The 1,110,934-nt window shown below is 36.1% G+C and overlaps 67 protein-coding genes and 16 long non-coding RNA genes across 133 annotated transcripts in view; 46 read left to right on the forward strand and 37 right to left on the reverse strand.

The window, feature by feature from the left end:
- Positions 1-15,805: 15,805 nt before the first annotated feature.
- LOC138128683 (glutamate receptor ionotropic, kainate 2-like) lies at positions 15,806-245,461 on the reverse strand. 3 transcript variants are annotated; one of them, XM_069044893.1, is made up of 16 exons: positions 245,317-245,461; positions 207,816-208,365; positions 82,747-82,908; positions 56,050-56,301; positions 55,089-55,264; positions 50,494-50,547; positions 43,219-43,383; positions 43,000-43,155; positions 42,082-42,285; positions 38,721-38,924; positions 38,557-38,661; positions 31,249-31,506; positions 27,554-27,751; positions 24,143-24,533; positions 20,681-20,934; positions 15,806-18,665 (listed from the first exon to the last, which is right to left on the reverse strand). In XM_069044893.1, the coding sequence occupies exons 2-16, from the start codon at positions 207,889-207,891 to the stop codon at positions 18,561-18,563; spliced, it is 2,760 nt and encodes a 919-aa protein (XP_068900994.1). In that variant the 5' UTR covers positions 207,892-208,365; positions 245,317-245,461; the 3' UTR covers positions 15,806-18,560. The 3 variants fall into 3 exon arrangements, with proteins under 3 accessions (XP_068900994.1, XP_068900998.1, XP_068901002.1); XM_069044897.1 differs by lacking the exon at positions 245,317-245,461 and having other exon boundaries at positions 15,806-18,637; positions 207,816-214,956; XM_069044901.1 differs by lacking the exons at positions 15,806-18,665; positions 20,681-20,934; positions 245,317-245,461 and adding an exon at positions 21,060-21,355 and having other exon boundaries at positions 207,816-214,956.
- Positions 226,700-229,604, reverse strand: LOC138139726 (uncharacterized). Its single transcript, XM_069060209.1, has 2 exons — positions 229,463-229,604; positions 226,700-229,413 (listed from the first exon to the last, which is right to left on the reverse strand). The coding sequence occupies exon 2, from the start codon at positions 228,005-228,007 to the stop codon at positions 226,700-226,702; it is 1,308 nt and encodes a 435-aa protein (XP_068916310.1). The 5' UTR covers positions 228,008-229,413; positions 229,463-229,604.
- LOC138139796 (uncharacterized) lies at positions 229,856-230,761 on the forward strand. The gene is made up of 2 exons (XR_011162382.1): positions 229,856-229,981; positions 230,039-230,761. It is a non-coding gene; the product is annotated as an uncharacterized lncRNA (long non-coding RNA).
- A 21,219-nt stretch (positions 245,462-266,680) lies between the features above and the next one.
- LOC138141419 (uncharacterized) lies at positions 266,681-268,271 on the reverse strand. Its single transcript, XR_011163148.1, has 3 exons — positions 268,151-268,271; positions 267,293-268,103; positions 266,681-267,039 (listed from the first exon to the last, which is right to left on the reverse strand). It is a non-coding gene; the product is annotated as an uncharacterized lncRNA (long non-coding RNA).
- Positions 268,272-291,197: 22,926 nt separating this feature from the next.
- On the forward strand, positions 291,198-388,049 carry LOC138128118 (glutamate receptor ionotropic, kainate 2-like). 5 transcript variants are annotated; one of them, XM_069044317.1, is made up of 16 exons: positions 291,198-291,354; positions 305,926-306,076; positions 327,557-327,718; positions 343,606-343,857; positions 345,726-345,901; positions 345,983-346,204; positions 354,209-354,361; positions 362,506-362,709; positions 368,184-368,387; positions 368,504-368,707; positions 376,551-376,655; positions 380,004-380,258; positions 382,985-383,182; positions 383,272-383,763; positions 387,073-387,315; positions 387,608-388,049. In XM_069044317.1, exons 2-16 carry the CDS (start codon positions 305,992-305,994, stop codon positions 387,686-387,688), a joined length of 3,036 nt encoding a protein of 1,011 aa, XP_068900418.1. In that variant the 5' UTR covers positions 291,198-291,354; positions 305,926-305,991; the 3' UTR covers positions 387,689-388,049. The 5 variants fall into 5 exon arrangements, with proteins under 5 accessions (XP_068900418.1, XP_068900417.1, XP_068900429.1 ...); XM_069044316.1 differs by lacking the exon at positions 380,004-380,258 and adding an exon at positions 380,447-380,704; XM_069044328.1 differs by lacking the exon at positions 380,004-380,258.
- Positions 388,050-388,534: 485 nt separating this feature from the next.
- Hgsnat (Heparan-alpha-glucosaminide N-acetyltransferase) lies at positions 388,535-395,830 on the forward strand. 3 transcript variants are annotated; one of them, XM_069044430.1, is made up of 10 exons: positions 388,535-388,768; positions 393,430-393,594; positions 393,647-393,899; positions 394,134-394,287; positions 394,337-394,541; positions 394,593-394,751; positions 394,803-394,924; positions 394,973-395,142; positions 395,189-395,375; positions 395,428-395,830. In XM_069044430.1, exons 2-10 carry the CDS (start codon positions 393,439-393,441, stop codon positions 395,729-395,731), a joined length of 1,710 nt encoding a protein of 569 aa, XP_068900531.1. In that variant the 5' UTR covers positions 388,535-388,768; positions 393,430-393,438; the 3' UTR covers positions 395,732-395,830. The 3 variants fall into 3 exon arrangements, with proteins under 3 accessions (XP_068900531.1, XP_068900526.1, XP_068900537.1); XM_069044425.1 differs by having other exon boundaries at positions 388,536-388,768; positions 393,426-393,594; XM_069044436.1 differs by lacking the exon at positions 388,535-388,768 and having other exon boundaries at positions 393,452-393,594; positions 393,699-393,899.
- A 1,323-nt stretch (positions 395,831-397,153) lies between these two features.
- LOC138128495 (uncharacterized) lies at positions 397,154-397,637 on the forward strand. Its single transcript, XR_011158721.1, has 2 exons — positions 397,154-397,232; positions 397,287-397,637. It is a non-coding gene; the product is annotated as an uncharacterized lncRNA (long non-coding RNA).
- Positions 397,638-401,071: 3,434 nt separating this feature from the next.
- Positions 401,072-415,288, reverse strand: Nup358 (Nucleoporin 358kD). The gene is made up of 9 exons (XM_069044285.1): positions 415,077-415,288; positions 414,167-414,392; positions 408,336-414,099; positions 408,055-408,284; positions 402,919-404,448; positions 402,564-402,869; positions 402,034-402,508; positions 401,529-401,712; positions 401,072-401,477 (listed from the first exon to the last, which is right to left on the reverse strand). Exons 1-9 carry the CDS (start codon positions 415,149-415,151, stop codon positions 401,268-401,270), a joined length of 9,000 nt encoding a protein of 2,999 aa, XP_068900386.1. The 5' UTR covers positions 415,152-415,288; the 3' UTR covers positions 401,072-401,267.
- Positions 415,289-415,626: 338 nt separating this feature from the next.
- Ars2 (arsenic resistance protein 2) lies at positions 415,627-420,656 on the forward strand. Of its 6 annotated transcripts, none has more exons than XM_069044375.1 (11): positions 415,627-415,881; positions 416,006-416,130; positions 416,201-416,338; positions 417,127-417,330; positions 418,175-418,241; positions 418,298-418,460; positions 418,565-418,891; positions 418,946-419,832; positions 419,884-420,097; positions 420,150-420,411; positions 420,452-420,656. In XM_069044375.1, the coding sequence occupies exons 2-11, from the start codon at positions 416,009-416,011 to the stop codon at positions 420,558-420,560; spliced, it is 2,493 nt and encodes an 830-aa protein (XP_068900476.1). In that variant the 5' UTR covers positions 415,627-415,881; positions 416,006-416,008; the 3' UTR covers positions 420,561-420,656. The 6 variants fall into 6 exon arrangements, with proteins under 6 accessions (XP_068900476.1, XP_068900472.1, XP_068900465.1 ...); XM_069044371.1 differs by having other exon boundaries at positions 415,628-415,881; positions 416,180-416,338; positions 417,145-417,330; XM_069044364.1 differs by having other exon boundaries at positions 415,629-415,881; positions 416,180-416,338.
- Positions 420,657-420,936: 280 nt separating this feature from the next.
- On the forward strand, positions 420,937-422,232 carry LOC138128415 (uncharacterized). Its single transcript, XM_069044625.1, has 4 exons — positions 420,937-421,331; positions 421,384-421,590; positions 421,645-421,794; positions 421,847-422,232. The coding sequence occupies exons 1-4, from the start codon at positions 421,239-421,241 to the stop codon at positions 421,979-421,981; spliced, it is 585 nt and encodes a 194-aa protein (XP_068900726.1). The 5' UTR covers positions 420,937-421,238; the 3' UTR covers positions 421,982-422,232.
- A 44-nt stretch (positions 422,233-422,276) lies between these two features.
- Positions 422,277-423,297, reverse strand: LOC138128456 (uncharacterized). The gene is made up of 3 exons (XR_011158675.1): positions 423,138-423,297; positions 422,999-423,082; positions 422,277-422,591 (listed from the first exon to the last, which is right to left on the reverse strand). It is a non-coding gene; the product is annotated as an uncharacterized lncRNA (long non-coding RNA).
- An 8,283-nt stretch (positions 423,298-431,580) lies between these two features.
- On the forward strand, positions 431,581-433,985 carry Gk1 (Glycerol kinase 1). 2 transcript variants are annotated; one of them, XM_069044449.1, is made up of 5 exons: positions 431,581-431,860; positions 431,930-432,853; positions 432,989-433,305; positions 433,356-433,491; positions 433,538-433,985. In XM_069044449.1, the coding sequence occupies exons 2-5, from the start codon at positions 432,029-432,031 to the stop codon at positions 433,805-433,807; spliced, it is 1,548 nt and encodes a 515-aa protein (XP_068900550.1). In that variant the 5' UTR covers positions 431,581-431,860; positions 431,930-432,028; the 3' UTR covers positions 433,808-433,985. The 2 variants fall into 2 exon arrangements, with proteins under 2 accessions (XP_068900550.1, XP_068900543.1); XM_069044442.1 differs by having other exon boundaries at positions 431,582-432,853.
- A 35-nt stretch (positions 433,986-434,020) lies between these two features.
- On the forward strand, positions 434,021-435,160 carry Tsen34 (tRNA splicing endonuclease subunit 34). Its single transcript, XM_069044584.1, has 5 exons — positions 434,021-434,197; positions 434,260-434,328; positions 434,379-434,711; positions 434,765-434,905; positions 434,955-435,160. Exons 1-5 carry the CDS (start codon positions 434,077-434,079, stop codon positions 435,140-435,142), a joined length of 852 nt encoding a protein of 283 aa, XP_068900685.1. The 5' UTR covers positions 434,021-434,076; the 3' UTR covers positions 435,143-435,160.
- On the reverse strand, positions 435,132-435,816 carry mRpL27 (mitochondrial ribosomal protein L27). Its single transcript, XM_069044676.1, has 3 exons — positions 435,656-435,816; positions 435,441-435,604; positions 435,132-435,389 (listed from the first exon to the last, which is right to left on the reverse strand). The coding sequence occupies exons 1-3, from the start codon at positions 435,714-435,716 to the stop codon at positions 435,186-435,188; spliced, it is 429 nt and encodes a 142-aa protein (XP_068900777.1). The 5' UTR covers positions 435,717-435,816; the 3' UTR covers positions 435,132-435,185.
- Positions 435,817-435,959: 143 nt separating this feature from the next.
- On the reverse strand, positions 435,960-442,991 carry asp (abnormal spindle). The gene is made up of 6 exons (XM_069044296.1): positions 442,835-442,991; positions 442,587-442,772; positions 442,032-442,238; positions 436,846-441,975; positions 436,601-436,793; positions 435,960-436,545 (listed from the first exon to the last, which is right to left on the reverse strand). The coding sequence occupies exons 1-6, from the start codon at positions 442,844-442,846 to the stop codon at positions 436,007-436,009; spliced, it is 6,267 nt and encodes a 2,088-aa protein (XP_068900397.1). The 5' UTR covers positions 442,847-442,991; the 3' UTR covers positions 435,960-436,006.
- A 276-nt stretch (positions 442,992-443,267) lies between these two features.
- LOC138128422 (nucleolar protein 16) lies at positions 443,268-444,081 on the forward strand. The gene is made up of 2 exons (XM_069044635.1): positions 443,268-443,487; positions 443,541-444,081. The coding sequence occupies exons 1-2, from the start codon at positions 443,387-443,389 to the stop codon at positions 444,022-444,024; spliced, it is 585 nt and encodes a 194-aa protein (XP_068900736.1). The 5' UTR covers positions 443,268-443,386; the 3' UTR covers positions 444,025-444,081.
- Positions 444,082-446,233: 2,152 nt separating this feature from the next.
- parvin (beta-parvin) lies at positions 446,234-449,240 on the reverse strand. The gene is made up of 7 exons (XM_069044516.1): positions 448,867-449,240; positions 447,754-447,933; positions 447,555-447,644; positions 447,229-447,500; positions 446,875-447,177; positions 446,584-446,827; positions 446,234-446,528 (listed from the first exon to the last, which is right to left on the reverse strand). The coding sequence occupies exons 1-7, from the start codon at positions 449,153-449,155 to the stop codon at positions 446,452-446,454; spliced, it is 1,455 nt and encodes a 484-aa protein (XP_068900617.1). The 5' UTR covers positions 449,156-449,240; the 3' UTR covers positions 446,234-446,451.
- EMC3 (ER membrane protein complex subunit 3) lies at positions 447,925-448,898 on the forward strand. Its single transcript, XM_069044605.1, has one exon. It carries the CDS (start codon positions 447,970-447,972, stop codon positions 448,705-448,707), a length of 738 nt encoding a protein of 245 aa, XP_068900706.1. The 5' UTR covers positions 447,925-447,969; the 3' UTR covers positions 448,708-448,898.
- A 321-nt stretch (positions 449,241-449,561) lies between the features above and the next one.
- On the forward strand, positions 449,562-451,044 carry tex (THO complex 3 homolog tex). The gene is made up of 3 exons (XM_069044569.1): positions 449,562-449,993; positions 450,043-450,566; positions 450,643-451,044. The coding sequence occupies exons 1-3, from the start codon at positions 449,814-449,816 to the stop codon at positions 450,899-450,901; spliced, it is 963 nt and encodes a 320-aa protein (XP_068900670.1). The 5' UTR covers positions 449,562-449,813; the 3' UTR covers positions 450,902-451,044.
- On the reverse strand, positions 450,924-456,431 carry glu (structural maintenance of chromosomes 4-like protein gluon). Its single transcript, XM_069044309.1, has 16 exons — positions 456,024-456,431; positions 455,782-455,973; positions 455,549-455,725; positions 455,395-455,499; positions 455,150-455,337; positions 454,958-455,098; positions 454,714-454,903; positions 454,478-454,660; positions 454,063-454,425; positions 453,804-454,006; positions 452,808-453,545; positions 452,579-452,757; positions 452,057-452,196; positions 451,849-452,010; positions 451,546-451,793; positions 450,924-451,495 (listed from the first exon to the last, which is right to left on the reverse strand). Exons 1-16 carry the CDS (start codon positions 456,285-456,287, stop codon positions 451,042-451,044), a joined length of 3,927 nt encoding a protein of 1,308 aa, XP_068900410.1. The 5' UTR covers positions 456,288-456,431; the 3' UTR covers positions 450,924-451,041.
- A 163-nt stretch (positions 456,432-456,594) lies between these two features.
- Positions 456,595-457,263, forward strand: Pfdn6 (prefoldin 6). The gene is made up of 2 exons (XM_069044689.1): positions 456,595-456,795; positions 456,842-457,263. The coding sequence occupies exons 1-2, from the start codon at positions 456,732-456,734 to the stop codon at positions 457,156-457,158; spliced, it is 381 nt and encodes a 126-aa protein (XP_068900790.1). The 5' UTR covers positions 456,595-456,731; the 3' UTR covers positions 457,159-457,263.
- Positions 457,264-457,292: 29 nt separating this feature from the next.
- Positions 457,293-484,045, reverse strand: Dhc1 (Dynein heavy chain 1). Its single transcript, XM_069044698.1, has 44 exons — positions 483,918-484,045; positions 483,710-483,847; positions 483,370-483,660; positions 483,134-483,323; positions 482,527-483,083; positions 482,153-482,477; positions 481,884-482,107; positions 481,692-481,839; positions 481,461-481,642; positions 481,200-481,406; positions 480,964-481,152; positions 480,394-480,916; positions 480,179-480,345; positions 479,248-479,535; positions 478,957-479,198; positions 478,722-478,908; positions 478,387-478,668; positions 477,857-478,336; positions 477,605-477,804; positions 476,871-477,558; positions 476,594-476,818; positions 476,005-476,544; positions 475,764-475,958; positions 475,416-475,712; positions 475,250-475,368; positions 475,072-475,199; positions 473,913-475,024; positions 473,464-473,865; positions 473,205-473,413; positions 472,917-473,155; positions 472,461-472,864; positions 472,180-472,406; positions 471,707-472,128; positions 471,514-471,659; positions 461,534-461,782; positions 460,165-461,484; positions 459,865-460,113; positions 459,647-459,815; positions 459,445-459,597; positions 458,791-459,392; positions 458,239-458,649; positions 458,072-458,191; positions 457,867-458,019; positions 457,293-457,814 (listed from the first exon to the last, which is right to left on the reverse strand). Exons 1-44 carry the CDS (start codon positions 483,999-484,001, stop codon positions 457,428-457,430), a joined length of 14,070 nt encoding a protein of 4,689 aa, XP_068900799.1. The 5' UTR covers positions 484,002-484,045; the 3' UTR covers positions 457,293-457,427.
- Positions 462,361-464,148, forward strand: LOC138128503 (uncharacterized). The gene is made up of 3 exons (XR_011158725.1): positions 462,361-463,268; positions 463,331-463,736; positions 463,788-464,148. It is a non-coding gene; the product is annotated as an uncharacterized lncRNA (long non-coding RNA).
- Positions 467,302-471,495, forward strand: LOC138128167 (chaoptin-like). Of its 2 annotated transcripts, none has more exons than XM_069044358.1 (3): positions 467,302-467,986; positions 468,237-468,348; positions 468,586-471,495. In XM_069044358.1, the coding sequence occupies exon 3, from the start codon at positions 468,595-468,597 to the stop codon at positions 471,379-471,381; it is 2,787 nt and encodes a 928-aa protein (XP_068900459.1). In that variant the 5' UTR covers positions 467,302-467,986; positions 468,237-468,348; positions 468,586-468,594; the 3' UTR covers positions 471,382-471,495. The 2 variants fall into 2 exon arrangements, with proteins under 2 accessions (XP_068900459.1, XP_068900453.1); XM_069044352.1 differs by having other exon boundaries at positions 468,249-468,348.
- Positions 484,046-487,520: 3,475 nt separating the features above from the next.
- On the reverse strand, positions 487,521-489,108 carry LOC138133182 (uncharacterized). The gene is made up of 2 exons (XR_011160271.1): positions 488,934-489,108; positions 487,521-488,879 (listed from the first exon to the last, which is right to left on the reverse strand). It is a non-coding gene; the product is annotated as an uncharacterized lncRNA (long non-coding RNA).
- Positions 489,109-495,301: 6,193 nt separating this feature from the next.
- On the forward strand, positions 495,302-495,878 carry LOC138141631 (uncharacterized). Its single transcript, XR_011163224.1, has 3 exons — positions 495,302-495,372; positions 495,436-495,576; positions 495,637-495,878. It is a non-coding gene; the product is annotated as an uncharacterized lncRNA (long non-coding RNA).
- Positions 495,879-501,134: 5,256 nt separating this feature from the next.
- On the forward strand, positions 501,135-502,430 carry LOC138128427 (vesicle transport protein GOT1B). 2 transcript variants are annotated; one of them, XM_069044655.1, is made up of 5 exons: positions 501,135-501,478; positions 501,532-501,623; positions 501,755-501,933; positions 502,032-502,113; positions 502,171-502,430. In XM_069044655.1, exons 1-5 carry the CDS (start codon positions 501,454-501,456, stop codon positions 502,219-502,221), a joined length of 429 nt encoding a protein of 142 aa, XP_068900756.1. In that variant the 5' UTR covers positions 501,135-501,453; the 3' UTR covers positions 502,222-502,430. The 2 variants fall into 2 exon arrangements, with proteins under 2 accessions (XP_068900756.1, XP_068900763.1); XM_069044662.1 differs by having other exon boundaries at positions 501,145-501,478; positions 502,167-502,430.
- Positions 502,431-502,570: 140 nt separating this feature from the next.
- On the forward strand, positions 502,571-506,897 carry LOC138128308 (uncharacterized). Of its 2 annotated transcripts, none has more exons than XR_011158597.1 (9): positions 502,571-502,677; positions 503,676-503,927; positions 503,990-504,215; positions 505,029-505,180; positions 505,473-505,601; positions 505,649-505,742; positions 505,806-506,046; positions 506,109-506,208; positions 506,699-506,897. XR_011158597.1 is itself a non-coding variant. In XM_069044524.1 (9 exons), the coding sequence occupies exons 1-9, from the start codon at positions 502,639-502,641 to the stop codon at positions 506,796-506,798; spliced, it is 1,344 nt and encodes a 447-aa protein (XP_068900625.1). In that variant the 5' UTR covers positions 502,575-502,638; the 3' UTR covers positions 506,799-506,897. The 2 variants fall into 2 exon arrangements, 1 of the variants encoding a protein (XP_068900625.1); XM_069044524.1 differs by having other exon boundaries at positions 502,575-502,677; positions 506,098-506,208.
- On the reverse strand, positions 505,212-505,856 carry LOC138128489 (uncharacterized). Its single transcript, XR_011158708.1, has 2 exons — positions 505,727-505,856; positions 505,212-505,676 (listed from the first exon to the last, which is right to left on the reverse strand). It is a non-coding gene; the product is annotated as an uncharacterized lncRNA (long non-coding RNA).
- A 1,342-nt stretch (positions 506,898-508,239) lies between the features above and the next one.
- On the forward strand, positions 508,240-566,803 carry fax (failed axon connections). 2 transcript variants are annotated; one of them, XM_069044537.1, is made up of 5 exons: positions 508,240-508,636; positions 560,082-560,420; positions 565,384-565,521; positions 565,587-565,880; positions 565,944-566,803. In XM_069044537.1, the coding sequence occupies exons 1-5, from the start codon at positions 508,349-508,351 to the stop codon at positions 566,013-566,015; spliced, it is 1,131 nt and encodes a 376-aa protein (XP_068900638.1). In that variant the 5' UTR covers positions 508,240-508,348; the 3' UTR covers positions 566,016-566,803. The 2 variants fall into 2 exon arrangements, with proteins under 2 accessions (XP_068900638.1, XP_068900634.1); XM_069044533.1 differs by having other exon boundaries at positions 508,244-508,636; positions 565,375-565,521.
- On the reverse strand, positions 551,626-606,046 carry LOC138128475 (uncharacterized). Of its 2 annotated transcripts, none has more exons than XR_011158705.1 (4): positions 605,907-606,046; positions 601,266-601,358; positions 578,660-578,780; positions 551,626-552,608 (listed from the first exon to the last, which is right to left on the reverse strand). It is a non-coding gene; the product is annotated as an uncharacterized lncRNA (long non-coding RNA). The 2 variants fall into 2 exon arrangements; XR_011158699.1 differs by having other exon boundaries at positions 578,660-578,783.
- LOC138128388 (N(G),N(G)-dimethylarginine dimethylaminohydrolase 1) lies at positions 577,376-601,112 on the forward strand. The gene is made up of 5 exons (XM_069044598.1): positions 577,376-577,711; positions 596,044-596,146; positions 596,202-596,299; positions 599,616-599,840; positions 599,888-601,112. Exons 1-5 carry the CDS (start codon positions 577,454-577,456, stop codon positions 600,011-600,013), a joined length of 810 nt encoding a protein of 269 aa, XP_068900699.1. The 5' UTR covers positions 577,376-577,453; the 3' UTR covers positions 600,014-601,112.
- LOC138128370 (ADP,ATP carrier protein 2) lies at positions 606,016-609,827 on the forward strand. The gene is made up of 4 exons (XM_069044574.1): positions 606,016-606,262; positions 607,045-607,306; positions 608,811-609,045; positions 609,099-609,827. Exons 1-4 carry the CDS (start codon positions 606,103-606,105, stop codon positions 609,339-609,341), a joined length of 900 nt encoding a protein of 299 aa, XP_068900675.1. The 5' UTR covers positions 606,016-606,102; the 3' UTR covers positions 609,342-609,827.
- Positions 609,753-614,716, reverse strand: LOC138128153 (cohesin subunit SA-2-like). Of its 2 annotated transcripts, XM_069044334.1 has the most exons (19): positions 614,510-614,716; positions 614,215-614,459; positions 614,026-614,156; positions 613,782-613,973; positions 613,518-613,725; positions 613,314-613,464; positions 613,125-613,263; positions 612,894-613,075; positions 612,663-612,840; positions 612,376-612,577; positions 612,160-612,326; positions 611,918-612,106; positions 611,729-611,869; positions 611,491-611,676; positions 611,281-611,434; positions 610,521-610,627; positions 610,303-610,470; positions 610,086-610,255; positions 609,753-610,037 (listed from the first exon to the last, which is right to left on the reverse strand). In XM_069044334.1, exons 2-19 carry the CDS (start codon positions 614,435-614,437, stop codon positions 609,947-609,949), a joined length of 2,979 nt encoding a protein of 992 aa, XP_068900435.1. In that variant the 5' UTR covers positions 614,438-614,459; positions 614,510-614,716; the 3' UTR covers positions 609,753-609,946. The 2 variants fall into 2 exon arrangements, with proteins under 2 accessions (XP_068900435.1, XP_068900441.1); XM_069044340.1 differs by having other exon boundaries at positions 614,026-614,153; positions 614,215-614,695.
- Positions 614,717-614,815: 99 nt separating this feature from the next.
- Prosbeta6 (proteasome beta6 subunit) lies at positions 614,816-615,716 on the forward strand. Its single transcript, XM_069044615.1, has 2 exons — positions 614,816-614,996; positions 615,049-615,716. The coding sequence occupies exons 1-2, from the start codon at positions 614,902-614,904 to the stop codon at positions 615,659-615,661; spliced, it is 708 nt and encodes a 235-aa protein (XP_068900716.1). The 5' UTR covers positions 614,816-614,901; the 3' UTR covers positions 615,662-615,716.
- A 1,078-nt stretch (positions 615,717-616,794) lies between these two features.
- Positions 616,795-617,604, reverse strand: mbf1 (multiprotein bridging factor 1). Its single transcript, XM_069044648.1, has 2 exons — positions 617,325-617,604; positions 616,795-617,272 (listed from the first exon to the last, which is right to left on the reverse strand). Exons 1-2 carry the CDS (start codon positions 617,446-617,448, stop codon positions 616,956-616,958), a joined length of 441 nt encoding a protein of 146 aa, XP_068900749.1. The 5' UTR covers positions 617,449-617,604; the 3' UTR covers positions 616,795-616,955.
- Positions 617,605-617,996: 392 nt separating this feature from the next.
- On the forward strand, positions 617,997-621,500 carry LOC138128209 (zinc finger protein on ecdysone puffs-like). 3 transcript variants are annotated; one of them, XM_069044415.1, is made up of 10 exons: positions 617,997-618,151; positions 618,285-618,645; positions 619,232-619,364; positions 619,434-619,661; positions 619,716-619,938; positions 620,030-620,187; positions 620,241-620,476; positions 620,533-620,719; positions 620,773-621,002; positions 621,231-621,500. In XM_069044415.1, exons 2-10 carry the CDS (start codon positions 618,298-618,300, stop codon positions 621,372-621,374), a joined length of 1,887 nt encoding a protein of 628 aa, XP_068900516.1. In that variant the 5' UTR covers positions 617,997-618,151; positions 618,285-618,297; the 3' UTR covers positions 621,375-621,500. The 3 variants fall into 3 exon arrangements, with proteins under 3 accessions (XP_068900516.1, XP_068900501.1, XP_068900508.1); XM_069044407.1 differs by having other exon boundaries at positions 617,998-618,151; positions 619,431-619,661; XM_069044400.1 differs by having other exon boundaries at positions 619,232-619,661.
- A 548-nt stretch (positions 621,501-622,048) lies between these two features.
- On the reverse strand, positions 622,049-766,661 carry LOC138128267 (serine/threonine-protein phosphatase 2B catalytic subunit 2-like). Of its 9 annotated transcripts, XM_069044503.1 has the most exons (15): positions 766,587-766,604; positions 732,191-732,394; positions 712,582-712,630; positions 678,321-678,445; positions 670,226-670,337; positions 660,651-660,796; positions 649,078-649,217; positions 648,901-648,978; positions 637,815-637,908; positions 632,091-632,298; positions 630,575-630,607; positions 628,747-628,825; positions 628,597-628,694; positions 628,345-628,546; positions 622,049-625,101 (listed from the first exon to the last, which is right to left on the reverse strand). In XM_069044503.1, the coding sequence occupies exons 4-14, from the start codon at positions 678,408-678,410 to the stop codon at positions 628,383-628,385; spliced, it is 1,242 nt and encodes a 413-aa protein (XP_068900604.1). In that variant the 5' UTR covers positions 678,411-678,445; positions 712,582-712,630; positions 732,191-732,394; positions 766,587-766,604; the 3' UTR covers positions 622,049-625,101; positions 628,345-628,382. The 9 variants fall into 9 exon arrangements, with proteins under 9 accessions (XP_068900604.1, XP_068900569.1, XP_068900558.1 ...); XM_069044468.1 differs by lacking the exon at positions 712,582-712,630 and having other exon boundaries at positions 628,747-628,822; positions 766,470-766,661; XM_069044457.1 differs by lacking the exon at positions 712,582-712,630 and having other exon boundaries at positions 766,470-766,661.
- Positions 766,662-769,453: 2,792 nt separating this feature from the next.
- On the reverse strand, positions 769,454-774,550 carry LOC138126912 (uncharacterized). The gene is made up of 2 exons (XR_011158005.1): positions 772,714-774,550; positions 769,454-769,748 (listed from the first exon to the last, which is right to left on the reverse strand). It is a non-coding gene; the product is annotated as an uncharacterized lncRNA (long non-coding RNA).
- Positions 774,551-776,701: 2,151 nt separating this feature from the next.
- Positions 776,702-781,320, forward strand: LOC138128343 (caspase-6-like). The gene is made up of 6 exons (XM_069044550.1): positions 776,702-776,829; positions 777,984-778,135; positions 779,940-780,206; positions 780,259-780,431; positions 780,483-780,612; positions 780,928-781,320. Exons 2-6 carry the CDS (start codon positions 778,024-778,026, stop codon positions 781,266-781,268), a joined length of 1,023 nt encoding a protein of 340 aa, XP_068900651.1. The 5' UTR covers positions 776,702-776,829; positions 777,984-778,023; the 3' UTR covers positions 781,269-781,320.
- Positions 779,207-779,940, reverse strand: LOC138128465 (uncharacterized). Its single transcript, XR_011158687.1, has 2 exons — positions 779,543-779,940; positions 779,207-779,471 (listed from the first exon to the last, which is right to left on the reverse strand). It is a non-coding gene; the product is annotated as an uncharacterized lncRNA (long non-coding RNA).
- A 16,439-nt stretch (positions 781,321-797,759) lies between the features above and the next one.
- LOC138128352 (caspase-6-like) lies at positions 797,760-801,248 on the forward strand. Its single transcript, XM_069044559.1, has 6 exons — positions 797,760-797,865; positions 799,447-799,592; positions 799,854-800,120; positions 800,169-800,341; positions 800,393-800,522; positions 800,856-801,248. The coding sequence occupies exons 2-6, from the start codon at positions 799,487-799,489 to the stop codon at positions 801,194-801,196; spliced, it is 1,017 nt and encodes a 338-aa protein (XP_068900660.1). The 5' UTR covers positions 797,760-797,865; positions 799,447-799,486; the 3' UTR covers positions 801,197-801,248.
- A 1,085-nt stretch (positions 801,249-802,333) lies between these two features.
- LOC138128332 (uncharacterized) lies at positions 802,334-803,968 on the reverse strand. Its single transcript, XM_069044542.1, has 4 exons — positions 803,586-803,968; positions 803,321-803,514; positions 803,141-803,264; positions 802,334-803,090 (listed from the first exon to the last, which is right to left on the reverse strand). Exons 1-4 carry the CDS (start codon positions 803,869-803,871, stop codon positions 802,576-802,578), a joined length of 1,119 nt encoding a protein of 372 aa, XP_068900643.1. The 5' UTR covers positions 803,872-803,968; the 3' UTR covers positions 802,334-802,575.
- A 2,555-nt stretch (positions 803,969-806,523) lies between these two features.
- Positions 806,524-808,169, reverse strand: LOC138141526 (uncharacterized). The gene is made up of 4 exons (XM_069062260.1): positions 807,778-808,169; positions 807,516-807,709; positions 807,340-807,463; positions 806,524-807,289 (listed from the first exon to the last, which is right to left on the reverse strand). The coding sequence occupies exons 1-4, from the start codon at positions 808,061-808,063 to the stop codon at positions 806,775-806,777; spliced, it is 1,119 nt and encodes a 372-aa protein (XP_068918361.1). The 5' UTR covers positions 808,064-808,169; the 3' UTR covers positions 806,524-806,774.
- Positions 808,170-808,834: 665 nt separating this feature from the next.
- On the forward strand, positions 808,835-809,495 carry LOC138141538 (mitochondrial import inner membrane translocase subunit Tim13). The gene is made up of 3 exons (XM_069062276.1): positions 808,835-809,055; positions 809,113-809,181; positions 809,236-809,495. The coding sequence occupies exons 1-3, from the start codon at positions 808,954-808,956 to the stop codon at positions 809,332-809,334; spliced, it is 270 nt and encodes an 89-aa protein (XP_068918377.1). The 5' UTR covers positions 808,835-808,953; the 3' UTR covers positions 809,335-809,495.
- Positions 809,496-809,546: 51 nt separating this feature from the next.
- Positions 809,547-812,426, reverse strand: LOC138141521 (centrosomal protein 43-like). 2 transcript variants are annotated; one of them, XM_069062256.1, is made up of 5 exons: positions 812,249-812,426; positions 812,030-812,195; positions 811,123-811,956; positions 811,020-811,067; positions 809,547-810,960 (listed from the first exon to the last, which is right to left on the reverse strand). In XM_069062256.1, the coding sequence occupies exons 3-5, from the start codon at positions 811,201-811,203 to the stop codon at positions 809,770-809,772; spliced, it is 1,320 nt and encodes a 439-aa protein (XP_068918357.1). In that variant the 5' UTR covers positions 811,204-811,956; positions 812,030-812,195; positions 812,249-812,426; the 3' UTR covers positions 809,547-809,769. The 2 variants fall into 2 exon arrangements, with proteins under 2 accessions (XP_068918357.1, XP_068918356.1); XM_069062255.1 differs by having other exon boundaries at positions 812,030-812,426.
- Positions 812,427-812,555: 129 nt separating this feature from the next.
- Tim23 (translocase of inner mitochondrial membrane 23) lies at positions 812,556-813,983 on the forward strand. 3 transcript variants are annotated; one of them, XM_069062269.1, is made up of 6 exons: positions 812,556-812,749; positions 812,809-813,049; positions 813,101-813,270; positions 813,323-813,434; positions 813,838-813,891; positions 813,944-813,983. In XM_069062269.1, exons 1-5 carry the CDS (start codon positions 812,686-812,688, stop codon positions 813,842-813,844), a joined length of 594 nt encoding a protein of 197 aa, XP_068918370.1. In that variant the 5' UTR covers positions 812,556-812,685; the 3' UTR covers positions 813,845-813,891; positions 813,944-813,983. The 3 variants fall into 3 exon arrangements, with proteins under 3 accessions (XP_068918370.1, XP_068918369.1, XP_068918371.1); XM_069062268.1 differs by having other exon boundaries at positions 813,838-813,983; XM_069062270.1 differs by lacking the exons at positions 813,838-813,891; positions 813,944-813,983 and adding an exon at positions 813,484-813,762 and having other exon boundaries at positions 812,558-812,749.
- A 273-nt stretch (positions 813,984-814,256) lies between these two features.
- LOC138141529 (uncharacterized) lies at positions 814,257-816,648 on the forward strand. The gene is made up of 4 exons (XM_069062264.1): positions 814,257-814,424; positions 815,478-815,677; positions 815,730-815,874; positions 815,977-816,648. The coding sequence occupies exons 1-4, from the start codon at positions 814,420-814,422 to the stop codon at positions 816,389-816,391; spliced, it is 765 nt and encodes a 254-aa protein (XP_068918365.1). The 5' UTR covers positions 814,257-814,419; the 3' UTR covers positions 816,392-816,648.
- On the reverse strand, positions 816,492-829,069 carry LOC138141512 (AP2-associated protein kinase 1-like). The gene is made up of 10 exons (XM_069062236.1): positions 828,725-829,069; positions 828,538-828,656; positions 828,236-828,481; positions 827,980-828,183; positions 827,795-827,927; positions 827,620-827,723; positions 826,317-827,020; positions 822,172-822,461; positions 821,989-822,117; positions 816,492-819,307 (listed from the first exon to the last, which is right to left on the reverse strand). The coding sequence occupies exons 1-10, from the start codon at positions 828,849-828,851 to the stop codon at positions 817,545-817,547; spliced, it is 3,819 nt and encodes a 1,272-aa protein (XP_068918337.1). The 5' UTR covers positions 828,852-829,069; the 3' UTR covers positions 816,492-817,544.
- A 221-nt stretch (positions 829,070-829,290) lies between these two features.
- LOC138141515 (ecto-NOX disulfide-thiol exchanger 2) lies at positions 829,291-848,728 on the forward strand. Its single transcript, XM_069062240.1, has 8 exons — positions 829,291-829,445; positions 829,497-829,835; positions 830,870-831,339; positions 831,391-831,582; positions 831,634-831,817; positions 845,784-845,890; positions 847,849-848,031; positions 848,084-848,728. Exons 1-8 carry the CDS (start codon positions 829,415-829,417, stop codon positions 848,603-848,605), a joined length of 2,028 nt encoding a protein of 675 aa, XP_068918341.1. The 5' UTR covers positions 829,291-829,414; the 3' UTR covers positions 848,606-848,728.
- Positions 848,729-849,068: 340 nt separating this feature from the next.
- LOC138141537 (membrane protein BRI3-like) lies at positions 849,069-850,499 on the reverse strand. Its single transcript, XM_069062274.1, has 2 exons — positions 850,298-850,499; positions 849,069-850,234 (listed from the first exon to the last, which is right to left on the reverse strand). The coding sequence occupies exons 1-2, from the start codon at positions 850,344-850,346 to the stop codon at positions 849,948-849,950; spliced, it is 336 nt and encodes a 111-aa protein (XP_068918375.1). The 5' UTR covers positions 850,347-850,499; the 3' UTR covers positions 849,069-849,947.
- Positions 850,500-850,613: 114 nt separating this feature from the next.
- Dnai2 (dynein, axonemal, intermediate chain 2) lies at positions 850,614-853,213 on the reverse strand. The gene is made up of 7 exons (XM_069062241.1): positions 852,814-853,213; positions 852,554-852,767; positions 852,238-852,499; positions 851,918-852,179; positions 851,474-851,860; positions 851,185-851,422; positions 850,614-851,134 (listed from the first exon to the last, which is right to left on the reverse strand). Exons 1-7 carry the CDS (start codon positions 852,942-852,944, stop codon positions 850,727-850,729), a joined length of 1,902 nt encoding a protein of 633 aa, XP_068918342.1. The 5' UTR covers positions 852,945-853,213; the 3' UTR covers positions 850,614-850,726.
- Positions 853,214-853,350: 137 nt separating this feature from the next.
- Positions 853,351-854,878, forward strand: Arpc1 (Actin-related protein 2/3 complex, subunit 1A). Its single transcript, XM_069062259.1, has 3 exons — positions 853,351-853,503; positions 853,560-853,632; positions 853,683-854,878. Exons 2-3 carry the CDS (start codon positions 853,560-853,562, stop codon positions 854,735-854,737), a joined length of 1,128 nt encoding a protein of 375 aa, XP_068918360.1. The 5' UTR covers positions 853,351-853,503; the 3' UTR covers positions 854,738-854,878.
- Positions 853,373-859,264, reverse strand: LOC138141528 (caspase-1-like). Its single transcript, XM_069062262.1, has 4 exons — positions 858,958-859,264; positions 858,697-858,890; positions 858,522-858,645; positions 853,373-858,467 (listed from the first exon to the last, which is right to left on the reverse strand). The coding sequence occupies exons 1-4, from the start codon at positions 859,241-859,243 to the stop codon at positions 858,064-858,066; spliced, it is 1,008 nt and encodes a 335-aa protein (XP_068918363.1). The 5' UTR covers positions 859,244-859,264; the 3' UTR covers positions 853,373-858,063.
- Dph1 (diphthamide biosynthesis 1) lies at positions 854,923-856,378 on the forward strand. The gene is made up of 2 exons (XM_069062257.1): positions 854,923-855,071; positions 855,124-856,378. Exon 2 carries the CDS (start codon positions 855,124-855,126, stop codon positions 856,336-856,338), a length of 1,215 nt encoding a protein of 404 aa, XP_068918358.1. The 5' UTR covers positions 854,923-855,071; the 3' UTR covers positions 856,339-856,378.
- Positions 859,265-861,952: 2,688 nt separating the features above from the next.
- Positions 861,953-875,144, forward strand: LOC138141517 (F-box/LRR-repeat protein 16). 3 transcript variants are annotated; one of them, XM_069062244.1, is made up of 6 exons: positions 861,953-862,615; positions 862,681-863,415; positions 873,840-874,131; positions 874,192-874,387; positions 874,553-874,701; positions 874,764-875,144. In XM_069062244.1, the coding sequence occupies exons 2-6, from the start codon at positions 862,765-862,767 to the stop codon at positions 874,910-874,912; spliced, it is 1,437 nt and encodes a 478-aa protein (XP_068918345.1). In that variant the 5' UTR covers positions 861,953-862,615; positions 862,681-862,764; the 3' UTR covers positions 874,913-875,144. The 3 variants fall into 3 exon arrangements, with proteins under 3 accessions (XP_068918345.1, XP_068918343.1, XP_068918344.1); XM_069062242.1 differs by having other exon boundaries at positions 862,731-863,415; XM_069062243.1 differs by having other exon boundaries at positions 861,954-862,615; positions 862,678-863,415.
- Positions 875,145-875,248: 104 nt separating this feature from the next.
- Polr3H (RNA polymerase III subunit H) lies at positions 875,249-876,284 on the reverse strand. Its single transcript, XM_069062267.1, has 4 exons — positions 876,082-876,284; positions 875,846-876,029; positions 875,542-875,795; positions 875,249-875,487 (listed from the first exon to the last, which is right to left on the reverse strand). Exons 1-4 carry the CDS (start codon positions 876,190-876,192, stop codon positions 875,437-875,439), a joined length of 600 nt encoding a protein of 199 aa, XP_068918368.1. The 5' UTR covers positions 876,193-876,284; the 3' UTR covers positions 875,249-875,436.
- Positions 876,285-876,527: 243 nt separating this feature from the next.
- Positions 876,528-881,282, forward strand: LOC138141513 (putative ATP-dependent RNA helicase TDRD12). Its single transcript, XM_069062238.1, has 13 exons — positions 876,528-876,719; positions 876,779-877,167; positions 877,217-877,601; positions 877,652-878,021; positions 878,074-878,262; positions 878,312-878,466; positions 878,520-878,645; positions 878,698-879,190; positions 879,241-879,709; positions 879,777-880,390; positions 880,447-880,493; positions 880,544-880,800; positions 880,850-881,282. Exons 2-13 carry the CDS (start codon positions 876,800-876,802, stop codon positions 881,178-881,180), a joined length of 3,804 nt encoding a protein of 1,267 aa, XP_068918339.1. The 5' UTR covers positions 876,528-876,719; positions 876,779-876,799; the 3' UTR covers positions 881,181-881,282.
- A 291-nt stretch (positions 881,283-881,573) lies between these two features.
- On the forward strand, positions 881,574-882,660 carry LOC138141535 (uncharacterized). Of its 2 annotated transcripts, none has more exons than XM_069062272.1 (4): positions 881,574-881,748; positions 881,831-882,049; positions 882,102-882,301; positions 882,354-882,660. In XM_069062272.1, exons 2-4 carry the CDS (start codon positions 881,862-881,864, stop codon positions 882,539-882,541), a joined length of 576 nt encoding a protein of 191 aa, XP_068918373.1. In that variant the 5' UTR covers positions 881,574-881,748; positions 881,831-881,861; the 3' UTR covers positions 882,542-882,660. The 2 variants fall into 2 exon arrangements, with proteins under 2 accessions (XP_068918373.1, XP_068918372.1); XM_069062271.1 differs by having other exon boundaries at positions 881,575-881,748; positions 881,843-882,049.
- A 247-nt stretch (positions 882,661-882,907) lies between these two features.
- On the forward strand, positions 882,908-888,126 carry LOC138141530 (pyrimidodiazepine synthase-like). The gene is made up of 4 exons (XM_069062265.1): positions 882,908-883,123; positions 883,180-883,350; positions 886,971-887,275; positions 887,330-888,126. Exons 1-4 carry the CDS (start codon positions 883,099-883,101, stop codon positions 887,552-887,554), a joined length of 726 nt encoding a protein of 241 aa, XP_068918366.1. The 5' UTR covers positions 882,908-883,098; the 3' UTR covers positions 887,555-888,126.
- A 1,069-nt stretch (positions 888,127-889,195) lies between these two features.
- On the reverse strand, positions 889,196-889,659 carry LOC138141540 (uncharacterized). The gene is made up of 2 exons (XR_011163181.1): positions 889,518-889,659; positions 889,196-889,458 (listed from the first exon to the last, which is right to left on the reverse strand). It is a non-coding gene; the product is annotated as an uncharacterized lncRNA (long non-coding RNA).
- An 87-nt stretch (positions 889,660-889,746) lies between these two features.
- crc (bZIP transcription factor crc) lies at positions 889,747-910,909 on the forward strand. Its single transcript, XM_069062261.1, has 3 exons — positions 889,747-889,901; positions 891,412-891,747; positions 909,760-910,909. Exons 2-3 carry the CDS (start codon positions 891,519-891,521, stop codon positions 910,593-910,595), a joined length of 1,065 nt encoding a protein of 354 aa, XP_068918362.1. The 5' UTR covers positions 889,747-889,901; positions 891,412-891,518; the 3' UTR covers positions 910,596-910,909.
- Positions 892,464-895,679, reverse strand: LOC138141539 (uncharacterized). Its single transcript, XR_011163180.1, has 2 exons — positions 893,600-895,679; positions 892,464-893,543 (listed from the first exon to the last, which is right to left on the reverse strand). It is a non-coding gene; the product is annotated as an uncharacterized lncRNA (long non-coding RNA).
- On the reverse strand, positions 909,759-913,772 carry Mnat9 (microtubule-associated Nat9). Its single transcript, XM_069062266.1, has 4 exons — positions 913,610-913,772; positions 913,448-913,557; positions 913,339-913,395; positions 909,759-913,289 (listed from the first exon to the last, which is right to left on the reverse strand). Exons 1-4 carry the CDS (start codon positions 913,684-913,686, stop codon positions 912,925-912,927), a joined length of 609 nt encoding a protein of 202 aa, XP_068918367.1. The 5' UTR covers positions 913,687-913,772; the 3' UTR covers positions 909,759-912,924.
- A 231-nt stretch (positions 913,773-914,003) lies between these two features.
- LOC138141520 (WW domain-binding protein 11) lies at positions 914,004-915,892 on the forward strand. Its single transcript, XM_069062254.1, has 5 exons — positions 914,004-914,181; positions 914,245-914,370; positions 914,431-914,528; positions 914,585-914,833; positions 914,891-915,892. Exons 1-5 carry the CDS (start codon positions 914,118-914,120, stop codon positions 915,761-915,763), a joined length of 1,410 nt encoding a protein of 469 aa, XP_068918355.1. The 5' UTR covers positions 914,004-914,117; the 3' UTR covers positions 915,764-915,892.
- A 74-nt stretch (positions 915,893-915,966) lies between these two features.
- Positions 915,967-931,472, reverse strand: LOC138141523 (arf-GAP with dual PH domain-containing protein 1-like). Its single transcript, XM_069062258.1, has 5 exons — positions 931,313-931,472; positions 923,152-923,377; positions 922,513-923,099; positions 916,938-917,129; positions 915,967-916,877 (listed from the first exon to the last, which is right to left on the reverse strand). Exons 1-5 carry the CDS (start codon positions 931,392-931,394, stop codon positions 916,813-916,815), a joined length of 1,152 nt encoding a protein of 383 aa, XP_068918359.1. The 5' UTR covers positions 931,395-931,472; the 3' UTR covers positions 915,967-916,812.
- Positions 923,479-974,933, forward strand: LOC138141518 (facilitated trehalose transporter Tret1-like). 8 transcript variants are annotated; one of them, XM_069062253.1, is made up of 4 exons: positions 935,856-936,112; positions 949,895-950,046; positions 973,332-974,441; positions 974,576-974,933. In XM_069062253.1, the coding sequence occupies exons 3-4, from the start codon at positions 973,438-973,440 to the stop codon at positions 974,853-974,855; spliced, it is 1,284 nt and encodes a 427-aa protein (XP_068918354.1). In that variant the 5' UTR covers positions 935,856-936,112; positions 949,895-950,046; positions 973,332-973,437; the 3' UTR covers positions 974,856-974,933. The 8 variants fall into 8 exon arrangements, with proteins under 8 accessions (XP_068918353.1, XP_068918354.1, XP_068918346.1 ...); XM_069062252.1 differs by lacking the exon at positions 935,856-936,112 and adding an exon at positions 923,479-923,667 and having other exon boundaries at positions 973,332-974,933; XM_069062245.1 differs by having other exon boundaries at positions 935,931-936,112; positions 973,332-974,933.
- Positions 931,557-932,536, forward strand: LOC138141536 (thioredoxin, mitochondrial-like). Its single transcript, XM_069062273.1, has 3 exons — positions 931,557-932,009; positions 932,075-932,198; positions 932,248-932,536. Exons 1-3 carry the CDS (start codon positions 931,825-931,827, stop codon positions 932,365-932,367), a joined length of 429 nt encoding a protein of 142 aa, XP_068918374.1. The 5' UTR covers positions 931,557-931,824; the 3' UTR covers positions 932,368-932,536.
- On the forward strand, positions 932,902-935,675 carry LOC138141514 (G patch domain-containing protein 1 homolog). The gene is made up of 3 exons (XM_069062239.1): positions 932,902-933,110; positions 933,164-934,550; positions 934,610-935,675. Exons 1-3 carry the CDS (start codon positions 933,047-933,049, stop codon positions 935,358-935,360), a joined length of 2,202 nt encoding a protein of 733 aa, XP_068918340.1. The 5' UTR covers positions 932,902-933,046; the 3' UTR covers positions 935,361-935,675.
- On the reverse strand, positions 950,940-952,659 carry LOC138141541 (uncharacterized). Its single transcript, XR_011163182.1, has 2 exons — positions 951,124-952,659; positions 950,940-951,048 (listed from the first exon to the last, which is right to left on the reverse strand). It is a non-coding gene; the product is annotated as an uncharacterized lncRNA (long non-coding RNA).
- Positions 974,934-999,651: 24,718 nt separating the features above from the next.
- Positions 999,652-1,019,798, forward strand: LOC138129176 (N-myc protein-like). 3 transcript variants are annotated; one of them, XM_069045447.1, is made up of 4 exons: positions 999,652-1,000,237; positions 1,002,803-1,003,226; positions 1,003,326-1,003,659; positions 1,017,286-1,019,798. In XM_069045447.1, exons 2-4 carry the CDS (start codon positions 1,002,912-1,002,914, stop codon positions 1,017,858-1,017,860), a joined length of 1,224 nt encoding a protein of 407 aa, XP_068901548.1. In that variant the 5' UTR covers positions 999,652-1,000,237; positions 1,002,803-1,002,911; the 3' UTR covers positions 1,017,861-1,019,798. The 3 variants fall into 3 exon arrangements, with proteins under 3 accessions (XP_068901548.1, XP_068901535.1, XP_068901540.1); XM_069045434.1 differs by having other exon boundaries at positions 999,765-1,000,237; positions 1,002,803-1,003,659; XM_069045439.1 differs by having other exon boundaries at positions 999,766-1,000,237; positions 1,002,806-1,003,659.
- Positions 1,019,799-1,019,844: 46 nt separating this feature from the next.
- Positions 1,019,845-1,033,817, reverse strand: LOC138129196 (tRNA dimethylallyltransferase). 2 transcript variants are annotated; one of them, XM_069045453.1, is made up of 8 exons: positions 1,033,659-1,033,817; positions 1,033,176-1,033,364; positions 1,022,280-1,022,417; positions 1,020,867-1,021,105; positions 1,020,676-1,020,814; positions 1,020,512-1,020,627; positions 1,020,247-1,020,457; positions 1,019,845-1,020,161 (listed from the first exon to the last, which is right to left on the reverse strand). In XM_069045453.1, the coding sequence occupies exons 2-8, from the start codon at positions 1,033,293-1,033,295 to the stop codon at positions 1,019,859-1,019,861; spliced, it is 1,266 nt and encodes a 421-aa protein (XP_068901554.1). In that variant the 5' UTR covers positions 1,033,296-1,033,364; positions 1,033,659-1,033,817; the 3' UTR covers positions 1,019,845-1,019,858. The 2 variants fall into 2 exon arrangements, with proteins under 2 accessions (XP_068901554.1, XP_068901561.1); XM_069045460.1 differs by lacking the exons at positions 1,020,676-1,020,814; positions 1,020,867-1,021,105; positions 1,022,280-1,022,417.
- A 217-nt stretch (positions 1,033,818-1,034,034) lies between these two features.
- Strump (WASH complex subunit strump) lies at positions 1,034,035-1,057,086 on the forward strand. Of its 2 annotated transcripts, XR_011159102.1 has the most exons (13): positions 1,034,035-1,034,290; positions 1,034,343-1,034,445; positions 1,035,275-1,035,466; positions 1,035,522-1,035,733; positions 1,035,788-1,037,205; positions 1,037,259-1,037,479; positions 1,037,761-1,037,990; positions 1,038,039-1,038,485; positions 1,038,535-1,038,740; positions 1,038,796-1,038,949; positions 1,038,999-1,039,156; positions 1,056,556-1,056,805; positions 1,056,859-1,057,086. XR_011159102.1 is itself a non-coding variant. In XM_069045389.1 (12 exons), the coding sequence occupies exons 1-11, from the start codon at positions 1,034,169-1,034,171 to the stop codon at positions 1,039,153-1,039,155; spliced, it is 3,462 nt and encodes a 1,153-aa protein (XP_068901490.1). In that variant the 5' UTR covers positions 1,034,036-1,034,168; the 3' UTR covers position 1,039,156; positions 1,056,859-1,057,086. The 2 variants fall into 2 exon arrangements, 1 of the variants encoding a protein (XP_068901490.1); XM_069045389.1 differs by lacking the exon at positions 1,056,556-1,056,805 and having other exon boundaries at positions 1,034,036-1,034,290.
- Positions 1,039,208-1,056,552, reverse strand: Dhc16F (Dynein heavy chain at 16F). 2 transcript variants are annotated; one of them, XM_069045383.1, is made up of 53 exons: positions 1,056,060-1,056,552; positions 1,055,774-1,055,978; positions 1,055,337-1,055,721; positions 1,055,145-1,055,283; positions 1,054,998-1,055,091; positions 1,054,763-1,054,943; positions 1,054,548-1,054,714; positions 1,054,274-1,054,500; positions 1,054,046-1,054,220; positions 1,053,617-1,053,998; positions 1,053,440-1,053,568; positions 1,053,135-1,053,392; positions 1,052,878-1,053,087; positions 1,052,618-1,052,830; positions 1,052,423-1,052,569; positions 1,052,200-1,052,376; positions 1,051,561-1,052,153; positions 1,051,318-1,051,508; positions 1,051,003-1,051,264; positions 1,050,806-1,050,951; positions 1,050,487-1,050,758; positions 1,050,226-1,050,438; positions 1,049,988-1,050,173; positions 1,049,552-1,049,935; positions 1,049,278-1,049,501; positions 1,049,019-1,049,230; positions 1,048,711-1,048,966; positions 1,047,730-1,047,922; positions 1,047,203-1,047,682; positions 1,046,957-1,047,147; positions 1,046,735-1,046,907; positions 1,046,505-1,046,688; positions 1,046,290-1,046,455; positions 1,046,081-1,046,242; positions 1,045,852-1,046,028; positions 1,045,609-1,045,805; positions 1,045,316-1,045,561; positions 1,045,031-1,045,268; positions 1,044,818-1,044,978; positions 1,044,442-1,044,769; positions 1,044,221-1,044,393; positions 1,043,993-1,044,173; positions 1,043,757-1,043,936; positions 1,041,631-1,042,202; positions 1,041,379-1,041,580; positions 1,041,088-1,041,328; positions 1,040,837-1,041,037; positions 1,040,375-1,040,787; positions 1,040,146-1,040,325; positions 1,039,983-1,040,075; positions 1,039,732-1,039,932; positions 1,039,562-1,039,679; positions 1,039,208-1,039,510 (listed from the first exon to the last, which is right to left on the reverse strand). In XM_069045383.1, the coding sequence occupies exons 2-53, from the start codon at positions 1,055,884-1,055,886 to the stop codon at positions 1,039,281-1,039,283; spliced, it is 11,817 nt and encodes a 3,938-aa protein (XP_068901484.1). In that variant the 5' UTR covers positions 1,055,887-1,055,978; positions 1,056,060-1,056,552; the 3' UTR covers positions 1,039,208-1,039,280. The 2 variants fall into 2 exon arrangements, with proteins under 2 accessions (XP_068901484.1, XP_068901474.1); XM_069045373.1 differs by having other exon boundaries at positions 1,054,548-1,054,943.
- A 137-nt stretch (positions 1,057,087-1,057,223) lies between the features above and the next one.
- Positions 1,057,224-1,059,897, reverse strand: LOC138129216 (opsin, ultraviolet-sensitive-like). 2 transcript variants are annotated; one of them, XM_069045464.1, is made up of 6 exons: positions 1,058,799-1,059,897; positions 1,058,549-1,058,749; positions 1,058,153-1,058,499; positions 1,057,877-1,058,049; positions 1,057,566-1,057,828; positions 1,057,224-1,057,515 (listed from the first exon to the last, which is right to left on the reverse strand). In XM_069045464.1, the coding sequence occupies exons 1-6, from the start codon at positions 1,058,879-1,058,881 to the stop codon at positions 1,057,404-1,057,406; spliced, it is 1,179 nt and encodes a 392-aa protein (XP_068901565.1). In that variant the 5' UTR covers positions 1,058,882-1,059,897; the 3' UTR covers positions 1,057,224-1,057,403. The 2 variants fall into 2 exon arrangements, with proteins under 2 accessions (XP_068901565.1, XP_068901576.1); XM_069045475.1 differs by having other exon boundaries at positions 1,058,549-1,059,897.
- A 2,954-nt stretch (positions 1,059,898-1,062,851) lies between these two features.
- On the forward strand, positions 1,062,852-1,066,783 carry LOC138129131 (inner centromere protein-like). The gene is made up of 4 exons (XM_069045401.1): positions 1,062,852-1,063,228; positions 1,063,283-1,063,412; positions 1,064,229-1,065,184; positions 1,065,253-1,066,783. Exons 1-4 carry the CDS (start codon positions 1,063,136-1,063,138, stop codon positions 1,066,297-1,066,299), a joined length of 2,226 nt encoding a protein of 741 aa, XP_068901502.1. The 5' UTR covers positions 1,062,852-1,063,135; the 3' UTR covers positions 1,066,300-1,066,783.
- A 6,699-nt stretch (positions 1,066,784-1,073,482) lies between these two features.
- Positions 1,073,483-1,073,993, forward strand: LOC138129231 (uncharacterized). The gene is made up of 2 exons (XR_011159164.1): positions 1,073,483-1,073,804; positions 1,073,862-1,073,993. It is a non-coding gene; the product is annotated as an uncharacterized lncRNA (long non-coding RNA).
- A 1,232-nt stretch (positions 1,073,994-1,075,225) lies between these two features.
- Positions 1,075,226-1,076,825, reverse strand: LOC138129223 (glucose-fructose oxidoreductase domain-containing protein 2). The gene has a single exon (XM_069045490.1). It carries the CDS (start codon positions 1,076,637-1,076,639, stop codon positions 1,075,473-1,075,475), a length of 1,167 nt encoding a protein of 388 aa, XP_068901591.1. The 5' UTR covers positions 1,076,640-1,076,825; the 3' UTR covers positions 1,075,226-1,075,472.
- A 383-nt stretch (positions 1,076,826-1,077,208) lies between these two features.
- On the reverse strand, positions 1,077,209-1,081,870 carry LOC138129167 (FAD synthase-like). Its single transcript, XM_069045422.1, has 3 exons — positions 1,080,962-1,081,870; positions 1,077,709-1,078,059; positions 1,077,209-1,077,658 (listed from the first exon to the last, which is right to left on the reverse strand). The coding sequence occupies exons 1-3, from the start codon at positions 1,081,718-1,081,720 to the stop codon at positions 1,077,386-1,077,388; spliced, it is 1,383 nt and encodes a 460-aa protein (XP_068901523.1). The 5' UTR covers positions 1,081,721-1,081,870; the 3' UTR covers positions 1,077,209-1,077,385.
- Positions 1,081,871-1,082,270: 400 nt separating this feature from the next.
- On the forward strand, positions 1,082,271-1,084,158 carry ldbr (lariat debranching enzyme). Its single transcript, XM_069045414.1, has 4 exons — positions 1,082,271-1,082,609; positions 1,082,658-1,082,809; positions 1,082,860-1,083,100; positions 1,083,150-1,084,158. The coding sequence occupies exons 1-4, from the start codon at positions 1,082,413-1,082,415 to the stop codon at positions 1,084,042-1,084,044; spliced, it is 1,485 nt and encodes a 494-aa protein (XP_068901515.1). The 5' UTR covers positions 1,082,271-1,082,412; the 3' UTR covers positions 1,084,045-1,084,158.
- A 219-nt stretch (positions 1,084,159-1,084,377) lies between these two features.
- Positions 1,084,378-1,088,432, forward strand: Usp10 (ubiquitin specific protease 10). Its single transcript, XM_069045407.1, has 8 exons — positions 1,084,378-1,084,575; positions 1,084,679-1,084,811; positions 1,085,304-1,086,041; positions 1,086,092-1,086,293; positions 1,087,224-1,087,464; positions 1,087,520-1,087,768; positions 1,087,824-1,088,052; positions 1,088,114-1,088,432. Exons 1-8 carry the CDS (start codon positions 1,084,558-1,084,560, stop codon positions 1,088,365-1,088,367), a joined length of 2,064 nt encoding a protein of 687 aa, XP_068901508.1. The 5' UTR covers positions 1,084,378-1,084,557; the 3' UTR covers positions 1,088,368-1,088,432.
- A 1,532-nt stretch (positions 1,088,433-1,089,964) lies between these two features.
- The window catches only part of LOC138129245 (uncharacterized), a 25,591-nt gene continuing 4,621 nt past the window's right edge, over positions 1,089,965-1,110,934 (reverse strand). The window contains exon 3 of the long non-coding RNA XR_011159165.1: positions 1,089,965-1,090,142. This is a non-coding gene — a long non-coding RNA (uncharacterized lncRNA). The remainder of the gene's footprint in view (positions 1,090,143-1,110,934) is intronic.
- On the forward strand, positions 1,093,657-1,107,467 carry LOC138129235 (putative fatty acyl-CoA reductase CG5065). Of its 2 annotated transcripts, XM_069045512.1 has the most exons (8): positions 1,093,657-1,093,813; positions 1,098,963-1,099,171; positions 1,100,678-1,100,986; positions 1,105,856-1,106,051; positions 1,106,107-1,106,305; positions 1,106,354-1,106,593; positions 1,106,647-1,106,904; positions 1,106,961-1,107,467. In XM_069045512.1, exons 2-8 carry the CDS (start codon positions 1,098,968-1,098,970, stop codon positions 1,107,112-1,107,114), a joined length of 1,560 nt encoding a protein of 519 aa, XP_068901613.1. In that variant the 5' UTR covers positions 1,093,657-1,093,813; positions 1,098,963-1,098,967; the 3' UTR covers positions 1,107,115-1,107,467. The 2 variants fall into 2 exon arrangements, with proteins under 2 accessions (XP_068901613.1, XP_068901622.1); XM_069045521.1 differs by lacking the exons at positions 1,093,657-1,093,813; positions 1,098,963-1,099,171 and adding an exon at positions 1,100,449-1,100,484.

Consider the following 1,110,934-nt stretch of genomic DNA (forward strand, 5'->3'; position numbering starts at 1 on the left):
AGGGTCGTTTGCGTTGAAAATCTATTATTTTCGTAAACTTCCTATCCTACGCAACATTCTTCAATCTGCTTTAAGCCGGCATTCCCGACAAAATAAATTACTGCCGTGTGCAACATTTTCAACTATAAAACTCCTATAAATTCTCTGCTTAACAATCAACATTAATACACGGTGCAAAAGTTTGAAATCTGCGTAAAGCTGAAGGCATTTGTTAGCTGGATTATGCGGATAAAGTGTGGCAAAAGCGGAAATGCATCAAAACGTTTTTTTCAAAATGATCGAGAGCCACAAGAAAATGTAAACAGAGTTGGTGGTTCCAAGCTTGCAAAGCTCCAACGTGAATGACACTGCAGTTATTCAACAGATGACTGTCTAAAGTTTTTATTTAATTAGTTAAACAATTTACCTATTTTTGACGTTTTCTTGCTCCACGAATTCAAATCTTTAAGTTATCTGCATTTGCTACTAGTGTTGCAAATTTCTTTTGTTTTACGTGTTGAAAGAAAAATCAATTGGATGAAATCTGGCGGCTTGGCTGGAGGTTCCTGGATATTTTTTCTATTTCACTGCACTGTAAGTTGTTTTTCCATTCGTTTTCTGGTCAAATGATTTCGAGAATATTTTCATAATCTTTAGGAGGCCCAGTTGGGGAGAAAAATATTACATCAGGACGGTATTATCAGATGCTCCCAACTAAGCATTTAACGTGGATTTTAAACTGCCCTCCGTTCTCGTCCTTTATGATTCCTGCGATATTAAACCCGGAGTTTTGATAGAAAAATCCGGCATATGTTCACGACCAGAAAAACATTTCCCCGGTTTCAATAATTCCCGTCGTAGATTTATTTAACGTCTGAAAAATGGAAAATCCTCTGTTCTGAAACTAGCTGATTATTGAGGACAGCCCAGCGTGATTCTTCAACGTCTTGGTCGGCGAGTTTCGATTCGTGTTCCAAGACACAATCCTTTTTCGGATTATTTTAAAGAGCGATCGAGTTTATTTGTACTGTTTGAGCAAACGACCGGAGCAATAGTTATTTCCTCTGATAAATAAATGTTGTTTACGAATTAGGGCACAAAACGGAAAAGACGGAAAAATTATCTTGAGTAAGGAATAAAGTTTTATTTACACATCATTTCACAAGGTTTTTCACTGCGCGACAAATACCCACCATATTTGGCTTGTTTTCCCCCGGTTTGGTTTTATTGCTTTTGGTAAATAGTTAATTTGTGTTCGCAGCGATAATAGTTTAATTTTTTTGTGCGAAAGCTGCATCGGCAAATCTGTTAATTTTCGCAACGCGATTAAAATGTATGAAGCGCATATTATTTTTTAGAGGAAACTACAACGCTGGCTAGCGACTTAATTTACATAATTTAATAATATAATACAATCTGTCAGGCGTAGGCTGCTACTACCGCATAATATGCAAATAACGAAAAATAACAAAACAGAGTTTTTATTACACTCGCCAAATCTTTCTTCGGAGGAAATGTGAAATAAGCCCCGGGATGACAACGACATTTTTATGTTGTTATGTGTGCGTTGCATTGCGAAAATGAGTCCGACTCTGATAATTGTTTCCAGTTTTCTCAAAGAAAATTGGGTCGGGACGCCGCCCTAAACTCGCCCTGATAATCTCCAAGTTAAAAGAAAATCATCTCTTGATAGAAACGACGAAAAAATTTCCAGATGAAATGTAAATATGGAAATGTAATGAAAACGAGACTTTAAATGGATGGGGCGATCCATCTGAAGAGATTTTGTTGCCTTTAACCGCGTACGGTGGGCTGCAAAAAATATTCTTGATCGGTTAGAAGCTTAGTACTAATCGAACATCCATTTAATGGAATACGGTCATTTAGAATTCTTCGAACAAATGTACGTTTGCTTAAAATAATCTAATCAAGTACCATTCGAGCTTTGTTTACGATTAATTTATTCAAACTTCCAGCAGAGCGATTTAAATCGATTCAAATTTGGCCATATTTCTTTAACACTTGTCACATTTGATACTTTTAGTCCCCATATAACATGTTATCATAAATTAATTGATAAACTCAAGGTGCTTTGTTATTGTTAGAAAATGTCACTCCCACAAAACTGATATACTTATTTATTTCACTATACAGAGTATTTCACGAGTGATAATGAGCCCGACGGAATTGAAAATGCAACCCACAATACATTTGCAAAGAAAACCTGGATAAGGACGCGGAGAATATCCAGGTTTGCTTTGCAAATGTATTGTGGGTTGCGTTTTCAATTCCGTCGGGCTCATTATCACTCATGAAATACACTGTATGTTCCATAAAATATTGACTTGAAAATATTGAAAATATTTTTGCAGAAAGAAAACCTTTTCTTGTTGAAATAATGTCTAGTACATTTATTCAAGCTCAATACAGAGTGATGGATGAGAAATAAAGTTTACTAAACCGCCGAAGGTTAGGGAAGGTAAGAAAGAAGACTGACTTCGACTTAGTCCAATATCTGATAAAGAGGGTTCGAACAAAACTGCCAACAATTGGGAAAGTTTAACAGTTTTATAGTGATTTTTATAGAACTTTTAAGTTTGGTTTTATGTTCAATGTGATTTTATCGAATTATAAATTCTTATTATTTTAAACCCATCCGTTATAAGAGTGTTGAATAATAACAAGACAATGTTTTCATCTCAGTCAGGACTTATGTTATGACAAATACCAAACAATTTCTTAATCATTTATGACAAATGACATACATAATTCAATTTTTAGAGCTGCTATTGTACTTGTTTTTTTAATACATAGATGATAGAGTGTTTTATTTTGTACTACGGGGTTTTCGATTCCTGATTACATGATCTTCTAACATATAACAGCAATTCCAAAAAAATAAAAATAAATAGTTGTATTCCTATCCCCCACCCTTTTCCTTCTCTGTTCTTTCCCTTCCCCTCGCTTCCTCAAAGCTATTTTGAGATGGTCCGACTCTACTCACTCTCCTATTTTGAATTCTTCTACTCTTTCCCATGCTTCTTCTTTCACTATTCCGTAATCTATCACTGTTTCCCTCCTGTTACCTATATAGGTCCATTCCTCTTCTTCGTCCCCTTGTTTGCTCCCCTTCAATAGTTCCCATCCATTTTCTTCGATCCATTCATCAGTCACTTCCCCTCTGCATTTTCCACCTTATCTGTGGATTTTCTTTTCCCATCCCCCCTCTCCTCTTCCCAATTTCATGCTTCTCTTTCTCCTGTGCTGCCATTGAAGTCCCCTCTCAAGAGTATACGATCTTCCCTGTTTTCTTTCATTGCATCTTCGACACGTCTTCTTGTTGTCTTCATCTCTTTACTGTATATTGTCATTATTTTTTCTTTCCATGCATCCTTCTTCTTCTCCCTTTTCTTGTCGCTTTTCTTTAATCCCTAATTTCACCCCTGTTATTATTCCCCCGGTAGCTCTTCTCCTTTCCTCTTCTCTTTTTGTCCCTTGACCTTCCCATTTGTACTCTTTCGGTAGCAATTTTCCCCTTTGTGTTTCTTTTCCGTTTTCTTTGTCCATTTACATTTTTATTCACCTTCTTTTACACCTTTTCTCGCCGATTAATCTTCTCTTCTTCTCTCCTTTTTCTAAAAATGTTTCTTCAGTTTCTCCCCTCTTTCCTCCCATATAAACCATTCCCCGTTTATCTGTATCTTCCTGTATCCTATTTTCACCCTTTTTCCTCTAGCTCTGTCTTTTATAGCCACCTCACTTCTTTTATGTTTTTTTCTTTCTTTCAAATTACTCTTATTTAGCATAATGTTCTTCTGCTCTCAACTTTCTATATTTGCCAGCATCATCTTATCTTTATTTATTTTAAATGTTTCCTTCGTTCACTTTCACGCCTATCTCCCTTTCTAACTATTCTTCCACCTCCCTCTCTATATTTCTTCTTATTCTCCCTATTCCGATTATTATAACATTATTCTTCCTCTTTGTTCCAGATTTTCCTCTATCATTTTCATCCTTTTCATCCATCTGCCGCCTCCGCTTGCCATTTTTCTTTTCTTCCTCTCATATCCACTCTCACTGCCGCTAATTCTTTTCTTAGCTCCACCTTCTCCTCTCTCACTGCCGCCAATTCCTTTCTTAGTACTTTGTTCTCCTCTCTTGTTCCCGCGGTAACCTCTGTTATCTATCTAATCATGGTTTTCATTTTCTTATCTATTTCCTTGCTTTTATTTCCTTCTTCGCTGGGGATCTTCCCGTTCTGGAGCTCTTTCTGAATGAGTTCGTGCCTTCTTCAGATGTCCTACCCTCTTCTCTTTCTCTCTTGCTGCTTTCTTTCCTTACTTTCGGCGATTTCGGCATGCCCTCTCTTTCTTAACCGCTGCCTTCTGCTTATCACCTCTCACTCACTCGTCGTTGTTTGCGTTAGTAATCTCTGCACTTTTTCTAAACACGCGTGCTCACTATCGTTGCCAGATCAGGAATTTTGTTGTTTTTTTCATAACTGCATGGAGAAAATTTATAAAATAAAGAAGAGCAACATTTTACATTCGTAAGAATGCGTAATTTATCAGCTTTATTGCCAAACGCGACGCCGCTGGTAAGCAGATTTTTCGATCAAATGTCAAACAAACGTCAATTTTAAAGCAACGGTGTTATCGTTAACCTTGAAAATAGTTTATGATTTCGGCAAAGTTTACGAACGTTGGCTGTAATTGTAAGCAACAATTATCTCAGAATAAGTAGTAAAATGAGTTTTATCATTGAAGATAAAGCATTAATTATTAATAATTAATTAATTAATTAATAACAGATTTTTTGAGAGATAGACAACCAATAAAATGACTGTGTAGAGTAAGTATACATATGCGTACGATTAAGCTAAGAGAGACGTCTCGAAAAACAAAAGATGAGGTAGCATTCTTGGTTTGTTTTCTTGTTGATCACTCTGCATTATGATTATAAATTTTATTAACCTTGTCAGATCTGCTTTCCTTAAAATACCTAATATATCGTTTTTATTTTACAAATCTTGTATCTACATTATTTGGGCGAGGAGTCGTTTTTATATGTTTATCTCCGCGCCTCAGATTGCACAAATCTTCTTAATTTCGTGTGTTTTATTTCGGATTGTGGCCGCTGTGGTTTTATCAGCAGCGAACAGCCAAACACTTTTACTTTTATAACATCTTTGTCCGTTTATCCAATTTTCTTATACCTATATTTTACATTTCCCACTTCTAACGCATGGTCCCGACCGACGATCTCATTACACCACACTCAAACCTCCCCGATAAATTAATAAAATTTTAATTTCGTCTCATCTTTTCCTTTCTTCGTTCTCTCATTACCTTCTCCGGTCCAGAGCGGTCTATTTTTATTGTGGCATAAATTCCGACAACACTTCAATGTATTATCGCGACGCGAAAACAGAACGCTTCTTCATCAGGGCGAGTTATTAATTTTTCTTCTTTGTCCGGACGTAATTTTTGCTTAAAGGGATTAACTTCTGTCATGTTTTGGGGTTGGTAATTACGTGGGGAATTGTCGTCGAGGCGGGTAGTTGCCCGTTGAGGTGGGCATTATATTCTATAAACGATTTGCGAGATCAAGTGTAAAGATAGGTCATTTCGGCCCAACAGATGATTGGCTGGGGTGAAATAACTCGGTAATGTGCGAAAGGGCTGCAAATTACTACCAAAATTTGCAGAAGGCTTTCAAGTATGAGTTAGTGTCAAGATAAAAAAGTTAAACGTGTCAAGATTAGGTTTTTGGAATGTGTTTGCATTTTTTTTTAATTTCGACGTGAAATTCACTTGGGGTGGATGTTAGATTAGTATCGTGCACGGATCAAGTCAAAATTGCAACTATAAAAAATCCCATTTCAACTTTACGATTATATAAATTCTAGGAAAGGTTATTTAATCAGGAGTGAAGATGCGCCCCTAACCTGTGATATCACAATAAATGTCAAATTAAAAAAACATATTTCAACTTATTCATCCTTTTGATAAAATTTTGAAAATTAGATTTTTATCTGAATGTGGCTGATGTTTTATCGATGAGCGCACATTAACCTTAAATGAAGCGACAATTTTTCGTGATTTACTGGTGCGAAAATTGGTAAAATTATTAATTTTTGAAATATTGCAGGCGCAGTGATTATTTGATATTTTCGTGTCGTTAATAATAATTTAAATAATGTCGTCTGTGCCAGCGTATCATGGAAGTAATGCCTGAAGCGTATTGATTATTTAATGGCGAATGCGGACTAAAATTTGTCCACTCGTAATTGACAAAAATTGATAGATTCTGCATCTATAGGAACTGCATTTCCATTAAAACCAAAATTGATGAAAATAATGCATCAAAATTATTATTATAACGTGCGATCAAAGAAGCCTTTGAGATTTTGGACGTATTTTCAAATCTAGACGTTCAGATGCTCTGGAATCCATGGAAGTATTTTTGGTTGCATATTTGTACCTGTTTCAATTTAAATTTGCAAATTTTTGCCGAAACTCGGCCAAACAGGCAAAAGCGCTGTATGTCCATTCTCCGTTATTGAAAACACTATTACGAAAGTATTCAATGATGGATTTTTGATGTTCTGAAGTAAAAACCATTTTTTTCTACTGGAGTTTGGAAAACTTTAACATTGTAATACTAATTTGAGTTAGGAAAAGTGAAAAATTTCCTACTAAGGGCGGAATAGCTATTTATGTAACCAGTTAGGAAATGCGTTATTTTGTGTAACGAGTGGAATATTTGCGGGATGAGCGCAGCGAGATCCCGCAAAATCACACGAGTTACACAAAATTGCATTTCCAAACGTGTTACATACAAGATTTTTTCTAATTTTGACAAAAAAAAAGTTTTTTCAAACGTTAAACGAAGTAATGAATTTCATTAATAATAAATTATTATTGTGTTAAAATATCAAGTAGGTAAGTAAGCACAGTTATTTTGCTTAAAATCAAAAAATATGACAGTGTCAACTGGTGATACAATAAATTTTTCCTAACCAGTTAGGTAGGAAAGATTTTACTTTTCGTAACCAGTTACGAAAAGTGTGACGTTTCCAAACGTCAATTAATTTTGAAAAGTGTCACTTTATATGTCAAAATTAGAAAAATAATATTTCAACATTAAAAGTTCAATTTTGGTCGTTTCCTGGGATACGTAACGTAAACAGTGGTATTTAATTGAGAGAAAAGCTTAAACGCCTTCACAATTTTTCATTAATAAATTGTTTCTCTATGGTAACGAAAGCAGAACAATTTTGATTTCGCTTTTTAATTTAGAAATAATTGATAGAATATTAAAAATATCCAAATTTTATGTATTTTCCAAACTCCAGTAGAAAAAATCATGTGTGCAATACGTAGGAAATCCATTTTTTCCGTACACGGCATGTTTTTGATCTCGACTATCGTCTCGATCAAAAATCTTATGCCTAATACGGAAAAACATTACATTTCCTAATTTATTGCACAAATAGCTATTGTATGAAAATTTAATTATGTAATAGGGACAGTTTAACATTTATTAGCTGAGCAAAGATACGAAAAATCTGAGATTGTCGAAGTCACAGCCGCCCCATCTCTAAGAAATTGTTGATCGCACGGTATAAACGTGCTCCGTACCATTGCCATCTATTGTCACGAGGGGAAGACCAAACGTCAAAATTTGTTTACATTTTCAGAAAGTATCAAAGCTGGTGTTTTATCATTCTTATCGAAAACTGAAAATTCTGAGATAAACAAAAGCTTGGTGGCAAGTGTATATAAGAATTTCAGTTGCTAGGAGCGTATTTAATTTACTCTCCATCGAACAATTCGAACGTCGCAGAAGACGTTGAAGTTGAAACCTGGTAAGTAACTATTTTTATATCCTATCAATAAGCATTTGTTGTGATTTGGTGTTATTTAAATGATTCACAAAGTAAAAATTACGGGAAAACAATAAATACACAAACATAACCTCACTTGTAAATAACAATTTTCGCGTCATTAATGGCATTTTACTCCACGAGGCAGTAATTGTAAAGCCTAAATACGTCGTTCTACTAAAAAAAAGAGTGCTAACCAAAAATCTTACTATTTTTATTAAATTCGGGAGGTTTAATTCATTTTTCGAAGAAGCCTTTTCTGTGACGTCACGATAAAAAACAATTCTGTGACGTCACGATAAAAAACAATTGCTGCCTTAAGGCTTTGTGTTATAAATGGCAATGGCTGTACACATTGCAAGCCTATTAATGAAATAATTTTTAAGTGTAATTACAAATCAGAAAAAAATTACAATACTTAATTACTATTTCTGACTCTTAATTACAGCTACAGATGATATACAGTGGCGGCCAAAATAAAGTAGGACAATGTTTTTTCGCTAATGTAAATTTGCTTGCCCTTTCTATGGTTACTATGAAAATATTTATTTATTAAAAAAAAAAAAAAAAAAATTTTGTTACACAGTCTAGGACTGGTTTACAAATCTATGAGGGGCATGATGACCAACTCAGTAGACCGGGACCAATGGCTTAACGTGACTTCCGAATCACGAGATAGAATATAGCCTTTTTTTTTTTTTTTTTATTATTTTAAATTTCGCCCTGGGTCGGAATCGAACCCGCGACCCTCGCGTCCCTGAGCCGAAACGGACTCCCTTAGGCTATATTCTGCCTAACCCCGGTTTACCCAACTCAATTTTGGCTAAATTTCTTAATAAGACTTGTCCTACTTTATTTTGGCCGCCACTGTAACTCAGATTCTTATTCAGAATGCTAAATTAAATATTTTAATATTTTTAAATCTTCTAATTTTTCCTTTTGCTCTTTTAAATTTGCGCAGTATATTTAGCTGGATGGAACCGTACGTTTAAACCGGAATATCAAAAGCGAAATTAATGTTTCATTAGGTTTGGGGATTTCCAGAGCTTCGTACGGTCTCCCATTCTTTTTGTAGGGTAGGGGACAAACTTTTTGCGTCCTTAAAAATGTAAACATTCATACTTCTACAGCAATATTAAACAGCAACTTCAGATATTAAAAACTACTTAAAACCACGACAGGAATAGACAAAAACAATGTAGATAAAAAGTACATATTGGAACGAATGATTTGTTTTTTATTTTGAATTATTGAGAATTTAAAGCAAAATAATAATCACTTGAATTCTTGTAGTACCCTCTTGCGTAAGTCCTAATCACGTTTCTGTCATTGCAAATAATTTCCGGTATAACAGTCCTATTTCAAAATTTGCTTTAGGAGACCAAAACCAGAAAATAACCAATCGGCTCTGTTTGTATTAGCGACGCAGAAAACTGAAAACTTTAAATCTCATAACAAATATATTGATGATCTCCCCGTTGATTTATATTTGTGCTACAAATCATATTTCTGTCGCTGTACTAAAATTTATTTTAGCAGTTTCTTTTCTGAACCTTGCTGCGAAATGAGCATAGGGTCGGCATGCAGGTCACGCGGTCTTCATATAATCAGCCCCAGAACAGCCGTGTTCCAGACGACGGTCTTCATATCAACACATACCTACTACATACATGACATTCGACAAATAGAAAAAATCACCCGGAATTTCATCCCGGACTCGGAGTCGAAGGCTTTTAAATAATATCTAATGGCACCATTGAATTTTACGTCTTTTTCACCGCGAACCCTGACCTGAATATCGATTTCTCACCCTATGTCACACAATCAAAAATGAAGTAGGTAGCACCAAACAAGTCTGCGCAATTAGGAATGCACGTCTTTGCTAGAGTCGCCCGCGCCCACTCTTCCGAGTGATTAATTCGTTTTTTTGGGGTTTGAAGATCAACGTAAAAATTATTGTGTCTGGGAAGAATGATAATTTTTTGGGTCTCAGTGGAAAAGCTTTGGCAATATTATTAGCATTCATGTATGATAAGCAACATATCCATCAGGGGAATACGTGGCCGGAAACCCGATCGAAACTAATATTATTATAATGCAGGTTAAAGCTTCGACGCTTATGGATTTTTCCTCAGTTTCTGGACTAATCAAACAATTTTTTCCGGCCGGCCACTCCACAATAAAGGGGCGATAACAAAAAGTAATGAAGCTGTAAAACGCCGGTCCGGTGCCGTGCTAAATTCCGCCGATTTTAATGAAGCAATAGCTGTAATAAATTCGGTAGTGTGATGTGAACTCGATCTGAAAGCTCGTATTTTAGGAGATTAAAGAGAATTTATTGGCCGATGTTACGACAAAAATACAAAAAGTAAACCGAGGGAAGAATTCATCTAAACTCATTTGCTTTCTATTTTATCTTACGAAACACGTACATCCTCAAATCCTTCTCAAAAAGGAACTATGGCTGACTCACAGGATTTAAGGAAGATAAGTGGCAAGATTTACATGTCATATTCCTATTTAAAAGCGGTATTTATTACGGAAATCTCTTAAGGTTGCATCAAAAGCTGTCCGGTTTCGAAAATTTGTCTAGCAAACTGTTGTGTGTTGCCGTTTGTGAATACAAAGTGTGCGACTGTTGAATTAATCCGAGCTGGTGCAAGAGGCGAGACACTTTTACTCGAGTGAGCAGCTAAGGCTTTTAGTTTTCAGATTCGTTTGCAAAGAAAACATTAAAAATGATCGGTGAAAATGTCATATCTAGTTTGAATCGTTTTAATTAAAATTAAAATATGTACAATGAAAATGTAGTTTCGTTTGTGAATACAGCTCCTACAATTAATGCAGGAGTACATTTCTATGCCTTTTATGTAAATTAATGTAATTAATTTTTGTTATTACAGTTTTATTTAATTAATATTTTGAAATATTTCGTGCCGTAAGCTTTAATTAAAAAAAATCATAGATTTCACATTTTTAGAGTTTTTAAAACACCACATTTTGTTTATTGTTGACTTAGAGAAAATTTTAACTGAAGAGTAAAAATCCTGTCTTTAAGAGGACTCGAGAAGAATCTTTAAGAGAGAAGAGCCTTTAATTGGTTTAGTGTTAAATTTAACCAGTTAAATAGGTTAACCGGTTAATTTTTTTGACTCGTTTCGCTGTTTAGCTATTTAACCAAGTTAACATCTTTAAGAGCTTAAACCAGTTAAACCTACGATAATAATTACAGGGTTATTATAAATGATTGTAGTCCAAGTAGGCGTAAAAACTAAATGTAAAATTTATGGTTGCCGCTGCATATAAAAAAATTGGTGCAAAACAACTCAATATTTTTAGAATTGGTTGCATAAAACAACTCAATATTTTTGGATTCAATCATTAATTTAAAAAAAATAAATAAAACCCCCATCACCGCACTTTTCACATAAAAAATGACAATGACAGTTCACATAAAAGCGGCAAAAATTTCATAACATGGGCATGGCCTGCTTCGATTACAATTATTTATAATAATCCTTTACAATAAAGCACAAACAAGTTTCTGACAATTTTAAAATTCTATTTTCTCATTTATCAAATGATTATTTATAGCTTCCTCGTTACCGTTCTAATTATTACCTACTTTATATTTAGCAGTTTTGTTTACTCTTACTTATGAGTCGTTAACAATATTTTCCTGCTTTGAGCCTTTTTATACCAATTAGGTATAACATTACATTAGGTACTTCTATTTTGATTTTTTATTTTTCTATTTTTAGACTTCCTCGTAGTGAATTGATTTTTACTACCACCCATTCACATTTATTTTTATTCTTAATTCCTATTCTTCCTTACCTTTCTTTTTCCTGTTTTCTCATAATTATGTAGTTGTTTTTTATTATTATGTTCACCATTGAATTTAAATTATTATTCTATTTTATTTAATTCTTATTTAATTAATATACAAGATGATCCACGAGTAATAATGAACTTAACAAAATTTGTAATGCAACCAACAATATATCTCCCCTATAATTTTTTAGTTTGCGTTTTTATTGATTATTCTACATAATGATTTTGATTACATTCGACAAATGTCATGTCGGGCATGTTGACTATGTTTTATAAAATTAAAATATTTTTATTTTCAAATCCACATAATCGGTGCAAATGTAATGTTGGCTGCATCACAAATTTCGTTAGGCTCATTATTACTCGTGAATCACCCTGTATATATATTATTATATTCATTTTATTATTTATTCTTCTGAAATAATAAATAAATGGAAAATGTTTCTTTAATCTCTTGTACTACTATTTTCATTACTTGCTGTTTTTCTATTATTTTCCCTTTCTGCAGGTAGGTACGTCGTATTACTTAATAATTATTACAACTTATGGCCTTCTCGATTATTTTCTTTTATTTTTACCAAAGTAATCTGTTTTCTATCTATCTGTTTCAATCTTAAAATTCCCTTGTATTATCATTATTTTATTTCGATTTACTTTTTACTATTTTCTCTCAAATTTTGCTGTTTTCTTTCCTGTACAGATAGTTGCGAATAAAATGGGAAAAGAAAATTTTCCTAATGTAAATTTGGTTTTGTCCATTTGTCAATTAATTGTCTAATTAACAATACCTATCAAATGATTTCTAAAAATGTCATTGAATTTTGACAATACATATGTACTGTCGCGAGCAAAACATTTTGGTCGTCAATGTCATTTCAAAATTTGGTTAGGTTGTCACAAATTTAAAAAATTTCCCTGCCTGATTATGCCCAAGTCAACAAAGTGTCAAAAAAATGAGAACAAAATGACAATTAATGTCAAACAACATGATGATAGGTTGTGACATTTACGACTGTTTTACAATGGAGCATTTTCGATTGCGTCAAAGAATGACCTTGACGACCAAAATTTATTGCTCGCGACTGTAATTCTAACCTATATCTCGTAAGAAGGTTTCACACTATGAAAAAATTGAAAAATGTGTCAGTTTTATTCTGACAGTTCCCGTTTTTTGTGCAACCAACTGTATTAGCATCAATTTGGTCTTTGTCTTTTATCGATATCTTTCCTATTTCGCTAGGATTTTTATTACATATTTTTTTCTTGCTTATACATTTTTCTTTACTGCTATGCAACTTCTGTTTTTATTTAAATTGTTGTTATACAACTCAAGACGTACTTTATTGGTATTTTTATTTTTATTTTATTATTGTTCTAACCATATTCCTTCCTCTCTTTTGAGATTCATTTTTCAATTTTATCACTTCATATTGCTTTTTTTATTTTTTATATTTTATTCTGTACTTTCCTTCTCAATTCCGCAGTATTTTATAATTTTCGACATTTTTACCCATTTTGACTTTTTCAACACTTTCTTCCTCCCATCCCCCCCAAATTAAAATAATGAACAAAACGCCCAAGAATTTCTGGAACACACAAATATTTTTACTGAAACCGTCTACTCCACTTTTATCAAACACGTTTCTTATTCATTACCGACAATTAAATGCACCCAAGTCGCCGACCTGCTAGTAAATTTATTATAAAAAATTATTGTTGCGTTCCCATTTATTTTCGCAAGAAAGGAGAAAATACATTTGCGTGGACGGTGAGTCTTGCATTCAAACGAGCTAATTCTTTTCACCTGCGCCATTACGGCCGTCTAAATGTTAAAGAACAGTAGATAAGGTACTTTTAATGATGTATTCATTCAGACATTTTAAATGTAAAAACTCCGACGCTCTTAATAAGAACATTTTTGCGCCACCTACAAAAAACTACCCTTCATAATAATTATTGCAAATGTAATCAAAATAATTCAACACTTTATTTTTCAACCAGCATTAGGATTAGTGTTTAGTTAATAATTTAATCACCAGAGTTGTACGGAAAAGCCGCTGAAATTTAAATTAAGCTTATTCCAACTGTTTTTACTATCAGGCGTCAACAGGATTACGAAATTGTGCTTTTACGATTCCCGTTTCCCGTTTTGTTGTGCCAATATCTATTTTGATGTATCCTGTTATTTTTACACAATTTCGCACAATACAAACATTTTATCATCAAAAACCTTCTTACAGCTGAACTCAAACCGATTATCATCATCATATATTTTTTGTGCAACCGTACGCGAAACGAGCACCTAAAACATCCTCGAGATTGTCCTGCTCGGTCGCAAGTGGCCTCGGCGACAATTTTTCTCTCGGTACGTTAAAGAATGATTTCGCGGCCTTGATATACAACAAATAACTATTTTGGTCTTCTATTCTCTCATTCGTCCTTGCTGGACAAAATAATGGAAACTATTAAAAACTGATGAGATGACCCATTGTTATATCCCGTTTAGTAGCAAATAAAAATCATGGCCGATTTATGGCCTCTTAAATAAAATACGATAGATTAAACTTACCTTTGATGGGTATTTTGCGAGCTGCCCCCACTCCACAGAATAGTCGAAGAGAAAACTAAAAAATAAGAACCCTGCGGGGTGGTGTTCCACAAAAGGACTCGATTGTTCCTGAAAACAAGGAATTACCCGGAAGTTTAAAAACCGTTGTTGTTGTCTCGTCGTGATCCTTGACCAGGACGAAAACAGCGTCTAGATCGATCCTCGACGAAATCAGCAACATAATTAGGATATTCACATTGTGTTGATGCGAATTCAGTCGGAACGAGTTGATGGCTGAATTTTATCTGGTAAACAGCCCCCTTGGGCAATTTCCCGGCACGCGCCCCTGGATCACAGACTTGCTAACTCAATCTAGGACATCGTTTGTCTGCGTCCGTCCAACACTTGATTACATCTCAACATGTGAGTGTTTTGTGCCTTACCTAAGGACTAAAAGGACATTTGTCCACCAACATTACGCTGAAATCTATTTAGCGTCGCTATTAGCACCGGAAAAACGGCATTGTTGTTCGGGGGCCATCAGCGAAAATAATTTTTCAGGACTCGACGCTTATTGTGCAACTCGGAGTTGGTGTCTCTCCGGTGAACCCGATGGAGCTGTCGCGCACTGCTTACTCGGCCGGATCCTGTGATATCTCACAATGAGCCTTTAAATTGGGGCCTGGATTTTTATTTGCGGAGATCGCGTGGGCGGAATTGCGGGTCGTTGAAATGTTGCCAAGAAAATAGTTTTCAGTGTCAATACAACTCTTCTGTATTGAAAACGGGATCGATAGTGCGAGGGCGTCCTCGATTGGGTTACGAATTAAGCCGGTTACGTCGGGGGTCAGCAAACAATAAAAACTTTCAAGATCAAACGGTTCACCAGTTTGCATCTGATTCCGCATGCGGAACTCCACAACTCAAACAATGGGAATAACATTTGTCTTCTTCGCGGATGAGTTTAATGTGGCAGAAGCGAATTCCTGTTGGCTCACTCGCTAGAACTTATTTAAGCTCTTAACTTGACGAAACACATTAATGACGAGCAAAGCGTTTAATATTTTAATAGCGTTGAATTCGAACAATACAGTTCCAGTTCCGTTTCGTCCCGTCTTTCATGTCGGAGGCGTTGTTTATTTTCATCCGACTCCAGACTTAATAATTCACGACTAGGCATTGTGGGCTTAGTGCGTGCCTAGTCCTCGAGGATCCCCAGATTTGCCTAACGACCAATCACGACACAATCAACCCTCAAACTGACAATTTTTACTACAACACACCAACAACATTTTATCATCCCTCATAAATTAATTCATTTAACATCCTGCAGACCCAGAGAGATGCTAAGTTGGATTCTCTCATGGGCTGTGACCTTGGAAATATCTGCGCGAGGGCGGATGACGATGCTTTCCGGTCGGTTTGTAGCGCGTACTTGAGGCCATATTCGTTGTTTGCGCAGATATGACTCATAGCCCATGAGAAAATCCAAGACCTCTACCCTTAGAGGAAAAGGGATTCCACATGCGACACAATGAAAAAGCTCTAACAATAAGTATTTTCAAAATTTATTCAAGTACTAATCAATTTCAATAAACAATTCTTAGATTACAATAAAATAGATAAGTTACAACTTTAACGAAATTTGTTAAATGACAAATGTCTTAATAATATTAGAGTCGTAAGAATACATGAGTAACAATTCTTAAAATAATAAATACGATGTAACAGTTTCCATTTTGATATTTAACACAAATTTAACATTTCGTTAACATTGATAAGTGTTTGTTTGAATAAAAGTTTTAACAAGAATTTTGATTGTTACATTAAACGTTAATAAAGATTTATCAATTGTGACTAATGAGAAATCAACAACAACAACAACGTGAAAATATAATGGACGGAAATTATTTAAATTAATGAACTGTGTTAAAGTGAATTTGCAATTTTGACGGATAAGGATACAGAACAAATTGTAATGACTTCGTTAGTGTTAGAGAATGACAGATCACGTGATTTAATAATTTTTATTTTGCTTATGGCGATTATGCCGTTAGAGGCGCCACGGTTGACAGATATCACCTGATTGAAAGTCATACTCGCGCTCGACCCTGCTTAGGTTTGTTTTTTAAAATAAGTTATTGGCTTTAAGTGGTTTTAGGGTTTTTGTGATCGCTACACAAAATTTTAACTTATTTAGGCAACACCAGAAAGCAGATGTGTTGTGGAAGTCGAAGAAGTGTTGCGTGCGAAGTTGTTAATTTCATTGTGATATTTCACACATTTTATGTTATGTTTTTGTATTTTCTACAGACCCTCATATAATTAGATGAAGGTTTTCCCATTAATAAAGCACCTTCTCATGGTTTCCTTCTTTCTACCTGATCTTTAGAACCAAAAACATTTTCGATAAAAATATTTTGCTTTTACGCCACAACGTGTAAATAAAAGGAAACATGTTTCTGGTTCTTTTTTTCCCCACGTGTTACAGCCAAAAACATAACAATTTGTTTTGTTTTAAAAACACAAACCGCTGAAATAGCCACCGACTTGCGTATGACTTTGCCCAGTTCACAAAATTCTCACCAGATGTCTCACTGATAAATGGATTCGCGAGTTGCTCGTTTCGTCAGTTGAAAGCAGCGAGCTTTGAAAATTTTAAAGAGCAATAAAATGTCGCAGTGACGTATAAATTTTAATCAAGTGCACCAAAGAGAGGAAAAATATTTTAATTTCGTGTTGAAATATCTGCAGTAAAAGCATTGGGTGTTTATTTATTTTATTTTTTGGGAAAAGCTGGATTGGCTGGCTCATTTTCGTGAAATATTTCCGGGCTTAAACTGCAAATGAAGTTTGAGCAGTCTCTGGGGAAATAAAATCTTACATCGTCCACAATTTAGGAGGCTCGACCCGGCCGGATATGTAATTAATTACTGGTCTAACCGGAGCCGCCGGAGTATAAAATAAATCAATTAAATAAAATATTTACCGAAAAACATGTGTCGGCCCGGAATCCCGGATCCGCTCGGCGATATTTTCCTATTAAATAATGTGTCCCCGACGGCGAGCTTCGTTTTGCAAACGTAACAACTCCGGCCGTCCATAAAAAGCTCTTTAAGATACTTTATGGGCGAACAATTTGTAAGTTAGTGTGAAGTTTTAAGAATAGATGACACATAAAAAATTAAAGCTTTGCCAAAAAATCTTTATAGACCATTTACTCCGATGCCGGAACACCAACGAATTTGGTTATACGTGACTTGTGTTGTCAAGATGTGGGGCAATTTTGGGCTAGGAGGGTCGATGTTAAAAATACCATTTATGCAAAAGGGGAGGAAAGAGAGCAAATCATGCTGTCGCCGGCATAGATTGGATTTTTCCTTGCAAATGTAATTTCAATTTTAATGTGTTTCAGGAGGCTGGTCTAGTTCAATTTGCTTTTCGCGAACGGCTGAAATGGCCTTTCGGGGCACCATTCAGTCTCTAGAAAAATTCCAATTTGGAAAATAATCCTGTAAAAGCCTAAAAATAAATAAATCCTTCAGAACGATTCAACTCGAAAAATAATCGTGTCGAATACCGCACGTACACATAAAACATTGAATTTCTTTTTAAAGCCCAAGTTTGAAACTGTTGTATTTAAAATCTTAAAAAGGAAATTTGTAGTTTAGTACTTTTAAATTTTTTGTTAAAAGATGAAACCACACGATTTAAAAATTCGCGCGGTTTAAACCAGTTTTTAAAACATCGGCGATTTTAAACTGCTTCGACAGCAAACCGTACAAACGTCAAGATCGCGTCCTTATTTTAGTCGCCCTAGTGACGTCACTGTCGGTGGGTTGGTATGATCTGTCAGTCTGTAACAGTAACATTTTGTTTCGCTAGAACGGAACGTCAATCGATAAAAATCCCTAACAATTTTTTAAATTGGTACAAACATCAGTCCATTTATTTGATTTAATTTACAAATTTCTACCTATATATCACAAAGTGGTGGTCCTACTTACGATGGCGTCTGGCAGTGTCCTCGTCACTACGTCTGGGTTGTTCGGACTACCAATATCACAATCGAACTTCCACAGTATTTTATCGGGGACGTCCTGATGGAGCCCGCTTTGAACAACGTCACAAGCATCGCGACAAAATCCGGAGTTCCGGCCCAGAGTGGCGCTCTTCTTGGCCAAGTCGGGGCACTGCGGCGTGGCCCGGTAGTTGAGTGTGGCCGCCTTCTGGGGCCTGGAGTTGGAGGGGCCCCCGCAGCAGTCCCTGATGGCGCTGGAGGTGCACGTGAAGGTCGACGTACCCCCAGCGTTAAGTCGCCGCTAAGTGTCCACGTCGTAGGTGATCGGCGACTTCTTCATGTCCATCATGGGCAGGATGACGCCCTCCTGAAAGCAGCCGACCCTGTAGGCGGTCCTGAATTTAAATCGAAAAACGGTTTTTGACATCGAAGGGCTGGAGAGGGGGAACCCGATTTTCTGATTAATCGGGGGGCTTATGACAGACACTCCATCTGAAATTTTTAATATGAAAAGCTCGCCGGATCCTTCCTGTCCGGGAAATTACAACTAAGTTGGCAATTTTTTAAAACCTTATTAAAATTCAAGGTGGAATATGTTCCTTAATGAAGCGCCTAATCGTCTCTGCTCACAAAAAGTTCCTTGACGAGCTTCAAATTATTACATGAAGCTTTCAAGAAAAATTCGCGAACTTTCGCAAAGATTCTAACGGAAATCTATTGCACAACGTAAGTCAATAAACTGGCATGAGATATGGTAATTGCACAACGCAACTACAAGCTCCAAATTTATGCTAAAGCTCCTACTTTTTCAACACTTGTACAGTTTGTAAACGTCCTTTTAACTTAACCTACTTAGCAAAGGGCGAAGCAAGTAATGGGCTAGCCGAGTTTCTATGTTTTGTTATTCTTTGGAGATTTCTTTTTGAGCTTTTCCCTAAAGAGTTTTTCTTTATTTTCTCTACTTTCCAAGAAGACAACCAGAATTTGTTACAGCCACAACGGTCTCGTTCTTTTTCTTGTGCGTTTGATAATTCATCCACATGTTAAATCGTCGCAACAATAATAGTAACAATAATAATAATAATTTAGTCATTTCCACTTGCATTAGGTTTCTGTTAAATTTTATTATCGCATGATTTTAACAGATGGCAAATTAATCCGGCCTGAATACTGTGTCACTGGGTGCGATAAGAGCGAATGGAAATGATAATTTTACAACACGATCAAACGGAATTGTCAAAGTATTTTTTTAAAATATGAACAAACAAGTTTCTCGCAGTGTGCAAGAGAAGGAAGAGCTCTTTTTGGAGTTGACGGAGCGAGTGGCGTCTCTACAAACAAGTCCACCGCAAGACAAGTAACATCAGATGTTTCTAATGTTCAAGGCTTTGTTTGACATAAATGTAACAGAAGCGAACGCTATCAAAGCGCTGCTCACGTTTAATTTAAAGAAAGAGAAAGACGATAATATTTTAAAAAAGAACAAAATTAAAACGCAAAAGAGTGAGTGTAAAATCGTGGAATAAAAGTATTTGGACATGAGTGACAAAAAGCGACTCGTAGCTTGACTCATACATGTCTCAACAATGTGTAGGTATACATTTTTTGTTATGATAGGTTAGGACAATTCTGATCAGGTGATACGACGTCTCCAGCTCCACTCGCGGTTGTAATTAAAAACAACATGACCTTGAAGCTGTGTATAGACGCATAGGAAGCGTATGCATTAAGTAACGAGTCGATTTTTATTTTTCATAGCCAATTAGTCTCGTACGCTTTTTGTGGATTAAAGTAACAGCCTCGGCTTAAAGTAAAGATTTTGTGTGGCGATTCGTTGGGAAAATGTGTCGGCTTCTAACCAACAATGGGCATTAGCCGAACGCTCGGCTGTCAGTTTCTTGCCCCCGATTCTAATTCCAATCCGCTAAGTAATTAATGTAGCACAAAAATTTTTTCTTGTAAAAACGGGGGCCGGAGCTAGCTGTTTAACGCCGCCGATATGATTGTGTTGAAAGCAGCAGTCAATTTACGATCAAATCAATACTCGGTGCAAAAAGTGTGGCTTTAGATAATGCAAGGGAGAACGGCATGCAAGGAAGAGAACGAAACAAATTCGTAGATGGGCTGAACTCGCCCCGAAAAAACCCGAATAATTCCAAACTGCCAAATCTATTCTTGTTCAGGTTCGGCGTCAATATAATTTATGGCGGGAGTGACACGCGATTCAAGAACAGATTACGGCGAAGATTAATTTTTTCAGATCCATTCATGCATTTTGACGCAGATATCTGTAACTCGCACTTGACGCTGATGACGGATGGAAATGTATTTGACGCTGTCAAATAAATTCCCCCAGTGGGGTCAGCGCCGCCAACACTACGAAGCGAGAGGGTTCAGATTTGACATTTACCCCGTTGATGTGAGGGAGGTCCAGCGCCGCCGGGACGTACGTCGTGGCTGGACTGCACCTCGTACAAGATCTTCTTAGCGCCGGTCGCTGTCTTGAACCGTGACAACGAACAGCGAATCTCAGCTCCTCCGCCATCTCCGAACAGAGGGACTGTCGGTCTGTTTGAGCATTTTTCTTGCTGTTCCAGCAAAACTCGAGGATTGCGACCAGAATTGCCAGAGCCAGGCCGCAGAGCAACACCACGAACACTCCTCCTGGAACAGATTCAGCCCCTTTTACATTTGCCTAATTGCGCCCCGAGACACGAAAATCGATGGTAGATTAGTTCAGACCAATCTACGACTGGACACTAGTTTCACCACGGACTAGAAATTAATCAAGAATCGTAACAGTCGACCTTGAACCCTCCGGAACAGCAGGCAGCAGCTTTTTCTGCTCCGGGATGCACCGGACGTCCCCTGAAATAATAATTGAATTCTACATTTCCTCAGTTAAATAATAAAAAGCAAAGCGCTTGATGAATTTCCCTGCAAATATTTATTTTTTCCATTTCGTCCTGGATTTTCCGGTGAAAAGTCCTGCGTCTGAAAAATGGTCGGATCGATTTTGCGGCAAATCATCTCCCCCACGTATTCCGTTTTATTCAAATAGTGTCTGAGTTTACTCCGGGTAGTTCTGGAAATAAAGATGATGGGATGATGAGGCCGATCCATTTTTAAACAAAGCATAATCATGTCCTTTGGCGAAATTGACAGCGTCACATGAATAAAGCATTCGAATCGGAACAAAATATTTGACAGGATTCCGGACTAATGCCCGAAAATGGCTTATAAAATCCAACAAAAGAAATTTGTTTTGACCTATCTGACAAACAGAATTACGCCACTGCGATGTAAAATACATCCCGGCGATATTTGGCCATGATAAAAAAAAACAGCAAACAATTTGGGGAATCTGTTTTCAGTAAAATGGTTTATGCTCTCCTCTCCGTCGATTCCCATGTTGTGTTGTTGATGACTTTTTATAACAACAAACGTAATTATTGTTATGGATTTGGACGAAAAACAATTTTTTCCATGATCATTGAATTTCAGTGGTTTTTGCCCACTCAAAATAGTGAGAAAAGATGGCAATTGAATCACTAGTGAGGAAAAAATATTTTCCACTAGTGAGCAAAGTAAATGTTTTGCGAGTTTGTCGATAGAGGGCCCCAAATATGTTGTACTGAAGGTTTTTTAATCTGTTTTTAAAATACTTACTTTCTGAATATCAATAACTAAAGCTTAAATTTACTTAAATTTTTAACTTGTTATTTAGATTTCAACTGACGAAAACACGTGAAATTGCTTTGGGTAAACTCCTGGAAAACTTCATGCTAAATGCATTACGTGTTGGTACTACTGATTAAACTAAAATTAGTAAACCAATCAAAAACACGCAACGCCTAACAAACAACATAACCTCTTTTGTTTGGAATTTTGTTGATCCACATTTTGTTGTGAAAAACTGTTGGGCTAATTTTGTAGAAGTTACTGTTTCAGTGATTTTAACAATTATGAAAAATAGTGATGCAGATAAATAATGATGTATGTAGAGTTTACGTTAATATAACCTCATTTTTTACTCTTGCCATGTTTTTGTCATTTTGATTAATTTACATTAAAAAATAGTAATTTGCGGCATACACTTACTGCAATTAACTCAAAATTCAAAAAGTGACAAAAAAATGTTGCCCGAAAATTCAATTCCGCGACTCTATTTTATGACCATGGAAAAAATCAGATTCAACACGCATGAGCAAATGTGCTTTTAATCACTCGCCTACGGCTCGGACGCCCAACTTTCGTCCTCGTGATTAAATGCACTACTTTGCTTACTTGTATTGAAAATAGCTATTTTCAAACTCCAAAGTCATATCTAATGCAACAGTGGGCGTTTATTTACATATTTCTTGTCAGTGACGGTGTTACGACAACACAAAGACTTGTCATTTATCGTAAAATGTTTTTCCATCGATACGAACTGAATATGCACGAAGGAAATTATTTTATTCATATTCCAGAACAAACGTTTATGATGAGGTTCTTGTAACGACTTCAGGAAAATAATAAAATTCCTGCAATGTTTCGAATTTCGCAGCGGAGTAATTCAATTATGCTTCTAAAATTATTTTGTAATTTATAGTTTTAAATACGAAGTAGAAAAATATGTTGTACCGCTGGGAAAATTAGAAAATGTGTTCATCAGTCTGGTGTCCAGTGTTGTGTTGCAACTGTGCAGAATTAGTTTATCAGCTTTGGCTGTGGATTTTATGAAATTATTTAAATTTTGCCGTATATTAAAGAAATCTTTTTATTTTTTCAAATGGACAAAGAATAAATCGACGAATTCTTGAAAACAGTAGATAGGAGGATTAATTAATTATGTATTAGTCTCCAAGCAAAACAAATTTTAAAAAACAAAAGCTGATTTTATTTTGGTTGTTAATGTGGGGATTCTTTGTTTTGTTTCAATTAAAAAATATTAATGATTTTTCAAATATATAATAGCATTGCGTGATTCAAAATGATTGTGGATAAGTATGGCAACTATGTACGAAAATCTATGTGGCAACTGTGTGGATAGGATAGAGTTGACATTTCTTTGACAGTTCATAGTCGCGCAATTTTTAAAATTGAAAAGTCAACGTGCAATGATATAAAGAAAATCAAATGCACGCTTATGAAATGTCATACAAATCTCAAGTGTACCCCACCCACACACTTGCCACATACATTTTCGTACATAGTTGCCATACATATCCACAATCATTTTGAATCACCCAATGGATTATATGTAGAAGTGAGTCTTTTTGTGCTAAGCCCAGAGATTGAAGACCGAGACGAAGTCGAGGTCGCAACTGGGCGACCTTCTTCTCAATTTCTTCATTAAACAAGATTGTCTTCAAATTCCATTTTATTTTATATCAAGATTGAAGAATTGAATGATCATACATTTCTATTTTTAAGAAAGTGTGAATTTCTTTAAGAACTGATTTTTTTTTTCATATAATTATAATTTTTTAAAAGAGAGACTTTTTAACTTTGTCTGATTTTAAAACACAATTGGTGATTAAATAACAGAACTGTGATAAATAAGTCCATATAGTACCAAAATGCCTGAATATTTTCCCAGGCTCACGAATGTCTTTGTTGTTTGAAACTAAGCACGAGTCGCAGCCGAAATTTTCTTTAGGTACCACGGTCCGTTATGTTAATGTGACTGCCGCTCGTGTTTAATTTGTCTTCGTCGATTCGTGTTGGTCCCCGATGTCCGCAAAAACCCAACAATAACTAAAGTGGCCGAGCAAAAACCGAAAACATCCCAGCGGTTTGGCAAAAAACCCTGACACGGAAAAGATGTAAAAGCAAATAGCGGCAGATCGAGCCGTCGATATATCTGGAAATATTTTTTTAAACTCACCGATATTTTCAACCCCGAGGGCGTTGGCTTTGGATTCTTTACTTTTATCATCTCGATTACAAACATCTCCAGTATTTTTCCACCACTTGTCGTATAGTATTTGTATCACTCCTTTCTCTTGAAGTTCGAGGATCGCCAGCGATATTTTGTCTCTCCACGGACTGCCTTTCGGCGTCGCTATTCCGTAACCTTTTGAGTCCAACAGTCCTCCAATTTGCGTTAAATTGCAATCTCTTTGAACGGCGTAGTCCAGCATAGTAGATTCCATTAGGAAAGCGTAATTCCCTTCCAGCACTCGCTGCACACCTTCCTCGTACATCTTCACGAACACCGGGGGCTTTCGGCTCTCCATAAACCGCCACATCTTTTGATAGATTCCGATCTTCGAATCCTGCACAGATTTAAAAAAAAATCTCTATAGGTACAAAAAATTAATGTTTTCACACCATTGTAATGAAATAATTACTTACGCAACATGCACCACTTTTTTAGAGCAAATAAAAAGTAGTTTAATTTTGAAATATTTTCTCTCTGGGTCCTCATCAATAAGCATAAGCACCCTGCCATAGATTAACCAACTTATCGTAAATGTTCGGTGTAAGTAGTTTAGTTATACTAATAGCAGGTGATACGGCAGTCAAAGTGGATTATTATTTTAACTATCACCCACAGCTAAAGCTCGTGTTTACCACACTTTAATGACTTTTAGAGAGGCATATTAGATCACTATCAAGTTCGGTGGAGTTTCTGGAGCTCTGGTTCACTGCGGTAATAACTTTTAAATAATTCACGACGAATAATAAATTAGCACGGCAGAAATGCATTTGTGCCGAAAGTTCTTAAGCGAATGTTGGCCAAAGAGCCTCATATTCCTGTGAGATTTGTCCTTGGTTGGAAGGACTATAATTAATATCCCTTAAGACAACTCTTCATTTTTCTGGGATAAGTTGTGACAGTTTGACGTATTGGGTGTATAGAAAATTTTGTGGATGATTTAATGAAAAATGATGAAATTATGCACTGCAATTCTGTTTTTCTGTTGTTTGCGAGGATGCTGTAATCGAATAAGCGACCACGCAAATTTATTCAACAAGGCCGAATGAAATGTTGCTTAAATAACGCGAACTAAGTTATTACAAAATTCGAAACATGAAAATTATTACGTAGATGGGTTATTAAGAATACTTGGTAATGAAATTTTTTTGTAGAAATATTTTGAAACATTTGTATAAAAGACATTTTTGTGCAACCATACGCGAAACGAGTACTTCGCGTACCTAAAACAAGCCGCAAAATCCAATTTCGCGGCCGTTGCTTTTAACGACGGCCGTTAAAGTAAATTTCATTTTAATATTTTGCACAAAAAATGTCTTGTACACCTTCGAAAGTCTCGAATTGTCCAGCGTCGGCCGCAAGCGGCCTCCGTGACAATTTTTCTCTCGGTACGATAAAAAATGATTCGCGGCCTTGATATACAAATAACTATAAAAAAATTTTTTTCGTCTTCATTTTTTTCATAATTTTAGAAGTGTTCCATTAAAAACATTTTTTTCTGTATTTTGGTTTTTGTATTTATTATAGAAATTTAGTATTTTCATTGGAAGTTAGAGCAATAAATAATATAAACAGGGTGTTATTCAAATGCGTGACCAAATTTTAACCACGAGCTACTGGCTTCATGTAGAACTCGGAAAAAATATTTAAAAAATTCTATGTCAAAAAATAAAATGACATTTATTTTTTGGGCTATAATTTTTTTAAATTGCTTTTAGTCTTTTACGTTGTCCCACAACCTCGTAGGTAAAATTTCGGCACATTTTAAAAATACACCATGTATATCATATTTTATAAAATGTACGCCAATGCGAAGTAACCTCTAGGAAATATGCTTTAAAACAAGGAAACCGCATTGGTGTACGTTTTATAAAATATGATAAACAGGGTGTATTTTTAAAATGTGCGGAAATTTTACCTACGAGAGTTGTGGGAAAACGTAGAAGACTAAAAGCAATTAAAAAAAAATTGTATAAAAAAAAATGTCATTTTAATTTTTGACATAGAATTTTTAAAATATTTTCTACATATTCTACATGAAGCCAGTAGTTCGTGGTTAAAATTTGGTCACGCATTTCAATAACACCCTGTATAGTAAAAAAAAACGTTTCAAAAAATTACGATTTATTGATGATGTAATTTTTCACTTTATGCATTTTTTGAGAAACTGTTACCACATTGAAATGCAATAAATTTCGATTGATTTCTCTTTCCTCCTCTTTATTTTTCCATTGTGGATTTATTTTCACACACGGTCTCATTGAAACGTTGTGAATCACGAAATAAATGCATTTTAAATTTTCATCCTTCCATCGCGACTTCTTTCAAAGCAACACATGACAGCGAAAACGACATCCTAGATATGCATGCACTTCTTGATGCACCATGTGTGATGCATTATCGTATTGTTATTCAAGCCGCACATTCCCCCAAACCAGTTCTTTATTGTATTTCTTTCAGCTCCATGAAAACCATATTTCCATGCTTTAACCTCAACCTCGGAGAGATCTCTTTCGGTCTACTGTTCTCTCCTTCATTATAAATAATTAATGTTCGATTTCTTTTTCAACAATAAAATTTACGGTCTTCCCCGCAATTTATGACACTTACTATGTGTACGCGACTTGAATTACATCGTTAAAATCGTAACTCGTGTAATGCAATTGCAATAAAGTTTTTCTGTTGTTATTATCATTCCCAGCAGAGTCGGGCCGACTTTTATTCCTCTCTAAAACTGTCACACGGTTACCTTGATTTGATAGAATTTATACGTTGGAAGGCGGCGCTAATAAAACTTAAACGCTAAGATCAGCTGCTGTAAAGACATAAATAAATCATAATACCTCGAATTTGTATTCCTGAAGCGGACACGTTTTACACCCTGTCCCATTTAATCCCTGCCTCCTAATGATTTCACTTTATCTCCACAAAACGCATCGTCCTCTCGTTTACACAAAATTTAACCAACTACTAAATATTTTTGCAATCTTAATTTGTCGTTAGGTAAAATCGTTTTATCTACGAACGTGCGATTTATCCCTTTTATCCCACATATTTTAGGTAACGAGTGGCTCCGTGCGGTAATAAATGTTTTACGGCACGCAGTGCAGTAAAGTAAATTAAAAAAAAATCACATTATGTGAATAATGTTAGCAGATATTGAATGTTTTGATAACTGTTAGTCGTTAAATAAGTTTTTGTGAGCACCTGTACCGTCCCTTTTCGATCTTTGGCTTTGTTGGCTGCAGAAAAGTGGAACGTTTTCTGAACTACCAACCCCTCTTGTGAATGTATAAAAAGGTCCTCGTTTTGTTAACGAGGCAGTGATTCAGTCTAGATTAAATAAACGAGACTCACCCTAAAAAACGTCATAGTGCTGCCTCCCTCCAGAGTTCCATAAGATATATCAGTCTGATCGGCCAGGTCCTGGGCACTCTCAATGGGGGTAATCATGCGTTCCACCGTTAGGAAGGCGGCCAAATTTGCGGTGTAAGAAGAGATTATTATGAGAGTAAAAAACCACCAGATTCCGCCTACAATCCTTGTAGACGTTGCCTAAAACCAATTTTATTACGAGGATATATTCGGTCTTGTGCGTGCGACGGGATGTTTGCTTATCTGTAACACAGCTACACTATAAGAGGATGAATTATAAACAGTCTCCGAAATATTGCTACAGCCAAGCAATTATAGCGTCAGTAAATCATTGAGTTTTAGTTATAGTTTAGCAAGTTTGAATTAACCGACTGAGTCTCGTACAAAGCGTTCATCAAGCGGCCAGCTTATTATCTAAGAAGATACAATACTTGTTTCTTGTGGACGCCGGGGTGGTGTGTTAGGGTTGCCAGGGATAACCAGCTCGGTTCGTCCAATAAACTTGCTTAAAATCTGAACCAACAAACATGTAATGAGCCCAACAAAATTTGTGATGCAACCAACAATACATGTTTTTAGTTTTAGTTAGTTTTAAATCCACATAATCGGTGCAAATGTAATGTTGGCTGCATCACAAATTTCTAGCTGCAAAGAAACAGCCAAAAATGAATGAATTTCTTTTAGATTTTAGTTGCAATTTTTTAAGTAAGATTTTGATTAGCAAGAAATATATTTGAATAATTAAAAATTTTTGTAAATTCCAGTGGTTTAGATCGGGCGAAACTGCACTCATCTCATGAAATATGAAATTGAATTTCATGTAGTGTAGGCACAATTTCACGAGCGGTTCTCCCCCCGGAGTTCTAGCTTATAAACTTGTCGAGTTGGGATTAATGCGGGAAACAAATATTATACCTTCGGGTTGAGATCTGATCCTTGCTGCATCAAACTGCCGATGGCGAACCAGAAGCTGTTGCCTATCGTGAATCCGTTCTCGAGTATTTCTAATGTTCTTCCGGCGGCGTGTTCGTGACTTAGGCACGGATCATTAACGGATTCGATTACTTCGTCAATAAGTTTGTCGTCGTTAGAAAGTGAATCGTCATTCTCGCTACCGATTCCGGATGATCCCCCGCCCGGAGAAACACTCGCTCCGTCGTCCGACAAGATCGAGTATTTTTGCAAGAGACACTCCTCGCACAGCTCCGGCTCCCTCCACTCCCGAGGCGAAAACCGAGCCACTATCCAGATTGTTATGGATACCAGGACGTACGCCCCTGCCATGTAGAACCATATGTTCATCGCCAAAGGGTTGAGAAAGGAAAATAGCCGACTCGGCTGTCTTTTCGACGACTGTTCGTGTAAATAACGCACAAAAAAACAAAGATATAGCTTTCATCGGCGACATATGGATCGTGTTTACTACCAGATCAAGCTCTACGACCATAATACCTCCGATTCCCACGAATTTTATTCGGGGACGGGATCGAGTTGATAAATCCATAACCGATTGAGACGCGGATCCAAACAGAACCTGGTTTGCATGTTTGAGCGCTGAAGAAGCTTCGAAGCTTTCACCATTACAAGTAAAATTACTCTAATTAATATTTTCACTATTTGACCCTAAGTAATTAGTGATTGGAATTTCCGTAAAATGCATGTTTTTGTTTTCATTTTTATTTTTACTTTCAGCGGTAGAAAATGCAACCCACAATACATTTCCATACTACGTCCACTGATAGAATGCCGTTTTTTAAATATCCTTAGATAACAAAATCCCCAAACCACAACATTAAAATATTAACAAAGTCAAAGTATCAAATCAAAAGTATCTAAATATTTATTAATTTTTGTGTCATATGTCTGTGTTATATTGTGTGAATTGGAACAGCTATATCTAAAAAATATGCTTGCTTTTGCTGTTTATTTAAAATAATAATGTCTGGTATGTTATGCTGAATATGAATGTCAGTTAAAACTGTACGATCAAAATATAATTTGTAATTGTTTTTCCAAACAACTTTCTGGTTTATAAATATAATGTGGTTGTGTATCCTTTAATAAGTTAAATTTAACTGCTAAATTCATGTGTATAATTTTAGCGAATGACGACGTTTCTTATATTCACTTTGAGCCAAAACTGTGTAAGAAGAAATGATATGTTCAATAGTTTCCCCTTTAGTTCCGCAAATCCTACATTTATCAATGATCGATTGCAAACCGCATATGCGTTTTTTATAATTTCTTGTATTTATAACACGATCTTGTATTGCAAATATAAAACCCTCAGTCTTAGGGTGAATATTTGATTTTTTAAGCCATGCATGAGAAGCCTGAATATTAATTTCTGGTTGTTCCAGTTCTTTAAAATATCTCCCATGTAAAGACTTCTGTTTTATATTTGCTATAGTGTCAGGTATATTTGGCTCAACAATATCTTGTTGAGAATAACATTCCCTTTATTATTTACCTCGAAAATGTTCTGTTTAACTTGTGGTGAATCTTTTCATAGTAACCTGTCTAGCTTCACATCTGACTTTGCCAACAAAGTTTACATCTCACATGTGTCCATTCATGTGTGATGTCTCGGGCTATTGGTAATTAAACTCCGTAAATGTAGTTATAACTCCTAGTTTCACAGAGGGCCAGCTGGGCAGCTCGAGCAAAACCGTCTCTCCAAGTGACAGATTTTAGCAACAGATAAATTAACGTAAACCCTATTACTTCATGAACTCTAATTTATGGCACAAAAGCACGTTGGGTCTTTACAATTGCCAAATGTTTTCTTGTAAGTCTCTTCAAGCTCCATTGAGAACGTGATATGTAGTTGGATCTGATAGCAGCGAAAAAAAAAATGAAAACAATAATGGGTTCCAGGACTGGGATAAATTTCAATACAGGACTCTCCACATAAAAACGAAACAAATTAGGAACGAGAAAGACGCAAAAACCTACAATGCAACCTTAAGTAAATGTGCTTGTAAAGTAAAACAAAACATCTGTCAATCTGTCGAGGCAGCAAACAAGGAAGCTTTCGCTTAATGATTAATAATCAGGACGGAGTTGGGAGACGGACGGTTAGCAAAGGGTTAGTTTTTCAAGGATGCGCCCTTTTCCAACGAAACTCGATTATAACGGCGTGTTAGTCGGTGGAATCTGAAAAAAGGACGAAGCCGGAGAAGTGCCTAATGTAATTTGTGGCGCAAAAATAGAAATTTGAGTAAAAATGAAATAATTTGGTGACAAAGGAAAGAATTTACGCGAGAGTAGTCTGGTGAAACGGGGCAAAAAGTGGAGTGAATAATATGATCGTTGCAGCAAAAACCGCAGCAGGGTAAGAAATAGGAAATCAGACTTGGCAGTTTTTCAGCGAATCGAAAAAGCGAAGAAGAACGCTAATGGAACGGAACTACAAAGGTAGATATTTTATTTATGAGCTTATGTTGGAAGAATGTAGAAATCGGTTTTTTATTTGGATGTGGCAAAAAGCGGAGGTCATTATTTAGTGGACGGGCGCGGATCTGCCGCCGTCCGATAACCCGAGAGATCGCCGCCGCCGCCGTAAAAATATATAGCGCATTCAAAGGTGCCCACCCTTGACAGTGGTCGATGCAGCAAGTTCAAATTTCACAAGACATCGAACAAATTTCTAGGTATATAAAAGCTTGCACTCGAACCTTAGGATTTAAACCGGATCCTTGTCGTAAAAATGTTCCAGTTATAAACCAAAAACTATTGGAGACCGAAAATTGGTTCTCGACAATGTCAGACTCCTGATGGCAGGGATGAGGGTTGTTCCACTCGTACGGCGAGAATCTCGCCATCACGAACAATGTAAACGACACCAACATGTACGCCGCCAAAACGTAAAGCCAAATTTCCACCGCTAAGGGGTTCATAAAACTGAACAGTCGCGTGGGTTGGCTTGTTGGTACCTAAAAATTTTAACGCCGCCTGAATAATAGAAAATTCCAGCTTTTACAAACGGACTAAGCACATAAATTAAAATTTAAAGGGTACTTTCGGCGGGGATGTTTCGCGTATTTTTCGAGGGAGGGGTGCGGACGCACCGCAATCAAAGCTCTCGTTCGGGCCCGCGTAATTATTCATGCGTGTTGTGTGCGGTCAGGGAGCCAGATGATGTCGCCCCTAACCTGTTGCGCAAGTCTCAAGATTTATACTGAGCCCCACCGGACAAATATATTTCGAGTTAATTCGTCTTTGATCCCGGACAAGTCGGTTTTAATAAATAATCGCATAAAGGGGCCGAGAAAGTTGAAAGAATAGCACGAGTAGCTGATGTTCACGTGTGGTCTTCGAGTACAGAGTAAACTCGAGTTTAATTTGTATACAGTGAATCAGAAAAATATTGAAATGATTTGAAAACATAAAAATTAATAACAAAAAAAGGTTTACGAGCAGACACATTTTAATGTAACAACATATTTTTTTTAAACAATTTAGAGAGGAGGCTGTTTTCAAATAAATATTTGAAAACAGCCTCCTCTCTAAATGTGTAAAATAAGAAGAATAACTGTGAACGTATTAGCAACAGAAGACATTAATTGTTAACACACCAAAAACATGGTTTTTTTTCGAATTTCAAATTGGACACATGAATATGCAGGGTTTACCGAGAAGATCGCATCACACATTTTTTATTCGTTGATGTGGTGAAAGTGTACTACAGCAATCGTCGCTGGTTGTCTGAAAACTAAATATACGATTGGAAAAAAATGAAAAAGAGATTATAGCAAGAAGTTGATTGCAATGAAACCGTATGTGCAAATTTTCAGAACAAAATTCCAAATTTGGTTGATTGATTCAAAACAGAACAAAAATTATTACTAGTTTAGAATGCTCAAAGCTCAGATTTTATTTTTCATAAACTTTCTACTCGGTTGAAATTCTATTTCGAAATTTTGATTTTTTTTAATAGGCGAATTATTTTTTTTACAAAATTTACACAAAGACATAAAATCTCATTAGAACCAACTATTTCCTATGACATTTTTTGACATATTCAAGACAAATCCCATGTACAGATTTTTTAAAACTTGAATTTAACGCATATTTTTCTTCGTCTTTTTTTTTGTCTTTGCACAAGCGACGATTGTCGTAATACATTTTTCCACAATCAATTATATCGGGTGTTTTTTTTAAATTTCACGTCATAGTAGGCATTGAAGAGTCGATTGTGAACGCACTAGACAGGTTACGGATCAAGGATCAGCTGTTTACAGTGTTTTTCTTTTGGTTTTCCTCTTTTCTCAATTATTGTATTTCACTATTTCTCAAAAGATATTTCATAGTTACGTCACTTTGGCATTTAATAGAGACAGGAAATAGTTTTGAGAAATAGTGAAATACAATTGACAAAAGAGGAAAACCAAAAGAAAAACAGTGTAAAATGGCCGGTTTCTGAAACGGCCCAATAACTAACTGTCCGGTTAAGTAACCAATCACATTATTTATTAATTTATCGGAGAGTTAACTAACTGGCCGTTTCAATTTGTTTCCAGAAACCGACCCTTTATCTTACGTTTTACACGAGTGGTGCGTTCACAATCGACTCTTCAGCGCCTACTACGAGGTGAAATTAAAAGAAACACCCGATACAAATGTTAATGGTTTTCAAGAGAATCAAAGGAATCAGTTTGTTTGGGAATCGCGGAAAAATTTCAAATTTCGCGGGCAGTTTTAACTTACGACCAACCTAATTTTTGATTTGATTTTTATCGTTAAATTTTTTTGAATTTCATCACGAATCTTTGATAAAATTTGTAAAATAGTGGGTGGAACTTATTTAGAATACAACAAAGGCTTAAACAAGAAAGTAAAAAGACTGTAACATAAAATGAAACATCAAAGAAGTTGCTCAAAATGCCTGCCATCGTTTGCAATGCAAGCTTCAGCACGACGTATCCAAGAAAGCCGAACTAGATTCAAAATGTCTAACTAGATTCAGAATTCCTGAACAGCGTTTTAAACTGGCAGCCAAACTACAAACTGAGAAACTCCCAGGTGATTTGCAAGACTCCGAGTAAAGTACGACCAGAAATAAGTGCGAATATGGCTTTGACTCCTTGAGTACTTTATAACAGCCCTACCGCAAACCCCAATAAAAGTAATCCCAATCAGATGTTGAGAATGGTTACTGGAGATGCAGTTCTTTGCAAGGGGTCTAGCAGGTAAATCATTTTACAGGCTGTTGGGGTTGAGTGTCGTAAAAACTGGGAAAAGCTAATCGGGCAATTAAGCCATATTCGCAATATATTTCTGGTCGTACTTTACTTGTTCGTGGCTGGTTTTCAATTTCGTGAAGAACTAAATGCGATCTTTTCGTTGGCAGCCAAGACAACACTTATTCATTTTGAAAAGCCCAAAATCGCGAAGATGCTGCACAACGTTTACAAAGGTTCGTGTGCATTGCGAAGTATCCTTCGAGGAATTTAATTTTTAATTAAATGACAACAAAAAAGTCTCCTATGATTTTTTTGACCCATTTTTTCATAAAATTCAGTGGCTCCCAAACTTTTTTTGAAAAACTTTTAGTTCCTTTTTCTCGAAAAATATCATAATTTGTATTGGCTGGAATTTGTTTTCTTCATCTGTAAGATCTTCACCGATTATTTTGTTAATTGTATCAGAATTTCCATTTAAATCTTTTCCTTCTCCCTCAGTTTTATGTCTTTATTAGTTTGATTTTTGCTGGGACTTTTTTGTCACTGTCTACATAATTTTTATGTTCTAAATCTTTACTTTCTTTTCTTTTTTTATTCCTCTTTCCATGTTTTCGGCCCTTGTTGTTTCTTATCTGCATTATTTGCGTCTTGGATTACATATTAGTTAACTTTTAACTTTTCTCCCAGAATTTCCATTTGCCTTCTTCGTAATAATTTTTCATAACTTATAATAATTAGTTCTCAGTTAATTTTATTTTTCTTTTCTAAATCTCAGATTCCCCTTTTTCCTAGTTTCATTGTCTTGAAGAACATTTTGTTGTTGTTGCAACAAGTTGTCATGTCTTTTCTTCTACAAGTAGTAAATCTGCCAATCATTCTGATGTCTTTGTAGTCGCTTTCTTAATTACTAGCTAAGGATATCTTCCAACTATTCAACACTTAGATGAATTATTGGGAAAAGTAATAGATTTCATCAAGTACCTACCAATTTAATCTCCAATAATATCAATTTTAAAATTAAACTATACTAGAGACATTCTAAATCTTTCTAGCCTCCGTTTTAATTTATATCAAGTGTTAGGTATTTAGTTTTAAATAAAAGATTAATCTAAAAGGCCTTCAATCGCGTAGATTCAATTTATTTATCCTACGACAACTTTCTTTTCTTCCAAGTGTTCAAATAATCATTATCTTTACTCTAGGCTAAAACTTGTTTTTTTATTCAAATAAATATTTGATTTTGGTTGAAGACCATTTCGTCGTTAATATTTCTGTAGCGGTCGTGAAAAAGTAGGTAAGTCAAATAATTTCAAAAATGAGTTAACGATGTTTACACCTTAATAATAAATCATGGAGTTAAATAATTCAGATTTTCACAGTTTAAAATTTACTTATATTGAAAGCAAGTACAGATAGAAAGAAGTTTCTATTTAATTACAGGATTTTAGGAATGATGTGGAATTTTGAATCGTTGCCCTGAAAAATTAACATTTTCGACTTACCTACTTTTTCACGACCGCCACAGATTTAGTTTCTCTTTTAAATATTCGTCATTTTTTCTTGTCAGTTTTTTAGGAGATTCTTTTTTGGATAGAGTTTGCTTGTTATTATCTACATATGCATTATATTATTCAGCTTCTTATCTGTTCGCCAACTTTACACTTTTGTTATTTTTCACATTTTTTGCTTTCCTCTGTGATTTTCCGCTTACAAATTTATTCTGGACAACTTCTTTCTTCACATCCAGCACTCGAATTATAAATTTTTTTCACTTGCAGAAAGTTGCCTTGTTCTTCCACCTTCTATCTTATCTTTTCGTTCATTGTTTCGTGAAGTTCGTTCTTCTTTTTTCACTTACATATTTCATAACTTTCTTATACATTTAGGCCTTCAAGTAAATAACAAAATAATGGAAAGGCTTTCAGGACCATAATTATTTTGAATTTTCGAAAACTTGGATTATTAAATTAAATTCGAAGAGAAACTGTTTCGATGATGTTTTTCATTTTTCTAGTTTTATGTTTTTTCCTTTTTATTTTTGTGCAGCACGAGATAAATGTTATCAATTTTTTCTTATTTTAAATACAATCTTTGTGAAAAATTACCCAATCGGATTGAAAAATTTCGTTCTATTCCATTCTATTTTCCCAAGCTCTTTTTATATCATACTTTATGAATTATGGTGCAATTTAGTACAATCTCTACATCTTTAGATCGTTGCTAATCCCTCAAAGAACAACGAAATTCTTAATGCAAAAGTAAAATACTAATCATCCTGATTGTGCTGTAATTAATGCGGTGCTTTTCTCTATTTTAAAACGTCTTTAAATTTGTATTTTCCTCCATTTGTCCTTAATTCTAACTCCGTCGTTGCGTGTACCTGTCTCTTGAATAAATCAGATGCAATTCCTCAAATTCCGAAATAAGTTTTACTGCAAACGTAATAAAATCTGTTGTGCTTCGGCTGAGCACAACGTCAATTTAAATAAATTAAGCTTTCAGAGGGACCATGCAATAAATTTAACAACTGCTCTGGGATTAAGGAAGGCATAGCTATGGCATAACGTCTTCGGAGATTCCAAATAACCTCAATAATTTTCAGTGAATACAAAATTAACGCTAAGAAGACGCTGTACATTTTAATTAACGATCGCCTAAACTACTCCCATTACGCAACCTTCTGATTTACGTTTTAATTATCGAAATTTTAACCGGATTTTCGCAAATGCCCCGAAAAAACGAGATTTTAATCGAGTTTTTTCCCCGTGTCCGTTTTGTACTTTTAATAACGGATGCCTTACGATATATGTGACGGAGGAAGAGGAAATGAAACGTTACACTTCAGCCTGATTTAATTAGTTTGAAAATATTTTTCATACGCGGCTTTTAATTTCCTGACTTGTTGTCATTTTGCGTGGTCGTTTTTCAGGCCGAAAGGTGGGAATACTTCCGGGAAATGCAACGAACAATGTTATGGAAGATCCGGTCGTCACATTGCATAATAAACGTGCACCATGCTGTGCATACTCGGTATTCAGAGCGTGTGGCATGTGAATTTTTATAATTTCAGGACGTTTAGCTGAAATGTGGGCGACGCCGCCGACTGAAATTCATGATCAAAATAGTGGCACAGCAGGAGGTAGTGCTGACAAATGTTGGGGTTTTAATTTTGGTAAAAAATGGCGACCGTACAGTGTCCCAGTGGATGCAATTTAACGTGAAAGAGTGTACCTACGTGTGATTTTTTTTCAGGAAAATTTTCAGGCGCTGGCGAACAAATGTCATATTTTATGACACAATATGGGGATGAATAATATGAATTGGACGGAAGTGTAGAGAGATGCTTCTGTTTTATTTCATCTTGTTTATAAATTGTTAAGTTGTTTTTAATGTTTTTGGGTTTTGGTGAATTAGGAAAGGAATTTTTAAAAGTAAAATATTGCATCTTATTATCAGGTAGGGAGCTTTCAAATAACCCTCGTAGCTAAATATAAAATTTAATTCAATGTTGTTTTTTATTGGCTTTTTACATTTCCTCTGCGTTTGTAATGGATTACTCAATAAAGTTTTAATTGCGTTTTGGACTTTACTCTAGATAATTCGCATTTTACAATTTAATTTTTAAATTTTCATTCAAAAAGCTAATCACAGGTGGCTCCAGTAAATAATAAATACCCCAATATACAGGGTGTCTTAAAATTATCGTATTCCGAGTTCGGGGCTTAGTAGGGGACATCCTGTTGATCAAGTAAAAATGTTTAAAAAAAATTGCTGTCACTGAAAAAAATGTCAAAGTTGCCAATATTTGTTCAAAAGTACCTGATTAATATTCTAGCTCTGTTGTACTTCCCTTTTGAACAAAAATTGGAAAAATAAAACTTTTATTTTTTCGAGATAAAGCTGTTTTTTCAAGAAATGTCTTTTCATTTATATTTTAATATTTTACATAATCATCCTACCAATATTTCAAAATGAATGTCAACCATTTATATTTTTTATTTGAAGAAAACATGATGAAAAATTTGAACCTTCAGACCCATATATCTTTGTAAAGACCCCCCCCCCCCCTATATTTTTTATTTTATTTTTTCGAGAGTCCTTAGATTTTTCCCTACAAGACCCCCGACTTGAAATACGTTAATTTTGCAACACCCTGTATATTACAACATTGCCATTGATTGAATTTTGTATGTTACAGCAGGCTTATTTTATTGTAATTTGATACATCTCATAGAATTTCAATCAGCTCGTCTTGGATATCAAATTTGGTGGAGGCGCCGGGAACGTTCTCCATAATATATTTTTCTTTCTCCCCCTTTCCTTGTTTTAATTGATTTTGAGTTTCGTATGTTTATTAGGTAAACAAACCCGAGCAACGTGAGCACCCAATCTGAATCGGAAAAATTAATCAAGATCTATTACGCAACGTGACGACGCGCTTTCCGCACAGCGATTCTTCTGGAGATTTTGTTTTTTAACGACTCAATTAATTAAACAATCTTGCATTGGTGGGATGATTTGTGAATTGTTGATGTAAATGAGGCTGGATGACGATTGGTGTGATCGAACAGCGATCGGCCGCCATATAAATATGTAATGCGAATGTCGGTAAACTGTTCAGCGAGAGGGTAAATTACCCCCGGATTGAGTGACGGACGGGCGCAATTTGCATGAATAGTTAATCAATGTTAAAATAATGAAAATGTCATCGAGACACGGCGTGCGTCAGAGGTGCGGATATCGAGCGGGAAAGAGTCGTTTGATTTATTCTTCTCTCGCAGAGCACCGCGGATACCTTACCTTGAATAGGATTCCTATGCCGAGGTTCATAAACGGCTTAGTAAAGTCGATTACGCTCTCTCGTGCATAATTTATTGTCATGGAGGCCACAGCGAGGTCCGCCCTCTGCAAGAAGAAAGAGGAAACAACACGTGAGGCGCACCAAACCTCCGCCTCTTACTCACTTTCTCCATGAGTTCGCGGACGATCCCGTTCCACTCCTTCGTATCTGGATCGTAGACGCCGTACATGTGATCTGGAACCAGCCGGATCGAGTACTGGAAGCCGACTTGGCCTGCTATACATTTCAATAGATCTATGCAGAAGCCTTCGTATCTGGCGTTTCCGGTTAAATTTTTTTCTTCTTTCACCATCACGTACGGCCGCTCCTACAAGAACGGAATAATTCCATGAGATAAAATATAATGCGATCCCCAAGAAACCACGTCGTTTATCACAAATTAAACGTCCGAAAGAGGTCCACATGTTGGGAGTCGTGACGGATCGGCCCTGCTGGCGGATCGATGGCGACTTTGAAGGGATTAATTGGATTAGCGAACTGCAGTTTGGGTGAGAGAGCAAAGGGAGGAGCATAATTGAGCTAGTTTTGCTCAATAATTGTGCAGCCAGAGATTTTTTGTGGAGCATTTGATGCGCTCCTACAACAGAATCTTTTCGCATAAATAGTGATAATATGTAGTGATAAAGTAATGATAGGAATGACAGCGCCGATAACCTTGAACGGCTCGACGCTGTCAACCTACACTACGAAATACACTATTTGCTACTTTCAATTTCTGATTCCAATTTGACAACACTTTGACAGCTGACTTAAAAAAAAATAATAAAATATTAATAATGAAGAACACAACGTCTTTGTCAAATTTAGGAAACTTATTTAGCTACGATTTAAAAAATATATCATAGTTCTGTTTAATTAAAACCTCTTAATCGTAATTATGGTGAACAACATAGAGATCATTTAATTGATTTGTTAAAAATTAATTATCCAATTTAATTAGGACAATTCACACAATAACCTGAATAATATATTATACAGGGTGTTTCTGAAATAAGTGCGTTAATTTTAACTGGTAATAGAACTCATCAAAAGGAACAACTTTTCTCTCTGCGATTTTGGCGAAAAACGTTGCGTAATGGCTTAAAAAACTAGAAAAATTTTCCTAAAACCGTTCATATCTCCAAAACTAAGCTACCTAAAAACGTGAAACAACCAGATTATTACGAAGTAGATTTTTTGCTACACGGGTAGATTTATTTGAATTTCGATTTCGACGTTAAAACACGTTTTTTGGATGAAAATGGATGTTTTTTTCATATTAGTGCTGATCTCAATTAGCCATTGCAGTATTTAGTGGCGTAGGGCTATTTTAGTGAAAAATCTCTTCAATTTTTTTTTTTAGAATTAAACATCGTTTTTCGGCAAAATGGTAGATAGAAAATTTGTTCCTTTTGACGAGTTCTATTACCAGTTAAACTTAACACACGTATTTCAGAAACACGCTGTATATATATTTATTTTATTTATACAGGGTATTTCACGAGACATGAGTCCGTCGGAATTGAAAATGCAACCCACAATACACTACTTAATATTGTTGAATTAAATCCAAACCAACCAGTTGAGAGAATTATTATTGGTTTGAAAATGGTTATTCGTTGTTAAAAATGTTTCAGTAACATTTCTGATACCTGAGAAGAGTTGAGATACATAACTCTACCAATCATAAAAGATATCGTGAATGTTGTAAACACTGCAAGTCTTTGAAACATTGTTGTTCCCAAGTATTCGCCCCCATAATTTATTGTACCGTTTTCATACAATTTCAAAATGTCAGGAATCATTTCAACGTTACCAATTGGGCCTTTCAGTGCCATAAAATCTTTTGGTATCGCTTTTGAAGTTCCCTTTTCGCTTTGTTTTTAAAACGCGGAAACAAAATGCCATTATAAAATTCTCGTAATTATACGGCTAGCTCTTTGACGATGACGTTGATAATAAATATCTTGGATTACTCGAGTAAATACAAAATCGAGAGGGAATTTATCAGATTAAACGGGAAACACAGTATCATAATTATTGCTTTTCTTTGTGCTGAGTCGTCAAGATGTCTCTCTGTGAGTCTCTGATCCGTGACCTGATCCTAAGAATTATTGAAAAAATAATTAATCTGAGTTATTCCGCGAAGTAAACCCGTCACAAATAATTAGGTTTTCGCAATGATCTGATTTATTATTCTATTTTTACCCCTGGGCTTCAAGCGTATAAATTACTTCCCTGATACTTAATAACTTTTTTACAATCACTCAGTTTACACCGTGTTGACACGTTGATTTACAAGCTTGTGCACATTCGGGTCACGTCCTGGCCACGGAAAAATATGTACAAATTACCATAATACGTAATAAATGCCTTACATTATACCAGTGTATTATTATTCCGTTGTCATCCGTGAATATGAGCCCTTTTGTCTTTTTGATTTACGAACAATAATTCCTGACAGGCCTTTTTAATTAACACCGAGTATTCATGAACACACTGTATTTTTAGTTATCTCGTTGCAATTACCTAGAGCTGCCTGTTTCGCGAATCCTTCGTGGATTAATAAATTTCACGGTGGGGTTGGCCTCCCTTCCACCAAGTCTACTTGCTCAAAACAATCGAAATGTTTTTATGACGGCAAAGACGGGACTGAACTCAGTTTATGTCAGTGGACTAATGAAAAATATAATTAAAAATGAGTGCCTCAAGAGTCAGGCAAGGTTTATCGCGGAGATAATTTATCACAGTCGTCCTGGCTACATTTCAACGTGTCTTCTTACATTGTGATAAAGTACAATCTACTAACGACATAACTGTAATTTCTCTATTATATCTGTTAAATCTGGTAAAAGATAGATTTGTCATTTATAAATGCCTCCAAAATCATTAAAAATTTCGCAAAATGGGTAGGCAACCAGATATACAAACGACTGTAAAATGAATCTCCATGATGCAACACTTGGGTATTACATTTACAGGCAAAATAATAATAATAATAATAATGGTGTGCCTGTGTAGAATATAGAAGATTTATTAGAATGTTGCCAGATCGGAAACATTTATGATGTAATATTTGTGAGTGTGCTGTAGTTGTTTTTAGGAAAGTGTAATAATATTTCTCTGCGGAACTAGAAGCTCATTATTGGTTGTGGTGGTATTATTTCTTGAGCTAAGAAGGCTTTAGGTTGCCACGCTCCTCTTTTATCTCCCCCGAAAACACAGTTTTTCCATTTAATCCCGTCAATGACCAGCGTCGGAGGAATCAAGAGGGCGCCCCCGTTCGCAATTAAAACATTAAGACCCCTCTTGGAGAAAGGCAGCTAATGTTGGAGCATTCCCACGCAAGAAAAATCCAAAACGGATGCAAGAACAGTCTCAAAGGTAGCGTGGAAGAGTTGTAAAACATGCATCAGGATGATTTAGGGAGGGTGTAAGTTGGCGCGATATTTCCAACAAGAGCGATGGTTAACTAAATGACTTACCTCCCTAGTCATGACGACAAGGGTTATGTTCGGCGCGTGACTTTCGTAGAAAGCGTTGGGGTCAGTGATGTTAACGCCCCCAGCCGGAGTCCACTGTCCCACTTTGCGGATCTCCTCTTTCTTCAGCTTGAGCAGGTCCAGCTTGAAGTTCGACCTCTTGCCACCGTTAAATTCTATATTCCCAGTCAAGCTGTGGAGCTTCCTCTGAAATGAGACACGAAAGTTTCCCTCATGATCGCGTGTCATCTAAAATATTTACATCGACGAGGGCCACGCTAACTCACATACTTATAAGAGGAAAAAACTTTGTTCTGATGTGTTTTGTTCGGTTGTAGTTGTGAAAGGAACTGGAAAAGGATTTCCAACTTTCTCGCGTGCATTCCGCATTTTAAGCATTCGCCCGAAAATGTTACGTAAATTGCAGACGGTACACTGTGGCGCTGAATAAATGTCACCAGAACCGTACCCGGCTCGTATTAGCGGTCGGATAATTCTAAATAATGCCGGAGTCTGATGCAATTCTCCGCCGGAGAAGAGAATTTAAAATTTGTTTACAACTGTTTCGGAATTGCACCGCAGATAATTTAACTTCCGGAAAGATTTCCCTCTGACCCCACAAGTCTTGCTAACCATTCACATCTTATTATGGTATTGAATTTGCCTTGCATCAACTGTGCACATGTGGAATTGTGCCTTGCAGAATGGGAGTAGCATTTAGAGATGACAATCCGAGGCATGTGACACATCAAACACGAATCCCACAAGCGGAAACATGTAAATTTAATCTGTCATAATTTATTTCTGCGTTATTTCCAATTGGATTGGTCTGCGGTGGTGTGATGCGGTTTTCTATTTTTTATCTGTCAGGATATCGCCGCGAGGACGAGGAGGCGGCTTTAAAAAAATATATCGACTTACCACAGAGTCCAAATAATTGTACAGGGACAATCCATCATCCCAGGGTTTCTCGACGTCGCAAGATAAGTTCATTGGCTTTATGGAATAGTTATAATTCATGTCGGAGAGCCCTTTAGCGAAAACATACACCGAATCATACATGAGCGCAGGCTCGGCCTGGAATCAGTCTCCTTTTAATATAAATATTGACGAGGCGCCTCACAAAGAGAGAATCATTACCTGAATAATTCCGCTTTTATTAAGGATTGCATGACCAATCGGCTGGAATTTTTCCATAACTTCAAGGATTTCTTTTACTTTCGGATGATCCACGTCAACAATTCTGAATGCCGTAATATTTACAGAATTGTATTTGAAATCTTCCAGATCGAATGTCTCTAAATCCTGAAATAAAAAACCGAATATCAAAATCTCGTACAACAAACAGCAAGGTTTTTCTTGTAAACTTTACAGTCTTCATTGGAGACGCACGACGTAACGCACAACATAACAACCAATTAGTTTCTTAATTTTGAGTTAGACGAGAGGAGGGCGCTTTGCGTGAAATTTGATAGGAATGAGAACTTCATAAAAAATCCACTTAAAGTTGTTAATTCTCTATTCAATATTTATTTAAGATGCAGGCGTCTACTTGATGAAATCCTCTTTCGGTAAATTTCAAAACTTATCAAAGTCTACACAATTTATAAGACGTTTTTGTCTCAGCTGCAAGAAAAATGCAGCTTTCAAGCACCGCTCTTATTTGTACAGGAATAAAGGAATCTTTTTAGCTTAAAATGATCTCTCTTAGAAATATAAATGTCATTGTTTTACTATGTACAAAGTGGGAGATAAAAGATTTAGATACGAGAGCGTGAAGAAGGAAAAATAAACTTTGTCTTGAACATTAATATCTCCTCGATTTTATTTTTTTCTTGGATTAGTTGCTCCAATTCATTCAATGGAGAAATACTTAATAAGTTTTTCGAAATAGTATATTATGTTATGAGGAGCAAAAATGAAGTTTTATGTGCTGCGGCAGACAAACCAGCCAAAGCACATAAAACCATTTTTGCTCCAAATAACATATACTATTTTTTCTTCAAACCTTCATAACAAATTATTTAAGACATGTTAAGAAACCAGGTAGGAATTTTAAATGATTTAGCTAGTTTACTTTACAGCCGCTCATCAGCGGAGATAATAACTTCACGGACGCCCTCAGCGGAGATAATAACTTCACGGACGCTCCTCAACGGAGATAATAACTTCACGGACGCTGGTCAGCTCGTTAGATGCCATGACAATGAACTGACACTTTAGCATTATCAATGCAGCAGTGCAATGTCATATTTTACGGACGTTTGAGAAAAAAGATTTTTGCATTATTTGCCATAGTGAGATATTTTCCAGGTTAGAATAGAAGTAACGTGAATTTCTTGCGTTTAGTAAACTTTTTACATTAAAGTTGTGAAATGTCTGTTCTAGGATATAAATAAAATTACAAAATATATTTTATACTGTGAATGAAAAGAATTTATGACTCTTGTACAATTCAGCTTTTATGATTGTATATTGCAAAAAATACAAAATCGGTTTAAAATATACTAAATTCGGAGATACAGTGGTAATAACTAGTTTTACGATGGTAACTTTTAAATTATCTTTTTAAATTAAGTTTTAGTTTTATTTATGCTATACTAAAACGAGGAAGACATAATCTGTGTAGTACTGTCATTTTCTAGTTAAATTTAATGTTTTTAAACAATACAAGTTTTATTAAAATTTCGTCAACTTTTTCTCTCTTCTAAAACAGATAAAAACTAATGTTTTGATTTTATGTCATGAAAGCATGAAAGGTATCAAATTGAAAAATGTATCCTGTTTAATTAAAAAAAAAATCCCTGACATAATCATTTTTACCAATAAAACTTTTTTAGTTTTTGTCTTAATGATTTTTCAAATAGATGAATTAAACATTTTTGGCTCACTACCGGTATGATTTTTAAAGCAAGAACGGAATTTTAATAGTAGAGAGTAGAAGTGAGCATTTTTGTGCTAAGCCCAGAGATTGAAGACCGAGACGAAGTCGAGGTCGCCATCTGGGCGAAGCGCAAAAAGACTTTCTACTCTACTCAACTCAGTTACTAAACTTTAATTTATGCTAACTGAAAGTAACAAAAATAACTTACGTGTTAACTACACTGACTGGTAATTCACAATTGGCTTTTTAATTAATTTCTGGTACTGCAGAGTAGACTCTTACCGTGTTGTTTTGAAACGTAATTGACGACTTCAAAAAGCAGAGAAAATGTCTCAAATACAATCAGGACTAATCAAATTCGGGCTATTTGATGAAGAACCCTTGACGAAATTTAATTATAAAACCGAAGAAAATCAATTCTGTCAGCTTGGAACATAATTTGATAAGATGTGTAAGACCTGTATAATATTTTAAATGGCTGTCTGAATATCCCCGGGGTCATATTTTATTCATCAACTTTATTAAAACGATATCCTGACACACGGAAGTTAAAAAGTATATTCATTTATTTCAGACTGCATTAACATAACTTCAAGCTACGTTCATCAAGACCAACACACGAAATCTGAAATACGAGTATCATGCACGCTCTATCCACAGTGGGATTCTTATATTTATTATCGAGACACGGTGTATGTTTTACTAATGAATTAATGTGTGTCGGGTCAGGTTATCTAATATTATACGTCGTGCGGTAAAACATTTATTACGTACGGCGTGCTGTAAAGTAACCATTACCGCCTTGAAATACGTGGGATAAAAATAGAATACATATATTGCACGGTTGTAAGAAAATGTCCTCTTTAGACGCATTGTTGACTAAGAAACCAAAATGTTTTTTGACGGTGATGCAAATATAGTATATTACCCTACAAGGTTGGTAAGTGCAACCTAACGGTTTGAAAAACGCAACGCAATCGACTTTTTCACTTCGCGTGACCGAATTTATGTGCAAAGAACCAAAAAATATCTAATTTTGAGACATTATTACTTATTAAATGCTTGTTTTTGTTGTACATAACAGCATAAGTACTATATTGATCTTTTTTGTTTTTAGTGGAAAGACGACTCTAAAAAAATATTTTACGAATTCCAAATAAGTAATTAATCAAAATTAAATTACATCTTCCCGGATTTTGACAAAATTAGCAACAACAATTCCGGGGTAAATTTAGTCGGTATCACATGCAGCCCCGCGTGAAAGATTTCCTGTACGCATTTGGCGTGTGCAAATTAGTTTGGCCACGTGCCCAACAACGTTTATATTATTTCGGTGTCAGATGTCAACCGGTTCGCTGGTCGTAAATCTCACTTTAGTTATCGTTTAAAGCGTTTAATATAAAACATAATTGCAGAGAGCATCATTGTGGCGGATTAGGATTTTAATTACGCCGGACGAATTTAGATTAAATTCTTGGCAGTGGTCGATACGTCGCGTCCATCATGATGTCCGGGATCGTGTTTCAGGTAGCGGATCGGAGTTGACCGGAGAATGGAATAATTATGATGACCACCCTGTAAATAGCCTGGGGAGGCGTGCTGGTAATTTTACATTTTGTAATTCCCCGGAGAAATTATAAGGCAATTTTACCTCCTACGAACGGACTCTGCTAATAACGGATGCGGACAACCATAAACACGGGAGTTTTCCTCAAAATTATTCCCCAGTCGTGAAAAACACGCGTTTTTCTTGATGACGAATTAAAACTGTGGACTCGGTGCTGAACAAAAAAATGTTTAAAAAATTCGTTTTTAATCAGCTGACGTTCCAGAGGAATTTGTAACTTTTCTACAGCATGGAATTGTTGGAATGCATTCTTATAATTTCAAATTAAATGAGTGGTTTTCCAACAAAGATTAAGAGAAGATGCAAAAAGAAAAGACATATTTATTTAAGGAATTTTTTGCACTTCCGGGACTAAACAGGAACTAAGGCATTTCTTTTAGTCCCTAGTGACATTTCATCCCTAGGGACATGGAGTAAAAAATTAAAATTTATAAATCTTTATTAATTGAATTAACAGTAACAGAGTGATATTTACATTATAATTAAACTAAATGGACGATTATTTGTACTTACAGATTTGATGATAAGTTAACATTAGAGGAAAGTAAAGAGATGTCATGTCCTTTTTCTTTTTATTTCTTTTTCTTTTCAACACTTAAAAAAATTAGACTACATTGAAACATTATGTTGACACCGTTGCTATGACGTTACCTACCGCGTAATCCAAATAGCACCATGTTCATATAACAAACTCATCAAAATCATTATTGTTTAAATTTATATTACTGGGAAGTGCGATCGCACTGTATTCACAATTATTTTATTACATTATTGTTTTTGTAGCTTACTTGTCACTATCTGTCTTTTGAATGGTTATTTTTGATGTACTGTCGCGAGCAATAAATTTTGGTCGTCAAGGTCATTCTCTGACGCAACGGAAAGTGCTCTAATGTGAAACGGTCATAACTTTAAAAAAATTCTATTTGTCTTGTCTTGTCAAGATCTTGTCAACTTTTTGTAAATCCCAACTAACCCTAACTTTCTGACACATCCGTCTCTATCAGCGAAATAATTTTTACTCTGTTTAAATACGATATTGGGGCTATAATTTTGAATGTTTAGAATAAAACTTTGACAATTTTTTTTTGATTGACGTTTTATTGACATTAGCCCTAATTAAGCAGGGAACATTTTTAATTTGTGACAGTAGCGGGAAATTTCAAAATGACCTTGACGACTAGGATTTAATGCTCGCGACTGTAGATTAAAATACAACAAACACACAGATTTCTTCTATTACCGTGACTTTTGTAAAACCCAATATTAATATTTCATTTATCGTCTATGGAACTTTATAACAGACAATACAATATTTTTAACAGATTGTTTAAAAAATAACCTATACTTTATTTTAGGTGTACTCTGACAGATTAATGATTGTGGTTATGTTATTTGTTGTTTCGTAGTTACCACTATGTGTTTGTAATTAATATCAGAAATAGAATTGTGTTGTTTGTCAATCATCAAAGATATGAAAATGTTTGTTTTCAGTTATTTCGCGGTGGATTTAGTATTTTTCCGGTTTGACAATTCCAATTTTTATGGTCCGAATTGCAGACAGAAAAATGCAATTTGATCCATTCATTTTTCCTGACAAATATTTACAAAACGGAAATGTCAGGTTTTATACGGGTTATCAAACGATATACGGTGCCTTCAAATAAATTCCGAATTAGAGTAGGTTGTGATTTATATATTTTCTCTATTAACGGTTGGTAATAGACGTTTAAACACGTGTATTGTGCTGTCCGAGGTTACTGCTGTGCCTTTAAAAATTCCATATTACCAACTTCATAATAAAATCAAAGCCTACTCTAATTCCGAATTTATTTGAAGGCACGGTACACTCAAATACTCCTTTTCAGTTCTAGAATGTTCCATTCTTGTAATGTACAAATTTGTAATTAATTCTATTCATTTGTTATAAACATATTTTTTTTTAAATCAATATTATTACTGTAATATTTACAAAAGTTCATTTCACAATAAACATGTAAAAAGTTCCCTGGCGCATCCACCATTTATCAATTTACAAATTACGCTTTATTAAATTTATGTTAAAAACATTTTGATCAATGATATTTTTTTAACATGATTTTCAGCTGTGATTTAAAGAGGACCACATCCTAATTCGTTTCATCAATTAGCGTTTGTTACATTTAACATTTTTGGAAAAATAAATTTTGTGTAAAATTTGCACCATTCATCTGGGGATAGAAATGTGAAGCTTTTTGATCAGTGCATGATAAAATCTGGTTTGATAAACTTATTAGAGAAATTTAAAAAATGTACTGCATTTCTACCCGACACACCTTATCATCTTCTCAATTCAAAAATTATATTTGTTTTACAAATAGAACGGCATTTTACTGCAGACATTAGTACCATGTCGTTGTAAGTTTTATCTATTGAGTGATTCAAAATGATTGTGGATAAGTATGGCAACTATGTACGAAAATTTATGTGGCAACTCTGTGAGGGGTACAGTTGACATTTGTATGACATGTCATAAGCGTGCTTTTAATATTTTTATTGCCCAACTATGAACTGTCAAAGAAATGCGTGCTCGACAGACTCTGTCGTAAAAGTTTAGTGCATTATGACGTCACGAGTAACTTTTTCGGGGGGAAATATTCAAACTATTGTTTTAAATTGGAACGAGGCAACCTCCTAAATGCATATCAGTTCTACCAACCTTGCGTCTAATAAGGTACTATATCTTTAGAAGGTAGCGCCATTCCGCTCCACAATTTTTCGCCTCGAAATTAAAAGTGATGGCATTATCGATAAATCCCGTGAGTGTGACAAAGATAGAAGTATACACAATTTTACGGGATGTTTGTATCGAGTCAAACAGATTCTATCTTTGTCACACTCACAGGATTTATCGATAATTCCATCTCTTTTAATTTCGAGGCGAAAAATTGTGGAGCGGAATGGCGCTACCTTCTAAAGATATAGTACCTTAGCGTCTAAAGTGTGATAGCGCCATCTTGTGGTGTAAATCGTAAGTATGTATATCGTATAATAGATAACTTACTACCATTTCGTTAATCAAATGTCAGGCTTTGAGAGGTTTTGCAAAATTATTGGTTACAAAAAATTTCAAATTTGAGAAAACGAGTAATGGGTCGTCGGCCAAAAGATTAATACATTACTAATGCGGTAGGCATTTTACATCGCTCGGTTTTTGTTAAAACATTCCCGCTTCGCGGTCGTGTTTCAATCTAAAAACCTCGCGCTGTAAAATGTAGCCTACCGCATTTGTAATGTAAATAACTATTCTTATGGTTTGTTGTACATATTATAATAAACGTAATTTCAATCTGTGTTTCTTAATCAATATATACATTTTTAGAACATTATTTAACTATGAAATTAGAGAAATGTTGTTTAAAAAATTCCCGGCGCCTCTACCATTTTTAAAAACTGCAACTTTAAAAAATAGAGGATAAATTCCTATGTTAGTTTCTTAAAATCTCTATTTTAGTTAAAAAATATGTTAATGAATTAAATTAAATAATTTAATTGTTAGCATAGAGGTTAAAGAAGAAAATGAAAACATTCTATTTAAGAATTAGGGTTTTGTGTTTTGAACTAATTCCGAATAAGGAAGTTTTACGAAATAAAAATGTTTGCTTGAACGAGAACCACAATTTTCTAAATGAAGTAGTATGTATTAATAGCAAGACCAAATAAGTAGAGAACCTGTTTGGCCTTGTTGGGCTCCGTCACTGCTTAAACTAATCAGCTTTCATCCACGACTCCATACAAGATAGATTCGGGAGAAGTCCGCTTCTTTGAATAAATAAAGATCAAAGAAGAGCAATGTCAGAAATGATAAACCGAAGGGAAAATATTTCAAAGTGATTTTGAATAATTAAAGTTGAAAGGGTGTACTTACGAACGTCGTGAACATGTAGTGGTAGCGGTAATCGTTCATCTGCAGCTGCAAGATCTGTAAAACAGAGAGGGATCATTCAATAGAAGCTAATTGATGCGGAAGGATTTAAGCTGGGCCATGACTAATGTAATTGGATTGTTGGGAAAACAAAATAAATGCCAATTGAGAAACAAAGCATAGTTCGTTTGAACAAACTAAGTTAGAAATAACGTTTTGTGTTCGTTGACACAGCAAAGCGCCTTAGCAGGTTTAGCTTCGATTCGCCGTCACCAGCAGATCAAAGCGTGCTCTGGATTTCTGTAAACCTGAAGCTGCCATCAAATTGGCGGTCTTTGTAGGCTGTGGGATCAGCGCTAACAACATGTGGGGTTCCCAATTTAACTGTGCGGTATTTATAGGTATAAAATGCGAAAAGGAAAAAATCTCTTCTCTAAATATTGGAATAAAAAGCGAAATTTATGGATGAGCGCTTCGGAAATGCACAAACATCGAATTGCAAAATTAATATTTCGACGGTGAAATGCCGGTACGCCGTTATTGTCGCGCCGAAGAAAGCTCGCTTATTCGATTCGAACCGCACAATACAATATTTCCCTAATGAAAAACATGTTTGACCTATATTACGAATATTTTCGCGAATTCCGGGGCTCGGGTTCGATGGGGATTAGCGAAAATATTTTTATCATTGGATTTCGATAGAATTCGGCCGTGAATAAGAGTAATTTGAGAATGTCAGGTTAAGGCCGGGCAAAATCGAGTGGGGATAATGCTGCACGAGAACTCTTATTGAAAACAATCCCGGAGCTGTACGAGCACGTTTACATTTTTTCAGGCCCCCGAATTGGGATCAAAATTATTCGACGATAGGTGTTTGGTGCTTTGATCGTATCAAATTTTAATAATCTGGGATAAATTCGAATTTGGAATGATTGAAGTGGGGAAGTTTCAGGTGCAGGGGCGTTCCAAGTTTACTCAGAAAGAATAATTAATAATTAAAGTTTTATGAATTTAAAATATGGTTTTTTCAAGTCAAATCGATACGGAAACTTTTACATAATTAACTTTAAATATGTCGAAAAACTTTTCATATAAATTTTGATTACCGACAGATTAATTTTTCTTTATTAACTACCTATGTAAGGTACCAAACAACTACACAGTCATAAATTTTTATAATAATACAGTTTCTCATTTTCTGTTGAGAATTATTATACTTCAACTAGCGATGCAGTCTTTTATTATAAATAAATTTTATCCAAGAATATCTACCATTTTGCGCCTTCACTGTTCAATATATGGTCAAATAGTCTTTTACCTTGATTTTGCCATAGGAAAGTGTATAAATCCTGATTTTTATATTTCATCGAATTCGCCTGACATCAAATATATTGAATTTTTATTTTAGCTTTTCCCGGCGCATCCACCATTTCCGCAATTTGAAGATTTCTGCATCAGAGATGGAAATGTGCAATTTTCTTTGTTAACTTTGACGTACTCGTAATACAATTTAAAAAAACTCTTTTCAAATTTCGTATTACTCGTCGAATGATATTAATATGCAATATACTGAAATTTCTCGTTACGGATATTCTCCTGTGTCTGATAACGTAGTACTGACAATTTACAAGAATTATTATGTGAGGGATGAATATAAATAAAATGCTCCTAGTGGAATCGTCTGTAATATGAACGCGATAATTAAATTCTTTTAAATTCTCGGATTTTTATCTTTATTACGGTCAATTCGTACACGTTCCGAAATCAAGGCAAATTCTACATAAGATAATTAAAATAAAATTTCTATTGTTAAACAATAATCTCACAATAAGCTTAATGAAGACCTAGAAGAAATATGTGATCGTTGAATCTAGAAGAAGCTTAATTAATTAAAATTTAAATAACTGAAATATGATTAGAATATTACTTATTTAAATAGTAAATAAATACTTGAATCTATTTTGACTATTACTGTATTCGTTGAAGCATGATTCGAAAACGTAATTAAATATCCTAAAATAAGCAAGAAGCGTGTAAGGAAAATGATCGCAAGTTTACACTTTCTGATACACATATGGTTAATTTTAAAAAATAATTTTGTAAACACAAAAATAAAACGAGTTGGAGGTTTTTGAAATTTGCAAGCTGTGAAGATTATATTAGAGTGGTGCACAAAAATTCGATCCAAAAGCAATTTCGCCTGGGAATCAGTGTTATAAGAGAAGCAACAAAGAATTGCCACATAATACAAAGTAAATAAATTCAAGCTTGCAATGTTGTATTCCAGAAATTGGTGACATAAAAATTATGTAGTGCAGTTTATAATGGTGGAGTTGCGATTTTATTCGGATTACCGAAGGAGTATCTGCAGCGTAAACTATATTTCTTTGAATGTTTGTGCATCTCTGCAGCCATAACTAATAAATCAATTTTGACCGAACTTTCACTGGTGGGTAGTCCATTTATCCAGGAGTGACATAGCATGTTATCTTATCTTATCAGCATGCCGACCAGTAGAGAGAGACATTTAAAAGTATAGTTCTCGCACAAAATTTTATGTAAGTGGTGCAAAATATTTTGTTTCATTTGTTAAGGCATAAATATTTGTTTCATAAATATCTCTAATGCACTAAGAAACTGGCTGTGTCAATTTATATAGTTAAACAACAAAAATAGAAATATATTTTATTTTCAGTTTTTCCGGAGCATCCACCATCTTTTGTACAGGGTTATTCTAAATTATTGTAGTTCAAGTAGGCGTAAAAACTGAATGTAAAATTTATGGTTGCCGCTCCGTATAAAAACATCAAAACGATGTGAATAAGTGAGTACACACCGTTCACACACAGGAGTTAAACTGGGTGCAAAACAACTCAATATTTTTAGAATTGGTTGCAAAACAACTCAATATTTTTGGATTCAATCGTTAATTGAAAAATAATAAATAAAATTCTCACCACCGCACTTTTCACCTAAAAAATGACAGTGACAGCGACAAAAATTGACAGTTCACATGAAAGCGGCAAAAATCAATCATTTAGAATGACCCTGTAGCAACAAACGTAGTTTTGCTTTTACCATTACGACAAATATTTTTTATTTGTAGTGTTCCAAAATGATTGTGGTATCGCTTGGATCGGAAAAAATAGTTTGCCACCTTTCGACGATAAGGGCCCGCACTACACTACGCCAAACATAACCTCCAGGCCGCTGGCACGTGTCAAGTAACATTTCTGTCGTTCATTGCCTATTGTCAATGTTCAAAAATTCACAAGAAAGTAAAATGATGTCTCGGGTTTACACAACAAAAACTAGTCAAAACATTTTATTTTTCTAAGGAGTTGTAATTAATTTAAAATCATTACAAACTGATTTAGTCAATATTGTTGGGTTGGTAAACCTAACCTTTTTTATACCTGTCACTTTGACGGTTCTTGATAGTTGGTATCACTTTTCTACTATGCGTCGAAATTCAAAACACTCAAATTGTCAAAATCCACTACGATACCACAATAGTTTGCGTGCATTAATTTTATAGAATTAATTTTTTTTAGTATGTGCTTTTTCAGTTTTTATAAGATTTCTTTTACGTACAGTTACGGCCAGGGAATTTCGTTAGTTATTTTACTGCCAATTCGAAAAAACTTGTGTAGCCTAAGCTTTATTGTCATTATGACTGACATTCAAAATTTTTGTGAGAGAAATTCTGTCACGCACGTTTATTAAAACGAATTTACTATAGTTAGTTTTTAATTCTTTTTTATTAGATAGAATTATTTTAACAAAACTTTTTATTTTACAAGACGTTGTTTGTGGTTTTGTACATTTTCAATAAATTAAACTCTTTATTAATCGTAAAACAATAAAACAATTAATTTTTTTAATTATTTTATGGCATGTCCACCCATTTGTAGTTTTCTTTTATTGAAATTGGCGTCGTGAATTTTTGTTCGATATGATTTTTTTATGAAGACTTTTTAAACGTTAATTTAGAAATTTTGATTATGTATCAAATTACAAAAATGTTATGTAAACTGATCGAAAAAAGTTAGGGATATTGATATTATAATTTATAACGTATCCCAAGAAGAGTGTGAAAACGTTTATTAAAAAAACATTTCAATAATTCTCGTTAAAAAAACTTACTGATGCATTTTGATAAAGTTAACTTAAATATTTAGCAATATTCCTAACTTTTTTCGATCAGTTTAATTACATAAATCATCGAATCGCATTCTCACGAGGTGGATCCACCATTTTCCACCTATAAATTGTATCCATAAACAGTATTTTGTGTTGCAGTGGAATTTATCAAATTTACACAATATTAGTTTACCGAATTATAGAGAGATCGAATTATTTGTAATTTTTTGTAACTAGTGTTGAAATGTCCTGCGTAGGAAAATCCTGCATTGCAGTTATTGGCCCCAACAACGGATTTAGGTCTCGAGATAAGTGAGGGAGCGAAACGTCAACATTTCGGAATTTATGGCAGCTTCGGCGAGATGAAAGCTCGCCATACTGGCCCTAATGACGTCAACAACACAAAACAGATTTTGGAGAAAATCATGCGAAATAAAAAGTGTGGATGCGCTTACCGCCCTGAAAAACTTTTGAATGTTTCTGGGATTGGTGTCCACGATGAGCTTGTAAATTTCCTTTTGCCTCACTTCCCTCAACACTTGTCGATACGAAGTGGGACCGGCTTGGCGAATATACATTTCAGTCCTTGCGGCAGCCGGCGCCTTCACCAATTCTTGCAGCTTGAACAATCCTGAAAATATACTTTACCAAATGGAAACGGAAGAAAAACCGCACAAACACAAACTACGAACATTAAATTTCCATTGAAAGAAGTTTCTTGTAAAATCATGCAGCTGAGTGTGAACAATTTTTAATTGAAAGTATGATGAGGCAGCTCTTTCGTCCATTTACATAGGCGATGGTCCAAGGGGTGATTGGTTGAGATCCAAGGGATTTAATCATAGCAGAACGAATGCGTTAAAGAACATGCTATGTTGGTGAGGGTATTGTATAGAGTAAAATATTGCGTGCTTGTGATCCTCTTACTATAGAAAATTAATCCACACTCTGAAACCCTAGGAACAAGAATTTCGTTGCAGAGTTGCAAAAATTGGATCGTTATTTTTTCCGTGATGAAATTTAAACGAACCGAACGGATCAAGTGTTCCCGTTCTGGCAACGGTCATGCAAGTTGGAAGTTTGCGCGAAGCTTTAAAGCTCTCACTAAAGATCTAATGCGCTTTACTAATATTAAGCTTAAAAGTTGCACAGCTGCTGACCTTTTCCCCCAACAAGTGGAACTAAAGAAAAATAAGATTTTCTAACTCAACGCTTCTTTTCACATCGTTTCGCGTTTCAAAGACTTATGAATAATACTCGCAAGGAAAATTCTCTCGACCAGGTGACATCTAACCCAGCTTAAAAGCTCTCATTATCTCCCGATAAGTAGACGCTTTGTGAGTATTAAACACGTTTCCGCGACAAAGTTGTGACATTTTGCGTTTAATTTCAATTGGATAAAGCAAACTAACTGACCGTAGTCTTCCTCGTATATAATGGCGACTTTGGTCCAATTCAGGAAAGTCATCAGGTCTTTGAAAGCCTTGTTCATGTGTTCTTGACTCGGGTGTAAATTGATTGAGAACTCTTTGGAGAGGGGCTCGAAGTCTATTCGTGCTTCTAGGTGGGGCACATCCAGGGCTTCGCAAATACTTTGGATGTGTGCTCCTAATATCGGATCGGAGGGTCCGAAGATCGCCTGGACGCCGAATTCCATCTGCCGACAAACTGAAAATAATTCCATTAATTAATACCTTCAAGAGTAGAAAATATATTTTTTGTACGCGAAAATTTTTGTGTACACCTTGGCAGCGAAATCCTTTAACATCCTCAAGATTGTTCTGCCTCTGCCGCAAACGACCTCGGCGACAATACTTCTCTCGGTACCTTAAAGAATGATTTCGCTGCTTTAATATATAAATAACTATTTTGCAATAAAATAAGATTGAAAAACTTAAAAAAAAAATAAAATTTTAATTTAGTTTTTTCTTTTGAGCTTCCTCTTTCAGTTTTTGAAAATTTTTTACAACAACAAAATCAAGCAAAATGTATTTCTCTAATTGAATCTTTTTCGAAAGAGGTCTAAATAGTGAATAAATACTTATTTTTTAATTTTACCTTTGTTAACCATTTATTGCTATTTTTATTAATAAATAAAATTAGACAGAAGGCTTTTCAAGTCGACATCTGGATGTCTTTAATTTTTTTCAATAGATCGTCGACGCTGTTGAAGTGAATGATGAAGGTTTGTAACTTTGGGATCATTATTCAAGTGTCCAAAGGAAACTTTTGGCCAGATATGTCGAGACTGTATTGAAATGATCAATGTCCACGGCAGTGTCAAAACTTTAGTAGGATGTAGCAACATGTCTCCGGTGAGATTCCACTACTTTGGCACTATGAACTTATTAATTAAAAGTGTGACGAGTTTCTGCTTCTACATTTATGTGGTGTTTCACTCAGAATTAATGTTTTAAATGGACTTAGTTGTTAACAAAAAATTCTAGTAATTAAGAATGAAAGATCTGAAGTGAGGTTTTTGCCAGTGGAAGGAATTAGTTCTTGTTATATTTTTTAGAGAGGTTGATTTTGTCTGGAGAGTAAATATGTGTGTAAATAAAACGGAGGGCCTTACGAGTTTTCAGCAAATAGCATTAATTAAATGGAATTAGCAAAAGTGAAAGCAGAAGACAAATAACAAATGTTTGGTAGACAGTCGTAGGTTTTTATCCAATAAACAGGAGACGAAAAGGTTGATTGAGACATAATAAAGATAGAAAGGACTCGAAAATAATGGGCTTTTATGAGACTGTTAATCTTGAGTAGCAGTTAAAATTTTATGACGTCTGCGAATTGTAAGACGGGCTTCTTGTTTTTCAAAGAAAGCAGTTCATTAAATTAAGCGCTTCACGATTACATATTAATATTTATCTTAAAATAGGGTATTGTTGTACAAAGTGATCAAATAGAAGACAAATCAGAGCAGACGTTGCAAATTATCGGTCATGTCGTAGCGGAATTCTATGCAAATAAGCGTTCAACGCATGGGCGTAGACAATTTGTGGTCTCAAACGGTACCTCATGAATTTTAGACATGGGAATAACATTTTACATTTGTAAGAATGGGTAATTTACCAGCTTTATTGCCAAACGCGACGCCACTGGTAAGCGAATTGTCAAATAAACGTCAATTTTAAAGCAACGGTGTTGTCGTTAACCTTGAAAAAAGTTTTCGATTTCAGCAAAGTTGACGGACGTTTCCTGTAATTGTAAGCAACAATTATCCCGGAACAAGTGGTAAAATGAGTTTTACCATTCAAGGAAAATAATTAATTATTAATAATTAATTAATTAATTAATTAATAATAGATTTTTGGAGAGGTAGGCAACCAATTAAACGACTGTATAGCAAGTATACATATGCGTACGATTAAGCTGAGAGACGTTTCGATAAAACAAAAGATAAGGTGGCCATCTTGATTTGTTTTCTTTTCGATCACCTTGTATAATTACAGTTAATTCTAAATTAGACAAGATTTTAACTAATGTATATGAAACATACTAAGAATAAGCAATAAGAGCAACTTTTTATATTTTAAGTTCATTAAGAAATCTCACATTTTTTTTATTTTTGTCTAAATTCTCCCACTCTTGCTCTATTTCGTGACCCAACCCGCTCGACCTTTCCTCTGACCGGCCCCGACCCCACATACGAATAATTTCACTGGGTGAATTTTATTTGGGTAAAATTGCTAGCGATCATCGTTCCCACGACGTCTTTGAAGCGTCTCTTTCACCACCCACACCTCCGGCGCTTTCTTCTCCACATCGCCACCCCGGTCGGCGTCCGCAGCCCTCCTCCAAGTGTGATCTTACGTGATTTGTTGCGAAGATTCGTTATGGCACCGGTAATAGTGAACGATCTCGTTAATCGGTTGTTAAGAGGGGTAGCTGGTATGCAACATGTGCGCGATGGGAATTACGGTAACCGCGTTACCGCTCGTCCCTAATTTCCGGGGCGGTTCGCAGGTGCTTACCCCCGTCGGTTCTTGTTATCCTGTATGGCCTGCTCGTACGTTCCATCTCTTTCAACACTTCCATTTATGTATTCATATTCAGCATGCAAATAACAAGCCGGCAATCATTTTCCCATTCTTACGTCTGAATATTGCATAACCTGCTGGGGCGTCCTTAATACGGAGGTCTGCTCCTCAACTTTTCGGCAGACCCGAGGAATATGTTCTTATTATGCATATCAATGCATTTTTTTACATAAATCAACGCGACAGCCAAGTTCTCAATCTTTTATATTAAATCCTCAAAGACAAAACATATTTTTTATTTTGTAAAATTGAGACACATCTAAAAGAATTTCTGTCTGAAACTAAAACATTGTAATAGCCTGAATAGGTTGGCTAAATTAAGAAAAAAAGGATTTCTTTTCAAAATCTTTCATTTCATTTGTTTTAAATTCAGTATTGCCAAGCATTCATTATTCGTTCCTTGGAGTTCTGGTAGTTGGGGACGTTCCGCCACTGTCCATCGTACTATAGTAGCTGTGATCTGGCGCGGAGCACAAAATGCAGCCACGCCACCCTTAATGAGTAGTTCAATCGTTTCATTTAAAAACTCTTCTAACTAACTGTGCGGTCCCTCGTAGAATTAAATAAAAATAAGTAACACAATTAAAACTTTTTGTTTCGTATAATTTGCAAAATGGCATCTGAGGAAAAACCTGCAAACCTTACACTATTAAGAAAAAACCTAAATGCATTGTGCTGTGAAATTTGGCTTAAGCTAAAAGCGTTGCAAGACTGTACAGTGCAGTTTTTAACTTAATTTTTTAGTCCATTTCACGGATTAACGCCTCGACGGTGGTCATTTCGTGGCAAATAAAAAATTATTTGTTTTTTTAAAACACGTGTAACTACCGAAATTGGATTTATGGTACAAATATTTGCGTAATTCTCGGGCAAACATTATTCTTTTATGTAAATATGACGTTTGGGAATGCAGATAAATGCGTTAAATCTGTTTGTTTTTCGTTTCATGGGAGTGTATAGCTCGTTGATTCTCGCTGTTTGCTAATTGCTTAAGTTTGTCTTAATAATATTACTTCAGTTATTTAGCTTGAGCAAGCACCTTCTCGTAATTAGAGAGATTTTCCCGATAAAATAGCACTAAAAAAGACACATTTTCTTTAAAAAGAAACCACTTGTGGTATCTTAATTTGAATTATATCATCATGTAATTTGCAACTAGGATCAGTGAGTTGTTGATTGAAAAATTAACAGCAAAGATATTTATATGGAAAAAAAGTGAGTAAATTTTGAAAAATATTTTTGTGAACAAAAACTGTGATTTCTGCTGAAAGATATTTTTTTAAATACATTCAGATCTCTCGCTCCAACTAATCAGGTACTCGGCTTTGTCTCGTGCCTGAAACCTAGTTATCGTGCAGTAAAATACACCTACCGCACTCAATGTAAATTACTATTAATTGTTATATAACTGTCAAGACAAAAACCTTTTAAATATGTGTCAAGGTATAATTTCAATTTAATTATTAACAAATGATTTTCCAACTTTGTTTAAAAGTTTTCCATTCATGTTGCCGTGGCTGTCAAATTTATTACATTTTTACGTGCAAGGCTAATAAGAGCTTCCTTCCAAACGATCATATCTGTGAGCCTAATCATTGTACAGACTTCCAGAAGGTCTCATTCAGAGCTTTGGAGACTTAGTTTTACGACCTCTATGTATAGGGTAAAATCACTAAAGTATTACAAGCGGCTGACTTCGTAAACATAAAAAGGTCGTTATTGTAAATGGAGTTAAAGGTCATCTCCTTTTCCACTTTCTAACAATTCCCAAACGCAGAAGTATCTAGTTAATTAAACTCCTAATTTAATCAAGTTATGAATTAATCCACCAATCAGTTTTTGTTTTTGAAAAATAATTGTTAAAAAGTAGGGTAGACTACTTGAAGCGTTGAATTACAATTGTGGAGTTTCCTCGAACGTAAGAGTTTCAAGAACGACAACAGAGTGAACAAATTAAATTCAACTTATATCCAAGCTTCTTTAATACAAGCGGACGAAATAAACGTTGAGCGTTTCAGTACTTTTAATTTTTATTGGAGGGTCCCGTCCGTTTTATCGCAAGTCATACCGTCCAATGCACTGGAGTTGAAAAATTATTTTCTAATCACTTTTCAAAGACATCAAAGCGTTGCCTCCGATCAAAGATTCAATTATTTCGCTTTGAAATGTGAAGTCCCTCGGAGATTTAAATTTGGTTTACACTTGTTTATCCAATCAGACAGCAACATTTCTCTTGTTATTATAACCCGACCCTAGAGAAAAATCTGTCTCTGGTAAAGACAAAGCTCCGTAAAAATTTAATTTACGGTGACCTCGTCACCAAGACAAACACTCCACCCTTCAATAGTTTAATAACTTCCAGAACATGAACTATATTAAAACAGCGTTCGTAACAATAACTAATAAAGCACGGAAACAACTACACAGCTGCCATCATAAATGTATTTTATTTTGCGGATTTATAGCTTTCAACTACACTTCATACAATTGCGTTTAAAATTTTACAACTCGCACTATCTAGAATCGTAATGGTGTATTAATGACACATTAAAACGTGCTAAATCGAACGAATTATGGCACATTTGGGTTATGGCCTCACTCCATTGGAGCAAACGTCACGTTTAATGATTCTGATAAGTCGCTTCCAATAAACGTAATCAATCAGAAGCTTAACAAGATATGCATCACATCGTCGAATTAATTTCCTGAAATTCTGTCATTTGTCTGGAAACGTGTTCAATTTTGACAGCTCCGCCAGATATGTCAGTTCGTTTGCAATTCAGCCGCTTAGAGCGCTGTTTAGTTGTGAAATGGTCATTAGGTGTGGTTGTCTTGTCTGTGCAGCTGGTTTGTGAAATGGTCACCGGAGGCGCGCTGTCGAGCATAACCTCTAAATAAAATGTGACAGGAATGTGTAGAACAAACTCTTCTATATTTCATGACGTGAAATAAGAGGGATAAGTTTTGAAATATTTTATCAACTGATATATTTTAACGCTTATCCCTGCAATGTATCGTCATAAATAAATCGCCGGCTCAGTCATAAAACCAGTGCAGCTTAGGGGACGTTGCAGTTTATTGCGACTTTATTGCGTGCAGTGCGCACCATTTTTCTGATGCCTTTTATCTAAATCCAAATTACAAGAACAGAAGCTACTTCACACCATTAAAGAGGTTTTATTGGAAAGCGGTTTGTCCGGCCATGCATGCCAACCGAGCGAGTGTAACACCCCAGCTGACAGCAGTTTTCGTTGATTGAGTTAATAAACGGAACACGGTTAGCCCAATTAAAGCCCAAACTTTTACACTTTTAACAATTTGTTAAATCCCACCTTACAACGTCCGACGGAATTGCGCCACATACAAAACTTCGGGCGAGAACATTAATGGCCGGGAACGTGACAGGTTTATTGAATTGATTCGAGTGATGGTTTTACAATAATTCCGTCGACGATTTATCACGTCGGAGACGCTAATAGTTTTACGCAGTCGGTGTAATTATTTCGGTAAGTTTGTAAGATTACACTGCGTAACTAAGCCTATATAAAAGGGATGCTGCAAACGAGCGAGGGTCACGTATCCGGAATAATTAGATTCTTTAGGTATGGTAATGAACTAATGCAGTCCAGAAGAAACTCGAGATATAAACCCAACCGCTTGAAACACGAAACTTGGCAAAATTTTAACGTCGCTCGAGCCCATGATTTGACCGAAGAGGTGGCAAATTGCAGATACAGAGTGACTTTGAAAGTTGTGCAGATATTTTAATATCTATAACAATAATATAATAGCTATTTACAGTACGAGTGAGGAAGGCAAAGCTTTCGTTCACGCGATAAAATTCAAGGGAACGAAAGCGGCCTTACTCTCGAGCGATACCTTGTTTAGTAATTATTTTCAATATAGAAATTCTTTTCATAAAATCGAATTTCAATTATGCGTGAATGAAAACCAGTGAGCGAAAGACAGTGAGCAAAAACCGGTGAGCGAAAGTGGAGTGAACGAAAAAGAAACCTTCACTCACTGGTAACTATGGATACAGACTCACTTTCTAGGGAGGAATCGAACAAATAACTATTTTATGATTATTAAACAGAACGTTCCAGATGTATTTTTCACGATTAAGCATGAATTTATGAATGTTTTTAATTAATCACATACATAAAACCGTGAAATAACATTCTAAGGCATCAAGCAAGCGAACAACCGGTGCTGCTGTGTAATGTTTAGTCTCGTAGATAAAACTGAAGCACATGTCGATGTTTGTGCTGAAACATTATGTAATTTGCAGAGAAGACTGCCTGGATAGTGCAAAATGTTGCTAATTTAGCGAACGGAAGTCGGCTTCGGTAAGGTAAAGAGCTGTGTAATTAGTCTAGTTTGTAGAACAAAGAGGCGAAAATTCAGCACCCCAGTTTTCTTACCCTCGAGCTAGATATGAATAAGAAAGTGACAAGTCGACGATCGATTTACAACGGGAATAACAGTAACAGTGAAAATTGTGAAGCCCTCGCAGTCTAGGAGTGTTTATTTCAGAGACAATTTGTTGACTTTTGTCATTTGTGAATCCATTATATGGAGGCGAGACAAGTGTTAGTAAATCTCGCAGAACCAAACACGTTTCGAGAAATTGCACAAACGCTTTACTACACGATTTATTTTATTTTTTACTGTGTCGATGGCGGCTGTTGAAACGAACGTGATTCAATCTGGGCGGCGGAATTTCTAAATTACATTTTGAAATCCGATACCGCAACTTGAATTAAATTAAGGCCCCGCCAGTATTTTTCCTTTTGGTGGATTGTTCGCATTACAATTGGTTGACACCGACACGTATGTCACTTCCTGCGAGGATTAGCAGGAGAGACGCGTTTCTCAGCCGCCAGGAAAATTTTTCAGATTGAAATACGCCGGGGAGCATAATTTATAAATGAGGAAGAATCGGATGACTGATGAGTGTACCTTTGATTAATTTCGTATTCAAGATGATCAAAAGTGACTCCTCGCTTCTTTCTTTACATTTATCCGGATTGTGCTTGTCCTGGAAAGCTCAAGTTAGAATTTGACCACGTTGGTAATTAAGAGGCACTCGACGATCCATCTCGATTTTCGTCCGCCAGCCACTTTTTTAAATGTTCTGTTCTTTGCTTAATTGGGATTTACAAGTTACGAGAGAAAAGTACTCGACGATAAATGAAATTCTACCTCGGAGATACGAACAAAGAAGTCGGAGACGGAGAAAATTCTATCAAGTGGGGTCACAATTAAAATGTCCAGGTAATGCGTCTAGACACCGTCAAATTTCCGCTCTTTTATTTGATACGATTATTACATACTCGGAGAACGTAATTCTCACTTGAGTCGTAGGAACTAAATGATGGATATTATGTTCTTTCTGTTGGATAAGAGGGTAGAGAGAAGTTGTCTCCCTTTTCATTCTGGTGCAATACAGTTTCTTCGTCAGAAGAAAATTAATGAACGCGATAGAAGACAGAAGTAAAAGGACCAAATCGTAGTTCGAAGAAGTTGAAAGAAGAGCTTTATTCAAGCTGACAATGTATTAGGTTCCAAAAGTTTGACTGAAAAAATGCTATAAACAGTGAATCACGTCGTTCTGTTGTTGGTTTCTTTATTAATTCTTTCTAAAGCTAAAAAACGTTTAATTGAAATCTGTTGACATTATTTAAAATGAAATATCAACCAGTTATTATTATATCAAGCAATTGCTTAAATAATTCCTACAATTAAAAATTATTACAGGAAAAACGTACATTTCTTGAAAGGAACGAACTATTGGAAGACAGAAGTCCAACGAATTAGCAGCAAAACATGTTATAACGTCTTTTTATAAAAACAAGAATAATTAATTTTAATATAATTTTCTACAACCAACTTTGTTTGAGCCGCGAGTTGCCTCATTTTATCCGAACCGACTCTGTTTGGAAAACAACTCTTGGAGTTCCACGAGCTCCTTGGATGATTCTTCTCGAGATCACCTCCGTTCCCAACACAGGTGCGGATTTTGGACAGTTCCATGCGCATGTCGACTATTTCAAGGTTTTTACGATATTAATTAAAAAACTATACTAGTGTCAATTTTTCCTTGACATTTTGGATCCAATTGAGATGTTGGATGGACCATTTGTTCTGGAGTGGGTATTAAGAGAAAGATATTTTTGGATCAATGCTATAGTTACTTACAATCAAAGAAATAGGTCTTTTTGTAGTGATCTTTATTCAGAAGCAGAATAAATGAAATTGCGTCATTCGGGTTTATTTTTTTACTACAGCAAAATGACAATTAAAAAAAATACGATTTTGCAGTTAGAAAAATGTTATACTGTAAAAAGTGGCATCAAAAGATGTCTAAATTGAATCTACAGATTATTATTTTGGATTCTGAAAAAAGTTCTGTCAGATCGATGAAGTACAGTGGAACAGCTGAGGTATTTTGATTGTTTTCAGAAGAGTATGCTACAGGAAGATTAAAATTTTATTTTTTCAACGTCTGTCAAAAGAAGTGCATGTTTTTTCATTCGTTAGCGTTCATAAAATATGTGATTTTTGAATCGGTCAAGAAGTGTTAAAAAAAGTGCCGTAGCGTGTTATTTTTTAACGCAATTATAAAATTTTTCATTCATAATTACATAGTAGGTTATTTAACGAGTTCATATGTAAATTGGGATTTTTTTGGCACGAGTGAGCCAATTTAAAACGCGAGTAAAATGAGCGTTTTAAAGGTCCACAGGAGAAAATTTTCAAATTTTGAGTGTCGAAATAGTAGTTTATTTAATGAGTTCGTGCGTAAATTGGGCCTTTTTTGGCTCGTTTCACTCGCGTTTTAAAGGCCCACGAGTGCCAAAAAAGGCCTAATTTACACACGAACGAGTTGAATACAACGTTTTTTTCTTCGACGAGGCCCTTAAAGGCTCCAAATCGCTTAAAATCTTTAAAATTATCTTGACGTTTCGTTTTGACAAGTTGTGACATTTATCAAAATCCGTTCACACAGGAGAAAGTTCTCAAATTTTGACAGTGTCGAAAAAAATTTTTTTTTATCTATGCTTACGGGCGCCAAAAATTTTTTGTATGCAACTCGTTAGTAAAGTATCTTTTTTTTACTCGGCGGATTTGCGAACTCGCTGCGCTCGTGCGGCAAATTTTCCTTCCTTCTCTTAAAAAAAAGTATTACTTTACTCACTTGTTGCATAATAGTTATTTTTATATTAAGTGCGCGAAGAGAGTGTTTTTTGTGCATGAAAAGGTCTTTTACGCCGAGACGAAGGTCGAGGCAGTATAAGCCTTTGAATGCACAAAAACATCTTCGCGCACGAAATATAAACAATATTTTTTCTATAATTGATTCAAAAAATTGAAATTAAAAATTCAAATTTTTGAAGGAACTCTGAAGTTTCAATGCAGTGACCATGTTGCTAGGTAACTAATAAAAAACAGTTTTGTATGGTTTCTATGGTTTCGATCTTACTAACAATGTAAAAAAAAAAGACACCTAAGAAAATGACCCACTTCATGCACAGATAACTATGCGTGAATTTCAATTTTTTGAATCAATTATAGAAAAATAACTGTTATTTTCTTAAAATTTTATTTTATTTTATTATTTATTTTATTAAAAATAAAAGCTTCCTTTATTAAATTAAGATGAGACCGATAGTATTTAAACCTTCCTATAGAGAGGAAAAAACTGAAAAAACTATCCTCAAAGTTGACGGTGAAGGGTCGATTGTGAATGCACCAAGTGGTGCTGCAGTGTAAAAACACTTAAAAACAAACAAAGCAAAAAGTGAGGTTAGATTTAAACAGCTGATCCGTGGTGTGTTCACAATCGACTGTTCAACGCCTACTTTGAGGATAAATTTAAATGAGCATTCGATACAACGTAAGCAAAAAAAAAATACAAATTTTAACAAATCTTGTATTTGTTCAGTGTGTATTAATTTCTAAGTAAAATAAATAGCGAAATTGTACATTGTTTGTGTTTAGTTTATTTCATTAATATTTATTTAAATAAATAAGCAATAATATGTAATAAGAAAATAACTCAATGATAATTTTCAAATAAACTTGCTACCTAATAATTAACAATTAATTCTAAATGTTTACCATCTCAAAACTCTCTTATTTAAACTTTTATAAATAAATAATATTCCGCAAAGTGTAAGATGAGTTGCTTCTCTCTTCTATATTTGAACAATTTAATTAAACGTCAAAATGCATTTTAATTTAACGTTTAGTTTTGCAAGTTCCACATATTTATTCAAATCTTTCGAAATAAAATTGTTAGTTTATTACTACAGAAGCTGCCAAGAACTCCATTTTTTTTGTGACACAATGCTCACGAAAAATTTTGAAACTCAGTTGGGATTATGTTGAAAAACTTTTTTTTATAGTTATTTATGCAACAAGTGAAAATTGTCCCAAGAGCCGCAGGCGAGTGGGACAACACGTCACGTGCAATAACACTTTTTGCACGTGTTGCATACAACATTTTTTCTACGATCGAACAAAAAAACGTTGTATTCAACTCGTTCCTGTGTAAATTGGGCTTTTTTTGGCACTTGTGGGCCTTTAAAACGCTCGTTTCACTCGCGTTTTAAACTGGCCCACTATTTTTTTCACTATTACACTGAAGGAGAGGAAGAGCTTCGCTACTTATTACTGCTTCAACTAAGATAGCACTCACTTTTTGCAGGATCGTAGACAGACTGTTGACCGATGCGTGCAATAAAGATTTTATTGCACTAGTGCAATTAAGAGGCACTTTTTCCATTGAAAACATTGCAGTGAACTCTCACGTTTTGCACGATGGTAGAAAAAATTATTTAAAAAAATCCATTCAACACCACTACATACAGCTAATAAATCAAATCATCTCACTACTTACAATAACCGAGGATTTTTTTTTTAAATTCTGTTGTATGTAAGATTATTATCATCATTAAGAAAATGGTGTTAGTGGAGGTTTCCGGTAGCTTTGATTTATGCTACAATATTCTCCTTTAAGACTTTGTAAAGTTATGTAGTGTTTTGCAATGCTTTGAAGTCTCATGGAGAGTTCTGAAACACTCGAAGAGCAAAACAAGAATTACGGAAGTGGTGGCAAGAGAATTGCACTTAGGTAAATATGATAAATTAAGTGTCAGATGTAATTCTTAAAAAGGAAAAAAATTGAAGCGACATGTTGCAAGTGAGGGTTTTCTTTTCCACCGAAACCTGACAGTGTATCTCTATATCTAAAAAAAATCTGGTCAAGGACCCATTTATAAAATTTTTGTTTTTGTCACGTATGTCGTAACTTACAGAGGATCAGGCAACTTAATTTCAATTTTATGTTTGCGTAAGTACTATGGCACCTTAAGTCCTCTTTACTCTCGGAATAATTTGGTGTGTGGGTCATTAGTGACAGGAGACTAATTGGACCAATTTTCCTTAAAAAAAATCGAGAAAATGAAATTAGATTGGTAATAAGTTGGTTGGTATAAGGACGAAATTATACAACTATTTTATAAAGAATTGGTGGACGATGAGCTGCAAGGGGGATATTTTCAGGAACAGAGTTGCTGGATCATTGAATTCGAGACACTTTGAATGCACTAAGATAATTTTTAAAACCCCACGTACAGTCGCGAGCAATACATTTTGGTCGTCAAGATCATTCTTTGACACAATAGAAAGTGCTCTAATGTGAAACAGGCTTAACCTCTAATCAATTCTGTGTCTTGTCTTGTCAAGATCTTGTCAACTTTTTGAAGTTCCAACTGGGTTGCCAACCTAGCTTCTGACACATCCGTCTCTATCAGCCAAATAATTTTTACTCTGTTAAAATAAAAATTTTGAATGTTTAGAATAAGACTTTGACAATTTTTTTTTTGACGTTTTATTGACATAGGCCCTAATGAAGCAGGCAAAATTTTTAATTTGTGATAGTGGCGGGAAATTCCAAAATGACCGTGACGACCATGATTTAATGCTCGCGACTGTACCATTTATTCTACGCAAGTTAATAATTTTAATGATTTAAGACAACGAACGGTAAATTGATAAGCGTAGGTAAATTTATTCTACATCCACGATATTGGAAATGTATTGTGGGTTGCATTTTCAATTCCGTCGGGCTCATTTTCACTCGTCAAATTACCCTGTATTTGATGTCCTTAATTTTATTGCACTTTATTGTACTTCAAAATGTTATAAATGGAAGAAAAAGGAGAATCAGAATATGCCATGAAGGAGGTGGTGGACGATTTCAACACATTTTATAACACTATAACTAAACTCACGTCTTGTTTCATTTCTTTATCTTAAGTGAGGTTATATTTAGCTTTGACACATTTTAATATGAACTGAGTTTTATTTTTAAACACCCGTTATTAATTTATTAAAACAGCGTAAAATCGTATTTGCATTACAATTAAAATATTAACAGCAAAATACATTTTTCGTGATTTGCAGTGAGGTGTAGGCTAATGTTCTTCAAAGCTGCATCAGAATGCATTTATTGCATTATTCTAGTCAATAAAATTTTAACTAAAACTGTTACACAGCACAGACTGCATTATTTATGCATCAGATAATCGGAAAAAATCGACCGTGCAGCGCATTATTCAATTAAAAGCGCTCGTAAAAATGTCGATCGTCAGTACAACATTTACATTAACTGATGGAAACTGAAAAATTAATAAACACTCAAACGATAAAATTTTGTCGAGGGGCCAAAACAAATATTTTTGGCAGGTCGGCAGCGATGGTGGGGGCGGCAGCTCTCCTGTAACGTTGTAAATTAGCAGATTGTCACGCTCATAATTCAGTCTTTGTTTAATGCATAAACAAATCGGTGTATGCAGGCGGATTGTTAGACGCACTCAAGTGAAAATTATTGTGACGGCAGTTACTAACTTAGTTACAGTTGCAACTTAACAATACACTCCGAGATTAAATTACAATTGTTGAAACAGTTGCATAATTGTATAATTTAATTTGGAACCGCCGTGAAATGTTACATTAGATAATATAATGTCGCTCCCTTGGATGTTGTTTGAACAAACGCTTAGATCTTAACAATCCTTGCGCGTCAAATTAATGAAGGAAAATCTGATTCTCCATTTCGATGGTTCGGTGGATTCGTTGGACACGAGGGTGTGTGTTGAAGGGGTTGCACGCATGAGACCCTGGCGCCCTCTGTGCTACGCCCGGGATCCGTCGTTACGTCCTTTTGATGATGGCCAAGAAAGATACACGTGTATCTCTGATGTTGCTCAAAGCCAACTTATCATGTTATTGTTTATTGGATGATTAATCATGACATGGTCCCCCGGGAGGCATTTATGATTCTATCTCCCTTTATTACTTGAACTTTGTGCCGAGCAAGGGCTGTTAATCAGGGCTGCTCCGACTGGTGTTGAGTCTAAATTTTTTTTATGTGCCTTGCTATTAATTATGATCGGGTTGCTTCCAGGTATCTGATTGGGGGAGCTAAGGAGCTTACACGACGCTTCAAAAAGGAAGATGGGAAGCTTGTGGTAAAATGAATGTTTTATCAAACATTTTTCTCGAGTATATTGTGTTGTGCTTAAAATGAGAACGACAGGATTTGTCCACTCGCGAATACTGAATGTTATGAATAAGGTACTAGTGGTTTGCACTAACAATAAAATGGTCGCAAACGATGTTTACTACGTTTTCATCCTCTTTACATGAGCTGTTCCAGACGAGAAATTTATTTTTCGTATAAAAATAGAATTGTAAAGAGATTCGGACAATAAATATTTTAGCAACCAACGACAGATTTAAGTGAATTTAGTTTTCAGCCATTCTAAAATTTGCTCCAGTTGATACTGATGATTTAACAAAAGATTTTTTATATTAGAAACTAGCACCCAGTAGCACCCAGGTTTTTAATAGAGAAAAAATTGTCTTTCTACAAAAGGCTAGGCTTCAAAGCATATTATTTGTTACAATAGTTTAAATGATTATTACAGATTAATTCCCACGTACATCAAACGTTCGTGTTCAGCCAATTAGAGCGCTTGCTTTCATCCAATCAAAAACGTACTCTGTCATCTGTCAAAAGTGATTAAAATTGTATGCTACTCCTTGTTTTTATTAATTGTGTTTTTAATAACTGTGTTATAAATAAATAATTATCTAACGTTAAAGTTTGTATTCTGGAATTAATCTTGCCCAAAATAACAGGGCAATTTTTTATATCTCATAAATTTTCCAATTTTCACTTAAACATTTTTGGTTTAGACAATTTTACTCGTTGATATTTGGACATTTTTATTCAAAGGTTAAACCCTCGAGCTAAAGCTCTCGGGCCTAACCGGAATAAAAATGCCCAAATTCAACTCGTAAAATTGTCAAAGCAAAAGATTTTCGTAAAATTGAAAAATTTATCGGATAAAAAATTAGGTCTTGTTATTTTACCTTCGAATAATTTTTGTCAACAAATGTAGAGGAAATATGAGTATGTTTGCGATCTCATAAATTTGGGATTATTAAAGAAAACATTTGATAAAAATAAGTATTTGCAGGGAATCACAAATACAAACCAAAATTAAAAAAAAAAAATTGTTTTGGATTTGATATTTAGTTCTATGGAACTGAATTATCATTACGCAATCCTTTAATTTATTCATTCATTTAAAGATTCATCACCGCTTGACTTACGTTGGTTAAACAATAATAATATCCCTATGACTCCATCTGGTAACTCAAGTTGGCACAACTGAAACGACAGTTTTGTTTTGCCAAATTGACGGCCGTCCTTGTGGAAAAATTTAAATTTAATATAAAGCCGTAAAAATAAATAAATTTGCTTTATAAAACAATAAAAATTGCCATAATACTCTCAGTGGAAGAATAAAAAAAATATAACGTAACTTTTCATTTCCTCCTAAAGTTATCAGCGTTGCCATGTACATTTGAAATAGATTGCGGTGTTGGAGGATCTTTGATATGTGAACAAGGTATGTGTAAGGATAATATCTTGCACAACAATAAATTAGGGTTTCATAAGTTTAATTCTGCTGATTATGAGGAACTTAATAATTTTTAATTAAAATCAACTGGTGTCCCATATTAAGCTGTGTTAATGTTGTTGCGGGTTTTGATACATTTTATTCATGTTTATTTGCGGCAGATAAATTTATTCCCATTAACCACAAATTTGATTTTGACCATCTACTATAATGGTAAATTGTAATAAACTAAATTAAAGCACAAAACACTTTCACAAATGTTATGAGATAGCAGATAGGTAATCCAAGTGGAGATTACTAAAGGTTTTGCAAACATAAAGCAACAATTTCAAAAAAAATAAAAAATAAACGGTTTTATTCCTATCCACCACCCCTTTCCTTCTCTGTTCTTTCCCTCTCCTTCGCTTCCTCAAAGCTATTTCGAGATGGTCCGAGTCTACTCTCTCTCCTACTCTGAATTGTTCTACTCTTTCTCATGCTTCTGCGTTCACTATTCCGTAATCTAACACTGTTTCCCGCCTGTTACCTATCTAGGTCCATTCCCCTTCTTCCTTCATTCCATCAGTCTCTTTCCCTCTGCATTTTCCACCTTGTCTTTGGATTTTCTTTTCTCATCCCCCCTCTCCTCTTCCCAATTTCTTGCTCCTCATTCTCCTATTCTCCGGTTGAAGTCCCCTCCCTGTTTTCTTTCATTGAGTCTTCGATACGTCTTCTTGTGGTCTTCATCTCTTTACTGTACAGCATGTCCCCGGATTGAGTTTACAAGAGGAAAAAAAATTGATTTTTGATTTTACGTAAAAACTTCAGAGGAATAACATTTTTTTCTGCATTTGAAACCCCCATTTCCGTTATTAAAATCCCTTATTGATATACTGTATTCTTAAATTACCAATTTTTGTTAAAATTTGGACTTATAATTAATTTTTATGTTATAAATTTTATTACAAGTGGCCCTGTTTTTTGACAAACAACTTATTGCTGTTTCAAAATGTTGTCTTTAGAACAAAGAATTTATTTAATCCAGTGTTGGACCGGTTTTTATCACATAATTACAAAATTTAATGAACAATTTCCCAACACTTACACATAATTACAAAATTTAATGAAAAATTTCCCAACACTTACAGGGTGTCCCAAAGTTGCGAAAAAGCTCCATAACTTATTTGTTATTAAAGATATCAACTTTTTCTTTTTTCTAGATGATAGCCACGCTTCTACTGCATATTCGGAAAATATTGCGGTATATATACAGAGTGTCCCAATATTATAAAAACACTAAAGTTATGTTTTTTTAAATGGAAACTACCCAGTTTGATTTTATTTTTGAACTCTATGCTAAATTATGAATCAAATTTATACAGGTCGTTTTTATTTATCTGCCATCGTTTTTGATCAGTGGCGCTTTTTTTACCAGAATTTCGAATTGCAGGGGTCCCTTCGAAAATTCGTACCTTCCAAATCGTTGCACATAAATTAAAATGATTAACGCTGTTTGATTTCTGAATGTTTGCTGCATCTGCTGAGTGTTTACTTAAGAACCTGCTTAGTCGCATATGCCTACTGCGATTTTTTAAACATAACGAATTATAAATGTCAAAAACTCATTTTTTTCAAATGGCACCCCGTATTTATTATTGCACTGGTCGAAAGCTTTTTTGACAAGCTTTTGAACAATATAAGGTTTGTATAGTCGAATCTGAAAATCTAGGGTGCTATCCTAAAATCGCTAAATTTGATGCAATTTTTCCGTTAAAAAGACAATACAAAAATCTAGTAGGCCTAACAAAAGATAATCACACAATATGGTCACTCCATAAAGATGAATAAACCAACAAAACAGTGTTTAACAATTAAACATTTCATTATTTTAGTGATTTTAAGATAGCACCCTAAATAGTGCAGGGGTCCTTTCGAAAATTCGTACCAACCAAATCGTTGCACATAAATATAAAATAATTGACACTGTTTGATTCCTGAATGTTTGCCGCATCTGCTAAGTGTTTACTCAATAACGTGCTTGGTCGCATATGCCTACTGCGATTTTTTAAATATAACAAACTAAAAATGTCAAAAACTAATTTTTTTCAAATGGCATCCTGCATTTATTATTGCACTGGTCGAAAGCTTTTTTGACAAGCTTTCCAACTGTATATGGTTTGTATAGCCGAATGTGAAAATCTAGGGTGCTATCTTAAAAACACTAAAAATCACTAAAATAATTAAATGTTTAATTGTTAAACACTGTTTTGTTGGTTGATTCATCTTTATGGAGTGACCTTGTTGTGTGGTTATCTTTTGTTAGGCCTACTAGATTTTTGTATTGTCTTTTTAACGGAAAAATTGCACCAAATTTAGCGACTTTAGGATAGCACCCTAGATTTTCAAATTCGACTATACAAACCTTATATTGTTCAAAAGCTTGTTAAAAAAACTTTCCACCAGTGCAAAAATAAATACGGGGTGCCATTTGAAAAAAATGAGTTTTTGACATTTTTAGTTCGTTATGTTTAAAAAATCGCAGTAGGCATATGCGACTAAGCAGGTTGTTGAGTAAACACTCAGCAGATGCAGCAAACATTCAGAAATCAAACAGAGTCAATCATTTTAATTTGTGTGCAACGATTTGGAAGGTACGAATTTTCGAAGGAACCCCTGCAATTCGAAATTCTGGTAAAAAAAGCGCCACTGATCAAAAGCGATGGCAGATAAGTAAAAACGACCTGTATAAATTTGATTCATAATTTAACATAGAGTTCAAAAATAAAATCAAACTGGGTAGTTTCCATTTAAAAAAACATAACTTTAGTGTTTTTATAATATTGGGACACTCTGTATATATACCGCAATATTTTCCGAATATGCAGTAGAAGCGTAGCTATCATCTAGAATAAAGAAAAAGTTGATATCTTTAATAACAAACAAGTTATGGAGCTTTTTCGCAACTCTGGGACACCTGTATGTATCACGCATAGGTGTTCATAACCTTAAACTACGATATAGGGTTGAATTATGTACAGAAAACGGCGCAGAGTTAATAGAATAGTTTTATATTCAATTATAGTTTGATTTTTTCAAAAAAAAAGGAAAATATTTTTTCTGCATTTTCTTTTATTTTAATGTTAAGTCTTCCTCTGCGTTGAAAAAGACTTTTTAGTAACAGAAATGGGGGTTTCAGATGAAGCAAAAAATGTTATTCCTCTGAAGTTTTTGCAAATAATCAAGAATAAAAAAATTTTCCCTCTTGTAAACTCAATCCGGGGATATACTGTATATTGTCATTGTTTTCCACTATTTGTTGCCTATCTGAACTTTTCTTTCAGTGCATCCTTTTTCTTCTCCCTTTTCATGTCGCTTTTCTTTAACCCCAATTTCCCCCCTGTTACTATTGTCTTTTCTCTTTTTGTCCCTTGACCTTCCCATTTGTACTCTTTCAGTAGCGACTTTCATTTTTGTGCTTCCTTTCGGGTTTCCGTTTTCTTTGTCTAACAACCTTTTTTATTCACCTTCTCTTGATACTTTTTCTCGCCGGTCCGTCTTCTCTTCTTCTCTCCTTCTTCTAAATTTTTTTCTTCATTTTCTCTTCTCTCGCATCCCACATAAACTATTCCCCGTTTATCTGTATGTTCCTGTATCCTATTTTCACCCTTTTTCCTCTATCTCTCTCTTCTCTAGCCACCTCTCTAAAGTTCTTTTGTGTTTTCCTTCCTTCGTTTGTCAGATCATCATCTATACATTTACATCCTATTACCTTTTCTTTCTTTCAACTTACTCTTATTTAGCATAATGTTCTTCTTCTACTCCCAAGTTTCTATTTTTGCCAGCATCATCTTATTTTTATTTATTTTAAATGGTTCCTTTACGTTCACTTTCACCCCTATCTACCTTTTTAACCATTCTTCCATCCTCCTCTCTATATTTCCTCTTATTCCCCCTATTCCGGTTACTATAACATTATTCTTCCTCTCCTCCTTTTCTCTTTGTTCCATCTTTTCCTCTATCATTGTCATCCTTTTCATCCAACCTGCTTTCTCCGCCTGCCATTTTTCTTCTCTTCCTCTCATCTCCTCTCTCATAGCCGCTAATTCTTTCCTTAACTCCCCCTTCTCCTCTCTCACTGCTGCTAATTTCTTTCTTAATCCTCCTCTCTTATTCCCGCCGTATCCTCTCTTATCTCTGGAACTCTTTCTGAATTGGTTCGTGCCTTCTTCACACGTCCTACCCACTTCTCTTTCTCTTTTTCTGCTTTCTTTCCTTACTTTTCTCTCTTTCCTGCCCGCTGCCTTCTGCTTATCACCTCTCACTCACTCCTCGCTGTTTACGTTAGTAATCTCTGCACTTTTTGACAGAACACGTCTGTTCACTATCGCTGCCAGACCAGGTGGTCTCAAACGCTACTGTATAATAAATCATACCTTTTGAATTTTAGACTTTGGAATTATAATTGTGCATTTTATTATTATTACATATCTGATAATGGAGAAAATTTGTAAAATAAACGAAACAGCATTTTACATTCGTAACAATGGGTAATTTACCAGCTTTATTGCCAAACGCGACGCCACTGGTAAGCAGATTTTGCGGTGAACCGTCAAACAAACGTCAATTTTAAAGCAACGGTGTCGTTAACCTTGAAAAAGTTTTCGATTTCGTCAAAGTTTACGGACGTTTTCTGTACTTGTAAACAACAATTATCCCAGAATAAGTGGCAAGATGTGTTTTACCGTTGAAGATAAAGCATTAATTATTATTCAAAATAGATTTTTCCAGAGATACGCAAACAATAAAGCGACTGTGAATTACAAGTATACATATGTGTACGATTAAGCTAAGAAAGACGTTTCGATAAAACAAAAGATCAGGTAGCAGTCTTGATTTGTTTTCTTGTTAATCATCTTGTAATAAAGGTTTGTAAAATTTCTGTTTAAACAACAATTATTTATTATTGGCAAGTAAAAAATGCTCGAAAAAGTTTTCTTCTTAAAACATGCATAATGGTTGTTCAATAAACTTTAAAAAGCTTTCAAAATCTAATATTCACTAAATTTAGATCTTTTACAACAACATTCTGAAATGTCCTAGAAACGCTTTTCCTTTTTCATTCAATTTTATTTTTAACAATTTATAGTTTCCATTTTTCATTCGCCGACACTAACAACTAATCGTCTTTATAAGCGCACATAAGTCGCCTTTATCGACTTTTAAATCGCCTTGTAGAACGACCGAAAGTCCCTCAGTTAAATTTTAAACAGCTCCTTGCCAGTTGACTTTCCTTGGCCGAGCCCCTGAGGCAGTCCTTTAATTCGACGAACACGCCGAGCCTCTATTTACTCACTTTTACGTTTAATTCCTCGGAATTAATTAATGATTCAGTGAAATATTAAATAAAGACCGGATGAATTATGTTTATTGCGTCGAGAGTCAGGGAGGCGTAATCCATTCATGAAGATGCAGTTCAGCGCCCCAGATTTCAGATAGATAGTCGTCTATTGTTCTTGAACTAGACAAGTTTCAGGAGTTTTCTTCGCACGAGGCCAGACCTAGCTAAGAATGCAAAGCAGCTTATAGCAAACTATCAACAGACGAGAACCGCAATGTGTCTTTGTCTGTGAGGTTTTGAATAATCTTTGCAACAAGGCAATGGGGTTTCACACCTAATAAATCCCCTTGTAAGGGGATTTCGAAACTATTTCAGTATATAGTTGGTGCACATCTACCGCTTCTGTTTTGAGTTAATTATGTGATTATGCAGATGCGCAAGTCGCCTTTTTGCTCCGGGACGCAACGTTTTCCCTTAATAACCGGAACTTGGCCATGCATGTCTACGAGGGGCAGCGATATTAGTCGTTTTTAGCAATTTATTGCGTGTAGTTTATTTTTATTTCCGCCGACAAACTCAACTGTCTCAAACTTTCCGGAACTTTTGCTTCCTGCACAAATTCATACGAGAAGAAAGCCAAGAACCTAATCAAATAAAAACGAATAACGTCGAGATTTTATATAAACATCGGACCCGGGTTAATGTAATGCAAACAAATACGACGAGGGGCGGCGTGCTCGAATTTTAGCGAATATAAACAATAATTAGTCGACGTTTTTAGCGTCGTAAAGCTCTCCATCACAACAGGAAATTACGTTTTGTCCGTCTTCTATTGTGGAAATCGGGTTATCTCGAAAATTGTTAACAGGAGGTCGAGTAAATTTTACGAGCGTCAGTTGTAGTGTTCGGAAAACAAAGATTTGTGAAATTTAATAGAAACATTGAGGATCCGTATAATCCCGGTATCTGAACTGGCGCTGATAACAGGAAGAACAAATTGAGTTCTATATCCAGGGAGCGCTGCCATAAACTAATGTCCGAGACGTTTATTATCCACCGTTCGTTTAATGTTTTAGACTTTGACGCTACAAAAAGCTGTGATAAGTGCAAAATCAGCCATTTGTGATTTTACGACGTCCTCGCGACCAGTTTATTAGTGGGACAAATCGAAAATGTTCCTTTTGTCCGAATTTTCTTTTATTTATTATAGATATTAGTTTGACAGTTGTTTTTCGGTTGGTTTGAATTTATAAACTTTCAAACATTATCTGAATCACGTTAAGTACGATGAATTTTTAATCAGTTCGCAAACTTGGTAGAAATGAAAATTTAATCTCGCAAGGGGAGTAAGTTTCACAGCAAATTAAAAGTGGAACGTAGCTCTTATACGTTGTAATTTAAATATAAAGATATGAATGTAACTCGTATGGTTTAAATGTGAATAGCGCATTTGAAAAAGAATCCTATGGTATTATTCTCGAAAATTTTCAGACAGAGTGGCTTTGTTAATAAAGTACAAACAGTTACTTTGTAAATTGTTTCGGAATTGAATGATAAAAAACAAGTTGACATTGTATTTGAACATGGTTTAACAAAGGCTATCGATGCTGCATGGCATGACCTGTTCATAAAAGCGTTCGTGGTAAAGCTGAAAGCAGAATCTATTTTTAAAAATAATGCACTTTCAATGCTACAAAGGTATAGGAAAGTGTGTATTGCTCTTTGTATGTAGTAATAGTAGTTTATTTAACGAGTTCGTGTGTAAATTGGGCAAACTTTGCATACATACATATATGTATAGTGAAAATCGTAGGTGCCATACAGCAACCTTGCATAATTCCCTTGGTTGTTCACCTTATATAATTCGTGTCTAAGAGCAGCGTACTACCCTAGGCGCTGGAAGGAGGGCTGCCTAAAAATCCTAATGAAGGACCCTGCTGGAGACCCGAGTGACAGGAAGAATTATCGACCAATAACGTTGCTCACGGAGTATGGGAAAATATTCGAAAGGCTCATCAGGAGGCGACTCTTCGCGACGACGGAGGACTTTCACTCCCGGAGGCAGTATGGCTTCATCTCGGGTCGCTCCGCTGTAAGTGCCCTTCTCAAATATAAAGAGACCATCGAGGAAACGACGGACAAATATGCGGCGACTATATTCATCGATATCAGTGGAGCGTTTGACAACGTTTGGTGGCCAGCGGTCATTAGGAGCCTGCGGCAGAAGGGGGTCCCTGGGTACCTGTTGGCGACGCTGAAGAGCTACCTGACAGACAGGACGGTCACCTACAGAGACGGGTCTGTAGAGGTCTCCAAGGCCTGCACGAAGGGCTGCCCTCAGGGCTCTGTCCTGGGGCCCACCCTTTGGAACTCGGTGCTGGACATGTACCTCGACTCGGAACTGTTGCCCAATACAGAAACCATCGCATACGCAGATGACATTGCGATAGTTGTAAGAGCAAGAACCAGACAAGAACTAAGAGACCACATCAGGGAGAGCGTTGAGCGGGTGATGAAGTGGGCCTTGAGATAGAAGCTAACAATTTCAGGCACGAAGACGAAGATTATGATAAACAAGTCCCCTCCCCGTGTGCATCACCGGGACATCAGGGTGAGGCTGGGCGACTCCAAGGTCGGCATCGTCAGCGAAATGAAATACCTGGGCGTAATTGTAGACAGAAAGCTAAATTTTCACACGCACGTGCGTGCAGTCTGCGAGCGGGCGAGGAAGATCGTGCTAGCCCTAAGGAGGAAGGTTCATGTCACATGGGATGTTCCGGTGGGGAGGTCGCTACACGCGATCTACAAGTGTGGTATTCTCCCCATTGTCGCCTACGCATCTGAGGTCTGGGCGCATCGGCTTAGGGTGTCGAGAGTTCGACGGATGCTGCTGTCGTTGGGTGGTGCCGTGGGGAGGATGATCTGCGGGGGGTACAACTCGGTCTCCAATGAGGCAGCGGGGGTGCTCTCGGGCATCCCCCCCCCTGGACCTGACCATGGCGGAGAATAACTGCGTAAAAATGCTTCGAAGAACGGAGACGGCGGCCTACCTGGACATGATGGTCCACAGGGAGGAATTCGAAAGCTTAAGACACCTGAGAGAGAGTATCTTCACATTATGACGCTGGATCGGTGGCAGAGCAGATGGGACGACTCTCGAGGAGCCCCGGTCACCCACTCGTTTTTTCTAAACGTTCCTGAGGCTCCTAGAACGGAGTTCACGAGACTCAGCACCCAGGTCCTCTCCGGTCATGGACCGTTCGTCACACACTTGCACCGAATAGGCAAATCTAACACAGGAGACTGTCCAACTTGCGGCACTCTAGATGACCCCATCCATCGCATTCTGGAGTGTTCTACCTTTGACGCGGAAAGGGATGAGCTTCGGGTGGCCCTGGGTGGCATTCCAGACCTTGAGCGGATCCCACACATCCCACTAGAACTTCTTCACGGCTTCGCGCGGGAGCCGTGAGCGTCGCCTCCCAGAATCACCCAAGATGAAGACCCAATCGACAACAGGCAGATTAGAGGCGGACTAGCACATCAGTAGCGAACTACCAAATCGAGTCCAGAACACCGTGGAATGAAATGATTCCGAGTGTGAACTAAGAGAATAGTCCGTAAATTGCGTCGTGCTTGTGAAGCAGTGTAAAATAATAATGGCCCAATCCGCAAATTTTCACACCTGTTAATATAGTTAAGCAGGCAGGTACTGTCTCCAACGTGAGTTATATCTTGAAATGTTTCGAAATTGTCGACATTTATTGATTGTACCCAGCGCCCAATTTAGCGCTTTGTCTGAATAAAGAGCCCTCGGGCTCCTCATTTTTTTTTTTGGTTGTTCACGTCTTCAGAAACAATTCTAATAAACATGAAATGTGGAATAGATTTCTATTTGTTGCTCTGCAGCTTATAAAGCAATCAAATGTTGACTTAGTCTTGACATTTGCGAACAAATTTCTATTAAACGAGTTCGAGAATGCGGGAGTAAAATGTTTGTCAGTCTCTGTGGTACCATATACAGGATGATTCACGTACCCCGTTCGTTAGAAACTTTCTGATTTATTAATATGAAAGTTGGTGTTTTTAAAATGGCGACACTTCTAGAAATACCGGAAATCGACGGCATCTTTGTTTTTTAAATAGAACGGCGTCATTTTGATTTCATATTTGGATTCTACATTAAATTTTGAGTTTATAACGTCCTTTTCTCAACGCTTAATTAAAAAATTTATAACTCCTGAACCATCGGAAATAAATAATTGTTTTTTTTAATTGAATTTCTAAAGGTTTTGCCGATTTTCCGCGCCGTTAGTGACATTTATTTTGTTTCATACGCCTACTGCAATTTTTCAAAATTGATAATCAAAAAAGGTCGAAAACTTAATTTTTTTAAATGGCAATTTTATTAACATTGTGTATGCCTATTTCCACTCGTTTTGGCGTAACTTCTATTTTTTGAATAAATTATTTTTTTTTTATCAAGCAATTTTTGTTCAAAAATCGCATTGCAATAAATAGTAGATAACAACAAAATAATAAAAAATAAGCAAATTAACAAAACAACAAATTGAGCATTTGCATTTAAGCATTTTTTTCAAGGTTAACATCAACACCGTTGCTTTAAAACTGACGTTTCTTTGACATTTCAACGAAAAATCTACTTACCAATGGCGTTGCGTTTGGCAATAATCCCGGTAAATTATCCATTCTTACGAATGTATAATGTTGCTCTAGCTTATTTTACAAATTTTCTCCATTATTAGATGATAATAAGAATATGCACAATTATAATTCCAACGTCTAAAATTGATTTATTATAAAGTAATGTTTGACACCACAAATTGTCTACGCCCATGCACGCTTTTTTTCCACAGGATTCCGCTACGACGTGACCGATAATTTGCAACACCTGCTCTGATTTGTTTCCTTTTTGATCACTTTGTACATATTTCTCTAACATGTGTTCAGTTGAAAAGGTCATCGAATTGAGATCTTTGTCGCTATCTTTGTCTAACCAGCTTAATTTACGATGTTGTTGTCTCTTAAAATATAAAGTCAAGGCCAACTCGATGAACTTTTCAATTGAACACATGTTATATTGTTGATCAGTTTTGTTTTGTCGGTTTTGATATTTATGCTGTTTGAACAGTGAAATCTAGTTTCCTTATTATGATTTATTTGAACGTATTGCAAATACCTAATTTCCTGATGTATTTTCGATTTTCATAACTGATTGTTCTGGAAAACTTTTGTTCGATCGATGTGACATTCTGTCATTTGCAAACCAACTTATGCGAAAATTACACAGTGAAAAGGCCCTATTTCCTTATTTAAGAAGAAAAGAGGCCTTTCTCTATTGAGAACATAATTATAATTGTTTATTGTTGCAAATGTGAAATCTGTCTGTGTCTACGTACTGTAAACTGTAGACAACACGAATATGTGCATGACTGTTTATTCTAGTAAACCAAATTGCCTGGCGTAATAAAATATGAAACACAATTTCGTGATTTGGCCAATGAATTTATTAACTCAACCGAAATTAATCGTTTGCTTTGTTCAGTCATAATCTACATACAGTTTGCAAATGCCGCCTTAGTTTTGTACTTCCCCCTGAAACTATCATTAGCTATTATCTTTAATGCCTCTTGTAGCAGCGCTTTTCCACTTTAATTAATCGAGCAAGTCAGATTTTTTCTTTGTCGCTAACACTTCATAGAAATTTGCCTTAATTACACACAACACTCACCTTTTTTCGACGTTCGAAAACTATCATCTCTTGGCACGTACTGTATATCGTAGACCAGTGTGGTATTGGGGAACAACTCCCTGTCTTTGTTGATCTTGTAGACTGCATATTTGAACGCTAATTCCACGCTGCTGTCTTTCTGGTCTTCTGTGAAAATTGCACCTGCAGGAAAACGACACTGAATTAATTAATTAATTAATTGGTAGCAGCCGAACTAGTTCGAATTATATCGGTAAAATGAATGCATTACAAGTTCCTGGTGCGTGGAGGTAAGTGATAATAATGGAATCAAATTAATTAGTTTTAATGTTCCAATAAATTCGCTTTGACTGATTAGTGATTTCACAATGTGTAGTTTTGTTCTTCTGTTATCAATTGATATGTATTAATAAAAGTTTTATAGCTTTTTTTGTCAAAATATAATTTTTTGCCTGAAGCAACTTCTGGACTTCTAATTATCGTTCTAATAATTTTATATTTATTATATGTATTCTATAAAATGTAAATAATTAAATAATAATACATAATTGATTGAGAATTCAAGAAATCTATATTAATAACATAATTACATAAACATTTTTTTTATAATACAAAAATTTCCGATGATATTGCGGAATCTGGAATTAGAAAGAGAATTTTATTATTTAAGCAATAAAAATATTATAGAAGAAACCACCCTGTTGGTTTTTGACCAATAATATTAATCTTTGATGACGATAATTTACAATTTCACCCATGTATTCACAAGAAGTTTTCTCCCCCGAAGTGTAAATTCTCTTCTAACAGCATGTTTGTTTTTTCTGACATATGTTAAAGCCGGTTATCTTTAAAAAGTGTAAATCCTTAGAGAATCCTTACGCTCCGGTAGAGGTAACATTTACGACTTGTTACAATCCATGCACCATATAAGAAATTATTACTCATAGTCTGTATTTTATGTGTTTACAATATAATTTATTACATCGGTGTTCATTTAAATTTATCTTCAAAGTTGGCGTTAAAGAGTCGACTGTGAACGCACCTCTCGTCAGTCTGCAGAGTAAAAACACAAACAATGCAAAAAGTGAGGTTAGATTTAAGTAACTGATCCGTGATTTGTAATCCGTGATGCGTTCATAATCGACTCTTCAACGCCTACTTTGAGGATAAATTTAAATGAACACGCGATATCATTATTACATTATCTCTGTTGTATTTAATAATATCGCGCGTTCAAATGAAATCCTGGACTGCGAAGGCGTTGGAATCCGTCAGTTGTTGTGCTTTTTTAAAGCGTAGATTAATTGGAGCATGTTGACAGCTAACCTAAAATTTAGAGCCAAAAAAATCTTTCTTTGCAATGTTTTACATTAAAAAGAGAATAATTTAACGATTCCTATTCTCGAATCAAATATCTAAGGGCACCCTTTGCTGAAAACAAACATGTTCAATTATGTCCCGATTAAACATAAACAAATGTCATTCGTCTCAAACGGCGGGAAATTCAAACTTTACACTGTTTTAAACGGTTTAATTTTTCCAACGCCAACTCAGCCCAGGATTTCATTTGAACGCGCGAATTATTTTTAACGTCAAATACGCTTAAAACATCCTTTATTTATTTGTTAGAGCGCTTTGTTAGTTTTACTTCATACATAATATTAATGTAGTGCGGTAATTTAACATTATAAACTACTACTCATTGTACTTCAAATTTGTTTCATATGCAAAAGAGCTCTCGCAGCACTCCTAAGAGCAAAACAGATCTAGATTAAAATCCAAACAGAGACCGACCTTTCGTCCGCACCATAAAACATTATCATCCTAATTAAGATAGCAGGAATATGTATTTTGAGCTCGTAACATAGTGAAACACTTAAGCCAAAGTACGAGACTTGGCGGTTAGAATATCACTAGGTCCATAGTTTGTGCGTAATATCCGGAACACGCACTACACCTGCCATAATTTTCAACAGTTTAATTTCAAAGCCAAAACTGTAACATAACACACTTTCAGCTGGAATTTATTCGTCGTAATCAAAATTGTGCCGTGCAAATATTTATTTTGGGATTAAGCGCGTACTTCCAGCGCACATCCTGTTAATTAAGCGACATGCGTTGCCAACACATCCCGACAAAGACGAGCTTCGTAAGAAAACATGACAGTGTCAAAAGCAAAGAGTCGGAAGTGGGCCAACCAACCTACTTCTGAATCATTGAAATTCTCGATTCTTGCACGACGTCTCTAAAAAGACAATTTATATGTTAACTTCGTTTTCGCCTGGATGTCGGCGTGGTTTTGTTGGTGTCATTTAAAACACACTTGCACATTCTCGTATCATATTAAGGTATCTCGAAATAAATTTGTGTTGCACGAGCTGCGTTTGTTATTACTGCGGAGATAAGGGGGCGTTATGACATACATTTGCTGGGGAATTTCCTTAAAAAATGTCTCGACGGTGAGCGCGAGACGAGGAGTTTGATTGTCTTAACAAGGAAAGTTTGCCGGAAAAGTACTAATTGGATCTTTATAAAGTACTATATGAACGAGGGGATCTCGTTCGCTTTCATAATGAAAAAAGGAGAGTTGATACTGAACAAGGGGAAGAATTAAACGACCAACTTTTCCACCAATGAGAAAAGACGCGAAAGACCACTATAAATAGTGGTGGCTGATGATAGCAAAATGGAAGGGAAATGTGAATGCTCGAAAAGGAAAATGCAAATTATAGCAGAGAAATAGAACACCGAATATCGTGTGCAGTTTAAAAGGAATTAATATTGAAAGTTTACTAAATTACAATGATTTCTATTTTTGTAGCGAATAATAAGAAGCAAATTAAACAATTTAAAATTAAAAACATTTTACTTGCAGGATAACTATCGTGTGTTCATTTAAATTTATCCTCAAAGTAGGCGTTGAAGAGGGGATTATGAACGCATCACGGATTACAGGTCATGGATCAGCTGTTTAAATGTAACCTCACTTTTTGCGTTGGTTTTTTTTACTATGCATACTGACGAATGGTGCGTTCACAATCGACTCTTCAACGCCAACATTAAGGATACATTTAAATGAACACCCGATATAATTGTTTAACAAAATATTTAAAGAAACATTAATATTTTTAATGTAAGTTTATTGAATGTGTTGGTAGAAGTGAAATCATAAATGGAAGTTAAAGTTAATATTAAATGGAGAAATAATACAGAGAAACCTTGAAACGAAGAAATTCAACACTGGCAGATAATAACGTAAACCAGCAAAAGAGGAGAAGATGCAATATAATTCAAAGGAATTTATACAGGGTTATTCACAACAGACTTCCGATGAAAATGTCGTTATATGCAATCGCAACTACAATTTCCAATAGTTTCTAGCCTCCTAAATTTATAAACAGTAATACTTAAATCAACGATCGCTGGGCCTTCAAGACATTTTCATAATGCACACAAAAGATGAAAAGACGGATATGTTCTCATATATGGAGAATGTAAAAAAAAGGTGTGCAAGCTGCATTTGTTTACAGACGGCGATTCCCAAATAGGTAACATCCATGTTTGTTGTGAAAACTTTTGCTCATAACCTCAATAAAGAGAAAGTGTTATGATTAATCTTATTCGCCAAGCTACTTGGATTGCTAATTAATTTCGAATTAAACAAAATATCAAGTTCTAGGGGTTTCTTGTATTTTGGGTTGCATATAAAAAATGTTCATTGGAAGTCTCTCGTGAATAACTCTGTATATTTTAGTCTACTCATATAACGTCAGTACAGGTATGAACATATTTGCTTATTTATAATATTTGTATTTCAGATAGGTAATGACTTACTTTACTGTATGCTGTGGGGTAAAGTAAATTAAGGAAAAAATAAAGAATATTAAACAAAAACTGAAATGACGATTGACAATGCTATTTCTATGTTTGAAGAAATATCATCGTCTCTCTTTGCAAACTTTCATCAAAACGAAAATCTAAATTTTGCTATTTATGTAGTTGCTATGATTTTGATAACAATCAACGCTTATTTGTTATTTGAGTTTCAATTTTCTCTGTCCATAATATCTTTATTAGTTTCCAGTGTATTTACTATTTTTGCGGTGTTATGTATAAATTGAAAATTGTATGTATTAAATCCCCCGGCGCATCCACCATTTCTACACGTTAATGTATAAATTGGATATTTTGTTTGGTTAACGTTAGCGTTACAGAAATTAAGTCTTCTCTACTCGTCACGACATAAGAAAAATTATAGAAGATAGATTTTATTTTGTTGTACCTAGCATTTCCGATAATAAAAAGAAAAATATTTATTACGTACATTTTTAGGTGTACAGTCACGGTCACGGAATTTCGTCAGGCGTTGTCGTTGAACTGACATTAGCTGTAAAACAGGCTTTATATATTTCTAACCCCACATTGGAATTTTTGACATAGATGTCAGTTTGTCGATCATTTTTATTGTGCGTGACAGAATTTCTGTCACAAAAATTTTGAATGTTTGTCATAATGACAATAAAGCTTAAGTTACATAATTTTTTTCGAATTAACAGTAAAATAACTGACGAAATTCCGTGGCCGTAACTGTACCTACCATATTCCTAAAATAATGTCTAAAGTAACTACTTGTCTTGTTCACTTTTTCACGTGCCATTTTACCACGTATTTTTTGAAAGCATTTGTTAAATAATATTCAAAATAAGAATTTGCAATTTTCACCACAAAAAAAAAATAATTATAGAGGTGTCCCAGAACTGCCTCCCCAGAGAGAGAAGGGAGTATTTGGGTAAAATGTGATAATCTGAATGTTAAAGAAAAAAGTCCTATCTTAAGCGGTAATCGAGAAAAGGCATCCTAAACTTGACCAATCAGAGTTGAGCACCATCAATGTAGGAGGATTGCAATTTTGCGTTGCTGAGATTTCGAAGTTCTCCATCTAATTATTAAAATCTCCATAACTTTTCGCTAATTGTTGCGATATCAATAATTATTTTTGCTGTCTAGGAACCTGTCCCATTTTTTAGGAATACCTGAGAACGAGCTTCTGGGATTAGTAAAATTGAAAACTTTATGTGGGCTACATGATAATTTATTTTAGTCATTTTGGAGTATCTTTATCTGAATGCACATGCCTGTTTTTTATAGGGAGACAGTTCTGGGACAGGCTATATAACACGTCTTTTATTTTACATTTTCCCTTTGATATTTCCTAAGGCATCTTTCATTTCTGAAGGTTAATCCATAATTTGAATTTTTTTGTTGTTAATATTTAGGACTTGCATTCTTCACTTAATTACAAAGTCTACAAAATGTACGTTTCGCGCTTTACCTAACATATTAGACAACAGAAAATAATATATTTCCTACCGCAATTTTCCAGGCGCATCCACCATTTTCATTAAAGGTGAAGTTATTTTCGTAGCCGGTATGTAAATTAATGTCTAGCATTTTTTAGTTTCATTTGGTCCAATGCAAATTATAAGAGATTTTTTCTACATCTTTCTTGTATCTTGTAGTTTCCTTTGTTTTCTTTGTAATAATGGAATTTGTTATGCATTATTAAAAATTGTTTAGTAAAGAAAAGTGATATCGATATAATAGAAAAAAATACATAATTATTATTTACTGGCAGATTTCCACATCTAAAACAACTTTTCTAAAACAGAGTTCTCTTATTTCATTTATCCTTGAAATTTGATTTAACAGTTAATAATCATTAGAGTGGCGACAGTACCTAGAGATCAAGCGATTTTTTTAAATTTTTATATAATAAATAATGTATAGGCTGAGAATCATTCTTGCCTCCATATCACGTTTTAGAATAAAGTTCGCAAGTAAGACTTCCTATTGACACATTTTATTCATTTTGCTTAAATCTGCATTTAACTCTAAAAGTTGTTAAAAACTCCATTACCATGATTTCAGAGAAGTCCATTGTAATCTGAGTTCTAATTTAATTCTAGTTAGTTTAGAGTTAAGAGTAACTTCAATTGTTTTAGTTACACATTTAAGTAAGTTACAATGTTCCCTAAGACGTTCACAATTTAAAGTTTACATTTTTTTTAAATGTTCCCTTTAAAATTAGTTCTACGCTTAACATAAATGTATTTAAACTGAAACCTCTTTCACATATTTACTTATTCTTTTTTATGACTAATTTAATTACATAATTCTCTTTGGCTTTCTATCGGATGTATAATTTTAGCGTCTTCGATTCTGATGTAAAATAAATTATTACAGAGAAGCAATTTATAAGTAATTTGATTAAAGTCAGACACCCTTTTAATTGTTACTAAATTCACATATGTATACTCGTACATACAGGTGTCCCAGAGTTGCGAAAAAGTTCCATAACTTGTTTGTTATTAAAGATATCAAGTTTTACTTTTTTCTAGATGATAGCTACGCTTCTACTGCACATTCGGAAAATATTGCGGTATATATACAGTGTGTCTCAATATTATAAAAACACTAAAGTTATGTTTTTTTAAACGGAACCTACCCAGTTTGATTTTATTTTTGAATTCTATGCTAAATTATGAATCAAATTTATACAGGTCGTTTTACTTATCTGCCATCTTTTTTGATCAGTGGCGCTTTTTTTACCAGAATTTCGAATTGCAGGGGTTCCTTCGAAAATTCATACCTTCCAAACCGTTGCACATAAATTAAAATGATTGACGCTGTTTGATTTTTGAATGTTTGCCGCATCTGCTGAGTGTTTACTCATCGACCTGCCCTGTCGCATATGCCTACTGCGATTTTTTAAACATAACGAACTAAAAATGTCAAAAATTCATTTTTTTCAAATGGCACCCCGTATTTATTATTGCACTGGTCAAAAGCTTTTTTGACAAGCTTTTGAATAATATAAGGTTTGTATAGTCGAATCTGAAAATCTATGGTGCTATCCTAAAATCACTAAATTTGGTGCAATTTTTCCATTAAAAAGACAATACAAAAATCTAGTAGGCCTAACAAAAGATAATCACACAATATGGTCACTCCATAACGATGAATCAACCAACAAAACAATGTTTAACAATTAAACATTTAATTATTTTAGTGATTTTTAGTGATTTTAAGATAACACCCTAGATTTTCACATTCGACTATACGAACCCCATACCGTTGGAAAGCTTGTCAAAAAAGCTTTCGACCAGTGCAATAATAAATGCGGGGTGCCATTTGAAAAAAATTAGTTTTTGACATTTTTAGTTTGTTATATTTAAAAAATCGCAGTGGGCATATGCGACTAAGCACATTATTGAGTAAACATTTAGCAGATGCGGCAAATATTCAGGAATCAAACAGCGTCAATTATTTTAATTTATGTGCAACTATTTGGAAGGTACGAATTTTCGAAGGGACCCCTGCAATTCGGAATTCTGATAAAAAAAGCGCCACTGATCAAAAACGATGGGAGATAAGTACAAACATCCTGTGTAGATTTGATTCACAATTTAGCATAGAATCCAAAAATGAAATCAAACTCGGGAGGTTCCATTTTAAAAAAACATAACTTTAGTGTTTTTATAATATTGGGACACTCTGTATATATACCGCAATATTTTCCGAATATGCAGTAGAAACGTAGCTATCATCTAGAAAAAAGAAGTTGATATATTTAATAACAAACAAGTTATGGAGCTTTTTCGCAACTCTGGGACACCTGTATGTACAAATTTACAATAACTATCATTAAATTCATCTTTGGTACAAATACAAAGTGAACCAAACAATTAATAGACAAAATAAATTTTACTTCTTATTTTCAATTTTTAATAAGCTCTATTACGCTGAAAATAACTTTCCGAGTATTTCTCTTTTGCATTAATCTACTCTTACTATTACGCTTTTATCTCCTTTATTTTTACTTTATCCGCTTATATTTACATTATTAAATTTTATTCTCCTGGTTTTAGGTTTGTTTAATATTTAATTTTTCTTACTTGCCAATTTAATTATACGAGAGATTTCTTGGGCGCTATTCGTATTGTTTTCCATTACAATTTTTTCTACATCACATTAAATTATTAAGTGTAATTACAACTTAAATTAAATTCCCCAAAACTCTAATCTTATTTCGGAGAAAACATTCTTTTTATTGGTCTTTTTTGAAGTAGAAATAAATTTACAATTTTTACACAGCTGTTAAAATGTAATAAGCGTAAAAAATGTCGAGTTCTCCAGAAACTTTTTGAATGCTGGAGGGAAGCTCATCAATGGTAATATTCGTGTGTCAGTGCGCTCCTGCAATATTAAACTTTACGAGCGTATTATGTGCGATAAAGGAATTATTAGCAATACAAAAATCATAAGAATGTGCTACTGCCGCAATAAAAGAAAATGTACTTAGTTATTAGCTTTTCCGTTTTACGAGGAGTACACCGCAAACCCCATAGTTAAGCGCGGCTTTAAATGCCACCCACATTAATCCCGCTCGAAATCGTTGTAAATTCCATCCCCCCATTCGGCGAATTATTTAATGTATCGGACGAGTAAAACGAATTTTAATTACAAATGGAAATTGTTTTAGTCGAGCGAACAAGGCTAATTGTTGCTAACGACGTTATCAGCTAAGTAATAGCGGTTTCGGGGAGTACGGTAATTTGAGGAACTAAAACGTGGAACTAAAAATTAATTTCAAATCCTGTCCCACTTATTTCACTTTACAAAGTTGATCAAGCCGGAATGCTGATAAGTCGGGGACAATTCCAACTTTGGTCCATTAAGTGTTTTTGTTGCGCCAGTGTTAATTCTTGGAAGATTTTCCGCGAAATAAAAATTAAGTATTAAGGGCGCCATCAAAGTTATAATGCGGGAAGGGTTGCGGTCCAGATGCAATAATTATTTATGGCGGGAAAAATTCGCCGAAATTGCGCTGTCGGCGGCGCACAGAGGCCTCCACTATAAATAATAAAACGTCCTAATTTAGTAGCAAATTTCCTTCGAATGTAAGCCCATTAAGGCGGTAATATGCGGTCAGCAGCCCCTAACCTTATACACCGCTACACAGTGTATAATAAATACCCCACAGTTAAATTAACACGAGTTTTCCCTTATCTTATCAGGCCCATGTAAATGAACTCAACTCGACTGCACAGTTTGTGTATCCGCGGGGAAGCATCATAAAGCGCCTTCGCAAATTCCGTGTAAAATATTGGCCAAGTTTGCATTTTTGCACGATTACAGAGACGAACCTGCCGAATGAGTGCGCCCAAAAAGTAAACAAAACTTGTCGGCCAACTTTTATAATTCACGCCGCCGGAAAGCCGAATCGATAGGAGGGCGCAATAAATTTGCGTCGATTCCGCCTTAAGCACTTCTTATTTCCAAAACACTCCTCAACAAGCTTTCATAAAAGCTCCATCGATCCGGACCGACATGCACATGCGATGTCGTTTCGACACTTATTTCTTTACATCATTTACGCGATGAAGCTCGCCGAGCTTTGCGGCTCAAAATATCCAAGACATTGAGCAATGTGACGCGTGTCTTTTAATTTTTTCGGGGTCTTGAAGCGCCAACGATTGTTTACAGTGTGGAAGGATTTTAATCTTGCAGATTATTCTTTAATCAAGTCCATAACTGATGACAGCTATGCGATAAAAGTGTTCCGTTCTCTCAAATTAATTTTTCTTTGTAGTCGGGTTTTTTGTTGGGGTTTATTATGGCGGTGTTTCTATACAAAGCTTCCCGTTCGGGTCTTAGCAACTCTAATATATCATACATAAAAGATGGGCTTCTTGAAAGGAATTACATTTGAAATATAAGTAAATTAATAAAGTGCTTTGATGTTGGCTTTAACGGATAACGACAGGTTTTTGAGGGAACAAAAACGGGATTACGTGGGGTTAATTAAAACTAGAAGCTTTCTAAAAATTGTTACTTAAACTCTACGCATGGAGATTCTCAAAAATTGCGAATGAAATGCACGTTAATTTCCTTCGTAGGAGAATGAAAATGAAACTGAATGTAAATTAAATAATAGTTACTTAGATAACAGGGTTCATTATCCACGGCCTGTTGTGGTGAATAATAATTTCAAAACTCACGGCAAATATCATAGCAACTAGTTTAGGAAGTTCAATCTCAAATTTTAATACAATTGTATGAAATATGCAAAGTAATAATTGTAAAATGTGAGTTTCAAACGTCAGTTTCAGTTTATCTAATAACGAAATTTATTTATCAATTTCTCTTAACAGGCGTAGAAAAAGTATAGTATTTTATTCGTGAGTAATGACTATTACTTACTCGGATGAATTACGGCACTCGCCTTCGGCTCGTTACTCAAAATCATCCTCATGAGTAATAGCGATCATTAACCGCTCGTTGAATAATATACTATTACATATCTACAACTGATCAGAATTTGTTAAATCTTTTTCGTTGAAATAATATTTAATTTCACTGTATTACTTTTGCAAATAGCAAATCGTCTAATAATTTAAATTTAAAGTCAAGGAACAAGATAAATCTGATGTGTTCCATACTATGGCAACCAACTAATTGTGTTAAAAAGAAAGTTAAAATTTTTGTTGATAATTTGTAATAGTTACTTTTTGTCGCATATAGAAATTGCAAATATATAAAACACCTTGTTGGAATAAATACTTTTGGGAAGATGTCGAAGAATATTGCTTATTTCTGGAGATCATCTAAGTCATTGGTTGCAGACTCAAAAGAGGACCTTTTGTCTGTAAACTGTCATCTTTACTGGAGTTCCAATATAGTTGCTGAAAGACCTCATGTGAAAAGACCAAAATAATAGCTTATAGAATTTTGAGAGAAAAAGAAAATATGGAAGCTCCCACAAGTCCTATTACAGTCAAAAATTGGAAATGATTAGCAAACATTTGTCAGAGGTGATCTCAGAGGTTTGCATTATTTGTGTAAATAAAATGAGCTCATTATCTCACAAGTGTGACAGTGAATTTCATTATCTAACGCATATTAATGACATAATAAGACTTTATCCAAGCAGCGCATCATAAACAAGTAATTACTAATTACTTACTCTATTTTATTGCAGTGTATAAAATCCTGATAATTTCTTACCCTCCATTTTCATTAAAATAATGATTTTGCAAAACAAATTAATTTGGTAGGTTAAAGTAAACTAGGCAAAAATGAATAGGAAATTTTTCCTTTTTTGAATTTTTTATAAATACCGTTTAAAATTTGTAATAAAATGTGTTACAAATATATTAATCTACACATTAAATGTAATGTTTCAAGTACTTGTAACATTTTAAATTTATCTTGTGTTTAAGAATTGGGGTAATTATTTTGCTTTCCAAGAAAAATTGTGGAATTCCCTATTCATTTTTGCCTAGTTTAATTTACCAAAGATCTTTGTTGATACTAGATATGTCTTCAGAGTTATGGTAATTTTTTCGTTTTATCTTAAATTATTCTGAAACAGTTTTTTGTCAGAACAATTTGTATTAATTTCTCAAGAGAAATGTAAATATCAAAGACAAAATACACAATTTGTTTAATTCAAGACCAATAGCTCTACGAATTGTGGCATTGTTAACATTATTTTTCTTTAATGAACTGAGAAACAATTTAAAATGCTAGTTATTTTTTTCAAACATAAATTGTCAACACTAATACGGGTCAATAGGACAGAATTGATAACACAGAGAAAATTAGACAAAATCTTTTAAGGAAAGTAAATCGTTAGTTTTTTGTAATATTCCTTTTCGAATCAACTGATAAATATATAATTCTCAAATTTGATTTGATGAATTTAGTTTGTCTTTAGCATACTTGCAGCTTACCGTAAGATTGATAAAAAATGTTTTTCTTCAAACATCAGTAAAATATGACATTATACTGCTGGATTGATAATGCTAAAGTGTTACTTCATTGCCATGGCGGCTGACGAGCTGACGAGCGGCAGATAAAGTTATTATCTCCGCTGACCAGCGGCAGATAAAGTAAACTAGCTAAATTATTTGAAATTTATAACTCTAATTTTAACAAATTCGTTTCTGAAGCTGACATACATATTGAAAACTGAATTTTTATACTAGTCATAGTCATAGTAACGCTTTCCAAAACGAGCTACATAATTATATTGTCAGTCTACCCAATCTTCTACCTTAAACAAATTCCTGGTTTTTTAACATTTCTTAAATAATAATTTGTTATGAACGTTTGAAGAAATAATAGTATATGTTATTCGGAGCAAAAATGGTTTATGTGCTTTGGCTGCCCCAGCACATAGACATAATACTTAATTTTTACTCCTAGTAACATAATATATCGGGTGTTCATTTAATATTCTGGTAGCATTACCTATGAAAATATTTTGTTTTTGTTAAGGCATGTCGTCGTTTGAACTTCCGGTTGGTAAAATTAGAGTAGAACTGTCATATTTTGACATTTGCGTTCAGAGAGGTTTACTGTTTGCTGGTGTTCACGTTGTAGCAGAAAACGTTTTTAATTGAAAGTTATTTTCGCAATGGTTTGAAAGTGAATGGTTCATGGATTTACTCCGTACAAAACTGCTTAGAAGAGTTTATCGCCGAATTTCTCAATGTTATTGTTGACCGGAAAAAAGACAACCTGAGCAGGTGTGTAAAGTTGTTTCGTGAAACTGGAGGTGTTTACCGAAGAAAAACCACAGGTCAGCCGCTAAAATGCACTGGTGCAGTTATCGAAACTGCAAGAAAAATAATGCAAAATGCTCCCCACATTTTTATACGTCAGTTATCGCAACGCAACAGACTGAACCTTGTTACGAAAAGAAGAAGGTAGACATTTCCAGCACCTCATTTAATGAATTCATTAATTTGTGCATTTTATTATAATTCGTGTCATGCTGTTATTTTATAATGAGGTTATGTCATATTTTAACACTGCGACATCCGTTTTTCAAAATAAAAGATTTCCATAGGTGATGCTACCAGAATATTAAATGAACACCCGTTACATATTATGATTGTATTAATAAATTTTTTCGAGAATCCTTTTTCGAGAAGGTCGAAATGTGATCGATCGTTATAACTTAAATGTGAGGTGAGATCAGGTCAGGTTAGTTAGGTGATTTCTTTTGAAATCTTCTTTGTAATTGCATAGATTTACAAAAATATTTTTTACTGAACCTCAGACTTATCAGAAAAGTAAAAGATCATCGTCTGATCATGATTCTACTTTTTAGTGATAAATAAGGAGAGACCTACGAATAGATAACTGGTTTCGTAGCATGTTTATAACAACTCTTGATGGATGAAATGTGTGCTCTCAGCGAACGTGAAACGTGCGACCTCATTCTTGCATCCAGCTGGACGTAAACATCAAATATTCTATGAAAAATAGTCCTTATCAAAAGATAAGTGAGCTACATAAGTATGTGTATTATGTATCTTATCAATATCATTTAAAACTTTAATATTACGTCACAAAGTTGGTAAGTTCGGTACAACACAATTTGAGATAAACATTTATATTATGCTTGCTTAGTCCTTAAAGAAATCATTTTAAGAATAAAACGTGGACATGAAATATAAGCGAATTTTAAAAACGCAACGAAAAACCCCCTCTTCCACCCAAATATGTGGCTCATAAATTATGTTCGAAGAGGTCGTTGCTTCGGGGAGTGACGCTTAGCTTATGACACGGCTGGGCACATCCTGTCGGGATGGCCGGTGGTGGCAGCCAAATGTTTGATAAAAGGTTGTGAAGTTATCCCGGTTCCCAGGTACTAAGGTGACATTAGTAACGTATGGACGGGAGCTATCGTGCTCCACGGTGGCATTGGCGGTCTCCTTCTGGGGTGCTACCAGAACATGCAACGCAACCCCGGAATGTAGCGCTTTGAAGACGACGCCCGTGGTTGGAGCCTCTCGTCATGATCGAGTTAGGGAACAAGAAACCCCCTGGTGAGTCACTGCAGCTGAGATTGTCTATATTGTCAAGTATTGAGTGGATAAGGCCCTTGGGCAAAAACCAAGTCTTACAATACAAAGAATATAAAACAATATGACAGGAGAAATGTGGAAAATAAACAAAAGAGACGAACTGAGGAGGTTAGTTTGTGATTAAAAATAAACGAAACGCTTCTTCGTTTTACAAATTAACTTCTTCTGAACTTATGACTAGTACAATAAAGTCTGAAACAAATTTCAGTTTTCAGATACTCTCCTGAAGCAAAAACATCCACCGGGATAGTATTTCAGCGTCTGCGTCTGCAAGTTCCGTCGATAGTTAATTCCGAAATAAAGAATGGCATTGTACTGTCTTCATGACAAATTCGTTTGTCATTTATGACGACGTGCCGAACAGTTTAACTCTGATTGCATTACGGCGAATGTGCCCTGGGGGTGTTATGGATGAACGTCGCGCTACTACAACGTCTCCGTCGTCCCGTCAACATGTCGATACCATATTTTGTGAAAAACAAGCTGAAATTGTAATTTTCCAGCAATTTTCCAGGCAACGCTGCAAGAACATCAACCAGGACTTGCAGGATTTATAGACTTATCGGCGTCAGGACACGTGTGGAATATTGCCGCAAGATTGCGAATCTCAAACTTGTCTAGCAACAAAGCCTGAAATTATCATCATTCGTTGTTAAACTATTCCTGAGTAACTCCCAGCCCCAAGCTAGTTTTAGTTATTTTCTTTGAAATTTTCCGCGGCGAGCTTTGCACTGCCAAGTTTTAATCTCTAAAGTGCACATGACTGTAAGAATTTGAATAACACAATATTCCACGTTTTCTTGAGCAAAAGTTACCAGTTGCGATAAGAGCCGGAATTGTGCAGGGTCTGGATTATATGAGGATTGATCAGGATCCTGCGAAATCCTGACAAGGACGATACGGTTATCGGGGTGCATGTTGTACACGTTTTACCACTCCGAAGCGACCACGAGAAAATAACACGGAACATGCAACTACAACACCCGAACAAATTAAACTTTCTATTTGCACCACGCAATCAAAATATTTTTGTATCTCTCGAGGCGGATGAGACTGGAAGAAATCGTTGCGATCTTGGAGAGGTGGAGACATTTTTCCAGCTGGCAGGGTTTCAGAATTTGGGTATTTCCAGGCGCTATTAACTGGCACCGGCTTCAATGTAAATAATAAACCACACTAGTCTGACTTAACGTTGTTAGTGGATATGTAGGGCAGCGGGGTTAGCGGTTATTGTTCGCAGGATTGGTTTCGTCCTTTTGTGAGCTTAGGGCCGCCGCAAAATTTGAACGGCGAGGTCGAACCAGACGCCGTGTCAAGGATAAAAGTTTCGTGAAACGAATGAATCATTAACGAGCTGGTTCGCGATAATTTCCACTTCATCTCCATAATTAAGTTTAATATCAAGTTCAATATATACCTTTAATAAAATATGTTCAAGTTTGAAAACTTGCTTTAATTTAGCACCTAATGAAGTCGTAACCGTTAAGCTCGAGGTTTTGAAGTCAACCCAAGGGATTCCTGAAATTGAAACTTCAATTCACGAATTAAGCTGCGAGTTTACTTTCGCTTATTAATTCTCGCTAAAAGCAAAACCAAGAGGCTTTATGGAAGTTTAGGTATCTAAACTTTCACTTTAATATAGGGATGAATAGAAAAATCGGGAGGAATGAATGCTCCGGTTAATAAACTAAATTAATTAGTTGCTTTATGTAAGGGATTCATCGTCAATACGGTATCTAAATGAAAATCAAACAGCGGAATTGCGAGTCGATTTTGTGAAAATTCGCGATTCGACGATGAAATGGAATATGAAATGAAATTTTAAAGCGGCGGTTTTGTACCACGCCAATCGAGTTTCTGCTGAATGTTTAAATATCATAATTTTATAGGTTCCACTCGATAGTCGTGAAAGCGGACGCAGTAAAATATAAAAATTATATGCAAATGGGGTCTACTCAAGCTTGTTCAGATTTGTGAGATTAAAAGATGGAAAAAGTGGAGCACTCAGGATGGATTTGCTCTTAGGGTTTTGTCGTCTTTATTAGAGGCAAATAATGGAATTCCGCAGTGGTCGTTGGAAAATTAAATATAAAAATTGCCAAGATTTGAAGGAATAAAAATTTGCAGAACCTGGAACAAAATTAAGGAAAAGATGACACGATTTTTTTTCGTAAAAGATTTCGCGAAAGTATATTTTAAATTAAAGTTCCGGAGGAAACACCATTTACATTAAAAGTTGTAAGTGATGAAAACAAGTAAAATGTGTGGAGGAAATGTTTGAGAGGAAAAGATCAACAAGACTCAAAAGCATGAAAGTTTTACGAAAGATTTTGATAATATTGAAAGAATGTGATATTAATGTTAAAATTCTTAGAGAATCACTTTAATACGGTCTAACTACATTTTGAGACAATTCGAGGAAGAAAATAACAAAAGAGGCTTTTTGTAGCATGCTTCCGATATTTTGAAAAATAAAAAAAAATTAATAGCAGAATGAGATAAAATATACAAATATTAGTCATACAAAAAAATAGAGTAATAGTAAAATTAAGTAATTTTTATAAATAAATTAAACAGGAACCATAAAAGTGTATGGTAATTTTCAAATGAAATTAACCGGTGCTTTTAGAGGAAGTGTAATATTTAAAAAATATCTTTTACATATATAATTTTTCCAGTAAATGTTTTTTATTGACTAATAAATAATCATAATCATAATAGGGAAAATACAACCTATCGGGTTGGCAGCTCTACATCGCAAAATAAAACATTTGGTCAGCCGAAAAGTCTAATACAAATGTCGTACGGTAGGTATTTTTAAAGCGCTCTAACTAATCAGGCGAGATAAAGCCTCAAACCTAGTTGTGGCGGTGTAAAATACACCTACCGCACTCTAATGTAAATAACTATTTCTTCAGAAATTTAACTGATCTTGAGTCTACCCAGGCTTAACTACAACAGCAGGAATTTGTGAGAACATCAGTGCCTGATTTAATTTGCGAAAAAAATTAATTAAAAAAAAATCTGATCTATAGTTGAATTTTTTTAATAAACAATTGTCAAAACGTTGTCTTGTTGGTATGAGCCAAACTGTGATTTTCATGATAATACGATTGGTCACATTGAGTGTCAACATTTTTTTATGTAACTGAGCCTGCGCCCCAACGAGCGAGAGTTTATTTCAAATTCGAAAAGGTTTCTCCTGATTTCTCATTAAATTTGTTTTGAAAATGAATTCACGGAAGAAAGGTACGGGAAGTGAAGTGAACATAACTTTAACCAGGATTTGGTGTCAAATTGTTATACAGCTGGTCCATATGTCCAAATTTTAGGGTGGTACAGTATGGTTTTTTACTTCATTTTGACACTGACAATTGTTTATTAAAAAAATTTCACTATAAGTACGTAATTAATAAGTTTCAGTTTTTGCATGTAGAGATTTTGTAAACAAAAATTTTTACAACGCAAGGATTTCAAAGGTTTATTATATTTTAGATAAATGTATTATATTATTTTAAATATAAAACACTGAGGGCCGGTTTCACCAACGTTAGATAAAGTTAACTGTAGGTTAAAGTGCTTCGTTACTTTGGTTACCTATTGTTACAACAATGTTTTCGTACATTTTAATCTGTAGTTAAATTTAACTCACGTTGGTGAAACCGGCTCTTACACTACTAGGAAATCACAATAATAGTCTTTCGGCCTTTGGGGTCATTCTCTTCTCGGATGTTATTTTTCCGAAAAGAAAGCGAAACAAAAATGTTTAAGAAAAGAATGACCAAATGATCCTACGTTCTGTGCAACTTCTTGTATGGTTGTTTAATTTAATTAATAAAAGTTATTTAAATGAAACAATTAAACTCACTTCGCTTAAATGTTATTTAACCAGAAAACGTGTTTGGTGGCGTTTGGTCCAAACAAAACTAATTAATAAATAAGTGAAATTAGTAAATGAATTTTTGTGGACTTTTGATTTAAGTTTACATTTAAAGAGAATTTTTATATGTTGGCCAATAAATTGAAATTCATTAATAGATTAGTAAAATAAATAAATACATTTACAAAACAAAAAACAATTAAATTTTGAGATGCAAATCATGTGATTTTATAAACATTTGAACTGTCTTCAATGTTAAATTTACTCCTTCGTGAATATCCCAATGGAATAACCCAGTCTACTTTAGAAGAGGTTGGGACGCTATTGTTGTTGGTGTCACCTGGGTCCACCTTAATTTGACGATGGCTTTGTGTGCTCTACGTCGGGGTCTCTAGCTAATTGAGTACGACAGATTCTGGACAGTCTCCCTGGGCAGCAGGAGTTCCAAAGGAGCAGGCAATGAACAAGAAAATCCTTTTAGTACTATCTTTGGCAAGATCGCGTTGACGAGAACAATTTCCTTAATTGTTTAATGCAAAAAGATCACATATTTCGGTATAAATTAAATATATTTTTTAATGAATTCGTAAAGGAAATGATTTTGCTGTGATGGAAGAATGGAATTAATTCTTGAATGCAAAGAAAAATTAAAGATCAGAAAAATAATTTATCTTGGAGGTTTGTAATAAGAAAAGAAAATAAATAAGTGAGTTCATGTTGAAGACAAAGTAGTATGTATATATCATTCAGAGTAGAAGGTCTTTTTGTGCTTCGCCCAGTTGTGACCTCGACTTCCTCTCGGTCTTCAATCTCTGGGCTTAGCACAAAAAGACTCACTTCTACTCTTAATGATATAATCTACTATTATTCAACCACCCTTCAACTCTATGGTGTTAAAAAAAACTTAAAAAATGTTACATTTTAGGAGGACAAGAAGCAACATATTGTGACGTTTTGGACCCCCGGGGGCGGCGTGTAGCCATGTATTTTAATGTTGGAGGCATTTCGTGCAAAAAAAGATTACAAAATAAAACGTTCGAACACTGTCTACTTAAACTTGACTTAATAGAAAATTGTTTTTGAATGGAGTGTAATCCAAACAAATATAAAGAAAATGAAAAATGCTTTCTGGTGGATTTCAATATAAATTTTGGTTAAGCTAAGCGTATCGGAAATTTTTCGTTGTTCGATTGACTTTAAATTAAAAAGCAAATATTTACTCTTCACAAACATTCTGCGGAAATCTCATTCTGGCCTCAACCAACACAGTAAACGGAAGAAACATAGCAGAAAGCCGGAGTGGTTTATTAGCGTGCTCCTCTGACCTTCAACAAAAAATCATAAATACTGGGGAGAAACCAAAATGAGCTTACAATAAGAGAAAAAAATTAAATTTTAAACGTGTTGATTTTTTCTAAACACGAACCAAAGTAGTAAAGATTTTTTATTTTGTTTAATGTGTTTTCAACAACGATGATCTCTTAAAGAAAACTGTCTCCTATTGTATTAATTTCACAGACTTAACAAAAAATCAGATTTTTTTAAAGATATTGTGAAAGTATACTTTAAATAAAAGTTCAGGACCAGTCCTGATACAAAAATTGGCTTACCAGTATGCCAATTTTTGTGGTGAACTGTCAAAGAAACGTCAATTTTAAAGTAAGAGTTGTCGCGGAAAAAAAAATCGATTTCGGCAAAGTTTACGGACGTTTCTTGTAATTGTAAGCAATAATTATTCCAGAATAAGTGGTAAAATGGGTTTTACCATTGAAGATAGAACATTAATTATTATTATCAATAATTAATTAATTAATAATAGAATTTTCTAGGGGTAGGCAACTAATTAAACGACAGTGTATAGCAAGTATACATATGTGTACCATCAAGCTAAGACAGACCTTTCGATAAAACAAAAGATGAGGTAGCACTCTTGATTTGTTTTCCTGTTGGTCACCTTGTATCTTCATTTAATAATACCTTTAATTTTCGTATCAAAAATTTCTCGGCGTTCATAATTTACAAAAATTAAATTTTAGTACTTTTCTATTTCAACGGAACTTTGTAGTCTGCGGACTTTTAACGTACTAGCTTATTACACTATTGTGTTTATAGTAAAGTTTAGAGCTTTTGTTAGATTACATGCAGGTAAAGTCTTATTTGTTGTAGCAAATCGTTGTACAAAACAAGTAAAAAGAATCTTTTGGAGCTAATTAATACTTTAAAGCTGAAAGATAATTTCGCTTGGGCACACATCCCGTTGACCAATTCTGCGCTGGCAAACAAGAATTACCCGCTCCAAGAACCCAATTTATGAAATATTTATCTCATTGTAATTTCCAGGAGCGTTTCCGTCGCATTATAAATTTCTTTTATGCCCACAAATTCCGCCGTCCTGACACCGTAAAAACGTTAAACGTATTCCCTTTCATAACTCCACAGTATATCTTTTGGCGAAGTTACTTTGATTATAAAACTTTCCAGTCGGCACCTCTCCCAAATCACAAGAATTAAATCGGTCCGCGATCCCCTCTTCCCGGTTTATCAACTTTCGACTTGATGTAATGTAATCTGATGGTGCACGACATAAATAAAACATAAAGTTTTCAAGTGTGGATGCAATTTCATAAAAAAATTCCCGTGAAAGGGCCTCCCGAGCGTTCCACGTCCTTGGAGTATCGTTCGGCTAAACGAGCTTTTCAGAAACAGAAAGACAGGTCGAGCGACGGGACGTCAGCTGGCCAAACGATCCGATGGAGATGTCAACGGAATTAGAATCATCCCGTGGGCAACGATACTACAGCGTAACTTCGTGTCGTCACGTTTGTGCATGACATGCCGGCAAAAAAGGATGCGTCGGCCATCGTTAATAATCTGTTGTTCAATCAATCCTGCAGCGGAAAATTCAGGTCGACGCTGACTGATAAACTAATTGACGACGTGGGATGCGCTGTGTCGAGTGTGGCCAGGATGGACACGAAGTCTGCTCTTTGCATAAATTTCCAATCAGCACCCCGTTTTTTCTTATTGTTTTAGTATTATGATTGATGGTCGAGAATCCTTGAAACTTGTCTCTCTTGTCGAACAAGATAAAATCAAATAATCTCAAAATAGTGATATTGATTTCATTCATTAGTAGATCATGCTAAGAAGATATAATTTGTCAAAATACTGAAATAACAATTTCACTAATTTATTTTGGGAGAAACGAGACTTTTTGTTGATACAGTTGGTCTTCTGAAGACTTTTTTTAACAAGGACTTTATCTTCTGTTAAACCTTTAGATTTATAATAGGTACTTTGCATCAATAAATCAAATATAAAATCAAATGAAATTAATATTTTGTTTAAAAGAAAAATTGTGATAGTTATTTACGAACCAAGTGCGGGAAGACGATGTTCCCACATGAGGGCATTTTTTAAAGCACGAGCGACGAAGGAGCGAGTGTCTTTAATTAATGGGCGAATAAGCGGAAGATGTCTTCACGCAAATGGTTCTAACTTTATTATTTTCATTTTATTCATTAAAACATCTAAAAATAAAATGTGTGTGTGTTGTATAAAATCAATTAATTTAATTTAAATATGACATGTTGTTGACTGCCGTTTGGTACATAAAAGCGAAAAATTGAACAAAAGCTGCCAAGCACTTCCATTATATCTGCTTATAATAAATCGTCATATGTTTGTGACGCATAAATCTGCTACCTACACGCCACAAAATGTAACGTTATACGCAGATAACGTCGCACAAAAATATCTCAAATAATAATTAACACACAATGCATTCATTAATTTAAAAAGAAAAATAATTGGCTGGATCTAAATTAACTGCTGTATTAAAACAATCGCTGACCGTGTAGGATGCAGTGTGAAAACGGTTTTACGATGGTCTCAAGAAGGGCTTCACTGTAGAACTTGAGATCATGAAGAACGCTTTCTTAGAACTTTGGCCCAAGAGACAGATTACTATCCATAACACAAGCCATAGCAAATGAACGGAGGGAAGATGTAGGACCCCAATCTAGATGTCATCCGTGTATCGTCGAATAACGTCCTTTGGACTACGTTTCTGTCATCTGCCTTTTCTAATCCAGATTTATCTCACTCAAGTTACTTAGCCAATCTGCTACAGCCTTCGTCCTTATTTTCGGGGGTATAAAACAGTTCCTGCATGAAGCTAAGTTTGACATGGCCTGCTCGATCTCCAGATTTGCCCCCAATCGAACACATCTGGGATTTGATGGAAAGATAATTTAGTAATTTGCGTCACCCTCGAAAAAACTCAAACGATCTTCGACATCGACTATAGAAAGCATTGGATGAGCTACCTCAAGACACAATTATGATTATGTGATTCAAAGCATGCCTCGATGATTAATTTTGCTTTTATTTAGTCAATTGTATTTTTCAAATATTTACAGTATATCATGTTTGAAGAAAACTTGCTTTTCAGTAGATGAAACACCACAGGTCTGTTGTAGATCAGATTTTATCGAAAGTTTCACAATAATTCGTTCGCAATTTGTTCTAGGAGTTAGCAGAAACATGAACTCTATATCATTTGCGACACAATTTCTCAATATTTGCCGATCACGTAGCAGACGCTTACCCTCAATAAAAGCTCAAAAATAAGTTCAATATAGTCAAGTGCAGAAGTTGATTTACTAAGTAGAACTGTATTACCTTTTCAAACATTTGCCTTACATTATAAAACAAGTGTCTCCCTAAACCAAAACGTCTAACGAATCTCGTTAAGAACTTTGAGGCATCTTTAAGTTAGGAACTTTGAGGCATCTTCTAGTTGCGAGTATTTCATTATTATTGTTTCTCAAATCAAGTCTATGCTTCAGTTATTAAATATTTAACTAAATCTTACAAAGTTACACGCAGACGTTTTGCAAGTTTTGCCACACTAATTGGGTGACAGTGTCTGAAGTTCTCAGGGAAGCTTTTAATCGACAACCTGTCTCGCGTGCACTTCGGATCATTTTACTTTTATTCTAGTCGACTAATAATACATCAGGCTGAGGTCTTGTTCTTCTTTTAGCTTGTTTTGTCTTTGAAAGCTGTACTTGTCTGGAAACTGCAAGAGAACTCGTTAGTGCCATTTAAATAACAAAGTGTATCAATGAAGCTTTAAGCATTCAACGGAATTCTAAAATAAATCTCTTTTGTAGACGTTGTATTTATTTTTAGCTCATTGAACATGTTGAAGAACTGAAAATGATATTTTTAGGCACCCTTAATGAAAACGATAATTTTATGTTTTGTGTACTCGCAAGCGGACGAAAAGTAACTATTTTTCGGACGCTGACCGTGGCGCCATCTGTTGGTGTGTTTAGTAAGTTAGCAATGAAACGGACAAAGCCGATAATTGTCCTGCACCATAAATTATACAGTGTGGAAATTACTTACTTATGGAATAAATTCAGTAATTTCAAAACTGATGATATTTGCCGAAAACGCTGAAACAGGTCAATTTTTGTTTTTAATAATGCTTATTCTAAGTTACTTCACTTGTTCATGACGTCATCCATTTTTGAGCTATGACGTCATCACCAATTTTTTTAAATGACTACCCCCACTTTTTTCTTCCCTTTCTGATAGACCTTCCTACTACCTAAACGATGACTGAAAAAAATTGGTACCTTACATGACAATTTTTTTGAGAAAATAACAAATTTTATTTCAAAAATTTAATTTAATTTTTAATGTACTTATTTTTTTTTATATGTGGTTATTTAAAATCGAGGGTTTACTTTAATAGACCAAACAATTTAGAAGATTTATGAAAGAGAATTCGCGCTGAAATGGAACAAATCAGCCCTGACATTATTGAGCGCGGTGTACAGTGCGAAAAGTTGGCGGGGGGTAATTTCAACATTTGCGTTACATTTTATTGTCAACCTTAGATGTTTGTTTGTTTCTGTTTAAGGTCGATTAAAATTTTTACATTAAAAATTAAATTAAATTTTTGAAGTAAAATTTGTCATTTTCTCAAAAAAATTGTTATCTAAGGTACCAATTTTTTTCATTAATCGTTTAGGCAGTAGTAAGGTCTATCAGAAAAAGAAGAAATAAGTTAGTGCTGTCATTTAAAAAAAATGGTGATGACGTCATAGCTCAAAAATGGATGGCGTCATGAACAAGTGAAGCAACTTAAAATAAGCATCATGAGAAATAAAAATCGACCTGTTTCAGCGTTTTTGACAAATGTCATTAGTTTTGAAATTACTGAATTTATTCCATAAGTGGTTTCCACACTGTATAAATAAGTAATTGTATGGCAAGCTGATTACAAATATTATAAAAAAAAATTGTTAATATGTATTAATAAATTTATATATTTGAGCAATGTTTGTAGTTCGTGCGGTCGCCGAAAAAAATGTGTACCTCTGCCAAAAAGTGCTTTTGTTGTTGCCTGTTTGAGCCTCGGCTGCGCCTCGGCCAGAAAACCTGACTCGGACGCGCCTCGGCCAGAAAACTCTGACTCGGACGAAAAACATGCACTATTTGGCCTTGATACACAAATAACTAGGTATTATTTGTAGAATGTTTAAATTTCTTACGTATCTTATACGTCCTATAATTTATTTTAAATTTTTTAAGACTTCCCAAAGGCAGATAAAAAAGTAATTAGAAAATATTGTAATTTAAAGTGACGAAAAGAAAATTAATTTTTGTTTAAATAATTTTTAAAGTAATTGTTAGTCTGCAAAAAGCAGTAAAAATAAAATGAACAAATGAAAAATGAGCTGAAAAGCAGGTTTCAGGCAAAGAAATAAATACAGCACAGAGGGCAATAAAATGAGAAAAAGGAATAACAACAACGGGGATGGTTTTGGAGTAACTAGAACATTTTATTGATTGAATTTAAAAGGACAAAACATGTCTCTCAAGGATTCGAGGTTTTAGAGACTCTTTACCGATGGTAGAGTGGATTTACCATTTGTAAAGCACAATAAATTAATTACCAATTTAATTTAATTTTAAGTTACTACGATAATGATGCGAAGAGTTTGTTTTATGTGAGTTAAAATTATTGTTGGAGGAACAAATCTGTTCGTGTGATTTTGACCGAAAATTCCTTCACCTCAACCCCCACCTAGAAACCTGAACGCACATAATTTGCCCTGACGCTTCCATTTTATTCCTCGGGAGTAAAATTCAAATCATGTCCCGAAATAAAAAGATACCTCGAGAAGTGTATCGACCGCCGTCCCCGGATTAAAAACTTACCCATTACACCCCGAATGTTAATTCTGCACCCTTCCCACCAATAAACCGCGCAAGCAACAATTCGTCCTCGGTCTATTAAATTTCAATGAAGATTGATGCGCCCAATAATTCACATCATAGCCCACCGCCGAATCCAAAGTCTGCAGCATTAATTTTTAGTCGGGGGCGGCAACACGCTTTAGTCGGATCAGCTATCATATCCGAAGCATGAGACACTAAGCCGCCAAAATCAATAAAATCTTGTCACAGTAAATTGTGCCCGGGAGACGCAAAAAACTAAATGAACGTTCTTGCACACGAAAACTGCGAGCTCCGCGATAAAAGAGTCGGATTTTAATTTAAAATCTCGTAATTATTGTGCGTTGCGAGGACGTTTTTGAAAAATACCTTCGCAACGCTAATTTAAACGTCGCTGTTGCGGAGTGGTCAGGTTGCGCGAAAGGATGTCAGCAACAGGGAAGAAAGTAAAAATAACGCACTCCCGTTATTACCTAACGCTCCTCCCGGAAAGGATCTGTCTGGAAATACATTGAAAAAATGCTGTCAGCATCGAGTTACGCACTGTGACAGGATCCATACACGCAATCCTCTGCTCAAATGTTCGCCACCAGCTGATGTGGCGATGAAGGAAACACATCGAATGGCACAAAAGCGAAATAAACAGACGCGGGATGGGATTTTTCGCACGATGCGGGGGCGCCGAATGAAATTGGCTTCGAGGAACCTAATTTGCTTCTTTTCATAGTCATCATCGTGTTATTTATTCCATAAAGTAAATTTCCATATAATTTTTTAGCTCCGAGTTCAAGTAGCTCAAACACAGTTTAAAAGTTTGCCAAGAGCCGGAAAAAAGGCGCAAGACGCGATCCGGTCCCGTACACTCGATATTCAATTACCGAGGAAAAAGTTTGCCAGATTCGAACTGCACTTCAACGAAATTAAGTTTTTTATGAACGCCTGTATATGTACATTTTAGGATGGCGAGTTGGAAGAAGTTTCCGGGTTTTACGGGATTTTAATGCCGCCAAATAGCTCAATAATATTCAAAATGGGAGATTTTCATATATTTACATTTTAAAATTAATGTCTTCTATATTTTTCAGTTTATGACGGTATTAAGGGTTAATGTACTCAAAACATTTTCAAAAATTTGCCAACAACAGCATTTCAGTTAAAACCACAAAATAAATCATCTGGCAAATAAATTCTATAATTTAAAGTATACAGGGTGATTTTGAAAGTTGTGGAGATATTTTAATCACGAGCTACTGGCTTCATGTAGAACTCGGAAAAAATGTTTAAAAAATTCTATGACAAAAAATAAAATGACATTTATGTTTTCAGCTACAATTTTTTTTAATTGCTTTTAGTCTTCTACGTTGTCAAACAACCTCGTAGGTAAAATTTCGGCACATTTTAAAAATACACCCTGTATATCATATTTTGTAAAATTTTATGTGCTCGAAGTGAGTCTTTTTGTGCTTCGCCCAGTTGCGACGCTAAGCCCAGAGATTGAAGACCGAGACGAAGTCGAGGTCGGCAACTGGGCGAAGCACAAAAAGATTCACTTCTACTCTTAATGATATAATCAACTATTATTTGATTAATTGCAGTTTTAATTGTGAAACTCGGTGCAATGAGCCTCCCAATTCGTAACATTCGAGAAAGAAACCAGAGCCAGCAGTTGAAACACAGCTAGTTATATGAAATCCTCTCCTATTTTTACTTGTTCCGATTTGATTATCAAGCGAACTGAACGAGTCAATATTGAATATTGAAAGAGTCTTTGTAAAAGAAACGAGACTGTTTGAGATGTTCATAGTTAATTTGATTTTAAAATCCCGAGTTCCAAATTCAGTTTGAAATATCTTTTTTCTTTTTATGCAAGATAGAAGTTATTTTATCAGATGTACCTCTAAGACGGAATAATGCAGGCTCCCAGAATTCCTCAGCTACCTCCCGGACTCTCGAAACCGCTGTATATTTAAGCCGTGTCCTCTCTGTCAATTTAAACTTCCGGAAAATTATTCATTTTTATTTTCTCCCTCAGTCAAATTCTCGTTTTCAAGCGGGCAAATTGACAATTTCCAGCTCCTTTAGGAGCAGAAAGGATCCCGGGGACCTTTTCAATTTCATGATGACCTGTTTGCATGTCTCGAAATCGAGTGCAAAGAACCACTCGCAGATAAATCCTATTAGATGGCTGCATCTGTGTTACTCCCTACGTTGCACATTTCTCATAATACCTTCACCAATATTTATTCGATCCTTCCACAACACGACCACCAAAATCGCATAATACGGAAATGCACCGCGGTGCAAGAGTATTACGACGAGAAGAGATCAAAAGGATGGTGCGATAGCTGGATGAGCGATAAAGAGAACTCTATGGGATTGTTAAAACGCCGACGGAAAACTTTACGTTTGAATATATTACGCAAATTTTACGCATCTTCTTCGAGTGAGCCATAAAAGACATCAAATATTTTGTAAATTAAGAGGAGCCACTTTTTCGCTTCGCAAGCTGTACAAGGAGGATGTATAGGTGAAAGCGTAAAATCGTATGACGGTGTTATGCCTTCAAGAGCGTATAGTCTTCCTAATTTAATTTTAGTCGGGTCGGGTGCTCTCGAAGGCGGCACACTACATCTTAATTGATGAGCTGCTCAGACGAAGCTTCAATGTGCGCTTGTCTGTTCTTGTGGCAGAGTCTATAATTCGTTGTGTAAACTGATGGCTCATCAGGGTGAGTCGTTGATTGCTTCCTTTCTGCAATATGTGTAAAATCGAAATTTATTTTTGGAAAAAAAAATCTTGTCTTAAATAATACATTGTGGACAGCCTTCTCTCGCAGACAATATCTATGGACAATTTTATTTGATATTCCAGATGTAATAAAAATATTCAAATACAGACATTTTGTGGTACTGAAACATCTTTTATTAATCATTAAGGAATTACTGGAATGAGAGAGACTCAATTTGGACAATTAGTGACCGTGTAACGATTCTACGATGTTGGTCCAGATGGTCTTAAGAAGGGGTTATTAAGCGCCGCTATCCACCTGGAGCCCAACGTAGAATGTCAGATCATGAAGAACGCTTTGTTGAAGCTTTAGTCCAAGAGACAGGTTATTCACAATAATTTTGGAAATGAATGGACGGAAAATTTCCTTAAGGAATATGGAAGGAAAATTACCACTGGGTTTGACTTATCAAAAATTCTCAAAACATTTTTGTCTAGGGCAGTTGATCCAAGAAAAAGCAAAAGAAGTTGTAAGAGTATTAAGTCGGCGAGTGTCGGCAATGAAACTGTGCTAAGATGGATTTAAAATATTCCAGACATAAAAAATTACACGCCTCATTAATAGTATATTATGTTATGAGGAGCAAAAATGAAGTTTTATGTGCTGCAGCTGGTAGATTGGCTGCGGAACGCAGTGAGGCAGACAAACCAGCCAAAGCACATAAAACCATTTTTGCTCCGAATAACATTATACAATTTTTTCTTCAAACCTTCATAACAAATTATTTAAGACATGTTAAGAAACCAGGTAGAAATTTCAAATTATTTAGCTAGTTTACTTTACAGCCGCTCATCAGCGGAGATAATAACTTCACGGACGCCCTCAGCGGAGATAATAATTTTATCTGCCACTCGTCAGCTCGTTAGATGCCTTGACAATGAAGTGACACTTTAGCATTATCAATGCAGCAGGATAATGTCATAATTTACGGACGTTTGAAGAAAAAATGTGTTTTTCATCGTGCCTTAACAAAAAACAGCATGTCCTTAAGATCAGCAAACAGTAGTGGTGGCGATAAAAATTGACAGTAATGTTCTTGGATAAAAACAAAATCCTGTCGTAATTGACAAGGAGGAATGATCTTAATATTAGAGTGAAACATGAGAAAAGAAAAATATACAGTGTGCCTATTTTATCGGTTCCCGCCTTAAAACTACAAAATAGGCAACACAATTTACTTTTCGGAGATTGCTATGTTTAAAAAAAATGTTTTTGAAAATTTTCAAAAGGTTGCATTGAATATTACCGTCATGGATGACATCAGTCATCAAATTTTTCAAAAATTTGGAAATAGAGGAACTCTATAGTATTGCCGTTATAACTTTTTATCTGCTCCGCCCACTAAAATTGACCAATCAGAATCAAAGCCAGATTTAATCTGTACAACTTTTCATCACATTTGCCACGTAAAAAAGTTAAGGTTAGAATTTTGCTGTCAAGTCCACAATTATTGTTTTAGGTTCTAAGAAATAAAATGTCATTAAGACAATTCGAATGTCAGAAATGTTTACTGTGTAAATCAGATCGTCTTAACAACCTATTTGATTGGTAACTAAGAAAATGAAATGGGCGGGGCAGATAAAATGTTACGTTGTCCTTAGTATAGTTTAAACTATTAGGTTATGCGTTATGTCACTTTGTGGCATATTAAATGTTTCACTTTGGCTAACTATGTTTCTTATTTTAAAAAATAAATAATTTCCACCAAGATATCTGTGCAATGTATTATGTGTTGGCTATTGCTAAACCGTAAGGCGGGAAGAGATAGAATGGGCACCCTGTATTTATGGACAACGCAAAGGGAAAATATAGAGGTCTTACTTGTTTTGCAAAACGTTTTGTTAGCCTCGTGGTTCTTTACAATCTTAATCAGTTTGTGTTATGACATTTAATTTCATAGAGTTGATCAAGGATAAAAATCCATTGTAAAAAATTGATATCCTGAATACAATAATCTGAATGTTGAAAGTGGGGCAAGAGGTTTCTTCAAATTGTTTCCAAAAATCAGGAAGATGTTGGGGAAAACTTGAATTTAATTTCATTAAAACGTCTGTAGTGTCGTTAGTTCTTCCGTTTCAGTTGACAAGATCGTTGTAGAAGCAGACACATAAAAGCAGTAATTGACGATCATCGCGACAATAGCTTGAGGAACAGGAATTGTATATAAATAAGAAGTTGAAAGAGTTATTTTGAAAAGGTTTGTGTTACTTCAAGGGGGTGTAGACATCGAAGGATGTAATCTGCGTCATTATTAAAATAGAATTGCGGATTTTGAAAAACTCAAAACGACTGAGAATAACAACTTCCTACTCGTTTTCCAGAGAAAAACTTGAACGAAACTAGATTCATCATTACCATCCAGAAGTAAAAATAACATTCAAAGAACTGGAAAGCTTTTGATTTTGTCCGCTCAAAGAGTTTCCCGTTTTCTCTTCTTCATTTTTAATTACGGTTCGCCAAAAGGCTGGGAAGGCCGGAATGCTTTTTAAAGCTGAGTTTTCTTCCAGAAACACCACCTGCCCACAGATTTAATGTTAGATTGTAAAAAATTATTACATCATTATTTGCCAGATGTGGCACCAATTTTAAACATGTTAATATGTGTTGGGTAAGAGTGTTTTCAAGGTGTGTTTCTTAAAATGATGATTCATGGCGGGCTACTAAGTGTATAAAGTTAAAAGGAGATTATGTTGAATAAATAAAAGTTTGTTTGGGAATGCAGCAATTTTCATCAAAACGTAATCGAATCTATTAAAATTTAAATGTCTCGTTAAAATTTGAGAGTTTAAAAGAGAAAATAATTTCAGACCAAGGGAAATCTTTAAGTTTATCTAATCTTAAAACCTCGGCAGGAGAATAAAAACTTGATTTGTGCAAAAATCGTTTGCAATCCAAAAGTCTGGAAACTGAAAAATTTGTCAGAAATATTAAAATAAAAATGATAAAGATACATTTTCATTGATACAGGAAGGAAATTCGATGACCGGAGATTATTAGTGTTCCTTGTTAACAAATCTTTGACCAAAATTGTCGAAACACGTCGTGGAAGTCTTTCTAAATGTGCGTTGCTTTTGCAAGACAAATTCAATGAAATCGTTTTTAAGTTGCCGACGATCCAGCATATTCTCCTGACTTGCCCCATCGAATCATCACTCATTTTCAAAATGTAAGAAAGTCTTAGAAGGATGAATATCTGTGTTAAAAATGGTGATCGATGCTTCAGAGACCTAGTTTGCAGACCAAGTAAACATTTTTTTTTCTAATGGGTTAGAGTTATGCACGATGTTGTTAAGTGCACCAAATTGATGGATGATTGTGTTGAATAAAATAATTTTTTAGGCGCCCTTAATGAAAACGGTAATTTTACGTTTTCAAAAGCAGACGAAAAGTAATTCTTTCTCGGACGCTGAACGGTGGCGCCATCTGTTGGTCTGTTTAGTTGACAACGAAAACGACAAAACCGATTGTCCTGTCACCATAAATTATGTAAATAAGTAATTCTATTGCACATAGTAAATTTCGAGTTTTGTTGGCAAGCTGATAACAAATACTATAAAAAAAAAATTGACAACATTATTTAATAAATTTATCTATTTGAAAAAGGTACATGCGAAATAAATTTGTAATTTTTCCAATAATGTCTTTTGCTTCGTAGTTTGTGTGGCCGCCTAAAGCATTTAATGTGCACCTCTGCCAAAAAGCGCCTTTTGTCCTTGCCTGTTAAGCATCGGCTGCGCCTCGGCCTAAAAAAACAGACTCGGACGAAAAAGATGCACTTTTTGGCCTTGATACACAAATAACAATAATTTCAAAAACGCATAAATGACTGAAACGTTACGTAACTGTAAAATTTAACCGCGATTAGAATCGGTGTCTTCTGACTACAAAATCCGTCATGTCCAGACTTTAACACACGACTTGACTCAACTCCACTATTCATCCTTTTAACTCTACGAACCTCGTTAATTTCACGATGCATAAACACCAATTGACTCTTGTAGAATTGTTGTTTTGCGCTCGATTGTCTTTGTAAAACAGAAGCTTCCGCTCGTTTATTTATCGACAGTGTATTCGAAAAAAAAAAAGAAATACATTTCTCTCTCGTACGACTTGTCCACAATGCGAATAATCAACCGCGGCGTGCGCGACGTCATAATCCCATATCTGGGATTTGCCAAACATTTAACAGGCTGATATTCGAGCTTTTTTCCCCCAAATCCCCCGATAAATAAAATAACCGAAACGGTTCTTTTCAGAGAATAATCCGAGTTTGAGCACGTCGGCGTGTACTAAATTTCGCCGGGCTGTTATTACCGTTGGAAATAAATCATTATTATTAAATAAATTTCCAAGGAGAAGGGCATTTTTTGATCTACACAATATCCTTTATTATGAAGTCTGGGCGAGGGTTGTTTGTTTGAGAGATGGTCGAAAAAGAGAAATTCACTGTACCGCAACGTGGAATTTCCGGGCAATGAATGTCTTTGTCGCAGCTTGCGTGAACAACCAAGATAGAGGAAGGAACACGATTGGGTTGTTCGTAAAGAAACCGTTCCCTTCAACGAGTCCTGAAGGGATGACCTAAGTGCAAACGCTTATATTGTCTGTTTTATTAAAGCTTTGTGTATTTGTTCTAATGGGGTAAACACGCCGTATTAGCGATTACGTCAATTATGATAATGCGGTTGTGGCTCCTAAACACTAATGTATTGAAACTACTTAAAAAGCAACAACCTTCACTGATTCCGTGCAAGAAAAGATGTTTGTACAGACTGAAGGTACAATCTTTTCTCAAGAAAATCTCATTCGCTTTTATTATCAAAAGGAAAAGAGTTATTTTCGGATGAAAAATATTTTTGCCGAATGACTGCAGATTTATGAGCTTTGTATCTGCCTCCTATTATGATTGTAAACATTTCTCGCTCAAAACAATTTTTAAACGAACAAAAAAATTCAAATATCTTACTTCTGCAACATTTCTACCGAAATCAATAGAGATTGCCGTAAAAATATTGTTCAAATTTTTTTCCTTTTTCTGTTCCAAATACATCGAAGATTTTATTTTTATTGCTTCCTTTTATTTTATTGGTTTTAAAAAATGCAAACACGAAAAACAATAATAATAATGATACATAAATATTCGATAAGTAAAGTTAAGCAACATCAGGTGTGGTCATTATTTGGATGGGCGGCCGCCATGGAAACCTCGCTCAATATTTCATAGCTTCACAGTTGTATAGAAATATCGGTGATGATAAATAAATGCGGCCTCGATGCCGTATCCGTATGAAAACAATTTCTCTTCACATTGATAATTTTTATGAGCAATATCTCTGTTCCATAAAGTTTAATCAATAAGCGCTCAAAATTTATTGCATAGAAGCTTTCTCCGGAGTCTCTATGAAGCCTCTACTGCATACCAGGTTTTACGAGGTTCATTTGTAACAAGTAATAGGATATTTTGTGTCGCGTTTTCCAGCTTATTAGTCTTATTTTCACATCTAGCACATTGTAAATGAAGGAGTTTCGTAGTTTTGGTCTATTTATTCGCTTCCTTTAGAGGCATTTTAAACAACGTTTTAAGAAAGATTATCAATCTGTAATGCTTGCTAATTGCTTAGAATAGTCTTCTCCTAACTTCTTAGATGTATTTCTTGCTGTCTGCCACTCCTTGATAATTTGTTCGAGGCAGTTAAATTTGACAGAAAAAAACGACACAAAAAGAAGCGTCATTGCATGTTTCTAGTTTCTTGCAACTTGGGTGTAGTCTCTTTTTTCGAAGAATTCGTTACTGTTAATTAGGCTCTACTGGAAGATTAATGCGTCTGCAACTAAATAATTGTTCTAGTTGCTAAACGCGATAGGTTCATAACTAGTCTTTCAACAGTTGTCTACAATTGAATTCCTTCACAATGAAGCGACACAAATTTTTTGAAATATTGATTCGATTTATCTCTGTAACAATTTGATTGTTGCTGAGGGATTGCAGGTTATGAACCGGTATTAGAAGGGATCCAGGCACCGCAGTATTGCAGCTCCGTGCATCTCTAATAATAATTTATTAACACATAACATTGCAAAGCTGGGATTCTCGATGGTAACTGGAAACTTTGAAGTAATAAACCGTTGTCCCACAGGAAAGATTCAATATTCTGCTGCACATCCCAGCTATCGATTCTAGACAGACGACTAGATAAGGAGCCTGGATTTAAGACCATTAAAACCAAAAAGTTCAAAGCCGCTCTTGAACCTCAAACTATCCAGATTTATTTTAAAACAGCGCATCCAACACATTTTCCATCGTAATCACGTTGATCAAATTATCTTCAACGGTTCAATACCACGGGTCATTGATTACCGATTTAATCGAAATTTTATTGGTCGCTGTAGACTACACTCATTAAAATTTCTTATTACGTTCTTTGATAACGTCACAGTGCGTCGACGTGTCATTGGCGCCCCGCCACATTCGTGTAACTATCAAAGAGATACGTTGGGAGCGGGACGCCTACTTGATAAGAAATTTAAATGAGGGGTGGCTTCTCCAGTACAAATTTTTGGTGCAGACAGTTTATGGCTTCCTCTGAAACAAATATAAATTCCTAAGTTTCCAAAAACTGTGCAATAAAATGTTGATGGATGGATAGTAAACCCTGGCGATTCAATCCCGCGTAATGCAAGGGGGATCGTATTATCTGGGCCTAGATTCTTGCAAAGTTTATTGAAGTGTTTGGTCGTTGCAATTTAGCTTGTTCAGATGAGGATTGTAAAAAACGTTGTTGTCATTTTTGACATATATGTATATAAAATTGGAATGTTTGTTATTTCGATATTTAAACAAATTTACGAAACTTTGCCGTTACTCACGCGCTTTAGAAAACATTTTGACAACAGAACTTTTGTCTGCTTGTTTGAATCCACTTAAATCAAAAACTAATAGATCGATTTCCTTGAAATAAATTTTACAAGAAGCGGAAAATTCTTCACTGTGTTCTGCACTTTGTTACTTTTTTACCTTACAATCCCACACACCACCAGTTAATTTTCATTTTAATTCCTATTTTAATTTCTTTATGGTCTGAGGCTAGTAACAAACAATCTTAATTCATCTTATCTTGAAGGAGTTCTGTCTTGCTGATTTGTATTCTAGGATGTCTAAAACATCGAGAAAAGTGATAGGAAGTAAGGGTAAGATTCGGTCAGCCCCGAGTAAATAAATTATCTGTAAATTTATCCCAGATAAAAGCCTTTATCCTGATCTTTTTATCGAGATAACGTGTGGCTCTTGTACGTCTTGTTTTCATCTAAATTTTCGCCCTCCCTTAAAATTATTGTTGTCTGACGGGTGCAGGATCAAAGAACAAAACCTTACACCGCACGAGAGTGCATCTCCTGCATAACACGGTGCAAATTCAGCATTCCACTCTTCGGAATCTTGCGGGTTGAAGCATTTTAGATGGATTTTTCCCCATTTAGACGTAGTAAATTGGAGTCGTTTATGGCCCCCGATTTAAAATACAACCGGGGGCGGTGTTAAGCATTTTACTAAGCATGCTGAGTTAGCGAGTTATTGTTAGAACAAGCCGCCGACTGGGTTGTATGGAGGATCAGAGGCGGTTATGAAATATTCATAGTGAGTTCTCTGGTGTGCGCTGCGGCTGCCTTTATTTAAGCTCCATCTGACTTACTGCACGTCTCTGTGAACTTGTGAGCTATTATACGATACACAAGTTATATTTTCATCCGCATTTCTTTATGGAAGATTTTAGAGTGGGTATTGGTTTTATGGGAAATGATATATTTCTAATACTTCTCGGGGATAAATCACATTTATGCGGGTTGAGCCGTTATCCTAACCAATAAAATCAAATAACCTTCTTTACGGGGCCGAATTATATGAAAAAAATATTAGAAAGGAGCTGGCCAAGAATAAACCGACAATGGAATTAACAGGGAGGTGCAAAGAAAGCTTTAACTGGAGTTGGTAGTGCCGGTTTCATTTCCACACAACAAGACATAATGGGAGGACATGTTTATTTTTTTAACGTTGGACACACTGTTTGATTTCAGTCACTAAAGTACCTAACAGGCGGACCTATCACAATGAACATAACACGTTGCTGAATTTCCGACGATGTCTGAGTTTTCTTCTATGACAAACTAGAAAAACTGACAACAATGCACTAGACATTGACGCTATTAATAACCTCAAACTAAAAAAACATAACCTAATTCAACAGACAGATTACTACCAAATTAAATGCAAAATTTCCATGGCCTCCCATTATGTCAAAACAAGGTGAATGCATATTATGTCTAAAGGCCATTGGAACGTTAAACATTAAAAGAAAATGTACCTATGTTGCTGTTTCTAATATTAATAAGAAATATATCAATTTAAAAGATATAAAAGGGGTGGATGTGCCGGGCGAATTTTGTTAAATTATTTGGTATACTTTTATACGTGAAAATAAAATTTAACAGTTTTTTTTATGGATTTGATCTTCACCTTAAATATATGATAAGAAAATTACATATTTTGTTCGCAAAAAATTAAGGATGAGGTAAAAGATGGCTGGCAAAAATATTATTGTTTGACAATAAAAGTAATATCCCGCGTTCAAAAGAAATCCTGGACTGGGAATGCGTTGGAAACCGTCAATTATTGTGCTTTTTTAAAGCGTAGATTAATTGGAGCATCTTGACAGCTAACCTAAAATTTAGAGCCAAAAATGTTTTCTTTCTTTGCAATGTTTTACATCAAAAGTAGAATAACGTAACTATTCCTATTATCCAAGCAAATATCTAAGGGCACCCTTTGCTGAAAACAAACATGTTCAATTATGTCCCGATTAAACATAAACAAATGTCATTCGAGTCAAACGGCGGGAAATTCAAAACGGTTTAATTTTTCCAACGCCTACTCAGCCCAGGATTTCATTTGAACGCCCGATATTAAAAACAGCGCTCCATGAACATTTTCATAAAGAAATTATTAAATTGGCAAAAAGTATTATTTTATATATTTATGTAGGTATGTAGTTTGTATGAATTCAATCACTGCTACAAAATGCTACTAAATGTTAAACAAAAATTAAAAACTATTTAATAAAGACATTAGAATCTTGAAGATAAAAGAATACACAAATCAATTATGAAGAGTAAATTTAAATTTGAAAAATGGTGGATGCGCCGGGAAATATTTTAGAATTTTTTCCTTATTTACTTGACGCCGTAGGTGAGATACAAAAACACTGTTGTATCTGGGATGTTGTGATGAAACTAACAAAAAGTTGTGGCTTTATGCCGGGTTCGGCGAAGAAATATTTCAAAACTTTTTCGTAGTATGAGAGCAAATCTAAATTTTTTACTAAATCTATAAATAAATAGTTTTTTTTTGCATAAACTAATCTTCGACATCTTTTCCATTATTTAAAAGTAATTTGATAACACTATATAAAATTGTTGCTTTACTGCCTCATATTATAATTTAGATGAAATGCGACACACCGTATATTTTCTGAATTTTAGCAAAAATCATATTTCAAATGAAAAGCAAAGAAATGAATGATAATCTCAATTCTGGAACGTATTACAATTTCGCAGCAACTTTTGTGATAGACATGTACATTATAACATTTTTTCACTTGATTTATGAATTTCGCAAGCGGAAAAGCGCTAAAGGTGTCCCTGCTGTACGATACTGATTACATCGGATTTGATAGGCTTTTGCAGGAGAGAGCTTTTACCGAACAGGCATCAACACGTAAAATTCAAACAAAAGTAATTTGTTAAATTAATTGATTTATTGTTTATTGAATGTGAAAAATTGCCGGATTATCCTGTCAGGAGCGTGGCGTCGACACAAAAACATCACTAGCAACCAACCTATAATAATCAATATTCTAGTCTAGCAAGCTAATTATAAGCCAAGAACTTTCTGTGTTAAATTTGTTGCTACAAAGTACGAATTTTTGATAAAGCTGGTCTTAGCAAAAGCACAAAACACAAAAACTAATTAAAATCCCTTTCATTACCTGAAGCTGCATAAATTATTTTGTCACATTTCAAAAATGAGCAACTAAACTAATGACACCGGAACAGTAATTAGCAAAAAATGGTAGAATTTTAAAATAATTTGAAGTTGTTAGAAAGCTGCTCTACTAAAACTGGTTTTGTAAATTGTAAGCATGAACCCAAATGGTGATTCTGGTGTCTATGAGCGGCGCTTTTAGTTAAGTTCGTTTCTGGAGAGAGAGTTTTTGTTAGTTATTTAATAGGAAATCTCATTGCACTAAATTACAGCCTGGATGTTACAAGGTTGGTGCGCTGCTATTCAGGTTTAAAAAATAAAATATAAACTTTGAACAAGTTTAATGTCAGAACTTTAATTAATAACACAGTCTTTGAGGTTTTAATCATTCCGCTGCATCTGCAGAGAATCATTCGCCCCTGTCGAATTTTCAGCAGCCAATCAATGATATTCGGTGAGATGCATTTTGCACAAAGCCTCGCAAATATTATTGCAATGGAGCGAAAATATCACTCCTCCCGTAGTGACTCTCTCCATTTGAAATTTATTTATCAGAGGGCGCCTCAGGGGTTTTCACCGAAGTCAATAATATTTATTGTCGTTTCGAATATTGCTTCCTTAAGCGATGCATTTCGATAAATTTCGCTACATTTAATAAGCAATGAAGCGGTCCTATTTGCGCGATTTTTTGACGCGTTTCGTGCGAAGTGCATATTCGTGTTTCAAATTATAACTGTTCATTCAATTTTATGTATGCACACATTTATCATCGTAAAGAGAAAAATATGGGTGATAAAAATAGATAAAATTCCAATATGGTGTTTATGTGAAAAAAGTTGCACGGCATAAATCAGAACTACGAAAGTTTAGGGAAACAATACTTTACAGCCAATTTCGGTGGAACAGTGATAAATTTGTCCTTGGGGCAGAGGGATGGACGCGAAATTTTAAAATGTACTCTACATTTTTTTCTGTTCATATTTAACAAGCTTTAAACAATGTTTTAGTACCTAATGATTTGTTGAAAGATTTCCAGAAAAATAATTTAGCTGTTCACATTTTTAATAACTTTTAATTAATTTTATTAATAAATAATTAATAATAATTATCTTTAAGGTACTGTTTTACGCCTGGTGTTGCAACACACGCTGCCCTCGTATGTGTAAATTTCCCACTTATTTATTTTATTTATATTATTTAATTAGAATTTACCTAAGCACGACATCCAAAAATTGATCATTGTTTCAATATTTATGGGAATACGGGTCCAGTTTATAAATTATTCCTACACCCTTTTGTATTCATAGATAATGCGAATACAATTTATTTTGTTGAACGATTTACACATAACATATCGGTTATGGATTTGCATAAACATTATGCAACATTTAACCAGCTTTACACAAACTTACAGTTGGCTTTGATCGCATGAAGCATAATGCTGCGTGGTCATTGGTAAATATGCAACATCAACAATCACTAAATCATCGAACTACCGCAAAATGTTTGTACAATGAAGTTGCAAACACCACTGGATGTATCATTGGCGCCCTCAGCCAGTTCCAGCACAAATTAGAAATCTCTTCGGTCACAACTCGCATAATTCACATCGGCCGGAAGCGCCCCTATTCGTAGATAAAATAAAATTCGGAAAAGTGTTTGCGTCCAGAATCGCATAGACATATAAAAAGCGGAGTTATATTCAAGCAGACTAAAACGGCAATAATTTCAGGCTTGTCCCTATCTGCTTTATAAGAGTAATTCGCAGCTTGGATTCGGGGCCACTTTCGCCACAATGACGCCATGAATTACATTCGTGTTCTGCGCTAGCTAGACAACTTTTCGACGAATTATCGTCGAGGCGAGGGCAAGGACTCATATTTTTATCGACTATTGTTATGTTGATTAGGGTGAAGTACTTGTTTGTTTCGATGCGGCTAGAGATTAATCTTTAACTCGAATGAAAATAACAAAAATAACAAAACGTTTAGCATGAGTTTCCAGGATTGTACGAAAAGAGGAAAAGTTGAGCAAAACACTTAGACTTATGATTTTATTTTATTTTTAAGTGCTTCAAACACGTTTGAATCACTTTTTATTTTACGTTCTCCTTAAATTATTTTTTTGTTCCACACTGTCAGAATTTGAGAAATTTCGCCTGTGTGAACGGATTTTGATAAATTTGACAACTTGTGAAAACGAAACGTCAAGCCAATTTTAAAGATTTTTAGCGATTTGGAGCCTTTAAGGGGCTCGTCGAACTAAAAACCGTTGTATGCAACTCGTTCTTGTGTAATTTGGGCTTTTTTGGCACTCGTGGACCTTTAAAACTCGAGTAAAGCGAAGCCAAAAAAAGCCAAAATTACACACGAACTCGTTAAATAAATAACTATTTCAAACATCATGTATCATAGAATATTTATTCCTACACTAGGTGGAATAAGATATGAACTTGCAAACAATTTGCAAATTTACAAGAGGAATCAAGAAGTGCTCGCACGTGATATGACGTGCTAATCTGTTTTTGGAAAAGCCACTTACAATTTAATTTTTGGAGATTCTCCGGGTGTTTCATAAATGATAATGAGCCCGACGGAACTGAAAATGCAACACACAATACACTTTACGATCCGAATGTATTGTGGATTGCATTTTCTATTCCGTCGAGCTCATTGTCACTCGTGAAATGCCCTATATTTTGAAAATACAGCTTTTTGTGCATGTTGTACAGTCTTCCAGAATTATTGTGGTATTATAGTAGGTTTTGACAATTTTAGTGTTTTGAATTTTGACGCATACTAGAAAAGTGACACCAACTATCAAGAACCGTCAAAATGACAGCTCTAAGATAGGATAGGTTTATCAATAAATAGTTATTTACGTGACAAGTCCGGAAAATTAGATTTCACTGGATGAGTAAGCAAATACCAGGACGAGTCCTGGTAGCTTACGAGGCCAGTAAAAGCATTTTCCGGACGTGGTGCCTACAACATTTTTTTTGCAATCGTCAATTTTTCACATTTATCTAAAGAATGTATCGTTTTAAAACTGCGGTGGCTTTGAAGTAATAATGTTGCCCGTTACCTTAGCAACCAATCAACAAACATTTTTCAATTTGTAAAAACAACGTTCGTGTTTGCAATTTTTCGTGAATTTCGGATTGAAAATGAATGATGATAGTAATTTTGACTGTGAAAATAACATTAACGAGGCCGCTAGAGCGTATTATGACAATTTGCTACCTTCTGTGTCGCGGGAAAGGTATGAAAAAGTTTTCCGGAAATTTGAAGCATGGTCATTGCTTTCGGCGTAATTCCACAACATTTTTAGCAGATGCTGATGCCAATTTATCTAACGTAAAAAGACACGGAGGGTGGAAGTCTACATCAGTGGCGGAGGGATACATAGAAAATTCCATTCAGAATAAAATTAACATCGCGAAAAAAATACAGAACCAGGAAGAGAATACTACTACATTACGTCCGGAAGCGGGAAACTCGTTATCCTAGAAGAAGCGACTCATGTAAATAATTTTACTTTCTTGTGAATTTTTGAACAAGCAATGAATGACAGAAATGAAATTCGACACTTGCTAATGGCTTGGAAGTTATATTTGGTGTAGTGTAGTGCGGCACCTTATCGTCGAAAGGTGGCAAGCTATTTTTCCGATCCAAGCACTCTACGATACCACAATAATTTTGGAACACTTTGCGCATGTCCACTTTGTTGTAAGTAATAAATTAAATTCAGAAAACGCAATATTTCAACATTTTTTCGTCGACTAAAGAGAAAGCTACATAAAAATATTTTCCGGCGCATCCGCCATTCTGACAAGATTTTATTGTGAGTAACTGAAATCACAAAGGGCAGAGGGATTTTAGAGCAAGGTGTTGAAAGTTCAACAAGCTCACAAAGCTGTCAAATTGTCTAAGCCGACAAGCAAAATTAAGGGTAATAAAGTGGCCATAAATAGATAATGGGATGTTGAGGTGAGAATTTAATGTCTGACGGAGGTGATGACGGAGGCAACAGTTAACATTTAACAACAGTTAATAATTAATTAAAATAGCTTTGATAAGTTTTTGTTGGGTGTTATATTGTTCCGAAGATCTGGACAACCGAAATAAGACATTTTTATTTTGAAGGATATTGCTTTTATACTTTCTTAAATTGCTGGAGGCGTTGTAAATCTTCAAAGGAAGGTGAAGTGATAATAACACTACCCGACATGATTTTTCTAACTGACCCAACTATGAGAATTTCTTATACCTTTCATTTATTAGAACTATATGACACCCGATTTCCATATTCCATCACGTCACGTTTGCCAACTAGACACCTATGAACATTTTTTATGTACTCGTGTATAATAATATATTCATTGTAAATTAATTTCTCTTACAAGCATGAAGAGTACACTGGAAGGTGCAAAATTAAGTAGGCTTAAGTTGTGTTTGGCATATGTACCAGGGGATATGCTATCCTGCTATGATGGGTGATTTTTGTTGGGTTCTTCAAAAGGAAGATGATAGCCCGCATAAAAGGAAAAAAAAATGTTTTGTATTGGATTGTACTGGTACTTAATCGTTCTTAGTTTGTTAACAATTTGCAATACAATTATCATTGGTTTTTAAGTTTTTTTACTGTTTTAATAAAAATAACATTAATGCATATGGGTTGTCACATGTTATTCCTAACTCGGAATCTAGACGTGCTAGAATAAATCTGTTGACGTTTATAGAATCAACAGACCCTAATTACCCCAGATTAGGTGTTTTCACTGCAGTTATAAAAAAAAAGTTCAAAAATGTCGGGTAGTGTAATTATCAGTCAAACTGAAATTTGTTGACCTTTTGAAGAGGAAGTTTACCATCTCAAAATCCAAAGCAGATCTAGAGATAATGATGTAAATGAAGTAAATGTTCTTGGAGAAGTGTGTTTGAAAATTTAAATGGACTACTTTAAATAGGTGTATATTGGTATTGGTTGATTTTTTTTTTAAATCTCACCTCAAAGTAGGCGTTGAAGCATCGATGTGAACGCACCACGGATTAGATCACGGATCAGTTGTTTAAAGCTAACCTCACTTTTCGCGTTTTTTGTGTTTTTACTGTGCAGACTGACGAGTTGTGCGTTCACAATCGACTATTCAACGCCTACTTTGAAGATAAATGAACACCCGATATTAAAGGCAGAAAGTTGTGGAAGCAGCAAGAATCAAACGAAAATGAGTCAAAGAGCAAATTTAAATTTATTTCCTAGCGCATCCACCATTTAAAAAATATTTACGGAACAGTTGGTTTGTTTGATAACATTAATGTACTCATCTAATTTACATAGTTTTCATTGAAAAAAGAATGAAATATAAGTGTTGTAGACTAATGGCTCGCTGGTCAATGATCAAATAGGTATATACATATTTTAAAATCTGAAGGTATAAGATAGCAGAATTGCAAAAGCATATCGTAGAAGACATCAAAAAATAGGAAAATGTATAGTTGTTGAAGCACACATTTCACCATAATTTCGTTATAAATTAATTTCCGCCGCTTAGAATTCTTTCGTGATCGAGTTCAGTTGCGCAATTTATCATTTGTGAATTGCGGAAAAATGTTCCGGAGCCTAATGGTCTCGTTTAGCAGACAGCCAACAGTTTAGCAGTTTCATCAGTGAAACATGACATCTTAACAATTAATTGAGATACATTTCCGACGAGACCTCACTTTTCCACAGCCGAACTGTTTACAGTAAACAGTATAAAGGGGAAACGTCATTAGTTGCGACAAACGCGCTGCAACGACGAACCACTGCAAGAAAACGTCTTCATTAAGAATTTCCGCGGTTTTAATTATACGTGACATAAATTGGAATCTCTTTGATCCCCAAATGGAGATACTAAATATTTAAATTCCGCAATTAAATAAAATTAAATTAGGCAGGCAACCTGTCGTGTTCCAGATATGGGAAGATGTTGCCCCGGTTGACAAGGAAAATAATTATTATGTAAATTGCGGATACAATTTGCTCTAAGTAGTTGAGTAATGAGGTTCTACTGAAAGAGGCTACCGTGTGCTTGATTCTTTACTACCAAACGAGCACAATCGTTCAAAAACATTCAGGTATCATTCATATTCTGAAAAATTCTGTCATTTTATTTCTTTTTGAAGAAAAGCTTTATATAGATTCTTATCATTAAAGACATTTTTTATTAAAGAGAAATGTTAGTCGTAGAGATCTGAGAAGTTTCTCTTTTTTAATCAAATGTAGAGATTGATATATTTGTATACTTATACAGAGTGTATCTGAAATACGTGTGTTAATTTTAACCAGTCGAAGAACTCGTCAATTTATGAAACTTTTCTCTGTAACATTTTGCAAAATTCGCAAAAGTTTTCCAAGATTTTTTGCCACCCAATTTTTACCAAACGAATCGTTTTTGTGATTAACTAGTCTCTATTTTTTGTAACCATGAGAATTTTAATTTTGATTATTTATTACAAAAAATTGTAGCCCAAAAAATAAATGGCATTTTATTTTTTGACATAGAATTTTGTAAATATTTTTTCCGAGTTCTACATGAAACCAGTAGCTTGTGATTAAAATTTAGTCATGCATTTCAATAACACCCTGTATATTAAACTTATGTAAATAGAATTTTTTCAACATTATTGACATCCTGTATTACGAATACTTATTACTTTAGGCAACAAAAAACCGAAAAATAAGTAAAATAAAACGATTTAAGGCACTTATATGTAATTTTATGTTTTTTTTGAAAATTGCCCAATAATTAGGCCATTAGGCCTTAGTGAATTAGCGTGTTTAACTTTGACCGTCATCAAATTATTCTTTAAGAACCTTGAAACGAGCTCGTAGCGATTATTTTCGTCAATAAAGGTCTTATGGCACCGTTAAAATTAAGAAATAAAATTGTTGACTCATTTTGACCCGAAACGAGGAACTTTATTTGCAAATGAGAAACATACACTGGTAAAATAAATTTTGTAAATACAGACAGATTTACTGTAAATGATGTCGCATTTGAATAATCTTCATTTAATTAAATTAGTTAAACCGGCGAGGATAATATTTCTGAATATAATAAATGTTCTAAATTTTGTGTCATTTTAAATTTCTCCTGGTTTATCCCTGAGCTACAATTACCATTTTCTTAGTAAAACATCGCAGCGTCTCCAATTCCTTTACTAATCTCGCAGTTTTATTTTAAAAGTAAACGACAAAATGTAATTTAAAAACACAGAAAAGCTCCTGGAAAAAATTAATATCATTTGATTAAACAGCTTTGAAATAAGAGTAATTGGACGGTTGCTAAAAAACTGCAGATAAGAAATTCAAGAGTTTCTCGGAAGCTTTAATAAAGGCTTCTTAAACGATAATGTCTTTCATTAGAAAGCTCTAATCAGTCAGTGTTGTCAGAAACTGAACATAAATCTTTAAAGTGTAATTGAGGAAAGGAATCGATCAAAGGAAGCTGGCGGTAGACAAATGTACAGAGAAGGACAGAATCCTTTCTTAATGTGGATATTGGCAGGTGCGATCATTAGTTATAATTATATGGCGATCACAGGTGCAATTTGACAAATTTATGTAGAGCATTGAATCCGAACAAATAACTCGCAGATTTGATTTATGTCACCGGAGAAGAGCACTTTCACTCGGGATTTATCCGGGATGTTGTGAAAAATCGACACGACCGATCTAGCACCTGCCTGAATGCAGTGCCCGTCGGCGCCGCCGCCAATTATCGGTCCGGTGCTCTAGCACATAATTGGAATTTATTAGGGCGTCGTATTTTTATATTTGGACTGAGTCCGCGTAAAAGTTCCGGTCGGAAATGCGTTTTAAATATTAATGGGAGTAAATTAAATGTTAGATTAAAATGGCTTTTGCATATTCGTGAATAATGCAACACGATATACCTTTCTATGGGCATTAGCCGGAGCGGCGGCAAAACGAAGAAAAAGCGGTGTCTTATCAAGGTGCCCTAACGGAAAATTATGACCACCCTTAATGTACGTCTGTGCGACTGCGTGACTGCATGACACACTGTGAAGAAGTGCACTATTTTATGTTAACATCGCAACAGAGCAATTTGTTACTTCTCCGTTATTAAGGCGGGAGTTGATGGTGCGACACGATCATGACTCCACCTTAATGACCCTACATCTCCGCTTTCCAGGCCGAACACTGAAGTAATCACACACTTTTCAGCTTATTATGACGGGAATTTGCATTTAGTGCCTCTCTGCACTTTCTTAAATAAAATTATTTTATATCTCGGCGGGGGTGCACCAATCAGATTTCAAAGGGACACGTTTGGGGATGGTACATTTGCATTTTGTGTTTCACGGACAGAGGGAAAAGGATCAAATTAAAACGCCGAATTTACGCCAACGTGACAACGAAAAGACTACTTTTATGACATATACACACGGGGTATTGCACGAGTGATAATGAGCCCGGCGGAATTGAAAATGCAACCCACAATACATTTCCAAAGCGAACGTGGCTGGTTTAAATATTGTATTGTTGATGGGTTTGCTTCCAATAATTTTATTTGTCACAAATGACCTTACAAAAAAGTTAAAATTCGACGATTAAAATGTTTTCGAACGATGTCATGATCCTGATTTATGTCGAAGGTAATAAAAATGCTTCCGCCGTTGCGCGTTTATCCAGACAATAAACATTTTCCCAAAAACTCTTCAGTTAACCAAGTGAATAAAAAAAGAAATATCCACGTTAACTTTGCAAATGTATTGGGGGTTGCATTTTCAATTCCGTCGGGCTCATTATTACTCGTGAAATACCCTCTATATCTCGTGGCAAGGTCATTTTCCCTCAAAGAGTGAACGAATGAATTGTGCACAGAGAAATATAATTTTTAAAAATTAAATAAACAAAATTTTCTTCAAAAATATTCTATAAATGAAGGAAAATCGATTAGTTCTTTATAAATAAAATTACAATCAATGTTTTTGGAAAACTGAAACTGTAAATATGTTCTCCGAGAACTGATTAAATTTATAATAAGCTTTAATAACCGAGAACTGAAAAGAGCTTATATTAATAACATAATTACATAACATTTTTGTTTTATAATACAAACATTTCCGATAATATTGGGGAATCTGGAAAAGTGCCCCGAATGCTTGCAGCGTTTCCACGTTGAAGGGCAAAGGAAATCCTCTCGAATTTATTTTAATTAAATTTATTTAATTTTTTTAATTTTTTAATTTATTTAATTTTTGAGAAATTATTTCAGTTGAGTCTTATTTGATTTCAATGAAAAATCATGAAAATACCTCTTTTTACTCTAGGTAATGGCAAAATCATATTGAATGAAAATGATAAAATTATAATTAAAATTATAATTAATCAACTTAAGTAGATAACATTTTTAATAAGTAAATACGTTATCTTGACGTATCTAACAATAAGTACTTTGTATTTAAAACTGAAGTAAACATTATTATATTCTGGTCTACCACACATCCGGTGACACGGTGTTCAGGCCGGATTAATTTTTTTTTAATATTACTGTCAAGTATTGATTACATTTGTTTAGAAAATTGAGTGTAAAATCTACCTCTATGTTATTCTTATTACTATTATTATTATTTTTAAGCACATCTGTAAACTTCCGTTACCAGTATAATACAGGGTCATTAGTATAAATGATTGTCCCATAGCAGTTGGCGTTGAAAACCCACACAAATTTGGGATTAGTAGACAAATTTACACTACCGCCAGCAGAGCTACCTATCGGCAATGCTAGTTTCACTCATGTTATAAAGCTTGCGGCACATTCAACTACGTCACCAACGCCTACTGCGATGAGACAATAATTTATAATGACCCCTAATTTTATCTTTAGTAGGAGATACTTTGCAGATTTTGGATATTCTGCTTTATGGGTTGGATTTTTCTGTTAGACAGTTATCTTTAATGTTGTAAAACTTCTTTGCTAAATTCTTTGTTTTTTAAATGAACTTATAGCCTATCCTATTGCTACCAATTTTTTATCCTTAATGTTTTAAAAAAGTCAAAGATATACTTGTTTCTATCATTTACTGAAGATATAGTTATTTTTCTACAAAACAGAGTAAAATGGAAGCGGCATATAGTGTAATCTCTATTTTCTTACAACAAATGAAACATAAAAACTAGACAGCTAACAATGTTTTACCATGCATTATTTAATTATGACATTTTCTATATCGTTACATAGTATTTTAGTTGACAACTACAGAGTGGAGAGTCTGGCTATTTTACTTGTGGTTGCATTGAGTAGCAGAAAGAGGTCAAAGGGAGCAAAATAATTCGTGAAGTTATATCGGGTGTTTCTTTAAATTTCACCTCATAGTAGGCACTGAAGAGTCTATTGTGAACGCACTATGCAGGTCAGATCAGCTGTTTAAATCATACGTTTTACATGAGTGGTGCGTTCACAATCGACTCTTCAACGCTTACTACGAGGTGAAATTTAAAGAAAAACACCCTGTATAATGGTCATTATAAATGATTGTCCCATCGCAGTAGGCGTTGGTGACGTAGTTGAATGTGCCGCAAGCCTCATAACATGAGTGAGGCTAGTATCGTCGATTGGTGGTGTCTCAGATTATGGCAAACCAGTGTAAAGTAAGCGACAATAGTTTGGAATATTGGAAACATTTTCAGATTATTTTTATTGTTCTGTACAATGACGTCATCGTCATGTTTTTAATGGTTAGCCGATATTTTTTTGCAAATTTTAATGAACATGTAAAGCAAAAACATCTTTCATTATGAAAACAGAAATAAACAAAAAAATTTCTTTAATTTAATTATTAATTGATTATACAGTGTGGAATAAAATGATTTATGTACATCTAGTTACCTTTGGAATTTTTGCACATGTAAATTTTCCAGTACCGCTCTACTTTTTTTCGAAGCGCCGAACTATTAGTTCTGTCAATAAATGTCATCAATCGAATTGACAATTGTTACAATTTACTAAATTGAATTAACAAACGTTGGTGGCCACTTTCAACACTAGCAAGTCATTGCTTTTGTTAACTCCTTTTTAATTTCAATCTCAACTTTACATTCATATCATCCCTTCGCCATAAATCACATTTGGAATTTGGATATATATTTTGAGGTTAGGCTTTCTTTTTTTGTAGAGCGGCATTTCGTATTTTTACAAGGGTAATGCAAAGGTAACTAGATGTAAATCATTTTATTCCACACTGTAGATTGTAGATAATCTTCCATTAAATTTTTAACGCTTCTTGAATTTATTGTTCATTATGTTTTGAACTTTTCTCAAATGAAAACATTATTTGAAAGAAATCAAGTCCTGACAAGGTCGAAAAAGTGTTATCCTCACATAAGATTTAAAATATTGAAAAAGGTGTAACTTTGTCGATTTTACTTTCTCCCTTTACCTCAAACTTTCACATCATAAATCTTCTCTAGTTTTTATTCAACCTGAAGGGTCTCTGCTCTTCCAAGTGGAGGTGTCTGATAATGCTGATAATACTTGCTGGATTTATATTTAAAAAACATTTATTTTACAATTAGATAACTCATAAAACATTGATTTACTCAAATAACACAACCGTAAATATGAAACTATCTGAAGATATAACTCGAGTCGATTTAATTTAACAAACCCACTACCATTTTCTACTATACACAAAAGGCAATGGATTTCGATGTTCAAAGAAATCCAAAGACAATATTATCGTAGCCGGTACGTTCTATCACGAACTTGCATCAGAAAATATTTTTCTATTTAAAAAGTTGCCAACATTTGTGGAGAGCACAAGCAAATCTATTCACAAGTTAAAACTTGAACCTGTTTAGCAATTTCAATTTAATTGTAGTCCTTCAAGAAATTATCGACAAAATTCAATTTCAATGATACATTCGTGATGTGAAATGCGCTACACTGAATATTTAGCACAGTTCTTCTGCTTAAGACATCGTAATTAGTGTACGTAACGCAGTTAGAGTTTCAGCGTTGCAACTATGGTCAGGCTTGCATATACTCTCGTTGCTTGGGATTACTGAAAGACTTTACCATAATCCTTTCAAGCAGCATTAATGCACGAATGCTGTTGCAGACAAAGATAATGCAATACCTGTAAAGAAGATTTAAGGTATCATCTAGTAATACCCACTCCGACCCAGCAACTAATTAAAACCAAAACCAGAAGCAAGTTTTAATTTCGCTGCAGAATTAACAATTTAGGTAATGTATTCCTGTTGTCGGCTCGCTATGCTGGACCAAAATAATTTCATAAAATACTATTTTTCGACGGACATTACACTTTTACACATTAAATTTTATAATTTCATAGCTGCCCTATTCAAACGGAGCTGACACAACTTTTTCAGTTCGCCGTAAAACCCGAAGCTGCACAAGGCAAATTCTTTTTGTTCGATACCTCCCTAGAAAGTGAGTCTGTATCGATAGTTACCAGTAGATGAAGGTTTCTCTTTCGTTCACTTCACTTTCGCTCACCGTTTTTCACTTTGAAGCTTTGCCTTCCTCACACTTACTGTAAATAACTATTAATTTTGGGACAGTTGTTTCTGTTGAAAATTTCACGGCGTTTCATTTATGTAAATGAAGAACTCGATTGTAGTTGTATTTATTTATTTACTTAATCGATTAGTTGGAAAAAACATTTCTTTTTATAGAAGTATTTCAAAATAGTGTGTCGCGTGTTCCGCCAAATAAATAAGTAATGTTTGGTGTAGTGGAAGAAACATGTCATAGCCGGCGATAAACTGTGTTTCCAAATCATATGGCATCAAATTGAACAGGACTGATGTGTGAAAAGAATTTAAAAAGTCTTGTTGCGAAGGTGAAAATTGAAAGAGACTTCAAAATAAATTGAGCAGCTTAATAAAATCTATTTATAAATTGGATATCTACTTGTTTATTATTATTACAATTTACAAAAAGCTTCAAGGCTCACTTTGCATCGGGCAATCCTTGATTCCTATTTTTACAGACTTGTGTTTGATTCAACGTATTTATTATTTAAGACAACACAATAGTATATTTCAAACCAAGGTAAGAAAGTGCTTTCTTGCAGACCGCAGGCAAAGATTATGAACCGAGCCGTAGGCGAGGTTTGTATGTGCCAAAGGTCTGCAAGGGCACTTTCTTAACAAGGTTTGAATACTATTTTTTTCCCTACCGGCACAACTTCGTTGAAAAAAGTCAAAAAAAGATGGTTATATTTCTGATTAAAATGAAAATTTTGAGAATTGAATAGTAGGCTGTGTTATTTGTTTAATTAACTTGAAGATTTGACGTTTGTTCGAAAATTTGATATAAACAGGCTAAAGTAATCTACCTACCTAGCTTATCTGTTTATTTTCCAGATTATATGATTGATCTACCTACTTGCTTTATTGAATTGGCTTTCATTTATCAATAACTTATTTCACTTTTGACACTTTTGACATTTGTATTTTGGTACAGTTTTACCATAAACATTTCATGATTAACTTTCTTACCTTAGCGAGAAAGTTGAATTTTCTCACCTCAAATGAGGTATCCACAGCCTACATTTCTAACCGGTAGGGAAAAAAAATTCTTTTGTCCTAAATCACCTAACTCGTTTTATTAATATATTATTAATATGTACATACAAAGTTCGGCATGTCTAAGATATTTATAGAATATAAGAAATCTACAATTTTCAAGTGCTAATTAAATTATATTTTATTATAACCTGCGTTCAAAAACTAAGTCGTTTGATCATTCTTAAACGTATGTCTGTTTAAGACGTAGTTGACGTTTAGTGCATATTCGTAGCCTAATTTTAGGTTATGTAGGTTAAGTAATGACAAGCGTGTTCAAAACCGCAGCCAACTTCACATATTCTAATTTTTGAACACCCGTTACAGTGTGTCTGATTACATTTTAGCTTAATCCGTCTTTATGCAAGTTAATAACCGAATCGTAGCGTTAAATGAAATAATTGTTTTAAGTGTCTACGTAGAGATACAATTTTTTTTAACCCTCATGTACCAGATATTTTCTTCCATTTTTCGTGCTTCTTTAGTAAATATGATAAAAAGATGCGGCGGTGAATGTTAACACCATTCTAAACGACAATGCCTAGAATGGAAAGGTTAAAGCGTAATATCAGTGCTTCCTTGAGTTGAGAATGAGTTAAAACGTGATATCACAAGCTGCATGCATGATTACCTACCCCACGTCAAGGAAAAAAAGGAAATTATAGGTGTGGGGTAGAAATAAAACGACGTTATCTAAATTTACAAGATGCTGACGATTTATACATTAAACGCCGCCTCTGAAAGAATCATGAATTTTGTTATTGGCTCTGAGAGTTCGGAAAACCTGAAGTAAAAAATAATTTCCTGGCGAAATTGTAGAAGTGTAAGGAATGAGATTTTGCTCTCTTCGAACAAATTCCATCATAAATGTCTCTAGACGGAGTTGTCGTTTTTATAGTTGAATTTTGTTTGTAGTTATGGATGGAATTAACACTGATTTAGCCTTGTTGACAATTCAGCAACTCGTGTAAAATATTGTGTTATGTCGGAGCAATTTATTTCATCACCCTTCAGCTCGGTGTAAATTGTGTAAAGCAACTTAGCGAGTTTATTTGCTTTTATTGGAAAGTCGCTAATTATCGTTGGAGTGTATTCCCGCCATTCGGAATTGTAAATTTATTGAAATAGTTACGTTACGCCGCATCCGGAGAATTTATGATGTTTTGCCTATTAATAATTAAAATTACAAATTGTAAGTGTAACAAATTTCGAACCATAAATCATGTTCTCGGGCGAAATTATGGAAGAAATATTTTTCGCCGGCGATGTACTTCAATTGTCAAACTTCGGCAAACTTCTTGTGAAAGCTCCCCGGCACCGAGTAACGACTTAATGAGTTTTGTTTTATGACGTCCTTGTTGATGATATTCTGTTAATTCCCGGAGCATCGATCGGCCGCATTAAAAATGCCGGTTTCTCCACGTATGGCGTAAATCAGTACCTCACTTGCGAATCGAACCAATTCTTCTCACTTGAATAGCATTACCTTAAATAGAACCGTCAGATGCTATCGGCATTTGCTAATGTGATCAATTTTGTGATTCGAAATCCTTAGAAGTCGTAAACTGACTTTTATGTTCATGACTTCTCTGTAATAGATGGTTGATATTAGAGAGCGTTTGACAACTAGGGCGTATTTCTTATTGCCTTCAAACTCCACCAGATGGCGTTTTTCAACACATTTACTCAAAGCTCGCGAACGCGAACTACATCAACACTATTTTCAATAAAAATACGAACATTTTTAAGCTACTGCAGTTGTGGAGAAATATGTTTTGGCAATTTTTAGATAAGTTTGAGATAAAAATCACTTCTGATAATCAGATAACATTGTATAAAATAATTTTCGATTATAAAATAGTTATTTATGAAACACGTGTGTAAAATACTATTTTTTTTACAAGTGAGAAATTTACACGTAGCGAGTACTGAAGTGTGAAATAAACTTTTCCAAACTGTAAAATAATAGTAATTAACGCAACAAGTGTATAAAACAGTACTTTTTTTTACGAAGATCTAGTTTTACAGCACTGGCTCGTGCAGCAATCCCGTGAGTGTTTTTCTTGTTGTCTAAATCACTTAAATTATTTCACATAATAAAAATGAGATAAAAAGATTGAATATTTCACCACAGGGGAAATTTTGCAAAATTCGCAACTTGTTGACACCCGCTCCAGAATGAGGGAGTTTGTGTCGGCAACCTGTTAAATTCGATCTGCATCTGAAATTCTGGAAAAAGTCGCAAAGTTCCTTGATGACATTATTGACAGCGCTTCCTCAACTTAATAATTTCACGCCGAAGTTATCTAAGCGCCGGAGAAAAACAAACTTGGAGAGCGTCCCGACGCCGACTTTATCCGCCGACGATTGTACTGTAATATTTAACATGTAGAGAAACGTCGATGCCAGAAGATTGTCGCTTCTCGTCACACATGAAAAGCCGAGATGCGAGGGAGGAAAGGCAATAAAATTCCTGAGGCGATGTCGTAGAAAGATTCAGCAAGACGGGATAACGTGTTGCTTTAAAGTTTTTTTTTTAAGTCTTGTCTCTGCAGGACCTGGTGATCTTGTTGAGGGTGAGACTGTTAAGGACTGGGAATATCTCGTCCGTCTTTAGGGCTGATTAAGAATTTATGAATATAAAGTGGAGTACTTTGTGTGCGACGTTGGGGATGAACATGTACAAGAGATGAATGTCGTGATTGTTAGAAGAATCTCCAGTTGCGTTCTTACGTATCACAGGTAAATATTTCAAGTGAAAAATAAGGTTTCTAGATCTGTGGTTACAGCGGTTTTTAGCATTCGGTACATATTATTTCCATTGATTCAGGATTCACCGTGATAGGATGTATTTTTTGTGCACCGTACGCGAAACAACCATTTCACGTACCTAAAACAGGCCGCGAAATTCAATGAAAACCAGTGAGTGAAAGACGGTGAGCGAAAGTGAAGTGAACGAAAGAGAAATTCAATTTCGCGGCCGTTGCTTTTAACGACAACTGTTAAAGTAAACGTCATTTTAATATTTGATACAAATCAGTTTCCATGTAAGACTGGCGTTTAGATTTTTTTTAGTCGCGAAATCTTTTAACATCCTCGAGATTGTGCTGCCTCGCGTGCAAGCGGCCTCAGCGACAATTTTTTTCTCGGTACATTAAAGAATGATTTCGCGGCCTTGATATACAAATAACTATGAAATTCTTCAACAGGGTTGTGATGTGGTGTGTGGTTTTAACCCAGTTAAAATACCAACAAATATATTGTGAAATTTTTGTGTAGTTTAATTAGGTAAATTGGGACTTGTTAATTTCTACAGTTATTCATGAAATTTTGATATTTATTAGGTTACATTTGTTACAAAAAATAAATACATATGATATTTTGAATGAATTAGCTAATAATTGTATAAAAAATGAATTAGCTTTGTTTCGAGTAATTCAAAGCCTTCATTTAAATTTGTGTATACAATTTTGTTGGTGAAAACTGGAGTAATAAAATTGTCTTCGCTGGCCACATGCACAAACGCAAAAACCGCCAAAAAGCGGCAAAGAAAAAAATTTGTCATGCATTTTAAAACGCACCGAACAATATCCCACCAAACATCCAAATTTTAATATTCATATACGCTCGCAATTTTTTCCATGAATTTAAATAAGAGTTAATTTGGAATTTGTACGTGCCACTGAGCGACACGTGTTATTCTTTTTGTCTACGCAACAATGGCCGCTAATGCGCAAAATTAAAACCGGATCGATAAATTTTTTTATTATAAATATTTCCGATGGGCTGGCAGGATGGCACATGATGAAATTTTGTCGACTATTGAAGTCGGCACGGCTCCCGGAATTGCAGATATGCCAATGCAATATGAGATTGGTAGGCTGCCGTCAGCATCATCCCTCCACTCAGGATCGCTCATATAAAATGTGTTGAATAAAAGAACACACAAATATAGCCACCCCATTCTCGAATAAAACTGTAAATTACATATCATTTTTTCCGAAGGGCGATTTCGTGTTTGCGAGGTCTGTTCGCGAAGGGCGTGGGCGTTTTAATCATTTCTAATAAGCGCCGCGGGGGTTGGAGTGTCTGCCACCCTTAACTGAACATATATTCACCGGCAAAACTCAAACTTATCAGCAAAGTGGAAAACTGTGAAAGCTTTATTCTTCGATCAGTGGAATTAAGCAATGGCGGGTGCAGTAATTGTTTGGATGGGTGGCCGTCGAGAAACCCGCGTTCTATTGTAATTCATAGCTTCACTATTTGATTTCAACATTGTCTGCAATCGATACTGAAGTGTGAACACATTTTTATCATTAGTTGACAGAAATATGGGTGAAGATAAATAAATCTGGCCTCGATGCCCCCTTTTTAGGAAAATTATTTTTCTTAATTTCAATTCTTTACTGTAATAAGTACATTTTAGTCATTGGAAAAATTAAATCATAGAAAAGTTTACTTAGTCTTCCGCAAGAAATAGGAACATAATTAATTATTATTATTATTATTTTATACTTCACATAAGGAAATAGTATATTAGTATACGAGTTTCATAAGAAGCTTTATTATCACATGAGTGTGTTTAAAATACGACGAACGTAGCGAGTTTTCGGTTTCCAAATACTCGAATGTCCGATCTCTTATCCGTAACGAGCGGCGGCGACAGAATCAAATTTAGCTGTGGTGGCAAAGTGCAAAATGCTGCAATTACTGCTCTGTTGATTTGGTGAATATTATAATTTTATCCCTGGACCTGTTAAATTACATGAAAATACTATAGCAGCAACACTAAGTTAGTGGACTGACTGTTAGCTGACACAAGGAGAAGGTCATTTTAACGCATTTAAGCTCTCTGCTAATGCAGATTTAAACTGAGAGTGTTTCCACTGGAATTTTCACGGAAGAATAGGATCACATCTTTCTACTTCACAATTAGAATTATGTGCCAAAGAGTAGAATATCATTTAGATGAGAACTTGGGGGAAAAGTCACCGGATGTTGCTTATTATTTTATTTTTTTATCTGATTTTTTGTTCCAAATTGAATCAGAACAATTTTTTTATTAAACATAATTCAAACAAAGTGTGTCAGTCGATTTTTTATAATTATAACACTTTCGCCGGTAACATCTCTCATAAAATTTCTATTTCTTTTCCCGCAAAGCACCTCCTTCCAACGTGTTAATTTAATTAAGTAATACAATTTAATTCAAGAAATATTAAATCTCAAATTAGTTTTAAGATCTCCCATTCTGTATTTTAAAATTTAGTTTGCGTCACATGCATGGGAAAATTAAAATTTCTTTGTGTTGTAGTTGCTGTCATAGCTATTGTAGATCCTGGAAACAGAAATCTAAAATCTTGATAAAATGCTTTCCGCTGTATTGATCCATTTGCGCTAACTACCAAGTTCCATAGTAAATTGGAGAAAAAAGTAGCTTTGGTGAATAAGAAGGTATTTATTAATATGTAATAATTTTATAAACATTTTGTTCGTTTTTATTATCGAAAATAATCTCAAAGAGTATCAAATATTCTTTGTTCGATACCTCCCTAGAAAGTGAGTCTGTATTCATAGTTACCAGTGGATGAAGGTTTTACTTTAGCTCATTCTCTTTCCCTCATGCACTTTCGCTCATTGAAATTCGATTTTATACAATTTACAAAAATTGTCAATATTTCGCCCCCTGTTCAATGTACTGATAACCCCATAAAATCTAAGGAATTCAGATCGTAATTGTTTTTACGTTTTTGTTGATTATCTCGCAAACTAAGCGTTTTTGACCCCACATGTATCTAGAGTTTTCAGTTTATTTTTGATCGTAGAATCTGCCCTGAAAGTTTGTCGGTCGAATTCGGATACACCCTGTATAAATTAAAATAAAAAGCTTGTCACAAATTTCGTTTATTTAATCGATAAAAATGTAATTGAAAAATGACAAAAATTTACACAGACCAAAAAAATAACGACTGTTCTCAAAGACAATCTTGTTAATGATGTTTGTTCGTTGCCTGAAATCCTGAACACCTTCTTCAGATGCTGAATGCCTTTGAGTTGATTGTTCTTTCTTCTACTTCGAACATAATGTATTGATTACACATCTAATGTGGGCCACCAAAGACGTTTTCTGGATTTGAATAGCGGGATATTTCATAAGAAATCCATTTCATTCTTGTACGTCGACACTGAATAACTCCATCCATTATTGTTGAATATTCCATTTCGATAATAGGACATTACAATAAATGTATCCTGTTCCAGGAAATAAAACCATTTTTATTGTTACTGAAGCAGGAGGATGTTTATGTTTAGAAGTAAAAGAATTTTACTTCTCATTACAACAACTAATATCTTGAAAAAAATCTTTTGTTGTCTTAACTAATTTAGAACACCGCAATTACCACTTCGCAAACTGACAAACAATCAGAACTGCAAGATAACAAGTGTGTGCTGTCAAATGTCAGATTTACAAATCCAGAAGAGGCGGCAAATCTATACATTGTATATCATAAATCACAGGCAACTGCGATGTAACAAACATTAATTATAACAGCCCTGTATTATTTGCTGTCATCGCTTGTTGGCGTGATTTAGCTCCGTCTGATTGTCAAATCTCAAAAGCATATTTTCTGTACACGATTCTCATCAGATAAAGAACTCAAAGCTGCAGTTTCATTTTGATAATTTTAGGGTAAGTGCAGTAAAGACTCACCTTATAATGTAAATTTTGTTGAAAAATAAAGGTAATGATGCATAGAGAATCGCAACTTCCTGAACTTCTCAAATGACTCTTGTATGAAAGAAATTCATTCAGCATAATACAAAACTAGGAACAAAAGATTATTATTATTATTTTATATTTAATATAACTTGGAGTAATAAAGTTTTGTTTAACTTAGAAAGTAAATAAAATTGTTGCGGTCTCTCAGTAGTCCTCTGAATGCTGTTTTGAGGTGTACGAGTACGTGTACTGCTTGAAAATACAAGGTGATCATTGATCAAAAAGAAACAGAGCAGGCGTTGCAAATTATCGGTCATCTCGTAGCGGAATTCTATAGAAATAAGCCTTCAATGCATGGGCGTGGTCTCAAACGGTACTTTGTATATAAATCATACCTCATGAATTTTAGACGTTGGAATTATAATTATTATCATATGATAATGGAGAAAATTTTTATTCGTAAAAATGGGTAATTTACCTTCTTTATTGCCAAATCCGACGCCACTGCTACGAAGATTTTTCGTCGAAATGTCAAACAAACGTCAATTTTAAAGCAACTGTGTTGTCGTTAACCTTGAAAAAAGTATTCGACTCTGGCAAAGTTTACGGGCGTTTCCTGTAATTGTAAGCAACAATTATCCCAGAATAATTGGTAAAATAGGATAAAGCATTAAATTATTATTAACAATTAATTAATAATAAATTTTTCGAGAGATAGGCAACCAATAAAATTACTGTGTATTGCAAGTATACATATGTGTACGATCAAGCTAAGAAAAACGTTTCGATAAAACAAAAGATGAGGTAACACTCTTGATTTACTTTCTTGTTGATCACCTTGTATCTGTTCAAAACATGATGGTGACAAGTTACGACGCAAGTTTTTTTGTTTAATGTTCTTCATTAATGTAATCTTTCGTCGGAAACAGACAAACCTCGCTTCGCCATTAAACAAGCTAAAACTCGTATTCACTCTTCATCTATTTGGAAAAATGTAAATTTCAGAATTTGCATCTTAATGCTCTTAATGGCAAAGCACAAATTGGAAACTAGTCGTTCGAGCATTGAATTTTATTTATGCAGAGTTTCCGCTAAAAATGCATGTCCAAAAAATAATAAACGATTTTATTCGTCGATCATGAATGTACTCCCAGGCAGCTTCATCGAATCTCGTTTAACGCTGAAGTAACCGTCGGAAGTGAGGTCAGCTAGAAATTGTAGATTTTTGCCAGACAAACCGACGCAAGCTTTTAAAAAGTAAATATTTTAATGAAATTTTTTGCTTTCCGGTCGATCATTGCAAACGAGTGTATCTTTTATTTATCTGCCTCAGGTAGCTAAAATGGAAATGGTTCGCCTGGGGGTTCCTAATTCCCTTGTCTCATTCTACTCTACAATAATTTACTCTCATTTCCTATCCTTTAGGATTTGATTAACGCTGGAGTTGGCCTAAAAGCACCACTAATCGTGAACTTCCAAATAGACTGTCTACGGTTCGTAATATCAAGACGTCTCGCGCAATCGCGATTTTAAATGAAATTCTCTTTTTTGAACAAATAAAACACTTACCCGCTTTGCGCCTCCATCGCGAAATCCTCAAAAGCAAAACCAAATTCTAATTGTTGAATATGACTGTTTCATTTTTCAAAGCTCCCACCGCTGTTGCCGTTTATCCAAAGCCAGATCCTTCCGGCCGATATTCCGATGAAATTTTTAGAGCGCGAATATGCGCCAACGGCACTTAACCGCACCCCCGCTATTTATCACCCTCTCGAAAATATTTCATTGCGGCGAGTACTTAATTTTTGTAGATTTCCGTCGGTATAACAGTGCTCTATATTTGACGACGACATCGTAAATTTGGAGGGTACGTGAGCGGGACGCGGTTTCACATTTCGCCTCTGGCTGGGTAGCTCCCGTTATCTGCGTAGGTGATTTACTTGGGTTATGGTACTCTAATGCGATAAATTAAAGTGTATTAAGAGGCTAACTGCTGTTTATGCTTTAGCTGCGGGACTAGTGGAGACCCTAGCGTGATTCCGCCTCCTAATGTCAATTTGCTATCGCACTTGATCACAACTTATAGGGCTCCACTCATGCCTCGGTGCCTCAAAATTGTTTCGCAACGAATGGCTTCGCAAAGTGGCACAAGAGGCACATTCATACGACATGCAACAAAATTTTGCAATTCAATTTGCAAAACATGATTTCTGACTGAAAAATGTAAAGGTTTCAGGGGTTTGGAAAGATTGCATTTTTGCAAGTCTAAAAACAATCAATTTATTTTATGAAATCACTTCAATTTTATATCTTTCAGTGTTAAAAATGGAAAATGATTTGAAACTACTTCTAAGTAACATTAAAATTATCCATCTAGGCTTATATCAATTTTTTTAGAATACATATTTAGATATCATTTTGATTTTTTTCTACTGTTAATTTGGTGCGAACAGACAAATCTATAGGTCACGCAAAATTGGACATTTCGCGGTGCCCTTTTAAGTTTTTGACATTTTAATAGTTATTTACAGTAAGAGTGAGGAAGGCAAAGCTTTCGTTCACGCGAATTGCTTGTTCGTCGACGAAGCGGAGCTGATTGGACGATGTAATTCAAGTGAACGAAAGCGGCCTCACTTTCGAGTGCTGTATTTAGTTTTATTCGATACTTCTTTAGAAAATGAGTCTGTAACTTTGTATTCAAAATCACATTTTTAGCTGTGGAAAATACAAAACACAAAATAGACAAAGTTCTGTAACGTCAATAAAATGGTTGTGTGCACGTTTTGGAAATTGTGAAAATGCTCGATGATGAATTATATGTTTCTGATGTCTGGAAGAGGCAAGTGCCGCGAGGTACCAAGTGCTGCCTAAAAAATCAAAATTACGTTATCACAAAGAATTGGAAAAATTTACGAGTGAATAAAAACCAGTGAGTGAAAGACAGTGAGCGAAAGTGAAGTGAACGAAAGACCAACCTACACCTACTAGTAACTATGGATATAGACTCACTTTCTAGGGAGGTATCGAACAAAGAATATTTGATACTGAATATATTTATTCGTTCTTTGAAGCATGTTTTTTCTTATCTTTGAGATTATTTTCAATAATAAAAACCAGTCCAGGAATAAAGATTCGACTTAGCAAACGAATGTGCAACAAAAGTTCCAACAGCTTATCTCTGTTCCTCATTTCTCTAAAATATATTTAGGCCAATAGATTCAGTTAGCAGACATTAACAAAGCCATAACAATCTTGTTGCGAATTTGTGAGGAACATTATATTGCCGGAAAAGGAGAACGAGCCGTTTTCACACTTAGGTGATTAAAACCGGCCGTACTTAACTTTTTAACATGAATGATAATAGAGCAAGCGTTACTCGCTACTTCTTCATGAATTCCTAAAACTTTCTTAAAGCATTAATGGGGTAAGCAAAACTTGAACGAACTTAGAGAAAACAAGCAGACATGTAATCCACACCATCAAAGTTTACGAAACTTTTCAAAACAGTCTCGATAATATTGTTTAGAGATATTTTCTTCTATTTATCTCAGCCAGACGCATCGTGGCGAGATGTTGTCACCTCTTGGTGATAAATAACACAAAAAATAATTACCATGCAAAACTGGCTGGCAAAACTTGGAAAAATGTAATCGAGGTGTAAATTTGCTCGCACCGATTCCACCTTAACAAAGTCAATAAACTTTTACAGCCAGGGGAAACCGTACAAAATTTTCTCCATTATATTTGGCGTTAAGAATGTAACAGATTACTCCGGCAATTCTGAACTTTAACTCCTCACTTTTTCAATTATGCTGTAAACATTAAACCTTGTACAAACTTTCCGGAACTTCCACTTCTTACTGACGATGTTGTAAGCAGGTTCAATATTAATACATCTTCTTTCACAAATTTCTCTCTTGGAGTGATTCGTCCAGGTCTCGAGGCGCTTTTAACACACTGTATATTTGCATTTTTATGCGGATATCAACGTCCCAAATTATTTCTTCTTTTGGAAGTGGGTTATCTGAATTACTGAATGCGTAACGCTCGGGGCTTATGTTTATTGATACATTTGCATGAAACGATCTCCATTAGGAGAAGGTAGGAATGCATGTTAACGAGGTAAGAGTATGAGCATTGAACGGCGGTTTCTAAGCACTTGATTTTAGTGATTGTGAATCACAGGTGAAATCGCTTTAATTAAGATGTCCTTACCGAAGCGCAGGGATTAATTAACCGACGCTGTTTAATAGATATCGAGGGCTTAAACCCACACAGGTCAAATTCTGTAAACCTATAGATTGCAATATGTAGTAAACCAACAACTGCAACTATTCACAAATATTTTATGGGAGCATGTAAATTCTGTAACAGGTAATACATTCCAATAGAACAATAGAACTGTTGTGCAAAATAGAATTTTGGTTCCAGAGGAAATTTTTATAAAATCGGAAAAAAGTTGCGCCAGTATTTACAAAAATTTGTTGTAAATGCTGTAATGAAGTGAAAAATTATCCACTACATCTCGTTTAAATTGTATTTATTAATATTTTCTTTTTTGGTACCCATTCAAGAAAAATATTCGTAATTATTTTGATTTAATAATTTTTTTCTTTTTCAAAACTGTAGAGGTGTTGGATTTTCTCATGGTCTATGAGTCATACCTGCGCAAACGATGAATATCGGTCTCAAGTAGGCGCTACAAACCGACCAGAATACATCGTCATTCGTTACGTTAGTTTAGTTTCTCTCACGGCTATTTGTATCGCGCGTTGAAATGAAATCCTGGCCTGGGAAGGCGTTGGAAACCGTCAATTGTTGTGCTTTTTTAAAGCGTAGATTAATTGGAGCATGTTGACAGTTAACCTAAAATTTAGAGCCGAAAAAATCTTTCTTTTTTCTTTCGTTGCAATGTTTTACATTCAAAATAGAATTACTTAACAATTCCTATTCTCGAAGAAAATATCTTTGCGGAAAACAAACATGTTCAGTTATGTCTTGATTAAATATAAACAAATGTCATCGTGTCAAACGGCGGGAAATTCAAACTTTACACTGTTCTAAACGGTTTACTTTTTCCAAGGCCTAGTCAGCCCACGATTTCATTTAAACGCGCAATATGTAAAGTAGTCGACGTTTTCAGTTTTCATTTACCGATTTTTCACTGGTTTATCGCGCCGCCTTGGCGCAGATATTTCCAAGGTCACAGCCCATGAGAGAATCCAATTAATAAATGTTTTACTCGACTTGCTTAATCGTACCACGCGTAGCAGATATCTTGATTTGTCGCAAATAATCTGACTATTGTTAAATACAGCCAGCGGAATTGGCGTAGATCCCTGATAGAATCTCTTTGCATAGCTACAAATTACACACCTGAGATGTGTTGTAAGGCAACTTGCTGCTTCTGTAACTTGTCCTTTGCGTTTGCACATCTGAATGTACGTTTTGCTCATTAATTTGCGTAATTGTTGCAACGTCGCCACAATATTTTGATAACTTGAGGAAGTTTTGAGTAATTACAACAAATATTTAGCGCGAGAATATTCCCGGAATATCTAATTTCATTAAAGTTGGAAACACAAATGTAAATTCTAGATTAATGCATTAGCACGGAGACGTTCAACAATTCCAGTCTAACGAGTATTTTTAAAACCGCGGCAAATTTATTCGTTGTTGTTTTTCGTTCCGTCATTTACCGACTTTAAATTAAAAATACTTTATGCATAAATCAAACTTATACTCACTTTTTGCCAAAAGATAAAATAAAAAGCGATTAGCTCACGGGAGGCAAACAAAACTTTTAATTTCGTGAAATATTGCGTTTACTTTGCACATTTTTAATTTCACAACTTTTGTTTATTTGTAGTTCAGTTTTCATTTTATAATAAATAACAACCCCCGAGCTGTAATTTCGACTGTATCGATATTAAATAATATTTCAAAAGTGCGATACTTTATCGTCGCCCAACCAATACACTTATCTAAATGTACGAGTGTTTCTCGTGCCACTTTGTCGGATAACATAATGGTGGAGGCGCCGGGTCATATTGCGATTAAATTGTCGCCAGTCATAGAGAAAATTCGCTCCTCCTCTTGGAATCCCCACTAAATCGATTACAAATATTGTAATTTACTACAACTAGTGTTACATAAGTTCTTGAATTTTATTGTAAGATCCCGCCAATTAAATTGTGATTATTTCAGTACGCTGAGCTGAAACTGGCGCCACTTTCTTCGTCGTGCAACAAAAAGCAAATTAATTTTTTCGCTTTTTGATTAAAGTTTGAATGGATCCACAATTTGCATAAATTTAAATATAATTTTTATAGAATTAAAAGTTTGATGAAGTTATACCTGTCAGATAATTTGTGTGGAACCTACTCTTCAAATAAAGTTTTGCTGGGCATACAAAAAGACCTGACAAAAAATAAACCTTCAAACACAATTATTTGTTCGTCGCCGGCCACCCATCCAAACACTAACCACGCCCAACGTTGCTTAACTTCGCTGATCAAATGAAATAGTGCTTTCCCAGTAGTGGGGCCGGCGTGTTATTTGTTTAATAAAATTAATATAATTATATATGTTATGTGATAACATTTTATAAGTTCTTTATTGATAAAGAATACAAAACTTCTTGTTTTGCCCTGGTAAGGAGTTACGCACAGGATTAGTCCTAATTTCTTCTTACTTCTGTTGTCTTATAAATTCCTTGAGTTGCATTTAAAGTAGAGAACAAAGTTGCTGCAAAATAACTCTTCCAATTTTACCCTTTTATCTGCTGCAAGTTTTATAGTTGCAAAAAATAAAGCTATTACATTTCAAATAAAATTTCAATCTGGGTTGCCTCGTTTGTTTCCGCGCTAGATTGGATAACTGATAAATGTACTCCTCCACCCTTAACGGTCAAAGGCCAGGTAGAAGGACACGATTCCTGGCTGTCAAATAAACCACAAACTGTAATGATTCCGTCTTGTGTCTTATTGACCGCACCTTTCCTGTGTAAATTAATTAACTTAGTTACACTCGATCCTGAAACAGTAACATGAGTCGACAAAAAAAAATCAGGATGATAAATGCCGTCCAGGACCATTTATCAAAATCGATAAATGTAACGGGTTAATGCATGTCCATTAATTACCAGCAGCAGTGCATAAAAGAGTACTTCTGGCAGCGCAACAGTTGTCCGTTTTGTGCATTACGCAGTAATGAACTGTTAATAATCGAAATGTGTGAATTTGGGAAGGAAAAATAGAGGGAACAGGTATTCGACGGCGGACAAGAAGACGTTTCAATTAGCAGAAAGGTAACTCCCTTTCGGTGTAGCAATTCGTTCCAGATGCTGGAGTAAGATGTGTCTGTGCTCCTCCGCATGTCCTGCAGCGCCTGAAGCGAATAGTTCGAGATCTTTTATAATGGCTTTAAAGAGAGTAAACAACAAAGGAATCCCGTAATGCAGTCTAGACCACAAAGGAGCTTAGCAGCCATGAAAAATTGAAACTGTGCGTTCTTCCACGCCACGAAATTGAAAACACTCCTCACATTATCGCCGGGGAAGTGCAGGTTGGATTTAATAAAATCTCCCATTTCGGAATGTAATTTTATTCCAGTTGCACCGGCGACTTTGTGTAAGTGAGAAAGTAAAAAAGAAAATTTTTGACGATCATTGCAACACGAGCCGTAGGCGAGTGGTGAAATCGTCCGAGTGAATAATAGCCATTATACGCTAGTTGAAGATTATGACTATACCAAGAAAAAACAATCTTTGAAAATTGAATTAAACTTGATTTTTAATAATATTTGACAATAGATTTTGATTATGTACAGATTTCCGATTTCCCCGCCACAAGTGTTAAATAAATTGACATTTGGCGCGAGACAAGGTGGACGAAAGCTCGTCGAGAAGGATTAATACCTCGTAGAGAGTTGGGTCAGGGGATGGTCAACCCCCGTGACATATCGGAGGCCGTCGCATTCAACTTTAAGAAAGTGGTTAAATCTCACGCGACATTTGAGTCGTTTTCTACAAGATTTGGTCAGAATGTGTCGCACTTAGCCTTTATTTATTTCCAGGAGAGAACCGCCCAAATCACTTATCCTTTTTCTAATCCATTTACCGCCGAGTCGGAGAAGGACGGAGCCACCTGCAGGACTACATTTACATGAGTCGTTAGATGAGAAGTCGCCGGTCGGGAATTACAGCTTTTAAAACTTTATTCTGTCGAACGAGCATTTTTCTGCTATATGCGCTGCTTATGGAATGCCGCCAAATTACATCTGAAAGCTCTCGAATATAAAGTGTTTCAATTAGAATTCGTTTTTATTAGAGTCGCGTTTCTATTAAAAGGGATCCATTCGTTTAACACTCTCGGTGAAGAGATTGCCAGGATTAATTTTCACGTCATAACCGGAGCCACCGGAGCGTGTCAATATCCGGGTGCGGATTTTTCAAAACTTCTCCACCATATGAATTCGACGATCTCATTGTTACTGTTCATTTCTTTTGGGATTCGCGAGGCCTAACAACGGCTGAAAAATTTATGAAAATTTTCCCATGCAAAGAAAAGAATTTTACAATTTACGCGGGATTTAAATATTGAAGAAAATAGCGAGGCCCAGATGCAAAAGGTCAAACAGCTTGATTTGAATACTTTTGAATAATACATCTGCAACCCTTTTGTGTAAGCCAGCACAATTTTATTCAAATATGTGTATAACGAGGTTAAGAAAATTGTTTAGTTACGCAATATTTGCTTCAATTCAAATTTGGATTTGAGTAAATTTTAATTAAATCATTGCGAACCGCAACTATGAGCTGATAAATGAAAAAACAGACACAGCGGTTTTAAAAAGAGTCAGTTAAATCGTTCAGGCAATGACGTTTTAATTGTTTCAGAACTCTGCTAGTTATAATCTGCGCCGTATAGAAAATAATTGTGGAGGTTTATCAAAAAAGGGTTGCGCGATGTGCATACGAAACAATGGAGGTTTTAATGTTTTGTTCTCTTGGAAATAATTTACGTTTTAGTTAAACATAAATGTGTACCGTTGTGTTATGCAGTTACCGTTAGCAAATTTGTGTATCTCCATAGAAACGGTTGAAGTGACACTTTTTTTGTGAGCGGAGTAGAAATGCTTCAAGTCCTAGGAGGAGAAGTGTCCACAGGCGACTCGACGGAGTCAAATGTAAGGTCATTTGAAGCATTTGTCACGATTTATTTATCAATCACACGAAATATTTAATAATTTTTGTTGTATTTAGCGAATCACTGAAGCATGTCTGATGCTATTGAAGACGAAAAAGTGTATGATTTCTGCAGAATGATCCTGATAAAAAATATCTGGCTGCAAAGGTAAAATTTCTTAGAATTTATTAAAATACTTCTTTCATACCTGAATAAATGAAAACACGAGCCGTAACAAGAGTCTCAACAGGATTTAGTAACCAACTAGTCAATAGAGAGTCTAAAGACGAACGTCCCAGCTTACCTTGCTACTTAGGTATGAATATTTAATTAAAATATGAAGTGAAATTACCTAAGACAGTGCTTAAACCGGATTAACTCTTAACTACAAGAGAAAACACCTGTTAATAAAGTTTCTCTTCTCGAATGTACGATGGAAATTTTTAATAACACAAATGGAGACAAACTGGTGTACTATTTCCAGGAAAACAACATCTTTAAACATTTTTATCCTAACACACCCAGTTTTCACAGCAGTAAAAATATTTGTGTGCGCTTCCGCCCCACCGTTCCAAAATTTACGAACTTAGAAATTGTGCAACAAAAGCTCCTCGCTTACAAGCCCCAAATTGCTAAATGCTTACTTTATCGCAGCCCTAACGTCAACTTACACTCGAAACGTTGTCAACTGACTCGACAGAAATTCGTATTTATAAGTCCAACGCTGTTGCGTCTTCTCCATAAAGATAATTGCGCAACGTCCGTCTAAATCTCGATTCTTTACGTAACATCCACGCAAACAAATCGAGTTGGCGGTTGCATAACTTTCAGCGACCCCGCTGACCACAGGCTTTTCAAGAAATTGATGCTTAAGTCTTCCAATTTAGGTCGCAGGTAAGTTACGAGACGTTTTTAAATTGGGCGGTTGAAAAATCTTTATCCACTGTGGGGGGATTGTAACACCGGTAAACTTTCAAACAAGATAGGGCCAGAAAAACTCGCCAGAAAACAAGTTAGTTCGCGGGAAAACAACTTCCGCTTTAATTGAATAGCAATAGGGAATTATTTACCTGAATCTGGTTTTACGTAAGCGCACGTTGGCAAACACATCAGTTTTGAGCTGTTTGTGTTTAATAAGTTCACAGGTACGAGGTCTGCACTACCGAAGTTAATCCATCCGGGATTTTTTATCTGTGCAACTCCGAGCAAAAATTTTCTTCCGATTTTCCGGGGAGATAACCGGAGAACAGCATCAGCCGAGTCAATATTATTGAACTTCAAAGTTTGTAGGTTAATTAATTTTCAACAATATGTTTTATGCATCACCGACTTAATTATTCCGGGGGAAATAGAATCCAACCAATCGATTACACGTTAGAATACATTTTACATGAATTGAGCAGCTTGTTTCAAGTCCGATGAGAACGGCGCTATCAATATTTTATTTTAAGAATGTTATTGTTTCCCTAACTGCTGAATTTCAGCACGTCCATTTGGGTTTACTCTATTTATTCAGAATCCCAGTCTAAAATACACACGATGGTATCGTTTAAGCGCTAGAACTAGAACTCCCACCTAGGAAGTTGAAATTTATTTTTCAGAAAACTTTTCTGCGCTATTATGCATTTAAATGAGAGACAATTACGGAAGAGATTTCTCTATTAACTAGGTATACAGCTGGATACGACAAAAACACTATTGTGTAGCTTTGTCTACAGGTTTTATCTTTGCTGAAAGCTCCGGCAAATAGCGACTACTCAAAATGCAAAGTACGTACAAATTAATTAAAACAATTATTAGAAGAGACTCAAACTTACTAAAGTTTAGTGTTGCGGTTACGAGTGTATTGTTTTTGCTTTGGAATTAATTTTCGTAAGAGAAATTGAATAACAAGATGTTTTGCGTAATATAGTATGTGTAAGGTAGTAACAGTTCTGAAAGAAATTTTTTTACAACTCTGTTGAATTTAATTGAAAACGTTGTGAGAAGTACATTTTGTTGTGGCAGCTCAACGTTTCAATGCAAGCAAAATTACTGCAGGATTTGTCCTTGCAATCCGGAAGCATAAAGATGCAGATAAGTAAGATTCCACGTTTAAAGGAGTCGTAATAAGGAATCGAAGTCGCCTATTCGCCATAATTGCCAATTCTGTTTTCTCTTCAGTTCTGATAACAAGATAAATTCATTCTTGAAGCGAGCTCTGGGAGAACATGCAAAATACAATTTTTCTTTGGTAATTTCCGGAATAATAAATCCATTCGAATTTCTGAACGAGAAATTACATTATTTTGAACAAGGGGATAATCGAAGTTTTGTACCGAAAGTTTGCATTTATTTAACTGAATAAAAAGTTACCGGAATAAATGCGCTCGGATGATTTTAGTAATGATGGAGAATTTAAATAAAAAATATAAAAACCAGGAATGGTTTGGTGAATGGTTGACAGTAGTGAGAATAATTAATAATTATTATATTCGTTAGTGCAACAGAATATTTTCTATTTAATTACATATTTCTAAAAGAGTAAATTGTTCTGGTGGCTATTGGTGATTAAATTATTTTTTCGGTACATAATAGCAGAAACTAAGATCGATTTATATTTTTTTAAATCAAGTAAATGTGGAAGAAAACATACAAAACATAAATGAAAGAAAAAGAAAAGGCCGAAGAAAATTTCTAATATGGACAAATACAGAATATACAAATAAAGTTTTTACTGGATCCTTCAGGAAGTTATACTAATGATGGGCATATTCGGTGACTGTTGTATATAAAATGATGAATTGTTATAATTCTTTTCATAAAGTCGAATTATGCGTAAATAAAAACCAGTGAGCGAAAGATTGTGAGCGAAATACGATGAGCGAAAATTAAGTGAACGAAAGAGAAACTTTCAGTCACTGGTAATTATGGACACAGACTCACTTTCGAGGGAGGTATCGAACAAAAGTAAAGTTGAAAATAAGAAATATTTACTTTTAAAGATAAAATGTTTAAGAATTTATAATGAAATGAAGACAAATTGACATACCTACATAGATAATATTTTTGAAGTTTTTATTTTATATCAATTTTTCATTAACGACGATAACAAAAATTATTCTTGATACATTAATTACAGAAATAACAAAAATATTTAGAGGTTAAGACTATTTAATATTTTTATTTTTTGGGATGAAATTTCCTTCGATAATTGTTTTGATTTTTAAATTTTTCTACATTTGTTTTTTAACCCTATCTAGAGCACTCCCGAACTATTTAAGGGTTGGAATCACTCTCTAAACGTCGAAGCTTTTTTCTGATTTCCTTTGTAATTTGAAAACTAAAATCATCCTTTTTAGTGCTTACAGCATCTTATTTATTTTCACTTATAATATCCCAAGTGCATTGATTATTTCCGGAAATTTTTGCGAATGCATTTCCGGTAAGAAAATGGCAACGACATGGATATTATACTTTTTAAATTATAAAATTCTGACAAAAAAAATCAAGTTGTACAACAGAATTATCCTTGACAACGGAAACAAATTTGAGATCTTTAATAAACGATTTTGATTGGCTGAAAAAATTTTCAGTTATCAATTTCATGTTGGGTTAACTAGGTGCAAAAAATTTCCAGGAAATCTCTATATTGTTATAGAAACGACACCGAATTCTGTCTTTCTATTGGCTATTTTTAAGTTTCGTGCGATTGTTACATATTATTATCCCAAGTGCAAAATTTTTTATCGGAAATTTTTTTGCTAATGAACGAAAACATCCATAAATGAGGTCAGAAATTGTATCGGGTTATTTTTTGTTTTCTCGTTTTGATTGGTCAATATTTGTCACGCAATTGGTTGATAAACATATGAAGGAAATAATCATACAAATAATTTTTTTGCTCTATCTTTCGTTTGCATATTCTTGTAGATTATGAGAGGACTAAAATTATGTTAACAGAATTTTTTTTCGGTATTTCTTTTAGTTTTAGAAATATAGGAGAAAAGCTAAAAGGGTGACCTTGACCTCTATCTTTTTAAACAATATTTTATGAGAATTTGTACTTTCCTTGTCAGTATAAGAATTTTTGTCGTCACACGTTACAAATCTCCAAACAAAAATTTTTCAAATAATCTTGGAATAGAAACAAATCATACATTAAGATAATAAGTTGTTGTACCCAGTTCTGTAATCTGTGAAAGCGGTCCGTTCTTATTTGAGCAGATATTTGCCCTTTCCGAAGAATTCATCGCAATAAATCATCCTTATCGTTTCCTTAATAAACAGTTCCGTGAGATTTTTGAATTTGCTTTAGCGTTTAGCGAGCTCGTATTTGCCCAATCTAAGCTTTATTGTTTATTATGTAAGCTCAGCTTCCTTTTATATCCATTATCCTGACTAAATGGTTAAGTCAACAAAGTTGCTCCTGTCATTTGATTGCCGAGCCAATTGGACGCAGGTCTTCGACCCTACTGTTTATGTTGGTGTATATGTGAAAGTCTTCGGGGGCCGGATTAGGAGACGACGTCGTTCCGTCTAGAATTGCTTATATACAGAAGCTTTTGGGACCAAGCCAACTGCACTTAGCCCACTTGAGATCCCAGTCTCTACCCACAAACATGATACATTCATTAGGACCTACCAGCCTTGCTTTAAATTTCATTTACTTAATTACCTTCGACATAATTTATATATGATTCCGGAATCTTATTTTGTTTATAAGCGCGATTCGCAACGGGCCAACGGTGTTTTATGTTTCATTTAATTTCACCGCCGTGCATAATCCGATTTGCTCTGGAATAATGCCACAACTTTGCAACTGATAAAGAGATAAATTTAAATTGCTCTACGTACAAATCCTACAAGTCAAATTGCCCAGAAAAATCCTAAAGCGTCTTAAATTTATCTACAGAACCTTAAATTACCTAAGCAATTCAAATATCTCTACGCCAAATAGCAACGAAGAAGTTATATCAGATCATACAATTATTGTCGCGAGTTTGCTCACGAAATAGCGTCCTAATTAAAGGCTCCCCAGGAGGAGGAAGGATTGCACGAATACGCGTCCTCGGTGACGCAAAGGTTTGAAACTTGGCGTAAAAATGAAAGATAAATAACTAGCAAAACAAATGAACTCCCACAAACTCAATACAGTTTAATTGTTTTATCCAACACTTGTTTATTATGAAGTCATAATCATGCCGATTTTGAATATATTATGAGGTCTATAAAACACTAGTGGACTTATGACGACATAATTAAACTGTTTTTATAATTAATGAGTTTAGAGAGAATTGAACAGCTTATTGAACATCAAAAAGAATAAGAACTGTTACAGAAGGAGGTGTTGGATAAAACTATGTACTCGTATTACACTCTTGCCTTAACAGCAAATAAGTCACTTGTATAGCTATTATTTTCCACAATATAGATAGATAATGCTTTATTTGCTCTCCGGGCTTTCCGATTCCTGTTTACAGTTATATCTAAAAATAAAAATAACAAATCCAAAAAAAAAAACGTTTTTCTTTCTATCCCCACTCGTTTCTTTTTCCATTCTGTCCCTCCTTTCCCATATCTTTTTCAATAGCCATCCTAACTCCCTTCCGTCTTCATTGAGTATTTCTCCCCGATCCTTTCTTTGCCTCTCTCTCATTTCGTTACATCCACATGTGCTCGATTGTCTCTCTCTCCTCATTGCACATTCTGCACCTTCTTTCCTCTCCTTCCGTCCATTATAATAATATTAATTGCCCCATCATTCTTCTTTCTTTGACACTCTCTCTCCCCAGATACTCCAGAATTTCCTCTTACTTGCTTGTCTTCGTCCCTTTCACTCAGCTCTACATTCATCCATCTTCCTTTTGCTCTTAATCTTTCCACTTTATCACTGGCATACTAGTTTCTCTGGTAGTAATTTTCTCCCTCCCTCTTTTCCGTGTTTTTTCCTTTCTCTCCAGCATTTCGTTAGTATCCTGCACTCTTCCCTTCCATCCATTTTGTCTTCAAACTTTGCTGCTCTCTTTCCCGCTGTCACTTTCAGCTTATTCATCTTGTACTTTTCCCTCACTATGTAACCTGGTCTTTCTCTCTCCACTCCTAGCACCCCTCTTAAATATTTTTCCTGCACTTTCTCTACTTCTTCTTGTTCCTTCCATCCCCAGATCTCTGCCCCGTACATCAATATACAGGTGTCCCTGAAATGCGCGGCAAAATTTTAACCATGAGCTACTAGGGCTTCATGTAGAACTCGGAAAAATATTTAAAAAACTCTATGTCAAAAAATTAAATTACATTTAATTTTTGAGCTACAGTTTTTTTTAATTGCTTTTAGTCTTTACACCAATGCGGTTTCCTTGTTTTAAAGCATATTTCCTAGAGGTTACTTCGCATTGGCGTACATTTTATAAAATATGATATACAAGGGTGTATTTTTAAAATGTGCCGAAATTTTACCTACGAGGTTGTGGGACAACGTAGAAGACCAAAAGCAATTAAAAAAAATTGTAGCTCAAAAATTAAATGTCATTTTATTTTTTGTGATAGAATTTTTTAAATATTTTTTCCAAGTTCTACATGAAGCCTAGTAGCTCGTGGTTAAAATTTTGCCGCACATTTCAGGGACACCTATATTCTCTATCATGCTTTCAAACATCATCATTCTCCTCCTGAAATCACCTCCCCACTTTATCTCTCCTATTCGCCAAACACATCCCACTACCATGCATATTTGGCTTAAAATAAATCGAAAGAGTAAAAAACAAACGGTTAGCTTATTTTTTGTTTGAAAAAAAAATATTTATCTACTTTTTATATTAAGCGAGAATACACCAAACAAATGAAATAAACAAAATTCTTAAACAAAAAATAAAATTGAGTAACACCAAACACGTTTTTATTGTTCATAACAATGAACCAATTATTATTTGTCAGATATTTTTGTATATTTTGATCTTGTTAGATACATAAAATAAATTGTTATCAGATTTTAGAAAACCGAAAATAATACAATACAAACAACAATATAATAGTTATTTGTATATCAAGGATGCGAAATCGTACTTTGACGAACCGAGAGAAAAATTGTCGTCAAGGCTGCTTTGCGGCCGAGACAAGACAATCTCGAGTTCGTCAAAGGATTTCGTGGCCAAGGTCTACACAATATATTGTGTGCAATCCGAAAATTTGTAATTATAAAATGAACAAGTAAAATTTCCTTCACTGTCAATAAAAATAAAGTCGGCCTACATGTCGCCATGTCGCTGTAGAAACGACATAAATAAAACAATTCACTTTGAGAAAAATTGCAAAAATGTCCGAAGAAAATTGCGATGTTTCAGTTCCGTGTACTCATCCAGAGTTAAAAAAATATTATAAATTGTGCAGTGTCGCATTTAAAACCTGAAAAATCGAAACGGCAATATGAAAAATGTTACAGTGACTTTGAGACTGATGTAACAAGAAGAATGTGAAAACCGTGTCGGATAATGTACTGGCTTACCTATTTATTGGAATTTATTTATTGTGGAAGGTAAATGTTAAGTTCTGTTATGCTACGTTGTATCATCTGCTCCTTTTTAGGTTATTTTAATTGTGGAAATATCAGGAGCCATGCAAAGACACAAATAAACCAAAATGTCTGTTGATGACATTCAGGAAATGTTACGAGATATTTCTCTTTTTGATCGGTGAAAAATTAACCAAAATTAACCTAATTCACATGTGTATGTTTGATATAGATGATAGATCGATAATAGGGATCTTTCTTATCGACTCCTCAACCTCATGCGGCTGTCTCATTTGAAATTGGCGGAAATTTCAAACCGGATGAAAATTTTGTTGTAATAGTGGCCGTTCCTGACACAAAATTAAACTTTAACTGCAACCAATCCAGATATTGTAAGATTACACCGGAAATATGCAGATAAAAATGACTTTTACTTTTACGGCCGTCGTCCAGGCAACGGCTGCGAAATTCAATTTCGCGGCCTGTTGTACGCACGCGAAGTGCTCATTTCGCGTACGGTTGCATACAAAATTAATTATTTATTATCCAGTTTTTGCAAAGAACAAAACTTAACAAATAAGATTGTGTGTCAAACTAAAAACTAAAATAAAATGCAACATTTTTTTGCGAACATAAAATTATAGCAAATTTGTTAATCGGAAAATGATTACTTCTCAGTAATTTTTTTAATGTTCTCAATTCTACAAAATGGTTTCTATTTTTGTCATAGGATGTCTATTTAGCGCTAATTAGTGAGGTGGTTGTTAGCTACTCTGCATCAAATCTCCTCAATCATGAATAGTAGGTAATTCGGAAATGGGACGGGATGATTTTTTTTATTAAACTGCACCAAGTAAATCTTCCTAATAATTACACTGAGTCGTTACTTTGCATTTTCAAAATTTAATTTTTATTTTTTTTACAATGTTATCTTGTCGAACACATTTTGATTGATCGGTTTGTTACTGCTTTCAAAACTTGATCATTTTACAACATTATTTGATTCAATTTATGTTTTTCATTTGTCGAGTTAAAGAAATCCCTCACAATAAAATAAAATCACAGCAGAGCAGTGAAACAGCACAAAAACAATTTTTTTATTTTGCAGAGTAAACAAGATATTGAGTAAACACTTTTACATTTATTAACTTTCTTGTTTGTTGTATATGTATAAAAATGTACAATATAAATCCCTAAAATAAAATTTGAAATTTAAGCATTTCTGGGCAGTCTTAAGCGTTAATTGTTTTGAAACTAGATATAGTTCCAAATTTACTAAGAACTGCAGTAATGCAATTTTCACTTTTTTTTCATTTTCCTCTCATTATTCTTTAAAAAAGTGTTTAAGGATAATATTGAGCATTTTATTCAATCTATCTGTGATGTAATTGACAAATAATAAATCAACACAACTAACACTAAGAAAAAAGAAAAAATATAAATGTTTTTCACCGTTGTTGAATTTCTAAAATATGGAAATTATAGTTTAATTACTTTTGTTACGTTTGTACGACTAAATTAAAATGGGTGGAACTATTTTATCCTGAACAATGGGACATGAATAATAATTATAAAACCAAAATGACGAATAATACAAAAACCTGTGGATTATAATGTGTTGAATAATGGATAATACTTTAAAGATTAAATAGGTTTAAATAGATTGAATTTCGAATCGTATGATCGTATGCTAAAAATTAAATTAAAAGTTATGAAGGGATTATAAAAAAAAAAAAAAAATCAAAGCAAATGAAAAAAAGGGAAATACATGAAATATGTAATGAAAATAGCAGCGGAAAGCTTCAATCTGTAATAAAATAGCAAACAATAATTATTTCGATTGTTAAAATTTCAAATGGTGTCAAATAACTTGTAACGCACTAAAATTCAAATGTTTAATTAACTCCATATATTTTGCAACAGATACGAAAATAAATGCTTTCATTTCTGGCTAAATTATAGCAATAAAAATCCAAATAAAATCCAAATTGTTTCCACCGTTTTAATTATGTAAAATTTTTCACATTTTTTTATTTATCGGCGCATGGTTTAATTTAAATTTCTAAATGGGAACATGGTCTATTATACAGCGTGATCAACAATTACTGAGTCTGTTGACAATGAAAAATATTGGTATTTTTTGTCTCGTAGTTGGTAGTGACCGGATGTTTTAACTTGACACGACATTAATTTTTTTTTAAGTTATATAGGTTATGTTTATGCTATAACAAAAACGAACCTTTGATGGTAAATTTTAAATTTGCCTGTCAAAGCTGATAACCGGAAATGCGTTTAGATTACAGTGATACCAAAATCTTTCAAATGTTCATTGTTACCAACAGATTCATTCTTAATCATGCCGTAGTTAGTAATAAAGTCCATTCAAAAGTCAAAAAACCACCAACGTCGTATTTTCCTCGATAATTAGTATCGGCAACGCTGTTTAGTGTAAAATTTGGTGAGAATTGTAATTTTGAGGTTAAGTGTTTATCAAATGTCTTGTTTTTCTGGGCATGTTTAAGTAAAAATAATAAGAATCAATAAATAAATGAAACGCGCTGCTAATAAAACAATATGAATGGAACTCAAAGCAATTGAATTTTATTTTGAATCAAATAAATGTCATAATTTATACTTACCAACATAGTATGAAAAAATATCTACCTAGGTTTTCTTAAATTTTACCAACCTAAAGCAACAGGTGGTGGTTTTGATTTTTGAATGGACTTTACATCTCTCTGGCTAAACAATTATTTTCTCAAAAGTTTGAAGAGCGTGTTCCCAGTTCTTCTCATGTGGGTACAAAAACTACACTTCTAACTTTCGCAATCTCTAAATTATGAATAGCTACAACAGAACTAAGAACTCTCAAAATGTAATTTTTCAGATATCGTAACGTTAACTCTGATTTAACGAAACTTCAAATCAAATCATTTTTAACTTCTCGCTGCAGCAAATTAAACTGGAATTCGCACTCTTGCACTAACTCTTCTTAATCATCGCCTTCACTCGCCAATAACTCCAGAAACTACGCGCATCGCCTTCTTTATCTCGACGCCGGCCCTGCCTCGAACATTCCAGGTAGGCCTCAGCGCTTCGAGGTGAACCACGAGACATCGTCGAATCCGACATCACCTAGGGACACTTCTCGCCTCACAGCATTAAATAGTGTCTACACGAAAAAAATGTCCGAGATCTTGTGATTGGATCTGCAAGTCTTATAAGTTGATCTGACAAAAAGCGAACAAACTCGCGAACTAACTTTGCGAAACCTACATCTTTTATTCTTGTTAGTTTTGGCTAAGTTATTGGACGAGAGCACTAAGAATGGAGTCGATGTCGTTAAAATTTTATAGTCTGCTGGACACCCAAAAACGTCTTTTATGGACCAATCGCAGATTTGTCCAATCAGACGAACTCCCTTCTTATTCTTAACCGCTGTTTATTAGTTACCAAACATAAAATTTTACTGCCAGTAAAAACAACGTATTCACATTTTACATTATTTTATATTTTAAACGAAGATTGACGGGCCTAAATTTTATAAGAAACGTGACACAAAGGCCGAAGCTTTGCCACTTTCCCAAGGAACCATAAATTTGATGGAGCAACCTCGCTACAGTGGTTAAAAAATTGGGTGGGATCCAAAGGGGGTGAAGAACACAATTAGCACGGTGTGGAATCTATTCTCGCTGTGATTTCACCTCAAAGTCTTGAACACTTTCACGCTCAAAGCGCATTCATGGTCTACTCATAAAAGAGTCACAAACACCAATTCCACATAAAATGGGGCGCTTATTTAAAAATTATTTACCTACACTGTTCATTAAATCTGAAATGGCCGCTTTGACACGAAATTGGGGCCCACAAGTGCCAATAGCAAGCCCTGAGCTGTTCACAATTCAGGGCGCAGGGCTTCATAATACACCAGAAAATTCCCGAAGAAATTAGGAACATTAGCAACCCCGAGATTAATTAAAGACCCCTTCTCGTCCGATTTGAACGATTGCGGTGGTGTTCCATTATAAATTGGATTAATGAAGAGATGTGGCGCACTTTTCGCATTGTGGTGGGGGAATTTATTAAACGAGTGCCGAGCTTTCGTCGCATTTTTCTAGTTGCACTCTTGAATTTGGAATTGTTCCAAATTGCACATTGTTAATTTATTCGCACGATCCAACTGCGATTTGCTGCTTCGAAAAGTTGTGTGTGGTGAAAAGTTATAAAAGCACGAATTCTAAAGCAAATTAATAACGAACGAGCTTTCAGGAGTTGAGGCTGACGTGGGGCGTTTGTTAAACTTGGTTATTATTGAAAAATTGTAATTCAATCTCGGCAAAATGGCGAAAACTACCATTTGCAGTAAAAATGCGTCATAATTGATGTGAAGTGTTCAGTGTATATGATCAAAGTCGTGTATTCTGTTAACATCTGTTATTTATGTTCCCCGGAAGTTTATTCCACAGACAATATTCGCTCTAATTTGTGTTTGTTAGATATCTCTCGTAGTTTATGTAAATTATTATCTAAACAAGCAACAAAATCGAATACTGTGAAAATTATGCCAACACTAGAAATTTAATCTCTGATGAAAATAATATGGTAAGTAGAGTCATAGTAAACAAGATGCAACAGAATTTTATTGAAAACGCAGCAGCTGTGTTTGTTGCTAAAATTTTTCTAGCTGAATTTCTTCCAAGAGCTGGAAGCGCCGTGAAAGATAATTAATTGAAACTGACACCGACACTACAAGGATTTAAATCTTTCATCACCACTTAATGATCTAGGCTTGTAGAGTGTGTAGGCAATCGGCCTCATTTATCTTTAGGGTCTTCGGTATAATTGCCACCTACCAGCTAACTTCAGGAAAAGCTAGTGGTGGGTATAAGACGCATCTTTGTAATTAAATTCTCAGTAGATAATTCACTCACAAGAAACACGAGAGCTTTTTTCAGCCCTCCTTTGCCTGAATTTATGGAAGTTTTGCTAGTGTTAACCGAAACGTCACTTCGTTAACAAAGCGATAAAATGTCACTCTCTGAAATATGAAGCTCGACTCTTGACGCAACTGAACAAAACGAAATTAATAAGAGAAATTCATTATTTTCTGAATTGTCAAAGCTAGTTTCATTCTCACATAGAAGACTAGAATTATATTAGTGACAAATATATTTTATAAATACACTTACCTACCATCCGTACATAATGTCACACTTTACGGCATTTATTTGAATATCATAAAGACACACTTTACCTCACTAGTGAGGTAAAGCGACACATTTGAATCAAAACACTATTTTGATTCAGATGTGACAAATATATTTCAATTAATTTTATGAGGAATGATGAGATGATGTCTTTGGCAGCTTAATAAAATTTTTATTAGCTCGGAATACAATGTGAACTGTAAAGAGCAACTTTGTTGTGATTTGAATAAAAATAAAAATCGAAATTACATTTTTATTGCGAAGTTTGTCGACTACTTTTTTGAACTTTTTCGTGAATCCAATCCAGTCTAGAAACGAGATTAATGTCTGTACTATTTTTTAACGTGAATAAATTGCATCAAGAATCAACGTACAATTATTTAGGAAGCATAAGATTTTATTCTAGTGTTTGCACAGATCGTCGTGCGAGTTTGGCTGGTAAGATAAAAATGGTCATTTCTCAATAAAGAAGATAAACACTCGCTACAAACTGCCTTTGCACAGAAATGAAACATCCAGAAGCGATTGCTCGGCGACCTGAGTATGTTCCTGTGGCAATATTTTCAGTCGTTATGGAGCGAAAAATTTGAGAAGCGCAGCTTCTCCATGACGACTCAATACTGTAAGAATTCCAGATGCCTGCATTGTGACCAAGTCATGCTGAAATCCGAAAGGAAAATAGTCTGTGGTACGTAGAGATAATTGGATTGGTCCACAGATGACCGCATTTCGCTAAATTAGAGGTAAATCGGTCGAGATTAATCGTGTGCGTGAGTAGCGATTAAATTTAACCGCGCTCTAAATCATAATAATGGCCCATTATCAAACAATTATCTCAGATGGGTACGCTGGGCTAGGTGTACTGGGCCCGTGACGATTGGCGGTCAGTTTGAGCCCTTTGTACTTCGGCAAATATTGGCTTGAGTTGCGGTTTGTCGCGTATTGCTCGTCCGACCGGTGAGGCCATTGTATTGTCACCAGTAAGCCACTTAGCTCCCAATTGGTTTTGCACTCGCTCTATAATTTAATGCTCTGAGAATTAAGTCCTGTTAAGCCGGTTGTAATTACTAGCGTCGTTACCAGACGTCAAGGTGTCCTCATCGAAAGGCGACGTCGACACAACACTCCGAAAGGATTGAGCTGCTTCAGCAACGGAGAAATATTTTTAAATCACACGACTTGGTAGTAGTAATGAGACCAAACAAATTATACAGGGTTATTCACGAGAGAATTTCTTTTTGCCGCAACCCATTATACACATTGCAACAAGTCCTTCATTTCAAATTTTGAAAATAATTATAACTGAATCTACGATGGCTCTTAGTTTTGTATATTTGACATTAAAGCCAAAGATCTGTGTCTATTCGAAAAATGAATTTTTACAATAACGACGAAAAGACTGACATGATCCTCATTTATGGAGAGTGTGGAAAGACACTTTTTTTTGCAATTGTACTGTAATGAACACTTTACTTTAATAATTTTCCACCTGGAAAGTTTCATTTTACCGAACTAGTCCGCTGGGTGTGTTTTTACCGGACTAGTCCTGTAGAACAATATATATGCCGTTATAAATGCACATTTAGGTATTACATTATTTTCAACATTAATTACATGAGTCGCTTCTTCCAAGTGAACGAGTTTCCCGCTTCCGGACGTAGTAGTATTCTCTTCCTGGTTCTGTATTTTTTTCGCGATGTTAATTTTATTCTGGCTTCCACCCTCCGATGTACACTAGCACTACTTCTTCAGTTACCTGTTTCACTTTTTTCCTGTTACACCATGCTTCAAATTCCTAGAAAACTTTTTCATATCTTTCCCGCGACACAGAAGGTAGCAAATTGTCACAATACGTTCTAGCGGCCACGTTAATGTTATTTTCACAGTCAAAATTACTATCATCACTCATTTTCAATTCGAAATTCACGAAAAATGCAAACACGAACGTTGTTTTTACAAACTGAAAAATGTTTGTTGACTGGTTGCTAAGGTAACACACGGGCAATATTATTACTTCAAAGCCACCGCAGTTTTAAAACGATACATTCTTTATATAAAAGTGAAAAATTCACGATTGCAAAAATAGTATATTTCAAACCAAGGTAAGAAAGTGGTTTCTTGCAGACCGCAGGCAAAGATTATAAACCGAGTCGTAGACGAGGTTTGTAAGTGCCTAAGGTCTGCAAGGACACTTTCTTAACAAGGTTTGAATACAATTTTTTTCCCTACCGGCACAACTTTGTTGAAAAAAGTCAAAAAAGATGGTTATATTCGTGATTAAAACGAAAATTTTGAGAATTGAATAGTAGGCTGTGTTATTTGTTTAATTAACTTGTCATCGCATTTGAAGATTTGAGGTTTGTTCGAAAATTTGATATAAACAGGGTAAAGTAATCTACCTACCTAGCTTATCTGTTTATTTTCCAGATTATATGATTGACCTACCAACTTACTTCATTGAATTGGCTTTCATTTATCAATAACTTATTTCAATTTTGACACTTTTGACATTTGTATTTTGGTACGGTTTTACCATAAACATTTCATGATTAACTTTCTTACCTTAGCGAGAAAGTTGAATTTTCTCACCTCAAATGAGGTATCCACAGCCTACATTTCTAACCGGTAGGGTAAGCTACCAGGACTCGTCTACGACTCGTCCTGGTATTTGCTTACTCATCCAGTAAAATCTAACTTTCCGGACTTGTCACGTAAATAACTATTTAGATTAACTTAATTTGTTAATTTATTTGTTCAATCTTGACTAAATATAGCTTATCTGTCAATCTGACATTTCTAACAAATCTATCCAACTTAGGTACTTTGATTTCAAATTTAAATAAGTACCTAATATATTTGATTCAGTATTTAGTGCCATTGGTATTGTTGGTTGTGGCAAAAAAAAATCAGAAGTACCTATCTCGTGAATAGCCTGTAAGCCCTGTATACAGAGTATTTCACGAGTGATAACTGATAAATGATCCCGACAGAATTGAAAATGCAACCCTCAATACACCGTGACATACTGGGCACATATTTATCGTTACTGCTCAGCCCTCTGACATCGTATCGTGATGAAATAAACAAATAAAGTGCAGAACAGAATCAGAAATGTTTCTTTTCCAACAAATTTTGTGTGGAAGAAATTGAAACATTAGTTTTTAAGTCAAGTCGATTCAAACAGAAATCTACAGATGTCGCGTAGTAATCTAAAAAGTTCGAAAAATCATTTCAATATTGAAATAACAAACAAACACTCTAATATTATTTTAAGAGTCGTGGTAAGATATTTCCCTTGAACTTCTATCAATGGAGAGACAACTTTTTTCTTTTTAACAGTGCGGGTTAAAATTTCGTTGGTGCAGACCAACAGTTGCACGTGCCATCTTCATAATTAAATTAATTATATCTCGCTGTATATTTCGGTAATAATAGCTTTGTCTCGTTTAAAATCTATATTCAGTCTGTAATTGGAAAGATGAACTGAATCAGACAACTCCTCGATAACCGTTTTGTCTATCTGACATTTTCGTAAATTTTATTTGCACATATAGATTTTATCAGCTTAGAATTTAATGTCGCTACGTTGATAAATAAACTTTGATTGAATTTAAACTTGTTCCTTTTCATTCAATTTATAGAAACTCGCACGAAACTTTTACGACTTCTCCACGAGCAACGTTACAAAAGTGAAAAAAAAACTGAAGGCTGAAATTTACCAATTTCACTTAAACGCGAATAACTTTATAGCTTTAATGGAGTTTAGAGCTTCAAAAGTACTTAAACATCAACAGTGAAAGTGTTGAGGAGAGAAGGTCATAATTTTATTGAACCAAAAAGAATTTCTTATTGATCCGAACGTGAGCAACGAAATACACGAAAATAACAAGGATTTGGCATTTTGAAATTTTTGTGGCAGCATTATATTTTTAAGAAGAGTTGACAAGAACGAAATGAAATGAAAATGTAAGTAGTAAATGAAATATTTTAAGAAAACAACCGCAAGGAAATATTTACAACACAAATGTACCAACTCCTGAGCTTTTGCAGCGCGCTTTTTAACAAAAAATTTAAGAGAACAAAGCGTCCCTCGAAGACGCAGTAGTGAGTCATAATTGAATTACCGCCAAAAAAGTAATGGAATGAAAACAGCGAACGTGGCTTGTGATGTCTTCAGTAGGTTTGCTTCGAGCTCTTTTACCTTTGAGTAATTAGAAGCTGTTGAAGCAAGCGACAAAAAATTCCTTACAAAAGAGAACGCGGAATGTAGAAATTGCGATTACCGCAAATACCGCCCTCCGCACTAAAAAATGCAAATGGACTGTTATCAAGTGCAAGTGGCAGAATTGAAGCCGAATGTGGTAATTAAAGAATTCCAACTTTTAATTGTCCCTATAAAGTTTTACGGTCCTGATGCGGTCAGAAGGACTGCAGGGTCGAAAATGATGAGGGTGTGTTTTCATTTGAACGAGTTTCAAGAGATTTTTCTGCAGCGATAACGATCTCGCACGGCTATTAAAAAATATTTGAATTTAATTGTCCGCGAACGGAGCTGGAATTGGAGATGTTGCAATTCTCTGAGAATAATTCGATCGAAGTAAGTTTGTTTAAGTTTTCCAAGAGAGAGCTCTAACGCGTTTTAGTCTTCTTGCAGGGCCGCCCCTTCAACCAAAAAGTGCCTACGGAATGGGAAATGAGGCCGGTGACCCTCTCTCTCTTTTCCACCATTTAAATTATTAACAAGTGCAATTTTGCCTGAATTTCAGACTGACAGAAATAGGCGCAAATTAAATTAGGCCTCCTCACGTCTGCGCCTAATGATATTATTAAATATGAAATGCTGGGATTTATTAAAATTTATTCGATATTACACGCGATTTTCGCACTCGCACACAATACGTTATGATTGCGAGCGAATTTATTGGCTTGGATATTTTTCGGCGGAGCTCCGGGGAAAGTTACCTAATTCGAAGTGGTCGCTCTAATTTGGGGTTGATCATGATAATGGTGATTGTCGGTAGGGAGGTCTGGGAAAAGTAGCTTTAGCACTTAAATACATTGTGTGTACATCCCATTGTTGGGGCAGAGCCGCTGGATTTCGTATTATTAAGGTGCCTCAACGCGAAATTGGATTCTCTATTTAAAGCTAATGCGAAATTATTCTTGCATCCCTAATATGAGGAGCACTCGCGCGAGAATGCGCTGAAAAAATTGTGATCGGGAGAGGTGATGATACGAATAGTTGCGGTTTTCAATCAAATTCTCTCTCGAGAAGCTTTTGCACTTCCAGTCGTGTAGGGTAGAGTAGAAAATTGATTGATTCGTACCGTCTTCTTTTGAATATTTTACATACTTTACAGTTGTTTATGTTACTAAAAAATGTTTCATTCAAAACTGCTGAAAGAAATGTTCAACACATTTTCAAAGAGTTAACCTTACTCATTACTCACTCATTTAATTGCATTATTAAATGTTATGTACACCACGGCTGCGAAATCCTTTAATATCCTCGAGATTGTCATGCCTCGGCCGCAAGCGGCCTGTGCGACAATTTTTATCTCGGTACATTAAAGAATGAATTCGCGACCTTGATATACCGGGGTGATCAAGAAGGACTGTTTAAGTTTTGGCAATACAATTAAGAACATTTTTTTATTCGGCTGTTTACAACACTGCAGCGGATATGTTTTGTGGGTTTATTTGACAGATATCTGACGTAGCATTAATAACGACAAAATGGTAGGTTATGAGAGTAAAAATTAACGGCAAAAAGAAATCAAAGTTGGAATTCGGAATAATAATCTAAAAATTAACTAAACGAAATTCTCGAAGTGCTCCCCATTTTGCTCTAAATATAAATTAACTCTTCTCTCGAACAATTCACTAGCATGTTTAATTTAATTTGAAATGTCAAATTTGACTTGTCAGTGATGCGGCTGTCAGTGTGAAGCCGTCAACAACCGGAAGTTACTCCAGTTGTACCATTTAAAAATCAAATTCAGCATTACTAACTTAAACAGTCCTTCTTGATCACCCCGTACAAATAACTATTGCGCGTTGAAATGAAATCCTGGGCTGAGTAGGCGTTGGAAAAATTAAACCGTTTAGAACAGTGTAAAGTTTGAATTTCCCGCCGTTTAACACGAATGACATTTGTTTATGTTTAATCGGGACATAATTGAACATGTTTGTTTTTAGCAAAGAGTGGTTTTAGATATTTGTTGCAAGAATAGGAATCGTTAAGTTATTCTATTTTTAATGTAAAACATTGCAAAGAAAAAAAAAGGAATGATTTTTTGGCTCTAAATTTTAGGTTAGCTGTCAACAGGCTCCAATTAATCTACGCTTTAAAAAAGCACAACAATTGACGACATTTATGCATGGCTCATCCGTTTTTGTTAAAAAAATAATAAACAAACCGGAAAAACTGAATACAAAGTGAGAGTTTCTTTCGTATATAGCACAAATTAACTAATTGCATTTTATGAAGACTCTCTCGCTGGAGGTGGTAACATCTGACATTCTCTATGCACGCGACAACATAGTTTGTCACACACCCCAGCGATGATTAAATTGATGGATCTCTGATCAAACAGCTTTCGCCTCACTTGTCTATTATTCACGATTAATTAGCGTACATTCATCATTGTCTTCTCGCTTTGGTTGCAGAGGTTAAGTGGTTTGACATTCTTTTTTTCATTTCGATAAATCAAAGTTCCCGCGCAAATTTATGTCTCAACTTAAAAACTGAAGCAACGTAACAGAATTCAAGAATTTGACATTTCGCCTGAAACAAACTCAATCAAACTTGCTTTCGCAACAAAATTCAATTACTCTTGACGCTCATACATCTGCAACGTCATAATTCTCAACATCAGGCATAATGTAATTCCATCTTTATGGCCCGTTTAAGCTTCGTGTTGTTTAAATTGCCAAGCTTTTTCTTTTATTTTACTCGAAATTGCTGTAATTCCGCCCTGATTGCATCAATTCAGTTTGCATTAAACTTAATATCGGATTTAATAGCGCAGATTTAACAATTGTCACTGTCTCATAATGTTCACTCGTCGATCAGCTTTTTGCCCACACCTCAACTTCCCTTCTGATTTTAATCAAGTGTTGCAGGCGCCAAACCGATCGAGCAACCCCTCTTCCGCAACCCTTTGCCTGTCGCACCTTGTACTTTCGGCTCGATGTCACTTCGAAGTATTTTTAACACTTTTATCGCCCGGCAAGTACATTTTCTCTCCGTTTTGGTGTTTCCCGAGCACGCCCTAATACCTTTGGAAAATTTGGCTACGTCCCGTCGCTGCCTCCGGCTTCACACACTCATTGTTATAAATAACGGAGGAATCGACTCACGACTCTCTACCTGCAAACTCGTTTAGTCAAATGAAGCGACTTAATTAACTTTTTATTGATTCCGAAACACTTACGAAGTGGTAACAAGGTTAAAAGTTCGACAACTAATTTCGAGATCCGAAGATTTCCTCCGATCTTTAATGAGATTATCCTTTTGCCGTTAAGTCGTTGTAAACTGAATAAGAAATAATTTATGGCCAATTTCTTTCAATGGAAAAGCGTTCGAGGCATTTAAGTCGGATAGTTGAGATTCTGAAAGCGATCCACAGCGAAAATCATCCCAATGATATTCACATATCCATAGGAAATGTGAAAAACTGCAAATTAAATCATTGGAAATTAATTAATAAATGTTTTTGCACCATCATTAAAAAGGACTTGCTGAAACAAAATTATGCGTCCGTTAAATAATAGTTTCATTATATAGGCGTTTGTGGTTACGTAATGCTGTTCATTACCAACGGCCATGACTAATGACTCATTATTCCACAGATTCCAAGCGCCAAATTGCATTTGCAAACCGCCGTATAGACTATAAAGTTGCTATAATATGGCGCAATATTCATCTGTCATCATTATTTTTAAATATTCCATTTACTTCGCGTGCAATGGATGTTTACAGCACTCGCTTACGGCTTCTACCGCAAACTTGACCCTCGTGAGTAATTGCCCTCATTACACGCTCGTTGAACAATGTACATGATGACAGCTTTTGATTCAGAGCTAACGTTTCAAAAAATTAAGTATGACACCTGTGTACAAATCACTTTTACGACTACAACACTCGTTGCGCTCGTGCGCGTAAACTTCCCACTTGTAAAAAAAGTTGTGCTTTACACACATAAATGACTATTAAAAAAAACACAACAAATCTTTTCGCTTTCATGGTAATTTTCTTTTAGCAAAGTGGTTTATTGTTTCTGGCGCAAAAAGAATTTTCTCCTAAGAAAATACGTTTCATATTTTATTTCTCTTTATTATTTTATGTTGACATTTAAGGCAAACTTCTGTTAACGTTTCAGCAAGCATAAACTTTAGCTTGCAAAATTATCATCTATTCTTTATTATTTAAAAAATTGTTTTAAATTGTGTATCGATTTCTGAATTTATGTGTCACGAAAAAGATCCAAACCTGACAACATTGATGGCAGAGGTGTTAATTAATTACAATTCCCTTATTGTGGTGCACTTTCGCAATAAACGTACCAATCGATATCCGGTACTTAAAAGGGCGCCGCCCTGCACCCCATCAATTAATCATCAGTATTTTACATCTTCTCTTGATGGGTAGTAAATATACATCCTTCGGCGATGAAAGCACGTTTCATCTATTTTACTCTTTAAGCCTCCAGTAAAGCACAATTAAGCTCGTAATCACCTCATTTCTAAAACAAACACCCGGTATTTCATTCATTTTTTAATTACGTTTCATAGCGGCGTAATCCTCTCCGGTTCGAGCAAGTATCAATTTAGACGCAGGACGCGAAAATGTATTTATCCTGCACCGAGACACAAGGACAAAATCAAAGCACTTCTGCATTGAACGTAAAAATTTGTTGCAGTAAATATTTCCAAGGAAGAGCAGAATTTGATCGTCCTGATTTAACGATCGGAGGATGCCAAGTTAGTAGCGCACAAGGACAATAAAGTATTTATAAAAAGTCTCCGTTTCCGAGCGTATGTGGGCATTCTTTATCCAAAGCTGCAAAAACCGTGCTTTGTGAATTTTAGACGATGTTACCTAAATAAAGATCGTTCACATAAATAATCAAAACAAACGGTTTATCCTGTGCGGACGGTTTTGTTTTTGTCCCGCGTCCATCATAAAATTAAGCCGAGCTTTGGATTAAAAAAGGAATAAAATGGCAACGGGAGCTTTTCTGAAGTCCGAGTCCGAATCGATAATTGTCCGAATTTATTTGCACGGGGTGACCAAAAACCATATTAATATAAGCTCATTTCAGGATATGATCCTTGTCCGAAACGAACACGAGATTTACTCGTGGAGGATTCATTGTTTCGAAATTAATTGGTCGCTTGTCGAAGTAATCGCATTATCCTTAAACGGTTTGTTCGTCTAATCAGCCCCAAATGAAAAATTCGGTGAAGAACTGAACGCATAAAACGGCGTTTCCACCGAAATGTACAGTTTTTATGCTTCTGTTTAATGTTTTACTATGAGCTGTTAAATGTAGCCGAGAAAGTTGGAATTTATGTGGTGCTTAGGCATAATTGCCCTTCGAAGCTTTCATTCCTGTTCCAGGACAGTTCTTCAGGAGGAGTTTAACTGTTAGGGGAGAGCGCGTGTGTGAAAAAGTCGCAAGAAGACGAGGGGTAGCTTTTGGGGGCAATTTGGAATTCGGGAATGTAATCGTGCTGATAAACATAAACAATAGCGGAAGGAATGTTCAGGTTGAACAAACAATCGTCGAAGGGATGCGTTCGGATAATTTATAATTCTGAATTTGTTAGGGGCAGGACGGGGAGGTTCTCCTCCAATGGCGCAACTTCGGTGGCTCGCCAAGATACATTTAACCTTGTCTGTATCGTCGGAGCAGAATCAGAATAATTTCCGAAAGTGAATTGTTATTGGTGAGGTAAGGTGAGCTTCCGGGAGCGATTTTGACGGGATAATCAGGTAAGGCAGTGCATATTAGCAGGTGGAGAAGTGCGTTGAACGAACTCGAGCTGGGTTCGACAGGCTGATCTCATCGCCGAAATGACTGCAACTAACATTTCCGCAGGAACAAGATCAGTCTGTTCACCCTGCACACCACCGCCTCCAGATTGTCTTTTCTTCTTCGGGGTCGACTTAATGGGATCGAAGATCGCTACGTGACACGTAATTAAATATATCCGCTAATTTACAGCGGGGTCGGAGATAACGTGACGCAATTACTATCACAATCAAATCCACGTGTGCTTACAGGGAACAAGCGAAATTAAATCGACAAGGGCGGAGGAAATAAATTTCCAGGGTGACACCAAAAGGCGAACCCTAATTGCGATTTTGTTATGGGATGTTTTATAACTGCGGAAATATAACGGGCACGCTGTACAGAGTGTTACGGTTTAAATGGCATACCGGTGTATTGTTGGTTGCCTACTCTGACATTTAAAAAATCATATTAAACAAACAAACCAAAATAGAAAAAAGGTGACAAGCTTATGTTATAATTATTTTTTATCTGAATATTTACGAAAACATAAAAGATTTCTATAATAATTATTAATTAATATTCAGCAAATTCTTTAGCCTGGAATTAATAATGAAACTTCAATCACCGTTTCCAAAATTTCTCTTCATTTGTTTATTATTACATTCATCTCTAACCACAATTTCAGTTTTATAAAAATTTTGTCAACTTCCTTTATTTGTTTTCATTACATACCGAAGAATACGTGATACTATTCATTCATTTTGAAAAAGTAAAAATTAAATCAATCTCCAAAAATGAAACATAATTCAACTGAAATATATCTTTTTATTTTGTCTTTTAACTTTCTCTCTTTTATAGCAAAATACTTTTCAGAAATTTTGTTTTGAGCAAATATTATATATTTTGTATCTGCTTTAATTCCTTTCTTTGAATAAACTTTGAGTATAGTACAATACACAAACAAGTTCCATTTTTTCTAGATGTGACTCAATACAGGGTTTTCACGATTGATAATGAGCCCGACGGAAATGCAACCCACAATAGATTTCCAAAAGAATCTGGATATTTTAATTTCAACATTCAGCTTTTTTGGAAATGTATCCTGGGTTGCATTTTCAATTCCGTCGGGTTTATTGTCACTTATGTGTTTGTCAAAAGTAATCTTATGGTCTTGAGGTAATTTTAAAATGAAATTTTGAAAATAAAAAATGTTTTTGAAATAGTAATAATCATCTTTTCCTCTGAATTAACATAATAAAAACATTTCAAATGATTGGTTTTTTTTAAGTTATCACTTCTCAATTAGCAGTTTGGTTTTTTTAAAATTTATCTTTCAGCAACAATAAATTAACGTAACTAACGCAATTTGTATCGGCAACAATCTTCTGAACTTTTTTAGAAGCAAAGTAAATGAAAAAAATCATTTATCGACGTCTTGGCATATTGTAAATAATTCAGTAAATTTAAAACCGCCCTTCAAGGTGAATTAGTGCACAATTGCTAAAATAGCTCCTCCGGAAGGTTCTGTGGTCGTAAAAGTGAAGGAATTCTCCCATTTACATAATATTCACCAAAGCTATCAGAGTGGCCAGTTGCAATTTACATTTTAGAGATAGGTAATCTACTTCGGATGCAATTTGAAATGACCATAGACCTACACTAAAAGGTAAACTAGTCTCTGTGGGAAAACTTGTCCCTGTCGTATTTAAACCATATATTGAGAGAGCAAGCGCTTATTTACCTAGAAGTTTCTAACAAAATTTCTCGTTTTGTAAAAGTGGAAGTTTTTCAAAATACGGAGAGAGAGAAAGATTTTTTTATTGCTAAGCGATTTGGTTGTTGCTGGATCCTTGCGTGGAGAATAAAATAAATTAACAATTATAGTGTGTGTAAAACATGACGACCAAATTTTTCGGACAAATTAATCAGAGAATAAACTGAAAAACTTGAATGAGTGTCTGGCCATCGGAGATGAGAACTTCATATATTTAGCTCACTCTGTATATTATTCCGGGTTCACGTCGCGTCATTTTCCGGCAGTTCCGTCGTGCACATAATTAAAAACCAAACTATACCCCAGGAAACGTCTCCCGGGAAATTGAATTCAATCGTTAATGATAGACTGCGAAGCCCCACTTAACTTCAGCGAAACTTCATCCCTTTTCGTCTGGAGAACGCCACGCCACTTGTGAAGATATGAGGAGGACGGCGGGAAATGTGCAGAGGTGATAGTTGTTGCGTCTTGAAAATATGCACAAGAGGAGAGTTGAATCGGTGATGTTAATACATGCGGATGGAACGATGGTAAATGGATAGGACCGGATTAGGCTTGGCTTGCGTTTTACGCTTATTTGCATGTTATGCTCTTGCGGAAGCTTTATGTACACTACGACTTTTACAGTTTACGTTTAAGCAATCTGCTTTTCTGCCGTTTTATACTTTCGCGGAATCTGCATATTTGATGGACGGAGGTGTCTTCGGAAAAAATACAAAATACATAAATCTAGCAATCCTGAACAATGTACTAACCCCATAATTATTGTTTATAGACACTTTAATGATAAATGAAAAATTATTTCATAGCTAATACTCTACTAATACATAAAAAAATACACTTCAGTAAGTTACTTTACTCAAATAATAAACAAGAAAAATATTTTTGAGCTGTTGACCTAAAAAAATTGAAACAAAGTTTGTACATATTATTATTGCGACATAAAATATGAAGCATTACTTTTTTTACTAGTGGGAAGTTTACACACACCACCGCAGCCAATGTTATAATCATATGAAAGAAATGTCTGGTTTAAACATGCACTCACTATTGATTATAAACAAATACTTTTAATTGTAGTGCAAAATAACCATTTTCACTGTTCTGGGCACACTGAAAAATTATTATTTTTAAATAAAGATTTGTCATGTTCAACAGTGTTCGGATTATTAGCTACTAATAATTAATTAATAAATGTATCGTTTTATCATAACAACTGTTTGATGTTGTTCAAATGAAAAATAAACAATTTTTTTAACAAATAACTTTAATTCGACAATTATTTTAATCATATGTTGTTTGATGCCATTAATTACTTTTCAATCAGCTTCGCCGATTAAATAAATTCAATGAAGTCATTTATCACTTATGAAAATAGCTTAAGTAATTTTAATTATTTCAAATTTGGAATGCATTCAAAAAACAAATTCGCTTCTGTCAATATTAGGTATTATTACGCGGATGTGTAATTGCATACATCAATCTGGCATAATTGCAACTGACTTAATCACGGAATTTTCCTTAAACACTCTAAATAAAATCCCATACATTTAGGAATTTTATAAAACTTGATAAAATATAAAACAAATTTCTAAAGATACTTTTAGCGCTTAAAAAATATTTTATAGAAGTAAGCATAAAATGTTTATTTCACTCGTGGGATTGCTGCACTCGCTTACGGCTCGTGCGATAAAGTACCACTTTATGCACTTGTAGTACAAATTACTATTTGATTTACATTATTTTCCCAATTACCTAAATCACTTCAAGATTACTTTGCGAGTAAATTTCTAAACTTCTTAAACCCACAAAAAATTTCATTTACAGCCAAACTCACCGTTCCGCAGTTTCCTTTATGTGGACTTAATAAGCGCCTTGTACTCCTAGTGTATTATTTGTGTCCTTCCTTCCATAAAAAATATAAATGACAATGGACACATCTCCCGTTATTTTCGGCACAATAGTCGCCTCATTTGTCAACGTCACTCATCACTAACTTTTAATACAATAACGCGACAATTTTTTAGAAAATGTTCAACAAGCTGAATCTTGATTGTGGAAGGAAATCCCGGAAAAAATCCATGCGCATTTGAATTCAATTAAGGATTTGAAATATGACCTTCCACCCGAAAATTGTTGCCACAAAGGAGCGAAGAGGGTTGCACTTTAACTTTACATATGAAAGGGATCCAGATTTTTGAGGTTCGCGTTTTCCGTAGAATTACGTATTAAAATTGAAACATTTATGTTAATTTTTGCTGAAATTATTGTCCTAATGTAATAACTCAACCCGATTAGACCCGTGAATAAACAATCAAAAGCGTCCCCTTTTATTATTTATTATTTATAAGCAATTAACGTCCACATTTCGTTTTCCGGCTGCATCATGAAAATTTTATTTCAAAGAGGTCGTCGACCTCTTCGCATAAACCACTCGATATATTATTTCACACAATTTTTCTCAATTTGATAGAGCCACAATAGTCACCATAGCAAAATCCTTGTCTACTTTGGCAAAGTGATTTGTGTCTGCGATTCCATTGGACGACATGAATGTTGTGATACGTCCCATTAATAATTATCCCGGAGCAGTGTCAGTGCTGCACCTCTGAAGACTAATCACTAATAAATTGATTCAGCTCTAATTAATAGTGCTGCACCCGGAGATGCAGATTGATGGGTTTATGATGTCTGGCACTGGAAGAAGTAATAAAAATTATGTAACAAGGATTATCACGCCATGATGAGATCCCATCCCTTTGTGGTTTGAAAGGTAGTAGAGGGTAATCTACAGCTACCATTTAGGGCTGTAGTAAATATAGCCTCCCTAACGAAATTAAGTGGCAATAGAAGCTTAGGCCTTGAACACCACAATATATTAAGCAATTTCCAGTTCAAGAACTCGTGGCTTCTTAACAGCGTGGGGTGGAATACTTCTCGGCACTTTATCAAAAACGAGGAAATAAAAAAAAATGTGAAGAATAGAAAATAGAATTATTCTTGCAAACATTTAGTAAACTCGGTGAGGCAAGTTTACTTTCACCTCCAAAAACATGACTTCTAATTAATTATTAGACAGATTTATAATTTTTTGTTTGATTCAGCAATCAAAATTACACAAAATCAATTAGATTGTTACATAATTGTGTTTTTGTATCTCAAGATAAACCAATCAAATGATTTTGGACAAAATGATATAATTTATCTACAAAAGGGTCATTTATCTTCCTTGAAGCCTCTCATTTACAGCTGCATTATTAATGCGAACACAGCCAGCCCCATTCCTAGGTACTGCTGCTTGTTTCAGATAAATCTCATTGTCACATAACTTTATAATGGTTTAATTATGCGGATCATGAAAAGAGATTTTTTTTAAATTTCATAATACAACAGTGAATTTTATTCAAAATCTTACTTAATAATTTCTTACATTAAATTACAAGAAAATAAGTAAAAATTTTAACAAGAACAGGCAATTTACAATTAATGAAAACTGACGAACATGGTGTTGCCCAGTGAAAAAGCTTCTGGTCACAGCGTAGCTCTATTTAGAGAAACTGGTAGCATTCAACGGAAGAAAAGAATTGATTGAGGAACAATCAAAGAACAAAGAAATATTACTCCCTTAGTCTTTTCAATTTTCATCTGAACGTTTTTAAAAATGTCATCTTTAAAACTCCAGTGGACACTTTGAAAGAGTTGCAAGCACATGGATGTGAATGTGGTATAAAACTACAAATCAAAATGTTTTCGAGACCATAAAGGAACGAACGACTTTGTGCTTGTGGCAGGCAATTTTGCATTAGATTTGTACATTTGAAGCAAACGTTTATCCTTTTTTCAGAATGTTTCTAACCTCAAAATTCAGAAAATAAAATTAGTTTGGATGTGTAGGTATGCAACCAGCCTTGCAAATATGCTGTCAGTTGCTGTGGGCTTGTCTAAATGGAGAATACTGAGAACAAGTGCCTTGTAAGAAGAATTTTGCAGGATGCACACATTTGGAAGGCGTACTCTAAACTCTTGCAAGCAACACTTCGCATAATAATTCCATTCTCTGCTTTCAAAACGTCTCTTTTTGAAGTACTGCAGTGGCAGTAGTTATAAGATAATATGATACCTGTTAGATAAAATATAAAAGGGAGATTTTTAGAAATACTTTGACTGCTAGTTTAGAAGATGTTTAATTTACACCTGAAAAAAATATTTATTTCATCCTGTGTCAAATTCCAATACTTTACGTCATCAGTTTGAATCCGGGAAAACGCAAAAAACGGCCGGACGCCGGTTAAGTGTTGCTATTGGAAACACAAAAGTAACAATCGCAATAACAATGATTCAGTTTTAAGAAATGTTTTATTCAAAACTACATCTAAATACAAATTAACAATTTCACTATTTCGGCCACAAAGAAGATGCACTTACTTTCTCAGACTAAAAACGGTAGTTCACAAATAAAATAATACAACCATTTAAACCAAATCTAAAAAATAGGCCAGCCAGCATAACCTCTTGCGTAATTTTCTTCACATTATTTTCTGATTTCCATTTACAAAAATGGCTGAATTGTTTTTGGTACCTTTCACCAGACTTGCTACTTGCTAGGTATTAATTCAGCACAGGCTTCTGCAGATTTTCTTACAATTTCTGGAGGATTTGCTTTAGCAGTCATTTTGACGCACAAAATTATTTCAACAAAATAAACAATTGCCAAACAGCCGTTGCTAATCATGTTCCTAAAATGTGACTAGATTTGGAGCTTTTGTTGAATTATTTTGAAATTAATTTCAATGTTTCTTTCAAACGAAATTTGAGGCAGGATGAAATAAAATACATAACGACATTCGTCCGTGAACTCTTTTCACAGTACTCGTTTCGAGTTTCAAGACTCGGCTCCTTCGTCGCCTCGTCCTTAAACGTCTAACTCGTACTGTAAACTATGAGTTCCCGGACTTATAACGTTAATTACTATTACGTCATCAGTTTGAATCCGGGAAAACGCAAAAAACGGCCGGACGCCGGTTAAGTGTTGCTATTGGAAACATAAAAGTAACAATCGCAATAACAATTATTCAGGTTTAAGAAATGTTTTATTCAAAACTACATCTAAATACAAATTAACAATTTAACTATTTCCGCCACAAAAAAGATGCACTTACTTTCTCAGACTAAAAACGTTAGTTCACAAATAAAATAATACAACCATTTAAACCAAATCTAAAAAATAGGCCAGCCAGCACAACCTCTTCCGTAATTTTCTTCACATTATTTTCTGATTTCCATTTACAAAAATGGCTGAATTGTTTTTGATACCTTTCACCAGACTTGCTAGGTATTAGTTCAGCACAGGCTTCTGCAGATTTTCTTACAATTTCTGGAGGATTTGCTTTAGAAGTCATTTTGACGCTCAAAATTATTTCAACAAAATAAATAATTGCCAAACAGCCGTTGCTAATCATGTTCCAAAAATGTGACTAGATTTGGAGCTTTTGTTGAATTATTTTGAAATTAATTTCAATGTTTCTTTCAAACGAAATTTGAGGCAGGATGAAATAAAATACATAACGACATTCGTCCGTGAACTCTTTTTATAGTACTCGTTTCGAGTTTCAAGACTCGGCTCCTTCGTCGCCTCGTCCTTAAACGTCTAACTCGTACTGTAAACTATGAGTTCCCGGACTTATAACGTTAATTACTATTACATATTTTTGAAGCAACTTGAAGCGCTGGCTGCAACAGTTACCTAACTATATGAGATCAATGCTAATTTATTTAGATTAGTTGCAAATATTCAAATTGTAAATTTTGGAAGAATTAAATCAAGTGTAGAACCACAACATTTTCATCTTTCAATTTGACTATACCCAACTTTTTGTTTCACATTTATTTTCTCTGAAGCCTTTCCAATTCACCTCCAACTTCAAGTAAGTATTACGTATCAGGTCCGCCCTGCCCGTGGAAATTAAATGTAATTAAGCTGCTCTTGACGTTTATAAATATTTGAAACTTTCTTGACGGTGTTTTTGAGTTTCAGAATCGATAGGCGGTAGCATTTCAATTAGAAAATGTAAAATCTAAAAATAGATACGTAATAAAGCAAACTCCAATTAAGAGAGTAATTAATTGCGATCAATTCCGAAGAACGCTGATTAAAAGCAAACCTAATGACCGCCTCATTACGACTCCATCTAGGAAAAAAATTAAAATTTTATTTCGTAAAAAAATTCGCTTGCAATATTGAATTGAAATATGTACAAAATAAATGTTCCTTGTTTTTTCAAATATTTGCGATAAACACGTATCAGAACGGAAATGTGGGAACTACTAGTTGTAGCTTCACTCGGTCTCATATTTAATTTGCAACGGAAGTTTGCTCGTTTTCAATTTGTCAAAGTCTGGAGCCGTTGCGATGTTGCAACCATTATTTTTAATCAACTGTTAGGTTAGAAATTATTTCCTTCCATAAAAATAACTCTTCGTGTTTAATCGCAATAAAAGAAAATTAAGCTTGGGGGTTGCGAAGCCATGGCGGATCTGGACCGACGCGAAACACTTTTTATATATACATCACACGTATTTTTCATGCTTAGTTTAATCCCAAGATTTCATGCTTCATAAAACAACCATCAGCAGAAACATTTCTCACGAGTCTTCCCGAAGATGACGTGAAAACATCCTTTCGCTTGTATTTTACGACGGCCTTCCTGTCAATCCTGATTTGTGTTATTGTAGACATCAAGACGGACTTTTGTGTCTAATTGTCTGTGTAAGCCGCCATATACAAGATCAGTTTTAGATTGGCACAGGTTACGAGATGGAAACATAAATCAAATGCAAGAGTGCCGAAGGAGTCAGACTCATTTTTGAGCAAAAGCGAAATTATCGAAAGGGTGATTGTCTGTTTGACATTTTCCGGATTGTAGAGCTTTTAAATCTAGGGCGACGTAGCTGGAAATGTATCCGTCGAGGTGAAAAAGTGTTCTGTTTGTTCCGACAAATTGACGGAACCAGCTAAGGCCCTTTTTCATAATTAAGCTATGGTAGTGAAGTGAAGCGACAAGCTAATTACTCGAGATTTACTAAAAGAATTCATCAGAGGTTTTACAAAGTCGAGTTAATCTGAACTGATGAAAGAGTTTTATCTTTGTAAATCCGACATTAGAGATGCCGAACCGAAAAACCCCGAGTCTCGTCTCGCAATTTCCACTTTATAAATTGTGTACGTCGATGGTGAGTTTTGCCGCTCAAGAACTGTTAACAAAGACGAATCTAACGGGGGTTGCGCATTTTTGCAGCGGTTCGATTTTAGGGCCCACGAGATTTACAAGCCGAATTATCATCAAAATGTCATAAAACGCTCTTTCATTAATTTATTAATGTTGCACACGAGGGCTGCGCGTTGCTGACCGCCATTGTCCTCATTTATTCGGACAAAATGATAAAGCAAAAGTTGCGAAAATCGATCGTTTATTTAGGGCGGTTTAAACGGGTCAAAGCGTTATTTCGCGACGATGATGGCGTGAAAGGAACCTGCTGTTTAATATAATTATGGCTTTTACAAATTTATGTCACTTTGCGGAGAGCTATTTAAAATGATTGTTTAGGTAAGTTCTACTATTAAAGACGCACACCACAGAAACCTAAATTAGCAAAGAAGGAGAGACGAAATTTTAACAAATCAGTATCAAATGTTAAACAAAAAGATCATCCACTTGTCACTTTTTCTTCAATTACAACACTAATGTACAAAGAAATGTTTCCTTACATCAATGTTTATGAAATGAAGAGAAAAGGAAATAAAAACTAGTCATTAATAACATGATATTAGCATCTGAGCACACACATTGTTTCTATACTCAATTCACTTAGGCTACCTTGCTAAAATCACGTGATTTTACCTGTTTGCTCCCTCGCTATTGGACAAGATTAAATAAAGATGCAACTACAAAAAACAGAGAGTTCAGGTGCACAAGGCTCCTGTTCGATTTAGTCAAATCTTCCTTGACAGTGGGGTGCGAGTAATCTCAGTATATTATTTGTTTAGTTGATTTAGTTTGAATTATTGAATTATTCTTAATTGGGAAGCCACTAGATATAGCAAAGTTTCACATTTAATGAAAGGAAGACAAATTCAAAATCATTTTATTATTTCAGAAAAATATATGTTACGTCTCTGATGTTTATTTCTTACTCCACTGCATGGTATGCATGTGACTACTATATTGCTTAAGTAAAGAGGGTATAGGAATTTTTTTTTAATTAAGATTTGTCTTAAAGAAAAATAGCAACGTAATTAGTAAAGCTTATGGTAGGTCAAATATTTTACAAATCATTAAAACTGCATGTGCATTCTGAAAACATCATCTACATGGTGTTAAGTAGTTTCGATAACTTTACATCAACTACAAGTCTAAAATTTAATATTAATACAAACTTGTAAAAGAAAAAGTTTTTCTTTCGCGTGTTCCTTTAAACATAAATCGCATTTATCTCTAACATAACAGAATATCAGTCGTAAAAGATAAATGAAATAAAGTTATAAATACAGAGAATGCGAAATGTATCAAGATGGTAATATGCAAAATCCTCAATGTAGTCAGAACATTAATCAAGAAAAATGTTGGAATCCACTCTACATTGGTCTGACCATAAGTCATTAAATCAGTACAAGATGGACTGCCCTGGCAAAATAAAAATCTGTAATGCATTTGAAATATAGGTATGCAGTTCTGCACCACTACGGAGGAAGCAGAGTGCATCGGGATCGAGAAATTAATTTTACTTCAAATGTAGATCTACTCAAATATTTCAATAACAGTAAAATAAAAATTTTGAAGAAGGATGGTATTTTTTTTTGTTATAAAACTGCACTTACCTCAACTAAACTACACTATCAAATAAAGTCGTTGATGATGGGTTTAAGCGCATCGAACAAAGTAGGTAATCCTGTGAAGAAAAAGATTGTTTTGATATCACATATCAGTGAGGGCCACCCATTACGAAGATTACGTCCTCTTGGAGACAAGTGAATGACGTTAGTCTTAATAGGAGTTAAAAAGTTCTAACTACTCTAGATACATATCTAGACATAAAATAGCGATCGAAGGAAACTTAAAGATATTTTTTATTTGATGGCTCGTTAACTTCGTAGTAACAAACTTTTCTTCTCGTCCATAGTTTCCGATTCATAAATTAATTTCATTAATAAATTAATTCAAGCTGGCTATGACCATCTAGTGATTTTGTTGGCAGTACCTCGATGATAACTAAATTCCCTAAAGGAAATTGACATTTTTTGTGTTAGGTTAGGTTGTTTTCAGTTAAAGGTCATATTTTCTGAATAGGTACATTGTTGCCGGATCTCTTAAATCTGGTCTGTCCTTTTTAAATTAAATTAAATCGTTTAATAGAAATTTTTAATCGTAATAAAATTATTTTGGCAATTTTGACTGTTCCTTTGAGGGAAATTTAAATTATTTTTACACAATTAATAAATCATTTAGTTTCTTACGAATGTTAAAATAATAAATCTGGCAATGCGGTGGCAAGAAAATGTCGAACAGACACTGCCAGAAAAAAAAATTGCATCCCTTGCATCACTGAGTCAGTTAGTCCAACATGAAAAGAAAAAATCATAGCCAACTCGGTCCCAAAAAGGTCGTGAATGCCTAATAGTCATTTGTCAAAGAGTTGTCTGTTGATTCGCTTTTTAGGTTAAGATTTTTGCAAATTAATAAATCATGATAATGACAATTTGATCTTTTTTGTTCGACACTGTCAGAATTTGAGAATTTTCTCCTGTGTGAACGGATTTTGATAAATGTCACAACTTGTCAACGAAACATCAAGCTAATTTTAAAGCGATTTAGAGCCTTTAAGGGGCTCGTCGAACAAAAAAACGTTGTATTCAACTCGTTTGTGTGTAAATTGGGCCTTTTTTTGCCACTTTCGGGCATTTAATAATAGCCCACTTGTGAAAAAAAAGGCCCAATGTACACACGAACTCATTAAATAAACTACTATTTTTGATTTTTAAATTCTCATATTTGAATTTTACATTTACAGTTAAGTGTAGATACCAACATAAAATCGTAATTGTGTTACCAACCGAACTAAATTAATTTCAATCATTAAAAGTCACCGGTGTTACTGATTAAGTGATTATACATGTTATAAAAAATGTTTGCTGCAGGAGTGCCACCTACAAGACATAGTGTAGCAATATTATTGGTGTGATAACTTGGTTGTCTAAAAGTAAGGGGCTTCTTAGTGATGTTAATTAAAATAAAAAAGTTGACACGAATCTCGTTTGTTCATCGAGTGAAATTTATTGAAAAACAATATGTAGCACAAAAATAAATCAGGTGTCCCAGAACTCGCGGATCAAATTGAAACCGTATATTCCTTGATGGTAATGAAGGTAAAAAACGTTTAGAAAAATATTCAGGGTGCAACAGCTTTTTAGTTATGAATTAATTAAATTGACCAATAGAGCTCGATCTAATTTTCCCTTTTTGAGAAAATTGAGTACCTTCCCTCAATTGCCAAGCAACGTATAATTCGATGAATAATAAAATTATTTTCAATATTTATCTGGTCAACTTGTCGAAACAGACGTCAAAAGTGACAGCTACTTTTGAAATAACCAAAAATGGGATAATTTCGCCAAAGGCAGGTGAACAAATGTATAGAATCTAAATCAGGAAACGCAAGAAGTTTCTTCTTCCGGCAATGAATCAAATATGGTTTGTTATGAGTGAAAATTTCCAGAGCAATTATAACCTTGAGGGGTATGGGAAATTGATGGGAGGATATGATGAATTGAACCTTTGTTGATGGAAGGTAAAATGACGACGTAGCGTCAAGTGAGTAATACATATTACTACCTTAAAAATCTTAGTAAAAAGTGAAATATGCAGGGCATGTGAAGTGAATCGGAATCACAAGAAATATATCCTGACTTCTGTAGATACACTCTGCATCTGCAACGTATTAGCGCAGCTACACGAGCGGGACTCGTCATCGTCGAAATGAAAGAAAATAGTTTTAGGAACATTCTTGACATTGCAAAAAAAGCTGGAGTTACACGTAGGTTTTGAACAACAGATCAAGCATAGTGGCAGTTCTGAAAGAAAGAAGACAAAACTGGACTGAACTAACCTATTTATTTTAGCATCATTATTAGTAAAAATTTAACATCAAATTTTATAACTAAACGATGTAGAATGCAACAAATGAAATAAGAAACATGCAAAATAAAAGGAATAATTTATAACAAGCGTTCAAAATGACCACCTTTCATCTGAAGGAATAGGCGAGCTCGTTTTATTAAATTTTCCCTTGCCAGTCTAAGCATATTAGGAATAACAGTAGCCAGTCTTTCGTGAATTTGGTCATTTAGTTCTTCTAAAATATTGATAGGTTCGCGGTAAATATTGTTCTTCAAATATACTTCTTCTACCGTCGGCATCAAAGTACTGAAGAACAGCGGGGGACCACCAATTTCTTGTCAGGCAGGCACCAAGGACCCAGTGTCTCGACCACGGTACACCAACCGTAGAAATACGTTATAATTTGGATGTGGCAAACGTCGCGGAAAACGTATTGCACATTCCCTTGCATCCTCACGTGCATTGCGCCGGCACTCTCCATAAATTATGAGCATTTCGGCATACTCTGCAACTGTATACATGATTTCAATACGAAGTTTGACAACTTCGAATCAAATTATAACTTGACGTTGTCAAAATCTTCACAGTTGTCCAAACATTTACTTGAAATTCCATACCATTCTTCTAGAATTATGTTGCAAGGCAATTCAAACCTTTGGTTAAATTTACGTGAAATTCAAATTAACAGCGTCCTTCTGATTGGTCAACTTTAATTATTCGTTACAAAAAATCGATTATACCCTGTCCTTTTTTTAAAACGCTATTGCTTTCAGTTATCACCAAGGAAAACGCACTGTAAGTTTGATCCGCGAGTTCTGGGACACCTGTATACCAAATGTTCTCAAAAACAATGTTGTTAGTAATGATAGTGGGTTGTTTTGCAGTCGCAGCGTTAAATCCGCAACAACTTCTTCAGATACTGAAGACCTTCCTATTGATATTCCTTTCCTTTTCTAATATGGCCCACCAAAGACGTTTCTTCAATTTGAAAATTCGAATACATATTTCATAAGGAATTGATTCTTGAATAACTTCACTTATTAAATGGAAATGTTCCATTTCGATAATAGGACTTTACAGCAAATGATCCTGTTCCAGGAAATAATCATTTCTGTTATTGCTAAAGCAACATGGTGTTTAGAATTAAAAAATATTTACTGCTTACTACAACAACTAATGTCCTGCACGGATAGTCTTGAAAACGACTCTTGTGCTGTCTTAACTAATTCAGAACACAGTAATTAACACATTGAAAACTGACAAACTATAAAAGTTGCAAAGTGACAAGTGTGAACTGTCGAATGTCAAATTTACACATTTAAAAGAGGCGGCAAATCCATACGTATACCTAAATCAACCAACTACGACGTAATAAACATGTATACTAAGCTTGTATTTAAACATTTCAAATGAAATTATTATTTTTAGTGGAAATTTGATCAGATAATAATTAAATAATGATTAATTATTGTGACTACAATATGTCCCGCTTTATAATATAGTACTGAAAGGAATACAAATGAGTTATTATATGTTATTATCATCAAATCAACAGCTTTTAACTTTGATTGACGTTGTGTAAATTAATAATTAATTTATCAAAATTGGATTATCCCGAAAAATATTTTCAACAATGGAGCAGTGTTGGCATCGATTTAGTGAAATCAATAAATTATTCTGGTAAACAACAACCATTCCCCCGAAACGGTTAGTGGAGAAGTTTATTTGTGTAAAATAAAACTCGAGTGCAAACACTGCAGAAGCCGGCCCTTTGTAGTTCATTTATATCTAATAAAACGTTTAAAAGGCCAATAATGTATAGGAATTGGCCAGTCAAGTGCACGGCTTCTATTTTGTAAGTATTTAATCGCGATATATTTCAGCAACGCCGCGGAATCCTTCGGAGGATTCGTTCCGGACAGATTTATGAGTCAAGGCAGTGGTGCCAACATGACGGCAAGGGCCAGCAGCATTCTGCAAAAAATAGAGCAGTAAAATTTCCCACATTCCTATACAGTAGTACAGTCAATAAATGTTCTGTTCAGCCGGCGAAAATGAGGCCGCTTGCAACACTCCCCCGAACACAGTCAAGTCCAGGACGAGGGAAGCGATAATCAGGGAAGATCTGGTAGGAACTAAGTGGGTTTGTGGGATTTATACTTGCGACTTCGCGAAGATATTTTAAGTCGATGAGCTGCGCTTCATTGCTACTCAAAATTTATTAGTCTGACCTTAATTCGGATCGAGTCTTAGGCCAAAATTAAGGAAATCATTTCTTTTTTATTGCCTTCATGAAAATTAATGCGAGAAGTTCGGACAAATTCGCAAATATAAATAACCCGGAGGAAGTGTCGCACAGTCCACTGTTCCCAACGAAAGATACCTTAGTGGCAATTAACGTCGGACGCAAGAAGTCCTCCGCTCGAATTGTTGGGCGTAATTGTCCGAAATTAAGGCACAATTGAAAATACAGATATCCAGCCAAATTAAATCAAGAGAGCAAACAATTTACAATTAGCCATCTTCCAAATGGGACCGAAGGAGAGCTGGCTTTTGTTTCATGGTTCTTAAGCCCGTTTCGCCGGCACACAATTGCCACTTACCAAACAAAAGCATTGTAAAAGTTTTCACCCCGCGTATTATGACGCATTTGGCCACCCCGACGCGAAACAAATGTATTGGAAGTCGCGACAGTAATGGGTGGATGGCCTCGGAGGACGCGCGAATACCGTCTTGCACTCGGAGGGTGCAAATGCACGGGACATGGTGAAATCCCACCGATTCCCAACTCAATTCGAAAGTGCATTCATCCTTAAACTGTCGTTGCTCATTCGATAGCATTTTCAGCAAGCCGTGAACGTATTTAGATTCACTTAAATTTCGTTGCAGTTGCAGGAGGGTTGGGTTCGGGCGGGAGTTTGCAGGGTGCAATCGTTGCATCGAATGGAATTTTCTCTGGATGTGACAGAATTTTGTTTATTTAGTGCACACGAGCTGGAAGGAAATAAAAAAATTGAAATAAATAAAGTTGCGGCAAGCTGAGATGTGGCGAAAATAAACTGTGTGATATGGACTAGTAAAGAAGATAAATAAATATGATACTAAATGCACAGTAAGAAAAATATCGAATACAATAATAGTATATTATGATACGAGTCTTATAAGAAGCATTATGTAGCGCGCACGGGTTTAGGGCACGACAAGCTTGTGAGGAGTGCCATAAAGGAGTAAGTGCTACAATAGTATATTGTTATTCGAGTTGCACAAGACAGTCTATTGTCGAACGAGAAGGTTTATACCACGACGAACGTAGTGAGGAGTGCTCTAAAGGAACTAGTTCGACAACATGTCTTGTTGCAACGAGTACAACATGCAATTTTTTCTACTTCGGCTTCATTAATTTATTTTTTTTTAATACAGGGTTATTCACGAGAGGGGTACTTCTGAATTTTTATTTTGCCGCAACCAACAATACCAATGGCAGTAACTATGTACTAAATCAAATGCGTTATTTCTTTTAAATTAGAAATCAAAGTAAGTTGGATAGATTTGTGAGAAATGTCAGATTGGCAGATAACCTGTATTTAACAACAACAAATTAAGTTATTGTAAAAGGTGTTCGAAGTGTCTACCATCGGCTTGTAAACATCCGCAGCAGCGACAGAATTCTTTCCACACTATCCATAAATGAGGAGCATGTCAGTCTTTTCGTCGTTATTGTAAAAACAAATTTTTCGAATTGACAAAGATCTTTTGCTTCAACGTCAACGAGACGGGACTAAGAGCCATCGTGGATTCAGTTATAATTTTTTTCAAAATTTGATATCAAAATATTGTTGCAATGTGTATAATGGGTTGCGGCAAGAAGAAATTCAGAAATACCCCTCTCGTGAATAACCGTGTATAAAATAATTATCTAGTGACTTTTATTTTAATGAAATTGGGTTGGTATTGACGAAGCAATGTCATTTGATTGAAAATTAAATTTCAAATTGTCTCCCAAATGTTGTTACAATAATAATCTACCCCCTTAATGTTTTTTTTCCAAAACATGGATTCCGGTTCAAATGACATCACATTTAACACTGAAATTTACTATCAATACCAACCCCACATTCAATAATCACTAGAAACGATGCTAGAAAATTGATCTTTGTGAAACTGTTTTCGGTCACAAAATCCTCATTGTGACACCAAAGTAGAGAAAGTGCATTAAAGTGTTAGAGGTGATATTATTACCAGTTCGTCAACTTGTTAAATTTAATGACTTCATAATGCATTTCCCCGTCACCTCTGCCATAACCTCAAATTTAATTACTTCCTTTAATATACTATTGTGGTCTGCAAATAGTAAGTAGAAAGTAATAATAACAAGTTTTAATTTAAATTTAGTTTGCTACTAAGCACGTTTTCAGAAAAGACAAGATAAATCTTGTGTTCTGTTAATCCGTTTCCCAGTTAATTTGATCTCGTTTAATTTTATGTTATTCATTTGGTGTACAAATTTTATTTCACTTTGTAAATAACGACATTGTTCACAATGAATGGAGTCCACACACAAGCTCCATTTTAAATCCTAATAGAATCATGTGAAGCACTTCCGGTTTGTGTGCTAAAGATAACGCATGTTTTAGATAACATAATTTATGTTCTGTGGGAATACGCTGAACTGAATGAAATTGTCGGGAACCTTCCTTTTACCGGTTTCGAATACCACCGCTTTCAAGTTTTCCCGAATTTTTTCGGTTGTAATTTTAAACGCCTTTATGCTCTCTGCTCACATTAAATCATCGCTTTTTAAAAGGCACCAGAAAAGAAAAACCACTATATGCCCTCTGACAACATCTTTATCCAGATTCCAATTTTTTCAACAGGAACAAACGAATGTGTCCCATTAAATAAAACTGGAAAAGATTTTAACACTGTGTGCTAACATATTGAAAATTTCAACAGCAAGAAACACATAAAATGGAAGAGAAAGTGTGAAAATACTTGCTTCTCGATGGATGCATGATTGAAGTGCAAAGTTGTAAAACGAACTGTTTTGCAGATGCAATAAAGAAGTAAACTAGGAAAGAATTTATTCGTGCGTTTCAGGCAGGTGATGACTTGCTTTACAGGACATCGTGCTTTTTACGACTACAGAAACTTTAACGCCTCGTTGTGCAGACTTCACACGCGTGCGATAATAAAATATATGTCCAATTTGTTGCGTAAGTAACTAGTACACATATCATATTATAACTATAAAAATAGATTTATTTTTTGTAACTAAAGCGACTTTTAACTTTTCGTTTGTCCGAATATAAAATTGGTAATTATTCATTTTTAGATAATTATTCATTTTCTTGCATTACGCTGCGATTAAAAAACAAGATATTTTTGGCAATTTTTTTAAAATACATAGCACAGCTTTGTTTTCCGAAATATCTCGCTGATATTTGGCTTCAGAACAATTTCCAAAAATAATTAAAAATTTCCATAAAATGTAGAAATCTTGTAAAATCTATTTTTAGTGAATGTGTTGGTTAATTACTGGGGCCAGAAAAGTCGCAATAGTAGAAAGAGTATATGATACTTTGAACTCTTGTTTTGTTGTGTTTTTCCCCCAAACAAGGCCTGCATGTCATGTGTTATTAATGGAGATTTTGTGGCGTTGAGAAGGGCCGAGCGTCCTAAATCTAAAAAATATTTTGCGGATGCTTACGGAATTCATGTATAAATGTTCAAAATTTATGAATCAATTTATATGTTTTTAGAAATTTTCGCCCCGATAGCTTGAATGCTAAACAAGCTATTCCGTGAAAAACTTTGAGGCTTACATCCTATATGATACAGAAATGTAGTCATAAATCAGACTACAATATCAGATGTTCAGAGGGTCTTTCCTCGAGCTAGTTGTGTTTTTATATATGTCTTTGGTTTGTTTATGTTCGTGTTGAACAATACTCGACATGAAACGTAACAGAAGCAACTAATCCTCTTCTTTCGCAATTAATAGCTTGTTGACAGTTTATTTACTGGAGCTCCACATTTTCGTCGTTGCTGTTTGGATTGCAGTTGAAAAAATGTAAGAAGAATATTGTTGCAGATTAAATTTGCGAACGGAGCAGACGACATATTTCAAGTCTTAAGCCTTCGGGCTCTTAAACAGCAGCTCCAGCTATGTATCAATCTGTTCCCTGACATTTTACGCAAAATATTTACGGCGCCCAAAGGTATGGGGCAAATAAGACTTGCTAAATTGTACTGTTTAAACAATTTTGCGTAGGATGTAAAGATATTAATTATTATTGAATGATCTGATGCTAATAATGTGCAAAATATGTACGATGTTATTTGTTATCCATAAATTAAAATATTTTATTAATGCCTAGCAGAATTTCAACAACCAGAATATACACATTTATTCAGAAATTTCCATATTTTTAAAAATGGAAGCAACATTTTATTATTTCAAATTAATTAAAATAATTTCAGGTCTTATTGATTGTGGGCGTCGAATTGAATACCTTGGGTTCAATATATTTGAATGAAATAACAGGTATTATGTTTTTTAATACAAATAATTGTTTACACGTTTACATTTTCTTTGGAAACGTTAATATAAACATTAATAAAAATTTAGGTAGTTGCTCTTTGTTTTCAATAATTTATACTTATACTCGTCGTTAATAATTCTAATTATATACAAAATTTAAATAAAAGAATTCGTGGTCCACTACACAATGTATTTCGTGTAAGAGTGTAAAAAATCATATTTTGACAAAAAGTAGTTTGGACATTGAAGTTTTTTAGATCTCCCCTTGTTCACACGTCTTCGGAAAAGTTCTCCAGCGATTCTGTTTGTTAGGAATGTCCAAAATACCAATTTATAATTTTTAATGAATCTAGTTCCCATTGTCAAATGTATTTTGTGTTGCGTTTAGACTTTGTCGGGCTGGTATGCTTAGGTAAAACACGTTTTATATTACAACATTTTGTCATTGTAAAATTGAGCTCAAGTCAATTATTAAATAAAACAACAATATCCTTTTTATGAAAGAGATTATTATTTTTATTTAGATGACATATCTCAGATGTGTACATCGCAGCTTCAGAATTTCGGTTTGAAGTGTCCACAGTTTTGTTGGAACGACACCATATTTCACATATGAAATTTAAAGTAAAATGTTTGAATAAAAATATGAGAATACGTATTCGCCTTATTTGTTTAACAAAATTAAATTTTGAACAGATGTTCACATTTCAAGGATTTCATATGTCCGTATCATTGTGTTACAACTGTTTTTTCACACCTTACGGATGAGCTCGATAATAACAATTTTGTAAGTGAGGAATTTATTATATTTTTTTCTATACAGGGTATTTCACGAGTGATCATGAGCCCGACGGAATTGAAAATGCAACACCCAATACATTTCCAAAAAAAAGCTGGATCTGTATTGTGGGTTGCATTTTCAATTCCGTCGGGCTCATTATCGTTCGTGAAATACCCTGTATATTCATATTCCGGGATATCAAAAATTATCTTGGTCAAAGATGGTCATGGATTGGAAAACGTACGTCTCAACTTATTTAGTGTGATGATTTCTTCGGTACGAACGATTAGCTTAGCAGCACCTTTTTTATGAATCACAGAGCCAGTTTCGCAAAACACACCAACACAATTTGAGGCATGCTTCCTTCGGCATTACTGCAAAGTGTGGGAAGTGCCTCGAAAATGCTCCATTGTAAAACGGTCGTAAATATCATAACCTATCATCATGTTGTATGACATTAATTGACATTAATTAATTAATTTTTTTGACATTTTGTTGACATGGGCATAATCAGGCAGGGAAAATTTTTGAATTTGTGACAATCTAACCAAATTTTAAAATGACATTCACGACCAAAATTTTTTGCTCGCGGCAGTACCTACTCTTTGCGTACCTAATTTGAACGATTAGTTGAGTTTTTTTCCCTTATTACCATAACCCTGACTCAGACCAGAAAAGAAATTATGTAGCAAATTGCTTCTACTTTACCAATTACACAATTAGCCTTTTTCGTGGAATTAATTTATTTTTAACGAAAAGCAATTCTTCCTATATTTACTTTTTTCAACTTTGCCTGAGAACTTTCTTCGTGCTCTTTCTTTCATACAATAATATATTTTTTGTTGTTGAAACTTCTCTTGTTATACCCATTCTTGGATGTTTTATTTTCTACGGAGCTTAGACCCGTAAATAATTTATATGTAACCAGCTTTAACGAATAAAGTACATAAAGTATTTACCAGGTAATTAATTTTACAAAATTATTATGTTTGTTGGAGTTCAAGGAATCCATTACATTGTGGATATGATACACTACTACTGACAAAGAAATAATGAAGTATTCACGAATACCATTTACAAATAAATTAAGATCAATATTGATTCATTTCTATTTAAATTCTGTTATACCAAAATAAAGATATATTTGTGGAAATTGATTAATGGTAATTTATATAACAATTAGGATCTTTGAGATTGTTGAAACTAAGAACAAGAAAAATTTTATTCATACCATTATCCAAGACTACGCATTGATTTGAGAAGGTAATGTTAAATTGCTTCGATGTTATTAAGAAATAAAATAAAATCTTCGAAATGTCTCAAGACATCCACTTACTAATCTATCGTGTGTAAAAGGAGTACTACACTTATCACTACAACATCATTACATTACATTAAGAACAACAATCGAGGAAATGCAGTTTCTGAAAGCTGAACTTTGTCCTGCTGGTAGAAGACAATTCACCTCAATTTTATTCTTTTTCCTTTTACAGTATTGCTTCTTTGGAAATTAATTTTATATCGCACTCTCGAGTTCTGCCTTCACCAAAAATAGTCCCTAAAGACAAATCATCAGAATCTCCAAAGATACTTTCTGTTTAGTTGGTTTCACGAGAATTTTAAGGAAGTGGTGAACCCTAAGTCTCTACACCATACTTTGCGGTTTTAACTTGGATTAAAGTGATGAAGGCAAATTTCATCCAGCGTAACAAATCTTCAGGAAATCCACTCTTGATTAATGATAAACTTGTCTTGGAATTCGGTTGTTCAATGTGTTTCTGATTTGGTGTTTCCATTCTCGGTACCCATCGGAAATATAATTCATCATGCAATAATTATTTTTATATTAAGTGCGCAAAACGAGTGTTTTTTGTTGATCCATAGTCGAGAGTCGAGGCCGTCAGGTCGAGACCAAAAACGAATTTTGCCACGAAATACAAACACTATTTTTTCTACAACCGTCAAAAAAAGAATTAGATTTTTGAAGGCAAATTAGATGAAGAAAATCAATGTATCAAGTATTGTGACAAGTCATTGTAACCTAGGAACCGCGCAAATGAAGACTACATTTTTTCACATGTGAAAAAAAATCCTTTTTTTCACATGAGCAAAAAAGAGAAACTTTGCAACTTGATAACGATGCATAAATGTTACGTTTTTTTGACGGTTGTAGAAAAAAGTTATTTTATGCCTTTTGAAGACGATTCATCCAAGTTGTGTTATATATTTTTTTAATTGTTTAATTCAGGTTCTTCAAGAGAAAGAGTTATTTAAATGAAATTTTATTTAACAAGAAAGACACGTCTCTTACTGAAGTTTGCTCCAAAAAAATGTACGATGAAAAGAATGTTTATGGAAGATTTTTGACTTAAAATTTCGTCTAAAGGAAATTTTTACTTATTACTCGATAGAAAATTGATTACTTACTTAATAAATAAACGAATAAAATTTATAAAACATGAAACAGCTTTTTAAACTAAATTTCGAGATGTCCATATGATCCTGAAATGATTTGAATTGTCTTCCTTATTAAATTCAGTCATTCACAAATATCCCTATGGAACAACCCAGTTAAGTCTGGAACAGGGTGGGAAACTATTTTTGTTAGTGTCAGCTAGGTCCACCCCTAGAGGTCCCCAGGTAGGAGCTCCAAAGGAACCGGTAGTGAACAAAAACTTTTTTTTTAATTATCCTTGGAAAGTTCGCTTTGGCCAGAACACGTTTCCCCAATATTGTTCAAGGCAAAAAGATCACATATTTCGCTGTAGCGAAACAGATTAAATAATATTTTCTTAATAAATTCTCAAAGAAAATGATTCCTTTAATGAAAGAAATAAACTCGTAATAATTTTCAAATTAAAGTTTGAATGGAAATAAAAATATATATTTGAACATACCAAGAATTTTATTATGATTTTAAAATTCGCTGAGATAGATTTTGTTAGTTTCTAGGATGAAGCGATTTATTTCTAATTAGCAATTCTTGCCCCACGACTCTACATTTGACCATGATAAAAAGTCACTAGGTCTGATGGACATTTTCATTAGTTCTAAAAATGAAATAATTCAATCTTAAAATTGTTGTTTCATCTTTTATTAGTTTATCCAACAGTAAGATCGCTACAGAGTTGTTTGTACCAGAGATGAGATGAATCTAGGCAAGACTTGGAAAAGCATTCTCTTTCAAACAGTAATTTAGGTTATGTGATAAGCTTAACAACGAAGGGACCAATCGATGCAGTATTTTAAGTTTCCTCGCCTAGGAGTTGTTTTAGTTTGGTGATTCGAGAATTTGTGAATTTGCTAAACTTCGACCTAATTCTCCACAGAAGTTGAACATGTTATGTCATCACATAAAAAAATCCAAATTCACAAAATTAGTTTTAAACTGATACAACTATTTAAAAAAAAGGGACACGGCATCGAGGCCGAACTTTTATCTATCAATACGGATATTTCTATCGAGTAATGATAATTCCTTTGAAGCACTGTTTATTTTGAGTACACCCAGTTTTTACACGAAATCCACCTTTTATTATTATAAATATAATTTGCAAGTGCAAACGGGAGCTTTTTCGGAGCTTTGTTCCGTAACTGTAAATGCCGTCGTTGGATTTTTGTAAGCACAACGTTTTGTGTACACACACGGCACATTATACATTGTGCGCACAATAAACGTATGAAACTTGGAGAATGAAACAATCTCCAGTTTGAAAACGTCGAAAACAATGGATCAGGTTATTGTGTCTCCACACTGTAGCATTGTCCTGTTGTAGGCACATTGCTTCCTCGCCATCCCAGCCTGACTGGTATTCTACTCGGTATTGCTGTGTTTATTATCCTGCCATTCCCATTCAGGAGCCGTTAGTCGCTTCAGCGGACGTGTGGCTTCGCTTCATTACTCTCATGATCACGATACATATAATTACAGCACAACCCTCCTCGCCAACATTAATTGAATGACAATTAGTAAAACGTTGCCGTTTTCAAACAACGACGCCGCCACCGCCTTTCGCCGCCTCCTTATCGGTGACTTGTGCACGCGACTGATTTCCGCGATTGCATTTTTAATCTAAATTGGACAAATGGACTTGAACAACAGCTAACTGAATTAAAAGCGAGCGGGAATTTCGGCCGTCTGGGGACTTTCTAAATAACGTGGCGTTCTCAATTCAACTCAATTATTTTTCAGCTCGGACTCCATGTCCACCTACAAACTTTTTTCATTATTTGCTTGCGGTGATAACGAATATTGTACTTTGTTTAGAATGAATCGTCGACGGCTCGATTGTGCCACGGCCACAATTTTATTAGGAAAGTTGTGTAATGGGATCTAAAATGAAAACGTCAATCTTTCTAACATTCGACAATAGTGAAATATAAATTATAAGGATGCGGCTTTTATCTAAAAATAAAGAGATAAATAAAGAGAGAAGTTACATAGCTCTTATATTGGGTGATTCAAAATGATTGTGGATAAATATGGCAACTATGTACGAACATTTATGTGGCAACTCTGTACGTAGGGTAGAGTTGACATTTCTTTGACAGTTCATAGGCGCGCAATTTTGAAAATTGTCAAGTCAATTTGCAATGGTATCGGTCTGGGAAGGCGTTGGAAACCGTCAATTGTTGTGCTTTTTTAAAGAGTAAATTAATTGGAGCATGTTGACAGCTAACCAAAAATTTAGAGCCTAAAAAATCTTTCTTTTTTTTCTTTTTGTGCAATGTTTTACATTAAAAAGAGAATAACTTAACGATTCCTATTCTCGAAGCAAATATCTAACCTCACTTATTGCGTTGTTTGTGTTTTTAGTCTGTAGACTGACGAGTGGTGCGTTCACAATCGACTCTTCAACGCCAACTTTGAGGATAAATTGAAATGACCACCCAATATAACTATTGACACCTGATACTATGCGGGTTCTAGCCCAAAATTCCTGCGTTTCTTTATGGGGATTCAAGTTACCCTTGAAGGTCATTTGTCTGCCTGTATGTTTGATTGTCGACCTATTTAGTGACGCCTTCCATGATTTTGATAGCATTTTACTAATTTCAACAAACCACAATTGTTAACTTGTCGCTGGAGTATTATTTAAAGTGCCTTACTAAATTATTATTTACGTGTTATTAATGTGACATTTCTTCTGATTGGTATAGACAGGTTCTGGCATTTTGGCTATAAATAATTTAAGCCACACCAACGACACGAAAGAGAAGTATTTGTATTAGTAAATTTTATTCCAGTTTTATTCTATCACACATAAATTTATTCAGTTTCTTTATTTAATCATGATAAAAGCATATATAATGTCTTTAACCTGCTACTAAAACAGTAATAAAATGTTATCAAAACCATAAAGAGGTAAAATTAATGCACTATTTTATTATAAGAGGCAAACAGAGTACATTTATAGCCTCTATAAATATCCAGGTGCATAAAATAATGCAGAGTATCATAGCTAAAGTATTTTATGTGTTACACTGTAGATATTATTATTTAATTTTTGCAATTAGACTTTCATTAAACCAAACAGAGTTCGGTGAAATTTGCAGAATTTAACATTTTTAATTAACACAAAAAGTTGAGTCAAACAAATCGACTCTCAATTTTAAAAGCCAACAGATAGGAATTGATTAATCATTCATTTTGGAAAACTTTATTTATGAAGTAGGATAAAAATATGTATGTATTTGCAAAATGTTTTTTAAAAACGTGTGGTTTAATGACATTTATGTTTTATTTTTACCTTATGTTCTCATTTAATAAATTTTAGTTGAAGATTTAAATAACTAAATCAGTTCACATTCTCTTTGGCCTTTAAAACTCATGGGTTAGTAACTTCCCAGATTATGTCGTTTTTCTGCCGAACCTCGTACTTTTTAAATTAATTAAAGTCAAATATTTGCCAGTTTTATAAATTAATTAAAATGTGAATGTACACAAATTTTCTAAAGAGAATATTATGCATTAATTAGTATCAAAACTAGGTCAGTACGTTATAAATGGCTTAACCAGTTAAATTAGTTATCTTAGATAATTAGCTGATGATTAAACCGCGTAAAAAGGCGAAACCATCTAAGAGCCTAATCGGCGAAAGAAATTAATTGGTTAATCACTTCAATAAAAGACAATATTAAAAAAAAAAACGTATACTTTAACAAATTAATTTTGTTGAACTAAACTGATCAATAACTTGACGGGCTTAATCGTCACCCAATTAATTAAGTTAAACCATTTAAACAGTTAAGCCAGTTAATCGGTCAAATAAGCTGAAATTAGGCTTTTAGTTAGTTTAGTTAGTAGTATGTAGTTAGTTTAAGCATCAACTAATTAACCAGTTTAACCGGTTTAACTGGTTAAACTCGAAACGTCGTTTCAAACATTTTCAGTAACTTACAATAATTCTAATATTCATTGCTACTATTTGGAGAAAACTTAACTTTAAACTTTAAAAATTTACATTTCTTTTCCAACAAACCCATACAGGGTATTTCACGAGTGATAATGAGCCCGACGGAATTTGAAAATGCAACCCACAATACATTTGCAAAGTTAACGTTAATATTTGTTTTTTGATTTAAAAAACATAAAACATAGTCAGCTGTGCATTCGCTTGGTTAAATGAAATTTTGAAAAAACAAAGAGTTTTTGGGAAAACATTTATTGTCTGCATAAACGCACAACGCCAGAATTTATTACATTCTCCATAAATCAGGATCATGTCTTTTCTCATCTTTCGAATACATTTTAATTGTCGTATAATAACTTTTTCCTAAATGTCAGTTGTGACAAATAAAATTATTGGAAGAGCCATAACTTCACTTTAGAACAACACGATATTTAAAATAGCCACGTTAACTTTGGAAATGTATTGTGGGTTGCATTTTCAATTCCGTCGGGCTCATTATAACTCGGGAAATACCTTGTATAAATTATTCAATGATCTTTTAATTCTCAAAGTATTTATTGAAATTTAAGTCTTTCGATTATGTGTATTTTACTCTGTTAAGTTTTTCCACTGAATTATTGAAAATACAAATCATTTCAAGAATTTTTAATTAAGATCAATATAAATATTATGTTTTAATTCCGAAAGTGTTTTTCAAAATCTATGCTTTGATATTTTAATTATCGTTCTGTCTTCTACACCTCTGCATTTTACAAACTTTACTTAAAGCTTTCAAGTTTTATTAAATTAATCAAATGCAAGCCAAACCCATAAACTTGATTTTTCCACAACTTGCACTATTTTCTTTACCTTTACAATTTCGTAGCAAACTGTACAAAATTGACTTAAAAACGTGGAGCTCTGCGAGTTTCACTTAAAACTGACTCGTTCAAGATTTTTGATGTAAGAACCCGTAAAGATAATTTTTTAATCTCGAAACTTACACTTTAATAACCGACGGATTATAGTTTTTCCATCTCCAGAGACTTAAGCTCGAGCTTTGAGAGTTTAAAAGATTAATTAAAACCTAAATTCGGCCATGTATGGTGCATCCTCGGTGAAAAATGAAAAAGCGTTGAGGTTAATAATTTTGAGAGTTAACAGACGTTGCAATTAGGTTTTTTCGCATCGGTGTGGAGTTTAAAAAGTTTACTTTATAATGTCTGGCGGAGCAGGTTCGCCGGCAGAAGACAGGGAGGATAATTAACGTCGGGGCGTAAAAACGGCCCTTTGTCTTGTTCGACGGATGTTTCCCGCTAATTTAGCGAAAAATCATAGACGATTAGTTCGGTTCGGAAAGTGGAAGATGGATGCGAAGGGAAACAAAATAAGTTAAATAATGCGATTTCCCTTTGCGTGTCAGTAGGTCTGTCCTGTCGTCCTATTGTTCCCTGACAAAGGCTCATTCTCAGAACCTATTCGGTTGAACTGTGCTTTTGGTTTCAGTCGACCTCAAGTGTAGTCGACTTCCCAAGTCTGCGGCACACTCAAGATTTATTGCGGTTTTGCTTATCCGATGTCCCAATCCTGCCCCACTCCGCATATATCTTTGTTTGTTCTGATTTTCTCCGCAAATTTAACTCTACATGTTTGCCTCACTTAGTTCCACTTTACGTCTTTTATAAATGACCTATCTTCTGAACGTGACACAATATTCAAACCGACTAATAAATTCATATCAGCCGCTGCGGATGATTTTTTCCGACCGTTCCCACCCCCAGATTTATGATTTGCGATACTGCGCGAAACATAGCGAACACCCACTCCGTACAGAATTGTAAACTGCACACTGCTAGACTAGAAATAGCAAATTTCCTTAAATCTAGGCCAAATCCGGGGTAAATGGATCGCCGGAAAGACTGATCGGGCTACGGCTTCGCAAAATCGGGAATAAATTACTGCAATACTGCAATCACGATTGCAAGACCGCTCCTGCTTACGGTTATTTATATTATTATTTATACTGAAATCCGATTACGCTCGGTTTGTTTTTATTTTTGCCTCGAATCCCGTGAAAGTCAGCGCAATATTTAATTACGTCCGTCTTCGGAACGCCAATTTATGTTTCTGCAACGATTGAGCGACGCTAATGAACTGTTTATCGCAGAACGCTTATGCACATTTGTGAAATTTATTGATGGCTCTTTTTGCTTTTAAGCGTTAGCGAGTTAAACGTCCAGTGAAGTTTATCTTCTTTAAAAATGAATAAAATCGAGACGCGAGTAGCAAAAAAGAATCTTTGAAAGAAGGAATTATCGCCGCAAGAAATGTGTGAATCCTCGTCGTATCAAGCGATTAAGAACTGGTCCAGTTTCTACAACGCTCTGGTTTTCTGAAATGTATGAATCGAATTTTTCCGAATAAATTTTTAAAAAAGAAAAAATCCTGAGTCAGATAGTTATAAATCTGTACTTACCAAAGATACGCACAGTAGTGAGCTCGCCCCGCTTATCTCTGTGTCCTAGATTTTACTGTACTTTTAGTTCACGTTTAATTTTTTTTTCGTTGCAATCCTAAATCTGTGAAATTACTTGATTGAAACAAAAATTTGCACGAACTTTTGGAGCCGTTTTCAACTGAATATTCAACTTTATATTAACGTTGTCATATTCCTTCATATATGCGAACAAAGCCGCAGGAAAAGCCACAAAATAATAAATTGCTACGGTCTTTTGTCTAGATAAAAAAATGTTTATTATTACACTAAATATATTTTAAGCGTTGCGTTTAATATAACGGGTGTTCAAAAACTGACACGTTTGGAGTTGGCTGTGGTTTGAAGTACGCTTGTCTTTACTTAACCCTAACTTATATGTATAACCTAAAATTAATGTAAACTGGGCCTTAAATAGACACATGTTCAAAAATGCGGAGGGTACTCTCTATGGATTAGTTCCTGAACGCCAGTTACATGTAACATGTGACAAGCGTTCAAAAAAATTGTAGGTAAACCGGTAGTAATTTTCTGTCTCTTTAATAAACAACAAACGCAGGTTGCAAATGAAATAATTCACACCAAATAAATGACTCTAACGAAATCAGAAAAAATATTTTAATTTCTTTAAAATTATATATTTTTTACATTTTTTTTTTTAATTATAAATTGTATTACATATATTAAATTTTATAATTAATTAAGCTTGTTACAGTAGAAATTTAGAATAAATCTGCTTTACATTCACTCGATAAAAAATGAAATCCGCTGGATAAAGAATATTGCGTTTTAAGCAGTTGTAACGATAATCCTTGGTAAATTATACCCATTTTTATGAATTTAAGAGATTTGTTTTTAGCTCCCTCGAAAAAAGAAAATTAAATTCGTTTCGTTTCAAATCATTAATTATTTATCTTTAAACATTTTTTAACATCTATGGCCAAAGCTGAAGATTAAATAAACGAAACAATTTTCTTAAAATGTTTAGACACAACTCTAACTAATTTAACTCTTGGAATAACAAATTATTTTCATTAAAACACAAAACGTTTATCAAACAACTAGAATTCAAATAAAATATTTATCTTAACAGCAGTAGCTTAAGTCGAGATAAGAAGATGGTTTGTTGTTACGCTATCGGCGAGCGAAATAACTAAAAATACCCATTTGAATGCTAATGGACAAGGAGAAGAAACAGTTTTAACAAAATGGCGCTTCGTGTCATTACGGTGTGAGAGTGAGCGTGTATTTTAATGAAATATTTCCAGAAAGATAAATTGGAAAATGAGAATCCATTAAATGACGTCCTCGATCTTCAATCCCGTTTTCTTACCCTTTTACTCTAGAGATTTCGACAAACAAAACTTTCACGTCGTTGCGTCAGATACTTTCGCTTTTTAGATAATTCCTTTCTTCATAAATTAACATTTAGAACGCATTTCATTAAATTTATTTTACAATAAATGTTGCCTCATTATTTTTATTATAACTTATTTTACTTATGTCTTTTTATTTGTAAATAATAATTAGACATCGTCTGGATCTATTTTACGTCGAACTTTTTTTTTAATCAAAATTAAAATTTTTGTCTTCCCGGCGCCTCCACCATTTTTACGCAAGAGCATTTAGAATTTTCTAGAATAATATCGCGCGTTCAAATGAATTCCTGAGCCGGGTAGGCGTTGGAAAAATTAAACCGCTTAGAACAGTGTAAAGTTTGAATTTCCCGCCGTTTGACACGAATGACATAATTGAACATGTTTGTTTTCAGCAAAGGGTGCCCTTAGATATTTGCTTTGAGAATAAGAATCGTTACGTTATTGTTCAGTTTACCTGAACTTGGCTTGAGGCGTCGGCCATCTGCCACCCTACCCCCCGCGCTCATGGTTATATAATAGTGGTAGTTTTAGAATAAGTTTTCACTTGCAATTCAGAGCTTGACATCAGAGCAAGCGTAAGTCATTTTTGTACACTTATAATTCAGAGCTTGACAGTAGATCAAGTGTAAAGTGTAAGTCATTCATGTATGCGAGAGATCGGCAAACATCTAGTGTGTGTCTCAATAAATCATAGAATAATTATTCGCCTTTGATTCACGCGCAACAGTTATTCTATTTTTAATGTAATACATTGCAAAGAAAGAAAAAAAATTTTTTTTGGCTCTAAATTTTAGGTTAGCTGTCAACATGCCCCTATTATCTATATCCTGTTCACGTTGAATTAAACATCAGTGGTGCAAATCGCACACATTTGACATTAACTTTCATCTGAGTTGTCATAGTAACAGGTCAGGTCATTTGCACCACAGCTGTTCCTCCCAACGTGAACAGGTATTAGGCTTTAAAAAAGCACAACAATTGACGGTTTCCAACACCTTCCCAGCCCAGGATTTCATTTGAACGCGCAATATTACACTTAATTACAGTCCATTTTTTTATTATAGTCCGATGAGCTTAGTCCGAATCAAGAAGTCGACATGACCTGCGTCTGCTTTCGACATTTGACAGCAGTGCATGGTGCTACCAATATTTGAAAATTTATATCGGCATCTTGAGACAAAATAATGTCATCACTCATTACAAATTTCAATTTTTGAGATTTTGAGTTGTGTTCTTTCGTGCTTTCATGATTTTTCTGCAAATTAATTCCTTCGTTTTTATTTTGTTTTTCAAAACAGTTCTTTCTTTTTTTTCAGAACTCTTTTGATAACTATTTATCAACTAATAGGTAAAATATATTAAAAGTTGTTGAAAACAACACTAAACAACCAGGTTTGGACTGTCTTTCTTTCTTTCTAGATTTTGTTTCCGCAATGCCACGTAAGGTCAATGCCCTTACAAGCTAATAAGAAATTTGTAAATGTATTTTACACGGAAACGAAATAATAATGGTCCGCTTCTGCCAGTGGCTGCTGTTCAAGAAAGAGTTGCGTAGCTTTTCCTTCGCATCGTACGGAGGAAATTTCAAGCAAAATTAAACAAAATAACCACAAATGTAGTTAAAACCTAACCTAAAAATTTGACGTCGCAATAAACGTACAACTCGCGTCTTGCTCTAATCGCACATGTCAAAGCGAGATGCATAGTGGGACGGACTTAATAAAAATACGTACAAGAATCCAATAGCTTGTTTTACATTATGTTGAAAAGAAATAGCAATATAACAGTTGCTCTGCTTATTAATTGATCCATCGGACTATAATTAAAAAATGGACATGTTTATTTTTTATTTATTAATAATTAGACATTGATTAGATCTACTTTACATCAATCTTAATTCTATCTAAATTTTACTGTTTTTGTTTTTAATTTCAGATGTTCAGCAGGTATTTTTATTTTAATTTTTACTATCCATTTTTGTGCTACTTTTCTTACGAATATTATATCAACGAAACAGGTAATTCAAGAGGATTCACTTCTACTTTTAATGATATACTATTTATCAATTTTTTCTTTACAAATATTTCGTACTTGCGCTACTCAGAGATGATTTAAACAATTTCGTGATTCACTACTTGTAAATTGTCTATCACGTTTTGTCGGTGGTCGTAAGCAGGCGAAATTTCCGCAGCAAATTGAGAGCTTTCGGCGATAAATCTATTTTTGCGCAATATTGGTGTCGGCAAGCAAAGGTCGGCCTGTCTGGCTTATCAGCGCAGCGATTTGAAAACCGCAAACGAGAGGTTCGGCAAATAGAAGCGCGCAAATTAAAAGATCCGAATAATCTGCTGATTCCCACTAAGCAGATACAACTTGTAATTAGAGATTTTATCAAACGCTGATTTGGTCGGCGGCGTCGGCCTTTGACGACACCGCCCCGAACACAAAGTTTTCAATTTTACGTCGCGTCGTGTAAACAACGTCGGTAACGATCATTACTCCGCCATAAAATGTTCCTTTTGTGCGAAATAAGAAAAATTATTTTCCCCTTATCTTTATTCAACCGTTCTAATTGTCTTGTTTCAGAAAGGCCCTCGCGAAAAAGTCGATGTTTGAATTCCGAAGATTCTCCTGCATTGCGTAAATTATTCGAAAGTTTTATGTCCTGTAAGCAATTCGGTCTGCGATTCCTGCCGCAAAAGAATTAGTCAGCTGGCGATAACTGGTGACTGTAACGTAACGACCAGGAAATGATGGGTTCAAATTTGCGATGAAAGGACTTGGATAATTTCATTAGATTTAGACCTCGGACAAATTGCCAAAAAGGCGAAAGGTTAATTGCAACCGCGACGCTCCTCCACATTTTTCCCCCGCTTTTGCCACTTCCCGATGATGAATAAAATCGTCCTGCTCTCCTGGCCGCCTCCTTTAATTTAAACAAACCGACGCGATATTCGCTCCTTTTTTCCAATCGTCAAGTTTAATTACACGAAATGAAATTTCGCGACCCGGTAAAGTAGTTTGTTTAAGATTGGATTTTTGAATCCACTTCTCGACGGAATTGGGCAAATATTTCCACTTTCTTGCCGATGCTGAGCCGTGCTTTGCAATTAATTAATAATTTCTTGAGCCGAATTGGCAAAAAAGCACAAGATATTAATTAGAGACGGAGTGAGAGAACTTTGGACAACTTTAACAAATTTAATTGCTTACGTCATTGAGGTTTAACTGCTGGGAATTCAGTAATTGCTTTCTGAATATCTTTTTATAATTTAATTGAAATTTGCTTATAATTACAATTGGATCGTTTAATGAAATAACCGGTGTAACTGAAATTATAATCTATCGGCTAAGGCAGAATTTAATGCGGAACGCAGATTTCATTAAAACTTGTGTGATCAAGAGCCATTTGGCTTTCATCAAGAATTTTATTACTTTATTACTTCTAACGTAATGCTTACATCCAATACTAACTTTTTACATAAAAAAAAAACATAATCATAATCATATTTACAGTAAGAGTGAGGAAGGTAAAGCTTTCGTTCACGCGAATGCAATGCAGTTCAAGTGAACGAAAGCGGCCTTACTCTCGAGTGCTGTATTTGGTTTTGTTCGATACCTCCTGTGAGTTTGTAACTTTGTATTCAGAATTTTAAACAAAAATAAATCACATTTTTGGACGGATCTGTTGCTATGGATAAAAATAAAACACAAAATAAACAAAGTCCTGGAACGTCAATAAAGTGGTTGTGTGCACGTTTTGGAAGTTGTGGAAATGGATGATGAAGAGTTGTAGGTTCCTGATGATGTCCTGGAAGAAGCATGTGCCGCGAGGGACCAAGTGTTGCCTAAAAAATCAAAATTACGTTTTCAGAAAGAATTGGAAAAATAGGAGTGAATGAAAACGAGTGAGTGAACGAAAGAGAAACCTTCACGCACTGGTAACTGTGAATACAGACTCACTTTCTAGGGAGGTATCGAACAAAATAATATATCCTTCTCAATGGGTTAAAAAAATGTAAGAAAGCAGGCCGTGGTGTCCTCGCTTTTCAAAAGTATTTGGTATTTTTAGCTAGTACGCTTTGACATTTCCTGCAGATACATAACCTCACTTTGTTAAAAAAAACCATCATGTAGCACTAAAAAACAACAGTGAAACTCACGTTGGCTAATTCTAAAAAGAACTGTTTTTACCAAAGAAACAGTTCACAGCGCTTGCTGCTGACTAAATCCCGTTTAACTTCTCTTATTGGATAGCTAAGCCATACGTTAACAGGAACAAAGGCAAGCACCAGCCCGCATGACCACAATTTCTTTCATAAATAAAGTATGACGATTCAAATCTGGGCATCATTGAATCGATTATGTCGCGGTAAAAATTGCCTCTCTTTAGATTTGTAGGATGGAAATGGACAAAAAACTTACCGATGCGAATGACAGGTGGCAGAGCAGTCGATGCCAGTGTACTCCAAACGAGCAACAGCACAACTATCACCGCCATTTCAATATCACCGATCGAACAATCAGCATGACCCGATATCACTGCATATGCAATGCAGCATCACATCGAAACCAACACACCAAATTAATACCATCAACAATGTTTATAATTAGAATACACTTAGACAAACATTGATTTAGGGAGGGTCCGTACACAAATATTTGAACACTTGAGTCGAGTTTATCTAATTCATTATTACACTACACTGATTTTATTTATTTAGTTTAACGGACCTTTCGAAGCTGAAATGTTAGATGGCGACGAGATCTTATCTAAATGAAATTTCTTAACGGAAACCTAACTGAAATTGCAACGGATTGTTGTTACATCTCAAATAAATAAAACGGCACCGTGTCTACGCTATGAAGAAAAATAAAACCGTCTACAAGAATTGCTTCCAGTCGATGCGAAATAATAAAAATAAAGACCAGTCAGCAGCTTCTAATGGATACCACTGCAGCGGAACCAATTTACCTGAAACACAAAAATAAGACGAATTAGTCGATTATGGAGAGCTTTCTCGCTGTTTTAATCAATCTTCGACTGACATATCAAGCCTCGTTGCATATCGACAAAACTGTTTGCTTTCTGAAATGCCAATCCGATAATTGAAAAGTTCTGGAAAAATCTACAGTGCTCCCACTTAAGTCTTACATTTGTGTAACATTTTATTCAATTGTTATACCTCCAGTTTGTCTACGTTTTCCACCAAGAGAACAAGTAGTAAATGATATGATATGCAAAACTAAGCGGAGCAGTTGTGTGGTCGCAGGCTAATTGGAACAAGTTTCATCAAACCGCTCCCATAAAATGAATAAAAATGAAGCTTTTGTGTAATCTTTCAAACTAAATATTTTGCGGGAAAAAATTGCCCGAAAGCTGAAAACTATTTCGTTCCAGTGGAGAAAATGCAAACTTTAGCTTGATAATGCGGACTTTTATTTTATTTGTTTTAAAAATTTGTTTCACATAAAACCCTGCGAGCTATTTGAGCATCATCTACATCAGAGTAGCTACCGGATGCTGTGATAGTAATATCTAACTTTTTATTGCTTGTCGCAGTGGTTTTTGCTTTGTTCGACATATTAAAACTCCTGAACAGTTGTTGGGAAAAAAATGCTCCACTTTAATTACATGAATCTACTAACACGACTACCCATCTGACATCCTACGAAATAATCATATTTTCGAATATGGAAAATGTTAATACATATAATGTACATAATCTATGTATTGTTATGTACAATTCCAGTAAAATATTCTATATGTAGAGAGTGATTTATTAAAACTAAAGTTTCTTATAAGGGAATAAAAGACATTTTTTAAAAAGGAAGATCTACAAGGAATTTTAAATTTTACATTATTGTTATGTACGTATTTGTGTCCATTTTTAGAAACGTTGGAATTTCTATTAATGTCTTGAGTTGGTCTAATATTTGACCTAGTTGCTTGTGGTATGTCATACTGTTGTATTCTTAACATTTACTTGCATTCAGTCGAGATGCCTCCATTCCAACCCTGTCATCATTAAAGTTTTGTAAAATATGTGGAATGTTACCAAATTATATTTTCATCTGTTCGTAATATTGCTTTAATTAGTTCAAAAAAACACAAACAAAATTACTGTCATGAATGTATAAATGTATAATTTACGATGGGAACATTTATGACGGTTTTTAAAGAACGACAGTAATTATGTCAGATAAATCCGGAGCTGTTAACTCACAATTACTTATTTTAAAGAATTCCGTGAAGTAAGATTGAATTATATTAAATTAAATTAGGTAAATTACCCTGCATAATTTAAATATGTGATACCTAATTATACCTAAATACATACATACAGGGTGATTTACGAGGAATAATGAGCCCGATGGAATAGAAAATGCAACCCGCAATTCATCAGGAGAAAAACCCGGACATTTACCGCTTCGATGTCAGGCTTTTTGTTGCAATGTATTGTGGGTTGCATTTTCTATTCCGTCGGGCTCATTATTCCTCGTAAATCACCCTGTATATTGAATTAGAAAAACGTCGACAGACGTCTGGAATGCATCGAAGTATTTCTGGTTGCATATACCCGTTTCAATTTAAATTTGGAAATTTTTGCCGAAACTGGGACAAACAAGTAACAGTGCTGTATGTCCATTCTTCGTTATTGAAAACACAATTACGAAAGTAAGATCAATCTTTTATGTTCTGAAGTAAAAACCATTTTTGCGTTAAAATTTGATTCATAGTGACAGTTGTTTGACGTTTATTAGGTAAGTTCCCAAATATACGAAACTTCTGACACTGTCAAAGTCATAGCCGCCCCTTATCTAGGTAATTGTTGATCGCAGCGTACATAAATTTAAATTTCTTGTTATTTATTCTAGAAATACAGGGTGTTTTCGAAGTTGAGGCGTTCCTTGTAACATGAGGTACTGCATTATTCTTAAGAATTTTAGCCTAAATCTTCTCAGCAAAATGTTTTTATTAACAGAAATAAGTGATTGAATATTTTTATAGGTTTCTAAAATTTTGGGTCCGGTCCTGTTTATTTCTCAGCTATACTAGATTCACAAACTGACGTGGCCCAGGATAGTGTCTTTCCGGAAATCGCTCTGCGTACTCTCTGGTCGCCGCAGTTGCATTTTGATAGCAGCATTGCCCATATATCTGTGAGGTCCTTATTTTAGTAATGATGAGCTCTTCTGACTAATTAGATGACAACTCTGACAGTATTTTTGATTAACGTCCATTCTCATTTGATTTTTTTTCTCGATTCTAGTTTCTAAAAAATCAGCGCAAATTTGAGCAGGACCGCTTTCAAAAATTTAAAAAAAATTAACTTATTGTATCTTCGTTGCCGTACACATTTTACTAAGGTGATTTTGGCTAAAACTCATACTATCTATCTCATCTTAAAAGAAACGCCTCAACTTCGAAAACACCCTGTATAAATGATTATAAATGTACAATTTCCATCTAAAATGTTTTATGACAAATGAAAATTACAACAAAAATTAGAACAAATTTAAATTTTTTGTTATTGTTAATAATTCAGCTTCAATCAATTGCGTTCGGTGTCAATAAGTTTAAGAAAACAGCCAAGATTCTTTTCGTTCTTGTAGGAAAAGAGGTTAAATAATAGCAAGTCGAAAATTAATAAATAGTTGATTGAAAAGAAATTCTCTTAAGAAATGGCACAAAAAAATTACTAAGAAAAATGCTGACACACTTCAATAAGAGAACTTTAGGAGGTAACCAGTTAAAAAAGTTGTCTAAACGCAAGAAGCATTAATAAACTAAAACTTATTGTATTATTGTAGAAATCTTTTTTTATATTTGAAACTGAAAACTTTTGTATTTATCATAAATATACAAATTTTCACATGTTTACGTTTAAGAACAATAAATTATTTCAAAAATGTTATATGTTATGTAATTAAGAGCAAAAATGAGGTTTTATGTGCTGGGGCTGTAGTTTGGCTCCAGAACGAATAACATTCTTCAAACGTTCATAACGAATTATTTAAGAAATGTTAAGAAATCAGGAATTATTTTAAGATAGAAGATTGGTTGGACTGATAAATTAATGTAACTAGTTTTGGAAAACGGTACTATCCCTAGTACCTATAAACAACGCTATAAACAAAATCCGAAATTTCTTTTTTTAATTATTCGTCTGTCACCCCGTTTTAATTTGGATAGATTTGGCAGTATGTTTTCCAATTATTATGTACAAGTTTCTTGATTAAATCTTATTTATTCACTTCAGCTTTAGAAATGAATTTGTTAAAATCTGAGTTCGGAATTTTAAATGATTTAGCTAGTTTACTTTATCTGCCGCTCGTTAGCTGAGATAAACTTTATCTGCCGCTCGTCAGATGACATGGCATAATGTCATATTTTACTGACGTTTGAAGAAGAAAATAAACTAGCCAAAACCGAATAGGGAATTCCACAATTTTTCTTAGAAAGCAAAATAATTGCCCCAATCCTCCCACGTATTCTTAAACACTAGATAAATTTAAAATGTTACAGGTAGTTGGAACATTACATCTAATGTGTATCTTTATATATTTCTAACACATTTCATTATAAATTTTAAACGTATTTATAAAAAATTCAAAAATGGAAAAATTCCCTATTCATTTTTGCTTGACAGAGCATCCAGATGAGATTAATTGTTAATTTTTCTATAATCGTTGATAATTTAGAATTTTGTTATTAATTACTAGCCATCCACCACGTCTTTGATTCAATTTAAATTATGTGTGGTGTCAATATCGGACAATCTAGATGACTTGGAAACAGGGGATTAAAACAATAGATAATTGTTGACCCGATTTGTATTTTTAAAAAAGCTCTAATACCTAATGTACATATAATGATTTCAAACTATTAAACAATTAGCGTTATTAAAATATCGCGCGTTCAAATAAAATCCTGTGAAGGCGTTGGAAACCGTCAATTGTTGTGCTTTTTTAAAGCGTAGATTAATTGGAGTATGTTGACAGCCAACTTAAAATTTAAAGCCAACAATCTTTCTTTTTTTTCTTTCTTTGCAATGTTTTACCTACATTAAAAATAGAATAACTTAACGATTCCTATTCTCGAAGCAAGTATCTAAGGGCACCCTTTGCTGAAAACAAATATGTTCAGTTATGTCCCGATTAAACATAAACAAATGTCATTCGTGTCAAACGGCGGGAAATTCAAACTTTACACTGTTCTAAACGGTTTAATTTTTCCAACGCCTACTCAGCCCAGGATTTTATTTGAACGCGCGATATTTGTAATAAGGACAATATTCAGCAGTCTGAAATCTTTTAAAATTCGCATTGATAGATCCTTTTGACCCAACGAACTGGTGATGATAGATCTTGTCCAACGATACATTTCCCATATTCCACTTTGATCTAGTAAAAACTCTGGAAATTTTTATATAGATTTTACAATAATTGGAAAAAGTCGTTTGTATCCCATTACATGATTTATTTTATTTTTGATTCCATCAAAGCAACAGCGAAAAAATAACTAATTTTGGATATATTTTCATTTTATAATTTTATCCCGGAGCCTCGAGCTGTAAAATATGTGACAATTTCATACATGTTAGAGCGTTCTATTTATTTTCCAATTTTTTGAACAGAAAATACAAACAAATTCTGAATCACGTTTAACGTAAATCAATTTCAAATTGGCTATAATATAATTTATTATATTTTTTAATTATTACCATCAACATGATTTAAGTTTGCCAGTTGGGGCACATGTAAAGTAGGGAAATAGTACCGTCACTAAAAATTACAGCTTGCCAGAAAAGAAAGTTACCCATTTCGGTTAGGCCGTTGTCGTTTTTTCCTCCCTAAATTACTTTCTATAAATTATCGCCAATATCCTCCCACAGTTCAAATCTCTGGGTACGCCCTTGTCGAATATAAAGTATCTAGATTCGGGGTAGCCAGTGTAATAGTTCGGGGTAGAAACGATGTATAAATAATTTATAAAAAGGCGGCGGACCGTTTCATCAGCTGTAGTACTTACTAATTTCCTGAGAAACGAGCGACAAATTATGTATGAATGCAGATGATTAAAAAATGTACTTCCTCCCTCATAAATTTTTAGCAGGATTAGCAGGAAATTAGTCGTTATTTTAACCTTTAACGTACCATAAATATTGACGCAGCGTCTCTTCTTTAATAAGAAGCGGAAAAAATCCAGTGCAGAAGCGAATTTTATTCGGGACGATTCGAAGATGAATTCTGTCTCTCGATAATTAACTCCCACTCCTGGTTAAATAACCAGTAACCATATCAAATTTTCAGCTTTCCTCGCTTGTGAATGTTCGCCTGATGAAAGAAGCGATCCATTCATTTGCAGGACTGCGAATTTAGAAACTGAAAAGCGTTTAACCCTCACGTATGGCCGCGAAATATCGACACAATTCGCAAAACCAACCCCGCCACATTCGTTTAATTGGGCGACCTCGTAAAACTTCTACCGCGAATGCTTTTATCTGCATGCTGCGGGCTTTCTTTGAAGCCTTCATTCTAATCACGTAATTATCATTAAGAACTTTGTTGCAACGAGCGTCAGAGCCGTCATGTAATTGACCTTATTCATAGGCAACGTTTAAGTATTTTGATTAATTGCGTTTAAAGTAAACGGCCAAAAAGGAAGTTGAGGTGGTGCACCAGATGCAGAGGAAACACTGCCAACTTGACCCAGATGGCTGAACAAACTTGAGCTTTTGTGTTATTTGCAAATGTACTAGGTGATCGTAAACAGACAAAACATTTACTCATTTATTGTATTTAATAAATGTGAAAATTGCAGATGGATGCTCTCACAAAAACACAAATATGTTTTATTTATTCGACAAAATATAAATATAAATTTTTTATATTCTGTTTGTAATAAAATCGAAAAGTTATTTGAATGACAGGAGAGGAAAGTGTATCATTTCCTCCCGCAGGTGGAGTTTAAATCGCTCAAGGGAGGAAATGACACATTACTCTAGATATAATAGTATATTATATATTGAGGGAGACAAATGCATGATTTTTCCTAAGGTGCAGTTTGTAGCCAGAGGGCGAAGCCCGAGGGCTACAAAGCACCGAGGGAAAAATGAGCATTCTCTCCAGAAGTATATATACTATTTTTTTCACGGTAGGGAGTAGAAACAGCACAAAAATCTCAAATTTTAAGAATAAAAAAATGATGACAAATGAGTTGTCATCTTTCGATGAATTTAATGGAATTAGTAGTTGCCTTGACAACACAATTAGATTTTTGTCACAACAGTCAAAAAAAATGAAAACTCCCATTAGATTTTTGTCACAACTGTCAAAAAAATGAAAACTCCCTAGGGAGCAAATATTTGCAAATATTTGCTCCCTAGGGAGAAAATGCTCTACTTCTGTCACGATGTTGACATCCGAAAAGTTGATTTCTACTCCCGATCGTGAAAAAACGTACATTTTTTCTGCCACCTTATTTTTATTTAGAAAAAAAGTATGTTATTATACAGGCTGATTCACGTAGTCCGTTCATTAGAAATTTTCTGATTTCACAAAATCATATTAATATGAAAATTGGTAGTTGACTATAATCGACTACTCCAAGTTCAAATGAAATATTTTCAAAATGGTGGCACTTCCGGAAATACCGGAAATCGATGCCATCTTTGTTTTTTTAAATAGAAAGGCCCCATTTTAACTTCACATTTCGATTCTACCTTAACTTTTGAGTTTAGTACGTCTTTTTGTCAATACTTATCTGTCATCGTTTTTGACCTATGTCATCTTTTTTGCAAAAAAGTGAGATTGCAGGGCTTCATTAAAAAATTTATAATTCCTGAACCATCAGAAATAAATAATTTATTTTTACTTTACTGACTTGCCAAAGATTTGGCCGCTTTTTTGCGCTATCAACGACATTTTTTTTGTGTTTCATACGCCTACTGCAATTTTTTAAAATTGATAATCAAAAAATGTCGAAAACTTCATTTTTTTAAATGGCAACTACCGTTTCTGATACTAGATATAAATGTAAAATTACATTTTAAGGCCACTTTTATTAACATTATGTATGCCTATTTGCAGCCGTTTAGGCGTAATTTCAAATTTTTGAATAAAATATTCTTTTTAATGAGCTATTGTTTTATTTGAATTTTTATTCAAAAATAGCATTGCAATAAATATTAGATAACAACAAAACAATAAAAAATAAGCACATTAACAAAAAAATATTTTAATGTAAATGATTTCATTGAAAATATTTTTTTGTTAATTTGTTTATTTTTTATTATTTCGTTGTTATTTACTGTTTATTGCATGTGATTTTTGAATAAAAATTCAAATAAAACAATTGTTTGATAAAAAAAAAGAATATTTTACTCAAAAAATCGAAATTACTCCAAAAGGGCTGGGAATAGGCATACACAATGTTAATAAAAGTAGGCTTAGAATTAAATTTTACATTTATATCTAGTGTCACAAATGGTGGTTGCCATTTAAAAAAATAAAGTTTTTGACAGTTTTTGATTAGCAATTTTGAAAAATTTCAGTAGGCGTATGAAACATAAAAAAAAATTCACTAATGGCGGGAAAGATCGGCTAGGTCTTTAGGAATTCAACTTAAAAAAATCAATTATTTATTTGCGATGGTTCAAGAGTTATAAATTTGTTAATGAAGCCCTGCAACCTCGCTTTTTTGCAAAAAAGATGACATAGGTCAAAAACGATGACAGATAAGTGTTGGCAAAAAGACGTTCTAAACTCAAAATTTAACGTAGAATCTAAATGTGAAGTCAAAATGAGGCCTTTTCATTTAAAAAAATAAAGATTGCCTTGATTTCCGGTATTTCCGGAAGTGCCACCATTTTGAAAATATTTCACTTGAACTTGAAGTAGTCGATTATAGTCAACTACCAATTGTCATATTAATATGATTTCGGTAAATCAGAAAGTTTCTAATGAACGGGCTTCGTGAATCAGCCTGTATAAGTTTAATAAGTAACAAGTATCGCGCGTTCAAATGAAACCCTGGGCTGAGCAGGTGTTGGAAAAATTAAACCGTTTAGAACAGTGTAAAATTTGAATTTCCCGCTGTTTGACACGAATGACATTTGTTTATGTTTAATCGGGACATTAAATGAATATGTTTGTTTTCAAAGCAGGGTGTCTTTAGATATTTGCTTCGAGAATAGGAATGGTTAAGTTATTCTATTTTTAATGTAAAACATTGCAAAATAAGAAAAAAAGAAAGATTTTTTTGGCTCTAAATTTTAGGTTAGCTGTCAACATGCTCCAATTAATCTACGCTTTAGAAAGGCAGAACAATTGACGATTTCCAACGCCTTTCCAGTCCAGGATTTCATTTGAACGCGCGATAGTATCTCTTATTAAACGCATACCGTGCGATCGAATAAAAAAAAAATCAGAGTAGGCGAAAATGGTGGTTTGAACCAATCAAAGCATCAGAATAGCACAATCCAAGTAACTCGATTTGTTTTTTATTCGATCACACGTTATAAGCCATTCAAAAAGGGAAGAAAAGGCCACTTTTTGTTAAGGTGGTAAAAAGATTTAATTTTTAATTTGTTCCGTAAAAACGTACCTACCTAGTTTCATTACATTTTTTATTTTAGTAAATACATCTTGAGTTGAGAATATTCATGTTTCAATTGTGTGTTAATTACATATTTAGTTGTAATTATTTTGTAATGAAAAAAAAATTAATTATCTCGTACTTTTAATGTAAACAATGTTATTGCTGCTACTCAAGGGATCGATACTATTTAAAAAGATGAATTACTGAGTGGAATCAGGGGATTCAAAATCTAAGAAATTCCTTTTTGAGAGGATTTCCCTTGCCATTCAACGTGGAAACGCTGTAAGCATTCGGGGCACTTTTCCAGATTCCGCATTATTATCGGAAATTTTCGCATTGTAAATTAAAAATGTTATTTTATGGTAAATGTTTTACATTTTCGTTATTAAATTTTTCTTGTCGAAAAATATTGTTTAAAGTCCCCTTTATGAGCGCTTTCACAAGCGACAACTTTTAATGGTTTGCTATGCATTGTTGTGTCCAGAACTCTAGGACGTGAATATGAAAAAGTTTTCCACTTCTTCGTCCTTAACGTCACGTTAGAGCTGTACTGTCAATTTGTATTTTTAAAAACTCCGAACCCACTAACGAAATGTATACCCTTTCTGAAGTAACACTACGAACTATTTTCGTAACACAAATTTTATTCATTTAAATAATTTAGTAATTTACTTGTCGAGAATCCCAGACATACATGTAAAGCTACTGTGGAGGATTTGTTACTACAACTAAAAAAATTATAAACAATGAGAGATTGTTTCTCGGAATATTTCTTTCGCAGTTTAAGTTTGCCAAGAGTATTATTTAGAAGTTTTTACTCCTGCACTTTATAGGTTGGTAAGTAGCTTCACACATTAACGTTCAAAGTGGGATTGAATCCCACGAGAATAATGCTCCGTTGTCGGAAATAGCTAAAAGTCTCAGAAGTCTAATTCTTAAAAGGTGCTTTTTTCCAGTATTCACGATTTTATGATGGCATTCATTGAATTACCTACATGTTTAAATACATAAAATAAATGGAATTAATTTTCACAATCAAATTATATAAAAATGTATAAAATTCCAGACGCATGAAATAGTTCCAACTTTATAACAAGTATTCAACGTAATTACAGTTTACATAATTGAAATTTTCTATTAAACTACAAACAGAGTTATAAATATTTGTAACATCATAGTTGGGTATGATTTAAATGTAGACATACTCGTTCGTACAGGGAATTTCACGAGTGATAACGAGACCGGCGGAATTGAAAATGCAACCAACAATACATTTCCAAAGTTAACTCACTCGTGAGATATCCTGTAAGTATATTTTAGCAGTCCCGTCTGGATTACTTTGTGTAGGACATACATGTTTCTTTCTTAATTATTTTTATTAACAATAAACTTTTAATTTACATGTTTTAAGCAACCACGTAATCACACAATTTTTTAACGGTATATGACCAATTTTCACAGCACACTGCGTTATAATAATTCAATATAAATGTAAATAAACTCTTAACCACAGTCTCGCGAAATTGTTGTACTTAATTGAATTATGTATCTTTAAAACCGTTCCACTACTTAAAATGTAATACTTAAAACCGTAAAAAGTTACTTTAGAAGTTTTATAACTATAGGTACGTTTTGTAGGCTACGCTGTCACGGTTCAAAACACTTGCAAACTTTCTACTTTTAAATTTTATTACAGTCAACCACGTCACATTGGAAATTTTTCTGGAGAAGTCCGATAACTGAGTAAAGTATAATTGTACGTTTTCTTCTCCTCGAAGATTTCATAACAGAATATAACGTCCCACTCATCCAAGTTTAGATAATCGAACGTTAGATAATCGAACGTGTCATTTCAATTATTGTAGTTACGTAATTTTGTTCAACTTATAGTTATTTATTATACGAGCGGGCTAAATGAATGTTTAACGAGCGATGCGTTTAACAGCGCGAGCGGCGAAGCCGCAAGCGCGTTAACATCGCAAGTTAAACATTCATTTAGCCCGTGAGTATAATACAACTGTTTATCCAATTTTACACTAATAAACCTCTCCAATTTGAGTGTAATTTTTTTTAAATCAAGTCCGAAGCTTGTGTCACTAATCATCTATGATTGTCGAGTCGCTGAGTGTGATTTTTTGTTGCCATGGCTTTATTGACATGAGAAAAAAAAATCGGTGTGACAGTGAATTATTTTATCCCACGGCCTCCTAGATTCATAAGAGACTCGTCTCTTATCCGGCCTGCCGCATTCGTAGTTCTAAGCATTATTTTTGTTTTATAGGGTGCGCCACAATACGGGGCTTATGTGTTGTACTGGTTGCCTGCCTTGCAGGAAATTATTGTTTTATACGTGTTTTCAACATTTTTCAACAGTTTTAACGCACACATACATCTGACACTTTTTCAAAATCTCAAATCAAAAAGATTTTTTATGAACGGTAAATTTAATTTCAACAATTTTCTTTTTTATATATTTTTTTTATTTGTCTGTGTGCAAGTTACAAAAATTTACAATGATAGGAAGTTCTAATTTTTAAATAAGTGTCTCACTCACATTTTACCATGAACAGGACAATGAATTAGTGGATTTCCCGAAAGATTGATGCCAAGATATTCTTCAAAACAAAATTTATATTTTCCTTTGGAATGCTATTTTTGAAATTATTGTAAATTGTATAGTTTGCGAACGAGAAATTGGAATTTTAGCTTCTTCACTTGCAATGGGTAAATTGTAAAGATTATAATAATGAAGATTTACGATAGTGTAAGTTTATCTACCTGCTAGTTACTAAAAAGCGATGCCGAATATCGGCAAAATGCAGATTGTTTGTCCCTCCTGGAATGAACTGCTCATAGTCCTAAATCTTCATATTATCTATAATGTTTAACCTTCCCAAAACCCATTGCAAGTGAAGAAGCTAAAATTCCAATTTCTCATTCCCAAACTATACTAGACCCACAAATTGATCATTGGGGTAACTTAGCCTTCCTCTATCTTAGTAATAAATTAATTTCAGTAAAGGGATTTTCTTTTTCGAATTTGAATCTTGTAAATGTGACAAGCAATAATCACATCCATGGACTGCCTCCGTTATTTTCATAATTAAGTAGCCAGATAAAAAAGGTGTTGCCGCCGTCTCAATTTGAAAATTGGTACTTGGCAAATAAGTAAAGGAAGACAATTTTTCTAGTTTTTCCAGAGAACTATCTTGCAAGGTGACTGAAATATTTACATTGGTCCTTAAATTTTGGAATCTTGGTAACATTTTACTACTTACTTGCATATTCTGCGGCACTCATAATATTACCAGTAGGATCTCTCAGTCCTATCTTCTATGCCGCATTTAAAGTGATATCATTGGGTAGATTATGATAAGAAATGTTAACTTTATGTCGTGAACTAATACAACATTTTTTCTTTGTTTGTGGCATTTTTTAAAGTTTCGACTGCACTTAGTTTTTCAAATTGACAATTTATTATATAAAATGTCATTATTCATACGTATTTTTAGTTGCATATACTAATATATGGGTCACATTAAAGTCGCTAGAGGGACATACTATACGGGTAATTCAAGGTTGGTAGAACTGACTAATTTGTATAATAGGTTGCCTCGTTGAAAATTGCGGGGCGGGGGGGAAAATAACTCGTGACGTAAAATCAACCCGGAAATTTTGGGTGTTCGAATAGAACCCAAGGTTCATAAGCTCCGTGGAGTTTATTGGGTGGCTTTTGGGCTTTATTCTAGCGAGCGAACACCTAATGCATGATCGACAGACTCTGTCGTAAAAGTTTAGTACACTGTGACGTCACGAGTAACTTTTGCGGGGGGAAAAAATTCAGACTATTGCTTTAAATGGCAACGAGGCAACCTATTATACAAATTAGTCAGTTCTACTGTGACCAAAAGTTGGCCAGTGACAGCTCCGGGCTCCCAGGGGGTTTTTCGGGGCAGAGGGCGTGGGTTCGGATTTTTTAAAAAAATGGGCGCCAGGCAGCTATTGTCTTGAGCTGGTTGTTGCTTGTCCAGCTGCCGGGACAAGTGCTCAGATCTTACTCGTCGAAGGTAAGTAAAAGCAAACGCTTTCTGATCGTTAAACAAATTTTGGTTTATTCGGTTACTGCAAAATTATCCACAGAACAGTATTTGGTGGTTCGGTACTGGTTCACACGAATGCGATAATGGTTCGCTTGTAACTACTAGATGAAAATTGAAAGATGCGGAACCAGTACTTTTTGGTGGCCTTAATATCTACTTTGGTCGTAACCAGAAAAGCTTTTCTTTCACATGTGACCGAATCTTAAACTAAACATGATATTCTTCGACGAAATAAAAGATGTTTTGATTCCTGATGAGGAACCTCCCGAACTTAGACTTCCTTCTGATCGAGCTAATTATTAAATGTAAACTTAATGAAACCCAAGGTCAAGATTGGGGTGTCACCTTGACAAAAAAATTAAAATTGATCCTGATAGGAAAGTTTAAATCGGCGAAGTTCCGAAACGTTAAATTTGACTGAAATTTCTTTAAGTTGACACTGGAGATTGAATGAAAAGGTTCTTACAAAAAAATTCTAAACATTTGCAAAGTTTCAAAAAAATTTAGTGAACATACAAAAATTATGAAAGCGAGAAGCGAGAAATTCGAGGCGTTCCTAAATTTTGCAATGCCGCGGTAAAAAAATATGGCGACTTAGCTTTATGACGGGTCTGTTGTCTCCTCGAATAGCGTCCTTTTGACTTGCGGTGTGACCTTGGCGATACGGTGCTCAAAATAAACGATCGCCTCTGCGAACGATGTTCTCCAAAATGGTCGCCTCTGCGAACGATCTGGCTACGAATCGCCCTGCGAACGATCTGGCTCAGATCGCCCTGCGAACGATCTGGCTACGAATCGCCCTGCGAACGATCTGGCTACGAATCGCCCTGCGAACGATCTGGCTACGAATCGCCCTGCGAACGACCCCTAACGAATTGTCGTTAGTGTTGTGAAAATCGGAAGATTCGGTAATTACCTTTCAGCGAAAAAGGGGGTTCTTGGCGCTAAATCGAAGTCCTTCCGGCACTCCTTTACTCAAAAATTTTCGGTACTCTAAAGTTGCGATACGGTACTGGATCAATTCATCCAAACGGGATTGACTCTAAACTGGATCGAACCACCCCTAATACATGGTCTTAGTGAAATGAATTCAAAATTGAACGATAATTACCTCTATAGTGCGAGGGGTCACTCGACCACGAACTCTAAAAGGCGCTTCGCTGGCGTCGCTTCGACGGCTCTCGACGAAGTGTCCGACTTCCGCATTTTTAATCTCGGTACCGCAGTCCCATAAATCGCGAAAATCGTCACGCGCGCGATTCTCGACCTTATTCAGTTGTGCTATAAGGCGGGCTGCGCTTGCGTGGTACTGCGCAATCAAAAATGTGCATTTCCGGTGGTACTACACGTGCGCGTGTCATGACAGGTGGACCGTCATGGCGTCGGTTTGTTTACCTCGAAATTATACCGAGCGGGAGAATTCAGATTTTGGACGGTATTGTGTCGGTAAGTCGTGCACGTCTATCCTGATGTTAATTGCCGTAACTCGCAGGTCAAAAAAAGGACAGGAAGAAAGATGGGGTTGAAAAGAAGGAGATGACTTTCCGGCAAGTTACTAAAGAGGAAAAGGGACCCAACATTGCCGTACGGTCACCTATCGCTGAGAAGAGAAGAAGAGAAAGTGAAGAGAAAGAGAAAGTGAAAGTGGGGTTCTGAAAGATAGGTTGCAGCTCGCCAACCTAGAGGCGTGAGGCCACCTCAGCCTGACATTTGCGGGGGTAACATGTGTTCTTCCAGCCCCCCCGTGGTGGCTGGCACAAATGACTCTAAATTGAAACTTTCCGCTTCCGGAATGAGCGACGTAAAAAACTTGAAGGCAGGGTGGGCGCGTCGCGTTGCCAAATGCCGTGCGTTAACTGCTAGTTCCGGGTCTTCGAACTGCGATCTATTAGCCCCGCGAGCATAAGTAGGACCTCGTGGCCTCCTACTCCGGCCAATCGCCATTGTGGCGTTTCGTAACGCTACACTACCCCCCTCCTCAAAAAGAAAAAGGAAAAGGTAACTCAGTTGCCTTTTACTTTTTACAAAAAAACGAAGATGAAGTCTTCACAAAAAAAACGTCAAAATTTGATCACTGGAAAAGTTTTGGTTTCGCCACGAAAATGGCTTGTCGATATCTGCGCGTATCAAACGATTGAAAACTGAATCTCAATGTCAATTAGTACTTGAGTACTGCGGTATGATGTAAGTCAAGTCCGGTTAAATGTCATAATTTGGGGTTCTTAAATAAACTTTTCCTGAACAAACTCCACGGTAAAATTTTACTGTCGTCAACATTCCAAAAGAGGACAAAAGAATTAATCGAAAAATTGAACGGTACGAAAAAGTGAAATGCAAAGCTCGCTACGGTTCTTCGGCTTCTGCCAGAGATCCTCTGAATTCTTTCAAATCTTTCATGTGCCAAACACCTAGATCTGCGCGGTTCTCATCTTCGAGAGCGTACGCGAGTTTCGATAGTTTTCTCGTTATCGTGCACAGCACGTAGCGTGGCGCTAATTTTTGCGCAAAGTCTTTCGCAGCGCTGGAAAGTACTTTGTTGCGTTTCCAAACTTTGTCGCCTACAAAAAATTCAGCGTCGCGCTTCCGAAGATTGTACGAGCGTTCGTTGCGTTCGTGCGCTTTGTGAAGGTGCTGGGTTACATCCTGCAAGATGGTCTTGAGGTGTTCTAAATTTTTCGCGTGATCTTCGCGATCAGCTGTCGTCAAGGTTTCCGGATTTTCCGCTACTTTGCCGTAAAATTCACCGGTACAGGGTACTACCCTACCAAAATTGAGAAATGCTGGACTGAATCCGGTTACTTCGTTGACCGCTGTGCGAATCGCGTACCCGATCTTTGCCACCTCGGCATCCCACTTTTTGTGAGCGCCTTTGACGTAACTTCGTATGGCAGTGCCAACTGTGCGGTTGTATCGCTCCACAGGGTTGCTCTGAGGGTGATACTTGGCTGTGAACCAGATCTTTTGAACTTTGTAGTTCTCGCAAGTCTTTACAAATTCGTTTCCGACAAACTGCTTGCCGTTGTCGACCAAAATGAATTGCGGTACACCATACACAAGAAAAATTCCGTTCTCGATACATTCTGTAACTTTTGAGCTCGTAGCTTTTCGTAACGGAAATAGTACAACGTACTTCGTGAACCAATCTACGATCACTAAGAGATACGAATATCCTTTCGTGGACGTCGGTAATGGACCAATCAAATCAACGGAAATCATTTGCCACGGAAACTGAACCTTTTTTTCTTTTCCCATAAGCCCTGCGCGAGCGGTGTTCGGTGCTTTTTGCTCATTGCAAACCTTGCAGTTTCGAACGTAACGAATGACGGAACGACGCATTTTCGGCCAAAAGTGATTGATGGATAACCTTGAAAGTGTCTTGTAGTACCCGAAATGAGCTGATGTCGGTGCATCATGACATGATTCTAAAATTTTTGTTCTTTGATTTCGCGGTACTAAAAGCTTCCACTCCGGGACGTTGCCGGGTAGTACAATTTTGTTCGGTACGAATCGATACACGAGACCGTTCTCGACTTTCCATGATGGATTTCTTTGAGGATTGGCGATTATGTTGTCGCGAAGTCGCGTGTACGACTCGTCCAAATCATTCAAGTTCACGCCGAGAAAGCTGTCAATGTCTACCGCAGCAATTTCTGCAGGTAGTCTCGATAGTGCGTCCGGTACTACATTGAGCTTGCCCTTACGATGGACCAAATCGAATGAAAATTGATTGAGCTTGACACTCCATCGCGCTAACTTGCCTGCTGGGTCCTTCATTCGGTTTAACCAGAGCAATGAATAATGGTCCGTCACGATCGTGAAATGGGTGCCCTCAACGTAAGGTCTGAACTTTTCCAACGCGAACAAAACGGCTAAACATTCTCGTTCCGTAACGCTATAATTTCGCTCGGCTTTTGTTAGCGAACGGCTGGCGTACGCGATCACTCTCTCATCTCCGTCTAAATCTTGCGTTAAAACTGCTCCTAGACCGGTGTTTGAAGCGTCAGTTTGGATCACGAAAGGTTTCGAGAAATCAGGACTTGACAATACGGGTGCTGAAACAAGTGCATCCTTGATTTTCTGAAAAGCTTCCTGAGCTTCAGGAGTCCACTCCGTTTTCTGTCGCTTTCGCTTTCCGGTAAGTAACGCGTTTATCGGGGACATGAGGGTCGAAAAATGAGGGATGAAACGCCTATACCAAGAACACATGCCTACGAAACGTTTGATTTCGGTACTAGTCTTCGGGACTGGATAGCTCACCATGGCCGCTACTTTGTCTGGATCGGTACCTAGACCATGTTCATCGACAATGAAACCCAAATATTTCAAACTTGAGCGGAAAAGTTGACACTTTTTCGCATTCACGGTGAGTTTCGCGTCTCGAAGACGTCGTATCACCTCCCTCAAAACTTGTACGTGTTTCTCGAATGTCGGGGCGATAATGATTAGATCGTCCAGGTAAACAAAGACGTGAGGTTCTAGTTCAGGTCCGAAAATTCTGTCCATGAGACACTGCTGCCTCTGGGCTGCGTTTGTCAGTCCGAACGGTAATACGTTAAAATGAAAAAGACCTCTGCCGGGAATCGCAAAAGCTGTCTTCGGTCTAGACTCTGAATCTAACGGGATTTGCCAAAAAGCGTTCTTGAGATCGATCGAACTGATGTACTTTGCTCCTCGCAACATACTGAGAATCCTGTCGACACGCGGTAATGGGTAACTGTCACGTTTTGTCACGGCATTGAGCCTGCGACCGTCAAAGCAAAGTCGGTATTCACCGGAAGATTTCTTTACTAACAAAATTGGAGAAGACCACGGACTGTCAGAAGGCGATATGACATTGTTCTCGAGCATGCGGTCAATTTCTTTGTTGACTTCCGCAAGCATGTACGGAGACCACCAATACGGACGTTGTTTGATCGGCAATGCTTCTCCCGTGTCGATTGTGACTGTCATTTTGTGTGTCCTCCCTAACTTTCCGTCGTTGCTCAACAAATCTAAATTTTTCCGGATGATCTCGGTGATCTCATGCCGATCCGCGCCACACTCCGTCACCGCGTCACATTCTGGTACTCTTACGATATCCGACGCAACTTCAATTTTGTGACCCGCGAAATCTATCTTGAGTCCGAATAATCTACAAAAGTCGCACCCTAATATGACGCTATGCTGAAGATCTGGCACGTAGTAGACACGAATTCGCCGTCTCGACGAGTCTAACACTGCTTCTAGTTCGATAGCTTTGGTTACCGGATGTTGTTTTCCGTCGGCAGTTCTGATGGTTTTTAGCCGAGATGGGAAAGTTTTTCCACCTGCGCGAAAATGAATTAAATCGGCTCCTTTTCCACCAACTATAGTGCAATTCGAACCGGAATCCACGAGTCCTTCAGTTTCCTTATTGTTTAGACGCAGTCTGATAAATGGCCTATTGTCATTGGTTTTGCTGACGAAAATGGAAGCGGAATTTGCCCGAGAAGGCTTGCAAAACTCTTTGACTTCGTCTAACCAAGCGTTCCACTGGGTGTCCGTACGTTTCGCGATGATCGATGCGTTTACATCGGCCTTGGGATGTTTTAGGAACGTAGCACGGCCGCAAGTCTGCCGCGTCCCTACTGCGCGTTTCCCGACGGATTACACTTTTTGCAGGTCGCCAAGGTGACGTCTGGCTCCCCACAACGGTAGCAAAACTGCTTTCTTTTCAGTCGACAGTTCATGAACGAATGATTCGGCTGTTGACAATTCCAGCACTTGAACGACCTGGAGGACGAACTCGCGGGTTCACTCCGTCTGGCTGAATTGCCTGAGGGTTCCTTCACGACGATGGCGCGTGGACTCGCTTTCGCGGGTTCGCTCGCCCGAACATATGCCAACTCTGGCTCCAACACGCAAGATGACTTGGGTGCAGCGCGATGTTTCTGCCGCAAAGCCGATAACTCCTCCACTTTTTTGCACAACTTAATCAACTCCGGTACGGTGACAACTTCGGTGATGCTAAGCTGGTTAAGGTAACATGGAAGCAAATTCCTCCGAATCGTCTTTACCTTGGTTATCTCCGCCGGTGGTCGACTAAGTCTAGCAAAAAGCGTCTCCATAACCGCAACGTAAATGGTTATCGACTCGCTTTTGCCCTGAAGCCTGCCCTTGATTTCGTCCCACAACAATTCATCGAAATCCGGTGGAAGAAATTCCTGTTTCAACAACTGAACCACTTCGTCCCAATCGCTCAATCTGCTCCGAACAGAACGATACCAAATCAGCGCTTTGCCGCTAAAGAGATCAATGGCCGCGTTAAAAAGGTCCCTGTTGGTTGCGTTTCGCGCTACCGACAGTTCCTCTACCCGTTCCAAGAACTGGTTCACCGTCATTCCATTTTCCTCCCCGTTGAAAGATACGCCCCAGGTGTGAATTGGCACTAGTTTCGGTTCCGGAGATCTCGCGTGAGGGTGCACGTAAATGGGAGTAGTCGCGACGACTGGTGGCGCTTCCACCGTAACCGGGCTCGCTTCTGCTGCCTTGTCGTGAAGATCAGCTTCGAGCAACAAACATGTCGCGTACGCCTCATTTCTATACTCCGCATCTCGCTCGCGTCTCATTCGCCGAATGCGAAATGAAAGGTGCGTTAGACGGGTCTTCAACCGTTTGAAGATCATGTCTTCCGCCGTTCCTTCAAATTCTGTCAAAATCGTGCGTATGCTCTCAAGGGTGTCCTCAATGGCCTGGACCTCGGTGTCGTGATCATACTCTGCGTCATGAAGTGACAGAAAGTATTCGTCCGGTCGACCTAGTTCTTTGGACAGAGCTCTCGCTAACAGTTTCCTCTTATCGTCCTGGTTTCGGCTAGTCGTGATGCCGCGTATACGCAATTCATACGTCAGCTCGTCAGCTAGTAAATGCTTGACCTTGAATTGTTCGTCCATTTTGACGAAGACTCACCGCGATTCCACGGGTCGGTAACGCAATAAAAACGCCGGTCAAAACACTACCAAAAAACAGCGCGCAACACGATAGTCGATTCCGAGAAAAGGTTTTTGTCGTCGAGGGTACAAGATAAGACCGCTACTCAAACAATGAATTCGCCGCTAAATTTCCGCTTCTCATTAACACACAATCAAAAAATTCAACTTTCAATAAACCTTTACCAACTCCCTTTGCTCCGATTGAAAAAAGTGACTGAGCCTCAATGAAGATGAACGATAAACGAAAATTTGTGGTTGCTCCAAAAAATCGAGCCCCACGTTCTGGGCGTCAAAATTTGTGTGACCAAAAGTTGGCCAGTGACAGCTCCGGGCTCCCAGGGGGTTTTTCGGGGCAGAGGGCGTGGGTTCGGATTTTTTAAAAAAATGGGCGCCAGGCAGCTATTGTCTTGAGCTGGTTGTTGCTTGTCCAGCTGCCGGGACAAGTGCTCAGATCTTACTCGTCGAAGGTAAGTAAAAGCAAACGCTTTCTGATCGTTAAACAAATTTTGGTTTATTCGGTTACTGCAAAATTATCCACAGAACAGTATTTGGTGGTTCGGTACTGGTTCACACGAATGCGATAATGGTTCGCTTGTAACTACTAGATGAAAATTGAAAGATGCGGAACCAGTACTTTTTGGTGGCCTTAATATCTACTTTGGTCGTAACCAGAAAAGCTTTTCTTTCACATGTGACCGAATCTTAAACTAAACATGATATTCTTCGACGAAATAAAAGATGTTTTGATTCCTGATGAGGAACCTCCCGAACTTAGACTTCCTTCTGATCGAGCTAATTATTAAATGTAAACTTAATGAAACCCAAGGTCAAGATTGGGGTGTCACCTTGACAAAAAAATTAAAATTGATCCTGATAGGAAAGTTTAAATCGGCGAAGTTCCGAAACGTTAAATTTGACTGAAATTTCTTTAAGTTGACACTGGAGATTGAATGAAAAGGTTCTTACAAAAAAATTCTAAACATTTGCAAAGTTTCAAAAAAATTTAGTGAACATACAAAAATTATGAAAGCGAGAAGCGAGAAATTCGAGGCGTTCCTAAATTTTGCAATGCCGCGGTAAAAAAATATGGCGACTTAGCTTTATGACGGGTCTGTTGTCTCCTCGAATAGCGTCCTTTTGACTTGCGGTGTGACCTTGGCGATACGGTGCTCAAAATAAACGATCGCCTCTGCGAACGATGTTCTCCAAAATGGTCGCCTCTGCGAACGATCTGGCTACGAATCGCCCTGCGAACGATCTGGCTCAGATCGCCCTGCGAACGATCTGGCTACGAATCGCCCTGCGAACGATCTGGCTACGAATCGCCCTGCGAACGATCTGGCTACGAATCGCCCTGCGAACGACCCCTAACGAATTGTCGTTAGTGTTGTGAAAATCGGAAGATTCGGTAATTACCTTTCAGCGAAAAAGGGGGTTCTTGGCGCTAAATCGAAGTCCTTCCGGCACTCCTTTACTCAAAAATTTTCGGTACTCTAAAGTTGCGATACGGTACTGGATCAATTCATCCAAACGGGATTGACTCTAAACTGGATCGAACCACCCCTAATACATGGTCTTAGTGAAATGAATTCAAAATTGAACGATAATTACCTCTATAGTGCGAGGGGTCACTCGACCACGAACTCTAAAAGGCGCTTCGCTGGCGTCGCTTCGACGGCTCTCGACGAAGTGTCCGACTTCCGCATTTTTAATCTCGGTACCGCAGTCCCATAAATCGCGAAAATCGTCACGCGCGCGATTCTCGACCTTATTCAGTTGTGCTATAAGGCGGGCTGCGCTTGCGTGGTACTGCGCAATCAAAAATGTGCATTTCCGGTGGTACTACACGTGCGCGTGTCATGACAGGTGGACCGTCATGGCGTCGGTTTGTTTACCTCGAAATTATACCGAGCGGGAGAATTCAGATTTTGGACGGTATTGTGTCGGTAAGTCGTGCACGTCTATCCTGATGTTAATTGCCGTAACTCGCAGGTCAAAAAAAGGACAGGAAGAAAGATGGGGTTGAAAAGAAGGAGATGACTTTCCGGCAAGTTACTAAAGAGGAAAAGGGACCCAACATTGCCGTACGGTCACCTATCGCTGAGAAGAGAAGAAGAGAAAGTGAAGAGAAAGAGAAAGTGAAAGTGGGGTTCTGAAAGATAGGTTGCAGCTCGCCAACCTAGAGGCGTGAGGCCACCTCAGCCTGACATTTGCGGGGGTAACATGTGTTCTTCCAGCCCCCCCGTGGTGGCTGGCACAAATGACTCTAAATTGAAACTTTCCGCTTCCGGAATGAGCGACGTAAAAAACTTGAAGGCAGGGTGGGCGCGTCGCGTTGCCAAATGCCGTGCGTTAACTGCTAGTTCCGGGTCTTCGAACTGCGATCTATTAGCCCCGCGAGCATAAGTAGGACCTCGTGGCCTCCTACTCCGGCCAATCGCCATTGTGGCGTTTCGTAACGCTACACTACCAACCTTGGGGTAATTTTCAAAAACAGACATTTATCGAATGCGACAGGCCGGATAAGAGACGAGTCTCTTATAAATCAAGGAGGCCGTGTTTTATCCAATATTAATTCTAATAAAATTAGGTATTTACGGCGTATACCCGTGTAGAAGGTGAAAATCTAGAAAATGGATGATACAATTATGAACAATTGCTTCCCAATACCTGTAATGTATGTATAATTATTGTTTAATACATTTTTATTTATTTTCTTTGACATTTACTTGACATTTTTAAACCGCTAGCGAAATAAAAATTTTAAACCGCTAGAGCAATTAAAATTTTATTCGATTATTCATTAAACAAGTGCTTTTATCCCCTGTATCTAAGTATTTAAACATGACTTTATAAGGTAAAATTGGATAAAATAATTTATTGTTAAACCGCTACAGTTTAACTTGCCAATTAACAAAAAATCACGAGAGTGGACCCACAAATAGAAAAAAATATATAGAAAACATTGTTTACGATAACATGCAAAAATGGGTGGTTTTGTGCTTGTGACAGGTCATCAGTTTCAACAATTCCTTTAACCCTTGAATAACATTTTACTTTAGATGTGTACATTTGAAACAAACAAGTTTCTCTTCAAAACGTTTCTAAGCAAAAATTCGCTAGAGGCAAACGAGTTTTGAATTCGACAGGTATGCAACCAGCCTTGCAAATAGCGCGAACCGCTTCAAACACTGTACACTGTGAAGAAGTCTTGTAAAAAGCACTTTGCACATTTAGAAAGCATCCTTTAAATTCTTGCAAGCTAGCTTCGGTATAATAATTCCATTCTCCATTTTCGCAATTTCCGCTTTTGAAATACTGCAGCGGATTAAATCAACGTTTTAACCAACTAAATAGTACGATTTGACTTTCTGACATGTGTTACGAATCCATAAATAAATTATTAACCCCTAAATTATCAATAACGAGCTGGTTTTGCTGATTTTGCAGTTTCCGGGTTTATTATTCTAAATAAATAATTTAATACGTGATGACAGCGCACTGATGAAGAAAAGTTAGACAGTTTTCCTTTACATAAAATTCCACTTTAATTATAACTTTTCAAAGTTTTAGTGACTTGAGACAGCTTAGATTTGAATGTTTCACGGAGCCATTGGAAGGGAGAGTGAATTTTACTTTATAATGTCTCAGTTACAACGCATACATTTCTGATAAAACGCATTCATTGATTTGTATCAAACAATCGAAGCGTAATTAATAATGGCTTGAGTGGTTTTTTACTTCATTCTTTGACGTTTGAAAATCATTATCTTTCAGCTCCCTAAATTTTTTAACAAGAAAAAAAATCTCAAAATGGTGTTTCCAAGCATATTCACATGAGTATAATATACAGGGTTATTTCACGAGTGATAATGAGTTTCGAGTTTTATTTCAAGACTGTCTCGTACAAGACACTCTACTGCAGCAGAAAGTAGGAAAACTTTTAATCAATTGAACAAACGAGATGTAATTTTCATTATTTCTTTTGAAAAACCCCTTGTTTTTAGGCAACCAAGTAATCACATGCAAAATGCAAAATGTGTTTAAAACGATAACGAATGAGCTCCTCTTTCAATTTTAAAACGTGTCCAAGTTCTGTTAAAACTGTCCAAATAATACTGTTGAACTTTTGCGTATTGAATTACACGAGTGAGGATCAATGAGGTCCTCACGAACTAAATCCATTAGCTTCCGGGAGCGTAATGCGAAAATCATATTTGGCAAGGCTTTGATTGTGGCCTCATTAATATGCATTTTTCGTTAATCCGGTGTAACACTTTCCGCTAAACCGTTGCTCTTCTGTATCTATGTGTAAATGAAATTTTCTGTATGTAAACCGGCAAATCAAAAGTTTGGCTGCAATTTAAATTGCAAAGCGCCCACAATTGTAAATGCAATTAATTCTTCTAAAATTTCCATAATAATTAATCATACATTTCGCTCTGGTAAACCTCCCCACGTCTGGCGCAAATCCAGCCGATTCTTGCTGTCGACTTTGTTAACACAAGACGTTTGTTTACCGAGGGCGGACCTAGGCGTCAGGTATGACGGTAATCCATCTCGCCTAAAAGGATTCCGCTGAAACAGGGCCCAACGGATGCATTTATACTAGTTGTTTGCGGCCAGATCTCTGAATTTGAGACATACAGCTGAATAATACATGTTATAATCTGTGCAGAGTACGCTATGCATTATGCAGATAGCCCCCTGAAATATTTACGGGGTCTCCGTCAGCGCTATTAGCCCTCTTTGTCTCGCAGCAAACAGATTTACGAACGCCTCTCCCTTAGACGCTCGCTCTTGAAGGAGTGCGGAAGCCGTGGAAATTTCACGCTGTCGACTTCCACGGATGTGGTGTGATTCCAGATTAAGCAAAATACTACAAAGAAATTAAAGGAGTTTGACATGCTTCTGCTGTTCAAGGATTCAATCGTAGTTTTCCACCCCTAAGACTCGGAAAGTTGGTTAATTAATCCCACTGTCACTAGCTCACCAACTAAATTCACCAATAAGCCGCTGACGCAGATTTTCAAAGAATAAATAGGAAAGGTGGCGTGGCTGTGTATTGTGCTCTGCGCCGGACCACAGCTACTTGAGTGCGATGGACACTAGGGGAGCTTATTCGACAACGAGAGCCCCAAGGAACGAATAATAAGATTATTGTGCGGGCCAAGATATTAAGACACATAATTTACAAGAAAAATTCCGTTTGAAAAAAAAATCAAATAATCTTAATTTAGCGAACCTATAAAACGGATAAAATAATTATATTACGTAATTAAAAACAAAATACACAGTCATGAATATTCATGAACGTAATTATTTAAAATGCAGTCAGTTGTTTTTTGATGTTAAATAATACATCGCGGTGGAACTAAAATTAAAACGTCAGCAGCAAGAGCGTTGCACCGAAATCCCGGGAAATTTCTCTAGGACGATGAGCCCTATCGCTCTTCAATTCCGACAGAAAAAACTAGCAATATTTGTTAGCAGCATTCCGTCATGCAAATTCCTGATGAATTGTCTCGGAGCTATTCATTACTGCGACCCAATATACCTTGAGCGCCATCGGGAGTTAAAACTGTCTGTACGTCGAGCCGGGAAATTTCCAAGGTGCAAATTAACGTGGACCACGTTTAATCATGGAAAATAATATTTAACTTGTGCTTAAGTTTGTCGTTCTTGCAAATACCGCCATTTTATTTCATTATCCCGTTTAATATTTCATATTTTTGTACACGGGTTCTGTCAACTGAATTAACATAAAGTTTAATTTGGTTAATGCGACAGCGCGAACAAAGTCAACTTAATCTGCCGGGAATTTGTTTTGCCTTGCTTTTAATTGCATGTAATATACAGAGTGAGTTTGGCGAGTTAAATTCCCTCGGCGAAACCGTCACGCCGCTAATCGCAGCGCTCTGAGCAAACAGCGGAAAAATCGGAACAATTGTTTGAAAAATCTGCTGGGAAGATTGTTAACTGAAGGATTTAACGGAAAGAAAAATTTCAGAAATACGATTTATTTCTGTTGTGATGCGGGAAGGATTCTTTAATACTGGTAAGCAAATTTAAATCCACTGAATAAGTGCAATATTGTCCAAGATATACCGTGCGATCTAAAATTTAAAAAATCGAGATGGCCATGATTAATACACTTCAGTTGGCAGCAGGTAAAAAATTAATTCAAATGTCATTATTCAGGACTTTCAAGGCACTTACCAAGAACTTGCCTTGATTATTTTGTTTTTCTATACCTGAAAAACAACGTGTTCAAAAACAGGCCTGGCACAATTCCCGAATTAATCCAAATAATTACTGATAACTGCAATTAATTGATGTCCCGACTTTGCGAAGGTCATTTGAAAACATGAAGCGAAGAGAGTAGCATTATGTTTGGAAGCTGAAGGCAGACATTTCGAACATTTACTCTAGTTCGTAAATACGACTGGAGCTCCTCATGATTTTTTCACAACCGACAGGTCACACATAATGCACATTTATGAAAATCAAGATTTCAACGTTCCCAAAATCACTAACCTAACTTTTAAGACTGACATCTGATAATTGAAATTTTAACGAATTGCCAACTGAAATTTTTGGTCACAGCCAACTCTAATTTTTTTTTTCGATCTCACGGTATGATATAAATAATCACGACCAAATTTATGAATATATTATAAGAGAGAATTAATTACAGTTGTGGATTGCTTTATTAATTTTTATGCTCCTTAAATTTTCATAAATGACAATGCGACTTTTCATTTATTCTTGATTTTTCAGTTTTAATGAAGCATCAAATGTCAAGAATTAAGTCTACTCATTAGGAGGAAATTATTAAACCTAATTATTATGCAGAGTTCCATCTACAAATACAGGGTACTTCACGAGTGTTAATCCGCCCCTACGGAATTGAAAATGCAACCCATAATACATTTCCAAAGTTAACGTGGATATTGTTTCTTGATTTAAAAAACATAAAACATGGTTAGCTGTGCAGTTTCGTAAATTTTGACATAAGGGTCATTCGCTTGGTTAAATAAAATTGGGAAAAAACGAAGAAGCAATTTTATTACATTACATGCGCTATTAATAAAAAATTATGTCTGTTTTCTCATCGTTCGAATGTATTTTAAATTTTTTCGTAAATGTCAGTTGTGACAAATAAAATTATTGGAAGCAAAGCCATCATGGATTCATAATTTCATTTTAAAACAATACGATATTTAAAATAGCGAGGTTCACTTTCTAACTGTATTGTGGGTTGCAAAAACAATACGATATTTAAAATGGCCACGTTAGCTTTGGAAATGTATTGTGGGTTGCATTTTCAATTCCGTCGGGCTCATTATCACTCGTGAAATACCCTGTATATAGGTACAAATATCCTGGCGTTTTCACCGTTTATGGAATTTAAAAAAATGCAATTCCTTGCTTTGGTTTATTTGATTTTATTAAAAAAAATATTCTAGGTTTCCACCATTTTCTTAACTACCAGTAGAGGTAGCTAATGTGATTTTTTGCATTCGATTCGCTACAATTAAATCTGTAAAATAGGATTTACTGATTTCATTTAGCTCGCACAGAAGCGAAGATGTTTCAATTTTTTCCAAATTTTGCTTTCGGGGCCTTTACCATTTTTATCAATATATTTTTGGAATTTTCTCGCCTACTAGTATGGATAGATTAATGTGGTTTAATGTATTTAATTTGTCATAATCGATTCTATAAAACACAGTTTTTAGATTTAACATAGTTCCAATAGTAACAGAGATACACTAGTCTGAACGAAAAATTTTCCCGGCGCCTCCACCATTTTGACAAATTAATTTTGAAAGTTTTCTTAACTACTTTTGAGGATAACGTAATGCAATATCTTCGTTTAAATTCATTATAATCGAATCTAATTGAGATAATTCTTAGATTTTATCTAACTCAAATGGAATCGGAGAAATCCAGATTTAAATGAAAAATATCCCGGCGCCTCCACCATTTTGCCAAATTTTTCATGACGTTGACTCAGCCACTGGTGGAGGTAGAATCATATGGTTTCTTGTTATCCATTCGTTACAATTAAGTCTGCGACGAAATTATATCTGTTTTTAATATACAGGGTGTTTCTGAAATAGGTACATTAATTTTAACTGGTAATAGAACTCGTCAAAAGGAACAACTTTTCTATCTACCATTTTGCCGAAAAACGATGTTTAATTCCAAAAAAAAATTGGAGAGATTTTTCACTAAAATAGCCCTACGCCACTAAATACTGCAATGGCTAATTGAGATTAGCGCTAATATGAAAAAAACATCCATTTTCATCCAGAAAACGTGTTTTAACGCCGAAATCGAAATTCAAATAAATCTACCCGTATAGCAAAAAATCCACTTCGTAAGAATGTGGTTGTTTCACGTTTTTAGGTAGCTTAGTTTTGGAGATATGAACGGTTTTGGGAAAATCTTTCCTATTTTTTTAAGCCATTACGCAACGTTTTTCGCCAAAATGACAGAGAGAAAAGTTCATGAGTTCTATTACCAGTTAAAATTAATGCACCTATTTCAGAAACACTGTATTTTGACCCCGGCGCCTCCACCATTGTGTAAATTTATTTTTCATTTTTTCTCAACTACTAGTGCCAATAGAATAATGCAGTTTGTTGCATTTGATTTGTCACAATTTAATATACACAACGCACTTCTTAGATTTTGATCTAATTCAGACAGTAATGAAAAAAAAGTTGCTAGAAAAAAATTCCGGCGCAACCACCATTTTCGCAAAATATATCTTTACACTTTTCTCAACTACTATTGGCGATAAAGTCATGCAGTTTCTTTGAGTTTCGTCACAATTAAATCTACAAAACATAGTTTTGTACTTTGTGTTTAAATTTTGGTTACTCTGAAAAAATTTTTTCTATTCTCTATTACTTCAAATATTTTAGGAGTTCTTGTTATTGCTGCACACTTAGTATTTAATTACGATCTTCAACAAATGGTTGGTATAAATTTTATCTTCATATTTCCATTAAGAGGAGCACTAGACAAATAGAGGAAAATTGCTAGTGTCTTAGAAAGCACCGGAAGATGTATTTATTTCTTTTTGAAATTATGAAATGATTCTGTTATTTGATATTTCTTTTTAAATTATTTTATAATACTGAATGAACACATAAGAGAATTGGTGGGTTAAAGATTATCTAGCGTCAAAGCTTGACAAGCTATTTTATTTGTGGTAAACACCTTGTATACAAAAAGCGGACCAAAGCTTTGTAGGATTCCTTCATAAAACGGTTTACTTTGCGTGACCTTTTCAGCTAAAACAATACATCATAAAATCCTGTAGGTGGTCCTGCAGGATAAAATCAACTCGCATCCCGGACTCACATAAAATTTCACATCATCTCGTTCCACTTCTTTTTTACTTAATGTCATCTCCCACGAAATTTCAGAATGTAGAGTAGAGTTAAATCGTGTCACATGTCTTGAGCAAATACTTGTCGAAAAAGGACGTTCAATGCCGCATATTTGCCAACAACTAGCGGCAACATTGTTGACAAGAATTCTTACTGAAATAATGTTGAACTCTGCGGGATTATGCTAATAGTCAAAGAACAACTTTGACAAAGAGAGATAAAGCACGACCCCGCTGGAGCTTCAAAAAATTCTTGTTAGTTTCTTTCCGGCGCAAAATACGCTTCCTGTACATAAGCGCATTTTAAATTTTTTGCCCAAGAAATAAGCCCCTGGCTTTGTACGAAATATTTAGAGAAACTAATTTCCCCTCGAGTGGACTAACCCCTATTTCATCCCTCAAACGAGTAATTCTTGTATTTTTCGAGTGGATACAATTGCACTCCACCCACAACCTGTGGCGCGTCCTTATCCCTCCTTCTATTTGGTTTTATTTTTCGTTTAAATTTTATCGCCCTCTATTACGCGTAAGCAGCTTACGTTTGACGCTTGTCCAGTCTCCGTTTCGTGGGAAGACATAAATCGGCCTTGATGTAACCTCCCCTAATCGCATAGAAAATCTGACGTTTAATATAAAATGGGGATCAAACTGATTGCTTCGCCACCTCCCAACATCCTTCCACAAAGAAATGCGCGTCGGGTTCAGATTAGAAATGGACATGTTGATTCCTGTCTACCAGTCGAAATTTAAAAGCAAAAACCTCAAATACCGATATATCGCTATTTCCATCCCTTGTAGGGCCCCAGTGGAGCGCTTATTTCTCGAGTAAATCTGAATTAGAATCGCGCCAAACATTCGACTGGATGCTTCCACTCCGGTCCAGAATCACTAAAATATTTCAGACGAATATTTGCGCTATGAGCAAAACGAACAAATTAGTTATCGAGTGTTGGGCCGGAATCCTCAGCTATGTCCAAACAAGGGTGGGTAAGGGTCGGCCGGATAAAGTATCGAAGAGTTTAATAACTAGTCTATCAAATAAGTCGTAAAAAATTTGCAGCGCTGAGGGCGCAAAGGGTCTGCGTTCATAATTACCATCACCAGCGACGGACAAAGCACCAGAGCGCCCTTCCAAGCAGCGAAACCAACTTAGGCTGCGGTTTGCTTCGTTATTCTGGACCCAGCAGCAAATCTTGGAATGCTATCGCTCCTCACGAAGGTCGTAAATTATGTCGACCCATGTTATGGTTTTTAAGTAAATGCACAACCCAGTCGGACGAAGCGGAGGAAATGAAAGAAAGGGGAGATTGTCGACTGATGTGTATTCTTGCGGTGCGTCTCCTTTATCAATAAAAATTAATACAAAGTTGAGTCGGACAAAATTTTGTTGGGAACTAGGACGAGTCTCAAATACTAAAGTTGCATGATACAATCTAAAGTTTTAATACCACGCCATTCTGCATGCATGATTCTGCCACATGTTATTTAATCAGACATAACAAAGGATTGTGCTGGCTTTGAAGACGCCAGAAATGAAAGATTTTTAATTATGTTATATGTTACCACCTTGTTTCTTTGTTCTGCGGTGGCTTTTAAAAAAACCAGGGCTCGAGGTGCGATTTTCGAGGCGCTACTACATTTATGAGCTTTTTCGACTTGTTTTCAGAGCCGTTTCACAATTTTTTGAGTCAAAGTAATGAGAGAGATTTTCACAGGAGAGGCGGATTTAATTTGAGGCAATTTGCAGAAAGCGTGAATTACGTCAAATACACCAGTTTTAAAAAGGACCTAAACAAATTATAAAAAGCGCTCAATCCTTTTTTCCTAAAAAGCTTTTAATGTGTTTTTAATTTGCCACCTGCGGTTTTTATTAAAGGTACAGCTTGCAGAAACACTCGATGTTATATTTATTATAGGTGATTACTGCAGTGCTTCAACGAACGAAGTATAAAAAGTGACTTATGAAAAATAATCAACTCTAAAATAAATTCAATTTGCGACCCATTGGTGAAATATAAAAATAATTTTCAATTTAGTACATCAATTTAGAACACACACAAACCTGGTTAGTTAATTGAATCGATCAAATCATTTACAGTTTCCAATAAAATGTTATGTTATTATCAGATGAGCTTCTGATGTTGTATTTATGTATTAAATAAATTTCATTCATGTTATTAAAATATGTTTCAGCGCATGCTTTAATGAAACCCAGCGGCTACATGATCCTGTTATACTCGTATATACCCATATGTATACAGGGTGTTATGGAAGTTCACGTAATAAATTTAGTCACCAATAGAACTCTTTAAAATAAACATTTTTCATATAATTATTCATCTTTTTTAATTGAATAATTTTTTTACATTTTTCTAACCCCTAATTTGACATTCCGCTCATGGGATAATCATCAATTGAAACGAAAGAGTAAGTGAAAATGTTTTTGTGTAATAAAAACTTCACAGATTTTTTGGAGAAAGAACGATCGCTGTTCTAATACTAACAGTTTTTATTGGTTTTCATTCGAGTATTTTTTAATTCGTGCTCGGTGGCCGCATGGCTGTCGGAGACAGTACTCCGAGGTCGCGGTCCCGGCGTTAGTGGGTTCGAATCTCACCGAAGGGGGAGGATTTTTTCCAAGGAAGGAACCTCCGCCGGGCCATGGATGTGTGTGTATGTCTTTCAGGGGCTGACGGTAGGGTGGTGGAAGGAAGAGCGACACTCTTCCGACACCATCGCGAGGTCAGCAGGGTTCAAATCCCAGGCCGGATGGGATGGATGTTTGTGTTGTCCAGAAAGGAGAAGAGAGGGTGGGCGTGGGTGGCCGGGGAAAGTACCCCGGAGCCCCGCCGCACATAAGGAAAAAAAAAGAGGAAAAACAAGCCGACCGCAAGGTACCAGGTACCAGGTACCAAGGCCAGTAGTGGTGAAAGGGGAAAGGCTACGATTAAAAAAAAATAATAATAATAATTTTGTTCATCCTGAAGTATTTGCTTAAATCATTTTTTAAGATCAGTGAGGTAGAATATAAATAATATTTATTCTTCAGAGATATTTATATTTAATTCTGTCACAATTTCAGATTAGTAACGACTGAAGAAGGTTACTAAAATATCGATAATACAGATTCAATACATAATGTGAAACTTTATGACATTCATTTCATTTTTTTTTAACTTTACCGCACTAGTGTAGTAAAACAGCGTTCAAGATCAGATTCTTGGTAACAAAGTTGCAAAAGCCCCATTTGCTACAATCTCGATGTCGGAGTAGCTAAATACTTTCTGTACCATCTGTATTTTCACAATGATGACATAAGCTTCACAAGAATAATAAAATTATGACTTCAAATTTGGTTTGTGTAAATTTTTTATACTCCCACTAAACAATAGAGTTTCAGGTTTCGTTTGGAAAAATGCATTGAGGCCTGTTTTGCATCACTCGGTTAACGCCTCGTGCTTCAAATTACGGCCTCATACCTGAAAAGTGATCCGACAGCGCACTTATAGCCAAAATAACTATTTCTACTGGGTGATTCTTTAAATTTCACATTTAGGTATTATGTCATAATGGAGTCATAGAAACATGATAAGCATTTGAACTTTATAATGAAATGTATTACTTAAATATATCTGATGAAATTTCATTCGTTTCAATATAACTCTATTTGAAACAGAATACAACAAAACAAGAGCCGTTTCTGCTTTGCAATTAGAGTCAGAGAAATCAGTATTTCAATTAATCGACGTCAAGCTATAATGAACACCATAATTAGCACTGCGAAATCATAATCCGACGAACTAAAACTAAATAGACGAACACGTTAAGGCGGCATAATTATTATGACAGTCAGCTAATGAATTATACAGGGTGGTCCCGATATAACCTGCCAAAAAAATTCTGGGTCATTAGAAGGATCTAACAAGTCCAAAAAACCTCTTTTCATTAGGTCCAAAATAATGGGGATAAATTAACCCCTATCCACACCCATTCGACGCTGCTGACCACAAAAATTGCTTCCACACACGATATTTTCAACTATAAATATAAGAAGTGGTATCACCATGATATTCATACTTAAGAGTAAACAAACATATCGGGTATTCATTTAAATTTATCCTCAAAGTTGAAGAGTCGATGGTGAACGCACCACGGATTACAGATCACGGATCAGCTGTTTAAATCTAACCTCACTTTTTGCGTGTTGGTGTTTTTACTCTGCAGACGAAAGAGTGGTGCGTTCACAATCGACTCTTCAACGTCAACTTCGATAAATTTAAATACCCGATATAAAGGAAAATTAAAAATTGTGAAATAAATCCAAAGTATTTACAAAATTGTGCCAGTTGACATATGTATTAAGAAAGTTCAAGAACCCATTCTCACATTTCGGAATGCTTATTTCCTTGTTAATAAGAACATCCAAATTCTTTTACCTTCAGCTGTAATAAGTGATATGATTATCTTCGATGATCTAAGAATGAAGCCGAACTGCTCCGGTTTGACGAGTCCGATCAACGAGTATTAATGATACCTATACAGCGTGATTTTGAAAGTTGTGCAGATATTTTAATCACGAGCTACTGGCTTCATTTAGAACTCGGAAAAAATGTTTAAGAAATTCTATGTCAAAAAATAAAATGACATTTATTTTTTGAGATACAATTTTTTTCAATTGCTTTTAGTTTTCTACGTTGTCAAACAACCTCGTAGTTAAAATTTCGGCACATTTTAAAAATACACCCTGTATACCTATTATAGTATTTTATAAAACGTACACCAATGCGGTTTCCTTGTTTTAAAGCATATTTCCTATAGGTTACTTCGCATTGGCGTACATTTTATAAAACATGATATACAGGGTGTATTTTTAAAATGTGCCGAAATTTTACCTGCAAGGTTATAGGACAACATAGAAAACTAAAAGCAATTTAAAAAAATTGTAGCTCAAGAAATAAATGTCATTTTATTTTTTAACATAGAATTTTTTAAATATTTTTTCCGTGTTCTACATGAAGCCAGTAGCTCGTGGTTAAAATATCTGCACAACTTTCAAAATCACCCTGTATATTAGAAGTTTATATTTTATGAGAGAACATAATGAATGAATAAATGAGGAATATTTAAATTTAAATCTATGCACAGACGATTCTGTGTATAGAGATGTCTTCCGTCAAAATGCAAAATGGAAAGTAAAAGTTTTACTATTAATGCTATTTTGACATGTAGTAAATCATTGATGGTTATATCAACGTCATTCGTTATTTGGAAAATACCCTGCAAGCTAATATTTTTAGTTGTTATGTTATGTCGTAATGATGCCAAATATTATATTAAATTTGAAGATATTCTTTAAATGAATAGTTTTGAAAAAAGCGACATAATCACAAACAATCCTTCACTGAAGAAAAATTGACGAGTGGGGTGCAATTTCTTTTGAACGTAATCCGGACGAAATATATTTTTGAACAAAGAAATTTTCGTAATAAATCAATGTGAAATAAGAGCAATAAGGACATAACGAGGATGAATCGATTCCATAAAGTAACAAGATTTAGTTGGGTTCTGCTTGTAAGATTGCGTATTATTTTCGGAATTAATACTGTCTTTCATCTTCTTAACCTAAATTCTTTGTTACGCGGTTCGTTAGATGAGGAATTTATTTTGAAAAGGGGTTTACTCCGATAATCTCATAATCTTCGGAGGCCACTTAAAATAACTTTTCCAGAAACACAACGCCAGTTTTGCACGCACCAACCAATCAAGATTAATATTTATGTATTTTAATCCGCAAAAATTTTAATCGGGTTTGTGATTGCTGTCTATCAAAATATTGAGGTCGTTTGGGATCTTGTTTTCTCTGAGATTGTCAAAATCAACAACTCAGGCAGCAACCAATTAAATACCTGACAGAGCTCTTATTTGTCCCTGTTTCAAATATTCTTTCGGCGCAGACAAAGCTCTAATTAAGAGCTATCAGATTAGCAAGTGTCGGATAAAGCGCCAGAACTAGAAGACAATTTAAGATTTGAGCCAAGTTTTCAAAAGATAAGAGAAAATTATGGTGTTATATCACATTATATCTGAATTAATTTGCACCGTCGCAATTTTATCTGAGCTTCTTTTTCTTTGGAGTTTGAAATTTTAACAACGCACAAATGAGGAGACGTAGGTGTTCCAATTTATTTTATCCCAGTCAGAAAATATTGTCACGCACGTGCGAATTAAAATCGGACTTGAGTCGGTGGTTCGATGGGAATCGATTTGCTACCTAATAACTGTGACAAAACCCGGACCATTCATTCACAAACGTCCCGACCCTACTACAAAAACAAAGTTTTTATCAGGGCAGCAACTTTCATCGACTATCGATCGCACATTATAATAATGAGACAGGTCGAGAGCAACTTTCTCCGTTTATTCGACATTAAAAATATCTCAAAAGACGTGTTTACGCTGCTAGAGCAAATTTTCGGCAAACATTTTTTACCATAATTTCGATTCCCCGGACCGGAACGATTGTTCTTCGAGGGGGCTCTCGAGATTAGATATCTACGCCAAAGAGATGTTCAAATTTTGTACTAACCTCTGCCAAGCCGACTCTCCTTATAAACTGATCCCAGATAACAAAACTGTTAAAGAGGATGTCTGCATAAATCGACCCGAGACTTTTACTGATTTGAAATTGTAAGGAGCCTCAGAAAATGCTCGTGGGCTCGCCTTTCAGAAACATACTCATTTATTGTAATAAGGCTTAGATTTTTTTAATTAAATGGAAAGCTGCCAACTCAAAATCACACAAAATTCCAAAGTATTCAAAGAAAAATAAGTTCTTAATTATTACCGAGCGGTTTAGTGTGGCCAAAATTCTTTGTACATTTTCTTCTTCTAATTACTTATTTCGTAATTACTAATTTATGACGGTTAAAAAATTTTGTAAGTAATTTCTAGAGCACGAGAGGAGTTTTTATTTAATTTTTTAAACAAGCTTGAACATTTCGGTGCAGCCTGCACGAAGCCGGTTGTAAAATAAAATGAAGGAGAACTATTAAAGCTCGCTTTCACCGGCCGAACAATTCTTGAATTAAAATTTCAAATTTCTTTTTCTCATTATCTTTTCGCATGAATATTCAGTGATCGATAGGACGGAGCAGTTACTTCCGATTTCATTAATTACTTCGGCGCCTTCACTTTCACGTGCCCCAGAAAAAGTAACGCAGTCGAAAGAAAAAAATATCTCGAGATGTTTCCGAGGCACTATCGAGATTCACGCAGATATTAAAATGATAAACGATAGCATGTCATAAATGACAAAAAATACAAATTAAGAGAAGAGAATCCGCAAGAGGAGTATTATAGCGAAAGTTCCCCCACATGAAACTTTTAAAAATAAATACTCGAAAGATAAAGTTTTTGAGATATATGGCTGAAAAGTTTTGTCTGGATCACGGCATCGTTGGACTCGTGACTGACGCCGTTGGTCTTATATTAAAAATCCTGGAGAGGATGAGTCGACGTTAAATTCATAAAAGAGTGATTCCGCTTGGTGATAATTACGCTGAGATGGGCCAAGTGAATAGTTTCACGGAGGACAGATTAAGGAATTGTAAACTTGATTATCGGAGAATTGTGCAAAAATTTGTATAAAATGTGAGGGTAAAAAATGTAGATTAAGTCCGGTCATAAAACGGGTGATGACTTTGTTATTGAATTAGTCTGGCTTCGGGCTAGACATATTTTGTTTTGGTGTGGTAGCAATTCCTGCCGATTTATTGCGGTGAAGAATCGCTCGCGACCATAAGTTTGCAGAAAGTGTCGGTTAAAGAAAAGTGTAAAGTGAGTGGGAAAAAATGGTGATATTTACCCAGCCGGAAGGTCCTTTCGGTGAAAATACACTAAATTTTAGACACTGTCAGGAAACGAACGAATTTAATTATAGTTGGTGTTTTTCCGATCGCATGAAAAGCACGCGTTTGATCGTTCCAACCACCGGAGCAGCGTGTGATTACCGTCGGCGTCCCGGAACCACTGGCTAAAATCTGGCGTCACGACGTTGCCATCGCGCACTGTGGAACATCCATACACCCCCGCAAGCGGTCCTCAACAAGTGCATATTCCGTTATTGCCCCGAGCAGGTCTTTAGCTGATTTTTTACACAGATCACATTAAAAAAAAATTTTTTGATTTATTTGGAAGAATAAGATTGGTGTTCTTCAAAATGAAAGCACTTCGTACTAATCAAAAATGAAGGGTTACTAATTTATTGTAAACCCTTCACATTAAATTACTGCTTTGATTTATTTTGTTTTTTGTGCATCCTTTTTTTTGGTTCTTTCTTCGATGATTTCAATTTTTTCATATGGTATTAGATTATTCAAGATCTTCACAAATTTTCTTTAAAAATTAGCAAAAAAGATTTTTTGTTCGACACTGCGAAAATTTAAGAATTTTCTCCTATGTGAACGGATTTTGATAAATGTCACAACTTGTCAAAACGAAACGTCAAGCTAATTTTAAAGGTTTTAAGCGATTTGAAGCCTTTAAGGGGCTCATCGAACAAAAAAACGTTGTATTCAACTCGTTCGTGTGTAAATTGGGCCTTTTTTGGCACTCGTGGGCCTTTAAAACGCTCGTTTCACTCGCGTTTTAAAATGGCCCACGCGTGCCAAAAAAGACCCAATTTACGGACAAACTCGTCAAATAAACTACTATTATTTCGTTATAAGCTCACAAAGTCTACAAAATAAGTCAGTGACAAGTTATTCCTATATACTTTATTATCCATGACAATCACAAGAACCGACGAGGAAATTTTTCAATTGGTAATAAATATAGTATATTACACTATAAGTGATGAAAGTGCCTGATTTTTCAACGAGCAATACATGATATACTCTCGAGCGCCAGCGAGTGAGGATAGTATTGCGAGTTGAAAAATCGCACATTGATCACGAATTGTGTGTACCATTTTTTATAACATCGCTTATGAAAATGAGTCTCACGAGATACTATACATTATTCTTAAGAATTTTAGCCTAAATCTTCTTAGTAAAATGTTTGTATTAACGGAGATAATTGATTGTATATTTTTATTGTTTTCTAAAATTTTGAGTCCGGTCCTGTGTACTTCTCCGCTGTATTAGATTAATAACTGACGTGGCCCAGCATGGTCTCCTTCTGGAAATCGCTCTGCGTACTCTCTGGACGCCGCAGCTGCATTCTGATAACGTGATAACATTGCCCATATACATTAGCAACATATCTGTGAGCTCATTATTTTCGTAATGATTAAGCCATTTCGACTAATTAGGTGACAACTATGACAGTATTTTTGATTATCGTCCATGCTCATTTGATTTTTTTTGTCAATTCTAATTTCTAACAAATCAGCGCAAATTTGAGCAGGACCGGTTTCAAAAATGTCAAAAAAAAAACATATTGTATCTTCATTGCCGTACACATTTTACTAAGGTGATTTTGGCTAAAACTCTTTAGAACAACGCATACTATCACATGTTAAAAGGAACCCCTCAACTTCGAAAACACCCTGTATTAATTTGTAAACATTTTTAATATTCAATGAAATATTTTCATTTTGTCATGGAAAAAATGTGCGCTTGTTATTACTAAAAAATGTGAATGATTGATTACAATGAAAAATATACATCAAACACGACTGAAATAAAATGCTAATACAACAAACAAAATATTTTTGTAACTATTACAATTAAAACAATTAAACTTTCATTATATTTATATGACTCTGTTTGTAAATTTTAGCAACATGTTTCATAGACACAATACATTTTTCAAATTGTAACAATGGAAAAATTATTGAAAATGTTTTGTTGGGTTTAGTTTAATTCACAATATGCAACAACCAACAAGTAAATAGATATGTGAAATTTTAATAATCGCCAGTGAATTCGATATCAATAAAAAAATTAGTTGCAGGTAAATACCTTTAGAAATGTATAAAAATTTAATAAAACCTTTATTCAGAAATTTTTATTATCTACGAAAAAATAAAAACAATTATTTTCTGCAACAACGTGTGCAGGTTCTCAGTGCATTAACGATTGTAATAATATACTTCAAAAGTGTATTGCTTAGTTCCACAGAGTGAAAACTGCATTTTGTTGTACGAGTACAAAGAGCTTCATTTGCAGAACTGGTTTTTATCAAACGCATATGACACTTCTACTAGGTTGCAGTCTTGGAATAATAAATAATTTTTGAATGCACAGGAAAAATGTGGGATTGAGATAGAAAATAGTACATTCTTCAATAAGCGTATAATGATGGCTATTATTCAAGGGGATAAAAAGTAAAACACGAGCCGTAGGCGAGTAATGGAATCGTCCGAGTGAATAATAGCCATAATACGCGAGTTGAAAACTATACTTTCTCCACAACTATACCAAGAAAAAACAATCTTTGAAAATTGAATTGAATTTGATTTTTAATATTTGACAACTTATTGTTTACGCATCCGATTGACGATCTGCCGTTGTAGAATGAAAATATGAGGGATGTGATTGGCCGACAGCCGTGGATTTCAGTATATTCTAACACGGGGCGTGGAATTGATATTCTTTCATTGAATATCCAACAAGAATGCATTCATTCTTTAATAGTCGTGGAGAAAGAATGTTATAATGTTAATAAAGCGAGAATTTTGCTTTATTTTTTTATTGGCATAAGCCACGATTTGAGTGAAGAATAACTGAAATATTTAGGTATATAGTGAGCGGCAAAAGTATGGAATGAATTCATTAAAAATTAAACAATTTTTTTTTCAAAAAAATCTTTGGGCAGGTCAATTTTAGTTTATAAAAATACATGTTTTAGTACCAAAGAAAATTCCAAGCAGTCATTTGTTTTCGAGTGATGACATCATCGATATTTTTTTTAAATGGAAACCCCCTATTTTTTTCTTGATTCTGATAGCCCTTTTAATTGTCTAAATGAAAATTTTGTTATCTTACATAAGGAAATTTTTGAAAAAAAAATTATAAAGTTGGAAAATAGTAGTTTATTTAACGAGTTCGTGTGTAATTTGGGCTTTTTTTGGCATGAGTGGGCCAGTTTAAAACTCTCGTTTCACTCGAGTTTTAAAGGTCCACGAGTGCCAAAAAAAGCCCAAATTACACAAGAACGAGTTGAATACAACGTTTTTTTGTTCGACGAGCCCCCCCAAAGGCTCCAAATCGCTGAAAATCTATGAAATTAGCTTGACGTTTTGTTTTGACAAGTTGTCAAATTTATCAAAATCCGTTCACACAGGAGAAAATTCTCAAATTCTGACAGTGTCAAACAAAAAAATAAATTTTATAACGAACAAAAACAAGTCAAAAATTCAAGTAAGTAAATTAAACAGTCAAATGTTACTGTCGATTTCATTCGTATGTGTTATTTGTTTTACAAAACGTTTTCGAAAATGACTCATTTAACAGAAACACAACGTATAGAAATTTTAATTTTGATTGTGTGCTGGGATAAAACTAAAACAGGGGGAATTTCTTCATAAACTTGCTTATTGTCAACATTTAATTCCATAATTTTAAGTACTTACTAACACAGTTTTTGACTTGTTTTTGTTCGTTATAAAATTTATTTTTTCCAACTTTATTATTTTTTTTCTCAAAAATTTCCTTATGTAAGATAACAAAATTTTTATACTGGCGTTTAGATAATTAAAAGGGCTATCAGAATCAAGAAAAAAAAATAGGGGGTTTTCATTTAAAAAAAGTATGGATGACGTCATAACTCGAAAACAAATGACTGCTTGGAGTTTTATTTTGTATTAAAATATGTATTTTTATAAACTAAAATTGACCTGTCCAAAGATTTTTTTGAAAAAAAATTTGTTTAATTTTTAATGAATTTAATCCATACTTTTGCCGCTCACTGTATACATAGCGTCCCAGAAATGGTGGCCAACCTCTCAAAGTTGGGAAGATCTAGTGAAATAACATACAAATTGCTCTAAAAAAATTCTTCCGAGGTAGCTTTACAAAATTATTCACTCTGGGATTGAGTATTGAAAATCGATCTTCGCGATAAATCTTTTATTGTTCAATCGATTTTCATAATTGAACTTGACTGAAGTTCACATCATTTGATGCTATTTAGGATGGTGTATTCGAATCTTGGATAATGCTCTTAGAAACCTAGAAACGGAGCACCTTCCGGTTGACTTATCTGAGCTGATTTTTTCAATTTTTAACATTATTTTTAAAAGTGTCAGCGCTTCTTACGTGAAAAAAAAAGATTACAGTTTTTATTAGCATAAAAATTGGTAGTAAGAAGTAACGCAAGAATTGGGCATTAGCCTTTATATTTCCCTGATTTAACCCCTACAGACCACTTGTAGGACAACATAACGTTATCACTTCGTAGTTATCCACATTCTATTATTAAAGTTTACATTTTAGAATAAACAAATTCCAAATTTTTTACCATCTACATGTCCACCCTCGTATACGAGTATGAATATTTAAAAAATATTATAATTCTTATGAAAATCACATTGCACATCATAGGAACGAGTTGTATCTTGTTTGCAATTAAAATTAAATTCCGTTGCTGCTGTTCTAATTAAAATAAAGTGAATACCATGATTCATAAAGGATTCGGTACATTTTAATTAATTTAATTAATCAGTAGCTTTATTAAAAGGAAATAAGAACTTCCACGAATCTGCGAGCAGCACATTTTGTACGTCATTAGTAAAATGCAACGTTATAAACTAAGTTATAACTATTGTGCAGTTTGGGTGATAAGAAAGCTTTCTTTTTTTTCCTCGACAAATATATAAAATTTGTCTTTCAAAATTAGGGGATTCCCACTTAACAAATTAACACAGAAAGACCTGTATTGCCGTCGATTGAAGTCGCAACCCCCGACTCAATCAACTTAGCTCCTGCAGCGGCAAATGTTCGGCTTTATCAAAAGTTCTATTGTCGCAAATGTTACATCCGTAATATAAATGTTTTCTCAAGTTTCGTCTTCAGATCTGACGACGCCTCGGTGCTCCGGACTTGGCCACATGTGCTCCTTCATTGCCAGTCACTTTATGTTCAGTTATTTGTCATTATGCTACGCCCACACTCTTCTCTAATCAAATAATGAAGCTCTACTCAGCTTTGGTGCAATCGAAACGCGAAACATATCGAACTACCGTTAATTACTTGTAAATAATACGCACGTGGAGCTTTGATCAAGCTTCCGTAAATGTGATAACAATTAGGAAGATGAGTGACAAGTAATTACGATATAGTTGTCGGATCCGCAGCTTTCTGCAAAGGCAGCGTCAAAGAATTTTGAATGAACAATGTGGAAGTAGTGGTACCGTGGCTGCTGTGCAGGCACTGGTAGAGATTTCGAGGTTATGATCTTACAAACATAATGCACAGTAGAAAAACATCTCCGTTGCTGTAAAAAAAACGCGTTTATACTTTTTTCCCTACTGAAATTAAAGAGAATAATAGTTATTTACCTTAGAGTACGGTACGGGTATTTTACAGCGCGAAAAAACTAGGTTTCAGGCACGAGGCGAAGCCGAGTAATTAATTGGCGCTCTGTAAAATACCTACCGTACAACATTTGTGTTACACTTTTCGGCTGACCAAATGTTTTATTTTGCACTTTTGTAAATTTGTATGAAATAGTAAATGTCAAACTTTTTGACATACAGAGCTGCCAGTCCGATAGGTTGTATTTTCCCTAGTATGATTATGATTATTTATTAGTCAATAAAAATTAAAAAAAAAAAACATTTATCAGAAAAATAATTTATGTAAATGTGTTTTTTACACGAAATTAAAGTAACGTATGAACACTTTAATTTTAAAGTAACTGTAAAAAGAGTAAATGAATCGTGCGTGCTACCGCACTCCCCCAGAAATTTACAACATCCGTAGGTAAATCGCAGCTATCAGTTGTTTACCAGTTGGGGAAGCCGAATATACATTTGATTTACATTTTCCTTCTAATTTTAATTCTCTTCTCCAAATGTGTGCTCGATATTTTTCATTTAGTGTCTTTATTAAATTCTGCTTCTGTTTCTTAATTACATTGAAACTTTTACACCAGATATATGGCGCGTTCAAATGAAATCCTGGGTTGAGTAGGCGTTGGAAAAATTAAACCGTTTAGAACAGCGTAAAATTTGAATTTCCCGCCGTTTGACACGAATGATATTTGTTTATGTTTAATCGAGATATAATTGAACATGTTTGTTTTCAGCAAAGGGTGCCCTTAGATATTTGCCTCGGGAACAGGAATCGTTAAGTTACTCTATTTTTAATGTAAAACATTGCAAAGAAAGATTTGTTTGGCGCTAAATTTTAGGTTAGCTGTCAATATGTTCCTACGCTTTAAAAAAGCATAACAATTGACGGTTTTCAACGCCTTCCCAGCCCAGTATTTTTCTTTATTAATGAACCTCACAAAACCAAATCGATTTAATAGTGTTAATTTTTTCGAGGCGTGTCCTTTTCAGGATGATCTTTTAATGACTTGTCACCACCTTTCCCCTTAATCGATTCGTTACTCCTTCCCATTTGTAATACATCACAGCAGATCTCAACGTCACATTAACGTCATTACAAATGGACCTTTCAATATTGCGTTGAAAGGGATATGTCCTGTCAATCTTTTTTGATTGTTTGATGAAGGATTAGAAGCAAAACCAGGTTAGAAATACATCACCATCGATTCGATTTGACATGCAATTTCCACCAACTTACACAAAAATTGCACCGCCCCCAGTCCCACCGCATAACTTTTCTTTATCTGTGTCATCCTTTTATTTAAACAAAACGCCTCGAGCGGCGCCGCTTTGTGCATCATATTTCCAACATTGCTAACGAGAATTGCGTTGTAATTTGGATTTTTCGGGGTCGACTCGGTATCGACATACTCTCTCGCAAGTTCTTCCATTTTTACTTGGGGGATTGTTCGATGGGATAAAACAGGAAGTTATTTTGGGACAGTTGAGTTGACGTCCACGAAGGAAGCGGAAAATAACGGAATGACGGATGCTGCTGCATTAGCATTACACAACCGGAAAGTAGGTGCAAGGAGTAAATCAGCTTATGTCCTACTTGGGACACTTCCTTACATAATTCAAATTATGCAAGTGAACAACTACACGAGCTCCCAGGAGATAACGTAATGTAGACATTAAATGTAATATGTCATTGTAGCTGTTATTAAACATCAGCAGTGAAGTGTTTATGGGGGAGCATTATCGTCAAATTTATTATAGACACCCTTGTAGTTTTTGCCGAGGTCCCATCTTAAAAATTTCATCTCCTTGACGATTGTCGAGGGATATTAAATTACTGCAGCACGTACACAGGATCGTGGAAGTCTTGCCAGGCTCCTGCACGTTATTACGTCTATTTATATGGCACATAGTTTAATCCAATTACACCTGTTACTGCGTAATATATTTACAAAAGGCTATTAGGGCAATTTGCTAGTTTGGAAACTGGAAGACAGACCTTCAGAAATTATTTTATAATTACATTGCACCGAGATTATAACAGCACTAACGAAATCCGTGTTGTAAATTAGGTTCGCTAATTAATGAACCTTCCACTCAAAAAGTCCCAGCTGCAAGGACGAAACTCAGCAGGCTCGCTGCCGAGATAATCTCTTTATAAAAGCTCGAACCGGACCGCTGAACTTTCGAATTGTGAGCGAGCTTCGCGGCGAGGCACCAGAATTGAAACATTTTTTTATGATAAATAACGATAAGTGCAGCTTTGGGATGGTTTTATGCGTTCAGTTTGTAGACAAGAAATGACTTGGTCCTTTTACTAAAATTGAAAAGCACATCGATGCGTTAAGAAGGGCTGCATCGGGAGCTTATTTAGAGATTTCTCTTAAGTAAAATTCAGTGGCTCGAAACGCAGCGTCACCGCAAAACGTCTAAGAAATTGCTGGATTTGAACGTAAATTAGGCAGGTTCCGGTGAAAAACAAAAATAACGCGAAATTGCAAAGTGCGAGGAATAATAAACACATGTGGTCACTTATTTAATAAAAATTTCAAAAAAAATTAAAACTCGTTCGGTTAAAATTCCTTTCAACATTTTTTTGGGGAGTAATTTACATTGCAAGGAGCTGTCTCTATCGGTTAAAAATCACTTGCTTCGAAGCAATCCTCTGTGGATTCTTTTAATAAAGAGATAAAATAAAAACTAGTGGAAAGAGAAATGAGTAAAACATGATTAAAAGAATTTGAAGAATAAAATTTTATTCAAAAATAAGTAGATCGACAATTTATTAAAAGGTTGAGTACACTGTTAAATATGTTTGTTGCTAATTATTGTTATAAAAATCAATCCAATATTCAACTCAGGAAGTTTTCAACTATAAGACAAAATATGACAAACAAATGAGAAGAAGCAAAAAACCAAGAAAACGGAGTAAGAATAATTCGCACCGAATTTTAATTGAATGAGATAAATAGTTATTTATAGTAAGAGTAAGGAAGGCAAAGCTTTCGTTCACGCGAAGCGGAGCTAAGTGGACGTTGCAATTCAAGTGAACGAAAGCGGCCTTGCTCTCGAGTGCTGTACTAGGTTTTGTTCGATACTTCCTTAGAAATTGAGTCTGTTATTTTTTATTAAAATTTTTAAATAATAAATCACATTTTAAGACGGATCTGTTGCTATGCTAAATTCTAAATATAATGCAATGGAATATAGTTATAAGGTTCAAATGAACATTAAATTAATAACAATAGATTGAAATTACGAATTAGAATTTGTTAATTTCAAGCACTATTCGACAATTATGAGAACGATATTTGCGTCTACCAAAGACTTAAAATTACTCATTTAAAGGAATTGAGAACGTTCCGTTTAAAAATAAAACCGGAAAATATAGAAGTTTCTGTTGCAGATTCGTTAATGACTTAAGATCAATCTCAGGAAAAAACCGCTCTCATCTGCGACCTGTGCACCCCCATCGCGAAACATAATCCTCGTCAGAGCCCACGCTCCCTTCTAATCCTCTAGGAAAAACTATCCTTTTCTGTATCAAGGATAATTGTCAGATTGCGTGTCACGCATTTGTAACGTACCATCCGCGCATTTTAAGCATTTCGATTCGCAGAAATCCGGCCTGCAAGGACGTTCTTCCTTGTAAAATTGACACGTCACGCTCCAGTTCCCCAAGAAAAATTGTTGGTCACCAGCACGCCGCCTCCTCCGTCGGAATGAACTCGCTTTGAATTCAGCATCCAGGGCACGTCACTGTGCAGACGAACTCTTACTTCGCCCCAAAGCTTAATCACGTCAGTTTGGATTATAAAACAAGGTATAAAATTAAAGGGCGAATTAAGTAAATGACTCGGTGACAAATTTAGGATGCGAATTAAGCATATTAGCGTACTTGACGTTTAAAGTTGGGAATTAGCAAAGGTGGCCCTGCTAGAGCCAGAAACGCACACGGGTTATCTCAGCTGCATTGCATTTTTTGCAGCGTGTTATGAAGCTTCGTATTTTCAGACACAACATGCAAATTTTATTGCGAAGGCTGTTAAGAAGCAATAATATATGTGTTATTGCTGCTGGAGATTTTATACATACATTTCTTGCAAAGCACAGATAAAGCACAAATAAAAGAATGTTAATAAACACAAGAGAGACAAAATCTTAACAGCAAAAATGGGCGTATTGTAAAATTTTTCATTTGGGTGTAATCTTGTCAACTGTTTGTCAACGATCCATTTCCCCATTAATGGGTGGCGCGGCTGCATTTTGTGCTCTGCGCCGGACCACAACTACAAAGACTGGCGGAGCGTCCCCGACTACGAGAGCCCCGAGGAACGAATAATCGATGAAAAGTAAATGTTTATTCCAATAAAAATCCCTTAAAATTAGATATTTTATTACGGATGACAAATACTGTATACTGTATTTTAAAATATACAGCGTCGATAAAAACATTCTTAGTTGTGGCTAAAATTAAAATTAAAACCCAACTTTGCTAATTACCCCAAATGCAAAGTTAAGAAATTAGTGGCTTTACCAAACGGCTATTTAAATGTCATTTGTATAATTCCGAATTATGTTTTCATTCTTTGTCCGTTTATTAAAAGTTTATTTGTGGCTTCATTTATTTACTAAACGCAGATTAAATCGCTTAACCGACAATTAAGTTTCGAAGCTCCGATCAAGAGGTTAACTTGGGTGTTCTTGTTAGCGTAAAGGGTAACGTAGCCGTAAAAACCATAATGAAAACAAATTTTGTTAGTCTTAATTAAACTGCAGCCAATTTATAATGCAAACGAGTAGTGCCGTCTGGAAGGGAGAGTACAAAACGCGAACAAGAAAACGTACACGGAGAAGTAAGTATTTGATGAAATGTTTCCCTCAAGGGTTAAGTATAAAAATAATCGGGAGTGTAGCTCGCAGATAATTGGCTAATATGAAAATATGAGCGTAACGGAAAAAGCTGAAACTTCTGAAGTATAATTGTTAGAACTCCACCAGTTTTAGTTTTTAACGCTCACAAGTGTAACTTCACGATTGCAACGAGCTAAAATGTCAGATGAGTTGGAAATGTCCATCAAGGGAAGTTTCAGCTGATACAATAGAAAGTTTCCCGTCAACTTGCAGGAGTGCATTGTTCTGGAAGACGCCCATTTAGCGGATGTCATTTTTTCACAATATATTATCTGCGCTCCAATCCCACCATTCGAAATGAAATCTTGACAGGGTGCATTTCTGGAAATGGAGGAAAAGAAACATTTACTAATTACTGCTGCTCAAGATAATGAGATGTCTGGGAAAATATTTTTGGTGCGGTTTTTAAAAGCGCTAAGAATTTGGGGGTGTAGAAAAAGAGAGCGAGGATACATTATGCAAAACCCTAGAAATAAAGGTTTACAGTAATCTCCAGTACTAGCTCCAGCCAATGTAAGGATTCCTCGTTTATGAAGGGCGAAATTCCCTGCGTCCCAAGACTCACCCCGAAATATGATAATTCATATGAAACTGGAACAACACACGACGAGCATAAAATTTGAATTTATTCGCATCTGCTAAGTCGTGTAAACACGAGAAATCGGTCAGAGGAAAAAATCATTTATTGCTTATTTTTGTGACCAACGCGGTGAAGTAGTTGATATTGATCGTCCCTGTCCAGAACAATGCAAACTTCATTCGGTACAAGCAAAACCGGTCAAAATGTGTGGCATCTTCGGCTTCGCCTCATCAATAAACCGAAATGGCGGAAGCGTCACGAATAGGAACCAAAACTTTGTATTTTGCAACTTCATCCCCTCGACGTATCGCCTGTCGCACTCCAAATTTAAATAAGATTTTTTCCCCGAGACTAGACTTGTTTTTTAAATGTTACAATTTGATCCCGTGGAAAGATCATGCAGATTCTTTTCGCAACTTATTTGAATTTTACGGCTGTTTCACGGAGAGAACAGAAATTACTACGTTTAAAAAGTGGGCTCGTTGTTAGTTTTCTTGGAGTCGAGTTGTTCTCCGATTCTCCGCAACTTTGTTAATTTAATCAGGACTCCGATTCTAATAATATCGAAGTTACTTGTGGGACACGATAGATTTTGGCCAAGTATACAAAGTAATACAATGGGAGAGTCGTTTGTTTGACGCCCACTTTGTCGTAATTCATTGTAAATAGGCTTCTGAATAGCTAAAGACGAGGGATTCTTACTAAAACCACTTAGCAGTAAATCGCTCATAGCATAATGTGATTACTTAAAATACGAATTTTCTGTTGATTTCGAACAAGGCGCTCGCAGACTGTCCACGAATGCTCAAAACCGTCTAATTGAGCCGGATTTAAATATTAGAAGCTTTATTGAGAATGAAATTCATTTACGAATAGTATTTGAATTAATTACATTTTGTAACAAAAGTGTTTAATAGTTGCTGACGCGAAATGTACACTTCTATGCAATAAAATTAATCACAAGTCTTATCACTAATTTTCACAGTATTTTAGTTGTATAATACGGATCTATGGTAATTGATAAAACATTTTAAAACATTTTTGAATTGTTGTCTAAAGGTTGCGGCATTTTGACATTCTTAAAAAAACGTAAATATTTTTGTTGCTAGGAATTTCGTCATGTCTCGTTTAAACTATAAAATACTTGCTGTGCTTAATTTTATTGCACAGAAGTGTACATAAAGCACTATTTTATTTACAAGCGGGAAATTTACACACACGAGAGCAGCGAGTGTAATCCAATGCAAAAATCGTGTGAATACAGTAATGAAAGTGGTAATGACCATCGCTAAGTATTGCCGGAACGTTATAAATGTGGATTGGGAACTTGTCATTAAGTTGGCACTATGTACCAGGAAAAGTAACTAGATGCGCTTATAAGTGATTTGGAATTTATGACAGATTTCTCACTAACTTACGGTTTAATCATAAGTTTTAAGCAACCTTAAGTTTGGCAATCCACATCTACAACGTTTTTACTATACAGTGTGGAAAGTAAGTAATGCATAAATTCAGTAATTCCGTTGATATTAATTATAGCGATTTTAACTTCAGCAAATATTTTCAACCTATGTTCAGTTTCTTATGTCATTTGTTTTTCATGTTATGACATCATATAGTTTTTTTAAATAACAACCTATATTTTTTATTATTGATTTTGGTAGTTATACATATTTCAAAAAAATTGCGAAAAACAGTGTTAAAGTTCAAATATTAAAAATTCCTTAAATTGGGAAAATGAATGTAGCCACTTAAGTTTGACAGAAAGTTATCGACGGCACATTCGGCCTGTTTTGCAGCACTTGGCTAACGCCTCGTGCTTCAAATTTCAACCTCAAACCTCAAAAGTGATTTGACAGCGCTACTCAAGAAAATAACTATAGATATTTTTTCCAAAAAATCAATATCAACGGAATTACTGAATTTATTCTTTACTTAATTTCCACATTGTATGTACATTTCTTGTATTGTCTTTATTCCTTAAACAGTACTATTTTAAGAAGTTTTAAATAATTTAATGGCTTTTTTTTAAGAATGTGGAGAATACGTCAGTAGTGATTTTTGTCGTGACAGTCGCTTCTTGAATCCTTTATGTTGCCAATGGAAGATACATAAATTCTCTATCTGGTAATTTTAACAAAAATGATTATATTTTGCTTTAAATAAATTGTCGGTCTAAAAAATTTTGTGTATTACACGACGAAAAAATGTTTTGCAAGTGCGAGCACTTGCAAAATGGCATTTTCTAGCCTTGTGATACAAATAACTATTATTATTAAAAATAATCTTGCATTAGCATTAATAAAATATATAAAACACTGTTTTCACTTTAAATCCACAGTTAAAATAAACAATAAAGAATGGGAAAATGCAAACAATTTTATTTTTCACTTAATTAGCTTTTTTTTGTCGAAGTAAACTTGACATTTCAATGAGAGTCCGTGGGACGAGTCATTTTTTCTGGCAGTTTTTTGAGTTTAATTGCCAGACAACAAAACTCGAATTATAAATGTCAATTTTACTTCGACCTAAAAAAAAGCTTGAGTGTAATAATTCGGTAAAACAATTTAATGAATACGAAAATCACTATTATGCAGACCTACTAGAATCAGACGCTTAGAAACGTTAGGTCCCGTTTTGTTGCTGGAAAAGTTAGGGCAAACTTTTTTCGCTGTCATAATGACAAAAACACCGCTGCTTATGGGATTTTTAGTGTATGAATTAAATTGTCACTTACACGTAAGACATTAATACAGTTTGAGTTATAATGTTCGTAGAAAAAACATGTTATGTTTGTAGGTCAAATCACTTGTTTACCTCCATTATAGCTGCTTCGTCTTTCGAAAAACAATTTAGATTTTATGTAGAAAATTTTCTACACAATCTATATCAATACAAATTCTTTATAACTCAATAGATTTCATTTTGCTTTTATATCAACACAAGCATAAATGTCTCTAGTTCAACTATCATCTGTTTTTTTCTGTATATAAACAGGATGTTTTTGAAGTTGAGGCGTGCCTTGTAACACCAGGGCCGCGTTGCACAATCATTTTATTAGTAATAATATTAGTCTTGTAACTTGTAACTAGTAAAATTATGTTGCACAATCTCATCTTTGACTAATTTCAAGTTACAAGTTGTAAAATGAAAAATATTAGTGTATTTTACACTGATTTTACTAGTAGCTGTTGCACAATAGCAGACACAAATCAATTAATATAAAGTCCATTCACGTTGTATTTTCCTAGTCAAGGTCAAATAATTCAATATTGTGGCTGTGTGATTTTTAGTTCAAAAATGCTTTAGCTGTGTATGTCACCAATACGGGCTGATAAAATAACCAAGTCATTCGTAGACTGTAGAGGTTATGTTATTCGCTATCAGCAAAGAAACAGTCATTTTTCAAATATTGTTATTAACATTTTTAGAGGATAACAATAGGTAATAATACATCCATTTTGTTATCATTTGCACTAAAAATAGTGTCAGTTGTTAATCGGTATGATAGGATTAGGAACATACAATATAGTTGAATTTTTTTAATAAACAATTGTCAAAACGTTGTCTTGTTGGTATGAGCCAAACTGTGATTTTCATGATAATACGATTGGTCACATTGAGTGTCAACATTTTTTTATGTAACTGAGCCTGCGCCCTAACGAGCGAGAGTTTATTTCAAATTCGAAAAGGTTTCTCCTGATTTCTCATTAAATTTGTTTTGAAAATGAATTCACGGAAGAAAGGTACGGAAAGTGAAGTGAACATAACCTTAACCATGATTTGGTGTCAAATTGTTATACAGCTGGTCCATATGTCCAAATTTTAGGGTGGTACAGTATGGTTTTTTACTTCATTTTGACACTGACAATTGTTTATTAAAAAAATTTCACTATAGGTATAAAAAAAAATACCTATTTCCTACCTACTGGTGTTGTATTTTTCTGCTTGCGTTGTTGATTAAGTGAAAAAATCCTTAATGACTACATTTACCTACTTAACCTTCTACGACTAACATGATGAGTGATGAGGAGCAAGAATAAGTTATAGAAAATGAACCCAATAGGAAATTGTGTGAAGTTTCTTTCATTGGAAGCGATGGAAGTAAGGAATGCATCTAAATGATGGAACAAATTTGGCAATAAAATTTCAGTTATTCAGAAACACTTCCACGTTTTGATTGTGGTTGTGACGTTTCAAGAATGTATTGTTACAATTGCATACCACAAAAGAAAGGTGTATTTTGATTCTTAATGATTTTTTTCTAATTTAAGTTTTTTTGGTGTACATACTACCTTTAAAATAACGTTGTATTGTTAAAACTGCTCAATAAAGGTCGTAAATAGATTATAATCATGTTAATACATGCAATACATTAAATATTAAAGGATTCTGACTAATTAATTTTCGAACTGAAGCTATTTTTTCTTGAGTCCGTATTAGCTTGCGGGTTTCGTCACATTACGTCAGTTGTGGAAGGTTAACGCAATTTTAAAATTAACCTTTTGTCTTTTCGCCATGGTAAAATCACCCAGGAATAGAATTTTATTAAAAAATCTGTGACTTTATTTCACACGTCAAACTAACATTCAAAATTAAAGACGTCAAATCGCTCTCAATCGCTCTATTACGAATAAAACACGATAATGTAAAAATTACTAGGAAAGGAGGCGCAGGCTTGCAACGTGACGACAATTTGGCAGGGAAAATCCAACGTGAATGGACTTTATTAGTTTTGTAGTTTTCAATGTCAAATTTTCACAAGCAAAACGTCGCTAATAAATATTGATATCCGAATTTACAAGTTGAAATAATTTTCTTCAAAATGATAGATGACTTATTCTATGAATCAAGCAGTGAAGATGAAGCATTTCCAAATCGAATAAGGTAGCATAGAGGTAAAATTTTTCGCCCTCGAATTAATTTTTCATTTGAATTAAGAATAGAGTTTTTGGAGCAATTTAGAATGCCCGCAGAAAAAATGAAATTGTTAAAACAAATAGGTTACAGTATTCAACATAATAGTTGAAGAAGTGGGGCTATTAACTATTACTGCTAAACAATAATTATGTACCTACATATAGCACACATATAGCTCTTCACTGGTTTGGAATGTTAGCCAATATCACACCATTTCTGATAGGCATGGGGTGAAAAAATAACAGTACCCATGTCGTGTTATAAAAAAAATGCTGTTAAAATGTAGTGAATAGAACTTTATTTAATGTGTTGTGTCATGGGCAGAAAATATTCAAGAGGAAATTAGAAAGTTTTATTGAATTGCTAATTTCCTTCACGATGTGGGGTTGTAGATGATATTACATATTTTATTTATACATAATAGTTTATTAAAATTTAACATAAAATAACATTTTTAATTTACAATGCCCCGAATGCTTGCAGCGTTTCCACGTTGAATGGCAAGGGAAATCCTCTCAAAAAGGAATTTCTTAGATTTTGAATCCCCTGATTCCGCGATAAGTCGGTCTCCGATGACATTAATAGTTTTATTTCAAAATATTAAAAATTTCTTCCAAATCGGGTGATTGGGGAATTGTCCCGAGAACTGATGCAGCATTTTATTTTATTTTTTTTTTTTGTTAAAATAATGCATAATAACAACTTGCGTTTACCCCCATTTATAATTTTGGTTTGTGATTTATGGAAATAACAAATTAAATTACAAAAATTTAACGTGACAGGCGCAACATTATAGCACCAAAGGTTTTTCATAATACACCCGGTATTATTCTTAAGAATTTTAGCCTAAATCTTCTCAGTAAAATGTTTTTATTAACGGAGATAGTTGATTGTATATTTTTATATTTTTCTAAAATTTTGAGTCCGATACTGTCTATTTCTCCGCTGTACTAGATTAATAAACTGACGTGGCCCAGGATCGTGTCTTTCCGGAAATCGCTCTACGTACTTTCTGGACACCGCAGCGGCATTCTAATAGTATTGCCAATATACTCTATTCTTTATCTTGGTGAGTGGTCTTAGGGAAATTTTCAGCCGTCTAGTTGAATTTAGGGATTTTTTAAAGTTCCCATGAAAAAGTGCGTTGATAGTTGTTAAAAAATATTCAAATATTACAGAGACGCCGCAAAGTCTTTCTATTTATTATTTTCCAAGTTAAATTGCTCATGATTCACATGCATCGAGACATAACCTCAAACGTGTCATCTTCACATGGCATCGTTCTCTAAAATTTTAATAACTTACTTGGGAATTTTAAAATGTTCTAGACCGGCCATACATACTTTCCGGTCAAATTAGGTCCGGTTTGTAGTTTAAGAATCCCGTTAATTTTTCAAACCCAAACTTCTTTGCAATATTACCCGACAATTTGAGCAGGAACGGTTTCAAGAATTAAAAAAAAAATTAACTTAACTTCTTTGCCGCACACATTTTACTAAGGTGATTTTGGCTAAAACTCTTTAGAAAAACGCATACTATCACATGTTAAAAGAAACGCCTCAACTTCGAAAACACCCTGTATGCATTAAATATTATACTTTTTTGAGTTTTTATCTGTGTGCTAGTTCTCTGTTTGAATTTGAATTGAAACTGAATTGAAACTGAAAGACAAAGTCATCGATTTTCTTCAAACGAAAATTGTTAGAAAAAGAAAATTCTTAGTTGTGTTTTACACTTTGTTTCATCACAACATGACGTTAAAATCCTGGGTAGTAGCGACAAATCTGTGTCAAGTCTATGCCCTAAACGTCAAAAGTTATTTTTAATTTAATCCTTACTTTAATCTCTTTACTGTCTAAGGTACGATTATCTCTTTTAGTTCCATTTCTATATTTATTCGGTTAGATAAGTTAAATTTTTAAGTGTACTTAAATTTGTTTAAATTTACTCCAACTACCTATTTTTCTTTCATAACGCTTGAATAGTTGGCAGAGAGCAGCTCGAGCAGGAAGTTACTCAAACTTTCGGAGAAACTTCCAAATAAAAGTCCTACTTGATACTGACTTCATATTCTTTAACACTTTCATTGACCAATTGTTATCTATGAACCCGAAGGTGTGGTATATGTACAACAGGCGCCACGAAAGCAAAGCCGTATTTGTTCTACAGATCCGTCTCCGTTGTTAAATAAAGGAAAAGGGAGCCTTTATCTAAAAATGTGCAGCGGCGCAGCCAACCACCAACCCTGAAAAATGTTTGAGCGCAAATATTTAAATTTGCACTTGGCCCGGGTCGATATTAATATTAAACAGTTTGTTCGGTTGATGACGATGTTTGCAAGCAAACAACAAGCATTATGAACCTGGAACCTGGCACTGCATGCGACAACATTGTAAACTTGTTTCTGTGTTATTGTATCAGTGAAGTTCTCGTTACAACAAGTTTGTATTCACTTAAAACGAGTGTCTTCGAGGGCTCCCCGGAGAATCGGGCCCACCATTGTGCGTCCATGTTCAATTAGTCGACACAGTTTGCACGAATGCGATTGGTGTTTGATGCACAAATAGTGCGACTTTTCTTCCGGACGGTCCGACCAGGCCGTACGAAATTAGGACGGAATCGATAACGGAAGGATGAGGCGATCGGATGGTTAGCGGCATATGAAATGAACGCCACTGATTCCTTGAGCAATCCTAAAACCGTTACACAACTTTAATAATAACCCCAACTAATCCCCGAAATCCAATTAGTATCGACTAACGTCTAAAACCCAAAGGAATTATGGAACTCTATTACAATTAGATTATCGTCCATTTAGATCAGCACAGTGGCCGGGTTATAGGTGTGTATGACCGGCTGAGAGTGTCCTTCTGCCCGGTTATTAATCGTCGTTAGCTTGTTTTCATCATGCCTCCTAATCCACTGTGTACAGTTGCCTAACGAACCCCACTTGAAATGTTATTGTGCCACTCCTTTAATACCCTAAGAGCTCCCGATTGATTAATCAGCGACCAACTGACGTCACCGCTGCACTACACTCACGTGTGCAATTATTTCAAAAACAAAAACAAACAAGTTCTACTCCACGTGGGCTGGTGCGTCATCCTGTTGTAAGCGCAAGTTCTCTCAAAGAGTTTTCACTTTGTCTGTCACTAAAAACTAAACATCAAATTAATTAAACTAAGTTATCGTGAGGCCTCAGACCATTTTGTGAATTATGAAACAGATGTGCCCAGTACGGCAAATATTTGCGGTCAAGATTGAAGCGTTTCGCTCTAATGCAATATGCAATTATGGTCGACCTAATTAATTTGCAGTTGAACGAATGATTTTTAAATACGTTTGCTGCACGTCGACAATTTTGGTTCCCAGCGGAAGTTGAAACAAGTTTGACAAGGTCAAGAAAAAGATTGCAAAAGCGAATCGCTTTGAATACTTCAGAGACGCAGAAAAGTTTCATTGTTCGATTAAAATTAGGTGCTTGGGGTCATAGAAATCGACGAATTAGAGAGACAGGCAAATAGTTTAATTTATCGAAATGCTTTGATGAATAAATTGAATCCTGAAAATCGTGATGTTATTTTACCGCAAAGACAGAATCAAGATAATTATTACTTGGAGTGATTTGCTTTAAAAGAAATTGTTGTGTTTTTATTTTTCTTTTTCAGAGATTTATCATTCTATTCTTTCTGTACATTCATCACAACAAACATTTTATTATGTTTCATAAACTCAACGGTTTCATTAAGAGTTGAAAATCGTTAGGGGAGCATCTCATGTTCTAATTTACGGATAATACCGTGCCTTCAGATAAATTCGGAATTAGAGTAGGATGTTGTAGCAGATTGTACTCACAAATTCATAACCAGTATTCAGAGTATAAGCAAGTCCAAGTAAAAAAAAATGACAAACAAGAAATTGAGGTTATGGTAACAGAAAATTTATATTTAGTAAAAATCAACAACAAACAAGAAGTCAGTCATCCTCGGAATCAGGGTCAAACTACATATTGGGGTCTATTCTGTATTTTTTTAACATTCTGTTTAAATTTAACAACCTATTAAAATATTAAATACGTTTCTTTGATTGGCCATTGTCATGATTACGAATTTTTTGAGTGTGTTAAAATTAACATATTAATTACAGAATAGACCCCATTATCTATTCATTTTGATTGTGACCAGTCCCTAGTAACTTTTCAGTTGCTACGTTATTGATAGGGAATGTTAGATAACACTAAAACCCGCCGCAGTTGGCACATCTCGGAGGCGCCATTTTGGCAGAAACGTCTCACTGACAGAACAACTTGCGCAAACGTTTTTCGAACGACACTGTGTGCGCATATCTATAAAATCGAGTTTTGGTACGAAATTTCAGGATTCAAGAAGAAAATGCTACGTCATTTTCTCAAAGTTGAGACCAAACGGTCAATATTGACTGTTTCGAGACATTTATTGAAGCCAACGGAAAACAACCCACAAAGACGAACATCGACAATAAAGTTAACTGTATTTGTGCTATTTTATTGTACTTTTTGGCTAGTGTTGTAGTTTAATGCCTTCTGCCTTTTCATCCCCTTATAAAGAAAAATGTTTTATTTTTCTGAACTTCATGTTTCTTGCTGTCCGATTAGTTTTTATCTGAAAATATTTGTATCAATCAATGCAATTAATAGAAAGGTCCAATTATCTTTAGTAATCCCTAGGTATTTTTCCCATTTCTCTAACTGCCAAAGCATTTCTATCGAGAATTGCATGAGATGATTTTGAGGTTTTGAGTGGGTTTTGCTGTGGGTTTTGACACAGAGGATTTGACCAAGGCCATCTGAATCAAAAAGCTACGCTTATAAGGCCGTTTCATTGTCCATGATAATTGTTTCTGCAGAGTGGCCATGAAACAAAAGAAGACAGAACCTTATTGCGCGCCCTCGGTGGCCGATCAACGAATTAAAGCTACAATATTGGCGGCAATTTAAAATGTTGCCCTTTTATTTTACATAAAATGGTAAAAGCGTGTTTCATTTGTGGGGCAAAAGATGTTCGCTTATTTGAAATTCCGAACAATATGGAACAAAGACAAAAATGGTTCGAAGCTTTTGAAACGTTTTGCGGTAAGCAAATCAATGGAGACAATGATAAGGACAACCTTTTAATTTGTATTTGTGATATAAACGACTACAAAAATTACGGATTACTCAGAAATTTGTGAGCGGCATTTTCAACAAGACTTCATAATTACAACCTCCAAAAGACGACGCTTATGTAAAGATGCTGTTCCTTCTATTTTTGTAAGTATCTATAATTAAAACAGACTTGTGGTGTTTATTGATACATGAAATATGTCTACATAGAAGCGAAGTCAACCACGAAATATGAGAAAACAAAATGAGTTTCCTCTTCTCATTTTTCGATCAATTACTTATTAGTTTTCACAGTCATAATCAGGAACCTCCAGTTATTAATTACTGTCATCTTATTAATGTTTTTGTTTTTTACATTTTTCCCACTGAAACTCCGCTTGAAATTCCTGTACCCCAAAATCCCATAGAGTCTTTCGTCATTCCAACCATTCCTATCACATCCAAATCAATTCAAGTAAATAGTATTTCTGCGGAGTATATGGCTAATCTCCAGTACCACTGCAAAGTGTTGACCCAAAAGCTGAAACGAACAAATTGTTTAGCTAAATTAAAAGATTTAGAGGAAGAGAAACGTAAAAATTCAAAAAATATGAACTTAATACATAATATAATTCAAAACGCTGATGAGAAGGCCATCTTTCTGATGGATCTTATAAACAATTATAGCAAAAGAGTACCGAGATGGTCTGAAATATCAGTCAGAACGTGTACAGTATGGAGATTCTGTTCAGCTAAAGGTTACGGGTTTTGACATAACAACTTAACAAAATTACCTTAAAAATCAACAATTTTGAGACATCTTGGAAAATTCGACGATCAAAATAATGAATGTATCCAAAATAAGCTCGGATCTTGGATATTTTATAGCACTCATGTTTTACTTGACGTTTTAAACATTTAACCTCAAAGTAAAAAGAGGAAAAAGTCTCAATCGACTGCGTTCGAAATTGGTAGATGGAGCGCAAAAAGGTTCTGCCACCCGAAATGTCACAGAAACAAAGTTTATATGGAAAAATCGAAAATTGAAACGGCCTTATAAGCGTAGCTTTTTGATTCAGACGGCCTTGGTTTTGACCAGGGGTAGGGCACTCTAATAGACGACCTTGAATCAAGTTTAATATTTTGCGGCCACTACAGATGGCGCTCAGATCAGAAAAAAATTAAAAAATTTGCTACTACCAACACAATTTAGTAATTCCTATGGTTGGTCATCCTGGATAAATCCCCAATCGCATTCACTTTCCTAGTAATTCCCAGAAAAGTGTTGCGACGCATGACGCAATTTAGTGGAAAGTGGAAAAATACATGTAGATTTTGTGTTTTTGTGTTCAATTTTTAAGTACTTTTGAACAATTTGTAAAAAAAATGAAGCCGTGTTGTGTACCCGGATGTGAAAATATTCCAAATCGCAGGTAGGCTGTAAAAATTAAATTTTTAAACTTTGATAATAATCAATCAAAGTTTACGAAAAATCAAAATTTATATTTAATTAATTATATTATGTTTGTTTCTCAGGCGTTAAGGAATCTTCCAAGACAGAAGACTGCTTCAGTCACCTTCAGGAAGAATATAAATATGTTACTCCTGAAAAAATAAAAGGTAGGTCTGTTTTTATGTTATAGTTCAAATACCTAATTGATACTTATTTTAATTTAGATGCGCTTTGAGCTTTACCTCCTACCATCATTGGGCATTCTCCTGAATCCTGGTCTGTGGAAGAGCCAGAAAAGACATATACAGCGATCAAATTAATTTGTAATCGAGTTATCCATGAATCCGAAATCGTATGTCGTTTCTTGAACAAAAAACACAGGTTAGATCTGGACATATCAATCTAAAAGACATACGAATTCAAATCCATGGATGACTCGATTACAAATTAATTTGATCGCACTTTACTTACCACAGACCAAGATGGTGAGGACTTCTTTGTTTATCACTCCCACTCAAAGTAAGAGATGAATCCAATTATCTTTAAAAAAATATTGGAATTTGTATTTATTTTATTTTTTTACGAGTATTGTTTTACTATTGGGGACACGGAAAACTGGGCAGATGTGTCATTCATTGTCAACATTTCTAAACCATACCTTAGCTACTCATAACCAAGCTTAAGTTAACTTGACAGTTTTTTTGAAAATATCAATCATAATGACGGTAAAGGTGCATTTACATTGACACTTTTTGAAATGACAATAACAGACTGCCCAGGATTCCATGTCCCTCATTGTACAATATTGTTTATAAAGAAGCCTTTAAAACACGACGCGTAGCGGAGTGCTTTTAACGTCGCAAGTGCTTTAAAGACCCTTAAAACGTGTATTATACGCTATTTTTTATTATACTTGCACTACAATCTGAAAAATATAACAAAAAAAGTAAATTCAAATACCTTTTCCGAAATAATCTGTGTCATTAATTGTTGAGATAGAAATGGTCAATTGTTGTTGTTTCGTTCTCCTGTATATTTATTAAAAATTGTGTATAAATGTGTATAATAGATATTTATTATTATTATTATTCAAAATGTAGGTGAATTTGAAAAAACGGGAAATGACATATGTATTTCGTAATGTAATTTGGGTTTTAAATACATATTTGTCAATTAATTGTCTACTCGACAGTACCTGTCAAATAATTTTTAAACACTTTATGTCATTGAATTATTTATTTATAAACTGACATACCGTCAAAATATTGTAATCTATTTCTAAAAAGCTATTTTCAAACTGACAAACATGAAAAGAAACGTGTCGGGTTTTTTTTTGACATTTCCCGCTTTTTTTTTTTTAATTGCAATACATACAATTAAAACCAGACATCACTTTTGTGTTACGTCAAAATCCAAATGTGTAATTAATGCTTTTTTGACACTGACATTTAAATGATGGCTAGTTTTTTTTTGCCGGCCTTTGTACGTACATATGTGTATATATAGAAACGCCTTGTTTTATTCATTCGCTTTGCTCGTATATCAATTTTTGTATTCTTACATGTTTTATAATAAATATTGTAACATTTTATTTGACCTTGTTTTGAATTATCACCCTAAACATTTTTTTGGAAGCAGTGCATAGTACAGGATTCAATTTTGTCGCCTTAGCACGATTACAGGCCTCCAATCAACTTTTTACCGACTCTTCGATCTTCGTAAAACTTTTTTACGGCCACTATAAATGGCGCTGAAACTTGTTATCCGTTGAATCTGAGAGAGTGGCCAATCTATTCTCATCTTTATCTAGGGTTTTGACATTGAATGATCTGTACCTGGACATAACCCCACTTTTCAACAGACGTGATCACAGCATCAGACACACGTTTTTAATTTCTCCTATTAGAAATATTAATTTTGATAAATACATTGGGCCGTATCACGACACCATTATTAAAGCTGCCGATAACTAAAATAGTGATTGAAGAAGTAAACATAAAACGATATAGATTTATGCAATTATGACCTGCGAGAAAGAGATGAATTCGTCGCCAAGGTAATTAGAGTCATGATTAAATTTAATAAGGGTGTCGTGATAAGGCCCATTGAACTCATTACTTTACCGCCATTGTCAAGTTTTGACAATTTTGACATTTTCACATCACGTTCACACCACACAAAAATTTAGTGGAAATTTGTCGGAAATGATAGATATAATAATTTTAATTTGTCAATTTGCTGTATCAAGGTAAATTGGCAAATTAAGCAATTCAAAATTACTAAACTGAAACAGCAAGTGATGTCAACATACTGTCATATTGACAGCGCGGATGTCATTGAAACCGACACGTCATTAAATACCAAACTTACAATTTCCCCTAGTTTCTGGTGCAAAGTAAAAAACACCGCGTGCGGGAAATCTTATTTGGTTTTTAGTTACACTCCGAAGATAACCAGGAAATGCCGATTTTGAGGCTATGAGTATAAAAAATAACATTTTTCATTGGAATGTCTCTTCCAATTGACCTGTTCGAGTTCTTTTGAAAAAATTCAATCCAAAAAAAGACTATATATTTCCATTATTCCAAACTTTCAGCTCTCACTCAAGAAAGCTCAAATTTTATTCACACCAATTCAAACTTTTAAGTTTCATGCTTGAAATTTAAATTGTGTGCGCAACACGAAACAGGACGATTTAAATTTGATTACAATTGAAGCTAGAGCTAGACAGTGATTATAATTTTAGCAGTCAATCCTCATTTAAACCGAGCTAGATGATTAAAGCTCGATACAATAACCAAATAAAATAATACAAATATGACTGGCATCAGGCCAACATAAACTGCACAATACACGCCATGAATTTATAATTCGTCTCATCACGAGCATCCCTTCAATATTCATTTATAAACAAACCGTTAACAACCATGCGAAATCCAGAAGTTACATTTAAGACTCCATCTAAATTTGCTGCAATTTATCTTCAACCGCGAGATGAATAGTGTTATTGTTATTGCGGGTAAAAACATGATACACGGAAGTAATGTCTCCAGTGCTTGCCTGAGAGGGCTCCATGATTACAAGAGACGGAGCTGAAAGATATATTATTAGCAAGGCTCTTGTATACTTGCAAGTGACTTGAGTAATTTTTTCTAGGCAGCTACATACATTATGCAAACGATTTTTTGGCAGCATTGTTCGCTAATTGACTGGTGGAGCTTTGTGGCAAAGAGAAAAGCTCGAGCTTCATTATTTTTCCTGCCAGCAACTTCAATTTAAAAAATCTTCAAGACTATCCCCGATATTTCAAATTAATCACAAATTATACTCCTATGATTAACCGAAATAAATACCGAGTGACTATAAATGATTGAAAATTATTTTGTTATGTTGGTAACACATTTGAAATCTTTAGTTGGCAACATCGTTGACATGACACACGCAATTTTTAAAATTAAAACAAACGTCAAAAAAATTTAAATCGACAATGTACTTCGTGACTTAACCAACCTAAATAGAAATGATTGACAGATGATGCACGAGAAGACTTGCACTACCAACTGCATCAGTGTTGCCAATCCACTATTTTCCTTCAATCATTTATAGTCACTCGGTATAATTTACGTGGAAACCATCGACGACACGTGAATAATTTTCAGGAAATATAATTAGCACCTGATTTCAAAAACTTTCACGAGTTCTCGATTTAATCAGATATTTTCAGGGCGACATTTCTAATTTTCCACCCAATTGGCTTTGTCATTACAATATTTCCTTCACAGATTTATTAGGTGGATACATTTCAGGTTAATTAAGTCTGCATTAGACTGTGAGACACGGATTCAATGGTAACGACTTTGGTCAAACAATTTGCACCGATACATTATGTTCGCATTGTTATTACATTCCCTCCAATAAGCAAAGAGATTAGCACGATCAGCTAATCAATGACTTGCTCCCATTACAGTGTTCACTTAATGTAAACGTAAATTAGCTTGTTAATTTCACGTTAAAAATTTTCAAATTTACAATCTCCATCTGAGACTTTGTAAAGCCTCTTTGTGTTGGCTCTGCTGGTGTAATGCTCTTTACGACTGCAAAAACTAGACGCATTTCCAAGTTAAATATAGTGTAAAGTATTACTTCATGTTAATAGAAGTGCTAAAACAGGAAAACATTTAAATTCTCTGTTTGTAAAAAATACAAAAAGCTCCGAGCGATTATTTAGTGTAATTACCGTATAAATCAGAGCTTCTCCAAAACTTGGAGTCTGATTCTCCAACGGAGCCTGGACCAGAATAAGATACAAAACTAACCCTGGTTTGAATTAACTGCAGGTTAGGATTAAAACGATACCAACGTCTACTGAAGAATTATGTTTATTGCCAACACTAAAAGAAATAAGAATTTAATCCAGCAGAACACGTTTTACAATTTAAGTCGCATTTCTGCGGCCAACACTGAAGTTTACAACCCCTCCAGTCAGATTTAATCAAAAACTTGGTGGTACATTCTCTGGGGTGTATCCATTGACAGTCATTCGCCAGTAGGATTATATTTTTGGAATGTGAAAACGTTGACAGTAACAGACTACACAAATCTAATAAAATTATCAATTTGCACCCCCCGAAAGCGCAGTTGGCAAAAAATTTTATATCGATTTTGGTTTGGACTATGTGGTTTTTGCCTCGTGAATTATGACATTTTCACGAGCGCGCGATTCTCCCCACGATGGCCACCATATCTCAGGACATTTTATACGATTATTCTGCGGTCTGGCCGTTTAATGTTTCAGTCAAAATAGCCGAGGGCGTACTGGGATAGTTAATAAACTTGAAGGCAAAATTAAAATGTGCAGGACATTGCAAAATCAATGGTAATTGGGGCGACGCGGGACATCCATCATGCAGTTTTTGTGACGAGAGGAACCGGGGTTTGGATTCTAAAAATGCTCCAAAAAATATTAATTGATGGCAAACATTTCAAATTTAAATAAAAATTGTTTTCAATTTTTTTGTAAATTTTGATAATGCTTTTATAGAGACATTCACAATTATAATCTGTTTCAAAATCAAAAATCCACCAACACGGCATTTTACCTCGAGAATACGACCGACAACGTCGGCTACTTTTGTTTTTAGTGTGTTTGCAAGTGTCAGAAAAAAGTGGGGTTATGAAAGAAAACTGTTGACAGTCGTTTAGGTCGTAATTCATCGTGCTTTTTTATTAACATTTTATCATATCACTCAAAAGTTATGATATGGTAGCTACCACGTTTTTGTACATAATAATTATTTTGTGTTACGTAAAAAGACTCAACAGTTCAATGTCAAATTTTGGGGGGAGGTTGGACCAACCCAAAAAAGTGAAACTTATTCTAGAGATGTCTTTTTTTCTGCCAACATAGTTGAACAGGTGGTGGATTTTTGATTTCGAAAGAGATTATACAGGGTGTCCCAGAGTTGCGAAAAAGCTCCATAACTTGTTTGTTATTAAAGATATCAACTTTTTCTTTATTCTAGATGATAGCTACGCTTCTACTGCATATTCGGAAAATATTGCGGTATATATACAGAGTGTCCCAATATTATAAAAACACTAAAGTTATGTTTTTTTAAATGGAAACTACCCAGTTTGATTTTATTTTTGAACTCTATGCTAAATTATGAATCAAATTTATACAGGTCGTTTTTACTTACCTGCCATCGTTTTTGATCAGTGGCGCTTTTTTTACCAGAATTTCGAATTGCAGGAGTCCCTTCGAAAATTCGTACCTTCCAAATCGTTGCACACAAATTAAAATGATTGACGCTGTTTGATTTCTGAATGTTTGCTGCATCTGCTGAGTGTTCACTCAACAACCTGCTTAGTCGCATATGCCTACTGCGATTTTTTAAACATAACGAACCAAAAATGTCAAAAACTCATTTTTTTCAAATGGCACCCCGTATTTATTGTTGCACTGGTGGAAAGCTTTTTTGACAAGCTTTTGAACAATATGAGGTTTGTATACTCGAATCTGAAAATCTAGGGTGCTATCCTAAAGCCGCTAAATTTCGTGCAATTTTTCCGTTAAAAAAACAATACAAAAATCTAGTAGGCCTAACAAAAGATAATCACACAATATGGTCACTCCATAAAGATGAATCAACCAACAAAACAGTGTTTAACAATTAAACATTTAATTATTTTAGTGATTTGTTCGGTTAACCCTATTTATGTTATTTTGTTGTATACATATTTTGGCTAGTGTTGTAGTTTCATGCCTTCTGCCTTTTCAATCTCATCTCTGCTACTCCTGCACCTCTGCACTGAGGTCAGTCAGGTCATAACACAATGAACACTGAAAATTGAAAAGTGACAAGTGACGCACAGTTGATTGTTTTACCCTCGTTCCGCAAAAAATCTCGACTCCCGAGATTTTAGCTTGCCGTGTCGTGCTGCGAACGATTTTGGTTGAGCTGCGAACGATTGTAGCTTGTGCTGCAAACGATTCTACCGTGTCGCATGAAACTAATTCACTGCCCGGGAATAAAATGTATGTATGTAGTTCGAAAATAAATAAAACTCTCTATAAAATCTCTAAAAATGCGAGATAATCTGTAATTTGAAATTTTTATTTTGCTCTCGTAGTATGGCTACGTAAGTAATTTATTTCCGAAGTGACAACAGTTTATAAACAGGAAGAAGTCTTCATCTTGGAACAGGTCTCAGGTTCAAATAAATTAAGTGAATGCTTCTCTTATTTGTGGAGATGACGGTTTGAATCAATATTTGACATGCGTAAGATTTTGCAGCAGCAAATGTGTGTCGCGAATCTGATTTCCATTTAGAAACAATAACAGCTAAGCTTGTTTGTACAGATTTGTTATCGCTGATTCTTGAGCAAAAGCAACATTCTGCATGTAGCTAACAGACAAACTATCACAATAAATCTCTCAAAGCACTGTCTGTACCTTCAAAGTAAACTTGGCGTTACTACAGTTCCCCTCGCGTGTACAACCCTCTCAGTTTATACAACTGTAAGTCAAGCTATATAAATGCCTTCCATGGTGTGGAATTTAGAAGGCACCCTTAACCTAATTAAACTAATTTCATCCGGATTTGTTAACCGTGCTTCCGAATTAAGTTCGCTATTCATTATAATTGAATAATGAGTTTTCTTAACAAAACAACGGAAGCAATAATTTCAGTTTTGGACGTGAACAAGGAAGGAAAATATGCAAATCAAATTTGTGCAAGGCATCAAAAGTAAAAAATCGTCCGTCCCGAATAAAATAAATTGGATTCGCGTTTTCTGTTTACTCAAAGTCTCGTTTCTTTCACCCCTTGGAAAAGATGAAACGGCTTCCACTAAATTACGGACCCAATTAGCTGGATGCAAGATTAAACAGTGTCATCGTGTAAATCCCTTGAGTAAGTAAGGTGTGGTCAGCCTGTGACATATTTAATCAAGTAGCTCTTTAATGGACCCCTAAGCATGAAGATGTCGCAATAGCCGTCTAGCCAAGTACTCCCCGTAATTGTATTCAAAGAATGTCATAACGAGGACGAAACTTAACTGGGGAGTTGTGGAGATAAGGCCGGGAGATATTTCGCAAATTCCGTCTTCACACCTCGCATTCCGAGAATAGCATCCCTTCTGCACTTCACAGTGCCCATTATGGTGTTATAAGGTAACTCCTTTACAAACTGTCTGGGGGTCATTTCGCATCACCTCGCTCTTTCACTTAACATTCTAATTTACCAGATTCGCGCGTCTGCCACACACGCTTTTTTTAACAAATAACATTCGGAAGGAATTATTCGCATTTGCGGTTGTCTGGGGGGCACGTTTCGGGGAGGAAAGGCCAATTTTGGGGTATCGGCCGAATGGCTACAATGTGATACTCGATTTTATCCGATCGCTTCGATAAAATGTTCTCACGTGTCAAGAGGTCTCCCTGGTTCCTGTCTGATTACTTCCACGCTTTTCTCGCACCTTAATGCCTTCCACTTAATTATAACGGAATTGGTTCGGAGACATCGACCCCGAGAAATATTTTGACGATTCTAGCTTCACGTGACATCAAGAGTGCTTTTATAGTTTCCTTTATTGAAAATAACGCGGGCCGACAAAATTTGATTGTGTGAATGTGGTTTTAAATGATTTACGTCAGAATATTTCATTCCTGCCCACAGGATGTCCATTTTCCTTTTTTTTTTTTTGGTCGAAAACAACTGGACAAATAAGAAAAATACCTCAATATTTACACTACATATCATAATTGTGACTTTACAGAGTGATCAAGAAGAAAATAAATCGAAACGTCTCTCTTAGCTTAATCGTACACATATGTATACTTGCTATATACGGTCGTTTTATTGGTTGCCTACCTCTCGAAAAAATATATTATTACTTAATTCATTATTAATAATTAATGCTTTATCTTCAATGATAAAACACATTTTACCACTTATTCTGGAATAATTATAGCTTACAATTACAGGAAACGTTCGTAAACTTTGCCAAAATCGAAAACTATTTTCATCAATACCGTTGGTTTAAAACTGACGTTTGTTTGACATTTCACCGAAAAATCTGCTTACCAGTGGCGTCGCGTTTGGCAAGAAAACTGGTAAATTCTTACAAATGAAAAATGTTCTCTTGTTATTTTATGAATTTTCTCCATTATCAGATAATAAAAATATAATACGCAATTATAATTCCAAAGTCTAAGATTCATGAGGTACTATTTATTATAAAGTAGTGTTTGAGACCACAAATTTTCTACGCCCATGCATTGGCGCTTATTTGCACATGATTCCGCTACGACGTGACCAATAATTTACAACGCCTGCTCTGATTTGTTTTCTTTTTTATCACTTTGTATTACCCTTGTCGCCAGGCTAAGAATTATTACTTTGGAATTGAAGTCTTCCTTGAAAGACAAATCCACATTGCACATACACTAGAAGTTTACAAGAGAAGCTATTTGTCACAAAAAATTGTTACATAACTATACATTTGGTCTTTTGTTAACATTAGTATTTTAATGACACCAGAGAAAAGAGTCACTTGTTTGCCCCTCCAAGAATATCTAGGAACGAAATAAAAACGTGAGAAAAGAAAGATCAATTCATCCTGCTTTGTTACCTTTTATTGTTGTGTTTAATTTCGAACAGGTTCTATGAGAGGTAGCACCGTTAGGAGAGTTATTTAAAATATTTAAATGAAACCATAGAATACATTATTGTTATTCGATAGCATCAATTAATTAATTCAATGTTTCCTTGATTTAACTACCTAAAAATGTGTGACACCTGTTTTACTGCAACATTTTTCCAATGACCATCTTATTACCCTTATATACCTGGGTTACTTTCTCTAAAAATTTCCAAGAAAGAAGGCAAATTTCAATTGAATTGTAAATTGCTACTTTAAAGGATTTAATACTTACCGACAAAATATTTTGACAAGCAATAAAATTTACAGTTAGCAAAAATTGTATCTCCAATAAATGGCTCCTAAGGGCGTTTTCTTGAAAATATCGAAAAAATAATAATTCACAATCTAGGGAAACTATCCGGAGCGTTACAATATTTGCATTAAGATGGCAGACTAAAGTTTGAATGATTTTGCAGTTCAGATGAACGTTTGCTTATAAGTGAACACTGTATCTGTTCACAGCCTATCTAACTCCCAATAAATTAAAACGAGATCTTTTGTCCTTTTTTGAGAAGGAGTTATGTAAATTTTGGGGGAGACTTTTTCTATTCACAGATTAGACCATTTTAATTGTTACGAATGCAAGATTTTACCAACTAAATACTTAACTTCTTAATTTTATCAACAATTTCAAAAAAACTTCAGACTCAAAATATTTAATTTTTATTTTTTAAACTTTTCTTTTAACTAGAAAGGAATACTCTTCATCCATTTATAGTGTTAATAGTCGGACTATCGTTAATGTATTAGAAACAAATACCGTGCCTTCAAATAAACTTGGAATTAGGGTAGGCTGTGATTTATATATTTTGTCTATTAACGGTTAGTAATTGACGTTTAAACACGTGTATTGTCCTGTCCAAGGTCACTGCTGTGCCTTTGAAAATTCCATGTTACCAACTTCATAATAAAATCAAAGCCTACTCTAATTCCGAATTTATTTGAAGGCACGGTACATACAAGTTTTTTTGAAGAATGTAAATATAAAATATCTTTCACAATTTCGTTCTTTTTGCCATTCTGAACTAATTTTACTTTTGACTTGGTCGAGCGGCCTCAGGATATTTCAACTCCTAGGATTTGGGGTGTTTCAAATCCGGTTACAAAAAAGCCATTTCAACCGTTTCTCTAGAGATACACAAAGGCGAGATTTTCGACCGCTTGAAGATAAAAGCCGACCGCTACATTACCTGAAAACTAATTATCTAGGATGATAAAATCAACCACGAGACCTGAGGATAAGACCCCCCACAGACTTACCCGTAGCTGTCAAGCCTTAAACTTAGACATACTAAAAAAGATATCGTTTTTCATAAACATTTGTTAAAAACGTGGGGTAAAATTATGTGATTATCTGAAGAAAGCAAACACCAGTGTACTATGTTAGTGATATATTAATAAAAAGTTATCTACATTGAAGGCGTTTTTTTACATAAACAATTAATTCGTCCTTGTATCGTCGTTTACGGCCAATTTCTGCATTCTTTATAACCGATCTCCGCAAAACTGGATCCGTCCTAATGATGGACTTCCAGAGTGGATAAGTACGGGCAGCATCTGCGAGGGACTCTGCATCTAAATATCTGTAACGTTTGGCAAAAGGTAAACAATATATCTAAAAATATCAAAAACATACCTAAAAATATGAACCCATAACTCTACGGGTAACTTTTGACAATGTGGTGAACCACGGTGGGCAACAAAAGCGGGACCGCGTTTTAAAAACTTCATTTGTTGCGAAAGCGAAAAGACGAACTACCACAACAAAATGTGTCGGAGGGTGTTATATCCTTTATGCCCCTCCCTCGGAATGATAGATTAGGGTACAAGAAGAGAGTATACAACTCAGTGCAGGTACAAACTTTTTATGTTGTCAATAGTGCATTGCATTAATTTATTTTTATTTTTTTGTTAGCATCAATTTTGATAAGCTAGGCAACCAGCAAAACCAATTTGTTCTGGAGGTTGCATATCGTTGATCAGACTAATATTATTTGATTTCTGGTGAAAGAGTCGGCAAACTTTCAAAGCCTACTTCGATCCCACAATCATTTATAGACACTTTGTAGAAGATATAAAAAAGAACGTTACGTTACTTTAGAGAGCGACAAAAATATTACAGCTTTTGTTTTTAATTTAAATTATAATTTAAAAGTAGACTGCATTTTTATAAAAATATGTAAATACAGTTCACATTGTTTTGGCATATGGAAGGCCATGATTTATTTTTTTATCGTTGGACACGCTGTTTGATTTACGTTACCTATGCATGCCTGACATGTGGACCTATAAAAATGAACATAACAATATAATGTTGCTGAATTTCCCGCGGTGTCTGAGTATTCTTCTATTGCAAACTAGCAAAATTGACAACAATGCACTAGCATTGACGCTATTTATAACCTCAAACTTAGAAAAACATAACCTAATTCAACAGATAGCTTTACTACCACATTAAATGCAAAATTTCCATGGCTTCCCATTATGCCAAAACAACGTGAATGCATTTTACTTTGTTTTATTTGCCTTGCTTGATAAAAATACCTTCTGTCCTTGACTATTTAATTCATCTGTCACTTATGTTCATCAACCAATGAAACAAACTTAATTTTAGTGATTTCCATGGTTACAAAAGAATTGCGGCGGATATTGGACTAGTACAAATATCAGCGACTATTGTACTACATAGTAATCGAAGTGAATATTTTAAACAAAAGAAAATCTCTTCATTAAAATTTGTTTTTGCAGCGAAAAACGAACACAAAAATATTATTTTCTAACAAATTGAAATGTACAATTTGAAAAACTAAAAGAAATTTGAGGAATTTGATTCATTAAATAGTCTTCCAAATACGACTCGTAGTCAATGTTATGCAGATCATTTTTGCGGTGGTGTTACTCATGTCAACGGAGCTTTCGAATTCGACTCGTGCTAACGCACTCGTCAAATTCCTATCCCAGCGCCGTTGACATTCGTAACACCACCACAAAAATAATCGGCATAACATTGACTACTCATCGTATTACAACTGATTATTTAAATTTACTTCCTGTTCATAACAGCACTTGTATCGTTACAACCTGTAACAAGTTTGCTATTTTGTTGGCAGCACAGCAACCCACAACGATTCAATAATCGACTTGTAGTTGCCAAAAACTCGTCTCAGAAACCCATTAAAGAGCTTAAGCTTTTGAAACAAATTGCTCTTATGTCGGATGGTTCCAAGCACCTTCTAATTTAACATTCTATTACTTGCGGTGAAGTCGAGTTAGTCAAGCATCACATTTGGATAATTAACTGACAACTAATTCTCCCTGCATCGTCAGCACGAACAAAACAAAAAATGTTGCCAACTCCGACTACAAATTAACCGCATAAACGAAATAAAATGACAACTAAAACAAATTTACATTTAATTAATTGAACACATTTCACTTGTCGTCATTATTTCACAATTGGAGAAAATGCACGTTCATTTATCTCAATTGGAAACAGCAATTTCATTTTAATTATTAGCCTGTTCATTCTACGTCTTGTACCTATTCACTTATCCCCTGTTAACAACCTGTTCGCTGTGTTTTCACACATGAACCTACGTACTAATTATACGTTTACTTGTTTGAGAACCGCATCATATTTCGACGGAATGGACGGAATGAAATTGCTAATTGATTTTAGATAATTTGTTCACACAAATAAATGTTTACTAACCGCTTGCATTTTAAACAAAGTTGCCAATCAGCGATGTTACATTACTAATTGTTTTCTTTTATTATTATTTTTTTCCAACATCGATTATGAAAATGATACTTTCATCACTCAATTTAGTGAGGAAAATGGAGAAAGTAAACTCACTAGTGACGAAAATTTATTATACACAATTCGTGATCAAAGTGCGATTTTTCGAGAGTATATCATGTATTGCTCATTGAAAAATCAGGTACTTTCATCACTTATAGTGTAATATACTATCGGGCCTTCAAATAAATATATATTTAGCGTAGGCGTAGGTGACATTCTAATTCTGTTAACAGTGTAAAGTAATTTTTGCAGGTAACCAATAATTCTCCGGAGTTACACAGGTTACATTGTAAGCTTTTTCCCAATTTCATATTGTCATATTCCGTGGAGGGGGAATAGGGAGAATGCACTACAAAAATTAAAAATATTTTCTAACCTAATTTTATTTCGTTAAAATGTCAGACGTTTCTTGTGTCATTTTCTACGCTGGAAAAATGTTGCAAACAATTGAATTTCCATAGGTTGCTCTAAATATAAATTTACTTGAAGGCCCTTTATATTCGCACATAATTGCAGTCTCATTTTTATAAAAGTTTCGTCTGCTCTGGTGGACAAAAACGTCGCTAAACAGGTCAGCTGTTCTTTTAATTGATCTGGATGCGAACGTGTCCCTATCAATACGATTATTATCGATGACTATTCATCCACATGCATATAGCATTTAACTTTGTTTAGTGACGCACTAAACACCTAAAACATTTTCCATTTCCGACATTTCACCCTGACCACACTTTTAATTTTTTCGTTCCACCAATCGACCAATTTCCAATAATTATTTCCGTCCCATCGATCATTCTCGCTTCGATTAAACTCTTTAGTTTCAAAAAAATGAATTAAACATAATCAAACGACAAGTTATTAAAACAGGCTTGGGCTGAAATTCATCCCGCTCGTTAATTAGTCTTCCCGATCAAGAAGAAATATAATACGTTTTATAACTTCCTCATATCGAGGTTGTGGATCATTTTTGAAACACCCACCACAATAATTATTAAAAGGTCTTTTGTGAGAAAGGAGTCTTAAAAGGATTCCAACCCTCGAATAAATCTCAACTGAATCTATAAATTAATCTACGATTGTAGAAAGCTCTACATTAAGAGAGATTAATACAGCCTATTCCAAGCTTTATTGAAGAAAACCATATCATTAAGAGCTGTAGATGGCGCCGAGGAAGATGTGGAGAACTTTGGGAGACAGTTTTATTTAATGACGCTCCGGGGTCGTTCCAAGAGAAAATGTTGTTGCAAAGCTCCCGGAAAATAAAAATTACAAGTATCACAATCGTTTCTAGTTTGACGGTGGTTTAATTGCGCACAAATGTTCTAATTGGCAGGTTGCATAAGTGGAACGGGTGAAAAATTTCTGCTGTTAATTTACTTAACTGGAATTAATTTGCCGGCGGCAACCAGTTAGTTATCCACAAACCCGCCCTATAAATAAATTCCGTTAAATTTGTACCAAGGAAGGGTTGAATTTATGTAAACAGAAAATTATTTCGAGTAAATACTTCGCCGAATTATCATGTTACATGGTGTAAAATTACTTTCTCCACCCTCTTAATAATACAAGTTAATTTGCACCTTGAACTTGAACGAATGCAGGAACTTCCAAGGAACTTAATTAATTTCGGCTTTAAACTCTAAAACAGATTCTATTAGCTTTTAACAATTTGTTAATTGAAATTTAATAAGCCGTATTGTTCGGAACAGCTGTTGTTTTCGGGCCCGAATATAATTACATAAATAAAGGAATCGGTAAGTTTAATTTCAGTTCGATCGAACTCCTTTCATGTGGCAAACTAAATTGGGTTTGATTTAATTGGCGCCGTTCACTACTTCCGTCAAGAATGTTAATTAACGGAAATTTTTGCGAAACCTGGATGGGCGCCGCCCTCGAAATTTACTCATTTTCTCCAAGGGGAGCTTTCACTTTGACCACCTTCGTTTGGAAATGATTGCTGCCCCACACACGAGAGCATCAAGTGGTTATCACCCACCCCTTCACCGAGGGTGCGACGAGCTTCGAAATCGATCCTGTGCTGACATCTCTCGATAACGGCGCGTTCCTCGCGCGACTTTCAGCCGAAAAGCAGGCAGGCCGGAGTTACCAGACCGGATTTACTGGAAGCTTTTTTTATTTATTACAGGGCGAAATTTTAATGCGAGCTTCGCGACTTTTAAATGTCGACGAGATAATCTAATCCCGAGGGGCTGATCGGCTGAAAGAAAAAGGTTTTTCGGAGGTTAAGTAAATTGTAAACATATTGGACAGAGAAGATGAAAAATTCCAGGTTCTTAAGGTAAACACTGTTGCGGAGTTTTTTGTCGTGTTAAAAAAATACAAACGATGGCGACGTCGATACAAGAGCTCTTTGTAAGTTGGCCACTAACCAATATTTGTTCGGAAGCTGCTTCAGATCTGGAGACAAAATTTAATCTCGGACTGAATTGCAAAACTTTGGCAAGTTATTGTACATTTTTTACCGTTAAAATAATATTATATTTTTTTGAGAGTACATAGTACCAAAGGACAAAATTTATCAAAAACATTTTAACGATTGTATCTCACAATATCTACAAATAACTCTTTTTCAGTTAAAATTAAATAAAATTAACCAAAGCTGTGACAACTAAATACCGTTTAAAATTGTTTTAATAAAAAAAATATTTATATGATATACACAGTCACTCCATTAAAAATGTATTTTTAGGCACTCTTTTTCGGACGCACTTTTTCGGACCCTGACCATGGCGCCATCTGTTGGTCTGTTTAGTAAGTTAATAATTGTCCTGTCACCATAAATTATGTAAATAAGTAAATGTATTGCAAATAATAAATTTCTAAATAGTTTTGTTGGCAAACTGATAACAAATGCTATAAAAAATTGTTAATAAGTAGATAAAAAATAAATTTGTAATTTTTCCAATGATGTCTTTTGCTTGGTAGTTCGTGCGTTCGCTTAAAATTTTAATGTGCACCTCCGCCAAAAAGTGCCTTTTGACCTCGCCTGTTTTCAAGCCTCGGCTGCGCCTCGGCCAGAAAACTCAGACTCGGACGAATAAAATGCACTTTTTGGCCTTGATTCACAAATAATTATTTCTTTATGGAGACAATTGATGCTCTACCGCCCACATAAACATGAAGCATCAAATATAAAAGATCTGCTTTTTGGAGTAGATCTTTCTACTACTTCTGCTAAAAAGAAGTAACATTATTATAAAAAAATTGTTGAAAGCAACAACCGTGAGTGATCATTTTAATTATAATAAAATGGCTATTATGATACTAGTGCGATTAATATCTTAAAGACAGTTCTCGCACGAGTATAATACAAGATTTTTTTTCTACCAACGTTGAAATATTTAAAATATGAAATTGTTTTTACGTTTTCTTGAATATCTTTAAATAAAATGTCAAATTAGGCAACTTTTGAATACCTAATCAAACCGTCACTGTAACTAAGGTAATGAAAGTTTATGTTTATTATTTGTTACAAGGATCTAATCGTTATTTAATCTTCCCAAGATTTCATTTGATTATTTCTTTTTTTCACACTAGTGAATAGGAAAATGTGTTTTTGGCAGTAGTACGGTAAAGTAACGTTTTCCAAACGGATTTAATTTTCGATTAAATAAACATGAAACTGCGTTTATTTTAATTGTTAATATTATTATATTCGCCCTAGATATGAAGCTTTAAGTAAATACGAGCAGCAAAATTTATCTAAACACTTCCAGGCATAAAGGATTTGTCACAAATTTTTATTGCCTTGGAATTTATGTATTCTTATCCAAAAGTAAAATTTCCATATACCCACTTACGTACCAGAAACTCACATTTACATTTTCCTCGATTCCACCTTTTTTACTGCTTTCACATCAACGTCAGTTTTATTTAAAATCCAAACATGCTTAAAAATCATCGAATTTACATTTTAGAGCAACCCAACTATCTCCTTAATTTTTCCGCATTATCCACCATCATCATTATCCTAAATCGATGGAAATTTTAATGGACTATCGGCTTACCCGCTTAATATATTAATTAAACCATAATCCAAAATTTACATTTTTTTCTCGTTAGATAAAACCAATAAAGCTCAAGTATTCTATCAGCAAGAATATCTCAGCAGAAAATAAATTCATATTCTGAGAATAAGTCGGAAAAAAGCTGAGAAGAAACTGTGCTGATTATCCAACCACTTGGAAAAGTTTGTTCAGCTGTGTTGTGCTTTCAAGGATCTGTAACTCACACTTTTGTTTGCAGGAAAAAATTTATAACTGCAAATTTTACATTGTAAATTGAAATAATTTATGTTACAATGTTTTAGAGTTGGCTAGAGATTGTCTTGGCACCTTAATGTTTCAATAAATCTGTTAATAAAATAAGTGGCCAGTGCAGCTTTGCGGCAGCGAACCGCTAAATATAAAGAAAACTCGATAAATCAAAACAAATAGACGTAACCAAGAAATATATGCTTGGCTTGTGATTTACACATCCCGAGACATCCCTTTTGAAATTTTCCCCACAAAAAACCTCTTCGCTCATCCCTCCCCCAGATTAAAAATTTTAACGAGGACGTGGAGCAACCCCCGAAGGAAGATCCGGCGACGCCGGAGCGGCGTAACATCAGTGATGTTTTGTCGCGGCATCGATTCGGATTTCGGCCGTTTGCAGCGCTGGTAGGACGCCACTTCCGGTCGGACATGCAGACGAATTTTATTTGGATGCAATTCCGACGTCCCACCATGGCGGCAAACAAGCCGCGAGGAAATTGTTTCGGGAGAGGGTCGTCAAGGTGTTCGCGCAAAATTGAGCCTGAGAGGTGGTTATTATCATATTAATTTAAGAGTAGAAGGGCAGGCTTTAGAGTCAAGGGTGTAAGCCCGAAGCTCTAATTATTATTGATTGATTAATTTGGGCGAGAGTTGCCTCTCTGCACTGAAGCTTTTTAGATGTCAAGCTTGCATCGCTTTCACAGCCAATGATTGCGTCAATCTTCATTTAATGGTAGGTATTAATTAAATATATGGAGCATAATCGGGAGTCTCACCCTCGTGTGAGCCGCACACAAAGCACATGTCTCTCCGGCATCATTATATAACAGTCTTTGGTCCGGGTTTTAATTAAACGCGCCCCGGAGCTAAACACTGTTTCCAGTGAAACTGATACGGAATAGATTTGTCAGGGAAAGTGGCGGGTGTGACTTGAAATGGAAATATAATTAAGAACAAAAGGAAATTCATATCGTACGAGGGTGGTCCATCACTTGTTCTTCACGTAGATTCAGAAAAAATTTTGTCCACACCGTTTGTCTTGCCGATCGAGAAAATTGTTTCAATATCTTGAAACTAGCAGCCAGGAAAGATAACTCTCCGTCAGAATCCCAAAGAACTGTTAACTTAACAAATGAATATGAGGGACAAATTTTCCACTTTCGTTTTAAAGTAATCAGGCTCACTAATCAGGTTCTCGGCTTCGCCTCGAGCCTGAAACCTAGTTTTCGCGCTGTAAAATACCTCTACCGTACTCTAATGTATACAGGGTGTCTCAGCTAAGACTTTCGAGCCTAATAACTCAGTTATTTTCCAGCGGATTTTTGTGAAATTTAAAATGCAGATATTTTAGACGGTGAAGAATAAAATCCCATTAATGCAATCACCCAAGTCTTGAAAACGTAATTTTTACATGCCTTTTTAAAATGTTGAATCAATTCAGATTTACATAAAAAAATTATCGTCAATAAAAAATGCTGTAGGGAAAAACTCGTCCTTGAAAGACGTCTGGTTTGCAAGAAAAAAGCAAAAAACTGTGTTAAACGTGGCTGCAAATGCGAAAACGTAGACGCGTATGAAACAAACGCGCAATTTTGCAGAATTTTGGTCATCCCTTTTCGCAGAAGCGCAAGTGACATATTTGACGTTTATCTTGCTAACCTTACAAACACTTACAAAGTTAAAGACAACATTTGGACGTAATTTATTATACTGGATGCTTTAATTCTTCCATAAAGGACTAAAACACGATCGGGATATTTTAGCAAGGTAATTTAGTTCACGTACGTTTCCTGTGTCTTCAAATAAATTGACGACTCTCTTAACCTTACATTTTGTAAAGCCTACATTTGGATAGTGTTCCACTAGAAAACGAACTGTGTCATTGAAGTTCTTACGACACTTTCCATAGGCAAATTTTTTTTCCTTTTTCAACAATATTGAAATTTCTGCCGCTGTAGTCTATTGTTAGAGTATTTTCAATAAATTTTCACAATTTGACGGTTCTAATAAAGCTGCGCCCAATTTTGACAGACTTTAAAGGGTGTACAAAATGTCGCTTGGCAATTAATCATCAATTGTTTCAAAAGGCAACTGCTCAAATACAATACAAATTTTACATTAAATTTTTAACGACAAAATCTAATCTTTTCGTGGAATCAGACAAGTGATTTACTTAATTGTTTGTGTAGACCCCTATTTTTTAATGTTTAACAATCTAATAATAATCGCGCATAATTTTCGATAAAGGAAACATGTGTTAAAATTACATTTTTTAACTTGAGGTAATTTTATTATTACTAATTGAACTTTTACGGTCTAAAATATCTGCATTTTAAATTTCATAAAAATCCGTTGGCAAATAACCGAGATATTAGGCTCGAAAGTCTTAGCTGAGACTCTGTATAACTATTCTGATAAAAACAATTTAGAGCACATTTGAGCTAAACGTTTTTTGAATAAATATTTATTATATACAGGGTATCTGAAATACGTGTGTTAATTTGAACCAGTGGAGGAACTCGCCAAATTATGAAACTATTTCTCTATATCATTTTGTACAACAATTTGCAAAAGTTTTCCAAAAATTTTTGCCCTCCAATTTTTACCAAGCGAGACGTTTTGTGTAATTAACTTGTCTCTTTTTTTTGTAAAAAGGAGAATTTTGATTTTCGTTATTTTATTTATTATTTATATTTATTTTCTATAACAGTGTAACTTTTTTGACAAAGCTACGTTTCTATAACAACAGAAAAATTTCACCCTTACTTATAGGTGGGTATACATTTTGATGGCTAATTTTTTCCAAATTTTAAATCAATTTGTGACGCTTTTTCGTAAAAAAATCAAATAGTAAAAACGTTTCATTTAACAAACCCTGCTACGTGTGAAAGTTAACACACGCGGTTAGATACACCCTGTATATATTTTCCTCTGATTGAATTGCCAAATCTGTTAACAACAAAACACATTTAAGATATGTTGGGGATTACAGAATATTTTTTTTGTAAAGTTACCTTACACCTTACATTTGATTCGTAATTTAACTTTTATTATTATTTATTTAATTCTGCAAGAAATTCCTAAATTTTATCCCTAACTGTTCATTTAACAAATACAGGATGTTTTCGAATTTGAGGCGTTCCTTTAAAGTGTGATAGTATGCGTTGTTCTAAAGAGTTTTAGCCAAAATCACCTTAGTTAAGTTAATTTTTTTGAAATTTTTGAACCGGTCCTGCTCAAATTTGCGCTGATTTGTTAGAAATTAGAATTGACAAAAAAACCAAATTAGCATGGACGTTAATCAAAAATACTGTCAGAGTTGTCACCTAATTAGTCGGAATTGCTTTATCATTACGAAAATAATGATCTCACGGATATGTTGGTAATGTATATGGGCAATGTTATCACGTTATCAAAATGCAGCTGCGGCGTCCAGAGAGTACGCAGAGCGATTTCCAGAAAGATACCATCCTGGGCCACGTCGGTTGTTAATCTAGTACAGCGGAGAAATAGACAGGAACAGACTCAACATTTTAGAAAACTATAAAAATATACAATCAATTATCTCCGTTAATACAAACATTTTACTAAGAAGATTTAGGCTAAAATTCTTAAGAATAATGTATAGTACCTCGTGTTACAAAGAACTCCTCAACTTCGAAAACACCCTGTATAATTCAAAGAGCCATTACTTTCCTTTTAACAATCACCAATTAATAATTATCTTCATTGGATTCTTATTTCAACCAAACCTGCATAATATAGATACTAAATTCTTCAAAATACACTGTTTAGTACCCATCACCGTGTCAATAAGCTCCCATTTCTAATTTTATTTGGATGCTACTCTATAAGTACGTGACATTCATAAAAACATCCTAAAAGTTTGCCAGATTCTATCATAATGACTTGCAAATAGATAATATAGTCGTTTCAAAGACGAGAATAACAATTTAATGAAAGCAGCACTTCTCACGTAGTAGTCCGTGAGGTCTCTGTGAAATTGGAAATTGTCGAGATAATTTTGTCATGTACTAATGAAAGCATTGCATTGAACGAAGTTCTATAGACAAATACTTTTTTTTTTTGAAGGTACAGTACATTAACTAATTGAGGAATCACTTTGTAATAAATTGAAATTGCGAGTTCCTAATAATAAGTTCTTAGTCAAATACAGAAAAATGTCATACCTTTGTAAACTGTTTCATTAAACCACGTTTTCTGTGAAGTACTTATAATATTTTTTAGGGACCCTTAATGAAAACGGTAACTTTACATACTCACAAGTGAACGAAAAGTAACTTTTTTCCGGACGCACTTTTTCCGGCGCTGACTGTGGCACCATTTGTTGGTCTGTTTAGTAAGTTAGCAACGAAACCGACAAAACTGATAATTGTTCTTATATAAATAAGTAATTGTATTGCAAATAGTAAATTTCTAGTTTTGTTGGCAAGCTGATAACAAATACTATTAAAAAAATGTTAATATGTGTCTATTAATAAATGTAGGTGTATCTATTTAAAAAAGGTAGATACAAAATAAATTTGTAATTTTTCTAATGATGTCTTTTGCTTTGTATGTAGTTCGTGCGGTCGCCTAAAAAATTTAACGTGCATCTCTGCCTAAAAGTGCCTTTTGTCCTCGCCTGTTTTCAAGCCTCGGCTGTGCCTCGGCCAAAAAACTCAGACTCGGCTTTGACACACAAATAACTATTTCGATCCTAGTTTCCGTGTCTATAAAACTTTAAATGGTGTAAAAAGTTTAGTGATTCATCGAATCATTAATTTTACATAAGTGCTGCATCGGCTCGTTCTCAAGTTGTAAATTTCCGTTTCAAAAATAAAGTCATACATATAAATACAAGCATTTTACATTTATTGCAAACTATGAAAAACAACCAACCTCTTTGACCCGATTTTCGACCATCTCACACCCCACTCTACACTCTGGTGGATGCGCCGGGCAAACTTTTACGCACTTAATTTCAGCAAACTTTAATGGAACCGTACGGGCCTCCGAAACTTTATATTAGAGAAATTATTATTAATAATTATTGATTATGGATAATTGAGACATATTGCTGCGATAACAACCGCGTCGAAAATCTTTCCAAGACACGAACAAATTCGTTATTAATTAAATATAACCGCCGGCTAACAACCGAAACGGCTTTAGACAAATAACAAAGTGCCCTTTTGGCATTTCAAACACCGATTGGGGTTCGTCCCGAGTTATTCGAGTTCCATCAGCACGTACGAGATAAGAAACGTTTAAGGAAATCTCAATTATCTTTAAGTTTCAATTATAAAGGGACCACCGAGGGTACATTCTGCTTAATCGCGGATGCTGAATGCTTGCCAATTATGTGAGCGGCGGCGACAAACTCTCGTCAAATAAATCACAGTGCTGGCTCTAAGACCACACTCTCATGCAGAGCGACACAAAATAATTATTCATCGTGTTAATTTAATTTTCAGACATACTTCTCTTTCGCTTTATTATTTTCTCTTAGATTCTTTTTAGTTTTTTCGTTTCCTGCACCTGTACTTATTTCAAATTTCTTTATTAAAAAGCACAACCGTGGCAGTAAATAACGTTCTGGCAGTCCGTAAACCCCTTTAACCGGCGAGTTTATCGTCAATAATAACAGCCCAGGGCGATAATTTTACAACCCCTCGGAGTGAATCTGTCAGCGGCGACTCGGCTATTAATTTCCCGGCAACAAAACCGAACGTTTGTTTTATTATCTGATAAAAACGCGATTTTCTCCCGCTTTCTTAGATGAAACTGTTCCGTGGTCTCGTCCAGCACTCCTTCTCGTGTTAGATTGTACCACTAAATGGCGTGTGCAGCGCCCTTCCGGCCTGTTTCCATCCCGGTTCTATTTTTTTGTGCATCGGGGTTACCCCCTTAACCTCAATTCGCGCACGTGGTCCAACGCCGACGCAGTGTTGTGTGCATCGTCCGAAGGGTTGCGCGACCAAAGAAGCGTCGCGGCGCCGTGTGTTATTGCCGAAACACGCCAGTAACTTGGCAGACTAGCGTCGCGGCGCATGCAACTTTCTCTTACCTATCCGAACACGTAAGTGGAAAACGCCGACGACGACAACATAAAGGTGAGAAAAATTATTGTTCGTGTTTTTATTCTTCGCTTTCGAGGTTTTATTTGGCATCGTTGCAAAGTCAGCTACCTTTTTTTGGTGGGAAAAAGTTTTAGAAAGTTTTGAATTAATCAGTAAAAAAAATTAAGCACTCAATAATAATTTTCTTCCGTATATAAATAATGAAAATGTCTTCTTACTACGTTACGTTTTCAGAAAACTTCTCATGAAAATAATGATTTTTATATTTTTGCACTTTATTTTAACTAAAAATTATAATAATTAATTATTTAACTTAAATTTATTTTAATAAATGTGTTTCATTATTTCAAAGTATGTAACAGGTGTTGAATAAAAAAAAATACAAGAAATCCAACTAAATTATTCGAAGAGTTCACTTGAGATTTTACTAAATTAACTGCACTACATAAATCGTTCATTTTGTCATTATTTATTAATTTATGGATTTTTGCACAAATGTATGTCAGGATCTAATTGGGTCAAAAATAATGAAATTTCTATTTCTCCTTGAGCTAATTAATCTGAAAACTGTGTGCAATATATTTACTTGGGACGAATCGAGTGTTAAATATCTCAATATGATTACTTTCAAAATTATTAAGAAAACTGTAAATTGACTCTTGCAAAAATTATGAAAATATTTCTTTTCAAAAAGTGATCATGTCCCTTAATTGTGATGAGCTAAATGCAATAGTTTAAAGAATCATTATATTTCATTATTTGCTAAGAGTAGATTACTCCTATTAATTGTATTTGGTGAAGTTAAATGTGGCAAATGCAAGAATCTGCATAATTATCAAAAAAGGACGTTAACCTTTTGCAAAAATATTGCGGACGCCCGGACATTTTCTTTTTATAGATCTGACAATATCTCGGTTATTTTATAAAGCAGATCAAATCTAAACACTGTATTTTACGACATTTTGATATGATGAAACAAACAGAAAACAATTGCAGAGCTCCATCTTTAGCCCTGAAAAACGGAGTTAATTTTTTCAAAAATGGTGGAGGTGCTGGGATAATTTTCGAAAGCTGATGAGATCCATATAATTACTTATGATAAATCAAATCCAAAAACTGGATTTACAAGAATCAACTCTGACGAATCGAATTCAAAAAAGACTGCATTATTTTATCCTTTATTTACTTATAAAGTTACAGATTTAACTTTCGTACAAATGGTGGAGGCGCCGGGACATTTCTTGCACTACCAATGATAATATCTTAGTTATATTTTAAAGCAGGCCAAATTAAAAAACCTTCTTTAATAAATTTAATTGTGGCAAATGCAATACAAAAAGCTGCATAGTACTATTTACAAATGCAAATTTTCTTCACTCTTTTACCTAAAAATAATGATATCTCAATTGTTGTTTCAGGTAGATCAAATTTAAAACTTGTGTTTGACAGATTTAGCTATCACGGACTACACAAAAAGAAACTGCAAAGCTCCACCTTTTGAAAATTTCTAGTTTGCAAAAATGGTGGAGGCGCCAGGAATTTTTCCCCCTCAAATAATTATATCTGTGTAATATCTTGACTAGATGAAAAAATACTATATTTCACAGATTTAATTGAAGTGAATACAATAAAATAAACTTTGATACTTTTTTGGTTCTATAAAATAAATCACAATAATTACATTAAATTAATTAGGCACCTTTAAAGGTGCGATGCGAAATATTTTAATTTCTCGATATTCGCAACATTTAATAATGTAAAATATTTTATGTTAATTAAATTAACACATTTAAATATTAATCAGTAATTAGAGAAGCAAACTTTCTTCTGCACTACTAATTTAATAAATGGAGGACAAAATAATTTAAACAAAAAATGCGTCGTTCCCGCTTATATTCGTGACACCTTCATTAAAACTCTTCACCGTATTCCGCAACAGAAATGTAAATATTTTCACTTTTTACATCGATCTTGCCGTCCAAACGTTTATTACATTTAACACCTGAATGGCTAATTTAATTTAGCTGCATCCAGACCAATACACTCTTCTGATACACTGTATGTAATAAACTAGCAGAATTTTGTAAGGCGACTCCGCTTTTTATCATCCCGACACAAAAAATATTCTAGATAAATTACAGCATCCACCTAGGTGAAATATTTAACACACACCTGGATAAAAAATGGAAATTCTCCACTTTTATCCAACTCGACAACTCTCAAAAAAAAAACTCATTGTGAATGAATGTCCTTCAACTTTTTATTATTTCTGTGGAAAGCACAACTGTTGTTTTATCCTGTGTATCACTGTCAATGCATCCAAGTCAATTAATCTTAATTCTGATCTGAAAGAGTGACAGTTGTAATTTTTTACAATTGCTGAGTCGCTCCATAATTGTCAACTGTTGACAGATAATAAGTCAAAATGTTAATCAGAATTACTTGAATCCTTGGGCGTAGGTAGGCTTTCACAACAGCCTAATAAATATTGTATTTATCAAGCTTTCTCAATCCTATTGGAGCATATTGGCAATATTGGTCGAGATAAGGCAACATACTTTAAAAGTTTCTTGATGACAGCAGCTTCCCTACGCCTCTTGTTCTTATAACAGAAATAGTCAACTGGCGCCACCTTCCATATTTACATCAACAAAAATATTTGTCGATCTAAATTGGTTGAGGTGTTCATTCGAAAAACTAAAACTTTCTGGAATTAAGTTGCATCAGGAGTGTGGCAGGTGTCGATATAATGCAAATTCACCTCTCCCTCCATCTCTCGTAATAATAATACTTTTCATAAATATTGACGCAAAGACAATAAGCTTTTACCTTAATACAGATAAATTGCATCGAGGAAGCGTACTTCACTTTCAGTACTGTAACCACAATAGCGTCGTAAACCGCCTTTACAACGCTTTTCACAAGAGTAGTACAGTAATTATGTTCCAGGGGCAATGTTACAATCTGTTTTTATAACAATGTAGACGAGCTATTAAGCGGTTGAAAGCCTTAACGCTTCTAAACGAAAAATCTGAGGGAAACACCCCGAAAAAGATGAGTTTTTTAACACAATACTACGAAATTAGGAAAATAAATTTGTTGTAAATGAAGCATCGGGACTTAAATTCTGCAACAATAATTGTAAAAATAGATTGTTTGTGTAATTGGACAATATAAATTCCGGTGTCTTAAACATATTGTTTATATAATTTCTACATAACATTAGGTTCAAATGTTTAAAAAAAAATCAAATTAATATCTTCCTAGTTTTCATACATGTTAAAAACAGTTTAATATTATGATGCATTATGATAAAGTTGTATTAAAAAATAGTTATTTGTGTATCACGGCCAAAAAGTGCATTTTTTTCGTCCGAGTCTGAGTTTTCTGGCCGAGGCGCAGCCGAGGAAAACAGGCGAGGACAAAAGGCACTTTTTGGCAGAGGTGTGCACATTAAATTTTTAGGTGACCGCACGAAGCACAAAGCAAAAGACATCATTGGAAAAATTACGAATTTATTTTTGTATCTACCTTTTTCAAATAAATTTATTAATAGATACATATTAACATTTTTTTGCAGTATTTGTTATCAGCTTGCCACCAAACTAGAAATTTACTATTTACAATTGCTTATTTATCATTTATGGTGACAAGACAATTATCGGTTTTGTCGCTTTCGTTGCTAACTTACTAAACAGACCAACAGACGCCTCCACGGTCAGCATGCGAAAAAGTGCGTCCAAAAAAGAGTTACTTTTCGTCCGCTTGTGAGTATGTACGTAAAATTACTGTTTTCATTAAGAGTGCCTAAAAAATACTTTATTTTAATTACAACTGCATCGAGCGGTAATAAATATTAAATACAAGATCTGCATTTTCGTTAACTAAACAACTTTAGCCATAGTCTTAAAATTGTCATATGACCTGTGATAACCTAGCGAGACGATTCTGTCATAAATTGCCAATTTTACATCACTTTCTTTATGACGAAAAGTTCCCCAATAAAAGTCTTAGGAAAAGTGATGAAAAAGTCCGGTGATCGATTTTAAGTACACTTTCAGACAATGTTCAATTTATCTTGAATATTTTTTCACCCATTATGCAAACGGTTCCGAAAACATATTTAGACCAAAGATAGTCGCGACAGTGTCAAAGTTTTCAGTATTGTTTTCGTGGCGGTCAAAAAATAATAAAATTTTATTGAGTACTTTCTTCTGTGTCTATATGTATTGATCAAGTCAATGAGGGCAACGGACGTGACCCCCATGCGGGATTTTCTCACCCAGGATATTATCTAACGGCAGCATAAAATATGAAAATGGAGCGAATAAATTGCACTTTCCCTAAGCTTAAGTGACAGCTAATAAAGACGCAGAGATCCTTTTTACTTTTGTACTTATTTTAATGTTGACTAAAATTGCTCTTTAAAAATTCAATTATGAATTCAACCAACAAGAAAATTGTATTTAAGAGCGTTAGTGTTGGTAGCACTTCTTCTCTCCGAGATTGAATGACAGACGCATCTTGCAGTTAAATCTTACCTTTTCTGAAACACTGTTACAATGTTTCCAGTAAAATTTATTTGCTCTGTTTGCTCCAGTGCTACATACAAGATGCAACTTCCTTAAACTACTAAATGCAGCAGAGATATTTGCATCTCTAAATCGCATCTGGAGGATTTGAGCGCGCAATAAACCAACATAACGACTTTAAACCGCGATATTAGTACCTGCAACAAATAAAAATGCACCACTGGTTTCCCATTACTCCAAGATTTTCCAAATGTAATTCATTATTTTCAGTCGGTGAATGGACTGCTTTGATTAGTTCCGGCGATCTCAGGAGAATCCTCGAAGAAATCTGGTTCACTATACAAAAATATCCTCCATCGTAAAAGTAATGAATAATAAATGAACATTTTTATCTGTACCGCCATAAATCATCTGAATTTTTATCATTCAGCAACATTCCGAACAATAAACGATTTGTATAAATCGCGTGTCTGCATTTCATGAAATTTTTCTCCTAAAAGGATATCAATCCGGCCAGTGATTCTAGTTTCGACTGAATCACTGCATGCTTTTATGTGTATCGCTAATACGGCGTCCATTTCACGCAAAACTTGGCAAACCCAAAGCTCATATCTAGTCCATCTCCGATTTTTAATTGAAGCCGGATCGACCCACAAAAATGTATTTATTCGCACAGGATAATAATGGGTGTTCATTTAATATTCTGGTAGCATCACCTGTGGAAATCTTTTATTTTGAAAAACGGATGTCGCAGCGTTAAAATATGACATAACCTCACTATAAAATAACAGCATGACACGAATTATGATAAAAAAAAAAGTGTGTGCTTAAGACCGCACGACAGAAGTGAAAACTTATATGATGCTCGTTACTGATTTTAAGTAATATGTACCTATTCTATAAAAAATATATCATTATGGATGACTTGGAGGAATAATGAGCAAGGCATAAATAATCAATATTATTTAAATCCAATGCTGTTTTTAAATAAACATCAAAAATCTGTATTTTTCAATAGAAACTGCAAATACGTCCGCTTTTAGAGATACACTCTAGCAAAAATTTGTGAGGTTAGGTTTGGATGTTTAAGTTTTATTTTCTTGACGATGATATTGAACACAACACAAGTTTTCAAAGCAATACCAATACCCTGTATTATGATAATTTGTCCATTTTCCTCTTCACATTTTGCTACACAAATTTTTCCATCAGATGAATTGTTGAAGCCACATAATTGAGAATTACGTATTAAATCCTACACTCATCTGTAAACTTACAATATTTGTCGTGTTTTTATCGTTTATATTATATAAAACTATACAGGGTATTTCACAAGTGATAATGAGCCTGACGGAATAATAAATTCAACCCACAATACATTTTCAAAAAAAGCCGGACATTTTAATGACAGTAGCCAGCTTTTTTGGGAAATATAATGTGGGTTGCATTTTAAATTACGTCAGGCTCATTATCACTCGTGAAATATCCTGTATATATATATACAGTTACTCCTGCAGCTCTGCACTGAGGTCAGTCAGGTCAAAACACAACGTGCAATGAAAATTTAAAATTGACAGTGACGCACAGTTGATTGTTTTTCGCTCGCTCCGCTAAAAACTCGACTTCCTAGATTTTAGCTTGCCGTGTCGTGCTGCGGACGATTTTCGCTGAGCTGCGAACGATTTTAGCGTGTGCTGCGAACGATTTTACCGTGTCGCATGAAACTAATCACTGGCCGGGAATAAAATGTATGTGGCGCGCCTAAAGAAGTTTTCACTTCAAAAAGTAACACAATTACAATTGACGCACAAATTATTAAATGAGGTGCTGGAAATGTCTACCTTCTTCTTTTCGTAACAAGGTTCAGTCTGTTGCGTTGCGATAACTGACGTATTGAAGTGTGGGGAGCATTTTGCATTATTTCTCTAACTGCAGCAGTGCGTTTTAGCGCCTGACCTGTGGTTTTTCTTCGGTAAACGCCTCCAGTTTCACGAAACAACTTTACACACCTGCTCAGGTTGTCTTTTCCGGTCAACAATAACATTGAGAAATTCTGCGATAAACTCTTCTAAGCAGTTTTGTACGGAGTATATCCATGAACCATTCACTTTCCGGCCACTGCGAAAATAACTTTCAGCAAACAATAAACCTCTCTGAACGCAAATGTCAAAATATGACAGTTCTACTCTAATTTTACTAACCGGAAGTTCAAACGACGACATGCCTTAACAAAAACAAAATATTTTCATTGGTAATGCTACCAGAATATTAAACGAACACCCATTATTAGCGATTCGGCCTTTATCAAAGCGCTACATGTGTTAACGAGCGAGTGCACCTGACACTTCGGGAATTGCTCACCAACTATCGGCAAAACAACGTCCGAACCCGTGCAAACGAAGAACTTTCGCTTTCTTTGTTTTGGGGAAAAAGATGGCCAGGTATCAAATTAAAAGTTTCTAACTCGAATAATTATTAACCGGGCGGGATCTCCATTAGGGACTTTAATGGTTGCAAAAGTGAAACTCGTACGTTGTATATTTTCAGCGAACAAGGGATTACTGTTTGCAATAAACATTTTACTGGCGATCATAAAAATAATGAGATTTATGGACTGGGCTTAATGGATCGTATTTTACATGGTTCAGTTCCCTTCAAGAGACGGTTTTATATCTTTGACTCAAAATAAAGATGGAATTTCATCGACTCAAAATAAACAGATGTTGGCCTGGGTTTGATTACTAAGACTGCAGTTTAATCCAGGACCCTACGAGTGCAAAAAAAAATGTGTCACTGGTACAATTGCTTTATTAGATCCTATGATACATTTACACCAGAGGAAAATTGTTTTAAAAATTATTTTTTTTAATGTTAATTGTTAATTGGTATCGAAAACTACGACAGATAAAGCAAAATTGAATATAACCTTTTTTGTGGAGCATAACATTTGATATAAAACAGTCATGACGGCCATATCGTAGATATCAGAGATAAAACTTCAGAAACGTTCGAAAACTCTTCGCAAAATACTCCAATTTAGTGTTACTTACAAATTCGTCGGTTAAAATTCAAGCAGTGTCTACAAAGAAATTCTTCATGGCTGTTAGAACATGATCGTAAATAACTTCCAATCGGTACTAAAATAGTATATTATTATACAAGTTTTATAAGACGGTATATAGTCGCACGCGCGAGTTTAAGATAGCAAGTGCGACAAAACGTCTTATAAAACAAGGGTAATACAGTATTTTTTCTACTTTGCCCTGTTAGTTTTATGATAGTTTCTGTCTGAAGGAAATTTCATTTCACATGGGGGATTTTTTTGTCTATGATGTTTGGGTTGGTAATTCTGTTCTGATTGTTATTGTTTGCAATATGCCAATACGATGTCATGAAATTAGTATTTTCAATAAAGTTTGTGTTTTTGGTTATGTTATGTTTGCCAACTGACGTTTGATTTTGTTGGATTGGATATTCAAGGTTTCCAAAAACAAAATCTTAATAACCTTCATTAAAACATTGTTTTTGGTGTTTTAATAGAGTTATTAAAGACATTTATAGCCAGAACGTTATAGATGTGGATTGGGGATTTCGTCGTTAAGTTGGCACTACCAGGAAAAATAACTAAAGGGGCGCTTATAAGGTATTTGGAATTCATGACAGATTTTCCACTAAAGTACAATTCAATCATAAGTTTTAAGCGACCTTGACTTTGACAATCCACATCTAAAACATTTTTATTATAGATTATTCTCAATCAATCCATTGCTTATCGACCCCTCTGTCAGTCACTCCAAATTGAAATATTGCGCAGCGCACTTTTGAAAGTGTCTAAATAAATTAAGTTATAATAAATGCAACACCGCCGTCAGTGACTTCTTTGTGGAAATGTTTTATTTTATTTACTCTTAGAACTAGTAAGTAGTGAAAGTCTCTGCATCAAGAGTGCATCTCTTCTCCTAGACACATTACTACAGTATTACTTTATGTAGATATTGTTTGGGAGTCGAGTCGAAATGTAGTTTACATGTTTGCACACAAAAGAAAAATAATTTAACTTGGAACATTGCACAAGCGTCATAAGCCATACCACTCCTGCAGAAACTTTTTACTTGGAAACTCGCATGATTAGAGTATATCTGACATTTGAAAACACAAATTTTCAAACTTTATGCACATCTGCATACTGAATGATCTCGTCATGTTGTCTGCATGGAATGCACTGCACAATTACTGGTATAAATTTCGCTCGGGCTTTCCCATTATGAAAGTTACAAAACAAACTTCTCTGCTCACATTTTTCACAAGTTTCGATAAATCACCTGCAGTTCTATCGGCAGCGTTAATTTCATATGTTAAAACAACAAGAGAAAACTCTTCTATTTCGGGTGATAAAATCTAAAATGCTGCGCCCCGACAGCTATGAATTTACTTCTCCAATAAAATTTTATTACACTTTATCTTCATCTAACAGAAACTAAAGTAGGAGAAAGATTCAATAATGCTAAATTTATACAATTCAGTTCTTCTGGCAATTATTTATGACACATACTTGCCCAGAAGTACACTAAAGTGATTGAATTTACCCAAACTAGAAAAACAACAAAAGAATCTCCAAACAAGATTCTGCTCGAACGATTTTTGCCAAATTATTTCATTTTTGGGGATTTTTTTGTTGGGTAGTTGGTCAGACAACGCGAAATTGATTGGGTTTAATTCTAGTCAACAACACGAGAGGGTTCCATTTGGAATAATTTATTGCATTGCTGTAACCGTTGTAATTGAACTTAAATTACTTAACATTGCACCGCTTTGTCGCTCTGGGTCTGTTCTCCAGAGATTTGAGAGCTCCTCCAATCAGCAATTTCAAAGTAATCTTAATTGTCCCTGTAATTTTGAGCATGCGAGTTCTGCAGCAAATATGCCTTTGAAAATTTCTCTGCAACAAAAGAATCAAGTGTTGCTACTCGTAGCTATGTCAAGTGTAGCGAGAGATAAAACAGTTTGGTGTTTGGAATAAATAAAACGAGTTTGAATCCCTGTAGCATCACCTACAAAACAACTAATGGAAATTCTTAATGTTCAAGCCCGGAAGATTAATTCGTTTTGTGACAGACTATAAAAGCAACAGTGATTTCCGAGAGAATGTAATCATCATCGAGCTTTTCTTTGTGGTCGAAAGTTGAAAGTTACAACGATTTTTTCCAATTTATCAAACCTGCGATTTCATTCCCTCGACTCTGCTAATTCGAGTGGATCTGACCTTTTGCATTGAGGTGTCTGCATCGAGGAACATTTTCGATACTGCGTTCCGCCAAAATGACGGAAGTTTGAGGCACAATCGCAATTTGAAATAAAATCCAACCGCAAACACGGACAATCCGGAGTTAAATTTCCCATCGATAAATAATAAATTCAGACGGTGAACCGTCGAACCTTTCAATCACAACTACGCACTCAATTCATATCAAATTTCCTCCAGTTCGAGAGACGGTCAGCGCCCTTTGTAGCTGCTCCGGCCAGACGCAAAATATAAAATAAAATGACTGCTCTGTCATTATGCTTTGTGGGGGTTGTTGCGCATCGAGGTTGGGTGAAAACCCACCTAATGAAGTCTGAAAAGAGATTAGTCTTTCAATCCGGTGGCATATTCAACACTTGACCAGTGCAGGATCTGAAAGAGCGAAAAAATTAAGTCAGGATATTGACGCAACCTATAATGTATCAAATTAGACATTTCTTAATTGGAACCTACAAGAAACTTCTACAAAATGTGTAATGATAATTCTAGTGTACTCATGCTGCACAAGGAAAGTGATTAATTGGTTGTCTAGAAACCAGGGGCCTTCAGAAATACAAGGTGATAATGATTCCGACGGAAAAGATAATGCAACACACAATACATTTGGAAGATAAAGATGGACATTTACCGCCTCCATATCCAGCTTTACCTTCCAAATGTATTGTGGGTTGCATTTTTTATTCCGGCGAGCTCATTATCAATCGTGAAATACCCTGTATATTCTAAAATTAAAACAGTTAATAATTAAAACTATCTCGGAACACTCTAATTTACTTTTTGAAAAATCATCAACAAGAAAACTGAAAGTGACACGTACAAACTTTTAAATGTCAAAATTACAGTGAAGCACACAGACATTGAGAGGCGGCAAATCTATACCTACAAAAATTAGATCACAGCCAACTACATTGTAGAGGAAACGCTTTTAATATCCTTGTACCAACACTAATATAGTAGGTACTATGCCGGCCAAAAAATTTTGGCCGTCATTGTCTGTCAATTCTAAAAAAAAAATTGTAATCCGTACTTTATTGTCATCATGATTACCGTCTTGATTATGAACGTTATTTTTTGGGTAGTAAATTTCAAAACTCAAAATTATTTTGTCATTTCCACTACACAGAACGTTTACCTCAGGTTATTTATGTACGATTGCTCTAATTTTGTTCATTCATGTCGAATTTTTGGAATATCTGAGCTTCAAACAGTTTAAATTGATTGTCAAACTGACAAGAATCGAAAGTGGGGTTACGATTCCTAAAGGTTTATTTACACTTTACTTGAATGTCAAGAAAGTGACGGCCAACATTTTTTGGCCGCCATAGTACCTATATAAATATACAAATAATGAAAGAAATTGCAAAATTGCAACCTTTAAATTTAAAATTTCAGTTTGTTTGGAATAAATCTCACCTTAATTAACTCATGAGCATGTATGACATGTTTGCGTTTTATTCCATATTTACCGCAAAAAGTATGAGAGCGGCAACTTTTATTACTAGCAGCAAATACGGTTTTTTAATATTTTTGCAAATATCGTGACCTGCATAAAGCAGCGAAAAGGACACATATTTGAACCAATAGACACAAATTTTCTACTTTGAGTGTGAATAAATCATCTCAGGAATATTTTAATGTTTCATGTTCTGAATTTATGTCGAGACAAGATTTTGCGTGAAGCAATCAAGAATTCTAAGCTCGTTAACGCAGAACTTACAAAGTAAAAATTAAGAATCTTAAGTGAGTGTAAATTGGAGTTTGAAAATTTTTAATAGAAAAAGCGTTCCTCCGAATAAGTCTTCTTGTCCCGAATAGCTAAAAAATGGAGTTGAAACTTTATTATAAACAAAAACTCGTTGGCAGTGACGAGAAAAAGTGAGCAACTAAGCATTTTGCCAAGTAGTAAAGTGAAACTGCAAACTTTACAAGGGATTAATTTTAACTGCTTTATGGTCGTGTCGTGTTGTTAAGGCAATCCTTAACCGCCGCACATAAATTATGCATTTAACTTTACAAACTGGCAATAACTGATACGCGGTTGAAACATGCAACAAAATAAAATGCATCGGATCGATAGTGAGGCGACCGAAGTCGCTAATGAAACTACTTTAATGGCGGTGACAACAACGGACAAGTTTATTCCACATTAACAGCATTAATAAAGCTTTTACTGCTCACTTCCGCAGCTCGTGGACAAATATTATGGAAAGTGACAGTTTGCGAACAAAAATTATAGCAGGGTCGACTCATTTGTTCGACATAATTTGCTCTCCCATGACGGAAACTTGTCGTCGGTTTGGTAGACGAAAATTGATCGGTTCGTTTAATCTTCAGGACTGGGCTTGTCATTCGACGCTTTGTGCATAATCCTGGTCGTAATGACAAGGCCTGCGTGCAACCAAATGCAACAATGCAACCGATAAATTCTACCGACGTGTTTACACTTTTCGATTTGACAATAGAGAAATGCAAACGCATAAACCACAAACCAGCAGGTACGTCATATCGACGTGCAGTAATTATCACGGATGATTTGTCAGCAAAACAATACACACTGTGTAGGTATGTGGCGATTTATATGGACACAAAAATTTAACTAGTTTAAGATTTATTATCCGTTGTAATAAAATGTGAAAAACTATGTAATAAATCAATCGTGTAAATATGTATTAGCCAGAAAACACGAATGCGAGAAAGTAAGGTTAGAACCTGCTTTGTTGTGAAGTTTCAGGTAAACATGTGTGCAGTTGTGGTTCAAGTTACAACGACATCAATTTAATAAACATCAAGTTGTAAAAGCTGTAGTTTCTACGTGTCTTTTTAAAATATGATGTACATCCTGTAATTGTAAGCAACAATTATCTCAGAATAAGTGGTAAAACGAGTTTTACCATTGAAACTAAAGCATTAATTAATAATAGATTTTTCGAGAGATAGGCAACCAATAAAACGATTGTGAACAGTATAAAAATAATATTTCAAAACTTTGTATCCAATAAATTGTTTAGATTTATATTGCTATTACAACTGGTTTTTTTTTAAATAAACTTTACTGCTTTACTACAGCAAATAACAAGGAACAACATGAGTTATGGAGTTGGAAAACAATAAATGTTCTTATTGGATGCTGTCACTATCAAGCTAATTTCTCACTATTTAAAACAAAAACATCAACAACACAAAATTATAACGACCACAAAGCTTTCAATTAACGAATATTAAAACAGGTGAAAATGAAAAATGTTGTCTGGTTTGGTTAGAACTGAAAGAGCACCGCTTGTAATATCTATTCACTGTTTCAATTATCAAAAACGTTGGTGGCCCTATTTGCTGAAAACACAAAACCGTTCGACAACACCCCACATTGTGTCACTCTCTAATTCCTCGGATAAAAGTTTGGTATCGACAGACCGGAAAATAACAGAGAATAAAAGTTTAGTGGAGGAAGTTTTTTGGAGTCGTCAAATCTGCTGAAGAATTTCGCATAGGCAAAATGTAGGTCAAAACCAACAACACATCCAGACTAGATTTTAAAACGCAAGAGAAAGCTCGATACACCGAGATGTGTCAAGTTCAGTTTGAAGGATATTCGTTAGAAGAAATGTCTGGCAAGGAATCAACGAGATCCTTGCAAGGATGTGTTCACGGTTGCACCAACGCTATGCACTGGTTGGCTATTTTCGTGCCAAGAACACAAGAATGGCCTTGCCACAAATCGTGCGTATAGATTTGGATTTTTGTGGTGAAATAAAAATAAACTTCTGGAAGAATTTAATTTACTTGAAAAAAATACACACACGGGCTACGACGATTCACGTACGAAAACAATTATTTTTTTATCAGAGTTTTTGGCTTAAGTAAGTCGTTCCTGGTGAAGTTTTTATGTAGACAAACCACTCAATAAAGTTTAACTGCTGCAGTAAACTGGGATTACAAGAAGATTCTGATTTTTAAGAGAGGTTCCCAAGTGGGGAACTTTTACGGTGTGAAAATAAACGTGTCAGGCCACTAATGAGCGTTCATCACTAATTTTCGATTGCCTCCTTTATTGACCACTTCCACGCAAAGAAGATTTACTCTCCTGGCGAGGGTTGAAAAAATATCAAACCAAATATAGTTTTTCTTTTACATTCGAAGCCCCAAAAACCATTATCCATGTTCAATGACTCTGTTTTGACGTTTTAATGAGCTTAGCGATAATTTCAGCAAATTTATTGTATCCCACTGTTGTGACATTTACTGCCACGCAGGAAGTTATTTAGCTTTGATTTTAGGATTCCTTCAAAATGGATCGCACTGGCGTTTATAGAGGCCATTTAATAACTTTGCCAAAATTTATCGAGGCCGTTTGCAAAAATGGCGCAAATGTAGGACTTAAGATTATCATCTACCACTTGTGACTTGGCAAACGCAACAGCAAACAGCACAAAAAGATTTCGTCTGCTCAACCTATTTTCAAATTATCTTTTTGTGAATGTTTTGAAAATAAAATTTTCTACGAGATCAATTTTTGTATTTCTTCCACCCTCCCGCTCCGTGTTTCGTCACTGTCCCTTAAATTATTTGACAACTTTGCGCCCCGAATTCCGCCCCATTAACAATGCACAATTCATAACCGGGACCTTCTAGATGGGCGGAATATAAATTACTTCTTAATTTTCATAATGCGCCGAAAGTATTTTCTTTGAATGAATTAATAAAGGCCGACCGGGCCTCCACCATCAACACTGATTAACCCAAAGACATTTTACACATTCATGTCATTTTCAGCTTAATTCGGTCGACGAGGGTGAGATGGGTGTGGACGTTGCAGGCGGAGGGTTGGCGCCATGAGCCATGCGGTTGGGCAGCTGGGGGGCCGCTTTGGGGCTCGCCGGACTGCTCGCGGTCGCTGTCGCTTTGCCCCCCGTCGTTAAAATAGGTAAGTAACGTCTTCTGGATCGTTAAGTGGGTGTTAAAAGCTTTCATAAAAAAACCGCAAAGCTGTCTTTCTCAAGGGGCACAAGGAAATTTATCCCCCAGTGTAATTAAACCCCTGGAATTACCCACGTAATAACCTCGGTTGCTTATTCAACTGTATTTTTTATTTGACTTGCATATTAACAATTTCTTCATGTAATGAAATTAAATTGCTTGTGAATAAATAAAAAAAAGAGAGAGACCGCACGACAGAAGTGAAAACTGCTATTTAAGTAATATGTATAGTTGACTCAAGTTGCAAAAAACCACTTCTCATTTGCAACAGCATTTTTTTCATATTTTTGAACCAAATTAAGGCACAACGGGACCAGAAAATCATAGTTTGGATTGAATATTTTCCATATAAGTACAGTTTTAAAGTAATTTCAAATGATTAGTGCCATAAAAGTGCTGTTGCAAATGAAAAGTGGTTTTTTGCAACTTGAGTCAACTTTAGGCCCCTAATCTAAAAAATATATCATTATGGATGACTTGGAGGAATAAGGAGCAAAGCATAAATAACTAATATCAATAAATCCAATGCTGTTTTTAAATTAACATCAAAAATCTGTATTTTTGAATAGAAACTGCAAATACGTCCGCTTTTAGAGATACGAGTACACTCTGGCAAAAGAAGCTTTCACCATCGTCATCATCGTATTTTTCAATAGAAACTGTAAATACGTCGGCTTTTAGAGGTACACTCTAGCAAAATTTGTGAGGTTAGGTTTGGATGTTTAAGTTTTATTTTCTTGACGATGATATTGAACACAAATTTTCATAGCAATACCAATAGGATTATGATAATTTGTCCATTTTCCTCTTCACATTTTGCTACACAAATGTTTTCAGTAGATGAATTGTTGAAGCCATATAATTGAGAATTACCTACGTATTAAATCCTTCATTCATCTGTAAACTTACAATAATTGTCGTGTCTTTATCGTTTATATTATATAAAACTATACAGGGTATTTCACAAGTGATAATGAGCCTGACGGAATAATAAATTCAACCCACAATTAGTGGAGTAACGATAAACAAAAATACGGCGTTATTTCGGAACCGGTAGCAAGAGTTCCGATTGTAATAATTTATTTTTTTTTTATGTCATGAATACAAAATACTAAAACCTAGGTTAAAAATTGACGCTCATAGTGGGAAATACACTCACCGGTACAAAAAGCGACTCATTATGATTTCTTTAATAAATAATCTTGAAATTATATTTGTGCTTATTTTTTTTATAATAGTTAAATTGGGATATTTTCAAAGATCGGGAGTGCTATGGTCACCATGGCAATCGAATTGTTTTGTTTAAATAAATTATTGAAAAGTTTGCTTTACGTGTTAAAATTTTTAATTTGACAATACGAGATACTAATTCAAAATACTGTTAAAATTTTGACAATTTTTTATAACATACATTTTTTGTTTTTTTAAATAACTTATTATTTTTCAGTAAAATCTTATTTCCTGTGTTTAATGTTTTTTTTTGTCGGATATTCTTTGGCAAAGAATAACTTAAATACCAATACAACATGATACAAAAAAATAATTCTAAGACAATGAATTACTTAAAATTCAAAGTGAGTAGAACTCTTCAAACGATCATTGTGACGAGTATTGGTAAAAAATATACAAGAGATGCTGAAAGTAAAAATGTATTAAGAGTGTATTATAAAAATTTAATATTTTCCCCGGTTTCATCCTCTTCTATGTCATTTTCATCTAAAATTGTTGATGGTGGGCAATTACAGTGGCCTATTTTTGAACACGTTGTTTTTCAGGAATGGAAAAACAAAATAATCAAGGCAAGTTGTTGGTACAGTTGGGAGTAAAAAAAACGGACATCAAAATTGTGACATTTTCAAAAATTCAATATAACCCATTCTTTATTGTCAATGTGACAGTTTATGACAACTGAAACATTTGAAGAATTGATCAGACGTACTTACTACCTTGTCAAAAATAAATTACTCCCTATATTTCGAACTTTTAGAGAAATAACGTTTTTCATGTTGTGTAAGTAGAATTTTCAGAAGTAATTTTGAATTCCTAAGGTTGATTACTATGAATTGAGGGATTAAGTTCAATTAAATATGCCGACAGAAACCAAAATTGATTGTGAAACGAAAAATCATCTATCACTTAGCGAGGCCTTAGTCATTAATTTGCAACTGTGACAAGAAATTAGCCACACCCTCACATTTTTGAGATATCTTTTGTCTGCCACCAGAAACCACATAGCCCCCAACATAACCAAATTTATGGCAACCTAGTATCGAATATCCCTAAATCCTAGAGAGTAATTTATTTTTGACACGATTGTAGCACAGTTATTAACTAAACTGTCACAATCAGTCTAAATAAGTTTAAATGTAGGAAGGGCGGTTTCACACTTATGACTGTTATGTCAAAAATTATGTCTGGTTTTTTTTTACTCTCCACTGTAAGTGCCTTGAAAGTCCGGAAACTTTTGTTGAAATTCCTCGAAAACTAGAGGTGTTGAATAGGACGATTCGCCGTTTCTGAAGTAACACCGCACAATGGAAATTTTTTACTCTGAAGTGAACATATTGCAATAGCAATTTTAATAGTCAATAATTAATAATGACAGTTCTCCATTGTAATGACATATGGTGACATTTGAATTACATTTTTACGTGTTGCCAACTGAAGCGTATTACTCACGGACCTTTGGATTTTTTTTATTTTCGATCGCATGGTATTACTAAACACTTTTTTGTCAAAAACCATTAAAGATAATTACATATTTTCTTCAGAAAATGCTAACTATGCGACTCTAGAAGACAAACTGAACGTGTTTCTATCTGAGCCGGTCAAAACCGGGCTACCGAACATCTGCCTATTGTTCTTCTTTTTCCACATACAATTAATTCCAAACAAGTTTCAATATAACAATATACTCTTCCCAAAGTCATTCTATATTGTTCTCTAGTATTTTTCTTGCGAAAATAACGACTTCTAACTGGAAAATTTCAGTTCTTATAAATAAACAATAAATTAATGAAACAAACAATGAGCGGCAATTTTTAACCTATAAAGGTTTTAATATGTTTTATTTATAACGCATTAAAAAAATTTCGTTCAAATCCGAGCTCTTGCTACCGGTTCCGAAATAAAAACCTAACGTTACTCCACTAAATACATTTTCAAAAAAAGCCGGACATTTTAATGACAGTAGCCAGCTTTTTTCGGAAATATAATGTGGGTTGCATTTTAAACTACGTCAGGCTCATTATCACTCGTGAAATATCCTGTATATACAGTGAGCGGCAAAAGTATGGAATAAATTTATTAGAAATTAAATAAATTTTTTTTCAAAAAAATCTTTGGACAGGTCAATTTTAGATTATAAAAATACATATTTTAATACGAAATAAAATTCCAAGCAGTCATTTGTTTTCGAGTTATGACGTCATCGATAGTTTTTTTAAATTGAAACCCCCTATTTTTGTTCTTGATTCTGATAGGCCTTTTAATTGTCTAAACGCCAGTATAAAAATTTTGTTATCTTACATAAGGAAATTTTTGAGAAAAAAATAATAAAGTTGGAAAAAATAAATTTTATAACAAACAAAAACGAGTCAAAAACTGTGTTAGTAAGTACTTAAAATTATGGAATTCAATGTTCGAATTGCCATCCTCCAGCTTGTTGACAATAAGCAAGTTTATGAAGAAATTCCCCCTGTTTTAGTTTTATCTAGTTTTATCCACGCACCCAATCAAAATTAAAATTTCTATACGTTGTGTTTCTGATAAATGAGTCATTTTCGAAAACGTTTAGTAAAACAAATAACACATACGAATGAAATTGATAGTAACATTTGACTGTTTGATTTACCTACTTGATTTTTTGACTTGTTTTTGTTCTTTATAAAATTTAATTTTTCCAACTTTATTATTTTTTTTCTCAAACATTTTCTTATGTAAGATAACAAAATTTTTATACTGTCATTTAGACAATTAAAAGGGATATCAGAATCAAGAAAAAAATAGGGGGTTTCCATTTAAAAAAACTATCGATGACGTCATAACTCGAAAACAAATGACTGCTTGGAATTTTCTTTGGTACTAAAATATGTATTTTTATAAACTAAAATTGACCTGTCCAAAGATTTTTTTGAAAAAAATGTTGTTTAATTTTTAAGGGAGGAACCTCCGCCGGGCCATGGATGTGTGTGTATGTCTTTCAGGGGCTGACGGTAGGGTGGTGGAAGGAAGAGCGACACTCTTCCGACACCACCGCGAGGTCAGCAGGGTTCGAATCCCAGGCCGGATGGGCCTCCCATGGATGTTTGTGTTTGTATTCGTGTTGTGGCGTCCAGAAAAAGGAGGAAGGAGAAGAGAGGGTGGGCGTGGGTAGCCGGGGAAAGTACCCCGGAGCTCCGCCGCACCACATAGGAAAAAAGAGAAGAAAAAAAGCCGACCGCAAGGTACCTGATAGGCCCGTAGTGGTGAAAGGGGAAAGGCTATTTAAAAAAAAAAAAAAAATTAAGGAATTCCATACTTTTGCCGCTCACTGTATATACAGTTACTCCTGCAGCTCTGCACTGAGGTCAGTCAGGTCAAAACACAACGTACAATGAAAATTTAAAATTGACAAGTAACGCACAGTTGATTGTTTTTCGCTCGCTCCGCTAAAAAACTCGACTCCCTTGATTTTAGCTTGCCGTGTCGTGCTGCGAACGATTTTACCGTGTCGCATGAAACTAATTCACTGCCCGGCAATAAAATGTATGTGGCGCGCCCATGGAGGTAGTATCGCGTCTAAAGAAGTTTTCACTTCAAAAATCAGTTAAACATGTATAAAACTACTCATGCGTATAGTTGTATGTTTCTATATTGTATGTTCCGGATAAACTCCAGAACCACTGGCCGATTTTTAGAATTATTTCAGTGTTAGATAACTTGATTCTTCAGCAATAACATAGACTAGGTATTATCATGTTACTGTTGAAGGAATCAGATCACTGAAATAAAACGATGATCGGGTCGGAGGACAGTGTGAGCGAAACCGTGGGCTAAAACTATAGAATCATAATTTTTTTCGTAAAGCAATAAATTAGTGTGTCATTTTATGCACCATGCAGTGACAAATGGCAACAATCAAAATTTCTTTAGAAAATGTATTTATTGTATGTAAGCGTGTAGTAAAAATTGAATGTATTGGCACTATTGGCATAAATATTTACAGCAGAATTGTTACTTATGCCTCTTCGCCGTTTTCTCCCTAAAGTCTTGGATTTATTCGCCATTTCGGATTTGCAAAACAAACGATAAAAATGTTATGAACGTCGTCTGAATCACATATATTTATTCCATCCGACTTATTTGAGTTTTATTTTTATTTTAAAATTTTGTTCATGTCGGGTCACTTGTGAATTGAAACTCCCAAATCCCAATTCAATAAAAAATACAATACTCTATTGGAAAAAAGTGACATTGATGTAATTTCCGGTCAAAAGTGAAAAGTTGGTTTATTTTCGCCTCCAACGAAACTCTTCAATAAGGAATAAATTCAAGTGTAGGTCACTGTCTGAAACATATTTCCCTGCTTTGAAATCTGCACCAATAAAATCTATTAACAATTCCATTGTTAAATCAGGAGGGATGAGCTAATTGTAAAGGAATTCTGGTTAAGGGTTACGTTCTATGGCTATTGTTAGGGATCTCATGAATATTCAACGATCAATTATGTAATTGCGATCAATAATGAAAACCTGAAAATATTTTCATTTGTCAAGAATTAGCAATATTGTCTCTCTTTAAAATTAAAAATATTTTTCGGCTTCCCCAACTGGTAAACACACCGTTACCTTCCAATTTATGTTAAAGTAGCTGCGATTTACTGACGTATGTTGTAAATAGCTCTCGGCTTCGCCTCGCGCTGAAAAATGCATCTACCGTACCCTAATGTAAATAACTATCACTGCCCCGTTGAAAATTGCGGTTCACCGCAGAATACCAAGCAACTCCTTTATATTCCAATGTGCAAATTTTTATTAAGGGCATAAAAAATCTGATGTAAAAAGTTGCCAGCATCGAATAAAGAGATTTATATGTTGATGCAACTGGACGATTTACATTTTTTGCAAGCCCAAAGCTCCAAATTACATTATTCCCCTTTTATTGCAACAAATGTAAAGAGCAAACTGTACCTCATCGTTCCATATTTAATCGAATCAATTGATGCGGATTAAAACAGTATTATTTTCGGTTCAGTTAACTTTAAAACCCAAGACCGAGCAAACTTTTGAATAATGATTTAGCCCAGAAAAGTGCTCCATTGTCTTTGCGAGATATCCGGCGAGAGTCGTAAAAACTTGCCGGACCATTTCTGTATCAAAAATCGAAACGACAAAGCTGGAACACATTAACAAGTTGAATTTAAGCGAGATGTGTTCTCGCAAACTAGCGCAATTTCCGGTATGTGTGCATCCTAGGTGCAAGTAGCATTGAGATGATAATTTTCATCTGGTCCAGGACGATTTGAATTACAACTTTGCCGTATTCCTGCCCCTAATGAGTTGTAAATCCTGGGGACGCTCTCCTACTCTGGATATTAACAAGACGGTTTTATTTGAATTATGGCTCTCACCTACATAAATTATTTCCGCATACCTTCCTAGATGGGATGATAAAGTAATTAGCTTCGAGTTGACCAGAGAAAGAAGCTGCCCTGACGCGGGACACGCTTGGGCTAATTGTGAATTAACATTTATACCGCGTGCCCTTCAGCTGACACATTGTTAAACCGTTTGTCTTCCGTTATCTGTTGAACTATCAAAACTGAAGCTTTCGTATGTAAAGCAAACCGCACGAATGAAAAGCTCGATGCTACATAATGTTTTTTTTTAATTGCACAAGATTGCAATTTTCATGGTTGAAGCTTCGAGTGGATGATTTAACATGCGACGCTGATTGGCTGATTCATAATTAAACGCCAAAAAATCTGTTTTAATAACTCTTTTATAAATGAATACATATTCCTATCATGAGATACAACAATGTGTGCTGCAGAAAAAATAAAATAAAAATTGACAGATATTTTTTTATCCATTGTGCGAGTGTGGAGTACGTGTCTGCTGCTACAGTGACCACAGTAAAATGTTGTATTTAATGTTCTCCTTTATTTCTTCCGGGAATATCTCAAATGGGTCATTTATTTTCTTGATTCTCCAACAAACGTAAAATAAATTGCTCTAACAAATAATAAGATTGCGACTGTATATCTAAGCGAAGGAAGATGAAATGTATCCACAAACAAATTTTCGACGAAAATAGTTTAAATGTGGCTTTAGCTTTATTCTTCTCCATCTGTAAACAAAATTTGATTTAAGTTTAAGTTTACTGAGTTTACTGTGATGGGACAAAATAAGACAACGGTAATGCTATGAACTAAATAATTGTTTTTAAATAATTAAACAACGATTTAAAAGAAATTCCCATGTTTTGTGTCTAAATATGATTTCAGATTTGTCATTAGATAAAAATATATAATAATAAAATAAATATTGACAGATGTGCTTAAAAATATAAGGTTAAGAAGAATTTTGTCTCTTTCTTTTGAGAATCAACCATCATCTAATCAATTGTATAATTTATTCCTGGCGTTCCTAAATAAAATTCTATTTTGTTGTCAGAATTAACGGATAATGGAGTCTATTCTATAATTTACATGTTAATTTTAATAGCCTGTAAAAATTCGTAAGCATGACAATGACCAATCAGAGAAATTTATTTTAACAGGTTGTTAAATTTAAACAGGCTGTTAAAAATACAGAATAGACCCCAATACATACCGGCAATAACTGGCACATAAGACAAGAAATAAAATAAAAAATATAATCAAGAACTGAAAAATCTCAGTGATTGAAAATTATTTTGTCATGTTGGTAACACATTTGAAATCTTTAGTTGGCAACATCGTTAGCATGACACACGCAATTTTCAAAATTGAAACAAACGTCAAAAAAATCGATTTTTTTTTTCAACGCTAATGTACTTCGTGATTTAACCTAATCTAAATAGAAATGATTGACAGATGATGCACGAGAATATTTGCACTACCAACTGCAATTCAGTGTTGCTAATCCACTATTTTGCTTCAATCATTTATAGTCACTCGGTATATAAAATGTTACTTCTGGACCAGGGTGTTTGGTATACGGAAAAAAGGGTATAAATCAACCGAAAAGGACCTAAAATCCTTCAAAAATCACGAATTTTTATGCACCCCAAAAGTACACAAATATCTATACCCCACCAAAAATTGAGCAAAAAACCTTGCAAAATGTTCATTTTTAGACACCTCAAAAGGGTTTTCTACTTCTGGACCAGGGTATTTAACACATGCAAAAATCATTGAAAAGCGACCAAAAAAAGGATATGAAACAACGAAAAAGATCCAAAAAAAAACTTACAAAATCGCTTGTTTTCATGCACCCGAAAATGGGTTTTTACTTCTGGACTTTACCAGACCAATTGGCACATGAAAAAATCACAACAACTCACAACCAAAAAATACTCCAATTTTTCGATATCCCAAAATGGATTTTTATTTCATGACCAGGGCATATGGCATGCGGAAAAATCATTGCAAAACGACCAAAAAAGGACGACCGAAAAATGCCCAAAATCCTTCAAAAATCCCTCAAAAGTACCTAAATATCTATAGGACCACGGAAAATTGGGCAGACGAAAGAATGGTTGAGAATCGCATAAAATCAAGCATAATTGCCTCAAAAGCAGTTAAAAATCCTTACAAAATCCCTTGTTTTTAGACACCCCAAAATGGCATTTTACTTCTGGACTTCTGGGGTAATTGGCACATGCAAAAATCATTGAAAAATTACCAAACAAGGTTATGAAACGACCAAAAAAGGACCTAAAAACCTCCAAAATACACCAATTTTTAGTCACCCCAAAAATTGGACACACGAGAAAAATGGTAAAATCGCTTGTTTTGAAAAACAACGCCTACCTTTCTAATATAATCCAAAATAAATTAGTATTTCTGGACCAATGTGTAAAAATCATGAAGAAAAAAGTCCAAAATCATTTAGATCCTCTCATTTCTTTGAAACCTCAAAATTTCCCCAGTTTTACATGTTTTTTTAAATATATATTAACGAGTAATAAAATCACCTATTTCAATTTTTTTAATAAAATTTCGATACTTTTTTTGTAGTCTACTTCATTTGACTATTTGTGCCACAGACAATCTAGATCTCGAAATGTTTTCCGGATTTTGAGTTAAAATAGGCAATGATATTCTTCCAAGCTTCTTGCCTTTGCTGGTTTGCTTTTAAAACAATAATCACTTTTTTTTCTGCAATATCAAACTTTATTGTAAAAATAGTATGTATATTAAAACATAAGTTTTATAAAACTTAATGTTAAAACACGAGTGCTCTTAGGTTTTATAAAAACGAGTTTCTTATGCTATTTTTTCTAATTTGCGTATTAAATACAAATAAAATCAATTTTGATAATATAGGGAATTTTGTGACACTTTTATTTCAAAATTGATATTTAAAGTAAGATTTTAAATTTGAATCTAGACTAAACAGAATTGTCATTTTTCGCAAATGAAATTGCAATTAAAGGTGAATTATCCAGAAATACTGCAAATAGCAGAGATACAACAGTCAATTTGCTGCCGGCAATGTGTGTTACCAACTTAAAAAGTTCCTAGATTTGGGATGTGTTAATAGTTATTTACGAAGCGAGTGCGAGACGACATTTTTCGCACATGAGCGCATTATTTGAGGCACAAGCGACGAAGGAACGAGTGTTTCATTTGCGCGAATGTGCCGAATATGTCTTCGCGCATTGAGGTTTGTTCAATATTTTTTGAAACGAACATTAGCATTTTTAAATTATTACCCAATAGTTTCCAATTTAGTGAATAGATGGCGCTTGCCCAAGTGTCAATCGAATTAATAGCGATTTATTTTCATTCTTTCGAAATTTTCAACATCCAAATTGGAAAAATGACGTTTTGTAAACCAGATTTTATTATTATCAAGTCAAATTATTTTCAGAATGCTCAAAAAGGCCAATCCTTTTTGGATTATTTTGAAGCACTAGTGCGCAAAATCTACGTTCGCGGTTAACTGTTGCGTTTGCGAAATGTCATTTTGAAGTTAGTTAGTTCAAAATAGCTTATTAACGCATTCATTTTGAACAGCTTTGTTAAAACAGCAAATTAGAAAAAGTTTGTTTCAACACGCGAATTTCTATTACAGCATGCAAAATGGGTTTCGTAATAGCTTTCATACAGACGCAAAGTAGAAAATAGTTATTTAATAAACTAGTTTGTTAATGAAGGCGTTTAATAATCGAAACTGTTTAAAGCACGAACGAGTGTAGCGAGTGAGTGGCTTTAATAGTTGAGATTATTAATCGCCCATTAACAAAATAGTTGATTACAAAATTTTTTCGTTAACCTCAAACTTTTTTTTTTGACAAATTTTGAAATTAAAGCCAAATCAAAACCAATTTCATCTTTTTCCATAAAGATGAGACCTTATAAATACCTTCATTCTTTTTTTGTCCTCAGGGTAGGCCATTTTTAAATTTTTCAACACTTTCTATTCACTTTTCCACAAAGAGTGTCAGAAGATGTCAACTCCATTCACATTCAATTTCACGTAAAAATCACGGTTGCTACGGAAACCTAGTTACCTTTGAAAAAGATGACATGCGAATTATCACCAAAAATGTCGGTTTTTGAAAAAGTGAATTTGTAATTGTGCAGTTATGGAGCTATAAAATATAGAAAACTCTGCTGCACTACCTGCTGCAGTGTTGGTAAGTGCAAACAATGCATGTTAGGTACCTGTTCCAAATAAGGCCCGCTCGAAAATAAGGCCCACTAATGATATTGACTTACTTATAGAAATCACCAAATATACGACAACATAAGGGGTTCGTTTAGCATGAGTGCATAAAATTCGTACAAATGACCGTACCAGATACGTTCAAATTTCGCGGTAAAATAACATTGCAAAGTTCACCCATCAGTGTTGTTAAAAAGCGGGAAAAGTGAGTGTAAGATTTTCAGGTATTTACCACAAATTTCTGTTTGAAAATAGCATTGCAGTATTCCTTGGAAAGTTCTTTTTCATTGCATGCATTTATTTCATTCTGCTTTTAGCTTCTTTTCGTTTCATATCTTATACCAATTTAATGTGAAGTGGTTTTAATAAGGCCCGGCAAAGGAGTGTGGGGCTTTTTAAAACTGTAGTGGGCTTTATTCTTGAATTATTATTTTGACAGAAAATCAAATAAGGGAAGTTGGTATCGCCCCTGATGTGACACCTGTGAAATGATAGTTATGCGTATGTGCAAGAATTGTTCCGTTTGGTACCACGAAGCTTGTATAGGCCTAAAAAAGATACTGATTTGGATTATTTGTGTAGTTCATGCAAGTTAAAGTTGTTTTTATTTAAGTATTCTAGAAGACAATGGTGTTTTATTAACTTTTATCGAGAATTTAATGGGTGGGCTTTATTAAGCACATCGCACGCAATAAGGCCCACAAACAATGTATTTTTGAAAAAGGAATAACTTCTTTGTTATTATTTTTTTATTTATATGTTTTATGCTGTTATGTTTAGAAAAGAATAAACTTTAATTTACAGCCCACATCCAAAGTTCTTACTTGTTTTTACTAACCAATATTTGAAAACAAAAATTAGGTGGCCCTTATTTGGATCAGGTACCTTTCGAGGTTGTTTATACATCAAAATTTAATCAAAACGTCAAAATCGCAAAAATCGTTGATTAATGAAAAATAGTGTATTAATGAGGTCCATTAATACACTATAATTTAGACAAAAGAATTCATTAATATTGAAATTAACAAACGGTCAACGGAAAAATGATTTATTCAACTGAACGAAAAAATTGTTTCCCCAAAGTGTGCAAGTTCAACAGTAAACTACATATTTATCATTGAGCTAACATATTACGCTAAACAGGCGTTTCTAGAATTTTTCAAAGTACCTATTCTTGTTCAGACTGTTGTCTTTTAGAAACCTAATAAAATATGAAACTATATTTACTATATTCAGACTGTCTTTCCAAAATATAATTACTATTATGTGGTTCACCTGCAAGACTTAATATTCCATTTCATAAAATGCAATATTCTATCCGAGTTAATAATAAAATTTTCGCTAAGAATTTATAATATTTCGCAACTCCTGAATAAATTTTTTAAATTTTATAAAACTGTACTCGACCGAAGCTGATAAAATCCTTCAATACTTTTCGTTCTTCTTTCATTTTGTATAAGGGTATCGTTTTACAAATGCCTCGTTATAAAAATTCCTTTATACTTTGTTTTCTTTGATATACTTAATAAAAATGCTTTGTATAAAAATCCTATTCATAAAGAAATTTTATCAGTTCATCAGTGGTTTACAAAAGGAAATGCAAACCGATAAAGGTAATATTCAAAACAAACAATAATAAAACCCAACACCAGCTCTAACCAAATTTGCGGATTTATTCCCACATTTTTGGAAAATTAATTAATAATAACCATTCGATTACACATTCACAGATCAAGTCTTGTGATTGTGCACTCCCAAATTTCACTCTATCTGTAAGGAAACCTTTTGAGCCGTTTGCGTAAAATATACGGCAAAAAGAATCGAGCACAATGATGTCTAACGAACCTTCTCGCAAAGCCAACCACCGACCAACCCTCTTAATAGCTAATCCACCGCCTATACCTACCAACTCTAGATTACATTCTAGATGAAAGCAAAAGTTCCCACATTTACAATAAAAATTTTCATTTTCCGGCTCGTAACGCTGCGAATGAAATAATATTACATTGGATTCTTTTTTCTCCACCGAAATTAACAATATTCCTTTGAGTCCGTATTTATCCGGAACATAATAGAAGGAATATAGACTGCTTTCTTTTGCATAACAAGACGTTTGAAAATTGAATCGTACTCATAAATACAAGTTATATTTATTTTATCTACGACTGTGCGATATAGACTATTTATCCAACTTATTTCAGACATGTAACGACCTACTTTACAGCACGCTGTGCGATAAAGTGAAGAAAGAAACAAATTAAGAAACTAGATTTTTTCTCACAAGCCTCATTGTACAAACTTCACACGTGTGCGATAATATTGTCAACATCCCACTTGTTGCGTAAATATCTATTAGGATTTTATTATGACAAACAATTCTTTAACAAAAATCTAATATTTATGGGAAATCTTCGTATTGAGGGAAATAGCAAAATTGAAAATTTAATACGAAAGTGAGCTCACTTTGGATGAAATTATTTCAGGAAGTGGCTACTGAAACTACTAAAAATTATAATACGATTTAAACGAAAAGTCACTCTACTTAAATAATTTATTGCAACGGAAGTTTAAAGAGATTGAACAAAATATGCATTGATGTAAATTTAAGAAAATGTTCCACCAGCAAACTTTTCTCTGTCATACTTCTCCTAATTTATACATAACTGCAAATATTATCACATCAAAGAGCTTAAACACTACCTTTGAACACCTTTACTTCTCTTATAAATATTCATGAACTTGTTAATACTTTGAATGGGATTTTCTAAGTTAAACATTGCAATAATAAGCTCTGCTCACTGTTAATAGACAAAATAGCCTTGGGGCTTCTTCAGTCCTGCTTTTCTAAAGCACACTTTTATGCTTTACAATTGCGGTGAAAATTGTAGCCTGAGTTGAGGCAACAGTTTAAAACTAAATTGTATATTTTGCAATTAAATAACGATAATAAAATAGATGAGTGAACAAGCATGCAGTTATTTGATTATGATTTGAATAACAAATACGGAGCAGAGACCTGCGAGTTAAATTTTGTGTTGGGTGAGATAATAAGAGGAAGTCGGAATAATTTATCACATGTTAGACTGCTGCCACTTATAGAAAATGGCGCTAATGTAAAATGTCTCCCCCGAACGTCGATAATGCCGAACCGCAAACATTTTCCACTTAAACTTGATGAATCTTCATCCATCATTTAAAAAATACTTGGTAATTGTCTAGTCGTGCTCCAATATTATTAACAAGGACCGGAAAAATGTTCCTGCAGCAATTTAATTCTCGATGATTTGATTAGAGCCAGAAACCCCACCAGGACTCTCCAAGACCGTAATAACCAGGCACATCAACCAGATTTGGCGCAACACTGTCACTTATCAAATAAGATGGTTGCGCATACCACCAAATCTCACGTTTCCTGACGTGGATGCATAACTAGTAGTCTCGATAGGATTCCGGGTTGCTTACCTGGAGATCTCCACATTGCAGAGTATATTTGAGAACAGTGAAAGTGATTGAAACCAGAAATGTTTTCAAAATTTTACCGCGTACTAAATTGTTTGATTGTTTAAAACTTTTAAAAAGTACGTTTACGTTTTGGCGATTTTCAGAGTTGTTTCCCAACAATTTATTGATTCATTAAAATATATAAAATGAAATTCGTTAGAAAAATTTATGTAAAAAATGTTTTCGAAAACTTCCGTCCAGATAATCACATTGCTTTAAAAAGAATTTAGTAACACATTCTCGTGAATTAATTGGACGTTATTGAAAAATACGTGCATTATAAAAAGTAATTTAATGCTGAAAGGAAGAGGATGCCCGGAATCGAGGCAGGATTCCTTTATCATTAGTTACAGATGTTTCTATTTACTTATGATCAGTCTTTTGAATGTATTTTTTTATTATTTACTGTACTATTCATTCCACATTATTGATTCCAGACAATGCTAAAATAAAGTAGCTAAACAGTTGAAGCGGTCCGCCCATCCAAACCCTGACCGCGTCCAGCGATACTTAATTTCACTGATCAAAGATGATAGTACTTTACCACTACTTTATAGTAGCTGGGTAGTGACGCACCCATAAATTAATCTTCATTTCTCTTTAATTTAATCCCAAAATTTTAGGGCATTTATCTCATTATGAATTACCTCAATTTTTAGTTTTTCAAAATTCTGCCAATTTTTCTGCTTTTAATAGTTTTGTGTTAGGAGCGAATAAATATTAATTCAAGATGAAAACACTAACAATTTTATTTCAATCTTAAGCCTATATTTTGACGGCAAAAAATTAATTTTCCTTTTCTAGATCTAAAAGTGTAAAATGACAATTAAATTTTTTTTTTGCATATCGTAATGAAAGTGGCACTTTTTTACAAGCAAAATCGTAGTGAAAGTAGCACATTTTTACTCGAAAAGTCGTAGTGAAAGTAGTAGTTTTTTGCATTATTTTATTCCATCTCCTTGGAGATAATTATCTCATTATAGGTATGCTTTGACAATTGTCAAAGCATACCTATTTTTTTTTGTAATTTTTCATAAATCCTTTTAGACCAAAATTTCTCAACTTACATCGATATGCAAAAAAATAGTGTGTACAACACGTTATGAAAGTCTCTTTTTTTCAATTATTTGCTTGATTAACTCGGGCTACGCCATCATTAATCAATCTGCAAATTCGTGGAAAAAGTATGACTTTCATAACTAGTTATACAAATAACTATTTCACATATTTTAGAGCTGTTTCTACTTGTTTTGTTACCTATTTTCCACGATATTCCATTATTTTCCAGTGGAGTTATAAAATATTAGTAAACTGGTCAGTGTAAATATTCAATTTTATCCGTAAATTTTTGTTTTGCATAAAATCGTTATTAGTTATTACCTAACAACAACGCAAAAACTAACTGCATTATGAAATGACAACAGTACAATTTCGTACCTAATGTCAATTATTTCGAGTAAAGTAAAGTATTTCAATAGTATATTAAAAAAGAAAAACAGTTTTATAAGGGTTGATTTGACGCATGAGTCCCAGGTGTAGAAAAGGAGCCGTAGGCCAGTTTTCTATAAGACGAGTACGCCAGTACCCTTATAAAACGAGTTTTTAATTTTTTTATTAAAAATTAAATTAAATTTTTTGGAGTAAAATTTGTCATTTTCTCAAAAAAATTGTTATGTAAGGTACCAATTTTTTTCATTCATCGTTTATCCCAGAATAAGTTGTAAAATGAGTTTTATCATCGAAGATAAAGCATTAATTATTAATAATTAATTATGTAATTAATAATAGATTTTTCGAGAGGTAGGCAACCAATAAAACGACTTGTATAGCAAGTATACATGTGTATGATTACGCTAAGACAGGCACTTCGATAAAAGTAAAAGATGATGGAGCATTCTTGATTTGTTTTCTTGTCGATCATTCTGTATTGGACTAGATTGATTCAATAGTGCTTTAATTCGGGATTGGTTAAAAATTCAAATTTGACAGGTGAAAGAAATAACGATAACAATAATGGAAAGTGAATAATACTTAAAAAAAATGGCAAAAATGAATCATTAGGATTAAAATGTACCTGTACCTGTACAGAAGAAATCTAATATTTTCTAAAACGTGTGTTGGAAAAATTAGCTTAGTATCATTACCTACTATAATTATTATTTTTCCAATTTGTTGCTTCACATGATAATTTAGATTTCTAATACACTCCTTACTAATTTTCTTACACAATAATTTTTGGTAGGTATTCAAAATAATAATAATTATCGATTTAAGAAATTATATCAAAACATGAAGACAGATCAGATGATAATCACAAGAGACTTTTTAATGTTATTTCAGAATTTCGCTCATCCTTTACATATTGAAGCATCCCCAAATTAATTTACTTCTTTGCTTCCCTTATTCATCCAATTTACTAAGAAACACAACATTTATTAATGTCTCTTCAAAAATTGTCTCTATTTTCTTAGAAATTAGTAATATTTATTAAATGGATAGATAAATATTTAACTTCTATTAATATAGAAAAAACATTGTCACTAATGTACCTATCTAAAACCTTAAGGCCATACTAGGAATTTTCGAGACGATTCCCATTAAGGTAATAATTGGCAGTCCATGTATTACCAATTTCGCTAGAATCCTTTTGGTGTTAATTCGTACTGTTCCCTTGTTAATCCAATTCTAACATTTTCACTGAATAAGTATGTATCACATTTCCTGTTCAGTTTAAAATTTCACTTCCACCGATTTTACATTTATGTATTTTTAAAGCAACAAATTATTACTTTTCGACGTTATAACGTTACAGAAAGAACGCATTTAAAACATTGATTAGTAAAAGAATATTCATGCAGTAATAATGAACTAAAAATCTTTTGCCAATTAAATAGTTCCCAAACTTTTTTCTTAGCGAAGTATTTTCTAACATCTAGATCTGGCTGTACTACGATACCTATAAATAATCTTTGTTAGAGGAATTATTAATAAAAAATTATTGTATAATTAATCAACTTAAGTACATAACATCTTTGATTTACAATACAAAAATTTCCTATAACAATAGAGGAATTGCATTCTCTCATGGACTGTGACCTTGGAAATATCTTCGCGAAGGCGGAGCGATAAACCAGTGAAAAATCTGTAAATGAAAACTGAAAACGTCGACAACTTTACATGCAAATAGACGAGAGAGAGAGAGAGAGAACAAATGACAATGTTTTCCGGTCAGTTTGTAGCGCCTACTTGAAACCAATATTCGTCGTTTGCGCAGATATGATTTATATCCCATGAGAAAATTCAAGACCAATGTCTTGGGCTTTAACTAACCTTTCCAACCAGCTTATTACATACGAAATAAAAAAATTAAATTGAAAACTAGAGACACTGCCACAAGTTTATTAAAATTACTTATAATAATTTCTATTTACAAAATTAAAAATAAAGTACTCCAATTTGTTACTAAACTCCATCCAAAAATCAAAAAACCACCACCTGTTGCTTTAGGTTGGTAAAATTTAAAAAACCCTGGGAAGTTATTTTTTCATACTACGTTGGTAACTGTAAATTATGACATTTATTTGATTCAAAATAAAATTCAATCGCTTTGAATTTCGTTCAAATTGATTAATTATTGCTCAGCATGTTTCATGTATTAATTCTTATTATTTTTACTTAAACATGCCCAGAAAAACAAGACACTTAATAAACACTTAACCTCAAAATTACAATTCTCACCTAATTTTACACCAGATAGCGTTGCCGATAGTTGGTTTTTTGATTTTTGAATGAACTTTAGGCATTGTTAGTTTTTACTCGTTTTTGTTAGTTTCATAAACAATTATTTATTTGAAATAAATAATGAATCTTGTAAAACGAATTGATAAACAGAAATTATTACTATTAATACTACAACTGCTTACCCATAATCTCTCCAATGCAGGAATTATTTTCTAAAATTTGTCCGAGCTCACCAAAGCTTTTGTTGTGACGAGCACCTCTTTCCCGATTTAATGGAATGACAGGACAAATTTACGGAAACTAATTTAAATGCACATGGGAAATTAGGCAAGAAAATTGCAACACCAAGTAATTTCTAGCGAAGATAATGACATGCACCGAGAAAAATCCACTTTTAATCATTTAAAATATCAAAGGTTATCACGTAAAAAAACTCTTAATTCCTTTTTTTAAAGCTAAATAATTTATTGAGTTTTTGAAATTTCCCAAACATAAATTTATTTACTCGACAAAACAATACATAATAAAACAATGGCATCTTTCTTCGAGAGTTTTGTCATTATGGTAAAAAGACAAACTTCAGTTCAATATTGTTGCAAATTTGAAAAAACTAAAAATATATTTCTCCTTTATCCTCTTTTATTGCGCAAAATTTTGTGAAATTTATAATTCATGAAAACTGTCCAGAAGCGTTAGATCAATCCGTCGAGACTTGTCTCGATTTTATACGATCTGAAAATCTCAAACGTACAATATTTTTCCCAGCCTTACACCTCCGCAAAAGTAATTTTCAACTGAACGAGTCTCTATATCTCGTAAAACCCAAGATATCAAAAGCTAACACGTAATAATGGGAGTCCTCAATTTCGTCCGGATTTACATCAGATTATCTAATAAAAACAACGTATCATATTTTGAAGTTGCTGCGTCGAGCCATCGAGCAAGAACTGTCCCCTCGAGGACGATTTTAAGGCCAAATACTCTCTCAAGAGTGGTTTGGCAGGAGTAACACGGGCATATTGCCTTATTTTGGCGTCCTGGACTCACAAGCCCACCGTTTTCGCCGAAACATTATAAAATCAATATGGGGAGCAAGCGTGAAAGAAAATTATTCAAAAGAGTGGATTAAGCGATGAAGCTGCTCCGTAAAAATTGTAAAGGAATGATAAGGTGTCAAAACCGGAGTCCCTCGTCGTCCCCTATTATCCTTGTCAATTTATTGATTAAAGAAGCTCACGAGCTAGTTCGTCGTGTCGTCACCCTGGTAAATAACCTTTTTATAGTTGATAACCGGAGTGTAAGTAATAAAATTTCTCTCTGGATTTGACTAAGTTGAAAAAATTGTCACGCCCTCAGCCACCCAGACTCAAATTCAGTTTATACAGCCGTCCCGAAATAAATCACATTTACCAAACAAGATCTCGCTCCGAAATGAGTATTAATACGGCCTTGTCCCGTATCCATATTTCACGTTCAAAAATAGTGTGCGCCCCCGGAATGAATGCCGAATGGATTACATTTATTCCGGCATCAAATTAGCGACGCTCGGATTTGGAGTGTCGCTTAGCAGAGCGACAGTTTGCTAAAGAAACGCGAACGGATCGGGCACAAATGAAAAGGAAGATGTACAACCGGACATAATTGCCTTTTGTCTCTTTTAGACGGGGCTTTTTCGATGACAGCTCATCCTGGACCCGTATCCTGCGACTTAACTGCCATTGACGATCGTCAATCTGGTTTATTGTTCGATGTGAGGACAGATAATTTCTTTTATTCGGCTCGAGACGCTGAACTGAAGAAACGGTCTTGAGCATGACATTTAATAAAAAAGTTTCGTCAAAATATGGCTGATTTTGAAATTTTGGTTCATATACAGGTGTAAGGAAAGAGAATGAGTCTAACCGAAAATAGATATTTGTGTATCAAGGCCAAAAAGTACATTTTTTTTTGTCCGAGTCTGGGTTTTCTAGCCGAGGCGCCGCCGAGGCTTAACAGGCGAGGATAAAAGGCATCTTTTGGCAGCGGTGGACATTAAATTTTTTAGGCGGAACCGCACGAACTACAAAGCAAAAGACATCATTGGAAAAACTACAAATTTATTTCGTATCTACTTTTTTCAAATAGATAAATTTGTTAAAACATATTAACAATTTCTTAATAGTATTTTTATCAGCTTGCCAACAAAACGAGAAATTTATTATTTCCAATACAATTTATTCATCACTTTCGCTGTTGTATTAGACATTTCTTCATCACTTTCCTGTTGCTATCAATTATATGAACCTTCATTCTCTTATTATGCACCAAATGAGCACCAGAAATAAACGATAAAACACTTTTTCGGGCAAATAAAATACTTTGGTTAAATTTAACTGTCAAATATTCATTATTTTGTTTTCAGTCGATTTACTCGGTTTTGTCGGTTTCGTTGTTAACCTACTAAACAGACCAACACGGTTAGCGTCCGAAAAAGACTTACTTTTCGTCCTCTTGGGAGGACGTGAAACTACCATTTTTATTAAGGGCGCCCAAAAAATATCTTAATTCGATGTTGTCATGAATTCGATGTTGTCTTGGTCATCCTGGTCGGATAATGTTTTACAAATAAAAGGCAATACCGTTGGAAGTGTTATTAAAATAAAACGATTCAATACGACTCGTGAAACCGGAGCAGCACATTCAACGTGTCTGGTTAAATCTGCAGCTTGATCTCACTCGTAGAAGTCATTTCATAATTAAGCAACGTTGTCTATTGCAATTTTGTGTTAAGATGCAGTGTTGATGCATTTTTTAAATTATTTTCTATTTATAATTTTCCTACGAAAGGTGATGAATGAAAGCTCTGCGTGTCAAGAGCTTAATGAAAAATATCTTTGTCTTGAAACAAAATTGCATCTGTCACAAAAAACATTTTCAATTATGCTAACTATGTAACAGTCTTCAATATCCAATTGAATATGACTTAGCTTCAGTTTTTCGTTTTCGTGAAAATTCCTATTTCTGCATCAGCCTTCCCGCTCCACATTCAAGATCTTTTTATTTTAATCCCAGCCGTTCAAGACGAAATTACCCGTAGTAATTTTTCAAATCTCCTTCCCCTATTTAGGAGATAGAGTGGCGGAAGTGCGCTGTCATATTTCGAGTATCCGTTTCTATGATTGAAGCGGCGGAATTTGCGATGGGGATTGCGTTAGGAAGCATTCCCGCAACAGTAAATTTGTCCCAATCCTGCCCCCCATTTTTGCTCGTTTCGTGGAGGCACTGTTGGCGCCATTAGCAACGTAAAATAATATACACCGCCACATGCTAATTGAATGGTGAAATTTCAGGGGCGATATTTACCGAGGACCAGAGAGACAGCGCTACTGAATTAGCTTTCAAACATGCCGTCTACAAAATCAACAAGGATAAAACTCTGCTGCCGTACACATCCCTTGTGTATGATATCCAATACGTGCCCCGTGATGACAGCTTCCACGCCAGCAAGAAGGGTGAGTGGACCGCCATAACAAAGTGCTCGGTTAAGTGCCGCATTTGCAAGGCACATTTACACATTTTAGGGTGCTCCGAGGACACAATATGAATGTTTAAGTGGCCTTCGATAAGACACTGATTTTAAATCGGCCGCTCCAAATTAATTTACCCCCTGTGATTTTGTTTATTTGCCACTTGCAAACACTCCCTACAAAATAACGCTGATGATGACATTTTATGCAAAATGTTTGCCTCTCGTTGCAGTTACAATAATTGTAAAAACTAAAAAGCAAACAAACGGAGAGACAATACTTTGATAATAATTACTCCAAAAAAATTCAGTTGTGTTAATTAGACTAATTCTTAACATATGTAAATAGAAATCACTGAGTAAACACGATTAAAGACGATTAAAAAATAGATTTTTAATGTGAGATTCTAATTAGTAGTTATTTAGAAATAGGAAGTTTACTCGCACGAGCGCAGCAACTGTTGTAATCCCAAGCCCAAAAAAATTGTTGTGTACACAAGCTGCGTATGTGATTCTTTGCAATAGCATTGTCTCAAGATTAATTCGGACAAAAATAGTTTAAAAAAGACTATAGACGTCATTGCGTAACTCTCCAATGGACTAAAGACTTTCTGAAAGTAACAAAAAAGAACATATTTTACTGTCAGTGTGTGGTGTCGAGGCAAAGAATTGTCAAATGCTCAAACACAGGTGGTTCAAATGAAGAAAGTATTTTAAAATTTAATAATATTTGCAGTAACATATCAGGTGTTCATTTAAGTTTCTCAATTGAAGAGTCGATTGTGAACGCACCACTCCTCAGTCTGCAGAGTAAAAATACTATCGACGCAAAAAGTGAGGTTAGATTTAAACAGCTCATCCGTGATCCGTAATCCGTGGTGCGTTCACAATCGACTCTTCAACTTTGAGGAGAAATTTAAATGAACACCCGATATATCTGCATCCCAAACTTTGTTCACTTTGGGGTAGAGAACAAGGCCACGTTGTTTTGAACATGATGGAGCCATTGCTCACACTGTGTAAGAATGGTACTTTGCTTTTCGCAAATGAATAATTTTACAATTAATTTATAATTAAAGGACAATATTCTTGTTTAAATTAAATAAAGCCTTACTTTTGCATGATTTTTATTTTACAATTTTAAAAAATTACAAATTTGCAAGTCTTGTACTAAAAAGAATATTAAAAAAACTGCATCATCTGGACTACTAACGGACTCTAAAATTATTGTAATATAATAACAAATAAAGAAATATGTACAATTTTGGGGTTATAATAAAATAATAATAAACATTACATTAACAACTTTATGATAGTTGCAAAAAAAAACGGGAAATGAAAATTTTCCTAATGTAAATTTGGTTTTTTCAATTTGTTAATTTATTGTCTACTTGACAATTCTTGTCAAATAATTTTTAAAAATGTCATTGAATTTTGACCATAATTATATATACGTAATTTATACGTAATATCATAAAGTTGTCAAATTAAAAAAAAAGGTGCATCACAGCATTATTTTCTTTTTCTTGATTTAAAAACTTTTAAATAATTCAAACTCTGTTCTTGATGCCATCCATTGTAATTTCTCGTGTTACTACATTTTGCAAAAATTAAACTTAATTATGTTACAATTACTAATTTCAGTTTAGTGTATGTACAGTCGCGGACAAAAAAAAGTGGGACAATGTTTTTTCGCTAATGTAAGTCTGTTTAATATGTATTTCTAAGGTTACTATTAAAATTTGTATTTATTTATTATAGTAAGCCCGGTTTACTCAACTCAATTTTAGCTAAATTTATTAATAGGACTTGTCCTACTTTTTTCTGTTCGCGACTGTATATCTAAAATCTCAAACACGCAAAAAAAATTTTAATTTTAAAATATACTTGGTAACCGTGAAAATGTGCTGTTGTTCATCTTTTCTTATTAATTTAATTTACCATATCAAATATCACAACAAACAAAGATAGAATTTCAGATGCAACTGTATCAACACGGATTTATAAGGGCAAAATCTACCGTCACAATCTTATATGATGTCCTACAATAAATTTCTTGTGTCTGGAAGGATCGGTTTCAAAGTGATGTCATATATAAAAATCTCAAAGGATTCTAGCACACACACGACATGTTATTATTAAGAAATTTGGATTTTTTAATTCTTTTATAAATCCGGCACAACTATTGAAGAGTTCGATTATCAAGACTTGAAAATAAAAAAAAACTAATACATAGATTCTTATTGAGTATATTTTATACAAAATTTAAATAAAATTTGCCCTTCTGTGGAATTTTCAAAGATTAAATTTAATAAGATGCAGAATATTAATCACCTTGTAAATAGTACAATGTAAATGAATATAATGTAATCTATGAGTAGATAGATGTAATCCACTTACGAAGTTATCTAATAATAAAATATTTAAAATTCTGTATATTGTAGTACGAAAACAACTTGTTGCAATACAACTGAAAATAATAATCATGATAAAAAATCATTTTTTTCGATTGGCATTTCGGTTTCAAAAACGTCATTTTAACGCACTAGTGTAGAAACAACGTTTTCTTTCGCACTACTAGCAAAAAAATTTAAAGATAAATAATCAAATCAAAAGATGGGTTGATTACGAATTCAGAATCTGACATACTTGACATTTTATAGAATTAATTATCAATAAAGAAAATATCAAAATAGTCAAATATTTTTTAGTATCTGAACGTTCGTAGAGAGCAAATCTTTTATGGCAGTTGCGCGCACAGAGAATTCAAAGCACACAGTATCATAAATAATTATACTCTCATTGCTATTCGTAACAAATATAGGTATCGTAATGATAGGTTCATGTTTATGCATCAAAATTACGGAACTAATAAGAGTAGGTAATATTCTTCTAATAAAATGCTAATAGGCTTCTGAATTAGTTTCAAAATACGCATAGTGTCACTCTATTCTGTACTACACAACTCCAAACTTAATCGAATAATCTATGTAAATGACTAACCAATATCCCAACCAACATTAGCTGCACCTAACTCACACAACAAATGACCAGCTACAGGAAGGTTTACATTGTTTTTGATAATCTAAAAATATATATTATTATGTAAAATTTTGTAGAAACACGTACCTAATCGAAATACGAGTTTTACAAAACTTAATATTAAGACACGAGTCAGAATTGCAGCACGACTGCCGCTGGCAGGAGTGCCTGTAAATGACGAGTGCTCTTAAGTTTTATAAAACGAGTTTTTATGTTATTTTTGCTAATTTGCATATTAAAGTTTTTACAAATAAAATCAATTTTAGTAATTAGGGAATTTTGTAACAGTTGGTGACACTTTTATTTTAAGGTTGAGATTAAAGTAAAATGACAGGATAAATACGAAAAACAATATCGTCAGTTTAAAAAATGACATTTGAGATTTCGTTAAATGTATGTTTAATTCATCCTAACTAACAATAATTACACACTAGAGGCAGTTCAGGTTGTTATGTTAACACTGCTATGAACCCATTATTTCAAAATTATTTTAATATTAAATAATATCGTTCCAACAATTATTCAAATGTATATCATTTATTATCGTTATTTTTTACGTAAGATTTTCTCTACTTCTATCAAATAATACATTCATTATAAATGCACTAATTGTTAAGTAATGATATTTATTATTCACGCCCATGAGTAATAACTCATACTCCACAAGTATTTTTTGAATGTCTTAATTCGCGAGTCGCTTTTTATTAAAAAAAAAATAATAATAAATTTTGATAGTGAAAATTATGAAATTTGTAGATCGTAATATAAGTATTATTTTCTTCTCAAGTGTGATAGTTATTACTCCCTGTAGCGAATCTACGACATTACACACTTGTTGAGTATAATATACTTCAACCACGAATTTCCAGAAATTACATTAATCATTCAATTTCCTTTACTTAACTTGCACACATCTCTTTCCCAACAGTTACAAAGACATCTGCCACATGTTTCTGATGCAAATTTGAAGGATTCGATTGTAAGTTAGCTTTTAGTATAATTACCTCTTCCAGAGCACTCCATTTTCTTTCGACGCTATTTCACCCTCGCCCATTCCGGACTTGTGTTTTGGTTTCTTTGATGTCTCACATTTCATGTGTTAACCTGTCGGATCATCCGACCTCCTCACTATTATTTCCTTCTATCTTTTTGCAAGATAATGTCCTAGCGGCACATCTTTCCCATGAAATTTTAGATCTTGTCTCGGCTGTTACAACATCCAATTCCCTCGACTCACTTATTAAACTTTGCGACAACTTCGCATATTATCCTTCTTTTATTAATTAAAGATATCCCTTCGGTAATTGCGCACCAGAATATTTTATCCCTTCTAGATACGCCTCAACTTCGGTCATGGCCGACCCATTTTTCGCTATCGGCACCAACATCACGAGGAACGAAATAAAATGTTCCCAAACTTTTGGTAAGCCCCATGACAAGTTGATCCCCACCAGAGATCAATATTTACCTTGGATAAGCGACCGACTGCTAATCCCTAAACAAACTCTGCGAACAACATGCATAATGATGAATTGTGTTTGTGCAGCTACAGTTTTTTCCTTTTAAAGAGAGCAGAATAGCGTTTTACTCTTGAGCAAACTTTATTACAAATGGGCAATCCATAAACGTCGGTTCATGAACAATTCAAAGCGCTTGTCGCCTTCGGAGTTAAATTCAAACATTTGTCAACCACGACCCGTTAATCCTATTTGCCAGTTTACAAAACTAACTTCGGTCTTAAAAACGCTCATGTTTTTCACTTTTAATGAAACTTGCCGGATCTGAGCGTTTACTTTGGAATGTTATCAACGGAGACGTAGGTCCGGCTACGCTTATTTATGGCAGGCAAAATGTTTGCGAAGATAAAATATTCCATAAGCACCCCGTGTTTTTGCCAAGTATGGTGATCTATAGTTTATAGAAATATGTTTATAAGATAATTTTTTATTGTAAATCTGGGGATTTACAGTCGATGTGTGGGAGAGAGCTGTAGGAGCTTTGTGGAGTGGAAACTGGAAAAAAATTTAGGCCTACACGAGACAGATAAGATCGACATCGGGTTAAATTGGAGTAAAAGAATTGGGAATTTTTTATGCGATTCGAGGAGGAACGCTTATGGAAATTACTCGTTTAAATCATCGTGACATTGCGACTTGACACATTCTAATAAAAAGCAATATAACACGTAATGGGGGTGATATTTCTTGAACTGTTTCGACAGGTTATTTTGCAATTTTCACGCTTATTCGAATTATCTGGGGAAATAGTAGAAAACTGTAAATAATAGGATTGTAACAACTTACAAGTAAAGACAGGACCGCACACATTTAGTTAAATTAAAATCAAGGAAACAGAAATGACGAGGCGAGCTTACTACACCCCAATGTCTGTGACACAGATTTACCGTTATTGTGCTGCTTTCTCACGTCATATTGTGATAAGACAAGGTGCAAAAGAATGCAGAAGCATTATACAGGGTGATTCTGAAATAAGTTTGGAAAAAAATGTGGAGTATCCTTCATACAAATTAATTCTGCGTAAATGGATTTTGGAGGTTAAATCAAAGGATGGAAATTACCCTATATTCTTGTATTTTCAACGCCTATGAATAGGGAAAATTTGTCCGAATTTATTCACTTCATTAGCAACAATTGTTACATCAACTCCGCAATAAAATCGTAGGTGCAAGCACACTGCTTTGTAAATGTTTCTATGGAAATGATCGAGAGGAGTTTGTGACTGACGGACATCTTTTACCTTTGATTATTATTGTTGCTAAACTACCAAAATAATCACCTTTAACTCAGCAGCGTACTAGCAATTTCGACCAAATTTTCAATCATTTCTATCTCGAAAACGAAAAAACGTTTATAAGAAAAATGTTTTGTCTATGACTTCTTCTCATTATCACCAATTACCGGTTTTTTTTCCAAACTTATTTCAGAATCACCCTGTATAAGTAGGTACAATGATGGATCCTCATAAAGCAGAGACACAATTTCCGTAGAGGACGTTGGAATCTTTCACGATCTACGTCATCGTGAAAATAAGCTTTTGAGGAACAGAAAGGCAGTACGGCACGCCAGATTTATCTAATTCGCCTTTAATGAAGTGACACGTGATTGCCTTATAATTAAGGTAAATGGCCGTGCGATCCTCCGGGTCGACCGCCTGTTAAAGACCCGATTGGATATTGAAGGGCGAAAACAAATTAGTAACGTGGGTAATTAAAATTTTCTGGTCAACGGGTTTTGTGTAATTAATAAGGGAGAGGGATCACATCGGGGCCGGAAATATCTCATACAACTTTGAAAACTAGGATCCTTGAGCGAAATAATAATTGCGAGCTTGTCATTAATATAATAAAAGGGAAAAATCCAATTAAACTTTCAAAGTGAGCTCTTTGAGCAAGAAAATAAAAAGTAATTCGAGTGCCCGTCCATTTTTACAATGTAATTACGTTGTAAACAGTAATATCTGGGGTGTATTTTTGGAGTGCAGTGTTTCTCGGAGGAAGGGCATCGGCATTTTTATGAAGTCGGGAATTACACGTGGGATAAGCGAATTTCGGGGACTCGAGAGTATGCAATTTATTTTTATGAAGAGAAAACTCCTCTCAAAGAATCTATTTTGATGGCCCAACTATAAAACTAAGGTAATGTTTCTGTTACGAAATGCGCTTTACGGCCCTCCTGTTTAGCACTTTTATCGAAAAGCACTAGTTGCACGCATTTTTTGATGACTTATTGCGATAAAACACAATTCCCATCGGCAACCCTTCCTCTCCGTTAAATACGCACTTCACCCTCGCGTCATTACCACTGACCAGAACAATATTTGAGTCGGTGTTGTAGAAGCGATATGTTTGTACAGCTCGTTACATATTTGTTCGAAACGTAATCTCTTTAGGTGGTGCGCAGTTAAGACCCTTAACGCTACCGATGTTATTACTGTAAAGAAGGGCGTGATAAAAGCAAATATTTGTGTAATAAATATACAACCGGGTCCAGACTTTCGGAGCAAGTAGCGAGAACAATTTAAAACCTTGACGAAATTTTTCCCCGAAGTGAAACCTTCCAGATGACACTTTCGGGGCCTTCGCGAACCGTATCAAAGCAAATTATTGAATGACAAAGTAGCGAAAGGAAAATTTTAAATAGGGTCGGATTCAACTTCAAACTAAACTTGAAACAATTATTTTTCTTTTGACTGTGTCGAGTTCCGAGACTGGGACTAAAAAGAAGACACACTTAGACTCGATAATAAACGTTGGTGTGTAATGACAACAAGAATTGATCGTGAGAGGCGAGTATGGAAAATAAATATTATGGAGGGAGGTTCGCCCCGAGCAAGAGAAGATTTTGTTCGTTTTGATCGAATCATTTATTACGAGGAAATCCGTTTTTAAATTGTTGCTTCGTTGTTTTGCTAAAGTGTTCGGGACAATAAGAATGTCTGGCAATTTGAAAAGGGGAATTAAAATTAGCCGACTGATTTTTATTGCGAAATCTTGCAATAAAAACAAATCTTTTGTTTGTATCCGTATTAAAAATATTTTCCTTGTATAAAGTACAAAGAAAATCAAAGTCAAAGCTGAACCTACAGTCGTACACAAAGTCTGTTTAAAGCACAGCGTGATCAACAATGACTGAGTCTGTTGGCAATGAAACAATTGAAAAGTACTGGTGTTTTTTGTCTCGTAATTGGCACTGACCGGATTTTTAACTTGAGACCACATTAAAAACATTTTTGGTTATGCCAGTTATGCTTATGCTATTACAAAAATGAACCTTTGATGGTAAATTTAAAATTAGCCAAATTTCATTGTTACCAACAGATTCAGTCATTCTTGATCACACCGTAGAATGTACTGTCGCGAGCAATAAATTTTGGTCGTCAATGTCATTTCAAAATTTGGTTAGGTTGTCACAAATTTAAAAATTCCCCTGCCTGATTATCCCCACGTAACAAAGTGTCAAAAAATTGAGAAAAAAATGACAATTAATGTCATACAATGATGATAGGTTATGATATTTACGACTGTTTTACAATGGAGCATTTTTGATTGCGTCAAAGAATGACCTTGACGATCAAAATTTATTGCTTGCGACTGTACAGTGGGGAGCACGGAATTTCGCACACCAATTTGTATGTCATTAAAAAAAACTATCTAGTCTAAGCCTTATTTTCATTATAATCAATCATGATATATGTGATCATGACTGATGTTTCACCTAAACTGGCACGAAACTGTCGCCAGTATCGCATTTTAATAAAATTATGCCAGTGAAATGACCAATGTGTGCGAAATTCCGTGCTCGCCACTGTACGTGTATGTATAATTAACACTAATCTAAGTAAATAAAATGCTCTATATTCTGTTTCAAAATCAAAAATCCATCACCTGTTGAATTATGTTGGCAGAAAAAAGAAATCTCTAGAATAAATTTAAACCCAACCTCCCGCCAAAATTTAACATTTTGACATATAAAAATCCCTCTAAAAACGAGGAATCTTTTAACCGCTAAATTAGAACGAGCGCTCATTAACTGCTTCGAAGAATTTAAAAAACACGATGAACTACGACCAAAACAACTGTAAACACTTTTCTTTCATAACCCCGCTTTTTTCTGACGCTTGCAAACACACTAAAAACAAAAGTTGGCGACGTTGTCGGTTATAACGGGTGACTATTAAAATTTTCACTTAGGGTTGGCTATGGATCATTCTTTGTTTTCCGTTGCACCTTAGACACTGACAAGTTTGACATTTCAAAGCTATGTTTCAATTGTACTGACTGACATTATTGTCGTTCGTTCTTGCGTGTGTCTAAAGTAACATAAAAAATTAAAACTCGTTCAAAGCCAACTCCAAGTGAAAATTTTAATAGTCACCCGTTATTTTCGAGGTAGAATGCAGTGTTGGTGGATTTTTGATTTTGAAACAGAATATACTTAGGTAAAAGTTTAGATAATTCTGAGTACGCAATTAAGGATAATTACTAAAATGAAGCATCAATTTAACGAGAAAGTCAAGTTGAATTTAGGGATTTTTGAAAGTTCCCATGGAAAAGTGCGTTGGTAGTTGTTAAAAAATATTCAGATATTACAATAATGTATGTCGCGAGCAAAAAATTTTGGTCGTCAATGTCACTTCAAAATTTGGTTAGACTGTCACAAATTAAAACATTTTCCCTGTCTGATTATGCCCATGTCACAAAGTGTCAAAAAAAATGAGAAAAAAATTAAAATTAGTGTCATACAACAGTGGAGCATTTTCCATTGCGTCAAAGTATGATTTTGACGACCAGTTTTTTTTGCTCGCGACAGTACTCACAAAGACCCCGCAAAGTCTTTCTATTTATTATTTTCCAGGTTAAATTCCTCATGATTCACATGCACCGAGACATAACCTCAAACGTGTCATCCTCACATCGCATCGTTTTCTAAAATTTTAATAACTTGCTTGGGAATTTCAAAATGTTCTAGACTGGCCACACACTTTTCAGTCAAATTAGGTCCGGTTTATGGTTAATTTTCAAAGGGGGAACGGTTAAATTTAAGAATCGGTGTGTACGGTTTATACAGGTCATTATAAATGATTGTCCCATCGCAGTTGGCGTTGAAAACCCACACACATTTGAGATGTGCCGCTAGCTTCGCAACGTTAGACAAACTAGTAGACAAATTTACACTCCCGCCAGCAGCGCTACCTATCGGCGATGCTAGTCTTACTCATGTTATAAAGCTTGCGGCACATTCAACTACGTCACCAACGCCTACTGCGATGAGACAATCATTTATAATGACCCCGTATGTGCGATCCTCGATTCATTTAATTTGTTATTAGAGTTGGCACTGGAACTGTCAACGCATGTCTAATTTTGAACTATCGCGACAAACGTCACATTTAATGACAATTGTAAAACAGAAAATGGCGAATTAGGGATTCGAGGGATTAAGAGAAAAATTACAATGGTAATGTTTATTTTATTAAACAACAGATGCCGAAAGTGTTCATCATTTTGTTCTAAGCACAAACGGGCCCTTCGTTTTACTCCACTGATAGCATTTTGTAAAATTAATTTATACACAAATAAGTGTATCGATTCAAAAAGACCTATGGCTTCAGTTCCAGCGCCAACTTTAATAATAACAAATTCAATGGATCGCTCGATATATTTACATTTCGCGATATAAAATTGCGAGATTTGGACAGCAAACTCGTTGCGTTTGTCAAAAAATGAACTTTATTGTTGTCGGAAGTCATGGCTATTATTATTTTATCCGTAGATTTTTAATATTTCACTATTACACGTAAAGTGCCTATGTACGGGGCGATCAAGAAGGACTGTTTAAGGCTCTCTATCAGTACCGAAAATGTATACGAGAAAACACCCATTTTTTACCGATAAATAACATCTTTAATCTTCAATTCTAAAGGGAGATCGATATTTATACAGGATGACAAAGTTGTTTTCTATGTCAGGACAGGTTAATTATTTTTAAATTTTGATCCGAACGCCTTAAAAAACACAATAATTGAAAAACTTTTCATACATTTTTCTCCAAACCTATTTCTTTGCCAATCTTCAGACTTACACCAAAATGACGAGCATCTTGCGAACTAGGTAGGTGTGTGTTTACTTTTTTAGTAAATGGAATGTAATTCTCTCTATTTAAAAATAATGAATCGATGCAACGTAACTTTTGCATCGAAAAATTCCTTTTCGAGGGGTGATTTATAAGCCCTCATAATTTATATTGCCCCCCTGGAAGCGGTCGGACTCGCCGCCTCGCTACTGCTTTAAATAGACACAGACCTAGGTACCAATTCTGTTTGCCGATTTTGTCTACAAATACTTCGACTGCGTCTTTAAAATTTAATTTCATACTGTCCGGTAGATGTTCGATTACATTATCAATAGAGCATTAAGCATTAAAAATTGGTAAAATAGGCAGGGAAAAAGGCATTAAAAATTCGAAGATAAACATTGACAATTAAATGTTGCTATAAGTATTATTGTTTCAGTGATTCACTGTACATTATAGAAAAAAAAACATCATTTACAACAATCAAATACATTTTCTCAAAATTCACTGATTTTTGACAGATCTTACAAAAAAACAACACGAAAGCATCACTTGAAAAAATAAGACTTCTAAAGTTCCGCACAAATTTATTTAATTTGTCGGTAACTTTCGACATTATGACAGAAACGATTCTTACTGTAAAAAATTTGAAAGTGAACGAATATCACAGAAAGAAAGTAATTTCCAGGTAAAACGAGATAAAAGCAGAAAGGGGCATTTAAGTTACATTGTGGATTATAGGAAAACTCGAGTCAGGTAATGTAGATACCGTAATGGGATGGGATTTTCTATGAACTGTAGGTAAAGTTAGTTCGTTGCTGCTATGTATTCCATGAAAAACAAAATTTATGTCAAAATTGGCAGTTATATAAGCCAAATGGGCTTTTTTTAGGAAATGATCAATTTGAGTCCGGTAGGTGAGTTACAACAGGGAAGCAATACTTATCCCTGTTTTATTTTTATAAATCAAATCTTACAGTGAAAAGTTAAAAAGTCAAAAAATATTCGGTCATTGTTGTAACCGGTGTTTGTAAATTTCTCTGATGGTTAAACTAGGTACTGATAAGACATGGAAAATTTCTCCGATGGTCAAATTAGCCCCTAATTAGGCATGGTAAATTTCTCCGCCGGATTATGGAAGCATCACGTCCGACCGATCGACTACCCCACATAATCGTAGAATATTATCCATTCATGATGAATGTGGATGAGGGGCGGCTGTGATTTATTTTTATCATCTTGGATAAACTGACACAATTTTGTTATTTTTTCTTGTCAGAAATATAACATGTTTGTTCCGACATTGAAATTTGAACAATGTTGTCTAATTTAATTTGATTAAAATTTTTTGTTTGTTTGTTAGAGTATATATTAAGGTACAGTCGCCAGCAATAAATTTTGTTCGTCAATGTCATTTCAAAATTTGGTTAGATTGTCACAAATTTAAAAAAAATCCCCGTCTGATTATACTCACGTCAATAAAGTGTCAAAAAATTGAGAAAAAAAATTCAATTATTAATGTATCACAATAGAGCATTTTCTATTGCGTCAAAGAATGACATTGATATTGATATTGCACGCAACTGTACTTGTCAGTGTACTGTACTACTGAAGAGTTAATCCTCTCAGGTACCGAACAGACCACCGGAGCAATTTGCCACTTTCCAGAAAGGCTAGAGTTAATCCTTCAGAGCAATTTACATGTTTGAGGGTTGAAATCGGAGGAATTTACGTCTGCCCGTTGTAACATAACATATTTAGCCGTGACAACCAAAAACAAGATAGTGGAACGTATTGATATGAAAATACAGGGTGTGTTTGAAATAAGTACATTAATTTTAACTGGTAATAGAACTCATCAAAAGGAACAACTTTTCTCTCTGCCATTTTGGCGAAAAACGTTGCGTAGTGGCTTAAAAAAATAGGAAAGATTTTCCTAAAACCGTTCATATCTCCAAAACTAAGCTACCTAAAAACGTGAAACAACCAGATTCTTACGAAGTGGATTTTTTGCTATACGGGTAGATTTCTTTGAATTTCGATTTCTGCGTTAAAACACGTTTTCTGGATGAAAATGGACGTTTTTTTCATATTAGCGCTGATCTCAATTAGCCATTGCAGTATTTAGTGGCGTAGGGCTATTTTAGTGAAAAATCTCTCCAATTTTTTTTTGGAATTAAACATCGTTTTTCGGCAAAATGGTAGATAGAAAAGTTGTTCCTTTTGACGAGTTCTATTACCAGTTAAAATTAATGTACTTATTTCTGTTACGCGTTGTACCTATGTAACCTGTGTTTCAACCTGTGTTTATTGGCGGAGTGTTTATTGGTGGAGTTCCAGTATCGACATACGATTTCGGATTCATGGATAGCTTGATTACAAATTAATTTGATCGCTCTTTATAAGATCACAAAATTCCAAATGTATAATTCTTCTGGGAAGTTTTCCTGATCTGCCGTGTCCAAATTACCTGCCACCTGGCTGTTTCGGCTAGCTAAAGGATCATTATTGGACGACACCGTTATTCATCCCCGTTTCAGGTCAATCTTGAATATAAATATGCTGTGTTTGTTTATACATATTTCTATTTATTTTGACTGCGTCCTAGTGACTAGAAGTTGAGTTATTATCCGAGTGCGTTTTAAAAATGGGTGTCCATGGCAAGAATAAGATTTCTACAAACGGTTACCGGAAAAGTATAAAACGTAGAATGAAGGCAATACGTAATAAGAGGTAAATATAATGAATATAATTTCTTTCTCAATTTTACTCTGTCTTACTTTTCGCAACTGTACGACACTTGCTATGTTATTTATTACAATTATGTTATTGTTACATGTTATTCTTATGCTTTTTTAGATCAAACAGTACTTTTCAATTGTTTCATTGCCAACAGACTCAGTCATTGTTGATCACGTTGTACAAAGACAAAAGCAAATAAGAATTAGTTAATTACTTTAATTTAAGCAGTAAAAAAACGTAACAGTGCTTTTGAAATCAACAATGCCGAAACGGACAACAAAACTAAAAAATTATAATCAAGGTTCGCGCAGGGCAAGCAACAATATCATATGCGTACACACCGTACTGTCACTATTTACAAAACATAATTACAGAGCCAAAAATAATGTATATTTATTTAATTATGAAAATAAACTGATTTATAATTTCAAAATTTTTATTTTCTTACTTATAAATTTAAATCATATTCTGGGGAATCCGACGGAAATTTCGTAAAGCGGCTCGGGATTTAGAAACAGGGCAGAGTAGCAGGTAGTCTCCTTTGGGCGAAGTGCTCCTCTTCACACTAGGAGGTAACAAATACTAATCCCCTCATTATTAGCACTGCATGGTAGTGCCTGTCGTAAAACGGTCAGCAGGTGTTGTATGGTTGGTTGTATAGTTACGAAATAGATATTTTCGTTGGGTGATGGGCACCCTTAAGTTGGTAATGCTGAATTTTATTTTTACATGGTACAACTGGAGTAACTTCCGGTTGTTGACGGCTTCACACTGACAGCCGCATCAGTGAAAAGTCAAATTTGACATTTCAAATTAAAATAAACATTCTGGTGAATCGTTCGAGAGAAGAGTTAATTTATGTTTAAAGCAAAATGAGAAGCACTTCGAGAATTTCCTTTAGTTATTTTTTAGATTATTATTCCGAATTCCAACTTTGATTTCTTTTTGCCGTTAATTGTTACTCTCATAACCTACCATTTTGTCGTTATTAATGCTATGTCAGATATCTGTCAAATAAACCCACAAAACATATCCGGTTTTAGTGTTGTAAATAGCCGAATAAAAAAATGTTCTTAATTGTATTGCCAACTTAAACAGTCTTTCTTGATCACCCGGTACTATTCCGGACACGGAATCTTGGCCAACATTTTTTTGACATTTCTAAAAAAAATGATGTAAACCAATCATTAGCGTCATTATTAAATGACAATTATTAAAAATCACTTTGAAGTTTTTATTCTGACATCAAAAAGCAAGGAAATGGCATTATCGAGTCAAAAGTTGGGTTATATTCAATAAAGGCCAGTTCACACATGTTTGTCAGTTAAATGTCAGTTATGGCCAAGATTCTGTGTCCGGAATAGTACCAAAATCCATTCTACACCCTGTATACTATTTTATATTAAAGAACCCACTTATTTATTTTTCTTTTTTTGGATAATACAGGGTGTTTCTGAAATAGGTGCATTAATTTAACTGGTAATAGAACTCGTCAAAAGAAACATCTTTTCTATCTACCATTTTGCCGAAAAACGATGTTTAATTCCAAAAAAAAAATTGGAGAGATTTTTCACTAAAATAGCCCTACGCCACTAAATACTGCAATGGCTAATTGAAATCAGCGCTAATATAAAAAAAAACATCCATTTTCATCCAGAAAACGTGTTTTAACGCCGAAATCGAAATTCAAATAAATCTACCCGTATAGCAAAAAATCCACTTCGTAAGAATCTGGTTGTTTCACGTTTTTAGGTAGCTTAGTTTTGGAGATATGAACGGTTTTAGGAAAATATTTCCTACTTTTTTAAGCCATTACGCAACGTTTTTCGCCAAAATGGCAGAGAGAAAAGTTGTTTCTTTTGATGAGTTCTATTACCAGTTAAAATTAATGCACCTATTTCAGAAACACCCTGTATTATGACATACTTTGAAGTAATTAATTCGTACATAAACAAAACTTGTTTCTTGTGCCTGCACTGCAGTTAAAATCTATTTTTAATAAATTAATAACTGAAATTGAATAAACCAGTCTATCGCACAGGTGTATTTTATGCGCAATGTATTCATCACTGTGAGCATTAATAAATATTGTTATTGTTACCCGCGGCCATTTAAACATTTTTGTTTATTTATTCTGCATACCATTAGCATATGATTCTAGCGATAAAGCTGAGAATAAATCGGAGTGCAACCAAAACATCCACCATTTTCGAGTGTCGACCAGTACATTCCTAAATAATTGAATTAATGACGGCACCGAGAGGTGAACAATCAACAGGTGCGGTTCTTTTAAGTGTGACACTATGCTGAAATAATTCTAAATGAATGGCACCTCCGTGGACATAAATTTCATTTCATGCCGACTCACAAATTTAATTTAACAAGTCTGACGTGGAAGAATAAATTAGCGCAGTTTTATCTCGTTACAAAACGCGAACCGCTGAAAGTGGATTTGTCGAGTGATTTTCTTTTTTTAAATATGATTTTTCCATTACAGCCTGTAATCAAGTTCAATACGGAGTTCATGCTGTTTTTGGTCCGTCAGATCCTCTGTTGGGCGCTCACATACACTCAATTTGTGATGCACTTGATATTCCTCATTTGGAAGCGCGCTTGGATCTCGACACCGACGTTCGAGAGTTCTCCATCAATCTGCATCCTGCTCAACATCTGCTCAATACTGCCTTTCAAGACGTAATGGCCTTCCTCAACTGGACCAAAGTTGCTATTATCTACGAAGAGGATTACGGTAATTGCACCGAACTGTTTAAACTTTAAGGCTCCCTTCACACTTCCAGACGCCCTTTCACACCGCTCTTACCTACCCACATTACACCTATTTTATATCCCGAAACGCCACATTAACGTAACGAGATAAATAAATCATTTTCCTATTTCCCTCGCCAGACCAGGAAATACTTTCATTTTTCACCACCATCTAACGAATACGTATTATACAGGCTGACTGTAAAATTTGCCACTTACAATACATATAGCGCCACTATACTATCCGCAAAATAAATTAACGTGTTTACTTGGTTGCCTAACAATAAGGAGCTTTAAAGAAAACGTGTTATTTCAAAGAAAAAAATATCACTGCCATATTCAAGATACGTAATTGCTCTTCTTCACATATTTTCAAAATTGTTTCTCTGATTATTACTTCGTGTAATCTTCCTGTCACTTAAACAATTGGATTTAAAATATGAAATATTACAAAATGTTTGTTGGGTTGCGCTCTATACATTCCTTTAATCCTCAACAGCTTGCCCAGCTTCTCAAACCCTTCCAGTTGATTTTCCTCTATTTACACTTCCAGTCCGAACAAATCTGGGAGCTCCACGAACAATAATTTATCTCTTAATTAAACCAGGAGGGCTTAGTTAATAAAGCATTATCATTTATAAAATATTCAGTCTAAGGTCACTACACTACATTTAAAGTGAGGAGATATATCTCCGCTTTGAATTATGTACTATCCCGGCGCCTCCACCATAGTTAACAAAAACTCTCGTCGCCATTATCTGCCACTGGAATTAATTAGACACCCCGTTCCACTCCATTAATATTGGCTGTTGCAGACGTAACACAGCGACCTCACTTTGCTTATCAAATATATTGTATTTGAAAATGCTTTTTTGAAATGGTGAAGAAGAAACGTTGGCTTCAAATTAGTTAACGTCACGAAAAAATTTAATTTTACACAAATTAACTAATTTTATTAATGGGCGTAACAAGTCCGTTATCTGGGCGACGGTCTGGAGTAAATATCCTATTAAGCAGAGAAACATCCCTAATTACACGGCAGAATTAAATACTTCAACCCTTCCAGGGAAATCGATTGTGAGAAGGGCCGCCGGATAACGGTGAGTTTTATACAACCTAAATATTTTCTCCCCAACAAAGTGGGTTATAAATCGGAGCACCCCTAAAAACACCACGGATTTTGTTCTTTTTTAGAGTTAAAGCTGAAAACATAATTAAAATTCCTAAGTGCCGGTTTAATCCGTGCCGACTTAATTATCGGGCTGATGAAAACGCCTCCTAAATTTGGCCCCATTCAAACTTTAACGTCGTTCCAATTCCGAATCTCTCTGTATCAAACATGAATTTCTAATCCTGGAGATCGTGCAGCTGTAGCTCGATCTTGTACATTTCCATCGAAATAGCAATAATTTCTTGTTTGATGTAAGTTCCCAACTCGTGTCGCGCCTTGATTGGTGGGTTTTTATCCTCTCGCGCGACGTAATTTCGCGATACTGAACCCGCGACATCTTCACTGTCAATTCCCAAAAACTGCGAAACTTCCGACTTCACTTCACACACTCAAAAATGTTTGAAACTCGCCAAAGTTGGAGCTTTCGATGTAGTTCCACAACAAATGCCTACTCGATGCCGTAAATCAACACTTTACTTTCTACAAGGATAAAGGCCAGAACTGTGTTACTGCGAGCGATAAGCGCTAGCCAAAGAAAAAATGTTTTTCTCCTGAACGACCCCTCTCCTCGCCAGTTGTTTGATTTATTTCCAGTTTCCGCTCCATCCTGTATAATAAGAGGGCTCCACGTCGGAAAAATACATTTCTCTCGATTACCAATCGGTTCGCTTTAATTCCAGGACTTATAAAGCTACGTGAGCTGGTGCGATCGCCACATAATGGGGACCTGGAAATTCACCTGCGTCAGGCGGATCCGGAGTCCTATCGGGCAGTCCTCAAGGAGATCAAGAGTAAGGAGATACACAACATTGTCATTGACACAAAGCCCTCGAACATGCAGCACTTCCTCAAGGGGGTTAGTTTATTTGGCATTTAATTAGCGGCGCGACGTGAGAAAGCTTGAAAAGCTTGCAGTCTCGATGACTTTTTCTTGCAGATACTACAACTTCAGATGAACGACTACAAGTACCACTATCTCTTCACCACTTTCGATATGGAGACGTTCGACTTGGAAGACTTTAAATACAACTTTGTCAATATGACCGCGTTTCGCGTCGTCGATGTCGCTGACTTATCGGTGCAGGAGGTGCTCCGAGACATGGCCAGATTCCAGGCCAATATCAATACGGTCTCTCCCCTCAACTCTAGCTTCATACAGGTAAGTCCCAGGCGGTATTTTGTGGCTTCGGGATTTTGTCGCTCTTCGATAAATACCAAAGTTGGCCTCGCAACGTTTCGAATGCAACACTAGAATATTTATCTATCTAAATTTTTGAAACAACATGTTTTCAAATTAGGAATTTATAATTGAGTTGCTTGTTGATTTGTATATTTTTTCATTTCTTGATTTAAACCAATCACTGCATTGATCAACGTAAACACGTTCATGAAATATTCACTGCTAATTACGTGCTTGCAAACAGTTATTAGTAGTACTAGCCATAATTAATCCTAGATACATTTTGGATAGTAATTAATATTAAATTCATTATTGAATTGAAAGCTACCAATTTGCGAACATAAATGTTTCAATAAGAAATATCATTGGTTAATGAAAATTAGATAACTGAAAGAGGAAATGTTTATCTTTATAGAAACGGTTGAAGTAGCTTTTTTTGTAACCGGATTTGAAACACTTCAAATCCAAGGAGTTGAAATAATTACAAAAGAAACTTCCACCATCCTCAAACTCGTATTTCATAATTGTAAAAAAAAAGTGTGTGCTTAAGACCGCACGACAGAAGTGAAAACTTCTATGACGCTCGTTATTGATTTTAAGTATTCTATAAATTATATTATTATGGATGATACTCGTAGTACTTGGAAGAATAAGGAGCAAGGCATAAATAATTAATATTATTTAAACCCAATGGTGTTTTTAAATAATAATCAAATATCTGCATTTTTCAATAGAAACTGCAAATACGTCCGCTTTTAGAGGTAAACACTGTGGCAAAATTTGTGAGGTATTCGTGTCAAGGCCGATTTAGATTACAAAGGTAGAAGATCAACTCTTTGGAAGAATTCTGTAGTAAACCCTGTTTGCAAATATGTTTGTTTCTTGATGTATATAAATTCATTGTTCGGTTAACCCTATTTGTGCTATTTTGTTGTATATTTTGGCTAGTGTTGTAGTTTCATGCCTTCTGCCTTTTCATCTCCTATAAAACATTTTTCTGAACTTCATGTGTCTTAGTCTCCAATTAGTTTTTATATGAAAATATTTGTATTAATCAATGCAATTAATTGAAAGGTCTGATTACGTTTAGTAATCCCCAGGTATTTTTCGCATTTCTCTAACTGAGAAATGACCATTTCCTTCATTCTTCATTTCTATTGAGAATTGCATGAGGTGATTTTGCGGTTTTGACATTTAATGATCTGTAAGTACCTGGACATAACCCCACTTTTCAACAGACGTGATCACAGCATGAGACAGACGTTTTTCGTTTCTCCCACTATAAATATTAATTTCCATTATTAATGTTGATAAACACATTGAGATCATTGCTTTACCATCATTGTCAGGTTTAGGCATTTTCACATCAGGTTCACATCCCACTAGATGGTCAACATCTGGAGCAAAAATTAAAAAAATAAATCCAAATACTTGCCTTCCACAATTGTTGCTGTCTTCTCAGCATTCAATCTTGTTTACCTTAACCTCACTTATATTAAATACTAACACTGTCAAATATGAATTTAATGCTCAGTGCGCAAGAGATAGGGCTCGTACGCAATCAACAATTCTCAATTCACAACAAATTTTACCATTTTATCGGTCTCCGTTATTCTGAAGTTACAGAACAGCAAATTTGTCTCCTAGATTTAAAGGGCTGATAATATCCGATATTTTAACGTACTCGATGCAGAATAGCCCATAATAAACATCAAAACTGCCAATATGTCCGCTTTTAGAGATAAACAGACTGGCAAAATTTGTGAGGTTAGGTTTCGATGTTTCAGTTTTATTTTCTTGACGAGGGTTTATTGTATTGAACAGAACACAAGTTTTCATAGCAACACCCTGTATTATGATAATTTGTCCATTTTCCTCTTCACATTTTGCTACACAAATTTTTCCAATAGATGAATTGTTGAAGCCATGTAATTGAGAAATACGTATTAAATCCTACATCCATCTGTAAACTTACAATATTTGTCGTGTCTTTATCCCGCAAAAAATCTCGACTCCCGAGATTTTAACTTGCCGTGTCGTGCTGCGAACGATTTTAGCTTCTGCTGCGAACGATTTTACCGTGTCGCATGAAACTAATTCACTGCACACACATTTAATCGAACTGCATAAATGTAAAGTCGAGTAAAACAATAAGAGTTCAATGAAGTGCAACGAATCGCCGATAGCAAACAGTCCATTCGTTTTCATCCTTCCAAACACGAGCACTAAATATATCAGATCGAATTTTTGTCCGAACCGCACCGAAAATCTCGTAATTTTCGTGCCACATCGAAGGGTTTTCCGTGAATAGCGACCTTAACTAAATGGAAGCCTTGGCGTAAGTCCAGGCTCGCTGCAGTTCAACAATAAGATTATCACGACCACTAAAGTTTTATTCGTGTCATCGTAAATAGTTTTGTCAAGTTATAAACTGCAAAGCTGAGGAGACATAAAATAATTTAGCCGAGACACGACTGGAACCATCTCGTTGGCGGTGACAGTTTATTGGGACAAATCCGCTGCACCATCACACCTCCTCCGCAATGCCGCCAGAGCAGCCCCCCAGGGCATTCGGTCGCCGATTTTTTTAACACGGCATAATTCGAAATGACGAGGCACCACTGATCCGCACAACCGGCTGAAAGTTATGTCCCTTATAAAAGTGATGATGCGAAAGCAAACAACGCTCCCGGTTTCTTTTTATGTGGGGTCGGGAGAGTCGACGAGATGCATTAATTATCGCTGTCGGAGACGATTTGGTGTTACAAACGCGCCAGCAAATTGTTCGTTGCCGAAATCACTTATTTTAAAGGTTCGGCTGGAAGGTAATAATGTCCCGGGCTGTACACTTAAAGAACATATCGTTTCCGGAGCTAAATTGAACACCATAATAAATCAGTGGACGGTCAGACCATCATTGACTATGTTTCATCACGCACGACCTGCCACAAAAGGGTCGACTGAAAAATGAGATTCTCAAAAAACACGTGGAAAATTCGAGGAACGATGTTAACCCAAGTTTTTGCCGGGGACTTTAAGGCGACGAGTCGAGCAAAATTCCTTTTCAACGCACAAATAGTTAAACGCAATCGCTACTAAACTTTTTAAGTTTTTTTCATATCATATTTTTCTTCTGCCAGTTACCACAGTCAAGAATATGAATTACACGGGTCGACAAAATTTCGATTTGTCAATGCGGTTTTAAATAATTTATGTTGAAACGTTTTATAATTGCCTGCAGAACGTCTTTGTTTCTCACTAGATGAAAAGTACCTCAATATTGACAATATTTTAATTAACGCTACATAACAACTCATGTCGTCTGCGACTCGTGCTTATTTCCACAACAACAATAGTATATTACACTCGTTTTATAAGACGCACTGTGACACTCGTGTCACAATCAAGCGTCTTATAAAACTCGTATAATAATATACTATTGTACTCGGAAAACATTTCAGAAATAATTCATGCATTAGAAACTTTGTAGCTGCAGGAAACATTTTGAATAAAATATATTAATCAAAAATTCATTAGGCAAATTTATTGATAAATAATTATTTTTGAAGCATTGTTCGATCAAATAATATTTAGAAACTGTATTGTAATATATATTTGTCAGAGCAATGCAAATTTATGGATTGCAAAAATAATGAACAGACCGGCAAATATTTTAAATAAATATTTTTATTATGACAGTTTGGCAAACAACACGTCACGAGTATATTGGTATAATTGTAAATCCATCAGAAAAAGTCATCATTCTTTTATTGTCAGTAAAATTAAAAATTCATTCACATTTACGATTTACAAAATATTTGTTTTAAATAAGACAAAGTCACATTTATATGTGTAACCGTAAAATTAAAATTTACGAATTTTGAAATTAAATTAAATTACATCGGATCGATCGTAAAATATTTCGACAAAATATTTTGGTGTTCAACAAGTTACAGGGCAATTAGTTTTGCGCTAATAACTTCAATTGAAACTGCAATTTTCCATCACTACAAATTTGAAGCTTGCAAAAATGGTGGATGCGCTGGGAACGTTTTTGTTTAAAAAAATTAGATTGATCCAGGAATGTTAATATTTATACATTCAAGTTGTTTAGACCTTTCCATAACATTTACGAATTGTAGAAAATACCTAATAATTACAAGTTCATTGTTTTTAAAAATGGTGGATGCGCCGGAATAAATTTAACCTATTTTATAAAATATGTACTTAAGCCTTTTTTTATATTGAATCTACCGATTTTTAAATTCTTTCGCTATTGGAGGATAAGAAGACCTTTTTATTGTACAGGGTGATTCAAGTTTTATCGCCCGCACGATAAACCCTGTTAAAAAATTAGTAAAAATTATGAAACGTTGGGGTTACATTTCCTTCATATAAGGCTTCAAATTAATTTTCCCATATCACTTCATTCAGAGCCATAAAATTTAAAAAATCGATTTTGATCCAAAAAACAAATTTTTTTCGTACACGCTCATAATTCAAAAAACATATTTATGAAATTCGCATCAAAAAAAAATTGTTCGTTTTTGAATTAATCTAATTTTAACATTAAGATGGAAAAATGACCAAGATTTACAACTGCAGTGTCATAAATAAATACCTCATTGTTGGGTAGACATCTGTTGACAACTTTTTCAGTCATTCTTAAGTCCCTAAAGGGTACCATAAACAAGCCATGTCAACCTCTTTTGTGGAAGTGACCGCCGAATTTAATAATAAATCATAGCTAAATCTTGCACTTTAATATCAAATTCCATTTATTTCGGAAACCGGTGATGTTTTCATGATTTCAATTACACCAAATTTTTACTAAATGTTTGAAAGGACTCTCATCGAAAAATTATGTAAATTAATCTATCGATTATTGAATTGAAACGAAATATTCAACTGTTTCATTAAAAATGTTTAAATTTTTACAGAATGTTCTACAGCGATACAGTCATTCTTGAATTTTTTGAGAATTTTAAATCGATTAGTGGGTGTTTTCGCTTGAATCACCCTGTATAACATGCCAGACGACACCTAAAAACTATTACGTTATACTAGTTTCGAAATTGTAAATACTGCGAAACAAATCATATTTCTATCAATGGTTTACAAAAAATTGCATCAGGTGTAGTTTCTAGAAATTGTGTTGTATAAAATGCGTTGTAAGTAGCAAGTTTTCCATAAAAAAGTCGTATTTTTATTTCTAATCATGAAAGGAAAATCTACATAACATTTGTGGAAAAAACCTAAACCGTAGTTGGAAAAAATGGGGGATGCGCCGGGCGAGATTTTATTTTTTTTTTGTATTATGAGTAACATCTAAAAGTTGTCTTCGTAAAATAATTTATTATTCCAATTGCAATTTTAAGTAAAAAAAAATATCTCGTTGATTAATATCTACAATAGTAAGTTGCTTTTTATATCGCAAAAAGTTATTATAAGACCATTGAATATTTCAATGTTTGGTTTAGTAAATCTAACCCAAACACTTAATCCAAAATTTTAATTTGGACACTTTTATATCTCACAATCAAAAAAAATTAAATCCTACAAAATTCACCAGTATTAATCCAATAAAAAAAGCTTATGTTCTTGTATATAATGGTTGTTAGGCAACATGTGTATAAAGCACACTTTTTAAACGTGGAGAATTTCCACACACGAACGCAGCGACCACATTGATGATGTTGATTGAAATGATATTATAAATCTAGTTCTCTAGTTTTCTATAACATTATGGACATACCGATCATAATTTCCAAATATGTTCATTTTTCTACATGAAATAAATTTATTTTAATGTAGATTTTTTTTATATTTCTCATCTTTAAACAGTACTCAAAGTTCCTTATTTTCCATAGGTACCTAATAGTATATTATGTTATGAGGAGCAAAAATGAAGTTTAGTGTGCTGCGGCTGGTAGTTATTTTTATATTAAGTGCGCGAAGAGAGTGTTTTTTGTGCATGAAAAGGTCTTTTACGCCGAGACCAAGGTCGAGACAGTATAAGCCTTTGAATGCACAAAAACATCTTCGCGCACGAAATATAAACAATATTTTTTCTATAATTGATTCAAAAAATTGAAATTAAAAATTCAAATTTTTGAAGGAACTCTGAAGTTTCAATGCAGTGACCATGTTGCTAGGTAACTAATAAAAAACAGTGCGTGAAGTGAAAAACAGAAATAGTCGTGTGCGTGAAATCGCATTTCACACACTGTTTTGTATGGTTTCTATGGTTTCGATCTTACTAACAATGCAAAAAAAAATACACGTTAGAAAATGACCCACTTGAGGCACAGATAACTATGCGTGAATTTCAATTTTTTGAATCAATTATAGAAAAAACCATTTTTGCTCCGAATAACATATACTATTTTTTCTTCAAACCTTCATAACAAATTATTTAAGACATTAAGAAACCAAGTAGGAATTTCAAATGATTTAGCTAGTTTACTTTACAACCGCTCATCAGCGGAGATAATAACTTCACGTGCTCCACACATTTATGTCATCCTTTCAATTAAAAAAAACGTCCACCTTTACTCTGTTATTTAACGACGACTGGCTTGTTTCGACTTTTAGATTAGTTTCATAATAAAAGAACCTTTAATACGGCGTCCAAAATGAATGAAACTCATCTAATATATTGTTTCTGTGTGCAATTTATCATAGAGAATAACGGTCTTTTTCACTCTATAAATTACGACGAACGATTTATTTTGATCATTTTAATTACACTTGTATAGTTATGGAAGAATTATATCGTTTTCGCAACGTTTTTTATGATGATCTGTGCTCCCACAAAATCCTCGTGAGCCAACTGGAGCCGCAATCCTTTCGTGGACCACAATACGCAGGCAATTCAAAATTAAATTTCGTGGCTAAGCAGGGCTTAAGGGCTTACCCCAAAGTGCCAAAGTATATAAAAGTTAACTTGCCATTATAACTGAAACCCTTCTTCTAAATCTAATGCATTTGTTTAATTAAACTCAGCCAATTTGGTTAGGATATAAATACAAACTTTTTGTTTAAGAAAATCAAAATGTTCAATATTTCATCATCAGTTTTGACGTAGTAATTAAACACATAATTTTAATTTTAAATTCAACCAATTACGTTTAAGTGGTGTTATAAAATTAATTTACTTCGGCTTAATGAAGCATAATTGTGAAGCTCCCTGTACCATAAAACACTCAAGCATTCTTCACCCAACATAATTATCCAGTTACGACGACAAATAATTAATGTTTTAATTTAATCTGAAATTTACACATTTATTGCTGAATCAATGTTCTTTATACCGCTCAGAGAACTGTAAAACTTTCAACCGTCATAAGATAAATCTTTTACGTCGTTACAATGTGTTACTCAGCTGCACTAAAAAATATTTTTTAGGCACCCTTAATGAAAACGGTAATTTTACGTAGTCACAAGCGGACGAAAAGTAGCTCTTTTTCGGACGCACTTTTTTGGACGCCCTTTTTCGGACGTCTCTTTTCGGACGCACTTTTTCGGACGTTTTAGTTGTCCTAAATATATACTTCGACTTTCATTGCGTAATAAATTAATTTCAACAACTTAACAAATTATAAATTTCTTTGGATGTAGAATTATTTCTGTGATAATAATTTTAAAGATAGTTAAACTTGTTATAAACCAAACTCCATGGATTGTCTAAAAACTTTATTACAAAGAAAAAAATTATTTTAGGAGTTAAAAAATACTCATATTTTTTAAAAAATTAAAAATTTCTACCCTTATGCTTTGATGGTGCCTTAACATCTTCCCATCTCCCCTCATTTCTCTTGCCTCTTATTTAAATTTATGTCGGCACTTCTCCGCTTCCATCGAAATTTATTTAGGTTATTCGAAATAACAAATCGAGCATTTCCATGGCTGCGTTTGAAAATCCGAAAAGCAAAAGTGCAATTTGTGCAAAATACGATTCTAACGTAATATGTTTTATTGCAGACGGAAGCGGCACTGATATACGACTCTGTTTTCGTCTTCGCCATAGGTCTGCAGACACTGGAGCAGTCACATACTCTGAGATTATCAAATGTATCGTGTGACAAGGAACAACCCTGGGACGGAGGACTCAGCCTCATTAATTACATTAATGCGGTAAGTCTCCCCAATAAAAGTAGAACAAAATTATCTCCGAGCAAAGAGCGAGGTGAAGACGCGAGCTTCGAGTCGATTTTTGCTAGGAATGTCGGCTGATAAGGTTCTAAATGGCCTTCCGATGGGGGCGCAGCGTTGGCCACCACCTTGTCAGCCAACTATTTATCGCTTGCGTTCAAAAAAGCGCTAATGGGATCCAGTTATTGCGTAAATTTGAAATGCGAGCAATTTGGGTAGAAGAGACCTTCAGTAAATCCGTGTTTTTTAATAAACAGCTCGCAGATAAAATGTTTCGCACGACAGGACTTAAATGAAATCGAAATCGCGGCGTGAATCATATTAGATTAGAACAGGTGAAGGAAATACCAAAGAGAGCGAATCTGTTAAAACACATTTGGCAGTAATAAATAATGAATTAGTGACGTTTCAAACCGACCATGCGAAATAAAAATTGACTCGTAGATTGATTCATACGAGTGTAATTTTTGTCATCTAAATAAAAATGTCTCGTAGTGAAATAGAGTTTGACCAACTCAAGAAGAAATATCGTTTCAACAAAAAAAAAATGCTAGACGACACTTTGACCTACTCTTTTGACCTGTGTGAATTAATCTACGAGTCGAGTTTTCGGTGGTTCGTCTCGGAGCGACCTGTTCCTCATCTACGACCGGTCATAACTGAAATTATTTGTTGTTTTCTTTTCTTATTGTTATCAAGATGTCCCATTTGTTCGGTTCTGAAACACATGAATTCCACTTTTATTGCTGTTGTTTTTCGCGTCAGTTGTAAATTCATAATGAACTCGACGGATCCATCAATATGTCAGTTTTATGGGTCCCATTATTTCACGGTAAAGACGGTGAAACAAAAACAAATAAAATTTATGGGTCAAAGCAAAACATAGACAACGAAAAACCAAGTGAGGCGCTAGCAGAATACATGAATAAAATAATAAGTTTAGCGATTTGGATTGCTCTTGGCTGAGGCAAGCTTACGAGATTTGGATCAAAGATATTTTTTCGTTTTAATTAAATTTCCAATTAAATGTACAAAAGGGAAATTTTATTCAACCCTTTCAGTGTTTGTTTTTTACACTTACCAATTCTCTTTTACAAACATTCTTCTAAACAGAAACAAATTAATTAAAATATATTTTTAAAGGGTATTATGTTACGTCAACAGTTTGTTACACAATATTTTAGAGACAATCAAAGATAAACTAATTCTAAATATAAAAATATTTTTCGTCGCTCACCAAATGGACATCTTAATACAACAGTGATACTTTTTCTTGTACTCCACCTTTTAAATTTCTGTGACACATTTGAAAGGAACAAAAGAGTAGTTTTCCGGTTCGCCGGATGTAATTTTTTTTTTTTGCTGCTTCGGGTTACAGATCTTTGTGTTTATTTTCTTTTATCTGTCCATAAATAAATTGAGCTGGAAACACACAACTTTGACATTTATGACTGTTTGCCTTATCGGTCCTAAATTCATAATAAACTTGACGTATCCATCAGTATGTGAGCTTTGTAGCGAGCACTGTTTGTTACAGCAAAGCTAGCCGGTAAGGACGGTGTCACTGCAATAAAAAGAAATAAAATTTATAGTTGAAAGCAAAGCACTGGTGCAACGAAGAGGAAAATGGGGAGCGCCAGCGGAATACATGAATAAAATAATAAATTCAAACATTTGCATTCAGTTAAGTAGTTAAGACTATCGTATTTTACGTTAGAAGATAATTTTTCCTGATTTAATTAGACACCTAATTTGGGCCGGAAAAAAATCGGATAAAACCCTTCAAGCAAATACAAAATCTTATTTATTGTATTCTCTGTTTTGGTATAAAGAAAAAGTGCCTTTTTGTCCTCGCCTGTTTTCAAGCCTCGGCCAGAAAACTCAAACCCGGACGAAAAATATGCACTTTTCGGCCTTGGTACACAAATAAATATTCTTGAACTTCATTGTTATCATTCTTAATTTACCAGAATTAACCAAATTACATTTGTTATGAAAGATGCTGCAAATATAACGTTTAAAATGATTTCTTTTCTGTTATTTCGGCCCCTTCGCTCTCCATTTTTCACACCTAAGCAGTGTACGATTTAATAATTTTAAAAATAATATCACCAGCGCGGTTGTTGCTTCCGTGCTCGCTAATAAAACGTGATTTAGCGCTAAACCATGAGTAAAAAACCCACCCCTGCACAGTATAAATCACACAAAGAAAAAGAAACGCACTTGCAGCAGTTGTGAAATTAAATTTGATGACAAAGTGTTCTTTTGTATGTAGTTCCTGTTTGGCGGTGATTTACATTTCCGAAAATGAGTTTGCACTCATTTCATCCGCCACTTTTTCCCATTATAATAGCCGCTACACTGGAACCAACAGATTTGCGCCAACTTCTTTTGCAAAGTCAAAGACGCACTTCGCGCACCTCCTCTTTGAAATTGATAATGGAGCAATTTACATGCTCCGCTGGCGACAAGTGAAAAAATTTCCTGCTAATCCGGAAAACTTGGCAAAAAATGTCACGCACACTGCAAATCCTGCAGTTTGTCTTGGACGGGATAAACACTACACGAAAGCAGTACATTTCATTGCAAACTTCCTCTTAAATCCCCCGAATTGCCTAGTTGACAGCAGTTGTTATGATAATTTGTATTTAGTTGCTTGAAGCACTATTTGCGTCTGCTGGATACACATGTTCTTGACGAGAATACAAATGCTCTTCGGGAAGTTATGTGACAGTTAATTAACTTCTCCAGAAAAAGGCATATCTTACCGAAGGACAATAGAGATAGCGTCACGAGCGATTTTTATGCCTCCGATAGTTCGAAGAAAACAAAGTCTCCCTATTTAATGCTTCAAGTTCGTGAATCATTGAAGCTTGATATGGCGGATTGAATAGACGACAAGCAATGTTAATGCCTCTAATATGTTAATAAATTAAGTGCCGTCACGGCGACGCTTTCCTTGAGTTCCTGCGAGTTCTCTCCAGACATCCTTCACCCAAGGCGACTCCCATCGCAGCATCGTTAACGCTAAAACGATTGAACTGGAAGTACAATAGACTCACATTCAAAACTTGCAAACAACACGTAGGTGCAGTCCATTTTGTCATGTCTGAATCAATCCTGCTGGAGCTTGTCGAATGGCAATTAAGCTCACCGTTCAAGCTTCACGCAATTAAGCAAAACGGTCTTGATTGCATATTACGTTATTTCACAAGTTAAGAGCTCCACTTCATTTCAGTTTAAGCGTCTTAGTTTACGGTCTTGTAAAATTCTGCAGTAACCCTTAACTAGTTTATAACAATGTAAACCCTCGGTGCTGATGGTGTGGCACAAGCAGTCCACAGTCCGGTCCAATTTCGCCGAAATTAGACTGAACTAATCGAAAAATTATAGTTGGGTGGCAAAGTAAGGAGAGAGTAATTAAATACTCCGTGCATGGTGGTAAATTGGGGCCCTAATGAATCAACAAATTTGAATGTTATGTGGTAAGTTGAGAGTGTAACTTGATCCTTCTGGCAGCAGTGCTCCGAGTCGTAACCGCTTACGGAGGTAGATTAGTTAAGAAAGCAGTTAAAGTCAATTTAACAATAAAGGAAGACATGAGTTACACGGTGGGGCGGCGGCTGTGATTGATGTTCATTGCTGCAAGATGCTCCAGTATTTGCGACAATGTGGCTAATTTGGGTTCGGAGTTATTGGACCTTCGGAAGGGCTCTAACCTGTCACTGAAATTTATGGATGATTTGCATTTATTACAAGAGCTTTTAAACTGTAGGCGGCTCAGACGTGGCACAAATCAAAAGATGAGCAACTTAACTTATCACTAATTTAAAATTAAAAAAAAATCAGAGTGAGAAAGAAATTACAAAGTAAACGATTGATATTCAAAATGTTATTATGTCGATAAGAGCAACGAATATTTTTTGACAGTTGATTATTTCCCCTACCTAAACACACTTTTTTGTAAAACTGACGCGCGTTTCGATAGTGAAGCTGCCATCACCAGAGCGACAACAAAAACTGTGGTCCATCAAATTTTCACGAAGTGAACAAATCAGAGCAGGCGTTGCAAAGTATCAAATTCTATGCAAATAAGCATTCAATACATGGGCATAAGACAATTTGTGGTCTTAAACATCATTTTATAATAAATCATGGATTTTCGATAATTGTGCATTTTACTATTATTATCTGATAATGGAGAATGGGTAATTTACAAGCTGTATTGCCAAACGCGAAGCCACTGGTAAGCAGATTTTGCGGTGAACTGTCAAACAAACGTCAATTTTAAAACAATGGTGTTGTCATGAACCTTGAAATAAGTTTTCAAGCAAAGTTTACGGACGTTTCTTGTAATTGTAAGCAACAGTTATCCCAGAATAAGTGGTAAAATGGGTTGTACCATTGAAGATAAAGCATTAATTATTAACAAATAATTGATTAATAATACATTTTTCGAGAAATAGGCAACCAATAAAACAGCATATGGACATAATATGTACGACAAGCTAAGAAAGACGTTTCGTTAAAACAAAAGATGAGGTACCACTCTTGATTTATTTTTTTACTTTCTCACCATTCCCTGATGTATTTTACTTGATATTAGCTATTGATAAAAATTATAACCGCTACATTGGCTTTCGCATAAAGGCATATTAAGCACGTAAAATGCTTTCTAAGAAATTAGATTAACCAAACATTTAACACATGGAGATGAAAGCCTTAATAGGAAAAAGAGGCAAGCATTGAAGATGCTTCTGATTATTTTCTGAATACTATGCTACTATTATATCGAGCGATCCATCAAATTTGTTATTAAAATTAGTGCTGGAACTGAATCCATAGATCTTTTTGAATCGATACATTTATTTGTGCATAAATTAATATAAATCATGTTACAAAATAGATTTAAACGAAGGGCCAATTTATGCTTAGAACAAAATGGTGAACATTTTCAGCATGTAACATTGTTTAATAAAATAAACATTACCATTGTAATTTTTCTCTTAATTCCTCTAATACTTAATTCACCATTTTGTGTTTTACAATTGTCATTAAATGTGACGTTTGTCGCGATAGTTCAAAATTAGACATGCCTTAACGATTCCAGCGCCAACTTTAACATAATAACAAATTCAATGGATCCCATGATAATTATTCAGATCAATAAAAAAAAAATTATTAATAAGTTATTATGGTTTTAAAACCTTTTTACATAGATATATACGAGTACAATTTCATTACAAAGTAAATTTCACACAAGAAAAATTAAAATATCGTGTTCCACAATTTTTCTCATTTTTAAGCGGACTTAATTTGTTATAGGTAAATAGTGACAACTTTGTGGCCAATTTGTTAAAAACCAGTAATTTTTTCGTCGTCGCTACGCAGTTGATCTCGAGCTTTTAAATTCCTCCGCAGCTTAATCAATTACATTTTCCCAAGCTTTTTAAGCGCCCTCATATCCGCCATCAACCCCCATCCGCTTGTTTTCCCCCAAATTCAGATTTATTCCTTCTGGATGTTCAAATCAATCTCCACATCAGCCAGCCGTAAATTGCGTCGCTCCTTCTTGCCGTTTAACATAACATTTAGCGCGTCCCATTCGGTTTCACTTTTCGCGTGTCCCGCACGGATTAAATTAAATCATTTCCCGGATAAGGGCGTCGTTAGAAATTTTTTCATCCCTCCGACTCGCCGACCTAAAAATGATTTGAACCCCGCTAAACTGTGAAGAAAAACGAACATTGCGACTTTTATTGCTAGCAATTAATCTTCACATCATGAAAAACTTCGTTGGGAAGTCTTTACAGATCGCATTATACTTAGGTGTTTTATGGGCCAGAATCGGGCGAAAAAACAAGTTTTTTGCAACTAGAGGACTAGAGGATTTTATTCAATTCGGCACTCACGCGCTCCTCGATTCCAAATATTTGCTGGATGTGACATGTATAATCAATAATAGGAACTAGATTTCGGCCAGAATTCTCTACAGGAAAGTTCCGGATTTTAATCAATATGAAAATTCGGATAAATTCGGGGCGAAAGCAGGTTTTTTTGTAATCACATTTTCACCCGACAAGAAATATCTCGGCTCCTCTCGTAAATTGACTTGTGGATACAAGTAACAAGTTTCGGTCTGTAAAAAGGACGAATTTGTGTGGTCAATGGATTCGTATAAATATGTCAGGGGGCAGAAAAAGGCCGCCTCCAGGAGAACTTTTTGTTAACTGCGAGCTTATACCCGCCGCGAGCTTTGTGCGGAAGGAAGACGCAGAAAAACAAAACGAATGAAATTGGTCCTTTGTGTTTTTTGCATTTTTTCAGCCGGGCTTCCAAACAGACGCAAATTAAAAATAATCCTGTCCGGTCGCAGTTTCTGGACAAATCGCAAGAATTATGTCCAATACTGTTACTTGCAAGTCTTAAACTAGGCAAATATCTCGCTTTATCGCCAGTTCCTGATGGAAGAATCTTATCATCGTCAATTCGTTTTTATGATCTGCTTCATTGGAAACAGAGTATCCCCTATTGTCTGCGTTTCTCTTTCGAATAACCAACAATTTTAAAGAGAACTTGTTTACATTCCTTAGGCAAATCGATCGATCGAACTACAGTTACTACACCACTATCTGATCAAACTTTTCTCATTTCTCATTTTGTTCGCTTCATTTTCATTAAAGCTCTGAAAGATAGCCAAAAAGCAAAGTGTACATTCAAACGAATAACACAGAACATTCGTCACGGAATTTTTTGCCCGAACTGCGGAAAATTCAATTAATGATTTGTTGTTCGGCTGCAAAGTAAATTTTTCTTTAGCGCTCTCCATAAATATACAGGGTTCTGGAAAATGGCTAACGGTACAAGCAAACGCTTTTAAAGTTTCGCATGAAGTCGCTTTTAGGCATATTTAAATTTGTTGAAGAGATTGGAGATTGTATCGATAAAGCCTTTTGAAATACTTGCATTTATTTTTAAATAGTTTACGAAACGCCAAAATTCAGTATGTTTGGGAAAGTCAGTACTAATTAGTGGAAACCGCGTGTGGGCAGCAATTCAGAACAAAGCTCCAACTTGAAACACTACGTCAGAGTTGAAATGTCTTGAAACACTTCGGTGGAAAGCAGGATTCATTTTTCCGAAGAACGTTCCAAATGTATTGTGGGTTGCATTTTCAATTCCGTCGGCCGCGTAAATCACTGTATATTTTTATGAGACTATTAACTTTATAAAATACTTTTTATTTTTCACAAATACACAAATTATAGTTTTATAAACAAATTAAAAAAAAAATCAAAATGGCGGAGATATAAGTCATCTAGTAGTTGTAAAATCCTTGCCGATGGTCGAATTTTTTTCTCTGTCAAGCATCATCCGAAAAGATTTAAAAAAAAACTCTTGTAAAGAAAGGTAAAGTGTAGCAGAGGGGAAAAAATTAAATTTTATCTTTGTAGAAATAACAGCTGTTTGAAAAAAAACCTCTGATTTTTTCTAAAATTTAATAAAAAATTAATGCAGCATGCAATCAAAAAAAATCCTAGGCTACATTCTAGACAATATTATATATTAATATTGTTCACCAGTTTGAAAAAAGTAGGTAGTTTCGAGAAAAACGCAAGAAAAAAAAAAGAGTACCACGTTAGCGTACATGTAATGTAAATGTTTAAAATATTTCAAAAATGTTTTTTTGCATGTTTAAACGCTTAAAATATTCTTAAAAATATAAATAATAAATCTAGCCCAAAAAAAATCGATTTTTTGAAAATCTTAAGGTGGTGTAATTCCTTAATGAAGCTACAGTCTTGAAAATTGGATAGTCTTTTGGGGCACACATTTGGGATTGGCTCCCCCTGTGCAAGCTACCGAGCCACCCCTGAAAATGTAAATTTCAGTCGAATCAACTTTCAGGCGTTTAATTACCGAACACGGTACCTTCATTGTTCCCCCTTGTTGTACACCAATCGACATTTGCCATTCCAGCCGAAGACGTGCAGTTCATAACAAACTGTATTATTTTTTCTCCGGAACAAACAACCCCCATCCCTTGTAATTAATAACAATCGTGTCGGCTTTTGTTTGATCCTGAAAAATTGCAGCGCCGAATTAATTGTGTGGCATTGTTCCAGGTGGAATTCAAAGGTCTCAGTGGTCCTATAGAATTCAAAGAGGGCCGCCGGATTCAGTTTAAGCTCGACTTACTCAAACTGAAACAACACGCACTAGTCAAGGTCGGGGAATGGCGCCCAGGGGCAGGGGTCAACATCACCGACCGGGCCGCTTTCTTTGATCCCGGAACTATGAACGTCACATTAGTCGTCACCACGATACTAGTAAGTCCCGCAGGATCCGGCGCATGCTGAACGACAACAGATCGCTTGCTTTTCTACTCCTTCTGTTTATTTTTGGGCAGGACTCGCATCCTTTGCATGTGAACAGGTTTTAGCTGGCGATATCCTTTTGGGAATTTAATTTAATTGAGGATCCCGCCGGGCGCTCGTCTCGGAATTCTAATTATGAAGTGCAAAACCGGTGCCGAATTCGCCCTCAAAATTTATCAAAATAAAGATTTCCTCACTTCTTCACTTTCGATCCCGGACTCGTACGTAAAGCCGCAGCAATAACAGGAAATATTTTTTATGGGGCAAGGCATGCGTACAGAATTTTAGATATCGCCTTGATTTATGAAAAAGATATGCCGTTCCTGAAATAATTTTAAAATATAGCTTCCTCAGGGGCGCAACGTCGATACGTCAGGACTAAACCAGATGTTCAGTCTATGCAAAACAGATTATACAGCTACATGGCAAACAGACGGTTAAAAAACGTATCACAAAGGGCACAGACACCATATCATTTTGTGAGATTTTTCTAAAATATTCTTACTGAAACCATCTTTCGGAAACAAGTAGGGTACTAAAGACAATTTAAAATAAAACTGAAATGTTAATAACTCTGCGTTATTTCTTTTTGGAAAAATGTATCGTTCAAAAGTGTTACTTGAAAATTGTATTAGCTAATTTATTCAAATCAGCTATTTGCGATCACATCATAGAAGTTTTATCTCCCGTTCAAGTAAAATCCTGGGCTGAGTGGGCGTTGGAAAAATTAAACCGTTTAGAACAGTGTAAAGTTTGAATTTCCCGCCGTTTGACACGAATGACATTTGTTTATGTTTAATCGGCACATGATTGAAAATGCTTGTTTTCAGCAAAGGGTGCCCTTAGATATTTACTTGGAGAATAGGAATCGTTAAGTTATTCTATGTATTTTTAATATAAAACATTGCAAAGAAAGACAAAAAGTGTGTGCCTAAGACCGCACGAGAGAAGTGAAAACTTCTATGATGCTCGTTGCTGATTTTAAGTACCTAATATGTATTCTATAAATTATATTATTATGGATGATAGTACTTGGAGGAATAAGGAGCAAGGCATAAATAATTATTATTTAAATCCAATGCTGTTTTTAAATAAACATCAAAAATCTGTATTTTTCAATAGAAACTGCAAATACGTCCGCTTTTAGAGGCACACTCTGGCAAAATTTGTGAGGTTAGGTTTGGATGTTTAAGTTTTATTTTCTTGACGATGATATTGAACACAACACAAGTTTTCATGACAATACCTGTATTATGATAATTTGTCCATTTTCCTCTTCACATTTTGCTACACAAATTTTTCCAACAGATGAATAATTGTTGAAGCCATACCTATAATTGAGAATTACGTATTAAATCCTACATTCATCTGTAAACTTACAATATTTGTCGTGTCTTTATCGTTTATATTATATAAAACTATACAGGGTATTTCACGAGTGATAATGAGCCGGACATTTTAATGTCAGTAGCCAGCTTTTTTCGGAAATATAGTGTGGGTTGCATTTTAAATTACGTCAGGCTTATTATCACCCGTGAAATACCCTGTATATATATATACAGTTACTCCTGCACCTCTGCACTGAGGTCAGTCAGGTCACAACACAACACAACACAAATTTTCACTTCAAAAAAAAGAAAGATTTTTGGCTCTAAATTTTAGGTTAGCTGTCAACATCCTCCAATTAATACGCTTTAAAAAACGCCTTCTCAGTCCAGGATTTTATTTGAACGCGCAATATTAAACCAATATGTTCCCCTTTCAAATAAATACCTAGGGAATGATGAATGATTTTTGTATAAAAACCTAAGTTAGAGAAACACTCTAACTAGTAGTACATAGTTAAACCCTCACCAAAATTTCTTCAGTAATTCTTTAGTTATAAACGGATAAAAAAATACATACATACATACACAAATACTAATTTTACTTTTTACCAGTACAAACAAGTTTACTTTTACCATGGCCAACTGTATCAAAACGCTAAGCGCTTATTATGGCCGTCCCACTCGATGATTTCTCCGTAAGAAAAATTGTTCTTGACATTTAAAAAAATCGTACGTACAGTAGAGACTTCAAGTGACGATTATTTGAATTAAAAGACAACGGATGACAGAAACGTCTCTTTTTTCTGTAATTGGTTATGTCTTATTCTTGGTTATGTCCATGTTAAATATTTATAAATTAACTGCAAGTGTTAATTGCATGCAGTAACAAAATAATAAAAATAGTAAAAGTGTAAAATAAGAAACATATAATAGGTGAGGTGTTGTGTCAATAGCTTAAAAACCATTAAAAAAAAGAAACTTCAATTGCTTCAAAATATCAGACATAACCTCAAATTGTTTTAATTCGAATTTAGTATTTTTTTGAATATATTGTGTTGTTGGATAATGTGACTCGTCTCAGCATTAGAATAAGTGAGCACATCAAAAAGATTGTCATCTATGAAAAAAATTCAACAGGATGAGATCCTAAATTTGTAATAAAAGCTTTAAAAACGTATCGACACGTTTATTTACCTTTAAATGTACACTTTTCTATGAAAATAAAAAGATTTTTCAGTATTAAAATGGTGTTTGGAAATAGCGACCTACGGTTATAACGACCGAATTTCACCGGTCCCTTCCACATCGTTATAAACGATATATACTGTATATGGTTTGGATAATACCAAATCTAAAACCATTGGTGAAAGACCTCGCACAGCCAACAAAATGCTCTGCTATGTTATCCACGGGTTATCAACTAGATACACAATTGCTGCAGGGTACTTTTTCCATTCAACATTAACAACGGCACAATTTTCACAGATTATGGTTTCATTGTTCTTTAGCTTGTTACTGACAATCATGCATCAAATGTAGCTTAATTTAAAAAAATTTGCAGCGGAACGTTAAAAAATCATATTGACCTTTTTTTCCACTATTTCTAAGTTTTGATTAGGTAGGTGCGTTCGGATACTACCTCGGAGATGCAAGCACAAATTTAATAGACTTGAACAGCTGATTGGAGATCAATCTGAAATAAACGAACGAAAATAAGGTAGGTAATTGTTCACTTTAGCTCCCGGTCGAATTTTCGCGTTTTTTCTGGCCAGATACCTTTAGGGCGTCCTCCTACATCGTTTCCCACCACTCAAACCTTGTGCAAATGCCCTTGTTTTTCTCTCTTGTTCCACATACCACATAAACATAACCAGATAGTAACCCTACTTGACCCTACTATTGTGACAGGCGCCAAAATCTCAACATCCTCGGTCGAAATACTCCTAGCAAATCGAGCTTCGTCTAATGCTAATGACTCTGACGTCTAATATCCGAACGATTTAGATTTACATCAATTTGCTCATTTTACAATAACCGAACGATTTTGACGTAAATTAGCATAAAAATGATATAAACGAACGCAGCTACTGTCAATACTGTCACTGTGACGAATTTCGTTTTCAAATCAGTTCCTAATGTTAATTTAGGGGGCGCCACTGTACGTACGCTCCAGGGCCTACTCGACGGGAACACTTTTTCAAACCAAGTGGGACGGCCATAATAAGCGCCTAGCGTTTTGATACAGTTGGCCATGCTTTTACATTCAGTGGTTCATTTCATTAGACATAATTTTTCACTACTTCAACCCACCTGCCCTTTATCCTATCATGTCTCCCCAATACACTCCAAACTGTTTAACCACGCTTGAACTTTGCTCCAAACTTTTTTCGAAAGCCACTACAGACACGCGTGTTTACTTTCCATTAGTAAATTCTAAACTACATACGTTTACCGCTTCAACTTCCAGAGGAAGCTATTTTATTTACCGACATATAATTTATGCAGACTTGCAAACATACGTTCTGAAACACTTAATTAAAATCAGAATTCAGACTTATTCACTTCGTACCACATCTTGCCTGTTTATTTAAGTCGCTGAAAACCCACCAAACTTGCGAAATAAGCACAAATCAATTTTTTGCTCGGAATCTAAGCGCTACAAAATACAAATTCACTAAAAGCAAAGTTTCCAGACGTGTCTCGAGTAAAAGTCGGAATCATGCGCGCCGTAAGTTAAAAATTAATTTTTGGAATTGTCAACACGGCCATATAGACAAAATACGGGACGAGACGGACGAGATACGAGAAGGAAATGTCGAGGAGTCTGGAGAAACGCGACCAGAAACCGTACACTGAAAAAAAAATCGATGTGAGGATAAGGGACACGCATCAAGCTCGATTAAGTATTGTTTTTCTGTCCAGGTTTAATTGTTTTAACTTAGTTCTTCGCTTCCTCGAATTGGAAACTTCGACATCGTTTACGCCATGTTTTAATCCCATTACAGTTGGACCGTTGTGCGTTAAGGTGGGCGCTCACTAGGCCGCATCGTACGCATCGCAGCGAGCAGACTGTTTTGCGTTTAGGATTTTTTCTGTATCTAATAAAATCACGTATCTATAGCCCCAAGAGCTTCAAGGCCGAATTTATCTTTAAAAACATATAAAATAAAATAATATTAAACAAAAATTAATAAATAAAGTTCTTGCAAGTATTATTTTCTGGATTTATTGACATTTCTACGCTTCAACACTTTTGTTTTATTACTCTAGATTTCATTATAATATATTGATTAAAATAATAAATAATAGTAGTTTATTTAACGAGTTCGCGTGTAATTTGGGCTTTTTTTGGCATGAGTGGGCCAGTTTAAAACTCGAGTGAAACGAGAGTTTTAAAGGTCCACGAGTGCCAAAAAAGCCCAAATTACACAAGAACGAGTTGAATACAACGTTTTTTTGTTCGACGAGTCCCCCAAAGGCTCCAAATCGCTGAAAATCTTTAAAATTAACTTGACGTTTCGTTTTGACAAGTTGTCAAATTTATCAAAATCCGTTCACATAGGAGAAAATTCTCAAATTCTGACAGTGTCGAACAAAAAACATTTTTTCTTAATACATAATTAAAATAAAAAAGCGTTTCTGAAATTTTCATAACATGTAAGAAAACAATTTTTTACATTAGAGTACGGTATGGGTATTTTACAGGGCGAAAGCTAGGTTTTAGGCACGAGCCGAAGCCGAGTGCCAGTTTAGTTGGAGCGCTATAGGAGAAAATTCAATTTTCACAAATACAGTTAAAAAAACCTCATAAATTAATGCTTTCAGAATATGACGTTATGTCGTTGTAAGTATCATAACACTGTAAAATAGCGCCCGAAAGCTGCAAAAATCCTGAAAATTATGTAGCTCGAATAATTCAGGCAGGAGCCGATAATGCAGTGCAAAAACACGACAATGTGAGCACACTTTTATCCCGGCCGCGATAAAAATAAATCGCGAACAGCTCGACGTAAATCGCCAACTTTTAGGGGAATTGATTTTATGTGTTCCCCGCAGTAAAACTGCATGTGCATGTGCATGATAAGTATTTTGATGTAGGAAGTGCCGTACGTCATGATGCACGCGGGGAAGAACTTCACGGGAAACAGCCGTTTCTACGGTTTTTGCGTCGACGTTCTGGAGAGCATCTCGAAAGAGGTCGGCTTCGACTATCTCCTCGACCTTGTTCCCGATCGGAAATACGGTGCACGCGATCCCTCCACAGGCCAATGGAATGGCATGGTACGGGAACTGATCCAGCATGTACGTATTTTTGTGCAGCTTTTTATAGGACGCTCTGATTGTTATTGCACGTGCTAGTTTCAATTCCTGGCCGAGATAGCGCTTCTTGGGGGTAATCTAATCTGTCGTATTGCCAGGAACAGCCGTATGTAATGCTAAAGACCCAGAACAATGTAGTCGGTAATGAACGCTACGAAGGCTTCTGCATCGACCTCCTGAGGGAGATTGCATCGATGGTAGGCTTCGAGTACAGGATTGAACTTGTACCGGACAGCAAATATGGAGTGATAGACTTGGAAACTGGGGAATGGAACGGCATCGTCAGGCAGCTGATGGACAAGGTGGGTGGAATTGTCTCACTTTGTCTTTAATCCCGGCGCATCCACCAATTCTGCATTCTAACCAATAAGGATGCGCTCTCACATAATGAATAGATTATTTAATGAAAAATATATTTTAAATCTGTTGAAAATTAAAATCAACAAGCTTTAAAAGCAGCAGAGCAGTTTTTGCGACTTGAAGTATTCAGCGAGACAAGAAAATGAATAAAAGTGGATGTAATTGCGCCATTTGTGTTTTAGCCCGGCAGATCCACCACTCCTGCATTTTAATTAATTAAGGAGCATTCCTAAGCTCAGTAATGAGTCTCTCAGTGCAGAGATGAGCGTCTAGCTAAAAGAAGATAAGTGACAATTAATTGAAAAATAAATATTTTATAGAGTTTATCCAACAAGTTTCAAAAAGATTCGTGTTCTTTTATATCCTGATGAATTTCTTTTCAAGAATGCAATCCTATCAAAAAGTTATTACATACCTGCCTAATTAAAATTTGACAATAATAAAACAATTTTTCTAAAGCTTTTCGAAAAAATATTTAAGACTTAATGATCTAATTAATACCTCTCTTTTGAAATCACCAAAAAATATCGGGTGTTTATTTAAATTTTCCGTCAAAGTTGGCGTTGAAGGGTCGATTGTGAACGTACCACGGATTACGAATCACGGATCAACTGTTTAAATCTAACCTCACTTTCTGCGCTGTTTGTGTTTTAAGTCTGCGGACTGACGAGTGGTGCGTTCACAATCGACTCTTCAACGCCAACTTTGAGGGAAAATGAACACCCAATATTTAAAGAACTCCCATTTTGTTTTAATTATTATTACGGTTAACTCGAGAAAACTATATTGTTATTGAAAAATAAATTTGATGCTTTCTTCAAAGCAATCTTTTTAAAGTTTCTCCTAATTGTCTGCTTCAATTGTCTCTCATCAACGACTGAAACTTTATGAAATACTTATTTACAGTAAGAGTGAGGAAGGCAAAACTTTCGTTCACGTGAATTGCGAGTTCGTCCACGAAGCGAAGCTGAGTGGACGATGCAATTCAAGTGAACGAAAGTGGCCTTACTCTCGAGTGCTGTATTTGGTTTTGTTCGATACCTCCTTAAAAATTAAGTCTGTAACTTTGTATTCAAAATTTTAAATAAAAATAAATCACATTCTTGTCTGTCTTATCTGTTGCTATGGAAAAAAAATTAATACAAAATAAACGAAATTCTGTTACGTCAATAAAGTGGTTATGTGCATGATGTGGAAATTGTGAAAATGGATGACGCAGAGTTATATCGCATGTTCAAATGAAATCCTGGGCTGAGTAGGCGTTGAAAAAAGTAAACCGTTTAGAACAGTGTAAAGTTTGAATTTCCCGCCGTTTGACATGAATGACATTTATTTATGTTTAATCGGGACATGTTTGTTTTCAGCAAAGGGTGCCCTTAGATATTTGCTTCGAGAATAGGAATCATCAAGTTATTCTCTTTTTAATGTAAAACATTGCTAAGAAAGAAAAAAAGAAACATTTTTTGGCTCTAAATTTTAGGTTAGCTGTCAAGATGCTCCAATTAATCCACGCTGTAAAAAAGCATAACAATTGACGGTTTTCAACGCCTTCCCAGCTCAGGATTGCCTAAAAAATCAAAACTACATTATCAGAGAGAATTTACGAGTGAATGACAATGAAAACTAGTGAGTGAAACACAGTGAGCGAAAAACAATGAGCGAAGGTGAAGTGAACGCAGAGAGAAAGCTTCACCCACTGATAACAAATAACTTTCTAGGGAGGTATCGAATAAACCATATTTTCTTAATTAGCGCCTTGCAACACAGTATGTCTTCAAACTAATCCCACTTCCTAAATCCTTGACAAGTATCCTATCGCGCAAATTGATCCCCACTTCACAATTTATTCGATTTCACTCCCGCATTTCAAACATTAATTTAGAACGCATTCACAGTAAATACCATAAATGAGACACGACAGCCCAATCGATTACATTTACGGTAAAATACCATCCGATATCGTTATATGACAAGACATGCCATATCGTTTTATGCAAACAAAACCTTACACAACTCCGCATCCAAGAACATTCGTTTTATTTATCCGCGGAAGTAAAAACGTCCCATCTATTCGACCAGCACAGTAACAAACAGTCCACACGTGTGCTCTTACACGTGGCACAACTGCGAAACTGGTAAAGTGCTTATCAGTGACTAACGAGTGAATTGTTCACTTCAAATCAGAATAAACAAAGCTTTATGATCGGGAGTAGTTACGGAAACCGTCAATTTGTAGCTTTGTTGCTAAACGACGACAAAGATAATTTGACACGGGGAAGTTTGCAGGAATTGGGACAAGTCTATAGGCGAACTGTACAACCGGCAATAAACTGAAAGCATTTATGGACTTCGTGTGTACCTGCACTTTAATTAAAACCAAGCAGGAGTACATGCTTTCAGCAGGAATTTTAGCTCTTGTACGAATGGCAAAAAACGACGAAATTCAACTTGGCCAATCGATTGAGATTTCGGTGTTATTGGAATTAATTCTGGTTGTCTTTTTGCTTTACCATCTTAATAATGAGTCTGTTAGTCAATTAGGAACTTGTTGATCGCGAACGCCACAATTATTTCGTTTGGAAGGGTCAGGTCAGCCGGAGAAAAATAAACGAGCGAAGGAGCAATCATCCCGAATTAAGTCACACATCGATGGCATTTTAATTTTGCAAGAAGGCAATTTAAAGAGTCCCGATTTAAAACGGAGAAGCGTCGTGCCGGGACTCAGCAATGTGATCTATTGATCAGTGCAGGCAGATATTTCTGCACGAGTACGTAGCAAATGTTACAGCGGTTAGAGCTTAGACAGACCCTGAATACATAAATAAATTCAATTAGGTGTGTTTTTATGGAAATCCGGAATGTACCGGTGCGAAATAAAAATGGCAAACCGTCGATATTTCTTACTTCCGGACGAATCCGAGCGGACCGACGTGTGGAGGATAATCAACAAAATTAATCGGCGGATATGTGACCAATAAATTTCCACGGTCTATTTGTTCGATAGAATCTTATCACGCCGCCAATCGAATATTAATTTACCAATTAAGCTCGAAAATGCAGATAACCAATAATTCGGATTGAAAGCCATTAAGTTCCACACCGCGTTATAACTCCAAACCACCGAAATTTCATCGTAATCGCTTCCATTGCCCAAAATTAATTTCCGGTAAGTCATCTTTCAACACGTGTTACATCTCGTGCAGCCAGCTCCGGTGAAATAATAAAAGCGGACGATTACACCGATGCGGGGCGATCGTTAACGCGCAAATTAAAACTGAAGCTCTGAAAGCTCGCCGTAACGATAGTTTTGTTTAATTTTATGGCCCGGAATTTGCGCCACTACCGTAACTAGATCACGGTCATAAGCTGGAAACTTTTATACCGAAAATTACGCTTTAATCTGCATTCAGGAGAGAATGGGGGTGAAATATTTCAACCAGAGCAGGTTTCAATGTTAATATGTAAACAAGCTCGTTTTGGAAATTGCACTGGATGCAATTTGGATCCGCGGATAATTAAAACATATTTTCACAATTAATGTAAATTTAGAAAGGATGTGATTTAAAAAGTTGTTGTAAATACGAAGTTTACTCAACATTTCTTCTAATGAAAGATATTTTTTTAAATTTAATTTATTTAAAAGAAGAGAGATTTTGATGAAAGAGGCAAGAATTCTTTCTTTCTCGCTAGACGTATTCTTCTGGGAGTTTTTCGGTTGAACAAAAAATGTTAATTGACTTTTACTTTTTGAAAGAAAGAAATTTTGGAATTTACGAAATTAAAGTTAAAGTAATTTAACAAAAGAACAATCAACAGAATAGTTATTTACGTTACGAGTGTTGAAAACGATCCATTGCTTTACGAACGATAATATCGCGTGAGAGTACCATACAATATTTTTTGTGCTGCCTTTTGTAACAAAACATATTTTTGAATCATTAAAATACCGGGTGATTGTAAATGATTGTGACTTTTTTTCTTAAGTTGGCAAACTTGATACCTTAATCAACACATTGACGTGCGTACGTCATTTTGACATTTTATGTATTAATAAATTGTGTCAAATTGGCGAGGACGCCTATGTTTATGTCAACTATCACATTAAAAAGCAGAATAACCAACAATAATATTACCAACCTATGAAAAAAAGTCACATTCATTTAAAATCACCCGGTAATAAATATTACTTAAACAAAATTATGTTGGTAGTCAATTTATCACTTAATGTCAAATGTCAATCTGTCAGTGCTCGAATTTCAAATTCAAACTCGTATTTTAAAAAATGGAAATTCCCTCACTCATCAAAAAATTTGCAGACAAAGCCACTGCAAATGTACTATAGTTTGTCCAGCGAGAGATTGGTTGACATAAAAATCACTAAATTCTACGTAGAGAAAGTACTCTCCTGTCAAAAATAAATTACTCCTTAGAATTCGAACTTTTAGGGAAATAACGTCTTTCATGTTGTGTGTAACTAGAATTTTCAAAAGTTATTTTGAATGCCTGAGGTTGGTCACTTTGAATTGGGAGATTAAATCCAAATAAATATGCCGCCAGTAACCAAAATTAATTGTGAAACGAAAAATCATTTATCACTTAGCGAGAAATTAGTCATTTGCAACTGTTACAATTAATTTGCTGTCTTACATTTTTGGGATATCTTTTGTTTGTCACCAGAAACCACATAGCCTCCAACCTAACCAAATTTATGGCAACCTAGTAACGAATATCCCTAAATCCTAGGGAGAAATTTATTTTTGACACGAGAGTAGTACCTAGCGCACGTAAAATTTGAAATATATCCGTCAAGCAGTAACATTTTTGTCCTGAAATTATGCTCTAATTAATGTATTCTAGTGCATTTTGTAGTGTTGGGTTAATTTAATAAAATTTAAAATCTCCCAATCTTTCGCTGGACGAAGTTTACCTGTAAAATCCGCAGGCCGATATGAAGCAGAATATCAAAAATTCATCCCATAAATTCACTTATAAGTCGCGATCGCGATAATGCTTTAATGACAACGGTGTTGTGCAAAAATCGCTGTTTCCTGTCAAATGTCAACAGATCATTCAATTTTGCATAGCTTGCAAGGTCACCAACCGAAATTTCTATAAACTCCCCTAACCTAAAATTAACACATTTTAGCATTTTTTCAATATTTACAAAGCACCTTTTGTTTTATAACATTGGAGATATAATTGTCTTTCAGTAATACTTGATTTGCCACGATTAGTTTATTTTTTCTTGCCTTCGATTTCTCGTTTGTCCATTGCAGCTCTAGAGGTTTCTCATTTCTATTGCCGCACGCTAATCGTCAACTTAAAATGTCAATTGCAACTATGGCAGCACAGAAACATTATTAAATTATCTCTGCTGTCAAAAATATTTAGAGATAAAATATATTTGCTGAGAACGTTAAAATTACAATATTAAAATTACGAATATTTATTTAGCATTTCTCTTAGCAAAAGATAACTTTAAACAAAGTTGGATTTTCAAAACACATAATACAAATTCTAATGTACGCCAGTCAAACCACATTACAACAACATAGAATATAATTCCAGAAACTCTGGAATATCCCTGAGTTCTAAAGAAGAAATAAAAAGAGTGGATATTTAATTTTAATAACAACGAGTTGTTTTAGTCCTTTTCAAACTGCAGATACTAACTAAAGAATCATCTGTCAGTAACAGGTATTAATTCAGATTACATCATAGGTTTTAATTATCTCTAATTGTCCAAACTAAATTTGAAGCTTTGAAATGTCACTCAGTAACTAATAGTTTTGTGTGTAGCTTTTCAATTAGAAATTAACTTTATACCAAAAGCTGATAAAGCTGATTATTATTTTTATTTAGAAAATGTGAAAGAAAATGTGTGATCTATATATTTTAGTTAGGGAAAAATTTTCATTATCCGTTTATTGTATTTTCCTGAAATAGTCTTGGAAACAACATTTTCCTGCTTATTTACGCACAGGAAAATTTGAATTTTCCGGACTAGTAGTGTAAAGACTTTACAAGACGCAAAATACATTTTTTCGATGTTTTTTACTTTGTAACTATAGTTGCCAACAAAATTGACAAACTTGATTTTTGTGGAATCTTTTTTACGATTTCCGGAAAAATTTAATACAAAACACGTCAGTAAAATCTCTTACTTGACTCGGAGCTTTAAAATACTCGGCACAAAGTGCCTCGTATTTCAATTTAGCTCCTCTTCAGTAATGTGAGATTTTCCTGACTTTTATGTAAATAACTATCATCTCGATTAATAGTTTACAAGACAAATATTCTATCTTATTTATTCCAAGAAAAAAGCTCCACTGACAAAATGTGAAAAAACTGGAGCTTTCGAGAGTAAGGCCGCTTTCGTTCACTTGAATTGCATCGTCACTCAATTCGCGTGAACGAAAGCTTTGCCTTCCTCGCTCTTACTGTAGATAACTATTGATTGTAGAGTATTTAACAGTAACTAACAGTAACTTTGAGATTAATATGTAAACTTATATTTTGATTCAATTCCGTTATTTTTATGCAAAATCACAATATTAATACATTTGAAAATAAACAAAATACCAACATAAAATTAATAAAATGTTAATAGTTCATTGGTCTATTATATTTGCAGCAGACGCATCATGGTCCGCAAATAAAAATATGGAATTAGTATTATAATTGCGAACGTTGACTGAAAGAGCTTTATAACCATCCAGTTGTATAAATTTTAGAAAGAAAAGCTCTTTTATGGAGACGAAGAAGACTTTACATCAGTTTTACTACAGTTGTTATTTATGTATTGCTTAAAACTTCTTTTTTGCCACACATGTAGTTTTCAGTTTTCTTTTATATCTTGTAGAGAAATAAAAACTTGAAAGTTTAAATGTCCTTCAAAATTGATTCTTGAAATTTACGAACCAAACACAAAGTGCTAGTTGTGTTGACCCTGTAATTCAGATCCTGGTAAAAGCACCATCGATGCCGTGCATCGTAATAACAACACTTTTCAAGCATTGCTTTTCCTCAACTGAAACCCATAAGCTCAATCCGTAACAATAGTTTGGTTTAATTCTACAACCAGAAACTTGCTCTTCTACACGACTGGATCACTTTTATAAGCTGAAAGCTTCTCGGAAGTTACTTTTTAAATTGTTTTTGCATACATTTCTGAATTGAAGCTGAAGTTGGATTTATAAATTGTAAGAAGCTCGTTTCGGAATTCGAGGGAGATTTCAATAATTAATATGTATTTATCCCCATTAATATAAATTTAGAGTACCCCGAGTAAATTTCCCAGAGCTGTTAATCCACCCCTAATGACGTCTGCCAAATGTTATCAATTAGCCAGCAAGGGTAGGTATATATTTCAATTAAAACTGGATCAGGATCGAGTTTCGCTTTTTATCGCCGGAAAATTGATTTAAATTTATGCTAACTAGCGAAACAAATTTCTAAATTTATCCCGGCCAGCTTCATAATCTGGTTTTAATAAATCAGCGACACTTCTTTTTGGGGAAATCAAATTTTGCGCTTTAATCTCGGAATGATTTATTCAAGAAAGTAGTTTTAGCAGAGCCGAAGTAAGCGAATGAAAAATCGTTGCCGTCATAGTGGCCGATTAATTACCGATGTTACCGAAATTGTTGCAGATTTGTTGTCGGTTGCCAAACAAATTACCGCTAAAGTTTTCGAAAAAATCCAAAAATCCCGTGATTTATGAATTATTTTTGACTCGGTATGCCCCAGGGTACTGTATGATTAATCGCATTATTTTGAACGCAGAAGGCGGATTTGGCGGTGGGATCGATGACCATAAACTATGCCAGGGAGAGCGTCATAGACTTCACGAAGCCTTTCATGAACCTCGGCATCAGCATTCTCTTTAAGGTAAGCAGATTCCACATGTACGTATTGGGGACATATTTCATAGAGGGGTGCAGTTCGCACTGCAGAATTTGAGGCGTTTTATCGATTGCGATGCAATCATTGCAGATATTTTTCGAACGACAACAAAACCCAGAAGCTCAAGATATTGGATTTTGCAGACAATTCCGTCCACTCATATTTTTATTTTTACTCTTTCATTATTTCTCTTGTGTTTATATCACATATTGCAGTTTACTACCATTTCCGACGTTCATAACCAAATCATAAGACCAGCTAACAAAGAAAAATTCTTATCTGCAGAGGCAGAGAACGTATCCAAGTCAGATTATAATCTAAAGACAGATAAGTTGCTGAGTAATTGTGTCGTTCAGTGGTTGGTGCAAAGTGGAAATAATTAGTAGTTGTTATCTAGCAGTAGATAAATTAATGAATAGACCCCAGGAGTGAATGGTGATGTCTGGTCTAGATAAATTGTCCGACCTGACTGGTGGTAACAATGACCGTTGGTGGTGAACGCTCACGATGTGTCTGGACACTTCGCAATCTTCACAATGTGAGCTCACTCGAGCATTACTTACACTTCATTGTCAGACAATGTATTTAGTAGTTTGTCTCTAGTTCTGTCACAAAACAATTTATTTGGCGAAAGGGAGACACGTCCACTTGCGATTTGATCTAAACTTAAAACAATCGAAAAGAAACTTTGAACGCGGTTGTTTTTTCACATGAAAGCACTATGATGCAAAAAGTTAAAATACGTTTTATTCGTGTTTTGGGCGAAAAAATGAAAAGTTGGTAACCAAATTCACAGTCTAAAGACTCACCGTCACATTTCATGTTCTTGAATATTTTCATTTGGAACATTTGGAACATAACCATACTTCTTTAATAAACCAAATAAAAAAATATACTGCGTGAGCAACAATATTATAATTGCTTCAGCTGACAATAGAAAATTTTACTTGAAATTGAAAAGACTGTGAATTATACTTGTTTTCGTTTGTTTTATTGACATTATTGACATTAATGTCAAATTTAAATGTCTTGGTGTTTGTAATCTTTTATTGATAAAATGGTTTTCTCGTTGGAACATGACATAGAAGTCACCAGTTTTATTACCAACTCAAACAGTAATTGTTGCTCACACGGTATAAATTCACCCGGCGCATCCACCATTTTTAAATACCATTTTTCACTTATGCCAAGTAACTAAAGTTCATTCCCGTTGAATTTTACTCATCGAGGTCAAATTATTTTAACTTTTTGACAGCGTGACTTTTACTTTAATAAATAATATTTGAGCTGTGTATGTTGCCAATACGGGTTGATAAACTAACCATGTCATGCGTAGACTTTAGAGGTTAGGTCGGGATAGGCATTTTTCAGTTGTTGGCTACATTTAATTAACGCAATTATCAAATTAGTGTTAATTAAACCTTCTACTTTCTTTCCTCCATGGTAAGATTAACTATAATAGGAATAGATTACTACGAAAAGAGGCGCAGGTTTACAACATGACAACAATTTGACAGCGAAAATCTAACGCGAATGAACTTTATAGACTACGTCTACTGATAGAATACATTTTTTTAAATATCCTTAGATAACAAAATCCCCAAACCATAACATTAAAATATTAAGAAAGTATCATAGATTGTGTTGGTAATATCTTGAAGCATTCGCACCACTGATTCTCATTGGTTGTTATAAAACCCACGCGAAAAATAAATTATATGACATTTCAAATTTGAAATTGTCAGTTCTGTCAAGTGGTTTAAGCATTTAGATTTGCGATTTTTCATCTTTAGAGCTTTATTTTGTGATTCTCTGGTTTTAAAAGTTATTCGGTTTGATCGTGTTGCTGTTTTGATCTGTTCCGTTTCGATTTCTTGTTGATTTTTTTAAATTTGTGAAGTGAGTGCGTTCATGTTCATGTTCATGCATTAAATAGGAGAACCTATTAAATAATCTCTTGCTTGTATTTAGCCATTTCCGGAAAAAGCTGGATATTTTAATTTCAATTTTTTTTTTCGGAAATTCGAAAATGTATTGTGGGTTGCATTTTTTATTCCGTCGGGCATATTACTACTCGTGAAATACCCTGTATTAATAAAACCTAATATATTATAGTCCATGTAATACCCCAAGTCAGTAAAATGAAAGCTTATATTTTTAATTATAAAATTCATGTGCATAAAATTATGTTATGCATGATATTCTATAAAACAACAAGATTCAATTAATCAACAGAGATACGTTTTTTTGCTGTAGTTGTCCGTTTTATCCAAAATTTTTATGTTAGAAAAGGATATTTTACTGACTTGGGGTATTACATGGACTTTACTCCTACTGTACTGAAGTTTTCTTTCGTCTTTCCTAAGTGCAAACATGCAGAATAATAATAAAACATCACGTGTAAACCTGCTCTTTCCATTTTTTTAAATTTCGCGCCGGATCAATTTGTTATAGCGTAAGTGAAAATTTTTAGTAACATTTATGTCAAGCAATCTATGAGTGGACAGAGTTTAACTATGTGTATTTTTTTTATTAGGTTGCCAACATATTTTAAGTGTTATATTGACACACCCCCTTTGCAAATTCAATCATGTCAAACCAAAATGTTTCTTATTATTGACAACTTTATCTTTGATTTCATTTTTGGTTATAAATAATTCTATGATACTTTTTCAGTTTATCTAATTCACACTCCGGACTGTCAAAATCTATGAAATTAATAACCACCGGTAGGATTAAATAGGTGTCATTGTAAAATATCAGTTAAACAGTGGCCTGCAGATGGATGGGCTTAAACAGCTAATGGCTCAGTAATCCTCTTATCCCCTATCAAACTAACAATGATCAATATTTATTTTGTACGCTGTGAAAATGGACAGCAATTAATATAGACCGACATTTCTAAAAATACCTTGCCCAAAAATAAAATCTAATGACATGTTATTAACTATTTGTTAATACATTTTATTTTATGTAGTTGAAATTATATTTACTATGACGCTGTTTAGCATCCCAGACATCTACATATTGCGCGATAGCTGCAATTTAAATTGAATGAATCCACGATGTGTGAAGAAGCACCTACTACACCAACTTATCAGATTCTGAAGTTATAATGAACTTCACTGTTATTGAATCGCGTTCGTTTAATTCAACCGACAACGTTTGCAACGAGTCGAGTCAATAAACGTCGTTTTGTAACCAAATCAATCCATAAGTATGCAGTTTGCGTTTCAGGAATGATGCATCGAACAATCGAACCGCCAAACGAAATTTTCCCCTAATTCTGTAACGTTCTGCCTCGTTAACATGTTCATTGTGATTGTGATTTAGGTGCCCACAGACAAGGAGTCGGCGTTTTTCTCCTTTTTGAATCCGCTCGGCTTCGACATTTGGATTTTTGTAGGAGGAGCGTTTTTCATGTCTAGCTTTACCCTGTTCACATTAGCCAGATTCACGCCTTACGAATGGGTTTACCCGCTGCCGTGGAAGCGGACTAATTACCTAGTAAATCAGCTCAGCATGTCTAACAGCTTTTGGTTCATCACCGGCACCCTTTTACGCCAGACTTCAGGAGTCAACCCCCAGGTACACCGGGTCTGGAATGAATTCCGATCTCTCGAGATCGCAATGATTCCAGATGTCTTTGTCTGTAGTAAACCGTCCGTGCAGCCAAACACTTCAACACTAGAGCGTCGCGGACACTCGCCAATGTGTAGCTAGTCACTTCTCTAAACTTCAAGCGTTTTTGTGTTTTTATATCTCGTGATTTGAAGGTGCCGGCCAGTCAGCAAACGCGCCTCTTTTCATTCATGAATCCGCTAGCGATGGATATCTGGCTGTACGTGTTCTCGGCCTACGTCTTGGTCTCGATAACGATGTTCGTGGTGGCCAGGTTCTCGCCCTACGAGTGGCACAACCCCCATCCCTGCGATTTCGAGAACGAACTGGTCGAGAATCAATTCTCGCTCGCCAATTCGTTCTGGTTCACGATCGGGACGCTCATGCAACAAGGCTCCGACTTGAATCCGAAGGTACCATGTTGAAAGCTCACCGAAAGCACTCATATTTGATCTGTTCTGTCGCTACCATTCTTGACGTGCATCACAAACCAACACTCCTTTGGTACCTGCATGTTAAATAAGCACCTACTTTCCAAGCATGCCATTTAGCTTTCCAGCTCATCGTGCGGTACTCACATTCTGACCGGTCCAACACGAATATGGGTGCTTATTCAACGTGGTACTTTCACCAAAAACTCTAAATCGGTACTAGTGTCGGAGTTGTTTGTGATACAAGTCTTACTTCCCCTTGGTTTATCGATACATAAGTAACTGAAGGCAACCCGCAATACACGTTTGTATAAGCAATTGCATAACAACACTTCAATTAATTTGCAAATATTCTTTAAATTTGATGTTTTCACACAATTCAAAGAAGCACCGGGTTAAAAACGTAGCATGTTACGTCTGTGTTCATTCGCTAAGCCTTTTAACGTAATGCATAATTTATCTGCCGGAATTGCAACACACTTTGAGCCAAAATCCTTTTGATCCAACATGTAATGAAATAGGGACCAGCTAATGCATTTATGAGTTGTTACGTCAAAAATGTGCAAGCGTGTTGATTCCTCCTGACGCTTAATAAAATAATTTTTAAAACATAAAGGGACAAGCGAACTGTTTACATTTTTAGAAGAGAAATGTGGGCATTACGTCCAGAGCATTGACTAATGTGTCTCGAAAGTTTAACTAGCACTATATCATTTCAGTAGCTTGGTACGTTGGCTCTTTGGTAAAAAACTGATTCATATAAATTGCCGCCATTGTACACTGGGGCCGGGAGAAATGTGTCTGGAGCGAGATAATTAGACAAAGTACGTGCCAATTTAGAAAATGACAGTCACATTTTGAACTCGCACAATAACACTTCTACGGGTTTAACGGGAATGACTTCTATTTTTTATGTTGCGCGAAAAAGGAAAAACTTTTATTGGGGGAAGTTACTTATGTACCGGTAGAACTTTTATAATCTCGTAATTCATAAAACTGCTTACAGCGTCATGTTATGACATCAAGTGGTGACACAGAACGTTTTAAGAATGATCATAAAACGTGGTGCATGTAATCATCCGGTCCAGAGCGATAAACATGAATTAAGCAGATTTCATGAAAGATGTAGTGAGTACGGTGCAAGCTGATGCAGAATAAATTATTCAAGTTATACTAAAAAATTATTCTGTATTAAGTTTCCTCGCTGTACATAATTTGGCGCTTGTAGCTTCTTTACATATCAAAGATCCTCGACCTGTTGACTTGTGTTGGTTAAATAATAAATATCCCTATAACGCTATACGATAACTAAAGACGATACAAGTTGGCACAACTGAAACGACAGTTTTATTTTGGCAAATTGACGCACGATCTTTAGAACTAGAATTACTAAATTTAGTAACTTTTGTCTTGTGAACACATCTTTTTACCGCGAATTTGGGCTTTTAAAAAGTTAGGTTATGGATAACGTTATTTGTTCTGTCAAAACTGGTCCCAATCAAAGTATAGTGAAATTAAATTTGTTTAATTATTTTGAAAAAAAAGCAAAGTTGCACTAAACAAATACGAAAAGGCAGTTGAACGTAACAATGAAATAATTTTGCATTTTGCTACTCATCCTCGTCATCGTCGCTGTTTTCTAACTCCGAATCGGAATCTTCAACCAAATTAACAATAAGGAGCCTAAAGTTTCCCATTGTTCTTGTTCTTCATTTAAAATTTTGTACATACTTCTTACCGAAAAAACATCCGCCACTGCTTCGACAATTTTGCACTTTACGTATTTACGTTTCCATTATCTCCATGAGTAATTTCTTTTATTTTATTGAAAGCCTTTAAAATGTGCTGCTTCGTCTGCTTGTTTATTGATGCTCTACTCCATTTTGGAAATTTTTCATTTTGACAGTGACAATAAGCAAAGACAATAATATGACAATTTAAATCATTGCCAACTGTCGAATTTTCATTTATTTTGTAAAAAAATCTAACAAAAAAAAAGTTCCAGTTAGTTCGTCATTACAAAAATGAATGCGTTATAGATTTAATATAATGCCGCGAAAGAAAAGAAATGCGTTTGATAAAAAATTGAAAATTGGTTTGATACGGTGTGTGGGGAAAATTACAAATTTAACCAAACTTTTCATTTTCCCCTAGATAAAAATTCACCGTTGCCACATGTAGTTTTGACGGAAATTGCGGTGTTGTGTATCTTTGATATGTGAACAGGATATAAAATATAAATTTGACTAAAATCATTGTCAGGCAACTTCCACGCGGATAGTGGGTGGCATTTGGTGGTTCTTCACTTTGATAATAATATCTTCTTACACCGCCAACTTGGCGGCGTTCCTGACGGTGGAGCGTATGATAACGCCGATCGAAAATGCGGAGGATCTGGCAGGCCAGACAGAAATTCCTTACGGAACACTCGAGAGCGGCTCGACAATGACTTTTTTCAGAGTGAGTACCCCATTCGGCGTGAAGCATCCACTAACCGGAAGGGCGGCAATAAAACACACCGTAAATTTTTAATCCGTTTTCGTCCGCAGGACTCCATGATAGAAACGTACAAGAAAATGTGGCGCTTTATGGAGAACCGAAAGCCATCGGTATTCGTGCCCACATACGAGGAGGGCATCCAGAAGGTCCTAGAGGGGAATTATGCATTTCTGATGGAATCGACCATGCTGGACTACACCGTCCAACGTGACTGCAATCTAACGCAAATCGGGGGATTGCTCGATTCGAAAGGTTACGGAATCGCCACTCCGATGGGCAGTCCTTGGAGAGATAAGATATCTCTGGCAATATTAGACTTACAGGAAAAGGGCGAGATTCAAATGTTGTACGACAAATGGTGGAAGAATACCGGGGAAACGTGCAGCAGGAACGAAAAGGGGAAAGAATCCAAAGCGAATTCTTTAGGTGTCGATAACATCGGCGGGGTTTTCGTCGTCTTACTCTGCGGACTCGCTTTCGCCGTCATCATCGCGATTTGCGAGTTCTGCTACAACTCAAAGAAAAACGCCATCACCGAAAAGGTAAGCGCTCCGGATCTTCGCCGCTGATAAATAATTAATAGAGAGGAATTAGCGTTCAAAGAAAGTGGGACGCGACCAAACACTTTAACGAAGTTTTTGCGCCCCGACCAGATAAGAATTTTACCTGGCTTGTAATGTAAAATACTATAATAAAGGCGACTTTTTGTCATTTTCGCTTTAAGGAAAGGGATATCAGACTAATTTTGTGGTCCTTCATTTAACATTTAGCTCGCCGGTTCGAGCGCTTTTATCATCTGCTTCTAACTCCACCAACAGCACTGATGGCATTTTAATGTTATCTCTATTAAGTACTTTCTGAAAGTGAAAAAGCGAAAACAAAACTCAAAACAATTTAATAAGCATCAACTGAAACAAAATGTAAATTTGTAAACACACATTACAGTGTAAAAAAATGTTAAATCAGTGTTTCACTCCATTCATCTAGGATCAACGTGTTATCCCACAAATTTTATTACGAGAAGACTAAAAACTGTGTTCTAACAAAACTCTTTCAAAAGATCACTAAAGTCCTGAAAATTAATCAAAAGGACATTGGTCATCATAATAAAGTCACAAATGTCAGCATGCAACAACCTGTTGAAGAATTCTTGAAGGTTATTACGAGAAGTAGGTTAATGCTCAGGTGATAAACTTTTGTAAATTGGTCCACAGTGAAATAAATAATGTTTTCTTTTAAAATAAATCAGGCACCTGTGCAGGGCCGTCTTCACCTGTTATGAACTAGCCCAGGAGCACCTAAATGAATCTAAATTTAACTCAACTATAAAGCTTCTTTATCTCAATTTTAATTGTAAAAGCTTACAACGTTCCTTCAAGCTTTCGGGGCCCTCTTTAAGGGCATCACGGTCCTCCAGGTGTCCGCAGATCACCGGTTAAGAACCGCTGCCTTAAATCATAAAAAAATTTAAGTAAAAGTAAAATTGTGACATTTAGGATTGCAAAATAAAAAAACATAAGATCAACAAAACAGAAACAAGGGAGGCCAGCTCAGTACACCACAAATTTATCGATCGTTATTGTGCAGCTATATTGTGATGAAAAAAAGTGCAGAATGCAACCAAGATGTTTCTCTTTTGAACAATTTTGTTTAAAGAAAATCGATCGAGCTTTTGGGTCAAGTACATCAGACAGACAAAAATTGTGTTAAATATACAGGGTGTCCCAAAAATGACGTACTAACAGTGCACTACGGTGTAGAAGAGATTACCGTAAACGTCAGAAAAATGTTAAAAAAATTCTATTGGACTTATTTGCTGATTTAGCGGTCTTTGAAAGTGGCACTTAACAAGTCAATTATTTTGAGATATATGTATGAAATTGTCATGGCAGCTACCTCTCATCGTACATATTATCACAAAGTACAAGATCACTCACTACCAATATCTAATTTTGCATAATAGAGAATTTAGAAGCTTTGGAAATCGAAAAAATTATTTTAAATCTACTACGGTAACATTTCAAGGTAATGATGTACGAATATATTTTTGTTTACATTGTATTACCCTTAATAATAATAATAAAAATAATTCATTTTTTTGTCGGAAACATTTTTTCCATATTTTTTTCATGTACATTTAAACATCCTCGATAAGGTAGTAAATAGTTTGTACGCCATTTTTGGGACACCCTGTATCTTCTACAGGGTGTCTCAGCTAAGACTTTCGGGTCTAATAACTCAGTTATTTTCCAGCGGATTTTTATGAAATTAAAAATGCAGATATTTTAGACTGTGAAGAATAAAATCCCATTAATGCGATTACCCAAGTCTTAAAAACGTAATTTTTACATGCCTTTTTCAAATGTTGAATCAATTAAGATTTACATAAAAAATTGATCGTCAATAAAAAATACTGTAGCGAAAAACTCGTCCTTGAAAGAGGTCTGGTTTGCAATAAAAAAGCAAAAAACTGTGTTAAACGTGGCTGCAAATGCAAAAACATAGACGCGTATGAAACAAACGCGCAATTTTGCAGAATTTTGGTCATTTGCAGAAGCGCAGGTGGCATATTTGACGTTTATCTTGCTAATCTTACAAACACTTACAAAGTTAAAGACAACATTTGGACGTAATTTATTATACTGGATGCTTTCATTCTTCCATAAAGGACTAAAACACGATCGGGATATTTTAGCAAGGTAATTTAGTTCACATACGCTTCCTGTGTCTTCAAATAAATTGACGACTCTCTTAACCTTACATTTTGTAAAGCCTACATTTGGATAGTGTTCCACGAGAAAACGAACTGTGTCATTGAAGTTCTTACGACACTCCCCATAGGCAATTTTTTTTTTCTTTTTAAACATTATTGAAATTTCTGTCGCTGTAGTCTATTTTTAGAGTATTTTCAATAAATTTTCACAATTTGACGTTTCTAATAAAGCGCGCCCAATTTTGACAGACTTTAAACTTTAAAGGGTGTACAAAATGTTGCTTGGCAATTAATCATCAATTGTTTCAAAAGGTAACTGCTCAAATACCTTCAAATTTTACATTAAATTTTTAACGACAAAATCTAATCTTTTCGTTGAATCAGACAAGTGATTTACTTAATTGTTTGTGTAGACCCCTATTTTTTAATGTTTAACAATCTAATAATAATCGCGTATAATTTTCGATAAAGGAAACATGTGTTAAAATTACGTTTTTTAACTTGAGGTAATTTTATTATTACTAATTGAACCTTCACGGTCTAAAATATCTGCATTTAAAATTTCATAAAAATCCGTTGGCAAATAACCGAGATATTAGACTCGAAATTCTTAGCTATAGTCGGCGCGGCGACGCAATGGAGTAATAAACTGGCGTGATTTTCACGTGATTTTCGGGAGATAGTTTCCTATTGGTTAAACGGCGCGCGTTAAGAAGTATGGTGCAGCTCAATGCACGCAGCCGAAATTTCCATTCATTCTTAAAGTACTCGTAGTAAGATTTAAATTGCCCGTACAAATTTGGCGAGCCAGTGTAGATCAGGCTTTTCACGACGTCGCTACGAACTATCACGTGAACACCTCGTGACTACTCCACTGGTTCGCCGCGCCAACTATACATAGTACTGTAGATTTTTCATATAAAAATAGTATTCCTGGTGGAAAAAAAAATAAATCTTGCTTGACCACCAACACAGGAGTCATTTAAGGCGTACAAAAAATGTCTCGCATATCCTTTACGATGTGAGGATACTTAAATATCTTTGCTTTTATTAGTGTAAAGACTCTCAACAATGCACTTCGCTTTAGGTATCTGCAGGGCAATTACTTATTCTGTCCCCTCGATAATTGCATGTTTAGCGGTCGGCGAGCGCCCCTCACCAGTCCCTCTGCTCCGAGATGGGCGGCGAACTATGTTTCGCCCTGAGATGCAGAGGATCCCGCCAACGACCAGCCCTGCGACGTCAGTGCTCAAAATGCTTGCCAGGAGCGACGTATGTTCCTGCAATGTTAGATATTCCACCGCACCCGCCGCAGCCCCCGTCCAGGGCGCCACCCACCAACGGACTCTCGGCTCATGTTTGCTCAGAGGAGACGTCGCTGGTAAGAATAATATTTGGGGCGACTAACCGAAAGGAAGTCGATGAAAGGGAGACCGATAAAGGAGGCGCTTGTCCACTCTCGATAAAAGCTCCAGCGGAGAGTTTATTTCTTTTTGGCCGTCCATTGTACGAACCACCAATTAACTTAATTAGAGACTCTAAATAGATTCCTGATTGATGAAAAATTCCGACCGCTGAGAGTGTTGGCGCGTCCGGGGGCGGTAAACCAAACAAAAAATCGTCGCTCGGTGGCCATTATGCATTTTTCAAAAAGCGAAACTGTGTCTTTTTAGCGCGAGAGAATGATGATTCCGCTAGAGCTCCAACACCACATCCACCAACAGCATCAAATCCACCAAGAAATCGACAACTAAGACCTGCTGTCAAGTCTGATTGCATCATTTTACGCCACAAGCAAGTAGAAAACTTTAAGCTCGATTAGATCCTAACTCAAGTAGATCTACTACTTATTAGACTTCGTGCAACTCTGCAGTCGGACTTCGGCCTCTTAGACACTAGGGCATAAGTTCTTTCATTCTTTTACAACTAGACCATCATTTTTAGAGTACATTTTAAACGTTTCACGCAACGAGTCGTCGATCCTCCGTCCTTTCCACGACTCCTTGCATGAAACCCCGACGAATGCAGGTTCTATGGCATTTTAAACGTATTGTAAATAACAGCACGTATTTTCATGTGATGAATGTTTAACAATAAAAATTATGTAACTGGGAAGGATTTATTTCAAACCCGCACACTACGCAAGACTCCACTTTAGTACCCATCCTATCCATCACTCTAGACTCTAGAATGTCACGATAAAATCAAATTTGCAACGAGTCTGGTGTCGTGAAATTCATACTCTTCCAACCTTGACTTTTTCTTTTAGTTTGACACGATACACTTAAAAAGTGAAAGCAGAACACACAGCCTACTCGACGAGCGCATAATTTCTAGCACACAGTATCACAACAACTACAACAAACAAATACTCTAAACAGCGTTAATGACGGTAAAAATAATCGGCTAAAAACAATCTAAAATTATTTGCCCAAACACTACGGCCAAATACTCAACCGTGATTTTATTAATCTTCGAATTAATAGAACAGATAGAATACTTGATGGTTTAATTGATAAAATTTGTTTTTCACGGATGACATTGATGTTATCACGTCAAGCGAGAATAATTTCAAATTAGTTGTTGACTCCGAACTTAAGTAATTTTATATTGTTAAGCGGGTTCAGTTAAGAGGGGGCAGCGTGACCGGGCGAGATCTGCAATATGGAATGTCCAGTAACTTCAAAACTCTCACACTTATCTTTTTAATCTTATCAGATCCTGTTAATGGATGACGGTGTGGTAATGTTATAAAATACGTAAACGGCAAATTATTTTCAACTGTTTATGTTAGTGCGACCGAGTGCGTTTTTGCAAAATTGAATAACATCAAAGTAAGTACAGATGGTGTGTTCGTTTAGATGTAAATCCTCATTAATTGCGATGTTTGTAATTAAGCACAAATTTAATCATGGCAAAAATTAATTGGAATCCAACCTGTAATTGTAATTAGTGGAGTTTGTGTGGTGCTTATTATTTATTAAGCATAGTTCCAATTTCAAATCAAAAATAATTTGACATTGTTGTCAGTTTTAAAGAAAATAATTACAAACAATTCGATCTGATTTGTTTAAATTTACGTGTCAATGTCCTGACCACTTGTCCGGTGATTTTCTCTTATCAGTATGCAACAGTCCGGTACACTAGTAGCCTATTTTGGGAAATTTGAAAAATGTAATAACAATAACTTAATCAGTTGGCGGAAATATTTCGAGTATTTGCTACAACTTTATCTCAAATGTTACAAAGCACTCGCAAAATTTGATTCTAGACAATGCTGTCAAGACCCCCAATTTATTAAATGTCCTAGATATTTTAAACAATAGAGAACAGTTTACAACGTACAGGTCTCTTGACAAAACTGGTCATATGACAAACTCTGCCTCGGTAATATTTTTTTTTATTTTAAAAAAGTCTGCAAAATGTGTGCGAATTTTATATTAAATCTGGAACGAACTGTAAGATAGTGTACACGTCTAAATTGTTATTATTATTTATTGATTACAGTTAAGTAGTAGTTAAATAAATAATTAAAAGTCTTATGTAAGTACGTAAATAAAAATTCTAACTTAGCTTAAAAGTTTTGGGCAGATAGATATTCGACACTAGATTTTAGAACAATTTAACAAAATGAAAAAGGACTCAAACTTTTTGTTTTCTTGATCCTGTAGTAAGATTTGAGTTCTTTCAGCAATGATAAAACGATCATCAGAGCTTCTAAGGACTCAAAAATGTAAATTTTTCATACATATTTAAATAAAGAAAGATTTTCTCTGAAACACTGAAAATTCATAAAACTAGGTCAAAATGGGATTCTTTTATTCCTGAAATAAACAGTTCCAATTTGTAATCAGATAACGCTGATTTGTGTTAGTTCTACACGAAAATGACTCCCGCATTTTCTGCAGTTTATTAAATTTTGAACAAATTTGATGACATAATTTTTTTCATTTTTGCCTAGATCAAAATTCAAGAGCGTTGCCACGTGTATGTATTTCCAAAAAATTGCGATGGTGGTGGATCTTTGATATGTGAACAGAGTACACATAGAGTAATGCACAAGTGATTGAAAATGCAACCCACAATACATATCCAAAGTTAACGTGGCTTTTTAAAATATCGTATTGTTTTAAAATGAAATTATCATAGAGGTAATTATGAATCCATGATGGCTTTGCTTCCAATAATTTTATTTGTCACAACTGACATTTACGAAAAAGTTAAAATATGACGATTAAAATGTATTCCAACGATAAGAAAACAGACATGATTAATTTATGGCGAATGTAATAAAAATGTTTCTGCCGTTGGGCGTTTATGCAGACAATAAACATTTTCCCACAAACTCTTCTTTTTTTCATAATTTCATTTAACAAAGCGATGATGTTTATATCAAAATTTAGGAAGCTGCACAGCTAACTATGTTTTGTGTTTTTTAAGTCAACAAACAAATATCCACGTTAACTTTGCAAATGTATTGTGGATTGCATTTTCAATTCCGTCAAGCTCATTATCACTCGTGCAATACCCTGTATATGATAGTTTGTTTTTTTTTAATTCGAGCGAAACATTCCCAGGAAGATCTCAGTAGTAATTTCAATAGACATGGGAGATAAGTATCAACTTTGAACGTCTATAATTTTTGCAATTATTTATGCACTACAAGATTATATCACAAATCGACAATCATCAATTTAACATTAGGTAACTTCAACTGAGGGTTGGTGGATATTTGAATTGCTTACGACAGGGTCATTACGAGTAAAGATTGATTGTAGCCGAAGCAAGCCATGCCCATGTTATAAAATTTTTGCCGCTCTATACAAACATAACTCTAAAGTGGTGTGATCTGTCAAGAGTGTCAATTGTGCGAACGGTGTATATTCATACTTATTCACATAATTTTCATATGGAGCGGCAACCATAAATTTTACATTCAGTTTTCACGCCAACTACAATCATTTATAATGACCTGCAGCTCAGTTTCTAACGGCATTATAGTGAAAAGAATTAGTCCAACTGATTTTTGCACGTGATCAAATTTGTTCAAAATTGAATAAGCTTTATAGAAAAAATATTCAGGCGATTTTCACGTAGGAGTAACACAAATCAGTGTTATCTGAGTAACAAACTTCTTTTGACTTTTCCATCCCCTGGAGGGTGTGACAGATCGAATTACACTTGGAAAAGCAGGAGTTTTAGTTATATTCTTTTTCCATTAAGACTCCCTGTTTATTGGACCTATGATGTCATTTTTTTATACAGACTGGCTACGAAAATTGGATTCATTTTTCCACACTTTCCCAAAAGATGGAATTACAAGAAAAAAATGAAATGGAATGCTGGCAACATTGTTTTTTTTTTACGTAACTATGCTTTCAAAAAATGTAGCTAAATGTTGGTTGTAGCTGATTAGGAGTGACCTTCTTTGTCAGGATATAAAATTCATAATATTAAATTGGCAGTGACATTGATCATTGTTAAAAATAGTGACAATTGCACGAAATATTGAATTCGATGTTGCCATTTCTTTAATAGTATATTATATATTGAGGGAGAGAAATGCATGATTTTTCCTAAGGTGCAGTTTGTAGCCAGAGGGCGAAGCCCGAGGGCTACAAAGCACCGAGGGAAAAATGAGCATTCTCTCCAGAAGTATATATACTATTTTTTTCACGGTAGGGAGTAGAAATCAACTTTTCGGATGTCAACATCGTGACAGAAGTAGAGCATTTTCTCCCTAGGGAGCAAATATTTGCAAATATTTGCTCCCTAGGGAGTTTTCATTTTTTTGACAGTTGTGACAAAAATCTAATGGGAGTTTTCATTTTTTTTGACTGTTGTGACAAAAATCTAATTGTGTTGTCAAGGCAACTACTAATTCCATTAAATTCATCGAAAGATGACAACTCATTTGTCATCATTTTTTTATTCTTAATTGAGATTTTTGTGCTGTTTCTACTCCCTACCGTGAAAAAAATAGTTTTTTGTTCGACACTGTCAGAATTTGAAAATTTTCTCCTGGATTTTGATAACGAAACGTCCAGCTAATTTTAAAGATTTTAAGCGATTTGGAGCCTTTAATGGGCTCGTCGAACAAAAAAACCTTGTATTCAACTCGTTCGTTAAATAAACTACTATTTTTTTATCCTTACATTTTTTTGTAAAAACGGCGACATCTCTTGGCAATATGAAGAAAAGTGACTCCAATTTTCGTAGCCACTTTGTAGATATCAATATCAATGACGCTTGCATCAGTCCAACCAAATAAAAAAATGAAAAACTTGTCGGCAAGATTTTACATTCACCTATTTAACTTCATAAAGATGAATGAAACTTTGCGAAATAACAATTTATATTATTATTTTATTACCTTGATCTGAAAATAATATAATAATAGCCTTTACGACCTGTTTAATTCTCGATAAAATTTCTGCAACGCCTTTATCGCATATTTACATTTTTATTGTTGTTTAACGATACCCTATTCAAATATGAAAACAATGCCATCACCGACAATCCATCACTCCGGTCTTACGCAACCGGGTAAATAAACAACGAATCGCTTGGAATTTTCGGCGGTCCAGAGCAATTTCGAGTTTACGCTAGAAAGCGCACAATAAAAATAATCGCACGGCATCTGTATGGCCAGCTGTCGCTATTAGAGCCCCTCGGGAGTTTACAATATCTCTCCCTCCCAAAGGAGCCTCTTCGAAATGACATGTAACACTTGCCTCCCGAGTGCAAACGTCGGAACAAAAGTAACTCAGATAATGGTCAGCGTACCTGTTCGGCAACAAATAAAAACAGACCGCTGCTGGCTTTTCCAAAAGACGAGATTGTTGCAGAATGCAATCATCCTCCTCCCACATGCGTTATTCGTGGAACTACTTTACTGAACTCGAGAGATCCTTGATCACGCAACGATCAAATCCTTGATCTGTCCCCATTTCGGTTAATTAAAATTATTAAAACAACGTCATTCATACAATAAATTCTATTGTAAATATAAGAACAAAATATAAAAAATGTAAATTAGTGTAATATTTTTGAAATAAAAATGTCAGCACCTGTCTCTTGACATTTTTGAATATTTTTATCTTGGAAAAGAGAGATCTCGGCACTAGAAATTAAACGTACATATGTATTTACATATTATTCACGGCCAGTTAACATTTATTGGAGGTATTTACAAGTTATATTGGCAACGATAGTACTATCTGCTTTATGACGTGACGTGTACAATTAAAACCAAGTATTATGAGTACAATCACATATCTGTAATTTTTATCGATTCACTTATCAATCAAGCATAGATACATAAGTTGTAAAAATATTGGCACTTGACGAAGCCTATCCTCCTTGTTCAACTTATTTTGAATTGGAGATTCCACTTCCCAAACAGAACCTCCTCTAGATCCCTCCTAAAGTCAGAATCTTTCTTAACCTATTGAAAAAATTCTCTATCTGCTCACTGATGCAATTATGAAGACAGATATCCAAGATGACCGACTTGTCCTGGCTCGAAGACTATGGCGAGAACGACTACGAAGGCTACGACATGTCGATACTGAAAATGGACGAGGCCTACCTCAGCGTAAGCGCTCGAGACGAAGGCCTCCCCTACAGAATATACCGCAAACACGTTGAATGCATCAAGGTACGAATCACGCAATCCGACCGACTCTACCTACAGTTCTGCCTTTTAATAGTGTCCCTTTGTAAAACTGGAACAATTGTCTTCTGATGACTCGATTATTGTAGATGGTCTTAGAATCGTTTTGCAAAAGACACCGAACAACATCTACCGCATCAGCACCCAAGACGTCGACCCACTAGCGTCGACAGATCCGTACCTTTGCGAATTCGGCGAAGAATTCGGAGAGTTTGGGATTTACAACGTGACCGTGACTCCGACGGGCTGTGCGGTGGACACGATCAAGAACGCGGTCAGCATCGGGTTTCGTGAGTACCAAAGGATCGAGGAGGTGTTGGAGTCTGTCATGGGCTGTGACCTTGTTAATATCTGCGCGATAAACCAGTGAAAAATCTGTAAATAAAAATTAACGTAACGAATCACGATGTTTTGCGGTCGGTTTGTAGCGCCTACTTGAGACCGATATTTGTCTTTTGCGCAGATATGACTCATAGCCCATGAGAAAATCCAAGGCCTCTACAACGTTATCGCTGTGCTTTCAGCTGTTCTGACCGTGTTCCTCATTTACTGCGCCTTGTTTTTGGGCGTTTTTGGAGTGGTGTACGCGGGGAAGAGACTGTTGCGGAAAAATGACGCGGAGGAGAAGAAGAAGGTGGAAGCGAAGAAGAGGGTCAAGGCGATTGATACGTTCAGAGGGTAAGGCGATTGGACTGTTAGCGCTCTGAACTAATAGAAATCGATGCAGGATCAGTATTGTGATTATGATATTTGTAAATTACGGGGCAGGGGGGTACCCTGTTCTCGAACACGCCGCGTGGAACGGTTTGCACTTCGCAGACCTCGTCTTCCCGTGGTTCATGTGGATTATGGGGGCCTGCATACCAATCTCTCTGATGTCAAGTTTTAGAAGGCAAACCTCCAACAAGAGCATATTTTTCAACGTCTTAAAGGTGAAGCAAATGGCAACTTGCTGATACCTCGACTAATCAAAGTCTTTCTAGAGGTCGATCAAATTATTCTGTTTGGGAATTTTTCTGGGGTCGGGATCCACACTGGAGTGCATGCGAGTGTTCGGCGTCTTGCAGCGCTTCGGAATTTGTTACTTCGTGGTCACGATAGTCTGTCTCTTCCTCATGAGACGAGACCTCACCAAGTCAGAAGTATGTCACGGACAAGCTCTTGCAAGTGTTGACCTAAAAATTTGTTTTCAGCACAAAATCGGTAAATTCTTAAGTGATTTGATCAATCTGTACAAGGGCTGGATCGCCGTCTTATTAATTTTATTCGTCTACTGCATGCTCTTGTTCTTGTTGGCCGACGAAGGGTGTCCTCGGTATTAATAGCCAGTTTTCAAATTTCCACTCTAATATCGAAATTCCAGGGGATATCTGGGACCGGGAGGGTGGCACGATCATGGAAAATATTTCAACTGTACTGGAGGGGCTACAGGATACATCGATAGAGTTGTTCTGGGTAAAAACATGTACCAAAATCCGACCAGTAAGGAGATATACCTAGGCACTCAAGCATTCGATCCTGAGGGAATTTTAGGTAATTGACGTGTGTGCTTGGAATCAATAAGAAATAATTTTTACAGGGTGTTTGACTTCGATCGTGCACGTCTTTATTGGAGTGCAAGCAGGAATGATCTTGTTGGTGTATCAGGAACACAGCGAACGTCTGATCCGCTGGCTGAGTTGGAGCGTTGTGTGCGGGATTATTGGAGGCGGACTTTGCAGCTTCAGCAAAGATGATGGAGTGATCCCAGTCAACAAAAATCTCTGGTACTTCGCAGCCCTTCTCGAAATTACACATTTTATTTAAGTTACATTTAAGGTCGATCTCTTTCGTTCTGGTGATGTGCTGCTTCGCCTTTCTTCTTCTGTCAATATGTTACGTTCTGATAGATGTCAAGAGCTGGTGGAGCGGCAAACCGTTCCTGTTTGCAGGGATGAACGCCATTCTTCTCTACGCCGGACACGAAATGACCTACGGACATCTACCTATGAGGTGGACAGTGTATTGTGGGAAAGACCACGGGACCCATTTGATCGCCCTGTTTGAAAACTTGTGGGGCACAGGCTTTTGGGTCGTCGTGTCGTATTACTGGTACAAAGTCAACTATTTCTTCACGATATAGGCGTACCATACCTCTTAAAAATATGTTTTCCAGTTTAATTTATGCAACTTTATAGAAACGATAAAAAACGCAAAAAAAATACAATTTTCTCAAAAAGTATTTCGATTTTTTTTTCCATTGTATGATTTTCCCCAGCCACTAATACATTTTTTTGTAATTTGCCTCCATTTTGATTCTCTAATAGACATATTAACGAACGTGACGTCATCATCTCGGATGTCATTATAGCCATTAATTTTAATTCACATTTTACGAAAATTTTTAGGTTGGCAAAGCTTGCTACGGAATTATTTTGTCATGCATGTCAGTTGGAGAAATTTGACCGTATTTTTAGCAATTTCGCGTACTTACATGCAAGATTATCTTGACAATTCCACTCAGAAAATTTCAACCAATCAGCTTGTAGTATTTTGAATCATTGGACCAATTAGGAACGAATTACACCGATAATTTAGCATGGTCCTAAAATTATCGAAAAATTATCATATATAATATACCAAGGGACAGATATATTGCCGGAAATTTTTTCGAGCAGTCCTGACAGACGAGTGTTTGTCGCAAGAAAATTACACGAGGGCTTCAGCCCGAGGGCAATTTTGAGCGACAAACACGAGTGTTGTTGGACTGCAAGAAAAAATTTCTGGCGATATACAGGTGTCCCAGAACTCGCGGATCAAATTGAAACTGTATATTCCTTGATGGTAATGAAGGTAAAAAAACGTTTAGAAAAATATTCAGGGTGCAACACCTTTTTAGTTATGAATTAATCAAATTGACCAATAGAGCTCGATCTAATTTTCCCTTTATGAGAAAATTGAGTACCTTCCCTCAATTGCCAAGCAACGCATAATTCGATGAATAATAAAATTATTTTCAATATTTGTCTGGTCAACTTGTCGAAACAGACGTCAAAAGTGACAGCTACTTTTGAAATAACCAAAAATGGGAAATTTCGCCAAAGGCAGGTGAACAAATGTATAGAATCTAAATCAGGGAACGCAAGAAGTTTCTTCTTCCGGCAATGAATGAAATATGGTTTGTTAGGTGTGAAAATTTCCAGAGCAATTGTAACCACAGTATAACCAGTAGCGACAGAAAGCTTGATTTGCGAACGTGACCCTTATTGACTTTTACTACCCAAACCATCACTTCTCAAACAGCATGGGATATGAATAGGCAACTCCTTATACATACAAATCAGGCATATTTCAGAAAACAGAAAGTTTTAGTGGAATTTACATTTATTAGTGAGAGAATTCATAGTGATTCAGGGCTACCACCACAAATTTCAAACGAATTCAAACCAAATTCAAGGACTTTACTACCCAAACCGTCATTTAGTCGTGTTCATAACGACCCAATGCTTTTCTTATGGACCTGTCATTTCGTGTCGCTACTAGTTATACTATGTTGTAACCTTGAGGGGTATGGGAAATTGACGGGAGGGATATGATGGATTGAACCTTTGTTGATGGAAGGTAAAATGGCGACGTAGCGTCAAGTGAGTAGGTAATATTACTACCTTAAAAATCTTAGTAAAAAGTGAAATATGCAGGGCCTGTGAAGTGAATCGAAATCACAAGAAATTATCCTGACTCCTGTGCATACACTCTGCATCTCCAACGTATTAGCGCAGCTATACACGAGCGGGACTTTTCATCGTCGAAATGAAAGAAAATACTTTTCTTGACATTGCAAAAAAAGCTGGAGTTACACGTAGGTTTTGAACAACAGATCAAGCATAGTGGCAGTTCTGAAAGAAAGAAGACAAAACTGGATATAACTAACCTATTTATTTTAGCATCATTATTAATAAAAATTTAAGGTCAAATTTTATAACTAAATGATGTAGAATGCAACAAATGAAATAAGAAACATGCAAAATAAAAAGAATAATTTATAACAAGTGTTCAAAATGACCACCTTTCATCTGAAGGAATAGGCGAGCTCGTTTTATTAAATTTTCCCTTGCCAGTCTAAGCATATTAGGAATAACAGTAGCAGGTGTTTCGTGAATTTGGTCATTTAGTTCTTTTAAAATATTGATAGGTTAGCGGTAAATATAGTTCTTCAAATATACTTCTTCTACCGTCGTTATCAAAGGACTGAAGAACAGCATCTTCAGTCTCTGGCGTTCGAACTTCTCGCGGGGGACCACCAATTGCTTGTTAGGTAGGCACCAAGGACCCAGTGTCTCGAGCACGGTACACCAACCATAGAAATACGTTATAATTTGGATGTGGCAAACGTCGTGGAAAACGTATTGCATATTCCCTTGCATCCTCACTTGCATTGCGCCGGCACTCTCCATAAATTATGAGCATTTCGGCATACTCTGCAGCTGTATACATGATTTCAATACAAAGTTTGACAATTTCGAATTAAATTATAACTTGACGTTGTCAAAATCTTCACAGTTGTCCAAACATTTACTTGAAATTCCATACCATTCTTACTAGAATTATGTTGCTAGGCAATTCAAACTGTTGGTTAAATTTACCTGACATTCAAATTAACAGCGTCCTTCTGATTGGTCAACTTTAATTATTCATTACAAAGAATCGATTATACCCTGTCCTTTTTTTTAAACGCTATTGCTTTCAGTTATCACCAAGGAAAACACACTGTAAGTTTGATCCGCGAGTTCTGGGACACCTGTATATCTGTCCCGAGGTATATTCGGAAGAGAATCGCCCGAAAAAATTTTTCCCTAGGGCAATTATATCGGAAATTTTCCCTAGGGAAAATTTCCGCTTAATTAAATTGTGATTGGTTGCTATTCAAACAATTCGGAGTTGTGATTTGCCAATATAAATCATGTGACATTTGAGGGCGATTCTCCCTGTAATCATCTCCACCTTCCAAAAATTATCGCTGTAATTTTCTCCTCCCTCCTCAAATTTTGATAAACTCATTTTTGGTCCGCAGCAAAATTTTTGTTGTTTTCAACTACGTTAACTAACGCTTTGAGAGTCATAAGAATACGTATAAATTAAAAAAATTGTGTAAAATTTGAAAATGTAATTTTCCTTCGTGGAATTTTCATGTCGAATACAACTCGATGGTACGAAATTGCGCGAAATTTTTCTCCTCATTTTACTCGTATTTGTTTCTTAGATAATTTCCACTCGTTCGCTACGCTCACTTGTGGAAATTGTCGTCGAAACAAATACTCGTATAATGAGATCGAAAATTTCCGCCAATTTCGTACCCTCTCGTTGTATTACTAATGATTATCTTCCATATTCGTGTTTTGTGACAGAATTTGAATAAAACATCTAGGATAAAATGGATAAAACAAACGGCGACTAGATCAAATGTTTACTTTTAAAATTACGACATTACCAACCGTCACAAAAATCCCTAAAACGGCTTGAAAAGGGCAAATTACAAAAAATAGTACGGGGTGATCAAGAATGACTGAGTCTGTTGGTAACAATGAAATTTGGCAAATTTAAAATTCTACCAACGAAGGTTCATTTTTGTAATAGTATAAACATAACCTGCATAACCAAGAATGTTTTTAATGTCATCTCAAGTTAAAAAATCCGGTCAGTGCGTGGTCAGTGACAAAAATCACCAGTATTTTCAATTGTTTCATTGCCAACAGACTCAGTCATTGTTGATCACGTTGTATAAAAAACTGGTTTCAAAAGACCTTGCAGCACTCATTCTTTAAAATAACTCGTGGCTATGCCACTCGTTTTTTAAACTTGAATTCGTGCTTCAAGACTGGTCTTATGAAACTTGTTTTTTAATATACCTACCTACTATTATCCGTTTATTAAACTTCTGCACTGTCAGTGTAAAAATTTTTACTTTTTTTTGGAGTGTACCTATGGTGACATACCTTTTCAGTTGCCTGTACACAAAATCTAGGGTGCGTTTTTTTGCAATCTTCTAGAAGTTGGAGATTCTTCCAAAAGAGAAACTTCCCACAGTCGCTAAATCGGACGTTTTTTTGCTGCATTCTCTTTGACAGTCCACAGACACACATAACCTCATTAGTAATAAGTGTTTACTTTTTTGCCATGAATAATAACAATAACAATATGATATTATATTGATATTATACAACATGTTAAACAAAAGGCAGCTGTGATTCTGCGCAGAGGATGTGGCTAAATGATCATTTTTGTCGTTTCGGTTGCACTATTGACTCTTTGCAACCTTGCAACTTTCCTGCTTTCTCTGCCATCTAATTTGATGGCAGAAAAGAGAGATGCTCGGAGAGAATCTTCCGCGACCAATAAAACGATACTTCTGACAGTGGGAGATTCTTCCGTTGAGCAAAAAAACGCACCCCTAGTTATAAAAACGTCAACAAGAAAAGTTGGGTTATGTTAATGGAGTTAATTCTCGTCTTTTCAAAAAATAATTAACAATACCCTGCTTCTCTCTAGCCGTTAACAGTATTCTTTTACGTTACATATCTTCTTGTTATTCAGCCATTTCGTGTAAATAATATTTTGAATGAAAGGAAGCGAATTTATTAAACTTAACCTCAAATTTGAAATGTCGCCACCAACGTTAAATTAAAAATTACTAATCTCAGAACGGCAGTGCGGCAACTTGCAAACACTTTGACAGTGCGGGAGTTTAAAAAACGGATAGTACTTATTATTCCTCTCAACTTCCTTTAAATTTAAATTTCATACAATAAAATTATTTTTACAAACTTAATAAATCATTTACTTTCTTACGAATATTAAAATAAATTAAAATCTGGCAATACGGTAACAAGAAAATGTCGAACAGACACTGATAGAAAAAAAGTTACATCCGCTGCATCACTGAATCAGTTAGTCCAACATATAGAAGTTAAAAAGCTAAAGTTGATAACGTCCTGGCAATTTCTGCTTTATATGGTTGGCAACTTCTATCCAAATATGACATGAATGACACTTTGACAGCGTTTTAAATTCAAAAAGGTTGTTCCCACATTTTATTTCAAAATAATGACCCCAGCGCTATGTTTTATTTGTGTAGACTTTGAAAAATTTGAGTCTTATCTATCTCTGGTCTTATTAAATTTAAGTTAAGTTGTAATAACATTAAACAACAAACACCGAATAAAAATAATTGAACAAAAATTCAAGATGGTGAACGTGATGGCTACCGTAACAGGTGCACGTTCCAAATTGGTGTCAAGTAACATAATACAGATGGCAAAAAGCCAGATACGAAGAAATACCTATTAAACCTTTAAAAAGTGAAACACAACAGTGAATCTGTTTTGGCGAAATGTTTAGTAATATGAAATACGAAAGAGCCAGAGGTATGAAAGCGTTTTCTACGTTTAAACGGTGACTAAACGGTAGTATAAAAAGATCTTGTCGGTTTCTTTATAAATCATATTTTATTTGCATAAAAACTAAATGTACCTAAACATAGAATACAGGTAAAATCTGTCTTAAAAGAAACAAATATAAAAATAGACTTACAAAAGACGCCGCAACATATTGCTGTAGAAATGACATCAAACTGTATCGTAAAACCGAAATTTGATTAAGCTGAAAGGTACTACAAGAGGAATTTAATGACCTAAGGATTCAGTCTCTTCTTCAGTCGCCGCCGGAATCTCGTCGACCACGTCGAACTCTTGTGCGTAATTCAATCCTTCTAAATAATTGCAATTGAATTCTTGCGCCGCCGCCACGCTACTGAACGTGGCCTTCAGCGTCCTGTGTCTGATTGGCCCCGAGCTCCACTCGACCCCCTTCCACACGCAGTGGTTCTTCTCGACCTGCCAACGAACACAATCAGAAACGTTCCGACCCCCATTTTTCCAACTTACTTCCATCACCGTGTTCACACCGATCAGGGTGTTGCTGACGATCTCGCCACTGTCGTTGTTTACACAGATCCTGGCGGCGTAGAGGTCTGGATCGTAATACACTTGCAAATCGCCGAGCGTTACTGTCTTCCATTCGCCGTTTAGCTGTTCGCTAAGTGTACAACGTTTCATGAACATCACAGTACTGAAAAATAGTTAAATACAATCCCACATTTGTCATACTTGCCTCGCGTAAACATAAACATACGGTTTAACACTCACATACCAAAGAAATGAACAATAAGCAACCAAATCAAACTGCAACCAAATACCGCAGACGTCGGCTCGAAATTTTGACAATTTTTGAAAACCCAATTCATTTATCATTCTTTATTTTATTTGTAACACACTTTAAGCTAACTTAATGTACACAGCGTTCTACTAATACACACTAAAATAAATTTAACATAATTGCTACAAGTAAGCGGTTTCGTGTCGGATGAAAGAAATATCTAACTGAACCTACCGATCGTCATCATCCTCATCCTCATCGTCTTCGTCGTCGTCGTCTTCTTCCTCGCCGTAAGACGCCTCCCTGGCGGCTCCTTGCTCGTCACTGCTCACGTCTTCGACGCCGTAATTCTGAATGGTGGAAGGGATAAATTTCGACGCATCAACCTCACCAACCGCTGGTTCTTCGTCTTTGACTTGATCCCCGCTCTGTTCGGGCTCAGCGCGGATCGAAACCTTCTCAGTCTGTACTTGTTTAACTTTGGAAATCACCTCCTGCACGATTTTGTGGAAGTTCTGAGCCAACTCGCAGTTCTTGAACCTGATCGCCAACTGTTCCAACGCTGAATCGTCGTCCGTGTAGTTATAACCTGCCCAAACCCAAGCTTTGTCCGAGGTTTTCATCGGCTGAAGCTCCAAGTCTGACAGAATGAGCTGATTAAGCACAACTTTATGCACTTGCTCCCTCCTCAGTAAAAATCTGTAAGTATCTAAAAACAAAAGACAAATCAAAAACACTCCAGACAACTGACAGGTCTCTATTACTGTTGACGGGATGATGGAGAATCTTCATCTGACCAACTCCTCTCTCTTTCCACTCTTTATTGTTGCTGTCGTATCTGAAGAGTTTGGCCCTCTCGTTGAAGAGAGCTTCTTCGTCTTCCTCTCCCGTCGAGACGACTATGGTATCGGGCAGGGGCACTATGGGGTCGTAGTGAGGATCGTACTCCTCATCTCCGCCACCGCCTTCTTCGGCATCTTCCGATGCTGACTTGTTTTTGCTGTCGTTACCACGCGAGCCAAAGACCGGGGCACCGGCACCCAGAAAGGCGAAAGGTGTCTTGTTGGAATCTAAAAAACGACCACATCAAAAATATTCTCCAACACTTCGACCACTTACCGTTTTTGTCTTTGACAAAAGCTGGCGGCGCTTCGGTGCTAACGTTCGCCGCCAAAGCAGCAAAACTGACGCCGCTGCTGCAGTCCAGAACCGCTGCGTCTTCTTCTTTCAAATTGACCGTTTTGGCGTCGGCGACGGTAATCTGACTCGTTGCACCGAAAAGTGGCCTGACTGGTGACTCAGCTGACTGCACGAAGGAGTTGCCACCTCCGAATATCGTCTTGGTTCCTTCATTAGATTTGCCAAGTGCCACAGGTGGACCTCCGAAAATGCTACCGGTGGTAGTTGCGGGAGCACCGAAGAGACTGCCGGTAGTTTTGAACAGCGAAGCGGAAGTGGTGCTTGGAGTGGCGTCGCTTTTTAGAGCCGCTCCGAAAATGCCACTGGACGGGGTTTTGAGCGTGGATTGGGAAGTTGTGGTGGTACCTCCAAATATTGGAGCTGTTGTGGTGGTGGCACTTCCAAATATCGGAGCTGTTGTGGTAGTGCCTCCAAATATATGGGGGGCTGTTGTGGTGGTGCCCCCAAATGTCGGGGCTATTGTGGGCTTACTTCCAAATATCGGAGTTGTTGTTGGAGCGGTAGTGGCGCCTCCAAATATCGGAGTTGTTGAGGTGGTGGTGGCGGCTCCAAATATCGGTGTGGTTGTATTGGTGGTGCCTCCAAATGTGGGAGTTGTGGTGGCGCCTCCAAATATCGGAGTTGTTGGGGTGGTAGTAGCGGCTCCAAAGATCGGAGTGGTTGTAGTGGTGGAGCCTCCAAATGCCGGAGTTGTCGTTCCGGAACCAAATATGGGTTTCCCAAACAAGCTTGTCCCGAAAATTCCTCCGCTTTTGGTTGCACCAGCACTGCTTGTGATCGTGGCAGAAGACCCGAGAATACTAGGAGTGGAAGATGATGAAGTCAGATGCGTCCCTCCGACGGAAAATACGGACGAAACGGAAGTACCAGACTCGTTCTTGCTTAGATCGGTAGGCGTTTGGAAAAAACTACTGCCAGACTTCGAACCGAATGCACTGGTAGTGGTCGAGGGTGAAACAAAAGCAGCGTTTGACGAACTCGCACTGGACAACAAAGGAGAAGAACTGAACCCACTTCCCGTCAGTTTGGGAGTGACCAAGAGCGACGGCTTGCTCAGAAGGCCCTTCAGCGTGGTGGCCGGCGCGGCCGAAACATCTGGACCCGACTTGAAACTGAACACCTCCTCTCTCGGCGTTGTAAAAACAGACCCCTCTCCTCTCGGCGTTGAAAAAACAGAACTGGAACTGGACGAAGAGCTGAGCGAACCCGCCGTGAAAATTTGATTGACGCTTTTGATTGTAGCTGTGGACTCGGCCGGCTCCAACAAATCCTTCAGATATTCGTCGTCTTTTTTGCACTGTTCGCACTGACAGTCTGACAACTGACGGTAAGACAGGTACTTCGGGGGCAGACCCAGTCTGATCGCCTCTTTCTCTTCCTCGGGGGTCACCTTCGTTTCGGACACGAATTCCACGCCATCTTCTTCCGTCTTTTGATCAGGTTCTTTGCCTGAAAACAACGACCTCGTATCACCCTCGTGTCAAAATGTTGATGGGATTATTTGGTGAAATAAAAATTCGAGGTTGGTTACAAATATTTATTAATGTTTTAATACACCAAATAAAACCAACAACACTCAGTGTTAACAAAATAAAAAATTAGAGATTACTCGGACAAAGTGAATGCAGTCTGTTAAAAAATATTACGAGAAAGGTCAGTCAAACACTTTGCCATTTTTTCTACACGTTAATATCACACCCAGGGGTTAGGTAACTATTCTATCGAATTAACAAAAACTCGTTAATATGTTTGTTAGGAACCACAGATTATTTCATTAATAAGAGTTAAAAAAGTTATATAATTAATACAAACGATACAAATAAAAATGATGTAATATGAAGAATGTAGCATATATTCTGATCTTTAAAAAATCCATACTTATAATATGTAGATAAAAGCACCAACGCTTAAAAAAATAAACGACAGACATGCAATGCTTTACAAAGTAAAATCGTCTTAATAAAAGTTGTTTGCTTCTGATATTACGACGCCATTATAAATTAGGTACTCCTTTGTTTTTCTCCAGTATAGGTAATTATTTTTCCGACAGAAATTCTTTGAAAAGAATAATTGATTTGATACGTTCTACAATGCATCAACAACTTTTATTTGACATGTTGCAAAAGCATTATTGCAAAACAATACCGCGGAGCAACAGTAACTGTTTCAGTTGGTAATAAAAAATTTTACTTGAAATTGGAAAGACTGAATTACACCTATTATGTTTTGTTATTATTGACAGCTGATATAAATTTCAAATTAAAACGTCTTGGCTTCTGTAATCTCTTATTGATAAAATGGTTTTCTGGCTGGAATATGACATAAAAGTCAGAAGTTTTATTGCCAACTCAAACAGTAATTGTCGCTCACGCGGTAGGTACTAAAACTTCCTCAGTCTGTCAATTCAACTGCAGCCAACACAATAAATTCAAAAAACTCCCAGACTGTCAAAATGAATTTTTGAAATATTTGTTCTGACCGTACTTGGTTACAAAATGTTCTCCCTCGAGCATACTTAACGTGAAATGTAGCCACAAAATAAATTTTATTTGTTACTAAATTGTAAACGTCATTTATTCGAACTGTCACTTGACGTTGAAAAGTCATTTTAACTGGCTAGTAGCGTTAAATTGACAGCAGACCAGTTATGAATTTAACAAGTTAGTAGAGAAATTTGAAATTTGGAAAGGATAGTAGCGTTTTTAACATTTGAACATTTTTATTTCTTTGTTTCATACAAATTAAAATTAAATGTACAATTAGAATTTCCGCTAATGTCGAACATTCCTGAGGCGGAAGTGAATTCGCTCGTCATTGGAAAAAAGAAAAGTAATTGGTCTGCTTGACGAGGACGAAGAGCTGCATATTTTCTGTACAAAACACAAGGTTGAAAACTGCAGCCCTCATCTGTGATCGTAAATCTCCTTGTTGTTAAATTCTTTGTATTCCGTAAAGTGACGATAATATATTTCTCAACATCTTCTACGTCCTTCACCGTCAACGAGAGAAGCTCGTCACACCGGCAAGCACCAAAAATTCCAAAAATTGTAATCACTTTATATAACAACCAATAGTCATCAGGAGCTTCAACAAGAAATTTTTCCACTTGCTCTTTTGTTAAAACCCTTGCCTTCTTCGGCACGTAACGCTCATTCTTTCTCTTGAGAAAAGCAATTACCTTATGAAATCTACAAATGTCAAGTTAAAATATCACTTTTTTTGACAACGTCTGTAATAGGAAAACAAACCTGCGAACTTCAGCATTTTCTTTAATTTCCAGGCAGCTTTTTAACATGGACCATTTCGACCACAAAGAATTGGGGCTAAATTTGTCTGATAGTTGGTGAAGATGCACCAAAAGAACGTCTTCCGTTACACCAGTTACGTTATTGTTTTTCTGCCAATTTTTAAATTCTTCATATTCTCGTTCATATCTTGCTAAAGACTTCGCTGGCAGTAAACTGGAAGCCACGTTTATAGCTTCCTTTTTGATTTCTTCTGGCACGTTCATTTGAGAAAAAATCTTGACGGAAATAAACAATTTGAACAAACGGCGCGTTGTCATAGTAATTGTACTTCTAAGGTTTCTGAGTTTTGAGCAATAATTTGGAAGAAAACAGAATTTGATCATTTTTAATTTTATTTAGTTGTTTACAATTTAGTAACAAATAAAATATTATACAAGACACGCCAGGTAACTGGTTTTACTGGCTCAAGGAGGTAACTGACTCGTCTTCGACTCGTCAGTTATATCCTCCATTCGCCAGTAAAAACCATTTTACCTGGCTTGTAATGTAAAATACTATAGGTATACTCCAATTTTTTTTAAAATCAATTGTCAAAGTGTTGTCATGTTGGTGTAAGCCGCTGGTTATTTGATAGTTATTAGATTGGCAACGTAAAATGTCAACTGTATGTCAGTCATTTTGATGTAAAGGCTCTTGCGCTATTGAAGGCGCAATTACATTTAAATAAAAATACAAAGTTAAATGCGTTTCCGAAAACAAGGATCTAACACAACAAGAAAAATTGGCTATAATTAGATTAGGTGAAGAAATGCAGACAGAAAAACCGACCATGCTAAATTGCAGTAAAGATGCACACATCATATTCGAGGTATTTTCTTTTAATACGTATATGGGTTCGTCACTGCGAGGAACTGATTAAAGAGGACTGGAAAAAATTGATGGGAAATCTACCACCAATTGAGGACATTCCTCTTCCGCAGAATCATATTCGGAAGACGATTGGGGGTTAGATTCTGAAAATGAATAGGTAAACTGCTTATATAACCCATTAAATAAATTCCCATTTGCCTGTATATGTTAAGTTACACTTTTTAGTGTGATTATCGCCTTTATTTCTCGTCTTTTGGTATAAAATTTGGTTACACCTGAAACTTTTCTGACATTTGAAAATTACTGATAATAACCTCAAACCTGATGTAGGGAGATTTTACGATAGAGGTGTCCCGAAACGAAAGGTTTTAGGGTGGTACAGCCTGGTCTTTGAGGGAATTTTGACATTTGATTTAAAAAAATTGGACTACAACTTGTTGCACTTTATATAAGTTTTTTTTTTCAGAATTTGTCATGCCCTTTTGCGGTAATAAAAATAATAATCACAGATACCAACCGGGCAATATGAAAATAACTACATAGTTAACTTGTGACTACGTTTGTGTTTTTGACAGTCCGGACGTTTTAGAATTTACTATAAAAAGTTAAGTAACTCTCAAAAACCTATAACATCTTGTAAAGAAGACATTATCAAAGCACCAAACAAAAGCAATAACAAGATTGTTAACGGAAAAACATTGACTACAACAATTTCATGATCACATGCTCAGTGCACTTTTTTCCACCAAATTTAGACGTGTATTATAACGCTGTGCGTGTAAAATTCTTTATGATTAATTACCAAACAATCAAACTCAATAGTTAGAACGTCTACTGTACAGATAATAAGTTGCCATTAGAAAAATGGTTACACTAGCAAACGAAATTATCATCGTGCTATCGACGTTATTGCTAAAACGCGTACTTGGCACCTTACCTGTATCACTCGACGCACCACCAAGTGCATCGTTCACAGCCTTCAAAAATTCCTGAGCGATTTCAGCATTTTTAAATCTAACACAGAACTGCTCGTTCGTCAGTTCGCCCTCGGAGTAATCAGGGGCGCTGAACAACCAAGTCTTCGCGTCCTTGGGCATGTACTTGACGTCGGCAGTGAGAACGTGATTCAGACAAATTTTGAATATCTGCTCCCGACGCATCAAAACTCTGCAAAACGACAAAACTGCACCAAGTCTCAAACGTGGCAACTCCACTCACCTCAACTTGCCGTTATCCCTCCGTTTCAAGATCTTGATATCGCCGAGACCTCTTTCCTTCCACTCTCCCGACACGAACCGGAACAACTTCGCCCTGTGACAGTACAACACGTCCTCCTCTTCTTCGCCGGTCTTCACGTCGATCTTGTCCGGCAGGGGAATCACCGGTTTGAAGTAGATGTTGTCGCACTCTTCCTCCACGTAACTGGCGTCGGACTCGTCGTCTTTGGCACCGCTGCTGATGCGTCTCGGAGATCTGGGAGTGAACTCGAAGTCGTGCTTTTGCGGGGAGCCGAACACGAACTTCTCCGTCACCGAAGTGTCCTTCTTTTCAGTAGAGGCGACGCTCGCGGCAGGTTTGAAAACGAAAGGAGCGTCAGTGGCAGTCGTCGTCGACGGATCTCCAAATATGGAAACGTTTTGCCCAAAACTGAAAGTCGCCTTGGAGCCGGCGGTGGTGGTTGGAAAACCGAAAGTGTACTTTTGTCCGGGCGTGTCCAGATTGATTCCTTTCGGGACGTCAGAGGCCTCCACGTCGCCTTTGGGGGTGTCGCACGCCACACACTGTACGGCATCCGCGAAATTTCTTATCAGACAGACTTTGCACTCCCACGTTCCTTCGATCGGTTTAAACAAGTCACCCCAACCCGTCGGTGCGCCCTGAGTGGTGGCGGGTTTAGTAGGTTGGATCCCGAAACTGAACTCCAAACCTCCCGTATCAAGATCGACTCCCTTGTTTGCTTCCTTCTTCGGCACCGAATCATCCTTTGGACTTTCGCACGAGATGCAGTGAGTCTTGTCGGCGTCGTTTCTTATGTAGCAGCTCTTACACTCCCACGAGCCCTCTTTGGGCTTGAAGGCGCTGCCCCAGGAGTTGGTCACCGCGCCCATGTTCGGAACGCCGAAAGAGAACGCAGCTCCGGACGCGTCGTTGTCGTTCTTCTTGGGAACAGTGTCGTTCTTGGGTGTGTCGCACGCCACACAATAGTTCACTCTACCGTCGTTGACCACGTAACAATTCTTGCACTCCCAGCTGCCCTTCGCCTGCTTGGAACTGTCCCCAAAAGAGATCACGGGCTTCGGGGGCGACTCCGTCTTCAGATGCTTCTCCGGATGTTTATTCACGACGCAATTGTTCTCGTCGAGCGACTCCTGAGCAGTGGTGATCGCTTTCAAGAACGAACTCGCCAACTCTTCCGTCTTGAACCTGATTGCGAAAGCTTCCGGTTTGATCACACCTTCGGAGAAGTCCTTCGCGCACCAGGTCAGCGCTTTCGGGTTGTTGCTCATCACCTTGAACTCCATGGTCTTCAGCAGCTGGTGATTGCAGCAAACTTTCAACACCTGTTCCCTACGCATCACCAGGCGAACGATGTGCGCGGACTTGTCTTTGAGCAACTTGATCGTGCCGAGACCCTTCTCTTTCCACTCTTTGGTCTCGCCGCTGGTATCGAAACGAAGGAGTTTGGCCCTGCTCTCGAACAACACCTCGCAGTCCTCTTCGCCCGTCTTCACTTCCACCAGCTTTGGCAGAGGCACGACCGGCTTGAACTCCGCCGTGGGGACAAACTCATCGGGTTTGTCGTCGTCAGCTGGGACTTTCTCATCTTTCGCAGCCACCGAAGATACTGAACTGCTGGGTGTGGTTTCGTTTTGTTTCTGAACAGGAGTGAAGTTACATTGAAAACTGGGGAACTGAGCGGTGGAACCAGTCTTGGTACCGAAAGAGAAACCAGAAAACGGACTAACTTTCGGCGAGTCCGCCTGGACGACAATCGGAGTGACAGGATCTGCTTTGGGTTTGAAAGTTGGAGTGCTCGAAAACACGAACCCACCCAGCGACGCTTGAGGCTTGCTCATCTCCGACTCTTTACTCGCACCTGGTTTCTCTTTGGTCTCAACCTGCGCACTCTCCAACTCCTTTCGAGCGCTCTCGAACGCATCGTGGAACTTCTTCGCCTCTTCTGGATTCTTAAACTTGACGCACAACTTCTCGAGCACCACTTCTTCGTCGGCGTAGTCGTGCGCGGCCCAAATATACGCCCTGTCACTCTTCGCCATCGCCGTCAGAACCATATCTTTCGTCATGAAGTGATTGGCGCATATCTTCAGCACCTGGTCTCGCCTCATCAAAATCCGAATCTTCTTGGTCTCGGGATTCTTCAGTATCTTCAACCTGCCGATCCCGCGTTCCCTCCACTCCTTGCTCTCCGTCACGTATCTGTACAACTTGGCACGTTCGCAAAACAGAACCGTCTCGTTCTCTTCACCCGTCGTGACCGGAACCTCGTCCGGGAGCGGAATTATCGGCTTGAAGTCGGGACAGGGATCGTGTTCGTCCTGCGACGTCGTCGACACGTTGCTCTTGTTCACCGAGTCGTTCTTGCTCGAATTGAAAGTCTGCTCCAGCGACTTCTCGATCTGCAGTCCCAGACTGACGTTCATCGGGGTCTTGTCGGCGACTGCGGAGTAGACGGGGGCCGCAACGTTCGACAGCAGACTCTGCGTGGAGATCGCCGGGGGCGGCTTGCTCAGCACCGAAGGCGACGTGTTGGGAACGGTCGAGGTGGGAAGCGGTATCTGGTAGTTGTGCGGCTGCGCCTTCGGAATGTTGCCTTTCAAGTGTTGAGGGGGAATGGTGACGGACAGGACGGGCTGCGAAATTGATGTCTTGGTGGACGGCAGCGGGTCCGAGGTGGTGATGACCACGTTGACGGGCGGCGCTTTGGCGGCGGTGACGGAAACCGCGGGGAACACGCTTGCGCTCGTGGTCGCGGTGATCTTGGGATCTCTGAAGAGATTCGATTGCACCGGGGTGGGGATCGTCTGCGCCAACCCCTGGCCCGTGAGGAGACTGACGCCCAGAGTGGTGGGCGGTACGGTTGTCTGGCTGAGCGGTTGGCCGTAGGTCACTGTGGGCTGCACTTGCGACAGCGCGGCCGAGATTGTTCTGAAGTCTTGGCCGGACATGCCCGCCAACTGCTGCTCGGACCCGAACTGCAAGCCGCCCCCGGTCTGCGGCAGACCCAGCCCCCCGTAGTACGCCACCGGTGGGTACATCCCCGGGTACAACGGGGGCGGCCCGTACAGAGAAGGCGCCCCGGGCAACCTCGCCTGATAATTCTGGTACAAGTTGGTATTGTAAGCCGCCAAATTCGAATTGATGTTGTAATCAGTGCCGTAATCGTTGGCCAATCCGTATATGTCTTCGTCGGTCAACTGGCTCGTCTTGTTGATGTCCTTCTTCAACTCCGCGATCTCCTTCTTCATTTCGAACACCATGTCCGAAACGCTCTTGAAGTTGTCGAGTTCGTCGATCGAACTCTTCAACTCGTTCACCGACTTCTTGATATCCTTCAACTCCTCGTAACTGTGCTTCATCCCCTTCAACTCCTCTACAGTCGACGTGAGATTGTTGACAGCTTCCTTGAAACTCCTCAGCTCGTCTACCAAAGTACGATGCGACTCCACCATGATTTTGTTGTGTTCGAGGATGTGGTTAATTGCGGCGTCTTTCGACGCCGTCAACTGTCTCAACTGAGCGTCTAACCTCTCGGGACTCGGCTTGGCCTCTCTCTTGAAAATATCTGAGCGATAGGGCGTGGAATGGTTGTTGGGGTGGTCACCCCTACTGAACAATCCGTTGAAATAAGTGGAATTGTGGGCGGTGTACCCTGTCACGTAGTGATCACCGGTGCTATCCGCCGATGACACGTTTTCGTCGGACATGCCGTCACATTCGTTTCTATTTGTACAATCCGGGTCTATTCTGGAGAGGAGACGTTCGATTTTCTCGATTTCGGTGCCCAACTGCTCGTTCAGGGGGTGCTTCTGGTCGACCGAAGGCTCCCTCAGTCTGTCCAGAGTCAAGTACAAACAATCGCGAGCCCGCGACAGGAGAATTATGTTCTGGCTGCGCATCTCAGACGTCACACTTTCTTTGTTCTGGCTAGTCTGCTGGTCCGCCATGTGCTTGTAGATCTGCGCCTGGTAGAAACTGGCGTAGGGATCTTTGAGGCTTTCGAAGATGCGCAAGGCCCTCTCGTACTCCTTCTTCTTCATCAGTTGAGTCCCGCTGAACAGTTTTCCGATCTCGATGTGCGAACAAATCTCGGTCAAGGACATATCTTTCGACCTGCAATTGAAGAGTTTGTTGGGTGGGTAGGACACCGCTTGGTTGTTTTTCATCTTCTCCAAAATGGGCAACGCAGACTTCCAGTACAACTCGGCTCTGGCTTCGTTGGCCTCCACCTCCGATTGTTTCGTCGAATTCTTGGAACGTTCGGCGAATGTTTTTGCCAGGGTGACCAACAGCTTGACGTCCAAGCCGTTGTCGACGCACCTCAAGATTCTGATCCCGTCGACTAAAGTCAACCTCAACTGGTCCACCGCCGAGTCGTACTCGTTCTTGTACATCCTGTAGGCTGCCTTAAAGAAGGTGTTTTGGTTCGAAGTACCCAACTGTTGCGTGACCGCTGCTGGCAACACGTTCGGCTTGTCCAGATTGTAATACGAGATGAGTGGCGTATTTTCCAAACTAAATTTGGCACAAAGCGTGGCGCTATAAATGAAAGCTTGCACGTCGAGAACGTTCAAAGTCTCGGCGCCGCAATTTTTCAGGTTCTTCACGGAGTACTGGAGCCCGTCGAAAACGGTACACTTCAAGTCTGACAGTTTGTTGTTGAGAGCTATCCAGATGTGATGATGCAAAGAATCCGGAAAGATCAACTGAGCTTCTTCGTCGTACTTAAGTAACTCGCCGCTTTCCGGTACTCTCAGGGTGATCTCGAACAACTGTTGGTCGGTTAAGAAGTAACTCGTCTTCATCTTCAACTGTTGGTCTCGCGTGACGAACAACTTCTTGAACAACTGCTCCCTCCACATGCCCATCGAATATTGAGTGGCCTTCTCTATGATGATCGACTTCCTGTCTTTGGCGGCGGCTTGCAGGATGTGACCTGCTTGCGAACACCTGAAAGCTGCTTCTTTGCGCCACTTCCGCACCAGATTTCGTCGAGCTTCCGGTGCGTGATTGAACCACATACTCTGCAAGTCGGGAGGCTGCGAATGATACGACGCGAAAAGCAGAGGCAAAGTGATGTTCGAAGCTTCCTTGTACTTGATGAGGTCTTTTTGGGCTTGTTTGAAGACTAGCGTCGCCATGTGGAAACACAGTTGGGAGCTGTAATGGTTGAGGAACTGTTGGAGGAAGTGTTTGTCTGGACAATCGCCAACGTTCAGCGACGCTTTCGCCAGAGTTTGGTCGAAATTGAACAAAGCGTTCACATACTCCGTCGTGATCTTGACATTCTCGCTGTGCTCCGCCAGAGTCAAACTGACCAACTTGTCCAAAACAGACACCGACAAGAACCAAAACTCCCATCCCAGCGAATCGGGCAGCGACACGGTCCTCTGGTATCTGACCAAAACTTCGGCCACAGTCTCGTACCAAGCCAAGTTATTGTGAAAAATGGCCAAATCTTTGGCTTCGACATCCGAAGCGTGCTTGTAGGCCTCTTTGACGTGATGCTGCATCAGATGTTTCAACAACCGCACCCTCAACTTCACGTCGGTGGGACGCATCTCCAGTTCTCTCAGTATCAAATTCGAAACGTCTCGCGGATCGTCGTTTTGCGCTGTCAAGATGCGCTGTTTCAGGTCAAAGATGGCAGGATTGTGGGGGTCGAAGGACTGTGCCAGTTCGCAAAAGTGTTTCGCTCCGCTCTGGTCCATTTCGACGTCATCGGAGGCCAGCAGTTCGCACACTGGAAACGATCGTGAACGGCGATATTTCATGTTTTTGGAGAGACGAAACGGGTGGGAGTGACTCACCTTTTAGGACGAGGTTGTTCTGTTTGGGGTCGAGGCGAAGACTAGTTGTGTAGGACTGAAGGGCGGCTTCTTTTCGGCCAAGCATCTCCAGACACTTTCCCAACAGAAGATGTGCTTCCGCGGAATTCGGTCTGGCGCTGAGGAAGGTTGAGACGTAACGACGAGCTTCCTCGTAGCGCTCGATCTTGAAGTACTGCTTGGCGAAGGAGAAACAACGAAGATTTCGCTGCAACAAATACGAGACGTTGCAACATGCACCAAAGTGAAAAGAACGTGGCTCAAGCTTATCTTAATCATGTTTAATTTTTTTCAGCTACAGCTTCTTCACTTTACCTTATGTTAAATGCTTACTGAAAAAGTACGTTAACAACCCAATAAATTTATTCGTTTTTAATTCTACTCTCTTTTACTACCCCAAAATTACAAGAAAAAATGTGCAGGGACTTCCCCAAATCTTCTGATCACTGATTCGACTATAATCTTATCGTAACTTTCAATTAAAGGGGGAGATAACATGAGAGTAAGTGGTGTAGTACCACAAGCTGTCGGTTTATCGATTAAAGCCGGCCCTGTTAAGCCAAGGTCCGTGACAAAACAGATCCAACAGGAGCCTGCAGATGCCAAAAATTGGTGGCGAACTGGACTAATGGACGGGAGATATTTTAAGAAAACTTTTTTTACGTTCTAAAAATAATTTCCCGCCAATGCGGTTCCCTGCATGTGACATTGGTGTGAGACATTCTTCCAATAATAAATAAAACGTAATTTTAAACCGAGCTAATCGATATCTTTAGAATCATCGATTTTCGGAGAGGGTGTGAATAGCAAGGGTTAGATCGTGTTCAAAGACCTGCACAACGTTGTCAGTAACTGCACCGGCACGTTATGACAGCGATTTCAAAACGCTTACCTCCGTTTCGTTATTTATCTTCCTCAGGCATTCTTCCACATGTCTGTCGACGTCTATCTTTTTATTGGGGAACATTGCGATAATTGTCTAGCAAAACGTACATTTAAACAACCAATTTCACAATTAAAAAAAGTTTATAAAAACCGTTACGACATAAGATTTCACTGCAACAAACGCCCGTTCACCATTTTAAAACTGACGTCACAGGTGGGGGGCGTTCACGCCAAAAATGTCAAAATCATTGCGCAGCAGCGACCCCTATGATCTTCACTTAATTAAAATAATTAGCTACGTAAACTTAATAAGAAATTGAAGAATTTTAAAAAATAATTAAGAATAGATGTAATTTGATAAAGTTATTACTAAATATTGGGGACATAAATTAAATATTATATTCTTTTTAATTTCATCGTCCCAGTAGCACCACCATATAGGACGAAAAATTCTGTGTGTGGTTACCAACTTAAACAGAAGGATGTTATTCTACATTGGAACAAGAAAATATAATTATATATTTTAGACGCATCAAAAATAGTTCGTACCAGTTTAAAATAAATTAAAGATAAACATTTGTGTTAAATTTAGCTGATCACGTGAGGTTATAATCGTTGATAAAAATAAATGTTTGGGTATATTTATTAATTTAGGCGCCAGATGGTAGTGCGGTAGAAAAATTCCCCAAGATATCTTTGACGTGTCCGCCATAATTCAGTTTTAGCTTTATTAGCATTTTTGACCAACGGTGCCAACGGAAAAGTGAATTTTTGCCGAAGCGCTAACAGTAACATAAATTTTAACACAAAAGGTAAGTTTTCATGTTTACAAAACCTTTGAGACGGTAATTGAACACTGCATGCTCCGAATACTAGCCTAGCTCGTCACACTGTTGTTAAAAACACCATCACTATTTTTTTCTAAATTAATTGCAGGAGATGGCAGATAGTGATGATGAATACGACCGTAAACGTCGCGATAAATTCAGGGGTGAACGTGCCGAAGCCACTTATCGGGGGGCCGAAAGAGTGGCGAGGCCTAGGGACGATTGGGCAGAGCGGTAAGTTTATCAATAACTGTTTTAAATCGTCTTACTTTTATTATTATAGTGATTCTTGGTCACGACCTAGGCCCCGTGAATACCGCCCTGGCGTAAGAGACAGAGGGTACTCTCCCAGCCTTGATCCTGCACCGAAAAGGCTTCGACACGATTATTACGCCGACAGCTACTACAACCATTACACCCCTTATCACCAGAGCACACATAGGTATGTCCATATATAATATTAACTGTTCAAACTTGTAGAATGCATGAACCAGTAAACAGAAAAATTGACTCAGCCTCCTCAGTACTTATCAACAAAATAACATTAGTTGCATAATTACTTTTTAATCTATTTTAGAAAGCACTTTTAACTGTTTGCTAATTATTAAGTGTTGAAGCCCTCAAGTTGCTTTTTTTTAAGCTTTAATGCCCAAATTGATATTTATCACATAACACAAGAAGCTAAATAATTCATTTTTTTTTTATTTTGGTAGTATTGAATGACTATTTTTTATTTGCTAAAGATGAATAATTTTGCTTAAGTTTTTGTACATTCTTTGAATATATTGTATGATAAAACATTACAATTTTTTATTACTTTACCTCTGGGTTTTTTTTCTACTTTTTTTTAAATCTTGCCATTTTATTAGTTGGCAAATTTAATATAAGCGATGGAGTATGTAAGTTGTTTTTAGGTTCAGCATTCATCATTACTTCATGGGATATTTTGCTTTGTTTAATATATTATAAGATGTATTTTTTTATATTTCCAGTTTTAAAAATAAAAAATTATTTTCACTTATTCTTTATGAATCAATAATTACATAATTTCAAATGTTCGCAAAATCCTCATTTGGCGCTACAACTTAGCATGCATTTTAATTTTATGGGCCACACTAAATTCTGTGTATTCTCATCTATTTTCTTATTATTTTAGAAGTCCTTTTCGTTTCTTCTTATATAATTGCAAATAACGGAATCACTAACCAAGAAAACTTCTTATTTTTAAAGAGCTGGTAATTTCTTCAGAGAACCTCCGCCGTCGTCGCAATCCGAAGGCCAACAGCCCCCAATGATGTCATTTAAAGCATTCCTCGCAACCCAAGACGATAACATCTCGGACAGTGAAGCAATAGAAAAATACAATGACTACAAGTTGGAATTCCAGCGTCAACAACTTAACGAATTTTTTGTTGCCCATAAGGACGACGAATGGTGTGTATCTTTTCCTATCTCGACTGTAATAAATATTTAATGATGAAAAGCATTGGCACAGATTTAAATCGAAGGTGTATGTAGCACGTTATTTATCTGGAGACAATAAAATCAAATGAAATAATCGTCAGTTACGTCCACCTTCACAGATTAAAGAATTTTCCAGGATTCATTAGTAATAACTAAATAATTAAGTAGATATAATTGTACAAGATAAGGTTATATATTTAAACTTTTTCCCCAACATGTTACTTTAAAAGCCTTTTTCTCTACAGCACTGATTCGAGACTTCCTGACATCTTCGTAAAATATAATTATGTGTTTTGTGTGTGAAAACATGTGAATACACTACGTTAAAAGTATATATTGAATTGAATATAGATATGAAATGTGGAATTATTTTAAACCGTTGATAAAGCTATGCGCGCAATGCATATGCTTTCGCGTACTTTGTTAGGGTTAAATTATACAGGTGAGATTCACGACGAAGAAACATTATCAATTTATTATATGTATATGTATGTTGGTATGACTGGGCTAAGCCGAGCGAACATAACAATCCTGACCCATGAAAGTGCATAATTGTTATGTTCGTAGTCGAGTGACTGCTCTTCCATTCTCTTTCATCACATCTTCATTCTCTTTTTTTTTATCAGACATAATTGTTAATTTACTCTTTCTAAAATTGAGTTAACAGTTATGTTCGTTCCCCATATCCATTATAACATTTTTTTAAAATTTGTTAACTCATCTGAACGAGTTGAATGAAGCGAATGTTTTATTATGTCTACTGTGCATTTTTGGGGATTCTGTTTATTGATGTGTTCCGTTCTCTTTCTTTTAGGTTCCGTCTGAAGTACCACCCTGAGGATTCCGTAAAGAGAAAAGAGGAGCAGATGGCAGCACTGAAGGTAACTTCGTTAAGCCGACAAGTACACTCTAGATCCATTTATTCATTTTTTTACAGAAAAGAGTCGAAGTGTTCTTGGAGTTGATGAATAGCGGCAAACTGGCAGTTACTGTCGATTGTATTAAGACCGGCGATTTGCTTAAGCTATTGGACACAGTTGTAATCAAGTTGGAAGGAGGTACAGACGAAGACCTTGCCATATTGGAACAAGAATACACAGGTTCGGATCCCATTTTGTTTTACAGCGTTTTATTTCAGTTCAGTTTATTATTTTAATAAAAATAAATGTATTTTTTGTTCATTGATTTGTCATGCTTTGGCTAGAACTTGAAGAAAAAAGTAAAGAACAAAAGAAGGAAGAGGGATCTGAGAAGGTAAATGACGATTCTGCTAAGAAGGAACAACAAGAACCCGAAAAACCAAAATGTGAAGAGGTGGAGACAAAAGAGAATGGAGAAAGTGGTGATACAGCAACGGAAGACGGTGAGATAGAACAAGATAAAGTCGAAGAAAATCCACCTCCTGAAGAGAACAAAGAACCGGAGAAGATGGACGTGGACGATGAGAAGAAGGAAGAGCCCGAAACTAACGAACCGCCGAAAGAGAAAGAAGCCGTGGAAGGGGAGGAAGAAGTAAAGAAAAACCAGAAAGGTAAAGTTGTCATTTCGGGATATCAAGACTTTTATTAACTTGATGTTTGTGCAGACAAAAAGAGAAAACGGTCTTTTTCGGGCAGCAGCAGCGGCTCGTCGAGCAGCAGCAGCGAGAGCGAAGAAGAGAAAGACAAGAAGGAAAAGAAGGAAGAGGAAGAAGACGCGGAAAAGGACAAGCAGAAGGAGGAGGTGAAGGAGCAGATCGAGACCGTCGAGGACGACAAACCCGAAAAGCCGAAATCGTTGCACAAGACGACTTCCATTTTCCTGCGCAACTTGGCCCCTACCATAACCAAGCAAGAAGTGGAAGCGGTGTGCGGCAGATACGAGGGATTTCTGCGCGTGGCGCTGGCGGACCCCCAGCCTGAAAGGCGGTGGTTGCGCAGGGGCTGGGTGACGTTCAAGAGGGACGCCAACATCAAGGAGATCTGCTGGAACTTGAATAACATCCGCCTGAGGGACTGCGAGTTGGGCGCCATCGTTAACCGGGACCTCAGCCGACGCATCAGACCCATCAACGGGATCACTGCCCACAAACAAGTCGTCCGTTCTGACATTCGAATATCTGCCAAAGTAGCGCTGCATCTCGACAACAGATCGGGGCTGTGGTTGGACGAGGAGAAGAAGGAGAAACCGCAGCAGACGTTCGGATTGGTTTCGAATAATCCCGTTCTTCACAACATCACCGACTATCTGATCGAAGAAGCGAGCGCCGAAGAGGAGGAGCTTCTGGGACTCGAACCCACAGCCGACGCTCAAGATTCCGCAAGTACCGTGGAAAGAGACGAACATCTTATATCTGTTCTGGACCGCATCATTTTATATTTGCGAGTTGTTCACTCGGTTGACTACTACAACCATTGTGAGTACCCGAACGAAGATGAGATGCCAAATAGGTGCGGGATTTTGCACGCCCGAGGGCCCCCACCCACCACCAAAGTAATGCCCCGTTTCATTTGTGTTTTTCGAAAATTAATCCGTTTTGTTTAGACCGATATGACGCAGTTCATTGGTGCTCCAATAGAAGCCAAGATGTCTAGTTTTCTGCCAGAGAAACCTCGCGACGAGAATAAGAACGAGACCAAACTGATCCATTTATCTCTCAAAGATGTGGACACGGAAATTGACAAATTTGTCCAAGCGAACACGAGAGAATTGGCCAAAGACAAGTGGTTATGCCCCCTTTCGGGCAAGAAATTCAAAGGTGACATTTTGTCAACAAAGTGGACATTTTGACGTGATTTGTTTGGCTTTAGGTCCCGATTTTGTTCGCAAGCACATCTTCAACAAACACGCGGAGAAAATCGAAGAAGTGAAGAAAGAGGTCGAATTCTTCAACAATTATTTACGTGACCCCAAGAGACCAATGTTAGCGGAGGCTCCGCAACCAAAACGCGAAGAACCACCGACTTACAATCATCCCTCGTACGGAAGTTCGTTCGGAGGGTACGGACGGTTACCTCCCTACTATAACCAAGGTTACTCTCAAAGATCTAGAGGTTACGCTCCGAGGTCGAGGTAAGTTTGTGGTAAACCTCTTTTTTTATTTTAGTTAAAGGGTTCAATTGACAGGGGTGGTGGACCAGGGGATTTCAGACCCGTCATCCACTACCGAGATCTTGACGCCCCCAGGGAGCCAGAAGAATTTATTTAAATTTAATTGTTAATAAGAAACAGAATTATTACAATATAAAAAATTACATTTTATTTCGTAACTATAAGTTTGTAAAGGTACAATAAATAAATACAGTTTTAAAGTAAAATTATTTCCAAACGTATAAAATAAAGGATAAAGAGGTAATTCTGAGAGGACGTTAAAACAAAAGCAACAGAACTTTCAATCGCAGCAACCTAAACAGGAAGCAATTCGTTTTTAGAATGGAGATGTTTCAACAATTTACAAATAATTAAATCTGATTATGTGAATAATAATATTTAATTGTTAAGTTGTATTTGTTTACGATGATTGTTGAATAACCTTAAATTTGGAAATAGCGCCATTAGTTTGAAAGGCAGTTGAGTTGACAGATGGTGGCGCGTCGGTCGTTTTTCCCACTCTTGTTTTAATTTTCTCACTTAAGTAATGGCGGTGATTAAGCTTAATTCATTTAACAACAAATAATTTGCGTTAAATCTGTTCACTAACCGCCAACCGGCATTTAGAATAATATTGTTGATTTCGTGGTGTAGATAACCAGAGCTTCCATTAGGAGGAGTATCTTTAAAAACTGAAGGAAACACGAAACGTGACCGTGTTTACACCAAACTAAAGTCTGATAGAAATAAGTTCAATCTGTTCTTTTCGGCGTTAAAAGTACTGTGTTGAAATTCCGTCGACAAACAACATGAGTAAAGCCGATTATTCCGAAAACGAAGACGATCCGGCAGTGTACGAAAGCTCAGGATCTGAATGGAGCAGTTCATCTGAATTAGAGCCAGTAAAGTTGGTTTATTTCAGTATGTAAAAAAAACCAATGTCGATTTTCTCAGGTAAGGAGAACCACTCGACGAACGTCGTCCAGAGCGAGCAAGAAACCTAGGTTAAAATCTGAAAGTAGTAGTGATAGTGAAATTGATGACCCAAAACCAAGGAAAAGAAATGGGGTCAATAAGAGACAAAAAGTGAGTAACAAGCCAGGATCACCTGAACCAGTGTTAAAAAGTGTTTCAAAAGTTATACATTCTAAAGATTTCTCAGTAAGTTATTGTACTTTTATTATGGAAAGTATCCTGTTTTTAAGGCATTTTTAGACTGGTTCGTTCCTAATATTAAAAAAAGATGCACAAGTAGGTGATAGGAATAAGCATCCCTGCATATGGAGAGTGGATGGCAAGGCTTTATTACAAAAATATGAACCTTTCGAAGATGAGGGAAAAATTAGACACAAAACTACTTCTATTGTGAGTATTTTGTAGATTTTGTAATTGATTTTAAAAATTTGATTTACTCCAGTACACAGGTTGGTCAGCTTTAGATAGAGACTTGTATGCCCCAGTAACAGTGACCGTCAAACAACATAATAATCAAACCTTAATCGTTGATCTCAACTGGGAAAAATTAAAAGAAATAAACATGGATAGTGATTAATGTAGATATATTTAGTTTAATATACATAAAATTCATTTGTTATTAATTTGTACTAACAGTACACTTTCTTTATGTTATGTTTTTTCAAGTGATATTTTTTTACTATATTATTTATATTCATTGATCTTAAATGTCATCCATGATTTCATTTTTTAAGTTTTTCTTGCAATATGACAAAGACTTAAAATGTATTTTTAATTTAACACTGATTACAGAAAAACGTGGGAATTTTAATAAAAGATTAAAATCTGCATTGTCTTTGGTAGACTCCTCAGATCAAATTAATAACAAAGAATTTATTGAACTGTTTATTTGTTGGGTGATAGTTACAAAACGGGAAATAAATATAACAATAGGTTTATGAATAGAACTAAATTATAAATGAATGACGAACATAAGAAATGGATGATGTAATCGAAATTGCATTTTAAAATTGTGCAAATGATGAATGTACAAACTTAGGCTTCCTCTGTGTTAGCTGGGGTATAAGACCCGACAATAGGCGGGTCAATAACAATTCTTTTCATGACAAAGAAAACTACAACTCCAACAATTATTTCTCCTAGTCCCACTAGGATGATCACAGCCCACGCTGGTATCGGTGAATCCCCTGAAAATTTATAAGTTATAGAGACGACAAAACAACAGCTCATTTGAATTGCTCATAGAAGTTGATTAATTTTATCTTGGAGATACCTAACGTAGAATACAAATTTACCATTTATTGAGTCAATCTGTGTTACGACACATTCAGATATAGGAAATATGCTGGCATGATAAACAAGTAGGTCTACATCCAGATTATTTTTACGCGCAGTCGATGTTTAAAGGAACGTTGACATGACTCATATCGCACACCTTATCTGCGATAAGTACGAGTTCATTTTTTAGAAACAAATTCGTAGGTATTTAAATTACTAAGACAAAAGACTTGTATTCTGTTATTGTGGTAACATTTACGCACACAAAAAGATATTCTTCAAAATGTTGATGTACTGATTTATGTTTTATACTTACGCAAGTAAGTCCTGGTTAGTGATCTCCTTCCCTTAAGAATAGTTCTCCTCGCCTCAACTTGGTGGGATATTATCATCGCAAGAACTGTCGAGAAATTAGAAAGGTGTAAAGAAAAACTAAAACAATGCCGGTTACTTACCGAGAAAAACGAAAACGGATTTTGCGAAAGCCATGTTGGATTTTTTTGATCCGTTCACAACAACAGGTTGATAAATACAATGTTAACTATTAACTTGATGCTATCTTATCTGACGATAGATATAGATTCCCAAAAATGATTCACTTTTTGCCACCATTCTGCGTCAGATTTTTGTTTTTCTTTAAAAGGAGAACTGACCGACATCGAAATTTTTCGGGATATTTGTGAAGTGACATTTTAAATCTTTATTTGTACTTCTTTTGGACTAGTGAACTGAATAATAAGTTAAATGTCACTTGGTGGATTGATTTTCAATAACTCTTTTTAAAAGTACGTAATACATAAATGAATCATTTTTACACTTAAAAAGCTGTGATGTATTTTTCTATTTTTAGTGCGTAAAACATCTACAGTGCGTTCATAAAGTTCGGAATTAAATTCATAATAGCGTAATGCGATCTTTCTAAGAAAATCGCTCGGACGATATTAGTCTGCGCAATGACGTCATCACCATTTTTGTTTTCTTTTGTTTAAGAGTTTTCTCTTTAAGTTAACAAATTTTTATTTTAAGGCTCGCGTTTACCTGAGTTTGAAACGGTCGAAAAAGTGGATTTTCGATCACATTTTTAAAAAAAACCGTATGAGATGAACATTTCCTCTTTTGTATACAGTGCATTTTTTTAACTGTTGCCATAGGGAATTGCATGGTAAAATTTATACCCCCGGTTAAGTTATGAAAAAAAATATTTTCTAGCGCGCCGGAATAATAGTACGTCGAGCGGTCGCCAGAATAGCGTCCCTGTCGGCTCAACCAGCACCTGACCATCTCCATTTTTGACTTTTGTCACTTTCATTTAAAAAATATACAGGGTGGTCCAGATATAACCTGCCAAAAAAATTCTGGGTCATTAGAAGGATCTAACAAGTCCAAGAAACCCCCCTTCGTTAGGTCCAAAATAATGGGGATAAATTAACCCCTATCCACACCCATTCGACGCTGCTGACCACAAAAATACGTACCTACTCAGGAATTAATTGTTGGTGTTTGTAAGGATGACAGTATCTAAGCAACATAGGTACCTGAATCGTTTATGACAAATCTCAAATCTGACAAACTAAATCAAATTAATGACATTTATTGAAAACGCTGTACACTGTGTGCGCTAATTCACCAGCTTATTTAGGTACAAAAGCTGATTTTGTAGACTGCGATGAATGAGTAATAAATAAAGTGGTGTTCCTCAATGTGTAAATAAATGTAGAGGTAGTGTGTGCAAAATTGTGGAAGAACTGTGTAATAAGAGTATCGTCTTAATTGTGGTGAAATAGCCAAAATAATGTATTGAATAAATTTATTTACACTTTTCATATTCGTACTTTCAACTCTAACTAGAATATCTACTAACTAATGAAAGGTAAACTAGACTAGAAACATTATTTTATAACAAATGTTTTGTGTGCCTTCCGTTGGCATTTAAGCACATTTGAGTACGCTGGTACCAATTTTTATAAACAGAATTCAGCATTTCTGGGTTTTTACGAATCTGGTTCGCGGCGTTTGTTTTGCGTTTCTGGAGTTGGCCTTTTGTATTTATTTCAACTTCGTATACCAAATCTTTCGTGTGGTCCCAAAAATTAAAATTCAGAGGGGTTAAATGGAGGATCGGGGACGCCATTGTATTGGAATCAGTCAGAACCAATCTCACATAAATGCAGATGTAGCTCCACAAAAGTACAACGAAACGGAAGGACTCCTTCAGGAAAACGCTCGCCGTATGGTCGCCTTGCCGGTCTTGAATTACCACGTGTTTCGCCATAGAGTAAATGCAAATCGGCGTATTCTTGTTCTGTGAATTTCATAACTTTTTGAAGGATTCGCAAATTTTAAATTAAACTTGACAAATGTCATAGGTGTTACAGGTAGCGTTGCTAAAGAAATTGCAGCCAAGTAACCAGAATTACCTTTTTAAAACCTATTAACTCATTAGCGTACAGCAAATTTTGACCAAATTATCAATTATTTTTATCTCGAAAACGAAAAGACTTTTATTAGAAACTTTTTTTGTGCATGAGTTCTACTCATCGTCACCTATTACTGGATTTCTTCTGGCAGGTTATATCGGGACCACCCTGTATAGCGAGATCTCCTCGAGGTTATGATTAAATTAGCTTTTGGAAGGCAGAACATCTAAACATTTATTTATTTAAAAAAAAAAACAGAACCTAAAAACGTTAACGCACAAGTAACTTAACAAATTAACAGAAATTGTCAAAGGAATTGTTCAAAGTGTTTTCCTCCGACTGCTGGACAATGACAAGTGATCTTGAAAATTTCTTCGCGTGTTTTGTAAATGTCGCACTGTTTCTGGTTGACCTCTTATGCGTTTTTTTACTGTTGCCATAGGGAATTACATAATTGCATGGTAAAAATTATACCCTCTGTTAACTTATGAATTATGATCCACTGCAGATTTGGTGCTAATTTTTATTTTTGTAATAGATCATTAATAAGACTACGTAATGCATATTGTTTGAACAACGACAAGCAGTTTTATTTTACTAATTTTACTCTTCAAAGTTGAAATTAATGAACGTAAATAATTTGACAAAAAACGTGGTATGCGATATGAGAACAAAAATTAGGTTTTATATTTTAATTTATTATTTATTTTAATCATAGCCTCGAGTTCTCGCTATTTATTTTTTAAATTATTATTTTTTTAAATAAAAGTCAGGTGCTGGTTGAGCCGACAGGGACGCTATTGTGCCGACCGCTCGACGTAATATTATAATTCCGGCGCGCTAGAAAATATTTTTTTCACAACTTTTTCGACAGTTTAGGACATTGAATTGTAATCATTCCGATAGTTTAATAGTATTTTACAGTAGAAGTCCGTTAGGATAGCCTTTACTGCCGAGCCAGAAATTTTGTGAGACGAGCTCGCAGAGCGAGTCGAATAATACTGGCGAGGCTGTAAAGGCCCTAACGGACGTGTATTGTACAATAGTTTTTGTAATATCTCTACGATTCGTTCAAAATTATCTTTTTGAAACACATTTTTTTCAACGCCATCGAAAAAACCGAATGATTAATAAGTGTGCGGAGGACGTCGTCATGTCAACCGGTGTTTGTGAAAAAAAATTGTTTTAATGTTGTTTGTCAGATTTGTTCAACGCTTAACTTTCCGTTGAAAATAAGTGACTGAAATCAATAAAAAATTGCAATCAAGATATTCCCGATGTCCGGAAGTGAGGTCATCGTTATTGCCTGCAAAATCGCGCTTGTGTTAGTGAAGCATCATCTTCAATCTTGTCTCCATTTGCTGCTGTTTGTCAGATTTGTTCAACACTTAACTTTCCGTTGAAAATAAACGACTGAAATGAATAAAAAATCGCGATCAAGATATTCCCGATGTCCGGATGGCCGCAGAGCAAGTGAAGTCATCGTTATTCCCTGCAAACTTGCGCTTGTGTTGGTGTTAAAATTCTGAAGCATCATCTTCGATATCGTCTACATCTGCTAGTGGCATACGGATTTCGATTAATTCAAGGTGTGTCCCCTAACATTAAACATTAATTATTGTAACAATTGTAAAAAAAGTTGAAAAATAAAGTTTAGATTTACGTTGCTATAGTTATTTAGTCATTTATAACGGCCGCTCCTGCTCATAACGGACACCTATAACGGACTCCGGCCGTTATGAGGTTGTTTACATGGTGACAAACAGTCCGGAAAGCCACCTTTAACAACTAGATATTACAAAAAAAATCTTCCAACTTTGTTCCAAAAATGGTTTGAATACACTCACCGGCACAAAAAACGACTCATTATGATTTCTTTAATAAATGATCTTGAAATTATATTTGTGCTTATTTTTCTTTATTATAGTTAAATTGGGATATTTTCAATGATTGGAAGTGCTATGGTCACCATGGCAACCGAATTGTTTTGTTTAAATAAATTATTAGAAAATTTGCGTTACTTCCACGTTGTGTTTTTGATTTACGTGTTAAAAGATTTAATGTGACAATACGAGATACTAATTCGAAATGCTGTTCAAATTTTGGCAATTTTTCATAACATTAATTTTTGAAGTGAAACTTTTTATGGGAGGGTCTTGAAATTCTGATCGGCAACCTTTTTGTGTGACGAAAAGTGGTGGGGGTAAACACTGTCTCGCACAACGGTTGCGCCAATATTTCCATCTCACTTAATTTGGAGTCTAATTAATTATGTAAATTATAATAATCTGTTTAAGACGATACAAACATCCCTTAAAATTGTGTATACATACTTCTGTCTTTGTCACACTCACGGCATTTGTCGATAATGTCCTCTCTTTTAATTAAAAATGAACAATGAGTTACGCATTTTGAAAGATATTGTTTAGTGTTATCGTTAAAATATACAATTTTGTTGTAAATATGCTTAAGTCAGGCGCAGAAAGAACAAGAGCGTGGCGTGAGAGAAAACGTACGAGTGAAGTGACAGTTCAGAATGTGAAAAAAACGGTGTAAATAATAAAGACAATGAACCAGCAACTAGCATCTCGGCTCAGCCACCGCCTCTTGCATCTATCAGTGATAATTTACAATATTCTGATTTTCCTGTAATACAAAAGTTTCACTTCTATCGTGCGTCTTTACGACACTCTTTTTTTTCTGAAAAATTACTTTTTTTTTTCATTAAAATTTTATTTGCTGTGTTTAATGTTTTGTTTGTCGGATATTCTTTGGCAAACAATAACTTAAATAACACTTATCAATACAACATGATATCAAAAAAATTTTCTAAGACAATGAATTATCTACTTAATTATATTCATAAAATTCAAAGTGAGTCGTTTTATGTGCCGGTCAGTGTATTTTCATCAGAACAAAAGTTAACAGGGGGTATAAGTTTTACCATGCAATTCCCTATGGCAACCGTTAAAAAAAATGCACTGTATAAATTAAGAACATTTTTATTAATGAACAATGAAGAGAAGAATTTTGTTTTGACGAATTTGTTAAAAAATTACAAATACACTCACCGGCAGAAAAAGCGGAACACTATTATTATTTAAAAATCTATCGTCGCGGTATGCGGTTGCTCTTTTTCAATCAGTATTTTGAAACCTTCTAACAGCTCGGTGACGCCTAGCAAGAGGAGCCTCAATAGCATTAGCTGCATAACGGAAACAACAACAGTCTTCAACCAAAGCTACTGCTCTGGCAATATTTACACCAGCTAGAGAATTTTTTTTACGTTCTGCACTTAAATTCGAAGTTAACAACAATAAAAAAATTACAAAAGTTATAAAAATCTAACCAGGCTGTTGATTATTATAAAAATGGTAAATTTAAGAAAAGAAGGTTTTTAAGCAAAAAATTTGTTTTTATGCGAAATTGCTAATAAAATAGCCTATGCTAATGTTCAAGGTTATGTTTGCTATCATCACCTCCTGGTCAAAATACATCAAAATAGGAATAATGGGAATAATTTGTTGTTGACTAATTAGTTTTTTTTTGCCGGTGAGTGTAGAATGCTCTGCTTAGAAGCTGTGAATGTGACGCAGACGAAAGATGGTGTTTCCGACTTGAATATTAGTTGAAAAAAATGAAGTCATTTCTCAGCGTTAAAATTTCACGTTGTAGGCAACCACCCTACATGCTACCTAAGCTAACAACTTATATACAGAAGGGTCGGCCTTCTGCTGAGAAATTATGGAGGAATATAATAGGTATTTGCATTTTTATTTCAAATTTGTAACAACCGATTTGAGCTTTATTAACAGCAGCTAATAAATAATAATACTGCTGCTCCATCCGGAACGAAGAACCGAGTGCCTTTAATTAATGCGCGAATGAGCGGAAGATGTCTTCACGCAAGTGGCTCGTACAATATTTTTTGTACGAACATTAAATTAAAAAATTTTGTTTTAATACATTAAACATAAACGAACATAAAACCAAGTAGGCAGTGACCTTTGGTTATTAGAAACAATTGCTTCACTTGACACTTGACGTTTGTTGTATTTGTATTGTATTTTATGTAGGGTTTGTAGGAACAATTTTCAACGATTATAAGTATTTCCCTAATTTTTAATGGAGGAAAATCCAGGCAAGTTGTATTTTATGAACTAAATTTTATTATTATCAAGACCGATTTTTTTAATGCCATAAAGGGCCAGTGTTTTTTGCAGTTTTTATTTGGATGTTGGAAGCGTCACTTCCAAGACTGTGAGTACAAAAAAACAATTAAAACTGTCTCACGATCTTAGCTTTAGAAACGTCAAGTTTTAGATTTGTGTTTTGATGTTAATTGTTTTTCTAATTGAAGACAATCGTAGAAAAAGTATTATATGCAACGAGTGCTAAAACAATACTTGTTGCACTCATAGGATTACCGACTCGCCTGGAGCTCGTAAAGAAAAGGACTACTTTATACACTTGTTGCGTAAATTAATATTTTGTACTAACCCAGCGTCACCATAGTATTATAGCTCATTTTATGGAACTCTAAAACACTTCATACTTAATGGTGTTATTTTTTTACTTTTAGCTAGTTACGCAGCAACAGTAAATTAACACTACCTGATTCAAATTTTGAAGTTTTATTGATAATTTATTTCATACTACTTTTATTTTATAGAGAAAGTGATATTGCAGAAATTATGTTATGTTCTGTATGAAGCATTTTTTACATATGGGATTAAAATTTTTGCTGGGCGAGTGTGTGGTAACTTCCCACTTGTAAAAAAGGTGATCCTTTGCACACATGTTGCAGAAATAGCTACTGTACCACTTATAAAATCATCTTTAGGTTAGTACCTAACGTAAGAAAGATATATTATTTTGGTTTGTTTCTAGAATTCATTTATAAATTTTCAATCACTCAATCAACATTCCAACTGTCACAGACCAAAACTTCTTCAGATTTTTTTGAAAAAGTCATATGTATTTGTACTTTTGTGATTACATTCTTATTCTAAATTACAAACATTATGAAAACAAGGATTACATTAATTCCATGATACTACACGCTAGTTTGAGCTGAATTCATGTGTAAAAATCGATCTTACATCTAATACATTTATTTCGTTGGCATAATTTTCATTTGAAAAAATTATGGAGAAATTCGAGGCGAAGTCAGAGCTTGGATGTAGCGCGGTTTAATTGCTTGATCCACCACAAGAAATTTTAAGATGACGAATAATATTGCACCGAAAATTAATTGTCCAAGACCCACGAGCAGTACTATGGCCCACGCTGGCACTGCCGTATATCCTAAAAAACAAAATTTATGAATTGGTACCTATTTAATTCCTATCCACAAGTTCACAGAACCATTCAAAAATGGTGCATAGCGTGATTGTGAGAGTGTACTTACGGTAGTACGTCCTTGTAATTGCTTTCCGCCCCTTTAAAATCTTTCTTCTACAGTCCCCCTCGTGCGAAATAGCCAACAACAAAACTGAAACAAATCAATCGTAACACATCATCCAAATCGAGGAATCAATGAAAAAATATTTCAGTAAACAATACGGTTTTATTTGTGTCATACATTCACTTGTAAAGTATAAATGGTAATGTAATTCAGATATTTTTACATTTATACTTACCAAGTACAAAGATGGCATATTTTGCAAATTTTGAACTTCCCATTTTCACAACTTACTGAAACTTACGCACCGATTATGTGTCACGTCTCTACCCAAGAACTAAACTCTGAACGGTGTTATCAATGTTTGAACTATGAATATAATGTAATGTAGGTGAGCAAATACCTTTGTCAAGAGATGTTATAAACACTGCAAGAATGTTGAGATAAGAACATTATTATTCACTGATTGTGGATTAAAAAGATTTGGATGACGAGAAATGGTAGAACATTTGAATAGAAAATGTTTACAATGTATCTATCTATAACGGGAATGTACGAATGTATTTTTATCTACGCCCGTGGGATAAGAACTTCATTACCGCACGCATATCATTACCGCATCCCACTCAGTAGGATAAGTGTCATTTATCCCACTGCGTGGAATAAGAACTTCCTTCCGATATGAAAATACGTAAATTTATAGTTGCCGTTCCATATAAAAAATGATGAATAAGTGAATACACACCGTTTACACACAGGAGTTAAATTGGTTGCAAAACAATTCAATATTTTTAAAGTCGATCGTTAATTTAGAAAGAAATAAACAAAAATCTCTTCAGCGCACTTTTCACCTAAAAAATGACACTGACAGTGACAAAAATTGACAGTTCACAGTGAGGCGGCAAAAATTTCATAACATGGGCATGGCTTGCTTCGACTACAATCATTTATAATGACCCTGTATAATGAATGTGTTATTTAAGAAGAGTGAAAATAATTATGTGTACGACATGCAACTACTTTTTTTTAGAAGTTGTAAGTTGACAGGTGCTCAGTGTAAACTCAAGGTCATTCAACTTCGGGAAACCCCCGGTACGGTCAAAGAACCCGATCTGTCATTTTGCCAAAAAAAATTTTTTTTTATTAAATGCACTCAGTTATCCTTAAGATAACAAACCTTCTAAACAAGGAAGAGATAGAGAATTGAAGTATATTTTTGTTATTCACGACTAATTGCGAGTCCACTCTAGCACACGTTGACCTTGGCATGCCATTTATCATTTTTTACATCTTATTTGCGTAAACTTGATAAATTGTGTTTACCCACTCCATAACATATGGTTAATGGTTTTCTCCGGTAAGCACCAACGTTTTAATACCTTAATAATTGATATAATTGCCACTGAACAAAGGTCAAAAATGTTAGATAACAGATCATACCAAAACGAATGTGGTACAAATACAAGGTGCATTTCGATTGTGAGGTTAAGAGTACTGCACAGAAGCCCCAAACTTCGAGAAAGTCATGACCCAAAACGGCGCCACCGGACCCCTGGTTGGAGCCATAGACGAGGGAACCTCCAGCGCAAGATTCATTCTCTTCAAGGCTGGGACCGCGGAAGTGGTGGCGTCACATCAGAAGGAACTTGCCCAGATCTTCCCTCAAGAGGGTTGGGTTGAACAGAACCCCAGAGAAATACTAGAAGTCGTGAAGACGTGCATCGAAGCCACCATTGACAAATTGATTGCTCTGGGGGGCAGCGTGAACGATATAGTGGCAGTTGGGGTGACAAATCAAAGAGAATCTACAATAGTCTGGAACAAAACGACAGGCGAGCCTCTTTATAATTCGATTGTGTGGCTCGATATGCGCACCTCATCCACAGTCGATCAACTACTAGACAAAGTCCCAAACAAGACAAGAAACAAGAATTATTTGAAACCACTGTGTGGCCTCCCATTGTCTCCATATTTCAGTGCTGTCAAGTTAAAGTGGCTACAGGAGAATGTCCCAAAAGTAAAAAAAGAGATGGCGGCAGGAAACTGTCTCTTTGGTACAGTAGACTCTTGGGTGATTTGGAATTTGACAGGTGGTAAAGAAGGAGGAGTGCATGTGACAGATGTCACAAATGCCTCAAGGACAATGTTGATGAACATAGACACGTTAAAGTGGGACCCTGTACTTATGAATTTCTTTGAACTGCCGTGTTCAGTCTTGCCCACCATTAAATCCAGTTCAGAGGTTTATGGTCACATCAAAGAGGGCGCCCTACGAAATGTACCAATCGCTGGGTGTCTTGGAGACCAACAGTCTGCACTAGTGGGACAACAATGTCTGAACAGAGGACAGGTATGTCTCGCTTGTTCTGAAATTCATATGTGCTGTGACTGCTTTTAATAAATGATATCATTAACAGCAGCCGAATCAAGCTCAGACACAATCTGAACTAACATAGCCAAGTTCTATTGTTTTGCTTTCTGTTAGGCCAAAGCCACTTACGGGACCGGTTGCTTCCTGTTGTACAACACAGGCAAAGCTAAAGTAGACAGCTCTCACGGGTTGATAACCACAGTCGCGTACCAGTTAGGGCCCAACCAGCAACCCATCTACGCCCTTGAGGGCTCGGTTGCCGTTGCTGGGGCAGCACTGAACTGGTTGAGAGACAACTTGACGATCCTCCCCACTTTCGGGGACACTCAAAGCTTGGCCGAAAAAGCCGAACTTATCGAAAGCGGCGAAGTTTTCTTCGTGCCAGCTTTTAGTGGACTGTATGCACCATACTGGCAGCAAGACGCTAGAGGGTCAGTCGGTTTGGGTACTTCTCGAGAACGTTCTCATAGTTTTTTCGTAGCATCATCGTGGGCATAACTGAAGACACGAATTCCACTCACATCGTGAGAGCAGCTCTGGACGCTGTCTGCTTCCAGACGAGAGATATTCTGGAGGCCATGAATAAGGACTACGGATCTCCGCTGACTCATCTACAAGTAAATGTGGTTTTTTGTTTGTTCCAATAATGTTGTGACGTTCAAGGTCGACGGTGGCATGACAGCCAACTCGCTCTTGATGCAACTTCAAGCCGACTTGGCTGGTGTTACTGTTCTTAAGCCCAGTATGGCAGAGAGTACTGCTTTAGGGGCGGCCATGGTTGCCGGCGCTGCGATGGGATGTTGGGATATTGAAGGGTCGCCCTTGCAGATCCCGGCACAGAAATGGGTGCCCAGATCCAACGAAAATGAGAGGGACGTTAGATATGCCAAGTGGAAAATGGCGATTGAAAGAAGCACAGGATGGGATATTTAAATTGTATTTCCTGATAACATGCTCCAACCACTTGTATTGTTTTTATATATTTTATTTTACAAGAAAACTTATTTCGATGTTTTCGTTTCTCTTTTTGTTATACGGTGGTTAAGTATGTAACTGTTTGATATGATTTTTTTCAATGTTTTATAATGGAAAATAAAATCTTACTAAGTTATGTACTTTTGTTATTACTTTTTTAAGCTCGCACTATATTTTAGGATAAATGGGGCGAAAAACTTCTACAACATCCTCTGTATATTATTTAGATGAAATTTACACAAAATAGCATTTTTAAGGTCTTTTTAAAGCAGCCTTTTGTAACAAATTTGGAAAACATGATAGAATTAGATTACTGTCACGGTGGAATATTTGTTTTCGATGCAGACGGTAAAAAATACAAAAACTGATTTTGAGGTTATGTTATTTGTATATCGTATTTTCGATTATAGATTGGGCCACACTTCGAAAAACACACAGAATTCTAGGTACCCTCATTGGAAATACCAATGTGGTGCAAAGTAATAAGCTGACTAATATTATTTGCTTTTGTGAAAATGAAAAATTTCAGCACTACCTCTGAAGCTCCTGCCTGAAGAAGTTCTGCTACTAATAGACAAAGGAATCGCAAAAGTGGTAGATCGGAAGTTCGTTGATACGCCAGAAGTTACTAAAAAATATGAAGAGTTTGAAAATGGTCTACTTGCTCATGAAAAAGTTGTATATAAGAATAACCGAAAAAGACAGTTGGAAGTTATGATTGACGCTATTGTCGCCGCCAAGAGAAAACGAGGAGACGATAGATCATCAGAAGAAATTTTAAATGAAGAGTTAGAAAAATCATGTACTGTTACCAAGGAAAACATGATTTGGCCCACTTTTCTCACACCTTTAAGCAATTCTGGTAGTTGGTAGTCAATTATTGATTCCAGTTTATTTATATTTAAAATGTTTAAGGTATTTGTGTTGATGTATATAGAGAGGTAATTTTACAAAATACCTCAGATTTAAAATATAGCATATACAGAGATTTATGGGAAAAAGGTTATTACATAACTACTGGACACAAGTTTGGTGCTGATTTTTTAGTGTATTTAGGTATGTACTTGTTAGATGCGTTCACCAGTTTGTTAATCAAAATTTTCAGGTGATCCAATTGCATATCATGCAATTTTTGTTGTGCATTGTGTCCACGACCCAGATAAAGCTATACACTCAACAGAAATAGTTGCCTTTGGCAGATTAGCAACAGCTGTAAAAAAACGCGCTGTGTTAGCCTCTCTCAATTCTGAAAAACAAGTATCTTACATAACAATCAACTGGATAGATGCTTAATAAACATTTTATTTTCTACGTGTGCTCAAATTTCTAATACTATCTAAAGCTGATCAATAAGTTTAAAATTCTGATGCTGCTTTTTTGGTAATATATTGAAATATTTTTTGTAGAATTCTGTGTTTTTTCTAAAGCCATGGCACCTCTCAACCCAAGTGTGACTCCAATCAAGATCCACCTTTTCACATGTGATCATCACCTTACCAGGAATTATTGCAAACAGCGTTCCATTTCTCCCCAAACCAACCTACAAAAGAAATAAATCATGATCTGTTCTTAGAGCTGTTGACAACTGTACATTTAAGCCAGGGTGAAAACGCAAGGTTCTTTGGGTTGCTAGTATGGTGCCGGCTTCAACCTGATGGCCATCTTGCACTTTCCATCCACGATGTTTTGGTCGTACTTTAGTACTCGTATTTCGCGTACTTGAACCTGCCTTTTTGCTGGCGAATCTGACGGAAACTAAAATTACGACACTTCAATTACAAGACTCCGAGAAGACGATGTATTTACTTCCAAAAACCGATAGCGAATTTGAGACAATTTGCCTAAAATTCACACCCGCCAGACTCATTTTCGGCAAAAATATATTATTGTAGCTAGGTTAAATTCGATAATTTAGGTTAGAAGTGCATCATGACATTTTGTCATAAAAGACGTTCATCGGATCATATCTCTCTATCAAAATAGATGACAATATTTGACACTTTGACAAATTTGTCCCTAAAACACAACTTATTTTCGTACCCACCAATTTAAGACCATCCAATTTTGTAAAATTTACAGTAGATATTGGTTATAAAATTAAATATCCATATATAATAAAAGTAAAATGTTTTTATTGGCACAAAATTTAACACAATTTCATTTTAAAATGTTCAATAAACAATCTATTGCCTGTACAGAGCTATAAAATATTTTTGGCCTATTTTTAATTTCCAAGCCCCAATCTGGCTCAGAGGATGGCAACGGCAAATTATGCCGCACAGAAAAAAGAGACTCGTACTTGACGTTAACTTTTGTGACCATGTCTCTTTGCCGCCGACACAAAAATGCTATTCGTTCCATCTTCTGTTTAAAATTGGGACTAGAAATTATCACTTCTTTGTATTTCTTGTTGTGAGCGAACAACCAAACCAAAGTGCACAGCGTGGGAAACAACGGTGCTTCCTTATTGCACCAGTGGAGCATCACAGATATCACGTGCTCCGCGTACTCTGCCAACCAACTATTGGTTCGTGTCGGTTCGAATCTGTAAAAATTAATCAAAATCGACGCCGCCGCCGTGCAAGCTTTCATCTCGGGAAGCGACCTGTTGGTGGAAATGATGGTGGCGTACAAGTGTTTCGGCAGAATTGCGCCCAACTTCTGGCATGACTTTTTGCATCTCCTGGTGATAAATTCTGAAACAGATCACTAACGTAAAACCCGATCCCGGCTCTTTTCCAAACTACAAACCGAGATCCTCCAAAACTCGGATTATTTCGCCCAACGACGCGTTCACGTTACTCAGCTTCAAAACCGCCTTTTTACATCGAGAACCGAGAGTATTGTGAGGTACAGCATTTTCGTTGGCTTTCTGCAGTCTTTCCCGTATTTTCGAAAACTCGGGCTTTTCATCTAAACGCCTCTTGTATCCTCTCCAAGCAGTCTGCAATTTAACCGATTACATCAAAACCATCAACTCACACAAAACAAATCACCTGAATTTTTGTCGCGGCTTGGTTTTTCACCTTCAAGAGCCTCCTCTCCGCTATTGCTTCAGGCGTCAAGGCTTCAGCGTATTTCTGCCGCACCAAAAATCCTCTAATGTGTTTTTGTGCAACAAGTGTCGCCTTCTTCAACGCTTGGAATCTCTTCTGTTCAACCCTCATTAACAATTTCGCCCTCCACTTTCTTTGAACGAACACAACAGCTCTTCTTATCGTGTTAAAGTTGTCTCTCTCCAATCTACCAGCTACTTTGGCTCTGAAACGTCTCTGAATAATGACAGTTGTGACCTTGACAGACTGGAATTTCTTCATTTCGACCCTCATCGCTAATTTCGCCCTCCACAATCTCTGCACAAACACAACAACTTCTCTAAACCTATTGAAATAAGTCACTGCCAATCTTGCGGCTAGTGTAGCTCTGAAACGTCTCTGGACGACGATAACACTGCTCCGCAAAGTGCAGAATCGTCCCATTTCGACTCTCATCGCCAGTTTAGCTCTCCACATTCTCTGAACAAACACGACAGTTTCTTTCAACTTGTTAAAGTTGTTCTTTTCCGACTTGGCCGCCAAATTAGCTCTGAACCGTCTCTGAACGACAACAGTTGCAAACTTCAAGCTTTCAAATCTTTTCATTTCAACTCTCATCGCCAATTTAGCTCTCCACTTTCTCTGAACGGACACTGTAGCCTCCCTCAACTTCCCATACTCGTGTTCTGTCACTCTGCACAAGAGCTTCGCTCTGAAGCGTCTCTGTACAATGACAGTTGCAGTCTTTAAAGCTTGGAACCTCTCAATTTCAACTCTCATCGCCAGTTTTGCTCTCCACTGTCTTTGAACAAAAACTACAACTTCCCTGAACCTGTTAAACTTGTCTCTTTCCGCTCTAGCCGCTCGAGTTGCTCTAAAACGTCTCTGCATCGTGACAGTTACACTCTTGAAAGCTTGGAACCTGCTCATTTCACTTCTCATAATTAATTTAGCTCTCCATCTTCTCTGAACAGCTAGAGCTACTCGTTTCAATTTATTGAACTCGTTCTGTAACAACCTGGCCTCTAGATTGGCTCTAAATCGTCTCTGAACGACAACACTTGCGCTCTTCAAAGCCTGGAATCTCTTAATCTCATCTCTCATTTCTAAAGTCGCCCTCCACTTTCTCTGAATGAAAACGACACTTCCCTTCAGTTTATTAAATCGATTCGTCTCGGTCCTGGCGGCGACTTTAGCCCTGAAACGTCTCTGAATGACGAGAACTGCGCCCCTCAAACACCGGTATCTCTCCACTTCAACTCTCGTCATCAGTGTAGCCCTCCACTTTCTTTGAACCAACACCGCAGCTCGTCTCGTCGCGATAAAATCGTCTCGTTCCAACTTGCCCACTAGGTTTGCTCTAAACCGCCTCTGCACAACAAGAGTTGCACTCTTCAACAACTGGAACTTCTTCATCTCGCGCCTCATCAGTAGCGTCGCCCTCCGTAGTCTCTGAACTCGCACAACAGCACTTCTCAACTCGTGGTAGTTGTCTTTTGCCAACTTGCCCGCTAGTTTCGCCCTGTACCGCCTCTGCACAACAAGACTTGCACTCCTCAAACGTTGATACCTCTTCACTTCGTCTCTCATCGCAAGCTTGGACCTCCACCTCTTTTGGACCAAAACAACACTGTCCCTCAACTTGACAAAATCGTTCCTCGCCGCCTTACCCGCCAGATTGGCTCTAAAACGTCTCTGGACAGTGACACTCGCGGCCTTCAAAGCCTGGAATCGTTTCGCTTCATCTCTCATTTCTAACAGAGCCCTGCGCTTTCGCTGCACGAAAACAACACTTTCCCGCAACTTCTCGTAGTCCTGTCGCACTCCGCGTGCCAACCTCCTCGCCCTAAATCTTCTCTGGATGTCGACAGTTGCTCGTCGCAACTCTTCGTACCGCCATCTGACGCATCTAGTCAACTGGACAGATCGGTAGAACCGCTGGATTATGATAGCTGCAAACTTCAAAGAGTTGTACTTTTCCAGCGCTTCTCTCATAGCGCGATTGGCTCTGAAGCGTCTTTGTACGAAGACAGTTGCACGTTTTAACCGTTCGTAGTAACAAAACTGGGTCTTCATCAAAGTGTACGCTCGAAAACTTCTCTGGATTACGATCGCCGACTCTCTCATCACGACAAACTCTCGTCTCTGTATTGCAGCTAGTCTTTGGGCGCGGAATCTTTGCTGGACGACAAGACTTGCCCATTTTAGAAGCATATATCGCAACTGCACAACTCTCATTTCTTTCGTGGCTCTGAAACGTCTCTGGACCACTCTAGCACTGTCTCTCATTCTGGTGTACTTGTTGTACTCCACTCGTCTGAGCTGGTTGGCGCGCCATCTTCTCTGTACCAAAATCGTTACAGTTTGCAATCTCCTGTACTCGGTGCGGACACATTTCGCCAGGAGATTTGTCCTGAACCGTGTCTGCACAACCAGAACCGCATACTTCAAACGCTCGAAGTTCTCCCGTTCAACTATCATCTTCTTTTTGGCCAGATACGTCTCCTCCACCAGCCGCACGCAGTACTTCAACTTCTGCAACCGTCTCCTCGCTGTGAACATTCTGACGCAACTCTGAATCGTAACGGCGGCTGTGACGCGTTTTTTGCTGTAGTAGATCAACCACTTCCTGGCCTGGATCTGTATTTTTACCACCGAACTCCTCACCACTTGGTATTTTTTGCGACAAAGATACATTCTCACGTAACTCTGTATCTTCACAACCGCCTTTTCTTCACGGATTATTCGCAAGCACACTTCGCTGATTCGCATCCACCGTTCCATTTTGATCACAAATTTTCTGCGCCTGTACCAGATCTGTATTCTTTTGCAAGCGGCGTCTTTTTCCATCCGAATTTTCCTTAACTGTTCTCTTTTTTGGACGATCGAAGCGCTGCGCCACCACGTTTGTATAATTGTAACGTTTTTGACCATCAGAGGTGTTTGGAACTTGTAAATGATCTGCCACAAGAACGACAAAGTTTTCTCTTTGTGTCCGTCAACTAAATCTTTCGGAGAAATGTTGTACAAGATTTCGAAATTGGACTTTTCCAGGGCGTCGAACACGATTTTCACGTTGTGGATTTTCTGCAGTCTCGATATAGCGGGCACTCTCAATTGTTTGCTCAAATCGCTCTCGAGAAGAATAATTTCCATGACTCGGGTCAGTCTGACCCCGTCTCTTAAATCCACCCCCAAGTGGTTGACGGCGTAGTCGAATTCGTCGATGTAGGTCTGTTTGTGATGGACCGCATAATCGAAGTACTTCAAGTACTTCGTGATGTCTCCAATCGCGGAAAGAGTGTCTCTGGAGAATCGCAACAAAGCCTCTCGACTCTCCTTGATCGCGCTGTTCTTCCTGAAGAGGCAAGGATCGTGCCTGACCAGTTTCTTGCGTTTCGCGTGGTCCAGAAAATAGACCAGAGCAAAGAACTTCTTCAGCATGTTTTTCTTCAGGTCGGTGACGTATTTGGGTGAGTACACTGTCTTGTACTTTTTCAAGAGATGCGGGTCTCTTATGAATCTCTCGGAAAGGAAAGAGGCGAGACCCACCAGATCTGAATTCGAGGTCATCGGTACGATCGCTCTGTAAACTGTCTCCAAGCCGAGCCTCAACCAGAGGGGGTTGTAGCTCAAGATCACCTCCATGATCTCCGTTTGCAATCCCAAATCCAAATGAATATTTCGATCGTCTCTGATCGATATCTTCTTCTGCTCGATGGCCGCCTCCACCTTCGTCAACACACTCGCGACTTCTTTGGATCTGTAAAGCGCCGACGCCTTTTTCCGGAGCAAGTTCATCTGAAAACTGGTGTGGTATTTGTTAGCGACGGCTTCTCTCGTCGGCGCCGCCTCCACTTTCTTGTTCCTGCATTCCATCCAGATCTTCGCCACGTCGGGAACATGTCCCTCGTCACTGGAGTCCAGTTCTAGGGGCGGCGTCAGCAGCGAGTTCAACCACTTCTTGAAGTTCTCCTCCTGCTCGTGTATCCACTCTTCGTTGTAGTTGACGATCGACGTGGTGAACGGGTTCATCGCGGCTGCCATCACGAACGGATTTGTCACGATCACCTCGTGGGTGATCGCTTCCGCGCTTTGATCTTTGGCGAGCTTCAACCCTGATGACTTCTTCGCCGTGCGAAACGCCGAGTCTCCGTGTTTGGACCAATCGGTGAGTCGCGACCCTCCAAAATTCGGTTTCTTGTGTGGCGTCGCCACGAACGTCAACTCAGACTTTCTCTTCAACGAGAAGCAACTGACGCTGGTCTCGCTGATGGTCGTCTCTTCCTTGATCGCCCCCAGAGGCTTGCTCGCTCTGTTGGACCACAGGTCCGCCTCCATCGTGTTCTTTACCGACAACCCCAACAAACTGTCGAGGCGAGCTTTCTTGCTAGCACTGGGAGGCGTCATCGAAGTCTCTAAATCTCTGAAAGAACCATCTTTCACGTAAGTGCTCGAACTGAGATCCGCTTTGGTGTAAGTCTCGGAGCTTATGTTGCACTTGACGTACGTCTCGGTGCTGACGTTCCCCACTGAGTCCTTTTCTTCGTTGAGAACGTCAAATGTTGCGTTGGTTTCGGAAAAGAGACAGAGGCGCTTGCCGTGGAACGTGGTGTTGTTGACGGATTTCTCCTCGGTGGAGCAATGTTCGGGGTTAAAATCGACGTCTTTGCTGTTCGGAGTCGACATTGGAGAGATTTTGAAAGATTGCGACAGTAATTTTTTGGCGAAAGACAGATTCGGCGAGTTCGTTTCCAAACTGTCGTCGAAAAGTTGACCTGCTGGACTACTTTCACCACCATTCTTACTAACTATATATGTATCCCTGCGCGACAAAAGTTGCGTGTTGTAATTAAAAGCCGAGCTGATGTGAGAAACGAAAACGTTTTCTTTTCCGTTGGGACCATTCTCTTGCAGGGGCTTGCATATTTCAATAGTGGGAATGTTGGTGACATCCGGCAGGGCCCACCTTTTTTGCGGCGACCGTTTCAGCGGCGATTTCTTCTTCATCAGGCTCTGGACTGGAGACTTTGTTTTTTTCGACACAAAAGTCGGCATTCTTTTACTTTTCGACTTGCTAGTTTTATTTTTCTAAGTTGAGAAAGCATCGTTAAAAAATATAATTCGCTGTTGTCGATTTGACTTACCGTAAAGGGTGCCACCGATTTGAAAACGACGGGGACGTCTCTTGAAACAGTCTTGTTGTCCCCCAAGTGCAGCATGTATCGCCAGGCCCCTTCACACGTCGGCCTCCAAGTGATTTCCAGTTCCACTTCTTCTTTTCCTTCAATTTCCTCTTGAATCCAACTTAAATGCGCCTCAAGCTCATCCGAGAAATTTTCCCGTGCGGTCAACTTCAAAAAATTAAAGAAATTACTTGTTTGATCATACTTTGTCACTTTTAGACTGTGGATTTAAATTTGAATACATAATATAGCTCTACAAGTTACATAATTAAAACGAATTTAATGCAATTACATATTTATTTAAAATATATGATCAAAATGTAATTTTAAAATGGAGAAAACAGGGTCTATTTATTGCTTTTTCAAGTAAATTAGTATAAAAAATTGAAATGAAATTATTAGTAAAAACACAAAGATATGTTACAAACAACAAAAAATTAGCAGTTTTATTTAAGAATTACTTTAACATGCATAGACATTGGTTAACAATAAAAGTGAAATGTGCATAACAATTACCTGTATGGCATGATCTGTTGGATTCCTTACGAGAAGTTTTTGTGTTGAAGTTTGCCCAACTTTAACATTCTCAAAAAAAAGTTTGGGGTTTGGGGTAAATGGGGCCAATGACAGCACCGTCACATCCGGCTCTGCTTCTTTTTTAACTGATTTCTTTTCACGAATGGGTCTGGTTGGTGGAGAAAACTGGAAATTAAACAAAAATTAAAACTACTTGCAAATTGTTGGCCCAAATTAAGCGAGATTACTTGAAAAAACATTTTGTCAAGCAGTATAACACTAACAAACACAAATTCTTATAATAAATTATAAAAAGCTGTTTAAACTATAAAAACACATTTAAAGGTCTGCACGAACTCCACATTTGAACACAAATTAAATGAAAAACCGTCAAATTGTTACCAGCCAATGGGATGCTTCGAATCAGCTCTTGTGCTTTTATCTTTGTTTAAACCCAAGGGAAGTGTATATCACTTTCCTTTTCTCTTACAACAAACCGGTGCGCGGCACAACGGGTGCAGTTCAAAAAATTGTAATTTGAAAAATGCGCATTTGCATAAATCACGTTTTGAGGCTTGGAACGGACGACAATGGTAACGGCGTATTATGCACAAATAGATGTTTTGTTAACTGTTAATGAAAGTAATTATTTCATGTTTTATAAAAGTCGAGAGGGCAGCACTTGAGCTTTAGCGCTTTAGCCACAGAAACACGTGTCTTCCTATCCTGTCATTTGGGTAATGTTGCAGTAGGTTAAGTGCGATTTGTGTGTACTTATAAAATAAATTAACCCTTTTAAAATGGTCAAATTGAGGAAACAAAGGAAAAGGAAAGTGTATCGTCATAATGTGAACAGGAAAAGATTGCGGAATAGGATAGAAAGTGTGGGCAAAATCTCATGGTATGTTTGTGTTTCATTTTTCACTTGGTGAGTGTTTATGTGTCTTTTTGCAGTAAAGAAGTTAAGAGCGCTTGGGATAGGCGCAAGTCAGTACAAACAAATTTAGAAGAAATGGGGTTGTCATATGATCCGAATAAAACTATTAAAATTCCTAGTAATAAGCAAAAGCTGAAAGCTTCAGTAACATCAAATGTGGATGCCTGGGAAGAAGAAAATGTTGAAGCCACCCCTACAAAGGTTTTTGTAGCAGAAGCTTTAGAAACTGAAGCTAGAGCTCCTAGAGTAAAAATGTTTAAGCTGCCAAAGGGACAGGTCCAATGGATTACTTACTTGATGGATAAGTATGGCAAAGACTACAAGGCAATGGCAAGAGATAAGAAGAACTATCAGCAAGAGACATGGAAACAGCTCAGAGCAAAAATTAAGAGGTTTAAGAGTATACCAGAACAGTATTCTGTATATTTGAAAGAAAGAAATTTGACTGAGGGTGATGCAAGTAGTGGAAATGACAGTGCCCTATCAGATAATGAAATTTGAGTTGGAAACCATTTTTTTCATTATTCCTGTTCAAATAAAAGAGTTTTAGTTTTCAAAGTTTTTTCTAAATGTGATCGTATCCCTGATCAACTTTTATCCAATGTTTTATGTCACATTACTCTTACGTTTTTTTAGGTCGGGTTGCATAAGAGCCGTTTGACACGAGACTTATTTCAGTACTGAATTCGGTACAATTGTTGCGCGCGCTGATTCAGTGAGCTTGGATGCAAGAAAATAGAACATGTTCTAATTTCTTGGATGTAAACCTGCGCATTAGCGACATGGTTGACAGTACCGCCATCGTGCAACTGTGCCTGTTTTTAGAGGTGGCAAGTTCGATTCCTTTCAGTGAATCAATTCATTTGATTCAGTTTTTTTTATGAATCGTTCGCAGCTTTCGAATAGTTAACCATACTTCTATTTAAACCTATCTACCTATCTATTTACATTGGAGTTTAAAACGTTAATTAGACGTGTAAATAAAAAATTTATTTCTATTTGCCGTTCTGAAAATAATGTTCTTTATGTCCCGGGCCCATTTTTTATAGCTTGTTCGGCTCCTACAAGTGAGTCTTGTCCTGTACCGTACTGAAACGACCTAATAATAATACCCAAATTTTTTTCGGGCGCTTTTTTGCATTCCTTTTTTTTTCTACCATGATTAATACCGTGTGATCAAGAATGACTGAGTCTGTTGGTAACAATGAAATTTGGCAAATTTAAAATTTACCATCAAAGGTTCATTTTTGTAATAGCATAAACATAACCGGCATAACCGAAAATGTTTTTAATGTCGTCTCAAGTTAAAAAATTCAGTCAGCGCGAATTACGAGACAGAAAACACCAGCACTTTTCAACTGTTACATTGCCAACAGACTCAGTCATTGTTGATCACGCTGTATAATCATTATCTCCGTGGCTGCTGCTAGCAGTAGTTGTCTACGCCGATCCATATTGACATTATTGTTCACTATTTTCACTTTCAACGGTGCCGCAAACTTACTTGACAGATTGTTTACATTGAAAGCGCATGCGCGTGTACGTATTTTACGAACTTACGTGTCATACAGCAATTCGGCATTCAGTACTAAATTTTAAACTGAATCAGCGCGCGCAACAATTGTATTGAATTCAGTACTGAAATAAGTCTCGTGTCAAACGGCTCTTGCTTAGTTTAGTTAACATCGTGTCAGCTAACAACGCGTCAAGTCGGAAATCCGCCCATTTGATTGGCTGATTCAAATCCAATGTTAAATATCACCCAATCGTATCGCTTGGCAGCTTGGCAGTATGTTATGTTTAACTTTAACAACAACGACATTGCTTTATACAACCGGGCTTTTCGGCGTTTTTCAATGTTCGTGTCGTGAATGTTTAAATCACGATTAAATATTCGACAATGAAAAGAAAAATGTTTTTAATGCAATGTTGAATGCCGGTTGGTAGGTTGGTACCAGTACTACCAGTCACGTGACATTTGTTTATGAACCACCTAACCTCAAATAAATTTTTAAATTTTAACATTGCATCTTCTTTATCTAGGATTGCAATGTAACGATGCAACCGAAGAATGTTCAGTCGGTTATTGCTGTCGGAAAAAATTTTGAATACACACTTTTTCAGGTAAAACTTTTTATAATTCCATTTATACATTTGTATTTGCACAAACTGCGCACAGATCGCGATTTCATTAGCGGAAAATGGACTTCAAATCTGGTTTATTTCGCCGGAAAAGTTTGAGAAGCCTCCAAAAGACATCAAAACACCAGACAAGGAGATTCTGCAGCTGATAACATTTATGTAAGTCCTCAGAGAGACTGAGGAATTTTTCACTATTCAAGTTCTTATTTTGTCAGGTATTTGAAAGATTATAAAGACTTAATTATCCATCTCAATGGAATTCATCTCTGGCGCAAAACTCCAAACGTAATAATTCTGTCAGGTTTTGAAAACTATTGTAACTTATCATCTACAGATTATAAACCTGTACAAGCTGCTTTAATAGTGACCAGTTTGTTGGATAGTGCAGCAGTATGTGCAGTAAAAAATAATGAAAAAGTTAATGTACTTGTGGCTTGTGCTGAACTAACAGAAGGAAAAGAAAAATTACAAATAATTAAAGACTTGTACTTTTTAAACTATATTCTCAAAAGTGAAGATGATGAATTTTTTAATAGTGTTGTTCAATTACTTAAATAAATTTGAAATATTTGTTTTGATTATGTTTTAATAAATATAAAAAATAATACAAGTTATTTACATTAGTGGGTATAACACTTAAAAATTTGTAAATGGATTTGTCAACTTTTCAATAATCATACACTACAGTTATATAAGGCATGTTAAAGCACAATCAGATTGGAGATGCAGTGGAAGAGAAATCATCCAATTAACACCAAATTTAAGGCACTAGGTATGTCAAAAGGTTTATAAAATACTTTTATACTTTGTAAAGAGATTATAAAGCACTCTCAGTGTAGACTTTAGGTCCATATTGACAACATCTGAAACAAGATTACAAGATTACTTTTAATTTAGATGTTGATGACCAAAAATAACCTTCTGGTCGAGCTTTTGGCTTTTTCAAACCAACTTCCTCCATCAGCTCAAAAGCAAAAGAAACATTGTGCACCTTCTGATCAAAATCTCTGGGTGTAGCATGGAAACTGTACAGTGGCACAAAGAATCCTTCCAAAAGACCCATCAACATGATCAAATATACACCATCATGAAACTGACTCTCCAGATCACTCACTTCCAAATTGATTTTATTCAGGTGTTTATTTACAAATGTTACCAGACTCTGTAAAAAAAATGTTAACAAGCTTCAACAAAAAAAGAAGTGGTTACCTTTTTGACAACTTGGAGTTTATCAGGAGCATGATCAAACAATGTATCAAATGCATCACGCTCACATCTCATACCAACATCATCATAAGCTGAAGTGATGTTTTCTTTGACAACTCTATGAGATAACTGCCCATTTATCTTCTGCACTACTACCATTGACACTGATACATGTTCTGGTAGACGGACAGGGGGGCGGAAGTGGCGCGCCAAAGCCACTAATAAATGCATAATGGGGACAATATTTTTCGAATGAACAGCTTCTACACTCCATTTTTTGTGGCCCAAGCGCTGAACCCCCAAAACCTAAAAATTTTGATTAATACAAAAGAATTTTTTTTCATTTTAAAAATTTACCTGATTAAAATGGGCTAAAACCACAGACAGTTTCTGCTTTTGTCCTTCCTCAGACTGAGTCACCTCAGGCACATCAAGTTTGTCATTTGTCAACTTCTCAAGCAGTTTCTGCAACACTTGCCCATCATACAAATCTTCAGCAAGGTCTTGCACAATTATTCTTTGCGAGGCCAATTCATCATTAACCCAATCAATCAATACTTGGGACAGGTCCCTAAATCTAGGGTCATCATAAGAGCGTGGTTCAACCATGCACCTCTCCTCATTATCCTCTGCAAGAGATTGACTTGTTATGTAAACAAGACATTGTGAATATTTTTATTTACCCAAATCATAATCTTCTGGAGGGGTAATAGGGTTCATGGGATTCCCAGGAGAATCAATAGCATATTTGCCCTCAGCTTGGACCTCTTGAACTACAACAAATTACAAAATTAGACCACCACACCTACTTTGTTTAACAACATAACCATATTAGGTAACGCGAATACGGCTACTGAATGTCATTTTTTACGGTATAGTTACCTTCCTTGATACGCTTTTTTCTTCCCAGGGTCCCTAACTTGTCCCAAATTGACTCCTCCTTGTCGCTTTTGGGCCCCACGGGCCTCGGCGATTTCGGCCTTACCGTAGCCATTTCTGCGATTTCGTCAGTTTCGTATCTGTCATTTTGGGGATTTTTCTTCCTGCCGTATGGTGTTATCACTAGAAATGACAGTTGACATTTAACACAATCGAAAAATGACGACCGATTTGATTGTGGACCCCCAAATCCGATTTTGGGTGTTTTTACCCATCGTAGTGATTACATTTTTAGTGGGAATACTTCGACATTACATATCAATTCTCCTGTCTAGCCAAAAAAAGGTGGAAATACAGCAGTTGCAAGACAGCCAACTTATTCTGCGGGCTCGGGTGTTGAGAGAGAACGCCAAATTCATTCCGAAAAATTCGTTCCTAATTAGAAAGCACGCTTTTAACAAGGAGGAGGATGGTTATTTGATGCAGAAGAGGCCCCCGGTGACCCAAAACATGATGACCGACCCAACCATGATGACTGACATGTTGAAAGGCAACCTGACCAATGTGTTGCCCATGATCATAATTGGTGGCTGGATTAATTGGATGTTTTCCGGATTTATCACTACTAAAGTTCCATTTCCACTGACTCTGCGATTTAAGTCAATGTTGCAAAGGGGTATTGAATTGTCACACCTTGATGCATCATGGGTGTCTTCTGCATCTTGGTACTTTTTAAATGTGTTTGGACTGAGAAGCATCTATGCGCTAGTTTTGGGTGAAAATAATGCAGCAGATCAAAGCAAGCAGATGCAGGATCAGATGTCTGGAGCAGCAATGGCAATGCCCAATGATCCCAAAGTTCCTTTTAAAGCAGAATGGGAAGCTTTGGAAATTGTTGACCACCAGTGGCTCTTGGCAGACATAGAAAATACAATCACCCAACTAGACATTAATTAATAAATTTTGTTGATTTATAATTGAATAATTTATTGAATATGTTTATAATGATATTTGTTTGTATAACTTTTAACAATTTTGAAGTTAAATTTTGAGATTTTTTAAAAATCATTGTGATGGACTTTATGAGAATATTTGTTAATTATGGAGTTTACTTACTTTTCATCAAATAAACTGCTGTTGCTTTGTCATCTCTTCCATCATCTTCCTCCCGCTTTTCCTCTGTTTTTACATCTTGCAAAACCTTTTTTGATTCTTGGTTAAAGTTTGGTGTGGGGGTTTTCATTTTAACGTCGACGATTCTAGGTGCCGACGCTAAATCTTTTAGTTCATCATCGCTAGATTCAGATGACTCTTCTGAAAGATGAACAGGGGACAATCTTGTTTCTAGTGACGATTGTCTGTATAAAACTTGACAAATTGGCTTTTCCACTTCACTTTCTTCCATTTTAACAATAAAAAGAAAAAATAGCGTAGAAAACTTTGAAAGGAAATCGTAATATGTTGTACGTGACGCTTACAACCGCATATCCTGCAACATTACACAACTGAAAGGATGTAGTGGATAGATTTTTTATAAGATATTGTTTTCTATTATACTGGAAGTGTGTTGTGGTTTTCATGTTATCGTATGTGGTTAAAATGCCGATAAAGAATATACACAAGTAACGAAATACTCAGAATAATGCTTGAAGTGTTAAATCTTTTCATTTGCAAAGTCTCTCTACCTTTTGAAAAATCTAACCTTTCTGAGATTGCTACATTTCTAATTGTTTGTAAGAAATTTTTAGGGTTCAAAACTAAAGAGTTTATAAATATATTCATCGCTATTTCCAGCAATATCATTCTCATTTCTCAATTATAAGATCAAAAGACTTTCCTGGGGTTTTGAGATGTATTGTTGGTTGCATATATGCAATATTTTGTTTTCAAAACCATTTGAATGATTGAGGTTATGTTAGTTTGGCGGCGTTACATTAATTTTTGCAATTAATATATTAGTTCTCTCGTGTAAATACATCAATTTTAAATTAAGTGACGACGTTAGCTGCCCTTTCACTTGTCCTCCTTTTTTTTATTTCTGTGGATCTAAGATAGTGGTCGAAATGTATCAAGAAAAGATCGAGGAACTACAAAACTACTTCAAGAGTCACTGCAAAATGAAAGAGTACTCGGGCCACTCTTCCAAAGTCCACTCGGTGGGCTGGAGTTGCGACGGCAAGCGCTTGGCCTCTGGATCATTCGACAAATCCGTTTGCATCTACACGCTGGACCGGGACAGACTGGTACGTCGAAATTCCTTTCCCGAACCCCCCAAAACTCTACTTTTCCCAGAACAAAGAGATCACCTTCAAAGGGCACGGCGGCTCCGTGGACCAACTGTGCTGGCACCAGTCCCACTCAGATTTGCTGAGTACCGCGAGTGGTGACAAATCAGTGAGAATCTGGGACACCAGAATTCAAAAATGCGTCGCGACAATCAACACAAAGGGTGAAAACATCAATATAACCTGGTCACCCAACGGGAACTCCATAGCGGTGGGCAATAAAGAAGATCTTGTCACTTTTATCGATGCAAGAACACACAAAATCGAAGCTGAGGAACAGTTTAACTTCGAGGTGAACGAAATTTCCTGGAATAACACCAGTGATTTGTTCTTTTTAACCAACGGACAAGGGTGCGTTCACATCTTGAGTTATCCAGAGCTGAAGAGACAACACATCTTGAAGGCCCACCCTGGGACTTGCATTTGCATCGAGTTTGACCCTACAGGGAAGTATTTTGCTACTGGGAGTGCAGACGCGTTGGTGTCATTGTGGGACATAAACGAGCTGGCCTGTCAGCGAGTTTTCACCAGGTGAGAAGTAGACCCATCTTGTTGGCAACTGTCAACAGCATTTCCTGTGGAAAGATATAAATGCGTTTTGATTTAGAATGGACTGGCCGGTCAGGACGATCTCGTTCAGTTACGACGGCCAACTGTTGGCCTCAGCCTCTGAAGACTTAATAATAGACATCGGTTTCGTCGAAACCGGCGACAAAATCGCCGACATTTCAGTCGAAGCTGCAACATTTACAGTAGCTTGGCATCCTTCGATGTACTTCTTGGCTTACGCCTGCGACGACAAAGACGCATACGACCGTAAAAGAGACGCCGGGAGTCTGAAAGTGTGGGGTTTCCCTTCAGACTAAGACTTTTTAACAAAACAACGACTAAAAATTTAATAAAATCTATTTTCAAATTGTAAAATTTAAGAACTAAATGTACTCTGCGCAAATATTTTATAAGTGATTTGTAAAGCGTCTTATAAATAAAAAATCTGGCGTCATGTTCACGTAACGTCCATCGCTTCCTCCAGCGAATCGTTGATGACGGCATCCCCGTTGTGGGCGACCCCGCTCGAATCCGACTCCACTCTGTCGACGTCCTTCCCGTTGTCCCGATTTTCCTTATCTTCGTTCTTCTGGTCGAAACCGCGCGGATCGATCGTGATCGTCTTCGTACAATTGAATATCTTGTAAATTCCGATCAGATTGTCGCACAATTCGAACATGTTGGAACGCAACGAAATGATAATGAACTGCGCGTTTTTGGTCCTTTCTTTGATGTAGTGACCCACGATTGACACGTTTTTGAAGTCGAGGGCCGCGTCGATCTCGTCCATCACGTACAGGGGCGAGGGCTTGTAGTAATGCAGGGCGAACACTAGCGCCAACGACGACAGCGTTTTCTCTCCTCCCGACAGATTCGATATCGCTTTCCACGACTTCCGTGGGGGGCGCACGCTGAAACGGGAAGATTTCACAACTGTAATCGTTGTTAACGAGGAACTCACTTCAACTGGACGCCGTCCGCGAAGGGATCGCACGAGTCGAGGATTTCAAAGTCGGCATCTCCTCCGAGCGTTATCATCTGGTACATCTCCTTCAGTTTCAGCTTGATTATGTTGTACCCCACCATAAATTCGTCTCGTCTTTGATTTTTAACCTTGTCAAACAAACTCTTCATGTCGTTTCGCTTCGACGTTATAGCGTCCAGTTCTTGGGCTTTCGCCATGTAGACATTCTGTCCGGTCTTATATTCCTGCAACATACCACATTCGTATTTCGTGCTCGCGTTTTGCAAATTTATCAATTACCTGTATGGCATTAAGATTTGGCTTGGTGTTCTTTATGGAATTTTGTGCCGCTTGGAGTTCCAGCTCTACCACTTCTGTATTCTTAGATTGTAGTTCTTCTGGTTCAAATTTCTTTAATTCCTCTTGTTCTTCGGGAATCTCGTGCAACGTTAGTTGCGTCAACTGTAAATTACAAAATAATTTCCTTCTAAGCTAGCTGATGAAGTACCTTTGCGTGCCACTGGTGAATCGTTGCCTTACATTCGTTCAGCTTTTCATTTATTGTTTTAAATGTTTGATCGACGTCCACTTTTTTTAATAACAGCTTTTTCTCTTCGCCGGTGAGAGCAGTCACCTCTTGCTTTAATTCTACAAAAACATTATTATTTTTACTACAACCCTTTGCATGTGCAAAATTTGTTACAATAAAAATTAATGCCTCAATTACAAAATTTTTATTTTTTTGTTACCATAATTGTTTTTTTTTTTTTAATTTACAAACAGGTATAAAATCGTATTAGGACCAACTTTTCCCTATAATTCTTTTGATGTATTCAATACAAAAGCCCTTTTCGGATTCTTTTTAAATGTCAAAGTTGACGGATATCGAAAGTCACGTGATCACTTTTGACAATCACATTTTTACTCTTCAAACAAGCAGACTACTGCCGTAGTAAATTTTTTCGCTAAATCAACCGAACCACTTGGAAGGCACCATATATTTTATTTCGTTGAGCTAACTGCAACATACCTGCATATTTCCCTTCTTCGTTCGACAACTGTTCCGTTAGTTCTTCAATGCACTTCAACAACTTCTGACCGTCCTCTTCTATCGTGTCCCTTTCGGCCTTCGCTTCCCTCAATCTATTTTCCGCATCTACAATATTCTGTTCCAACGTTGCAATTTTCTGTTCACATTTCTTCGCATTTCTGGAAACCGATCAACTGTACACAATGTCTCTTTTAAAAAATCAAATCACCTTTCAGACGTCGTAATCGCCACTCTCAACCTCGTAACTTCTGCTTTGCACTTATCGATAGATTTGGTAGTTTCGCTCAGATTTTTATCCACGGTTCTCATTTTCCCCGTAGTCTTCTCTTTGATCTCGGCCGTCAACTTGTCCACGTCAACTTGCAATTCTTGAGCGTTGGCGGACGCTTCCTCAAATTCAGCTTTCTTGGCTTCCACCGTGGCCGTCAACTTCTGTATCTGTTTGGGGTCGGATTTTGTCGATTTCACGACGTTTTCCTGTTTGCGCAGTTCGTGACTCTGCAAGGGCTGCTGTCCCTTCAAAGACTGCAACTCTTGCGTGAACTTTTCCAAATTGACCTTCATGTGGTTCAGCTCGGGTTGGAGCGTGGCGATTTGGTTTTCTAGAGCTGCTTGTTCTTGCATCAATTGTTTGAAACGATCTTCAAATTTTTCCAGAACCGATTCCATGTTTTCGATTTCCTTGGGGTCGACGGTCGACGTGACGACGGACTGGCCCATTCGGCCCCGACTCACCGTTTTGCCGCCGCCGCTCATCGTTCCTGACGTTTCGATCAGGTCGCCCTTCAGGGTGACCACCCTGTATCGTTGAGCCCCATAAGCTATTCTAGAGGCCTGATCCAAATCGTTAGCCACAAGGGTGTCTCTCAGGGAGAAATAAAACGCAGTTCTCACGGTTTCGTCTTGAATTTGGACGAGATCAAACAGGCGATGCACATTTTCTGGACTAAAATTATTTTTATTGTATCAAATTACAAAATTATTTTTTCAATATGCTTCGATTTTTAAGGCTTTTTTTTTTATTCATTTATAAACTAATTTTCAGGAAATAAGGATAAGGTAGGATGGTAAAATTGACTACAAATCCTCAGGATAAGACCCCGCAGACTTATCTAAGGCTGTCAAGAATTATATGACAACTTATAAAACACTCACGCAGCCTTCAGTCATTTTAAGCGACTTTACTTAAATTTTTTCCACTTACGTTCGAATCCTACTGTTGGCGACCTCTCTGAGGTGTTCCTGCTTGTCCAAGGCGATAAACGTGGCCCTCCCTAGGCCGTGCTTTTTCAAAAACTCTATACACCACTGGGCTGTGCTTACAGTATCGACCACAATATTATCCAGTCGGCCGCAGGCTGTGGATATGGCTACGTCGTACTTCTGGTCAATGGCGCCAAGGTCACCCTATACACAGACTTTTTTTTACAATCTCTCTCGCGCAAAAGTATTTCTGACATTACCAATCTTCCGTACAGCCCCCGGCACTTCCCCTCGCGCTTCTGCTGCATCAAAGAGTCGAGAATTTTACCGCGCGACCTGGACATCTGCATCGAACTTCGCACTTCCTCCAGATGCATCCTCTTCTGTCTGATCTCTTTGGTGATCTGAGCCTCTTCTCTTTTGACGCCCTCCAATTCTTCGTGTGCGCCCCTCAGCGAGTTCTCCGTGAGAGGAATTTTTCGTTTGAGCTGCGCCACCTCTTCCGTTCGTTGGTTGATGGTCGCCTCGGTGTTTTTTATTGCTTCTTGCAACTTCTCGAGTTTATTTCTTTCGCTCTCTTCGTGACTTCGACAGATTTTTAGCTCGGAGTCGGCCAGATCGTACTGAAAATTGCGATGAGGGCGAAACACAACACAAGAAAAGTAAAATTCTTACGGCGGATTTCGTCGCGTCCACTGCTTTTTTGAGATGACCCAGTCGCGTTTCCAGCTTTTCTTTGTCCACTTGCAGGTCTTTGGTTTCTTCTCGGATATTCGCCAACAGTCGTGCCTTTTCCTTTTCCAATTTTTCTTTTTTCGCCGTCAGTTCCACTTCTTTTACTTCACATTCTTTGATCGTCTACAAACATCAATTTAAAAAGATAATCTCAATTTATAACATTCTAAAATTACGTTTTTATTATCTTCAGGAACTTTTTCCAATTGAGCAAGCTTCTTCCTCTCTTCTTCCAATTGTTGTTTGTACTTCTTTCTGTTTGTATTAGTCTGCACCATCTCAGCCTGCAGCTGCACATCTTTCTTATCAGCAGCATTGAAAGCTTCTTTCATTTGCTCTTTTCTGTGTTGCAATTTCTCATACTTCCTGAAAATCATTTTTATTAAGATTCAAATCAATCAGAAAGCACTTTCTCCTTACCCACACTCCTGTCTCAATGTTTCTTCTTTCTCAGCTTTTTCGTTACCAAGCTCTTTCAACCTATCAATCATCTGGTTACGACTTTCAGTTATTTGTCTCTTGTCCTCCTCAATTTCCTTAGATTTTTCCTCTAAATCATAGCTACAATCAAAAAGTAAATGTATACATTCTTAAAAAGCCAATTATCCTTACATTTGTCTCTGATAAAGAAAATTTTTGCAGGTTGCTATTTTATTTTCTGTTCTGAGAAAACCCATGGCTTCTTCCATTGGTCCTCTAAGTTCTTCCAGTTCTTTTTCAATCAATGTCAACCTATTCAATTTCTCTGACCGCAAAACAGATAAATTCTCTATCTTATCAGTCAATTGGACAAGAGGTTTCTTCCAAAAGAATTTTTTTATTAATAACATTGTACAATATTAAAATAATTGTCATACCTTATATCTATTAGTTCCAATAATATCTTCAAGGTACTCGAGCATTCCTGTTTCATTTTCATTTGCACCTTTACTTTTCATCATGGCTATTTCTTCCACCTCTCCCTGAAAATGTGACATTTGTAATGTAAGAAAAAAATATTTTAGTACAAACCTGCAAAATAAGGAAGCGGTTATGGTCCAAGTCAATACCATGGTGCCTCAACAACTTGGCTATTTCTTTAAATTGCACTTTTCTACCATTAAGTTCATAATAAGAAGTATTATCTTTATTGGCAGTTCTGGCCACTACAAATTCAGTACCTGGCACAACTTCATACTCATTTCCAGGCTGTAATGCAATTATTATTTACTTAAATGACTTAAAATAAATCAACAAGTTATTACCTTGTCTATTATTTCACAAAAGTGCACAGCCACTGTGCAAGACTGAACATTTCTGTATTTTTCTGAATTGTGAAGTAAAACTGACAATTTCTTGCATCTAATTCTTGTAGCACGGTATCCAAAGACAAACAGCATGGAATCAATAACATTGCTCTTACCACTGCCATTTGGCCCCACAATAGCATTAAAGCACTGCAATAAATAGTTTTACCTTACTTGATATGAAAGCAATTGCAACATACTTTTGAGAATGGGCCCAAATCCTGCTCTTGTGCATAACTTTTAAAAAAATTGTTTGAAATTTTCCTTATAATCAGACGTGTATTTGATTCGCGTATAGAAATACGCTTTGCCGGTGCCGGGATATAAATTCCATCAACATGTGTCCCCTCATCATCAGACCAATTTAATTCTTCACCATCTGCATTTTGGTTATCTTGGTTATCTTGGTGCTCTTGGTGCACTTCAGGTGAATGTTTCCGTTTCCTATTTTTCCTAGCAGACATCCTTTTTTTTACTTACGGTTGTATAAAATGGTTTAAAAAGGTAAAATAATACATATAAAACAAAATGTTTGTGTATTGTTTGGAAAACACATTTGAAATTTTTGACGGTTATTTGACGCTTAGTTAGCAGTGAAGTTGCGCCGCGATTTTGTAATCGGATTGGTCCTCTAAAGCAAAGCCGACACACTATTTAATAAATAATATTTAATCAATTTTTCTTATTGTATAAAATTTTAGATAATAAAATAAAATAAAGTGGCGGAAGATTGTAGGCAATAGAGTAATTTTGATATTTTGCTTTAAACATTTTTGAAATGTCATTTGTTTTAATGTTGGTAGTAACCCACTTTCCGCTTCTAACGTCAGTTTTTTGTAAATTGTGAAAATAGCGAAAATAAAGTAGTGAATAGTATTTTCGACTGTAATTTTTAACTAAAGCACACAATGAGTGAAGATCTCCAAAGAAAAATTCAGTCCGAACTGGACAGCTTCAAAAACACCCAAAAAGGTATGTCATTCAATTTCTCCTTCGACATAACCTCACACTTTGTTAGAGTTGCAGAAAGCAATTTCATCGCGACAGCAACTCGACGGTCAGTTAAATGAAAATATGATAGTCAAGGATGAACTAGACATCTTGGCGAAAGATGCCAAAGTTTATAAGTCTGTAGGTCCGGTTCTTATCAAAACGGAGCTCGTTGAGGCTAAACAAAATGTGAGCAAGCGGATGGAGTATATCAATAAAGAAATCAAGAGAGTCGATGATCAAATTACGTCTCTTGAAAAGAAACAAGACATACACAGAGAGGGTCTTCAAAAGTTGCAACATCAATTTCAGCAAGCACAAGTGAAGGCTGCATTGCATGCTTAAGATTGCCAGAATCCAATTTGCTTTATTTAATTGATTTATTTATGTAACAAGTTGAACTCGCATTTTGTATAATTGAAGACTAATAAAATAATCTCGTTAACACAACACCATACTTGTTTAGAATGACTAATCAATACACTTTTTGCGTGAACCACGTTCAACATTACGCGTGGGCGGTTTTTATGAAGCATAAAAAAAACAGTTGATTCAATTCTAAGACTATTGTCATCAATTTAATGTTTGATACAGCTCATTTCGTGAAACACTTTTTATTTAATATCACATAACAGCGCCACTCCTCGCAACGTCCAATGTCTCGGATTGTGATCAGTTTCGAAATCAATCGATCCAACGTATTTTTGATCGGTCCTCTGCGGTTTCCTATAAATCGGACATTCGTACAATTTCGGATCCTTCCCGGCCGTGGTGTTGATAGCGTAAATGTATATGACAGGCATTTGCTCGTAAAGCACTTTCGGTTTGCTCTCTATGAGCTTGCCGGTCCTTCTGTCAAGACCTGCACCTTCTAGGAACAATCCGTGAATGTAAACTCCTTCCGCCGGTCCTTCTTTCAAATCTTCTTTATTATACCTGGTGATGAGATTTTGCAAAACAACAGAATCCAGAGCCCAGCCTTTGTGAGCCCTTGTTACATCCTAAAACCAAAAATGAAGAGTAACTCGCGACTTGTCCAGCGGGACTAGTTACTTGACGCATTGCCGTAAGAAATCCTTGAGGGTTGAAGAATCCAGTCATCCAGAAGACATTGGGCTTTCCGTTGTTGCACCAGTTTCGGAACTGGGCATCCCTTTCCAGAAGCTCTGTATACCAAAAACCCAAAGTTGCAGATTCCCAAGAAATCTTCAAATCAAACAGATTAGCAAACAATCGATTTGAAAATATTTTGCAGTACCTTTTGCCACTTGTCTGGAATTCTTGCGTCATACATAGCATCCAAAGAACATCGCAAACCTTGACTCATCACAATGGTACCGTCAATTGCCAGTTTAAGATCGCTCAGCGTTACTTTGACCTGGCGGAAACAAATAAAAACAAAAATTTCGGATCAAGTACACTCACCTCGTTTAGAACTTTTTGGATTCTGTCGATCTCCTGACGCAGGAAAATATTCATAGGGAGGAGCGGCCCCATCCTCTGCAGCGCCTCTTTCACTTCAAAACTGTTGTACTGTGGAGGAAGCTTGTCCAGCATGTCTTCGGCGAGACTGTAGACTATACTTTCGCGGGTCTCACCTCCTTGGCTTCCGCCTTCTTTCGGCTGGACGCTCAAAATGGTGTCCAAAATACCTTTGATGGTGTTGATTTGATATGTAATGTCTGCATTTCCGTGCAGACCAAACACTTCAGGGGTGTCAGTAGCGGGAAGGCTTGAAATGTAGTCGATGTACCCTTGCAGGTTGCGGGTTTGGGGTACTTTGTACCCTCTGTAAAACTCGAATCCTGGCCGTAAAAGCACATCACAAAACCATACCTGCAAGAATTAACAATCTAACTAACGAGGGAGTGAAGTACATCTTTTCATCCCGAGTGTAATTATTGTCCGCGCAGCGAGGCTAATAATTGCACGAGACTGTGCAAAAAATATTTACATGCTAATTGGTATTGGTGTTACCTGGGTGAAGGTTATTAGTAGTCTTTTGTCAAAATCGTCCGTCACTCGACCGCCATATTGCACCTCTCCTAACATGTAGCAAACAGTCGGCCACGAAACTCCTTTCTTGGGGTCCATGTCGTCCAGATGGTTCTGAATGAATTGAACACACGCCGCAAAATCTGCTTGGTTGAACTCGTAAGGCACGTTCCACCCCAAAGGCCCAAATTTTCTCCTTTCTTGGACCACAGTGTGGAGAAACGCGACCGCGTAGAGTAGAGGTGGCCACTGGGATTGCGCAGAGTAGTCCAAATAGTCTTGGGTGATGTTCTGATAGGTCCTCTTCATGCTGGCCCGGATGCCCTGAGGAGGCTCGTTCGTGAACTTGATCGCCATTTGCAGCAGCCCAATCGGAAATTGTTCGTGGACTTCGGTGGTGAGCCAAATCCGGAAGCTCTCATGGACAGCCTCCGCGTCCACTATCATCGTCATGGCTTCGGTTGCGAATGGTAGGGACAGGTGGATGTTTTGCAACAAGACCCAACCTCCATTCTGCATCGACCATTCGATCATATCTCGAGCCACCACTTCCTGGCCTTGTCCCATGGACACCGCTTTCAAAGCTAAAACGGTCGCGTTTAGAGAAAAATCAGAATTAAAAACTGATGACTCCACTCATGTCTTTGGCTTTTGCAAGAGCCGAGATCTGTGGTGAAGGGTCGGAACCTATGGACAGGATGCAGATTAGTGGTGTCCTGGCTTCAGACTCGCCCCACGTTGCTTCCAGATCCAAAATGCAAGGTTCTCCATATTCGCTTCCCAACGAGTCTACGACAAAGTTTTAATCGTGGTGGGAAACATTTTTGATGGTCCTCACCCATTATGTATTTGCGCGCTTGAGACAACGTCCTGTCAGGACTCCAAGACCTGATCAAGAGCAACTTTCTAAACACGTCCAAGCTCTTGTGGTAACCGCAAGGTATTTCTTCTTCTTCAGGTTTCTCTTTTTCGTACCACAACTTCCACTCTTTTTCGTTGTTTTCGATCTAAGAAAAAATGAAATTGATTTTTTTATCACATTTTAAGTAAAACTACCCTGATCAGTATGTCCGAAAAAATTTTTAGTTTGTTAATCTCGACCAAATTTAACCACGTGATGTCCAGGATCCATCGGAAGGGTTTTGGGGCGACAGCATTCAGGTCAAGCGAAGCTCCTCCTTTGATGAACGCCATAAACTCTTCGTGAGTGATCAGAGCGTTTTGGAGGTCTATCTTCATCGCCATCATGAGAGTAAAAAGAGATTTGTGTCTCTCGTATAAACTCCTTTGGGTAAATGCCCAAACCTTAAACAAGCCACTTGAATCAATCAACCAAATGCTTTAAAACAGAACTACTTCTTTCGTTAGATATTGTAAAATGATCCTGATTCGCTCCATAGTCTCTGGGTTTTTTTCCGACTTGGTTATCGAGCTGTCGAAAATGATCAAGAACTGCTTCAGCGAGTTTTGGTACATCACATTCACGTTACTCATTTCCACGATCAGAAAGTACAATATAGAGCCTCTAGCAGCCACAGCTCTGAACTCTTCTCTGGCCACGTTAATCTTCTTTTCTGTGTGAGCTGACACCGACAGCTTCTGAGTGACTTCTTCCGCTGTTGATTTGGTAACTTGCAATACGTTGATCAGTTCCTCATCCTCCACCAAAGAGCACTCCGACGAGTTAAGTCTACTCAGAAGATTCGTTTCCAACTCTTTCATTCGTCTCTGGTTCTGCATCACGGATTCGAACAAAGCGACACGCTCGGCTTCCAAATCAGACTTTTCCATGAGAATTACCCTTCCTAGCAGCTGATCTTCCAGACCTAGCATCGTCACGGTGAAGTCGATGATGGAAGTTTTCGCGCTAATTTCGGGAGAGTACGGTGGATTTGGTAGTTTTGTGGTTATGTAAAGCATAAATCCTGTCATCACGTCGCATTCTTTATCACCCACGATCACTTTCTCGATCGATCCAGATTTGATAAAGTTTTTCTCGAGGACGTTATCAAGGACAGGATCTAGTTCTACGTCGATGTCTTCAATCAAAAGTGGTTTACCTAGAGACAAACAGTCTTCTAGATGCGTTCTGAAGTACTTGTGGTTCAAAGAAGTGATCTGGAGGTTGTTCTTTGTTTCTTTGTTTTTGATCCACATTTTCCCTTGAGTCTGTGGATCGATCAGAAGAGGATAAGATCTGGATTTGGTGACAATGAGAGCGTTCTGTACCGAAAGTTCGTCATTGGGCAAACCTTGTAAAGTCCATTCGGAGAGAGTGGCACTCTCGACCAACATGTTAGTGATGTTTAGATTGGTCGTAAACGGAATACTCTTAGCCTGGAGTATCTCCATCCAAGTGCTAACCAGACTGGCTCTAAATTCTTGATTGTAAGGACCACAATACGACAAAAATCCAGTTGCTAGCAGAACATCACCGACCAAACGACCCAACTGTTGCTTAAACTCTTTACTTTGCTGAGTCCACCTGACTTTTTCTCCCCCAAGTCCGTTAATAAGAGTCGTCGCGGTATTCATTTTTCGCAGACACGAATTCGCAGCATCTGTTAGTCTCTGTTTCTCCAAAACCGCTTTGTCGTATTGCTCTTTCACCTCCCGCAGCGATTGTTCGCGTTCTTCTAGTTGTTGTTCAACAGCAGCCAGATCCTCCATGGCAACCTGTGAATATAAAATGGAAGGCGTGTTCGTTATTTCAGAGATCACCGACCTTCAGTCTTGCTTCTTGTAGAGTGAGATTGGCTTTCAAGGGAAGTACTTCTCTGTTGACGCTGTGAAAGAACGCCATTGCTTTTGTCCAGGAGAGTAAACCAGCAACGTCTCCGCAGACGCGCTTTGCGGTGTCCATGTTGTAGTCTTCCATCTCGAAATAAGGATGCAAGAATTCGACCATTTCGTTGTTTATGATGTCTTTGGGATAGTTTTGTAGTTGCAGGAGAAATGTTGTTGAAGCCATCATCTGAAAGTAAAGTGTAAAGTTTTCCTCATCGATATCTGTATACTAGTTTATATTTGTGATGAGGTTATAAAGATCTTTTCTTTAGTTTCATCACCAGAGACATCTTCTTCGACTAATACATCAGGATCTATAATAATTTTTGCCCAAGATTTTTGGAACGTGGACTCTGACATTCCAGGAATCAGCTATCCAATAAAGCACGTCCTTGATATTGATCTTTTTCATCGAATCTATCAAGCTACACTGTTCTTATTCCATTTTTTCCAAAATTCGCTCCAATAAAAAACGACAATAATTTCTCTTCCAATTTTCCAAACGCCTTGGTCCATTGGTTGGAGCAACGCTGTAGCATCAGGAAGAAGAAACATAAATTTTATGTCTACTTCATTTTCGTTCGAATGAAAATCAATTAACAAAAGCGCTTTTCGTGGCAGTCCACATTTTCACAAGAAAAAAATTATTTGAATAAATTGGTATCCATCTACGCACTCCTTTAATGTTTATTATAAACTGGCAAGATATTAGAAGGTGTGGATTTGATCGCTCGTAGCTGATTTACTAATACTCATTAAGGGTAGTTTTAGTTTGTGTCTTCCTGAATAATTACGGCATGCAAGAATTGTTATGCGTTCCTTACTCCGTTTATGTCCTGGTACGCCATATTCTTTTTTCGAAGCTAATGTCTTTGTTGACAACATTTTGTAATTTAACCCAGTTTCATCACCATTATGCAGGACGTCTCAGCTAAGACTTTCGAGCCTAATAACTCAGTTATTTTCCAGCGGATTTTTGTGAAATTTAAAATGCAGATATCTTAGACGGTGAAGAATAAAATCCCATTAATGCAATCACCCAAGTCTTAAAAACGTAATTTTTACATGCCTTTTTAAAATGTTGAAACAATTAAGATTTACATAAAAAATTTATCGTCAATAAAAAATGCTGTCCTTGAAAGACGTCTGGTTTGCAAGAAAAAAGCAAAAAACTGTGTTAAACGTGGCTGCAAATGCAAAAACGTAGACGCGTATGAAACAAACGCGCAATTTTGGTCATCCCTTTTTGCAGAAGCGCAGGTGACATATGTATTTGACGTTTATCTTGCTAGAGATATTTTCATATTTGATGGCGGAAACAAAAGACTGAGAAATGTCACAAATTTGTATTGTCAGTGTCAAATTTCTCAAAGACGTTCGTGATTTCGACAGAAATGCAGCAAATTGGCAATAAGAAAGTTATTCATCGTCGAACTAGAGACAAAATTTGTAATATATACCATTCACGATGTTTTGGCATAAGGGGAGGCTATGATTTCATTTTTTAACGTTGGATACATGTTTGATTTCTGTCATCTCTACTGTCACTAAAGTGCCTGACATGCGGACCTATGAAAATGAAAGTAACATGTTGCCGCATTTACCGTAATAATAATTAAGCGACTTTAAAACGTATTGATGGTGTTTGTATTAGACTGCAGAACATATTTTCAGTAAGTTACGAGTACGAGTACAATGAAGTCAAGTTTTTTTTTGTGTATAAATTAAACCGTAGGTGAGTACAAGATAAATATGTAGCACGGATAGTGAAGGAAGAAACAACGACCCAATTGAAATGGCACAGGGGTTTTGTAAGACCTATTACAACTTCGCGATAGAGTTATGAATTTATGGCTTGAGTCTATTTTGATATGTACTCCTGAAATTTGCCAACATTTTTGTAGATATTGTAAAGAACTTATTTCGGAAGATTGGGCAAAATTAATGTGAAATCTTTCATTTGAAAACGTTCTTCCTTTAATAATTTCATTAGGAGAATCTGACTCGGAATTTGATTGGGATTTTGATGCAGGTAATGATGATTCAGAATTTTCTAATGAAATTATGGAAGTTGAATAGTTTTGTTCTTTTTTGTCATAGACGATCGGTGTGTAAATATTTTGCAGAAAGATTGGAATAAAGTAAGGCTTAATAAGTAGGTACAAGATTTTATACAATCTATATAGTTCTAGGAATGTTTTGGTTAAAATGAAAAATTCATTGAGAAGTTACTAACTGGTTGGTTAAGACACTGTATAGGTGGGTTATCTAAGTGGTGCATAAATTAACAGGAGCCACTTCATCTTTCGGTCCCGGTCCCTACTATTCTGTAGTCTGTTCAAGTCAGTTTCCTGTTTTGTTAAATTGGATTAAAAATGTGTGAGTATTTTATATTGCAAACTAGTAAAACTGACAACAATGCACTAGACAATGACGCAGTTTATAACCTCAAACTTAGAAAAAAATAACCTAATTCAACAGACAGCTTTACTGCCAACTTAAATGCACTTTTTCCATAGCCTCCCCTTATGCCAAAACATCGTGAATGGCATATACGTTTGATTATACAGGGTTATTCTAAATGATTGTAGTCGAAGTAGGCCATGCCCATGTTATTACATTTTTGCCGCTTTCATGTGAACTGTCAGTTTTGTCGCTGTCACTGTCATTTTTAAGGTGAAAAGTGCAGTGAGGAGATTTTTATTTATTTTTGTTAAATTAGGATTGAATCCAGATATATTGAGTTGTTTTGCACCCAATTTGACTCCCGTGTGTGAACGGTGTGTACTCACTATTCACATTATTTTGATGTTTTTTTTTTATGTGGAGCGGCAACCATAAATTTTACATTCAGTTTTCACGCCTACTTCGACTACAATCATTTAGAATAACCCTGTATAAGAATAACTTTTCCTTTTGAACCACTGACAAAAATTGGTTTCCTTAGAATTAATTTTTTCAATCAATTTAGCGAAAATTTAAATTTACCTAGACATTCCTTTTTACGGCGTTTATGAGAAATTTGACACTGACAATACATTTTTGTGACATTTCTCAGTCTTTTGTTTCCGCCACCAAATATGAAAATACCTCTAACCTTACAAACACTTACAAAGTTAAAGACAACATTTGGACGTAATTTATTATACTGGATACTTTAATTCTTCCATAAAGGACTAAAACACGATCGGGATATTTTAGCAAGGTAATTTAGTTCACGTAACGCTTCCTGTGTTTTCAAATAAATTGACGACTCTCTTAACCTTACATTTTGTAAAACCTACATTTGGATGGTGTTCCACGAGAAAACGAACCGTGTCATTGAAGTTCTTACGACACTCTCCATAGGCAATTTTTTTTCCTTTTTCAACAATATTGAAATTTCTGCCGCTGTAGTCTATTTTTAGAGTATTTTCAAAAAATTTTCACAATTTGACGTTTCTAATAAAGCGCGCTCAAAGGTAACTGATGGGTAACTGCTCAAATACCTTAAAATTTTACATTAAATTTTTAACGACAAAATCTAATCTTTTCGTTGAATCAGACAAGTGATTTACTTAATTATTTGTGTAGACCCCTATTTTTTAATATTTAACAATCTAATAATAATCGCGCATAATTTTCGATAAAGGAAACATGTGTGTTAAAATTACATTTTTTAACTTGAGGTAATTTTATTATTACTAATTGAACCTTCACGGTCTAAAATATCTGCATTTTAAATTTCATAAAAATCCGTTGGCAAATAACCGAGATATTAGGCTCGAAAATCTTAGCTGAGGCACCCTGTATATTTGATCGGGGGTGTAATTTTCTTGATCCATGATTTTTCCAAAATTTTTCTGCAGACAGTTTCTCGCCACAGCTTTTCAGTTGGCGGATGCCATGTCTTTTTTTTTTATTTTGCTAACCTACCTTCGCCAGCAGTAAAGGTGTCAGGTGTCTCAGTTAGTGGAAGCTCTTGGCTTATATTTATAGCTTTTTGTTGTAGAATTGGCCCTGACAGGACTACCCCTTTGCTTCTTGTTGAGTAAACCATAAATAAAGGGCATTATCGATTTTTTGGTGCTCTGCTTTTTTCGTGGTTTTTCGCTGAGGCGCAGGTGATGTCAACACGCTGCACCACTTTTCAATTGCTCTCTATTTTTCTTCCAGTCACCAACTCCATAGTCCACAGCAACCTTCGATAACTTTTCCTATAATAATCGTTTTCTAGCTTTTAATTTTTTCTCTAAAGGGATTACTACTTTTTTGCGTTTTTTTGAATCTTTCAATTTTTCCATTCTGAAGTCAGAATGTACACCTCGATGTAGTGTAGATCATACAACACAAAAACGTAAACTGATTGCCAGAATAAAGTGTCAATTCCAGACAATCCAAATCAGATTTTCAGACGAAACAATTATTTTATTGTTTCAGAGAATCAGATTTCTGTCTTATTAGAACTTTCCGAATAAAACGGAGGCCAAGAGCCAACAGCTCCGGATAAAACGGTGAAATCGAAAAACCCTTTTGTTACGGATAATATGAAGTTCCGGAGTAAGTACCGGGTTCCGGATAATCGAGCTTCTACTTACGTATAAATAAAATAAGAGTAGGTATTTGTCAGCGTCTATTATTTCGACGTTTAAACAAATTTTCGAAATGGTTGGGTTAGCTGCACGACATAGAAGACATTTCAGCAGTTTTTAGAATTTTTGTCTGTCTGTCTATCTGTTTGTTTCCAGTTAACTCAAAAACTAACGGATCCATTTTCAACAGTTTCAGTTTCACAGTTTGTTAGGAAGGGAATATTTCTGATTGTGATTTGACTTTTGTAAGAACTACAAATAGCAATTTTTCTTAAATATTTTTTGTTAGACAAAAGAACAATTCAACTTGCAAATATTTTGTCTAATTTAATGAACGTTTATTTGTCATAGATTAATTATTACAGAACACAGTTTACAAATATTAAAATGAAATTGAATAAAGGCTGCTTTGTAATGAATCATACTTCATGAATTTTAGACGTAAGAATGGATGATTTACCAGCTTTATTCCCAAACGCGACACCACTGGTAAGCACACTTTTTGCGAACATGTCAAAGAAGCAACAACAACTGTTGTTAACCTAGAATTATGTAGTTATTTAGGAAATGAGTGTGAGAAAACATTTTTGGGGCATGAGCGCATTAGGTAGGCATTTGAGGCACGAGCGACGAGGAAGCGAGTGCTTCATTTGCGCGAATGTGCCGAATACGTCTTCTCGCATCGAAGTTCGTACAATATTTTTCGAAACGAACATTAGATACAGTGGCGGCCAAAATAAAGTAGGACAAGTCTTATTAAGAAATTTAGCCAAAATTGAGTTGAGTAAACCGGGGTTACTATAATAAATAAATAAATATTTTCATAGTAACCATAGAAAGGGCAAGCAAATTTACATTAGCGAAAAAACATTGTCCTACTTTATTTTGGCCGCCACTGTATGTCTGATTTGTCGTATACCCTTTGTGAATAGGATGGCGCTTGTCCATGTGCTTGCCAAAGTGTCAATCGATTTATTTTCACTCCTTCGAAATTTTCATCATCCAAATTGAAGAAATGGTGTTTTGTAAACCAGAGTTTATTATTATCAAGTCAAATTATTTTCAGAATGCTCAAAAAGGCGAATGCTTTTTTTGGATGATTTTGAAGCACTAGTGCTCGAAATTGACGTCCGCGCACTAGTGCATCAAAATCATCCAAAAAGCATTCGCACTACTGCGCGAAGGTCGATTTCGCGCACTAGTGCTTCAAAATGTCCCGCGCCCGCATAGTAGTGCGCGAACATCGATTTCGCTCACTCGAAATGTCATTTTGAAGGTAGAGAGTTGACAAATAACTAATTTCGTAATTTGCCTCCATTTTGATTCTCTAATAGGCATATTAAGGAACGCGATGTAATTATAGCCATTTTATGAAAATGTTTAAGTTGACAAAGCTTAATGCGGAATTATCTTGTCATGGATGTCAGTTTAAATTACAAAATGTATCAAGAACAGGAAGTGTTCAGTAGAAAAATTTGATTTGAGCAAATCACGCAGACATCAATTTTGTTTACAATTTTTTTTAAGCGTCAACGACCACCTTCTTTAAAATCAACAGTTCGAACATGACTTTACAAATAAAGGTCTTATGCTTACCATTATTTTTTACTTACAATTATTCACCTTGACATTATGTAAATTTACTGAATTGAAAATTTTGTGATGAAAGAAAATCATTTAGTAAACATTTTGTAACTAACCTTAACTTTGTCAGAAGCATTTTATCTTTCGTATTAATTCAATTATGTGTAAATAAATTCAGAACAAATTTGAATCTTGCATGAATAAATCAATCTTTCGTCCACCGACACATTTACATGGTAAGTCTTTAAGAAGCTTATTTTTTTAAGTAATTCATTCTTATAATTTGTTGTTGAAAAATTATGTTTCAAAATATTTCTTTCAGATGAATATAAATGAAAACAATATTATTTTCCCACCGTTCAACAACCCAATCAGTGTTGTCATAGTTTATGTCATAAGATTTAGTCGTAATCCTTTAATTGCCCCACCCTGTATAAAATTAGATCCGCGCTTTTTGCTTAGGGCGTCAGTAGTGTTGATCAATAGTTTTAATTCCAGCGTTCTCCGAAGTTAATTGAAAATCCCTATCAGTTATTGGATGTGACTTTATTACTTTTAACATCGACCAATCATAACGAAAATCCGACAATTTAACAAGGTATCTATATAAACATTTTACAAAATATTTTAAGTAGATAACCCATATATTAAAAATCAATTGACCTCATTCTCATTTGTATTTATTTTTATTTCTTTCCGTAATTATTTTTTGATAGCCATAGATTCACCACTCAACACTAAATTCTAGTAAAAAATAATTAATTTCAGTCAACACTTTATCATTTCGCCCGACTTTCCCACCACAATTGTCAGATTTCAAATTTGGTTTTTCCAGGTATTTACGATGTTTACTTTTTTGTGGGTCCTAACCACGATCGTGACCATTTCAAACCAAGAATGTACAGTGAGACAACCCACGATTTGCTGCACGAACACATCTCCGGAAACTTTTTTATACGACTTTCTCCGGATCAGAAGCAGCGTGGACGAATTCTTCCGTCACTACAACCTAGAAATAACAAATTCGCATTTCGTCCACATTCACTCATTCCTGGCTCCGCTCCCGGCGAACTTCACCCTAAAGAAATTCGCCCTGACGGACTCTCTGGTCGAATTTATCGAAAACGGTGCGTTCGAGAATTTCATTTTTACCTCGGTCTTAGTCTTGAGCAACAACAAACTGAGTGACATCTCGTTCGTGGAGAGTTTGCCGACGAAGTTGCAAAAATTGTATCTGGACCGGAACGAGTTCAAAGTTGTCACTAACGTGTTCAGTCACTTGACCGAACTGACTTATCTAGACTTAAGTAGCTGTAGGATTAGCAACATAGACCCCAACAGTTTTTCCGGATTCTACAACTACATCTCGATCAACGTCAGCAACAACCAAATCACCTCGTTCGATGTCTTGTTCAGAGACGGCTTAAGACTCCAATTAGACTTAAGCTTCAATAACATCAAGTACATAAATTGCAACGACAGAGAAGTGTATTTTCGGGGTTTGAACGCGAGTTACAATAAGATCGAGAGCGTGGTGGGCACTAGGTGCCAAGGGTGCGGCTATTACACCAGGGAAGTGACAAATTTCATCGACTTGTCTTTTAACGACTTAAGTAACGCGACGTACTTAAGTAATTTGAACACGTTCACGGTGTGGAATCTCAATCTTGCAAATTCTCACATCGACATGAATTTTAATTTTGAAATCTTGAGACTCACCAAAGGGATTCTTGACTTAAGTAACAACAACTTAAAACGAGTGAGACCCGCCATGTTTGGCAACAAAATTGAGTTTGACAGTTTGATCATGTCCAATGCTTCCATAAGCATCGTACACGAGAATGCTTTCAACAACTTTGGAATGCTCGAAAGTGGCACTTTCCACATTTTGAACATCAGCGCGAACCCGATTACAGAATTAAGAAATTACACTTTCAACTATTGCAAAATCAGAATGGTGGACCTTTCTAGATGTTCGATACAAAAAATCCAAGACAATGCTTTCTCAGGTTTGATTGTCACAAACACTTTAAACTTGAGTAACAACAACATAACCTACATAAATAAAAATGTTTTTCGAAATTTGACCGAAGTGGAAATCATAGATTTGTCGTTCAACATTTTGAAGAAGCTTGACAACAATTTGTTCGTGAACTGCGCCGGTCTAAGGTTCCTAGATTTGTCCAGTTCGAAAATCGAAGTGATCCGGAGCAGGACGTTCGCAGGAACGAACAGTTTGTCAGAACTCTACCTCCAAAACAATTTCCTCAACAGAATCGACTTTCAAAGTGTCAACTTGCTGGGAGTTGTCAATCTGCAAAACAACGCGATCTCGGATTTGGAGTTTTCGTTTTTTTACAGTTTGTCGGCGCGAACTCTCTTGCTGACCGGCAACAGAATCGGGAGTTTGCTGAACAACTCCGCGATCTTGAAGAGCTACGTGAAGGAAATAGATTCGTCGCGGTCGAGCATCAACAGCATCGAGACCAACGCCTTTCAGGGCTTGGTCAATCTGGAAATTTTGAACTTGAGTCATAATTTCATCGAGAACATTTTGGCTGGGACGTTCGTGCCTTTGAAGAAACTGTTGCAACTGGATTTGACCGGTAACAAGATGGTGTCCTTCTCGGGAGAGGCTTTTGCTTTTGGGAATCAGCTGAACAAGCTGGGACTCACTTTTAGCAGCACCGACTTGACCAGCGACACTTTTGTGAGCTTGAACTATTTGAAGGTTTTGAACGTTTCCAATTCGAATTTGACGACATTGCAGGAAAACTGTTTCCGAGGTCTTATATATTTAGACAATCTCAACTTGCAGAATGTCACCATATCAAAGATAACACCTGGAGCTTTCAACGGGCTAGAAAGCTTAGAAAGCGTGGATCCTCACCCTCTTTTCAAAAAACTGAAAACGCTAAAGCTTGGTATCTTCATGGGTTTGTCAAAACTCCACGCTTTGGATTTGTCAAGATTGGAGATTTCTTCAGTGGGATCCGGTTCTTTCATTGGACTCAAGAACTTGGACAAACTGTTGTTGAGTGACAACAAAATCAAAAAAATAGTAAACAACACTTTCAAGGGCCTACACTCTCTGAAAACTCTGGACCTTTCGACCAACCAAATTTCCACTTTAGAAGCAGATGCTTTCTTAGGCTTGACCAGTTTGTTGGAACTGTCACTGAAGGACAACAATTTGACAAAACTTGTCCTGGGCACTTTTCAGAACTTTCCGCAACTACAGATCATGAATTTGTCCAAAAACAACATCAACAAACTACTCACCGGGACTTTCTCGAATTTGAAATCTTTAATCGCGCTAGATTTCTCATACAACAACATTACGAAATTAGAAATCCACGACATCATGTCTTTGAGTAATTTGCGCAACTTGGACTTGACTGAAAATCATTTGATCCAGATGGATTATTTGAATTTGATCAAGTCTTTGAGAAAACTCGACTTCATAGGAATCAACGGCAACAAGTGGAAGTGTGACAACTTGGTGTCAATGCTGGTGGCTTTTCAAAATTATAGCGTCAACTGGATGTCTACCGAGAGCGTCACCTTCTTAGACGAAAACATAGACGGCATAAAGTGTATCGACATCTGCAACTTCTTCTATTGCGTTTAGAAAGAAGTTGCGAGTGGCCAAGATCAGACACATCTTCGGAAAAACTGTTGGTCTTTGTGTTACATCTTGTTGTAATCATTTTGTATGTTTTGGTGCAATACATTTTAGATGAGGCTAACGATTTTTACTTGCCTTGAGGGACTCCGGCCACGAGGGCTTGGGACACGACGCTGCCACATCAGCAATCACGGGATGAAGTTTTCTTTGGAACAGGATCAACACGCAGTCCATTATCCTCATGATTAAGTGCGGGGGACGTCCCAATTTTCTTACGGTGGCTGAAAACACTCAAATTGTTTGTTGCCTCACCCAAACATTTTTTTACCGATGTGAGCAGGCTTGATCGTGTTCAAAGCAGCCTCAGCTTCCTCCAGAGCGGGCTTGGCAGCTTCAAGCTTTTCTTCGGCCAAAGCTTTTTCTACGGCTATCGACGAAACTAGAATCTCGGCTTTTTCCTTCACTTTTTGCACTTGATTCTTTACAATTTCTGCTTGCATCGCCCTTTCTGTCACCTCTGTTAACACTTTTTCCGCGCGTTTTGACGCATCAGCCAATTCTTTCTCCATAGAGGCCAGTTCCTTCTTCAATACCAACACCGATTGAGACGCTTCTGCTAGTTTCTCTAAGCCCGTGTCCATTCTTAGGGCACCGTCGCTCAATTCTTTTTTCTTGTTTTTGTAAATACTCTTGTATCCGGCTATGAAGTTTAAATATGATTTTGGCGTCACATGTGTAGCTCTTCGGAATCTAGACAAGACAGTTTAATCAAAATTAGTTGGAATTATTCCTCAAATGAACCTTTGGAAATATTCTAACGAAGTTGCTGAAACGATGTCTTGAATCGATCCCAAAGCAATTACCAGTTCTTCTTTGACTTCTTCTGTACAAGCTATTTTGAATTCTGTTAGAAAGTGGCGAGCTACTGAAACTAGAGCGTCTTTAGGCCAAGGCTGGAACCAGTCGATGGTGCATCCAGATATTAGTGCAGGAAATCGGAGGGCCCTGTTGCGGAATTTTTCTCCGACCTACAAGTCATTGTTTTTTTACTCAAAGACAACAAACAAGAGTTTATATCGTACAGGAGAAAAACAGAAAACAACGTGCAAATTTTGACAAGTCCTGTTCATAAAATATTCCATCACACTTTCCGGATTTATTGTTCTTTTAGGATTTTCTCGCCTCATAACAGGTGTTACTTCTTGAATGATTTCAGCTTGTTCGTCTTTGGTAAATAGATTGGAGATCACACCAGAAGACAAAATATTGTTCAAATACTCCAAAAACCCTTCTTCTTTTATGTCCAGATCTGTAAAAATGAAAGTGGTGCCCTTTCCTTGACAACCACAAGACCGATAGAGCACTTTAAGATCTTCCAAGAAGTTTGCAATATTGTATGACCTGGTTAAAGTGATTTGGAAAGTTTTGTAACCCGCTATGAACGAAGACAACTTTGTTAAAGATTGTTTTCCGCTACCACCAACCCCTGCAATGACATTTTGACCCAACACCGTCTTGGATGTTTTTGGCGGAAGTACCAACTAGCATTACATTCCCTCTGGGGTGTCGTATCACTCTGGAAATCTTGACCAAGTGAAGCATAGCATCTGGGAAGAACACCAAGTCCATGCCAGAGCCTCGAACCATTTCGTTAAATTGCGCCAAAAACATGTCCAGTCGCTCTCTTAGCTCGTTCTCCGCGGTAACTGGCTCGTACACTTTTGGGAGTTCCATGTCCGCATCTTCTCCTTCTTCGCCAGTAGGTTCAGGGGCGTCTCTGCAAAGAGATGTAAGAGAAACGGTTTTGGCAGTGCTAGTTTTGGAACCTCATGAAGTCGACAAAAACTGGATTGGGTTCTGTTTTCTTTCGAAATTCGGGCCCTAGTTGTTGCTCCACTAGACTTAGTAGCTCCCCGTCGAACCAAGTTTTGTCTTCTTCTATGGTAAAGCGGTCTGAAAAGACTCTTGTGCATTCGTGTTTCCAAAGCACCATCATGCAGCCTTCTGACTCGATGACAGTCGACAATGTCCCAATCTAAAAACACAGACACAACATCTAGACGGACAATTCTCGAGTCCATCTACCATTCCTTGCCAGATTCTCGACAGATCTCTTAAAGAAAAGACGTAATGGAATTTTGCAGGTGTTGGGAGTAGTGTGGCTCTTGTATTCTTCCACAAGATCCTAGTCAGCGGGATTAGTTTTTTGACCAAGTTCCTGACTTCCAACGTGAACCCTCTTTTGACGTTGTAGTGCCCTTGCGCGATGACCCCAAATATCTTGTCAATAGACGCATCCATGGGCAAAGGACAGTTGAACGTGCAAAACTGACGCTTAAATCTTGATGGTATGTCATTTCTGCCACCTCCAGGTTGTCCCATTGCTGCCACAAATTGTACGTCGACTATAGTCGTAAATTCTCCAGGTTTTTCCAAACTGTAGAAACCACCCATGTCCATGGTTTGTCGGACAATTTCATTGGTGATCTATGACCAGATGAAATACCATTTTGAAGGGCCACGAAAACACTCACCTGATCACCCCAACAGTTTATTTCGGGTAGGTTGATGTCGTCTATGAAGATGATCATCTTTTTGCCATTCGGAGCACCAAATGTGTTTCCCATTCTCTTGTCCACGTAACTTTCTATAGTTTTCTGGAACTGGTACGGCGAAGTAGCACTCGAGAAATTGAACGAACGGTTGAGATAAACCTCTGGATTGGCATTCTTTATGTACGACTTCATCATAACTGTCTTGGCGGTTCCTTGTTCCCCAACCACCAAGACAGCCTTTTCTTGCTTTGCTATTGTATTGATTAGATAGTTTATTCGTACATTGTCAGGAATAGGGATCAAGATCGTGGAATATTCCGGAGTGGCGAGCTCCGGGTACACGTAATTTGTCACCATGGTACTCCACAAGACCCATTCGCCTTCAGAATTGACCACATAGTCGAAGACAGTAGCGCCTTGACTTTTCCGATCATTTTTGGGCAAGTCCAACTCTGCCAGGTTTTCTTTCAAGAAAATATCATATTTATTTCTGTCCTCCATTTCGAGGAACGCTCCCATGCCCCAAACCAGTGCAAAAACGTACAGTTTTGCCAGATGCTCACTCGTGAAAGGTTTATTCTCTTCGACTTTTTCTGCCTCTTCCTGAAGCAAATCGTCATCTATGTCGCCTTGGTCTGATTTAGAAGCCGAACTATCTTCTACAGCTTCCACCTGAGCTGGAACCAGCCCTTCCAACAGCTGTAACATTTGAAGGGTCACGTTGCACTCGAGCACATCTATAACCAGAGTCAAATTCTGGGTGCCCCAGCTGTAAAGCTCTCCGTAAGACTCGTCGAAGAGTCTTTGGAACAGTTCTTGCTCCCTTTGACTCCGCCCTTTGAGCCAAGCTGTGACAACTGGTTTCCAGGTCAAGCCAGAGGAGCTCATGTAGACCATTCCGTTCCTCGAAACAGTGGCTGGCGAAGCGTTGTCGATGTTGTGGGGTTCGAAAATAATCTTGCAAGTGGGAGCCATGGATAAACGGTCTCCGTTTGCAAGTGTCAAGGTTTTGTTGTCGTCGAGCACAGAGTTGAGATTCTCGATCCAGATGCTGTCCACTGGACCGTCTAGTACCAACCAGACGTGCTCGCCTAAAATCAAATTAGACATTTTCTGGAAGAGATGTTACAACAGTTACCTTGTTTGAGTTTCAAAGTTTTTCGCCACAGAGCTGAAAATATTCCATCGGTCCAGTCGTTGGTGGCGACATCCAGTCGACCAAACATCTGAGCAGCTGTGATAGCTTTCGGATTCATTCTCATTTCCCTTCAGAAACAGTCAGTTTAGTCAGAGGTCTTCAAGAAAATGTGATCTACCTGTGAAAATCACCCATTTGTGTCAAAGACTTCATCAGGACCTGGATGCAAGTAGTTTTTCCCGCTCCAGTTGGACCAAGAGTCATTATTCCGTGACGTACGCGTTGAGTTTCGTACAACTGAAGAGACAGATGTTTTGGGAAGAAGAGAAACTGTCGGTACTGACCTGGATGAGCTTCAGACCCCACGGAGGATGGTTAATGAGTCCCGCTTCCTCCACTTGGTTGTTAATTGCGTCTTCCAGTTCTGGATAAGCAGTTTTTTCTAGTGCTTGGTTCGGGAAAAGATCAGCTACCAAAGAAATGAAGAGTGGTTCATCTTCATCGATCAGTTTGGAGAGATTCATGTCGCGTAACACTCTCATGACGATTGTGCTTTCAGTGTCTTTGTTATTGACTCTTTTGGCAGCACCCAAACTCCGAAGAACTGACAGTATATTCCTAAGTCCAAAATCGTAATGAACCTGGAAGGGTTTTTGTTGTTACCACGTACGCAAATGTCTTATTGAGAAAACCTGTTTGGTCAGCTGCTCCTCGCACAGTTTATACAAAGTGTAGAATTTTCTGGCCAAAGTGATATTTTCCAGAAAACCACAACTGGCCAGCTTGACGCGAATAATAATCTGACGGTCAGGAACCATCATTGCTACCGTTCTAAACTGGATTTTTAGATTTTCTGGAAGCTCTTTCCGACCGGCATAACCTGGATTCTTTTGGGAGATGACACATCTGTAAATCAATCTGTATTATACTCACCATGGTGATAAAAATTCCAAATTCTGGACACATTTCCACAATATCTCCATCAGTAAATTGGAAATTTTTGCGTTTCTCTTTCTTGCTGGCCAAAACAACTGCCACTTGCTGGGCTGCTACCGAAAGGACTGGAAGTTCGATTCTGTTGAACTCGTCGAAGCAGCCCCAAGATCCAGACTGTGCCAGTCCTTTGTAAATGCGACCAAGACCTCTGTAGTCCATTTGGTCGGAGCAGTTGAACACCACGACGTATTTGGCCAAGGTTTTGCCCATATCTTTGACGGTTTCGGTTTTTCCTGTCCCCGCAGGTCCACAGGGTGCTCCACCCATGCTCATGGCCAAAGCTTGGGCTAGTGTTATGTAACACCTGTCAGTGAGTGGTGTGATAACAAGACGATCAGTGCATCCCAAGTACTCGTTCTGATAGGTAAACGTGACATCAGTGATGATGATAAGAGTCTTGTCGGTTTCTTCTTTGAAGTAGAAGCGACACTGCTTCAACCATTCAAAGTCATTGACGTGTCTCACGTTTAAGCGACACTGGAAGAAACAGTCAGTTGAAGTCTTCAAATGTTGGGATCTTTCTTACCAAGATGTCAAAAATGTCTCTCTGATGGACGTGAATCGTGATCAGGGTTTCAAATTTTGTGCGTTCTATTTTGGTGAGGTCTCTGGTGGTTTGGTCAATCAAAGTGTTGAGTAACTCTAAAAATTTGTTGTTTGTGTCTGACATCACTTTCTTGTCGTGACGAGCTTGCATCAGAGCAAGTTCAGCGTCTCTGGTCCAGATCATTTGCAACCCAAGAAGACCGATCTTCAAGAATGAAAATTAAGACATTTTGACACCTCTGGGTGGTATAACTTACTTGTGCTGGCATCTTCTCCAAGAAGAGCAACAACTGGAAATTCGGGTCGTTGAGCATGATGTAAGCTTGTCGAATGATAGAGTGCAGCGAAGCCTGAGATGTGACCAAGAGCTGGGTCAGCCAAGTCTCAACACTACCCTCAGCTCTGACAGCTTTTTCCAACGGGATCATCTCTCCTTCTGACGATATGATCGCAGTAATCTTATTATACTCAATATCGTGAAACTTCACCCATCTTGTGTTGTCAAAAATCGACAGCAAGTGGTTCTGAATGGTGTGCGAATCAGACGCTTGCCCCAAGACCTCCAAAAGCGCAGGATCTGAAACGAAGAAAAATCGCGGAAACATCATTCTCTTTCGCTCCAGATAACCGCTCAAAGACTTTTGACACAACTCGAGTTGCTCTTGCAAGTGCGGCAAAAGCTGTTTGAGCAAATCGTCGCCGACGCAACAAGCGACAACTCCCGGAGTTTCGTGAGCTCTTTGCATGATTTTTTGCCACGATTTGTCGATTTTCGAGAAGCGCTTTGCCTCTTTTGGGAGTTGTTTGGCGATGTCGCCGCCCACAAAAACCGCTTCCAAGTAGACCCACATGTTTTGCACCAACAACCACCGTTCCAGAATCTCGTTGGTGTTGGACAAGTCGTGAACCCATTGCTGGATTTGTTTGCGGAAAGGAGCGTTGTATCTAAAAATGGCATCGTAACAGTTGACCAAGTGTACCCGTGTTGCACCTGTTGGACAAGAGCGATCCCAACACCATCAGACTGTCCTCCAACTGACCAATTGTCTCCGCAGTGGTGTCACCTCTCAACAGCAACTCCCCTCGGTTGTTGAAGGTCATGAAGGTCAGCTCGTGAACCGACCACTCGTTTGTAACTTGACGCAACTTAGCTTCGATGTCTTTTTCTTTCATCGCCGAAATACAAATGTCCTAGAAGAAAACCTTGCAAATTCGTCCCAAATACTCAAATTCGAAACCGCACTTCTATATCTTCCTTGTGTTGGAGTAACGGCGCTTCCAGGATATTTTTGAGGCAGAAACCTTCACTCTCAAACTCGAAAATGTGATTCAAAGAATCCATGATCCTTTGCCAATGTCTTGGTTTCATTGCTTTGTTCGCCATCAGCTCCAGAAGAGGACACATGTCGTTGAAGTCATCGATGGTTTTCTTCAAGGCGAAAAACGCCGGCCACTCTTTCAACCCCTTGGGAAGCTTTCTGCACCTGTTCTGGAACTCCATAAGCTCGTTGTTGATTTCTTCAATATTGACCTCCCCCCAAGGAATGTCATAGTAACTCGTAACCCTGTCGATTACGTCGTTGTACAGTTTATACAACTTCTGAAGAAGATTCAGTTCTTTTCTGATCTGAGCCAAATCCGGATAGTCGGTCGTTGGAAGCCCAAACAATTCTTCGCCGCTTTGGTAAGTTTGAAGTTTACGCCACATACCATCAAACCGATTCTACAAGTATTGACGAAAGAGTCTGACAAACTAGACAAGTTTTGAATTACTTGGAAAAGAATGAGTCTGTCTGAGGCCTCGCGAGGAGTGAGTCCAGGCTGCATAGGTCCTGCCGTCCTGTATTCGTTGCAGTAATCCATTTTGTCCTGACGGAACTTCTCCAAATTGGTGCGCAGGTCCTGCTGAAACTGTGGTTGCATTTCCAACAGGTTGACGTGGACTTTTAGAGCAGTTCCCAAAAGTCTACTCCAAGTGTATCTCAAATTGTCAACTTGTTCAGTGATCTCCCGCTCGATCATCACGTCATGACGATTCAGCACATTGAAGGCTTCCTGCAAGACAGTGGTCAAGTCCCAAATACACTCGTACCAAAACCTCTACCTACCTCTATGGGATCGATTCTTAGCTCCATGTCCACCTCCTGCTCTCGAATCTTCTTCAGAGTGTCCATTATCAGACGAACATCGTCCAGATCTCGAATCGTCCGTTCCAGTTTCCTTTCCATTTCGCTAATCACCGCATACACGTAGTCCATCTCCCTTCTGTACTTCTTCTTCATTGCTTGTCCAATTCTGCGTGGACAAAACATTACAAAGGTCTTGTTGCACCATTGTCAATACCTGTGAGTGCAAGATCTGATCTCTGTAACCAGTCCATACTTCAGCTTCTCCGTAGATATGGCCAAACAGTTGCTGATGACGAAAACGTCCGGTTCTGTGGTGAGCCTCTCGTTGAGCTCTTCGTGCTTTCTGAGTGAAGTTTCAAACTCGTTCAGACAAGCAGTGAGGAGTTCCCGTTGCGTCTTCTCGTTCCTCCACAGTATATTGTACGGCCTCCATCGAGAGATGAATTGTGTCATTTCCTGTGGGGCAAGGTTGCGCAAGAATTTTGGACAGTGTCTTGGCGGTTACCTGTTTCATGTCTTGCGTGCACGCCGAGAGGAGCGACAAAGTCTTGACCACTTCCTTGTTCTCCATGACAAAACTGTGAAAATTTTTCTGCTGAAAAGGAAACATCGGCTTCTCTTCCGTCGCCAGCCGGTAGAGCTTCCTCCTCCTCGCCCTGAAGTCTTCCTCTTTCGTTTTAGGGTGTCCTCCTTTGACCGGTTTCTGGCTCATTCGTGAACGGGTTACAATATCCATTAAATTGGATGTGGGACCAGCTAATTTTTTCCATACGGACTTTTTTGGGACTGGAGTCTTGCGGGCCATAATTTACAAAGCCGCATGCCAGGAAGTGTCAATTGTCGTGTGGAATATTTTTCGATGCAGTGTCCACAGTGATTGGCGTGTACATATTTGGCAAACAATGATATATACAGTGAATCGGGTGTGTGTTGTAAGAGTGTTCACAGTCGAGTGTGATGGGGTGGAGTGAGTGATGTTTTTGGAAGAGGAAAACAAACCTCGATTAATTCATTGTTCGTCTGATGCATTCAACAGTTGTATAAGTTTTCATGCCACTACGCTAGCCGCCGCACCACTCACTGCTACTTACTTGCTTCTTAAAACTTGTACAACTGTCTCCTGGTGGCTTTACGATAAAAATTAATCATTCACTGGACAGATATCAAGTAGCAGATGACCAACAATGCGAATGACAATGCCTCCTCTCATGCATTACTTACACCAAGAGATGAGGCTCGACACGACACTTTCTATTTCGAAATCACCTCGCAATAGATGTGGATGTGTCGAAACAGTTAAAACACATGGTTTGACAATCTGATTACGATTTGTATCTTTTCTGCATAGTAAACACCAAGTGCAAATATTTACATTGCAGAAAGCAACAGAGAAAGAGAAATTGAACCATCGATTTGACACGACCCGGAAGACTCACCTGTGGACGTCCTCCTGTCCACTGCCCCACCCCCTTCGACACCGAAGTGATATTTTTCCCTGCCAAGTTCAAAACATCTTGCACTTCCTCCAAGTTGGGTTGCACCGCCACCTTAGGAATCATCAAGACAGAATTTAAAACGAAGACGGGGGAACGATCCGATTGGTCTGGAAAAAACTCGATCATTGCAAATCACCACCAAAGAGTCGTCGCACATTCTACGGAAAACCGTCGTCTCAAAGCTTCCAAAGATTGTCTAGTAACTCGCACAAGCACATCGACAACCTTTCTGCTGTAGTACCGTCTCATCTCCGTGACCGCTCCTCGCACCATGTCTTCCATAGCTTTGGACAATCCTCCACTCAGCAGAATGTGAGGCTTTTCGAAACACTCCCAAACCAAACTCCAGTCGGATTGTTGCTGAGTAGAAGAACTCTCAGCTTCGGTCTGCTTGTCGGTGTCGTCTTCAGAAAAGAAATCGTCGTCGGTTTGGGACGGACAGTCAATGCGCGCCTTCCGAACTAGCGTCAAGATTTCTTCTACGGCCTCTTCTACCATCAAGCTCTTCCTGTGCAGTTCAGTCGCTGCTGATCTACAGATTTCGTCCATCTTGTTGCAGAAGTCGTCGACAGTCCACGGGTCTTCGTCGATTTCTGGCAACGCGTGCATCTGGACTGACTGCATCGTCGACAACACTTCCAACACTCTATTAGTGTACACGTCGTGGACCCGATCAGTCTAAAATCAAGCTTTCACTTTTGTTCCTTCCAAACGCAGAACTTTACCAAAACTTTGAATCTCTTAATGGCGTCGTTTGCTCTGTCGACGAAATTCTTCCAATCTGCTGACACCCATGTCAGTTTGTGGAGCCCATCGGCGATGATGTCGGTGAGTTTAACGAGATGGGGCAAAAAGAGAGGTCTCACTTCGAGTTTGACTGCTCGCACGACAGTTAGCAGATCTTCGATCAGGAACTACAAAGAGATTGTCAAAATTGTTCCGGAACGTGGTCTTACTGTACTTGTAGATAGTCTTTTATTAGTCCGAAGTGTTCTTGTTTGGAGTAGAGAGTCAAGGCGACCATGGGAATCGGAAGGTCCATTTTGATCATGAGATCGGCCTCTCGAATCAGGAGAGGAATGGTGTTGTGAAGATTTACTTTGATGCGTTGTTGCTCGGGACACACCGACAAGAGGTTGCGTTTTAGGCAGTTGTCGACGTCGCAAATCTAAGAAGTTTATTTTTATGAAGAAGTTTTTATTAGTTGATAACATTTCGTTACATGTTGATTCATCCAAATGGCAACCATGTCTGTTTCGTACGATTTCAGAGTTGTTTCTGCAGCTTTATGTCTTCTGGATAGTTCCGCTGTAGCTGGTAGGTTCTTTAGGACATGGTGAGTTGTCACGGAAGACAATAGTTCGTCTAAATGGCACAACAAAGATCTTGCCCACTTTATGCGTCCTGCAACTCCACCATCAACAAATTCATTTCAGTTATAACGTACTAGTACCTGCTATAGGTGGAAACATGATGGGAACGGGAGGATCGTCTTTCTGCTTCTTGTACATTTTGATGATCCGGTCCACTTCTTTTTCGCAGTACTTCAAGATACGATCGTACTTGTCGTCCATTCGCGTGAGAGGAATTTTTTCGCTGACCTACAATCGATTTTAAACTAGTTCCAAACTGGAAGAAGACTTACTTTTTCGAAACGAGTCAAGAACCTGATCCCTTGCGGAGTCTCCCAGACGCTGTCAAAATTCTTCTCGATCATGTTGCCAATATTTTCCTTCAGTTCGTCAGTGTGCGTCAAAAACGATTTGAAATCGGCATTGAACTCTGCGTTTCTTTGATCGAGATAGTCGTATGTTTTATTCATCACTATCGATTTGGTGTCGTTGAAGTTTTGCATGGCTTCTTCAAGGGCTGCAAGAAAAAAATTATTTGTGCACAAGACAGGCTAGTTTGTACCGTCGCCCAAAAGAAGTCCTTCCATCCGTCTCTGGAACAAGCTGTTGTAGTCGTCGATCAAATCGAACATCGATATGATTTTGCTGAGGCGTTTGCAGAACGCGTCGAATTTTCCGAAGACGTAGTTTTCGGAGAAGTTGAAAGACTGCTGACCCGGAAGGAAGGGTTGGTTTTTTACCAGAGTGTAGGTCTTTCTGTAGACCTTGTTGAGGACGATGCACTGAGTCAGCTTGTCTTTGACCACGGCTCGGTCCTGCGACCAAATGGTTTCTTGGCCGCGACAGGTCACGTATTCCTTGCAAGTTTCAATCATCTGGTTCGTGATCTTAAACAAGAAGTTGCCATCGAAGATCACTGGACGACGCTAGACTCACCTTGACCATCAGTGCTGAAGTCCTTTCAGAGGTGTTGTAAAACTGTGAAATGCTGTGGATCAAGCGCACCGTTTGCAACAGACCAAGAATAGAATCCCTCATTTTCACCGGATCATCCAGATACAACGAGTGGCAATTTTTTTCCAAAGCTTGAATAAACTTGGCGTTGTCTTTGGCTTCGTTGTAGCAAAACGTGATCTTCTTGTCGGTTTCGGTCCACTCTTTCAGGACCTTCGAGTGTGCCAAGCGCAGGCACAAAACGGTCATTTGCACTTCGCTCGAATTGACTTGGTTGGAAATTTGCGAAAACTGAGCACCTCGCTTCTTCCAATACTCTAACTCGTCTTGAGGCCCCGAAGAATCGTTTTCCCTCCTGACTTGTTCGCTTTCTTTGAGGATCTCGGTGAGGCGTTTGGACCACAACTTCACTCTGTGTTCCAGAGGCACAACTTTTTCTGGGTGTTTCGACAGCTCTTTTATTTCTTCGGTGTCTAAAATCTTCATCGTGGAGCCGCCGTCGTCAAAGAGATTACCTTCATTGCACACTTCTTCGCACACTAATTCAAAGAAAAAATAAATCTCTTGGTCATACGACGGCACAGTTTACCTTTCAAGGCGCTGCAAAACGAACGCAAACCTGGGAGGAGTTGGTTTTTTACCATGGGACAGTTGGCGGCGTCGTCTTCGCAGTCAAGACTTGGGTGAGCCAGAGCCTCCATGAAGACGTGTTCGATGATTCGCTCTACGGTGGTGATCAAACCAATTCTTTGCGCATCTATTATGCCAAAGAACAAGTCCTACAAAACCGTACTAGTTTGGAAGCTACTACCGGTATGACACTACCTTTTGGAAACCTTCTTCGGGGAGTTGCTTGGTGGTACTAGTCCTGAAGATGTACATACAAATTCCGGTCAAAGGCACGTCCCACCCATCTGTCAAAAACAATTTCTTCTTGTAGGTGGGCACAATCTGCTGCAGAAGAGCTTGTCGACTCGTACTGGGTTGCACCTGCCGGCTTGTGCTAGGTTTACACTGATCTACCACCGGTGCCACTTCCGTTTCCTCCATGTCTTGGTAAAACCACATCAACTTGCTCTTCATGTGGGGCAAGAACAACTGGTTGATCTCGTCGAGCTACAAATTCCTTGACAATTCTTCCATTTTGTGGTTTAGGGGGAGTTACCATGTCGCCTTCGAAGACGTGGTCCATGATCTCGTGTCTGGACAGTCCGGTGGCGTCTATTAGGAGTTGGAAGGCGAACTCCAGACGGGGGTCCATCTCGCCCCTTCGGGCCTTCCGCTCACATTCTTCCCTCCGACGCTGCAACAAACACAATTACCAAATGTCCTCGGCAGTGTTTGCAAAAAAATTCTGGCGTCCAGGATCGTACCATGAGCATAACTTCGGGATCACCCTCTGTATCAGATTCGGATTCTGATTCTGAGTAGTGCCCTTGCGGTCCATAGACGAACATCTTGCCAGTTTCGCGAAGATTACCGCGAGACTAATTTATCGTGTCTGCAATAGACGAGACAGTCTCGTCGAGTGTGGTAATGCTTGCAAAGACAAAATAATGCCAGTCCATTTGTGAAAAGGGCACGCGATCGCATTTCATGTCACTCTATGGTTATGTTTAGTGAGAAGTGTGATGTAATTGTACCCAAAGAACACTGAGGTTCCTGGCACCAGTTATTTATAGGGAAATGCCTCCTTACGGTGGGACGGATGCACCCCACATCATTTAGTGAAGGTACGCACCCCTTCATCTATGAAAAAAGTAAACACGCCTCCCAATCAAAGCGTTGAAATGCAAATTATTGGAAATTATTGAGGAGTCATGCAGGCGGTCGTAAATCACTGTCGCTCGCAAAAGGAGGCGGCGAGGTGTTTGTAAAATATTTTATTGTGTTGTGTATTATTCCGATAAGTGGTAGACACCATTGTCTGTGTAATTAATTGAGTAGAGGAAATTAGAAGGAGAAGGGGAAGGTTAAAAGCAAATGCGGATACCGCAACTGGGAAAGTTGTCAAGCTGTCGGTCTGGAAGACTTCCAAGTGAAACGTTTAATTAAGTTAAAATCATCTTGATTTAATTTTTGATGGAATATTAAAAGTAGAGAGGTGGTAATGAAAATGTTAATTTGTTTTAGGTGGGCTCATGGAGGCGATGAGGACAACATTCTAGTTAAACCTTCACCCTTGATTCTTGTTCAGAGTGAAGGCAAAAATATTTTGTGCGCTTTCGCTGGTTGAGGTGGTTTTCATGTCAGAAAATAAAGGTACTTATTAGTCTCATGTTCAATTTCATATTCGTCGGATTTAATATTATTTTATATTAACAGGAAATTAATTTCCGCTCTTAAATAAGGATTATGACAAAATTATAAATTCCTTCGGTGCAGGAGAATGAACTTAGCTAAATAATACGGGGACTGGATAAACTTGAAACATTTTAGAACGGGAAGTGGGAATTGCTTTTTACTGAAAGTTAAATAATCTACTTACATTTATGGTATTTTCACTTAGTGATCTATTCACCATCGCTAATCTTCGCAGATTTTTTAGCACCCCTAATTTACTGCTGACTTTTGGTGGTTGCGACATTTTTTTTTAAATTTATTAAATAATCGTCAATAATATATGGGTCGCACGGGAATATATTATGATCGGCAAAATATTACTGATTTTATAAAAATACGGTGTAACCAAGCAACTTTCGTTTGATCGAAGAAAGTTGCGTCAATATTCACACTTTTTACACAATATGATGGAACATATGACCAAAAAGTTCATTTGCATATAACTTCTGTTTGTTCCCCATTGCGTAAATTAAAAAACATATACAGGGCAAGTCACATAAGGCGTATTTTTGAATTTATTTTGTAGGCAACCAAAAATACTAATGACGCTGATCACTTGATACCGTTTATAATGTGATTTAATTTAGTAATCAACGTAGGTATGTAATTTGGCTAAAAATGTCAAAATGACGTTATCCTGTTCTGATTAATAAAATCCAAAATTAAATTCATCAACTGTCATTTTGACATTTTTAACCAAATTACATACCTACGTTGATAAAAAAAAAACTATCCCACCTCCACCCGGCGGCACGGCAATTTTGCCGGAGTACATACACTATTACGGATATTACTATCAAGTAATAGTGCAGTGCTTATCAACATAATTACCGGCGTCTCGCCTCCGCAGTATGACTTTGTTGTGTATTATGTTCTATGTCAATGTTAAGGAACTTCCTCACGATGTGACATGAGTATAATAATATACCTTTTTGAATTTCAACTACCAATGTGTTATCTAAATCCAGAATTTTTAAATTTTTAAAAAGAGATTGCGGTACTATTCCCGTTGCTGAAATTACAAGTGGTAAAATCGAAATTTTTTCTAAACACCAAAGATTTCTCATACTAAATTAAATCTCATTATAAACGGTATCAAGTAGTCAGCGTCATTAGTATTTTTGGTTGCGTACAAAATAAATTCAGAAATAACCCTTATGTGACTTGCCCTGTATAATAGTATATTATATATTGAGGGAGAGAAATGCATGATTTTTCCTAAGGTGCAGTTTGTAGCCAGAGGGCGAAGCCCGAGGGCTACAAAGCACCGAGGGAAAAATGAGCATTCTCTCCAGAAGTATATATACTATTTTTTTCACGGTAGGGAGTAGAAACAGCACAAAAATCTCAAATTTTAAGAATAAAAAAATGATGACAAATGAGTTGTCATCTTTCGATGAATTTAATGGAATTAGGAGTTGCCTTGACAACACAATTAGATTTTTATCACAACTGTCAAAAAAAATGAAAACTCCCATTAGATTATTGTCACAACTGTCAAAAAAATGAAAATGCTCTACTTCTGTCACGACGTTGACATCCGAGAAGTTGATTTCTACTCCCGATCGTGAAAAAAGAATTTTTTTCGTCGTTTCATCGTTTTACAGCTCTTTCACAATGGCGTTAACGTTACGTCGATGTTAAAATGTTAATGTTAACGTTAGATCTAATTACATGTATTTCAGTATTTTTTATAAATGATTTCCGTTGGCTAATGTTAGAATGTAACGTTAAGAATCCAGACCATTTCTGGAACTAACGTTAACGCTAACAATATCATGCAACATTAATTTTCATCATAACGTCATTGTGAACGGTCCACAATGAAATACATGTAATATTGAATTTCTAGATCTAACGTTAACATTAACGTTTTAACATCGACGTAACGTTAAAGCCATTGTGTATGGGCCTTCATTCTGTTAAAATATAGACAAATACAAAGACGCATGAATTTATATTGGAAGATAAAAATGTAATAAATAATACAGAATATACCGGGTATCAACCACCAAACCTGTCCATAGGCACATTACAGATATTAAAATAATATATGAGTTGCTATGAAATATATTATTGTGTAATGTCATATTGACAGCTATAATTATCATCCGTACAACAATGCCATCAGGAAACTTTTGATGTATAACGTAGAAAGTAGAAATACTCTTGAAATTTGGAAAAGGGAAAAACGATCACATAGCAGTATTATGCTCAATTATTGGGCAAATTTGACGAAACAATAATATGTTTCATAGCAACTCATTATTATTTTAATATGTGTACTCGTAATGTGCCTATGGCCAGGTTTGGTGGTTGATGCCCGGTAGATATTCCTTTACAAATTAAAAAAGTTTATTTGTTTCTGTGACGATAATGATTTGTGATTGCAATAATGTGTGTTATTGTCCATCCATCAAAAATAAATTTAAATATTCCTCTAGAAAACTTCAAATTCCTTATAGTCATGCGCCAACTGTTGTTGCTGTAGTACCTAGTAAGTAAAAACGTGCGCAACGTTATTCCACGTAACGGCATACCTTTGTATTTTGTTTTTACTTTTAAAAAAGTCAGAGTTCTTTTCAAAACTAAATAAATAATGAAGGAAATGGGGTAAACATTAATCAAATATCTAAAAATCTGAAATCTGGCTTTTAATAAAAAAAAGAAATACAAATACATTTTAAAACGAAGAGATATGTTGAAAAAAAATGCATAGAAAATAGGGAAATACTAAGAAAACTAGGCATAATAATCTGAGTTAAAAAGTTACACATATATTAAATTAAAACAATCTTGCTAATTAATCGAATTTCATTGTTTAATCCCAAAGTTAGTTACCTAATACAAAAAAGTACATACATACCTACATATTATAATTCACATTCACACTCTAAAATTTTACATTGACGAAAGTACTGCAATATGTATAAAGGTATTACTGACAACAAGGATAATTTAACCTTACAATAAAGATTTTTATCACATTTATACTTTGCAATTACATGACACTTACAGTGTAGAAATTTATCAATGATCATGGAAACTGCTTCTACATAACTTAAAAATGATGGGTGCTTATCTAAACTAATTACAAAATTTGCTGTTTGAGAAACTTTCATATAAATTGAGTAATCTAGTTCATTGCTAATAACAGCTCGTACATTTGCATTGATATTCTGCCACAGCACAAAATGATGAGTCAAACACACATTATTGTTACCTGCTATTAAATATTTGTTTATATAACTTTGAAGGAGTCTAAATAATTTTGCATTCTTGTTATTTAAACGAGATATGATGTCGTTAAATTGGTTTTCTTCTGCCTCCTCCAGTATCTCTTCTATATAGATCAAACCTAAATATGTTGATAGTTTTTTACAAACTGATTTATCCATAAAAATTAAAACGTCTACATTTGGTATAATTCCAGTGTTTTTAGTTCTGTTGGTGTGAACCTCCAATAATGGTCCACAATCAACCTCAATTGCTCTCTGGCAGGTTTTCAATCGTTTTCTACTTGAGGCATCCCCTGACCCTATATCAGAATCAGATGTGTTTGTGTTCGATTCTGAACTATCCTTAACCGTGGATAATTCATATAAGTGTTGAAAGCCAATGCTGTTTACTTTTGATACTACTTGATTGGCAAACTTATATTCTGGTGCAATATTAAAAGGTGCTAAAAGTGGTTGCTTTTTCACTTCAATGCTTATGCTACTTCTAACTTGTTCTTCCATTGAATTCTCATACTTAACAGATTCAAAGAAATAATACAAGATGTCTTTATCATCATTTTGTGTTAATACATGTTCCTCAATGTATTTTTTAAATCTTTCTAAAATATCAGAGTATAATTTTTGCAAGCAACATGTATTCGCAAAAGCTATGTAAAATAATTTCCTTATTTGTTTTTGCTCTGAAGTAAATTCGAAATCTGGGGGAGCACCTTCTAAGTTTTTAAAATCCATTATAAAAACAAAAACTGATACCTAGAAAAATTTAATTATATTTTAAAAGAATGACACCAGTCATTCTAACCTTACTTTAATCACTTCGCGTGTCAGTGATTGTAATGAGTTAACGAGAACGATTGGATTGGATAATAATAATGGATAATATTTAATCTGTGATAACGTGCACCAGGTGTTCTGTGCGTGCACCGACAATCACAGAACACAAACCCAACCCATGCCGACAATGACCTATGCAATGACCAGTGACCAGTGTTGTAAAAATACCGGTAATTTTTATTTGGGTGATATTACCGGTTTTATTACGGTTTTTTTGGTAACTTTGGGTAATATTTGTAAAAACATCGCAATTAGTAATGAGTTCCAAAAATATAAATTGTATGTACAATGCGACACTAAAAATTTACACATTCGGTCGAAATTTGAAAAATTTTACTTTGTAAATTAACTTTTTATTAAAGACGTTGTTGGCGTCATCGACTATGTCAATTTTGACAAATGATAGGCACGTGCCAAGTGTTAAAATGACTAATTTTAAATAATATGCAACAATATAATATCACCCCTTTTTTCATTTTTGAAGTGAAACTTTTAATGGGAGGGTCTTGAAATTCTGATCGGCAACCTTTTTGTGTGACGAAAAGTGGTGGGGGTAAACACTATTGGGTCGAGTGGGAACAGTGTCTCTGTCTTTGTCACACTCACAGCATTTATCGATAATGTCTTCTCTTTAATTTGGAAGCTTAAAAATGAACAATGAGTTACGCATTTCGATATTGTTTAGTGTTATCGTTGTTTATAATTTATTTTCTTCATTAAAATATTGTTTAGTGTTATCGTTGTTTATAATTTATTTAAAATATACAATTTTGTTGTGAATATGCTATTTAAAAGTGATTGCTGAATAATTACAATGTTTCCCTGTAATACAAAAGTTTCACTTCTATCGTGCGTCTTTACGACACATTCTGTTTTTTTTTGTTTTTATGTTTCTCCATTGTACATTCAATGAGTTTTATTCCCTACACCACTGATTCAAATTATTTTAGTGACATTTTATAAATACCGGCGACTGTCAATTTTAGCACAAATTTACAAAGTCAAAATTTTTCATTTGTCAAAGTTTCTCACTTTTCACTAGCTGCAACTGTACCTATTTTAAGCACTTACTATTTTACAAAATTTGCATATAAATTTGGATATCTTTCCCTGGCGCTTTGTTTCGGCAAAATAATTTCTGATTTCCGATTTTTTACGCATGATGCGAGAATGTTGGAATTGGAAATTGGAACGATTAATTCAGATTTCAGAATTTTGATCATCAGTCATCATTCTCAATAGTCTCAATCACTTTCAATCATATAGCATCAGATCATATTTGTTTGAAGATAGAGGGCGCCATCTTCAAAATTACCGAAAGTGTTGAAACTTACCGTAAATTACCGTAACGTTACCAGTAATAAAACCAAAATTACCGAAAGGGATGAAACTTACCGTATATTACCGTAATATTACCGGTACTTTACCGGTAATAAAACTGACTCCCAACACTGCCAGTGACCAGTGCAGTGACGTTCACGTTGACGTGGGAAATAGAATAGTTAGTTAGTTACTGTGATGCCAGATGGGGACGATGGGTTCAAGCGCTTGTCCCTAGATTGTAGCGTCAAAATTCCCTATGTTAGTTGAAAAAACTGCACTGCTTTTTCTTAACTTTAAATTTGGACTTGGGGGTTGCTTTCCGTACAATTAACAAGGCAATAGAGATAAAAACTGTAATTTAATTTTACTGGACACGTCTGTGCCGCTTCACAAATGTACAGAGAATGACAATTTTACCTGACCCAAGGATTAGGTATTACACTGCAGGTGTTTTGGCGCCAGGGCGACAACCCGCCCTCTGTAATGGACTTACAAATAAAAGTTACCTGCAAAATTGCAGAACACCCTACAATTCCCTAAGCTAAAGAAAAAAAAACTAAAGTTGACTCAAGTTGCAAAAAACCACTTGTCATTTGCAACAGCATTTTTTTCATATTTTTGAACCAAATATAGGCACAACGGGACCAGAAAATCATAGTTTGGGCTGGATATTTTCCATATATAATTGATTTCATATAAATGTTCATCAAGTGAGCTGTGCATTTGTAAAAGCACCTTTAATTTAGTTACATTACAAAAGTCACATTTATGAAGGTCATGTCCAATAAATCTTTACTTGGTAAAAATACAAAGACAAAAACAAATAAGAATTACCTTAATTTAATCAGTAAAAAGACGTAACCTTGCTTTTGAAATCAGCAATGTTAAAATGGACAAAAACTAAAAAATTAGTCAAATCGGGTTCGCGCAGAGCAAGCAACTTTGAAAGTTAAAGTCACTAGCTTTAGCTTTACTACCAACAGAAAATCAGATAGATGTTTGTTTGTTTTTGTTTGAGGTCACTTTACATTAAAAATTAAATTACATTTTTGAAGTAAAATTTGTCAATTTCTCAAAAAATTTTTTATGTAAGGTACCAATTTTTTTGATTCATCGTTTAGGTAGTAAGAAGGTCTATCAGAAAGAGAAGAAAAAAGTGGGGGTTATCATTTAAAAAAATTGGTGATGACGTCATAGCTCAAAAATGGATGACGTCATGAGCATATAAAAATTTGTTTCACAGTCTAGGACTGGTTTACAAATCTATGAGGGGCATGATGACTAACTCAATAGACCGGGACCAATGGCTTAACGTGACTTCCGAATCACGAGATAGAATATAGTCTTTTCTTTTTTTAATTTCGCCCTGCTTTTCCTTAAAGGCAATTTGCCTGTTGGAATAAAGGTATTTCGTATCCCACCTCCACCCGGCGGCACGGCAATTTTGCCGGAGTACATACACTATTACGGATAATACTATCAAGTAATAGTGCAGTGCTTATCAACATAATTACCGGCGTCTCGCCTCCACATTTTGACTTTTTTGTGTTTTATGTTCTGTGTCAATGTTAAGGAATTTCCTCACGATGTGACATGAGTATAATAATATACCTTTTTGAATTTCAACCACCAATGTGTTCTCTAAGTCCAAAATTTTTAAATTTTTAAAAAGAGATTGCGGTACTATTCCTGTTGCTGAAATTATAAATGGTATTATTATTTATGTATTTATTTACTTTTTGATAGTTGATTTAAAAAATTCTTGAAATATTTGATTTTTTTAATAAACCTTATAAAGAGGACACTCCATAAAAAAGTGTTATGTACTGAGGGGGCCCATATAGTTTTGCTTTTTTAAACATACCTTTGAAAACAATGTCAAAATGCTTAAAAAACAAAGTGTTCTGAAGGGGCCTTACTATATGCCGTTCACGATTATTTTAAACACGCAGGAGGCCGCGATATTTTTTTGTTAGATTGGCGTCAGGTCCTGTCATATGACGTTTCGTTTTGAAATATTCGCATTGTTGTCAATTCCGTCATTAATTTAGTTAATAAGAATTTACCCAGAACTGCCCTACAAATATGTATGTTTCATTTCAATTACAATTTTACGATTATTGTTCCTAATGCGTTCAATTATTTAAAAAATGTAGCAACTTGGGAGCAGTGTTCGATTGAATTATAACCTAAAATAGATTTATTAAGACAAATCACAGTACTGCCAACTAAAATGTCAGATTTTCATAGATAGTCCGAATTTGAAATAATCGTGAATGGTTTATAGTTTAGTTTATAGTAGTGTTTGGACAACTTTAATTAAATTCTGTCACTTTGACATTTAACAGAAAACGGAAACAACATTAAACGAAAAGTAAATTTTTAAAGTAAATGTTCAAATTGTGTACCACCAACTTATTTGCACAGTCTTGTTGGTCTAAGTAAATTGTCTCTAGTGTTTTGTAACATTTCTGGTGTGACCATTTGTAACCAGTTACAAAATTCCAATCAAGGTGCATAAAATTCTTTGAACAGTACTTTTTTATAGATTCAGAATGTCGGCCACATTTCTAACACTTCCATCTTCCGTAAATTATTGAAGTACGACTCCTTCTGTATCTGGAGTGTGAACCGTACGATCAACACCACCAACTCGTTTTCTATCGGGAACCAAAGAACCAGTGGTTCTTGCTCTATTCATTAAACGTAAAAATACCTCCGAACTAGGATGCCGACGTGTAGGGGTTGGAATCTACCACCGGTTAAAGTTTGTATGATACTACATACATATATGAATCACCCTGTGTGTATATACTGAAAAAGCTTTTAATCATTACTTCTATTATTTAAAAAAAAGCATTACAAATATTATTATTATGTATATAAGTTTTTTTTTTAATATTAAAGGAAAAAACTATTCAACTTAAGTACATAACATAAGTTAATTAAACGAATTGCTGAATAATGTTATATATTATTTCATTATTTAATTTATTGTTTATTTATGCTTAATATAGATTTAATTTTTTGGTGGCGAGTGACGAGAAAAAAATGGTGGATGCGCCAGGTCTGTTACATAACAGATATTTAAACTTTGTGAAAATCAAGCAACAAACAATTTAGTAAGCAGCACGTCTTAACATGCAAATCTTCATTTCTTCTAATTGTTCGAGGATATTGACAAAACAACGACAACCTACAAATCTGGTAGTTACGACTTTAATTATAACTACAATTATGAATAAAATTAAAATAAAAACCAACCTTGTTGAGTTCATCTTCGTCAGCCATTTGTTCACGAGACTGAACAAAAACCGCACTAATAAATTGAGCCAACGGAGCACCAACAATTACTGAAAACTGAAATGACAAATTAAACCACCGACAGCTGTAATTTTTTTCCACCCATCTCCAGAAGCCAGCCGGTGGGTATATCTCCGACAAACTGATCGTGGGCAAATTGAATTAAACAGTGGCTTTTTCAATAAGATACTTTAATGTATTGGTCGGAACTGTGCGATATCGGGGATTTTCCCCGTGGTTTCCATGGTTTATTTCATTAATATGACAAAATCACGCACATTAACGGCAATCTAATACTACCATGTTCTTCGTCGTTTCACAAACCAAAAAAAAAAATCGTTATCAATTTATGCTGAAAGTTTTACTTTAGAAACCACTCAGAAAAAAATAAATTGTACTATCGCAGGTAACATGCTCATGAGTCAAAGATGACAACGATAAAAAAAATATAAGCACCTAACATTTTATTTATAAAATTATTTATTTTAAAAGGGCGCAATAAATTAATTGCGAAGCTTTTCATGACTTGGGTTTGTGCAAAGCCTAGATGATGCATGAGTCACTTAAGTAAAGTTATTGTCAGATCATTTTTAAAATTAATTAAAGCGATTTGCTTAACTGATGGTTTGTAGTAAGCAATTTATAATTAAAATAGATCTACAATAGCATTGCATGTGGAGATATGGATTGTTTAACATGCGAATCCCTGACTGGCACGAAAACTGGAAAACATTTTAACGAGCTAATATTACATAGATGTAAACTTCATGTTATTATTAGATCAGCATTTAAAGTGGCAATAAGATTTTTTATACTTGCTTACTGATTTTTTTTCTCTTAAAATATTTATGACTTAAAAATTAACCACGAAATAGTTATTTTTATATTAAGTGCGCGAAGAGAGTGTTTTTTGTGCATGAAAAGGTCTTTTACGCCGAGACGAAGGTCGAGGCAGTATAAGCCTTTGAATGCACAAAAACATCTTCGCGCACGAAATATAAACAATATTTTTTCTATAATTGATTCAAAAAATTGAAATTAAAAATTCAAATTTTTGAAGGAACTCTGAAGTTTCAATGCAGTGACCATGTTGCTAGGTAACTAATAAAAAACAGTGCGTGAAATGAAAAACAGAAATAGTCGTATGCGTGAAATTGCATTTCACACACTGTTTTGTATGGTTTCTATGGTTTCGATCTTACTAACAATGTAAAAAGAAAGACACGTAAGAAAATGACCCACTTCATGCACAGATAACTATGCGTGAATTTCAATTTTTTGAATCAATTATATAAAATAGTATATTAAGTATAAAGAACGGTAATGACAATGTACGGATCGAAGACAATTGTTTGGAGGAGGAGCTTGCGACGACTCCAATATTGTCTGAGATCCGTACATTGTCATTAACGTTCGTCATGCTTATGAAATTTTTTGCGCGATTGAATATTTATTACAAAACATTCCTAACTAGAATGCAATGCGATACGACGCCCTTCACATCGTGTTGCCACAATGTCGATTTTTGTATCGCGTTTCTAATACTTACGGGAAGTAAAAACTTTTTTCCTGTTATCCGATTCAAATGACGTAGTAGGGCAGGGGTACATATGCATCATCTTTCAGAAGAATGAAAAAGAAATGAAAAAGGGGCACGTCAAATATTTTTAGTCAAATAAAGTGGCACTCGAGAACAAAAAGGTTGGCCGCCATTGGTCTACATAAATCAAGAATTTTCGAAACCAGCGAACTCAATATGAAATCAAGAAGACAAGGAAAATCCGGGGTATGAACATTTCGACAATTCTAATGTCGCGGCAAGTCTGTTACTAAAATTGTTTCATTGCAGCGGCAAGGTAGGCCGACTACAAGAGCCGTGTGAGTTTCCAGAAAGTGCTAACATCTTGTCTTCAACTTCCGTCTACATAAATGAAGAATTTTCGAAACCAACGATCTCAATTTGTAATCAAGAAGACAAGGAAAATGCGGGGTATGAAAATTTTGACAATGCCAATGTCGCGGCAAGTTTGCTAATGCTATTTCATTGCAGCGCCAAGGAAAGCCGACTACAAAAGCTTTATGAGTTTCTAGAAAGTGCCCCCACATCTTGTCTTCAACTTCTGTCTACATAAAAATTATTATAATAATCGATTAATTTTGAATAAACTTTACTTACCGTTCTAGAACACCAAAAATTACTTACCATCGAGTTTATCGTTAGCAACGAGTAAACAGAGCTTACCATCTTGGAAACAGACGTGGTAAACAACCAAATAGAGTACAATCGCGCAAAAACAACTTTTGTAATTATGGCATTTCACCAAGACGTTTGTGTTTTTTATTACATCATGTATATCACAAAAATCTGGACTGTTAGATTGTGTTTTATTAGCTTTATTAATATAACGCGAACAATAAATCAGTAATAGGAATAAAAACAGGGAAGGGACAACCATAATCTTGACAATGAATTAATCGAGAAATAAAAATTTCACAAATCTGGTTCACCGTTTGCTTTATGATTGTTGCACTTTAATTTCTTTGCACCAAAAAGAAGTTCTATCGACCAATTCTATAAAAAATGTCGTGTCAAGAATCTTTTACTCTCAGCTCAGAAAATAAATGAAGAAAAGTAATAATGCATTAAAAAAGGAAAATCTAGGCTTTTAAAAGAGTTGTAGAATAACTTAAAATATTGTAACTGGAAATCTTCTTTCGGTAAATTTTAGAAAACCTCATAGTTTTCTAATTTCTTGTAATTTATCATAATCATTTTGCACTTTGGAATGTATTAAATTAGAAAATATTCTAGCAGGTGTCATAATGAATTTTAATTTTTTCTACTAACCTTTCTTGAACTTAATGAAGATTTTGCACATGTTTGTTAAAGTACAAATTAACACATTCTGTCGATGAGGCAAAAAATGTTACACCACACGATGTGAACTTCAGCGTTTCAATTTTAAAGCACACTGAGGGTGTTTCGTTAGGTGCAAAGTAACTAATTAGCTGTTACGTAGGTAAACAATTTCAAGAAATCTTTACTTAAATTACTTGCACCTGGCGCCAACAGCACCATTGACATATCAATTAAAAGCTTTTGCCTAAAATTAGCTCGTATCGCTTGACGCTTCTAAATAATCCAATGGGATTTTATCGTTAATTTCCTGAAGCTATTTTTTGTAGAATCCACAATCCACATTTATTGTTTGTATAGACGGCGAAATCCATTAGCGCTTAATGTTGATTCAGACTGATTCAATCCATTTGATTAATTTTGTTTTGTATGTGATGTTCTGTAAAAGTTAAATGACACGAAAGATTTGAATCAAATGAAAGAATAAATAAAATGTTTACGTTAGGAAATATTTTTATCTTCACTATTCAGCTTTAAATAAAATGTTACAGTTGGAATCCGTTTGTTCTGAAATGTAGCAAAGATATCACTAGTGACATTTCCGACAACCCAGTTTGAAAGAACGAATTTAACACTCACGCTATGGCTACGTGTGTGTTGAAAAGAAAATTGGGCCTCCTGGAAATATAAAATAAGACACCAAATGTAAAGGAAAATCGTTTATTATCAAACCTACAAACAACAAATTTTGTTACAGCTTGCGTTCATTATAAAATGTTATGTTTCCACTGTATAAGTATACACATAATGTAATATGTTATAAAGTTGAATACTTGTGGTCGTTACTATACACTCGCTTGCTAGTGTAAATTTTGCAAACATGTGTACTATTGCGGGCAAAAAAAGTGGGACATCAAATTTCTCTCAGTTTTGAAAAATTCGATGTAGTTTAAGCTTTATTGTCATTTTTTTTGACACTATTCCAGCTGACAGTTTAAAAATTTATTTTATACTCCTATTTTCCCTTTCCAAATGCCCTCTTCTTTTGATAAAGGTAGATTTTGATTGGAACTTTGCTTTAAATAAATATTCACTACGTGCTTACTTACAATCATTCCCTACAACCTACAATACTTAATGACAACGTCAATCAATTCAAAGTAGGGTTAGAATCAGGTAAGGGTTATTTCACATTAAAAGTCAAGACAATGACGTTGATGTCCCACTTTTTTTGCCCGCAATAGTACCTTAGTTGTCTTTTGGGGGAAAATTCAGTTGACGTTAAACGTTGTCAAAATGCATCAAATACCAAAAACGTCAAATGGGATAGGTAATTTGCAAGCATGAAATGAGACCTAAAGGCATTCACGATCTTTTTGGGACCGAGTTGGCTATGACCATCTAGTGATTTTGTTGGCAGTACCTCGGTGATAACTAAATTCCCTAAAGGAAATTGACACTTTTTGTGTTAGGTTAGGTTGCTTTCAGTTTAGGGTCATAACGGGCTTTCAAATAAATTTATATTTAGAGCAACCTATGAAAATTCAATTGTTTGCAACATTTTTCCAGCGTAGAAAATGACACAATAAACGCCTGACATTTTAACGAAATAAAATTAGGTTAGAAAATATTTTTAATTTTTGTAGTGCATTCTCCCTATTCTCCCTCCACGGAATATGACAATATGAAATTGGGAAAAAGCTTACTATGCCTACTATGCAACTCCGGAGAATAATTGGTTACCTACAAAAATTACTTTACACTGTTAAAAGAATTAGAATGTCTTCTACGCCTACTCTAAATATATATTTATTTGAAGGCCCGATACTTTCTGAATAGGTACATTGTTGCCGGATCTCTTAAATCTGGTCTGTCCTTTTTAAATTAAATTAAATCGTTTAATAGAAATTTTTTATCGTAATAAAATTATTTTGGCAATTTATCCCGTGGGATAAATGATAGTTATCCCACTAATTTTGAGTGGGATAAGAACTTCATTACCTCACACATTTTCATTACCTCACTAAGGCCCGGTTGTATAAAGCGATGTCAAGTCGTTGTTAAAGTTAACATAATGTCAAGCGATCTGATTGGAGGATATTTAACATTTTATTTGAATCAGCCAATCAAATGGGCGGATTTCCGACTTGACGCGTTGTTAGCTGACACGATGTTAACTAAGCTTTATACAACCGGGCCTCAGTAAGGTAATGAATTTCATTACCGCACTCAGTGGGATAAATGAGTTTCATTACCTCACTCAGTGGGATAAGTAAATTCTTATCCCACTGAGTGCGGTAATGAAACTCATTTATTTCACTGGCGAAAATCAATAGATATGATTTATTTTTTTAATTTGGGGTGGTCTTAGATAAAATTTTGTACATAACACGTGGGCTAAAGCATATTAGATACAGGAAACTCGTGTGATTACAGATGAACTCGGGCTAACGCCCTCGTCATCTGCAATCTTCACACTCGAGTCCTGTAATATTGCTTTTATCCCACTAATTATGTAAAATAACTATTACACACTTAATAAATCATTTAGTTTCTTATGAGTATTAAAATAATAAATCTGGCAATGCGGTGGCAAGAAAATGTCGAACAGACACTGACAGAAAAAAAAATTGAATCCGTTGAATCACTGAGTCAGTTGCTCCAACATGAAATGAAAAAATCATAGCCAACTCGGTCCCAAAAAGATCGTGAATGCCTAATAAGTGCAGGCTTATTCTAAATGATTGTAGTCGAAGTAGGCGTGAAAACTGAATGTAAAATTTATGGTTGCCGCTCCACATAAAAAAATCATCAAAATGATGTGTTAAATTGGGTGCAAAACAACTCAATATTTTTAAAATTGATTGTAGAACAACTCAATATTTCTGGATTCAATCGTTAATTTAACAAAAATAGATAAAATCCTCATCACCGCACTTTTCACCTAAAAAATGACAGTGCCAGCGACACAACTGACAGTTCACATGAAAGCGGCAAAAACGTAATAACATGGGCATGGCCTACTTCGACTACAATCATTTAGAAAAAACCTGTACTATTCCGGACACGGAATCCTGGGCAGTCTGCTATTGTCATTTTAAAAAGTGTCAATGTAAATGCACCTTTACTGTCATTATGATTGATATTTTCAAAAAAACTGTCAAATTAATTTAAGTTTGTTTATGAGTAGCTAAGGTATGGTTTAGAAATTTTGACAACTGAATGACACATCTGCCCAGTTTTCCGTGTCCCCAATAGTACATCTAATTAAAGCATGTGTGTGTGAATCTAATTAAAGTCATTCTCAAATGTATTTATAAGCGTAGGTAAAAGGTAAAAGCAGAAAGTACCTACTATTACGATCATTAAATTTTGGACGTCATTTTTCCGTCACATAAAAAAATTACTCTAAATTATGCGTTATTGAAATTGTCACATGAATAATAAAATTGTTGTCAAATTTGTCTACAATTTGTCAATTTGCCACCCGTTTAAAATATTAAGCTTTTAATTTCTATGTATTTATATTATATTTTTTATTAATTAAAACCTCGTTCAATTCCATTTTTCTGATTTTCTAAATTTCTTGAATGTTTTGTCGGCAAATCTGACATTCACATTTCCAAATTGACACAAAAATGAAAATTAAGGTTATTAATACATTGGGGCATTGGGGTCGTTTTAGAATGGATGACAGCACGATGACACTAGCGTTCAAAATTAATTGATTGCCACCGTATTAAAATTTTAATAACCTTAATTTTGATTTTTCATTACCTGGGTGTAAATGCGACATTACGGAAGCCACTCGTTGTAAGCGACCCTTTAATCCTGCCGTCAAATTCAAATGTCATTGTCAATTGTCAAATCTGTCCATTTTTAAAATCCTAACCTAAATTTCACAAAATTTCAAATTTTATCATTTATTTTTAAATGCACATCACAATCCATTATTTTTAGCAATGAATCTCGTGGAATCGATTTTACGTACTTGTAAAGCTGAAGAACACACAAACGTTTTTAAAGAGCATGGAATCGATGGTTTCGCCTTAAAGATGTTAAATGATGAAGATTTGCAAATGTTAGGTGTTACTGAAGAGGAAAAGAGATCAGCGATATTGGAACATGCTAATAATTTATTATTGCCTGCTGAGTAGAATTAATATGAAATAACCTGTTCATAATGTAATTTGAACTGTTTTAGGAAACCTAGTGATTTATTAATTGATCAAAAGTATGTACAATTGATACTCTCACAAATGTCTGCTCATCTGTTAAAACACATGGCAGCTCTCTCGATTGCAGTTAATAGAGAAGACATAATCGTGTGTAATGTTAAAATGAATTCTGCAGTACTTTGTTTAAGAAACTGTGCAGTATCATTAGAAAAACAACTTGATGAATTTGAATCAAAAGTAACAAGTTATATCTTCTGTGTTCCTATGTGTTAATGTTTTAAATTTCAGGTTACAACTAAGAAACTAGTAAAAAATAAGAATAAGTACAAAAAAATTATCAAACCTACAGTAGTAATTGCTTTTGTTGTCGTTGTAGTTTATAAAGCAAGTCAATATTTACCAAGATCATTGAAGTGATAATTCTTGAAACTGTTTAAATTGAATTCAAATTATTTTTTATAATAAAAGCATAAATTTTGATGAAATACTTTTTCAAGTTATCTTTTTATGTGTAGATTTGTACCTACTTTGAACTTGGCGCGCAAATGGAGAGCCAATGCAAGAACACAACACAATGAAAATGATTGATCAAAAGTAAATATTGGGATGATAAAGTGAAAAAGTCTTGTTTGTTACGTAAATTAGATAGTAGTCCCACACTTAGATGAACCGGTATTTAATGTTGAAATTGCTGTTCAAGAAAAGTGTTTCACATGGACCACTAAACAGTACAACTCATATGCAGTGACGTGGATCTGTTTTGTGAGGTTATGTCGTAAAAGATTTTAAATTTAAAAGTTTCTCTAAAAATATTGTCAATTAAAAATAGAAGATGTTCGAAGTTACAGACACCCAAAGTAAGTTTTGGTACAATTATATGCAATAATTGATACAAATGTGACATTTCCAGAAATTGGAGTTGGCCTAGCTGGCTTCGGAATGTTTTTCTTATTTTTGGGTATTTTGTTGTTATTTGACAAAAGTCTATTAGCTTTAGGCAACGTAAGTATTTGTGTAATATTGTTTACATTTTCATGCCAAATTTTCATTCACTTATTGTAGAACATATGCATGAAAAAACAACACACTACAATGTTGTATGAGTGTAATTAATTCAGTTTTATTTCTTGCAGATATTGTTTATAGCTGGATTGGCATGTGTTATAGGATTAGAAAGAACATTTAGGTTCTTTTTCCAAAGGCACAAAATCAAAGCATCAATATCATTTTTTGGTGGAATAGTCATAGTGCTTGTAGGTTGGCCACTTATTGGAATGCTCTTTGAGACTTATGGATTTGTATTATTATTTAGGTAATGCTGCATACCTTGGTTCTATCAACTTTGAAATATTGTTGCATATTTAACATAATGTGACTAAGACAAAGTAAAACATCATATTCATGTTTTAGTGGATTTTTCCCTGTGGCTGTAAATTTCTTAAGGAGGGTACCAATTTTAGGAACATTTTTAAACTTCCCAGGAATTAGCAAAGTAAGTGGAAATTAATAGTAATTAGTGTTTGAATAATATCTTCAATTTTCTAGTTAGTTGATAAACTGGCTGGAGACTCCAACAGGACAACAGTCTGATGTGAAATAATTATTGTTAATTCAAAGTTGTTGACAGCCAAGATTTTGGCTGTACTGTGGTGGCTCAGAAATAACAGTAAACAAATAAATGAATTTTTAATCAGCCTTATTAAATGTACAAACTTCTTATTTAAAGTCTATTTTTTTTCAACTGTGTTTCAAATAATTTGTACAAACAACAATTTGCCTATGTAACAATAAATGTTTCAAAAACCTGAACTTATTGCCAAGACATATTTTTTGTGAATAAAGGGAGAAGCCAATTTGAACCAGAATTAATGTGTTTTCTATAAATGCAAAATTTAAATTACATCAAGTTGGTAGCACGGTATTTACCAAAAATTGGCATTCATTGTTGATGCGATTTTGTTAAATATATCTGTCAAATTAGTTTTGTGCAAAGGTGTTGCCGCAATAATTCGTAAAAATGACCACCACTCGAGTAAAAGAAAACCAAATGTGTTTGGTGAGTGTTCATAACAAAGAATCTAGGGCACTTTATCACCTGGTGATGAATAATTTATGCGAGCACTTTATAATTGCCGCATTTTCTCGATGGATTATTGAGAAATCATAATTCGGCAAGTTTCGTGCAGATGGCACTTCCCCCTCAAATTGAAATTGAAAATTGATTAAAATAAATGGCAATCGCAAATATACAAAGTGGTTCAACAATAAATAATTAAATGCCCTAAAAATGTTACGCGTGCAAGTTTTTAAATATCAAAAGTACGAAACGTTAACATTTTTATTGCGCAAGTTGTCCCAAATAATGTAACATCAATTTGGTGTGGTGTATACCGTGCGATCAACAATTATTTAGAATTTAGATCAAAGAAGGCCGTATGTCGACAGATGTCTGGAATGCATGGAAGTATTTCTGGTTGCATATACCTATTTCAATTTAAATTTGGAAAATTTTGCTGAAACTCGGTCAAACAAGCAATAGCGCGTATGTCCATTCTTCGTTATTGAAAACACCAATACGAAAGTAAGATTAATCTTTTATGTTCTGAAGTAAAAACGAAAAATCTGACACTGGCAAGTAATCTAAGTAATTGTTGATCGCACCCTACTACGCGCGCCTTCCAAGTGTTATTCACAACGGAAAAAAAGATACGGAATCCTACAAAATAAATCAAATTTTCATGGCAACTATTGACTCAATAATGATAATGATCAAAAAAAGGAATGTAAGAACAATACATTGAAAAAAAATATATTCTTTTTCAACGAGAATAAGTCTTTCGTAATGTTACGTCAATCCAATTTATAGCTTGTCTCTTATCATCATTTTCTTCTTTACCATGAATTAGATAGGTATGCACATATTTTCCTGTTTCAAAATTAATTCCGGAGTTGATACAATAAAACTGAATATTATATTCCTATACTACCAATTTCTCCAAAAGAGTCACATTGATAAATCCAGTCTACATTTATAGGCTCCATTGTATTTTTCAGACCCTCACAAACAGCAATGTAAAAAAGGCAGTAAAATCCTACACCATGTCCAAGAGATACATAAATACTATGCTGCGAGCTTCAGTAATAAATATTTTATATCATCGTCTCAATATTGACGAAAAAGAATTTATTACGAAGAACTTCAATAACATCGTCTACAAAACATTTCGATCAAAATCCAAAAATGTTTTGATTCGTGAATTTCACACGTACATGTTAGCATGTAAAGATGCTCTGGATAAGAATTACGTGAGTGAAAAAAGCGCCAACAATGCGAACATGACGTAAAAATACAATCACGAATTTTTCAGTTGCGAGAGTTTTATTTGTACTTTATCGATTTCGCTTCTGGCGATATTATAGAGAATTACAAATTTTCTTTTGCATACGCCGAAAAAGCCGGCGGAAACCAGACTCAAAGCGAGGAGAATTTAATTGAAAGTACTTGCGAACTGCTCAAGACGTTAGAAGACTTGGGGAAACACGAAAAGTTTCATTCTGAGATACAACTGAAAGTTGAATTTACTTACTTTGACGGTAAGTGTGCACACGGTTCTTTTGATTAATTGTGATCGCTTTTACGGTTTAATCTCATGTTTTATGTAAATTTGGCGCTCCCGCGAGAGCAAAACACAATTTCATCCAGTGTTTACTCTTACCTTGCATGTGGCTCTATTTAATACCCACATTCGCTGTAGATGTTACGAGTAATTATTATATTGTCATCCTGCTTCAACTATTTTCTTTATCTCAGATACCAATTAAAGCAAGTTCCACCAGCTGACCATGTTATACTACTGTTAATAAATAATAATAGTGTGATGTAAATTAACGTTTCCACTAAACTGCAACCGTTGTTTTAACGCCACACACTAAAGCGTGCATATTTTGTATAATAATAAAGCAACTGCAAAACTCCGAGAAGCTTAAAACGGTTAATTGTCGCTGAAATAAGTGTTATAACAAAAATAAAGACAAAAGAGCTATGGAAATAATGACAAAAATATAAAATAAGGAACAAGCTTCTTCAGAAAAGACGAGATAAAGAAAATATTTGAACCATTTTGAAAGAAGTTTATTCTTTGAATTAGCCAAAACTTTTATTGTCATTTCTAGTTTGTAATGGAATTTGTGTTCAATGCGTCAAGGGATTTAAATCATTCAAAGCAACTTTGGAGATTCGGTTGCTTTATATCAAAGCCTTTATTTCCAACGAGCGTCGCAGACTGGCGCTGTGTTTAGTCAGATTTTACTCATTTCTGTGACTAACCAAGTCTCCAGCTTCTCCGATCACAATGCGCTGACATAATGGGAAACCGACGATGAAAAAGTTTCATTGAAATTTTCCAGACACACCGGAAGAATACGAACCTCCAGGATTTCGGAACATTGAAGAATCTGAATCGCTGATAAGAAAAATAACCAAAACAGGAAACTCCGTTTTAATCGGGACGTTATTTACGGGTTTCCACAAGCTGAAGTGCAGAGGAAGAGGAGACGTGGTGAGTCAACCAGAAGATATAAAAAAAGGAATAACCGACGAATTACGCTTTTATTACAAATTCAAGAGCAAGGCACGTTTTTATTTCCTGTTTTTATCAAGCTGAGTTATTTTTAAAAACAATTGTTGTTACATTATGACTGCATTCGCCAGTTTGTAGGATATTGATTCTATTTGCAAACGTTTTAGGCGTAACGTCGACGGCAAGCGATAAGAGCACAATGAATTGATCTTCTCTCGCGCAATTTGCGCCAGGTTTTAGTACAGTTTTTGATTGTTTTATACATTTCCAGTTTAATTTTAATTCTTCCCCATCGCCGACAAATGCAGAATCAGAAGCTGTCGAGGTGGATCAGTTTGTAAGCCACGGGAAACTAATAGAAAAGGATGAGCCAAGCGCAGTTTACAAAGACATTTATACAGTAAGTCCAATTAAACAAGAGGAGCCATGTGTAATTGATAATTCCAGGAAGATGTATCACCGCAGGCTGATATATCTATTAAAGCAACAATTAAAAATGGACAAAGTAAAATGAACGACACTTACTTGTCGCAGTGTATCGGTAAGTGAATGCCGAGCGAATTAAAAATTTGCAATTTTGATTTTGGCACGTATTGTTGATTAGATATTTCAAGCGAAGAAGAGATTCAAATGAACTGTCCGTGTAAACTGCCGGTCTTGGAACTTTGCGAACTCGATAAAATCGATTGTGTGATATGCAAACAAACATATCATGCACCTTGTCAAGGGTATTTGGATAACACGTTCATTCCAGGACCATTTCAGTGTCTCTACTGCAACAATGACTCTGAGAGTATCGTTGCTGCATTCGATGTTAAATTGTCGAAATCCGTGTATCGAGTCAGGTCAGTTTCTAAAAATTCGATTGCAAAAAGTCGGAAGTTGTATTTTTTTAGATACATTCTAGGGGCACTGTATAAATATGGAATGATTCCCGATCCGTTCAAAACTGCTTTTGAAGACACCATAAAAAATATTCAATCTATGAAGATTTTTGAATTTCAGGGGTAATTAATTTTTTTTTAATAGATTCGTATGAGAGAAACAATATTATTTTTAAAAACTTTACTTCATCTAATTTGGTTACCAAAAATTACGAGAACAAATTTTTAACAATTTTGCCATAAACATTATTTTAAATTCTAATTTGTTAGCCGCTGCTGTGGAAAATTCATATCGCTAATTGTAAAATTTCCATACTTAATATGGAAACTTAATTTCCCTTAGGGATATGTATTTTCAGCGACACCTCACTTTTTAACGCAAATGAATCGTTATTGTTATTTTATGTGGAAATTAATAAGCGAAACATCACGCTAATATTATCATGTAAAGAGAAATTCCAACTAACCGTTAATGTAGCTAAACACACTGAGAACTGCTGATTATAATAAGATGTCTGTGTACAGAATACAGACATTTAAAACAATCGACAGTATTCAGTCGCAGTTTACTCGTTATTAACATTATGTACATCTTTTGTTTTTTATTTTTCAGCAATCAAGTCAAGGTCAATCTGAAGGTTTTAAACGTTTTGTTCAAATTCGACTACAAAATGCCGGACATGCACAAATGGAAGAGAATCTCAAACATATAAAGGGAGATTGTAGTTTGAAAAGGTTTATCGTGGATAAACTCTTGAATTTTGAAATTGTTCCCGTTTTTTATTATTAAGTAATAAATAATGTGTGGTTTATTGTTTGTACCATTTTTAGGAATAAAGTTAAAACATTTCAACAAAATATGTACAAGAATACAGGTGCAGATAGAAACATCAATGGGTATAGTGTGTTGCCTATCCACATATTTTTCAAAATATAAATATCGATTAATTTAACTTCTTTTATTCTGAAAACTGATAAAGATTTGGTCTCTGTCATGGACACATTAATATTATAATGAATCATTTTTAACAAAATTCTACACCATTTAATCACATTTGAGTGGCATCGTTTAGCGTTGGACTTGTTTTTGGAATGATGCGTAATTTAATTTCTAATTCTCTCTATTTACATTTTGCACCGTTCCTTTGTTTATTATTCATCAATAAAATATGATATCATTTTTTACTTAGAAGCGTTTGTTTGCTTCGGAAACAAGCAATCGATAAGATACATTTAAAGGTGTAACTTATTTTTTAACAACAAAATATGCTGCCAACTCATTTTTCACAAAGAAAAATGATCTACCATTAATCCGGATGCATTAATCAATTCTTCACATATTTCAAATAAAACTACGATCCATATTCTCTAACAATGTGGCACATCCTGCGACCCCAATCCTGTCCAACTTTGTTCATTTACCGACCGCCAAGTTAGTAATTTATGTCACCCCGTTCTGCGCACAGGTGCCATTGAAGGACATCAGAAGGATTAAGCCGAACAAGGTCATCCCTGATTTAAACTCCACTCGACCTTAACGCACGCAAACTTTAAATTTCAATAAAACCAAGGGCCGCGACTTAAACCTGATTTATGCGCTGGTTGACTTGGCTGAGTCACTGATAAGATTACAATAATCCGAGAAAGAATCTGTTCTAAATTTAGCAGTGTCAAAGGGAATGGTTATTTGTCGTTCCACTCGATTAACGTAAACGCTTAATTACGTTAAAACGTTGCAAGAGTGGAAAAAAATGTTCGTTTCGACAGTAGGACGCGAATTTATCGATCAGATTTGGAGAGTTGTTGGGTTGGAGCAATTGGTGTTGGGCTTTAACATTAGTTGTGTCAATTGGGCGATATTTGTTTGATGCAGGGCCGGCGGCCTTAATGGAGCGGCGTTGAAATTGCTGGGGTTGGCAATAATGAGCGATGAGACAAACGAAGGCGAATTAAAAATGTCGGTGGTGAGTTGTCTATTTCCGCACCCTCCGAAAGTGCAGGAAAATCGGGATGGGTCAATGTCCACATCGGTACAACAAATGCACAAGGGTGGGGCCCCGTGCATGTGCATGGCAACAACGCCTGACTCCTCGGGGTGGGGGTGAGCAGCGCGTCGCTTGCCTAGCCGAAGAGTGACGTCACGACCCGCCCGCTAACTCTTCGTCAGGTCTTGCCGGAGCGGCACTTCAGTCAACGTCGTAGTTGTGTTGGTAGTACTTCCTACTGTTCGAGTGCTGTAGTCGCGTGTTGTAGTGTCCGAGAAATGGCAACCGAAGTCGAGAACAACGCGCCTGCCGCCGAGACGAAGGAGATCAAGGAGGAGACGCCGGCCGACGCTAAGGCCGAGGAGGCCGCCAAGCAGGAGGCGGCCGCCGGGGACGCCGCCAAGGAGAAGGAGCCGGCGCCCCCCAAAGTTCTAGTGCACAAGACCAACTACGAGAAAGATATCGTGTACCTTTACCAGTTCTCTCGCACGCCGCTTTTGCCATCCTTGTCGCCGTTCTGCCTCAAAGTCGAGTCCTGGCTGAGGCTCGCCGGCATCAAATACGAGGTTAGTAGTTTTAGCCCCTTTCTGCGTGCGGGGACGACGCCACCGCCGCCGCCGACTCTTTGCCTCCGTTAATTATTCATCAAAGACAGCAGGGATGCACGGATTGGCCGCCATTTTACTTCGGCCGCTCTGTCGCTTTAAAATCCTCAAAATTATGCATACCTACCCGAAAAAATGGCAGAGCCGACAAATCTTATCGATTTTATTTTTTCCCGTTGTTTCCCCCATGTTTGCAACAAATCTTATCCCCGAGATTGCCTCCACCCACGAGATGGATGCATTGCTGGGATTTTCGAATCGATTTTGTTAACAATTAATTAATTTCGAAGACGTGGTGCTTTGGCGTGGTGACTTTGATGATTTCACACCTACGTACTGTTTGCTGTTTTTGTAACCATTGTAGGCCAAACAATGGATGGTCACCCACTTCAAAGCCATTTTTACAGATAAAGGGGTTCAAGAATCGGTTCCATGTTAACGCCGACAAAAAACTCGACCGTGATTAGTTTTTATTACTGCACAAGAAAGTGTGCTTTGGGTTTTTACTTATGATAAAAGTGCCGCATTCAGCTCATATCAAAATTTCTAAAATGAATAATTTATTTTGTGCATAAAACTCGCAATCAGATTTCAGATGCTCTTGAATTATTTATTAACAGGAAAGATAAAGAAGTCGTTAGCGATTTTGAGCACTGCACACCGGAACAGATGCAAACATTTTCCCATTTTTTAACATTAAACCCGAAACACTTTCAATTTATTTGACATTTGACAGATCACGTTATTTAATTCTTTGATAAAAATAAAAAACCACGAAAAAGGAGTGTACGGGACATGGATTAGTTATTTAATTAATTAACATTTCATTCCCTCGCCGGTTTTTGTTTGAATTATGTCGTTCGGCTGCCTACCGCTTTCCAAATTTAGGGTTGTTAACTTCGGGGGTTGGTACCATGTTGACAGATGACAGCGATGCGTCATCTTTTAAACCACGCATACGGACGATTTAATTTTATCCAACAATTTTCCTGCATTTTTGAAAACAAAATTAAGGAAGTGCTATTTTTACAACAACCTTGACATTAAATGGCTTGATTTGAAGAAATTTCGTTTGTTTTCGTCGTCACATTGTTATGATTGTTGATTATTTCTTTTTGAAGTATTCTTCCAAACTGGTGAGGAAGTAAGAATCGACGATAATATAAATTTTATTTTGAATTTTAAACAATCTTAAAATGCGTAACGTCCAAACAACAACATTATTTGCATCTGGAATTCTTGCATATTAAAGAATAAACACGATCTAGTTGGGAGCAACAAATTAATGAATGACTAATTTTAGACTCGTGTTTAGCATTCCACTTTTTCCACCGTTAATAGAATCGAAGTGTACATATTTACAAATAATGCAAAGTCTTTAATGCAATGTTATATGCAGTGATTTTTCAGGCTTCAGCAATGATGTCTAATGGAAAAATCATTCAGTTGTAAAATTATAGGTGTCAATGGTGTATCTCCATTCAAGACCCGTATTCCTTTTTCTGCCATTTGCTTGTGCGAACAATTTGTTACTGTAATATGTTGTAGCAAAACTGGTTCTGCTTCCTGATTGTGAACCTAGATCTATTTCGATGACCACATTTTTATTCATAAAATTTGTTTCTCATCATCTGAACCGAAGGAAATGGTGATGAATTAAATTATTTATTGTAGAATGTGCCCGCTTTAAAGAACGTAAAAAACTGAATTTGTTGTTCATCATTTGCATTCGTCGAGTTCAGAAACGTAAGTTGATAAATTCGAAGCCTCTGGAAAATATTTAACATATTTCCCGAGGTAAGCAGAGAAAAACTAAAAAAATCAAACAAATTATCGATTTCAGTTTAGTACAGAATATTTGTGGAACTTGGTAAGATTGTATTTAGGTAGCTGTTTTGATAAGTCTTCGCGATTTATTTATAAATTTGACAGTATTTATGATCATCACGAGCTACCAGTTGCACTGTTTTCTACAATATGTGGTTTATTGTGACATTCCAGAACTCGTCTGGTTAAGTAAATTTGATAAATGTGAAAAAATAAATATTTTTCAACAAACAAGATTCTGCAATATATTTATTTTTACTCTATATAAATAGACTTATTGGATAATTCGTTTCTGAATACGTGTCAAGTTCTAAAGATTATATCGTGTACAAGTAATGTATCTTTTTCCCACACCCGTATACGCCTAAATCATTCTTAACTCATTTATTTGCATAATTACGTTATCTGCGGGCATTTTTACAACGTCAGTTTCCCTCCCCATTCGTCTGGACCGTATGAATGAGTCGATTCACGGTTCAATAAGATAATCCTTAAAGATTCGATGAGATTAAAAAACCTGCTGATGACGAAAATTCAAATGATTGCTCGTTAGTTTCGACAAACTCATCACGAACAATAATTGTTCGAGCGCAGCTTCTGTTCAAATCCGGAGGTCATTATAACTCCGGCATCTGAAACATTTTTCTGAATTCCGTCGAGGCGTTGAAAAAGGCTGGCGTTACAATTTTTTCTCGTAATTTTTCTTTTTAAGTGGCAGATGTTTTACACATCCCGGCTCGAACTCGACTCCATGTTCTATATCAAGAGCTAAGAAACTGTTTACTACAGCGTGGTTTATTTAATTAAGAGTAAGCGTTATGTCGAACATATAAGAAATGTTTTGGTAGCTCGCTTCGGAACGTTCCATTGCCACTAAAAATATCGTAAATGCTTTATCAAGTAGGTATAGATCAAACAATTACGGTGTGGAAACTTATACTATGGTATGTTGACTTGGTTTACATTATATTATTTATTGGCCGTTGAGGAGGTGCGTTTGTGGAACGCGTATTACAACTGTTTCATCTCTCCAGGATCAGTTTTCAATAATCATTTGATCTCGTTCGGAAGTTATCGCGTTTAGCAAACAAGACATCGATATCGCCGTCACCGGAGAACGTGACAGTGACACAATATCTTGCCCTTTAATCATGTTGCACTGGGTTAAGGCGGGCATCCACTTGCCACAATGTATGTACAGTGGCAGCAGTAAATTTTGGTCGCCGATGGCATTTTAAAATTTCATAGTATGAAATTTCTCCCTGCTTGATTATGTTCAGTGTCCATAATAAATTAAGTAGTCAATGTTTTTTTTTGAAAACTTCAAAATCATGGCCCCAACGCCATATTTTAAGTAAGAATCATTTGCCAAACATCAAAAGAAGCAGTGGCGTGGATCTTTTTTTTGCAAAGAACAGTTCTTTTTAGAACATGGTGGTTTTCGCTTTAAATGAGTGCTTTCATTCACAATAAAATTATGATCAAAGTGAGGTTATGTATCTGCAGGAAAGGTCAAAGTCAACTAAAAAGACGACCGGCGGCGGCGTTTGTAAAAGAGAGAGAAAACCACGGCCTACTTGACCACAATTTTTTTTGAGCAGTCATTAGAGTGATATTCTAGTGTAATTAACATGCTACAACTCCTGTTATTAAGTAAAGACAGAAGTAAACTGAAATATTCGTTTGTTTCTTCATGATGATCAGTGAGATGGTGGTACAGTTACGGCCACGAAATTTCGTCAGTTATTTTACTGTCTATTCAAAAAAAAATGTGTAGTCTAAGCTTTATTGTCATTATGACTGACATTCAAAATTTTTGTGACAGAAATTCTGTCACGCACAATAAAAACGATTGACAAATTGACATCCACGTCAAAAATTCCAATGTGGTGTTGGAAATATATTAAACCTCTTTTACAGCTAATGTCAGTTGAATGACAACGACTGACGAAATTCCGTGGCCGTGACTGTACACATGTAGTACTTTTTTTTACTGAGCAACTAAATCTTGTAAGTTCTTTTTTGTTGTGATAAAAGCTTTCATTGTTAGACAAGGATGCAATTTTGCTAGATTCTCAAGTTTAACTGAAGGTTTGTAAAAAATTTGCGTACTTTAGGATTTATCGTGCGTTCATTTAAAGTTATTCTCAAAGTAGGCGTTGAAGACTCGATTGTGAACGCACTGTACGGATAAATGATTACAGATCAGCTGTTTGAGTCCACGCTTTTACACGAGTGGTGCGTTCTCAATCGACTCTCCAACGCCTACTTTGAGGATAAAATTAAATGAACGCACCATGCAATTATACCAACGTTGTAAGAGTTTTTCGATATTTGCTGATAGGTTTTGCCATTTTTCTCACTGCATTGGTGAAAACATTTAAAATGTATTATGGAATATGAGACCATATAATACTTTATAATGTGATTAAAAAGACGCGAAGAACATTTTCTCGATCCGTACGATGCGGTCTAGTGAGCGCCCATCCTTACCGTTCTGTTGACGTTATTGTTATAAGAACATGTGAGCAAATTAGTTTTTAATTGGGAATTAAGGTGTCTGCCGTGTCATTATTTTGGGTGGTACATCACGCAACGTAATCACGACCTGGTGAAACGTCCCCGAAAAGGAATTACATATTTCAATTGCGCTGTTCCAACAGCACGGTCGGTAAACGTTTTTAAATGGATTCGTTCTTGACCGTTGTTCTAGTCAGCACTGACAGTTATCAGAAGGAATTAAGGAGCACAACCTACAAGAACTTATATAATCTGATGCAGTTTCGGTTTGTTAAGGATTTAACAGATATAATAAGATGTCAGACAGACGTTTCCGCTCCGGCACAAACCTCTCCGTAAATTCCCTCCATTTCGTTCTTTCAAAACGTGGAGGCGATATTTTGCGTTTATTTTACTCGACTAGAAGTTGACAATTTCCAACCGTTTGTTATGGTAATTTTTCGTATCCTTTTAATCTTCGCCTGATTTATTCCCACAAGAGGAATCTTTATGCGTCTGGTGGTGGGCGATGGCTGTTCTTCATGAATATGATGATCCCTGGATGTGTTAGTTATGGATCGAGATTGTCGATAAAACTTCTGGGGACTGGTTTCAGAAATGTCCGTGAAATTACACGTAATTAAGTCACTGGGAGTCACTCGGGTGCGTTTGGTTGTGGTGATTTATGGGTTTATATTGCCCATTGCCGTTTTTATTGTTGGGAGTGTGGTCAGTCTCGGCGATAAACTGGCGGTGCTCCGTCCTCAGAGGTGTCCGCGAGTTTTCTACGCCTGTTTCAAGTTCATTAGCGAATTGTGCACCTAACCTTGCTGGAGGTTGTTGCCCCCGGACGATTTATCTCTTGAAATTACGGCGGTGATTTGTACTTTTGTGGCCCATTGTTGGATCGGTGTTATGTAAACTCCGCGACTGGTCCCTCCACCGGCCGATATGCAAATGGGCTTTCTCCAATTAAAATAATATAGTTATCTGGTCTCGTGGTAATTAATTAATGGGATTCGAGATGGGTTTTGTCTCCGAGGGGGCCACTCCACGCTGCCGGGTCCGTCCGTAGGTCGGAAAAAATGCCATCAAGGCGGCTCGAGATGTACAGCAGGAACGAGAGGCGGCGGCAGCACGAAGGGGATTTGAAAATTATATGTATAACAACCGCCTCTGGTGCCCGGGGTCATTCGCTGCTGGCATGCGAAGGCCGAGGCCAATCAGAGGAGGATCTAGTAGGTATTTTTTCTCCACCGTCACCAAGTGGTGATATGTTGTTTGATTGCTTTTTGTCCGGCACCGAGAGAGGATTCGAGAGCTCGCCGTAAATTAAGTTAGACGTGGCCCGGAGTGATCGAGCCGGTTCATTGAATCTCTTCGACGAAATTCCCTCCGAGGAGGCTCTTCTTCGCCTGGTCGGGACGTCGGTTGTCCGCTTTTTCTGTCGGATTATAGGCGGGGTACTTCGTACCTGCGTGCTTCTGTTTGCGGGTCCCCATCTCGGCATTTACTATTATTTAGTCGTACTTTTCTCGTGTGGGCCCACCTTCGACCTTGCTTTGTCTGGCATGTTGATCTTGTCTGTTGAGTTTGCCGTGCGTTTAAAATGCCACAAGAAGGGACCGTTTCGGTCCGGACGCGACCCGAACCGTTAATCAATTTTTAAAAATTAAAATCAAAAGTATTCGATCCCCGGATTTGTCGGACTTTTGCCATAGCGGATGCGATCCGGGAGTGTCTGAAGGATAGGAATGCGGCGTTATCGACATGGGTTGGGAGCGTGGTCTTGGGCCAGGCGAAGATACCGTAGAATTATTTTTTTTGTGGACAGGTGCAAGATTTCACCGAAATCAATGATCGTGTAAAAATTTACATAATTTTCTTGTCACAGAGCTTTAAATATCAACGTTCAAGCTTTTGACTTTATGGCTGTACGATGCAAATGTGTGTGGTTTGTAAACAACGGTGTTGACTGAAAGTTTATTAATTTTGGTAACATGATTAAATTCCATTGTTTAAGCTCCAATAAATTGTTTTTGTAAATATTGAATACTTACCTAAAACGATCAAAAATATGCAGCGTGATAAGGCGTTTTTACGTGACTCTGAAGGTTCCTGTTATATAATATTTACCAAATTAACAAAACCGCGTTTTGTTTTAAAATACCTGGTTATACAACAAGAGGTAAAAGTGATACTTTTTATCACCAGACGTGAAAATCGTTCATCACACCCCGTGTGATAAAAAGACGCTTTTACGTCGTGTTTTATACAAGATTTTATCGAATTTTGAAGAAAGATTTCGTGTTCGTTTAAGCAAAGTCTTAAAAAACATTAATTAATTGTATCGCGCATTCAAATGAAATCCTTGGCTGGGGAGGCGTTGGAAACCGTCAATTGTTGTGCTTTTTTAAAGCGTAGATTAATTGAAGCATGTTGACAGCTAACCTAAAATTTAGAGCCAAATAATCTTTGTTTTTCTTTCTTTGCAATGTTTTACATTAAAATTAGAATAACTTAACGATTCCTATTCTCGAAGCAAATATCTAAGGGCACCCTTTGCTAAAAACAAACATGTTCAATTATGTCTCAATTAAACATAAACAAATATCATTCGTGTCAAACGGCGGGAAATTCAAACTTTACACTGTTCTAAACTATTTAATTTTTCCAACGCCTACTCAGGCCAGGATTTCATTTGAACGCGCGATATTTTGAGGTTACTTTTGACAGATGTCAAGTTAGGTCGCTTCATAGTCACATAATTTTAAGAAAACTTGTCCCATTATGACAAATTTATTAGTAAAGTTCTTCTTTCTAATCTTCTACGATCTCAATGTATCGTAATTTATCATTTCCGTTTTTGTTTTTTTTTTTGTTCCTGGATAGCTACTTCATTAAGGAATCTTTTCATTAGTTAACTTCAGTTTATAAAATATTTCAGTAATACAAGCATTGTAGAGGCTAAATTATTTTATGAGTTGCTGTCGAGGTAGAAAAAAGAAAGAATATTTTTTAGCTTCAAGCGTTTATGCTGAAGTTGTAAAAAATTCATCGACTCAGGACACAGAAAGTACAGTTTTAATTTACATTTCATTTCCATGGTAACACACTCAGAATCCTCAATTTTAATTTTCCAAGTATAGATTGTTTATTGTAAATTGATAACGAAAAGCGATGTGATCTGGCTGTGTGGCAACAAATATACCGTGTTTGATTTTTTCAGTGGATCAAACTTGCAGATGATTAAAAAAAGTTACATTAATGTTTTCGCCTCTTTGGATCTTCAAAAACTAAGCGTTTCATTGTAAATCAATCTGAAAAATATTTTAGCCCAAGGGTCATACCATTCTAATGGAATGAACAGGTAGGAAACGTAACACTCCCAGGTTTCCAAATGCTATGCGATCCATTATCTACAATGAGCGGTGCTAACAAAATTCAACTAGAGTAAGCACCGAAAAGGACAATGCCGCTGTCTTGGTTAGGTGGATATTGTAGTTTTATAACTTGAGCTGTCAAAGTCACGTGAAAACACTATAACGGATCTATTGGTTTCTATACGAAAATTTGTGCATGTACTAAAGACAAGAAATACTTAAAAAATTACTCCGGGAGCATCTTTCCAAAAAATACTGCTTTTGGTAAAAATAAAGTACCTATGTAGAGTAATGCCGCCCTGAGATATGACATTTGGTGGGGGAAATCTGCGCGGACAAAATATTCCAGTGGCGTGGCAAAACCAGTCACAGCTGAGAACAGCGGTCACAGTAACAATCAGCTGATTTTTAATCTGTTCAACACTCTTATTTTACGAAAGATGGACTCGTCCGACTGTTTCCGTCTACACACACCCCCACCAAATGTCATATCTTAGGCCGGTCATTTTGTTCCAACATTTTCCATTCTTCTGTTTAAAAGATTTGCATTTTATTACCTTAGAGGGCACAATAAATAAGACAACAAATCTATAATTGATGAAAATTTTTATTTTAAATAACTTTTTAAGACTTATAACTAAGATTCGCAGAAGTATTTCCGGATTACTGTTCGTGCCTCTGGCGCAGTTAGATTGTGAAATACAACTAAATCATAAGGATTTTCCATACGATTGTTCTCTAGATTAAGATCTACACATACTGTAGTCACAGTCTTTCAATCCAGAACCTACACAACCAAAGGAATCTTCCGCCTCCGGCGTGAATCTTCAACAAAGAGAGAAGCGCGCGCTTGATTTGAAATTGGGAATATGATCTCGTATGGCTGGCAGCGTAGACACTCGAGCTGAATTTCCTTGATAAATCTGATAAATACGAGAGATCGGGGATACGTGAATTGAATTGTGTTGTGCAAAGGCATCACGTTTTGCCTTCATAGTGCCTCAATTGTTCTGCTCCACACCGTGTATCTCCGTCCCCAAGTTTAATTACGACACCACAACACAAGCTCCAGTTTTTCGCTAAATTCATTACCCGTTCTCTCCGGTTTTCCACCTCTCGCACACCCTCGCTTATTGCTGTTGTTAGTCGAAGCGACCGATTTACCTTTCCCATAATTACGTAAATGCATCGTAATTCTTTAGGTTAGTTAGTCATTGGCATATCATTAGTTATGGTCTGCGCTTTTCTCGACTCGTCCTGGAAGATCCCCCGTGCTTAACTCTTAAACGATGAGAATCGCAGATTATTATGTTCATATCCAACAGTATGTGTGCTTTGTTCAGACGGTACCATCTATCTCAATGTCGTTCATTTCCCACACAATCTCGTCCTTGACTTGTGATTCACGAGATTTGTGTACCATACAGAAGTGTGGCCGTATTTAAATTTCAGGACCTTGGCACTGAATTCGGTCGCTTTTGCACTTAGGTGTTGGAAAGTCGGCGAATAACAATTTCGGCAAAAATTGAAACAATCCTTTGTTGACGCTGGCAACCACCAAAGGATTTCGTGAGCATGTGTTTGCAATTCACATTCTCGACTTTCGTAAGACTATTTCAGTGGAGGATAAAAAAATAATGGAAAAAATTTAATGGCAGTGCGTAAAATTGTTTCGATGAGTGGTAAGATACAACATGTTGATAATTTATTGGAAGAGTATTAAAAAAATCCAAACAAACTACCGCCACAGACGTTGCTTTTGTGTTTACGCTTTTACACTTGATACCACAAAGGAACATCTTCAAGGGTCCAGTTGCAGTAATGGCGTCGGAGAGGTCGTCTGGCACTAGCTTAAATGTCTGGGGGAACATCCATCGTCTTAGCTTGCTCAACATCGTATTAAATCTAAATGTAACTATTGTCATCGTTGAGAACTCGGTAGAATTAGGGAAAAATAGAAGTCATTGTTCTCCGTTTTGCTGTGAGTGACCTTAAGAATCAGATTTATCATTACACGTTAAAATTACAATACCTATAATAAGACAAAAAGTTCAGTGAAGGTGGACTACTTTTCAGTTGCTGAAAAAATCAATGGAGAACATATACGAGGAAGTTAGTGTAGTCATCTGTTCAAGGAAGCAGCATTTTAAATGCTTTGTTTTCTCATTTTTACCATGAATGTCTTTTTGTTGAGTCATCATCCAACATGAAAACTAACAGTTTAATTTTTTCTACTACCTCAACGGAAACTTAGTTTTTCTTGACTCGTTTTAGGGTCGAAAATACGGTATTGCTCTCCCTAGAGAGTAAAGAATATTTTTGCTTCCTAGTGAGTAGTAAATATCAGAATTATCAAAAATAGTATATTACATACATACAGGGTGGACCATCGTATGGCATTTTTTAAATTTAACCTATTTAAAATGGTCAAAAAAAGATGAAAATTGGATATCATTAAGAGTAGAAGTGTCTCTTTTTGTGCTGAGCCCAGAGATTGAAGACCGAAAGTCAGTTGAGGTCGCAACTGGCCGAATGATATACATTTTATCTTCAAGCGGATCACAAAAAAAAAATCGGACATGAACTCATTATTTTTTTTCCTGCAGATATATTGATATTACAATTTTGAAATTTTAAGGCAACACTAATTCCTACTTCCCTTGTAATATTATTGGTACTTTCTTGAAATTTTCATAATATTAGTCAAGTCCTACTTAAAAACTATCTAAATTATCCGATGTACTTTCAACAAATTTCCAGGTAAAACTTTCCTGAACTTTTACTAAGATAGCAGAACCCAAATCTTCGATATCTCCCATTATCAAATTGGTGATTTCGTCGTATCGATAAGCCCTATCTCTGCATCAATTTTGGTGGCGTCGCCGTGCATTTCGTTTTCATTCGATGGCATCGGACTTTTTACTTCACAGATATTCGCTAAATATAACAAAAATTATCAAAACGTGAATAACAAACGATTATAACTTACAAATGTTTCCTTTTTAAAACCGAACATTATTCACATCTGACAGCATGGACACGCCCAAAACGAACGACTCGTGAAATATCACAGTGGGGACGGTTAAATATTGGATAATAATTTCGTTATTTCGCTTTTTTAGAGGCTTTATGTTAATGGAGGATAATTTAATTATTGAATATTTCGTGTAATTGATAATTGTAATTGATAAATTAATCGTGACAAATGCTTCAAATGACCTTACATTTAACTTGGTCGAACCGCCTCTGGGACACTTCTACTCCTAGCACTTGAAGTATATACTTCTAGTCTAATAATACTTACTTACCTATTTATAAAAATCACAATTTATTTACTAGTTGTCCTATTATTGTCAGAACTGATTCTAGATATGTAGTTTCTTCAGTCACCACCTTGAAATGTGGTTTTAACGACTTCTACTTGCTTGAAAAGTAAACCAAAACGACATCTTCCGTAATTTTTTGCTATTTTATTCATGTCCTGTCCATTTATTGAATATATCATATTTCATTGAACACCACTGTGAGGATTCATTGGGGAGCGTTTTTCGCCGAATAACTACCGGAATTCATTCTTCGAAAGTTACCGAAAGTAATGCACAACCAGCGAGGATAAATGTTTGTAAAAGGCAAACTTGTAACGGCAAGTGTGCTTACTCTGATGCAGTAGTTTTGAGTTTTTAATAAAACGAAGGAAGTGTGGAAAATTAAATGCATACTTCAGAAGTAAAATGTAATCTTTTGTTATGGAAATAACAATTTTAAAAGGTGACTTTTTTGTTCGGATTCTCTGTCAAAAATTATAGTTTTGTAATATGTTCCTTCTAGTAAAACTCTTGAATTTCCACAGAAAAAAGTGTTTTCAGGCTTTTTATTAGGAGCTAAGACGGGAATTTCTGTCGATCGATGTGCAAAGGAAATGAACTGTCGAGGAACCACATGAAAGTTTGAGTACTCGTAGAATGCTACATACGGAATCCATACATGTTCTACCTTTTACCTTCATTTTTGATTTGCAACAAAAAGATAAAAATCGTCAAGCTTCAGAAGGCTGAGTGCCTTAAAAGGAAAAAACTTCTCATTTATTTCCTCGTTTATTCACTACATTTGATTTAAAATACAAAACGACTCCGATCTTTATTACTATAGCAGTAGTGAGAGCGAATTGTCCAAAAAAGCCGGAGACGCTTTGGCTGCTCGCTGGGGTTGAATGAAATTAAGCCTTCCAGAACAAAGCAACGGTGCTTTCGATAAGCTCTGCTCGCCTCATTGTTACTTAATAAGAAAGCTCGTTCTCGCCTCGACGGTTCTAATTTAGAGCTGACTCCAAATTGCCAAATTCTCATCTCATCCGCTTCATTCTTTTCACTTATGGGGCATCGGTTTGTTTTACATTTTCGAGCAGCGTCGCGAAAGCCATTAAGGACCTCCGTATCGTACGTTTCCTGCCCTAATACCCTGCCAAAATCGACTACAAGGAGGACGTCGAACGGTTTTAACGTAACGACCTCTTGTCGCTTTTGCAAATCCCATTTTGCATCCAAAACAAACAGTCACCGAGACCCGTTTTGACACCGACAGAAATTGTAATCTCCCCGAATGGTGTTTTTTTTTTCGGTGCGTCCGACGCAAAATCCATATCAACTTATTATCTGTGGGGACAACGTCATGTGGCGTGTTAGAGACCGTAAAGGGAAGTTTGTGATGCATGATATTGTATCAAATGTGGGTGTGTTGGTCGGGAACAATAGAACCTTCTGCACGGCCTGCGTATTCAACACGTTCGCCGACGACATCGTGCTCACCTGCACGAAGACGCCACGTCAACAGTCGAATTTAATTCGTCGCGTCGTAATTTAATTCGGAGCTCGTACAAATGTGAAATGTGCAAAACCAATAACCGGACGAATTCGTTTCCACGCTCCACCGGAACGCTGAAAACCTAAAAGCGACACGACCCGTTGTATTAATTTCAGGTTATTATGTTTTAATTTGTGAACAGTTGGAACGACACACAAAGGCAACTTTCTTTTTGCCGAGCTGTAGGTCACAAACTTATTGTTATTCGATTTGTACGTCCACGGGATGCATCTCTCGATTCCGGGAAACCCGTTATCACCGCACACATTTTTAACTGAGGTTTGCCGTCTCCGGACGTGATGAAACAAATGTATTTTACTTGTTCCATGTGTACTTTTGTTATCGAAAACGACAAATACTCCGGCGATTGTTCAAATTTCGGCCAGGTCCGGGAATCTTTGGTGCAGCCGCTATCGCGCCGTCGGTTTATTAAATACGACATTTTTGTAACAAATTTAATTTGATCGGTGTCAAATATTGAGCTTTTCGACAAAAGCTCAGTTGCATGTTCGGACACATTAGCACTGAAAGCTTGCCTACAAAGTTGTAAATCTATCTTTTGACTATGAAATTGCTTTTCCGTTTTCTTGCCAAATCACGAATCCCGTAACGAATCCGCTTCTGTTGCATGCGTTTACGCGTGCAGTTTGCATTGTGCATTCTTGTTTCTCTAAATTTATGTCTAAGCACGTTCAAAACATCTGCGATTGTAAAAATTCGAATGCGGTGGAGTTGGAGGGAAGAAGTGACCGTTTCGGACCGTCTCTGGCTATAGGACTTTAAACTGACTCTAAAGGCCCGACCGATAATATTCAATTCTTCACCGAAGGGACACCTGATGAAGATGGTGGTACCGACCGTTTCATTGTAATTTTACCTTAAAAATATTTTACCATAAGGGTCATTTTTGTCCCATACATAATTCTTGTCAAATCAGGTAGAAACTCCCAATGAATATTCAATCCCTTATCTGCAGGGAGCGTTCTTAGTGAATTCAGATTCAATCGTAATGCCGCCCCTGCGTTTGGTGAATATTATAGTTTTATTTGTCGGGCCTTCAGAGTCAGATTAAAGCCCTATACTTTTCAACACATTCTACATTTATAAATTGTAGGTTTATCGAACGACCCACTTTAGATTTTTTTAAAATTCAGAAATGTTCTAACATAATTAATAACTGTGCTTGTGTTGATTTGCTCATTATGCAAGAAGTGGCACCACCCGGCGAACATCTTCCGGATCCCGGATCAGAAGCAACAAAAATAAGCAAGGCCGTAACTGTACGTGTACTTTTCGCAATTAGGATTTATACTTTTTGTTTTATTGTTAAACAATAGTTTATATTTCACACAGGTTTCGATAAAGCATTTGATGCTAATTCCATCATTGTGGTGAAGGTCTCGCAACAAATTAGAAAATTGGTAAAATTACCGCGTATTTTTAGCACTTCATTATTTCCTACTTAGATTAGTCATGAGGCGAAGAGTTTAATTACCAAAAGTCTCAGGTGATAATTTGCATCTGCATTGTCTTAATTTTCCATAAAAAAATGCAAATTTTGACGTTACGGAAATTAACCAGGGTCTCGTCAAGACGCAAATTGTTTAGTGACACTTGTGATTGCGTTTTTTGCAGTCGCAGCCAGTATTTTACAGTTGTTTTTATTTATAAATGCAGTAAAGTACCGTTGGTAGGCTGTAATTTCGTTTGAAAATTAATGTTTTGTAAAAAACTCCGTTGTGAATTCTGCATACCTACGATCACATTAATAACTTCGCTGAAGTTTTTTTTTTAATATCAGCGTTGGTAAAATACGCTTTTGGAGATTTCTGGAATTGCTGGAACAATCCAAATAAATTATTTTCTTGTCGGTGCGGCGAGATTTATTGACGATAAAGCGTCCCGCCCCTCACCATATACCTTCGGAGTTTGTTAGAACATGTTTTATTAATACACCGATCCCAAAGTACAAAAAAACACTATTTAGATTGTTTCAGCAGAAAGATGTGCACGAATATTGTCATACTCAGCAGTTGGAGCGGAATTTTTTAATGTTTATTTATCGAGTAAAATGTGTAACCATAGTAATACCAGCTCGTTTGTGATTAGTTTTTAACCGGAATCTCTAATTAGGGTTTACGACGCAGTATTGATTTTGTCCAATAAGAGGGTTGGAATTAAAATTTCATGTAAAGTGCCTAATGAAATTTTAATTATTTACGGCGATATAACATCTGCGAATGCCAGCCACATTTTACGCAAGTTTTTCATCGGAAGCAGTAAAATATGATTTATTTTTTTTAGAGAACGTGGATTTAAGTTTAGAAGTTTTCATATCGAAAACATTCCCTCGATCTGAACCGTGAAAATATGACATCTCTAATTTATTTTAGTCATTGGGTTCCTGAACTGGAGATAACCATTATTGTTTGACAGCAGACATATCTGTACAGTTCCGTTGATGATAAGCCGCACCGTAATGTGAAGAAGGCTTGACTCGGATAAGAGCTGCACTTGAACTGTCGGGTGGGTCGACGACAATTGTACACAATTAATAATGATACGAATTGGTCGCTTATCAGAGTAGTATCGTGAATAATAATAAATCAAGTGACAAAGTCAAATTGACCGACTGTAACATCACTTTTGTTCGAATGTCCCGTACGTTCTTAATTAAAATTGTAAATCAGCAACATTGGCGACGCTTTGTGTGGTACCTCCTCGTGAGTACTGGAAGGCTGTGGGTTGATATTCCATCAACCATGTTGGCATCGCAATTTGCCTCCATCCACACAAACGCACGGTTAATTACGGTCGCCTTTATTCACAAAACGGAATTGATTCCGAGTTCACATCCGGACGGCGTTTATTGTGTAGCAATAAATAAAACGACACATTTTTTAACAAGCGGACCGTATCTAATCTTTTATTTATAATGGGAAAGGAGAATGCAAACGTGTGACAGATTTGCGTTGTTTACGTCTCACAATGGCGGTGGAATGCGCGACGAGCCAATTTTTCAAATTGACTTTTAAAAGTATTTCACTGCCGACGAATGGATGAACGAAATCTGGAAGACACGACAGACGACACGATGAGCGAGCAAATGGTTGGAGTGGTTGCGAGGCTTCCCGAAAGTGAAATTTGCTGTTGTCATGTTGGTATCACTTTCGATAGACGTATCGGGTAATTTCTTTCAGTGTCGTCACACTATCAAAGTTCGGACTGCCCAAGGTGAAGGGAAAGAATCGATGTTTTCACGTCTGGGGAAAATTGCGAAGAAGTAGAGGGAATAGATATTAATAAATAAGTGAGTTGGTAATAGAATCATTTGGCAAATTGTCTACAAGATTGTAATGAGGAATTGAATTATGTAGAAGAAATGACTATAGTCTGATAACAGTGCATAGGTGATAAGATTTGAAATTAATTACAGATTGAGATGTTTGTTTACAATTAGTTGCAACTAAGCCAAAAACTGGGCAATAAATAATGAAAATTAAAATTACATTTTTCTACAACTGCCAAACAAACTGTGTTATATTTTACTACTTTTAATGCGTAAAACATTTGTTTGTGGTAATAGTGAAAAAAGTAAAAGCTTGTCATTAGTTTACCCCGGTGTCATGCATATGCATTTTGATGTTGATTGTTTTTCCAATTGCAAACAGTCGTCGAAAAAATATTGTATAAAACTCATGGGATTGCCGCACTCGTCTACAGCTCGTGTGTCAAGCCATTCGTAAAAAAAGTGCTATTTTATGCAATTGTGCATTCAGGTTCTAAGATACAAAAATCATGACAAGAATAACAAATGATTCCCTAGGGAACTTTTTCAAAAATCAAGTCATTAAGAATCAAATAAAAATCGAAAATTTGCATGTTTGTTAAAGTTAATTTCAAAATGAAAACCGCAGCATTTGCTGCTTCAGTAATTTCTTCAGGTCCTTCAGCAGAAAGGTCTTCGAAATACATCTTTTACCATACATAAATGAACGTGTCTTCGTAAATTTTCACGGTTGTCAAGGATTTTTTTTAAATTTATCCGGATACTAATAATATTGAAATTAGTAAATGTCGATTAAAATGTCACTGTTTTAAAAAATATGTGTCACTTTTTCGTTTTTAATCTTTTTTTTTTTTTGGGTCGTGAAAGTAATCACGTATGCACGGGGAGACAATTTTATTTTTCCCTCGGGATCCGTTCTCGGGCTACAAATTACATTTCATGAAAAATGATGCATTTCAATCCCCAGATGTAATACCTATATTATTGCAATATAATTTTTATTTTAAAACTCGAAATTCATTCTGGAAATGAAAATTACTTTTGGAGCGACGCCCTAAATTTGGAGAACTGTTTTTATTAAAAAAATTAGACACCTTATTTGAAAATATTGTTTTAATAAATTTTTTAAAGTAAAACGCCAAAGCTCGTCCGGTTTATTGTAGTGAAATGTCTAAAAAATAAAGTACTTTTCCGTGTTATTTTCCTGCTCCTCATTCCTGCAGAACACCAGCCATGTCTTTTTTCATATAAATACCTATTTTATAGAACAGGACTTGTAAAAAAATAAATATATTTTCGTTAAAAAAGGGAATTTAAAAGCTAAAGTGATCTTTGTCTTATTTTTTTGTATAAATACCTCGTAATTGGTAGTTTCGTGTGATTGGCACTTGTTTTTCTTTAACTTTCACTCGCAACAGATGTACGAATTCTGAATGTCTTTTTGGGACATAAAAATATCACAGTTGCACTATTTTTAGACAATTCAGAGATACATACTCGTATAAAAATAAATCCTCCCGAATTTGAAAACAAGAGATTATTTTCTGTATAACGGAGGAATTAATTAATTGAATGATTGAAATTCTGAAATTGTTTTGCCACAAGACGGACCAACAAAAAATGGTTATTTGCCCATTCTTATTTTACTCTTGAAAGCGATACATCAAAGACGTAATTATACAGGGTGTCTCAACTAAGACTTTCGAGCCTAATATCTCGGTTATTTCCCAACGGATTTTTATAAAATTTAAAATGCAGATATTTTAGACCGTGAAGGTTCAATTAGTAATAATAAAATTACCTCAAGTTAAAAAATGTAATTTTAACACGTTTCCTTTATCGAAAATTATGCGCGATCATTATTAGATTGTTAAACATTAAAAAATAGGGATCTACACAAACAATTAAGTAAATCACTTGTCTAATTCAACGAAAAGATTTTGTCGTTAAAAATTTAATGTAAAATTTGAAGGTATTTGAGCAATTACCTTTTGAAACAATTGATGATTAATTGCCAAGCAACATTTTGTACACCCTTTAAAGTCTGTCAAAATTGGCCGCGCTTTATTAGAAACGTCAAATTGTGAAAATTTATTGAAAATACTCTAAAAATAGACTACAGCGGCAGAAATTTTAATATTGTTGAAAAAGGAAAAAAAAATTGCCTATGGAGAGTGTCGTAAGAACTTCAATGACACAGTTCGTTTTCTCGTGGAACACTATCCAAATGTAGGCTTTACAAAATGTAAGGTTAAGAGAGTCGTCAATTTATTTGAAGACACAGGAAGCGTACGTGAACTAAATTACCTTGCTAAAATATCCCGATCGTGTTTTAGTCCTTTATGGAAGAATTAAAGCATCCAGTATAATAAATTACGTCCAAATGTTGTCTTTAACTTTATAAGTGTTTGTAAGGTTAGCAAGATAAACGTCAAATATGTCACCTGCGCTTCTGCAAAAAGGGATGACCAAAATTCTGCAAAATTGCGCGTTTGTTTCATACGCGTCTACGTTTTTGCATTTGCAGCCACGTTTAACACATTTTTTGCTTTTTTCTTGCAAACCAGACGTCTTTCAAGGACGAGTTTTTCCCTACAGCATTTTTTTATTGGCGACCAATTTTTTATGTAAATCTTAATTGATTCAACATTTTAAAAAGGCATGTAAAAATTACGTTTTTAAGACTTGGGTGATTGCATTAATGGGATTTTATTCTTCACCGTCTAAAATTTCTGCATTTTAAATTTCACAAAAATCCGCTGGAAAATAACTGAGTTATTAGACTCGAAAGTCTTAACTGAGACACCCTGTATATACAGTGTGAACATAAACTTTGGAACAAAATTCATAATAGCATTATATGGTGTTTTTAGGAAAACTGTTCGAACGGATGTTTTATTTCGAAAAATGCCATCTTGTGACACCCAACTTCTTTAAATGACGTCATTGATTTTTTGCACAATGACGTCATCACCAATTTTTTTAAATGACAACCCCCACTTTTTTTTTCTGATAGAACTTCCTATTACCTAAACGACGAATGAAAAAAATTGGTAGCTTACGTAACAATTAAAAAAAAAATGACATTCTACTTTCAAAATGAAATCCAATCTTTAATGTACTTTTTTTTTTGGGTTTATTTAAAATAGAAGATTTATTTTAATAGATCAAATAATTTAGGAGATTAATGGCAGAGAATTCGCGCTGAAATGGAACAAATAAGCCCAAACATTATTGAGCGCAGTGTACAAAGTGTTGGTGAGTGCAAATTGTTGAGAGAATTTCAAACATTTGCATTAAATTCTATTGTTAACCTTAGATGTTAAAATTTTTACATTATAAATTAAATTAAAATTTTGAAGTAAAATTTGCCAGTTTCTCAAAAAAAAATTGTTATGTAAGGTAGGTACTAATTTTTTTCATTCATCGTTTGGGTAGTGGGAAGGTCTATCAGAAAGAGAAGAAAAAAAGTGGGAGTTATCATTTCAAAAAATTATTGATGACGTCATTGAGCAAAGACCAATCACATCATTTAAACAAATTGCACATCACACATGAATTTTGTTCTAAACTTATGTTCACACTGTAGATACATATTTGGTAATTGTTCACTTTAACTACTTCTGGAATTTTCGCGTTTTTTCTGGCTAGACAGCCTCAGGACGTCCTCCTACATCGTTTCCCACCAGTCAAACCTTGTGCAAATGAAAATTTTCCTTACCCTTTAGTTATACTGAGACTTGGTGCGACCTTGACGCGACCTTGAAACACAGCAAGAGAGAAAAAAAAGGCATTTGCACAAGGTTTGAATGGTGGGACACGATCTAGGAGGACGCCCTGAGGCTGTCTATCCAGAAAAAACGCGAAAATTCCAGAAGTAGTTAAAGTGAACAATTACCACATATTTTTTTGTAGAAAATGATGAGATTGTTTTTTTCGACTTGTCGATAAAATTAATGTTCTGAAATTATAATGCAGTCAATTTGGGAGTAATCTGAGGGTCACAGGTCAAATAACCCAGACTATCAAGAATTTATTTATAAATACGAGTTTGTTTAAATTTCGGTTTAAACATTTACTTTATCGGCTATAAATACACAAGTGGGTTACAGTTTACTCCAGTTGGAAAACACACCACTCGTATGTACAAATCATGTTCAATTTGTTGTAAATCAGGGGAGACTGACTCGCGTCGCGTCGCAAACTTACCTCGGTATAAACTTTGTGACAAAGCTGACGTCAATCTAAGGATAATGGATAAGAACATTTAATTAGGATCGAATCCCCGCTTTACCAAACAATAATATTTACCCCGTCTGGATCGTCTCGAAGCCAATTGGGTGACGAGAACGCCGATACCGATCGATCCTGGAGGAGTCGCTTGAAGTCTTTTTTACGACTGGGAATAAATTAGCGCGGTGGAAACGCGAATGCGTGGTTGTTTTAATCAAATTACGAATAGACAAATCGGAATAAATCCGTTACGTCCCATAAAGTCTGCAAAACGCTCCTCCAGATGCGTTTTACGATAATCGTGCGCTCGAAAAATGCGATCATTTATTAGTTTCGCTTTGGCATTGTTTGAATAATTCTCCGGACGCTCCGCTGGTCGCCATTGAATATTAAAATTTATTACACGTCATAATTGCGAGAGGCAAAAGTCGCCAAAGTGCATCTGCTAATTAATCAGGCCCCGTCAAGTGTAATTTATTTGTGATTGAATAATTTATACGTGCTCGGTGTCGACTTACATTAAGATTGCGGGGTCCTCGGGGTTACGAAATTGGTCTATCACGACTCAAAAAAAAAACGATTGCGTTGTTTCTCTACGAGTCTGAATTAATTTTTGTGCAGTGTAAAATCATACGAATTTCCTATCTAGTAAACATGATTCCAACGCTGAAATCTAATTATTTCTTGTCAGAGAAGGAAATGATCGTGCTGGATTGCGTGGTTTTGCCATGAATCATTTTGTTGTTAGATACTAAATTGTTTTATTTACAAGCGTCTCTGTGCGCGATGATGGATGCTAACTGCTGAGGTTATCGTTATCACTCCAGTCTAATATTAGACCACAAAGACTCTAGTTTTATTGGCATTTTGATATGTGGAAGTCACATAAACATTTTCTTGTGCAGCCAATTACCGATAATGTTTGTTTGAAAATCGTCGCGTTAAATGTTGCATCGGTTTGTTTTTGCGTCGCTCTGTTTGTCGTTGTCATTTGCGAACTTGAGTGCATTCAATTTTTACCTATTACACGTACAACTTGCTGGAAAACATATTTTAAAATGTAAAAGCACGGATAATTGCATCAGTTGTGTTTAAATTAGTTATATCCTGCGCTCTCGTGGAATTGTTGTCCGGATTACATTTTTCTTTTTGTGTTTGTGTAATGACTGCATCCTGTTCGTTTTTTTTTCTGTCAAATCTTGCCTTCCACGCGGACGTAGATTGAAACTGTTGGGACGCGATTTCCCGTCATGAATGCGTTTTTAATTATACAGGGTGCCCCAAAATACGCGGAACAAACAACTCAATGGGGGCAATGTCAATTCATGTTAGAAAATTATGAGAACAATTATAAATAAATTCCATATCTTTTAGATTTGCAGTTGCAGCTTTGAACTCATTCATTTTTAAATTTTTAAATATTAAAAAAGATTTTGACTATGTATTTGTTTTTTAGCGTAACAAATAGGTTCATATCTTCTACAAAAAAGAAGATTGACTTTTTTAGACATTTTTACATGATATTTTAATGACTACTTAACAACGTACTGCTAAGTAGTTGCGCGAATTTTGGGGCACCCTGTATATTTGTGTTAATTAATCAATATTGCAAATTTACGGAATTATGGAGTCAGATTGGACAAATTTGCATCGGGAAATGATCGCTGTCCATCACTTGGGCCGTTACAAAGCGATTGCGGAATTCAATTTCGAATCAAATTGGGTTAAAAATTGGATTTTTTCGACGCTTTTTGACAAATTGCGAACAGCAGAGTTTGATGCGTTTAAATCAACGACGATTGTTTATTGTGAACTAGATTAAAACTAATCTGTGTTGAATTGGGTTCTATTTTGGTCATTCAATCTGTACTGTGTGTAGGTTTGACAAATATAAATGCATTTTGTCGTATTATTATGATGGTCACGAAATTCATCCTACAGTAGATGGTAATAATAACGTCACCATTTTAGACCGAATTAGGACCAATTTAGTTGCTTTCATGCTAACGAGCGAATGGATTTTTATCCAGACAACCAGTAGTGGAGAAATAAAAATCAAAAAACAATTAAACCAGCGTCAGCATAAAATAAACGGATAGTTTAATTTACGGATTCATTTAATTTTAATTAGAAATTCTTCACGTCCACTGTTACAGAAATACGATCGTATCAAATGCTTATTTTAATTATCATGAAGGATACAATTTTCGTTCGTCGACATGTTTTGAAAAAATTGTAGAATTTTGCCGCGTAACTACCGGTGAAGAAATTTCTTGAACATCCTGTTGACAAGTGGGACTAGTTAAGTCAAAAATTTATTGGCAGGATTTACGATTCCATTTCGACGGTCATTTGCGTTTGTGGGAAACAACTTTATAATTTGCGACGGATTTATCGTTACCTCCTTGTTGCAACATTCAAATTTGAACGGACCCAACACATATTTATTGAATTGTCTTGAAGAACCGCTCGAAAGGTTAAGACACAGTTATGTCGAGAACATTAGTTTCGACTGGGAATGGACATTTTAGAAAATATGTATATTGTGCCTAATTTAAAAGAGAAATGATAAAACTTGGTCGTACATAATTTACAAGAGAACTTTATCGGAATCATTATGATTCAGAAAACGTAAAATTTTATGTCATAATTATGGAACCGGAAATTTCATAATCTAGATTTATTTGTTTGTCCGTGGGTTATTCGGTGGAATGAATGATTTGGTTCAGACCTTCGATGGATTTATTTTTATGGTGGCACAAAAAAAAATCAGCACGAAAGGTGATAATTGGACAAATTTTGATGACATTGTACACCACTTAAGGAGAATAAAAGTTAATTAAATCTTTATGTACTTTATGTAAAAAAGGAGTCTTACACAATTTAAATCACAGTTTGGATGTGATCTTTGAGTAATTTATTTCGAAAGATTTTTTTGTACAACCGTACGCGAAACGAGCACTTCGCGTGCCTAAAACAGGCCGCGAAATCCAATTTTCGTGTACTTTTTATCTCTGGAGGAGTTCCTACACGAAACTGAAACATCACTTTCACTACAATTCTCTTCCGACATTTTTACCATTACAAAATGAATTGTTTTATTTATGTCATTTCCATAGCAACATGTAAGCCGACTTTGTATGAATTTATTGATAGTGAAGTAAATTTTGCTTGTTCGTTTTATAATCATTACAAATTTTCGGTTGCACAAAAAATGTTGTGTACACCTTGGCCTCCAAAATCCTTTAACATTCTCGAAGTTGTCTTGCCTCGGACGCAAGCGGCCTCGGCGACAATTTTTCTATTATATACAGAGATTCGATAAAAATCTGGGGTGGACGACGACTCCTCTATAATAATAAACCTATTATTAAAAATGTTTCTTTATTTATGTAATAAAAGACCCTGAAAAGATTCAGAAAAGATAAAAAACAATGTAACAATGGATTTAGTGCGTATAACAAGAATTTTAAGGAAGAGTCCAATGACAATATAAAATGTATAATCAACAGCAGCTTTAAATTACAAAAAGATTAAATTTGAATAAATGTCATTATTACGATAGTTATAGTCATGAATAAAGTTCAAAAACGGTTTTGGTTTGAGGACGGTTCTTATATGAGTGAGCCACCGTTACGTAACGTAAAGCTGAGGCCGCTCTAGATTATCAATTTTTTTGAAACACGGGGTACAACTGCATCTTCAAACAAGTTGGGGGTTAAAAATACTCCAGAATGGGAATTATTACCACACTTGTGTATATTTTTCCGCCCTTGAACAAATCTCTCCGAAATGAACTCGGACACGATTTTCATAAGTTCAAACACACTTGTGCAAAAATGTTTGCCCCTATAAATTTAATTTTATACGAATCGGCATGGCACGATATCGTGCAACTGGGAAGGGGAGGTTTTTACCTTTTGTCGTCGATTACAGATGATTGTCTGTTTCGCTTTTGTGTCTGAAATTGCATTGACCGATCCCTCCATCATCGAAAATTATTCTCATAGAAATTACATCGTTATGGCGGACTTTTATATGTAATTAGTATGAGGTACCGATTTGATTTCGACACGCTCGTGTGTTTTGTCTAAAAACAAAATTAAGGTCAGTACGCCATTAAAGGATGGTGTTCAACACTTTGGAATGTTCTTCATATAGACATGTTACGTTTCGGTTCCTCATTATTGAATGTAAACATTACACATGCACAACCTGTAATGAATATCTAGCAGAACGTAATTCACTGCAGACTCAATTAAGCACCGGGATGGTTCGAAATCGAAAGAACTGGTGTAAGAAGAATCACAAACATTGTATTGTTTAGTTTTCTGTATCGGTAGCAAGAATGCGATGAGTTAAATTCCAATCTCCAGAAGCCTTGATTAATAATTAAACTGTTTACATGCCATGAAAGACAAAATGAATACAGACAACAGTCAGTGTTTGTATTCCGTCCTTTTTTTAATAAAAGATCATTTAAATATTTAAAAATGTTAATTTATTCCGTCGTTCCGATATGCGTCGTGTATCGCAATTAATCGTTTTGTATGAAACAATTTATTCATATTTGTTGTTGCAAAATAAGTGAAACTAATACTTTCTTCCGCACGCCATATCAGTACTCGGCAATGGTGAATGAAGCAGGTAATGTCCACTTACCCGAACTGTCCAACTCCCATTTTAGTTCCACGTGCTTATTATTTTGATATATTTTTTTTTTTGTAGAAAAGTACCGGTACCGCCCCCAGTAATTATGTTTTATAACAGAGCCAGAGGTACTGGGCGTTATTAATATGAAATATCTGCACGTGTGGCCATAATGCAACTCTAGGAATGCAACATGGGCTGGTGCATCCGTCGGGAGTTTTACAAATGCGTACATGCATGTCCACCGTTTCGAAAAGTTTCCTGTTTATGGAGTCTCGAATTCCACAACAAATTTCGCATAAAAATTTTAACGCTCCTTTCCAAATTTGGTTCAAATAGCCGACATGTGACTAATGGACTATTTACATTCGCTCCCATAAAATTGGTAACCTCGTGAAATTTTTATTAACAATCGGTTGAGGGAACACTTGGTTTATCGCCAGTTTCCTCGGAGGTTATGGGAATTTAATTGAATCCAGTCATTATTATTTATTGGCACTTTTTAGATCATTCGACCAGAAAACTACCACTTGTGCAGTCTTTTCTTTATGGGTAACAGATGTAGAATGAACGGTGAATGATTCCGTAGCGAATACATCTACGGTGTTTATTACTTCCAATCATTGTCGAAGAGTTTCTAATTTTGTTTTTCTTTGTTTTCAGGTAAGGCCCGATCTGCGAAAGTTGCAAAGTGAGTAGCGCAAGCAACGAATTTTTTTTTGAAGAGTGTAATCCTGGGGGTAATGTGTGGTGATGAGCTCGCATCACGCCAGCAGCCCCCGGAATTGCGTTTCGGGCTATCAAAATAAATTATTTTTATCATTTATTTAAAACGTTCCGCCGCCAAATAATTTATTAGACGTCGAGTTTTTTTTATCCGTTGCACCACCTGTACGACTATCTACAATGCGATATCTGGGCTTGACCACCAATTAAACTAATTAATTTTGGCACGGTGTAGCTCATTTTAATTATTTCAATTGCATCGCGTTTTATCGCTACGGAGACGACATAATTCAAAAGGATGTGCGTTCAGTTTGTTGGCGCGTTAATTAAATGGGTGAACCGGGAGCGAGGTACATTTTACGTTTTAATTCGTCGATAAGGAAGACGCTGAAGTGGCATCTTCAGGTTGGCCCGGTTTTTCGGGGCCAATTAGGTGCGCCACCAAAGTTCCAAACTATTAAGTGCCCCCATCAAACGAAGAAATTACATTAACAATTGAATTTAAAATGCATTAATGGACGTATTGTGGATGTTTTGTATTTTTAGTGGCCCCGTATTGTTAAGTCATTATTTTTGTTTGAATACCACGAATGCCGTCACATGTGAATATGCGGGCCCTTGAATAGCTTCAAAGGAATCCGTCTCCTAATTGGCGGTGATTGAAGTTTGCCCGTTCCTGACGTAAAAAATACATTCTTTGTTGTTCGATTAACGTTTTAATTTTCGCCCCGAACCCGGAGCATTTTCGTCATTCTTTGTCAGAAGCTGAAAAACCAAAACCGAAGCGTTTTCGCCCTTCACAGGACGAAATCGTTCGATTCGGATTTTAAAATGGGACTCCAAATCTTCAGCTTTTTCTGATTTGTTGTGTTCAATAAACTAGAAGCATGTCCACCATTACCATGCTATTTTTATCGAAAAAGTGCCACAAAGCGAATCGATTGGCGGGTTACGCGTTGCTTGACGGCAATAGTTGGCTGTTTTGCGCTTGTTTGTGTTTGTTTTCAAGTACACCAACCCAACGACTATTTATATCATATTTGCCTCGAACGAGTTGTGCATTACGATGTGCTGCGGCGAAAATATGCCGTCCCAACAACGCATACAGCCGGTGGCCCTAAACGCTGGGTTGGCAGCACTGATCGTGCCGCGTCGACAAGTGACAGTTGCGTTTGACAGATCAAATGAGTCTTGTGAACTGGAGGCAGACCTCGATCGCGTTATTTTTTACTGTCAAGTACAAAAGGCGACTGTGCTCACACGGTTTTAATGTGAGAATCGAAGCGTTTATGTGTTAGGGGATTAGTGGAAAGACGAATGCACACAAGACATAAATTGGTGTGCTTTCTCTCGAATTTTTCGAAAAGTGGGTCACGTGATTACAGCCATTTTTATGATGCAGTTTGTGTGAACCGGTAAAGCTGATGTCACGTCGAAGACATAAACGTAACCGGTGTCGCGAATTGTTTTCAGAAATGTGTGAAAATATTCGCTGAGGCGTTTGACAGCAATACGAGTCGTGTGTCGATATTTTGGGCGACACCGTATTTGTGTTCGTTGATACAGAATAAAAGAATTCACGATAAGAAAAATTAATTTACGTAAATTATGAACGTTTTGATGGACCGTTCACAAAATGAATGTCCATTATACTCGTCTGTCTGTCACTTTCTAACTGTATGTGACATCCTGTAGATTAATAAAATCCCCAGACGAAATCCATTTGTTATCGTGGAAAGCAATTTGTGTGAAATACTTGTGACATACCTTTGGTGTGTCCATTTCAAGATAGATTTGTCACTTTGAATTGGGCTTTCTTGACGACGTTTTCGTCTTGCATTACAATTTCTGTCCGTGTTGAGTAAGGGGAAATTGGGGTGTTTTTGGCCTTTGTTCCCGCAATATTAATTTTCTTTGAGGCTAGACGTGCTAGTAAAAATTGGAGTCGTCACATCTATCTGGATTTGCAATCGGTCAGAAAATAAACGACAGACCTACACACGACGTTTATACGGTAGGATTTATTGGAGAAGTTTATGGATTTTTTGACAACTCGATTACCTCCAACGCTTCACAGTTTCATCGTTGGTGGCGTTGAAGTGCATAATTGATTTGAAATTTTTGTGCCACGAAAACTTAAAATTAAGTCACAGGAGCCACAACAAATCCGTACGATTTAGTTTAATTGACCCCGAATGAAGAGCAATGTAAGTTTTCTTTGTTGTTGCAAAACATTTTTGTTTTGTTCACTGCTCCTCGAGATATAGTGCAATTATTGCTTTGTTGTTTGGAGTAATTGTCTGCAGTAAAAAACCAAAAAAGGAAAGATTGGTAGCAATAAAATAGTTTGAAACAGTTATTAAATGTGAAGCACCTATTAAACTACAGTTCCGATGGATCTCTGGGAGAGTCACTCACATATGTGAGAACTACCTTCAGTTTTGAGGGCGCCCTCAATTACACAGCCCGACAAAATGTGACTTTGTGTTCACGAAGTTTTAAGGAATTTATGTTGGAACGTTTTATGGCTGCTTGCGGAACGTCCAGGTGCCTTCCTTTTTATTTCTTCCACGCAAGGATTGGCAACAATTCGGCTAAAAAATAAAATTCCTCAATACCTCAACTGGGAATGAATGTGGTGTAAACATTTAACACCACCTTTGTGATGCACATTTTTCTTTTCTTGAAACGATCGTTTTCCACGTCCATTTTTAGAATTCAACAGTAATCTACCATCGTATTCACGTTTCTGTGGCCTTGTCTTCTTTTCATTTTTGAAGTGAAAACTTCTTTAGCGGCACCACGACATTATTCCCGGGCAGTGAATTAGTTTCACCGTCACGCGTCACGTCACACGCTCCGAGGTGAAAGGCTCGGCTCATTCGAGTAAGTTCTGGGGAGCCGAGTTTAGCCGAGCGAGAGAGAAACATTCAGCTGTGCCTCATTTCCAAATTTTCATTGTGTTTTTTTTTTAGTCTAACAATATTTTCCAGGTCTACAAAACGTTTCTTTTTATCTAATATAAAAATTTGTTTTGCTGTTCCATTGACTAAGCAACTGATTAACTACGTTTCAGAGAAAAAAATAAGAAAGCAGCATTAATAAGAGATATTTTTTTACAAAATTGATTGAACGATATCAGTTCATTCGAAAACAATACGTGACATAACAACAACAGTGAATCAAACCGTAGATTTATGTCGGCCTGTGCCCCAGCGCGTTTGAAGACCACCCTGGTGCGTTTTCATGTTTCTCGGAATATTTGCAAGTTTGTAACAAATTGGCGTTTTGCAATTTTTCCAAATTTCACAGTTTGCGCTTGGCAGTTTAATCTGGAGCTGTAATTAAATTTACATTGAACGAGATCGGGCGAGACGATGAGAGACGAATTAAACAACTCGGAGTTATTTGCATTTGAACGAAGACTCCTGGTAAATGCATGCTAATGCAGGATTTTCTTTTCGATGCGGATTGTTTTCCCTGCCCACACGCTAATCGCCATGCATGGAAAAGATAAACGTCTCGGTTATGCGGGACAATGCAATTTGTGTTCGCATCTATTTCACAACCATAAATTATAAATAAAATCGCCGCGCTCCAGAACGTGATAATTAAGAATTTAATTGGGAAAATCCTACCGTCCCAATTACGAACGTGATGAAACCCGGAGCCGGCCTGAAAATTTAATCCCGCAGTGCCGGAAAGAAAAGTCGTGTTTGTTGTTTATCTTTTTTTTTTTTTTTTTGACTGGAAACGTCCACGTCCGAATTAAAATAACAGGATTAGCGGGGGCTCCCGAGTGCTCAGAAAGGGCGAAATGTCGCGCCAGAAATGGAACAAAATGCAGACGACGTAGCTTAAATGGCGCAGTTTAATTTCGTAATATGGCCAGCACCAATGGTGCTGAAGTGCAGCAGTCAGGTGCCCAGATCGTTGCCATGGTTCCTGTGCTCCGGATGGTAAGCGTCCGTTGCTCGGCAACCGTTATCGAGGTCCTTGCTCCGGAGACACAGTGTACCACATAGAGCGGTGCAGCCGAGTCCGGACTCGGGGCCGGATTAATGCCGACTCGACTGAAAAACATTCGGCTTCGGGAAGAAACAAAACAATGGCTAATAGGATTCCTGAAATATTGAATGCTCTATTCTCGGCCGAATTCCGAGCCGTTAATGAAGTGCGAATTTACACCCGGCTCAACTGTACGTGTCACACACAGTTCAGACACGCATAAATTAAAAAGGTTTTAAAGCTTTGCCATCAAAGCGTTTGGGTGAAGGAACTTGTAAATAAGCGTTTTTCACGTAGTATTCATTTATATTAACAGATGTTTGATCTTCATCAAAGACATTTTTGGGGGATATCATACATTTCTAAAAGGTCGAAAAGTGGGACGTTGAAAAAATTTAGACTAAAAAACCAGCAGTGCAAGTTTATTTATAACAGATTAAATACATTTGCTGCATTTATAGTAAATTACAGTAGTTGTGACGATAATTTCTCTGCAACAAAGTTAGTCGAGTCAATGAAACAAATGCATACTTTATGATTACACTATTGTTGTAACATTCATCATGAGAGAAAGTTTTATGAAATGATGGTTTTTCAACTTCCCTTTGATAAACTTCCAAAGTAAATTACCACTACGATGACAAATCGGATAATCGTTTCGTAATTATCTAATTTAAAAAAGAGAGAGGAAATTATCATTAAAATAATAATTATCAATACATATTAATCAATATAAATTCTTAATTATACGTAATAGAAAATTTAAAAATACATAAATTTTTAAAACAAGTGATAAATTGTAACTAATACATTATATGTAAGTTCAATTAATATGTTTTTTTGCGCAACCGTACGCGAAACGAGCATTTCGCGTACTTACCTAAAACAGGCCGCGAAATTGGATTTCGCGGCCGTTGCTTTTAACGACGGTCGTTAAAGTAAACGTCATTTTAATATTTGATACAAATCAGAGTTTCCATGTAACGGAATTAAAAAGCATCACATATTCTCCGTTAATCTGAATTTTTTATTCGATTAGTCGCAAGCTCCGATAAATAGGATGTGATCAAATTACGAAGTAACTCCGCCGAATTTCACCGGAACGATCTAATTTGAAAGCCATCGAAATCGATGTGTAACTTTACTGAAAAAAAAATTTAATAATCCACTTGTTTGCAATTGATGCTTTCAGGCGTTTCATGTCGAAGTTGATCCTCCAGATAATTCCATTATTGAGAATCCTGTTAGGTCGGAAAAGCTTTTTGCTGATGTATAACAAGTGAGAGGTCAGTGCTTTTCTCTCGTGATGGAAATGCCGAAGGATCCGATTAAGAAAACTTCCGTTTTAGCACGCCCATCGGAAAGATCCTCTCTCTTTGACCGACAAATACGTTTTATTTATAGATTTTTCTTGTAAAACGTTAAAAGCGCTCGTGGTTAATTTAATGAATTATCAAGTAACTTGTAACGGCTGCTTTTGCCAGCACTTAAAAACTCTTTTGAGATACACGAAGCCTCTCTGATGGGAGCCCCCGACACAAGAATCTCGACGTAAATTTTACTGGCCGGACCACGCCCCGAACTTAATTAGTCCCAGAAAATGAGGAAATAAATAAAGTTAAATTATTTTTTAAAAGTTCGGCGGAAAATTCATTACTTTTAATTTTATTCAAGCGTTTTCGTCCAACGCAAACAGCTGTAGGATAGAGGACGGTGTAATTTGTTGTCGAGGTTTTATGAAAAACGGGATGAGGAGCCGCTTTAAAATATTTCCCTAATTTGGACAGGATTTTTATTGAAGTTAAGATTTACAGAGATTAATGCTTCGTCCTCTTTTGCTTCCTACGTCGCTCCAACCATTCATATTCGTCAACCGAACGCAGCTTTATCAACATCGTCCTGAAGGAGTATTGCTGCTGCTGAAGTGCCGGTCTAAATTCTCTCTCTAAACTTATTACAATCTCTACGTCCGCCATATCGTCGCCTGCTTGAATTCTTCAGACCGCAAAAACTTCTTCATCTGAATCGAAATTACTTTTGCCATTTCACTTTCGCGATAAGCACGTGACACAATTCCGTCGTGAGGACGAATTCCAGCGTTGCTGGCTCTTCGCAAAAACTCCCGAAGCCAGGACAAAAACTAAACTAGACGAACCAGTTGCTTTTAATGAATGCTAAATGCGTAGGAAAGTAAAACCGGGAGTTATTTGCCGACAAATTAGAACTGGCTGTATTTATTTGTGTCTGTATTTTTGCGACCACCACGTAAAGAGTTGCGGACGGTCTTGGTGTCCTCAAGTACTTTTGGTGAATGCAACTCTAATTGAGAAGTTGCGAGAGTTTGAATGCGAGTCTGGGATTTCGATCCGCGCGAGGCGGTTTGGTGGTGAGTTCCATGAACTTTGCAAATTCTAGTTCTGCGCATACTAGTTGAGCAATTTGCCTTTTTTGATGACTCTTGATCAGCCACAAGCTGTATTCATCCGGATTCTCGGTAAAAATAGTCGTTCAAGTTGTGGCAGCTGGTTTCCTGGGCGCCACTCAAGCGTGAACTTTGTTAATGAAATGGTAAAAACATGGAAATAAAAAAATTACATGTCGTGCCACCAGAAACGGCACGGACAAAGAGCTCACCACTCACGCATGTTGCAAAGCGAGAGTTTCTTCGTAATTGATGGTCAAAGAAAACATGCATAAACGTCCCACTTTGTCTGGAAATCTGATCGAGACTCCACGCTGGCGCACTTTCTGACGCACAAAAGCCAGAATCGATTCTCGGGGCACAACATCGACCATCCACAATGAATCCACCACGACTTCCGACGCTCCACACCTGGCCGGTACTAAATTACCTTTCTCGGTATATTTCACGCTTTGTTAATGGAATTTTCAGGTGTGTAGAACAACGAAGGAGGTTTTGGTGTCGCATCTGACTCGCCGGAACGAATACGTGACTCTGCGCGAGTTTGACCAACAGCGTGAGGCATCTTTGGAGACAACCTTCGGGCCCACGAACCGAACCAAGAGATTCCTACACAAGACGGAAATAATTAATGCACGCGTTCGATTTAGTGCTCGTGGATATTTTATAACGAGCGTCTCGACAAGTGTAATTGATGTCTTGCCGAAGATGGGCAAATCGCATTTGAGATTATTATATTTTTGGAATAATAATGGTCGGCGAAATTGCGAATCGACATTCTCGCCCTCGTAAATTCGATGGGCATGACGCACCGTGGTCCCGACTATGACAGAGTGGCCTCTAATTACGTTTGTTCCTCGATTCAATTTAGTCGGGGAAGGTATATTACTGGAGTGGCAATTATTCCAGAGGCGATATCATCGCTCTTCTTTCTGATACACGTATAGATGCGGGCACTCCTCGATTATTAACAAAGAAGCACTCTCCAACACCCATGGACGCGCCCTGACGCCGGTGTTTGCCCTCATCAATGGAACGGAAACGCACCAGCCCACATTTTTTCCACATAAATTCGACAATTAATTAGATTCTGACGTGGATTTATTGTCTAGCGGCGAGGATGTAAAAGTCGACGACGATATTCGCTCTGTTTTATTTTCTCTCTATTAGCTCTTCCTGTCGTTGCAAAACGCAACCTCGATTCTGGTACACGCTTAAGTGGTTTATCGACGACATTCGACGAGTTTTTACCTGTGCGCAATTTATGGTCTCGCTAATGACAGCGGGAATAATGGTTTCCCGATTTTAACACCGTCGACGGTCAATCAAATCCGCCTCGATGACGACCATCCCTCGTAAAGCGTCTCGTAAAACAGATTTCGAGTTTATTTAACGGTAGCTTCACAATTTCAGAGCGATGGAAAATAAAGTGGAGTGGATGGATGGTGGTGCACTTCCTCCTCCCTACTCAATTCTCGATCTCGTTTTCTGCACTTCGATTCCGTGCGTTATCGGTTACAGAATGGAACTTCCTCCTGGAACGAATCGCGATCTATTTCTGCGGCAGGACTGGTCCCGGGAAGAGGAAATGGCCCATTTTGATCCCTCGAATTCGCGTCGAGTGCCGGCTCTGGTCGGTGTGGGGTTCTTCGGCAAACGCGCCACCTAACGGCCAATTATCAAACGATAATTAGTTTAGTGGCCTTTAGTTTCGGGGTCGGCGATAAATTATTCCCGGCTTGGGGGATTTCCTGAGGGCAAATGTCTCGGAAACAGGGAAATGTATAGCGGTCGAAAGTCGTCACGTCTGACTAGCTTCGTGCCAGCATTTATTTAAACTCCTGAATTTTACGTCGGGAAACAACTCTTCGACTCTGCCTTGCTTCAATAATTCAGGTATTTACGTGGTCGATTGCTCGACTTAATATCCTGTGGTAGATAACGATCTATTTTGCTAATTAAAGTTTGGTGGGATGGCAGCGGACAATAAAAATGTGGAAGGACTCGGATTCCCCTTTGCGGTCTCGATTCGTCGGAATCCACTTAGAAAACTTCTCAAATTTGTCTTGTACGAGTTATAAAATTTTTCGGGACATTACCCGCGTCGATTATTGGCCTCCTCGGGGAAGTTTTCCCTCGATCACGACTCACCACTCGGAGCCACTTGGAAATTAAAGGCGAGAAATCGATCGACGAGTGACGGAACACCTCTTCGAGAACTCACGTTTTTTCGAGGCCACCAAACTCAAATATAATTGGTGTTTCTTTTAAGGAGCAATCGGCAGAGTTGGTCGAGTCGTCGGAGCAATTTATTTTACACTAATTGTGGTGATATGCTTTCACCGAGTTTCTTTAGAATTAACACCGATTGTTCCAACCTCGCGCAGCACTTTCGAGGTGATCGATTACGACGGAATAGCAACGGGAACGATGAAAGAGAACGAAAAAGATGCAAACAATAAGGCCCATTCAAGCTTCCCAACGGGACGTGACGCGACTTTAATTATGCCGTTTGGCTAATTAGCGTTCCGCGGTCCAAGACAAGTTTGAGTGGAAACCACATCTCTCGCATCATTAGATCCGTGCATTTCAATCGACAGTGCACAAACGCACAAATTGCAGGAGAGCGAAAAACTCGTGTTTGCGGAGAAAACTTGTTTTTCTCCCGTTGAATTACGTTCGAATTATTTAAATTTGTGCACTGGAAAGTAGAAAAATAAATGATTAATGGCACAATTGTTCGTCGTAAAATAATACACTTTTTCCATGATCATTGAATTTCAGTGGTCTTTGCTCACTGAAAATAGTGAGCAGAGATGTAATTGAATCACTAGTGAGGAAATAGCTATTTATGCAACGAGTTGCAAAATGAGCGTCTTTTTTGCACTAGACGTGATAATTAGACCAAGAGTGTCAACGAGTGGTCCAACATGTCGTGTGCAAAAAAAATTTGCCATTTTGCTACGAGTTTCATACAAGATTTTTTCTAATTTAATATTTTCTGTTTTGGGAGTTTGTCGATAGAGGGCGCCAAATATGTTGTACAGTTTACGTTAATATAACGTCATTCTTTACTCTTGTCATTTCGATTTATTTAAATGAAAAAATAGTGATTTGCGGCATAATAAGAGGTAGGGAGCAAGTGAAAGCTATTATTGAATTACAAACTCACTGCAATTAACTCAAAACTCAAAAAGTGACAAAAAAATAATGCCCGAAATTTCGATTCCTCGACTTTATTTTACGATCATGGAAAAAATCCGGTTCAACACTTGTTCAGTTGGGGCCCTCGCCTACGGCTCGGACGCCCAACTTCCGTCCTCGTGATTAAATGCACTACTTTGCTCACTTGTTCGACGTTGTGGAAGAAGAAGTTGACTCGAATCGGACACAAAATGAACAATCTATGAATTTTACTGTAATCGTTGTCGTTTTCTTCGTGCTTGCGTACCTCGCAAGTGTTCCAATTAGTACTAATAATAATAATAATCGTAATAGTAAAAATAAATTGCCATCGTTCTCGAGATTAAAACTGGCTGCGATCCAGCTCGTCCTTTTTCAGACACGGCCAATTACATTATTAAATCTCAATTTACACCCCCCAGGTTGCTTTAAATCACGTCACGTTCGGTGTAGTGATGAAACTCCAAAAATCGTTCGTTATCTGGATGCATTTTAAAGCCGTTGATCCGCGTAATTTTATTTTTTTTAACCGGATCGGACCGATTTCGTTATTGAATTTGGACGCCCTTTTCGGGTCGAAGTCTTTCGGGTTCGTTACAGAACGCTGTAATGTCATTACGCCTTGCGGTCTCGCTTCATTATCCCCCCAGCGGAGTAGTCATGCTAATCGAGATGGCGGAGTTGTTGGGGAACGACTTGGTCTCGCGAGGAAGTGGGTGCTCCAAGACGCGAACAAAGTTTAAACACTTCCAGCGTTGTCGTTCTTCGCACACGGGACACGTTGAAGAATGACGGTGTTACACCCTCATCACGCTGCGATGGTTGTTTCAGAGCAGAGATGGAATCGGGAGCTGTCGTTGTTGACAAATTACCACGAAGAAGTGTGATCGCTTAGGCCACCTGTCGCCAACCGGGCTTATTAATATTAGACGTTAATCTTGTCGAGTTGGCGGCTTAATTGTAAGTGAGTGACAGGAAGGTCCACTAGGGCTAGTTATTTGCCACTCGAGGACTTCCTTCCGTCCATAAACGTGACTATTTTGTACCGTTAGCAACTGTGTCAACACTCCAAGACGTAGCCCATTTATTAATTAGCGAAAATTCCTCCCGAACCAGTCGTTTCGCCTAAAACGAAATGAATCTAGAAACCAGGTTTTGCCGGGCACCGATTTAATTATTATGTTCTATGAAGTAGTGCGGAAATTTGGCCGTTGTAATTTCGACGAACAGCTTAATTATTACAGTAAACCTCGATTTCGACCGAACAATAGGTTGTAAAGTCTCCACGGAAAAGATATTGAACGAAAACGGTTCACCGCTTCTTCTATTTGGTCCCGATTCACTTTATGGTCGTTGAACGCAAATAGATAATTTTAATTGGCGTCGCCACGAGTGGAAACACCTCATGAATCGCGATAGAGTTTCCTTGACGGTTTTCCAGACAATTTCCACCGGCTAATGGAATATGTCTGTCTGCCGCATATAAAAATCCAATTCGAATGGAAAGTTGCGAGTTGTGACTTTCTTTGTGACATTTCCCGTGACATTTTAAAATGTTCACGCCGAAGTTGATGGACTCTTTTTCAAATAAACGATAACTTTTATGCCTCTCGTATTGGAGTCCTCGAAGGTTTCCTCGATCGATCGATCCAAGTTCGCGTTCGTCGATGGCCGTTCTAAACGAGTTTTATTTTTGGTGGTGCATTCATACATCACTTTTGTTCTTTGTTGGCTCCGAAATGTCATTCCAAATATAAAAACATATCCAGGCTGCGGTCGTGTGCAGACACGTCGTTCCTGGACGACTATTATCGTTGTTTTTAACGGCGAGATGACTGATATGACTGCTCATCAAGAATTCCGCATCTTCTTCTAATTTCTTCCGAGCGAAATAAAATGAACTGCGGGAACAACAGTCACCCCGCCACGGAAAAATGTCTTGGGGGAGAGCAGAGAGAAAGCATCCAAGAAATGAGGTTGATGGAGCTTTTAAAATAATGGTGAGAAGCTTTTTGCCGAGAGATTTAAGAAATTCGACTGGGGCTCGGTTCGAGCACGCGGTGTCCGATGTCGAACTAGTTTTTGTGAAAGCAGCAAGAAGTTTTTCAGCTTTTTACGAAATGGGCAATCGGCGAGAAGTTAATTTCTCGACGGCGTTCCACAGAGCGTAGATTCGTCCGCAAGAGATTTCGTCGGTCTCGTAATGATAGATAGACAAGTTGCACACATTTGCACAGGATGTTCAGTAAGCGAATTTAAATGAACATGTTAAACACGTCAAGCTTCACAAATAATATCATTCCTTGTACGGTCGCGGCATATTTCCGCTAGGAAAACATTCCTGACGGAAATATTAAGAGGCAGACTGTAAGACACGTAGAGATCTCTTAACCAACAAGACGTCTTCAAACGACTCCCGTGGAAATACCGATCTGTACCCACATTTGCGAGATGTTGTGAGGCGTGCAGTTCTAAAAATAAAGAGTCGCTTGCCCTTCTGGAACACCAAAACTCCTCCGCGCGACTTGATCGATCACGATCGCTTTTCCGTTTGTTCCGCGCTTCCAGACTTCCACGTGCAAGAAGTAGCCGCGGTAATCCTGCACGCAACCGAAATACTGGGTTAGGATATCGAATTCACCCCGGGCGGCATGTGCCGGAACAAAGGAAAGTATGGCAAGGGGTGAAGAACCCCCGTCAGGGGCGACACATCGGCGCCGTCTAGGCTAACATTGATCACAGTAATGCCTCGTTATTACGTGCGTTCGATAAAAATTCACTGTTGCGAAAAACGGAGGGGTTACAGCGTTCGGTCTTGCGCCACTCCACCGATCAGAAAATTGCGCACAAGAACAATAGCGGACGTTCCTTTTCAGCTTTTCGCACAGAGGAGATTACGATGACAATGGAATTTTTTTATGAGTGTGTGCAAGCTTTTCGCGTCGACGCTGCAGAAATCCCATGACAAATGATGATTAGGCAACCAACTATGCAGAGAGGAGCATGAACTCGAGGACCGACGGATGAGTTTTTTGTGCACGATGAAATATTAAGACGATAAGATTGTTATTTATCGACTTCCGAGAAGTGAAGAGTCGATCGGCGAGAGAAGCTGAAAGCAGGCCGGATAAATTTAGTGGTGCATTTAGAGATGACGCGTCGAGAGACGCGTTTGAGGGTTGTACAGCCACCCCAAAGTTTGACGCTTCTCGCCGAAGATATTTCGATAACATCTGGTGTTGAGCAGACGTTCCGAGAATGTCGTTATAAAGTGCGCGGAGACTCGGGAAGATAGATAAGCAGAGGACGCGCTTTCAGATGTTTGATTTAAAAAGTGAGGCTTCTTCAAGAGGGAGCGAGATCCGATGAATCTCTTTTGATTAATGCCTGCGTGAGGAGTAGTCGCTGAGATGGTTAATTTATCGGATGGTAAAATTAAAGCAAAGCCATCGGTCGGGTTTCGAATGTTGAAAGGACAATTTTCGGTAGTTTGCATTTCGAGCTCCACCGGCCAAATCGTCGACGATAATTGATTTTTTTTTTTTTTGTTAACGTTCCGTGTCAAAATTGGCGGTTAGTCGGCAAACAAGAGATCGATTACGATTAGCACCGTTGTCCAACGGGCCGGAAAAATTCCGAAACACAATTAAAACATTTAATCTGGAACGGGTCGTGGTGGAATTAATGAATTTTGATGATGAACATCACAGGAAGTCATCGAAGTGACAGAATATGATTCTGTTCGGTTGATGGTTATTCAGGCACACGCGGGTGTTGACAGAAGCCGTGTTTGCACGAAAATAAACATACGCGCCAACGTGAACTCTGAGGAAATCCAGAATTATTTAAATATCGGCAACGGACCACGAAATCGGTTCAGCATAAATCGCTCTCTAATCGCATCAGGACGGTCAGGGCGGGCACGAGACTATAATGGAAGTTGACCGTCGGAACAATTCGTTTCTAATCTGATCCCCCCAGTTCTGATCGAGACATCTGGGGCTTCGGAAATGATTCAGATTTGGTCCCTCACGTTAACATTCTCCAAGAACTCGAGCAATCTAATAAACTACGTAAAATGTCATCGGTTCAAGTGCCGGATGTATAAATTAACTAAACAAGCTTTCGAGACTACAATTAGACACTCTGTTACTACATAGTGCTACTGTTTCGCGTATGCGAGGTCCATGAACTTGACACTAACCCGTACACCATTATTAATTTGTACAACCATTAGGCGCTCCGGAGTCCAATCACTTCGCTGGACGACTTCCTCATTTCGAAGCGACTTTTGTCGAGGCTCTCGACGAACGAAAGAATTTCGCCCAACAAGTGTGGAACAACGCCATCCTTGTTCGTTGTTTTTTTCTCTTGAGATGTAGCAATTAAACTTTGAGAATTCTTCTTGGCCGGAGGAATTTAGAGCCGCTTCATTTTCTTGTCTCGTTCAAATTGCTGGCGTAAAGTAATGTCCTCCATTATCTCGTCGACCGCCGTTGATTTAATTAATCACCATTAATTGTGCATTCGGGATGGATATGATGGATCCGCGACCGTGAGTAACAAAAAATTCGATATCCTGGGTCTCGTTACGAGGCTGCCTCTTCAAGCTTAAGTGATCGTTAAAGTTGCGACGGTGCTTGGGGTGCTAACGACGTTCGCAGGAATCGACAGTAGACGGCGGCGAAGAGGGTCCGTTGTGTCGATTAATCGTGGAGGTGGTGATTCATTCAGGATATCGGCGCGAAACGTTGCCGGGTGCGACGTGCCGCCCCCGGTTATCAGACGGGCCACAAGACCAAGAAGGAGCGTTGAACCTGACTGCAGCATCCGACTGCAGCTCGTTTGTGTGCAAATCTGGGTTGACACGGAGTGGCCGTTTAATCGAGCGTGCTCTTATCCACTTAATTCTTAATTTGCCAGCGTTTGCTTTAAATTTGATTTAATGCCCTCGCCGGGAACTACCGTGATAGTGGTGTTAGAAGTAAATTACCAAGACTTGATTGCTTTCGGCGCACAGACAAACGTGTGGGATCAACCCGACAGATAAACAGAAGAATTAAAAATGGCGGTGAAAAGTTGCGGGTCTGGTCGTTCACACGTCCGCTTTACGTGGAGTAGGTGGACTTTATGCTCGGTAATCTTCTCTTAACAGGACATCGCCGTGCTTTATCGGCCTGTTTGTTGGGGGATTCTGCAAAACACGGAGCAGATCTCTTCATTTCAGTCGTGGCAGAGACAGTGCGAATAACTTATGGCAGCCGGGACAATTGCTTATTAGCATAGGTAACCTTAGCGCTCGTAGATCACGCGAAATAGCCTTGGCGAGCAACTCTCGATGATCGCTGGGAGTGATGTTTCATTGGGCATCGCGATGCTTCCTGTGTTCGGATGAAAATGGGCGCGTGATGGCGTATCGATTCGTCCTATCCGTCCAGATTTTGCGGAACGAGCAACTTCTGAAACAATGCCCGGTTGAGAATTTGAATTTCCTCGCAGATCAAGAGCGATTCCCATTCCGGGTGTATCGCTCGAAGAATCCAATATCCCTCGATAACTGATTTCGCGAAGGCGATCGCAACGAACTTGGAGGAGATGTTGTTGGGTTTTGAGTTGTAATAAGTCCGATTAGAGGAGCCTACCGCAGGAAATGTGTTTCCCCCGAGACAGACCGTGGATATTTCTATTTATAGTCAAACTAAATCAAACACACGAGGAAGTGGAGCTTTTTCCTTTGTTACCACGAGTCACAACAGACCGAAAAGTGTAGATAAGCGAAGTTCGTCAGTTCCTGAAAGGCGTCATTCACCAGATAAAATTTTCGATGTAAACGACCCGACGCGCTGTTGCGTTCATTGACGACAGCCGGCAGATCGAAAACGACAAGAAAATGGTCGCCGCAAAAATTATTGTTTACGTTTAACGAGCATGTAGAAGCCACCGGACGATTCAGATTCTTATTTGCACGATTGCGTGATGAAGAGTTGTCTCAACCGTTAAATTATTAGCATCTACGTCGCACGACGAACAAATCATAAAACAAACAGACTCCCGTGTCGTACTACAGTAAAAGTTTTGACAGTTCCGGAAAAAAAATATTATAAGTTCGACGTTTTCTAAACCGTAATATCCGATCTGGTTCTTTTGCCACATCTCACTTTCAAAGTTGTACGGAAGGAGGGCCACGCTCGGACGAGATAAATTCCCCATGAATTTTTGATAAATTGGAAGTATCTTAACATTTTCGCTTTCGGGATGCGATTTCGAACGGAAGATCTGAAGATAAATGGTGCACATCTGCGGTCCACCCCGAGCTTGCACATGCTGTGATGTACAATGTGTCGTCGTAAGCTTTCACAGCGAGGAAAAACGCAATCAATTTAGCAGCTTTCACGAAGCAGAATTTCTATTTATATTAATTAACTGGCCAAGCTTACGGTCCAGCTACATTTATGTATTTCCTGCCGGCCAGATCTACTTATTGTTTATTGCTAAATAGTACATTCTTCAACGAGTGTATGATGTTGGCTATTATTCGACGAAAATTCCAACACGAGCCGTAGGCGAGGGGTGGAATCGTCCGAGCGAATTATAGCCATTATACGCGAGTTGAAGACTACTTTCTCCACGGATATACCAAGAAAAAACAATCTTTGAAAATTGAATTTAATTTGACTTTTAATACGGCGTGATCAACAATGACTGAGTCTGTTGGCAATGAAACAGTTGAAAAGTGCTGGTGTTTTTTGGCTCGTAATTTGCGCTACCTGAATTTTTTAACTTGAGACGACATTAAAAACATTTTTGGTTATGCCGGTTATGTTTGTGCCATTACAAAAATGAATCTTTGATGATAAATTTTAAATTTGCCAAATTTCATTGTTACCAACAGACTCAGTCATTCTTGATCACACCGTATTAGACAATTAAAATTGTGCCTTGTTATCCGATTGACAATCTGCCAGTGATAGAATGAAAATACGAGGGATGTGATTGGCCGACAGCCGTGAGTTTTAATGTATTCTATCACTTGCATTCATTCTTTAATTGTCGTGGGAAAATATTTTTTCTACAAACACTAGTAAAAAGTCAATTTTTAACACGGCGTACATGCATTAAAAATTATGTTTTTTTCCACTAGTGTTAAAATAATGACAAGTCGTTTGTTACAATGACGTTTTGACAGAACAGCACAGAAAGACCCAAGAATACCAGAATAATAAGCTGTACCTACAATCGAGAGACGGTGTTGAAAATAGGCAACACTCCATGACTCCATGCTCTTCTGCGTCCTGCTTTCAATTATATTTTTGACATAACCTCATTTTTTAAGTGTTTTTAATGGCGTTTGTACTGTTTGTAGAAAAAATAGTGTATGATATTCCTGTTACAAGTGATTTTATTTTGTTCGAAGGGTTTCTCCACTCACTGCGTTCGTTCCAAAATCTTTCCTTCTCTCAAAATAAAATCTTACTTTTAACATTTATATCATAAATAACTATTATTCTACGATCTCTCTCGCTTCGCTAAAACCAAAAATGTACTTTTAAGTTTTGCGAAAAATTACGTCACTTGTGGCTTTTTTTACTTCTTGTCATGCGCTATGATTAATCGGCATATGATTCAAAACTGATAAGCGGTTATCTCTGGTTGTGGTTATTTCTATTTTACGTTGCGATAGCGGTTTCGTCATTGCGAATGTAATTCCAGTAGCCGCAATTAATTTGCAGAATAGTTTGTAACAAAATGTAAGCCCTTTGGGGAAGAGGGTGTGGCTCGTGGAGCACTATCGGGTAGTTCAATTTAACATGTTCACAAAGTTCTCGGTAATTTGGCGCGGACTGTAAACGCCAACATTAAATGCACACAATCTTGTTGATTTCGATTTATTAAATTCGCATAGGAAAATTGTTCGATAATGAGGTCATTTCGTTGCCCTTTCACTTCTCATTTACATTTGAGAGAATTCTTTTCCCCTAAACGACATAAATTGAGCTCATATCGGTGTTAAGCTGTTACAATCTTCTCTAATGTCACCACAAATGACATCATTGTTTAAAAATGCGGAACATCTGTTGGTAATTTAAAAACTAGTGCACGGTTGCTGTACGCTGCTGGTCGGCGTAATATTCCATTGTAAAAACACCAACAATGAACTTGTTGATTTCCAATGCAAACAAAAATCGTTCGTACCCAAATGGGCTGTTGTATAAAAAGCAATATCTACTTTTTCTGTCGACACTATCTATGCGTTTGACCTTTTATTATCTCTATTGTTCCGATTGACCTTTCCTTTAGGGGTTTACCCCTAGCGTATTCGTGTCTATTCTTGAACAAAGGGTGTATAAATATTCATCTGCCCCTTTCTCACGTCCAATTTGGGTGTTTAACATCGATCACGTGTCACTGGCAAAACACTCTCCATTCGACTGAAGAGATCGAACAAAAACCGATCCGTCGTGAGGGAGTAAATCTGGTGTTTTATTAGTTTTTTATTTCTGTGGGGGAGAATCATTTGGTACACTGACCCGATACAGTGTTAAGGTCTTGGTCTCCGTCACACCTGTATCTTGTTACGAGTAACGACATTAGTTCAAGGATATGCACTGACTTGTGGTTTTATTATGTTACATCCGATCAAGTGGAGTTTCCATCAAGTTACCGCTGAAATTACTTCTAGTTTCTTCCCATTCTTCGAAGCCTTTTTTTAATGATAGTAATCAGCTCCGAAGGAGAGCAACGTTCCGGCGATGGTGGCCAGGTCGCACACGCAGCAGGAAGATCATCATTTTTTTTACGTCAGAAGTGGGATGGGGACACTCCCATCGAAATTTCTTTTTTCACTAATCGTGTCTGAAACGGAAAGGAAGAAGAAAAAACACAATTAATTTATTGATGGTGGGGTTATTACGTTTACATAATGTGCCAAAGTAACAATAAAGTAATATGTAAAAATAGTATATTAAAGAACGAGTTTTATAAGGGTTGATTTGGCGCACAAGTCCCAAGTGTAGAAAACGAGCCGTAGGGGAGTTTTCTACGGGACGAGTGCGCCAATGCTCTTATAAAACGAGTTTTTTAATGTTATTTTTTAGAATTTGTACCCTTGTTTTAATTTTTAAATAAAAAAATTAAATCTTCAAATTCTAGGGAATTTTGTATTAATTGGTAATTCAAGGTAACGGATGCAACTACATCTGCAACAGATGTTAAAAAGTAGAGTTTAAAATTAATATTGGAAGTTTTTTGGTGTAAATGACAAAAATACACTGAAATATTGATACAAATTTTCTTAGAGATCTATTAAACCACGAGTGCTTTAATAGATAGCCATACACGACTTCAAATTGAATACAATAATAGACCTATTAGAGACGCAAATTCTAAAAAGAATATTAAAAGTACCCTTGAATATTGAAGAACACAAAAGTGATCGCAGTATTCATATTTATGTTACAATCATTGCACCCCCTTGTAATAATGTCACGTTGACATTATACACCATACACCATTCGCCTATGTTTATGAGCAAGAAAAATGATCCACTGCACCCTGTTTCTTGTGCGATTGAACGATTACAGGCATTATGTTGCACAGAAATCTTTTCACCTCTCGTGTAATTGTTGTCCTCGCTGCGCGCGTTCGATAAACCTACAATCGGCACAAAAACTTACACTTCAATCCCTCGTTACAAGTACGCAAGTTTTGCATGTCGCATGCACCCCCGTTCTATTAATACACCATGACAAAAATTCATTATCGATTGATGAATGGGGGTTGCATGAGGCGTCATACGCGTTTCGTGCTTTCGAAAAATTTAAAATGTCGATTAAAAACCTTGACGGGCGTGGATTTATCTTGCATGCGATAATTTGTGGATGTAATGCGGGCGTATCTGCCAATCTCGGGCAGGGTCGGTCAATTTGGCAGCCTTGTTTAGCACTGCTGGCATACATTGTTCGGTTGATCCGGTTGATCAATACGTTCGGTACTCGAACCGACACCGTATTTGGTATTTCTCCGCCGCCCTCTCGCCAACAGGCGTCTGGTACGTTACCATGACGACTTACTCCCTCGTGCCTTCGTTCCCTCGGGACGAGAAATCGGGGTAGGTATATCGGCCGGTATTCTCGCCCCTCGACAGAAATTTTCACCGTTGTGTTGCACTATTCGAATTCCATCATGGCACTCCAGGAGATCGCACGTGCATGCCGGACGGTTTCGACAGAAAATCAACACCCCTTTGTGATTCTTTCACGTTTTCCAATTAATTTCGGTTCATTTTCCGATCGTTATTGTAGTTCTCGTTAAAAACGTAAATGATGTCGTTATCGTCGGACGTTACAAATTCATTGGGTGCTTTTACTTACTTACTTACTTACTTAATCTTGATGCCTTTCTGAGTTTCTGCCTTTTTCGATATAAAGCATGTGGGAGTTGAGTTGTGTCGATTTTTTCCCTCCACATCTCTTTCCGTTCTTTTCCATCTTGCGTTTTTTGTTTCACTTCTTCCCAGCTACCACCTCGTTTTCCCACTACCGCTTTAATTTCTTCGGGCCAAGTTCTTCTGGGTCGTCCTTTCTTTCGGTTCTTGAAAGTCCTTTTTCTCATCTCCCATCCAGTTTATGTGTCCGAACCACCTCATCTGTCTTTCTTTGACTGCTTGTAGGGTTGGTTTTATTTTCAAGTTTTCTCTAAAAGTGGAGTTCCTTATTCTGCCTTGTCAGGTTTTTCCTTCTATTTTTCCAAGAAACCTCATTTCTATGCTCTGTATTCTACTTTTTTGTTTTGGTGTTAGTTGCTGAACCATATGTCAAGATTGGGGTGGCCACTTTCATAACTGTTTCGATCTTTACTTCTTTTGGTATTTCTTTTTTTGCCAAAACAGTATATTATATCATAAAGAGTAGAAGTATCTTTTTGTGGTAAGCCCAGAGATTGAAGACCGTGACGCAATCGAGGTTGACAACTGGGCGAAGCACAAAAAGACCTTCTACTTTGAATGATATATGTGTTTGTCACAATAGTGTTAATGTTAGTGGTAATGTTATAATGTTAGTGGAGATGGCAATGGTGATGTTAGTAGTCCAGTGTTCACAATAATGTTAACGGAATGTTACTCTTACAGCTGTCAACGTGGTGTGAACTGTCACTGCGCCTGCGCGTGCGTGAAATTCTCGATGGTGATTGGTAGATGTTAGCGAAGATGTTAAAGAACTAGACATTTTCTTGATCTCTTAACATCGTTTCTAACATTAACATCACCATCACCATTATTGTGAACGGTTGAACGTTTCACCAATGTTCTGAAGATTAACATTCTGGCTAACACTAACATTAACATTACCATTAACACTATTGTGACAGATACATAACATTCTGGCTAACACTAACATTGACATTACCATTAACACTATTGTGACAGATACAATACATACATCGCGCCTTCAAATAAGAGTAGGCGTTGGAAAAATTAACCTTAACTCGTTTAAGCTTTGTGTCTTCTATTTTTATTTTATGCGTCCTCTCGTTTCCACTTATTGTCATTGTTGTCGTCTTCTGATTATTATAGATCTTCATGTTCCTTGGCTACCACTGTATATTTTTTCTCGTTCGTTGTTTCAATTATCACCACCATGGCGTGATTCTTTCGCGTTTTCCAATTAATTCCAGTTCATTTTCCCATTGTTATTGTAGTTCCCGTTGTAAACGTAAACGATCTCGTTATCGTCGGACGCTACAAATTAATTGGGTGCCTTTAACAACAAAATGATCCGGTCAAACCCACTTTCCGGGGCCGTTGTGACGTCACTTCGTTCGACTCGATTTTGCTCAGTTTCTGTAGGAAACTCTCGACGAATCCGAGTCGTCGATGATCACTTTCTTCTCGACTTGCACGAATTGGCGCCCGTAAAAAATTCATTCCGCATTCACCCCAAAGATAAGCGCTCGCGCGACACATCCCGCAAATGCTTTTGTTACCCTCACTTCCGAATTTTTATCGCTCGACATGCGTCAGTTTGCTTGGCACGTCGCATTCTATTAAACTTATCCCGGCGCTTATTTGGCGGCTCGCGGATGATTTGTTTGCATTCAGATAATGTGGGAACATTCCGAAACGGAAGCCGGGGGAAGCGTTCCAGTTGTTGTTCTTTTCAATTGCCTCGCCGGCAATTTAGAAAAGTTAACGGCCGCTAATGGCTCACCATAAATTATTGGGAGATTTCGTTGCCTCGGGGTCGTTTCGGACCCGGGGCGTCACGTCGACGTTTACGCTTTCGATCTTTCGATCTGTCGAAATGGGCAACCGGTTGAACGTATCTAATTCGAGATTAAAACTTGTGTTGTTTCGAATGTTTGTTCGCAAAGTGCACGCGTCGATGAGAATTGATCGAACGCCGCCGTCGCCGAGGGGGCGTGAGAATTGGGGTGGTTACGAAACGCAATAAAGCGGGAAAAAACCTAAGGTTATTCGTCGTTCCCTTCGACCCGAGCTTTTTTATTGTGACAAAAGTAAATAGTAGCTATTTTTCCCTTGCGACGTGGTAATCGTCTACGATTGCTGCTAAGGTCGGCGGAGAAAATTCCTCGGAAAAATTCCAGCTGACTAACAGCTTTTCCGCTTTAATAAATATGAAAGTGCGTGCTATGTAAATATTAATTGTTTACACGACTGTACCGACCGTGATGATGACGTTCGTAAAACGGATGAATCGCACTCCAGAGGTGAAGAATCTCGAATCTTAAGTTTTGCCGAACTGTCAGAGGTAACTCACGCTTTATTGAAACACTTTTCTAATGGGGAAAAATAAATTAAGCGTAGTTTTTGGCGTTCCGCTTTGAGGCAACAAATCAACTGGACATTAATTAAACCGTTCCACATCTGACACATGTTAATTGCTCTGACATTTTAGTTGTCGTTCCGTATGGTTCCCATTTATTACGTCTCGTTTCAGAAGAGGCGTTCGTTAAAAATTCCGCCTTTCGGAACGTATTTCGTACAGTTACTGTATTTAAATAGACTTTTTTGTACGTCGAAGAACAGATTAAAAGAAAATATTGGCAGATTTTGTCGTCCTAAATCTTCGGGGGATTTTAAAGAATCCCGATATTTAAAATTAAAATCGAGCTCGGAACAATTTTCTTGAATTTCCAATTCGGAAAGTATCGAACTGGAGGGAAGTGCGTAATAAAAGTGTGGGCAGTAGAAAATAAAGAAAGTAATAAAACAGCAGCATTTATCTCACAATTTTTAATAAACAATTAAATCGGAGTCGCTGAGACTTTTTAATAAGTCAGGGGATATTCTCGAAAATGCCTTTGTAAATTGTGTTCCTTCAGCGTAAAAAGAAGGAAAACGATGTTACGAGTTGGATGCCATGTAATTAAATGCAGCGGGTTTATTAAATATATTTACTGTTGTTGGGGTAGCCAGCTGGTCATAATTTACGGAAGATTTGGCTGGGGCTCCCGAGAAGCCAGTGAATGGACTAATAATTTAGGCGATATTTTAGTGGAAGTTTCTTCGACGGTGTCACATCTACACCAAAATAAAAAATAAAATCGATACATCTGCGTCTCAAATTTTATCGCGACTCGTAAAATGAACGTTTCCAGTGAAGATAAAATGAAGAAATTTCCTGAAAAGAAACTGATGGTTCGGTGCGAAAAGATTCTCATACTATCCAGGAATATCTTTAAAAAAATTCATGAATGCGAAAATGCATTATTCTATAAATGTTTCAGGTTATTCTTTCAATCGATTGTTTCTCCAATCAGATCCTTGCCAAATTTGAATTTCGACCAATGACGGCAGCAATTTAATCGGATTAAATTTCACTCAAATAATCAATACAACTTGAAACTTATTTGAGAAAGCAGTAAAAGCTACAAGAAAAACCTTTCCGTTTTCAGAGGATTGCAGTATTCAGACTTTCAGACGTGGAATTGTGGATTTGTAGTTTTAGAAATTCCAGATCTCAATAGAAGGAATTCGAACATCTTTTCCTGACCAACAAAACATTAAAATAGTATATTATTCAACGAGCCGATAATGATGGCTATTACTAAACTTGTGAGGATGATGTTGTGTCACGAGCCGCGGGCGAGTGGCGCAATTTACCCGAGCGAGTAATAGCCATTATCCGCGAGTAAAATACTATACTTTTTCTACGACTATGAAGAGAAATTGATAAATAAATTTCATTTTTAGACTAACTGAAACTGACGTATTAAAATTATTACTTTATATGCTTGATACCATTGCATTAAATTTGCGATTGGACTTCATAAACTACTTGCTAGGATATTTGCAGTGAGTTATTATTTAACGGGCCGTGGGTAATGAATCCTGTTATCCAATGAAAAATACTTTAATAATTACAGTATTATCCAATAGTAGAAAAACAAATTACATAATTTCAAAAAAAATTGTCAAATTTTGAAAAAATGTACATAGATGCAATACGCAATGAAAAATTGCATTCAACAATTCGATCTAAAAACAATAAATATTTAAAATACACCAAAACAGCTTGAAATAACTATTCGATAGATTCGAAAAATGTGTTGTTCACTTCCTCTCTAATTTTTACCTAATTCTTAACATTTAACACTGAAAAAAGCGTTAAAATTTGTCTTATGATTTTCCATAAATCACCAAAAGCCATTTAATTGTTACACAGTGTCCTACAAGTTACAGTTAATTTTGGGAGTTCAAAATACGAACACCTTTTATTAGATCGTAAACGTTTAACTACACATTCTTGACCTCGCAGCACGGAGAATAACAAGATGTAACGAGTAAATAAAAATGATGTTAAAGTGGCAAAGAATTTTTTTATTCCTCGTACGCGTTCCGCGCCGGACGAAACCTAATCCTGGATAATTGACAAATTAATAACAAACGAATCCTCTCCGGTCACGTATTTCCGTATTTTCTCGTTCGCGCCGAAGATTTAGCCCGAGCTCGAGCAACTTCCATTTCGAACTTGTTACAAGAACTAATAAAAAAAAACGCACTAATAATTTCCATCTCACTTTTATCGACCAATTTGACGAAGTTTATGAGCGCCCCGAAAGTTCGCCCGTCACGATTTAATCATTTTGATTAATTTCGGGCGCGTAAAAAACTCAAAATATGTTTTCGAACGATGCGATCGAAAAACAAGTTGAGTGGTCGTCAGGCGTGAGTAATCGGATCAAAACAAACTAAAAATCGCTCCGAGTGAAGGATGCGAATTGTACGATTTCATCACGGAAAGTAGGACGTAAAAGCACGATAGTCTCGCAGGAAATGCACAGAGAACGTCGTTAAATAGAACGGACACTTCCACAACGGTCACCGATCATCGAGCAAGAGTCGTCGACAAAATGAGAGGACTTAATCGAGACAAAAAAAATTGTGAAGCACGGCACAGATCTGTCAACTTGTTGACTCGGGTTTTCTTCTTATTTTCGGCCACATAAATGTTTCGTTGATCGGATTTTGCCATTATTCTTGATGGAGTTCCGCAAGAAATTGGATTAAAAATAGATTAATGTGGCGACAAGATGTTCGCGTCTGCTATTTACGGACAGAAGGTCCTAAAAATGTCGAGCCAAATTAAAAATTCCGGTTTTTATGAAACACGAAAGGTCCTCAGCAACCGATTTTAATCGGCGAACAAGCTTTATTTGAAATTTAAATCGGATCGTTGCCCCAAGAATATTTTTTAGTGATTCGCTCGCGCCCAAAACAAATCGGTTTTTTTTTCGGGGGCCAATCCCCGCGAGGCAGTATCGCTTTGTTTGTGCGATGGATTTTCATCCATGCGAACGTCATAACGCCCTGAAAATTTACGAGAAAATAATAGAAAATTTATGGCCGCAGTAAAAGCTAATACCTCAAGGTAAATATAAACGGCTTTCGTATCGGCGTAGAGCTTTTCCATTTTGTGCAATTCTCAACAGTATATGCACGATGTTCGTCGTAATTTATTATCAGGCGATTTTTAGCTTTACTTCAGGGAGGTGCAGGAAAGGGCGTGCATTTTTTACGTTCCATAAATCCGTTTAGTGGATTAGCTCCTCACGAAACGTGCAAAAAGGATCTTCATCCGTGCCGCGAGCATTGTAAAAGCCTTCAAACTTTATATATAAACCGTACGCGGTCCATCATGATGACAGTAATAAATCACCCAGATTGGGTAATTTAGATTTGGAGGAAAAACGGCAAGAACGCGATAAAACGCGAGTAAAAAAAGAAACGTTCGGATAAGTTATTATGGTCTGGAAAGGCGGTCCGTCGAGTTTTTCTTTGTTTGCTGAAAGCTGTGTTTGTTTCAGAATGTGGACCATAAAATGAAATATCGCTCAAAAAAAGGCCAACTTCCCTTTGTCGAGATAAACGGCGAGGAGATCGCCGACAGTACAATTATTATCAAAGAGCTCTCCCAGAAGTTCGGCCACGATCTGGACGCTGGACTGACGGCCGAACAGAGGAACATCGCTCACGCCTCCATCTCGATGGTGGAGAACCATCTGGCGTGGGTGGTGATGTGGTGGCGCACCAAATATCCAGAACTAGTTCTCAAAGGGTACAAAGTTAATCTGCAACACGCCCTGGGCACGAGGATACCAAACGGGATTCTCAACTTCTTCTTCAAATTCGCGTTCGGCAGAAAGGTAAGGACCCATCGGGAGCGGCCGGTCCGGCGTTTTGGTTCTTTGTTTTGGAACGGTAGCTTTTTAGGTTTAGAAGGTGCCGCGAGGTGGAACACTGGCGAGTCATTCCAGCAAAACATTTACATAAACAAACATCTATTTGCACCGCTTCTGGTCCAACACTGACGTGCACTTTTTGCCAGTTTGATCGAGTGCCGCCGCCCCTCCGGCCCACACTATCTCATCTCTCATGTTTGATCGAGAGACGTGATGGATTTTTTGTGCGCGAAAAATATGCCCGTTTCAGATTTCAAATGTCAGTTTGTACTGTTTTGTTTTTGACAAATATTAAGTACGCGTAGTGGATGTTACAGAAAAAGAGATGAAAACGAAATCGATCTCCTAGACACAATCGGTTCCGCTGGAATGACTCGATGTTGGTTTTTATCCGAGGATTTCGGTGCTGGGTATTCCCGAGTTTTTCAAAATGTCGAACAGATGGCGCGGAAAAGTTTCACATCCGCACGAGATCTGGTTAAATATTAACAAGTGTTCCGCCGAATGGTTGACGAATAGGTGCATCTTAGCAGATTCACTTGCACGCAAGAGTAAATAAAGTGACCTACATATACTGGCTGGCCCAAAAAATCGCGGAACAACTCAATGGGACAATGTCAACTCATTGCAATTATTTACATATGTACTTCATTATTTCCAGGGCAACATGGCCTTGATTGTTATTTATTATTTCCATGGATACAAAAAATATTTGCAAATTATTGGGATAAATAGAATGTTTTTAAACGTTGCCACGTTTAGTGTAACAAATAAGTCCATAACTTCTACAAAAAAGAAGATAGATTTTTTTAAAACATGTTTACCTTATATTTTATGAATATTTGACAAAGTACTACTAAGCTGTTCCACGAATTTTGGGTACCCTGTATATACAGGGTGTCTCAGCTAAGACTTTCGAGCCTATTAACTCAGTTATTTTCCAGCGGATTTTTGTGAAATTTAAAATGCAGAAATTTTAGACGGTGAAGAATAAAATCCCATTAACGCAATCACCCAAGTCTTAAAAACGTAATTTTTACCTGCCTTTTTAAAATGTTGAATCAATTAAGATTTACATAAAAAATTGATCGTCAATAAAAAATGCTGTAGGGAAAAACTCGTCCTTGAAAGACGTCTGGTTTGCAAGAAAAAAGCAAAAAACTGTGTTAAACGTGGCTGCAAATGCAAAAACGTAAACGCGTATGAAACAAACGCACAATTTTGCAGAACTTTGGTCATCCCTTTTCGCAGAAGCGCAGGTGACATATTTGACGTTTATCTTGCTAACCTTACAAACACTTACAAAGTTAAAGACAACATTTGGACGTAATTTATTATACTGGATGTTTTAATTCTTCCATAAATGACTAAAACACGATCGGGATACGCATCCTGTGTCTTCAAATAAATTGACGACTCTCTGAACATTAAATTTTGTAAAGCCTACATTTTGATAGTGTTCCACGAAAAAACGAACTGTGTCATTGAAGTTCTTACGACACTCTCCGTAGACAAAAATTGTTTCCTTTTTCAATAATATTGAAATTTCTGCCATTGCAGTCTATTTTTAGAGTATTTAGCGCTCCCACTTTTGACAGATTTTAAGAGGTGTACAAAATGTTGCTTGGCAATTTTTCACCAATTGTTTCAAAAGGTAACTGCTCAAATACCTTCAAAATTTAGATTACATTATTTTTTAACAACAAAATCTAATCTTTTCGTTGAATCAGACGAGTGATTTAGTTACATAATTGTATAAACAATAAATTACCTATTTTTTAATGTTTAACAATCTAATAATAATTGCGCTTAATTTTCAATTAAGGAAACGTGTTAAAATTTTACATTTTTTAACTTTAGGTAATTTTATTGTTACTAATTGAACCTTCACCGTCTAAAATATCTGTATTTTTTAAATTTCATAAAAATCCGTTATCAAATAGCCGAGATATTAAGCTCGAAAGTCTTAGGTGAGACACCCTGTATATTTTTTTAAATAAATTATTGAACACACTCGATTTAGAAGTCGGTTAACGTTGTTTGCACGGTTGATTTTTTTAACTTAACTTCGTGATTAATTACGGCGTGACACGTAACCCAGGAACAAATTGTTTTAGCTAAATTTAGCACAAGTGTGCGAACAAGACATAATTTTACTGGAAAAAAAACGGATTTATCACCGCCTGATTTTTCGTAATTTTTGACTAAATAATTTAAAGAGTTAGCGTCATGAAATCTGTGAATCGCCAACATTTCAGGTGGTTTTTGTGCAACATAAATATGGGGAAATTTTGCACGCTAAATTAAAAGGAGCTCTTGCTCTTCACATTTTTTTTGTGTCGACCATCTAATTAAGGCACTGTCTATTCAAAGATGCAAAACTTTGAAGGTCTTCTTTTTGTTGGTTGTTGCTTTTTTATCGTTCAGCAAAATCATACTGCTTAAAATAAAAGTGAATTGAATGTTTTATTTACGGTGAGTTTTTATGGAAACGAGATATCGCTCGCCTTGTCATAACTCAAAAACTAATTGCTACATTCTAAAAATTCCATCTACAAACAAATATCTTTGATTAAATACAATCAACATTCACTTTTTTTAAACAAGTAGTATAACTTCCCTAAGGGCCGGTTGCACCAACGCCAGTTAAAGTTAACTGTGGGTTACTTTAGTTATTTATTGTTATAACCATGTTTTCCTATATTTTAATCTGTAGTTAAATTTAACTCACGTTGGTGCAACCGGCCCTAAGAAAAATTTTACTTATTATTTTAATGTTCGACAACAGAATTAAAGAAATAAAAATAGCTATTTATGTAACAAGGTAGTAAAGTGACACTTTATCGAACGACTTTGCAGATTGCGAGACGAGTCGGAGTCGAGTCGTGCAAGCAAACGAGTTCGATAGACACTTTACTGCCGCGTTGCATACAAGATTTTATCGACTACACTGCTACTTACGAAAGTCTATTTGTTTACTTCAGAAGCTGTAGATTTATATTTTAGAAAGTAAATAACTATTATAACTAGATAATGGTAATTAAATGGAACCGATTAATTATTTATCACACTTCAAAATATTTGTAGGCATAGTCGGCGTCAGGTAAAGCACTTTACCTGCCTAGACAGACAAAGTGACACTTTCTCTCCTTGAATCAGTACGTCAAAATTATATTTTCGCTATGGTAGTCGTTAAATATCAAGAAATGAGATAATTTTTAAAATTAACTTTAGTTTTTTTTTACTTTTTCCGATCAAATAATTAAAAAAGAAAATTTAAAAAAACATAGTTTTGAGAAAAAGTTCAAAGTTTTTCACACCCTGCCCTTTTAATGGAACTACTGTAAATTTCTGGATTTGGTTTTAGAGATACATTTATTATTAAGCTATTAGATTTTTTTTTCCAAATTTCTAGACTAGAATATCCCTTTAACAATGTACAGGGTGACTGAAAGTTGTGTAGATATTTTAACCGATAGTAGAACCCACAATAGGTAACCATTGAGCCAAGTGTTGATATTTTTTGAGAAAAATTTGGGAACCATTGAATTTTATGAAAAAATGGATGAAAAAAAATTATAGTACTAATAGCTTTTACAAAAAAGTTGTATTAGAACTCAACACAGAACAGATTAAACTCAAAATTTAAAACAAAGAACTAAGAACAAGACAATGAGCGGCTGTGTATCCCAGGCCAGTTCGTTCGCAAGTAAAGTGTCCTTCCCCAATACGACGACTTGGACAGGCAGCGGCTCGGGACTTCCCGGATTCTGAAGCGCCAAATTCAAATGCAGATTCCAGTTGCTAACAGTACACTTTTTTGTTGTCATTTAATTCAGTAACTTCAATGTTGACCTCAATTTAAATCACAACCTGGAGAAAACCGATATGGTTTTGATTTATGGCAAAAGTCCGAGGACATTTAGGGCTAGCACAACACATCTATGGTGAAAGGTTTCCTCAAAGGATAGTTCCCAACGCACGAACTTTTGTAAACGTTGTCGAGCATCTTCGCGATTTCAGGCGTTTCGAAATGAATAAGCGCGACCTTGGCCTCCAACGAGAAGATCGCATTTAGCTGAAGAAGAAGAAATTCTTCACGTAATTGAAAACCAGCCACGAATAAGAACTTGGCGTCTTGCAAATCAACTGGGAGTTTTTCAGTTTGTAGTTTGGCGGGCGCGAGTTCAAAACGTTGCTCAGGAAATTCGTCAAAACAGAGGCATTCTGATTAGAGTTTGACTTTCTTGGGCACGTCGCGTCTTGCTGAAGCTTGCATTGAAAACGATGGCAGGCATTTTGAGCAACTTCTTTGATCTTGCATTTCATGCTTTACTCACAATTACAGTCTTTTTACTTTGTTGTTTTCTGAATAAGCTGCAGACACTATTTTATCATCATTTTACAAATTTTATCAAAGATTCATGATGAATCTCAAAAAAATTTAACAATAAAAATCAACCAACTTCGAATGGTAGAAAAACTTGACATTTTAAGTTGGTCGTACGTCAAAACTGCCCGCCAAATTTGAAATTTTTCAGCGGTTCCCAAACAAAGCGATTCCTTTGATTTTGTCGTAAATCATTATAATTTATATAACAAAGGTCTGGTTATTTTATCTTCTTTTAACACGTAGGTCCTACCCCAGGTTAAAATATCAGCACAACTTTCAAAATCAGACTGTATGTAAAGTTTGTATTAATGTCACCACAAAACGTGTCACGACCTCTTTGCAAAATTCAATCTCTTCACTCTTGCTAGTCACTTTACGTTTGCACGATGACTGTTTTTCGAGACCTGTGCATTAACTGTCCCTGATTTCTTAGGTGGTAATGAAACCCCGCACCCGTAGCACCTAGAGCATGTTTCTTCCAGTGTTGTGTTGCTAGTATGTTTTAATACAATATTGAACATTTAGTGGTTCCAGGGTACCAAGAAAGTTAAGGCTCAAGGTATAGGAGTCCACTCGGCGGAAGAAATCAACACTTTCGGACAAGGAGATCTCAAAGTGCTTTCCGACATGTTAGCTGATAAGCCATTCTTCTTCGGCGACGAACCGACCACCGTAAGAGACACACACGCCGGCCGAGCGTTTCCTTCATTTTCTAAACCTAATCGCGTTCGTTACAGCTGGATGTAGTCGTATTCGCACAACTAGCACAAATTTACTTTATCGACAAAGAAGTTAGTTACGCACTGCGCGACTACATGACAGAGTCGTGTCCGAATCTGGTCGGACTCGTCAACCGCATGAAGGAGAGGTGCTTCTCCGATTGGGACGACATCTGCACCACGCTGGACTTGAACTCGCACCTGCCGAAGCCGGCGCCCGAAGAGTCGAAAGACAACAAAGAAGGGGGCAAGGACGAAAAGGAAGGGGACCAAGAAAAGGAACCCGACGATAAAGACATAGAAAAGGAGAAGGTGACGGACGCCGTGGTGGGTCAGCTCGCTGTGGTCGTTGTTAACGAGTCGTGTTTGTTGCAGGCCGACGAGAAGGAGAAGGACAAAGGTAAAGAAAAGGAGACGGAAGAAAATAAAGAAAAAGAAACAAAATAAAGAGACTGAGTCTCCAAAAGCCCACTGCCGAGGCGAAGTATCCCTTTCCTTCCTCCGACCCCATAGACCCCCCCTCCAACCCCAACCAACCCCCTTTACTTAAACCCTTTGAAACCTTTCATTTATATCTCAACTACGTGCAAACATCTAGTTTTTAAGGTTCATTCATATTGTAACACTTTTTAATGAAAATAATTGAAATTATACTCTTGTCAACGATTAATTTATGTAGTTTTTTTATCTATTATAGAGGACAGTTTTATCAATAAAATATATTCATTGCTAGTTAAGAATACTTGTTTGTATAAATAATTTTAGCTAGGTTTTTTATTGTAAGCAATTGTATGTCTGAAAAACTTTGGGAAGCATGACGGTTGCATAGATTTGACTCGATGAGAGAGACGTTGATGATAAGTATGCCATGCTTTTTAAAGTTTATCCATGTTAGTGCAGTCTTAATGTAAGAAGTATAACCCAATTAGTAGTGCGTTTATATTCATTGTATTCATTCCACATTTTAACATTGCATCACAAAATTAACATAGCTTGACAGTATCTATTGTAGATTTTTGTATTTTTTTAATGGATAATTTTAAGATTACATACTAAGTAACAAGAAATAAAAACGAAGATTACTAAATTTGTAAATGGATTGCAGTATATTTCTGAAGCTCAATAGATTGACTAGCATGTTAAAAATATATTTTAGATTTTATTATAAGTTTATTTGATCTTACAACTGTGTTGTATGCTATATTACAATTTAAATAAATAAATTGGTATTTTAAGTTGCTTATTTGAGAACGATGTTGTACAGTTAACTGGAAATGTAAAAAGTCGTAAACTGTCCCGACTGACTAGTTTATTTATCGCTGTTTCCGAATGCATGTAAACTGCCATTCTGTTTTATTTTATTTGTGAGAATTACTTTGGAACAAGTAATGCAAATAAATGGACGACGGCAGCCAGACCATTTTGTGTGGTTATTTATTAATTTATTTGCTTTAATTGCTCATCAAGTTCCACCGTCTCCGGGGGAGGTGCGATACGATGTAAATGCGAAAAAGTTCCGGGAGAAACGGAGCAATTTATAATACTTGAAGCCTGCAATACCCATTTCCTCAGTACATAGTAACAACAATTACACCAAATTTATATTTAAAAGATTTTCAAAAAAAAAAGAGTATAATGATTGGAGCAACTATTAAGAAACATTGCAATGCAAAAAGAATAATTGTTTTTAAACAGTAAGCATAGAAAAAGAGCAATTGGAATGTTATTTTATAAAATGTTACTGTAGGCAACCAACAATACACAAGATTTCACCAGAAATTATTAATTTAGGGATGGCTACTGCTTTGGATAAATTATAGTTATTTATGGTACTAGTGTGTTAGAAGGCATACAAGTCACGCGAAAAAACAGGTAAACCACGAGTTGAAAACGAGTCGCTAACACACGTGTGCCATACTTAACTTTATTCAACTCCTCCAGAACATCGTTGATGACAATTGTGACATTTTTATTTGACAAATTAATTTGGTCGACGATGCGAGAATCATAGCAAAAATTGTGTTTAAACAAAAGCAAAAATCCGTCACAAAAATATTTAATTGTGTTTAAATGGTTTTTAGATCATTAGTGACATATGTGCCACTTTATTTGTTTAAAATCACCATATAACAAGTGTTCAATTGAAATGTTCATCAAGTTGGCTTTGACTTTATTTTTTAAAAGACAACAACATCGTAAATTAAGTTGGTTAGACAAAGCTAGCGACAAAGATCAAAGCCAATTTGATGAACTTTTCAATTGAACACGTGTTAGTTATTGTCCTATTATATATGAGGTGTTGGATAAAATATATTTTTATCCATAAATATGTTTTTAACCATTATTTAATCATCACCACATAAAGTAAGATTGATTTGATTACGGAAAAACAGTTAAATCTATCATTTCGCTGAAAAAATGTGTTATCAGTAACAATATATCAAGGATTATTAAAACAAAGAACTAATTTATCGATTCATTTCACACATAATTTTGTAAAATAAACTCTTAATATCCCATAACGCAACGATAAATTGAAGATTATCAAGGATCTGAAGGGAAATTTCCGAAACGAAGATAGATCGTTACGATGCCGTAATAGAATTTGGAATCGAGTACACTACAGCGTTGTAACAGGAGCGAGCACTCTCCTGCTGAAGCAGCTTTATTAGATTAAGAAACAACTAACTAACATAATTGAAATTCTCTTTTATCTAGTTAATGCTGCCGCTTTGTAATATAGGAAGGGAATAATGTTCATTGTGTTGCTCTCGTCAAAGCAAAATTAAACTTGGATGCATCATTAAAGACTTCTTAATCATCATTTTCGTTCGAAAAACGGATCTCTTACACATTTTCTCGAAGATGAGATGAGATGGTCTGAAAGGAAAAGTTTGCTGTACCGGCATAAAACTTCACTGTACACTTGACAGATTTCCTTCAGTTTAATTTCGGCTTTGAGAAGATACACATAAAGAACGCCGTAATTTAATATTAATGCCTGCTTCCGCTCAAACTTTGCCGCTTATGATACTCGACTTGCAAAGATCGTCGACGTTCGGCCAGATGTGAATCTGCGTTTAAATCTTAAAATACATAAATAATTTGTTTACTTTTCACAATGTTCCGTTATAAACACTTGCTCGGTAATTGCCATATTGTCTACGAAATCTGACGCTGCGACGCGTGCAATAAAAGGTTTAACGCTTTTTTAACAAAAATAATTTTTCTTTATTGCGTACTTATTCAGTTTAAGTATTTAAATGTGTTATGTTATAAAATTTGCTCGAGATTTCTGAAAATGTGTAAAAGGTGAGTGTACATTGTTTCGTATACTATTTTCAAATAGTTTCACACAAAAGCTAGACGGGAACACAAAGCAAGTGTGAGAAAAATGCATTACAATGCATACTGAACGGAACACTGAACGCATATCAAGTTTCTATCTTGATAATTCGCGAAATTTTCAACGCAACAGGAGATACAACTCTACAATCGATGGAAATTAATTAATTGTTTTCACGTCTGTACAGTACAGCGAGCAGACGAGCGAAAAACACCACAACCGAAAGTTTTTTTTTATTGCAGAACAAATTCTACAGCGTAATGTATTTTTTATTTCTGTTCCGAATTCCCTTGGGATATTTTAATTTTATGTTGAACTGTTTTATTTGAAACTTACTATGTATTCAGAAAAAAGTTTTTTGAACTCACTAACTTCAAAATGACATTTCGCAAACGCAACAGTTAACCGCGAACGTAGATTTCGCGCACTAGTGCTTCAAAATCATCCAAAAAGCATTGGCCTTTTTGAGCATTCTGAAAATAATTTGACTTCGTAATAATAAAATCTGCTTTACAAAACGTCATTTCTCCAATTTGGATGTTGAAAATTTCGAAAGAATGAAAATAAATCGCTATTAATTCGATTGACACTTGGGCAAGCGCCATCTATTCACTAAATTGAAAACTATTGGAAATAATTTAAAAATTCTAATGTTCGTTTCAAAAAATATTGTACAAACGTCGATGCGCGAAGACGTATTCGGCACATTCGCGCAAATGAAGCACTCGCTCCTTCGTCGCTTGTGCCTCAAATAATGCGTTCATGTGCGAAAAATGTATTCTCGCACTCGGTTCGTAAATAACTATTACATACTTAGATATGTAAAAAATATGAATATATTAATAACATAATTACATAAACATTTTTGTTTTATAATACAAAACAAAAACAAAAACAAAAGTGCCCCGAATGCTTGCAGCGTTTCCACGTTGAATGGCAAGGGAAATCCTCTCGAAAAGGAATTTCTTTGATTTTGAATCGCCTGATTCCGCGATAAGTCGGTTTCCGATGACATTAATGAAATCGATGGCTTCTTTGCACCAAGGGCCTAAGGTTTCAAATGCTAAACCTTTAAACACGTAGTTTGACGAAATGATTGAACTATACTTGCTATGTTTGCGTTTGCAAGCCATTTCAGCGGCAGAACCTGAGACTTCAGATGATTTCAATACGTAACTGTCTGCAAGTGTATCTACAACAGTGACGTCCCAAACCAAAGGTTGACCTTTAATCCACGGTACTAAAGTCATCCCATCTGGGCGTTTTCCGTCATCCCGAGACAGTCCGTTTGGTTCTAAAGTTGAATTCACATGAATAGAAGTTAAAGACCGGTTGATAATGGAATTAATTTCAGTGTGTCTTGAAAATCTACCACTGCTTTTGAAACAGCTTAGACCGTGGGTGCCAATTTCGTCAACTTTCGCATTGCATTTGCAAATATGAGGTGTACAAAGATTACAACCCAATCTTAAACCAATACAAACTTGGAAGGAAGTGTTATCTAAAAGAGTACCAATATTAGGAGAAGGTATTGCATGTAACCAAGATCCTGATTCTCTGCATTGCAAAGCTTTAAAACGAGCCAAGTCTCTAGGTGAATTAAAGATTAAGTCATTGGCAATTATTCCTTTGATATTAATATTATCCCAATTCTTTTGAAATTGTGGAATTGTTGGTATTTCGTTCTCATTTGCTACACCCCAGACTGCTAAAGCTTCATCATAATGGTGAATATTAAGCTCATTATCCTTTGAGTTTAGTAATAAAGAAACAAGCTTTTTAACCCCATTAATTGAAGTAGGAAAGCAGGGAGGCAAATATCGGAAATGCGACGAATTCCCAGACCACCAAATCTAATCGGTAAAGTGGACTGACGCCATTGTAAATCAGTTAAACGTAAATTAAGTATTCTCTCTAAACAAGACTTTAAAGAAGAATCAATTGAATTAACATAATTAGAAAATTTCCAAAATGGAGTTGTTCTTAATAAAAAATTAAATTTTGGTATGAAAAGACAATTTTTGATTAAAGTATAAGCCACGTGTCTGTTAAGAAGTTCAGCTTTGTTTAAAAGATTTTCAACTGTAATTATAGTTTTTTCGACGGTGTTTTTGAAACCTTGGTCAAAGATTGGAGAGCCTAAAAGAGATAAACTTTCTCGGTCACAGATTTTAATGCCTGGTGCTAAATTTTGAAATTCCTTTATGACTTTTAAATCTGTGTCTCCAGAACAGCAAAAGATCTCGCATTTGTTAAAGTTAATTCAAGGCCAATTTCCTGAGATAAATTTATAACTTTTCTAAAGTCGGATAAAACTACTTCTGGGTAATCAGCTAAGGTTCCATCATCTAAATACCATATATTCATTTGAGAATCCAAAGATAAAATAATTGGTTGAATCGCAAGACTAAAAATCATGGGACCGCAGGGATCTCCTTGCTGGGCTCCAACAGAAGAAGAAATTAAATGATTACCGAAAAATATATACTTGTCCAAGAAGACAACTGTTTACTAAAATTTGAAGATGAACGAATCAAAAAGCAGATTTGGAAAATTAAAACAGAAACTATAAAGTCTGCTAAAAAATTAACACTAAGAATAAATGTTTCAATCATAAACTCTATATACCAAGAAAAAGTCACAAAATCACCACCAAAATACAGGGTGGACCATCGTATAACATAATCTCAATAAACCATATTTCTAATCATTCTAGAAATCTAGAAATTTGAATTTTGCGGTCAATAATCTAGATTGAAGGTATGTACAATGAGGGACATGGAATCCTGGGCAGTCTGTTATTGTCATTTCAAAAAGTGTCAATGTAAATGCACCTTTACCGTCATTATGATTGATATTTTCAAAAAAAACTGTCAAATTAACTTAAGCTTGGTTATGAGTAGCTAAGGTATGGTTTAGAAATTTTGACAACTGAATGACACATCTGCCCAGTTTTCCGTGTCCCCAATAGTACCTATACAATTGCGATCATTAAATTTTGGACATCATTTTTCTGTCTTATAAAAAAAATTACTCTATGGCCCGGTTACATAAAACGATGTCAAGTCGTTGTTAAAGTTCACGTAATGTCAAGCGATCTGATTGGAGGATATTTAACATTTTATTTGAATCAGCCAATCAAATGGGCGGATTTCCGACTTGACGCGTTGTTAACTAATCTAACTTTATACAACCGGGCCTAAATCATGCTTTATTGAAATTGTCACATGAATGATGAAATTATTGTTAAATTTATCTACAAACTGTCAATATGAGCGATGACAAAATATTAAGTTTATAGTTTTTATTTATTTATTTTCGATTTTTTATTAATTAAAACCTCCATTTGTCTGATTTTTAAAACTTCTTGAATATTTTGTCGGTAAATCCGACATTCACATTTTCAAAATTGACACATTCAAAATTAAGGTTATTAAAACATTAAGGTTGTTTTAGAACGTATGACAGCACGATGACACTAGTGTCCAAAATTTATTGATGGCGACTGTACTACAACATGAATTTTTTATATTTTCAAATAGACGCTCCAAATGACGCTAAAAAATGAAAAAATTAAAATTACTTAATTTTTTTATCGACTCCCTGGATTGAAAATACCACAGAGAACTCATTTCTGATATAAAAAATTATGAAGGAGTCATTGATTAATTGGCATAATAATTTTTGGTACCCAAATGTGAGTAATTTATGACGACGACCCTCGATGGGTCATAATTCCTGATTGACAATGGTCGCTTACCGCAAACAACCAGCTGTAAATCATAACTGGCGGTACGGTCCTGGATTTGTATGGTATTGAAGACCCTTGTAAATCAGACTTTATCACCGTTTGATGATTTCCGTCATTTTAAAATACTACCATAAATATGCTACCACTTTGTTCGTAGATGTTAAATGTCGATTTATTCAGTTACTATCCTGATTTAATTACCAACTTTTGTATAATGAAAATCGACATTGTCCTGTGGGTGAGATCATAAGAAAAAAGTACGGATTGCTTTATTACTTTGATAATAAAACGCTATCAAAGTCAAATTTCACGTTTATTTTATGTTATAAAAAATGATTCGGCCATTTCGTACATCGAAAATTGAAGATTGTGCTTTCTAAATTTCAATTTTTTTTTGACAATTAAAAAGGTCGCAAATATGCTATACGATGGTCCACCCTGTATTTTACCTGGATCGTCATAATTAGAGAGCCGAAAATATGTAATAATAGTTATTTATTGTATAAGTGTTTTAGATAGCATTTTATCCACGCAAGAATTTTTAACAGCGAGTGTGAACGCACGAGCGTTTAATATTCTTAAGTGGATAAAATGCGACTAAAACACGAATGCAATATAACGTTTTATCCACAATTACAGCGATTTAAAATCAGAATCGCCAAAATTTCATCTCATGTCATCAAAAAATGATTTGACATTACACTCTGACAGCGGATGTCACCTCAAAAATCATTGAAATTAACTAAAAAACATGGGAGGTGTTGAATAGTCGCTATTTATTTTTGATTGTTTATCGACTCCATTTGTACAAAACGCTGTGCAAGTTGGTTAAAATGGAAGAAAGTGATCCTGTTCGATTGATTTAAGATTGTATTTTTTCATTATTCCACTAGTGGAATAAAGTGATTTCATTATTCCACTAGTGGATAAAGTGTTACTTTATACGGTTCATAAGTGTGGATAAAACTTCAATTATAAGGTAATTGTGGATAAAATAACTAATAAAACGCTTTAAATTTTTTATCGTGAATTAATAGTTATTTACGAATCGAGTGCGAGAAGACATTTTTCGCACATAAGTGCATTATTTGAGGCACGAGCGACGAAGGAGCGAGTGCTCCATTTGCACGAATGTTTAGACAATAATTTTTGAAACGAATATTTTGTCTGATTTGTCGTGTATCCTTTTTGAATAGATGGCGCTTGTCCATGCCGTTGCTTAAGGTCACTAGATAATATATGTATACAGCATGAGTCAGCTAAAACAGGTCAGTCGTATAACACTGAAACTAAAGAATAATTTGATTTTTTTTTGTGGTAAATTTAATGTGTGGTAGACTCTTATTGTATGCACATTTTTTTTAGGATTCCATGATAAATTTGTACCTTTTTATATTCAGTTGAAGAATTAATCAGATTGCTCAAAATAATCCCTTATTCTCACCATTACAAGGTAATGATGTACTGTCGCGAGTAAAAAAATCTGGTCGTCAAATTCATGGTTTGACACAATGGAAAATGCTCCATTTTCTCTCTTTTTTTTGACACTTTGTTAACATATCAGGCAAGGAATTTTTTTTAAATTTGTGACAATCTAACCAAATTTTGAAATGACATTGACGACCAGAATTTTTTGCTCGCAACAGTACGAGTATATCTTTGTTTACATTGTATTATCGTTAAATGAATAATTGATTTTTTTTTGTCTGAAAATTGTTTTCCATATTTTTTTCATGTATACATTTAAACATTCTCGTTAAGGTAGTTAGTGCGCCAATTTTGGGACACCTGTATGATTGGCAGCTTTGATTTTTTTGTTTTTGTTTAAGGGCATTAAGGCCCGGTTGTACAACCGATGTCAATTCGTTGTTAAAGTTAACATACTGTCAAGCGATCTGATTGGGGGATATTTAACATTGGATTTGAATCAGCCAATCAAATGGGCGGATTTCCGACTTGACGCGTTGTTAGCTGACACAATGTTAGTTAACTAAGCTTTATACAACCAGGCCCTAAACCAATTTGTCTATATTTGAGAGTTATTGTAATGACATTTAGAGTTCTGTTTGCGGACATTTGGAGGGGGAAACTTGCGCGGTGCAAATATCCAACCAATAATTATTATTTACTAATAAATGGACCTGGTCCAACCCCAGAAGGGTCGAACGAAATAGCGTTGCTGCACATCCCCACCTAATGTCCCTTCACCAAGCGACTAGTCTACATATATCTTAATTAGATATTAAATGTTTACACGATCTTATTTGACTTTTTTGATGTCTGACTTCACAGATTACACCACACAATCTATTATCGATAAATAAGCGTTTTTTGCATGTACATATGTATTTTACAAAAATTAGAATAACAAAAACATCCTTGTTTATTATTGTTTTCTTAAACTTTGTTCAGTGTTGGGTAGAATAATAAACTTCTATCTACAATTAATAATAAACAATGACAAATTTTATGAGATTCATTTGAATGTCGTTCTCGTTGAGTAAATATTTAATGTACCTCTCTAGTAATGACAGGTACCGCACTAGTGCGATAAAGTAAAGTGCGAGGTGAAATTTTTGTACTCTTGTCGTGATTTCGCCGGTATCAAAGATACGACATACACATATCTATTGCAATCACGATATCCAAGCAAAAACTTTCTTGGCCTGTATCGTCTGAATTTTCGCCGTGATGACAAGCGCGACAGAAATAAAAAATGTCTCCAGACTTCTACTTTCGTTTATGAAACATGATTTACTAGAAAACCCAGACTCGGACGAAGAAGATGCACTATTTGGCCTTGATAAACAAATAACTATTCTAATAAATTCAATAAAGAAACGTAAAAACTAATGGCGAAAACTCACATAGCCAACTTACCCAACGTTCACTTTTAACAACTGACTTTTTCCTCTATTACGTATTCGAAATTAAAAAGAGTGCTTCTTTTTTTATCGGGTATCGACAAATATGTATTTTGATGTCATTTAAAAAAAAATTAATACCAGTTTAAATAATGATATAGACCAATTTTTACCCTTTTGAGGTGACGTCACGATTTCCTTCCTCGCTTTCTCTTTATTAAAACGACAGAAACGAAAAAAAAAAAAACACAAAAAAAGGCACGTTTATTTATTGTTGGTTTCTTTGAGGTTATTTTATGCTCCTGTCAATTTGACAATTTTCAATTTCTTTCACTTATTACATTGATTACAAACATAATCTTTCGAAGCAATTGTCAACAAATTTGAAACATTATAGTTATTTATGATCAATTCAAATTTACTTCTGATCCTAGCTCAAATATACAGGGTTATTCTAAATGATTGTAGTTGAAGTAGGCGTGAAAACTGAATGTAAAATTTATGGTTGCCGCTCCACATAAAGAAATCATCAAAATGATGTGTTAAATTGGGTGCAAAACAACTCAATATTTTTAAAATTGATTGTAGAACAACTCAATATTTCTGGATTCAATCGTTAATTTAACAAAAATAAATAAAATCCTCATCACCACACTTTTCACCTAAAAAATGACAGTGACAGCGACACAACTGACATAACATGGGCATGCCCTACTTTGACTACAATCATTTAGAATAATCCTGTACCTACGTGAAGTTACTAGATAATGACGTCATCGCAAAAGGGTTAAAATTGGACTATAGAATGATTTAACTGAAAATAGTAGTTTATTTAACGAGTAGTTCGTGTGTAAATTGGCATGAGTGGGCCAGTTTAAAACGTTTTTTGTTTGAGGAGCCCCTTAAAGGCTCTAAATCGCTTAAAATCTTTAAAATTAGCTTGACGTTTCGTTTTGACAAGTTGTGACATTTATCAAAATCCGTTCATATAGGAGAAAATACTCAAATTCTCACAGTGTCGAACAAAAAACAAAGTGATGCAATATGCTGAATAAAAAAAAGAGAGAGATAAGGGGCGTAACCTGTGGGCATAACTTAATAAACTGTCACTGTCACTTGTCAGTTTTGACATTTATGTGAATTTGATTTAACAAATGGTTTTCATTCTAGAAGACAAAATATTTATGACAGAATGATATTTTCGAAATGAGAACAAAGGAAACGATGATTGATTTTAGCATTTACAACCTTTTTCCATTTAAGTTTCGGCAAAACCTGTCTTCCATCGTCACTGTCAGTATGATTGAAGCTACGTCATACATAATCAGAAATTTTTGTGTTCCGTAGCCAGCCGCCCTTTATCTACTTTTTTGTTGATCGTATTGTATTTTTAGACATTTTTTGTACCGTCTAATTTTTATTTGGCAGGTGAGTGCTAATTAATTATTTATCGAATGCAATAGATGGAGTTCCTTCCAGCGGAAGCCCCTGTACGGCACCGAAATAGCAGACCCCACAAACGTCGCATGTTTACGAGTCACTCCGCATTCTTGCGGTAAAATTTCGCCACTTTATTAGTCGGATCTGTATACATTAAATTTTTTTCCTTCGGCCCCCTGATCATTTTTGGCGCGTCCCGTCGCTCGCCGCACTTTACGGCAACTCCTCCAAAACGAACGACTCCTCATTTATTTATGCCCCGGGTTGAACGCACCCATTGTTTACTTTTCGGTTAAGAAACCGTTGGGCAAACAGATTTCCGATTCCCCCATGTCCACCGTCGGCCCCTTTGCCGTTCCTGATCCCCGCCGAAGTCGTCCGACCTGGTCGTCGCGCAGCTTGTTCGATTGTCCATCATGAACTCCGCACCGCGCCTCGGCAAACCGTTCGTGACCGCGTTGGTGTCGTCTTCGCGTCTGTGAACATGGCGGCCTTCCGCTACACGCATGCAGTGGTGTGCAGGATCCCCTTGTCGCTGCGGACCCGGGGCGAGATCGAGCTCGACGAGGCCAAGAGGCAGCACGAAGCCTACGTCCGGCTGCTGAGGGAGCTGGGTCTGGACGTGATCGAACTCCCGCCCGACGAGGCCCTCCCGGAGTGCGTCTTCGTCGAAGACACCGCCGTCGTCTGCAACGGCACCGCGCTCATCACCCGGCCTGGCGCCCCCCATCGCGCCAAAGAAGTAGGTCCATCGAGGTTTGCCCGAATGCTGCCGCCAATTCAGGGCAGCAGCTTTAATTTACTTTTATTGAGCAATTTAATAACTGGGTCACTTGTCGATCGGTACGCCCTGGATGTCTGTCTTCGACGGCAATTGGAAATTGTTGCATGAAGTAGAGTTTTCGCGTTTCCATCAAAATCGAACGAAATCGTGACGGGGTTCGTGTTCGACGGTTGTGGCCCACGAATGCAAAAGCGACCGGTGCATGCGGGGAAGAATAGATCGTAATCTGCTTGGCGTGCTTATTGTTGTCGTGTCGGCCTAATAAAGGCATCAAAATCGAAAATAATACACCAAGTAACAAATCAGTAATGTGTGATTCGTTAACGAAAGTTCCCGCCAAAACTATCCACGTCGTTCCTCGTTGGGTTTGCTAGATCACGTATCGACATCAAACGATTTCTTCTGCGGATTAGCTATACTTAAGTTTTGCAGGGTCTACACGTAACTGACAATATGTAACCGGTATATGATACAGTTAATTACAGGTAAACCTAAAAAAAACATTAAAACTAATCTTAAAGAAACGTGGCTTACAGAACGTATGTACAGTCGCGGAATAAAAATTTCGGGCAGCAATTTTCTGTCCCTTCAACAAAATCTCTGTAAACCACCTTTTACTGTCATCATGACTGACATTCAAAAATTAAACTTATCTGTGTCGGTGGCGCAGTCAGTTTTTGAGTTTTGAGTTAATTGCACTGACTGTAAATCATCGCTTTCACCTGATACCTACCCGTTATTATGCCACAAATGACTATTTTTTAATGTAAATAAATAAAAACGACAAAAACATGACAAGAGTAAAAAATGAGGTTATATTAACGTAAAGATTGTTTTAGAGTTCACAGTATGAAAATGTCAATACTGCCCGAAATTTTAATTCCGTTTTAATTATGTTGGTCATACCTTTTTGTAAATTTGTTCGTACGAATGCCCCCTGCATACTTTGTTTGGGTCCCAGCACTTTCGTTTTAACTATAGCATAATTGGAGTTCCTTCGTAAGTTTCTGTGACGATGTTGCACGAACTGCTGAAACAAAAGAAATTTGAATTCATTTTCGCAAAAATTGTTTTGTGAATCTGTAGCTGGTATCTGCGTTAGTTCTAAGGGCTCGTATAAAGCAGTGAAACCAAAAATATTGCAACTCTAATCTTAGAACGGTGGTATACAGGGTGATTCTGAAATAAGTTTGGAAAAAAAATGTGGAATATCCTTCACACAAATTAATTCTGCGTAAATGACTTGAAGGTGAAATCAAAAGGATGGAAATTACCCTATATTCTTGTATTTTCAACGCCTATGAATAGGGAAAATTTGTCCGAATTTGTTCACTTCATTAGCAACCATTGTTAAATCGACTCCACAATAAAATCGTAGGTTTAACTCAGCAGCGTACTAGCACTTTTGACCAAATTTTCAATCATTTGTATCTCGAAAACGAAAAAACTTTTATAAGAAGAATTAAAATTTTTTGTTTATGACTTCTTCTCATCATCAGTATCACCAATTACCGGTTTTTTTTCCAAACTTATTTCAGAATCATCCTGGATAATTTGTTGTAATTCTATTTTGGGCTGCAAAGTTTTATGTTATTCGAGCGATATTGATTGAAGGTATTGAAATGTAAAGGCGGTCCTTGACAAGTAGGATACTCTGACAAATCTAATATTGTTGTACAGTTGCGGAATTAAAATTTCGGGCAGTACTGTCATTTTCGTACTGTAAACTCTAAAATAACCTTTACGTTAGTATAACCTCATTTTTTTACTCTTGTCATGTTTTTGTCATTTCGATTTATTTACATTAAAAAATGGTGAATTGTGGCATAATAACAGGTAGGGAGCAGGTGAAAGCCATAATTTAATTACACTCAGTGCAATTACATAACTCAAAATTCAAAAACTGCGTGACCGACACAAAAAAGTTTAATTTTTGAATGTCAGTCATGATGACTCTAAAAGGTGGTCTATTTTATTTTGTTGAAGTGACAGAAAAATGCTGTACGAAATTTTGATTCCGCGACTGACAGTGGTACCGAAATTGAAGTTTCTAAAATGTCACTCAAACTATTTAAATTAATGTTGTAGAATACAAAATTTATTGCAAGAATAACGAAAATAACAGTAATCCCTAAGAACAATATGGAAAATAAAATTTCTAGAAACGTGCAGCTTAATTTGAATTAGGAACGAAAAAAATTATGACTGGGTTTATCATACACAACCTTATTTGTTGGAATTTCGGCAAAACTTTTCTTCATCTGTTTTTATCATAGCTGTTGGTGTGATTGAACGTCGCACGTTTTTAGTAGTTCTCATTTTCATAGCCCGCCTTTCATATAGTGCCTTTTTTTTAACGCTGGCTATAGGGATTTTTCATATAGTGCCTTTTTTTAACGCTGGCCATAGGGATTTACATGCCACAAACTTTGGATCGTGTTATTAAGCTTTTTAGCAGGAATTTTTAAGTGAAATTTGGCAGGATATTAGATTAGTATTTTATAAAATAATTTAAGTTTATTTTATACTAGAAAATAAAATAATTACGGAATTAATTTAAAAAAGTACTTTTTAATTTATTACATTATCTCTTGTCCAGAAGGTTTTATAATCGTTAGACAGTTACAAAAGGTTCGACAAAATTTTTATGATCGTCTTGGTTAGTGTCTTGCAGCCTATGGAAGACAGTTTGAACAATTCATGAAATGAAAATTCAAAAATATGTAATTAAAATAGTTTTCCGTTGACCGCTTGTTAATTTCAATAATGAATTATTTTGTCTAAAATATAGTGTATTAATGGACCTCATTAATACACAATTTTTCATTAATCAACGATTTTTGCAATTTTGACGTTTTGATGATATTTTGATGTATAAACAACCTCGAACATGCATTGTTTGCACTTACCAACACTGCAGCTGGTAGTGCAGCAGGGTTTTCTATAATTTTATAGCTCCTTAACTGCACAATTACGAATTCACTTTTTCAAAAGCCGACCTTTTTGGTTATAATTCGCATGTCATATTTTTCAAAGGTAACTAGGTTTTCTTAGCAACCGTGATTTTTACGTGAAATTGAATGAGAATGGAGTGGACGTCTTCTGACACTCTTTGTGGAAAAGTGAATAGAAAGTGTTGAAAAATTTAAAAATGGCCTACCCAGAGGACAAAAAAAGGACGAAGGTATTTTATAAGGTCTCATCTTTATCGAAAAAGATGAAATTGGTTCTGATTTGGCTTTCATTTGAAATTTTGTCACAAAAAAAAGTTTGCGGTCAACGAAAAAATGTTGTAATCAACTCGTTTGTTAATGGGCGATTAATAATCTCAACTATTAAAGGCACTCACTCGCTACACTCGTTCGTGCTTTAAACAGTTTCGATTATTAATCGCCTTCATTAACAAACTAGTTTATTAAATAACTATTAATATTTATTTAAGTAGAATGTTATTTATTTTGATGTAATTATGATTTCCTATGTTTTATGTTTATGAAATAAAACTGCATATTTTTCAAAGTCTATCCCATTCAATCATTTCTTTATTTGAAAAGGTGTCCATTGAAAATTATTACTGTTTGACGTTTGTTGAGTTTACATTACTTGGCAAGCCACGTGGTAAATTTAATAAACCTATTTTTGCTCTAATTCCGTGATTATTTTGTTTTCTACGATGGGTCGAACTGAAATTGATTTATAAAATACTAATCTAATATCCTACCAAATTTCACTTAAAAATTCCTACTAAAAAGCTCATTAAGAGACCCTAAACGTTTTAGCATATAAACCTCTATGGCCAGCGTTAAAAAAAACACTGCCACTGTACAAATTTTATTTATTTTTTATTATGTTGGTCTTCAAGGTTATCATATAATGTTGTCATATTGTCACAAATAAAAATTTGTCCTTGCTTAATCAATCATGTCCACTATCAACAAAATGTCAATACCTTCTTCACTGAATTCTCAATGTTTTTTTTTTTTAAACTTATCTACCGGATGTTATGGAAGTCCACGTAATAAATTTAATCACCAATATAACTCTTTAAAATAAACATTTTTTACATATTGATCTTTTTTTAATCGAACAGTTTTTTTACATTTTTCTAACCTCGTTTCACTCGCGTTTTAAACTGACCCACTCATGCCAAAAAAAGCCCAATTTACACACGATCTCGTTAAATAAACTACTATGAAAAGTATAACCACTTGTCAACTTTGACAAATAAATGAAATTTGCAAATTTTTCTGGCCACAAAAAACCATGCAAATATCGTTCAATGTTCAACCCATATTACGCGAAATATAAAATTGTCCCAGATTTATTTGAACATGACTGTAATTCAGAAACCCGCTTTTAGAAAATTTCAAGAGCTTGATCGCAAACCACGTCTTAATCTGAGGATAATAAGAAATCACAAGTTGCCACGTCAAGACTATAACCACAACGGTGATCTAATAATTTTACCCCCGAGGCCTGTAAAAATTGCCTTGTTGGTTGCGCAGTATGAGAATGAGCTTGGTCGTGATACAGAACAATAATCTCTTTTAGGACTTCGCAAACTACAATTTTCAAATATTTTTGAGAGACATATTGTTGTATACCAAAGCAACAGTCAGAATAAAATTGACACATTTTACAATTTTTCCATAGTGTGAGACCTTCTTACGAGAGATAGGTTAGAATTAACGTCAAAATTCAATGACATTTAAAAAAAATTATTTGATAGATATTGTCAAGTAGACAATTAATTGACAAATGGACAAAATGAAATTTACATTAGGAAAATTTTCGTTTCCCGATTTTTTTGCAACCAACTGTACGCATATAAATCTTTCTCTCTGTTATTTTTAAGACTTTAGGTCAGTCATTATTTTGTTGAAACGATCAACGTAGACAAAAACCGTGATCAACTTCCTCGTTAAATTGTGTCATAGACATACTTGCTATCAAAACTTATTCATATAGATAGTGCACTTTGCCTCATAATCTTGACACAAATTAAACTTACTGTTAACAGTTGGACTATTTTTTTTTTCAATATTTCGGAGTCTAGTTAATGTATTGTTTGTTACAAAATCAGTTTCTTCCCAACTTGTGAAGTGATGAGGTGGTGTTTCGATAAATAATAAATTAAGAGTACGGTCGCCACTAATCAAATCTCTAATTAAAAATTAACAAAAAATCGACATTGTTCGGATCAATGTTAAGAAAGGTCACGTATTCATCACGAAATTGAATAATTTGATTAACTTCCGTTCTGAAATGTAGATTTACTGTAGGATATGTTAGCAATTATATTTAGTGAGAAATAGATAATGATTAGATCATAAATTAAGTGATTGACAATTATTCATTGTTGCCAGAAATGTAGTTTTGGCTGAATCAGCGAAAAAATGATTAATCCATAAATATAGTATTTTAAAAATATCTTTCTTTCGTGATTAAAAACGGAAGTGCGAGTGGCGTGAGAATCGTGGTATTAGCCAACCAAAAAGTGTTCATGGTTAATTTACTGTTGCTAGTTCCGCTAGCAGGTTCGGTGCATAATTTTCCGTTTTGAGCTTTAATTTTGTCTTGGACTGCAATTATTGTACAATCACCTACATTAATGTAATTGTAACTATTGATATTCACACAAACTGAAAAGATTGATTCAATTAACAAAGCTAAAAGTATTTCATTGGTTTATAATTGGCCGACGTACTTATTACCTGTCTTCAAACAGTTCGCAATAATTAGTGCATAAACTAACTTACACTATTTGCTGTTGTGTTTATTTTAATTTTAAGTAAGTAAACTAGCAAAGTTTTTTGAAAGGTAAACAAACTATCCAGCTTATAAACTGGTAATTCTGTGAAAGATTCGTTTTCAACTTAGCAACCGAGAGCACAGCCCAGTTTATGAAATAGCAAAGTTTAAACTTAGGATATAAATAGTATTAATCATCTTTTGCTAAACGAATACTGTTACCTTTGATATTCGCAATTTGTCCTCAAGGTTATCTTCCTTTTGAACGCATAAATACAGAAAATAACCGAACAAAACAGACACACTTTGAAGACGATGAAAAGTACATTTACAAAGAGAAAGGTTGAAGATTTATGGTAGTTAGTTTTTTGGAATTCTCAAAATAAAGTTCTTGAAATTAAAAAATATAGTAGAGTGCCTAGCAATAAATTTTGGTCCTTAATTATTCGTTGACACAATGGAATGTGCTCTTGTGCGAAACCGGCATGACCTATAACTTATTACACATATAACATTAATTGTCGTTATGATATGAGCTCACTGTCAAATTTTATTGATAAAATAAAACGTAAGATATGTTGGAACAAAATCACTCAAAAATGAAATTATTTTCATTTTATTAAATATGCTATTGGCTCATGATTTTTAATAATTTTCAAAATACCCTTGACGGTTCACTGTTTTATTAACATTTTGCCATTGGCAATTTTTTAACAACACCGCGAAATTTCAAAATAGCATTGACGAATACAATTTATTGCTCACCACTGTATGTTGTAATGGATGTCTAAAAAAATGTCTTACCAAAGTTTTGTAATATTTTATATTCGTAAAAATACGTGGTAACTTGAATTTCCAAAGTTTTCGCCTTGTATAAACATTTGAAAAGACACACGATTTCGATGAGATTTTTTTAAAGCACACTGAATGTCAAATAAAGATTCTATTGGTCTCTTATTAATATTGTTTTAATTTATAAGTCAGCGAATGTTCAGAAATTCAAAAAGAGGCAATTAAAAAATTGTTTTTTTCTATAATTGCTTCAAAAAATTGTTGATATTCACGCACAGTTATCTCTGCGTAAAGTGGGTAATTTTCTTACATACATTTTTTTTACACTGTTGTAAGATTGAAGAAATGCGATTTCACACACTTAAGCTTTTCTATTTTTCACTTTACGCACTGTTTTCTATTAGTTACCTAGTAACATGGTCACTGCGTTGAATCTTCAGATTTCCTACAAAAATTTGAATTTTAAAATTTAGTTCTGAAAGCGATTATAGAAAATAGTATATGAGGAGCAAAAATGAAGTTTTATGTGCTGCGGCTGGTAGATTGGCAAACCAGCCAAAGCACATAAAACCATTTTTGCTCCGAATAACATATACATACTATTTTTTCTTCAAACCTTCATAACAAATTATTTAAGACATGTTACGAAGCCAGATAGGAATTTCAAATGATTTAGCTAGTTTACTTTACAGCCGCTCATCAGCGGAGATAATAACTTCACGGACGCCCTCAGCGGAGATAATAACTTCACGGACGCTCCTCAGCGGAGATAATAACTTCACGGACGCTGGTCACCTCGTTAGATGCCATGACAATGAAGTGACACTTTAGCATTATCAATGCAGCAGTGCAATGTCATATTTTACGGACGTTTGAAGAAAAAATATTGTTTATATTTCGTGCGTGAAGATGTTTTTTGTGCATCAAAGGCTTTATGCCTCGACCAGCGTCTCGGCGTAAAAGACCTTTTCATGCACAAAAAACACTCACTTCACGCACTTAATATAAAAATAACTATTCTAACACATTTCATTACAAATTTTAAACTGTATTTATAGAAAATTCAAAAATGGAAAAATTCCTTATTCATTTTTGCCTAGTTTATTTATGGTAGCTACAAAAAAATCACCAATTCCATGACCATCCAAAATATTATAGAATCACCCACTAGTATCCGTGGGCTTTTTTATAACATATTTTTTATCTCCGAAGTAGCGTTTAATATTATTGAATTCACGCGTTGTTTGCGTTCTGATGACATTTTTATTACAATCACGCAGCCATCACCAAAGTTTACGGTAATTTATAATTTCTTGTTGATGTTACGCTCACACATGGTGAGACAAAAATGGTAGAAAATGTGCGTCGGCATCAAAATCTCTAAATACTTATAAGGAGCATAATGATGACCTTATCAAACAGAGTTACACTCGCGGCGAAATCTCTTGATAACATGTTCAATTTTTGAGCGTAATTATCACTACAAATACATCATTTTTTTGTGCTTGATAATACATATTATGAAAGCAACTAATTAGACCGAAAATAAAAGTTATGCTTATCAGTGTGTACAAATTTGTTTAACGCTCTAAAAATATTTGTCTGAATAAAATAATAAATAATTGGAACTGCAACAAAATGTACCATTTTTTGCGATTGATTTCAACAACAAAAGCAATGCGAATTACTGCGAATAGACATATAGATTAATTGAAAGAAGAATTAATTGAAACACCGAATAATTGAGATGTTTGGGCCAAATATCTACTCAAAAAAATTATCTTAGTCTGTGTTAATTGTGGCAGTTTGTGTAAACACAATTTTCCAAAATTGTGTTTGGGGGAAAGGGTAATTGCGGTTGAACGCTGTCAAAGTGAGTCAAATATAAAAGACGATAGAGCATGCAAATTTAGATCAAAGCTGCCAACCACATAAAGCAGAAGGCACTAGAAGGCAACTATGCCAATCTTATTTTTGATCTGTTGCAGACTGGTAATGAACTCTACTTTCAGTATCAATTTCCATCGAGTAAATGTTGCCTATCAGAACAGAAAAAAATTCTTAGTTCTTTGTCGGTAAAGTAGAACAATTGGGTCAGACATCTAATCGGGACAAATCAGTTCATGTTTGCCAATTAAGCGGAATCCATCGGATTGGCAAAACTGGTACAGACTCTAGCTCAGCCTGTTAATCTTGATTGATCGATGAATTGATTTCCATCAAGTTTCAATTTTACGCTCGATCTAAACAACAGCGAAAAGTTTTACCAAAGGTAGCCGCACATACAAAATACCAACTTTCAGTTCCAGGAAGTCACAAATTCAATTTTGTGTTTATCGAACCAGCAATTAATTAAATTCGAAATAACACACACGAATCAATTGTGGATTAGTGCCGACTCTGCAAAACCAATACCGATCCGGCAGCGTATCAATGATTTTAAATTGACATTTCCAGTAATTACTACAATTAGGAAGTGCAACTTCGTCTGTTGGTTGTTAATCAGATAAATTCGAGAGCTGCATTCGGATCTTGTTCACTCGTGGGAACTACCAGCTCGGTGCTGTCATATCTGATAGCGCACCCAACGTAATTGTCGTCCCACCGAGCATTAGCATTCCAATTTAAAGCACAAAAACCCATTTAATTCCCCGGATAAAAATTGCTGCCGAATTTTACTTTAAATCTCCCCTTTCAAATCTGAATGGAAAAGTTTTGAATTTTATTAGGCTCAATTTAGCGTGGGGATATATCGATCTGCGCCCGATATTTTTCCTAATTGAATCATCCAGTCACCTACATTCCGGCTCATCAAACGAAATCGACGCCATTCTCCACTTCCCAATTATTGGACTCAGTTTTGGCGATAGACAGTCGCTGGAGATTTATCGTGTGGCCGTTAAAATGTGCAGTCGTGAAACAATGCCACTAATCAAAGATAAATTACTGAAGCGAGGAGCGCTCTCCGGCTCATTGCCGTCGATTTACCGGCATTGTTTGCTCGCTTCGCGGATCGACAAGTGACACCTTCGACTTGACACAAGCGAAGGCAATTTCATCTGGCAGAAAAAATAATATCCGGGGTTATTAAGACATGCAGATTCCTACCGGATCGATCCCCATCCCCGAACGGCACGGCTCAAATTGCGTCAGTGTCGCTTTCCCGCGACTAAAAATAGCACCGATGCATATCCGAAGCAAATTTGAAACGATCTGTGTGAAGACATGAAGTTGGAGAACAAACTACCAATCAACCCTCACCTGTAACTTTGCACACAAACAACCCCTCCCACTTCTGATCCCGAGGGATCAGCGCTGATCCCCCGTCGGACCTGCCTACCGAGCATTCGGTGTATTACTTTCACGTCAAAGCGTTTTTGTTCATCTAATACATCCAATAACAGGATTGACCTGTCGCATCACTCGATTTATTCCAACAGTTATCCTGCCAGCGGTGGAGGACTTTCATTTTCAATTTATACCAACCGGATCCGGGTCTGGTCAAACCGAATTCCGGTGTTATCAGTTTCTGCTTTTGGTTCGAAGGACGCCGATTCCCAGGAGTAGCTCCTAGATGCGTCGGGTTATGCAAACAACATCCTTTTTCACGTCGGATTCTAATTACTTTTTGCTCGGATGGATCGCTCCGATCTGAAGGTATGCTCGAGGCGTCGGTGGAGGTTGTAGCGTTCCACTGAATCTATGAAGATTAAACGAAAACCATCCCTCGCGCGGTGATTAACAAGGACCTATCGCGTTGGGAGCACACTCGAGTTGGCACAATCCTTTGCTGGGCGTATTGTGTGTGGCAGGAGCTATTTGCATGTGGCACGAGTGGGTGCTCTAACAATGACAGATATGTAGCGAAATGCGCCCGGATTTGTTCTGAAGCGTTCATTTGCAGGGTGATGAGACGATTTTTGAAGTGAAAACTTCTTTAGGCGTGCCATATACATTTTATTCCCGGGCAGTGAATTAGTTTCATGCGACACGGTAAAATCGTTCGCAGCTCAATCGTCCGCAGATCAGCGACACGGCAAGCTAAAATCAAGGGAGTCGAGTTTTTTAGCGGAGTGAGCGAAAAACAATCAACTGTGCGTCACTTGTCAATTTTTAATTTTCATTGTACTGTCGCGAGCAATAAATTTTGGTCGTCAATGTCATTTCAAAATTTGGTTAGATTGTCACAAATTTAAAAAAAATCCCTGCCTGATTATGCCCATGTCAACAAAGTGTCAAAAAAATGAGAACAAAATGACAATTAATGTCATGCAACATGATGATAGGTTATGACCACGGCTTCCTAGATTAATAAGAGTCGAAGCCTCTAATACGGCTGGTCGAGTTCCTTGAACTGTCTGTTCCTTCAAAAGCCAAAAGTATAGTAGCGCCCTCTACCAAAAAACGAATATTTTTTTAATTAAATGAATGAAAAATCGTATTAATGTTTTTTTTTCTATCAATAATCTACTTTTTGAAGTAGTGTATGTAACATACAAATTACGATTCTTTTTAAAATGAGATTTGTACGCGGTTAAGCAGCCAAATACACAAATGTATAGTGGCGCCCTCTCAGGAACAGAAAAAATGCTTGCAACTGATGAACTCGACCAGCCGTATTAGAGGCTTCGACTCTTATTAATCTAGGAAGCCGTGGTTATGACATTTACGACTGTTTTACAATGGAGCATTTTGCGTCAAAGAATGACCTTGACGACCAAAATGTATTGCTCGCGACTGTAAGTACGATACGTTGTGTTGTGACCTGACTGAACTCAGTGCAGAGCTGCAGGAGTAAGTGTGTATATATATATACAGGATATTTGACGAGTGATAATGAGACTGACGTAATTTAAAATGCAACCCACACTATATTTCCGAAAAAAGCTGGCTACTGAAATTAAAATGTCCGGCTTTTTTTGAAAATGTATTGTGGGTTGAATTTATTATTCCGTCAGGCTCATTTATCACTCGTGAAATACTCTGTATAGTTTTATATAATATAAACGATAAAGACACGACAAATATTGTAAGTTTACAGATGAATGTAGGATTTAATACGTACCTATCGTGTGTTCCACAAAAAACTCACTCGCAGCAAGCCATGACAAAAATGAAGTATGTCTTAGTACCAGATGTGAAATGAACTACTAAAGTAAATTTATAGGTTATCTGTCACAACTCACAATATGATGAAAATTTGTAAGTAACAAATGAACTACTTCCAATGATCCTAAAATCGACATGACCAGTCTATCTATCTCTATAGTCATGGCATACTGCGAGTGAGTTTTTATTGGAACACACGATATAATTCTCAATTATATGGCTTCAACAATTCATATATTGGAAAAATTTGTGCAGCAAAATGTGAAGAGGAAAATAGACAAATTATCATAATACAGGGTATTGGTCTTGCTATGAAAACTTGTGTTGTGTTCAATATCATCGTCAAGAAAATAAAACTTAAACATCCAAACCTAACCTCACAAATTTTGCTAGAGCGATAAAAGCGGACTCTAAAAGCAGTTTCTATTGAAAAATACAGATTTTTGGTGTTTATTTAAAAACAGCATTGGATTTATATCGTGTGTTCCAATAAAAACTCACTCGCAGTAAGCCATGACTATAGAGATAGATAGACTGGTCATGTCGATTTTAGGATCATTGGAAGTAGTTCATTTGTTACTTACAAATTTTCATCACATTGTGAGTTGTGACAGATAACCTATAAATTTACTTTAGTAGTTCATTTCACATCTGGTACTAAGACATACTTCACTTTTGTCATGGCTTGCTGCGAGTGAGTTTTTTGTGGAACACACGATATAATATTAATTATTTATGCCTTGCTCCTTATTCCTCCAAGTCATCCACAATGATATATTTTTTATAGAATTGGTACATATTACAAAATCAGCAACGAGCATCATAGAAGTTTTCACTTATGTCGTGCGGTCTTAAGCACACACTCTTTTTTTTTTCTTGAAAGCGAGTTGCCTTCCGAAGAATTTGTTTGAAGATGGCTCGTTCTGTTCTAATGCCTGTCGGTGCAATTATTGTGTTCAGGTTGCGACGAACGTGTTCGGTTTATCCTTTGGGATCTCGTGTTGAGACATTTTTCGTGAGATTGTTTGCTTTCCGCGACTTTTTTCGCTTCGTCTGAAGTGTGTACGTGAGCCGTAATTTGGTAACGACTGCGACTGGCGGCAAAGGCACAAAGTGCTATCGATTCCATCGCAAAACCATCAGCGAATATTAAAAACGTGAGGACAGGGACGTGGGGCGGTCTCGATCGTGATAAAGCGTCGTGAATAAAAAATGGTTTATTATCAGTTATTACTAGATAATTTTTCAATTGACTCCGATTATTTACATTTAACATCGCGTATCAACGACCACCGAATAAAATAAAATTGTCGTTTTTAGATTCGCCAAGCAAAGGAATAATATGAGATTAACTGGACGACAATAAAAACGAGACAGCGTTAACGATCTCTTCAGATTGTTAAGTAAAATATAATTTGATAATAGATAAATTAGGAAAGTCGTGGATGTAGAAATTTTCGAACAAGCCATCTTCTATTTTAGGAACTGAAATTGTTGTCGTTATTAAATTAATTTGCCCGGAAAGGGAGGTTAAACAAGGAACGTTAAATGACCCAATTTACGGGGTAAATTTGGAAGGCCAAATTAATATGACTATGTCCTTTGCACTAGATGGATCCAAAATAAAACGAATTTCGGCGAGGGCGTCTGAGACCTTCATGTATTTATTTAGCGATAAATCATAATCGAAGCACGTTGAGTAGGACGAAAAAATGATCTCTTGGTATTGTCAAGAATTTAATTGTAATTGAAAATGTTTTGAATGAAACAAGACCCAATTGGTGTGGAGTTGAAGGTCACACATAGCGCAAATAACTTCTAAAAGTTAAATTTACGAATAGAATTGATCGGTCCTTGTTGGCACATTCACTCCCTTCACTATTTTTAAGTTTGTACGGTGAGATCAATAAAGAACTTGATCGCAGTAGCTTATGGACATTTTCGTATAGCTCTTTGAAAACTGAAAAATATTTGACAAATTTGTTGGTTCGATCAAACTTGTATAGAATAATTTCACCCAATTTCGACAATATAATTTCAAAAGGAATGATTTGTGTTCAATCCGTTACATTTTTAAGAAACAATAAATCAAATACAACTTCGAACTGACAACTTCTCAAATATTTTTCAATTAAAGATATACGGGTGAAAGTTTATAAGTTGCTGGGATCGGGTTCTCTATCGATCTCTTTGTATCACTTCTCTCTAAAATATTTATTCATTTTATTTCTTTCGAGAAACTTCTACTTGATGCTCTCGTAAATAACTGCTATTCTTCCTGATCACTTTTCGCTGTTAGGAAGCCCTAACTATACAGGCTGTTTTCGAAGTTGAGGCGTTCCTTTTAACATGTGATAGTATGTGTTGTTCTAAAGAATTTTAGCCAAAATCACCTTAGTAAAATGTGTACGGCAATGAAAATACAATAAGTTACTTTTTTTGAAATTTTTGAAACCGGTCCTGCTCAAATTTGCGCTGATTTGTTAGAAATTGGAATTGACAAAATAAAATCAAATGAGCATGGACGTTAATCAAAACTACTGTCAGAGTTGTCATCTAATTAGTCGAAATGGCTTTATTATTAGGAAAATTATGAGCTCACAGATATGTTGCAAATGCATGGGCAATGTTATCACGTTATCAGAATGCATCTGCAGCGTCCAGAGAGTATTCCAAAGCGATTTCCGGAAAGTACCATTCTGGGCCAGGTTAGTTATTAATCTAGTACAGCGGAGAAATGGACAGGACCGTACTTAAAATTTTAGAAAACAATAAAAATTTACAATCAATTATCTGCGTTAATACAAACATTTTACTAAGAAGATTTAGGCTAAAATTCTTAAGAATAATGTGTAGTACCTCGTGTTACAAGGAACGCGTCAACTTCGAGAACACCCTGTATATTGTGTTTTGGTTCGGAAAACATAAAACGGATTTCAGAAAATTTATTTTGTTTTAGTAGCACGAATTTATCTCCTTGAACGAATTGCTATAACTCACGTATTTATAGACTGAGAATTCTATTTTTTTTTCAAGGATTCTGCACAGTTAGTCCTTCAGTCTTATTGAACACAAACTTTACGATTCTAATTCGACTTGGGAACACTCCTGTTCCCTAATTTCAATTCCAATTATCAAATGATAAATATCCTCATTATAAAGTTACTTCTTTTGTAAAAGCTGTCCCGATTTATTAAAAACTCTACAATATACATATGTATAACCACTTAAGTACGTAAAAATACTAAATTATCTAAATCTGAAATCCAATTAAATATTTTATGATTTCTGACAACTTGTTATGTACAGTGGCGAGCAAAAAAAGTGGAACATCAAATTCAAAGTGAGGTTAGGACCATGTATTGGTTAGTTCACGCCAAACGTCATGATAATGACTTTGATGTTTCACTTTTTTTGCTCGCAATAGTACCTACTTAATTTATGTGTTTATTTCCATTTTATTTTTGACTTTTTCTAGCTTCACCTATATGGTTTTTCTCTATTTCTAGTTCTCGAAAATAATCTCAAATGTTTCACACGTAGGTACAGTGAGTAAGTAACACATTCTTATCACATGATGATGCACATGTTAACCTTTTTGTATAATCGTTATCTCTCACGGAAATTGTCACTTGTCACATCCCTAGTACAGGGCGTGGATTACTGTCATCGACAGCATAACTTCACAAATCACGCGACCCACAGTTCATCAAGTCCCATTTATTCACACATTCCTGAAATACATATTCATAAGGTTTTCGACGAGGTTTGAAGCAATATGATACAACAAGCTTTTTTTAGATCTGAATTTAACACCGGAGGAAACACGATGAAAAACTACATTCATATTAATGTGAATTCGAAAATCTGCATGTTTTAAATTCACCGCCGCCTTTCTGTCATACATTTTGCATCTCCGGAATGTATACCTATTTGAAGATAATTTGCATACACAATTTGTTGGCAAAATACGTGCCTAGACTCAATATTGTATGTTTTAAATTGTAATTATCGGCATACCTACTTTTGCATGTTTTTAGCTTGTTCCGTGACCCACTAATTAAATTTTTGTAGTACCTACTGTTCAAGTACAAAATAAAAGGGATTGCAATTGCATGTTTTAATGTTTTTAATTTGATCAGCAGTTATTTTTGGAACCCTAAAATTTCCACAAAAAGTTACAATATTCTTTTTAATTTTTTAATGAAATACGTAACTAGATTTTTATATTTTTCAAAGAGAGAAAAGAGTACGAAAACTCATTAAGCAAGTTTTTTAAGTAAAGGATATGTATTTATAAACCGATTTAAATAGGCTGACAAAGTTCATGGTCAAATAAAAAAACTTGATAACTTTTGTATTTGACATAAAAATATTTTTTAGGAAAGCATTTCCCGTTCCTTTGTGGCAAGAACAGAAAAAAAAACATTAACGGCTATATCCAGGTCTTTTTGACAAAAAATATTCTATTATACAGTGTGTTCGTAAAGTTCGGAATAAATTCTATAAAACTGTAAGTATTAATTTCTGAGAAAAATCCTTGAACAGGTCAACTTTGTTTTTAAAAAGTGCATATTGCTCAGTACTTTGATTATATTGACAGCTTGTCATCTCCTAATAATGACGTCATCAATAATTTTTTAAATGATAACCCCATTTTTTTCTTATTTTTCTGGTACGCCTTCGTACTAGCTAAACGATCAATGAAAAAAATTGACACTTTACATAACAATTTTTTTTGAGAAAATGACAAATTTTCAAAAAATTTAATTTAATTTTTAACTTACATTTTTTTTTCAATAGATTTAGTTAAAAAGGAAGGTTTATTTTAATTGACCAAAAAATTTAGAACGATTTGCGGTAGAGAATTCGCACTGAAACGGAACAAATAAGCCCTGACATTATTGAGCGCAGTGTACAAAGTGTCGGTGAGTGCCAAATAGTTTTGCGGGAGGCAATTTCAACATTTGCGTTAAATTTTATTGTTAACATGAGATGTTCGTTTGATTTTGTTTGAGGTCAATTAAAATTTTTACATTAAAAATTAAGTTAAATTTTTTAAGCAAAATTTGTCATTTTCTCAAAAAAATTGTTATGTAAGGTACCAATTTTTTTCATTAGTCGTTTAAGTACTGAGAAGGTCTACAAGAAAAAGATGAAAAAAGTGACGGTTGTCATTTAAAAAAATTAAGTTCCAGATCGACCACCTTTCTTGCAACTTGGAAAGAATGAACACTTTCGCGTTTTCGGTTACATTAGGCATTTTGATTGTCAGAATTGACACTGATCATTGACAAAAAATGTAAGTGCATTTCACACTGTAGAAAATTAGGTGTACTCTATAATTTTGAAATTAGCTGTACATAAATATATTGCATTCAGAATAGCTAAAAGTACTTCATAATCAAGATAATTTTGGAAGCCAGTTGGCGACAACAAACAAAAGTAGATTCGTAGATTAACTCATGATGATATAATTGTAAAGAAGAAACGTGGCTCTCATCTGCCAACGACGCTAATTAAATACAATTATTGTTACTAGAATCTGTGTGACCTGTACATGGCCTTTAGTATTGTTCTTTATTTATTGATCGTTTTAAAAACAAAAGCCTTTCAGTGATTTATAAATTTTAATCATTTACTGTTCGCGCAGATATTTCCAAAGTTATGTGTCACAGCCCATGAGAGAGTCCAACACCTCTGATAGCCAAATTTACTACTGCCAACCTTACACAAAAAAATCACCATTTTTGTTACACAAAATTTATAACCTGTAATTATTATTTTCGTTTCACTCAAAACAGTGAGATTAAAAAACGTACAGAAAATGAATTGCTTATAATTACCCAAAGTCTTATTGGCACATTGACTTACTAAAGCCGTGTGGATCAATCTACGCATCAACTTTGGCTCAGATTCGTTTAAAATCAAATGTAAAAGAGATAAACGTTATTGTCAAGGTCGCTGCGAGTGTCCCACAAAAAGAACAAGAAACAATCAATCGTAACTGCTTTTGTAGTCAATAAGACTGGAGTACGGCGTGGGGCTGACGTGTGCATTCAGATGCAAATGAAGAAATAAACTATCTTTCAAATGAATAATGCAAAACACGAAATAAATAAAGTAAAATTATGGAGCAGGGGGCACACAATAGATGGGTGTAAAACTTGTTGAGAAAAATACAAAATACAATGCGAGTGATGTAAAAAACACTAAAATCGCGTTGTAGTACTTAGATCAAGCAGGAAGTGAGTTGTTTGCAGCCAGTCTGAGCCTTTGGGGGGATTACCTACGAAATGACAAGACAAAGCTGCAAGGAGCCCTCTTTATGACTTTTAGTTTGAAACTGTAACGAATGATCGATAACGCGTCTATTTTTCTTTGTTATTTGTAACAAAGCTAGATTAGAGTTTCGCCATTTCGTTAAAACTTCCAGTGAGTTGGTATCGCATTTTCAACAAATACTAATTCCACTTGAATAATGGAAGCTTTGTGTATAGAAACTCGTATCCGGTCCGGTTGAAAATAATTTCAGAGGATCGAGCGTCGCGAATTGTAGTTCAAACATAATTCCCCCCGTGTAATATCGCGTTCGAAACAAAAACACACGTTGAGAAAACAATATTTTCCGGTTGCAGGTGGAAACGATCAGGGTGGTGCTGAAGAAGGAACTGGATCTTCCCATAATCGAAATGTCCGATGCCAAAGCGAAACTGGACGGGGGTGATGTTTTATTTACTGGTAAGCGCCTTCGATATCAGAAATGACATTCAGCTAATCGATAGCCGCTTTTTAGGTAGAGAATTTTTTGTTGGTATTTCACAGTGGACAAATGAGGCGGGTGCTAGAGCGGTTGCCGCGGCTTTCCCCGAATACCCTTGCACGCCCATCAAGGTAAAACCAGAGACCCTTGCTCTGACTGATCTAGCTCAGGGCTTTGTGCAGGTAAGCGTGCTTTTCTGGGCACCGTCCAGTTGCACGCTACCACACTTTTCGCGCACGAAAATGCCAAAAGTATTCACACTACTACGGTAGCCGTAATGATATGAAGTGTATTTTTATTGTTGACAATTTGAATACTTGATTGATCGACGCTTAAAACCGCTTCCAAGTATTCGTTCGCTCCTGGCTTTGGATTTTGTAGTTTTTTGCGTAGAAAGTTTTCAAAGAAAACTGTTCGCAGTCGGTCGATTGTTAAAGGTTTGGAGACTGTCGTTCGCTATTCTATGCTTTTTGAGTTGGGCGCATGACAGTGTTGTGTTCAGCTTCACATATCATTTGTTTTGCTCAGTATAGTGGCTTCACAATAGACAACAAAACAAGCAAAGAGTACAATCCAAAATTAATTTTGCATCACAACTGAAGTTTTTTGTCTTGTTTCCGAAAATTAAAAACCCAAAAATAAAAAGAACGATTTAAACGAACGCTAATGCTTTCTAGATTAAGATCTTTAATCATTTGTACAAGGGTCATTTGAAAAGTTCGTGACGTGGTATACGGATCTTGTTTAAACATTTATGTGACGCGCTTAGTAAATTAAACTTTACGGGCGCGTTGGCTTTTGTGGGACGAGTGACGTAAGGAACGAGTCTCCATAAGCCAGCAAGCCTAGTAAAGATTAATTGCTAAGCGAGTTGGATACAAACTTTTATTTCCACCTTCAGCCTTTAAATTTCGTTTTTAATTGTTATTTATGTTTATAAAAATTTTGTAATGAAAGGCGGTGGGGCAATTTATACCTACGTCGTCATGGTGTTGAGATAAATAACAAAAATACTTTCAAAAGTTTTGTGAAAATTGTTGCAAAATGAAAGAAAAGAAAGAATGGATTTAAGAACGGTATGAAAATTATTTTCGAAAACGGATCAAAATGCATTATCAACGTATGTAATTGCAACAATTGATAAAAATTTGTTTGTGTTTATAATAAACTTTTAATTTAATTAGTTCTGATTATTTATTTTTTGATAAGCATCGTAAAATATTACAGGTCTCTTCTACGAGCCTGTAAAATATTACAGGACTCTATCCGTAACTACTCGTTTACTTACTTAGTTACCAGGTTACCACAAATGCCTGTAAACTGTCATTTACTTAGAAGGTGGAAATAAAACATTATTATTTACTTTGTCGATTATTTAAATGGTAAGGTGTATTTTATTAACCTTTTTTATTGCCGTTGACATTACAGGTTGCAGGTTGTAAGGCGAAAAAATAACTATTAAAGGATGCCAGCGTAATGCATTGTTTTCCATAGTATACCTGATTTTTTTCGAAGAAAAAATTTCCAATAATGCTATTTTATTTATTTATTTTCGCGGTTACTATTAAATGCACTCTAACATGTGGCATATCGTTGGATTTAGAAAAATAATCTCTTTCGAAATCGGAATTAAAAAATATACCAAGCTATTTGAAAAAACAAAGTTGACTATCATCTGACCTTGAATGACATTTTTGAAAAAAATAAAGTGTTTTTAAAGTAATTTATTTCAGTTTTTGTTTTATTTAAATCGAGCCATAAATGTCGGAGATAAGGCTTGCGGCGTTTTTTGGACGCACCCTGTATAAATAAGGGAAATCACAGGAAATCACAGCCATTTATCGAGTCGTGAACTTTTCACCCGAACCTTGTAGGTCATTTTCAAAGTACATATTTTGGAAAAAAGCGATGACGCATCTTAGAAAACATAAAAATTCTGATATGCTGATCTTTTACATAGACATAAATTTGAACGGGAATATGAAACTCGAGGGATTTTTTATTTTTTTTAGAATTTTTCATGGACTTCAGTATTTTTAGGAATTTGTTATACTTAATGCAAATTACTCTCGAATTGGTGTCGAAATAAAAATTTGGTCAAGACTGCTTTATCACAAATTCTGTTTATTTCTCGTATGTTATCAACTTTAGCTTCAAATTTGTAATTAAGTGTATTTTTGTGTAACCGTACGCGAAACGAGTACTTCACGTACCTAGACCAAGCCGCGAAATCTAACTTCGCGGCCTTTGCTTTTAACGACGGCCGTTAAAGTAAACGTACGTCATTTTAACATTTGATACAAATCAGTTTCCATGTAATACTGGCGTTTAATTTTTTTTTGCAGAACTGATACATATTACTACAGTTTACAAAATGACTTATTCAAATCAACGTTACCAAGGTTTGTCACTTAACTAAAAACTATGCCGGACATACGTTCGAAAAACCAAAGCATACTTGACCAGATCCATTTACTTAATACGATCAAAAATGAGCATAGAAATATCCTATTAAAATAATATGGAGAACTATATTATTTGCGTACAGTTACAGCTGCTTTCAGCACATTTGCAAGTTATATAAAAAACTTCAAAAGTGTTTATAGACTTTCTTCTTAAAAGTTGATAAAACAAACATTTTCGAGTACGAGAACGAATGAAAAAATAAATTGTTTTTCAGCAAGGCTACTTTTTTATATAGATTCTCACGAAAATTGGTTTTTAAGCCATTGGAATTTTACTCAAGAAAAACATGTTTATTCTGATTTGAATTAGGTAAATTTTTGGCGTTTTACAAATTGACTGAATTAAATAAAACTAAAGTTTCACAAAAATACGTCTTGCATTTGTACGGCTTTAGAAATAAAGTGATCACCAATGAGAAACTTTGGACATTCTAATTTATTTTTAATTAAGTAATTACATTTTTTCTCAGGATCGTTTTGATCAGCAAAATATTTTACTTTAGCCTTAAATGGTGCACGAATTTTAGCTTTGTTTGTTGCGATGAAATCACTTTTAGATTTTTTCAACCACTTAAAGAGACGATTGAATGCTTTGTCGAGAGTAAAAAGGAGTAGATACGCTTCATTACTCTTTCCTGCTTGATCAGTAGGCGCTAGTCACTTAAAACTGCTCAGACTCGTCAAAATTTCCACTTCACTCCAACCTTTTTGGGGCACTTTCCGAACAGCAGTCTGATCGAGTATTAAGCCAGATTTGAAAAATAATTTGATTTGAATCGTTCGTAGCGCTCATTTTTAGTTTTGAGTGTTTCGTAAACCGCCCCCGACAAATTCGACATTTTACTTTACAACATTTCGACTTGGGGGACACTTAGAGGTAGCCGCAATCATGTTTTTGAATGACGCTCTTACTAAAGCCGCTTAGCCTGCACACGAACCCAACACACCCTTTTACTTTAATATCATTGGAAATTCACATTAGGTGCCTGATCCGAAACACCTAAAAACATATATAACAGTTGGTGGGCCGGATTTGCTTTGTGTAGGGGCCGGCAAAGAAGCACAAGAAGTGTTGAAGCGGATGGAACGAGAGGCCACTTTCAGTTATCAGACCCTGACCCTACCAGAAGACGACGCCGCCAACGTCTTGTACTTGAACGGTACCCTGGTTCACCGCAGCATCGACGAAATACCGCAGTCTTTTAAGGTAATTTTTCTCCCGTTCCGGATCTATAATTGGCGTTGTTGTCGCAGGTGTTCAGCGAGAAGATCGATTATCCGCGGCGATCGGTGAACATTTCGCAGCTGGCCAAAACGTCCTGCGGATTATCCTCCAGTTGTATTCTAGTCAGGAGGTCGCGTCACATAAGGAACCTTTAAGTATGCTCATCGTCGCAAAACCACCTCAGGTCTTCAGCAAATTAACGAAATCAATAATAATTTACAACTCGATGTGAGACACCCGTTTTCAGTTAATTCGCACTGGCTTTGCTTCGCTCGAATTATTATTGATTTCTAAAATTAGGAAGAGAACATGGATTTCCGAAATTACACTGCAACAATCGATCCTGAACAAATCCGAGGCCCCGCTTCGTCGAGGGATCGTAAAATAGCATTTATAAAACGGGACAGCTATATATTTATTGATATCTATAATAGTAGTACTAAAAATGTTCTATTATTAGTGTTATATCTTGTTGATTTATGTTTGTTTTTTTACGTGAGATTAGAGATGTTATTGTCAGTTGAACATACTCAGAAATATTGAAATTATTTTTCAAGAATAAATTTAAAAATTGTTGAGAAGGTATTACTGCTCTATGAACCTTTGTACCATTCCATTTTATAGCATTTATTTTTTATGTACGTTTACCTTAGGTAGGTACCACCGCATTCGATGCGTTACAAGTCATTTCGTTGTTATGGTGCATATAATGTGTTAAAACATAAAAAGCAATGTGGATTTGTGTGACAATACCGAAGTCGTTTATGTTTTCTTACAGAGAATATTTTATTGGCGCATGCTAAATATGTATGCTGAGAGAAACCAAGCTTATAGTTTTTAGCAAATCAGTTGATTTCCATTCCAATGTCTGGAGTATTATTTTAAATTACAAATAAGTACGTGCTGATATTTTAATATTAGGAATATATTTTTGTAAATGTTTATTTAAATGTTGTGTGCATTTATACTAACACAACTAGATGAAGTAATAAAATTTTGAAAACTATAAAAGAATAAACTGTGATTATACTACCGATAAGGAATACTTTAAACTAGTTTGTTACGTTTTAGAAACCTTTCAATTTTATTGATGCTTTTATAGTTTTCAACTGTGGTGTGTTTTGTACGTTAGACATTACAATTAACAACTGTGAACTGTGTTAGGTATTGTAAACAATAATCATGAAATATTTGTCGTCTAGTTGTGTAATTATTGTGATTCAAAATCTCTCTTTAATAAAGCTATTAAAAATACCTTTTTTGTAAATCGACTCGTCCAGTTCCTGGTTTAGCCTTGAGTACTATCGACAAAACTTACGTTACGCATTTCCATCGACATGATGAAGTGAACATTTTGTCGATTGTACGATACCGGCTGTTCAAAGTAAATTAAAAAACGACACTTACCTTCTAAACATCATCTTTTTGAACGACTTCCTTCGTAATCCTTTTTCTCAAGAAAAAAATGGCATTCAGTGACACCAAGTTCTGGGATAGTAACTGCAAAAAGAAAAATCAAAATAAATAAGTTAAAAAAAAGATTTCAGCTCAAGAGAAAAAATGTCTCCAGTTGGCCCCAACGACTTCAGAATTTTAATTTTGTGGAGTATGATACAAATCTTCGGTGGGTGGCGTGCTTTACTTAGAACAAAAATTTCTTATCTAAACGAAAGAAGCACGTTGAATATTTACCAAATTTATTTAACTGATAGCTTGACACGAAAGCTTTTCAAAAATATTTGTTAAGATTAAAAACTAAGTTTAAGTTAATCTTAATGGAATAACTACTGCATTTTTTCATGGCTGGAGCATTTTGATAAAATATTTTGAAAAACTATGAAGGTTGAAGCATGATCATGTTCATATTTTTATTCGTTATGTAGTATTGTGGCGTAGAATAGAAAATGCTGGACAAATCGAACTGAAAGGTTTACAAATAATAGTGGACCCCAGCTGGGTAGGTATCTATTTTTGCTATTTCCGTTGGTATTTAATGCATATGCATACCACATGGCACATTTATGTTTTTCTTGCTTAAGGAAGCTTAAATTCCAAATTGTGATGGTTTTACTTTTAATATATTTTAATTATTGTTATTATAACAATTTTACGACAGTCGAGTTGTCGCTGTTGGTCTGACAAGCCAGTGATTATTGCTGGACTATTTTTCTCCATTATTAAAAACAGTTGATTAAGTAATAAAGGTGGGAACTTTCAATAATAGACGGACCGGAAATTTTAACATCAGAGAGCACAAAATGTTGCAAGACGCACCTAAAACAGAGTTGTTGTTTCTTGTTTTAAATTAATTGCTAAATTGTTATGTTTGCCAATTTAAATAATATTAATAAAATTGAGTAAAACTTAATATAACATTTTTTAGCAGAATTTATTTGGTCTATATTCTTATAGGAACCAAATTAGTGCAAAATTGGAAATATTTCCAAAACAATTGGTGCCCTTGACACCAAAATCGATAGATCTCGAGCCGTCACTGAGAGAAACATTTTTGAAAAAAGAAAAATTCAAAACATTTTTGAAAAAGTAATTGTGAACGAGGAAAATTCCGCAGACAGACATACCCGCAACCCTCATGTAGAAAATCAATTTTCTTTATGTTTTGAAGATAGTAATCAGAATCTGACCTTATCTCGAACACGATCCCATTGCTATACTTTTATTTTGTTACGAAATCTGGAAGTAAAATTGCTCGAGCTAAAAAAATATCGGCAACCACTGTAGTATATCTGAGTGTGTAAGATTTATTTAGCTCCTCAATTAAAAAAAGTACTCCAAAACCAATAACAGGGGATGCAGATCCTCTTATTATTTGAAAAGTAGCTTTATAAAAATATTTGGTGGAAATTATGTAGCTTCTGTTTGACTTACCAGGAGAGGTGGCCAGATGTGTGACGGCTTTTTGAACAAAAAAAATCAGGGTTGTTGCCCCGACTGCCCATATCACCACCCTGAAAGAACGCTCGCAAAATTACGAAAAAAAAAAAATGATGGACCAGTCGGCTAAAGGCGTTTAAAAATAAAATTTTTAAAACCTAATTTAATGTACAAAATTTAATTAAAAAGCAAAAAAAACATAAAGAAGGTTACAGCAATGCGTTTTCTTTCTTGCAGGAATAAAAAAAACTCCGGCAAAAAGATTCGAACCCGGAGCATTAAGCGTTCGGCCTGGTCCACCGGCCCGAGAAACACGTCAAAATTTGCCATTTTTTTCTCGTAAATTTAGGAACGTTCGGGCGTTTCCTTTTAGGGTGGCGATATGGACACCAGGGGAACCACCCTGATTTTTTTAAGACCTTGTTAGCTGCTCTCGTTGTGTTTGTTCGGCATACGAGGGTGGATTGGAAAGGATCCGGAATGAGCTCCAAGGGGTCGCCCTTTTTAAATTGTTTTTATGTTGTTCTACAGTTTATGTTTATTTACTGCAAATCTCAAAAGAATCTGCCAAGTAATTTGGATTTGACAAATATTTGACTCTAACAATATTGTGTGTTTTCAATTATGGATAAAAACGAGATTCGAGCTGTTATCAATTTTTTTCATTTGGAAGGAAAAACGGCAACAGATATCAAATCAAGGTTGGATGTTGTTCTTCGGGATTCATCACTTTCATTTTCCACCTTGGCCTTACCCGCACAAATGATGAACCACGTTCAGGACGGCCAAAAACGGCGACCTCACCTGAAATTGTGGATAAAATCCACGATGTGGTTTTGGCAGATCGCCAAATAAACGTGCATGAGATTGCTGAAGCCGTAACGATGTCCGACGAGAGGATATTTCATATTTCGCACAACCAATTTGATTTAAAAAAGCTTTCTGCAAGATGTGTGCCGCCTGTGTTCAGTCCGGAGCAAAAACGCGTTCAAGCTCAAACACCAGCTGAGTGTTTGAAAGTGTTTCAAAGGAATCCAATGGATTTCAAGAAACGATTTGTGACTATGGATGAGACCTGGATTTACCACTATATACCCGAAACAAAAAATCAGTCGAAAGAGTGGATTGGACCAGGTGAATCGGCTCCAAAGAAAGCAAAAACCGGTAAAGTGATGCCATCGGTTTTTTGGGATTCCAAAGGAATTTTGCTAGTTGATTATCTTTAGAAGCGGAAAAATATTAATGGCCAATACGACAACAAGAAGCTGAAAACAGCATTTCAGGAAAAACGCCCAGAACTGACCAAGAAAAAAGGGTTATTCAACCACGATAATGCACCTGCTGTTCATTCAAATGCAGTTGGCCAACAAAAAATAACGGAATTGAGGTTCGAACTTCTTGCGCATCACCGTGTTCGCCTAATTTGGGTCCCTTGGACTTTCATCTCTTCCCAAAATTGAAAAAAAAATTGCTGGAAAGAGATCGGCCGAATAAGGAGGTGATCGATGCGATTAACACTAATTTTGAGGATCTCGAAAAAAACAGAGGGAATCGAAAAGCTGGAGAAACTTTGGACCAAGTATGTTGAGATTCGAAGGGATTATGTCGAAAGATGAAATATAATTTAAATAAAATGTATTTTCTTTTCACTGTCATTCTGGAAACTTGTCAATCGACCCTCGTAATACATAATCTAGATTCTAGATTATGTAGACTGTAGAGTATACAATTTTCAATATACAGAATGTTCCAAATATCCGTTTAATTAACAATTTTTGGTCAATTTAGTTAATAGGTACCTACTAGTAAACAGCTTTCGTTAGGAAGCCAGACGACAATTTACAATAATTAATCATGCATAAACTACGTCTTTACGTTTTTTAGGGATACATCCATCTCAAAATTATTGCAGACTAACGTACATTCACCCCGAAAGTGGGGTGAATTCCACCCTTAGACTTTTGGACGAGAAGAGATATTAAAAGACATGCCATTTAAAAACCACATGAATTTGATTTATAGTGGGGTTTTTATTTTTGAATTTCCAACAATATTTCCTATGAAAATGCCGTTTAAAGAAAAAATAATTCCAAGAAAAGTTACTGAATCCCGCAACTCGAATCGTTTTTTTCATATTTTATAGTCCATACCAAAGTATAAACTTTCACAAAAGAGACACATTTATTAACATTATTATTAAGTATTATTTATTTTTCGTAATTTTTGAAAAGAAGGGAAGTGTTTGACGTGACCTCAGAATAAAACAATTTTATGAAGCGTCGTTTCTTCTAAACGATCTGAACATCTTAAATTCAACACGAGCTGCACTACTGTCTTTTCCTGACTCTAACACGATTGAAAACTCAAGGAGGGTTTATAAGCTAACAGATAGTACTTACCTAATACCCGATCGCTACCATTAAAAATTCATGAAATGAAATACAATAGAATATACTCAACTCCCTTTATATTTCGTTGTGAAGTAGAATATTTGAAATCAATAATGGCGCATAAAACCATTTCGTCTAAAATTTTTTTTTTTCAAAATTTGTATTGTAAAGTCAACTACTTAGTTGTAGCTGCACTTGTAGACTCAGTTTCATGCTGTTTTATTCTGAAAAATTTAAACAACAAAAAATCGCCCAATTGTCTAAAAAATGTTACTTTTTCTGCAACCATCTACATATTAACATTAAAAAGACTCTCTCCTATTTTTTTTCGCCTTACTAAAAACTCTTAATTTTTCCAGATCGACGTGAATATTTAAAGGGTGAAGAAACCACCGTAATAAGTATCCGAGGGCGAAAACGACAAGACATTATTTACCAACGCAGTGTTACCTTGATAGAGGAAGCAAGTGGTGTGTGATGGTCTATTTTTGTTGTGACAATGACATAATGCCTCATGCAAAATGCACTGTCAAGCCAATACACGAATTATAAAAGTATAGTTCAATGAAAATGAACTTGACTCTTAGTCCTTTACCTTTCCGTTGATCTATTTCGGTTTATCGACATGACAGAGGCCAAAAGAGAAAATCCACCAATTTAAAAATCGTCTTATCAATTGATATTATGTCTTTCTTAACGTCGTTTCATTGCGGCAAAACAAGAACAGGAATTGTGTTAAATCTTCTACAATAGTTATCATTACCTAACGTAAACTGACGTATTCAACAGGACTCCATCATGACGTACAGTCACTATTTTCGGCTCGAGTGCCCGGGAAAACACATGACCGGCGCATATCATCATCTTCGTTAGTTCTTCACTCCTTGGGTTACTTGCAGTTCAGTGCGCGATCCGTTCACAAGTCCTCAAGTTCTTGGTTAAAACAAACAACCACCAAGATGTCTCTCGCCGATCCTGTTTCTTTCATGAAGGATTTCCTCGCCGGAGGTATTTCCGCTGCCATCTCGAAAACATGTGTGGCCCCTATCGAACGTGTCAAACTGCTTCTGCAAGTCCAGCACATCTCCAAACAGATCTCAGAAAGCCAACGCTACAAAGGTAAATCACACAAAAGTTGAAAACTACAAAAAAAAAAATCAAAAGTAGCCAAAAATACGAATGAATTTTCTTATGTAACAATCGGAATTATTCGACACTCATCTAAATATACTACATTCAGGAAAAACTCTTACTAGTTTCGTTATGTAACTCGGTGAGAATTTAAGGATTCAACAAAATTTATTTTTGGAAGCGAAATATGGATCCATTGGTTATAAATAAGATTTCGCACGTCCTGAATTCTGAAGATGTTGAAAGAGAGCAAAAGCGTGAATTGAATGACCCAAAAATTCTTACAGTTTTGGTTGCTTCAAAGTCATCCACTGTTGAGTAAAAAAGTTATTTTTGGGTGCCCATTCAATTTCGCTTAATTGACGTACATTTCAATTGACAAAACGTGTTGCATATTCGACGGCTTCACTTACAGCATAATGCAGAATTTTTACGTAAAAAATTGTGTCCTTGGGGACTTTGATAGGTATTGGAGCAAAAAACTGAAACCAGTGCCAAGAACTGAAATCATGCGCCAGTAAAATGGCGCACGTGCTTTCAGTTGCGTAAGGGAGTATAGTTCAGATTAATGAAAATCCAAGGCCAGATTTTAATATTTTAAATACTTGCAAATAACGGTTAACAGAATTAAATTAAATTGGAATGAAATTTTTTTTTTTGAATGAACAAACGAACAAACTTTTTATCAATCATTTTAAATTTTAAATGTAATTAATTTTTCTTGTCTGAATAAACATGATTGTAAACTTACTTTTGTTAATATTTTTTAGGTATGGTCGACTGCTTTGTTCGTATCCCAAAAGAGCAAGGTGTTCTGGCATACTGGCGTGGTAACCTGGCCAATGTTATCCGTTATTTCCCTACCCAAGCCCTCAATTTCGCCTTCAAAGACAAGTACAAGCAAATCTTCTTGAGCGGTGTTGACAAGAAAACCCAATTCTGGCGCTATTTCCTTGGTAATCTTGCTTCCGGTGGTGCCGCTGGTGCCACTTCCCTTTGCTTCGTATACCCTCTTGATTTTGCCAGAACCAGGTACGTTTAAATAATCTTCTTATTCTTTGTATTTGTTGAACAACAATCAATTATTAGTTTTTGACATTTATTCATCAGATTCTGAGAATGCGTTTCGTTCAGTATAGAAATTTCTTCCCAGCTCAGGCTACTTGCTTTATCATCCTAGTGGTTGAAACGCTAACAATACTACCTAATAAAGCAATAAATAATGATAAAGGATAATAGTGTATCGCACATCCAATTCGATAGTGCCATAAGTGCAAGGTTGTATCGCCACAAGTCTCAAAAGTCAATTAAGCGATTTTTCTTAGAGTATTTACTAAAACCTAGTGGAAGACCACAACATAACGTCCTTGCGATCTAGTTTTCAAACCATTCCATAATAAAACCAAATTTTATAAGTATAAATTCATCTCCCCCAAACCATTTAACCCATTTCCCAACATTTCAGTTATTTGTACTTATGGCACTATTGAACTGGATGTGCGATATATATTTTTCAATGTCTATTTGGTGATTTGATACAATTATTATTAATATTTCTACCAGCACAGTGTCATAAAAATGTGCCACCTTCAATGCAAAAAGAATCTATGCTATTTACCAAAATGTTGTGATTAACTGGTGCGTAAAATAAAAAAGAAGTTACAACTAACACCTAATGTCCTCCACGGGATGGTCTTGAAAAAGACCCTTTTGCTGCCTTAACTAACTTAGAATAAGTTAAATTTAAAAAAACAATAAACAATGAAAACTGCAGTAACAAGTGTAAGTGTGATCTGTCAAATGTCAAATTTACAAATCCCGAATATAAATCACAGCCAACTAAGTTAGAAATGTTTATAATAACTATGAATTACAAATATTTAAAATTATTCAAAATCTTGTGTAGTTAAATTTTGCTAGTGATAGAACATGTGAAATATTTGGAAACAATTTAAAACATAAAACGGTCTAAATTTGTTTTAAATTTTGAGTGTCTTACTTGAAATACCTCCAACATTTTTTTTTATTTCGTCAAAATGCTGCCAAGAAAAAATTAGGAAAGATTTTATTTTTGATAAAAGAACGTAGACTTTTAATTTATCTGTACTATAACACAGGCTGATCTATCAAATGTCTAGGTTTACCCAAGTGGTATTGAGTATGGTATATATAAAAATGATCTAAATTTAGTTGACTTTGGCGCAGTTATTTCAGTGCTAATTTTAAATTTAGTCCGTTGTAATTCTGAACAGTTTTGTTATACTTACGGTAATAATATGCCACTTGCCATATTTTCTTGCAATTCACGAATCAAATCATTTGCAAATAACACATACATTTTATTTTTGACTAAAGTGCAGAAGATCTATTTTTAACTTTCTACAAAAGAAAAACATTACTACATAATTCAGCAAAGTTCGCTGTAAACACAGGATCGTCCTTTCGCTTTAGCATTCCTTTAGCTTCTAATACTTACAATTTCCATCCAGATCAAATAAACGAATAAATAAACCTATTCTGAAAATTATTTCTACAGATTAGCCGCTGATGTCGGTAAGGGAGCTGATAAGCGCGAATTCAGCGGTCTGGGCAACTGTTTAGTTAAAATCTACAAATCTGACGGTCTGGTTGGTCTCTACCGCGGCTTCGGTGTCTCCGTCCAAGGTATCATCATCTACCGTGCCGCCTTCTTTGGCTTCTACGACACAGCCAAGGGTATCTTGCCTGACCCCAAGAACACTCCCATCTTTATCTCGTGGGCTATTGCTCAGGTGAGCTGGACTACCATTCGCGATGACATTTTTGAAAACCCTCTCGATTCCAGAGTGTCACAACCGTCGCCGGTATTATTTCCTACCCCTTCGATACCGTCCGTAGGCGTATGATGATGCAGTCTGGCAGGGCAAAGAGCGATATTGTCTACAAGAACACGGCTCACTGCTGGGTGACCATCGGCAAGACGGAAGGCGCCGCCGCCTTCTTCAAGGGCGCCTTCTCCAACGTCCTCCGCGGTACTGGTGGCGCCATCGTACTTGTACTTTACGACGAAATCAAGAACATATTTTAATCAAGCATTCTAGTTAGTATAGTACCATTTCGCACTTGATCAACACTCCAACCTAAGTTCAAAAAGGAACGTAGCGAAATTACACGAAAACGGTTACTTTGAATTGCGCCTCTTGATGCTGATCGGTCATTCCGGATGGGGAAATCGAGTCAGGGACCGGTCGAGGAACCGCTCGCTCTCTTGATTTGGCTGTCACCGCATCCGCTGCAGCATTTACAAGGCGCAATTGAAAGTAGTTTTTTCTAGTTGTTTTTGACTAAAATAGTAAGGCGTACTGCACGATGATCTGGAACTGAAGACTTCACAAACACGGCCATTTTTAATACGACTGTCGATTCTTAACACTGAAGCGAGAGCATCTGTTTCTTGCTGACTTGACTTCGTTGGACGGATCGCCAAATTGTACATACATTGTTAATATATAAAGTTTATATATTTTTATCACAAAAGACCAGTGATTACATTAATTAAAAAATCTTGGTAACAGTACACTTTTTTTAACACCTATAACTAAGCTAATCTTAAAAAATTGTTAAAAAGTAAATTAGTGTCAAAAAATTCAAAAAACGAGTAAAACAACCAGGCAAACTATTTTCACAAGAGGCTTACTTTGTAGATTTTAAATTTGCTGCGAACAATAAAAATACGTCGTTCTTTTTAGCCTTCTCTGGGACCAAACTTTTAAGAAGTTCGTGTCTGCAACAATTAATCTTAACATGGATTTAGCTCAAAGAATTTACTTACGCCTCAGCCTTTCCCGAGTTATTTAAAGCTTTAGCGAAATATTTTGCAAAGTGTAGGAACTGATAGTTTTTCTCCTCCCGAAGAGCAAAATATATGGTCATATTCACTAGCTTCAGCATGTCATTATTAGATGTCATGACTTTCGCTGAAGTAAATCTTTTTGCCAACGACTACAAGAAAATAAAAACGTATGTTTTCAAAGACGTTCACTTTTCACCTTTAATTGCTTCGCTTCATCGGTCATTATATTGATCGTCTGCTGCCTTTCCAACATTTTTTTGTACATTTCTGCGAGTGTGTGCATTACCAGAAACGGTAAAGCTGGATGAGCCAGACTTAGTTGATTCAAAATGCCATTTATTATCACTCCGTATTCTTGGAAATGCTAACAAAAAGTGGTAAATCATTTTAAAGACTCCAAAGTGATTTTTTTACCGAGTGGTAGTACTGCAATATTTTAGAAAAACATTCCACGGGTAGGACTTCCACGTACAACACGCTCACAATCTTTGTGAGATATTTCTGACGTTGATCCAGGTGTACTGGAATTATAAAACAACATAAATTGATATTTCAGTAAAAATATTTTTAATAATCCGGTCACTACAGGTCGGAAAACATAGCTTGATACCTGGGAAATGGATGCGCAGTGAAATTGTGGGGAGAGAACCACTGTAAACGAAGCCGTGAAAGGATTTTCGGTCTTTCTTGCAAGTCGCATTTCTCATTCTATTTGCGCATCTCAAGTATCGAGCTATGTTTTGCGACCTGTACATGACTTGATGAAAATTAAAGTTGGCAGAGGTAAGCTTGTAGTACTTTCGGCTTTGTATGGTTGGCAACATTAATCTAAATTTGACTGCGCAATCACAGTCCACCAGTCTACCTTAGTTTCTGCATTTCTGGTGACATAAAATTATGTAGCGCCTATAAATCCTACTGTTTACAATCCATATAAACTTATTTGAGAGTTATGGCAAATTACATTTGGATTCTTTAACTACGTGATGCCCTTACATATTTATAAAATTATTTCGAGCTTCACGTTTCCACATGACCTCATTTGACGTTTTTTGACATTTAATACAACGATTATCTAACCTCAATTAAATTTTCCCCTAAACACAACTTATTATACACCACACAGTTTTGGTAAATTTACAGTAGGAAGTATAACGACCCTTGGTATACTCACATGTTTTATTTTCTATTACGTGACGAGTGACAAAATTAAACAGAACATCGATGCAATCTGGTTCGACAATTTTGACAACAAAAGTTGAAAACTGTCGTTTCCGTTTTAACTCCTTTTCGAAAGTGGTGTACAAATCGCATAAGTTTTCAAAAACCTGGAATTTTCTCGAAATTTGAGTGATTAAATCATCGGGATTGCGATTTTTATTACCAAGAACGAGTCAGAGGTATCACCTGCTTGTTTCAGTATATCTAAACAGCCGTACACAAATTCTTTGCAATTATTGTAGAGTCGAAGGTTGGTACACCCGTTATTACCATTGGTTGAAAGTCGTATAACATGACGTAAGCTCCAGACCAAATGCCATTTGCAGCAAACTATCAGATGTTTCAGTACCTGTAAAACCAAAATTCAAAAATTTTGATACTTTTAACAATTATTTAAAAACCTTAAGGTAATTGTTGTCCCAAACACCAAAAATATCTTCCCATTTTAAAACATTTGTTAAATCAAATTTTGTGAAAAGAAATGATACTTTCAACGATTTCTCTCTTATACTTATCAATTTGCTTCTTTCCGACGATGGTGACTAAAATTTCTTGTGACAGTTGTCTTATAACAATTTTAATTAACTTACCAGTTCTTTTAGATCTGTGATTAGGGTTTTAATAATATTATTTTTAATAGTTTCCACCGTTACAGCGGCTCTATTATAATACTGTTGGGCGCAAAAACCTGAAAATACGTTAATAATATTTTCAAGTAAACCTTTATCAGTTGTTGCTTCAAAGAAGTTTTTTAACAAAGAGAACAAAGTCGTGTAGTGCTAAAATTAATTTTCTTTTTGTTCCGTTTTGTTATATAAATTCATCACCTTACATGACTCAAGTGGTCTGAACGACAACACCCGTAATTAATAAATTGCAGGATTTCGATCAGGTGCTTTAAGCAAGATTTGTTGGTTTGAAATTTGATCATTAAATCTTCGAAGGTGGGAATGATAGCATTTGCTAGGTGGACGTGTTCATCGGTAGATTGTGACAAATCTGTAAAATTCTCAAATTTGAAATCTAAAATGATATCGAGAAAACTCACTTTTTGACGCAACCTGACGACTCTTTGAACATTTACCCGTCAGGGAGTGTCTGACGCACTCGTTGAAAACTTCAGTCAGATGTACTCGACTGTCGAAATCGAGTCTATCGGTTAAAAGAACTTTGATAATGGCATTCCAGTCTTTTAATTCTGGAATGAATTCTACGCAAGATTCAATAAAATACGGAAGCCGCTCTGCCAGCTGAAAAGTGTTCGTTATCAAAAAAAAAAAAAACCGGCGCATCCACCAAAAATTATTTCAATAATTCAGATTTATCTATATTCACCTCTTTTTTCAAAAAGGCAATTTTTGTGAGAGAGATTAAAATTTGTTCGTCGGTTTTTGTTTGTTTGTGGAGATATTTCGCGAGGAATTTGCCGGCGGCTTTCGCCAGTAAAATGTTTTTCTCGTACATTCTGTTTAATATGGAGAGTTTGTGGACTTTTAAAATATTTTCCGCGTACCTGGAGCAAGAAAAAATAAGAAGTACTGTCAAGAAATAAGTTATAACAATTACTGATCTAGAGCTGCTGTAAATATCGATACGGCCTTGATGGCCACCCTATAATCCGTATCGAGTAATCTAGTGGAGACAACTTTCAGACACAAATCAATTCTTTCCTTCAATTCTTCACGAACAGATTCCGTACATATTAATTTTTCGCAAGTCGTAAGAGCGTTGCATCGTACGACCACATTCTGAAATCGCGAAACTAAATCTTTTCGTTCAGTTGGTTACACGACTTACGGGATCCAAAATTAGCTTCATTAAGCGCCCCAAACAACGGCGTTTAAAAATAAAAATGTCGGGAAAAAGAATGATCCAATGGAACATCTCTTGGGCGCACATGACCTTCATGAAGTAGCATTTCTTGTCGGCTAACAAACTGCACAAAGAAGAATCAGATAGATGAACGAAATAAAAACAAAGACCAACCAGTTCTTATCGTAAATGATGTAAAGAAAATCAATGAAGCTTTCAATAGTTGTTTCCCATTCGTCCACTTTTTCGCCAGCATTGCTTTCATTTCTCCAAGTTGTTTGTAATTGATTGTACAAGTTAATAAAAGCAGTTAATAGTTTGAGGGCTAAAGCATACGTTAAATGTTAATTACGAAGTCGTAAAGTTTATTCCCATTACCAATTATGACTCCCGTAATACGAATGCAGTTCAAAGAACTGAAGGACATGCAGTTCACAAATTCGAGCACATGTCCGGTGAGTATTTCGTCGAATAAGACCTTAGTTTTGAAACTTGTAAACACCAAGTGTTTTAAAAATTCTGCCAAGATATATTCTATGAGTTTCGCAAATCTCGACGATTTCATGAATACAAATTTTCCGGTTTTCTTAAAAAAGTAAGATAAAGAGAGAGACAGTATATTATGGATAGACAAGCAGATACTTTTAGTTCCGTTTCCACTAGATCAGATCCCATCATTTCGACGATTCGTTTCAAATTTTGTTCCTCAAAATTGTAAATTTTAGCAAGGACCAGTTTTTTATACCCACACAAGTCCACGAAAAGTTGAAGAATTAAAATAATTGCATCCCTGTTGTTCTTACTGTATTTGTTGAGTAAATCGATGGTTATGTTCTATAAATAGAGTTTTCATTTTAAATTAAATTTAACTGTAACAAATCTGTACATGTATTTCAGCAGGTGACGTCATTATCTTGTAGTAGAGACTATCTCGATTTTTCGGCTTCAGAGAACTCCAGAATTGTGTCCATTTAACATTTTTTATTCTTTTTAATGACCTGAAACTTCCGGAAACTGCTAAAACAGAAAGTGGAGATAAATAAAAGCGAAATGAAGGAATGCACAGTTCTTGTACATTCATCCAATGACGAATCAGCATTATCTGAATGGATTGCGTGTTGATTGCTAATTGAAATTTCGCTGTCGATTTCCATAGGCACTTCTTCATTGGCAATAGTGGAGATACTGGGAGAAAGCGAAAAAACGGGGCTGTTCATTCGAGGAGTGCTTGTTACTTTTGACTCTTGAGAAGGTAACTCGTTTGGGTCACTAAATATTTTTCTTTGACGAAGATCCATGGCGAAAGAAATGTTGCAAAAACTTAACAATTTTATCAACTCTGTTTGGAGTTAAATGAAAAAATCGAATACTTTCCCGCGGGAATCTTCTAGGCGTAAACGATAAACGCGCATAAATCTTCATGCGCCTGAACGGTGAGCTCTCCACCCCTCTCCCCCAATCACAGAGCGGAATAATGCCGCCATTATGAAATTTAAATGCCACCAACTGTAGCTCATCAATTTCCTCCAACAAATTTATTTGTGATTAGAAAATACAATCCTATAAAAACGTGGTATTATAATTTTTGATAACAAAGAAAACCGTAAGTTGTTTTAGAATATAAAGAAAAAACAATACACATTTTTCTAGTTTCACCGCAGCTAACTTCATTTATGAGTCAGTTTGACATTTGACAGATTATTTTTGTGTTGTCATTTTCAAGTAATCACGATTTGTGCAAGTCAATTCAACAAATTATAAAATGGCTTTACTTCAACCCCAAAACCGCCCCCATTATCCAGATTATGCTACGGCACCTACCCAACACCATTTCAGCCCATACGCCGACAACGGAGGGTAATTATATAAAAAAAATTAAAAGTTAACCCCCTTACTTTGTGCATTTTAGGAGTGTGGTCGCGATCGCCGGGGACGATTTCGTCGTAATAGGTGCGGACACCCGTCTGAGCGCCGGCTTTTCTATTTACACCAGAGAGCAGAACAAGTTGTTCCGTCTATCAGACACTACTGTTCTTGGGTGTTCTGGTTGTTGGTGTGACACTCTAACACTGACGCGTATTTTGAACGCACGCATGCAGATGTACCAGCAGGAGCACAATAAAATTATGGCAACTCCTGCATGTGCCCAGATGTTGTCAACAATGCTGTACTACAAGAGATTCTTCCCGTATTACATTTCAAACATTCTTGTTGGTCTTGATAATGAAGGAAAGGGATGTGTTTACAGCTATGACCCAATCGGGCATTGCGAGAAAGCCACTTACAGGGCTGGTGGTTCAGCAGGGGCGCTGTTGCAACCTCTGTTAGATAATCAAATCGGTTTGAAGAATATGCAGAATGTGAGTGATGCTAAATTGACTCTGGAACGAGCACTTTCTGTTTTGAAGGATGTATTCATCTCTGCTGCAGAAAGAGATATATTTACAGGTGACAGCATTTTGATTAATGTGATTACCAAGGATGGAATACAAGAAGACAGCTTCCAGCTGAGAAAGGATTAAAACTGCAATGTTTTATTTAATTAAGTTTTTTAAATAAAATAAATTTTCAAAACAATTTGTGACTTTCCATATGATTGTATAATTTCATATCTGGTAAAGGATGAACCAAGTGCAAGTGTGTTTTGATTACTTTGTATGTTTGTCATGCCTTTAGGTGGGAATATCTACTACAGTAAAACGTTGATGCATCGTTATTGAAGCGGACGTAAAAACTGACAGCGGGAAGATGAATACAGAAAACATTACATTATGTAGGGCTGATTTGGGGCCAAGCAAAGGTGATGATGCTTCAAGGCTTTACTACACATAGAAAGAAAGCTAATAATAGTCTGTTACGACAAAAACTGTTTTATTTAACAAACAGTAAATGAAATGTTTCTAAATCTAAAAACATCTATAATATCCCAAGAAAAAAAATTAAAAAAACCAGTTCATTAACATATAATATTATGGAGGCATCTAAAAAATAGATTTTTGTTTTCATGCTTACACACTAATTGAGAGTAGTTCTATCATAAACGTTATTGCCAGTCGTTATCGAATAAAAACGGAAAAAAAATACATTCAGTCAGGAAAGTACAGTGTTTTGTACATAGTCGTCTACTCGTTTTCATAAAAAAGTGATTGTTACTCAATAAAATTTTCTTCACGCGAGGTCAGTAACCAATCTCTTCAACACACGCACACCGATCATATTCAGACCAAACCCAACAATAAACACAAGCTCGACTTGTCTCTCAGAATCAGACAAAAGGTTTCAGTATGTAATAAACAACCCACATGTTTTATTTTCATTTATTTTATCAAGTACTTAAAAAAACACTTCATTAAACAAGAAAAAGGAACAATCTTTTTTCCCAGAAAAAATTGAGTGCATTTAGTTTTATTAGCATGTTGATGGCATGATGCAATAGTACAGTCAGTAATAATATATATTTTTTTTAGGATACCACCCATCTTAGATTCGAGATGGCTTCGATTTTTTGTTGGTTGACCCATCTATAAAGTAGGTATTACAAAATTAAATGTTTATTTACTTATCTTAATAAAGCAAAACTCACACATCCCCAATACACAAAAAAAAGCATACACAAAAAAAAAACCTTAAACTGGACTTGAAATGATGAATGAAACTCTATTTAACATTTATTAATGTAATAAAAGTTTGAATAGAAACAACTTGTATTATGAAGGTTTCCATACAATAAATGCAGGGGCTCTAAATTTTACACCTACTATTGTGACCCTCACGACGTTTTATCAGCATTTATAAAAAAATCATCCCCCAGGGCACTTACTTCTTGTGCCCAGGGGGAAGAAGTGGTTTTCCACGATCTTTACCTCTCAATTTTAATCCGATCACCTTCTCAATTTTACCGATGATGACATTGTTTGGAATACCTCTGCCAGCCTCATAATCGGTTATAATCTGGGGTTTCTCATTAATTTTGGTGGCCAGGTCCTTCTGACTCAGACCTTTGGCCTGTCTGCCCTGTTGGATGATTTTTCCAATATCTAAAGAAATTGTCTCATGTTTCAGTTCCTCAGTCTCGCGATCCAGTTTCGCCGTGTTTTTCGTAGCCATGTGTTGTTTATTGCCTCCTGCGCCCCCTACGTAACATTATCACTCAAGAACCTTCTGGAAAAATTCAATAATACCTACATTTTAGCTGGGTATCAATTGGAACTCCCTGGCGTCGAGCGGCATTTACAGCCTGTTCGCTCTTCATTGTGGAGGCCTTGGGAGCCCTCTTTTTCAAAACTGTTACAGTATCCCAGTCTGACATGTTTTCGTTGAGATTTATTTGTTGTACTCCGAGCAATGACAACACAAACGAGAAATTTTAGACGACAGAATCACGTCATACAGTGCGCTCTTCACGTGAAGTTAGTCACAGCCGAACACACTAAACATTAATCCTCCTTAAAATAAATTGCGCATGTTTGCATCACGTTTCCATTCAAGTTTGCATTAAGTTGCGCAACGTATTACCGCACAAATTGTTCACAAAATCTTTGAGAAAAATATTTTTAAAATGGATAGCTGAACAACTAGGTTGGCGCCCCTGGACAAGTGACTTTTTTCAACCAACTACGCAGATTATATTTTTGCGTTGTAGAGAAAAAGTTTCTTTGGTACTGTTCTGTTTCTTGTGCGCTACAGGTGTTTGTGCGTAATTCTCAAAGTCAGTCGTTATCAGACTAATTAAAATGTCACGGTTGTAAATTATGCAAATTTGAAAAAATTTAGATCTAGCAACCGGAAGTGGCAAATTTTGTTTGTACGCACTTAACTTACGCATGCGCAGGAACCTTCAATCTTCATTTCTAATCCGCCATATTGGCGTATGCAATATTTTGAGCAGTGTTAAAAATATCTACTTTTGGGGATCGTGTGAAAGTGACGGAACGATTTGTTTACTAAACAACTTTTGTGTCTCTTAGAATAATAGAAAGTTGAGTTGTGAGCACACCTAGGTCCCGCGTAAGGTAAGAAGTTTTTCTCCTTTTTTTGTGAGTGTGGTGCAATGATTGATCTGCGAATGGAAGACACGCGTCTTCAATTAGTTGCTGCCGCGTCATCCTGTTTTCTAATTTATTATTTCTTATTGCTATTATATAGTTGAAAGTAAGTCATGGCTAATAGAAGACTTGGTGGAATGGGCGGACCTCAAAGAGGCAATCGCTCCTTTTCTCAGCATCAACCGTTTCAAGGAAACAATGTTAGCCCTTGGCAGGGGAACATGCCTTCTAATAATTCATTGAACCAATCAGGGTTGCTAGGTCAGTTAGCCGCAAACCCTCAACAACTTGCTCTAGCTTTAACCAACTTACTGCAACCTCAACAACAGCAAATGAACAATCCACCATCATTACTTTCTTTGAATACGTCTCCTGCTTTTTCTCATCAAGATAGCCGTGATTCCTTTAATCGATTTGGTAACAGGGGCCGGTCTGATTTCAGACGAAATGAGCCTTATAAGGTATGAACTTACATTTATTTTCTCTTTCCGGATAGCCTCTTTTCTGTAAAAGACATGTTTTTACTTGTTGCGCTCTGCAACGAGTGCTTCTCATTCTTTATTTACTGTAATCTCCGATGATGATTAGGTTGATAGTCATCATTGATAGTAAGTAGGTTTCTACCAATAAGACTGACCCATCCATGTTGTCTCAAGTGTTGCAAACACTTCAAACATCACCTCTCTTAGCTCCCACAATGCAATAAACAATTGAGGCAACAAATATTTCACAAAATAACTTGTCCATGTTGACTTAACTGTCAAAAAGGGCTTGCCACGCCATCTATGTTGACCAGACAATGTTTTAATTTCTCTTCATTCTTATTATTTACTACATGTTCAATTCGGCAGCACTTTTATTGTGAATTATTATTAAAAAACGATACAGTCTCTATATCACTTCCACTCGACGTCCAGCTTTACGTCTCATTTACAAAAAATAATCTTCTTTGAAACCCAAAGCAAAACATTGAGATTTGAGGTGATTTGCATAATATATAAACTTTTTTTGTTGTTAATGTATAACCACTGAGTAATAAATTGATAGAATCGTAATGGGGGATGGCGCCAACTGGATTCGAACAAAAACAGTGGGGGTAATCGGAACAGGGGTCCCTTTGTCCCGCGGGATAATCGTAAACGTTCACCGCCGAAACCGAAATTCATCAAAGAGGAAAAACGTAAGCCAGAAAAGAAAGATGAAAAAGCCAAAGATGACAAAATTGATACTATTGACTTGTCCCTAGAAGATAATAGGGACGATGATGGCGCCGAAGAGACTAAGAGAGGCTGGAAGGAAGAAAAGAAGACCGGTGATGACAAGAAAGAGGAAGAACAAGAAGACGTGGAAGACCAGAAGAAAGATGAGCCTAGAGATTTGGACGGGAAATACTTTGGAGTACCTCAAAAGTTCTTGCACTGTTTTGTCTGCAACAAAGACATGTGGGACGGCGAATCCTTCCAGAAACACATCAGAGGTGAATTTTAAAAGAGACAAAAGATAATTGTTTTAATGATCGAAAAATTTCTAGGACGTGCACACAAGCAGATGTTACAGAGTCTCGAAGAAAGTTTCCACATCACTGTGAATATTTTGAGAGAAAACATGAGGTTGTCCGAAGAAAAGAAGGTAATCGAATTGAACCGCGTCCACCGCATGAACAAGAACAAATTCAGTCGCAAGTTCCAAGAACCGGAGAGTCACTGCAACATGTGCGATCTCAAGTTTTTGGGCAAGATCATCACCCATCGCAAGTAAGTTTCAAAGTAGAATCCGTATAAACGGCGTCACATACGCTTGACTTAAGTGGCGCATCATGTTATGTTTTGCATTTCATTTTGACAGGACTGAGGGTCACCAGCGCCTTAAAAGGTTTTTGCACCCCAACTGTGACGTATGCGGGAAAGAATTTCCCTCGCGCATGGATTGGGTCGATCATCGTTTGACACCTGAGCATTTGAGACAGCTGAACGAGCTTCTTGAAGGCAAGGTTGGAGGAGAAGGTAAAGTATTTTTTTTTGTTGCTGTAAATTTTTTCATTTGTTCAAATTGTTAGACGGTGAGATTATTGAGGAAGATCTGGAAATTGATTTGGAGCCACTTTTGGAAGAAAGCATGGAAATGGAAGAGGAGAATCCCTTTTTAGAACTGAGCGATGATCTGAACAATTTACAGAATCGCATTCCAGCGTACAAGAAAAATCGTGCAATAGCAACGCAAAGTCTGAAGCCGTTCACCGGATACATGTGTGATATTTGTCATAGGAGTTTTGAGAATGAAGAATATGCACAGGTAAAAAGGTTTGTCGTTTTTGATCGAGCAGATTTTTAAATGTTTTGGTGGTGCAGGCGCATTTAAGAACTGAAGGACATTATTACGCTTTTGTGGATGCCCTCAAATTGAAATTCAAGAAACAGTCTGAAGAGTTGGCAGCTAAAGAGGCAGAGACTAAAAAGCGTAAGCGAGATGAAGATACCGAAGTTGGCGAAAAAGAGGAGGAAGTTCCCGAGGATACTTCGCAGAACGGAAATGAAGGTAACGTGAACGACACGTGTTGGGGGTGGTTTGTACGATGTCAATTTTTGTAGAGATGTACGATCCAGAGGAGGCTTGTAATGAAGAAGAAGAACCTGCTCCGCAAACTGGACAGGAAGAAGAGGAGGAGGAAGAAGAGACGAAAGTGGAAGAGCCGGCTCCCGTAGTAGTAGAGAAAGAGGTAAAGAAAGAGGAGCCTGCGCAACAAAACACTCTTACGACACCTCGCATGACACGTAGAGGTGGTGCCGTTAAAAACGGAGCCGGACCTAAGAGCAAGAAGGCACGTAAGCAGTAGACCATACTCTCAGTTCTTTCTGCTGACAAATTGTCTCGCCGTCAGTTGATTTTCTTTGGTTGAGCTTTGGATGGCACGTCCAAAGGTTTCAAATATTGCAAATTTATTTGAATATTTTTAGTAGTATTGTGTAATTAGTTGCATAATTACAATATTTTTTGAATTGATGTAATTAGTTCTGCTTGAGTTATTTTTATCGTGTTTAATTATTAGTTGTCGACAATTAAACAAGAGGACAAACTTGAAACAACTGAAAAGTCGGCTACAGCGCTTTCTACTTTTCGTATTCCGAAAATAGGAGGAGCTGTGAAAGGTAGTCAGAACCCAAAATATAAGAAGGAACGAATGGATAATTAAATTTTTAATGTGTATGTGGTTCTTCACCGTTTAATTTTTCGAGATATTTTTTATAATTTGAATTAAGTAGGAAGTTTAATTAAGTATGTACTAACTAATTTGGTGTAATAAACTGATAATAGATCACTGGTGTTTTATAGTTACCCTGGTGAAAGCCAATAGCGATATCTTTAGTGGATGCGTAAAGGTTTTATTAAATTTTAGTGTTCCCACTTATATCTACTACTGCATCACAAATCTTTATTTTTGTTTTGTTTTGTTTAGACTGTAGTGTTGATAGTTCTTCTAATGGTGGGAGGTGGAATGGCGAAGAACGCAGTTGAAAATGTTTCTTGTAGAACCCTTCAATGTTTGTAGAAATGAAGGTCGTAAGTTGACAGTCGAGTTGAAGAAGCCTTGGTTGTACGATGACGAGGAATTTTTAAAAATTGATGAGTCTACGACGACGGCGTTCTCCTCAACTCGGTGGTGGTCGTGGCAGGGTGAGATTTTGTCGAGCAGCGCGTAAAAGGGTCGCACTCGCTCGGGCAAACAATACATTTCAGTGTTGGGACAATTTCGCATCTGCAATACTGGTTTTGACAAGTCGAGTGTGCCGTAAATATTTTTTAGTCTGTGATCGGGTGTACGCAGAGGGTGAATCGACGAAAAAGATTGAGGCAAAGACAACAAGATTCGTTTTTCAATTATGTATATTTATAAGAACACAAATCAAAATATCCATTACAATTGAAATGTAGAATAATTGTAATATTACAACAAACGAACCAAGATGTTTGACAGAAGTAAAATAACTTAAATTCAGTAACGCAAGGCGATCACAGATAAACAACTGCCAAATGTAACATGCAGAACTTTAGAAGTTTGTCCATCTTAAATTGCACATTTCGATTGATATGAATTATATCAACGCATTGTAATATGTATATAATGTATATTCAATTATTTAAAAACATTCAGCTAATTCTAGACGTACTGGAAATGCACACTCACCACAAAACACCACCCTTCTCATTGATTCGTGTTCATTTGAAAATTGCAACAACAATCCATGTCACTCCGGTGCTCCATGAGATCAATAAATGAATTTTCTTGAGTATTTACTTGATGTTTACAACAAGCATTGTCACTGTCGACATACAAAAAGGTGGCATTTTCCCCCAAAAATGTCAAGTTCCAGTACTGAGATTAATATTAAAATGGCCACCGAAAGTGGCACAGTGATAGTACTAAAGTATTAAAAGTCTAACATCCCAATACTTCAGTGCATTATTATATATAATCATAATAATAATAATAAGTTAGGAAGTATGAAGGCATATAGATAGTTTTATATTTATACAATTTTTAAAGTTTATTTTCAAAAAAATGCACCACGATCTGACATTTTGCATGGTCCGTTTGTTTGTTATTCAATGTAGTCGTGACGTCTGCAGATCATGCAAAACGTCAAACGTGAATACCAAAAGCTATTCAAAATTAAGGATAGCTATCACAAATAATTCAGCTTACTTATCGCTCGGACAGACCAAGCCATTGGAGGAGGATGCTCAACAATTACAATGGTAGGTATGCAACAACCGAAAGTCAGCATCAGCCTCGATCTCGGCGGCGGCGTCGTCGTCACGTCGTACCGCTGTTTTCTTTTTATTGTTAACATTATTTAATAAGAATTTGTATCCTACATAACACCGTAGAAAGCAGACGCGCGACGCTGTCGCCCGCCGTGCCGGAATCGAAAACGCAAGAACCACCAAAATATCGGCAATCAAAAGTATTCAGTCAGAACACAACTAAAGGTCGTGACCTACACATTTAATATTACTTAAAAATATATTTAGCGCATGTCCACTAACCACTTATAATAAACAATCGTCGCATTAAAACTTTCTAATAAGTTATTAGAAAAATGTCATTTTATTGCTTCGTCATACCACATTCTGTTCATACCCGAACAGACATAATAACGACAGTATACCGTCTACTACACTAACTTTTAACAAAGTATAAACTAATATAGTTTTAAACTTAGACTTTTATAAACAACACAAATAATAATAATTGTATGTACAGGTGAGAGGTAGTGAATGAAATGACTAGTTAACAATTTCGTTAGATGACAAACCAGTGATTAGTACAACATATCACTAAATATAGTTTTAATAACCGATCGAAAAGATGCCCCAAACTTTGATACATTTACTATAATTAATATAAACATGTTCAACATCGCAAAGTATGCATGTACACGCATGTATGTATGTTCGTGATGACCGGATGATAATGAAAACTGGGTAGTATAGGTACAACAACTCTCGCGAGGACGCCTCTAGCGGACGTCCGACGAAACATCTCCTTCTCTTGTGATCGTGACTGGTCCTAACGAACCAACAGTTCAGTAAAAATTCCATAACGAATACAATTTAAGCAACAGTGTAGTTACATTTGTATAAAAGTTAAGGGACGCCATATTAAATTTTGATATATCATTCTAAGTTATCCGATAATTGGTTGAGATATTACCTAATAATTAACTATACCATAATATTATGTATATAATATATTATAGAGTAAATTTACAGAATTCAATAAGATTAATAGGTATTACAACTTAACACGCTGGCACACAACAGAAGTTCGACATTCACACCAACTCTATGTCTGAGGAAGAAATTCTACAAAACAGACTGCTTGCTACCATTCCTGTACGAATGAAGTGCTGGAGATTCGTAACAACAAGGTAATCATTAATAATTATTGTGAAATGCGAACAAGGTTGGTTGGATTGTTTGTTATGTTCTTTAATTAATCGGCATGCATCAATCACATTTGTACAAGTATTATAGATATATACACAATTTTCGTTAAAACTGAAACGTCTCGCTCAGACAGAGAGGAAAGTTAATATTAACCATTTAATAGTATAACACAATTTGTACAATCAAAAAAAATAAGTACAGCTCGTAGCAAAGATGTGTATTTTGTGTTAATATTTATTTAAATCAAACACTTTCTATAATATTAATAGAGAGATAAATGTACTTATTTCGCACAATGAAATTTCCAACCCGGCACGCGAGTCGTCAATTAAATATTATGTATAATATATATAGCAATATCTTTTAAATTAACACATAGTGATGATGATTCTGATGACCGATGGTGAGATGAAGTGGCGACAGGTGGGGTATGGCACGCTTATATCACTCAACACGTGCGACCAGCTAGTCGAGCCCGCCATTTCACACTGCTGACCGATATACAATAATATAACGTTAAGTAGTTTCATAGTGATTACTATCAGTTTCTCTTTTTATCATTATTATTATTATTATTACTTTTTTTTCTTTAATTACTACTTACTCTACTGGTTACAACGAATTTATGACGTCAAGTTTACATTTATAATAATATATAAATAAATATGCGGGGACTCTAAGAGGACCCAGTGGTGCTACGATTAAACCCAGTAGATATGGAATGTAGTTAGATGATAACACCGGACGATTGTCCTCAAGCAAAAGTAGCGGTAGAGCAGTGTGCAAGAGCGAGGCACGAATAGCAGAAATTACAGATAGAGAGAGGAAGCAGACCAGCTACTTGTTCATTAAGATGTGAACGAGCCTGTCGTCCCAATGAAAAAATGTGTCTATAATCTAATAAAGATGTAACATGTAGTAGAGGTGAGCGCCACTGCAGATTACCCAATGATTCTTGTTGCGTACACCTGAAACACCGAGTCACAATCAATCAAAACACCACTCCGGTCGACGACGATGATTCTAATGCAAATGAGACTGCACCGACAATTTCGAATCTGTCAGTCTACGAGAAAAATCGAAAACAATTGTTACAAATGTTTGAAAAAAAATATGTGCGTCGAGTGCCATCTCTCTTCGTTACCGACTCGCAACTGAGTTTCCACCAAAAAACAAATTGTTATGTAACTAAATACTGATCGCACAATTATGTCTCATTTCTAGTGAAAAGTAATCAACACTTTTTCCGCTTCCTCATTTTTAAACTATATGTTGTACCCAGACAGACTTCCTGTTACATTTGCTTTGACAAGTTCTTTACAAGTAATTACTACGTAGTAAAACGTAAAACGATTTAAAACTGAGACACACGGAAAAAGAAAAGCTAAAAGATGGTATTTAATTTCTCTGGTGTAAACAAAAATATTTTTATTGAAGTGTTTGGAACTGTAGAAAGTGGCAATCTTCATTCAATTTGTCAAGATGTGACAACAATAATGCTTCTTTCCATTTTCTGTTAATTTTGAAGAATTTGTCCAATTACCTCTGAAAATATTCATTTAAAAGGGAATCATGTGAGGGCGTGATCTGCAAAACTCGTTACACCCACTTCAAATAAATTGCGGAAAAACGCAAAAAAACGAATTGGTAATTCATTACGTAAGGCCTTTGGAAGTTTCAAACGGTTCTGTTAATCTGTTAAAAGGTTTTACGCACTAAAGCATTCATATAAAGTAAAGTAAAAGTTTAATTTAAAATTAAGGGGGGGTGAAACGAGTTTTGCAGCATAATTATGGATATAGCAAGCTTTGCAAGATGCGGTTTCGGACATGGCAAGTTTTAACGCGATATGAAAAAAAATGGAGCAAGCCATGACTATCATGGTTGAGTTACCAACGCTGGTTGTCAAACAGCAAAACTAGAGTTGCCAACTGAACCATAATAGATATGCTTTACTCCATATTTTTTTCTTCGAAGGCATGGTTCAAGACAAAATGGGGAAATAAAAATAAAAGGCATGCCGTAAACGCCGTTTTTATTCACTTTTTTATGACATCAAAAATTGTTCAAGAGATCCGAAGAAAATAGTTTTTCAAGACTAGCCAAGTAATACCTACAAAATAAAAGAATCACTTTACAATAACACAAAATGTGCCACTTTGTAGATAATAAATATATCTTTAGAAAACTGCATAAAGACGAATCAAAAAGCACGACTGGAATTGGTGCAGGGGGCAAGATGTGAGGTCGCATAATGACAATTTTTGAAAGATAACCGGTGATGGATATAGAGTTTTGCGGAATAACCTTAGTTTTCTCCTCTATGTGGTACAGTAGTTTTTTTTAAATACAAGAAGAACTGTTTGAGTTGGCAAGACAATTAAGAACATTTTTTTATTCGGCTATTTGCAACACTGCAACCGAATATGTTTTGTTGGTTTATTTGACAGATATCTGACAACATGGTACTTACATTATGAAAGTAAAAAGAAATTAAACTTGAAATGCAGAACAATTACCTATCTAAAAATTAACTAAAGAAATGCCCGAAATGCCCTCATTCGGCTCTAAACATAAATTAACTCTTCTTTTTAGGCTTTCGAACAGATTCACCAGCATGTTCAATTTAATTTGAAATGTCAATGATGCGGCTGTCAGTGTCAAACCGTCAACAATCGGAAGTTACTCCAGTTGTACCATTTAACATTACCAACGCAAACAGTCCTTTACCCCGTATGTACAAGTAACGATACCTGGGGTGATTCCTGTTTGTTCACTCCCTAGTGTACATTTTACAAAACTGAATGGTACGGGGTCATTATAAATGATTGTCTCATCCCAGTAGGCGTTGGCGACGTAGTTGAATGTGCCGCAAGCTTTATAACATGAGTGAGACTAGCATCGTCGATGGGTAGCGCTGCTAGCGGTAGTGTAAATTTGTCTACTAGTTTGTCTTACGTTGCGAAGCTAGCGGCACATCCCAAATTGGTGTGGGTTTTCAACGCCAACTGCGATGGGATAATCATTTATAATGACCCTGTGTAAGTTGTGTTTTGGTGACAAATGACATCCGGTGGAAGAATTTGTGTGTAAAACGCAACAATGCCTAATTGAAGTATGTATGTAAATGTAATAACTCTCAAATATATGCAGAAAGTACTAAAAGGTAACTCTGTCAACGTTTTCTTTTTAACTATACTCCGCTCACGTTGGATTGAGCATTGCTAAATTCGCATTATGTTGGTTCCCTGCATGTCACTATTTTAAGACATAATCACATAGCCAAAAAATAAAATTATTTGACCTCGAAATACCCCCATCCTGAATTTACTTTACTCGTAGTGCCAATACCAACACGGTTCAACAAAAAAGATCTACTTCAGTATTGCAACCATATTTTCTAACATTCCCTATTAGTTACTTATATTAAAAAACGGACAACATAAAGAAAGACGGGACCGTAAAGATACAGAAACTATAGCTATTTGGAATTCCACACAAAATGGATAAAACGAGTTTTGCAAATCACACCCTCATAAATTAATTCCTTTTGTTTTGTTCAATTAAAAAAAAATCGCGCTTGTTACTTTTGGACTAATCTTTTTATTTGTGATCATTTACGCAATAATTTTTCCCCTTTTTGTCCTCATTTGTTTTTCTGTTTAAAAACCTGCAAGTTCATATTCTTGGAAAACCTACACGACGCACTCAATTAAATCGTTTTGTTTTTCCAAAAATAACAACAACAGCAATTGCAATTTAGTGATCCATTTACCCTTGAAATTTTTTACCTAATTCTTTATTCCATTCTCAATCGAATTTCCGGTAGATTGTCTTGATTCAACAGAAAATGAAAGCTATTATAACAGATGACTCGGTTTTATTTTTAGTACTAACGACATCAGAAACAAGTTTTTATTTCCAAATACACACTCCACATTAAGTAAATTTCGAAATTTATAAACACTATCGACAACGTAACGGTCGTCATGTTGTTAGGCTTGTACACATCTGAAAAAATGGTCAGCTTCAGCTACATACGCACCACCCTTTCTGTACTGCACCTCATTCGACAAAAAACCCTTTCGACACTGATACAAAAATTGTTCAAAAATCAACCCCAAATCATATGACGCCACTCTACTCCACCCTCATTTCCCACTCGCCACTCTCTCTACTCATTGCTCCGACTGACTCAACCCATTGCTAACCTGCAGGCGGCCAATGTGATGTCCTATTTAAGTGTAGCTCACGAGTGTGCATTGGATTGCGTGTGATTGTGGTCCTGCGGCGTTTCTTCTGCCGGTGACGGTGGCGCGTCTTTCCGCGGCGGCATGCGCTCGTTGATCGCATCTAAACCTTTGGCTTCCGCGAAGCTCGTTATCTTGTGATTTGGAGAGAACCCTTGCAACGCTGCAAACACCAAACTGTCGCAGGAACAACAACAAATCGCTCACACTCACCGTTCTTGAGACTGGTCCTGCCGCCCGACAGCGCCCCCAACGGTAACGCGCCCGTGGGCGTGAGACCCTTAAGTTGCAGTACCGATTCGCTCTCCTCCCTGCAACAAATCCAACTTAGACGACAATCGACACGAGGGGGAGCCACGGTACCTTAGAACAGAGAATACTCGAGCCATTTTACCGATCGCCCGGATTTTGTTACGTATTACTTCTTTCCTCAGATTTGCTGCTGTACCTAGAAAACAACCAGAACTGTCAGTTGGAAGGTCGCACCACCAGGTGGAGCTGACTACGAGAGGTGGCAGCTAACTATAACACTTACTAAACTAACTGGGGACTACTGGGGTGTGAAAAATGTTATGCGAGACTCTGTTCAGATATTATGAGGGGGGTGGTTAATATTTACCTCTGAAAGGGTGATTTGCAACAATAAGTTATGTAATGAACGAGTTGATGGTCTAGGTATGGCATGCAATTGGGCATCGAGTGTACATTCACAGCTTAATAAGTAAGACAAAGCGTGTTGAAAATTATCCAGGCCGGATCAGAGGCGGTTCGAGCGTGCGGGTTAAGAACCGACGTGCCTCCGTCGGTGCACGGCCTACAGCAGTGTTAGTTTCTGATCGGACGTGGCTTCGATAATTTTCAGCAGCGACAGTGTTAAACATCCTAACGGCAACTGCAACTTACCAAAAGATGCAGATGTTGATCAGCACCACGGATGAAGAAATCGACAGCAAATGGGCAGTGGCGCAAAGTGTAGCGAGCGTAGAGTTATAGAAAAAAACAAAACAAACGGTGCATGTAGAAAATTATAGCGTCAAACATCCAGAACAAATAACGAAACGATAAATTTTGCTTCATTCGTCAAAAAATATCAATTTATAATACTTGCAGATACCGGGAGGCCTGTCATCGCTCGGTCGGTATCCGCAAGGCATATAAACAACAAGAATAAAATGTAAACAAAAACAAAGAGTACTCTTAAAGATTCGATAAAGAAAAATCTTTAACGAAACAGCAGTGTTATTCAAAAAACAGCCAAAAATGCTGAATTTACTGAAAAGCTGAAAACATAAAAAATTAAGCAAAATTCGCTAAAAAACAAAGCAAGAAAAATTGTAAATAGATAATATCGTTAAAAATTCGTAAAAAAGACAAAACAATGAAGGAGATTAAAATACAAAAAAATTACGAGAGTACAACAGCACTAGACTGATTTACATTTAATAAAAATTCTTTTTTGTTTTTTTTTTTTTACTATTAGAGAGTATTAATAATGCCAAATATATAAGAAGTTACATATTCATCAAAAATATGCACCATGCATACTACATCTATGTTTGCTACGTCTAACGTAAAATTTACGAAATAACTATAAGGAAACAAAGTCAACATAAACTAATCTACTAATGGGATGAAGATAATAATTTGAAAACAAATAGAATAACTAAAGAAATAATGAATAAACGTGGTCAGGGTGGTTAGTGTATTTCGGCAATACAAAAAATAAAAACAAACAAAAATATAAAATAAGAAAAGTTAATTTTGTTGTCACTGTATTGAATGGTGTGTACTTTGAAAAATATTGCAAAAACAAGCCGTTTGGGAACAATGCCTATTCACAGTTCAAACCCAAACAATAAACAAATACAACTAACTTAAAAACAATACCCTCTACCGTTGCAAAGTTTCTATTCACATTCACCGCGAACTGTAAAACAATTTTTGACGCAATTCCACCACTTCGGGGGCGCTCTCGAACAACCAAAAATGCAAAAGAATCGTCCGGCGAGGGAGGTGGGAACGGTCGCGAAAGAAATAAAAATGAAGTCGAGGACGGGGGGGTCGGTGTTAGTCAATAAGAATTGTTCCACAAAAAACTGGCAAAAACGCGATTAATTTTGTTCAAAATGATCGTTAATGCAGTGTTATTTTAACTCCTCTGTTCAAGCTGCTTTGTTCTGTGATAACTTACCAGGTTTTTTAATAACAATTTTTGCCTGTTTCGCTGTGTGGGCGCGATTCCAAGGCGAATATAGACAAATAGTGAAAAATAGAAGTGTCAGAATAGAAGAAAAAATATAAGCAATACGAGTGCATGGATTCACTTAGTGAGAGTAATACTTAAGAAAAATTTTCAGATTTGAGTGCCGGAGACTTATGCAGTGCTTTTAGAAGTAATATCTGTCATATCAAAAATTTTAATTAAGTTCATGGGACAAGATGCTACTTGGGGTCATAAACAACTAAATGATAAACATTGAAACTGTAGAAGTCTTGGAACTAATCAGGGGTGTTTACATCAACATATTTGGCAATATTTTGCTTGTTTGAACAACTTTACGGACACAGAACTCGACACAAAGTTGATCAAACAGTGTCAACACCAAAAGACGCTCGATTTACGAGGGGTCCTTGCTCATTTTATCGACGATTATGGTGGCGATAATAATTAAACCATTCATTGATGTCTCGGGAAATTCGTTTTATTGCAGCCTTAACGAGCAGTCTCGTCCGTCGTCGGTCGGAACCAAAGCGAAAACAAGACCGCAAGACAACACGAAACGAGTGAAAACTGCAAGAAAACGACACCAACGAACGGACGCTGTCACAATGTGTATAAATGTACTTATTGATATTGTTTTAAATTAGCCGACCGTCAAAGTTTATCTGTTGATACCAAAGTAAAATTTAGCTTTAACGAAACAAAATATGAAACGAAAAACTAAAAACACGTAACTATTCAGGCAGACTAATTTTAATGACTACAAATCGAAAGCAAATCATTGTTGGGAATAAAAACTGAACCTTACCATCTGTAATTCCAAGTAGCATTGAAAAATAACAAAAGGTATTTTTTTGAATTATTTGTTTGAATCAAAATAATAAGCGTGTTGTTATAATAAACTACAATTCTGAGTGAAACATTTAGAACACCGAGACTCATCATCTTCCCGAAGGATTGATCGATCGTATTGATTTGTGCATCGTATGCGATGAGATTTTCTGTGACAAAGGAATTTTTGAGTTTGAATCGAATCGGGAAAAAAAACTGGAAAAAACCATCGACACACGAGCGTGTCGCTTCCGCTTCGAATTCGTCCGTATCGACGGAAATAAAAGCGGGACCGGGGTTTGGGGGCCATCGCCGCCGCCTCCGGTCCGCCACTGACCGTGTCAATATTGATCCCGTCCAAAAACAAATATTCCTTTGTTTACTGTTGTTTGAATTACTTTGATGCCCAATAACATTGTCCCGAAAGATGCTGTTAAATATTTTGACAGTTTATGCCCCAAAAACTTCTGAAAGCTATTAAATTTTATTGACAAAAAAACAGTTTATTGACAAAAGCATCTCGATTCGGATAGTTTCGGGACGTGATGTTGCCCCGTCCCGGAACCGATCCGATCGTTTGATTGATCTAGTATGATGTAGTTTGCGAGCACGACAATTACGTTGTGGTGGCGAAAGGAATAAAAAGAGAACATACCTTCTTCTAGCGCATCGTCTCCGTCCGAGACGAGCTCTTCGTCGGAGCAGATGTTGAGAACGTTGACGAGCATCTCCGTCACTTTTTCACCTACGAAGGGAAGCGACCACGTGAACACATCCATGAAGTTTGGTAACCAGTAAGGGTGCGCCGAACAATTAAATTGGCGAATGTTCATTACGTTATTTTCATACTTCAGTACGGCTGCCTGCAAATACGAAAGAAAACAAGTCAAAATCGACGGAAAATCCACGGTGGAAAATGTCCTGGGACAAACCTCGACGGATCAATTCGAAATGAGAGAAGCGAAAAGAAAAGGCCGTGTTACTACACGTTCTTTGAAAACTGCATTTTTCCAAAAACGAATACGAAACCGCAAGATACATTTCCCGCGTGAGCACTTTCCATTCGGTCGTGCTGCATTAGCGCGAACGCGGGAAATTTCTTCCCGAAAAAGTTACGTGCAATATTTTTGTAACGAATAACTCAAAAATATTTAAAAATGAAATAAAAAAAGTAAATAATTTAACATTAGTAACTTTTTTTTCTATTGGTTTGGTAGCACTTTCCGCGCCGATTACTAGATTATTAAAATTTAAAGCGTCGGTGGTGTCGGTTCACTCTTGGTACATAATTGTTTCTGTAATTTTTCTGCTTCTGCTATAATTTTGTCAAAATGGGCGACTCCGACGAAAGTATTTTGACGTATTTGTATCCTTATTTCTTTGATAATAAAATTACATACTTATTTATTGTGCTGATGAGAATTAACGTTACAATTACAAATGTGATGAAACGCCCATTTTCCTTAAAGCGAATTGACGTTTCCGTCTGTCATAGGTCATTTAATTGGATATGTTTTGTGGGTTTATTTGACAGATATCTGACGCATTAATAATGACAAAATGGTAGGTTATGAGAGTAAAAATTAACGGCAAAAAGAAATCAAAGTTCAAATTCGGAATAATAATCTAAAAATGAACTAAAGGAAATTCTCGAAGTACTCCCCATTTTGCTCTAAACATAAATTAACTATTCTCTCGAACGATTCACCAGCATGTTTAATTTAATTTGAAATGTCAAATTTAACTTGTCACTGATGCGGCTGTCAGTGTGAAGCCGTCAACAACCGGAAGTTACTCCAGTTGTACCATTTAAAAATAAAATTCAGCATTACCAACTTAAACAGTCCTTCTTGATCACCCCGTATTTCGTGGATAACCGGGAAATACCTATTTTGGGACTGTGTACAAAATACTATCGGGTGTTTTTAAAAAAATGTCACCTCAAAGTAGGCGTTGAAGAGCCGACTGTGAACGCACCACTCGTGTTTTAAAAGCGAAAGCTTTAAACAGGTGATTCATTATCCGTATAGTGCGTTCACAATCGATTCTTCAGGTGAAATAAAAAAAAACACACCCGATAGATTGTACAGTTAGGGACACGGAATTTCGGGCATCATTTTTCTGTCACGTCAATCGCATGTCAATCAAAATCGTTGCAAACGTAAAATTGAGGTTAATAATGTAAAGCCTATTTTACATTTTTTGACAATATACTTATTGACACTGATGCCTGAATTTCCGTGTCTCTAACTGGATCATTAAGAGCAGAAATGAGTTTTTTTGTGCTAAGCCCAGAGATTGAAGACCGAGACGCAGTCGAGGTCGACAACTGGACGAAGCACAAAAAGACCTTATATATTCTGAATTTTAATGTTTTTTGCAAAATTTCGAAATGGCGATGAAAGTGTGGAATAGCAAAAAGGTCCTTCAGTCTAATAACTCCTTTATAATAGGTTCAGTTTCCATGGATATTGAAATTTCTTTTTCGTTTGATTCTTGCTGATGAAGAACAATTAATTGATAATAATAACAAACATTTTTCTTTAGTTCTTGTCGTTTAAAAAATAAGTATCAAAAGCCCTCCAACTATACTTAATGTCATGCCATCGAAATTTTGCCCTTTTGTATAAAAGTTCACCCACTAGTTTTTGTTGATACCCTTTTGATATATTTACGATGATGGACGCAGCCCTCGTGCCCAGTGGCTGTCTATAATTGGCGATTATGTCGTCACAGACATGTCGAACCAGTCTTTAGGACATACATCCCCGGAAAATGCGTTTGTTCATCGGCACTAATGCTGTTAGACAACAGAAGATTATTCTGGCCGGTCGAACCATTCGGACAACTTGGTTGTAAACCCAAGACGCAGGAGCCATTATCCGTGAGGACTGATTGTTCGAATTTTGCGGGCGTTGCCCGGCTGGCATTGTGTGGTTTCCTAAAATCCGACCGCAGCTTAACGGATTTCGCAGCGTTTGCTCTCCCAATAAATATGCCTTAATAAATATTTGAGACTTGATCCGGCGTCGATCGTCCGACTGGAAGAACGTCTTCGACAGTGAAAACCCGAAGGAACACGTCAAACACAACTTTTGTGGCAACATTCAAATAATATGTTGTTATTTTCATATCAGTAGCGCTGTCAGATCACTTTTCAGGTATGAGGCCGAAATTTGAAGCACGAGGCGTCAGCCAAGTGCTGCAAAACAGGTCGAATACCTGAAAACTGACAGCGCACGAATATTGAATTAGTAATTTATTATACGAGTTTTATAAGACACCATTTTGTCGCACGCGTTTTTTAGAGCACGACGACCGCAGCGAGGAGTGCTATAAAGGAAACAAGTGCGACAAAATGGCTTATAAATCGAGTGTAATACAATATTTATTATATTTTGCTCCTATTTTAAATTTTAAATTAAGAACATTAAAAATTTAAGTAAATGTTCCTGAAACCGGTAAGTATCGAAAAGAACTCCTTTTCGAAACCCGTTTGAGTGTTATACTGACTGTGTTAAAGGTGCAGAATAGAAAAAAGTTTATTTTCATCAATTGGATGATCTGCTCTGGTCCTCTGCCCTGACTGGTCCTTTAATAATAATAATAATAATTTGATTCGCAAACTCAAATACTTTAGGCAAAATTCGAAATTGTACCTGGTGTGTCAACAAGTGTGATTCAGTCGGATTCGATACGATTGTTCACGAAAACGTGTAGGTTTTTGCAGGGCAGAACGTTATTAAATGCAATTACGTAAACGACCAATAAACGACCTGGCAGTCTCAGACAGGAAAATAATAAACTGGGACATGGTAGAATGGAATTGATTCGTAATTTACGAGCGAACTTATGCATGTTATGTCCATTCACACACTACCGTTTTACCAATTGCTTTTATACTGAGGCGTCCAACGGGATTAATCATCCATTTCAATGGGTTTGTGCACGCCGAAAGATATGTGACTGAATTTCGAATCCAAAATTAAAGCAAATCAATTCTCAACGGAAGATCAATTAATAGACGATAAAATAACTATAAATAAATGGTGATGTTGTTATTTGGCCCGAAACGGGATGGTGTGGAAAAATGAAAATTATTGTTAGCGAAAAATGTCTTTTAAAAAAATTAAATTGATGAGACTCGATTGTGAATGCAGCACGGATTACAGATTACATTACATCTAACCTCATTTTTGCACTGATTGTGTTTTTACCCTCCAGACTGACGGTCACGAGTAGTGAACGCCAACTTAAGCAACGATCAGATGGGCTATTCAGTCCTCATTGGTTCTAAAACTGAAAAGCGCATCCACCATATCGCCAACAGCTGCACCAGACTTGCTAAAATCCGATTTCCCGCACGCGGTGCTTTTGACTTTGCAGCAGAACAGAGGAAATTACATTGTAAAGTTAGTTGTTATTCAATGACGTGACACTTAGACAGGTGGAAACGTCAATTCACTTTGAACAAAATGGACGTTTCGTCACATTTGCAATTGTAACATTAGGTAATTCTCATCAACACACTAAATAAGTAATTTTATTATAAAACAAATAAGAATAGAATTCAAAAAGGTAAGAGTAATAACAGGGTCCTGAAAATATTTATTGTTGTTTTTCAAGTGAAGCGAAAGAATTTGTTCAATATGTTGTGTGATCGTAAAAGACGCCACCGACGCTTTAAATTTTAATAATCTAGTAGTCACCGCGGAAGGTGCTACCAACCCAATAGTAAAAAAGTTACTAATGTCAAAAATTAAGTTAAAAACCAAGAAACTGAGCTTTGCGAGTCTTCGACGAATTGTTAAATACGAGTAACTTGGACGAGTTCTGCATTATTATCGTTATAAATTTCTTTTTTAACGTCTATTGAATTTTTAAATAAATATTTTTTAAATTATTTATTTTTGTGTAACTCTTTTCTTTTTCTCCTTCATTTCTTCCCAAGCTGATATAGCTACCTATATAAAATTCATATCCAGAACTTGAGAAAAAAATAATAACAAAATCGAATGTGTCTTTTATTTTTATTATTCCACCATAGATAGCTCACGTAATTCGACATTATGCCACAAACGTTTTGCTCGTAATCGGCAGTTCTCTCACAATCATTTCTGTTATAAATGTTTGTTAAAAGCCATCAAATTAGAATTTTTCTCGCATTTTAATCAAACAAAGTCAATCGAACTGCTTTTTTGTGGTATGACAAACACGAACATGGAATGATACAAAACGTTATTTAATCCTGTTGGGGTGTAATTTTGCATGAGCTAATCGAAAACTTTTCCCAACAAATTAATTGAATAGCATCAAGCCGAAATTGCAACTTAATCCACATTTATTCAAAAAAGGTGGAAAAACATCTTTGAATAACAATTAGCAAATCATCAAATTTGTTATTCATTAACTTTAATTATTATTAAGTGTGGAGATCACGTACGAGTATGTGCAAAAAATAATATCTTCGTGTTACTTCACGTCGTTCTCTCGTTCAAACTTGGGACACTGCGTATAATTAATATTATTATTAGAGTTCGCCGAATTTTGTAGATTTAAAAACGACTTTTAACGTTGTTTAAAACTTTACGTTGTCGTTAAAAAGCTCATTAAAACAAACAAATTACAACACCTACACCTTCACTTTAAAATAGTTGTAAGTCACCGCCGGTAGAGAACAAATCAAAACATCACCCAACTATCATTTTCCTCTTCGAGCACAACATTTGCGAAACAAAAACCCAAAATATGCACAGAAAACGTACATAAATTAAAATAAATTCCACATAAAATTTTAATTGCATTCGCTTAACCTAAATGCGCACATTTAAATATAGCTCGACGTCACAACTTTTGTCTATGCAAGTGCAATTCCACGTCTAATATCTGCACGATTTTTCGACGCCAATTAGAACGAACAAAACGGGACGACATCGAATCAAAATGCACAATGATCAATTCCGAAACGAGCGAATTCTTTCGTTGCACTTGCAGCGTGCTAATCACGCTCTTAACGAACCCCATTCGGAGAGTTGAAAACTTTTCAATTGGTTTTTTTCGGGGGGCCGCAATCAAACTTGTTAATTTTTTTTTAATATCAATTGATCAGCGCTCCGCTCCGGCACTGGATGTTCCATCTGGCCAATTGATTGTAAATTTTCCACACTCCAGTGACTCCAGTTAATTACTTTGAATAAATTAAACGTCCCCGGTCGGTATTGCACAAGACGAAACTGTGTTACGCAAGGGTGAGATAACGGGGGTGAAAAATAAGGACAAATCGTCGGGGAGAGATTCGCGTTGCGTCAACAAGATTAGACGTTCGAAACGTATCCCGGAAAAGAGTGATCATGTGGGGACATGTGGCTGCTTTGCTTACCTTATTATTATAGACGTCCAGGTAATTGGGTGCTGAGAAAATTGTGATAAGGGAAGGGAAGCCTGTTGTTTGACTTTTCCTATACATTCGATACCTGCAACAAACAAATCTCTTCAGTAGGGGATTTTATTTTACGGCGACGAGTCGCAATATAATTTTCTGCCGGATCCCGGGGAACATATTTTATTTAGGTCGTCATCGTGAGGACGTCAGACTCCGCCATTTATTCATAAGCGAAAACTACTTTAGTGTCGCTCATTCTGCAATAACTAAATCACGAGCATTTTCCTTGCCATCCCTCTTCTCGAATTTGTCTTTGAACGTGGCTTATGATAAAGCTCCATCCGACAGAGGTTCAAAACAGATTTAATGCACACTTTGATACTGCAAAGTCGTCTGGCAAAAAATCCGGAAGATCCGACTTCTGATCGTATTTGTCGGGCTATATTGGTGCATGATGCACGTCTCGGGGCCGCATTTTTCTGACAAATTGTCTTTTCTCTTGGCAACTCTTGCGCAGACAATGAGAAACTGCGGTGATGTAAAAATGCCATGAAGAAAGACTACTCGAGCGTCAAATTTCCAGTTTGGAATTTAGCCATTTTGTCTTTTTTATTATCCTCCAACAGAATTTAAAAACACATCTCGCCAGATATCCGAGCTGATATCAATAAATTCTCGAGTAAATCCACCCATTAGTGAGGGCGACAAAGTGAACAAAATCATTTGTTTTTTTTTTTTTTTTAATTCACATGAAACGACAAGCTTGTTCAAGTCCGTGGCACAGCGCAAAATGTGTAACATGTCCTCGTTGGACTTTGCTTTTCATAATTATAAAAATAATGTGAAACTCAAATGGTTAACAGTCTGTTGATATTTATTCATGTACATGCAGCTCGTTTTGTTACATCACCCTCATTTTTCAAAGATTTATAAATATGTGTGTTTACGGTACTTGAAGGCAAATGTTATTTACCAAGGCTGACAATTTGGATTATAAATTGAACAGCGTTCACGGAACCTTATTTTAAATTTAAATTAATATTTTCGATTCCATTTGTCAAATTTAAGTTGCTGTTAAAGTGGAAAATTTGACACAATACCCCTGAAGTAAAATTTATAGTACTGATTCAAAACCAACAGCAATTTGCTGCTGCTAACTGAACCACTGGACCGGTTCGGGTACTCCCGGTAAAGTGAACCCTATTTCGCGCTTGCTTATTTTATCACAAATTTGTAGTTCGGCATTTGCTCGCTAGATAGACGCACGACAATAAGTTTTACCATAGATATACTAGTTTTACCTTAATCTCCACTGGTTCTAGGACTTTTTTCTTCTGGTTTTGAGTCGATATTTTTTTCAAAAGATATAAAGCTATATATTCAGTAATTATAAGAAAGGTTCAAAAAAATTAATGGTCAAGTGACATGGTGCTCTTTTTGTTTCCGTTAACGTATGACGTAGCTTCACCAGTTGTTCAACCACATACGTCAAATTTTTACAAAAAACAGTTCATTTAAGAGATGATCAAAAGGAAGTATAATTTTTATATTGTAGAGACCAGAATTTACAGTCTACTGAAGGGTGTGTGTTCTTATAGAGCTTCTTGATTTTCTTAAAATAGAAAAAATCTTCTGGAAAGATAAAATATTGGGGCAAATTTTACTGAGAAAATAACACTATTTTGTGAGAATTAATTTAATTTTTCAATATTTCTTTATATGTCCATATGGTTCCGGATTTCCCTATTGCCTTAAAACACATTTTGCAAATTAAAATATTTTTAAAACAATGTTGTTACCTTTTTTCGTTTCCAGTTACATATTGTACCAAATGACTGTAAATGATTGAAGCAGATTTAGTCGTCAGTGTCAACATGTCATCTCCCGATTAAGTTTTTAGGTTAGGATCTTGAAAGTTTTGTGTTAATGTGAACAATTGACACTGTAAATAAGATTTTCCAAAATAATGGTGGAAAGAAGCTGTACTAACGAGAAGTAAGCAACATTTGTAAAAATAAAGCCCGATAATGACAACTTTATTTTATTTAATTTTCGTTTGACACATTGAATTTCAAAGCAGCGTATACCAACATAAAATTTAAATATGGTGCCAACCCAACAAAAAAAAAACACAACCACTTATAGTCATTGGGTATAATTCAGCCAATCATAACAGTTTCCAAATATTAAAAAAAACTACATTTTATGAACTATTATGACAAGTAATTCATCAAATAGTGTGTTTCAATTACCAACATGCAAGGGTGATTAAACCCCTACTTTGTTTTATTTATTTTTTCCAATATATCGTGTCTAAATGCGTGTAATTTCCACCGTTACGTGCACGTATATCCTGATAAAAATGTGGGAAATTGTATTTAGAGAAAAACATTTAAAGCGCAAACTGCAGCGCCGCACGGGTTCTTTAATGTGATTTAAGGTTGCAAATGAGTCTAAACAAACATGTTTCAAGAAGTTTGTACAAAAAAAAAGTTCCGAGTTCTGAGGTTTTATTCATTTAACATTTCTGAAATCAAGTGATGAAGCTATAAGAAGTATTGAAGTCATTACGGAACGCGGTTTCCCTTGGCGGTCACCCATCCAAACACTGACTGCTCCCCGACACTGCTTAAAATGTCTTGTGAAACGAGTGTATATAACATGCTATTTTTTCTATTTCGGCTTCATTAATTTAATTCAAAAAAATATAAAATAATTATCTAGTGACTTTTATTTTAAAGGAATTGGGTTGGTATTGATAAAGCAATGTCATTTCATTGAGAATCGCCCTCAAATGTCACATGATTTATATTGACAAATCACAACTCCGAATTGTTTGAATAGCAACCAATCACAATTTAATTAAGCGGAAATTTTCCCTAGGGAAAATTTCCGATATAATTTACCTAAGGAAAAGTTTTTTTCGGGCGATTCTCTTCCGAATATACCTCGGGACCGATATATATCGCCAGAAAATTTTTCTTGCAGTCCAACACTCGTGTTTGTCGCTCAAAATTACCCTCCAGCTGGCGCCCTCGTGTAATTTTCTTGCTACAAACACTTGTGTGTCAGGACTGCTCGAAAAAATTTCCGGTAATATATCTGTCCCTTGGTATGTATATTATATGTAATTATATGTATATGTAATTAAATTTCAAATTGTCTCCCAAATGTTATTTTATTACAATAATAAATCTACCCCCTTAATAAACTAGGCAAAAATGAATAGGGAATTTTTTCATTTTTGAATTTTTTATAAATACAGTTTAAAATTTGTAATGAAATGTGTTAGAAATATATTAATATACACATTAAATGTAATGTTTCAAGCACCTGTAACATTTTAAATTTATCCAGTGTTTAAGAATACGTGGGAGGATTGGGGCAATTATTTTGCTTTCCATGAAAAATTGTGGAATTCCCTATTCATTTTTGGCTAGTTTAGTTTATTTTGATCCAAAACATGGATTCAAGTTGAAATGTCATCACATTTAACACAGATATTTACTATCAATACCAACCCCATATTCAATAATCACTAGAAACGATGCTATAAAATTGATCATTGTGTAACTGTTTTCAGTGTCACAACCAGTGCCTTTTTTTATTCAGTGGAATTACATGTTTCAAATCAGACTCTTGTTTCTATTCTTTTTTTACAAAATTTAAAACCGAACACGTGTCAAACGTCATGTAATCATTTAGAATAAAAACGTTTAATTAACGTGATAACTGATAAGTCTTCGATTTTTTGCTACAAAAGTAACAGAAACATTTTAAAAATAGATTTTATGATTCAAGTAAATCTCAATTTAAACAAGATTATCAATAGTTACATGTGAAATTATACAAGGTAATTTAAGAGTAATAATGAGTCCGACGGAATTGAAAATGCAACCCATAATACATTTGGAACGTAAAGCTGGATAGAACGCTGTAAATATCCACTATCCAGCTTTACCTGTTGTATTAGTTTTTGACGACCCGAATTACAAAGATGTGTCGTATTTCCTAGGCAATAATCGAACCTATTCATATATTTTTCTCGAACAACACGCTGCGGACGAGCTCCTTTTCTGTAGCAGATGCGACCAAAGTATCCAAGAAATTCGGGCCGAATTCTCTAAATCGCAAACATCTGTAATTTGTTGTTTAAAGGAAAATAACTCGGCAACAAGTTCGGTCCAAGTTTTGATTGAACGCCGGGCATTAATTCGTTAGGCGGCATCAATTGCAACTCTTTTGTCGGCCGCTTTTATCTCCCCAACCTGACCCACACTGTCGGCAGAATTTGGCATTTTTATCCGCTCTTTCTGCCAAGTTAAACACTTTTACGATATTTGAACAATTTAGACGACACGTACAAATTACCGCTTTTTCATTACCGCCTCGACATTTACGATCCTCAAACGAGAGCGGTCCCTCTTTTCGGATTTATTCCATTTAGACATGACATTAAAAAAAAATGCAGCCGTACGCGGATCTGGTGAAACGCCAAATTTCGCTCCCGCGGGCAGACCTCAAGACAAACAACCATTTTTGAAATTTCCACAACAACAATCAAGTCACCGATCGGAACCCTTTGACCGGGACCTGGATGCACGAAGCGTCTCGGCACAAAGAAAATCCAATTCGCGGGAGATTTCTTCTTCGCTCTTTCCCATTCAAAAAATGATATTCCATCTACGTTTGTCCACTAAAACGTCTTCCGAGCGCGCATTTCTCCTATTCTCCCGCCCCGGGACGAAATGCGAAACGGAGAAAAATATTTACATTTCGTGGGCGATATCGCATGCATGAAAGTGGAGATTTCGGGTGGAGACCACTCGCTTCCGCGACGATCGCGTCGCAGTTCCTGAAGGAGACGGACCCATAAATCGCGGGGTCGGCCGTAGATCACCGGAGGACGCTCGTTAAGGTTGGAGGATCGGTCCAAGGAAAGTGGAAGAAGGGATCGACTGGAAGCGGCAAGATAGCCGTCAACTAGGGACTCCCAGGGGTCAAATGGAGGCAGCTTCGAACGTGCCGACCGACCCTTCCGCCGCCGCTTAAATTCGCTGCGAACATGAACTTACCGCCAACTTAGACGAAAACTTATTTTACGTTAACAAAACTTGTTATATCGGGACATGTTCCGGCCATTATGGCGTGTTATTTTTAGACCTCTCATTTGACCGGAGAAAATCCCTCTTTCACTGGAGCCGGATGCGCGACTACATTTTCATGATTTAAATGATCTACATGTAAAGGAAATGTAAATACGTATCTGGAGATGAAATCTAGTTTGTTGTTGCTTTTATGTACTGCACTTTGGTGTGTGGGGCTTTTAACGTTATTCTGCTGCGTAATAAAATCTCGAGCACACCTCACGTCTAGGAGGAAATTTTAAATACAGAAACGTACCTACTCCTGCCACATTTTCGCTAAAAGCGAACGCCTTCAACCACACACAAAAGCTCGACGTAAACTCTAGTTTGCGATTGTTGCTAATTTACTTGTATTTTTTGCGTTGCTCGGTTGGCAGATATGTTTGTCACGTTCTCCCATTATTACAAAGGGATCCTTGCGGGTTACTCTGCCAATCGGGATTCAGGATGTTCCCCGCAACATTCGATGAAACATGAACAGGATATCAAACGAGACAAACCGACTACAATCTGAGAATCACGAAATTAACTTGTTTATACACGATGTCAACAATTAAACTCGAATTTTATTGGCAATGTTGAACATTACCGAATGAAATAAGAAGTCGTCTTAATTATATGCGAACAGCTTCGACTTTTTAAATGATCTCGCCGTTCTCTGATCAGCAGGAAATTTTAAAACACACCTGTTTTCGACAGTCAATTTATGAACACTTGTTTCCAGCGATAAAAATAATTTCGTTAATGTCAAATTAAAAATACGAATGTTCGAGTCAAAGTTCTGATTTTTTATTACTATGACATTTTATTTTGGCAATGACACCTACAGCAACAGTGACAGTGTCTAAAATAACATGCTACTATGACTCACATGAAATTCATGATTGGCTAACGGAAAAACAATAAAGCGAGATAATTTAAATTGTTGAGTAGAGATTATCAAAATTGCAGCATGACAAGCAAATGAAAACGGTCTGATCGGATATTTTTTTTTTGAAAAGAACAGATGAAAAATATTACAGTAAAATTGATTAAATAATTCATTCTCGTATTGATAAATTTAACTTTTCAGCGACTTTTAAATTCTTTTCAGGAAATGAAATTTTTATGTAAAATAATTTTTGGAAAATTTTCCAAAATTCGGCTCTTCTAAAGGGAATAGAATAGAACTTTCAAAGTATTCGAACAGTACCTAAGTGGTAGGAATTGTGTATTTTCAATTCAAGTTTTTTTTCAAAAATTTTGTTTACACGAAGAACACAATTTTATGTTTTTTGCTTATTCATTTTTTAAAAATATCTACTACTAATAGGCATAACAAGAAGTGGATGTATAATTTATCGATGTCGGTGCCAAATGTACGCCACTGGACATGTACACATTAGTTGAAAAAAAAAACTATAGTCTAGTCTCGTAAGTTCTGCCAAGATAATTAATATACCTCATGCAGCGCCCCTCTCGGCTAGACGTTGAATCAGATGAATTGTCAAGTCTCATTGTAGAGCTTTTTAGGTTTTTTATTGATTGTTGATTAGCTACACAGCACAAAATGACCAGGAAAAAAACCGTAAAACTTAAATGTTCTGCTATTGTGGATTATAGTTTTTTGCTAGAAACGGAGTTAAATGAAACATGAAAAATTAAAACTTTGTGTTTCAACCGATAGGCGACGCTAGCGCTGCCATACAACGAAGTTAAAGGTCGCAGTGTTAAATTGCTTGTTATAATTATAAATTAGATATGTCAAATCAAATTACTCACTTAAGAATACCTGATAAATGTTAAAGCTGACGCGATAAGAACACATTAACATTACAAAGCAAGTTGAATCTGTGTTATTGATCGAGCTTTTTTTTAAATCGCAAAGCTTTGGCAATTATGTAAAACCTTTCTCCTTACGAAAACAACAAGATATTTAAAAAACCCCATGTAAATTAGGATGTTTAAAAAAAGTCTTCCAGTCTTGCGATAAAAACGATCAAACATTTAAATAATTGCTTACGTCTTAGAGTTAAAATTGAAACCAAATCGTTAACGCAATTTTAAACATTGAAAATTTTTTGAGAGGAATTTAAAGCAAAATTTTTTACGGGAAAAATTCAGGACAAAATGATTAGTATTATCTCAAGAGTGAAATCTCTGCATTTGTGAAAATAGTTGTCGACGCGGCTTCGCCCTAGTGGATTTCATCTTAATCTTACTATTAATGCAATTTTTAAAAGATTACTTGGAATGTATTAATCAACATCTTTGTTGGAAGATTAAGTCGAAGCTGTTAAAGTGTGTCAAATATTTAAAACCTCACATGAGATCATGATGTGTAAACGCGAAATTATAAGTATTTACATATATTTTGACATAAAAGGTAACCGCATCTAATAAAATTATACAGGGTGATCCATCTTTTACCACCGGTGGCAAAATGATTGAGAAAAATTTATGAAATTTACAGATTTGATTTGTCGAAAAATTTACTTTCGGCCGGTATAATTTATTTCAAAAAAATTTTTTTTTATGAGCAGATACCTATTTATAAAAAACTGTTTTTAAAAAAATTTGATTTTTAAATTTTTGCATCAGAATGTGGCTAATGGCGTATAAAATCAATATGTATCTGCAATCCGTTTCGAAAAATGTTTGATAGTTTTTGAATTAAATCGATTTTAATGGAAAAATTGCTTTTATTGGTACTCGTTGACTTTTAGTGTTGTAAATTTTCTTTAACAATGACTACCCTGTAAAACTGACCTGCTTAGGTGAATTTGTTCGATTTTACGAATAGAGTTGTAAAGGACCCACTGCGGTGGCAATAAAGATCCCCTAATAGATCTTATTGTTAAGATATTGGGACATTATGTCGCAAATACAAATTTGAAAATCAAAATGCGTTTATTTCAATAATACCATATGCTAAAATTAATTTAACATGGTAAAATTCTGTGAAAATACCTCAGTGTGCATATGCCACAAGGTTGAATAAATTAAACAACTAATAATTGAGAAAATGCCAAAATTTGACCTAATTAACTTATAAATTTCATTTTCCGATATTATGTGCCTAATGAATAATAAATTAGGTCTGCAAAATATGAAAACGAAATTATAATTTTTAAGGTCAATTTTGCCACCGGCGGTAAAAGATGAATCACCCTGTATAAATGAAATTGTGACATACAAAAATTGCTTTTGTTACAGTCAGAAATTTAGATCTGCGAATTCTTGTAAACACGCCATTGCTAAGCAACCGCTCCGAGTGCTTGCTACAAAAATCCATCTTTTTACTTATTACTCCAGTCCCCTCTCAAAGCGATGAATGGTTTGTGTGTTAGAACTTAAGTTAAAGAAACACTAACGAGTAGTGAAGATCCCATCACGCTTCGCTCAGTGATTCTTTAATTATAAGCGCACATCCAATAGATACATACGTACTCGTACATACAAATTTTGAGTTTTATAATAAATGTTAGTTTTACTCATTTGCTAAATGTGATTATTTCTGAGAAAAAATCAAGTTTTAGCGGTAAAAATTAAATCAATTGTTTCTTTTAAGCGTTTAATTCTTTTTACTAATTGGTTGCTTCTCTAGTCCTTGGTCTAATTGTCACAATTTAGAAAGATATTAATCTAGATATGACTAAGTCTGAGGTCATTTACATTTAACGTCGTAAATTTCTCCAGAAAATTGAAAACATGCAAGTTTCACAAGAACGTACAAATCTACGTTATAACCTTCAAGATAATCGGCAAAATGACAAATATTTAATTTTATTCGTGCTTTTTCAGATTTTTTTTTATGATTTCGATATAAATCTCGAAATATATTATTTCTTATCTTCATTTAGATACCATTTGACGTATTTTCTTTTATTTACATCGAGTCCAAGTGGAGCAGATACGACCTAAGTATTTGCACATTTTCCCTATCTCTCGATTTAAAAAAAAAACCCACCGTCATCTTTTCATTTTTAAAAATCACTCGGCACTCGCATCTCCACCGAAATCTTTACGGCATCCGTCCCGGCAACAAGGTTTTTTAATCTCGTGCGTGAAACTGGCGAATTTCGCCGTTCCGAATAAATCATCTGATCGTAAATCGTCTCCGGCGTAGTCGGAATTCCGCCGAATTGCATCCACCAGTTTGCAGATTCGTGCAGAGCGCGAACCCGCAGGAGATGCCGCGTTATCGCCACATTACGCAAACACCTGACAGGTCAAAACGGTTTCAGATAAAAGGAGGGGCGCGCCGAGCAACGCAGCGTGTGCGGCCAAGCTAACATGTTTCGGTTGGTTCACGGCAACGACAGTAAAGCACTTTATAATTAATGCATGCAGCTATTACAGTCCACTTACTCCGAGAAGCTTGCTTGTTCGCAAATTGCGCAAAAGGAACGAAACGCCGTCGGCATCCCATTATCCAATATCATATGAATTACATTACTTTGTTCAGACTCGACGTCGGCGACGGTGTCGGCGGCGTTCTGTTTGTTCCGTCGACTCAACCCCTAAAAGAACCGTTAAAAGCCAAACGGTCCTAACGGGACGCCACACTAGTCCATTATCAATTCCTACCGAAAAAATCACGGCTCGTTTCGCGTGTCCCCCAACTGCACTGTGAATCTAGCTCAGACACGACTTTTAAAACTCCAGTCGCACACTACTAAATCCTGCGGCCTTTCCTAATCTCACCTTTCTTTTACGTGAAAGCTTGTCAGAATGTAATGTTTGAAAGGTTCTCCGTTCATTGTGTAACTATACCCACAGATTAAACTTAATCTACCGTATAAAATCTCAATACGGAACATGCAACTGGGCACCCACCCTTTTAAGCTCAGGTATATAATTAGCATATTATCGCGCCAATTTTTAAACTTACTTCCATTTTGCACACGTACCGTCATGCATATTTTATGAACGTGTTTTATCGAAATTCACCTCGAGATACACAAAAACCACCCTCTAAACGTAAATGGCGCCGAACGGTAAACACAGACGCGAGGGTGTTTAGAATTAAAATATAGAGCGGAAGATAATGAAGATTTATTTATCTCTGGAATTGGCCGTTCCGGTTCGGTTTGCTTTTGACTCTTGGACTGTTCGTAAACAAGCTCTACGTGCATAAGTGATAAGACAAACGAGGGTTGGCCTCGATTGTGATTCAGAAAAAAGCTCGATTGGGTCTTAATGGATAGGGAAAAAAACCAAGTTCATGTCGAAACAGTTTCAGTAAGTTGTGTATCGAATGAAGCTTTTATGAAATGAGAGATATTAAAGCTTCCCTTGGTAACAAGTGAGCCAATTTTGAAATGTGCATTTACAACGGTCGTTCTTTTTGAAATGTTTCGATGAAAAGCTCCGCGAAACGAAAATCGATTAATATTAACCAAATTGAATAATCCTGACATATTTCCCCCGTTCCGACCTCATCATAAACTTTGTGAAATATTATTGCTGTCATCTTCGTTATTAATAGCACATTGTGTGTACACGTTGTACATGATCTTGATACCGTATTGACTTTTCATTATGACCCGGCCCCCAAGCTTTAATTAATGAAAATTTCTTTGGGCCAAAAAGGGACCGGCGGGTGAAAGTAACAGAAAAGGGCCCGCACCCCCTCTCCATAATTATCGTTAATTACTGGTTTACCTGGATATTCTTAAAACGTCTGAAAAACCCAACGTTTCTGGCTAATTTCGCCCTGCAAAAACTTTCAATCCGCCAGAATTTCGAGGATATCGACCGCGCCCGTCTAGAATACACGTCTGGATGCATTCATTTACTTTCACGGACGATGTCCAAAAACATCCCCGACGAGGAATCCGACTCCGTCTGCGTGGTCCGAGACAAACTCGATTTGCATAATCCGACGGAAGTTCGATGCTTTCAACTTCGTTCCGGAAAAATCCGGTCACGCCGGAAAAGCGAGCGATACTCACCCCGCATCTTGTGCTTCATGTGCTCTAATTATTGATAGGAGGTTATTATTTTGTAGGAAGTCGCAACAGGCAGCGTAGCTGGAAACAGAAAGACACGATTAAAACAGTTCGTCGTCCTAACCTATAACGTCGAGGTGGAAGTGTCAAAAGTGACAAGATGCACGCAGGGATACCAACCTGTAGAAATATGAGCAACCCCTCACGGAATTATGAGAGAAGTGTTCTGCGTTGTTTTCATTACCGAAGTCTTCTAAAGGATCCGACCAGAGGAGGTCGCACATCGGTCCGAAAGCAGGTGGTTCCTTAAATCTGTCTAACTGCAAAGAAATCGCTATTTTACTACTGATACAGGGCAGCCAACACGTTCACATTTACAAGACAACATGTCGGCGGTGTTGAGGCTTGTTTTCTTGTCTGGCTGCAAAGAGAAAGTGTACGACAAGCAGACGCAATAATGCTTTGAATAAATCGAACATCTGTTCTCATTCCGGAAATCAACAAATATTTATCGGCATCGGTGGAGACATTCCCTTCTTTATTGGGACCGTACAAGTCCTAACGAGCGTCGAGATTGCATCTACTAGGGCAAAATCGCAATTTCAAACTTTTAATTCGCACAAATACAAAAATTAGTTTCTTTCGAATTAGTCATTCTGACAGTTCGGAGAACGAAAAGTTCCCAACTCGAAACGACAGTCTGAGCTGTATTTGTAATTAGGTACATTAATTAAATTTCGGGATCGTTTTGGATACAGAGAACGGACAATTTGATGCAGTGCGGCTTGCAAGCTTAATTAAGCACATAAAACCTCAGCAACCATTAAATCCCGACCAAATCCAACCCTGCAAGAACAAAACATTTCGGTCTTTACGCATATTAAACCGGAATGTTTTATTCGGTGGGGTTGCAAAACGACACCCTTTACATTACTGCGAAATTAACTCATCGCGATGCCAAATGACACCAACAATATGATTCTCATCACGGAAGCAATAAATACTCGAAATGTTCAAATCGGTTTCGTAGCAACATTTCGGGGGCTGAAAACTCGACCACCAAAAATGGCACACGCGTGACCCCGGAGTTAATTTTCGGAATGCTCCGGGTGCGGGGACGGTCACAGGGAAAAGACAAATGCTTTGGCGAATACCGGAGTCAGGTGCGTTCACGTATAAGGAACAAAATATTCTTGGAGCACCTTTTGTGATCGTGCACACGTTATTAGTCGGCGCCCAAATAAGGGAGAAATTGATTTGTAGTAATAATCTTCGGTGGTCGTGCCGCAAAAAGCAACTTTCTCGATCGATTTAAGTCGGCATCGATCTTTATTATCCAGACTTGAAAAAACTGGACCGCTTGAAAATTTATTTGGAACTTGTTGAGCGCATTCCGAGTGCAATGTAACGTTCGTTGTGCACTAATGCTTGTTATTTCAATGGACCCGGATGAGATCACACTTACACTTTTCATTCTCTTTATTACGCCAACCCATATGGTCAATTTAATTAAATTAGCGTTCGCACAGAAAGGCGAACCTGGATGGGGAATAACAAAAATGTACCTCCAGCACCGTTCGCGTTAATTATTAATGAACAAAAGTGGTATCAGAGACGTAGAAAAGCGGGTGAGCCGTTAATTACGAGCTCTCATTTTGTCAATTAACCTTTGGCCCAACTGGTCCTTTAACCTGACCGTCATTAAGGATTCTGGCGCGGTGCAGGACAGACGTCCGTGGCGATAGTCCTGGAAGGGAATTGTTTTTTCGTTCGTGACAAATTGGGAGCCAACGGCATAAGTATCTCAAATAATATGGACGGAACTCGATGCTCGGACGTCATTAAATAAGAAACATGTCAGTTTTTTCCTCTTCGGGCTTGTTCCGAGTCGCAACAAGTCGGCGAAGAATCGTGGAACCGTGACACGACAAAAATTAAACCTGACTCGCTAATTTTTGCGTTTGTATGACATGTGCTTGACTAATTAAGGCGCTGTCTTTAATTTACGCTAAATTCTATAAAGCGAGCCCGAAGTTGAGGCAGTACCGGAGACGGTGCTAATTACTTCAAACAATATTATGCTAAATTTTCACCGTACACTCGTTTTAATTAAATTAGCTCCAATTACGGCGAGGCCGAAGTTGCAAAAATTCCAAAACGGGAGTCACCTCCCGGACTAATCCGGCGGTGAAACGGCGAAAAACCCCTATTAGCTAATAGGGTGTCGCAGATACGGTGTATCATAAACGCGGTAAATAATTGACGGTGGTCTTCTTGGAATATTTAAAACGGGCGACGGGAGGGTGCAGAATGCGAACCATATGAATTATTCAAGTCCATCAGGAACGACAGAGTTCCTTCTCCTGCCAAACAGGGTCCTCGGAGACTCACCTTAAATATTAATGTTCGAACTTGAAGAGAACATAACCCGAGGTTGCCAATATAAAAAACCTATCGCGGTAATTAAATACGGGCAAATATTTGGGTGGCGTTCTTGCGCCAGGTGCGGATAAGGGGCGAGTGCTCGTCCATTTTTCATTTGACACAATTGGCTTACGGACGATTTAATCGCCATACTTCTCTGCCACCGCCAGGGTCCTCAATATCTGTATGCGTCTATTCCGGAGGAACGAAACGATCGCCCTGTCTATGACATATTTACCGGGACTGATCATAATTGGGCAGCCGGGCTGAAAACGATGACATTGATTGAATATAAACGAGATGAAAAATTTCTGCATTAGGCATTCACGTTTTTCGTCGGGTCGTAATTAAGAAGGTTCGCGGGGGCGGGAGGTCGTGCCGTAATGTAGGTGTTCTCGCAACGCCGGTGATTACTTATTGAATTTCTTTTTTGTCGGGCGGCGGAAGAGATGAATTGCGGAGGGTGGTGGTTGTTGTGTGAGGGCCGCGATTTCCAAAGGTTGTGTTTGTAGAGGTGTGTTTGTCGGCAGAGTTCGTGGAGAACCTCGTTAATATATATTTTACGGGTCAGGTAACGGCGCAACCCTGTTAAGTTTCTAATAATCCGTGGACATAGTTTAATGTAATATGTATGTTTTCATTAGCCGTGGACTGTATCTCGAACGAAAATTAAGAAAGATGTTAAGGTTTTATACATTTGTTCAAACATCTTACTGGAAATATTCTGTTACCTTCATGTTTAAACAATGCTTTTAGCTACTAAATGAGAATTTTCTAATGTAAATTAACCTCCGTCGCTTCTTGGCTGCTTTAATACGTTTTCCAAATAAAAAAATATCTTTAAATAAAAAACTGCGCTCAAAAGGAAATTGGCACAGTCGCGAGCAATAAATTTTGGTCGTAAATATCATAACCTATCATCATGTTGTATGACATTAATCGTCATTTTTTCTTTTCTCATTTTTTGACACTTTGTTGACATGGCCTTAATCAAGCAGGGATTTTTTTTTTTTATTTGTGACAATCTAACCAAATTTTGAAATGACATTGACAACTAAAATGTATTGATCGCGACTGTACAAATACCTTCGACCACACATGATTAGACAGAACAAAATAAAAATTCAAGAAAATAATCAGAAAAAATAAGAATTGTCTTTCTTTAGTGGTTTGAAATCTCCAGTTGTCAACATTTTTACTATTGCTTACGCAAAGCACTCTTAATTTTATTTAAATTTATTTCACGGTAATAGTATACATACCGGGACATTTTCTTAACTCTGAACAGCTATCATATCATACTTTTTGAGTGAAATAATAAAATGAGAAAAAAAACACCATGAACTACGACCAAAACGACTGTCCCAACAGTTTTCTTTCATAACCCCACTTTTTTCTGACACTTGCAGACACACTATAAACAAAAGTCAGCGTTTAATTTTGAAACAGATTATACCGGGATATTTTTTTAATATTGAACATAGCCCATACTTATTCCCTATGTTCAATTTTAAAAAACACAGATCAATGCATTGTGAGTTGCTATGCAACCAACTATACCGAACACCAGAGATTTTGAAATAATGTTTAAAATTGTTCGGATTGATGGAATGGGTCTATCATGTGTTGCATTGGAAATGTCAGGCACATTTCTAATGTTATTTCTTCTTCAAACAACTTGACCATTTTGTTAAACTGTCAAGTACTTATTTTCGTTACCTTGGTTACGTGATTACATACATGCATTGACCTGTGTTTTTTAAAACTGAACATAGGGAATAAGTATGGGCTATGTTCAATATTAAAAAAATATCCCGGTATAATCTGTTTCAAAATTAAACATCCACCAACAGTGCATTCTACCTCGAAAATACAACCGGCAACGTCGCTGACTTTTGTTTTTAGTGTGTCTGCAAGTGTCAGAAAAAAGTGGCGTTATGAAAGAAAACTGTTGGGACAGTCGTTTTGGTCGTAGTTCATGGTGTTTTTTATTCTCATTTTATTATTTCACTCAAAAAGTATGATATTATGATAGCTAAAACCTTTTTGTACATAATAATTATATTGTGTTTCGTAAATAAACTCAACAGTTCAATGTCAAATTTTAGCGGGAGGTTGAGGCAACCCAAAAAAATTAAACTTTTTCTGGGGATTTATTTTTTTCTGCCAACATAATTCAATAGGTGGTGGATTTTTGATTTCGAAACAGTTACTTATATTGAGTAATTCAAATTGATTGTGGATAAGTATGGCAACTATGTACGAAAATTTATGTAACAACTGTGTGGGTGGTGTAGAGTTGACATTTGTATGACATTTCATAAGCGTGCATATGACTTTTTGCACATTGCACATTGATTTGACAATTTTGAAAATTGCGCGACTATGAACTGTCAAAGAAATGCCAACTCTATCTACCCACACCACCACACCACACCATACTTATCCATCCACAATCACTTTGAATCACCCAATATATTATATCATCAAGAGTAGAAGTGTCTCTTTTTGTGCTAAGCCCAGATATTGAAGACCGAAACGCAGTTGAGGTCGACAACTGGGCACAAAATTCGAAATAATTTTTATACAGGGTGTATTAAAAATGACGCATAAGATTTACATCACATGATTCTACTTTGAAATACAATCAAAAAATTCTAGTACCAATTTACTGTTAATCCTTTGCTCGCGGAGTCATAATAATGCCGATTTTGAATATATTATGAGGTCTATAAAACACTAGTGGACTTATGAATCCATAATTAAACTGTTTTTTAAATTAAACAGTTTAGAGAGAATTGAACAGCATCTCTTCGCAATTTTTTCAGGAAGAGAACTTTTTCCTTCCATTTCATGATGTTTTAAGAACTGTTACAAAAGGAAGTGTTGGATAAAACTATATATCACACGTGCCTTATCAGCAAATAAGTAATTCAAGTAAAATTAGCCCACTCGAGCAAGCTCTCGTGGCTAAACATTTTTTTTCGTGACTTATTAGCCTTATAAGACACTTGTACAATAAACAGCTATTATGCGTGAACTTTACTATGATGTTTTTATTCTTCTCAATGAGTAATATCAAAACACGTGTGATAAAATAATTTCAACAAAATAAATCATCCTAGGGTTAAGCTTGCAAAATGATGAAGCTTTTAATGCTTGAACAAAAATTTAAATTGGGCCTCAACATAATAAGCCACACCGAACAAAACACCCTTTAAGTTGATTTTAATGAAAATTAAACGAGTAGTTTGTAATACGAGTCCATTCGAGAGTGTGCTTTATTATCCCGTCAATTCAGGGCGCATAACGCTTAATTGCGTTAAAATTAGAACATTCTTAAATAACATCAGCGAAACTCGATCTAGTTTTAGAATAATTAAATTTTACACATAACAATTATACGAATGACAGCTTAAACTGAGCTTTTTTACTAGAAACTTATCTCTTATCTGTTTCCATTTCATCCACATTTAAATGTTATAATAAAGTCCATTCAAAAATTAAAAAACCACCACTTGTAGGTTTAGGTTGGTAAAATTTAAAAAACCCTAGGTAGTTATTTTTTCTTGCAATGTTTGTAACTATAAATTATGACATTTGATTCAAAATAAAATTCAATTGCTTGGAATTTCGTTCAAATTGTTTTATTATTGCTCAGTACGACTGAGTTATTTATTAATTTTTATTATTTTTGCTTAAACATGCCGAGAAAAACAAGACACTTAATAAAAATACTTAACCTCAAAATTACAATTCTCACCAAATTTTACACTAGACAGCGTTGCCGATAGTAATTATCGAGGAAAATGCGACGTTGGTGGTTTTTGGATTTTTGAATGGACTATATGTAAAATTTTTGCTTGCTCGTCAAGATTGCTTTCAATTACAATTCCTCATAAGATTGTGCAGTAACAGTTAATGTTGCCTCATCATAGTCCCGCATCAGTCATTGTGCATTTGGATTTAACAAATCATTCGTAACATTTTTGGTGGATGCGCCGGGACACACTTCCTGTTCTCCCTCCGGCGCACTTCTTATCGCACCGATCAAAACATCTCCCGAACGCAATTTATCCTCATTAGAATAACTAAGTAGTCCTTCTTTCGACTTGAACTATTGGCCATGTTGTGAAGCATGAAGTGAATTATCGAACATTTCCTTGTTCCCTTACGTGTTTTCGCCCGAACTCGGTAAAGTTACGAAATGTTCGCTTCATGGATTTTCTAATGGATGAGAAGGGATTCTCATAAAACATGATTACGCTAATAGGTTCACATTTGTTACCGAGACTTTCCAGTTAAATACATCGGAATGGAATGCGCTCCTCCACAAAAACGACGACGATAACTTGTTCACGTCTCTTAACGATCAGATCGCTCATCCGAAATTTACCCACAAAAAATTTAACAACGTACAAGTGCATAACCGTCGATCCGAATTACCGAATCGTCTCGTTCGGGAGCAATAAAAGGAGAAGCGTTCATTTCCTCGCGCCACTTACCGCACCGCAACTGTTTATGCAGTTTTACGGCGGGACCGTAAAAAGGACACATTTATTTTAATTTAGTCATTTGCCGGATTTACGACGCCCGCCCATGATAAAAGGCTGCAAGCATGCACATTTCGAGCGACTGGAAGGAGTCTTGTCGTTGGAAAAAAATTAATTGCTTCCTAATTTGACGCGCCAACTCTACGAATCAAAGTTGCATTTTTTCCCTTTTTTAACTCGATGTCCCAAATGTACTGACGAAATGAATATTTAATACGTTCCATAATTGACGTGACACGCAATTCCAACTTGTTGGATTTATACTACTTACGATCAATAATCACAAAATTTGCCCAATTACGGCTCGATTCTAGGCTTTCATCGAAAAAGAGGTCATCAATTTACCACCACGAATCGTACAACACCGCAAGATCCCTCTACAACTACTTACATACACGATTATATTTTATGCCATTCTTGATTTTCAGACGACCTGGTTTTATTAGCAACTCCAACGGAATGCGACTGATTTAAAATTCAATTTTCAAGCTGAAGCAAAGTTCTTTACTACCGATAACTCGATTCTGTGCCATCCAGAATCGGGGAAAGACGGTTCCCATAAGAGTTGCTTAAACACGACGTTGATTCGTTCACCTGATTTGCATCATTTGCCAGATACACAATATTATTTTCAGACAAAATACAAAACGCATTAATTTCGTTACTTGCATTAGCCAAGAGACTTTTCATTTTCATTAAAAACATCCTTAATAACTGAAATGAATTTGCGAATAAAACTAAATGAGCTCGCTCTGAACCAACACCGTTTTTTTACTTTTAGGTTTTCTTTATGAGAACGACTGAACTTGTAATTCTAAATTGTGAAAGGGAATAATTCTTTTTCATTTTGTTTTATGTCGTCTGAAACACAAAGGTTTATTCGCTTTTACCTTCTGATGCTGAAAACAGAATGTGATTTCGCATATTGTTCAAACAAAAATATTACTTGTTCTTTGCGTAATTATTGTCGTTAGAGTTAAATTTGCCGTTTGCTTTGTTTGCGTTAATGTTGCTTCGTTCTGACTGTTTGCTCAGTACATCGTTACACGAATATAAAAATATCTCTGTAAATACTTTGGAAAAAAAAGCATTATTTACAGATCAACTGAGTCGGGATAATTTATGCGACTGAAATTTTAATAAAGGCAAGCATTAAATTTTCACTAAATATCGCTGCGTTATAATTGACAAAACTAAACCTTGCTACGAATAATTTCCAACTGATTGTTAAATACACAAACAGTATTAATAATAAACACGGTTCGTAGCAGAGGTCATTTAGCATAAATAAATACCGTCAAAACGGGAACTTAGCAAAAACATAACTGAAGACATTTTTTTAAAGATTTGTCGACGATGATTATTATTATCAGAAGTTAAGCGTTTTGAAATTTAAATTAAACATTTATTTAGGAAGAACCAAAAATATGTATTATATTATGGTTGACACATTGAGTATTAAATATGATTCGATGATCTACAAACAACAAAACAATTATTTATTTATCAAAGTACAATCTTCGCGTTCATGGAGGTCCTATTACTCGTAGAGTTAGTGTAAACGATTTAAAAAAATCTAAACTCTCAATTTGGATGTTACGCTAGTTAAAATGAAAAAATAACAAATTTGTTATTTTACAAAATGTTAAATTCAATGTACTGTCATGTTCAGATAAATCTGGGACAACTTTATTTTTCGAGGGTAATTTGGGCTGAACATTGAACAATAAATATTTCCATGGATTGATTTTTTACTGCCAGAACAAACAGCAGATTTCATTTATTTGTCAAAGTTGACAAGTGATTCTATTTTTCAAAGCAATTTTAGCGCAAAATGCCTAATGATAATAAAATAACAGTCATTGAATTGTTAAATTTAGCCAAAACAGTTTTTTAATAAAATGTTAATTAATTAACTGCTTGAAGTCACATTTAAAACCCAAAAAAAATTGTCCAAGATTTATATGAACAAGTGAAATTGGGAGTTACGTTACAACAGTTTTCTCAGATTTACTTGAACATGACTGTACATGCAACGTACAAGAATAACAAAAATACCGATGACATTTATCTCGTTATGCTAGATGTTGTGCAGCTGTATTTGATAAAACTGTCATTTGTGGTTATTGGTTTACCGAAAAGAGTGACTAAAAAAATAAAAGCAAATAGAACTCACGTGATGGTTGTGTTAGGCAAATAACTGTCTGTCAATGACAAAATTTGATAGATTTTTAATGGCACTCTTTAGAAATAAATTCTAGTAGCAACTTGTGGCGAAGAGAAAAAAAATATCATTAAACCGTTTCGTCTTCATTCAGTAAAGAGGCAAATTTAGATCATCCTAATTATTTGAAAATTTTGTGATAGTGATATGATTCCCAGGATTAGAAAAGGCAAATTTAAATTAAATTAGGAGTAACAATACCAAATTCAAAATATTCTTGTTGATTAGTTGATTACATTTCCAGTACTTGCAGACCAAAGAGACCAAACTGTTTTTAAACTACTTCCATTTTAAATGAAAAAACACATTCACAGTGTATTTGTTATGTCCTACATTAAATCACAAATTTAAATATTCCAAATTATTCAAAGTCTTTGTGATAAGAAATTTTTTTCTAGCCATAGATAAGTAGATTTTTTAAAAATCAAGTTACACACGCAATCGTGTTATACAGAATATTTTCATAATATGGCAATTGGTTATGTAAAAGTATTTTACTGTGAAAATATAGTACATAGTTCTATAGAAATTTTTCCACACGCTACTGTTCCTACTTCTTTTTTTTCTGTGATAAACTGCTACAATGCAATTTCAAAATTTAACCATCCCAAATATCTGCAAGACATTGATAACATTAATTATTCTTTAATGTTAGCTACTTAACTTTAACTTTAACTCAAATCAGTACGTTGCGAAATAGTATATTACACTATAAGTGATGAAAGTGCCTGATTTTTCAACGAACAATACATGATATACTCTCGAGCGCCAGCGAGTGAGGATAGTATTGCGAGTTGAAAAATCGCACATTGATCACGAATTGTGTATACTATTTTATCCAACATCGCTTATGAAAATGAGTCTCAATTTTAAATTTCTTTATAATTATTTTACTCCCCTATTTTTCGCAAATAACAGTGTTTTAAATTTGTATATTAATAAGTAGGAAGTAGATTGTTAATGTAGTAGATTGTAGTAGATTTTCCTCACTAGTGAGTGATGAAAGTATCATTTTCATAATCGATGTTGGAAAAAAATTTAATTACACCTGCAAGTGTTGTTTTATTATGTGCATTAATTTTAGTTGTTTAAAACAAAATTTGGTGTAAAGAAAAAATAAAATAGGAAAATTAGATATTCTGAATTATTTCATTTTGTTTTCGTTGATTTTAAGAAATTACGCAGTTTTACCCAACAAGCAATCCATAAGAAAGAAAATGATATTGGTCTCCATATCGAAGAAAAAATAAAATACTATCAAACTATCTAGTTCCATCACCATCATAAAAGAATATAGTTTGCTGAAGAAAACAAAAAACAAGTTCGACAGTACTGACAACCAAAATAAAAATTTAGTTAGATATGACTGTCAAATACATACATTAAATAAATTTAAAAAAGTTGTTACCCAGTGTTATAGGTATCGGGTGTTCATTTAATATTCTGGTAGCATTACCTATGGAAATATTTTGTTTTTGTTAAGGCATGTCGTCGTTTGAACTTCCGATTAGTAAAATTAGAGTAGAACTGTTATATTTTGACATTTGCGTTCAGAGAGGTTTACGTTTACTGTTTGCTGGTGTTCACGTTAGAGCAAAAAGGTTTTTGATTGAAAGTTATTTTCACAATGGTTTGAAAGTGAATGGTTCATGGATCTATTCGATACAAAACTGCTTAGAAGAGTTTATCGCCGAATTTCCGAATGTTATTGTTAACCGGAAAACCTTCGAAGACAATCTGAGCCGGTGTGTAAAGTTGTTTCGTGAAACTGGAGGCGTTTACCGTAGAAAAACCATAGGGGTCGGTCGCTAAAACGCACTGCTGCATTTATTGAAACTGCAAGAGAAATAATGCAAAATGCTCCCACACTTCAATACGTCAGTTATGGCAACGCAACAGAGTGAACCTTGTGTAGGAAAGTAGGAACGTGCCACAAATTGTTACGAAAAGAAGAAGGTGGTAGACATTTCCAGCATCTCATTTAATACATTGATTAATTTTTGCGTGAATTGTAATTGTGTTACTTTTTTATCATAATTCGTGTCATGCTGTTATATAAAATTATAAAAGTGAGGTTATGTCATATTTTAACGCTGCGACATCCGTTTTTCAAAACAAAAGATTTCCATAGGTGATGCTACCAGAATATTAAATGAACACCCATTAGATATAACTGGGTTGTTCTAACTCTAATTAGAAAGAGAATTTCACAATATTTCCACGTAAAAATGTGTCTCTAGCTTAGAAATTTTTCAACAAATTTTAATCCCAAGCTTGACAGAACATATTAACATAATTGCTCTCCTTTCGTAAAAGAAACGAAAACTACTCCAAGATCTTGTGATGAAGAGGACAAGTTGGTTTCTAGTTTCAGATAAGCGAGTTGTTTTAACCGCAAGTTAGACAAGCAATACCAAACGAGGGTACCTCCACAACGCACAATACCATGTTAATTTCACCACGTTCGCCATGCCAGCTTGCAATTTCCTCAATTTCGCCGAATTGCCATCTAGATTTCCATAATAGGATTATAGGTACGTGTTGAGTCTTACCTTTCGAATGTCATCTAAATTATGTATTTCTGGAGATAAGCCGCCGTGGACGCAGAGAAACTGTTGGTTCATCAGCGCCGCCAGGGGCAGACAGTCGAAAGCCTCCATACACGCATCATATACACGTTCTGAATATTTTATCTTACCTGAAACAACGTGAAAGGAGACAGTTAATTAAGTTGATCAAAACGTGCGATTTATTACACAAGTTACGTCGAAGAACAGGAGCCGTGATAGTTAACACCATAACTACACCTATTTAATTAATTAAGGCCAATTACCTAGCCGCAATAATTAATTATCGCTTGATTGGAACACGATTCGATCCGCCCGGGTTGATTTGTCCGTTGGAAATTAACATCCGTGAAACGTCATTTGCAGGTCGCAGATGGAGCACAATTTCAGTTCGCAGTTGGACACTTGTTGATTTCGACCGATCTGGAAATCCGCATCGAAGAACGCCACCGCAGAGGCCCCCGACAAAAATCTTAAACTCGCCCGATAAAATATAAGGCGCGATAAAAATAATAACTCGGTAAGCCTGAAAGCTAGAAAATGTAATTGCAAAAATCTATCTCGACTTCCTCATCCACCTCGCTTTCGTCCCTCGAGATGAATTTTCCGGCGTCTCTTAAGCTTTTAAGAGCACGAGATTTTACTGCTTATGCTTAAAACTACGCGGGATACAAGTCCCCCTGAATTCTTACGTAATTCCTATAATAAAGTTTTCAGCTCTCGGTCTGAAACAATTTCGTGCACAAAGTGGATGCACTGCGGCGGGACTGACTCGTCCACGGGGAAAATGCGCTACCATCGAATATTTCCATCGGATTTTCAACACCAAACGCACCTTTTGTTTACTTCTCCGGTCGAAAAACGGCTTCCACAACACGCGTAAATTGCACCAACTGCATTCAAAATACTCCAGGTGTGAACGGTCACGAACGCCAACAAAGACATTAAAATTTTATTATGAAATTCTTTGGCAAACGGAAAGCCTTACTTGCATCATAAATTCGTGATACAGGGTTATTGCCATATAAATATTGCGAACATCGTAGTGTGCTGAGGAAATTTGACACCCACAATTCTGGTGTACTCATACTTTTGTAATAGGTGTAGGTACTATAGATCCATTTGATGTGATTATTTGGTTGCCTAAAAGCAAGGGGCTTTTCCATAAAGTAATTTGAAATAAAATATTGTCATAAAGAACTCAAATCACAACTTTTTTTTTGTGCAATTGTTTACAATTTTATTGAACAATAATAATTAAAAAAACAAACAAACAAATGTGTTGTTTTCAAAGAAAAAAAATTTTCAATGAGCCCTATTGCCACAGTAACGTGTAATTTCTTCCAGTTGTCTTTTTGGGCACTTCGTCTTTAACATATCGCGATATTGCAAAACGTTTTTGGGTTAAGCTCCAATGACTGGAAGGCTTCCAGAACCTGAGGAAGCTGTTAAGGATTAAAGGAATGACTCCTTTAATCCTCAACAGCTTCCTCAGGTTCTGGAAGCCTTCCAGTCGACTTTCTTTCATTTACACTTCCAGAATAAATTTGTTGATTACATTTTTACTTTAAATGACGTTGTCTTCTAGCTCTTTGTTCCCAGGCAACCTTTTTATAATTCTTCTACTTCGACTCGACATTCGACATTAAAGCTGTAACGCGAGTTGCGAAATCTTTTGGAATTCCTTGCCAATTACGTTAAGTAATCCATCTCTGCTGAGACGTTTTGAAGACGATCGATCCGAATTTTGAAATGTCAAATTCGCAGAGACTGCGGCGCCACGGAAGCCATTTCTATTAGAGACGGAAGAGCTCCGATAATCGACATTTTCGGGGGCACAGTATCAAATTCAATATTTAACATAAACGGATACATCTCGCGTTTTTCGGGGTCGCGGTTCGATAAAACGGGCGTCAACAAATTGTGTTTGACTTTCGGTGTATTCGATAGACGGCGACGTTTAACGGGAAAGTTTCGGCAACGTTCCGAAATTTCATTAATAATTCCTCGTTATGTACACATTTTCCATTTGCAATTTAACATGTTCCGTTATGTATGAAAAAATACGGAATAATATTTATCCTGTGCATGCAGAGATATTTATGAATGCTACACGGACACCTGGGGCATGACGGGACTCTTAAGGAGGCTGAGGCGAGTTCGATTAAAGGAAGCTACGACCTTATAAAAATGTATATGTCGTATAAATAAAGAAAACATGTACGGAGGCGGAAACGGGCGCGAATAATTTCATTTCTGCAAACGTTGGTTTCTCGAGCGTTAATGAACGATGACAGGCGTACATTTTCCTAGAAAATTTATCTTCGTTACAGCTCCCACATGCGGGATCTTAAAAATTAAAAGGGCTGAGGGATTGGAGAATGATTAAAGTTGGCGCCTGCAACATTGTCATTGATTTTCTTGTATGTGCATTTTTTTTTTCAATTTGGAGTTGCTCAGAATAATTTGGAAGGTCGAAATCTCGACCGATTGTAAAATCTCATTCTCATTTGTCATTCGGGTATTTTTTTAGTAATTACCACTTTCCCAAAATCAACTAAGGAAATTCACGGTCCACTGTTAATCGTAATGTTGACGAATTAAAAATAACGATTTCTTCAGTTCAGATCATTATTCGACTTTTTTGTCTTTTTTATTTTGTAGATATTTGTACATTTTTGTTAAAGTGTTACATACATGTATGGTTTCTTCTGAAAGTTAAACCTGGAGAAAAAACTACACTCTGGTGTCCATTCATTTCGAATGTTACACACACTTTTCCTTGAATAATTTCGTGAATTTAATAAAAATGCGAGCAACTAAAATTATTGTCAGTTTCTCTTTTGACCCAAATTTCAACTGAAATTTTTTAGGTATTTCGTTACATATTTGTAAAAAAAAATTGATCACTTCAGATTATTCGAGTCTTATTTTCAAAAGCGAAGATATTAACCAACTGGAAGACAACAATTACTGACAAATTAAGTAAACCAACTCTAATAAACAAAATTAATTCAAATTTTATCTTCATTGTATTATTGGTATGACATTCATTATTTTAAAATGAAATCACAAATACATAAACTATTTATACAGTGCGTTCGTAAAGTTCGAAATAAATTCGATAAAAGTGTAAGTATTAATTTCTGAGAAAAATCCTTGAACAGGTCAACTTTGTTTTTAAAAAGTGTATATTGTTCAGTACTTTGCTTATATTGACAGCTTGTCATCTCCTAATAATGACGTCATCAATAATTTTTTTAAATGACAACCCCCATTTTTTCTTATTTTTCTGGTACGCCTTCGTACTAGCTAAATGATCAATGAAAAAAATTGACACCTTACATAACAATTTTTTTGAGAAAATGACAAATTTTACTTCAAAAAATTTAATTTAATTTTTAACTTAAATTTTTTTTCAATAGATTTAGTTACAATGGAAGGTTTATTTTAATAGACCATACAATTTAGAACGATTTGCGGTAGAGAATTCACACTGAAACGGAACAAATAAGCCCTGATATTATTGAGCGCCGTGTACAAAGTGTAGGTGAGTGCCAAATAGTTGGCGGGAGACAATTTCAACATTTGCGTTAAATTTTATTGTTAACCTGAGATGTTTGTTTGATTTTGTTTGAGGCAATTAAATTTTTTACATTAAAAATTAAGTTAAATTGTTTAAGTAAAATTTGTCATTTTCTCAAAAAAATTGTCATGTAAGGTATCAATTTTTTTCATTACTCGTTTAAGTACTAAGAAGGTCTACCAGAAAAAGATGAAAAAAGTGAGGGTTGTCATTTAAAAAAATTATTAATGACATCATAATTTGGAGACGACAAGCTGTCAACTTAAATAACGTACTGTACAACATGCACTTTTTAAAAACAAAGTTGACCTCTTCGAGGATTTTCCTCAGAAATTAATACTTACAATTTTATCGAATTTATTCCGAACTTTACGAACGCACTGTATACCAAGTGACTATAAAAGATTGAAGCACATTTAGTGGGTTGGCATCACATTGGTAAAGCCTCATCACTGTCAACATGTCATCTCTTGATTCATATTTTAGGTTAGGGTTTTGGAAGTTTAGTGCTATTGTGAATGATTGACATTATAAATAAGATATAAATAAGCTTTACCAACGAGAATCAAAAACAATATAAATAAATTTAAAAAACAAGATTTAGAGCAAATGCTTGAAATGCAACATTCTTAAAAATAAAGCGTGATAATCGCAACTTTGTTTTATTTGACTTTTGGTTATGGTTTGACATATTTGAATTTTTAAATATGTTGCTAACCCAATACAAAAAAAAAACAAACGCATATAGTCACATGGTACCATTAAATGATTCATACGTTATGGCCTGAATATTCGATTGAGAAAAATAACTTTGGTCAAACAACAAAATAATTTAACTTTAACACGATGAAGACTGAATCTTTAATTAACATCGATAAAATTTTCAACATGTCGGAGCGAACCCCATTTCTGTCACACTAAAACTTTCGCTGCGTCATCGACATCGAGTTTTCCGTAAATTTGCTTTTATATCAACACTTCTCGCCAAAAATGCATTGTCAGGACCATTTTACGACATAATAATTGTAAACACCCGGACACCACAAACTCGTGACAACACCTTTTACATTAATAACGACCATGAATATTTTAAGACGGTTCGATACCATTCTCTATTGTTTTGCATGGGTGCTTTAAAAACTTTACATTTTAGACTAGACCAAACACTACTTTTTCCCCGCCCTTGAACAATTCACAAAACGTTAAAAAAAATAAACAAAACGACAAAAACGACGCCTACACCGGATTAATTATTCACATCTTCGACCTTCCTTTCCTTTTCACACATAAACACCGACATTATCAACCGCCACCCCCACCAGAAGAGTTTTTTAATAGGTGGTGTCGTGCCAAGAACTCGAACCCCTTCGGTGCGACGCAATTCCCTAATTGGTAAAAATTCAAACCGAATTGGACACAATTTCGCGTTCAAATCCTGGTTACAGATGCAGATCCTGCGAAAGTTCGGATCCGAATCGGCGACGATTACGCTAGAGCTTTCGCCGATCATTACCGCTTTTAACCCGGAACCGAAACAAATAACTCTAAAAAGTGTCCGATCGATTTCTGCAGCTCTCGCATAAATTGCGAACAAATCGATTTTTTGTGCGGTTTTCGATGGAGCGAAACTATCAACTGTGGCGCCCCGGAAAAATACGTTCGCAGCAATCTATTAAAGGAATCAGAATTAAAGTCGGATGTGCAGTTTAAAACGGTCACATAAACTTTGCGATCATCTCGGACGTTACGACGTAATTTAAGAGGCGAACGGGGCTTTTCATTCGAACCGATAAAAGCCGCTGAAGGATCTCCACAGATGGGGGGGCCGCCACCTCCCAATAATAATTTTTCGTCGTTGTTTTGCGGTCGGGCGAACTCCTATCTGCAGGTTTTGATTAAAACTTCGCAAACCGTAGATCGAGAGATCGCCGAGGTAATTTGTACAATGGGACGGGGCTTTGACGATGTCCGAATAAATAAAACCGACCCAACAAAGAAAACACCCCTTACAAAGGAGTACGCCATAATGCCGCATTATGCTACCCGGAATCTATTGAATATCAAAGGAAGAATCGCGTATCGGTGCTCAACATCCGTTAAATGTCTTTCACACTATTCCGATTCTATATGCGTCCTGCGCCGTCGTTTGATTGTATATCGATGTTTTATTTAGATTGATGTTGCCCCTCTCAGCTGCTAACGTTGATTTATTGGCTTTGCAGCTTTTTGTTGCCATCATGTTTTTGTTTTATTTAGATGCATGGCTTGTCAAATGGCCATATTTATAACTTGGAAGATTCGATAAATTCAAATTATCCAGATGAAAAACACAACGCAAAGAGGAGTCTGATCAGGAGTCGAATTTATTACGGATGCAGCGGATTTTACGAGGGGCTCCGGATTCGAGACAGTGGCGTAGCGCACGGTGGAAAAGCTCGCTGATGGATCAGCCTAATTTATAACTCTCTATGTGTACCAAGAGCCAAATTGAACGGCATTGGAAATGATGCAGAATTACAACTAGAATTATTCCAACAGCTTAATTATGTAAATTCAGTAGATGCTGTAGCATTTATTATTCACAATATAAAAAACTTGAGGCGAGAAGAAAATATCAATTATTTTAAAAACGAAAATGTGACAGAGTAGATGTTTGAAATGTCAGAGGGCAAAAGAACGTCGCGCAGAAGGTTGAAAACAACGTTGGTGTTTTTCATAAGTTATTCACAAATATGATGTTTTCGAGGCTTTATTCCAAACATATTAAAGATAAATAATTTCAATTACTACAAAAGAAAAGAAGCTTTAAAAATGTTTAGAGGAAACCGCAAAAAAATTCAATACTGACGGATGATGAATATTTTTTTTACATAACGTCTGTAAAAGATGAAATTAGTTTAAAAATGTCAAATTTAAATATACGAAATCAACCAATGAAAATAAAATTGTGGAATACAATGACGATGTTGAAGAGTCGATTGTGATCGCAGCACGGTTTGCACATCACGGATCACTGGTTTAAATCTAACCTCACTTTTTGAGTTGTTTGTATTTTTACTCTGCCGACGACGAGTGGTGCGTTCACAATCGACTCTTCAACACCAACTTTAAGACTAAATTTAAATGAACACCGGATATATATATTTGCTGATTCTATTTTTTAAAGAAGCATTCCACATATTTTCAGGTTTTGAAATTCTAAAAAATCTCGAATCAAATAGATATCGGGTGTTCATTTAAATTTACGGTCAAAGTTGGCGTTGAAGAGTTGATTGTGAACGCATTAGCTGTTTAAATCGTACCTCAGTTTCTGCATTCTTTGTGTTTTTACACGAGTGGTACGTTCACAACCGACTCTTCAACGCCAACTTTGACCGGAAATTTAAATGAACACCCGATACATATTCATACTATCATGCGTTGAAATGAAAACTTGGGCAATTCAGAATTTACACTGTTTCAAATGGTATACTTTTTTCAACGCATACTCAGGCGTTGAAAAAAGTAAACCATTTGGAACAGTGTAAATTTTGAATTTCCCGCCGTTTGACACGATTGACGTTTGTTTATGTTTAATTGGCACATGACTGAACATGTTTGTTTTTAGCAAAGGGTGTCCTTAGATATTTGCTTCGAGGATAGGAATCACTGCAAAGAAATAAAAATAAACAGAAAGATTTTTTGTTAATAAACTTTAGGTTAGCTGTCAACATGCTCCAATTACAACTGTCAATTTACACTATAAAAAGGCAAAACAATCGACGGTTTCCAATGCCTTCCCAGCCTAAGATTTCATTTGAACGTCAGATATTTCATCATTTGAAATGTCATGAAACCAGAAATTTATTTTTAAACCAGTCACGTTTCACAACACATCAACGCCAACAACTGACAATCATTGGGATAGTCTAAAAATATTCAGTTTGCAAAACGCTTTTCTGGAATTTCAAAAATATATAAATTGAAAGTGTTCCATTAAGAGTTTAAATTGAGCGTACATAAATTTTATTTTTTGGCTGTGAAGAACAAGATTTATCGAATAAAGTGATTCAAAGTAGGAATTGCTTGCCAATTGCATGAGAATATTTTATAAAAGCAGAGTAATTTTTAACTAGACATAAATTTCTCCTAATGTAATAGTTATTTATGCAACGAGGTTCTGTGTAAATTGGGCTTTTCTAATTGCCCGAGGGACAAGATTAAAACACGAGCGTAGCGAGAGTTTTAAGGCCTCAAGGGCAATTAGAAAAGCCCAATTTATCCAGAAACGAGTTGCATACAAAATTTTATTGTTTAAAACGACGTCCCTGGAAGCTTCCAAATCTTTTAAAAATGGTTTTGCATTTGCTTTTCACAGTTTTGACAACCTGTCAGAAATGTAACGTTAAATGTGTTGTCTAGGGCAAGGGTTCGTTATCTGCTCATTTTGCTTTAGGGCAGTTAAGAGGCAGTTTACAAAGGAGAAAAACGAGAATTCACGACAGTTGAAAACAATAAATTTATTTAAAAAAATTCACATTATAATAACAGTGTAAAACTGACCCAGCTATTCATTCTTTTTTGGTGGATAAAAATATAAAAAGAATAATATTTTGGCATTAACAGTAAGAGCGATCAACGAAAGGAATCCAATATTAAGATTATTGAAAATTTGAATAAATTAACAATTGTTCATTGTTTATGAACAATAAAGATACAAATAGTTATTTATGGTATAAGTGGGTTATTTAAGATATTACCCACGAGAGGTATTTGTAACCTACGAGGGCTTGCCCGAGTAGGTTATTACCTCGAGTGGGTAGTACTTAATAACCCACGTATGCCATACAACGTTTTATCCAATATTCCAAAATTTGTAGATAATGACATTATTGATGAAATTCTGCTCCCGATGGGTTATGGACGTTAATAACCCACGGTGCTAATGGCAACGTGGGTTATGTATGTTATAACCCACGGTGCAAATGGCAACGTGGGTTATAACAACAGACTAGTTATAGCCCAGTTTACTCAATTAAAACTAACTAGTAAAACACGATATTACTATTGAATGTTGGATAAATGTATTTTTCACAACAAATGAATCGAGGTTACTATTTATAAGTTAAATTGTGATAAGAGTGAATTGCAATTGATAAATAAAAATTAAAATATGACTCATTAGACACGCTAACATTACAGTTTTGCCATTAATGTACTCAAATTATCTTTTAACATTATCAAAATACATAATAATAAAATTATAAAATTATTTCTGTCGTGCTGTTGTCGAGGTGTTTACATAAAAAAAATAAATAAAAAGCAAATAAATCAGTTTCAATTAAATGTGTAACAGGCAATGAGTTATTTAAAAGTAATTTTACATAACACTTGTTTTTCGATACAGAATCGCAAAAATGTTATCTGTTCGTAACTGGTCCCCCTGCGGGCCCGTCGCTACGCCACTGTTTCAAAAGCCAAACTGAAATAGCAGGTGGTTATTATTGTTCCCGGTCATATAATGTAACTTCGATAAACCAATCAAAACAAATAGGTAAATGAAAAGTTTGTATACGATAATTGCTCTCGAACGATAATACTTTGGAAGTAAGTTAGGAAATGCGATTTTCCCAAGCATTAACTTCGACCGTACAATAGTTTTATCGTCGGTGCTGTACGATAATTACGCAAGATAATGCCCGAAATCATCATAAATCACATCAAGAGCAATAAGGGCTTCAGTTGGGTCATGCAGAAATATCAATTAGCAACAGCAACAACAAAAAAAGACCCTGAAAGTTATAAATGGATTTTCCAAACTAAAATCCCATTTTAATAAATTTCGAAAGCTCTCGAAATGAGAAAGAAACACTTTCAAATAAAAGTCGCACGAGACAACAAGATGGAAGCTGTCTACTTAGAGACGGCTTCAGAGTAACGCAATAAAAGCACACAACAATAAAAAGAAAGCTCGTTTAGAAAATGATTTACTTACATTCTTGTTTAAAAGTGAAATATTCTGTAAGGTGGCGACACTCATGGTTACCACGAAGGAGGAATAGGGTTGTTGGGTAGCACAGCTTCAGGGCCCACAGGTACAACACGCACTGCCAACAAAATGAATTACGACATTATTACAGATTTTAAAATAAATTCCACAAAACAATTCGGACGCACACAAACTAATTCTAAAATGTCCCGTTCTCGCAGGAAAATAAACGACGCGATCCTCCCGAGTTATCCTTTTGCAGGTCGACCGGCAATCAATGTAAAAAGTACAAGTCCTTCTGCGTCGGAGTGACCCGCGAGCGCTTTAAAAACAGGACCTTATTGGCGTCCCCTGAATCTCTTACGAATTTGTCGCTTTCTGCGAACCAAAGTTTTATACATAATGTTGAATAATACAGAGCGTCGTATCTTCGGGGTTGGCCTTTTTTCGGCACAAACAAACTGCTTATGTGGCGGAGGCGCCCCACACTCCTCCACTTCGCCACACTCTGATTCTTCCATTCGGCTTTTTGCTTTTCAGCACTCTACTCTCGTTAATGGTATTTTAGTTGTGCCGATAAGCTCGTAATTTTCTTTGGTGCTGTTGACCCTCTTTGGAATGGCTTTCCGCTGTCACACCGACAAACTAAGAAATCCCGACTCGCCGATAAGTGCATTCTGCATTCATTGATTTCGCTTCCGCGAGACCTTTGTCCCTTACGCCTTCGTTGACTTTGTTGCAGTGGAAGAAGATATAGTTGCCGATGGCGCATCATCGAACACGTTCAACACCCTTGTTGCCCGTATTTTCCAGTTGAGCCGTTCTGCCAATATTTCGATTCTGCCGTTCGCAGTTTGTCCCTAACCGAGCGAAATTTGGGGATGTTTTGGTGCAGTCTTTATTAAAAATTAACACCACCTAATTCGTGTTTCTGATGCTGTATTCAACGTCTGAAGTGGATTTCGCTCATGTGACATGTAAATGAACAACTTAGTGGCGCTCTTGTGATTTGTGACTCCGTGTATGTAACACCGCTCCCCTATTTTAACGATCTAAATTTATAATACGACACCGCTTCAAACATTGACGGTTACGGTGTTATGTGACAATTGTAAATTATACACCGAAAGGTGTTCTCTAATCAAGAACTGCGACACGAGAACCAACTATCCTTTTACCCAATTTAGTTACGCGACCCAAGACGTATAGTCGTCCGAGAATCCCGCCGTTATAATGCACTTCAACTCCCAATAATGAGAGGTTTCTTATTTAACACCTCCCATTTAGAAAACGACCCCTTAAGCCAACACAGATTATAAAACCATGACCTATGGACGGACTTAAGAAAACCACCAATTAGGGGAAAAAACATGTTTTTGTGTTTTTTTGTAAAAGCTATTTAACCTTTTAACGGTAGGGCTTAGGATTCTTGGACAGCCATACATACCAAATTATGAACAACAATATGAATACATATAAGTTATAAATTCAAGTTTTGCGGTATATTTGCAAAATAAACTAGGCAAAAAGGAATAGGGAATTCCACACTTTTTTTTGGAAAGCAAAATAATTGCCCCAATCCTTTCACGTATTCTTAAACACAAGATACATTTAAAATGTTACAGGTCTTTGAAACATTACATTTAATGTGTATATTAATACAGGGTGTTTGGTATTTAAGGTAACAAACTTTTCTGAGATGCACAGCTAGGTTAAATGAACAACTTTTCTTAGTGACAATTTTTTCAATTAGCTTTTTTTATTATGCTGAACTAAACTGACTAAACTCTGTTTCCACTGTTTGAGAGCCACTGTTCGTAAGGAAAATGCCTTAGCTGCCGCCTTTATAATTTTATTTTTCACTTTAATATAATTGCATGATAACTCCTAGGATACGAAATACGTAAACATGTCCATAACAACCGGGGAATAATACAGGGCGTAATAAGAATAAGCGGGCGTAATGAATTCATAACGCCCTCATCAATTCAAAATTGTAAAGATGCCATTTTTTTTTTTAAGAAAACGTATAGTGAAAAATAAAATCTTGTATGCACCACGGCGTCACCGAATGATTACGCCCATCGAACGATATCCATCTCTCGGGCTAAAGCCCTCGAGCTGGATTCATCGTTCTCCGGGCGTAATCATCGTTGTAACGCCCTTGGTGCATAAATAGCTATAAAAATCCGGTGGATCTCACACAGTAGTTGAAAAAATGATTACTAGAAAATTATAACACATACTAAAAAAAGTTACTAGAATAAAAGTTTTATTTTGTCTATTTCTTTACACAGGAGAAGTTTGTTACCTTATACTCCAAACACCCTGTATACTTCTAACACATTTCATTACAAATTTTAAACTGTATTTATCAACAATTCAAAAAAGGAAAAATTCCTTATTGATTTTTGCCTAGTTTAATTCATTTTTGGAGATATCTTTATGTTTAAAATTTCAGTAATAATTTATTATTACTTCAAATCTACGAATAATTCTAAAGGGAACTTGTTTTATAGATCCAACTGCAACAGTTACTTGAATAATGAGCCAACAATTCTAAAGGAACTGCTGCTGAATCCTATTTGGTAGAGACAAATACGAAATATGTATACTAATGATGATAAACTCTATTCGGCGATAGATTTGACGTTTTTAAATTCTAGTTCCAAAACATAACGCACTGAAAAATACTAAACGCACCATATTAATTATTTTCAGTTGTTCAGTATACTATTGGTAGCCCTGCAGAACCGCTCCTGCCTACGCATACCTTGTTTACTTAGTATGTACATACATAGATTGACAAATGCCTATCTGAAGAAAAGTGTTTGTTCGATACCTCCCTAGAAAGTGAGTCTCTATCCATAGTTACCAGTGGGTAAAAGTTTCTCTTTCGCTCATCGTTTTTCGATCACCGTCTTTCACTCACTGGTTTTCATTCACTCGTAAATTTTTCTAAATCTTTCTGATAACGTAATTTTTATTTTTTAGGCAACATTTAACTTTTCATCATCCATTTTCACAATTTCCACATCGTGCACACAACCACTTTATTGACGTTACAGAACTTTGTTCATTTTGTATTTTATTTTTTACATAGCAACATATCCATCCAAAAATGTGATTTGTTTTTATTTAAAATTTTGAATACAAAGCTACAGACTCAATTTCTAAGGAGGTATCGAACAAAACCAAATACAGCACCCGAGAGTAAGGCCGTTTCCGTTCAAGCGAATTACGTGTTCGACCAATTCGCGTGAACGAAAGCTTTGCGTTCCTCACTCCTACTGTAAATAACTATTCTACTTATATGGTAAGTAAGATATAGTAAGTGCAATGTTAGTGCTAGGTGATAATTATCTACCAATACCCAAAGCTGCATCATTTTTGTTGCACCTGCAAACGTGACATCTACCGTTGAGCCGAGTGTACAAGGCCTCTATCTACATACACGAATCCGCTGCAAATTCACATAGTGTACGTGTATGTATACACGTATAATAAAAAATGTTTCCTTTGTAGATAAACAATTTAATTTGCTGCATTTCAAGCCATTTTTGTAAATATTTATAAACAGAAGTTTATCATACACAACAAAAAATGTTATTTTTGCTTAATATACTTTCTTAAATGGCTTATAACACGCATGATTACAGTTAGATAGGAAAATCCTCAAACATTGTATTTCGTTAGTAAATTTGTGATTCAGGTTTCAGAGAATGTAGTATTTTGAAAATTAAACAAAGGGACAAAAATGCAGAGTTATCATAAATGTTTCTAGCATCGTGTTTGGCTGTGATTTAAATGTATATTTGCAGATTTGCTCATCGCTGTAATCACACTTTTCAAAGTGTAAATTACGTGTTCTGAGCTAATTTAGGCGGCGAAAAAGTTTTCTCAAGATCACCTCGTACAAAACATTAATTCTTGTTTGTAATATTTTAAAATTATTTCAATTCATTACCTAGAAGCCTCTTCTTTTTGGACAATCAATTAATATCAAGTTTTCTAAAAGCGTATATTATGTAGGGTGAGTGGCAAATCTCTACAGCATACGACGGTGTTAAAAACATTTATAATAACACTGCGTTTTCGACGTATTTCGACGATGCAAAATTATTAATAATTTTTGAATTAGCACTCGAAACAGTTTCAACTATCATTTTATCAAAAGTTTACATTTTCGGTATCTCTAACGTAATACCTAAAAAACATTGTTTTTTTCGTGTTTCAGCTGAGTAAAAATAATTTTTTCTTCAAACGTCCGTAAATTATGACATTATCCTGCTGCATTGATAATGGTAAAGTGTCACTTCATTGTCATGGCATCTAATGAGCTGACGAGCGGCAGATAAAGTTATTATCTCCGCTGAGAGCGGCAGATAAAGTTATTATCTCCACTGAAAGCGGCAGATAAAGTTATTATCTCCGCTGAGGGCGTCCGTGAAGTTATTATCTCCGCTGATGAGCGGCAGTAAAGTAAACTAGCTAAATCATTTGAAATTCCTACCTGGTTTCTTAACATGTCTTAAATAATTTATTATGAAGGTTTGAAGAAAAAATAGTATATGTTATTCGGAGCAAAAATGGTTTTATGTGCTTTGGCTGGTTTGTCTGCCTCACTGCGTCCGGCAGCCAATCTACCAGCCGCAGCACATAAAACTTCATTTTTGCTCCTCATAACATAATATACTATTATCCAGTTCATTTTCGTTTAAAATATTAATGCTAATATGATAATATGTGTAATAAATAATTTAACGAATATGACGAAATTTCTACAACTGTACGTTTTTTTCCTCATGTTTGCATTGTACAGATATGTATAAAGTTTTGTATAAATACGAACCGCAAGCGTTACAGATTTACTTTTCGGCCTTTCTGTTGATCTATTAATGTATTAAATTTCTCCCCGACAGAGGGGATGGTGAGTGAGCATTAAAAACATTCCATTTCTAATTTAAATAATGGAGCATTGAACATGACGACCGTTTCGAACCTTCTCGCAACGAAACAAATAAAAAAGGTGTGCTTACGCTTTTGTTAACTACATTTTGCAACGAATTTTCTGAATCAGAACTGGAGTTGAGCGCACTTTTATTGCACCTCGTTCACACGGTGCGAATACACGAAAAACAAATTAAAACCGGCAACTGACTCAAGACAGATGTCCAAGTTGAGTCACTTTCCAGCTACGTTTATGGCGAAACCACGACATAGATGAAAAAAATTACATCGCACCTCTTGATTTTGAAAGGCTGCACTAATCCTCGACCGACTGGAAACAACCTTTCAAACTTACGTTATTGATCTCACCGATGCTGGCTGATACGTATATGGCATAATAACAATACGAAAGCAGACATAAACATTTATGAAGCCATTTATATTTTATATATGTATCTGAAATAAGTTGTGAGTAATCCAGGTCATAACCATTTTGAAAAATTACATTTGAGGCACCTCACACGTAAAACGAAGATTTTACGCCGTCGTAATGTCTGAACTCGTTTATTTTATTGGTCTAGTCGTGCAACAAACAACTAAAAAAAATGTAATCACACAAAGTTCGATACAGTTTAATATTCATACATGCACCAGACTGAACAATAGAGAACAACGCGACTCGTACATAGTCGTTTATGAAATTTTGTGTGCAAGCATAACGGCCCTACTCCAGTAAAATACAATTTTGCGTCGAGGAAACAGAACATGCATCAGTTGCATAAAATATTTCATATTTATAAAATGGGTCTCTCCGCCCCACGGTCCTAATTCCTTGCAGTCGGAGACCCATAAAATCAACTTTATGGTAGAGTCCATGGAAATGTTAGTTTAAAACACCTTCAGGGTGAGTGGAGATCAAGATGAACTGTTTTCGCAATTACTGCGAATTATAAAGGGTGCTTTATCAAAATTAGATCAAACAGAATTTGAATCGCAAAATTAACTCGAACGCCAAACCTCATCGGATCGTCTAAATAATTCAAGTTGAGTAATCATTTCAAGAAGGAATAAATAAAATGAACGTAAAGAAATCTCGGTGATCGCCTAACAAATAAAACCGCAAACAATTTTTCAACATCATCCGACCAGACATGGCTGGTTTACGAAGTAAGTAAACTTTCGGTTTTCGCCGAATAATGAAGATAACAACCGGCAAAGTTTCCAAAGCCATAAAATTGAAACGCATCAGGACAATTTCATCTTATTGTTACGGAACTTTTAAAGAACGCTTACGGAGTATTGTCAAAAATATTTTGATTGTAGCTCTTATCTGATCAATTATATTTAACTCAGTTAGTTCGACGGCTGCGGCAAAATTGTTTTTCCTCCATTTAGCCTTGCCAAATCTAATAAAAAGAAGCGAACTGCATTTACATTTATTAGCATCAAAACGGTCCCCGCGAGTATAGACCGTCTTCAAATTGATTATTTGTGTGGGCGATCGCTCCCACTCAATACTGACACGGAATCGGTGGGATCTGTTCAACAGCAAATCGCCAAAAATGCAAATTTTAACATTCAAGTATCTAACAACGACATTAATTTCAATGTAAATCGATACCTGCCGAAAGGACTGCGCTCCGAAAGAAAGGGTTCGTGGCGCAAAAGCTCAAAAGCACAGAAGCAATTTCGGCTGAAAGATTGACCTTAGAGAACGCGTACGTCAAGATCATGACAAGCTTTGACACGTGGAAAATGGAGGAGAAAAGTCGTTGCATTGTTTTGTCAAGAAATGCTCTTCAAACGGTGCGATTAATCAGAAATGATTTGCATGTTTGCGGTATTGCTGCAGGTGTCTCTCGTTGTTTGGTAAAATCCTTTAATCCCGACGTTGCTGTCATCAACAGCGTAAACTTGGCTGCATTGTGGAAATGCACAGAATTGAATAAGACGATTACGCGATGCGGTATGTTGAATCGGATAATCTAAATGTTCAGAGTTCGGACAAATCCGTTCAGCTTCTCGTGGTGCACCCACACGTACTCTCATTATTCGCGAAAGAGCTTCAACAGGATCCGACAAATGCAACAATTATCCGGATCAAAAGCAAATAACGGTCTTGTTTAGTTGATGAATGTTGTGGCGTTGCGGCGCGTGACAGTTGACGCACTATTTACAGTGTCACCACACTAACAATCAAATTCCACTAAATAGAGTTGGCAACGCTGTCAGTGCTGTCACCCCAACTGATGAAACTTCATCATCGACACGGTCCAACAACACCTTCTTTTTATTTTTACGATTGTCCGTGTTCGGATAACTGTCAATAAAAATGGTATTTGTCAATGTTCGTCGCAGAAAGTGCACGTCAACGCGAACTCATTCCTCATTCCGGTCTCGTGGAGAGTCGCCGAGTCATTCGAAAGATTCCTGGCGATGTGACTTCTTCGGAATTCCACCGGTGTCGATTATTTCCCTATTAGCAAAAGTGCGCCTCGAGTAATTCGCGAATATGGAAATGCACGAGCGGAAAATTCGCACGTTCATTAAAACCGTAAAACACGGCGAGCCACCTGCTTCAAAGACATTCCCAACCAAAGCAACTCCCCAACGGGAGCGTCGGGGGGCAGTAAATTTTACCACCGAAAAACACCGGACGAGGTGGTATTAAAAGTTTTTACGGCGGTTAACTAATGAGTGCATTAACAAACCCAAAAAATAGCGATCGTAAATATAACGGGGGCTTTAAATATTAAGCGGGTTCTTCTCGGGAAGAACTGGATTTTTGCCATCGGTGTGGTCGTGTGGGGTGCAGCAATTCGCAATCAATACAAAGGCCAGTATTGAATTACGACAAACGCGATTCGATGCCCAAGTTGGTCCACAAAATCGGACTGAAATTCCAGTTTTCATTTAATTTGAAATTTGCACGTTTATTATTATTGCAAACTAACGACTCCTATAAAACTTGTTATTGGCACTAGCACCAACATTTCGCTTTTATCGTTATTGTTGGTTCTGAGCTGCGAGCCCGACGTCCATCGTTTTCCCCAATAATAAAAACCATTTTTTGATTGCTTCTCTTAAACCTGTGTCACTTCCGCCACGAAATTTCCACGAACGAGAACATAGAACTACTAAAAATGCTTACCTCTATACTAAAATATCCTCTATCAACATAATCACCAAGAAAAAGGTACTTTGTACTAGCGGGTGGTCCCCCTACTTCAAATAATTTCATAAGGTCATAAAATTGACCGTGTATATCTCCACATACTGAAACAAAGAGAAAACACGTTAGTAAACAGTCAACAACGACAAAAAGAAATTGTTTTGTGCGAGCTTTTATTGAGCTTCCACCTTTATCGCGCCAACCCTTGCAACTGGGAAATATCAAAGGTGGGTACGGCTTTTTGTGTGATCACTGATTGGACTCCTCATCAATATTCAAAGTGCAAACGAAAATATGGATCAAAAGAGTGCTTTGTGGGGCAGGGCGCAAAACAAACTTTTACCACAGATGAGAGTATGGCTGAAGGGTTGTGAATTGTGGGAGGCAAAAAATACAAAGCTCGGAGCTTTTAAAGCAAATAAATATTAAACACGTCGACTCGCATTACACAAGAAATATGAGACTTGCTCCGGAGCAGACGTCGTTCGCGGAAAAAAAGAACTGGAAGAGCTTCGCGTTCGGAGTCATCGAAGCGGTGGTTCCCCGGGGGTCGAACCACGGAGGGAACGGGTCACTTATTGGGTGCGTCATCTCGATCGGTCGGAACCTCCGTTACAATGGTCCCAGTTTGCAGTTTGTTTTTATACTTCACGCCAACAGACTACATCCAAAATTAGCGAGGCGATGGCTTATATTAGCTTCTGACTAACGAAGTCACATGAACTCCGTGGAACAAGGACTTCTGAATAATTCCGTCGATCTGGGAGCCCCCCGAACAAAAATAAATTAGAGATACAAAAAAAATATATAGTCAAGAAACCGTTCCCATTAGGCGATAATCGGCCTCGCATATCGTGCATAAAATTATATCACGAGTTATTCCGTGATTAAAAGCAATTTAATTTTAAAATTTTCCGGAAATAATCAACATAGATTTTAATCATTGTAGAAGTAGCTCTCATGCTCGCTGCTTTACAGTGAACGGTGTTTTACACAATAACAGCAATTACATTCCGGTTGTGTGGCGTAAAGATGAAAAAAAAGGAGGAAGTTCTTGGTGGAGAGCACAAAGGGGAGTCCTGTTAGGCGTTTTGTTCTAAATTTGCCAAGCACGTTTAGTTGTTGATCAAAGGAACGGCCGTTTCGAAATCGTTACGACGAGGAAGTAGACGCTATAAATTTTCAAATTTTTAATTTTCACGGCAAAAGAAACGACCTGTTATATCGTTTAATCGGACTGATTTAGCGGGGCACGCTTCCTTCTTCAAAGGAAAACTAAGTGCTTTCCAATTTTAACGAGAAATGGGGGATTTGTGGTTTATTTGTTTTTCGTGCGATCCGACAATTACAACAAATGCAACGAACGTGTTCAACGAGTGGAACAGGTGGGTACCACCATTACGAAATACAATTAATCTGAAGACATCTTAATAACCGAAAGATAAAAATTAATAGGTTTGTAGATTTCAAACTGCTGGTGTGTAATACATATATAAGAATTTTTTAAAATCCTTCTATTTATATGTAAGTACTACAGAGTGATCAACAAGAAAACAAATCAAGAATGCAACCTCATCTTTTGTTTTATTGAAACGTCTGTCTTAGCTTAATCCTACAATCGTATACTTGCTATACAGTCGTTTTATTGGTTGCCTACCTCTCGAAAAATCTGTTACTAATTAATTAATGCTTTGTCTTCAATGGTAAAACTTATTTTGCATTTATTCTGGGATAATTGTTGCTTGCTTTTGTTCAAGGTTAACATCAACATCGATGCGTTGACGTTTCTTTGATATTTCACCGAAAAATCTGCTTACCAGTGGCGTCGTCTTTGACAATAAAGCTGGTAAATTACCCATTCTAACTAATGTAAAATGTTGCTCTTGTTGATTTTATAAATTTTCTCCATTATCAGATAATAATAATAAAATGGACAATTATAATCCAACGTCTAAAATTCGTGAGGTTAAAGTAGCGTTTGAGACCACACATTGTCTACGCCCATGCACTGAACGCTTACTTGCATAGAATTCCGCTACGACATTGCCGATGATTTGCAACGCCTGTTCTGATTTGTTTTCTTTTTAATCACTTTGTATACCTACATACTTATAGAAGATGAAAATTTAATTTTGTAGCCACTATAGTCGAGATCGTCAATTACCATAACATTTTCCACTCGAACTACGCTTCAATTTTGCCTAATTAGTAGGTAGCGTCCTGCTATTATCTACTTTATCCGTTGGAAGTGTAACGAGATATTAAAATAGATTAAATACTATTTACATAAAACGCCAGTTATATAAAAACCATATTATTAACTTTAATTATAGACCAGCTTGCGAACCGTCTGTAGTTTACCCATTTTGCTCTACATCAGGAATGCATACATAAAATGTTTAAAATAAGCACCAACTTCTCTGGGAAATGGTGCTGGACTTCTTACGAGTTGCATAAAACGGGAAAATGTATTTTCCACCGTATGCGATATGTGCATGTGGTAAATTATTACATAAGCATGGCGATTGTAACACGTAACCTCACAAAATAAAATGACATTTGACCGACACGTGACCGAATAAATAATCTAACTCAACGGAATTTCGAAGTCCGCTGTATTTAATCGCCCGAATGACGAATTTTTTAGTCCCTTTAATCCTTCTATGCGTCAACAAATACGCGTACACATTGTTTATAATTAATAAAAAAGAAACAATTGAGAGAATAGTATAATATCCTAATCTACTTTTTGTGATTTATTGGAAGAACGACTCAACTCTAATCCATTTCGAATCGCAAAGTACATATCTGATTAATCTTTATTTTATTGTGACTACTGAGCCTTTAACGGTTTACTCCTCGCACAGGGTTATTATAAACATGTTTCTAAGATCGTCGTTAGCTGTGATTTATATGTACACGTACAGAGTTGCCGCCTCTTCGAGATTTGTAAATTTGACATTTAACAGGTCGTAGTTGTCATTTTGCAGTATGTATTCACTGTTTACCATTTTTTTAAATCGTAAATTACGGTGTTTTGAATTAAAACAGCAGAAGGGTCGTTTTCAAAACCTCGTACAGAAGATTACTCGTAGTTGTGATTTGCAACCAATTCTTTCCTTTAAATTATACAGGATTATTCACGTAAGATGACGAGCCTGACCAGGTAAAAATGCAACCCAAAAGACAATTCACAAAGCAGTCTCGATCCCTATTACATTATCCGTCATTATCACAATGCGCATAAAACATAGACAGCTTTTAACGTCAGCCTAATGAATGTCAAGTTCTGACAGAAAAATACCTCTCTCAGCAAAATATTATTTAATAACAATAATAAGCAATTAAAATTACAAAAGTAATGGGTAAGTAGAATCATATCGGTTCTGTCATCGTTCGAAAACCTTTTCAAATACTAAATATGAACGAAAAATGCAACGGCAGATATACCTTTCAAATTAATAGAATACCTACTTGGGTTCCCGTATTATCCAGAAGCCCCTTGTTCGTAGGCAACCAATTAATCATACCTACTTTTTTTTTAATAGTGAAGGTACACTAAGTGCTGTAGGGGGCAAATTTCCACAGCAGACATCTAGTGTGTCTAATAATAATAATAACCTTGTATATTGCACTATAATTCTCAAAAGCTGGAAATAAAAGCCTATTTAAATGCCATCACACGAAGGTTCTAAAATAAGACAATTTGATATAAATTCTGTGGCGTTATCGTGTACACAGATCTAGTCTGGAAATGTTGAAATGGCGTTTTCTAATTACCTCGCCGTTATTGATTTTATTTTAATGTGTTTTAAATTGGGCAGAGTATTACTTATTTACCTTGTACGGAATGAAAAGCCTCAACATTTCTAAAGTGCTATTGTGATTCAATAAACTTTATTAAGTAGTCAAGTTGTGCTAATTGTCCGCTAATAAAAAAAAACAAAACTGATTGCATTATAAAGAACCAATAATTCTATCAATACACTCTAAAAGGTTTTGTTCTTCATGGTTCAAGCTACGCCGCACGTTTTTAGAAATTTTATTTTCGACAGCCACCCTTCATTTTTTTCTTATTGATCATACTGTACAGGGTGTTATTCACGAGAGGGGTTCTGAATTTTTATTTTGTCGCAACCAACAATACCAATGGCAGTAATTACTAAATCAAATTTGTTATTTCTTTTACATTAGAAATCAAAGTCAGTTGGATAGATTTTATCAGAAATGTCAGATTGGCAGATAACCTGAATTTAATCAAAATTCAACAAATAAATTAACGAATTAAGCAATGTAAAAGGTGTTCGAAGTGTCTACCATCGGCTTGTAAACGTCCGCAGCGGCGACAGAATTCTTTCCACACTCTCCATAAATGAGGAGCATGTCAGTCTTCGTCGTTATTGTAAAAACAAATTTTTTGAATTGACAAAGATTTTTTGCTTTAACGTCAAAGAGACAGGACTAAGAGCCATCGTGTATAATATGTAATGTAAAAGGTGTTTTTTTAAATTTGGCGTCGAAGTAGGCGTTGGAGAGTCGATTGAGAGCGCACCACTCGTGTAAAAGCGTAAGATTTAAACAGCTGATCCGTGATCCGTAACCTGTATAGTGCGTTCACAATCGACTGTTCAACGCCTACTTCGACGCCAAATTAAAAAAAAACACCCGTTATTATAATGTGTATAATGGGTTGCGGCAAAAGGAAATTCAGAAATACCTCTCTCATGAATAACCCTGTATATTTTTACATCATCACTAGAACGGATATTTTATGACCTGAAATTTCTGAAATGGTCAAATCAAAGACCGTTGAACTCTCTGGGATATGGAATTCTGGCCAAATTTCAAAAATATAAAAATACGTGAATAACATTTCAATTTAAATACATAATAATGAGTCACTTTTAATTAACTGCAAGGTTTATAAAATTAGATTGTTGATCTAAACACAACATTTTGATCCTCGGGATCCTTATTTTTCCAGAATATACTTTACATATTTACGTTTTAAAAAAATTTCACGAATTTAATAAAAAAAAAACTTGTGATAATTGGTACACTGGAAATCTTTTAAAACCCACAATGATCCTTTTTCTTAGTATACAGGGTTATTCACGAGAGGGGTACTTCTGAATTTTTATTTTGCCGCAACCAACAATACAATGGCACTGACTACTAAATCAAATGTGTTATTTCTTTTAAATTAGAAATCAAAGTAAGTTGAATAGATTTGTCAGAAATGTCAGATTGGCAGATAACCTGTATTTAATCAAAATTCAACAAATAAATTAACAAATTAAGTTAATGTAAAAGGTGTTCGAAGTGTCTACCATCGGCTTGGAAACATCCGCAGCGGCGACAGAATTCCTTCCATGCTCTCCAAAATGAGGATCATATCAGTCTTTTCGTCGTTATTATAAAAACAATGTTTTCGAATTGACTCAGATTTTTTTGCTTTAACGTCAAAGAGACAGGACTAAGAGCCGTCGTGGATTCAGTTATAATTATTTTCAAAATTTGAAATCAAGATATTGTTGTATAATGGTTTGCGGCAAAAAGAAATTCAGAAATACCCCTCTCGTGAATAACCCTGTATATTGTGGAGATAAATCACGTAAACGTAAATTCCGCGAAAAAACGTTAAGTCATTCGAGGTAAAGTTCTGAACTAATGCTCGTCAACTGTCTATTATATGTAAAATGACAATTTATCAGTACCTTAGACTCCTTAGAGCGCTTCAAAAATCAATAAGTATTTATCTGGATAATTTATTACCTAATCGAAGAAGTTGAACTGTAGAATAACGGTCGCACTTCTTGTTTTCTTCATCAAGTAAATTAGTAAGAAACGGTTCCAGTTTGGTGTCATCCGCAGAAGCCATTATCAAATTGGTCATAAATTAGAAGAAAAGCGTGTCGAGCAAAAAAGAGTAAAACATCCGAAAGCTGCTTGTGCGGAATTTCGAATAAAAACAAATTTAATTAGTGCTCACGGCTTAAACACTATTAATAATACATGTAACTGCGCAGCGGATGAATAATAATAATGCAACGATATTATTTATCTTGCCGCCTCGCGAAACAAAACCAAACACAACAAACAACTGATGCAAATGCGAGTCGAGCTGCAACGATTTCAACTTGTGCACAACCCCCTGGCTCCTCTCAATTTTTATTTTTCCATCGAAAACGTTGCAGGCGGTTTATCCGCAAGTCTCATGCATAACACAAAAATGTCACATTTGATTGGCAGCCAGTGAAACTCTCTAAAGCGAGAGATTCTTCCAGTCCTGTTGGTCCGCAAATCGGTTTGAATTGCAAATATTCCGATTGGATTTTTTAAAGCGAATATTCCCGCAGCGAACGAAGAGGATGAGGCTGCTTTGTGTGGGACAAAGAATCGAGAAAAGTCCACCGGCCACTTTGTAATACTCCCTCGGTTAATTCGATCGAAGATGCAGCTTCGGCTGATCCCAATCGATACCGAACAATGAATCCGAGGGAGTCTTTGAGGCCGGGACAGGTTCAGCATCGGTCTAATTTAAATAGATGGGTAATGGAATTAGTGAGTTCCGGGCATTATTTTAACATGGTTTGCAACTAATGAAGGGTGTCGATGGCAGAAAATGCGATGAAACCCCTGTACGTACGGTATTTCAGGGGAATTTGTTATTTTCTCTTTGTTAGAGACTAGCCGACTAAATTAAATGTACTGTTAACGATCTTTCTCTATTGTGGGGCTTCTGCTACTACTCTACGAGACCTGGTTAATTCTATGGATTCACCAAAAACGACAACTCCATTAAATTTTCAACGCCTCTTCCAAGTCTACAAAGCACAAGACGAGACTTTACTGTTTGCATTAATTTTTTTTACCACGCTTGCACTGCTGTTGATATGAACATCAAACGAAATGGTGACGCATTCTGTCAACCAAATCGGCACCATCAAAGAGACGACCAAATTTGGGATTTAATTTGCAGCTTCAATTATACCGCATGTGGGATGTGTTTATCATGTGGGATCGATTCTTCAAAATTCAAACTAATTGTCACCGAATCAAAATGAATGTTTTAGTTGAAACGAATTCAACGACAAAATCGTCATTTTGTTGCACAGAAAATGTTCCCATTTGATTGAGCTAATTTCAAATCGATAACGTGACATTTTAAAACCAATCATTTTAACGCAACAGATTTTAATGTCCACTGCTGCGAACCTTTCCTTTTTGGAATTTTTTAAGAAGGAGCTGATGATCAAGTCAATGGGAGTAATTAAAATTCAGGTGGCAAAAACATTACATTTCGATTTTCCGCAGTAATAGTTTTTGTGCAACCGAACGACGAACACTTCGCGTACCTAAAGCAGGCCGAAAAATCCAATTTCGCGGCCGTTGGTTTTAACGACAGTCGTTAAAGTAAACGTCATTTTAATACTTGATACAAATCAGAGTTTTCATGTAAGACTGGTGTTTAGATCTTTCGGGTATGAAATTGGCAACGGCAGAATCTATAATACGTACTTTTTAACTCTGGAGGAGTACCTATACGAAACTGAAACACCACTTTCACTACAATGCACTAAAAAAATCTAACTTTATGTACAGTCGTTGACCAAAATAAAATAGGACAAAGTGTTACCTTAGACAGTTTCACAATTCAAAGATTTGTGTGGTGTAACTAAGAAGTATGTGTCTCAGATTACAACTTGATTTGACTTGACAATTGATTTACAAAAAGTTAGGTTGTGTTTTTTCACTTGTCATCTCGTCACTGTCACTATGTTCAATTGAATGATTGTGAGTTTTTGAAATATTGTCGAATGATGACACTTATCAGAATTGTTTTTTTTATTTTTGACACTTTTGTTTCCTAAGAGATGGATTTCGCAAAAATATCGAATTACACAATCGAAATTTACTTTGTCCTATTTTATTTTGGTCAACGACTGTACATATCATCTTGGTGTTTTGTCCCAGTGGCAGATTGTACTCGTAAGTTCTTAGGTCCCTTGTCCATGTTAATCAAAGAGCCCCTTTTAATTGATGTAACGAAAATAATTTTGAAGGGTACAACAAAAATGTAATTTAGGTACTTTTAAATGGACTAAATAAACAATTATGTAATTAACACAACATAAAAACATAATACATGATAATTGAAAAATTTGTATTTTATTTTATAAATTTAATTTTCCACATTTCGTATTTTTGGATTAGCTGCCCCCACGGCGCCCCGTTTTACCTAGGCTCCCCTAGGCTGCCCTGCAGCCCATGTAGCTTTATGGATTAATCCGCCGGTGTGTTCAAAGAGTCTAAATTACGTCTCGGAAACATTCAAGTGGAGTGTGACGCATGGGAGTGCGCATCATCCTGTTGAAATGTAGGTTTATTCAACTCTTGAAGCAACAGAAATGCAACGAAGTTGATAATGTAACCGCCCAGTTGGTGAAACTGAGCGAACAAGAGTGATTTGCTGCAATTGTGAAGACAATTGAATTAACTAATGTCCGTGGTAAATTCGGTGTTACTGTTATCAAATGTTTCATTTCTGGTTGGTTCGTTGTGGTAGTTCCCTCTTCCACTCGCATAAATCCATTTTAAATAAAGTTGATTAAATAAATGTAGAGAACTGTCTCGCGCGCCGCCACATTTACAAATTAACCCCAAACCCAATTACGCTGATGAAATTATTAAGGTTTTTCTCGACTAATTAAACATAAATTCAGCTCCCGTTAATTTTAAGACAAAGTGATTTATTCGAAAAGACACTGGCTCAATTAATGCGATCCTCGACGAAACGGCCGCAATTCCCTTCGAATCGAACTCCTCGTGTTGTGTGTCCAACTCCGAAAAAAAGATTTCGAGGAGCACGCGGAACGGAAGAGTCTCTCGGGAGGGCCACGGAGTGATACTTGAAGATGGCTACTTCCCTTTAATATCCAATACGGCAAGTGACGCTGAGAGGGTTGAAAGAGATGTCGGTTGTTTGGACTTTGGAGTGCTCTTTCTCCTTTCCGACATCGGGTGGAATTTCGTTTAGGGGAGGCGTAACCCCAGCGCGATTTGTTATTTACCGGCCAGTCCGAAAAATACTGCAAGAATTACCTCTGAAGCTTTTATCGTGTGTTCGGAAAAATAAAGGAGACGCCGGGTGAGAAATATCCATCACTATTTGTCAACGTCAATAGTGCACTACTATAGAATTGAGTGAATGCGTTCTACGAGAAAAATTGCAATTTTACTGCAAAAATGAATAGTAAAGTGCAATTTCAATTTTATTGGCAATTTCTTCATGGCACTCGAACATTTTATTGAAACAGAAGTGGGTTTCCGTGTTCGTGTCAATATTATTAAGACAATAATTCCTACCGCAGACACTGCTAAAACATGAACGTCAAATTATTATTGAGACTAAAAAATCGATTCAATTCAATTTATCTTCAAGCGGTCCAAAATCGCGCCTTTGTGTATCTCTATAGAACGGTTGAATTGGCTTTTTGAAGTGGCTTTTTTTGTAACCGGACTTGAAACACTTCAAATCCTAGAAGTTGAAATGTCCGGTCCTCGACCGGGTCAAGATTTATTTATCAATAATTACATGAAATATTTAATAATTAAATTATCCCTATTAAAAAAACAAGAGAACTAGGAATTACTGGTGCCTTAAAATTTGAAAATTGTAAGTGTGAAAATTGTCATTTTACCGTAACTGCACCAAAAGAAAATAAATGAGTTCATGTCCGATTTTTTTGTAATCCTCTGGAAGATAAAATAGTATAATTATATCATTCAGAGCAGATCTTTTTGTGCTTTGCCCAATTGCGACCTCGACTTCGTCTCGGTCTTCAATCTCTGGGCTCAGCACAAAAAAACTCACTTCTACTCTTAATGATATAATCTACTATTTTATACATATCAGTAATTGCATTTCTAAAAATGGATCATTCAGGTCCACCATTTGGAACACCAGAAAAGAAGAGACAAATAATTTCACAAATTCCTAATTCTCAAAACTATCTAAAACACCTGTTTTCTCTTACCAAAAATAAACTATTTTGTTGGTGAAGCTAATCTATTATAAATTAAGTTAAATGAATCTACACGGTGATCAGAGATGACTTATAATTGGAATAAATATACAAAGTGATTCACGAGTAATGAGCCTAACAAAATTTGTGATGCAACCAACAATACACGTCTCCCATAGTTTTTTAGTTTGTATTTTTTTAAATACACATAATCGGTTCAAATGTAATGTTGGCTGCCTCACAAATTTCGTAGGCTCATTATTACAGGTGAATTATCCTGTAGAGGTAACGAAATCTCATCAAGTTAAATTGAAAATTGGTGATTAAACGTGTTGAAAAACATCTGTGTTGCTATTAGTGGTTTCTAATTTAAAGTTAGATTTTGACAGAAAATGACAAATTATTTTAAAAATAAATTATATCGTCCCAAAGAAAATTTTTCAAAATCGTTTTATTTTGTGCAAGTGATAATTCAAAAATTCCTAAGTGGTAAGTCATCTCCTACAAATAACTAATAATTAATATTTAAGAAGACGTGAATACACATACCCGTGCACTATATACCACTAGTACATAAATTTCAGCCTAAAATACAAATCTGACGTCATTTCCTGGTAAACCACGAGTTATATTTAACGTGGAAGCGTGTTTTGTCTAAAATGGTACAAAATCCGACTGCACGAATTTAAAATCAAATTTAAAAATTCCGCACCGAATTCGTTGGGCAATCAGTCGCCTTTCAACAATTCCTCTTGTTTCTTTGCGCAAATTCGCCCAGAAAAATTAATTTCAAATTCATTTTAACCCACCGCATCTCTCCCCAACTCGATAAAATACTTCACGCGTACTTCCGACTTTTCGCAGAAAATCACTTAGTTACGGGCGCAAATCGAGTCTTGATTAAAAATTTTTCAAACTTTATGTGTGACGAACATGATAATCTCATCTCCACAGAGGGGAGTGTGGAAAAGTTGAAACGTAACCCGCCGAAAGCCGTGTTGATCGGCGAAAAGCAATAAAGACGATTTGACGAGGTGATTTCTGAATTTAAAATGCAATATCTTCCGACACTCGATACAAGGACGTCTTTATACCCTCCTTCAGTTTAGTCGATCGCCTTCGGAGGTCACTGCACATCGGAGGAGTCGATCCGGTGTACATTTCATCTTTAGAGAAATTTCATTTAAATATGGATAAGTATCTCGACTTGCATTCAACCCCCGGACGAGTTTTGGCGGAGGTCGACTGGTATTGGAAAAAGTTTCGTGAAAAAATTTAACTCCAAGTTCGCCGTTCTGCAGGTTTAATTCCTTTAAACGAGAACACGAGAAACAGCAAACGGAGAATTAACATTTATTTAATCAGAGATAAAAATAGACGTCGAAAGAAAAATTTGAATGTTCAAATTAGCACCGAGTCGCCAAGAAAATGTTTACCGAGCTGCGAAAATCGGGATCAAATGAGTAGATATCGAAATGTTACGTTTGGAGCAGTCCAATTAAGAATATGGAAAAATCGTTGGAAAATCACCGAAAAATTAGCTAATAGTTATTTACGAACCGAGTGCGAGAAAACATTTTTCGCACATTAGCGCATTATTTGAGGCACAAGCGACGAAGGAGCGAGTGCTTCATTTGCGCGAATGTGCCGAATACGTTTTCGCGCATCGAGGTTTGTACAATATTTTTTGAAACGAACATTATCGTTTTAAAATCATTTCCAGTAGTTTCCAATTTAGCGAATAGATGGCGCTCCAAGGTCAATCGAATTAATAGATTTATTTTCATTCTTTCGAAATTTTCAACATCCAAATTGGAGAAATGACGTTTTGTAAAGCAGATTTTATTATTATCAAGTCAGATTATTTTCAGACTGCTCAAAAAGGCCAATGCTTTTTGGATGATTGTAAAGCACTAGTGTGCAAAATCAACGTTCGCGGTTAACTGTTGCGTTTGCGAAATGTCATTTGAAGTTAGTGAGTTCAAAAAATCCTTTAAAATACCCCAATTTTTAGACACCCCAAAATGGCTTTTCTGGACCAGGGCAATTCGGAACATGAAAAATGGTTGGTAAAAGACCGAAAAAGGGACTAGAACTCTATAAAATACCCCAATTTAAAACGCCCCGAAATGGTCTTTCATTTCTAGACCAGAGTAATTGGACACATAAAAAAAAGGTTAAATATTCACCAAAAAAGGTCTAAAATCCTTTAAGATTTTCTCATTTTTACACATCTCAATAATAAAATATCTCGAGATCTATAGACTACTATAAAAATTGGACACATGAAAAATTGTTGAAAAATCACGAAAACAGTGCTAAAATCCTATTAAAAAATCCCTAATTTTTTAAACACCCTAAATGGGATTTTGATTTCTGAACCGGAATAATTGGGCTCATGAAAAATCTTTGGAAATTCCTGAAAAATTGGTAAAAGTATTCAAAAGAGGTGGGTCAATATCACAATAAATCCAGGCGATACGGTGTTTCCGCGATAAAATTCTAGACTAATTGCCTGATTATTATTGATCTATTTTGGTATGTCTTCAGGGCAATTGGGTACATGAAAAGTCGTTGAAAATCATTGAAAATGTCTCAAAAACGCGACAATTTTCAGCACAATCAACGCTCCTCAAATGAATGAGAAGGAGTCATTTTCGATGTTAAACACATTATTGTTCGATATTACTGTAAGTGGTGAATATATGGACGAGTCCCAAAACCGAGAAATGTTTTGAGAATATTTGGCAGCACTCAGTAGTACGTCAATCATCGTAGGTCATAAATCTCTATAGTCACTCGGGATCTCACCAGTTCAGATTTAAGGACAACTGCATTCTCAATAAAAATAGCGGTGATTGCATTTGGTTATAACAATACATAAAACTGCTCAATATTACAAAATTTTAACGTAATTAGTATAATAAATTAATAGTATAATATTAGTATAATAAACTTTATGTGGGAATCGAAACTGTAAATGCTGCTATGTATACCGGGAACACGATGGCGCTACAGCTCATACAACACGAAACAATTTGCTCTATCTTCAACAACTTTACGGTAACAGAATTATACGTAATATGCGTTCCTTTAAATCTGCCGGTGTGTGTGTTAAACCCTGAATTTCACCTATGTTCTCCAGATTCACACTGTTAGATTTTTTGTATATTTCGCCATCTAAAAAATGAAGTTTTTAAATGAAGAATGCACACTTTGGACGAACTAATGGAGGAAATAACAAACTACTTCAACACTGTAGAACAGCAGATGTACAATTTTGCACTTGCACTTTCAACATTTTCTGTAAAACTGGGTACTGTAGACATAGAGAAGACAAACCCCAAAATGTGTTTGTTTCAATTATCCCAAATCTTCATTAAAGTGTCCGAAGAAGTTATGTTTTGATAGTTTATAATAAAAATGTGAATCGTTAGTGCATTGAGTGTTACTAACTGAAAGTAATCATATTGTAATCTTCAGATAACAGCTTTCAAATTTAGCAAAATTTTAGACTGTAATTAAAGAGAGATAAAATATGGCATGTGGTGGGTACTGTACCTAACACAAATTCCTTTTATTACCAAAAAAAACAAAAATCTATCATTAATGGACCTATTGAACCTAAGTTTTTCTATTTGGTACCACAATATCCTATAGAGCGGCAAACACCAAATATATTCGAATTTCACAAGACGTTCTTTCTTCTATAGACACTTTGTATAAGTTGCTATTCGGCATAAAAGAACCTAGGGCCGAGAGACTAAACTATTCTTACAGTGTACTTGTACAGTTGGTAATGGAGCATGAGCGTCTCTATCAAAATATTGGCAACACTGCACTTGACCGTCATATTGTGTTTGTGAGTTTAGAGGCGATTCGTTTGAATTTTTCGTAATTAGTCAAGTAATACATTAGTCATTAAATGTTTAATTACTAAATGGTGTTTGATTTGTTTACTAACGGTAAAAGCTATTCTATACCATTAGCAATTTTTTCTATTTTGCGCTTATAACAAAGCTTTTACAGCACTCAAAACAGTGCGTTAATAGCTGATTTGAGTACTGCAATAGACCAGTATAATTTACATTTCCAAGGTTGGTAACTTTCAATGTCAAACATCAAATGCCAATCGTCACACGATATAACAATAACTTCAAATTGAACTTTCAAATGTTCCACTGTAATATTTGTGACCAACCACCATAAAATTCCCCAAATTTTAAAATTGCGATTTTTCATTTAAAAAGACCCAAAACAGAAAAAATGGTATAAAAGAATTACGTTTCAAAAGTCATTTATGTTTCTCATCCTTTATAAAAATTCGCGCCCGCTCGTTTTCTAAACTTGGACTTGTGCAATAAAACCTGCCTTATGAAACTCGTTCTTTAATATACTATTTTATTATACCTTAATAGCTTCTTTATGGGTTATATTTATAACTATCTTTTTGTTGTAAATGTAACGAGACGGGTACTTATTAAATCGATTAAATATGTAGTTTTATGGTTGTAATTGCACTTTTTTAGGGTAATGTGCAGTAGTTTCACATTAAAAGCATTACCAAAAATAATTACCTTCACTATAATATACAGGACGTTATCACATGTGACAAAACTTTATGTTGATTAATTTAATGCTGTTTAAATACTGTGAAAACGGCAACCACACGCAATAATATGCATATGTACAGTAATAGTCATGTGCGAAAGCATAGGATATACAATTATGACAATAAAGATAAGAATGAAAATAATTATTTGTAATTTATTAACTTGTTTAGGAAGACTTGAAAACTTCTTTCGTTGAATACATTAAACTTTCGAATGCAGTATGTATTTTCCATTTAATGTATTTTTTTTTAAATAAATGTATTACTTCCATAAAGTGTTTTTTTAAATTTAGCGTTGAAGTTGGCGTTGGGGAGTCGATTGAGAACCACTCGTGTAAAAGCGTAAGATTTAAACAGCTGATCCGTGATTCGTAATCCGTAGGTATAGTGCATTCACAATCGACTCTTCAACTTCAACTTCGATGTCAAATTAAAAAAAAAACACGCGTTATTTTTAGTATGATGTCTTTCAAGCATTTTCCGAGTTTTTTCTTTAGGTCATCGCTGTTTGATGGCATTACTACTGTTTACATTAACTTATACTGGGTCATTATAAATGATTGTCCCATTGCAGTTGGCGTTGAAAACCCACACAAATTTTGGATGTGCCGCCTGCTTCGCAACGTTAGACAAACTAGTAGACAGATTTCCACTACCGCCAGAAGCGCCACTTATCGGAGATGCTAGTCTCACTCATGTTATCAAGCTTGCGGCACATTCAATTTAGCCACCAACGCTCGCCAACGCCTACTACGATGGTACAATAATTTATAATGACCCTGTATTATAACGACTACCTGCTTTATGATCTGCGAGTACATAATGGTTTTTTATTTTTTATTTTGTTTTTCTTCTCTTTTGTTCTGGATTGTTCCCGTCTGTTCCTATTTGTTTTCCTTTCACATGCAATCTTAATGCCAACTGACTTTAGCTCCATATTTATTTTTAAGGAATTTCTGGAAATATCTTTAGACTTGCTAAAATCTGTCTTTGTTATATTTTTATTTACAGTTGAACTGAGATATTCAATAGCCAAATTACGATTCCTCACTTGAGTTACTCCATTAATATTTTTCGTTATATTTTTGAATTGCTGGAGTTAAGATTGTTGTCTTGTTTTTAATGGTGTATAATATTCTGCTACAATTTTGTTCTCTTTAGTCATACTCATTAGTCATTGTTTTGTTTATTATACAAATTTACTTAATTGTTAAATATTTACATTACGAAAAAGATTAATTCCTCAAAGACTGTCATTGCCCCAACTTGGGGCCACAACATTTATATTTTCAGAAATCAAGAAATCATTGATCACTCATTAATATACTACGTGACAAAGAAAAGTAAACACCCTTTTATTGATCTTAATTCTCTTGTCGTCATCCTACGACGTCCGGTGCCCCTAGGCCTGTGTTCACGGCCTTCTGGAGTCCATGCCTGACAACATCTTAAAATGGTGCCTACAGATCTGCCAATTCTTCTGGCAATTTCAAAAATCCGCCCTCTTTCCAAGTCACTAAGCTGAGGAATCTGACCAAGTGTACGCACTCGGGGTATTTCTCGCCTTACAAAAACACTTTACCAACAAGTTTTCTAAAATTCAAAAGTCAAAATTTTCAATGTAAACAAAATTTCCTTACACTTGCAATAACCGAACCAGCAGCACAAAAGGCTCTATACCTGTTAGATTTGAAGAAGTGGGGGCCCAAAAGGTGCAGCTTTGATCTCATTTATTTTAAATAATAAAAAAGATTTTGACTATTTGTCTTTTACTAGCCAGTGGCTTAATAATTTTGAACGATTGTGATCAGGTTTGCAATTATTTTCTTCATTATTTCCAGCATTTCCAAGTAGTAATTTTATGTTCATTTTACCTCAAATAGCGTACGGCAACACGGCTTTGATTTTTCCCTCTCATTTCCATGGATACAACAAAAATGAAATATTTCCAGACTATTGGGATGCATAGAATGTTTTTAAATGTTGCCACATTTAGTGTAACGAATAGGTCCCTATCTTCTACAAAAAAGAAGATTGATTTTTTTAAACATTTTTACCTGATCTCTTAATGGCTACTTAACAACATACTACTACGTTGTTCCGCGAATTTTGGGGCACCCAGGATGTTATGAAATAGTGTTTTTTTTTACAATTTTGGTTGTACTGCTGCTGAGGCTTATGGTCTTTTCAGCAGGATGTAAGTTGAATCACGTTTTGTTGTAAATTGAAGAATTCTATGTTTGACCCTGATAATTGGCTGTTCTTCTTTTACAAAAGCAAATCAATCCTGTTTTTCGACTTGGTAGATCCCAACTGGCTGACTTGGTAAAGTGCAGCCATTTTGTTGACAAGAGCCTCTTTATAAAGGCGTTCTTCGATCTAATGTTAGTCACTGCTCCCACTAGGATTGGAAAATGCTCAAATATGAACACGTTAAAGACGTTTTTAGAAATAGTTGTGGATTAAAGGGGAAATGCCATCCACAACACAAACAAAAAATCTTGTAAGTTTGTGGAGAAAGCTGACCATCAGCTAGAGCTAATAGAGAATTACCAAATCTTTAAAAACAACCATCTGAAGATAACAATGTTTTCAAGGAACACTGCAGACGCCACCCAGTAATTTTGTGGATTTTAAGCTCCTTGTTGATCACTTTGTACAACATTTACAGAGATTTATAAATGCAATACTATCTTCACAAGTAACTAAAAACACACTCGACTTATTTTTACAATTTATGGATGATGTGGTTAGTTTTAAATGTGAGTGACACAATGACACAAACTCATGGTTGTTGAGCATACCAAATAAGGAAATCGGAGAAGAACTTGCACGGAAACAATACAGTCTATCATTCTTTATCTAGAATCGCAACTTTGATGCCGACGGAGTTTCAGCATTCACACAAGCAATCAAAAATATGCAACCAGAAAACCCACACAGCTTCCGTAATCTTGCCAAATCTGTTGCTATATTGTTTTCTATAAATATAGTAAATTCATAGTATGAAGTATGATCACTCTTACTTTGAGACCCATGCCGAGCTCTATGTTAGTCTCGATATTTTAATAATCAGAAGTGATGGTGTTGCGATTATTTTTGAAGTGAAAGGCTTCAGAGAATCAGTCGATCAAGCTCTTGACCAAATACTAATAAACAAATACTACCGCATATTGAGCAAGGAAGAGTTCAGAGAATAAGTTAAACAAAAAACATACATTGGTTTGCATCTCAGCGCGAATAAAAGTGTCTGTCTGTCTTACCCAACTAATAGTAAGAAATTTAATAATTGGCTTCTCATGCATGGCTTAAAAAATCAAATATTCACTCTGAGACGGAGGGTTTTATATTTGCAATACAAGATCGTGTTATAAATACAAGAAATTATAAAAAACACATATGCGGTTTGCAATCGATCATTGATAAATGTAGGATTTGCGGAACTGAAGGGGAAACCATTGAACACATCATTTCTTCTTGCACCGTTTTGGCTCAAAACGAATATAAGAAACGTCATGATATATTCGCTAAAATTATACACATGAATTTAGCAGTTAAATTCAACTTATTAAAGGTTACACAACCATATTATATTTATAAACCAGAAAGTTGTTTGGAAAATGACAATTACAAATTATATTTTGATCGTACAGTTTTAACTGACATTCATATTCATCATAACAGACCAGACATTATTATTTTAAATAAACAACAAAAGCAAGCTGTTCCAAATTCACACAATATAACAGAGACATATAATACAAAAATTAATAAATATTTAGAACTCTCCGTTGCTATGAGAAATCTTTGGTGTTAAGAAAAATTTTCGATTTTACCACTTATAATTTCAGCAACGGGAATAGTACCGCAATCTCTTTTTAAAAATTAAAAAATTTTGGACTTAGAGAACACATTGGTAGTTGAAATTCAAAAAGGTATATTATTATACTCATGTCATATCGCGAGGAAATTCCTTAACATTGACACAGAACATAATACACAAAAAAGTCAAAATGTGGAGGCGAGACGCCGGTAATTATGTTGATAAGCACTGCACTATTACTTGATATCCGTAATAGTGTATGTACTCCGGCAAAATTGCCGTGCCGCCGGGTGGTGGAGGGTTAAATTGGGAAATGTTCTTTATACAAATTATGGAATTTGCGCAAATCATGTTGGTGCAAGTTGTCTTAAAGAATTACCTTTCTTCATTATTACTTTCAACGGCTTTTCAACGGCCAATCATTGGAAGAAATTGTTTGACTTTCTTCTTTTAATCTATTCATTGTTTCGGTATGAATACATATACTATAACACACTTTGCAGTTTTGATTGTTTATTATTTGCAAATGATTCATTAAGGTGTTTTGAGCTAGCTAAGAAAGCAAAGGAGACTTTTTCAAGATTATCTCGTGCACGATATTAGTAAGTTATTGCAGTAAGTTGTAAATATTTTGTTTACGCGTCAACATAAACACTTTCTGAGTTTAGCAACAAGAAAAATGACAGGATAGGTACATTTATTGTAATGTGTTATTATAAAATAGAGTAGTAAACAATGACGAGTGTGTCAGTGTTGTCCTTTGTGCTGTTATATTTTTTTTTATCACTTTTCAATAAAATTTTAATCAATTGAATTAGATGAAATTTGTTGCGAGGTTTGAATTTAATTATTTGTGAGGATTTTTTACTTTAAATTACATTATTCTTAATGACCATTATTATTAAGCAACCAAATAATCACCTCAATTTATCTTTTTTTTATAGTATAGTTATAGTTATTACTATCTGTTGTAGGTGGCAAATTTCACAGCCAACTACGATGTAAGAAACATTTATAATAAACCTGTATTAATAACTAATGAAAATATTTTGCATGTGCTCGATTTTAAATAGCCTAAGGCATGTTTACAAAATGTTGAGGCTTTATTTTCGGTCCTTTTTCAACGCTTTTGTTTCATGTGCCCAATTGTCCAGAAGTAACATTTTGATATCTACTTAAAAGGGTGACTCGGACATCACGAGTGGAGTTGTTCAAAGCAAAATTGGCAAATTCCAAATTTGTCTTATGGCTGGAATGTTTATAAACTTCTTATCGACAATTTGGATGTTTCTCGTAAAAAGTTCGACGGTGTCTCGAGGACAAGTTTCTCTGGCTCATCTCGACGATTGCTCCTTGGAGAGTCCCGGACTTTTTATGAAAGTTGAAGGCTTTGCTCGGAGCACGTTTCAACGAATACAAAACGCTTGTTCGAACGACAAAACAACCATCAACGGCGAAACTATCACCTCCACCATTTTTACTTCCAAAGCTGTGGCCGTGCGATTTAGAAAACATATTGTGCAATAATGACAGCCAGCTTTCGTCGGAGTTAACGGAACGAACGAACGATTAGTGAAATTACCGACACATGCTGCACTATGACAACTCACTCGGCAACTGGAAATTTTAGTGCAACGATGCATGCACCCAGATAAAAATTAGCAATTTGCATTTGCAAGTTTGCACAGTGTTTCATCCATCATCCGGCTAAGTACCAGAAACTAATGGAACAGCTGTGATTACGTCAAATCTAACAACCAAATCAGTTGGAGGATTTTCCAAGTAATTGGTTGAGACGTGAACTCGTGAAACGCGTTGCAGCAGAAACAGATACCCATTTAGAAGCTGTCTGGCAAGGTTCTCGTGAATTTAACCTCAACATCAGCCAAGAATCGCTGAATTTGGAAGTTTTTCCTGACTAGAAAGAGAATTTAGAATCTGACAAGTGAACCTCTCGCGAGAGATGGTAGATTATAACTAAAACAATCACATCGTGTGTAGTAATTTTAAAGACAAACAAATTTCAAGGCAAGGTTACTAAAATCCGCCAAGTTTGTACAGAAAATATTTGCATTCTGCGTTATTTGTTTCTAAAAATTTTAATTTAACCAGTGAGTTAGAAATAATTATTTGATTATTTTCCCCACCGAGAAAAAATACTTTCGAAGAACCTTATACGTTATTACTTATTAGACAGAAAATACCGAAGTGACTTTTAGAAAAAAGTAAGGTGAAAAAATATACAGCACCCATGTCTAAAAAAATGCTTAACAGAGAACTTTCTAAATGTGCCCTTGCACTATGTCTCTATCAATAAGCCATTTGCCCACTGTGTAGCTCTAGTTAGAACAAGCAACGATCCGCAGCGTGCTCGCAAGGCTGGTTGCATACACGTCGAATTCGAAACTAATTTACGTCTTGTGAATTCCGTGGTTAAAAACATTTTGAAAAGAAAATGAGCGTTTGTTTCAAACGCACAAATCTAAACGAAAATATTTAATGAAGGGTTCAAGGCATTGGTTGAAGTGACGTCCTTCATGTCACAAGCACAAAGTCTCTCGTATCGAAAACATTTTATATTTAGGAGTGCGAATGACAACGAATTCAAAATTTTGCTTCTTTCTTCTAAATTTTCTCTAATGTAAATACATGTCTTTTCTTTCTGATCTTTATTTCATTGTTATTGAAATATAATATCTAGATTTAATAATCAACAGCTAGATTTAATGATAGCATATGATTAAACACAATAAAAACAAAAAAAAGTACATTTTTAAGCAGAAGAGCCAACATCGTAAAAACGCAATTTTAATTAACCCTAGAAACATAAATAATTTAAGCCAGTAAACAATTCAATTTCGGATTCTGCGTTAAAATTATCCAATTTAGTTTATAAATAGCTTAATCTAGTTTAAATATTCCCACAAACACAAACTAACTAATCAACAGAGGAAATTAGTCCACCTCTCGTATCCTTGTATACCCTTCTGCGCTACCCTTATTATTTAAGTCTGGCCTAACTTTCTCGTTTTGTGTAAAATGGGACAATGGGTATATTCAAAATAGTATCTTGATCAATCAAATAGTGAAAGACGCATAAGAAAACGATCAAAAATTTCTTTTGGAGAATAAAGTTGGGTGAGAGCAAGATTGAAAAGGGTATTCTAAAAAAATAGATTGTTTGAATCTTTTCTAATTGTAAGAACAATCATTACGAATAGCTGAGAGATGAGGCTACAGAAAAAATTGGAAAAGTTGGAAACTATCGAAACGCAGTCAAAGGAAACAACAGGATATTGTGTGTTCCAAGGGTGGAAGGTTGACAAGTGAAAAATACATAAATAAGAGAATAAAAAAGACATGAAAACAATAATGTAAAACACCAAAAACGATCTTGGTAGATCGCGCTGTAGAGGGGAATCCAAATACGTAGTCTGTTCACTAACTGGAATACTCTCATATTGATATTGATGATCGTGATAACATTCCCAAGCAAACTCCCGTTCATCTCATCATTTTGTTGCGATTAGCCCATCTTTCTGGAGCTATTTGCTTTATGACCAGCGCATAGACGTCAAATTTTAGTTGAATCCAGAGATGATCAATGACTAAGTTTATTGTGATTAGTGCGTGAGCTGTACGTGATGTTAAGAATTCAAAAGAAGTAGATCTTGAATTGGAAATTCGAGGAAGAACATATCCTTTACCATCTCGGAGAATTGCGTCCAGAAGTAGAAAGGTACTAGTATTTCGAAAGAGATAATAAAAGATTTTCACAACTTATCAAACAGACTATGCAAATGTTAAATCTAAATGGGAATTTAAAGTGACGAATAAAATTAGGTTTCGGGTGAAGAGAATATGTAAAACATATCTGGAGTAAATGGAAAATTTGGGTAAATAAAAGTGCAAAAGAGACACTGATAAATGTGACAAAAAAGATGAAAGTTATTTTAAAAAGGTGTTTGTCCATGATCATTGGATTTTAGTAGTTTTTGCTCAGTGAAAATAGTAAGCAAAGATGGCAATTGAATCACTAGTGAGGAAATAATATTTCTTATTTTTCAAAGTCCAAAAACAAAAGCAGATGTTTGTTTATTATAGTTTCTGACTAGTTTTTATCAAACACTTTTTTTATTTGCAGCGTAATACAGAGAGCGTTATATTGCTGCTAGCATTACTTATCGAGTCTGGTTTCCAAGTCAGTCAATAATCGATCTACAAACCGTCCACACAACACCACTGAAAACTCTTCCAGCTCGAATAATCCTCTTAGAGGAATTCAGATTCCTCTTGCACATTTCGCCGATGAAAGGACTGAAAAATAAAATTTCACGCTATTCATTCACGGAAACAAGAAATCACATAATGACATATCCCGTTGGATGCTTTAAGGGTTAGTCTTCCAGGATCCCGGCTTAGTTGAGCGAACGAAAAGGGAACGGATTAGGGTCCGTTAGCAAATCTTCGATCCAGTGAATTTGGGACGCTTCCTGTAACATATTCTGCCCGAAGAATAATGGCGTTTCCCACCGGTCCAAAATCAAATTCATAATTTATTAGAACAAACACGTAAGTTTCCACAACGGCCATGACGACGGTATGACATCGATGAGCAGTATTAAAATTTCAGTGAACAAATAAACGTGAAAAGCGTCTTCACGACACGCGGTTCAACTGAAGTCTGTAAGTTTCAGCGTGTTGATTTTCCAGATATAACTCGAGCACTCGGCGATGGGAAAATTCAAGTAGATGTGTATCTTCCATTTGAATCTAAACTAACAAACTAAAAGCACATTGAAGGAATTATTTAGCGTAATAGAGCGGAGCTTCATCGATGTCTGACTGAAATTATAACTTCACGTTTACACGTTACACAATGGCACTGAACCAGAATGGCAGCGAGAGATCATCTCTTCGAAGCTCATTACGCGCACAATATAATCAGTGCATCCGCCAGTTCCTTATTAAAATTTTCCTCTGAAATATGGAAACTCCACTCCGTCGGCGCTGTGAACGCTTTGTTTTCGAATTAGCCGACACACGTTTTCCATTAGCGTACGAAATTGCACCAATCAATTCGGCATACATTACGACGGCGACTGTACTGAAAGGATTAATCGAAATTCTCCAGGTCATTTCCTGAACATGTAGGGAGTTGGGAGCGGCATTTATCACATCAACTGGTAGGTCGCGTGCAATCGTTGTACTTTTCGTGGAGCACGTGGGCCCGACACGACACATAACACTTTGCCCATTTGCCACTCGCCACCCTCTACACCTTCACTCAATAATAAACACTATAAATTATTCGGGGGCGCAATTATTCACTACACCACCAACCAATTCTGGGTAATCGTTTCTGCCTCGGCCGTGGGACAAAATTACTACGCTCGGAAACCTTCCCACAACTAGATCCGGTGGAAACGAATAACTTGTCAAATTCTTTTCGTTGCTCTGTGTATATTGTCCCCAGATAATATTTTTCTACCATGTAATTACACTCATTTGCGTCAACAAAATTATGCGTAAATGCATAAATCATAACATCGCAGTTGGCTGTGATACACTGTTCCAAAATGATTGTGGTATCGTAGTAGGTTTTGACAATTTGAGTATTTTGAATTGTGACGCATGCTAGAAAAGTGATACCAACTGTCAAAAACCGTAAAAACTGACAGGTATAAGAGAGGTTAGGTTTATCAACCAAACAATATTAACTAAATCAGTTTGTAATTATTTTAAACCAATTACAACTCCTTAGAATAATAAAATATTTTGACTAGTTTTCGATGGGTAAACCCGAGGCATCATTTCATTCATTTTCTTGTAAATTTTTGAATATTGGGAACAGGCAATGAATGACAGAAATGATGTTTGACACTTCCCACCGGCTTGGAGGTTATGTGTGGTATATGTAGTGCGCAACCTTATCGTCGAAAGGTGGCAAACCATTTTTTCCGATCCAAGCACCCTACGATACCACAATCATTTTGGAACACTTTGTACATTGTTATCTGTCGCCTCTCAATTTCTGTATCTATAATACAGCTAAATTATAAATTTGATATCCGACATCTTTCTCTTATTACTTTGTCGTTTTGCTTTATTCATATTTTTCAAAATGTAAATTACGGTGTTCTGAAGCTGAAAAAAATCTTTTCAAGACCATCCCGTGTGGTACATCAGTTACAGTAGTTACGAGTAAACATTTTGTTTACTGTTTTATTGCTTTAGTAAGAATAAGAGTGGATTTAGTTATTGTAATGTCTTATTATCGATATAAAACATACAACAATCATATAATTAGTTATTCAGTGTCCACAAGAAAGAATATTTTGTGAAATATGCCAATATTTAAATTCAGTAAACATAATCGGTGATCCATATTCAAGATATAATTATCAAATCTGTTCGAAGTGGAAGCGTAAATAAAGGAAAATCAACTGGAAAATTTCAAGTGTGTGAGGAACACAATCCACAAACACCTTTAACAAGATTATCTCACTGCACACAGGGCAGGTGCTACTTTGACTTATCTACAACAATTTAGTGGCCATCACGTAATAAGTTTAGGACTCTATCGTGCAGTGTGAACTGGCACCGTTAGATTTTGCAATATGTATTTGGTTATTTGATAGACCAGGTGTTTGAAGGACATTTCAACGTTTTTGAAAATAAGCGAAGAGGAGCAAACAAATGTCTGCAACACACCTAACGATTCTCTTTGTGGATTTAATTATTTGTGACACTTTTTTATTTTAAATTTCATTATCAAAAAGCCCCTTATTTTAGGCAACCAAATGATCGCATTAATGTATCTTACGTAAACCTGCGGTAGTATAGGTGCACCAGAATTATGGGTGGTAAATTTCCACAGCACACTACGATGTTAAAATCATTTATAATCTTGTATTTCGTCGCTCCAATATGCGACCATCCTCTGACAACCATTTAATTAGATTTAATGATGTCGAGTTTAGTGTTTATTGTGTTAGAGTTGAATGTAAGCACGAATCGACAGTTCCCCATTGAATAAAACAAATAAACAAATAACGTAATTTTAACGTAAATTTTGGCGATCGATAGGTAAATATAATTGCTGCTCCGGGGCGAAAAATGTAGCCGAATCAATACAATTCCACAAAGCTTTACCACAATTTAAGAGAGGACGAAACAACTGCGCTTAGAAACAACTTCCATTGCAGAAAAAAAATACGTTCCATTCAAAAATCACGAATCATATTGTTTTGGGCAATGTTTTCAGCAATGGAAAATGGAATTTTCTACTCTCGTTTTTACCGTAAGGTGAAAGTAACAAATTGAGTTTAAGAATTAATAACAACGACAATCAACAACAACATTGATAATATAAATTATAGAATAATTACATATCTATGTATTTACAAGCTTGTTTATTTACGTAATTTTCAATATTAACGAAACAGAAACAAAACATATCTGGCGGAGTTAACATAAAAGTGTCACTTCTTGTTAGGATTTGTTTATACAATGGGTGGAACTTGACAACTCCCAGAACTAACTTTCATTCTCTTTTCAGAGGTGAGTTTCAGATAATAATAGTATTGTCAAGAGAAATAAAGTTAACCAGGTGTACTTTTGGTATACATTAAAATTTTAATCAAGTTATGACGTCACCGCAAATTGCTAAATTATAAAGTTTTGCGGGTTAAACAATAACAAAAGATACTTTCACCATTCTGAATAAACTTGAGTTGATCTACTGTTGATTAAACACAAGAATTAATCTTAAGCACGACTTTGAACAGATCTAATGGAAAAAGTAGTAAAGCAGTAACGAGAAAACTTTCATTATTTTTGTCAGCCGAAATGTTTAACACTCCAAAAAAGAAATAAGCCAACAAATTTATATTTTTCTTGCATTTTTTATACAAATTCTTGATGTGAAGAAAGTATTTTTTAATTTCAATTTTTTAAAGAATAATAACGTTACAGAAATTGACATACTGGTAAGTTTTGATCACAAGTAAAACTGTTAAAATTATTTTTTTCGAAATTTATGGGCTCACACTTATGTGGAAGCTGTCGGTCAAATGAGTACCAAAAAAATTAATGCTGCCTCGATGTAGAAATGTATACAAACAACTTAAATTGCACTTATGATAATGCAAACACTCACCTAACAACATTGATACTTGTATCAGAAACAGAAAAACTTTACCATCAGAAAGGAGAAGTACCTAAAGTTACGTCTGCTAATTTACGTATGTATGTATGAAGTTGTTTTGATAAAGTTCGTGACGTGAATCTACGTAGGTAAATTACGTCTAATTAGTAGTAGATAACTACTTTATGTTGATTGCTCCATATTAAATAAATCTTCTGCAACATCACATCACTGCCCACTTGTTCCCAAATACACCTCTTAATGAAAAAAAAAATACAACTATGTACCAACGTTTCGCATTAAGAATTACTCAAAAATGCATATCCCTTTTAAGATAAAAATGAAACTCAAAATGCACACAATGTAAATCTAAAACTGGAAAATGTCAAAATTTCATGCTTTCAAAATCCACTCCGTTCAAAGCATTTCCATCCTTCCACAATTCTCCCGTCTGGCGGAAATTACATATTCATTCATGTTTAATTTTGTTCCACCCAAAGCAGGTGTAAAGCTTGTTAAAGCTTCACACGTAAACATCTGTCTGGAAAAAATCCTGACGCTCACGTGTACATTTCCAGCGTCCGCTCGTCTGCTACGTGCGAAAACTGATTTACATGACAAAGTTTTCAAGCTGAGAATTTCACGGCTCTCGCACAAAGAACAAGTTTATTTGGGATGTCAAAAAAAAGTCCAGATACAACATTATAAATAGAATATTTTGATTTTCACACCTCGGTGAATGTCCGACGTGAGGCGAAAAATATACGCGAAAATAGTCAAACAGCAATGCGGATTTATTCATTTACGGGGTCCACTCTCCATTACGTCCAATCAGCATCAACAGTCACCTACTAATAAAACTGAAAACTGAACCGTTAAAGTTAAAATAGCAAGCTCATTTGATACGCCGATTGAAAACAGAACGGAGAAAATTCAAATAAACTAAAAGCTCCCTCGAAAGTTCGAAAAATTTTGTCGACCTCAAATTATGAAAAAAATCTTTGCACGTGAACGTTGCCAGGTGGATATTTCCACATATTATATTAAACGCTTATTATATATTCATGTAAAAAGAATAAATCCAATAATACAACATCAATGCGACCGTATCAGATAAAACAAAATTTTATTCGGGCACAGAATAAATTACAATTAATTTATGAACTATTTTTTATTTAAATTACTATGTACTGAATTTACTAATCCAATAAAACCTCTTTAAATAATGCTTCATTGATGACTCAAATTGATTCAATTACGTTATCTAAACCGGGTTTACGATTTTTTGTCCGCGTTAAACCACTACTTTGTGCTTTATTAAAATTAATTATTTTGTTATCGTTACACAACGTGCAAATTCTGAGGAATCTTGTAGGTTACATGTCGATGATTTAGACCATAATCACGCGAGCACCATGTCTGCATTAATTATTTTAATTGAGATCCACAAAAAATAATCACGGTTTTTAGATAATAAACCGAAATTATTACCGGCAACGTAACAACATTAATTTAAAGGTACTGAATTTTTTATCGGTCCAAACAATAAATAAAAGTAAATAAAAACAATACGTAATTTATAGGCGAAGCAAAAACACCGCCGCATGCAAGGAATTCTAAACGTTCTGTTTTAAATTTGTAAAACACAAAAAAACTTGAAATTGTTCGAAACGAAAAGTTATAAAGAGTATTGAAAAGCTTTCGAGTTGCGAATTTTGTGATAGATTTTGATTAATAAAAATTTGAATTCATTTTAAACAGTAAAGTTACATCGATTTTTTTAATTTTTTTAGGTTAAAAACTAAAGGTCATTTTTTTGTAACTGGTTCGTTTCGCAAACGCGTAACCAGTTTCAGTTAGAAAAAACAACATCGAAACGTCCAGCTGATTTAATCAGGAAATAAAACATAAACCTAAAATTTGCATTGTTTTACTGTAAAATTTAAATTTGATTAATTAAAATGTTCGAACGCAAAATTGAATTAATTATAAGCTTTTATAATTCATGAATAGTGATAGTCATCTGGAAAATTTTTATAACTGAAATTTTATTTAAACAAGAAAGAGGGAACCGACATTTTCCCGGAAAATGAACGCAAGGTCAGCAAAATGTTTTCATAATTGTCGACACTTAGAATCTTGTAGAGTAAACAAAACCGGAATTAATAATTCACATTTAGATCGATAAGTCGGTAATGAATCACCACCAATGCGCACTGCATTAATAGATTGGATGCTGCACTAAGCCGATTATCAAATCCGCTAATTAATCAATGACAAATTATCGTTATCAGTTTATTAAATCCGCGCTCCGTAATTCCACAACACGCGATACAAATCTACTTTTAATTTAAGAAATTACTCGCCTTTGACTATCTGACTGTATAAATAAATACCCGCAGCGCTGATTCAAATAAAACGGTGTGAAAACCATAAATCACTGTTTTCACGCTCATAATCTGATGGATATTGATTTATCTATTCCGGATTTTTAAAAAATGTTAAGTAAGTGTTAATAAATCGAACAGATAAGATATTCAGGCGGAACGGTCCGTGTTGTTATTAGAATTTAAATATATTACCTGTTATAAAGCCATAAATAAATAGCGTATGTGACACGAATAGGAATGTGATAAGTGAAATCTTTGCAAAACAAGTCCCTCGTTTCTGGATACATTAATCATTTGGTACAAACGGTGGCTAACAAGCCGTGAACTCTTTTTCTTTTTGCCAAAGCAGCACAAAACACCGGAGGGATTTAATGATATTTATTTTTAGATCGCACTCCCCCATCTAATGACCCAAATTTGACACAATCGTTCGTTTGCGATCGACTACAACACTTCGATATGTCACAAAAAGCAAGACCCGACGACACCATTCAAGATTTATTTAAATTTCGACCGGGCCAAATTGCAACGAAATTGTTCCACTTGACGAATCGATGGTGAATAAAACAAACACTGAAGATCCGTAACAGGTGAAGCACGAAGTAGGTCGTCAGATCGAACCCCGACCCCTTCGCGCGAATCGATCGAAACCAAAGCTGGAGTTCGACCGGGATTTCTTGGACGGATCAGGCAGAAGAACAAATTCCGAGTGGAGGCGAGAATAAGTCTGCAGTATTAAACGACCGTGACCGAATATCATCGTCGCAGCGGGGCCGCCGCCCCCACAAGGACACAATGGGGCGGTTCGACTGAAGCGTGCAATACGCCGCCATCGATCGGTTTACTACCGCTTTAAGCAGAGGGCTAGTAGAGGTGAGAATGGCCAATTGCAAACGAAAATCAACTGGTTCTGGCAGATTGCCAAGTCATTAGGTAAGAACTCTTCATTATGGAAAGGTCTTTTACTTTACTTTTAATTAAACGAAAACTGTTAGCATCTGTTTATTTTACTAGCAAAATAGTTAAAACGGGTATTCCGCATGAAGCTGTCGCCGCCTCCATTATCAAGAGAGATATTTCGAATAACTCAAAACTAAATTGCCGGCTTTATGGAATTGTTATTTATAATTATAGTGCATGGAGTTGGAGCAGATGGGACCGACGCGGAGATCATTTTTTTGGAATTTGGACTAATGAAGACACTTAATTTTCAACGTCCACAAACATTTCATGGTTTCACAAAGGTTTGGAGTGTTAGGGAGCCTCAAGACTTGGCGAATAAAATACCGTTATTACTATGTAATTAAATAACGTCGACAGTCTTTTTCCTTGACCAGAGTCTACTCCAGAAGCGACAGGTTTCTCTACGTTGCTGTTGCTAGTACATACTGTTTTATCTTTAGTAGTCAACACAAAACCAAAAACCACGAAGTAATGAAAACAAAGCGTCCAAAGAGTACAGAGCAGGTGGAAAATAAATAAGCAAATTGGTGAATAGAGGAACATTTATATAGCAATAGAAGAATATTTATAGAGCAGAGAAAGTAAAAATAGCCAGTCAACACTAAATTGCAGGGTATATGGAACAATATAAATACAGACCGACCAATGAAGTATAAATAGAGTAAAGAGTCCTTTACCAATAGAAATTATTACATCAATTTTCCGAATAAAAGTTTGAAGAAGTAACAACAAAGTAAGCAAAAAAAACGGACATTGGAATATCAGGAAAAGAATATCAATAGATGACGAAAAAAATACAGAAGAATAAAAAAGAAAATCCATCGGAAATATGAAGGTGAATGTGAATTAGCAGATAAAAATAAGATGAATAAAATTAGGAAGGTTCCAAAGAATTTGGGGTCTTTTGGATTATCACACTCATTCCCGTTTTTTTGCCATACGGCTTTTACAGTAGAGACCATTTCATCTAAGAAGTACTGTAGTTTCAATTTGGTTGTAGGTCGTAAAATTTTATTGGATATTATGAGCGATTAACGGGCACAATGGTTGGGTTTGAAAAGGTTGGGATGCGGCGCGTGCCGTTTGCCGTACAATGCAAATATACCAAATGTACAATACAACCCTGCTTAAAATATTACCTGCTAGTGGTAAACTAGGATTTATAAGCCCCGCAAGATCTTTAACTTAAAGTACCATAAAATTTTACGACCTACAACCACATTGAAATTACAATACATAATGCGCACAAACGCGTTGTCGTCAGACGAGTCCATGTTCAAATTTTTAGGGGAGGTTTGAGTCCAGCGGCGTACAGCCCTATCAACCAGGTGGAATCCATGCGCTCGTTGTAATTTCTTACTTAAAGTGTTTTGTTTTTGTTATTCCTTTCGCTGTGTATCGTTTTATGGTATTCATTGTTCAATTATTGATTTGTTAGAATTTCAATCATATAAATTAATTGAACTATAGTGACTCTTCAGCTAATCGTAATGTTTCTACGGCACTGATCATCAGCTGACTAGCGTCGTACGGTCAGATTTCGATGAGTCATCATGTACTTCTTAGATGAAATGGTCTCTACCTTTCGGTCGGCCATTTTTTCATTCATTTTCCTTGTTCCTTTGCCTATCCTTTCTTCAGGTGATGCGACGGGGCTCCGGGGCACTTTCCCCGGCCACCCACGCCCATTCCACCTCCTCACATTCACAGACATACACAACAACATTTATACACCCATGGGCGCCCTTCCCGACGGGACTCGAACCCGTGCTGACCTCCCGGTGGTGGCCGAAAGAGTGTTGAGATTCTTCCATCCACCACCCTACCGTCACAGCCCCGAGGAGACATACACACACATCCATGGCCCGGCGGAGGTTCCTTCCTTTGAAAAAATCCTCCCCCTTCGGTGGGATTCGAACCCACTAGCATCGGGACCGCGACCTCGGAGTACTTTCTCCGACAGCCATGCGGCCACCAAGCCACCTTGGATTATCACACTCTTCGTCACTGAAATTGCACCACCAAGCAGCAACAGTCCAATTTGAACAAAACTGCTGAAATAAATTACTTTCGGTTAGTACAAAAAGTTTTTACGGTAAAGATTTCTTCTAATGTCAAAAACTGAGTTTTTAAAACTACTAAAACCTGCTTTTGTCGTCTTGTTCTCGGTCAATACAAACGCGACTAAATTAAAAGTCAACTGTTTAACATAAGAGAAACAACTTGTCCTTTAGTAGAAAATGTTGATCTTGCAAGTGATGATTACACTATCGTCCTACAATTTTTGCGTAAGTAATTTCCAACAAAGTGGAAGATCGTCATTTCGTTACAGAACTAACACAAGGCAAAATGATCTAGTGAAAAAATCAAAGCTTTGAGGTGTCATTACAGAGTAAATAAGGCCTACTGTGTCAATAGCATCTGCAAGAACTATTAATGTGATGGGACTTCCACTTAGCAGACTTCGTGAAGAAACAAGGTTAGTCTAGTATCTAGGGAACCAAGACCATCATCCAGGCAATGAATTCCAAATAGCATTTACTAAATCCACGATGGACAAATCAAGAGGCAAGCAGAATGGTAAAATTCATCATTTTTTCGAAGATACTTCTTCGGGATAGCTTGCAAGGTAATGATTTGAGGAATAATCAAGTTTAACAGATAAGCACTAGTCTTCATCAGAAGCAGTCTATTCATGTATCTATGATAGTTATTTGTGCTGGGTTTTCTAGTCGAGGCAGAGCCGAGACTTGAAAACAGGCGAGGACAAAAGGCACTTTTTGGCCGAGGTGCACACAACGTTTTTCGTGTTCGTTTAGTCAAAAATTTTGAAAAACATGAATTAATTGTAAATTTTGAGGATATCTTTGACAGCTGTCAAGTTAGGTACATAAACTGAAAAATGTATGTATTTAGTTATACATATACCACTTTCTACGTTATGTATCTCGGGAAACAAACACAAAAAAAGTTCTTATACCCTACATAAACGGTACTTTTAAGAACCCATTCCAATGACAAGACTTCTGGTGAGAATGAAAAAAAAATGCATTGAATATTTTGCTAAATCTGCTCGATTGTCAGATGTGCTGCAATATTTATTTGAGATATAGAACAAAACTTTTTTCCAATTGGTTGTCTTCAAAAAAATCTGAAAAATGCATATATAAGCCATTTCTAACCTCCGGTATACGCTGTTGATATGAGTTGTTTCTTAGCTCATCGATTTGAGGAGTTATGCACGGAATTCGTATCGAAAAACATCCTTCGATTTTGGTTCGATAACTCAAAAACGGATAGAGACAGGTCCTTCCGGTTTTCACCAGCCGATAGAGCGGTTCGGAAGTTAAAACAAAGAAAAAAATGTCAGGCCTCTCAGGTGTTTCATAGGGGTGTGAGAAACGATGGAATGGACCGAAGACAAAAATTTGCGAAAACCCTAAAAACCTGTTTTTTTAATTATAACTTCCAAATTCGCAACCACAAGGTTCAGAAGAAACTTTCAGGCACTTCTGGCACTTTTTAAAAATCACGATTCTTCATGATATAATACACTAAATTTTTTTGGTCGAAAAAATTATGTTTTAAAAAAAAGTTCATATTAGCCTACTTAGGACTCACTGGAAGAAAGAATGAAGCAACATTAGCGTGTCTGGAAAGAAAAAAGAAAAAGATTCTCCAGAAGAAAACAAATCATCTAATTTTTATTTTATAAATATGACAGCACAAAAAATAGAAGTGTTTTATTCCTTAGTAAATATTTTTTCTTAAAAATGTTATCTTTTACTAAAAAAAATAATGTTACAAATTCAGGTAAAAACAATTGATTAAAAATAGAATATAAATGTAAGATAAACAGAAGCTTTCAGTTCCTACAGAACGGATTCCCAAAATTTTATTGTTACAATTCGAAAAATAAGAAGACTACCTTATAGATATTCTCCTACGGACACCGTTTTAATTTTGTACCTACCCTCCTGTACATTCTGAACTTTCCCGCATGTTTCGCGTAAACATAATTATCAAAAAACTTCGGATGAACTGCTGCAAACTCGACCAGCCGCAAATATTTCAGTCCGAAGTTTTTATCGCGGCAACTTCCGACTCTAATAAGTAACAAACCAACAAAACCGTCACAATTTCTTTTAATTGCATTTCGCGTACGCCTGACTTCTCCTCCCGGTGCAAATGCTGCACTTTTAATTCCGTCCGAAAAAAAAGGCGCTTCCGCAAGGAAAAGGGTCATCTAAAAGGTATTTTAAAAAATGGCATTACCTTCAACGATGCAACTCGATTTTCTGATAAAGGCCCACTCTGTACATACCTGCAACAAACAACACCAAATAAGCCAAACCAATGAAAAAATTAGCGACAAGCTCCGGTATAATTTGGCGTGAAATAAATTACAAAAGTGTATCTCACACACTCGATCTTGTTTTATTATCTAATAATCTCGACGTCAACCCACTTTAGGTACAACCTACTAGCATCTAACATCTGGAAGCGTTGGTTAACAAACGTACTAAATTACATTAGGCTGTCAGCGATGTCATAAAATACAACGTTACAGGTTTGGAGCTAAATTTGAAAAAGCTATGTCAATTTTTACGGATGAATGTGTAAAGTGGAGCTTCCGCTGTGACAGTTACGAACACAATTAGTCCTTTGGACTTTGTGCACGTACAACGAACTGGAGACAACTGTCGTCGAACAATAACGACGTTTCGTTCAAAAATATGTGAAGACAATTCTGTCCTGTTGTGAAATATTCGCCAGGAACACGCTCGCTCCTTCGTCGACCCCTCGCGTTTCCCTAAATTAAAAGATAAATAAATTGGTCGCGATAATTGACGGATAATCCACCATTCCCACTCGCACACCTCCCATAATCGAACCGTTTCTGCACCATCGCCGGAATTAAAATCACAATCACCGCCCGGAACTTCACCGGTGTAAACACATTAACTGCGAATCATTTTCCGCGATGTCGGCGCGTTTTATTAAAACTTTCATATATGGGAAAATATTAATGGCGGATGCCGACGCAGGTAGAAACGAACGGCGTTCACGTCGTAAAGTCCTGAATGAGAGCTCAGCCAGTAGAAAAGGAACTGCACAGTCATAAAAGTATATTGCCTATATTTTGCAATGCTGATAAAAGGTTTTGCACATTCATAAACGATCGAACATCTACGTGCAATAAATTGTTTATGCTGAAAATTGGAAGGGTGCATGCTGAAAGGATATTATTACAGGGCCCCGAAGCCACCTACGAATATCAATAATTTTCTTATCACAATAGCGGCATTACCTACGCAATATTTGCCCACCATAAATCACTTCATGTAAAATACGAATCGTTGATAAGTTGATTTTTACGATGATGATGGCGATTTTTTTTCCACATTTTGACAACGTAACGATTCGGAGCCGACGTAATTTTCAACCGCAAGAATTTGTTTCTAAACTAAATTTTGATTATTATTTTTGTGAACGAACGTAAATCATGTGCGTCAAAAATTACAATAAAATATTGATAAAAACAACAACAAACATTGTTACTTCTCATTACCGAGGTCAATGCCATTGTTTTGCCTTTATGCTGATAAAGTTGACGACAGAGTTCGGCATTGTTTATTATTGTACCTACGAGTAGTAAACAAATTGTGTCGTCTTTTGGCTTCCAGGAACATTTTACTGTTTCCTTTCCTTGGCTAAATTTTTCACTCTCCAGCAACATTCCCTACACCTTTAATGTGACAAGAATAAACTGAAAACACCCTTGATCTCTTCACCTTCTAAAAAGTATTTAAAGCGTTTTAAAAGTGGAAATCGTTCATCTCTTCTGGCAATCATCGACAATCCAGTGAACTTGAAACTTTCTTGTTCTACAATATTAGGAAAACTTTTCCAATTACGTTGCAGACGAGAAATAGATCGTCTCAACAATTACTAATTATTACTGTGTTTGTTTTCCCCAAGTTTTTATTGGCTGTATTCATAATTTTAGAATCAAATAGAGGGCTCGATTAATCTCAACATGAAACTTTTCTTCAGGACTTGACAACGAAATCTACTTGAAACCTTGTTAAGAATTAAAGTTTGTTTTTTGGGAAATACTTTGCAAACAAAAGAAATGCACCCGATCTTTATTAACTGCCAAGTAGGTTTACACTTTCAACATAAACCTACATAATCAATACATAAATATCGGGTGTTCATTTAAATTTGTCCTCCTCAAAGTTAGCGTTGAAGAGTCGATTGTGAACACACCACTCGTCAGTCTGCAAAGTAAAACCACAAACAACGTAAAAAGTGAGGTTAGATTTAGACAGCTGATCCGTGATCCGTAATCCGTGGTGCATTCACAATCGACTCATCAACGCCAACCTTGAGGAGAAGTTTAAATGAACACCCGATAAATGAACACCCGATACTAATTTTAAGCGGGAAATTATAATCAAGTTGTAAAATCGAATATTTTGGTTTTTCGTGTTTCGAACCTGAGGGTAAATTCTCCAATTAACAAAAAAAAGAAAAAGACTTGGAACGAATTTATTGAGATGATTAAGATGCTGGCGCTGAATGTCAGTCCAATGTTAAGCAGTGGAAATGAGATTTTTCAAGAAAACAGAAAACCTTACCTCCGAAAATCAAAATCTTTAAAAGATCCTTGTGAGGAAAAAGAATTTGGGATCAGATGCTTTCAGAGGGTCTATTACTGAGTTCTCAAGGATAGCTCAAAAGCAGCGGTGTTGCCTTATCAACGAGCAGGCCCAGTAGGCACCGAAAAATAGTTTTAGCGGCAAAAAAATTGCAGTAAGAGAAAAAAGTAACCAACAGAAAAAAAATGTCTGTAATACATAATAAAAAATAAATAAAAAGCTACCTCCCTAATATTATCGTTTATTCCGGCAGAATATGTACTAACACTTAGTAGGCGCTGCACGATGGGGATTTTATTAAATTTTAGTTCACAAAAGGCACACCAAATTTGCATTTGCTCATTTTTTTTTAACAAACAAAATGTCCGATAGTGAAAGAGTGTACTCTTACCTGAGAAAACTACGATACGATAAAACGTATAGTAGCGGCCGGGAAAAATGGGAATCTGGCTTTTGGATTTAAATAACTTTGGGTTGTATTTGTATTTAATTAAAACTGTCATGATTATCATTATTAGATTTACTACTTCAAGCAGTCGATGGGCACTTTTCTGTTGTAAACCGTCGCCCTTCTATGAGGTAGTTGTTGGCAGGCAAAAATTTGTCGCTGTCGTAAATCTTAAAAATGATAACCCTTACAGTTTTATTTAAATACAGCCCAAAGTTATATACAGGATGTTTCTGAAATACGTGTGTTAATTTTAATCGGTGGAAGAATGCGCCAAATCATGGAACTTTTCTCTATAACATTTTTACGAAAAAGCAATGCAAACTGATTTAAAATTTGGAATAAATTAACCATCAAAGTGTATACCCGCCTATGGGTAAGGGCGAAAATTTTCTGTTGTGATAGAAACAGAGCTTTGTTAAAAAGCTCCACTGTTATAGAAAAAAATAAGTAACCAACATTTAGATTCTCATGGTTACAAAAAATAGAAACTAGTTAATCACACAAAACGACTCGTTTGGTAAAAATTGTGGGGCACGTATTTCAGAAACAGCCTGTATTTACGTCAAGAAACGAGATTCCCATTTTCCCCGACCGCTACTATATCTGTATAGTATCTGTACAGGTATAAACTCTAGAAACAATTATGATATGTTTAGAAGCTTGTTCCAAAAGGCAATCAACAATACCTATTCATACATTTGAGGAATTCTTCAACAGTAATACTTGTCAAGGTCTGGTGTTGTGCTGTCTGTGTTTGCAGTCCTGATTAAATTCAGTTTAGCGTTTTGTCATTCACAATAATTTTTGTTTGTATTGTTATTGGTACTTTAACGAAAGTTCTATTTATTTTGACACTGCATTGACATTGTATAAATGTTAGCACCAATAAATGTTATTATTATTACTTATTTATTTGTAATAATGTTACTACTTAAGTAATAGGTACATTAAAAAAAAAAAACTAAAACACAGTTCTTGTTTTTATTTACCAGATTCTTCTGAACTCTTTTTAAAAGCATATCTTTTCTGTACTCATCTGCTGAATACCGAAACGTTGCGTTTAGTTTACGGTACTATGATGTATGAAAAGTATTCGGCACTAGTGTAGAAAATATTCTTCGTGCTCTAATATAAACAACCAAAGTTAATTATGTAATTGTTATTCGGAGCTGACATGCAAAATTAGGATTACCAATATTACTCATTCTTCATTGTCAATCTACAAGGTGATTGACGAATAGTGTCTGATTTAGCGCCTTTATTCCTGCATCATAAATTATTGTTTCATTAGAATACTTCACTGTTTTTCAGTTTGAATAAAATTTTGTGATCATAGTAATCCGATTTCAGAAAAATGAAACAGTAGTGTCAACCAAATGTGCTAAAATAATTATATTTTTATAAAGAAATCAGGCACTATTCGAGAATCACCCTGTATATATTGTACCCCTTTTTAAGCACATTGTGCGCGCGGAGGAGTGTGAGATTTGGCATAGTTAAAGTTCATATGGAGAAGGAGTGCAGAAAGATCAAATTTATGTATAATATGTGTTACAAATGCATTAAATTAAATTAAATAAAACATTCATTGTTTACGTTCGTACACTGTAAAAAATTAGCGGAGTAAATGCGGGGTGAATTTGGAGTGGATGATTTGTAATTGATTTAATCCCCCCGCAGTGAAATCCACTCCATTTATTAAAAAAAAAAAAAAAACTCTTCGGAGTTAAATATGTACAAAATTCTTTGACTATTCTTTGCCATCACGTGAGTTAGTATTGAAAGTTAATTGCATCGATTTACTGATCAGAAACTTAAATACAAAGGAAGCATTAGTCAATGGAACAAAAATGCGCATCAAGCTTATGCATCCTAATGCTATTGATTGCGAAGTTTTAAATGGAACCGCACGCAATAAGAGAATTTTGATTCCACGTATAAATTTAACATATTTCGGGTATTATTTTACCATTTAACTTTCAAAGAACTCAAATTCTAATTATACCTGCATTTGCGACGACAATAAATAAGTCTCAAGGACAAACATTCGAAAAAATTCGAATTTTATTGATGCAGCCAGTTTTTACACGTACACCCCAGCAAGTAGAGTTCGATCATTTGATGGTTTGAGATTTTATACACATTTCCAACTACAGGGTGTTTTCGAAGTTGAGGCGTTCCTTTTAACATGTGATAGTATGCGTTGTCCTAAAGAATTTTAGCCAAAATCACCTTAGTAAAATGTGTACGGCAATGAAGATACAATAAGTTAATTTTTTTGAAATTTTTGAAACCGGTCCTGCTCAAATTTGCGCTGATTTGTTAGAAATTGGAATTGACAAAAAAAAATCAAATAAGCATGGACGTTAATCAAAACTACTGTCAGAGTTGTCATCTAATTAGTCGAAATGGCTTTATTATTAGGAAAATAATGAGCTCCGTTAATACAAACATTTTAGTTAGATTTAGGCTAAAATTCTTAAGAATAATGTGTAGTACCTCGTGTTACAAGGAACGCGTCAACTTCGAGAACACCCTGTATAACGGTCAAGGGCATTTAGCAAACGATGAACGAGTTTAAAAAAAAAACCTCTACACAGAAGTTTTGAATCAACTACTTTAAGTTCAATGGACAAAAAATATATTAACAAATTCGAAGCACGTATTCTTTATTTCATTTTTTGTATTAATTTCTTTATTTAAATTTTACATAATTTGAAAAAGATAGGCAAATTAACTGTGTAGCCTTGGCGAAACCACTGGCATTAAAAAAACCCAAAGGAAATGTCAAAAAACGCGTTATTGTTTTTTAAATATGGCTTAGTCAAGCTATACCTCAGTTTCCCATCATTCGTATTTTTCAAATAACTCGAAAATTAATGAATAACGGTCGAATTTCGACCGCTGGGCGACCACTAGTTTCCATCATTAAGCGTAGAAAATGAAAATATTTGATGCGCCGTTTGTTTTACGACTTTTTACTTACTGAAAAAAAAAATCAGACAACGTAATTATTACGTCGCCACGAAGGCTTGCTTGTTTCAACGATAAATCTAATTTTTTAACCTTTAGCTAAAAGGTTGTATAAAAACTGTTGTACGTAACACATACGAGTATCGAAAGTGTTTCCACTGAACTCGTAGACTTTCATCGCTCGTGCTAAAATATGCCTAACTGTTCAGTAAAGTCTCACTTACCATACTTGTTACGTAAATAACTAGTTTATACCTACATATTTGAATTTATTTTCGGTTTTCTTATATGTGGGATTAATTTGCTGTTTTGTATATTACGCTAAAACCTTCATTATTAGCTACCTTACGCTCTTACTAAAATGACTGCAATTAACATTCCCGAAAGTATATCAACATAATTAACTAAATTATATTAATAGTAAGCAATTATCATTACAGCGTCTAATTTCTCTTTCATTCTGTTGTCGCGTGACAAAAGTATTAAAGTACATTTATTACAAATACCGTATAATAATAGAACATAAATTGTCATCGCTTGTCAAAAAAAAAGTTGATCGCATTTTTGTCTTCCATGTTATTCATAATTCCCTTTTTAATTAATAAAAATCTCGTAAACTGCGAAACTTGATTTTCTTTTCTGGTTTTCATAATGAGTAATTTCATGATTTTAAATTTTGTTCGCGGTGTACGATTAATATAGGTCATTACTTCAGCAATTCACTATTTAAGACCACTGCATCATTAGTTCCAGTTTAATCGAGACTCTAAACGTGCATTTGGAAATTAACCACACCAAAAAAATCTTGAATAAGAACCTGAAAATGTATTACATTTTCGACTGTTTCGTTGTGACAGCTAAAAGCACAGTGAGGAACGTAAATAACTGTATTTTGAATCCCACAGACCATGCTAGAACTAGACTTAAAACAAGTGATGGCAAAACAGTTCACTAAACTAAATTGTCAAAAAAAAAGAAATATTTCATTTAATCTAATAATTTTGATACTAAAGTAAACATTTGAAGGTAGATACAGGGTGGTCCCGATATAATCTGCCAAAAAAATTCTGGGTCATTAGAAGGATCTAACAAGTCCAAAAAACCCCCCTTCGTTAGGTCCAAAATAATGGGGATAAATTAACCCCTATCCACACGCTGCTGACAACAAAAATACGTACCTACTCAGGAATTAATTGTTGGTGTTTGTAAGGATGACAGTATCTAAGCAACATAGGTACCTGTATCGTTTATGACAAATTTCAAATCTGACAAACTAAATCAAATTAATGACATTTATTGAAAACGCTGTAACTGCGTGCGTTAATTCACCAGCTTATTTAGGTACAAAAGCTGATTTTGTAGACTGAGATGAATGAGTAATAAATAAAGTGGTGTTCCTCAATGTGTAAATAAATGTAGAGGTAGTGTGTGCAAAATTGTGGAAGAACTGTGTAATAAGAGTATCGTCTTAATTGTGGTTAAATAGCCAAAATAATGTATTGAATAAATTTATTTGTACTTTACATATTCGTACTTTCAACTCTAACTGAGAATATCTACTAACTAATGAAAGGTAAACTAGACTAGAAACATTATTTGCCTTCCGTTGGCATTTAAGCACATTTGAGTACGCTGGTACCAATTTTCATAAACAGAATTCAGCATTTCTGGGTTTTTACGAATCTGGTTCGCGGCGTCTGTTACGCGTTTCTGGAGTTGGCTTTTTGTATTTATTTCAACTTCGTATACCAAATCTTTCGTGTGGCCTCAAAAATTAAAATCCAGAGGGGTTAAATGGAGGATCGGGGACGCCATCGTATTGGAATCAGTCAGAACCAACCTCACATAAATGCAGATGTAGCTCCACAAAAGTACAACGAGACGGAAGGACTCCTTCAGGAAAACGCTCGCCGTATGGGAGCCTTGCCGGTCTTGAATTACCACGTGTTTCGCCATAGAGTAAATGCAAATCGGCGTATTCTTGTTTCGTGAATTTCGTAACGTTTTGAAGGATTAGCAAATTTAAAATTAAACTTGACAAATGTCATAGGTGTTGCAGGTATTGTTGCTAAAGAAATCGCAGCTAAGTAACCAGAATTACCTTTTTAAAACCGATTAACTCATTAGCGTACAGCAAATTTTGACCAAATTTTCTATTATTTTTATCTCGAAAACGAAAAGACTTTTATTAGAAACTTTTTTTGTGTATGAGTTCTACTCATCGTCACCTATTACTGGATTTCTTCTGGCAGGTTATATGGGGACCACCCTGTATTTATACATATTTTTTTAAAAATTGATACATATTTAAAAAAAAAGAGAACAAACAAATTTCGTACCGTGATATGATTTAACAGAAATCTAGAAAATAATCGATTACGTATCTACGACTAAAACTGATTGTATATACGTACGCAAAAAATAGTAAAATTTGCATTGACAATAAACCGCACAGTGGCTGCTGCATTTAAATTTTCATTTAAATGGAAACGGGTACGGAAAATGCATTTTTATTCCATAAACAGTAATTAAAATTCTCTCTGGCTGGAAATTTTTTCATATGCAGACGCAACCAAAAAAGCTGGATTAGTAATTATTTGTAAAGAGCTTTTCAAAACGAAAGCTCTTTATTTGTCGGACTTTTGAAGAGGAAATATTTATCGTGTTTTTCTGTAATTTAATCTAAATCATCAGGAAAAAACCTGCAAACAATTTGTTATTGACAACTGACCGCAAAACGACTGCCGCATTTACATTCTCATTTAACCAGACCGGAGTGTGGAAAGTGCATTTTTATTCGACACGTCAAAGAAACATAAACAGTGATTAGTATTCCCCCGTTTTTTCACATTTTTTAAGGTGAAAGTGGAACCACAAGGGCCGAATTAATTATTATTTATTTATAAAAACTATTCCAAAAGGAAATTCTTTATTAGGAGGAAAAACACGAGCGAAAATATTTAGCATGTTTTTCCTTAAAAGCGGAAAGAGAGAGAAAGAGTATGAATTCAAAACTCGCCGGCATGTATAAATACAAAAATTTTCGCATAATGAAAGCCATTTGACACGGCCTTTAATTATGCAAATTCCCTCCAATAACTTCTTCCCAACAAAAGAACTTCTTCGACAAAAGTACACAAGCTACCAGTATTGAAACTCCGAACAACACATAAAGACCTATTACGAACTTTGACCCTCTTGTTGGTGCTCTCGCAAGGAGAATCGCTCTCGATAAATAGAAGCTTCGGCGGCTCATTAGCAATAAACGTCTTGTAATTTTCGTCGAAACCAGGCACGTAATCGCATTTTTCCCTTGCCGAATACCATTTTAGCAACATAAATGTCAACCCGGAGCCGTTTATTAATTAGTAATGCCATTAATAACGACGGCACCGAAACATTAAAGTGGTTCATTACCCAAACGTGCGAAAGTGGAAATGGGCCGTATTTTTATTAAGACGTCACAATTCGAATTAAAATACAATAACCGCACTGGCGACCGGATCGCATAAATCCCACCTCCGGAAAACACGACGACGCTTTCAAATCGTATTATTAAAAACACTCAACTCCCAAGTAATTTCATAAATACTGCACCGGTGCCAGTTTACGTGTTGTGACACGTTGTTATTACTCGCTCGTTTGAAATTATATGCTAATGCTTCTATTTCAAAGCTCCATAAAATTAAAACAATATAAATCTCGCGAGAATTAACAACTCGCCACCGGATATTTCGATAATTCCGAATTTAACGCTTGGAAGCTAGCTCGACCGAAACTCTTTTCAACTTCTCGGAGAGTTGAGGTGCACTCGTTTTACGGATGCCAACAGCAGTTAGTAGACAAATGCCAGAACAAATGGGCTAAGGCGGACACCGTTCCAACTCTCGAATGGTGTCACCACAACGCCGTGTTTCCGTTGAAGACGCATTTTTAGAAACTGCTCTAAAATAACAATGTTGGATGTGGACTGGACACCATTCAAAAACCAGTCAAGGGAGTTAAGCTGTTGACACACGACCAGGTCACACTTGTTCGACTGGATAGAGTAATGAATGCGCAAACGTATCCGTGTTCCGAGTTAATCAATTTAATCTTGTATTAAAATATCATGCGGATACGCCATGTAGATGTAATATGCAAAATAATTCCGCGGCTTACACGGTTGAAACATGTGAAACTCATTTACGAGCGTTCCGAATCTGGATGGAAAAGCTCCAACGTTTTGAGCTTGCGGGGGACGGCGCGCGTGGAAAAATCTAAAGAGTCTACAAGTAAAAACACTAAAGCTGTGATGATCTTGCAAATTGATAATTGACGTATTGACAAACTCGTTACGTACAGTCGGCTTATTTGACTTTGATGGATGGTACTGTTGTGTTGACTGACTGTTACGACGATAGAGCATAGTTTGCAACTTGTAGAGCTTAATTCGATGTGCTGCATTGGTTAAAGATAGTGGTTGAAGTACATGTTGAATGACTCTCCAACAATCTTGTCAACAGTGTAGAATGTCAGACATTTATTAATTATAAAAACTGTAATACGCGATTTGGTTGTAATGTTTTATTTTCAAAAAGACACCGGTTTAATTTTAAAATTGCAAAAACTGTCTTAATACAATTTGTGAATCTTTAAAAAAATTCTAAATCGTACATATAGATAATGGTAGTAGCATTGCCATTAGAAAAGAGTAAAATAATGCATGTAATTAGAATAAAATGAAATTGTGAAATTTTGCTTTAAGAATCAAGGGTCAATTCTTTTACTACAGCAACCGCATCGTCGCCGTCGCCATATTAATGTGAAAAACCTCCCGGAAACAATAATTTGTCCCTTGAGTAAAAATGTTCAGCAACAAGCTTCCAGAGATGACTTATCTCAAGTTCACAACGTAACAACAAAATTTGAATCAAAAAGTATAACTATAACGGGTGTTCAAATGAAAAGTTCATCAAATTGGCTATGACTTTTTGATGAAAGAAAACAGTGCGAAAATGGGATGATGCCTTCTTTGACAGATGTCGGTTGTGTTTTGCGAGTGTAACGTCTTTGTTTGTGATGAGTTTCGTTTTCTGTCGAAAAACATCTATCCGACAATTGAGTCAGCAAATTAATCTCTCACACAATGTTAGACAAGAATTTACATCTTTATCCCTACCATGTCATAGCAGTGCAGAAATTGAAGCCAGCACATTATCCAAGAAGATTACATCGTTGCAATTGACTTGTCGAAAACGTAAGCAATAATCTCTTGGTGTGCATTTAATGCTTTCAACATAAAAAACACATCTAACCTAAAATTTTGCAGATTGCAGATCGCTGCGACTTTCGTCAAATTAAGAGTTTTGTATTCAGTGTTACCAAACATGTAGCCAGAGACATGTCCTGCTCTAACTATAAACCTTTTTGAGAACCTGGCACGGATATGACATATAAAATAAATTTATTCACAAATGTCACTTCTTAACGTGGTCCTAACCTAACTTTTGCCATTGATCATCTAATGCTGTGAAAAATTCAGAGGCTACTTGATGAACTTTTCAATTAAACACTCGATAAATCACTGTTGTTCACAAATTTTCTATTTCACTAAAAATCAATTAAAAAGTTACTAAAAGCGTTAAAAGAAAAAAAACAAGAAAAAAATAAGAGAGATCGCTTTATCAGATTCTTAGATATTTTAAAAAGCATATTAGCCATAAAGTGTTTGAAAACTTTTAAAAAAGCATAAAAATTGGGACATTTTGACTACTACCATAACATGATGTGTAATATCAATTTTAAAACTACCCATAAAAACATCTGAAGTCCATATTACATTTTTTTGTGACAGAGCAAAATTTGACAAGGAATATTAATTTAAGGGATAGTCCAGCAATTTAAACAAAATATTCTTCTCTAGTACCTCCTTCTTGAAAAAAAAGAGTTTGGAAAATGTGTCTCTAAAACCCTGCTTGGAAATTCCCAAAATTCATAAATTTATGACGATTTGAGTTTTTTCGAAAGCAAGTTTTCTCTCAAAATATACTCAACGGATTGACTTCAAATTTGGTGTGCACTTTCAATGTACACCTGTGCTCATCGCCGATAACCAGAATTAGCCAAAATTCGACAAAAAAAAAAAAAAAAAAACAATTTAGTTTCAAAATTTCTTAATTTTCAATATATTTTTCTCATTTTGGTACTGGATCTGGGCACACTTACACTAATTACGTAACTTATTCGTTTCTTTTTTTGAAATGAGCAGACCTGCTGAAATCATGACGGCCATTTAGGAATTTTTCTTTTTGCGCATATACCTGATGTCTTTTAACGAGAATAATTTTAATTTTATTTGTTTGATTATTTCCTTCATGTGTTTAGCAACCAATTGCGTGACAAATATTGACCAATCAAAACGAGAAAACAAAAAATAATCCGATAAAATTTCTCTAAAATGCACGTGCTAATCTGATAAAAAATGTCGGTACCTGATCTTTTTTTTTTTATTATTTTGAATAAAAAGGATTGGAAATAATGCGTTTGGTTTTATTCTATTGAGGAAATAATCAGCCGTATACCTCTCGTGCAAAATTTTAATATAGGAAATTTTTTTGCTAATGAACTCAAACATCCATAAATTATTCGGTCAGAAGACCAATTATTATCAAATAAAAGCCCTCGACTTCGTCTCGTGCTCTTATTTCCTAATAATTGGTCTTCTGACCTCATTTATGGATGTTTTCGTTCATTAGCAAACAAAATTTCCGATAAAAAATTTTGCACTTGGGATATAATATGTGAAAAATGTGTGCATATATGTATAATGAAAGCACTAACATCATTCGATCAGTGAAATTCAGCAGTGTCAGGTGTAGTCAGTGTTTCGATGGGTGACCACCGGGGAAACCATGTTTCAAGGTCGCATCTTCAACACTTCGTAGCTTCATTACTTGCTTTCAGTATTGTGTGTAATCAGCAATGTCGTATAAACTAACTCCGACGTAAAAAGTGGTGTATGGCTTTCAAAGGAATTACTGTAAGTTTATTTGTCAAAACAGTTTCCACCATAGGAAAATAAAACTATGAAAACTATCAGTGTATCAAAACTTTAAAAACTTTCATAGTTTAACAAAATCCCCAATAAAAGTTATGGCAAGATTCCATTTTTGTAGCGATATAATAAAAAAGAAGTGAAAGCAGTTGAGAACCTTCTTGATTGTAGCCAAGGCACTTTGCATTGATTTTGACATATACATATTAATTTCCTGTACACACAGAAAGACTGAATTTTTCTTATTAATTTATTTGTATTATTAAAGACTGATAATTCTTTTGTAACTTTCTGTACCGACTTCTTAAAAATACAAATAATGACGTTCAGCTTACTATTTGTTTTTTTGAACATTTAACAATTTATTTGTTTCGTTAAGACGTAGTTTCACTTAGCACGTTAAATATTCAGCAGACTCGCTGCACTTTTTGAATTTTAATATAACGCTTTCTTGGTGAATAAACCCGGTCTTCCACTTGGGACGCATTGTAACATTCGACTACAGAATTCCCGAGCACTTCGCGACTTCCTCTCATCGTAATTCATCCTCCTCGACGAAACTCAATCGAAAACTTGCTGCACCTTATTTAATCCGACACGGTTGCACTCTAACGAGAAATTAAAAGTTTCAATTCTGTCGCTGTATCAACATCAATTCAGTTTTAATATCCTGAAATGGTCGCGTTTAATTACTGCACGTCCTCGTTAAAAGGATTTTGCGGCGAACCCCGTCGCTGATTTAAATATTCAATATACATTTGCGACACTTATTTGAATATTACGACGGTAATAAGTTTTTATGGCCGAACCCCGACACCACGGTAATTCCCCCAAGTTTCCCTTCGTTAAGGCCGCTTTCAGTCGCCGTGGTCAACCCTCGTGCACGTACAATTCCGGGGGCTCCGTGTAAATATGATTAAGAACAACAATCTGGCTTTTCAATTCATCTAAAACAAATGTGTTACGCATTCTAATTCTATTCAAACGACTGTTCGTTAAGCGAATTTAATTACAAAGACCACTGGTGTGGATGTTGCATTCACAGAAGAACTGCCGTAATGGATCTACCTCATCATGGACCCGACACATCGCGATACGAACAGATTACAAAATAATCACGGGTGAAATCCGGTGGTGATTAAATTTTAATTTAACATGAGTCGTTGCCTGGCTACAATTTATTTAGTCTTAAAGTTTAGAGGTTGCGACTGGTCCCTTTCAGCAAACTCATCACGACCCGATGTTTTATCAAAAACAATGTTGGCAACACTTAGTAAATTACAATTTAGTAAAATCTTGAATCATTTTTCTTCGACACCTTTTAGTTGACTGTTTATTGATATCCCTATTCTAATTTTTATATTTCTATTTCTACAAAGCTTTATTCTTCCTCATCCTACTAGTTTGCATCGAAGTGATGGAACAATAAACAATAATGTCATCAACAACGTTTTATTTTTTCGCCACCACCCTGTTTTCCATCATACAGTTCGTCGCTCAATGACTGCACCAACCAATTTGATTTAAAAGCGTCCCTCGAAGGGGGACCAAATTTATTAATAACATTCGATCGCATCCCTTAAATATATTCAGAAACTGAACTTTGTTCACTTTGCTGAAAGTGGTGTCGTTTAAGCACGAATGCTTTTCTATTTTAGGCAATATAGAACGTCTGCAAAAGTTCAACGACTCCCAAACGCTTTCGTTGATTCTATTATAATTCTATGGATTTCACAAACTCACGTCACAACAGAAATAAACCAATCAGGACCACAAGAAAATTGGGGCCTAAAATAAATTCGAAAATTGACCTACGAACTCCGAGTCTGTAATTTCCATCGATTTTTCCCACAGCAATTGAACAAATTGGTAAATAATAGTTATTTACGTATAGAAGGCCGAAAGATTAATTTTACGCCCGCGAACGAAGTTTGAGGCCCGACGAAGGAGGGCCTTTATTCGTCCAAGGGCGTAAAGGTCTTTCGGCCTGAGATACGTACAACGTTTTACGCACAACTGCCCAAATAAATAAATAAAATAAATAACAAATAAATAAACAAATTATCCAAATGTATTCTACAAACATTATTTTCCCATTTGCGGGCTTTTTGCTTTGGTTTACAGCCCGCCGGGCCTGTAAAGTTACTTTACCGCCCGCCAGATGTAAAAGGTTTCGTTCATGGTAACTAAGATGTAAACCAACTTTTCTAATGCAGTTGTGCGTAAAGATTATTAACAACAGTACACCGAGGGAGATGAATTTTATCACGATATAAATAGCTCTGACTAAAAATGACGAAGAAACACAATCCCAGCCAGCTACTTGAAAATTTCTGGCACCTTTTGAGTATCACTTCTAATTCCAAACATTTCTATTTCGATAGAGTGAACAAAAATTGTATTAGATCCTATTAAAATGAAGATTTAAAACCGACACAACAATCACCCGACCACCGAACCAGAAGGATAACGTGTTTGGGGTGTAATGCATGTTTCTTTGTACGTTTGTGCATCCCTGCAGCCTTAAATACTGAACCGATTTCCACTGGATTTTCATTGGTGGATAGCTCATTCATCCATGAGTCACGGAGGATGTACAACATCACACTATCTGATCAACGTCTTTGGCAGTATACAGGGTGATTTTGAAAGTTGTGCAGATATTTTAATCACGAGCTACTGGCTTCATGTAGAACTCGGAAAAAATATTTAAAAAATTCTATGTCAAAAAATAAAATGACGTTTATTTTTTGAGCTACAATTTTTTTAAATTGCTTTTAGTCTTCTACGTTGTCAAACAACCTCGTAGGTAAAATTTCGGCACATTTTAAAAATACACTCTGTATACCATATTTTATAAGACGTACACCAATGCGGTTTCCTTGTTTTAAAGCATATTTCCTATAGGTTACTTCGTATTGGCGTACATTTTATAAAACAACAAGGGTGTATTTTTAAAATGTGCCGAAATTTTACCTACGAGGTTGTAGGAGAACGTAGAAAACTAAAAGCAATTTAAAAAAATTGTAGCTCAAAAAATAAATGTCATTTTATTTTTTGACATAGAATTTTTTAAATATTTTTTCCGAGTTCTACATGAAGCCAGTAGCTCGTGATTAAAATATCTGCACAACTTTAAAAATCACCCTGTATACAAAAACTAATCAACTAATTATGCATCTGTTAACTAATAAGTATTTTTCGTTTTTTGGGTTTTTTATTTCTTCTTGATTGTTACAAAAAATTCTGCTAGTGTGTAGTTCTTTGATGAAACTTAAATGAACTTGTGAACAGTAATTTCGACTCTAAATCTCAGACAATTCAGCGTTCATTGTACATCATAGAAGTGCAGTAAACAATCAACAACTGTTAATTTAAATCAGTTAGAAACATAAAGCGTGTCTCAACTTTGAGCTCCCATCAAAGTAATTTAATTGTGATCCGTCTGAAACGTGTGCATGTGCAGATGTAACCGGTAATTGCAAAGTCACGACTTCGACAAGAATTATGGTGGATGCGCCGGTTCATCCCGGTCTCGACTTTACAACGGAATTTATCTTCCCCTATCATGAATAATGCAAAAGAATGGAGATTCTTAATTACGTCATTTGCCCCGATTTCCTGCTGATAACATAAAATCACATTCGCCTGAATTTTACTGTGTAGTCGAAGGTTCACGGAACAAATGTGATATGCGCCTAGTGCAATTTCATAAAGTAGTAATGTTGACAACGTAACTCGATTTGTTCGGGTCAAATAATCGAATTAAATGGACAACTGTCAAGGTTGTGGCCGTTCCAGAGTCCATTTGGTGCACGATCGAGCTGCAGTTTTAACTATTGGCGGAACCTGTCGTTGGCGTCGGGGTCTTGGGGTCGAGGGGCCCCGATTAGTGACGCGCTGCGTTTTTAAGTAGAGAGTAATGAAAAATTGTTGTTAACTTTTCACGTTATAAACTTAAACACGTACAAAATTACAGAAGTAACCTCGCGAGAGATTTCTGGTCTTATCTAAATGAGAGACTAGATGACATAAAATAATTACAGAACATAATTTGCTAAAAAATTATTAATTCAACTGCAGGAACTGCAGAACTATTAATAAAAATTTTGGCTACTACAATTTTTTCAGTTATTAGAATACACTTGTTGCAAGTGGCTAGAAAGCATCGATTTTGAGTTACATCATTTCAAATACGTGAAAATATGGAGAAAGTTTTTGACCACAATTTCTTGAACTATATTCTCAGTCGTCAAAAAACTTGAGAAGAAAACAGAACACAACTTACGACTGTTGAAAATTTATTGGAAAACTTATCTGTCTAGGTAATCTAGGACTTCCGATTCCTTGTTTGTATGATTTTTTTCTTCCTGCTGTTTAACGGTCATGGACCTTCACATATAAAATGTCAGTCACAAGAATTCTCTTTACTTCATTCTTCCTTGGGTACAATTTGCCATCATTGAATAAAAATTATTTCGAGAACTGTGTCTTTCAACGAGCTGGACAATATGACAAAATATAAACTGGTTGGAAATATCGACTGCTTACAAGAGCTTCCAAAACTACGTTGCAATTCTTTTTCTTTCTCTAAGAGGAATTTTTTCAGCACTGTATCATATTCCAGAAAATATTCGACAAATATATAAATTCTACTTAAAGTATACGAGACGCAGCAAAAAACATTGTTTGGTTTGTTGCTCTGAAAGCCACACTTTTAGTATAAGCTTACTGGTATTTTTAAATAATTAATTCAAAACTTCGTATTTCTAACATAGTTAACAGATTTAAACGTAGTCAGAACACTAGGCAAAATAATCGCGGGCAGGACCTGTGGACATTAATTTTTGTTCGATACCTCCCTAGAAAATGAGTCTGTATCCATAGTTACCAGTGAGTGAAGGTTTCTCTTTCGTTCACTTCACTTTCGCTCATCATTTTTCGCTCACTGTCTTTCACTAACTGGTTTTCATTCGCTCGTAAATGTTTCCAATTCTTTCTGATAACGTCATTTTGATTTTTCAAGCAACATTTGGTACCTCTTGTTACCTCTTACATTTCGGGAACAATCATATACTGTGTTCAAAATAAAATTAAAATCTTTTCTAATAAGAAAATGTGTCTATGATATTGATGATTATTTTAAATGTAACTTTGATGAACTGTAACTGACTGATGTAAAACATTTTGTTAATGTTTCAATAAAATTATTATTATTACATATTACCTCGCGGTGCTCTTGCAGGACATCGTCAACATTTCAATAATTCTTCTTAAAAAAACTTACTGATGCATTTTGATAAAGTTAACTTAAATATTTAGCAATATCCCTAACTTTTTTCGATCAGTTTATATAACTCTTCATCATCCATTTCCACAATTTATTTTGTATTTTATTTTTTCCCATAGACAGGATCCGTCAAAAATGTGATTTATTTTTATTTAAAATTTTGAATACAAAGTTACAGACTCACTTTCCAAGGAGGTATCGAACAAAACCAAATACCTACAGCACTCGAGAGTAAGGTCGCTTTCGTTCACTTGAATTAATTGCATCGTTCACTCAGCTTCGCTTCGCGAACGAACACGCAATTCGCGTGAACGAAAGTTTTACCTTCGTCACTCTTACTGTAAATAACAATTATTTTGTCATTATAACGTGTGTTGCCAAAAATTTGTGGTCAAATGGCCTGATGCGTGCTTTTCTCTTTTGTATCGCATAGTTTCAGCCACTGTCACATTTTCCGTCAAACAAAACGTGTAGAACGAAAGATTGGAAGTGAACAATCATCAATGCATATTTCAGAAACTGTTGAAAGAATTAGAGAATAATAAGCGATGAATCGAAAACTTCAATTTGTCATTTAACAAATAAAGGTGGTCAAAATGAGGTTATGTATCTGAAGAAATTATCACAGTAAGCCAACAAAAACACGATTTATGTCTGCAAAAACAATCACAAACCTGTTTAACAATAAATTAATGTGAAGGCTCGTTATATTGACTGTAATTACACAAGAGCTTATTTTATCCGATAATTTTCTGTTTGCAACCAAAGCTTGTCTAGAAATTTAACGAGAAAAACTGTCATGACAAAAGTTCGAAGGTTCAACGATTTTGTCAGTTGGCAGTTTTTAGAGAAAAATTTCTACAAGGTTGCGTTCGTTGTTAAAACTAAAAATTATCTGGCGAAAAAAAGTTCCAGTGTTATTCGACGAGATAATTTTGTCATTTTGGATTAAAAAATACAAAATATCGTTTTGTTTTGTAACATTTATTTCATCACTGGTTGAAACAAATAGCGTTGCTATAGTAAACAGTCAAAAGATGTATTTTATTGCTCTCATAAACAAAGGCACGGTTTTATCGATGTCAAAGTGACAAAAATTTCTTTCTTGCCCTATTACAGAGGAACAAAACTATCAAAATGAAATTCTTCCAAAAAACCAATTTCGAAAGATTATTCTTGATCAAGAATTAATAATTAGATTAAATTTAGAAAGAGTAAAATCGCTTCGCTTCGAATCGTATCAATTCAAAATAGTTTTTGAAAAGATTTCCTCGAGAACACCTCTATTATTGATCCTATGAAAACAGCATTGGAACAAAATCAAAAATTTTTGAAATTCAAGCGTGTCGTCTTTCTTAGTGCGTTCCCCTTCCTGCCCTTCGACACCTCGAACCCCACCGCTGGTACAACAGATAATTTCGTCTAGCCTAAATGAAATCGCTTGCGATATCTTGTTTATGTGGACTGACCTGTGACGGGAGCTTCTATATCTATCATCGTCTTTTCGGCGCGTAGGAGTTGTGCGCCTTCATTGATGATTCGGAGAGCTGCTGCTTCATCGATTCGACCCTCCAATATAAAGTGCTGCTTTAACACGTCCGGCCGCGGTTTTGCCGTCCTCTGGTCAAACACTTCGGCCACTGTCAACTTATGACTCGGTGGAAACGGTACAGCTGTAACAGACCAAAAAAGGAAACCATTAGAACAGTCAGAAGTCGTCGATGAACTCCGCCTTCGCGGATTAAAGCGTCGAGATAGCGAGACATCAACCTCTATTACTAATTAATTCCTAATTGGTAAGCCGACAACCGTAAACATCAACCACCGGCATTAAGTCGAGGAGTTGTGACCTCTCGGCACGAGATGTTGACTCGAGCGATCTTATTTACCAGAACTGTTTGTCGAGTATCATACGATTCGGGATCAAAGTGTGCGCCACTTCCGTCTCTGCTAGATTTTGACGTTTGTCGCGGTGGGACGAATGGATCAAGCTCAGACGCGGCTTTGAGCAGTCAAGAACGAATGAAATTACACCATCGTCGTCACCTCTAAGAGAGTCCTCCCGCTTTATGAACTACTTCTTCGCTGTAAAAAATTTAATGCGATCGAGCTTCATAAAGCAACTTCCGTATAACTTTACCACCGTGCCTCTAATGACGTACATTAACTAATCCAAAAGTTGTGTTACTCACTGAGCAGCAAGTCTCGAAGACTCTCTAATTTAATAATTTCAGCTGTTCCAGGATTTCTATTGTCACTGGCGCTATTATTACAAAACCGAGATGCGGAATATAAACAAATGTAAAAATAGCGACCCGATGCTAAATTTACTATAAATTTACATACTTAGTATGTTAAGGAATGGTCGGATTATTGATGTGGGAGTTAAATTCGTGTTGAAGGTCAGTTCCTTTTTACTTTGTACTGAAACATTGACCATCACGGCTAAAAATACCGTCAGACAATTATTCTGAAATAAACACTGTTCTAGTAATCAAGTAAAATAGACATTATGAATGGAAAAAAAGTTATTGATAAAGTTTCATCAAGACTTGGAATTCTAATTATGGTAATATTTTAGAAAGTTACTGAATCTTATAGATTCTAATTCAATGGTTCTTGGAGAACTTCATCTGATCTTCCAGAGCTTTGTAAAAACGTTTGCAAAAAGTAAAGTTATCAGAACACATCCATTACAAGAATTTGAGTGGGAAAAAATTGGCAGTATTGCCAACACTTGTATTTTTCTACAAGAAAAAAAGAAAAAACAAGACAATTTAAAGAAATTTGCAGTTACAATAAATCACGATCAGGAGCTACACCCGAGCCAACAGCAACAAGAGTAAAAAATTCTCATCTAGGTTCAATTTTACATTTGGAATAGAAACCAAGCCCAAATTAGCTGCATAGCAGTTCAAACGTTTTTATAGAAAACGAAAAAGCAAAAGAACAACGCTGATCAATAAGACAGCTTTGAGGACTGAAAGAGTCCTGCTATTTCAACATCCTCGTTCCTTGAAGATTACAAACCTTTCAGTATCTAATAAATTATTTAAAATAACCACGTAACTTGGAATTTAAGACATAGACCTTTCGTTGGCGTGACTCGTTAGAAAGATGTTGGGCAAACAGTATTTCAAAAAATGTTTGATGGGGGCGCAGCTGTAGACGTGAAGAAACACAAAGCGAGTTTTAATAAAGGAAACTGCACTGCACGAGAAATTGCAAATAAAGAACGTTGTAACATAATTCAAATATTTCCCTAAAGCTTTAGCAGGCGTGCCTGTGTTTGTGAAAAGATCATTTGGAGGAGAAAAAATATGGACTTGATAAACGCGAATACTGTCAACTTCCGCCGGTTTGCCCTTAACGTCCAGGCCCCGGATCCCTCCGGTCTGCACGTAGGAAAACCTCCATAAAATACACCCGTACGGAGGGAGCATTTCTTTCACATGCCAAGAACTTAAAAGCGGCATCTGAAAGCGGGGAGGGTGTTCGCGTGTCATGCGAAGAAGAAGAAAAGTCCGCGGCATCTCCGTCTACTCCCCAGAGTGGGTTTTTAGACTACCAACCTGTCGTTTTTCCGGGTTCTGCCTCCGACTAGCGAAAGCTCCGTGAAATTGACTTATTTCCTTCGGGGGACCGTCGAATTAATACATAAAATGATTTCGTCGGAAAAAATCCACATTTACATACAAATCACGGTGATGGAGAGATTCTTGATATGCTGACATAGTCTTTTATGTTCGCCGTCCTCCAGAAGACCCGCTTAATGGCGCGGCGACATGCCATCCCGACAAAAATCCCAAAACGAGACGACCCGCGAGTCCCCTCCGGAAAATTAACGAATTTAAAAACATGTTTGTTTTTCCTCGCAAAGGAGCTCGTTAAGCAAATCGGGGCAAGGAAATTAATCGTAAAAAGAAATTAAACATGAAGTTTATTAATCTCGTTAGGTATTGATGTTATTAGACGCGCATAAAATTTATTAAACGGCGATACAGTACACGATAATAAAGCGACACCAACACAACGAACCAACACAATAATTATGACCTCTGGAACGCAATTAAACTACCGTTCTTGTTTTTACGCCGAACGGCGACGATTGCAGAAATGTATGCAACAACTCCACCTCCGAAACGCGAGGATGACGTCCGACGTATAAATATTTAATAAGCTTAGGCCGGGTTTCGCCAATTATTCCAACGTAATCATTAAGCGAAATAATAATAGACTGGTGTGTGTGGCTAAGATTATTCTGATTCCATCACAATCTTCCACGGTTTTGTTCACAGTCAATTTAAAAACAACGTCTTACCAGAATTTAGAGCCTATAAATTCAACTAATCCTCTCTAAATATCCACGACAAATATTTATTTTCACCCGAACTTGCGATATTTCTGTCGGTCATGCATTCCATTTTTCTTCCACCGCATTCAAACCAGCCTAGATTGCATCTGACACTTCCAAAATGTTTGCACAACAAGGCCGAACGCACACGCGTTTGGTAAAACAGTGTTTATCAACGGGTGTTGATGGCCAGCGATGAAAAACGTTCCGATTAACTGTTAAATGTCAATTGTTGGTACAACAAAATGCGAATTTAATCAAAAAACTCTTCAATAGTTGTGTAATCTGCGTCGCATTGAAAACGTGACATCTTCTGCAAACTCTTGAATGACATTGTTTGAATTAGAAAAATAAATAAAATTTAACAGATACGCTCACTCCTGAGGGACCAAGAGGTTGTCCGTGTCTCGCTCCAAAACCCACTTGGATAAAATTGAAAATTTACTATTCGGGAAAGACATCACCCACAAATAATACAGGGTTGTTACAAGCGTTCCCAATATCTTAGCGTGCTGTGGAAATTTATTGTGTTCCTGTACTATTTAATTTCGTGTGATTAATTGGTTGCCTACCTTCTGGATAATGCAATTTTAAATTAAAAAATTACAAACAATAACAAATGTCCTGTACGAGATAATCTTTTTATTTTATAAATAGGTACACTCTTGTGTGACTTAATAGAAAAAAAAAATACAATTATGTATTCAATTCTCAATTTAAACAAACTTGGATTGGAGTAGTGGCATTAATAGGTCTCAGACCGTAGTTTGCAAATTATTATTTGTAATTTGGACTGATGCCTTCCAGTGTAACAGCAGGAAACTTTAAATCACAATTAACCATTAGTACAGCGACACTGATTAACGTTGTCATGTGCACCTACATTCATTACTCACTTTCTGTTTCCAAATTTAGTGTCATCTTGTGACCGACAAATTAGCATTTCTAATTTGGAACGTCAAGTTATTAACTTATCAGGTTAAATGTCGCGCTCTGGCAATCGATGATGGTCGATGCCCCGTTCCAAACGTCAACTGCATCACTGACCACAACGCTTCACCAAATTCCACTTAGAGCAATTGCAATACGATCGCAAATGAGATTCCAGAACGTGGTTAATCCACCCATCATAACATCCTTTTTATGGAGTCTAAATAGCCAGCCCGAAGTGAAATTTCAATCTCATCACGGAGTTGATGGCGCTTCGAGCAGATCCGGAAAATACTTCGACAGAACTAACAATTCCCACTTCAAATCAGTAATAATGACGGGCTTTATTGTAATGGCGGCGTTAAGACCGCGCATTGTCGTAAAAGTCGCCCGTGAAACTTTCCGGGTTTATTCTTGACAATAAACTGGAAAAATGTCCGACTCCCATTGTCTGACGAGGATTTGAAAATTTGCCACCAGAAATTATCGCACTGTCGCAGACCGGATCGGAGCCAGAAAAAGAAGAAGCGCGGATGCGATGACTTGTGAAGATGGGATGAAATCAAAATGAAAAAGTGTGTCACGTTTTCTTTCTTGTCAAGTTCTTACTCAACCGGTTGCGGCGCCGAAATATCATCATCAGACACGGCCGAAAAATAACATGATCAATGGAATACAGCTGAAAGGACTAATTTATTACCACCAATTAAAACGTACATATTTAATTAAATTCACTTCGAAGGTGCTGTCACTGGTCTTTAATTAAACATTTATTTTGAAAAAAGCACGTTTGGAAATTAATTTTTATTATTCAAGACAACATAAAACATGCCGATTTTTTGTGACCCGTTCTTTGAAAGTTCAAGCTGAATTTAAATATTTTGACTTGGGAGAGGAGTCAACCAATTAGCGCTCCTATTTAGCAGCTAAATCTAGACAAGTTCGTAGTTGCGAATTCAAAAGCATAATGAGAGGTGTCACGATTTGAAAACAAACAAAAAAAACATTTTCTTTAAACGATTGTGACGACAGAAACGTTTCAATAACGCTAAATGTCAATTGCAACAACTCCCAAGCGCCATTAGCATCACCCCAACTTCAATTTCCAACTACGGTCTGCAAGCACGCTTTCAGTAAATGATGATCATTTGAATAACAACACCCATACATGTTGAACACAAACCATTTCAGTATTCATACAATTTGAAAATTTGATTTGATACCGCAAAATCCCAATTTGCATAGTTTCAATTTCTGGCTCAATTTCAAGATTATCCTTCGTGTTTATGCCGTTTTAGACCTGTCCCATTTGCCCCCACAATCACAGTACCTAAATATTATTTGCTTTTTATCCTGGGCTGGAAAGGCGTTGGGAACGAATTGTTGTGCTTTTAAAGCGTAGATTAATTGGAGTATGTTGACAGCTAACCTAAAATTTAGAGCCAAAAAAATCTTTCTTTTTTTTCTTTCTTTGCAATGTTTTACATTAAAAATTGAATAACTTAACGAAACGTATTCTCAAAGCAAATAGCTAAAGGCACCCTTTGCTGAAAACAAACATGTTCAACTATGTCCCGATTAAACATAAACAAATGTCATTCGTGTCAAACGGCGGGAAATTCAAACACTGTTGTAAACGGTTTAATTTTTCCAACGCCTACGCGCGATACCACCTTAGATTTCCAATTAACAATAAAAGGACACTAAAACTCTTATGATTGTGCATTTTATTATTATTATCAGATAATGGAGAAAATTTATAAAATAAACAAGAGCAACATTTTACATTCGTAAGAATGGGTCATTTACCAGCTTTATTGCCAAATCCGACGCCACTGGTAAGCAGATTTCTAGCGGAAATGTCAAAGAAACGTCAACTTTGTGCGGTTGTTAACCTAGAAAACAACTTTCCGATTTCGGCAAAGTTTACAGGCGTTTGCTGTAATTGTAAGCAACAATTATCCCAGAATAAGGGGTAAAATGGGTTTTATCATTAAAGATTAATTATTATTAATAGTTAATTAATTTTTAACAGATTTTTCGAGAGATAGGCAACCAATAAAACGACTGTACATAGCAAGTAGATAGCAATATGCGTACGAGCGATGTAAGACAACTTTTCGATAAAACAAAAGGTGGGGAGCACTCTTGGTTTGTTTTCTTTTTGATCGCTAGGTATACTACTAGATGAGTCTCGTGTTTGGTTTGTGATAGTTTTGAAAAAGTATGAACGTTCGAGATGAAAGAAAACACGTTCAAGATTTCAAGATTCTGCAAAAAGTCCTGTTCGAAAATTTATCTGAAAAGTTGGTCGAATAAAACAAAGCACGTCAGACATTATTAAAATTAACTGCCAATAAATTAGAATTACTGCAGAAACCTATAACAGCCACGGCCCGTCAGTTTATTAATTGCGCAAGTCTTCCTGTCTTCCCTTGTCCCCGTTCACACACAAAACCAACCCCCCAATTTCTGGAATCGCTTATTTTAGAGGTCTCATTTATCCCGGACGCTGCCATTATGAAACCGTCCTCTTGCAGGCATAAAACCTGACCGATTTAACCTGTAATCTTCATTATGATCCCGAACGTAATAGATGAACCAGCTCTTCTACCTTTAACGCCCTAATTAGGTTTACGGCTTTGCCTGGAGGCATAAAACCCACGTGTGAAGTGCACCTAATCATACCACCCACAAGATCTACCTGTCTGCTGCAAATGGATTTATGACGCCGACAAACTGACGTTCTGCATCCGATTCGTTAGGAGGATTGGAGTGCGGTCGTAACCTCTAATTTTGATAACTGGTCCGTCATTATCGCCTATTTTCTAATCGGAAACAATAAAAATTTATGACACCGACACAAGAACATTTCAACAGTCGACTCGGTGTCAGACATGTTTTATGTTTATTGCCGCTTCGACTGACTTAAATACTGACTGACAATTTTACTCCCATCGTCAATAAAGTCTGATCCGACTTGTGAAACGACCCGATCGAAATCGCTAACTGGTAATTTGAACAAATTACAGAAAGCTGTTGGTGGTTTACTAAGAGAAAAAAAAACACAACACAACTGCTGCTTGTTATGACACTTTAAGATAAATTATGCTCTGGCAAATCAACATTAATTTTCTCCGGCGATTAATTTACAACGATAGCTAAAAAACACTGGGACACCTTTGGCAAATTGTTGAGCAACTAATATTCGATTAAATTAACTTTTATTTCCCAATATTTTACCGTCAATTTAAACACTTGTAAATCGATAAACCGACATCAGATACGAAATAAATATCAAGGATAATTAAATGAGCAAAAAAAATTAATCCGTCTTGTACTCTTGTAAAAAGAACCGTACCTAATTGACCTCCTTGTGGTAAACCACATCATTCAACAGGTAATTCAACAAAACGACAAAAGCAAGCCAATTTAAAACAATAAGAAGTAATTACGGTTAACAAAAAATTATTATACCCTGACAAAAATAGTATATTATGATACGAGTTTATAAGGAAGCCTTTAAAGCACGCGCGACGAGTTTAAGAGCACGACGCGTAGCGCAAGTGCTTTAAAGGTTCTTATAAACGTGTATCATACGTAATTTTTTATTGCACTACAATCTGAAAATTATAACAAAAAAAGTAAATTGAAATACCTTTTCCGAAGTAATCTGTGTCATTAATCGTTGATATAGAAATGGTTTTTTCGTTGCTATCATAAATTGTGTATAAATGTCTATTAATCATTGTTCAAAATGTAGGTGAATTTGTTGTTACCTAAGCAACCTTTTTTTTATTATACCTGAATCATAATCCCTGTTTTTGATACTAAAATGCGTGCGAAAAAGGGCCTTTAAAAGACTAAAGCTTTCTTTTATGCCGGAGTAGAAAAATATCGAAAAATCTATCGGGTGTTCATTTAAATTTCTCCTGAAAGTTGGCGTTGAGGAGTCTATCCTACCCACACAGTTGCCACATAAATTTTCGTACATAGTTGCCATACTTATCCACAATCATTTTGAATCACCCAATACATATTCATTAACGTTTGTGTCCATTTTTTAAATCCGAGCCTTTTCCTCCTTATTTGTAAATGGGAATCGTTTCAAAAGCGACATGTTATGAAACCGTTTATATATTACACATTTAATGTAAGTAATTACGCAATTTATCATCTCGGCTTTAAACAAAAAAAAAAGGAAATATTATGTTTCATATTTATACTACTCCGTTTAATTACCCAGTAAACTGCCTTGCTAACCTTAACGCCTGTAGCAGTTCGCCTTATACAACGAAACTAGGCGAATCATAAATCGCAAAATTATAACGAACTAATTGTTGCATAAAATGTACAAAAGGTGTGACAAGATGAGATAATGTAGTCGAGCCGTGTGTAGTGCAATTTATTCAAGCTAATTAATTACATTGGGAACAGTTTCTCGCTCAAATGGACATTATTTATAAAGCAATTACTCGCTTCGTTTCCACTATTTTTCCAAGTGTGCGTGTACGGCAAATTGAATAATCAAATTTAATAATATTATATCCGACGCGGCGAAACGAGATAACGCCTAGTTCATGTACGAAAAATGTAATTAAGTAATTTGAATTTTAAATGATAACTGTAATTCTAATTCTTCCATTTTTAATTAGGCTAACGTCTACAATTTTGTTTAAATTACGAATTATTCCATCCTGGGGATTTTCCAGCCCAAAGTCGGTAAGTTTTAATTTGAAATCTGCTTTTTCTGTTTGGTTATCTCAAGGCGCAAACTAAAACAAGTTTGTTCTTCGCTAAAAACTTCTTCAGCATAGACTTAATAAATATATTAATCCAATTAAAAAATTGAAGAAAAATGTAGTGTAGTCTGATGTAAATAAAACTGAAAAAAAAGTATTAGCTTTGTTGAATTTTTGAAAATGAAGAGAAGAAGAAGGTATATTGGAAGGAGCGACTCGGTGTAATAATGAATAAGGATGATGAAATCGAACAGACGGTACATCTATGAATGAACATCAACTACATAAGATTAATCGATAACCATACGCATATTTATCATCAAAGGATAACCGTCTGAACGTTTCGTTTCAATGAACTGGAACGGCAAAGCGCCTGCTTGATATTAAAATAACATTTCCAGCCATGGAAATTAATTATTTTAACTACGTTCCCTCCTAGACCAGAAACAATAACGCTACAGCATCAATTCTCAAACATGATGATTCCCTGTCAACTATTCAAAACGTCGAAACCACACCAAACAGTAATCACTTCGCTAAAAAATAAAAAAAGAAACATAATCTCTTAAGCTGAATTCGCAGTAATCTTATCTGATGTTAATTAAAAATTGACGCAATTACTGTCACGAAAAACGTCAAACAGAACATAAAAATTTTTGGCAAAAAAGATAAGAACAAGAGCAAAATAAAAAACAAACAGCATGTAGATTTATTTACAACAGTAACAAATTTACTCTTTGACTAATGAGCAACTGCTTGTCAAGACCAAGGAAAAAAATATTAAAGAGATTATTACCTAAAGGAAATTCTCTTGTCACAATTATACCGTATGGTTCATAAAAATGTATGATAAAGAGTATCTGTTAAAACAAAAATGTGGCGCAGCACAGAACCACACACTAAGATTCACACAACCTAATATGTAGTGCTAATTGGACCGTATTTGCAGAACGGCGGCTTAGGCCAATGTTGGTAATGGCGACTCATTCATATAGGAACCGTTGTCAAACCAAAACCTTTTTGATCTTCTTAATAATGACACTTGGAGCTGGATTATTCAAGTTAAGCCACACGTTTCTAAATCGTTTGTTTTTCATACCCGCTCTTGATCGTATATTGTTTTCAACACATGGTAGTATCTTCGACAAGTAAAACAACCACTACTGATAAATAGACGTCATCAGGAACACTTTAGCGACTTCGCATTGCTACTTGCAACAACTTAAATATCCATCATCGCTTCCCAAAAACAATAATTTGATAAAAGATTAGTCAACATGTCAACAAAGAACAAAGTAGAATAATATTGACCGAATGCTTTACAAGCGTTGGATGCCGTTATCAATGTTATCATTAAAAAAAGCATGACGTGATAACAGATGGAAAAAAGTGTGCGAGATGAAACGCCAAGCGGTCGTTACCTACCTCAACATGTTATTAATTATTCTAATGCAGAGAAAACATGGACGAATGAATTGTTTAAAAGATAAATGACGTAACAGTTCTTCAAAACGGTATCAGTTAACACTACACAAACATGTTGATTGGTCTGACATCTTCCACACGACACCGGCGGACCTCAAACATTCCAACTCTTCAAACATTCCGCCGACAAACAGATTGAGCAATGTATTATCGCGTATTTTGGAAATAGTAGTGCCAAAAAAAGATTGCGACATTTTTTAAACACTAATCACAACGCGGTCCATTAATCCAGACAGGTGTTAAGCAGAAAATTTACAAGAACGAAACTTGATAAACTAGAGTCACATGTCCGATACACATGATATCCTTTATTTATATCGGTTTTTATCAAATCGAGCAAAGAACATTATGTGGACTGAGATTTATGAAATGTATGCCAACGAGACAATTTAATTTTTGAATTTCAAGGTTACATAAACAATCTCCTAATAAATCTGCACACAACGTGCACATGTTTTGGCCCATCTGAAGCTATCACCCAGTGCAGAACCGTCACCCATAAATTGTCTGCGAAACGTGGGACAACTCGAGAAACAAATATTGTACCAACGTGCACAAGAGTCCGTGAGAAATTGTGTCCAGAAATAAGTCCCGCAGGAGAAAATTACCGATGGAATTGATAAAAATTCCTCTTTGAATTTAATGCGACAAATGCACGATCAAAATAAATCAAGATCAAAGCAAAGGAAATGTTTGTCTTTGTGCGCTTGGGAAATGCCAGTTCTGACATTTACTGGGCATTATCGAATGCCATTGTACTGACGAAATCTAAAATAACTTTGATCACACTGTATAATTGATGACAAGTTGGGAAATTTGGCAATTTTTCAAACAGCAAAATCCAGCGCGAACCAATTGTGCGAATTTGTCCGGAACGAGACTGGGCGATGACATATTCTAGCTCTAGTCGATTGTTTATATTAAAATTTTCCAAGTGGTATGCCATCCAAAAAAAATATATAGAGGTGCCATTTATGCCCACTGCCCAATTAGTCACGGTCTCTTTGCCCATAACAACAACCTATGCACATCTTGGAGCAATAATTCTTGTACCGCAGCCAATATAGACTTATATCCGGTCAACGAGTGAGACATGCATTCCGTACGAAACTAATTAATTATTATCAATATCCGGTCTCGAGTGACGGTGACACCGGCAATAACATCTTCACTTAATCTCAATTAATGCCGATCAATATCCCCTAGGTTGAAAAGTGATATTCAATATTATCCAGTCTCTTGGGGAATTTTTCCGTGTCAAAACAGATTATGTTGACAAACCTGTCCTATTTGGGCATTTTACCAGATCGTCAGAAATAGTCCCATGACGCAGTCAACAGCGCTGTGCGAAAATTATCAACTGAACAATTAAGCAATATCTGAAATGTTAAGTTTAAGGTTAACTGCTCCATACATCTTGTCTGTTTGGTGGCGATAAATATCCTCGTGTGAGTACGCCTAATTGAGATTCGTTAGATAATAATGCAAATATTTTTATTGTGTTCTTGTTGCACCATGCGCATCTAAACTAGTGGAACGACCAGTCTTAAATATTTATTGTTTCGCTTATGTAGAAATGCGTCGCTTTTGGGAGTTTATCGATCCAATAAGGTGGCAAGGAAATAATGAAAAAATTTACGACAGCTACCGTACTAGTAGTAATAATTCGGTGATTTTCCAGAGTCGATGAACTGCCTGGATAAAGCATGAAAATGCGCGACTGAGTCGTAATTAAAACAATTTCACCACTAGTGCACAGCGTCAGTTTTACGACTGGAGCATAGAGCGAAAGCTCGATTGATCAATAATAATAATTACGTCCACCCAAAACAGTTTTTGCGATCCAGCCAGATCTATTTCAGGCTCTCGTGTTATTCTGCTTTCAAAATAAACGATTTATCCCTACCAAATGTTGACAATTATTGCTGGTCGCGACTCAGGATGCGCGGATAAAAAAAGCAACACAAAAAAATATTTCAAACGGGCCACCGAATTATTTAAAAATCCACCAACACCAACAATAAATAAAGGGGAGCACGTGAATTTCGTGTTTGTTATTATTATGCTAGAAATAAGCGCGACCTTTCGACCCACACCTACACCGGTCCCAACAAACCAATAATAATAATATACAAATAATCCGCTCGAGGAAAAATTGTTGTCCGGAATGTGTACAGTGTGTTTGTCGCAACCTTGATCCCAGTAATCCGAAATAGATTACGTCGGTTGCAACTGGTGCAGTTCACGGTTGGTTGCGGATGTGAAGTTGTCCGAGACCTCACCTGCAAAGAAGGAAACAAAACGTCAGCATCCGTGCGGTTCCGGTTTTGAGCAAGTACAACAGACCACTCATTGATAAGAAGTTTTTTGATCCAACGTAAACAGCACTAAAAATACGGCAGGAGTTCTCAAGAAGATGTAAATAAACACGATTCTTTTCTGAGCAGGTCTGAAATATGTTCGAGTCGAGACTCGCACGACTCGCGCCTGCTGACGGCGAGTGCGGCGACGAAACGGGTGTTACTCGTCAAAAAGTGAGATACATTCGATTGTGAAATCTGCACAGATTGGAAACTCGGCACCGCGAGGCGATAAAAACCGCATTAAAAAGGCCTCTGGAGACATTTATGACGAAATTATGTCGAGTGTTTGACACCGACGACTTCATACGCCCCGTTTTAGAAAATCATGGCAGCCGACGAGGGTGGATTATTAACACTTTGCCGTCAGAATCAATAATCGTGTAACCCGGTCTTTCCGGGGAAAATCTCGCGCTCCTCAATTTATCAAAGAAAGGATGCGAGTTATCCGCACAAAAGAAAAATGTCGATATTTATTTGATACGGTAAATACGTCTCCCATTTGTATCCGATATTTCGCTGGATCTGCGAGTGCTCCGACTGTTTACTTAAATGAAAAATGTATCCTGTAGGCAGGCGTATAAAACGATAATGCATCCCTTCCGACATAAAAATTATTTTTCCGGTGTACAAGCACACGTTTGTACCTTTATTGAACATTTCATTTTGGAAAACTCGCTTTTACAAACAAATTAAATTCCTTTGAAATAGCATTTTCAATCAAACTGCCGGGAATATTTGATTATGATTTTGAAAGTTGCCGTAATCAAACACAGATGGCAAAAAAAATGTACATTGCTGCGTTGTTGAAGGACGCGGAGTTCTCGACTATGAAAAAATCACAATGGGGCAAGGACGTGACCTAATCGACCGTTAGAATAGTCGTGCGTCTCGGAAAGAATTCCAGTTATTCTGAAGAGCCTACGTGTTCTGCAACCTCCATGCGGCGGTGCCGCAGATACCACCGCATCATCTAATACGCTGCCAGACAGCTTTATATACCCCGAGCGGCCACCATGTCGCAGCTTGATTCACTGCAATTACTGTAACTGTCAAAATGACAGTTATGCACACCGTACAAGCAGCGACGCAAGTGTGTCCATCCACAACTAACATGTACCGTATTCAGTTGGGTGTTGGAGTACAAGTTCTAGGAAAAAAAAGACCTACACTCGGAGAATCGCTGTGAACTTATTTGGAGTGAGCACAAGTTTAAAGGAATTTCCGCGGTAGCAAACCTTTGAAATGTTGCAGGAGTTCTAGGACGAAATCCGGCTCGCATACGGAAAGGTTGTTTCGGAATTTAAATTACAACAAGGAATCCTTTTCATCGCTTACACTAGATGACGTCTGTGTTTCACTACATTGATAGAACTGAGCAATATTAATTAGGAGATAGGAGAAACACTGAATCAAACGTTTGCCCTCGGTGATGTTGCAAAACACGATTTCGTATATGCAAATATGAACAATTAGTGAAATTCGTGTTTCGCAATAGCGCCACTTCTCAAGCTATTTCGACACTTCGACGTTGCAAATATCTCCGAGTAGAATGTAAATTTGGGAGTTGATCGCGAGCAATAAGTGGAAAAGGGGGAGATAAGAAGACGCTTTTTTACAATGCGATTTCTGCAAAATCTCAGCTTTGTCTAGTTTTATTTGGAGTCTGATTCAGAAAGAATAAATCTGAGCTCCAGATATAAACAACAAACTAAAAATAAAAACAATAAAAAATTATATTGTGTGATTTTGTGTATTGATCTTTGGAGGATAATAAGAATTATAAATTATAGTCAAATAAGCATCCTTGGTTTCAGAAATATAGTCACATTTTACTTCTACTGAAACACGTGCTCAATTTGAATTTTAAAAGCTTTATTTTATCTCTACAACTGCCATCCACTTTAACAGCAATTTAAATGTTACACGAATGTTATGTAAAGTTCTATTTCCTCTTTCGTATAATTAATAGTAGTTAACATCCAATAACGTATTTCATTTAGTACAATCAACAAAAACATGGTGATTTGGCCACATTTTTACAGCTCTTAAGCCCTGCAACATACTGAATACCTTTTTAAGTTAATTTTTGAAAGTGTCATTTAAGAGAGAACGAAAATGATTATTTACGATACGATTATCGTACAACGTTTTATCTACTATCCGTTATTATCATTGAATGACTGGACTGTAGACATTTTAAAGTGTCACTTTATCACACTAGTGCGTAAAGTATGTCATTATGACAGCCCAATGAATTATTTTAGTATTTTACACAAACTGTATCAAATTTTAAAAAAATTATGAATGAATTGGATTATTAGTGGAAAAATTTGCAAAACTTTTCTTATAATTGATTTTTTAAGGATTTGTCCTTTACTATGTCTATCTCAAAATAATACATTCAATGCAGCAAAATGATTTATTCTTTTTTTTTCACTTTTAATAAAATTTTGATATTGTATTTATACGAGTAATAAAAAATAAATTTCAAAGTATTTTTATCTGCTATATCTACTGTACAGTTCTATACCTGTCTTATTATTTCTCCAGTTTGTAAAATATGTATTTAACCCCGTATTTAGAAATCTTCTTCCCGTTTTTACTTTACAATTTTTGTTACATTGCAGATTAAAAAAGACAAACGCAATCCACTCCAGTAAGCACCCAGGTATGTATTTTTAAAGCCGCTCCTGTTAGTTATTCTTCTGATGATTTTAGTCGGCCCCGATGTTTTTCCTTGTGCCATTTAAATAAATCAAGCGCGATCCATTTGATAAACAAAATACCGCTAAAACTGTCGTAATATAAAACGTAAACTGTAATTGGTAGTGGCAAACTGCGCTAACTATAAGATATCCAGTTCAGTAGACGTTTGGTATTAGCGTCAGGACTGCCGGCGGCGTTGGGGCGGCTCCCTGAAAGTCTGAACTCTCCGGCCTCTGACTAGCATTCACAAGTGGCTTTTCCCTTCTCGTTCAGATCAATGTGGGACAGCGCTTTCAACAAATGATACCCTTTTCAGGACGAGGAACCGGAGTCCGGAAAAGGGATAGTTTTTTGGTGTTTACTCGCAGAGAAAACGCACTTGCAGCACGCTTCTTGTTTGCCGGATGATACTTCTTGCTCCGTGGAAACGGATAAGATTGGATCGGGAAAAAATAGGTTATTTTGAAATGCACGAGAAAAATCGAAAACAGCAGGAATTACACGTTTTATACAAGAAATACAAGAAATTTGTCGAGAAAGCGGTAAATGTTTTCAGAGTAAATAGCGAAATTGTGAGCGAAAAGAGGGTACAGAGGCATTCAGACAATTCTGGTTTGTTTTCTATGTAAACAGGAGACCTTATGAAGGACCAGGGAAGGCAAAGCCGAAGGAACTACAGAGAAGCGAAATAAAAAATAGTCAGGGTCACAAAACAACCGAAAAAATTATGAATTATGAAATGAGGAGGAGTTTGGTTTCACTCTGAAAAGTATTTCGTAAAATGTGACCTTCAAAGAAGAAACTGGCTGAACTTCATAGAACTCAACGATTAAATGTAATGGGGTCTTTGAGAAAATTGGAAAAAGGCAAACTTGTTAAGTTACTTTGTTGAAATTGCCGGATTTTGTGGGAATGTCAAGGTGGAGATCAAAGCGAATGTGACTGCTGACAGCCCAGGAGGATTTAAAATGGCGACGTTAAACACAGGGACGCGTCCCCAACTAAATCCTCACTGATTTTTGGAATAAACGTTCCAACAAACCCATATCAAAGTTGACATAAATGCCAACGTATCCAACAATAACTACGAACGTGAAAAATTCAAATCTGAATTTCTGACAGTTCAAACTGCACCAACCGCATAACAAGAACATTTCTATTTTACTTCGCTCCTTCAGTTCAAAACGATTACTTGTTCCCTTGACAAATAGGAGATCCTATTTTCAAAAAATCCAGGATCAAAATTGGATCGTATTAAGATTATTAGTTGGCCCAGTTTCCAATTATTTCTGATTAATTCCCATATACATCAAACGTGCGTGTTCAGCCAATCAGAGCGCGCGCTTTCATCCAATCAAAAATGTTTATCGCGATTAAAACGTCCTGCTACTCTGTCATCTGTCAAAAGTAATTAAAATTGCACGCTACTCCTGTCAGATTTTCAAATTGTTTTTAATAATTGTGTTTTTAATAACTGTAAGTATTATAAATAAATAATTAACGCTAAAGTTTGTATTCTGGAATTAATCTTGCCAAAAATAACACGACCTGATTTTTTATACTTATCTGATAAAAAAATTAAGTCTTGTTATTTTACCTTCGAATAAAATACATGACATAATACCTGTCACAAAATGTAAGTGGTTCAGCCTCATCCAGAGAACACTCAACTATACCGGGTGTCCGCGAAAAGTTGAATGAGTTTATTTCGCGAATCAGCACATAGGGTACGTAATGTGGTGTAGTAGTCACGACATTTATCCACCCCCAGACGAACCCAGTCTCCCCCAATGACGGATTAAATAACGTTAAAAATATTCCAATTTCCCAAAAAAGTTAAATATCCCCAAACTTTTCTCTGCAATCTTCTTTACACCGGTGGACTAAAAAAGATGTACTGTTCGATTATTCGTCATTAAAAATTTTGAAGTGGGGTTGGCTGAGGGCGCAGTAATGACGTAATAACTACCAGGTGACGATAAAAGGTTGTAGCTATTTTCCATAGGTTGGTAAGAATTTTAAAATATTCCTCTGGCAAAGCTGACGCTTAAATCAAGACGTCTATGATCAAACACAAAATCATCATCAGAATGACCAACATTTGCCCGTGCCGGGCATCGGGGCAATATTGCAAATTAACCGGATTCTTAAACCATAAACTGAACCTAATTTGACCGGAAAGTGTGTGGCCGGCCTGGAACATTTTGAAATTCCCAAGTAAGTTATGAAAATTTTAGAAAACGTTGCGATGTGAAGATGACACGTTTGAGGTTATGTCTCGGTGCGTGTGAATCATGAGCAATTTAACCTGGAAAATAATAAATAGAAAGACTTTGCGGAGTCTCTGTAAGTACATTATTGTAATATTTGAATATTTTTTAACAACTACCAACGCACTTTTCCATGGGAACTTTCAAAAATCCCTAAATTCAACTTGACGGCTGAAAATGTTCCTAAGACCACTCACCAAGATAAAGAATAGAGTATATTTGTCCGTGTCTATATGATATGTCATACCAAAGTTAACCTATTTGTGATAAAGCCGTAATTAAACGATGGAAAAATGTAAATTTTGAATTCATGTGATTGTCATTTTTGTCCCAGTTTTATTTGTCCATCGATTGTACCTACTTTAACAAAAATAAATCAATAACTTGATAACACACGTATCGTATTGCTTCGCAGTTTGTTTTCCCTATTCAAACCCCAAATATCAGATTATATGGTCTCGTGCAAACTTAAGAAAGTAGAGCGGTTTTCAGTTCAAACTTTACACTATAAAGTTTAAACTACAATTCGGTGGCTTCACTTTACAGAAATCTTACCTTCTCCAACCACTTCCATCCATGTTCCATCGGCTTAGAAAATATCAGCTTTTTTAAATGCTCGTTAATCTCCAATAAATTACCAATACTAAAAATACGTGAGGGGATGAGAATCAATTTTCAAAAAGTGGGAACGTGAGAAATTAGACAAGCGGGTTTCAGTGCTGGCGTCGGATTTCACCTGAAATTACACCGACATAATTTATGTAATGTAAGTCTGATGGAACTGTAGTGGTGAACGTGTATCGAATATTCCCCACGAAACCGCGAGAATTTATAGATCTATGATCTTCCAGACAAAGCATAAGTGACATTTGACATGAACACAATGATACAGAGTAGGCGTCCCACACGTAAAAATAGCAAATTGTAGCAGCGTTAACATCAACAAAGCTTCCATCCGGTAATAAAAATACAAATTCAACACTTTTCTCTGCACCTTGTTGTGAGAAACAACGTTTGTTCAGTTCTGAAGTTTATCGAAGTAAATGGATTTTTGTATCCATCAACAAAATCAAATGCTGGTGGAATAATAACAATAATAGTGCCGCACGACAGAGTTTCTGTCAAAAATCGTTCGAACCTGTATCGAAAGAAATAGACACTATCGGCGGACAACGGCGGTAATTTGCGAAGTTGTGACGCCCAAGTTTGCACAATCTTGAATTAATATTAATACCGACTGCAGCGTGCAAACAGCACACGGTGATTAATATGACCGCAGTCGTTACAAAGTTACTTAACACGAACTAATGGGAACTCCATAGGAAAGTTAATTTAAATTCCTGCATACCTCCATAAACTAGAATTAATACATTCGAAACTATCGGAACCCGCGGGAAAACCTTAAATCGCATTTCACTGCACTTTTAAAAGTTGCATCTCGAACCAGAAAAAATCATGCACTGGACGAACGGTTGTTTCGTGGAATAAATTTTAATGAGTAAACACAAATGTTGCGTATTGCGGCGACAATTATTGTTCAGACGATACGATATTATATAAATTGAGGCAATTGCGCGAATCAGGGACACTTTCGAGCGGATTTTTCGCTCGGGAGAACTAAATCAGTCTAAAAGATCGAATTTACAAAAGAATGTTCCAACTTGAAACAGGATACGCCGTCAAACATTATTTACCTACTGCGCAAATTTCATTGGCTTCCATACCGTATTACGCTGTGCACCAGATCTGAATGCGACTTCCACATCAAGTGAATTTTTATTGCAGTATTCGACTTCTTTTTATCGGCAATTCGATACGTTTTACACGAAACTAATCATTTAGAAAGGAGAGATACGCCGACTGATTTCACAAAAATTTTATGCAGTTTTGTTCGATATCTGCGATTTTTTTCACAACGCTTGGAGATTTGAAAGGAATAAGTTCGCATTATTGAAGTTAACGATGGTCACTACAGGCATGGCGAGGAGACTTAAGATAATTGGACTATTATCACAAGAAACTTGTGAAATATTAGCAATTAATAATTAATTAATTAATTTAAACTCGGAAATTAATTGGAGACTAGTTCCCGCTGTTAGTACGCAATATAAAAACGCCAAAAACTGTGATTTTTTCCTTTAAATCAAAACCAGAAGGCGCATATCGATACCGTAAACTACAACAGTGACCGATACTGTGTAGGTATACGAGTACTTCAAAAATATTTCTGAACGGGAACGAGAAAGAAATCTTGAGTCATTATTGACGAAAAGAATATATCAGACCCAATAAGATTTTGTCCAGATTTAACTATCACCGATTAAGTATAAACAAAATGTTTATTTAATGATAATAATTTTATCAAGAAACGGTCCAACGGAAATTGTGTATTTTGGTTTGATTTGGCCATATCAAAATGCATACCACGGCATAAAACCTTGTCGTGGATTTGGTTCATTTTTGAAATATGTACTCGTATGCAGATATGTACTTATTTACAGTCATACCCTAAGTCAGTTAAAAATAGTAGATTATATCATTAAGAGTAGAAGTTAGTGTTTTTGTGCTAAGCCCAGAGATTGAAAACCGAGACGAAGTCCAGGTCGGCAACTGCGCGAAGCACAAAAAGACCTTCTACTCTAAATGATATACAGGATGTCTCAAAATTCGCGAATTTCGAATTCAGAGCGTGGTAGGGAAGAACCCAGTGGAGCTCGAAAAATACTTAGAAAAAAAATCGCTCTTCCTGAAGAAGAGATAAGCACTTTAATTTTCTTCAATACAAAGCAGCCTTCATATCCACAGTGACAAAATACTATTCTAGCTACGTTGCCGTTCCATTTTTAAGAAAAATTACAAAAATTCAAGATTCTTTTACTCCAAAGTAAAGCTATTCTTCAAAAAATTGTTTTACGTTATTATTTTCCACAATCATAAATACCAATAAACACTGAACTTTTCAGCCTGTATTTGAAAAAAACGCACTTCAAAGAGCGCACCTTCAGACCAATGTATCTTTGTGGGGGGAGTCCCGATTTTTTTTTTATTTTCATTTTTGGACTACTGAAGTGATCCCCTACAACGCTCTGAATTTGGAATTCGCGAATTTTGAACCCCCCTGTATACTAAAAAAAATCGGACATGAACTTATTTATTTTCTTTTGCTGCAGTTACAGTAAAATTTTCAAATTTTAAAGCAGCAGTAATTCCTACTTCTATTGTTGCAATATTATTAGTAGTTAGGTACTTGAAGAATATGTATTAGGTACTTAGTAAAGTCTACAGTTTACTTTTTAACGTTGAACGGCCATCATCTTTTTTATAGGGATAATTTAATTATTAAATATTTCGGGTAATATTTATCGATAAATAAATGCTTCCAATGATCTTACATTTGACTCGGTCGAGCCGCCTGTAGACATTTCAACCCTAGGATTTTAAGTGTTTCAAGTCAGGTTGCCACTTCAACCGTTTCTATCGAGATACATAAAGGTGTTTAAAGATAAAAGAAAAATTTTGAAAATACCTCTTTAAATACATACAGGGTGTTTTCGAAGTTGAGGCGTTCCTTTTAACATGTGATAGTATGCGTTGTTCTAAAGAATTTTAGCCAAAATTGGAATAGACGTTAATCAAAACTATATACTGTCAGAGTTGTCATCTAATTAGTCGAAATGGCTTTATTATTAGGAAAATAATGAGCTCACAGATATGTTGCAAATGCACGGGCAATGTTATCACGTTATCAAAATACATCTGCAACGTCCAGAGAGTATTGCAAAGCGATTTCCGGAAAGACGCCATTCTGGGCCAGGTTAGTTATTAATCTAGTACAGCAGAGAAATGGACAGGACCGGACTTAAAATTTTAGAAAACAATAAAAATATACAATCAATTATCTCCGTTAATACAAACATTTTACTAAGAAGATTTAGGCTAAAATTCTTAAGAATAATGTGTAGTACCTTGTGTTACAAGGAACGCGTCAACTTCGAGAACACCCTGTATAATGTAGAAATCTAGAATGACACCTGACTTAGGTCTAAAGCTTCTCAAGTCTCTACGAAATTATGTCGCTAGTGTGCCAGAAATAAATCCAATCATGTACTAGATAACATATGTAGAATTCCATACCTAATTGAAAAAAATACAATTTTTATTTTAAAAATCGGGTTTTCCTGATGTCTCATAATTACTCCAACTGATTATTTTAATAATAATTATCCGAAAAATAATATGCAAAGTAATTAGCGCAACAATTCGATAAATCACAAACTGTTGAGTTTTGAAAAAAGAACAAAAACAGGTCGATTTTTAATTTCAATTTCACGTTTATTGACGTAACATTTTTTTATACAGGGTGCTCCTTGTCAAGGTAATGACGTCATCATCTACCGTATGTCCCCGGATTGGCCTCACAAGAGGATTTTTTTTTTTTAATTTTCGTAAAAACTTCAAAGGAATAACATCTTTTGCTTCATTTGAAACCCCCATTAAATTAACATTTTCTGTTAAAATTTGGACTTGGAATTAATTTTTATGTTATACATTTTATTACAATAATTGGCCTCGTTTTTTGACAAACAACTTATTACTTTTTTAGTTTTTTCAAAATGTTATTTTTAGAACAAAGAATTTAATCCAGTGTTGGATCAGTTTTCGTCACATAATTACAAAACTTAATGAAAAATTTCCCAACACTTATGTATCAGCGGAAAAAAACACCAATTAGAATTAAAGGCAATTTTATATTTTAAGTTTGAAAATCATTTTTATTTATGACCTGCTCCTTGTGCTGTTGTAAATTTAGGTGACAATGGGAATTGTCAATTTTTTGGCAAAGCTGTAAACGGCTCAAAACTGTCGGCTAGTAGCGAATGGTCCTTTTGTTGGCAAATTATACCATTTGGGCCATAAATCACGAGTCTGGTTTGCGTTTAAATAAAAAAGCGAATTATGTATTTACCTAACCAAGTCAAAATTTGTAATTGTGCCACCAGGGTTTGTCACGCTAGCAGGTACAGATTCATTTAGTGTAAAAACTTTATAGGTATATTAACTAATTAACAGTTAATTTCAGAAAACAAATAAAACTGTTAGGCCTTATTTATTAACAAAAAAAAAAAATTAAATTCTCAAATATACCTTATCAATAATAATAATTAGTTAGGTACATAAAATTTCGACAATTTTATTTAATTAAAAGTCGCCATTTCATATGATGCCCGACCCTGTATAATATGCACGCGTGTAAACTTTTCCCATATTTTATAACACGTTAAAACGTGTTTTCAATTTCTGGCTAATGTAAATATGTCTTGTTTTTCTTGATCTGTTATTATAAGCCCACCTGTAACCCACCTTATTTCATTAAAAAATAAAGTGTGGTCGGTAATTAGGAGGAAGAGTTGACGTTGAGAAAAAATTTGAAACATATGTAATGCAAATTTAGCATTCATAAACAACCAACACAAAATGTATGTGATGACTCAATTTTCCAAAAATCCTAGGGCGAATAGCATGACAAATTTTGCTAGCACCAAATTCCAAAAAAAAAAAACATTGAGCAATTCAAAAGGAATGAAACCTCCTTTGAGTCTCCCTGTTTGTTATCTTTAAAAATAAAAGATTCTGATTTATTACTTGTTTCGACCAAGACCTTCCTCACATCATAATTCCAAAAAAAAAAATCTCACGTCATACAGAATAAGAACCTGATCCGACTTCAACTGAGCTAGGGTTCTTGATTAAGTACTAGTTTTCTCCTTTAACTCTTGATCTTTATCTTTATTTAACTTCTTTCCTTTTGCAGATGTAACAGTTTCGTATCGTACAATACTGATTTTGGAATGCTTTGTTTAGTGAAAAATTGACACCACTTCTCAAAGCAACACTTCTACAGTACTTATCGGGAAACTTTTTGCTTCTTCTCCTTCTCGACAAAACATGATCAAATCAACTAATTAAATTTACTTTAACGCAACAACAAACAAACCACATTACAAACTTCTTATTATGACTGCATTTACGGACCCCATTTTTCGTATACCAATAGTTTATTTATATCTAGGTACTGGTTAACCGCATCTTAATGTACCAAACATTTTCTCACCGAAGTAGCGTTTCATTTCGGGCAAAATAATTTTATCACAAACAGCGGAACTACCATATTTTGATAAGAAGTCGAGTCGTATTATTTTTATGGAACTAATAATAGCCTTTATTGGTTTATGATTTTTCCAGTATGAAAAAACATAACATACGTTATCGAATTGGCATAACTAACAGTTATAAACAAATTTAGATTGATTTCGGTTCCTTGAAAACAACAAACTTTAATCGGCACTCTTTCCTGAAGGAAAAGGAAATTCGTTGCATCCAGTCCTTGAAAACATTCGACTGTCAAGTGCTTATTGCTTCGCAGAATGGCAATGAAGGTTACAAAAATGATTTATCAAACGGAAGACTGAAAGGTAAAACAACGAAAGCTGCTTCCGTGCAACTCGGAACACTTCTGTTGGTTGATGATTAAGAGAGAATTAAAAAGGTAAGTAGTCTAAGGAATTAGAATAAATACTGAAATAGAGGAAAACTCTCGGACTGCTCACAAAATCGATACAGACTTGACCCACATTTACACTAAGGGAAACTTTCATTTGAGAAATACATATTATGGATTCATTTGATACGCACCGGATTAGACCACAACCCTAGATAAAAACCAAACGAAATTCTAAGTGCTTCCCTTTTTCGAACCAGGTTATAAAAGTGATTGTTTATACTACCAAAATAGAAATTTCATGTAATTTGGCACTAAAGTCGACGTTGCCAACAAAGTTGCAACAGCGAAATTTATTCGGAAAAAATAACACTCTCAAATTTTCTACTTCTCCTGGGTCACCCCCCCTCGTCTCACGCTGCAGTTGCATCCGACAATTATGCACTTGCACACGCGAACAAGGCAAATCTTGCGTTTCCTACAACAGTAAAGGTCAGTACCTCGCAAAAACCTTGCCAAAAATCTTGGAATATTAACAGTTCGTAACACCTGGCACTCTGTCGGACGTGGGTGTCGTGTGGTTCGCTGTGTTATACGAAGACTATTAATAATTCAAAATGAACTTGCAAAATGTGCATTATATCTATGTCAAAGAATAAGTAGCTACCTACGGAAAGATACAATTACGCAAGAAACTACACGCTCATTACGGTTCATAATGGTACAAAGCTACCTGTACCGTGTTATTATAATTAATGAATATATCATAACCAGGTGTTCTCCGTAATTGGTCAGTATTGTGCACCATGATGGCTCGGGTTCCGCCAAAACGGGAACAAATGGTTCACGATATTTTGACTCAAAGGCCCACTTCGGCTATTTTGGTACTAAGAGCAATAAGTAACGTTAGTTTAGCTAACTAGACACACAAGCTGAGTATGTGACTTCAAACAAGCCGTAATGTTGGCTATATTTGTCTAGGGTCAACAATCGCATACCTTGAACCCATCGCTGAATCTGACGTTATGACGCCCATAAAAATTTAATACGTTCTGCAGAAAACCACCTGAATCTGGGACACACCCCCCAACTCCGTACGAGAAAAAATTCCCTCGAAACATCAAAAACAATCCGACCCCACGTGAAAAAGAACCCAATTAAACACTCCAAGTGAAGCGAATCTGGTGAGATATGCGTTTTCTCCTTGACTTCTTCCATTCATCATCGATTTCGGATGCACCGCCTCGAGCTTCGACAAACTCCTCTCGCCTCCTCAGTTTTGTAAAATAAACTTCCGATTGAAAGTCTTTGATCTTGTCAACTCGAATTAAACGATTTGCCGATTAAAATCGCGTTAAATTCCACGTAACGCTCCAACATAGACTCGATTTAGCACCTCTTGCAGTATTAATTAACCAAATTAAAAAGCGCTAAACGCTGCATTATTAATAGAGACGCACCCAGTGCGTGGGTATGAGGGAGCTTTTAATTAATAAAGCTCGTGTCGTCCGCTGGTTTACTTGTCGGAGCAGAACTAACTTCGAGGAAAAAATGACGAAGAGAAAAATGGAGTCTAGACGAGGCCAAGGAAAATATTTCATATCATTTTCGATTATTAGACCAGACTAGAGAGCATCAAAGCTAATTGCGATTTAATCTGACGATTAAATTCCATGTCGAAATCTGTACGCAAAAACGTTTTTTAAATGAATTTTAATACGTCCACGGCACAGTATTAACCTTTAAAATGGCAATTAAATGTTTCAATCCGTCGATCGGAAACCACTTAAAGCTGGAAAATCTCAATTAAATGCGCTCTAGCTGATATCGAATTGTTCAACATTTTTTTATGTTGGCAATTATGGCACAATATTGTAATGTATTGTAAGAATGGAAATGAAACGATTTGAAATTGTGAAATTCCTGCGTATCAACCGCACAAATTCTAAAACCACAGCTTACTGATAATGAGTTCATTAATTTTTATCACTTTACTTGAAGTAATTTAAAGTGCGATTACTGTTGGCAGGTTTAACATTTTTCTCCTTGATAATCTGGCAGAATAAGAATTAGGTGAAACTTGTCCTTAATTAATAAAAGGGGGCTCTGCGACATTAAAAATTACAAAAACTAAATACAATTTCCTGTTGGCAATAGTTCTGCAACACTAACAACTTAACAAAATATGCCATACCCAACTCAAAATCACACAATTAATATCAATATCAATTGTTCCACAGTTTGCAAAGATCTTGTTACCTTGTCCCCCAATAAACCCTTCAAAAAGTTGTTGTTCGTTTAAATTTCAATGCATAATTGGGAACGAATATTTAATTTCTTTTTAATTTTTTAAATAACAAACGTATATAAAGGGTGTTATTTTAAATATGGCGACGAAGTTGGCGTTGAAGAGTCGATTGTGAATGAACCAATCGTCTTAAAAACACAGATTTTTCAAATTGCAGATTAAAAACACAAACAACGCAAAAAGTGAGGTTAGATTTAAACAGCTAAACTAAAATGTCAAAAATCAAGATAGATAAACGGAATCTTCACGATGAGTCAGACAAATGGAGAATTTAATGGTATGCATGATTGCATTATGGTATGTAAAATAGAAAGAAACTTTGCCTTGATAATGTAGTACAAAATAGATAATCTATCCATAATACTCCATAACTGGAAACCATTACGTGAAAATAAAATAAAAAAGAAAGAACCACATTACATCACCACCAACAATAAAAATCCACTATCGATCAAGTGTCAAATAAACCTTTCATTTTTTATCAAGCAAATGGTACTACAGTTCTATCATCAGAAATTATGAACCATCAAGAAACGAACAACAAAAAAGTTTTACCGGTTCACGCGTGCAAGAAAAAGAAACGTCAAACTGTAATTAATTACTGATTGGTAAAAATCTATCAATAAATAAATTGAATTTTTCCTTGTCGAGCTTCAGGCTCGATTCCTCGTATTGCCTAACATTTTTCTTCGTAATCAATAACCTTCGCTTATAATGGAAAAAATACAAAATATAGAAACATACTACATACATACTGCACGAAAAAACCTAAAGCAACAGATAACTGCAACAATACATTACGATTAATAATTCGTAATCGCAATTTATTGGAATTTTTTTTAGTGTCACACATTCAATAAAACCTGTTCGTCCTGAAGTTATATCTTCCGTTTTATCGAGAACCTAGACGTTATCATAATATTTATCATTTTCGTTTCAATTTCAACAAACAAATAATTAACCATCCATCTATGTTCAATGTACGCATTAACACAACCTTCTATTACTTCACTTGTAAGATAATAAATCTACACTTAAGACATCAACGGTTTTCCGTGGGTATATATTTACATTTTACTATCTTTTCCTCAGTCGTAACTAAATACCGTTAAGCAAAAAAAAAATTACAGTGAAGGTATAAAGTACGGTATGGAAAATAAAAATGTAGAATTGAAAAACGAACAGCAATGAAAATTTTAGACGACTGTAAAAATACTCGTAGAAACATGACGGATTCTTTCTTCAACAACGTAAATGCAGAAATATCTGTAGAAACGAACAACTTCTAAGTGCCGTCTAAAAAATTATCTGGCAAGAAATTGAGTAAACGAGTATTGCACAAAAAAACGTGACGATAATGCAATCACAAAAACTCGGCAGACGATATCAAAGCTGCAGTTGAAGATAAACCGCATAATTAAAATAAACCGTTCGAGATTTTTTAATGCGTTGTATGTATCTCGAAATGTTCAATAAACGATAACGAATTTAAATATTTACCACGGTCAAACTAATAACAATTAAGATAATCCAAATGTTGTAAAGTCCATTATAAAAATCACCTCTTCGCCGCTTTAGATGTCTGCAACATTCTAACGCATACCAAACGATGTCACGGTTATTAAACATCCATATCTTCAAATCAAACATAGCTGCATAAACATTTAAATAAATTCTAGAGACAAACGTCACCTTGGCGCAGACATATTAGTACCTCGTCGAGATGACGAAAACGCAAATCGGCCGAAAAATTTTTATCGTTTCCGTTTTGGAACCGTCACGAGACCTGACCCGAAAAATAACGAAAGGAGACCTCAAAATAGAAAACGCACCGTTACAACAACGCACCGCTATCTGATTTATAAGTGCCGCAAAGATAATTAAGTTAGCTAACTGGTGCGGCCTCTTGGCACCGGCTTCGAAAATGTCGAAAAAATTCAAAACCGATTCGTCACCCGCGACGAAACGAAACGGCCCAGAGGGACGCGGCTCCGCTTAAATATTTAGATGTTACACAAGATTCCGGGACGCACCGGAATGCCTTTATGGGGCGGCCCTTTGCCGGATTCCATCCGACGGAAAATAGGCTTCACGCTAGATTTCCGCGCACAACAGGTAACCCATATCGCTTCGTTGGCCAGCCTTAATTAGAAAAAAAATATGTCAATAAGGCGACATGTGTGGTTGTTAATTAATCAATAACCGCAACTGGGCACGGACCCGCTATGCAAACGATACCGATCTACATCCAACGGACTAATCAAATTGGCGTGATTAAAGCAGAGGGTGTGTCCCAGTCGATAGGCACTTCTTGACTTAAGTACGGATTTCACCAGGGTCCGAGACGTCCAATTTCAACACAGAACACATCCAGCAACACCATTACGGACGCGAAAGACACAATGGAAGTGAATTGTCCAATGAGCGCGAGCAACGGACCAGTGTCATCTCAAGACACGCCCTCTCTCTACAACTCGACTCTCTCGTGTTATGTCAGCAACTGTACACGCCACGATTATTTTATTTCGGACATGTATCGACGTCTATCGACTTATTGATTGGCAAATATTTGACAATTTTAATACCGTCATGCAACGCACCACGACAAAATCCACTCGGTTATTGATAAATTCTTGAGTTCTGCGGAAATTCAATATTGTACATCGTCCCGTTTCATAAATTTTAAATTTTATTACGTGCACACAGTTTCCAAAGTTTGGCGGATGCCTCGGTTGGAACATCAAGGGAACCAGTTATTTATCATTCGGGAGGCAGTTTTTGCTGCAAGGGTCGTTAATTGTGGCCCCACGTTAGTTTATCCGTAATGGTTTAAGGTCATCTAATTAATTTCCCAGAATCATTAATATCGCAAGATCACCCCTTGCACCCCTTGCGGACACTCTAAGAATTGAGCAAAACTTAACAGGGACGCATTCTATTCGGGGCACATCACGTCCGGTCCTAATTAAAACAATTTAAATCCTCCGTTCTTCGAATGTCGCCAGACGGATTCCTCCCGAATGAAAATGCGAAGGCAGATTAATGAAACTTAAACAATTTACACAAAGAATTGGTAACCTCCGCCTCCGTACGGAACAAGAAATATCAAACATCCCTCATCGGTTCGGTTAAATATTTACGTTGCAAAATGTTAAAATTACTGTTTTATTAAAAGCGATTCGAACAATCTCAAATGTAAAGTTACAGCGAGAAAAAAATCGACTGGATTTAATTATTACTTTTAATAAATTGCTTCCACTTTCATTTTAAAATTAGCGCAACGATAAGTTCTAATTTTAAACATCGATACTTTATCTAAATTTTATATTTTACCTTTGTTACTTCACTACATCATTATTTGTTTACACACACGTAATTTCACGATAAAAACAGACAAGTGAGGTATATAAATAGAAAATAGACATGTTTCTCCAAGATAGGATCGATTAGACGTCGAGTGAGCAACAAATTTCCAAAATCTCTTACAACTTCTTAAATAGATGGAATTTCTGCTTCAAGAAGAAATGATAAACTGTCTTTCTTGTGTCTCTCTTGAAACATGGACCAAGCCAAAATGATTATCGCTTCCTGAAAGATATCAAATCACCTCTCTATTGCTAAATGAACGTTCCGAGAAAAAATCTTCACCGCCGAAATTTTGAAAAAAAAAATTGAAAATCCCAACTGATCCTTCTTTTCTTTTTTTGGTTCCCCCGTCGTGTCCACGTGATTGAATATGTGTAAAGCTCTCAAACTAATTGTTATCGTTCACACTTCAAGACGTTGTTATTATAAATAATACAACAATATTGTCTTTTACTTATGTCACACAGCATCTGTCTGCTGGGATAGAATCCATGTGTAGTACCGTCAACAACATCTGACAGATTTTCAGATCGAATGGTCTCGACTTTGCGAATGCTGCGCTGCGGAACATACGCCAAAAAAAATGTGCAACTCCCACTCTTCGTACTCCAGATTGGACAGAATATATTTTGCCAAAATGTGAAATCTACCGCCGGCATATTTATGTTAAGCGTGGTACAAAAAAAAAAAGCACCGGTGCTCTAATAACGTTATTCATTTCAGCACGAGTTACGCTTGTAGCGGAGAGCTGCTGAAAAATTCAGAATGAAATAGCGTCCATATTATAGGGTGCGAAAATTGCGCTGAAAATGAACATCTGGTAGTGTGAATCACTCCGAAGAATTAATAAATTTCTTCACATTGCAGCTCTTAATTATTAGATCGTTCGTGTTGACGTACTTGCATATAATCACCATTCCGCACTGGCTAAAACAGTCAATATTTATTTGTCCGAATGAATTTTTTTTGAACACATTTTTATCGATACCTATTTATAATGCATGAAGCAACTATTTATAATTGCAAATTTTTAATAGAACGCGGTTGTTTATTTATTTTATAATTGTAAACTGGCAATTTTATGACAACGAACAAAACCAAAAAGCAATGTGGGGAATTACGAGAAACAAAACCCAACAGTAGCGTACCTAGAGATGCTGACAGATTAAATCCTGTTCTTCTAACCTAGTGAAAATTTAAATTTGGCACCGTCTTCTTCCTGGGAGATTCGAATAAATAAACAACTACATAATAGATGTATCTATGTCTACGGACGCCTATTTTTGACTAATATGCTATTAATAACAACACTCCCATCAGTTATTACACCCAGATTCTTGTAATTTTAAGCATCCTCAAAATTTCAGGTCAATCTTGGAAAATGTAATGTAAAAAAATGTCTAGTGATACCGCGATCACTATCGCATCTAAATGACGAATGTCTGTGACCTCTGACATTTATTTCACATTCGGTTCTCTTTTATTTTGGACGAGATAAAAAAACTGGTCCCGATATTCACGAGCACAAATACTCGAATCCTCGAATTCTTTTCGATTATTTTGCAGTGGTCAAAAGCAGTTGGGTCTGTCAAACACACGAACATTGTCAAAAGTGACATTTCACGATGAATTCGACAGTCATTGTTACCAATTAATTTTTTACTTCTTGTTGCATAATTAATTACGAGTTCTTCAGCATCAGTTTTATCAGACTCAGCGCCGAGAGCATTTGTAGGAAACTTGTTGATAGTGCTTACTATCTCATTATTACCGTTATTGAATAAATATAATAAAGATTAAATTTTCCACTTGCGAAGGCCGTAAAAGCACGCAGTGCAGATTGGGGAAATCTGCGCGGCACAATTAAAGGAGAGGAACGTTCGGGAGACTTTAATTCGGTGCCTGCCCCTCGGAAACACAAGAATTGCAATCAAATCCACGATAAAGATAACAGTCACGGAATGAATTTTTGGATTAAAAAGGATAAAAGAGAAGTTAGCATGACAGTAAATATCACAAGGGGGCAATAATTGGCCGGACCGCCTGAAAACCTCCGCGGAACGAGAAAAAAGAGAAAAAGAAATTCACACGACAAGTTATGATGCCCACAGCAAAGCGAAACATAAAAAGCAGGAAGGAAGAAATAAAGAAAGCCATCAATAAAAGAAATCTCGGGTAGGGTGTTGGGAGAATGGAAGAGATTGTGACACCAGTCGGAAACTTCAGCAGTCAATGATTTAATTGCTTTATAAAAGTAGATTCGTACAAACCGTAAATTTCGTATCGTCGTCTCTCTGTGATACTCGAATCCATCGCGGTAATTCCCCTTTATGTTCCAATTTCAAAGGGCATTCTAATGATGTTTCCCGAATGGTACGTTATAATAACACCAAAGGGTTCGCAGTTCGCTGAGAGACGTAATTGTACTCTTCTCAGTCTTTCGTGCTCTCTAATTTCCTTATTGTTTGCCTAATTCAATAATCCGGCCTAAATCTGAAATCGATACAGCTAGGTAATAAGCCTAGTGAAATCCTACCTGACAAAATTCATCAATAATTACGTAATCCACACCTACGAACGCGTTTCACGCAGAAATGACCTCGGAATCGCTACACTCCTGTACTAAATATCAATTACTGTTTGCCCTACCGCCTGGACAAAGGGGGCCACGACGAACTCAAATTTGAATTTTAAATTAAGAAATCTGTACTATAAAGTAAAGAACTTGACATAAATTATACAAGAAATAATTTCAATTTCATGAAGTCTAAAATTCCCAAGTGATAAGCTTCATTAGTGACTCCAGTTCATTAATTTCACTTTGTATTATCCTGGAGCGCACTCCATAATTCTGACTCGGGTGGAATTTTCAAAATTTATTACGCGAATGTAAATTAAAAGAAAACTATGACAATAACGTTCCACACGATGAATTTTTCAAAATGTTATGCAAATCTACTATGTATGCAGAAAACTCTCTTGACATTCGCTGTCCTTTGCGATTTTATATGTAATTTTTTAGTTTATTTCATTAACCACCTATTATGTACTTTAATTGGCTGTACCTGGGACTTAATTATATCAATTTGGGAAGCTTGAAATGTCAAAAATGTCGGGAGTTTTGTGAATGGCTTATATGTACATAATTCGGATTTTGACATAAGGTCACTTGTCACAAATGTCAGTAGAACGGTGTGTACCAACTGCTAAGTTTTTCCTGGTGATAAAAAAATATACGTTACTAAAATATTTAATAAAATCAAACATTCTTTAGTGTCTTTAAACACCAAAAAGAAAAACAGGTAAATATTTGCAAAACCTATATACATATTCATTTGGATCCTTTTTTTATGGTGAACTCAGCAAAGGTTACATTTTGAAAAATTATCCTAAATAGGATTTTAACTGTATCTACTAATTTATGTATGTTGTTTATTGTTTTAGTCAAACAAAATCCATATGAATGACGCTGAAATATGATTTCCAAAAGTCATAACAACCACAGAGAAGGATCTCAATTGGCAATGATCAGTCGAATAAATTTAACTTTGCGAATGTGAATAGGTATGAAATTTCAAACTAAACCTGGTCGAAATAATTTCCAATGACTTTCTGATGTGATAAAAGAGAATTCAATAATTGAAATGTCATGCAGCACCGCAATCATAAATTATGTTGGTCATCCTGTCACAATTAATGAAACCGCTTCGAAATTAAATGTACTTTATTTGCACTCGAAATAATCGACACGTTGAACTAACAGATAAAATTAATTTCCTTGAGATGGGTGTTTACAGGAAAACATAATTAATTCGTGGTGAAATTTTCTCGGAAGACATCTTTTCCTAATCTTTTCCGAGTCGGCTAAGGTGGCAACAGTTTTCTAATCTGTCAAAAAAGAAATGGCCGAGCTGGCCGAGTGTCAATGTCAATCATCCGATCGGTTTTAATAAGATGTAAAAAGCAACTCGTTCATGGCGAGGATGCGATAGATGTGATAAAAACAGTTTCTTTGATAAACCCTTTTTATAGGTTGGCGGTTTTGTGTGCGAGATTCGAAAGAAGGCGGTGGAACCGGCATAATTTGCGTATTATCTGGTACGCATATCTGCGAATCGTTTGGAAAAAATCCATACAAACATGAAAATTTCCGTGTTATGAAGGAAAGGCGGGCCGGTTTAGTGGCTCATTGTTTGGAAGAGAACGGTGTGGGTTTACGATCCCCCGAAATACCTCCAGGACAGTAAATTTAGAAGCGGCATTGTACAGTAGCCGCCTTAAGGTAAATAAATAAACGATCGTATGTTGGATGTAGAAAAAATGCGTAGCCGTATCGCGTTGCGTGCGATAACAAACACGACCGCCGTTGGCCTTTGGCAGCGAAGAAGCGAGCAGAAGAGGTCTCCGGCTCGATCTTGTCAAATTCCTGTTGAATTGGCGGAGAGTTGCGGCGGTGTAAACATTTAAATAGACGCAGCCAAATCAGGAACACCGCAGCATGGCAAGCCTGATTCCTAGGCGGCTGGCACCAGCAGCAATCCGCCCGTAGGGAGGACGGGGCCGGAGCCCATCGCGGCTCCTGCGGTCCTGCGATTTCGGCGTTTTTTAGCGTTAAACTGTCACAATATTAGTGAAATCAATAGTCATGGCGCCTAGAAAATCAATCCTGCACACGAAGTGCGCGAGCGGCTCGGACCGCCGATTACTCGCAATAACATCACTGACCTTGTATCATACGTTGTGTGGTCGATAGCTTCTGGTTGTTCGAAGACATTTCTTGAAGTAATTTTATACACTTTAAACTATAAACATCGGATTTTTGTCGCACAATAATACACTCACCGTTCACAAGCTATATTCTACTCAAGATGGAGCGACGAGCGCGGCCCAGCCAGAGCTCTCAGCTGTGCGCACGTCGTTCGCGTCGGATCATTGCTGCTCTGCCGCCGACGGATTTACTTTCCTGCTGGCGGGCTCTGGGCGGCGGCGCCCCACACGACCGAAACCTTCGCGCTCAGAATCCAATAAGAATCGCAGCCATTGCTTAACGAACTCAACCGCCGACCGCTAGATGCCACTGTCGAAATATGTATTAATTTCAAAAAGAAACATGTTAGAAACGTTTAAAAAACGAAGCGTTTTCTCCGTGTATTAAAAAGTTATTCTTTCTTAAACGAAATAAAAAAGAACACGAATTGATATGGTCAAACAGATCTTTATCTGACTGTCTTGTACATGTCTTTCAGAACTCGCGCCCCAGAGAAAATTGGCACCTGCCGACGACAATAAGTTGTCAAAAAATAGAAGAAAATAATTTACTACTGCTTACACATAACTGAGTTATAAGACTTGTGCACTTCATATGTAAATGTGTAAATCAGATTTACCAGTACCTGATGTCACTGTCATTGTCAGTGGCAGATAGGTAATTGAAATAATTCGATTTCAGTCAGTAAAAGTGTACTTAATGCCGTCTCTAATGTGACTGTTATCAACATTATAAGTGTTATTCTTTATTTTCAAGGTTTATTGTGGATTCCTTTAAGTCTCGTATAATCAAAATTCCTTTGTAAATTCTTACCTGATACAATACAAAGTAAATTTACACAGCCAAAAAATTGCAAAAATCCCTCTCAAGACTTGTATGCTTTTTCCGTGAACAGACGTGTAATTCTACCAATCCCAGAAGGTCATCTCAAGGTATGATGTTATAAAGCCAGTTACTAGGTTTCAAAAATAATACCATCAGCTACAAAAAATGTTTGTTTCACTGAATCATTATTTGTTTTTTATACCTTGACAACGAGATATATTAAGTAGGCTATAATGCCCTAGGGCGTATAAATCATAATGTCCGCTTATTACGCCCGCTCAAACAAGTCGTCATAGATGCGAGCCACCGCAAAATAGGAAATTTAGCAAAATCAAGTTTACAATTTATAAATTTTTTAAATGTTCACAAATTCAAATGCACTGCAACATAAAACGTTCTTTGCACCACGGGCATTACTCATAACATGAACATAAACATCTTCATAATGCCCTTGATACATAAATAACTATTGCAATGTATTGCAAACGAAAAAATGAATGCTGCCTCCCTAGCGTTAGGCTCACATTCCTCAAAAATGATTATCATCTCTAAATAATCAGCGGCTGAGTACCTGATTGTAACCAAATAAATAAAGGTTTTGCCTTTTTTTGTTACAAATTTAATTTGACACTGACATCTTTCAAAACCTCCAGTCACCTACATATGTATTTAATAGTAGTTTATTTGACGAGTTTGTGTGTAAATTGGGCCTTTTTTGGCACGCGTTTTAAAATGGCCCACGCGTGCTAAAAAAGGCCCAATTTACACACGAACGAGTTGAATACAACGTTTTTTTTGTTCGACGAGCCCCTTAGGCTCCAAATCGCTTAAAACCTTTAAAATTAGCTTGACGTTTCGTTTTGACAAGTTGTGACATTTATCAAAATCCGTTCACATAGGAGAAAATTCTCAAATTCTGACAGTGTCGAACAAAAAAAAAATACTTAGGTATTTATTGTATGAGTGTCTTATTAAAACACGAAAGAAAAAGGTAAACACGAGAGCGTTAGCTCGAGCTGTTTACGCTTTTCTTGAGTGTTTTAAGCTAATAAGACAACGAATGCAATACAAAATTTTATCCACAACCAGGTACATTCATTTTTCAAAAATAGAAAATATTGGCAAGAATCAGAATACTGCAGCGGAAATACTTGCAGAAATTGAAAAAGCGACTTCAGAGTAATTACCGAGAAAATCGAAGGAAGCCAACGAAAATTTGCAAACTTTATTTAAGAAAAAAAGAAGTGTAACATCAATGAACCGAAGAGCTCCAATCGGCGTAATTCAATGTACCTATGTACCTTCATCGTCTCTATGTTAAAGGCAACTTTGAAAGTGCACCGAAACTTCTGATGAGACTACAGTTCCATCTACTATTGCAGTTAATCTGTCTTCGCCAATGAAACAAAAAAAAGACCAATAATATTTTCTTTTTTAAAAGGAAACAACGCCAATGTTTTGTCTGTTAATGTGAATATTGATGTAAATCTTAAGTAGATAGATCTAAATAAAGTTATTCTGACTTTAGCGCTATAGTGTCTTATTACTTATAAGACACTAGTGTCTTATAATATAAGACATTAGTGTTTTATTAATCCCATAAGACGTCTCAAAACAGTAGAATTATGATCTCATAATGTATCGGTTGTGGATAAAAATAGTTATTTAGATTACAAACTGCGAAAATTTATTTTTATGTGCGAGGTGTTTTTAAATGGCCGAGGCGAAGCTTAAGCGTAGCCGAGGTTATTTAAAATTCAGAACACATGAAAGAGCTTTCGCAGTGTGTAATGTATTAAACTTTTCATTCTCCTATCGACATTTAATATAATATTCAGTGATTATAATAAAATTACTATTTATCAGCTAGCTTGTAGTTAACGTCACTTTAGTAACAATACAAAAACATTATTTTCCACGATTCCACGATTTCTTGATTGCGCTAAAGTGGAAACTTCATATGAAACGTAGATTTGAATTTGGAAGTTGAAACCTATGGAAGAAGATTTGATGTGAAACATAAAAGAGAAATTTTCGAATATGGTTTTATTGGTTTAAAATTATTATACGTACATTACAAGAGAAATAACACGTGTATTACCTAAAAGCATTACCCTTCTCAAGATAACAATTTTTAATTATCGGACGATTACAACAATTTTTAATCGACACATGAGGTGCACAATAATCAATTATTAATTAGCACATCTCTTTCTCTAACGTCTCAAGCGTCTCAATTCGCACTGCTTCCCGTGTTCCCGTTTTCGATATTGCAAACCCATGCATTGGCGTTGACCTTCGTCTTGGGTTTCGAATATCCGCGGTGCTGTACAGGCTGACCGGTAAATGGCGCTAACAGCTCGGCCACGCTCCATTTGCCCACGTCCTCGTGGAGTTACAGCACAGCATAGCTAAAACGAGAAAACAGGAAAAGTCAACGTTTCACTGTAAGATAAATAATATTAGTGTTAGTACAACGTGTAATCAACGCGATGAGCTCATCAGTATCGTCTTAACGTATATGAATACAATCACTAACAGGTACAAGTGTCGTTTTCACTCGTATATTGGGACAACGTATTTGTCAACATCGTTTTCGTTTTCGTATCAAAGGTGATGTATTCTCGTAAGCGTCCGGACATCGTATTCGATTAGCAACGTATTTGCTCAGCAACGTATTTGCTCAAACATTACGGGTACCCTCGTGTCAGGACAACGTTTTTGTCCTTGTACTTTTTCGTCATTGCCCTATTGAGGCGAATCAGGCACGTTTTGCCGAGACGTATTAAGCACGTTTTGCTCAGACGTATTAGACACGTTTTGCCCAGACGTATTAGGCACGTTTTGCCCAGACGTATTAGGCACGTTTTGCTGAGACGTATTAAGCACGTTTTGCTCAGACATATTAGGCACGTTTTGCCGAGACGTATTAAGCACGTTTTGCTCAGACATATTAGGCACGTTTTGCCGAGACGTATTAAGCACGTTTTGCTCAGACATATTAGGCACGTTTTGCCGAGACGTATTAAGCACGTTTTGCTCAGACATATTAGGCACGTTTTGCCCAGACGTATTAAGCACGTTTTGCTCAGACATATTAGGCACGTTTTGCCCAGTAGCATCACTGCTACTGTCGTCCGTGTCCGTCTCAGAATTCAAGTCGTATGGTTTCATCTTATCTATTGAGACAACTCCTTCGTAGTGTCTTTGAGATCTCGTTGATCCAGACAGATCTCGTACCACAAACCGGTCCGAGTCCAGAACTTTTGTGATCTCGTAAGGACCACTATAGTGTTGCAACAACTTTTTACTTTTCCCGTCATTTGTCGGAATAACTTTTCGTATCAAAACATGCTGGCCCACCGTATAAGTAGGTGCAGCTCGTCGTTTCTTGTCGTAATGAGTCTTTTGTTGTGCCTGTTTTGCACTAATTCGTTTACCAATTTTAATACGTGTTGCCGGAAGGTCGTCATCCCGGGTTACTTCACACACCTCTGTGCTCAAAAAGGCATCGTTTGCTTGCCTGGGCTGGTATCCCAAGAGCAACTCGTATGGGGTTTTCCCAGTCGTTTTGTTTACCGTTGTATTTAAGCCCCATTGTATCGTACGTAGTGTTTCGTCCCATTTTCGCTCATCATCCGTAGAGGCAGCTAGACAACTTAGAATCGTTCTATTATACCGTTCTGCTTGCCCGTTGGCTCGAGGTGTTGCCGTGGCATTGTGGTTAACTTTAATATTGAGCGTTTGGCAATAGCTGATAAAACGTTTACTGGTAAAGCAGCTTCCTCTATCACAAACAATTCGTTGTGCTACTCCAAACATACTAAAAATCTCGTCTAGGTACGTTAACACTGGCCCTACTGACGTATTTCGTACTGCTTTAAGGAAAGCAAACTTCGTAAACCCGTCTATAGCCAGAATCAAATGCGTGTTCTTTCTGGCGCTCGTGACAATTGGTCCTAAATGGTCTATATGTATCGTATGCATGGGTATGTCAAATTTTGGAATAGGGTGAAGAAAACCTGGCTGCTTCCCCGTGGGCTCCTTGTTGTACATACATGCTAAACAGCAGGAGACATAACGTTTAACGTATTTTTTTTTTTTTTCATTTTTGGAAACCAATATTTTCCTTTGATTAGTTCCACCGTTTTCTCGGCACCAAAATGTCCGACGTTATCGTGATGGAAAAAAACAATTTGACTACGTGCAGTCTTGGGCACAACCCACCTTTCACCTGTTGGTGTTACTTTAAAAATTCGGTTCTGCTTTAGTACATACTCTGAATGTATGCGCTTGCCCTCGTTATCTTCTGGTTGTCGGGATTAGACAGCATGCATGTGTTTGCACAATTTGTCCGTTAGTTGAGCAACCAGAACCCAGTCGTTTTCGTTGATGCTCATGTGGTGCACGTAAAATTCATTTTCGTGATCGTTTATTTCCTTTTGTAAACTATTCCTACTCAAAGCGTCCACGTGCGCCATCTTCTGACCGGCTCTGTACTAAACACTAAAGTCGTATTCTTGTGTCAGCAGCCACCATCGTCCCAGTCTCGGAATGAGATCTCTTTTGGTCATCGTGGTTCGTATAGCGTTACAGTCGGTCACCACCGTAAAGTGGATTCCTAACAAGTAGATACGGAATCGTCTCATAGAGTCGACCACAGCAAGGGTCTCCAACTCATACGAATGGTACTTTTCCTCCGTCTTTCTCGTCTGCCTACTAAAATAACAAATTGGTCTTTGCGTCTGATCTTGTTGTCGTTGTAATAAAATCCCGCCTATACCATGTTTAGATGCATCAGTGTGCAGCTCCGTATGAGCATCTCGATTGTACAAAGCTAACACCGGGCGTTCCACTAATCGTTGTTTCAGGAATCGAAAAGCTTCTTCTTGTTCTTTTCCCCAAATAAACGGCATGTTGGCCTTCGTGAGTTTCGTAAGTGGTTTGGCTTTGGTGGCGAAATTCTTTATGAGTCTCCGGAAATAGGAGGTTAACCCTATGAACTGTCTTATTTCGTGTACATTGGTTGGCCTTGGGTACTCGCTCACTGCTTTAGTCTTCGCTCGTCCAGGTTGTATGCCCCCCATATTCAATTCGTGACCTAAATATTCTAACTGATTGTGGAAAAATTGACATTTAGACAAACGAAATGTCATTCCTGCGTCTCTGAATAGAGTGAACACTTGTCGTTAAGTTCAATATGCATTTCTGAAATGGTCGTTTTACCTAGTTCGCTAGTATCGGAAGCAAAACAGTCTAGAAATTCGTTTAGTGATTGCAAAACCTGGAACTGTTCGCGTTCTGTCAGAGTTGATTCGTAACATCGTCCACGAGAAACGGTTGCAAGTTACATGGAGTAATAGAAAAATTGCTCACCTCGTTTGTAGAGCTCTCCAACTTACATGGAAGTCCTCGAACCAACAATTGCCCTCGACTGAATACCAAGTTGCTATCTGCTGCATTGCGGACCGAGATCACTCCTCCTGTGGACGTAATGCAGCCTGGGATGCTGTACTCGTGGTTCGGCTGTTGCCTCGTAGTGGCTTCTACGTAGACGTCACCATCGTAGGTCTCCGGGCTGTAGTCCTCGATGAATCCAATCATATGTGAGGGAATTACTACGTCCTCCTTTGACCTCAAGGCAACTTTTCGCGAGGGTAGGTCGTCTAACCCTGGTAAGACAGCCAAATGTTTGTCGAAGAGTCTGATTTGATTATCGCGCAACACCATGGTTACACCGGCACGATTTAAAATTGTTTGTCCGATAATAACCGGCACTCTTTGCACGCGATCTTCGACAATACTTGCTGTCACTTTGGCCGTGATGAGGTCCATCGTTAATGTCACTTCTGCTTCCCCCAACGCGGGTGTAACTCCTCCTGCATAACCTCTGATCAGCTGTGTTGATGGTCTTTGCTCGAGCTGTAGTTCTATAGCGGTTGCCTTACGAAGCGTTACAATACTACAACCTGTGTCAATATACCCTTTCAGGGGTTTGCCATTTATTGCACACTCAACAAAATAACAATCCTGACTGTCGCTGGGACACAGCAGCCTTACGCTAGGCCCTGACGTCTTGGGTCGTCTACATTTGCCAGCTTCGTGACCTCGTAATTTGCAGTTGCCACACTCGACTCGTGGTTTGGGACAATTACCCGCAACGTGTCCGGTTTCGTGGCAATTATAACACCGGGGTATTCGTTTCTCTGTTGAATCGCTATCATTCCGTTTATTCGTACTCGGGCTCATTTTGGTTCCCAACCTCCTACGATCAAAACCTTTGCCTCGCCTATTGGCAACTTTCGTTTCGTTATCTGCGACTTCCGCGACTAATGTGGAAAGATATTCAGTGTACAACTCTTCAGGGGTTTCATAACATCCCGCTTTAGCCCCGTTTCGGAGCGTGCGATCACTTAATCCGTCAATGAGACAAGAAACTGCGTGTTTGCCTGTGATGTTGCAGGCCTGTAATAAATTCATTTTTCCAAAATAATATTGCGTCATGCTTTCGTGGAATTGTTTTTCTCTATTGAGAAGCTGTCGTAACGTAGCAGCAAAATCATGATGATCGGGAAACGTTTTGACTAATAACGCTTTCCACTCGTCCCACGTGTGGGTGTGGGATGTCGTCAAATTATCGTACCATGTACGTGCTAGTCCTGTCAACCGATTCTGCATTAATTGTATTGTGGTATTCTCATCCCACTTGTTGACTCTAGCCAATTGATCAATCTTATCTACCCATTTTACCGAAGATTGGTTAGGTTTACCGGGCAAAAATTCCGGAATGCAATCGCTTTTCACCGCCATGCGAACAACGTGTTGACTATTTTCACTAGAGTGCGACTCGCGTCTTATTAATCTATCTACAAGCGCTTCTAATTTTCTCAGCCGAATATCCACATCTGAATTTCCCGTCCAGTCACAAGAGCGTTCGTCAAGACAATCATAACTGGAGTTCCGTCTCGTCCGTCGATCAAACGGCCCTTTTTCGCGTCGTTTGGATGAGCTGATTTTTCGATCTTTTCCCACTTTCTTTTCTTAATTATAATCGCCTTGCGTAAATAAACACTTTATGCGAACGTATGGTAAAAGTCACCGTCACTGTTCCAATTCAATAAGACACAATATTGCGCAAGAGTGCGACAACGTAAAATGCACTAACTGGATATTTTTAATAGCCCCGTCGGGCAAGTGCGGCTTAAAAAAAAGTACTCACAGTTTGTCCGTACTTGGTGACATCGAGGAAATCATACACAAATCACAAACACCGTTTTTCGTTACTTCAATTTCAAAAATTCGCAAAATTCGCGACTTTGCGGTCGGGCAGGTTTGTGTTATCCCACCGCTGCTCTAAAAGCATTACCCTTCTCAAGATAACAATTTTTAATTATCGGACGATTACAACAATTTTTAATCGACACATGAGGTGCACAATAATCAATTATTAATTAGCACATCTCTTTCTCTAACGTCTCAAGCGTCTCAATTCGCACTGCTTCCCGTGTTCCCGTTTTCGATATTGCAAACCCATGCATTGGCGTTGACCTTCGTCTTGGGTTTCGAATATCCGCGGTGCTGTACAGGCTGACCGGTAAATGGCGCTAACATACCTTCAATAATATTGAAATAAAAATATTATATAAACCAAAAATTATTTCTTACCTATATCCAAAGCTCTGTCATGGCTTAGTTCCAATATAATTCAATGATAAAATATGACGACTCAAAAAAAGCACATTCGTACTTATAATCAACGTAAAAATATACAATATTAACAACCAAAAAAGAGGTAAATGGCAGCTACATTTTTGAAAATGTATGGCGTAACTTAATAAATTATCACTTGTCAATTTTATTTAAGTAAAGGTTTTTGCTCGAAAATACAAATTATTCATAACAGAATCCTGTTGTCGAAATGGAAACGAAGAAAATGGTGAATGGATTTATCATACACAATACGTCATACGTCATACGTTTTGAAAAGTTTTGTTTTCCATGGTAGCCCCTTATCTCTTTTTTTTGCTGATCAATGATCACATTGTATGTAGGATAAAAGGTAAAAATGTATTGATTTATCTCACTGATCAGACGAAATATCGAATTTCTCTCTCAAATGAAATATTCTTTATCGTAAGAGAGCCAACATTTCATAAATATTGCCAACATGTTTTTGAAAAGTGTATTTTGTCATAAGTATTTCTAATCTTCTCACTGATTTTTTTTTCTTTTTGGAAACATTGTAACCACTTCAAAATATCAATCAAAGAACCAAATACGTATGTATGGCCTTCCATATTGTTATACATATGTACAAAATACACAGTGCGGACGCAAATAGACCCGCTCCCATTCTTATCTTATCTAGTTTACTAGTTTTTGACGTAAAACTGACAAAACATCTGCAAAGATACTACTGAGGGCTGTCTGTCAGCTGTGAAATTTTAAATAATAAGGGAAATCATGTGATACATCTTTGCAAATTCACGCTTTGGTTGTACTGTCGCGAGCAAAAAATTCTGGTCGTCAATGCCATTCAAAATTTGGTTAGATTGTCACAAATTTAAAAAAATTCCCTGCCTAATTATGCCCATGTCAACAAAGTGTCAAAAAAATGAGAAAAAAATGACAATTAATGTCATACAACATGATGATAGGTTACGATATTTACAACCGTTTTACAATGGAGCATTTTCCATTATGCCAAAACATCATTTTGACGACCAGTTTTTTTGCTCGCGACAATACGACAAACTCGATACAATTTGAATTAGTTTTTGTCTGATGTCTCTAATTTGCCTGATTGGAAAGTTTCAAGTATGCGAAATTAGGCATATTTCTAAATAAACTCATTAGATTGGTATCAAAATCATGAGCCTTGAGTTTTCACTGTGGCGAACACTTCTCAGAAAGAAAAAATATAATAAGAAGTTACACTAGACAAAGGAAAAAAATTATTTCCAAACGTACTGGACTGGAACGAAAATCAATAAGCCTGGAGTCTTTACCGAGGCAAACATATTTTTGTGAAAAGAAAATTTCAAATCGGTGTATTTTTGCAATAGGTATCTAGTTGTAAACGAATATTTTGTTTCATTTTTCTACGTTTTAATGATAATCTGATCTCATCTCGCACACGACTATTTGATCCCAACACCGTACTTCCACTTCTGAGGTTTTTCTTTTGGATACTTAAACGTGATTAAAAAATATGTCTAATTTTGACAGAAACCTATTAAATCTCATACTATACTTCTGGCTCCGAACACAGAATCAAACATTGAAAGGTTCAGTTTTAGGACATATTTTTCATATCAAAAATGTTCCTTCTAAATATTTACATAATTTATTTACATAAACAATTATCTGTGTTCGATTCTAGATAATGAAATCTAACGTTCTACAGGAATTTTCCTGAAAACTTGCCACAAATGGTATATAAATCCATGCAGATACCACGAAGTGTACACAAAGCCTGTTTTATCCGCTGTGGTATGTACGTCATTTATACATTTTTTTGTGCAACCGTACGCGAAACGAGCACTTCGCGACCTAAAACAGGCCACGAAATCCAATTTCGTGGCCGTTGCTTTTAACGACGGCTGTTAAAGTAAATGTTATTTTAATATTTGATACAAATCAGAGTTTCCATGTAAGACTGGCGTTTAAATTTTTCGGGTATGAAATTAGAAACTGCAGAATTTATAACACGTACTTTTTAACTCTGGAGGAATACCTACACGAAACTGAAACATCAGTTTCACTACAATTCTCTTCCGACATTTTTACGATTATTTACAAGATTAATGGTTTTATTTATGTGATTTACATAGCGACATGTAAGCCGAATTTATATGTATTTATTGACAGTGAAGTAAATTTTGCTTGTTGGTTTTATAACACATAATTACAAATTTTCGGTTGCACAAAAAATGTTATGTACACCTTGGCCGCGAAATCCTTTAACATCCTTGAGATTGTCTTGCCTCGGCCGCAAGTGGCCTCGGCAATAATTTTTCTCTTAGTACGTTAAAGAATGATTTCGCGGCCTTGATATACAAATAACTATTATAGTCTTTATTTAGGGATAATAACAGAAGAATAATTTTTTGACGTTATTTTAAAGTACAAAACAAACACAAGTGTATTTAGAAGTTTGACATCATTTTACAAAACTTTTGGCCATTATTATTACTAAACTAAATCAAAGAACCAGAAAAATAAGTCGATCTAGGGTATTTACTTTGTGATAACTCACTTAAAAATAATTTTAGGCAGACACATTAATTTATTAATATCTAGTACTCCCAAACTGTAAAGATTGATAAAAATTAAAGATCTTGTTTTAATTTTTTTTTTTTTCATAAATTATGATTAATTGGCTAAACTGAACATCGAGAAATAAAATTTAGCAAACAAACAATGTTGCACAATACACTAAACTTATTATTTTGAGAGTTTTCACCAATTGCCTGTCCTGATAATAATAGATTTTTATCAAAAGTCGAATTAATAAATACGCATGCCTGTGGGCAGATAAGATTATTTTCAATTTATTTAATGCAATATGCCTTTGTTGTTATAAGCTTTGTCTAGCGCTGTGAGACTTTTAAAACGACCAAGTCCAACCGAGCTTTGCGTTTCAGAGCGAATCATTACCAGCCTAGGAAAATAAACGTAACAGAAATGTCTGTAGAAGAAGACGCATCACGAATTGTCCCGGAGGCGGAGGCCAGAAAAACCAGCACCCATCTGAGCCCAGATTACGAGATTAAGCACCAAGAGGAAATTACCATTGGTAAGTAGTTACACACGAGTATTATTACATTACATACACGAAATCTCTATACTATACATACTATAATTTACTAAAGGTATATTCCGTAAATATCAAATTTTAACCAAAATTCTGGTTCGGCGTTCCGTAAAAATACATTCCTGTAAATTTAGTATTTAAGGAACAACTGTCTCTGAAAAATTGGTTGTTTATTTGTCACCAAAACGACCGACGTAATACGGCGGTTTTTTCGGTTATTTTTGATATTTTACAAATACTCGTAGTAAGCAGCTGTCGGAAAGAATAACTATTAAAAATATTGTGAGCGAAGGTTCCACCAACACCACAAACATGAATGTAAGTATTAAATTAATATAAGGGAATAAATAAACACTTTTTTGAAAATATGTATATTGTAGGCAGAGGACCACACAGAGGAAGGAAAAAATCGGTGGTCAGAAGAAGCCACATTCTTGCTGATCGAAACCTTTAAGGATTATAAACATAAGTTTGATTCTCCGATGTACAATAAAAAACAGGTATGGGGAATGATTTCAAATAAGTTAAAAGAACACAACATTCTAAAGTCGTCAGCAATTTAAAGAAAAATTACGACAAAGTGGTAAGCGAAAATAAGAAAACAGGAAACAATAAACATACCTGGAAATGTTTCTAAGAACTTCACGACATATATTTTAAAAACCCAAAATATCATCCACAGTTTACAGTTTCAAGTACACCACCGTATAATCAAACGATTCAAAAAAATAGGGCTGAAAGCCCTCATTGTTCAATAAAAACTATCGGAAGAACCGATGATGGCGTTTTCAATGCTAAACCGGATAAGGAATCTTGCACGAAGAATCTGTGCCCAAGCAGCTCTGTTGCACGAAAAAGAAAAACTACAACTTTGTCCGAAATAGAACACAACAAACAAAAACGCCACGAGGAAAAAATGCAGCAAAAAAAAAATATGTTCGAGTGGTTCCAGCAAAATTTCGGGAAAGGAGAATGACATTTTTTTTGTTTAGTTCTTGTTCAGATGTTCAGAATGTTCTTTGTTCGTACCAAGTCTTCTTTAATAAAAATGTATAATTTGTAAAAACTTTATTGCAATAAATTGTTACAAATATAATTTCTCTTTTGTTGACCCATTCGCAATCTATCTCTTTCCATAATTATATCTTCATTAAACTCTTCACTATTTTCATCTTCGATGTCCTCGACATTAAATCCAAAACTAGATCCAAAATATGTTTAAAAGTGGTTCTATACATCCTGAAATTTTCACGAAATTCAGCTTCAGAGTAATTATCAACAACATCTTCTACAAAATTTCTTATTCTAGGTCTAAGAACTGCAACACGAATATTAACAAGCATGTATTTGTTATTTGGTAGTTTCATTTGGCTACAATTTTCAACTTACTTAGTGGTCCTCGCACGATTACTTCTTCATCGCTTGAACTATCACTGTCGTCGGTTAACAAAAGTTCATTAAAAAACACCATTCCCATTAAACGTCTGTTTTCCATTTTGACAATGGTCATAATTTTTAAATCAAAATTGTCAAATTTGTCACTTGTCCCGTAAAAACTTCTATATTACAGTAACCTGATATTCACCACTACCATGATTCTGGTTATCCGAGAATATTTACTTATGTGTCATAGAGATTGTATTCGGTCCTCCGGTAGCTCAAAAAATATCACGCTTCCTCGTGTGATAAGTTTGCACTAATCACTCCTTAATTTAATTTAGATTTAGAACAAAGACAATCAGATTTGAGTTCTATAAACAATTAAATAGCGACGATAACCTTGCAGTTAAACAAAACAACGACGAACTAGAGAAATTTGTTGAACGAGAAGAGTTCCTTCTTACTAAATTCGAGTATCCGAGAAACGGAAAGGATCCCGGATTGGTGCTAATTTTCAATCAAGAGTGTTTCGAAGACAAAAAATATCGACTAGGGAGCAGAAGAGATGTTAATGAACTTATCACGTGTATGAGTCGCATAGGTTTCAATATTCATGAGAATCACATCTTCACAGACTACACGAGGGATAAGATTTTGAACTTAATTAACAAAAGTAATAAATATATGCATGTTCGAACTTGCACGATAATAAGCACTTTTTGTAGTCGCTCAAGAGGATCTTTCGCAAATAAATAGTCTAATAGTGTTTTTCTTAACCCATGGCGACGAGTTCAACAGACTGCATGCATACGATGTATCTGTGGACACGCACGAACTTTGGGAAGTGTTTGATAAGTGCGAAGATTTAAAGAACAAACCAAAAATGTTCGTCTTTCAGGTGGGACACCACAAACTAGAATTTTGCAAATCTACTTTTATTTCTTTCTAGGCCTGCAAAGGCGACAACTACTCTACTATTTCCAAACACACCAACAAAACTATACAACTAGTTCCTGATGCAACTTTCAATACGAATTATATTGGACCTGATATGCTGATAGTTTACTCTACTACAGAAGGTAAATTGTACTTTTATTTATTTTGGCATATTTACAAACTGATAGGATTTGTAAAATTTCGCAAAAATCGCTAGACCTTCAGATATAAATAAAACGTGATGCAGCCACTAAAGGTGTAAGAGTGATAGATATCAATATTTACGTCATTTCTACAGATGGAATTTCCAGATCATTCGCGTGCAATATTCGTTACTAAGTTGCGTTGCACTATGCACCAACCACCATAGATAAGAATTTATTGTGCCGTGATAAATTTGGGAGCGTACTTAACTATTGCGATAAATTGGATTTTATTTTAATGAATCCGTTTTCCAGGAAACGTCTCGTTCAGAGACCCAAAAACGGGAACTTGGTTCATACAGGAGCTATGCAAGAACTTTTCTGCTTACGGACGAAGAGACGACGTTATTTCTTTGATCACTAGAACGACGAAGTGTTTATGCAGAAACTACTACCATAACGATCAAGACGCGATTAAAAAGCAAATGCCCGTTTTCGTGTCAACCTTGAAGAAGAAGTTTTATCTGAACAGGAGCAAGGATAGAAACGTTTTGATCAAGCTTATAGAAAATCAGGAAGCTATGCAAGAAAGCATCGATGAGTTACATCAGAAGGTGAATGAATTGTTGCAAGATAAGGAAAAGCGGAATAAGTAACTGTAAAAGGCGAAAATGTGTATGTGAATATGAAATAAATAATTATACATTTTTTTGGTTTGGTTTGTCTCTTCTGTAGTTTGACTGAAAGTAGAAGGTTTACAGAAATTTTTGCGTTGTCGACGCTAACGGGTTAGAGCAATGGTTAGAAGCGTAAATGACTGTGATGTTCGGAAAAGTCCAAAAATAGTCCGACGCTTATCGGGAAGTGTTAACTTAAAATCGGTAATGTTTTTAGCTTTTATGGAAGGGATTATAATTTTCACCGTACGGGAGAACTTGCTATCAATAATTAGCGACCATAAGATTAATAACAAAAGTTATGTACTTTAGATTTGATTCCCAGAAATTTTCATTGCCGTGATAGATTTATCTCATCGATTGTTATTAATAATCAAGATATCAGAACCCAATGCAAAAGTGCTAACATAACTTTCAGAGTAATATGGTAAAGTCTTTAATGCAAAAAAGATATGCAGTCACGAGCAATAAATTTTGGTCATCAATGTCATTTCAAAATTTCGTTAGATTGTTACAAAACAAAAAATATTCCCTGCCTGATTATGCCCAACAAAGTGTCATCTCATATTTCTTTTCTATTATGCCAAATGACTCAAATGACCCAATCCCTGTAAATGACTTATCCCTGTAAAATATTCAACGGGATAAGAAAAAAATAATGTTTTCTTAATAATTCTTTATTTTCTAATTCTTATTTCTTATTTGCATAACCTCTAATTGTATAATAGTTATTAAGGGCGTAATGAAGGTGTTTGTGGCCCGCGGCGTGACATTGGGGCTCGAGACGTCAGTTGAGAGCCATAACTCGCTAGGGTCACAAACGCTAATTATGTCCGTGGTACATACAAAATTTTATGTCCGGTCGAAGTTTTGAATTTTATAATAATTTAGGTAGATTCAATTTTAAAATAACGACACAAAAATCAGGAAGGTGGAATAAGCCAGTTATTGTTATTACTGTAGTAACGGCATAAACAAGGGCGGTAATAGCTATTTATGCACCAAGGGCGTTACAACGATGATTACGCCCGGAGAACGATGAATCCAGCTCGAGGGCTTTAGCCCGAGAGATGGATATCGTTCGATGGGCGTAATCATTCGGTGACGCCGTGGTGCATACAAGATTTTATTTTTCACTATACGCGTTCTTAAAAAAAAAAAATTGGCATCTTTGCAATTATGAATTGATGAGGGCGTTATGAATTCATTACGCCCGCTTATTCTTATTAGGCCCTGTTTTATTCCCCGGTTGTTATGGACATGTTTACATATTTCGTATCCTAGGAGTCATCATGCAATTATACTAAAGTGAAAAATAAAAACTTTTACAGCCCTGGGCTATAATATACTGAATTACGCCCTAAAAACTAGTCCATAAGTGGGCAAAAATCGCCCGATCGGACATAAAGATAAAAATGTGTCTGACAAGAGCTAGCACGTGACTACCTGTATACTTACCTACCTCAAATTTGACATATGTATTTCAAAAAATCCAAAAATGGGGTTTTTGTTAACACGTCGAAAAAAGTTGGTACCTTATTTAATACGATATTTAAAAAATTAGTCCAAAATAATTTTTAGAATGAAAATTATTGCGAATTTACTCTTAAGATGTGTTAAGATTTGCTCTCTCGTACATTTTTTGTTGGGTCAAGTTGACACTCAATCATTATTCATTAGAATTCATTACAACCACCTTTTTTAGTACGTTCATTACAAACTCAATATTGTTTTTAAATGTCAAATTTAAGGTATACCGGAAGTCACGTGATAAATGTTTGGTTTTATGTGGAACTGAGTATCTAAAGGATAGGGTATTTTATTTTTAATAACTTGATATACTTAATATTTACAAAGTAAAATTAATCATGATGAAACAAAATCGGTAATTTAAAACAAGGTTATCTTCATTCAAATGATAACAATAATAAATACCAATGAATAATCTGTTAAGATAGTAGGTATATTCTTACCTCAAATTATCGTAAGTAAGATTGAAATGATAAATTAATCTATTATTGTTGTTGTTGTGCTTTTTTAAAGCGTAGATTAATTGGAGAATGTTGACAGCTAACCTAAAATTTAGAGCCAAGAAAATCTTTCTTTTGTTTTGTCTTTATAATGTTTTACATTAAAAATAGAATAACTTAACGATTCCTATTCACGAAGCAAATATCTAAGGGCACTCATTGTTGAAAACAAACATGTCCCGATTAAACATAAACAAATGTTATTCGTGTCTAACGGCGGGAATTTCAAACTTTACACTGTTCTAAACGGTTTAATTTTTCCAACGCCTACTCAGCCCAGGATTTCATTTGAACGCGCGATATAAGTGTCTTATTAAGCATATAAAACACGAAAGAAAAAGGTAAACACGAGAGCGTTAGCTCGAGCTGTTTACGCTTTTCTTGAGTATTTTAAGCTAATAAGACAACGAATGCAATACAAAATTTTATCCACAACCAGGGGGGCTTTATTTGAAGTCATTCGCAAAGTTGCGTGTGCGCAAATCAGCAAGATGCGAATGGTATTGTGAACGGTCGCTTAGCGATATGCGCAATACCATTCGCATGTTGCTAATTTGCGCACACGCAACTTTGCGAATGACTTCAAATAAAGCCCCCCTGGTACTATCGCGGCCATCCAAAAGTGAACGTTTTTTTTTATAGTTTGATTTTTACTTTAAATCATTGGCGTCCTAAAATGTCAAAGTTTGACACTAGCGATAAAAAAATTATTGAAACTATTTTTTTTAAATGCCACATCTCACTCCGATGCAGACAGCTAGTGCTATTGCAAAGCTAGAAGAAAATTGGTCGTTGGCTGCTGTGGCGAGAGAATTACATTGCAGTCAGACTTGCATCTTCAATATAAAGAGGGGTTGGCAAAAAAACAGGCTTGAGAGGCCAATGCCAATAGGTGTTGGAAAGGTTTCTTTACTAAAGTTTACTTTCACTTTAATAATGTATCAATTACTTCTCAGTCTCATTTTTAGTAAAAATTATTTACTACAACTTTTTATTATTAAAATAGTAACGCCTGCTGCACGAACGCCAATGAATACAGCCTGATTTAATCTAACGAAAAATACGGAAATTTTCGCAAGCTATCGTTCACTTTTGGATGGCCGCGATTGTACATTCATTTTTCAAAAATAGAAAATATTGGCTAGAATCAGAATACTGCAGCGGAAATACTTGCAGAAATTGAAAAAGCGACTTCAGAGTCATTACCGAGAAAATCGAAGGAAGCCAACGAAAATTTGCAAACTTTATTAATGGAAAGAAAAAAAGAAGTGTAACATCAGTGATAACCGAAGAGCTCCTATCGGCGTAATTCAATGTCAGTAAAAAGTCCTATGTACCTTCATCGTCTCTATGTTAAAGGCAACTTTGAAAGTGCACCGAAACTTCTGATGAGACTACAGTTCCATCTACTATTGCAGTTAATCTGTCTTCGCCAATGAAACAAAAAAAAGACCGACAATATTTTCTTTTTTGAAGTGAAACTTTTTATGGGAGGGTCTTGAAATTCTGATCGGCAACCTTTTTGTGTGACGAAAAGTGGTGGGGATAAACACTATTGGGTCGAGTGGGAGCAGTGTCTCTGTCTTTGTCACACTCACGGCATTTATCGATAATGTCGTCTCTTTGATTTGGAGGCTTAAAAATAAACAATGAGTTACGCATTCGATATTGTTTAGTGTTATCCTTGTTTATAATTTATTTTCTTCATTAAAATATACAATTTTGTTGTGAATATGCTATTTAAAAGTGATTGATGAATAATTACAATGTTTCCCTGTAATACAAAAGTTTCACTTCTATCGTGCGTCTTTAGGACACATTCTGTTTTTTTAAAAGGAAACAACGCCAATGTTTTGTCTGTTACTGTGAATATTAATGTAAATCTTAAGTAGATAGATCTAAATAAAGTTATTCTGACTTTAGCGCTATAGTGTCTTATTACTTATAAGACACTAGTGTCTTATAATATATGACATTAGTGTTTTATTAATCCCATAAGACGTCTCAAAACAGTAGAATTATGATCTCATAATGTATCGGTTGTGGATAAAAATAGTTATTTAGATTACAAGCTGAGAACATTTATTTTTATGTGCGAGGTGTTTTTAAATGGCCGAGGCGAAGCTTAAGCGTAGCCGAGGTTATTTAAAATTCAGAGCACGTGAAAGAGCTTTCGCAGTGTGTAATGTATTAAACTTTTCATTCTCCCATCGACATTTAATAAAATATTCAGTGATTATAATAAAATTACTATCAGCTAGCTTGTAGTTAACGTTACTTTAGTAACAATACAAAATTATTTTCCACGATTCCACGATTTCTTGATTGCTCTAAAGTGGAAACTTCATATGAAACGTAAATTTGAATTTGGAAGTTGAAACCTATGGAAGAAGATTTGATGTGAAACATAAAAGAGAAATTTTCGAATATGTTTTATTGGTTTAAAATTATTATACGTACATTACAAGAGAAATAACACGTGTATTACCTTCAATAATATTGAAATAAAAATATTATTTAAACCAAAAATTATTTCTTACCTATATCCAAAGCTCTGTCATGGCTTAGTTCCTAGTACAGGGTTATTCTAAATGATTGTAGTCGAAGTAGGCCTGAAAACCGAATGTAAAATTTATGGTTGCCGCTCCGCATAAAAAAAACATCAAAAGGATGTGAATAAGTGAGTATACACGGGAGTTAAATTGGGTGCAAAACAACTCAATATTTCTAAATTCAATCGGTAATTTAACCAAAATAAATAAAATTCTCAACACCGCACTTTTCATCTAAAAAATGACAGTGATAGCGGCAAAACTGACAGTTCACATGAAAGCGGCAAAAATGTAATAACACGGGCATGGCCTACTTCGACTACAGTCATTTAGAATAACCCTGTATAATTCAATGATAAAATATGACGACTCAAAAAAAGCACATTCGTACTTATAATCAACGGAAAAATATACAATATTAACAACCAAAAAAGAGATAAAGGGCAGCTACATTTTTGAAAATGTATAAATTATCACTTGTCAATTTTATTTAAGAAAAGGTTTTTGCTCGAAAATACAAATTATTCATAACAGAATCCTGTTGTCGAAATGGAAACGAAGAAAATGGTGAATGGATTTATCATACACAATACGTCATACGTCATACGTTTTGAAAAGTTTTGTTTTCCATGGCAGCCCCTTATCTCTTTTTTTTGCTGATCAATGATCACATTGTATGTAGGATAAAAGGTAAAAATGTATTGATTGACTGATCAGACGAAATATCGAATTTCTCTCTCAAATGAAATATTCTTTTTCTAATTTTGACATATAAAGTGACACTTTTCAAAATTATTTGAAGTTGGGAAACGTCACACTTTTCGTAACTGGTTACGAAAAGTAAAATCTTTCCTAACTGGTTAGGAAAAATTTATTGTATCATCAATTTGACACTGTCATATTTTTTGTTTTTAAGCAAAATAACCGTGCCTACTTACCTACTTGATATTTTAACACTGTGACCAAAAGTTGGCCAGTGACAGCTCCGGGCTCCCAGGGGGTTTTTCGGGGCAGAGGGCGTGGGTTCGGATTTTTAAAAAATGGGCGCCAGGCAGCTATTGTCTTGAGCTGGTTGTTGCTTGTCCAGCTGCCGGGACAAGTGCTCAGATCTTACTCGTCGAAGGTAAGTAAAAGCAAACGCTTTCTGATCGTTAAACAAATTTTGGTTTATTCGGTTACTGCAAAATTATCCACAGAACAGTATTTGGTGGTTCGGTACTGGTTCACACGAATGCGATAATGGTTCGCTTGTAACTACTAGATGAAAATTGAAAGATGCGGAACCAGTACTTTTTGGTGGCCTTAATATCTACTTTGGTCGTAACCAGAAAAGCTTTTCTTTCACATGTGACCGAATCTTAAACTAAACATGATATTCTTCGACGAAATAAAAGATGTTTTGATTCCTGATGAGGAACCTCCCTAACTTAGACTTCCTTCTGATCGAGCTAATTATTAAATGTAAACTTAATGAAACCCAAGGTCAAGATTGGGGTGTCACCTTGACAAAAAATTAAAATTGATCCTGATAGGAAAGTTTAAATCGGTGAAGTTCCGAAACGTTAAATTTGACTGAAATTTCTTTAAGTTGACACTGGAGATTGAATGAAAAGGTTCTTACAAAAAAATTCTAAACATTTGCAAAGTTTCAAAAAAATTTAGTGAACATACAAAAATTATGAAAGCGAGAAGCGAGAAATTCGAGGCGTTCCTAAATTTTGCAATGCCGCGGTAAAAAATTTGGCGACTTAGCTTTATGACGGGTCTGTTGTCTCCTCGAATAGCGTCCTTTTGACTTGCGGTGTGACCTTGGCGATACGGTGCTCAAAATAAACGATCGCCTCTGCGAACGATGTTCTCCAAAATGGTCGCCTCTGCGAACGATCTGGCTACGAATCGCCCTGCGAACGATCTGGCTACGAATCGCCCTGCGAACGATCTGGCTACGAATCGCCCTGCGAACGATCTGGCTACGAATCGCCCTGCGAACGACCCCTTTCAGCGAAAAAGGGGGTTCTTGGCGCTAAATCGAAGTCCTTCCGGCACTCCTTTACTCAAAAATTTTCGGTACTCTAAAGTTGCGATACGGTACTGGATCAATTCATCCAAACGGGATTGACTCTAAACTGGATCGAACCACCCCTAATACATGGTCTTAGTGAAATGAATTCAAAATTGAACGATAATTACCTCTATAGTGCGAGGGGTCACTCGACCACGAACTCTAAAAGGCGCTTCGCTGGCGTCGCTTCGACGGCTCTCGACGAAGTGTCCGACTTCCGCATTTTTAATCTCGGTACCGCAGTCCCATAAATCGCGAAAATCGTCACGCGCGCGATTCTCGACCTTATTCAGTTGTGCTATAAGGCGGGCTGCGCTTGCGTGGTACTGCGCAATCAAAAATGTGCATTTCCGGTGGTACTACACGTGCGCGTGTCATGACAGGTGGACCGTCATGGCGTCGGTTTGTTTACCTCGAAATTATACCGAGCGGGAGAATTCAGATTTTGGACGGTATTGTGTCGGTAAGTCGTGCACGTCTATCCTGATGTTAATTGCCGTAACTCGCAGGTCAAAAAAAGGACAGGAAGAAAGATGGGGTTGAAAAGAAGGAGATGACTTTCCGGCAAGTTACTAAAGAGGAAAAGGGACCCAACATTGCCGTACGGTCACCTATCGCTGAGAAGAGAAGAAGAGAAAGTGAAGAGAAAGAGAAAGTGAAAGTGGGGTTCTGAAAGATAGGTTGCAGCTCGCCAACCTAGAGGCGTGAGGCCACCTCAGCCTGACATTTGCGGGGGTAACATGTGTTCTTCCAGCCCCCCCGTGGTGGCTGGCACAAATGACTCTAAATTGAAACTTTCCGCTTCCGGAATGAGCGACGTAAAAAACTTGAAGGCAGGGTGGGCGCGTCGCGCTGCCAAATGCCGTGCGTTAACTGCTAGTTCCGGGTCTTCGAACTGCGATCTATTAGCCCCGCGAGCATAAGTAGGACCTCGTGGCCTCCTACTCCGGCCAATCGCCATTGTGGCGTTTCGTAACGCTACACTACCCCCCTCCTCAAAAAGAAAAAGGAAAAGGTAACCCAGTTGCCTTTTACTTTTTACAAAAAAACGAAGATGAAGTCTTCACAAAAAAAAACGTCAAAATTTGATCACTGGAAAAGTTTTGGTTTCGCCACGAAAATGGCTTGTCGATATCTGCGCGTATCAAACGATTGAAAACTGAATCTCAATGTCAATTAGTACTTGAGTACTGCGGTATGATGTAAGTCAAGTCCGGTTAAATGTCATAATTTGGGGTTCTTAAATAAACTTTTCCTGAACAAACTCCACGGTAAAATTTTACTGTCGTCAACATTCCAAAGGAGGACAAAAGAATTAATCGAAAAATTGAACGGTACGAAAAAGTGAAATGCAAAGCTCGCTACGGTTCTTCGGCTTCTGCCAGAGATCCTCTGAATTCTTTCAAATCTTTCATGTGCCAAACACCTAGATCTGCGCGGTTCTCATCTTCGAGAGCGTACGCGAGTTTCGATAGTTTTCTCGTTATCGTGCACAGCACGTAGCGTGGCGCTAATTTTTGCGCAAAGTCTTTCGCAGCGCTGGAAAGTACTTTGTTGCGTTTCCAAACTTTGTCGCCTACAAAAAATTCAGCTTCGCGCTTCCGAAGATTGTACGAGCGTTCGTTGCGTTCGTGCGCTTTGTGAAGGTGCTGGGTTACATCCTGCAAGATGGTCTTGAGGTGTTCTAAATTTTTCGCGTGATCTTCGCGATCAGCTGTCGTCAAGGTTTCCGGATTTTCCGCTACTTTGCCGTAAAATTCACCGGTACAGGGTACTACCCTACCAAAATTGAGAAATGCTGGACTGAATCCGGTTACTTCGTTGACCGCTGTGCGAATCGCGTACCCGATCTTTGCCACCTCGGCATCCCACTTTTTGTGAGCGCCTTTGACGTAACTTCGTATGGCAGTGCCAACTGTGCGGTTGTATCGCTCCACAGGGTTGCTCTGAGGGTGATACTTGGCTGTGAACCAGATCTTTTGAACTTTGTAGTTCTCGCAAGTCTTTACAAATTCGTTTCCGACAAACTGCTTGCCGTTGTCGACCAAAATGAATTGCGGTACACCATACACAAGAAAAATTCCGTTCTCGATACATTCTGTAACTTTTGAGCTCGTAGCTTTTCGTAACGGAAATAGTACAACGTACTTCGTGAACCAATCTACGATCACTAAGAGATACGAATATCCTTTCGTGGACGTCGGTAATGGACCAATCAAATCAACGGAAATCATTTGCCACGGAAACTGAACCTTTTTTTCTTTTCCCATAAGCCCTGCGCGAGCGGTGTTCGGTGCTTTTTGCTCATTGCAAACCTTGCAGTTTCGAACGTAACGAATGACGGAACGACGCATTTTCGGCCAAAAGTGATTGATGGATAACCTTGAAAGTGTCTTGTAGTACCCGAAATGAGCTGATGTCGGTGCATCATGACATGATTCTAAAATTTTTGTTCTTTGATTTCGCGGTACTAAAAGCTTCCACTCCGGGACGTTGCCGGGTAGTACAATTTTGTTCGGTACGAATCGATACACGAAACCGTTCTCGACTTTCCATGATGGATTTCTTTGAGGATTGGCGATTATGTTGTCGCGAAGTCGCGTGTACGACTCGTCCAAATCATTCAAGTTCACGCCGAGAAAGCTGTCAATGTCTACCGCAGCAATTTCTGCAGGTAGTCTCGATAGTGCGTCCGGTACTACATTGAGCTTGCCCTTACGATGGACCAAATCGAATGAAAATTGATTGAGCTTGACACTCCATCGCGCTAACTTGCCTGCTGGGTCCTTCATTCGGTTTAACCAGAGCAATGAATAATGGTCCGTCACGATCGTGAAATGGGTGCCCTCAACGTAAGGTCTGAACTTTTCCAACGCGAACAAAACGGCTAAACATTCTCGTTCCGTAACGCTATAATTTCGCTCGGCTTTTGTTAGCGAACGGCTGGCGTACGCGATCACTCTCTCATCTCCGTCTAAATCTTGCGTTAAAACTGCTCCTAGACCGGTGTTTGAAGCGTCAGTTTGGATCACGAAAGGTTTCGAGAAATCAGGACTTGACAATACGGGTGCTGAAACAAGTGCATCCTTGATTTTCTGAAAAGCTTCCTGAGCTTCAGGAGTCCACTCCGTTTTCTGTCGCTTTCGCTTTCCGGTAAGTAACGCGTTTATCGGGGACATGAGGGTCGAAAAATGAGGGATGAAACGCCTATACCAAGAACACATGCCTACGAAACGTTTGATTTCGGTACTAGTCTTCGGGACTGGATAGCTCACCATGGCCGCTACTTTGTCTGGATCGGTACCTAGACCATGTTCATCGACAGTGAAACCCAAATATTTCAAACTTGAGCGGAAAAGTTGACACTTTTTCGCATTCACGGTGAGTTTCGCGTCTCGAAGACGTCGTATCACCTCCCTCAAAACTTGTACGTGTTTCTCGAATGTCGGGGCGATAATGATTAGATCGTCCAGGTAAACAAAGACGTGAGGTTCTAGTTCAGGTCCGAAAATTCTGTCCATGAGACACTGCTGCCTCTGGGCTGCGTTTGTCAGTCCGAACGGTAATACGTTAAAATGAAAAAGACCTCTGCCGGGAATCGCAAAAGCTGTCTTCGGTCTAGACTCTGAATCTAACGGGATTTGCCAAAAAGCGTTCTTGAGATCGATCGAACTGATGTACTTTGCTCCTCGCAACATACTGAGAATCCTGTCGACACGCGGTAATGGGTAACTGTCACGTTTTGTCACGGCATTGAGCCTGCGACCGTCAAAGCAAAGTCGGTATTCACCGGAAGATTTCTTTACTAACAAAATTGGAGAAGACCACGGACTGTCAGAAGGCGATATGACATTGTTCTCGAGCATGCGGTCAATTTCTTTGTTGACTTCCGCAAGCATGTACGGAGACCACCAATACGGACGTTGTTTGATCGGCAATGCTTCTCCCGTGTCGATTGTGACTGTCATTTTGTGTGTCCTCCCTAACTTTCCGTCGTTGCTCAACAAATCTAAATTTTTCCGGATGATCTCGGTGATCTCATGCCGATCCGCGCCACACTCCGTCACCGCGTCACATTCTGGTACTCTTACGATATCCGACGCAACTTCAATTTTGTGACCCGCGAAATCTATCTTGAGTCCGAATAATCTACAAAAGTCGCACCCTAATATGACGCTATGCTGAAGATCTGGCACGTAGTAGACACGAATTCGCCGTCTCGACGAGTCTAACACTGCTTCTAGTTCGATAGCTTTGGTTACCGGATGTTGTTTTCCGTCGGCAGTTCTGATGGTTTTTAGCCGAGATGGGAAAGTTTTTCCACCTGCGCGAAAATGAATTAAATCGGCTCCTTTTCCACCAACTATAGTGCAATTCGAACCGGAATCCACGAGTCCTTCAGTTTCCTTATTGTTTAGACGCAGTCTGATAAATGGCCTATTGTCATTGGTTTTGCTGACGAAAATGGAAGCGGAATTTGCCCGAGAAGGCTTGCAAAACTCTTTGACTTCGTCTAACCAAGCGTTCCACTGGGTGTCCGTACGTTTCGCGATGATCGATGCGTTTACATCGGCCTTGGGATGTTTTAGGAACGTAGCACGGCCGCAAGTCTGCCGCGTCCCTACTGCGCGTTTCCCGACGGATTACACTTTTTGCAGGTCGCCAAGGTGACGTCTGGCTCCCCACAACGGTAGCAAAACTGCTTTCTTTTCAGTCGACAGTTCATGAACGAATGATTCGGCTGTTGACAATTCCAGCACTTGAACGACCTGGAGGACGAACTCGCGGGTTCACTCCGTCTGGCTGAATTGCCTGAGGGTTCCTTCACGACGATGGCGCGTGGACTCGCTTTCGCGGGTTCGCTCGCCCGAACATATGCCAACTCTGGCTCCAACACGCAAGATGACTTGGGTGCAGCGCGATGTTTCTGCCGCAAAGCCGATAACTCCTCCACTTTTTTGCACAACTTAATCAACTCCGGTACGGTGACAACTTCGGTGATGCTAAGCTGGTTAAGGTAACATGGAAGCAAATTCCTCCGAATCGTCTTTACCTTGGTTATCTCCGCCGGTGGTCGACTAAGTCTAGCAAAAAGCGTCTCCATAACCGCAACGTAAATGGTTATCGACTCGCTTTTGCCCTGAAGCCTGCCCTTGATTTCGTCCCACAACAATTCATCGAAATCCGGTGGAAGAAATTCCTGTTTCAACAACTGAACCACTTCGTCCCAATCGCTCAATCTGCTCCGAACAGAACGATACCAAATCAGCGCTTTGCCGCTAAAGAGATCAATGGCCGCGTTAAAAAGGTCCCTGTTGGTTGCGTTTCGCGCTACCGACAGTTCCTCTACCCGTTCCAAGAACTGGTTCACCGTCATTCCATTTTCCTCCCCGTTGAAAGATACGCCCCAGGTGTGAATTGGCACTAGTTTCGGTTCCGGAGATCTCGCGTGAGGGTGCACGTAAATGGGAGTAGTCGCGACGACTGGTGGCGCTTCCACCGTAACCGGGCTCGCTTCTGCTGCCTTGTCGTGAAGATCAGCTTCGAGCAACAAACATGTCGCGTACGCCTCATTTCTATACTCCGCATCTCGCTCGCGTCTCATTCGCCGAATGCGAAATGAAAGGTGCGTCAGACGGGTCTTCAACCGTTTGAAGATCATGTCTTCCGCCGTTCCTTCAAATTCTGTCAAAATCGTGCGTATGCTCTCAAGGGTGTCCTCAATGGCCTGGACCTCGGTGTCGTGATCATACTCTGCGTCATGAAGTGACAGAAAGTATTCGTCCGGTCGACCTAGTTCTTTGGACAGAGCTCTCGCTAACAGTTTCCTCTTATCGTCCTGGTTTCGGCTAGTCGTGATGCCGCGTATACGCAATTCATACGTCAGCTCGTCAGCTAGTAAATGCTTGACCTTGAATTGTTCGTCCATTTTGACGAAGACTCACCGCGATTCCACGGGTCGGTAACGCAATAAAAACGCCGGTCAAAACACTACCAAAAAACAGCGCGCAACACGATAGTCGATTCCGAGAAAAGGTTTTTGTCGTCGAGGGTACAAGATAAGACCGCTACTCAAACAATGAATTCGCCGCTAAATTTCCGCTTCTCATTAACACACAATCAAAAAATTCAACTTTCAATAAACCTTTACCAACTCCCTTTGCTCCGATTGAAAAAAGTGACTGAGCCTCAATGAAGATGAACGATAAACGAAAATTTGTGGTTGCTCCAAAAAATCGAGCCCCACGTTGGGCGCCAAAATTTGTGTGACCAAAAGTTGGCCAGTGACAGCTCCGGGCTCCCAGGGGGTTTTTCGGGGCAGAGGGCGTGGGTTCGGATTTTTAAAAAATGGGCGCCAGGCAGCTATTGTCTTGAGCTGGTTGTTGCTTGTCCAGCTGCCGGGACAAGTGCTCAGATCTTACTCGTCGAAGGTAAGTAAAAGCAAACGCTTTCTGATCGTTAAACAAATTTTGGTTTATTCGGTTACTGCAAAATTATCCACAGAACAGTATTTGGTGGTTCGGTACTGGTTCACACGAATGCGATAATGGTTCGCTTGTAACTACTAGATGAAAATTGAAAGATGCGGAACCAGTACTTTTTGGTGGCCTTAATATCTACTTTGGTCGTAACCAGAAAAGCTTTTCTTTCACATGTGACCGAATCTTAAACTAAACATGATATTCTTCGACGAAATAAAAGATGTTTTGATTCCTGATGAGGAACCTCCCTAACTTAGACTTCCTTCTGATCGAGCTAATTATTAAATGTAAACTTAATGAAACCCAAGGTCAAGATTGGGGTGTCACCTTGACAAAAAATTAAAATTGATCCTGATAGGAAAGTTTAAATCGGTGAAGTTCCGAAACGTTAAATTTGACTGAAATTTCTTTAAGTTGACACTGGAGATTGAATGAAAAGGTTCTTACAAAAAAATTCTAAACATTTGCAAAGTTTCAAAAAAATTTAGTGAACATACAAAAATTATGAAAGCGAGAAGCGAGAAATTCGAGGCGTTCCTAAATTTTGCAATGCCGCGGTAAAAAATTTGGCGACTTAGCTTTATGACGGGTCTGTTGTCTCCTCGAATAGCGTCCTTTTGACTTGCGGTGTGACCTTGGCGATACGGTGCTCAAAATAAACGATCGCCTCTGCGAACGATGTTCTCCAAAATGGTCGCCTCTGCGAACGATCTGGCTACGAATCGCCCTGCGAACGATCTGGCTACGAATCGCCCTGCGAACGATCTGGCTACGAATCGCCCTGCGAACGATCTGGCTACGAATCGCCCTGCGAACGACCCCTTTCAGCGAAAAAGGGGGTTCTTGGCGCTAAATCGAAGTCCTTCCGGCACTCCTTTACTCAAAAATTTTCGGTACTCTAAAGTTGCGATACGGTACTGGATCAATTCATCCAAACGGGATTGACTCTAAACTGGATCGAACCACCCCTAATACATGGTCTTAGTGAAATGAATTCAAAATTGAACGATAATTACCTCTATAGTGCGAGGGGTCACTCGACCACGAACTCTAAAAGGCGCTTCGCTGGCGTCGCTTCGACGGCTCTCGACGAAGTGTCCGACTCCCGCATTTTTAATCTCGGTACCGCAGTCCCATAAATCGCGAAAATCGTCACGCGCGCGATTCTCGACCTTATTCAGTTGTGCTATAAGGCGGGCTGCGCTTGCGTGGTACTGCGCAATCAAAAATGTGCATTTCCGGTGGTACTACACGTGCGCGTGTCATGACAGGTGGACCGTCATGGCGTCGGTTTGTTTACCTCGAAATTATACCGAGCGGGAGAATTCAGATTTTGGACGGTATTGTGTCGGTAAGTCGTGCACGTCTATCCTGATGTTAATTGCCGTAACTCGCAGGTCAAAAAAAGGACAGGAAGAAAGATGGGGTTGAAAAGAAGGAGATGACTTTCCGGCAAGTTACTAAAGAGGAAAAGGGACCCAACATTGCCGTACGGTCACCTATCGCTGAGAAGAGAAGAAGAGAAAGTGAAGAGAAAGAGAAAGTGAAAGTGGGGTTCTGAAAGATAGGTTGCAGCTCGCCAACCTAGAGGCGTGAGGCCACCTCAGCCTGACATTTGCGGGGGTAACATGTGTTCTTCCAGCCCCCCCGTGGTGGCTGGCACAAATGACTCTAAATTGAAACTTTCCGCTTCCGGAATGAGCGACGTAAAAAACTTGAAGGCAGGGTGGGCGCGTCGCGCTGCCAAATGCCGTGCGTTAACTGCTAGTTCCGGGTCTTCGAACTGCGATCTATTAGCCCCGCGAGCATAAGTAGGACCTCGTGGCCTCCTACTCCGGCCAATCGCCATTGTGGCGTTTCGTAACGCTACAACACAATAATAATTTATTATTAATGAAATTCATTACTTCGTTTAACGTTTGAAGAAACTTTTTTTTTGTCAAAATTAGAAAAAATCTTGTATGTAACACTTTAGGAAATGCAATTTTGTGTAACTCGTGTGATTTTGCGGGATCTCGCTGCGCTCGTCCCGCAAATATTCCACTCGTTACACAAAATAACGCATTTCCTAACTGGTTACATAAATAGCTATTATCATAAGGGAGCCAACATTTCATAAATATTGCCAACATGTTTTTGAAAAGTGTATTTTGTCATAAGTATTTCTAATCTACTCACTGAATTTTTTTTCTTTTTGTAACCACTTTAAAATATCAATCAAAGAACCAAATACGTATGTATGGCCTTCCATATTGTTATACATATGTACAAAATACACAGTGCGGACGCAAATAGACCCGCTCCCATTCTTATCTTATCTAGTTTACTAGTTTTTGACGTAAAACTGACAAAACATCTGCGAAGATACCACTGAGGGCTGTCTGTCAGCTGTGAAATTTTAAATAATAAGGGAAATCATGTGATACATCTTTGCCGATTCACGCTTTAGTTGTACTGTCGCGAGCAAAAAATTCTGGTCGTCAATGTCATTTCAAAACTTGGTTAGATTGTCATAAATTTAAAAAAAATCCCTGCCTAATTATGCCCATGTCAACAAAGTGTCAAAAAAATGAGAAAAAAATGACGATTAATGTCATACAACATGATGATAGGTTACGATATTTACAACCGTTTTACAATGGAGCATTTTCCATTATGCCAAAACATCATTTTGACGACCAGTTTTTTTTGCTCGCGACAGTACGTCAAAAAATAACAAACTCGATACAATTTGAATTAGTTTTTGTCTGATGTCTCTAATTTGCCTGATTGGAAAGTTTCAAGTATGCGAAATTGGGTATATTTCTAAATAAACTCATTAGATTGGTATCAAAATCATGAGCCTTGAGTTTTCACTGTGGCGAACACTTCTCAGAAAAAAAAATATAATAAGAAGTTATACTAGACGAAGGAAAAAAATTATTTCCAAACGTACTGGACTGGAATGAAAATCAATAAGCCTGGAGTCTTTACCGGGGCAAACATATTTTTGTGAAAAGAAAATTTCAAATCGGTGCATTTTTGCAATAGGTAGTTGTAAACGAATATTTTGTTTCATTTTTCTACGTTTTAGTGATAATCTGATCTCATCTCGCACACGACTATTTGATCCCAACACCGTACTTCCACTTCTTCTGCGGTTTTTCTTTTGGATACTTAAGCGTGATTAAAAAACATGTCTAATTTTGACAGAAACCTATGAAATCTCACACTATACATCTCACTTCTGGCTCCGAACACAGAATCAAACATTGAAAGGTTCAGTTTTAGGAAATATTTTTCATATCAAAAATGTTCCTTCTAAATATTTACATAAACAATTATCTGTATTCGATTCTAGATAATGAAATCTAACGTTCTACAGGAATTTTCCTGAAAACTTGCCACAAATCGTATATAAATCCCTGCAGATACCACGAAGTGTACACAAAGCCTGTTTTATCCGCTGTGGTATGTACGTCATTTATACATTTTTTTGTGCAACCGTACGCGAAACGAGCACTTTGCGACCTAAAACAGGCCACGAAATCCAATTTCGCGGCCGTTGCTTTTAACGACGGCTGTTAAAGTAAATGTCAGTTTAATATTTGATACAAATCAGAGTTGCCATGTAAGACTGGCGTTTAAATTTTTCGGGTATGAAATTAGAAACTGCAGAATTTATAACACGTACTTTTTAACTCTGGAGGAATACCTACACGAAACTGAAACATCACTTTCACTACAATTCTCTTCCGACATTTTTACGATTATTTACAAGATTAATGGTTTTATTTATGTCATTTACATAGCGACGTGTAAGCAGAATTTATATGTATTTATTGACAGTGAAGTAAATCTTGCTTGTTGGTTTTATAACATTATAACATTTATTACAAATTTTCGATTGCACAAAAAATGTTATGTACACCTTGGCCGCGAAATCCTTTAACATCCTCGAGATTGTCTTGTCTCGGCCGCAAGTGGCCTCGGCGACAATTTTTCTCTTAGTACGTTAAAGAATGATTTCGCGGCCTTGATATACAATAGTAATTTATTATACGAGTTTTATAAGACACCATTTTGTCGCACGCGTTTTTTAGAGCACGAGGAGCGCAGCGACGAGTGCTATAAAGTAAACAAGTGCGACAAAATGGCTTATAAAACGAGTATAATACAATATTTTTTCTATTTTGCCCCTTACATTTAAAAAAAGTTCAAAACATAATGCTAGGAAAATTATATTTGTCAAATATGAGGGTTGGTAACGCTGGTAAATAGACGAACAATTGTAAGGTTTGAATTTAAAGTGTCGTGAAATGCAGTGATCACATAGCAAGAACACACTATGGGTCACTGCCAACATTAAAAATTTAAGTAAATGTTCTTGAAACGCGTATCGAAAAGAGCTCCCTTTCGAAACCCGTTTGAGTGTTATACTGACTATGTTATAGGTGCAAAATAGAAAAATAACCATTATAGTCTTTATTTAGGGATAATAACAGAAGAATAATTTTTTGACGTTATTTTAAAGTACACAACAAACACAAGTGTATTTTAGAAGTTCGACATCATTAAAAAATCTTTTGGCCATTTTTATCACTAAACTAAATCAAAGAACCAGAAAAATAAGTCGATCTAGGGTATTTACTTTGTGATAACTCACTTAAAAATAATTTTAGGCAGACACATTAATTTGTTAATATCTACTACTCCCAAACTGTAAAGATTGATAAAAATTAAAGATCTTGTTTTAATTTTTTTTTTTCATAAATTATGATTAATTGGCTAAACTGAACATCGAGAAATAAAATTTAGCAAACAAACAATGTTGCACAATACACTAAACTTATTATTTTGAGAGTTTTCACCAATTGCCTGTCCTGATAATAATAGATTTTTATCAAAAGTCGAATTAATAAATACGCATGCCTGTAGGCAGATAAGATTATTTTCAATTTATTTAATGCAATATGCCTTTGTTGTAATAAGCTTTGTCTAGCGCTGTGAGACTTTTAAAACGACCAAGTCCAACCGAGCTTTGCGTTTCAGTGCGAATCATTCCCAGCCTAGGAAAATAAACGAAACAGAAATGTCTGTAGAAGAAGACGCATCACGAATTGTCCGGGAGGCCAGAAAAACCAGCACCCATCTGAGCCCAGATTACGAGATTAAGCACCGAGAGGAAATTACCATTGGTAAGTAGTTACACACGAATATTATTACATTACATACATCATACATGAAATCTCTACATTCTATCGTAATTTACTAAAATAGAAGTCGCACTTATGTGTCATAGAGATTGTAGGTACTCGGTCCTCCGGTAGCTCAAAAAATATCACGCTTTCTCGTGCGATAAGCTTGCACCAATCACTCGTTAATTTAATTTAGATTTAGAACAAAGTCGATCAGATTTGAGTTCTATAAACAATTAAATAGCGACAATAACCTTGCAGTTAAACAAAACAACGACGAACTAGAGAAATTTGTTGAACGAGAAGAGTTCCTTCTTACCAAATTCGAGTATCCGAGAAACGGAAAGGAGCCCGGATTGGTGCTAATTTTCAATCAAGAGTGGTTCGAAAAAATAAATTATCGACTAGGGAGCAGAAGAGATGTTAATGAACTTATCACGTGTATGAGTCGCATAGGTTTCAATATTCATGAGAATCACATCTTCACAAACTACACGAAGGACGACATTTTGGACTCAATTAAAAAAAGTAATATATGCATGTTCGAACTTGCACGATAATAAGCACTTTTTGCAGTCGCTCAATCGGATCTTTCGCAAGTAAATAGTCTAATAGTGTTTTTCTTAACCCATGGAGACGAGCTCAACAGGCTGCATGCATCCGATGCAATTGTGGCCACCCACGAACTTTGGGAAGTGTTTGATAAGTGCGAAGATTTAAAGAACAAACCAAAAATGTTCGTCTTTCAGGTGGGACACCACAAACTAGAATTTTGTAAATCTACTTTTATTTCTTTCTAGGCCTGCAAAGGCAAGAACTACTCTACTATTTCCAAACACACCAACAAAACTATACAACTAGTTCCTGATGCAACTTTCAATACGAATTATATTGGACCTGATATGCTGATAGTTTACTCTACTACAGAAGGTAAATTGTACTTTTATTTATTTTGGCATATTTACAAACTGATAGGATTTGTAAAATTTCGCAAAAATCGCTAGACCTTCAGATATAAATAAAACGTGATGCAGCCACTAAAGGTGTAAGAGTTACAAATCAAACTGATAGATATCAATATTTATGTCATTTCTACAGATGGTTTGGAATTTCCAGATCATTCGCGTGCAATATTCGTTACTAAGTTGCGTTGCACTATGCACCAACCACCATAGATAAGAATTTATTGTGCCGTGATAAATTTGGGAGCGTACTTAACTATTGCGATAAATTGGATTTTATTTTAATGAATCCGTTTTCCAGGAAACGTTTCGTTCAGAGACCCAAAAACGGGAACTTGGTTCATACAGGAGCTATGCAAGAACTTTTCTGCTTACGGACGAAGAGACGACGTCATTTCTTTGATCACTAGAACGACGAAGTGTTTATGCAGAAACTACTACCATAACGATCAAGACGCGATTAAAAAGCAAATGCCCGTTTTCGTGTCAACCTTGAAGAAGAAGTTTTATCTGAACAGGAACAAGGAGAGAAATGTTTTGATCAAGCTTATAGAAAATCAGGAAGCTATGCAAGAAAGCATCGATGAGTTAGAAAAGAAGGTGAATGAACTATTGCAAGATAAAGAAAAGCGGAATAAGTAACTGTAAAAGGCGAAAATGTGAATGCGGATATGAAATAAAAAATTATACATTTTTTTGGTTTGGTTTATTGTCCCTTCTTTAGTTTGACTGAAAGTAGAAAGTTTACAGAAATTTTTGTATTGGCGAGGCTAACGGGTTAGAAGAGGAAATGACTGTGATGTTCGGAAAAGTCCAAAAATAGTCCGACGCTTATCGGGAAGTGTTAACTTAAAATCGGTAATGCTTTTAGCTTTTATGGAAGGGATTATAATTTTCACCGTAACGGGAGAACTTGTTATCAATAATTAGCGACCATAAGATTAATAACAAAAGTTATGTACTTTAGATTTGATTCCCAGAAAATTTCATTGCCGTGATAGATTTATCTCATCGATTGTTATTAATAATCAAGATATCAGAACCCAATACAAAAGTGTTAACATAACTTTCTGAGTAATATGGTAAAGTCTTTAATGCAAAAAAGATATACAGTCACGAGCAATAAATTTTGGTCGTCAATGTCATTTCAAAATTTCGTTAGATTGTCACAAAACAAAAAATATTCCCTGCCTGATTATGCCCAACAAAGTGTCATCTCATATTTCTTTTCTATTATTATTATGCCAAATGAACCAAATGACCCAGTGATCAAAATAATCCCTGTAAAATATTCAACGGGATAAGAGAAAAAATAATGTTTTCTTAATGATTCTTTGTTTTCTAATTCTTATTTCTTATTTGCATAACCTCTAATTATCTAAAGATTAAAAATATGTCTGACAAGATTTAGCACGTGACTTCCTGTATACCTACCTCAAATTTGACATATTTCAAAAAATCCAAAAATAGGGTTTTTGTTAACACGTCGAAAAAAGTTGGTACCTTATTTAATACGATATTTAAAAAATTAGTCCAAAATAATTTTTAGAATCAAAATTATTGCGAATTTACTCTTAAGATGTGTTAAGATTTGCTCTCTCGTCAATTTTTTGGTGGGTCAAGCTGACACTCAATCATTATTCATTAGAATTCATTACAACCACCTTTTTCAGTACGTTCATTAAAAACTCAATATTGTTTTTAAATGTCAAATTTAAGGTATACCGGAAGTCACGTGATAAATGCTTTTATGTGGAACTGAATATCTAAAGGATTAAATGTTTTAAAAGAGGGTATTTTATTTTTAATAACTTGATATTTACAAGGTAAAATTGATCATGATGAAACAAAATCGGTAATTTAAAACAAGGTTATCTTCATTCAAATGATAACAACAATAAATACCAATGAATAATCTGTTAAGATAGTGGGTATATTTTTACCTCAAATTATCGTAAGTAAGATTGAAATGACAAATTAATCTATTATTTTATTTACATGTTATTAAAAATTCTTATATCCTAGATCCTCCAAATTGGCTTTCTCTTAACAGCACCCGAATCGGTTTCAGAGTGGGACGCAGTTCTTATTCTGGTTCCCCCCACAGTTGGAGCGTTGGTGGTACTTAGTCGACGTGAGCGAGTACCAGACACCCTTGGAGATTGGGGCGGTTCCATTATAGGGGTCTCTTTTTTCTTAACAATCTTGGGTTTATCTCCACTCTTCTTTTTAAAACTAAAATTCAGAAAGTTCTTCTTCTTTTGTTGAAGCTCCTGAATTTTGTCGATACCCAATTTAATGCTCGTCAATCTTTCTTCGAGCTTGTCATGATTTTCTATTATCGACAAGTAGTGCTGCCTTTCGTTGTTCGGAATTAGATAAAATTTTCTGGTTAAGGTGGATATGACCAGAGGTACAGACATTTTACAATCGTAAAAACAACTGACCAAGTCTATGATGTCGTACTTTTTGCTGTACTCATTAATATTGTTACAGAGTTGTTTTATAAAATAACTGTTGGGTACGGGCGACATCTCTGTAACAATTATTACTTAGACTTACCTACGATCTAATAAAGAACCTCACCGTCAGCTTTGTGGTAAATGATCAACATGTCTGCCTCGGCCGGAAAATCGTACACCTTTTCAAAGATCAGCCTGCGATGAACCATTGCGTCCACTTGATCACCACCTTTCGGCCGTTGTGATGTCTAACAGTTAAAAATAGTGTGGATAGTACATAATTTTTTTATTCTGAAAAACTTACGGAAAAAATGTAAATCTTCGGTTTGCCTTTCAACTCGGGGCAGTTATTGGCTGAAAATGTATTCCAAATAAATTGAATTTCCACATTTCCATCGTCGGAATCATCTTCATTCGTCATAAAAATGGTCCCGTCCTTGTCGAAAAATCCGATAAAAAACAGTATCAAGGCACTCTTGTTGACTGCCTCTTCTCGTACTGAAGATAAACAAAAGAAATACTTATTATCAAATCGGAGACAAAATCACTTCCGCGTCAGCGACACTCACTCGACTCTAAATCTTTGAAAAATCCCTCTCTTTTGTCTAGATAATGAAGATTCTTTTCGGCACTTATTGTATTATTTATTGCCGCGACAGTGTTCATCAAATCTTCGGCAGGTTTGCTATCGTCAACAGTTCTGAATATATGTATCAGTACACTGTCGCTTGTAGAATGTTCATATTCGTCAGGGATCAGTTCTGGGGACGGTTTAATATCGATTTGTTCCTCATCGTAGAAAGACTTTCTCCACATGGGGGACTCCGAATATGTACCTGATGCGTCGGTAGTCATCTCAAACGCACAGATCAAACACCAAATTTGACGAGCTTTTTTATTTTATAAATTCGACACCGTGACGATTTGGAAACTGTTACGATAAGACTGCATCACCGATATTTCAATCAATTTGAGCAGAGATAAAATAAATAAAAAATTACGCGCCTATGATCAAGGACACAATAAAAATAACTTTAATAAGTCTATGTAGTTTCGTACAATACAAATACTCGATCACAGGACCTTGGAGTTTGTATATCTCTCCTTGAGGCCCAATTTACCACTTAAGAAGATTTTCATTTTCTTTTTTTACGTTACACCTGTAGACATCAATTGTCGAAAAAATTGTTAATTAACTTCACTCTCTAATAGAGATTATCTCATCGATTGTTATTAATAATCAAGATATCAGAACCCAATGCAAAAGTGCTAACATAACTTTCTGAGTAATATGGTAATAGCTATTTACGTTACAAGACCGGTAGTAACGTTTTTATGGACGAGCTAGTGAATTACAGGTCGAGCCCGATAGGGCGAGACTTGTAAACTAGCGAGGCCATAATGCGTCTACCGGTCGTGTGACGTACAAGATTTTTTAGTATACTGAGACAATTATTTAAAAGAAAATAAATTTAAATAAAAAAATTTGGCTTTGAAAAAGATTGCTATGCCTTGTTACTATGATAACAAACGATTCATCAAAATTCAGTCTGTCAAAGTTTTTCATGTGATTTCTTTCATTTGCGCTAACTTCCTTTAACAAAATAAATTCTCACAACCGAACCGAAGCAGAAGTCAAGTTTTCTTCCCAGACCACCTTTTGGAGAAGGTAGATAGTGCGCGATCAAACTTATTGCTCCAAAAATCATCGGGAAGATATTTCACAGAGTACAAGTTGTTCTACAATTGGAGAATACGAAATACAGTTGTTTGGATTGACAAAGGGTAATGCTTGCCTTTAGAAAACCATTTCAATGACATAAGTAATTGTACATTTAATTTTTAAATAAATAAAATCCAATAAATCTGACAAATTATTTGACATTTGCTACCGGCCGCCGTAGAAAGTAAAACGGACTAGACCATAAACATGTGTAAATCTGACAAATTATTTGACATTTGCTACCGGCCGCGGTGGAAAGTAAAACGGACTAGACCATAAACATGTGTCTACCGGACTCGTCGTCAAGCAGGTAGACACCTACTACCAGCACAGTATACTAAAAAGTCTTTAATGCAAAAAAGATATACAGTCACGAGCAATAAATTTTGGTCGTCAATGTCATTTCAAAATTTCGTTAGATTGTCACAAAACAATAGTAATTTACGTTATAAGTCCGGTAGGTTACTTGTACTATGGCGGACAATAAATTTAGGCCGGCACATTTCTGACATTTCAAAAAAGTCAATGCAAGCGACCATTTATTGTCATTATGACTGATGTGTCAGTTTGTCAAACTAAAGGTTTTCAAGCTGTTTGGCGTTTCCTTCGCCTTTTTCGTAACTTACGGATCATGACGCACTAGCACAACTGATTTGTAGTAGCACTTCTCTCTGGTGCACGCCTCTTTTCCCAACTTTAATTTTGATTATCGCTTTCACGATGACAAGAATGACAAAAATCGAAAATGGGGTTAGTTGAACATAATGCCAGCTTCACATTTTGATGTCAACTCAATGACAGGCCGGCCTAAATTTATTGTCCGCCATAGTAACAGTACGAGTTAGACATTATGGACGAGGCGACGTTAGGAGCCGAGTCAAGAATGTCTAAACGAGTACACAGTTACAAGTACTACCGGATGTATATCGTAACGTATTTTATTTCATACTGCAAGTCTCTTGTGCATCATTATTTTATTTCAAAAATTAAAAAACCACATTATATTGTGAAAATAGCATCACCTTTTTTCCTGTGGCAACGGCCGTTGCTATTGTTTTTTTAGATCGAATATTTTTTGACTTTTTCACTTTTCAATGTCAGATTTGATGTATAAAAGGAAAACAGTCCGGTAGGTGTTGCTAAGTGACACTTTCCGGCTCTGATACTGTTATAACTCACCTACCGGACTCAAATTGATGATGCAATCGAGCATCTACAGTATGAAATAAAAAATATTCCCTGCCTGATTATGCACAAAAAAGTGTCATCTCATATTTCTTTTCTATTATGCCAAATGAACCAAATGACCCAGTGATCAAAATAATCCCTGTAAAATATTCAACGGGATAAGAGAAAAAATAATGTTTTCTTAATAATTCTTTGTTTTCTAATTCTTATTTGCATAACCTCTAATTGTATAAAGATAAAAATGTGTCTGACAAGAGTTAGCACGTGACTTCCTGTATGTATACCTACCTCAAATTTGACATATTTCAAAAATCCAAAAATTTAATACGATATTTAAAAAATTAGTCCAAAATAATTTTTAGAATCAAAATTATTGCGAATTTGCTCTTAAGATGTGTTAAGATTTGCTTTCTCGTACATTTTTTGCTGGGTCAAGTTGACACTCAATCATTATTCATTAGAATTCATTACAACCACCTTTTTCAGTACGTTCATTAAAAACTCAATATTGTTTTTAAATGTCAAATTTAAGATATACCGGAAGTCACGTGATAAATATTTGCTTTTATGTGGAACTGGGTAACTAAAGAATCAAATGTTTTAAAAGAGGGTATTTTATTTTTAATAACTTGATATACCTAATATTTACAAACTGAAATTGATCATGATGAAACAAAATCGGTAATTTAAAACAAGGTTATCTTCATTCAAATGATAACAATAATAAATACCAATGAATAATCTGTTGAGATAGTAGGTATATTCTTACCTCGAATTATCGTAAGTAAAATTGAAATGACAAATTAATCTACTATTTTATCTACATATTATTAAAAATTCTTATGTCCTAGATCCTCCAAATTGGCTTTCTCTTAACAGCACCCGAATCGGTTTCAGAGTGGGACGCAGTTCTTATTCTGGTTCCCCCCACAGTTGGAGCGTTGGTGGTACTTAGTCGACGTGAGGGAGTACCAGCCACCCTTGGAGATTGGGGCGGTTCCATTATAGGGGTCTCTTTTTTCTTAACAATCTTGGGTTTATCCTCACTCTTCTTTTTAAAACTGAAATTCAGAAACTTCTTCTTCTTTTGTTGAAGCTCCTGAATTTTGTCGATACCCAATTTAATGCTCGTCAATCTTTCTTCGAGCTTGTCATGATTTTCTATTATCGACAAGTAGTGCTGCCTTTCGTTGTTAGGAGTTAGATAAAATTTTCTGGTTAAGGTGGATATGACCAGAGGTACAGACATTTTACAATCGTAAAAACAACTGACCAAGTCTATGATGTCGTACTTTTTGCTGTACTCATTAATATTGTTACAAAGTTGTTTTATAAAATACCTGTTGGGTACGGGCGACATCTCTGTAACCATTATTACTTAGACTTACGTACGATCTAATAAAGAACCTCACCGTCAACTTTGTGGTAGATGATCAACATGTCTGCCTCGGCCGGAAAATCGTACACCTTTTCAAAGGTCAGTCTGCGATGACCCATTGCGTCCAGTTGAGTACCACCTTTCGGCCGTTGTGATGTCTAACAGTTAAAAATAGTGTGGATAGTAATTTTTTTATTGTGAAAAACTTACGGAAAAAATGTAAATCTTCGGTTTGCCTTTCAACTCGGGGCAGTTATTGGCTGAAAATTTATTCCAAATACATTTAATTTCCACATGTCCATTGTTGGAATCGTCTTCGTTCGTCATGAAAATGGTCCCGTCCTTCTCGAAAAATCCGATAAAAAACAGTATCAAGGCACTCTTGTTGACTGCCTCATTTCGTACTAAAGACAAACAAAAGAAATATTACCAAATCGAAGACAAAAATCACTTCCGCATCAGCGACACTCACTCGACTCTAAATCTTTGAAAAATTCCTCTTTTTTGTCTAGATAATGAAGATTCTTTGTGGCACTTATTGTATTATTTATTGCCGCGACAGTCTTCATCAAATCTTCGGCAGGTTTACTATCGTCATCAGTTCTGAATATATGTATCAGTACACTGTCGCTTGTAGAATGTTCATATTCGTCAGGGATCAGTTCTGGGGACGGTTTAATATCGATTTGTTCTTCATCGTAGAAAGACTTTCTCCGTATGGTGGACTGCGAATATGTACCTGATGCGTCGGTAGTCATCTCAAACGCACAGATCAAACACTAAATTCGACGAGCTTTTTTATTTTATAAATTTGACACCGTGACGATTTGGAAACTGTTACGATAAGCCTGCATCACCGATATTTCAATCAATTTGAGCAGAGATAAGATAAATAAAAAATTACGCGCCTATGATAAAGGACACAATAAAAATAATTTCAATAAGTCTATGTATGTAGTTTCGTACAATACAAATACTCGATCACAGGACCTTGGAGTTTGTAAGTCTCTCCTTGAGGCCCAATTTACCACTTAAGAAGATTTTCATTTTCTTATTTTACGTTACACCCTGTAGACATCAATTGTTAAAAATTTTTTAATTAACTTCACTCTCTAATTTGAGATTTAGATTAGGTGGAAATTTTTCAAAAAATAAAAATTGGGCCAAATGACAAACGAGTTTCGTACTGATAAGATAAACGCATCAGAAAAAATACAAAACATGATCAATAGATGAGCCTTATTGAAACAAATCGGTGCTCCTTTAGGGCCCCATTTATTTAACATACAGTCATACAGATTGTTATTGGGAACTTTTCGAGCCTCACACAAAAATTTAAATTGTCAAAGTAAGAAATTGAATTTAAACTTGCGAATTTTAATTTTTAGGAAATATCATCTTGCTTTGATTTCTTTGATTCTCTTAATTAATGAGGGAAAGCAACTAATTATGCAAATAAGTTAAATAAATAATTTTTGGATAAAAATAATTTATTTGGAGCTAATATTTGCTCTTTCCTTCTCTCTCTCTAAAAACCATACCTTTCTTTTTTTATTGGTAAGATTCCAAACTCTAACCTTCTCGCCCGTCATAACCTAAAAATTAAAGTCACATAATTTTTGAAATAAAATAAGCAAAATTGCAAATTATGGATTCACTGCCAGGCGGATTGTCGGGAGCCCAAAAAGATGAATTAATGGATCAAGTCAAACAGCAAATTGCAGTTGCAAATGCACAAGAATTATTAACAGTGAGTCGCTTCTTTGACCACCGTCTCGTTTTTTACGATTTGTAAATTCTTTTGCAGAAAATGACAGAAAAGTGTTTTAAGAAATGTATAAATAAGCCAGGAACGTCTTTAGATAGCTCTGAACAGGTAAATTCGTTTCAAAAATGCTTTCTAATTTTAACTTGAGTTTTTTTATTGCAGAAATGTGTTGCGATGTGCATGGACAGGTACATGGACTCGTGGAACTTGGTGTCAAAGGCCTACAGTTTAAGACTTCAAAGGGAAAGACATAACATGTAGGAAATATTCCAATTTTGTAGAATTGAGACAGTTGTAGGTTTGTCATATGGTGGTGTTTAGTTCATTCAAAGATCTGTATATAAGTATGAACTGCAATGATTTTATTATATTGTAGCCACTAAGACTTGTTAATAAAAACCAAATCTTCATGCAAACCAAAACTTTCTAAAAAAAACTCAAACAATTACGTAACATCAAAAGGTAAACAATAGTGAAAAAATGATTTATGATTTATTTTAATCACAATCTTAAGGCACATACTTTAAAATTAAGTACAATAAAAAAAACTAATCTACCAAAATAGGAAATCAAAACTAGTTATTAGTGAGAATGAGAAGCAAATCTTGCACAACTTTAACCAGTCATGCAAAATTTAAGTACAAGTGAGCATGACACATCTTATTAGATGTGCTAAGTACATTTTGACGGTCAATTTCAGATATTATTGACTTGAGAATTTGTGTGGTTGGAGTTTGTTCCAGTTTCACCCTCCATACTCAAACTGGTTTCAATATTATCTGTCGTGTTACTGTCATTTATTAATTTATTGTCCGAATTAGAATTTCTACTGTTTTGCTGTTGATTTACTATTGATAATTGTTTACTTTTTGAAATAACACTATTAAGATTCGATGCATATTCTGAACACTGTTGCAATTCTTCAAGCAACGGTTTGGGACAATCTACATGACTCAAAGAGAAATCCATCTCACTTCCTGACATAAAATCTTCTTCATAGTCATCTTTAATGTCAAAGTCAAAATCTTTGTTTCCTCTTTCTTTGAAATCCTTACTGTATAATGATGGTAAAATATCACTTCCTCGAGATTTGTTCAACTGGAGGGGTGGCAGTTCTAATTTGGACTTTAATTTGTCACTCTTCATTGAGGATTTGGACTTGTCTTCAAGCTTAGATTTAGATTCTGGACTAGTTTCTGCATCTGTGGAAGCTGCACTCTCTTCTTCATTGGTGGTAAATTTCTGGTTCAAATCTTTGCTGCTCTCAACACCATTTACAGTTTCCTCCTCGATAGAACTTGTACCATTAAAAGTATCATCATTTTCTTCATCTCTCTTCACATATGTAGAATTTAATGCTTCTTTTGTTACTTCTTTACTTTCATAATTTCCCTTAACACAACTGGATGGACTGGCTAATTTTTTAACATTTAAAGGTTGGACCTGTTCCTCATTCACATTGTGACCATTTCTATTACTGACAGAATTTTCCTCAGCTTCTGACAGATCACTATGTCCATTAACTCCATCTTCAGCTGTGGAAACTGAACTTGAACCATTAGTCTCCTTGACTTCACCACCATTAATGTTTGTTAGATTTATTTTTAAAGTTTTTGATTTCATTTGAGCAATTTTAACTAAGTGTAACAAAACTGGACTGGAGTAATTGTCTTCTGTAGACTTTAGGCCCAAGTCCTCGATGATTTTCTGACGACCTTCATACTTGTAGAAGCTGCCCATGTAAGATTCAGGTTCATAAACAGAAACAGTAAAGTCAAGGTCAAAATATTCAAGAAACTCTCTGACTAAACAAAACATCAGTTGACCTTCTGGCACTTCCAAGTATGACTTGATCTTTTTATTCAAGAGGGGTTGTTGTTTACTGATCTGGAAAATAGTCACATTCAACACAATATTAATTTCAACTGTATAAATGTGGGACCTACCTTTGAATCCTCATCTAAGGCAAGAAAAAGGTTGGCTCGAAGTTGTGCCTGTAAAAATAATTTGTTACATGAAATTCCTGTCTGGTTTATCTGAATGTGGTACCCTTATTTTGGGAAGACAACCATTCAATTCTAGTGTTTGAGCAACTAAATCCCTCAATTCTACTTCTTCTTCAACAGACATTTTCGCACTTGTTCGTCTTACAGGAACGTCGTTGAATCAACAACACACATTTATAGAGAAATAATACAGTTTTTGAGCTTGTTTTGATCAGATGTACAATGCAGCACTTCAGATTTGATCATCAAAGGGTCACAGCACAGGTAACGATGAGCAAAAACGTTTACTTTCATTTAGAGGCACAACAAACTTATAATTAACAAAAACAAAAACCAATTCAAATTTAAGTATTGCGTTTCAACCGTCCTTCGACCCTCATCTTAAAAACAATTATGTCACCTGTCACCTGGACAGCCATCCCTACTCCAACCAGTGACCGTCAAACAAAACATTTGTGGATCAGATTAAAACAAAATGTATGAAATATGGTGCTTTGTTTCAAAATTTACGTTAACAAAATTGAGTAATACAATAAATTCTATTACGACTATATAAATAATATACGTTTCATATAAACTTTGTATCAAAAAATATATAAAAAAAAAATCACAAAGTACAAAAAATGCACTCTTATTTCAGTATCAGTTCAGAGTTCTTCAAAAGTACATTCGCCAAAAAACTGAATTATATTGCCTCAGCCTCAGCTTACATAAAGTGCTATAAAAAGTAATTGCCTAAATTTACGTGTGCGACACACGCGACGCATGTGATGATATCGAGCTTCGACTGTGTCTCGAAGGTTGCCGTTTAATACTCTTCAAGACCGAGAAAATCGTATTGGGGTCCACTCCCATGTTGAGAAATTCCACCAAAATCCTGCCAACATTTTTGGATGCACTGACTGTTTTGACACAATGTCGTTGATCAATATTTATTTTTATAAATTTACCTAAAAACCTTAGCGTCCATGTGGATCCCGGCCAACTCCCCGAGCTGGTGAAGTTCGTCTTGATGTGGCTGCAACTTCCCCGATATTTTCGGTACGTTTACAGAACTTTCGGAGACCTTAGTGTGCATTTTAAATTTTGACTGACAACTTCCAACCGATCGCTTGACTTGTAAAAAATCTTGTCTTGAATTCATCAAATAAAAATGTTTAGTTTTTTACTTGACTCACACCTTCGAACACCCTCGTCAAACGAAAACAAATTAATATTTTCGTTATGGTCTCAAACTCAAAACAAAGAGCATCAACCGCCGAGCCTGTCATAACAAAATGGCGGCAAATTTTGATTTTGAATTTGAACAACATTCATTGAAACGACAAGGAACAAAAAGAGTGAATTAACGATCCGAGATTTTAAATGAATGGACGTGAAAATATCGTGTTGAACTGGTGATTGTGATTTATGAATAAATGTTTGATCGATGTGATTTTACGTTTGTCGATCACGTCCTGTTGTTAAGCAGTTGCGCAAATGTCAAATCGCCGACATATTCTCGACCTTCGTATTTTTGTCGCTGTCGCATGTGTGTCCAAGTGATAATCAAATTAACAATTTTCGGCAAAAACAGTCTAAAATTTCCCGTGTCAGTGTTCAGAAAATGTCAGCTTTGAATGATAATGACATTTATTCTCAAAATTACAATAGTACTAGTGGCGCCCTAGGTACAGCACGGTTCAAGACTCGTAACCTCAAAATCATCGATTACATAAAATCCTTTCAGGTGCTTACAAACAATTTTCCTCACCGTACCTCAACTTCGACCCCAGCTACCTACCGCAGACCCAACCCGAATTCATATTCCTCGATGGAGCCAGCAAACAGCGAGGCAGATTTGAATTGGCGTTTGGGCAAATCGGAGGATCATGCATGATTGGAGCGTCTGTCGGTGGCGCGTCGGGTTTCTACAACGGCTTAAAGGCGACCACTTTGGCGGGACAAACTGGCAAATTGAGGAGGACACAGTAAGAATCAGCATGACCTCGATGTAGCTTGCTCACATGATTAACTCTTAGGTTGTTAAATCACATTATGAAACAAGGTAGTGCCACGGCAAACACTTGTGGCTCAATAGCTGTTATTTATTCAGCGTTTGGTGTTATTCTGTCATGGATCAGAGGAGCTGATGATGACCTGAATACGATAGTGGCAGCCACAGCTACTGGTTGTCTGTACAAATCTACAGGTAATTGATTTTTTTTCTGCATCAAGTTTGTTACCAATGTTTTGTGTTTTAGCTGGTTTAAAGAAATGTGGGTTGGGTGGGGCAGTAGGATTAGGCGCATCTCTGTTGTACTCCCTTTGGAACTCGAGAGACAAACTAGCACATCTACGACAATTGAATCCGGCGTAAGATCTGTTATGCTGTTTTAGACTTGAACTTTAACATAGTTTTTAGGTTAACATAAGTACTGATTTGGCTATCAATATCTGCCCTAACTAAATTAATTTATCGGTTACTATTTAAATCTAGTACAACTTATGTACATTGTACATTGCTTGTGTTACCAATAGATTGTCATTATTTAGATTGGACAAGCCAATTTTTGGTAGGATATAGAAAGTTAAAAACACATTTTTTTTACGTTATTTTTTATACTTTCTATTAACTTATCTTTTCTGTATATAATTTGTGCTGTGATCTACATTGTTAAATATAATAAACAAATTCGAACTATTGCTGTGTGACTCGTTATTGGTACATTGAGCCACACTTTTCAATGGTATTGATTATTATTTTTTCTTTCTACAGGCAATGATAATGGCTCCCTGAAAAACCAAGTTTAAATGGAGGCTGTAGATAAGTGTAAATAGCTCCGTTAATTATGTACATATATATATTTCCAAATTTATTCTAGGATCTACTGTAAGGTATCTAATAAAATTGTTTAAATTTTATTGGGTTGGTAAATTGTGTAAATTTTAATCGATAACGTTCAGTTGTATATTATTTTACGCTTGTGGTAATGCAGTGTTATCTAAACTGTGCGACACAGATAAGAAACATTACCGTTAATCAATATCCGCAAGCGATCAGTCCAATAAGAGTAATAACTATGTAATAATATTGAAGTAAGCACTTGGCTGTAATGTTAGTTGCCTATACTCAGGTCACTTCATAAAGTAGGAGTGTCCATGCTTCTAAACAGATTTAATTAAATTTTACCAGAGATGAAGGAATGCTCATTTGTCCGGCAGCACACCTGTTCCTGATGAGTCCAAGAGCAGTAGAGATTACTCTCGACTTGGCAAAAGTCCATCAATAAATTGATAATCGAAAAGTTTTGTGAAGAATGTATTTGTACATCCCTGGATACCTGCATAGGTGTAGTGAATGAGGTGAGTAATTACAGTAGATAAAACAGGTGGGGTGTTTACAGTGCGTTGTTTTGTTTGTAAACAACAATTTACACTAATTTAGTGGTGAGTATCAATATTTAAGCTTAAATAAATTGTGGAGTTGTTTAACTTGGGCTATTATTTACGAGAAAGTTGTCTTTGCCCAAACACGCACACAAAGAACAACGCCTTTTGCTCCCAACTCGCTTATCCTCGGCTTTGCTTATCAAATTTCCGTTGAAAATTTATCTTGTAGTATTTGAGAATACACGGTACACGTGTGCTGGCATACGCCTGTACAGCGCAACAAAGAATAGTGCCCGTTTTTGACTTGCAACATTCAAAACTTGTCCACAAACAAACAATATTTAGATGTAACGATTTTTAGCCAAACGATATTGATTCGTCAAGAAGATACGCGATATTGTATCTGACATCAAAGTACAATTCTTTGCAAAAAATACCGCAGGTGTAGCTTCAACCTGAAAATATCTAAACTGGATGATACACATTCAAAAATGAGTTTCTTAGATTTCTAATTTTTATCTGATGTTCAACACTTACCTTCAGAATCACAGAAAACAGTTTCTATTGTGTTCACAGAGTTCTTGAGTATTATTTCTATTTTTGTCTATAATTAGATGATCTTGATGTGTACAGTGAGATCTGTAATATTATGTAAACTTTTCTTCGCGCGTCTTTGACTGAAGAATACAAGATATCTAGAAAGAATATTAACAAATTGTCAGTTCAACGAAATTCTTCAAAGCAAATTTACACAGAGTAAGATCTGTCTCCAGTGTCTAGTTTTTCGTCGTTCCAAAAGGAATGATTTGTGTTCAATCGTTAACATTTTTAAAGGAAAAATTAGTGGAATTGGATATTTTGGAATATTTGAGGGACTCTGTATAACATGCACGTTCAGGACATTTTGCCAATTATATTGGAATCATCAAGATAATTCTTTTTTAAATAAAAAATGTTACCTACGGGTTGTTTATAAAATGGCATTTTTTTTTTGTATATTCTCAAAAAAATACATATATGTTTTAGAAAAATCGGCAGAATGAGTCAAGCGGTGCAAGAGAAGCGACTCTTGATAACGTACAGCATATGCACGGTGCTAGGAGCAGTGGCCAGCATAACCACAGGAATCGCTTGGGGCCACTGGAAGCTGACTCTGGATCAGTGCGTCAACGGCAAAAATTGTAGTTGCATCTTGTACGGTCAATACACTCCTTCAAAATTCTTAGGTAACAAATCAGACCAGCGTTGTCGATCCCTCTAAAACAAATCTCAACGCAGGGGGTAACAATGGCGCTTGCATTTGGGTCACGTTCGGGCCACTTTTCTACGTCCTGTTCTGCATATCCATGGCCTGCTTTCACGGGTACCGAGTCCTCTTCAGCAGCCGCTCGGTCAAAACAAGAACCGTCATGAGCAAAAACGAGTAAGTTGCACCGTCAAAACATAAAAAACAATCAAGTGTGCTACGCTTGTCACAACTGTCACTTTTGACATACGTCAAGATTATGACCGTTTGGAATTTTAGAGCTGGGGAAACGGTGCAAATTCGTGCTGTCCAGGTGGACGACACGAGCCCCCTCCCGAAGGCTTTCTGGGTCACGTTGTCAGTACTTACCGCCATCTTCACCGTGTACGCCTTGATACACTTCGCCATCTTCGTGGGCGGCTTCTACCGCACTTGCGACCAGTACAAGAAACGGCTGGAAAAACAGCTCGCCGTCCAGGGAAGCGTACTTCCGGTCATCCACAGACGCTTGTCGTGCCAGAGCGTGTTCGACTTTATGGACTACATGGAGATCGACAGCGGGCGGGGATTTCGGGATGGTTTCATTTACACGGGGGCGGACCTGATCATTGGGATCGTCGCGGCGGGTTTTGCTTGGGTGCTGTTCGCTGGTGCCGCTTTCGTAAACGTGCAAACTGCACGGAAAACCGAATAGACTCCGGAACCGTCCACGTAGTTTGAGGTAGATTTTGTAAGATACGATTCACGATCGAACAAAGTACAAATTTTCTCCCTAGTAAAGTAAGGAACACCCGCCATTTAGACAACAAATTTATTTGTATGCATTTATAAAATATAAGTTACAAAAGTGCAATTGATATTTAAATACTAAATATATAAATAAATGGAATGTTTTATATACGAACATTGTATACACTTTTTATAAATAAATAATCTTTTAAACATCAATAACTGTTACTTGTTATACTACAAAACAACACCTACATGTCACAATAAAAGCGTTATAATTGACTCGCTATATGTAGGAAATTACTTCAAGTGTTTATTAAAACTTTGGCTTATTATCAACGGATTGCTAGTTTCTTCATAGATTTTTTGCAAATTTTGATTTCACAAAGGCACCTAAATATTTGACGCAATTTTGTATTTGTTCAGCCTTTAAATTATGTGGAAAAATTCATTACGCTATGTTACAACTAATGACTAAAATTTATTCAACGTAATTTCATCAAATATCATGGAAATCTACCGCAACGAAACTGAAAGAGTGCCTTAAGTAACGCAAATGATGTTTGCACAGTCTTCTGTTAATTTAATCGAAATAAACGTTTCTACATCATTCATGTTAAACTTGAAACTTTTCTCGAGGTGTTTTGTCACCAAGGAAATTATCTCTATGCCACTTCTAACTGCATTTTAACTAATTGCCCTGGAATAAAAGAATCACCTCATTTCAAAAAATGATCAATTCGTGAACCGTTATCCGTTCCCATGTTTCAGCAATAGAGACAATCAAAACCGATCACTTCATTCTTGCGTGTTCCACGTTGAACCGGTACCTTTAAATATTATTCGAAAAGTACAAGAAATTAATGAGCAGCGACAACAATATAAACAAATTTCCTTTTACGTGATTCTCGCCATCGTTTGCAATCGTGAAACATAAAATCATAAACAAGTGAAACATTAAAACCGTTTAAAATTTCGAAGGGTTGGTACTCGTGCTGCCACTTCAGCCTTGGAAAAAATAGCTGCCCGAATATATCACTAACGTCACAACACACGGGTCGAAGGTTCGCACGAAAGAAAATTCAGATGTTTTCGTAGAACAACTTCGTCCTCGAACCTCAAGAGAACGGATTGCTGATCCTTTTCCCGGCGAATCTCTTGTCCTCTTGTTCCGGACTGCGGAACACCTCGAACGGCATCACTCCACGCTCGACCTCCTCGCGGTCGTCCGACGAGAAGTCCTCGAAGCTCATGTTGCTGAACCCGCCTTGCATCTTCGGCTTGCACTTGTTCGTCTTGATTTTGCCGCCGACTTTCTTGTAGGAACTGGAGGGTCTGACGATCTTCGCGTTCTTCGGGAAACTCATGCTGGGACTCTCGTCCGAGACGCTCTCGTCGATCAGGTGGTACTTCGACTTGCCGTCCTTCTTCTTATCCTTCCGGTGTTTGTACACCAAGTCCGCAGACTCCGACTTCGACTTCCTATCGAGACTGTAAGTGTTGGTAACGTTCGAGTTCCCCGCGAATTCCAGCGGCGGCATGTCCGCGTCGGCCTGCGGGGGAGGAAAACTGAACATCTGAAACGAGTTGTCCTCGGGGAAGTACACCTGCGGCGCGGCCTCTTCCGGAATGCTGACGTTCTCGTAGATGATCTCTTTGGTATCGGCGCGCTCTCGGAAGGGCTCCACTTCGGTGAAGTTCGACTCGAATCTGGTCACGTTGAAGTATTCCTCTTTCGCGTCCGACGGTATCTCGATATTGATGAAGTTCGAGTTGACCGTGACGGTGCCGTAGGTCGAGGTGCTCTGAATCGGGTCGCTTCGGGCAAAGTCCGAGTCCAGGAACGGGTTCAGATTGGTCTTGACGAGGTTCGATTCGCCGCTCTCCGCCGGCTCCTCCGCGAACGCCGCCGACTCGAAGGGGTCGCTCTGCGGGAGCTCCGCGCTCTCCGGAGCCACCTCCGGTTTGGTCTCGGCGATGTGGTCCTCCTTCGCCGCGAAAAACTCGCTCTTCGCCTTGCTCCCGGGCTTGCTGAACGGAGCCAGCGCGAACACGTCGCTGTCGTCCTCGAAGCTGCTCGACGGCGGTATCCAGAGGTCGGTCTCTTTGTTGACGCGTTTCGCGGGCCACTGCGCGTTGAACTTGACCTCGCAGTCCGAGTCCAACTCGTCGTCCAACAGGAGGGGCTTGTCGCCGTACTTGTGGCCCACGAAGACGTCGTCATCCTGCACCACGCTCTTCTTCGCCTCCTCTTTGATCTTGGCCCGGATCATGCGGCTCGTGCTGTCGTCCTCGTGGGTCGCCATACTTTCGCATTCCGCGTGGTAGGCGGACGAACCACAGGTCTTGATGCTTTCGCTCACTGTTTCGCTGATCGCGTCCCCTTTCGCGTGGACGTTGTCGTTATCCTCGTCCACTCTCAAATCGCTGGCAGATCCGATCGAGTCGTCCGACTCGATGTCCACCGAGTCCGTCTTATCCTGCCGATAACGCACCCTTCGCCCCGACCTCTCCCCCGAATTCCGTTCCGTTCGAAACTTGATCGGCAACTCCACCGTCTTGTACACCGAGTGCAGCTTCTCCGGTATGTTGATCTTCCGCTTCTTTTTCGTCTTATCCACCACTTTGTCGTTGTTCTCGTCGGAGCTGCTCCCCGAACTGATGTAATTGCTCTGGGTCAACTTCTCATACTTGGATCTGTCCTCCAGCGGTGCCTTCACGTACGGAGGTGACGTCACTTCCGGTTCCGGTTCCGAAGAGGCGATCAAGGGTGCTTCGCCTTCCGACGAGTTGACGCTGGGCTGGTGTTGAGGCGAGTAGGTGAAAGCCAACTGGTCCTCTTGCAAGTCCTCTTTGATTTTCTGCTTATAAACTGGGAGAACTGGAAAAAAACGATCAGATTGTGACACAAAACTTGATCATCGCTCTAGGACTTCCGACGACGCGCTATTTACAGCAGACTACTGAGTTAGGGTGGATGACCAGTTCGGGGTTGTACACTTCGCCGAGACGAATCGCACCAGTAAAAAGGCTGTTGCGCATGAACAGATAGTGGGTTCGGAATTTCTGCTGCTTAAATAGCGTTCGAATTGATCTAGAGTCAGGAATGTTTGTTAAGATTAGAAGCTACATCCCACCACCATTCTGGAACAGCCATTTTTAGAGATAGCGTGCAGGTAAAAACTTTTCGGCGCCGCAAAAATTTTTACCTGTTGTGTGTAAGATGAAGGGAAATAAAATAGAGAAGAAAATAACATAAAGCAACTTTATTGCTGCATAAAATACAATAGCTGTACAAGAATTGTTATGTAAGTTGTTCTAGTTAGTAAAGACAATCACAATAACAAATGTCCAGTATATTATTCATAAGTAGTTATTTACATACACGATAAAATTTATATATATGCATTATTGTAGATCAACGACAAAATGGTGAACAGAAAAAGAGGAACGGTCATCGATAAAAGAGAACTAAGTCTACGTTAAAAATAATATCAGAAACAGGAATAGACACCATATTTCTAAAAATGCTGTTCCAAAATTACGACTGAAAATGTCGAACAAACTAAAATACAAGGACGACTCTTCTATAAAAAAAAAAAATAATTATCACTAAAAATGATATCGTACAAATCCGCTACCTCTCGTAAAACTTTGTCCTTGAATTTAAAATACAGAATAAAAGAACAAAACAAATCAGCACTAAAATTTAATTTCACACAACATCTATAAATAGTTTCAACACTATTTTTGCTCATTTACTTAGTTTTGTCAAACCGTGGGCATTTAAACTGTGATTTATAGATATGTACTTATGTTAATAGTGTAGCGAAGGGAAGGCGATAGTTATTTAGCCGCGTCAGTACAAAAGAAACAAGCGAATAGCTTAACAAAAATCCAGTCTACATTAAAATTGAATAGTGAACATTATTATTTATCTTATGTTCTTATTTAACTTATGTTGCGAACACTAACTGCTAAACAATTCCCGTAAAACGCCGACATTCTTCCTTCATATTTGCTAATATTCTTACAATACTTTCACACAACTAAAATTAAATATTATACGGTGCGATTCAAAAAATTCTGACCGAGAGCGACAGCAAGAAACGAAAGCGTCGAAAACGCGTGGCGCAGGTTTAGTCACAAAATCGTTGTCCGACCCATCACAAAAATTCATCACGACAAATAGCAATCAATAAAATTCGATTCTGTCACCCCGGACAAAAGATATTTATGATCGAGTCTCATTCTCCTACTCCTATTCGATACTTTATGGCAACTGTCGTAACGGTGACGTTTGGGGTTGGGTGATTCAAGTCAAGCTACAAGTTTCGTTTTCGCAACCGCTCTTGGTCGGAAACTTTCGAAACACACGGTACGAAGTCGATTTGATTTCCTAAATTGTATTGTTCAATCTGACTGCGATAAATAAAATAATACCGTCAGAATTTGTATATTTAGGCTCTTATCACTGATGTGTCATGTAATTAGATCAAACAGCCAGCTGTGACGTCGCACAACGAGTAAAACTAAAATCGACACATTTTTTGACCGCGACTGACCGGAAAGTCTCAAAGCGACAATAAAAATAGTGTTGAAAAGCGAGTACATCCCGGGGCGGAGAGAACTGAACGGTTAGGAATTCGGACACATACCAAGGATGTCTTTTTGGTACAACTCTACTGATCTAATTCACACATGCAAAGCCGTGTATGATTTTATACATTTCAAGCGAACGTTAAACATAAAAGTATCTAAACCTACCCTTTATAAACTAAGCGAGCCACTGTAATCATTTTGATCATCACAATATAAATTTAATTATATTTTCAAACAATGACGTACAACGAAATTGCTAAACTGACTAGGAAATTGTCTTTTTTGAGTTTTTTTTTTTGGAATGATATAAAATTTAGCCATATATTTTTTTAAACTACTTAAGTACAGTACACTAACTATTGCACACGGACGACTTCAAATGCTCTATTTCAAATGAAGCGAAACGAAACTGAATTGGTCCACATAACACAACTAATAATAAGATTATGTCGTCATCAGGTCAGTGATTATCACATTTGGGATGTTTTACAAGTTGTGTTAAAAAAAGTGGAGGACTCGTAAGAGATTGCAGGTCAGTTTGAATTACTCTTACCATAAGCTGTAACAATTTTTTCAAAAAATATTTTTGTAGTGAAAATAATCTTCTGCAACCACACAAAAATCATCAAGCAAAAAGAAATGTAAACGGTCATGTTCAATGCTCACTTTTCGTCAAGCAAAAATGACCTGCAATAACTGTTTTCATGTAAGAAAATGATTAAATAGGTAGAATGACCTAATCGAAGTATTTTTAAATCTCACTATCTAAAGTAGGTAGACTAGGTATTACCTAACCCTAACCCTACGAACTGTGAAACCTTGACTAATGATTGAATTTTTTATTTAAACTTTGTTCAAAAACACTTACTACTTGGCCCATTCAACAGCAACGTTTACATATTATTCAGGCTAAATTTTCGTAAATCTCTATATTTAGGTTGGTTTGTTAGGACTGGTTACCTGAGAACTGAAGATGAGTCTTGCTGACTCGATCGCGAGACCTTACTGGAAGACTGAACGGAGCACAACCGAAAGGATCTTCAGACACCGACATGACCAAACTCTCTCTAGACTTGACGCCTTGAATACCTTGAAACGTGAAAACATGTTTACCGATTGGATCACGTCAAAACTACGACTCACTGCTCTGACTTCCCCTCCTGATCTTGTCGAACTCTTCGCCGAAGATGTGATCTTCGGTCATCTGGCTGAAGGGCGGTTCTTCGAACGGGTTCCAGTCTGCCACGTCGGCCGAAAGCGATCGACTGTCGGGGGCGATGGGGTGGTTCACGTCGGCCGTCGACGCGGACACGCCTGGGGGCACCATCGGCCCCCGTGCGACATCCGACTGCATCGGGGGCGAGTCGCTGGTCCGAGACTTCATCGACGATTCGTAAGGGGCCAAGAACTGAGACGTCTCGGAGGCGTACACTCTGGAAATGATGCGGATTTCATTTAAAAAAACTTCATGTTTTTGTCAAAAACTTCAATTGCAAAAAATGAGTTGAAAAAAAAAAGTTACCAATTTATCAACCTGTCGATCTGATCGTCTTGCCCACAACTTTATTTTTACGACAATAAATAACGCAAAAATGGGTCGTTGCGGCAATAAAAAAACAACGAATTGTCATGAGCAACATTAAGTAATATTATTTATTGTCGTTTATTTGCCGCAATTATAAAAGAACATAAAAAACGTATTACTGGTAAACTGTAATTCTACTTATAAAATTGCAACAGTAACAAACAACCTCCACCACTACACTGATGTCTACATCGGTTTTTAGAAGTTGATTTCGGTTCTCCCACTAGGAGTGGGTCCAATTATTCATCTATTTATGGTAGGAACCAGGAAGCACCATCGACCCGTTAAGGGTAGAAACAATAGAAAACACAAGTGGGGCATAAGAAAGAACCCGATTCGCAATCCTCCATTCATGTACGTTCGTCCCTCATTGTGTTCAAACCTGGGGGAATTGCGTAAATCACTCGTTTAACCGCAAGTTGACACCAAAAAAAAGAGGCAAATTTGCAGATGTCAAAACAGAAATTGTCGTTTTTTTTTCTATTTTTAATCCGTTTCAAGCAGAGAACGGAATGTTAGTGTGTCGCTCCAATATTTTAATTTGCTATTTAGCAAATGTCATTTTAGTCTCGCGTGGGATATTTTATCATTTCTGAGATTTTTTTTTCTGTTAAATTATAAAACTCTTTAATATCGGTCCTTTTTCTTCAGCTTTATCGATGTTTGGACGTCATGTACAATAACTGTTTTCGAAACAAATAAAATTACAATCGAGCTTGTTATTACAATCGATTAGGTACATACATCCGTGAAAAAAGCTTCCAAAAGAAAAAGGAATAAGTTTTCTTAGCTCTTTCATTGCGCAATCTGTCATCGGTTAATGCAAATGCAATGCAAGAAGTGTGCAAGTAGTCGGTTCCCAAAAAAAAATTAAGAGAATGGGAGTATCTTGAAAATGAACTATAGATTTTTTTTCGTTTTGTCTTTTATCATGACAGGCCAAAAAATTAGAAACCTACCGTTTTAATGTAAAATGGTTAATTTTGGAAATTTTCGAACAGGCTTTCAGACACATTTTTGAACTCTATTTTTTATGAAAAAGCTACATATTAAGAAAAAAAATTATAGTTTCAAATTTCTAGACCAGAATCTCCCTTTAAGCCCACGATTAAATAAATATCGTCTGTTTTTATTGCTAAAAAAAAGTTGCTAGTTAAAACTAGTTCCATCAAAATGTTTATGAAATTTTGTACGAGGCTGGTCTAAAAAGTAAATCCATCTCCTAAATATATAACTTCAGTTCAAGCGCAGATAAATTAGTAAACGAAACTTGGATAGAATAACAATTAGACTGAATCGAAGAAAACTAAAACTCTATTGTTTTTCTACATAACAATTTTCTCAATGCGCAATATATGTATGCATCGTTGCAACCCATTTTTCAGGTCCGTGCAAATAAAATTTTTCTTCTTGGTTCTTCCGCCACCGCCACATTGTAGACTTTACAGCGTCGTCCGACTTGTATCTGTTATCTCTAGGATACTCCTTCAATTTTTGGAAAAAGTGAAAATCAGAAGGGGTCAAGTTAGTTGTTTCTACCCATTATTTGTTCAGTCAATGTGAGTATTGGCGCATTGTCACGGTGGAGAAAATAATGCTGTGCGTCGTGTATATTTTTTAGCTTGTCTAAAGTTGAAGCATATCATGCGGAATTGACTGTCACTGACATCAAGAAAATCGGTGTGAACAATGCTTCACGAGCATCTCAGAAATTTATCTCGTTGAAAATTATGGACCTGTGGACTCATTACCCGTCAGAATTTCGTTGAGAAAATTGTCTCCTTCACTTTCGAAGCGATCAAGATATTGTATTCTGCTCATTTTAATTTCATTTCTTGTGAGCAATTTCTTGGCACCAAACGAGTGCAAAGTTCTCTATATTCAAGAACGTTTTTTGGCCTCCGTCTAGAAAAACTGATTTTTTCGGCCTCCGTCTAGAAACACTGATTTTTCATTCGTCTAAATCGTCTGGAAACTAGCATTTCCGTGCCTAGGCAAGAAAATCGACACAGGAATTTTTAATGAAAGATTTTAGGTTGGCAGCACAAAATGTCAGTGTCATGTGGGATTTTTGTACAATTTTTTAAGTGTAAAATATTGATGTCGGGCAAATTTGTATCCTTTATCGCAAGCTGTACATTGTGTATAGCAGTAGAGGCCGAGGGGGGTATCAAGCGATTTGTTAGGAATAACAGAAACGACGACGACGATTTTGAATATTTGAGAAATTGGTTGATTTTTGTGGTGACAGTCGTTTCTTGAATCCTTTATGTTGCCAATGGAAAAAAAATAAATTCCCTATTTGGTAATTTTTTAACAAAAATGAATATATTTTGCTTTAAATAAATTATCGGCCGAAAAAAATTTGTGTGTTACACGGCTAGAAAATGAACTGGAGTAACAATCTCAACAAAAAGTTGTGGAATTCTTATAATGTTATGAAACGTTTATTACGAGAAATCAATATTTGAAAAAAAAGTTTTTAATTTTTGGAAACGAATTGTAATGAGTTGCAAGTAAATTTTGTGTTTATTTTCTTGATATTTAGATTATTACTTACATGTGATTTTACAATCTTTTGACTAAGACTGTACGTGAAAGTAAACAGAAGCACACTAAATTTCAATTTTCATTGATTTCTGTTAAAGTTCTTAACGTAACTGTAGTAAAACGTGCGATATGAGTGTAATGTTGCATACCGACGTCAATTATATGCATTTTGTTCACTTTTATTGAAATTAAAACAGATACATAACTTCAAAAACCGTGTTTTTCCACATATAATTAACGATTACATGGAAAATCCTCGACCAACTTTTTTTGTAAATTTATTAGAAAATTCTACGATATCGATACTTTGTGTGAAAAATTTAAGAAAAATTGGCCTTTTTGAAATGTGTTTTTTATCAATTTTAATGCGCCCATTGCTCGATTTCTCATAAGAACACGTGTAAAATATCCCGAAACTTTAAAATTCCTCGATCAAATTTTTTTAAATTTGTCACAGTACTTTAGAATGGATGAAAGGACTATTGTACCAATTTTAAGCAATTTTCGCAATTTTTCAATGTTACTCCAGTTCATCCTTAAATAAATTGTCGGCCGAAAAATTTTTGTGTATTACACGGCTAGAAAATGTTTTGCAAGTGCTCGCATTTGTGGGCCTCGGCTGGTGCCTCTGCTCCACAAACCGTGCTTGCACCTGCAAAATGACATTTTCTAGCCTTGTGATACAACAAATAACTATTACGATATTTTTGTCTTTGAAATTCCCAGTAATACAACTTCATGCTGATTTAAGAGTCCGTTTTTCATTAACTTTCTGAAGATTTGTCAGTATTCGGATGTCAGATTTCTTACCACCAAAGATATTTAACTTTCCAATTTGAGCGCCTTTAGTTAAGTTAAAAATTCAATCACTGAAGCTTCTTGCAGCATTGAATAAACACTTGCTCATCTTTATTTTATTAGATGACAAAATGACAGATAACAAAATTTATACAGTACTTAACTGACAGATGTAAGGCTACTTGATATTTGTTTTTTAAACATCTTGATTAGTTCGAAGTTCGAAACATTTACGACAGGAGGCGTTATTTTAAAAAGCCTCGATTTTATCTCTGAAGCCTGGTTCCTACATAATCTTTCTTTATTTTTATTTAATTAAAAGAGCAAACAAACTATGTACTAGAAAACTACTTACTTATTAAACGCAGTAGTATCGCTCATGTTTCGCCTGTGCCCCTTCGGCACCGACAAAGTGGGCGTAGAAGGCGGCGTCAGAGTCGCTCCAACATAATTACTCGACTCCGTCAAGATCGGTTTGGTTTGATTATTGGTCTGATTCAAATTCCCGGACCCGAAGAGCGGATTCTCGGGAGAGACTGGAGACATCACACTTGCGGTAACAACATTCGTTCCTTGACTGGAGAAATTCTCTTGCTTATTTCCGTTGCCGTTATCGTTGGCGACGGCCGTCGGTGACTCGGCCGCGTTATCATCTCGGAACGGATCTGGATAAATGGAAGACTGAAATAGGGAATCTAATTGTTGCTTGTTGGGCGGTTCTTGGTTAGGTGGGAAAAACGGTTGGGCTACTTGATATTCCGGAGCGGGGGCCGGCGTCTGGAAATTAGAAGGGTACGTCACGTTTGTCTGGAAGTTGGGCTGGGATACCGGACTTTGGGACTTTTTGCTGGTGGTGGGACTGGGACTCAGGGTGAGGGGGATGTTGTTCAGGTTGAGGGGAGTCGTTGAGCTTCCTTTGGGGCGCTGGCGGGGCATCACGCTCGTTCCTTCGACTACCGGCACCGCGGGGGTCTTGTTGTATACTTTCACTTGAGCTTTCTTCAATTCGGATTCGAAGGGGGGCACCGGCAGATCTTCCAAATTGGGCGCTGGAGATTTCTGCAGTTCACAAAATACAAATTACATTTATTAAATGCATCGTTAAAAAACTAATTCGTTATGTAAACGTGTTTACATTTTCATTCTCCAAAGTCTTGTTTTCCTTCTAGAATACAAAAAGCATACACTTGCAAACCGCAAATAATTATGTATTAGGTTTAAACAAATTTAACAAAGTATTGACCATGAAATTATTTTCCCACACTTTTAATTAAACTCTAAACAATTTTGACATACCCAGTGATCCAAACATTGGCCCATTGGAATTTTAACTTTGTAATTTTGCAAAATACATAATTTTTGAATGATAGAATAATTACTTAAAACGCTACATTTTCCTTGAAAATTTTAAAACACTGAAATCAACGCGAATTCTCAAAAGCATTTTATTTTTACAACACAAATGACAACAATGTTTTGATGGTATTTAAAAAATATTTAGATGACGTAAACGCCGCCGTTTTTCAAAAGAGAATTAAACTGATAATCCCAAACAAAAACGAAGCGTTTAATAAACTGAATATCATGTTTGTTTTCCTTTTATAAAACAAGCAAAACATTTGTTGTTCAATTCTACATGAGCCTCGGTGTCAGCTTACCATTAGATTTTTTACGGGATTATCCTTTGAAAGTAGTTGAAATGCTACGCAACTGACTTGAAAAATATCTGGCCTCTTATCTGGATCTGGCTCTAACATGTAACCTAATAAATAAAACATTTATTTAAATCGTTATCACAGAAAAACGTTTGAAATGTGTTTCGAATGCACTTACGCACTAACTGATGTAGACCTTTTGAATATCTAGAGTTGTCAGGAATGCTAAAATTTCCGCTTTGAATGGCTAAAGTGCTCTCACCAAATGGTAACGTAAAAAAGCATAATCTATATAATAAACAGCCAAGTGCCTGCAATTGTTACACAGTAAGAGATGACTCAGTAAATAAAAAAATATTTTACCCAAATATCAGCTTTAGTTGTAATTGGTTTACCACAGTACATGTCCACCATCTCTGGCGACCTATAACTCAACGTCGTGTACCTTTTAATCTCCTCTTCCACACAAGCGACCCCTTTATCTGCCGGATTCAAGACTTTCGCGGTCGCCGATCCAAAATCACATATCACGTAGTTACCGTTTTCACCTACCAAAATATTTTCTACCTAAAACACACTCATCAAGTTAGTGTTTGTCTCAACAGTTGAGTTGTTTAACCTTTAAATCACGATGAATTATTGGAGTTTTGCAATGATGTAATCGTGACACGGCCTCACATGTATCACAGAAAATAGTTAGAACTTCTTGTTCAGTAAAATTCGCTTTGCCACGTTGCTTCATAAGACCGAAAACGTTTTCTTGACAATAAGGCATCAACAGCAGAACTTCATACACGCCCCCTCCCGTCGCCGTTAAACTAGAATCCACATACCCGATTATGTTTTTGTGACCGCTCAGACTACTCTGAAAGCAGAAATCGGCTGATGGAGGTTGGGGTGAGGGTGTAATCGGGGACTTACGGCGATTTGAATTTCACGTTTCGCAACGTTAAGGTCTTGTTCGTTATTGACGTACATCCGCTTAAGTGCGTACCGCGTCCCATTATTGCCTTTTACTAAATACACTATTGCAAAACCACCTAAAGCAACGGCAATATGTGAGACATGCAATCAGAGGGGGTCATACGCCCCCTGGAAATCACGTTACCTTCAGCCAGAATGTCTTCTACCGTCACAGTTTGGCGTCCCACTGTGAACACTTTGCCTACATAATTATTAACTTCCCTCGAAGTGTTATCTATCTTGGTTTCGATTTTAGAAAACAGTTTTTTCATTGTGATTGACACTTAATTGAAAATTATGACACATTGAGTTAACTTCTTAACTATTGTTTGCACCTCATCAACTTAAAGGTTTTTGACCGTTGCAACAATTTAATTTCAGTTAGTTACTGTACGAAATAAACTATTTTTATTAATTGATTAAAATAATTGTCCGCATAGTAGTGTTAGTGACGTTTAAGAAAATGACGTTAATTTGACAACTGACATGTCAATTGACAGCCGATAAGTTAGCTATTCTCCGAACCACATTGAAGATTGCTGCAATTTTTTCTACTTAAATCTTACAGCAACTCGAGCAAACATTTTATCTCCTGAAGAATTATTAACATTAATTACTCGCGTTCTCGACCCACCATTAAAAGTAATTCCGTTTGCTTCAATAAAATTTTAAATTCAGGAAAAGAAATAAAATCGATCACGTGACCGCATCCGCCATGATCGTCCAAACTCGGACATCCTCGTCCTTCTGTCTATTTTTGGCAAGTTTTGGCTAGTCAATAAAAAATGAAGTGTTTAATGTTGTGGAATTTTTTCGCACAAATCGCCCTTTGAAGATGAGTTTTCAGTTCAACAATCAAGCTCTAGGTGAGCGAGACGTTCTTCTTAAGTTTAGACAAATGTTTCATTTAATTTAAGGAAATGGAGCTATTATGCCTGCTGGAGGGCAGTCAGCGTTCGTCCCGTCAGATCCCAACGATTTCAGCTTATTTTCTGCCGGTCTAAACGATTCTCCTTTGGAATTCAACATGAACAAGAATAAAACAGCGATGCCAAGATCTGCAGATGACAAAGATGACTCTAGTTTAAGCCCGACAGATAAAAGAGACAGGCGTCGCGTCGAAAGAAGGGACCGTGACAGGAGGGACACTGAGAAGTCTCGAGATGATTCAGACTCAAACATGTCAAGTTCTCAAGATGTCATTCCTATTCAGAATGGTTCCAGTTTGGGGCCTAACATGTGGGGAGGCATGATGGGTAAGTGCTAATAAAATGTTTATGGTATTAGGAGCTATAAAAAATATGTTATCTTTAATATAAGGACAGCGATAAAATTAATTTAATGAGGACCAAAAAAAAACAACACTTTTATTCATATCCTTTTTATTTTTCCATTTAAGGTTGAAAGAAATTCCTAAAAAGAATATTATGTTTACAAAAAGGTGATAGATAAATATGTTGAAATACTGTAAAAAAAAAAGAAACTAAGTAAGCCATGGCTATCATGTTTCAGTTGGCACCCCTAGTTGTATTATTAAAATGTCTAATCCACGATTTAAAAAAGCGCTGTCAACCAAACTATGACAGACGGTATTTTTAACTTTAAGTTTATGTCTGTAAAAAAACGGCATTCTTTAAATATAAAAATTAATAATCCTTATCAAAGGCGGTGTATGTTAAATTTGATTTTTTTTACTACATAATCAGAAAACTCAAGTTAACCTTATTTATGTGATCCACGACCGTTTTGTATTATAACCGGCTTGTTCATTTCGTTAAAAATGCATTAAAATATTTGCGAGAAAGAGCCCATTTTCCGCCAATGAGGGCGCCACAAAACGGGCGCTTCACGCTTAAATAATAATTAATACGCAATATAACAAAGAACAATAACAACTTCCAACACTAAACACAAAAACAACGAACAATAAGGAAAAGATTCACGAATTAAATTTCAAAGCAGCAAAAAACAAAGGGCCGTATGATTTCCCTTTCATTAAGGTTAAAGAACGTCGTTAAATTGTTTTGTCTCTGTCTAACATAGTGTTTGGCATATACTCTCACTTTGTCTTCAATGTAGCTAATGAAAGGCTTAACGAACGAGAAATCATACGGCCCAATGAGTTTTTTTACTTCAAATTCAAAATGTCATTTGAACAAGAAAAATTCTTGGTGACAAAAACTTAAGATGAATAATATCCCCAAAAAGCGCCCGTACACTAGCGCTCTGTGGGGATCACTCAAACTACACTCTTGAACAGGCCGGTTCCTAAATTTTTCGATATTTCAAGGAATGGGCTATCCCATGGTCGGCATGAACATGATAATGGACCCCAACATGATATCGATGAACAACTACGGCATGATGCCCCCCATGATGGCGCCAGACCCCAACATGATGACCCCAGACCCCAACATGCTCATAAACCCAGTGAAAGAAATAATCCACTGCAAGTCCTGTACGCTGTTCCCGCCAAACCCCAACGCTCCCCCTCCCACGACCCGAGAGAGGCCCCCCGGCTGCCGGACGGTGTTCGTGGGGGGTCTACCGGAAAACATGACTGAGGAAATAATCGCGGAAGTATTCGAGAGGTGCGGGGAGATCACCACTTTAAGACTGAGCAAAAAGAATTTTTGCCACATTCGCTTCGTTTACGAAGCTTCAGTTGACGCTGCAATATTTTTATCAGGATATAGAATCCGAATCGGCTCAAATAGCGACACGCCAAATACCGGCCGATTACACGTAGATTACGCTCAGGTAATCCGATTAAATTGTTGTAGATTAGTAAATCACTGCAGATAATTTAAGGCCAGAGATGATCAGTACGAGTGGGAGTGCAGACAGCGGCAGTTGCAGCGTGAGCAACGCCACCGCGAAAGAATGGAAGAGGAGAGGTTGAGGCCGCCGTCGCCGCCACCCGTCGTACACTACACTGACCACGAGGCCATTGCCATTTCGGAAAAAATCAAGCAGGACGATACGTTCACCAAAGCCGTTTTGGTACAGTCCAGTTCAGTTTAAAATATCTCATGGTGCGAAAGGTATTTGCAGGTGGTCATAACGTGGCTAGAGAGGGGTGACTGCAACAAAAGAAATGCCAATAATTTCTACTCCATGATCCAGTCAACGAATTCCCACGTGAGAAGATTGCTCAACGAGAAGAGTCAGTACGAAGAAGAGCTGAAGAAAGCCAAAGAGATCATGAAAGGTCGGATGCAAGGGATCTTATTACAATGTAAGTACGATTTATTTTATCTTGTCAAATTCAGCAAGTTTTAGTAAGTATACGAGATAGATCAGGAATTTTGTGCGACACTTCGTTTCGAAGGTGTACATGCACATTAATAATTGGTGTATAGGAAATCTGATAAATATGTCTATCGCGAAATGAGGTTTCCTTTGTGTGTTTTAATAGTCTTTTATGCAGGATTGGATAACAATTTATTGCGAATTTAAATTAGGAAAGCAAGTTGAATACAAGAACGAATTAAATTATTTTAATTAATTTCATTACATAATGTGATAAGATAACAGCAGGGAAATTAAATCGTTTAGATTGTGCCGTACACAAAAAGTATCATGTTTAGAGGTAGTTTACACCACATCTTTGTAATGATTTTTTAAGATTCAAGATTAACCAACAGGCCATTTGCAAGAACTCCGAGTTGGGTAGTTGAAATAATGTTTGAGATAAAATGAAAACTAAGGGCCAGTTTACAGAAAGAGAATTAAATATTTAATTCGAATTAAATTTTAATGCGCGATTAACCCATGAATCCGAAACTTCGATTGGTTCAATCTGATCACGTGTTCAGTTAATCTCGCATTTGATTACGATTACCTTAATTTCGCTTTTGTAAACTGGCGCTAAGAGTGTTAATCGCGTATCGTGGGTAAGGAAGCGCGGAATAATTTAAGAATCGTTTATAAATCAAATCGTTCCTGGCATATTTTAAATTAATTTTCATTCATTCTGATACACTATGCTTGCACACATTTGTTAATTTCTTACAGAAAACTACCCAGTGTGCTACACCACCGTCTCCTGTTGCGTGACAACTATCATTTTTGTTGTTATTGATTGCAACAACGTCCATTTAAGCACTTACACATTTTCCGATAATCATAGTCCACTCTTAATGGTTGAAACTCGTTAAGTATGTGGTTTCAACCATTGCGTGCACGTGACAGCTGTCGGGAATTAAGATAGAAAGCTATAAAATCGACCCAGCCTAGCTATGTAGGCTATTGACTCCCGTGTCTAGAGTTACCCTATTGAGATCGTTAGATTAAATTAACACATCCAACTGTAATTACGGCATAATAATTTTCTGTGTTAGGCAGAAACTTTCCAGACCAAGATAATGCACAAAATCACAAGTTGAATGACCTGCAAATTTTGGAAACTCTTTCAATTCTGCTGTACAGTCGCGAGCAATAAATTTTGGTCGGCAATTGGTGCGATTCTGTTTTAAAATTTACCGATATTGCTATATAACAATGTTGTAGTTGCTATGATATGAAGTTTATTGGTTGCATCTATGCAAAATCAATGATGTTCAATAACAATATTGCTAAATTTTGCAACAGAATCGCACTGAATGTCATTCCTTGACGCAATGGAAAATACTCCATTGTAAAACGGTCGTAAATATCAGAACTTATCATCATGTTGTATAACATAAATTTTCATTTTTTTCTTATTCTTTTGACACTTCGTTGTCATGGGCATAATCAAGTAGGGGATTTTTTTTAATTTGTGACAATCTAACCAAATTTTAAATGACATTGACGACCAAAATCTATTGCTCGCGACTGTACATAAAAAATATGTACAAAATGTCAAATTTGACATTTGTAAATCGTCTTTTAAAAATAATCAGGTATATTCTCACAAGGAAAATTACCTCTTACTGTACCCCCGAAACCTAGATCTATTTTTTTTATATGTTGTAGCTCATACCAGTGTTAAAAAGTGCAAAAATTGAATATGTATACCACGGTACTCGTGTAATTATTGCCCTCGCTGCACTGGTGCAATAAACCTCCACTCAGGAGGAAAAGTTGCACTTTAATCCCTTGTCATATAACATAATAGAGCTGGTGTCAACTGTCATGATCGATGACCTTGACAAAAGCTGCGCGAAGGCAGAGCCCAATTTCAATAAGTGAAACGTAGAAACATCGGTCGTTTGGTTAGAATTTTCAGGGTGGCGCCAAATTTGCATTTTACACTGTCGAACGGTTTGGCTTAGAATGCCGGACATTATTTAGGGACCTGTCGCTAAATAAATATCAACATAAATTAGCCCACAAATCTGTAAAGCGTGATAAAATGGTACCAATGTTTTTAGTTCGAATAGTAAGGCCGCTTCGGTACGCATTTTGGTTTCTGCGTCATCGGTCATCGAATACTTTTATGACCTAGGAGGCTTTTTTCTTAAATTTATATTGGCAGTAAAAGTTATCGGCATTTTATATCTGACAGTTTATGTTTATATTGGTAATGCCATTTTAACAAATATGTAATACAAAAATTCGAAATTGTTCAGTGTTAAATATGCTGCCAAGTTAAGTGATTCTGTCAAAACTATATAAATAAAGTACCCTTACTCATCATCGCCAACATAAATTTTAAAAAACCTTCTAGAGGATAAAATTATTCAAATATATACCGAGTGATTGTCATGCCCGTTTGCACAGTCGTACTAAGCAATGCTTAAGTATTGCAATCACATTGTTGCATTGCTTGGTACGACGGTGCAAACGGGCATTAATGATTGAGACAAATTTAGTGGGTTGGTACTCCCGAATAATTGGTACTATTGCGAGCACGGAATTTGACTGATATATGTATAAGATGTAAAATAGGCTTTAAGTGCTAGATGTATTAATAAAGTAGAGTATAAAATGTTACTTCTGGACCAGGACATTTGGCGTCTTAAAAAACAAGGCAGAATCTTACAAATTTAGCTGTTTGCCCAAAAGCAAACAACCGAAAAAGGCCTTAAACCTCTCAAAGAGCATTAATTTTTATCCACCCCAAAAGTACCCAAATATGTGTAGACCACCAAAAATTGGGCACACGAAAAAACCGTTAAAATCTCCCAAAATAATGCAAAATTACCTCAAAAACGCCCTAAAAAACTAACAAAATACCATGTTTTTACACACCCCAAAATGGCTTTTTACTTCTGGACCAGAACATTTGGCATCTTAAAAAACAGGGTAGAATCTTACAAATGTAGCGGTTTTCTCAAAAGTAAACAACCGAAAGAGGCCTAAAACCCTTCAAAAAGCATTAATTTTTATTCACTCCAAAAGTACCCAAATATCTGTAGACCACCAAAAATTGGGCACACGAAAAAACAGGGTAGAATCTTACAAATTTAGTGTTTTCCCAAAAGTAAACATCCGAAAAAGATCTAAAAAACTTACAAAATGCCTTGTTTTCAAGCACCCCAAAATGGCTTTTTATTTCTGGACCAGGGTATGTGGCATGCGGAAAAATCATTGAAAACAACTCAAAATAAAACATAATTACTTTAAAGGCAACCAAATATTCTTCAAAAATCGATAATTTTTTATTCACTCCAAAAGTACCCAAATTATCTGTAGACCAACAAAAATTGAGCACATTAAAAGACAGGGTAGAATCCTACAAATTTAGTGTTTTCCCAAAGTAAACAACCGAAAAAGATCTAATAAACTTAAAAATGTCTTGTTTTTAAACACCTCAAAATGGCTTTTTATTTCTGGACCAAGGCATTTGGCGTCTTCGAAAAACAAGGCAGTACCCTAAAAATTTAGCTGTTCAACACCCCAAAATGGCTTTTTATTTCTGGACCAAGTTTTTTTGATGTTCTCTATGGCACTTTTTTTAACATTACACAGGGAATTTTGGTACGCCTTTTTATTTAAAATTTCTGTTATTGTCTGTGGTATATTTATTGTTGGCTCAAATGGGTGCGCTATACTATTTCTAGGATTTATGACTTGTTCTAAGTCTTTATCTAACTGGTCCAGTGTTAGATCAATCAATGTTAATTTCGACGTTATCTTAATAAACCGGCGCTCTTCGTCCTCTGTTTTTGTAATATTTACTAAATTTTTTAAATGTTTCATTCGGACCTAAAAAATAAACTTTATATCGACATAGATACATAAGAACCAATATAGAAATTAGAAAGATTAATTGTATAAAAAAATCCAATTTCTTAAAGATGTGCCATACATATACCCTCAGTGCACCCATGCTATGTATTCTTAAACCCTTTGATCAAAGTTATAAATCTGTTTCAAAATCAAAAATCCACCAACACTGCATTCTACCTCGAAAATACAACCGACAACGTTGCCAACTTTTTGTTTTTAGTGTGTTTGCAAGTGTCGGAAAAAGTGGGGTTATGAAAGAAAACTGTTGACAGTCGTTTTGGTCCTAGTTCATCGTGTTTTTTATTCCCATTTTATTATTTCACTCAAAAGGTATGATATGGTATATAGCTACCATCTTTTTGTACTTACATATATACCATTCACGATGTTTTGGCATAAGGGGAGGCTATGATTTCATTTTTTAACGTTGGATACATGTTTGATTTCTGTCATCTCTGCTGTCACTAAAGTGCCTGACATGCGGACCTATCAAAATGAACGTAACATGTTGCCGAATTTACCGTAATCATAATTAAGCGACTTTAAGACGTATTGATGGTGTTTGTATTAGACTGCAGAACATATTTTCAGTAAGTTACAATGAAGTCAAGTTTTTTTTTGTGTATAAATTGAATCGTAGGTGAGTACTTACAAGAAAAAAATGTAACACGGATAGTGAAGGAAGAAACAACGACCCAATTGAAATGGCACAGGGGTTTTGTAAGACCTATTATAACTTCGCGATAGAGTTGTGAATTTATGGCTTGAGTCTATTTTGAAATGTACTCCTGAAATTTGCCAATATTTTTGTAGATATTGTGAACAACTTATTTCGGAAGATTGGGCAAAATTAATGTGAAATCTTTCATTTGAAAACGTTTTTCCTTTAATAATTAAATTAGGAGAATCTGACTCGGAATTTGATTGGGATTTTTAAGCAGGTAATGATGATTCAGAATTTTGTAATGAAATTATGGGAGTTGAATAGTTTTCTTTTTTATCATAGACGATGGGTGTGTAAATAATTTGCAGAAAGATTCGAATAAAGTAAGGCTTAATAAGTAGGTACAAGATTTTATACAATCTAGTTATAGGAATGTTTTGCTTAAAATGAAAAATTCATTGAGAAGTTACTAACTGGTTGGTTAAGACACTGTATATGTAGGTGGATTATCTAAGTGGTGCATAAATTAACAGGAGCCACTTCGTCTTTCGGTCCCGGTCCCAACTACATATTCTGTAGTCTGTTCAAGTCAGTTTCCTGTTTTGTTAAATTGGATTAAAAATGTGTGAGTATTGTTCTATTACAAACTAGTAAAACTGACAACAATGCACTAGACTATGACGCAGTTTATAACCTCAAACTTAAAAAAACATAACCTAATTCAACAGACAACTTTACTGCCAACTTAAATGCACTTTTTCCATGGCCTCCCCTTATGCCAAAACATCGTGAATGGCATATAATAATTATTTTGTGTTACGTAATAAACTCAACAGTTCGATCACAGATTACTTATACCAGATCGGACACTCTTGTCGGAACCTTTGATGAATTGCATTCGCCGTCAATGACCTTCACTAGCGTGGCCCTTTAAACGGGTTACTGCTGTTGTTGCCATATTGAACAATATGTCAGCGATACAGTGTTGCAATGGTCGCAGATTTAAAATAAAAAAAATGAAAAAAAAAAACCTGAAGTCTAATTCCACAGGTTTATTCGAAACGTCGCGTCGGAGTGTTAAAAGACAGGTTTAAAAATATTTTTTAATCAAAATATGCTTAGACAATAGCGAGAGAAAGAGTCCTCCCTCCTTAACATTTTAAACTTATATACTACCCCCATTCCCAATATTTCACCCCCGTGGCCACGTACATAAAAATGTTGCCAGGCCAGGGAGATGACCATTATTTATGGTCATAACAACTATCACACCACTGTGTTTTCCACCACTTGGGCCGGAAGGGGTGAGGTGTTTTCGCATCATCTTCCACGTGGACATCCACGTCGACTTGACGACGACGAATTGTTTTGCATTAGTCGAAGATTTTGTTACAGATATTATGCTAAACAAAAGTGCGAATACTGCGATAAAGCAAGGATAGATCGAAATTGTCATCAGACGCCGACGGTTTTTCTCGCTACGGATTTTCACATAGCACATGATCCGAACATGTACGATGTACTCGTATATTATTTTGGGACAAGCGGCAGTGCTGCGCATGCCTACGGGACTTTTAAATTGGTTAATATTCTATCCTTTTTAAATTTCTTAACATCTCTCTCGAGTGTCCGATCTGGTATAAGTAATCTGTGGTTCGATGTCAAATTTTGGCGGGACGTTGAGCCAACCCAAAAAAATGAAATTTATTCTAGGGATTTCTTTGTTTCTGCCAACAAAATTCAACAGGTGGTGGATTCTACCTCGAAAATACAACCGACAACGTCGCCAACTTTTGTTTTTAGTGTGTTTGAAAGTGTCAGAAAAACGTGGGGTTATGAAATAAAACTGTTGACAGTCGTTTTGGTCGTAGTTCATCGTGTTTTTTAAATTCTTCGAAGCACTTAATGAACGCTCACTTTAATTTAGCGGTTAAAAGATTCCTTGTTTTTCGAGGCATTTTTATAATGTGATATTTGTGACACACTGAAGGTCAAATTTTGGCGGAAGGTTGGGCCAACCCAGAAAAGTGAAACTTATTCTAGGGATTTCTTTTTTTCTGCCAACATAATTCAACAGGTGGTGGATTTTTGATTTTGAAACAGATTATACCATTTTTTTTTTCAATATACGGTTGGCTTAAAAAAAAACGGGAACTGTCAGAAAAAGTTCTGTCAGATTTTATTAAATTTTTGTAGTTTGAAACGGCCTTTTAGAATTTAGGTTAAAAAACTCCACTTATGTTTCAGAAATACTACTGTCAAACAGGTACAAATTGACATAAACTGACAAATTAAATTTCCAATGCACATTAGGTCAAATTTTATTTCCCGTTTTTTTTTAAGCCAACTGTACACGACTAAATTTGACAAATTTAGTAACTTTTACAGTTTAATTGCAGCTTTTTTTTGCCTATTGTAAATCACGATGTCAGTCCAAAATGTCAGTTTGACGCCTTGTACAGAAATTGTTCAGGATTTTCAAATATAACGTTTAATCGATTAAAAAGGGCCTTTACGGACATTATATTCATAGCAAGGTTAGTTTTCTACAGATACTTACTCTTTAAGATTAAATTTTGATTGTGGTTGTGTTCACCCGCAAAAGGACTGGATTCATTTTGTATTTGGTCGTTGGGTAAATATTTCGTTAAAGGCTTACCTTCTATTCCTCAAAATTTAGCTAAATACACACAGATTATTCTATTTTGTGTGGATATCTGCAGGTTGTATTAGTTTTTTGCTTTTCGCTCTATATATGAATCTGTCAAAATTTGAAAATTCTGACATTGGTCGTCCACGCGCCGTCCATTGCCAACAATTTAAAAAAATACTGTCAAGCAAAAGTAATTTGTAAAACTTGACAAATCAAAATTCCCAATTAGTTGTGTATATTGAAAAAGGATATGGTTTATAATGGAATTTACCCACTCAAAGCCAACATTTTGCTAAAATCCTACAAAAAGAAACTTAAAAATAGTGTTAGTTTTAGAAACAATGGGTCATGCATAAAGCATTAGCAAATGCTTTTACTTGTATTAGTGAGAGATAGAAATACATCGACTCTATTAGATAGAATAAGACAAATATATAGTATAAGCAAATGATTATTCTTATGCATACTACCCAATACAACAGAACTTCACATAACATACAAAAACGTAAATAGGCATGCAGATAATTTAATAGCCAACTGATATGTAATTATGAGCTGCTTAAAGATTTTTTTAAGGCTATCAAAGTTAATATACCTTAATATCATATACGTTTGATGTTAAATTAAAATTGTAACAAATTACATACAATGGCGACCTAGTCGTCAACGAAAGAATTAAGAACATTATGTTATTCGGTAAGACCGGACAGTCTACCAGATTATTGATAAGTTTAAATATTAGAGAAATTCAAAGTAACATGTCTCTTTTCTAATAAAGGCTTTAAAATCTAGTTAATATCTTTGAATTTTGAATAAGTTATAGAATTATTTGAGAGTTCAAACATTTTACGTAATTTTCTGAAAGGGTAAATTCAAATTTAGTGCTGTCAAACCAAAATCCATACCCAATTTTGAAAACGTGCAGAATCCATACAATACAGTTTTCAACAAAAATAAAAAATACGGGTCAAATAATTTTGTAAGAGCTAGTTATGGTACAATTTTTTTTCACTTATTCTAGGACACCTGTATAATATGCCCAGCCCATAACAACACAAACATTATGGGCCGGTTTTTCAAGCGATGATTAACATTTTGATTATCTAATCATTACTTCTTGATTAATTTCAAATTAATCATGGATAGCGTTTTTCAAACCAAAATTCAATTATGATTAGCTAATTAAAAATTAACTGAAAGCTTGTTACGTTGGTATTAACTTTTCTGTCAAATTTGACAACTTGGTGGTTTGTGATTTGTAACAATTTCAAATTTAGGTAATTGTTTACTTTAGCTACTTGTGGACACCCTTAGGGAGTCCTCCTACATCGTTTCCCACCACTCAAACCTTGTGCAAATGCCGTTGTTTTTCTTTCTTGTTGTGTTTCAAGGTCGCATCATTGATCAATGTCTAAAGGGCAAGGAACATTCATTTGCACAAGGTTTGAGTGGTGGGAAACGATGTAGGAGAACGCCCTGCGGCTGTCTAGCCAGAAAAAACGCGAAAATTCCACAAATACCTAGGTAAAGTAAACAATGACCCAAATTTGTAATTTTGGTTCATCCTAATTTCCGCATTTTCTCCACCTACTGATTGTATTTCTACAGTCTATGCCCCTATAATACAATTAGAAAATCTTGCTATGTTAAAGAGAAATAAGTGAGAACAGAGTCAATTGCTTTTATTGTGCCCTAACAATTGGGTATCAATCTCTAACCATTTTACCAAGGATAATTACATCCATAAAGCAATTGACTCTGTTCTCACTTATTTCTAGAAGTACTATAAAAAACTTTTGTTTACATTCGTTAATTTCATTTCGGTTTGGGGGGATTTTAATATAATTTGGACGCAACGCCGCTAGAGCTCTACTTGTGTACACCACAAGTCTCCAGCCACGCTCCTATTGCATAAAATCGCAGACTAAAAAGCAACTGATTTTGAGGCGATAGACAGTCATTTCTGAAATAAAAATTTTGCTGGTATTTTAACCCCTGAATTTGATGCAGACTACTCCACAACACTCATCGGTTAGTTTGATAGGAAATAGCTTCTTCTATTTCTTCTAACAATCTTTCTACTGTTCGCGAACACAAACGAAAGCGACTAAAAAAATCTTTTTGATCCCATTCTTCGAAGTGATTGGGCCTAAAGCGTATAGTTTTTGGCCTTCGTGACTCTTCATCACTACTATAAGCATTAACGTCATAAATATCATCAATCATTATTCTTTGCTCATGGTTTTACTATTTTAATAATAAATTTTCAATAAATCGGCAATGTCACTTTTGACGTTAATCATTAAATTCCGATTAATTCACAGAACATCGTATGATTAAGTTAATCAAGAATTAACATGAACTTTTTTGTTAATCATAGGTTGAAAAACGGTAACATTGTGTTAATTACAAATTAAACCTTAATCAAAAATTAATCATCGATTGAAAAACCGGCCCTATATGTATGTAATTTTATTCCACCTGTCGGTTGCAAAAAATGTGACTGTAAAACTTTTCTTTAAATACATTGGCCACTTCACCCATTTCTAATTGGCCAATTCTAACTTCGAAATCCCGGTTCACTTTTTCTTGTATTTCTACCTGCTTCCTGAATATTTGTTGTTGATTATCCAATTGTCGGCAAAACATTTCTTTTTGATTATCCAATTGTCCGCAAAACATTTCTTTTTGATTATCCGATTGTTCTTGTCGATGCTTCACTTGATTATTAAGCATTTCTATTTGCTTTCTGAATATTTCTTGCTGCTGACAACACCATCGTTTATCTAGCTTCACATGCTGCAGTGTTCTGATTTTTTTAGTCAGTTTTGTTAGTATTATTGACATTATTTCCTACAACAAAAAAAAAAGAACGTAAGTAGTTATTTAACATTCATGTTATGGAAGTGAACGAAAAACAATGAAAACAAATGGTTAAGTGGTTGCTGTAAACTTTGTTGTAGAATTTAATATCTTTTATTGCCCTGTTCATATATTTTGATAGTGATTCGTTGGTGGCAATTTGAAAAATTGTCGCCTGTCTCTTTGCCACAAATGGCTTGAAAAATTGCATAATAAACGGTATTGAAGCACTGTTTCTTGGGGTGCACAGCAAAACCGTATCATTTGTTTTGGGTTGCGTATACAGGCCACCTTCGTCGTCTATTAGTGACGACAAAATCTTGATTGATTTCATCAAAAGTCTGGCGGACACATCAGAAAAGATTTTCACTTTCGGTGATTTTAATATGCCAGACTTGCTGTGGCCTTTGGACTCCAGCGGGCCATTCAGCAACTCATCTCAACTGATGGCGGATCTAATTATTAACAGCCACCTATGTCAACTCGTATCGGAACCCACAAGGTTCAGACTCAATCAGACACCATCCACTCTGGATTTAATCTGACCTGACCTGACCTGACCTGACCTGAGTCCAATTGGGATCTCAGATCACGTGACCCTGGGAATCGAGCTTCAGATCTATTCTTGTCCCAGATTGAAGACTGTTTCATTTGAGAGAACAGTGGTAGAATGAGCTGCCGTAAATCAGCATCTATCAGTTGTTGACTGGAAATCATTACTTTTCAAAACCACTTTGCAAGACACGATTGCGCAGCACACTACCAGAGTAACTTTTAAAAGATCATCAAAGAAGCCTTGGATCGACTCCAAGATTCTAAGGAAAAAACGGTCGTTGTGGCGTACCTTCAGGCGGACTGGGGCTGAGGCTGATTATAAGACCCATTGAACTTTTTCTAATAAACTTTCCACCACTATTAAGGAGGCTAGAACTGGATATGAGGCGAACATTGCTAATTCCAGAGATACCAAACACTTTTACAAGCACATTCGCACTCAACTGTCGGGTCCAGTGGGAACTCCACAGGTCAGAGATATTACTGGCTCCGTGACGGACAACAGTGATGTTGTCACCGACATTTTTGCCGATGTTTTTTCTAAAGTTTTCACGAAAGAATCACGGGGTCGGATCCCCGCCGTCCCTGGCCCGCCCAATTCCACTTTTCTCTCGGATATCGATTTTCTTGAAACAGTAGTGTGCGAGAAAATCAGGAAATTGAAGGTGTTAAGTCTCCAGGGCCTGACCTTATCACAGCCAAGGTTCTCTCAAACTGTGCAGCCGAGCTCAGTGTCCCCTTGTCTGTTTTGATGAAGCAGTCGTTTAGGTCGGGGGTTCCACCTCCGGACTGGAGATCGGCAATAGTGCGTCCCATATTCAAAAAAGGTGACAAATTCGACGCTGCAAATTATCGACCTGATAGTCTAACTTCCCTAGTGGTCAAGGCGATGGAGTCGATAATCTACGACCAGGTGGTTAGATTTCTTCTTGACTGTGGTTTAATTCCATGGCAGCAACATGGCTTTCTACCAGGTAAATCTATCCAGTCTAACCTTCTCGGCTGTCTGGCAGATTGGACTAGGGAGGTTGATAATGGCAACTCGGTGGATGTCCTGTATATGGATTTCTCAAAGGCTTTTGATCGGCGACGGCTAATCTACAAATTACAGCATCTGGGAATAACAGGAAATCTCTTGGCGTGGATCAACGCTTTCTTAAGCGAACGTACTTTTTGTGAAAAGGTGGGCGAGTCATATAGTCGCCCTGTCAGGGTACACAATGGGGTGCCGCAGGGTTCAGTGCTGGGACCCCTGCTTTTTATAGCCTATACTGCTGACCTTGGATACATATTGAGATCGCCTTTTGCAATGAATGCGATATCACAGTATACAACATAAGCAATCAAAATATGGCATTGGAGCAGGATCTCTTGGCCATTCATGACTGGTCCTGTGACTGGTTACTCCCCTTGAACTCTGATAAATGTGGCGTACTGCACATAGGTAACACTAACCCCAAACATACATATCACATCAACGGCAAGGAACTGGCCAGTTTTGACAACTATCGTGATCTGGGTGTTACAGTCTCCTTTGATTTGTCTTGGTCCAATCACATTCTAAAAATAACTAAGAAGGTCAACTCCATGCTGTTCCTTCTAAACAAAGTCTTCTGCAAAAGTAGTCCAGCAATATTTGCGAAACTGTACAAGACATATGTAGGGCCTGTCTTGGAATTTGCGAACTGTGTTTGGACTCCTGTTTTACAGCGGGATATTCAATTGCTTGAGTCGGTTCAGCGGAGAGCAACTAGAGTGCCGTTTGGCAGAAGCAGACCCCAGTATACAGTCAGGCTTTCTTTGATGGGCATTCCGAATCAGTCAGCTAGGCGTGTGAGAGGTGACCTCCTGGTAGTTTTTCGCGCCTTGTCCTCTGAACAATCCCCTATTAGGCCTCTGTTTACTCTGCACGAAGCGGGTCGCACACGTGGACATTCTTTGAAATTATTGAAGGACAGGTTTGTGACAACTGCAAGATAGTACTTCCTTACAAATAGGATTTTCGACCCATGGAATTCTCTTCCACCAGAGATGATTGTCAACTGTAAAACCGCTGATTTACATCGCAATTTTTTGAAATGACAAAAATGATGCCCGAAATTCCGTGTCCCTAACTGTACTGTCACCATATAATCTACGACCAAGGGTTAGAGACATTTAGGTTGTCCACTGCAAAAATAATATTGGCAGATATGGTACAACTTAATACTTAAACTAATAAAAAAAAAAAAAGTCGTTAAAGTAATGGTAATTAATTTTTTCTTCAAACGTCCGTAAATTAAGACATTATCCTGCTGCATTGATAATGCTAAAGTGTCACTTCATTGTCATGGCATATAACGAGGTGACCAGCGTCCGTGAAGTCATTATCTCCGCTGAGAGCGTCCGTGAAGTCATTATCTCCGCTGAGGAGCGTCCGTGAAGTAAACTAGCTAAATCATTTGAAATTCCTACCTGGTTTCTTAACATGTCTTAAATAATTTGTTATGAAGGTCACTGCGTTCGGCAGCCAATCTACCGGCCGCAGCACATAATACTCCATTTTTGCTCCTCATAACATAATATACTATTTTCTCCAATCTTGTGTATTTCTACCTGAATTTTTCTAGGTGTTGTCTGTTTTATTCCCATCGGTATCATCTTTATAACATGTTACATAAAGATATCACCAACTCGACGTATTTGTTAGTGATTTACATATAAGGAACTTCATGGTTTTATCAGTATTCAACATATTCACAGAGTAATAAAAGATCATTTTTACACACACACGTTGACGAATAAACAAGAGAATCAGTTGATAAATAATTGTGGATAATAGATTTTTTTGTGTAATAGCTTAATTTTTGTGATTGTGCTAACCCATTTTTTGTATCTCTTGTTTTTGGTACCTACGTGAGCCACTAAAAAATTCCTTTTGCGGTAGACATGTTTGTCCATATCATTATTATTAACCAAAATCTAGTTGTAATCCATAATTGATGGTCGTTTAGCAAATATTGTTAGGATGTGATTAAATTGAGTGGCTTTGAAGCACAAAATTGCTCATGAAATCTTGGTGGATTTCACGAGAAAGAAGCGATTTAATCACGCACATGCAATATCTATTATATGTATGGTAAAGTATGTACATCCATATACTGTACCCGCTCCGAGTAACTGGAAGATCCTCCCCGAATGTCGGACGGTAATGGAGAGCGCCAGCAGACACACGTCGGCGTGTGTCTGTCGGACAAAAGGATACAGTATAATTAAATATAGTATGGTCATCATGGTTCTGTGGTTTAATTTATATTTGCGTGTGCCTGTTAGTCAGTCAAATTGAGCGATTGTTCGTGGCGGCCTGTCACAAGAAGGTTTGGGACCATTTCACCAAAGCTCAAAGAAAGAATATTGAGACTTGGAAAAAGCTGTCCATGGTACGTACCACCTTGGATCACACAGAACTGGTTTTGAATTCGTTTCGGTAAAGTCGGTCGCACAATTACGGCCCAGATTTCGTAATTTTGCCGGCCCAACCGTTTTGTCTCGTCCAAGGTTTGCATGTAAATAGCATAGTTGATTGTTTTCTACTAATGTCAATACAATATACCCGTACATATTTGTCGTAAACGAAAACAATACCTATACCGAGAAACCTTTAATCAATCTGAATTATTGTAAAAATTGTTCTGTAAGGTAAGTCAAGGTAAGTTCGAAACTGCAAAAATCTTGGTCAGACCGTCGTAGGAAAATCACCTAATACTATGGTTTCTAGAAGATTCAGCACAAAAAATCATTAATTATTATTCATTATACAGTACATTTTGACATTCAGTAATCGGCGAAATGGATTTGTAGGTTTAGTCAAAAGGACAGCTTTGGTTTTACGACTGTCGGTTCATTTTCGCTGAAAAGTAACACCAGGTGAGGTGACACTTTGTAAATATTGTAGACGTTTCTGTCGGTCCCGAACTTATCGTGGCTTCGTCGACTGTTGCTCCTTTTTCGTTCTTCGTGTGGTAGGTACTTTTAGAGATTTTTTTTTCAAGACATCAAAACGACAATTTAAGAATTTAAGATGACACGACTTTGTAGCAGTTCATGGGACAGGTAACTAGTACAAGAACAGGTCAAAATTGTCAAAATTTGAATATTTTTTAACTCGGCAGATGTTCAGCAAATGACGAGGGTTCAAAAGGTTGTCATCGTTCACCAAGGTATCGATAGTCGTCCTTGTACATATCCTTAAAATAGGTAAAATGAAAAACGAAATTTTTCGAACAATGTGAGAATTTGTTTCATCAACTAAGTCGGTCCGCAATGATTAATCTTGTTGTTGAAAGTAATGTTTCTAGAATCACAGATTTAGAGACGTTGCTAAGTCAGTTCTATTCAAAAACTGTAAATGTACTCTCGTGTCAAAAATGGATTAGGTACTCCCTAGGATTTAGGGATATTCATTACTAGGTTGCCATAAATTTGGTTAGGTTGGTGGCCATGTGGTTTCTGGTGACAAACAAAAGATATCCCAAAAATGTAAGACAGCAAATTAATTGTAACAGTTGTAAATGACTAATTTCTCGCTAAGTGATAGATGATTTTTCGTTTCACAATCAATTTTGGTTACTGGCGGCATATTTATTTGGATTTAATCTCTCAATTCAAAGTAACCAACCTTAGGCATTCAAAATAACTTTTGAAAATTCTAGTTACACACAACATGAAAAACGTTATTTCCCTAAAAGTTCGAATTCTAGGGAGTAATCCATTTTTGACACGGGAGTATTTTTTTTTTTTTTTAATATTTTATCGCATTGATTTTGTTATTAAAAAAATGAATATAATATTGCCAAAATGAAGTGTTTTTTTTTTAACTGACACGAAAGCTGACTTTATTGTTGAAACTTTTCTTGTATAGGACGTAACGAAAACTTTTAAGGACCCGGACCATCCATCCACATTTCTGGCGCACCAAATTTTACAAAAAATACAAATCAAGATTCTGAAAAGTAAAACTAACAACAAAATATAGTGAAGGTTAGTGCTCCGTTTAATTATTTTAATCGAATTACGTTTCCTACTTTGTGAGTTCTCTCGCCCAAATTCGCGTCAACGTTTTCGAATTAGCGCACCTAAAAAAATGTAATTGATGATAGTACTTAGTGAACCTACTTGGTAGTCGATTTGTGGTAAGTTGTAACGTGAAACCAAAGTTGTCCTCTCTGTTATCGTGTTTCTGTGCGACATGCGACCGAAGAAGTAAAACCTTTGTGAAACTGCACTGTATAAAGGTTTACAATTTTTTGTTTGAGATGGCATCATTTTGTTTTGTGTACGTAGTTTGAAAGTAAAGATCGTTCGATTCCGGAAGGCCGTAAAACAGGTGTGTTTATAGGAAATCAAAAATGTGCAACTCGACGAACCGAGCAATGACAAAGCGGACGACGAGATGGACGTGTCGGACGAAGACGAACCCACAAAGAAGAAACACCGAACCGACTGCATAAGCGAGGAGAGGAACAACCTGAAAGACGAAAATGAGAGCCTCCGCTGCCAGATGGAAGCGTACAAGAACGAAGTAAGTGCTCTGCGGTTCGGTGTAACCCGAGTTTATTATTTTTGTCGGTCAGGTGGAAGTCCTGAAAGTCGACTACAAGAAGGAGCTGGACGACAAAGACAAGCAGTTCAAGATGCTCCAGCAGACGCTGCAGGGCATGCAGCAGCAGCTGATCGAGGCCAAGCGCAAGCAGACCGAAGAAGAGGCCAAGGTGAAGGAGCTGCACGCGAAGATAAAGCAGCTGGAGACGAAACAGTCGAGCGAAAAGGACGTCATAACGCTCGACGACAGCGAGAGCAACCAGGCCGAGAGCACCTCCACTTCGGAGTCGACGGTCGACGTCCAACGGTTGAACGAGTGCGATGCCAAATTAGTCGGGATCGTGTCGGCGTTTTTGAACGTGCACCCCTTCGGCGCCGGGTTGGACTACATCTGGTCGTACGTCAGCAAATTGGAGACCAACATACGGCCCTCGGACATCGAATTGTTGATGAATAGGTTTCCGACTGTTTTCAAGCAGGAGCTGGTGGGTATTGGAGCCAACATTGAGCGCAGGTGGATGTTCAACGCGTACAATCCGGCGCCCACAAATTGACTAGAATTGTTCTAATCGAACGGAAATATCATTCTCGTTAGTACACAGTTGTGTGCGATTTTTGATCTTTCGATAGAATTTCTATTATTTATTTATTGTTCAATAAAAATCGTCGATAGAGAAGTTTTGTTTCTTTCACTTGACAAAAATTTTAATATCGAATATCAAGTGTGTAGTACATCATATCGAATTTATATACATAAATAAACGACTTTGAGTTGTGTTGGATTTTAAAAATTAATTTGTGACAATAAATCAACCGTTGACCAAAGACATCACCCCATTCATCATCGCTTGACGCGTTTTTCGATATCAATCAATATTCAATGTGCGAACATCCCAATCACGCTACATATTTCAGTTATGTCATTAACTCTGTCCAATGCAGTACACAAGTTGGGTTTTACTCGCCAACGATTTTGTCTCAGTTGCGAAACGGGTTTAAGTATAAGAAAACAATACATTTCTGTAAAATGAAATGTACAATTTTATTAATCATATTCATTCGGCAACAAAACAATAAAATATAACATGTATCATTACAACATCTACATTATCTATATTTAACGAGTATATATATCACGTTGAATGACAAACAAATATAGATTAAGAAAAACAGAAAATGTTTGAATACATCAAAACATGTTCCACACGTAAGTTTTGTCAGACCCTGTTTACCGAAACTTTTTATGACACATTTCTTTGTTTACGTTTCACAATATTCATGTTTGAAATAAAAACTGAAAACTCCCAAAATACGACCTATCACGTATAAAGAAACATTCAAGTTTTACCTGCGAGTTTAGATGTCAATGATTTTATGTACACATTATTTGGCATGAAAAAGGTTTTCTTTATTAGAATATTTGATTTGTTATGTATGTACTTATATACACATTGTTTACAAAAATCTTACAATGTTTTTTAAAATTGTTATAAATAAAATATACAGGTAGATGCCTTTTTTCATTTCAAATAAAATATTTCATCAATTTGAGCTCTTGATGCAATGTAAACAAGAATATCTTCTAATACTTCCAGAAAAATAAAATTTGGTGCTCCTAAAATTTATTATATTGACAGCCAAGTCACATTTCTGTGAATCCCCCTTGTAAATTTTGTACTCCAGGAAATTTTTGATAAACCAATCTATGTAATTATATAACCCAATAACCTTCAGAAACAAATTTTGCCAGATCATTTCATAATTGTTGGTTAATTCCACCCAACGCTCAATTATAAATCAAACTTTAATCTAAATATGATAAATTCTTTTGATAAAGATTTTTAAAACATCTCAACCATAACTGTATAAAATGTGTAAAATAGAGATACATTATTATTAACCGAATCGAGCACCACAATTCCCGCAACGCTTTTCCTTCAGAAGAAGACAGCACAATATACCTGCTGGGAATAACAAAATCGCGCACAACAGACCTAAACATGTAAAATCATCTTCTAAAACGCCGATGCGACAGGCCGGACAAGCCCCCACAATAATAACTTCCGTTTCTGGCACTATAATGGTGGTTTGAGCTGTGGCCCCATAAGACGGGGGACATGCTGCGTACTGGTGAATTACGGGGGTGGCAGGTTGGTAGTTATAGTGGCACTGCTGATGCACTCCTATGCACAAGCAACGTCATTTACAGTCAGCGACGTAAATTCGATAATTAATTCGGACATTACCTGGATATGGGGCAGAAGCCGAATATGGGGGCGGAGGATCTTTATTCATGTCTCGGTCTTTTTACGAACAAAAGCGACTAATTTTGGCACAAATTATCAATTTTTATCGAAACACAAAACATAAATAATAAAGTACACCCGAGTTTAAAATATCTACAAGAGATAAGGATAAGTTATTACAATTACTCACAATCCTCACAATCACTAAACAACCTTGACGTTTGAGTTGACGTTTGTTGCCAACTGTCGAGGCCTCAAACAAAAATATTTGTGCGGGAAATTCGAAACGTTCAAGGAAAAATGACAACAGCGAAGATACGTAAATCTAAAATTTCTGTATATTTTGGTGCATCTAATATTGTTTAAAAAATATAAATGAAAGTGTTAAAATATGAAAATTTCAATCTCTTTCCTACACATTACAGCAATTCATTTCTTTTTCTTTTCGCCTTTACCTTTACCTTTCCCCTTTCCTTTGCCCTTCTTCTTCTTTTTCTTTTTCGTCTCGTCCTTGCCGGAACCCGGTGAAGGTTCAGTAGTGTCTGGACTTTCTTCCGTGTCGGTCGCCTGTTCGTCATCGGTTTCGAGATGTTCCATCTCGTCTTCGGGTACTTCAGGAAGCGGTTCAGCAGTTTGTTCCCTGATGCACGCGTAGAAGTCATTTTCAGCCTGAACAACATTATTGTCATAAAACAGGTCCTCTGGTTCCTCAGGTTTCTCTTCTTCTTCGCCCTCCACCACTGCGACATTCAAGTGGCTTCTAGCCTTCTGCTTCAATCTGATTTCTCTGTTGCGGGCCTCCAGTATCTTTTCGCGCTTGCTTTCTCGCTCGAACATCTACAACTTTGATTGTAATCTACGTTAGGACAATTTGACGTTGTCGTTACCGCAGTCAACAACATCTTATCGTTCTTGTTGGACATGGACAAGTTCTCGCTGAACTCGACCAAGTAAGTTGTTCCTTTCTGATTGCCGACAGCCACTAATCGACCCATGTCGTGGGTTCTGAGACATCGCAAAGCGTCGTCGCAGACTTTCACTCCCAAGCACGCTTGCTTTTGCTGCTGCAACACATCCCAAACGTCCAAAATCCCGTCGCTTCTTGTCGTGAAAAATACCGACAATCTGTGAATTGTGCCGATTACAAAAACTTAAACGCTTTCAAATGAGGCCAACCTTGTAGGGCTCCATGCACCGTCCGTCAAGAGAGCCTTGTGAAAGCTCGTCCACATGATGGAGCTTTCGCGGCAATCTTCCGACCAAATCCTCGCCGTCCAGTCGCCTATTGTCAAGAAATTCTTCAGAAAAGCAGGATTTCGCTGCAAGGCTAAGACGGGACCGTAGTGTGCTGAAAATTTAAACATCATCTTTTCTTGCGGAGTCTTTCCTTTTCTGTTGCACGAGATGACCTTTCCTTGTTCGGTGCCGACCATAAATCGTGTGGGAATGGTCGATTCGTACTCCAAACAAGAAGCACCCAGAGCGTTCGCCATAGTTTGGTCATCTTTAGAAATGTCCAAAATTAAAGTTTCGGTTGGTTCTGACAGCTTCCTGGTGTCCCACCTGTATTACGAAAACAATAAAAAAATCTAGACAGTAAGAGATGACTACAACAGTTACCATTTCACTTGGCCATCAGTCGACGAGCCAAAGAACTCGGTACCAGATTTAGAATTGATCCACAAGACATTGTGCACCGGGTCGCGATAACTATTCTCGATAACGCTGAGTTCCACAGGGTCGGAACCCTTTCTGGTGTCCCAAACGGCGACTTGGCCGTTGAACATTCCGCTAACCAAGGAGTTGGGATCTTTCTGGTTGTACTCCAGGCAAACAATTGGATGTTCCGGACGCAGTACGTGCAGAGGAAGATTGGGATTTTCTGGAATTACAAATTTGACGTCAGGAATTGTTCGCGAGGTCTTTGTAATGACATGTACCGACTTCCCAAATGTACGAATGGTTGGTCTGGTTGGGCACGACCGCCTGGAAGCTCAGATTGCAGTGAGAGACGGCGAGCTTCGTCTGATTATCTGGCGACCAAGAGATGTGCGTTACCGGTCTGGTTGGGGTGCTTTGGTCTTGATAAACGTTCACGGTTCTTGCAGAACTGCGTTCGACGAGCGGTGTGGGCTCCACGTCAGAGAAATATTGTTGATAAATGTTTATGGCGTTATTTTGTAAGATGCAGTTTTCCATGTTCTGTTAATTTGATTGCGATTATCATATCGACCCGATTATTACGATTAAACCTACACGGCAAAGTTGCATGACTGTGTGATGAAAACCTTCGTCTTTTTCGACCTTGCGTCTGTATCTTTTTGTTTGTTCTTCGTCTGCTGTGTTGACATCTTTGGGCCATCCACCCTCTATGTGGTTCATGGTGGCGTTGGCATATTCTGCCCTTGTAGTGTTCAAATAGTGTTCGGCTTGTATAGGTGCACATAATGTTGTGCGATTTACTGGATCTCTAAAAAATTGACTAAACTACTTTGAAACTGGAATGGCGCCCGTACCTCATGATATAATTACGAAGTAGTCTCTTGTTCGAGGGAAAATTATCCAATAACTCGGGTCCTTTATCAGAAAACATGCATTGTTTTCCGAATTCGCTTCTCTTCTTTTGATATACGTAATTTATATCCATTTTAAAAAAATATATTTGACAGTATAAAATCAAAAAGCAGAAAGCTCTCTCTTCACTCGATTGTTATATTAAATCAATGTTACTATGGATATTACTGTAGCCTTTGTGTTGAAACTTCAAATTAGAAATTATTGTTTCATTACGATTTTGTTCCGAAACAAAGTTTTTAATTTTAAATTTGATTTCAGTTTTCCCCCGATCCTCCAAAACAGAAACAGCTTCATTTTCATTCCATTTAGTACATACAACTCTGAAAATTTACTATTTTACTTGGACTTTATTTAATAATTTAAAAATTATTGTTTTTATAACAATTTAACGATTATAAAAAAAGCACACTTTGTTTATATTTCGTTTTACCGCCAAGCTGTTAAAACAGTTTTAAAACTAAAATCCCCAGATAAGGAACTGTCAAAAAAAGTGACAAATTTTAAATTTGTCATCGCCACACCCGGTGAAAATTTTCGGGTTTTCCGATCACTTGAAGATTGGTTGAGAACTGTTTTTGTGTAAAATTCGCGTAGACTGACCAGAGTCCGCGAATTTTTAATTAATCAAGGTGAGAAAATTATATGATAACTTTACAATAGCACCTCGAAATGTTTGACTTGACAGATGACTGAACAACATAGATTTGGAAATGTAGTGAGCCCCATCACTTGCCACGCCTGGAACAAGGACAGAACCCGTGCGTACGTGAATCCACAAAAACCAAATCACCAATTTTGAGACTTTCAGAAATCGCGTTGTCGCCTAACAATCATGAGGTGCACATTTACCAAAGAACTGGATCAGATTGGAAACTGATCGACGTTTTGAACCAGCACGACCTCCGCGTCATGGGAATAGATTGGGGCCCGAACACTAACCGCATCGTCACCTGCGCTGCTGACCGAAACGCGTACGTGTGGACACCTGACAAGGATAAGAAGTGGAAGCCGACTTTGGTCCTGTTACGAATCAATCGCGCCGCCACTTGCGTAAAATGGTCCCCGGATGAAAATAAATTCGCTGTCGGTTCCGGAGCGCGTCTGATTTCTGTTTGCTACTTTGAATCGGAAAATGACTGGTGGGTGTCAAAACACATTAAAAAACCCATTCGTTCCACTGTCACAACTCTTGACTGGCACCCAAACAATGTCTTACTGGTTGCTGGATCTACTGATTTTAAAGTGAGAATTTTCTCAGCCTACATAAAAGATATCGAGAAAACTCCAGAGCCAACTCCTTGGGGGTCTAAAATGCCTTTGGGACACTTGTTAGCGGAATTTGCCAATTCTAATTCAGGTGGGGGATGGGTTCAGAGCGTCAGTTTTTCACCTGATGGCAATAAAGCCTGTTGGGTGGCTCATGACTCCACGATCAATGTAGCTGATGCTACCAGAGGAAATGCAGTTTTTAAACTTCGAACTGAATTTTTGCCATTTTTAAGTTGCACGTGGATCACTAATAAATCAGTGGTGGCAGCAGGTCACAGCTGTATCCCAGTGCTTTACAGCTTGAATGATAATGGTCAGTTGGCTTTTGCAGCCAAGCTAGACACTTCACAAAAGAAGGAACTTGGAGGGCTAACTGCAATGAGAATGTTTCATTCTTTGGATAAACAAGCCAGAAGTGAAACATCTGATACTAATCTTGATTCTATTCATCAAAATGCCATCACATGTGTCTGCATATATGCTGGTACCAAGAATAACACAAAAAAGATCAGTACTTCAGGCTTGGATGGTCAGCTTGTCATTTGGGATTTAAACTCGATAGAAAAGGCAATCCAAGGGCTAAAAATTGTTTAAACTAAAAGTAAACCCAGAACTTCAAGAGTAGTATCAGTCTGTGCTGTCAAATGTATTTTATTCTTTTTTTTTAATTGATACTGATCTTTAAAAAGAAATATTTTTAATGTTTGAATTTGAAAATAAAATGATTTCTTTTAACTTTGCGTTATTTAAATAATATTTTTAAAATGTATTCCAGTGACTAGGAATTTATTCTTATCAGTTTGGCTAACCTGGCAATTGACTAGTCACAGATTTCTACCTAACCTCAAATTAGAAATGTTTATTATTTATTAAAAAGTAAGAGAAGTGTCCATGATTCATGTTATTTTAACCTACAAATAGAAACAAGGTAAATGTATTGTTCAATATTTAATAACTAACTCTAGAAATTGTCGTTTAAGATGTCGGAAGAAGCTGCCGTGGTTGTGAGGGCAAAGCCCGCAAGAAAGGTTTTCAAAGCAAAGAAAATAACGAAAATTCCAGATTCCATTCTAGAAGACCCCAAACTAAAAGTCGCTGTCGAAGCTTTGCCCAAAAACTACAATTTTGAGATACCGAAAACGATATGGCGAATAAAAGAACTCCAAGCCCAAACAGTTGCCTTACAAATGCCAGAAGGTCTTCTTCTCTTCGCGACGACTATTGCCGACATCATCAAAGAATTCACTGGAGCAGATTCAGTAATTATGGGGGATGTAACGTATGGTGCTTGCTGTATTGATGATCTAACAGCAAAAGCCTTGGGGGTCGAGTTATTAGTACATTATGGTCATAGTTGTTTAATACCTATTGACCAAACAAGCGGCATAAAAGTTTTGTACATATTTGTGGACATCAAAATTGATCCGCTCCATTTTATAGACACCATAAAATTAAATTTTCCGACTACTACTAAAATCGGTCTAGTCAGTACAATTCAGTTTATAACTACGTTACAAGGTGTCTCAAGTAAACTTAAAGAGATAGGCTATGATGTTTCGATACCACAATTCAAGCCTCTATCTCCCGGCGAGATTTTGGGTTGCACCGCCCCAGTGTTGAGGTGCGTGGACGTGATAATTTATTTGGGCGACGGTAGGTTTCACTTGGAGGCCGCGATGATCGCGAATCCGAAATTGCAAGCTTATCGTTACGATCCTTACGACAAAAAATTCACAAGAGAGTATTACGATCACGCCTTGATGGATAAAAATAGAATGCAAAGCATCGCCGACGCTAAACAGGCGAAATCGGTGGGCGTGATCATGGGCACTTTGGGTAGACAAGGCAGCTCCAAGGTTGTGGAGCATTTGAAGAGTCGCCTGGATCAGATCGGTAAAAACGCGGTGATCATTTTACTTTCGGAGATTTTCCCCAAGAAGTTGGATTTGTTCAGAGGTCTGGATGCGTTCGTGCAAGTCGCGTGTCCCAGGCTGTCGATTGACTGGGGACTCGCGTTCTCCAAGCCGTTTTTGACTCCTTACGAGATGGCAGTCGCAATGGGGGACGCCGACTGGCACAAAGAGGGCTCCAGTTATCCAATGGATTTCTACGCTAACGCTAGTTTGGGGCCCTGGACTCCCAATCATAAACCCGACGTAGATAGGTTCGATAAGTGTTGTGGCAAATGTCCTTAGATTTTTACTTTCAAACTGACCAATAAATATTCAAGTCCAATTTTTAGTTGTCTATTTTTTTAATCACGTTTTACCCCAAAACTGGTTTCGTTTATGACAGATAGGTACAATAATTGCGAAAACGTGTACATACATGGTTTTTTTTATTGCATTATTGTTGGCGTTAGAGAAAATAAAAGTCCGAACAAACATAAATCTAAAAGTGGACATGTAACAACAGGCTATTGTGCAACATATCTTCTTCATTAAATAACTATTTAGCAAGTCACAATGACTCAAATAACTCCGCTGCGGCTTCTACGTTAAGTAATGAAACAAAAATACAAAGACAAAATCGGACCGCTTCCGGTATAAATTTTCCATTTAGAAAACTGCGCCCCATAAATCTCTAAACCCCGAATATATCGCCCCCTTTATCTCCTAATTGCTCACCATTTCTGGGTGAGCTATAGGTTTCGTTTTGGACCCATCGATCCGATCAAATCATCAAACAGACTGTTCCTTCTTGAACGCAGCTTGTTTAATGCACCACCGATTTTGCCTAACTAGACTCCTTTTACGTTACGCTCGCATTTTTATTGCGCCGTGAAATATTAAAATTATTTGGGTGCTTTGATGTGATGTATTCCGGGAACAAGGCCCTCACATACAGGACCAAAACAGAAACAGCAGTAGGCTAATGTGACACATCAAGCACGATGTATAAACAAGCTCGTAAAATAAACCCCATCCAGTGCCGCGTATCAGCCAACAAATCTGGTGTTGGGAAGGAACGCGAGCACGGCGGCACGGTTGCGACTTTCGTATTTGTATCATAATTGAACAATTGTTTTTCAATTCGTCTTACGTAAAGATACCTCTTTTGCAAACATTTTGATTGTCAATATTGTCGATGGAAAGTGCTCATTAAAATTCCAAAATACAGTTGGGAGATGTATGAGCAAACAGAGAATCCATCGTGTTTACTTAATTTATTAGGTAAACGTGAAATGCGTACCTGAATAATAAATGTTAATTTAACGATATTGCAATCACGTGTTGGGTAGTTTATGAACTGTGATTTTGCATCAAAATAGGATCACATTACAAAATGTGATAACAGAAAACATAATTATTTATCAAATATGTAATTACATCTGGTCGTTCCTTACCATTTTACATTATTTTATTCTACAAAAACAAAAAAAGGTATATTCTATGAAAAACACATTTTATGACTATTGCCACGCAACATTTCTGCAGGAGTTTGAACTTCAGCGAGTTTTAGTTACGGCGAAAATTCCTTCCTTAAATGTTACAGTTTTTAATTTAATCTCAGTGTTTGCAGAATATTAATTTTAAAGTAACTAATAAATGAGTCAGGACTTAGGAAAAGAAATATCAAAGGTAGAGAATGTTCAAGGAAAAAGAACAGTTTCGTAACGTTTTAATACAAAATGATCTAATTTACGCTACCTGTAAATCTGTTTGGAATTTTTTACTAATAATAAAAGTAAAGAAACAAAATTTCCAGGCTTTTAAATAAAAATGTAATGTCGAGGAACTTGATACGGGTTTCAACTACATATTTTAAATTAAATGTTAGCGCTGTACAGCTGAATTAAAAATACAAAGTGTCTCTAAAATAACGTACAGTCACGAGCAATAAATTTTAGTCCTCAATGTTATTTCAAAATTTGGTTAGATTGTCACAAATTAAATCATTTTCCCTGCCTGATTAAGTGGTTATGCCCATGCCAACAAAGTGTCAAAAAAAAGAAAGAAAAAAAGACGGACAATGCCAATGACATATAACATACGAGTATGACGATCCTCACTCTTCTTTTTAAAACTGAAATTCAGAAACTTATTCTTTTGTTGAAGCTCCTGAATTTTCTCAATATCCAGTTTAATGTTCGTCAATCTTTCTTCGAGCTTGTCATGATTTTCTATTATCGACAAGTAGTGCTGCCTTTCGTTGTTCGGAGTGAGATAAAATTTTCTGGTTAAGGTGGATATGACCAGAGGTACAGACATTTTACAATCGTAAAAACAACTGACCAAGTCTATGATGTCGTACTTTTTGCTGTACTCATTAATATTGTTACAAAGTTGTTTTATAAAATACCTGTTGGCTACGTCCGATATCTCTGTAACCATTATTACTTACTTAGACCTACCCACGATCTAATGAAGAACCTCACCGTCAACTTTGTGGCAGATGATCAACATGTCTGCCTCGGCCGGAAAATCGTACACCTTTTCAAAGACTACGCTGCGATGTCCCATTGCGTCCACTTGAGGACCACCTTTCGGCCGTTGTGATGTCTAATAGTTAAAAATAGTGTGGATAGTATTTTTTTATTCTAAAAAACTTACGGAAAAAATGTAAATCTTCGGTTTGCCTTTTAACTCGGGGCAGTTATTGGCTGAAAATATATTCCAAATAAATTTAATTTCCACATGTCCATTGTCGGAATCATCTTCGTTTGTCATAAAAATGGTCCCGTCTTTCTCGAAAAATCCGATAAAAAACAGTATCAAGGCACTCTTGTTGGCTGCCTCCTTTCGTACTAAAGACAAACAAAAGAAATATTATCAAATCGAAGACAAAATCACTTCCACGTCAGCGACACTCACTCGAACCTAAATCTTTGAAAAATTCCTCTCTTTTGTCTAGATAATGAAGATTCTTTTCGACACTTATTGTATTATTTATGGCCGCGACAGTGTTCATCAAATCTTCGGCAGGTTTACTATCGTCATCAGTTCTGAATATATGTATCAGTACACTGTCGCTTGTGGAATGTTCATATTCGTCAGGGATCAGTTCTGGGGACGGTTTAAAATCGATTTGTTCTTCATCGTCGGAAGACTTTCTCCTTATGGGGGACTCCGAATATGTACCTGATCTGTCGGTAGTCATCTCAAACGCACGGATCAAACACTAAATTCGACGAGCTTTTTTATTTTATAAATTTGACACCGTGACGATTTGGAAACTATTACGATAAGGCTGCATCACCGATATTTCAATCAATTTGAGCAGAGATTAAGATAAATAAAAAAATACGCGCCTATGATCAAGGACACAATAATAGTTATTTATGTGACGAGCTTAGTAAATTAATCTTTACGGGCGCTGGCACTTGTTGGACGAGTGACGTAAGGAACGAGTCGCCATAAGCCAGTAAGCCCAGTAAAGCTTAATTGTTAAGCGAGTTGCATACAAACTTTTATTTCCACCTTCAGCCTTTAAATTTCGTTTTTTAATTGTTATTTATGTTTATAAAAATTTTGTAATGAAAGGCGGTGGGGCAATTGTACCTACGTCGTCATGGTGTAGAGATAAACAACAAAAATACTGTCAGAAGTTTTGTGAAACTTGTTGCAAAAAGAAAGAAAAGAAAGAATGGCTTTAATGCCCGATGAAGACTTTCAAGGCGATTTTCTTGAAATGCAAGAAAATAACCACGGAATTAACAACGCTGCAAGTGCGGTTCTCTACTGATTCGATCCCAGGAGCGATATGAAAATGACTTTCGAAACGGATCAAAATGCATTATTGCAACAATTGATTGTTAAATTTGTTTGGTTTGTAATAAACTTTAAAAAAAAATCATTTAATTAGTTTTGATTATTTATTTTTTGATGAGCCTTGTAAAGTCTTTACAGGTCTCTTCTACGTGCCTGTTAAATATTACAGGGCTCTGCCTGTAATTACCCATTTACTTAGTTACCACAAATGACTATAAAGTGTCATTTACTTAGAAGGTGGAAATAATAGTAGTTTATTTGACGAGTTTCACTCGCGTTTTAAAATGGCCCACGCGTGCCAAAAAAGGCCCAATTTACACACGAACGAGTTGAATACGTTTTTTTGTTCGACGAGCTCCTTAAAGGCTCCAATTCGCTTAAAACCTTTAAAATTAGCTTGACGTTTCGTTTTGACAAGTTGTGACATTTATCAAAATCCGTTCACATAGGAGAAAATTCTCAAATTCTGACACTGTCGAGCAAAAAAAATAATTTCAGCGTACGAGTAAGTAAGTCTATGTAGTTTCGTACAGTACAAATACTCGATCACAGGATCACAGGACCTTGGAGTTTGTATGTCTCTCCTTGAGGCCTAATTTACCACAACATTTTCATTTTCTTTTTTTTTTACATTACACCCTGTAGACAATTGTCAAAAAATGTTTAATTAACTTCATTCTCTAATATGAGATTTAGATTAGGTGGAAATTTTTCAAAAAATAAAAATGACAAATGAGTTTCGGACTGATAAGATAAACGCATCAGAAAAATGCAAAACCTGATCAATAGATGAGCCTTATTGAAACAAATCGGTGCTCCTTTAGGGTCCCATTTATTTAACATACAAATTGTTGGGAATTTTTCGAGCACACAATAGTTATTTACGAACCGAGTGCGAGAAGACATTTTTCGCACATTAGCGCATTATTTGAAGCACAAGCGAAGACTTCATTTGCGCGAATGTGCCGAATACGTCTTCGCGCATCGAGGCTTGTACAATATTTTTTGAAAGGAACATTAGCATTTTAAAATTACCTACATATTTCCAATAGTTTCCAACGCAATAAAATTATAGAGGCGCAAATTCCACAGAACTCTTGATATACGTTTTTTTAGAGGCACTTTGTATAAAGCAGGTAATAATAAATTGTTAATTTTTTTAATATGAATATGATTGTTTTATTTTAAAAACAATTATCAAAGAGTCTTTTATTAAACAATAAATGAAGAAAGTCTATCCAGAAAGTACTAAATTTTAAAAATGTAATGTAAAAATGTAAAGCAGCGAATTCCTTGTAACAGTTACAAATGGTGAATTTCTCGCTAAGCGATATATGTTTTTTCTTTTCACAATCAATTTCTGGCGGCATATTTAGTTGGACTTAGGGCCAGTTTATAGAAAAGAATTCAAGATTTAAATTGGTTCGATCACGTGTTCAGTTAATCACATTTGATTACGATTAACTTAAGGTACGTTTTGTTGGTACATAACCGGAATCGGTTTATGATGGAACGACCGTTTTATTGGTGCACAAAACCGACTCCGACGAAACTTTTCATTCCGTTAAACTACATAGAATGGTCGGTTTGAATGTTAGAAAGTGGGGATTTTATGACAAAACTGTCAAAAATTTTAAGCCGTTTTGTTGGTGGGATGCATTCCGTTCAATCTGGATGACCCAACAAAACGCACCTTTAATTTCGCTTCTGTAAACTGGCCCTTAATCTCTCAATTCATAGTAACCAACCTTAGCCATCCAAAATTACTTCGAAAAATTCTAGTTACAAATAACATGAAAAACGTTATTTCCCTAAAAGTTCGAATTCTAGGGAGTAACTTATGGTATTTTTGACACGATTATAGATAGATATTACAATCTTACATTTTTATTTGTATAAAACCAAATAAAAACACATTGGTACACGGTCTAGATTTTTTTTTAATGTGAAATAATTAAGTTTTCTAAGAGGTCGGGGAGACATTAAATGATTGCCTTTTTTGAAAATGTAAGTCACTTTGAAATATTAGAACATTCTAAAAAATGGTTCTTTTTGGGAACACATTTTTTTCAAGTAGTGAAACCTGTAATTTCATTTTTTTTTTTGCGAACAGTTTTATCAAAATACAAGTTTTCTTATTATTTAAGTTTTCCTCTAACGGAGAGTTCAGCCCAGAAATGTTTAGAATTTTCTTGACATAAAAATGAAGCGACCCAAGATGCTGCTGACTCACCGGTGTATTGTTGGGTTGTCAGTTTTCAAGAAACAAACGACTCGAAGTTGTCCCAAAAGTGAAGAGCCTCGAGGAAAATAATGTTCATAACTAACTAATAAAATGAACGTCGTAATTTCCTGTCGTGTTTAATGAGCAGATTTAAAAACAAGTAAAATGTAATCGAGAGTAACTCGATTTGCACTTGTACCGGTGCTGTGATAGGTTTTTACGTCCCCAGCCGGATACAACGCCGACTTCGGTGCCCCCATGCATTATCTGCCGCCATGTTCTATTAATAATGACGGTATTTGAACAAATTAAGAGGCGTCGTTACGTAACCGATGTTGCACGTAGTACTTAGGTACTAACGTGGATGCGGTCTCGGCAGACATCAACGTTGACAGGTGCCGGTCCGTAGCTTTTTCCGGCGGTCGAAATCGAGCCTCCGACAGCGAGAGGCGATGTCGGATCGGTCAGGTGTCTTGGATCTCCGTCGACGGGGGAACCGCTATTTGAAGTTATGAGCATTCTGCGCCTGCCACAGGGGTGAGTATTGATCGGTTGGGCATCGCGAGGGTGAACGAAATCGTATCGACTTGCGGCCACAGTAGAGTGACTGCAGCAGTGTCGAGCCGAAGCTCACCGCGACGCCGACCCGCAGCTATGACCTCGTGACTGGCCCCCTCCGACGAACCATGTCGTCCATTTCGGCCCAGGGGGTGGTGGAGCGCGCCTCGGCGGAGCTCTCCAAGCGCATCAACGGCCTGGGCCTTCGCGGCAGCAAGCACCACTCCGCCAAGGGCAGCGTGATGGAGCGCGTCACCAACGTGTTCTGCGGCGGCGGCGGCGCTGCGGCCGTCGCGGCGCCGGAGAAGCCCTCCAGGCTGCTGCCCGGCCGCGGGGCTCCCAAGCCGGGGACGGCGCCGGCGGCCCCCCGCAGACACCGGCCCCCCGCCGCCTACCTCGCGTGGGAGCAGCTGATGGCCGACGAGAAGTTCCTGGCCAGGTTCTTCCTTTACTTCAGCCCGTGCGAGCGATGCGTCCTCGCCCAGGTCTGCACCAGGTGGAGGGACATCCTCTACAGGTCGCCCAGGTACTGGACGGGGCTGGTGCCCGTGCTGCAGTGCCGCGAGATGAGGTCCTCGCAGGGCAACGAGCGCACCAGGCTCTACTCTTCGCTGCTGAGGAGGGGGTTCCACAACCTCTGTCTGATGGGGGCTTCCGACGAGGACGCTCTAGATCTAGTTAATTCGTTTCCACTAGCTTCGAAACACATACACACGCTCAGCTTACGATGTTCCAGCATCACCGATAGAGGACTAGAATCTTTACTGGATCACCTTCAGGTCAGTACGGCAATGCAGATGTGACTTTTCACGTATCTACCGAGAAAACTTAATCTTCCCACCAACTGTCACTCTTACATAAATCACCGAAAGGAAAGTCACCTTGCGGTGTCGAAACCCGTTCGATTATTTGGTAGGGCTTTCTGCTTCTTTCAAGTGATTAGCGTTCGATTTTGCCTACCCATCTTGCCATTTAGAATAATTTATCTTTTGTTGTTTGAAAAAATTATGAACACGTACCGCATGACAAAACAACAAAGAGGTTAATAGATAAGTAAAATATCTACAAGCCACGACCACTATACGTGTACAATACGTAACTAAAAACAATCCTTCTGCACGAATGAGGCTTTTTAATTAAATCTTCGTGGACTTTATTAACAAAAAAAAAAGGAAAACAATAACAAATTTTAAAAATCGATACAATCTAGATTAAATCTCGTAATACATAATTAATTATCACATAACTGTTACTCTAACGTTGTACCTTATGATTTCAGCTATTAAAACACACGAACAATAGCTATTTATTATACTAGTGTCTTATAAGGCAAATAAGTCACGAAAGAAATGTTTAGCCACGAGAGCTTGCTCGAGTGACTTATTTGCTGTTAAAGCACGAGTGTAATACATAGTTTTTATCCAACACGTCCTTCCCTAACAGTTTTTATTTTTTTGATGTTCAATAAACTGTTCAATTCTCTCTAAACTCATTAATTATAAAAACAATTTAATTATGGGTTCATAAGTCCACTAGTGTTTTATAGACCTCATAATATATTCAAAATCGGAATTATTATGACTTGATAATAAACAGGCGTTGGATAAATAAATTAAGAATTATTTCTATGTATATGAAAATAATTTCAGTTATTTTTTTTTTAATTTCTGGGATTACCTTTATTATTGTCTATTTGAAGCATCTAAAACGTGAAACTGTCAGGCTAATCTGGTTATAAGCGAAATCTTTGTTGAGCTGATTGAGTTACTGCAAGCTTCGACTTTCTGGGTTTTATAAACATTTAAAATTTTACTAATCATTTTATGGCGAACATAAAAAGTATTACGATTGATATTTGTCTTATGGAACAAAATTCCCCTTATAAGCAGTGGTACCAATGGTTTCGGTACCAGTTAAAAAAAAGTTGGATAAAATTACAAAAATTATTTCTGGATTCGTTAAAATGTAATGAAATTAAAATTTGAAACGATTTTTGAAAAAATCAAGTTTCAAAAAGTTTTCATTATAATAAAAATAATGAACAAACCCCAAGCTGGATGTCGCCTAAAAGGGGGCGTATAGCAAAATAAAAATAAATGATAACATAAATAAATAATAATAATAAATAATACTTTTAAAGGAATTATCATGTGTTGATGGAAATGTCGGTAATGAGTAATGATAAATAAATCCGACCTCGATGCTGTGCCTCCCTTTGAAAGAAAAATTACCTTTTTGTTAAAAAAAAGAAAAAAAATCGGGATTTAAAAAAATTATGTGTACCTAGATATAAAAATTAATTCTTTCGATAGTACCAATAAAAGATACGTTGGATTGAGCATTGCTAAATTCGCATTATGTTGGTTCCTTGCATGTCACTGTGTATTTACAAGACATAATCACATAGCCAAAAAATAAAATTATTCGATCTTGAAATACCAAATCCATCCTGAATTTACTTTACAAGACAAGTATAAAAATCTTGGTAGTTTGAAAGTCGCCCACTTGTTCTTTTCGTGATGGAATACATTCTTCAACGAGCGTATAATGATGGCTATTATTCAAGACGATGAAAATTCCAACACGAGCCGTAGGCGAGTAGTAGAATCGTCCGAGTGAATAACAGCTATTATACGCGAGTTGAAGACAATACTTTCTCCATAACTATACCAAGAAAAAACCATGTTTGAAAATTGAATTTAATTCGACTTTTAATATTCGACAATTGAAATTATACCTCGTTTAGCGATTGGTACGCGATGTGCGACTCATGTTTACAAACTCATCCGATTGGCGATCTGTCGGTGATAGAATATAAATACGACGGATGGATTGGCCGACAGCCGTGCGTTTTAGTATTTTCTATCACTAGGTATGGAAGTGATATCACTCTTTCGTTAAATACCCAGCAAGAATGCATTCATTCTTTAATAGTCGTATATTATGTATAGTATGTATATTAAAAGACAAGTTTCATAAGACCAGTCTTGAAGCACGAATTCAAGATTAAAAAACGAGTGGCGTAGCCACGAGTTATTTTAAAGAATGAGTGCTTCAAGGTCTTATGAAACGAGTTTTTTATACTATTTTTTGTAATTTGCCCTTTTTAAGCCGTTTTTAAACGAAAATGTTTATTTTCCTCGATTTAGGGATTTTTGTGGCGGTTGGTAATGTCTTAATTTTAAAAGTAAAAATTTGATCAAGTCTTCAAAGTCGCCTTTTGTTTTATCCTAATTCTGTCACAAAACACGAATATGGAAGATAATCTTTCATGTACGCCCGCTAAAATACGTGAAATTGACAAAAATACAGTCGCGAATTTGTTGCCTGATAAACCCTGATAAATAATTCTTTGCACATTTTGTAATTTAAACTGACACGCATGACGGATCAAGCTTTGCCAACCTAAAAATTTTCATAAAATGTTCCGTGAAATAATGGCTATAAGGACATCCCAGATGATGACGTCGCGTTCGTTAATATGTCTATTAGAGAATCAAAATGGAGGCAAATTACAAAAATAATTTTATTTAAAAAAATTTAGTATGCTAAAAAAATTCACCCAGGATTGACATGTGGAATTTTTGTACAATTTTGTGTATTCCAAGGCCAGAAACTGTTTTGCAAGTGCTTGCACTTGCAAAATAACAGCTTCTGGCCTTGTAATACAAATAACTATTTTTATTATTATACATAATCATGTTCCTATCCAAAGACATTTGACATTACGATATAAAATAATGTCCTCTCAAACAATTTAAGTGTTTCGATTGTAGCATACGCACGCTTTTAAATATACATTATTCAAAACTACAAAAATGATGGTGTAATAATCTTTGTATTATCTGGCATTTGACTTTACCTACGTTAAATTCGCGAAAATATGTTTTAAATTATAAGCCATTCAACAAACTCCCGACATTTTTGACATTTCGAATTTCTCAAAATGATATAAAGTCTGTTTTTTTAAACAAAGAACCACGACCTGTTGATTTAGGTTTGCAAATATAAAATTTTACTTAATTTAGGGAATTTAATGATATCTATTGGCTATTTCTGCCAACGCGTCATTTTTAATGTCCTTGAAAGTACGCAAACTCGCAGCTAAAATTTGAACGTGCTATTAAAAATGTCTCGCAAAGTAAGACATTTATAAAACTCTCAAATTAGTTGTTGTTAGTTGTTATTAACTTTATTAAATTGCTGCGCTACTAATATCTCCAATAACCTCAATTTTTAATGATGAGATTTTTCACCCTAGCTTAAAAGTGTACAATGTTGTCAGCTCTATTTTGGGTGTAAATTGCGGTGTTGTGGTTCTTTGATTAAAAAATAGACTATAACTAATGATAATTGATAATCTTTTGAAATGTGGGTCGGTAATATGATGATTAGGTCCTATGTACAGCCAATTAAAATATTATTTGTTATTATATGGTCATGTATAGAAGAATTTTGGAAAACATTTCTGAATTTTTGTAATTGTTAAAATGACAGTACTAATATAACCCTAAGCTGTCAAATGTAAAATGTCTATAGTCTGTTTCAAAATCAAAAATCCACTGCATTCTACCTCGAAAATACAACCGACAACGTCGCCACCTTTTGTTTTTAGTGTGTTTGCAAGTGTCAGAAAAAAGTGGGGTTATGAAAGAAAACTATTGACAGTCATTTAGGTCGTAATTCATGGTGTTTTTTTGTTCTCATTTTATTATATCACTCAAAAGTTATGATATGGTAGCTACCACCTTTTTGTACATAATAATTCTTTTGTGTTACGTAAATAAACTCAAAGTTCAATGTCAAATTTTGGCGGGAGGTTGGGCCAACCCAAGAAAATGAAACTTATTCTAGGGATTTCTTTTTTTCTGTCAACAAGGTGGTGGATTTTTGATTTTGAAATACCGGGTGATCAAGAAGGACTGTTTAAGTTGGCAGTACAATTAAGAAAATTTTTTAATTCGGTTATTTATAACACTGCAACCGGATATGTTTTGTTGGTTTATTTGACAAATATCTGATGTAGGTATAGCATAAACAACGACAAGCCATCAACAACCTAAAGTTACTCCTGTTATACGATTTAAAATACAATTCAGTGTTACCAACTTAAACAGCCTTTCTTGATCACCCCGTAGATTATATTACACTTTTACTACCAACATAAATTTAAAACAAAAATAATTTCATAGCCTTCTAGCGAATAAAAGTATTCGATCGTATGGTATTTTTAATCTTTGAATAGAAGCTTGAACAAAATTTGAAAAGATCTTAATTTGAAAAAATGTTTAAAACCGTGTAAAATTTTAAAACAATGAACTCCCGTCTTGTTCAGCACCGACATTTATTTCCTCAGATACTAAAAATATGTCCTTCCACCGTTTCAAAATTATAATTAGTAATGTCGGATGTCATGTCTAATACAAATTTTCATAATGGTTAAGCAGCAAGTCAGGATTAATTTGAAGCATCAAGGAACAATTCTGAAAACCTCCGCGTACCGGGACCACCAACTGTTTAAATCGATACTCGCTAAGACAAGTCTAGAACTAGACATCAATTAAGTTAAGCAGTTTATTCACATTACACGCTGTGCAAAAAAGACTTGGCCCCGGCAACAACAAATCAATCCAATCTCATTTTTAAATTGCAACTCCGGTCACGACAACACCGTCACTACTTTAATATCTGTCATCCCGTATGTTTATGGCGAATCGAACGTTCCCTCCTCTCTGCTCTATTTATTTTTCCGGTGAGAAAGGTCAAAACGGAGAAATTAGATGATCAATGGCCGGGTCCAGGTGAAGCTCGCCTCCTGCATCTCCGCACCCACACTTGCGCTTCCACGCGCCGATCGCCTCACCTGATACAACTCCAAATGAAAACGTCACCTTGGAAGGCGACCTTTTCGCATTTCACGTGCGGCTGTCATTGCGTGAAACGTAAAATGCACTCGTCGAAAAATCAATTGTCAATTTGCATTGCGACTTCGACGCGAATTAGCGACTTTACTTTCCGATAAATGGCGGCCTCTGTACTGCGGCGAAATAAAATCTTTACGGTTTATTATTTGGCATAAATCCGAAGTGCGGTATCATTATGTTTTCCGGTCCCTTCCACAGTTCCTAATGTCTTTCCTTTTGCGACGTTGGTTTTCATCATCCAAACACACTGCGACAGAGCAGGCTAAGCTCCTGATTTAGAGACGGAAAAATTCGATGTGGCGCCCGCTTAATAGAATATCCTGGGAAGTAGCAGAAAATTTCCGATGCCGTCGATAACAATTTTTCTTGGCAACTCGTAAAGAGATTTATTTTAGCGGCGACTCTCTTCGAGGGCATCGGCTAAATTGCTTGTTTAAGAAATTTCACATCAAACATCTGTCGATTTGATTCGGGAAATTTTGACGGAAAACATCTTGTTTCTTCGACGAAAATTACACCGAGCGAAATCATCTCGCCGTTGCGATAGAAACCTCCAACAAATTCTGTAGGTGTTGTCTTTGAGCGGTGGCATCCGACGACTCTAAATGTCACCCAAAATTAGGATTTAATTGGAAATTTCATTCTCGGTGCGGCTTATATTCCACAACAAATCTCATATCCCAAACGAGATTACTTCGAAATTACAATCTCAATGATGCTGTTTCACAATTTCTTTAAAACTCTTCACTCACAGCAACAAATATTTTGCATTTAACATAATTACATTATTTATGCGATACTGCTGATGAAAATATTTTTTAAGGATTCTCGCACGAAGGAGTAAGAGAATTTATAACCTTCAGTATGAATTTAAATCTGGCCGCTTGACAACAGTCGACATAAATTTGAAACTAACAATCCGTTGATCTATAATAGACCCTTATTTGACCTTCTGTAATTGGCTGTTCTTCTGCAGAATTTGCCCGGAATTATCTAGCTTATCACATTTCACGGAGTAATCCAACCCTTTCTAATCTCAACTGTCTGGTTGATTATTTCAGCATCTTACATTTCCGTCATAACGTTTCAGTTAAATAATTCGAAACCTGAAGTGCAAACAGATTTCCGCATTAGTAGCAAACAAAATTTTCCAAATATTTTACGTGAATTTACGAGGAACGGCGTCGGATTCCATTGTGTCCAAATGGTATTTCACGAGAAACAAATAAAGCAACCCTCACGTGTACAAACCGATTGGACACGTTGCATTCGTGCACAGTAGTAATTCTGGAATTATTTCGCATTTCGAGATGAAATGATTTACCGAGCGAATACCTATTTAATTAAATAAAATCTAAATTGTATTTTTTCCCAGTAGAAGTTATCTTAGATAAATAAAAAGTTATTCAGTTTTATTGTAAAATATAAAATCTTGTTTAATCTCGATACATCATTTTTCAATAAGCCGTCAGGAGCAGCACGCTCAATAAAAAGAAATGTGCCGATAAAGATAAATGATTCTTGGCGTCAGTGCCTTATGCGGCAAAAAAAGTTTTTCAAATACATTCGGAGCGTATTATAAATGGAAATGTTTTAAGAACGGGGTCGGCACACAACACATTCGTTTCGTATGAAAATGGCTTAAAATAGGACACAGAATTGTCTATAAGGACTACTGGAGACAGCACCGAAAGCACAATCCACTTTATCTGCTGCAGTATTTAAGGAAATATTTTTTTAGTGTAGGGTTGCGAAGAAGACGTGACACATGACTTGCTTCCAAAATATTTATTGAGATGAATAAATGCAAATCAATTGGGATTTCTACAATCGATTCTGAAATCTTTTCCTGATTTTAAAATTGATAACAATCCCGATTTGAAATTAATGTCTAATAGCTTTATGGCAAAATTGTTAATATACTAATAAAACGAACAAAATACGTAATCGATACTAATACGGAATTATTTTCCAATAATTGATTTTTAAGCGGAATATAATACGTGGCCTGATATTTCAAAATAGCACTGCAAACATTTGAATTTGAAGTCGACAAGACATACCCCAAGAAACACAACCCACCCTTTCAATTTTTTATTTATTTGCATATTCCAATCCTCGTGGCACTATCCGTGATCTCACAGGAAGTGAAAAGTAAAACTGGAATTAATTTCGATTTAATTTTACTCGTGAATAGCTCATTTTTCACGTGAAAAATTTTCGTAACGAAACACAAAGAAAAATCTAATTTAACAAGAACTACTAAACTTAAATGGTGCGTAAATACGATAATGTTTTATTGCTACAATAAAATTTGTAATTTGGTATGTTCGAACGTGGAAAAAAGCGAAATGATAACCTTTTTATTTTGATAATAACCGACAATTTCTTTAGAAATCTCCAGAGGGCTATAGCGTCTGCACTCTAAAAACTCTCTCCGAGTTGTGGAGCATTTACTGCTCCAACTCGAACAAAGTGGCGTCAACTAGAAATTTTTAAATAAAAAACGCTAGTTACGAACATAATTTTGCATTTTCTAGACTTGGCGTTCCGTTCAAAACTTAGTTTTATGATTCGCCATCTCTTCCATCTAAAATTATCAAATTCGTAAACTGAGACAAAGACGTTTGAAACTCAGCTAAATTTAATTTATTTAAATGGTAGAAAGTTCCTATGACTTAACAGTGGTTTGTAACGTTTTGATATGAAATAAAGAGAAACATTTTTAATTAAATTGCTTTTGCGCCTTAGAAATCTGACAGAATTAATAAATACTTTGCATACCCAACTGTCGGAAACTTTAAACTCATCGTTATTGGAAGAATTCAACCTTGTAGGACCCTCTTGGGTCCGTACCGTACATACTTGCAAATTATTGAATACAAAACAGCCATTTTTGCATGTTCGGAAAATAAAGCGACACAGTTATGATTAATAACCCGAATACCTTTGCAACCTTGTCCCTTTGTTTGTTTTCTTGATACAGCAACAACTTTTTTTACAAATTAAGTTCCAATATAATTGTGAAAGAGCGACCATTTTTGAATTTTTTAGTTGTAACAACATTTGCTTGCCCAAGACTTAGTAGTTTCTCTGGAGAAAGACTGGTCTTTCGGTTGCAAAAAAAATCGAATTCGAACTTTTAGGGAAATAACGTTTTTCATGTTGTGTGTAACTAGAATTTTCAAAAGTTATTTTGAATGCCTAAGGTTTGTTACTTTGAATTGAGAGATTAAATCCAAATAAATATGTCGCCAGTAACCAAAATTGATTGTGAAACGAAAAATCATCTTTCACTTAGCGAGAAATTTGTCATTTGCAACTGTTAGAATTAATTTGCTGTCTTACATTTTTGGGATATCTTTTGTTTGTCACCAGAAACCACATAGCCTCCAACCTAACCAAATTTATGGCAACCTAGTAACGAATATCCCTAAATTCTAGGGAGTAATTTATTTTTGACACGAGAGTACATCATAAAAATCAAGAGCACTGAATGTTCCTATTTTTAACACATGTAAATCAGGCTTTTCTGACTTTTAATGGCATGCTTCTTCAAATAGGTTATGTCTGACATAAGGTATGTCACTATGTCTGACATAAGAAATGAAAAGTTTTGACATCCTGCTTATCTCGGAACATCAAAATTGACAACAAGAAGAAGAATTAAATTATAGAAAATTTGATGTATTCGATTTTTTTGCAACCGACTGAACATTTCGAAGATTTTTTTCTTTATTAACTCAATTACGAGTACCTACCTTCCAAACTTAAAAATCCTGTACAAACTTTTCCACAATGGCTCTTTGCCAAGTCTGAACAAAACAAACATTTCAGCTGTCATAATTATATCGAACGTGAAGGATTCTAAGACATTCGTCAAAAATGTCAGCCATGCCAAATATTTTTTAGAAAACTGGTTTTATAAGTTTTGTTCAAATGAGAGTTCTTTATGACATGTACATATTTTCGGTCGAGTTGTCCTTCAAGATAAATAACTAGGTAAGTTTCGTCGCAAATCACAAAACTTTCGCAAGAGCTTTTCCGTTAATTGTTCTTATCCCATATTTTCCTCTTGCTGCTTGACGCACCTCTACTTTTTTTCTGTGCACGTGCTCCTATAACTAACTTTTTTAATATCGAACACAATACTAATGTTGGATGATTAAAAACAACTATTTCATCTTTTTTCGATTCCATAATGACGCCCTTGCAGCAAAACATTCGGAAATCCGAGTAATTCATTGATACCTACCACTTTCTCGATATCTCTCTGTCATTCTGTAAACCATTGTACGTCTTCTTCCTTTATTAATAGTGTTTTTAACAGTGTCTTTTAACTTTTTACAACAACATTTGCAACTCATTTCGCAAAATATTCATTTTCTTGGAATTTTAAATATGGCGTCCTTTGAGAAAACTGTCATCGGCAGAGCCAACTAGATTAAAATATTTCCTAAACAATTAACTTGCAGAATTAATTATAAATAAAAAGACGTTGGAAGTTTTAAACAAAATGCACTTGCTTTTTTACTTGTGGAACGTGCCTTATATATTTACTTTGTTACATTTACGATTGTTCAAATAAAAAGGGAGTGAAACATTACAAATTTTCACTGAATCGCACCAACAAAAAAAAAGTTCACAAAATCCCCCAACCACAATTCATTTCCATCAAATCTTTCTTAAATATTTAATCCTACTTGAAAATGCTCTACTGAAGAGAACGATTTGTGGAAAAATGTCAAAAAAAATTGAGTCGGCAAATATTTGAATCGAGTCATAATTCAATTTTCATTTACCCTCCCCATCCGGTTTAATGAATGAATAAAACATGTGCATGATTTTTGAGCAGATTTAACACAACTGTCGCTCAACGCTAATACGAATAAACACGGTATTAATCTTTAACATAAATACAATGTGACGAGTAAAACGAAAAACACAAATAAAAAGATTACGCCTGCCCTACCCATGGGTGCTCAAAACTGTCAGCACCGCATCAAATGACCTTAAAAACCGTTGTGGGAAAGATTAATTATGATTTAATTTTCTCGGAGAAAATCGATACGATTTGCATATTCGGCTCGCAAAGATTGGCATCATCCAAAATTATACTGTAGTTTGTCCGCATGAAAAATAGAAATGTCGCCAATAAAACAAAACACTTGTTTCCGCGTAAATGCTTTGGTGAAAGCGAAGACAACTGTTCCGGTGATTACGACATCTTCATAAAATCTTAATTGTCCATGTATAACTGACGTCGTGTTTTATTGCAGGCGTTATACGAGCTAGAACTAGCAGGATGTAATGAAATAACGGAGGCGGGACTATGGGCATGTCTGAACCCTAGGATAGTTTCGCTGACTCTAAGTGACTGCATAAATGTCGCAGACGAGGCTGTAGGCGCTGTGGCTCAACTGCTCCCAGCATTGTATGAATTTTCCCTCCAGGCCTATCACGTTACAGACGCCGCTTTGGGTTACTTCTCGCCAAAACAGAGCAATTCACTCAATATTCTTAGACTGCACTCTTGTTGGGAAATTACTAATCATGGAGTTGTAAATATTGGTAACTACACCAGATACCAGATGGTTTTGATCGCATGCCGATTCGTCGCCTCTGTTTCAGTTCATTCTTTACCAAACTTAACGATACTCAGCTTGTCGGGATGCAGCAAGATCACGGACGACGGAGTCGAGCTTATCGCTGAAAATCTGCAGAAACTGAGATCATTGGACTTGTCGTGGTGTCCTCGTATCACCGATGCTGCCTTGGAGTACATAGCGTGTGATCTCAACCAATTAGAAGAGCTTACTCTAGACCGGTACGCTCAGCTAAATGTCATCAAATAAATGTCACTCATATATCGATTCGACACCACCGACGAGTACTCGAGCAAACATCTTGTCTCAATATAAATCAGACGCTCAGTCGAATCGTTCTGCATGCACGCGGGGTACGATACATTGTTGTATGAAATGTGTTGCAGATGCGTTCACATAACGGACATCGGAATCGGTTACATTTCCACAATGTTATCTCTATCTGCACTGTATCTGCGCTGGTGTTCACAAATTAGAGATTTTGGACTTCAGCATCTATGTGGAATGAGAAACTTGCAAATACTGTCATTAGCAGGTTGGTATTGATTGGGTCCGATACTCGGAATTGGATTGCCGACGCACTAATTATCATTTCAGGGTGTCCATTATTGACCTGTAGTGGTTTATCAAGTCTGATACAATTAAGGCATATGAAAGAGTTAGAATTAACAAATTGTCCAGGGGCATCAAAAGAACTTTTTGATTATTTGAGAGAACATCTTCCACGTTGCCTCGTTATAGAATAAGCCAATCACCACTTGTCCACTTGTTACATTTGATACTAGATTGTGCAATAACACTGAAATCCTAACAATAATTTTACGATTCTCTTTCGTTCTTAGTTTTATTAAGTATCGTTCGTCACTTGTCTCGTATGTTTGATAAATTATTGTATATTTCAATAGATTTTAATTAGTTAATGTGGTGTACATAATGAAACTATGTTTCGCAAATAAATCATAAAGATATTTTATAAAATCGCCTATTTCCTAAACCCAACATATGTTTTGTCCTTAAAAAAAAATCTTTGCATAATTTAACTGGGATCTTTCAAAATAATATTTAAAGAAAACTGTCAAAAATAACTATCCCTAATAATGTATTTTTTCATCTGTTGAAAATAATCTTTCAGTAAACAACAACAAAACATAATTAATTTTTTTTTTAAAGTTGATTTCTATATTTAAAATTTTTTATAATAAAAAAAAAACAATTAATTATTGCATTATTTTAATAAATATACAAAACAGTTACCTTATATTGCTCTTCACTAACTATCCCACCATGTTAAGAGTCCTAGACCTGGCTCATTTATGCTGCCCTACAAGACAAAATATTAGCAAAGTCAGGAATGACTGTAACTTTCATAATTTACAGTCAAGCTGTAAGGTACTTTATTCTCTGCTTTATCTTGTGTTTCTTGCAAGGTTCCAGTAGGGCAAGTTTCATTGAAAAATTCAGCAGTCACACGAAACTTGATAGTTTCACCAGCATCCATAAAAAGATCATGTTTACAACCATCTCCAGTGTCATACTCCCAAACCCATGCCTGTTCAGTCTCATTAAATTTGGATGGGTGCTGCAGTGCACTTGGAGGTATTAAAATATCATCAAAGAAGCCAAGAGATACTAAAATAATTTTATAAATTTGCAAAAAAAAAACAGATGCAAATTTATACCGTGAACGCCTTCTTGACTGCAACTTCTAATTTTCCCTATTAATATTTCTTCAATAAATGGTCGAAATACAATGTATCTGAAGCTGACCCTTGTGTGGGATGCTCCATCACCAGGAAAAATATATGATTCTTGAAGACTTGTAATATCATAAAGAGCTATGCACAAGCCTACATTGAGGACAACCTGAAAAAATCGCGAGGTATTAGTTATTTTAGTTCAATTCTTATATTCCTACCTTGTTTGCTAATTTCTTGTTCAACTCTCCCGCTATTGCGTCGTTTAATTTTAAATTGAATAATTCTGGTGGGATTCTGGTCACGTTCTTCATTTCTGCTATGATAAACATATTGGCCTTAAATATTAAAAATATATGTAATTATTGTTTGGGATTTGTCTTTGTTTACATGATTTGTTAGGTTAGGAAATATGAAAATGAAAATGACAAAAGTCCACGTGATTTGTCTACAAGGACACCAACATAATAGAAGAAAGGTAAAAGATAAGGAATAAATTTGATTGAATCAGTTACTCTAATTTAGATTGAAAAAAATTTAACGCACATTTTCTTGTTAACTTCATTGAGTATATTAATTAAGTTCATATTTATTAGCATTTTACACAATATAATATAAAATTTAATATAAAATACAGTAAATAGTTATGTTATCAAAATGTCATATGGCGCTGTTGTCAAATTATAAATTCCCTAGAAATTGAAATTTGTTCTTGAGCAAGTTCTTTATCAAGCATGTTAAACCTATTTATCTTTTGTGAATTTATCCTCCAGTGATTAAGGCATTTTATGTTTCAGAAGACTTTTTTCGTCGACTACAGATACATGTTCTAAAATCTTACAAAAAAGATTAAACATTTGTAAGTTTATAAACAAAAAAAAATCTCACATGAAAACTTTGATTGCACATTTTGTATAGTGTACTATTGCGATTGCCATAATGGATACTTCAGAGAAGAACCCTTTTGACAGCAGTGATGATGAAGAAAAACCAGAACCGAAGGAAATTGAAAGAGATGTATCATACAGCCCTGTTTACCAACCAGAATGTGAAAGTGAAGAACTAGGAGTAAAACCATTTTGTGAATGTGATAGTTGCAATCATTTTACAAAAAGTGCTGATTGGTGCACAGCATCTCATTTGAAGTTTGAAGCTGATAATACGAAGAAAACCTACAAAGAAAGAAAATTGCTGCCATTATTTAGATCAGCCAAACATCCAGGAAAAACACCTAAAATAATAACATTCAATCCTGATAACTTGACAAAGCTTGAACGAAAAACACTTTTCAGGACTCTAGTCCATGGGTAAAATATTGTGACAGTTTGTAAACATAAATTAAAAATTTATTTATAGAGAGGCTATTCCTCAGCCAATTACTCTTTTGTCAGATACCTATTTTAGTAAAGATATGCAGTCATCTTTGGAGACACTCAATTATAAATACAGCTTGCCAATACAGTCATTTGCTTGGCCTGCAATATTTAGACAGATGAATGTATTTATGATTGGGGGTCATAAATCTGGAAAAACTATGTCATATCTTCCTGCTGTTTGCACATTCAGCACGCAGCCTTGTTGTAAATATGATTTGCTTGAAAAGTACAAAGGCCCCTTGGTCATAATAATTTGTCGTAACAGCAAACAATGTGAAGAAATATTCGATTTAATTAAAAAATTGTACAGAAACATTCAGTTCAAACCAAGAATATTTATCATGACTTATCCAATCACAAACATTGTAAGTGCGCTGACACATTTTAAAAAATTTTGCAATAACAAAAATTGTAGCATAACACTGACATCCTAATCACGATTCCTGAGTCCCTGATGCACTGTTTAAAATCGAGAATCATCAATTTTAAACGTTTGTGTCACCTCGTGCTCGAAGACGCGAGCAGTTTGTTGAATCAAGAAGGAGAAACTGTGTCCAACATTTTAACTGTTGTTGACCAAATGTTGCAAAACAGAGTTCAAAACATTGGCGTTCAATTAATTGTTAGTTCAGAAAAGTGGACGCAAGATTTGAAAGAGTTGTTCAAGTCGATTTACGTCACGCCGTTGGTTTGCATCGGGAATTATTTGGAAGCGGCGCTTTATGGCAACACTCAGTTTGAGATAAAATTTCTAATGTCAGATCAGAAGAAAGCTTATCTAGAGGGTTTGTCAGGTTTCGTTAAAGTCTACAATATGATGAATGTTACTGTTTTTAGGGATAGTGAAGAATAAATCTGATGTTTACAAAACTTTGATTATTTGTAATAACACTGAAATAGCAGATGTTGAGGAGTGGTTGCTACAGAAAGGAATAAATTCTATGGCTCTGACAGACAGTTCAAATAAGGAAGAAATTGAGGCGTGCGAGACCGAGTGGGCTTCCACCAGAGGGGGTCAATATAAAGGTATAGACAAAAAACTAGTTTTTTGTGTGTTTATTTTCAATTATTTCAGTTTTATTGTGTACGGATTTTGTTTTTGATTCGTTATTGTGGGTGAGTGACGCAATGTGGCTCATCCACTACTCTTTTGCTTCCACTTGGACAAGATTTACGAAACGGTTTAGCGCCCTTTCATCGCACTACAAAAGTCCATGGGAATCGAGTGGGGTACGCCGTTAAAATAAAATAGTCATTCGACGTTAGTAAAATTATTTTCGTAGGAAAAGTTAGAATGCAAAACCTTTGTAATGATTGACGAAACGTGCGAAGCACAAATGTCCAAAATACTAAACTTGTTAAATCGCTTGAGTAAAGATTTGCCACCCAGCTACCAAAAATACGCAGATGTGAGCGAAAGCTTTTCTCACTTGTTGAAATCATTTAACTGTCATATTTCAGGGATTTAGAACTAAAGCTGAACAAGAAAAAATTAATAACAACGTGGATCTTTGCGATAATTTAAAATTGTTGGGGAAATGTCAAAATCCGTTGTGCAAGAACCGCCATCTGGTGAGCAATGAGGTGGACGTACGGGAGGACCTCCCAAAAAATGGGAAAATTGTTTTTAAAATACTTACCGTCAAGGATGTGACTCATTACGCTGTCCAGCTGATTGAACACGTTGATTTGAGCGGATGCGTTCGCCAAATAAATAATGACGATTTGAAGAAACCTCTGGTCTTTGATGTAGGAGTGGAGAAGAAGCGTGCCAGAGATATAAAAATTGGGAAATTTTATGCGCATTGCGAGCACACTACAAGTGGCCAAGAATTCATGTTGTGTCATGTACTGACCATACCTGATGACACTTTTGTTGAGGTCAAACTAACAACAGGAATTACTCTACAGACTCTGCAAAAAAACCTCTACGAAGCTCCTCCAAATCTACAGAGTAATAGATTTTTCTTGATTGTAACAATTAATTTGGTGAACATTTTTCAGTTGTCGACGTCCACATGAGCAATTTAGTACCTCCGTTCAAGGACGAATATTTTTCGGGGAGATCGTATCGTGTCACGCGGACGTCTCTCGAATCCGTAGATTACAAAAACATGATTCTTACAGCAGACGTGCATTTGCAATTGGACAACACTTTGTGGGTCGACAACGTGGTCGAAACATTGAAAGTGAAAGACTGTGACCTCGTCAACTTTAATTTAACCAAACATCTCTTAACTAGCATTGAAGTAGTAGAAGTGTCCAAGATGAAAATAGCGTCGTTACATAAGCTGTGCATGAGATGCGACATTACGTTACCGCGTTACGTCAAACAGACTGTAAAAAAGCCGGTGAGAATGAGAGAAATGGAGCCGCAGTGGTCTTTCTTGGGGGGCGGCGTCAACCAAGTAATTCTCAGCGCTGCCGTCTCTCCGGAAGAGTTTTACGTGCGCTTGCAAAAATTCCAGTGCCTGTAAGTGCTGCCACCTGGCGAAAACTCGCCCACAACAATCGTTTGCATAATTCGTAATTGATTTTAGGCTCGAGAATTTAGAAAAGGACATCCAGAAGGCAGTGAAAACTGAACTGCTCGATAAGAATTTGAATATCGTCGTTGGGAGATACTACCTGGCGCCAGATCCAAAAGACGAGATGTACTCCAGAGTGTCACTCGTCAACGTCGAGGATGACAAGGCGTTGTGTTTTTATGTCGACTACGGCGACGAGGCCGTCGTAGACGTCGCCAAATTGAAAACCCTGCCAAGTAAACTCGTGACGAAGTTGCCATTTCAAGCCATCCAGTGTCGTTTGCACGGCATCACACCTTCATTCCAAGAGTGGAGCAACGAAGCCACTGACGTCTTGTACAAATACATGTTCGAACCAAACAGTGACTTCTTCCGTTCCTTTTACATCCAAGTCTGCGATAAAGAGAAGAGTGATCCAACAAGAACAAAAATCAAATATTCAGTATTGTTGAAAGATGGTTACGGCGATAAGAACGTTCTAATCAACCAGTTGCTCCTAGACTGCGGTTTTGCGAAATCGATTTTTGGTAGAATTGATGATTTTGAGTTGTCTGAAGTTGAGGTGGGACAAGATTCCGACGAAACGGATTCAGAAAAAGTCAGTAACGAGCATCTGGAGGAGTTCGGTACGTGCAGGGTGTCAGTAAATGACGTTTGTGACTTCTTGTTGTTGAATTTTTAGGGTCGGAGTTTGATGTTGAAATTTTTGATGCGGATGCATTTATGGAGGTAACTGTCAGAACATGTTTTTTGGATAATAGGTAATAGTAATGCCGTAGATGCTCGGCGTGTCTCGTCTGAAAATATCAGAAAATCCACAGAAAACGCAGGAAGGTGTAGTAAAAACTTCAGAAGAGAAAAGTACAGTTAGATCTGAAAATACTCCAGTTGAAACAGTGCCCGATGGGGAGCCCAAATATTTGACTCCTGAGGTGTTTTGGTCCCAAAGCGAGAAGACTGTGAAGATCAAGGTCAACTTGATTGGAGTGGAAGTATACAAAGTCAGCGTGATTAAGAAGAGAATATTTACGTTTTGGTATTGTACACAATGTATTTGAAATGATTTGTGTGACACATGTTTTCAGCACTACTCTAGAAGGGAAGACTTACAATCTGAAATTCACGTTACACAAGCCCGCGGAGTTGGGAAGACATCGCGCGCTAGGCCAAGAGGTTCAGGTTATTTTAAATAAATCTGAAGCTTTGGAGTGGTCGCAGCTCACAGGCACCACCAAACGAATGCGAAATATCCATTACGAAATTCCCAACACCGAAAAGAAAGAGCCGAAGAGGAAGTTTCTCCAACTTGACATTACTGACGACGAAAGTGACGACCCTAACGATGGAATGATGTATCACCAGGAGTCGGACCTCGACAGTGAATATGACCAAGAAGCTTTGTCATCGTCCGACTGAAGTCTTTAAGAATTAAGCAATATCGTGTTGAATTGTTTCCTTTTTTATTACTATTTTATTACACTTACTTTATAAACATTTCTAATAAATATGTTGAAGGCAGCGTTTTATCCTTACAACTCCCAGATTCTTATCCAAGAACCGTGTATTAAAGTTTAGTTTTAATCTATCGTTGAATTTTTAATATGGACGTGGTGCACGTTAGGCGAGGGTTGCGTGTCTGACCTTGAACAACTTCAAGGATGAACAGTATAGTAATCTCAGTTTCTTTTTGTACATATCCACTTCATATGCAATTGAAATCTTGCGATGAATTTAAAAGCAACAATATATAAATTTTCTTATAAAATTTGCAGTAATTAGAATGTAGAGGTCATTGACGCGGTTATTGGAAATCCACAAATACAATAAATCTTTTTATACAGATACTCCATTTCGACTTGATTTCGCAAACCACATGTGAAACTTTCGTCCTAAAAATACGCGTCCCTTGTAGGCGTTGTTTATCTTAACCTCTTGTTTGGAACTTTGATAAACAAGAAGTCTCGATTCGCAGCAGCCGTCGCCCGTAAGTACAGATTTGAATATATTTCATTTCAATTTAAAATGAGTCGATTATGGTGAACAGCGATGTTTTATTTATACCCCAGACTAACTTTCAGACCGTCAATCCCATTTAAGATGTCTCGAGTGCAGTGGAAGTCCAAACGCACCCTCGGAATCGTGTTTTCGCTAATCGCATTGTACTTCACTGTGAGGATAAAAAATTACGAACATCAGGCGTCTGTATTTTTGTCCGAAACGCACCCCAACGAAGCTTGGGAGTTTGTAGCTGACTTCAGCAACATGAAGTATTTGAATCCCACCATGTAAGTTAGTTTCTTGGAAGTTTGTTGATTATTTTAATTGAGACAATGCTAGAATCAATTTCAGCATCGTTTCCGAGAGCGGAAATTACGATAATTGGAAGTATTCCACCCAGTATTCAGAGTTTCTGTCGCATTGGCCTCACCTGAGGAACAACGCGGTCGCACATTTCAACGTCAAAGCCGACAAAGGAAAGGGTGTTTATTTTATCAACTCTGTCCACAAGACGTGCCTCTTTTTCGGATTTTTCTGCCGTAAGACTATTAAGATTGATAAACTATTATTGTAGTGGGTATTTTATTGCAGTTGATTCTGAAAGCGAATTTAAATTTATGCGAAGCAATTCGTCCAGAGGCTCAGTTTGTGAAGAAAGCGTAATGTATCAGTGCCCAGCACTTTTGTCTTCGTTTTGCAGAAGAGAAGTCATCTTCCAGAGGGACGCGATCATGAAGAATTTGAAGTTGCACTTTGCAAGGTCACGCAAAAGCAGATAATTTCACTGCAGAAGTGCAGACTGCTGAAATTTGACAGAATAATTTCACTGAACGTAATTTTATACTTTTGTACCGAGTAAAACCTGTACATTATTGTGAATAAATGGCAATCAATATCATTTTTTGCATTTCACTGTAACTACTCGTCTTTAATTAATTATTATCCACCCTTTCAGCAGTTTCAGCCTCCTGAAAACTTGCACTACAGTTTGCTGCACTGAAATTAGACAACCTCTACAGTTTCATGAACTTTTCAAAGATGGCAAACTTGCCCGGAGTATGTTTACTTCGGATTTGTTTATTTAAAAAAAATGCGTTTTTCCGCTTTTGATCCGTCCGACGGAGAAGGAAGATCGAACGCACTTCTGATAGGTGTGACGGTATCTATATTGATTGGTCCGTTTAATAATGGCTTGACAAGATTTTCTTCAGTTCATTCAAAGTGACGACCTTGAATAATTACAACGTGTCTAATCTAAATCTATTGAGTTTGTTAATTAGCGGTTATACAGACGGGCGTATACACAAGTTCGGTAATCGTTTATCGTTAAACAACCATGCCTGAGCCACATTTGACCGTCGGTATGTATTTACAGTTATCGGTTTGGTTTATTTATTCTGGTTTTGTGCCGGTTTAGGGTCACAGCAGCCCCCCAAGCAAGATGATAAGCTGCGTCTCTATTCGATGGAATACTGCCCTTATGCGCAAAGGGTTCGTTTGGTTTTGAATGCGAAAAAGATCCCATATGACACCGTTAATCTCAATTTGATCAATAAGCCCGATTGGTACTTCAAAGTTCACCCAGAAGGTGAGTTTTCGTTTAAAAAATAATAATATAAATGCATCCAAAGAGGTCAGATAGGTTTAATTTGAAATGTCACTTGAAATTTTATTATGATTTATTACGTATCTAAGTTGTACTTCAGTGTCTAGACGTCTCTTGATCATGTGATCATGATAAAAACGTTGTTGTACTTACTTTCATTGCTATTATGTGGCAAAATTTAAGGAGATTTTCCAAAGCATTGATGGAATTTGTTGTTGCTATATGTTTTTAAATTTATAGACGTTTACATGAGTAAACTAGCTCGATTAAAAGATGACTTGCGGTTTAATTATCTGTATCATGTCGTTCTTAACATCGAGTGCATGTTAGATTAAAATCCCACATTAAAAATAACACTTAAGATTTTGCCAATAAAATCTGTACAACACGCATTTATAAACACTCAATTTTGTCCGGATTTTTTACTTTTATCGTACCAGATACGAATGATTTTTGAACGCTTTTCTGGCGTCGCATTTTAAAATTTGCGCTGAGGTTAGATGCTTTTGAAAATTAGAAAATAAAAGATGATTAGGTATCAAGTTATTCACGTAGTAAATAAAAAATGTGTTATATTAATCACACTTTAAGATTTCTTTAAAAATTATAAAATTGTAAGCATGGTCTTGTACACCCGGCTCAACTTCTAATGAAAATCAATAGACCTTTACAAATAAGAATGTTCTTTGTCGCACAGTGACGTCACTGTGAGACAACAAAGATGGTGATATAGCGACTGGATACTGAAAAGAGTGAATAAAACGTAAATCTACTGTGCATACTGTGTGTGCATATTCTCCATCTCTTATAAATGTAAAGGTCTATTGAGGTCTGGCGTCGGTGTATATAAAAACAAAAATTGCCCGCCTCTTGTCTTAAATAACATTCTACAAAGTTATTCTTAAATTAAAGATATTGATGGAAAGGAGCTGATTCAAATGCGAGGATAAAAAACAGATACATTTTTATTTTTAAAAAGGCAACTACAAAAACATATAATTCTTAATGCGACGTATTCTATAACTGCTTCGCTAAGTTTTAAAGCCCGTTAAATTAAGTTGTCATAGCAATGATCAATCAGGGCTTGAAATTTCAATAGGGCGCCAAAATTTTAACGCCCCTTTAAAAATTACAGAATACGCCCCATAAGCAGTTATTTTATTTAGGGCCAGTTTCACCAACGCGAACGCCAGTTAAAGTTAACTGTAGGTTAAAATGTTTCGTTACTCTAGTTATAACAATTTTTTTTCGTACCTATATTTTAACCTACAGTTAACTTTGATTGGCGTTGGTGAAACTGGCCCTTAACGTAATAAAATTAATACAACTTTCTAATTAAGAAAACAATTAAAATATTAATTAACCAATCAATTAATTGATTATGCTTTTTCAAGTGGAGCAATTATTCTCCATGGTGCGTTTTGAGCAGATATTTTGTGCAGAAAACCATTAATTAATTTGTACTTTTAATTAAGACAAGATTACGTAAACACATTAAGAAAGCTAGGATTCAACGTATATATTTTATTTATAAATGTTTTATTGTAAATATATTTTTTTAAGTTGTAAACACATTTATAATTTAAAAGATGCAAACTAATTCCGTTTATGAGACAAGATTTAAAATTCGAAATAAAAAATTAACAAACTTGCGATGAGGAATTTTTGTTTTATGGTATTTTTATGCAAATAGAACTTTACAAAAAAATGTAAACATTTTCCTGTCACACTGTTTTGTTTAAAAACCCTCCACCACCCGGCGACACGGCAATTTTACCGGAGTATATACACTATTACGGATAATACTATCAAGTAATAGTGCAGTGCTTATCAACATAATTACCGGCGTCTCGCCTCCACATTTTGAGTTTTTTGTGTTTTATGTTCTGTGTCAATGTTAAGGAATTTCCTCACGATATGACATGAGTATAATAATATACTTTTTTGAATTTCAACTACCAATGTGTTCTCTAAGTCCAAAATTTTTAAATTTTTAAAAAGAGATTGCCGTACAGTTGGCTTCAAAAAAAAACCGGGAAATGAAATTTGACCTAATGTGAACTGAAAATTTAATTTGTCAATTTATGTCAATTTGTGCCTGTTTGACAATAGTATTTCTGACACTTAAGTGCAGTTTTTTAACCTAAATTCTAAAAGGCTATAAAAATTTAATAAAATCTGACAGAACTTTTTCTGACAGTTCCCGTTTTTTTTGAAGCCAACCGTACTATTCCTGTTGCTGAAATTATAAGTGGTAAAATCGAAATATTTTCTAAACACCAAAGATTTCTCAGCATACAAAAATAAAATTTTAAAAATATTGCAGAGTATTGTTTATTATTTATGACTAGATCAGGATCCCGAAGCTGTGGTCATTATTAAGTGATTTGCAATAACTATGACAGAGATTGCATTTTCGATTTGTTTTTAACTGTTTAACAAAATTTAAGGTTTTACACTTTTTATTTTTTAGGTTTAGTCATTAGTTCATTTTTTACCAAAAAAAAAAAACCAAAACCTTGTTGCATTAGTTCAGAAAAAAAAAGATCTACCATAATCAATGAAAAAAATATACGTTCCCGTTTAAAAAAAGTGAACCATTGCTGATTGAAAGGTCCACGAAAAGAGTAAATTATTATTCCTGTTGATAGTCTTTTTAGAACCATCTTGTTTCCTGTATCATTTAAAATTCGCTTGAGTAATAAAATAACATCGCTATGATGGTATATAAAATACTTATTTTTTGTACATGTAAGAAGTTCCGTTTCTCCATTTTTGTTAGTGAGAGGTAAATTATTTTTAATTTTTTACCAGTGGTTAATAATGAACAAATAAATTTAAAGTTTTTGAAAATCCTGCAACAGTTTTAAAGAAAAAATCTTTGTAGCACGATTTAATACGATGGAGAGATTGTAATTCATGGTATTTAGTGCATTAAAAACGTTGTTTAAATTAATAGACCTAAATTGAAATTTAAAAAATTCTAATCAAACATACAGTGGCGGAAAAAAAAAGTAGGACAATGTTTTTTCGCTAATGTAAATTTGCTTGCCCTTTCTATGGTTACTATGAAAATATTTATTTATTTATTATAGTAACCCCGGTTTACTCAACTCAATTTTGGCTAAATTTCTTAATAAGACTTGTCCTACTTTATTTAGGGCCCACTGTACATTTTTCGCGGAATAATAAATGACAGCATCGGTCACTGTCGATTGTATCGGGTATTCATTTAAAAACAATATACCTACCGTGCGAATGAAAAAAAATCGGATGAGCCATGACTATCATAATTCAGTTGGCAGCTCTAGTTCAAATATTGCTGATGTCAAAGAAACATTTAAGTCCTTTAACGTCTAATTTAACGTCAAATACAGCAATGTTTAAACTAGCGCTCCCAATTGGTTAAATTTAGAAATTAAACATTTCATTTCGGTTTCTTCATTTAATTTTTTTAAGGAAAAAACTAGACATGTTGGTTTTGCTATTATCCCAACTCAAATTTAATACAATACTTTAAAAATTATAAGCTTTTTTTAAGCGTCTTGTTCAGTTGAAAAGTTTTTTAATTTTCTTTTATTGTACTTTTCGTATTTTTTTAGGAAAAGTGCCGGCGATCGATACAGGGTCGGAAGTGTTAGTTGAAAGCCTCGACATATCCGACTACCTCGACGAGAAATATCCCGACAATCCCCTCTATCCGAAGGACCCCGAGGCCAAAAAACGGGACCAAGAACTGATTCAGAAAATAAGCCCTCTCACCGGGACATTCTACAAGTGCGTTTCGAAACAAGGAGACAAATCTGTGGAAGATTGGGCCAAGGAGTTCACGCCCCACTTGGACATCTTCGAAACGGAGCTGTCAGCCAGAGGAACCGCATATTTCGGAGGCGACAAGCCTGCAATGGTAACGTTTCGTTGAAACGCCCCTTCACCTAATCACACGTTATAACTGTATCAGGTCGATTACATGTTATGGCCTTGGGCTGAACGAGCAGGAACAATAGCCATAGCTTATGGGCAACAGTTACCGTTCGGCGCCGATCAATTTCCGCTTTTGCGTAAGTGGCGCAAGTCGATGCGCGAGGACCCGGTTTGCAGCCAAATCTACCACGGACCTGAGAAGTTCTGGAAAGTTGTTGAGATTAAGACGAAAAAAATGCCTCCAGATTACGACAGCATCTAATTCGAAAGTGATAATCCAGATCAGTCGCAAAAATTGTACTCAAACTGAAGCCTGGGGTGTCATACTTCCGAATACTTAATAAATATTTGCTTTTGTACTCTTTACTAGCTTTGGCTTTAAATTAATCATCAGAGCGGAGCTTATACTGCTTGCACGATGTCGTAATTGATAAGAATTAAAGAGGAGTGGATTCACTGGGTTCTCGACATATCTATCCAATACCTAATCATAAATGGAAAATACTGCGTAGGTGTGCATTTACTTAATAAGGATTTATTCGGAAAATTCAGACAATAACGAAATTTATTATTGCTTCCGGTGGGAAAATAAGTTGTGATAATTTCACTGCGGCTCAATTTTTAATGCAGATTAGGTCACCATTCTGTCTTTGTAATGTAGCTTTGTTAGATTTGTAAGTATGTAGTTAGGTAGGTACTTAAGAAATACATATGTTCAGTTTTAGGACTCAGAGTTTTATACAAAATTATTTTAATTTTTTACACAAATGTAAAAGGACTAATTTAGAGAGAGGGTAAGTGTATACTGGATAAGGAATAAAATATAACGAAGTACTTTTGTTGCTCAGTAATGATGCAGATTTTACATAATGATAACTTTTATTAATCAAAATATCAAAGCACTTTTATTTTGTGATAAAACTAATAACTGGGCGTTCCTTTTCAATGTTCGTTTCTTCCAGGATTTGAGAAATGAAAGTGAATATCCTCAAAAAATATGCTCCACACTCACGGTTACAGTTTTTTTATGCAACTCTGGCTTCGAGAACTGTCTTGAGGCTGGTGGCGTGTGTGGTCAAACCGATGCATAGATCGTCAGCGATAATGATAAAATTCATTTCTTTGTTATTTCATTATTCATCTCCCGTCATTTGCGAAAGGAATTAATTCACAACAGCTTTCGTAAACACGATGTTTTTTACAATTCGTTTCGTTCATACAAACAATTTTATCATTTTTAGGTGTTCTAAATCTTGAAGCAATCTTTTGAATAGCTTTCGATTTTTTTTAATTTTTACTGTTAATAACAAAAATAATGTTACACACTTAGTACACCCATTTGCTTTTTCAAAGGCATTATTTTTGCAGAAAAGGTGAATTTTTTAAAACAATAAAACATCATAACGTAGTTTTTACTTCTAATACAGAGATTTCTAAAATATTTTGTTACAGTTTTTTACAATTTTAGGCTAGTAAGTAGTAAATATGAATATTTATTGTGTTTATGTGATGCAAAAAAATCATTTTTTTTTTCTTCGCATTATACCTAATCGCACGTTCTAAAGTATCTACCATAGTTCGAATAAGTTGGTTGAAGGATGGTAATTCAACCATGCAAATTTCAATTTAATGGAACCATTCTTTGTTGTTACAAATCCCTACCAAATTACCACCGCATGAATTATTTAGAAAAAAGTGGAAACTAAACGATAAAAGTTTCAGCTCCTTTGGACCGTTAATACAACAATTAAAATGTAAACAAAACACAAATGTTGCTAAGATTTAAACTTCATTTTAAGCTTTACTTATCCAGTTACTGAGAAGACAGGATATCTAACGATGCAAAATCCATCTTGTTAAGATTATAGAAAGGTTTAACAGGTATTAAATAAATCTAAAAGTGCAAGGTTTCTCATGACTATAAAAAACATACCTATTAGCATTAGATGATAGTTTAACCATAAAAAAATCTCTTGTAATCTCACGTTGTTGGTTACCTGTGCATACTTTTCTTTTCGTGACTCGTAGGTATTAACAATGTTTTATTTTTTTATTCGACGTCCATCGTAATTTCTCTCATTTGTAATCGAACTCAATCAAGGCCAAACATAACACTGAACGACTTCGAACTTCGAATCTTACCGAAGACATGTTTGGAACGGAACTCTGGAATAGAAAGTGTGACACTTACAAAAAAAGTTAGACTGCACGCTTTGCTGTCGTACGTTGTGTAAGCCTAGTTCCGTTGTACAAAATTCCAATATCGATAATCTTAATCGATTACGGTAGCATGAAGTGGAAAGGACCGGCTTTTGCAATCCATTATATAATTCAAATCAAATGACGCAACTTTATCGCGCCCTAAGCGTCCCCGCCCTCTGCGCATGCGCACACACTATTTCGACGAACATTTGCTCTTCTGCGCACGCTTTTTGTTTCCGTAATTGGCCGCGACGGCGCACCCAGCGCCCGACCGCCATTACTCTCTCATCAATGGATTGGTAAAGTGTATTTTAATTTTCTCCGCAGCTCTACGCGTTGGCAAGATGTCGGTTTAGCACCATAAGTTCTTGCACACGCAAGTGTGCCGCCACACCAATCAAAATGCAGTGAGTATTTCCGTAATTTTACTAAACTTGCGTCTGTTTACCTAGTTGAACGTTGTGCGAATGCCGCTAAGCGTATGAATGATTTCACCATATTGTTTATGTCGTCATCCACTTTATCGTCACGAATCGATATTGTCCTTTATTTTTCAGTTTTTAAACTCGGTTTTATTGAAAGCAGATGCTGTCACTCATTGAACTGATCCAGACATTCGAGTTTTACATAGGAATTTGACATACTTACACTGTCCTTAAGTGAAGAAGATATTATTCAATTCAATTCTATTGATTAGTTGATTTAGTCGAATTTATCGGTTTGTTGTGACTCAGTCGAGTCGTGGAATACGATTATTACTTTTTCCAGTTAGCGCCAAGATTATTTTTTGACATGACACTTGACAGCTTGAAGGCACGTCGGAACTTGGTTCAATTTCGCGGGAAACCTTGACATTTGCTAATTGACGTTTAACAAAGGCATGCGGAAGTTAATTTGGAAAGAATTAAAGATGATGCGAAGCTGTCAAAAGTTTTTAGAAATTTGAAAATATGTAACCAGTTTCGTTGCTAATAATACCTTGTGAAGAACATTGAAGTAAAAGTAGGTGACTTGTTAGGTAAATGGCAAGAATGGCAAGAATTGAGAAACTCTAACGTTTCTCTTGCAACGAGTTGAAGTATTTTGGAACCCAACATCAAGAATACAAATTGAAATTATGTTACCAAAAATGGTTCTTAAAGACAAAGATTAATTCTTTTGTTGATTTAATGGGGCTAAAATATCAAAAACGGGATAGGGATATCAGGCGTAACTGTAGTCACTTATTACTACGAATTCACGACTAACTTAACACAAAAGATAACGCTTAGACAATACCAAAATAAATATGCAAACTATCTTGAAACGTTATATTTTATACTGGATGTTGAGATTACATATAGGATGTGTGAACATCTTGTAACAAGTGTTTCATACTTCACACATTTGGAATAGAATTTTCTTAATTTAGACAAACTTCTTGTAATATTCCACAAATGTCGATTTCACAGGCGTAGTGACTTTGCATTAATACGAATATGTACTTCAAATTATCAACTTTTAGAGTGTTTACTTTGTGATTTGTTCGATTGTAAATTTGTTTCAAAAAATATCAATTATCTTGATAACTGTGGAAAAGAAAGTGTAACCACTCCCCGGATCGCCATCTGAAACTAACCTGTCAGCCTCGTTATCTAACATTAATTGTTTTTATTGTCCGCGAGATAAGAACTTCCTGTTTGAAATTGAACCTTGCACAGAGTCATTGTAATAAAATGTCTTCACGATTTTTATTTTAAAAACTGAAGCAAATTAATTATTATTGGTTATAGAGCAAGCGGTGAAAGTCAAAATGTTGATTTATTGTCAAAGTTACCAAATGACAGTTAGTGACATTGTTGAGTTGAAATAATTTCAACGTCATTTTGGTTGTTTTAAGTTACGACTTTTTATAATTGTGTTTTTGTTAAATTGCAGAGCCAAAATGGCGCTTTATTCGCTCGCCGCCCTTCCGGCAGAAGAAACCTACTTAAACAATCTTTCCCCATCGCTTTCGATCGTAAGCAGCGCACCACACAAGCAACATGAGTTGTGCGCCGTTTTCAACATGGAAGGAAGAGCCATTGTCACCTCTCAGCACTGAAGAGGTGTCATGGCTCTCCGAAGACACATTCTATCAAACATCACAGGAGCACGATGACTGCATCAAGTTTGAACATGATCTGGTCCCTTGCGAGTCCAAGGCAGAAGTTGCTTCTCTCATGCTGGAAAACCTAGAAAATCTAATCAATCTAGATGAGCTCATCAAAGAAGGTCAGTATGTTGCGAGGCCCTCGAGGGGCTTGATAATAATGAAACGGAGATCTTTAATCTATTTGAGATACGAGATACGTATGGAACTGGTGGATCCAAATCTTAAGTAATAATTAAAAAGGTCGTATCAGTACATCTTGATAAAAGGTTAAGTCGACAGTCTTAGTTGACGTTCCTCGGCGGCGTCTAGGCCAAGTAAAAAATTTTACTTCCTGTAGATAAAGTAACTGACGAAATATGTACACTAATGTACAGGGTGATTCAAGTTTTAACGCCCGCGCGATAAACCCTATTAAAAAATTAGGAAAAATTATAAAACGTTGGGGTTGCATTCCCTTCATATAAGGCTTCAAATGTGTGCAATCAATTTTCCCGTATCACTACATTCAGAGCCATAAAATTTTGATCCCAAAAAGAATACATTTATGAAATTTGCATCAAAAGAAAATTGTTAGTTTATGAATTATTCCAATTTTAACATTAAGAGCGAAACATGACCAAGATTTACAACTGCAGTGTCATAAATAAATACCTCATTGTTGGGTAGACATCTGTTGACAACTTTTCTAGTCATTCTTAAGTCCGTAAAGGGTCATGTCAACATCTTTTGTGGAAGTGACCGCCGAATTTAATAATAAATCATATCTAAATCTTGCACTTTAATATCAAATTCTATTTATTTCGGAGACCGGTGATGTTTTCATGATTTCAATGACCCTAAATGTTTGAAAGGATTTTCATTGAAAAATTGTGTAAATTAATCTAGCGGTTATTGAATTAAAACGAAATATTTACCTGTTTCATTAAAAAAGTTTAAATTTTTACAGAATGTTCTACAGCGATTCACAATCATTCCTGAATTTTTTGAGAATTTTAAATGGATTAGAAGTGGGTGTTTTCGCTCGGGCGATAAAACTTGAATCACCCTGTAATATGGAATTGCATAAAATTCAAAATAAAGTTAAATGAAAGTTAAGGTGTAAGATAGATGTAAAAAACTTGAAATGTTTTGTAAAGATCGTTGTCAAATGATAGCAAATTTAATTAATAAGTGGTAAAATATACTAGTTTTTTGGGGAACTGATCAACAACATTTAGACATATTTGATATTCATTAGAGAGTTTTTAAATGGAGTGACAGACAAAATCCCTAAATATTAAGATCAGATTCTTTTATTTATACTTTGGATGATCTCAAGTTTTGCTCTTTTCTTTTTTTTTTTTAGCAGAAGTTAATTTCCATTTTATCAAGTGTAAAATCTAGTTGCCAATTAATTATTAATTGGTACAAAAAACGTTGCAAAAATATTTTGAAGAAATTGTGTGGGAGTGAGATACAAATAAAAAGAAAATAATGATCGGGGCCACTTTTTAATATCGTTTTGCTTTTACTTTCTAAAATAACATGTGTGCGACTGGGGGCTATTAATCTCATAATTGTTAAAATATTAATGACAATTTTTTCAATGGAGTCTCGGAGAATGTAAAGTTCCTAATTCGAAACATGCAGTATATCTCATCCAACACAACAGAAACAAACACGACCACATGTCAGATTTCAATATTAACGGCCCAATTAATCAAATTTCTAAACAAAACCGGTTCATTACTGTAAATGTACATAATTTCGTTCGCATTTGTGCCAGCCAAAACCCAAATCACATTTGATTGGACACAATATTAGACCTGTGTTGGACTTGGAACCTAAGTTTGACAAATTTAATTAATTTCATTTAATTAAGACGAGTTTGACCCGGTCACAACCAACCGAGATACTGATGCTCAGCATATTGTTTCTAGGCAGTAAAATATAACATCATAAAAAGAAGTGATAACATTTTTTTAGTATTACCAATAGACAGTTGATTGATTGAATATAGCACAATAAAAATTGACATTTCCTTTTCTTGGTTTCAGGTGCACAGAGTGTGGCCAGTTCGTAAGCTGGAACATTTAAGAATGTTTCTTAAGAGAGAATTACTTGATAATGCAGTTTAAATTTTGATTCGTATTTTTCATTTGGAATTGGTGACAGATTTTATACCCAGATAAAGTACCCTGAATTCGTACTTCTGTATAAATAAATTTAAAAAAAAATGCTTTTCAGTAAAGAGATACAACTTGTAAACTGCATTTTCAAATTCTCTGGCTATCATTTTGTGTTTGGAAAAAAAAAGAAATGTAATGTTTTGGACTCTTTATTAGACTGGACCAGTACAGTCGATTTATATGTTCGGATAAGTGCTGTCTAGTACTGAATTAATGTCACGCTACAGTTGTGAAGTTACAATTACATATAGTCTTTAAAAAAATCTTCATTAGATTACCTGACTGTAGTATTCTGTTACACCGTTGTCTTCGTTTTATAATAGAGTTAACAAGATAAACTACACACGTTGAAAATGTCTTATCAAATGTGTCCGCACTCTTAATTCCATTGTTTTTGCGCGTGCGTCCCAAGAAGTTTCCACTGTACATTGTGCATTTTTGAGTGACCAACGTTCTAGAAATCTACCGATTTTTTCCATTTGCAAACAAATATAGCCAAGGTTGTGATAATACAGATTTGTTGTCAAAAGGATTTTAACAATTATCAATAACCTTGCCCATTTGCAACCCTGTTGCAATCAGTTCAGTAACGAGTAATAATTTAGGATTTTTTTGTTGATAACGTCGATGCGTGTTTTAATATCTGCTGATTTGACGCCTGTTTACTTCCTTTATCGCACATTTTCGAAAACTGACGAATTTGTGTAATTTCCAGAGCAATAATTGCAGCATAAAATCGTGATTGGATTTTGTAATTACCGTTTTGAGTTGAGATGATAATTGTTTTACATTTTTATAATGCATGCATTACTTATTCATTAAATCGCTTGTTTGTTACAATTTATCAGCGATCCCAAGAAAATCGAGTCGACGTAATTTCCAGCAGGTCGAGTTTGCAATACGAAAATAACGCGTGCCAAAAGATAATTTATTGGGCTGCGAAATGGTATTGATAATTTTTGGCATTACACGCGTTGCATAAATAAAACAAGTTTTATCGCATTTTAATAATAAATAATAAGGACGTTACTTTTTGTAATTTGGCGATAGTGTTTGTAAAAAAAATACATGACATTGATCTTCGAACTCGGTGAAGATTTCGTCAATTTTTGTCGTCGATCGGTGGATTGCATTTTTCGCGTCGTCGCGAAGCGACAAATGCGCTGCATAATTAATTGTTACGGGTTATCGAGGTGTCGGCGATGTTTTTACATAAACAGCAAAAAATTGACCGGGGATTCGCAATATTCTTATCAACTCGGCGTTGCTGTCTGTCAGTGGCTGGGGATCACATGGTGTCCACGTCTCCTGGTGGGGATGCTTGAGGGACGACCAGTCAGTCACCACTTCACCAGTCAAATTCCACTTTCCTAACGAGGAGTGTTGCATACGCGCGCTGCTCCAGCTCCGTTGTGTCGTTTGTTATCAGATCAAATTGGACAGTGCTCACGCCGCCGAAACGTCGTCCCCGACGCGCCCCCCCAAAATCTGAATCGTGTTCGGTGAAAAGTGATACTACTGTGTGCGGATCCTGATGATTGTTTGTACAAATGATCACTGGCGTGTGTAGCATGAAGTGCAGCTACCGTTACACGTGGAACCGGGAAATTGTGTTCAACTCACAGAAGCTCGTCAAAAGACGTTGAATTTGCCGGAGCAGCCGACAAGTCCTCCTCTGACGCCGCCGCCATTTCTCTCAACTACTGCCATTACTGCATAATAACATTGTTGACTTTCTGTGTTTGATAGTTGGTGACCTCTGCCAATCAACATAATGGCTGTTTGTTATGGTAGGTTAGCCGCAATCGCCCTGGAAATACATCACGTTTGTTGATCCAAGTCTGGATCAACGGGAGCACTCTCCGCCAGCCTAGGCGATATTGGCAAACTTGTTTACAAAGAATCAAATTGAAAACATGTCGCATTCGAAGCCGGTGAAAATGTATTCAAAACTGTACAACCATTATCGAAAAATTCGCGCCTTGACCTTTCCAGCGTCGACGTTTCGATTAAATTCGAACGAACAGTTGCATCATTAACATAGAAGCACACTAAATTTTGGAAAAGGTGTGATCGCACCCATAAAAATTATTGCAGATCGTAATCTAGTGAAAGTAGACAGACACAAATATTTTAAGTCGTGTCGCGTTCCGGCCGACTGATTTTGTTTTGTAGAAACACTCAAAAAATTAGCCAATTTGGGAAAATTGCAGCCGGAGCGACCTCGATCGCTTTATTAAGTTACACAAAAAGCTCACGCTTCGTGAACCTAATTTGTGGAAACCAACAGAATATGTATAAACAAATCACCTTCACCTCCGTGGTCCTCGTCAAAGAATCTGTCGCTTCGACTTTTACAATCAGGGCGACGTATTTTGCACTGTCGCAGAAATACTGTTTCGCGTTGAAAAATCTAAGCAACAAGTTGACCTTATCGATTATGCAAAAACAAAATTGTAATTGATTTCGCTAAGAAAAGAAGTAATTGAAACTGTGAGGACTTAATTTTGGCGCAAGGCAACGGAGAATGATGGAAACTATCGAAGCGAGGAACAATAAAAATTAATTATTTTGTTGCAAATTTCCCGGTGGCCCCTCGTTAATTCTAATAGACGCGAAGGCCAAATTTGACCTTCGCCAGTTGCCCCGCAAACGATGTAACAACAAAGTCAATGACCAGAAAATTCTGAAAATAATTGAATAATTGCACGCAGAGAATTAGTAATTATCAGGTGGTGTATAATTTGAAGAAAGTCCACGTCGAGTGCAGACTTTCAGGAGCTTGCGAACATGGAGAAAAGTGCTTATTGTGCGTTGGAACGACGTCGATGGGTCACTAGTATTTTGCCCTTGCATCATGAATCATTGTTCACTTTTCGTAGTGAAGTACCAATCAAACTCCTACATCTAAATCTTGAAAATTCGATTAAAGCGATTATAAAAGCAACGTCAATCTTTATTTTTGTGTACTTGAGGTCATCAATTTGTGGATAGATTTCATCAGAATCGCGGCTGGAGTAGTTGTACACTTTTAATACCAAAATATTTCAAGTCACCTAGTTATTTGTCTAAACAAACATAGAGTGAGACGTAGGAGGAAGCAGATAGAAATCTATGTTGTTTAAAAATTGCCAATTCACCTTATTTACAAGGATTTACTTTCAAGTGTGTAATAGATACTCCAGTGCGGCAAATGACGCACACCGCACTAAGTAAATTCGGTAGTAGTATCACGAATTAAGTAGTATTTGACAAGTTCATTCAGAAAATTGCGAATTGTACAGTCGGACAAAGATCTTAATTCGTTTTTCGATGGCCAACATGTTGCAGACAATTTCAACCCACATAGTTTAGTGTCTGAGCTTGATTCAGGCATGAAATACACCTGACCCCAAATGTAACGGCTAAAAATACGTTTTCAAAAGAAAATTCCTTGTGGTAAATGCGGTAATGTCATTTTACAGAGTACATTCGTCTCGGAATTAATAGAGGTTAAAAACTAGTTTAGTTTAGATACAGGAACGTAAAGAATTGTTTGTTCTTTTGCGTACACCGCAGATAACAGCAATGACACGATTTTTTTACGGTCGGTGGTTTTAGACTTCCCGAGACTGCGATTTATGCGAATTTAAGTGCTACTGGACTAACATTTGGAAGTTATAATGTATGGGGCCGTAAATTTTGTTTAAGTACGTAACAGGTGGATAGATTTATAGTTTAGAAATTTGAAGTTGTGTAAAAATTAGAACGATTTCGAATTATATTTCCACCGATAGAATTGTATTTTTTAAATTAGGTCACGTAACAAAAAGTACTAAATTTAATAAAGTATGGTTGGTTGCAAAAAAAATCGGGAACTATCAGAATAAAATTTTTCATAGTGTGAAAACTTCTTACGAGAGATAGGTTAGGGTTAGAATAATAATTCAATAACATTTTTTTAAATTATTCGGTATTATCAAGTAAATAATTAATTGGCAAGTGGACAAAAACAAATTTATATTGGGAACATTTTCATTTCCCATTTTTTTGCAACCAACCGTACGCTTGTAACAAGAATAATTTGTCATGTTGGTACCCGCAAAATATTTTGGTTGTTATGACAACTGCATGGGATAACTTCATGTTGGACTTCACAAGTTTTTGAATTTATTTATTAAAATGTGTTTAATAAAAAAAAAAATGAGATGAACGTTTTAACCGATGGTTTACATAATGATTCTCGAGTATTCAGTACAGTTAAATAAAATTTAGTAAAAGCTGTAGCGTCTTCGAGCAAATTTATTTAGGAAGAAGTTGCACTACAGTTACATAATGGTAGTGATAAATATTAACTAATAATTAAAGAACTGGAACAACCAGAAGTTAATATTCGGGCATCTCATGCATGGCTTAAGAAATCAAATATTCACCCTGAGACGGAGGGTTTTATATTTGCAATACAAGATCGTGTTATAAATACAAGAAATTATAAAAAACACATATGCGGTTTACAATCGATAATTGATAAATGTAGGATTTGCGGAACTGAAGGGGAAACAATTGAACACATCATTTCTTCTTGCACCGTTTTGGCTCAAAGCGAATATAAAAAACGACACGATATATTCGCTAAAATTATACACATGAATTTAGCTGTTAAATTCAATTTATTAAAGAATACACAACCACATTATAGTTATGCACCAGAAAGTTGTTTGGAAAATGACAGTTACAAGTTATATTTTGATAGAACAATTTTAACTGACATTCATATTAAACATAACAGACCAGACATTATAATTTTAAATAAACAACAAAAGCAAGCATATCTTTTAGATATAGCTGTTCCAAATTCACATAATATAACACAGACATATAACACAAAAATTAATAAATATTTAGAGCTGTCCGTTGCTATGAGAAATCTTTGGTGTTTAGAAAAAATTTCGATTTTACCACTTGTAATTTCAGCAACGGGAATAGTACCGCAATCTCTTTTTAAAAATTTAAAAATTCTGGATTTAGATAACACATTGGTAGTTGAAATTCAAAAAGGTATATTATTATACTCATGTCACATCGTGAGGAAGTTCCTTAACATTGACACAGAACATAATACACAACAAAGTCAAAATGCGGAGGCAAGACGCCGGTAATTATGTTGATAAGCACTGCACTATTACTTGATAGTAATATCCGTAATAGTGTATGTACTCCGGCAAAATTGCCGTGCCGCCGGGTGGAGGTGGGATAGTGTATGAAAATATGCTTTTTGTTGAAATGTCGTGAGTTAGTGAACTGCAATAATTTTAATAAAAATTCAAAATAATAGCGATTGTTTTGGTTTTGATTACATACATACTTTACCAAGTTTTATTGTGCAATGTACCGTAGACAATATGAATTTATTTTGTATGTGTGAGTCAATTTAAATTTTGGCACGATATGAAAACAGATTTTCAAGGCGTAGTGATCTAGTTACTATTCTGTCGACGAAAGTCTCAGTTGAAGTACCGCATGATAATCAATGGCTGAATCTGTTGGTAACAATGAAAATTTGAATGATTTTGGTACCACTGTAATCTAAACGCATTTCCGGTTGTTAGTTTCGACAGGCAAATTTGAAATTTACCATCAAAGGTTCATTTTTGTAATAGCATAAACATAACCGACATAACGTTTTTTTTTTATGTGTGTCAAGTTAAACCATCCCGTCAGTGCCAATTACGAGACAAAAAAAACACCAATATGTATTTTTTAATTGTTTCATTGCCAACAGACTCAATCATTGTTGATCACGCTGTATTAGTCAAATAACCACCACCTGTTGAATTAAGTTGGTGAAAATAAAATTACAGTAAGTGCACTAATGATAATTTTGATACTACTAGGCTGCCAGACTAATCAAATCTAATTACACAACGTTGCCGGCTGACTCTGGGTATAGAATGCCGTGTTGGTGGTTACATATTTGCTTTTCGCATGACTTATAAAACTACGGTGTAATCAAGAATGACTGAATCTGTTGGTAACAATGACAATTTGAATGAATTTTGGTAACACTGTAATCTAAACGCACTTCCGGTTGTCAGCTTTGACAGTGTTGACAGGCAAATTTGAAATTTACTATTAAAGCTTCATTTTTGTAATACATAGTTTATTTATTAAAATGGTTATATTACACTTTTCATTTTCAACATTCCTGGCTGCCACCGAGTGCTAGCTGCCTTCCTTGTTACGTAACCGACATAACCTCTTTTTTAATGTATCAAGTTAAAACATCCGGTCAGTGCAAATTACGAGACAAAAAAAACACCAATATTTTTCAATTGTTTCATTGCCAACAGACTCAGTCATTTTTGATCACGCTGTATATAAAAGAACGTATATCAAGAGTCCTGTGGAGCTTTATTATTTTATTGTGTCAAACTATGTCGAAGCGTTGAAGCCGTCAAATCAGATGTCAACAATCAAATGTCAAATTATTAAATCTTTGCGACAGTTGTGAGTTCGACGTTGCTTGTGATTTCCTTCAGTTTTTCTTAAAAACCTGTCATTAATGGATGAAATGTTTTTCTATTTTGTACTAAAAGCTGCAAAAATGAAATGCATTCATTCGAATTTCACAGGAGTCTTGATGTACTGTCGCCAGCAATAAATTTTGGTCGTCAATGTCATTTCAAAATTTGGTTAGATTGTCACAAATTTAAAAAAATTCCCCGTCTGATTATGTCCATGTCAACAAAGTGTCAAAAAAATGAGAAAAAAATGACAATTAATGTCATACAACATGATGATAGGTTATGATATTTACCACTGTTTTACTGTACAATGGAACATTTTCGATTGCGTCAAAGAATGACCTCAAAACGATCAAAATTTATTGCTCGCGACTGTACGTTCTTTTATAGACACTTAGTACTATACTGCATGACCAAATAAAAACGTCACCCGAGTTACCTACGAAAAACAAAAGTCGGTGTCTCACAGAATTCTTCTTTGAAATGTCATTACTGTCATTTAGTATTTTATTAAGCACTAAACAGTATCATTGCCTGTTGTACAATTTTTGCATGATGGTTTTTACTTTTGACAACATTATGATGGACAAGCGACAATTCTTTAATAATAAATATTTATGTAGAAATTCCACAACTTTTTTTTAAATCGTGTTTTAACTTCAGAGACTAGAAATTGAACTGAACTGAAAAACGAATCGGACAACACCTATAAATCCATTCAATAATAATAATCAATTACTATAATAGATCAGTTTCCATATAAAGTATTAATTATACTTGCCGAGTTAATTGTGTTGTGTTTTTTTACTCGGCAGGAGAGAGTGATGACGGTAGTTGTACCTATTTATTGTCTGACAAAACTTGTAATGAATCCTTAACATTTTTAATTCATCATTATAACTTCAGTAGAGATTAGATATCGCATAATTGAACGGGGAATTTTCCAGACCGTCCTAAAGTTTACTGTAGGTTAAACTTTGTCGATTGAAAAACATTTATTTATTAAAATCCTAACATCAGTGGTCTGTCCTAATGAAAAACTGTAAAGACGTCAATTTTTTTAATGTATCTTTAAAACAACACACGTTATCATATTTACCGACCTATTTACGAAATACTGTTTGGTTTGATGAAATAATCAAAAATGATTTCCTTGCGTGAAGTCAACTTCGTTGACCATATGGAACGAGGACTTTTTTTTGCATCAGTACAACTGGCCAACGAACGATGGGAAACAGTCGAAGAGGAGGATCGTCGGTGCACTTGTTTTTGGAAAAGAGTGGTTCGAAGATGACGTCCCGTGAACTTTGAGGTGGTTAATATTTTCAATGTCTTCGTGAATGTTGGGCGGTGTTACGGTTACGCATGGTCAAATCGAGGTAATCTAGTTGCCGTAACAACTTATTCTCGATTAATTTATTATTATTAGTATTGCTCAAGGAATTAATTAAAAACTGTTTGCCAAGACAGCGAAATATTTAGCATAAGCTTTGCATTAATGCAGAAAACAGAAAAAATGTATCGAGCGTTTTACCTTTCCGTTCGACTAGGAAATTTTGATGTGGAAGTGATGGAATGAATCCGTGACCGCGCAAAGTCGCCAGATTGTACTGTAGCCTCGTTAAGAACAGTTATCTAATCGGAGGCGTGCGGGTCAAAGTTGGGTCTTTCTCAAACAATCATGTTAAAAATCGAACTCACGAGGTTACGCTTCGATCGAAAATAGACCGAGTTCGGGCAGAAGGGGGTGGCAAATCATTTGCATCTAACAAGTGCCTCGCTCACAATATATACAAAAATTTGTATTCAAGGTTTTCCACTATTGATACATTTTACACATGCTAACAATACTCGTTTCGTTTTTATTGCAACTGAAATGCCGTTTTAACGCAGTCGGGCGCACACGTAACGAGGAAAATACAATCTGCCTAAGCACACCACAATTACGTATTATAATATTATTTAAAACAACTTTCATACACGCCCAGTCCTGAATGTTGCCGTTAGTTTCTCTTCCGATTAAAATTCAATAGATTGTCAAAGTTTGTTACAGTTTAAAACGAAGTCGGGCAAAAAATTGACCAGAAAAAAAACATATCGACTGTTGAAATATTTTATCCTCGCCTTTATTGCCGGCGATTGTGAGTAATACCACAACACGGAGTCATCACAATATTTGCAAATTAATAGATACAGATTGTTTTGTATTATGAATTGTTACTATTGTTGTTGCAGAATTGTATAGTTAAGCGTTGACGTGCAGCCGGTTCGCGTGATAATTAAATACATATGTGCATAAATTATTCCCGACAACTTTTTTGTAGTGCTTTTGTTTTTTCTTCTTTGTATCACGTTCAACAACCACCGGTAATCCGGTGGACTTTTTCGAATTGAGTGCGCTCATATTTCTGGAAGTTGTTACGGGATTGCCCAAGACGAAGATGCGTTGGGGAAACACAAAGCCGTAGAAAAAACACGCGAATCGAAGTCGAACAAAACCTTGTTTTATTTTTTTTATCAGTTGAAATAATGGTATTGGTGGAAAAAATCGCAACTTTCTATATGATAATTAGTTGGTCTCAAAAACACATTTTGCATTTGTAATTGATTTTTTGATCGAGTGCCGTTATAATAGAGCCCGCCCCCCAAGACTTACTTCTTTCGTTTCATAATCAGATAAAAAGAATGGAGTCGAACGCGGAGCCGAAAATATTTTGCGGTGATTATTTTACAACCTGCGTTTGTAAAATTTACAACTCGCTCTGCTGGTTTGAAATTTGTGTATTAGTATACTAGGTGACCTTCCCGAGCAGGTGACACACCCAAAATTCGCACAATGTGTTCCAGAAACGATTAAGTAATAATGGCAAAGTGGAAATAGCCACTTACAGAAGCGGAAAATGCGTACGGTTTGTTAGAACTTGAATAAACAGCATTTCAGTGAAGTATTATTCTGTGAAACAAAGCATTTTTGAATAAATAGTTGCTGCGCATTTACATTTGTGCCACATGGAAATCAGTCCAGGATAGATAATTTATTGTCGTAATCACAATAAATGATTAATACTGGACGTTTACTATCAGGTACATTTCCTGTGTTGGTTCGGTGCAACAAGGCCGCAGCACCACCTACTTTCACTAGTATTTGTCTCGGCCATGTTGACTTCGTCGCATTATGCAATCTAATTTGGCGCCCTCTGGAGACGCCAAATTCTAATACAAGACGCCCCGGGTGACGTCAATTTATTGATGTTACTTTTGTGAAATTATGTATAAGATGATTTTTAACACGGGGCGTAGAAGAATTACTTTGCATAAATGCTAACGATTTTACTGAAGTAAATGATTCTGTCATTGGTAGATTGGTCCAAACATTGAGTTTTTTTGCTAGCCAAACTTTCTTAATTATTAAAATATTCAATTCGGCAAATGTTTGAAAAGTGATTGGTCCCAAGTTGAGTTCGTTACTAATTTACTATCCATCTACTAGATAAAAAGTACGGTTGGCACACTACTTTTCTGGTACATTCTGCTTATGTGACTGGTGAAAATAAAAAAAATCGAGAGGGTCGTGACTCATACGCTTCAGTTGGCAACACATAAAAAATTAATTCAAATGTCATTACAATAGTAACTGTCATTATTAATAATTATTGACTATTAAAATTTGCTATTATAATACATATGTTCACTTTAGAGCAAAAAATTTTCATTGTGCAGTTTTACTTCACAAATGGAGAAAGACTTGAGAACGGCGAATGGTCCTATTCGGCACCTCGAATTTTTGAGGAATTTCAACAAAAGTTTCCGGACTTTCAAGGCACTTACCACGACCTGCTGTATAATAACCGGCCTGGTCATTTCATTGAAAAAGCATTGCGAAAATGTTTCCGAGAAAGAGCCAATTTTCGCCGATGAGGGCGCCACAGTACGGGCGCTTCTAAAGAATAAAAATGCGGAAAAATATGTTTAGACATGATTTTATAGTTAAGATTGAGTACAGTAAGTTCATATTTTCTTTCTAAAACAATACCGAATACGACTGTATTTTTTAATTTTTGATTTTAAATTCGAATGTCATTTGAGCGAGAAAAACTGTCGGTGACAAAAACTTAAGATGAATAATATCCCCAAAAAGCGCCCGTACACTAGCGCTCTGCGGGGATCACTCAAATTACACTTTTGAACAGGCCGGTTATAATACAGCAGGTCGTGGCACTTACCAACAACTTGCCTTTATTATTTCGTTTTTCCATACCTGAAAAACAACGTGTTCAAATACAGGCCTGGCCCAATTCCCGAATTAATGCAAGTACATAATTACTGATATTGCAATTTAATTGAGGTCCCGACTTTGCGAAGGTCATTTGAAAACATGAAACGAAGAGTAACATTATGTTTTAAATCTAATTGTTTCATTGCACTAGGTGAGGAAATTGTTTTACAACCGACAGGTCACACATAATTCACAGCTTTATGGAAATCAAGAGTTCAACGTCTCTAACCTAATTTTAAGACTGACATCTGATATGTAATTGAAATTTTAACGAATTGCCAACTGAAATTTTTGGTCACAGCCAACTCAATTTTTTTTTCGATCTCACGGTATAATTATAATAGGTAAAAACCGAATGTAAAATTTATGGTTCACACACACAGGAGTTAAATTGGTTGCAAAACAACTCAATATTTTTAGATTTAAGCTTAGATTATAGTGACCGGAACGCTTCCGTATCCCGAACCGTGCCCTTCCCCGCAATCGCAACGTTCCCGCAAAAATGCGTTGCTAGTTATAGTGACCCGTAACGTTGCCGTACCCCTACCTAAGGTATTGACAGATTTCATGTTAAATATTGTAGGTTATGCTATTCCAATTCGTATTTTGTTGAGAAGCCAGAGAGATCCCAGAAGACATAAAGTAATATTAATAATAATTTATGTAATACCTATTTAATACCAGTAAATATTTGACAGATTTAGCAAAGCAAATAAAAATGTTGGGAAGTGAAAAACTTCCAGGAACAGATATAGAATTGCCGTATGTCATTGTTGCTGATGAGGCGTTCCCACTAAAATGTTATATTCAGTAGATAAGGTCCTTCCTATTTCGTCCCATGCCTGTTCTCGCATAAAGTCCATTCAAAAAACATTTGGACTGTCAAAATCAAAATTGCAGTTGTTAGGTTGGTTAAATCACTAGTTATTTTCATATTGCCCGGTTGATATCTATTATTTTTTTGATTTTTCAAACTACATATTCATTTGTTTAAATAGACATTGTCAAATAAATTGCAAAATTATTTAAGTGCATTTTGTAAAAAGTTTAAAATGGAAAGTTCAAACGAACTGTGGTGGTTCTATTGGCGCGAGAGAAAAGGGCCATAACAAATTATTATATTATAAAGTCATCCCTTCAACAAAAAACGTTTCTGATTTTAACCCAACTGTGGAGAAACAACATCTTTTCATTGTGGAAATGAAAACCTAATTAAAGCTGATTGGATCCCTAAATCCTAGGGAGTAATCCATTTTTGACACGAGAGTATGACAAATTCTAAATTAGGTACAAAATATAGTTTAGTTTAGTGATATAAGTGTTAAAAGTAAGATTTTATTTTGAGAGAAGGCAAGATTTCGGAACGAGCGCAACTAGATTAATCAATGTGCCCAGGTTTGGTTGTTCTATAAAAGTTAAAAAAAAACGTAAATAATATAAGATAATAGATTCTAACAATATTGCCACAATTTTACCACGACTCATGTTAAATTAAAGTAACCTGCTTTTTTAGTTATTTGTTATAGCCACAAATATACCTCGTGGCAATAAAATTATTTTTTGGTTCAACACTGTCAGAATTTGAGAATTTTCTCCTTTGTGAATGCATTTTGATAAATGTCACAACTTGTCAAAACGAAACGTCAAGCTAATTTTAAAGATTTTAAGCGATTTGGAGCTTTTAAGAGGCTCGTCGAACCAAAAAACGTTGTATTCAACTCGTTCGTGTGTAAATTGGGCCTTTTTTGGCACTCGTGGGCCTTTAAAACGCTCGTTACACTCGCGTTTTAAAATGGTCCACTCGTGCCAAAAAAGGTCCAATTTACGCGCGAACTCATTAAATAAACTACTATTTTTGTTCGACACTCTCAGAATTTGAGAATTTTCTCCTGTGTGAACGGATTTTGATAAATTTGACAACTTGTCAAAACGAAACGTCAAGCTAATTTTAAAGATTTTTAGCGATATGGAACCTTTAAGGGGCTCGTCGAACAAAAAAACGTTGTATTAAACTCGTTCTTGTGTAATTTTGGTTTTTTATGGCACTCGTGGACCTTTAAAACTCTCGTTTCACTCGAGTTTTAAACTGATGCCACTCATGCCAAAAAAAGCCAAAATTACACACGAACTCGTTAAATAAATAACTAATAGGTTACTGGTTACTAGGTTAGAAATTTTGACGGGAATTTCCGATGTCAAACAGTTTACCCTTTGTTTCTTTAACAACTGTCGGGCTGTGGGCTGTGCTGTCGGCACCATAGGACAGATTATTCATTATATGCCATAGGCACTGCCACTCCACTCTCACATTCTGCATTCTGATTGGCTATTTGTTACAGCTCAAGGCCATTTTCGTAGGTACCCGTCCCATATAAGATAAATGTTGGCGAACTTTCATACGGTAACAATACGATGCGGCACGGTCTGCGGCCACTATAATAGCTTTCATTCCCTGGCACAGAGTTTAACTTTACGGTACGGAAAGCGGATGCGGCTACGGTTCTGTTGCGTTCAAAAAGTTGGCGAAATTTCGTACGGTAACAATACGATGCGGCACGGTCTGCGGTCACTATAATAGCTTTCTTGCCTGGCACAGAGTTTAACTTTACGGTACGGAAAGCGGATCCGGCTACGGTTCTGTTATGTTCACTATAATCCAGGCTTTAATCGTTAATTTAGAAAGAAATAAATAGAATTTTCATCACCGCACTTTTCACTAAAAAATGACACTGACAGTAAGAAAAATCGACAGTTCACAGTTACTACGTATACATGCAGCCGTTAGTTCGGACTATGCTAGTGCGTTCTAACTTAGTCCACTTTAAGTTCACCGTATATATGCACCCTTTAGTTCGGGTATAATGTTCTGGTAAAATCATGTTGCCAACTTACCACCAAAATCACTAATAAACAATCATATCAACAATATTAAAATTGCCCACGAAGTATCAACAAAACAACAACAATAATAATACAGCACACGTGACGCTATTAATTCTAACCTCAAATTTCATAACAGTAATTTTATCTTGCGTTTTTTTTAAGTAAAGGTTGGTAGCACCTTTGCCCATTCGAGCTAAGCTGTATACATGCTGTTTAGATTCGAACTAACACGTCTAGCTCACGTCTGTAGCTCGAGCTAAAGCTTGTCCGGACCAATGTGATAGTTCGGATTAAAGAGCGTATACATGAACGAACTTACTGGTTCGGATTCACTTGGTCCGCACTAACAGCTGCATGTATACGTAGTAAGTGAGACGACAAAAATTTCATAACATGGGCATGGCTTGCTTCGACTGTAATCATTTTTATAATGACCCTGTACTTCATTATAAATGTGCATCTTAGGCGATTGTGGAAAGCTGATTTTAGTTTGGCAACCCTGACTAAAGACCCGCATCTAGTGTTTTGTTTTTTTTATGGTGGTTGCTAACCATGTTGTCCAGTATGAAAATAGGCGATAACAATTAATTAATATTTTCGGTGGAATTAATCAGCAATAAACAAATGTAGAGCAAAAGCATATCATTTAAAGTTAGAATCGGGGGCCAGTCGCTTGGGCTCATCATTTGTCAAGGGCCAGTAACTTTTCTGGTGAGAAAGCTAAAGGTGCATTCACACTTCCATTGCCTCCTAGATTACGTAATATAAAAGAATTGAATGTCCAGATATAAAGCTCCAATATTTGGTAAACGGTGGCGAAATAATTTCAATAATGGTTGTGACGACGAAAAAATTCAATTTTTTTGATATGCGCAAGCTAATGTGGTAACATTGTTCCACAAAACATTTTGCGTGATTAAAAATACTAAATAACTTGAAAATGTTATTTATTTATAGATTTACAACTTTAAGTTGATAATGCAATTGGGTCATGTTTTATTGCGCTGTCTGTAATAATTTTTAAAAAACTCGATTTGGTCGTGCAGCGTCTTTGTTATTTCGGTACTTTTTACTTTAAATGGTTGGCAACTTTGACTAGATTTGTACAGTTGAGTGTTACTGCATTTATACATGATGGGTTTTTATGAAACATTTATGATTTAGACGTGATTTTTGACAGCGTTTTAATTTTAATTATATTTTCGCCAAAACACAACAAAAAATACGGTCCGATCAACAGTTATACTTAGATAAGGGGCGGCTGTGACTTTGACAGCCTTAGATTTTTCGTATCTTTGCTAAATTTAGCTAATAAACGTCAAACTATCACTATGAATCAAATTTTAATTCAAAAGATTTTCGGCAAAAATTTCCAAAGTTAAATTGAAACAGGTATATGCAACCAACAACACTTCAATGAATTCCAGACATTTGTCGAATTACGGCCATCATTTCAAAGCTGTATAACAATTTGACACCAAATCATAGTTAAGGTTATGTTCATTTCATTTCCCGGACCTGTTTTCCGCGAATTCATTTTCAAAACAAATTTAATGAGAAATCAGCGGAAATATTTTTCGAATATGAAATAAAGTCTCGCTCGTCAGGGCGCAGACTCAGTTAGATTTAAAAAATGTTGACACTCAGTGTGACTAATCGTATTATCATGAAAATCACTGTTTGGCTCATACCAACATGATAACGTTTTGACAATTGTTTATTAAAATATTTCAATTATAATCTCTCAATTCATAGTAACCAACCTTAGGCATTCAAAATTACTTTTGAAAATTCTAATTACACAACATGAAAAACGTTATTTCCCTAGAAGTTCGAATTCTAGGGAGTGTAGATATTTTTGACACGATGGTCTGTATTTCACAGCCTCCTAGATACATACGATACAATAATATTCAAGTTCGAAATACATTCAAGCTGGCAACGATGTTACCGCTTCCATCACATAACCTTAATTGAAATCAACTTATGGTCTGTCTCAATTCTAAATTTCCACCACCTGTTGAATTATGTTGGCAAAATAAAAATATTTCTAAACTGGGGATTGTTATAATAACCAAAATTGGTAATATAATTATTTTATAAACATGGTTTGAAATCGGTGTAATTAAAACGGAGACATAATAGACACTCAAATTGAAGACCCTGCACGGTTTGGCGTACTTGAAACGGTTTTGTTTTGAGACAAGCCAATTGACCCAAATCGATTGTCAAATTAACCTCTAAAATAGCACAAACATGTTTACGGGGCGCAATTCTGAGAACCCTTTTTCTAATTTCCAGAACCTTTCCTTCTCGATGAGAAAATTCTGCCCATTCTGGAAGATGTGGAGCAACCACGTGCCATAGAAGTGCCTCTGCACCCCACGAAGATGGAGTACACCCGCACCCCCGACACCCAATTCCTCCTGAAAGAATTCGAGACCGTCTACGACGTGATCGAATTCACCCACGAGACCCTCACCCCTCCCCAGAGCCCCCCCAGCGAACAGAAGATCCTGACCACCCTCGAACCGCTCCTCACTCCACCCTCTTACGCCGCCCTTCCAGAGAAACACCATGTCGTATACCCAGTACCTGAAAAGCCACTTCTACCCGACGTACTTGCATATCGCTCCCCGGCCGCCATCCCCGCGGAGTACCCCTCCGCCATGACGCCCCAGCCGGATATCGCCCACGAACTGGCCGTGGTCGACGAGCTGGTGCGGACTCGCGTCGAAGACATGCAATGGAGCAGCAGCGGTCCCTCGTCGCCCAACAGCAGCGGCAGCAGTAACTTTGGGGACTGCTCCTCCGACGACCCCGAATGGATGCCCGAGCCGGTGGAGAACTACGACGGCGTCGCCGCTTCACCGAAGCAGTCGCGCAAAAGGTCCAAGCCCTATTCGCGTACCTCTCCCGTCGACAAGAAGTCGAGGAAGAAGGAACAGAACAAGAACGCCGCCACGCGATACCGCATGAAGAAGAAAGCGGAGGTCGAAGTCATCCTCACTGAGGAGAAGGGCTTGTCCATGAAGAACGACGACCTGGAGCTCAAGATCAAGGACATGCAACGCGAAATCAAGTACTTGAAGGGGTTGATGCGTGATCTCTTTAAAGCAAAGGGACTTATCAACTAACAAACACAATCGGCAACGTTTTTTTACCGCTTTTTTTTATGTAATTACATATTTCTAAGGCTTTTTTATATCTTTTTTTTCCGTAAATATAGGTTACATCGTATCTCCACATGTTTGATAGCTTGTTGTCAAGTAGGAAGGATGTTTAAGTGTATATTATATTTTTAAGTTATGTAGTACTTTTATTAAATATTGGAGCATCGCTAATCGGCGGTGTTCCAATGTTTTATTGTTACGATTAAGCTTGCTCATTTATGTCTTTTAACACATGTAGTTTTATTCTATAATGAAGTACTAATAAAGGATCATTTTTTTAGGTGGGCACAATTTTTTTTTATTACTTACTGTTCCGAATTTTATCGTTCTGGTACTTACATTAACCACTTACAGAAAGAAACTTAATTTAAATTATGTTAAACGTTGACATTTAAATAATAAGATAAAAATATGAATTTATATGTAAAAAAGTACTATTTTGAAGTTTTGGCAAAAACGAGTTTGACAATGGTAGTTTATTTAACGAGTTTGTGTGTAAATTGGGCCAGTTTAAAACGCGAGTGAAGCGAGCGTTTTAAAGGTCCAATTTACACACGAACTAGTTTGATACAACGTTTTTTTGTTCGACGAGCCGCTTAAAATCTTTAGCTTGACGTTTCGTTTTGACAAGTTGTGACATTTATCAAAATCCGTTCACACAGGAGAAAATTCTCAAAATCTGACAAGCATGGATTTATTAGTACTGGATACGGTGTACAGCCATCATAGTTGAACAAGACGTACCATCTATTTCTGTCGCTCTCAACGCATTATCTGGGTATTAGCACTATCCTTTAGCGAGTCCCCCGACTCTGATTGGTTTAAATTCTCAATCTATCAATTATTTATTACTCTCTTGTCATTCGTGTCATCTTTTTTCTAATCTGTTTCTCTGAAGTTTGCATAGTTCCAGAGTATTTGAACCGTTAACTCTATCAAGTATTATTGTTTTAGAACTTGAACGTATTAAGAATGACTAATTCGTTTAAAGCCAGGTATTTTTCACTCTAATGTGAAACACTGACAATGCTGTTGGTAAAGATTTCACAAAAGGAAATCCAGGTTTGGACTACAAAGGTGAAGAGAGTTGTCTGCCTTCAACAACTACCTATATTTTTGTGAACCACTTAACTTTAATTTGTGCGTAAATTCAAACTCACAAAAGTATCCATGAAACTTACAAAAAAACACCAAAATATACATTAGTCGTAACAGATTCTTATATTTATTCATTATTAAATAATACAACTTTGTTAAGTTTACTTCTTATCTTGTTTTTGTTTAGAGCTTTCGCAGTTTTCTTACATTCGTAGTGTATTTCCCTTTGCTGGTCAACATGTTGGATCATATTTACATGTCGTTTTGCTTTTCGAGGGCTATGCTCTAACTGTTACATCTGCATTATATCTCGAATCTACTGATTGCAGCCGTCGTTTTAATTTCTAACAATTTTTAAAAATAGGTAAGTAAGTTATGAAAGAGAAATTAAATATTTAAGTTTTATACGCTCTACCTTTGTTGCCACTACAATGTTCTTCTGCGAAATTGAAATTAAAGGGGGCAGTAGGTGTGGTAGGAAAATTCAGGTATTGTGAACATACCTATACAAACCCTTTTTAAAATTTTGCATGGTTTTTTAGATTCATCCTAATCACAATTCCGAAAATGTTTTGAACAAATAACTGCATCGTTTGCAACTTTGATTGTCTCTTCCACACTGATATCCATTTGTTTCTTAAGAAGGTTTCTTTTGGAAAACTGAAATTATTTTTTCACCCAGGTCTTCGGTATTTGTAAAGAATCGTCCATTTTAGGTACATACCAGTGAAAAGATAAGTCTTGTCTTGAAAAAGTAGAACAAATTCTGCAGGTTTTCATTATTGCAATTATTCTATTTTACGAATTCAGGAAGTTTTATGACAGTTCAGGCCACAGGTTCAGACTTTTGAATTAATTTCAAACTTCAAAATTGACATTTGCGAAACATCAAAACGACATACGTATTGTAATAACAGAGAGAAACATATTTTAATACAGGTTAGAATGAAATAGGGGAAGGTACCGAAGTCTGTGATATGTTTTTTCAAAGTCGACATACGTTTATAGGGTATTGCCGTATCCAGTACTAATAAATCCATGCTGACAAAGTTCGAACAAAAAATTTAAATTACGTTTACGATAAAAAAATGTACATAATTGCTTCAGACAAAGTTGAAGTGATCGACAAAGGTACCGACTTCGGGACCCGTTCATTTTTCAAGCGTCGCGACCGTAACCACTTCCAAATTCAACATTACTCTGGATCGTCTGTGTCGTCAATTATCATTTCATAATGTCCTACGTTATTTTTTAACCACGTGACCCATCCCTCGTCTACTATCTTACTGAATGTAATTTCTTTAAAAGCGCTACTGCGGCTGATTTCCGTAAAACCGAAACTCGCAAACATGTGTATGCTGACACCGTTGTCGTCTGCTATTTTAACGATAAATTGCCTCACGCCCAGAATCTCGATCCCATAGAGCAACATCAAACACGTGGCTTCTGAGCCACACTTCCTACCCCTGGCCCATGTTTCTGCTATCATGATCTCTGCCTCGGCACAAAGCCGATCGTCTGCGTTGGCAAAGAATAAGTTCGTGTCCCCAATCATTGACTCTTAAATATTTTGGATTATTTATGGACCGTTATCACTGAATAGACTTACCAATCTCGTTTCTGCTATTCTCAAACTTCTCCTTATCAAGAATGATAAATGTACATTCTAAAACAGCGTGAGAATTATCACGGGTGTTGGAATTTGTATTTAAAATTACTGTTCTGGTCGATCATCCACGACTTCTGCATTTCGTATTCTTCCTCCAAGGTGAGCGGTATCGAAGCGGTTACGCGTTGCAGTTCTTCGGACTGCATCCAATTGTGATATCTAAAATTCCATTTAAATAAAACCCAACAGTTTTGGCTGCTTTACTAATCACTTTAAGACATGTTCGACTTTGTACGGGACCAGAATTGCTCTCTGACCGATAATTTTTGTGTTTCTGTTTATTAACATTTTTAAAGGTTAGGATGAGGATGTCACTGTCACCGACGATCGCTGTCATCTGTCAAATATAATTATTCTTGACTTGCAGAAGTACAGTACAGATGGCGCTGCCTTAAAAAAAATAGGTATTTTTCAATCCAGGTCTGTAACTGTACAAATACAATGATAAGAATTAACTCATCATGTATAATTTAACGTAAACACTGTACCGATACTTAACCAACGCTTCTAGCGCAGCTTTAAAATCGAAATATTAAATTGATATATTTGGTTTACCAAGCAGGTCGAAAGAGGACGCTGTGCGAAGAACTGTTTACTTTTACAGTTTTCTGCAACGATGTGCTGTAGTTGTCAGTTTGTTGGTGTTTATCGTTTTGTTGGTGTGGTGGTTTTAAGTGAATAATTTACAATTTATTTATTGGACTTTTTATTATCGTAAAATGGGTAGAAGATCAATTAATACCACTAAAAGTGGTAAATATATGAACCCCACAGACCAAGCTCGTAAGTAGTTTTTAACACTTTATTTGTAAGGTTATGAATCTAATATTTAAATTTATTTTTTAGGAAAAGAGGCTCGAAAGCAGGAATTAAAAAAGAATAAAAAGCAGCGGCAGATGGTCAGAGCGGCCGTGTTGAAGGGCAAAGATCCACAACAGATTCTCGAAGAAATGGAAAAAATTGATCAAATGGGTATGTACTTATAGAAAGAAGCAAACAATAAATAAATAAGTACCACTTGTTTATTTTTAGAGTATAATGTAAATCAACCGTCGCCACTAAACGAAAAAGTTTTAAAAGATAAAAGAAAAAAGCTCCGAGATACTTTAGACAGAGTTCTAAGTATGTATGTAAGTAGCAAGATTTTCTTCTGTTGTAATTTAATTTTACAACGTTTCAATTTAAGTACAAAGATGATCCTGAGAAGTGGTCTGATCTGAAGCGAAGACAAACTGACTATGAACACAAAAGAAATCAACTTGTGGCATTTTATGAGTCGGTGAAGAGTGCCCAACAAGTTCAAGTAGACGAAATTCCCCTTCCTCAGTTACCCCAACAACCGGTGAATACACCCGCCCAAATTCCGTTGCCCACAGAACGGAAACAAGAGCACACAATATATTCAATTGCTACAGCGTTGAAACTGCAAGCATTGGTGTGTGCTTTCGTACATTTATAATTTCTATAAATCGTCTAATTAATTGCAACTTAGGGCCAACCCGTGCGGGAGCCTCCCGGTTGTCCACCGGGCCCGCCACCCGATATAAATGACGACGGCGATGTGGAAGACTACACGCTGCGAACAGAAGAAGAAAAAGAAGAAACCACAGAAGAATCGTCCACGCAGGCCCAAGCAGATGGCGAAGCCGCAGTTAAGCCGACTTCACTCCAACAGAAGATGGTGGCGCTATCTGGGCAAAACGTCGACGACTTCATGAAAGAGATGGAAGTGGTCCAGAAGAAACTGGAAGTGTCGAAAGAAGACGAACACCGAGCCAAAGTGCTCACCCATCCAGAACCCCTGGTCCCCCCGGGAACAGACCTAATCCCCCAACCACAACCCACCCAGCCCATCAACCCTCAAGGCCCCGGACCTCTCCTGTACCCCGGTCCCGGCCTGCGATTACCTCCGGGGCCTCCACCCGGGCGCCCCCTCCTCCCGCCGGGTCCACCTCCGGGCATGCCGCCCCCGAGGATGCCGCTCCGGATGCCACCAGCGCCGCCCAGGATGATCCGCCTGCCCGGACCTCCTCCCTCGCTATCGGGGCCACCGAACTTGCCTCTGGGCACGCCGAACGTCCTCTCGGCCGCGCCTCAGCTCATCAACAGGGTGGAGTCGAGCAAGCAAGGGGCGACGATTTCGGCGAAACCGCAAATTCGCAATTTGAGCGCGGACGTGACGAGGTTCGTGCCTTCGGCGTTGAGGGTCAAGAGGGAGGACAAGAAGCAGAAACCGAACACGAGGGCGTTGGTGCACGAGCTTAAACAGAAGGAGTATCATCTGCACCAAAGCACGCATCCAGAACAGCACACCAAGGACGACGCGTACAAACAGTTCATGGAAGAGATGCAGACGTTGTTATAACTGAGCTTTTTATTGACGAATTGCCACGTTGCTGCTTTTTGACAAACAGTTTCAAATAGAGAGATAGGATTCAGTATGATTATTTATATTGTAAATATTGAATAAATAATTCTAAGACACAACCGACCGCAGATGCTTGTCTATTTTCCGGAAAATTCAAAAACTAGGGGATCCCGTCTTCTTCCTTTGACTGAAACAACGAGTCGCAGTGTATATCTTATATTTGGCAAATGGATAATACAAACAATGGTACCTATCATTGTAGATATTTAGCTTATAATTAAATATATAGGAGCAAGAGTCAAACAAACAACTCCAACACAGTGCAAAATAATGTACTTCCATATAATAAAAGATGCTGGAATTGTAAACCACTAAAATAAATACATAAATTTAAACCGTTGACTTCCCGTGAAATAAAAAGAAAGCAAGCGCCTGATCCTCGCTCCTGTAACTTGGTTTCTTAGGAAATAAAAAATATGTGTTAACAAAAGAAAGGGACGCAGTGATACACGCCGAAAAAATGAAACGTGCAGTCTTTTGGAATTTAAGGCGAACCGAACGACGCCGTCAAAGTGAGAACAGTTCAGTTGAAGAGGAACTACTCCACGTTCGTTAATCATCGCTATATTAAAAAAATGTGTATCCTGGCGTCCCCTTTCTTTTATGTAACGATACATCTTACAGCTTGTAACATATTGTACAGATCATAAAATAATGTATTACAATAAAAATAACCGCAGACATTATTGCTTGACAATTGTTGAAATGAAAATATTGAAAACTGTTGAGATCATCCGTTTTTGTATAGAGAGAGAGAGAGCTTTTAAATAGTAGTACGGCATTGTTCAAGACCTTTTACATTCAGAGTGTGTTTTATTTATTTACAAATTACTTTCACTTCACTTCATATAATATAAAATAGTTACCTGTACTTCGAGATGAGTATTAATGAACGACGAATGGATAAATGTTTGTATTGTATAATAAATACAGGACTAGGTATGGTGATGAACGAATGAAAGTTATATGTATCTGATATGTAACGACTACCTTGGAGAGAATCGGCTTATCGAATTGGTGTTGGCCCTCTTTCGAACCAGCTGTGCAGAAACTGAAACCCAACAGTTCAGTACGAACAACACGATTAATTGTATTATTAATTCGGACTTACTGGTCGAGTCTTGGCGGGTAAGTGGTCGCGCTAATACTCTCTCGATCACTTCGATCCATTCGTCCCTCTCGGATTCAGTCTGTGCAGATAAGTTGTATATCCGATCGGGCGTCGTCAAAGCGAACGAGAAACCCTGGTCCTTCACCCCCGCCGACACCCCTATCCGGATGCTGTACCCGTCCAACGCATCCCCTAATATTTTTTAAATTATTGTTACAATTCATCCATCCTCAATAGGACGTACAAAAAACGCAATTTTTTTAAACACGGCAATCTCGCCACCTTTTAAAACCTCACCCCGCAGTTTTTATTTTGACGGCTTGAAAAATAGGTGGTTACGCAACGCCTGCACAAAGAATTACTTTTTTTACAAGCGGAAAATTTACACGCAATCTACTCGTAAGAATTGCTTTGTACACTAGTTGCGTACATCATTTTTTGTAACGTCATTGCCTCTCTTAAATAAAATTATTGCGAAAAAAACAACTTTAAAACATAAATTAGGCAACCATCATCACGTCTAAATGTGCACATTTAGGTTTTTTACAATTATGTACATATTTCGATTTCCATAAAATGAGAGAAAACGGTGGTGAAGCATTTTTACTAGAAATTCATTTAAATTAAATTAATTAAATTTCAATGAAGAAATCGTTTTATATTTTCTTTATACAGGGTGTTAGGGAATGGTCTCCCAAGAATTTCAGGGTGAATTTGTGAGAGAAAATGTGGTCGGAAACCTTAATACCACTTTTTCCTAACATGAATGGTTTTCTCAAAAATAAAAATTTAAAATGGTGCCCCACTGTTTGCGAGTTTTAACATCATTTTATTGTTGTGATAATTAAATAAATAGTTAACGTTTTGTAATAAACATCAATTGCTTAGCAACAACAAACAATGCCTCTTTGTCAGATTTTATCGAGTACCTACTGTCACAATGACGTTTCGGTTTTACATATTTCCCTTGGATAATATCTCATCCAAAACTGCATTTTTTATTGCCAAAATCAATAAAATGTCCAAAATAATTATCTGCATTCACCACAACATTGAGGTAAGTCTCCTTTTATTGTTGCAAAGAACTGAAATTATTTCTGCAGCTTTATTTGTGATACCACATCTCGATCAACCTCTAAAGGGATTTGAAATCGAGCACTGACCACCAAGTAATAAGATTCGTTAATTTCTATGTAACTTTATTTATTTGTATTGAAAAAATTCATAATAAATGTTCAAAATATCCTCCGTTTGCCCTAATACAAGCATTAGCATACCTTAGGACAGCAGCATTGGCATTGGCACACAAAATGTATATCTGCATACTGCTCGGTATAATATTCTGGCATTGTAAACGACTGCAATCTTTGCAGGCGACCGATTAAAATTAGGCCAAGTCAAAGTGTATACTTTGACAGTAGTTAATTTCGAATCGTTACCAAGCAATCATTTTTAAATCGAAACATTTTTTCCTGAACAAAACAATATTTCAGCAGTCCCAAAACAGCAGGGATCAATTTGATTTTCAGAAAATTGTCAATTTATCCAAAAACGGTATAAAGGTTTTCGACCACATTTTCTCTAATAAACTCACCCTGAAATTTTTGGGAGACCATTCCCTAACACACTGTATCTGTGATGAAGGATTTAAGGAATAACACAGACTAAGTAACAGTTTAAAGACTGCAGGAAGAAATTATACGTTAATGCCGCAATATTGGTCAGACCACGACCTGCTGTATTATAACCGGCCTGTTCAAAAGTGTAACTTGAGTGATCCCCGCAGAGCGCTAGTGTACGTGCGCTTTTTGGGGATATTATTCATCTTAAGTTTTTGTCACCGAACGTTTTTCTCGTTCAAATGACAATCGAATTTAAAATCCAAAATACAAAAATACAATTGTGTTCAGTACTGTTTTAGAAAGAAAATACGAACTTACTGTACACAATCTTAACTCTAAAATCATGTCTAAACATATTTTTCTGCATTTTTATTCTTTAGAAGCGCCCGTACTGTGGCGCCCTCATCGGCGAAAATTGGATCTTTCTCGGAAACATTTTCGCAATGCTTTTTTAATGAAATGAACAGGCCGGTTATTATACAGCAGCTCGTGGGTCAGACAATGCGGCAAAACATTTTTGAAAATCTTTGAAGAATATTCAAGTGCCTGGAACATAACACTGAACATCTTCTTGCTTGAAAACAATCAATCTGTTTTTATTATTTTTCAATAAAATTTTAATCAATTGAACAGACGGAACTTGTTACAATTATTTTTAAAAACTTAAAATTGCATTAAGTTAAAACCCCTTATTTTAGGCAACCGAGTAACCACATTACCTAAACAGTTGTGTATTGTAGGTGGCAAATTTCACAGCCAAACACAACTATGCAAGAAACATTTTTATAACTCTACACTGTATTTTTTGTGATTTTTAAAAACACAAGTAGTTTTTAATGGTCATGCAAAAAGAGAATTCCCTGCATTGACTCATCACAACTTTGCCATGCATTCTGTGACGATTTCGCTAAAGTCTGACGGAGGTCTTATGCCGCAGTTTTTTTTTTCAATAGGCTGCTGGTTACGAAAATCTAACGTTGTAATTGTTTGTGCGACCGCGAATAAAAATATGTATATTATTAAGTGATATTTACAATGAACAATATTTTGTGCAATCAGTTAAAACACGTGGGAATCTGACGTGATGGTTGTTAAATTCGCACATTGCCCGTTAACGTGTAGTTTGTTCAATAGATAAAATAAATTATACGGTGTAGTGTGTAAAATGTGTTCTTGTAAACTACCATCTGGAACAAAATATTTTGAAAGTGTGCTGGGCTGACTGTTTGTTTACTGATAATTGAATTCAACAGTCGTTAGCGACAGAATTAATCTTATTCTAGTGTTGTTGTGTACGTCTAGTCGTGCACTTGGTTATAATAGCCGAAAAGTAGAAAGCTGTGGAATGTTGTTGATATACTGATAACAAATAGGATTACCAAAATATTTTCGGATTTACAACGGAAGTGTGAAATCCTTTATGTAAAGTGATGTATTTTTTATATTTCGACTGACTTAATTGGGGTAAATGTGCAATTGAATATCTGTAAACAATATGTAAATTAACAATGGAATCAACGGAAAAAGCTGATTTCCTGCAATCACCGGAATTACAGTTGTCAGATCACGGTGGAAAAACATTATGGTTTCATAATTTCATAAATTACGTCCAAGCATCAAATAAAAAAAATAAAAAAAAAACAAATGAAATTTTTGTATTGAAATCATGATTGAAATAGTACACTCTAAACTAATAAAAGTAACGTCTGGAAAATAGAAACAAATATTGTTTGTCCGATGTGTTAAATTGCTAATTCACTTATAAAACTTGTGACACATTTACGAAGTATTTAAATAAGGAAACAAATATTTTTGCACATTCTGCGTTTTTGTCATTTGACTAAGAATCGATAAAAATCAAAACATTCAGGTGACACATTTTAAATCAGAAAATATTTCACACGTTCCGTTCTCCTTCCAGTAATTTTATAAATTCCAGTTGATCAGTTATCTGGATAACAAGAACGTGACAAAAATTGAAATCACCTTTTAAGTGTCAAAACACGCTGCTTCTTTCAATCTTTAAATCTCTATTTGAAACACATTTTGGCATTGCGTTTCGTAGAATCTATCCGCAAATGGAATTAATCAATGTTTTCTTCGTTACCATCAATTATTATTTTACATTGTTTCTACAAACATAACGTAACGTACAGTAATTGTTCTTGAAAGTCTTACTAATTTTTTTTCTAAATCATTCGAAAAGCCCAAAATCAAATGTTCCAATCGTGCCGACGAAAACTTTTTTTACTTTATCTCTTTCGGTTAGCTTACGGTCATTTTTGCATCTTCAGGTTCTCCGACTTGATACATATTATTTACTCAGTGTTCAACTATCTTTTGCTTTAATATGATATCATACACCCTATGCCATCCAAGAAATGTAGGCTTTCCACCAGCGAAGAATTTTTTTTTTATCGATATAGCATTTTCTGAGATTGACGTGAACAAACAAACAAACAAACTTTTTCTCTTTATTGTATTAACATAGATATCCACGAATTTTTAGAGCAACACGTGCGTTTAAGTATAGTACATAATGTCTCACAAGCGACTCATTTTAAGTTCAATTTCATCATTTACTGCTACAGAAGCATCTTTGCGATCGGCAATTATTAAATTTGCCAGTTTCTTAAGGACCTCTGAAAAACAGCACTGACTTATATGAAACGGCTTAGAAACATCTTTTTGGGACGACTTCATAGTTTGAACTTCTGTTGAAATATTCTTCCCGTTTTTATCCATTTTCTTTATTGTAACACTTAAGCCAACGCTAAACATAACAAAATCGGTAAAGTTGAAACCATGTAATATGAGTGACAGAACAATATTTTGCTCTCTTGATGATTCTCTACAGTCTACATGATCTACCAAGCTCTATTTTCTGAAATCTTCATTTGTTTATTATCCCATACATAACACAACATCTCCAGTACGCCTTCTTCTAGTGGAAAACATTTACCGTCTTCATTCATTACGAAAAAATATTATATGTACATACAGTGCGTTCGTAAAGTTCGGAATAAATTCGATAAAATTGTAAGTATTAATTTCTGATAAAAATCCTCGAAGAGGTCAACTTTGTTTTTAAAAAGTGCATATTGTACAGTACGTTATTTAAGTTGACAGCTTGTCGTCTCCTAATAATGACATCATCAATAATTTTTTTACTTTTTTCATCCTTTTCTGGTAGACCTTCTTAGTACTTAGACGACTAATGAAAAAAATTGCAACAATTTTTTTGAGAAAATGACAAATTTTACTTAAAAAATTTAACTTAATTTTAATGTAAAAATTTCAATTGACCTCAAACAAAATCAACACATCTCAGGTTAACAATAAAATTTAACGCAAATGTTGAAATTGCCTCCCGCCAACTATTTGGCACTCACCGACACTTTGTACACTGCGCTCAATAATGTCAGGGCTTATTTGTTCCGTTTCAGTGCGAATTCTCTACCGCAAATCGTTCTAAATTTGTCATTTTCTCAAAAAAATTGTTATGTAAGGTGTCATTTTTTTTTTCATTGATCGTTTAGCTAGTACGAAGGCGTACCAGAAAAATAAGAAAAAAATGGGGGGTTGTCATTTAAAAAAATTATTGATGACGTCACTATTAGGAGATGACAAGCTGTCAATATAAGCAAAGTACTGAACAATATGCACTTTTTAAAAACAAAGTTGACCTGTTCAGGGATTTTTCTCAGAAATTAATACATACTTGCAGTTTTATCAAATTTATTCCAAACTTTACGAACTTTATTCATTTTTGATTAAGCTGTTTTTCGTTATTTCGAACGGCTTTCCAAGTGTTAAAAGTTATGTTGCTATGTCTAATACGATTCCGCCAATTTAAAAATGTTCCGATGAAAATGAAAATAATTTTGTTTCTCTTTCAATCCCTCCCACATTTTCACATTTCGTACAGGAAAAGAAAACCTTCTGGCACTCACCCAAGAAAATTTCCCCTTTGGGATGCGCGTCTAGGGGCTCGTCGTGGTACATCAGCTTCCTGTTGTCCAACGTGAACCACCTCTTCTTGAAGCCGTCGCTCGTCCTGGGTCCCGTCTTCCACAGCCACCCCTCTTTGGCGAAATCCTCCGTCAGGAAGCCCAAAAGGTCGGCCTCGTTCTCCGACGGATACGCCACCTGCAGTCTGTGCAACTTGGCGCACCTTATTGCCATGTACCAGTTCGTGATGACCTCGCCGTCTTCGTGATAGACGAATATGTGTCTGGTGGTGCCGTACTTCAAGAACGTCAGCTGAAGGGAGGTGGCGTAGTCCATCTTCTCCGGCGCGAAGACGACGTTCAACTCGGACACTTTGAGAACGGCCTTCGGGTATTTGTTCTCGCGGACGAAATACTTCAACGTATTTTCCGCCTCCGACAGCACGAATTTTCTCGAGTGGTACTTGCTGTCTTCCTTGCCGCGCTTCATCAGGAAGCCTTCCATGTAGCCGCTGGTGTAGGCCTGCCTGTTCGGGTGGCAGAACTCTTCTCTTTGGTATTTGGCGCGGATCCACTGTTCTATCAGAACCCTGAAACACGACGGGTAGTGAATGGTGCGAAAATCAACACTTCAGCGTCTACTGTGGATCGTTTTCTTTCGGTCTTCGGTAACAAGGAGGGACGCGTTCTTCATATTTCAGCTTCGACTTAGTGTTACCCACTTCTTTCATCCGTTCCACCTGGGAGTCCTCCCAACGGTCCAGCTTTAAATGCTTCACTTTGCTTATGTGAACCCCCATGCTCCTGTGGACCCCAGAGCATCGGGTACAGATGAATATGCCGAGGTTGTAAGACGCCCATTCTGGATCTGCACGACAGAAACAGTACGTTTAGTTGTTTTTCTTCTGGAAATAGATTTCAAGTACTTAGTTTCAAATGAGTGGTTTATTCCGTGGAATCGACGTGTCGAAATTATCTGTAAAGACTGTTACAATGTGATAAAAAGAGTTGTTGGGAGTTTGTTATTTCCTGTTAATATCAGTTGTGTTTGTTCACGTACACAAAAATGAATGAACCTTTGAGCCTACGCGGAAAAGATCTTGAACTATGGGAAAACATCTTTCTGTTTGTCGTGTTCGTTGGAAATATCTCTTTCATGTATGTATTTATTAGAAAACTTTTAAGATTCCTTTAGCATTTCCATGGTTTTCAAAAATGAAACTTCTCCGGTCTCCGGTTCACTACAAAAGTTATAATGTGGCTCTTAGGCAAAAAAGTTGAGGACTCCTACTCGAGTCTGTTTTACTGAATGTAGTTGAAACTTAGGTTTTTTAACAGTTAATAAACAATTTTTAATAGGATGTACAAATACAGTAAGGGGTTGTAAGTCAGCAAATTTTGATTAGAAAGGATATTTTGATGAATATCCAATAAATAGTAAACTTACAACAGCAGTTTCAAAAGCTTTGAAGTATTACATGATTAAGTAATCTCGTGTCATTAGATTTTAAAAATATATAAATTTTATTTTAAATTATTTTGGTTCCACTGTTGAATGCCACAAAATTTATGAGGTGGTAAGAAAGTAAAATGATATAGAATTAATTGTTAAACTTGACATTTGAAAACTCGAGACGAAAATACGAAAGGAAAATGCCAAGAAAAATTATTTAAATTTATTAATTTAGTCGGCTCTAGGATCATTAAATTTAAAAAAATATTCTTCAATCATCCTTTGTCAAGAACGATTGGAGCCGCAAATGAATATTTCAATAGTCAGATGTCGATTTTTGATTCTTCTAAAAATTTAAGAATAAAGTTTTAATTTACTATCGACAGTATCGATTATAAATAAATAACTATTAATTTCAGGTTTTCTTTAACATTCTATGTATGGATTTTATTTTGTTACAAACATACATAATCCTTCGTCTACCGTTTATTTTGTTATAATTATTATTTTGTAACTTGGAGTTTTCCATTTGTAAATAAAGAAATACCGTGCGATCAACAATTACATATTTAGATCAAAGAAGCCTCTGAGATTTTGGACGTATGTCTGCTACAGGATAAACTCTATTTTTCTATTTAATTAAAAATTATTTTTATTTTCCATTTGTTGGCCAACATTTGCTACGGCATCTGGGGTATGCACTGTTGGTTGGCCTCCCAGCTCTTTTCTTATGTTCTACCTACACGTCCAGTTTCACGAAACACTCTCACCGTATTTCTCATAACATTCAAGAAATCTGCCTCCGAGAAGGCAAAATTTGGAAACTTTTGCCGAAACTCGGACGAACAGGCAACAGCGGTGTATGTCCATTCTCCGTTATTGAAATAGTATATTAAAGAACGAGTTTTATAAGGGTTGGTTTGGCGCACGAGTCCCAAGTGTAGAAAACGAGTCGTAGGGGAGTTTTTATGGGACGAGTGCGCCAATGCCCTTATAAAACGAGTTTTTTAATGTTATTTTTTAGAATTTGCACCCTTGTTTTAATTTTTAAATAAAAAAAATAAATTTTTAAATTCTAGGGAATTTTGTATTAATTAGTAATTCAAGGTAACGGATGCAGCTACATCTGCAACAGATGTTAAAAAGAAGAGTTTGAACATTAATATTGGAAGTTTTTTGATGTAAATGACAATAATACACTGAAATATTGATAAAATTGTTCTTAGAGATCTATTAAACCACGAGTGCTTTAATAGATAGTCATAAACGACTCCAAATTGAATACAATAATACACCTATTAGAGACGCAAATTCTAAAAAAAAACCATTACGAAAGTAAGATAAATCTTCTTATGTTCTGAAGTAAAAACCAATAGTGACAGTTGTTACTTGTTTTTCAATCTTGTTTTTCACGGCTGTTCTTGATCAGAAATATTTCGAATCACGGTATAATAATAATACATCAAATTTATTTTTGTAACGGTAATCTTTTTATAAATAGAATATTTTATAGAGAATCTTTTCTTATCAAGAAAAATTCTTAATCTAGAATAAAAATAGAAATGCAATATCATTGCACTACAGCGAGTATTCCATTTAAAAAATATCGCCAGAAAAATTATGTTTTGTTAAAAAATATGCCTTGAAAGATAATACCATTTAAACTATTACAACAATTACAGTTACAACACTTCCCGAACTATTTCTTTGGGAATACAGCAACTATTTTTTTGCTTACTTCAAACTTTAAATAAGTGCTTGAAATTATCAACTCTTACAATGCACCAACTAATGATTTTACGAATACACGGTATCTATAAATGATTGTCAGGTCAGTTAGACCTAAACAAAATTTGTGAAAGTAGGTTTAGCCAACAACCTAACCTAAAAATTTTCAAACACCCTGTATACATACAGGGTGATCCATTTTTTTTTTAATGCTCTAGCCACTTTATTTCTTGTTCGATTTCAATAAGCGGTATATCAAATGAAAAGACGTTTAAGGGACTATGAACTGCCATATAATATTTATTTTTTAAAGAAGCAGTTTAAGTGGGGTGATATTTAACTTTCTTATTTTAAATTGTGACATATGTTTTTCTTTACTTATTTTTATACTCACTATTTTTCTAAACATTGCTGTATAAAAATATTATTTGTTTTTTGAAAAGTTTTGAAGAAATAAAAATGTTTAATAAATAATAATTGAAACATTTTAATGAAAAAGCGAATAAAATCAAGTTGCTTTGTGAGACCTGTCAGCTGTAGAGCTAATCATGAGTAAAAATAAATACCTTTGAAGAAATGACCGACATGCTACATGTCAGATCTAAACTCCATTCGAGGTACGGAAACAGCGTCTCCTTGTCAAATTCTTTGTATAACAAATGCTCTAGCTGACAGCAACTTGATTTTATTCACTTTTTCATTAAAATGTCTCAATTATTATTTATTAAATATTTTTATTTCTTCAAAACTTTTCAAAAAACAAATAATATTTTTATACAGCAATGTTTATAAAAACAGCGTCTTTAAAAATAAGTAATGAAAAACATGTCACAATTTAAAATAAGAGAGTTAAATATCACCCCACTTAAACTGCTTCTTTAAACAATAAATAGTATATGGAAGTTCATTGTCCCTTAAACGTCTTTTCATTTGATATATCGCTGATTGAAATCGGACAAGAAATAAAGTTTCTAGAGCATTTAAAAAAAAAATGGATCACCCTGTATAAGTAATGCCGCACATTCAACACTTGGCAAGTTTTCATAACAAGCTGGACCAAATAATCGTTTCTAGATACCCTGTAGTTGTACACAATGTACAGTCATGTTCAAATAAATCTGGGACAACTGCTGTAACGTAACTCTCAATTTCACTTGTTCATATAAATTTGGGACAATTTCTTTTTTGGGTTTTAAATGTGACTTCAAACAAATTAATCAACATTTTATTAAAAAAAAAATATATTTTGGCGAGAATATAATTCACGTGTCATGTGGTACATTTTTTATTAATTTTATTGGTTAAAATACAGAAACAAAGACGCAGAAGAGGCTATCAAATAACGGGTGACTATTAAAATTTTCACTTGGAGTTGGCTTTGAACGAGTTTTTATTTTTTCTGTTACTTTAGACACACGCAAGAACGAACGACAAATATCAGTCAGTACAATTGATTTTGGTACCACTGTAATCTAAACGCATTTCCGGTTGTCAGCTTTGACAGAGTTGACAGGCGAATTTGACGTTTACCATCAAAGGGTGATTTTTGTAATAGCATAAACATCTTGCATTTTTTTTATTTTATAATTTTCAAGGATAAGAGAAATCGCAGAAACCAATTAAAACTGCGATTTTCAGATCCGGTATAGAGAATAAAAACCACACAGAAATACCAAATTTTCAATTTGAAATAAAAATATCTGTCCAAGGATTAAAATTGTTTTTTAATAACATTTATAAAAGATAAATTTTCATTTTCTTGTGAAGACTGTTTTATTAAAGTACAGATTATACAGTATGTCCCCGGATTGAGTTTACAAGAGGGAAAACATTTTTATTTTTTATTTTACGCGAAAACTTCAGAGGAATAATATTTTTGCTTCATCTGAAACCCCCATTTCTGTTATTAAAAAGTCTTTTTCAACACAGAGGAAGACTTAACATTAATCAAAATCAAAGAAAATGCAGAAAAAAGATTTTACGTTTTTTTTTGAAAAAATCAAATGATAATTGATCGAAGTTTAAAGCTTCTGAGCACCCATGCCTGACACTGATACTATGGCGGACAATAAATTTAGGCCGGCCTGTCATTGCCTTGACATCAAAATGTGAAGCTGGCATTATGTTCAACTAACCCCATTTTCGATTTTTGTCATTCTTGTCATCGTGACAGGGATAATCAAAATTAAAATTGGGAAAAGAAGCGTGCACCAGAGAGAAGTGCTACTACAAATCAGTAATGCTAGTGCGTCATGATCTGAAAGTTACGAAAAGGGCGAAGGAAACGCCAAACAGCTTGATAAACATTCAGTTTGACAAACTGACACATCAGTCATAATGACAATAAATGGTCGCTTGCATTAACTTTTTTGAAATGTCAGAAATTTGCCGGCCTAAATTTATTGTCCGCCATAGTACATAACTGTTGGGAAATTTTTCATTAAATTTTGTACAGTTGGTTGCAAAAAAAAAACAGGAAAAGAGAATTTTCCTAATGTAAATTTGGTTTTGTCCATTTGTCAAGTAAATGTCTACTTGACAATACCAATCAAGTAATTTTTAAAAATGTCATTGAATTTTGACCATAATTCTAACCTATTTGTCATAAGAAGGTTTCACACTATGAAAAAATTGTAAAAATGTGTCAATTTTGTGCCGACAGTTCCCGTTTTTTTTGCAACCAACTTTATTTATGTGACAAAAACCGGTCCAACATTGGATTAAATAAATTCTTTGTTCTAAAGACAACATTTTGAAACAGTAATAACTTGTTTGTCAAAAAACCAGGCCAATTGTAATAAAATTTATAACATAAAAATAAATTCTAAGTCCAAATTTTAACAAAAAATGTTAATTTAAGAATACAGTGTACCTATCAATACTGAGATTTTAATAACGGAAATTGGGGTTTCAAATGAAGCAAAAAACGTTATTCCTCTGAAGTTTTTACGTAAAATAAAAAATAAAAATGTTTTTTCTCTTGTAAACTCAATCCGGGGACATACTGTACCGTGTGAACAACAATTACTGATTGAGTTGGCAATAAATTCTGGTGACTTTTATGTCATGTTCCAACGAGAAAACCATTTTATTAATAAAAGAATACAAAAACCAAGACGGTTAAATATGAAATGTATACCAGCTGTCAATAGTGTCAATAAAACAAGCCGAAATAGGTACAATTCACAGTCTTGAAAATTTCATGTAAAATGTTTTATTGCCAACTGAAACAGTTATTGTTGCTCACCCTGTATATACAGTACAAGCCAGCGAACAATGTCTGTATATCTTCCGGGTTTTGGGGAATTCCTCGATAACCACAACGAAGTAAACTTACTTAGATGTGTTTTTGTTAAGCATTACAGCGTTTTTCTTTTGGTTTTCCTCTTTTGTCAATTGTATTTCACTATTTCCTATGTCAAAGTGACGTAAATATGAAACAGTTTTGAGAAATAGTGAAATACAATTGACACAAGGGGAAAACCAAAAGAAAAACAGTGTATTACCAATTAAAGTCTACTTAAAGAAATGAAAGTGAATTTTTTATTGTGTATTTTTACAGTTACAAGAATAAATTTTTCAACAATATCCGAAAAGTAATACATAGTAATCTTCTATTAGGAGGATTACCTAGTTACTTTTATTTTGAAAATGAATGTTGTGAAAATAAAACAATCTGGTAAAATATATTTCACTCAAAATTTATTTAAAAATTAATTTAATCATGAATTGTTGAAATTTAAAAAACAAAACAATTTGTGTTTCTTATTCATAAAACAATGACAATAATTTGGTGGTTTTTAAAGGAAGTTTCATTCACGATTTTGTGTTACAAGTCTGACACCGTAATTATTGCCGAATACCTACTTGTGTAAAAACCCCTGAAGAAAATTCATTCTACTCAACCATTTAAAATAGCAACAAACACAACAACATTAGTACCTATAGTGGCAAGTGACAATTTGGTGGTCTCATTATTGTTTCGTCATACCACAACAAATACGGAAAATTTTACGGTAAATTTTGAAATGTTATGAAAAATTATTATACATATTTATTATTTGCACAATATTTATTTTGTTATTTGTACGAGTTTCAGGTGTACTTATTCTTTCTCGATTAAAATGTATATTTTATTTTTTAATGAGTGTATTCGATACGGAAGCAGTTCTAACAGTTCCGACATTCTGTTGATGAGACAGATTTTTAACCCAAAATAACAATCTAGACCGGATTCGCTACTGAGTAGTGATAAGAAACTCGAGAAATGTAAATCAAATGCCCCATACTTTCAGGCTCGACGACAACCGAACAAATTTTACCGGGAACCCATAAAAACATAATAAAGATAGTAACTTACGTATCGAAATATGTAATAATCGTTCGCATTATCGTAAATGGGAATTTTTCTGGCGCTCCGTTTTCGCACTCGGCCACGAAAACAACTCGGAAGATCTTCGCGGAATCATAATTACCATGTCAAAAATGCGAATTCATCGATTCCACAAATAATTAACCACTTTGTTATTACTTCTCGGTAGTGTTACTCAACAAATAGCGCGTTCTGGGTATTTCAAAACAACGTCAGATAAACGGAACGACAGACTTCTGTTGGCACCAGATCGGTTCTCGAAATTTTTGAGGTTTTTGAACCTGGAGCCGCTAAACTCGGATATCCTGCAGGAAGTGCAGAAACATTACATAACAGTCGTCTGCGGTGGGAAATCTTTCGCACAACAAACGCGATCGAAATTCCCTCGATTACCTAATCCAGCCCACGAGTATTTCAAAATAATTATTGGTTAAATTTTCCCACATCATTAGATATGAATGACAGATGTGTGTCAAAGAGAAGTCAAGGTATTTCCTCCTACTCCAGCGAGACCATAACGAGGTCAACTCTTGGGTCTAGGTTTCGCGTGTTTTGTTTTTCACCAAGCAACCTATAAACAACTTAAAAAAAAAACAAAAACACGTTGGAGTAGCGATAAACTGTCTGTAACAAGGCTCCAATAAACTTGGAAAATGTAATAAAACTGGTATCAATTATCTCAACCGCAACTGTTGTTGCGAGAAAAAGAGTTCCATTAAATTTAAATTTTCATTTAACAAGCGTTCCCACAAACGTGTCGATCAGCTTGTGACAGTTTTCCCATGGTCGCCGCTACTTTTTTCGATCGCACGGTACATTTCGACAACAATAATTACATTAACGGTGCTATCTATTGGTGCATTCTTATTTAATTTCCTTTTCTTTCGTCGCCCCACTTAGGAGACCGTTTTTTCACGAGAGCGTCCCTTTGGGGTAAATTTCGAGGCGCCCTTTCCGATTTTCCCCATAAAAGAGACGAAAGTGTCGACGAAATTCGGTACGATAGTAAACGGTGTTGTTTTCGGTGAAAAACAGCCGCCACAACAAACCAAAACAGGGACAATGCCGTACGAAAATAGTTGTAAATTTTAATAAAAACCACTTCGCAGACGAGCTAAGCGGTGTGTTCGAGCAAAACAACAATGACTGTAACAATTCTGGCCTATTGCTGCATGTCAATAGGTTTGTTTACAAGTTTATTTAGTCATGGCATGGTCAAACATGGCACATTTTCACCGAATTCTACTCACTTTTGCTCCCGCAATCGGCACAGGAATTATTTCCGGGGTTCTTGAGCAGCTCCAACAGCACTTTTTCGTTTCTCTCGACCATAATTCCACAGTAAATAACCAAACGCCGACACGACTCGCACTATTCAAACGCACAAGTTATTTGACTGGTGTCGTGGTGGTGGTGCCGTCCATTTTTACTGTTGTTTTGACATATTTGACAGTGGCGTCCGTGACGCCAGCGCTGACGTAATGACGAGATTATTCTGTTTGTTTTATTTTTTCCATTAAAAGTACATCGTGGAACGAATTGTTCGACGATTACGAGTGCGTTATAATTACGCCAGTTAGTACACTCCGCTTTTGTTCTAATCGGCGAGTGACGCCGGGCCCAGTGTGTATTTTAGATTGTATGGATTTTGAACGTCCATAAAAGTCCATAAATCTGTAAATCAGTCGCACCGGATTCCGGACTTGCTTTTGTCTGAGCAGTGTACCATTACACAAAATTGTTTAGTGTTTTAAGTTCGAACATGATGAATTCCATCGTCAAACCAAACACGATCAGGAGTCTGGCGGTGGCAGCCGCCAAAGCTAACTCCGGGCGGTTGGGGTTAACCTGCATCCGACATGGGTCCTTCAAAGTGCAAGATGACAAGGATTTTCTTGAAAAAGTTGAAAACAGCAAAGAACCGGTGATTGTAGATTTCTTCGCGACGTAAGTTTTACACAAATCTTGAGGAAATTGTGACTGTCATGTTAATTTGTGCTTTGTCAACATAGCTGGTGTGGACCTTGCAAGGCCTTGGAGCCCAGATTGGAAAACATTGTTGCTAAACGTCATGGAAAGATCACATTAGCCAAAGTGGACATAGATTCGATGGGGGAACTGGCTGCTAAATATGAGGTAATCTTGTGAAATTAAAAAAAGAAGATTAATTACTGTTGACATTTAGGTTGGGACTATACCAGCTTTAGTAGTTTTCCGAAATGGGAAGGTTCAAGAGAGGTTAGTTGGGTTACAAGATGAGGACAAGCTGAGTCTCTGGGTAGATAAAGTCCTTGACAAGAAATAGATACTTAAAGTTATTAAAATGATTTGTACATATTTAGATGCTTATGCAAAATTGAAGTAAATTTATTCACAGCTTCTGTGATGTGATTTATCTAGAACTTGGACAAAAAACTAACAGATTTGTAGCAAATTATGTAAAGCTCTGTTGCAATAAATTATGATAAAAATTATTTAATTTTAGCGCAATTGACCCTATTCTTGACCATGAAAAAATTATTAGTTGACCTTGTGTTTCAAAATTATCTACAAAGATAATCAGTTTATTTTCAAAAGACTGTCATTTATGACAATTGTTTTTATTGAAAATAACAATGTAAACTTCATTGTTAATACCACAAAAACAAAACGTTGGCATTGAGTTTTAAATAAATTTATTTAAGATATGAATAAATTAAAACTAATAAACAACTATAGGGATAAATGTAAATAATCAATCGCACCCAAACAGAAAACATACAGCTGGAAACAATTTCGTGTGTATTGCGGGTTGCCGGTTGCTTGAATCGTAGTAGGTTTTTCGAGCGGTAGGTTAAATGCACTCAAAATAGTCAAATGGCAAATACAATTACCCGGCCAACTTGCATACAAATACAAAAAGTGAGGTTGCGGTGCAATCGTTCTAATAAAATTATAATTGTATTAAAAATGAGTATAACTGCATTTTAAAAGTGTCCACAAAAATGTCCGACTCGGAGGAAGAGAATTATTGCTTTTTCGGGAAGCCTCTTCAACCCTACGATGACGGTAAGTGCGGGTTTACTTTGAGTAAACAGACGTAAGTGTTTGGGCATTTGTAGACGCTTTTCCAAAGAAGAAACCGATTTCGGTGGAGGACCAAATCGCGACGGACGCTCAAGGCAGAAGACGCTTCCATGGCGCGTTTACGGGGGGCTTTTCGGCCGGTTTTTACAACACTGTCGGATCACTCGAAGGTTGGACGCCCAGTGAATTTAAAAGTACAAGACAAGACAAGGCACAGAACAAATCACAGAAGCCGGAAGATTTCATGGATGATGAGGACATTGGCGAGTTTGGTATAGCCCCACAAACCGTCAGAGCCACGAGCGATTACTCTACAAGCAAAAAACGGAAAAGGCAAGCTTTCAGTGATGGGCCTATACCAGGCGAACCGGTTCTTCATTCGTTGCTAACAAGTGGTAATGAGACTATTGGATATTTGCTGTTGAAGAATATAGGATTGAAGGACAGGACAAATGTGCAAGAGCAGGAAGTGTCATCGGAAGATAAAGTTTATGGATGCGAAATGCCCAAGACTTACGAAATTTCGAGGAATGACGACATAAACCAGTATGTAATTCCTGATATTTATAAAGAGTTTTTACAAAAACCTAAAGATAACTCGTTTGGGTTGGGGTATGTGGGATTGGATAAAAGTCATGTTAATTTATTTACAAGTAGTAAATTAGTAATCAGGGAGAGAAATAAGAAAAAGGTGTCCATATCTGGACAAGCGTTTGGTGTGGGGGCGTTTGAAGATGATGATGAAGATATTTATGTTAAAGATGACATGAGCAAATATGATTTTGAATTAACTAGTGAGAAAATGTCAAAAAAAGAAAGCTTATCAAAGAACGAAGAAACTGTTTTTGATGATTTTATAATAAGTAAAAATCTTCTTCCACCTAAAGACGTCTTTCTACCTCCAACAATCCCCCACAGCTTTACAGGGAAGCACAAAGTAAAGAGATCGCGATTTGAGCCTTTGCATTCGGAAACAGATATTCCTGACAGGAAGGATATGAATCCTGAAGTAAGAGCAAAATATTTGGGTGAACCAACAAACACCACAACTTCAGGATCTGTGCCTAGTGTTTCAAATAATGCTAGTACACCTGGTAGTAAAACTGAAGCAGCAAAGTGTGATACACCAAAAGAGGAAGATAAAAAGGAAGAAGATCTTGAAGCTAATACACAGAAAAAATTTAATTTGTTTTCTGTATCAGCGACTGATCTTGTTTTTGATCGTTTTGTTTCTGCATCGAAGCCCGAAGATCCGTCCAACATTTTGGAAGTCATTGAAAAGACGGAAACCACACACGGGACTCAGGAGATGAGAGATGCGGCGAGAATGAAGATGTTTGGGCCCTTGACGAGGATCTCGGCCGATTGGCAACCTTCCAGTCTGTTGTGTAAGAGATTTAATGTACCAGAACCACATGTTGAGTAAGTTGTCTCTTCACCAGCTTGATTTCTTCATTTATCTTGTTGTTTCTGTTTGTCAGTGAGCTGAACGCGTCGAAGAATAAGAAGAGAACGAGAAATTTGATATTCGAATATGAGAAATTTTCTGATGCTTCGAGTGACCTCAAGCCGGGACTTACAATTAAGGAGTCAGAAGAAGAAACTGTGAAGAATGATACAAATGAAGTGATCGAAACAGAAGAGGGCAGTACTGCAGCGCAACCAAATGCAGACGAACCAGCAGGAAGTAAAGAGGGCGATAAAACGGAAGAAAGTATTGAAGAAGCAGCACCAAAAGACATCACAGAGAAAATTGATGTTAATAAAAACATCGACTTGTTTAAAGCTGTCTTTTTGAGCAGTAGCGAATCTGAGGGCGAAGAGGATGAGAAGGAAAAGACGAATAAAGACACAGAAATGAAGAGTAGCGTTCTGTCAGATAATTTGTTGCCCAAAATTAAACCGCTCAAAGAGGGAATACTGTCCAACATGGATTTTTCGATTTTCGAAAAGAGTAACGACTCAAACAAAGAGATAAATGTTGAAGATAGTCGGCCGAGTAGTACAAATGTGATTCCGCAAAGAGGTGAATCTTCTTATGGACCTAGCTTACCAGAGAAGCTGCCAAGTAAAAGTACAGATCAGACCGTTATCAAGTACGATGACAATGATAGCGACGAATGGGTGGAAAAACCAGTAAGAGATAAGAAAAATAAAAGCGGCCATAAAAAGAAACATAAAAATAAAAAAAGTTCGCATAAAAAGAAGCATAAACACAGCAAACAACGATGATAAGAGCGAGTGTTTTTACTGTGGAAATGTGTAGCTATTTATTAATCTACTTACGATGGTCGGTATAAAGCATTTTTATGGGCGAGCGATGTACATTTCGTGTAATTTTTCAAATGAAACCCCTCAAGTTTTCTCGTTCATGATACATTGTTTGCAAATGTGAGTTCACTTAAAAAGACAACTAAATAAATGTAAGTAAGTTGAGCTAAAACTTCAAAATGCAAGCTTTCGCCTGTAAAAGCATCGTTTTAATTAGACTGTGATATAAAGAGTAGTTTGTAATATTATGTAGCACAAATAAAATTATGTAACATATTACTTGTTTACCGTCAATACCGCCCCAATTTAATTTTAATTTAAAATACTGACGGTATAGGTCGTGCGCAGTGTGAAAATGTCTTGCGAGTGCCAATTTTGGAACAGCTGTAGAGTGCGGAGGTCCCTCTTAATGGGTAGGCAACAAGTACAACAACTGAAATCCGTAAGTCGCATAATATTGACCTCCGAAAAGTGCAATTTATTGGAATTGCAACAAAATTAAAAAACTTAAAACTGTAGTTGCATCACCGTCTAGCCAATTTTTTCCATGGTTTTTTTATAGCACTGACCTCGTGCATATTAATGTCACATGCATCCATATTTTTGGATCGCGTTATTTATTAGTTTGGCTTTTATTCCGAATGAGTCCCACGAAAAGCACATCACGCAAAACTGACTTCACAATTGTTCACTGAAAGACAAACGAACCAAAGGTAAAAACCAATAATTATGTTAATTGCATTTCAAACACGAAGATATTGCTTTTTGTCGGCTTGTCGTTTTTCTGGTTTTTTTGGAAAGCGAAATTGTATTTTAATGAAACCTCGTTATAGCAATGTTGCAATGTAAATTGCTAGTAATTTCATAAATAATCCCATTAGTACGCGGTTGCATCAATGTTCAATGCGGTTGGATGAACATAGGTTTCAGTTTTACAAGGCGAGGGGCAAATGTAATATTTGGGGGCACGAGACTTGCAAGAAATACAAACATTTGATAAAAGTTAGTTAGCGACCCGAGAGAGTTGAGCTTTGAAACATATTGCACTTCCATTCCCATGACACGGGCAACAGTTTTAACGACTTTTAAACCTAGATGACCCTACACACCTGTACTGCATTTTCTGGCATACGAAAATGTCATTCGAAATGTGCAACGCAAATGGTAATTAATGGTAAACGTGTAACAAAAGTTTAAGGTCATTACAGTTTCATTACATACAATTCTATACTTGAAACATTTTTCTGCTAAAGAAAATTTTCTGAAACGAAAATCAGATCTGTTGCCAACTTACCAGATGCCAGATGCACCTTTTATTTTAAATGTCCTATGTTAATGATTCGGGGTATTCTCCACTCAAAGCAAGTACGGAGTGACTATAAATTAATGTTTTTTTTTTAAGTTGGGAACATTTTTCAAAAATTACTTTGGCAAACCTAATACGGTTGGCTTCAAAAAAAACGGGAACTGTCAGAAAAAGTTCCGTCAGATTTTATTAAATTTTTATAGTTTGAAACGGCCTTTTAGAATTTAGGTTAAAAAACTGCACTTATGTGTCAGAAATACTACTGTCAAACAGACACAAATTGACATAAATTGACAAATTAAATTTTCAGTTCACATTAGGTCAAATTTCATTTCCCGTTTTTTTTGAAGCCAACTGTACTACCGGGTGATTTTAAATGATTGTGACTTTTTTTCTTAAGTTGGGAACATTTTTCATAAATTATTTTGGCAAACTTGATATTATCCGTTCACGATTGTTTGAAATTCGGACTGTCTATGAAAATCTGACATTTTAGTTGGCAATATTGTGATTTGGCATAATAAATCTATTTTAAGTTATAATTGAATTACACTAAATCAATTAGGGAACTGACAACAAGACGAATATTTAATAACCAAACGTCATATGACCTGACGCCAATCTAACAAAAAAATATTGTGGCCTCCTGCGTGTTTAAAACAATCCTGAACAGCATAATATTTACCTTAATCAATACATTGGCGTGCGCAAGTCATTTTGACATTTTATGTATGTATTAATAAATTGTGTCAAATAGGCGAGGACACCTATGTTTATGTCAACTATCACATTAAAAAGCAGAATAACCAACAATAATATTACCAACCTATGAAAAAAAGTCACATTCATTTAAAATCACCCAGTGTCTTAATTAAGTAATCTAACACACTGGCGTACAAAAAATCAGGTCAGGTCATTTTGACATGTACATATTACTTAATAAATTGTGTCAAATAGACGAGTACGCCTATGTTTATGTCAACTATCACATTAAAAAAGAACTGACAGCAGAATAACCAACAATAGTACCGCGTGAGCAACAATTACCGTTTGATTTGGCAATAAAACTATAGTTGACTCAAGTTGCAAAAAACCACTTGTCATTTGCAACAGCGTTTTTCAATATTTTTGAACCAAATAAAGGCACAAAGGGACAATAAAATCATAGTTTGGATTGAATATTTTCCATATTAGTACAGTTTCAAAGGAATTTCAAATGACTAATGCCATAAAAGTGCTGCTGCAAAGGCAAAGTGGTTTTTTGCAACTTGAGTCAATATTATAGTGACTATTATTTTACGTCCCTCTTGGTTATTTGTCACATAACCGGAAGTGACGTGAATTTGATAGATCGCTGACAATAGGTTATTTGTGAATTCTGTGATGCGAAGCAACGGTTTATTGAAAAATGGGGAGTTTTTAAAAACAAACAAATTAGAGCGAGGAAAAAACATTTTTTGCCCGATAGGTCAGCTTGGCTGGGCGTCGGTCCCCACACTATTACTCTCGACTGGTAAAACCCACTTACCGCCCTTAATATCCAATTAAATTTTTGCGCGATTGTACTCTATTTGCTTGTTTACCACGTCTGTTTCCAAGACGGTAAGCTCTGTTTACTCGTTGCTAACGATAAACTGTAAGTAATTTTTGGTGTTCTAGAACGGTAAGTAAAGTTTATTCAAAATTAATCGATTATTATAATAATTTTTATGTAGACAGAAGTTGAAGACAAGATGTGGGGGCACTTTCTGGAAACTCATAAAGCTCTTGTATTCGGCTTTCCTTGCCGCTGCAATGAAATAGCATTAGCAAACTTGCCGCGACATTGGTATTGTCAAAATTTTCATACCCCGGATTTTCCTTGTCTTCTTGATTACATATTGAGGTCGTGGACCTTAAAACGCTCGTTTCACTCGCGTTTTAAACTGGTCCACTCGTGCCAAAAAAGCCCAATTGACACACGAACGAGTTGAATACAACGTTTTTTTGTTCGACGAGCTTCTTAAAGGCTCCAAATCACTTAAAATCTTTAAAATTAGCTTGACGTTTCGTTTTGACAAGTGGTGACATTTATCAAAATCCGTTCACATAGGAGAAAATTCTCAAATTCTGACAGTGTCGAATAAAAATAGTAGTTTATTTAACGAGTTCGTGTGTAAATTGGGCTTTTTTTGGCACGAATGGGCCAGTTTAAAACGCGAGTGAAACGAGCGTTTTAAAGGCCCGCCAGTGCCAAAAAAGGCCCAATTTACACAAGAACAAGTTGAATACAACGTTTTTTTGTTCGACGAGCCCCTTAAAGGCTCCAAATCGCTAAAAATCTTTAAAATTAGCTTGACGTTTCGTTTTGACAAGTTGTGACATTTATCAAAATCCGCTCACATAGGAGAAATTTCTCAAATTCTGACAGTGTCGAACAAAATTTTTTTTATAAAATCCATACAGCCAATTTTTTCTCTACACCTCCTTTAATAATGCAGTCCCTGGCCAATAATGATTCCAACTTACCGAAAAAATATTTTTAATTTTATTTTCTGGAGGTGTCTGGATATGCGACCTTCAGTTTATCAAAGACCTTTACAAGGATTTTTTCATTTCTTTACTCAAAATTGACCTTGTTCTATTTATATTAAAAACGAGAAAACAAATTTCAATTTTTTTGTTAAAATGTCAAATTTCATGCCAATAAATATAACAAGCAGTTGCACCAACTAGTCATAACAAAAATTACTATTAGGTTAGCGAAATAACGCGTTCCCTACTGACATTTGCAACTGGCACCAACTGTAAACATGCTGGTCCAGATTAGAGTGGTATAAGAGAAAGTAGGCTCGATCCTGGTTCCTAGGGGAGTTTTTGAGAGTTAATAATCGAATGCAGGTTTTCACGGCCGTTGTCAATAGGGTTATTGTTTTCCGGGTTGTGCCGCGGTCGTCTGGATTGCTGGGTAGCTACCAGACGACCGCGGCACAACCCGGAAAACAATAACCCTTTTTGAGAGTTAAATTTGCATTGGCATCCTGGTTACCACTGACTTTGTCAAGTAAATGCAAGCAAATCTAAATAGGTAGTTAACATAATATTTATAATTTATTTTTCACCCTAGAAACATTTTGATAATTAACAATTTTATTTAAACATAAATAGTGCCAATTTTGATAATAAAAGTGCCGCCAATTACCACAATCTAAAAACGCCCTTAGGAACCAGGATGGAGCCAACTCTATTTAATATACTAATTTTAGTCCAGATGACTCTAATTATCAATAAAAGATACCAACATACGTCAACAGGTGGTGGATCTTTGATAGTGAACATGGTTTAAGTGAATTTACATTTTATATCTTCTACAGGGTGCGTCCTAAAAAACGCCATATCTCCGTTATTTATGCCTCGATTTAAATAAAACAAAAACTAAAATAAATCACTTTAAAAGCGCTATAAGCACAACATAGACTTTTTTTTCAAGAAGTTATTCAAGGTCAGACGATAGTCAACTTTGTTTTTTCAAGTAGCTTGGTAATTTTTTTTATACCCATTTTTCTGAATCTAATGATATGCCACATGTTAGAATGCATTTAACAGTAACCGCGAAAATAAATTAATAAAATAGCATTATTAGAAATTTTTTCTCCAAAAAAAAATCAGGTTACTATGGAAAACAATCCTAAACGCAATAGCAATACTTTCTGAAGAGCAGAACAAAAAATAATGTGACAGAGTGTGTAATAAATACTGCGTTTAGAATTGTTTTCCATAGTAACCAGATTTTTTTTCAAGAAAAAATTACAATAATGAGTGTATAATGGTATTTTATTTATTTATTTTCTCGGTTACTATTAAGCGCATCCTAGAATGCGGCATATCGTTGGATCCAGAAAAATAATCCCTTTCAAAATCGGAATAAAAAAATATAGCAAGCTTTTTGAAAAAACACAGTTTATTATCATCTGACCTTGAATGACTTAAAAAAAACATTAATCTATGTTTCGCTTATAGTGTTTTTAAAGTGATTTATTCCAGTTTTTGTTTTATTTAAATCGAGCCATAAATAAGGGAGATATGGCTTGCGGCGTTTTTTAGGACGCACCCTGTATAGCACTTAACTGATAAATGTTTACAGTACCGGGTGACTATAAATCAATGTAATTTTTTCCTTAAGTTGGTAACATTTTCAAAAATTTTTTATGTTTATGTCTACTATCACATTAAACGGCAGAATATCCAACAATAATATTTACCAAGCTACGAAAAAAAGTCACATTCATTTATAGTCACCCGGTATCTAAAATGCTTAGTACAACCTCCAATATCTTTGCCATCCTGGGCGGCCACTTTACATGAGATTTCTAAACATTATGCATGTTCTACATGTGTATATTTATTTAACATTATCTAGTTTACATATTTTGAATTTAAAAAAAATGTAAAGTACTCCAATCGGTTATAAACAAAACGTATTAACACAGCCCACTTCAGCACTTTCCAAATATTTCTTCCTAAAATGTTTTAAACATTTCTTCTTCTACCATAAACCTCCCACAAACCATCCGTCCCCAACAATATTAAAATGTAAATGCTTTGTCTTGCACCACAAGAAATCCCCAAGCTCCAGGTAGCTGAAATGACGTCAACTTTGTTTTTACTGTTACCATTATTATATTGTTATGGAATCTGCATAGGTACTTTTTATTTTTTGGAATTTTCGTTTAACTGCTGACCTGCACAGCATCCCAAAGCGACTCGACAAGATCCGCCATCAAAACAATACAACATATTTTAAGTGTTAATAAATAAAACATGTAAATCCCGGGCGGGGCCGCGAATTCTAGTTCTTCCCCGCGGTGAAACTAATCCGTTCATTAATATTAATCCAAATTGCCATTTAAGTGATAGAACTGAATTTTTAATTGTGAAATTTGAATTTTGATCCGAATAAAATCCAACAGCTGCCATAAATTTTCGTGTCATGTTATCCACCCAGCGGACAAGCAACGAAGCAGTTTCAGAATTGTTTGATATTGTAATCTGATGCAGCGAACACTAGCCGGACTTTTTTTGTTTGAAATTTTCGGCGAAAGATGAATGAAGCCGGGAATGGCCAGAAATAATCGTCGAATGTGTGCTGCTCCTAGTGAAATATGTTTGTAGTTCCGAAGCCGGTTATAAACATAAACAATAATATATCTACAGGTGGCCGTAATTTATGGCGTCCAGCAGGCCGGATTGATACTTCCTTGTTAATTAACCAGTAAAGTAGAAAGTCGGTTAAATAATAGTCTTGACGGTGATTATTAGTCGAAGGATTTAAATGGGCAATTAAGTTTTTATCAGGACTACTCGTTTTTGGGTGGTACCGATACCGAAATTCGGTTAAGTCGTGCGTATTTTTCCGTTAGAAAAATATAAATACTTGGTTTATTGGAGCACTAAAGATAACTTCCGATTAAAAAGCAATTTCAAATGTTGACAGTCTCCTTATTTGTCATAAATATGTTGTAAACAGTGAGCAAATGCTAACAAGTGGTATGTCAACCACAGTTTATTGCTTACCGACTGAAATCCGCACTTTGGAAAACACAATGAAGATTGAAGACAATAGGGTCCTAAATGTATGAATTATTTAAAAAAATCTCTTGTGATTTTGCAACTATAGGTGCACTTGGTTGCAAAAAAAAACCGGAAATGTCAGAATAAATTTGACACATTTTTTCATATACGGCATGATCAAGAATAACTGAATGTGTTGGTAACAATAAAATTTGGCAAATTTGAAATTTACCATCAAAGGTTCATTTTTGTAATTAATAGCATAAACATAACCGGCATAACCAAAAATGTTTTTAATATCGTCTCAAGTTAAAAAATCCGGTCAGTGCCAATTACGAAACAAAAAACACCAGTACTTTTCAATTGTTTCATTGCCAACAGACCCAGTCCTTGTTGATTACGCTCTATTATTGTATTGGGTGATTCAAAATGATGGTGGATAAGTATGGCAACATTGGCAACTATACTCAATTTCATATAAATGTGCATCTAAGCAATCCTTGAAAATGTGATTTTCTGTTGGTATTAAAGCTAAAGCTAGTGACTTTCAAAGTTGTTCGCTCTGCGCGAACCCGATTTGACTAATTTTTCATTTTTTGTGCATTTTAACATTGCTGATTTCAAAAGCAATGTTACGTTTTTTTACTGATTAAATTAAAGTAATTCTTATTTGTTTTTGTCTTTGTATTTTTAACAAGTAAAAATTTATTGGACATGACCTTCATAAATGTGACTTTTGTAATGTAACTAAATTAAAGGTGCTTTTACACATGCACAGCTCACTTGATGAACATTTATATGAAATCAACTACTCAATTTCATATAAATGTGCATCTAAGCAAGCCATGAAAATCTGATTTTCTGTTGGTAGTAAAGCTAAAGCTAGTGACTTTGACTTTCAAAGTTGCTTGCTCTGCGCGAACCCGATTTGACTAATTTTTCAGTTTTTGTCCATTTTAACATTGCTGATTTCAAAAGCAATGTTACGTCTTTTTACTGATTAAATTAAAGTAATTCTTATTTGTTTTTGTCTTTGTATTTTTACCAAGTAAAGATTTATTGGACATGACCTTCATAAATGTGACTTTTGTAATGTAACTAAATTAAAGGTGCTTTTACACATGCACAGCTCACTTGATGAACATTTATATGAAATCATCTATATTGTCCAGGAGACAATTAATTGACAAATTGACCAAAAATTTACATTAGGAAAATTTTCTTTTCCCGCTTTTTTGGCAACAACTGTACTATTGGGAGCAAAAAAAGTGGAACATCAAAATCACTGTCTTGACTCTTAATGTGAAATGACCCTTTTCTGTTTCTAACCCTACTTTGAATTGATTGACGTTGTCATTAAGTATTGTAGGTTGCAGGGAATGAGTGTAAGTAAGCACGTAGTGAATATTTATTTAATGCAAACTCCCAATCAAAATCTACCTTTATCAAATGAAGAGAACATTTGGAAAAGGAAAATAGGAGTATAAACTTTTTTTAAACTGTCAGTTAGAATAGTGTCAAATTTCTATGACAATAATCAAAAGCAAAATGACAATAAAGCTTGAACTGTACTCAATTTCATATAAATATGCATCTAAGCAAGCCAGGAAAATCTGATTTTCTGTTGGTATTAAAGCTAAAGCTAGTGACTTTGACTTTCAAAGTTGCTTGCTCTGCGCGAACCCGATTTGACTAATTTTTCAGTTTTTGTCCATTTTAACATTGCTGATTTCAAAAGCAATGTTACGTCTTTTTACTGATTAAATTAAAGTAATTCTTATTTGTTTTTGTCTTTGTATTTTTACCAAGTAAAAATTAATTGGACATGACCTTCATAGATGTGACTTTTATAATGTAACTAAATTAAAGGTGCTTTTACAAATGCACAGCTCACTTGATGAACATTTATATGAAATCAATTATATACATCGAATTTTTCAAAACTGACAGAAATTTGATGTCCCACTTTTTACACCCGCAATAGTACTCATCCCCCATTTCGCTGATTTGTCGTGTTAGATTGGCAACTAAATTCCTGACGTTCTTTTGTGTTGCTAATTGTCAAATTGTCAACAGGTAAATGTCACTAATTTTTATAATTGACATGTCATTTGAATAATATCAGTTCAAGATCATATCTGTTAAAAATACAGATTCTACGCTTTGTTTTTAAAATGAGTTCCATTAGGGATCGGTTGCTTCACTTGCTTCATGGACTGGGACGTCCTGTCCTGTTGGTGACGCAAGGCGATACGTCGGGCACTTGATTACGAAGCACTAACAGCGATTGTACAAATTAAAGGTGAGGTGCGAACAATTTCCAGAAGGAAATACCAGATAAAATTCGTTCCGGGGGGGCTAACAGAACAACAATTTTGGACGCCGCGGAAGACATATTCCACGCTGCAAACTTTTAAGTAAGACACCGCAAACGGTGGCCACACGGTTAAAGTTTAAACTAGATTAAACTAAAAGTTTGTTCGTGTGTTTGGGAGTTGGCTCAGTTGCAATAAGGACTCACGGACAAATTGAAGACATGGACTGGGGATTTCTTGCTCATCCACCATGTAGGCTGGATGTTGCATAAAGCGGCTGCGTTTTGTTTCGGTTGTTGCAACATTTCTTATCTGATCAGTAATTTTCAAGAGTCCACAATGTAAAGGGTGACCTTAGAGATTTTTTTAATTTGAAAAACATTGGAGTTCTATGGCCGCGGGATTGAGAAATTGCCGGAAGAATCATAGATCATCAGAGGAACTATTGTGATTAATTATAGTGTTTTGTTGAAATTTGATAAATTTAAAGAAACAAAGGTCGCGAGTTTAGTTTCCAATCTAATGATATAATAATAAAACTTTTTAGACCTTATATGGCGAAGGTTAAATGAATTTGATGGTACTGATAGTTTTGGCGCAAATAAGTATGTAGTCACATACAGTATTGTTTCTGATGGGACTACTTGGCAGAATTTTTTTATAAAGTTAAAAGTAATAAAAAACTATAATGATGCAAATACTTCACTGGGTTAACATGATAATAGACTAGCAGCAATTGAAAAACCTTCACTTTCATTAATAACTGTCATTTGATTAGTAGTTTTAGTAGATAATTAAAAAAACGTATCTTTTACGTGTTTATCATGAGAACTAATATATTTTTTCTACAACTGTCAAAAAAACGTGACATTTATGCATCGTTATCAAGTCGCAAAGTATGTCATTTTTGATAGTGAAAAAATATTTGTCAAAAAGTTTCCTTGGATGCTAAAATAGTTATATTTTAGCACCCAAGGAAACTTTTTGACGAATATTTTAGCATCCAAGGAAAATTTTACAAAAATTAAAAAATTCAAAAATTTTAAAATGCTATTGTAGAAAAAATAGTGTTTGTATTTCGTGCGCAAGATGATTGTTTTGTTGGCGCATTCGAATGAGTTTGAAGTCTCGACCTGACGGTCTCGACCAAAAACTCATTCTCATGCCCCAACAAAAAACAATCACTTTGCGCACTTAATACAAAAATAACTATTTCTCCATTCAAATTTCAATGGCAGTTATGTAGACTGTAGAGAGAGATTCGAACGGTAGAACGGTTATTATTAGATCCAACAATTAACAACAACTAATGAGTTAAAATTAGACATAAGTCAGACACCCAAAAATTATCGTTATTGAAGCAAATATCACGAAAGTCGGGATAATCACTGTCTAACCAGGAGAGTTGACAGGTGTGGTACGTCTTTTTTAACAAAAAATAAAAAAATCAGAGACTGGCTCACCGGCGTAAGGAATGGTGATATGGGCCGCAGTCGGGGCAAACACCCTGATTTTGTTTTGTTGAAAAAGTCGTCTAAACTGACGAACCCTCCTTCTAACAAGAGACAGAGACCACAAAATTCAGTTTGCAAATATGTACAAGATTTTTGAGAGTTAGATCAGTGTAAGATGGATTTTCTTCATCAGACTGTAGAAAATTGCATTATCATCAAAATCTTCTGACTATGTTCTATCTGTGTTACATTCTCACGATACTAACGCCAACGCCCACAGTGATGATAAGAGAGCCAAAGAATGGATTTAATGCATTCTCTGTCGTAACTGGTGCCATAATGTGTTCGGGAGTCAGGGTTGGCATGTTTAAAACATTATGTTTCAATCTACAGTTTAAAACAGTGTTTTAAACATGTTGTATAAAAAACACACGTTTCTTTAAAACTGTTTAACAGCCCTTTCACAATGGCGTTAACGTTACGTCGATGTTAAAACGTTAATGTTAACGTTAGATCTAATTACATATATTTCAGTACTTTTTATAAATTATTTCCGTTGGCTAATGTTAGAATGTAACGTTAAGAATCCAGAACATTTCTAGAACTAACGTTATAACGCTAACAATATCATGCAACATTAATTTTCATCATAACGTCATTGTGAACGATCCACAATGAAATACATGTAATTTTGAATTTCTAGATCTAACGTTAACATTAACGTTTTAACATCGACGTAACGTTAACGCCATTGTGTATGGGCCTTAAAAGACGTTTTAAACATGTTTCTTAATCCATGTGTTTTATAACAAAAAAAAAAAACAAGAATTTAACTTTTTTTTAGTCACGTTCATTTTTCATTTATTCAGATTACATATTTACATTTCCAATACAAGTTCGGCTTTTTTTGGTATGAATGGTCCAGTTTAAAGGTCCACAAGGGCCAAAAAAAAAACAATTTACACACGAACTGGTTAAATAAACTACTATTATACCACTAGAGGATTACACGAGAAAATAATAAGAAATCAAAATTTCGGTAATTTCGCAGTTTGCATTGCAATATTGCAGTACAACTGCGCAGTGCTCATGCCCAGTGGTCGAGCGTAAAAGTACCACACGCATTTTCATTACCTCACTCAGTGAGGTAATGAGTTTCATTACCGCACTCAGTGGGATAAATGAGTTTCATTACCTCACTCAGTGGGATAAGTAAAAGTAAAAGTAATGAAACTCATTTATTTCACTGGCGAAAATCAATAGATAAGATTTATTTTTTTAATTTGGGGCGGTCTTAGATAAAATTTTGTACATAACACGTGGGCTAAAGCATATTACAGGAAACTCGTGTGATTACGGATGAACTCGGGCTAACGCTCTCGTCATCTGCAATCTTCACACTCGAGTCCTGTAATATTGCTTTTATCCCACTAATTATGTAAAGAACCATTTTTGCGAACCCTGTCGGGATTAGTAAAATGTACTGATTTATGTAATTTTGCTGCCAAAATTAAAATTTTGGTTGCTGTACGGAGTATTCCATAATGGGAACCACCTTTTTTAAAATTGTGTTTTTCCGTGTTTTATATTTAACTAAAAATCAAATTCTGTTGAAGTTTTTGTTTGAAAAATTATAAATTAAGTACAAGTATAATGCAAAAGGCTAATTGCAAGATTGGTTTTTAATATTTTTTATTTGAATTTTTATTTTACTACCTCTTCCATTATCCAGTCATCTTCTGCTGTTTGGATTATTTTTGAAACAGAGGTATAATAACTCGTGAAAGTTCTTTTGTTAAATTAAAAAAAAAAAAACATTTCAAAGAGTGGCAATTCAAATTCAAAGAATGAATGTCGTGTCGTTTTCGATAATTAAAAAAAAATTTAAACCAAGCCCTTTACTATAAATGCCAGTGGTGCTGGTGGTGCTGGCGCTGCTGGTGATGTAACACGACAACACATACCCACATACAGTCATGGAGGCTATTAATAATTTAAAATGGGAAGTAGTGTATTTCTCCATTATCTGTAATCATCAGCTATATTTCATTAATTTCCGAGTAAAAAAATCATATGAAAACGTTATTTCTACTCGTAATTTCTAAATGATGGAAAACCATTGGCGGCGGAAGGATTATTTTTTGAGGACTACAGCACCGTTAATACATATTTCGAACAAATGGAACAAAGGAAATTTCAAGGATCGCGTAGTTTGAAGAAATAAAATTAAAAACAAATCCAGTTAATCGGTTAAAAGTTAATATTGGATGAAATACATACAGTTAGGAACACGGAATTTCGGGCATCATTTTTCTGTCACTTCAAAAAATTGCGATGTAAATCACTCTTTATTGTCAACGTGACATTCAAAAGTCAAATTTTGAAATTTATTTTTTGTTCACGCAATCGCATATCAATCAAAATCGTCGCAAACGGTAAAATTGAGGTTCATAATGTAAAGCCTATTTTACTTTTTTTGACAGTGTGTTGACAGTGATGCCCGAAATTCCGTGTCTCCAACTCTACCAGTTATCATTCATTTGTTAGTTTTTATTTCTTTCAGTCATTGTTCTTTTGATTAATTAAATAACTAGTTCGTTCTATTATTCCAATTGGATTATGTTATTGAAATAAAAATAAGATTTTATTTTATTATTTCTTTCGTGTTATTACGCGTACTTGAATAAAAAGTATTGGAAGTATGTATTACATTTTTCGGAAGGCTAAGCAGGATTTTCCGCTTTCCGTCGCCAATGGATTAAACAAACTGTTCAGGAGGTTAATAGGTTAATTAAAGAAAAACCTCTTGGAATATTTGGAGGAGGTCTCAGGATGGCAATGGACTGGAAGGTGAAATAAGCACACGAACGTAAGAGAAACATGCGGTCTTCGGAATGAAGAATAAATAATGTTTTCATTTCTCTCCTCTATATTTTAAATAACGGACCAGCTTAGAATAATGAGGATTTATATCTTGGTAAACATGAAAATGACAAGAGCCAATTAAAGAAAAACAAGAAATATTTACATTCATAAATAACATTTTAATACGTTGAAGAACTGCGAAAGTTTTGGTGAATATTTCACAGTTTGCTCGAACCATCTTGATCAAGTCTTGGATGACATGGAGGTTAATCCTTTTAAATTATTCATTCAGTTGATTTGTTGTCTGAAATAATAATTAAGTGTATATCCTGTAGTAACGTTATCAATATTAGCTAAATTCTTTAATTTTCAAATGCCACCTTCGTTGAAAAAGGTATGAAATTTTAAAATTGGCACTCATATCGTCAATGGTTAAATTACTTTTTAAACTATTTTTTATTTATTTGTTTATTTTTTCAACTAATTTACCATGAGAAGCTGTTGCTATTGCTATTTTCTTTTTACGCACTCTTAATGAAAAAGGGAATTTTATGTACTCCCATGCGGACAAGAAGTAACTCTTTTTCGGACGCACTTTTCAGGGCATGGACCGTGGCGCCATCTGTTGGTCTGTTTAGTAAATTAACAACGAAACCAACAAAACCGAATAAACCGACTGAAAACAAATGAATATTTGACAGTTAAATTTAACCCAAGTAGTATTTTATTTGCCAGAAAAAGTGTTGTATTCGTTATTTCTGGTGCTTATTTGGTGCACAATAAGAAAATGAACGTTCATATAATTGATAGCAACAGCGTGATGATTGATGAAGAAATGACTAATACAACAGCCAAAGATAATCGCAATAATTTCTCGTTTTGTTGGCAAGCTGATAAAAAATACTACAAAAAATTGTAATATGTAGGTTGATATTAATTATGTATTTGAAAAAGTTGATACAAAATAAATTTATAATTTTTTCAATGATGTCTTTTGCTTTGTAGTTCATCCGGTCGCCTATCCTCGCCTGTTTTCAAATCTCGGCTGCGCCTCCTCGACAAGAAAACCCAGACTCGGACGAAAAAGATGCATTTTTTGGCCTTGATACACAAATAACTATTTCGGCACTGCTGTTTCCACCTTCATTTGCTCTCAGGTGAAAAAAATTATAATACGCTTACAATAAAAAAATTTAAAAATTGTTGTGCAATAATGGAGAAGCATTATCTAACTAAAAAATCTTGTTAAATTAACAGCAATAAAATAGCAGTAAAGACAATGTTTTTATTACTCCAAGCTCCCATAATATTTAAACTATTTAAAGCAAAGTATGAAAAAAGTCGTTTAGTAATAACTACTTAATAAAAGATGAAGAACCACATTTTATGATTAAGAAATTATTTTCTTTGTTAAAATAGCTTGCTCATCTCTGAAAGAAGAAATGGAAAAACTTTTAACGCATCGTTTAATAACTTTTTAAACACAAATTTCCGTATTTTGCTTATTTTCCAATAATTTTATGAAAGAAAATAGTATTAGATATGAACACTAAAGTAATAGTAGATTACATACCGAGGTGGAAAGTGTTTCATTCCTGTCGAGAGCTAAGATAGTTTACCAAGGCGTAGCCGAGGTGAACTAATGCTCGAGACAGGAAGGAAACACCTTCCTATCGAGGTTTGTATACTATTTTATTCGGAATCATTACATTTTTCGCAAATAAACAATTAATTTGATGCAATTTCATTTCTACCGTTTTTCGACAATTCGTGTACGCCACTGGAAAAACGTCATAACAGGGCGGAAAGTGGCCTATTACTGACCAAGAGAGGGAAGTAAAGATATAAAAAGGAATGGTTAACTTTCCGCCCTCGTATAAGGTTAGGAATGTGTATATTACAATACGATTCCGAATAAACGATAATACAATTATTATTTATTCAGCACCTATCAGCGCACTTTTACCTTGTCAGCAAAAATTCGATAACACAAATTTATCGGCTTCTGATTTTTCTTTAGTTATCTTTTTGCCCCAACCGATCAGTTGACTTCCTGTATTGCAGCAAACCACTTAATTTACCTCCTCAAATGTTTGCGTACTTGAGCGCTGATATTATGTCGACCTTACTGTGTAGATTTAATTTTTTTTTAAACACATCTGCAATGAACACATCAAAACATGCCTATAATGCTTGTACCAGATCACTATCTAATCAAAACTCAAATACATTACCTAGTGTTTATTCTTATAGAAAACTTCCGGCGCAGCATGAGCATGTGTTCGTTTCGGACAAGATTTTAGCACTTCCAAATTTTATCGCCCTTTATGGGGGTCGACTATCTTTCGGTGGGATTCCTTTAGTCATCCTCGCAATAAAAACTTCAAAGGTACCAATAGAACTCCGCCCGCTACCTACTTTTTCCGGGAATATTGATAAAAGCAGAACTAACGGTGAACTCTCGGCAGAGTGATTCTTGATTCTGTGCATTGTTGTCAAGTCAAGGACCTTCTCGCAGTTTCTCTTCAAGGAAGTGCATTTTATCGAGTGCGTAATCCCACAAGGAATTTGGCAGCGCCGAGTACCGTCGTTCAATTAGTACCGCCGTTTGACATCTGTTCTGGTGTCAAAACAAACGGACGTGGAAATTTACGCGGAAAAATATCCACTCACATAAATTAAAAGTAACAGGATAAAAACCCAACCAACCACCTTTCATGACTCGACCAATTATCAAACCTGATTAAAACAGAACTGCAATTAATAAGCTGAAAAAGTGCAGTACTCGTTATCCGTTATCAACGACATAACTAACTCCACTTTGGAGCGTCGCAAACAATTTTTTGCCGCATTTATTTGAACGCCGTGTCGTTCAGAAATCCGTTTATGCAAGAATTCAAATTAGTTTGAAAAAATGCGGCCTTGACGGGTTAATCACTTTATTAATATCTCCTGTTAATTCGGTATTCTTGGAGGTGATAATTTTGACATTTCGGTGGTTGCTGTCAAAACAACAACCGTTACTTCATAACAAAAACCAATAGATTAGCTTGTCGCCAAAATCTGCGAATTTTTTCCGTTCGGCGTAGTACGACCTGCTTAATTGGCGAAGAATGCGACTTAAGTCGATTCGGTAGGTTTCCACCATCTTGCATGATTTAGTGAGACTGTCACCGAGCGGAATGTTCATTGACATTTGTCACTAGCCCGATTTTGAACCAGTTTTTCGATAAATTAGGCGATTTTGCGATCGGTGACAACTTTACGACGGTTTTAGCTCTCTATTAAAATTTCTCGTTGTCGACAGGCCGCAGATGAGGTTCTTGTCCCTGGAGGAAACCTGGAGCACGTTTGAATTATTAATGAGAGTGTGGTATGTGGGGCAGTACCTACAAGGTATTGGTACTGTTGTGCAACGATTGACACCACCTTAACTGTAGACTCTTATATCACAACGTCGATGCATTTTTGCGTTTGGTACCTAACCTACCTTGAAATAGTTGCACACTTTTACTCTTTATCGCACGCATAGGTTACAATTTCTTTAATATCGAAGGGGGCCCAAGGCGCGCTTACGTACGTCGCGAAAAAAACCGTCTGCTTTCTAGTGACCTTTCCAGGTTTCTACTTGACGGAGATCCTAATTAAGATTAATTACTGATCGTGCTTGTGTAGTTTACTGATTTGCGATAGCGTAATTCGCAAATTCATCAATGTCTTGCCAACTAATAGGATCCCAACGTCGCCGAAATTGGTTCACTACCACTCTTGTGATCTTGCCCAATTGACCGTCTAGGACGCCGGCTTAATTTGGGCGATTAAAGGCAAAACCAGCGATTGTTTTCGTTGTCAGGACAAGAAATTCGGTGAGGGTCAACGAACGCGAGGAACAGGGTCCCTATCTTTTCCCGAAACGAATTTCCTGTTTTGGTATGTGCAACATTTTAATAAAGCTCTACATGGACAAAAACCTTAAAACTTTTAATTGATCTCGTCCAAACTGGATGCGCTGCAAAGGCGTAGTCTTTATGCGAGTGCTGCATTTTTTACCTTTTTCACTTGACGGGACGGACATTCACGCGATGCTTTCAGAAACAGGATCAAAAAAATTTATTTTCCTGGCTCGGAGGAATCTGGTAAATGTCACGAGAGCAACGAGGAAGGTAATCAACGTCTTAAAGAACGTGATGTACACCAGCGGGACCACCAGTAATATGGTCTTAATTCAAGTGAAATTAGGTTCACAATTTTTATATTTTAATTTTGTGTAAACTAAATACATTATATCGTTTATCTCTGTCTACATCGTTCAAATTAATACCAATTAATTAAACAATTTTCGAGTAAAATAAAGATAACTTGATTCAATTAACTGATTCTGATTAATTTAGGATTCTGATCTATCTGATTAATGGATCTTTTTGTATGATTTATTAAGCTTACAGATTATATACGAAATAAATTACATATCGTTATCATCGTTATCATTATAATTGAAAAATCATATTAAGCGTAGTTCAACTTTTTTACACTTTAGAATTATGCAGAAATGTTATTAGTTTTCTTGAGAAAAGAATAAAAATTAATTTTCTTTTCTTTTTTTATTCTGAGTAGTTTTGAATTATTTTTATTTATCAGAGAAATGGGCGTTTCATTTTTCTGGTCTTAGCAAAGTCAGCTTCCAATATACTGTGTGATTCAAGAACATTGTGATTAAGAGCGGCTGTGAACAACGAAAGATTTGAAAACTTATGGCTTTGACTCGAATCATTCAACCATAAATGTCATTATTACGATAATTGCCATTCATATGTAGGAATGAAAATAAGTTGGCGTTCAAGAGTCGATTGTGAACGCACCACTTGTCAGTAAATACCGAGCACTCAAAAAGAAAACAAATCAAGAATGCTACCTCATCTTTTCTTTTATCGAAATGTTTGTCTTTGTTTGAGTCATACGCATAATTATACTTGCTATGTACGGTCGTTTTATTGGTTGCCTACCTCTCGAAATACATAATCTATTATTAATTAATTAAGTATTAAGAATTAATGCTTTATCTCCAATGATAAAACCCATTTTATCACTTATTCTGGGATAATTGTTGCTTACAATTATAGTAAACGTCTGTACACTTTGCCGAAATCGAAAACTTGTTTTCTAGGTTAACAACAGCACATCGTTGATGTTTCTTTGACATTTCAGCGAAAAATCAGCTTACCAGTGACGTCGCGTTTGGCAATAAAACTGGTAAATTACCCATTCTTACGAATGTAAAATATTGCTCTTGTTTATTTTACAAATGTTCTCTATTATCTGATAATAATAATAAAATGCACAATTATGCCGCGTGATCAAAAAGGACTGTTTCAGTTGGCAATACAATTAAGAGCTTTTTGTATTCGGCTGTTTGCAATAGGTACTGCAATCGGATACGTCTTTTGACAGATATTTGACGTGAAATCAACAACGACAAAATTGTAGGTTATGTGTGTATAAAAATCAACGGTACAAAGAAACAACTTGAAATAGACAACCAGTCAACCAATAATTGGATTATAAATCCCATTTCGAAAATCGGTGCACACGAGTTCCCGTCAGCATAATATTTTATACCTGGGCTTGGACATAGGCCCTTTAATCCTGCACACGAATTCCCGTCAAGGCAAAAATGCACCACAAATTCTACACTCGAATTCCCGTCAGAAAAAAATATTGGTTATTGAAAGCACTGTTACGAAAGTAAGATTCAATGATGAATCTTCTATGTTCTGAAGTAAAAACCATTTTTGCGTTAAAATTTGGTTCATAGTGACAGTTGTTTGACGTTTATTAGCTGACTTAGCACAGATACGAAAAATCTGACACTGTCAAAGTCACAGCCGCCCCTTATCTAAGTATATAATTGTTGATCACAGGGTATTTGTAACTTTTTAAAATTTTAAACATTTTTTTTTGGTCCACGTAATGGTAAACAACAATGGTACCTGGCAACGGCTAGAGGGGTGGGTAAGTAAGGGATTGAAGCGCTCTTTTACCCTTGACGGGAACTCGAGTTGTGGATTATATCAGTTGATAATTACCTGACGGGAATTCTTGCATTACTTTATGACAAGAAATAAGTCAGACGGGAATTCGAGTGCGCCCTCGAAAATAAGCGATTCCAATAAAAATGTTGTATTGCAATGTGAAAACCATGGTAAATAAATAAATTTGAAATGGGCTGTCAGTATGAAGTCGTCAACAACCGGAAGTTACTCCAGTTATACCATTTAAAAGTAAAAATCAGTACTGCCAACTCAAACAGTCCTTTTTGATCACGCTGTAATTCTAAGATCTAAAAATCATGAGGTATGATTTATTATAAAATGGCGTTTGAGACCACAAATTGTCTACGCCCATGCATTGATCCCTTATTTGCACAGAATCCGCTACAACATGACCGATAAATTTGTAACGCTTGCTCTGATTTGTTTTCTTTTTGATCACATTGTACACAAATATGTAACGTAAAAAGTGAGATTAGATTTAAATAGCTGAGAGCTGATCCTGATGCTTTCACAATCACACCCGATATTTAATTCAATTTTAATTACCGTAGAGAATAAGGAACTGTTGTGACAGCTCAGACAATGTTTTTGTGCGCCACACGTTGTTTTTGTGACACAGCCGCTCTTCATCAGAAATGGTTTGAGTTATAGGGTAGATTTAGTAACTTTTCGTGTGTAATGCAGGCTCCTCTCGACTAAAAATTTAGCTTTGTAAGTTCGCGTTCTGAAAGGTTAGGATTCACATGACAGAGTTGATGACAAGCAATGTAAGGGAACATAATTTGTAATTAATTCTCACCACACGTGAGATTTACAATAAGAGGTGCGTGCAAGATGATGATCAAGAGATTGAAAATAAACGATATTTTAATGTATCAAGAAATAGTGTGGGATAGATTATCAATTTTAATATTTGCACGCCTTGATTGCCAATATTCTAATGAAATTAAAAAATTTAAAAGCAGCCAATTACGCAGTCTCGCAAACGATGAAAAATAAAAATCCAAATTACTTTAACAAATTCCACGGCCTACTCCATTTCGTTTTTATTTGATCACACGGTATTTGTCAATTTGAAGCAATTCTCAAAATTTTGGCGCCCCAAAACGTAAATGTCAAACGTCAAAAGTGACATTTATCACGTGAGCCACTAATAATCAACAGAACCCTAATTCGTAATTCCTTCAGGGTGCGATACTAAGGGTCAAAAATTATTGTGCCCTCAATTTTCTACAAAATTCGGTATTTTCCTCTCTCCACTTTGGCGCATTCACTCACGCAACAACTGCAGTGTATGCGCATACCTACTGCATATTCAACAAGAGGTTTGGACCGCTTCAAAATTACCGGTTAAGATTTTTCGACGTTGTTATTTCCGATAATGATAGGCTTTAACGAGAAGAAATGGAGGCGGCTACAAATTTGGAACTGGATCCGCAAAACATTTTAAACGATTTTCAAGCCAGTGTTCTGCAGATATGCAGATAACAAAGAATTGAACTGTTTTAATTTTGTAATCTTCGAATCGCCGATGGAAGCAAGATAAATTATGATCTTATTGTTTACGAAACTACCGCTTTCACAAGCCTTGAGTTCTAGGTTAATCCCTTTTTCGAAACGAATTTTACAACAGTGCACACTCTTATGGAAATTTTCTTCGTCATCCTTCGATAAAAATGCAAAATGTCAAGTGCAAAGTAACGGCAATAACATCCGACCAGAATCCGACAACAGTTCTCGGAAAAAACCACAATAAATAATTAATTCTTTTATTCAAATTGTGGATGATGCCGATGTAATTTTTGTCCCATGAGAATAAAATTTGAACGGTTTCGAACAAATGTTTATTTGGATCGACTCCCGACGAAATGTGGAGAAATCGGTGGCGTGAGCATCCCCTGGCAAAATCCAATACGTCACTTGCACTTGCGCTTTCGACCTGTTCCAGAACTTCCAGATGTTTTCCAAAACATGGCGAGCTGGTAATGTATCGTCCTGGGCCAATGGCTAAATATTTGCAGAAGGACGCACGAAAGTCCTTAATTTAAGAAAAATTTACACCGCTTGAAGTAGGTATGTTATTGGTGTATTTTTGTACTAGATTGTTTAGATTCCTTCCCGTTATCACCCAATATGTTCGCGTCCTTTGATTACCCACAGCATTATCGTTTCCGCCCAGAGAACAATAACACACTCATCAATAATTTTACATGAAAATTATGTATAACTACCTGTGCTGATCAATAATTTGCTCCGAACGCATCAGTTACAATCTACAACGACCATGAGCGACACAACAATCTTTATTTGATTTGTGCATAACCATTGTGCACAGTACCAAACTACAGTGCCCCTGGACCATCCTTACCATGTATGTATTTTTTAAAGCATCGTAAAAGATATTTATTAATTTTAAAAAATTGTTGCAAATAACAATATCTTTGCATTTTTTTTCAAACGTTCAAATTTCTTTTTAACACTTCAACACTTCGATTACAAAGAAACAGAGGGTGTGGAAGGTTTTACAATTTTTAGCAACACCTGATACCCGGACAACCCTCCCATTCATGTTTTCTTAAAATCCATGGAAGTAGAAGTTTTTTTTCGAGATATTGTACGATACTATATATAAGAAAAACCCATCACAGTTACCAATGAAAAACTTAACTGCGCGTCTTAGCTTCATTCATGCAATTTGTAGGTAAATACTTATTATTAACTTCACTTGTCATTTATTTTGTTTATGATTTAAAATAAAAACCATCTTGTGCGAATTGTAAAACACGCAGTATTAGTGCATAATAAAATACTAAATGACAGTAGTGACGTTTCAACTATGAACTTATATAAGACACTGACTTTTGTTTTTCATATGTAACTTTGAAAATTATGATGTATGTCACAAGCTACGACGGAAGTGACAGTAATGACGAAATAATCACAACCGCAGTTCATTAATAAATAATTAATGAAAAATATTGATAAACTTATCAGTTTTAGATTTAGTTTGTGAGTCACACGAAATTAGCGGTTGCGGTCAATGGTTTATAGCTAAAGCATATTTACTGACGTTATTAATAATATTTTAAATTTACTAGGACAGATATACTGGAACAAACACCCAATTAAATTAATGGCGAACCACAGTTCCGTTTTTATTTCTGTCATAAAATAGTTTGTCACATTTTCAGTTTGTCAGTTTAGTGAGCATCAGTAAGGTGGTTGGCTACTGCTCCCATAATTCGGATCATTTCCGCATTATCCATCGATCTCTGTGAGTGAGGCCCCCGCCTGCGATCTACAAGAGAAAAATGGGCGTGGAAGTCGTCGAAACTAATTGCGAGTGTCACATGCGATGGCATAAAAAGATCTTGCAGGAAATAGGATAGGAGTTAGGGGTCTAGAATTGCGACGAGTTTCCTGGGCCCCAAAATTTGAGGGGGCTGCGTGAACGAGGGGAATAAAGTGTTTGACTTATATATGCAGTTCATGTTTTCGCACCCTTCGCACAAAGCGATCCCTCAGCTCGAAAATTTTAAAAAGTAATCTGTGACGTACCGACAAGTCATTCAAAAACGCTTTGAATAATTTTCTCGTTGAAGAAATGACAACACAGGACCGGTCGAACAATTGCGGCTTGGGTTTGATGAATTTGGGCCCGTAAGATCGATGGCCGAGGGGTTGGATTCAAATTAGGTCAGGTTGTGAAGGTTCTACGACCTTTTATACTTGAGTGATGCGTGTAAAATAATACAAATACATTAACGTACTGATAAGTGTTAAAATGGGAAAATGTATTGTGAAACGGTTCTTTTCCAGTTTCTAACAAATTTAAAAAACACTGGTTTTTATTTATGTATTGGGATTCATAAACAATGATAAATAATGGGGACCGCAACGTATAAGTTCATATTAACAATCAACAATAAAAATTCCGTTTCGTTTGAAAGTATCAGATAAATGGTTCTTTACGCAACAAGTGGAATATGGACATTATCGCATGCCTGTGAAGTTTACACAATGAAATCCTAGGACGGGTTTATGTAATCAGGTGTGATAATAATGTATAGAGGTCTTTCAATCTCTCGTGGGTTTTGACCTTGGAAATATCTGCGCGAAGGCGGAGCGATAAACCACTGAAGAATTGGTAAATGAAAACTGAAAACGTCAACTATTTTAGCCACGATTTAAATTTCAAAATTACAATTTCATAATGACACAAGATAATGGTTCTTCTACATACGTCTTTTTTGACTTAAGTAGCTAAATCTGGTAATTTTAGTAACTTTTTTGTTGTGATTTAAGCTTTGATTATTATTATTAGACAAGAATGCCCATTTTCTCTTATTCCATAATTTAAACGATATTTGTCAAATATTTGTGTTTTTAAAGTTAACTATCGCAAAGTAAGGTTATTTTAATACTGAAAGAACTTTTTGACGCTTATATGTAATAGGTTTTGTCCATTTTTCTCCTTGATTTATGAATACAACCTACATTTAAAAAAACCACTGTTTTGTGTTGCTTTGTAATTTTTTTTGGCATTTTCCAAAATAAGTAAAAAAGGAACTAAAAACAAAAGAATTTTAATTTTGCAGTAATTCAATACAACAAAAATAGAATCCCTTTTATATAGTTACTCAGGTCAATAAAAAACGGACTATAATATAATATCCCTTTAAAGAGAAGTTACAGAGTCATCTGTTATTTTAGTTCTCATCCCTCAAAAACCACGAGTCGAGTGTCAGTTGCTATGTATTTATTTTTTCCCTTTTTACAGCACGGTGTACGGGAAGTAAGCAATTACCTGTCTAATGTGCTTGAAATAAATTGGACATATCGCACGGTACTTAATAAAAATTATTTAATTTTGAGATATGTGAATTTTGAATATGTACTATTCCGGACACGGATTCTTGGCCAACATTTTTTAGACATTTCTAAAAATAATTATGTAAACCAACCATTAGTGTCATTAATAAATATCAATTATTAAAAATCACTTTGAAGTTTTTCTTTTGACATCAAAAAAGCAGGGAAATGGCATTATCGAGTCAAAAGTTGGGTTATATTCAATAAAGGCCAGTTCACACATATTTGCCAGTTAATGTCAGTTATGGCCAAGATTCCGTGGCCGGAATAGTACATGAAAAATGCAGTGTTCTGAAAGTTCTAATAAACGTCGACTAAAAGTGTAAATTAAACTACATATCAACATTTCTCAAGACTTTAAAAATACTGTAGAAGCTAAATGAGTACTGTGGTCTGGAGTAGGTACTCGTACGGAAACAGAATTAGTTAAACGTTGGTAAATTCCGTACGGTGACAGATTGTACGTTTTTAAATTCTAGTTCCAAAACATAAAGCAGTGAAAAATACTAAACTCTCCTTCTCAATTGTTTCACGTTATGTAGAAAACCGTTGTATCCCTGCAGATTAATTCCCGCCACACTACTCTCTGGGTCTGTCTTCTGTCAAAAAACGTACAATCTATCAGAGTACGGAGTATACAGGTCACGTTTTATTTTTTCCGTTTTTAATTCTTGTTAACACGTCGGAGTATATTAAAACAGCTACAACCTCTTGTTTCTTTTATCTTTTAATTGAAACAGAATTATGCTCAGATTCCAGAGGATCAGTTATTGTTACCACTGTGTTGCTATCCGAGCATAACGGTTGTTTTTAATAGAAATGGAACGAGCTATTTTATCTGTGTTGCTTATAGGAATCTCTCCAGTTAAACTAGTAAATTTTGTTTTGTCGACAACCTGTCACCAAACAAATCTAACACAGATTGTTGCTTAGATTTGCAAATGTGGTATAAATCTAACACTAAATTTTTCTACACCCACCCAACTCCCAAATATTAAGTATTGTCAACTTTCTTTCTCTTTATATGCAAAAGAGCAGGTACATAGATAAATGTCAAGAGCATGCGACATGTTCACTGTCAAGTACAGGTAGTTTGACGTGGTAGTAACAAATTAAATAGGACAGTATATGATTGTGATCGATTTAAATAATTTCAATCATACTGAAGGTTTAACGGGGCGAAACATTCTTTGACTTGAACTTTTTAATGTGTGTCATTTTTCGATAAAGTAATGATAGATGTTCATTTTTATGGAAGTGTCAAAGAGACACAGCACACTTATGCATGTAATTAGATGTATTTATGGTGAGATTGCGTACCACGTGATGTCATACTTGACATCTGTTGTACAGTAATTATGATTGTCGCATGATTTTTTAATTATTTCTCAATAGGTAAATCAATCAGGGAATGACGATTGATTTAGATGATGCTTTGTAAAAAATTCAATAACAAATTGTCCTACCGAAAAGAGCACATAATTCTTACTCTATCGCATTCCTGACGTTTCGTTCGTTAAAACAAACTCCTTCAGGCTAGAGCAATAAATTATAAACTTATTAATATTAACTTATACTAATTAATTTACTGAAACTGCGGTACGAGGAATCGCAATAAGTATTCACGAGTCACGTTCACTTGAAGTGATGCATATGATGGTAATAATAAAATTTGTTTTTTCCCAACAAGTCTATAATTTATTACTGTGAAGCAAACAAGGATCATAATTACAAATGCATGCAGGGGAGCGAAACAATAAAAAGCATGTCTGGAAAAACAAAAGGCGCACGTGGACTGAATCTGGTTTTGGAGGTTCTTAAAATGGTATCTGTCAAGATTACGGAAGTTTTATGCAGGATTGTTTCCAATATGAGGGTACTAAACCTTACTAACATAAGGAAAACCTTAGAAGAAGAAATACTAACACGATTCTTAGAAGACCGGCTTGACTTTCAGTTTCAAAAGGTACAAATATGTAATTGATTTTCATGTATGTAAAAAGGTATTTGTGAAAAAAAAAATACAAAAATAATTATACAAGAGAAAGAGCAGCTGTGGAAAAGAAAATTTCTGATAATGTGCTGCTTAACTTACTAAACTGCCACTTGTCAATTTTGACATTTCTAGAACCCATTTTCGAAATGGAAAGGAAGAAAATGGTATTAATGAATATTGTGGTAAGGTGGTAAGAGGTGCTAAATAAGACAGACAGTTAACATATTCAGCTCATCAAAAAATTTAAATATGAGAAAAATTTTCATTTAATTACTGTTTATAAAGTTTTAACAATTAAAATGTAGATACTTAACTGACAATAATAAAACTGCACAAATCTAATTTTAAGATATTTAATTAAACATCTATTTTTTGTTGTTCGTTTTTTTGTGTAGTTGAAACCAGATTTTTGATTATATTCAAAATGTTAACTTTCAGTCAACGTTCTTTTAATGTTGTTTTTTATTTGCTTATGTTTCGCCTCTATCTGCTTTCCTATAAATTTTCAAGAGTTTAAAATCGGGAGATCTTGCTGGCCCTGACACTTATTATTCTACCCTTCCGTCACTGACTCTTTCCGCATTCCAAGTTTACTAAAATATACAATAAAATTTAAAAAAAAATTGTTCTCAATTGGTTCGGCAATTTTTTTCCTATTCATGGCTTAAGACACCTTTGCAACATGATTTTTTTAATTAACGTTCAAGAGTGCAAATTATGCATTAATAAGTCCTCGAAGAAAAATTTATAATATGTACATTCACAAAATTTTAATATTTGCACCTCGCATTACAAATACATAACATAAATATTGCAAAACTAAATAAACTGACGGTTAAAGAATGGAAGTTTTTTCTAGGCAGACATTGTAAGCTCACAGAGAATTCAAAGAATTTAGTGATAAAATATATTTGCGAACAAACGACACTATCACATTATTATTGAAATAAAAACAGAAAAGCACAAAACACCTGCACTGTCAAAATGAAATTTTGAACAAAATGTTGGTTTTGAGTGAACTACTTGGTAAAAAAAAAAATTCTCTAGATACAGCCTGTCCCAGAACTGCCTCCCCATAGAAAACAGGCATGTGCCGACAGAGGAGACTCCCAAATGACTAAAAAATCGGACAGGTTGGTAGACATAATTATTGATATGATGGCAACAATCAGCAAAAAGTTTACTTAGAAAATCCCGGCACCGCAAAATTGCGGTCATCCTACCTTGATGGTGCTCAACTCTGATTGCTCAAGTTTAGGATGTTTTTTCTCGATTTTAGCTTGAGATAGGATTTTTTTTTATTAAAATTGAAAAAATCACATTTACCCAAATACTCCCTTTTTTCTCTGGGGAGGCAGTTCTGGGCCACCTGTACAGCCTCCACCACTTTCAAAGCTAAATTTGATACTCACAATAAAAACTTCAACCCAAAATCGTAATTCCTTTTGGAAATTCACAGTGTATTTGACAATATTTTAAACAGACGAATAATTTAAAAAATCATGGATATCAAGCAAGTAATATAAGTACTCTCGTGTCAAAAATAAATTACTCCCTAGGATTAGGGATATTCGTTACTAGGTTGCCATAAATTAGGTCAGGTTGGAGGCTATGTGGTTTCTGGTGACAAACAAAAGATATCCCAAAAATGTAAGGCAGCAAGTTAATTGTAACAGTTGCAAATGAGTAATTTCTCTCTAAGTGATAGATGATTTTTCGTTTCACAATCAATTTTGGTTACTGGCGGCATATTTATTTGGATTTAATCTCTCAATTCAAAGTAACCAACCTTAGACATGAAAAACGCTCCCTAAAAGTTCGAATTCTAGGGAGTAATTTATTTTTGACACGACAGTAGTGAATTAACCAACCTAACAATTACAATTTTATCTTTGACAGCCTAAACGTTTCTTGAATTTATGTAAATTCTGGTTCCAAGTACTTAAAACAAATAAAAAGAAGCTCAAACAAATATCTATTGTTATTTTCAATGACATCCGTCCATCCGTGCTGTCAATATGACAGTATGTTGGAATCACTTGCTTTTCAGTTTAGCAATTTTGAATTTCCTAATTTGAAAATTTACCTAGACCCGGCAAAATGACAAATTCAAATTATTATCTATCATTTCTGACAAATCATAGAAAATATGGATTTTGAAAGGCCTGTAAGGGTTTTACTCTCGGCGATTGAGTTGATTGAGATTGAGTTCTTGTTTGTTGTTGGTGTTTCAAAAAATATAAATTTACATTTACCATAACCCCAATTTCTTGTTTGACACTTTTTTAACTAGGCGTTCCTCTGAACACTGGTTATGAATTTGTGCGTGTCATATTCGTACAATCCGTAGCAACATATTAAAAATGACACTGACAGCAGGGATGTCGTTGAAAACAACCATAGATTTGTCAACAAGAAATAACTCCCTAAGATTTAGGGATATTCGTCACATACTAGGTTGCCATAAATTTGGTAAGGTTGGAGGCTATGTGGTTTCTGATGACAAACAAAAGATATCGTAACCATGTCAAAAATTTTGGTTAAGTCAGCTTGTATTTAAATATTATTAAATTTTAAATTTAAATTCCTGGTAACAGTTGCAAATCGCTAATTTCTCGCTAACTCATAGATGTTTTTTGTTTCACAATTAGTTTTGGTTTCTGGCGGCACATTTAGTTGGACTTGGGCAAAGAATCTCTCAATTGATAGTTGACAGCATACGTCAACCGTCAACATCAATGGGTAACCAACCTTAAGCATTCAAAATTACTTTTGAAAATTCTAGATTCATAAAAACATGAAAAACGTAATTTCTCTAAAAGTTCGAGGACAAACAAAAAAAAAATCAATTATTCGTTAGTTCTTTGCCATCTGTATTTTGACCAAAAAATAAATAAAAGTTAATAATAAGTGTAAAAATTCAAGATTCAACCGAAACAGAATACATTTTAATAAAAAAATACAAAGTTTAAACGCAAAATACCATTACCTCAAATACATAACTTTTACGTTACAAAAGATTTTCAAAATGGCGCCGATGTGGGTGTGTTACATCACTGAGCCATTTAAAAAAATCAACTTAGCCTTGTATCTTAAGAATAAATGAGGTTAGAAAATTGAAAAAAATCTCAGATGATAGAATTTAAACACTTCTAAATGTGTGCCAAATTTCAGCGAGTTCTGGTAAACCGTTCTGGAAATATTTAGCTGTATCCATACTTTTTAGCGACCTGTATATTTTTTTTATTTTGAATTCCAGAACATATTTAAATTGGGGATTTGGAGGGTACTTCAGTACCTACTAGATAAATGTTTCTTACATCGTAGTTGGCTGTGATTTATGATATGCGTATAGATTTGCCGCCTCTTCTGGATTTGTAAATTTGACATTTGACAGCTTACACTTGTCACTTTGCAGTTTTCATTGTTCATTATTTTGCAAATGATTCATAAAGGTGTTTTGAGTTAGCTAAGAAAGCAAAAGAATCTTTTTCAAAATTATATCGTACACGACATACACGTCAACATAAACACTTTCTGATTTTAGCAACAAGAAAAATGACTTATTCCCTAAAACAGGATACATTTATTGTAATGTATTATTACAAAATAGAGTAGTCCACAATGACGGGTGTGTTAGTGTTGTTATTTGTGCTATTGAATCTTTTTTGTCATTTTTCAAAAAAATTTTAATCAATCAATCGAATACTCAATTTACCGTTGTATTTATATTTTTTTATAATATAGTTACACTATGTATTGTAGGTGGCCAATTACACAGCCAACTACAATATTTATAATAACTCTGTATTATGTGGTACCAATATCAGCTTCTGATTTGAAAAATACAAATTTTATTTGCATTAACAATATTCTTTAATCTTTATTGTTGTTGGCTGTAAAACTGTAAAGTCGTCATTCGATTATAAATATAAAAAAATGAGGGTACCACTGGTTCCACTTTGTGTGTTTTGACAGTAACAAATCTGCTTTTCGACAGTTTTGTGTCTAGAAGTGGGCAAGAGACCGCACTTGATCGCATCCGGGTGCCAATGAAACCTGTATTCATTATTTTAAAGAGGTCTGCAAAAAACGCTTTTATCAGTGGGGTTTCGCTACATATGAAAGGTCGAGAAACGCAGCTTTTTATCGGGCGGTGATACGAGTTACACGTTTCCACGTGTCGGTCATCGCTTGATCGTTATCTTTAATGAGTTCTTAAATTTGTGCCACACACTTTCGATTTTCTAGCCCATTTAAGACATTGTGATCTGGGGTACCGTTACCGGAGGTACTCCGCCCAAGCTGATGCTGATTTAAAAAACGCTCTTGCAACAAATTAAAAACAAAGGACTCGTACGAGCAAAAGCGTGGCAAATTTAAATGAGACTCATTGTATTTGTTACATGTTACAATTACTTGCACTAGTGATATTGTTGCGTAGTTCGACTACCACACCTTGATATATTGCAAATAATCGGCCAATAAATTAACTTGGCTCTACTTCCAACAAGCACTCTTGTGTTCCGACACTTTCTCACTGCTCCAACATACTAAATCTTTCCGATTGTTAAGAGAATAGACTTCAAAATTGTTTTCTACTCGAAACTAGTCCACATTTGTCACAGTAAACTGGCCAATAATCACAGGTTAATGATGATAAATTGGAAACACTCTAAGATGTTGCAAAATCGTGTACGCAACAACAATTTTGACTACACTTCTTGATCATCACGTCATCGCAGATACAATTCATTGTTTTTGTGCAAGTGTTACAGTACCACCAGTGTAGGTCTGTAGGTGCTATTTCTGATGTGCGGTACCCTGTAGTACTGCTTCAACGGAAATAATACAGATCAGAGTAAGAGTCCCAGAAGCTTTTGAGAAGAAAGCAGCATTGTAAAAATGACGACAAATTAGTGGTATGTAATTTAAAATTGCAACCTGTTTTGCATTAAAATGATCTGCAAATTTTTTAAACCACGATTATTCCAACTGCTCGATTCGTTCTTGTAAAAGCAGTGCCAATGGCAACGTTCAGACTTAATTATCGAAATGACAGCAATCAGTAGTACGGGCTTGATAACCATGACATATGTCATAGCCTACTCCAATTTAGTTTTTTTCGGTCACATGGTACTTACGGCGGTTTCCCTAACACAAGGAACTAAATTATGTTCCCTACTTAAATTTATTAGTGTGATTTGTCAGGCTTTACAGATCGCCAGATGCCCTCTCACCAAAAATGGTTGTAGGTACTAACCATCAGATAATTAAGTAATATAATATTAATTGTACTTGCAGTATAGTATCGGGTGTTCATTTAAAATTCCGGTCAAAGTTGGCGTTGAAGAGTCGATTGTGAACGAATGCATCAGCTAATTCTACTCTCATAAATAGTGTTAATCATGTAGAATCTACATCTACATTGTAGATGAACGAAATTACTTAAAATGAAAACGACAGAACTATTGCCTAATATGTTTACAATTTTCATTTAGATTAATGACGAAAAAAATACATTTGTTCATTCATCTATCATGGCAATAATATTGTTCGCTTTTATGACTCAATATTAAGACCTACACGACTCTCACAGAGAGATCACAACTTGTAATCAATAGATTTTTTGTCGAATTCATGTTTATATTGCGATTCACTTTATTTCTGAGCCAAATTTTGATAGTCTTTGCTTCATGGCCGATACGAAAGTTTGCTGATACGCCCATGACTGATTTTCGAAGAAGGTTCCATCACGTGGCCTTTGTAGCCTTTGTCAGTACTGCAGCCAAAGCTTCAACACTTTTTTCCCTACGACATTCTTTTAATATTTATTAACATTACAGATGCGCGTGGTGGTCTCTCTGGACCCTAGGGACATGTTCTGAAGCTTCTTAAGTACACTCTATGGTTTGGTTATTGAGTGTCTCGGCTACAGTGAAAAAAGTTTCATCCGGACAGAGAATTTTCAGATGTTTGCCATCTGTGTACAGTTGTTTTCATTTTTTCTCCTTTTCTTTAGAACAATTACAATGTATTTTAGTATATTTCTTGCAGGTGTTAGTCTTAAATATGATTCAGGATATAAATTTCAGAGAATTTTTTATTTCAGTTTTCTAATGGTTGTGGATAAGTATATGAAAATTTATGTGGCAACTGTGTGGGTGGGGATTTGACATTTGTATGACATTTCATAAGCGTGCATTTGATTTTTTATACCATCATTGCCCATTGATGGCACATTGATTTGACAATTTTCAAAACTGCGCGACTATGAACTGTCAAATAAATGTTAACTCTATCCTACATATTTGGCACATAAATTAATTTATTTTTGACACGATGGGAGTTACATGAATGATACGCGATAAAAAGTATAACGGCGCGTAAAAATTCATCATGTCATTAATCTTAAAAAAAATCGGTAATTCAGCAATAGTAAACACTCGTATATCGAAAATCCATTCTAATAAACATCAAGTGAACAACCTGCGCGTAGGACTACAAGTGGAGCGAATTGTTCTGTAGAGCTACCAATGATATATAGTATAATTCAGAATAAGTGGCATCGCGGTAGGCGTTGATTCTCTAAAGTGAGCTTTATGTTATGTCAAAAAATTTAGTAAACATGTGAAACCGTCATTACTTTATTCTGAGGTTATGCGTTACATAATTTTGACATGGTTTTCACCCACAACAGAGATAACCCCCAGACAAATAATACACTTTTCATAAATGAAACAAGGAAATTCCAAATACTTATAACAAGAAAATAAATACAAAACGATTCCAGTGATAATATCAAGGCCAAATTAAAGGCGAAGATTACCAACAGCATCGAAACTAGGGTATTATTAGCAAGAGTCTTGCTGCCAACGTAAATTTGAATTTCCAACGCCTACCGCGATGCCACTTATTCTGAATTATAATATACATAGGTACTTTACATACTGACGCGTTTAGTATTTTTCATTGCGTTATGTTTTGGAACTAGAATTTAAAAACGTAAAATCCATCAGAGGATGGAGTTTACTCGCTCCAGTGACGTATTAATTAAATAAAGCTGTGTCAAGATTTTGTGGTTGTCTTGTTTCGTGCAAGTAACGTGTTTGCTGATTTTGAAAAAAGACATTGTTAACGGCTTTTTCTAAATTAGAAACATGAATAACATATAATCTAAACGAATTGAAGTCCGAAATGGTTCAGATGAAAACAGAAATGAAAACCGACTTAAAGTCCGAAAAGGCTCAGATGAAAACAGAAATGAAGACCGACTTAAAGTCCGAAATGGCTCAACTCAAAACAGAACTTATGACTGAATTTCAAATCCTCTTACAACAAAATGTGTCGCACCTAATACATCATAAGATCAAAAATCTTCTTGAACACATTGCTAACAATATGCGTTAAATTAATAAATTTACCACCTCACAGTTCAAAAATAAAATATCTTCTGTTGATAATAATTGAACCAATTCGGTTATGATTGCTTTCGCAAAACTGAAAACAGAACTCAATGAGAAACACAGTTAAGTTGTTGACAGTTGTTTTAAAATTGACAGTTAGCAAAATCAATTAAAAACAAACTTATACAGGATGTCTATAGTCCTTTTTTTAAACAATTGTCAATGTCAAAATTCCTTCAAAGACAAGGCTGTACAGTTGCGGACACGGAATTTTAGACGTCAAATTTATGTCAATTCAAAAAATGTCAATGTAAGCCACGCTTTATTGTCATTATGATTGACGTTTGAAACTATTTGACATTTCAAAGTTTATTTTTGGCATGTCAGTATGATAAAAATTACAAAAATCGAAAGTGGGGTCAGTTGCACCTAAAGCCAGTTTTACATTTTTATGACAAATCGTCCATTCGTTTCAGAACATCTGCATCGTAAAATCTCCCTAGATCAGGTTTGAGGTTATCTCAATAATTTTCAAAAGTCAGAAATTTTTCAGATGTAAGCAAATTTTATACATACCAAACGACAAGAAATAAAGACGATAATGACTCTGAAAAAGACAACTGAACATATTCAGTAGCCCAAGCGCATTTACCTCAAAATGACTGACATACAATTGACATTTATCTTTGCCAAACTAATAATCATCAAATAACTAGTGGCTCATACGAACATGACAACACTTTGACGGTTGTTTTAAAGAAAAAATGAAATTTACGTATAAATGATTGTCGGGTCAGCCAGCTTTGGAAAAAACTATTATTGTGCCGCCTTTTTGAAACAGATTTTAATTTATTATTAACTGTCACTTCTGACATTAATGGCGTTTTATTTGCACTTTTCACAGGTAATAAACACCACCATCTGTATTTTTCAATACAAATTGCAAATTAATACGTTCGGTTTTAGAGCTAAACAGACTGGCAAAATTTGTGAGGGTAGGTATAGCCAACTAACCAGAAAATGTGACATTCAGAAGCAAGCCGGACCAGACAATCATTTACAGATACCCTGTATGTGGCGTTTAATGTATCCGTCAAGTTGGTATTTATTATTGAAAAGGTACAATAACGAAATCTTATGTGAATAGTTAACATCGCTTTTATAGAGCAATTAGCGTTTCAATTGTCAAATACGTGTTGGATGACAAAGAAAATTAAAGAACAATTTATTTCTTGTTTCATTTAAAAATTATTCCTCTGTAACTATTCGACGAGTTACTCTTGAATTTTAAAGAAAACAGAGGTGCGTTCGTAGTTTACATTTAAAAAATGAGTAATTTCGATAAAAGTCACGCCACAAAAAATTAGGTCGCAAATGGATTATTCATACCATATTTTTTTCAATCTTTGCGATTAATGAAAATCGCCTACTCGGTGCTGTCGGTTTACTATAAAAATTCTGGCATTGTTTGATATTTGTAGTAAAATTTTTTGATAACGAATTTTATTGTCCATTTTTTAAATAATAATAAATATTTAATGTTGCATAGTTATTATTGTTGTAAAAGTACTGATAACACGAACATTTCCTATATTTTTTATTTCGACACAAAGATAAGTACTTATAGTACAGTAGAATGTTTGTGAGTCAAGCCGTACAATATTGGAAAACCCCAACAGATTATTTATCTAAAACGCTTATCACTACTAATCACCACCACAATTTAACTATACATCCAGATTTATTAACCAGTATCAGTAGTTGGACACGACGTTGAATAAAATTAAAATTGACTACATTTCTAAGTTTTATTGCAGGCAGATGCGGCTCAGAATCCCTTGTCGGTCATTCTAGCCGGGCCAAGTCCCTTTTAAAATGTGCGTTCGAGTTCTTTATGACGAAATTGCGTTACTTAATTAAGTATAATTATTTGACGACCGCATGTCGATCGGGCAGGTGTCTTTCACTCTTGTTCGTTGTTGAATGTAATCGGTACATCGGGACCCAAGGCACAAGTCTAATACAAGATGACCTCCAGATCCAGGTCCCTTGACATAAAGGTTGCTTTATGGTCTATCCACCCAAGACGACTTTTCTACGCCGCGTTTTAAAACATTTCCCAAACAGTAAAAAACGTGACAAGTTAATTTTTCCAAAAGTAAAATTTAAAGATGTGACGTGATCAATCCATTTAATACCCCACTAATTGAAGATATTCTATTTTAACACCTTCGTCAACAGTTAATGAAAGCCTTAACGGGGGCAGTACGTTTATCCGTCTTCCCAATTAACACCCACAGAGTACACTATTCCAGTTTTAGAAAATGAGTTTTTATTTTTAAAATTCCAACATTCTTCTCAAGTTTAGACAACTTATCGTCTAACTGGATACAACTATTTTTTTTTTTGTTGTCTGCAATTTAGTTTACTTAACAAATCGTTTGAACCCTCAGGCAACATTACTCCACTTTCCTTTTAAATTGTGTTGTGGCGATTGTTACATCGATCTCTTTCATACCGGATTTTCCTGGAGATTGAAATAGATAATCTAAATAAAGATACTGACAACAAGACGTAGGAAAACAAGATTAACAGACAACAAGGTACATTTATGAAAGTAAAGTCAATAAACAGTGGAATTAAATGGAGATGATTGGTAAACGATTCAAAAATGTTTCCTTATCTTTATTACCCATGGTATATGGTAATTACAGTGAAGTATTTATTACGGTAGTCGAAAATGTTATGCAACGATAAACGAATGCATTTTGTTGTTGTTTTTGTTGTTGTAAGACCACTAAAGATGTCAACAATAAAAATTAAGTAAACATTTTCGACTCAATTCCAACAAAATGTTAAGAAACTGTACTGTCCGTCCTTGTCTCCGCGGTCGCTGTCACTGTTGACGTTTGCTGCATGTCGAATAAGCACAGACATGCCTCAATATTTTTGGACCAGATCACACAAACTCCCGACGGCATCAATTTATGGTTCCAAAAGTTTCAGATAGACCAGAGATAAAAGGATTTCAGTTTTTTTCATTAATTTTTTGAGAGTAATCTAATTAGTCATGTCAGTTTTTTGTTTCAAGTCGGTGAATGAAATCTGGCGCATACGAGACGTCAATTGAATCCATTAACTGTCGCTAATGGTCCCTTTCAATCACTTCTGGTTTAACCGGAAGCGACCTCAATTTCTTTTCTGCACTGCGATATTTGAAAAATGAAGATGTAACAAATACCTAGTAGCAAGCGGTGTTAAAACAAGTGAGAATCAATTACGAGAAGACAAGGTCTCTCTGAACTGGGCTAATTACTTGCGTAAGGAAATTGGTTACGACGTGATAAAAATATGTAAATCGACAATTAGAGGAAAGAGAAAATGAAGAAAGAGTGACTGTTATGCAGATTAATTTGAAACGTTCATTAAATAATAATCACGAGTTGTTTCTAAATGACATTTAAGAATTTATGACATTCGCCCGCGTCGCAGTTTATCCGAATTTAATTGCGTTTTTATTGTCGGATTTTTTACGGTACAGGTGCCGCCCTGTAAATTAATAACATTCTTGAAATTTCCAAATATGCAATCTATTTAGTGGTACTTGTAATTACTCGGTGCCGGCCATGACACAGAAGGCGTTGTCTGACATTGTTTCTGAATGAACTTGCGTTATGCACGTTCATTCTCATTGCAGAATGACGTTGCGGCTGTGAATGCGCCTTAACACTATTGTCACACCGATACGAATTAAACTGAAAATAAAGTGGGCGTTGCCGGTACTAATTTTGACAGAAAACTTTCAATAAAAAACAAAAATTACCTACTGTTACGCAGTTTTCAAGAACTTTGGAAGTACCGATGTTACACAATTACCTACCTGGATGCAATTTCGTAACGTTAAAAGCAATAATTTATAAAATATGTATTTGAAAATAAAATTAATTGGGAATTTTTGTTTTGTCATGTTTGTGTATTCTCGTCTCATGGGAAAGAAAATCAAGTAGGTTGAACTGAGATTGTCAAAAATAATCTGTCAAATTTTGAACTTTTGAATATGAGAAATAATTGTCACTTTCTGGTTTTATTTCTTTAATAACAGGTGACATTTGTTGCAGAGGGTGCGACCAACGATGGTGATCAAAGCTCAGCTGCCCCGCATCTTCACTAGAAGATTGAAAAAACCAGTGAAGTCAAATGAGCGCCTCAAATTGACTTAGTGAAATGAGTGGATTGTTGGAAGACCAGCCTCAGGAGAGCGCCCCCCAGGAAATCCCTGCCGATGAAGAGCTTGCACCCAAAGTACGCGTGACGAAAAAGCTGCGAAAAAACAACATCGTCCCTCAGCTGCTCGCCACGGGGATTGTCTCATGGCTGGACATCCTGGTGGGGTACGCGTCGGCATACTCGTCTCCGGCCGAATCGACGATGATTCGAGATCTGAACTTGACGAAGAGCGAAGCGTCTTGGATCAGCAGCCTCCTCCCGATGGGCGCTCTGGTGAGCAGCCTCACTGGAGGCCCCGCCGTCGAGTTCTTGGGCCGAAAGAAGACCCTCATAGTGGCCGACACAATATTTTTGCTCGCCTGGTCGATTAATTACTTTTCCCGGAATTATTGGTCTATGTACGCGAGCAGAATCCTGAGCGGATGCAGCGTGGGCATCACTTCCTTTGCTCTTCCTGTATATTTAGCGGAAACCCTGCAACCTAAAATAAGAGGCAGATTGGGTCTTTTTCCCACCGCATTCGGCAATTTTGGCATTTTAATCTGCTTTATCTCGGGTAGTTTTGTCGAATGGAGGGGATTGGCTGGAATTGGCGCGCTTTTGTCGATTCCGTTTCTGGTGGCGATATGGATCGTTCCGGAGACGCCCAGATGGTACATCTCGAAGAAGAAGAATCGGAGGGCGAGAGTGTCACTCCAGTGGCTGAGAGGGAGCAAGTGCGACGTCACCAAAGAGATCGAAGAGCTTCAGTACGTCAAGAATAACGACAAAGCGACGTTCGCGAGGTGGCACTTGAAGGTGTTCATGATAGTTTTGGGCTTGATGTTTTTCCAACAGTTCAGCGGCATCAACGCCGTCATCTTCTACACGACGAAAATTTTCGAAAAATCGGGCTCGTTCCTGGACGCGTCCGTCTGCACGGCCATCATCGGCATCGTCAACTTCGTCTCGACGTTCCTCGCGGCCGTCGTAGTCGACAAGTTGGGGCGGAAGGTACTCATGTACGTGTCCTGTACCATCATGGCCTTCATGTTGGCAATATTAGGGGTTTACTTCTTTTTATTGGACGTTAAGCACATGGACCTGAAGTTAGTAGAGTGGCTGCCTCTGTCGTGTTTCATTTTGTATGTCTTAGGGTTTTCTTTCGGCATGGGACCCATCCCCTGGCTCATGATGGGGGAGATTCTTCCGGCGACGATAAGGGGCCAGGCGGCTTCCATGGCGGCAGCGTTCAACTGGACTTGCACTTTCGTCATCACCAAAACGTTTCCGCTCTTTGTAGATTCAGTAGGCGCGCACTACGCCTTCTGGTTCTTCTCCGTGATTATGATTTGCTCACTGGTGTTCCTGAAGCTGTTCGTACCGGAAACGAAGAAGCGGACACTGGAGGACATAGAGAGAATATTGTCTGCTAATTAGGACGCTTAGCATGCATGATTACCCGCTGTATACATATCCATTAATTGCAAATAAATCCGTTGTAAGTTGCAGCATCAAGGGTGTTTATTCAGAGTTTGCGTTGTACGGAGGGATTTCGGTTAAATCGAACTGACAAATATCAAGAGATTTGTTCGGAAGAAATGCATTATTCAATTCGAGCTCCTTTGAATAAATTAAATGATGATGTGGGCAGTGAGCGGTAAATTTTTTTTAAGTTGAAAAAGTAGAAAAGTAAGCAACATTTGCGATATAAATCTTGTCAAAAACAATGAAAAAATACAATATAATATAAACTAATGGCTTAGTTTGTTTTAGTAAGTGACGAAGATCATAGTGACAAAATGAGCTTTCAAGGTCGTATTTTACGTGATGTGTATTTAATAAATAATTATTTTGCGCCTGCGGCTCTCTACGGCACTGGTCACGAACACACTGCATAATGTACCTATTATAATTGGTTAAGTTAGTTGTATAAGATTACTTAATTAATTTTCTTTTCTTCTGTGTCTTACCAAATTTCGTAAATAATAGTCTTACAAGGAAGTGAACAAATATGTATATTTAAAACTTGGGCAATATTTATTTGATAAAATGTTGAAAATCAAAAAATGTTAAATTTTAATCTGACCTTGAAAGGAAAAATTCAATGTTTCGAATATTTTTTCACTTACGTCAGCAAAAAGAAAAATAGTTTCTAGTTAGAGTTTCAAGACCGGCAAGATGAGAATTCATGTAATCAATTTGAGAAAATAAAAAATTATATTTCTCGATGAAAATATATAGATGTTTTTGTTTCTATCATGTACTAATTGTTTCAGCAATTTTACTAGTCAATGTGAGTCGTAAAACGAGCAGTAAATTTTGAAGAAATTAGAAACTTTTCCAAAATATTGTCTTTCGGCATTTTTCTCTTGATGGGTCTTTGATCTCTATTTAATGATCAAGGTTCAAGGGAAAGCTAATCAAAATACCTAATGAGAAGGCAATTTATCTTCAGTGATTGAAATAACAAAAATAGTTATTATGTAACAAGTGAGTAAAGTAATACTTTTTTTACGAGAAGGAAAATTGCCGCACGAGCGAAGCGGGTGCGCAAATCCGCCGAGTAAAAGTTTGAAGTTTGGGCAAAACATCTCTTCATCATTTCTGTTACCTTGATTGAGGCTACGATCACACACTTTCAGAAGTCAAATTGATAAAATTACTAAAATTAGACAATCGCTTCAGTTGTACAGAGTTATTCTAAATGATTGTATTCGAAGTAGGCGTGAAAACTGAATGTAAAATTTATGGTTGCCGCTGGATAAAAAAAACATCAAGATGATGTGAATAAGTGAGTACACACGGAAGTTAAATTGGGTGCAAAACAACTTAATATTTCAGGATTCAATCGTTAATTTAACAAAAATAAATAAAATTCCCATCACCGCACTTTTCACCTAAAAAATGACAGTGGCTTAATTCAACTACAATCATTTAGAATAACCCTGTACTATTGGGAGCAAAAAAAGTGGGACATCAACATCACTGTCTTGTTCTAACCCTACTTTGAATTGGTTGACAATGACGTTGTGATTAAATATTGTAAGTTGTAGGGAATGAGTGTAAGTAAGCACGTGGTGAATATTTATTTAATGCAAAATCTTAATCAAAATCTACCTTTACCTTATTTATATAAAAGAAGAGGGCATTTGCAAAAGGAAAATATGAGTATAAAATAAATGTTTAAACTGTCAGCTAGAATAGTGTCAAATTTCTATGACAATAATCAGAGGCAAAATGACAATAAAACTTGAACTACCTCGAATTTTTCAAAACTGACCATGCCGGCCAAAAAGTTTTAGTCATTTTCTGTCATGTCAAAAAAAAATTGTAATCCATATTTGATTGTCATTATGATTACCGTCTTGATTATGATTGGTATTTTTGGGGTGGTAATTGGTAAAGAATCGAAAGTGGGGTTACAGTTCCTAAACGTTTATTTACACTTTACGTCACTTCGTCACTATCGTGCCTTTAGGAACCGTAACCCCTCTTTCGATTCTTGTCATTTTGACATGCATATTTTTATTCTGCCAATCAATTTAAACTGTTTAAAGCTCAGATAATCCAAAAATCCAAAAATTTTGGCCGTCATTGTCTGTCAATTCAAAAAAAAAAAAAATTGTAATCCGTACTTTATTGTCATCATAATTACCGTCTTGATTATGAACGTTATTTTTTGGGTGGTAAATTTCAAAACTCAAAATTATTTTGTCATTTTTTCTACTACACAGAACGTTTACCTTAGGTTATCTATGTACGATTGCTCTAATTTTGTTTATTCATGTCGGATTTTTGGAATATCTGAGCTTCAAACAGTTTAAATTGATTGTCAAAATGACAAGAATCGAAAGTGGGGTTACGATTCCTAAAGGTTTATTTACACTTTACTTGAATGCCAAGAAAGTGACGGCCAAAATTTTTTGGCCGCCATAGTACTATGGCGGACAATAAATTTAGGCCGGCCTGTCATTGAGTTGACATCAAAATGTGAAGCTGGCATTATGTTCAACTAACCCCATTTTCGATTTTTGTCATTCTTGTCATCGTGACAGCGATAATCAAAATTAAAATTGGGAAAAGAAGCGTGCACCAGAGAGAAGTGCTACTACAAATCAGTTATGCTAGTGCGTCATGATCTGTAAGTTACGAAAAAGGCGAAGGAAACGCCAAAAAGCTTGAAAACCTTCAGTTTGACAAACTGACACATCAGTCATAATGACAATAAATGGTCGCTTGCATTGACTTTTTTGAAATGTCAGAAATTTGACGGCCTAAATTTATTGTCCGCCATAGTACGTAGGTAACCTGAGGTAAACGTTCTGTGATAGTAGAAAATGACAAAATAATTTCGAGTTTTTAAATTTACCGCTTCTGAGGGATTGTCCATGAGGCAAATTGCCCTTTCAAATTTTCCTCCTTGGAACTTCTGATTCAGTGGTCCATTTTTCGGTATTTAATATTCTGTAATGATGAGTCTGACAGTGACAGTCAGTGACAATGGTTGAGAGTAGTAAAATAGTTATTTAGACAACGAGTGTTAGAAGTGCAACTTTTTTTCATAAGTGTGGAAGTTTATTAAACGAGTCGTAGACGAGTTGAATAATCCACACGCATGAAAAAAAAAGCACGCTAACACGAGTTGTCTATAAAAAATTTTTAAATTTCATAAATCAAAACCTATTTTAAACTGTAATTTGTGCTTCCACTTTGGTCAAGTGCGGTGGCCGGTTGTGGTAACTAAGGAAACGTTATATCTTTATTGTTTTAAAATTAATTTGTCACTTTTATGTCAGTCTCAAGAAAAGTGAAAATGAGTGATTCAGATGAAGATCCTGAAATTACTAGTGGACTAAAGAAAGGTTTTGAATGTTACTAATTGTTCTAATCGTTATTTCAATTTTCATTTTGATAAATCACTTCTCTGTAGAATACGTACTATTCCGGACACGGAATCTTGGCCAACATTTTTTTTGACATTTCTAAAAAAAATGATGTAAACCAATCATTAGCGTCATTAGTAAATGACAATTATTAAAAATCATTTTGAAGTTTTTATTCTGACATCAAAAAAGCAAGGATATGGCATTATCGAGTCAAAAGTTGGGTTATATTCAATAAAGGGCAGTTCACACATATGTCAGTTAAATGTCAGTTATGGCCAAGATTCCGTGTCCGGAATAATATATCGTTCATTCATGGATTAAAACCGAGCAGTTAAAAAAAGTTGCTGACGTCGTAACTTTTTTTCACTAAGTGAAAAAAAGTAATACTTATTATTATTAATTAATAATAATAATAATTATAATTAATTATATTAATGAAAAATATTCAACTTTTTTTAATGAAATTTAAAAAAATAAAGTTAACCATCCTAATGCTTGACTTACAACTTTATGTTACTCAAACGACTTTGACGATCAAAGAAATTTTGTCCCTAATAGTACCAATTTGTATCGTCTTCAGTTACTGTATAGGATAATAGGAAATCTTTAACCAACATAAGTCAACAAGTGGTAGACCTTTGACATGTGAATAGGTTAATACTACTTCTGAAATTAAAGGAATGAAACATATTTCATATGTTAAAATAACTTCTCAAAATCTTATTCGATAATAAAGAGAACATTTGACAATTTGACAGTTTTGAAATTGTATCAAGCGATTAAATTAATTTGTTATAGAGTCATCCATGGATTTGAATCCGTATGTTTTTTGTGATTGATATGTCGAGATCTAACCTGTGTTTCGCGCTGTGATTATTGTAGCGTGGAGTCCAGTAACGACATACGATTTCGGATTTATGGATAACTCGATTACAAATTAATTTGATTGCTCTTTATATCGTGCGTTCATTTAAATTTATCGTCAAAGTAGGCGTTGAAGACTCGATTGTGAACGCACTATACGGACAACGGATTACGGATCAGCTGTTTAAATCTTACGCTTTTACACGAATGGTATAGTGTTCCCATTTCTAATTTGGTTTTACTACCAGCCCTGTTGTCAGGGAGTTAAATACCCCGACAATAGGCAACTATCGCCATAAATTCTAGGACTGTAAAAGAAGGTCTGTTATCTGTTGTCTGACCAGGCTACAATATCTTCACGTCTATTGCCAAAACCATAACCCCAGCCCCTTATAATTACAATTGGACTGCCATAAAACCAAATTATAAATGGGAAAACTATACGTTCTCAATCGACTCTCCAACGCTAACTTTGGGGATACATTTAAATGAACGCATGATATCATCACACAAGATTAAGAGATACTTTCCCGTATTGTTATACCACCAAGTATCTTTACTTGAAAAGGGATAATAGCATCTTGTCATTTTGAAAAATATTGATCTGTTGATGCAAACTTCATAACAAATGTTGTGGAAATTCACCATAGAAACGCCGTCAATAAGAGCCATTGTTGCAATTGTTCATTGTTCGAATAAAATTGTTTCATCCAGTTTGACATTTACTTTGATTAGACAGTTGTCATAGCAAGATCTTGTGTATTTTCAATAGTTATTTGTCAAACTCTCGTGTGGGACACATTTTTTCTACATGTTGCATTTTTTTTTCTCTTTTTTGTCTCTGAATATGGCAAATGGCCTTACGTCACAAAGTGACAATTTAAGGTTAACAGTTTAACCGTGTTGCCAATGTGCTCTGATTGCATCCACCAATTCAAAAATTACGTACTTACAATAAGAAAAGTACAAAACATAGTTATACATACTGGGTGATTCAAAATGAATGATTGTGAATCACCCAATATAAGTTACTTCAAAGAATTTCGCCACTAAATAATTTTTTTTAACAAAATAATGAGTTTACTTATATGGTTTTTAGAATTTTTTTTTTGTTCGACACTGTTAGAATTTGAGAATTTTCTCCTATAATCAACATAATGCGATTTAGCAATGCTTAATCTAACGTGAACGGTGTTTACCTGCATGTCCCTATTTACAAAACATAATTACAGAGCCAAAAAATTAAATTATTTGACCTTGAGAGGAAAATCCAACGTGAATGGACTTTATGTGAACGGATTTTGATAAATGTCACGACTTGTCAAAACGAAACGTGAAGCTAATTTTAAAGATTTTAAGCGATTTGGAGCCTTTAAAGAGCTCGTCGAACAAAAAAACGTTGTATTCAACTCGTTCGTGTGTCAATTGGGCATTTTTGGCACTCGTGCCAAAAAACCCCAATTTACACAAGAACTCGTCAAATAAACTACTATTTTTGTTCGACACTGTCAGAATTTGAGAAATTTCTCCTGTGTGAGCGGATTTTGATAAATGTAAAAACGAAACGTCAAGCTAATTTTAAAGATTTTAAGCGATTTGAAGCCTTTCAGGTACTCGTCGATCAAAAAAAAAAAACGTAGTCAACTCGTTCTTGTGTAAATTGGATTTTTTTTTGGCACTCGTGGGCCTTTAAAACGCTCGTTTCACTCGCGTTTTAAACTGGCCCACTCATGCCAAAGAAAGCCCAATTTACACACGAACTCGTTAAATAAACTACTAATTCCTTTTTTTTTCTTCTTACTTACAAATAATTAACATTCGATAGCTTTATTAAAAATTACATTTTATTTAGTTTATCAGTTACTAAACCTACCAAAAAAGAGGAAAATGCAAACAGACATTTTCACACTATCCTCTGGATTCTGGAAGCAGAATCACTTCTGCTGCTTTTTTATAGTCTACTACTCAACTACTCAACTAGATAACAATCCTTGAAACAATCAATTTACAAATGAATCAATCTTTGTTGTTTGTTATTTACTACGAGTACATTAAAAATTCCTTATCCGCCGTGTATGTATCTCTCTTAGCATGCAACAACGCAAGACCAACTACATTTAATTGCAAACATTTCTCCTGATAGAATGCTGTTAGAGTAATCGTTCAAAGTTCGTTCTTGCAATCAAATGAAAGTAACACTTTTGCAATTAACTGCATTATTATCCTGCCTATCAACTTTTATGAATGAATGTACAAAGACATTTACTCAGTTGCATTCATTATGCAACTGGTGGAATGCAGAGCTGTTAAAATTAGCAAAGAAAATTATTATCCTTTTAATAGCATCGCTAGGTCATACCCGATGGATATTTTTGGAAGTGTAAAAAAATCTTTAGATCCAAAAATATTTTCACATTAGTAAATATTTATGTCGTGAGGTATTTACAAATAAATATAGGAGAATATATTATGAGCAAACGGTGACAACTGAAAAAATGGGAAATGAAGGTTCGTGAAATATTGGCACAACTGGTAGACAATAGTTGAGCTTAATTGTGTCTTCACTGGCTATTGTACAGCACATAAAACAGACACGTGCATTTTCATTGCCACCACTTTTAATTTCGTTACAAGATAAATATGTAATTTGAAAATGAAAGTTTCGATTGAGCTGGTAGGAAAATGTGCTCTATGCAGCTTCATGATTTGATAACGCCCAAGATTATGATTGTGCTTTTAATTTAGTACGTTTTAGATAAGCTACTTTCTCCGTGTAAACAGTAGCGTTTAGGTCAAACCAACACAATCTAAAAGAAGGTGGAGTAATTTTAGAAACACTTCTCTAAGTAGTCAAAAAAAACTTTTATATTAATAGAATTCATGTGTGATGTATCCAGTTGTTCGCCCTTTACAGTTTTAAATTTGGAATGACGCGGACATAAAATCACCTGACGCTATTTTTCTTCTCGAACACAAGAAAAGAAGATAACTAGCGAAATTGCAATTAATTTCTCTCAACAACTCTTTACTTTCTAAATACTGTTATTGATTTGTTATTGTAATTTAATCAATAATGACTTGAATAAAACACACACACAATAACATTTTAAATTAACATAATATTGCGTAACATTGACGAAAATTATTATTGAACGGGCAAGTGTTAGTCATCGTTTTCAAAACAAGCACAATGAATGAAAAGAGATAATGATTGGCGGTATTTCACAGATGTAACACGAATTGCTGGAGATAATTGTGCAGACCTCCTCGGAAAATTGAGGACTTGCCTTTAATGAGATTTGTACAAAGCAGAGAATAATTGCACTTATGAAATAATGTTACTAATTAACTGTGTAATTTGAGTAGAGCCAAATTGAAACGAATGGGGGAAGGCACTTAGGGTGTCAGGCCTACTTTTGGGATTTTCCATTTAGCCCATCTGGTTTTCGTCTCAGAAATGAAAAATTTGCTGGCACAAATGGTTAGCCCTATTTTTCAAGCCCTGCAGACTTAAAAAATTTAAATGTTACAAAATTTAATGCGTAGGTCAGAATTGTGCTTATACATACATATTTATTTCTATTATGTTAATTTAAACACAGAAAAATAAAATATAAAATAAATGTTATAACCTGCGACCAAAAATACCTGACCATCAGCTGTCAAACCATAGATGTCAAATGTCATTTCTTCAGCTAACAAGCAACGGTGTGAGTTATTTCTTTTGCAAAAAACTGTTCTTTTTACAACTAACCAACTAGAATTTTCCTTATTTTATCGATACGATTGTTTTTACTTTAAATTTGATTTATATTAAAATGACGATCGAAGTTAGGTTATGTAAGAGTATCTGAATAAATATTGAAGCATGTTAGCTAAAATCACCTCCGGCTGTAAAAGAAGGAAAGAAACCACGGCCTTCTTAACTACATATCTTTTGGAACGTTGGTTATTTTAGAGAGTGGTTCATCATTTATTGTCCCTGACAATGACACAGATGCAAAAACGATATTGCAGCACCACTTAGTGCATCTGCATTATTAAGTAATTAAGAAGTTAAGAACTGGTCCATAGAGTTTGTATTTAAAGAATGTGGGCCTTGAGGAAATAGTATATTTCAAACCAAGGTAAGAAAGTGGTTTCTTGCAGACCGCAGGCAAAGATTATAAACCGAGTCGTAGACGAGGTTTGTAAGTGCCTAAGGTCTGCAAGGACACTTTCTTAACAAGGTTTGAATACAATTTTTTTCCCTACCGGCACAACTTTGTTGAAAAAAGTCAAAAAAGATGCTTATATTCGTGATTAAAACAAAAATTTTGAGAATTGAATAGTAGGCTGTGTTATTTGTTTAATTAACTTGTCATCGCATTTGAAGATTTGAGGTTTGTTCGAAAATTTGATATAAACAGGGTAAAGTAATCTACCTACCTAGCTTATCTGTTTATTTTCCAGATTATATGATTGACCTACCAACTTATTTCATTGAATTGGCTTTCATTTATCAATAACTTATTTCACTTTTGACACTTTTGACATTTGTATTTTGGTACAGTTTTACCATAAAGATTTCATGATTAACTTTCTTACCTTAGCGAGAAAGTTGAATTTTCTCACCTCAAATGAGGTATCCACAGCCTACATTTCTAACCGGTAGGGAGAAAAATATTTTTGAGCATTAGCAAATCAAATTTTTATCTATCGAATATTATCCGTGCCAAAACTAAAAAAACTACCAACACTGTGTAAGACAACGTAATATTTAACAATTTTTTTCTTTTTCTTCGCTCTTTTGTTTATGTCCAAGTCGTCAGTTCTTAAACAAACCTAAATCGAGATTATACTTATGATCTTTTTTTACACCACCGATAGTGTGAGATTCTGAAGTGTTCCAGACCGTGAGACTCATTTGATAATTATTGGGCTACTTTTCAGAATTTAAGGGCGGACCAAGTCAGTCAAATGCGAAATGCGACACAGCGCAGAGTAATAAGTTTCATAAAATTTATTTACCAAAATGTGTGCAAAAGTGAGTCTGTGCAAACGTGTATTTAATTTACATAAGGCGAAGGCGAGTATATCACTGAGCCTCCTGTTTCCGTTAGTGTTGTGATTGGTCTACCTATTCTAATAATTGATCTTGGCCATAGTTAAATACAACTGATATGGTGTGTCTTTGAATGATTTATAATTGATTGAGAGTCGCTGACGGAGATCAGGACTGCTCATTTGCTTGTCGGGTGGAGCGGGTACTCGTACTCATTGCACAACTCCGTCGCGGTGGTATCACAATTGATTGAGAGTCGCTGACTAGGATTAGGGTTGCTCATTTGTGTACAGTTGTTAAAAGGACACTGTGTGAGTCCTGTGGGCAAAGGACTTTTGAGAAGGTGGGTACGTAGGCGTTGGTGCCTAGTATCCCTTGTACACCTTTGATCTAGACCTGCAATATTTAGTATTTGCAGCAGGTACGTCGCATACTCAGTCCTGATTTGAACCGACAGTACATAATTGAAGCGGGTGGGTCGCGCGTTATTCCCTTCGCACCCATTGCACCAACTCGTTTCTCATTAAAGTTTGAATAGAGTTGTGGCTTTTCTGTATTGGAAAAAAAAATTTTAGAAGAAAATCAACGCTGGTGGCGATGGAAAGTCTTCTTGAAAATTACATCCACCTACACGGAAATAATTATGAAAGCGATTTTTTGGGATAACTTATGAAGTCCTTTTGATTGATTTATTTGTCTCGTGGACGGAATGTAATACAGAAGTATCATACTAAAATAATTTCCAAAATACACCGAACTATGAAAGAAGAAAAACAGAGGAAAATTAATACAAATTGTAGTATTTTGTTAAACCTACTAGCTGTCACTCATAGTATAGTTAAAATATTGAAACATGTAATTCCCTTTATCATCGATTATCCAATGTAATCGTATGTTCAGTCTGTGTATGCTCACAGCGAAAAACATATCTTCGTGGTAAGTATGCATTTCTCTTCTAGGCGATAAAACAGCAAAGATGGAAGAAAATGAGCGACTTAAGGCAAAGAAAAAATACATTTTTCTGAAAACATCAAGCAGTTCAGCATATGCACCAAATGTATTGAAGACTAGGATGACCTCATTGAGACTTTGTCTTTTAATTTTCTTAAACGTTAGTAGAAGGTATCTAGATACAGGGTGACTGACGAAAAACCTTTGACGCTGTATCTTACTTATTCTTCATCCAATTTGAATAAATGACACATCAAATGAAATAGTTCGAAAAGCACTTCATTATTATCCTATTCGATATTTTTTTCGACATCTATTTTTTGACAGAAAATAGCCAACTTTTTTTTTCAAATTACACTCTATATATTTTTTTATTCGTTCTTATAAAGAATCTTCTTCTGAATATTCGTGCATCAAAAGAAAAAACAAAAAATGTATTTTAATTGAAAAAAAGTGAAAATCAAAAATCAAGTAAGTAATCAAATTTGTAAACAATACAAAATGTATTCTAGTTGCTCAAAATTTCCTCAGTGCTGTTGCAGACACTGTCGATACCTTCTAGAAATGCCCACCTTTGCATTCAGTAAAAAATTTCGGCCTTTTTCCTGACATACTCCCACTATCCATTTTCTTAACTCTTTTTGGGTACCTGGTGAGATCAAATAAACATTGTCTCGAAAGTTTCGAATGAAGATAAAGAAATCCAATGGAGTCAAATCTGGGGATGTAGCGGGCCATCGAATAGCTCCATGAGCACCCATTCATCGTTCACCAAAATGATTTAAATGATTTAAAAATACAAAATTCATGCGTGCATTACGTGGTATGGTGCCGTCCTGATGAAACACGACTCTATTCAACACTGCTGATGGTATCTTATCCAGAAAGTTGCTTATTTCGTTTGATAATAAATAATATGATATTTTGTTTGATCGAGACTGCCATCAATAAGAAAGGGACCCACTAGTCCATTCTATCTCCAAAAATGCCACACCACACTTAACACTAAATCGTCTTTGGAAATTTTTTTCCACAGCAACATTATTATTATTATCAAACTGTTTCGACAAATGAATATTCAGAGCTTACTTAGTCATTTCGAGCATTTAGAACAAACTTCTCTCTTGTTTATTTTGGTCACTTGATTTTTAAATTTTGTACATTTACTCTTTAATTTCTCGACTTTTGATTAATGAATGGGTATAGTTCTTTGCATTTTTATATTCAGAAGACAAATCTCTATAATACTGAATAGAAAAAAATGTACAGTACTATTTGAAAAAAAGAAGCTGATGTTCATCTGTCAAAAACTGGACGCAAAAATTTTTTTTTATTAAGTTGTGTTTTCAAAATTATTTCATTTGATGTGTCATTTATTCAAATCGGATAAAAAATAAGCAAGATACAGCATCAAAGGTTTTTCGTCAGTCACCCTGTATTAATACGTGAAGGAAAGCCTTTGTACCCCTTTTTAAGCAAATTGCGCGCACGGAGGAGTGTGAGATTTGGCATAGTTAAAGTTTATGTGGAGAAGGAGTGCAGAAAGATAAAATTAAATTAAAATATACAGAGTGTCCCCCAAAAAAGAGACAAATCCATAGCTCCTTTATTTATAGGAGGATTTTAATTATCTATACACCAAATTAAATGGTTGTGAATAAGCTACAAAATGGCGTACTAAATTCACGTAAAACCCAAATTGCTTCAAGGTTAAACTGTCAAAATATTTTTTTCAAATACGGACACATACTTTTTTTAGTAATTCTGATAGAGATTTTTAAAAATCCCTCCGACCAGCGGATCAGACTTATTTATTGTGTGTCGAGGTGTATAAACAGGCGAAAAATTATAAACAGAATAAAACGCTTCAAGCTTCAAATAGACAGCATGTCCGGGCTGTTTAGCAAATTTGCTTGATTGAGTGTACCGTACCTACAACCCTAGCCACATCCTTGTCTTACAGACACTCTCTCGTTTCCTCTTCTGCGCATTTCATGTGCCAAGCTGTTTTTGTCAAGCTGTACTATATTTGAAAAAAATGTACATCAATTTTGGCGATAAAAAGTTTAACCGATTTGTTTGTTGTAAACGACAAACAAAATTTATTATTTTGATAAATTTGCATATCAGTCGGTACTTACTTTTGAAAGGAGTGTCTGGCAAAAACATAACGCAATGAAAAATTCTAAATGCGGCGTGTTAATTGTTTTAAGTTGTTCAACCTGTTAGTAACTCTGCAGAACAATTCTCGTAAAACAGTTTTTATTCACCAAGTACATATATCTATAACGTGCGCGTAGTACCGGGTGATTTTAAATGATTGTGACTTTTTTCTTAAGTTGGGAACATTTTTCATAAATTATTTTGGCAAACTTGATACCTTAGTCAACACAATGGCGTACGTACGTCATTTTGACATTTTATGTAGATATTAATAAATTGTGTCAAGTAGGCGAGAACACCTATGTTTATGTCAACTATCACATTAAAAAGCAGAATAACCAACAATAATATTACCAACCTATGAAAAAAAATCACCCGGTACTACGCGCACGTTATAGATATACTTGGTGGATGAAAACTGTTTTATCTGAATGGAATTTCGGTAGAAGTGTTTTTAATTGTTATAAACTGTTACTGATTATTGATTTTTTTACGACAAATGATATGATGAATTTGTCCGCATTACGTACGCACAGTTCTACTTTTGTCAAAAAACATAAAGCGCATCGGTGGATGGAGTGTATCTGTTTACTAGATAAAAAATATGGTCCAAAGAGTTATCCTCTATATGTATAATACTTTCTACTTTACATAGATGCCAGCTCTGAATTTTGTTGACAAGAACATTCCACCAATTTTGTTTGGGAGTGCCTTTAATTACAATGAGCCTCAAAGTGACAGATCAAGCTTGTGGAGATATTCAGAATAAGACGATTAAGAGTAAAAACTTTAACCCGATTACGGGTCTAACAACCCTTCAAACATCGTACAATATCATGGACAAGAAAAGAGATAAAGGGTGCCAACGAAAAACAAAACTTGTAAAAACGTGCGGCATAACCCTACTATAAACAGGGGTGATGAAGACAGGTCCTTCCGAAGTAAAGATAGTCACAATTTTCTTCGTTCCAATTTCCGAAATATGTACATATGATTCTGTCATCAGTGTTTTGTGTTGTCGAATAAAAACCATTTTTTAAATAAAATTCAAGTAAATTTCAAAACTGATGAGTGACAGTGTACATATTAAGTTACCCGACACGTCTTTAGAAATTTTGTTTTCCATAGCCGTCTCTTATAAGTATAAGTAATTAAAGGGGGCAGGAAAATTCAATTAATTTCAATAAAAGAAGATGACTTGTTAAATATTAATTTACTATAGGTACGTTCGAAAAAGAAATTTTTTCGTGTTTTTATTAAATTGTACATTGATTTACTGTTCTAATTATTCGTAGAGGCTTTCAGACCCCCTGTATGCTCGTCTGCCTAACAATTTTTTAAAATTAGACGAGATTAAATAAAAATTAATTGGATTTGCATAATATGTGCTTTATCATGTTGTAGTCCTTAAACTCCTTCGTAATCAATATGTATATGTACTTTACGTTATAATCAGGGCTCGCTATTAAGATAATTCAAGTTACATAACAGGAAAAAGATATAATATTTTTATTATTATAAGATTAACTTTTGCCCCAATTAGTGAAATTAAATACATTTTTATCAATAAGACTTCTACCAAAACTGACTTTGGCCTCGTAGTACGAACAAGTATATATTTTTAGACCAAAATCTAAATATTTGCAAAGGTCAAAATTGAACGCATAAATGTAAAAAAGTGGCGAAGTACGTTGCAAACGTTTAAAAATAAATCTAACTACACTAACAGGATATTTAAAAAACCTTCCAATTATGGTGTCTGCCTAAAAAATCAACATTGCAGAATCAATATTTTGGAGAAGTATCAAGAAATAAAACCGAAAGGCAAATATGTAATCTTTGTGTATATTCTAACAAGCCACTCGACACAGTGACATTAGACACGTGAATGATTGGCCTGATAATTAGGAATAAGCTGGATCATTGACGAGTTGCGATAAGAATCGGCAGATCTAGAAATAGGTCAAAGCTGATAAAAGGTTGGAGAGTTTTTGAAAAAGTCTAATCTCCAAGTAGGATGTCCTGCGAATAAGCGTGTAAAAATGCGGTTGAGCAAAGTTCAATCAAAGCTGAGACACTTTATGATTGTACAGTATGTCATTTTAATATATGGTATCTGAGAGGTAAGATATCCGTCCGGTAATTTTTGAAGCATGTTCGTTTTATTAGAGCTTCCTTCTATCGCCCGATACGCTCAACTGGAGGATGTTGATACTATTCTCAGTGAGATTTTAATGTAACGAGGCCAAGCTGCAGTGGTGGATGAGGCTAATGCATCCATGCATTAAACGACACGTTCTTTTAATAAACTCCTGCATACCGCCACATTCACCATTTATTTGTTTCCGCGCCCATACGTAAACAACTACTTTCGCCGAAAATCCTGCCAACTTATTCTCAATCGAACCGAGAGGGGTTATTTTTGAGACAAGTCTCGTGACATAAATACTGTACGCCAGGTATGACACCTAGATTTGCTCCACTTAAGTAATACAGTATGAATCTGTATTTTTAGCGAGACCGGACCATCACCAATTATACAAATATTTACTTAGATTTAGGCAAAGCGGTCTCTAATCTCGGCATTTCTCGATCCGAAACTGTCTCTATTTATCCAGACAAAGTGTATTTATATAAAAACAAGTGTACATTCAAACCTACCTAATTTTGAGAAAGCGATAAGGTGCGTGTACGCAACTCTTCAAAACGCCAAGATTCCTTCTTGGAATTCTATCACCGTGCAAATTTATTGCCGTTTGCCAGCGATAACGCGAGGACCACCTCATCTTTTATTTCTACTTGTGCAATCACAAAAGTGATCAAACAGACCTAGACCTAGAAGATGTCCTCCCGAGTGACACCAATTTTGGCCACTTTTGCGCCGAGTCTTTTCGACTGGGGCTATTTTTATCTTGGCTCCAATTCACGGAAGAACGCTCTTTATCTGAGGAACTGCGATCGCCACTATCGGTTGACAATGGCATTCCAAGAAAACGAAGAAGAGATGCTTGGCAGTTCGCGATTATCTCTCTTTCGGCAGGAGAGGTGAACACTCCACAATGGCGTCAATTGAAACATTTCTATGGAAAAAAGTGAATCAATAATCTGTAACAAGATTGGGTAATGGAGTTGAATTTTTTCGAGGGCCGTGACTTGTACAATTTGGAAAGCGACGCCATGGGTAGGTGACCAAACGATATTGCACTGCTGACCTTGGTTTTTGTTGGGGAGTACTTTTTGTCGAAAAAGAAATTTTACGGCGATTATACGACACAAAGCGGTATTTGATTTGAATTATGGTCGTTGTAAATCTAACAATGGGAAAATTAATTTGAACGGCCATTTCTTTGCAGATTTTCATTAAGATTCCGATTGATATTTGACATTATATGATATGCATTTCTTGTCGTGGACTAGTTTCTTCACGATTATGTGTTAACTGACAAGTGCCGTTTTTGGCACTCGTAACGAGGCGGTAAGAGCTCACACGTAAGAGTAAATAATAATCTAATAATAAATTAATCTGTACTTTCTCTCTCTCTTATTATTTCTTATTATTTTTGACGAGTGTAAAATCTTTTCGCCAGAAGTTCTACTCGTACATTTGCATCAGATATGCGTTATCTAAAGAAAATATATGTCGATGTGTACTGATAAACCCATCACGGTGAGATTAACTCAGAAATATTAATTGACGAATAAGTGGAATTAGGAATTTTGACGTTTGCTGATTTCGGTCAATTTAAATATTTATCTAATAACGAAAATTGATGGATTGGTGTTCACAAATTCGTTGGGTTTGTATGCAAATCAATAAAAATTTAAAGACAATAAACAGAGTTTCTAAGTAACAGTAAAATTTACTTAAAACTGATCAAAACATTATGTAATGTGTTAATTTTCCTTGAAAGAATTTGACGCAGTTATTGGTAAACGAATAATTTTATGTACAAAATTCCAGCATTTCCATAACAACTTGACTTGTGAAAAGAGTTCATATGTGCACAACACATTCTGGGAAACTTACAATATATGTACTACGATTGGTATCACTGCGGAGGTAAATAAAAAGGTATGAGTTGAATCGGGAAAAATTACCTTCTAAGGATATAAAAAAGTAAACAACAATATGTTTAAATAAGAAAAAATTGCTTTTGAAATTTTGGGTATTTGATGTCAATTGTAAAAATTAAAAAAACCTGAAGCATTAACAATAACAAAAAGCAAAAAAAAAAAGTAGAATTTGCTCTTAAAACGAAAAGTTGCAGTATTTCAAGGTTGAATTTCTTGGAAAAAAAAAGTCAAAGGCTAGGAACTTTATTTTTAATTTAAGTTTGTTTTGCAACTGTCATAATCGTCGTATTTTTATTTAACTGACTTTCTCACGGTTTAAAAAAAATCTGTTTTACAAAAATTTTTCAACTTGAATTCTACTCTCGTGTCAAAAATAAATTACTCCCTAGAATTCGAACTTTTAGGGAAATAACGTGTTTCATGTAAGTAATTTTGATGCCCAAGGTTGGTTATTTTGAATTGAGAGATTAAGTCCAAATAAATATGCCGCCAGCAACCAAAATTGATTGTGAAACGAAAAATCATCTATCACTTAGCGAGAAATTAGTCATTGGCAACTGTTACAATTAATTTTCTGTATTACGTTTTTGGGATATCTTTTGTTTGTCACCAGAAACCACATAACCTCCAACCTAACCAAATTTATGGCAACCTAGTAACGAATATCCCTAGATCCTAGGGAGTAATTTATTTTTGACACGAGATAATATAGATAATAATAATAATAAGTAATAACTAATAACCGAGAAAAATATTTCTCTTCTGGATACTCTTCTTCCTAAAATATTTCCTTAGATTCGGTCTAAAGCTACAGACCTGAATTGTCAATGTGTCGTTAGGTTGGCACTATACTTGGGCCAACCAACAGATACTTTCGTGTCAAAAATGGATTACTCTGTTGGTTACTTTGAATTGAGAGATTAAATCCAAATAAATATGCCGCCAGTAACCAAAATTGATTGTGAAACGAAAAATCATCTATCACTTAGCGATAAATTAGTCATTTGCAACTGTTAGGTACAATTAATTTGCTGTCTTACATTTTTGGGATATCTTTTGTTTGTCACCAGAAACCACATAGCCTCCAACCTAACCAAATTTATGGCAACCTAGTAACGAATATCCCTAAATCCTAGGGAGTAATCCATTTTTGACACGAGAGTATAGTAATAAAAAAAGGGGGATGTGGCCTAGTTGCGTAGAACGATATACGCCGAAGCCTGTTTCACAATGAAGCAGGCTCTTTGCCAATTGTCATTCTTATAAGTCTTGAAAAAAAACTATTTTGTAATACAAATCGAAAAATGCCAAGAAAAACAAACAAAAATAAACACGTGGTCAACCTCCCGAAGCGAGGTTAAAACGAATGAGATGCCGGATGCCGTCAAGTAATTTTTGTGGATGTACATCAGGCTTTCGAAAATCTGCGCACGTTTTGAATAAGCCAATTGGAAGCTGGTATTTAAAATACGCGGGCACTAGGGGGCGGTTTTATTACTATATCTGTTGGTTGGCCCAAGTATAGTAATAAAGTTACTAAGCCACGCCAATGAGAATTATATTTTTTTATTTATGGCGGCAGTTTAAAACAAAAAAAATTTGTCCATTACGTCATTTGCCACGATCTGGTCCTGAATGAATTTCGTTTTTCATTTTTGCAATATTTTTTTAAATAAAAATTGCACACAATAATTCTCTTCCATATCTAATTATTAACAACTTGTTGATTTGATACTGTAGAACATATCTATGGGCAAATCAATTGTCTACTTCAAGTCTCATAACCTCCATTTTACATTTTGACACCGATGACATTTTTGTTGCTAAGTAGATTATGAGTACAGTCTTTACAAAAATTCGATTATGCATTAAATAAACGATACAGTGACAACATTTGGGCCGACCTTGAATTTGACAATTCAGGTCTATACTTAATGGACAAGTACAGGTTGTTTAAGAACATTAACTAGACATGTGTATTACCAAATTGAAAAATAAAATTAATTCGTCGCCCTCTTTCTAAAAATTTACAGCTGCAATAAAATTTGCTCTAGTTATTTTATCTTTATTAATTTAATCTTTTCAGAACCATCAAATTACTTAATAAATGATAACTTCTATATTTATGGTTAATCTGTTAAGTTTTCGATGTAAATTATTATAATTTGAAATATGTAATCCATAATAGAATGAAGAACCCCCTTTGTTGCCGGTAAGATATTGAAGAAAATGTAAGTAATAATAATAATAACATAAATAATTTTTCATCTAAATTAGTCTATCGAAAAAAGAATAATTATAGTTATTTATTGTATAAGTGTTTTAGATAGCATTTTATCCACGCAAGAATTTTTAATCGCGAGTGCGAACGCACGAGCGTTTAATATTCTTAAGTGGATAAAATGCGACTAAAACACGAATGCAATACAACGTTTTATCCACAATTACAGCGATTTAAAATCAGAATCGCCAAAATTTCATCTCATGTCATCAAAAAATGATTTGACATTACACTCTGACAGCGGATGTCACCTCAAAAATCATTGAAATTAACTAAAAAACATGGGAGGTGTTGAATAGTCGCTATTTATTTTTGATTGTTTATCGACTCCATTTGTACAAAACGCTGTGCAAGTTGGTGAAAATGGAAGAAAGATTGATTTAAGATTGTATTTTTTCATTATTCCACTAGTGGAATAAAGTGATTTCATTATTCCACTAGTGGATAAAGTGTTACTTTATACGGTTCATAAGTGTGGATAAAACTTCAATTATAAGGTAATTGTGGATAAAATCCTTTATAATTCTGTTATTGCTTTTATGCTACCAAAGTAAATGGTAAACACTTCAAGTCGAGTTCATCCTAGATAAACGTAAGGTTGGCAGAGTTACCGTATAGTGCGTTTTGATTTATATGATTGGAAGCTTTGATTTTTGTTCGCAGGACATTCAGTTAATTTCCCGATGGTTGATACTTGCTGCAATAACTGCATTTAGATGCTTTACTTAGACACTATTGGGTTTTCTATAAAAATTCTAACGATTTCACTTTCACACGATTTCATTTGATGTTTTCGGTGTTTGATATGTTGACAGATTTCTCCAAAACGTAACATAATATGCATAAACTACTTAGTGGAGCGATTAGATTCTCCCTCTTGAAATCATTTGTGACATTTACAACATTTTCAATAGTTGATATAATCCAAATATTTTTAAAATTAGGCGAAGGTATTCATCTTTAGTAGAAAAAATTACGTTTCAAAATAAAAAATAGAGCTAACAAAGAGAAAAGTGTCGCTAACAATAAGAAACATTTGAGAATCATCAGTACAAAAACCAGACATATAACCGTTAATGGTGCCAAAGTAAACATACAAATAAAAAAAAGCATTAACTCGACAATATTTGCCTAGATTAACTAGCGTCTACGCAGCAGGAGATTAAAGGAGAAGAGATCCTAATTACCACAAAGATTATTTTGAAAATGCTCCTCAACCTTTTAAGTAATTTGTTTCGTCCATTTACTAACAACATTAGTAAATTGCCAACAGATATGTAAATATGTTTAAATTAATTAATTATCTGGAAAACTTTTATTCGCTGTTTATTCTATGGTGTTTATGGTGTAATCGATTACCGAGATAAGTATGTATAATTCTCAACGCCTTCCCTTGAAAGATCAACTGGTTGGTGGGTAATTTTTGTTTCTTGGCATTACTAAAAGTCTTCATTCCACGAAGTCTCCAATCATAAATCCGTCAAATCCCCATCACTTACCTCCGTAACTGTACTTTGCGGGATTATACTTCTTACCGACTTACCGACTTCTTCGAATCCTCAACTCCTCAAGACAATTCCATAAGGACGATTTTTCCGAGTTCGACGGCAAATGTTTACCTGCAAGTACTCTCCTGTCCCTCTGTACTTTTGGTGCATCTTTGGCAACAGAAAGAGAAATTTCCACCCCACCTCCTTCTCTCTTATCTGTCCGTCAAATACTGGTCAGTCAGATCTGTAGACTTATTTTGGCCGTAACGAAAGTGCTCAAGAAGTGTAAAAATTCTCCAGTGACACCTTGTAACATTTCTTCACAGTTTTGTGTTTATTTTTCGCATCTATTGCATTCTATCTGGTGAGTTTTCTTGATATCAAAAAGCTTTACCAAGAAGCTTTCTGGGTCAGATTTAGAATAAACACAGATAGGTAGAATAGTACCTATCTCGTTATCGGCAGGATGGCGCTTCGTTTACTTTATTTAGTTCCGAGATGATAATTTTTGTTGACATTCATTTACAACTAGCAGAGACTCCCGATCAATAGTGCGAGTCGTAACGTGTAACAACAAAATTCTTGCGACACCAATCACCAGAATCCGTACACACAGTCATTAATTTTATTTTTAGGTCAGGTAGGGTTTCCCTGTAAATTCTCCTGATTCTTCTATTTCATCCACACAAACGCGCTTTTCCATAAAAGAAAATTCACACATTCTGTTACTTCATCGTGACAAAAACTCTTCCTTTGGATCAGCGTCTCTGGATCCTTGCGCGAAATTAGATAAATTGGATTTATAAAAAGAGAAAAAAATTACCACATTTCCGGAGAAACCGGAACCTAAATATGGATGAGCGACATTTAATCGGTTTATACCACACATGTCACGACATTATCAACTGAGATGCTATATATAACCTTGATCACTCGGTATACACCATGCGAAAAAATACACACTCTGAACTCTGACGGTTCATGTTTGTGTTTACGACGATCTTGACGAACGTAATTAAATATCAAAAAACAAATATTTCGTTGTTTATCCAAATCTTGCTTTGTGCTAGTTTGTGTTGGTGAATGATTCGCTAAAATTTGAGTTCGCTGGCAGTTGGCATCGTCTAATTTTAGGTCTTCACTTAGACGAAAAAATAATTGATGCCCGTAATGACTTTGAAAAACAGCTCGATAAGTAATGGAGGCTGCTGAATTAAGTTAAAGCCGCTTGATGCGGCATCAGACGTGAACTACGTGGGTCACACCTACAGCGAATTTGGAAATGAAATTTGTTCTGTCATTTTCACCACGAACAAAACGGATACCGAACGTTCCAAGTGTCTAAGCTCCGAATTTATCGCTTTTCCGAATTAAAAATATAATCGGCTAGGTGTTATATAATTTATTGGAATTTATCGCTGATGCTCAGTGATAATCGTCCTTCTTTTAATCTGATATTGATGCAATTTACTTGTTATCGCGATCGTCCGAGTTTCTATTACTTAATACTTAATTACACGGGACTTTGTATTTTGTAATTTATCTCGGGTGTCAAAAAAATTCGCTTCACGATGAAGAAACATGTTCGCAGATGTAACTGTCAACTGTCAAATTTTATGCTTGTCGAATCTGTCAAAACTGAGTTGAAATTTGTCGTGACCTGGCGCCCAAAAATTGAAACCCTCATAATTTTAATTGCTGTCATTGAAGAACCATTTGGTCGAGTCGCCCTCATCCACTAATGGTTCTACGTAAATATGAAAACATCGAGCGGAAGTGTAATTATTTGGGTCTTTTAAAAATTGAGGAATGATGATTATGGAAAGAAAGTTAAATCGACCTAACCACAATTAAGGACGAATTGTTGATTATCATAAATTACACACGCCTACCCTGGTGGGTTATCGAAATGTAAACCGTCAATTAGTATGATTTGTGCGTTAATGTCCAAGTTGTAAAATGTCTGACGACGTGTGGATGACGTGACGACCATCAAATTTTACAGTTTTGTTCGTTTTACGTCTGCACTCTACAAAATACGGATGCACCGGCCGATGAGTCGAACAATCTCCGCCCAATCGCCACTTGATTATTTTAATTTATACTGTTCGCTCAATTTTTTGCGGTTTTCTGTCAAAACTGGTGTTCGCACACATAACTTACAGGAATATCCTTATTAAAAACAACATTTGTTCGTGTCCGCGTGGAGATTTATCGCGCGAAGACGTTCGGCTTGAATGGAGAAAAAAGATAAATTATGTAAAACAAAGTTATAAATAATCCTTCGGTGTCCGGCTTTTAGCCAGACTTTTCCTACCTACCACAAAACAGAGACGGGTTGTACTGTTTGTTTGGGAGGGGAGTTGCATTACTGCACCATTATTTCAGAAAATTATAGCGGTCGGATCTGTGAACGCAGCGAATTCCAAGAACGGTCAATGGTCCTTTCGGTCGGTCCTGTCTAATTAGTAAATTGAAGTCGGCGGAGGATGAGCAATTATGCAACAATTACGATCGAAATTTTGTTGTTTACGTCTGTCTATTTCGAACGAATAACAAAGTGATTCACGTTTTGTTGTGGTAATTAGAGACACTTCCACTCTAGGGCCTTGTCACCTGTGTAGGAAGCCGCAAACAACACAAGAACTTGCTCGTTGGAAAAATAAACAAAACAGGAATCCGTAAACTGGAGCAAGGAAAATTTTTAGAATCAAAGTCAGTTCACGTATTACGTTTAGTTGTGTAAGATTCTTTTTTTTTTGCAGAATTATTTTACACTTAACCTACAATACACAGTGTAACTGTACTACACGAAATTATTAAATATAAAGGTAAATTGAGGTGATTATTGGGTTGCGTAATAATAATGCTCTTTAAGATAACGTAATTTAACGTAAAGTAAAAAAATCCTCACAAATAATAATTAAATTCAAACCCCGCAACAATACGACAGCAAAAAGGACAACACTGATACACAGGTCATTGTTGAATACTCTATTTTATAATAACATAATTATAACAATGAATGTATCCTGTTTTGGGGAATAAGTCATTTTTGTTGTTGCTAAAATCGAAAGTGTTTATTTTGACGTGTGCACGAGATAATCTTAAAAAAAAACTCATTTGCTTTCTTAGCTAACTGAAAACACCTTAATCAATCCTTTAAAAAATTGTAAATGATGAAAACTCCACAGTGATAAGTGTAAGCTGTCAAATCTCAAATTTACAAATCCAGAAGAGGCAACAAATCTATAAATCACAGCCACTACGATCAATGTAAGAAACATTTATAATAATCCTATAAAAAATAAGCGTTGTAAAGTTTAAGTCAATTTTGAATTTGATAGTTAAACTTTTGATCACATAAGCCGACATAAATAAAAACGTACCTACCTAGACATTCTGCAAGCAGTTATAAAACATTCTGGCATAAATTATTTAAAACTCCATTCACAAAGTAAAATTTTGTCGGGCTGTGTTATCGATAACTTTGTAAATTGGTCTTGAGTAGTCGTACAATTTAGATACTTTAATATCTACGTAAAAAATAAAAACGAAAATGTTTCTCATGCTACTTTGGTTCTTTCCGGAGGGACACCAGATACGAATCGATCAAACCCCTTCAAAGTATGACTATTTTCGCTATCGATGCGGCACACTTATGGGGCCAAACCGTAGGGGTGCCCTGATGTTTTAATTAGAGTGGACTCGGTGAACGACAGTTCTGGGAACAAAACCGCCCCTTTTGTGTTTCCGTTAGATTTTTGGCGACGTTTGAGAGGCGAATAAATTAAACTAGATAAGCACAATGTTTGGGGAATCGAGAAAAATGTGTAAAGAATTTTTTGCAAGGTCTCTAGGTCAGCGTGGCAACAAGCAAGGATAATTGCGAGCGTAGTCTGATAGAATTAATGAAGTTTATGTAAAGTGGTAAAATTTCTAATTGACCGATGTGATCTTGTTGTCGATACCTTCGATAAGATCGTTCACCAGAACGAGATCTTGATTGTGTCGCCAATTCGTACGTGACGAATTAATTTAAGATATTTAAATATTTGTCCACATAATTTAAAACTTGAAACTGGAGTCAAGTTCAATGAATAATTTAAGTGTATCCTTGGGGGAGGTTGTTGCTTCATTTAGAAAGTTGGTAATGACGGCAGCGATGCTAGGCATCCAATTCGGTACACCTGTAGATTTTTTCAGATGTAAAAATTACCTCATCTTGAACGATTAGATATCTCGTCTGGCCGCCAAGGATACTGACAAATTCGGCACCAACAACGCGATAAGACCCCGAAATTCTTTCGGCGCCGCTCCGCTGCCACGGACGCAAAACAGCGAAAAATAAAATCGCCCAGTTGCGTAAAAACGCCCCTCCGGCGAAATCCGCGAAACGAGTCCGATCGTTTAATCGTTGCCGTTTGACATTTCGGAAAAATGCAAATCGCAGATCAGAAGTGCATTCGCCGGCCGAGACATCCGCATCCTCGTATTCTTCGCGCATCCTTTTTTCGCGCTTCGGACAGGTCCGCGCGTCGACTGCTCCGCCACGAAAACTAAACCGGCGACGAGGGCTCGATTTCGCTGAAAGTACGAAACGACAGCCCTCGTGACACATCCAGGGGGGTCGACTGGGGCCCTGTGGGGCCCTTTCGGGGGTTGACAGCGTCCGGGGCTCGTGAAATCGGCCATCGAAGCCGGCAACGCCGGCCGGAGGTGTAGCGGGGGGCTCTCCTAACCTCGCCGAACCGCCCATCCAAAGCCGGCTCGATGCCGGGTTCCCAGCGTGCAATGTGCTCAATTCTTCGTCAGTATTTGTTGGGCCGTTCAAGCTCTCAGGCGTTCAGGTCTCTCCAAGAGATTTCCTTCATAAGCATGTATACAAAGTTGGTCATAGAAATTAAGGAGAGTGGTTTTATCAACAACGTGTGTACCATATTTTCGTCTATCGCTTTTGTGTTACATACACCGTGTGTCAGGAAAAAACTGTAAAGGAACTGTTCTCCGACTATAACCGCAGTTATAAGTGCTTTAATACTAAATACCTCGTAGCTTTAAGGTAAGTCGGTGACGTTTCTTTGGTTGTCACTTTTGACATTTGCCGCTGTCACTCGATTTTTCCGTGGCGCGATGCTTTCGACTTGCCGGGTAAAAGGCGCTTTCTAAATTTAATCCGCTTGTAATGCGACGAGCGCGGCATGACTCCCATGCCTGCATACGCCGGCTACGTGGCCGCCCATACGCGTTATTGCAGCAGCAGTCCGCGGCAATTCGCAGGAGGCGGCTCCAAGATCGCCGTCGCCGATTTGAATGCCTCGTTGTCCAGCCGCCCCCGCGCCTCTTCCCGACATACTCTTGCGGCACATTTCGCAACGTTCGATGCCGAACGGAGGCAATTACGGACGTTTTACAACATTGTCGTTTCCCACGACAAAATCGAGAACGCCGCCGCCACGTTGTGCAACATCGCCGGCTTTAATGTTAATGAAATTTAATTTGCGTCTGAAGCAACAAGTTCATTCAACGCAGAGGAGCGGAATACGATCTGCTCGGTCGAATACCTTTCTTAGGTGGCTCGTAAACTTTTTAAACAAATTAACAATAAATCATTGTGAATATCAGGTCGGCTGTGTTTTTCGCCACGGTGGATTCCTCTCGGAATATTTGTTCGGAATGACTCGTTTCCGTAGACCAATTAACCACGTTTCACAATGTTGGTGCAATCGAACTACAAACTTATGTTTTATGACGTTTATGTAACGAGATTTATAGAGCCGTAAAACTTTACGTCCGAAGACGCTCGTCTAATCTCGACCAGACAAGACCAAAAGGGAATCTTGCCGAAAAGGTGGGAAGCGCACCGACCTAAAAATTACGCGATCGGAGGGAGCCTTGACACATTTCACGAGCCGCTCATTGTCCCGCAATAACACTTTCCATTCCGACTAAATCACAAAAAATGCAAAAATAATTACCTCGACTTGCGTTGCTGGGAACTAACCATGCTGAAAAAACAAACGGTAGTAGGTGTAGGTGCAACTTTCATCGGAAGCTTGCACGTTTGCAATGAAAATAATGCTCGCTGGCAACATTCACCGCACACCGGTTATGAATAGAAAAGAAAGTTTTTTTCGAATTTTTTTCCCGCTTAGAAAATCACCGGCGACCTTGAACGTTCGCAGAAAAAAAATCTGCAGAAAAATGTTCTCAGTTTATCGAGTTGCATTCGAGCCGATAGTGATGCATTTTGTCGCATTTTTTTGGACGCCTCTAGTCAATTTGAATATTTTAGGCATTTCCGGTAAATTAAAATGTCGTCGGTTCAACAAAGTTTATTTGACGAATGTGCAAAAGCGTTTTCGTGTTTTTCACACTTCTGCAAAAAGTCGTTAATTTGAAAAATTACTTGTGAGTTTTAATTAGCTCAGTTTAATTTATAAAAACAACTCCAGAGTGATAATTAGCAGGTTCGATTGATAAAATTATGTATTCTATCGTTCAAAGTATGTATGTTCGTAACACCGTGGTCTAAAATTATACAGGAAGAAGGTTTCAGTTAAAATAGTACAAAAAGACAGGACGGTTTTTAATTAAATTCTTGGCGTGGGTGAAAATACAGAACAATGCGAGCGATATTATCTTGTTGACGAAGATTACTGTGTGTACTTAATTCTGCACAAGAATTTATAACAAAGTAATTATTACATATTACAAAGTAATTTTTTTGTAGTTGGTTCGATATCGATATTGCTCAATTCAACTAGAGTTAGAAAATTGTAATTTTGCAACTCAAAGAAAAACAATGATGGTTACAGTCGTGACCGGCGCCAAGGAAAATATTTAACAACATATTAAACGCAGTATTGTTTTCGTCGGTTTTATTATTCCGAAGGTGTATTAACACAAAGTGTGTATTTTTTAAAGGAAGATAACAAAGAGATAATATTTTTCGTTGCAAAATAATGCATAATATGTATAATAATGCATATTTATGTGGTTTTCGCATAAAGTGCATAACCGGATGTTGTTCACGAACGACTCCCATAAATACTGACGTGAGCGTAAAAAGCACATTACAAAATTATCTACTGCGGAAATAGTTTTTTTCTTGGATCAAGATCATCAAATTATTTCCGTAGGTAATGAAATAGCGTTTGGCTAGTGCAGTGTTTTTTCACGACCTTGCTCACCAAATTCCCGAGCACTTTGCACATTTCGCACGGGCGGCGAAGAGCGATTCAAAAGCCGAGTACATTAACACTGCAAATATTTCCCGCCTTCTGGAGATAACGTGAGTCATCCAATTTAGTTGTAAGAGTGATGATGCATCGCGTCCCTGAAATCGGTCCATGTAATTTTCGGATTGGAAGAAGTTGTTTTTCCGGAAGTTGCACGCGTCAGGAATTCCAGAACGAGGGACCCGCATGAGACGGGTGGGTCCTTTTGACGCGAAAGTTCGGGGTCCCCGTGGGCATTATGTGAAAATAACGGCGGATGATATCTATAGATGCAGTAGCAGCGCCTCTGATTTTGTAAATTCCCTGCTTTCGGTGCATGAGTAATTGAAAGACAGCTGCACGCCATCAGAAGAGCATTTGTTAAATAATGGTCGTTTCTTTTCCAGCAGCTGCCGTCTCGGCGGGAGCCTCCAGTCAGGGCAAAACTGTGATATTAGTGATAGTGAAGTAAAATTAGTTTAAGATTACATAAGAGAGTCGAAATAACTTTGATCTATGGATGCATATGAAGGCCCGGAATCAGATTTTTGTCGAGACACACCGTTCGCCGAGGAAATCCTCGAGCCCAGCTTCGCCGAAGAGGTTCTAGAGGCGGACTTCGGCGACGACGGTCGAATGGGGACCGGCCTGTGGTCCCCCATGGGGGTGATAGAGCTGATACCGCACTACGGTCTGGAGGATAAGACCTGTCAGATCATCTACGACTGCATGTGGAACGGCGGCCACAACCCCAGAGGGGCGCACGAAGAGCAGTGCTACAAAGTCGGCGCCGGCAGCTCACCTGGCGATGCTAGTGCACCTGTCGTGCAGGTGGGGTCATCTCAACAGAGCCTTCTCAAACGCGATGCAAAACTGATCGTCGATCCCAATGCCGTCGTACCGATGACGCCATTTAACTCTTTGCTGCAGACGCCGCCCATTTCGGACGACGAAGACACGAAACCGACGCCCATCCTGCAGAGCCTCGTCTCGGCGCTCTCCGAGAACGAGCTCGACGACGGCGAGTTGAGCGACTACTTTAGAGGCGACGACGGCAACTGGATGGTCTTCGACGACAAGATCGACGAAGAGGAGGAGGAGGACGCACTGGAAGACGACGAGCGCGAAACCGAGGAGGCCCGCAGCCAGAGGCAACAGGTCGAGATGCGAGCTTTCTACGCCGCCAACGACCACAGCTACCACAAGGGCTCCTACACCGCCGCGCATTCCGACAGTCTGGGAATCGACACTCCTTCCGACTCCGGTGAGTAGTCGACGAGATCGTTGTTTATTCGTGGCTTCTCCTATTTTTCTAACGCGCCTCAAGGACGACATTACACAATAAAATATACATACCCGACTATTAATACTGCCGCTCCGCACGATATCTATCATTGACGTTTGTAATGGACAGAATTAGCCACGGATTACTGATCCACATTTTCGGGGCTACACGATGCGCTTCACCTCTTGATACACTGTCACAATCTCTAATGCCGGTGTCAAAAGTTCAAATCACAATTAGATATCACCGTTAGTCAGTTTTTTTGTTCTTATCGCCAGAAAAAAAATCAAAACCTAGGTCGGGGTTAACACCTCTGGCTCCAAATGAGAAAATTCAATTTTCTTCCGATGTCACAACAAAGCGATCTGCAGGTGTCCAAAACAAAAGGAAGAATTTTATCGTTTTCCGGAACGTCGATTTCTGGGATTCTTCTGTTTGTTCCGATTTTTTTGTGGGCTCGTGCGACCCTCCGAGCTATTATTAGACCCAGATAACTCGTGAAAAAAAATAGGTAAACTTTTCCATGGAATTTGTTTTGAATTATCTTCCGACAAATATCATATCAGTTACATAATGCTACGAGATGCTTCCAAAAATTCCCATTCCAGTGGTGAATGAAAACGTGTCACAAACATGAAGCATTAAATAGAAAAAAAGACATTTTGCTTACGTTAATTCCCCCGATGGTCAACGATTAGACGGCAGAGAAATAAAGAATGCAGTTGTAAATTCCGTCAGTTGTTTACTTATGCAAAAATTGTAATTCCAATTATGTCATGAATATGTTCATATTCTAATGAAGCGATGGGATTTTTCAGAATTCTCTACATTTGAAAAACAAGCATAAAATGTTTTTGAGAAATTGCTATTTTCCTATTAGCCGTTTCAAGTTCACATAGTTGAAGTAATTGCATTCTTGTATTCATTTACGATGATTCGGTAATTTGTAAATGACATAACATTATGCGATGAACAAATAAAGAAAACAGCTAACATCTCCTATAGTAGCATAATTATATCTAATGTTAAATTTTACAAAACTTTGTTTTGAGTGAAAGCTGCCAAAGTGTCAAGTACTAAAAACGTCAAATGAGACAGTGCAAACATGAAATATAGGAAGCATTTTTTTTAAACGCAACGACAATACCCAACAAAGTATGTAGATGTATTGTAACTGCAGTAACATTGTCAAACATACAAAAATTGGTTGAATGTCCTTGCCGACGAAGATCGAAGCTGCCAACCGTTTAAAGCAGAATGTTCTAGAAGGTAACTGTGTCAACCTTACTTTTTATCTAGCGGACAGATAGAAATGAAATCGCCGATTAAATGTATTTCACGTAGAATAGATTAATTTAGTGTGTGGCTGTTCATATGTCAAAGATCTACCACCTGTTGACTTATGTTGGTAAAACAATAAATATCCCTATAATGAAGACCATAATAGTTGGCACAATTGATACGACTAGAAAATTCGACAGCGTCGTCACGTGTCTTTGGGGCGACGGTGCATGTTTGACACGTGAACACAGGGTGTAAGTAAATAAAATTTTAGAACGTGTAGTGCTTTATGGAAGTCGAACACCACGACTACCTCCTTAGTTTGCTCGAGGGACTTTAGGCACGGCTAAATCCCCGAAGCAATTTACATCGTAGATTATAGACCCCGTGCAACTGTTAGACGAATTTGCATCTGAAGTTTAATTAATAATTGTTGACCGTCGGAGAAGTTTGCACTTGGTGAAACAACGTTGCGGTCAGAAGCGTAAAAATGAGCAAACCCTGCATCAATCAAATCGTACGATAATAGTTAAATGCACCGCACGTTCCGTTACGTTTGCCCACCATATTTATTTATAGATAGCTGGTGACCTTATCGTTGTAAAATTCCGTGGAAATGCGTTTCCCGTTGGTTATTCTGGGGAACTACACATTGTCGAATTAACATGCCGTCGATGTTATGTAAAAGAGTCCAATCCAAGTGATTCCAATAAATGGTTTTCGCATGCAGAAGCCGTCAGTAACTAGCCAGAATTCCACGGCAAAGGCAAAATGGAAAGGCAACGAATGCATTCCGAGGAATGTTACGCCGGAATCCAGTCATCAAATATTAGTCATTTAGCCGGCCGGTATCCAGCTTCGTGGAACTAGCACGCGGCAAGAATATAAAAAGTTAACTGGCTTGAATGGTTGCGCCGGTACCGGCGCCTATGCTCTTGCATTCCCGCCAAATGCGCACGCATTTACTACGATATGCAACTCTTCGGATGCAACGTCGTACACATGTACTCCGCACAGTTGCCGTTCATGGAAGATAATCGCTACCAACGTTTTTATTCATTGATGGCAAGTTGCGACACGCACTCCACTGTTTACTCCGTCGCCACTTCCGTTCGCTCGCGGAGGATTACTTCGGCCAACAACACTTGCCCTCGACAGTTGTTTATTTTTCCGATGGGGCTTCCGACCCGCGCGTCTCGCCTTTGTTCGCCGCATCTGTCAGAAATGACCGTCCACGCCGCATTCTTCTTCTCTCCAGATTCTCTCGCCATCATCACCCACCAGACTTTCGGAACAAATAGAGAAACTTTTCCGCAGAATTTCCTTCGAACGGTCTCCTGCGAATGTCGCATCGCTTACATAACCCTACTTATTTCAACGTAAGACCAAAGATGATGCAGCCCGATTATGCTTCCGTTTCAAGGTAATCGCTGTCAAAAATAGTCCTGGTCCGTTGTGGTGTTTGTGCATTTTCAGAAAAATTCCGTGACAGGTTGTGAAATAAATGGCTCATAATTGTAAACAAGGATTTTGCGATTAACGAGCCGAATCTGGAGTAGAACGTAAAATTACGGTTTTGTTTGCGTCTCGTTGGGTGTTGAGATGTCAAAAAGTCAACAACGCGCTCGTTTCTTATCTGCGAACCGTCGCATTTGATATTTTCAAGTGCAGGTGGGCCAGATTATCCGAGTGTAGTAGTAACGATGCAGAAATTTAATCAATGCTTTTGGCACGTTGTTGGCGAGGTGAGACAGCACAATGGAGTGGGCCCTCCCCCAACGGTCGTCGAATCGGAGATGTTTTAATAATGCACCGAACATATTAATATCAGTGGAGCCGATTGGGATAACATATGGTCGAGTAGAATCGACAGGGCAGCATCTGGGGGCCTCTTAATTATAGTAAACACTCCAGTAATGGTAAAATAGTTGTTATTAACTCTTCTAGATGACGTTTTTTGTCTTGTGTAATTGGATAAATCTGAGGCGACATGAAACGACTTGAGGGTACGCCTGCACCGTGTCCCTAATAACCCACAGCTACCCACAGAGATACATGACGCAATCTGCCATCTGTGCATTCACCAAAGCAATATAGGACGCCCCCTACACGCGAAACGAAATCGATAGTGCATTATGTTAATTTCATTACTTGTAACTGTGCTATTGAGTCTGTGGGAAACCGTGCAATTTTACCGAGATAAGGATTGGCAAAAAGGGTGCCAGCCAAAACGCCACGATAAGCTTTGCAACGATAAGATTATTTCGATAGTTGCAAGTCGGAAGTGAAATCCTCGTTAAGAAGGAATTGTAATTGTCAAGTGCCCCCAGGGGTGGGCATTTCCGTTGAAAATTCAAGGCGGCGGTGTTACTTTATGGTTTAAGGATCGGTTTCACTTAACATTTTTGGAATTGTTTATGCGAAACCAAAAGGAGTTAAATAATTCGCATTCCTTTTAAATTTATGCGGCTCGATTAAATTCTCGCCGGAACAGGATTCGAGCTGTCGAAATCGATCGATTCGGCGATTCTGGATGCATCGACTGACCGAACTTTTATGATGCGTGTCGAGATTTGTTGCCCACACGAAGAGACGAGATTATCCACATCGGCGATCTAAAATTCGTTACGACACCCAGACGCCTTTATCCAGTTTGACGCCTTGTCAAGAGGAAGGTTAAACAATCTGAATTTCACGAGATACCTTATCTCGTTTTGACAAATAGTGCACTGTAGAAAGATGAGCCATCTTCACGTCTTACACGTGTCCCCGAGACGCGGAGATAACTTCGGGATTATAAATTTCCTCAGCAATTGGCAACAGCGTGCGTGTAGTAGTTGTTGCTACTTATTAGCGCTTCATTGATAAAACTCGAGGCTATTCCTCCGATACGGTTCTCGTAAACGTAAACGCCACTTTGATAATCGAATTTTTATCGGAGTTTTTTGTCTCCGCCGTGTAAATTTAGAGTTTTTATCTTGGAAGGTTCGGCTGCTCGAAGGGTCGCAAAAGGTTAATTCCTCCGCGTAAAAATTAGATAATGAGAATGAGTATTCGGTTGCCACCGTCTAACGGACGTGTTTTATTCGACGATTAGAAAACAATCGACAAGTAGGTTAAATGTGACGTAACAGGTTTCTCAAAGACCTATTTTTACTGCAGGAAATTCATATAATACCAGACTAGGCCATTTGCATAATAAGGCGAGAAGCCATGGACACCGTCATGAAATCCAATTAAACTCCGTGTACACTTTAAATAACAATTTTTTCTCGGGTGCATTGCCACAGCCTAGTAGTAATTGGTTTTTTGAATCGACAGTCAAGTTTCGACCGTGATCGGAAATTTCATTGCGGGTCAGCTCATGTAATGTCATGCACGTGTCCTGTGGTACAAGGCTTCAGAAGTATTGTCTGCATGACCTTCCATTTAATTGTTAATATATTCGTCTGGCTATCTTTAAGTTAATTTTTGAATGTAAATCACCCAACTTATAGGTTTTGGTTCAAATCCCTCCATATTTTCTGAATTTATTAGCCGGCCGCCCAATTAAAATTTTAAATCTCGCTTAATTTATCGGTCGGGTTACGAATGGTCAGCCAGTTTTTTCCAGAGGAAACCCTTAATTGGCGCATCTTCGAGGTGTGGTGCTCTAATTAACGAGCAATGACGAACGTGCACGGTACCCGTCGCCTTTCTCAGGTGCTTCTTGATGAATATTTATGTCGGCATCGATGGGTCTGCGGCCAAAATTCGGACTTTGCTAATTTTTCACCGCTCCCGCCTACATTCCCACCGCTGCCAGGAACGGAAATAGGGAAGTTCAAGAGCCCTTGCAGGTGGCATTTCCAATTCCTAGGGCCAATGACACCTTACGCGGAATTATCACTTCCTGAATAGAATTCATAACAGATAACGTTGCCTAATGGCGCATAAGCGATAAGTTCGTTAATGCAACGTGCGATGCACCGACAATCGAGTCTGAGCATAAATGACTTGACCGTGCAACAACTGTCAAAAGTGACAGTTAATGCAAAGAGGGCGTGACCATCGGGCCGAATAGGGTGTTAAAAGTTGATCGCCACAATTCCCAGTTAAACCACCTAATGACGGCAATTATCCTTGCAGAGGACGATAAAATAGTGGAACGACGTAATTTGGGAGTCTGGGGTTTTATTTGGCGCGACACAGAAAGTGTCGCAACTTATCGGGTACCTGTTATCAGTGTATGTATGTGTGGAAGTCGTGAAAATTGAAAACATTGTTGCTAATTATCAGTTTTAACCCAATTCCGTTTTATTGGCCGGCTGCTCCGTTATCGAGGCGGCTCCTGTAGTAAATAAATTCTCGACACGTGTTTGACCATTCGAATTTTTTCAATTCCAAGTTTAAGGTCGTAATGTTCGCGAGACAGTGGGGTCTGGTTTGTAGTGGCGACGACGCAATTCGCGTCCGAACGGGTTGTTATTTTTTTGAAACAAATCTAAATCGCAAATGTCGACCTATCGTCGATGCCCGATGGCTTTCCTTGGCCTTTTGTTTCGCGCACGCATCCTGCGATTGGGTGGCGTGTGCGGCGTTACAGTCCGGTCCGCCGCCGCGTTATCGCGCGCTTGAACGTGTGGGGAGGCGGCTTAACCTTGCGAAAAACCGCCGATAAATTGTCGAGTACGCGCGCGGAGTTTGATAACACCAGCCGAAATATTTTATATTCGCAAGGTCGCGCATTTTGATTGGCTGTCGAATTTCGGTGTCCTTCTTGGATGTCGGGGACCCGGCCGTTGACCAGGAGAGCGTAACTTGTGCGAAGGTCGCATCCGTCCTTCTCTTCGCCAAATAACTCGCATGCCCGACGATGTAGCGTATGAATGAGGCGAGACGGTGGGAACGCGAGACGTCAACGCAGCTCGTCCGCCTCTCTCGAGTGCTCCTTCTCGGAAACTCGATGGCGGGAAAATCGCAGTGCGGCCCCGCAGCCGGAACAGCGTGGGCTTCAGGATTCGGGCCGAGGATCCTCGCCTAATCGGGTGACGGGCGTCCATTACCGGCTAATTCGTGGGGCGTTCGGCCGTGCGAGAGCGGCGCGTCTGAAATCATTCACGAAACGACAATCGAGCTGGGTCAGACGGCGGGCGAACTTACAAAGTTTGGGATGAGGGAAGGCCGCAGACTGGTGCAGACGCCGACTCTGTCTGTCCGCAGCTGCGGATCGCGAGGTAAAGACAGGAACAGACAGGTCGCGACTCGTTGGCTGGGCTCTGCCCCGCGTCAAGCCATTTGCGCAGCGCGTCGCATTCGAGCAATTTCTAATTCGTCTGGAATTAATTAAATTGTTATTTACCCGAGACACAACACAATTACCCAATTCTGACCTGTCACTTGGACATTTCGAGCTAAAAATGAGTTGGCACCAATGTACAAACGTCACATGTCAAAACTGCAACGCTTTCAAAATTATTATTATTATTCGCATCATAACCAAACTTCTATCCCACATTTTGCATTGGGGAGTCTCGAAATCCGAATTTCCCGTTGTAATCCGGTCGTCGCGTCCCGAAATATTTATGACGGGGGAGGATTGTCGCAATGCACAATTTTCGTTCGTTAAATTTTATCCGGAGGGGGCCGCTTCCATCTCCGAGGTATAACTTGAGTAAATCGCAGTTCTAGCCGCGTCATTCTAGTTTCATTGAACTGTCCAAGAACAGTCGTATTTAACTGTCGCTCGCAGGTGCCAAACGTTTAAAATTCGCGTTTTATTTTCGTTTTGGCAGGAGGAATTTTCGACGCGACTTTTCCTTTCGCTTTCCCCCAATCTCTGATGCACTTCCAGAACCGGCGACCGACTTCCAGCGACGTACTGCAACGTAAACCGGCTTTACATGTGCACATTTTCTATAAATTTAACTAGATTGTAAACCGATCCCATGGATATTCGTTACACTTCCGTCTCGTTTTGTGCCCATTCATGAATTTCCAGTACGCGTTGGGGACGGGGGAAAGGGTTGCATGGGAAACATTCCTCGTCGAGGTGGTGCCATTGCCCTTTTGCACCGAGAGGAAATGGAGCGAGTGCAGCCGTTTCGTACACGGGTGTTCTGAATTTCATGCCGGTGGATTTTTACAACGCACGCCGATGCAATCGGCGCATTCGATAATCACGGTAATCGTGGTTGCACACCGTGAACACCCTGTAGCGTCGTGCATATAAATTTCATTCTAAATTAAAAATTTCTGCTTCCTTGCGCCTCAATTAGACTCTTTAATTATTCATTAATTGTTAATGCACCACGTATTAGCGGGTTACAATAACCCTTAAGACGCCTGGAGGAACGCAACACCAGTCTGCGGTTTTTCTTTGGCAAAACTGTTTTGACACGGTGTCTTGTTTACAGTTACATAAGGCAACCTCAGAAATTTCAAGTTCCTGTTTGTCTCCGAATGTGTTTCCGTTATTTACCACCATTTCAAGATAATTTCAATTTTTCTTCAAACGCTATCTTATCTTGGGGCCAGTCCATGAGAAACGATTCTTCTAATCGCCGATTACAACATTGTTGCATGGTCTCAAGGCGTTATCAATCTTTCCGTAAAATGTATTTACTTATGTTGATGAACAATTTTATTCTGCTCGTTAAAAGTTGCCATGAACTTTGAAAAATGCGAATTTCAATTTATTAGCCGACGGAATTTGTCAACAAAACTTGATGCGTTGTAATATATGGCTCGATTGTGTAGACACTCCAAAAATGTCACAAGTGCGGGACGGAAATTCACGAAATAATTTCGCACAGAAATGCCACAATTACGCACGCGAAACGATTAAAATGAATTCCCATCAGGACAGATGTCCACTACGCATTAAGTAGCGACGGAAATGTAAGGAGCGTGTTAAGGACACCATTTGTTAGCGTGAATTATTTAACATCATATTTGCCAAGTTTATTAACCTTTTCGGAAAATTACTTTCATGTTCTTCAAGGATGTGAAATCAAGTGTGAATGATAACCGGACGCGTCTTTCGCAGACTCGCGTTATCGATTAGGTCCTGCCGAACGTACGTACGTATTTATTTTATTATTTGGGACCTTTATGACGCCCGCATTTATTAATAGGAATTTATTTGTAGATATAAGGCGTAGTATCTGCTTTTGATGCCTTTTTCTGACCTTTGGAAAGCTCCGACTCGCCAAGGTAATCTTTTTGATCGGGTAAAATTGCGTCGGTTTGCTTGGCAAATAAACATTTAACACTTTCTCTACTGGCGAGCGTGCACTTTAGACACTCTTGTAACGAGTGCACGCGTTTGACGTGCGTAAACTTCTGTCTTAGCTCGTGCGAAGAACTGTCACTTTTGACAGATAAAAACGGCCCCGGGGTTATTTCGGACGTAATAAAGAATCTCCACGTGTGTGTCAGCAAGAGCCCGAAGACGATGCAAAATTGTCGCCACGGTCGCGACGTAATATCTGTCGGTTTCTTTGCCAAAAAGTGTCAGTGCAGCGGGTCGAGTGGGTGGTTTAGTTAGTAATCTCCGCGACCCTGATCGAGAGAAATGGTCTGGCGTGATAATCCAAGCTGCACGCATTGCCGTAGACTAATCCCGCGCTTTTTTTGCTCATTATGTCAAGGTCGGCGACGGCTATTACACGTGTTCTGTTTCCCGTCGTCGGTGCTTTGCCGGCGGTACGCACGCGCGTCTGGTGGGAACCCTTTGATTTTCGATTTTTTCTGCGTCGCCGTCTTCCTCACCGCCAGACCCAGACGGGAAGGGCCTTCCTCCCGGCGAGCATGGGAACGGCTCGAGGGCGGCGGCTTACGCACAGCCCCGACTGTAGTCCGTACACGTTGCCGCATCACGCGCATCTAAATATATCGGCGCGGCAAATGACCTCGACGCGGCGGACCAGTCGATGCCGACGCGGCTAGACGGTTTAAAGGGGCATCGCGACGCGTAAGGTACCCCCGTCGGGACGGCGGAGGGTTCAACGCTTCGGCGACCGCGCCCCGGACGAGTTTCGGCAGGAATTACTTGATTGCCCGAAAGGCGCTTAACGGAGTCGTTAATTTTTTTTCTTTTGCTTTCCGATTCTGCTGCGTTGGGTGTAGCGCGAGGGCCTCGGGCTGCAAAAACTCGGTCCATTAAATAATTTATCAACTGCATTGTACAGGTGCAACATTTTTGCGTGGAATGCCGCATTAACCGCAATCACGAAACGAAAAAAAAAGACATTTTTACTGTTGAGAGTGAAGTGGGCGTCGTACACCTTATCCACGAATAAATCCACACAACTGTCTCCTTCCTCCGGAAATGAACAAGATTTATTGCATATTTTGATTTCAATTTTTTTACTACTCTGACGTTTGTTCTACTTTTTTCCAAGCAAAAAATTCTTCTCTACCAAGATTATTCAGACCAAGAATGCAAAATATTTTGATCTTGTTGTCGGAACCCAAAAACTCAACTTCTCCAAATGTACAATATGTTACAGTTGTGTAACACTTTCACAAACCTGTAACAAAATAAAATTCCATTTGACATTTACGTACCTACTTCAAATTTCTTATTTTCGGAGAAATCTCGTTTCTGCAAAATTTGAGTTCCTCCAATAGAAAGCTAAAACTCGAAGTCAACTTCTGGTATGTACAACGAAAGAAGTCAAGAAAAAACACGATAGCTCAACTGTCAAGTTTGAAGCCGAAGCCGGCGACGTTATCGCATGTCATTATGGATTATGATAAGAATTATTTTCGCTAATTAGAAAAGCGGTTCGACTGCATTAAACTGTCTAGAAGTGGCAAATGAAAACAGCCGTGTTCGATAATGCCGTAATTGGTAGAAATTTGCGGAGTCACGGTATCGGTGCAATAATTTGTTCGTTTCGTTATCGGAAAAGTGGTGTTTTTTCCAAGTAGCGTAATGTTATTAGCGATAAGTCAGCGTGCAATAATAACGAATGAGTAAACGAAACGAGGCGCGATTAAACAAAGCACTTGCCAGTTTCCATTGGCTTCCGGAAAAGGTAAAACTAGTTGAAAAAGCGACAAAAAAAAATTCCCGTCGCTCGGTTTAGATCATCACCTTGTCCGTCAAATTGTGTGAAAATTTTCACACTGCCATCATCCCGAAATAAACGGATCCATTTTTGCATGGTACGATTCCAGTTATTAGACGCTAATTTTACCGTTTAACCTTCTAGGAGATCAGTAAACTTTTTCGAATTGCCGACCTAATGGTCGGACGACGCGTAGGTAATTGACGTGCTCAATGTTGACTTAACAACTTGCGACTTTATTATAATTAAATGAGATGAAAAAATGCCGACGATTTAAAGTACTGAACACATGTACACGACATGCCTACACGCAAAATGTCAACTTGTGTCGGGAAAGTTCTCATTACCCAACTTGGTAAGCAATAATTATCGGGATCGTTATAGTTAACGATCGCTACAAGGGAGTCAGTCGGTTACGTTAAACTAGACCGTGTAATTGTTTTCTAATTTGCATTTTCAACGGCCTCCCAAATGGATTTATCCGCATATGTGCCTTTCATCTGTTCAGACTTCTTCAGATTGATGGCCAACTCCTCTAATTTAAATTTATCGGTGCTCTGCCAGTAGTTTTGCGGTACGCTTCGTGTGGACATAATTATTTAGTTAAGAAATGCGGCGTATTTGCATGAAATGAGAACCTAGTTACAACAGAACAAATAAATTTAGTGTCATTCACTCGTTGTTGTTCCTGAGCATGTTACATGTGAAGTGTACGTGTTGTTCTTTCGAACTAGGGCTAATTGTGTAGATAACAATAATAATCCTTTGGTGGGCACAGCGCTCGGAATATTCTCATGCATTAATTTGGCCTAATGAGGGTCCAGGTAACCCAATTATGAGCACTTCCTGTTAGACTAAAGCTAGACTACGACGAAATCGACAAAGGATTCGAGTTTTCTTGGTGGCCCACGCAAAACGCTCACTTCCTAGTTCCAAAATTACTCCGTCAAAATCTGGGTTAGTCAAAACGGATTTTAGCTGTTGTCCCGCATTTCGCCCTCGATACGCCGCCGCGAAAATTTTATTTTCATTTTGGTCGCAGGTGATTAACGTTTGTTAATTGTCCCGAGCGATCGGCGCAACTGTCTCCGCCATAATTCAGTCCTTTCTCCGGCCCCCATAAAACTTCACGGAATACTTGTTAAATGTCAGTATTACGGGGCTCGAACCTTTTCGTCCTCGATTTTTCATTTGTGTGCGGAATTGCCACAATACCGGCCTCTTTTACCTGCGACGTGCCAAACGAGGGTACTTCTCGGAAGTTGTATTGTGAACGAAGAGGAAAATAACCGCCGGAGGATGCGGCCTTTATCAAAGAGTTCGACTTCTTGGGCACATTTGAATAAACAAACTAGTCCGGCGAATTCGACCTACGAAAAAGGCTCATTATCATTTGGGGTGGCCCGAAATATGGTTTCCGGTGTGATAAATGCTGCCGTTCGAAGAACCGGAGTCTTCTCGACGCCCATTAGCACCTAAAAAAAAACGACTTTGAAACAATTTTCTAGTAATTAGTTCAGGGGTACCAACTCCACTAGTGTCAAAATCCACGACACACTCGACGAGTGATTGCCTTTCTTTGATCCAATGACATTTGCGTCGGAAAGCAATTTCTCCTTCAGGTTACGAGTTTTATGACGCAACGGCCCCAATTACGACAACTTCTTTTGTTGTCATTCGGTGCATTTTTTTCGTCGTTACTTGAGTAATTTTCACTTTAGGGAACCACACCTGCACCAGCCCGGTATCCCTTTCCAATCTGGTTTAATTTGTAAAGAACACGTTGCATTATTGGCATTGTGCGCCAGTTTGCGCAGATGAAGAGTTTGCAAAGGAAAGATGGGTCTCGCTGATCCCTGCATTGTAACGTTAGATGCACGTCGTGTTTAAAATGTGCAAATCCATTGTGTTCGGGTTTGCCGCGTTGTACAATTTTACCTGCACCTAGTGCGGGTGTTGCACTGAATAGAACGCGGAACAATGCGAAGGTAAAATGCACCTTCTTGCAGCGAAATCCGTGACCGGTTAGTTACCCGGAGCGGAGACACTCCGTTCCGAATTTTGTAATCGGTACCGTTTACCGTACGTAATGAAGTTATTCCAATAAGTTTAATGGCGAGATCAGGAGCGAGCCCCACATCGGAGAATGCTGCCCCGAAAGAAACTGGATCCGCCAACTGCTAGTTAGTCTGCTTGCTCGCTGCCTTTCACATTCCACCGCGAGTAACGGATTTTCGACTGAAAAGTTGTTTCTGTCTTGAACCTGTCGATATTCACAGATATCATATGCAGGCCGGTGCCCGATTACAACTTTTAGTTCTCATTATCGGCAACAATCTCCCAAAAGGAGGAACGATTTCGGCCGGCGATGACGGAATCCGAGCGTGGCGCAACGGAGCTCCGAGCGGGACCTCGCGGGGCAGGAATAAGCTGTCCCCCAATCCTGAAATTTTGCAATATTCGATATGCAAGGTTCTGCCCAGTCGCTTATCAAAGTTTAGCCTAGAGCTGATACTGGCAAGGCCGATTCCACACTTACGACAAGACCCTTCCTGCTCCAGGTTAACGTCTGATAATTTTTATGTCCTTTGAAGGCAAATATTTAATCCCTGTACATATTCCAAATAAAGTTCGTTTGCTGACAGCTCTATTTTTGTCGTAAATTTGCCATAAAAGACGTATTATATATTCGATTTCTGAACATTCATTGATAATGTCAATGTCATTATTAAATATTTAAATGTTACCAACATGAAAAATAAAAGGATCCCTACGAATTTTAAAATAAGTATATGTACATATTTTTGTGAAACGAGATGATATTTGTTGTAATTGTTAGTGTTAATAATAATTCTTCATTATTACAAAATTTTTTACTTTCGTTATTGATGCGTGAATTGTCGCCAACACTGAATGATTAAAAACACCAATCCGTCGCTAATGTCAAAATGGCTACTGGATTGTTGACGTTTCTTAATTTTGAGCGACATTATTTGCGATCGAGTGACTTCCTTTTTTGCAAGGTGCTTTTTAAATGGCACCTCCATCGGACGCCCCCGATGGCCTCCCGGAATCCGCGGAACCGCGGCGCGAGCTCACGGCGAGTCAATAAACTTGTATGCATGAGATGACGCAGGCGATTTTCCAGATTGCAAATTTGATTAGCGCTTTAATTTATGATCCGGCATTTGGAAGAATTGTCGTAGAATGAATAGTTTCTCGATCTAGTTCTAATTGGGCAAGTTCAACTTTTTATCTTTCTTTGCAGAGGAAGAAATCGATGTGGTGTCGTTGGGCGACAAATTCAGCGTCTCGAAGGTCGTGGCCGGCGCTCTGCCCACGAACCCGTCCACCAAAGACAGACGTCAGCTGCAGATGACGATGGAGAGCTGCTTCCCCCGGGGGCTGAAGACCATAATGCCCGTGAAGAGAGTCGCCGCCCCCGGCCCGACGAAAAAAGCGCCGGAGAATCGCGGCCGCGCCAGACAGTACAAAAGGGTCAAGCAGAACCAGAGACAGTACAAAAAGCGCAACAACTACGGGCCGAGCAGCGACAGCGAGCCCGAACCCCTGGAGAAGCGCCACCTCCACAACAACATGGAGAGGCAGCGGCGCATCGACTTGCGCAACCTTTTCAATGATCTGAAGAAGCTGGTGCCAGAGGTAAACAAAAAACAACGCGCCGCTAAGGTTTTGATATTGAGGGGGGCCGCCCAGTATTGCGAAGATCTGTCAAAGACTAGCGACGTTTTGGGGATGCGAGTGGAGCATCTCCGGCAAAAACAAGCGCGGTTACGGGCCCAGCTGTCCAAGTTGCGGCGCGATTGGGCCTCCAAACGCTGAACTAACACCCTTCTCTGAATGTTAGTCAAATAGTTGCATAAACCCGTTCAGAGAAACGATAGTCTAACACACGTGCAACATTTGAGTATGTTAATTAGTAGCACCGTTTTATTCGAATTGGTTCATAAAATAAGTAATAACTGTGATTTATCGAGTTTTTGTTTTTTAGGGGGTAGTATGTACGATTTTGAGTTTTGTGCTTGTTATTTTTTATTTAACCATTTTTTTTAACTTAGGAATTTTGTTAATTTTGAATGGCGGGCGTCATCTTTTAATTGTTTGTGATGAATATGACTCGTTTGTGATATAACGCTCTGTAATTAAGAATTCGGTTTTAGTTCTGATTTGTACGAGCCTTCTTTTATTTTAAAAAAGGATTTTTAAAGAATTTGTCAAATTGCTTTGGAATATTCACCACAACCACAAAAATGACTTTGCTCTTGACACTGAACTTTTCGATTTCTCTCCAAGTGTTACCAAAATTGTGTCGGAATAACTACACGCTTGCTGCTTCAAAGGAACTTACTTATTCGCTTTGAAACAGCAGCCTACTCAACTTTCATGTGTATAACTCCAAGAATTGTACATTCGTCTCGACAGTGCCACGCGAAGTGGACCTTAAATTGTAGTTTGACCTTCTTTATTATTTTAAGTTTTTATTTTAACACTTTTTATGTATGTTACGTTTATCGTGTATGTAGTCAGTCTTAGGTACTTGATCGATGGAGAACTAAGCTTTCTGAGCCGGGAATATTGTATGTATAATACGGTTTCTTCATCGCTGTTTATTTTCTTTTTAAATTTAAATTGTACATATGAGTGACACGACGGAGGTCTACATTATTATTATTATCACCGTTGTTACATTTAACAATTACTTTTTGCTTTTCGTTCGTAGAGATCGAGCTCACAACTTAATATTTTCATGTATGGCCTCTTGTATTGATCAGATTTTTACGATTCCGTCGCGACGCCATTAAGCCACAAGTGAGCAATCAATTTGGAGGTAATAGTGCCTTAATTGTCTTAATGGCGTTATTCGATCGCATTTATTTACTTTCTTCTATTGATACGCATTTAATTTCACGACGTTTTGGCAGGTTATAAAAATCCAGAAACACGAGAATCGCCACGCTCGATTGATAGCAGAGGCCCGAGTAAAAAAAAAATCTTTGATTAACGCTACATTTTGTGATATAGATCATAAGTTCTTTTTTAATTAATTTCTCTTTTGTGGGCTCTTATATTCATATGTATTGTTACATAATTATTATATTTGCAATGAATTTTGGATTGGGTTTCCAGTTCATGTGTGTCTGTACCTATTTTATATAAGCGGTTTTTTATTTGATTTGTTAATCTTGGTATGTATATTGTATATATATTGTCCATTTTTATTAGTCTTCCTGAAGCGATTGCTATTAGTCGTAAGATCAAGAGAATTGTTGTGTTCATGATATTTTACAGTATTTTATACTTTTGATAAATACAAAATTAAACGCAAAAAAATAAGAAAAATGTTAAAACACAAAAAAAATAAATAAATAAATTTGGTTCTATAGCTTTACTTTGCAAACTGTACATTTTCATTTAACTTTTGCAGAGTAAAGTTCAGTTCATGAATGTACCTGTGATGTAAACCTCGCTGTTGACCAAATATATATAGTTTAAAAAGCACATTTTTTTCTTGGTCTTTGGTAAATATATAGCAGGGCAATTCTCTAGCTTAACGACCCGCTGTCACTGTGACTTTGGTGACTCCACGATGTTTACAAGAATAAGTAACACCCCCATTACTTTTCATTTCGTTTGTTATTTGTACTTATACAATAACTACTTGTAATCATTGGTTGTAATTAGGTAATAATTTTGTCGGTAGTCCCCTTGATTACTGTTACTAGTTCCTTTAAGTTATAAATATACTTCTGCTTTATTAAACAGTTCATTTCATTCATCCACCCACCTCCCCGACAAACACCAACTAATCGTTTCACGATTTTATTTTGTACTGTTCTCTCGTTTCGACAGTTTATTTTTTCTCTCGATCATTTTCTTGTGCCGATTGGACTTCAAGTGATCGCTCCATTGAAAGCTCCCCACAAAGACGCGTTCGCAAATGTCGCAGAAATAAGTGTCTTCCTCCGCGTTAGCAGTCGACGTCGTTGTCGTTTGCATCGGTAAAGGCTGGTACTCGCAGTCTGTTTGCGAAATGAAACTCTGTATGATCTGGGTGGCAGGTTGCGCAACGTTTTGGTCCCACTTGTCTAGATCTGTAACGTCTAGTCCGTACATTGGTGGGACCTGAAAACATCTTCCTTACTACCTTTTTGACACAATTTTTGTTGCCCGATCTTAGCCTAAACTATCTCTACTCAGGGACACTTACCTGTCTGTCGCGCCTGCCGAGAAAACGATTTCTGGTCCACTTGTTTTGCCTCCTCGCGTATCTTCTGGTGACCATCTTCAACTCTTCGAGACATTTCTCCAATTCTAGACACCCTTTCTCCGACTTCTTTTCTTCCTCGCTCAGCATTAGGTACGGATGGAATTCTTTAAAACCGATGGACTGGAAGACCCCTTTCGTGTAGTCAGGAAACCTGGAACAATGTACCAATAATTTTCACTTCTTTCAATTCTTTCCTGATTCGTACCCTTCATCGGCTATTCGACTCTCGTTGTACATTTTATGAAAATTCAGGAGTTCTTGCACCAGGCCTTGTTCCATCATCTTGTCCACTCTTCGATTCAACCGCTCGTCAAGTACATCCTGCAAGACAATACTTTAAATCAACGCTGGACATCTCGCAAGTATTACTTTGTCACACTGCAAACTAAATATGATTGCATCAGAGTATCGCAGTGCGCCTCCAGACGACGAAGCACCTTGAGATCTCTGCTGCTCTTCTAGAATTTTACTGTGGGGTTTACCCTTCTGACGCAGCACTTCCAGAGATCTACGATATCGCTGACTTAAAATAAAATTTCTTCAACTTGACGCCTCTTTACCGTAATATTTTGCGCCTGTTGTTGGGATGCAGTCTCTTGGCCATGTTCGGGTCCAGCAACTTCAATTTTTTGTGAAGTTCTTCGTTGGGTAATTCATGGTCATTATTGACCACGGCTGGGAGTGCTTTTACACGGTCTCCAGGTTCCTCAATTAAAATTTTCCACAAGAGGGACTCTATGTAGTAATTAGTTCCACCAACGACGATCGGCAGTTTATTTCTACTTATTAAATTATCCACCTAAATAATATTTAAGGAATTTTACGATGAATTATTAGGCGCGATCTGTTGCCACTTTATAATGAAACAATACGGGCAAATTGACTGAAAAGGAGGCCCCTGAATAAATAATGATCCTCTTTATGGCTTTCCGCTGAGGAATACTGATCATGTCAAAACAAAAGGAAATCAAATTTTTATTCGGGGTGTGAGCATATTTTTAAATAAAATCGAAGTGCTCCAGATAAATCAAAATTAATTAGTTCCGTGAAGATTGCTACACTTGCTGATGTGGGGCAAACAGGAGATTTGCTTCGAAGCAACAATTAATTTTGTTTTATTATCAGGCAATAATTTATCAGACAAAGCGCAATTTAAATTTAATAATAAACATTACATTTTAATTTGCAGTTTTTTTTTGTGTGTAATCCTTGTCCCAAATTACGACTTCCTGAAAAAAGGGTACCTCGAGAAGGATATAAAGTAACAAATGTTTTCATATCTGAAACACCTGTTGGTCGCGGAATAAAAAACAAGGGGAACTTACAGCTGTAATAGCAAAGAATTTTTTGTGGTAGATGTTCAGGGTCACGAATTTTCATGTTTCAGTGTTATTATTGGGATCGACCTTGATTACGAGACACGTTGAAATCAACGAAAGAATAAGTTACGTGACAAAATTTTTATAGTCAATATTTATTTCATCTATGACCGTAGTTAACGATGTCATGTTCGTGTTGATTTTGAAAGTGAAATTTTAGTACGGCGTACGTGTGTGCCACATCCTGGGGGTTTCAATTGAGAAACGAGTAATGTGTGAAGACGGAATAATATGGAGATAAAATATTGGGTAATTGTTCACTTTAACTACTTCTGGAATTTTCGCGTTTTTTCTGGCTTGACAGCCTCAGGACGTCCTCCTACATCGTTTCCCACCAGTCAAACCTTGTGCAAATGAAAATTTTCCTTAACCTTTAGTTATACTAAGACTTGGCGCGACCTTGACGCGACCTTGAAACACAACAAGAGAAAAAAAAGGCATTTACACAAGGTTTCAATGGTGGGACACGATCTAGGAGGACGCCCTGAGGCTGTCTAGCCAGAAAAAACGCGAAAATTCCAGAAGTAGTTAAAGTGAACAATTACCAAATATTGTTCTCAAAAAACAAAAGAACAGTTTCTAAATAAAGGATACAATTTTTAGGGCACTGTTACGATACTCGACCACCGTAAACATTTCGTGAGGTTGTAAAATGTCAATAAGGTGATGTGGTGCAAGTGCTTGTTCCTCTTTCGTAGCTTTTGCCGTTATGACATCAAGTCCCTTGTAAACCTACACGAGAAAACAATATAATATTTGAATTATTTACAGGGTCATATTGTTCACTTTTGTGCAACAGAAAAATACACAGATTTGAACTGTTACCGTTGGTCACTCATAATCATAAAATTTACAGTAGCAAGAGAGTAATAATTCGAAGATGAAATTCAACATTTGTACCTCCAGTGTAAAGAATAAAGATATGTAATGTATTGAGTGTAACAATCTCAAGCTCTTATTGCAAATGTTACTGTCATTGTATCGAATAATATAAAACTCATATTTGTACTGATAATGTGATTTTGCTGTAAGCGTCACTGATGGTGTCCCAGATGTATTCTGCAGAGCAGGTTTGGCCAGGCGGTCGATCGCAGAAGCTTTCTCGGTTGATTTTAGCTAGGATCTGAATTTTGCATACCTTTTAGAAAATGTGAATTACATTGCTTAAATTCATAGTCAGCAGAACCATTCTACAGGCTGTTCTTTAAATACTAGTACAAAAAAAGACTGGTAATAGGTGAGGATGAGTAGAACTCATACACAAAAAAATTATCTAATAAGTCTTTCCGTTTTCGAAATAAAAATAAATTAAATCTTAGTTAAAATTGTCAGTACGTTGCTGAATTAAACGTAATTAAAAACGTAATTGGGGTTGTCAAGCAACAATAATATTCTTGTTGTATTTTTGTTCATAGCGTTGTCGGGTTGCTATGGTTGTTTAACTTATTGTTTACTATTGTGGTGTCTGTGGCGTAGAATGTGTATGGACCAGGGTTAGTTTATCCCTACTGTTTTAGTTTAAAAAATGGTTTTCTGGACTCTTTAGAATCTCCATATGACTTGAACTAGCATTTAAAAAACACCCATACAGCGTGAATTCGAAATACGTCACAATCTTGAAACCCCAGGATCTTCAAACTAATTGTAAAAATCCCGTGGATTCAGTAAAGCCATGTAAACTTCAACCACAAAAGTTGAGTACGCCACTGATATCACGTTAGGACGGATAGTAAGATTTAAAAAGTGCTTGAGTGCAACGCAAAAAAGATGCAAAAAGTTTTGTTGCGCGGGTGCTAGTACCGCGTGTACATTAGTTGCGTTCAGTGCAACCTTCGGCTATTGTTTGTTTCGAATTTTGCGTCTCAGTGTGTCATTATCATTGAAAATTATACCAATAGTGAAATGACCGATATGGTACTTTGTGGGCACAAGCTTTGTATCGCGAAAAGTTTCCGGCGCGTCGTGTTCCGCATTCGCAAATATTTCTGGCTGTTGTCTATGGGAAAATGGTACTTTTCGATTGCATTCGTCAGCAAGAGTTTTGTGAGTGATTCGAATGTGCGTCGATCAACCTGACTTTACGCGAATAGTGTTGTTAACGGAGTTTTTAACCCATATTTACCAGCGCAAATCCCGGACGATGCAGCAAGTTTTGCAAGGATTCAGGACAATCTACATCGAAGGGCACAGGCGTGTATTAGAAATCACGACCGACATTTTGAACATTGTGTCTAATTATTTAAGTACGGTAGTTGTCGTTTTTGCTTTGACTTTTCCTTTCACTTGATTTTCACTCTTAATGTTACACGTTTTTGCGGCTGTGTTTAAAGTGTTTTTCGGCTATTTAATCAAAGCAAGCTTTTGTCACTCTTGTTTTTAAATCGTTTTTGCGGATATTCATGTTTCGATTTATTAGAACTTTCAGAAGCGTCTCGTTGGGGATCGAATTAAGTTAAATTGGACTTTATGAATTTAAAATGTTTAACCACATTTTCGGTTTATTCACATTTTCGGTTTATTCACTTCCTGAAGATGTTGGGGTTTTAAGATTGTGACGTATTTCGAATTCACCCTGTATATGATTAAATGTGTACAGTCATCTTCAACAATACAGAAAACAATACTGGTGGTAATACCGGGTGATCAAGGAGGACTGTTTAAGTTGGCAATACAATTAAAAACATTTTTTTATTCGGCTATTTACAACACTGCAACCGGATATGTTTTGTAGGTTTATTTGACAGATATCTGACGTAGCATTAATAACGACAAAATGGTACTGTCGCGAGCAATACATTTTGGTCGTCAATGTCATTTCAAAATTTGGTTAGATTGTCACAAATTTAAAAATTTTCCCTGCCTGATTATGCCCATGTCAACAAAGTGTAAAAAAATGAGAAAAAAATGACAATTAATGTCATACAACATGATGATAGGTTATGATATTTACAACTGTTTTACAATGGAGAATGGAGCATCTTCGATTGCGTCAAAGAATGACCTTGACGACCAAAATTTATTGCTCGCGACTGTAGGTTATGAGAGTAAAAATTTAACGGCAAAAAGAAATCAAAGTTGGAATTCGGAATAATAATCTAAAAATTCTCGAAATTCTCGAAGTGCTCCCCATTTGGCTCTAAACATAAATTAACTATTCTCTCGAACGATTCAGCAGCATGTTTAATTTAATTTGAAATGTCAAATTTGATATGTGACTGATGCGGCTGTCAGTGTGAAGCCCTCAACAACCGGAAGTTACTCCAGTTGTACCATTTAAAAATAAAATTCAGCATTGCCAACTTAAAGAGTCCTTCTTGATCACCCCGTCCCGTAGTAGATTATTATACGAGTTTTATAAGACGTTTGATTGTGACACGAGTTGGTTGGGGCACGACGAACGCAGTGAGGAGTGTTCCAACAAAACGAGTGTCACAGTGCGTCTTATAAAACCAGTGTAATATACTACTTTGGTCGCATTAATTTGATAAAAATTCAAAAATCTAATTATGAAATAATCTAGGGACTTCTGTGTGGTATGAGTTATGGTGGCATTTCTGTGAAATTTAGGTCAAATTTCATGTTTTAATTGTTAACAGGATCTCGCTAGAGATGCCGGACGCCGGCTAGCGTGCCATTACAGCAATACCAACGTAACACGTATTAAAAAAAAAGAGTTTTACAAAGACACTAAAAAGTAGAAAAAGTATATAATATTACAGAGTGTAATAAAAACGGGCATTTTAGCGACGTCATTCCTCATGCGAACTTAAAAGGCGACACAGAAACCAAAATATGTAATTCTATAAACAGAGGTGGTAATTTTATTCTTTTCACTATCGCTTGCTTTTGGGGTAATGATCTAACGATAATAAAATTTGACTAAAGTCACTCATTAGTGATATGTTACTTTTTCGGCTCGCCTGTGGACATTTCAACTCCTAGGATTTGATTCTACAAAAAAAGCCACTTCAACCGTTTCTACACAGAAACACAAGGATGCGATTTTCGACCGCCTTGAAGATAAAGATATACAAAGATATATCAAAAAGAATCCAAATCACAGCAGGCGTTGCCAATTATTATCGGTCCCGTCGTAGGAAAATAAGCGTTCAACCATGGGCGTGGACAATTTATGACCTCAAACGCTACTTCATAATAAATCATACTTCATGAATTTTAGACGTTGGGATTATAATTGTGCATTTTATTATTATTATAAGATAACGGAGGCAATTTATAAGATAAACAAGAGCAACGTTTTACATTCGTAGGAATGGGTAATTTATCAGCTTTATTGCCAAACGTGACGCCACTGGTACTGATATTCTTCGTTGAAATGTCACATTTCAAACTAATGGTTTCTTGTTGTCAACAATAGTCAACATATTAACCTAGAAAACAACTCTTCGATTTCGGAAAAGTTTACAGATTACAGATGTTTATTGTAATTGAATAAGTTGTAAAATGGGTTTTACCATTGAAAAGGAGGCATTTTTATTAGATTATGTATTTTCGAAACGGGGTTCAACAAGGAAATGGAGACTGGTCTTACGTTAACTTTATACCCCCTTGCATTGAAGAATTTCAAGCCAGATATTCGAACCTGATGGGTATTGATCTATTGATTATCAAGAAGTTTATCAATGTATTAAAATTATAGTACCTAATTTTAAGGAATAGGATCCACCATTAAGAAGAAGTCAGGTCGGCCCTTAGTTCGAATTTCAGAAGTGGTGCAAATGTTCAACAAATTGTTGAGGAGAATCCCTTAGCTTCCATAAGGCGTTTATCACAGCAAGTTAATGTGAGTTATGGCACTTGTCAGAAAATTTTGAAGAAGGTTATTAATTCGTTTGCCTATAAAATTGGTGTGTTGTACGAAATAAAACCTGGTGATTATCCCAAACGAATGATCACCATAACTGAATTTTGTCAATCCATTTCATCTGAGTGCTTGATAAATGTTTTTGAAAATATGAAGAGACGACTTCTGGACCAAAATGGAGAACATTTTAAGGAGTTTTTGTGATAACTTATTTTTTGTCCTTGAAGTACTTTAATAAATTAATAATTCCTTTAAACCCATTATTCATGTGTTAAAATAGTAGTTTATTTGACGAGTTTCGTTTCACTCGCGTTTTAAAATGGCCCACGCGTGCCAAAAAGGCCCAATTTACACACGAACGAGTTGAATACAAGGTTTTTTTGTTCGACGAGCCCCTTAAAGGCTCCAAATCGCTTAAAATCTTTAAATTAGCTTGACGTTTCGTTTTGACAAGTTGTGACATTTATCAAAATCCGTTCACATAGGAGAAAATTCTCAAATTCTGACAGTGTCGAACAAAAAAAATTATAATGGCAATTAATATAGTCCATTTTTTAATTATAGTCCGATGTATCAATTAAAAAGCAGAACAACTGTCATACTGCTATCTCTTTTCAACATAATGTAAAGAAACTATTGAATTCTTGTACGTATTGTATTAAGCGTGTCCCACTATGCATCTCGCTTTAGCATATGCGATTAGACCAAGACGCGAATTGTACGTTTATTCCACTAGCGACGTCAAATTTTTAGGTTACGTTTTAACCACGTTATTTGTAATAATTTTGTTTAATTTTGCTTGAAATGTCCTCCGTATGATGCCAACGAAAAGCATGTGGACAAATCCTTTTACAGAATTTGTAAATTGCAAAAATAATATTGGAATTGCGCGGAAACTTGCAAGACTGGAAGTTAACAGGTAAGGGGGTAAACTAATTCATAGAGAGTTGTTTTGTGTTCATGGCGTTGCCGAAACGAAATCTAGGAAGAAAGAAAGACAGTCTAAACGTGGTTGTTTAGTGCTGTTTTCAACAATTTTTAATATATCTGACCTATTAGTTGATATGTAAATAGTTATCAAAAGCGTTCTGAAGGGCGCGGTTTTTTGAAAGATAAAATTAAAACGGAGGAATGAATTTGCAGAAATACCAAGAAAGCACGAAAGTACACAATATCTGTCTCATGTTGCTTAAATAAATTTTCAAATATTGGTAGAACCATGCACTGCTGTCAAATGTCGAAAGCAGACGCAGGTCATGTCGACTTCTTGATTCGGACTAAGCTCATCGGACTATAATAAAAAAATGGACTATACACAGATTTTTCGAGAGGTAGGCAACCAATAAAACGAGTGTGCACAGCAAGTACAGGTCATTATGTAAATGATTGTCCCATCGCAGTAGGCGTTGGTGACGTAGTTGAATGTGCCGCAAGTTTCATAACATGAGTGAGACTAGTATCGCCGATAGGTGGCGCTACCGGCGGTAGTGGAAATCTGTCTACCAGTTTGTCTAACGTTGCGACGCTGCCGGCACACCCAAAATTTGTGTGGGTTTTCAACGCCAACTGCAATGGAACAATAATTTATAATAACACTGTATATAAATGTGTCTGATTAATAAATAGGACACACGTTTCGATTAAACAAAAGATGAGGTAGCATTCTTGATTTGTTTTCTTGTTGATCACTTTGTATATGTGCAAATTTTACAACGTTAGTGGTGTAAGAACTAAGAAGTTGGGTTTGGAGGCAAATCTGTCAAAGTGCCAAATGTCAGAAACGTTAATTTTTATATAAAACGCAACAATATCGAATTAAAGCATGTAAATGTGATTGCAGTAACTCTCATATCGTGCGATCCATTGAATTTGTAATTAGAGTTGGCGCTGGAACTGAAGCCGTAGGTCTTTTTGAATCGATACACTTATTTGTGTATAAATTAATGTTAAAATGCTATCAGTGGAGTCAAACGAAGGGCCCGTTTGTGCTTAGAACAAAATGGTTAACACTTTCAACATCTGTTGTAACATTGTTTAATAAAATAAACATTACCATTGTAATTTTTTCTTAATCCCTCGAATCCTTAATTCGCCATTTTCTGTTTTATAATTGTCATTAAATGTGACGCTTGCCGCGATAGTTCAAAATTAGACATGCGTTGACAGTTCCAGCGCCAACTAATTACAAATTCAATGAATCGCACGATATAACGTACAGACTGATTCAAATAACTTTCCGACCCTAACGAATTTTAAATGCAACCAGTAATACGTTAATCAGTTATGACTAGATATTTACCAGTAAATCTGGACACTCCTGGCATTATTGACAGTCACTTGACAAATCGTTTTTGTACAAGGTGGACCATCGTATAGCATATTTGCGATAAAACCCTTTTTTAATTGTTAAAAAAAAAATGAAATTTAGAAGGTATAATCTTAAATTTCCGCTGTACGAAATGGCCGAATCATTTTTTATAAAATAAAATAAATGTGAAATATAACTTTGATAGCGTTTTATTATCAAAGTAATAAAGCAATCCGGATTTTTCTCTTACAATCCCCCCTACAAGACAATGTAGATTTTGATTATACAAAAGTTGGCATGTTTGCGGTAGTATTTTAAAATGAAGGAAATCATCAAACGGTGGTGAAGTTTGATTTACAAGGGTCTACAATAAGTCGTCGGCACCTTACAAATGCAGGACCGTACCGCCAGTTATGATTTATAGCTGGTTGTTTGGGGTAAGCGACCATTGTCAATCAAGAATCATAACCCCATAAATTACTCACATTTTGGTACCAAAAATTATTAAATGTCAATTAATTTGAAATCAGTGACACCTTTATAATTTTTAAAATCAAGTAATTTTAATATTTTCAGTTTTTAACGTCGTAACGCCATTTGGAGTGTCTGTTTGAAAAAATAAAAAATTCATGTTGTAGTACATACTTTCAGTGTAGATTATTGACCGCAAAATTCAAATTTCTAGGATGATTAAAAATATGTACATATGGTTTATTGAGAATATGCTATACTAGCTATACGATGGTCCAGCCTGTATAATTCTGAAATATTTTTTGTTAATTAAAATGTGCTTCAATGACGAAAGAATTGATATTATATTGATATAAGTACCTATGATGAGTCAGTTTCTTAAATAAAAAAAAATATATATCTACATATTGTCATTTTTAAATTTTTATAATTGAGATTTTCGTAAGGGATGTCCAAACCATACAAAAGTTTAAAATTATTCGGTTTTTGGATCAAGTTATGAACGAAAAACGTATTACTGGCTTAATTTAAATTTCTTTACAGTCGGAAAGTTATGTGAATCAGTCTGTATAAAAATTGCTTGAATTTCCCTACAACAGGCAAAAATTAAAGCTGCGTGATATCAATGATGCCGTGCGATAAACAATTATTTAGATCAAAAGAGGCTTTGAGATTTGAATGTATACAGTTGTGTTCAAAAACCTGTTGTACAGAATTTGTAGTGTGCGAACTTGTACGTGATTTCTGAATTATCTGTGACTTTGCATTTACAGTAAAAAAAAGTTGTATCCTATTACATCACAAAAGTTACTAAAATCACTAGATTTAGTAGTGTATATTGAAAATGGATGGAGTTTACACACTATTTTTTTGCATATCGATGTAAGTTGAGAAATTTGGTCTAAAAGGATTTATGAAATTTTGCAAGAAAAAAAAAATATGTATGCTTTGACAATCATCTCCAAGGAAATGGAACAAAACGATGCAAAAAAGTACTACTTTCATTACGATTTTTCGTGTAGAAAAGTGCTACTTTCAATACGATTTTTCGTGTAAAAAAGTGCCACTTTCATTACGATATTCATAAATTGTTTATAAATGTCTATTTATCATTGTTCAAAATGTAGGTGAATTTGTTGTTACCTAAGCAACCCTTAAAGCTTTACTGTTTTAAGGGCCCTTTTTTGCATGTCGTAATGAAAATGGCACTTTTTTACACGCAAAATCGTAATGAAAGTAGTAGCACTTTTTTATACGAAAAATCGTAGTGAAAGTTGTACTTTTTTGCATCATTTTATTCCATTTCCTTTTAGATGATTGTCAAAGCATATCTATTTTTTTGTGTGTAATTTTTCATAAATTCTTTTGGACCAAATTTCTCAACTTATATCGATATGCAAAAAAATAGTGTGTACAACACGTTATGAAAGTCCCTTTTTTCACTTCTTTGCTTGAATCAATCTGCAAATTCGTGAAAAAAAGTATGACTTTCATAACTAGTTGTACATATTACTATTTTCGCAAGCATTTTAGTGTCAAAAAAATCATTTTTGAGTTGAAATTTGATTAATAGTGACAATTGTTTGACGTTTATTAGCTGAGTTAGCAAAGATACGAAATATCTGACACGGTCAAAGTCATAGCCGCCCGCCCCTTATCTCAGTAATTGTTGATCGCACCGTATAAAGCAGAATCCGGATGTTCAGGGAAAATGACTGATTTTTTGCTTATAGCTGCCTATTTTGACATACATTTTATTTTTCATGGAATAAACAGCAGCAACGGATTAAGTTTACCTATAGTTCAAAGAAAATCCCATATCCACACTATCTTTGAGTGAATGTTTCTGCTGATCAGGTCAACAGTAAATTTTTGTAGATTTAGCCCTCGATTTCATGTGGAAGTGAACATTTATCAATGCGATGTGTTGCAATCGAATTAACCGCAACCTATTATACAGTGTGGAAACTACTTATGGAATAAATTCAGTAATTTCAAAACTAATGACATTTGTCGAAAACGCTGAAACAGGTTCAATTTTTATTTCTCATAGTGCTTATTTTAAGTTGGTTCACTTGTTCATGACGTCATCCATTTTTGAGTTATGACGTCATCAGCAATTTTTTTAAATGACAATCCCCACTTTTTTTTTCTGTTTTTGATAGATCTTCCTACTACCTAAACGATAAATGAAAAAAATTATTGGCTTACATAACATTGTTTTTGAGGACACGATAAATTTTAATTCAAAAATTTAATTTAATTTTTAATGTAAAAATTTTAATAGACCTCAAACAAAAACAACAAAATATCTAAAGTTAACAATAAAATGTAACGCAAATGTTGAAATTGTCCCCCGCCAACCATTTGGCACTCACCGACACTTTGTACACTTCACTCAATAATGTCACGGCTGATTTGTTCCATTTCAGCCCAAATTCTCTGCCTAAATCTTCTAAATTGTTTGGTCTATTAAAATAAATCTTTTATTTTAAATAAACCCACACAAAAGAATTTTACGTTAAAAATTATACATTAAATTTTTGAAGTAAAATTTGTCATTTAAAAAAAAAATGTTATGTAAGGTACCAATTTTTTTCATTCATCGTTTAGCTAGTGCGAAAATCTATCAGAAAGAGAAGAAAAAAGTGGGGGTTGCCATTTAAAAAAATTGGTGACGACGTCATACCTGAAAAATGGATGACGTCATGAACAAGTGAAGCAACTGAAAATAAGCACTATGAGAAATAAAAATTGACCTGTTTCAGTGTTTTTCACAAATGTCATTATTTTTGAAATTACCGATTTATTCCACACTGTATAAGATTTTTTTGAAAAAAAATTTGGGTAAGTCATCCACATAAAAAATGTCTTTCAATTTATTCTGCAGGTTCATAATCATAAATTACAGTGGTGAACGCTAAATTATTATTTGTTCTTGTCATGGTCGGCATTGACGACATTTAGTATCTGACAGTCGATCGCAACAACACACAAATTGGTATGGACGAAGTACCTAGGTATCGGATACGAAAGATAAATATGTATATTTTTCATAAGTTCAGTCGTTATGGTGGAAGCAAGTTAGACTATTCGGAGAACACCATCGATGTCCACTTCACACCCGATTGATTACACGTTCATAATACCAATCAAGAGTCAAAGGAAGCCATACCAATGATTGACGTGCTCTTGATGCAAAATCGTGCGAATAGCGGTTAACATTGCGAGCTGAGATTTTTTTTTTGAATTTTTGTATAACAATATCGTAACGGAGATTTATCCGAAGAAGGTATCGATCGTTACTTTCCAACAATCTATATTTTTGTGAACAAATTGGTGTTTCTTCGTCATTCCCACCATATTTGTAACATAGAATTTTGTTTTTAGCACCAGACCATTACTATGTACTTATAATATCCTTCAAAAAAAAGACGAAAAGATAAATTCTAATTAATCCACCACGAAAGTACAAAATTTTCTATAAACTATACCATTTTTGGTTCTATAATAAACTTTTTTTTTTCCTGGATAGTACTTTTGTTTGCACAAACTTTTGAGTTTTCTATTTAGACATTTTTTACTGTTCCTTACTTTGAAAACTTTAAAGTGTTCACTTTTTTTAAGCAGTAACGTGGCTACATACTCGTATTACATACTTTACTACTAAATAATCCTCGAAAACAATTAAAATTCAGATTAAAAAGAAACAAAGAAGTTACGAATGATGAGTGTATTTCATTTGAAGCGTTAAGACACAAGACCACGGTTCATTCACCCTGTATAATTTTACTTGCACGTGTTTTCGGTGTTATTTCTAAATGTATTTATTCTTGTGAAAATTAAAAATTATAAAGAGCAACATTTACAACATACAATGAAATACCTGCATTGAATCTGCACCAATTATTTCTCCTTTAAATCTTCGGGCCAATTCAATCGACAATTTTGTCTTGCCCGACCCTGTAGCTCCCAATATTACGACTAATGGCAACCTTTGGCTCATTTCAAATAACAAGATATTTCTCCTTAGAAGACGACACAATTATTTAACTTGAATTCTGAGCACTGAAAACTATATTTGCGTCACACTCAATTTAAAAAATATTTACCACGAGATGCGTGTTCGGAGCGCAAAATGGCCTTCCATTTTCCTAGACAATGAAAATGGAATCACCACGAGGCAACGAACAAAGAAAAGACTGCTAATAACCGTTAAAAAAATTCTTTTTTCTCGACAAATTACATAAAATCTATACGGATCATTGGAAATGTGTGAAAATGCACGAATTACTTTTATTTTTAAACAAACACGCAACAAATTGCAAAAATTACATTTAAATTATTTACAAGAAACAATAAGGCTTACCGAAATTTTTGCATCAAAAACTCACTACTTTGCCACATTTGCACAAATTTTACACGTGCTCCATATATCACCAACCTCGTGCGACTTTTTCAAAATTTAACCTCAAAAAATAAGCCGACAACTGTCAGCTGATTCTACATTTCTCCGAACTGTCACTGGGTGTACACTGCGAGTTCGATTCAATGGTCGATACTATGTCGGAAAAAATAGTTTTATCAGTAATATCAATAGCAAAACGTAATTCTTTTTTCACACATAAACAGTTTATATCGAATACGCACAATCCTGTTTACGAGCAAATAATATTAAAATCATTACTTCAAGCACAGATTCAAGTGAACAACAGTAAACTTGTAGCACGGTGTACATTACAAACGAATGAGTTTTGACAGCAACTCCCAATTTGAGGTTAGATTATTTGTTTTGACGTTGTCAGAAATGTGTGAATAACAAAAAATAAAATAATATACACCAATTTCATTTGAACTTTTGTATTGAAACGAAGCAAGAATGCCGGATTTCCTTGCCGAAAACAACGTATGTGGTCAGACAATTTTGCAATTGGTTTCTAGAGGGAACGCAATTATTGCTGAACTACTTCGACTGAAAGATTACATACCCCAGACGTACAGGTTCGTGTCTACAAGAGGGTCTGTACATTTTTAAATAAATTAACAATTTTAGATTAGCAACCAAAGATGATGTGCAAAAATATGGTGACATTATACTAGATTTCAGTTACTTCAAAATTGAAGAAGCTCAAAATTATAAAATTGAAAACTCTGAGGTAGGTGTGTGACAGTGTAATGTGTAAATTGCTTGATGTGGCACAAGTCAAGATAATATATTTTCAAGACTGTTTTGTAATAGTTGAGATGTAGAGAAAAGTGAAAACATAAAATGTTGATAAAAAAGAAACAGTCATTTTGGATAATGGTACAAAATTGATGACATTTCTTGGGTTTTATAAAAATGAAAAATAAATTTCACATTACTGAGCTTGTGGAATATCAGTGCGATTTTTGAAAAAAAGTTTTAGCCACTTTTAAGCCCGGTTTATTCACCTTCAAGTAAATTTATCTGGCCAGTAGTTGCTATGATTTAGAATCTGCTATTGGTAGATCCCTGATAATTACCGTTCAAATAAAGTTACTTGAAGGTGAATAAACCGGGTCTAAGAGCCCGATTTCAAATCATGGTGGCAAATAGGTGGCGCAGCGCAAATGTGTAGCTATCTTTGTCCTACACATTAATTACCAATATGCGTCATCTTTCTCTCTTGTGCCGTTACCATGACAAGTGCGACCGTCGCAAGTCAACTTGAAATCGGCCTCATAGAGCCGGTTTCACCAACGTGAGTTAAATTTAACTACAGATTAAAATATACGAAAACATTGTTATAACAATAGGTAACCAAAGTAACGCAGCATTTTAACCTACAGTTAACTTTATCTAGCGTTGGTGAAACCGGCCCTTAGACTAATTTATTTAGTTACACAGTTTATTATTTATTGTCTAGTTGTATCTATAGTTGTCAACAATAGATACCATTTTAAAACAATTTTAGGTGTACTTTTTCTTGTAACTTCATTTTAATTTTTCTTTGCATTTATTAGCAATTGCAAGACCTGGATGAAGAATTTCGAGACAATCACATAGAAATGATAAACAGATTCTATTTAACTTTTGAAAGTATCCACACATACATAACTGATCTAAATCACTTTCTTGATGAACTTGAGGAAGGATATTACATTCACCAGTCTCTAGAGACAATTTTTACAGACATGGAGGGAAAACAGTTGCTTGTAATACATGTTCTCTTTCACATTTGCAATGCGTTATATTCTGCATCACTTTTAGTGTGAAGCTTTGTATTTGTACGGCCTAATGCTACTAATCATTGACGCTTACATTGAAGGTATCATTCGCGAAAGACTTTTAGTGTCTTACTACCGATATACTCCCCAAAGAAGCGATACTCAAAGTCAGATCGATGACGTATGTAAATTACTTCGAGACACTGGGTATAATACAGTCAGGAAACCAAACAACTATCCAGAGGATTATTTCCAGTAATTTTTTTTATTGACAATTTAGACATGATTCAATGATGGTACAAATTGTAGACGAGTTCCTATTAAATCAACATATGTAGACGTAGTAATTGGTCACTTGCGTTCAGACGATATTTATGGTCAGCTATCCGTATACCCATTACCCAAACATAGAAGTACAGCTTTAGCCCACCAAGCTTCAATGCTATATGTTTGTCTGTTCTTCTCAACAAACATTTTGCACTCACAAACGGCCATCATGAGAGAAATTGTTGACAAATATTTTCCAGACAACTGGGTTATTTCAGTTTACATGGGCTTTATTGTGAATCTGGCAGAAACTTGGGAACCGTTCAAAGCTGCGAAGCTAGCACTCAACAACACTCTAGAAAGTGTGAACATAAAGGGATACGCCAATAGTTACGGGGGTAGCGTAATGGCATTGCTCAAAGCGAGCAATCTAAAATTAAAAGAAGGAAACTTGACGAAGGACAATTTATTGAAAGATGTCAACAACATTATTAATTTGTTGAGGGATTGCAACTTCACAATTCGTTGGTTAATGCTGCACACTATAATCAAACCAGGGAAAAGTGATAAAAACAAGAAATTGAAGCAACTGCGCGAGCTTGTGTTGAGCGAGTCAAAGCTGGAACAAGTGCAGCTGTTCAAGCTGCTTCTTAACACGGCTCAACTGGAACTTATCACCAGAGACATCTACAAAAGTCTCCTGACCGAGAAGGAGAACCAGTGGAAAGACTTGAAGGAGGAGAGCTTCAAGAGTTTGGTCGAATTGTCCGAAGTTTTCAGTGGCACCAAACCGCTGACCCGCATCCAGAAAAACGAGAATTTGCAACAGTGGTTTTTGGAGATATCGAAACAAGTAGAGACCCTCAACCAAGACGATGGGGCTTCGTCGAGGAAGATTGTACAGCTGATACAAGCTCTGGAGGAAGTGCAGGAGTTCCATCAGTTAGAGTCGAACATGCAAGTGATACAGTTTTTGTCCGAGACGAGAAAGTGCATGCATCAAATGATACGAAACATGAACATCAAGGAAGACGTCTTGATCACTTTGCAGATAATTGGCGACTTGAGTTACGCCTGGGAGCTGATCGATTCGTTCACTCCCATCATGCAGTTGGGCATCAAGAGAGAGCCGACTCTTGTCATCAAGCTGAGGGCCATTTTCCTTAAACTCTCATCCGCGTTGGAGGTCCCGCTGTTGCGGATCAATCAAGCCCACAGTGAAGATTTTATTTCGGTGTCGCAGTATTACAGCAGCGAGCTCGAGATCTACGTGAGGAAAGTACTGCAGATCATACCGAAAATGATGTTTGAAAAAATGGCCAGGATAATAGAGATACAAACGTCGATATTGAAAGAGTTGCCGACCAGGTTGGATAAGGACAAGCTGAAAGATTATGCGCAGCTCAACGAGAGATTCGAGTTTGCCGAACTCACCCATTCAATCTCAGTTTTCAGTCAAGGTGAAATAGATGTATTTGCAAATTTTTCTCACGCTAGATTTTCACATTTTTAGGTATGAGGATGATGAAGAGTACGCTAGTTGGAGTGATTTGTTTGGACCCGAAACAACTTCTCGAAGACGGCATTCGGAAAGAACTTGTGCAATATATTTCAAAAGCGTTGCATTCGGGGCTGATCTTTAATCACAAATCCAAGGCGGACGAGCTTGATCAACGTTTAGTTTCGTTGGGACATATTATGGATGGCTACAAAAGGTCGTTTGAATATATTCAGGTAAGTAGTTGCACAATTTATGAAAACATTTTTAGAACTGCTGTGTTGGAAAATTGTAGAATTTTTTTTTTGAAATTACGTTTTTGTATATATTTTAAAATTTAAGCTCTACAAATGTGTAAACATAAACATTAACTATATTAGGGTGGATTTGAAAGTTGCACTGGCATTATTAGACCAACAAAAATGACAGTTGAGATCTCTGCAGTTGTCAATTCAGTGGCTGTCAAAATTTTTGTATAATTCATATTATGCAATTTTAATGATTAATTTTGTTTTAGGATTACATAAACATAAATGGTTTGAAAATTTGGCAAGAAGAGGTCACTCGCATTATTAATTATAACGTGGAACAGGAATGCAATGGATTTTTACGCAACAAAGTCCACACTTGGGAGAGTGCTTACCAGAGCCGCCACGTTCCCATCCCTCTGTACCCTTCAACAGACAACATAAGCGAGAATTTCATTGGTAGACTGGCACGAGAAATCATGCGATTGACAGATCCCAGGTGAGAGTGAATAATTTAAATTGTGAGTTATTTTCAAAATCATTTCAGACAATCCGTTTATCTCGACCAAATGTCGACATGGTATGACATAAAAACTCACAAACCCATAGTTAATAAGGAGACCATCGCTTTGGTAGTATCAGCCATAGAAATTTCAGGCCTGGTGGGGTTGGACAGGCTTTTTTCGTTTATGATCATATCAAATTTGCAAAAGTTATCAGGGTTTTTGGAGAATAAAAGTCCTAAAACTAACTCCTGGCATAATATTTTATCCAACATTCAAAAAGAAATCAGTGCTGTTGATGACATGCAGAATCCTGTCAAGTTCTATCAAAACTGCATCAATAGAACTACGAAAATATGGAACGATTTTCTTGACTGTATTTTATTGGTGGGCCAGTTGCAATTGCTCAGGAATTTAATAGCATTTCATTTAAACAAGTCTTGTAAATTTAACGCGAAAAATTTGGAATCGTCATTGCGATCGCTGAACAAGTAAGTTGTTAGAGTTGTTTTAATGTGCCTTTGCAGTTGATATTTGTAGAGCGTTGTTGTTAGACATCACTAGTGGAAATTATAGCCCTGGCGAAGAAGTTATGTCTACTCTATCCCATTACTTTGATTATTCAGGATTAAATAATTCTTTTAACAAAATATACATTACATCAAAATATGACGAGAATCATTCCGTTACAATATTTATATTTGTGATAGCGCATTTGAATAAACTTTTTCTTTTGCGGCAAATAGGTAGAATACTAAAGAAAAAATAATTTCTCGTACAATTTAAAAAAATACATTTTAGGAAATATAAGCAAAAGAAATTCGGATCAAATCGATGGGACTGCATTTGCTGTTGCGATACATTCACTAATCAAACAGTTCCACGACAAGTTGAATAAAAGTTTTATTAAACTGCTGATAGACTACATCACACAACTCACAAGATTCAGCATTAGGTAAGTTTTAAGACGCATCTCCCCAAAAAGTTAAATGCCCTTGTTTCAGTATTAAAAGTTCTGAGTTACCATTAGAAGTTTCGTTGGCAATGAATTTTCTTGAAACGTACGCCAATTATTCCGAGTCTTCGAGGAGAAGTGTAAGTGAGATTATACCAGAGGAAATTTTGCATTTGCAACAAACGCTGATCTCCACAACGAGTTAAGGTAAATTTAAATTTTAATATAAATAAGTGGATAAGGTATTGGAAAAAACAATTTTAGCACTTGTTTTAGTTATAAAACGTTCTATTCTTAACTAATTCGCATTAACTATAACGTGATTGATTAATTAATCGGTGATTTGTGTCAACAATGCGGTTCCTTTAAGAATCCAGTAACTTTGCGGTTTATCGGTTGGCAACAATACAGCAATAACAAAATTTGTACTGTGACCGGTGGTCGATAACACCCCTGCTCTTACCGAAGTTTTGTAAAGAGGTGTGACATATCGCTTATCATTAGGAGGCATTTCGGTTTTCGGTAACATCCAGATGGCCGGTAACAACGGATTAATTTCACCTACGAATACAGAACATTATAGAGAAAAATTGTTTCAAAAACTTTTTAAACCTGGTTTAGCATCCACTAGTTTTAATGTTCTCGTATCCCAACGGCAGGCATCTGCAAAAAGTCCATGAATTATAGCACCGTCTTGTGGATGATGTAATCCTTTGTAGACAGACATCTCCTAAAAACGTCCCATTTTGGAATACGTTTTTTTGTCAAAAAGAAATACGCACTTCGTGTTCCAGTTCGTCGTGCACCCTTTTCACATCTTCTTGTTCAATTATTACTCTTTGTACCTCGAAGTCGAACTTGAGTTGATCAATGGGTAAATTGTATTTTCTAGCGTGTGTTTGCAAAGTTCCCGTCAAAAACCCTTGAGGAAAATAAAAACCAGATATCCAGTACGAAGCAGGTTGGCCGTACTTCACCCAGATCTGCAAACATTCAAATGTTCTAAAAGTGTCACGAAAATATGCTTGCTTACGCTTATGAAGTCCAGCCGGAGGACTAAATCGTGTATCCAGCTTCCGAGACTCTTTAACGAATTGTAACTTTTGTTGGACCACATTTTGGGAACCTAAAGACACGTTTACAAAAATGATATTATTTTTCGAGACTCCAATATCCAATTAAATCTGCGTACCCACCTGATTGTTCGTGAAGGCCACGTAAACTTCTTCCAGAGCTTCCGACATCACCACTAAACCCTTAATTGCTTTTTTCAAGTTGTCCATCGAATTATGGATAAGTTTAAGTAGTTTGTTGTAACGATCAACCTCTTGCATTAAAACGGTGGTAAGTGACGGTAAACGACCTTTCTCATCTCTCTGAAAGACTTACGTATATTTTGTGCAAAGGTGGATATTTTTTTATTACTTTGAACATGTTGACGTTAGCCTCGTCAGTTTTTATTTTGGTCATTATGGAATCTGTAACTAAGTTAGCCAACTCGAAGACGATGTCATCTGTGTGGTGTCCATCACCTCCACCAGCTGTGTGGGGTTGGCTTTCCATTATTGTTAAAATTATGTTTTGCGTTTCTTTGATCTGATACGCAATATTGGCGTTCTCGTGCATTCCGAATATTTCTGGTTCTTCTAGAATAGGTAAACTGTCAATGAATTGTTGGTAGCTCTCCAGTTTGGAATGTGTGGGACAGTAGTAGATCCCACTGCTGGAATATTTGTAACTGGGTCTCAAAATTTGAGGAGAGAAGAATATTTTTAGAATGGTTTTCAAGCACCTCAAGTCCCAGTAGTCTGTGACTCTGCCACCGTAAGTAATTTCCCCTGAAAACTTAACCGTCACAGTTTTCCCCCTTCAACTCCAGTCTCTAACCTGTTAGGTACTCCAAAGCATCCCACGGGATTGTTCTTTCAGCGCAAAACATCTTCAAAGTGTTAAAAGCAAATTCTCTGTCGCTGTCGTTGAATTCGTACGTTATGTTCCAGCCCAGAGGCCCAAATTTTTTCCTTTCCTGAATGATCGCGTGAAACATGCAGATTCCGAAAATCATGCACCGCCAGTTTTGCTTCAGTGCTAGTTCATTTCCAAATTATAAACTGCTCGTTTGACAGATTAATACTCACGATGGTCCTCGAAAAAGTCTTGCAACATGTCAGTGAAAGCTCTTTTGATGTTTGCCCTGATGCCTTTCGGAGGTTCGTTCGTGACTTTGACAGAATTTTGCAAAACTGACACTGGAAACGCTTTTGAAGGCATCGAACTCATGTACAGTCGAAATTCCTTGTGTACTTTCGCCGATTGTTCAGCTATTCGTTGTATTAGTCTCTCCATGGCCAACATCCACGAGGTTGCCAAGTGACAGTTCTAAAAATCGCTCGTTTCAAGAGTGGCTTTACGTAAAAATGTGACAGTACTTGGAGGAACACCCAATCGCCACGTTCCAGTCCTTGTTCGATTATTTTTTCCGCTACAGGACCTTGCCCTTGCCCCAGAGAGATCGACCTAATTCTCTCTTTAAAACCCATTTCATCGGCAAATCGTTGGAAAGATCCAAATGGATCGGAACCTGGACTCAGCACGAAAACAAGCGGAGTCGTGTTGGATGTGTCTTGAAATCTTAAAAGAAAGAGTTGTCACAGTGCTTAAACATTTTGTTAAATTCTCACAGGATCTGTAAGGAAACTTGCGGACTTTCGATAAACGCTTTTCCAAGCTTGCTTTTGACATATTCCGTAATTGCGAAAACCAATTTTTCTTCTTTTAATGTCTTCAGCAGTAACAATTTATTGAAGTCATCCAGTAGCTTATCCCAATCTACAGCGCTCTGTGGCGCTGCTTTCTGAATTACCGTTATGCTCTGATGAAAATCAGATATTTTTATCTCAATGGTGTTGGTGATTTCATGTGGTAGTTGTTTAAATTCTGGAATAGTAATAGCCAAAAAGTTGGCCGCCAGCCACATAGCATCAGTAATTGTGGGGTAATTAGGTTTCTGGGGTAATTCTATTTTGGCGCCGACTGGTCCCCTCAGTAAGAAATTCCACTGTAAGTCTGAAATCTCGCCCTTTTCGTGCAAAATACCAACACAAAGCATGAAACTGTAAACGAGTTTGTGTCTTTCGAAGAGGCCTCTGGAAACATTGGTGTAGACGAATAAAGTGATTTCTTTCAACAAAGTATTCAGTCTCTTCTGTAGGTCGGTGCTTTTTTGGCTAGTCTCAATTACAGTGTTAAATATCTAAAAAAAAAATGGTTATTTAGCATTTTTTTGTGATAACATAAAGCCGAGTTTATTACTATTTATTTATTTTTAATTATTTATTTACTATTTATTAGTTGTTACTAAAAAAATAGATAAAAAGTAAGGTTGGCAGAGTTACTTCCTGGTAGGTATTTTCTACATTGTTTGGTTGGCAGCGTTGATATAAATTTGACAAGCAGCCAATTTTTGAATGTTTCGAGAGATACCGCAGTTATAGTATTTTTATCTTCCTAAGGAATTTTGGCTTAAGTCATAAATAAACCGAACAAAGACCCTACTTAAAGAAATTTATTGTGATATTGTACCTGTCAATCACTAGCCGGCCTCGGAGAAAAAAATTACCTGGGGGTAGTACTCAAAATATTTGTCGGAGACCCACTAGTGATTGACAGGCACAATATGACAATAAATTTCTTTAAGTAGGGTCTTTGTTCGGTTTATTTAGGGTTTAAGTCAGAATTCCTTAGGAAGTTACAAGCACTATACGTTTTACACTTTTTGAAGTGAAACTTTTTATGGGCGGGTCTTGAAATTCTGATCGGCAACCTTTTTGTGTGACGAAAAGTGGTGGGGGTAAACACTATTGGGTCGAGTGGAAGCAGTGTCTCTGTCTTTGTCACACTCACGGCATTTATCAATAATGTCCTCTCTTTGATTTGGAGGCTTAAAAATGAACAAGAGTTACGCTTTTCGATATTGTTTAGTGTTATCGTTGTTTATAATTTATTTTCTTCATTAAAATATACAATTTTGTTGTTAATATGCTATTTAAAAGTGATTGATGAATAATTACAATGTTTCCCTGTAATACAAAAGTTTCACTTCTTTACGACACATTCTGGTTTTTTTTTTGTTCTACACTGTCAGAATTTGAGAATTTTCTCTTGTGTGAACGGATTTTGATAAATTTGACAACTTGTCAAAACGAAACGTCAAGCTAATTTTAAAGATTTTAAGCGATTTGGAGCCTTTGGGGGGCTCGTCGAACAAAAAAACGTTGTATTCAACTCGTTCTTGTGTAATTTGGGCTTTTTTGGCACTCGTGGACCTTTAAAACGCTCGTTTCACTCGAGTTTTAAACTCGCCCACTCATGCCAAAAAAAGCTCAAATTACATACGAACTCGTTAAATAAACTACTACAGTTGGCTTCAAAAAAAAACGGGAATTGAAATCTGACCTAATGTGAATTGGAAATTTAATTTGTCAATTTATGTCAATTTGTGTCCGTTTGACAGTAGTATTTCTGACACATAAGTGCAGTTTTTTAACCTAAACTCTAAAAGGCCGTTGCAAACTATAAAAATTTAATAAAATCTGACAGAACTTTTTCTGACAGTTCCCGTTTTTTTTTTGAAGCCAACCGTATAATTAGGTGTGGTCGCGTTTAATGTAAAATATACATTAATTTTGAAAAATTTACACTAGGAAGTGGACTGCTGGTAAAGACGCCAGGAATAATTGTTACATTCATATTGTGGAATTTCTACGTGGTGCGTTAAATTATCTATTTCCAAATATGTTTTACTCACTTGTTTGAAGTACTTTAGAGAATATTGATACATGGGGTCAATTTCTGCGAGCTGTGCGATAACAAAATAAAGCACCGACCCTCTAATCGCTACAGTTCTGTATTTCTCACGAGCTTCTGATATCTTATGTTCTGTTGACTCGGTTTCGATCAGTCGTGCGGCAATAACAGCGGAAGTTTCCTAAAGTCACATTAAATTTTACCAGATAAAATTCATTTCTTTCCTAATAACATTACTTTGCTCTCATTGAGAGTTTCAATTAATTCTTCGTCGTCCAAAATGTTGCCTTCCGATTGATACAACAACTTCAATATTTTGTCTTCGATGAGTTTAAGTTGTGTTTTGTCGTTATTGATTCGTACAATCAATTCTGTTCGTTGAGATTCCAAATCAGGCCGTTCTAATCGCACCACCTCACTGAAATACATTTTAGACTCATAAAAAATCTTCGGATCTGTGCTTACGCCAAGAGTTGGTCCTCTAAACCGGAAGGAGTCACGGTGAAATTGACAATTGTCACTTGTATGCAAATTTCTGGTAAATAGTGCGGATTTGCCAACTTTGTGGTCACATAAAACTTGAAATTAGAATCGTACTCTATGTCTGAATCTCCTAATCGTATGAGAAGCCTTCCGCTCTAAAAAGCGCGTTTAAAAACATTGAAAATTTGTGAAATAATTTAAACCTGCATGAAGGTTTGTTTCATAAGTATGGGACGCAAAGTGGGATCCAAAGTTTCTCCGACTTCTTCGAGGAGTACAGGTTTACCGATACGAATTGCACTTTCCAAAACTCTCAAAAAATTTGCGTCTGTCAGTTTGACAACTCTGAGGTCGTTAGCCGCTTCCATTTGACGTATCCATCGATTCGCTTGTTCTTGGGGGTCTATCATCAGAGCCCATCTGCTAGCCTGGGTCACAAGAATCGCGTTTTCGGTAGAGACGGTATCTCTAGGTAGGCCGAAAGAGTTCCACATGCGGATGTCGTAGGGATCGGCCAGGACCGTAATCAAACTGCGAAAAATTCACTTATTTTGTGTTTCAAAATGTGTAGAAAGTCACCTGAAATTTTGTGACGCTGGAATTTCGAGTTCTTTGCATTCTTGGACCCACATGTCTACCAGTTCAACGCGATATGAACTCGTGAAGGCACCTAAATACGCCACACAAGCTGCCGCTATTAAGGCATTACCCAGTAAATTTTTAAGCTCCGTGGCAAAATCCTAAATTGTTCAACTCTAAATCGCACACTTGCAACACCGACTTAGAACTTACTTTGATAGACTTCTCCCATCTGGTTTGTTCATCACCCAGAGCAACGTTGAGCCGACCCGCACGGTTCAGTCTGTTCGACGTCAGCTCCATTTCGGCTTCAAGAGTATCTTTTTCGGCCACAGTTTGATTAAATTTAGCTTCTAGGCCCGCAATCATCGCTTCTACTTCGGCAAGTTGTCTTTGTTTCTCTCTCAGTAGTCCCATAACTTGATTCAGTTCTTTTTCAGCCTGTTCCAGTCTACATTACACCGTATTAAATCGTGTTTGTTTGGTGTCAGTCGTTACCTTTTTCTCTTCGGTTCCACAATTTTGAACACTTTGGCGTACATGTCGACGGCTCTCACCCACATGCACATACTCTTGCACGCTTTAGACACTCTACCAACTTTGTCGGGGACAAAATCTGGATGGTCGATGTAGGTTTTCAATTTTCGCAACATGGGATCCGTTATATGATTTTTATCGTATTCTTGCAGCTTTTTCAGAAAGTTCACGTCACCGAGAACTATCTTGGCAGAAGGCCAGTCCGTCCTAAAAACGTTCTTAAAAACCAGTTCTATCGAATTTTGTAATCATACTTTGCTCCCAATAAAAGACAAATTGATTCCATGACGAACTGTACAAGTTTTGGCGGTTTTTGAAACACTTTTACTTCATTAATATCGTTTTTATTCAATGCTTCCAACGCTTTAGTCGCAGCGTCTAAGGCCGGCAGTGCTGTATCTAAATCTCTTTGAGCGTCATCCGCCAGAGCTTGAGTATCTTCTGCTTTCACCTAATCCACGATACTTAGATCTGTTTTGCTTATGATCTAAACTCACCTTAGCAATTTCTTCGTCATTTTTCACCACAGCTCGAACTTTGTCGGCCTGTTTTTGTTCTTTTGTCAAATTTGTCATCAAGTCATCCACAGCGATAGACTTCTCCGTCAACACAGGTTCTAAAGCTGTCAACGTATCTTTCATGGTTTGAATAACCGCATTGGTTTCGTACAATTTCTTTAAAATATTATTGTTACATTCAAATCAACATTAAATTGGACTCGCTTACGTGCAACCCATTAGAGATTCTGTCTCGCTTGAAATGGACTTGTTCTTTCTTAATTGCCAACATAATTTTGTACAATTTTAGCAGTTCCAGATAACTGCTAGGAGTGGTGTAGTAGTGGCGCCTCATCTCTTCGTAAAACCTTTGTGTCATTGCTTCAACACTCTGCAAACCGCCGTGAAAAATTTTGCAAGCGATTTTCCAAAACCTACCTCGTGCATCGTCACACATATTGTGGATAAATTGTTACAAACTTCTTCGCTTCCTAAGCTTTGCAGAGCGTTTTGAGACACAGATAGTAGCGCGTCGTGGGGCCACTTTTCGAACCAGTCAATAGTGCAACAGTTTACCAGCGAAGGAAACATACGACATCTCCGCCTGAGACGAAATGTTCAGAAATGATGTCGTAGATTGATCGCATAATTACCTAAAAGCGTCTCCCACGGGACTCATGCATATTACCAAGTGTAAATTGCTGCGAACTCGACTTATGAAGTGGTCATATATTCCGTCTCTGTTGGTAGGGTCGATTCCGACAGCCTTAGCCGGATCCCTGACAGCAATAATTACCTTTTCGTATTCGTCAGCTTCAAACAGATTTGGAACTTCCCCTAAAATGTTGTATTCAGTAAGTTTTCCCCACGCAAAAATACGTACCAGAATTCAGTATGTTGTTAATGTCCTCCAAAAAGTCTTCCTGCACTATTTGTGTGTCGGTGAACAAGAACACCGAGTTTGCGTTGTTGGCACCAGCGTTGAAATACATTTTTCTCAAGTCTTCGAAAAAGTAGCTTCGATCGTAGTTCCTTGTTAGTTCGATTTGAAAACACCTACAAATTACCCAATACAAACTGCAACGATCGAGCTTAAGATACTGACTTGTAAGCGTTCAGATGAGACGACAGTCTTGTCAGACTCTGCTTTCCCATCCCTCCGACCCCAACTAAAAGAGCGTTTCCACGCTCAGATCTCAAGATTCTGGCAATGCGAACACAGTGCTCGATTGCATCCATGAAAAATATCAGATGCATGTCTTTAGACTCGAGAAGATTGTAATCATCTAGGTAATCCTAAAAATCGAACGGTTAGATGTAGATCATAAACTGGGGGAAGATTTGTTTGTACTTGTAGCACACTCCTCATTTTGTCAATATTTTTGATTTCTTCATATATGCGATCTTGTTTGTTGGCGCCGTATTGCATGAAGTCTCCAAACAGTAGCAAAGGTGGATTTGTGATGACCGGTTGGTCCGGAAGCGCCAAAACTGCTGTTCCAAAATTTCGACCGCAGATTTCCCTCATTAGGAAATAAAAATAAGACTTGTCCTCTATGTTGATCAAACGATCGTGAAACACGCGCAAGCATTCGTGGTAAAACAGTCGCAACATCACAATTTCTTCCCTCATGGTGCCCGAATCGGCTTGAAGTACTCCTTGGACGCACTTGGAGAGATCGCGAAGGTTGAACACGTAGTGGGATTTGGCAGGGGTTGGTAACAAGTCTGTTGCTATTCTGAGATATATCTCGACGGCAGCACCTACCATGTAGTCGGCCAAATCTCTGATTTCGTTGGAAAAGTCAAAGAGGAACCCTCTGAGTATTGCCTGAAAAGCAAAAACGTAGACGAAGAGATGCGCCACGGACACAGTACCTTGAAAATCGCTTTGAGGGAGAATTCATTTGGTGGGGGGACGAGCAGCATCCCGAAAAAGCGGACGAATCGGGGGGTCAGCGGGTTTCTTCCCCCTCCAGGGGGGGCGCAAGCTGCCGAGATGATCACGTCTCGAATTTCCTTCCAGAAGAGTTTCTCGCGATCGTACAAACCACCATAGGTCAAGAATTGCCTGTTACAATTTCAGTCTCAAATAAACTCATCGCGACATAATTAGGTATAAGTAAATTCAAAAAACTCCTGGACTGTCAAAATTAAATTTTAAATAAAATGCTTGTTTTGACTGTACTTGGATATAAAAAAATTTCGCTAGTGTACCGACATCAAAATTTAGTTACAAAATATATTTAGGTTATGTTTTCATTTTTAATCATTGAACTAAAAATGTTTTGAATCATTCATTGCTTCGAACACTTGAAGTGAAATGCAGCAACTAAATGAATTAGAGCAATTTAATAAAGTTTATAGAAAACACGCGACAAAATGAAAACAGGTAACAAATTAAACAACAACCAAAATCATCCAAAATAAACTAATCTGTTCATTTATTATTTAACACTTGATTAACACTTCTCTGCAAAATTTTGATTTCTGAATCACAAGAACGAACACCAATTCTTAGTTAACAATACTGGACCGGCTTTGGCACAAATTTGTAATTTCTTCCCGTTATTATCACTTTTTTGTTTGTTCCTCATAATAATTTCTTATGGCCCTCTTCTCTCGCGCGACTAGAACCACCCTAGTTCGTTTTGAACTTTCCATTTTAACTTTTTTACAAAATACATTTAAATAATTTTGCAATTTATTTGACAATGTCAATTTAAACAAATGAATAGTATGAAAAATTAAAAAATCATAGATAACAACTGGGCAATATGAAAATAACTAGTGATTTAACCAACCTAACAACTGTAATTTTGATTTTGACAGTCCAGATGTTTATTGAATGGACTTTACCTCAAGAGTTCGATGGGCGGTTGGGCTCCGTACGTCTCCAATTTTGGCATATTCACGTCATCCACAAACACGATAACCTTTTTGCCCAAAGGGGCCCCCAGCAAAGTCTTCTTCTTCTTCTCCAGTTTCAACTCCAGAATCTCTTGCGTCCTGAAACTGCTGGTTTGCGCCGAAAAGTTGATCGTCACGGGGACGTATAAACCCGTTTCGAACAATTTATTGAGGACATCTTTCGCAATCACCGACTTCCCCACACCTGCAAAAGTTATCAACTTAATTTTGTGGCTCAATTTTTTTCAAGCTGTTACCCGTATCTCCCACGAAAAGAACTGGATAGTTGACGTACATGAGGCGCTCCATCACGTAACCGAACCGTACGGTGTCCGTGGTGGGAACCAGGGTTTCAAAGAACGGCGTGTCTTTGTTGTACGAAAAAGTGGGTAGCATTTTGACCCAAGGTTCCAGTCGATGGTCGTTCACGTTCATGAACACGCCAAAAAGGTCGACTCCAGGGGGCAATCTAAACATTTGAACTGAACGCGTGAATTGTTGACAACGTTTTAATACCTCGAATCTGGATGTTCCTCAAACTGGTCCCTCACGTAGGTCTCAAATTTCTCTCTCGACGTGTCGGAGAGGTTACCACCGAGCGCCCAAGCATACGCGAATATAAATATCTGGCACAGGTAACTCTTCACTTTGCTCTTTTCTCCGATGTTTTCCAAGGAGTTAGGTACGTTTATGTAACTTTCGATAATTGCACACAACATGGCCACTTTACTAATGTCGACCTTAAACACCGATTGCACCAAGTACCTACCGCTAAAACTTGAAACCTTACCTGGTGCATGCTATATTCTCCGTGTTTCTTGATGTAAGCAAAACCTTTTTCGACTGCATGTTCAAATAAGCTAACCAGCAACATTTTTAGTTCCGCGTTCACAACACTTTCGTCGAGACGTTGGACCCACGATTTGGCGTAAGGCAGCCAACCTATCTCGTCTGGGTCGATGTACACCATCCCGCATCTGCTGACTGTTGCTGGTGATGCCTGGGCCAGATCCATCACCTCAAAAATCATGTGCACGTATGGTGTCAACTTGATTCTTTCAGAATTTGCCAAACACAACATTTTGTTGTCGTCTAGGACGGTGTTCAGGTTTTCGATCCAGACGGCATCGACCGGTCCGTCGCATATTATCCACTGGTGATCTTCTTCCGTGCACTGTCAAATTGTCATCAAAATTCCGCACCTACTAGTTGCGAAAAGTTCTAACCTGCACCGCTGTCCTCATCATGATACCCATAAGCCCGTCCCGCCACTCCAGCGTGTAGACATTTACCTCACCGTAAAGCTCCCCAGCGGTTACAGCTTTGGGGTTCATCGTGTACGTGTGAACCGGGTGGTAGTAAGGTCCTTCGATTCCGTCGCTGTGCATCTTCGTCAGTGCTTTATTCAAAGTCTGGAATGTTATCGATCAAAAGTGGAAGACTGTCGAGATTCGCATTCTGTACGTTCAAGACGGTACTCTTTCCGCCACCAGTGGGACCCACCAGCATGACACCCCATCTGACGATCATGGTCTCGTGGAACTGAATCACTTTCTTTACCAATGCCATCTCAGGTTGTAACGCTTGCGCGATCATAACGTCAACGATAGTTTCTTGGAATTTGCCGTAATCTTGCTCCGGGAGTTCTATTCCAGGAAACAAGTCGCCCAAAATTCCCTACACAAAAAAGTTTATTTTTTAAACCACTTGCCAAAACGTAATTACTTGAAACAGGAGCGAATCGTCGGCCAAAAATTTCGGCAGATTGCTATCTCGCAGCGCACAAATTAAAACGACATCTTCATCTCTATCTGGAGTTGCACGTTTCAGAGCCCCCGCCATAACTAAAACGCTTTTTACAGCGCGCATCCCAAAATCGTAGTGGTCCTGTTGAGAAAGTTGCTCGCTACAGAGCTTGTACATTTGGACCATCTTCTGTGACAACACTTTCGACGACTCGAAGCCTTCGGAATACAAAATTACTTCGGCGATTAGTGCTGCAAGAAACGTCTAAGTTTTGAGACGAAACACTGTCTGGTTTTACCATAGTCGGGCACCATCATGGCAATAGGTCTGAACATAGCTTTCAAATTATCCGGAAGCTCAGTTCTTCCAGCGTAACCTGGATTCATCGTGATAAACGCCGCGCATCTTTGCACCAATTTAATTTCTCTTCCTTCGAACATGAACCTAATCAAAACAGTCACAATTGTATCAACACAACGCTTGCGTCGAGTTTACCGTTGTAATTTAGCCGCTTTTGCATTTCTTATCGTGATGATCTGTTGAGCTATCACCGACAACACTTCGATGTCGATGCGGTTAAACTCGTCGAAGCAACACCAAGCTCCTGACTGGGCAAGCCCAGAGAAAAATCTGCCCATCATTTTGTAGTCGAGGCCTTCCGAACAGTTGAACACCACACACTGTATAGCCAGAGCTTTGGCCAAGTCTTTGGTGGTTTCAGTTTTTCCTGTACCGGCAGGTCCAGCCGGAGCTCCTCCTAAAAATCGAAATATAATTTGTTCAATAGCTGTACTAGTAAATTGCAATTACCCAAATCCAGTTGGAGGGCACCCATGAGGCACAAGTAGCACCTGTCAGTCAGAGGTGTTATTACCAAAACCCCCGCAGCCCCCAAATATTCGTAACCGTAAACGTAGTGAGCTGACGACATACGAGCGATGCAGTCGTCTAAATGGTCATCCCAGTAATATCGCAGAACTTTCAACCAATCAAAACTGTCACTGTGAACCCAAAACAATTGAAGCGGTTGTTGATGTGGCCATCATCTCTTACCTTTTCGCAACATTGTGTTCTACCATATTGTGGATCGTGTCTCTTGCGTGAACGTCGATAGTTATCAAAGCAATCAGGACCTTCCTTGTGACAGAATCTAAATCCGTCCGGATCAGCGCTGCCAAGTCGTTGAGGTCATTTATACACTTCTGTTCGTACTTTTCCAAATGACCGTGAGCGTCAGAGTGGTCCAGTATCTTGTGGACTCCTTTCGCCCACATGATTTGGGAGACTGTCAAAACTATCTGGTTGGGGTGCCTGACCATCCACTCGGTTCTTGGACTCTGCTGGTAATCAGCTAGCGATGCTTTCATTAACTTCCTCAGGGAAAAAACCATCGACTGTTCGACTTTTCCCAACCAGTCTTCAACATTTCCCCTCGCTTTGAGGCCCTTGGTAAGACCAACTCTTTCGCTTTCGGGACTTATCATGGCCGCGATGTTCGTGGTGAGCATCGTCACAGATTTCGATTTACCCAGGTCACCTTCGTCGCCGCCAATGCCCAGTTCGTCCTCTTTGGAGGCAAACTCCAGTTTGGCAATTGCGTCGAAGCATTTGCGGAGATGGGGTTGGACAGCGTGGGGATTTCTCGTCTGAAAGAACAGTTAAAAGGTCGATTTTTAAAGTGGCGTGGGTCACCTGGGCCAGTATTTCCAACAGTTCGTCGTTCGAGAGGAAGTAGAAGCGAGGAAACGCCACACGTTTCACTTCCAGGTACGACTCCAAACACTTCATGATTTGCTCCAAGAGAGCGTTGTTCTTTTGGAGATCCTCGAGGGTGCCGGGGAACAAAGCGGCTTCCATTGCCAAAGGCATCTACCAAATGTGATCAATCGGCCACCATTTTACATTTCAAAATTACCTTCGCCGTCCTTCTCATGATTAGCTTCCAGGACTTGTCCACTATGAGAAACAGTTTTGACTCGCTGGGGAGTTGCCTCTGGATATCTGGCGCGGAAAAAATCACTTCCAAATAAATCCAACTCTGCTGGCACGACACCCACTCGTCCTAAAACTCATTGTGACCCAAAAGAATTCCACAGTCTCGAATTCTTACCAGGGTTCTGGAGAATAAGTCTAGTTGACGTGCCCACTCCTCCACTCTCGCTTTTATGGGCCCCACGTGTCTTGAACTTGCGATTGTGGTAATGTTGATGGTGCTGTCGTCCAGCACAGTTTGCACTTCTTCAAGCGAGCCAAGAATGTACACATCTTTGGAATCTTTGTGGAGCATCACTTGGAATTCCAGAGTCTTCCAAGCTTCCTCCACCTAGAATTCTACCAGTTTAAATGACTTTCCAAAATCAACAGACAGACCTTTTTGAGAAGAGCTTCCAATCCAGCTTCACTGCTAGCTTGTCCCGAAATTTCTTGAAGCTCGTTGCCGTACGAGAACACTTTCAGATTTTCTAAAAGCTGCAACGTAACCGTTTCTTCAGGTTTGAATTTGTATCCCAAGATGTTCTCCACTAATATCCAGTGGCGCTGGCGAAGAGAGGGGTTGCGCAAGAACGCCACAACAGGGAGCTACAAATTCGCCTTAATTTACGAGTTTCTTCACTTGTTTTTGTTACCTTGTTCTTCATCAGTTCCACGTCGTCTTTTAACTTAGGAACAATCAGATTTTTGGGCAGACCTTTTTCCAGAAGAGTAATATTCTTGATGGTTTTGGCCGTGAACAGATTCATTTCGTCCACGTTTAATTCATGGAAATCAGAATTGTACCACTCGTCGAGAGTCTTGCTCCAGGAAGTTACACTCTCCCACAGCAGCATACGTAATTTGACGTCAGCCATGACCTCATCCAAAATGTCAAATCTGGTAACTTCAAGCTAAAAGTTTAAAGTGAGCGTAAATTTATTTTTTGCAAATTTTTTACCCTAAATTCTTTCTGGTAACCCTTGAACTCCGCAGCTCTTTCTTGGCAAGCCACCAGTCGGTCATACAGATCGTTTAAGAACTCTGTTACTTCACCGATATTTGAGTCGATGTCGTACAACCACGGTTGCTAAAAATTTGAATAAAACGCCAATCTTTTAACTGATGCAAAACCCACCATGCACTCGTCCTTTATTTTACCAACTTCAGAGATCAACGCGCTTATGTCCTTGTTCATTTGGTCGTTGAAACTCTTTAGTATTTTAGGAGTTTCGTCGATCCTCCTGTCAACTAAATTTCTCAAAGAGGCCATAGTCACACTGACTCCAAGATAATTCGACATGTCTTCGTCGGGAATCGGTATCGCAAACTCCTCCATGATATCGTACAGTTCTTTACAGTAGTCTAGATCCGTTTCCATGTCGTTGAGTTTCGAATTTGCATCTTCCAAATACTCCAAATATTTGACGTAATCTACAGTGGTGACGGGTTGGTGGTTTAGCGTGTTTTCCATGTCGTCGGACGCCTCCATCAATCTGTCGATTTCATTTTTGCCGATCCTGCAAATCATCACCGTAAAAAATGCAACAAAATCTGTGGGTTGTACCATGGAAGAATATTTGTCAACGCTGCGATGAGTCGTTCGGGTTCGGGTTTGGCTCCATCTTTGAAGTTCTTCAGTTGCAAATTTAGCAATCCGAATGGTTGATTGAGAATGATACCGTCAATGATGTCAATTTCTCGATGAAATCTGTTACACATGTTGCGAAACGTTTCAATATCTGTTTAAAAGATTACACTTAATCTGACGATAATACATTATTTAAAAAGATACCCTTTTCTTGTTTTATATGCTCTTCTTCAACTAGTTCATCTTCGGCGAAGAATTCTCGAATGTAGTCAAACCTGTTGACGTACATCTGTGCCAAGTCGTAATTGTAATTGAACTGTTCAATAACTCTTTGTCTTTCAGATTCAAGTCTTCTGTCGTCATTTAAATAAAAAGTTAAGCTGGGGCCCCACCCGCATATCCTCTCTTCTTCTTTTCCATTTATTATTGGACTAGAATTTCAAGTTAGTAAATGATATTGATCGTGAATTTTCCTCACTTTGTGAATATTTTATACATCTCGTCTGCCGTGAACGATTTTATTGCCTTACAGTGCTCCTGCCACAAGTCCATAATTTGGTTGAATATGTCCAGAGTGACATTCAGAGATGGATCTAGAGAGAGCTTCTCCGAATCGAGCACCACGTCAGTGATGAACAAAGGAAGCTTCAAAACAACTTCAGTTTTGTGGTTTCGATGGTTTAAAAAAACTACCTGTGGGGCGTCATCTGGGCGAGGCTTTTCTAAAACACCGTTGATATCAACCGTTTCGATCGTTTCTTGTGAGGGTAAAAATTGGATGTGCTTTTCTAGGATTATGTTAAGATCGTCTGTGGAGCGGGTGATTAAATTATGCATCAGATCAATCATCAAATAATCAGCAAGTATTATAAAACTGGAATTGTTAATTTCAGCGTTAAAAGTTTGACAATTTGTTGATAATGCAAACCATGTTAAGCGCATGCAAAACTTCTTTTTAGCCGCTTGTTCAATGTAGGAAGTTTTCTTCGCTTGCGCTTTAGCTATCGCCCCTCGTTTTCGCTCTAAAATATTTCAAATAGAGTACCTTGTTAAATAAAGCTCAAAAAACTAGTACCTTTGCTCGGTTCTATTAGGAGCTCGTTTGGTACAAAACCTTTGGCTAAAAGGGCACCGTGACAGGAATTGCCGACGATGTCTTTTGCCACTTCCCTAAATTCTTGCAATTTTTCAGAAACAGATTCTAACTTTTCCATCTTAAATGAAACAACGTTAAAACAAATCTCACACTGTCATTCTCAATTTAGACCTGATTTTCTATAAAATAGAAGAGCAGAAAGTCTTCTATGCACTCGGCATCGATAAAAGAGATGTCAGTCATTTTGTCGCACATCTGTTGTATGGCCAAAAGCCCCGCTCCCAACTCTTTATTCAGGATGAATAAATTGTCGTTCAGGTGCGTCTGAGCCGCTTTGAATTTTTTACGAACGACAGCTTTCCTCCAGACATAAAAACCCTTCCATAATCGAAAACGGTAAAACGTGCGGAAGTGCATCAATTTGCAGTACATCAGATATTCCCTTTCCCACACGTCTAAAGGCGTGAATACGTTCTCGACGCCTGTATGTTGCATCACGCCTTTGGTGCTCATGGTAAAGAAATTGGATTTGTCAACTTTGGTATAGGGTACAACGCTAGAAAAAGTTCGATCAAAACTCTACTTTTTGGTTGATTTTCGGCATTTACCTGAGGGCGTAAGGTGAATACAGTTCCGATGATTTCGGAACTGTATACGTCATGTAAATAAATGAACCGTCTGTTGCGTTTCTCATTTTGTTTATCCATTCTGTTTGATTCATAACATCGTGCAGTCTTGCATGAGGAAAAACGGGTTCCTTTGCTACCGAACTGGGGCCCGAGTCTCGCTTAAATTTTAACCCAAATCTAGAAACTGAAATTGCAAACAAACGTTTATTTCGAATCGAACAAGGTTGACATGATACAGATTTTTATTGCGATTTTGGATTTTTACCTTCGCCGGAGGCAGTGTCTTCTTCTGATGAGCTGAGTTCGATATCCTCTGAAGCACTTCGCTTACGACTCAGTAAGTTTTCTTGAATTTCAGAAAAGCCAGCCTAGAAAAATATAATAGCACTGTCTTTCAGTCCAACACCTTCATTCATTCGAAGGTAGTTTATTATAAACAAATTGACCCATTTTTTATTAATTGTAGTAGATATGTGAAAAGACTTACCAAAGGTTCTGGTGGCTCTTTTCTGTATTCAATTTTTTCGAGTAATTTCTTGTGTGGAATGTGAAATGAGATGGCATTGGAATCTCTTTAAATAACAAGAAAGTTATGTGTTAAAAATCGAAATGTGTAATGGAACTAACAGATTAAAAACTACGTTTTGTAGAAATAATCAACTTTTTTTTATTTGCAATACCGAATGTCTTTAAGAGAAATTTCAATTTGTTTTAAGGTTTAAAATTGATTACATATTTCCAAATAAGAAAATTTCTTATAGGTACCCGAAGAATCAATTTTTTTTTACTCACAATAAAGAATTAAATCTTTGATTGGGGTTTTAACGATTAAGATTAACACAAAAAATAATTATATTGTTTAGTTTATTAAACCTCGTGTTACCATTAAAAATAAATAAAGAGTAGGCGTTGGTAGCTGTTAGGCGTTACCATGACAACTAAACAAAATAAATATTATTTGGCTTGCATTTTTCTGGTATCAACGTGTCAAAATTGTTAATTCTTCAAAATGTAAGTTTTCTTCATTATTTCTCTTATTTGAATTTATTTTGTTTTTGTTCTAGTTCCTAGTATGTAAGCTCACCTGTGGAACGACTGAATTGGCTTGCAAATGAGTTTGTCCTCGACTTTGCTCTTCTCATTGGCCTCCGTCGCAAAAACACTTTCAGCGCGTCCACTTCTCGAGCTTTGCCTAGATTTGCTTATTTCTCCAAACGGCTCGTCCATTTCCATGTTTCTACAGTCTTATATGCACTTCACAATTATTACACAATATTTTATATTTTTCAGAACTGTTGTTTTATTTCCATGACAACCTCCTCATTTGTTTCCAGCGAGCAAAGCAAACTTCGATTTGTTTTCCAAATGGCAGCCATAGATAATGTGTCCATAGTTACCAAAAAAATGTAATAAACAACAACAATTTGATCATCGGAAACTTTATTAAAAACTAAGATAAATTAAATTAATCAAATTAACAGCTGTCGGTAACAAGGAGCTCCTTGAAGGAGGTAAGTAAGTAAAGTAAGTAGAACTAATTAAATTAATCATGCAGTATGTTTAACTAAATGTATGTGAAGTCTTAGTCCGTGGCCACGCAGTGTCGTCATTAAGTGGGAGTTGTTGCAGTTTGAGTAGCACCTCCTGTTGCATTTGACTGAGTATCACTTGCTACCGTCTCTTTTATCGCAAGCCAAGGTAACCGTTTTTGAAGTTCGATTCTGGAGAAAGAAATAACGTTTGGGCGTTTTATAATAAATTGAATTGGTACCTGTATCGGGGGTGACTTATGGCGTACACGTAAGGATCCAGACATGCCACAAATTTACAAGCACAAGCCGGCACCATTGTCACTCCAGGAGTAAGTAAAGATTGATCACCAAAAGTTCCAATCAGAGCAAGAACAGCATACGGAGTCCATGAAGCCACAAACAAAGAACAAATTGCAATAGCTGCCTTGGCTATTCTCAGTTCAGCTGATTGGGTAGCTTGTGCTTGATTGCTACGTAGGGACTCCACGTTCATTTTTTTCGCCTGAAATGTAGATTACTAGATTTTTTGTGATAAGAGGGAATCGCGGACCTGTTCTCTCAGAGCTTTTTCGTGACTGAAAACTTTGCTGACTATTTGGCTGTAAAAGTAGATGATCATGATCATCGGTATGACGTAGGAGCATATAAAGATGACTACTACGAACGTGTGGTTATCAAAGGTGTCCGTTAAGTAGTCAAAGCTGCAAGAAGTTAGAAATCCCTCTGCAACAAGACGGAGTATTAAGATTGTAAAAACAGAGCGCGATGGCTGATTTGCATCAGACAGTACAAGCACACGGTAGGACTTGAGAAGTTTTATTCAAACCTGGAACGAATCTTCCCCAAATTTCAAGCAGTGGAAGCACTGCCCAAGGAATTGTGTAAATCCAAATTCCGATAATCATGACTAGAGCTTTCGTTCTTGTAAGTTTGCCGTCGAATGGTTTAGTAATGGTTGTGTAACGGTCGTATGCAATACAAGCGTTGGTCATTCCTGCCCCAATTCCAGACAAAGAACCGATAAAAGCGAAAATCTGGCACCCCAAATGGCCGAGAGCGTACCCTCGATAAAACGAGTTGTAGATAAAAATCGGTGTTTTGATCATCATGGAAAAATCGCAGAATGCGAGGTTCACTACGAACATGTTGGAGGCGGTTCGCAACGTTTTTGCTCTGCAACGGGTTCATTAATCCTTGCCAAATTTTGAACGATCGCATTTACGAGGAGAATATCCATATGACTAGACCGTTGCCGATGGTGGCCATTAAAAAAAATCCAATGTAGATTAGGCCCAATAAAAAATGCATGGAGGCTTCAGGTTCGGGGTAAATCAGCCAATGTGGAGGAATGTGGTCTAATTCTTCTTTAGGAATGTTCCAGCCTAGATTGTTGGAGTGTGTGTTGCCGACAGCTTCCAACATTCTTGAGAGTGGAAATTATAATAGGGAAAAGACTAGAATTGATTACGTACCTGGCTTGGAAAAGAGGAGCAGCGGTCCAGTTAAGTGTATCCATCGCGACACTATTGGATAGAGAGTTACACAAAACTGACATTAATTGTGCAAATCACTACCGCTTTTATAGCATCATTAATTGAATAAAGCTAACCCTAATCTTGTTAACATTATTAAACCCGGATTTGGGATAAGCGATTAAGGATAAATCAGAAAACTTAGGTACATTTCTATTATCGTTGTTATTGACATTCACATTAAATATCTTGAATGAACAAAGTGTTAATATATTTTTGAAGGAAATGGTGAACAGCACACAAAAAGAACCAAAACAAATAAGTTCACCACGTTAACAATAAGATCTGTCTTCTTTCGATAATAAATTGAATAGATTTAGATAATATTAGGTACAATATACCCAATAAGTTCTGGGACCCTGTATAGTTTGTTTTTTGTGGTGAAAATTGCAAATTCTTATTTTAAATATTATTTAACAAATACTTTCAAAAAATACGTGCAAAAAATGGCGCTGCAGATTTTAAAATAAAGAATACAATCTCTGTTATATTACATGTTAGGTAAATACAGGGTCATTCGGTCATTGTAAATGATTGTCCCATTGCAGTAGGTGTCGGTGACGTACTTGTGGCGGAAGCCTCATAACATGAGTGAGACTAGTATCGCCGATAGGGGACGCTACCGGCGGTAGTGGAAATCTATCTACTATCTATAGTTTGTTTAACGTTGCGAGGCTGACGGCACATCCAAAATTTGTGCGGGTTTTCAACGACAACTACGATGGGTCAATTATTTATAATGATCCTGTATATCTACTGTAGAATGGCAGCGTCAGCCTCAGCATCAATCACAATCACACAGTGGGGGCGGCCCGGGTGGCGACAACTGATCACAGAATACATACCTACTTAGGTAGCCCCGATACCAACATTTAAAAAGATTAAAATAGCTTACTCTGATCTAAAACAAAAATGAATGTATTATAGAGGATGTAACAGAAATAAGTACATTAATTTTAATCAGTAACAGAACTCGTCATGATGAACAATTTTTCTATGTACCATTTTTTCCAAATCGGCAATTTTGTTTAGTATTTTCTCCCCCATAAATTAACGAGGCGTTTGTGTAAACCTTCCGGTCTCCAGACTCCAGTGGCGGGTAACAATTTTAACTCATTAACGAGAATGTTTATGAAAAAAAAAATTTAGAAAAGTTGTTACTCTTGATGAGTTACTTATTTCTGTTACACGCTGTATGTAAAACCTGTTCACTTTGTATTGAACGTCAGTGGTGCAAATGACTGACCTGTTACTATGACAACTCATATGAAAGTTAATGCCAAGTGTGTGCGATTTGCACCACTGACGGTCAATACAAAGTGAACGGGTATTACGGTTGGTGGACAAAAAAAACTGGGACACGCAAAATTTCTTACATTTGTATCAAGCTCTTAATTGTCAAAATAAAGTCAAAATAAAACTGACTTTTACAATCACTATTTACAGTTATGTTGTCAGCTGTAATGGCGAATCTAACTGAATTCCAAAAACACCTAATTAGACAACATCTTGGGGAGGGCATTATCATACGAGCAATTGCTAACGAGCTAAACGTTAGCAAAAATACTGTTTTGCTTGCCAAAGAAATGTTTGTAAGTATGACACGTGACATTTTTGTTTTATGTCATCATACCATAGTTAACCTATTTGTTAGCAAGCCTGAATTAAACGGAGAACGCACACTTTATATGTACCTAATTCTAAAGACCACTCAAATGGGGATTTTTGATATCAATCGACGCGTCTTGAAATGACAAATATTTGATACCCTTGCGCCAAATCGCTAACTCTATAAATAAAGCCGCAATCTATAATTGAAAATCAAAAACTTCCATTTACTTTATACAGAATGTCCCAGAACTCGCGCCCCAGAGAAAACAGACAAATGCCGACCACAATCTCGATTCCAAAAATGCAAACGAAGAACAATTAATGGCTTGCATAAGAGAATTGTGAGACATCTAAGATCCACCAATTCCAGAAAGGGAACTCCGAGGTGTTAATGTGAATAAAATCGGTTGCTAAGTTTCTAAATTGTCACAATTAAATAATGTCAGAATGACATGTCCGCTAAAGTGTCAACATCAACATGTTAGGTTAAGGCAGATGTCATTCAAGATGTCACACTCGCCGTCGATCACATAAATCTATTTTTTTTTTTTTTTAAATAAAACAACAAATAGCGGTTCTGAAAACAACCTTGTTTATTCTAATGCACGTAAGCTTATCGTACAAAATAGGAAGAAAAGGTATAACACGAGCCAAAAGGGATTATGAAACGAAAAATAAATACAATCAGAGGAAGTGCTCAAAGTGGCCACCATTAATTTGCAAGCATAATCGTGCCAGTCGCAAAAGATTCAGGTTAGAATTCGTAACCATTTCAGGAGTAATTGTGGCAAAAGCTTCCTGAACGCAACTCCTGAATTGTTCTCCTGTAGCAATAGGACCACACAGGCCAGTTTCTTATCAAACGATGACGATACTGTTGATCCAAAATTTCTCGAACTTGTCGACTGAAGTGTGGTAGTGCGCCGTCGTGTTGAAACTAGCCGATAGCACAAAAAAGAAGTGGAATGTCTTCAAGCAAATTGGGATATTCTGCGTTCAAAATTCTGGGTGAATGTCTTGCGCTTACCGTGCAGGAAATTCAAAAGATCCTACCTAAAGAGGGAAGTTAGCTGACATGTAAACTAATTTCTATTGAAGACATATCACACGATTCCCTAATAGACCAACTCACAAATTTATGTAAAATCGTTGCTGAAATGCTCTTGAAAATAGGGCATGTGGATTTACTTCATTTCCACATTCTCCGTAAATTATCAACATTTCCACATAATTCGCTGTAGAATACATGATGAATGACCACGGTTGGCCACGACGGCGGTACTAAAGTGATTTGAAGTGATTTGAATGAAATTTTGACACTGACGTTTCTCAAAAGTCGGTTTATTGAAAACGTAATAAAATATGCAGCCTAGCAACAATTACGGGAAATAGACCTGGATGGCTTAAAATGCTTTGATTGGTTGAATTAAACTGTTCTTTTCTTGAATACCGTTCAAGATAGAGAAATTTTTTATTGCGATTATTTATTTGTCCTTTTATGAAGATTTCTCCTTTTTTCTCTGGGGTGCGAATTCTGGGACACCGTGTACGAGTGTGAAAGAGAGCGGTAGATACCCTTCTCGGGTTAGTTTTGGGACTCCATAAATAAAGATAGTTATTTACGGGGTCAATTGGCTTCTTAAGAGGGTTCACAGTAGGATGTACAAATTGCAAAGATGACACTGAACCAGTAAAATGCGTTTAAAAGGGAATAGCGGAATCCGTAATCCCCCATAAATTACAAGTGACAGTTTTATGAAGTGTTCTGACAGAAATCAGTTGGAAAATATTTCAAGTTTTATCGATTTTGTCGCTTTATTAATCGAGTTACACATTTGGCGCACTGATATCAAATATTCGTCATTTCAAGACGCGTCGATTGATATCAAAATATCCCCATTTGAGTGGTCTTTAGAATTACATATAAAGTGTGCGTTCTCCAAATTTGAATTTGAACAGTTGTCATTTTTGTCCCAGTTTTTTTTTGTCCACTGACCGTACCAAAATCGGCAAAATCCATTCTACACCCGGTATATCCCAATTTCCCAATATAATAGTTTGCAAATACATATTTCATTTTTCTTGTATCCATGGAAATAACAAAGAAAAATCAAAGCCATGTTGCCATACGTTATTTGAGGTGAAATGGACATAAAATTACCTCTTGGAAATGCTGGAAATAATGAAAAAATAATTGCAAACCTGATCACTTTAATATTTAAAATTTAATATAAATTAATATGTATTTAAAATAAATGAGATCAAAGCTGCACCTTTTGAGCCCCCATATCTTCAAATCTAAGAGGTATAGTTTTTTTAAGTATTTTTCTCTAACATGAGTTGTGAGTTGACATTGCCCCATTGAGTTGTTCCTCGAACTCTAGGTGTTGAATAAAATAAAAACCAGTTGAGTTGAATTACATTCAAGTTTCCCGCGTCTTCCGTTTGAAGACTCAACCAATACGGTCAACTCTCCACAGTGTCCAATCTATGGTCCAATGACATTGTGGCATTTCAAATGTTTGAAACTTTTTGTTTATGGTTTTTGCCTAACGGACAATTCAAAACAAATTGGGCGGCAGTCTGATGTGACGGTGCAAGTGTAAATGAAATGTGTTGTCATAATCGGTTGTTGTCAGTTGTGGTTGTAAGTGAAATTTACAAAGATGAACGCTTTTGAAGGAATATTAGACGATTTGAATAAAACAGACTTTGATTTTCTGGAAAATAGCTGGAAAGGAATCGAGGATTTCAATAAGGTAAAATTCGGCAAAATGGCGTGTGTGAAGTTATGGTCACTTTCTTATTCCTAGAATGTTGCAAAATATTTGAAGAGAGTAAACGAATCAATTCAAGAGTATCAAAAAACGGGTAGATACGACATCAGTAATTTCCCAACCTGGAATGATTACGAAAATGGCGACCAGCGACAGCAAGGAACACGTAAGGGTTTACACTCAAATTTAAAACCCCTCTTTGCAGGGGCGACTAAAAATTACACTGAGGCGCGGGTGAGGTCGGTCAGGTCCAGAATTTATCATAACTGCTTTTTATTTTGTTGTACAGTTTTGTTAACAGCTGCATAAAAAGTTGTGACAATTTCTGTAATTGAACATCAGCAACACAAAACAAGCAAGAAATAAAATTTGAAAATTTAAATTTCAGAAAAAAAGCATCAGATATTCTAAAAATAGTTGCATCAAAAATGCAGCCACTTAAATTTGGTTAAAAAAAAAACATGTTTCACACAACCAATATATGCAAAAATATTTAGTTTTCCTTCTTTCACAGTAATTTAATTAGGTAGATATTATTTTATACCTACTTGTCGAGATCTTCTTCACCAATTGTGTCAATTTAAATTTTTACATCATGAAACCAATGTGAAAAGAAGTATTTTCTTTGTGTCCCATAAAAACATTAGAATTGTCAGCTCCTATTTTAAATTCTCATAATGAAAAAGAAAATGCCATGAGCAAAAGTTGAATGTCACATAAATAAATATGTTGTAGTTGTATAAATCAAATACGAATTTTCTAATGTTATGAAACAACTTGTAATGTTCATGAAATGTTAAACATTCAAGAATTATATATAAATCACCCTTTATGCAACAAGTGACAGCTCTGAGTTCTGATATAATTGTTAAAATAGTGTGCATTTAAAGATTGGCGTCGATTTATTTACTACAGTTCGTGAATTGCATACATTTTAGAATTACATAAATAATAAGAGTGTAAAAGATAACAATTTTAACAGCCAACGAACGGCATTCATCGAAGGAGAATATCCGACCCGATGAGACAAAAGAAGAGCCACCATCCTTGAGAACTCGCACTCGACGAAATGCCTTCAAAGAAGCTTCACAAAATATCAGTGTTCAAAGCAGTCTTTCTTTATCGACCAAGTTACGAAGACCAGGAAGCGTTCAGGACACCTTCCAAAATGTTCGCGTTAAAATGGAAGAAGTGTCGCTCGATAACGAAGAAAGGACGACATTGAACGATGTCAAAATTAAAACTGAAGTTGAAGAAATGCCGGCACCCACTAGACCAGCGCCGCGAAGAAAAAAGAGGATACAAGTAAAACAAGAGAAAATTGAAGAGAAGCGAATAGAAAACAATGACCGAGAATCGGATGTCGTTGTGCAAGATGTAGCGCCGCCAATCATTAACCTCGTGGATTCGGACGAGGACGATAAGAAGCAAGAGCAAGCACGAAGTACAAGAACGAAGAGCAGAAAAACGAAGAAGACGAAAAGGACAAGAAATGTATCGTCCGACGATGAAGTAAGGGGTAGCGACGAGAAGAGGGCCAAATCGAATCCAGAAGAAGTTAACGAAACGAACTACGAGGATGCCGTTTCGGTTTTAGAACAGAATAAAGAAACAAACAATACCACAAGAATTCTGAAATCTCAAGTCGGCGAAAATTTAGAAGCGACACAAAACGGGAACGCAAATGCTACCATAATTGTGAAGTCGCCCATAAACGTAAATTTGGAAGCAACTTGCAATATGAACGCAACTGTCGTTGTGGAGAATCCTAAATATATTAAAAATATTGTTCCGGTCACGGCAGAAGATTTGATGACAGATGATGAATCTGAAGAGGAGCCAGTGACGAAAAAGAATCCTCCGAAACCGGTCAGGACTATTTCCAAGCCTCCCAAGCAGATATTCAGTCCGTTTGAACACAGTCCTGTCAAAAAAAAGGTAAGGATATTTTTAATTCTCGTTTGTAGAGTTTCAAGAATATATTTTATTTAAACGAACATGTTTAGGTCGAAGCTTTTGAGAAGTTGCAAGAGGAAGCCAACGTGATACCGGCTAGGATTACGAGGACCAAAACTAAAGCCAAACAACAGGAAGAGCAGAAGAACAACGAAGCAACCGATAACGCAGTAAAGAGTGCCGTCAAAGAAAAAATGAAAGTGTTCACACCCACGTCCAAATTCGTCCCAACGTTCGCTAGTACCATGGTGAAATCGAGTCGAACGAACCCGTCGAACGTTTCCAACGAAAGTCTGCTGTCAGGTAAATCGGCGAGCGCTCTGAAAGCGTCGCAAGCCGAGTACAGAGAACGCGAGAAGAAACGCCTCGAAAAGGAACAGGAAGCGAGAAAAAAACGCGACGCCCTCATTCTAGCCCAGATGGAAGAGAAGAAACGTAAACGAGAAGAGAAGCAACTAAAAGCGCAACAACAACGAGAAGCCCTAGAGAAAGAGAAACTTAAAGCGTTAGAAGAGCAAAAACTGAAGGACAAAAGACACCAGCAATGGATGGCGGAGCAGGAAGAACGCAAACAGAAACAAAAGCAGGAACTGGAGAAGAAGAGATTGTTGGCAAAGAAACGTGCAATCGAAGAAAAGAAAAAAGAGGAAGAGAAAAGAATCGAAGAGCAAAGGAAGGTGGATGAGATGACAGCTACGTTGGCGAAGCAAGACGAAGAGATATCTAGGATGCTTCAGAAACAGAAACAGAAATCGCAAGCTCCGATATATTTAAGAAAACAAGCGCCGCTGCTGCCGACAGACGACTGTTACGATTCGGACGCGGAAGAATACAGGGACGGTGGCGTCGAACCTCAATGGGCGAGGGAGAAGAATTTGAAATTGTTGCAAAAGTGTCAGCTGGCGGCGGGGGAAGCTGTCAAGAACACTTTCTTCTCCATGCAAGCGCAAACACCGGACCTGCAAGACATTTTCGAAGTTATCGAACCGCACAAGCTGAAAAGGTCATCGAGTGCCGTCTGGCACAAGCCACCGAGGTACACGATGATGCCAACGTTGGAGGACCACGATGAAATGGACGAGTCAAGGGACGAATAAATATCGCATTTTTAGATTGTTATGTGTAACTCGTATTTTTAGATTATGTGGAACACTTTTTAAATTTATACCTAGAAAAAATAAATCACATAAATACTAGCTACTACTAGTTTTTGGAATTAAGTCCTGTTCAGTTTTAAGTTCAGCTTCTTTTTGTTGCTTGATGTATTCTTGTTTTTCTTTGAACTGTTGTATTTTTAAGGCACGCTTCTGCAATAGCAAAAATGCTACACTTTTGTGAAAACTGCACGAAAAACTTACTTTTAATTTTACGCTTTTGTCATGAAGATTCTTCATTTCTTTTTTTATGTTTGTCAACTTTGCTTGGTACACTTCTATTCTGTTAAACATTTCAGTCAAATCATTGGAATGTTGTGTCTCGGAAAGGTTTAGATTCTCATTATGAATTTGGTCAAGTAACATTGATTCTTTTTCACTACAACATGTAAAGTTATAATTTTAAATACATTTTTTTTTTGTTTTACTTTCCACGTTAATTCCTTCAACATTTTTTCAACTTGGGACAAACCTGGTTCATAAATATTAATTAGACCCTTGGTTAAACAGTCAACAGCCTCTTCAAACATTTTTGTTTCACTCTCTCTAAAAGGAAAAAGTTGATTATTGTATCACATTTAGAGCAAGTAATTTACAATGTATGATTCTCATTTTGATTTTCCATAGTTTTGTAGATATTTGTGAATATTTTGAGGTTAACTGTCAAACATTAAGGCTGTTGCCTAGTGGATGGCCAAGCAATGGTAAAGCGCGCTAAACGGATTCTAATTATTTTTCCACAGTTTTATGTTTGAAGCTATGGTGACTATATTTTTTGTTAAACATTAACGTATCTCACCGGGCTACTGTCTCAGTTTTTTGAAAAATCGCTTCATTCTTTATAAAAAAATTAATAACGTTTTTCAGTAATTCTAGTTATTTTTGCTCAATTTTTCATTTAGAGACTATTTAAAAAGTGCATTGGATTCAGAAGAACGTATCTCATTGGGCTACTGTCTCAGTTTTTGGAAAAACAAATTAGATTGGAAGCAAAAAAATAAACAAAAGCCTCAACAAAACGCGTTAAATTCGGTTATTAGGCAGTCCACTATACTTCCCAACCACCTGCAGCCCCTGGAGGTCGTAAACTCGGGTTGACATAATCACTACTTAACGCCCGCAATGCAACTTTTGTTGGGAAGATACTTGCACTGGGCTCACGGGACACCCTCGGGGCAGGCCCGGCGTGCCGCGATGGTCAACTTATGAATCCCATTTTAAAATATACCTGAAAGGAGATAGCCGGATTGCCGCGGTGCGGTATCATAACCTTTTTATGTTTTCAACAAAGTAAACCAATCACTAATTCTAATAATAGCGAGTAATTAAAATACCTAATACCTACATACCTATAACACTTTTTTTAATCGAGCACCAATTATACAGGTGTCCAAAAAAAAGACGAGTCCATAGCTCCCTTATTTATCGGACGATTTTAATTATCTATACACCAAATTAATTTGTTGTGAGTAGGCTACAAAATGGCCTACTAAATTCACGTAAAGCCCTAACGACTTCAAGGTTAAACTGTCAAATATTTTTTGTCTTTTTCACTTTTCAATATCAGATTGGATGTATAAAAATAAAACAGTCCGTTAGGTGTTGCTCAGTGACACTTTCCGGCTCTGATATTGTTATTATAACTTACTTACCGGACTCAAATTGATGATGCAATTGAACATCTACCGGATAGTATGAAATAAAAATTTAAACTATGTAACGGGTGTCCCATCACTTATGACAAGCACGAAAATGACTTTAAAACTAAATTATATTTATATGAAAGTATTATAGATGCATAAATATTGTTCACCGCCACAAAAATTGGGTATTACTTTTTTGTTAAAATTAATTACCTAGGTACAGCAGTCAAAAAACTATCACTTTAAAAATTAAATTTTGTTCGATGCAGTTCAAATTTGGTACACGTTATGAAACCATAATACATAGAGAAATAAAATCCGTGATTAGAATTTAATGAAAATGTTTTGATGTAAAGATATTTGGTTTATTTAATTTGGGGTGTTTTACTTTATGAAAATGGATTGAAAAAAATTAAATTAAGAAACCTAAGTTAAAATAGGTATATCATCTAATTATTATTAATCTAAAAACTATATAATCTCAGAATGTGACACTCAAAATGCAATCACAAAACGGAAAATATTTATCCCAATTATACATTCGTAAAGTTTTCTGTTCCCATCCATTCCAATATCGAACCCGGTATCGGTCGTTTGGGCCAAACTACCTGCGTCTAGTAACGTCGAGTAAACGGCCAAGCTGTAGGTAATTAGTTGTTCTCAGTAACGATTGAATATAGAATATTAAAACCCCTACTAATTTATACAGAAACTATAATTTTTTCCAATAAATGTCTAAATGATTCTGACAGAGTTCTAAGTATTTTTCTGCAATTGGAGAAAAGTTGTAAGTATTATCCGATAACAGGTTTTTTTTAATGGAAATTATTTGTACATACAGGTAATGAAAACGGGCGCTATTGTAATCCCACCTTTCTTGCGCTAAATAGTCCCTAGGATTACGAAAATAAGATTCAATCTCTGAACTCTGAAGTTATGGTCCAATTTTTACCCTTTTGGGATGACGTCACGATTTCCTTTCTCGCTTTCTCTTTATTGAAACAACAGGAACAAACAAAAAAATGGGATGCGTTTATTTATTATTGATTACTTGTGGTTATTTTATGCTCTTGACAATTTGACATTTTTTTATTTTTCACTTATTAGTTATTACATTGATTACAATCGTAAACTTTCGAAGCAGTTGTCAACAAAATTGAAATTTGATAGTTATTTTTGATCAATCCAAATTTATTTCTGATCCTAGAGTCCAATTATTACCCATTTGCGATGACGTCATTATTTAGTAACTTCACGTATGTTTGAGCTAGGATCAGAAACTAATTTGAATTGATCATAAATAACTATAAGGTTAGGTATTAAAACGATTGTAGTCGCAAGCCATACCCATGTTATGAAATTTTCTGACAACTGCTTCGAAAGGTAATGTAATAAGTGAAAGAAATTAAAAATTGTCAAATTGACAGGAACATAAAATTACCACAAAGTAACCAGCAATAAATAAACGTATGTTCCTGACAAAAAATGTTGTCCACCTTTTTCCTATCATTTCACAAAAATTTGGTGTAGTTTAAGCTTTATTGTCATTATGATTGACGTTTGCAAATTAAAATTTGAAATTTATTAGTGTCACCCATAAAAACATAAATTATAGACATAATTTGATTGACACATGTCAACATGTGAAGCGAGGTTATTCGTTCCTAAAGGTCGCTTTATAGTATATGTGAGTGGAATGACAGTGGACGAAATTTTTTGTCCGCCATTGCACCGCTATTTTGTTTTTTACTATTTCTGTCGTTTCAATAGAGAGAAAGCGATGAAGGAAATCGTGACGTCATCGCAAATGGGTAAAAATTGGACTCTAATAACTATTTTTGCGTTAAAATTTGATTAATAGTGTCAGTTGTTTGACGTTTATTAGCTATACTCAATTTCATATAAATGTGCATCTAAGCAAGCCATGAAAATCTGATTTTCTGTTGGTAGTAAAGCTAAAGCTAGTGACTTTATTAATTTTCAAAGTTGCTTGCTCTGCGCGAACCCGATTTGACTAATTTTTTAGTTTTTGTCCATTTTAACACTGCTGATTTCAAAAGCAATGTTACGTCTTTTTACTGATTAAATTAAAGTAATTTTTATTTGTTTTTGTCTTTGTATTTTTACCAAGTAAAGATTTATTGGACATGACCTTCATAAATGTGACTTTTGTAATGTAACTAAATTAAAGGTGCTTTTACAAATGCACAGCTCAACTTGATGAACATTTATATGAAATCAATTATAAAGATAGCAGAGATACGAAAAATCTGACACTGTCAAAGTCATAGCCTTTACATTTGTATTAATCATTGTCCGTTATTTTCTTCAAAAGAATTTTCTGCAAGTAAGAGATTCAGCCACTAAAGTGCACAGATAAATACATCCAAACTACAAGAAATAAGAAAATCTAAAATTTGCCGACAAATTTGTTCACAATACGAAGATTTAATGCTCTTGTAAAATGCTAATTTTATGACTGACGGGTCTCGAGAGGGTACCTGCTGCAGTGTTTGACCGATCCAAGAATTCTGAATACTTCTGCAACTTGAACTACACCTCGCCAAAAAGTTTTATTACTGTGCAACAGCCTTAAAGATCTCAACAGCGCAGACAACGGATCTCAAATTCTCAATTATTGTAAATAACGGAAACAAAAGGCGTTTCTGCCCGATAGGGTGATCTTTAACATTATTTTTCCTTTCAACATCTTATAAACCATTTTGTCTGGTTATCATGAGATCCACAGTAATAGCCTTGCAAGCCATTTTCAGTTTGTTTCATAATAGCTCTGTGATCATTTTGTAAACCTAACAATTTTAAACAATTATTGTTACTAATGTTATAATACTGACTGTTGGGTCTATACCGGAATTAACGCCCTTCCCATGAAGGAGTCGTAGTTTATTAACAATTAAATCAGAATTTTCAAAAAAATTGGCCAGACTATCAGAGAGAGATGTTAGAAAATGGGTATTAATATAATGTTCACCAAATTAAATTATACACCCCTAGCGCTGTCCTCCAAAAAATTAAATTAACATCAAAAATTCTTAGTGGACACCAAATAATGATACTTTGGAAAATGAGAACAGCGTCACCAAAATAGCAATGTTTCGTATTGTTTTACTGTTGCTTGCATTCTAAATGCTATATGTTTACCGATTTTACTAAATGTTCACCAAATGTGGAACGCTCACGTTACGCGCCTTTACTGCAAATATAAATATTCACGTTATCCATTTATATTAAGCACTTGCTCAAAAAAACTACTTTTTCGAAAACTGATAAAAAATGTTGACATTTTATGACCTAAATCGGTTGTCAAAATGACTGTTTTTTGTTCACTGGATTTATAGTCCGGACAAAATAAATGTGAATCCTGACTTTATTAAGTCAAATTATTTAATAACATGATAACGATAATAAAGATTTATGGTAGGTCGTTCTCGAAAAGGGGCAGGTATATATTTTAAATACAGCGAGTTTTCGAAATTCTGCTACCTGCTACTTTGGTGGTGTCTGTTTCCCATCATAAATCTTTGTTATTGTTTTCTTTACATTTTGATTTGAACATGTTAAATAATTTGACTTAATAAAGTCAGGATTCACATTTATTTTGTCCGGACTATACAATCTAGAACAAAAAAGACTTTTACGTTCAGCAATTTTTGATTAAAGAAGATGTCACAATTTCTCAATTTCTTAGCTTTATATTCCAAATAGGCCAGTATCACACTTTCAGACACGTTCTTTAATTTCTTAGAGCCACACCAATTCATGAAATCCTTCTAAGCAGATTCATATTGTCTCAGATTAGACTAGAAACTGCACTTCGTGCCGTTTCTAAAACATCCAAAGGCAGATCATCTTCATCAATTTCGGAACTCATTTTTGTTTTTTCTTCTTTCTTTTATTAAACACCAGTAATTCTCCCAAAATCGCAACCAAACAAACAAAAACAATTTTTTTTTGACTTTCCGCTAATGTGGAGCTGTGCAGTTTTCGAAAAAACGTTGGCTGATACTCGATTGCGAAATTATTTTGCATTCTATGTCCTTATTGAGAGGAGACCTAATAAAACATAGATTTTTCTTACAATTAATATATGTAGGTACTATATAAAATTCGGGCGACCCCTCCTTACAAAGATATTGAAGGTGTAGAGTTTGCATCAAATTTTCTTCAAATAGAAATTAGGAATGTTTGCCGTTTATTTTTATTTATCGTGAGAAAATTATGATGCAAAAAATTGTCTTAGAAAAGTAGCGTTATCGCGGAGTAAAAAAATATTTAATTTTTGCAATTTTTGTTCAAAAAGAGACGGCAATTGGGCTGGATTATTGTTTTGTAATCTTGGATACGGATAATTCGAACTGGTAAGGAATGCGGTTGCTGTATTGAACAAAGTTAGAAGGGTTATATCATCATAAGAATTTTTCAAAACTTTTTTCAACAAGTTCTTACTTGCTCCACGGCATACTCTCTTCAACGCTTTGGAGTCGGAATGCTTTAATTATGAGACATTCTGTATGAGAGGCTAATAAGAAGTCTAAATCTGGGTATCCATTTGAAATTGAATATAGTATAAAATATGTATACTTAGTAAACATTTAGTATTTTTGTGAGACAAAGAGTTTTTTTTTTACTGCATAAATATGTATAAGACACTAACAAAAATTAAAATTATCTGGTTATCATTTCAGAATTAAATATGGAATACAATTTGGTGAACATATAGCATTTTTAGGCAACAAAAGTTATTTTTAGTAGCAAATAATATAAGAAACTAGCAGGATGTCAATATCTGGTTATCGCTCTAGGATTATGTATGGTCTTAATTTTGGTGAGCATTTAGTATTTTTGGGAAACGAAAGTATTTTTTTGTATGAATAAATTTGGTAAACAGTTAAATACCACCCTTAGAAAATGTCCAATAAAATTTAATTTCGTACAATTATTGAGGTTAATGACGTAAATCTGACAATACTAATTCAAAATGTCACGCTGACATTTGTCGAAAAAAAATTCATTCCGCCTTTCCTTGTAACAGTACAATTTTATCAAAGATCACTCTGGAGATACAAATGAACCTTTTGCGAAAGTGGCTCTTTATTGGTCAATTCTATTGCTCTTTAATTTCTAAACTATGATAGTCTGGACAATTTTGTTTGAACGTTTGAAGATTCTGATTTGACCTTCAACAGACTACACACCCTTCACGGGAAGAGCGTTAATTCTGGGACATCCGGTAGGTATTATTCTACAAATGATTCGCCTTGCATGTCGCACTTGATACACGTCGATATACATACAATTAATTAATAGAAAAACCTTCCGAATCGACTAGCGCATGATTCGCACCGTTATCTCTGTTCGTACTTACCTACACAATTCTGCAAATTATACATTTTAAATTGTCAGCTTATAATTTAAGACCACTTTACTAAAGTCAAAATCTGTGTCAGCTGGTTGATATCGTCCTCAATTTTGTTTCTTTGTTTTATTATCTGTCGAATTTCGTCGGACATTTTTATTTCGTTTTTCAAAATGGCTATAATGACAAACAAATTTTATATTGTCTCTAAAAATAACTGTGGAAAATATGGCACAAATTGATATTTTCTTATTCGACCTGAATTCCAGCATCAATTGATTCTGACGGGAATCATACAAATTGTGCGAAACAGCAATGATTTATGTCGACCATTAAGGAAACCATGCTCAGTGGAAAGACGTAAAATCGAACGTAACTAAAGATGGTATCATGTAATAAAATGTCCAATACTTTGGGAAAGTTACAAAGTAAAGTTATGGGTCGATAATTTTCAATTTCACTTTTTTTCTTTTTTTTGTGAACAGGACAGACATTCGACTGTTTAGGATGAAGGATGCACGCTAGATCTGAGAGAAGTATTGAAAATGACATAATGGAAAAGAGAAAGCACTTACGCAGTCCTTTAATAGAAAATAGAGAATGCCGTTAGGTCCGGATGTACTTTTATTTTTCATTTTATGTAGGGCAATATAACTAGGTATACCTCATGTTTATTGAAAGATTTTATGCACAGAGGAGGGCAATGAAAAGAGAACGCAATACAAGTTGAAACAGATGGAAGAAAATGGAAGTCTTTTGAAAAAAGTCGGCAAATGAATTTAAAACCCTTTATGGCTATTGTACCAAACTCAAAATTTGCGTTTTATTATTGAAGTGAAGGGGGGCGTAGATTATGTAATTTCAAAATTATACTGGGTGGGGCATCGTATACGCGCACGCGAGAAATCGCGACTTCTAATTAAATAAAATTGTCGAAATTTTCCAGACTTACCTGGCTATTGGTAAGGTACATTTCATAATTTTTTGGTAATTTTTCACTTACAAACAAAGCCAAAAAAAATTAAAATGTAAATTTCAACCAAAAAGTCAAATTCTGATTTTTATACTAACCTATCCAGATTCACTTCCTATAATTATTTACGAAATCTACGGAAAAAAATACCAATTAGATTTTGAATTAAATGCAGTTTTACATTTCAACTTTCAAAATCATTTTTATTTATGACCTGCTACTTGTGCTGTCGTAAATTTAGGTGACAATGGAAACTGTCAATTTTATGGCAAAAAGGTTTAAAACGGTCGGCTATACCTTTGTTGGGAAATTATACCATTGTGCCGTAAATCACCCGTCTGGTTTACGTTTAAATAAAAAAGCGAATTATTTAGCTAACCAAGTCAAAATTTGTAATTGTGCCAGCAGGGTTTGATGAGCTAGCAGATACAGATTCATTTAGTGTAAAAATTTTATAGGTAAATTAACAGTTAATTTCAGAAAAGTAATAAAACTGTTACGGCCTTATTTATTAACAAAAATTTTTTTAAAAATTCTCAAATATACCTTATCAATAATTAGTCAGGTATATAAAATTTCGCCAATTTTATTTAATTAGAAGTCGCGATTTCTCGCGTGCGCGTATACGATGCCCCACCCGGTAGAGTACACCTAATTTTCTACAGTGTGAAATGCACTTACATTTTTTGTCAGCGACGTTTTATGTTGTCAAACTTACCTAACCTACGAGTATGACGTTCAAATTTCAAAAAGGCATGTTTACATGTGGAAAAAACTAATAAATCGACTTCTTGACTTCTCAGGTGTACTCTATAATTTTGAAATTAGCTATAGTCACAGTCAATTTGTGACAGTAATAATAATAATAATAATAACTATAGGTGTATATAATTTTTATTGTTAACAGTGTATTGTTCGTAAAATACTATTGAACAAAAATAGGTACCAAACAATGATACCGATTCTGATTCGACCTGTTTCTTTAAATTAACAGCTTCTCTTAATGTACAAAAATAATTAATACACTTAAAACTCGAGACTACGTTTGAGTGAGTTATCACGTAAGGACCAGTTCGGTCCATTAGCTTTTAAAAAAAAATTAATTATAGAATTATGAAACATTTTATGACATGGATATGGCAGTGCGTCTAACGGCGGCACTCAATAAAGCGTTAGTGTCTGGTTGTTTGGTCATAATGTCGACCTTAACCCACTGTCTGGTGTTGGACGACTGTCTGATAGCGCTCAAAACCGCTTGAACGTACAATCCATCATCAAAATTGGCAGCCGAACACACCGGTTCCTTCACCCAACCCGCCTTCTCCTTGACCGGCAAAAACGCCTCCCTCAGCGCCGACCCCATCTTGCATATCCCTTTGATGAAAGGTTTAGGCAACGTCGAATTGGGCACGGCACACTGCAAATCCTCCACGTCCAAATACAAAACTTCTTCGTTCCCTCGATTCCGCCTCCCGAACAAGTCCCCGCCTCTCACCACCAGATGGCCGCTAGTGCTGCAGATCATCACCTCCTGCTGGAAACTGCTGCCCACAGTGTGACTGTTCAGAGTTGCGGTCACCAAGATTCCGTCGCTCAACTCCATCTGGAACGAGCAGAAGTCGGGGGCGGAGATGTGCCGTATCCCGTTGATATTGTTGGTCGTCTTGGTGAAGGTCCTGACCACGCCGTGGACCCTGATGGCTCTGTGTCCGGTGAGGAAAGTCACCAGATCCACCACGTGACTGCCGATGAGATTCAGCGCGCCCCCGCCCATGATGTCGTCGCATTTCCAGTCAAAACTGTCGTTGTCCACGAACAGGGAACCGCTCTGGATGCGAATGTCGATGAGGGTGATCGGAGATTCGAGGTAGTCGTCTTTGATGGCTTTTCTCATGTGGGTGAAGGCGGGCAGGAAGCGGTAGGGGTGGTTGATCAAAGATATGAGAGAGGGGTAGTACTGGCCAGCTCTGACCATTTTGAGGGCGTCGCTCTGGTTCAGACCGGCTGGTTTGTCACACACTATGTGTTTGCCTATCCCCAGCGCTTTTACGGATATCTGGGCGTGGAGGTTCGGCGAACACAGAACGAATATCAAGTCGACGTCTTTTCTGAGAAGGACGTCGTCGATTTTGTTGGTGAAAAAGGGGATGTTCAGATCTCTCGCTATCTCTTGGGCATCTTGAAGTGTCCGGCTCCAAACCGCTTCGATTTTAAAACCGTTTTCACGTAAAATAGGCACTAGAACCTTCACGACGGGGCCGGTACCAAATAAACCGATTCCTGGTAGCATTCTCGTTCTGGCTAAATACCCTGTTTATTAAACGTCACCATAACCTAACAATGTTTTTCGGCAACTTTTAAATCTTTACAACCGTCTTAACACTGCAATTGTGAAATTGTATTCTAATCAAACACAACGTTCGCAACTGACATCTGTTTTGGAATAACTGTCAAAGTGACAGCTGTCAATATTTGTTTTGATAATTGACGTAAGTAATAACTGGTTGCCTAACTACTAGATGATAACCAGATAACGTTATCTATCACCTTTTATCAATTGTCAAAATACAACATTGACGTAAACTCCTTCATCAATCTTGTGGCGTGATAACTTTGTTACTATTAATCGAACTAAGTAAATATTAGCATAAAACATGCGTCATTGCCATTATAAAAAAAATAAATAAAAACTAATAATTTGTGTTACCTAGTTCCATTTTGCTTCCTACTTTCACAATAATTATACCTTAACCAGCTTTCCTTTTAGACCATTTTAAGAATCATATTTTCCACTAAAAATGCGTTGTGCGAAGATTTAAGAGATTTCTTTGGTTGGAAAGTATACAAATAAAACGCGTATTAACGCAAATAAAATTTACTACAAGAAAACAATTTCAAATAAATATGTATAATTTAACTAAAACGTGAACTGCTTCAGAGTAATTCCGTTCTTTTATTGCTTTTTAAGTAAAAGTGCAGAGTACTACAAAAACGCATTCCTTCACCTCACAAAAGAATAAAATCTCTGATTGTTATTTAACATCCGTTCGAGTTCCTGCCATTTCTCTCTGTGTTCTCCTTCCACATTTTATAAGCCGGCAAATACATTTCTTTTTCTTCAAATTGATCGCGATAAATGAGAGACGGATTTCTTGTAGTATTTTCAGTATTTCCTAGAGATGTGAATCCCATGTCGTACAACGTGCAATATGGAACTTTGTAGTAGAGCAAGTAGTCCCAGATGTCGCAGTAGTGCCAATCGAGCAACGGACTGACTCGCATTATCTGAGGCCAGTTGGCATCAGTCATCTGCAAAAACACTTTTAGATGAAAACAGCAAAAATGGTCGTTACGCGAACCTGAAAAACTTGCAGATAGCTCGAATATGGATCCGTTCGTCTCGTACCCATAAAACACGCTTTGTAATTTGGATTCTTTTTCAAAGTCTCTTGAAGAGCGTCCTTTATTCCCGACTTAATGGTCATGATTTCTAAATTGTAGTAAGTCTTGGAGTGTTGGATGAACTCGTCTTGTTCAGGAAATGGACTTTCACTTTGCACGTACAGACAGAAAATCGGTTGCGTGTATTGGGCATGTTTTTTCTTTATTACCGCCAGAACCAGATGCAGAAGGACGGTGCAGTCCTTTCCGCCATTGAAACTTACAAAAATGTTCTCTAAGCCGTACCGCTCTATACACGATTCGATATTCTGAAATTGGTTAATTTTAAGACATTTCTTTGTGGAATACGGAACAAATGCGCGATTTATACCGTGCGATCAACAATTACTTAGATAAGGGGCGGCTATGACTTTGACACTGTCAGATTTTTCGTATCTTTGCTAACTTAGCTGATAAACGTTAAACAACTGTCATTGTGAATCAAATTTTAACTCAAAAATGGTTTTTACTTTAGAACAGAAAAGATTCATCATTGAATCGTAATGGTGTTTTCACTTACGGAGAATGGACATACAGTGCTGTTGCCCGTTTGGTCGAGTTTCAGTAAAAATTTCAAAATTTAAATTGAAACAGGTATATGCAACCCCTAAATACTTCCGTGCATCCAGGGCATCTGAAAGTCTAGATTTGGAAATACGTTTCAAAATCCAAAGCCTATTTTGATCTAAATAATTGTTAATCGCACGGTATTTGGATAGTGTAAATGGAAATATTTTCTTTCCTCTTAAGTGTTTTGAAAAAAAAAAAACTCGAAGAGGTCAAATTTATTTTTCTAAAAGAAACATTTTCCGAATATTCTCATTTTCCGTTTCCGTACAATGACGTAATTACTTTTTTAAACATTCAATGAATCAATGATCAATACGTGTGACCTTTGGACAGATGTTTCCCGAGATCGATTTTGAAAGGTGAAAAAAAAAGCGACAGTGAAATTTTATTTTTACAACTTTTCAAAAAATAATTTCGTAAATAAGAAAACGACACTCAGATGGTTGAATGTCGATATTTCAAATATCAGTAAAGTAATTCTGATAGAAGCAAACTAAAATAACAAATTTAACGTCAACGTACATTTTTAGAGCTTAAAAATCTTTGGATAAATTCTAAATTTATTGAAATCCAAACCTCATTATGCACTGATTTGAGAGGGTTCTTACTTTCAAAAATGTGTACATCTTTTGGATACTTTAAATTCATTGTCTTAGTTTGTTGATATGTATTAAAATTACGAAATATCGAAATTTAACCATGAGATATTACATCGTGCATAAGGATAAATCAGAATTTAGCGTTCTATCCAAATAAATGGCAATAACCTAGAAAGGAAAAATAGTGAAAAACGAGAATGACCGAAAAATGTTTCATTTAGAAAAATAAAATTGACCTGTCCGAGTTTTCGAAAAGTTCGAGGGGAAAATACAGGGTTATTAAATGGTTATAAAATAGGTGCTTTTTCTAATTTCACCTCATAGTAGTCGATTGTGAACGCACTCGTTAATAGGTAAGATTTAAACAGCTGATCCGTGATCCGTAACCCGTGCGTTCACAATCGACTCTTCAACGCCTACTACGAGGTGAAATTTTAAAAAACACTGGATGTTGGCGTAGCAGCGCACCTAAAGCTAAAGTGCTAAAGCGATAGCATAATAGCGCACCCCCACCTACGATGTTAGAAACATGTATAATAACCCCGTATTTCTATGTACTATCGGTGGACATTAAAAGCTGGGACATCCAAAATTTGCTCATTGTGTATCAGACTTTTGAATTGTCACTCAAAATAAAAATTGTCATTAAAGAACTGAACTTTAACTTGATGTTTCTGACAGTGTATCATTGGTATGTCATAATTTTTATAACCTTATTTCTAAAAAGTCAAATTTACACGATGTATATTTGTGATTTTTGACTTTATACAAATTTGATGTTTGTCCCAGTTTTTTATGTCCACCGATAGTACATATTATGTATTCCGAACTTTTGGCGCTCAGTGTATTATCATTGTTGTAAAAATTTACTGTCTGTGAAATACATTATATGAAAGATAACTAATCATTTTTCGATGGCAGCGGTAATGTAAATATTTTTAAGTCATGAATGATAAAAGCAATTATAAAGAATTTTACCCATAATTATTTTTATCGCAGAATTACATACATATATAAATTATTTTTTTAATGAATTTGCAATTTTGGAATTGAAATTTTATTTCAAAATTCTGCACAAATCTAAATACATACAGGGTTATGATAAAGTAACGCAAAAATTCAGAAAACGTACAGTATTAATTCTTGAAAAAAATTCAAAAACACGTCAAACAGTTTTTAGAGTAATTTCTTGCGTTAAAGTATTGATTAACTTATTAATTAGTTATTATTAAAATCATGTTTATTAAGTTTTTTATTAATTTGCTTGTTTTTTTTTAATGTAATCCCTACTTAAACTAAAAATTAGCTCTATCAAATAATCTAATCGAAATCGTAGCTTCCCATTTGGAAAAAAGATTTATGACGTCATAACGTTGACAGCTTTGACCCATTTTTTTTTCTATATACGTTAAAAGACGCAGAATTTAAAAAACTGTCTGACGTGTTTTTGTATTTGTTCAAAAATTAATACTGTGCGTTTTATGAATTTTGTGCGTTACTTTATCATAAGCCTGTATAATAAATCGAATAATTCATTATTATTCGGTAATTATGTTGATAAGCACTGCACTATTACTTGATAGTAATATTCGTATTTAATAGTGTATGTACTCCGGCAAAATTGCCGTGCCGCCGGGTGGCGGAGGAATAGTTCAAATGGTTATGACAACTAAATAATGTAAAAATTAAATACTTTCAATTATTCTGCCACTAGGTTGATTGTTAATATGTAATTTTATAAATTAACATTGCTATATTTTATGTAATATGATATAACTAAAAGTGCATAACAGCAAAAACATTGAAATGCATTTCCTGAAGTCTGCCATTGACTAATAAACAAATAAAATAAGAAAAAGTCAGTGCTTGGCAAATTTAATTTTTACAGATTTTTCCAGTATTAAGACCAAACTACTGACTTATCCATTTAGCATTCATAATTTTTTATTGTACTTATTGAAATTTTGGAGCAACTCATAAAAAAATCTTACCTCCTACTTACTTCAATAGCCTTTTTTACATGGCGCTCACAGCTCAAGTACACTTTATCCCAAACATCTGAATCATATGTAGAATTTAAACAGTGATTCCCAAATTTGTCTCTAACTTTTTGTTCAAACTGAACTACATGAGACAACTCTCCACTTGTAACTTTAACTGTGACAAACTGGTCAGTCCTGACATATTCCATCTTAACATGGTTATTTGAAATTTTTTTAATTTCATGTAATTCACCAATGGAGTTGCCGTTCTGGGCAATTTTAATATTTTTCCAAAAAATTCGGTCTTTCCTGTATTGCGCCAAATGATTTTTAAAGTTTTTGTTGAATGAATATTTCAAAAATTTTTCTTTCAATATAAAAATCCTCTGGAAATGTATGATAGGATACACGTGGCTGGTGCTTATTAGTTTTGCTTGTACTGGTAAATAAACATCTTCTGTTTCGTACGGCTCTTTCAATTCTTTGAAAACTTCGACTAACTCCTCATTTTGTTGGAGCGCTTGTGATGTCATTCTTCCAATTGCTTGGTAGATTGTGCCGCATTTCTCGCTTAATGTGATCACGATGTCACAATTTTTCACCACCGACTCGAGTTCAGTAACTATTACATGCTCTTTCTCCGGAATTACCGTTACTTTCTCTATTGTATATTGCAAACTATTCAATTCTTTTATGATGCTTTTACTTACAGTGTCGCACTTTTTGTCTTGTAAAATTTCTTTACTAATTATGATGATAGCTGCGGTTTTCAACGACATTTTTGTCAACTCATGACACACCACTTTTATGTGTGAAAACTTTGAACACCTTCACACCACCGTATCTCCGCGAACTGCGGACAACTCCATTAGGTGCACTTGTACACTTCGACTTTTGAGGTTAGATTCTGAATGTCAAAATGTAAATGAACGTCAAACGTCAAACACGTGCACAATTTTAAGAGTCCTCCGGTGGCACATTTACAAACTAATGTCTGATGTTTGTTTTCTTATGATGAATCGTTTAGAAATCTGTATTCAAAACAGTTTTTTGAAAAAAATGTGAACATTTTATTTTTCAATTTCTGTCTCATTTAATGAGCTCGTTTTAATTAAAAAAAATGCTTGTCGCCAAGCAAGTTCGCCAAAATAAATTTTACAATACTTTTTGATCATAATTACGATTTAACTCGTTGCCTACTATCGCTTATGCATAGAAATAATAGACTTTTAACATTTAACCTGACTGGTCATTTAATTGTACTTACATTTTAGAATAGAATCTTAACAATTTGAAATCAGGAAAATACAAATTTACCGCCATTTCATTTTAATTTGACATCTAAACAAATGTCGAGGCTGTCGAGCGCAGCTGTCAAAAATTCCAATAAAAATTAATAATTTCAGATACATGTTTTTTTCACTAAAAACCACTATTTTAAAGCAATAATTAAGGATAAATTCGATTAAAAATGAAAATAGCTGTAGAAGGATGTGCACACGGTGAACTGGAAAATATATATGACACCATTAAATTTTTAGAGGAGAAAGAAGGGTTTAAAGTTGATTTGCTTCTTTGCTGTGGAGATTTTCAATCTTCTCGCAATGAAGAAGACTTACATTGCATGGCAGTACCTCCTAAATACTACAACATATGTTCATTTTACAAGTAAACATGTTTAGCTCTTGTTGCCCTTTTATAAAAAAAATATTTTAGATATTTTAATGGAGAAAAAACTGCACCAATTTTAACCATTTTTATTGGGGGAAATCATGAAGCATCAAATTATTTGCAAGAACTACCGTATGGTGGCTGGGTTGCCCCAAACATTTATTATTTGGGTTATGCAGGAGTAATAAATATAGCAGGTTAAGTTTAAACATATATTTTTATAGTATTACATTAAAGATGATTTTAGGTGTAAGAATTGGAGGTCTGTCTGGAATTTATAAAGGAAAGGATTATTTAAAAGGCCACTTTGAGTTTTCCCCATATAATGAGTATACAAAGCGTAGTGTTTATCATATCAGAAACTTGGAAGTATTCAGGCTGAAACAACTCTCTGAACCCTTGAATATTTTCTTGTCACATGATTGGCCAAGTGGTGTTTGGGATTATGGCAATAAAGAGCAATTAATTCGTTTTAAGCCCTTTTTTGAGTATGTTGTAGAAATTTTACTTGATCAATTTAACAATATTTTATTGTAGAGAAGATATGAACAGTGGACAATTGGGAAGTAAACCAACAGAGGAATTATTAAATGTTTTAAAACCTGAGTATTGGTTTTCAGCTCATTTGCATTGCAAATTTGCTGCTTTAATACCACACAGTTGTGGCAAAGTAACTAAATTTTTAGCATTGGATAAGTGTCTTCCAAAAAGAAGATTTTTACAAATTGTTGATATCCCTCATAATTCAAATTTAAAAACTGAAATCAACTATGACCTAGAATGGTTGACAATTTTAAGAATAACTAATCACTTGTTAAGTGTAAAGAATATTAATAATTACATGCCTGGTCCAAATGGCAATGAAAGATGGTGTTTTACACCTACAGAGGAAGAAAAGTCCTGCACTTTATTGAGCTTTGGTGATAATTTACAAGTACTAAATAATTTTGAGAAAACTGCTGAAGGTTATTCTGGTCAGAAAAATTTTAACAGGAAAATAAATCAGCCCAAGGCTGTATCTAACCCTCAGACAGTTTTATTTTGTAACAGACTGTTAATAGATGATCCTTTGAATACAATTCTCAAATTGGATCTTAGTGCAAGTAAAGTTTTTGAAGGTGCTACAGATGTTAGTGTAGGGGATGAGACTTTCATAGATGAAACTGATATATCTTTGAACAGTCCACTGCAGAAAAAAATTATTTTAAATTTACCTCAACCTGTGAGTGAGACTGTAGTATTTGAAGACAGTTCACAACAAGAGAGGGAACAAAATGAGAATGAGGACAGTTCAAAAGTAACCCAAGATGCAATAAATGAAGGGAATGAAGACACAGGAGTAGAAACTCGGGATGATAGTGAAACTAGTTTAAGTAAAAAGTTTAAAAGAAGAAATGCATCTATATATCAAAGTGATGATGGCATTAGGTAATTAGTTGTGATGTATGATAATTGTAAGATTGATTTTATGAGCATTTTTCAATTTTATCTCTGTCTACTAAGTAGCATTTATGTATCTTACGCAATTAAATGTGCTATTTTGAAAGATACGTTTTTCAATATTTTTTCCTAAAGATATTTTTAACGCTCAAGGTTATAAGATTAAATTATATTAAGTAGATAAATGTATTGGTACATTTTTTTAATTTCAATTTGTGGAGGTTTCAGACCGAGACCGTTAAAACGTTTCAAATTTTCTATTTTGAAAAGTGGGGGACTGTCAAGTGGTCACTTCTGAAATGTCATTAGTGAAAATCCTGTACCATTGGTTCTCCCGCAACGAAAGTTACTAGATTCGTATTTTTGACAGTTGACATAATGATGGAACGTGAAAACTTAACCCCGTGTGTTTAATATTTTTGTTATTGCACCTTAAAATGTTAATTTTCTGATAATAACATCGCAATGAATTTATCACAAATATGAAATAAATGCAGCTGCGATAATGGATCTGTTCGAGGCAGTGAGTATAATCAGAGTTCGATCCAATAAAACGTGTTGACTTATATAATTTTAACGCCGTACGAGGCATAATCTTAATCAAAAATTCACGTGCCCCGTTTCAGCACAACATTACTTTTCTGGATCTCACCGGGGTTGACGACCAAGAACGGGAGCAAGTTTTAAATTCTCTGTACGCGGAGAATGCGAACGTTCAACTACCATGGAGGGTTCCGAAACATAAAGTCCACAAAACCGGTAAGAAAACGTTGTTTCACGTTTGTTCTTACTTTTCGATGCGTCATTTCATTCACATTCGCAATTTCTGATGAAACTTGTGCAATTAAATATTCATCATAACTGAAAACACTTAGATAACAATGTTGTGTGTGATAAGTAGATTGCTGATTGTTGAAATGGTGCTTTTTACTTGAGCTTAAGTCGAAATGGAGGCTAACCTAACCATACTTTGTGTCTGACCCCAAAGATCACACAATGACTCAGCAAAAGTGGACTGCCCCATTGCCAAGATCTTGCGAGTTGCAGGGCTTCGACTTGTGCTATAATCAGAATATTTTTTAAAATAGTACCTAACTGTGACATTTTAAAAGATTTTATCCACTTTCTAGTCACTCAAGTGATATTTTCTTGCTCTTGATATTTAGGTGTGTGATCGATCACAAAGGTTTTTTTTTTTTTGAGAAGAAGCAGTGAATTGGATAGCAAGAGAACTGTTTTTTTGTATTGCAGATGTGAAGAACAGGTATGTTTCGCCCAGCAACTATGAACAGGAAAACCACAAAATCGTGCCACAGCATCAAGTCTATTTGTCAAATCAAGTTGAATATGACACCACATATGTAGCCCAACAAGAGCATTACAATTCCCCACCGAGCACCTCAGTGTATGCACCAGCCATAAACTACCCCATGCGTCAACCCCAATATGTAGTCTACTCGACCCTACCTGCAAACTATCACCAATCATATCCCATGAGCCCCGTCGTTACGACAAACATCCCCAACAACGTGAACTTTGCAAACGGTGTAGTCTGTAGTCAACCCACCGTCGACATTTCACCCATATGCGCAAATTACGTCGCTGACGATGTCCCATATCAAAGCGGCGAGGGGTACCTACCCCAGCCCACCTACGTGCTCCCCAACCATCAACAAGACTCTCTGTCCGACGCTGGCTCTGCCCAAAAAGACGAACCATCCCCCGACAAGAACACAGATTCCACCCAGGAGCAGAACGGAGTGGTGCAAAAGAACGAGGAAGTCGCACGTGCTCCGACCAAATCGTGGGCGAGCCTATTCAGCGGCTCCAAGACTTCGCATTTGTCAAATAACGAGAACGGTAACAATGAACACGAGAAATCTTCATTAACAGAGGCTGTGAATAAACAAATTAATGATGAAGAAATGTGCCCAATCAGACATCCGATGAAATCGCAATTCGTTGATCCCAATTGTTACAGAATGGGAGGTATGAGGCAGAGTTTGTCGGTTGATTTGGTATTGAGAGTTGTGTTGCAGAATTCCTCCTCAACCACAGCGTTGACGGCAGGACCATTAGCTTGCAACCGAGGGGGTTGATCAACAGGAGTAATTACTGCTATATCAATTCGATTTTGCAAGCTCTTCTGGCTTGCCCACCAGTTTATAACTTGTTGACAGGTTTGTCAGAACAGAACACTTCAAAGGAGAAGCAAAAGGCGACTCCCATCATTGATGGAATGTAAGTAAAAATATGAAACGATTAATTCTTTGGTATAAATACCGTTTGGTCTTCATATTTAAATAAAGCGGTGGTACTACTCAAAAGCAAAATCACGACCAACTTCGTTAACTCTTTAGATGTCTGTATAGTTCGCCGGTTTGTCGGTGGCGCTGTAAGTCTACTTTGTCAGTGTGACAGGTCTTGTCAAAGTAGATTCTAAAATGTTAGATTTGTGTGTGAAAGACCATCGACCGATTTCCCACACAAGGAGGTAGAATAGGTACAGTCAACTGATTAACGGAATTTTTAAAAAATTATAATTTCCATACAATTTCGCAAAATTGCGATTTGTCCGATAAACGGAGTGCACGAGAAGGTACAGTTGGTTGTAAAAAAAATGGGAACTGTCAGAATAAAATTGACACATTTTTAGAATTTTCCCATAGTGTGAACCCTTCTTACGAGAGATAGGTTAGAATTAACGTCAAAATTCATTGACATTTTTAAAAATTATTTGATATACGGGGTGATCAAATAGGACTGTTTAAGTTGGTAACACTGAATTGTATTTTAAATCGTATAACAGGAGTAACTTTCGGTTGTTGATGGCTTGTCGTTGTTAATGCTATACCTACATCAGATATTTGTCAAATAAACCAACAAAACATATCCGGTTGCAGTGTTATAAATAACCGAATGAAAAAATGTTCTTAATTGTACTGCCAACTTAAACAGTCCTTCTTGATCACCCGGTAATAGCTATTGTCAAGTATACAATTAATTGACAAATTGACAAAACCAAATTTACATTAGGGAAATTTTCGTTTCCCGTTTTTTTTTTTCAACCAACTGTACCAAAGAGATCGCCGCGTGATTCCAAGATGTTCAGATGTTCATATTTTTGTCGGGTATTTTGCAACAGATTTTGATTCGCGTTCTCGTCCGTAGGTGTCGCTTTGTCAAAGAATTTCAGCACTTGCCCGCCGGTTTGCGGGTCCGCAGACACGACAAGAATCAGAAGAAGGACCAGGGCGTGTCCATCGATTACGACTTGCCCTTTGAACCTTCGTGGATGTATAAAGTGTTGAACGGCATAAGGAGCGACTCGTTTTTGGTCGAAGGCCGCCAAGAGGACGCCGAGGAGTTTTTGGGGTGTTTGTTGAACGGACTGAATGATGAAATGCTCGAGGTAGTTGAATAAAAATTGAATTCGGCTCGCAAACGAAACGAAACGGTTTTTTCAGCTGATGAAATTAGTGAAGAGCGACTTAGCCAGTAACAAATTTGACACGAAATCAAACGATGAGGAAGCTGACAAGGAGTGGCAGGTTATGGGACCAAAAAACAAGGGTGGCATAACTAGACAAATTGAATTCGTAAAGACACCAATTAGTAATATATTTGGAGGGTTTCTCAAATCGCGGATTCATCGCGCTGGAGATCATTCCACGTACAACATACAACCTTTTTTTACTTTACAATTGAACATTGAGGTAGGGAGTCGGGAGGGGGGGTTGAAAGACGAAAGTACGTTTGTTGTCGTTGCAGAAAGTCAAGACCGTGCGTGAAGCTCTCGAAGCTTTGGTTTCGAAGAATCAGTTGGAGGGTGTAACGTCAGAGAAGACCAACGAGGAAGTGGAGGCGTGGCAGCAAGTCACCTTGGAGGAACTTCCGGTCATACTCATTTTGCATTTAAAGTGTTTCGATTTTAAACTGAACGGATGTACAAAAATTGTGAAAGCTTTGGAATTTCCCATCGATTTAAAAATAGATTCCAGTAAGTATAACGGGGGAAGAACTTAGCGGGAACGAGAGTGTCTTGTTTTTGTTATTTGCAGAACTATTATCTTCCAAGCCTAATACGCCAAAAGAAAAACAGTATAAGTTATTTGCTGTTGTGTATCATGATGGAAAGGAGGCTACTAAAGGTCATTACATAACAGATGCCTTTCATGTTGGTTACAGCAGTTGGATAAGGTACGATGACGCATCCGTGAGAACTGTTCAAGAAGACTATGTGTTGAAGCCGCAGGGAACTAGGGTTCCTTATTTGTTATTTTACCGTCGTAGTGATACCATTAGAAGCAAATAAATATACATTTGGCCTATTAATAATTGTTAATAAGTAAACTTATTTTAATAAATTAACTTTATATAGTCGATCTTTTTTTCCACCGCTTGATTTTTTATTTAATGTAAAAATTACCAATTCGGGTTCACTAACTGTAAAACACACCTTTACCTTTCGATTTAGGTTAAGGTAGCTGCGATTTACCGACGGATGTTGTAAATTTCTGGGGGAGCGCGGCAGCACGCACGGTTAATTTACTCTTTTTACAGTTACTTTACAATTAAAGTGTTCATACGTTACTTTAATTTAGTTTAAAGAAACATTACACGTATTATTTTTCCGATGTTTTATTTTTTAAATACAGGTGTTCCTGAAATGCGCGGCAACATTTTAACCACAAGCTACTAGGCTTCATGCTTGAAACCTAGTTTTTGCGCTGTAAAATACCCCTACCGCACTCTAATGTACAATCGCGGCCATCCAAAAGTGAACGATAGCTTGCGAAAATTTCCGTATTTTTCGTTAGATTAAATCAGGCTGTATTCATTGGCGTTCGTGCAACAGGCGTTACTATTTTAATAATAAGAAGTTGTAATAATAAAAATGAGACAGAAGTAATTAATACATTTAAAGTGAAAGTAAACTTTAGTAAAGAAACCTTTCCAACACCTATTCGCATTGGCCTCTCAAGCCTGTTTTCTTGCCAACCCCTCTTTATGCAAGTCTTACTCCTTACTGCAATGTAATTCTCTCGCCACAGCAGCCAACGACCAATTTTCTTTTAGCTTTGCAATAGCCCTAGCTGTCTGCATCGGAGTGAGATGTGGCTGATTTGGCATTTAAAAAAAAATAGTTTCAATAATTTTTTTTTTGTTCGACACTGTCAGAATTTTAGAATTTTCGCCTGTGTGAACGGATTTTGATAAATTTGACAACTTGTCAAAACGAAACGTCAAGCTAATTTTAAAGATTTTTAACGATTTGGAGCCTTTAAGGAGCTCGTCGAACAAGAAAACGTTGTATTCAACTCGTTCTTGTGTAATTTGGGCTTTTTTGGCACTCGTGGACCTTTAAAACTCTCGTTTCACTCGAGTTTTAAACTGGTCCACTCATGCCAAAAAAAGCCAAAATTACACACGAACTCGTTAAATAAATAACTATTATAGCTAGTGTCAAACTTTGACATTTTTACGCCTATGATTTAAAGTAAAAATCAAACTATAAAAAAAAAAACGTTCTCTTTTGGATGGCCGCGATAGTACATAAATGGAAATAACTATTACGACGCTTTACCATCACATTAATGGAAAACAAAAGAATAGTGTCAGCTTTACCTAATCAGTATCAGTGACAAAAAACAATCGATGTTAAATTGTTGTCTGCCAAATTATATTTATAAAAAAAAAATTGTTACACAGTCTAGGACTGGCTTACAAATCTATGAGGGGCGTGATGACCAACTTAATAGACCGGGACCAATGGCTTAACGTGACTTCCGAATCACGAGACAGAATATAGCCTTTTTTTTCTTCTTTTTTTTAAATTTCGCCCTGGGTCGGAATCGAACCCGCGACCCTCGCGTCCCTGAGCCGAAACGGACTCCCTTAGGCTATATTCTGCCTATTATTATCATAAAAAAGTCGTTGAAGGTTGTTTGTATTTCTTGTTTGTTTTTTTTTTTGTATTTATTGTATTCAGTAGATATCTGCACAAAAAGTGATGATGAAAAGTTGATGGCCATGGTTTGGACATTCAGCACGTAGAATTGGCTGCATATGCCGTGGAGCTTGTTCTAACTAAAAAAATATTGTGTAAATACAGTAAGTGTTTTCTGGTAAAAAAAAAATCAAAATGAATTGGACAAGTCGGTATCTTGTACAGTTCGAGACACGGAATTTCGGGCATCACTGTCAATATACCGTCAAAAAATGTAAAATAGGCTTTACATTATTAATCTCAGTTTTACTGTTTGTGACGATTTGATTGACATGAACAGAAAATAAATTTCAAATTTTCAAAATTTGACTTTTGAATGTCACGTCAGAGAATTAAAGAGTGATTTACATCGCAATTTTTTGAAGTGACAGAAAATGATGCCCGAAATTCCGTGTCCCTAACCGTATCTACCTATTTAATTTGGATCATCTACGCTTCGTTGTGAGGTAAGTAGAGTACAGTATATTTACGTATTATACAGGGGTTTCATAAATTATTCTTGGATCAGGTGTGCTGTGACTCCATTTATTAACATGGGGACACGGCCTTCTTGAAACACGAATCATTTATGAAAGAACTGTAGGTACAGTTGCGGCCGTTGAAATCTCAGACGGGAAAGATTTAAACACTCTGTATAAATTCCGAAATTTGATTAGCGTAAACAGGATTTTCATCAAGGATTATAAAGTCAGTGTCAGTATTTGACATATTAGGTCAGAATCGCGCGTAACTTTTGAAATGCCGCAATTATCTGATTTTCAAAAATGTGTTTGACTGAGGAACGGTGTGAGTAAAAGAGCCATTGCGAGAGAAATTAATGTGGATAATGTTTGAGTGACATTTTGAGAAACGTCACTTTCAATACCATTTACAAAGCTAAAAGTTTGGCGTTGTCAAAGTGTCTGAGTTTTCAACGGCCGCAACTGTACATGATCAAAGAAAAAGAGATATAGAAAACAACAGTTCTGAAAATCTGTTATGTATAATAGCTTCCATCACACAAACAGCGATGGCGAAGAGAGGTTTTACCAAGACTCCCATTAAAAAGGTTGTGAACTGTAAAACCAGTCATTGTTTTCTTCGTTCCATTTTAACAATAACATTTTGTCAACAATTTTTGTATTTTCGAGTGAAAAACCATTTTTAAATAAAATTCACATAAATGTCAAAAGTGCAGACAAGTGACAGTTTCAAGTTATGCCCCATGTTTTCAGTATTTTTGTTTTCCATAGCCCCCCTTATCTTTTTTTTTAACTGATATATTTTATAAATACGTAGAAGTTATTGTTATAATTTCATAGATTTGAATTTGCTCGAATGCTTGAATGTGTGATCGATTATAAACAACTAAAATTAATTTAAAATAATGACGGCGAAAAAAATTTAAAAAAATATTTGGTTACAGGTAAATCACTGCCACGAATAAAACAATTTATAATAACAGTTTTTCAAGCTACTGACGTCAATATCAACTTTAATTAATTTTACCTATACTTACCTGTAGTGCTGAACGGATAGGATACCTATACAATTTGTGATGTCGCTCATGATGGAAATTTTAATTAACCAAAATGGTGCTTTCCTAGAAACTATTGCAATCACCTAATGCAAGTTAAATTAATGACCACCTTGCCGACAGATTAACTGAAACATGTCGTCGACACACATTTGATGCTTGTCTGAATTTTTTTTTGTAGAAATAGAAAACAATATTTTAATTCAATAACACGAAACATTATTTGTCAATGTCAAATGAGAAAAACCAAACAATTTCAGACAGTTACTTGTTCTTAATTGCAGTAACATTTAATTTAACAACATTTAAATTAAAATCTTAAATTGCATTATTTCAAAACTTTCTCTCTGAAACAAAAAGTTCTAAAATGCGTTCAACACCAATTAAAACTTAATAACAATAATAATCAGACCATTATTTTTTACATCCTCATTTCATGCATCTTCTATTTCAAATCCGAGTAATTAAAAACTTATAACACATTTTTCTTTGATCAGCGTTTTTAATACCTATGTATAAAATGAATCGACAATTTTCTTACCTATTATACAGTGAGCGGCAAAAGTATGGAATAAATTCCTTAAAAATTAAACAAAATTTTTTTCAAAGAAATCTTTGGGCAGGTCAATTTTAGTTTATAAAAATACATGTTTAGTACCAAAGAAAATTCCAAGCAGTCATTTGTTTTCGAGTTATGACGTCATCGATAGTTTTTTTTAAATAGAAACCTCCTATTTTTTTTTTGATTCTGATAGCCCTTTTAATTGTCAAAATGACAGTATAAAAATTTTGTCATCTTACATAAGGAAATTTTTGAGAAAAAAAAATAAATTTGGAAAAAATAAATTTTTCCTAATTTTGACATATAAAGTGACACTTTTCAAAATTAATTGACGTTGGGAAACGTTACACTTTTCGTAACTGGTTACGAAAAGTAAAATCTTTCCTAACTGGTTAGGAAAAATTTATTGTATCATCAATTTGACACTGTCATATTTTTTGTTTTTAAGCAAAATAACCGTGCCTACTTACCTACTTGATATTTTAACACAATAATAATTTATTATTAATGAAATTCATTACTTCGTTTAACGTTTGAAGAAACTTTTTTTTGTCAAAATTAGAAAAAATCTTGTATGTAACACGTTAGGAAATGCAATTTTGTGTAACTCGTGTGATTTTGCGGGATCTCGCTGCGCTCGTCCCGCAAATATTCCACTCGTTACACAAAATAACGCATTTCCTAACTGGTTACATAAATAGCTATTATAACGAACAAAAACAAGTCAAAAAATCAAGTAGGTAAATCAAACAGTCAAATATTACTGTCAACTTCATTTGTATGTGTTATTTGTTTTACAAAACGTTTTAGAAAATGACTCATTTAACAGAAACACAAAGTATAGAAATTTTAATTTTGATTGTGTGCGGGGATAAAACTAGATAAAACTAAAACAGGGGGAATTTCTTCATAAACTTGTTTGTTGTCAACAAGCTGGGGGATGGCAATTCGAACATTTAATTCCATAATTTTAAGTACTTACTAACACAGTTTTTGACTTGTTTTTGTTCGTTATAAAATTTATTTTTTCCAACTTTATTTTATTATTTTTTTTTTTCTCAAAAATATTCTTATGTAAGGTAACAAAATTTTTACACTTTGGCGTTTAGACAATTAGAAGGGCTATCAGAATCAAGAAAAAAAAATAGAGGGTTTCCATTTAAAAAAAACTGTCGATGACGTCATAACTCGAAAACAAATGACTGCTTGGAATTTTATTTTGTATTAAAATATGTATCTTTATAAACTAAAATTGACCTGTCCAAAGATTTTTTTGAAAAAAATTTTGTTTAATTTTCAATGAATTTATTCCATACTTTTTCCGCTGACTGTATTTTTTTAACAGACATAATCATTGTGCAAAAAGTGCAACACTAAGTTGTTCCTTTCACGGTTTTTTTCATATGCATATTTACCTATTTTTCTTGGACAATTGAGAAAAATCGCGATGAAGTAGGCAAGTAGCGAAGCAAGAACTGGTTTCGTGGATAGTCCCTACTAACTTGAAAGTCCAACTTGATATCATACTCAAATGGATATTACATCTTACATCTGTACAACAAATTCAGTTTTGTTTATGCTCTGCTAGTGTCAGTTCGCGGTTCCGGTTATATAACTTAAATAAAAACACGCCAACCTTAGCATTAGCTTGTAACTCGTGTTAACATTACTTGGTAAGTTCATTCATATTTTATTGTGCACGTGTGTTCTTGAATGTTTTATTTGTCGAAGAATGAACCCACAAATTTTCCCCGAAAAAAATTCTATTATCAACAACAATTTAGTTGAAGCAGATTAGTTTTTAATGACAAAAACACGTGGAATAAATTTAGCGAGTCGGTCGGATTATTTACATTTTAGTTAGTATCCCAAACTGCCGCAAGTACAAAATGCGATACTTAACAATAGTACATAATCATTATTTACCAATTACTGTCAATTGTCATGATAATTATTGCTAAAGCGCACGTTTCACCTTCTCTTGGGTCGGTATTTTACGATATCTTCACGCGTTCTTATTAGGTACTTTTAATGAGTGTTGTTTGCTTCAATGCAAAATCATAACAACAATGATCATAAATTGGTGTTGCGTAAGATCAAACCGGCGGTTTTGTTACGTGTAAGTTCATAAAAACGAGAATTTGTGAACTTTCTACACACTTTCGTGAAAAATATGTGGTTGTGCGTATACGCGCAAGATATTTTTTTGAGGTGATTGACATTACTCTTGTTGGGAGACGTCCATCTTCGATGGGAACCTTCATTCATTACGCTCTAATAACGGTTAAAAATAAAGAAAAACTCCCGAGAGTACTCTTGGTGAACGGTGGTGTTCGGTTTGTGCTTGTTTATTTAATTATTTGCGTTCTTGACCACTTAATAAATTTTAAAAGGTATATAATTGACACCGGCGTAAAATATGTAGCACAAAATGATATTTTTTGTTGAACACTGTCAGAATTTGAGAAGTTTCTCCTGTGTGAACGGATTTTGATAAATGTCACAACTTGTCAAAATGAAACGTCAAGCTAATTTTAAAGATTTTAAACGATTTGGAGTTGGAGCCTTTAAAAGGCTCGTCGAACAAAAAAACGTTGTATTCAACTCGTTCTTGTGTAAATTGGGCTTTTTTTGGCTCTCGTGGGTCTCGTTTCACTCGCGTTTTGAACTGGCCCACTCATGCCAAAAAAAAGCCCAATTTACACACAAACTCGTTAAATAAACTACTGTTCCAGTGAATCATCAACAACTAATATTGACTCAAGTTGCAAAAAACCACTTCGCCTTTGCAACAGCACTTTTATGGCATTAGTCATTTGAAATTACTTTAAAACTGTACTTATATGGAAAATATTCAATACAAACTATGATTTTCTGGTATAGTTCTCCCAGAGCTGCAGCGGTTTTATGGCAGGGCAATAGTAATTATTACGCCTGTTGAGATGCCGATACGCGACATAAACAGACCCCTGTTAATCATCATTTTCGTTCTATACCTGTCAGTTTACAGGGTAGTACTTGGACGAATTTACGATTAGGGGTTGTACTTGCGGTTTAAACCTATTGTCGGTGTTGTTAACGTTTATACAATGGTACCCTGCCATAAAACCGCTGCAGCTCTGGGAGAACTTTACCTGTGTGCCTTTATTTGGTTCAAGAATATTGAAAAAACAATTGCAAATGACAAGTGGTTTTTTGCACCTTGAGTCAACTATATCTAACTCCTTTCCTAAAATATTTAAAATAGAAAAACACTAGTTTCAGGAGCAAAAGGTGTTAAAGAATAATTTTTCATAAGAAAATTTGTTGCGGTTTTTAGCAGAGGGTTTTCAATGCAAGTTTGGCCCATAGAATTGTGGGAAAAATAAAATGTCAAAACCAAGTTTAAAATCATGAAATAATTCAGTTATTCAGTTCTTCAGGAGTAAGTGAATTTATATCAATTAAAAATTCAAACAATTTGTTGATTTTGCACATTAAACGGATATTATTTTTAAGAAAATGAGTGAAAGTTTGAAAATAAAACATTACGTACTTTATTTTTACTGTTTTATAATTGACTTACAATTAAATTACAAGTTGCAGAAACATCAGATAAATTAACCACTTTGTACGCCCTAGATTGCACAAAACAACAACGCTTGTGTTTATTTTTTGCTCGCGGATGTTCAACACAATAACAGACCAAGAAAGTAAAATTGACAACTCGCAAAACAGAAACGTTTCTGAACTGAAACATTTTGGATATTTAAGAAAGATCTATTTTTCAAAAATTATAAATGATTAATATTTTTTTTGTTCGACACTGTCAGAATTTGAGAATTTTCTCCTGTGTGAACGGATTTTGATAAATTTGACAACTTGTCAAAACGAAACGTCAAGCTAATTTTAAAGATTTTTAGCGATTTGGAGCCTTTAAGGGGCTCGTCGAACAAAAAAACGTTGTATTCAACTCGTTCTTGTGTAATTTGAGTGTAAAAAGCCAAAATTACACGCGAACTCGTTAAATAAATAACTATTTCAGCATGGTGAGTTTTGTTTATTAATGGCCGGTTGCACCAACGCCAGTTAACTGTAGGTTAAAATGCATCGTTGCTTTAGTTACCTATTGTTATAACAATGTTTTCGCATATTTTAATCTGTAGTAAAATTTAACTCACGTTGGTGCAACCGCCCCTTAATGAAACAAATTAAGTTAAATATTACCGCATCATATATCTATTTGTCCATTTAAAAATTGTCGTAATATTAAAAACGTTTGGACAACTATTTTCTCCAAGCAAATATTTAGTGAGGAGCTTTGGTAGTTACTACGCAAATACAGAATGTGGAATATCCACCAGATATTAAAAAATTCTTGTAATTCTCTATTGACATAAAAAGAAATTATAAATTTTTGTTCTACCGAGTGAAAATGTATCTACACCTAGAGAAAATGATTCTCTCATTTCGATTAATCTTTGTTAATTAATTAGTAGGTATAGTCCAATTTTTACCCTTTTGAGGTGACGTCACGATTTCCTTCCTCGCTTTCACTTTATTGAAACGACAGAAACAGAAAAAAACAAAAAAAAGGCACGTTTATTTATTGATGGTCACTTTGAGGTTATTTTATGCTCCTGTCAATTTGACAATTTTTAATTTCTTTCACTTATTAGATTGATTACAAACATAACCTTTCGAAGCAATTGTCAACAAATTTGACACATTTATAGTTATTTATGATCAATTCAAATTTGTTTCTGATCCTAGCTCAAACATACGTAAAGTTACTAGATAATGACGTCATCGCAAAAGGGTAAAAATTGGACTATACTAACTGAGGCTGAAACTGTATAATTTAATTCAAAAAATAAAATATTTAGCCATCAATTTCGTTTCCCGGTTCATCTACACTTTAATAATAAAAGTCTCTTCTTGACTTTCTTTCTACACTTCTCTTTAAAAAATAAAAAACAACATTTATCTGTCAATTTCTCTTTCCATCTTGATTGCATTTATATTCAAATTTAATGCTCGTCCGAAAACCCATAAGATATAGTCAATGCTTAATTAGCTCGTAATGCATCCAACGAGACCTATCACTATCCAACTCTCACTACTTTTAATAGTGAAAATACTTCTTCATGCAACGATTTAACTCTCGTTAAAAGATATTAAATGAATTAATTATGCGCCACGTTTCATCCAACTATTGCAACTGAATGTTTAGTTACACTCGTATTCCATTATTTAATTTAAGTGGCTAGGTTTCGAAAAAATAAATCTTGCAATGCTTGCAATCATTGCATTTGTATGTAAATTATTGGGTGATTCAAAATGATTGTGGATAAATATGTCCACAATGTATGTACGAAAATTGATGTGGCAACTGTGTGGGTCGGGTAGAGTTGACATTTGTATGACATTTCACAGGCCTGCATTTGATATTTTTAATACCATTGCACATTGACTTGACAATTTTCAAAATTGCGTGACTATGAACTGTCAAAGAAATATCAACTTTATAATGAATGACTTTATCCTACCTACACAGTTGCCACATAGATTTTCGTACATATGGCAACTATGTACAATCATTTTGAATCACCCAGCCGATCGTGGACGGACTAGGTCACTAGGTAATTTAGTCAGCAACAGACAAAAAATGAAATGCATCGTTTAGTGCATAAAATTAGCATTTTTATAGGTTTCTTCATGTTGCTCAGCAACTAAGGAATTCAGCTCTAGGATAAAAAAAAATGTGATTTATTAACGAACACCTCAATGCATTTGACACAACATTAACGACCCTGCCAACTTTTTAACTTGTAACAGTTTATGTTGACTCATTCGCGTCATTAAATTTATTTTTTACTAACTCCATTCTTGTCCTCTCACGTCGCAATAATTAACGTTTGATTTTACAAAGTTTTTCCAGAAGAACTTTACACCAACATTGTGCGCAAAACGTCCACACACGTTTACGTTATTGCAGATTAATTAGAAGAACATTGCAGCAAGTCAATGATATAAAGTGCAAACAAAACGAGAATATTCCAACTATTTTATTTAATCGCGGCAATTTAACAAGATCTAAACATAATAAAACGATCAGATTATGTTTGCGTTGTTCGTACCTCAAAAGTACTTCCAGACCGTGACATTCGTCTGGAACGAACACTCCAATAACACGACACGAAATTTCGAAATTGCAAATGGAGATTATTCCAGCTTAATGCAAGACGTATCTGTTATATCTTCTCTTATGAATCATAAATTTACTCAGATTACCTGTCCCGTTACGAGAGGAGAGTGCAGACTGCATATTTATTAGCGTGACCGGAGCATCAGGAAATGCAACATCAATTCTATTTCCGACATTCTCCCACTATTTAACTTACAACTACTAATTACAATGATATATTTTTGTCAAAATAGTCCTCCGGGTTGCCGGGTTGGTGTCGTGACCTGGCGTTCAATTTTCCGTTGTCGTTTTCGCTCTTCGCAGTGCAAGAGCGTTCCACATTTGAGTTGGCCAACCATTAAATTAGGTTTCGGTGATGGAAAATTTTCGAGTAAAAGTCGAGAGCGTAATGCAAGGAAGCGAACATCGAGTGGAAAAATTCAGACGGTCAGTTTCTCCTTTGCGCAATGGAGACGCAATTTGTTCGGAACCCTATGTTTCAAATTATGGTGGCGTCATGTCGACCAGGAAAAATTGGCAAACTTTCGCCACGATCTCGAAACTTGTGCCAAATCCACGGCGAAAAATTCTTGTTTTTATAAATCAAGGGAGAAACATTTCGCTCCAGTTTTGACGAAAATCCTGTTCGATTGCAGAAAATATGGCTCCCAAGGAGAGAAGTAAAATAGTGGAATGGTACGACGGCAAGTCGATTTTCATAACGGGAGGAAGCGGTTTCATGGGAAAGGTCCTTGTTGAGAAACTGTTGTATTCTTGCAGCGGTGTCAAACAGATTTACATTTTGATACGTGCCAAAAGAGGAAAGGAGCCGCAAACACGCATCCAAGAAATGTGGACGTTGCCGGTAAGTTAGAAAACAAATAAACCATCATTCACTGCTTCTTCGTGTTAAGTGCAGGATGCATTTCTATTGTGTTACTTTGTGGACATAAAGTGTTATGTTAACAACACGTTCTTTACATTTACTTTTCACGCTTTATATTGGCATAACTGGCGTAAAAAATCATTGTTATTTCTGCATCTCTTACTGTTTACAATAAAGGGGTGATTGCACATGACACGGTTATTGATCATTTAAATGTTTAATTAGCTAGAAAAGTTCAAATCATTTTCTTCGTTCAGAAAACCAGAAACACGAGTGTACCGCATTGGTGATCTTTTGTAGAGGGAAAGCTCGTTAAAGTTGAGAAAGCAGTAAATCTTAGTGTGAAAATTTAAGAGTGCATACGTTAACGAGCAATAAGTCAGAGTTCGTTAAGAAATGAGCAATTCTAACTCGTACGACCATCAAGTATTGTTTAACAATTTGCAAAGAAAACAAGAGAGACAGTTCTGGTCATATAAGTACGAGTTGAGAAGTAGTAAAGTTGCGAAAAATAAATTCTGGTCATTAAAGTCATTTTTTACCACAATGGCAAGTGCTCTATTGTGAAACGGTCATAACAAGTAACACATATGTATCACGTTAATTGTTATGCTCTTCTTCTCAAATGAATTAATGAAGTGATTATTAAAATATAATTTGGGGCTATAACATAGACTTGATAGTGACATTTTGGAAACTTGAGTTGTGATACAGTTGGTTGCGAAAAAAACCGTAAATTTGGTTTTGTCCATTTGTCAGTTAATTGTCTAATTATTATTAGACTCTACATATAAAATAATTTTTTAAAATGTCCTAAAATTTTGACCATAATTCTAACCTGTCGTAAGAAGGTTTCATACTACGAAAAAATGATAAAAATGTGTCAATTTTATTTTGACAGTTTTTTTGCAACCAACTGTATCAATCTAAAACTTCAAAATTTTAGATTTATTAAAGTGTCATAGTTTTCGAGGGCTGAAAAAAAATGGGAAATGAAAATTTTCCTAACGTTAATTTGATTTTGTCCATTTGTCAATTAATTAACTACTTGACAATACCTATCAAACAATTTTTTTAAATGTCATTGAATTTTGACAGTGGAAAATAATTTGAATTTCCAAAATAAGCTTCATGAGTTTATCACGAATGCTGTGGAAATTCATCATAGAAATGCTGTTAACAAGATCTTCTGAACGATTCACATTTTGATACCTATAGATAAGATCTCTCACACGGCCACGAAAGAGCAATTACCCACAAAATAAAGAAAAATATATGAGCAGCAACACGAGGTATTTGTTAAACGGTACACTTTGACAATTGCCTTGATTGGCTGGTTGCACGTTGTCATGGCAACACCTTGTTTATTTTCATTTAGGTCTCTTGCCTTTTCCAATGATTTTCAATTTCTTGGGACAATAACAATTTAGTCTTCGAAAATAATGGACTCAAGCGGTGTAAAAATGGATTTTTTATATTTTTTAGATGTTCAATCGGTTGAAAGAATCGCGACCCGACGCCATCAACAAGGTAATACCAGTAACGGGTGATCTGAACAGCGAAGGACTGGGACTGAGCCGACAGGACCTGGATTTGCTCGTAAATAACGCCAACGTGGTGTTCCACTGCGGCGCCACTCTCAAACTGGAAGCCACCCTGAAGGATGCTATCGAGCAGAATACCGCAGGAACTGCACGCGTCATTGACGTTGCAAAACAAATGAAAAACTTGAATGCGTTTATTTACTTCAGTACTGCATTCTGCTCGGCGGACATTGAGGTCTTCGAGGAAAAGGTAAGTTAGTCCGTTGCATCAATTAATCACAATGTATTATAATATATAATTTATCAAAGTGCGAGTCGATTAATTATCGACAATTCACAATTATCTTTACCTTGGTTTTATTAAGGTAGCAATTATTCTTTACTGTATTTTTTTCGCTGTTATAAACGAACGATAGGTGTTTGGTGTTTGGAGTGCATTAAGGTTCAAAGATTGTGATAAATTATTGTTGTATCAGAACTTTCAACACTTTCCAAGATAAAAGCAAAAATACGGCGTGATCAAGAATGACTGATCTGTTGGTAACAATGAAATTTGGCAAATTTGAAATTTACCACGAAAGGTTCATTTTTGTAATAGCCTAAACATAAGCGACATAACCAAAAATGTTTTTAATGTCGTCTCAAGTTAAAAAATGCGGTAAGTGTCAATTACGAACAAGTATCAAAGGATAAAAAATACACCGCAATTTTTTATTATAACATTATTTTCGTTGTTTTTTTCCATTCTTTTCTACAGGGTGACTGACGAAAAACCTTTGATGTTGTATCTTGCTTATTTTTTATCCGATTTGAATAAATGACACATCAAATGAAATAATTTTGAAAACACTTCAATACCAACTAAATAAAAAAAATATATTGCGTCCAGTTTTTGACAGATGAACATCAGCTTCTTTTTTTCAAATAGCACTGTACATTTTTTTTTATTCAGTATTGTAGAGATTTGTCTTCTCAATATAAAAATGCAAAAAACTATACCCATTCATGAAACAAAAGTCAAGAAATTAAAGAGTAAAGGTACAAAATTTAAAAATCAAGTGACCAAAATTAACAAGAGAAAAGTTTGTTCTAAATGCTCGAAATGACTAAGTAAGCTCTGAGTATTCATTTGTCGAAACAGTTTGATAATAATAATATTATAATATTGCTGTGGAAGAAAATTTCCAAAGACGATTTAGTGTTAACCTGTGGTGTGGCATTTTTGGAGATTTGAATCTATTGGATTTCTTTATATTCATTCGAAACTTTCGAGACAATGTTTATTTGACCCCACCAGGTACCCAAAAAGAGTTAAGAAAAAAGATAGTGCGAGTATGTCAGGAAAAACCCCGAAATTTTTTACTGAATGCAAAGGTGGGCATTTCTAGAAGGTATCGATAGTGTCTGCAACAGTATTGAGGAAATTTTGAGCAACTACCGGGTGATCAAGAAGGACTGTTTAAGTTGGCAGTACAATTAAGAACATTTTTTAATTCGGTTATTTATCACACTGCAACTGGATATGTTTTGTTGGTTTATTTGACAAATATCTGATGTAGGTACAGCATTAACAACGACAAGCCACCAACAACCGGAAGTTACTCCTGTTATACGATTTAAAATACGATCCAGTGTTACCAACTTAAACAGTCCTTCTTGATCACCCCGTAGAATAGATTTTGTATTGTTTACAAATTTGAGTACTTGATTTTTGATTTTCAATTTTTTTCATTTAAAATACATTTTTTGTTTTTTCTTTTAATGTAGGAATATTCAGAAGAAAATTCTTTATAAGAACGAATAAAAAAATATATAGAGTGTAATTTGAAAAAAAAGTTGGCTATCGTCTGTCAAAAAATAGATGTCGAAAAAAATATCGAATAGGATAATAATGAAGTGTTTTTCGAACTATTTCATTTGATGTGTCATTTATTCAAATCGGATAAAGAATAAGTAAGATACAGCGTCAAAGGTTTTTCGTCAGTCACCCTGTATTTATTATACCGTGCGATCAACAATTACTTACATAAGGGGCGGCTATGACTTTGACAGTGTTAGATATTTCGTATTTTTGCGAACTCAGCTAATAAATGTCAAACAACTGTCATTGTTCCACGAATTTTGGGAGGCACCCTGTATATTATATGTAATTATTATATTATCTACATCTTTATTTAGTAAAAACTAAATGGATAAAAGTAATTAAACATCACATTTGAACATATTTTTTGATAATATAAAATATCTAAACTCTGTTAAATAATATTTAACGTTACGTACGTTACGTAAAAGAACATGTATTTCAACTTTCAATAATAAAAAAGAAGAAATTATTTGGCTCAAATGTTTCAAGCAACTTTTAAAAGTAACTTGGTGAATAACTATTGACTTTACATGTTAATGTACAAAGAATTAAAAAAAAAACTGTGCTTTTATTAATAATCGTAAAGATTGTTTAGCATTTACAATGATTTAAAAACTCAAGCACATCACATTAAAAAACTTTTCACACATTAAGTTTCTCGAATAAATGCATCGGTAAAAAAACAACAAAATTTTTTCATCAGTCTTTAAAAATAAACCCCAAAATATTTGGATTAAATTGATTTTCTTCAGGTTGTTTAAAGTCAACAATCAACGGTTTAATTTCTAAATCGATAAATTATAACTCAAGTTTATCGTTACTCCTGTCTCGATAAATGTTCCGAAAGGTGTAGGAAAGTTCGTGCCTAATTTACAACAAAGGTGATTAGTACCGTACAATGACCTTAAAATTTATTATGAATGTCCGACCGCAGCGAAAATCGGTAAAAATAATAAAATAATGTAACTGCAACTCGTAACTATTAATGGGAGTTGTCATATTAATATAATGATACACAATTGCTCAATTAGCGCACTCGTTTTGGTCGAGAACTTGTTAAAGGGAGTTGCAACACACCTGGAATTGCACAAGGAACATGACCCAAAAACTCGTAGAAGGTCAAAAAATACAAATTCCAATTGTATTTAATATAGGTACTGGAATTATTTTGAAAAATTAAGCCAGTCAAGTGTCCACATTTTTATTTTCGAGCAAATGAATATATTTTTTCCTTTGATTGTGCAATAAACGCTTCTGAAACGATTAATTAATAATTAATTGTCATACATTTAAGTACAATTATTGGAGCGGTGATATCGCTTCAGTCTTTGAACAAATCAATTTGTTACCTATTAATAGAAAAGCGTCTAATTAAAGATAATCACACTAAAGTAACACAAACAGGCGAACTGCAAGTGATGTTTGTATTGTTTTTAAAATATTGTCAATAACAGAGGCGGTGAATAACCCACAAATTTGCCTACTCAGAGTTCAAACAGTTTCCTCACGGCAATTTACACAATATTTGCCAAAAATAATGCAATAACATGTTGCAGTTTACATATTTTTTCTACGATCGTGCAAAAAGTGAGTGTTCATTGCATTGTTTTCAGTGGAAAAAGTGCCTTTTAATTGCACTAGTGGAATAATAGTAGTTTATTTAATGAGTTCGTGCGTAAATTGGGCCTTATTTGGCACGCGTGGGCCAAAACGTGTGCCAAAAAAGGCCCAATTTACACACGAACGAGTTGAATACGTTTTTTTTTGTTCGACGAGCCCCTTAAAGGTTCCAAATCGCTTAAAATCTTTAAAATTGGCTTGACGTTTCGTTTTGACAAGTTGTGACATTTATCAAAATAAGTTCACACAGGAGAAAATTCTCAAATTCTGACAATGTCGAACAAAAAAATCTTTATTGCACGCATCTGTCAACAGTCTCTCTACGATCGTGCAAAAAGTGAGTGTTCATTGCATTTTTCACACACCACGCACAGGACTGAACTGTTGTTTATCGTTGTTTTTTTCTCGTTGCTATATGTAGTTGTGGCTCGCCAGTAACACGGCTATCTTTTAATTTAAAGCAGTAATAAGTAGAGAAGCTCTTCCTCTGCTTCAGTGTAATAGTGAAAAAAATAGTGGGCCAGTTTAAAACGCGAGTGAAACGAGCGTTTTAAAGGCCCACGAGTGCCAAAAAAGCCCACTTTACACAGGAACGAGTTGAATGCGTTTTTTTGTTCGATCGTAGAAAAAATGTTGTATGAAACATAAATAACTATTAAATGAGTATCTTTTATTTCCATTATATTTAAGTAAAACTGCCACTTACAAAAATTACAGACGAGTTTCTTTTTATAAAAACTGGATTGTTGCATTCGTACTTTTTTCATACTCTTTTAAAAGTGCCAAATTGAAAAAAAATCATCGTTGACTGCAATTGATTCAAATTATAAGTTGTTTAAATAAATAAATCATTCCAATGCAAAGTCTGGTATTATAAAAGCTTCCAGGAAATCTTTGCAGTCGTTATAAATCTACGTTATAAATATAACCTCACAAAATTGATGTCTTGCAAGTTAGAAACTTAGCTAATGCATATCCTTATCAAACATGATTTGCTTTTTATTCTGTCAGCCTTTATATCATTATACTATTATCGAAATTTTTGAGTTGATCAGCGCTGCAGTGGCCTAGAAAATCACCAGACCTGAACCGATGAACTACCTACCCTACACCCTACGGTCAATGAGAGCAGAGCTGATGCTAAACCTCATAAAGCTCTGCACTCGCTTCTCTCTGTGATAAAAAAAAATCATTAAACTGTTTTCCTTAGGACTTGATAAATGTCATCATACGAAAGGTCTGCTGCTTTGGATGTTCTTCAAACAGGCAAGAAATAGTTATTTTCATACCTATGAGTAGCGCTGTCAGATTACTTTCAGGTATGAGGCCGAAATTTGAAACACGAGGCGGTAGCCGAGTGTTGCAAAACAGGTCGAATACCTGAAAAGTGACAGCGCACGAATACTGAATAACGTCTTACATTTCAGCGAATTTTTTGCGCACACTGTTACGTAACTGACAAGTACAAATTTTGAAAAACGGAATCACTTTATTTTTTCTTTTACTAGGATCGAAACACCTTAAAATCAGATAATCAAATCACACGCCCCCTTTGCCAAAATTCTCATTTTAAAATTTAGAATAACACCCAGGGAACGTTACAGAGCGCATAAGAATGAAAATCCTATTCGCTAGGTCTACGACTGCCGTGACAACCCCCGCGACGTCATAGAGGTGGCAAAATGGATGAAAGACGACGCCTTGCAGATGGCAACCCCATCCATCATCGCCCCCCATCCCAACACCTACACCTACAGCAAAAGACTCGCCGAAAAACTTGTAGCGGACGAGTTGGTGAACATGCCCGTGTGCATAGTGCGCCCCTCTGTGGGTACGACTCGGTCAAACAGCAAAAATAAATTTTCTGCTACTGTGTTGAATTTTAGTGGTTCCCGCCATGAAGGAGCCGCTCCCGGGATGGGTGGACAGTCTGAACGGGCCGATGGGGCTGTTGGTGGGAGCCGGCAAAGGAGTGATAAGGTCGATGCTCGCCAAGGGGGAGAATAAAGCGCAATTAGTACCGGTCGATATCGCAATCAACGCCACTATAGTCATCGCCCAGAGGATCGGTTCCAAAAAAGAGAAGTCAGTGGCGTAAAAGGAAAAAATGCCGAGTGAACGGTGTGGTTTCAGGATGAAAGAGGTGCCCGTGTACAATTTGACGCAAGACGAGGTGTTGCCAATCACAATGGGGGAGATTTTAGACAGGGGCAGGCGAATAGTGTACGAGAACCCATTCGAGATGCAGATCTGGTACCCCGATGGGGACATCAGATCGTCGCGGCTAATCCACGAAATCTACTGCATATTTTTGCACTGGCTCCCGGCTTACTTCATCGACTTTTTGTTGTTCATTTTTAGGTACCAAAGATTGTAAGTTATTTGACTTTTCTCCAAATTTAAAATAAATGTGATTGGGATTTCAGTATGGTGAGATTGCAAAGAAAAATCCACGACGGTTTGGGACTTCTGCAGTTCTTCACTGTGCGCCAGTGGATATTCAAAAGTTCCAATTTTCTTAATTTGACAAACGACATGACGGAAGAAGAGAAAAACATATTCTGTATGGATTTCTTGGCGGTGTCGGCAGAAGAGTACTTGACGGTCTCGATCCTCGGTGCGCGCCAGTATTTGATGAAAGAAGATCTATCAACAATACCGCGGTGCAGAACTAAACAAAAAATGTAAGTGTACGGGTTCTTCCGATCGATGCTTCCATCATTGGTTTTCGCTCTTTCAGTTTGTACGTCCTTCATAAATTTTGCGTTTATGGCTTCTACCTTCTTATTCTGTGGGGGTTAGTGTCACTATTACCGAAAATAAAGTTGATGTTTGATGTGGTCGGAAATTATGCCAACAAACTACCAGTGGTTGGTACACTCATCACAAAATAAACGAAGAGAAGCAGCAATAGAGATGGGTGGAACTACATTCAAGTCAGTTATAAATGAATTAATTAGAAACGCCAGTATCAGTATCATGGGTACTCTGCACAGATACGTCAATATTTTTTCTGATGCTGTTAAAATACACAGAAAACAAAAATCTAAATATTGTATGTTATTTTGGGCAAATAAAACTTCTTTTTGTTGGAGTTTGTCAATTGCAAATTGTCCTGTAATTTCAAATATTTGGTTTTTTGCATTTTTGTTTTACAGGTGTCGTTAAAAATTAGATGGTGATGTATTTACTTATGTAGTTACTTATATTTATTTTTACGTTTGTTGAAATAAATACTCAAAAAAGCTATATTTATTTTCTTAACCCGATGAAAAAGTTTTCGATTATTTGTCATGACATGAAATGGCTAGACACCGTGAAGTAAAAATTACAAATAACGTTAAGAAGCAAAGTGACGCTTCTTTAGTTTTGGATTCTTTGAGAACTTCCAGTACTCAATAGCGGTCACCCCTGGAGGTGCAGAATGGAGAACAGTAGACAAGCTTGTTAAATAAACTGCAATTACGAGTACATAAGAGATTTTTTCTATTCGTCCAACTGCTCCACGTCGCTAGATTTGTTTCTTGACGTGGTGCCACTAAAGGGTTAAAATATGAATACCTATGAATTTTTAGGGTCAAGTGATTAGTTTATGACATTTTTCGGTCTCTTTTTACGCAATTCGAGGCAATAATTGAAAATTGTGTAACCGCTTGTTTGCTAACGCAAGTAATTATACGAGTATAAGCAATTTGCACTTACCTAACTAATTAACATTCATTTTGAATCAACAATCATCAATCGTTACATATTACAAAATCATGGTACAGTTCATTTCAAAATTATCGAGTACACCTCAAAAATCAAGAAGTCGATTTATTACAGTTTCTTCCACATGTAAAGATGCCTTTTTGAAATTTAAACGTCATGTTTTTTATATGGTTAAGTAAGTTTGACAACATAAAATGTCCCTGATAGCCCAATACTGGGCTACCCTCCGAATCGACCACCCTTCTTCTAATTTGGAAAGAATTAGCACTTTCGCGTTTTCGGTTAGATTAGGCATTTTGTTTGTCAAAATTGACATTGATCGTTGACAAAAAATGTAAGTGCATTTTACACTGTAGAAAATTAGGTGTACTCTATAATTTTAAAATTAACTGTACATATAGGCAAAAATATTGTGTTAAAAATCGCATTCATGAATCTACTATCCAATGAGAAAGCTGCGTTTATTGTTATAACCATGAATAGGTACATAAAATATTTCCGGAAAGAATTTTGACAACTCCAGGTGGAAAGAAAAATATTTCCAGTAGTTATAACAAAAATAGCAAAATTTTTATTCGAATTACTACATTTTTATAAATAAAAGTTCAATCTGTTGAGGAGATAAAATTCTACAGTCTTGATATGTATTTTTAAAAGACTTTAGATACATTTTTTGTCCTTCACTGATGGTTAATTTATTCATGCGATTTTCTTGCCGAATATCCCTCTGCATACATAGATTCGTATCCTGAAAATTTTATTTTGTGCATTGCTGACAAAGCAATCGCCCTCGTCTGATTGATAACTTTGTCAGCAATGCACTCAAAAAAAAAAATTCGGCATCGGGATATTATAAGTGAAAATCACACACCTGAAGTATAGACGAGCGGATAACCACTAAAATCGTTCACCAACCCAATCTTCGCGTAGAACTAAATGAGTGATACCTCAAAATGTTCGTCTTGAAGTGCTTAATATATATCCAAAGTTACGACATCGGCCATTGGTCCTGACAAAAGTTATTGGTAGTAAACGAAAAAAAATATATTTTTTTTCTAAAAAGTTTAATTAATTACCTACCTCGCTCTCGCTACAGTTATTGAGATGTTTTTAACACTATTATTTAGTATAGAATGTCTACTTTCCAACGATATACAAAAATGTATGTTAATTCAATTCTAATCGACTCTAATTAATTATAATAAAGACAGGGAGTATGTCGCATAAAATCGATTCAGTTAAAGTGCACTATTTTTGTTTAATAACTTTTTTATAAGATCGAAATCTGCAAATCGGTACACGTGACAAGAAGCAGAATTTTATAAGGAATATTTCATTCGCTTATGTTATCTACTTATTTTGATAAATAAAGACAGGGGAGCGAAAAAACGGAAGCAACTACACTGGACTCCGCATGTATACCCCTCACCGCACTACCCGCGTTGAAGCCCACATTGTTTAGGAATTACTTGTAGGGCGTGGATTCTTTTATTATTCTTTTGAAAAGACATTTTATTTTTCAATTTTAGCATTTGATGAAACTTGTAATATACCTATAGTTTTTTTTTGTTTAGTTTGTGCAACATACATTTAATCCCTTCTTTGACACACAGACATTTTGAAGAATCGCATTTTTTTTTTCAGTGCAGAGCAAATCTAGGAGTTCTCTCAAATCATAGGGAAATGGTGCTTGAGTCGCAGTAATCGGTGAAAGTATTCCGTTTTTAATGTCCCATCCATATTGAAAAACATCTAATTTGTCGACCATAAAAACGTGACTGTTGATCCATAGGTAACACTGATAATAAGATCTACATAAAAAAATGTAAATTGTAAGAATACTTTAGAAAATCTAATAGAGAATTCAACGAACGTGTCAAGAACCAATGAACGTTAAGAACTGGACTGAATAACAGCCAATTACGAGCGAGCTTTTTTGATTATTCTGTAGGTACAAAATAAATAGGCGATTATTCTGCATCTAACTCTTCAATTGTCACCGAATCAACAAATTCGCTTTTGACAGTTTAAATTTGTTATTATAAAAATTGCAAAAATGGAAGCAAATAGATGGTACTGCTAATACGTAATGTTATAAATACCTATATATGTTAATGTTGATAAATACCGTTTCGTAAATGTCTGTGGTTCTGGTTTGTTAAATTCTCATGTAAAATACAACTCTTGACATGGACATGTGCGGATTATATTTCGACTGAATTTTACGAGTTGCTATGATTTTGGAAATATAACGAGTGCGAAGCGAAGCGTAGCACGAGTTGTATCTCCAAATATCATAGCAACTCGTAAAATTCAGTCGAAATATAATCGGCAATGTCCATGTCACTCGTTATATTACTACTGATAATACCTTAAAATATGTTGATAAAATGCAATTCACTAGCTGGTTTTTTGGTATTCATAGTTAATTTTATTCTACTTTTGTCAATTGAATCTTTTGTTTTCGCAATCATATAATTTATTTATGAATTTTCTCACCAGTTGTAAAGAATCATCAACAGAACATTTTCCAAACTCAGATAAGTTACATTTTTCTGACTATTCCATTCACCTGTCATTTGTTAAAAATGGACCAATAAAAACACAATTTTACACATTTGTTACAATGGTTTCAAAAAATTGGACCGAATATTCCCACTCGTGGAAATTGTATCGGTAATACCACTAGTGATCGCAGCGATAATTTTTAACAAATGAATGCAGCCTTGAGAATTGCTTCCAAATGGACTCACGTGTCTTTTTTGTGTTGTTGGAAACATTTTCTTCGATTTCTGCGTTAATTTCTTCTTCCGATTTGCTGCCAAATTGGTTCATGGACTAGTCTTCCGAATAAAACTCGTAGTCCAAATTATGTAGACTATTTTTCAAACTGGTTTCACTCATTCAATTGTTTTTGCGAATCTCACTCGTGCTGACGCACTCGTGGATTCATTCCCAAGCACAATTGAACCCACGCCCTACAAGTAATTCCTAAACAATGTG

This window comes from Tenebrio molitor, chromosome 1 (assembly GCF_963966145.1).
Source record: "Tenebrio molitor chromosome 1, icTenMoli1.1, whole genome shotgun sequence".
NCBI classification, from domain to species: domain Eukaryota; kingdom Metazoa; phylum Arthropoda; class Insecta; order Coleoptera; family Tenebrionidae; genus Tenebrio; species Tenebrio molitor.

Excerpts from the sequence above, each read along its gene's own strand:
- LOC138128683 (XM_069044893.1), bottom strand. The coding sequence starts at position 207,891 with ATGGCGGTGATAGTTGTGCTGTTGCTCGTTTGGAGTACACTGGCATCG. Across the intron at positions 38,925-42,081 it reads TTGTCGTCATGACTAGGGAG|GAGCGGCCGTACGTGATGGT; the intron begins GTAAGTCATTTA and ends CCGTTCTTGTAG. Across the intron at positions 24,534-27,553 it reads GCACTATGACGTTTTTTAGG|GATTCGAAGATCGGAATCTA; the intron begins GTGAGTCTCGTT and ends AAATCTGTGCAG.
- LOC138139726 (XM_069060209.1), bottom strand. The coding sequence starts at position 228,007 with ATGGACGAACAATTCAAGGTCAAGCATTTACTAGCTGACGAGCTGACG.
- LOC138128118 (XM_069044316.1), top strand. The coding sequence starts at position 305,992 with ATGCGGTTGGGCAGCTGGGGGGCCGCTTTGGGGCTCGCCGGACTGCTC. Across the intron at positions 306,077-327,556 it reads GCCCCCCGTCGTTAAAATAG|GGGCGATATTTACCGAGGAC; the intron begins GTAAGTAACGTC and ends GTGAAATTTCAG. Across the intron at positions 380,705-382,984 it reads GCTCCGACTTGAATCCGAAG|GCAACTTCCACGCGGATAGT; the intron begins GTACCATGTTGA and ends AATCATTGTCAG.
- Hgsnat (XM_069044430.1), top strand. The coding sequence starts at position 393,439 with ATGACCGACTTGTCCTGGCTCGAAGACTATGGCGAGAACGACTACGAA. Across the intron at positions 394,925-394,972 it reads GCCGACGAAGGGTGTCCTCG|GGGATATCTGGGACCGGGAG; the intron begins GTATTAATAGCC and ends TCGAAATTCCAG. Across the intron at positions 395,143-395,188 it reads CGATCCTGAGGGAATTTTAG|GGTGTTTGACTTCGATCGTG; the intron begins GTAATTGACGTG and ends TAATTTTTACAG.
- Nup358 (XM_069044285.1), bottom strand. The coding sequence starts at position 415,151 with ATGTTCCCCAATAAAAAGATAGACGTCGACAGACATGTGGAAGAATGC. Across the intron at positions 414,393-415,076 it reads AGATAAATAACGAAACGGAG|CGAAATCTTCGTTGTTTCTC; the intron begins GTAAGCGTTTTG and ends TATTTGTTGCAG. Across the intron at positions 408,285-408,335 it reads AGGGATAACGGCAAGTTGAG|AGTTTTGATGCGTCGGGAGC; the intron begins GTGAGTGGAGTT and ends GTCGTTTTGCAG.
- Ars2 (XM_069044364.1), top strand. The coding sequence starts at position 416,009 with ATGGCAGATAGTGATGATGAATACGACCGTAAACGTCGCGATAAATTC. Across the intron at positions 416,339-417,126 it reads TATCACCAGAGCACACATAG|AGCTGGTAATTTCTTCAGAG; the intron begins GTATGTCCATAT and ends TTATTTTTAAAG. Across the intron at positions 418,892-418,945 it reads AGTAAAGAAAAACCAGAAAG|ACAAAAAGAGAAAACGGTCT; the intron begins GTAAAGTTGTCA and ends ATGTTTGTGCAG.
- LOC138128415 (XM_069044625.1), top strand. The coding sequence starts at position 421,239 with ATGAGTAAAGCCGATTATTCCGAAAACGAAGACGATCCGGCAGTGTAC. Across the intron at positions 421,591-421,644 it reads TACATTCTAAAGATTTCTCA|ACTGGTTCGTTCCTAATATT; the intron begins GTAAGTTATTGT and ends AGGCATTTTTAG. Across the intron at positions 421,795-421,846 it reads GACACAAAACTACTTCTATT|TACACAGGTTGGTCAGCTTT; the intron begins GTGAGTATTTTG and ends GATTTACTCCAG.
- Gk1 (XM_069044449.1), top strand. The coding sequence starts at position 432,029 with ATGACCCAAAACGGCGCCACCGGACCCCTGGTTGGAGCCATAGACGAG. Across the intron at positions 432,854-432,988 it reads AATGTCTGAACAGAGGACAG|GCCAAAGCCACTTACGGGAC; the intron begins GTATGTCTCGCT and ends GCTTTCTGTTAG. Across the intron at positions 433,492-433,537 it reads CTCCGCTGACTCATCTACAA|GTCGACGGTGGCATGACAGC; the intron begins GTAAATGTGGTT and ends GTGACGTTCAAG.
- Tsen34 (XM_069044584.1), top strand. The coding sequence starts at position 434,077 with ATGAAATTTACACAAAATAGCATTTTTAAGGTCTTTTTAAAGCAGCCT. Across the intron at positions 434,329-434,378 it reads AAATACCAATGTGGTGCAAA|CACTACCTCTGAAGCTCCTG; the intron begins GTAATAAGCTGA and ends GAAAAATTTCAG. Across the intron at positions 434,906-434,954 it reads TGATTTTTTAGTGTATTTAG|GTGATCCAATTGCATATCAT; the intron begins GTATGTACTTGT and ends CAAAATTTTCAG.
- mRpL27 (XM_069044676.1), bottom strand. The coding sequence starts at position 435,716 with ATGAGTCTGGCGGGTGTGAATTTTAGGCAAATTGTCTCAAATTCGCTA. Across the intron at positions 435,605-435,655 it reads TTCGCTATCGGTTTTTGGAA|TTTCCGTCAGATTCGCCAGC; the intron begins GTAAATACATCG and ends TCGTAATTTTAG. Across the intron at positions 435,390-435,440 it reads GTTTTCACCCTGGCTTAAAT|GTTGGTTTGGGGAGAAATGG; the intron begins GTACAGTTGTCA and ends TTTCTTTTGTAG.
- asp (XM_069044296.1), bottom strand. Across the intron at positions 442,239-442,586 it reads CAACAGATCATGCCATACAG|TTGACCGCACGGGAAAATTT; the intron begins GTAATTGTTATG and ends AATTTTTTGAAG. Across the intron at positions 436,546-436,600 it reads CCGAGTTTTGGAGGATCTCG|AATTTATCACCAGGAGATGC; the intron begins GTTTGTAGTTTG and ends GATCTGTTTCAG.
- LOC138128422 (XM_069044635.1), top strand. The coding sequence starts at position 443,387 with ATGGTCAAATTGAGGAAACAAAGGAAAAGGAAAGTGTATCGTCATAAT. Across the intron at positions 443,488-443,540 it reads AGTGTGGGCAAAATCTCATG|TAAAGAAGTTAAGAGCGCTT; the intron begins GTATGTTTGTGT and ends GTCTTTTTGCAG.
- EMC3 (XM_069044605.1), top strand. The coding sequence starts at position 447,970 with ATGACGACCGATTTGATTGTGGACCCCCAAATCCGATTTTGGGTGTTT.
- parvin (XM_069044516.1), bottom strand. The coding sequence starts at position 449,155 with ATGGAAGAAAGTGAAGTGGAAAAGCCAATTTGTCAAGTTTTATACAGA. Across the intron at positions 447,934-448,866 it reads AGCAGTTTATTTGATGAAAA|TGATAACACCATACGGCAGG; the intron begins GTAAGTAAACTC and ends TGTCATTTCTAG. Across the intron at positions 446,828-446,874 it reads AACTCCAAGTTGTCAAAAAG|AGTCTGGTAACATTTGTAAA; the intron begins GTAACCACTTCT and ends TTTTTTTTACAG.
- tex (XM_069044569.1), top strand. The coding sequence starts at position 449,814 with ATGTATCAAGAAAAGATCGAGGAACTACAAAACTACTTCAAGAGTCAC. Across the intron at positions 449,994-450,042 it reads CGCTGGACCGGGACAGACTG|AACAAAGAGATCACCTTCAA; the intron begins GTACGTCGAAAT and ends TACTTTTCCCAG. Across the intron at positions 450,567-450,642 it reads TGTCAGCGAGTTTTCACCAG|AATGGACTGGCCGGTCAGGA; the intron begins GTGAGAAGTAGA and ends GTTTTGATTTAG.
- glu (XM_069044309.1), bottom strand. The coding sequence starts at position 456,287 with ATGTCTGCTAGGAAAAATAGGAAACGGAAACATTCACCTGAAGTGCAC. Across the intron at positions 454,426-454,477 it reads TGGACGCGACGAAATCCGCC|TACGATCTGGCCGACTCCGA; the intron begins GTAAGAATTTTA and ends CGCAATTTTCAG. Across the intron at positions 452,011-452,056 it reads TTCACCAGTGGCACGCAAAG|TTGACGCAACTAACGTTGCA; the intron begins GTACTTCATCAG and ends TGTAATTTACAG.
- Pfdn6 (XM_069044689.1), top strand. The coding sequence starts at position 456,732 with ATGAGTGAAGATCTCCAAAGAAAAATTCAGTCCGAACTGGACAGCTTC. Across the intron at positions 456,796-456,841 it reads CTTCAAAAACACCCAAAAAG|AGTTGCAGAAAGCAATTTCA; the intron begins GTATGTCATTCA and ends ACACTTTGTTAG.
- LOC138128167 (XM_069044358.1), top strand. The coding sequence starts at position 468,595 with ATGTTTACTTTTTTGTGGGTCCTAACCACGATCGTGACCATTTCAAAC.
- Dhc1 (XM_069044698.1), bottom strand. The coding sequence starts at position 484,001 with ATGTTCGTCTATGGACCGCAAGGGCACTACTCAGAATCAGAATCCGAA. Across the intron at positions 483,848-483,917 it reads ATCCCGAAGTTATGCTCATG|CGTCGGAGGGAAGAATGTGA; the intron begins GTACGATCCTGG and ends TGTTTGTTGCAG. Across the intron at positions 479,199-479,247 it reads GCACGCAAGACATGAAACAG|GAAATGACACAATTCATCTC; the intron begins GTAACCGCCAAG and ends CTTGCCCCACAG.
- LOC138128427 (XM_069044655.1), top strand. The coding sequence starts at position 501,454 with ATGTTCGAAGTTACAGACACCCAAA. Across the intron at positions 501,479-501,531 it reads CGAAGTTACAGACACCCAAA|AAATTGGAGTTGGCCTAGCT; the intron begins GTAAGTTTTGGT and ends TGACATTTCCAG. Across the intron at positions 501,624-501,754 it reads GTCTATTAGCTTTAGGCAAC|ATATTGTTTATAGCTGGATT; the intron begins GTAAGTATTTGT and ends TATTTCTTGCAG.
- LOC138128308 (XM_069044524.1), top strand. The coding sequence starts at position 502,639 with ATGACCACCACTCGAGTAAAAGAAAACCAAATGTGTTTG. Across the intron at positions 505,602-505,648 it reads TTTACAAAGACATTTATACA|GAAGATGTATCACCGCAGGC; the intron begins GTAAGTCCAATT and ends TGATAATTCCAG. Across the intron at positions 506,047-506,097 it reads AAATCCGTGTATCGAGTCAG|ATACATTCTAGGGGCACTGT; the intron begins GTCAGTTTCTAA and ends GTATTTTTTTAG.
- fax (XM_069044533.1), top strand. The coding sequence starts at position 508,349 with ATGGCAACCGAAGTCGAGAACAACGCGCCTGCCGCCGAGACGAAGGAG. Across the intron at positions 508,637-560,081 it reads TCGCCGGCATCAAATACGAG|AATGTGGACCATAAAATGAA; the intron begins GTTAGTAGTTTT and ends TGTTTGTTTCAG. Across the intron at positions 565,522-565,586 it reads TCGGCGACGAACCGACCACC|CTGGATGTAGTCGTATTCGC; the intron begins GTAAGAGACACA and ends CGTTCGTTACAG.
- LOC138128388 (XM_069044598.1), top strand. The coding sequence starts at position 577,454 with ATGGCGGCCTTCCGCTACACGCATGCAGTGGTGTGCAGGATCCCCTTG. Across the intron at positions 577,712-596,043 it reads CCCCCCATCGCGCCAAAGAA|GTGGAAACGATCAGGGTGGT; the intron begins GTAGGTCCATCG and ends TTCCGGTTGCAG. Across the intron at positions 596,300-599,615 it reads ACCCTTGCACGCCCATCAAG|GTGCCTGATCCGAAACACCT; the intron begins GTAAAACCAGAG and ends AATTCACATTAG.
- LOC138128370 (XM_069044574.1), top strand. The coding sequence starts at position 606,103 with ATGTCTCTCGCCGATCCTGTTTCTTTCATGAAGGATTTCCTCGCCGGA. Across the intron at positions 606,263-607,044 it reads AGAAAGCCAACGCTACAAAG|GTATGGTCGACTGCTTTGTT; the intron begins GTAAATCACACA and ends AATATTTTTTAG. Across the intron at positions 609,046-609,098 it reads TCTCGTGGGCTATTGCTCAG|AGTGTCACAACCGTCGCCGG; the intron begins GTGAGCTGGACT and ends TCTCGATTCCAG.
- LOC138128153 (XM_069044334.1), bottom strand. The coding sequence starts at position 614,437 with ATGGATCTTCGTCAAAGAAAAATATTTAGTGACCCAAACGAGTTACCT. Across the intron at positions 614,157-614,214 it reads TGATTCGTCATTGGATGAAT|CAGTTTCCGGAAGTTTCAGG; the intron begins GTACAAGAACTG and ends TTTCTGTTTTAG. Across the intron at positions 613,465-613,517 it reads TATTACGGGAGTCATAATTG|CCCTCAAACTATTAACTGCT; the intron begins GTAATGGGAATA and ends CGTATGCTTTAG.
- Prosbeta6 (XM_069044615.1), top strand. The coding sequence starts at position 614,902 with ATGGCTTTACTTCAACCCCAAAACCGCCCCCATTATCCAGATTATGCT. Across the intron at positions 614,997-615,048 it reads CCATACGCCGACAACGGAGG|GAGTGTGGTCGCGATCGCCG; the intron begins GTAATTATATAA and ends TGTGCATTTTAG.
- mbf1 (XM_069044648.1), bottom strand. The coding sequence starts at position 617,448 with ATGTCAGACTGGGATACTGTAACAGTTTTGAAAAAGAGGGCTCCCAAG. Across the intron at positions 617,273-617,324 it reads AATTGATACCCAGCTAAAAT|GGGGCGCAGGAGGCAATAAA; the intron begins GTAGGTATTATT and ends AATGTTACGTAG.
- LOC138128209 (XM_069044400.1), top strand. The coding sequence starts at position 618,298 with ATGGCTAATAGAAGACTTGGTGGAATGGGCGGACCTCAAAGAGGCAAT. Across the intron at positions 619,939-620,029 it reads AAGATCATCACCCATCGCAA|GACTGAGGGTCACCAGCGCC; the intron begins GTAAGTTTCAAA and ends TCATTTTGACAG. Across the intron at positions 621,003-621,230 it reads CCGGACCTAAGAGCAAGAAG|TTGTCGACAATTAAACAAGA; the intron begins GCACGTAAGCAG and ends TTTAATTATTAG.
- LOC138128267 (XM_069044457.1), bottom strand. The coding sequence starts at position 766,518 with ATGTCTTCGAACAACCAGAAGCTATCGACCACACAACGTATGATACAA. Across the intron at positions 670,338-678,320 it reads GAGGATATTTTAGTATAGAG|TGCGTGTTGTACCTGTGGGC; the intron begins GTAAGCATTTTT and ends TTTTGTTGGCAG. Across the intron at positions 630,608-632,090 it reads AGACGATGCGCTAGAAGAAG|CGAAACAGGCAAAAATTGTT; the intron begins GTATGTTCTCTT and ends GCGCCCACACAG.
- LOC138128343 (XM_069044550.1), top strand. The coding sequence starts at position 778,024 with ATGTCTGTAGAAGAAGACGCATCACGAATTGTCCCGGAGGCGGAGGCC. Across the intron at positions 778,136-779,939 it reads CCAAGAGGAAATTACCATTG|TTAAACAAAACAACGACGAA; the intron begins GTAAGTAGTTAC and ends ATAACCTTGCAG. Across the intron at positions 780,432-780,482 it reads CAAAAATGTTCGTCTTTCAG|GCCTGCAAAGGCGACAACTA; the intron begins GTGGGACACCAC and ends ATTTCTTTCTAG.
- LOC138128352 (XM_069044559.1), top strand. The coding sequence starts at position 799,487 with ATGTCTGTAGAAGAAGACGCATCACGAATTGTCCGGGAGGCCAGAAAA. Across the intron at positions 799,593-799,853 it reads CCGAGAGGAAATTACCATTG|TTAAACAAAACAACGACGAA; the intron begins GTAAGTAGTTAC and ends ATAACCTTGCAG. Across the intron at positions 800,342-800,392 it reads CAAAAATGTTCGTCTTTCAG|GCCTGCAAAGGCAAGAACTA; the intron begins GTGGGACACCAC and ends ATTTCTTTCTAG.
- LOC138128332 (XM_069044542.1), bottom strand. The coding sequence starts at position 803,871 with ATGACTACCGACGCATCAGGTACATATTCGGAGTCCCCCATGTGGAGA. Across the intron at positions 803,515-803,585 it reads TTTCAAAGATTTAGAGTCGA|TACGAGAAGAGGCAGTCAAC; the intron begins GTGAGTGTCGCT and ends GTTTATCTTCAG. Across the intron at positions 803,265-803,320 it reads CGAAGATTTACATTTTTTCC|ACATCACAACGGCCGAAAGG; the intron begins GTAAGTTTTTCA and ends TTTAACTGTTAG.
- LOC138141526 (XM_069062260.1), bottom strand. The coding sequence starts at position 808,063 with ATGACTACCGACGCATCAGGTACATATTCGCAGTCCACCATACGGAGA. Across the intron at positions 807,464-807,515 it reads CGAAGATTTACATTTTTTCC|ACATCACAACGGCCGAAAGG; the intron begins GTAAGTTTTTCA and ends TTTAACTGTTAG. Across the intron at positions 807,290-807,339 it reads CATCTACCACAAAGTTGACG|AGATGTCGCCCGTACCCAAC; the intron begins GTGAGGTTCTTT and ends TAATGGTTACAG.
- LOC138141538 (XM_069062276.1), top strand. The coding sequence starts at position 808,954 with ATGGATTCACTGCCAGGCGGATTGTCGGGAGCCCAAAAAGATGAATTA. Across the intron at positions 809,056-809,112 it reads ATGCACAAGAATTATTAACA|AAAATGACAGAAAAGTGTTT; the intron begins GTGAGTCGCTTC and ends ATTCTTTTGCAG. Across the intron at positions 809,182-809,235 it reads CTTTAGATAGCTCTGAACAG|AAATGTGTTGCGATGTGCAT; the intron begins GTAAATTCGTTT and ends TTTTTATTGCAG.
- LOC138141521 (XM_069062256.1), bottom strand. The coding sequence starts at position 811,203 with ATGTCTGTTGAAGAAGAAGTAGAATTGAGGGATTTAGTTGCTCAAACA. Across the intron at positions 811,068-811,122 it reads GTTGTCTTCCCAAAATAAGG|GCACAACTTCGAGCCAACCT; the intron begins GTACCACATTCA and ends TTATTTTTACAG. Across the intron at positions 810,961-811,019 it reads CCTTAGATGAGGATTCAAAG|ATCAGTAAACAACAACCCCT; the intron begins GTAGGTCCCACA and ends ACTATTTTCCAG.
- Tim23 (XM_069062270.1), top strand. The coding sequence starts at position 812,686 with ATGTCAGCTTTGAATGATAATGACATTTATTCTCAAAATTACAATAGT. Across the intron at positions 812,750-812,808 it reads TAGTACTAGTGGCGCCCTAG|GTGCTTACAAACAATTTTCC; the intron begins GTACAGCACGGT and ends AAATCCTTTCAG. Across the intron at positions 813,271-813,322 it reads TTGTCTGTACAAATCTACAG|CTGGTTTAAAGAAATGTGGG; the intron begins GTAATTGATTTT and ends TTTGTGTTTTAG.
- LOC138141529 (XM_069062264.1), top strand. Across the intron at positions 815,678-815,729 it reads CACTCCTTCAAAATTCTTAG|GGGGTAACAATGGCGCTTGC; the intron begins GTAACAAATCAG and ends ATCTCAACGCAG. Across the intron at positions 815,875-815,976 it reads ACCGTCATGAGCAAAAACGA|AGCTGGGGAAACGGTGCAAA; the intron begins GTAAGTTGCACC and ends TTGGAATTTTAG.
- LOC138141512 (XM_069062236.1), bottom strand. The coding sequence starts at position 828,851 with ATGAAAAAACTGTTTTCTAAAATCGAAACCAAGATAGATAACACTTCG. Across the intron at positions 828,657-828,724 it reads AGAAGACATTCTGGCTGAAG|GTGGTTTTGCAATAGTGTAT; the intron begins GTAACGTGATTT and ends CCGTTGCTTTAG. Across the intron at positions 828,184-828,235 it reads TAATTCATCGTGATTTAAAG|GTAGAAAATATTTTGGTAGG; the intron begins GTTAAACAACTC and ends AGTGTGTTTTAG.
- LOC138141515 (XM_069062240.1), top strand. The coding sequence starts at position 829,415 with ATGAGTTTTCAGTTCAACAATCAAGCTCTAG. Across the intron at positions 829,446-829,496 it reads GTTCAACAATCAAGCTCTAG|GAAATGGAGCTATTATGCCT; the intron begins GTGAGCGAGACG and ends ATTTAATTTAAG. Across the intron at positions 831,583-831,633 it reads CGTTCACCAAAGCCGTTTTG|GTGGTCATAACGTGGCTAGA; the intron begins GTACAGTCCAGT and ends AGGTATTTGCAG.
- LOC138141537 (XM_069062274.1), bottom strand. The coding sequence starts at position 850,346 with ATGAATAAAGATCCTCCGCCCCCATATTCGGCTTCTGCCCCATATCCA. Across the intron at positions 850,235-850,297 it reads GGCTTCTGCCCCATATCCAG|GAGTGCATCAGCAGTGCCAC; the intron begins GTAATGTCCGAA and ends GCTTGTGCATAG.
- Dnai2 (XM_069062241.1), bottom strand. The coding sequence starts at position 852,944 with ATGGATATAAATTACGTATATCAAAAGAAGAGAAGCGAATTCGGAAAA. Across the intron at positions 852,180-852,237 it reads TTCGTACATTTGGGAAGTCG|AAAATCCCAATCTTCCTCTG; the intron begins GTACATGTCATT and ends TTGTAATTCCAG. Across the intron at positions 851,135-851,184 it reads ATAAGATGTTGTTGACTGCG|ATGTTCGAGCGAGAAAGCAA; the intron begins GTAACGACAACG and ends TCAAAGTTGTAG.
- Arpc1 (XM_069062259.1), top strand. The coding sequence starts at position 853,560 with ATGACTGAACAACATAGATTTGGAAATGTAGTGAGCCCCATCACTTGC. Across the intron at positions 853,633-853,682 it reads CTGGAACAAGGACAGAACCC|AAATCGCGTTGTCGCCTAAC; the intron begins GTGCGTACGTGA and ends TGAGACTTTCAG.
- Dph1 (XM_069062257.1), top strand. The coding sequence starts at position 855,124 with ATGTCGGAAGAAGCTGCCGTGGTTGTGAGGGCAAAGCCCGCAAGAAAG.
- LOC138141528 (XM_069062262.1), bottom strand. The coding sequence starts at position 859,243 with ATGACTACCGACAGATCAGGTACATATTCGGAGTCCCCCATAAGGAGA. Across the intron at positions 858,646-858,696 it reads CGAAGATTTACATTTTTTCC|ACATCACAACGGCCGAAAGG; the intron begins GTAAGTTTTTTA and ends TTTAACTATTAG. Across the intron at positions 858,468-858,521 it reads CATCTGCCACAAAGTTGACG|AGATATCGGACGTAGCCAAC; the intron begins GTGAGGTTCTTC and ends TAATGGTTACAG.
- LOC138141517 (XM_069062242.1), top strand. The coding sequence starts at position 862,590 with ATGAGCATTCTGCGCCTGCCACAGGG. Across the intron at positions 862,616-862,730 it reads ATTCTGCGCCTGCCACAGGG|CTATGACCTCGTGACTGGCC; the intron begins GTGAGTATTGAT and ends GCCGACCCGCAG. Across the intron at positions 874,702-874,763 it reads GCAAATACTGTCATTAGCAG|GGTGTCCATTATTGACCTGT; the intron begins GTTGGTATTGAT and ends TTATCATTTCAG.
- Polr3H (XM_069062267.1), bottom strand. The coding sequence starts at position 876,192 with ATGTTTATCATAGCAGAAATGAAGAACGTGACCAGAATCCCACCAGAA. Across the intron at positions 876,030-876,081 it reads ACAAGAAATTAGCAAACAAG|GTTGTCCTCAATGTAGGCTT; the intron begins GTAGGAATATAA and ends CGATTTTTTCAG. Across the intron at positions 875,796-875,845 it reads CAGTCAAGAAGGCGTTCACG|TATCTCTTGGCTTCTTTGAT; the intron begins GTATAAATTTGC and ends AAATTATTTTAG.
- LOC138141513 (XM_069062238.1), top strand. The coding sequence starts at position 876,800 with ATGGATACTTCAGAGAAGAACCCTTTTGACAGCAGTGATGATGAAGAA. Across the intron at positions 878,467-878,519 it reads GTCCATGGGAATCGAGTGGG|GAAAAGTTAGAATGCAAAAC; the intron begins GTACGCCGTTAA and ends TTATTTTCGTAG. Across the intron at positions 880,494-880,543 it reads ATGCGGATGCATTTATGGAG|ATGCTCGGCGTGTCTCGTCT; the intron begins GTAACTGTCAGA and ends GTAATGCCGTAG.
- LOC138141535 (XM_069062272.1), top strand. The coding sequence starts at position 881,862 with ATGTCTCGAGTGCAGTGGAAGTCCAAACGCACCCTCGGAATCGTGTTT. Across the intron at positions 882,050-882,101 it reads AAGTATTTGAATCCCACCAT|AATCAATTTCAGCATCGTTT; the intron begins GTAAGTTAGTTT and ends AGACAATGCTAG. Across the intron at positions 882,302-882,353 it reads CTTTTTCGGATTTTTCTGCC|TTGATTCTGAAAGCGAATTT; the intron begins GTAAGACTATTA and ends ATTTTATTGCAG.
- LOC138141530 (XM_069062265.1), top strand. The coding sequence starts at position 883,099 with ATGCCTGAGCCACATTTGACCGTCG. Across the intron at positions 883,351-886,970 it reads CTTCAAAGTTCACCCAGAAG|GAAAAGTGCCGGCGATCGAT; the intron begins GTGAGTTTTCGT and ends GTATTTTTTTAG. Across the intron at positions 887,276-887,329 it reads GAGGCGACAAGCCTGCAATG|GTCGATTACATGTTATGGCC; the intron begins GTAACGTTTCGT and ends TAACTGTATCAG.
- crc (XM_069062261.1), top strand. The coding sequence starts at position 891,519 with ATGAGTTGTGCGCCGTTTTCAACATGGAAGGAAGAGCCATTGTCACCT. Across the intron at positions 891,748-909,759 it reads AGATGAGCTCATCAAAGAAG|AACCTTTCCTTCTCGATGAG; the intron begins GTCAGTATGTTG and ends TCTAATTTCCAG.
- Mnat9 (XM_069062266.1), bottom strand. The coding sequence starts at position 913,686 with ATGTTAATAAACAGAAACACAAAAATTATCGGTCAGAGAGCAATTCTG. Across the intron at positions 913,558-913,609 it reads AAAGTCGAACATGTCTTAAA|ATATCACAATTGGATGCAGT; the intron begins GTGATTAGTAAA and ends ATGGAATTTTAG. Across the intron at positions 913,290-913,338 it reads GAATAGCAGAAACGAGATTG|AGTCAATGATTGGGGACACG; the intron begins GTAAGTCTATTC and ends AAAATATTTAAG.
- LOC138141520 (XM_069062254.1), top strand. The coding sequence starts at position 914,118 with ATGGGTAGAAGATCAATTAATACCACTAAAAGTGGTAAATATATGAAC. Across the intron at positions 914,182-914,244 it reads GAACCCCACAGACCAAGCTC|GAAAAGAGGCTCGAAAGCAG; the intron begins GTAAGTAGTTTT and ends TTTATTTTTTAG. Across the intron at positions 914,529-914,584 it reads ACAGAGTTCTAAGTATGTAT|TACAAAGATGATCCTGAGAA; the intron begins GTAAGTAGCAAG and ends TTTCAATTTAAG.
- LOC138141523 (XM_069062258.1), bottom strand. The coding sequence starts at position 931,394 with ATGGTCGAGAGAAACGAAAAAGTGCTGTTGGAGCTGCTCAAGAACCCC. Across the intron at positions 923,378-931,312 it reads TGCCGATTGCGGGAGCAAAA|ATCCAGAATGGGCGTCTTAC; the intron begins GTGAGTAGAATT and ends TCTGTCGTGCAG. Across the intron at positions 917,130-922,512 it reads CAAAGGGGAAATTTTCTTGG|GGGATGCGTTGGACGGGTAC; the intron begins GTGAGTGCCAGA and ends AAAAAATATTAG.
- LOC138141536 (XM_069062273.1), top strand. The coding sequence starts at position 931,825 with ATGATGAATTCCATCGTCAAACCAAACACGATCAGGAGTCTGGCGGTG. Across the intron at positions 932,010-932,074 it reads ATTGTAGATTTCTTCGCGAC|CTGGTGTGGACCTTGCAAGG; the intron begins GTAAGTTTTACA and ends TTGTCAACATAG. Across the intron at positions 932,199-932,247 it reads AACTGGCTGCTAAATATGAG|GTTGGGACTATACCAGCTTT; the intron begins GTAATCTTGTGA and ends GTTGACATTTAG.
- LOC138141514 (XM_069062239.1), top strand. The coding sequence starts at position 933,047 with ATGTCCGACTCGGAGGAAGAGAATTATTGCTTTTTCGGGAAGCCTCTT. Across the intron at positions 933,111-933,163 it reads TCTTCAACCCTACGATGACG|ACGCTTTTCCAAAGAAGAAA; the intron begins GTAAGTGCGGGT and ends GGGCATTTGTAG. Across the intron at positions 934,551-934,609 it reads GTACCAGAACCACATGTTGA|TGAGCTGAACGCGTCGAAGA; the intron begins GTAAGTTGTCTC and ends TCTGTTTGTCAG.
- LOC138141518 (XM_069062252.1), top strand. The coding sequence starts at position 973,438 with ATGAGTGGATTGTTGGAAGACCAGCCTCAGGAGAGCGCCCCCCAGGAA.
- LOC138129176 (XM_069045434.1), top strand. The coding sequence starts at position 1,002,912 with ATGGATGCATATGAAGGCCCGGAATCAGATTTTTGTCGAGACACACCG. Across the intron at positions 1,003,660-1,017,285 it reads CGACACTCCTTCCGACTCCG|AGGAAGAAATCGATGTGGTG; the intron begins GTGAGTAGTCGA and ends CTTTCTTTGCAG.
- LOC138129196 (XM_069045453.1), bottom strand. The coding sequence starts at position 1,033,295 with ATGAGCCAAAGGTTGCCATTAGTCGTAATATTGGGAGCTACAGGGTCG. Across the intron at positions 1,021,106-1,022,279 it reads GTAACAGTGCCCTAAAAATT|GTGGATAATTTAATAAGTAG; the intron begins GTATCCTTTATT and ends AATATTATTTAG. Across the intron at positions 1,020,162-1,020,246 it reads TCGGCAGGCGCGACAGACAG|GTCCCACCAATGTACGGACT; the intron begins GTAAGTGTCCCT and ends AGATGTTTTCAG.
- Strump (XM_069045389.1), top strand. The coding sequence starts at position 1,034,169 with ATGCCGGATTTCCTTGCCGAAAACAACGTATGTGGTCAGACAATTTTG. Across the intron at positions 1,034,446-1,035,274 it reads ATAAAATTGAAAACTCTGAG|CAATTGCAAGACCTGGATGA; the intron begins GTAGGTGTGTGA and ends TGCATTTATTAG. Across the intron at positions 1,035,467-1,035,521 it reads TGGAGGGAAAACAGTTGCTT|TGTGAAGCTTTGTATTTGTA; the intron begins GTAATACATGTT and ends CATCACTTTTAG.
- Dhc16F (XM_069045373.1), bottom strand. The coding sequence starts at position 1,055,886 with ATGAATCAAACAGAATGGATAAACAAAATGAGAAACGCAACAGACGGT. Across the intron at positions 1,054,221-1,054,273 it reads GCATATAAAACAAGAAAAGG|ATATTGAAACGTTTCGCAAC; the intron begins GTATCTTTTTAA and ends TCTTTTAAACAG. Across the intron at positions 1,052,377-1,052,422 it reads TCATGAGAAGGACGGCGAAG|ATGCCTTTGGCAATGGAAGC; the intron begins GTAATTTTGAAA and ends CACATTTGGTAG.
- LOC138129216 (XM_069045464.1), bottom strand. The coding sequence starts at position 1,058,881 with ATGTCAGTTTTGTGTAACTCTCTATCCAATAGTGTCGCGATGGATACA. Across the intron at positions 1,058,050-1,058,152 it reads TTGGGGAAGATTCGTTCCAG|AGGGATTTCTAACTTCTTGC; the intron begins GTTTGAATAAAA and ends GTCTTGTTGCAG. Across the intron at positions 1,057,829-1,057,876 it reads AAAAAGCTCTGAGAGAACAG|GCGAAAAAAATGAACGTGGA; the intron begins GTCCGCGATTCC and ends TCTACATTTCAG.
- LOC138129131 (XM_069045401.1), top strand. The coding sequence starts at position 1,063,136 with ATGAACGCTTTTGAAGGAATATTAGACGATTTGAATAAAACAGACTTT. Across the intron at positions 1,063,413-1,064,228 it reads CCAGCGACAGCAAGGAACAC|CCAACGAACGGCATTCATCG; the intron begins GTAAGGGTTTAC and ends CAATTTTAACAG. Across the intron at positions 1,065,185-1,065,252 it reads ACAGTCCTGTCAAAAAAAAG|GTCGAAGCTTTTGAGAAGTT; the intron begins GTAAGGATATTT and ends GAACATGTTTAG.
- LOC138129223 (XM_069045490.1), bottom strand. The coding sequence starts at position 1,076,639 with ATGCTACCAGGAATCGGTTTATTTGGTACCGGCCCCGTCGTGAAGGTT.
- LOC138129167 (XM_069045422.1), bottom strand. The coding sequence starts at position 1,081,720 with ATGTCGTTGAAAACCGCAGCTATCATCATAATTAGTAAAGAAATTTTA. Across the intron at positions 1,078,060-1,080,961 it reads ATGTAAAAAAGGCTATTGAA|AATATCGAATCGTGTATAGA; the intron begins GTAAGTAGGAGG and ends AACCAATTTCAG. Across the intron at positions 1,077,659-1,077,708 it reads GCTATCTGCAAGTTTTTCAG|ATGACTGATGCCAACTGGCC; the intron begins GTTCGCGTAACG and ends GTGTTTTTGCAG.
- ldbr (XM_069045414.1), top strand. The coding sequence starts at position 1,082,413 with ATGAAAATAGCTGTAGAAGGATGTGCACACGGTGAACTGGAAAATATA. Across the intron at positions 1,082,810-1,082,859 it reads AGGAGTAATAAATATAGCAG|GTGTAAGAATTGGAGGTCTG; the intron begins GTTAAGTTTAAA and ends AGATGATTTTAG. Across the intron at positions 1,083,101-1,083,149 it reads CGTTTTAAGCCCTTTTTTGA|AGAAGATATGAACAGTGGAC; the intron begins GTATGTTGTAGA and ends ATTTTATTGTAG.
- Usp10 (XM_069045407.1), top strand. Across the intron at positions 1,087,465-1,087,519 it reads TGAATGATGAAATGCTCGAG|CTGATGAAATTAGTGAAGAG; the intron begins GTAGTTGAATAA and ends CGGTTTTTTCAG. Across the intron at positions 1,087,769-1,087,823 it reads CTTTACAATTGAACATTGAG|AAAGTCAAGACCGTGCGTGA; the intron begins GTAGGGAGTCGG and ends TTGTCGTTGCAG.
- LOC138129235 (XM_069045512.1), top strand. The coding sequence starts at position 1,098,968 with ATGGCTCCCAAGGAGAGAAGTAAAATAGTGGAATGGTACGACGGCAAG. Across the intron at positions 1,106,594-1,106,646 it reads ATTTTTAGGTACCAAAGATT|TATGGTGAGATTGCAAAGAA; the intron begins GTAAGTTATTTG and ends TTGGGATTTCAG. Across the intron at positions 1,106,905-1,106,960 it reads TGCAGAACTAAACAAAAAAT|TTTGTACGTCCTTCATAAAT; the intron begins GTAAGTGTACGG and ends TCGCTCTTTCAG.